The sequence below is a fragment of the Lynx canadensis genome, chromosome D1, assembly GCF_007474595.2.
Source record: "Lynx canadensis isolate LIC74 chromosome D1, mLynCan4.pri.v2, whole genome shotgun sequence".
Classification (NCBI taxonomy): Eukaryota; Metazoa; Chordata; class Mammalia; order Carnivora; family Felidae; genus Lynx; species Lynx canadensis.
The window spans coordinates 59,422,165-60,575,597 of record NC_044312.2 but is presented as its reverse complement, the minus strand read 5'-3'; the positions used below and the strand labels follow the sequence as shown (position 1 = coordinate 60,575,597).

Here is a 1,153,433-nt window from a genome sequence, read left to right as displayed (position 1 = left end):
GCTAAAAAGCATTGAGAAGCAAATATTTGGGACATGTGGAAGGGGCCAAGAGAAAAAGCAAAATCAGCAAATTTTCTAAACAGAATTCCTATGCCAGAAAGCCTTTAGGATTATTTGTGTGCAGGGTTCTGTATGCCTACTCCCTTCCTATCTACTCTGAACTCTCAGTGTAAATTTTCTCCATTATCCTACTCTTTTGGTTGGGTAGGGTAAGGAAAGACCCAAACATCCTAGCTTCAATTTTCTGCCTCTTTCCAGCATCCCAGAGGTGTTTTTAGTGCCTTTATCCCCAGGGAATTTTTAATCTCAGTTAGGGCCTTAATAACAGGATAAATATTCCAGCCTTTTTGCTCCACACTCTCTAATCCTTGCAGGACCTGAGACTTTACTACCACTCCCTGTCCCAGGCCTGGTAAGTCTATCTCTGTATGTCACCCTACAGTAAGCACACTACAAACAGGCCAAAGACCTGGAGAACACTAAGATAATTTTCTCACTGAGGTAGTCTCCACTTCATATAAAAAGGACTTACAAATGAATCACACTTCTTTACCATTGCTATATGCCATGTAGTGCTCTTCAGATGAATGTCTCCCATAAGGATTCCTCACAGTAGCCTCTGAAGTAGGAATGAACTCTCCAGGTCACAGAATCTGAAGCAGGTTGACAAGAGGTTAGGTGACTTGACTGTGATCACATAGCTGGTGAGTTAGCAGAGCTGAGATTTGAAAAGGGCTGCTCTTACTCTTCCACTAACAAAAGTTGAATCCTGGGCAGGTGGCTTCCAGATGCTCATAAGCACTTTCAGTGATGAATAGTGTGTTCCTTTCTTCATGAGACAGCTTTGTTCCTGAACATTTTTCATGAGCTCTAACTCAAATATCAGTGAGAAGGACAGGAAGTGATGACCCCAAGGCCTTCACCTTGATCTCTCTTAGAATCTTGGCATACTGTGCTCCACATGTTTTTCCAACTTCATTTTCCCTATCTGTGCAAATGGGGCCGAGGCAAGGGGGGCATGCAGTCATTGTGCTGCATAACTACAAGGATAGAGCAAACATTCTTTGAGAGGCAGCTCAGAGGCTGAGGAAACTTGATTCAATTGTTAAAAGACTGGAAGAAAAGGTGGGGGGAAAAAGTGAAGAAAGCAAGTCTCTCCCATTTATGTCTAGATTATTCAGCTCTCAATTTTCTCCACACCAAAGAAAGGGCATTGAAGTATGGACACTCTAAAAACAATGTCTTATCTAAATGTACGTACCATGTCTGAGTACAGCCTTGTTCATGCATTTTATACAGCAACATATACAGACAGAGTCACATGCTGAACTAAATAAATACATGGTGTGCTCAGAATGGAACAGCTTTACATATACCATTTTACAAGAACTCCCCACCCCCCACCCAGATTTCTCTCTGTCCCTGACCCTTCATCTACCACCAAAACTGAAATACCATCTGAGTATTCTTGGTCCCAAGCTCTCTGGTAGAAACTCAGGAAGGGAAATAGCACAGAAGGAAAATTTTAAATGCATGGAAGAAGGGATGATAAGACATAAAGGGACAAGATGTTTGTCTCCATATCACAGTAACAGCCACATTGGGCACTGAGATGGCATCCTGGTCCAGGGTTCCTTCCCCCAGACCACATGAGAAGACCTTATCCTTTGCCTTCTTGCCTCTTTCTTTCTGGGTATGGATAGCTGATGGAAGCGATTGCAAGGAGTACTGCAGCTTAAGGTTAGGGATATAGATGGACTTATCTCCAGAGGGCTCAAGCAGTTCCACCCTCTCTGTTCCCACTAACAGCCAGAACACAGTCACATCCCATCATATTAGAAACCAGTGTGAGAAAGGTACTGTTCCCTCCCGAATATCTCCTGTGTTTATTCCTGTGTCTTGTTCTCAACTTTCCTTTTCATCCTCTTCTCTCCCTCTACTATCCCCTTCCTGACTTTTTAATCAAATTCTTTCTCAAACTCTCAATTACTGGCTGGCTAGTGGATCAGAGAATAGTGAGAAGGTACTTTTAGGTAAGGGAAGATCAGGGAATATAGAAAGTGTGGGTAATAGGCAAAGAGATGGGGTGGACATGTGTAGAAGCTCCATGCCATAATCTGACCAAGCTAGTCTCCATATTTGCTTACAGTTAACAATTGTGTTCCCAGTGATTAAGATTTACTTCTCATACCCTCTTCATGTACCTTTGATTTTTTATAAGACTGTGTTTTCATTCCTCAGTAACTTTATCAGATCACCTATTATGGCCAAATTAACTTGACATCTACCACTGACCAATTCTGCATGATCTCACCTGTTTCACACAGAAACCTATGACAAGCGCAGGATTCTAGTACTAACATAAGCCAGGCAATGTTACGGCTTTAGCAGACTACATGAGACTCAGCCTTTCACCGTGTGTTTGTTGTTCTGAGCCTCATCTGTGAATAACCATGGGCTCAGTGGCTTGAAAAAACCCATCCAACAACACCCCCCCACACTCTGCTTTCTCTTATCTCTCAGTCTTGATCTTCCCATCTTGAAAAGTAACCACAAATCAAATGTGCCTGACCTTTGATTTTTATATTATTTTATTGTCACATAGGCAGATCAGAAGAAAATAAGAGTACAAGGCAGAATTGGGTTCACAGGCATAGAAGATTCTCCATGGTGAGGATAAGTAACAAGAGTGAGTTCTACAACCATGTCACTCACCCTACAGCCTAGCCTAGACATTGTTGAATCAGACTTAAGTGGAAAGGCTCCTCTGATCCCTGGTAATGATAAATTCACCTCCTGCCATGCATCACTTCCCAATGCTATACAACCTTCTTATCCTGGATGTTTTTTATGAGATCTAACTCAATTTTTTTCTGCTATCCTTTCAGTTTCAGCCACAGAATAAGAATGAATCCCAATGGCTTCATCTGTCAGAGCTTCCTAGGGTTCAGAGCAGGGCAGTAAGGTCTTCTCTACCTACCCTACCTGGACCTGACCATGCATTTCACAAACCACAGCCATCAGAACCCAAACTCTTTTCTGCTCATGGGAATTCCTGGCCTGGAGGCATCCCACTTTTGGATTGCATTTCCCTTCTGCTCCATGTATGCCCTGGCAGTGCTTGGCAACATGGCAGTGCTGCTGGTGGTGCGATCAGAGCCTGCACTGCACCAGCCCATGTACCTGTTCCTATGCATGCTGTCCATCATTGACCTGGTGCTCTGCACTTCTACTGTGCCCAAACTCCTTGCACTTTTTTGGACAAATGCTACTGAGATTGACTTTGGGGCCTGTGCTACTCAGATGTTCTTTATCCATGGCTTTTCAGCTGTTGAATCTGGTATCCTGTTAGCAATGGCCTTTGACCGCTACTTGGCCATCTGCCGGCCACTGCACTATGGGTCATTGTTGCCCCCAGAGGCTGTGGGCAAGCTGGCAGCTGCTGCTGTGTTTCGTGGCTTGGGCCTCATGACCCCACTCACATGCTTATTGGCAAGGCTGAGCTACTGTAGCCGAGTGGTGGCCCACTCCTACTGTGAGCACATGGCTGTGGTAAAGCTGGCTTGTGGGGGTACACGGCCAAACAACATCTATGGCATTACTGCTGCCACGCTAGTTGTGGGCACAGATTCCATATGCATCACTGTCTCCTATACACTAATCCTCCGGGCTGTGTTAGGCCTCTCCTCCAAAGAGGCAAGAGCTAAGACCTTTGGCACTTGTGGCTCCCACCTGGGTGTCATCCTTCTCTTCTATACACCAGGGCTCTTCTCATTCTACACTCAGCGCTTTGGCCAGCATGTGCCCCGGCACATCCATATCCTCTTGGCTGACCTCTACCTTGTTGTACCACCCATGCTCAACCCCATCATCTATGGCATGAAGACCAAGCAGATCCGGGATGGGGCCCTCCGACTGCTGAAGCGGGGCATTGTTCAATCTTAAATCTCCAACCCCACCCTAGAACCTTGTCTTCTTCCTTTAGGTTTGGGCAATTGTTGGAGTGGGCCATTGGGAATATGTAGCCACCAGTTAAACTGTGAGCTAGACTGGGCAATTGGAGGTTCCTCACGCCTTCGCCTGTCCCTGGAATATACATTCTACCCGCTATTCCCACAGTGAGAGCTGTTCCATGAACACAGCCTTGAGAGAGTAAGGTATTGTTGAGCCCATCTGGCCAGTATACATGACTGAACCCAGTTAAGACCTCTCTATAAACTTTTAAGATTTGACAGGTGGGTACTTGGGGTCACTAACACAAATCTCATAAGTAAGTTCCCTTGCTTTTTAAACCTGCCACCTACACATCTGGAGTGGCCTGCCTCTTGCATTGGTCTCTTGTCCTCTGTGTATGAGGGCCAGTTTGTGAGTCAATGGTAATGTTTAAGAGACCAGTGGTTCCCAGCATGGTGGAGAGAGAAGCCCACACTCAATAGTATCCTTACTTTGATAAGGAGATAAGTAGCACAAGTCTGAAGGATGAGGAACCATTAGGTATTTCCCATTTGTGATGTAGATATGATTACAAAGCCTAGGGATCCCATGTTTATTGGGAAACATGGTCACCAAGCTGATGATCACCTCCCAGGGAATTCCACACTGCTGTTCTGACAGGACTCCTCCCTTCTAGGAGACCTTGATAAAATAAAAAAGATAAGACTCACAGTCTGACAAGAAGAAATAACCTTCATCCACAGTCAGGTGCTCCTACCCTGATATGGATACATGCATGCCTCCCTCAGTGAACTCTCAGTTTGACAGGAGAAACACACAGAATTAGAGAAACAGAAATGGAGACCTAGCACTCAGCAATGGGCTTTGGGAAAACTGTGCCTGCTGTACAGAAGAATAAGCAACAAGGTATAATGTCAATCTAGGAAGGTTCTCTGGAAGGTGAGAATTTTCATCTTTTTTACTGAGTATACACTATGTTAAAATCTAGGTATGGACATGATATGGTCAAAAGTGCTCATGGAGACTTTTCACTGTTGGAGGAGACCTACATATAGGAGACAACAGCAAAACCAAATCAGTTAAGCCAAATTAAATGAATATTAGGATAAGCACAGAGACAATGGGTACTGAGTAAGGACATCTAACTTGTTCAGGGGAAAAGAGGTCTTAGGACCCACCTCATCTCATTCCACTTCTGTCCAAATAGGAAAGGCTGCTTTCTCAGAAGCCTTCAACCACACCTGAGTGTGAGGTGTGGGAACAAAGTCTCATACTTGATGACTCAAGTCTGATATCCTTAGTCTTTTCTTCTAGTCCGTGGGGTGGCCATGTGGAGCTGCCACCAAGCCTCAAAGGTCCAGGGAAAAGACCAAACCCCTTCTTTAGAGATGAAATAGAGAAAACATTCCAATTTGACCTCCCAAGCAGGTTTTTAAAAATGAAAGTGATGGCTGTGATTTAGAAGGTCCATTAGGATCCAGAGTTCTCAGTCTCTGGTTCTGACATCTGTGCTCAGACTCTACAGGCAGATTGATAGGTATTTAATAGGTATTTGGCTCCAGGGTAAAGCATTTTAGTAAGCTAGGAAAGAGCTTACAAAGGAGAAGGCCACTAGCAGGCCCAAGAAGACCTAGGTCATCAGAACTTCATCTAGTTACAGCAGTGGATTAGTTTAACACTCTTCAGTGCCTTAGGAGGATGTACATCGTCTTATTACAGTCCCATAACCATCTGATGAGCACATAACTACCCCCCCCTTTATAGAGTCAGAAGATTAGGAAGGTAATAACTTGTCCAAGAAATCAAATATCAGAGCCAGGGTTAAATCTCTTTAATTCTAAATTCTGTGGTTTTTACTCTTTACCAGGTGAGTTCCTATAAATCTACACCCTGAGACCAAAAATCTAATAAGATCTATTCTTTTCTTAACATCACTGACTTTTCTGAGAATATGCAATATGCTAAGCACCATTCTAGGAATTGGAAATATAATGATGATTCAGGAAAATAAATCCCTGGTGACAGATTGAATAGGAGACATCTGCAAACCCACCACTACCACCCTATCCCATGCAACATACTCTCAGTGACTTCCAAGTTAACATAATAGTTCTTCCTTCACTCAAGGGCTCAGCACACACAAAATTAGTAGTTTTAATTTACCCATAAACATCCCAGGTTGCCAGACAACTAGAGACCACAGAATGGCCAATAAATTCTAGTCCCCAGGATATTTAATTCAAATTAGGGGGGAATCAAGGAAACCAGCTACACTGTATTTGGGACCTTGGTTACAATTGGATTTATTTTTCCCAAACTATTCTTTAACGAGATATAATTTATCTAAAATAAAATGCATATGTTAAGTATATAGTTAGATGATCTCTGACAAATGTGTGCATCAGTATAACTACCACCTTAATCAAGATACAGAGCATTTTTATAATCCCAGAAATTTCCCTTGTGTTCTTTCCAGGTAATACCCTTAGGGCTCACCCACTGAGAAAACCACTGTTTGATTTGGATTACCTTGTATCAAACTTACTGTTCTAAAAGTTCATATAAGTGGAATGACACATATTCTATGTGTCCAACTTCCTTGACTTAACATGGTTTTTTTGTTTTTATTAATAATTTTATTAATTTACATCCAAGTTAGCATATAGTGCAACAATGATTTCAGGAGTAGATTCCTTAATGCCCCTTACTCATTTAGTCCATCCCCTCTCCCACGACCCCTCCAGCTGTTTGTTCTCTATATTTAAGAGTCTTTTAGGTTTTTTCCTACCCCCCCTCTGTTTTTATTATTTTTGCTTCCCTTCTGTTCATGTTTTGTATCTTAGAGTCCTCATATGAAGTCATGTGATACTTGTCTTTCTCTGACTAATTTCACTTAGCATAATACCCTGTAGTTCCATACACGTAGTTGCAAATGGCAAGATTTCATTCTTTTTGATTGCCAAGTAATACTCCATTTTATTATATATATATATATATATATATATATACCACATGCATCTGTACACCACATGCATTTTTATCCATGCATCTGTCTATGGACATTTGGACTCTTTCCATACTTTGGCTGTTGTTGATAGTGCTGCTATAAACATTGGGGTTCATGTGCCCCTTCAAAACAGCATACCTGTATCTCTTGGATAAATACCTAGTAATGTAATTGCTGGATTGTAGGGTAGTTCTATTTTTAACTTTTTGAGGAACCTCCATACTGTTTTCCAGAGTGGCTGCACCAGTTTGCATTCCCACTAGCAGTGCAAAAGAGATCCTCTTTCTCCACATCCTCGCCAACATCTGTTGTTGCCTGAGTTGTTAATGTTAGCCATTCTGACAGGGGTGAGGTGGTATCTCACTGTGGTTTTGATTTGTATTTCCCTGATGATGAGTGATGTTAAGCATTTTTTCATGTGTCAGTTGGCCATCTGGATGTCTCCTTTGGAGAAGTGTCTATTCATGTCTTTTGCCCATTTCTTCACTGGATTATTTGTTTTTTGGGTGTTGAGTTTGATAAGTTTTCTATAGATTTTGGATACTAATTCTTTATCTGAGATGTCATTTGCAAATATCTTCTCCCATTCTGTTGGTTGCCTTTTAGTTTTGCTGATTGTTTCCTTCGCTGTGCAGAAAGAAGCTTTTTATTTTGATGAGGTCCCAATAGTTCATTTTTGCTTTTGTTTCCCTTGTCTCCAGAGACATGTTGAATAAGAAGTTGCTGCGGGTTGGCTCAACATGTTTTTGAGGTTCCTTCGTATTTGTCTGCATCAGCTGTTAATTCTTTTTTATTGCTGATATTCCATTGCATGAATACACCAAAGTTTAACTATTTTGGGACACTTGAGTTGCTTTCTTTTTTTTTTTTTTTGCTATTATAAATATGCTATGAATATTAAACTAAAATTTCTGGGTTATAAAGTAAGTGTATGTTTAATCGAACCTGCCAAATGGTTTTCCAAAGTAATTGTACCATTTTATACTGTCATGAGTGATGTATGACACTTGGTTGTTCCACATCCTGATCAACCCTTTAAACTATCATTCTTTATTATTTTACCCATTCCAATATGTATAAAATAGTGATTTGTGGTTTTAATTTGCTTTTGATGACTGACATTGAGCAATATTTTATACACTTAACTGTTCATGCATATACCTTCTATGAAATGTCTGTTAAAGTTTTTTGTCCACTTTTATTGAATTTTTTTGTTTTGATTATACTAGCTATTTATATATTCTGAATACAAGTCATCTGTCATATAAACATAGTGAAAATATTGGCCAATTGTGTGGGTTGCCTTTTGATTTTATTAGTCTCCTTTGATAAAAAGAAATTTTAGTTATGATAAAATTAACAATCTTATTCATGGTTAGTACTTTGTTTTATAGATTTAGCTTTTAATTTTAGGTCTGTGATCAAACACAAATTATAATTATATATGGTGTGAAGTAGAGCTCAAGATTTATTTTTTCATTTATGGATATTCAGTTCCAGAATTTGTTGAAAGACTCTTCTCAAAATTTCCTTGACAACTTTGCCAAATATCAGTCAACTTTTTATGTATGGATGTATTTCAAAATTTCCTTGACAACTTTGCCAAATATCAGTCAACTTTTTATGTATGGATGTATTCCTGAATTTTCTTCTCTCTTTTGTTAATCTATTCGACTATCATATAAATCTTATATCCTCATATCAACACTGTCTTAACTTTATTATAAGTCTCGAAAGGAGGTAGTGTAAGTCTTCCAACATTATACTTCCACAGTGGTTCTGGCTGTTCCATGTTCTTTACATTCCTATATATGTTTTGAAATCAATTTGTTAGAAATCATATCAAAACCCTAGCAATAATTTTTGTAGAAATTATTTTTTCAGATTTCATACTGGCTAGGATCTCTGATACAATATTCAATAGAGTTAAGCAAACATCCTTGCTTTGTTTCTGATCTTAATTATGGTAGATTGAATACTTTCCTAAGTATCATGCTAACTGTAGGTTTTTCAAAGGTTCCCTTTACGAATTGTTGAAAGTTATTATCCAGATGATGTTGAATTTAGTCATCATATTTTTTTCATATAGTTAGGTGATCACATGATTTTTCTCCTTCATGCTATTAATGTAGTATACTAATTGACTTACTTTTAAGTGGTAAACTACCTTGCATTCCTGGAATAAACCCCACTTGGTCATGATGTGGTACCATATTTGTATATTGCTGGAATTAGTTTGTTAATGTTTTGATAGAGATAATTGTGTCTATGTTCATGACAGATACTGATCTTTTAAGTTTCTTGTAATTTTCTTGTCAAGTTCTTATATCAGGGCTTTTTTTTTTACTCATAAAATGTAATAAAGTGTTCCTTATTGTTCTGTTTTCTGAAAACATTCATGTAACATTTATTCCTTAAACATTTGATACAATTACACAGGAAAGAAATCTGGATCTGAAGTTTCCTTTTTTTTAATTTTACATTTATTTTTCTTTAATGTTTATTCATTTTTGAGAGAGACAGAGCATGAGTGGGGAAGGAGCAGAGAGAGGGAGGCACATAATCCAAAGCAGGCTCCAGGCTCTGAGCTGTCAGCACAGAGCCTGACGCAGGGCTCAAACTCACGAACTGCAAAATCATGACCTGAGCCGAAATCAGACACTCAACTGACTGAGCCACCCAGGCGCCCCTATTTTATATTTAATTTTTAATGAATTCTATTCAAATGTTCTATTTTCATAATCTTCCCACTTCGTCTAGATTCTCAAAGTAACAACTGTTATAATATACCAACATATGTATAAAATTATTTATAATATCCCCTTATAATCCTTTCAGTTCTGTAGGACTTTTCACCACTTATTCTATTAGTTGTGTTTGTTTTGTCCTGTTTTGTCATGCGGGGGGTGGGGAGAGGAGGTGTATCAATTTAATTTTTAGAACCAGACTGTGGTTTTGATGATTTTTCTTTTTTCTCTATTTGTTTTTCTTTAATTTCTACTCTTTATTTCCATTCTTCTATTTACTTTGGGTTTAATAGTCTATTCTCTTTCTAGTTTCTTAAGGTGGAAACTTAGACCATTGATTTTAAACATGTTTCCTAATAAAAAAAAAAAGAGTGTATGTATAAACTCTCCATGCTTTGCTTTAGCTGCATTCCACAAATTTTGATATGTTCTGTTAAAAAATTTTGTACTATTTAATTTCCCTTATGACTTTTTTTTGCGACCCATTGGTTATTTTAAGTGTGTTGCTTACTTTCCTAGTATTTAGTGATTTTTCTATATTATTTATTACTATTAATGCATCATTTAATTCCATCATGGTTGGAAAACATACACTGTATCTCAGTCCTTCAAAATGTATTCACACTTGTTTTATGGCCCTTTATATGGTCTATCTGGGTGAATAGTCCATGTGCACTTAAAATGTTCCTGCATATTTGGAGTGTGTTTTAGGATTATCACTTAGGTCAAGTTGATCAATGATCAACTTTATCATATTAAAGATTTTTTTATCTGATTCTTCTGTCAGTCACTGATGCAACTGTTAAAATCTCTAACTACAGTTGTGGATTTCTCTATTTTTCCTTTTATTTCTGTCAGTTTTGCTTTGTGTATTTTGTAGCTTTGTTATTAGGTGCATACAAATGTATAATTTTTATATATTCTTGATGAATTGACACTTAACATTATGAGTAGTAATCTGCATTTAAGTCAATTTTGCTGATATTATACAACCTATGTTCTTCTGCTTAAATTGTACATTTTCTATCTTTTTACTTTTAAACTTCAAGTGGCTTTATATTTAGTTAACTATAAAGAGCATAAGTTGGGCCTTGATTATGCATCTAGTCTGATAAATTCTGCGTATTAACTGGAATATATAATCTGTTTACTTTTAATGTTATAATATACTTAAGTCTATCTTACTATGTGTTTTGTATATGTCTCTTGTATTCTTTGTTCCCTTATTTCTCCTGTATTGCATTTTGGGGGGTTAATTGAACATATACTAAAATACCATTTTATGCCCTCTACTTGTGTTTAGCTGTACTTCATATTATTGTTCTATTGGTAGCTCTAGGATTTATCCCATTTATCACAATCTTCCTTGAATTAATGTTATACCACTTCATGGAAATCATAAGAATATTACAACAGTTTAGTTCTGTCCTTTGTTATTTTTATATATATTTTACATAAAATGTATATTTACATATATTTTATATACATTATAAACTTCAAAAACTAAACCAGCTTAAAGGATTTAATAAAAGAAAACTTTTGTATATATATTTACTATTTTCAGTGCTCTTCTTTCCTTCCCATAGATCTAAATTTTCATAAAGTATTTCTCAACATGAATCATTTACTTTAACATTTTTGTAGTATAAGTTTATTGGAAAGAAAGTCTCTGCTTTTACCTGAAAAAATTTTTCCTTAAAATTTTTACAAATTTTTTTAAGTCTATTTATTTTGAGAGAGAGTGGTGGGAGGGGCAGAAAGAAAGTGAGAGAGAATCCTAAGAAAGCTCTGCACAATCAGCACAGAGCCCGACATGGGGCTTGAACCCACAAACTGTTAGATCATGACTGAGCTGAAATCAAGAGTTGGACTGACTGAGCCACCCAGGTGCCCCTGAAAATTTTCTTTGGTAAAAAATATTTTGTTACTTATAGAATTCTATATTGATGGGTTTATTCTTCCTTTTAGCACGTTAAATATGTTAGTCCTTTATTTTTTTATCTCATTTTTTTTCTTACAAACGTCAGTCATCATTCTTACCATTATTCCCATATATGTAATATCTTTTTTCAGAACTTTTGGTTATATTTTCTTCTTTGTATTTGGTTTTCATCAGTTTGATTTTGTATCAATGTATAGTTTTTTTTGTATTCATTTTTCTGGGGGCTCAATTTCCTGCGTCTGTGGGTTAATTTTATTATTCTGTAATGAAATTTGAAAAAATGTTTTAATTCATTCACCAAGTATTTTTCTGACCCATTCTTCTCCTTCTTGGACTTCAAACACCTATCTCTAAGACTACTTGATAGGGACCCAAATGTCATTCCATTTATTTAAACTATTTTCTCTCTGCTTCTATTAACTAGTTAATAGAATACTAGTTAACTAGTTAATATTAACTAAGTAATAGAATACTAGATAATGTTTATTAACTTGGTCTTCATGTTCTCTATCCTTTCCTTTGCATTGTACAATCTCATGTTATTCCCAAAAATGATTTTACTTCAGATATATTTGCAGATCTAAAAGTTTCATTTGATTCCATTATGCTTATGCAGTTTCTAAATTTCTCCTTAAATCTCCATATCAGGAGAACTGCTGAACCCAGGTAACCAGAGGCTCCTCTCCTCTTCCTGGGTCCTTAGGATGTATGCTCTGCCTCCCACTCTCATACTGGGAGCTGTTCCAAGGACATATCCTTGAGAGAGTAAGGTATTATGTTTGTTTTATTTTGAGAGAGAGAGAGAGAGAGAGTCAGGGAGGGGCAGAGAGAAAGAATCCCAATGCAGGGCTTGATCTCCTGACTGTGAGATCATGACCTGAGCCAATATCAAGAGACAGACGCTTAACCGAGCGAGATACCCAGGTGCCCCAAGAGTAAGGTGTTTTTGAGACCATTTGTATGATATATGTGACTTTGCTCAGCTAAGTCCTCTATATAAACTTTTAAGATTCTGGTGAGTGTATGCAGAGATCAACTCACCTTATGGCTGCCCAAGATGAGCCTCATATGTAAATTTCCTTGCTTATTAAACCTTCCACCCACCAATCTGGAGTGATTTGCCTTTTTCTTCAGTGTCTCCTTGCCTTCTATGTACAGGGGCCCATTTCAGATTACAACTGAGAAGCTCCAAAGGAGGTTGCATACTAACAGTTGTCTATTTATCCATATTCTTTGTATTTTTTTTTAAGTTTATTCATTTTGAAGAGTGTGAGCAGAGAAGCAGGATAGAGAGAGGGAGAGAATCCAAACCAGGCTCCATGCTGTCACCACAGAGCCTAATGAATCACTCAATCCCACAACTGCAAGAGCACGACCTGAGTCAAAATCAAGAGTCAACCTTTAACTGAATGAGCCACTCAGGCATCCCCTTTATATTTTTTAATTGTTTTTATATTTATGCTGAAATATTTGTTTTAATTTTTAATTCCAAACACAAAGAGAACATATTTTTATCCCAAAATATGGGTTATGAGAAGTCTCTTTCTGCTTTTTTTCCTCTTGATTGTGCCTTTTTTGGTATGTATAGTAATTTTTCAATGTATACTAGACATTGTAAATGATGTATTGAAAAATCTCTGGATTCTGTTATTTTTCCTTGAGTGTTTTCTGGCAGGAATACTTAACTTATTGGTGAATCAATGATCTTACCCTATGAAGTTTAACTTCAGGCTTTAAGACTTTATTATTTCATTTTATCCTTATTCCAAGATCACAGCTCTTAGTGTGTGGATGTACTATTAAGACACAGCTTTTCTGAAGATTTAATCAAAGTCTGAGGTGTTACCAATTGTCCCCAACTTAGTGAAACTAAAATGTCAAACTCTGTTTCCCAAAAACAGGAAATTTCTGATATCAGGGATGCTACCCTAAATAAAGCTATGTGCAGTTACTTCCTTGCAGTCTCCCTGACCTTGTAATACAGGAAAAATTACACCTAGCGGCCAGGATTATTGCACTCTCTACTCATTTCATTCTTGTCCAGCTGGTTCATCTAACATGTACTGTACTATTGTCTCATCTGTTCCTTAGACCCACCTGTTCTCCTCACCTGAAGGTCAGTTTTAGAGCCCTTTGGTTTCTTTGTCCTTTCTGATACCCACTATTTAAGCATTCTCCTAACAGGATTATAAGCCTTTCTCATGACATCACTTTTCTCTGTTTTGTAACTCCAATAGGCCTGAGGCCAATATTATATCCTATTCAGATGAGTAATTAAATAGGCCTAAACAAGTTATTGCTACTAATAAGTGCTCTGAAGCAATGAGTAGCTATAAAATTACTGCCTGGACCATCTCAAGAGTCAGAAGACATACTAAGTGCTTTGGTGGCTAGAAACAGAATAATATCTGTGTGAAATGGGTCGAGACAATCCATCAGTATTTCTAAGAAATAGAGACAGTTGCCAAAGACTTAAGATTGGTATACAGAGCCTGAGCCACCGTAAGATACAGGGTCAGAAGAGGAAAAGACAGCAAAGAAGGGAAGACACTGGTGAAGTAAGAATCTGTATAGGAATTTTATTATGTTAATATAATGTTTCTCAACTGGAATTCAGACTTCTGGCACTCTTGATGGGGGGAGATAAGAGGTATACTATATTTATACATTCTACAATTTTCTATGCATGTAAGTTATGGCCTCTAGAAGCAAATACTGTCTTTCTCCACCTACACTATTCTAAGGTATAACTTGGCTTGAAAATAATGAAAAGTGATGAAGTAGAGCTTGAAGAGAGCAACAAACCTCTTGCAAAGCACCTGCTTCAAGTAAGATAATGTCATGATTCCCAGGCATAGGAACTGTTCTCTGCTTGCAAGGGGAAAAGAGACACTTCTGCCAGCCTAGAAAGTTTGGAAAATATTGAAGGTCCAGTAGTATTAAGCTCATTCACTGAAATGCCTCATTTCCTGCTTATAAGGCCCCATACTTTCTGTGTCAGGAAATTTATTTTGATATAGATGATCTATTGAGACTGTAATTCAGTCATCTTTATATTTCTGCCACCCTTACAGTCCTATCCTGGGAATGATTTTCAGCAGTCTGTCTTCTGGCTGCAGAAAATTAGAATCCCTTTTAAAGCTACCATGGAGGACCTCTTCCTTTTGCTGTTATAGGCCAGAAGTAAGATTTTTTTTTAACTCCAATCTTCTTCATGGGTGGGGGAAAGTCTTATTAGCTTAAAGATTAAGTGCAAGATCTTTAGAATTCCTGTACACAGACTTTTTTAACTAATGACACTAAAACCACTATGTATCACACTCTGATCTTTTAACTGCAAACTAGTAGTTCAGCTTTCTAGAAACCATCTCAGGACCTCACTTTGTGTCAGGCTCAGATAATTCAATAGTTACCATGTCTGTGGAGCAGAAGAAGGCATTATTTGGAATTTGCTTGGATGTCTGTGCCCTGAAGATAAAGTAGTAGAGACAGAGACCATCATACCCCTTCCAGCTCTTGATGTCAGTGCAGCCATGGAATGTAGGAATGGTCATGCTACATTGACAGAGATTAAAATGAGAAAAGGTTCCAAGTTTAGTGCTGCTATTGAGAAAAGGTAAAAATGACAAAGCCAAAGGATCCCTACAATCCTAGATTGGGTGTCTAATATCCAAACTTAATTCTGCTAACCCTCATAATGGACTTTTCCAGCCTCAGGGCCTGTATGCAATGTTTTTGTTTTAACTGCCCAAGGCTGCTTGTGATTTTGAACACAATCATGTCAGCTGTGGGTTCCTGATAGACGTTGGTGGACCCTCAGAGACATACTGGCTCTCTGATAGGAACCTCTTGTTATTGGGGTGGAGGGTAAAGTGGGCAGAGGGACCTAGATAACACAGTTGCTTATTTAGTACAAGATTTGTGACCCTGTTGTGTAACCTTGTCATATAGCACAAGCTATATAGCACAAATGACCTCCTCTTCCAAAGTGGCCTGTCAAACTAGACTCTGAAACCTTTGGTTGGCTATTATCAGACATAATATTCTAAAATGGTAACTACAGGGGCGTCTGGGTGGCTCAGTCGGTTAAGCATCGGACTTCAGCTCAGGTCACCATCTCATGGTCCGTGAGTTCGAGCCCCACGTTGGGCTCTGGGCTGATGGCTCAGAGCCTGGAGCCTGCTTCCGATTCTGTGTCTCCCTCTCTCTCTGCCCCTCCCCCGTTCATGCTCTGTCTCTCTCTGTCTCAAAAATAAATAAACTTAAAAAAACTGCTGAGGATTCAACTCAGTTTTTTTTTGTTTTTTTTTTTTTTGTTTTTTTTTTAATTTTTTAACGTTTTATTTATTCTTGAGGCAGAGAGAGACAGAGCACGAACGGGGGAGGGGCAGAGAGAGAGGGAGACACAGAATCGGAAGCAGGCTCCAGGCTCCGAGCCATCAGCCCAGAACCCGACGCGGGGCTCGAACTCACGGACCGCGAGATCGTGACCTGGCTGAAGTCGGACGCTTAACCGACTGAGCCACCCAGGCGCCCCAACTCAGTTTTAAATAAATAAATAAATAAAATGGTAACTATAAACTCATGATTTGTTATCCTTGCTTCTGGACCTCAATGGGCAAGATCTGTGGCCTTCAGACACAGATCTGAAGTGGCCTCCTCCTAGTTACTGATAAGCACAGGGTTCTGAGTTCTTAGAATCCATGCTACAGTGGCCAATGCAAATACATCTAACAGCAGAAACAAGTTTTCCTGCTAGAACTGCATGTATCAGGTTCACAGTTCCTCACCCTGCCTCCTGCCTCTGAGTTCCTCCTTCTCTCTTGTCTCAGTTCATGAAAATGATACATAGAAATGACAATCGGGTGCCTGGGTGGCTCAGTCAGCTAAGGGTCCAACTTAGGCTCAGGTCACGATCTCACAGTTCATGAGTTCAGGCCCTGTGTCGTGCTCTATGCTGACAGCTTGGAGCCTGGAGCCTGCTTTGGATTCTCTCTCTCTCTCTCTCTCTCTCTCTCTCTCTCTCTCTGCCCCTCCTTCACTCATGCTCTCTCTCTCTCTGTCTCTCGAAAATAAACATTTAAAAAAAATTTTTAAGATGGGAATGCAAGCTGGTGCAGACACTCTGGAAAACAGTATGGAGTTTCCTCAAAAAATTGAAAATATAACTACCCTATGACCCATAAATTGCACTACTAGGCATTTATCCATGGGATACAGGTGTGCTGTTTCGAAGGGACACATGCACCCCCATGTTTATAGCAGCACTATCAACAATAGCCAAAGTATGGAAAGAGCCCAAATGTCCATCGATGGATGAATGGATAAAGAAGATGTGGTATGTGTATACACACACACACACACACACACACACACAGTGGAGTATTACTCAGCAATCAAAAAGAATGAAATCTTGCCATTTGCAACTACGTGGATGGAACTGGAGGGTATTATGCTAAGTGAAATTAGAGAAAGACAAAAATCATATGACTTCACTCATATGAGGACTTTAAGAGACAAAACAGATGAACATAAGGGAAGGGAAACAAAAATAAAATAAAAACGGGGACAAAACAAGAGACTCATAAATATGGAGAACAAACTGAGGGTTACTGGAGGGGTTGTGGGATGGGGAATGGGATAAATGAGTAAGGGGCACTAAGGAAACTATTCCTGAAATAATTGTTGCACTATATGCTAACTAATTTGGATGTAAATTTTAAAAAAATTTTTTAAATTAACAAAAATAAAAAATCCATGTCTGTATTTAAAATTTTTTTTAAAAAAAGAAATGACAACAATCACTAAATTACCAATTATGTGGATGGCTATAGATATAAACAAAAAGTTTCAAATAACTCTATTGTGGCTTTTTCTATTAGATTTGAGTGGTTATTTTCTACCAGGAATATTCCTATTTTAATTTTCCATGAAATTTTTAGTTGTTTTAGAACTGAACAAGCCAAGGACAATGCTAGAGCTGAAATGGGACACCCTTCAGTTTCTGGGTAAAATTTCCCCTGGAAATTTGCAAGCAGCTTTGGGAAAATCTCCACAAAAAACTTAATCTCCTCTCTGAGCTTCACCCTTGGAAACAGCCTTCTGGACCATGTGATCTAGACAGAGCCATACCTCATCACCAAGGCCTCTGATATTCATCCTGACTTCATTCCATTGCAGTTCACCAACTGCTCATTCTCCCCACAGGCCTCAGGTATTTGGATCTCTCAGTCTTCTCCATTCCTGGGGATCAGCTCTCAAGATTTTTTCTTCTTCCTTTGTCTTTCCTACTCATTTATTCAATATATACCAAGCACGTATTATATGGTAGACACTGTTCTTGGAGCTGGGGACAGATCAGTGAACAAAACAGTCCCCAAATCCCCAGTCTCATGGGGCTTATATCCTAGCAGATCACCTGCATTGCAAGTGAGTGGCTGTTCCACCTTTACCACTGATGCTTGAGAAACCAGCACTATCCAGAAGTTATACTGAGCATCTTTCCTAAGTTTAACAGGACCAAACTTACTTTCAAGTTCAAAGCAGAGACACACATGAAGAGAATCAAGAGAAAACTATGACTCCCTAGACTACAAATAAGTGCTAGATAAATTCAGCATGTTCATTGTCATCCTATGTGTTTCTCACTCTCCAACCCCTGTTTTCTACTTCTTGTTATGTGAACTGGTCAATACCAAGTTTGGGAGAAGACCAGTGTTAAGGTGAATATAGTTTATTTACATCTAACCTTATATGTAATAGGAATATATTTCTTCCTTAGGTTTAGAAATGGGGGCTGAGGGGGGTGGAATCCAGTGAGGAAAAGAGAGAGGTGCCTCACAAATGGGTATGCACACACATCCTCTCAGTTGCTGTGGTTAGGTCCCCTAGGTAAGGAGATGTCACAGTATATGAGTCTGAAATAGTTTGGCTCTAATCACAGCAATGAGAGGATTATCAAGGTGGTACTTAAATATACTTTTCAATGGTCTCAGTCCCCCAAAATTGTAATTATAGAAGCTAATAGTGCCTCCCATGAAATGCTCAGTAGTAAAAACTGAATCATTGAACTCTCCCCTGCCCCAAGACCCAGAGTGCCCCACAGGGGTCATGTACCATTGGATCCTTCTGCTCTTCTAAAAGACATCAACCCTTTTATGCTGGAAGTGCTTTAGGAGGCTCTGACGTATCTTCTTAGACTTGATACAGTAAACTATGGGGTTCATGATAGGCGGGACCAAGAAATGCAGGTTGGCCATGAGCACTGCCAGAGCAGGATAGCTGTGCTTCTCTACCCTGTGTAACACAGACAGCCCCAGTTTGGGCAAATAAAAGATGAGAACAACGCAGAGGTGTGAGACACATGTGTTGAGTGCCTTGAGCTGTTCCCCGGGTGATGCAATGCCCAGTACTGTTTGTAGGATCAGGGCGTATGAGAGCACAATGAGGGAGGAATCAAGGCCCAGTGAGAAGAGGATGGAGACCAGGCCAACCAAGCTGTTGATCTGGGTATCTGAGCAGGCCAATCCCACAAGGTCACAGTGCAGGCAGTAGCAGTGAGAAAGTACACTGATCTGGGGGAAAAGCAGGCGCCGCAGGAGGATGGGTCCTGGGAGGTTGAGCAGGACAGCCCTCACCAGGATGGCAGCCCCCACCTTGGCCATGGCTGAGTGGGTAAGAATTGTGGCATAGTGCAGAGGTTCCCGGATGGCAACAAAACGATCAAAGGCCATGGCCAGCAGCACACCAGATTCCACATAGGTGAAGGCATGGATGAAGAACATCTGCGCTGCACAGAGATCAAAGGGCAGCTCACGAGCACCCAGCCAGAAAAGCCACATCATGGTGGGAAAGGTAGAGGCACAGAGGCCTAGATCGGAGGCTGCCAACATGGACAGGAAGATGTACATGGGTTCACGTAAGGCTGGATCCGTGCAGATCAGGAGAAGAATGATACCGTTACCCAGGATGGAAAACACACAGATGAGGTTGATGGGGATAGAAACCCAATAATGAGAGGCTTCCAGGCCTGGAAAGCCAGTGAGGAGGAAGGTAGAATGACCAGAAGTGCTGGTGTTGCAGGAGAACATAGTGTTTCCAGGAAGGAGTTGTCCGCCCTACAAGTAAGAGGCATTCATTTATTTGACCATCACTTATAAAGTCCCTACTAAGTGTGGGATGGAAAGGAAGAGCTGCCCCATAACCCTTTCTTAGGCCACGAAAAAAACCTCATTCCTCTTAGAAGCCCTATTCCCCTCCATTTCCTGGCTAATTTGGTCTTCTCTTTGGATACAGTGACAATGAATACATTTTAAGAGTTGATTGATCTCTGCTTACTGCTTTAGCCACTGCATATCTTCTCTTGGACCTAGACAACCTCCTTTTTTCACTTAAGCTATACCCAAAGGTCAATCTCCAGAGTGAAGATTAAATAATGAAGAAAGAATTTTCTGTCAATGTTTAGGATGGTATTCAGAATAAGGAGTATAGACTCCATTTTTATTCTTAGAGGCAGGCTTTCCACAGCCTGACATAACTGTTAACAAATACACCAGAAAGGACACATTCAAATAAAGGATGTGTTTTCAAAACCTTCCTCTGAGGAGGCTGGTTGGTTTTTCCTCTGGTGTTGTTGTTAAGAAACCAACATTTTCTGTATTTCTTTCCTGGAAATTCCTTTGAGGCCCCAAAGAGGTTCTTTTGAATCTGTTCAATAGTGACAAATTTCTGTCCTGTGAAGATGGGTTGGCTTAGAGGAGGTATGCAAGAGTTCTTCAAGCTAAGTCTAGTAAACAAGACGGGAACTCAGATGATTCACTTTTGTTAAAACACCATCTTCCCCAGACCTATCTCCACCTCACGCTGGCTGCTTGAAGCTTGCACATTTTCTTCCGACTCTGCTTTTGAGATAGTCCTGTGGACATAGCTCTTAAATATCTCTTTCAGCTCTCTTACCATAAACACGATTATGACAGCACCAAGTACTTTGAAGTTCTCCTTGGTGTGGGCAGAAGGGTGAAGCTGACCAGTCTGAGGGTTACCACCTGAAGAAGATTAATAGTGCTCAACAAGGAGCCCAGAGTGCAGTGTGTGAAGTCCTCTGATCCCATAACTTCATGTTGCACCTTCAGGCTTTCTAGTTTCCCCAGGTTCTCTCCTCAGGACTGCATCTCCATGTACCTGCTAAGTATTTTCACACTGGTTTGCCTTATAAATTGAATGTCTCATAGAAGCCCTAACTGTAATTCCCCTACTTTGTCCCCAAAGTTTACCCTCTAATACCTGTCAGGCCTTCCTCCCATTCCTGTTATCTGTGAAATCTCCAAGGAAAACAAAAAACCTAGCATCTCTTTTCATTCCATAACTTATTCCCCAAATCCATTGTATTTGAATACACCCCCCTCCTCTCAGAGCACAATAAAACTAAAACTTGCCATCATTTCCCTAGATATTATAACAGCCTCCTAACTGTCCTACTTTCTTCATGTGGTCTCTCTGTATTGATTCATTGTCCAAATTTCCATTAAACTAGCAGAATAGTTAAAAGGCAAGTATGGACATTTAAATGAGTATATGTAACACAGACCAATGGAATAGAATAGAAACCCCAGAACTAGACCCACAAACGTATGGCCAACTCATCTTTGACAAAGCAGGAAAGAACATCCAATGGAAAAAAGACAGCCTCTTTAACAAATGGTGCTGGGAGAACTGGACAGCAACATGCAGAAGGTTGAAACTAGACCACTTTCTCACACCATTTACAAAAATAAACTCAAAATGGATAAAGGACCTAAATGTGAGACAGGAAACCATCAGAACCTTAGAGGAGAAAGCAGGAAAAGACCTCTCTGACCTCAGCCGTAGCAATCTCTTACTCGACACATCCCCAAAGGCAAGGGAATTAAAAGCAAAAGTGAATTACTGGGACCTTATGAAGATAAAAAGCTTCTGCACAGCAAAGGAAACAACCAACAAAACTAAAAGGCAACCAACGGAATGGGAAAAGATATTTGCAAATGACATATCGGACAAAGGGCTAGTATCTAAAATCTATAAAGAGCTCACCAAACTCCACACCCGAAAAACAAATAACCCAGTGAAGAAATGGGCAGAAAACATGAAGAGACACTTCTCTAAAGAAGACATCCAGATGGCCAACAGGCACATGAAAAGATGTTCAGCGTCGCTCCTTATCAGGGAAATACAAATCAAAACCACACTCAGGTATCACCTCACGCCAGTCAGAGTGGCCAAAATGAACAAATCAGGAGACTATAGATGCTGGAGAGGATGTGGAGAAACGGGAACCCTCTTGCACTGTTGGTGGGAATGCAAATTGGTGCAGCCGCTCTGGAAAGCAGTGTGGAGGTTCCTCAGAAAATTAAAAATAGACCTACCCTATGACCCAGCAATAGCACTGCTAGGAATTTATCCAAGGGATACAGGAGTACTGATGCATAGGGGCACTTGTACCCCAATGTTCATAGCAGCACTCTCAACAATAGCCAAATTATGGAAAGAGCCTAAATGTCCATCAACTGATGAATGGATAAAGAAATTGTGGTATATATACACAATGGAATACTACGTGGCAATGAGAAAAAATGAAATATGGCCTTTTGTAGCAACGTGGATGGAACTGGAGAGTGTAATGCTAAGTGAAATAAGCCATACAGAGAAAGACAGATACCATATGGTTTCACTCTTATGTGGATCCTGAGAAACTTAACAGGAACCCATGGGGGAGGGGAAGGAAAAAAAAAAAGAGGTTAGAGTGGGAGAGAGCTAAAGCATAAGAGACTGTTAAAAACTGAGAACAAACTGAGGGTTGATGGGGGGTGGGAGGGAGGGGAGGGTGGGTGATGGGTATTGAGGAGGGCACCTTTTGGGATGAGCACTGGGTGTTGTATGGAAACCAATTTGTCAATAAATTTCATATAAAAAAAAATAAATGAGTATATGTATAGGCAGGAAACACAGTGACCAGATTTGTTATAGAAGGGTGTCTCCTGTCATAACTTTAATGATCTCCTGGCTCCTGATTCTGCAGGACCAGGTCGAAGATCTTTATACTGGATGCAGAAGGGAAGAGACCTTGTCCATCATACATTTGTAGCCTACTCAGTCAACTCTCCCCTAAGCATCATAAACATTACTACTAACATATCTTTCTATTCAGCAAATTTACCATATTTGATAATTCTTAGAATATGTTTTTTTGTTGAAATATGCACAGAAAATATGCACAGAAAAACCTAAATATTGTAAGTGTAAAGATTGATGAATTTCCTCAAAGTGAACACATCTGTGTAACAAGCACCTAGATCAAGAAAACAGAACACTGTCAGCCCCCAAGAACGTTCAGAAACCCCTTCCAGTCACCCCATCCTGTCAGTGATTACCACCTTTCTGACTTCTAATACCACAGGTTTGCCTGTATAATAGAATCATTCTTTTCTATCTGTCTTCCTTCATTCAATTTTGCCTATTTGTTGAAGGAATGAACTGATGATTTGTCCTATAAGCACTAAACTGACTTTCTGTTCTCTGAAAATCACTGTGTTAGAAATGGCACATAGCAATGAAAACTCATATTAGGGATATCCTAAAGGGATGTGCTGTTTTGTTCCAATATAAGTGTGCACAGATCCACACATCAGTTTCTGATGACAAGAATAGTTGCTATCATTTATTGACCATCTGCCAGACACTAAGTAAGGATGTTATTGACAGTCATCACAATGAGTCTCAGGTTGACTAACTTCTTGTAAGCCAAATATCTGGTAAGTGAATGATCATGATCTCCACTCAGGACTGATTCTCAAGGCCACGTGCTAGTAGACAGCTTATGAAATTTTTCCCAAACTGTCAGACATAATGCATAAGACATGCATTATCTAATAGACCAGAGCCCAAATGGAAAGGCTCTTTCTCTGGAAACAACTTGGTCTACTCAGCAAAACAGCAGCTTAGGGCCCACCCAAAGCCATGTTTTCACTGACTCTCATTCCACACAGCATCCTATCATTTTGTACAAAGCTTCTGTCCACAGCAGAGTGAAATGACAACCACACGCCCACAATCACACGTGAAGAAAGTTCAGAGAACTGCCATCTCAGGTGCTTGGAAGCTTGGACATGACCTTTCTCTGATTCCTAGAGATCCCTAAATTGGTGTGATGGAGTTAAATACACTTTGCTGTTTCCCAATTTTTCCTGTTTGCCATGCTCCTTACTTCAGTGTCCTGAGTTCATTTTCTTACAAAATAATAGTAAAATTCAGAAACAATACATTTGTCTTTTATAAATGCTCTGTACACATATTCTTGCTTAATCCTCTAACCTTGTGGGATATTTTTCCATTTTCTCATGAAAAAAAATGGGAGCTCCAAGAAGCTAAATAGTTTTGCCAAGGTCATGAAGCTAGGTGGTAGATCCAGGATTTAAATCCAAGCTGGCCTAAAGACAAAGGCTATTTGCTTAATTGTTTTATATAAGATGTTTTGACACTTTATAGTTACTAGATCCTTTACCCTTGAGACAATTTAAAGGCTAGTTTTTTTTATCCCCTCCCTCCAACCCCATCTCCTTCCAAAGCAGATACAGAGGTTTGGGACTGGAGTGAGGTCACCCACTAGAAGTGGTCCTCAGGTCAAGCCAAATAGGCCTCTCTTCTCCAATCATGTCCAGTTTTTCCAGCCTGTCCACAGAGATTGTGGCTTATCCTCTGGATGCAGTGGCCAAGTCACTTTCCACAACCCACCTGTGCCCAAGACCCAAGAGTGCTGCAGTGTCTGATACAAGGGAGTTTGCTCCCTCCTCCCTGATTCCAGTGCTGCAAGGTGACAAGGAGTTCACCAAAAAAGGTGTTCTTGTCATTGAAAAAGGACAAAAATACCAACCTCACCAGAGGGTGAATATAGGAAAGACTATAAACTGTTTAGCACATGGTAGGCATTTATTAAAATGTAACAACAAACAGAGATACCCTAGGATTTTACATCCATTAACTCATGAAGTCTTCCTCCTTCCGAAGCCTGTGAGTGGCATCATCCCCCTACAGATGGGGAAATAAAGCCTGAAAGGTGAGGAAGCCTGTCCAGCACCACACAAAGAGTCAGCAGAAGAGAAGACCAGCTTCAAGCTCTGTCCATTTGACTACAAACCTCATGCTTCTGTCTGTTCCTTAGCATTCTCACCTCTAAAATCTTTGAAAACAATACTTATTCCTGGAGATCATTGTAAAGATTAAATAAGAATATATGCAAAGGACTTAGGACAGTGCTGGGAATGTAATAAGCACACTTAGTTTGCATATGTGAAAACTGAGCTACCAAGTAGTTGGAAAACTTGCTTAAGATCATGATGTAAGAAAGTGGATGAGCATGGGTTCAAATTTAAGCAGTCTGACTCCAGAATTCACATCCTTAAGCACGGTGTTATGCTGCTGCTTTGTGCTAGCTATAATGGTTATTAATGTTATTAGTAATTCAAATGTCAAAGAATATGAAATAGGATTACAGATGTATGGGATCTCCTCTTTTACCACCTCTGCCTCCTCTCTGATCACTTGTATGCATCAACCCATCAACTTCCTCATAGAAAAATCCTAAATTTATAAGGGACCCTTGTGCTTATTAACTTCCCTGAGTGTGAATTTAATTATAGGCTCATGGTTTAGGAAGAAGAACTTTCTTCTCATAGTAGTAATCTCCTGAGTGAACAAAGGAGAAACATGATAAAACTATATCTGGAAAGAAAAAACAGGAAGACAAAAAGAGGGAATCAATGCCAAGCAGACCCTTCTTGAGGATGGGGGGGTGGTAATTCTAAATTACACTTTCTGCCTCTCTACAATCTTCCTCATTTAGGCTCCGGAAGACCATGAATAGTGCAAAGACTTTATCTTTCTCTGATGGGGGAAGTCTGTCGCCAAATGGCCTATAGTCAAACTATGAGCCACTGTAAGAAACGACCCAGCTTAGAGAAGGCTGGAGACCCTTTTCCCCCGAAACAAGGTTTCTATAGCAATTAGACATCAGTCTCCAGCACTGAAGGGTATGGAAGCCTTTAAGCCTTCGGATTTGCCAGCTGAGTCCTAGGACTGAAGAAGCCCCAAGCCTGGGACCAAGAGGAAGTTTACAGAAAAAAAGGCTGTGGCATGATACTCTAGCCTAGCAGGGACCATCAGGAGCTGGGAACCCAAGGTTTCCCCAAGCCCATGATGTTGTCATGCTTTTGCTGAGATGAGCTCTATCGCTGCTCTGCTCAGAAATAAGTTTAGCATAAACCTGCTTGGGCTGCACACCTATAACTGGACAGTCACAAACCATCTGCAGGGTCTCCAGTTCCCCCAGAAACAACTCAGGCTCCTTCCACCTCCAGCTGCTTTCTAGCCATTTGAAGCTGCTATTATGATCTGTGAACGAATGAATGGGAGATGTATGGGGAGATTTCCTAGCCTCCATCTATCCTTCCTCCTCAGACCACATGTAAACAGATTCTCAGAGGCTATAGCTTGAATATAGGACTTAAATCCTGAAATCTATCAGTGAAATTGCAGTAAAATCTGAGTAAAGGAATAAAATTGGAGTTTCTCAAAAGGTTTTCACTTCCTTACAGATTTGGGATCCACATAGTTAAAAAAAAATCATGATTATTAAGTAAATCTTATCCTATTAGTCTTTTATTCTTAATCTCTTTAAATATTTTTAAACAGTAGATCACACCTTCACATTTAATTATATGTATAGCCTCATTTCTAAAGTTGGCAACCAAAATCCTTGATTAGGTTTAACTGATGAAGCCTGATTATTCACAAAGAGATGCCAAGGTCTGGAATGGAGTGGAAATATGTCTAGTATTGAATGATATTAAATTTAAAGTGATAAAATCATGTCAGTGTACAGGCCTGTTTGTAAATCACTGGCACCTGTGAATGTGTTATAATCCAGCTTTCTGTGATGTTCCCTCCGGAATTAACATACAAATCTGCTGAGGGGCTCTAAGATGTCTGCAAAAGTGATCTCTCCAACTTCCTGAAACGTCTTTAATAGCATGAATAATGTATGTTCTATTAAAATCCAGTGTCTCCTCACATTAGCATATCAGAGTTTGGGACAGGTTGGCATCTTACCTGTATTTTATCCTGGGTAGGCGGGACAGAGTAGAAGTGTACGCAGTAAATCCAGACTGCCTGGGTTTGATTTCTGGTTTTACTACCAATTAGCTACATGACCCTGAGCAAATTTCTTAACCTCTCTGTCCAAATCTTCTGACCCATAAAACCTAATGTGAGTACTTCCCTTGAGTTTTGGGGAAGGTTAAACGAGTTCATCAGGATAAGGGAAGAGAAGCAAAAATAATACAAAAACAGGGAGGAGGACAAAAACATAAGAGACTCTTAAACAGAGGGTTATTGGAGGGGTTATGGGGGGGGGGGTAATGGGCTAAATGGGTTAGAGGCATTAAGGAATCTACTCCTGAAATCATTGCTGCACTTAACACTAAGATGTAAATTTTAAAAATAAACAAAATAAAAATAAATATGAAAGAAGTCTTACACATAACCAAAATTACCACCATGCTAGGCATTAAATATTTTTCAAATTCCGTTAGAAAAATGAGTTCATCAGGAAATCATAACATTGAAAAGATTAACTATGATCCTCTGTTACATAACTGACTGCCTTCTTGACTTGAATTAACGTAGAATGAGATAGTGACCCCTCTGTACTGGCTCAAACTAGTCAGAATGTGCTGTCTCAAGAGAGGTTTTCTGACACAGCTGGACTCCAGATTGAGGCGGAGTACATTCCCTATGCGTGTCTTTGCCCCCTAATCATAAGCCCCACAATAGGATGAAGGACTCCTGTCAGATTCAGCCTGTCCTCGGAGAAGCCACTGCAGGAGAGACCCTGGAGATTTATCTCTACTTGATTTTGCCCAGGTCTGGCCAGTTAGTTGAAGACTGAGAAGGAATAGTGTTTCCTGTCACCATGAGGTAACCATGTTTCTCAGCTCAGATCAGCAAGGAATGGTCAAGCTCAAAAGAAGGTGTTGTTTGAGGTAATCAGAACTCCTTACAGAAGACCACCCAAGCCCATGATGTTATAAGAAAAAGGATTGACAAAGGCCTTGAAGTAACACTTACCTCTCAGGTTTTGTAAGGACCAAAAGGATGGTTGCCTGTCCTAAGCAGCAGCTGCTCTGTTAGGCCCAGAGGCAGAAATGCTGATGCAGGCTCCATGCTCCACCTCCGCGCCCCCCCCCCCCAGCTTTGACCCTCCAGTCCCAGCACTCACCATAGCTCCAGAGTGTGTGTCTCTTCTCATCCGTTTCTCTGTTTGTGAAAAACATTTTTTGCTGTGTCAATAAAGACCAACATTTTATAAACCTCCTGGTAGAAGTAAGGGAATAACAGGTCTTCTGGGATCCGAATGCAAATCCAAGAGATTTTCATAGTTGAACTTCCTGAAACCCCTGAGTGCTGGGCCAGGGTGCTCTGGGACTTGGAAGGAAGCACCAAACAGTAGTACATGCTGATGATTTTTCACAGGGGCGCACCAGAGGAATATTCAGTTGCCCCATACTGAGCACCTTCCCTTCCCAAAGAGCCAGCCCCATGAATAGCCTGGTGACAGGTGGGGATGAAGAGAGTAGAGATGAGGACACACACACTGTCCTGCTGGAACACCAGAGGCCATGAAGAATTTCCATTTCTAGAGAGAATAAGCCCAAGCTCTTTCCAAATTCTGCCAGAGAGAAACCAGGCAATGTAGCCAGAAATGTGCATGAGTGCTTTATACATATGTGTCAGAGAGGAGGAAAGAAGTTCTCTTTTTGCCTGTACCTAGGGAATGAAGGTGGTTGAAAATGAAGCTATAATGAGGAAGCAATCTCTCTCTCTCTCCTGGTAATAACCTTAGAGGTCACACATCAAGCATGATGGAGTAGAAAAGCTGGGATCTATTTCTGGATCTGTCTCTTATCAGCTGTGTGATAATGAGCAAATTAACTCCTTGAGCCTTTTAGGCTTCACTTGTAAACTGGGAATAATGGTTATTTCATGGGATTGTTAGAATTATGCTAGACTATGAAGGCACTCAGAAAAGGTCTTGGCACATCATATAATTTCCATACATACTCTCTTTCCTTTCCAATAGGAAATTGAGAACAGGCTTCAGTGATGTCTTAATGCCCCTACATTGCCCATCCAAAGGTCACTTTTCCCCCACCACTCATAGAGGGTTTCTTTTGGGGGGGGGGGGGAAGAGGTTAAATAAACTTATTGGGGGATACATTTGGATTTACAGAAGAGTTACAATACAGTTTCTATATTTCCCTCCCCTAGTTTCCTTAGTGTTAACAAATTACATGAACATGGTATATTTGTCAAAACTAAGAAATTAGTAGTAGTGTATCATTACTAACTAAAGTCCAGATTTTATTTAGATCTTGACAGTTTTTCCATTAGTATCTACTTCTTTGGTCCTGGATCCAGCATAGGGAACCACATTGTAATTAATCATCATGTCTCCTTAATCCAGCCTGGTCTGTGACAACTTCTCAGCTTTTCCTTGGTTTCCATGACCTTGAGAGTCTTGAAAAATATTGGTCAGTAATTTTGTTAAAAGCTCTGACGTTCTAACTCACTAACTTCAGCCATCCTTTCCTCCTTTCTCACCCCCCTGGAGAGGAGGACAATGTAGAGGTGCCAGGCTATCCTGCAGGGTGTTCTGACTCCTCTTTACTCCCCTCCAGGTCTCCATATGTCCTGCAGATTCAAGAATGGGACATTTCAGGGTTCTGTCTGCTTGAGGTCATTAGCAGTTCCTGAGGTTTTCCTGGAGGTTCTCCCAATTAGGAAACCAAACTCTGTCCTCCATGGGCTGCACCCCAATGTAAGACTTTCCCATTTCTATCACATCCCTTTTTTCATTCATTGAAATTTTAGACATTTTTCAGGTTCTTCTCATGCTCCAAGCTCTAAAAGGTAAAGAGATCATTTTTTAATGGATTCTTAACTGTGTTGAAATACTGACATCTCTGATGAAATCATTTCTTTAGCTTTCCTGGCATTGCATTCTGAGAGGCATTCTTTGCCTTAAAATAATAAATATGGCTAATGCCAGGTTGTCTCTCAAATCTGGCATTGGAGGGAAAATGATAAATGGAGGTAAATTGGTGAAACCTGAGACCAATTCCATTTGCTCATGAGAGATTGATCCCTGTTGTGTTGATTCCAAAATCTACATTATCCAACAGTCTTTGAAATGGTTCACAATATTGGAGTTCCTTTTATTCACTGTGTTTTACCTAGAGATTAATCAGGTACCAATCCTATTCTTTAGTAGACCATGCCTTTGAAAGAGTAAAGCATGTGCAAAACCTAAAACGGACTTGACAGACAAGAGAAAAATAAAGAAGTCTTTATATAAATAAGATGGTGTTTGAGTTGGCCTTAAGATCTGGAAATAAAAGGCTTACCAGGATTATATTAGTTAAGAATATTGTATATGGAATCAAACAGGGTTTAAACTCCTTATTACTACACTAAATACCCCGTCCCAATTACCTAGACTCTAAATGCATCAATTTTAATTAGTCATGGGTAAACAAGAAGACCCATTCTATGGATATTGATCGGTCTCTGCCCCAGGCACCTATTGCTATTCAGTGAGCTCCTGTACAAGTGTCCATATTAATAGTTGTAAACAAGGAAGCCTTAGGAGAAACCTATGCTCAGGCAGAACCTCTATCCCTACTGCTATGGATGCATACATTAAAGGACAACTCTGAGCCTTATTTTTCACTATTTCTAGGAGAGTCTAGACAGTCTTCTAGTGGCACATTAATTGTATTAAACTGATTTGTATTGCCCTTACAATATAGGTGGTAATATTCCACAGACAGATTCATTTTCTTTCCTACACTGCTTCTGCCAACACCACCATTTTAGATTTACACCATCAGGATATCCCAAGAGCATCACTGGCAACCAAGGAACTGATTTTGTAATCAAAGAATTCTGTTAATGGGCTTGCCCTATGGAATGCATCGGTCTTACAATATACACCATCAGGCAGAAAAAGTTGACCCAATAAAACTATGAGATGCCCTGCTGAAGGCTCAGGTATGACACCAATTTGGAAACCCCACCCTATGAGATAGGAAGGTTGTCCTATAAATTCTGGTACGTGATCAAAATCAACTAATATATGGTTGCATTTTTTCATATGCACTATATACACACACTTTAAAGAATCCATGGGGGGAGGTGTAAGTGACCCCTATCACCATCAAACAAGTAACTCATTTATAGAACATTTTCTTTCCATCTTCCAACATAGGACTCAGCCCTGTTTTAGAGGGTGTAGTAAAAAAAAGGGGGGGGGGTTGAAGGGGAGAGAAGACCTACCAGAGTAAGCAAACTTGGTTCTAATAAACTGGAATTTGCAACTATCCCCTGGCTCTATGGGGCTTCTTCAGCCACTGATTAAAGAGGCACAGGATGGAGTTTCTATACTGGCTGGAGTGACTTATTTCTAATACCAAGGAGAATTTAAGTTGTTGGTACATAATGGGGCAAGGAGGACCTTGCCTAAAACCCAAAATATACATTGGAAAGATTCCCACTTAGGATTGCCTGATAACAATAACCAGTGCATTAAAGACAGGAACATTAAGGATACTGATCCTTCAGGAATGATTTGGATTACCCACCAGGGAAAGAACACTGAAGTACTAAATGTACTGGCAGTGAGTAAGGGGAATTTGGAATGAGTGGCAATTTTGATCTTCTAGACAATACCAAGTTGGGGACTGTTGCAGCATGTATACGTTATATTGATCTGTGTGTATATTATTGAACATGTACAAAGCAACCCTGTGGTGTGTATATTAATATCTTTATTTAATAAATAAATTGTAGCTCAGAGGGATGGCACATGGCTGGTAAATAGCAGGGTTAGCACTGAATCCATGTCAGCACTATCATGAGATCTATGCTCTTTTCTACCCCACCCCACAGCATATAGGTGCCTATAGGAATGAGTGAGGGTAGTGATGTGAAGTACTCATTTTCTGAGTGTCTGCTAATTCACATATAGGTTTCTTTTTCTTCTCCTCCTCCTTCTTCTTCTCCTTCTTCTTTTACTGTTTCCACTTTTCTTTCTGGAACTATGTTCCTGGAATCAAATCATTACAGTGATACAATTTGAATATTAGATGTCACTTGATAACCTTCCACTAAGCAAATTCTCATAAAAACAGAACTGTAATTTACAAAGAGGCATGAAGTGTTTTTAGGTTTCCTAATCTATACAAAACATTAAACAGAGTTCAACTGATGTTTTTAAACTTAAGTTATACAGGGACCAAAAAAAAAAATCTGAGTTGGAAGGAATTGAGAATCCTAGCCTCCTCACCCTTCCTTTTTTCTCCTTCCTCCTCCACAGCTTGTGACCACATCCCTACCAGCTGCCCCTACAGCCTCTGCTTGAGCTGACAGGGCAGCCTGTCTTCTCTGGGCTGTCACTAAAATGAGATTCTTCCATGCACATTTTAATTCTCATACATCTACTTTGTCACTTCACTCCATTCAGCCTCAGTGTCCTCTCCTGTAACATGAGTTTAATAACTCCTGAATCACTAAATTGTTATGTGGCTTAAATAATATAACCTGAACATAGCAACAGTATTCACAATGGTCAAAAGCTAGAAGTCACCCAAGTGTCCACTGACAGATGAATGGGGAAACAAAATGCACATACAGACACTGGAATATTATTCAGCCTGTAAAAGGAAAGAAAGCCTGTCATGTTATTCACAGCATGAATAAACCCTGAGGACATGGTGTTAAGTAAAATAAGCCAGTCACAAAAGGACAAATACTGTATGACTCTACTTCTATTGGGGCACCTAAAGAAGTCAAATTCATAGAGATGGAAAATTGAATGGTGGCTTTCAGGAGCTCAGAGGAGGAGATAATGGGCAGTTATTGTTTAATAGGTAACAGAGTTTCCAATATGACGAGATGAAAAAAGTTCTATGGACGATGCTGATCTGATGGTCACACAATGAGGTGAATGTATTTAATACCACCACTGAACTATATACTTAAATGATTACGATGGTAAATTTCGTTATGTAACTTTACTATAATTTTACTACAATTTAAGTAATTGCAATTTTTTTGCAATCTAAGAAATAACTTTTTACTACAATTTTTACTATAATTAAGAAATACAATTTACTACAATTTAGGAAATAACCTGTGAAAATCCCTAGTTCAGTGACAGGTACACAGTTGGTGCTCAATAAATGTCAATTCCTTTCTTACCACTCACTGGTGTGATACCTGCCTTTGGGTCATGCAGTATAAATCCTTCACCCCTTGATGTTAAAAGAATATCAACGCTCTCCTGAAAAGGACTGGTTTCTGGAAGTAGGAAGCACAGGATGGCACTTTAGGAAGAGCTCTAGGCACTCTTGTCGCCATCCAGACCTCCTTAGGAGCAGCTCCCACACGTAGGCACAGCATAGGGCTGAGGAGCGATGGTGACCAGCGTCAAAGAAGGCAGCACGAATCCTCCATCTAGTAGATGCTGAGGACCATTAGATACTGAGGACCTGGGAGGGAGCGCTCAGCAAGGCTGAAAGGCTGAAGAGCTTTCGCTTAGTGTCAGCCCGGGGCGTCTGAGCCTCCTCCACCCACTGCCCCTTAGCTCCGCCCTGCGCATCACCCTCTCCTCCCAAGCTCCTCCCACTCCCTGCCCCTCGGCCCGCCTCCCTTTCAGACTTGCCTCTGAAGGAAAATCGAAAGTGAAATAGGGAACTTGCAGCCAGCGGCGGACTCCCCTGAAAAGGTGAGTGACTTGCCCAAACCCAAGCGCCCCAGCCCTGGCTGGGGGACATCTCCCCCTTGCCCCGGATCTGAGGGTCCCCTTCCATCCAGGTCTCATCCCTAGAGCCTGGGGTCCCTGTTCTCCCTTCTCCGCAGAGGGACTGGTCTCGATCAGCCCAAGCCCAGCGGTTCCTCCCGGGCTGACAGCCTGCCTGGGAGGGGGCCTGGCTGTGTACGTGACTTCCAAGTTACAGGAAAGGGAGAAGGGGCGAGGGCTGCCTTACTGCTGCTGCCGCCTGGGCAGGGAGAACAGGGCAGCAACCTAGCCTGGAGCGTGGTCTAGGGCAGCCCAGCGTGGGTAGGTCCGCAGTCCTGGAGACCCTCCTCTCCACAGTTCCCTTCTGGGAGGGAGAGGGGCAGTGTGGTAGATAGGTCTGGGTCTGTGCCCCAGAGGCAATGAGGACAGTTACCAGGTTCCGGAAGCTGAGAGGAGAGCCCGGGAAGCGCTCTACCACGTGGGTGAGTGGGTGTGAACACGTACATACACATACAAGCACATACATGTATACGTACTACACGTATATGTACACACTTGTAAACATATTCTTATGTATGCAGTCCTGTAACCTGTGCATAACGCCTGCCATTATCGCGCAGACTAACGAAGACGTACGCAAAGCACGCAGCACCTCCTGTAGCGCATGGAGAGCGCGTGGTAAAAGGCCGCACCTGTTACCACGAGCTGCTTGGCAGTGCACTGGCACCCGACATGGGAGAAGACGCACAGGAAAAGCCCAGGGGCCGAGGGTTTAAGTAGCGGTGGACCTGATGAAGATGGAGTTGCACACAGCTCTATCTCTGAAGTTCCCCAAAACAATCTTGCTCTCTTTTGGAGACCGAGTTTCCCCGCTGTCTGGCTGGATCAGTGGATGAGACTAGGGAGGAGAAGCTCTTGTTGCTCAAGTTAACGTTCTCATCTTATTTTCACACCCTCCACCTCACTCTTCCTCAGGGTCTCCTTGGGATTGCTTTTTTTTTTTTTTTTCCCTCACACAACCCTTCTCATCTTCTCTTTTCCTTTTCTCCCCTCCTACTAGGCTTCCGCAGGCTCTCCACAGGGCTGCCTCATAGGAACGTTACCGCAATGGCCTCAGCAGCGCGCCTGGCGATGATGTGGGAGGAGGTCACTTGCCCTATCTGCCTGGATCCTGTCGTGGAGCCTGTGAGCATTGAATGTGGCCACAGCTTCTGCCACGACTGCATCTCTCAGGTGGGAAAAGATGGGGGCGGCGTCTGCCCTGTGTGTCAGCACATCTTCTTGCTCCGGAACGTCAGGCCCAACTGGCCGCTGGCCAACATGGTGGACAACCTTAAACAAATTGACCAGAGTGCCAAGGAGGGCATGCAGTGGGAGCGGTGCGAGGTGCACGGAGAGAAACTGCACCTGTTCTGCGAGGAAGACGGGAAGATCCTTTGCTGGGTGTGTTCCCAGTCCCAGAACCACCGTAACCACCACATGGTCCCTATTGAGGAGGCTGCTCAGGAGTACAAGGTGAGGCCTCAGCACAGAGGCAAAAGCATGTAGAAGGAGAGGCATCCCTGGTGGGTGCTTTGTTCCCCAGAGCCGGGGAGGTGGAGTCACCTGTGGAGTTGAGGTGTTGGGGAAAGGAAGGGTGCCTCCCACCTTCCGTGTCTAACTTAAGCCAAGAACTGCAAACTTGGTACAACTTTCTCATTTCCCAGGAGTGGGGAATACACTGAGGAAATGCTACAAGAATCACATTTCCTTGTCTCCTGATTAATTAGGAATGAGCATGCCCCCTACCAACAGTGTGGCTCTATGTTGTAAGAAACATTAGGCTTTTTCCAAAGTCTTCCCATCCACAGAATTTCCACCCCAGTCAGACTGTAGTCTCCCCTCTTTCTCAGCACTCAGTCTTTTCAAAGAACCAGCCTGGTTTTCTCCTTCCTTATACCACCCCACCCCACCCCACTTCTTGGTCTGATTGGGCACTAACCTATCGTTCTCTACAGGAGAAGCTCCAGGTGGCATTAGGGAACCTGAGAAAAGGACAACGGTTGGCGGAGGAGTTGGAAGTGGATATTGCAATGAAGAGAGCAGCCTGGAAGGCAAGAATCATGTCCTAAAAGGAATCTCAGATCAGAAGCCAGGGCAGAGTCCAGCGTCCCAGACTCAAGGTGTAACCATAGCTATGCCCATCTGAGGAGTGATAGTCAGTATATCTCACTCTCCAAGAACCAGCTATCCTCTAGGCCTCCTGACAGAGAGGAATAAAAAGGACAGAGCTCCCAATCAGATAGAAGAATCAAGAGTCTTAGGAAAAAGTGCTGAGAGGAACAAGCCATACCCTAAAGCTCCTGCTCCCTGAACCCAGTCTTAGGAAATGACAGAATCACTGCCTCAGCGTCTGGGACAGAGGTCTCCCAGGAGAGATGCCCGATGGCCAGGCCTGTCAGTAAATGACAAGGGCTGTGAAGAACAGACTTAAGGGAATGACCAAGATCAAATGTAGAAAAACCAATCTGACCAGGTGGTTGCTTAACCACATCCAGATCACTGTTCCAAAGTAGAATGGAGACCTAAAGCTTGTTCTATACCCATAACTTGGAGGTAGGGTAGTCAGGGATTAGAAGAGTGGAAGGGAAGATTTGGGATCAGAGAAGGATGAGTCAGGCTGTGGTGGCAAAAGGAGTCATCCTGTGTCATCAGGTGACCTTCCAGTCACCAGCAGGAGAGGACAAGCAGAGATTATCCCAAAGACTCCCTTTCCTCAGGACTTCAGAGCAGTGTTGTGAGCCTGTCTTTGTGAGGTTGTTGGGGGTAGGGATGGATGTGACTGTCTCAGGAACTCCCTGAGAAATGAAGACACGGGGGCACATTTGGGTACTGAGTGGGTTTTGAAAGTCTGCTACCATACATATGCGACTGTAGGACAGCTACAGTGTGACCCCCCCCCCAAATAATCCCATTCCCCTCTGAGCCCAGAAGCCTCACTCACTTATCTCCCCAGAAAAATTCTGTGTGTGTGTGTGTGTGTGTGTGTGTTTGCTCTTAGACCCAGAGTCTGAGTGATGAATCTACAGGGAATAGAAATCGATATGAGTACCTTCATTCCTGGAGCTTAGGAGATTTTGATAAAAACCTCTCTCTTTCCATTTACACCAAAGAGTCAGGTTGAGACACACAAACTGCGGATTCACACAGAGTTTGTGCAGCAGCAGAACTTCCTGGCTGCAGAGGAACAGAGACAGCTACAGAAGCTAGAGATGGAGGAGAAGGAGCAGCTGAGAATCCTGGGCGAGAGGGAGGCCACACTGGCCCAGAAGAGCCAGGCCCTGCAGGAGCTGGTCGTGGAGCTGGAGAAGAGGAGCAGGGGCTCAGCCCTGGAGCTGCTGCAGGTGAGCCATCCCCCTCCCTGAGGTTCAAGGAACAACTGAAAAAAGGCTAAACCCGGTCCCTGGAATATTCCCAAACTGGAATTCAGACCCATGCTTGGTTTGCGTTCAAGTCATGGGAAAGGTGCAGAGTTAGGAGGAAATATTCCATACAGCAATTCAAAGAACCAGCCATCCCAGGTGAGTGCCTGCTCTGACACCTTCCAGGTTCATGACCTTGAGAAAGTTCCATAACTTTTCTGAGTATCAGGTTTCTCCTATGTTAAATGTGTACTATAAGGTTACATATCTCAAGGGATTTTTGTGAGGATTAATTGAGAGAAACCACAAAAGCTTTTACGTGAGCATTTGACCATGAGCAGGTTTTCATAAATGCAACTAAAGACAGTGCCCTGGAAATTAAGAGACAGTGGCCCATCCCCAGCCCTGCCACCAATTCACTCCATAATTCTAGGTTAGTCCTTTCCTTTTCCTAGACCTAATGTCTCCATCTGTGGTACAAGTGGAGGGAGTGGACTGAATAACAAGGATCCCCCAGTGTTAGTCATAAATGTACCCTCTTCCCACTTTCTGCTGCTTCTGTGAACTACCCAAACCTGTTGGCATATGTTTGTTCTTTACATCTCACTCTTTCACCTGAAGAAATTTAGCTTAACAGGAAATTTGTCCTAAGTGATAGGAGCCAAGAAATCCTGCGTTGATAAGTTACTGATTTTTTTCTAATTTTGTAACCACCGCCGATTCTTAAATGGCACATAGTATCTGCCTCTGTGTACTCAGGCTGTCACAGCAATACAGTGAGTTGGATGCCGTTATCCCCATTTCATAGATGAGAAAACAGAGGGGCAGAGATGTTGAGAAACTTAGACACTACAGCTAAATAACTTGACCAAGTTCACCCAAATATTAAGTGGCAGAGCTGAAATTAAAATGAGCACATCACTATTTTTTAGACACTCATTGATGTGTGTGCTACTTAAAATCCTCTCGCATCCCTTAATGTGTTTGCCTCGTTTGGGGAAACTATTGACTAGCGGGTCTCTAAAGTCCCCTCTGCTCTAACCTTATACAGTTTTTCTCTTCCCAAACTTGCCAGTGTCTCTGTCAGATGTGGTCATGAAGCCATTTTTTTTATTTGTTTAGTTTGGTTTGTGCAAAAAAGGCTTCCTGGATTGGCTTGACTTGGTAGGCCCTCTTATTGTCTAAATCTTGCTTCTGCCCAACACTGAGCCACACCTTCTAATGCACTTTTGACTGGGCCTAGGAGTGTGCCAATTCCTGGGTAAGGGTTCCCAAGCCCTGCAACAGCATATTCTCAAGTATTTGATTTCACATACATATGAGAAGGCAGCATTAACTCCAACATAGAACAGAGCCTTTCCTTCCCCCAAATGCAAGCCTGCAAATGAGATAGAGCAGTTTCTGTGCATCCTGACTTGGCCATTCTTTCCCTGTGACTGCCTCTGGGACTCAGCCAGGCTGGGCTACTTGTTCCTTTCCACTCTTCTTCCAGGAATCGGGGCTTTCTAATTTGTCCTCTGAATCAGAGTCCTTAAACTGGTCATCCTTCTCTTAGCTATAGGTCACACCCATGGTGGTTACCCTGGTTACCCCACAAGCATCCACACCCCTTCTGCTTCAAGCTGGTCAGAAATGTCTTTCAGGCATTGGCCCCAGAGGAATGGAGTAAAGCAGTGTCCTGTGGGTCTTGGGGGCTGGGGGGCATCACCTAACCCACAGAAATGAGGTCTAATGGTAAACCAGTGATTCCAGAATTTACTCTCTTTTCTCCTCAGGAGGTGAAAAGTGTCCTGGGAAGGTAAGGAGTTTTCTTTGTAAGAGGAAGGGGCAGGGGGGTGCCTGGGTGGCTCAGTGGGTTAAGTGTCCAGCTTTGGCTCAGGTCATGATCTTGTGGTTTGTGGGTTCGAGCCCCACATTGGGCTCTGTGCTGACAGCTCAGAGCCTGGAACCCACTTTGAAGTCTGTATCTCCCTCTCTCTCTGCCCCTCCCCCACTCACACTCTCTCTCACCCTTTCAAAAATAAACATTAAAAAAAAGGAGGAGGTGGTAGGAAGCACATATACCTGTGGAAAAGGTTTTTGAGTTAGAAAAACATGCACTCATTTTCCCCCCATTCTCATCCCTCTTCTCAAATACCCAAACCTCCGTAAAATATTTTCTGTTGTGAAGCTAATTAACAGACATCTTGGTGAGCTGCCAAAAGTAATTATACTATATCATCCTTACAAAGTGAAGCCCCAACCAACAGGGAAATTTCTATTAAGTTCTGAGTCTACAGCCAGTTATGAATCTCCTAGAAAGAGCCAGAGAGTGGGGCGCCTGGGTGGCGCAGTCGGTTGAGCGTCCGACTTCAGCCAGGTCACGATCTCGCGGTCCGTGAGTTCGAGCCCCGCATCAGGCTCTGGGCTGATGGCTCAGAGCCTGGAGCCTGTTTCCGATTCTGTGTCTCCCTCTCTCTCTGCCCCTCCCCCGTTCATGCTCTGTCTCTCTCTGTCCCAAAAATAAATAAACGTTGAAAAAAAAAAATTAAAAAAAAAAAAAAAAAAAAAGAAAGAGCCAGAGAGTAAGACCCATGATATGGGGAGAGCCTTGAGGTTCCTTACAGAAGTGATTCCATCTGTATTAGATGCCTTGTGATAAAATGAAACAGTGTAAAACAGTGAGTGCCTGCTGACCTCAGGCTTGGAGAGGAGATACAAACTATCCATAGCTGCAGGGGCCCATGTAACCAGTAAGGCCTAGAAAGGAACTAAATCCTACCTCCTTTTGCCTCCCACCCCCACCCCCAGGGATCCCAGCAAAGGAGGTTTTTGTAAATTTGCATTGAGTTAAATTTTCATCCACAAGGGAGGTTATAGTGTCAGGGTTCAGGAGGGTGAGGTGGGAGTTGGGGACAGGGTCTGTAACTCTGTTTGCCTCAGGAGTGAGTGTTGGAACCTGAAGAATCTGGACATCACCCCTCCAGACCTGAGGAGTGTGTGCCTCGTGCCAGGACTGAAAAGGATGCTGAGGACTTACGGAGGTGAGGCGACCACCAAGAGACTGGGACTGGGGAACAGAAGTGGGTGATGAGGAAGCAGAGTCCCAGAGTCAGGGAGAGAGAGCAGGTCAGGGTAGGTGAGGCAGGGACAGGTAGAGAAGGTGGTTCCCTCAAAGGTCAGGCCTGGCTGGGGGTCATTTCCTTCCACAGTGAGGCTCACAGATACCTCCTTATCCTCATCCCCAACCAGAGACACCAGGTTCCTGATTCCCCACACTCTCCCAGCCTGACTCTGGTCCCCTCTCTGCAGTACACATCACTCTGGATCCACACACAGCCAATCCGTGGCTCATCCTGTCAGAGGATCGGAGACAAGTGAGGCTTGGAGGCAGCCGGCAGGAAGTGCCTGAAAATGAGGGCAGATTTGACACTTATCCCATGGTCCTGGGTGCCCAGTTCTTTGACTCTGGAAAGGTTTACTGGGAGGTAGATGTGACAGGAAAGGAGGCCTGGGACCTGGGTGTTTGTAGAGACTCTGTGCGGAGGAAAGGGCATTTTTTGCTCAGCCCCCAAAATGGCTTCTGGACAATTTGGCTGTGGAACAAACAAAAATATGAGGCTGGCACCAGCCCCCAGACTCCCCTCCACCTTCGGGTGCCTCCGTGCCAAGTTGGGATCTTCCTTGACTATGAGGCCAGCACTGTCTCCTTCTACAACATCACTGACCACGGCTCCCTCATCTACACTTTCTCCGAATGTGCCTTCGCTGGACCTCTGCGGCCCTTCTTCAGTACTGGTTTTAATGATGAAGGAAGTAACTCAGCCCCTCTTGTCCTCCGTCCATTGGGGGTGGGTTGGTAGGGATCCTCTGACCACTGGTAGCTCCCCCTCTGTGGGTGCCCTTCTCAGCCACTGACCCTGCCTCATCTCCGCATGAACTCTGAACCACTTTGTCTCTGCAGACCTGTCAGGACACCAGCAAGCAGACTTTGGCAGGGACTTCACTGAAAATTTATGTCAGATGACCTTCACCATCAGCGTTCCTCCCTAGATTGCTTTATAATTCCCTCTATGAAACAAACTAATTGGCCCAAATCTTCTGGATCAAACAAAACATGTTTCTGCCTTCTTTATGTGACTCAAGTCTCATTTTCTCCTCTCCATCACTAGGCCTTTAGTCAGATCTCGGTTATTTACCTTTGCAGAGTTTGCAAAGGGGCTTCCTTTGTACGTGGGGCCTCAATCTAACCCATTCGATCCTTGTTCTCATACATCTAGGATTATTGTTCCAATGTACACACATATAAGTGGCTCCACACACCTGTAGAAAAACAGCCATACTTTGAAAATAAAGGCTGAATGATCCAGACCTTAGACTTCCACATTATGTATCCAGCCTGCTGTACTCCCCATCCCTGCCATGCTCTCCCAACCACATCTTGTTGATATTGGAGTTGGTTAAGGGGCGCATCAATCTAAATCGAAGGAGTAATGGTTTTTTGATAGGTCAGCTTGGCTAGGCTATAAGCCATCAGGTTTTCAATCACTAATCTAGATATTGCTGTGAAGGTATTTTGTAGGTGTTATTAAAAGTCCATAATCATTTGACTTTAATGGAGATTGTCCTGGATAAATTGGGTGGGTCTAATCCAATCAAGTGAAAGACCTTAAAAGCAGAACTGAAGCTTCACTGAAGATAATCCATCTATGAGTAGCAGCTTCAGCTCATGCCAGAGTTCCAGCCTGCCCCTCCTAATGGCCTGCCCTGCAGATTTAGGTCCTGCCTTGCCAGCCCCCACAATTGTATAAATGCAATAAGTCTCTGCATGTCTCCTACTAGTTCTGCTTCTTTGGTTGAACCTGATTGGTGTGAAGGCCAGGACTCAGGTAATGGCATCAGCTGGTGACAGCACTTTCTTGAATTTAAGCTCTTAAGGTTGGATGAAGCTCTACACCCAAGCAATAGCAGGCTGTGAGAGAACCACTATTCTTCAAGCAACCTGATTCTTTGTCTAAAATAGAATCTCAGGGGGAGGCGGGGAAGATGACAGAGTAGGAAGACCCTAAGCTCGCTTCATCCCATGGATACAACTAGATAACACCCACATCAGCATAAATAACCCAGAAAATGACCCAAAGCCTGGCAGAACAAACTCCACAACTAAAGGCAGAGAAGAGGCCACACTGAAGAGGGTAGAAAGGGTAGAGATCAGTCGGTAGATAAACAGATGGAAAGCTGGGCCCTCCACAGGAAGAAGGGAGCCAGTGGCACAGAGAAGGGCAAGAAGCAGCCTCTACCACACTAGGAAACCTGCACAGGGAAAACAAATTCCCATAACCTTTGGCTTTGAAAACCAGAGGAGTTGAATTTCATTAAGTTCTTACAACCAGTGGGACTTAAAGCCTGGCATTTTACAAATCAGCTGACTTAGCTTTGGGAGAGACAATAGGAAGCTGAGTGCCCGCCTTAAAGAGACAGTGGGACAAACAACCCTCAAAAATACAGCATAGAAGCAGCAGTTTGAAAAACATCTGGGGCATATGGAAGGGAGACTTACTCCTCTCAGAGCCTGTACCTGAAGAGCAGGGTATGCTGAGGGACTCATCCAGGAGACACCATTCACCAGCACATCTCTCTCCCACAATGCCCAGAATAAACATGGCAATCTACAAGAAACAACATGATGCCAACACTCATTACCTAACTTGCTTATACCAAGTCCCACCCACCCACATAGCAGTGGGTCTGTCCTTTCCAGTCATGCTTGCCTCAGTCCCAGCGCTGCTGTCCCCTCCCCCAGAAGACGAGTGCAAACCGTACCAATACTACAGTAGCCCTCAACCATGCACTTTGTGCAGCCTTGGTCCTGGAGGCAGATGCAGCAGGCCCCCTCCTGAGGAAAAGAAGCACACACCTTATTAAAATTGCTTGTTTCACCCACCTGCTTTGCAGATCAGCTCCTACGGACCTGGTACCAGCAGCTGCAGTGGTAGTAAGTCTCATTTCACAAGCAGACCATGGTGCACCCTGTTAAACCATGGGCCCTACCCTGACCAGCCTGGTTTCAGAGGTGGCAGCAGGTCCCCTCTTGCTGGCATGCAAACCTTGCAGGCACAGCGCAGTCCACCTCCTCCAACATGCTCTTTGCCAGAGGCCATTCAAACTGGGACCACAAGCCTGACAACGTGACTCCAAAGGGACTCCTTTCCTGGGTTGAGGGGAAGACAACCACATAATGTCAGTCAGAAGGGTGCCCCAGCAGTGAGCTGGGGGAAGACATCTGGTCTGACAGCAGACCGTGCCCAATAACAAAAATTTCTCAGGAACAACACAGGAAAGGCACCTTGGTGCTACTGCATCTCTGGCAAATGTATGATCTAACTCCAGATGAAGGAGGCTCCCAGCTGGTCTAGTAACACCACAGAGACAAAACACTGCCCACGATAGGCAGAGAAAACCACTGGAGACAACTGGGCTAAAGGAAAAAGCATCTAAGACACAACAGCAGGGCATATGCACACACATAGGAGATACTTCTGAAGTGCCAGATTCTGGTGAACAGGGGACACTGCATTACAGGGTACTACAAGACCTCTCCTTCACATGGCTGTTACTTTCCAGAGAAGGAGACATAGCTGACTGTCCTAACACACAGAAACAGAGTAAGACAAAATGAAGAGACAGAAGAATATGTCCCAAATGGAAGAACAGGACAAAACCACAGCAAGAGACCTAAACAAAACAGATATATATGCCTGATAGGGGATTTAAAGATACTGGACTTGAGAAAAGAGTGGGGAACATCAAAGATACCCTTAATAGTGAGATAAAGAACCAATCAGAAAAGAACACAATAAAAATTTTAAATACAGTAGATGGAATAAATAGCAGGCTAAGAAAGCAGAAGAATGAATTAGTGACCGGGAGGACAGAGTAATGGAAAGTAATCAAGCTGAACAGATGATAGGGAAAAAATTAAAATGCAAAATGAGAATAGACTTAGGGAACTCAGTGAGTCCATCAAGCGTAATGACATTTGCATTATAAGGATCCCAGAAGAGGAAGAAGAAAAGAGAGAAGAGAGCAGAAAATTTATTTGAAGAAATAATAGCTAAAAATGTCCCTAATCTGGAAAAGGAAACAAATCCATATTCAGGACAGAGGTCCCCCAATAAAATCAACCCAAGGAGGTCCACATGAGGACACATAGTAATTAAAATGGCAAAAAGTAGTGATAAGGAGACAATTTTAAAAGCAGCAAGATAAAAGAAGACAGTTAAATACAAGAGAAAACCCATAAGGCTATATGTATATTTTTCACCAGAAACTTTGTGGGCCAGAAAGGAGTGGAATGATAAATTCAGAGTGCTGAAAGGAAAAAATCTGCAGCCAAGAATATTCTATCCAGCAAGGCTATCATTCAGAATAGAAGGAGAAAGAGTTTCCCAGACAAACAAACGCTAAACCACTAAACTAGCCCTCCAAGAAATGTTAAAGGGGACTCTTTAAAAGGAAAGGAAAGACCATAAATAAGAGTAAGAAAAGTAGGAAGCACAAAAGCAGTAAAAATGAGTATATCTGTAAAAAACAGCAACAGACTCACAAAATAAAAAAAATGTATGACACCATTACCTAAAACATGGGGGAGAGGAGTAAAGAATGAGTCCAATCTTAAGCAACCATCAACTTAATATAGACTGCTATATGCAGATGTTACATACACAAACCAAAAATCAGTAATAAACATGCAAAAAATAATAATAAAGGAATCCAAGTATATCACTAAAGAAAGCCAGCAAACAATGAGAGAAGAGAGCAAGAGAAGAAAGGATCAGAGAAGAGCTACAAAAACAACCACAAAACAAGTTTTAAAAAGTGGCAATAAATACATATGTATTAATAATTATTTTGAATATAAATGAACGAAATGCTCCAATAAAAAGACATAGGGTGACAGAGTGAATTAAAAAAACAAGACCCATCTATATGCTACCTACAGGAGACCCATTCCAGACCTAAAGACACATGCAAATTGAAAGTGAGGGGATGGAGAAACATTTATCATGCAAACAGATTTGAAAAAGAAAGGTAAGGTAGCAATATTTGGACAAAATAGACATATTTTGGGACATATCACAAAACAAAATCAACAAGAAACAATGGCTTTGAATGACTCACTAGACCAGATAGATTTAACAGATATATTCAGAACATTCCATCCTAAAACAGCAGAATACACATTCTTTTCAAGTGCAAATGGAACATTCTCCAGAATACATCACATATTAGGCCATAAAACAAGTCTCAACAAATTCAGAATATCAAAGTCCTACCATCTATTTTGACCACAACATTATGAAACTGGAAATCAACCACAAGAAAAAAAATCTGGAAAGGGCACAAATACATGGAGGTTAAATAACATGCTACTAAACTATGAATAGGTCAACCAAGAAATCAAAGAAGAAATAGAAAACTACATGGAGAGAAATGTAAATAAAAACCCAACAGCTCAAAACCTTTGAGATACAGCAAAAGTTCTGAGGGAAACTTATAGCAATAAAGGCCCATCTCAAAAGCAAGAAAAATCTCAAATAAGCAACCTAACCTTACACCTAAAGGAGCTAGAAAAACAACAACAATAAAACCAGTAATAAAGGATATAGAAACAAAAAACACAATAGAACACATCAAAGAAACCAGGAGCTTTGTTCTTTGAAAAATCAAAATTGATAAACCTCTAGCCAGACTCATCAAAAAAAAAAAAGAAAAAAGAGTACTCAAATAAAATCACAAGAAGGAGAAATAACAACCAACATCACAGAAACACAAAGGATTATAACAATATGAAAAATTATATGCCAACAAGACAACCTAGAAGAGATGGATAAATAACTAGAAACATATAACCTACCAAAACTAAAGCAGGAAGAAACACAAAATCTGAACATACTGATTACCAGCAAGGAACCTGAAACAGTAATCAAAAAAACCTCAACAAATAAAAGTACAGGTCCAGATGGCTTCACAGGTAAATTCTACCAAACACTTAGAGTAAATATCTATTCTCAAACTTAAAAAAAAAAAGAAGAAGAAGAGGTAAAACTTCCAAATTCATTCAATGAGCCCAGCATTACCCTGATGCCAAAACCAGATAAAAACCCCACAAGAAAAGAGAACTACAGGCCAATATCCCTGATGAGCATAAATGCAAAAATCCTCAACAAAATATTACCAAACTGAATCCAACAATACATTTTTAAAAAGCATTTAGCACAATCAAGTTAAATTTATTCTCTGGATGCAAGGGTGCTACAGTATCTACACATCAATCAACATGATACATCACATCAACAAGAGAAAGGATTAAAACCATATGATCATTTCAATAAATGCAGAAAAAGCATTTGACAAAGTACAACCTCCATTCATGATAGAAACATTCAACAAAATAATTTTAGAGGGAACATATCTCAACATAATAAAGGCCTTATATAAAAAAAAAAACCACAGCTAACATCATCCTTCCCGGGGAAAAAGTGAGAGATTTTACTCTAAGGTCAGGAACAAGACAAAGATGTATGTCCGCTCTCACCACTTTTATTCAACATAGTACTAGAAGTTCTAGCCACAACAATCAGACAACAAAAAGGCAACCCAATTGATAAGGAAGAAGTAAAACTTTCACTATTGCAGCTGACATGATACTATGTATAGAAAACCCTAAAGACTCCACCAAAAAAAAACCTGCTAGAACTGATAATTCAATAAGGTTGCACCATACAAAATCAACATTGGGGCGCCTGGGTGGCACAGGCGGTTAAGCGTCCGACTTCAGCCAGGTCACGATCTCGCGGTCCGTGAGTTCGAGCCCCGCGTCAGGCTCTGGGCTGATGGCTCAGAGCCTGGAGCCTGTTTCCCATTCTGTGTCTCCCTCTCTCTCTGCCCCTCCCCCGTTCATGCTCTGTCTCTCTCTGTCCCAAAAATAAAAATAAAACGTTGAAAAAAAAATTAAAAAAAAAAATCAACATGGAAATCTGTTGCATTTCTATACACCAACAATGAAGCAGCAGAAAGAGAAATTAAGAAAACAATTCCATTTACAATTGCACCAGAACAATAAAATACCTAGGAATAAAAATAACCAAAGAGGTGAAAGACCTGTACTCTGAAAACTATAAAAAATTGTTGAAAGAAATTCAAAACAACACCAAGAAATGGAAAGACACTCTATGCTCATGGGTTAGAACAAATATTGTTCAAATGTCTGTACTACCCAGAACAATCGACACATTTAATGCAATCCCAATCAAAATAGCATTTTTCACAGAACTAGAACAAACAATCCTAAAATTTGTATGGAACCACAAAGGACCTTGAATAGCCAAAGCAATCTTGAAAAATAAAATCAGAGGCATCACAATTCCAGACTTGAAGTTCTATTACAAAGTGGTAATAATTAAAACAGTATGATACTGACATAAAAATAGATGCATTGATCAATGGACTAGAATAGAAAACCTAGAAATAAAACCACAATTATATTATCAATTAATCATTGACAAAGGAAGAATGAATATCCAATGAGAAAACATCTTCAACAAATGATGATTGGAAAACTGGACAGTAACATGCAAAAGAATGAAACTAGACTACTTTCTTTCACCATACACAAAAATTAGCTCAAAATGGTTTAATAGACCTAAATGTGTGGCCTGAAACCATAAATATCCTACAGGAGGACACAAGCAGTAACCTATTGACATAGGCCATAGAAACTTTTTTCTAGGTATGCCTCCTGAGGCAAGGAAAACAAAAGCAAAAATAAACTATTGGGGCTACATCAAAATAAAAAGCTCTGCTTAACAAAGGAAATAACCTAAAACTAAAAGACAACCTATTGAGTGAGAAAAGATAATTTCAAATGACATATCCAATAAAGAATTAGTATCCAAAATATATTAAAAACTTACACAATTTAATACACAGAAGAAAAAACCCAAATCATCTAGTTAAAAATGGGCAGAAGATATTAAGAGACATTTCTCCAAAGAAGACATAGATGGCCAACAGACATATGAAAAGGTTCTCAACATCACTGATCATCAGGGAAATACAAATCAAAACCACAATGAGATATCATCTCACACCTGTCAGAATAGCTAAAAGCAAAAACTCAAGAAAGTATGTGGAGAAAAAGGAACCCTCATGTACTGTTGGTGGGAATGCAAGCTGGGCATCCACAGTGGAAAACAGGATGGAGATTCCTCAAAACATTAAAAATAGAGCTATCCTACTATCCAGTAATTGCTGTACTGGATATTTACCCAAAAAAAAACATGAAAATACTAATCCGATGGGATATATGTACCTCTATATATTTATTGCAGCTTATTTACAAATAGCCAAATTTTGGAAGCAGCCCAAGTGTAATTGATAAATCAATGGATGATAAGATGTGGTGTGTATATATATAGGAATATGTATATTTTATTATATGTATATATTGGAATATTACTCAGCCATAATAAAGAATGAAAATTTGCCATTTGCAACAGCATAGATAGCACTAGAGAATATAATGATAAGTGGAATAAGCCAGTCAGAGAAAAACAAATACCATATGATTTCATTAAAATGTGGAATTTAAGAAACAAATAAAGAGAGACAAACAAAAGACAGACTCATCACTATAGAAAACAAACAGATGGTTACCAGAGGGGAGGTGGGTGGAGGAATGGATGAGACAGGTGAAGGGGATTAAAAGTACACTCACCTTGATGAGCACCGAGTAACTTAAGGAACTGTTGAATCACTATATGGTACACCTGAAACTAATAGAACACTGTATGTGAGCTACACTGGAATTAAAAATTTTTTAATAAAATAGAATCTCAAATTTCCTTCAGGAAATCTGCTAGTCTTTAGTAAATCTGCTATCCACTTCATGAAATGTAGATACTGTACAAAGATATCAGCGACCTTAAAATTTAGTGATGAGTTATTTGTAAGTATGAGTGATGGTCTGTCTTAACACTGGACAGAAGGTACTTTGAAGAAAAGATAAAGAGAACAAAATCCTCAGGTGAGATGGCAACATTGCAGAACTAAATATAAGTTGACAAAATTAATCATGCTTTGGTTGATAAACTGAAGGAAGAAAAGGAGAGCTCAGTTCTCTATGAATGGGGATATAACTGGGGAATGGTTGGATTCTGCATGTCAAGGTTATAGAGAAATTTTTTTAAGGGTAAATTATAAAATATACTTTTCTGCTTCTGTCTCTTTGGAGTTGACCAATGTAAATGATGATTTGTTCCCTTTAATTGATATACTTATGGGAGAAAACTATCATAATGATATAAACTTAAATACTCTCATTTCTCAAAATCTGAATTCTTTGGCATATCAGGTTACTCCAATACTTGGAGATGTCTATTACACAGATGACATACTACCATCGCTTTGGTCCCCAATGAAAGAAATTAAGTGGTAAAGATAATAGTATCTTGATTTCTATCCCCATCAGTAATTACTAACAAGTGATCTGTATACCGCACAGATCACACAAAATTCTCTTGAGAAATGAAGATTCTACCAGCACCAATTCCAGTTATGATTAATATTTTCCTTTAAAATGCAAATAAGGCCTGTTAACTTTTGTGATCTCCTTTGATTCCATAACTTCTTTTTGAATTAGAAGAGGCAGAAATTATTGCACTACATTTTAAAAGATAAGCTAAGGTAGAAGTTAAAAACTTATCCACTGCTTACTCTATGTCATGCATATCAAGATCCTGTTTATATTTTTAGTTCTATCACAGCCCTATGATAAAGGTATAATCAGGGAATTTAGAGATTGTGGTGCCCATCCCTTTATGAAACTATGTATTTAATTTTTTTCCAGCTTTATTGTGGTATAAGTGACATAAAAACTGCATACACTTAAGATGTACACTTAAATATATATGCATATTTTGTAAAATGATTACCACAATGAAGCCAATTGACAGATTCCTTGCCTCACATAGTTACCTTTTGTATATGTATAGTGAGAACACTTAATATCAACTCTCAGTATATATTAACTATAGTCATCATACTGTACATTAGATCCTCAGAACTTATAACTGAAAGTTTGTAACCTTCAACCAATACCTATTTCCCCCACCCCTGTGCCCCTGGAAACCACCATTCTACTCTCTGCTTCTGGAAGTTTGAGGTTTTAGATCCCACCTGTAAGAGAGCACACAGTCTTTGTTTTTCTGTATCTGGCTTATTTCACTTGGTATAGTGTCCTCCAGGTTCATCCCTGTTATCACAAATAGCAGGCTTTTCTTTTTATGGTTGAATAATATTCCATTGTATATATGTACCACATTTTTTTCATCCAGATTTATTAAGGTATAATTGACATATAACATTTTGTAAGTTTAAGGTATACAACATAATGATTTGACACATTTATATTGCAAAATGATTACCACACAATAAAGTTTGTTAACCCATCCACCACCTCATGTAGTTAAATTTTTCTCTGTGTGTGGTAGGAACTGTTAAGATATACTCTCTTAGAGACTTTCAAATATGCAATACAGTATTAACTGTAGTCATCATGTTGTACATTACACTCCTAGAACTGATTCATTGTATAACTGGAAGTTGTACACTTTGACAACCTTCACCCCTTTCTCCCATCCCCCACTACTCATCTCTAGCAACCATCAAACTGTTCTGTTTCTATGAGTTCAGTTTTAGATTCCACATACAAGTGAGCTCATATAGTATTTGTCTTTCTCTGTCTGACTTATTTTACTTAGCTTAATGTACTCAGGATTCATCCATGTTGTCACAGATGGCAGGATTTCCTTTTATGACTGATAGTATTCCAGTGTGTGTGTGTGTGTGTGTGTGTGTGCGCGCGCGCGCGCGCGCGCCACATTTTTTTTCTCATCTGTCAGTGGACACATAGGTTGTTTCCATGTCTTGTCTATTATAAATAATGCTGCCATGAACATGAGGGGGTACAGACATCTCTTCAAGATAGTGATTTCATTTCCTTCATATATATACCCAGAAGTGGAATTTCTGGACAATATGGCAGTTCTAGTTTTCAGTTTTTGAGGAACCTCCACACTATTTTCCTTAATAGCTCTACCAATTTACATTCCTACCAACAGCGCACAAGGGTTCCCTTTTCTCCACATCCTCATCAACATATATATCTCTTTTGATAATAGCTATGCTAAAAGGTGTGAGGTGAAGTTTCATTGTGGCTTTGATTTGCATTTCCCTGATAATTAGTGACGTTGAGAACTTTTTCATGTACCTGTTGGCCATTTGTATGTCTTCTCTGGAAAAAAAAAAAAAGTTTATTCAGGTCCTTTTCCCATATTTAAGTCAGGTTATTTGTTCCTTTACTATTGAGTTTTGTTATTGAGTTATATGGATTTCTTATATATTTTGGCTATTTACCCTTTATCAGATAATGATTTGCAAATATTTTCTCCCATTCCATATGTTGCCTATTTGTTCTGTTGAGTGCTTTCTTTGCTGTGCAGGAGCTTTTTGGTTTGATGTAGTCCCACTTGTTTATTTTGCTTTTATTGCCTGTACTTTTGATATCATATCCAAAAAACCTCATGCTCTTTTCTAAACACTACCTTATAAAGGCAACATGACAATCTATCTTTCAAAGTCATGATAAATCCATTTGTTCACAGTCAGTAGAACCCTTAGTTAATAAGTTTCTACAACATAGGAAAACAAAATGTGAGACACCATAGTGGTGAACATACCACCAGATCAGTCACACAGACTCAACATGTTTCTACTGTGAAGACAGAGTACTGACCACACAGTCTCGAATCTGCCTGGTCTTGACCCCATAAATGATAGGGTTCAGCATGGGAGGGGCTAATGTGCAGATATTGGCCAGCAGAATGTGAGTATGGAGGGGAACATGATGCCCAAACCGCTGGGTAATTACAGTAAAAATGCCAGGCAAATAGAACATGGAAATGACCCCAAGGTGGGAGCCACATGTGCCTAGAGCCTTTTGCCGAGCTCCTTGGGAAGGGAGGTGGAAGACTGCATTGAGGATGAGGGTATACGAAACCAAGATGAGCAAGGCATCTGGCATTACAGTAGAGAGAAGAACAGACAAGCCATACCAGACATTGACACGAATATCAGCACAAGCAAACTTGGCAACAGCCATGTGCTCACAGTAGGTATGTGGTAACACATTGCTATGGCAGAAAGGCAGTCTCTTCACCAGGAACACATCTGGGAGTATCACAGAGAAGCTTCTCAGGACCACAGCCAGACCAACCTTTATGATTACTGCATGACTGAGCAGTGTAGTATATCGCAGTGGGTCACAGATGGCCACATAGCGGTCAAATGCCATGGCCAACAGAATCCCTGATTCAGCAATGAAGGTGGCATGGATGAAGAAGATTTGAGTGACACAGCCATCAAGGGAGATCTCCCCAGCATGAAACCAGAATATGGCCAGGGCTTTGGGCACAGTGGTAGTGGACAGGATGAGGTCAGCCACAGCTAGCATGCAGAGAAAGAAGTACATGGGTTCATGGAGGCTGCGTTCAGTAATGATGATGAAGACAAGGAGGCTATTCCCAAGGACAGCAACCAGGTAGGAAATAAAGAAGGGAAGAGAAATCCATATGTGCTGGTCTTCCAGGCCAGGGATGCCCCGCAGAATGAAAAGTGAGTGGCTGGCACCAGTGTGGTTAGGGGTTGCCATTCCCAGGACAAGTCACCTAGATGTTGGTGTATAAGATTTGCAGTCACTTCTATCTTGCCAAAAAAGGTGAAAAGGCTCTCTGCCCCTCCCCCGTTCATGCTCTGTCTCTCTCTGTCCCAAAAATAAATAAAAAACGTTGAAAAAAAAAATTAAAAAAAAAAAAAAAAAGGTGAAAAGGGTTGAAATAAGGGAGGTAGGAATAGATCATTTGTCACTGGATGAGCAGTGGAAAGGATCCTGGTCAGAAAGTCAGGAAACATGGGTTAAAACTCTTTGACATTCTATTTACTATTTGATCTCAGTAAAATACTTCCCTGCTCTGGATCTCTCTCTTATCACCTTAAATCTAATGTTGGGGAGAAGCTGGATTAGATCATCTGTAAGAGAGTTGTTCCAGCTCTAGAACACCATAGATCTTAGTCTGAGGTTGTTATAAATAGTTAAGAGCTGTGAAAAACAAACACTGCCATTTCTACTTTGACCATCTGAATGTGATATGTATCTCAAAACCAGTCACTGAGTTGACTATAATTTAATAAGCCTTACTGAGCACCTACCATGGCTCCTAGAGGACCTACCTGGAGGATAAAATTAAGCAAAATATCTAAATGATAAGGACAATGTAAAGGAAAAGTTAAACACAATGAGCTGTGGAAACATGGAGAGCTTCCCGGAAGTTCAGAAAAGATTTTCTAAAAGTGCCACCCTAAGTTGAACCTTGAAGAAGAAGTAAGGTTTTGCCAAGTCAAGTCACGTGAGGAGGGAATAACATGAACAAAGTCACAGAAATCTGAAAGGATATAGATTATGGAGGAAAATTATAATGATTCAAGGTTACTGTAGCAAAGAGGGCTTCACACAAAATGGTAGAAAATAATGTCAGGCAGTGAGGTAGGGGCCAAATCACTGAGGATTTTGAGTATAAGTGTAAGAAGTTTAGAATTTATGTTGAAGCAGTAAGAGCCACTGAAGGATTTGTAGTAAGAGAATGGCATGATGAAGTTGGCATTTTAGGTAGCTCTCTCACTCTTGCAATATTGTGTAAGATGGATGGGGAATGGAGAAGGCAGGTTGGAAAATGGAGACAGATCAGTTAGGAGGAGCTCTGTACTAAGGACTGCATGTGCACTGTTTTAATCACCACAGTGTGAGATAATTGTAGTCATTTCCCTCATTTTACTGATAAGGGAGCAAACAGAGCTTGGAGGATTTAAGTAGTGCCCTACCCAAGGTCACCTGGCTAGTAAATGGTGGAGCTAGAATTTGCCTATATACACCATCCTCCGAATCACTTCATACATGCCTTATTCTACACTGGTCCCCTTCATCAGATAATTGTGACTTCCTAATTCCTGACCTAAGGAGAAAAAACAATAAAAACATCCATTTTTCATTCCCTTAACCTCTTCATCCTCACTCTTCCATCTACAAATTTATTTATATTTGAATTGCCTTTTCTCTTTTTCTCCAATTCAAGACTCAACCCTCCATCTGTCTCCATCTGCACACTGGACCCCAACCTTCTCTTTAAGTACCTCTTCCTACTAATCTGTCACTCTAGTAACTTCAATCTCTCTCTCTCTCTCTGTTGGCTCCTTCTCCTTCATCTGTATATATGATCAATGGTCTCTTCCCCCTTCACTTTGGTTTCACAGAATGGATATGCTTTCTTTCTTCTATCTTTTTACCATCCTTTAATCTTTACCCAAACCACTTTACTTACAACACAAATATGCTGCTGAAGCTTCTAAATAATGCTTCTAAATAATGCTGCTGAAGCTTCTCTAAAATAATCTATCATAGCATGCTTGCCAAATCTACATTAATTTTAGGTTTAAATTAAGTGCCATATTAATTTCTCATTATTAGGAATCTCCAATTTCCATTATTAATACTTTTGTGTGATAATAGCAACCATTAAATGCCTACTGTTAGATATGTTATTTCTAATAATCACACCAAACCTATGAAATTGAACATATCACTAGTTCATGCATGAAGAAATTGACTCTCAGGTAAGTAAATACCCAAAGTCAAACACCTTGTTAGTAGATAAGCTGATATTTGAATCCAGAAGTATTAGCATCAAAGCTTCCATTAGCTTTTAAAACTTCCATTTTGTTATGTTGACTACTACACCACCTTTCCTTGGCTTCCTCCCTACTCCCTTCAATTCTCCTATATATTCCACAATATCTAAGACATGTAAGACAATGTATCATAGGACAAACAAGCGATTGAGGATTTAGAGTCTGACCTACCTGGGTTCAATTCCAGTTCTGCTTGCTACAAATCCACATACAAACACACAATCTTCCATTCAGATGCATATTATCACATACATTCATTTATACAGTCACCACACACATTCACTCATAAAAATTTTGATGAATATCTACACACACATTTTCACTATTCATACAAACAGCCCTTCACTGTGAACACATTCATGCACACATGCACACTCACATACACTTTTAAGCTTTCCTTCACATAATAGCCACCCAAATCCATACACAGTCATTAACCAGTCAAACTCACTGTCACAGAGACAAGTTATGACTTACTTAAGTCATAAATTTGCCTATCTTCATTCAGTACACTGATTCTCCTCTTCTTGAATCAGTTTCTGCCAGGAGATGAAGCTTCCAGAGGCTATTCCACTCTTACCCCTGTCTCCAGCCTTACAGCCCCCTTATCCCTGCCATAAGGGACTCTCATAGAAATGCAACTCATAGGACAACACCCCTGCTTCACCAGTTCCACTCTTGATTTACCCAAACATGAGTCAGAGATATAAAATATCAATTCTGGTTGGCACGTTATACCAGGGCTCATCAAACTGCAGACTGTGGGCCAAATATTGTCTACCAGCTGCTTTTTTTTATGGGTAAAATTTTATTGGAATACACCCATTCCCTATATCTACTAGGATTGCTTTTTTGGGACAGAGTAGTTGCAACAGAGACCATCTTTGAAGCTTAACACTTTTACTCTTGCCCTTTACAAAAAAATTTTGCCAGCTCCTGCTTTAGAATAACCTTGTCATATAACTTACTATTTAGCAAGGCCACAGAAGGAAAGGCAGTTTTCCCAAGTTCACAAAAGAAATGAGTCAAGAAGGTCTCATGCCTCTCCTTCCACTAGTGTTTCCACTATGCCACAAAGCATCCATGGGAACATTTTTGTCTGTCCTCTCAGGGAATGGAGAATTCCAAATATAGTGCCTAAGAGTTATCAAATGATGAAGGCAATCTATTATTGTCCCCCATGTCTCTCATCAGTAAATTCAGTGTTTTCCACCTTCTTTATCCCCACCCTCAGCCAGACCCCACCATTGATGCCCATGGACAGAAGGGCCCAGAAAGTCACCAGGCTATCCTGGTCAGTACCAACCTACTCTCTCCTCACCCCAAACTCTCCATCACAGCCATCAGGAACCACAGACTGGAGTTATGCCCCTGCCTGGATTGCAGGGTATTCTCACAACAAGCAGACTGTATGCAGTGGCTAAGGGATTAAGTTGGAGGAGGAATTGCAGGGGAAATTATTCTTTCTCTGAGCATCTTTGGGGACCATGGACTTATTCATGTGACTTTCTTCTCCCCTAGGATCTCCTCTACTGCCAGTGACATAACAATAAGCCCTGAACCCTTCCTTGTCTGAAGAGCTGCATGAGCTTGACAGGAGAGGATGAGGAAGAGAGGTTTTAGATTGGAGAGGTGAGGGTAGAGGACAGAAGTGTGGTTAGGGACTTTCATCAAGGCTCCACACGTCACTCCAGCTCACCCTCTTCAACCCTGACTTCCAGAAGGCACAGAAGCATATTAGGAGCTGGAATTCTAAAGATTCTCCCAAACATTCATTTACTCCTTCACCACCCATTCAACCAACTATGTTCACCACACCATGATAAAATGTTAATAAAATCAAATCCACTGAAAATGTATTAATATTGTTTTGTGTACAGGACTAATACTTTCATTCCATCATGCAAGGGACTTAATGGAACATTTTCATTGATAACCCTCTAAGATTTTTTCTTCCCTATTCATGGATTTATTTATTGTTGAGATCAAACTGTGCATGTGGTATACTTTTTTATTTAATTTCATAATATAGGAATTTCCGATTAACAATTGGTAATAAATGTTCCCAGTTGTAACAAATGTTCTGTAAACCATGTAGCTCCTTTAATCCAGCTGCATGTGTCTCCTGTCTGATGCAATGACACATAGTTAGTAATCTATAAATATTTCTTTAAAAATTTGACTAAATATTATACCTTGGTGACATAATACAATACATTTAACCATTTCACTTATTGAATATTTATAAAGTTTCTGTTTTTCTCTGTTGAAATTGTTCTGTAATGAACATATATATGTATAAATTTGTATATGTGTTATGGATTATTTCACTTAAATATTTGATATTTCAAAGAAGGAAATTATTATGGCAATGTTTCTATTTCCATGTAGTATTTTTTATTGTTGATAGAAATTTTTCTTTAATAATTTTGTTCCCAGCTAGTGCTCATTCACTTTAGTGTAGGAGCTAATGCTGCTTTGAGATTTATGTTATCTGTCTTCTCCTATTCCTCAAGGCTATCTGAAGGTCCCCTGGATTCCCTCACAAACAAATGCATGGAAGTCTTACACTTGTATCATAAAGACTTCCATGTCCCTCTGGAAAACTTCTTCACCTCGTCCCCTTGATTCCATTTCCTCCTCTGATCTCAGTTGAATTTCCCTTCACTCTGCCTTCGTTATGCACTCCCATAGTCACATCCTTTCTCCACTTCCAACTATACTAATTCAAACATCCCACTGCCTGGCCACACAATTACTTGCCCAAGCATATGCTGACTGTATCTGCTTCCTAACCTCACCAAAACAGCTAATCTATTAATACCACAAGTTCCTTTCTAAATCTTCAGCCCACTCTGTATGATTTCCATTCTTAATTAACTTTTAGATTCTATGCCCTTTTTATGATAGCTTTCTTTTAAGTATGTTCAAATCCTTAAAATTGTTTTCTCCATTCTATCTAGTCCATCTCAACATTAATATAAACTGAAACAAGTACATAATTGGGTAGTCACCTGGAGAACAAAACGGTGCCACTAAAATGATTACCAACATAGACTATTAGCAGGGTCCAGCAAGCTTACACATTGCCTCAAGTTAGCTCATTCTCCCACTCTGCCTAATTAACGCTTCATATGTACACCCTATTCAAACCTCCAATCTTGATTCCAGAACCTAGCTCTTTACTCTTGGAAGAGAACCTTGTCTACTAAATCAGAATCAATCAGTTGGAAACTCACACAAATTCAAAACACTGGATATAAAAACATATCTACATCTGCTCCTACCCACTCCTGCTTCCTCCTTATAGGAGGAACTGTCTGTCCTGTCAAGGAATAATCCCTCCATTTGTTCTCTGGACACCTAAGAAAGACTAGCCCGAACAGGCACAACCATGGACCTCTAAAGTATTATTTAGGGCTAAAATTTGCAGTATATGTACTATCTAGGAAAAAACAATATGAGAAATCTGGTGTGAAGAATCCATTGACATGGCAGAAAAGCATATGAGAAGATAATCAACATGATCATATTTCATTTAAAAATTGCAGATCAAAAAACAACAATGAGGTACCACTATATACCTATTAGAATGGCTAAAATTCAATACACTGACAACACCAAATGTTGGCGAGGATGTGAATCAACAAGACCCTCATTCAGTGCTGGTGGGAATGCACAATGGTACAACCACTTAGGAAAACAGTTTGGCAGTTCCTTACAAGGCTAAGCATACACTTACTATACAGTCATGCTCCTTAGTATTAACCCAAAGGAGCTGAAAACTTATGTCCACACAAACACCTGCATACAGATGTTATAGAAGCTTTATTCATAATTGTCAAAACTTGGAAGCAGCCAAAATATCTCTGAACAGGTGAATGGATAAGCAAACTCTAGTATATCCATACAATGGAGTATTACTCAGCAATAAAAAGAAACAAGATATCATGCACTCACCAGACATGAAGGAATTTTAAGCACATAACACTAAGGGAAAGAGGCAGCACGTAAAGGTTACACACTGTATAATTCCAAACTTATGTCATTCTGGCAAAGGCAAAACTATGGAGACAGTAAAAAACATCAGTGTTTTCCAGGAGTTCAAGGAGAGAAAGAGAAGGACAAATAGGAGATATGTGAGCATTGAAAATACTCTGTATGATACTATAAGGGTGGATACATGTCAGTATACATTTTTCAAAACCCATAGAATTGTACAACACAAAGAGCATGCCACAATGTAAACTTTGGACTCTTATTAATAATAATGTATCAGTATTGGTTCGTTAGTTGTAACAAATATACGACACAAATGCAAGATGCTAAAAATAAGAGAAACTCTCTGAGCAAGACAGGGGGCGGGAGGATAAAGATGTATTTGGGAACTCTGTACTCTCCACTCAATTTTTCTATAAGCCTAAAACTGGTCTAAAAAAAATAATATCTATTGGGGCACCTGGCTGGCTCAGTTGGTTAAGTGTCTGAGTTTCACTCAAGTCACAATCTCGCGATTTGTAAGTTCAAGCCCTGCATCTGGGCTCTGTGCTGACATCTCAGAGCCAGAGCCTACTTCGGATCCTGTGTCTCCCTCTTTCTCTGTCCCTCCCCCACACTCTCTCTCTCTCTCAAAAATAAACATTACAAATATTTTAATAATATTTATTAATTTTTAATGCAATCCTTGAAATGAAAAAAACATTCAGCAGATTGGTTAGATAGCTTATTAAATAGAATTAAAAAGATCATTAGAAACTTGGAGATAGAAACAAAGAGATGCATAAAGACAAGCTAAATTATTTGCAGGATAGAGGCAGAAGAATCAACTTTTTAAAACAATATCTTAGGAGGAGGGTCCAACATGGCAGAGAAGTGGGGGGATCTGAACTTTCTGTGTCTCTCAAAGAAGAGTTAAAGCCAAAGGACTTTGAACTCCAAGAGTCTGGGAGGAAAAGAGACTGAGTTGCTACCAGGGAGACACTGGAACAACCTGATGGGCCATAGGTGGGTGATTGCGAACTAGGAGAGATAAAACAGGCCATGTAGGCATGGAGGGGAGGGATCGCCTTCTGCGGAGAGATGAAGAGAAAGAGAGGCTGGGGAAGCATAGGACTGTATCTGGACAAGAGAAAAACCTTGGACCAGGGTGGAGAGGGATCCCATCTCTAACTGCAGGGCTTTCTCCAGACTGGGCTGGCTGCCCTGTTCATGCACCTGGGGAGGAGGAGAACCAACCCCAGGCTCGGTGGCTAGGTCAGGGGCACAGTCCACGGTAGGAGAAAGTGACCCCCTCCCTGGAGTGCTGCAGCACAGGACAAAACCAGCCAGGACCACATATCAGGCAGCATGGAGAGTTGTTTCCCCAGTACCAGGTTGCATGGAGCAGGAGTTTGAATCCCAGCCAAGTGCCAGGGCACCAGAGTCAGGAGAGTGAGACAGACCACCTCGTCTGCACCCGCAGCACAGTGAGGACAGCTCCAACCGAGTGATTTGGGACACTGGTCCATGGAGAAGAGACTGGGGGGCCGCCATTTTTCTCCCCACCACCACCAAGGTGAGGGGCTTCAGGGATTGGTCCACAGGGCCCACAGTGGAGGTGGGACCCTCCTACACCAAACCACACCCCTCCGAGCCAGGTAACTGCATATCTACTGGAGCAGGATAGATGCTGTGGAACCAGATGGCCGCCTCCTCCAGACCAGCGTTGCTGCATTGCCTGGGTTGATTCTAGGACAATTCTTGTTATTTACATATTCTTCCTTCCTTTTCTCCTTATCTCTTCCCTCCTCTAGTCTGGTCACTCTGGTTGTTGGTTTGTTTAAGCAGACATATTTAATCCATTCTCTTGACACATATTCTACACATCCTTCTTAACCTTTCTCTTTCTCTGGAATAATTAAGCTTATAGTTTCTCTGCCTGGGTAACTTTATCTTTGTTTCTTTTCTCCCCCACCTCCTTCTCTATTTTCCTTTCTCTCTCTCTGGATTAAGCCATTTAGTCTCTCTGCCTGGTCAATGTTTATTTATTCTTTTTCCCCCGCCCCTGTCATTTCTCCCTTTTTATGTGCTCTTCCATCAGCACTGCCTCCATCCTGTTCTTTAGTTGTAGCTGGTGTTTCTGGGTTTTTGTTTTTGGATTTTTCTTTGTTTGTTTCTGTGTTTGCATGTTTTTGTTTTCTGGTTTTTTTGTATGTTTGTTTTCCTTTCCAGGGCTACTTAAGGAACAAATCAAAGTAGACCTGGTGTAAGGGCCAAAACATCACTATGAGTAGGGAGATAAAGTAACCAAAGTCACAACAGAAAGCAAGTACCCCTCTCCAAAGAACACTGGACAGTGTATGACCTCCCTTTAATATAGCAGTGCTTGCAGGTACAGAGCACATAACAAGCTCTCAAAACTCATGAGGGACAAAAACTTGCCAAAATGATGAAATGGAAGAATTCTCCTCAAAGAAATTCCAGGAAGAAGTGACAGCTGAAGAATTGATCAAAACAGATATAAGCAATAAAACTGAAAAAGAATTTAGAATAATAGTCATAAGATTAATCACTGGGCTTGAAAAAAGCATAGAAGAGAGCAGAGAATCTATTGCTACAGCAATCAAGGAACTAATAAATAGTCATGATGAATTAAAAAATGGTATAAATGAGGTGCAAAATAAAATGAGGTGGCCATAGCATAGACTGAAAAGGCAGAGGGGAGAATAGGTGAATTAGAAGATAAAATTATGGAAAAAGAGGAACTGAGAAAAAGAGAGAGAAAAATCCAGGATCACAAGGGGAGAAAAATCCAGGATCACAAATGGAATAATATCTGTATCATAGGAATTCCAGAAGAAGAGAGAGAGAAAAGGGCTGGAGGTGTACTTGAACAAATCATAGCTGAGAACTTCCCCGATCTGGGGAAGAAAACAGGCATTGAAATACAAGAGGTATGGAGAACTCCCTTCAGACGTAACTTGAATCGATCTTCTGCACGACATATCATCGTGAAGCTGGAAACATTATAAGGATAAAGAGAAAATTCTGAAAGCAGCTAGGGATAAACAGGCTCTAACATATAAAGGGAGACCGATAAGACTGGTGACAGATCTCTCTACTGAAACATGGCAGTCCAGAAAGGAATGGCAGGAAATCTTCAATGTGGTGAACAGGAAAAATATGCAGCCAAGAATCCTTTATCCAGCATGCCTGTAATTCAGAATAGAAGGAGAGATAAAGGTTTTCCCAAACAAACAAAAACTGAAGGAATTCATCACCACTAAACCAGCCCTACAAGACATCCTAAGGGGGATTCTGTGAGTGAAATGTTGCAAGGACCACAAAGTACCAGAGACATCACTACAAGCATGAAACCTACACACATCACGACTCTAAACCCATATCTTTCAATAATAACACTGAATGTAAATGGGCTAAATGCTCCAACCAAAAGACATAGGGTATCAGAATGGATGAAAACCCAAGACCCCTCTATTTGCTGTCTACAAGAGACTCATTTTAGACCTGAGGACACCTTCAGATTGAAAATGAGGGGATGGAGAACTATCTATCATGCTACTGGAAGTCCAAAGAAAGCTGGAGTTGCCATACTTATATCAGACAAACTAGACTTTAAATTAAAGGCTGTAACAAGAGATGAAGAAGGGTATTATATAATAATTACAGGGTCTATCCATCAGGAAGAGCTAACAATTATAAATGCCTATGCGCCAAATACGAGAGCCCCCAAATATATAAAACAATTACTCACAAACACAAGCAACCTTATTGATAAGAATGTGGTAATTCCAGGGGACTTTAATACCCCACTTACAACAATGGATAGATTAGCCCACAGCTAATGTCATCCTCAATGGGGGAAAACAGAGCTTTCCCCCTGAGATCAGGAACATGACAGGGATGTCCACTCTCACCACTGTTGTTTAACATAGTGTTGGAAGTCCTAGCATCAGCATTCAGACATCAAAATAATATAAAAGGCATCAAAATTGTCAAAGAAGTCAAGCTTTCACTTTCTGCAGACAACATGTTATTCTACATGGAAAACCTGATAGACTCCACCAAAAGTCTGCTAGAACGGATACAAGAATTCAGCAAAGTCACAGGGTACAAAATTTATGTACCGAAATCGGTTGCATTTTTATACACCAATAATGAAGCAACAGAAAGAGAAATAAAGAAACTGATCCCATTCACAATTGCACCAGAATCATAAAATACCTAGGAATAAACCTAACTAAAGTTGTAAAAGATCTGTATGCTGAAAACTATAGAAAGTTTATGAAGGAAATTGAAGAAGATACAAAGAAATGGAAAAACATTCCATGCTCATGGATTGGGGGAAGAAATATTAAAATGTCAGTACTACCCAAAGCAATCTACACATTCAATGCAATCCCAATCAAAATTGCACCAGCATTCTTCTCGAAGCTAGAACAAGCAATCCTAAAATTTGTATGGAACCACAAAAGACCCAGAATAGCCAAAGTAATATTGAAGAAGAAAACCAAAGCAAGAAGCATCACAATCCCAGACTTTAGCCTTTACTACAAAGCCTCTACTACATACTATGAAGACAGTATGGTATTGGCACAAAAACAGCACATAGACCAATGGAATAGAATAGAGAACCCAGAACTGGACCCACAAATGTATGGCCAAATAAGTCTTTGACAAAGCAGGAAGCGTATCCAATGGAAAACAGACAGTTTCTTTAACAAATGGTACTGGGAGAACTGAACAGCAACATGCAGAAGAATGAAACTAGTTCACTTTCTTACACCATACACACAAAAAAAAGCTCAAAATGGATGATAGACCTGAATGTGAGACAGGGAACCATCAAAACCCTAGAGGAGAAAGCAGGAAGAAACCTCTTTGACCTTAGTTGCAGCAATTTCTTACTCGACACATCTCCAAAGGCAAGGGACTTAGAAGAAAAAATGAAGTATTGGGACCTCATGAAGATAAAAAGCTTCTGCACTACAAAGGAAACCATCAACAAAACTAAAAGTCAACTGACAGAATGGGAAAAGATATTTGCAAATGACATATCAGATAAAGGGCTAGTATCCAAAATCTATAAGGACTCACCAAACTCCACACTCGGAAAACAAATAATCCAGTGAAGAAATGGGCAGAAGACATGAATAGACACTTTTCCAAAGAAGACATCCAGATGGCCAACAGACACATGAAACAATGCTCAACATCACTCCTCATCAGGGAAATACAAATCAGAGTCACACTGAGATATCACCTCATGCCAGTCAGAGTGGCTAAAATGAACAAATCAGGAGACTATAGATGCTGGCGAGGATGTGGAGAAACGGGAACCCTCTTGCACTGTTGGTGGGAATGTAAAGTGGTGCAGCCACTCTGGAAAACAGTGTGGAGGTTCCTCAAAAAAATTAAAAATAGATCTGCCCTATGACCCAGCAATAGCACTGCTAGGAATTTACCCAAGTAATACAGGGGTGCTGATACATAGGGGCACATGTACCCTGATGTTTATAGCAGCACCTTCAACAATAGCCAAATTATGAAAAGTGCCTAAACGTCCATCAACTGATGAATGGATAAAGAAGATGTGATTTATATATACAATGCAATACTACTTGGCAATGAGAAAGAATGAAATATGGCCCTTTGTAGCAACGTGGATGGAACTGGAGAGTGTGATGCTAAGTGAAATAAGTCAGTCAGAGAAAGACAGATACCATATGTTTTCACTCATATGTGGATCTTGAGAAACTTAAAAGAAGACCACGGGGGAGGGGAAGGAGAAAAAAAAACTATAAACAGAGGGAGGGAGGTAAACTGTAAGAGATTCTTAAATACAGAGAACAAACCGAGGGTTGATGGGGGTGGGGGACAGGGGAAAGCAGGTGATGGGCATTGAGGAAGGCACTTGTTGGGATGAGCACTGGGTGTTGTATAGAAGCCAATTCGACAATAAATTATATTTTAAAAATAATGATAATAAATAAAAACAGTAAAAACAATGTCTTAAATTCATAATAAATATAACGACTCTACCTATCAGATAAAGTTCAAAGATTATCAGATATCATAGAAACAAAAAAAATGCAGTTTCATGTGGTTTAAAGGATATCAACCTAAACCATATGAGCATAAAATACTTGGGAGAAGATGCAAATGGTTTACTAAGAGAACACTAATCAACAGAAAATTTACACAGCTATAATCATACTCAACTAAACAGTACACAATCTCAAAATTGTTGTTTCAAAGATTAGCTGTCTCAGAGAAAAAAACTACAAGAATTACAAGAAACTGGCAAATAATCACTGTGATGAATTTAACTCTTTTCCCTAAAAATTGCTGAATCATTTTTAATTGGTATGTATACCAAGGTTTGAACAGTACGATAAGCTTGTTCCACCTATTATTTAACTCATAAAACATATTAGAAAATTTGCAACACCTTTTATTGAGTGACAAACATGTTACAGAAAAAAAGTGAACTGTATCATATATGCAGAAAGACATAATCATATAAAAACTGGAAAACACACTAAAATTTAACAATTATGCCCCATTTTTCTGATTATTGGTCATTGAAGTTTTTCTTTCTTTTCTTAGTTTTGTTTATTTAGTAATATGTGTCCTTGAAAAATTAAATATAAAAAGCAACCATAGAAAACTAAAACTATAAGAATAATAATCAAATCATAGGTTGAAGAAATAGCCTAAAATGAAAACAATAAAACCCATAAAGGAAAAAGAATGACGGACTTGAAAATATTTAATACTATATCTCTTTAGGGTTAAAACAAAAGGCAACCAAGCCAACCAAAGAAAATTGCAGAATTTATAATTTAAACAACCTGAGAAAATACTTTCAATAAATACTAATACCTTGGGGAAGTTATATATCCTCTCTGAGCTCCGAATTACATCTTTAAAATGAATAAAATAGAGGCAATAACGAGTTTGATGTGAAGATTCAATAAGGTAAGGTATGAAATAAGTTTTGCACAGGTTCAATAAATGGTTGTTACTATTAATCCACAAAGAAATACAATATCCCATAACAATTGTTCCATGTGTCTATTAGCTAAATCAGTTCAAATGAAAGGACAATGAAAATGGTTTTACTCTGTCACAGGGCAGATTTAAAAAATAGAACTACTTACTAAGTGCTAGTAAGGATACAATAAATTTTGGCATTTTCATGTATTTCTGATGAGTGAAAATTAATAATAACTTCTTTTTTCAATGTGCCAGAGGAGCCTAAAATCCACATACCACTAACCTAGTAATTCTTTTTAAGGCTAAAAACAGGCAAAGCTTACTGCACAAAAAATAGATAAACCTTATGCACAAAAATGTCCCTAGCACAGCATTTACATTGCTAATGATTAGAAAAACATAAGTATTAAAAAATAAAAGGATGAACACTACCTCAGCTGATGTAAAAAAGAATTTTTAAGCATAATTTTTATATAATTAATTAAAAGATATAAAATATAGTCATTAAAGTTATTATGTCTTTCCAAATGTAGTGTCATTTAAAAATAGCCACACTGTGGGCCTATGCATTAATACTGAATAAGTTCTGAATATATGTGTATGGTTATAGTTATCAGAGTTAGAATTAGACATATGTGGATCTTGAGAAACTTAACAGAAGACCATGGGGGAAGAGATGGGGGAAAATTACTTACAAACAGAGAGGGAGGGAGACAAACCACAAGAGACTCTTAAATACAGAGAACAAACTGAGGGCAGATGGAGGTGTGGGGAAAGGGAAAATGGGTTTTGGGCACTGAGGAGGACACTTGTTGGGATGAGCACTGGGTGTTGTATGTAAGCCAATTTGACTAATTATATTTTAAAAAGAGAGTTACATATAAAATCTTGAAGATTCTACATCAAAATGATAACAGTACATTTCTTTGGGTGGTGAGAGTGTGTGTAATTTTCATTTTCTTCCTATCATTTCTCTATGGAATACTTATATAAAAATAAGTAAATATTTTCAACAGAAGTATCAACAATATAGTATCATCTAATAGAGGAAGTCATATCTCTTCTTGAGAGGAGGTGGTTATAATGACCTCACTGAGTAGATGACACCAAGCTGGGCCTTGAAAGATAAATAAAGGGAATCTATTAAAAACTCAAGGAAAGGAGCAGTCATTCCAGGTAAATGAATCACTTAGGGAAAATGTGCCAAGACAAGATGACTGGACATCGAGAGATTAGAGACAGACAGTTCCCTAAGACTGAAGCACAGATTGTGTGAAAGTGATGTGGAAATTGTTGCTGGGAAGGAAGTCTGAATTTATTCTGTACCACACTGAGGGGCATGATTTTTGAGAAACAACTTTCAAAATATCAAAATTTAGGAGGAGTACAGTTCCCTTACTGTTCTCTTAATGCCCATGGTAATTTGAGAAAGCATATGAAAGAATGAAGATTTTATTTAGGTGTCCAGCGGGCATGTGGTGAAATGTCTCAGGGTTTGATATAGCTCAAGACAGAAAACTTACTATTTATCTAAATGAGACTTACTATTACATTGTCCATTCCCAAAGTTGAGTTGAATATTACAGAGTTAGACATGACTACTACAGAGAAACCTGCCCTTTCCCCAAATAATGAGCTGTAAGTATCTCAGTCAATCCACAGGGACTGCTTTCAGATTGATTCAGGGGGGTGGGGGGGGGGGGGAAGTCTCACAGTCTCAGGTAAGTTGCTCCAGAGGCCCATAACTCAATGAGCTATGTATGCTGTGACTCATTTCTAGTTCTCTGGTTTGCTGCTGTGAAAGCATATCTCAGGAAGGACCAAAGTTTCTGAGAAACCAGATTCTGCTACCCCATAGTCATTTCTGCTTTGGAAACAACACATAAACTACTTGGTCTCGTATCTGTTTTATTTTGACCCCATAAATGATAGGATTCAGCATCGGTGGAGCAAGCATGCTGACATTGGCCAACAGAATGTGGACATGTAGTGGGATGTGACGTCCAAAGCGCTGAGTGAGAACCGAGAAGATCCCAGGCCCATAAAAAAGGACAATGACACAGACATGGGAGCCACATGTGTTGAGAGCTTTGTGGCGAGCATCTCGGGAAGGGATACGGTAGACAGCATGGAGTATCAGAGTATAGGAAACAAAAATGAGGACAATGTCTAGGATCACTGTGGACATTAGGACAAAAAATCCATACCAGATGTTTACACGGATATCATCACAGGCATACTTGGCCAAACCAATGTGTTCACAGAATGTATGTGGTAGGATGTTATTTCTGCAAAAAGTGAGTCTCTTCAGAAGAAATATCATGGGGAAAATTGTACAATGTGCTCTCAAGAAAACAGCCACACCAATTTTCCCTATCAGAGAATGAGTGAGTATCATGGTGTACCTCAGTGGGTAACATATTGCAATGTAGCGGTCAAATGCCATAATCAGCAAGATGCCAGACTCAGAAATGAAGGAGGAATGCTGGAAGTAGAGCTGGGCAATGCAGCTATTAAGAGAGATCTCCCTATTATTGAACCAAAAAATTGCCAATGCCTTGGGTTCTGTGGTTGTGGCAAAGACAATGTCAACTCCAGCCAGCATACAGAGGAAAAGATACATAGGCTCATGGAGGCTGCTCTTGGTGAGGATAATATAGATGAGCAGACCATTTCCAAGAAGAGCAAAGACATAGGAGATGAGTAAGGGGATGGAAATCCATATGTGTAGGTCTTCTCGGCCTGGAATGCCCAGCAGATAGAAGACTATATGGTTAACACCAGTGTGATTGAAGCTAGCCATTTCAGAAGCAGGTCACTGTGGACTTTAACTTCACCTAATAAGAGAGAAATACAGATTATATGTAAATGTTTTCCTTGAGTTTTCTGGTTAACTATATCTAAATAAATGCCTGTGTTTACCACTGTTTCCTCCTAATACCTTGTTAAAATGTCAGTAAAATAACAGAAACATCAATGCAAAACGTAGAAGAAAAGATAATAACAGAGAAGGGACAACATTTTGAAAGCAGATAGATGACTAGTGACTAAGCAGAGGGGATAAAACTAATAGGTTTGAGTAGAAAACAAAAGCCAAGATAATTTTCACTGCAGAACCCAGATCGTCTCAAGAATTAAGGCATCAGGAACTTTTCTAAATAGGGATAAGCATGGGATTTTTAAAGATCATTGGTTGAAAATCTGTATAAAAAGCAGCTAGGCTCTTGGATCCTCTTTCCCAACCTGTCCATTCAGGTACCACTTTCCATATCCAGCAGAATGCTAGAAGTCTATTCTGTCATGGAGTTAAGGCTGGAGACTCAGCCTAGGCATGGCTGGGGTAGGGATAGTATGCTAAAAGCAGAGGATGAAATTAAAGGCTACATACTGAACAAAATGAAACCCCATGAACTTCTATTTATTTATGTCTGGTAGTGCTAGCTTACATTACCCAATACCCAGGTCTTACAATTCATTTTCGTTTAAGAATGAGGCACCAAAGGGGCAGTTTGCTGGCTCAGATGGAAGAGCATGCGACTCTTGATCTTGGGGCCATGAGTTCGAGGCCCACGTTGGGTGTAGAGATTACAATAAATAAATAAATAAATAAATAAATAAATAAATAAACAAACAAACAAACAAACAAACAAACAAATTTTAAAAAAAAGAAGAAGAATGAGGCACCAAAAAGTGAATTCAAGGTGCTATGTGCAGGCATGAAATTTATTTAGGGAGAGACTTCCTGCCAAATTACTCCAATCCAGTACTTTACACCAAGGTAAATGAAAAACTTGTAAGCATAAAAAGGTTATTTAACACCTTCAAAGAACTCAAAGACTGACCTCTCATTAAGTCTTCTACAGGAATCTACTGGAAGATAAGCAACAACAAAGTGAGGAAATGAACCAAAAATAGAGAAACGTGGGTTCCAACAAAGGAGTTAAACCAAAGTGCTACAATGCTGGAGAGGGCATAGGCTGTGAGGAAGTGAAAGGGTTCCTCAAATTATGGTGAAAGCCAGCCACTGTGGCCTGGAGTAGCATGAGTTTGGACTGGATCAAGGGGGTAGAGTCACCGAAAGGGAAGCCTCAAAGGGAACAAGGAAACGCTTGTTTTGAAATGTAATTTATATTATTAGTAGAAAGTAAGTCACATAAAAACTAAGCAAACAAGGAAATAAAAAATAAACAATTATTAACTACAGGAAAGAAAAAAATGTTGCACAAGAAAAGAAATGTGACCACATGTCACTGTATAATTCAGTTATTAAAATCATAATAATGTAAACATAAGTACACATCTTAAAAATCACAATATAGCTCTTTAATAAATCAAGAAAAGGGAGGTTTGTGTGTGTCTGAATTTGTATGTATGTATTTGGTATGGGGGCGTTACATGTAGGAAAACTAAATGCCCATCTTCCATATATAAAAGTCAATGGATGACATATAAAAATTATTTAAAAATATAAATCAAGAAATAACAATATAAACATGCTGTCTATATATAAGGAAGTAAAAACTAAAGAAATAGCTGTGTTTAAGTGGTTTTCTGAGGAGCCAGAATCACACATGAGATGGGACAGGGAGACTATTGTTTATTGTAAAGACATGGAGAACTTTTGGAGGTTTTTAAACAATGTATATGTATAATATTCATAAAATAACACTAAAAACAAGTTATCTTAATAAAGTACCTAGCACTTCACCTAAAATAAATATATAACATGTTCTCTTCTCTCACCCTTTCCCTCTCCCTTTCTGTCTATGTCTCCCTGTCTCTCCCTTTCTCTCTCTCCTCATTTTAATTTCTGAAACCAAAATATTCCTCTTCTCTTTGGGCACCAGATTACCTTCTCAGGGAAGATAGATTGGCTCAACTGGGCTGACTCCTGTCTCCTGAGAGGAAAGTCTAGGGAAGTTGGAATTTGAGGAGGCATAGATGGTCTAATGGAGTTGTTTCCTGCAATGCCTTCTACACTGGATGGTTGGTCACACAGATGCTGTAAGAAAATATACTTTTTCCAAGAAATGCCCCATTCCTACAGGAAATAGAAAAGTGACACTTGAAAAATTGAGAGCCCCAGAGACCTAACGACAAAAGAACAGAGCCAGAGATTGAACACAATCAGAAGTTGGGATGGAGAAGCTCCTTCAGAAGCTGTTGGAATCTTTGAGAAAAGGAATAGCCAAGAGGATTTGCTTTGGTTGGAACCATCAGAGGAAAGTAGAGGGGTTGGAGAATGGCCTTTAGAACAGCTGCCTAGAACTGCTAGTCCAATTCCAATTTATTTTAAAAGACTCTTCCCCATACCTCCTTCCAAAAGAAATTTTCCTGAGCCTGCACCTTGCTTTGGGCTGCTGACTGCTTTCCTTCCCTGTCCCTGTCACCTAGGACTTCTTAGAATCTGCCAAGGGTAGCAGTGCTTTGCTTATGTGATCCATCTCCCCTAAGTCACAAGTTTCGAAATATTGGAAAACATATTGCACTAATCAGAAATTACTTTCTTATCTATCAGTCATCTCTAACAACCTTTGAATCCCTTGATGGATTGGACATGTCCCTTCAACAATGTGTACCTAAAACATAGTGCAGAAAGAAAGTAGGAAACAGGACAGTAAGAAGGAAGGGGAGACAGTAAGAAGGAAGGTAAGACAGAAGATATAAGATAAGTAGCCAAAGCAAGACTTTCCTTTGAGAATTTAGGTTCCTGAATCCAAATGAGATTTACAAAGTCCTTTGAGAGGCATCTGGGTGGCTCAGTCGGTTAAGCGTCCAACTCTTGATTTCAGCTCAGGTCATCATCTCACAGTTGTGAGATTGAGCCCCACATCAGGCTCCACCTGGGCGTGGAGCCTGCCTATGATTCTGTCTCTCCCTCTATCCCTGGCTCTCCCCCTTCTATCCCCGGCCCTCCCCCTTCTCAATAAACTAACAAAATAAAAAATAAAGATAAAGATAAAAATAAAAATAAAGTCCTTTGAGAACCTACCTTCTATTTCTGCCCTATCAGTCCAAATGTTGGCTATTTGTCTCCTCTACAATCTCTTCACAAGACTCCAAACAAAAATCCTGACAATCCAACATTCCAAATGTGTTCCATTACCTTGGGCCTGTAAGGAGTTCTAGTATCTAGCTCCACTCTCCCCTACTCCTAGAATCTCACCTCACTTATAACAAAATCAGCCATCAGCTTCAGATAGTCTTTCAAAGCAGACATGAAATCAGTGACCAGAGGAAATTTAGCAAGTTGCAGATTAGACTACAGAGAGGTTATGTTTGTGAGGCTCAGGAGGTCACTTTTATTCCAACCCAGTGCCCTTGGGTTCTGACTCCACCAACTCACCCACAGTCCCATATGGGCCAACTCATTATGCTCACTTTCTAACACCATTTTCTCTTGACACCTGGTCCTCTGGCACCTTCCCTGTTATTTGATATCTATCTTCAAAGTTTATGTATTCATCTCTGTGCCTTTCCATACTCAGATGTTCTCACTCCTAACCTAATATTTCCTTATAAGAAATCCCTGTGCCTCTTTCAAGAAGCATTACACTCACTGTAATCAACACTCTCCATTACTCAAAACAGGCATCCATTTATATTTATCTTATTTACTTTAATAGGCATCTCTTCCTAGAAAATATTTCTTCATAATTAAAATAAAATTCAAAGTTCAATTTATCCAGTGCTGTGATAAAATTCAGATTTTGGAATCTTTAACTAAAGGAATACATATGATATACAGGGGTCTTTGCAGGCACACGTGGATTATAATTGTTATGGGGGTGCCTGGGTGGCTCAGTCAGTTAAGCATCCAACTTCAGTTCAGGTCATGATCTCACAGTTCGTGAGTTCAAGCCCTGCATCAGGCTCTGTGCTAACAGCTCAGAGCCTGGAGCCTGCTTTGGATTCTGTGTCTCTGTCTCTCTCTGCCCCTCCCCCACTCGTGCTCTGTCACTCTCCATCTCTCAAAAATAAATAAAAATTTAAAAAACAATTTTTAAATAATTGTTATGAAAGCACCACTTCCTTTGGCTGACTAGAACCACAACAAGCCATTTAATGTTCAATGCAAAATACACTATCATAGAGATCGGTAATTTAGTCACTTTTCTTCATATTCTTTTCTTCCTTTGTTTTTATCTCACTATAAATGTTTGATTATAGAAGTAATACATAAACATAAAAGAAAATAAAGCATCAAGTAATTCAGAATGGCATACAATAGTAAATAACCAGTATGTATGTAATTTACTAATGACATTCGTCCTAATACATATCATTGTGGAGGGCATTAGAAGATTACCAACACATTTTTATTTATTCAAAAAATTAATTGTAAGACAATTAAGTTTTTCTCATACACTGGCTATCTACTTCCATGCCTTCTCTCACTGTGTGTTGAATCTAACATTCCATCTCCACTCTCAGGAGAGGAGCTTGTTGTTAAACTCAGGTAGTGAGAAGCTCAGAGATCCAAACTATCTGAGCTATGGTGAAGTTCACAGATAAACAACCCTCATCAACTCTGCATTCACTCAGTGTCTGACTCAAATATTAACACACAGTGAGTACATGTAAACATAGTTATCTCTCTCTCTCTCTCTCTCTCTCTCTGGGTTCTATTCTCCTCATCTCTGTGTTTTATTTCTGCAGTAGGAAAATCACCTCTGTTTTTTTTCCTGTATAACTCTCTCAGTGTGGTGAAACCACTGAAAATAAATCACATGAAAGAAGTGCCAGTAGAAGCTTATGAGACCTGCCTGCTGTGGACAGATAACACCAGGTCATTCTGTGGCCAGAACACCACTTTGAGAACACACATCCCTGAAAAAAACTATCCTCCTGGAGGAGATGGAAGCATTAAGAACAGACATGATAATACTACTAAGGTTTGGTGACCACCTGTTCATGCAACACTCATGAAAAAAATAGGAAATGGAAATGAATCTGAAGCAAAATAAGAGTCTGAAGAGGACGAGCTTACAAACGCTGGTACTCATTGGATGCTTCTGGAGTAGCAAAGAGAATTTTTCTACTGTGAGCAAAAGAGTAGAGGCTAAAAGGCCCAGTGATTGGGGTCTGGTGTACAGGTGAATTTGCATATACTAGAACAGTTGATTACCTAGCCCAGGGTCACTGTAAGATAATTTCTCAAATGTCCCATGAATCCTTTGTAGCCTTGATCCAGGTGCTTCCACGATCCTGGACAATTCACCTCTATCTCCCTACTTTGTGTTAGTGGTATATATGAGTGCTTTTCTTATAATCTTGCCAACAGAGTATGTTGTCAAGCTTTTGAACATTTGTCACTCTGACAGTTTGTCAAAGGTGGTTGACATTCTGCAAAAATCTCAGCAAATAGGGAGGGGCCAAGATGGCAGAATAGCATGGAAGCTTTTATTGTGTCTCAAATCCATGAAATACAGCCAGATCAACACTAAACCATCCTGCACACCTAGAAACCTGATTTGAGGATTAACACAACAATCTGCACAACCTAAACCAAAGAACTCAGAAGGTACAGGGTGCGGAGAGAAGTCACAGAGGGCAGGGAGCTGTTTTTGCTTGCAGAAAGAGGACAGAGACAGGGGGAGAGTATGGGAAAAGCACCCACTCCCAGCCAAAAGCAGCTGGAGAGAAAGTGGAAATAGCTGCAGGGACTGAAGAAAAAAGGGAGAAAGGAGAGGGTTTAAATTCCACTTAGACTCTATAAACGGGGGGGGGGGGGGGCACAGAGTCTGAAACTCTGCAGCTCAATACCTGGCAGTGCTCTGGTGAAAAGGCCGAATCCCCAGGAGCAGAGTGGGGTGTGGGAGGTCCTCAGGCCACATGGAGAGAAGTGGTTCCACTGCTGGAAGGACATTTGGTAGAGGTTGTGAGGCCACCAAGGTCCCAGCAGACCCCAGAAAACAACCACATTCACTGGTGCTGGAACAAGGACATTAAGGGGGAAGCCTGGTGCCAGATGTGTGTTGTGACTTACCATAATCCCTGAAACACTGTGCTACACGATCGTGTGAACTTTTTCTGGGGTGGGCTGGCACCCAGCCACAGTCTCTGGGCATCAGCAGCAGCATAGTCCTGTGAACGTTCCTAGGTGTGGCTGGCACCCAGCCACTGTTCAGTGAGACCTTCCCCCAAGGGATCTGAATGGGTCAATGCCACAGTCCCTCAGAAGTGAGGGATCAGGAAACACAGCCGCATCTGAGATAAAACTCAGGAGGGATGTGCTGACTGGCAACTTGACAGCTTGGTCATGGACAGTATAAAAGCAGGGTGTGGATGGAAGCTGGAGTCAAAGGACAGGTGCCCAGTTGCTGATAGGGGAGAACAGAGTTCCAGTACTAAAGACTGGGTAGCTGGGTGATGCCATTTTCACCCCTCCTGCACATGTGCATACACACCTACAAGCGCCACAACAATCCACCCCAGTAAGCTAAGCTGCGCCATCTAGTGGAGAATGGAGCCATTACACTTAGCCCCACCAACTGGGCCAACCTCGCTCTTCACCAACACCACAAGTCTTTCCACCTGCTTAGTTTACAGACTATAAAGTGCTTCATAATTTGACTTATAGGAGGAAACGATGTAACTTCAATCATATTTCAGTCTGTTTGCTGGTCCATCTATTCAATTTTTCTCTTTTTGTTATTCTTCAATACAGAAAGAAAAAAATTATTTTTGTTTCAATTTTTATTAAAAACATTTTTCTTTAATTTTTTTCTACTATATTTTTTACTTTTTTGCACATTTTTCAAATTCAATTTTCTTTCCATCATTTCATTTTATTATATTTAATTGTATTCATATGTTCAAATGTTTTGAACAACAATAAAATGTATTAATATGTTCAAAATTTTTCCTTTTTTATGGTTCTTTTTTATTTTCTTTTCCTGTTATTCTCTAATCTATCAAGATCCTTTCAACAACCAGACCAAAACACACCTAGGATCTAGCATCATTTATTTGATTTTTTTGTGTTGTTTTTAATTTTATAATTTCAATTTTTTTTACATTAAGTCCTTTTCTTTCTTCAAAATGACAAAATGAAGGAATTCACCCCAAAATAAAGAGCAGTAAGAAAAGACAGCCAGGGATTTAACCAACACAGATACAAGCAAGATGTCTGAACCAGAATTTAGAATCAAAACAGTAAGAATACTAGCTGGGGTTGAAAAGGGATTAGAATGCCTTTCTGCAGAGATAAAAGAAGTAAAAGCAAGTCAGGATGAAATAAAAAATGTATAACTGAGCTGCAATCTCCAATGAATGCCACAGCAGCAAGGATGGGTGAAGCAGAGCAGAAAGTCAGCAATACTGAGGAGAAACTTATGGAAAATAATGAAGCAGAAAAAAAGAGGTGGACTAAGGCAAAAGAGCATGATTTAAGAATTAAAGAAATCAGTGACTCATTAAAAAGGAACAACATCAGAATCATAGGGATCCCAAAAGGTGAAGAGAGAGAAAAATGGGTAGAAGGGTTATGTGAGCAACTCATAGTGTAAAACTGTCCTAACCTGGGGAAAGACACAGACATCAAAATCCACGAAGCACACAGGACTCCCATTAGATTCAACAAAAACCGACCATCATCAAGGCATAACATAGTCAAATTCACAAAATACTCTGGTAAGGAATGAAGCATGAAAGCATTAAGCGAAAAAAGTCCTTAACCTACAAGGGAAGACAGATAAGGTTTTCAGCAGAACTATCCACAGAAACTTGGCAGGCAAGAAAAAGTGGCAGAATATATTCAATGTGGTAAATAGGAAAAATATGTACCCAAGAATTCTTTATCCAGCAAGGATGTCATTCAAAATATAAGGAGAGATTAAAAGTTCCCCAGAAAAGCAGAAATTAAAGGAGTTTGTGACCACTAAACCTGCCCTGCAAGAAATTTTAAGGGGGACTCTCTCAGGGGAGAAAAGATGACTAAATGAATAAATAAATAAATAAATAAATAAATAAATAAATAAATAAATAAGTAAGTAAGTAAGTAAACACCAAAAGCAACACAGACTAGAAAGAACCAGAAAACACCACCAGAAACTCCAACTCTACAAGCAACATAATGGCAATAATTCATATCTTTAGATATGATATCGTTATTTTTTTGTTTTTTAATATGAAATTTATTGTCAAATTGGTTTCCATACAACACCCAGTGCTCATCCCAACAGGTGTCCTCTTCAATGCCCATCACCCACTTTCCCCTCCCTCCCATCCCCCATCAACCCTCAGTTTATTCTCAGTTTTTAAGAGTCTCTTATGGTTTGGCTCCCTCCCTCTCTTTTTTTTCCCTCCCCTCCCCCATGGCCTTCTGTTAAGTTTCTCAGGATCCACATATGAGTGAAAACATATGGTATCTGTCTTTCTCTGCCTGACTTATTTCCCTTAGCATGACACTCTCCAGTTCCATCCACATTGCTACAAAAGGCCATGTTTCATTCTTTCTCATTGCCAAGTAGTATTCCATTGTGTATATAAACCACAATTTCTTTGTCCATTCATCAGCTGATGGACATTTAGGCTCTTTCCATAATTTGTCTATTGTTGAAAGTGCTGCTATAAACATTGGGGTACATGTGCCCCTATGCATTAGCACCCCTGTATTACTTGGGTAAATTTCTAGCAGTGCTATTGCTGGGTCATAGGGCAGATCTATTTTTAATTTTTTGAGGAACCTCCACACTGTTTTCCAGAGTGGCTGCACCACTTTGCATTCCCACCAACAGTGCAAGAGGGTTCCCGTTTCTCCACATCCTCGCCAGCATCTATAGTCTCCTGATTTGTTCATTTTAGCCACTCTGACTGGCATGAGGTGGTATCTCAGTGTGACTCTGATTTGTATTTCCCTGATGAGGAGTGATGTTGAGCATTGTTTCATGTGTCTGTTGGCAATCTGGATGTCTTCTTTGGAAAAGTGTCTATTCATGTCTTCTGCCCATTTCTTCACTGGATTATTTGTTTTTTGGGTGTGGAGTTTGGTGAGTTCTTTATAGATATTGGATACTAGCCCTTTATCTGATATGTCATTTGCAAATGTCTTTTCCCATTCTGTCAGTTGACTTTTAGTTTTGTTGATGGTTTCCTTTGTAGTGCAGAAGCTTTTTATCTTCATGAGGTCCCAATACTTCATTTTTTCTTCTAAGTCCCTTGCCTTTGGAGATGTGTCGAGTAAGAAATTGCTGCAACTAAGGTCAAAGAGGTTTCTTCCTGCTTTCTCCTCTAGGGTTTTGATGGTTCCCTGTCTCACATTCAGGTCTATCATCCATTTTGAGCTTTTTTTTGTGTGTATGGTGTAAGAAAGTGAACTAGTTTCATTCTTCTGCATGTTGCTGTTCAGTTCTCCCAGTACCATTTGTTAAAGAAACTGTCTGTTTTCCATTGGATACGCTTCCTGCTTTGTCAAAGACTTATTTGGCCATACATTTGTGGGTCCAGTTCTGGGTTCTCTATTCTATTCCATTGGTCTATGTGCTGTTTTTGTGCCAATACCATACTGTCTTCATAGTATGTAGTAGAGGCTTTGTAGTAAAGACTAAAGTCTGGGATTGTGATGCTTCCTGCTTTGGTTTTCTTCTTCAATATTACTTTGGCTATTCTGGGTCTTTTGTGGTTCCATACAAATTTTAGGATTGCTTGTTCTAGCTTCGAGAAGAATGCTGGTGCAATTTTGATTGGGATTGCATTGAATGTGTAGATTGCTTTGGGTAGTACTGACATTTTAATATTTCTTCCCCCAATCCGTGAGCATGGAATGTTTTTCCATTTCTTTGTATCTTCTTCAATTTCCTTCATAAACTTTCTATAGTTTTCAGCATACAGATCTTTTACAACTTTAGTTAGGTTTATTCCTAGGTATTTTATGATTCTGGTGCAATTGTGAATGGGATCAGTTTCTTTATTTCTCTTTCTGTTGCTTCATTATTGGTGTATAAAAATGCAACCGATTTCGGTACATAAATTTTGTACCCTGTGACTTTGCTGAATTCTTGTATCCGTTCTAGCAGACTTTTGGTGGAGTCTATCAGGTTTTCCATGTAGAATAACATGTTGTCTGCAGAAAGTGAAAGCTTGACTTCTTTGACAATTTTGATGCCTTTTATATTATTTTGATGTCTGAATGCTGATGCTAGGACTTCCAACACTATGTTAAACAACAGTGGTGAGAGTGGACATCCCTGTCATGTTCCTGATCTCAGGGGGAAAGCTCTGTTTTTCCCCACTGAGGATGACATTAGCTGTGGGCTAATCTATCCATTGTTGTAAGTGGGGTATTAAAGTCCCCTGGAATTACCACATTCTTATCAATAAGGTTGCTTGTGTTTGTGAGTAATTGTTTTATATATTTGGGGGCTCTCGTATTTGGCGCATAGGCATTTATAATTGTTAGCTCTTCCTGATGGATAGACCCTGTAATTATTATATAATGCCCTTCTTCATTTCTTGTTACAGCCTTTAATTTAAAGTCTAGTTTGTCTGATATAAGTATGGCAACTCCAGCTTTCTTTGGACTTCCAGTAGCATGATAGATAGTTCTCCATCCCCTCATTTTCAATCTGAAGGTGTCCTCAGGTCTAAAATGAGTCTCTTGTAGACAGCAAATAGAGGGGTCTTGGGTTTTCATCCATTCTGATACCCTATGTCTTTTGGTTGGAGCATTTAGCCCATTTACATTCAGTGTTATTATTGAAAGATATGGGTTTAGAGTCATTGTGATGTCTGTAGGTTTCATGCTTGTAGTGATGTCTCTGGTACTTTGTGGTCCTTGCAACATTTCACTCACAGAATCCCCCTTAGGATGTCTTGTAGGGCTGGTTTAGTGGTGATGAATTCCTTCAGTTTTTGTTTGTTTGGGAAAACCTTTATCTCTCCTTCTATTCTGAATTACAGGCATGCTGGATAAAGGATTCTTGGCTGCATATTTTTCCTGTTCACCACATTGAAGATTTCCTGCCATTCCTTTCTGGACTGCCATGTTTCAGTAGAGAGATCTGTCACCAGTCTTATCGGTCTCCCTTTATATGTTAGAGCCTGTTTATCCCTAGCTGCTTTCAAAATTTTCTGTTTATCCTTGTATTTTGCCAGCTTCACGATGATATGTCATGCAGAAGATCGATTCAAGTTATGTCTGAAGGGAGTTCTCTGTGCCTCTTGGATTTCAATGCCTGTTTTCTTCCCCAGATCGGGGAAGTTCTCAGCTATGATTTGTTCAGGTACACCTTCAGCCCCTTTCTCTCTCTTCTTCTTCTGGAATTCCTATGATACGGATATTGTTCCATTTGATTGCATCATGTAGTTCTCTAATTCTCCCCTTGTGATCCTGGATTCTTTTCTCTCTCTTTTTCTCAGTTCCTCTTTTTCCATAATTTTATCTTCTAATTCACCTATTCTCCCATCTGCCTCTTCAATCCATGCTATGGCCACCTCCATTTTATTTTGCACCTCATTTATAGCATTTTTAGTTCCTCATGACTATTTCTTGGTCCCTTTAACTCTGTAGCCGTAGATTCTCTGCTGTCCTCTATGCTTTTTTCAAGCCCAGTGATTAATTTTATGCCTATTATTCTAAATTCTTGTTCTATTACATTGCTTAAATCGTTTTTGATCAATTTGTTAGCTGTCGCTACTTCCTGGAGTTTCTTTTGAGGAGAATTTTTCTGTTTCATCATTTTGGGTAGTCCCTGTGGTGACTCCAAACTGCAGGGCACTTCCCCTGTGCTGTCTGGAGTAACGTGTTGGTGGGCAGGGCCGCAGTCAGACCCGATGTCTGTCCCCAGCCCACCGCTGGGGCCACAGTCAGACTGGTGGGTACCTTATCTTCCCCTCTCCCAGGGGCAGGACTCACTGTGGAGTAGTGTGGCCCCTGTCTGGGCTACTTGCACACTGCCAGGCTTGTGGTGCTGCTTCAATGGGATCTGGCTAACGGTGTATTAGCTGGGGTGGATCTGCAAGGTGCACAGGGGCAGGAGGGGCAAGCTTAGCTTGCTTTGGTCGGTGGTCCCCTGCAGGAGGGGCCCTACAGCACCAGGAGGGAGGCAGGCCCAGCGGAGGAGTGGATCCATAGAAGCACAGTGTTGGGCGTTTGCGCAGTGCAAGCAAGTTTGGTGATGGGAACTGCTTCCCTTTGGAATTTTGGCTGGGGGATGGGAGAGGGAAATGGCGCTTGCCAGCACCTTTATTCCCCTACTGAGCTGAGCTCTGTCACCTGGGGCTCAACAAACCTCCCTCCCAGCATCCTCTCGCCCTCCCTGCTCTCTGAGAGCAGAGCTATTGACTTTTAACATTCCAGATGGTAAGTACCGCTGGCTGTCAGAACTCACAGAGTCTGGCCCCTCCACTTTTGCAAGCCAGACTTCAGGGGCTCTGCCTTGCCAGGCGGGCTGCCCCTCCACCACCCCGGCTCCCTCCCACCAGCCCGTGTAGCACGCACTGCCTCTCCGCCCTTCCTACCCTCTTCTGTGGGCCTCTTGTCTACGTGTGGCTCTGGAGAGTCCATTCTGCTCATCTTCTGGTGGTTTCCTGAGTTATTTAGGCAGATGTGGGTGGAATCTAAGCAATCAGCAGGATGAGGTGAGCCCAGTGTCCTCCTATGCTGCCATCTACCCAGGTCTGCAGATATAATATCTTTAGAGTACTCATTCTATAAGCCAATGTAATAATGCTCCCATCAAAATATGTAGGGTAACAGAACGGATAAGAAAACAAGATCCATCTACATGCCGGTTACAAGAGACCCACTTTAGACCTCAAGACACCTTCAGATTGAAAGTAAGGGGATGGAGAACTATCTATCATGTTAATGGTTGAAAAAGAAAGCCACAGTAGCCATATTTATATTAGACAATCTAGACATTAAAATAAAGACTTTAACAAGAGATGAAGACAGGCATTATATCATACTTAAGGGGTCTATTCACCAAGAAGACGTAACAATTGTAAACATTTATGCGCCAAATGTGAAAGCACCCAAATATATAAATCACTTAATCACAAACATAAAGAAACTCATCGATAGTAATACCATAATAGTAGGAGACTTCAATACCCCACTCACAACAAGGGACAGATCATCTAATGAAAAAATCAACAAGGAAACAATGGCTTTGAATGACACACTGGACCAGATGGCCTTAACAGATATATTCAGAACATTTCATCCTAAAGCAGAATATACATTCTTCTCATGCACATGAAACGTTCTCCAGAATAGACCACATACTGGGACACAAATCAGCCTTCAGCAAGTACACAAAGATCGAGATCATACCATGCATATTTTCAGTCCACAACACTATGAAACTTGAAATCAACTACAAGAAAAAATTTGGAAAGGTAACACATACTTGGAGACTGAAAAACATCCTACTAAAGAATGAATGGGCTAACCAAGAAGTTAAAGAGGAGATTAAAAAGTATATGGAAGTCAATGAAAATGGTAACACCACAACTGAAAACCTCTGGGATGCAGCAAAGGCGGTCATAAGAGGAAAGTATATAGTAATCCAGGCCTTCCTAAAGAAGGAAGAAAGGTCTCAGATACACAACCTAACCTTACAACTTAGAGAGCTGGAAAAGGAGCAGCAAATAAAACCCAAAACCAGCAGAAGACAGGAAATAATAGAGATTAGGGCAGAAATTAATGCCATCGAAACAAAAAAACAAAAACAAACAAAACAAAACAAAAAAGTAGAACAGATCAATGAAACCAGAAGCTGGTTCTTTGAAGGAATTAACAAAATTGATAAACCACTAGCCAGTTTGATCAAGAAGAAAAAGGAAAAAACCCAAAGAAGTAAAATCAAGAATGAAAGATGAGAGATCACAACCAACACAGCATAAATAAAAACAATAATAAGAGAATATTATGAGCAATTATATGCCAATATAATGGGTAATCTGGAAGAAATGGACAAATTCCTAGAAACATGTACACTACCAAAACTGAAACAGGAAGAAATAGAAAATTTGAACAGACTCATAACCAGTAAGGAACTCAAATTAGTAATCCAAACTCTGCCAAAAAACAAGAGTCCAGGCCCAGATGGCTTTCTAGGGGAATTCTATCAAACATTTAAGGAAGAGTTAACACCTATTCTCTTGAAGGTGTTCCAAAAAATAGAAATGGAATGAAAACATCCAAACTCTTTCTATGAGGCCAGCATTACCTTGATTCCAAAACCAAAGACCCCACTAGAAAGGGGAACTACAGACAAATTTCCCTGATGAACATGGATGCAAAAATCCTCAACAAGATATTAACCAACCATATCCAACAATACATTAAAAAAAATATTCACCAACACCAAGTGGGATTTATACCTGGGATGCAGGGCTGGTTCAATATCCACAAGACAATCAATGTGATTCATCACATCAATCAAAAAAAAAAAAAAAGACAGGAACCATATGATCCTCTCAATAGATGCAGAGAAAGTATTTGACAAAATACAGCATCTTTCTTGACAAAAACTCTCAATAAAGTAGGGATAGAAGGATCATACTTGGAGATCATAAAAGTCATTTATGAAAGACCCACCACTAATATCCTCAATGGCGAAAAAATGAGAGCTTTCCCCCTAAAGTCAAGAACAAGACAGGGATGTCCACTCTTGACACTGTTATTCAACATAGTATTGGAAGTCTTAGCCTCTGCAACCAGACAACACAAAGAAATAAAAGGCATCCAAATCGGCCAGGAGGAGGTGAAACTTTCACTCCTCGCAGATGACATGATACTCTATATGGAAAACCCAAAAGATTCTACCAGAAAACTGCTAGAAATGATCCATGAATTCAGCAAAGTGGCAGGATATAACATCAAAGCACAGAAATCGGTTGCATTCCTATACACCAATAATGAAGCAACAAAAAGAGAAATCAAGGCATCGATCCCATTTACAGTTGCACCAAAAACCATAAAATACATAGGAATAAATCTAACCAAAGAGGTAAAAAATCTAGACACTGAAAACTATAGAAAACTTATGAAAGAAACTGAAGAAGACACCAATAAATGGAAACATATTCCATGCTCCTAGATAGAAAGAACAAATATTGTTAAAATGTCAATACTACCCAAAGTAATATACATATTCAATGCAATACCTGTCAAAATAATACCAGCATTCACAGAGCTAGAACAAACAATCCTAAAATTTGTGTGGAACCACAAAAGACCCCAAATAGACAAAGCAATCTTGGAAAAGAAAACCAAAGCTGGAGGCATCACAACCACGGACTTCAAGCTGTATTACAAAGCTATAATCATCAAGACAGTATGATACTGGCACAAGAACAGACACTCAGATCAACGGAATGGGATAGAGACCCCAGAATTGGACCCACAAACATATGGCCAACTGATCTTTGACAAAGCAGGAAAGAATATCCAATGGAATAAAGGCAGTCTCTTCAGGAAGTGGTGCTTGAAAACTGGACAGCGACATGCAGAATGACTTTGGACTACTTTCTTACAGCATACACAAAAATAAACTCAAAATGAATGAAAGACCTCAATGTAAGACAGGACGCCATCAAAATCCTCAAGGAGAAAGTAGGCATAAATCTCTTTGATCTTGGCCATAGCAACTTCTTACTCAACAAGTCTCCAGAGGCAAGGGAAACAAAAGCAAAAATGAACTATTGGGAACTCACCAAGATAAAAAGCTTCTGCACAGTGAAGGAAACAATCAGCAAAACTAAAAGGCAACTGGTGGAATGGGAGAAGATATTTGCAAATGACATATCAGATAAAGGGTTAGTATCCAAAATCTACAAGGAACTTATCAAACTCAACACCCAAAAAACAAATAATCCAGTGAAGAAATGGGCGAAAGACATGAATGGACACTTCTCCAAAGAAGACATCCCAATGGCCAACCGACACATGAAAAAATGCTCAACATCACTCCTCATCAGGCTAATACAAATCAAAACCACAGTGAGATATCACCTAACACCTGTCAGAATGCCTAACATTAACAACTCAGGCAACAACAGATGTTGGCGAGGATGGGGAGAAAGAGGATCTCTTTTGCACTATTGGTGGGAATGCAAGCTGGTGCAGCCACTCTGGAAAACAGTATGGAGGTTTCTCAAAAAATTAAAAATAGAATTACCCTATGACCCAGGAATTTCACTACTAGGTATTCATCCAAGGGATACAGGTGTGCTGTTTTGAAAGGGCACATGCACCCCCATGTTTATAGCAGCACTATCAACAATAGCCAAAGTATGGAAAGAGCCCAAATATCCATCGTTGGATAAATGGATAAAGAAGATGTGGTGTATGTATGTGTGTATGTATATATATATATATATATATATATATATATATATATATATATACACCCACACAGTGGAGTATTACTTGGCAGTCAAAAAGAATGAAATCTTGCCATTTGCAACTATGTGGATGGAACTGGAGGGTATTATGCAAAGCGAAATTAGTCACAGAAAGACAAAAATCATATGACTTCATTCATATGAGGACTTGAAGAGACAAAACAGATGAACATAAGGGAAAGGAAACAAAAATAATATAAAAACAGGGAGGGGGACAAAAAGAAGAGACTCATAAATATGGAGAACAAACTGAGGGTTATGGAAGGGGTTGTGGGAGGGGGGGATGGGCTAAATGGGTAAGGGGCACTAAGGAATCTACTCCTGAAATCATTGTTGCACTAGATTCTAACTAATTTGGATGTAAATTTTAAAAAAATTAAAAATAAAACAAGTTTAAAATAAAAATAATCTAAAAATTAGCTACTAAGGAATTAGTTTCATGATGTCTATACTGGCTTTTCTCATGCTTTTCTTTCCTGGGAAGTCTATATATATATATATAAAACAAGTAACAACTGGAGAATGGTATCTTCCCGAATGACAAAGACCCTTTAATGCTTCAAAGGATAATCTCTACCAGGATACAAACCCTAACAGTCCTTTCTATAATCTAGATGAAATGTATTTCAACATTTGTTTTTGTCTTTAAAACATCATCTGTGTTACTCTTATATAAATAACGAAGACCAACCAAATGAGAACTAACAAAGTCCATTTATTCAGAGAGTACTAGTAGGGAAATCAGCCACTTACATCATTTGGATTTTGGCAGAGACTTAAAGGCAGGCAGGGGAATGAGAAAGTTTTAGAGTGGAAAAAGGGAAGACTTCAAATGTGCTCTAATTGAAGGCTGTTAAAGTGGAGAAGCTGTAGGTGAGCTAACTAGAAGTGGGGCATCCCATGTTATTGGTTAGGGGCACATATTTGTCTTTTCCTGGTTGGCCTAAGTTGGTAGCAGGAACAAAAATTAGAGAAGCTGTCAGTTATTCTTCAAGACCTGGATGTTTGGGGCTGACTGTTAAGGGTTCATTGTTTGGCTTCCTAGATTGATATCAGAGACAGCAGTCTGACTACAAGTCTTGACTTGTAGGAGGCTGGCTATTGTAGATAACAAATTGGTTTCCTAGGCAAGTTGCTTCAGGTTGTGGGTCAGTGTTCTATATTTATATATGGTCTGGTCATTGTCCCTCTGTGTATTCAGTCACTGCATAAAACAAAAAAAATAAAATTTACATTTTCAGAGAATTGAACTCTTAAAAGTATCATCAGACTTTGATTTTTTCATAGATTTTTTGTTTTCTAATGCCTGAAATAAAACATCACTAAGTAAGAAAAAAAAGAAAAGGGCTCAGAGCCACAGAGTGGTGAGATGTCACAGGGATTACAATCTTACATGGGATGTTATGATGGTTAATTTTACGTGTCAACCTGGCTAGACTTTGGTGCCCAATTATTTGGTCAAGCACCAGTCTAGATGTTGCTGTGAAGATATTTTTTTAATGTGATTAATATTTAAATCATTAAAGTTTGAGTAAAGCAGATAACCCTCCATAAGGTGTATAGGCTTCATTCAATAAGTTAAGGGCCTTAAGAGCAAAGACAGAGGAGAATGGAATTCTGCCTTCAGATTGCAACATGGTATTTCTGTGTGAGTTGCCAGCCTTCTAAACCAAAACCATAACATCAACTCTTTTTTTCATGAAAAGGAAGAAATAAAACTTTATTTTTCTGAAAACAACATGGCTGTACATATGCAGGAAAAACTACAGATAGAATCTACAACAACAACAAAGCTACAAGAACTAGTTAGTAAGTGGAATAAGGTAAAGCTGCAGGATGAAGGTCAACATACCAATCAATTGTATTTCTACAGATGTAGAATTCAATATTGTTTGGCAACTTTGGAAAACAACGCACATTTGGAAAAGAAAATTTTTTTAAATACCACTTATAGTAGCTTCTCAAAACAAACTTCTGAGGGACTAAACACACAAACAGCAAACAGCAACAGATTCATTGATACAGAAAACAAAATGGTGTTGCCAGAGAGAAGAGGGGTCTGGGGATGGGAGAAATTAGGTGAAGGGGATTAAGATGTACAAATTGCCAGTTATAAAATAAGTAAGTCACAAGGATTAAAAGAAGAGTTTGGCAACTGTCAGAAGAAAATCACTGCCCAAGATTCATCTTATGTAATTCTCCAGTCTAGGGTTAGAGAGGTAAGTGAAGAAGACACAGAGAGGTGCCCTGATCTAGTTCTCAATTCTGTGGGGAGAAAGTTAACCAAGGCCCCAAAGACACTGATATTCAATGACATATTAGAGACTTTGGAAGAAACATGTACAAAAATCACATTCATGCAATTTCACTAGAAACAGCAACACCTGGAGTCATTTGACTAGTATCTTACCTGCTACCATAAACTGGTGCTAAAGCTTACTCCATCCATGGAGAGGATTGCTAACAAAAAAAGAATGCCAGCTTCCACATCAAAATTATTTCTGCTTTGTAAACAATGCATAAACCACCTGGTCCCGGATCTGTTTGGTCTTTATCCCATAAATGATGGGATTTAGCATAGGAGGAGCCAGAATGCAGATACTGGCCAGCAGAACATGAATGTGGGGTGTGATGTGGCATCCAAACTGCTGAGTAAGTGTTGCAAAGCTCCCAGGTCCATAAAAGAGGACAATGACACGGACATGGGAGCCGCAAGTATTGAGAGCTTTGTGACAAGCATCTCCAGAAGGGATGCAGACGACAGCGTGGAGAATCAGCACATATGAAATAAAAATTAGCACGATACCTAAGACCACTGTTGACATTAGGACAAAACCACATACCAGATGTTTAGTCATATGTCATTACAGGAAGCACGGGCCAAGACAGTATGCTTACAGGCTGTGTTTGGGAGGATGCTACTTTTGCAAAAAGCCAATCTTTTCAGAAGAAACATTATAGGGAAAATTGTACCATAACTTCTCAGAAAGATAGTCAATCCAACTTTCCCAATCAGTGCACATGTAAGAATAGTGGTGTATCTCAGTATGTAGCATACGGCAATGTAGCAGTCAAACTCCATCACCAGCAAGATCCCTGACTCAGACATGAAGGTGGTATGGATGAAGAAGAGCTAAGTGATGCAGCGATCCAGAGAGATCTCCCCAGCACGGAACCAGAAGATGTCCAAGGCCTGAGTTACTGTGCACGTGAAGAGGACAACGTCTGCTCCGGCCGGCATGCAGAGGAAGAGGTACATGGGTTCGTGGAGGCTGCGCTTTGTGAGGATAATGCAGATGAGCAGGCTGTTCCCAAGCAGGGCGATGACATAGGAAACGAAGAAGGGGATGGAAGCCCACACATGCTGGTCCTCAAGGCCAGGAATGGCCAGCAAACAGAAGACCATGTGACTAACAGCAGTGTGGTTTAAGGTAGTCATGCCTGGATCAGACAACCTTCCTATTAACAGAGAGGAAAATTCAGTTCATACACCAAGATTGTTTTTGCTGTTACCAGCAGCTTTTCACATTTATCTAATTCTATTCCATTCTGAAGGTGCCAGGAACTATGATACTAAAGGTAAATAAGATTATTTGTTTAAGCAAAGGGGAAAAAAAAAAAACAGAGAGAGAGAAACAAACCAGGAAAGAGACACTTAACTACAGAAAACAAACTGCAGGTTGACAGAGGGGAGGTGGGGAGGAGGTGGGTGGGGAATAGGTGAAATAGGTGATGGGGATTAAGGAGAGCACTTGCTGAGATGAGCACCTGGTGTGTATGGAAGTGTTAAATCATGGAGCACCTGAGTGGCTCAGTCGGTTAAGCATCCAACTTCGGCTCAGGTCATGATCTCATGGTTCTTGAGTTTGAGCCCTGCGTCAGGCTCTGTGCTGACATCTCAGAGCCTGGAGTCTGCTCCAGATTCTCTTTCTCTGACCCTCCCCTGCTCGCGCTTTGTGTCTCTCCCAAAAATAAATAAACGTTAAAAAAATTTTTTTTTAAAAAGGAAGTGTTAAATCACTGTATTGTACACCTGAAACTAATATAACACTGTATGTTAACTGGAATTTAAATAAAAACTTTTTAAAAATAAAAAATAAATTTTTTTTAATTTTTTTTAACGTTTTTTTTTATTTTTGAGACAGACAGAGACAGAGCATGAATGGGGGAGGGGCAGAGAGAGAGGGAGACACAGAATCGGAAGCAGGCTCCAGGCCCCGAGCCATCAGCCCAGAGCCCGATGCGGGGCTCGAACTCGCAGACCGCGAGATCGTGACCTGAGCTGAAGTCGGACGCTTAACCGACTGAGCCACCCAGGCGCCCCTAAAAAATAAATTTTAAAAAAGATACGGTTTGTTTTCTAAATAAGTTCCTAAGCTCATAAGAGACATTTACATTAATTAAAATTAAATTATTAAGTTGACATATTAGTTATACAAGTAAATTTTAGTATGGAAACACAATGGAAGTAATTCTCATTGTTTATATTTGTAATGGTTTTAAGAATGACTTCATATCTGAACTTAGCCTTGAAAATAAAGTAGGATGCCATCAGGATGAGGAAGTATCAAGTAATGAATGGGGGAAAGTCATGTGGGAATTCAAGAAGAAATGCTTGGCCCACAAATGCAAAATATGTCTAAAGCAGCTTTCAGCTCTGTGAGGCTGTGATGTGGCAAATTTGGAGCAGTTGGAAAAAAAGATGGCAACAAAAGTAGACTGACTCTGAAAATAAATTAAAGGGGATGAACTTCATCAGTTAGGAAAAAAGATCAGCCATGAACAGTTTTGAAATTGGAAAGCACTTTGGATATATTTATCTGACAACTATGTGGAAGAGAGAAGTGATGGAAAAAGAGAGCAAAGACTGGAATTTGATGAAGTTTGCCCTAGTGAAAGTCATGTATTGATGAATTACTATTGCAGTGAAGTAAGATCAAGAAAGTATCATCTTAAAGTAGCTTCACATTTTTCGGCAGTGATATGAAAATGTTACTTACTACACATCATTCATTTCTTCTGCCAACACAGGCTAGTAAGGACTGTCACCATCCACTGTTGCAGGGACTATGGCCAGAGTCGCAAAAGATGAGTCCACAAACAAACTGCAGTTAAGTGAAGGTCCTCGTACTAGAGTCGGAATGAGGCCCCAACTCCAGAATGAAGCTTCTTTTTATTAGGATAATTGCTAAAGACTACGTGCATAAAGTCAGCTAAGCAAGTGTGTTAATCAATCTAATGGTTTAGCTTTTCAAGGTTGAATTTCGAGTTAATTGGTTTTTATAACACTAGGAAGGGTCAGGTGTAAAGGAGGATCCGGCCTTGGACAATGTTAATGGCTCTAGGCTTTCTGAGCCGCAGCTGTGTAAACATGTCCTAAGGTTTTGCACCTTCTCCAGCCCTTCCCTTTTGAAGTGTTTTCCTTTGATGCTTCTCTCCTGCATCTCCCACAATCCACTTCTTAGAACAGAAATCTCAGCCTCAAAAAAAACAACTCAAAGCACAGAGCTGGAAACTTTTCAAAATTTCCTGGACGTAATTTCCTCATCTTTGAAATGGGTTAAGAAAAAGAGACCTTTCTAAACAACTGGAAGTGAGATGCCCTCCCGACCTGGGGCAGGTTCAAGGGGTGAGCGCAGTGGAACAAAGACAGCCCCCCAACAGGCAGCCGTATCCTACCCCCTTCACCACAGGGTCAAGACCAGGAATAATACTACAAAGTCTTCATAATTACTTATCATTGAAACTCCACCCACTTTTGCTATTTGCTTCATTGCTAATGTCTCTAAAAAGAAAAGGGGCAAATTTTGGGTGAAGACACAGAACACTGTGTCCTGAATCCAAGCCAGGAGAAGTCCGAGAAGCTAAGAGATGGCTCTGTTGTCCAGTGTCCTACAGAAGAAAGAACCAGGTGCTAACATGGATCGAGGGAAAGCAGGACTGTGAGGACTGGTGGAGAAGACAGAAAAAGAAGTTATTGTCTTCATCATTGTATTCACTCCATGTCTGCTCAGTGCCTTGCACGTAGTAAGTGCACATGCAAATAATAGCCTCGCTTCCAGGTTTGTTCTCCTCACCTATAAATTTAACATCGAAGGGGTGCCTGGGTGGCTCAGTTGGTTGAGCGACTAACTTTGGCTCAGGTCATGATCTTGTGGTTCACGAGTTCAAGCCCTACATTGGGTTCCATGCTGACATCTCAGAGCCCGGAGCCTACTTCAGATTCTGTGTCTCCCTCTCTCTCTTCCCCTTCCCTACTCATGCTCGCTTGCTCTCTCTTTCTCTCTCTCTCTCAAAAATCAATAAACATTTTTTAAAAATTAAATTTAATTTCCAGACTAGGAAAATCCAGTCCTATTTTCATTGCTATATTGCCCCTGAGAAATGGCTAACACTGTCCTGAAAATAAAATCACATGAACAGAGCCCCCAAGAGGCTTGTGAAGTTGCGCATGGATGGACAGCAGCTACCACTAGGTCAGTCTGTAGCCACACAACTATAAGAATAAATAGGGATGGAGGGAAAGCCATCCTGCTGGAGAAGTAGATAGAAATAGAAATTGCTATGAAAATGCCATTGGGGGTGATGGACAAGTGTGTGTGCCACTATACTGGCAAAGGAATAGCAGGAAAAAGTGATGAAGAGAAAGAAACTAAGTCTCAAGTAACTAGAAAGAGAAGAAGAGGACCAGCTTACACAGGTTGATGGACTCTGGATATCTTGGCAGCAGCACACAGAAGGGTTCTTTGGAGTAGAAAAGAATATAGGCTACGGAGCTTGCCAGTTGGGGGCTGGTCTCTGGGTGAAATTGCATGAACTGGAATGGCTCCTTATGTAACTCATGGCCACCTTAAAAACCTTCTCGAGTGACAGGACACCTGGGTGGCTCAGTTGGTTAAGCATGGTCTCTTAGTTGACTTCTGCTCAGGTCATGATCATTGAGTTTATGTCCCGCATCAGACTCCACACTGACAGTGTGGAGTCTGCTTGGGATTCTCTCTCTCTCTCTCTCTCTCTCTCTCTCTCTCTCTCTCTCTCTCTCTCTCTTTCTCTCTCTGCCCCTCCCCCCCCAAAATAAATAAACTGAAAAAAAAAAAACACCACAACCTTCTCAAGTGCCTCATGAAGGCTTCTGCAACTTTGATCCAGGCATCTTCAATCCCCTGGACAAGTTGCCTCTATCCCTGATTTGTGCTGTGGAGCCATGGCACCAACCCAGGGCCCTCTCACTGTCTGTCCCCTACATCAGGAGTGTGCTCACATGATCCCTCTTGCCACAACTCATTCTTTCCCCTCCTTTGATTTCACAAGAAGTCTAATCACCAGAGCACCTACCTCAAAGATATTAGCCTATTGTCAGTGTTTCCCAATTGACTGTAAACTTTCTGAGGCCTGTTTAAGATATGTATGCTCCCATAATCCAGAACACTGAGGCACCGTGTGATTACTCTGTAATGATAAATACTGGATAAAAAGTATAAAGGGTGATGATAGGAGCCATGAATGAGGCTCTTCTGATGCCTAAAATGTTCACAATAATCAAGGTCTGCTGCTAGTGTGGAATCCTCTCTGGAGGGACTTGAGGCTCCAAGCACACTGAGAGCCAAAGTGTGGGTGCAAGCCCAAAGTCTCCCCCCCTCCCCTCCTAGACAGCCCTTTCCATTCTACTGGAACAGTCCATACTTGTACCTCCAGTCTAGGGGTGTGCTGGTAAAACAGCTCCTTAAATTTTTTTTTTAGAAGCCCCAGTTTTACAGTGCCTGACAATTCCTTGGGTGAAAATATTCCCGTGTCGTCAGCTTCAAACTATGAAGATGATATCCCTATATGCATATTATATATTGCATATATAATAAGAAATATTATATATATATATATATATATATATATATATATATCTTGAACAGACAATTCTCAGACCTCAGAAACACTGACTACAGGCCACTGTCCTTGAGGTAGGCAGTCTGATGATCAGAACGCTCTTGCAATCAGAGGGGACAGAATGAGCTTCAGCCCCTGCTGCTGTCCCTGTTCAACACACCTGACTCCCCACAAAAGTCCTAATACTTTCAACCATCAGCCTTATGCCCCATAACCCCACAATTCCTGGTCTTCTTCCTGAAATTTCATTTCATTTGAAATTTCCTTCAAAGGGAGTCCTCACGAGCTAGAATGGGATGAATCAAGTAAAGGCTGAGAAACAGGCATCAGGCAGCAGAGATTTATGCATTTGCCTAAAGACTGCAGAGGAAGCTGATACCCAAGGGACCATAGCAGAATGTACATGGGTCAGGTCCTGATGGTTCCTCAGTCATGCCCACACCATCTGCTCCTCCAACCAAGATTACATGTATACACGTATTATTTTCAAGAAATTCAATGTTAGCATTGTTATGTGAAATATCCCTATTTCCATTATAATGGGAAGTAGTAAGCATTAATCCCATTATCAATCAAAAAATATAACTTGAGGAGGAGGGGCCAAGATGGTGGAACAGTATGGAAGGTTTTTTTGTGTCTCACATCCATGAAATACACCCAGATCAACACTAAACCATCCTGCACACCTAGAAAACTGATTGGAAGATTAACGCAACAATCTGCACCACCTGAACCACAGAATTCAGCAGGTACGCAGCACTGACAGGTGAACTGGGGGAGAGAGAAGCTGCGGAGGGCAGAGAGCCACTTTTGTATGTAGAGAGAGGAAAGAGATGGGGGGTGGGGGGAGTATGGGAAAAGCACCCACCCCCCCCCAAAGCAGCTGGAGAGAAAGTGAAAAAGTGGAAACAGCTGTAGGGACTGAAGAATAAAGGGAGAAAGGAGAAAGGAAAGTGTTTAAATTCCATTAAGACTCTATATAAACAGGGGGAGCACAGAGTCTGAAATGCCGCAGCTCGATGCCTGGTGGTGCTCTGGTGGGAAAGGCGAATCCCCAGGAGCAGAGAGTGAGACCTGCGAGGTGTGCAGGCAACATGGGGAGAGGAGGTTCCCCTGCTGGAGGACATTTGGTAGAGGCTGTGAGGCCACCAAGGTCCCAGCAGACCCCAGAAAACAACTACATTTGCTGGTGCTGGAACAAGGACATTAAGGGGGAAGCCTGGTGCCAGATGTGTGTTGTGACTTACTATAATCCCTGAAACACTGCTGCTACACAATCTCGTGAACTTTTTCTGGGGCGGGCTGGCATCCAGTCGCAGTCTCTGGGCATCAGCAGCAGCATGGTCCCCCAAACATTCCTGGGTGCAGCTGGGTGACCAAGCCATTGCTTGGTGAGACCCTCCCCCAGGGGATCTGAGTGGGCCCAAGCCGCAGTCCCTCAGAAGTGAGGGGGTCGGGAAACACAGCCGCATCTGAGATAAAACTCAGGAGGGAGGTGCCCCCTGGCAACCTGACGGCTTGGTCACAGACAGTGTAAAAGCGGGAAGTGGATGGAGGCCAGAGACAGAAGACTGGTGCACGATTGCTGGTCGGGGAGAGCACAGAGTTCCGACACTAGAGACTGAGTAGCTAGGTGATGCCATTTTCACTCCTCCCACGCATGTGCATACACACCTACAAGCACCATAATAATTCACCCCAGTAAGCCAAGTAGAGCCATCTAGTGGAGAACAGAGCCATTACACTAAGCCCCTCCCAACTGGGCCAATCTCACTTTTCAGGAACACCACAAGTCTCTCCACCTGCTTAGTTTACAGATTATAAAGTGCTTCATAGTTTCACTTCTAGGGGAAAGGATGTAATTTCAATCATATTTCAGTCTACTGGCTTGTCCATCTATTCAATTATTGTTTCTTTTTTGTTTCTTTTCTTTTTCTTGAATACAGAAAGAGAAAAAATTTATTTTTATTTTCAATTTTTATTAAAAATATTTTTCTTTAATTTTTTTCTACTATATTTTTTAATTTTTTGTACATTTTTCAAATTCTATTTTACTTCCATCATTTCATTTTATTCTATGTCATTGTATTCATTTGTTCAAATTTTCAAATGTTTTCCTTTTTTTTCTTTTTTTTAATTTTCTTTTCCCTTTTTTCTCTAATCTGTGAAGATCCTTTCAACAACCAGATCAAAACACACTTAGGATCTAGCATCATTTATTTGATTTTTTTGTGTTGTTTTTAATTTTATAATTTAAAAAGTTTTTACCTTATTATTCCTTTTCTTTCTTCAAAATGATGAAATGAAGGAACTCACCCCAAAAGAAAGAGCAGGAAGAAACGACAGCCAGGGACCTAACACAGACACAAACAAGATGTCTGAACCAGAATTTATAATCACAATAATAAGAATACTAGCTGGGGTTGAAAATAGATTGGAATCCTTTCTGCAGAGATAAAAGAAATAAAAGCTAGTCAGGATTAAATAAAAAATGCTATAACTGAGCTGCAGTCTCCAATGGATGCCTCAGTGGCAAGGATGGGTGACACAGAACAGCAAATCTGCGATAGAGAGGACAAACTTATGGAGAATAATGAAGCAAAAAAAAAAGAGGGAGAATAAGGCAAAAGAGCATGATTTAAGAATTAGAGAAATTGGAGCACCTGGGTGACTCAGTTGGTTAGGCGTCCGACTTCAGCTCAGGTTATGATCTCACAGTTCATGGGTTCGAGCCTGTGGTGGACTATATGCTGACAACTCAGAGCCTGGAGCTTTCTTCAGATTCTGTGTCTCCCTCTCTCTCTGCCCCACCCTGGCGCCCGCTCTCGCGCTCTCTCTCTCTCTCTCTCTCTCTCTCAAAATTAAATAAACATTTAAAAAAAGAAGATTTAGAGAAATCAGTGACTCATTAAAAAGGATTGTCAGAATCAGAGGGGTCCCAGAAGATGAAGAGAGAGAAAAAGGGGTAGAAGGGTTATGTGAGCAAATCATAGTGGAAAACTTTCCTAACCTGGGTAAAGACACATACATGAAAATCCAGGAAGCACAGAAGACTCCCATTAGATGCAACAAAACCCGACCATCGACAAGGCATATCATAGTCAAATTCACAAAATACTCAGGTAAGGAAAGAATCATGAAAGCAACAAGGGAAAAAAAGTCCTTAAGCTACAAGGGAAGACAGATGAGGTTTGCAGCAGAAGTTTCCACAGAAACTTGGCAAGCCAGAAAGGAGTGGCAGGATATATTCAATGTGCTGAATCAGAAACATATGCAGCCAAGAAATCTGTATCCAGCAAGGCTGTCATTCAAAATAGAAGGAGAGATAAAATGTTTCCCAGACAAACAAAAATTAATGGAGTTTGTGGCCACTAAACCAGCCCTGCAAGAAATTTTAATGGGGACTCTCTGAGGGGAGAAAAAAAGAAAAAAATACATACATACATACATACATACATACAGACAGACAGACAGACATACATACATACCAAAAGCAACAAAGACTAGAAAGTACCAGAGAACACCACCAGAAACTCCAACTCTACAAGCATCATAATGGAAATAAATTCATATCTTTCAGTACTCACTCTAAACCTCAATGGACTCAATGCTCCAATCAAAAGACATAGAGTAACAAAATGGATAACAAAACAAGATCCATCTATATGCTGTTTACAAGAGACCCACTTTAGACCTAAAGACACCTTCAGGTTGAAAGTAAGGGGATGTAGAACCATCTATCATGCTAATGGTCAACAAAAGAAAGCCAGAGTAGCCATACTTATATCAGACAATCTAGACTTTAAAATAAAGATTGTAACAAGAGATGAGAGGCATTATATTATAATTAAGGGGTTTATCCACCAAGAAGACCTCACAATTGTAAACATTTATGCACCAAATGTGAGAGCACCCAAATATATAAATCAATTAATCACAAATATAAGGAAACTCATTGATAATAACACCATAATAGTAGGGGACTTCAACACCCCACTTACAACAATGGACAGATCATCTAAACAGAAAATCGACAAGGAAACAATGGCTATATATATATATATATATATATTCAGAACATCTCGTCCTAAAGCAGTGGAATATGCATTCTTCTCCAGTGCACATGGAACGTTCTCCAAAATAGACCACATACTGGACACCAATCAGCCCTCAACAAGTACAAAAAGATCAAGATCATACCATGCATATTTTCAGACCACAATGCTATGAAACTCAAAATCAAACATAAGAAAACATTTGGAGAGGGACAGGAAGATGGCGGCGTAGGAGGACGCTGGGCTCACCGCGCGTCCTGCTGATCACTTAGATTCCACTTACACCTGCCTAAATAACCCAGAAAACCGCCAGAGGATTAGCAGAACGGAGTCACCGGACCCAAGTGCAGACGAGAGGCCCATGGAAGAGGGTAGGAAGGGCGGCGAGGCGGTGCGCGCTCCACGGACTGGCGGGAGGGAGCCGGGGCGGACGGGCGGCTCGCCGGCCAAGCAGAGCCCCCGAGTCCGGCTTGCAAAAGCGGAGGGGCCTGACGGACTGTGTTCCGACAGCAAGCGCGACTTAGCGTCTGGGAGGTCATAAGTTAACAGCTCTGCTCGGAAAGCGGGAAGGCCGGAGGACAAAGGGAGGGTGAGCTGCGGAGCCCCCGGACGACAGAGCTCAGTTTGGCGGGGAACAAAGGCGCTCGCCAGCGCCATCTCCCCCGCCCATCCCCCAGCCAAAATCCCAAAGGGAACCGGTTCCTGTCAGGGAAATTGCTCCCTCCGCGCAAACACCCAACTCTGTGCTTCTGTGGAGCCAAACCTCCGGCAGCGGATCTGACTCCCTCCGGCTGCCACAGGGTCCCTCCTGAAGTGGATCACCTAAGGAGAAGCGAGCTAAGCCTGCCCCCCCTGCCGCCGTGCACCTTGCCTTCCCACCCCAGCTAATACGCCAGATCCCCAGCATCACAAGCCTGGCAGTGTGCAAGTAGCCCAGACGGGCCACGCCACCCCACAGGGAATCCCGCCCCTAGGAGAGGGGAAGAGAAGGCACACACCAGTCTGACTGTGGCCCCAGCGGTGGGCTGGGGACAGACATCAGGACTGACTGCAGCCCCGCCCACCAACTCCAGTTATACACCACAGCACAGGGGAAGTGCCCTGCAGGTCCTCACCACACCAGGGACTATCCAAAATGACCAAGCGGAAGAATTCCCCTCAGAAGAATCTCCAGGAAATAACAACAGCTAATGAGCTGATCAAAAAGGATTTAAATAATATAACAGAAAGTGAATTTAGAATAATAGTCATAAAATTAATCGCTGGGCTGGAAAACAGTATACAGGACAGCAGAGAATCTCTTGCTACAGAGATCAAGGGACTAAGGAACAGTCACGAGGAGCTGAAAAACGCTTTAAAGGAACTGGAAAACAAAATGCAAACCACCACGGCTCGGATGGAAGAGGCAGAGGAGAGAATAGGTGAACTAGAAGATAAAGTTATGGAAAAAGAGGAAGCTGAGAAAAAGATAAAAAAATCCAGGAGTATGAGGGGAAAATTAGAGAACTAAGTGATACACTAAAAAGAAATAATATACGCATAATTGGTATACCAGAGGAGGAAGAGAGAGGGAAAGGTGCTGAAGGGGTACTTGAAGAAATAATAGCTGAGAACTTCCCTGAACTGGGGAAGGAAAAAGGCATTGAAATCCAAGAGGCACAGAGAACTCCCTTCAGACGTAACTTGAATCGATCTTCTGCACGACATATCATAGTGAAACTGGCAAAATACAAGGATAAAGAGAAAATTCTGAAAGCAGCAAGGGGTGAACGTGCTCTCACATATAAAGGGAGACCTATAAGACTCGTGACTGATCTCTCTTTTGAAACTTGGCAGGCCAGAAAGAATTGGCACGAGATTTTCAGTGTGCTAGACAGAAAAAATATGCAGCCGAGAATCCTTTATCCAGCAAGTCTGTCATTTAGAATAGAAGGAGAGATAAAGGTCTTCCCAAACAAACAAAAACTGAAGGAATTTGTCACCACTAAACCAGCCCTACAAGAGATCCTAAGGGGGACCCTGTGAGACAAAGTACCAGAGACATCACTACAAGCATAAAACATACAGACATCACAATGACTCTAAACCCGTATCTTTCTATAATAACACTGAATGTAAATGGATTAAATGCGCCAACCAAAAGACATAGGGTATCAGAATGGATAAAAAAACAAGACCCATCTATTTGCTGTCTACAAGAGACTCATTTTAGACCTGAGGACACCTTTAGATTCAGAGTGAGGGGATGGAGAACTATTTATCATGCTACTGGAAGCCAAAAGAAAGCTGGAGTAGCCATACTTATATCAGACAAACTAGACTTTAAATTAAAGGCTGTAACAAGAGATGAGGAAGGACATTATATAATAGTTACAGGGTCTATCCATCAGGAAGAGCTAACAATTATAAATGCCTATGCGCCGAATACCGGAGCCCCCAAATATATAAAACAATTACTCATAAACAGAAGCAACCTTATTGATAAGAATGTGGTAATTGCAGGGGACTTTAACACCCCACTTACAGAAATGGATAGATCATCTAGACACACGGTCAATAAAGAAACAAGGGCCCTGAATGAGACATTGGATCAGATGGACTTGACAGATATATTTAGAACTCTGCATCCCAAAGCAACAGAATATACTTTCTTCTCGAGTGCACATGGAACATTCTCCAAGATAGATCATATACTGGGTCACAAAACAGCCCTTCATAAGTTTACAAGAATTGAAATTATACCATGCATACTTTCAGACCACAATGCTATGAAGCTTGAAATCAACCACAGGAAAAAGTCTGGAAAACCTCCTAAAGCGTGGAGGTTAAAGAACACCCTACTAACGAATGAGTGGGTCAACCAGGCAATTAGAGAAGAAATCAAAAAATATATGGAAACAAACGAAAATGAAAATACAACAATCCAAACGCTTTGGGACGCAGCGAAGGCAGTCCTGAGAGGAAAATACATTGCAATCCAGGCCTATCTCAAGAAACAAGAAAAATCCCAAATACAAAATCTAACAGCACACCTAAAGGAACTAGAAGCAGAACAGCAAAGGCAGCCTAAACCCAGCAGAAGAAGAGAAATAATAAAGATCAGAGCAGAAATAAACAATATAGAATCTAAAAAAAAACTGTAGAGCAGATCAACGAAACCAAGAGTTGGTTTTTTGAAAAAATAAACAAAATTGACAAACCTCTAGCCAGGCTTCTCAAAAAGAAAAGGGAGATGACCCAAATAGATAAAATCATGAATGAAAATGGAATTATTACAACCAATCCCTCAGAGATACAAACAATTATCAGGGAATACTATGAAAAATTATATGCCAACAAATTGGACAACCTGGAAGAAATGGACACATTCCTGAACACCCACACTCTTCCAAAACTCAATCAGGAGGAAATAGAAAGCTTGAACAGACCCATAACCAGCGAAGAAATTGAATCGGTTATCAAAAATCTCCCAACAAATAAGAGTCCAGGACCAGATGGCTTCCCAGGGGAGTTCTACCAGACGTTTAAAGCAGAGATAATACCTATCCTTCTCAAGCTATTCCAAGAAATAGAAAGGGAAGGAAAACTTCCAGACTCATTCTATGAAGCCAGTATTACTTTGATTCCTAAACCAGACAGAGACCCAGTAAAAAAAGAGAACTACAGGCCAATATCCCTGATGAATATGGATGCAAAAATTCTCAATAAGATACTAGCAAATCGAATGCAACAGCATATAAAAAGAATTATTCACCATGATCAAGTGGGATTCATTCCTGGGATGCAGGGCTGGTTCAACATTCTCAAATCAATCAACGTGATACATCACATTAACAAAAAAAAAAAGAGAAGAACCATATGATCCTGTCAATCGATGCAGAAAAGGCCTTTGACAAAATCCAGCACCCTTTCTTAATAAAAACCCTTGAGAAAGTCGGGATAGAAGGAACATACTTAAAGATCATAAAAGCCATTTATGAAAAGCCCACAGCTAACATCATCCTCAACGGGGAAAAACTGAGAGCTTTTTCCCTGAGATCAGGAACACGACAGGGATGCCCACTCTCACCGCTGTTGTTTAACATAGTGCTGGAAGTTCTAGCATCAGCAATCAGACAACAAAAGGAAATCAAAGGCATCCAAATTGGCAAAGATGAAGTCAAGCTTTCGCTTTTTGCAGATGACATGATATTATACATGGAAAATCCGATAGACTCCACCAAAAGTCTGCTAGAACTGATACATGAATTCAGCAAAGTTGCAGGATACAAAATCAATGTACAGAAATCAGTTGCATTCTTATACACTAACAATGAAGCAACAGAAAGACAAATAAAGAAACTGATCCCATTCACAATTGCACCAAGAAGCATAAAATACCTAGGAATAAATCTAACCAAAGATGTAAAGGATCTGTATGCTGAAAACTATAGAAAGCTTATGAAGGTAATTGAAGAAGATTTAAAGAAATGGAAAGACATTCCCTGCTCATGGATTGGAAAAATAAATATTGTCAAAATGTCAATACTACCCAAAGCTATCTACACATTCAATGCAATCCCAATCAAAATTGCACCAGCATTCTTCTCGAAATTAGAACAAGCAATCCTAAAATTCATATGGAACCACAAAAGGCCCCGAATAGCCAAAGGAATTTTGAAGAAGAAGACCAAAGCAGGAGGCATCACAATCCCAGACTTTAGCCTCTACTACAAAGCTGTCATCATCAAGACAGCATGGTATTGGCACAAAAACAGACACATAGACCAATGGAATAGAATAGAAACCCCAGAACTAGACCCACAAACGTATGGCCAACTCATCTTTGACAAAGCAGGAAAGAACATCCAATGGAAAAAAGACAGCCTCTTTAACAAATGGTGCTGGGAGAACTGGACAGCAACATGCAGAAGGTTGAAACTAGACCATTTTCTCACACCATTTACAAAAATAAACTCAAAATGGATAAAGGACCTAAATGTGAGACAGGAAACCATCAGAACCTTAGAGGAGAAAGCAGGAAAAGACCTCTCTGACCTCAGCCGTAGCAATCTCTTACTCGACACATCCCCAAAGGCAAGGGAATTAAAAGCAAAAGTGAATTACTGGGACCTTATGAAGATAAAAAGCTTCTGCACAGCAAAGGAAACAACCAACAAAACTAAAAGGCAACCAACGGAATGGGAAAAGATATTTGCAAATGACATATCGGACAAAGGGCTAGTATCTAAAATCTATAAAGAGCTCACCAAACTCCACACCCGAAAAACAAATAACCCAGTGAAGAAATGGGCAGAAAACATGAATAGACACTTCTCTAAAGAAGACATCCAGATGGCCAACAGGCACATGAAAAGATGTTCAGCGTCGCTCCTTATCAGGGAAATACAAATCAAAACCACACTCAGGTATCACCTCACGCCAGTCAGAGTGGCCAAAATGAACAAATCAGGAGACTATAGATGCTGGAGAGGATGTGGAGAAACGGGAACCCTCTTGCACTGTTGGTGGGAATGCAAATTGGTGCAGCCGCTCTGGAAAGCAGTGTGGAGGTTCCTCAGAAAATTAAAAATAGACCTACCCTATGACCCAGCAATAGCACTGCTAGGAATTTATCCAAGGGATACAGGAGTACTGATGCATAGGGGCACTTGTACCCCAATGTTCATAGCAGCACTCTCAACAATAGCCAAATTATGGAAAGAGCCTAAATGTCCATCAACTGATGAATGGATAAAGAAATTGTGGTATATATACACAATGGAATACTATGTGGCAATGAGAAAAAATGAAATATGGCCTTTTGTAGCAACGTGGATGGAACTGGAGAGTGTGATGCTAAGTGAAATAAGCCATACAGAGAAAGACAGATACCATATGGTTTCACTCTTATGTGGATCCTGAGAAACTTAACAGGAACCCATGGGGGAGGGGAAGGAAAAAAAAAGAGGTTAGAGCGGGAGAGAGCCAAAGCATAAGAGACTGTTAAAAACTGAGAACAAACTGAGGGTTGACGGGGGGTGGGAGGGAGGGGAGGGTGGGTGATGGGTATTGAGGAGGGCACCTTTTGGGATGAGCAGTGGGTGTTGTATGGAAACCAATTTGTCAATAAATTTCATATATATAAAAAAAAAAAACATTTGGAAAGGTAACAAATACTTGGAGACTGAAGAACATCCTACTAAAGAATGAATGGGTCAACCAAGAAGTTAAAAAGGAAGTTAAAAAGTACATGGAAGCTGATGAAAATGATAACACCACAACCCAAAACCTCTGGGATGCAACAAAGCAGTCATAAGAGGAAAGTATATAGCAATCCAGTCCTTCCTAAAAAAGGAAGAAAGGTCTCAGATACACAACCTAACCTTACACCTTAAAGAGCTGGAAAAAGAACAGCAAATAAAACCCAACACCAGCAGAAGACAGGAAATAATAAAGATTAGAGCAGAAATTGTTAGCGAAACCAAAAAAACAGTAGAACAAATCAATTAAACCAGAAGTTGGTTGGAGCATTAAGGAATCTACCCCTGAAATCATTGTTGCACTCTATGCTAACTTTGATGTAAATTTAAAAATAATAAAATAAAATAACAAAGAAGAAATAAAGAAAAGAAGAAAAGAAAAGAAAAAAGAAAAGAAAAGAAAAGAAAAGAAAAGAAAAGAAAAGAAAGAAAAGGAATGGGAAGACAAAGGGTTTGGGCTGGGGGCAGGAAATGTGGTGATGTGACTAAAAGCTATCTGGGGAAGGGATACAGGAAGTGGCAGAATATAAGGGTTTTTTTAGTAAGTTTGTACAGATCCATTTCAGCATGGATTCCCAGTCTCTGGGGATGACAATGTTCTTCCCTTTCTGGAACAGAAAGGGCACTTTTCTCAAGGGAAATTATATAGCTACTTTTTAGGTAGGAAGGGGTAATTCAGAGAATTCTTGTTGTATCTTCTGTTTCTTGAGCACCTTAAGCTCAAAATAATTAGTATTCCACAGTGGTATATGTTTGGATGGCATGTTTTGAACTCCTTATTGTAGTGGCCAAGGGCAGGCCACTCCAAAATGCACCACTTTGGCACATTGATGATTTTAAGTAAAATTTACTTGAGAACAGCCAATGCAAAAGAACACGCTGACATCACCACCACCACCCCTTGCTTCCAGGAAACAATAAATCAATCTTCCATGTGAAAGATACCCTCCCTGTACCAGAGGGTAAAGAGACATCCTTATCACTAGAGGTGGGAATTTGAGCTGAGAAGTCTATATAAACAACCCTTGTTACATTTTACTAATTAACCTCCCCAGCCCAAGTTCTGTTTCAAATTCCTTCCAAATTGAAGCTCCCAAAGTTTTCTTTGTCCTGTTAACTCCTCACAAATATATTGTCTCTTTGTTTAAAAGTATAAAAACTACCTGCCTTAGTTATTTACTGAGGTCTCAATTTCATTACTTGGCCTCTGTACACATATAATAAAACTTCAGATTTTTTTCCTGTTAATCTATCTCTTGTCAATTTAATTCTTAGTCCAGTTGAAAGACCTTGACTGGCAGAGGAAATTGCTGCTTCCCTACAATATTGAAGGCTTTCCTGCTCTCCTCCTTCCTATCTCTTCAGGAATGTCTCTTGCCCCTCCTCTTCCATACACTGCTTTCCTCACCTTGCCACTATTCAGATTGGCCACTTCCTATTGTCAAGCCCTTGACCTGGCTAATTCTAGGTACTTGTCCACATTCAGCACAGGAATATGCAGGAAGAGTTCTCTCTCTCACAGTTGGGAGACTCGCACTTCTCACAGAAGTGACTGTCCTACCCTATCCCACAGTGCTCTCTACATTATTTATCACATTGTGTTTTAATTCCTTAATTTTTGCCAACTCTAGTTTATGGACTCCCTAAGAAAGGGGACTGTGATACTGATTATCTCCAGATCTTAGCTTAGTCCTGGTAATTTATAGTGGGCATAATTTAATGTTTGTTGAGTTATTCCTTTATTTACAAACTTTTGTTTGTTTAAGGTGTGTTTATTGAACAATATATACCTAAATATGTTTTAATCCTAAGAGTGTTCTTATATAAATGACTTGGATCCATTTATACAAGTAACTCATTCAATAGCTTACAGTGGTGGTAGTGCCTAGTATTTTTTTTTTTTTAAGCAAGTTGGAGCGGGAAGGAGATGGGATGACATTTGGCTTTTGTGAGGAGCATTCAGGCTGCACTATGGAATCGAAGACCCAGAGTAAGTGAAGGGAAAATACACACGGGAAACAACTTCTTTTTTCTTTTTTTTTAGAGAGGGAGAGAGAAAAAGTGTGAGCGGGAGATAGGGACAGAGGGGGAGAGAGAAAGAATCTCAAGCAAGCTCCACATTCAGTGCAGAGCCTGATACAGCACTTGGTCCCACAACCCTGGGATCATGACCTGAACCAAAATTCAAGAGTTGGATGCTCAACCAACTGAGCCACCCAGGCATCCTGGGAAATAACTTCTTAAAGCAAACATTTACTTGCTGCTACTCAGGATGGCAATCTCAGCATGAGTTCACATCCATGTCTGTGCTTGTCAGGCATTTGTGTTTCATACAAAGAGGGTTTGAGGAGTTGTTTTGACTCCATCTCTGTGGAATGTCTTTCCAGTACACCATTACATCCATCATTTCAAAAATAATGGTCTCATCTTGGGCTCATGCAATGGCTCCTGTGTCTAGCACAGACTTTATTCTACCTTCCAAAATAACATGCTGCTATAAATGTAACTGGTAAAAACACATGTTGTGGTTCCACTATTCAAGTGTTGGCTGTAATAGGCCAGCTCTCTAGAGCATCACAGGGTCCCCCCATTTCCTCTGGCCAAGAGTCAATGTCATATCAGTAGGATTATCCCTGGTCAAGAGTAGGAAGACAATTTCCAGTGTCTGTGACCAGTGTTCTACAAACAATTTCTTTTCCCTTTTTAGGGATTAATACTTACCAATGGCCCTTTCACAACTTACTGATGTAGGTCATGAACAAGTTAAGTGATGGTATCTTATAGACTGCTATAGTTAATATTCCACCTTTTCCTTTTTTAATGTTTATTTATTTATTTTTGAGTGAGAGGGAGAGCACAAGTGAGGGAAGGGCAGAGAGAGAGAGGCAGACACAGAATCCGAAGCAGGCTCCAGGCTCTGAGCTGTCAGCCCAGAGCCTGACACAGGGCTTAAACCCATGAGCAGTGAGATCATGACCTGAGCCAGAGTTGGACATTTACCCCTCTGAGCCATCTAGGAGTCCCAATATTCCACCTTTTCCAAACATACAACTACATATGTGTCTGTCTATATTTATGAGTATGTTTATATTTTTTTATTATTTTTACACAGATACATAAAGATACATACAGAAAAATATGGACAGATGCATACCAAATATTTAACAAATCTAATTGTCATATTTGAGATGAGTTCTTTTTTCCTGCTTTATTAAAGTATAATTGAGAGGTAAAAATTTATATATTTAAGGTATACAATGTGATATTTTGACATATGTATACATTATGTGTGAATGATTGCCACAATCAAGCTAATTAACATATCATTCACCTTTCATAGCTGCAATTTGAGTGAGGGGGGTGAGAACACTTAAAGTCAAATCTCTTAGCAAATACGCAATAGGTTTTTTAAATTAATTTATTTATTTATTTATTTTGAGAAAGAGAGAGACAGAGAGAGAATCTCAAGCAGGCTCCACGCTGTCACCATAGAGGCCAATGTGGAACTCAAACTCACAAACCCATGAGATCATGACCTGCACCGAAATCAAGAGTCAGACACCTAACCAGGTGCCCCTATGCAATGAAGTATTATTAACTCTCATCACCATGCTGTCCATAAGATCTCCAGAAGTCTTTTGTCCTGCATAACTGAAACATTGGGCCGTTTGTATGTGATTGTCCAGGGATATCACAAGATGTCTCAGAGGACATGAATTCAGTGAGGAATAATTTAACAACTTCCAAGACCAGAGGAATACCCTCTTTTTATAGGGGCCAAGGGAGGGTGCCCCAAAATGTGCCACTTTGGCACATTAATTATTTTCAATAAAAACTACTTAAGAAACAGTCAATGCAAGGACACTCAGACCCTTATCTGTCCCCCTGAAAGTAGAAAACAAATCATCCATGTGAAAAATATCCTCCCAGTGCCAAGAAGTACAAAGACATCCTTATCACCAGAGAAAGGTATTTTAAAGTTGAGAACACTGTAGAAACAAATCTTTGTTCTCCTTTTCTAATCTACTACCTCAGCCTTAGTTCTGCTTAGAATTCCCTACTAATTTAAGCTCCCAAATACCTGTTTTCTTTATACTGTCAATTCTTCACAGATGTATTGTCCCTTTGTCTAAAAAGTATAAAAACTACCTGCCTTTGTCATTTCTTTAGGTCTCAATTTCATTATTGGGCTTCTGTGCACACATAATAAAACTTACTTTTTTTCTTCTGTTAACTAACTCAAGTCAACTTAATTCTTACTCCAGCTGGAACACCTTCAAGGGCAGAGAAAGAATTTTTCCTTCCCAACAATTTCATCTATAACCAAAAATCAGACTAGTGACATAAGGACACATGACTCTGGAAATTCATATGTCCAGCCACAGGCTCTGTTCGGGAGGTAGCCTGTTCAGTCAAACATGGCATGGCTGTCTCTGTTGCTTTGACAGAAGATGTTAAGTCCTCTCACCTCCCTGGTGAACCTGCCCCAGAAACAGAATTCACTAGGCTACTTCCTAGTAGTTCAGCTTGCCATTAGTGTTTCCACCCACTGCTTCCTCAGACCACATCATGGAGAGCTAGAGGTGCTGAAAATACTGTTCCTCTTCCAAAGTCATTTCTGCTTTGGAAAAAATATGTGAACCACCTGCTCGCGGATTTGCTTGGTCTTAATCCCATAAATGATGGGATTCAGCATAGGTGGAACCAGAATGCAGACATTAGCCAATAATATGTGAATATGAGGTGGAACGTGGCGTCCAAACCGCTGAGTAAGGGTTGTGAAGATCGCGGGGCCGTAAAAGAGGACAATGATGCAGACATGGGAGGCACATGTGTTGAGAGCTTTGTGGTGAGCATCTCGTGAAGGCATGTGGAAGACAGCATGGAGAATCAGCAGATATGAAACAAAAATTAACAGGACATCTAAGACCACTGTAGACACGATGACAAAAAGTCCATACCAGATGTTCACACTAATGTCATTACAAGCATATTTGGCCAAGCCAATGTGTTCACAATAGGTGTGTGGAATAATCTTATTTTGGCAGAAAGTCAATCTTTTCAAAAGAAATATTATGGGGAAGATCATACAAAAACTTCTCAGGAAGATGGTCACACCAATTTTCCCAATGAGTGCATGTGTAAGAATAGTGGTGTATCTCAGTGGGTAGCATATGGCAATGTAGCGGTCAAACGCCATCACCAGCAAGATCCCTGACTCAGAGATGAAAGTGCAGTGGATAATGAAGAACTGAGTGATGCATCGATCCAGGGAGATCTCCCCAGCACGGAACCAGAAGATGGCCAAGGCCTGAGGTACTGTGCACGTGGAGAGGACAACGTCTGCTCCGGCCAGCATGCAGAGGAAGAGGTACATGGGTTCGTGGAGGCTGTGCTTTGTGAGGATAATGCAGATGAGCAGGCTGTTCCCAAGCAGGGCAATGACATAGGAAATGAAGAAGGGGATGGAAATCCACACATGCTGGTCCTCTAGCCCAGGGATGCCCAGGAAGTGGAAGATTGTGTGGCTAATACCAGTGTGGTTTAAGGAAATCATACCTGTGGAGACTACCAGAGACATCACCTTTGATTCATTGACAGAAATGAAAATACAGATTTTCTTGTAATATTCCTTGTGAAGTCACAAGGAGCTTTTGGCATATCGCATACTCTTCATCTTCTCTGAACATGCAAACAGTAAGAAACATAAAAAGTCAATAGGACATGTTCTCTACCTCAATAAGTAATAGTCTAATTGGCATGTATATATCCCCAGCTAATCAAACAAAACATATTATTGTATTTTCCCCTCAATCAGAGGATTATGAATATACAAAGGAAATCATTATATGTATCTGAAAAGGCTGTAAATAAGGTGTTTCTTGAACTTGAACTTGACCTTTTGGTAGGTAGTTTAACATAAGGAAAAGAATGAAAAAGGAGGGAAACAAGAAAATGTGGGTATTCAAATCAAAACATAGCCTGTTCACTGAACAGTGTTTATTCAGCTCCAGGTAGCTTTGCATAGGGAATACTGAAGAAAGTAGGGTAGGTGTTTATACAGGCAGATTTGGCCTAATTGATGAAAATGAGATTTGATATCTCTCTGACTTCACCACATTCAGTTGGCTCACTTGTGATGAGAGTCAACAGACCTTTAAGAAGTAACATTGACAGAACCTGTGTGTACCTTAATGAGGCACTGCTCATGTTCACAACTTAAGAAACTAAGTTTAGAAATGATTGAATTTGGAAAATAAGGCATTATTGTTGGGAAAGGATGTCCATAATATTTGGAAGAATGAAAAGTGTAAATTTTATCAATTAGTTCTTAGTGTACATTCATTCATTCACTCAGTCATTTAGGAAGCAGTAACTATTTTTTAGACACCATATTACAAACTGGGGAAATAGAAAAAAATGGGAATTTGCCTGAGATCTGTGCTCATGGTTTCAGAGAAAATCAACTTCATAAGCAGATAGGTTGAAGAACTGGAGATAAATGTTAATTCCCCCTAGTGAAGGGGTAGTTTAAAATATCTAACTTAGTAGCTAAGGTATATCTTATGTTCATGAACATTATTTCTTCCACTCCAGTTACCCTCTTGGTGCCCCTGATTTTTCATTCTGGGGGGGAAAAATCATCTCATCTCAAATTTCCACCCTTCAGGTGCTGGGAGAAAGTGTTTGCTATCAGAGTCACCAATCAAAGGAGTCCACTCAGCGGCCCTAGGTCAGGGCACTGTCTCCTAGAGAGCATATGGCTGCTCTATGAGAAGGTTCTCTCTGGTGAGGGCAGCTGATCTCCTGCAGGAAAACCAGTGGGGTGGCATCAGAGGTATGTGAGGGCAGGTATGTACCCCACAAACCTGATTGTGAAAGGAAAGGAGAAAAATGGCAAGAAGGAAGAGGCCATGGAAGACATAAATCAACAAAGGCAGAGCTGGAGAGGGGGGCATATTATGGAAGCCAGTGATGGTCATGGATTTGGGGAAAGGGAGAAGCAGAAGACATTTTATTAATTGGAGCCAAAGAGAGAAGCCAGGTGGCTCAGAGGTTGAGAATTTGCCTGTTTTGTTTGCCTGTTTGGTTCATCCTAAATGTCCCACTCAATGCTGCTCTCCCATAGTTCCCTTCTCCAACCTGCCTGAGGTGTCCTGGTCTACTTCCCATACCATGATTTGGGAAGCCCAGCAGAGATCCCAGTCATTCTCTGGGCTCTTGTCTTATTTTCCAAGAAAGATTTGAAGTAAGTCTATGTCATTTCTGTTTTCTCATGTTTAGTCAATTCACTATAGCACTTGCCATATATTGATTACTTCTCTTTATTTAGCACCCTTCATTAACCTCACCTGCCCATATAGCTTCCCAGACCTCCTCTCCACTTCTGCTCTAACCAGACAGATTGGTGTTTCTGGTCTTTTACCATTCTTAGTGCATGAGAGTCCTGTCTCGTCTGGCCTGCTCGGAACATAACACCAGCCCAATCCTTATCTTGATCTTGGAATCTTCCCCTCCACACACACATCTAATTCACTCACCAGCTCTTTGGAGATGACATTCAGCTTGTTGAGGAGCTGGGCATTGGGCTGTTTATATTCTTTCATGAGACCTCTTGAGGGAGGTAGTTACATCAGGACCCCAGGGACACAGCTGTCTCCATCACCCCTGCCCTCTTCCACATGGTCTGGATCCCAGATCCCTAAGTGCCATTCTCCCTCCCTAGCCTTCTCCTGACTATTTTCTCTCACACTCCTCCCACCTGCTTGGATCTCCATCCCACACTGAATGTTCACATTTATGATGTTTCACTAAAAAAAGCTTTCCCAGCTAAACCAGCCTTGCTACAGGCCTCTTTTAATCCCTTCACTGGCATTAAATATAATTAAATTAGGGTTGCCTGGGTGGCTTGTCGGTTAAGCATCAACTTCAGCTCAGGTCATGATCTCACAGTTCATGGGTTTGTGCCCTGTGTCAGACTCTGTGCTGACAGCTCAGAGACTGAAGCCTGCTTCAGATTCTGTGTCTCCCTCTCTCTCTGCCCCTCCCTCTCTCTCGCTCTCTCGCTCTCTCAAAAATAAACATTAAAAATGTTTAATGTAATTAAATTAATAGATAGTAAACTTATTTTCAATCTGCAATATGAACACATGCAATATGCAAAGATGACTTTCAATTTTTTTTTTTCATGTGAAGGATGATGTTGCAGTTATATTCATCCCAGGATTGGTCATGAGATTTATATTTTGTTTTTGTTTTAAGTTTATTTATCTTAAGAGAAAGAGAGAGAGTGGGTAACTGGCACAGAGAGAGAGAGAGGCAGAGAGAGAGAGAATCCCAGGCAGGCTACTCTCTACCAGCTCAGACCCTGACTCGGGGCTCATATTCATGAACCATGAGGTCATAACCTGAACTGAAACCAAGAGTTGGAAGCTTAACCAATTGAGCCACCCAGGCACTCCAAGATTCAAATTCTGGAGTCACAGTGAGTTTTCATTTTTCCTAAGGGTTCCTAAATGTCCATGCACAATTTGTAGTCACATATGATTCTTGACATTTGTGACCCATTTTTATTTAATTTGCCACCTAGTAATGCTTGGTCACCAAAAATCCACATTTATGATTGCTAGAAGAAAAAATTCTCCTGCTTTCTTTATATTATTTTATAAGTAATTTTATTTGGTTTTGCTCATCCTGACTGTAGGGTGGGAACTTTTTTTAACTTGGAAATAACTTTATATTCTAACTGATTATAAAACCAATCTTGTACATTATTGTTTTTAATCATATAACAAAGACAGGAAGAAGAAAATAATCCCACCTTCAGAAAAATGTGTCTTTTGATATAAATACATACAAGTATATTATCATAGCTAGTTCCCCATAGTTCCCCATATTTCATGCTCTTCTAAAAACTTATTAGTGAAAAGAAGGAAAAATTCTTTTCTACCCTTCAAGGTGTACCAGTTGGACTAAGAATTAAGTGGACATTGATGCAGGATTGTTAAACCCAATAGTCAAGCCCGTGTCAGGCTCTGTGCTGACAGCTCAGAGCCTGGAGCTGCTTCAGGTTCTGCATCTCCCTCTCTCTCTGCCCCTCCCCCCATTTCTCTCTCAAAAAATGAATAAACATTTTAAAAATCTAAAGAAAAAACCCTTATAATTAATATAGCATTCAAAATAAGCCAAAGGAAATTGTTTCTTTAACAAGTGATATAGCCTATACTTCTAATTCTAACATACTACGTTTTGTTTGTGTGTTTAATGAAATCCAAAGGGCTCTTCATAATTTATGCCAGTGAAGAGACTTCCATGTTTACTTTCCTAGAGACCTCTAATTGTTTCATTTCATTCCATTTCCAGAGGCAACACTCTCAAATTTTGTAAGTGGTACAATTTAAAAGTAATATGTACAGATGAGATTAAGTTTCCTAATCTACTGTTAAATAACAAAAATTCAAACCACTACATTGTAAAGATCTAATTGGCTTTATTACTCAATTCATGAATTAGGTAGCATCCCATGTACAGAGTAGAAGGAAGGTCCAAGGAGTTATACACATGCAAAGTTTTTATAGGAAGGACAATGAGGCAAAAAGTTATTAGCAAAATAAAAGAAACAACTGTTTCAGGCAAAGTCCCCCTCCCTCAGTGGGAATGAGAGGGAGTCTTATTAGGTGGATGACCTCATCTTCCTCTGGGAGATGGAGAGGACCCACATAACAGATTATCCCATTCGTACTGAGTACAAAATTCCAGACCGATTTATAAGTCCACTCCTGGAGAAATTGAAAATTTCAGTTAAGTCTTGGTTTGCATTCCAGGGTGCAAGCAACACCACCTTGGGCCTGTGGCATTCTTTTTAACACCGCTGACCTTAAAACTGGGATCTCAATCTGAATTTTCTGGGTGAGCCCAGTGTAATTATAAGGGTCCTTAAATGTGAAAGAGGGAGGCAGAAATGATGTCATGTGAAATGATCCAACTTGACATGGCTGACTCTGAAGATGGTAGAAGGGGACCTTGAGCCAAGGAACATGGGTGCGTGGTTTCTAGAAGTTAGAAAAGGCAAGGAAATTAATTCTCCCCCAGAGCCTCCAGAAAGAAGGCTGGGGAAACAGTGATGGCCCAGACCATATTGTTTGTTTGAATATCCTTCAACAAATCACTTGTCCAGCACTCCATTATAAACTTTGACTTGCTCATCTGCAAAACACAGGCCATGACAGCAACTTCCTCACAGATCCACACTGGCGCTGAATTACTTCTTGTGCTCCAAGTACCTAGAACATATGCCCAAGTTTGGACTGTTTCCATGACTATTAGGCCTTGTCCCCGACTCCCAAAAAATGCTTTTTCTTGCTCATATCTCTTCCCCAGTGGCATATACCTAAAAATCATACAAACAGAAGTTCATGAAAAAGGAGTTGAAACCTATTCTCACAGAAAATACAGACGGATCCGAAACCCCACGCACAAGTTCTTAATGAGCAAGGGACCAAATCCAGCCATGACCGTCAGTAAAAGCAGACCGTGTGAAGAATGCTCTTTCCTGTTTTCTCCTCTGCTGCCTACAGCAGCTGATCCACTGTCTTCCATGTCGTCTGCCTGCTGGAAGCTCTGGCACAGCTCACAGATGAGGAACGCCCGGAAGGTGGCCTCCTCCAAGGTGTCCTCGATGTCCATGTCCACCACGTGCACAGCCCGGAAGGTCACCTGCTCCCTGGCACACAGCTCTTGCACCACTTGGTCGTATACCCTCTCCTCGCAGGTGAAAATGACTTCAAAGGAGTCGCTGCACTCCTGAAACCTTTCTGGGTGAGGCTTGATTCTCTCCTTCCTCTCCAAGATGTGCAGGATTCCGTTGCCGCGGTAGCATTCCAGGTCTTTCCTGGAGAGGTCGTCACACATGTGCACGTACCTCGTGGAGAAATCGCACCTCATGGGATGTGGACGACAGCGTGTGGGTCCCGGGAGCCTCACCGGAGATCTGGCTCCAAAAGAGCACACGCTGAACCCTTTCTTCTGGAGGATACTGTGGGCTTGCATGCTCCTGTTCATGTTGATCATGCACACCACAGCCACCCCGAGAGCTGACGGGGGCATGATGGCGGCCCCTGGGGGCTTCCGGGGCTGCCAGAACACTGTGGGTGTCCACCTGGTTTTGACTCTTCCAACCAGCACAGTGTTCGAGAATAGGCACCAGGCTTATAGTCCATCACCCCCACAGAGCAGGCGGAGACTTCTAGGACTTCCTGATGGAATTGGTTTCATCAGGTGCAGTGCCATCCGATCCTGAGACCTATAACCTAATCACGACAGCCATGCGCTCCTGGCATCAACTAAACCACTGGATCCCAAAAAGGATGTGACCACCCAGCACAGCCATGTGAAACCCGCAGTTCACCCTGTTGGTTTACATGGTGAATGAGGGCTGAGGTTGACAGTGACCACATCAAGCAGGCTAACTGTAAGCATGTCACTGCTCTGCCATGAACTGGTCATGAATATGAGTGGAAAATCTGTTTTCAGATTTTGAAGGTACAACCAATTCAGTTCTACATATAAGTATCCTTGCACGTTAATGTGCATTTGGACTTTCTAGAAATGCCATTGTGTAAATCATAGGAGGATTGTACATAGTTTTGCCTAAAAATTCATCAAGTCGTTCACCAGTACAAACAAATCACACACTGGACAACATCCCTGCTGATAGTATAGTAGGAGTCACCACATAGCATTTTCTGTATTTGATATTCTTAAAATAATGGTTTGCAAGTAAAATCAAGAATTGATGGAAGCTCTTCCAACTAGCAAAGTGCCCCAGAACAGGAACAGGGTTTGTGTTCAGTTACCTTTAAGGAGTGGGTGGAGACAAACAGGATTCCTTGACTGACTGAATATGATCAGATGGAGTGCCATCTAATCGTGCTAAGCATAACACGATCATTAGAACAGTTTGGATGATTAAATCACTTGTGCTTCTAATTCTCTTGACAAGGGTGTTGCTAGAAGGAGCGCTTTTAAATCTGGAGTTAGCCCTGTTGGTTCAGTTTTGTATTTAATTAGAGAGAAGGGATAGGATAAAGGAAGGAAGGAAAGAAACTTCTGGAGGAAATGGATATGTTCATGGCAAAGATTGTGGTGATGGTTTCTCAACGTATATTTATCTCCAAACCCATCAAGTTGTATACACTAAATATGTACAGCTTTTTGTATATCATTCATACCTCAGTAAAATGTTTTTTAAAGGAAATCTTATTATAGCTATAAATGTCAACTAAGAGCTTGCAATGGCTTTTTGAGTCAGCACAAATCTGGCTAGTGAATTAAAGACATCTCAAAGACCTTACCAACATAGATCCCATGTTTCAAACCATCAAAAAGACCAATTTTATCAAACCATTTTTTTGCTTAAATTTTGTAATTCATATAAAAAGAGAATACACAGGGGTGCCTGGGTGGCTCAGTCATTAAGCATCTGACTTCGGCTCAGGTCATGATCTCACAGTTGGGGAGTTCGAGTCCCACATCGGGTGAGCTTAAGCCCCACTTTAGGTAAGCACGAGCCCCGCTTCAGATAAAACATAAGCCCTGGATGAGCCCCACTTCTCCCTCTTTCTCTCTCTCTCTGCCCTTGCTCACTTGCACCCTCTCGAGAGAGAGAGAGAGAGAGACAGAACACACAGAAGAGGAGAGTAGATGGCAGTCACTAGGGGTTGGAAGAAATGGATATAAAATTTCAGTTATGTAGGGGCGCCTGGGTGGCGCAGTCGGTTAAGCGTCCGACTTCAGCCATGTCACGATCTCGCGGTCCGGGAGTTCGAGCCCCGCGTCGGGCTCTGGGCTGATGGCTCAGAGCCTGGAGCCTGTTTCCGATTCTGTGTCTCCCTCTCTCTCTGCCCCTCCCCCGTTCATGCTCTGTCTCTCTCTGTCCCAAAAATAAATAAACGTTGAAAAAAAAAATTAAAAAAAAAAAATTTCAGTTATGCAAGATGATTAAGTTCTTTTTTTAATTTTTTAAATGTTTTTATATTTATTTTTGAGAGAGAGAGAGAGAGCATGCACAGGGCTCGAACTTGTGAACCGAGAGACCATGACCTGAGCCGAAGTCAGATACTTAACTGACTAAGCCACCCAGGTGCCCCAAAATGATTAAGTTCTAAAGATATTCTGTACAACATTGTGCCTATAGTGAACAATACTGTATTGCACACATAAAATTTTAAGAGATAGATAGGTAGATAAATAGATAGATACACAGACAGATAATAGATAGAGATATAATCAACTCCTAGAGCACATCCCAGACCAATTAAATCAGAATCTCCAGGATATGGAATGCATTGTGATTCTAATTTTATTTGCTAATTTTTGCCATTCCTCTGCCCATGTAGCCTTTACTTTTCAAAATTTATTTATCGCCAGAATTTAGTCCATACGCATTTGATGTAAGGACTATTGGACTTCATTCCTTGAGTTTTATTTATTTTACATTTTTGTTTCTGCCCTTGATTTTTGTTATTTTTATGATTTTTATCAAGTTGTTATATACTCCAGTCCGCCCTTATTAATTTGGAAGTTCTATCTTGATTTTCCATTCCATTAAATGGTTACCTGCACTTTCCCTGCCCTTCCTAATTAGATCATATTTCCCTATTATTATTTGAAAAAAAGTTTTCTAAATCTCTTAATTCTTTTTCACTGACCCTATTCCTAACCCCCAGATTTTGCTGAGACATTAAGTTAATTCTAATTCAATGGTCTTAATCTAATTTATTTTGGAGATAGCCCTTTTGATTTCTGAGTCCCTGTAACTTAGAATGGACTCTCCCTGAAGCCTCGCCTTTTTCCATTAGACTTTATAATAAATTATTTAAATATTTAACTCAACCTTCACTGCCTCTGTTTTCTTGCTTTTCTTCCCATTCCTCCACTCCCATTTTGTTCTGGTTCACATAAGTGATATGTGTAATGGTTTTGTCTTGCTCCTTAGAATTAAAAATCTTTACCAGAGTATTTCTTTCTCATCCGTCTATTCCAGTACTTCTCAATCTTTCATTCTTTATCACCTACCTAATGAGTCTTTTTAGACATTTTTTTCCAAATTCCTCCTATGAGATTTTAATAGCACAGATAAATCACATATTGGCTTATGTACTGTATCTAGACTTTATACATAAAAAGAGTGAGATTTTTTTTTCCCACCACCACCACCACCAGCCCCCAAAATCATTTTCCCTTCCTTAGGGGTGATATCACCCCTGTTGAGGAAGTATGACCTAGCCTGAAACACCCTGAGCCTTTTATAACATCTCAAGAAATATTCTACTATTTCATATTTCATTTTTTTTGATAGCTGAGTAATATTCCATTATATATATAATATATATATATATTATATATATATAATATATATATATCTCACATCTTCTTTATCCATGCATCATCAGTCAATGGACATTTTAGTTCTTTCCATAATTTGGCTATTGTTGATAGTGCTGCCATAAACATTGGGGTGCATGTGCCCCTTTGGATAAGTATCTTTGTGTCCTTTAGATAAATACCTAATAGTGCAATACTGGATCATAGGGTAATTCTATTTTTAACTTTTTGAGGAACCTCCACGTGATTTTCCAGAGTGGCTGCACTAGTTTGCATTTTCACCAACAGTGTAAGAGGGTTCTCCTTTCTCTGCATACTTGCCAATATCTGTTGTTTCCTGAGTTGTTAATTTCAGCCATTCTTACTGGTGGTATCTCATTCTGGTTTTGATTTGTATTTCCCTGATGATGAATGATGTTGAGTGTCTTTTCATGCATCTTTTACCCATTTGTACGTCTTCTTTGGAGAAATGTCTGTTCATGTCTTCTGCCCATTTCTTAACTAGATTATTTATTTTTGGGGTGTTGAGTTTGATAAATTCTTTATAGATTTTGGATACTAGTCATTTGCAATGACATGGATAGAACTAGAGTGTTATGCCAAGCGAAATAAGTCAGTCAGAAAAAGAAAAATACCATATGATTTCACTCATATGTGGAATTTAAGAAACAAAACATAGGGGAAGGGAATGAAAAATAAAATAAAAACAGAGAGGGAGGCAAATCATAACAGACTCTCAACTATAGAGAACAAACTGAGGGTTAGTGGAGGGGATGTGTGGGAGGAATGGGCTAAATGGTTGATGGGCATTAAGGAGGGCACTTGTTGGGATGAGCACTGGGTGTTATATGTAAGTGATGAATCAGTAAATTCTACCCTGAAACCAATACTACACTATATGTTAACTAACCTGAATTTAAATAAAGTCTTGGAAATAAGTGAAAGAAAGAAAGAAAGAAAGAAAGAAAGAAAGAAAGAAAGAAAGAAGAAAAGGAAAGAAAAGAAAAGAAAATAGTCTACTAGTGTTTAGTTCATTATTGTCTCCCAATCATTGATGCCCCTTACTCCTTCTGGTATTCCAGTAACTTACAATTTGTTATTCTTGATTAATTTTTTATATTTTTTGCTGCTTGTTTTGAGATACAGCTCAAATCTAGCTTGTATCTCAGAAAAGCCATCTCTTCCTTCAATTCATTCACTAAATTATTTATAAGAGAAATTATATTATGGACTCAGAAAATGTTTTTTGTCATCTTCTTCCTTCAATTTCTTTAATGGAATTTACCTTTTATCTGAGTTGTCTTCTTTCTCCCTTAGTACCTGTATGGCAGTGGGTGAATGTGCAGTTTGTTCTAAGGAACCATCTCTTGCTGCTGGGCCCACTGACAAAGGATCCGTATACCCAGCTCACTGAGGCTCAAGTCTGACTGTTCCTAGACCCCCAAATGGGAGCAGACCCAGAGATGGTGGAAGGCAAAGTGGTCTCTACTCCCACAAGGGTGATGGCAAAAAACAGAGTAAGCAGCAGCTCTCCTCTGATGCACCTGAAGAAAGCCTTCCAGTCCCCTGGTCTACATTCTGCTCGTGATTTCACCTTGGCTTTTTGGGTCCATGGAGAGTATAGTTTCAGGATACCAAAATCAATCTCTCCCATTTTCCCTCCTTGGATCTTAAGCCTAGGCACTAAGTTAATAGCATTCAGAAAGCACTCCCACACACCATCAGGCCTTCGTGTAACCAAGATTCCCTCCTGTGCTATCATTTTACAGCTCTCTTATAGTACATGGGACAGATAGAACAATCTACTTATGCCAACCCTAAGTGAGTCCATCTCTAAGATACCAATACCGTCTGTTTCATTACAGGGTGGCTGAAAATTGAGGTTTATGTCCTTCTTACTGTGGTCTCACTGAGGAGGACCCAGCTGGGTGAGGGGAACAGGACCCAGGCTGAGGAATCCTGGGTAGGAGTAGAGCCACCAGATGCAGTGACAGCACCACAGGGTGCCTCCAATCAGCTGAGTAGACGCCAGTGGGTGCTTTGTCTTTAACCAGAAAGGGGAGTGAGAGGATGCATCCCCAGGACCAAGCTGCCAGTTCTCACCTTTCCCCTGCCAGGCAGTTGGAGGCGCAAGGCCTGAGACACAGCTGCCTCAGCCTGAGGAAAGACTTGGGTGGCTGGAGGCCCAGCTCTGGCCCACTGGCTGCCTCTCCTCCACTACGACCCATGGGAAAGGGAAAGTTTAAGTATGGCAGGTGAGATCTTGCAGGGTGAGAAAGAAAGCATCCCAGACGGGCACTGGGGCCTGAGGAGTGAGGGGGAGGAGGAATAGATCAGCAAGAAGAGAACCATACAATGAGTATTCTCAAGGCCAAGGGAGGGAGTCTCCATGAGAGCAGAGTGCTATGCCACTGAAGTGTCTTGTGGAGTAATAACACCCAAAAGGGGGTATTGCATTTGGCTAGGAGCAGTTTGTAGAACACAGTGTCCCACTTACACTGAAGCCTAGAAAGCTCAAGATGTGGCACTGGAAATAGAGTTTATAAAAGAAAAACATGTTTTGGGGCACCTGGGTGGCTCAGTTAGTTAAGAGTCTGACTTTGGCTCAGGTCACAATCTCACGGTTTGTGGGTTCCAGCCCCACACACGGGCTCTGTGCTGCCAGCTCGGAGCCTGGAGCCTGCTTCGGATTCTGTGTCTCCCTCTCTTTGCCCCTCCCCAGCTCACTCACCTGCTCGCTCGCTCTCTCTCGCTCTCTCTCTCTTTCTCTCAAAAATAAACTTTAAAAAAAGAGAGAGAGAAGAGAAGCATGTTTAAAGGTCTCCTCTTACCTGCTTTCAAAATAATGAATTACTCCCCTAGAACTTCCAAAAGTAAATCATTTTTTTTCACACTCAGAATAAACTCTTGGCTTATAATATCCATAGTAGATGGGTTTCAATCCATTGTAGATATTCTTTTTGATGTTCATATTGTCCTGACTTGAGGCCTCTGTCTCCATGCTAACATGGATGGGAAGGGGTAAGCCTGGAGGCAGAGACCAGTTACCCCTCAGGTGGCCAAGGATGAAACCTAAACCAGTCAGTACCTTGGAGCTTTAGGACATCTGTGGATGAGCAGTAAGTATATCCAGCCTCCACAGCTAAGTACAATGGAGTAGCTTATGCCACACTAACCCTCCTGTCAATAGTAAATGTAAAAGCTGGATAAAATACATAAAGTCACTGAAGGTATTAGGGAGAAATCAAGCCAGGCAGGCCTTAAAGGAGAAAAATTGCTGGAGAGAATGTAGGTGTACCTAGACAATGCCACATTTGCCTGTGCTTTTTCCCTCAGAGCATTTGCTGAGTCCAGGTATGGAGAATAGACTACGCAGAAAGAGGGGGCTGGGCTTGTGGCATTTCCAGTGGGCTGGAAAGAATGAAGCTGGAGTTCAGAGATGCCATGGAGTCTGAGACTTGAGATGGAAGAGGAAACCTTAGAGAAATGAGACCAAAATTTAGCATGTAATTTCCCCTTGAGGTGTTTTTCAGGTCCTAACTTGTGCAACTCCAAGGCAAGATTCCCCGCACCTAAGTTGAAAGCAACAGCTATGAGGGTAAACAGCTATGCAAAAGTTTTAGCAGCTCTATGTTGCTGGGGATTCAGAGGTTATAGGTCAGGGCCTGAGAAGGTAGGGTGACACTTGTAAGCACTCCAGGCTTACCTCTGAGACAGCAGAAGGGCTGTGCTCTAGGAGTAACGGCAACCAGTAAAAGATTAGCACTAACAAAGTGGGATCAAAACCTGCCAGTACTCTATCTGCCTTTTTGGAGAAAGAGAACATTACCCGAGAACATGAGCCAAAGCTTCTACAGTTTTTCATATACAATGATTTTATCCACACAACCCAAATCAAATATTACTAAGCATGCCAAGAAACAGTACCAAATAACTAAAATTTAAATTTTTTTTTCAACGTTTATTTATTTTTGGGACAGAGAGAGACAGAGCATGAACGGGGGAGGGGCAGAGAGAGAGGGAGACACAGAATCGGAAGCAGGCTCCAGGCTCTGAGCCATCAGCCCAGAGCCCGACGCGGGGCTCGAACTCACGGACCGCGAGATCGTGACCTGGCTGAAGTCGGACGCTTAACCGACTGCGCCACCCAGGCGCCCCACCAAATAACTAAAATTAATGAGGGGCAAAAAACAACAGAAACAGAGCCACAGAAGATCTAAATATTGAACCAAACAGACAGGGATTTTTAAATAAAATGAAGACCAAAGTCTTCAAGGTGAAAAACATGTGAAAAAGAAGCCCACATCCAGGATCTCCAGAACCTCAAGTAGCTAGCTACCTGTTGCCACCACCAGAAGATACACAGAAACAGTCCCGCTGAGTGATGGTCCAAGCCTTAAATAATGCTATGAATTGAGCTACCAAATGTGAGCCAGGAGGATTCGTATCTTGGACCTGATGCCTGTATTAAATAGACCTCTGTGATCCCATTCACTAAAGCCTTTATCCAAATATTTGTCCTCTAGATCTTACCATTCTAAAGAGAAAAGAATTACCCCCATAGAAAGTGGACTAAGGGAAAAAAAAGTATTTTCAGTATATATTCGCTTAGCCTCTTTCAAAACAAAAACCTACCCCTAGAACTAGAAACCAATTGCTCAGCACCCTTGGGCAGCCACATTTGAATTTCTTCTCTGCAAATGGAGTTATGGGGGATGGGGAAGTGTCTTTGAATTTGAATGAGAATTTACAGTGCACCATATGTTAGTGATGGAGAGGAGAAAATAGGTTTCAGAAACATTTAGGAGTAATCTTGTTAAGACTTCATGACTGATTGGTTCTGGGAAGGTCCAGAAAGACTCTCAGGTTTCTCCACAGAGTGACTGCACATGAAGTCCTACAACGAACTAACATGAATTAAGGAGAAGTAGGAAGTTGTTACTTTTGCCAAGTTCAATTTAAAGCATAAACAGGAAAAGGTATGCTGATGCTGTTTAGATATTGCACTCTGAAGATTACAGAAGAAGCCTTAGATGGAACTTAGATTTCAGTGGCATCAGTGTATTCAGGTGAGAGTAGATGAACCAAAAGGAAAAACAAAATAAAAAAATAAAATAAAATAAAATAAAATAAAATAAAATAAAATAAAATATAAAATGTATCTGCTAAGTATTTGTTTATATCTCATTTCAAAAACCAATTTGAGTCAGCAGGAGAGCATGTTGCACAAGAATAAAAATCATCTGAGGATAGTTGCCTAACAGACTTTAAATTTAGGGTGAAAGAGGAACTGTCTTAGACACAATAAGAGGAATTCAGGTTTTGTTTCATTGAAGCAAAGGATTCAGAAAGTTTTAAGAAGTTGAGACTGAGAAAAATGTTGAATTCAGTGGAGAGTGCCAGTGTGGGAGGAATTAGGCTTTAATTTGGCACAGAAAAGCCCTCAGGGAACTCTGCAAGAATGCTAAAGTATAAGCTAAGGTGTAAGCCAGATGGCAGCAGGCTGTAGAGGGAATAAGGACAGACAGCTGGCTTGTGAAGGGCGGGAGGTGGGGAGGGGGGCGGGTTTTAACTTGAGATTTGGCCTTGAAAAAGGCCGAACACATGAGTGGAAGGTTTGTTTCGAAAATAGGAGGTACTAAACTGTTTCATCCTGAGGAGACTTAAACAACCATCCAGGAGATCAAAGACATTTGCTATAGCAAGGTCCTAGATGAGATGAAAGGAAGTTATTAGAAGGGCAGTGTGGGATGCAGTGATCTTGAATAATAGGGACACTCTGTCCCTGAGCCAAGAGGAAGGTAATAACAATTACTATGGTTACTGTGTTGGCACTCTTAGCCGGTAAGCATAGTAAGACTTTAGGTATTTTATCCTCTTTAACCTTAAGGGCATAGAATTATCCACTGAGGGACTGAGAAATCAAGACATTTCCTAAGGTCATTACTACTTGTACCCAATTAATACGATTAAAATATCCTAAGCCTTTGGCCAGTAGGTCCCACTGCCCCCATGGAAATCATAGGTGTTGATGATTCTAAGTTGGAAACTGGGGTGGTTGGAGGTTAAAAGAGCACACCTGATGCCTTCCTATTTTGATGATACAATAAAGATACTACAGTTTGAATACAGAGCTTGATAAGTGTGAGAAGTTAGTTGAGGATGAGAAAACCACCCTCTTCTGTACCTCCCTTTCTTCCTGCCTTCTTTTAGTATTCCCACCCTTCATCGTTTCTTCCCTTCCACCCTCACCACCCACACCTTTGCTGCTCCTCCGCAGTTTGCCCACCATCAATGTTCCTTCCACTTCCCACCAGCCTGGTTCTCCTCCATGACCTCCACCCACCCCAACATTTCTATTTACTCATCTGACAAGTAGACTGCCTTATCCCCACTCAGGTAGTTCCTGACTGGACAGAAATCTGACATATTTTCACATTTCAGTGACCTTACCTAGGAAGGAAGTAAAAGTCAGTGAACCGTAAACACCCACCACCCCAAGACCAAAGTTCAGGGGCCATGTTCTGAGTCAGTGACCCACTGGTATCACCAGAGTAAAGCTGAAGAGGACCAAAAAGATGTGCATGCTACTTTTAGAGACTCTGTGGTAGAGTTTTAAGGGGGACATGAACAACTTTCTCCTCAGCCAGAGGCAACGCATACCATAGAGCTCAGAGGTAAAGGTCTCTAGCACCACTTTCCTGGGGAGTGAGTGGCACATTTCACACCCATCTCAGTGTTCTTGCCTACTGTTTTCTGGACTGGGTTTTAGTCTATTGTGAAGCTTAATTAATAAGGAGAAAATGTTCCTCTGGCTGACTGAAAGAGGCCAACCCCTCCCCAGGTGATATGAATCTAGATGGAACTGAAGTGACTTTCTTTACAGCCACTTATTGTAGGAGCCCCACAATAAGATGGGGAAGAGGCAGGACAGGACAGCCACATCCAAGGACGCCACTCTGAGCAATCTAGAGGGTCAGGAGACACAGAGAGCCATCCCCTCTGCAACATGGGGCAGAGGGTTCCCAAGATCCTGAAAGCAAGTTTACTTGCTTTTTGACAGGCTTTTTTCTAGGTCAGACCACAAAGCCTAACAATCCCTAATGTGTCCCTACTGCCAACTCCTGTGTTTATTCCAAGGGGAGACATATTGTCTCTTGAGCAAATTTAAGAACCCTGTATGTTATGGAAGCTTCTATGCTAGGATGATTCCTCTGGTCATTCCAAGACTCTTCAATGCTTTTCAGAAGATTCCTAGACTCCTGGTAAAATCAACCCTACTCCCTCGTGTTCCAGATGCAATGAAGCCTCTTAACCAGGGAATACTGAGTCCAGGAGAAAAAGAGAAGAGAGAACACAAGGGCAGAGCGGAGTCAGGTTCACACTGTCCATTCAGGGATTCCTTTCCTACCTGAGTAACAATTCAGGAGCACCAGGTGGGGTTGGGGATGCAGAAAAGGAGGGGATTTTTGTCCCTAACAGCCCGTGCCATCCATCATTGCCATCATTCTGTGAGCCCCTTCACACTCTTTCTCAGCCTCCATGCCTCCCACAAGGACCTGAATTCTTCTTCACACTGCCCAGCACCCTAAAAATGAACACCCCATCAGAACACAAAGGCACAGGGAGAGGGGGATGTTTCTGATGTCTGCTTCTCTGAGGCCCACTTCTTTTTTTTTTAATATAATTTATTGTCAAGTTAGCTAACATACAGTATATAGTGTGCTCTTGGTTTCAGGGGTAGGTTGCCGTGATTCATTACTTACATACAACACCCAGTGCTCATCCCAACAAGTGCCCTCCTTCATGCTCATCATCCATTTTCCCCTCGCCTCTCAATCCTTAGTTTGTTCCCTGTGTTTAAGAGTCTCTTATGGTTTGCCGCCCTCCCTCTCAGTAACTTTTTTCCCCCCTTCCCCTCTCCCATGGTCTTCTGTTAAGTTTCTCAAGTTCTACATATGAGTAAAAACACATGATATCTTTCTCTGACTGACTTATTTCACTTAGCAAAATACCCTGAGACCCCCATTTCTTTTGACACCCTTTAGTGTCCAAGTTCACCAATTCAATCATATTTTTCTGTGTATTCCTAACTCTTCCAGAGTTTTGGCACTCCATTCTACTACAAATCTTTAGCCTACATTTTTGACGTACCATAAAGAGAAGAACCAGGCCCAAATAAAAGGGCCACTGTAGTACAGAGAGGAGAAAGGTAATTGGAAGAAATAAGGAGAGGCCATTCTGTAAACATGGGACATTAATAAAACTTGAATTTTGTGGAGTTATTCTAATCCATTGTACTTCATATCAATAATATTTTTATGGGAAGCCACTACTCTTTTAACTCAGAATTTTTCTTCTGTCTTATCAACTCAAAAACATCTGAATCAATTATTAACAATTTTTTTCTTCGATTATACCTAGTGTACAGAGTATGGGATTAGTCATAATCCTCATTTTGGAGCACATAAACATCATCAGTGTGTATGAGGCCCATCTATATTTTATTCCCAGTACCCATTCCCCCCATACATTCTCATTCTAATGCATTTACTATATTAACTTAAGCTTGCATTTTACTCTTATAAAACATATATAACTGTTGTTTGAATTGTTTTAATTATAAGACGTGTTGTTCTAAAAATGTCATTCTGTTTCTTACTGCGTTTCACTCATCACCATGTTTAAGATCTCTCTCGCTGGGGTGCATGGGTGGTTCAGTCGGTTAAGCGCCCGACTTCCGCTCGGGTCACGATCTCACGGTTCGTGGGTTCAAGCTCCACATCGGGCTCTGTGCTACCAGCCTGGAGCCTGCTTCCGATTCTGTGTCTCCCTTTTTCTCTGCTCCTCCCCTGCTCATACTCTCTCTCTCTCAAAAATAAATAATAAAGATTAAAAAAAATTTTTTTTTAATCTCTCACCTGCTAATACTTACATCTAGTTATTATTTTTACCTCCTATATTCCCTTAATTACCTACTCTCCCAATGCTGGACACACCCAGTTCCCAGATGTCACGAAAAATTCTGGGACACATATCCTCATACCTGTCACATTATGAACTCTTGTTAAGAATTTCTCTGGGGCGGGCATGGTGGGTGCTGCTTGGCCGAAGCGGGACAGCGCTCAGATGTGCCTGGCTGAGGGTTTTTCTCACATATCCACGCTGTTCTGTCTTCTGGTTGTAAGCCTATTGTTTGCCACAGCCTCCAGAGTCTTACTGAGTTACAACAACGTGCACCCCTGAAGTGTAATGGAAGAAGAGGCCTGCAAGAGGACTCTTACTGAATCTCAGACTCCAGTTGGAAAACTGCACGGCAGCATTTCAGAGGAGCTGGTTTTGCTGGTTTCAGGAATTCTGTTACCAGAAAAACTCTCCGCCCCAAGCCGGCTCCAGCAGTTCAGTTGACAATGGCTGAGGCCAGCTCCTGACCACTGAGCCTGAGGAATGCCAGATCCCAGCTCTTGCACACAGTCAAGAAGTAATCTAGCAAGAAACGCCCTCCCTCTGGAGCAAAGGGAGAATCACTGTCTCCCCACTCCTACCCAGGAATGCACCATTGAAATATCAATTACATAGGGGCCCTTTTCCCTACAGGAGGGTTGTGGCCAGCTCAGAAACCACAGAAAGGGAAGCCTCCAGGGCCTTAGAGCGGCCCACCAGGTGCCCCACACGTGCCCTCCACAGAAGTCGACCTCTCCCTGGACCCTCCTGGCCTCCATCCTTCCAGCTCCGGATATCCAGAGTCAAGGCTCAAAGTACAAAGAAGGTGTTGATTCTGAAGGTAAGATTTTTGCAAGGATGGACACTTAGATTGTCAGCATATGTAATAGGGATATATTATATCTGTATATCATATATGAGTATGAAAAATTTTACCAGCATATGAACCAGGTAGAAAAGCATGAGGGCAGGTCCACAGGAGAAAGACAGTTATGCATGTAGTGAATGTGGAAAGAAGTTTTCCTGGAGCCCAGGCCTTGTTGAACATTGGAGAATCCACACTGGAGAGTAACCCTATGAATGTAATCACTACCAAAAAGCCTTCAGTGTGCATTCCACCCTCACTGTGCATGAAAGATTGTGGAATCTGGTGAGAAGCCCTGTACTTGTAACTACTGTAGGAAAGGCTTCAGTGTGAGGGCACACCTGATTATACATCAGAGAATCCACAATGGAGAGAAACCCTATGAATGTCATGGGAAAGCATTTAGTGTGAGCTTAGACCTCAAACATCAGAAAATCCACTCTGGTGAAAAACCTTATGAATGTTAGGAGTGTGGGAATGCATTCTATGTAAACTTAGCCCTTATTAATAACCAGAGCATTCACTCTGGAGAAAAGCCTTCTGAATGTGGAGAATTCAGGAAAGCATACAGTCAAGGTTAAACCCTATTCATCACCAGAGAATCCAAACTGTATAGAAAACATACAAGATTCCATGGGATCTCTAATCCTACTAAACACAAGAAAATACATGCCAAAGGAAAGTGTCATCAGTGATTTATGTGATGAAGATTTTCCAAAGACCTTTTTTTGTATCAGAAGTTACTATGAAAATAAGGGTATATCTAAGTTAATGTTCTGATACTTGGTCCCTTAGGATCTTGAAGAAGTGAGAGATCAGTAAAAACTGACTCCATCAGAATGATGACTGGTTAAATCTCTAAAATCACACCTGCTTCTGAGAATGCAGTTCTACGCCTCATAAGGATGGAGATTTGCAAACAAAATCTTCTGGGTGGAGAACATTCTTCTGGGATCAGCACTGAAGTGATGACCGTATCCCACCCCAAACTGAATCCTAAGCAGAGAGGGATGTTGAATCCTGGTCTTAAACAAGAAGTCCATTATCAAAGCAGAGTTTTGCAGAATTCCAATACAGGGGTCAATGTCCAGAGGACTAAATGGGAACGTTCCTGAGGGCCTCTGCAATGGACAAGTCGAGGAGCCTCTGAATCATTTAGCCAAGTACAGGAGGAAGCAGAGCTTACATCACCTCAAGCCAAAGAGAGTATCACTCTGATAAAGGGACTTAAGACACCTGGTAGAATTTGCCCTGAAGTTCAGTCCTGTCAGTACTCTGGGACTAACAAATTCTCCATTCAGCCTATGCACACTTTTCAACTTCAACTGTAATGTATGAAGCAGCTGCTTAATGTAAAACAGTGGAAAAGTCATTGGTCCAAAAGTGTCTCTCCCTAATCAAACAAACCCTGGTACAACAGCAGCCCTGACTAAGCACCAGCATGTCCAAACTTGAGGAAACCCTCGGAGTATCTTCAGCTGGAAAAAATCTTCAGTATAAATCCAAGTCCCATTATACTACCCAACAGAGAAGCCTTCCTGGAGCTGAGTCCCATGAAAGTAAACAATGTGGGAAAACCTTCAGATACTAGAATGATCTTGCACATCAGAGAAGCCTTGGGGATATCTTCAGTGTCAGAAGTCTTCTGTATGAGCCCAAGTCTCATTAAACATAAGCAAATTCATTTTGTACAGGATAAAGTGGGGGGAAGGTCTTCTTGTGGAAGCCAGAAAACCCATAAATATAAAAATGTGGGAAGACCCTCACTAAAAACTCAATCTTATACATCAGTCAATCGACATTGGAACAAAACCCTATATGCATAACCATTCTGGGGATGCCTTCAGTGTTAGCTCAATTCTTAAAGTGTATCAAAGTCTCCATATGGAGGAAAGCTCTTTGAGTGTAGGTGATATTGGAAAGCCTTCAGTCAATGTTCAGATCTTAACTAAACATCAATCCATTGTGGAGAGAAGTCTTATGACTGGAACGAGTGTGGGAAAACCTTTCAATGAACCCATCTCTTACCAGACATCAGAGGATACATAACAAAAATAAACTTCAATTGTCATATATGTGGTAGACTTATAGTACCAGACTTTCTCAACATCAAGCATCACCATTTAGAAAAACCCCAACTGGGGCTCCTGGGTGGCTTAGTCAGTTGAGTATCCAACTCTTGATTTCAGTTCAGTTCATGATGCCAGCATTGTGCAGTCAAGCCCTGTGTCAGGCTCCACACTGAGTGTGGAACCTGCTTAAGATTCTCTCTTTCTCTCCCTCTGCCCCTCTCTCCCACTTGTGCGCTCTCTCTCTCTCTCTCTCTGTGTGTGTGTGTGTGTGTGTGTCTCTGTCTCTCTCTCTCTCTCTCTCTCTCTCTCTCTCACACACACACACACACACACACACACAAATAAAAATCCCCATTTGCACATAATCACTTCAGCATTATTTTATGGAATTAAAGACAAGTGTTATTAGAGACTTTGTCAGGTCATTCATGGGCAAAGTTGAATTAAAACAGATCTCTATATATATTTACCCGGATATTTAACTGGTTTCATGTCACTGAATTAACATCCATGTTTGCAGTGTGCATGAGTTGTAGCCCAGGGAAAGTGCCTTGATTCTCTGTGATGAAGAGACCTTGTTTTTTCACACCGTAATAAAGAGGGGCTGCTGATTGTCTCCTGTTTTGTGTTTTCATTCTGTCTCTTGCTGATGTAAAAAGCAAGAAAGTACAGAAAACATATGATGGAGAAGTTCCAGCTTATGAAGACCAGGGACTCTCATCCTGGGGAATGCAAAAATTTTCATCCTTTCTTCATAAAGCTGTTTCTTTTGCATGCGTATCGTCACCAGTAACAAGGAACTTGAGCTCCTGGCCTCTGGTAGGAAACACAGCAAGGACAGTTGGTAAAGCTCTCTGCTTTATTTGGTCCTTATGAGGAGACAGCAGCCCAGTCCTGGGCTCTGGTGCTTCAGGGGGCTTCTGATGCTATAGGGTGCTGCCCAGGAAGTGGGCATTGACCTGGGTGAAAGGAATGCACTTCCAGGAGAGGTTCCACTAAGTTCTCAACTGAAGCTTCAGAGAACTGAACAAGCTGAGAGACAGTTTGCTGATGTGATCGCCCACTATTGATGTGGCCCCCAGGTCTCAATCCAGAGATCCTGGCCCAGCCTAAGACACTCTTGTTCTTCCTATATTGATTTAATGAACTGATATTATCCTGTAAGGCTCACACATATGATTCATTAAGACTGGGTGAAGCAGCAGCCAATACCTCTCCTGCTGAGCAGTTTACTGCAGAGGGTTCTGCTTCCCAAAACCTCCCACCTTTTCACCACTTGACTTATTGCCTGGCAATTCTTTGGCCCTTGGAAGAATTTCCGCCATCTAGAAATCCCGGGCTTCTCTGAAGAGGGCAGGGAGAAGTTCTGTAAATATTTTAAAGACAAGGACTAACTATGGGAAACAGTATGGAGTTTCCTCAAAAAGTTAAAAATAGAACTACCCTACAACCCAGCAATTTCATTAAGTATTTACTGAAAGGATGCAAAAATACTAATTTGAAGGGATACATGCACCCCAGTGTTTATAGCAGCATTGTCAACAATAGCCAAACTATGAAGAGAGCCCATACACACACACACACACACACACACACACATAGAAATATATTGGAATCTTACTCAGCCATCAAAAAAGAATGAGGGGCTCCTGGGTGATTCAATCGGTTAAGCATCCAGCTTGACTTCAGCTCAGGTCATGATCCCAGGGCTGTGAGATCAAGCCCCACATCAGGTTCTGCACCGAGTGTGGAGCCTGCCTAAGATTCTCTCCTTCTCTTCTTCTGCCCCTTTCCCTCACTTGAACTCTCTCTCTAAAGTAAAAAAAATAATCATAAATAAAATAAAATGAATTTTTAAAAAACATTTTCTCACTGAAAACACAATATACACAATTTATAGGCTAGCCAGATTGATTTTAATAATATTAAAGAAGTCATTATAATCAGATCAAAAAATGTTTGAATAGTGAGCAGGTTCGATTTTCCAGGACAATTTATTTTCTCTATCATGCACTTTTAATGAATGTAGTTTACTACTCTAGACATACATACAAGCTTTGAATCCTAGGATGAAGTGTTGTATTTCACAACAGATAATAAGTTCTTTAATTTTATAAAATAGTACAGGAAAACCTCAGAAAAAATAATCTAAGAATCAATTTTATGACCAAGTAGAGAATATGCATATATCTAACAAATAGGAGCTTTGCTCCACTTCAGTAATGTTGTAGTCATTTTTATGATTTTTAAAATAATCTGTAACTTCCTTATTGTTATAATAGGAAGCCCATTAGTTAGCCCAATAGTTAGCCTATTAGGATTGGTTCAACACTGCTTACATCTATCACTTCTCCCTTTTAAGTTTTTGGTGAAATAGTATTTTATTTTGTTTTTTCCTTTAAGTTTTTTGTAATGCTTATTTATTTTGAGAGAAGGTGGGAGAGGGGCAGAGAATGGGGGAGAGAGAATCCCAAGCAAGCTCTGCACTGTCAGTGCAGAGCCTGATGCAGGGCTCTATCTTGTGAACTGTGAGCTCATGGCCTGAGCCGAACTCAAGAGTTAGATGCTTAACTGACTGAGCCACCCAGGCACCCCAATAGTATTTTATTTTGTATCCTTTGTTTTCAATTAAATTTTTAACCAAGGATGTATTAAAGTGTTTGGGGTTTATAAGGTTTTGGTATCTGGTTTGGTACCTTGAAAGGGGGAAGCTTGAAAGGAATGAAAGTGGGAAATGGAGGCGCAGGAAGATGGCGGCGTAGGAGGACGCTGGGATCACCGCGCGTCCTGCTGATCACTTAGATTCCACCTACACCTGCCTAAATAACCCAGAAAACCGCCAGAGGATTAGCAGAACGGAGTCACCGGACCCAAGTGCAGACGAGAGGCCCACGGAAGAGGGTAGGAAGGGCGGCGAGGCGGTGCGCGCTCCACGGACTGGCGGGAGGGAGCCGGGGCAGAGGGGCGGCTCGCCAGCCAAGCAGAGCCCTCGAGTCCGGCTTGCAAAAGCGGAGGGGCCTGACGGACTGTGTTCCAACAGCAAGCGCGACTTAGCGTCTGGGAGGTCATAAGTTAACAGCTCTGCTCGGAAAGCGGGAAGGCTGGAGGACAAAGGGAGGGTGAGCTGCGGAGCCCCCGGACGACAGAGCTCAGTTTGGCGGGGAACAAAGGCGCTCGCCAGCGCCATCTCCCCCGCCCATCCCCCAGCCAAAATCCCAAAGGGAACCGGTTCCGGCCAGGGAAATTGCTCGCTCCGCGCAAACACCCAACTCTGTGCTTCTGCGGAGCCAAACCTCCGGCAGCGGATCTGACTCCCTCCGGCTGCCACAGGGCCCCTCCTGAAGTGGATCACCTAAGGAGAAGCGAGCTAAGCCTGCCCCCCCTGCCGCCGTGCACCTTGCCTTCCCACCCCAGCTAATACGCCAGATCCCCAGCATCACAAGCCTGGCAGTGTGCAAGTAGCCCAGACAGGCCACGCCACCCCACAGGGAATCCCGCCCCTAGGAGAGGGGAAGAGAAGGCACACACCAGTCTGACTGTGGCCCCAGCGGTGGGCTGGGGACAGACATCAGGACTGACTGCAGCCCCGCCCACCAACTCCAGTTATACACCACAGCACAGGGGAAGTGCCCTGCAGGTCCTCACCACACCAGGGACTATCCAAAATGACCAAGCGGAAGAATTCCCCTCAGAAGAATCTCCAGGAAATAACAACAGCTAATGAGCTGATCAAAAAGGATTTAAATAATATAACAGAAAGTGAATTTAGAATAATAGTCATAAAATTAATCGCTGGGCTGGAAAACAGTATACAGGACAGCAGAGAATCTCTTGCTACAGAGATCAAGGGACTAAGGAACAGTCACGAGGAGCTGAAAAACGCTTTAAAGGAACTGGAAAACAAAATGCAAACCACCACGGCTCGGATGGAAGAGGCAGAGGAGAGAATAGGTGAACTAGAAGATAAAGTTATGGAAAAAGAGGAAGCTGAGAAAAAGAGAGATAAAAAAATCCAGGAGTATGAGGGGAAAATTAGAGAACTAAGTGATACACTAAAAAGAAATAATATACGCATAATTGGTATCCCAGAGGAGGAAGAGAGAGGGAAAGGTGCTGAAGGGGTACTTGAAGAAATAATAGCTGAGAACTTCCCTGAACTGGGGAAGGAAAAAGGCATTGAAATCCAAGAGGCACAGAGAACTCCCTTCAGACGTAACTTGAATCGATCTTCTGCACGACATATCATAGTGAAACTGGCAAAATACAAGGATAAAGAGAAAATTCTGAAAGCAGCAAGGGGTAAACGTGCCCTCACATATAAAGGGAGACCTATAAGACTCGTGACTGATCTCTCTTTTGAAACTTGGCAGGCCAGAAAGAATTGGCACGAGATTTTCAGGGTGCTAGACAGCAAAAATATGCAGCCGAGAATCCTTTATCCAGCAAGTCTGTCATTTAGAATAGAAGGAGAGATAAAGGTCTTCCCAAACAAACAAAAACTGAAGGAATTTGTCACCACTAAACCAGCCCTACAAGAGATCCTAAGGGGGACCCTGTGAGACAAAGTACCAGAGACATCGCTACAAGCATAAAACATACAGACATCACAATGACTCTAAACCCGTATCTTTCTATAATAACACTGAATGTAAACGGATTAAATGCGCCAACCAAAAGACATAGGGTATCAGAATGGATAAAAAAACAAGACCCATCTATTTGCTGTCTACAAGAGACTCATTTTAGACCTGAGGACACCTTTAGATTCAGAGTGAGGGGATGGAGAGCTATTTATCATGCTACTGGAAGCCAAAAGAAAGCTGGAGTAGCCATACTTATATCAGACAAACTAGACTTTAAATTAAAGGCTGTAACAAGAGATGAAGAAGGACATTATATAATAGTTACAGGGTCTATCCATCAGGAAGAGCTAACAATTATAAATGTCTATGCGCCGAATACCGGAGCCCCCAAGTATATAAAACAATTACTCATAAACAGAAGCAACCTTATTGATAAGAATGTGGTAATTGCAGGGGACTTTAACACCCCACTTACAGAAATGGATAGATCATCTAGACACACAGTCAATAAAGAAACAAGGGCCCTGATTGAGACATTGGATCAGATGGACTTGACAGATATATTTAGAACTCTGCATCCCAAAGCAACAGAATATACTTTCTTCTCGAGTGCACATGGAACATTCTCCAAGATAGATCATATACTGGGTCACAAAACAACCCTTCATAAGTTTACAAGAATTGAAATTATACCATGCATACTTTCAGACCACAATGCTATGAAGCTTGAAATCAACCACAGGAAAAAGTCTGGAAAACCTCCAAAAGCGTGGAGGTTAAAGAACACCCTACTAACGAATGAGTGGGTCAACCAGGCAATTAGAGAAGAAATCAAAAAATATATGGAAACAAACGAAAATGAAAATACAACAATCCAAACGCTTTGGGACGCAGCGAAGGCAGTCCTGAGAGGAAAATACATTGCAATCCAGGCCTATCTCAAGAAACAAGAAAAATCCCAAATACAAAATCTAACAGCACACCTAAATGAAATAGAAGCAGAACAGCAAAGGCAGCCTAAACCCAGCAGAAGAAGAGAAATAATAAAGATCAGAGCAGAAATAAACAATATAGAATCTAAAAAAAACTGTAGAGCAGATCAACAAAACCAAGACTTGGTTTTTTGAAAAAATAAACAAAATTGACAAACCTCTAGCCAGGCTTCTCAAAAAGAAAAGGGAGATGACCCAAATAGATAAAATCATGAATGAAAATGGAATTATTACAACCAATCCCTCAGAGATACAAACAATTATCAGGGAATACTATGAAAAATTATATGCCAACAAATTGGACAACCTGGAAGAAATGGACACATTCCTGAACACCCACACTCTTCCAAAACTCAATCAGGAGGAAATAGAAAGCTTGAACAGACCCATAACCAGCGAAGAAATTGAATCAGTTATCAAAAATCTCCCAACAAATAAGAGTCCAGGACCAGATGGCTTCCCAGGGGAGTTCTACCAGACATTTAAAGCAGAGATAATACCTATCCTTCTCAAGCTATTCCAAGAAATAGAAAGGGAAGGAAAACTTCCAGACTCATTCTATGAAGCCAGTATTACTTTGATTCCTAAACCAGACAGAGACCCAGTAAAAAAAGAGAACTACAGGCCAATATCCCTGATGAATATGGATGCAAAAATTCTCAATAAGATACTAGCAAATCGAATTCAACAGCATATAAAAAGAATTATTCACCATGATCAAGTGGGATTCATTCCTGGGATGCAGGGCTGGTTCAACATTCGCAAATCAATCAACGTGATACATCACATTAACAAAAAAAAAGAGAAGAACCATATGATCCTGTCAATCGATGCAGAAAAGGCCTTTGACAAAATCCAGCACCCTTTCTTAATAAAAACCCTTGAGAAAGTCGGGATAGAAGGAACATACTTAAAGATCATAAAAGCCATTTATGAAAAGCCCACAGCTAACATCATCCTCAACGGGGAAAAACTGAGAGCTTTTTCCCTGAGATCAGGAACACGACAGGGATGCCCACTCTCACCGTTGTTGTTTAACATAGTGCTGGAAGTTCTAGCATCAGCAATCAGACAACAAAAGGAAATCAAAGGCATCCAAATTGGCAAAGATGAAGTCAAGCTTTCGCTTTTTGCAGATGACATGATATTATACATGGAAAATCCGATAGACTCCACCAAAAGTCTGCTAGAACTGATACATGAATTCAGCAAAGTTGCAGGATACAAAATCAATGTCCAGAAATCAGTTGCATTCTTATACACTAACAATGAAGCAACAGAAAGACAAATAAAGAAAATGATCCCATTCACAATTGCACCAAGAAGCATAAAATACCTAGGAATAAATCTAACCAAAGATGTAAAGGATCTGTATGCTGAAAACTATAGAAAGCTTATGAAGGTAATTGAAGAAGACTTAAAGAAATGGAAAGACATTCCCTGCTCATGGATTGGAAAAATAAATATTGTCAAAATGTCAATACTACCCAAAGCTATCTACACATTCAATGCAATCCCAATCAAAATTGCACCAGCATTCTTCTCGAAATTAGAACAAGCAATCCTAAAATTCATATGGAACCACAAAAGGCCCCGAATAGCCAAAGGAATTTTGAAGAAGAAGACCAAAGCAGGAGGCATCACAATCTCAGACTTTAGCCTCTACTACAAAGCTGTCATCATCAAGACAGCATGGTATTGGCACAAAAACAGACACACAGACCAATGGAATAGAATAGAAACCCCAGAACTAGACCCACAAACGTATGGCCAACTCATCTTTGACAAAGCAGGAAAGAACATCCAATGGAAAAAAGACAGCCTCTTTAACAAATGGTGCTGGGAGAACTGGACAGCAACATGCAGAAGGTTGAAACTAGACCACTTTCTCACACCATTTACAAAAATAAACTCAAAATGGATAAAGGACCTAAATGTGAGACAGGAAACCATCAAAACCTTAGAGGAGAAAGCAGGAAAAGATCTCTCTGACCTCAGCCGTAGCAATCTCTTACTCGACACATCCCCAAAGGCAAGGGAATTAAAAGCAAAAGTGAATTACTGGGACCTTATGAAGATAAAAAGCTTCTGCACAGCAAAGGAAACAACCAACAAAACTAAAAGGCAACCAACGGAATGGGAAAAGATATTTGCAAATGACATATCGGACAAAGGGCTAGTATCTAAAATCTATAAAGAGCTCACCAAACTCCACACCCGAAAAACAAATAACCCAGTGAAGAAATGGGCAGAAAACATGAATAGACACTTCTCTAAAGAAGACATCCAGATGGCCAACAGGCACATGAAAAGATGTTCAGCGTCGCTCCTTATCAGGGAAATACAAATCAAAACCACACTCAGGTATCACCTCACGCCAGTCAGAGTGGCCAAAATGAACAAATCAGGAGACTATAGATGCTGGAGAGGATGTGGAGAAACGGGAACCCTCTTGCACTGTTGGTGGGAATGCAAATTGGTGCAGCCACTCTGGAAAGCAGTGTGGAGGTTCCTCAGAAAATTAAAAATAGACCTACCCTATGACCCAGCAATAGCACTGCTAGGAATTTATCCAAGGGATACAGGAGTACTGATGCATAGGGGCACTTGTACCCCAATGTTCATAGCAGCACTCTCAACAATAGCCAAATTATGGAAAGAGCCTAAATGTCCATCAACTGATGAATGGATAAAGAAATTGTGGTTTATATACACAATGGAGTACTATGTGGCAATGAGAAAGAACGAAATATGGCCCTTTGTAGCAACGTGGATGGAACTGGAGAGTGTGATGCTAAGTGAAATAAGCCATACAGAGAAAGACAGATACCATATGTGTTCACTCTTATATGGATCCTGAGAAACTTAACAGAAACCCATGGGGGAGGGGAAGGAAAAAAAAAAGAGGTTAGAGTAGAAGAGAGCCAAAGCATAAGAGACTCTTAAAAACTGAGAACAAACTGAGGGTTGATGGGGGGTGGGAGGGAGCGGAGGGTGGGTGATGGGTATTGAGGAGGGCACCTTTTGGGATGAGCACTGGGTGTTGTATGGAAACAAAGTTGACAATAAACTTCAGATATTGAAAAAAATAAATAAAAATAAAATGTTAAAATCTGAAAAAAAGAAAGAAAAAGAAAAAAAAGACACAAAGATGATTCATTAGTAGACGCCCTATAGTAAAACTTTAGACACCGTAGCTCTGTATTCATAAATAAAAATTAATTGAACTGCAAAACAAAAAAAAAGATTGTCTTGGCTACTCTCAAGATTCTTTTATTTGCTGTCCATTTTATAGGAATTCCTATAACAGGAAATCTCTTTGTTTTTAAAGTATTTCAAAATCATGGACTAACCCCAAATTTTACCTACCATCAGTACAAGTATTTGCTTTTTTACCTTTCATTGGTTAGCAGATGTGAGCAAAGGCAATTAATTTAGCCATCTGAACTGATTTTGTTTCTGTGAGAAGCTTAAAGGTAAATTAAAGTCTGCTTGGGAAGTTTTACTTTTTCTTTGTTTTTAATTTTTTAAATGTTTGCTTATTTTTGAGAGAGAGACAGAAAGGCAGAATGTGAGCAGGGGAGGGTCAGAGAGAGGGATACACAGAATCTGAAGCAGGCTCCAGGCTCTGAACTGTCAGCACAGAGCCCCATGCGGGGTTCAAACTCACAAACCACGAGATCATGACCTGAGCCAAAGTCGGACACTTAACCAACTGAGCTGCCCAGACACCACTTTACTTTTTCTTTTTAGGTATGAATCATCTGCAAACAGCTGAAAAAGGGATATGTCTAAAGGAGTGTCTAAAAGATCTACAGGCAGGATGGATATTTCCTTAACAGAGGTAGAGTGATCCAGGGCTGCCCTACTAGAGTAGAGATAAGGGAAAGAGGGGCTGAGTTTAGGGTACTGCAGTCCCCATTACAGTAATATGTGAAGGGGAAGGCAACAATATGGAAAGCCGTGTTTTACTAGGCAACTATGGAAAAGCGGTGAGGGTTTTCTGTAAGTCTGTTCAACATGGGAAACCATGAAATTTAGTGGAATCCTTAGAACCAAGTCAGCCGAGGCTTCTGTGAGCTTTGCCACGGCTGGTATAGTTCTTGAACAGGTGGCTATGTATGCCTGGCTACTGAAGTTCATGGAAGACTAAGCAAAGGCCCCTCATCAGCCCCATGCTGAGCCATACTGCAGCCTAGGCCCTTAGGTACATGCTTTATGTATTTTGTTAAGTGGTTCAGTTTTTCCAGAATATGTTTTAAAAAAGTGAAAACTATTGGGGCGCCTGGGTGGCTCAGTCAGTTACGCATCTGACTTCAGCTCAGGTTATGATCTCACATCCGTGAGTTCGAGCCCCCGCATCAGCCTCTGTGCTGACAGCTCAGAACCTGGAGCCTGCTTCAGATTCTGTGTCTCCCTCTCTCTCTGCCCTTCTCCCACTCGCACTCTGTCTCTCTCTCTGAAAAGTAAACATTAAAAAAAATTTTTTTAAGTGAAAAATATTGAAAAGTTGAAAAGTAGGTTATTAAAACTCACACAAATTTCAAATATTTTATTTGGTATTTTCTTTATACTAAAGAGTTTACTATAATTTAATATCCCTGGGTTTAATGAAAGCAAACCTGTCCAGAACAAATAAAAGATTAATAAATTGCTCTTTATGAAAATAAAATTATTTTATTACCCCTCCCAAAAAAAAGGAAAGCCAAAAAATAAGTGACAAGCTGAGAGAAAATATTTGCAACATGTAACACAGATAAATGTCTAACATCTCTAATGTACAAAGAACTTTTTAAAAATGGGGGACAGGAGTTTCAAAAACCTGATAGAAAAAAGGACAAAGATGTGTACAGTTCACCAAAAAAAGAATTTAAAATGTCCTTTAAACGTATGGAAAAATATTCAACCTCACTTGTAATAAGAGAAACGTAAATTAAAATAACACTGGAGCACTATTTCTCACCAAATCAGATTGGCAAGCATTGAAAAGCACACCTACACATTCTGTTGGCAAACCTGGGGGGAAACAGACACTTGCATACATCACTGGTCAGAATGCAAATTGGTACAACCCTAATCAGCGAGAATTTGGCATTCTCTAACAAAATGATGCATGCTTTCCCCACTAATTATAATTTACCCTGGTCAGACATCTCTATCTGTACAAGAATATTTATGCCCAAGGAATTCATTGTAAGATTCTTCGCAATTGCAAAATATTAGAAACCCTAAGGAACATACACAGCAGAATGGCTGAACAAGCCATGGTCATTCCACCCAGTGGAATACTATGCAGCTATAAAAAATGAGAACAGGGGCGTCTAGGTGGCTCAGTCGGTTGAGCATCCAACTTCGACTCAGGTCATGATCTCACAGTTCATGGGTTCAAGCCCCGTGTTGGGCTCTGTGCTGACATCTAAGAGCCTGGAGCCTACTTCTGATTCTGTGTGTGTGTGTGTGTGTGTGTGTGTGTGTGTGTGTGTGTGTGTGTGTCTGCCCTTCTCCCATTCTCTCTCCTCTCTCTCTCTCTCTCTCTCTCTCTCTCTCTCTCTCTCTCTCAAAAGTAAAATAAACTTAAAAAATTTTTTTTAATGAGAACAGGAGTGCCTGGGTGGCTCAGTTGGTTGAGCATCAGGCTCTTGGTTTCAGCTCAGGTTATGATCTCACAGTCCGTGAGTTCAAGCCCTCATCAGGCTTTGAGCTGACAGAGTGGAGCCTGCTTGGGATTCTCTCTCTCCCTCTCTCTCTGCCCCTCCCATGTGCTCGCTCTCTCTCTCTCTCTCTCTCTCTCTCTCTCTCTTTCAAAATAAATAAATAAATTTTTAAAAAATGAGAACAATATTTATACACTGGTATGGAAAGCCTTCCAAAATGTATTGTTAAACAAAAAAGCAGAATGTGAGAAAGTCTTTAATGGATGGCACCTCTTGTGAAAGAGGGGGGAATAAAGAAAGTATTTTGTTGTCTGCACAAAAAGAAACAGGAAAGGTAACCAGAAGCTGGTGAGATTGGTTATACCCCCAGGGTGAGGGTGGAAAGAATGAGTGGTGGACACAGAGTAGAAGGAGGAAGGAAGTGACTCAGGAGAGTTACAGGTTTGTTCAGGTCTGACTCTTAGAGCCATGTTAACATTTCATGTACTCAATTTTTTAATGAATAAAATCAAGGATAAATGGGAGAAACCTTAACATAGAATACACAGGAGAGCAAATGAACCTAACCATATTTCAAATGAGCACAAAGGGTCTCGTTTGGGCTCAGCACCCCCATGGAAAGGAAGCCTATCCAGCAAAGAACTGCATCCTGACTATCCCACCTCCCCTGAGCTGTCACCCCCAACCACACTGCTCCCAGCCCCCTTCACAAAGTCCTCTGGACTTTGGAGTGTTCTTCTCAACCTGGACATCAGCACCTGCCTGGGCCACAGCCCCCAGTCCCTCAGCAGCTAACCTTAGGCTGCAAGGATGCTGTTCCCCTCTCCCAGGTAAAGAACATTGTTGTTCTAGGAGAAATTCTTCCCAGGCACTGAGGTAGGAGCAGGAGTGACAGTAAGGAGGCAGACTACCTTCCGGAAGTAGACCCCAGAATTCATAGATTTCACCACTGGAATCCAGTGCCATTGCCGGGGGGGGGGGGGGGGGGGGGGAAGAGAAGGGCCAAAGCCACAAGGCCACACCAGGCTACAGGGGAAGGACTCCCACAGCACAAAGCCCTCCTCCGCCCTGAGGCCAGGCAGACCCACTGAAGGAACAAACAGGCCAAGGTGAGTGAGTAGGGACAATCCCCGGGTTGTCATGGAGGCCAGTTGAATGGCCTGGGCAGCAGACTGCTGTAAACCATCAAGAAGGAAAGACTAGTTCACCAGCTCTTACAAACCTCAATTTGCCCAAACTCAGACCTTCAAGGTATCATGCAGACATAATGAGCACCCACATCTCTCCCTAGTGAGCTCCCACACACACACCAGGTAGCTTCCTGGGCCCACTCTAAGCCAAGTATGTCTCCATGTGGCCTAGTGATGCAACCAATCAACCCTTTCTCACTGCCCTTACAGACTAACCCCAAAGCTGCTGCTCTTGTGAGAGAATTTCCCTATTGGTTTCAGACCGGCAAGCTGGGAGCCACAGCAGGCTCCAGATTCTCCTGACCCCTCTGATGTCTGCCCCATTTAGTAGACTCACAGCTGCCCCCTGCAAAATTGCTGGACACCTGCCCCATTTAGACCCTGAGGATGAGTTCTTGCACAAAGCCCTGTCCCGGGGCCCAAAGGTAGAGTCTGAGTCAATCCTTCAGGAATTCTGCCCACTCCTGGGCCCTCCATCTCAAGGGTACCACGTGCTCTTTGAGGGGCTTCTGAGCATCTGACGAGATAAAATCTCAAAGTGCTTTGGAAACAGTAAAGCACCCTGAAAACACCAAAAGAGTTTAAAGGAAAAACTCCAGGAAAGTGATTGGGTGCTGGACCAGCAAGAGGAACACCTGCAGACTCCCAGAAGAACTTTGTGAGGGACAGTGCCCCCCAGGAAGGATTCCAGGGAAATGGGGAAGCAATGGGACTAGGCTTGCCTGGCAGACACCCCACATGCAGCCTGCTCTGCCAGAGAGGGCTCCTTGCCAGGCATGGGCCACAGGGAGGAGATTAGCTGTGGCAGGAACTGGCCAAGGGAAGCAGAGACCCAGACTGCCAACTGCCCACAGAGGGCAGAGGCAGAATGGCTCCCAGCCTTTGGCAGGCACTGGCTCCCAGCAGGATTCTGCTCCCAGGAATGCAGCAAGGGGCTTGTGCCAGGAATGAGGGTAGGTGACAGGATCTGCCGTGCCAGATTGATGACCCTGCCCAGGGGAGGAGGTACCAGAGTCTCTGGGAGCCCCTGTGGGCTCCACCACAGCTGAGGAGAACCACAAGCCAGCCAGGTGCTGCCACTCTGTGCCCACAGAGGAGAGACCAGATGCCCAGAACAGAATTCCTCACCCTGCTGTCTCTACGCTATCCAGGAGTGACTGTCAAAATATTTAACAACTGAAAACAGTTCACACTGGAGGCGGGAGTTCCCACAAGCTGCCACATGGAGGTGACTGGCACCATCGAGAAGCCACAGCCGGAAGGCCTCACGAGTGCATCTGGGAATTCCAGAACTGTCCCCAGGGAACTTGTCTACCCACCAGGGTCCAGGCCCTGGTCGGGAGGACACATAGAGACAGGGGTCAGAGATCACAAGCTGAATATCAGTCCTGCCCTTCCCAGTCTCAAGCTCTTCCTGACACCCCACTGCCCACCTCCCGCATGGGGAGTCCCAAGGCAGAGGACTGGAATATGGATGGACCATCCACCCACCCCTGTGACCCGCTTCCCAGACTGGCCTGTGACAAAATGGCCCTCCTCCTTGTACTTCCTGCTTCATACTCACGGCCATGATTCCACATGAGCCTCACAACAAAAGCCAAGTTTGATGCCAGACAAGTATTAGGAAATGGGAAAACTAACACCTGGCACAAGTGGGCATGCTGTAGCCAACCACCCATGGCCCAGCTCTCACCTCTGTAAAGCCTTAAGAGAACCTAAAGGTCATCTTCTAGCCCCAGAATCATGATCTCTCTGCCCCAACCCCAGGTCCATCTCAGCGTGTCTTACCCAAGGCCTCCCTCCTACAGGCCCTGCTATAAAGAATCTTATACAATCTACCAAGACCTCTTCCCTTTTCCTACCTCGGCCTGGATGTGGAAGGAGGAGACTCAAGTGCTGAAAGATCCCCTAAGGATTATTCTGCCCAAGATTCTGATAAGGACAAAGAAATGACTTTTCCAAGGCTCTGGTGAGTCAGAGTTTGAGCAGAGAGATGGAACCAGTACCCAATTCCCGTCTGGTGATTTCTTCCCTGTTGCCCTCCAGACCCAGAAGGGACCCTCTTTCTTCTCAGCTCTTGTCAGCCTGTGGGTCTTTACTAAGCATTAGGCCAGGTAAGGCCTTGGGACATAATATAGACTACAGAGAAGATCACTTTGGGCAGACCCAAAGGCACAACAGCCTACTGAGAGAGTTTGTTTGCTTGCTGTTATTTCATGCAAGGGGATGGGAGGGAGTTGTCAGAAGGACAGTGCCACCAAGGTGAGTGTCCCCTAGCCTCCAGACAGCAGCCTGGCTTTCATGCCATTTCTCTATCTTCAGGAACACAGTAGCCATGATTGCCACCCAATATGGCCAAGTCAACCTCATCTAAATGGAGTCAAAAGTTACAATGACAGTTGTAACCTTAGAAGGCAGGCCAGGTGCAGAGGGGAGCACAGGACACACAGAACTGCCTTCCCATCCATCTATACAGATCTCTGTGGGGAGCCACAAAAGTGAGGCCATCCCCCTCCATGCACAATGACTAGTCCGGTCCTAGGGGAGGCCTTCCTAAGAAGTGTCCCCTCACGGTTGCCACTCTCCTCACAAATTCAGGAGGGATCCTCACCAGCCAGCTCTGATCCAACCTGGTAATTTGTTAGAAAGGAATTAAGTCTCTTTGTCATTCAAGTAACAAGTTAAGGTTGGCCTGCACATTTGAAAGGGAAATAGAAAATACTATAAAATACGGGATTTTGAGGAGCCAGAAGAGGTCACTTTTTAGCCAAATTTCACTCTTAGCCAAGACTTCTTGGCCTTTTCTATGTAGCAGCCAAACCTTCCCCATCCCACTGCAGTCAGACGTGACCCTGCAAACAGTGGGGGAGTAGTGCAGCCATATTACTACTGTCAGGAGCCATCCTCACACAGCCAGCCTCACTGGCCAATGCCATCTAACAGTGCAGGCAGTGGGCACCACAGTCCAGAGGCTACACAGTAGAAGGAGGTGGGGACTTAGGTAAAAGCAAAGACCAGCTATTTGCAGAAGAGGTAGCATTACAGCTTTGTGGACCAGGGGGATAATGATACAACACAGAGGGAAGACAGCCAACGCCAGGTCCACATTCTGGACCAACAGAGCATCACAGGCATATAGCCCTGGTCTATTAAGTCACGAGTACATGCTCCTGCGAGGGTTGGCTGGCCCTGAGGCAGAGAGGCTCCGTTTCTCAAAACAGGCTACTAGGAGAGCTGGTGAACATCCTGAGACCCCAAGCTACTTTCACTGATACGGCTAACAAGAAAAAGCACACGCTTCAAGTTGCGACTGAGACATCCCAGGTTAATTGTGTTCTTTTTCCTCTGGTAAGGGAAGGAGAAAGATGAAGTGGGTTTAAGACCAGAACAGAAAATTGTCATGGAGTAAAAAAGGCTGCTGCCAGGCAATAAAGTGAAAACTAAAAGGAGGCATCCAAAAATCTTAGAGCGAAGACCGTCTCTCACAGCTCTACCAGCCTTGGACCATGACTTCAAGCCTTCAACGTTCCTCTTAAAATAGCTGTGTGAGCAAGAGTCGGGATCGGTGCTTCCTCTCCCAGAACCACCCTCTGCCCCAGGTCCTCTAGGCCCCCAACCACTAAGCAGGCAGGTAAACCTGCGACTCGTCGGCCAGGTGCCCAGCTCATTCCGTGGACTCGGGCGCCCCCGCGCGGCCGCGGCTCGCGGCGCTGCCTCTGGCCCACTCTGTCCCGGCGGCCGCTCCCGCGAGGCCGGCGCGCCCGCGCAGCCTCAGCCTCCCCCAGGGCTCGTCAGTGCACGGCGGATCCGGTGTTTGCGCGGTCGTGCGCCGCTAACGAGCCCCGCGGGAGTGCGGCGGCGGAGAGGCCCGCTCGTGGCAACCGGGCTAGCTCGGCCGTGCGGCCGGCCCCGCCGCCCGCTGCCAGCGCAGGGGCGACCCTCGCCGCTTCCCGCCTCGCGTGTCCCCGGGGTCCCGCGCGCTTCCAGCCGCCCCCCTCCCCGCGCCGCCCACGGCCTGGCTGCCCCGAGGCTCCAGCCCACCCCTGGCGCACTGCGGCCCACCTGTGGCGCACCCTCCCGCCCCACCCCGCCGGAATCCTTGGTGACCGAGGGCTCACCACCCAGACTGCACTATGAGGGCTCTACCGATCCTCCTAAAATCCAGAAGGCCGGGTGGGGTGTTGGGAGCTACCTGCCAACCTCTCTGAGTCCGGCTTATCTGCTTGGGGATATAATGGGATCCACTCCGTCAGTGTTCATGTGGATAATAATACACATTTGTTCCCTGTTTACCACTTGCCAGGAATTATGCTTGGGTCCACAGTTACACCGTTTACCTCATTTAGGCCTCAAAACACTGATGGGACCTGTCATATGCGCACGTTATTCCCATTTTATAGATAGGAAAACTGAGGTCACACAACTTCACCGAAAGGCATACAGCCAGTGAGTGGCGCAAAGCCAATGAATGTTCTTTAGTGTTTTCGTGTTTTCTAGGCCTCACAACCCACACAGATGCTATTCAGAACCTGGGATTCCATGGAGAAACTGGATAATTATTAGGAGAAGCTCTGCATTTGTGGAGGCTGACAACCCATTTTTAGGGAGTTGGAGTCTCTCAGGAGAAAACTGTTTACCTTGGTTTCAGTGTTTTCCAAACTTACTTGAATGAAGAATCTCTTTTTTAAAAAAACAGTCTTGGGGCACTTGGGTCTGACTCTTGATTTCAGGTCAGGTTATGATCTCAGGGTTCATGAGATCCAGCCCAGCATCCGGTCCTAAGATGACAGCACAGAGCCTTCTTAGGATGTAGGATTTTCTCCCTTTCTCCCTCTGTCTCTCTCTGTCTCTGTCTCTCTGTCTCTCTCTGTCTCTCCCTCCCCCACTTGCACGCACATTCTAAATAAATAAACATTTAAAAAAATAATACAAATAATAAACACTCTTATGAGCCTCCTGTGGAAGTGTGTTCTGTGAAATACACTTTGGGACACACTGGCCTTCATAGTCTCAAATGAAAGAATAGCTGTGTAAGCCACTGTACCTGAAAAGTGCTATGGAGCCACGAGGAAATGTTTTATTCTTATCACTATTGTGGTCATTGTCACCTTCATTATCTTTCAGGGAATCCTGTCTGTGGCCTTGCTGAGCACCTCCTAAGTGCCCAGGACCATTCTAACTGCTTTGCGTGTATTAACTAAATTATACCTTACAACTTCACAGGTGTTAGCCCCACCTGGAAAAAATATATAGGATCATAATTAAATGAATAATAGATGCAAAATTCTTAGAAGAAAGCATTACTACAAGCATTTGCTATTATCATTATTCCCATTTTACAGAGAAAACTGAGGCACAGAAGGATTAGGTAACCACACTGCTGGTCAGTGAATCGGAATCCAGGCAGCCTGGGGACAGGGCCTATGCTAGGAAATATTGTACATTCTGCCTCTGCCAGAGGTGGAGGGGAAACCCCAGATCTGGGCCTGTCAGCAAAGCCAGGATTCCCTGTGAGAATATCTCCTCTCTATGAAGGGCCACCACCCCCCTATCCTGCCCATCCCACCTGCCAGTCATAACTACCACCACAAGTGGGAGAAGAAAGGGGACAGGATCTGGGGTTATACAATCCTGGGTTGGATCTCAGCTCTGCCATTTCCTGGTTGGATGATCTTATACAAGTAACTTAACCATCAGTTTCCTCATCAGTAAAAGGACAGCATCATCTACCTCACAGGTGTGTGTGAGGAAGGACTGAGATGACAGATGTAAAGCAATTAACACAGGACCTGACCCATCTGAAGCCCTCAGTAAATGTTGGCTCAGCACCTGCCCAGCACTCCCACCTCTTCTGGGTCCCTGGCTTGTCTCCACTTCTGCCTGTCACAGCCCCTGGTCTTGAAATTATGGTTCTATGTGTCTGTCTTCCCTACAAGACTGAGCCCTAATGGTTGCTCTTATTCACTGCTGCACCCCCAGGGCCCTGCACATCAAGCTCAGCACACACCAGCAACCCAGTCAGTGTTTGCTGAGCGAACAGGTGCATTATGACAAGAAAGCTATTAGTGATTATTGAGAACCCATTGTGCACTAGGCAGAGTTCCAAATATTTAACATGGATTCTAACTCAATCTAATATACAACAACCATGTTAGGTAAGTACTACTGTTTTCTCATTTGAGGAAATTGAGGCACAGAAATGTGCCTGGTAAATAGTGGAGACAGGATTTGAACCCAGGCAGTCTGGCTTTTGATCCTGCAAGCTTAGCCACAATAACCAAGTGAACAGATGGATGCCTACCTGCCTTCACAGGGCTGCTGAGAAGGCCAGAATATACTAAAAGCCCTATCTATGCACAAAAGTTTGTTACTAAACCCCAGAAAAGGACGGCCTGTTTCGCCCAGGCCTCGGTTTCCCTATCTGTGAAGTAAGGGTTGGACTTAATAATGTCAGGAGTCTTACACTCATGGTGGAAGGGAGGAGAAAGGAAAAGGGAGCTTGAGCCAAGAGAAACATAAGAACAGCACAGTAGCTAGATGGGCCCAGCCTGGAGCAGAGGCCAGGCCAGGGGCCAACAAAGCAGGAAGGGGCCCCATCACTGCCTCTGTGAACAACCAGGTCAGAGTGGGCTGTAATTCACCTAGGAGTGGGGGTCAGGGTCAAGATCCCAGCCAGAATCATGTGATACAATAATTAAGGGCAATAATGATCATTCACAAGTAGCTAGCACTTTACAGTTTCTGCTACCTCACCTGACTCTCACATCACCCCGTGACTACTACCCCTAAGAACTAAGGCCTAGAGAGGTCTGGGACTTGCCCAGGGTCACACAGCGGGTCAACATCTAGACCCCACATGACAGAGCTATTGATTGACCAATTAATTCAAAACTGCAGCAAGCCATGCTCTAGAAATTGCTCTGGCCCTTTAAGGAGGGAGTGAGCAGAACCCAGGTGGCATACCTGGGCCACAGTCAAGTGAGAGAGTAGCCATTTCCACTCATTAAAAGTTTAGCCAGGCGAGCAAAGTGGGCACTTGGGGACGGTGGATCTCCTTGGGGCTCTGGCCGTATCTGGACCCAGCGTCAGGCCCAGGCTGCTGTAATTGGGCCCCAGGTGTCCTGCTGAGCCTGCGTCCCGCCAGAGAGCCTCTGAGGCCACTAAGGCCCAGCTCATTATGGCCTAATTGGTGGCAAATCATTCAGCCAGCCTCAGGGACAGAGAGTGATGAGCTCACAGTGAGAAAAGTTTGAGCAGCCACAACTTTCTCCACAGTGGCCCAAACTTTCCCAGTCCTGGGGGACGCCAAGGTCCCTGCCGGTGCCCAGGCTTCTCCAGGCTGCCCAGGCCCAGCTGCACCACTGATACACTGCTGTCACCACTGGGACTGGCTGTCTGAGGTTCCTCCCAGAGCCTCCACGGTGCAAGAGGGGCTCTAGCTCTACCCTCCACTTCTCCACCCCATCCCGGGACACCTAGGGGGGCAGCAGCCCCCTCCACATCCGGGAACAGGACCTGGGCACTGCCGGGCCAACCACTACCTCCCTGAAGGGGCGAAGATGTCTGGTTGTCAACATGACGTTGGACCAGGGTCAGTTCACAGAGGCCGCTCCCTGCCTTAGCCCATTTCCTCTCACACCAGCCACAGGAGGGAGGGACCCGGGAGGGTGATGTAAAGATGACGATGGCCATAAACAAAAGGTTGTTACTTCAGAGCTAAATGTCTTCTATGCGTCAGCCTGTTTACTCTTCAGAGAAGCCCTGTGAGGTGCCAGTCCTATCCCTATTTCACAGATAAGGAAACTGAGGCACAGAGATTTTGAGTTCACCCACCTCCTGCAGGCTTTCCCTGTAGAGAATACTCGATTTGTCATTAAGATAGAAGAAAAAAACAAAATACTCGCTTTGAAGCGAAATTAATCTAGGTTCAAATCGCTGCCACTCAACCAGCTGTGTAAACTGCCCCAATTCATTTAACTTCTCTGAGTTTTTGCTTCTTCATCCGTAAAATGGAGATGTTATCATATCTATTTCATGAGAGTGGGAGGCTAAAGACCATGTTTATAAAAGGCCTATCAGGGGTGCCTGGGTGGCTCAGTCAGTTAAGCGTCCAACTCTTGATTTCAGCTCAGGTCATGATCTTGTGTTTTGTGAGATCGAGCCCGGCATCAGGCTCTGCAATGTCAGCACAGAGCCTGCTTGGGATTCATTCTCTCTCCCTCTCTCTCTGTCCCTACCCTACTCACATGTACTCTCTCTGTCAGAATAAATAAACTTAAAAATAATAAAATCAAATGCCAAACGTAGTCCTGACAGAGTAAATGTTCATTCGATGACTGGTGATACTATTTTGTAGCATGGTGGAATAAAAAAAGCACAGGGGTTAGAGCCAGCAATTCAAAAAATATGATTGTTCCAGGCTCTGTACCAGCCCTGGAGCTTCCAGTGTCAGTTAGATGCTCTCCCTGCCCTCCCCACGCAGGATGAGACAGGAAATAAGTGCAGTGGCAGGACAGGTCAGCGGTCAGTCTGAGATGTCACTTAACGTCTCCAAGCTTAGCTTTATCATTTGGTAAGTGGTGGGCAGTGCCTGCCCCACAATAACTCGGGTTATTGTGAGGCCTGAGGGCCTCAATGTAATTAAGCATGGCCTACAAATTCTAGAACAGTATAGAAATAGCCCCACTGTCTGAGGTTTGGGACCTCAAGTCATTGCCCAAAGTCACCCAGCTGGTGGAGGCCAAACCTAGAAAGAATCCCAGGGCTTTTCCTCCCAGGGAACACTCAGCACCCTGCAGGAACGGCAGCTTTCCTCAGCCTTTGGCCCCTGTCACACCCTGCACACACCAGGGTAGATACCCTGGCCAACGGGTGGGATGTGTGGGGCAGACCCTGCCTCTTTCCAGGGAGCTCACAACCGTGGGTCAGTAAGACAAGCAAGAGGTACTCAAAATACATGAGAAGGGGAGGCATCCTGAGAGGATGGGGTGACAGACACCTTTTCCTGCCTCTCCTTGATCAGGTGTAAACTGTGAGCCCCAAGACCCTCTCTCTTCTGCTTCCTTTGCCTCCAGAGAAACCCACGGCCCATGCAGAAATGGAGAGCTTGCTGTGGACGTGTCCTACAGCCCCGAGACAGAATTCTTAGGTGCTCTCTGCCCCTCAGGAAAGGTCTGAGCTCAGCAGTCCCAGCTCAGTGTGATGGACGATCACGATGGAGCCAGCACCAGGGCCAGATAGCTCTGACCGCCATTCCCTGGCAGGCTTTGACCCCTGGTGGCAGCAGAAGGGAGCTGGGCCTGGGTCCTTCTTCAAGCCCCTGAATCATTGGTGGCCACTGACTTTCCCTGTCAGAAAGAACCAAACCTGCAGAAGGAGGCAGAGACTCTGGGGGAGGGAGGAGACTGAGGATTTGGATGGGGAAGTTCTGAAGAAATGACCCACGTTGGCCCAAGCTCCCCTGGGGAAGATCTGGAGAGAGCTCAGAGGACACACACACACACACACACTAAATGTGGGAACCATCAGCAGTGGGATTTAGAGTCAGACAGCCCAAGTTCAAGTCCCATCTCTGCCGCTTACTGGCTGCATGGCCTTGGACAAGTGTGTGGCCTTTACCTGTTTTCTCCTCCATAAAATGGGGATAATACTAGGGCCAACCACGTAGAGTTGTCATAAGGATTAGAGAGATCATCTTAGCTAATTTATATAGAGTTCGTATTGTGTGTTAGTAACTGTGCTAAATAAGGTACAGACGTAAACTCATTTGATGCTTGTAACAGCCCTGTGAAGTTTTGCTTGTTCACAACTATACTACACATAGCCTACTCGGTGCTCCATAAATATGTGTCGAATGAATGAACGAATGGAAATAAGGTTGGTGTTATTGTTAGTCAGAAAAGCACACTGAGGCTCAAAGACAGAAAGCAACTTGCCAGGACCACACAGAACCAGGTCTCCTGCCCCGGGGCCTGACACCAGCATGTTCTGATTGACTCAAACTCACAGTCTGGGGGGTAGGGTGGGAGGCTGGGAGAGTGGTAGGCCACACCAGGAATGTCCAAAGATGAGGCATCTCTATCTCCACCAGGCCTAGAGGGCACCAGCCCCAGGGCACAATCCCTGGCAGCCTCTGCCAGACATGGTGCTTGGGTGCCACTCTGTGGCTCCTCTTGGAAGTGCAGGCTGCACTTGGCCTGGACTGGAGGCCTCTGCGTGAGGAAAGTCAGCCCTGCACCAGGGAGCCACCAGTCCACAGCCCAGACATGGATAGAGAGGGTCAGGCTTCTCTAAAAGCTTTGCTCAGAGACTGAAGGGCCCTCAGAGCCAAATAACTTGTTTATGGGCAGTGAAGGCAGAGATGGGGGCAGGGGGTGTTCATGAGTCCAACAGGGAACTTCGGCCTCCTGGCTTTCTGAAATGCCAACCCCAGAAGGCCCCTCTCACACAACACAAACACACACAAGAGCCATATCAGGCCACTTGCCAGATTTCCCACTGCCCACAGCCTGAGGTCTTTGGGTCCACAATCTGCTTTTCTAGGACTAGGGTGTTCAACCCAAAAGACCCTCATAGTAGAGAGTTCTCCTTCCTTCCTAATGTACATGATACCCAGAGGGACAGCCCCTGGCCAGGGGGGAACCCATGAGGGGGCTTCCTTTCCCAGTGGGGCAGCTCCAAAATTTCCCGTGCAGGGAGGAAAGAGATCCATCCTAACAGTCTTATGCGACCCTGCCTGTCTAGGCTAGAGGGAGGATCCTGAGGAAGGTCTTTCAGCAGGGAGTGTGGGCAGAACTGGGTTGGCCCCTGGCCTCATGGGGCCCCCTCATCAGGGCCAGGGCCTACTGGTCTGCTCTTTATGAAAGGCATCCTCAGCCCCCTCCCGAGAGCAGGAGATAAGGTTGGAGAGGCCAGGGGGTCTGCTGAAGGGACAGAGACCCATTTTCAGGACTGGACACAGCAAGACTGGTGGGATGTCAGGCTGAGGGAGGAGAGAGTACAAAGCGGGAAGGCCTGCCTAGTCCTTGTCCCATGCCTGCCTCCCATGGAGAGAAGAATCACCCAACATTCCCAGTACCGAGAGGCCCTCTGAAACCCCAGCAGCAGGATGGGCCCAGGAGACATTAGGAGGCAGGAGCAGCTCCAGGGCCTGTTCTGGTGCACAGTGGCTGCAAGACTGCTGGCTGCCAGCCTCAGTTCCCTCACCTGCAAAGTGGGCTGGTGCCTCCACCTCCCAGGTGTGATGTGGAAATCAAATCAACTGAGAAACATGAAAGAGGGTAGATCTTACGTTCAGTATTTTATCACTAATAATAAATAGGCAGGAGGAAACTTCTGGAAGTGATGGTATGTTTATGGCATAGATTGTGGCAGGGGTTTCATGGGTATTTATTATCTCCAAACTCATCAAGCTGTATACAATAAATATGTACAGCATTTTGTATGTCAAAGACCATAAAGTGGTATTTAAAAAAAAACAAAAAACAGAGGGGAGCCTGGGTGGTTCAGTTGGTTGAGGTCAGACTTCAGCTCAGGTCATGATCTCACAGTCTGTGAGTTCAAGTCCCATGTCAGGCACTGTGCTCACAGCTCAGAGTCTGGAGCCTGCTTTGGATTGTGTGTGTGTGTGTGTGTGTGTGTGTGTGTGTGTGTGTGTCTGCCCCTCCCTTCCTTGTGTGCTCCCTCTCTCTTTCTCTCTCAAAAATAATAAAAAAAAAAAACATTAAAAAAATGAGCTTCCTAAACTATAATCACATGAAGTTTGTTAGAATCATCAGAAGTTGGATCTAGGAAGGGAAGGCTGTAAGAGACCACCCCGTCCTCCTTTTATGGAAGGGGAAACAGAGGCCCAAGGGTACCCTGCCAGAGTCTGAGTCAGATCTCAAGGCACTGGACTTGCTTCTCCACGCTGCCTCCCATCTGGTGCCAGTGGCCGGGGCGGTGGTGGGTAGAGAGGCACAGGTTAGAACTTCAGAGCAGATGATGACCTGAGATGGATTTCAGGGACTTCAGTGAGATTCCTATGCCCAAAAAGCCTCCCCCTCTACTCCATGTGGTAGATATCACCACCAATCCTCAGAGATCCAAGCCATCATCAGGCTTTTACTCACCAGTGTGTGCTTTGGATCTCATCAGAGAGCAGATTTTGAAATAGGGAATCCTTACCACCTTGACAGGAAGAAAAGTCTAGAGAGGAGAGTTTAGCACAGAGGGGGGTCATGGGGCCATAAAAGGGTGAAGAGAGGGGAGACAGTGGACAAATGGGCTGCCCTGGAGTCCTGCGGAGGAGTGGGAAGCTGTCAGGGAGGTCCCAAGGCAGCTGGGCTGTCCACAGTGCCTTCCACAGTGGAATGCTAACGGAGTCCTGAACCCAAAGATTCCTCACCCTGTAGCAACTCAGAGCAGCTGGGGCAAGATCAGTCAGCAGGGGCTTCCTGTAGCAGGTGGCACCTGAGGTCCGAGAGCAAGCACAGGCAGAGCCGGATGCAGAGGACAGGAAGGACTGGTGGGCAGGGGGTTGGTGGGCAAAGTGCAAGCCCAGTGTGGCCTTGCTGGAGGGCAGCAGCCCCTCCAGGAGGAACAGAAGATGAGAGCTTCGAATGCCACCCTTTCCTTTGTTGGCACTGGGGAGCCTCTGCAGGGTTTTACTAAGGCTGACGAGGTCAGGTCTGCTTTCCTGAGGATCCTTCTAGCAGCAGAGGTGGAGACAGACTAGCCCCCCACTCAAGGCCTGGAGGTCAGCCGGGAACTGGCTTCAAGAGCCAGAGCAGAGAGGAGACAGGTGGTGGGATGGGCTGGACTTGGGGGCAGACCAGACAAGGGATGTGAGGGAGAGAACAAGCAGGGTGATGTCCCAGAATTTGGCTGGGGCAGTGGCTGGACCCCCCGAGAAAGGGGATTGAGAGGCAAACCACAAGGGTGGGAAGGGGCGCAGTCAGCTGTGGGAAGGTTGCACGGAATGTGTGTGCAACCTCCTCATGTCTCAGCTCCCCTGTCACCCCTGATGTGGAGTCCTGGTGACAGTCCAGAGGGCCTCAGAGGCATCCCCAGTGCCCTGAGGACCATACTCCTGTCTGTGCTTTACAGCCACAACATCTCACCTTGTCACTAAAAGTTGGCCAGCAGGAACGCGCACCAGTCTGACAGAGGCAGCCCATCTCTGCCCCAGAAAGCCCCAGAATGAGGGGAGGCATGGCTGGGAGCTCCCAGTATAATAAGGAAACTTGATTAATATCTCCTCAGCCTGTTTTGCTCACTCAGCTTCCCTCAACTGATCTCTTTGTTCTAAGACAAAGCTAGAAGTACATGTCCTCCAGGAAGCCTTCCTGGCTTAGCCCTGCCTCATACACAGGGTTGAGTTTCCACTCCTCTGAGCTGAACTCTTGGAGCCCAGACTAGATGGGCTTCCTGAGAGCAGCCCCTTGCCCACCCCCCCCCCATCATGGGTGTCACACATCCATACCCTCCCCTACCACACCCCTCTGCACCCACCGCCTGCCTAGGCCAAAGCCACCCTCACTGTCCCTCTTTCATTCTTTTGAGCCACAGGTATGGAGGCTGTAGTGGGTTTAGTGGTGGCCCCCAAAAAGATATGTCTAAGGCCCTCAAAGTTATGAATGTGACTTTATTTGGAAAAAGGGTCTTTGCAAATGTAAGTAAATAAAGATCTTCACATGAGATCATCCCGGATTACCCAGGTTGGCTCTAAATCCAACGACAAATGTCCTTATAAGAGACAGAAGAGAAGGCCTTGTGAAGAATGCAGAGATTGGAGTTTTGCAGCATAAGCCCCCAGAAGCTGGAAGAGGTGAGGGAGGGTTCTCCCCCAGAGGCTTCAGAGAGAGCCCAGCCCTGCCCATACCTTGATCTCAGACTTCTCGCCTGAAGAACTATGGGAGAATAAATTTCTATTGTTGTAAGTCACCCAGTTTGTGGCCGTTGGTATGGCAGCCCCAGGAAACTAATACAGACTTAAAGCAGCCAGCAAGCAGTTCTCAGAGGTCCAAGCCCACACAGTGTGAGCTGACCCAGTTCTGTGTCCAGCAAGAGCCGCCATTGCCCCAGGGCTTCTGCCTCCTGGCCCAGGTCCCACCCCAAGGGAGGGTCATGGATGAACTGGACAGAGCCTGGTGAAAAGGGCACTCACTGGGGACCATGTTGCCAGGACTGCCCTGTGTGGGGGGCAGGGAGTAGTGGACAGAAGAGCCTCAATGAGCAGGGGAGTGCACATGAGAAAGCCCCTCCTCCAGGCAAACCTCACACTTGGTCCTGAGGCACAAGCAGTGTTTGAGATCCTCCAGCCCCGACAGCCTGCCGGCCACCTCTGACCACCCTGCTGCCACCTCAGCACAGCAGGGCTGGAGCAGGTCCAAGCCAGATGCCTTTGGGTGGAGAGGGGACACTCCGGGCTCCAAACCACAATGATCTTCACTGATTCCCACCTTTACCACCCCCCCCCCAAGGCTTTGTGTTCAACCACACCCACCATTGCCATTCCTGCCCTCCTGTTACACCTCAGCTTAGCCATCTGAGGCCCTCCTTCTCTCTGCCTCTGGCTGTTTCTGGACCTTCCAGGCTGACGCATATGTCCCCTCCTCCACGGTAAGGCCGTACGAAGCCTTACCTGACCCCCATCTGCTCCTCCACCATGTCCAGAGCACTGATGAGACAGGGCAAAGTGGAGAGAATCAGTTTGGGTCAGATGACCTATCCTAAGTAGATAATTAAGATAATTAATTAAGTAGATTAATATTAAGTAGATTAAGATAATTAAGATAATTAAATCGATAAGCCTAAATAGATTAATTACCACGGAAGAAATCAGAAAGGGCTACCAAATGGTTATCAGCCGAAAAAGATTTGCCCCCACATTGTTTTATTGGTGATTTTCCTTCCAAACTCTTAAGAGGTGAATAATTCCTGTGCTATAAAAACTATTCTAGAAAATAGAACTTAAAAAGGAAAGTGAGTCAATTCATTATGAAGCTGGCATAGCTGTGATACTAAAACCTCATAAAAATTGTTCTGAAAAAGAAACTTGTAGACCTATTCTAAATAAAATACTAGCAGAATGTCAGCAGAATTTAAAAAAAAAAAAAAAAAAGAATTTAAAAATATAAACACTGTGTGAGATATCTACTTGTCAACAAGTCAAATTTTAAAAACATTGGCTCATTATAGTTGCTTCCAAAAAAGAAACATTTGAAAACGTTAAACACAACGTCCCATTTTGTTCATTATCAAAAACTAGAAACAGAACAGTATCTTATTAACATAAAAAATAATATTTTTCTCAAATGAACAAGCAACTTTGTACTTAACATTAGAAACAGGGGTTCTAATAAAATTGGGGAAAAATAAATATACCTTTTCTTATCGTTATTCTTTAATATTGTTCCGGAAGTTTTTTTTTATGAAATACAATATAAAACAGAAACAAAAATCTAGTTTAAAAAAAGATGAAAAAGGATAATTCTCCTTTGAATATTCAATAAAATCAACTGAAAATAGTTTTCAGTTAATAAGGGAATTTTTAAAAGTACAATATGTAATATATATATAATATAGAAGATAAATGTACAAATGTACAAAATCAAGAAATTTCTATATAAAATTATTGCCAATTCAAAAAAATGATAGAAAATATTGTATTCTCAATGGTAGCAAATAGCAAAACACTTACAATACACTTAAGAGCAATGAGGGGGACCTATTCATTATTCAAAAAATACTGAGTATCTTTTATGTGTCAAATTCTACATTCAGTGTGTGGAACATAACTGTGAGTGAAGTAGATAGAGTGCCCGCTGCCGTGGACCTGTACAAATAAAACTAAGAAACTGTTGAGAGATGTAAATCAAGACTTTTTCAGAATGCCGTACTTTGATAGTAGATGGAAAGACTGAATGTTATCAATGTCATCCACAGATTAATTTATAGGATTAACGAAATCCCAATTTTTAAAAATCACAATGGGATTGTTTCTGAAAATTGGCTAAATGTTTCTAAAGTTTGGAAGAATAAAACTTGAGAATAACAAAAATTAATTTTAATCAAAGTACTTATAAAGGTAAGTTTCATTAAAAAGAAAAATAAGTGATGAAACTATAGTGGCTAAAATAGTAGAGTACTCTCTTACAAGTCAATAGCATAAGACAATTCAATTAAAAATAGGCAGAGGAGGGGCACCTGGGTGGCTCAGTCAGTTGAACATCCGACTTTGGCTGAGGTCATGATCTCGCAGTCTGTGAGTTTGAGCCCCAAGTTGGGCTCTGTGCTGACAGCTCAGAGTCTGGAGCCTGCTTCAGATTCTATGTCTCACTCTTTGAACATCCCCCACTTGTGCTCTGTCTCCCTCTCTCTCTCTCAAAAATAAATAAATGTTCAAAAAATTTTTTTTCATAAAAACAGGGAGAGGATTTGAATAGAGATTTCTCCAAATAAAAGCACATGAAAACATGTTCAACATCATTAGCCCCCAGAGAAACACAAATCAGAACACCTTGGATGGCTAGAATTTTTAAAAAGATCATAATAACTGTTGACAATGACATGAAGAAATTATAACCCTCATACACTGCTGGTGGGAAAGTAAAATGGTGCAGCTGCTTTGGAAAACAATATGGTACTTCCTCAAAAGATTAAACAGAGAGTATATAGATACCCAGTAATTCTACTCCTAGAAATGAAAACATGTGTACATAAAAACTTGTACATTAGTGTTCACAGCAACATTGTTGAAAAGAGCCAAAAAGTGGAAACAGCCCAAATATCTATCAACTGATGAGTGGATCAATACAATGAGGTTTATCCACATGATGGAGTACTATTCAGCCACTAAAAGGAAATGGCATACTCATGGCTACAGCATATTGAAACTCGAAAACAGTATGCTAAGTGAAAGAAGCCAGCCATGAAAGACCACATGCTGTATAATTCCATTTATATGAGACATTCAGAATAGTCCAGTCCAGTGACACAGAAAGTGGTTGCCTCGGGCTGAGGGGATTGGGAGAAACGGGGAGTGACTGTCAGTTGGTAAAGGGTGTCTATTTGATGTGATGAAAATGTTGATTGTGGTGATGGTTGTGCAGCTCTGTGAATTTACTAAAAAAAAAAAAAAACCAAACATTGAATTGTATATTTAAATGGGTAAACTGTATGGTCTGCAAATTATACCTCAATAAAGCTTTTATTTTTAAAAAAATGTATGGTATTGGCACAAGAACAATCAGGCATCACTACCTGTAAAACAACCCCATGACATACAAGAACTTAATCTAGGATAAAGATAGTAACACAAAGCAATGGAGAAGCTGAAACAAGAACAATGTATTTAGTTACCTGGGGAGGAATATACCAACTTAGATTGTCACTTTGTGACAAAAACAAATTTCTTGTGGATCAAAATTTAATATGAAAAAATCATGCCATATTTTAAAGGGGAACAAAATCTTTGAATGAGAAAAGACTTGCCAAGCTTAAAACCAACTCATAAGGAGAAATGCTCATAGATTTCATTTTATAAATTTAAAGCTTTTAGTCTTAATATCAGAAACAAAATAAAAATACGAGATTTGAAAATTTTGTTTCAGTGGATGAAAGAGGAATAATTAATTATAATAATTAAATTGCTAAGGGAAATACTTAACACCTTATACACATGGGCAAAGTATAATGAACAGATATTTCACAAACAAGAACCTGCAAATTACAATGAGATAGTATTTTTCAATCATCAAATTACGAAAATAAAAATTATTAAATCATATTAATTTAATACTGGCACCAGTGACTCAGACATGAGACTGATACAGCTTTCTCAGAAATCCACTTGGCATGCTCAAAAATGTTCAGATTGTTTGACCCAATAATCCTACATCCGAAATCTACCCTGAGAAATATATTTGAAATGCAAAAACTTATTGAAAGATTCATCTGTCATTAAATTATGACCCTTAGCTTCTCATTTTTTTCTCCAGGAATATTGACTCATGAAGACCAAAGCCTGGTGAAGGTGGGGCAGGCCCTAGTAGGGGTCAAGGTACGGAAACCAGACCATCCTGCTCCCAGACCATTCTGCTTCCCAAGGAAGATGTTGGCATGGAGCAACAGCAGCTCCAACGGGTCCTACACCAGCTTCCTCTGGGTGGGCTTCCCTGGGCTGCAGGAGCACTCGCGCCCTTCTGGTGCTGCCCTTCCTCAGCCTCTACCTGGTGATCATCTCTGCCAATGCCCTGGTCACCCACATGGTGGTGGCCCAGCAGAGCCTGCACCAGCCCATGTACCTGCTCATTTCCCTTCTCCTGGCTGTCAGCATCTGTGTTGCCGCCACCGTGATGCCCACCATGCTGTTCAGCTTCTCTACCCACTTCAACCGCATCTCCCCGCCTTGCTGTCTACTCCAGATGTTCTGCATCTACTTCCTCATTGTCTTTGACTGCAACATCCTCCTGGTCATGGCCCTGGACTGCTACATTGCCATCTGCTACCCTCTGTGCTACCCTGAGATAGTGACGGGTCAGTTGCTGGCTGGCCTGGTGGGGGCGGCAGCTGCCAGGAGCACTTGCATTCTTGCCCCCCCTCGTGGGGCTTGCCTCCCAGGTTCACTTCTGCTGCTCAGACCTGATCCACCACTTTGCCTGTGAGCACATGGCCCTCATGAAGCTCTCCAGTGGGGACATCTCCCCGAACAAGACTGTGGGTCTCACTGTCCACATCTTCAACAGAGTCCTGGACATGCTGCTACCTGGAGCCTCCTACTCTCGCATTATCCATGCTGCCTTCTGGATTTCATCAGGCAGAGCACATTCCAAGGCCCTGAACACCTGTGGCTCCCACCTGCTGGTCATCTTCACCGTCTACTCTTCCACCATGTCCTCATCCATCATCTACTGTGTGGCTCCCACCGCCTCCCTGGCCATGCACAACTCGCTCAGCGCCCTCTACCTGCTGCTCCCATGTCTGGTTAACCCTGTCATCTATGGGGCCGGGACCAAGGAAATCAGGCAGCACCTGGCAACTCTGTTCCAACTCTGTTCCAAAAGGCAGAGCTACTAGCCCCCCTGAGAAGCCCCAGCCCCTGCCCTCACACAGGGAGCTTCCCACCTGACTCTTTGGGACTTGTAGGTCCTACAAGTACTCTCACTATCAAGTAGGTATATGTGCAAATGAGTCATCCCTGCTGTATTTTGGCTTTGACTATCTGCATTCATCTTTGAAAATCTTTTTTATCCATTTTCTGAAAATAGCTACTCATCCAGAATTATACAGTAACCAACTCTAAAGGAAGCTTGTGTCTCTAGCTTCTAAATTTTCTCCCCTTCTTTCTGCATGTGATATTCATGCATTCTCACATTCATTCGTCAGACATCTATTTTACATACATCATGCTAACCCCATGATTGCAAAGAAAAAGAAACTGGTCTCTTCCCTGAAGGAGGCTCTAGTCTATAAAGCTTCCAAACTATAAAGACAGGTAATGTTCAATAATACCTTTATGTAAAAACTCTGTGGGAACATAGAGGAAGACAATTACTAAGAACACTTCACAGAGAAGGTCACTTTGAGTTATGTTTGAAAGACAAGATAAGGTGTTTACTGAAGAGGAAAGAGATAGAAGAAAAAGAATTCCAGGCCATAACAGCAGGGCAGGCAAAGGCACAGAGGCATGGGTACACGGCTGAGTGGGAAACTCCCAGCCAGGCCCAGTTTCCCTGGCACAGGGGCAGGTGGGGGCCTGGCAGGGAAGGAGGCTGAATGCATAAGCAGAGGCCAAGTGATAGAAGGCCTCATCTGTTGTGATAAGGAGTTTGAGTGCTTACTCCATGCAGTATTTAGCCATTTAAAGAGTCCAAAGCAGCAAAGTGGCAAGATCCTACCTGTGTTTTGGAACGATGGCTCTGCAGCCCTAGTAGAATGTGGATCAGAAGGACACAAGCCTGGAGGCTGGGATACTGGAGATGACGGTGGCCTGGACCTGACGGTGGCCTGGGCCTGACTGGTAACAGCAGAAATGAGGAGTGGAAGACAGACACAAGAGATTCCAGAAGATTGAGTTTGTGTATGAGGGTTAGAGAGGCAAGAGGAAACTAAAGGGAGAGTGGCCTCACCAAAGCCCAGAGAGGAGACTGTTCTAAGAAGGTTAATGGTCAGCAAATGGAAGTCCATCAGAGGACCTGTAGGTGGTTTAACCAACAATGAACTAGTATCCAGAATATATAAAGAACAACTACAAATCAGTAAGAAAAAGACAATAGTAAAATAGGCAGAAGACTTGAACAGTCACTTCAGAAAATAAGCATAAGAAAAGGCATTTGACCTCCAGCCTCTCACATATAGATGTTCAGGTTGTGCACTGTACAACTTCACACATCTATTGTATAAACATACCATATTTGTATATGTATTTCAAAATTTCCCAGAAGATGACCACGAAAACTCTCAATGCACTACTAATGAGATTGTAGATTGCTGAACCACTTTGAGGACAATTTGCCATTATCTAGTGAAACTAAAGATATGCATACCTCTTAACCCCCAAAATATCCTCAGACACATGGGCATCAAAATACATGTACAAGAATATTCACAGTGGCATTGTTCCTAATTGTGAAAAACTAGAAATAATATAATGTCCTTTGGCAATAAAATGTGTAAATACATTATGGTACATTCATACATTAGAATGCTATAGACAATAAAATACATTCACAAGTACAACACCCATTCATGATAAAAACCCTGTGCAAAGTAGGTCTAGAGGGAACATTCCTCAACATAATAAAAGCCATATATGAAAAACCCACAGCTAACATCATACTCAATGGTAAAAAAAAAACTGAGACATTTTCCCCTAAAATCAGGAACAAGACAAGGATGTCCACTCACCACTTTGATTCGACATAGTACTAGAAGCAATGAGACAATATAAAGAAATAAAAGACAGGGTGCCTGGGGGGCTTAACTTGTCAGTTAAGTGTCCAACTTTCGGCTCAGATCATGATCTCACAGTTCTCCAGTTCAAGCCCCACATTGGGCTCTGCGCTAACAGCTTGGAGCCTGCTTCAGATTCTGGGTCTCCCACTCTTTTAGCTCTTCCCTTGCTTGCACACAAGCACTCGATGTTTCTCTCTCTCTCTCGATCTCTCTCTCTCAATCTCTGTCTCTCTCTCCCTAAAGTACAGAAAACTTTAAAAAAAAAAAAGTTAAAGACATCCAAATTGGGAAGGAAGACATAAAACACTCACATTTTGTAGATGACATGATACTAAATACAGAAAACCCTAAAGAGTCCACCAAAAACTACTAGAACTGATAAATGGATTCAGTAAAGTTGTGGGATACAAAATCAATGTAGAGAAATCTGTTGCATTCCTATACACTAATAATGAATCAGCAGAAACTGAATTTAAGGAAACAACCCCATTTCCAGTTGCTCCAAAAACAATCAAATATCTAGGAATAAACTTAACTGAAGAGGTGAAAGACCTGTACCCTGAAAACTACAAAATAGTGATGAAAGAAATTCAAGACAACACAAAGAAATGGAAAGACATTCCATGATCATGGGTTAGAAGAACAAATAGTGTTCAAATGTCTATACTGCCCAAAGCAATCTACACATTTAATGCAATTCCTCTCAAAATACCAACAGCATTTTTCACAGAGCTAAAACAAACAATCCTAAAATTGGTATCAAACCACAAAAGACCTCGAAAATCCAAAGCAATCTTGAAAAAGAAAAAACCAGAAGTATCACAATTCCAGACTTCAAGCTCTATTACAAAGCAGTAATAATTGAAACAGTATAGTACTGGAGGGGAGGAGCCAAGATGGTGACACAGCAAGGAAGTCTTTTTTGTGTCTCTCGCACATGAAATACAGCCAGATCAACACTAAACCATCCTGCACACCTAGAAAACTGATTTGAGAATTAACATAACAATCTGCACAACCTGAACCACAGAACTCAGGAGGTACGTGGTGCGGACAGGTGAACTGTGGGGGAGAGAGAAGCTGTAGAGGGCAGGGAGCTGATTTGCTTGTGGAGAGAGGACAGAGACTGGGGGGAGGGGAGGAGAGAGTATGGGAAAAGAACCCCCACCCCGAAAGCAGCTGGAGAGAAAGTGGAAAAGTGGAAACAGCTGCAAGGACTTAACAAGAAAGGGAGAAAGGAGAAAAGAGAGGGTTTAAATTCCATTAAGACTCTACGCACAGGGAAGGAGCCAAGATGGCAGAACAGCATGGAAGTTTTTTGTGTGTCTCAGGTCCATGAAATACATCCAGACCAACACTAAACCATCCTACACACCTAGAAAACTGATTAGAGGATTAACACAACAATCTGCACAAATGGAACCACAGAATTCAGCAGGTACGTGGCACAGAGAGGTGAACTTGGGGGGCGAGGGGCCGCAGTGGGCAGGGAGCCGCTTTTGCAGGTGGAGAGAGGACAGAGATTGGGTGGGGGGGTCGGATGGAGAGAATATGGGAAAAGCACTCCTCTCCAAAAGCAGCTGGAGAGAAAGTGGAAAATTGGAAACAGCCGCAGGGACTAAACTAAAAAGGGAGAAAGGAGAAAGGAGAGGGTTTAAATTCCATTAAGACTGTAAACAAGGGGAGCGCAAAGGCTGCAACTCCGCAGCTCCATACCTGGTGGTGCTCTGGTGGGAAGGGCAAATCCCCAGGAGCAAAGTGGGGTCCAGGAGGTTCTCGGGCCACACAGGGAAAAGCGGTTCCACTGCTGGAAAGACATTTGGTAGAGACTGTTGAAGCCACCTGGTCCCAGCAGACCCCGGAAGGCAGCCACATTCGCTGGTGCTGGGGCAAGGTTGTTGAGGGTGAAGCCTGGTGCCAGATGTGTGTTGTGATTTTCCATAATCCCTGAGATGCTGCTGCTACACTATCTCGCAAACTTTTTCTGGGGTGGGCTGGCACCCGGCTGCAGTCTCGGGGCACAGGCAGCAGCAGGGTCCAGCAAGCGTTCCTGGGTGCAGCCGGCATTCAGCCATTGCTCAGTGAGACCCGCCCACAGAGGGGCAGAATGGGTCAAAGCTGCAGTCCTTCAGAAGTAAGGGGCCAGGGGCGCCTGGGTGGCGCAGTCGGTTGAGCGTCCGACTTCAGCCAGGTCACGATCTCGCGGTCCGGGAGTTCGAGCCCCGTGTCGGGCTCTGGGCTGATGGCTCAGAGCCTGGAGCCTGTTTCCGATTCTGTGTCTCCCTCTCTCTCTGCCCCTCCCCCCGTTCATGCTCTGTCTCTCTCTGTCTCAAAAATAAATAAACGCTGAAAAAAAAAAAATTAAAAAAAAAAAAAAAGAAGTAAGGGGCCAGGGAAAACAGCCACACCTGAGACAAAACACGGGAGACAAGTACTGCCTGGGGCTTGGTCACGGACAGTGAAAAAGAGGGGAGTGGACAAAAGCTGAAGACAGAGGATGGGTGAGCAATTGCTAACCAGGGAGAACAGAGTCCCAATACTAGAGACTGTGGGGCTGGGTGACGCCATTTTCACCACTCCCACGCATGCGCATATGCACCTACGAGCGAGCGCTACAACACTCAACCGCGATAGGCTAGCAGCGCCATCTAGTGGAGGACGGAGCCACTACACTAAGCCCTGCCCAACTGGGCCAACCTTGCTCTTCAGAACACAAGTCTCACTGCCTGCTTAGTTTATGGACTATAAATCGATTCATAGTCTGACTTCTAGGGGAAAACGAAGTAATTTCAGTCCTATTTCAATCTGCTAGCAGGTCCATCTATTCAATTTTCTTTTTTTTTCTTTTTCGCTTTTTCACTTTTCTTTTTCTTGAATACAGAAAGAGAAAAAATTCATTCTTATTTTCAATTTTTATTCAAAATATTGTTCCTTAATTTTTTTACTATATTTTTTGCTTTTGTGTAAATTTTTTCAAATTCTATTTTACTTCCATCATTTTATTTTGAGTCTACTTCAGTGTATTCACTTTTTCAAATTTTCAAATGATTTCCTGTTTTTCCCTCTTTTTTCTCTTTTTGGTTTATTTTCTTTTTCTTGAATACAGAAAGAGAAAAACTTCATTTTTACTTTAAATTTATATTAAAAATGTTTTTCTTTTATTTTTTCTACTATATTCTTTACTTTTGTGTAAATTTTTTCAAATTCTATTTTACTCCCATCGTTTTAGTCTACTTCAGTGTACTCATTTTTTCAAATTCTCAATTTCCTTTCGCCCCCCTTTTTTTCTCTAATCTATCAAACCACTTTGAACACACAGACCAAAACACACCTAGGATTTTGCATCATTTATTAGATTTTGTGGGTGTGTGTTTTTAATTTTTTAATTTTAATATTTTTTTATTTTTAAAAATTTTTTTTTAACGTTTATTTATTTTTGAGACAGAGAGAGACAGAGCATGAACGGGGGAGGGTCAGAGAGAGGGAGACACAGAATCTGAAACAGGCTCCAGGCTCTGAGCTGTCAGCACAGAGCCTGACGCGGGGCTCGAACTCACGGGCCGCGAGATCATGACCTGAGCTGAAGTCGGCCACTCAACCGACTGAGCCACCCACGTGCCCCATTTTAATATTTTTTTAATTTTAATTTTTTTAATTTTAATTTTTCTACCTCATTAATTCCTTTTCTCCCTTCAAAATGACAAAGTGAAGGAATTCACCCCAAAAGAAAGGGCATGAAGAAACAACAGCCAGGGATTTAACCAACACAGATACAAGCAAGATATCTGAACCAGAATTTAGAATCACGATAATAAGAATACTAGCTGGACTCAAAAATAGATTAGAATCCCTTTCTGCAGAGATAAAAGAAGTAAAAAATAGAATGAAATTAAAAATGCTATAACTGAGCTGCAATCATGCATGGATGCAGCGGTGGCAAGGATGGATGAGGCAGAACTGAGAATCAGCAATATAGAGGACAAACTTATAGAGAATAATGAAGCAAAAAAAAAAAAAAAGAGGGAGATTAAGGCAAAAGAGCACGATTTAAGGATTAGAGAAATCAGTGACTCATTAAAAGGGAACAACATCAGAATCATAGAGGTCCCAGAAGAGGAAGAGAGAGAAATAGGGGTAGAAGGGTTATGTGAGCAAATCATAGCGGTAAACTTTCCTAACCGGGGGAAAGACACAGACATCAAAATCCAGGAAGCAACAGAGGAGCTCCATTAGATTCAACAAAAACCAACCATCAAAAAGGCATATCATAGTCGAATCCACAAAATACTCAGGCAAGGAGAGCATCATGAAAGCAGCAAGGGAAAAAAAGTCCCTAACCTACAAGAGAAGACAGATCAGGTTTGCAGCAGACCTATCCACAGAAACTTGGCAGGCCAGAAAAGAGTGGCAGGATATATTCAATGTGCTGAATCAGAAAAAAATATGCAGCCAAGAATTCTTTACCCAGAAAGGCTGTCATTCAAAATAGAAGGAAAGATAAAAAGTTTCCCAGACAAACAAAAATTAAAGGAGTTTGTGACCACTAAACCAGCCCTGCAAGAAATTTTAAGGCGGATTCTCTGAGGAGAGAAAAGATTATATATATCTCAAAAGCAACAAAGATTAGAAAGAACCAGAGAACACCACCAGAAACTCCAACTCTACAAGCATCATAATGGCAATAAATTCATATCTTTCAGTACTCACTCTAAACATCAATGGACACAATGCTCCAATCAAAAGACATAGGGTAACAGAATGGATAAGAAAACAAGATCCATCTATATGCTGTTTACAAGAGACCCACTTTAGACCTCAAGACACCTTCAGATTGAAAATAAGGGGGTAGAGAACCAGCTATCATGCTAATGGTCAACAAAAGAAAGCCGGAGTAGCCATACTTATATCAGACAATCTAGACTTTAAAATAAAGCCTGTATAAAGAAATGAAGAGGGCATTATATCATAATCAAGGGGACTATCCACCAAGAAGACCTAACAATTGTAAACATTTATGCGCCAAATGTGAAAGCACCCAAATATATAAATCAATTAATCACAAACATAAAGAAACTCATCAATAGTAATACCATAATAGTAGAAGACTTCAACACCCCACTCACTACAATGGACAGATCATATACTCAAAAAATCAACATGGAAACAATGGCTTTGAATGACACACTGGACCAGATGGACTTAACAGATATATTCAAAACATTTCATCCTAAAGCAGCAGAATATACATTCTTCTCCAGTGCACATGGAATGTTCTCCAGAATAGCCCATATAATGGGACACAAATCAGCCCTAAGTAAGCACAAAAAGATTGAGATCATACCATGCGTATTTTCAGACCACAACGCTATGAAACTCGAAATCAACCACAAGAAAAAATTTGGAAAAGTAACAAATACTTGGAGACTGAAAAACATCCTACTAAAGAATGAATGGGATAACCAAGAAGTTAAAGAGGAAATTATTATTAATTTTTTAAAGAGGAAATTAAAAAATATATGGAAGCCAATGAAAATGATAACACCACAACCCAAAACCTCTGGGACGCAGCAAAGGTGGTCACAAGAGGAAATTATACAGCAATCCAGGTCTTCCTAAAGAAGGAAGAAAGATCTCAGATACACAGCCTAACCTTACACCTTAAGGAGCTGGGAAAAGAACAGCAAATAAAACCCAACACCAGCAGAAACAGGAAATAATAAAGATTACAGCAGAAATTAATGCTACTGAAACCAAAAAAAAAAAAAAAAAAATCAGAACAGATCAAAGAAACCAGAATCTGGTTCTTTGAAAGAATTAAAAAAATTGATAAACCCCTAGTCCGTTGGATCAAAAAGAAAAAGGAAAGGACCCAAATAAATAAAAACAAGAATGAAAGAGGAGAGATCACAACCAACATAGCAGAAATAAAAACAATAATAAAAGAATATTATGAGCAACTATATGCCAATAAAATGGGAAATCTGGAATAAATGGACAAATTCCTAGAAACATATACACTACCAAAACTGAAATGGGAAGAAATAGAAAATTTGAACAGACCCATTACCAGCAAAGAAAAATTAGTAGTCAAAAATCTTCCAGATAGACAAGAGTCCAAGGCCAGATGGCTTTCCAGGGGAATTCTACCAAACATTTAAGGAAGAGTTAGCGCCTATTCTCTTCAGGCTGTTCCAAAAAATAGAAATGGAAGGAAAACTTCCAAACTCTTTCTATGAAGCCAGCATTACCTTGATTCCAAAACCAGACAGAGACCCCTCTAAAAAGGAGAACTATAGACCAATTTCCCTGATGAATATGGATGCAAAAATTCTCAACAAGATATTAGCCAACTGGATCCAACAATACATTAAAAAAATCATTCACCAACACCAAGTGGTATTTATACAGGGTATGCAGGGCTGGTTCATTATCTGAAAACAATCAGTGTGATTTTTCACATCAATAAAAGAAAGGACAAGAACCAAATGATCCTCTCAATAGATGCGGAGAAAACACAGTATCCTTTCTTGATAAAAACCTCTAAGACAGTAGGGATAGAAGGAGCATACCTCGAGATCATAAAAGCTGTATATGAAAGACCCAACGCTAATATCATCCTCAATGGGGAAAAACTGAGAGCTTTCCCCCTAAGGTCAGGAACAAGACAGGGACATCCACTCTTGCCACTGTTATTCAACATAGTATTAGAAGTCTTAGCCTCAGCAATCAGACAACACAAAGAAATAAAAGGCATCCAAGTCAACCAGGAGGAGGTCAAACTTTCACTCTTTGCAGATGACATGATGCCCTGGAAAACCCAGAGGAATCAATCCCATTTACTGTTACACCAAAAACCATAAAATACCTAGGAATAAATCTAACCAAAGAGGTGAAAAATCTATACACTAAAAACTATAGAAAGCTTATGAAAGAAATTGAAGAAGACACCAAAAAATGGAGAAAGATTCCATGCTCCTGGATAGGAAGAACAAATATTGTTAAAATGTCCATACTACCCAAAGCAATCTACATATTCAATGCAATCCCTATCAAAATAACACCAGCATTCTTCAGAGAGCTAGAACAAACAATCCTAAAATTTGTATGGAACCACAAAAGACTCTGAATAGCCAAAGCAATTTTGAAAAAGAAAACCAAAGCAGGAGGCATCACAATCCCGGACTTCAAGCTGTATTACAAAGCTGTAATCATCAAGACAGCATGGTACTGGCAAAAGAACAGACACTCAGATCAATGGAACAGAATAGAGAACCCAGAAATGGACTCACAAACGTATGGCCAACTAATCTTTGACAAAGCAGGAAAGAATATCCAATGGAATAAAGACAGTCTCTTCAGCAAGTGGTGCTGGGAAAACTGGACAGCGACATGCAGAAGAATGAACCTGGACCACTTTCTTACACCATACACAAAAATAAACTCAAAATGGATGAAAGACCTGAATGTAAGACAGGAAGCGAAGCCATCAAAATCCTTGAGGAGAAAGCAGGCAAAAACCTCTTTGATCTTGGCCACAGCAACTTCTTACTCAACACGTCTCTGGAGGCAAAGGAAACCAAAGCAAAAATGAACTATTGGGAACTCACCAAGATAAAAAGCTTCTGCACAGTGAAGGAAACAATCAGCAAAGCTAAAAGGCAACTGGTGGAATGGGAGAAGATATTTGCAAATGACATATCAGATAAAGGGTTAGTATCCAAAATCTATAAAGAACTTACCAAACTCAACACCCAAAAAACAAATAATCCAGTGAAGAAATGGGCAAAAGACATGAATAGACACTTCTCCAAAGAAGACATCCAGATGGCCAACTGACACATGAAAAAAATGCTCCACATCCCTCAGCATCAGGAAAAGACAAATCAAAACCACAATGAGATACCACCTCACATCTGTCAGAATGGCTAACATTAACAACTCAGGCAACAAGAGATGTTGACGTGGAGGCAGAGAAAGAGGATCTCTTGCACTGCTGGTGGGAATGCAAACTGGTGCAGCCACTCTGGAAAATGGTATGGAGGTTCCTCAAAAAACTAAAAATAGAACTACCCTATGACCCACCAATTGCACTACTAGGTATTTATTCAAGGGATACAGGTGTGCTGTTTCGAAGGGGCACATGCACCCCAACGCTTATAGCAGCACTATCAACAATAGCCAAAGTATGGAAAGAGCCCAAATGTCCATCGATGGATGAATGGATAAAGAAGATGTGGTATATATATATATATATAATCGAGTATTACTTGGCAATCAAAAATGCCATTGAAATCTTGCCATTTGCAACTACATGTATGGAACTAGAGCGTATTTTGCTAAGCGAAATTAGTTGGAGAAAGACAAATATCATATGACTTCACTCATTTGAGGACTTTAAGATACAAAACACATGAACATAAGGGAAGGGAAGCAAAAATAATATAAAAACAGGGAGGGGGACAAAAACATAAGAGACTCTTAAATATGGAGGACAAACAGAAGGTTACTAGAGGGGTTGTGGGAGGGGGATGGGCTAAATGCGTTAGGGGCATTAAGGAAGCTACTCCTGAAATCATTGTTGCACTTAATGCTAACTAACTTGGATGTAATTTTTTTTTAATTTAAATAAAAATTAAATTAAAAAAGTATAGTACTGGCATAAAAATAGATGCCTGTATCAATAGAATAGAATTGAAAACCCAGAAATAAACCCACAGTTATATGGTCAATTAATCTTTGACAAAGGACAAATAATATCCAATGGGAAATAGTCTCTTCAACTAATGTTATAGGGAAAACTGGACAGCTACATGCAAAAGAATGAAACTGGTCCACTTTCTATACATACACAAAATAAACTCAAAATGGATTAAAAACTTAAATGTGAGGCCTGAAACCATAAAAATTCTAGAAGAGAGCACAGGCAGTAATTTCTCTAACATTAGCAAGGGAAATAAAAGCAAAAACAAACTATTCAGATTACATCAAAATAAAGTTTCTGCACAGCGAAGGAAACAATCAACAAAACTAAAAGGCAATCTTCAGAATGGGAGAAGATATTTGCAAATGACATATCCAACAAAGGGTTAGTATCCAAAATATATAAAAAACTGATACAACTCAACACTCCAAAAACAAATAATCCAATTTAAAAATGGACATAAGACATGAACAGACATTTCTCCAAAGAAGACATACATATGGCCAACAGAGACACATGAACAGGTGCTCAACATCACTCATCACCAGGGAAATGCAAATCAAAACTGCAATGAGATATCACTTCACACCTGTCAGAATGGCTAAAATCAAAAACACAAGAAACAACAAGTGTTGGTGAGAAAGTGGAGAAAGAGGAACCCTCATGCACTGTCGGTGGGAATGCAAATTGGTACAGACACTGTGGAAAATAGTATGGAGATTCCTCAAACAGTTAAAAAATACCCCATGATCCAGTACTGCATATTTACTTGATATTTACCCAAAAAATACAAAAACACTAATTCAAAGGGATATATGCACCCCTATATTTACTACAGTTTTATTTACAATAGTCAAACTATGGAAGCAGCCCAAGTGCCTATCAATAAAGAAATTGTGGTATATATACACAATGGAATATTACTCAGCCATAAATAAGAATGAAATCTTTTCATTTGTAGCAGCATGGATGGAGCTAGAGTGTATTTTTGCTAAATGAAATAAGTCAGTCAGAGAAAGACAAAAACCATATGATCTCACTCATATTCAGAATTTAAGAAACAAAACAAATGAGCAAAGGAAAAGATAGATACACCAAGAAACAGACTCGTAACTATAGAGAAAACACTGATGTTACCAGTGGGGAGATAGGCAGGGGGATGGGTAAAATAGGTAATGGGGATTAAAGAATACCTTTATCTAATATATATATATATATATATATATATATATAAATAAATAAACAAACTTTAAAAATAAACAAAAAAAATTTAAAACAATAAATTCTATGTCTCCCTCTCTCTCTGTCCCTCCCCTGCTCACACTATGTTTCTCTGTCTCTCAAAAATAAATAAACATTTAAAAATTTTTAAAAATAAAGGGGTGGGCATCTGGGTGGCTCAGTTGGTTAAGTGTCTGACTTCGGCTCAGGTCATGTTCCCACGGCTTATGAGTTTGAGCCCTACATCGGGCTCTGTGCTGACAGCTCAGAGCCTGGAGCCTGCTTCAGATTCTGTGTCTCCCTCTCTCTCTGTCCCCTGCTGCTTACGCTCTATCTCTCTGTCTCTCAAAAATAAATAAACATTAAAAAAATTTTAAAAACAATAAAATACAGTAGCATGCAACATGAATGAATTTTTCAACCATAATTTTTTTTCTTTTCTAAATCTCTTTAGGATATGATGGATTGCAGAAAGCCAAAAATATATACAATGTATTGTGGACTTCATAATTTATGTAGAAATAAAACATAGAACTACAGTAACATGAATACTGGGAGAGAGGAAATAAAAGAACCTTGCTGTCAGGATTTCATACTGTTTGTTGAAGTGGCATAATAACAATTTAAAATAAACTGTGGTAAGTTAAAGATATGCATCATAAATGCTAAAGCAACCTGTAAAATGACACAAGGAATAAGGCACAGCTAATAAGCTAAGAAGCAGAATCGAATCAGGGCACCTGGTGCTCAGTCAAGTGTCTGACTCTTGATTTCAGCTAAGGTCATGATCTCAGGGTTGTGAGATCAAGCCCCACATCAGGCTCCTCATTGAACATGGAGCCCGTTTAAGATTCTCTCTCTGTCACTCTCTGCCCCTCTCCCACACGCACATGCGCTCACTCTCTTTCTTGCTCTCTCAAAAACAAATGAGCATTAAAAGAAAGAAGAATTGAATCATAAAGAAAAAACATTAAATCCAAAGAAAGCAGCAAAAGAGGAAAAGAGGAGATTTCCAGTTCCTCTATTTCCAGATTCCAGAAGACAGAGCGGTGATACCTCCCCGGAGGAGACAACCCTCGCTTCTGTGGGTCTCGGCTATTCACAGCAGAGTCCACACTGGAGTCACCTCCTGTCCCAGATCCTGAGCCACCCACACCGGACAAGTAAGTACCTCAGCAATGTGTGTGTGTGTGTGTGTGTGTGTACGCACACACACACACACACACACACACACACACACCCGCTCCTGAATCAGATCCCTGGCTCTCCCATGGTCACCCAAGTGCCCTTTCCCTCCTTTGGGTGATCCCTGAGTGCCTATATAACCCCCACATCACAAGAGTCCCTTCCCCTCAGCTGAGTCCTGGTCATCCCAGTCAGCAATACCCAGCTTCTGCCTATTGGTGCCCCTGGGATGAAATCTGACCTGAACCCTGACTTGTTCTCTCTAAGCTTCTAACGGGTCATCTGTAAAATGAATCCCTCAGCAGCTGTGACTGCTCTCTAAGAAACACCAAGAGCCATAGAAATAAAAATGTTCATACACTGTCCCCTCCACCCAGCCTCTCTCCCTGGGGTCCTCCCTGAGTTCTGGGTTTCTCACTGTTTCCTCCTTGGTGTCTGTGGACATGACTGCCCACTGGGAATCTCCTCAGGCTCCTCCTCTGGAACCATGGGTCTACTTATCCATCCCTCCCCTTCAGCCTCATAGATCAGTGCCTTGGTGCCTTACCTTTTCAGAGGTGAACCGAGAGCCACAGCAGGCTGCACCCCGACAGGACACCACTACAGGTTTCCATGGTGAATTGGGGGTGAGAAGACCGGAGCTTGATGGGGATTTGGAGGCAGGAAAACCTGAGATTGGACCTGAACTCCACCAATTATCATCAACAACCTAGGTTCACTCATATGCCAGCCCTATCATTTAATATCTATGAGACTTTAAGAATATGAGTTACCTTCTCTAAACCTTAGTGTCCTCATCTATAAGCAGGGTTAATAAACAGTATTCATCTCTTAGGGTTGCTGTGAACAGTAAAGAAAAAAGCCTTGGAATCATGTCTGGCATGTAGTAAGTGCTCAATAAATGCTAACTCTTAGTATTACTGCTGAGACTAAGAATGTTTGGAGCCTGTCCATTGTTGCCTCTTGTGTGTGTTGGGGAGGAGGGGTGGGCAGAGTCGGTGAGGGAGAAAACTGTGGTGTGGATGGAAGAGTGTTAGAAGACCTGAATTTCAGGTCTGGCTCTTCTTGTCAAGTGAGACTAAGCAAATCACCTGGGATCTCTGAGCCTTAATGGGTTTCATTTTTCCTTCCTTCCTTCATTCCACTTCCAAGGGCTGCTCTAGGTTGCAAATGAGAATGTTTCTTAAAATCCCTTTGTGCATGCATTTATTCCTTCAACACAACACTTACCGAGCACATATTTGGCTGTGGGCTCAGAGCTGGTCACTGGGACAGAGATGAAAAAGACATGGTCTCCCCACTGGAAAGCAACACTTTCCATCCATCGAGGAGCTCAATCAGTGAGCCAGTGATTATTGCTCAATAAAGACATGCCCAAGGCTTTGCTTTAAAGATGAGGAGAGGGGTGCCTGGGCGACTTAGTCTGTTAAGTGCCTGACTCTTGATTTCAGCTCAGGTCATGATCTCACGGTTTGTGAGTTCAAACTCTGCATCAGGCTCACACTGACAGTGCAGAGCCTGCTTGGGATTCTCTCTCTCCCTCTCTCTCTGCCCCTCCCCTGCTCGTACTCTTTCTCAAAATAAATGAATAAACTTTAAAAATAAATAAATAAATAAATAAATAAATAAATAAATAAATAAATGTGAGGAGAAAGATGAAAAGCTAGAGGGTTATAGGAAGTTAAGGTGGAGCTTATTTTCTCCTAACAGAGATGAACTTTTTCATACGCTGAGGGGAGAGAGTGAGAAGTACAAGACGCCCTAAGAACAAAAGAGACATCTCTCCCTGGGAACTGAAGGAAGAGAGACGAACACCGTTGCCAGTTTGTGAGGACAGGGCAGAGATAAAGCAGCTCTGTGTGTGGTTTTGACTTTTCCAGTGGTGGAGGTGAGGCTCTTTCTGCAGAGAGCACACGGCTCTGGCATCATCCTCAACCTCCTCTCCGTCCCCTCCTCTGCTACTTGTAGGGTGAGTTGGCTCCGTTGGTCTTTGGCCTCTGCTGTCTGTAAAGCCCTTTACCTCGAAGCCTCCAGAGCAACCAAGCCTCTCCTCTGGTTTCCAGAACTCCATTTGCTCCTGGCTCTCACACTCCCTCCCTCCCCTCTTTTCCTCGGTCTCCTTCATTGCCATCTGCTCCTTAAGACTCTGTCTCATGCCCTCTATAAATTTCTAATCCTCACATAGTCACCTCCAGCCTTAATTTTTCATCTGAGCTCTCCATCTGACTTCAGGTTGTTGACTGGGGACCTCTTCATCTGGGAGTCCTCCCCACATCCAAGTTCAATTAATTAATCGGGCCTCCTAGAACCCCAACCCTGCTCTTCCTTGCTCAGCTTTTAGGAGCACCAGTGCAGTCATCCTGGCTAACAAAAACTCTGAAATTACTATCCATTCCTCTGTCTTTCCCCACTTCCAGTTGGTTCCTAAGTCTGACTGATGTGACTCTGGCAACACCTCTTCATCTCTCTCAAGACTTTCATCAGCGAGTTAACTGATCTGCTCATCCCTCACGGTATTTTTCATCCCTTCTGCCTCTCCTCGAGGGGGTTGTTATTCTGCCATTTCCTTTCTTGACTGCTTTAGGGTCTAAGAGCCCCTTGAGGAACTTACCTGAGTGATCCTAAAATACAAAATAGGAGGGCAAACTACAGTTCACGTGACAGCTTGTTAAGCCCCTTAACAATGAACACACTCTGGCATTTGGCAAGAAGCTTGGTCCTTAACCACCTTCTTGGCCAGTGCTCCGCCAACTTGCATTTCTTTCTTGCCCCTCTGTCCTATCATGGACCACCGCTCACCTCACTCTCAGCTTCTCAATCCCACCCTCCAGCTATGAAAGTCCCCCACTCTAAGGACTTCTACCCCCTCCCACAATGTCATCTGGCCCTTGCTCAACCCCACTAATGGCACATTTCCCAAAGTCTGGATTATTCTGTATAAAATAATGCTCTAAGATTTTTCAAAAAGACATTCCATGGTGGGCATTGGAAATCCAAAGCCACTTCCTTTGGAAGTCTCCCTGTGAATTTACAGCTGTGCCTCTTTATTCTTCTAAGTATTCAGAAGGTGGTTATAGGAACACCAACATAAATGTGGTTTTCAGAGACAATACACTGATAAGAAGGAAGACCATTTCCTAGCTGCTCCACAATCTATAAGGCTTCTCCAATCTTCTATGTAGTTAGTAGTAAGAGTGAAGTGATCTGCCCCAAAGGTTTCCTGGAACACCAGATGTTCAGTGCAAACTCCAGGGAAGTCTCAGGCAAGCCGGGAAGGGAACAGTTGGTCATCCTAAAGTTAAGAGCATGCATTTTAGGGTCTGACTGTCTGGGTTCAAATTCTGCTCTGCCATTTACTAGCTGTGTGACCTGGAACTAGACTTAACCTCTCTGTGCCTTACTTCCTTCACTGGCACAATTAAGAAGATTTTAAAAAGTGAATCCATGAAAGCATTGAAAACACTGCCTGCCATATGGTAAATGTCCAATAGGTGTTAGCTATTTTCATGTAATCTGTGTTGTTCAAACCCTAGGACTCTGGATCTTTTCCTATCTGCTCCCTTAATTACACAAAAATCTGGTCAACACTTTGAAATTACTGCTCCCAGAGCCCAACTAAATGTTCAGCCTCCTCCCATCTTCTTCCTATTCCTCCTTGGCCTGCTCAACAAGCAGTGCTCAAGTGCGTCCTCGATGCCTGGGCTTGGGGGGGTTGGGGGGGGAAATCAGCACTTGCAGCTCCAGCAGCACGCGGGAAGAATGCTGTTTGCTGGCTTTCCGGGAGCTTACATTGAGAGGAAAGCAAAATCATCATCCATGACACTGAGGACAAGGCCAGGCAGGAGGCCTCAGAGTCAGTCTATAGAGGCTTAGGAAGCAACTTTCCCCTGGCCTTGCCACAGTGCACCCCAGGCACAAAAGTGAGGCCATCATTCCTGATAAACCCCACCTGGCTCTTCCACACTTCTTGGACCACAAATTCCTCATATTTCCTCCTTTCAAACGTTTTCTTCATGCTTTCTAGTTTTACCTCTGGCCCATAACTTTTTTATTTTTATTTTTAATGTTTATGTTTGAGAGAGACAGAGTGTGAGCAGGGGAGGGGCAGAGAGAGGGAGGCACAGAATCAGAAGCAGGCTCCAGGCTGTGCCCTGAGAGCTGACACAGGGCTCAAACCCATGGACCTGGGCCAAAGTCGGACATTTAACTGATTGAGCCACCCAGGTGCCCCCATTACCTTTTATTTTCCCTCATGTACCACACCTACTTTTCCTCCTAATCTTTTATTCAGCAATCAAATACCTGGAACATCACAGATACACAAGGATCTTGTAAGTTTACATTTCACACACACAGGCCAAGAGCTCCCTGAGGACAAGGGATGCCTTGTTCACCTCCATAGCTTCCGTAACACCTGGCATAGCACCCATCTGTGCCCCAAAGGAGTAGACATATGTACATGAAGAGGTGGACCTTCATCACAAACCCCTCAGGCCCTAAAATAGAAATTGGCTTTCTTCCATTGACCATTTTGTTCTAACAGTCTCTGATCACCACTCCTGGGGCCAACCCAAGGCCAAAGCTGATGGGTGAGGATGGAGATACCAGTGCCTTCAACATCTCCTACACCAACTTCTTCCTGGTGGGCTTCCCTGGATTGCGAGAGTGGCAGCCCCTCCTGGTCCTGCCTCTTACCTTCCTTTACGTGACGATCATCTCTGCAAACGTCCTGGTCATCCACACGGTGGTGGCCCAACGGAGTTTGCATCAGCCCATGTACATGCTCATCGCTCTGCTCCTGGCTGTCAACATTTGTGCTGCCACAGCCGTGATGCCCAAAATGCTGGAGGGCTTTGTGCATTATGCTAACCCCATGTCACTGCATGGCTGCCTGGACCAGATGTTCTTTATCTACTTTACTCTCCTGGACTACAATATCCTGCTGGCCATGGCCCTAGACCGCTACGTGGCCATCTGTCACCCACTCCACTATACTGACCTGATAACCTCCCACCTGCTGGGAGTGCTGGCCATTCTTGCTCTGACACGGAGCCTGGAAGTGGCAGTGCCTTTAGTGGTGCTAACGTCACGAGGTCGATTCTGCCAGACAATGGTGATTCGACACTTTGCCTGTGAGTACATTGCACTGTTGAGCATAGCTTGTGGAGACTTGACTTTCAACAAAGGGTTGGGACTGACCATGCGGTTGGTCACTGTGACCTTGGATCTAGCCCTGCTAGGGACCTCCTATACACGCATCATCTATGCTGCCTTCTGGATCTCTTCTGGGAGAGCCCAAGCCAAGGCCTTGCACACATGTGGCTCCCACTTACTGGTCATCCTCACTATCTACCTCTCTGGTCTCTCCACCTCCATTGTCTTCCAAGTGGCCAAGACTGTGTCTCCGGATGTCCAGAACCTGCTCAGTGCCATCTACTTGCTACTCCCAGGATCCTTGAATCCTATCATTTATGGAGTACAGACCAGGGAGATCCGGCAACATGTGGAAAAGATGCTCTATGGCAATAAATCAGCCCAGGAGGTTGGGGAGAAGCCAGAGACTGCAGAATATGAGAGTGGAGGGGCAACTGCCAGAGTGAAAGGACTTTATCAACTTGGGAAGTTGGGCTTGTGACTTCTGGGAATAAGAAATAAGCAGGCATCACTGAAGGACAGGCTGAAATCGTGAGATTATAGGCTCAAGGGAAGGCCCGTTGTTAGCCAACTACCACTTTTTAAATTCTTAGAATGCTTTTTCTATTTCCATTCCAATAATAAAATTGCTTTTCCCTATTTATCTTTCTGTTTAGTTTCTTTGTCCTCTTCCCCCTGACTCCTGAGAAAACCCCAGTTAATATTTGGATGTATAGAGCCCCCCTGGAAGCTGTACAGAGCGTCATACAGGCCACAACCCACTCTGAACATCCTGTCCGAAACAAATAGGCTAGGCCCTTCCCTGGGGCCCAGTCTCTCCCAAATACAGCCTAAGACTTGACATGAAGCCCAGTCTGACCAAATATACAGGTCAGCCTTGCACTCTCTAGTCTAACCCAAGCACACAGGTTGGGTTATAGAGTCTAACAGTCCCAAATACAGGTGAGCCCCCAGGCTGGATATCCCAATCTGACATAGGCACACAGGTTAAGCCTACTCCAAATATCCAGTCTAGCCCACATAAACAGATCAGGTCCTGCCCCCCCGGGGGCATCAGGTCTGACAGACACCCAGACCAACTCTTCGCCCAGTAACCAGTCTGTTCCAAAGACCAAACTAGACCCTGATATGGTACTTAAGTCTGACCCAAACCCATAGGTTAGGTCACTCTTCCCACGGTAGCCAGAGTGAGCTATCTAAAAGTACTCCCTGCTTAAAAGTCTTCCACAACTCTGTCAATAAGATGGAGCGTCCTTCAGGGCTGTCCCAGAAAGGAGCTATGGTGCCTGCGTATTATGCAGAACCATGTGTAAACTAGGCCTGAGTTTTCTCCTCTGTTAACTGATCATAGGGACCTCCCCAAAGGTGCAGGCAAGAGTGAGGATCATGGGCATTTGGGCCACTTCTTCAATAACTTACTTGTACTTTCAGGGCCTCTCGAGCCAAATCCTGTATATACCACTTCAATGTATATACCATTTGATGACGGAATGCTGCTGCGCAGGTGCAGCTTTATGGCTTGGTGGGTCAGACAGCATCCAGTTCCTGACGGGAAGCTCAGGTCACACAGTAGTTTAGTGGCCCATGGTTAAGCATTCAGTCTCTTCTAAGGCTGAGTAGCAAGCCAAAAGACGTTTCTCAAAAGGTGAATACTTATTGACAGAGGATGGCAGGGCTCTGCTCCAAAATCCAAAGAGCCTGCTAGAGGCTCCAAATAGCAACCCTATCTGCCACCGCCACTTCAACACCATAGACCTACTGGATCACATGGCCCAAGTGGCAGAGCAGCTGCAGGGCGGGCCTAGGCCTATAGTAGAGCCTTCTCTTGTTCCAAGCCCTGCTCAAAACCAGTAGCTTTTCAGGTCATTTGGTAAACAGACCAGAGTAGCATACCTAAATGAGGAATACACTGCCATGCTGACGTCAGCATCCAAAGAGGCCCGCTAGGCATTGTGCCAGTCTTTTGCTTGTGGGAGGAGCCAGATGCAACAATTTATCTTTCACCATAGAAGTAATATCTCAATATGCCTCATACCATTTGACCCCTAGAAATTTCACAGAGGTAGAAGGCCCCCAAATTTTTGTCAGATTATTTCCCACCCTCTGACACACAAATGTCTTACCGATAAGCCTATAGTAGTTGTTACTTCTTGCTCAGTAGGTCTAATCAGCACGTCATCAATGTATTGGAGCAGTGTGGAAAAGGTAGTCAAGATGAACTAAATTATGACAAAGGGCTGGAGAGTTGATACACCCTGGAGGTGGAACATACACACAATCACCCAGAACCTTGCCTCTTGTAAGTATTTGATTAGGAGCATCCAATGATGGTATTTTGAGTGTCTCTATTACCACATCACACCATAAACTATCAATACTTCCTTTACCACTGGAAATAGTCATTAGTGCCTTTAAATCTAATCAGATTAGAGAATCAATTCCAGAAACTCCAGAACCAATTCAGAAGATTCATCCTTAAGATTCTACTCCTCTAGAACCACTTTTGGTACCAAAATCTGTATCAGTCAGGGTTGTCATTCTCTATAAAGAGAAATAAAACTAATGAGAAAATGGGAGGGGAGAGCATGAGAGAGAGGGAGGGAGAGAAAGGAGAGAGAGATTTTAAGTAACTGTCTCACACAATTGTGGAACTAGCAAATCTAAAATTGGCAGAGCAGGCTGGCACACTGGAGACCCAGAAAAGAAGTGATATTGTAGCTCAAGTCCGAAGGCAGTCTGAAGACAAAAGTCTTTCTTTCTTAGGGGACCTCAATCTTTCTTCTCTTAAGGCCTTCAACTGATTGGATGAGGAACCCACATTATGGAGGGTAATCTGATTTACTCAAAGTCTACTGATTTAAATGTTAATGTCATCTAAAAAAATATCTTCACAGCTATCTAGGCTAGTGTTTGACCAAGTATCTGTGTACCATGGCCTAGCCAGTTGACACATAAAATTAACAATCACAGATGCCTAGGCTCAGAAAAAAGCCTACCCATATGTGGAGAAAGTGCCCTAGCACAGAGCCAGTCTACACAGAGAGCTCCTGAAATTCAAGTATATCTGTCAAAACATTAACTGAACAGAGATTTCAGTGATTAAACACACTAGGGAATAGTCTCTGCAAAAGTAGTTTGGAAAAGTATCAAACAATATTTCAACAACCAAAAAATTACAGGCATTACAATGAAATAGGAAAACATAGCTCATTCAAAGGAACAAGAAAAACTGACAGAAACCATCCCTGAGGAAGCCCAGCCACCAGACTTACTAGACAAAGATATTAAAACAACTGTCTTAAAAATGCTTGAAGAGCTAAAGGAAAACATGAATAAAGGAAATCAGAAAAACAATGCATTAAAATCATAATATCGACATGGAGACAGAAATCGTTCAAAGGAAACAAACAAATTTTAGAGCTGAAAAGAATAACTAAGATGAAAAATTCAGCAAGGGGGCTCAAACAGATGTTGAGTGTGAAGATGAATCAGTGACCTTGATGATATGACAGTTAAATTACTGAGCCTAAGGAACAGAAAAAATATTAAGAAAAGTGAATGACCCCTAAGGGACCTGGGGGGACATAAGCAGTGGAACGAGCGACACATTACAGGAGTCCCAGAAGGAAAAGAGAGAAAGGGGCAAAAAGATTATCTGAAGAAAAATGGCTGAAAACTTCCCAAATTTAATGAAAGATGTAAATCTACTGATCCAAGCAGGTCAACAAACATCAAGAAAGATAAACTCAGAGATCCACACCAAGGTACATTGTAATCAAACTGTCAAAAGCCATTAGGATAGCTAGTATGAAAAATACAAAAAATTAGCAAATGTCAGCAAAGATGTGGAATAATTGGAACTCTCATGCATTACTGGTAGGAATGTAAAATGGTGCAGCTTGAGCCTACAGAAAAGTTTGGCAGTTCCTCAAGTTCCTTCAAATTAAACATTGAATTATGATGTATTCCCCACAATTCCACTTCTAGGTATATACCCAGAAAAACTGAAAACAGGAATTCAGATACTGGTGCATCAATGTTCAGAGCAGCATTATTCACAATAGCCAAAATGGTGGAAATAACATCAATGTCTATTCACATATGAATGGAAAGACAAAATGTGATATATACATACAATGGAATATTACTCAGGCTTTAAGAGGAATTAAAGTCTGCTATATGCTACATGGATGAAACCTGAAAACAGGCTAAGTGAAATAAGCCAGACACAAAAGGTCACATACTATAGTATTCCATTTATATGAGGTACCTAGAATAAGCAAATTCAAAGACAGAAAGTAGAATAGAGGTTACCAGGGATTGAGAGGTGAAGGAAATGAGGAGTTATTGTTTTAGAGTTTCTGTTTGGGATGATGACAAATTTCTGGAAATAAGACAGTGATGATGGTTGTACACTGTATATGTACTTTATGCCACTAAATTGTATGCTTTAAAGTGGGTAAAATGGTAACACTTATGCTAATATATTTTACAATAGAAAGAAGAAATAGGCATATGTTAAGATCAGAATTGTAGAAGGCATCTGAGTAATTTTTCTTAAAATTTTCTCCCTGAACTCTCAAAGAACAGAAAATATTTTTTCAAATTTGACCTTTGTATGAAAATAAATGACAAATTTGGTCTCACATAATCGCTTTGAAAGTTTATTTCAGAATGACCAATAGGACCTTATCCAGATAAAGGTCCTGCCAACACTTCTCACAGGTTATGACTCAGTTTTGCTTCTATGGACCCACCAGTCAAAGCAGTAAAACTAAGTCTTCTTATGAAAACTGAGGTCACCAGAAAAGGGGTGCCAAGTGGGCAATGAAACCCTATTCAGTTACTTCCTATTTGCAAGATGACCTCTTTTGCATTCCTAAAACTTCTACTTTGATTCCCAATATATTGATTTAAAATATCAGTACTTTCACACTATTATATAGAAACAGTACTTGAAATCAATTGCTCCTTTTGCTGCAGTAAGGTCCAGCAAAACCTTAGCACTTCAAGCAAACCTACTGTGCCTATCTATGCTCAAGAAGTAGTTTGGCTGTGAGGAAGTGCTGGTCTCTTCCAAGCCTTTCCTCAGGACCCACACATCAGACACTCTTCTCTATTCTCCAAAGAGCACACCATGGCTGCTGTGTTCCTCTCCTTCTCTTCTTCTTCTTTTGTTGCCTTCTCCTTATCTTTCAGCTTCTCCTTATTTAGAGTGAACTGGATTGGATTCGCTGCTGGTCGTGTCCTTAAGTAATACATTCCAGTCTTCAAACCCTACACAAAGGAAGCAAATACAACAATGAGAAATTGTAAGAACACTAGACATTTGAAACCAATGTTTAAAATACATTTCCATAAACCACATCAGATTGTTTTCTAAACCTGAAATTCCATCTCCTGTAGGAAGCTTCTCAAAAATGCTTAAAGACAAAGAGTCAGTACATTGTGTTCATTTTACCCCTAAAAAAACTTATCTTTTTGGAAATGTCAAACATTTTTGTTCTATAGTCTTTTGTTTTTATGTGTATGACTTCCATGTTTGCCTAAAACAATGTCTGCCTTATAATTATTTAGAGAGCTAGACTGTCTCTGTAAAGAACAGATGATGACTACTTCAAGGATAAGTACCATCATCTTCTATTTGGTATCCCCAGTCTTAGCACATAGTATGTATTCAATAAATGTCTCTTAAATTAAAAAGAAAAAAATTTAATTCCATATAAATACCCAGGTGATTGCCAGTTAATAAGGATAGAATCCAGAATCACAGGACTTTACAGTTGCCAATGACAAGCTAAGTAATTTGGCTTTTAGATTGTACATAAAGTGGAGAAACAATGGATGTTTTTGAACAGTGAGTGGGTTGACGTGTAAAGTTTTATTTTAGAAATGGTAGCAGTGCACAAGATAATGCAGTTACTAGAAGCAAAGAGATCAGTTAACAAGTTAAGAATAATGGTAGTGGAACAGGAAGAAAGATATTCAAGAAACAATACAAAGGTACAACCACCACAACTTGGTGAGTAATTGTATGGAGAATAAAGGGAGGGTCGTAGGTAACTCCAAGGTTTCAAAACTAATAATGAAATAATCCTAAAAGAAACAAGAAAATCCAAAGTGAGAGCTTAATCTGGCACAAAAACCATGGTTTGGTTTTAACATATTGGATTTGAAATGAAAGAACTAGGTGGCAATATTTAAATAGGCAGCTAAAAGGTAAAACTGCTCCAATTCCAAAATATCCCAAGCTGGCAACAAGTCCATGATTTCCTCCACCAACCTGCTTCCAGCCGTAGAAGTGCATACTAGTGAGTTTGCCATAGTTAGGCTCAGCAATGTGGATGTTCAAAGACTGGCTTTGATCAATGAAAGCACCTCTTTCAGCTGCCATCTTAAGAACGGTTTTCTGTGAAATCTCCCACACAGTCTTATAAAGTTGCTTAAGGTCATCAGGAATTTCTGGTATGTTCTGAAGAAGGAAAAACAAATGTTTATTGCACTCTGGCTGAAGAAATCAGCATAATTAACATAATTTTTTTAATGTTTATTTATTTTTGAGAGAGAGAGAGAGAGAGAGCAAGTGGGGTAGGAACAGAGAGAGAAGGGGAAGAGGATCTGAAGCAGGCTCCGCACTGACAGCAGCGAGCCTGACGCAGGGCTTGAACTCATGAACTGTGAGATCATAATCTAAGCCAAAGTCAGAGTCTCAACTGACTGAGCCACCCAGGTGTCCCTTTAATTAACATAATTAATGATACCAGGGTCTGGCCTCAGTTCTATTTCCTGCCAGATCTGACCCATACCGTTCAGTATCATACAATATGAGCCCTTATCAAGTTTCCCAAGACTGCTTACCTCTGGATTAGAATGTCCAACAAAACTCCATTTAACCAACAAAATATATGGCTGGTGGTAATGATTAAAGATCCATTTCTATTTGGATTATAGCCAAAATATTCATTGTTCTAGAGGCACTTAAAAAAGGAAGGAACCAAGCAGCAATAAATGACCCTTGAGCTTTACAGAAAACACAAATAATCAGGGCTATAACTCACAGGTACATGATCAAGGGAAGCAATGAAACAAACCCCTTTTGGAGTCAACAGAACATTTTCTTAGGTATAGGGTTAATCTGCATCAAAACATACAGACTAGCTAATAGTGTTACCATTTCTTCCAGCAAAAATAGAACTGTTACAGAAATCTTTATCTGTGTTACCAAAGAGACAAATGTTTAGACAGAGGCCTCCATCTACAAATAAATGCTTCTTGGGCACCTGGGTGGCTCAGTCATTTGAACGTCCGACTTTGGCTCAGGTCACGATCTCGCCGTTCAGAGTTTGTGCCCCACATCGGGCTCTATGCTGACAGCTCAGAGCCTGGAGCCTGTTTCAGATTCTGTATCTCCCTCTCTCTCTCTGCCCCTCCCTGGCTCGTGGTGTCTCTCTCTCTCAAAAATAAATAAATGTTAAAAAAAATTTTTTTTTAAATAAATGCTTCTTGATTCTCGGCTGCAAATATGCAAATATTTTATTGTTAAATACTATTTCCGGCTCTGTTTTTTGGACTCTGAGTCCTCAATTGCCACCATACTTTTAAATTAGGTCTGACTCTCTAATTTCACACTTTATCAGTGGTCCCCAAACTTTGGTGCATTTTGGAATGACCCAGATGTTCTTTAAAAAATACTAATGCCTGGTTCCCATTTTCAGATATTCCAACTTAATTGTTATGCAACCTAAAATTCCGAAATTTTTTTTAAGCTTCAGAATTTTAAAAGCTCCCCAATTGATTCTTATGTACAGAGAAGTTGGAAACTACTGCTTTATATTATTGCACAAACAAGAGGGAAAGGCCTAGCTATGTGAAGATGTATATAATCCTAGCACAACAATGCAGAGGTGAACATAAGCCTATATGACCACAGTGAATAGCCATTCTTTCTCTCCACTGCCTGGGATAAGTGAGAAGGTACCAATGTCCAACTTAGCTACTAAAGAGCACACTTCATTTTCATTCTGTACCTGGATAGAACCATTGCATGCAATAATCTGATTTTTCATCTCTTCATTCCACAAGCCCCGCTCGGTAAGATCCTTCAATAAGTGCGGATTTACAATCTGAATAAAAAAGCAAAAAAGATGCCAAGGAATAATTAAGAATGACAGGGCTAAACAGGATCACAGGCCTGGAACTTAAAGTAAATAAGATCATTTAAAGAAGCATTTAACATTAGATGACTTGGTAAATTCTGTATTTTATAAAACTGAGAGGCCCATCCTACCAAACAAAAGCTGTATTCCTTTAAAATCTTGACCTGTTATTCAAGAAACGTAATATTTGCAAAGGTGAAAAGAGCCAGCATTGCCTAAGATGGGTAAATCTTTGTGGACTCTTTTTTTTTTTTTTTTTTCCTAAGAAAGGATACAATAAATACTTAAGAAAAATTAGCAATGCATCTACTCCAAACCTACAGAAATTGATTTCAGGAGATCTGGAAATTCACAAATAAAAATCTTCTAAATTAGTGGTTCTCAACCCTAGCTGCATATTAGAATTACCTGGGAACCGTAAAAAAAACACTAGTCCTACCCACCAGAAATTCTAATTTGTAAACAAGTTATTTGTAAAAATTTGTAAATTGTAACCATCATTACAGGATGGCTAAATATCATGTGAACTCTAACATCAACAAGTTACTTTCCTATGTAACCCTCAAAAATTCATTCTTTTGACAGATATTTATTAAATGTCTATTATGTGCTGAAATAGAGTAACACTGGAGATGAAGATGACTCACTTTATCAAAGCTGTGCCCTGTACTAAGCAAAAAGGGGCAAACTAAATAGGAGTTGTCATTTATTCCCAACATCGGGCTTTTGCACGATCTCCTGTAGGTCTAGTCGTGATCTCACCTGAAATTCTCCTGACAAGACTCTGCGAGTATAGATGTTGCTGGTATAAGGTTCGATGGACTCATTATTTCCCAGAATCTGAGCAGTTGAAGCAGTAGGCATCGGGGCAATAAGTAAACTGTTTCTTATACCATACCTAAAGAAAAGGAGATTATCAGATGCTGGTCCTAAAGCTATAATCTGCCAGGAAGGCAGTTACTTTGTGTCATTGTAGTAAATGCAGATGCTGTGAGTGACACCATACATGCATTAGACTCATATAATGACTTTTGCATGCAACCCCAGTACAGATGCAACTTCACAGTATGAATGGTATAGCTTGCCCCTCTCCTAAATGCCTGAATCCTCAACTCAATTAGCACAATTTTTAGTGCTGGCAATTCTTATTATGCCGATTTATTAGCATTTGATACACTAGCTTGCTCAGGAAAATACTCAAATGACTGTTGGAGAGTCCCCACCTGTATCAGGGTACATTCATTCAACCCTCACTCTTTTCTAAGTACCTATATGATCACTGCGCTAAGCTCTTTAAGGAAAAATAATGATGTGAAAGTGGTCACAATCAGACATCTATCACCAAAATTCTCCACAGGAAAAAATTATGCTCAGATTATATATATTCCTGACTTCTTCTATTACCTCTTTAATCATAACGTTCCTAGAGGAAGGTTAACATCTTTGACTCTATTCACTGCCAAACAGAGTGCTTAAGAGTACACTATCTGAACACTGCCCTTAGCTTGTTCTTCAAAGCTTAGCCTAAGAGATGACCCCTCTAGAACATCTTTCCCAACCAGGGAGACAATGCTGAATACAAATGCCAAATACAAGGGCACCTGGGTGGCTCAGTTGGTTGAACGTCCAACTTTGGCCCAGGTCATGATCCCATGCTTCATGGGTTCGAGCCCCGCATCAGGCTCTGTGCTGACAGGCTCAGAGCCTGGAGCCTGCTTCGAATTCTGTGTCTCCCTCTCTCTCTGCCCCTCCCCTACTCTGTCTCCCAAAAATAAACATTAAAAAAAAATTTTTTTTAATGCCAAATATAAATATTTCTTCTGCAAACATTTTCTATGACATGTACCTTTATGTACATTTTAACTACTTGTGTTACATGTCTTACCTTATTTAGTCTTAAGTTTCTCAAAGAGTTTGTCTTTACTACATTCTATACCTCTGGATTTACACAGTACTTAGCTTAAAGCTTCATATCCTAATGGAATCTTAATCTCACTTTGTCACTTTGTAATTTTGAGGCATCAAGCAAACCACCAAAAGACCTCATGTCTTACTTACTCAGTAAAGTGGACAGTGATTTCCTGTCCAAAGATAGGAAAATGTATTGAAGAGCCATATATATATATATTATATACATGGCACATACCAAACTATGGAATTGTCTGTAATCATTAAAAACATTAGGCAGATCTGCATGGACTAAAAAAAGAAGGATGTCCAAAATAAATCCCTAAAGGTCTTAAAATATGTCAAGTTAGGGGTGCGTGGGTGGCTCAGTCAGTTAAGCATCTAACTTCGGCTCAGGTCATGATCTCACGGTTTGTGGGTTCGACTGTGTCGGACTCTGTGCTGACACCTTAGGGCCTAGAGCCTGCTTTGGATTCTGTGTCTCCCTCTCTCTCTGCCCCTTCCCCTGCTTGCACTCTGTCTCTCTCCCTCTCTCTCCCAAAAATAAATAAACATTAAACATTAAAAAAAAAAAAAAAAAAAAGAATGTCAAGTTTTACCACATCTTTGGAACAAAACTGTATGCATCTGCAAGCGTACTGAAAAAGGTCTAGAAAAATACACACTATTAACAATGGTTATCTCTGGAAAAAGGAGTAAGCTGGTTTTTGTTTGTTCTGTGGAACAAGTGGTTGGCAGAAGACGTATAAAAAGAAGGGCTATTGGGGCACCTGGGTGGCTCAGTCGGTTGGGCCTGACTCCAGCTCAGGTCATGATCTCATGATTCGTGAGTTCGAGCCCCACATCGGCTTGCTGCTGTCAGCACAGAGCTTGCTTTGGATCCTCTGTCCCCATCTCTCTGCCCCTCCCCTGCTTGCGTGCTCTCTCTCAAAAATAAACATTTAAAAATAAAAAAAGGAAGGGCTTTTACTTTCCATTTTATTTCTGTATTTGAATTTTATTATTCATGTATTAATTTTGAAAATTTAAAAAGTTGTGTATAGAAAAATATCTATAGCATTTTGACAAAAAAAAACACAAAAAATAAACTATAGCTTCATGTTTGTAAAAGTTGAATTTGCATGTAAATGTACACATGCACACATGTTCAAAAGAAAATCTGAAAGATGAGAGACAAGAAGATACAAACAGGTTTTTGGGGGAGGTGGTACTGGGATACTTTTCATTTTACTCTCATTCACACATATATTTTCCTAGATTTTCTAATATGTATTATTTGAGTAATAAAACAATTTTAAGGTGAACAGATATTTTTAAAGAGTATTTTAAACCTATTACTTCCTTCTGTAAATATTAAACACTTTGCATATGCATTAACCCACAGATGACAGACTCATGAAGAAAATGAAAACAACTTGTTTATTATTCACTAAGCAAAACATTCTACCTGCCCTTAAATCTTTTATGTTTCTTAGATTGAAAGGCCTTAAAAAACCTCAAGTTTCACAGTTTTTCTTTCACACAGTTTAACACATTACCCTCCAAAACCTCTCCAAAATCCCTAACTTATTCCTATGACAATCAATTCAGCAAAAGCCATTTTGACAAATCACCAAGGTGGTTAAGCAAAAAATAAAAGTGAAAAACATTTAAAAAGCAAGCACAATGGAAAATATGAAGGTTTAATGAGAAAAAGAATTGCTTAATCCTGATAGTTAAGCCCCTAAAACAAGATGAGTTAATAATAATACCTACCATTTATTAAAATGTTTTCAGTGTACCAAGCAATTTGCAGGTTACTATTCATATATTATCTTACAAAGTATTTTTACAAAAACAGTTCTGTAAATAGGTCATGTAAACCCCATTTAAAAGAGAAAAATAAGTTTCAGAAGTTAATAAAACATACCTAACTTCTGAAAGCCACGAGAGTTAAACCCTCCTTACTTTAAAGCTACCTTACATCTCCTTACTTACTTTGCAATCTTTTCCTTGAGAAGTTTCCAGTCCCATAGGTCTGTGGGAATAACATTCCACATATCGTACTGAAGGATCTAGGGAATAAACAATGCCAATTTATGACAAACCACCCTACAACAATTTAAAACCATGACAAAAACCGAATGACTGCCATGCCCTACATCTCAACAAATGTCTTCTAATAGAACTGTGTGAGGAATTCAAAGTCCACAGATTCCCCTGGCCAAATTTCCATGCAGTCTAACTGATTAAAAGAATGTTAAAAAAACTGGTTAAGGCTTACCTCTTCCCTTTATCATATCTAGAATCCATATCATATCTACAAACCAGGAAATCCTAACATTAACACAAGTATATTGCTGAGATGCATTCTCTTTGTATAGTAAAGTGTTACTCTATTTTCATCTTTCTTAATTGCTTTGATCTGCCCCTTGATCTATTTGCTTAGCTACTAGACATCTATTTTCAAATCACTGCATATCAGACTTCCCCAAAATCAGCAGGAACATCAAGACTAAAAATAACATAACATTTTATTTTACACTGAAGAAAATCATTCTACCAATAATAAAGGCAGTGTGGACAGCAGAATTGTTCCCAGGTTCTCACCCCCTGGTGCACAGCCCATGTACAATGTCCTCCTCCCGAATGTGGGCAAGACCTGGGAATATGATGGATGTCACTTACATGATTATGGCAAAGGTGAAAAGTCTCTGCAGATGTAATTAAGGTCACCAATCAGTTAATTTTGAGATAAACAAAAGAGAAATTATCCTGGGTAGACCCGACTTATCAGATAAAAGCCCTCAAAAGAGCAATTGGACTTGGGTATTCTTGAAATGAGACACTCTCTCTCACTAGCTTTAAAGAAGCAAGATGTCATGAGTTCTACAGCTACAAAAAAAATGAATTCTGCCAACAACCAGGTGAGCTTAGAAGAGGACTCTGAGCTTCAGATGAGACTCCAGCCTCTACCAACACCTTGACAATAGCCTTGTGAGACCCAAACTAAGGCAAGCTTGGAACCCTGACTCAAGGAAACGATGATAACATATGTTGTTTTAATGTACTATAATTTAGCGAAAGAAAACTAATACAGTTAGCATTCTTCTTAGGTCACTTTTACCAATGACTAGTTCTAAATAAAACATTAAAATAAAAGGGAGGGGCGCCTGGGTGGCTCAGTCGGTTGAGCGTCCAACTTCGGCTAAGGTCATGATCTCATGGCTCATGACTTTGAGCCCCACATCAGCTCTGTGCTGACAGCTCAGAGCTTGGAGTCTGCCTCGGATTTTCTATCTCCCTCTCTCTGTTCCTCCCCTGCTCATGTTCTGTCTCTCTTTTAAAATAAATGAATGTCAAAAAAAATTTTTTTAAATAAACAAAGGGGTGAGGTGTCTGGTTGGCTTAGTTGATAGAGCGTGGGACTACTGATCTCGGGTTTGTAAGTTCGAGCCCCCGTTGGGTATAGAGATTTCTTAAAATAAAAATCTTAAAAAATAAAAAAGGGAGTCTGACTGGCTCAGTTGGTGGAGCATGCGATTCTTGATCTCGGGGTTATAAATTTGAGCCCCATGTTGAGTGCAGAAATTACTTAAAAATTAAATCTTAAAAAAAAAAAGTATCGGGGCACCTGGGTGGCGCAGTCGGTTAAGCGTCCGACTTCAGCCAGGTCACGATCTCGCGGTCCGTGAGTTCGAGCCCCGCGTCAAGCTCTGGGCTGATGGCTCGGAGCCTGGAGCCTGTTTCTGATTCTGTGTCTCCCTCTCTCTCTGCCCCTCCCCCGTTCACGCTCTGTCTCTCTCTGTCCCAAAAATAAATAAACGTTGAAAAAAAAAAAATTAAAAAAAAAAAAAAGTATCTTTTTAACTCTAGAGAACGAAAGTACCATATTAGCTTCCTATGGCTGGTATAACAAATTACTATAAATTCGGTGGCTTAAAATAACAAAAATTTATTCTCTTCTAGCTCGGGAATCCAGAAGCCCAAAATGAACATGTTGGGAGGGCCAACTCCCTCCAGAGGCTCTAGAGCAGATTCTGTTCTTTGCCTCTTGCAGCTTCTAGTGACTATCAGCATTCTTGGGTTGTGGATGCATTACTCTGGTCTCTGCCTCCATCGTCATGTTGCCTCCTCCTCCCCTCTGTCTCCTACAAGGATACTGTCACTAGATTTAGGACCCACCTGGAAAATCCAGGATAATCTTATTTCAAAATCCTTAATTATATCTGCAAAGACTTTTTTAAACCAAAAAGATAACATTCACAGGTTCCAGCAATAAGATGTAAACATATCTTTTTGAGGGCAACCATTCAGCCTACTACAGGAACTTATAAGCAAAAAGAAATTTCATCCATATACTTACTCCTTTGCTGACTGGAGAGCCCTCATAGGTTTCATATGGACCATGCTCCTTGGCCAGGTCACAGCTGGCTTCCAAGGCTCCATAATAAATAGTTTCAAAGATTTGCTTGTTTAGTAACTGGGCTTCTGGACTCTCAAAAGGATACCTCATCAGAATAAAAGCATCTGCCAGACCTTGTACCCCGATTCCAATGGGGCGATGGCGTTTATTTGATAAGCATGCCTTTGTGCCAACAGATTTAGAGAAGAAAGAGACATTACTGAATAGAAAAGGCAACATTCTGCACCAAATGATACCCTCTCTCTTTTTATCTCCATTTTCTCACACCATTCCACTGACAGACATTTAAATGATGACTGGCAGACCGTGATACACTCCCTCCAACTTGGATTTCGATAATTACCAATAAGCAAAAAATCTATTCATACCTCTGGGACAGGGTAGTAATTAATATCAATAATTTTATTCAAGTTTCGGACAATGACTTTGGTAACTTCAGCCAACTTCTTAAAGTCATATGTGTGTTCTGACGTGACATACATATTCAGGGCTAGGGAAGCCAAGTTACAGACTGCAACCTGGAATGCAAAGAAAAGGGGTCAAGAATCACACAATTTTTATTTCTTCCCCATGTCAATGACAGCAACATGTAAGCCTCTAATGCTCTATGATATTAAATTATAAAATTTTTATCTTTATCTTCTCCCTCTTCATCGTTCATTTCTAAATCCCAATACCTATTCACATGTGAGTTATAACACGCACCAGTGAAATAAGTAAGAAGGAGAGAGAATCTGTGTTCCATACTCCATGGCTCTATGACCAGACATACATCCCATTGTGCTATAATTTTTTATGTATATTCGTCTCAGGAGATGTATGCTGTCTAATATACCAGCCACTAGCCACATGTAGCTATTTCAATAAAATAAAAAATTCAGTTTCTCAGTTACAATGATCATATATCATGAGCTCAACAGCCACCAGATACAGAACACTTCCATCACTATAGAACGTTTTTCCAAATTACACATTCCTACCTTACTCTAATTGAGATTCTGATAAGCCTTTAACAACAGGAGATCCAAGTTTGTGAATTCTGAAAAAGCTCTTCAGGTGATTTTCCACTACACTACACTAGGTGATAAGCTTCTCCAGGAAAGAATCATATCTTATTTACCCTTATATTTTTAGTTCTGGTACCACATCTCGCATATAATAAATGCTAAATAATGTTAGATGAATATTTTCTTTTCCGCTTTGATTAGGACTATCCTAACCCAAACTCTCAACTCCTCTCACCTAGACTCCCTCATGCCCTTCATATCTACTCAATTCTACACAAGTTGCCTAAGTACCCATTTATAAAGTATAACTCAAATCACATAATCCGGTAATTGAGTCTGATAAATGCTAGGGAGCAAAATAAGGGAGGAAAAGACAAAAGAGTTCTAGGAATAAGGACAGAAGGATGCCATTTTTAAATACAGTTGTCAAGGAAGACATCACTGAGAATAGGACATATGAACAAACTGAAAAGGTTAGATAGCAAGCCATGTAGCTATCTGGGGGGTGGGGGCGAAGAGCATTTTAATATTCAAAGTAAAGTAAACAGCAAAAGTCCTGAGGAAGGAGTGTGCTTGATATGTTTAGAAACAGCAAGGAAATTAGTAGGGCTGGAGCACAATGAGCAAGGAGGGAAAGTAACAGTAGATGAGATGGGCATCCCCAGTTGTGCATGACTTCATGGGGCATTGTAAGGATTATGAATGAAAATGAATGAAGTATTGATACATACTACAACACAGATAAGCCTTGAAAACATGCTAAGTGACATAGGCCTGACACAATAGATCACCATATTATATGATTCTGTTTATATGGAACACCCACAAGAGGCAAATCCAGAGGTAGGAAACAGATTAGTAGAAGTTGCCAGGGGCTAGGGAAGGAGGCTTCCTCCTCCTTTCCATAGTTTATATCCAACATCCAAGCAGCCTGTCATTCAACCACTACAACAATCTCCTTAGGCTAACCTCCAACCTCTTCTCACACCAAAACACTCTATCACCAGAAACAAGAACCATCCTTCTCATCCTAGCATTTTGATGCTATTTTCCTTCCAGGAACCTACAAGGGCTTCCTACCTCTGTGACATGCCAGCTTTCACCTACTATCTCCCCTCCCTCAGCTATAGCCATCTCTCCATACACCAAACCATAATGTATTTGTTCCATCAGAACAAACTTATTTGAGGGGCGCCTGGGTGGCGCAGTCGGTTAAGCGTCCGACTTCAGCCAGGTCACGATCTCGCGGTCCGTGAGTTCGAGCCCCGCGTCAGGCTCTGGGCTGATGGCTCGGAGCCTGGAGCCTGTTTCAGATTCTGTGTCTCCCTCTCTCTCTGCCCCTCCCCCGTTCATGCTCTGTCTCTCTCTGTCCCAAAAATAAATAAACGTTGAAGAACAAACTTATTTGATACACACTGCATAAAACCTATTCCTGTCTCTGATCTGACAGGCTATTCTTCCCAAATGGAAAGCCTGTCCATAAACTTCTTTTTTAAGAAACCAAATCTATGTCCCATTTCTATCCTTACCTCTTCTGTGAATTGCCTTAAAGATCTGAGATTAGAATTTTGTCTCACCATTCACTGAAAAGACTCTCCACCTGCTTATTACATACTTTAAACTGAATGAACATCCTGACACATTTTTGTGTTTGTCCTAAACCAACATGACTGAACACTGAGTAAAGATTATTACAACAATGTGTGTGTAATAAAAAGGTGATTAAATCTTTTCTACATGGCTTAGACTGTAAGATATTTGAGGGCACAGATCACACCTGTTCCCTTACAATCTCTACTTTAGTGCCCTTCTATTTACAACAAACTACAAAAACTCCCTTCCCCCACCTCAAGTGAAATCAAGTGAGGGATGCACAAACAATAACTGCCTAAGATTCTTCTCTCAGTACTCTGGGCAGAAGTTTTTCTACCTACCTCATCTTTGCTGGTATACTCTACTATTTCTGTGCACAGGTTGCTGCATTTGATCGTTCCCAGGTTCTGCTGGTTGCTCTTCCGATTACAGGAATCTTTGTAGAGCATGTACGGGGTACCTGTCTCTGTCTGAGACTCAATGATGGCATACCAAAGCTGCTGAGCTTTTACAACTTTGCGGACACGACCCTGTTTCTCATAACTGAAAGGCAAAGCTAATATTATTTTAATATTCCTTAAGAAAATCTTTATTGCAGACAACTTGAAGACACTAAAATATAAAATTACAAAAACTCTTAAATTGTTTACTATGTTTTGCTAAAAGGGTGGGAGTGGGGGGAAGGAATATGATCTTTATTTTACTATAGCTAAAGCCACAGAGGAAAATCAGACAGCTCTGGACCTATTTGAATATACCCCAATTCCACTAAATCAACAAAACCCTTCATAAGGAAAAGGAATAACACCTCAAGTGGTCAAATCTCCTACTATTGTACTATTATTTAATAAACTCTTGACATGTGTCCTAACTGTTCTTGATTCCTGGGTGCAATATAAAGCATAACTTTTTTTTCTTTTTTTGTCAAATGTACTGACAAAAATAATACTCTCTGTCTTAATTTTTATAAGGATCAGTTAAAAACCTCTTTATAACTCCCAAAGTTTTAAGAAAGTAGAAACTCAATTTTGGTGAAGAGTCAGATAGCAAATCTGACCAAAATATATTATTAATCACATTCTCTACTGGATGCTTCTGAAGATTCCTAGAAACTGGCTAATGACTGATGATATTTTGACACTTGGATTCCCCAAATAAAAGAAACATACGGTTAAAAATGATTACTTTAATATTTTTCCCATACCTTTCATATAGCTTCTCAAATTCCTCTCCCCAAACCTCATCCAGACCAGGACATTCATTTGGACACATCAAAGACCAGTCCTACAAAGGGAAGAACCCATACAAACTTCAAATAACCAACCACACATAGTCCATTAGGAACACTGCAAGGGACAGGGTGACTTCTATAGACTCTCTTGGAAATCTGCTACAGAAATGATCATTTTGGACTCAGGCTCAAACATCTAATTCTACCTGTTTATACATGATCTTTTAAGCATTTAGGTCCGATAGCATCTACTTTAGAAAATAAAAATCCAAGGGGTGCCTGGGTGGCTCAGTCGGTTAAAGCCGACTTCGGCTCAGGTCATGATCTCACAGCTCTTGAATTTGAGTCCTACATCAGGCTCTGTACCGACAGCTCAGAGCCTGGTGCCTGCTTCAGATTCCGTGGCTCCCTTTCTCTCTGCCCCTCCTCTACCCTTCCCCTACTCACACCCTCTCTCTCCTTCAAAAATAAATAAACATTAAAAAAAATTTTTTTTAAAGAAAACAAAAATCCAAGAAGGTAGGAATGGCATCTCTTAACTTGCTTAAAATTCTTCCATAGCATAACATGCAGGTGGGCTCTCCCTAAGCATGATTTAAGATGACAAAAAAGAAAACTGATATGAATAAAATTGTTCTTACCAACAGGTACCTATTTCTCACCTGATTAGTCTCCACTCGTTTCATGAAGAGATCCGGAATCCAAAGGGCAAAGAAAAGGTCTCTGGCACGCTGTTCTTCCTTTCCTGTGTTCTTCTTTAAATCAAGAAACTCAAAAATGTCTAAATGCCAAGGCTCCAGATAAATAGCAAATGCCCCAGGTCGCTAAAGGCAAATACATCATCATTCTTTTCAAAATCAGAATGAAACAAAGAAACTTCATATTTTCCAAGGCACTTTTATAATATCTCCTTGGATCTTCATTACAAGTAAGGAATTAAATGACATAATACAAATAAAAGTACTATAAATATAAGTACTAGTATTTTTCTTATAATTCTAGGAGTGAAAAAGAGCAATTGATAAGAAAGAACAAGAAAGATGAAATAACTTGTCCAGAGTGACACAGTGAACTACAGACGGAGCTTCTTTCAGTTGTCATCCAGCTACTTTACATTATATGACACGTATGCAAACCCCAAAGAAAATCGCTTTAATTCTGACAATTATAAATTGTGCTCTTACCAAAGATCAAAAAAGTGATGTCTTATATCAAGATCTCCACAGATTGTTTTTAAAGTCCATCAAAGGAAATTCATCAACTACCAGGTAATTAGTGTGTCTACATATATGTAAGAGGCAGCCTCAAGTGGCAAACTATCCTGCTGATAACACTGGGCAAACAATCCAATTCTCTCAATTCTACTTCTCCCTCTGTGAAACAGGCAGAGTTTTGTTTTTGTTAAACAACAAAAACAACAAAAAAACCCCTACAAGACTATTACAACTCCTATGCAAGATTAGGTATCAATATAAGTTACAATTTTAGAAATTCTTTGCCAATAAACTGTCATATAAAAAAAGTTGACTGGGGGCACCTGGCTGGCTCACTCAGTAGAGCATGCTACTCTTGATCTCAGGGTCATGAGTTCAAGCCTCACACTGAGTGTGGAGCCCACTTAAAAAATAAAATAAAAATAATACAAAGCTGACTAGATCATTTGCTGCCTGGAGCCAAAGGTAAAGTATGTATGGGTGGGAGTGATGGGGTGATTAATCAAAGGTGCTTGAGGAAACATTTTGGAGTAATGGAAATGTTCTATATCTTGATTGGTATAGTGATTACATAAGTATACACGTTTGTCAAAATGCATCAAACTGTACACTTAAAGTGTGTGCATTTTTGAAGTAAATTACACCTCATTAAACTGATTTTGAAAGTAAAAAAAAAGCAAAGTAATTACAAATATACACGCTAAATCACCTTATTTTAAGCATTCATGGTTAAAGATTTTTAGTCCTAATTTCCAAGACTCCAAGTAACAGAGCATACCTTGTTTCCACCTTGATCCACATATCGAGCTGTGTTGTTATATACTCTCAGCATTGGCACAAGGCCATTGGAATTGCCATTAGTCTGAAAGAGAGACCAAGAATAAAGGCATCTGGAGGAGAAAAGTGGGACTAAGTAAGCATGGAAAAGAACAAATTGGCTCAACAGTGAATATGTTACAAGAGCTCTCCCAGTCTATATAAAGTTTTATCTGCTTTCCATCTCTCCCTTTATAAACAGAATACCCAATATAAAATAAACAAAATATTGTTTTCCCCTAATTGTTGTTTTAATGTTCTTGTTGCATCTCTAATTTACAATTACAAGTCAAAAGAATCTGAAACGAGGGTAGCTGAACTTAACCTCCATACCTTATAATGGTCATTATATAAAGATATATTTTGAGTAGAATAAAAACACAACTACAGTGTCTTTTTCCCAAAAGGCAACTTACAGTAAGAATTATACACAGTGGATAAATGAAGACAATAAAGATATATGGAGATTCTCAACAATAAATGGATTCTAGAATGAAGATAAGAAAACACAAAGACTCCTAAAAGATACCTCATCAAATTTTTAAAATAATCCTTCTAACTCTAAGGTAAGCCTTTAAACAGACTAGAAAGATAAGTGAGCAATGGCTCACCCTATTATTGTGTGTTAAGTGCTCCAAAACACTATGTAATAGAATAGTTTCCTTCTGGACTCCCTAACTTTCTTCTGTAGGGTCAGATATTTTCTTCACATCACAGGTGAGGAAACAAACCCAGAGATGTAAAATAACTTATGCTAGGCTGCATTACTACTAAGTAGAGGAGATAGGATTTAAATCCAGGTCTTTCTTATCCAATATCTTCATCTTGACTCCCAATGAATAATGAACTAGCAAAGGGCTAAATTTACATCATAAAGAGCCAACTTGTAAAACATGAATCCTGGCTCTACTACATGTTAAGTGACTGATCTCTGGAAGTAATTTAATTTTCTAAGCCTCAGATTCCTCACTTGTAAAATGAAGATGATATTGCCTTTAATCACAAAGTTATTGTAAAGAGTAAAGTTCCTACCATGTGTCTCTAATGCTACCCATATCGTATGGCTTGTAGCAAGGATTAAATGAGTAACTCAGTTAAACTTTTATAACAAATTTAGCATATAATAAGCAATCAATAAATGATAGCTGCTATTATTATCGCACCAAATCCAAATTCCAAAATCTGAGCCAAAAAAATCCAACAGATCATCTAATCTAAACCAGAAGCTAGAAATAGTGAAATGACTCCCTCCAAGTCACACAGCCAGTTAGCACTTAACAGAGACCCAGGTCTCCCAAGCTCCAGCGTATGCCCTCTCAACGATAAGCCTGGCTGCTTATCTTTTTATCCTACAATCTTTTAGTCATAAAACAGAAGCTTACCCCAGCAATGTAGCTGCCAGTAGCTCGAATACAACTCACAGCGACACCAATTCCACCAGCAGACTTGGAAATCAATGCACACTGCTTTAGAGTGTCATAAATGCCTTCAATACTATCATCTTTCATACTCAGAAGGAAGCAGCTACAGGGGAAAAAAAAGTCACAATTCAGCAAGGAAATGAAACAAAGCAGAGAAACAACACTGACTATACACCCCCAAAACAGTAAGTTGGGCAAATAAGATTTGAAGTTTACAAAATTCCTAGTTATTTTAGAAAAAAAATTAAAAAAACTTTTACTGGATATGACACAAGACATATCAACATATCCTATTATTTTAAAAATATCTTGCTGCCTATCCCAGATGTTAAGCCTAGAAGGAAGTCTTACAATAAAGTCAAAAATATTAACTCACATGTTTATCAGACTGCAGATGTGCCTTAACACATTTTCTCCTGCAAATTCCTAAGCATAGATCAATAATAGGTCTTTCCAACCTATTAGTAAGCCAAGAAAAATTTATGAAATCAAAAAACATCTATCCAATGGTCAATTCTCTGACAGGTCCTCCAAAAGTTAGCTGCTTTACAGTCTTTTGGAAGACAACCCCTCCAACTAGTGCTTTGGATCTCATCCTGCTCCCTACCTCAGGAACTTTACTTACTCTACCAAGGATCCCTTCACTATCTTGAATATACATCCACTCAAATGAATTCTATCCATTGACTTTTTCCATTAAATATGACAACATTCAAAAAGATACAGAGAATAATATGACATATACTTTGTACTTATCACCTACATCAAGAAAACCGACACTACATATATAGTCTAATTGCAATCCCATACCATTTCCATGCATTTCTAAAACATTTCTAAAAACATTTATATACATTCTACATTTTTAAATTTCATTTATCCTTCTGCAACTTGCTTTAACTCAATATTGTTCATTCCTACTGGTACATGTCACTAGTTAGTTTACTTTCTTTGCTATAAGTTGTTCCACTGTATGGCTATTCCAATACATTTGTCCATTTGCCTGTAGATGGGCATTTGGATTTTCCAATTTGTTTTCTATTCTACACAATGTTGCTGTGGAAATTCTTGAACATATCTCCTGGGGCTTAGGTGTAAGGATTTTTGTAGAAAATAAACCCACAACAGGAAATGCTAGGTCAAAAGATATGCATTATGTTCCACTATACTAAAGATTGTCCAAAGTGGATGGGTAAGTATACTCACTTAGCAATGTATGAGAGTTCCCTATGTTCTACATTCTTACCAACACTTGGTATTACCAGCCTTTTAATTTTTATCAGTCTGATAGGCATGAAATATCTCATTATGTTAACTTTCATTTTCCTAATTACTAGCAAAGTTTATCACCTCACATGTTTACTGGCCAGTCAAGTTTCTTCTGTGAATTATTTTATCCTTTGCCCATGTTTCTATTTAGTTTTAGGTCTTTTTCTTTTTTTTTTTTATTTCTTTTTAATGTTTGTTTATTTTTGCAGAGATAGGAGAGACACAGTGTGAGCAGGGGAGGGGCAGTGAGAAGGAGACACAGAATCCGAAGCAGGCTCAAGGCTCTGAGCTATCAGCACAGAGCCTGAAATAGGGCTCGAACCCACAAACCATGAGATCATAACCTGAGCCAAAGTCGAACGCTTAACTGACTGAGCTGCTCAGGTGCTTCCCCAACTTTTTAAAAATTTTTTTAATGTTTGGGGTACCTGGGTGACTCAGTCAGTTCAGCGTCCAACTTCAGCTCAGGTCATGATCTCACGGTTCATGGGTTCGAGCCCTGCGTCAGGCTCTGTGCTGACAGCTCAGAGCCTGGAGCCTGCTTCAGTTTCTGTGTTTCCCTCTCTCTGCCCCTCCCCCACTCTCAATCTGTCTGTTTCTCTCTCAAAAATAAACAAATATTTTTTGATTTTTAAATTTTTTAAATGCTTATTTATTTTTGAGGGAGAGAGAGAGAGAGCAAGTGAACACATGAGCATGGGAAGGGCAGGGAGAAGGGGAGACGGAGAATCCCAAGCAGACTCCACACTGTCAGCACAGAGCCTGATGCAGGCCTCAAACTAACCAAACATGATCATGACCTGAGCTGAAATCAAGAGTCAGACACCTAACTGACAGAGCCACCCAGGAGCCCGTCTTTTTCTTGTAATCCCTTGATAGTTAACATACACTGCCAATATCTTCTGTCAGGCTGAAACTTGTTTTTCCATTTTGTTTTTGGTTCACATTAGTTTTTAATTTTAATGTAGTCAATTTTTCCTTTATGATGTTTTATCTAGTATACCTACTTTAAGAAATCTTTCATCATTCTGAGATCACATATAATCTTCCATTAAGATGTATGATGAAGTATTAAGAGTCATGATGTCTACAACTTACTTTCAAAAAAATCAAAAAATTTTTAAAAATTTTAAAGGTAAAAAATACATACATATACATATGATAAAATGGTAATAGTTTTTTTATCTAGGCAGAGGTGAGTGTATAGACATTTACTGTCCTTCCTTCAAACTTTTCTGAATATTTGAAACTCATAGTAAAAAGTAGGAAGAAAAATATTTATTTTCTCTAATGTTCTAAAAGATTTTACTTTCACATTTAGATTTTTTTTTTAACCTATTTCTGTATATGGAATGAAAACGGGAAATCTAATTTTCCCCCATAGGATAACCAATTTCCCTAGCACCATTTCCCCCAGTGAAATGCAGTAACACCTCAATTATACATCAAGTTCCCTTATAAGCCTGAATCTCTTTCTGGGCTCTCTGTTATATTCCTGTGGTTTACTTATCTCAGGGTAAATACCACACTGTCTTAATTGCCATAGCATTAGAGTAGTCTTGAAATCTGGTAGGGCTTTTTCTTCAAAACCTGCTATTGCTATTTATGTTAGTTTCCTGTGGCTGCCCTAAAAAATTACCACCAACTTGCTGGGTTGAAACAGTTCTGGAGGCCAGAAGTTTAACATAAGTTTCACTGGGCCAGAATCAAGAACACTCCCTCCAGAGGCTCTAGGGGAAATATTCGCTGCCTCTTTCAGCTTCTGGTAGCCCCTTTTCTTATAGCCACATCACTCCAATTTCTGCCTTTATCTTCACATTGCCTCCTCTCTTTTGTATGTATCTTATCCCCCTCAGCCTTTCTCTTATAAAGATACTTCTGATCGGATTTAGGGCCCACTTGGATAATTCAGGACAACCTCCTATGTCAAGATCCTTCTTAATCATATTTACAAAGATCATTTTTCCTTATAAATTAACATTTACAGGTTCCAGGGATTAGGACCTGGTATCTTTGAAAAGCCTACTAAATTGTTCTTAGTCTTTTGCTCTTCTGAATAAATTTTGGAATCAGCATGTTGACATTTTGACTGGATCCATAAATTGAGAAAAATTGACATCTTTATAATATTAAATCCATTTATGATATAAAATCACTCTCCATTGTTTTAATGTCCCTCAATTATGTTTTAGAATTTTCTCCTTAAAAGTCTTACACATCTTTTATTAGATCTATTCCTAGGTACCTTCCAGTATTATAGATGATACACGTTAAAAGTTAATCTTCTAAGGGCTAAAATAGGAAACTTCATTAATTAATATTGAACTTATATCCAGATCCTTTGTCAGAATCTCTTTTTAATTCTGATCATTTATCTGTAGATGCTCTTGAATTTCCTATGTAAAAATCATACTATCAGTGAATCACTACAGCTTTGTTCCCTCATTTGCATTAATTTGTATGTGATTAACTGCCTTGTTTCTTCAGGTCAAGGTTTATTTCCCTAATCAAAACCATTTCAGAACATTAAAAGCAAACATACAGGGCACTTACCTAGAAAGCTGTGGGCGGTTGGTACCAGCATTGAAGAGAGTGGGAGAGGCATGGGTAAACCACTTCTCAGAAAGAAGATTATATGTTTCAATAGCAGCATCAATATCTTCTTCATGAATCCCCACAGATACCCTCATCAACATATGCTGTGGTCTTTCAGCCACTAAAAACAAAAGGAGTTTCACATGATGGGACATGTCAGAAAAACTAGGCTGAGACATGTACTGGAGTCAAAACAGGAACACCAAAGACAATTTAAAAAACTTTATACCAATAAGCGCCAACAATTAATCATAAACCAAATCTAAAGTTAAAAATGTTAGTGCTCACTATCAACAATAGCCAAAGTATGGGAACAGCCCAAATGTCCATCAATGGATGAATGGATAAAGAAAATGTAGTGTATACACACACACACACACACACACACACACACACACACACACACACACAAAATGGAGTATTACTCGACAATCAAAAAGAATGAAACCTTGCCATTTGCAACTACATGGATGGAACTGGAGGGTATTATGCTAAGTGAAATTAGTCAGCAAAAGACAAAAATCATATGACTTCACTCATATGAGGACTTTAAGAGACAAAGCAGATGAACATAAGGGAAGGGAAACAAAATATAAAAACAGGGAGGGTGACAAAACCAGAAGAGACTCATAAATATGGAGAACAGAGGGTTACTGGAGGGGGTGTGGGAGGGGGGGATGGGCTAAATGGGTAAGGGGCACTAAGGAATCTACTCCTGAAATCATTGTTGCACTGTATGCTAACTAATTTGGGTGTAAATTAAAAAAAAATAATAATAATAAATAAATAAATAAATAAATAAATAAATAAGAACTACCCTATAACCCAGCAATTGCAGTACTAGATATTTATCCAAGGGATACAGGTATGCTGTTTCGAAGGGGCTCATGCATCCCAATGTTTATAGTAGTGCTATTGATAATAGGCAAAGTATGGAAACAGCCCAAATGTCCATCAACAGAAGAATGGATAAAGAATATGTGTGTATGTGTGTGTGTGTGTGTGTGTGTGTGTGTATGTATGTGTATATGTATGTATATGTATATACATATACATATACACATACATATGGCGGATGAAATCTTGCCATCTGCAACTATGTGGATGGAACTAGAGGGTATTATGCTAAGCAAAATTAATCAGAGAAAGACAAATATCATATGACTTCACTCATATGAGGAATTTAAGATACAAAACAGATGAACATAAGGGAAGGGAAGCAAAAATAATATAAAAACAGGGAGGGGGACAAAACATAAGAGACTCTTAAATATAGAGAACAAACAAAGAGTTGCTGGAGGGGTTACAGGAGGGAAGGATGAGCTAAACAGGTAAGGGGCATTAGGAATCTACTCCTGAAATCATTGCTGTAGTATATGCTAACTAAGATGTAAATTAAAAAATAATTAATTTTAAAAAACTAAAAAAAAAATGTTAGTGCTCAAATAGAAATGTTAAGGCTAATAGCTCAAAGGTCTATATTCAATATAATAAACAGAAAATATAACAAACATGTTCATTTCTCACCTTTTCCATTGATCTTCAACAAATAGGACCGCTCCAGAGTCTAGAAAAAGCAAAGCAACCAAAAAACTTCCAGAGCACAGTTTTTAAAGACACAATACAGCTTTCCCAATAAGGCAATCTATTGAAATATTCTCAGTTTTTGTATTATTTTAAATGAGAATAACAGCATATATACTTTTACTAGCTTCAGTCTGGAACATTATCTGTTTTGGAAAAGACTACATGAAAACTTCTAGAAAAAGCCAGCTCTATATTAATGTGTAAAATGTTAAATGCAGAAGTCGTGGTATTCACCGTCATCATCATCATTATGGTTAATACTTACAAAGTGCTGTTGTAAAGCTAGGCACTGATGTAAGCAATACACACACACACAGAGTCATTTAATTCTCAAGAGAATTTATTGTTGAAATTTTATTATCATTATCCCCATTCGAAAGGTGAGGAAATAAGCACAGAGAGATTAAGTAACCAGCTAAAAAAAAAAAAAAAAAAAAATTAACCAGCTAAATAAGAGAGCAGAGATTTGAACCCAGCCGGCCTGACATTCATGTTCTCAATCATTGCACAATACTGTTTATCAACACAAAAGTACCTTAAAATGCACTTTGTACACGGTAGGGATTCAATAAATAGTTGTTACATAAATAGAATAATACGGAATAATTCTAGCCAAGTATCTACATATCTCTTTAAGTAATCCACAAGTAATACCTGTAAAATTCAAAAACTGCAAATGGATTAAGCTATCTTTCCTGAATTCAAACAACCATCGCCACCCTAACCTAATCCCCCAGGTCCATCCCAACTCCCAAAACTTATTGCTTTTATAATTGTATCATTAAAACATAAACAAAAACCTGTGTTTGCTGATTTAATGAGGAATTCCCACTTATTTAAAACCCATTATTTACCTTAAATCCAAAGTAATTATAAGAGAAATCTCGGTCATAGATAATGGCAGAATTCAGGCGCTAATAGAGGTTAAAAAACAAACAAACAAACAAAAAACCATAATTAAGATAATTAGATTTTCACAAAATCTGATTTCTTTCAGCCCTGAAACTAAAACTGACATAGGATACAAAGGAAGAACACTAAGTATTGTTGTAGACTAGAAATTTATATCTAACATTAGGAAAGTAAAACAGTATATAGAGTATCTTGATTAAGTTTAAAAACATGTATATTAAAAGACTAAAAGAGAACATGTAAGCTGTACATAAGTAAAAATATAAATGGGATTTTCCAAACTTCCCCTATTATATTTACAGTTAATCTGTAATTAAAGAAGGAAAGAACATAAGCATAAAAGAGACATTATCATCCTTAAACATGTTTTTAGACTACCTGTTAATTTAAAGGTATTAGTACCACATATTTACTACTACATATTTTTATTTCAAAACTAGCCCATTTTAAACCGCACATAACAGTTTAATAAAGAACGACAGAGGGTAGGATTACATCAATTCTAAGGCTCTTCAAAATCCATGGTCCTTTAGCAGGTTTTAAATAAACTAGTGTCATGACAATGAGATTTATAGCAAAATTGGTCATTGTTACAGAGTTTTTCTTTGCTATAAAGCTGTTTAGAGGAAAACAAAAGCAACTAGGTACAAATAGTCATTTTGGATAGAAAAAAATGGAGTTATTATTGTTCTTCAAAACACAAAAGAGAAATGCTTTCTGTATAATGATCCATGCCCAAGAACTAGAAAAATCTATATGACACTCCTCCTTTACTCTTAAATGTTTAAGGGCATCTTTGTTGTCAAAGGCAGGTAGGTGCCTAGCCCAAGTAATGGGGAACTGAAATACTTGCTTATCAGTATTTATTTTATAAATATAGGTTTTTGCTGTTCTTTATTTTTGGGGTTTGGTTTGGTTTGGTTTTTGAGAGAAAGAGCATGCATGAGAGGGGGGAGGAGCAGAGGAAGAAGAGAGCATCTTAAGCAGGCTCCATGCTCAGCGTGGAGCCCAAGGCAGGGCTGGATCCAACAACTGTGAGATCATGACCCGAGCTGAAATCAAGAGATGGATACAACCAACTGAGCCACCCATGTGCCCCTATTTTTGTTTTTAACCTGTCTTCAAGATTACACATATGAACAACACACAACAACTCAGTTTTCTCTCACTCTCTTTAACATCAGATACACATTTAGAGAGACAGTTGACTAATCATTCTATTACCAAAGGTAAAAACATGGTAAATAAATCCATGTACAAAAGGGCTGGCTAGACCTACAAATCTTTCCCTTTTTTGTCCTGTGGGATCTAGTTAAGAAAGGGATTAAAACACAAGTGAACAACTTTTAAGTTGCTGAGCAAGATCTCTAAAGATTTTATGCTGGGAGTCAGTTTGGCAATGTCTACTAAATTTTTGAATGCACATACTCTTTGGCTAAGCAACTCCACTGAAGGGATTTATCTTACTGATACACTCATCTATGAGCGAAGCACCTACCATACAAGGATATTTGCTGCAGCAAGAAATGGAAAACAAATATTCATCACCAGAGCAATTCTTACATATATGTACAATGATAATAAATCTGTAAACTGGAAAGCCATGCAGCTGTTAGAAAGAATAGGGTAAGTTCATAAATGTTGATATAAAACTATCTCCAGGATAAACTTAAAGTGAAAAAAGTATCAGCAAGAGCAGTATGCATAGTATACTACCACTAAAAGGAAAAACATATATGTACACGTACACACACACATACACACATATATTATAGAACAGCTCTAGAAAAATATGGTTAAAAATGATAAAACATTCTTGCTCTAGAAAACAGGATTCAGAGAAGGAGAATTACTTTTTACCTATACTATTTATAATGTTTAAATTTTTAAAAATATGCTTGTTGCTTTAAAAAAAAAAAAAAGGAATCCATAAAAAAATTTTCACCAGAAAAGCACTATACATACATCTTTATTGGCCAAAACAATATCCAGTGTTGACTTGGCCACCATGGGAGAGTGTTTGCCATTATGTGGATTTATGTAGTTGTAGAGATCTTCCATCACATCTAAAAAAAAATTTTTTTAATAAATAAATAAATATCAAAATCACTTAACAGCAAATTCAATCCTCAGATAACAGTCTAAGGGTTTTCAACCCTTTTTTTCATGCCACCCTATCTGACTGCCTAGCATAGAAAGTGCTCAATAGGGGCGCCTGGGTGGCGCAGTCGGTTAAGCGTCCGACTTCAGCCAGGTCACGATCTCGCGGTCCGGGAGTTCGAGCCCCGCGTCGGGCTCTGGGCTGATGGCTCAGAGCCTGGAGCCTGTTTCCGATTCTGTGTCTCCCTCTCTCTCTGCCCCTCCCCCGTTCATGCTCTGTCTCTCTCGGTCCCAAAAATAAATAAACGTTGAAAAAAAAAAAAAATGTTTTTTTAAAAAAAAAAGAAAGTGCTCAATAAACGTATACATTTTGAATAAATATAGATTAATACCTCAGTAAAGGAAACATCTCCCAGAGTTAGAGTAAACATAGGCTCTTGTAATGTGAAAAAGATTCCCCAGTGATTCTGATGACCAACCTCACTGAGAATTATTGGTTGAAAATACAGAAAAGCAGAAATTATTATCTCAATTGTTTTTTATCCCAACAGAATAGAAACTCAACTTTAAATTCATAATTTATCATCACAAGCATTTCATTTTTATAAACAGTTACCCCTCTCACTTTGTTCTTCAAGACATCACAGCAGATAGCAGAGTGTGGCTCTCTGCATTTACATATAAAACTTATATAAGCACACATAATGCTGACATTTTGATTGGGATTATCTTGAATCTATAGAACAATTTTCGGAAAACTAATATATATACAATAAATCCAATGAAGAGGGTGATATTTGAGCCCCAAATAATAATAATCTGCAATTGAGCCAAACGACTTGTACTCTCAGTCTACCAGCTGACTTTTCATATATCACTTTTTACACACTGAACACATTATTTAACCTTCTTTTGCCCACATTCCCTGAGCTATAAAATGAGTGATGGAATGAAATGCTTGCTAATGGTGACAAAAGACATTTTGTTCAACCTAGAACTTGCCAATAAATATTACTCATTTTACCAACCAAACCACCACCAACCACTGATGGGCTTTAAAAAAAAAAAAAAAAAAAAAAAAAAAAGAGAGAGAGAGAGAGAGAGAAGAAAAGGATCCACTGACTTTCTCATGCAGGTCAGCAGCATGGAGAAACAGAAGTTCCAGTCTCTTCTCTGCCACTAATACGCACACTTTTAAAGTAAGATGTAACTTTTGATATTTAAGGTTTCATTTTAGTAGCCTTATAAATTTTCTGAGAAGTCTAACTTTTTCCTGGAGACTCACCACTGAACACTTTCTTTGTTTCTTTGTGCAAGTTGGAGACCGCAATCCTTGCTGCCAGGATGGCATAGTCAGGGTGCTTGGTAGTCAAGGTCGCAGCTGTTTCAGCAGCCAAAGTATCTAGTTCCACAGTGGTGACCCCACTGTATAAGCCCTGGATTACTTTCATGGTGATCTGAGCCTATAAAAACAAAACCAAGAATTACTTGAGCTTCTCCAAGAACCACTAGCCTCCTTAAAAGAGCAATGAATAAAGCCATCAAATTTGTTATCAAAACAAAATAGACAACTACCTTTCCTGAAAAATTATCTTTCAGAATAAACTATGGGAAACTTAGTAATAAGAACACATAAACCAATAGATCCACCAGACAATGCATACTACATTTGCTATGAAGAGGTGTCACCAAACAAACAGAAAATCCAAGTATAGCTTTTATAAAGATTAATAGTCTCGGGGCGCCTGGGTGGCGCAGTCGGTTAAGCGTCCGACTTCAGCCAGGTCACGATCTCGCCGTCCGTGAGTTCGAGCCCCGCGTCGGGCTCTGGGCTGATGGCTCAGAGCCTGGAGCCTGTTTCCGATTCTGTGTTTCCCTCTCTCTCTCTGCCCCTCCCCCGTTCATGCTCTGCCTCTCTCTGTCCCAAAAATAAATAAATGTTGAAAAAAAAAAATTAAAAAAAAAAAAAAAAAGATTAATAGTCTCACAGGAAAATAGCTAAAAACAAACCAGTGATTTTATAAGTATTTCCTCATCTTTCACTCAAATTCTCCCTCTGTGACCAGGGTTTGAGCTATATACTTACCCATTTCCCCCCAATTCTACCTAAGGACAAGTATGAGAAAACAAATGAATCAAACTTTAATCATTCCAATTAAAGGAGATGAAGGTATAAATTAGGGTTGAGGCAGACTCATCAAATAATTTAATGACTACCCTTTCTTTAGCACTTCACAAGTAGTCACAAAGTAGCTCAATTTTCATAATCTTCTCTGACATTTCAGTCACCATGTGAGATGGACATTATTACCATCACCACTCTACATGAGAAACTAAGGCTCAGGATACTGGGACTTGCCCACAGTTACTAAGTCTTCTGCTCCACATCCCATTCAACCTCACTGTATTTCACTGTTTTCAAGACCATACTGTAAGAGGTTCCCCTTTTTAAAACACACAATGCACAAGTTATTACCATATATTTTTAAGAAAAACAAATTCTAGGGGCGCCTGAGTGGCTCAGTCGGTTAAGTGTCTTGACTTCGGCTCAGGTCATGATCTCACGGTTCGTGAGTTCGAGCCCCGCGTCGGGCTCTGGGCTGACAGCTCAGAGCCTAGAGCCCGCTTCAGATTCTGTGTCTCCCTCTGTCTGCCCCTCCGCTGCTTACACTGTCTCTCGCATTCTCTCAAAAATAAGTAAACATTAAAAACAAAATAAAGAAAAGGAAAGAAAAAACAAATTCTAAGTTGTATATATGTGGGTGTTGACTGAATCTTTAAGACACCTTAATCCAACAGAAAATCAATGCACTTCCCAGTTAACCAAAGCATGCCCCCTTCAAAAAAAGTGTGTGCGTGTGTGTGTGTGTGTGTGTGTATATCACTAGTTTATAATCAATTCTACTTATATTATACCTAAGCCCAAGTTGCTCCTGATCACTTTCTTCTCAGATCCAAGATATAAGTTATGTTCAGTAAAAGAGTAGTGAAGTCTTCTGAATAGCTTCTGGTGCTACATGGCAAGTAATCAGAATTCAGGATAAAATAACAAGTCACTTGTACATCTCACTCCCCTGTCTTTGGAACTTTCTTATCTCTAAACCAGGAAGATGAAATAGTTTGATCTCTCAGATTCATTCCAACTCTAATATTCAACTATTCTTTTTTTTTTTTTTTTTTAACGTTTATTTATTTTTGAGACAGAGAGAGACAGAGCATGAATGGGGGAGGGTCACAGAGAGAGGGAGACACAGAATTGGAAACAGGGTCCAGGCTCCGAGCTGTCAGCACAGAGCCCGACGCGGGGCTCAAACCCACGGACCGTGAGATCATGACCTGAGCCGAAGTCGGACGCTTAACCGACCGAGCCACCCAGGCGCCCCAAATATTCAACTATTCTAATTATTATTTAGAATTCCTAAATATAAAAACAAATGTAAAATATAAGTATATTTTACTTACATTCCTATTTATTTATAATATTATTTATATTGTTAAATATAAAAGAATTTATAATATGCATGTTCTAAGGTTATTTAAAATTATTTTCTTTTGAACATTTTGGTCAATTCAATATTTATCAAGTGTCTAATTACATATATGCCAAGCACTGTTGGATATCACAAGAATAAGACACAGCCCACCCTCGATTCTAGAGGAGGACAGAGACATATAATGAATTTCCATATCACGTAATTAATGCTATGAGGCCAGCACCAGCACCACAACAGTACAGATAAAATGCCTAAATAAAGCTGGGGCAATATGAATGGGTTTGGAAAAAGGGTTCTTATAGATTCTATTTCAAAGACCATCTTGGAAGCTATGTGTAAGATGCATCTGAAGAGGGCAAGATTAGAGGAAGGCCAGGAGGACACTTTAGAGACCACTACAGACAGCAATCCAGAGAAGAGTTGATAAGGGTCTAGAGTAGCTAAGTTACAAAAAATGAGAAAAACAGAAAAACTTGCTTATGAATAGTTCTCCTTAATTTAAATGTTGTCCATGAAATCCACTTTATATTACTTAAATGTATTCTTTCTACATAGATAACAAAAAAGCAAATTTCAAACCAGTTCCTATCCAAATGACCATAACTCCAAAAGAAGCTTTTCTACAGGCTTTTCCACTTATGAATACAACAATTTACTCAAGGAAGTCTTTCTAATTTGGGTCCTGTGAGTTCTTTCCAGAGAGTGAGTTCTGTGAGTTCTTTTCATAGTTCTCTGAAAAGAACTCACAGGACCCAGTTTTAGAAAGTAAGTTTTGTTTTGTTTTTGTTTTTTAGAAAATAAGCATCAAGCAATGAATTCACATTTTATATCCAATGCCATAACCAAAATATCAAACCAAAATATGTATCAAGTGAATGATAAGAGATAAGAGAGACTAGTAAAAAGAATCACATGAAACAAGGTTTAAATATAAACCATATTTACTTACAGGGTCAACAAAATCCATATTAAGTCCATAACATAGCTTCTGGATTCGAGACGTAATTTTGTCGAACATAACCCGCTCTTGGCGGCCATCTGAAGAATCAAACCATGCAATTCACGTTAGCACTTAATAACATAGCGATGTCAAAGAATCAAAGGTAATTAACACACAAATTTTGAATATTGATGAACATGAGATGCTATTTCACAGATAAAAAGTTCAGACCCCAACAGATTCATCAAAAAATTTTTTGTGTCTTCAAAAAGTAGGGATTTTATACTGAAAGTCTTCCCTTCTTCCTTTACATTAAAAATCAGTTGGATCTTACAATAACTTCCCAAATGATGTTTCTCCCTTTATCCCAGATAGCAGTCAGAATTATTCTTTAAAACTTAAGTCGGGGTGCCTGGGTGGCTTAGTCGGTTGAGCATCAACTCTTGCTTTCAACTCAGGTCATGATCTCACCATTTATGGGATCAAGTCCCATGTCGGGCTCTTCTGCGATGGCAGTATGGAGCCTGCTTGGGATTCTCTCTCCCCCTCTCTCTCTGCCCTTCCCCCTGCTCTCTCTCTCTCTCTCTCTCTCTCTCTCTCTCAAAATAAATAAATAAACAAACAAAAAAACAAAAAGCTTAAGTCCAGGGATGCCTGGGTCGCTCAGTCGATTAAGCGTCTGACTTCAGCTCCTGTCATAATCTCTCGGTTCGTGAGTTCGAGCTCTGCACTGGCCTCTGCAATGGCAGCTCAGAGCTTGCTTTGGATTCTCTCTCTCTCCCTCTCTTTTTGCCCCTCACCTGATTGTGCGCGCTCTCTCTCTCAAAAATGAATAAACGTTAAAAAAAAAAAAACACTTAAGTCAAAATCATGACATTATCCCCCGCAAATCTCCTCCAGAATAAAAGTCAAAATCATTACGAGTACAATCATTATAGTCCATAGAATCCTACACAATCCATCCTGTGTGCCCCCGCCCTTCCTTAACTTTACCTTCTTCTTTCCAACCTTCCTCACTTACTCAACCCTGGCAACCTTGGCCTCCTTGCTATCTATACTCTTTTAGGTATTTGGTCAATGCTATCTTCCCAGTGAGGCTTCTTTGATCACCCTATTTTTATTTTTTTTTAACATTTATTTATTTTTAAGACAGAGACAGAGCATGAGGAGGGGAGGGGCAGAGAAAGACGGAGACACAGAATCCAAAGCAGGCTCCAGGCCCTGAGCTGTCAGCACAGAGCCCGACGTGGGGTTCAAACCCACAAGCAGTGAGATCGTGACCTGAGCCAAAGTCGGACACCCAACTGACTGAGCCACCCAGGTGCCCCTGATCACCCTGTTTTTAAACTGCAATACCCCATGGGCACCTGGCTGGCTCAGTCAGTTAAGCGGCCAACTCTAGGTTTTTAGCTCAGGTCATGATCTCATGATTTGTGAGTTCAAGCCCTGTGTAAGGCTCTGCACTGTCAGTGTGGAGCCTGCTTACGATTCTCTCGCTCCTTCTCTCTGCTTCTCCCCCACTCCTGCTTGCTCTCTCTCAAAATAAATAAACTAAAAAAAATTTTTTTAACAAAAATAAATAAATAAACTGCAATGCTCCAAACACAGCCTTGCTCTTCTTACCCCCCTCCTCCTTCTCTGCTTAGTTTTTCTCTACAGCACTTAGTACCATCTGACTTACTATGTACTTTATTTATGTATTTGTTTACCGTGTGAGCTCCCCACTCATCTGCTAGAATATAACTTCCAAAAGGAAAAAATATTTTTGCAAGTTTTATTTACCAATACACTGTCCAGTGCCCCGACCAAGATCCGAGGCCTAGCAAGGTACTCAAATATTTAGGAAATGTTAAATGATTTAAAACCTGTCCAACATCTTCATGATAAATTTGTCTTACATATTCATGATTTTGAATGTACTTCATACCATGTAAAGACATACTTCTATTTGTAATTCAAGACAATCTTCCAGAGGCTTCTTAGTTTTTGTTTTGCTTTTTCCAACCTCTTAGTTTTCATATTTCTGGGATATGGTAAGCAAATACATGTAGACCTTATCTAGTTAGTCCTTTTACGATTCTGTATTCAGAATATATCCTCTTTGTCCTTCCAGACAAAGTCCTATTATTCTTAGTTTAACTTCAATAGTAGTTCATCCAACCTTTATTTATTTACTCCTGTCAAGAATAGTAGATACATCCAATCACTAAATAGCTTGTCTTAGGCAAGCCACACAATATGACCAGACATTACAGATCTTCATTTACAGAATGAGGATAATTATTATACCTCTTCTTACTACATCAGTTTACTATAACAACAAAATGAGATTAGGTAAAAAAGTGCTTTTGTCTTAAAAGCTTTGGTATAACTACAATTATTATATCTCATTTTTTTTTTAAAAGCTGCTCTTATTGGGAAAACACTGATCACAGTATATGATACAAAAGAGGCACTCAATAAATGTTAGTACCCCAAACTGATTCATTTGGTTTATCTTCTCTGTTCCCCATCCCCAATCCTTTTTAACTAGTAACTAAAGGGCAACATGTTAATTATATGTTTACACTTGGCCTTCTTATTCACATCTTTATGTTAAAACTTAGTTTAGTGGCTGACCCAAGGTAAGTTCTCAAATGTTGGATGAAGAATAAATTAAAATTAAGACACCACTACTACCTTTCATCAATAAAACAGGATATTTTTTCTTCTGCACTAATATCTGAACACTATGACAGCCCTCTTTCTGACCACCATTGTGATCTCCTGTTCTGGCCAGATTCACATATGCAGTGTTTAACCCTGCAACAGAGTTAATTTACTGGCCCACACTGGGACTAGGCCCTCAATGCTCTACCAACTGGCTAACTAAGCAGACAGATGATCACAAAGCAATATTTGCAAACAGATTTCTGCAGCTGCCAAGTTAATCAGGAAACTGACAAAAAGTACAACAGCAATTATACCGACTCACCCTGGAAGGGGAAGTCTAAAGGCCCATTTTCTAGCCTATCATTCCACTTGGTCAGCTTTGCAACTCAGATGCTGACTTCATCACATCATTAATCCCTGCTTCTCACTGCCTACATTATCCTCTTCTCTCAAGGAAAATCTTCCTTAATTTGGCCCTCTATCACTTTTTCACCTGTTCCCTGTGAAAATAACATTAAGTTCCAATAGCGCCTCCCATTCCCACACCCACATCTTATACCATGGGACCTGCCCCAAGCACTCAAACTTACACTGACCTCTTCCTCTTCTGAAATCCTCTAGAATACTAATTGTCTGATGTCCTCTTGATTACAAACTTCTCTAATTCTCTCTTCAGGAAGACTTTGCTATACTGTAAGTTAACCAAGAATGTGCCTCTTCTACAAGGTATGATTTTCTATCCCCTCTACCTGGAATGTTTAACCCACAGATCTTCACACAGCTGGCTCTTAATACTACTCAGAGCTCAGCTCAAATGCTAGCTCCTGAGACTTTTCCCTGACCATCTAACCTAAGATTACCTTCTCAATCACCTTTATTACATTACTGTTTTACTATCATCATCTCCCTAATCATGATCTGAAGTTGACTGATTCTTATATTTACTTGTTTCTTACATATACATACCACTCTCACCCACACCAGAATGTAAATGCCATGAGAAAAGGGATTTACCTTGTTTGGTTCATTGCTGTAATCTCTATTACCTAAAACAGTTCCTGGCACAAAGAAGTACTAAATAAATGCTTTCTGAAAAACTGAATGAATGGCCTCCTACAGCCTTTACTTTACCTTTCAGAGTATCATATTTTATTATATTAAGTTCTTAAACATGTCTATCTTTGGGGCGCCCGGGTGGCTCAGTTGATGGAGAGTCTGACTCTTGATTTCGGGTCAGGTCGTGATCTCATGGTCCTGAGACTGAGCCCTGGGTCAGGCTGTGTCTTGGGCTCTGTGCTGACTCTCTCCCTCTGCTCTCTCAGCTCACGCTCACTTGCTCTCAAAATAAATAAACTTAAAACAAAAATAATGAAAATAAATGTGTCTATCTTTATCAATTGATTGTAAGATCTTTGAAAACAGGAACCATGTCTGCCTACTCAGCCTTAATCTCAGTGCCCAGCAGAGTATCCACACAGACTTGCAAAATAATACAGTGGGCTGTAAAGGGAATTAAGAAGGAAGGGAGCAAATAGGGAGGGAGATAAGCAGGGAAAAGAGAGGGAGAGCTAGAGAACAGATTTGGAATAGAAGAGTGATTATCAGAGTACAAGTGGATGCTTTAAAAGGAATTATTTTGAAAAAAACATTTTCATTTCATGAATACACACACACACACACACACACACACACACACACACACACAGACTGGCATGTTCTCAGTCATGATGTAAAATATAATTTTTACTATGGGTTACAACCCAATGTTTTGAAAACCCTATACTGCATTCCAAAGCACACTTTACAACTCAGTCAGCTACACTGCATTTATTGCAATGATTCTCAACTTTTATTCTTTAACCTTAATCTCCTTGAGGAATACAATACTCTCCCATTAGGGAAAAAAAAAAAAATAGCTGAAGACAGCAAGAGAAATACTCATCTACTATTTCCTTCTGTTACCTAGCAATTTTCATATGATTAATCCTATGTCCCTAACAATCCTAAGATCTCTGAAGATGGAGCTGCCTTCTTCCTCTATTATTTCCCTCACAGTGCTTAGCAAGATATAAGCACATTGAGTAAATAGAGTAGTACCCCCTTTGTGGCAGGGGATACATTCCAAGACCCCCAATGGATGCCTGAAATCACAGAAAGTATACTGGGCCTCATATATACTGTTTTTTCCTGTACATACAGACCTATGATAAAGTTTAATTTATAAATTAGGTACAGTAAAGATAAACAATAACTAATAATAAAATAAAACTATTATAACAATATACTATGATAAAAATTATGTGAATGTGGTCTCTCTCTCTCTCTCTCTCAAAATACCTTGTGGTACCAGGATGATGTCAGATGACAAAATGAATATATGATGGGATGAAATGAGGTGAAAGTCATAGGCATTGTGATGTAGAGTTAGGCTACTATTGACCTTTTGACAATACTCAGGAGAATCATCTGCTTCCAGATCACGGATGTCCGGGTAACTGAAACCGTGGAAAGCAAAACCCCGGATAAGTGGGGGAGGACTACTATACTAGTAGGTTGACTGCCAGCTGCCCTCCTGGATAATTACATTAAAATTAAAAAAACTACATAAGTCAGTCTGCTACTCACTGGCATGGCAAAAATGAGAGAGAAAAAGAAAAACCCTAAGGCCATAAAAGTCAAAAATAAAAGAAACCAAAGTACCACTTTGTATATTAACAAGCCCTGATAAATGCTACACTGGCAGAATCTAGCAGAGACTCATCTGGATCAAATTATGTTCTCTGAAGGAATGAGAAACAAAATAAGCCCTGCCTTTCAGAGCTTGTTGTAGGAAGTACCATCTAAACTACAGCATTTTAAAGTGGGCCCAAAGCTGAAAAATAAAACATAGAGGTGTTACCTACTCCAGTAATTTAGGTTCACAAGTTTTCAATTCCTATTTGTTACAGACTTACCATAAGGGGATCCTCATCCTCCTTTTTTTAAAGGTCTAAAAAACTAGATGCTCTTCTCATTCCCAGGAAAGGACCAATAAAAGTGCACTGTGTATTTTGGTCTTTGGTTTCGTGAGCTAAAATGGAAGACTAGGAATTTCAGAGAATGATGTTCTCAAGATACTAAAGATTAGAAGATGGACCACCACTGTCCACTTCTCCATCTCTTGGCTTTTATTAAACTACCCAGACAAAACCAAATCAACCACCTGCCTACCCCTAGCATTTATTATATCATATATACTTCTTTAATGTTTATTTATTTTTCAGAGAGAGAGAGAAAGAGACAGAGCGTGAGCGGGGGAGGGGCAGAGAGAGAGGGAGACACAGAATCTGAAGCAGGTTCCAGGCTCTGAGCTGTCAGCACGGAGCCAGACAGGGCTCGAACCCATGGACCATGAGATCATGACCTGAGCCAAAGTCCGACGCTTAACCAACTGAGCCACCCAGGCACCCCTATATCCATCCTATATTTTAAAATAATTCTCATTCATTCTTTGAATTCCTATTCATGGTAAATCCTGTGCTAAGTATAGGCATAAAGTCCCGATCTTTGAAACACTCACAGCCTACTGGACAAAATATCCAGTCAACCAGTATTTACTAAGTGCCTACAATTTTGAAATAACTTTACTGCTTTAACAGGGGCAAGTAGGTTCAAGTTGAAACTTGTTCATACCCGCCTCATACGGTTCTCTGCTAAATGTATGTTTTGCTCTTGTTTTTCCAAACCGATTAAACCTTTTGGCAAGGCAGGGACCGTCTCCTCTTACAATTTCACACTGCCAAGCAAAGGGCTGGCACAAAGCAGAAACTCAGCAAGTCTAACGGGAAATAACTGTTGAGGAAGAACACAAGTCCCAGGCCCTTCCCAGTACTCATCCTGTCAGAAGTTGTCTTTGCCACCCTACTCTAATTCTGTATCACTAGTCCCAGTCCCAAACTCCTCCGAGACTACTCCTGGGGCAAGTGGCAACACACATCGTGCAAAGGGCAAATTCCAGGGGTGTCTGTCTGTGTCTAAGATCTTTTCTTTTTCACTCCACAAAAGAGATCAGGAAACTGGTAGGTGCCCGTTTAGGGCTGAGTCCCTTCTTCCCGGCTCCTCCCAGTCCCTAGGACAGCTCATCAGCCCCAGGGTTTTCCAATACAACTCCGATGTTAGCCATGGGTTCGAACCCTGGCCTCACCATCAACTAACTAGGTGGCCTTGCGTTAGTCACCAGACCTCTCTCTGCACTTCAGATTCTTCACCTGAGAAGAGGAGCTAATAAACACTGCCTGGAAAGTGCTCGGCTCACACAGGAACCACCCGATAAAGGGGAGGTATTACTCTTTAGAAAGGCGCCAGGATGACAAAGCCCAGGGGGCTCATACTGAAGGCCTTGTGGGGGGTGGGAGGGTCAGACTGACGCAAGCCAGAGGCCGAGCGGGCTTGACAGGGCGGGAAGCCTCTGCGGGCAGGGCGGGAAGCGGTGGAGGCGGGCGGGCGCCGCCGACTGCAAGGGCGGCGGCAGCCCGCGACCCCTTTACCTGCCCCCCACTAACCCGCCGCCCCCTCCCCGGCTTCTCACCTCGCTTGATCACATGCATCGCGGCTAGTGGCTGAGGCGCTGAGGGATTCGAGACGGGACTGCAGCTCTGAGGCGCCGGCGGGATCGAGAAGGTAGTAGGGTGCGAAGGGTCGGGTTCCTGGGGGTACTCAAGTGCAGGGGCTGGATTTGGGGCCACAGAGCACTTTCCTCCACGGAGCGGAGGCGCGACAATCCGAATCCCCTTCCCGCTCCCGCCACCCAAGACGCAAAAGCGGCGCGACGGAGCTCGAATGACGTTACTCGACGCTGCCAGCGCCCTGGCTGGTGGGCAGGGCTAGTAAAGCCCGAGTAAGCCTCGCCCCAGTAGCCGCCATCTTGGGTATGGGCAGGGCCCTGGATACTGCGCCTTTCCCGCGGCCACATTGGGTGTGGGCACGCCCGGCGGGAACGCGGTTCTCCCGCCGCCATGTTGAGTGTGGGCATAGAGGAATCTGGGACAGGAACGCCGCGCTGCGCGCAGAACCCGCCAGGCCTGGCCCCGCCCTCCTCGTTGGCGCGCCCCCGCCGAGAACAAGATGGTTCAGGTGTTTTTGAAATAAAAACCTAACCATCCAAAAACCCTTTCTTGTCTTGAGGACTGTTAGAATATAATAACCCGACTGCTGTCCAATGTGGGCTGTAGCCTTCGATCCAGAGCTGGAGGCAGCCAGGAGGCCCACGCTCCAGGTCGGAGGAAATCTGGCACTAAATCCTTGGAAGAGAGCCTTGCTAGGCCAAGGGCATTGAATTTTATCCTGACGGAATGGGAACTCTGGAGGAGTTTGAGCAGGGCAGGGCTTTTATAATTCTCCAGCGGGTGGTGGCAGAAACAGGGTCAGCAGTAAGGCCTTGTGGAAGCAGAATGGACTGTGCTTGGTGACTGAATGTGGGGGGTAAGAATGGGTAAGAGACGAAATATACAAGACTGATGTAAAAGCTTCTGATTAGGCTACACAAACTAATTTTTATGAAAGCTCACGTGGCATCGATTTCTAAAACCTTTCATTGGTTTTTCACTGCCCTCCAGATACACCCCGAGCTCCCTGTGAAGTAATTAAAAAAGACAAAGGTGATAGGCAAGGCCATGGGATAGATAGGTTAAGGGTGGATGGGGTTGCCAGATTTAGCAAACAAAAATAACGTGTCCCAAATGTTGCAGGGGACATAATTATACTAAAAACGTTTTTATTTATCAGAAATTCCAGTTAAACCAGGCAGGCATCCTGTATTTCATCTGGTAACCCTATCCAGAGAGCTTTTGGGTACGTGTGTTAGTTTCATTTTTCCTTGGCCAAGGAGAAATAGTCTCTTCTTCATCCTGTCTGCTATGCCAGAGAACATAATGAGAGTCAAAGCCAGCATAGGTTAAAATGTCCTACATGCTTTATTGGACTTCAAAGAGTCTTATGAAATAACACAGAAAAACCCATGTGAGGGTGCCCAGGGGGTACAAGGCAGTCTGCAGCCTAGCACCCTCCTAAGACCAGCCCCAGGTGCCTGCACCCCAGGCCCCAAATAGGATCCCAGAGTAAAGGCATGGGAGGGAGTGGGGCAACAGAAAAATACCTTTACAGCCATAGCAAAAACAGGTAAGGGAGAGACTTGTCTAGAGGGTGGGAAGGGTGTGGGGGAAGAGGTCACACAGCTGCCTTCACCTACATCTTCCTTAGCCACCCCCTTCCCTAAACCAGCTGTGTCCTTTTTGAGCCTCTGGCCCAAGCTATGCAGTAACATGAAAATGGGGTCTGACAAGGGGAGTATGTGGTGCAGGCACTTGGGAAATTCAGGAGATTTATTTTTTCAATTTAAAAATGTTTTTTGGTTCAAATGCAACAATATCCTGCCCAACCACTTCAGGGCCCCATTTGAGCCCTGTATCATGGCTGAGACTCCCATGGCCAGGGGAGCCATTTGTCCTGAGCTCCAGGAGTACTGATGCTTGGGGGAGCATTTGGGCAGCACCTCTTATAGTCAAACCCTCCTGCAGTGTGGGGGAGCAGGGATAAGAAAGACGCAGGTGTGGGTGAGAGAAGAGAGAAAAGGTGACTACCTTATAGCCCACAACTCTGGCATCTACTCATGCTCCAACTAAGAGGAGTCTCTCCCAACCTACCCCCTAGCCTGGCCTCTCTTCAAAATTCTCTAGTAGCTTATTCTCTGGGAATGTGTTCCACTCCCCCATGGACCCCTAGAGGCTCAAGAGAGCTCCAGGCCAAGTTTCCTTCTGGCCCACCACACTCCCAAAGAACAAACCTCAAGCAATAGACCCTAGGCCCGCCCCAGTCTGAGGCAAACAGAACCATCGTAGATGGGGTGGAACAGGTCTGAGGCACAGACGTCAGAAGTTACTCCTCCTATCTTCCCCCCCCCCCCCAAGCTGCTAGGGGAAGTTGCGGAGTGGTGGGAGGGAGGAGCCTGAAAGCAGGAAACACAGAGAAACAAGAAACCAAACTTCAAAACTGGGACAGCAGAGACAGAAGCTGGACCCCAGAAGTGGAGCTGGGAGCTGAGGGGACAGCAACTAAGACATGCACTGAAGTAGAGAGGGAGTGGCAGCGGCAGCCCGTGGGTGGGAGGGCAGGGCAGGCAGGCCATGGTGGTCAGTTAATAAATAATGTTGAAGGACCCAAGGATGAGGGGGGCAGGTATGTACAGTGCCAAGGCCCCTGGGCCAGCCCCTCCCATGCCCCACTCTAGGGGCCAGGGATCTTGGAAGGGGAAGAAAGAGAGGCAGAAGACCAGGGAAGGGCAAGCTGTCCCGCCACTGCCACTCTCATCCTGACTACTTCTTAAGAGGCTTCTTAAAGATTTTGAGGGGAAACTTCTTCCGGCCTGGGCTGGAGTCTGTCTCCTCACCAATGGAGCCATTATCCTCCTCAGCCACAGCCTTCTTGCCAGCCAGATGGGGAATGCGTGTATTTCGGCTAGCCTGCAGGGCTCTGCCGTCCCCAACCGGAGATGGTGTGTCTGGGTCTGGGGAACTGGAGCTATGAGAACGGGAAGAATCCAAAAGTGGAGAGCCACCAGGTGGGGCTGAGGGGCTCAGCTCCATCAGGCTGTGGGCCTTGTCCAGCCCATGGTTCAGCGCCAGTAGTGCCTTCTTGGCCAGGGCAGGGCTGTCAGGCAGTTTCTCCACCAAAGACCCGGGGTGGACCCCCTCAATCAGCCGGTGGCTGCCATTGGAGGTCATGGCGTTGAGGGCCTCATCTGCAGCACGGACCATCTGAGGAGGCTTGGGGGCCATACGCTGGCGGTCACTCATGTGGAGGGAGGACTCCGAATCGGAAAGGGTCAAATCCCTGCAAGACAGGGCAGAGAGGAGGAAGGGGACACATACAGGATAGGGAAATGGGGAGAAGGTGAAGAGGAGAGAGGAACAGCATGAGAAGACAAGGAGGGGGTAGGGAATGGGGATGGAAAGAGGGGCAGGAGAGAGAAAAGAGGATGAACAGACAGGTGGGTGAGAGAGAAGGATGAGAAAGAGAAGGAAGTTGAGTAGGCCGTTAAGTACAGGATAAGAGAGGCAGCAGGAAGAGGGAATGGGGACAGGATGGGGAAGAGACACGGAGGGGAGAATAAAAGCAGGGAGAAAGAAAGGCAAAAGGAGGAACAAATAGAAATAAGAAGGACAAGGGGAGAAAAAAAAGAAAGAAAGGGAAGAGTGGTAGAGAGAAAACAGACAGACAAGAAGCAAAACCAAACATCATTATACCATCATCTGTCTGGCAAAGGGCTTTCTAGTGACGGGCCCCCACCCTGCTGAGTGGCCAGGCCCTAAACTGCTGCAACTGTAGGCTTAAATTCCCCAGGCATCCTCAATAAAAGCTCTTCCTTCCCACAGCTGGCTAGATTTCTTAGGACTCAACCTTAAGCCAACCCAGAGCCCACATATTGCTCTGGGTCACCATTTTCCATGACTTTCTCCCCCACGGACTCCTGTCACACCCTGGGATACATCCAGTCTGGGCCAAGCCCCAAGGAACAGGGTACATGCAGTAGTAAGTGGGCCTGACCCAGGCTGGGGAGGAGAAGGTTAGAACAGCCTTGCAAACAATCCCTTATCCACCCCAAAAGGTCAGGATGCTGCCTCTTTCAACCCTCTCACAGGATTCAAAGTGGGTCACAGAGAAGTGTTTCTGAGTTCAAACCAAAGTCGGCTGGCAGCTGGAAAGGTGGGGTCTTTTTCAGAGCTCTGTGTGAGGGACAGTGCAGGCAGGTGCAGAAACACAGCACATGGGTCTTTTAAGTAGCAGTGGTTCCAAAGAGCTGCCACTAGATGTCAGAAGGTCTGTTTCGATTTCCATCTCTGCCTGAGGCTTGTTGTGTGACCTTAAACTTAAGTCATCTAACCTTGCTGGTCCTCAGTTTGGGCCAAATGAAGATAATACCAATTGAGTGATCTTGCAAGGCTGTTTGGAGGATCAGGTATGTTAGCAAATCACTTGGAAATGTAGGAAGTATGTGGGAATGAAGATGATGAGGCCAATCAAGCTGGAAGACCCATTGTGGGCCAGTCACAAGAGGCTTCTTTGCAAGGCTGTTATGGGGATGTGGCACCGCACACTGGACATGCACACGCCAAAGTTAGTCCAGAAAGCTGAGACCCCGAAGGGGCTGGCTACTCCTAAGAAGGCCCATGAACCAATTCCCGATGCCTCCTCTCCTGCCTCTACAGACAAAAGGGTAAATATGAGGGGTCCCCTGTCAGTCCCTTAACCCTCCCTCTGCTTTTCCAGAGGCCTGACAACCACGGTAGAGGCAGAGGAGAGGGCTAAGGGAAATGCTTAAGCATCCAGGTCAGGAAGCCAAAGGGAAAGAGTCAGGAGTGGTAGGGGAGAGCACCACAGGATCTGGAAAGGAGGAGGCTGGGGGTCAAAAATCAGGGAAGGCACCAGGCCCTTAAAATAGGCAAAAGCAGAAGGTTGGCTCATAGCTAGTGTAGGGTTAATTCTCAACAGGAAACAACTAACTAAGCAGCTACCCCATGGGCCAGTATCTTCCCGGAGACAAGGAACAGCAGAGAACAATCCCAGCTCCAATTCCATTCTACAAATCCTGTTTCAGCCACATACTCTACTGTTTACTAGTATTCAGTCTCATATTTGGTTTCCTATATCAGACACTGTCCTTTCTTCCATCTAAATATGCCCTTGTTTCCTTAAGTTCCAAGATGATCCTCTCCATATCCTGCCTTTTCCACACACATAATGAGCCAGTGAGCAAGGTGCCGAGACAGTTCTGGGGGGCAGCAGCACTGGAAAGGGGGCCATCTATGCTGATGAGGTGAGAACCCCAGAAGCCTACATTTCTAATGCCAAGGAAGAGTGGTCAGGGGGTTGGGGGACCTCCCAGCCTCACTCCTCGTGGCCTACAGCTCCAGTTGGCCATGATTCCAGTCCCCCCATGCCTTGTCATCAGTTATAGGCTAAGACTTTCCAATGCAAGAAAAAAGCCTGGAGGAAGCCCAGGTGTCACACCCTGAAGGTAAAAGCCCTGCTGAGGCAAAGCTCACTTTCCCTCCCTGGATCTTTGAGACACTCAGGCGCCAGAAGGTGTCCCTCCCCAAAGGCTGGGTTGCCTTGGGCTCCCATACCAAGCTACTAACCTTACTAGAGAGCCTGTTTGTCTTTAGAGACGATCCTCTGGTGCATGGTGCAAAAGAAAATTAAGTAGTGAACAGGCCAGGTGGGTGCAGGTACCTCCCCACCCGCCCCTCCCCATTGCCCTCAGCTTGGGCCTTGAAGCTTGAGATCCACAGCATCCCCTAGTGCCCCAGCCCCCATCCAGCCCTCTCCACCTGTATTGGGAGGGGCAGTCTCCCAGCCTAGGCTTCTGGATGAAAATGACGATGAGGATGAATATGAGCCACTCTGCAGGGTGAAAGTGCTAGCAAAGGCAGTCCCTTTGTAAAAGACAAAGGAACAGCCCTCTAGGCTAACACAGAGAGAGACTGACCTCCTGAGTAAAGCACAGCCAGAAGTCAGCAACGGCATCAGCAGGCTGCAGCCCCGAGGCCAGGGCTGGTCATGTCTCAACTTCAGAGATGAGAGGTCCCTCCAAAGGAGAGGGACTTTCTGAGTCTCCCCTAAGCTTGTTCCAGGCAAAGTGAATTCTCTTATCTCTGACCCTAGCCTATCTCCTAAGGTAGCTGCTAGAGCAGGCTGTGGGAGAAAGCCTTTCACCAACTCTTACACAGTGCAGTTATTGAGACCTTGTGGAAGGACAAAAATACCTAGAGTGCCCTGGAATGGAAAGTCAAGTTCTACTCTGTTCTGTTACTAATTAGCTGTGGGACGTGGGGAAAATTACTTAACTTTTCAGAACCTTAAATTCCTATTCTGAAAGTGAGTACTTTATGCTGGCCCCACCTATAAACTTTTCTTGTCTAAAACCCCTGAACCCATTTCCCCTCTTCAGTTCCCTAATTCCGTGAAGGTTACCATATCCATGCAGCCACCCCAGCTAGAAACCTGGGTGTCATCCTAGACTCCTCCTTCTCCTCCACCCATCTCAGCCAGTTACCAAATTAAACCTCTCCTTTCCAATGCCTAGACCTCACTACCTCCCCTACTGGTCTACCTTGGTGACTTCCAGATTTCTGTAGTCTCCCCTTCTCTTCTTTATACAGGCCACAAAAATGTTATTTCTAAAGTGCAAATCTGATTCTCTTCCCTTTATTTTTATTTGAGAGACAAAGAGCGCACAAGCTGGTGAGAGGGGCAAAGGAAAGGGGGTGGGGAGAGACAGAGAGAGAGGGAGACTCTTAAGCAGGCTTCATGCTCAGCATGGATGTGGGGCTGATGTGGGGCTGGATCCCATGACCCTGGGATTATGACCTGAGCTGAAATCAAGAGTCAGATGCTCAACCAACTGAGCCACCCATGCGCCCCATGATTCTCTTCCTTTTTAAAACTCTTTTGCAATTCTCCATCTCCTAAAGGGCAATGCCCAAGCCTCTTGGAGCCCTTCCTCCTCCTAGACTCATCTACCACCCTTTCCCACCAACGCACGCCCAAGGTTCTAACCACAAATACATCATATTCTCTTGAACCTCCACGCCTCTGCACATTAAGCCTTCCTTTGCCTAGACTATACTTCCTCCTTTTCCTGCACAGGGTGTTAGCACAGATGTCACCTCTTTTGTGAAGCGTTCCACCCAGGTGCACACTGTTAGTCACTCCCTTCTCAGCACCCCATAGCACTTCTCAGACTGTTCCATAATTATTTATGTACCTCTCCCGGACCAGACTGTGAGTCTTGATGGCTGGGATTGTATCTTATCATCTATGAATCCCCATGCCCAGCAGAGCCTGGCCCAGAGCAGGTATCAATAAATGTTCTATTGAAGGAGTAAAGGAAGTAAAGACTCCATGGAAACAACGGATGTGAAAGTGCAAAGTTTAGGCAAAAGTGCAATAGGACCGTGAGGGAGGGGCGTTGTACTCATTTTTAGAGTCAGCAAAACCCCAAACAGAGAAGGGAACAAAGTTGTGGGGAGTTAGGCTGAACTTAAGAAGGAGCCCAGGGCTGGGAAAGGGCAGGACCAGGAGAAGATGCCCCAATGCACACACCCCCACAGCTGACCAAGCAGCAGCCAGCAGGCAGAGGCCAAGGTAAAGGCAGCAGAAAGGCAAGGAAGAGAAGAGAGACAGCCGATACCCCAAGCTCTCTGAATGCCCAGGCATCACAGCGGTGCTGTCAGCAGGGGATGGGTCAGGGTAGGGCTTCATCTGGAGGAAATAGGAAGTGCTGTGGTGGTAATAGACAGGGTGAACATGGACGTTGGTGATGGAGGTGGTGAAGGTGGTGGTGGTGGTGGTGGTGGAGGAGGAGGTGGTGGTGGTGGTGGTAGAGGAACAGGAAGAAGAAGCAGAGGCAGGTGGAGAGCTGGTCCCGTGGCCTTCAGAACTGAAAGACTGTCCAGATGAAAGGCTGCGCATTCGCCGCAGAGAGACCCGGCTTGTCAAGAAGTGGCCAGCCTCGCCCTCTACCAACCTCTGAGATCCCAGGCCGTGCTGTGGTTCTGTCAGGCGCTGCCGGACACTGCACTGCAGGGTGGGAGCTGCAAGGAGAGTAAAGAAAGGGTCAGGAGGGGCCGACCTCCTCGGGGCTGGCAGCCAAGCAGGTTTGCCCCTGGAGAAAGGCTTGCTGCAGACCGCTCGGCCCTTGGTGCCCAATCTGGAGAACGGGGCACCTCCTCCCGAAAACCTCCCACCAGGGGTCCTAAAAGGAAGGGGACATTGAAGATGAGGTGCCCAGGTCAGTTTTAGTGGCAACTGCAATGGAAGGATACCAAGGGCCAATATTATTAGAGAGGAGAGGCAGGGCAGTTAGTGGGAGGAAACGGGCCAGGCAGGGTGGGAGGGGGTGTGGGACGAGGTCCGGGAGAGCACTAAGAACCAGCCTTTTTAGAAAGCCAACCTCAGGAAGTAATTCACAGTTCAGACAAGGATCTATACACACACATGCTCATCACATAAGTATTAATAATTGTATGAAAATACACATAAAATTGAAAATGATAATATATCTGATTGTTGGAAGACTATACAGCTATTAAAAATTCTGCTTAAGATTTGAAAAACATACAAAAATACCTACTGAAATGCTCAGGGGAGACAAAAGGATACACAAAAGAAATACCTTGAACTACGGAACACAAAAGACTCGAGTTTGAAGTGAGGCCTTCCCACTTGTAGCCGCGACCTTACGCAACTAGTTTCCCTAGTTTGAGACCTAGTTTATAAAATTCTGCAGGGTTGTTGTGACGCTTCAAGAGAGTGTATTTAAAGTACCTGTCACAGTTCATGGCACTCAACAAATGGTAGTGGTCATTATTATCTTGACCACATAAAAAATTATTAAAAATTTCAGATGGGAGACTGTAGGAAAAAAGCTGTTCAAATACAGTGGGACTAGGTGTGCCTTTTTCTTCTGCACTTTTTCACTTTTCACTTTCCAAATTTCTTCTAACAAGCATGCAGACAACACAGAGCCAGCTCCTGGAATAATGCTACAAATCAGGCTCTTGGAAGACAATGGCCACCATGCCCAGGGAAGGGGTATACGGGCACCAGGTAACTTGGGAATGTGCTAGAGCATCCCCCTTGGGCTCACTTCCAGCTCCAGCTGAAAACAGAATTTCTACCTTTGTTTTTTTTCCTCTACCCTGAGAGGTGGGCCTCCCTGCCTTCTCCCTAAAGATGGGAGAATGAGCCACGTGACATGGGTGCCAGAAGCCATGGAGGCTCCGCAAGGGAGAGAACACAGGTCCACAGTGATGGAGAGCTGGGGAGGCAGGGCTTCAATGGCTGGTGGCTTTCAAGGCATCGAAAGGGAGGCAGAAGAGGAAGAAGCAGCATGGAAAAGGAAGAGGCAAAGGGAGAAGTAAGGGGGAAAGAGAGGAAAAGGGAGAAACATGAAAAAGAGAAAAGAAAGGATCTTTCCTTCTCTCTTTCCATCCCAGCCCAGCTAGAAGAAGGGCCACCAGGACTTCTGTCTAGCTGGGCCGGAAGGAGAAGCCCAAGCCTTCCCTCACTATGGGTGCTCTCTCTCCAGCCCTCAGCTGAGCAGGCTGATTCTTCTCACCCCTGAACCTCTCCCTGCAGTTAGTAGGGATAGTGCCAAGGGAATAGAGGGAGCAGGCAGGGGAGTGAGGCAGGCAGGAGAAGGAGCTCAGGGGTGGGAGTGTTGGTTTAGTCCCAAAAGTTGGAAAAACAAAAGCCCCAAAGGGGCTCCTCAAACCCGGGTATTTCCAGAGGGACTGATCATCCGAGCCGGCGGATGCTGAGCAGAGAGAGCGGTCACTGAACCTACGCCCCATCAGCCAGGCAGCATCTAGGTTCCAACAGCCAGGCCAAAAGGAGAAGAGAATCTGATTTACAGAGGGCTTCAGCCCACCTTTCAGTGGGATAAGGGGAGGGCCAGGGCAAGGATTGGGTAGCTGAGAGCTAATGAAGATCCCTCCCAACCCATGGAACATGGGAGACTTGCCTGCCAGTGATCCTAACCTTGTTGGGCCTTTGATTAAAGCCCTGATAGGATATCAGACCAGGGTGACAAAGCAGCTTGGCCAGAGGCAAAGTACTGCTGAACAAATTTACAAATAAATCCTGTCTGTAGCTGGAGTCCAGCCTGATGAAAGAATCTGGCTTTCTGAAAGTGAGCCCCTAAGCCAGGCCCATGGGATGTGGGCCCGAGACAACAGCTTTTCCGTAAAGGTCTATTCTATTTATCTAAAATAGCCTCTGATCCAGGGAAAATTTCAACTGGGCCCCTTAGGGGTAAGTCCCTCATTCACTGAAGATTTCCCACAGAGAGTTGTCTCTTTGACTTTGCTCTACTCAGCTCTCACCACTTGAGGGGAGGAACGGGAGAGGGAAGGCCCAGGAAAGGGTGCAGAGGTCCAAGAATTCAGGGGGACATGCTTGTGCAGGAGATCCCTCCAGGACAAGAATGTCTTTCTGGCTTGGAGAATTTAGGGCTATGTCTCCTTAAGGGACTACCGCTTTATGGGGCCTCACACAAAAACAGAAAAAGATATCATTCCATTTGTCCACTTTAGCAATTAAGAACAAATATAAAAATGAAAACAGATAATAGCAGTAAAGAGCCAAAATGAATATCATTTTGATATAATGAACCACTAAAGGAGATTGTTTTTATAAAGGCACATGGGGGAGAAAAAGGAGAATAAAGGGATTTAAGAAACACAAAGAGTGAAGGGAGACACACTTAACACAATAGACCCAGAGGGGCAGACAGAGCATAGAGCATGGAAACAACACCAAGAGCACAACTGTGGAGGAATATCCTGACATGAACTGTGCTTTATGAACCAAGGCCCTGAGCTCAACTACCTTCCTTGGTCTCCACCCCATATGCTGTTCTAGGCACAGCAGTGGCCAACCACTTCTCAACCGGTGCATCAAAGGCTCCTTCCCTCACCCCCACCCAAGAGGTCACCTACATTGCATGGACAAGGGTGACACAATCTCCTCATCCATGTCATCCACGTCGTCGGTCATGATGAAGTGGGCAGGGTTGGGGCGCGTGCTGCCCATCCAGCTGGGGTCTATGTTGAGAGCAGCCACCAGGGAGTGGATGCCAGGATTGTTGACAATCTGGAAGCCACAGAGGATCTCAATCTGCTGCCAGCGGTGCAGGCGCTCCCTCAGTGCTGCCGTCACCTCACTCAGAGCTTGCCTGGAGCACATGGAAGAGAATTGAAGCCATGGGCAGGTGGGAGCCCCGGTAGGAACGAGGCTTCCTAGAGGAACAGGTTGGGGGAATACATGCAAATAAGAAACACAGTTAAATCATAAATTCAAGAGCAAGGTGGGAGCTGGATAAAGGCCGGGGCAGGACACCAGAGCTGCCCCTCTACCAGTGAAGAAGCAGAACTGGGGTTGCAGACTCCGCACACCCTCCAACTCCGAGGATGGGGTGGACACTGCCAGAGCTGGGCATCAGGTGCTACTTACTTCGCAGTGAGGATTTTGTGATCCACATCATCCAGGGAAGAGCTGTGGGCCACGTGGAAGGTGCCAAAGAGTGTGTTTCTCTTCTTTTTTATCTTCTCAGCCTGCAAAAATGAGATCCCTAGCTTAAACAGAGCAGGGATTAGAGGTGGGACAATGAGAAATGCCTTTCAGTGGCTGGGTCCTCCTCCTCTTAGCACAGCTTAGGCTGCATGAGAGAAAGGAAGAGAAGAAGGGAAAGGAAGGCAGGGGGAAGGACAACAGCAGGGGAGGAAAGAAAATGAAGGCAAAGAGAGAAGCAGTGGGATCCCCTGACAGTCCCCCAGCCCCAGAAGGGTTCTGCCCCATAGCGGGCTGGGGCTGGCAGAGTTTTCCCTCTACCTGCCTCCACTTGCTTCATCTTTCCAGAAGGCAGGTGGGAGTACACCCATGCCCTCAGCCCCTCCTCCAGAAACTTGAGGACATCATCAGGAACTATTTTTCAGGAAAAGAAACAGAACCCAGCACCAGGATATCTCTTTGTCCAACAGGAGGGATAAGGAGAGGTGGAGAGGAGGAAGAAGGGCAGGTGAGGGGAGGGGGCAAGGAGGAGAGAAGAGAGTGGTGGGAAGGCAGGTCTCACCCCTTCCTTGGCCACCAGCAGCTGCTTCTCAGCATTTTGCTTCTTGATGTTATAGTACTGCACCTCCACCTCGTGGGTCAGCTGCAGCCACTTCTGAAGGGCCTCTGGAGCATACCATGAGCTGTGTGATTCCAGTTCCTTCTCTGCTTTCCTCAGGGCCTCCCGAACCTGTGCAGCCAAGAGGATGTGAGCCATTACTGCTGCCATGACCCTCTCCGATGCTTCTGATAGCACAGAATTCTGAGTTCTTATCTGCTATCTCGTATGAGCTTCCAGCCCTCTCGAGAGGCAGAAAGGGCAAGGATTATTCTGTGTTTTATATATTACAAGGAGGCAAACTCAGAGAAGGAAAGTAATCTACTCAAGGTCACACAGTCAGTAGTGTCAACCAGATCTCAAATTGAGATTTTTTTTTTTTTTTGCTGCCAGACTAGAGCACTGTGTACCCACACATTAGCTGCCTCTCCTGGCCTGCAGCCAATCTCCATAATCCTCCCTGCTCTCTTGAGGCTCAGGTCAGCTCAGTGAGCCACCTTCTTTCTGAGAGGTGGGGGTCTATGCTCAGACCTCAAGACATCACCATGTGGCAGAAAAAGCACTTGACTGGGAATCCAAAACTCTGACTCCGGCTCCTGGCCCTGTGACCCTGTGCTTTCAATAGCAGATCTCAATTTAGTGTGAGGAAAGACTTTCTCCCTTGCAAATCCAAACCACAGTAAAGGGGTGATCTCAGGAGGAGTTTTGTGAACAGCTCAGGTCAGAGAGCCCTTAAAAATGATCGCTATTCCAGAAAGGGATAGCCTGAATGCTCTCCAAAGTGTCCTGTAGTCCCGAGGTTTTGTCTATGATTCTCCCATTGAGCAGGGCAGGTAGGCTTTGAAGGGCACCCTCTACAAACCAGCACACTTACTTTGAACATGGGCATTGCCGAAAGAGGCCAAGACATGAGAGAAGCAATGTGTAAGCAGAGATCTCACTGACTTCTCAGCAAGGAGCATCCAATGAAGCTGAAACATGGAAGCACTAAACATGGAAGGTCTGAGATTGCATGCAGACATTATACACACTGGATCCCTTGGTATCTCACCCAGTCTACAGTAGAAATGACCCCCAATTTCCCCACCTAGACACTGACCTTTAGCTGGTCAGAATCCCAGAGAAAAGGGATTGAGAGGCAGGTGTATTATTCCCAACTTGCCAATGGGGCAAGTATCCCAGAGCAGGCCTGAGGTTCTCTCCGTGGCCTGAGATAGACTGGGAGGGCCTTAGCTAAGGACAGAACACCTTTATTCCATAGAGAGCCAATGAGAGGACAAATCCCCACTTGGTTTTCGGTCTTTGAAAAAGTGGAAAAAGAAACTATAACTTAGCCCACTCCTGGCTTTGTAGATTTAAAATGGAGAACAGATGCCTTAGAGTCTAATACACCAAGTGTGAAAATGTATTATCAAGTTCTACCTTGAAGGGAGAGAAAGGAATGGGATAAGCTAAGAGCAAGGGAGGATGGAGAGAAAAAGAAAAAAGAGGAAAGGGAGGGCAGTGGGACAGTTGGGAAAGGCTGGTCTAACAGGCTCAAAATGGTTTAACAGGAGAAATACTTACAAAATAGGAAAAAGGAAGTGGGGGGCGGGGTGGGGAGGATGGGAGGCAGGGAGACAGAGACAGACCCATCCTGCCACACACAAGGAATAAATGCCTGAAGGAGATAGAGCTGGGGGGCAAGTCACAGTATTCTTTTATTCTATGGCTGTGGTTCTCAACCTGCCACACGCTGGAATCACCTGGGGAATCACACTTCAAAAATACTGGTATCTGGACCCAAACCCAGATTCTGATTTCACAGATCTGGGGCGCTGGCCTAGGTATCAATACTTTCTCATGTTCTGCAAGTTCTACTACATAGCTTCTACTATGCAGCAAAGTTAATAACCACTGACCACGTGCTTTGTTACCCCTGACTTCCACTTCCCCATAGGATGCAGTAGGTCATGCCAGAAGAATAATTCTGACCCAACACAGCATCTGGGGAAAGCTGTCTAAGCTACAAAAATTACAAAATTCTTGAAAGACAAATTATTATAATTATGAAAAATTTTCAAAGTCATCAGAGAGCTATAAAGACTACGTCTACAATTTTTCCAGTATGATCCAGGGATCCTTGAGTGCACCCTTTCAGAGCATCTGTGAGATCAAACTATTTTCATAATTGTACTAAGACATTATTTACCTTTTTCACTCCCCTTTGCTCACAACTGAACTGTAGATTTCTCCAGAGGCTATATGATAAGTAATATCATAACAGATTGAATATAGACACTAATATAAGAATCAGCAGTCTATTAAGCCTGACATTAAAAGAATTTGCAAAACTGTAAAAAAAAAAAAAAACAACTCACTTCTCATTAAATTATTTTTATTTTGAAAAATGCAGTCTTTTTTTTTTTTTTTAACGTTTATTTATTTTTGAGACAGAGAAAGACAGAGCATGAACGGGGGAGGGTCAGAGAGAGAGGGAGACACAGAATGTGAAACAGGCTCCAGGCTCTGAGCAGTCAGCACAGAGCCCGATGCGGGGCTCGAACTCACGGACCGTGAGATCGTGACCTGAGCCGAAGGCGGACGCTCAACCGACTGAGCCACCCAGGCGCCCCTGCAGTCATTTTTTAAAAAAATATTGTGTCGATACATAAGGAGTTTAATACACTTATTTAAAATGAATTAGTAAATTTTTTAAAGATTTTTTTAATGTTTTATTTTATTTTTGAGAGAAAGAGAGACAGAACGTGAGCAGGGGAGGAGCAGAGAGAGAGCGAGACACAGAATCTGAAGCAGGTTCCAGGCTCCGAGCTGTCAGCACAGAGCCCTATGCAAGGCTTCAACCCATGAACTGTGAGATCTGACCTGACTGTCAGATCAGCCCATGATCTGAGCTGAAGGCAGACGTTTAACCGATTGAGCCACCCAGGCACCCCTTAAGATTTTTTTTTAAAGTAATCCCTACCCCCTATGTGGGGCTTGAACTCATGACCCCAAGATCAAGAGTTGCATGCTCTTCTGACTGAGCCAGCAAGGCACCCCTGAATTAATAAATACTCTTTAATTTTCTCAGTTTTAACTTCTAACAGGGTAAACAGCAACAGACTTCCCCTTTAAAAATGTTCTTTGATGGGGCGCCTGTGGGCTCAGTCGGTTAAAGCCTCTGACTTCAGCTCAGGTCAGGATCTCATGGTTCGTGGGTTCAGCCCCACATCGGGCTCTGTGCTGATAGCTCAGAGCCTGGCGCCTGCTTCAGATTCTGTGTCTCTGTCTCTCTCTGCCCCTCCCCCACCTCTCAAAAATAAACCTTAAAAAAAATTTTTTTTAATGTTCTTTGAGGTCCTAAATAATTTTTAAGAGTCAAAGGGTTCTGAGATCAAAAAGTCTGAGAATCACTGGACTAGATGAACTGAAAATCCAAAGAGGGGAAAAAGCCTTTCTAAGATGAGTTGATAATTGTCAGCCATTTTCTTCCTTGGAGCCATTGGATGGTTCTGGGTGAGAGCTGATAATTGGGCATGGCCCAGGGCAGTGGGGACTCCACTGGAGCCTAGAGAAACCAGCCCAGCTTTTGTTGGTAGTACAGTACTGGTATGACAGATTGGAAATTGAGATTGGAAACATACATCCAGTTTTCTTCATTGAGCATTTACTCAATTCTGGGGCTGTGCAGGAGAACACATAGCTAGGTCAAAGGGTGGAATAAAATCTCCCATAATTTCATAATACTTAGGGGACAAAACATTGTAGGAAGGAAGGGACCTGCTTCACACATACCCCTGGTCCTCCCCTCAAGACAGCTGCAAAATTTTGAAGCTATGAGGAGCAGGAGGCCAAAGAGCTAAGTTAAAATCCTCCAAGTGGCAGAAATGAATCTCTCATAGTCTTTCAGGGCTCAGGAGAAAGAAATCCACAAGCTCTCAAGAAAAAGGAAGGAACATGCCTGAGAAACAGGGACAAACGAGTGCTAGACCAAGTCTTTCTAAAACTACAACCCAGCTCCAACATGGCTCAATTTCTGATTGGCTTGAGGTGATTAGATCCTCACCCTACATACCTAACAGAAGAAGGGAGGAGCCTCTATTTGATGGAAGATAAAATCATCTGGAGCCTCTATTATTTTTTATACACACTGTCCACTATTTAATAAAAATAAATGACTAGACATGAGAAGAGGCAGGAAAATATAACCAATAATCAAGAGGAAAAATAGGCAGTCCCATAAGTGATCCAAATGTGAGAGGCACCAGAAAGGACTTCAACTATGAGTGAAGAAAATACAAAGATGGACACAATAAATGGAAACATGGAAATTCTGGGCAGGAAACCGGAATCTATAAAAGAGTAACACAGGCATTCTAGAACTGAAAAATACATTATCTGAGAGTAGGATTCCACTGGATGGGTTGAACAAAACAGCACAATATTCACAGCAGAATACAGGATTAGAGAACTCAGAGACGAATCCACAGAAAATAATGAAACCAAAGCAGGAAGAGGAAAAAAAAAAACACAACTAAGCATAAGAGACAAGTGGAATCCAGTTAAAAGGTCTTACATAAATACTGGATTCCCAGAAGGAGAGGAGAGATTGGAACAGAAGCAATATGTAGACATGAAACAAAATGTGTATTCTGCAGTTGTCAGGCAGAATGCTCTATATTATGTTGACAAGGTCAAATTGATTAATCATGTTTACATTTTTCACATCCTTACTGATACTTCTGGCTTCTTATTTTTTGACAGAGGTGTTTTAAAATCTCTAACTTTGACCATAAATTTGTCTATTAAACTTTTAGTTCCTTCAGCTCTTGCTTTATATATATATATATATTTTTAATTTTTTTTAATGTTTATTTATTTTTGAGAGAGAGACAGACAGAGCATGAGAAGGGCAGAGAGAGAGGGAGACACAGAATCCGAAGCAGGCTCCAGGCTCTGAGCTGTCTGCCACAGAGGCCAATGCAGGGCTTGAATGCACGAACTGTGTGTGAGATCATGACCTACACTGAAAGATGCTTAACTGACAGAGCCACCCAGGTGCCTCATTGTTTTATATATTTTTAAACTATATTATTAGATGTATACAAATTAAGTGTTATGTTACTGTTGGATTCACACATTTATCATGATGAAATGTCCATTTTTGTCTCTAGTAATACTTCTTGCTCTAAAGCCTATTTTGTCTGATAGTAATATAGCTACTCCTGTTTTATTTTGCTTTGCGTTTGTATGGTATATCTTTTCTCATCCTTTTACTTTTACCCATTTTATATCCTTACCATTTTATATCTCTTGTAAACAGCAGATAGCTGGCTTTTGTTTTTTTTTAATTTTTTTTTTTCAACGTTTATTTATTTTTGGGACAGAGAGAGACAGAGCATGAATGGGGGAGGGGCAGAGAGAGAGGGAGACACAGAATCAGAAACAGGCTCCAGGCTCTGAGCCATACAGCCCAGAGCCCGACGCAGGGCTCGAACTCACGGACCGCGAGATCGTGACCTGGCTGAAGTCGGACGCTTAACCGACTGCGCCACCCAGGCGCCCTGGCTTTTGTTTTTTTATCCAATCTGACACTCTTCACCTTTCCATTGTATTGTTTGGTCTGTTTACATAAACCAAGTCTCAACACATTTGAAAGAACTGAAAATATACAGCATATGTTCTCTGACCACAGTGAAATTAAATTAGAAATCAATGAGAAAAATCACTGGAAAAGTCCCCAAGTGTTTGAAAATTAATCAACACACCTGTCCTAAACAACCATGAGCACCCCCCCAAAAAAATTGCAATAGAAATTAAAAAATCTTTTCAACTGAATGATAATGAAAATATGAAATACCAGAACTTAGTAAATGCAGCAGCTAAAGCAGTGCTGAGCTAGAAATTTATAGTTCTAAATGCCTCTGTTGGAAAATATTAAAGGTTTAAAATCAATAACCTAATCTTCCACTTCAAGAAGCTAGAAAAATAAGGGGCACCTGACTGGCTCAGTCAGTGGAGCACGCGACTCTTGACCTGGGGGTTGTGAGTTTTGAGCCCCACATTGGGTATACGGATTGCTTAAAAATAAAATCTGAAAACATAAAAATTTTTAAAAAGCTAGAAAAATAAGAGCAGTAGGGTTCACACCCAGCGTGGAACCAACACGCGGGGCTTGAACTCACACCCTGAGATCAAAACCTGAACTGAGATCAACAGTCAGACACTTAACCAACTGAGCCACCCAGGTACCCCTAAAAAAATTTTTTTTAAAGTGCAAGACTTCTACACTGAAAACTACAAAACATTGCTGGGAGAAATTTTAAAAGACCTAAATAGGAGACAAGATAAACAATGCTCATGGATTGTAAGAATCATTTTGTTAAAATGTCAATTTTCCCCAACATTAATCTATAGATTCAATATAAAACCGATAAAAATCCCAGCAAGGCTTTTTTGGGGGCAGAGGGAGTAGGGAGAAGTGGTAGAATGACAAGCTTAATTATGGAAATGCAAAGAACCTAGAACAGCCAAGGCCATTTTGAAGAACAAAGCTGGAGAACTTACTACTGATATTGAGACTTAGTAGAAGACAATGTGCTTTAAGGACAGACAGACTACAGAACAGAATTATCTACTTGAAAAAAAAAAAAAAAAAAGAACCTTGACTTCCTACCTCATATAGACAAAAACTAATTTGAAATAAACCACAAACCTAAACGTGAAAAGTAAAACAAGAACACTTCTATAAGAAAATTTACAAAAATATCTTGGGGATCGGGAAAGATTTCTTAAAGAGGCCACAAAAAGTACCAACCACTTAAAAAAAATGATTAAATTGGACTTCATTAAAATCAAGGCTTTCTGTTCATTAAAAGCAATATTAAGAGAGCAAAACAAGCTACAGACAGGGAAAAGATTTGCGTTATATGTATATATATATATATATATATATATATATATATATATATATACAGGAAGACTTACATCCAGAATATATAAAGAACTCCTACAAATCAACTAAGAAGAAGACAAGTAACACAATTTTTAAAATGAGAAGAGATTCCCAAATAAAATGGTCAATAAATTTATCAAAAGGTATTTATTATTATTAGCCATTAGGAAAATGAATATTAAAATCACAATGAAATACCTCTAGATCCCGGAGTGTATACAGTTAAAAAGCCTAAAAATACCAAGGTTGTAGCTCAACCAGAACTCTCACACATTGCTGGCGCTAATATGGACTGGTCCAACCATTTTGGAAAACTAGAGGTTTCTAATACAGCTAAATTTATAAATTCCCTATTATATATCCAACAGAAATAAGTGTTTATGCTAAGAGAATATGCAGGAGGTCCATAGCAGTGTTATTCATAAAAGGAAAAGAAAAAGAACTGCAAACAACTCAAATGTCTACCAATAGGAGAATGGATAAATAATTTAAAGAACACTCCTGCAATGAATAATTACTTAGCAATGCAAATAAACCAACTACCACTACCCACAGTAACATGGATGACTCTCACAGACATAATGCTGAGTAAAAGAAACCAAACCCGAAGAAAAATACCATATAACGCCATTTATATTAAGTTCAAAATCAAGCAAAACAAGTCCGGTTTACAGATCATGAACATAGTTACCTTTTGGTGGAATATTGACAGAAGGCAGAGAGAAGCAAAAGTGAGCCTTCTAGGGTGCTTAAAAGATACTCTTTATCTTGATCTGGATGCTGGTTATACAGGTACATGCTTATGGGAAAGCTTTCCAGCTGTAGATTTATGATTGGTACACTTTATGTAATAGTTCAATAAAAAGGGAACAAAATAACTGTTATCACCTGTTATCCCCTAGTCTTTGAAAATCACAGTGACCTTTTTTTTTTTTTTTTTACAACTTTTCCACTATTATTGGTAAGAGTCTAGTAACTCCTAAAGATATTCTTTGAGGCATATTTCAAAGTCCTCGCACATGAAGCATTCCAGCCAGGCTTTTGGCCCTGCACTTTTCCCACCCCCACCCCAGGGTGTCCAGGAAACAGTACACTCTCCTACCTGCTCCAACTCCTCCTCTGCGTATTTTTGGCGGCTCCGCTCATTCTCAGTACCCTCCCGCAGTTCCTTCAGCCTCTGGGCTTCCTGCTTGGCAAGGTTGATCTCATCACGCAGCTTCTTCTCCAGATGTACCTTCTCCACCTCCACTGTGCGGTGCTCCTCTTGGGCCTTGTGCAGCCTGGGGAGCGATGCAGGGAGCTGGAGAAGGCCAGGCAAGGGGTGCCAGCCAACACGCCACGAGTCACGGCATCAAAGAGGAAAATGAGGGCTCTGGCACTCAGAATATATTCTCCCTACTCTGTTGACTGGCTCTGAGTTAGCTCAGGGCCAAAAGAAACCACAGTGATTACCATATTTCTTATCATTTTGCTGCCAGTAATCATGCTAGGTTCCTGGGTATCTGAATCCTTCCTCTGAGGGATCTCACATACTAAGATCCTAACAACTACTAGCTTACAGGGTATTTCCATGTGTCCTCCCTGCAGATAATGATATGTTGCATCATTATCAGCCTAGGACAGGTATGGATTTAAGACTTAGAAAAGGGAAGTCATTGCAGGTAGAACAGAGACTAGAATTCCAATCTGTAGGACTCCAAACCCCACAGTCATTCCCCATATCCTCAGGTATCTGGAAGGTTCAATAAATGTAGAATGCGCTGCAAGCTAGCCCAAAGATCCAGAGAAGGCACAATGGCTGAGATGCGACTGGGGTGGGGATCCTGGGGGTATTTAGGGAAGATGAGAAAGGAACCATTGAGAAGCACCTCATAGAGTCCTGAGTACCTGTTCCCAGAAGTGCAGAAAATGAAATTCATAACAAAGGGTCTGGGGAGGGCCCCTGCTGCCCCCAGGCCTGACTTTCCTTTCTAAGTATCTTCCATGGTAGGTAAGATCTCAAGGGCTCAGTTATAATGAAAATATACCTTTGTACCCACCCACACATTCCCTCTGTTCACTGACAAAACCTTCCAGCCATCCAACCCAGCCTCCTTCCTTCCTCCACATATCTATGTTAATCCATTCATTTATTCATCCATTCATTCAACACATACTTTCAAGTGTCTGCTGAATGCCAAGCCTTGCACTAAGTCCTAGATACATGGAGATGAATGAGAAATTGGTCCCTGCCAATTAGGAGCTCATGATCTAGTCCAATATAGACAAATAAACAGATACCTAAACACAGTGTGATAAGTTCTACAACAGAGAGACATACAAGGTGTTGGATGAGCCCAAAGGATGGAGTGACCAACTCTGCCTGAAAGGAGTCAGGGAAGGTAACTAGACCCAGGAGAAAGCGTAAGAGTTTGCTAATCCCTCTGGAAGAAGGGAAGGACTTAGTCATTGTTGGGCCTTCCTATCTGAGTAAGAAACACCAAGTCACAGGAGACCAGGGTAGGAGGGTAAAGGATGATGAAGAAGACAGTGATATATAGCTTAGACCTGAGATACAGAAGGATAAAGCCACAGAACAAAAGGGGACCTCAGAAGAGAGTACTGACCACTGAGCTAATTAAGTAGGTGAAACAGAAGAGGCAGAGACAGAACTCAGCCTCTAAAAACTGCCAAGTCACGTCCATGAAGCGCCTTGGTTGCTTGGTCGGTTGAGTGTCCGACTTCAGCTCAGGTCATGATCTCGCAGTTTGTGAGTTCAAGCCCCACATCAGGCTCTGCACGGACAAGCTCTGAGCCTGGAGCCTGCTTCAGATTCTGTGTCTCCCTCTCTCTCTGCCCTCCCTTGCTCATGCTCTGTCTCTCTTGCTCTCAAAAATAAAAATTAAAAAAAAATTTTAATAAAAATAAAAACTGCCAATTCAAGTCCAGATCTGTCAGTGGCTGAAACCTCAAGAGATGTGGTGGGACAAGCAGAAAAGGACTAGGCTGCAAGCCTCCTGCTGACAAATGGCAGTCTACTTTGTCCCTGGAGAGAAAGGCAGTTCAGCCTCCTCAAGATACACACTAGGTGGCACTACAGGCAAGGCTCAAAACAAATCAGAGGCGCCATTTCCTGCCCCCATCAGCTTCCCTTGCTGAATACCCTCTTTATTGTATTCTTCCGTGACCCAACTGCCTGAAATTACACCACTGGGGATTCATTTCTTCACTGAATATAATCCTCTCTGAAAGCAGCCTCTTCAGAAAAGCCTATGATCTGTCTGCCTTGCCCAGATAGTAGGGAACTCCTTTAAAGTAGAATCAAAACTGACCCACTTTTATAGTCCTAACAGGATCTAGCAGAGATGAAGATCAATAAATACTACTGGGTGCAGACATGAGCAAATACGTGTACAGTCAAGCCTCACCCCACTCCATCTCCTCCACAGAAGACTGAGCATCTTGAAAGCAGCAGTCAGTTAGCATTACAAGTAAGAAAATTCGGCTACCTGACCGCAAGCCCTGACTCTAAGCAGCTGTGTGACTAATCTGTTCCCTGTACCAAGGACAAGTCTGTTCCCTGTACCAGGCCTGTTTCTTCAATCCTAAATGGGAATCAAAATCCTTGCCTCAAAGAATTTTCTTGAAACCCAGTGAAATCCTACCTGGAATGCACATGTAGCATTACATTTATTCACCCAAAGTATCAGGAACTCTGGAAAAAAAAAGAAAAGCTCTGTGGTGGCTGGCAGTGCAGGCCTGTGAAAGGAAGGAGGGACAAGGCGGCATGTGGGCTCTGGACACTATCAGAGGAGAATATGTGTGTGCACATGTGTCAATGTGTGTGCATGCAGTCGTTTCTCTAAGGGCCACAGTGGTCATTAAGCTCTGGAGGCCTTGGGGAGCAGGGAGAACTGGGAGCTTAGTTTTATCCTCAAACTTGGAATGTCTCCTGCCTAGATTCTTTGGCTTCGCAACGAAAACAGTACATGCTTTTCAGAGAAATGAAGAATGGGGGCTGCCCAGATAGCAGCATTTAGCCCCTAGCTGGCAAAGGGCCCAGGAACAAGGGGCCCAGAAAAGTAGCCAGAAATCAGTTCAGAGATAAAACTTCACTTATCTCCGAGAAACCCAGCCAGTGGAAATGAATGTGATAGGGCCACCTTTACTGAGGCAGCACCTGTAAGTGTCAAAATTCCTGGCTCATACTTACTGATATGTGACCCAAACAAAGCACTCATCCTCTCTGAGCCCTCATTTCTTCAACTCTAAAATAGTAATAGTACCTACCTAACATGGTTGTGGTGATTTAAAAAAATAATAATGCATTTAAGTACTTAACAATACCTAGCTCATAAGAAATCCTTTGCCCACCCTCCAGAGAAAATAGTAGCTATCATTAAAAAGTAACAGAAAAGGGCCAAATGTCATTTCCTTTTACATGGATTCCTGCAAAGACTTCTCAATGGGAATCCTGAGGCTGCCAAAATAATTTTCTAAAAAAGAGTCCTGAAGTAGGTCCCTCCTCTTCTCAAAAACAAAACAAAGCAAAAAACCAATTACCTGCGTTGACTCCCTCCTGACTTTTGCATCTTTCTAAAACTGCTCCATGAGAGTCTTATGGTGCCAGGGATCTGGCCTCACTCTATATACATTCAACCTTAACTACCAGGACCTCCCTACCATCTTTCAAGAACTAAAGGTATCAGAAAGACAGATTTGGGAGGTTTCTTCGGCGAACAATGAAGAACAGGTAATTATGTCTATTTCTATGGGAAAGATAACAGTCCAGGGGCAGCGAGAAGGATAGAACGGACAAGCCATCCACCCAGGGAGGCTCTAGATCTCTGACAGCTACACATTTCTCCCTCTGAGACTCAGAGGGAGGAAAGACAGAAATAAGCTTCTGCCCTGGGGAGGAATGTTTGCCTGTGCAACTGTAATGTCAGGAGCCTACGCTCCCAATGCAGTTTTGGGAAGTATGGCACAGCCTGGGAGGTGACGCCAGCATGATCTTGGGGGCGAGACAGCCCACAACCCTGGTGGAAACAGGAGGCTCCCAAGAGCTGGCAGCATCAGGGCTGTGGGGAAGGGGCAAGGCCTTACCTTTCCTGAAGGTCATGCAGACTCTGCTCAGCTCTGTGTAACCCCTCCAGATCCTTCATCATCTTCTTCATGTGCTCCTTTGAGTAACGGTTTTGGATGTAGGCAAACCAGCAGCCACCCACGCCAATAACGATCGACACCACCAGCATGAAGTCCTTGAGGTGATTATGGCGGGTCACTGCCAGAGAGGAGGCCATGGTGAGACAGGTTGCCCACTGCACACCTAGCCTTGCAACTCCATGCATCCCCTCCTGCATGAAGCCCTCCCACTGCAGAATGCTTCTTAGACACACATTTGCCACATACTAGTATAGTGAGCTCTCTGCCTACTTGGGAAAAGATGAGAGGCCTGAGAGCTGTGCAGGAAGTTTGTTAAATCATACTTCCCTACTCGGCAGTGAATAGGAGACAACTGGTGCCTTCTCAGGACATCCCAGCTACCTCTGGACTGCAATGAGCACATGTGCCCACACGCAGTGGCTTCTGTGCTACTGGATCAGCAATGCTAGAGTAGGGAGAAGGGGACAGCTGGTAAGAGTATAAAGCAACATCACTAGAGCTTGAGGCCTGTCTGTGGGACTGATGTTCCTGCAGGAGCCGGGTCTCCCAGACAACCAGGCTATTCCAGGTACAAGGTACAGAGCCCAGGTCAGGTAAAAGTCTCACCAATGGAGAGCCTTTCTAGGCTGTGGCTCAATCCAGAGACCAAGTACAACAGGAGTAACACCAAGAGATTGGCATATACAGGACGTTGCCCTTGCCAGGAATCCAGGGACAGATCTACCTCCAGAGAATGCCTGGCGGCAATTTGGCAAAGTGCCGGTGCGGTGGCTGGGGTTCAAAGCAATGCTCAGTCTCCAGAGCAAAACTGAAAAGCTTGAACAAGGAGCAACACCGGAAGGTAAGTACAAAAGCCATGTCCTCAGAAGTGAGCCAACCAGAAGAGGGCCACTCCTGGAACCTGCCATTGTTCCCAGTCCACCAGGTCTCAGCTCTAAGCCACAGCACAGGAAACCTGGACACCATAAGGAGAACACGGCTGCTACTGTGGCCCCTGCTTGGGCTGGACTCAACTCAGGAGAGAGTAGCAGTGGGCTCAGAGGAGCCCTAGACGTGGGGGGCGGGGAAGGAAGAAAAGAAGGAATGCCTTCCTGTGCACAGCAGTTTAGCCTCAGGTTGAGGAGGGGGCAGTAGGGTCGACAGGACCCCAGCTCCTGGTAAGGATGAGGGGCTGATGGGAATCCAAAAGGACCCCAGTGGAGCCACCAAGTTGAGGCTGGGTCTAGATAACAGGAAAAGATACATGTAGCTGGAAACTGTGTGAAGCTGAGGCCCAGACTGACAAATGGTTATATTCATAATTCCTGATTGAAAGCTGAGCAGCAGGACATGGGGACAGTGTGGGATCAAACACAGATTAGCACATTCTATTTCCATCCAAGGGAGGGGAGTTACGAGGTCTGGGGTGGCAGCCCTATCCTTTACATGTTTAGGCCAGACTCTCATAGAGAAAACCGAGGGTCCCTTGGCAGCCATCCTCCACCCTCACGCAGGCCTACCCTTCCAACCATACACCAATCCTCACTCTCCTGTCCTTTGGGTCCCAGGAAGAGATATCTCTGCAGCACGGTGAGCTGCCTTTCTTTCTGGAACACACCTGCCTCCTCCACACCTCTTTCAGAGGCCGGGGTACTCTTTGTCTCCCCTGTTTGTTACAGACTTTTAATCTTGGCTTCCCAAGGTTTCCCAACTCCAACATCCCTTTTACATTCTTACCAAAAGTCAGAGGCACTCCTGTTCAAACAAGACTCTGGGAAATGCCCGCCCCCTATTACCTCCAACACTTCAAAGTTCTCAAGATGGACATGCGGATTGGGCACCTATATATTCTATTCAGTCCCTATCCCACCTTGTCCAGATTGATGTGGAACAAGACTCTATTATTTTTTCCAGCTTAATACTCTCATCCAAGTCATGAATAAAAATACTGAATGACCAGAGCCGAGGGTAGGATCTGATAGTCCTCCCCTCGTCTAAGGCAATACTGTTCCACCTACCAGTACCCTTTGGATCTCTTCAACCAACTTTAACTCCACTTAAATATATAAGCATCCATACACCCCTCTGTCCAGTCAAGTGCATAGTTAGAGCTCAGAGATACTGCCTGTCCCATCCCATGAGCCACCACCTTGTCAAGAAGAGAATGACTCTAATCTGGCTGACTCACCTTTGTGGCCCCTAGTGATCATCACTTGTCTGTATACCGGTGCCCAGCACAGCGATGACCAGCTCACACAGGGATTCAGTAAATATTTGTGGAACTGAACCTTTACTGATAAGTTCCAAGTATGATATCTCTCTCTCCTTACCCCACATAGGAGAGGAAGGAAAAGAGAAGATACATAACACATTAGGCATTTATATCCACCATCTTGAATTCTCATAGCCACTCTAGAAGGCAGGTATTTGTGTTCTCACTCTATAGGCCAGGGAACTGAGTCTCCCCAGGAGAACTGACTTCCTGGAGTTCATCAAAAGTGACAGGGCTGGGATTCAGATCCAGACTTGCCTGACCACATGGTCTTTCTGCTACACCCCACTTTCTCATTACAACTTTCCTACTTGTGCAGCAGGTGTTGTTTCTGCTTTGTTACATCCAAACATTGCTCACCATGGAAATGATCCCCTGATCTAGCCAGAGTGTGGCTATAAGAGTTCCAAAACCTGAGTTTTTCTCCCAGACAATATCCTGAGAGCTGACTGTGGCTCACAGGCCATCCGGAGAGTGAATACCCAAAGGTCAAATGGCCAGGCCTTTAAGGTTAAATGTAAGGCCTCATGTAGAGAAATTATTGTGCCATCAAAAGCAGCATCCTGCACTGAGTACTAGGAAGTCTGGGTTCTATGCTTGCCTCTGCTCCATCTGGATCTCAACTTCCTCAACTCTAAAATGCATTGTCACAGAATTGCTAAAGAGATCAAGTGCATAGTTATGAATGAAAGTGCTTTCAGGTGTTCTGGAAATCTTCAGCTGGACATATCCACTAGGTAATTAAGAATGTGGATGTGGAGTTTAAATAAGAGGTAGTAGCTGGAGAAGAAGATGTGAGAATTATCAGGCCCTTTCAGAGGAACCCTGGGCAGAACCCTATAGTCCAAAGCAAATCTGTGATGTTAATTTTATGTGTCAACTTGACTGGGCTAAGGGATGCCGAGAGAGCTTTCTTGCCTCAATAAGAGATTAGTACTTCAATCGGTAGACTGAGTAAAGGAGACCATCTTCACTAATGTGAGTACATGTCATTCAATCATCCTCAGGCCTCTGAGTGCCTGAATAGAACCAAAAGGCGGAGGAAGGATGCATGTGCTCTCTCAGCCTGAGCTGAGACATTTATCTTCTGCTACCCTCTTACATCAGCACACCTGGTTGTCAGGTCTCCGGACTCAGGCTGGGACATATAGCATCAGCCCCCTGATTCTCAGGCCTTTGGACTCAGACTTATACCATCAGCTCTCCTAGTTGTTGGACCTTCAAACTCAGACTAAATCATACCACTGGTTTTTCTGGTTCTCTGGGTGTAGATGGCATATCACAGGACTTTTTGGCCTCCATAATCATGTAAGCCAATTCCTATAATAAATCTTCCCTTTTTATCTATCTATCTATCTATCTATCTCTATCCATCCATCCATCCATCCATCCATCCATCCATACATACATATTATGTTTCTCTGGAGAATCCTAATACAGAATCTATAAACCATTGTGCCAGAAAAAGAGAAATGAAGAGTCTCATCTGTGCCTTACTAACGATGTACTTTTCCCCATAATTCCATTCCCATTCTTCGCTTCCTGCCACCTTCCCAGCCCACAACAGTCTACATGGATATTTCCAATCCTTCTCCTCTGACTAGGATTCCTCAACTAACCCACTCTTTGGACAGGTAAACATGGATTATCTCCTGCCATCTCAGGGACTGCCTTGTGTGTTTTTCAACTTTCATACTAGTCACCTTCTGATAGTCTGTGAGTTCCTCAGGGCCAGGGTACAAGCCTTATTTCTCTCTATAGCCCCATACTTAGCACAGAGCCTGACCAGAACAGGTACTCAGCAAAGGTGGAAAGGAAAGACAAAGGGAAGAAGAAAGGCGGTTTTCACATGGAAGGGGTTATGATAGAAAGTGCATGTGAAAGCACAAGGATAAGCATGGCTGGCCGTCCCGCATAGCCCCTGCACAAGCTCAGCTCTCAGAAGCTACCCCTATGCCCAGCGAGCACTGCTAGGGCGACAGACCATGGAGCTTTCATGAGAGCAGGTGTGGCTTGCTAGGTGAACAGAGCTAACCCAGGGAAACTGGCTAGGACCTGGGGAGCCAGAGTGTGGCAGAGTTCCCAGCCTGAGTGCTACAAATAGATTTTAGCAAAATGAGGTCAACTGTTAATACAATCAGGCCTGAGGCAAGGGAGGAGGGTATAAACAAATGAGATGCTGACATGTTAACAACAGAGTCAGGAATAATGGTGAGAATTTTTATAGTACAGTTAGCATTGAGAAAGTGAGCCTCCAATCATTACCACTTTCTGGAACCCCCTCTCCCAATCTAGTCTTGCCACCTTCTCTACTGTCCACAATACCCTGTCCCTGCGAGATACACCTATTCACTGCTTACTGCCAGAATACATGCTTGGAATTTCTTTTGTCATTTACATAGCCTTCTGTGCTGAGGTGTGTGGTTAACCTATAATAACTATTCCTGGACCTTCTTGCCTTCTGGTTTTAGCCCAAGAAGTGCTTTAGCTGACTCACGTATCCACAGAAGACATTCCATAGTGTTCTCCCCACAGCCAAGCTGGGCCAGAGTCTCCTCCCATCTCCCCTGTCCTAGAGCTCTAAGGACACCCAGCCTCCTTCTGTAAAACTTCTACCATACATTTCCTGACGCCTACTCATTGCTGGGCCATATGCTGAGTTACGACGACAGATGAACAAAGCTGTTTCTACCCTCATGAGTTCCCAGTTTAAAGGGTAACAGACAGGAAAACAGATTATTAAAAAAAAAAAAAGAAAAGAAAAGAAAAGAAAAAGCAGGTACAAAGGGCTATAGGATCCCAGAAGAGAGTAAGGAGAAAGGGTTGAACATGCCCAGGAAGAGTCTGGAAAGGCATCCTGGAGAAAGCTTCAAAAGTGAGTTGAGGGGGGCGCCTGGGTGGCGCAGTCGGTTAAGCGTCCGACTTCAGCCAGGTCACGATCTCGCGGTCCGTGAGTTCGAGCCCCGCGTCAGGCTCTGGGCTGATGGCTCAGAGCCTGGAGCCTGTTTCTGATTCTGTGTCTCCCTCTCTCTCTGCCCCTCCCCCCGTTCATGCTCTGTCTCTCTCTGTCTCAAAAATAAATAAACGTTAAAAAAAAATTTAAAAAAAAAAAGTGAGTTGAGGGAGCCAGCCCATTAAGAACCCAACTCTTGGGGCACCTGGGTGGCTCAAGTGTCCAACTTTGGCTCAGGTCATGATCTCACAGTTCATGGGTGTGAGCCCCACATCGGGTTCTGTGATGACAGCTCAGAGCCTGGAGCCTGCTTCAGATTCTGTGTCTCCCTCTCTGTCTGCCCCTCCCCTGCTTGTACTCTATCTCTCTCTCAAAAATAAACATTTTTTTTAATTTAATTTGCTTCATTTCATATTGGAATTCTTTATGTTTTATCTTGCTTCCTCTGTCAGAAGCAGAGGATGAGATAATATAGTAGAAAGAGCACTGAAATGTAAGTTACTGGGTCTGAGTCATGGCTCTGCCATTTAAAAGTTGAATGACCTCTAAAAACTCACCTCATCTCCTGAGTCTCCATTTCTCTGACAAATTATCTGCAGATCAGGAAAAGCCCTCTCAGTGAATGATCTGCTGCCAGAGTGAGACATCAGCATAGGTCTCCAAGGCAAGCTGCCTTGGGACTTCGTGTGTCAGAACACAACTAACACATCATTGTGGGATTGTTAGTAGAGCCCCGGATAGACCTGCAAGCCTAGAGCCAACTCCACAGGTCGGAAAGACTGTAAAAGGCCATGTGCTCCTCTGCAGCCATGGTGGGAGGGCTGAGACGTCTTCTACTGTCAGAAAATGGGTCCTGAGTAGCTCCGTGCTGAGCCGGTTTGATCCTTCTTCCCCATTCCCAAGCTCTGAGGCTGCTCAGACAGATGGACCCTGATCAGTCAGCAGACCTTCCCGGCTATTGTACAACAAACTTTGATTTGAGATTTCTCAAGTTTCAGACTGATGGCAGGATTTTCATTAAGGCTGGGCAAGGCAGCCAAGGTTTGCAGCTATACCTGGCCCAGGCTCTCCAGGGTGTTTACCACCTAAGAGCCACAGCCTTAAGAACTCACCCTCAGTACAGAACCAGGTCAGCAGCACAGGTTAGCACTCTAAGTCCTGTGTGGGTGTTGGACAGGGAACAGAGCTCAAGTAGGGATTTTAGCCCATGCTCAGATGGAAACACAGAGCTAGAGGGACACAGACCAAGGGATTCTTTGCAGGTACCCCCCAGACACAGCCCCACCCTTGCAGATGTCTCCTGGCAAAGAGCTTCCTAGTATTTTCCTCAGATTCCATCTGGCAATTTTCAAAACTTTTCTTTAACGAGCCATCAGTAGGAAAGTATAAAAACAGTATTTGCCATCAGGACAGCTGCTGGATTCCAAAACCTTAGCTCCCAGAAGTACACCCAAGCTGTATCAGAGTCCTAGAATCAAGGAGCCAGTAAGAGCCTTGACCAAGCCCATTTTACACATAAGGAACCCAAAATCTAGGCAGGAGAACTGAATTGCCAAAGGTCACTTGATAAGGCAAGGGCCAAGCACAGATTCCTAAAAGTACAGGAAACAGACAGCAGCGGAGAGGAGGAGAACTCCTATCTTTTATCCTTTTACCAGGACCCTTACCAACCAAAGGGTTTCCTCTCAAAAACTATGGAATGTTCACCTGAAAGGAATCAAAGATCCTTTAGCTCAATTTTTTCATAATACAAATCAGAAAACACATCCTGAGAAAAGTGACCTACACAAGGTCACACAGTGAGTGGAAATTTGGAAAAGGGACCAAGGTACTTTACTTTCTTAAATTTGATAAGAAGTTCTCTAAATGGAAGTCCAGGAGTTGCCAAAAATCAAGCTGCATATGTATTGTTGTTGTTGTTGTTGTTGTTGTTGAGCTATAATTCACATACCCTAAAATTCACTCTTTTAAAATGTACAATTCAGTGGTTTTATCATATTTTCAAGGTTGTGCAACCATCAGCACAATTAATTTTAGGACATTATTATTATCCCAGAAAGAAATCCTATACCCAATTAGGAGTCACTACACATTTTCCACTTCCCCCAGCCTCTGCCAGCCACCAATCTGCGTTCTGTCTCTATGGATGTATCTATTCTGGATATTTCATATAAATAGAATGATATAATGTGTAGCCTTTTACGTCTAGCTTCTTTCACTTAGCATGATTTCCAGGTTCATCCATGTTGTAGCATGTATTACAACTCCATTCCTTTTTGTGGCTGGATAATATTTCATTGTATTTATATACTACCACTTATCCATTTGTCCACTGATGGGCATTTGGGTTGTGTGCACCTTTGGACTGTTGTGAACAGCACTGCTATGAATGTGAACATGTACTTCTTTCAGTACTTGTTTTCAATTCTTTGGATACATTCCTAGGCCTATAATTGCTGGGTTATATGGTAATTCTATATTAGGGGTTGAGGGGGAGGGAGAGATAAATAGGTGGAACACAGAGGATCTTTAAGGCAGTGAAACTATTCTATACATGTATACATGTCATTGTACATTTGTCCAAACCTGTAGACTGTGCAACACCAACAGTCAACTCTAATGTAAGCTATGGACTCTGAGTGATAATGATGTGCCAGTGCAGGGTCATCAGTCATTACAGATGTACCACTCTGGTGGAGGACACTAACCATGGGGGAGGCTATGCATGTGTGGGGGCAGGGTGTATGGCAAATCTGTGCACTTTCACTCAATTTATTTATTTATTTTTTAATTTTTTTAATGTTTATTTATTTTTGAGAGACAGAGAGAGAGCACAAGCAGGGGAGGAACAGAGAGAGAGGGAGACACAGAATCCAAAGCAGGCTCCAGGCTCTGAGCTGTCAGCACAGAGCCCAACTCGAACTCACCCACCATGAGATCATGACCTGAGCCAAAGTCAGACACTTAACCAACTGAGCCACCCATACACCCCAAGCTTCACTCAATTTTGATGCAAACCTAAAACTACTCTAAAAAATAAAGTTTATTAAAAATTTAAAAAACACGTACAGATGACGGATCAGCTCAGGCACTTGTCAAGCCGAATGCACAGATGGGAAAATGTTATACAGCCTCTGACTCTGCCTGCCAGCTGCTTCTTTGGACTGGTTCTTGGCCTTATAACATTCTGCCACTGGCATCCTGAACCGATGCCAACAGCTCCCAACGGGCAGAGAGTAGGTCCTAAGATCATGCTTGGTCAAGGCTAATTTTCTCAGAAATCTTACCACTTTTGTTCCCCCTGAGTTCATGGGGAATAAGATAAAGGATGGCAGGGTTGGCCATTCCCACCTTGTAGAGATCTTCAGGAGCTGAACTGCCTGTTTCTCTTGAGTTACCCCTGGCTGAAGAGACTACCCTTTCTTAGCCCTGAGTGTGTCTCTATGATTCCAGGGAAGCCCACTTAGTCTTCTTTGGTGGTCCAAGGACATAAGATGTTCAGCCATCAGTTCATACTCTCTGCATGTCTACAGTGAAAGCAGGGAACAGCTAATTGGCATTCAGACCCTATGTTATCCCTGAGCATTCCTTTCATATCTTAGCCTTTGTATTCTTGCTCTGGTTGTTTCCTCTGCCTAGAATGCCCTCTCCTGCTACCTGCATGGAATAAAGCCCTACCCATCCTTACAGGCAGAGGTCACATGCCACCTCTTCTATCAGATGCCTTCTCTATCCCTCCTCTGGACCTCAGAAGCATGGTGTACCTCTCTGGAACTTTCATTTTATCCCTTTATGGAAGGATATGATTCATCCAGGTCTTCCTACAGGGTCCAGTACAGCACTGGCACAAAGTAGGTCTTAATGTATCTAATGAACGGAACTTGACATCCAACTGGATTGAAATATAAGACTATTTCATGTCTCATATTTTCACTTCTCAGTGGGAAGAGTGGAGGTGCTGCCTTGCAGGTGTACCTAGGAGACCCAGGACCTCAGCCTAGCCCCCACAATGGCCTCAGGTTCCATGGCAAATCAGCAGCCCTTCTTTCCACAGGACTCACAGAGAGGAGGCCCAAATAGCACTGTATCCAGGGCCTTCAGCTGCAGCTTCTGCCGATGGCTCCGGTCTGTCATCTTTAGTACAGTCCCTGTCATGGTGGTGTTGGTCACAGCAAGCCTGTCGAGGCAAAGAGGAAGGGTTCAGTTTCCTGCCATTAAAACCAGAAAGGATTACCCACCTCCTCCAGGAACACTTCCATGACTTCTAGCTCTTGGTGATTGCTCCCCTGTGTGCTCTAGAACAGAGTCCATACCAGTGGAACTCAACAGGGAGTAAGGAGGGACACATAACATTTACCAAGAATATGTTCACCCTTCTCCCCATGTCCACCATCTCCTGAGAACCTTGCTCTTTGAGGACTATCCCTCTGTGAGCATGCCCACACCCAACTATAAGTTTTCTGTTGTGTTTCTCCTTCCAGGGAGTATCAACTGTGCACCTATCCCCACACTCCCACCATCTGCAAATACATTCTCCTGTCCAACCCAGGTCAAAACACAATGCCACGTGACCCAGTGCTTTCTGAGGACCTCTAATCCTAACCCACTGCCATTAAGTACAAATCTGCTGATGACAAACAGTGCATTAGTCTTATTATCTTTTATTTGAGTCACTGTCATTTACTCCCAGTCAGATTATTGTAACTTTTTATGACCTTCAACATACTGTTAATGATAACTCTAGTAAGAAAGGGCCTGCAAATGAGAAAATGACCCAGAAACAAACTGGACTTTGTTTTTCTTCTGCTAGAACACAGGGGGTGTGGAGGAGACGGTTATAAGATATGAAAGCTTATAAATCCAGTGGTTGGGGTCCCACACATGAGCCTTTACTACTGTCATATTCCATAAAGTTAGTGTTCTTTACTGATGCATAGCTTTGTTTCCCCAGGTAGAAAAAAATGCTTCTGACATCTGTGTGTGATTTATATTCCTGCCTGGGCACACAGGGGCAGCTACCTCCCTCTCCAGCCATGGGAAGCAATCAACCCCTCTACAAGAGAAGCAATGAGACACTGTGATGGGGGCTGAAGGGGTCGGAAGATCTAGCTTCTGGTCCCAGCTGAGTCAGCAACTCACTTGTCTGATCATAAACTACTCGGTCTCTCCTCTGGGGCCCCATTTTCCTTCTGTGTAAGCTTCTGTGAAATCAGATGCTTCCTCTAGGCCCAGGAGCTCTGGGGGTTCCTCCTCAGAGCACTTCCACCCAGTGCACTGGCCTTCATCTAACTGATCAATGTGTCATCTTTTCTGCAGTCTATTTGTCAATGAAACCTATTGAAGTGAGCAATGAGAGAAACGAGAAAGGAGCTAACATTTACTAAGCAGCTACTGCATCTCTCATCCTGTTCTGACGCTTCACATACAATGCCTCATTCAGTCCTCTGACTGGAAGGACACAGTTCCATCACTAGCTCCACTTCACTGCACCACTGACTTAACTCAGAGTTGGGCAACTCGCCCAAAGTCACGTACATAGCACGTAAGTGGCAAAGGCAGGAAATGAACTCAAATCTTCTGGATTCTTCCCATTACACCATGCTGCCTAGTGGTGGGCCTACAACCACTGCCACTCCATCCCACACTCCGTGTACCGAAGGCTCCAGGCTTCCTGCTGTCACTAAGGTGCCACAGCCTGGCTTCCTCCACCCCCCGCCTGACCTGGCTGGATCTGGTCTAGCTACAGGGAGGCACCAAGAGCCCATGACCTGAGAACTGACTTCTCATCCTATGTTTTCGCTCTAATGGAACCATAGCTATTCCTCAAGATGGAATGGGCCAAGGCGATACTGCAATTTCCATGGGTAACGGGAAAGAAACCTAGATCCTGGAGTTTCATGGTCAATCATCTATTTAATTGTCTCTTTCATTAAACATGGAATTCCTCAAGGCAGATGGGGTCTGATACACTTCTTTGTCCTCAGGGCCCAGGAGAGAACCCGGCACGGGGTAGATAATTGGTAAAGTTTCATGAAAAGACCTGGGTTCAAATCCCAGCTCTGCCACTTACCAGCTTGGATAAATCATAAAATATTTGAAATTCAGTTTGTTCACCCAAAAGCCGGGGTAGTAATTCCTTCCTCCCAGAATTGTGAGAACCAACTGAAATAATAGGCAGGAAAGTGTTCTAGAAGGGGCTGTACAAACAGTAAGATTATTACTCTCTCCAGAGTAGGGAGAAGCTGTGAAAAGGAGGCTGCAGGCAGGGGGCGGGGGCAGCAGCGCCCAGTAGCTCTGCGGCTGCAGGCTGCAAAGTGTGGGTGCACCAGCAGCTTCACCTCCCCCCTTCCCCTCTGCTGAAGCTCATAACCAGATGCACCTACGTAATGGGATGACAGATTATACACAATCAGCACTTACCAGATAGTAAGCCCTTGGAGGGCAAGGGCAGGCTGTTGTCATCTTTATCCCCAGCACCCAGCACAAGTGCTTGGCATGGAGCAGGTACCCAGTAAATATTTGTCGAATGAATAAGTAAATGGATTAATGGCTGCATGACACATGGTACTAGTCTGACATAACAAGAAGTCCATGCAGTACTCCATCCCCTCCCCACCCCCCGCAGGCCCTGGCCTACTGCACCTGTGAAGCAGGCAGAGTTAGGGTACCACAGCTGTTGGAAGAGTCATCCCAGAGAGGAGGCCGGGGCCAGTGGGAGTCAGCCCCACCTCACACCACGTCTTTAGAGTAGACACACTCTATATGGATAATTCAAGGGAGGCTAACAGAGCCCCAAGGCTCCTGGGCAGTAAAAGAGGCAGCTGCTGGGAGCACAGCAAAAGAAAAGAGAAATACCACAGGCTTTGAAGTCTACCCAGATCTAGGTTCAAATCAGTTTTGCCTCTAACTAGCCATGTGACCTTGGAAAAGTTACTTAGTCTCATTGTCTATATACAATAATACCTACCTTACAGGATTGATGTAAGAATTAAGTGACATACTGTATATGAAGTGGTGCATAGGAGTGCCTGCCATGTACTAAGCATTCAATAAACGACAGCCATTAGTACTACTCCCAGGATCGACAGAAATGTTAAATAAGAGAACGGATGCCAAGCGTCCATCACACTTCAGAGCAAGTGCACAATGGATGCGAGAAGAGGAGAGGTCTAGAGAGTATGCCCTGAAAAAAGTGGAGCCTCATTTAACTGGCCAGAGAAACCTGATGTTGGGCCGATCCCAGTCCATTCCCTACACCCCCAAGTGAGAGAATCCAGTCTCCTCCTGACCTCGGCATGGCATGGCCACTCAGCTGCAGCTTCCGGAAGGTTTCCTCATACTGAGGCAGCTCCACGTACGTGATCAGCCACTGCACCACCTCATCCACAGTCCAGTTGTACACTGTGGGAAGAGACAAGCAAAGCTTTGACTCCAGAATGCAAGAACTACTTGAACTTACCATCAGTCACATTGGCCTTCTCATTGACCACATGTTTATGTGTTTACCATCCCCCTCTCCTACAAATCCTCAGTATAAAAGGGGTACATACTGTACCTTTTGTTTGACACACAGGGAATGGCCTTGCTCTTTCCCTCTACCGGTATTTGGGTGAAATAACCCTCAACTATAATATAATAATGATAATAATACTAACAAATGCCATCCTTTACATGGCACTTACTATATGACAGGTACTCTTCTAGAGGCCTCATATACATTAACGCATTGTTCTTCACAACAACCATGTGAAAGATAGGTCCTATTTTATCCCTATTTTACAGATGGAGAAAATGAGGCACAGAAAGGTTATATAACTTTCCAAAAGTTGCCCAGCTAGAAATTGGCAAAGCAAACACCTGCACTCAAGCAGTGTGGTTCCGTAACCCTTGCTCTAAGCCATTATGCACTCTTGTGCTCTTGCTGTCTCTCTCAGATAGACAGAGACAGACAGACAGACAGGTAGACGAATGACATATAGGATATGTGTATCACATGGCACCCAGGAATACCAGCATACTGAACTTAAAAAGACTGGGAGCAACTGAGTTGCAGCAAAAAAGATGTCATTTTATTGGATTTAAAGTTTGCTTTCATTTAATGTATAAGCCTGTTTTTGTTTATATTTGTATACAAATTTTATATAGCACCTTAAACCTCATTTTATGTTTGTACACATTTAGATAATAATTTGAGTAATCATTGTTATAATAAAAACAGTTTAAGTCAGCATTGTAGGTCCAAGATAAATTATTTCCCTTAAAAGGAATTTGTACATTCCTCAAGTTTGAAAACTACTTGCTGCAAGCAGCAAGAAGCCAAAAAATGTTCCGAAAGAGAATGAAACGGTGAGATTTATCACCCTCTTCTCTTAAGGTCCATGTCTTTCCCCAAAACTGCCTTTCATCAGAGTGCTGTCCAATTTTCCTTTAAAAGTCAGGAAACAGGGGCGCGTGGGTGGCTCAGTCGGTTAAGCGTCTGACTTCGGCTTAGGTCGTGATCTCGCAGTCCGTGAGTTCGAGCCCCGCGTCAGGCAGTGTGCTGACAGCTCAGAGCCTGGAGCCTGTTTCAGATTCTGTGTCTCCCTCTCTCTGACCCTCCCCTGTTCATGCTCTGTCTCTCTCTGTCTCAAAAATAAATAAAGGTTAAAAAAAAAATTAAATAAATAAATAAATAAATAAATATGAAAGTCAGGAAACATCAAAGACACGGAGTATGTCCTGTTCATTTTTGCTCACCCCACTGTCTCTGAGGTAAAGCTTCTTATACAGTAGCATCAATAAGAATTTACTCAAGGAATAACCACCCCAAACAAGGAATTCCAGAAATGGTCTGATTGTGGGCCTCCAAAGAGAAACAATCATCTTAAACAAATACACAGCTCATGTGGATGGTTAACTTCTGAAATGCCTGTCAGAAAAATAGGCATTCCTCTGGTAAACACGCCTCAGATATTGGATTACTTCTGTCACTCTCAGATAAGCTGGAGAAGTTGGAAGGCTGGACCTGTCCCTTCACTCACCTACTTCCCCTTCAGTGGAGCCCAGCACGTGGTACAAAGCAGACACTGAGACATCCTGCATGAAACAAAATTGGAGGCAAAAACGCTCTGAACTCTTGATGTCCTCAAGAAGCTACTAGAGCTCAGGAGGGAAGTTTTGTAGCTGAGACTTTGGATATCCATTGAACTGTCTGCAGAGGCACAGGAGGTGAGAAAAGGAAGGTGCCTTGGGAGGAAATGAGGGGCACTCTAGTGCACTTAGACTGCATCCTAGGAGACAAGATCCCAGAGGATTAGGTTTTCCTAATCCTTGGTCATTGCTTGGTTAAATTTCTAATTCCCAGACTAGAATATATTGGAAAGAGAAGAGAAATTAATTTCCAAGAGCTATGTTGAAATCCTAGGGTTTGGGAAAGGAGGGATGACAGAGCAGAGTTAGAAAAGCGGGATGTTGGGGCGCTTGGGTGGCTCAGTAGGTTGGGCGACCAACTTCGGCTCAGGTCATGATCTCGCGGTCCGTGAGTTCGAGCCCCGCATCGGGCTCTGTGCTGACAGCTCGGAGCCTGGAGCCTGTTTCAGATTCTGTGTCTCCCTCTCTCTCTGACCTTCCCCCATTCATGCTCTGTCTCTCTCTGTCTCTAAAATGAATAAACGTTAAAAAAAAATTAAAAAAAAAAAGCGGGATGTGTATGCCTTTGTATCCATTAGTAGACATTACAAATGTGCTCATTTACTATGGTCTAGAACGTCAGCTAATGAAGGTGTAGCAGAGGGACACACAGATACGAGGCAGATGGACAAGTACCAGCCTGTGAAGTACAGAGAACAACACACTCCTGCCACTGCTGCCAAGGGAGCTCAGCCACGTCCAGCACAATGGGGCCTTTCTGCTTGGCATGTGGAGTGGAAAGAAGGCCACTTTTCTGTTGCTAGAAAGGCCTGAGGCTAACTGTGCTACAAGAGCCTTTTGTCTCTTGGGAAGATGCCTTACTACAAGCCCAAACATAGACACTTGGCATGCAGGAACTGCCCTATCTGCACCTTACACTGCAGTGCAGATGGGCAGGAGTCACTCTAGACCAGGGTTTCTCAGTCTCTGCACCACTGACATTTTGGATAGGATAATTCTTTGTTGGGGGGGGGGGGGTTGTCCTCTGCAGTGGAGGATATTAACCAATATCTCCGGCATCCACCCACGAGATGTAGCATGCTGCCAGTCATGACAATCAAAAATGTCTCTGCGTACTGTGAAATGTTCCCTGGGGGATAAAATTGCCCACCAGCCGAGAACCACTGCTGTAAACACGACATTAAGTGAGATGGAGGTCTATAAGGTAAGGGGGCCACTGCATTCCAATGAGGATGGACTCTTAACATAGTCAGCCCCTACATGGCTAAGCTATTGGGAAGAGGATAATGGCTTTAGCATATCAGGACAAACCTCGAGGTAGTTATTTTGGTGTGTGTGTGTGTGTGTGTGTGTGTGCATGTGCTCTACACATCATTCTGTTACCTAGGCACACATGCTATCTAGGTAAGCTTGGCAGCATGGTGTTGGCCACCCAGAGTCACTACAGTCTGGGCAAAGTAAGCCAGGATGGGCTGTATCCTTATCTGAGAGTGACCCTGTGTCCCAATCAATAGCCAAGGCAAGATATCAGGGTCCCTTACCCCTAAGGTTCAAGTACCTAAAAGTTAAAAGGCTTGTTCTACTTTCTCATTCCAAAAGAGAAGATGGGAAGAATCTCCAGGCCAAAGTGAGGACAAAGGTAATAGCAAGTACAGAGAGCTGTGGCTGTTAGAAGGCCACAGAATTTGGCAAGGAGAGCTTAGTACAGATAGTCTCCAAATGACTCACATGCCCAAATTCCAGGAGGATATGCAAGCAAGAGACAGTCTTCTAAAGTCATGAGCCTCTCATCACCCTAAGCCTGTCCATGAGGCCCCTAGAGAGATCAAAAACTACCTCTCTGGGCAAAATGACAGACAATACTACACAGCGTCAGAGAAGGCCAATCTCTGGTGTTTTCAGCACCAAATAGTCCTTCATAAGACAAGTGTATAAGGTGATTAACTTTGTAGTCTCCAACCCTTTTAATGACATAACCTACCTGTATTTGGAGCATACATTGCCAACACAGGACTATCTATTTATAAATCAGACTCATGTACTGACATTAGGTATACTGTAAAACATATACAAAAATTAAAGAATGAAATAAATACAATATGAGCATAAGCTACAGTACTCTCTTCTAGCACCTAGCTGATTATCTTATGAAGCTGGAAACCACTGGGTAAACAGTCAAACTCATACCAAACAGATGACCTGAACTTCACAGCTCTTCCCTGGATGCTGCCTCAGCTGTTGCTCTGAATTTAGCAGACCTGATCTACAATCAGTGTCTTGCACTATTTTGCTACTCATCTTTGGACATTGCTCTCAGACTTCTAGGTCTTTGCTATTTCCAGAAAAGCTCTTTTCCCTCTTTGTGGACTGCCAAACACCAACTAATCCTTAAAACCTAGCTCCAGCTCTTCATTGTGGAAATGCTTTGGAGCTCATTTCTAAATCCTCTCTTCTAAAACCTTCAAAATATGAGCACTAGCACTCCCTTCTCTGCTTACTTAGCACTTTCTTTATTCGGACTTCTTTTCTAACATGTATGTTATATTGTTATTATTAGTCACATGTCTCTCTTCTCCATTGTGCTATATATAAGCACTATGGTGGTAGGGAACATGTCTTTTCTATTTCTGTATTCCCCAATGTCTAACACAGGGCTAGATCATTCTAAATACTCTGTAAAGTTTACTGAATGGACAAGAGAATCAATATGAATGAATGAATTAATTAATTAATTAATTAATTAACAAATGAAGGCAATCTGTAGGTCCTGGATCACTTGTAGCACATCCCATCAGGATTTCCACTATGTTTTCCCACCAACAGCATCACTGCCCCCCACAGACTTCTCATGGAAGTAAAGGAGAGAATTTTTTTTTTTTTAAGCACTTATACATATCAACAGAGAACTCTATAAATTGATGATCAGTTAGCTTCTCGGATAGTAAAGATCTATCCTGGCCTCCACACTATGCTTCATAGGAAAAGGCCTTTTCCCTTTGAGAAAGATTTTTATGTAAAATGAGTAAACTCTCCTACTTTAATTTAGAATAGCCACAAAAAATGAAGTCATTCAGGATTTCCAAATACCTGGCCATGTTAGAATGCTGGATTTTAATTGTCAAATTTATCAGAAAAAGCACTAGATTTGAAGCTGGAAGACTTTGATTTCCATCCTATTGGCCATGGATCACCTTGGGTAAATCACTTAACCATTCTGAACCTCAATTTCCCCTTCTATAAAATTTCTTTCCAGTCATTCATAACATTTATTTTGTACTACTTTGTGCCAGGCACTGGAAACAGAGCAGTGATTGAGACAGATACCCAGGTAGCTTACCATCTAACAATGTTGATCTCTTCAAGTTGTTGAATTAAATGAGTTCATATGTTTGAAAACACCTAGGATTTAATACAAACTCAGTAGTAATTTCTTCTTCATTCATATATATGAATGAAGAAATATACATTCATTCAACAAGCGATAGATATTGAAAACTGGTTAGAATCTGGGTGGATACACCTATAGGCTCACCAGAGGGAAGAAATGTGAGCAAAGACACGTTGTTGCCCATTGTCTCTCTAAGTGGTTTCCTTCTGGCTCTCACTAGCAGTTTGCCACCTGCACCTAGAGGGAGGCAGGGGTCTTAGTTTTCTGATGTGGTGTCAACCTCAACTCCTGAATCATCACTGTAAAGACAATCTGGCACTTGGGCCAAGGCCTCATGTGACAAGCCCACTAGGCTACCCAGCACAAACCCGGTCTACACGGCTGCAGAGCAGTAAGAGAACCTAGGCTTTGGAATGTTGAATGAGCCAAACAACTTGTGTAAGATCTCACAATGGTAGAGCCAAGGACAAACTTCTGTCTTCCACATCCCTATGCTGGACCAGACCCTGTGCAAAGCGTTAAGATATAAAATCATATAAGGTAATGTCCTCAAGCAATCTGGTGGGAAAACAGGCAAGGAAATAGATGATTGCAATTAGTGTACTAAATGCTGTGATGAGATAAGGGTAAGGAGATGTGGGAGCACAGAAAGCACCTAACCTAAACTATGGTCTCCAGGGAAGATTTCCTAAAGAAGAGTATACTTTGGGTGCTATATGTAAGTCATGAATCACTAAATTCTACTCCTGAAACCAATACTATACTATATGCTATCCATTAGCTAATTTGAATTTAAATAAAATCTTGAAATAAAAGAAAGAATGAAAAGAATATGGAAAATAAAGAGAATAAAAGGAGAAAATAAAAAGAAGACTTAAATTGAGTCTTGTCAAATAGGATTTAATCAGATCAACAAGGGGGAGGGACAGAGGGAACAGTATCTATGAAAGCAACATGGGATGAAAAGAAACGACATATCCTCCCAACTGCAAATAAATTAGTGTAGCTATAGAGTAGATGTGATGAAGAGTGGTAAAAAAAGAAGAAAATAAGTGGATCACAGAGATAAGCATGGGCCTGACATGCTGAACTAATCTAGCACAATGCCTGGTATATAGAAGGTATAATTCTTTTAAGTAATTTCTTCAAGTAATTCTTTTAAGTTTATTTATGTATTTTGAAGGAGGAAGCAGAGAGAGAAGAAGAGAGAATCTTAAGCAGGCTCCATGATGTCCGTGTAGAGCCCAATGCATGGCTCAAACCCATAAACCATGAGATCATGACCTGAGCTGAGATCAAGAATTGGACACTTAATCAACTGAGCCTCCTAGGCACCCTGATTATTATTATTATTTTTTTTTTGTAATGAAGGTATGTTTACACAAATTGTAGGAGGAAACAGTACTTTTGGGGGCCAATACTACAGAGGTGAATAAGGCATGATGGAGAAACATGGCATTAAAATATAAAGAAACTCTCAGGATATAAAAGGTCACCAGGTTTTTATTTATATATACATATTGAACTTTTTCCCCCCAAATGAAATAATTCAGTTGAGATTACAAATGGACATTTAATTTCAGCATTTAACATCTCATTGATAAACACTAAAAAAAGTCAATGGCATTTTCTATAAAAATTTGTTTCATCAACAACTACTAAGCTTTCAAGTACCTCATTTTGTTAAGTCCCAAATGAGACAGCAGTTGTAACCTAAGCTTACTGCTAATTCTTCACAAACTCAAGTGTTACCTAATGAATAGAAAAGCCAATATTTATCTCCTCCAAGTAACATAAGATTATCATATGTGATTACACAGGAATTTACTTGTAACATCTTTAGCAATACCTTTATTAGTCCAGGTTCCAATTAAGAATATTTCTTCCACCTAGAAATTTGGTGTTCTGGCATATTTGTTTCACTATTAAAAAAATAAAAATAAAAAATAAGAAGCCACTGAAAAATTTAAGCAGAGACCTGGTCAGATATTTACTTTAGAAAGATCCCTCTGGAACCAATTGAAGGACAAACTGCAGTAGAGCTAGACAGGCCAAGAAGTACAGTATGAAAGCATCCAAGCAAAGTGATTAAGCTGAGGTTTCTGCTTCAGGCTAAGATGAAGTAACTACAATGGAATTCACCCTCTCTCCTGAAACAACCAAAAAAAGATAAAAGACAAAATATATGAAACAATGGTTTTAAAGACACTGGACATCAGGCTATAATGGACATTGATCCTTAAGAGATGGTAAACAAATGAGGCAGGTGATATACTTGTCCTAGTTATGGCTCTGAAAGAATTTCCAGGCCACAGTGCAGAGAGTGGAACTAAGATTTAGGAATAAATGGAAGTACACTAGTGTTATGTTCTTACACTATATGTGACAAGGTGTAATAATAGCTCTTGAGAACCCTCATGTGCTGTTGGTGGGAATGTATATTGGTGCAGTCACTGTGGAATGCAGTATGGAAGATCCTCAAAAAATTAAAAATAAAATTACCATATGATCCAGTATTTCTGCCACTAGGTATTTATCCAAAGAAAGTGAAAACACTGGGGTGCCTGGGTGGCTCAGCTGGTTAAGTGTCCCACTATTGATTTCAGCTCAGGTCATGACCTCCCAGTTCACAAGATTGAGCCCCATGTGCTCAACAGCACAGAGCCTGCTTGGGATTCTCTCCCTCTCTTTCTCTCTGCCTCTCCCCCCGCCCCCCATGCTCGCTCGCTCTCTCTCTCTCTCTCTCTCTCTCACTCTCTCTGTCTCTATTTCAAAATAAATAAATAAACATTAAAAAAATGAAAACACTAACTTGAAAAAATATATGCACCCCTGTTTATTACAGCATTATTTACAATAGCCAAGATATGAAAGCAACCTAAGTGTCCATTGATAGATGAACGGATAAAGAAGATGTGGTATATATACATTGAAATACTACTCAGCCACAAAGAGGAATGAGATCTTAACATGTGCAACAACACAGATGGACCTGGAGGGTATTATGCTAAGTGAAGGAAGTTCAAGAAAAATAAATACCATATGATTTAACTTATATGTGGAATCTAAAAAAACAATATAAATTGACAAACAAACAAAGCAGAAACAGACCCAGAGAACAAACACAGAGAACAAACTAGTGGTTGGTTGCCAGAGGAGAGGGGGCTAGAGAAAGAGCAAAATGGGTGAAGGGGAGTGGGATGGACAGGCTTCCAGTTATGAAATGAATAAGTCACAGTGATGAAAGGTACAGCATAGAGATATAATCAATGGTGTTACAGATAGCATTGTGTGGTAACTGATAGTAGCTACAGTTATGGTGAGTAAAACATAATATATAGAGTTGTTGAATCACTATGTCATACACCTGAAACTAATGAAATATTGTCAACTATATTTCAATAACAAATAAAATAATAACATCCCTAGAAAGAAGACTATGAAAGATTAAAGATGCATATTTTATCGCCTAAAGCAACCGCTAAAATAACAAAACAGGGTTAAAACAAGAAAAAAAAGATCAAATGGAATTATAAAAAACTACTCATTAACCCAAAATAAGGCAGAAAAAAAAGAAAAGAGAAGAAAAAACAGTAGGGAAAAATATCAGAAAACAAATAGCAAGATAGTAGCCTCAAATCTACTCATATTAATATCCACATTAAATGTAAATGGCCTAAATACCCCAACTAAAAGGCAGCGATTATCAGATTGCCAAAAAATATAAGACCCAATCATAAACTGCCTATAACAAGTGCATTTATGGAAACCAATTTGACAAGAAATCTCATATATTAAAAAAAAAAAAATGAGGGGCGCCTGGGTGGCGCAGTCGGTTGGGCGTCCGACTTCAGCCAGGTCACGATCTCGCGGTCCGTGAGTTCAAGCCCCATGTCGGGCCCTGGGCTGATGGCTCGGAGCCTGGAGGCTGTTTCCGATTCTGTGTCTCCCTCTCTCTCTGCCCCTCCCCCGTTCATGCTCTGTCTCTCTCTGTCCCCAAAAAAATGAATAAACGTTGAAAAAAAAAAAATTTAAAAAAAAAAAAAATGAAGGGGCGCCTGGGTGGCGCAATCGGTTAAGCGTCCGACTTCAGCCAGGTCACGATCTCGCGGTCCGTGAGTTCGAGCCCCGCATCGGGCTCTGGGCTGATGGCTCGGAGCCTGGAGCCTGTTTCCGATTCTGTGTCTCCCTCTCTCTCTGCCCCTCCCCCGTTTATGCTCTGTCTCTCTCTGTCCCAAAAATAAATAAATAAAAAAAAAACGTTGAAAAAAAAAATTAAACAAAAAAAAAATGCATTTAGGGGCGCCTGGGTGGTTCAGTCAGGTAAGGGTCTGACTCGGTATCGGCTCAGGTCATGATCTCACGGTCTCATAGGTTCAACCCCACATCAGGCTATGTGCTATCAGATTTTGATATAATTTTGATATTTTGATATAAATATAGCTTTATTTTGAGTATTATTAGTTTTGTGTATCTTTTTCCATGTATTTACTTTTAATATACTTGTGTTTTTATATTTAATGCATTTCTTTTTTCTTTTTTTAATTTTTTTGTTTGTTGTTGAGAGAGAGAGCGAAAGAGAGAGAGAGCGCACATGCACAAGTTGGGGAAGGGCAGAATGAGAGGGAGACAAAGAATCCAAAGCAGGCTACAGGCTCTGAACGATCATCAGACAGCCCAATGTGGGGCTTGAACCCATGAACCGTGAGATCATGACCTGAGACAAAGCTGGATGCCCAACCGACTGAGCCAACCAGTCCTTCCTTCCTTCCTTTCTTTTTTTCTTTCTTTCTTTCTTTCTTTCTTTCTTTCTTTCTTTCTTTCTTCCTTTTTTTTTGTTTTTTTGTTTTTAAGTTTATTTACTTATTTTGGGAGAGACAGAGACAGGGTAAGTGAGGGAGGGGCAGAGACAGAGGGAGAGAGAGAAATAGAGAGAGAGAGAGAGAGAGAGAGAGAGAGAGAGAGAGAGAGGATCCCAAGTAGGCTCCTCACTGTCAGCACAGAGCCCAATGCAGGGCTCAAACTCACAAGCCATGAGATCATGACCTGAGCCAAAATCAAGTGTCAGATGCTTAACTGACTGAGTCGTCCAGGCACCCCTTAAATAAATAAACTTTTAAAAAATAATAACAGGGGCACCTGGGTGGCTCAGTTGGTTAAGCGTCCGACTTCAGCTCAGGTCATGATCTCACAGTTAGTGAGTTCAAGCCCCATATCACGGTCTATGCTGACAGCTCAGAGCCTGGAGCCCACTTTGGATTCTGTGTCTCCCTCTCTCTGCCCCTTCCCCACTCACATTCTGTCTCTCTCAAAAATAAGTAAACATTATAAATAAATAAATAAATAAATAAATAAATAATCCTAAATCTGTATGCACCTAGTAACATACCTTCATTTTTTTTTTTAATTTTTTTTTTCAATGTTTATTTATTTTTGGGACAGAGAGAGGCAGAGCATGAACGGGGGAGGGGCAGAGAGAGGGAGACACAGAATCGGAAACAGGCTCCAGGCTCCGAGCCATCAGCCCAGAGCCTGACGCGGGGCTCGAACTCACGGACCGCGAGATCGTGACCTGGCTGAAGTCGGACGCTTAACCGACTGCGCCACCCAGGCGCCCCAGTAACATACCTTCAAAATACATGAAGCAAAAACTCACAGAACTAATTGCAAGAAAAAATAGGCAAATCCAATATTATAGTTGAAAATTTAAATACTCCCCCTCAATAACTGATGGAGCAACTAGGCAGAAAATCAGCAAAGATCTAGTAGACATGAACCACACCATCAATCAACATGGCCTGATTGACATTTATTGAACACTCCACCCAACAACAGCCAAATGCACATGGAACATGTACCAAGATATATAATATTCAGAAACATAATAAAATGTTTTAAAAAACTGTAAAGGATTCAAGCCGTACAAAGTATGTTCTCAAACCACAATGGAATTAAACTGGAAATCAATAACAGAAAAATCTTTAGAAAATCCCCCAACATTTGAAAACTACATACCATGCTTCTAAAAAAAAAACTCATGAATCAAAGAAGATATCAAAAAGGAAATAGAAAGTAAATAGAATATTTGAGTTGAATAAAAAGAAAAATAAAACATATCATCTAACATGGTGAAGAGCCAATACTAGATGAATATAAGATACAAGACAGATTTCAGAGGCATGAATTTCCAGGGCCAAAATAATTCCTCAATTTGGAATACATTATTGAGGGATATCAAGTTATTGAAGACTGTATCAGACCAAAAAAAAAAAAAAAAAAGAATAAGGATTTACCACCAGTTGTGCTTTCATTTTAGGTATTTTTACTCTGTCTATGCTACCTACAAATCAGTTAGGAAAAAGCAAAAAGCCACAACACACCAGAATTTGTGAAATGCTGCTAAAGCAGTACTTACAGGAAATTTATAGTACTAAATGCCAATATTAGAAAACAGGAACGGTCTCAAGTCAATGACCTCAGTTTCCACCTTAACAAACTAGAAAAGAACAAGTTAAACCCAAAGTAAGCAGAAGAAAGAAAATAATAAAGATCAAAGTAAAAATCAATGAAATAGCTAACAATAGAGAAAATCCTTGAAACCAAACACTGGTTCTTTGGGTATATCAATATATTAAAAGAATAATAAGAAAAGATTATGAATAAATGTATGCCTATAAATTTGACGATGTAATGAAATAGACAAATTGAAGACACAAACTACAAAAGCTCACTGAAGAAGTAAATAACCTAATAGTCCTATACCTATGAAAGAAATTGACACTGTCATTAAAAACCTTCCTACAAAGACAACACCAGGCTCATATGGCTTTACTAGTGAATTCTACCAAGTATTTAAGGAAAAGTAATACCAATTATATATGAAATCTTCTGAAAAATTGAAGACTACTTCCCAATTAATTTAATGAGGTCAGCATAATCCTGATACCAAAAACAAAGATATTACAAGAAAACTATAAACTAATATCCCTCATTAACAAAGGTATAAAAATATGAAATAAAATTTTAACAAATAGAATCCAACCATATAGTAAAAGGATGATGACCAAGTGGGGTTTATCCCAAGGATGCAGGGTTAACATTCAAAAATTAATCAATGTAATTCACCATCTTAGCAAACAAAAACAGAAAAACCAGGCAATCATCTCAATAGACACAGAAAACTCATTTGATAAAAATCCAATATCCGGGGCGCCTGGGTGGCTCAGTCGGTTAAGCGGCCGACTTCAGCTCAGGTTATGATCTCGCGGTCCGTGAGTTCGAGCCCCGCGTCGGGCTCTGTGCTGACAGCTCAGAGCCTGGAGCCTGTTTCAGATTCTGTGTCTCCCTCTCTCTCTCTGCCCCTCACCCGCTCATGCTCTGTCTCTCCCTCTCTCAAAAATAAATAAAACGTTAAAAACAATTTTTTTTAAATCCAATATCCATTCCTGATAAAAAATTTCTCAGCAAATTAGTAATAGCTTCCTCAATCTGATAAATGTTTATATTTATATAAACATTTTATATTTATATATTTATATTTTATATTTATATTTTATATTTAATGATGTTTATATTTATATTTAATGATGTTTATATTTATATTTAATGTTTATATTTAATGATGAAAGACTGGAGTCTTTCCTCCTTGAGATCAGAACCAAGACAATGATGCCTACTCTTACCACTTCTCCCAACACTGTACTGGAGATACTAACCAGGGCAATCAGACAAGAAGAAGACTTTTTTAAAGGCATCCAGATTGGAAAAGAAAACACCAAAACTTTCTTTACTAGAAGACTTGATTATCTCAGTTTAAACTCTGATGGCATCTCACAAATAAGTGAGTTTAGCAAGGTTGCAGAATACAAGACCAATATATAAAAATCAATTATATGTCTATATATAAACAACAATCAGGAATTAAATACCATTTATGTGGTCAACTTTTTTATATATTTTACCACAATTTTAAAAGTACTATTTATAATACCATCAAAATCTATGAAATACTTAGAGATAAATCTGACAAAAGGTATGAAAGACCTGTACACTGAAAACTACAAAATATATATTCTAACTACATGGGGAGATATACCTTATACATCGATCAGAAAACTCAATATTGTCAAGATGTCAGTTCTCTCAAACTGAGCTATAGATTCAATGCAATGCCAGTCAAAATCCTAGTAGGCTTTTTTTATAGAAATTGACAAGTTGATTCGAGATCAAACAGCCAGGACAACTTGAAAAAAGAAAACAAAGTTGGAGAGCTAACACTATCTGACTAAAAGAGTTATTATAAGACTATAGTAATCAAAATTGCATGGTATTGACATAAGGACAGGCAAATAGATCAGTGGATCCGAATACAAAGACCAGAAATAAACCCATACTTATATGGACAACTGGTTTTTAACAAAAGACCAGGCAATGCGGTGGGAGAAAGGACAGAATTTTCAACAAATGGTTCTAGAAACAACTGAGACACCCATAAGCACAAAGAAGGACTTGGACTCATACTTAACACTAACATCCACAAATTAATACAGAACAGATTAGAGGCCTAAATGTAAAACCTGCAACTATAAAACTTCTAGAGGAAAACATGGGAGAAAATGCTTGTGTGACCTTGGGTTAGGCAAATATTTCTTACATATGACACCAAAAGTATAATTCTTAAAAGCATAAATTGAAACACTGGACCTCAGAAAAATTAAAACTTACTGTTCTTCAAAAGATACTATTAAAAGAATGATAAGCCACAGACTGGGAGAAAATCTTTGCAAAGCATGTATCTCATAAAGGATAGCCATCTGAATACATGTGTCAAAACTTTAAAAAATTATACACTTTAAATATTTACACCTGATTGTATTATCAGTTACAACTCAATAAATCTTTCAAAAAGATGAAGTTGAGCTAAGGCAGTATCATAGGAGATGCATATAAAAAATATATAAGAGAGATAGAATTCTCAGGACTTGGTAACAGAAATAGGTGAGAGATGCTCCTGTATTAAATGGGGATACAAGTAAGAACGTTTACCCTCAAGCAGCTACTTAATATAAATAGAAAATGCCTGTGATAAGTTTTAAATCACTGCATTGATGCTAATTGTTTTTTGTTATTGGAAAAAAAGTATCTAAAAGAATCCAAGAGAAATAAAAAGCCAATTGTATCTTTCTCCCCCAAAATGCAGCAACAATGGCTAAGGCAGTTAACTAAATGACTTGAAGATTCACTTAGCAAAGTAATTTTTATAGAGCTAAAGGAACAGAAGAAACATATGTCTCACTGGGTTTATGTAAAAGCAAAAAGGGGATGCCAACTCTTTTATACTGATATGACTTCTGAAATGGTTTAGACAGAAGTCCAATGCCACTTGCCCCTGCTGTGCTATATCAACAGAGAAAGGCCAGTTCTGCTGGGTTTCTCTCTAAAAGCCTCCTGGTTTGCCAGTACTGCTCCACTGCCTCCTGTGAAAAATCCCATCCTGCAAAGAATAGCACAGACAGAACTGGAGATCTGTGAGTTTATTATTTCTAAATTATTCTTTGGAATTATTTCCAAATCATTTCCAGTAGAAAGTAAACATTTTCTCAAGACAAAGTTCAGAGTCACACTAGAATACCAAGTACTTTTGCTTTTAGCTGGAATCATTTTAGTTAGAATCAAAATTGATAGTTTAATATGTCTTTGATCTATACAAATGGAGAACGAAATTGTTCCTTAAGTTTGGCAGATAGCATCTTTTAAAATCTCATGTCCAGGAAAGGGGAGAAAAAATAGACATGATGTACTTTGTTTAGAAGAATGGAAGCCATGCTTTAGAAGAGAGTCCTCTTAGGTCAGTCCTCCCAGCAACCCTTCTAAGGACACTGTTACTATTTCCCCTAGCTCAAATATGCAAACAATTCTATTTCTCAAAGATTCTACAAAATCTACCTGGCATCCCTTCCTTTAAAAAAACTACCACTCCCCCCTACCTCACAGGGCCTTAGAGGGACTGGAAATTGCTGCCCCCTCCCCCACAGTCTAAGCTCTCACTACCACTACCTTACATAATAAGTCTGTGATACAAACTATGCCAATCTGATTTTCCCTCCACCATATCTCACTGTTGAGCAAAGATACTTAGATGAAAAATGAACAAAGTGGAGACATCCAAGAGTAGCCAATTAGAAAAAGCCAATCCCCTAGACCCTGCTGCTGGGATCCCTGGAGTTCCCCCTTGTTCTTGATCCTTCCTCAGCCCTGTTTGTTCAGCTCCTTCTTATTTAATTTTGTACAACAAAGAATTTGGTGGTCTTTGTCTTCAAAGACACTTCAAATTTGGTGTCAATTTGGTGTCAATTTCCCTGGTGATAGGAATATCTTTGTTATTCATGGTGGGGCTCCTTGGATCACACTTGAGTTTGAGCTAATGAGATGACTCTGGATGGGGACTATTTGCCAGAAAGACCAACCAGCTGACTAGAGGATTGGGGCTTTGGGCCAGGAGTTATCAGCCCAACCATCAGAAAGGAACAGGGGGGCTCGAGATGAAGAGCCGTCATGCAGCCAGTGATTCAATCAATCATGCCCATGTAATCGGACCTCAATAAAACCTCTGGATCCTGAGGCTCAGATGAACTTTCTGGTTAGCAAACACATCCATGATTAATGTGCTAGGGAGGGTGATATGTCCTGATTCCAGGGGCAGAAGACACAGAAGTCCCAAATTCAGGACCCTCCCAGACCTCACCCTATTGGTCTCTTCTTTTGGCTGGTCCTAACTTTTATCCATTCTAATAAAATTGTAATCAGAAGTACAGCACTTTCCTGAGTTCTGTGAGTCATGCAGTAAATTACCAAACCTGAGGGGATAGTGGGAACTGTGATTTGTAGCCAGTCGGTCAGAGCAGAGGTGGCTGGGAACACCCAGGGTTTATGGCTGGTTGGTGTCTAAAGTGAGAGCAGTCTTACTGAGGACTACGCTCTTAATTTGTGAAGTCTGTACTAACTCTGGTTAGAAAGAAGTGCATTACATTATTTCATCAAACACTCTCTGCCTCATTTTCCTCATCTGTAAATGCAGACCATCATAGTATTTATACTTCAAAGGGTTTTCGTGAGAAATGAATTAACATATATAAATCATTCAGAACAGTGGCTAGCACACATCAAATATCATGTAAATATCAGAGTAGTTTCTTCGTTGTTGCTGTTTTTATTATTGAAGTCCAGAACTGGCTAATGTAGCAATTATCAGGCTTTTCTGTTAAAATCTAAACAACACGAAGGAAAGACTGGCTCTCAGTATCAGTCAGAAAATGTTAACAACTAATCACATAGATGGTACTGACATTAGTCAGCTAATGTTCTGAACACAAATGAACACTGCTGATATCTATATCATCTAGCAAAACTCAGACCAGCCACTTTGAGCGACTGCCAGAGTATTACATGCTTTTTGTAGCTCTGGAAATCATCACTCCAGAGATTAGGGGCCTTGCTCTAAATAATGAAGCAAATTGTTGGGAGGAACAGTACCCATGAAGATTCTTACTTTTAGCTTGTCAAACCACCAGGCATGACACATAGTGAGAAAACCCTAAAATGATACATACATGTCACTTCTCAGCTTAGCTGTGAGCTACATCACAGTGCACTGGAATATCCCTTGCTCATCAGTAATGGGGACCAACTCCTCAAAACTCATTCCATTGTCTTCCATCTTCCTGTCATTTAGAACACGCTTGGAAGTGTTCCAAATAGTTGCTGAGTCCAGGAATAAAGTTCTTACCAGAAAACTGTCTTGGCTACTTTTTAGTATTATGATTTACTCCTGTTTCTGCCCTCTCTTGGTCACTTTCCCTTCCCAGCTACTTGTGTATGAGCTTTGAGAAGGCCAGGAATGCTCTCCCTGCCATCTTTCATTCCAAGTTCCCACTTATGAAACCCACTCTTAAAACCCAGGCGCCATGTCCTTATGTTGTTACAGAAAAAGAAGAAAACTAAAATTAAACAGTACTAGTAGAAGATTTTTCCTGGCAGTGCCAGTATAATTCCAAAGATCACTTCACTGCTTGATTTCTCATCAGTAAACAGCCTGAGTTGCTCAGGAGCTATTAAACAAAGCCCCCACAAGGAACTCAGCTTTTAAAGATTTCCAGAAAGCCGTCTGTAAAGCTAACTTAAGCTTCTTCTAGATTGATAAAAACACAGAGTTAATAAGAGGTATCAGCCTGTCCGTGCCAGAAATAGGACTAGAATCCAGGTCTTCTTGCTTTTTTTTTTTTTTTTAAGTTTATTTATTTATCTTGAGAGAGACAGAGTCAGCTCAAGTGGTGTAGAGGCAAAGAGAGAGGGAGAGAGAGAAAATCCCAAGCAGATTCCACACTGTCCGAGCATAGCCCGATGTGGGGCTCTAACCCACGAAGCTGTGAGATTATGACCTGAGCTGAAACCAAGAGTCGGAAGCTTAACTGACTGAGCCACCCAGGCACCCCCAGGTCTTCTTGTTTTAAATTTAATGTTCTCAACCTACCTTATAGATAATCCCTTCCAGATCTAAAATTCTATAATCCTAGGTAAGATTAAAACAAAAATAGGGGCGCCTGGGTGGCGCAGTCGGTTAAACGTCCGACTTCAGCCAGGTCACGATCTCGCGGTCCGTGAGTTCGAGCCCCGCGTCGGGCTCTGGGCTGATGGCTCAGAGGCTGGAGCCTGTTTCCGATTCTGTGTCTCCCTCTCTCTCTGCCCCTCCCCCGTTCATGCTCTGTCTCTCTCTGTCCCAAAAATAAACGTTGAAAGAAAAAAATAATAATAATAAAAAAAAATAATAAAAAAAAAAAATAAAAAACAAAAATAAAAACTGCCTTATTCCTACCCAAACTGGTTTCTCTCTACCACCAGACCAGCGCTTTCAACCCAGATGGCATGGAAAAGCCTTGATCCAGTGAGCAGAAGGTCCAGGTCTGAGTCCTAGCTTTACAATGTACTAAATGCATGACAATGAACAAGTAACTTTATAAATCTAGGCCTAAGTCTCCTCATCTGCAAAGGAAGGGCCCTGATGGTCACTTATGTTTAACCCTTCTTAGCATCAAGACCTATCTTATGAGACCCTGCAAAGAGACCGCTTTCAATCCTGTTAGTATCAAAGGACACTCTAGCCACAGATAGAGATGGAGAGGACGCAAAAACCCTGTTTTTCCCTTCCTTGTCAAGCTTCACACTATTAGATATGCTCTTTCACTCACAGCTCTGAAGCAAATGTTTCAGGAAAAAAAATGGTAGTCCTGGTTTAACAATTTTATACATGAAAAATAACTAAAGTTTTTATTTAATAAGTTCAACATGAGTTAGCAGAGTGATGTGAGTGCTGAAGGCTCCAGTATCAAATCAGACTGCATTAGCTGACGTGCAGAGTCCAGAACTAAGAAGCTGGCGATCCTGTTCAACTCTGTGCTGGTCAAACCATTCCTGCGGGTCTGTGTCTGACTCTAAGAACTATGATCTAAGAAAGATATTAACAGAAATGTTCACAGGCAGGAGACCAAGAGGAGGAAGAGGCTGAGAAAACATGTTTTCTTCAAAGAACCTGGCTATTTAACCTGGAAAAGAAAAGACGCAGGGGAGATTCCATCTTACTTCCACCCAATCTTTGAATCATCTAGGACTCAGCAGAGCTGAGACCAAGTAGAGACTGATAGAAGGAAGGGGCTGCCTCAAAAGGCCAGTAAGCTCCCTACTCTGGAGAAGCAGCAGAGACTGTGGTAGGTAGGAAGGAGACGGGTGGGGATAGGATAGAACCATTTAGAATTCTAATGAAGAGCAGCTCCAACTCTATTTGAAGCATCTTCCCCCTTTCCCAACATGGTGACTAGATTCAGTCTTATTCAGTGACTGTATGTAGAACCATTTTAATAATTTGCTCTTTACAAAGCATTTTATACTCATGTACTTTTAAGGCCAAGTTGCTGCCCATCTTCTTCTGTCTTCTCTAAACCTTCCAGCAACTAGGATCGATAACCAAGCTGCCTATTACCTTCTGAAGACTTCCATGCCTTCCACAGGTCCTCCACACTGATGAGCTTATCCTCACCATGGAAGGTGCTGTGTTTCACTGTCGGATCATGGTAATTGAGGTCTTCCCTCAGGAACTGCAAGGAAAAAGCACACAAGTCACAAGGGATACCTAGGGTCAGCCCACCGAGATCTCCACACAGGCCATCTAACTTTCCATAGCACATTCCATCCACCCAATGTATAAGTGTACCACATCACTCTTATGTCCTTCATGTGCATATGTCCTAGCTGCCAACTAGACTACCTCTTCTTCTTTGTTGTATGTTTCACTTGAAAAAAAAAAAAAAGAATAAGCAATTTCTTCCTCGTATTTTTTTAATTATGGAAAGATAATAGATGATAGTTAACTGGAATTCAATACACTAGAAAAAGGAAGAAGGATAGGGAAAAAGAATTAACAATTTTTTGATCACCTGTTTATATACTAAGCAATATTCCAAGAACTTCTACAATATTTTCTCATCTAACCCCCACAACCAATGAATTATCACACCTATTTTACAAACGAGAACAGAACTACGCTAAGATAATGCAACTTACCCCCAAATCACATTAAATTTAGAGAGGTTTAATTACTTGCTATGATGGTTTTAAAATATGTCCACAATTCTATGATAATCCTCCCACAAAAGGAGAATTCCCCTCCCCTGGAATATAGGCTGACATTTATGACTCATCTTCTAACAAACAGAATATGGCAGCAGTGATGTCGAGTGGCTTCCAAGGGTAGGTTAGAAAAGGCAATACAGGGGCGCCTGGGTGGCGCAGTCGGTTAAGCGTCCGACTTCAGCCAGGTCACGATCTCGCGGTCCGTGAGTTCGAGCCCCGCGTCAGGCTCTGGGCTGATGGCTCGGAGCCTGAAGCCTGTTTCCGATTCTGTGTCTCCCTCTCTCTCTGCCCCTCCCCTGCTCATGCTCTGTCTCTGTCTGTCCCAAAAATAAATAAACGTTGAAAAAAAAATTTAAAAAAAAAAAAAAAAAAAAAAAAGGCAATACAGATTTCACCTGGCCTTCTCCATTTTGGGACACATGCCTTGAGAGCTCTGAGCTAACATACATGAAGCCTGGCTACCCCCAAAGCCACCATTATGGAGAGAACATATGGAAAGACTACATAGAAATATAGACAGATATCTGAGCAGCCCAGCTGTTTGTCTCCCCAGCCCAGGACTCAGACAAGTGACTGAGACTTCAGGTGATTCCAGCCCCCAGTTTTTGAGTCACTGCATCTGATGCCAAGTGGACACAGATGAGCTGTCCCTACTGAGCGATGCCCAGATTGCAGATAAATAACAAAATAAATGTTGCTGTTTGAAGCCACCGAGTTTTGGGGAAGTTTGTTATACAGCATTAGGTAACTCAAACATTTGCTCAAGTGATGAATTTGTATTCCAACCCAAGATATCTGACTTTACAGTCCAAATTTTCCCCCAGTACTATATACGCTGTCCTTTAAATTACTGGTATTTCTTTTCATAATATACACCCTTATAAGAAAGAAGAAAAGCCAAACAAATCAAAGCTTTTAGAAATTTAACTGGTAATTAACTTCACAGATACTCATTCAGCCAGATTCTTAACCTCATTAGTATGTACAAGATTGAACACTTGATCCCGGTTTTCCCTAGAGCCTCAAACATCAAAGAAATATGCAATTTTGATCACTATGTTTTTAAAACATAGTTTAGTAGGATTTTCAGGAAATGTCTCTTATCCTTCTTTTCTCACCCTTTGTGTCTAGGAAAGGGTCTGACCCAGCGTAACATCAGTAAATGTTACTATCTAAACAAACAGACGACTGACAGATTACCTAGACCCATAATCAAGAGGTGATTTCCTCCCCCTGGGTTTTGGGGATATTAAGACATCTAAGTCTTAATGACTCAGGAGAGAAGTTTGAAGCAAGTCCACACTGGTGCACTCTCAACTGAGTCAGAATATAGCCTGCTGGGCACAAGGAACTTGAGAGTGTCTACAACTATAACATGGCACCGTCTAATACAACTTTATGCAATAATGGAAATGTTCAATATCTGTCCTGTCCAAACAGTCCCCACTAGGCACATGTGGCCACTGGGCACTCATAATGTGGCTAGTGTGACAAACACACACACACACACACACACACACACACACACACAAACCCTGAGATTTAAAAAAAAAAAAATTAACGTAGAGCTAAATGACCACATGTGGCTAATGGCCACCTATTGTGGCGCAGCTCTAACCCATTCTTCTACCTGTGGTTTGGGTGTGGCCTGGCTACACTCCCACAGAGGCTGGAGTGGTGTTAGGAAGTCAAGACGTCTCGTGAGATAAGGAGGTAAAGGCAGTGCTCACATGCACAGGCTAGACAGCCCTTCGTGCCCTCCAGCCTCATCTAAATTCAGTTGACAACAAGGGTTAGGCTCTCCAGCTCCCCCAACCTCTTATTTGTAATTGGTGAGACAATTTATTTTTTAATAAGGATTATGCAAGTGACATGGTGAAAAGCCCAGAGCAAAAAGATTTTGTTGATTCTTAGAAAAACTAAACTGATTAAAGTATTTTTTATGATTTTTTAATAGTCAGCCTTTTAAGGCACCTGACCTTTGATTCATTATATGCTGTAAATTGTGAATTTTAACAATTTTCCCCAAGTTGCCACGCTGTTATCCCAACCCCATTCAATAAATTATCTTTTATTCATTTTTAAAAATGCTATTTAGTAATAATTAAGTCCTTATATATAGTTGAGTATATTTCTAGGCTCTGCATTCTTCTGCACTAAATGATATTTCTTTTTTTTAACTAGTTTTTTTCAGTCTATTTATTTTATTTTTGAGAGATAGAGAGAACACAGGTGTGGGAGGGGCAGAGAGAGAGACAGGAGACACAGAATCCAAAGCAGGCTCTAGGTTCTGAGCTGTCTGTGCAGAGCCCAACTCGGGTCTCAAACCCGCCAACTATGAGATCATGACCTGAGCTGCAGTCAGACACTTAACCGACTGAGTCACTCAGGCACCTCAATCATATTTCTATTTTTGTGCTAGCCCTTGACTATCTTATTATACTTTTTGTTTTATTTTGTACTTTAATAGTAATTTCTAATGCCTGGACCCCCTGTTTCCCATGGCTCTTATGTTTCAGAATATTTCTTGTCAATCTCAGCTGTTTATTTTTCAAAATTAATTTTAGAACAATTCTATTAACTTATTAAGAGGCTTCTCTCACTGGAGGCCTAAGTGATGAGATCACTAGGCCTTAAACAACAGACACTGGGACATCTCAGGGGGGACACAGTCACAAGTAGTCAGACAGCCAGTCTGGGGACAGAAATTCATTAATTCACTTAGTCAACAAACATAAGATTTCTAAGTACCAGGCATAGTTCCAGACACAAGAAATTCAGTGAGTAGTAAACAAAACAGATACAGATCTTTATCCTCACTGAGCTAATATCCTCTTTGGGTGAGAGAAAGCAGGAAAGAGGAATATGGAATGCCAAGAGTACTGGTATTGGTGGCTTGTCATTTTAGAGGAGTCAAGGAAGGTTTCATTAAGGAGGTACATGTACCTGAAGGAGATGTTGGAGAAAGGCAAGTAGAATAACCGGGACAAGAGTATCTCAAGAATAGGAATGGCAAATGCAAAGGCCCTGAAGCAAGAACATGCTCGGCTTGTTCAAGGAACAGTGAGGAGGCCAGTGTGGCTGAGAGAAATGAGAGAGGTGGTGACTAGTGATAGACAAATCCAGGGAAGAAATCAGGGGTCCAGATCATAAACACCCTTGTAGGCCATTATATGGGCTTGGATTTCAACTCTGAGAAGGAAGCTGTTAGGGGACTTTGAACAGAGATGTGACATGATCACATGTGCATCTCTTAAAGGATTGCTCCAAATGCTGTGCTAGAGAGCAGACTATAGGAAGGCAAGGGCAGGGAAACCAGTCAGGTGGCTACTGCAAAAACCTAACTTGAAACGAGGTAGTAATGTGGGTATAATGAAAAGTTGTCAAGTTTCGCACATATTTTAAAGAAATCAAATCTGTAATCCTCAGATTACAGATACAGCTATACCCTGTGTTGGTCCTCCAAGGTTCTAAGCCAGATCCTCTTAATCTAAGACTACAGAAACACACATCATGTGCATGCCTCAGGAGTAGAAATGCTAAAATATCCAAAGAAGGGGATTTTCTGCCATTCCCAGCTAACTCTAGGAAACCACCGGATGACACATACCAGCTGCTTATTGGGAACCAATGAGAAATAGACTGCTTTTTATAGCCAAGTCTGATCACTGAGGTATATGGAGAACAGAGAAGCTCATGGGAAGAAAGTGTAAGGGGGAGCTGCACATACAGGGCTCATGTACAGGCTCTATTCGTGCCACAAACCAAGCAAAGAAGGAATGGGGTTGGAAAACAAGACCAGCAAGAAGAGGTGCCAAATGAGGACTATGCGCTGACAGAAGTTCTGCCTGAAGGAAGGGCCTGATGCTGAGTGGAACAATCAGGCCTCAAGAGTAGGAAGGGGCGCCTGCACGGCTCAGTCAGTTGAGCTTCTGACTCCTTACTTTGGCTCAGGCCATGATCCCACGGTCATGGGATTGAGCCCAGCGTCAGGCTCCACGTTGAGCTTGGAGCCTGCTTAAGATTCTCAATCTCTCTCTCTCTCTCTCTCTCTCTCTCTTTCTCTCTCTCCCTCTGCCCCTTTCCCACTCTCACGCACACTCTCTAAAACAAGCAGAAAAGAGTAGCTAAGGCAGTATACTAAAAAGAGGAAGAGTTCACAACCTATAGAAACAGACCCCTTGGGGCGCCTGGGTGGCGCAGTCGGTTAAGCGTCCGACTTCAGCCAGGTCACGATCTCGCGGTCCGGGAGTTCGAGCCCCGCGTCGGGCTCTGGGCTGATGGCTCAGAGCCTGGAGCCTGTTTCCGATTCTGTGTCTCCCTCTCTCTCTGCCCCTCCCCCGTTCATGCTCTGTCTCTCTCTGTCCCCAAAATAAATAAGCGTTGAAAAAAAAAAAAATTTAAAAAAAAAAAAAAAAAAAAAAAAAAAAGAAACAGACCCCTTACTTCCTGTGTGACTTTCGGGCAAGGTATTTCGCCTGTTTGAGCCTGTTTCCCGCTCAGAACAAGTGAGGACTAGGCCTCCCTCTCATCTGAGTGTGACAAGTTGTAAATGAGACATGCTTGCAGAAGTCCATAAGCTGCCTTTGCACCTGTCTTTCAGTGGCCCACAGAGTATCTTCTAAACTGAACCCATATTTAAAAACTAAATTTCACACCAAGAAAGTTCAGCTTTTCAGTCTACCTTAAAAAAAAAAAAATCTAAAGATCTAGAAACACCTGAGTTCCTAGATTTTAAGGGCTTAAGGACTGCAATTTGACTGGAAGAGAAAAAGTGGCTTAGGGACCTGTCATAAACTGGTGTCCACATGGCAAGCACATCATTTTTATGTAGGTTGTCCATTACAAATTAACTTCAAAATGCAACATTTTATGAAGATGTTTTTATTCACATTTTACTTAAAGCTAAGAAAAAATCAACTGTCCACATCAAAGGACATTATGTGTGTGTTGTCATTTGGGGCAGCGTGGAGATGGGGGAGTTGGTGCTGAGGGAGGTCATGAGGGCCTCAACCCCCACCGCCAGGGCACCACTCATGGGTTTGCACACTGACCTGGCAACAATGTGCGAGAGCTGAGCATCAGCTGCCTCCTTCTGAAGAGGCAAGTACTCTCTAGCGTGAGAGCAGAGAGCTTGTGATTCCTGATGCACACAAAAGCACTCTCTGTAAATTGTAGAGCACAACTCAAATGTTATTGTTATTGGCAGGAGGGTGAGATAAGGATACGGAAAGTAAGAGAAAAAGCTTCTTCGTCAAAGGTGATGCTTCTGTGCTGTGTATACCCTTACCAGTGTTATTATGTGTCTATCCCCCTGCCAAACCATCTATGCTTTGATGAAGGTCCCAGTTATCCAGCCATAAACATAGCAAGCAAGAATGCTGTACTGAACTAAAACTCCAATGCCCACCGCAGTTGGGGTAGGCACTGCCACAGATTACTCTGCACACCACCCCACAGCCAACTAATAGCTGAAGTCTGGTTTAAAAGGAAGTTTAAGAGCAATGAAAAGCAAAAACAAAACCAAACCCAGAGGCAACTTTTGATTCCCACAACAAAGATTTACTATTTCTGACTCAGAACAAGCAGCTCTTCTCTCAGAAAGGCCTAAGAAGGCTCCCTACAAGTCTTGCCTTAGCATGGGGATGCAGCATTGGCCAGAGCTACAGCTCAGGAGCAATCTGAAGAGCAGGGAGCAGCTGTCACTAAGTATATTTAGCTCTGAGCTCAGAAAAGTGATCTCTTTGGCGGTGGCACAAAGAATGCAACCCCATCCCCACCCCAAGTGAAGCAGGAGTAAAGAGATGTGGGTGAGAGTGGACAGGAGGGGAAACATCTCTGTAGAATTCCCAACAAAACAGGCCCAGCCAGCTTCATCAGTGAGCAGAAGTCACTGATGTAAAGCTAGAAGCAGAGCAGTGCATCTCTGGGCACAGGGGTCCAGGCAGGTCTCCTGGGTATTTCCTTAGAACCAATTACTCCTTCCTCCCATTTCCAACTTCATTTCCGACTGTTCACCTTCCACATCTCCCAGACCAAACCTCACCACCTCCACTCTCACTCACCGTTCCCCACACGCAATATTTAGAACCCTCAAGACACATGCCCCAGATCTAAGATGCTTCCCAACTCTCGTTCATCTCTTCAATGTCCACCAAGGACCCACATTTTAGCTACAATAGCTCTAAATGCCATTTGTACAAAGTGCTGGGACTTGGATGTCTCATAGATGAAGTATCTGTCCCCAGTGAGATCAGAAGCTATTGCCAAGGGCAGGGAGATGAGAGTCACTTCTCACTCACCTTTGTACATCTAGTCTCACTTCTGCCACTCCATCCACCATATTAGTCACCAGAATGACCTTTGTAAAGTACAAATCCATAAAGTATACCAACTTTAAAACTACTTAAAATTTTAACTTAAAAACTACTTAAAATTTCATGGCTCCCCATTACCTACAGAATAAAGCCCCAGCTTCTTGGCCTCACATTCAAGGCTTTTTACAATCTAGTCATAGACTAGCTTCCCAGGCAGCCTCCTGGCCATCTTCCCTCCCTACCAGGCACCTACACTTCAGACAAGGAGTCAAGAAACTATGGCCATGGACCAATCCAGCTTGCTGCTTCTTTTAATAAATAAAGCTTTACTGAAATATAGCTACAGTCATTTATTTATGTACTGCCTATAGCTGTTTTCATGTTACAAAGGCAGAGCTGAGTTGCTGTGACAGAGACTGTATGGCCAACAAAGCCTAAAATATTGACTGTGTGGCCCTTTATAGAAAATGTTTGCTAACATTTGCTCTAGATACATCCAGCTACTACAGGCTCCTTAAACAAACCATGCTCAGTATAACTCTAAGCCTTTACACAAGGTGCTCCATTTAAAATATTTTCTCCCTGTCTTTATCTGCTAAAGAAAAAGCCACTGCCTCTGTGAAGTTTTCCAGACCTCACCCAAGCAAGTTAATTGCCCTACTCTCTTTGTTCTCTTAGTTCTCAGGGTATATATCTATGGCAGTACTTATCCCATTACACTATAATTACTATTTAATTACCCTCCTCCTTGCTGTCCCTAAGCAACTCAAATATAGAAACTATGTTTTATTTGTCATTTATCTCTAACCAATGTCTTACACATTCTCTGGAACACCTAAACAAATAATTAATTTAGCTTCATAAGCCCACCTCCAAGCATGGGGCCTGGCACACAGCAGGGTATGTGGCTATTAAATAACTGAATGAGGAGCATCTGGCTGGCTCAGTCAGAGGAGCATGAGACTCTTGGTCTCGGGGTTGTGAGTTTGAGCCTGACACTGGGTGTAGAGATTACTTAAAAATAAAATCTTGGGGCACCTAGGTGGCTTAGTCAGTTAAGCGGCAGACTTCAGCTCAGGTCATGATCTCGGTTCATGGGTTCGAGCCCCACATCAGGCTGTGTGCTCACAGCTCAGAGCCTGCAGCCTGCTTCAGATCCTGTGTCTCCTTCTCTCTCTGCCCCTCCCCAACTCATGCTCTGTCTTCTTTCTCTCTCAAAAGTAAATATTTATAAATAACATAACATAACATAACATAACATAACAAAATCTTTAGGGGCACCTGAGTGGCGCAGTCGATCAAGTGTCCGAATCTCGGTTTTGGCTCAGGTCATGATCTCGTGGTTTGTGGGTTCAAGCCCTATGCTGGGCTCCACAGCTAGCAGTGTGGATCTTGCTTGCGTTTCTGTCTCTCACTCTCTCTCTGCCCTCCCCCACTTGCACTGTCTCCATCTCTCTCAAAATAAATAAATAAACTTTAAAAAATAAAATAAAAACTTAAAAAAAAAATAAGTGAATAAATGTCTCTCACCCTACAACACCCAGCAGGGTGCTTAGCTTACCATAACTAGTCAATGTGTCTTTTGTCCCCTACACAAAAGAAAGAAAAAGGTCCCCAAATTGTCAGCCAATCTAAAATACAGATATTCAGCTAGGGGCCAGGGGGTTACTTACATTGGCTTGGATTCAGTGTAGGATGATGGTTCAGAGCTTTATTCTAGAGCCAGGTTGCCTGGGTTTTGAATCCCAGTTCTATCACTTTGAGTGTATCATGCACATCATTTGTAAAATAGGGGTAACAGTAGTACAAAACTTCATAATACCCTCATGTTGAGGGTATTACAAATGAATTAATTCACATATCAAACTCAGAACAGTGCCTGGCACAAAATATGCTCTTCTATGTGTGAATGAAACTCTCTCTTAAATATGAATATATTTAACATATTGTAAAAGGAATATAAAGATACTAAGAATGTGCAACCGCGGAGCCCACTATTACAGTGATGCTGATCTCTCACTTGTAATGGACATCCCAGAAGGAGGTAAAAGATAGATATTTCCTAAGTGCTTGCTATATAAAGGCCATGTGCCAAGAGATCAGCAATAGAGATAACTGAGACGCAGCACTTGTAATCGACTGACCTTGAAGGTCTTTTCTGTCCTACTCTATGATTCTTATTTTGAAAGCATTAACTCCAATTAAAATTAAAATTTCACAACGATATGCAAGACCCACCTGCCTTCTTTGCCACATCAACTGCCACTTCCTGCCATCTCCAGTGATAACAAATTACTCAAAATTCTCTGAAAGTTACCAGGCTCTTCACCAGTCTAACGTCTTTGCATATGCTATTTCCTTACCTAAACACTCTCCTTCTTCTCCCAGTTGTTCCAGTCATCTCTCCAGACCCAAATTACATGTCAGCAACTTTACGTGTGGATATAACTAACAGGCCTGCCTCTTCTGTGACTCCATCACAGCATTCACTCATCCCACTGTAGTATTCTCATCTGTTGACATATTCTTACCTACATCTACCACAAGAGGAACTTCTTTCAAGGCAGCAACGATGCTTTTCCTTTTACTCCTATATATCCAGCACCCAGCACCCAGCACCCAACACATATGCAGGTACAGAGAATCCCTCTCAGTTTGAGTCCTTGTCATGGAATCATCATCCTTGATGTCCTCAGACCATGGCACTGGGCACATGACATAGATCAAATCCTAAAGGTAGCATCTCAAGTTGTAGCCTTCTAGGTACCTGGCCAGAATGGCAAAGACTGGGAGACTTTTGGGACCAAAGTATACAAGCTAGCCAAGAACTACTCGCTGGGGAATCTTTGTCTTATGAAAGGAGGACAGAAATAGGTCACTAATTTAAAAATATTTCCCCAGAGAAAGAGGATCATCTTCTTAATTGAGGTCAATACTGCCATATTTTCAGAGAATGAATACACAGCCCAGACAGAATACATTATGGGTATGCATGTTTTTGAAAATTGATGAATTAGAGGGGACTTCTGGCTTGACAGTGTGAGAAGCTCCATGGACCCACTCTCCAGTGAAACAGTGAAAATTATTTTTTTTTTTTAAATTTTTTTTTTTTCAACGTTTATTTATTTTTGGGACAGAGAGAGACAGAGCATGAACGGGGGAGGGGCAGAGAGAGAGGGAGACACAGAATCGGAAACAGGCTCCAGGCTCTGAGCCATCAGCCCAGAGCCTGATGCGGGGCTCGAACTCACGGACCGCGAGATCGTGACCTGGCTGAAGTCGGAGGCTTAACCGACTGCGCCACCCAGGCGCCCCGAAAATTATTTTTTTAAAGCACTGTTTAAAGTCTCTGGGAATAGTCCTAAGAGCATACAGCAAATGAAGAAACATTTGCTCAAGAACATCTACTAAAACTCAGTAAGAACTGTGAGAGTCTATAGTACCTGAATTAACACCTGCTCCCTCTCTCCCTCCCCACTTCCAAATTGGTAAAACAGGAACTCCACTCCAGACTAGAGCAGCCAAGAACAGGGTTCTCTGTTCCCCAGGCTCCTGACTGGAAGGCTATCTGCCTGACAGAAGGCAGGATATCAGCATATTTCATCCTGTCTCCAGTTACCTGTTGTTAAGGCTATGTTCTAGGTGAGTCCAACTAAGAAGTGGGCCCCCCTTCTTCCACCCAGGCCCACTCATGAAGCAGGGACTTCACCTTGGATGCAGAGTCACTGAGGATGCTGGGGCCCTGGCTTATAAGACAGCAATTATCCTCTGGGAGAGGCAAGCCAAGCCAGCCTGAAGCTACTGCCACACCTCCGCTGAGTGCTCAGCTCCTAAAGTCGATGTATCACTCAAAGAGAAGCACATCATTATCCCCACCTCCAGTTCTAGAATCATGGCTCAGAGATTTTGCCTGGGTGGGGAGCAGGCTTACACAGAGTTTCAAACCTCTTCCCAAAGGAAATTATTTTGTTTGCAACAGAATGTGAAGGAGTTCAAGACCTAGAGCATTCTCAAACACAGTGAAAGCTGTGGTAAAAAGGCATTTGAAAGGAGATTGGTGGATGATTAGAGATAGAAGCTAACTGTAGGCTGGAGAATTTGCTGGTGGGAACTGGGGAGAGGGCTAGGAAGAGCCCTCCTAGGGTAAGAACAAATCTCAAACACTTATCTCAGGAACTATCCTTTCAGAGGAGTCCCAATATGATTGGATCAGAGCAAATTTATGCCCAGAGCATTGCTGAAAACAACAGAGTAATCAGATGACAACTAATGGAACTTAACACCTGAATGTGGCCAGAAAAAGACACAGTCAATGAGAGCCGTGCCCAAACCACTGTCATCCAAAGGTGACCATGGCCATACCTAAAGCTCTGAGGAGCAACATGAGAGGCTTCACACAGTATAGGGGAGTAGGGAGTGAGGGTGGTAATGGACCACTAAAATGATCTTGCCAGCCACCAAACAAATAAACAAGCAAATAATGACAAGGCCCAGAGGGGGTTGGACCAATACCCAGAGTCGCTACAATATATCACAGAAACATCCAGTTTCCAACAAAAATATATGAGACATACACAGTAATAGGCAAGTATGACACCAGAAAAAAACACAAGCAAAGAAAACTGTGAGAGCAACCAAATTTCAGATTTAGCAGAAAAAGTCTTCAAAGAAGCCATTATAAACATGTTCAAATACTAAAGGAATGTGTGATGACATTACACCAAATAAAGAATATCAATAAATATAAACTACAAAAGAGAACCAAATGGATGTTGTGAAGTTGAAAAGTACAATAACTAAAATGAAAATTTCAGGAGAGGGGGCTCAACAGGAGATCTGAACCAGCAAAAGACAGAATTGGCAAATTTGAAGAGAGATTGAAAGAGATTATATAATCCAAAAAACAAAGAGAAAAAAGAATGAAGAAAAACAAACCATCTCAGAGAAACGTGGTACACCATTAAACTCATATGCATAATGGGGAAATCAAAAGGAGACAATAAGGAGAAAGGAGCAGGAAAAAAAGTAGTCAAAGAAATTATGGCTGGATAATTTTTGGCCCAGGCAACTGAAACAATGGAGTTGCCTTCAACTGAAATGAGGAAGGCTGCGGGTAGAGTAGGTTTTAGATGAGGTGATACTTAGAATCCAGTTTGGGGCATGTTAAACTTCATATGCCTTTAAAATTCTTAGAAGAAAATACAAGGAAAAATATGATGTTGGATCTGACAATGGATTCTTAGGACATCAAAAGCCTGAGCATTGACAAATATAAACAAATAAACTGGACATCATCAAAATGAAAAACATCTGTGCTTCAGAGATCATCATCAAGAAAGTGAAACGTAGGGGCCCCTGGGTGGCTCAGCTGGTTGAGCATGCTCAGGTCATGATCTCGAGGTCGGTGAGTTCGAGCCCCACGTTGGGCTCTGTGCGGACAGCTCGACAGCTCGGAGCCTGGAGCCCGCTTCGGATTCTGTGTCTCCCTCTCTCTCTGCCCCTTCCCCACTCATGCGCGCGTGCTCTCTCTCAAAAAATAAACAAACATTAACATTTTTTTTTAAAAAAAGAAAGCGAAAGGTCAACCTCCAGACTGGGAGAAAATATTGCAAATGATGTATCTGATAAGAGACTTGTATATATCTAGGATATAAGAACTTTAACAACTCAATAGTAAAAAGACAAACAGCCCAATTAAAAAATGGCCAAAGGACAGGAATAAAACATTTATCCAAAGAAGATATACAAATGGTCAATAACCACTTGAAAAGATATTTGACATCATTAGTCATGCAAACCAAAACCGTAATGAAATATTATTTCACATCCACAAGGATGGCTGTAATTAAAAAATAGCCAATAACAAGTGCCAGTAAGGATATGGGGAAATCGAAATGCTCACACATTGTTGGCATGAATGTAAAATGGTTCAGCCACCTTGGAAAACAGTCTGGCAGTTCCTCAGACAGGTAAACACAAAGTTACCATATGACCCAGTAATTACACTCCTAGGTATATACCCAAGAGAAATAAAAACCCGTGCCCACAAAAACTTGTACATATTGATAGCAGCATTTTTCATAACAACCAAAAGGTAAAAGCATAATAAATGTCCATCATCTGATGAGGGAAAAAGCAAAATGTAGTGTGCCTATACAATAGAATATTATTCAGCCATAAAAAGGAATAGAGTTCTGACATGTACTACAACATGGATGAACCTTGAAAACCTTACACTAGGTGAATGAAATAAGCCAGTCACAAAGGACCACATATTATGTGATTCCATTTGTAGGAAATGTCCAGTATAGGCAAATATATGAATACATAAAGTTGATTAGTAGTTGCTTAGGGCTGTGAGGAATAGGAAGATAGGGGAACAATAGCCAAAGTATATGAAGGTTTCTCTTTGAGGTGATGAAAAGTTTCTGAAATTGACTGTGGCAATGGCTGCACATATCTATGAATATACTCATAACCATTGAATTGTATGCTTTAAATGGGTAAATTATACGGTATATGCATTATATGTTAATAAATCTGTTTTTAAAAACTTGATGGGTTAAACCAGAGACCAGGCAATTTTTTTTCTGTAAAGAACCAGGCAGTAAATATTTTAGACTTCATAGACCATACGGTCTCTGTTACAACTGCTCAACTCTGTTCTTGAGTGAAAATAGTCATAGACAATATGTAAATGAGTAAGAGTAGCTCTGAACCAATAAAACTTTATATTTATGGACACTGAAATTTGAATTTATGTAAATTTCACATGTCACAAAACTCTTCTTTGGATTTCCCCCCAACTATTTAAAAATGTAAAAGCTATTGTTAGTTTATAGACTGTACAAAAAACAGGAAAGGGGTCATAGTTTGCTGATCCCTGGACTAGCACCTACTCCCTCTATTACAGCTTCAGGTATTAAGGAACTCTCTCTCCCTTACAATTCCCATAAAGAAGAATCAACTTTGATTCCTCTCTCAGTCTCTTCTCCATACTGCTATCCCTAGGCATGGCTTTCCAAGATTCTCAGACATGCATCCAGCCAAGCACTTAATAGCAGGAAAACCTCCTGGACTCCATTTCCAAAATAGAACACCTGACAAAAGAGTTGAGGGTTCACCATGTGTGCCTTTTAAATCCCACTTACCTTTGGGCAGTGAGAGGATAGGGGGAAAGGCTTGGGAACAGAGAATATAAAGGAGTAAAATGGGGGCACCTGGCTGGCTCAGTCAGTCAAGCATGCAACTTGATCTTGGGGTTAAGAGTTCAAGTCCCAGACTGGGTGTAGAGCTAACTTAAAAAAAAAAAAAAAAAAGAGCAAGACAAACTCATGTTCCTCTTTAACAACATTCTGGCTCCTAATCAACTGTAAAAGGGAGAATTTAGGCTTATGTGTCAAACAACAATACCAAAACAAAAACAAAAACAAAACTGTCCTTAAGAACAAAATCTATTAGGGCATCACAGTACCACAAGAGAAGGCAGAGGGAGTAGTGAAGACATTAGGGGTTCTAGAAGCCTTTATTAAGAGGCATTTATTCATGGAGCGCCTGGGTGGCTCAGTAGGTTAAACATCTGACTCTTGATTTTGGCTCAGGTCATGATCTCCCGGTTCGTGAGTTCAAACCCCACATTCGGATCCGTGCTGACAGTGCAGAGCCTACTTGGGATTCTCTCCCTCTCCTTCTCTCTCTGCCCCTCCCTTGCTTGCACTGCACTCTCACTCTCAAAGTAAATAAACTTAAAAAAAAAAACAAAACAAAACATGAGGCATTTATTCATTCATTTGCCCAACCAGCCATTTACTGGGCATGACTCTGTGACATTCCTTGTGCTGGGATCCAAGGACACAGAGATTAATCAGACCTGTGGAAAGCACCAAGGTAAGACAGATATAGAGAGGAGAGTCAGTCCTTGAAAGCAAGAACCACTGTTGTATGTGGAGGAAGGGGCTATGGCTCAATCCCAAACACAGAGCCCAGAAACTCTCTCTCCAATCCTCCCAAACCCACACTACCTTAGATCCCACAGAGTTTTCCACCCTGCACTAATCAGCGAGATTGCTCACCACCCAGAGACATCACAAGGCTTGTGAAGTGAAATAGGAAAAAATCTCACAGATACAGACTATAATCCCATCTCTACTACTTATTCACAATGTCACCATAAGCCTATAAAATGCAGATCATGTAAGGCACAGTCCCCCACAGCGCCTATACATAGGAGGTGCTTCATAAATGTTTGACTACTTTGAACCCAGATCCCTTGGCAGGAGGGCTCATTCCAGCACCCGGCCTCTGAGTCCCAGAGACTTCTAATCTTAGCTCCTCCTCCTCCCCAAGACGCCAGGTGGTGAGATGAAAGAGGACCTAGTCAGCGCCACACTGCGCCACACTGCCTTGTTCACACCTACCTGACCTACACCTGGGAGAGCCTGGCGTTGCCGGGCATGGAAGGGAAAGAGAAGAAGCTGGATAACAACACCACTAGTGACATTTTCATGCAGCATCATGGTTTACAAAGGATTCTTAACATTCATTATCTTATTGGAGCCACATACCAGCCATTGAAGATGCCCCTTTCTTATAAAGAAACTTTTGTCTAAACACCTCCCTACTTGATGTCTCCCAAACTTGTCATATATTTTGCCTCCTGCCTTTACTCATAAGTTCCTCTTTTCTGCTTCTCCTTCTTTTCATCAGTAAGCCCTGTTCATCTTTAAAAATCAAGGTCAAGGGGTACCTGGGTGGCCCAGTAGGTGAAGTGTCTAACTCTTGGTTTCAACTCAGGTCATGATCTTGCAGTTTCATGAGTTTGAGCCCCACATCGGGCTCAGGCTCTGCACTGGCAGCACAAAGCCTGTTTGTGCCCACCCTCCCCCCCCCCCCCCCCGCTCCTTCCCCACTTGTGCTGTCTCTGTCTCTCTCAAAATAAATAAACTTTTAAAATAAATAAATAAATAAATAAATAAATAAATAAATAAATAAATAAAACAAACAAACAAACAAGTTCTAGTTTCACCTGCTCTGCAAAGCCCACCCCAGACATCCTGTCAATTAGAATGAGCCCCATCTCTGTTTACAATCCTTGCAGTTCATCATCTTTGGGATAAAATTCAAGTTCCTCAGTATGTTAAGAATCTGGCTAATGCCTGCCATTTCCACTTCAACTCATCTCCAGCCTCTCCCTCCCTGTCCCACTGTGATGTTCTATGCTTGAATTAAAGGAACCTGTGACTTCACAGATCCAAGGACATCACTCACGTTCCTTCACTTGCTATACCTTTCTCCCCTTTGTCCCAGGTTAACTCCTATTCATCTGCCAGAATTAAACCCAGCCATTACCTCTTCTGGGTTTTATTTCCTGGAATCCTAGGATGAATTAAATTCCCTTTTCTTAAAATTCCAGAGCATGCAGTACCAATCCCTCATCACAACACCTATTAGGACACGTATGTTCTTCTGCCTCACTAGTTATATGAGCTCTTTGCAGGTAGAAAGTCTTTGCATCTCCAGCGTCCAGGAGACAGCAGACACAAAATACGCTTGGAGAAGGAAGGGAGAAAAAGAGAAAGAAGGGGCAGTAGGGGAGGACATGAGAACAAATAATGGGGGGTCACGAGTCCTCAGGTGGATCAGACATCGCACTGAAAACCCGTTGTTTCTACTGCCACAGAGGACACTGGATGTGGTACACATGCACGGACATGCACGGAGAGACCTGCATAAACAAACACAAACACCAGTTAGGTCTGACGGCCTTGCAAGCCAGCCGCTGACTCCTCCTTGGACAGGAAGATTCAGAAGCTTGATACCTGCAGCAGGGCTGTCCTCTCTCTGCTGGCTTGACCATTTCTGGCTGCTAGATGACCCACCCCTGCACTCTGCCTACCACTTTACAGCCTAGATTAACAGTGTCTTTGGGTTCCCGATTGTACTTCTAACTCTGTTTTTATCTCCAGGTCCCGCATACTGTACTGTTGCCTAACCATTTGTTCCTAACCTTCTCTTTGATCTTTGACCTGGCTTATGGGCTTTCTCTCAAGTCCTATTTCCTCAGCTTGGTTTCCTCCCTCCCTCTGCCTTTTTTTTTTTTTTTTTTTTTTTTTGTTTATTTATTTTGAGAGGTCAGGGAGGGGCAGAGACAGAGAGGTGGAGAGAGAGAGTCCCAAGCAGGTTCCTACTTGTCAGCGCACAGCCCAACAAGGGGCTCAATCTCAGGAAGTGTGAGATCACGACCTGAGCTGAAATTGAGAGTCAGACACTTAACCAATGGAGCCACGCAGGCACCCTTCCCCTCCCTCCACTTCTTGTCATACACACAGACACGTCTAAATACAAAAAGACACACACAAATACAAAAAGGCATAAAATGATGTACACACACATACAAAGAAACAACCACAAAGGCACATAAAGACACATACACATATATAGACACACACACAGAGGAGTCTTACAAATCTACCTAATCTCTGTCATCAACAGGATTGCAATCCAGAACAGACAAAGCCGACTCACCAACAAAGAATGGGGAAGGAAAACAACAGTCTGCGTAGTGAGAACGAATTCCCCTGTCAAAGCAAACCGTCTGGGTTTTCCTGGAAACATGAGCGGTACCATCTGGGGGAGCTGCTGCTTCATCCTGTATCTGGCTAAGGCACTGGGACAGATTGCAAACTAGGCCTACTCCCTCTGATGTGTAGCTCAGCTTGTGTAGCAACTGGTACCCTTCCCTGAGTGCTGGCTGACAATGTATCTTCTGCTACACCAGCACGTTAGTTGACCTCACCCTTATTTCTCTTGCAAACCGCAGCTCCCACCACTACCCCCCCCCCCGCAGCCCCTGTGCACACCACCATTACAGTCCTGAAAACGTGCTATTGTTGTTGCCAGTTTACATGTCTGCCTCTCTCACCAGCCTGAGGGCTTATCAATAGCAAAGAGTATCTTATTTTCATCTCTACTTTACAGATGAGGAAAGTGAGGCTCCAAATTACTCACAGATCTACACTGCAAAGTTTGGATTTGAATTCAGGTCAGACGCCAAAGCTTATGCTTAGACTTTTAAGAAGTCAATGTCCACATACTTTATTCTAAAAAACTCACAAGAGTTTGGACTGAATGCATGAGCAAGGCCACAGAATTTGAACTCAGTGGGGGTTGGTAGGTGAATGCTACAGCCGCCCTACAATTAAGTATTTACAAGAAAAAATGGGGGACAGGTCATTCCCTTAGCCTAAGGACCAGGTTTCACCTGAAGAATGATGTCATTCACAGTATCACTCATCTCTGTTCTGTCCAAAAGGCCTGAGCAGACTTCAGACTGTGCTTTACCTACATTAAGGGCAGGAGGTCAGAATGTTCTGCAGGGAAAGAGATAAGATGTTGATTGCACCAGGAGACCAGCAGGAAGCTGGAAGGCAAAAAACCAGAGAGATGCCTCCAAACTGTAACAATCCTTCAGGTCAAAGAAGAATTACCGCGGCAACAGAAATGTATACGCAGAAACCTATGCTGAGGTTATCTGAAAAAATTGTTTGCAATTATTTCTTTTCTGCCCTACTTGCTGCATATAGTAAACATTAAAAAAAAAAAAAAAAAAAAAAAAAAAAAAAAGCAAAAGCTCCAGGCTGTCAAAGTTATTCAAAGAGGAAGCCAGGAAATCTATGTTCAGGATTGGGTCCAGAGACCAAGAGGAGAGGTCTGCTTCCTATGGGCCAGCATGGCAGCAGCAGTGGGAGTCAGAGGGAGGCCTGGAGCACAAGGTGAATCCAGGAAAAATAATACCAGGGCTATTTAGCCAAGTGCCTCTGACATGTCCCCTCCTGAAGCTCCATATAGCAAGTGCCAAGAATCTGATTCAGGTTCCTGGTATGTGGGTGAGAAGGAATTACCACCTGGGCTCTCCCCATAGCTTTCTTGCCATCTTAGCTTTCCCATAAGTGACAGCTACAAAAAAGAAAAAGGGAGGACAGGAAGGAGGTGGGAAGGGAGGAGGAGGGAGAAGGGAGGATGGGAGGGAGGGAAGCGGGGAGGGTGGGAGAGAAAAAGAGGAAGAATTCTCCCAAAGAGAATGTCCCAGGGCTCTTCAGTCTGGTATCCTCAAAAGCCATCCATACCTACCCAGAAGCAAGCAAACTAGCTATCAGCTAACCATGGATCTCTGCTTCCAGAAACCATGGCACTTGAGACTTAGAAGCACCTCTGCATATCTGTCAAAGTTAGGAGTGGGGGGCACTGAGACAGAAATCAACACGGTTTTCAAAGTGTTTATTCTATAGAGTCCTAGGGGTTCCTATGGGTTGGGCTATATAGCAAGGCAAGTGGGAGGTGACCGTAACACCAACAAATGTTGTAGTGACAATTTTATTTTTTTAACATCTTTATTTAGATATAATTTACATACCAATTTAGTGGGCAACTCAAGAGTTTTTAGCATATTCAGAGGTGTGCAACCTCACCACAAGTTTAGAACATTTTCATCAGGGGCGCCTGGGTGGTTCAGTCAGTTGAGCCTCCGACTTCGGCTCAGGTCATGATCTCACGGTTCATGAGTTCGAGCCCCATGTCAGGCTTTGTGCTGACAGCTCAGAGCCTGGAGCCTGCTTCGGATTCTGTGTCTCCCACTCTCTCTCTGACCCTCCCCAATTCATGCTCTGTCTGTCTCTGTCTCAAAAATAAATAAACATTAAAAAAAAAATTTTTTTTAAAAAGAACATTTTCATCAGCCTGATGCAGATCTGAGTTGCAATAACCCCCAAAACAGGTAACTATGTGCTAATTTCAGTCTCAGTTTCCTTATTGGTTATATGGAAAGATTAATACCTGCCCCACAGGTTTCTTGTAAAGATTCCATGAGAGAGTATATGTAAAGCAGCCACCTCAGGCCAGGTGGGCAGAAGCAGTAGCAGGAGGAGAAGACACAGTGGTGCTACCACTGTGAACGAAACCACAGGCTGGGCACTTTCTACACATGATTTCATTTCATCTTGGCTATAATCCTTCAAGGCAGAGACTACTGCCCCCATGTGACCATGAGAAAATGAAAGCTCACAGAGATTTAAGAAACTTTCCAAGGTCACGCAACTCACAGTTGATGAAAGTACACCTAAAACCCTCATCTTTCTTGCTCCAAAGCCCGTGTGTACTTTTGCTCAGTCACATAGCCTTTCAGCATTCTGTGTCTTTTTTCCTTGTGTTCATCTCTGCCCTCTTTGTACATGTTTTTCTCTAAGTCTCCCCTATTATTTTATTTATTTTTTTATGTTTATTTATTTTTGAGAGAGAGAGGCAAAGGCAGAGTGTGAGCAGGAGAGGGGCAGAGAGAGAGAGAGAGAGAGAGAGAGAGAGAGAGAGAGAGGGAGACACAGATCTGAAACAGGCTCCAGGCTGAGCTGCCAGCACAGAGCCCGATGCGGGGCTCGAACCCACGAACCATGAGATCATGACCTGAGCCAAAGTCGAACACTTAACCGACTGAGCCACCCAGGTGCCCCTAAGTCTTCCCTATTATTTTAACTACAGTGATTTCACCTCCGCCCAGATTCTGTATGTGATTCACAGCATAGGGTAGAAAGATAAGGAAGGGGTCACAGAGGTCAGACACACACATCATACACTAAGCAATATCATATCTGTATCCTAGACCCTAGCTCTCCTAGAAACATCCCACCACTGAGCCGGCCACCATCCTGGCCAGGAACTCACAAATCCAAAGCACCCTGCCCCACTACCACTGGCCAGCCAACCCTGGACTCTAGCTCTGCCCTAAGGAAATAATTTAAGGGGCACTCAGTGATAAGACAGGATCACTGCTTTCAAATTCAAATTTCAAAAAAAAACTTAACTCACCACCTTTGTGTGTAAGGCCCTGTACCAAGCACTGTGTGAGACACAGTGATAAATAAATAAGACCTGGTTCCTGCCCCTGAAGGCAACCACAATCTAGTCAGACAGACAACTAATTACAATACAGAGCAGAGCGATATGCCAAATGAGAGATTCATGCCAATTACTTCCCACATAAAGAAACAATAAGATTTCTAGGAGAAAACATTTAATCTAGGCCAGCAGTTCTCAACCAGGGGCACTTCTGTCCCCCAGGGCAATCGGCAATAGAGATATTTTGGTTGTCACAACTTCTGGGGTAAGGAGTGATGGTGGAGGTTTGCTACAACATCTAGTGTATAAAGGTTAGGGATGCTGCGAAACATCCCACAGTGTACAAGATAGCTCCCTACAACCAAGAATCATCTAGCCCAAAATGCCACTAATGCTGAGGTTGAGACACCCTGATCTAGGCTTTGGTGGATGAGTGAATTTTTACAGGCAAGAGGAGAGGCAGAGAGATGCTGAGATGAAAATGTATCTAAAGCAAAGGCACAGTGACAGGATAGAGAGAACATATTGGAAGTGGTTGCAGGATAAAGTAGGGGAATGCAGTGTAACGTGAACTAGTCAGGAGAGCTAAAGGCAGATTGTGGGAGCACCGACAGGCAGGTTTAGATAGTGAAGACTAATTTAGTAAGTAAAGGCAGGCCACTCTTATAGTTAAATGGCCTCTAAAAGACGATTAATAACACCTAGCTCATAGAGTGGTTGAGCATTAAATGACACTGTACGAGCCATCAGCTGGAACATGGCTTGACACGTGGTAAGGATGGTCCTCTTCCATTGCATTCCCTTTACAAGGGAGAAGTAATGATCAGAGTTGTGCTTCAGTAATTCCAGTAATAGTGCAAAAAAGACAAACTTATAGGTAAGATAATACAATCAAAATCATTAGGGCACAAAGCAAGACATTCTAATTACGTGCTAAATTGAGTTGATATAGAATGTGTGCTATGGGAATTGGTACGGGGATGAGAGAAATCAGTGGGGGTGGGAAAATCAGGGAAAGTTCACACACTTAAAATGAGTCTGGAGCATTCCAGAGGACACCTAAGACAGATACGGACAGGGCCAAGGGTTGAAGGGAGGGATATAAGAAGTTAACTCCAGCTAGGGAGAACTAGCTGAGCAGAGAAAGGGGCCTGCAATAAGCATGGAACAGCTACGAGACAGTGAGGACCAGGGTCAGACCAGAGTGGTAGGAGGTAGGTGCAGAGAGTCTTAAGAAAGACCAAGGCCAGATTTGAAGGGATGGAGTGCTAGACACAGATAGTCAGAAGGAATAAGAAAAGAAAATCATGCAGGACACATGAAACCAAAACGTAACTTAGGAAGACCGCTGGCAGCATGAACAACACGGGCTGGTAAAGGGATGCTAGAGGCAAGAGAGCACTTGGAGGTGTCTACAGCTATCTGGATGTAAGGAAATGAGGCCCAAAGGCAGAGGAGGGAAAGCAATTATTATTAAACATGCTGATAACTTCTGGGCATAACTCAGTTACTCGCCCTCAACCAAATTAGCCCAGCCTGGCCACAGCACTGCTTATATGCAAGAAGCACAGAGGGCTTCTCCCTACCCTCCTTATATACCACCTCCCACCAAGTCCAATTCCTGCTGGCCTCTGGGGTTTGCAAGTGGAAGCGCTCCTCTCAAAGTTGAGTTCCCCCAGCCCTGATTCCACTTAGTGCGAGGTTCCATCCTTCCCGACTCACAGAGCCTCCCACAACCAAGCATGCCTCTTGGTGGGGCAGTGAAAAAGGTGGAAAGCAAGTCAACTCCTACCCTGCTAAAGTCAAACAGATCTGGTGACAGTACTATAATACGGCTTTGTTGTTCGAAACTCCTCTAGCCTTCCACATGGGTGGGGGGAAATGAGAAGTTCTCACGTAAATCTTTTTTAAAGCACACAGGCATACAGACAGGAGGCTGGGGGAGCAGCTAGAGGAGTTGCAGCCCCTAGAAAAGTGTGGCCCTGCTCTGTCATGCCCCACCCCCTTCATAGCAGCTACTCGGGCGCACATAGAACTGCCTCCTGTGGCGCTCTGGTCCTAGTCAAGTCAGCCAAGCTGCTGGGGGTGGCTCCCAGAGCTGAACACTGTGGCGCCGGTGCCGTGGGATGAGAGAGCTGATCTGGAAGTCTTGCCATATAGGCCAGCCCTCACTATCTGTACCACCACCCCGAGGGAGGAAAAACCATGAAATCCTGCGTCAGCCCTTTGCATGCATTAAATTCTTACAACAACCCTGCAAAGATCTCCTCAATCAGCTGAGTAAACTGAGGCTTGGAGAGGTGAAGTTACTTGCTTTTTTGTCACACAGTAAGTGGCAAAGCCAAGTTTTGAATACAGGCCTGTCTGAATTAAAATGTATGTGCTTTCTGATGAAAACAATAACAATAATAATAATAGCAAAAACTAACCATTACTGAGCCTCTTCCTTATGCCAGGCATGGTACTGAGTGCTCTGTATGCATTATTTCATTTAATCTTAGCAACAAACTCATGGGATGCCTACTCTTATCACTCCACTTCCAATGAAGAAACTGAGGCTCAAGGAAATGAAGTAACTTCTTCAAGTTTCCATGGCTGCTGAAGGCAGAGCCAGGTTTAAACCTAGGTCTGTGTGGCTCCAGAGCACCACTTCTCAACCCTGTGCTATGCTGCTACGCCACACTGCACAGACACTAACAAAAGCCTAAGTTGATTTTGCAGCTTCCTGGGCTCATACTGCTACCTAACCATCCACTCCCCCCTCAAAATGTGTGATCACACCCTTGCTCAAGCCTCCCTTCTCAGCCAGACACTATGCTGCTACCCAGATATCAGCCAGTCATTCCACCCAATGATTAAATTAAGCACATATTCTGTACAGGGCTCTGCTGGGCATTGGGGAAACAAAGGCAAAATAACCAAATAAGGCCAGTCCCTGCCCTGAAAAGTCTCACAGTCTGGTGAGAGAAACACATCAGTTAAACAAACATTAAAATACAACTGTCAGATACAGGTAACTTTCTGGGAAATACAGAAGAAACAGAAAGGGGAAAATAACCAGCATTCACTGAGCTTGAATTGTGTGTCTGGTACTATACTGGCAACTTTTTTCTTAACTAACACATGATGAAATTAACTTTGGGGGGGGGGGGGCAGGGGTATATAGTCATATGAGTTTTGAAACATATTTAGATTCTTCTAACTGTCCCACAACCCAGACACAGGAAAATTCTATTACCCCCCCAAAATTCTGTCATTCTGCCCCTTGATAATGAAACCCTCCCCACATTCCTAACCCCTAGTAACCACTGGCCTAGCTCCCATCCCTACTTTCTCAGAATGTCATGTAGATGGAATCATACAGCACGTTAACTTTTTGAGTCTGCTTTCTTTCCCTCAATATAAGGCCTTTGAGATCCATCTATGTTGTGTGCATCAATAGTTCACTCCTTTTAATTGCTGAGCAGTTTTCCATAGTTTGTTTATCCATTCACACATTGAAGGACATTTACTTTTGTCCAGTTTTTGGCGCTTATGAATAAAGCTGCTATGAACATTTGTGTACAAGTCTTAGTGTGAATATAAATTTTCATTTATCTATAGGGATAAATACCGAGAAGCAGAATTGCTGGAGCATGTAGTGAATTGTGTTTAACTTTCTAAGAAACTCTATAAGCAAAAGTTCTGGTGGCTCTACCTCCTCGCCTGGCACTTGGTGTTGTCCATTTTTTAATTTCAGACATTCTGATGGATGTGTGGTGCTATCATGCTGTGGTCTTAATTTGTACTTCCCTAATGGCTAGTGATATTGAGCATCTTTCCATGTGTTTAATTGTCATCCATATATCTTCTTTGATGAAGTGTCTGTTCAAATTTTTTCCCATGTTGTGTTGACTTGTTTGGTTTCTGTAGAGTTTGGGAGTTATTTGTGCTGGAAACTTTACCAGCACTTTTCTCCCTGAATTCTGACAACAGCCCTGCAAGGGTAGGAATCATTAACCACCATTTTACCTGAGAAAATTAAAGGGGAAGTCACTAAACTACTATAATCACAGTTCTTCCTAATTTCAGAATTTTCCTTCTCATTTAATTGCCTGTGACATACAGACCACTAGAATGCAAGCTCTATAAAAACTAAAGTCGTATCCATTTTGTTTGTTACGGAATCCATAGTCCTACAACAGGTATTCAACAAAAATTTGTTTAATGGCTGGATAAATGCCCTTGATTTTCCTTGTAGGGATCCAGTTGAAGGGACAATGGTTTTGTTTGTTTGTTTGTTTGTTTGTTTTAATATAACTTATTATCAAATTGGCTAACACACAGTGTGTAAAGTGCTCTTGGTTTTTGGGGTAGATTACTGTGGTTTATTGCTTACATACAACACCCAGTGCTCATGAAGGGACAGCAGGTTTAGACAGCCTCTGTCTGTCCACCTCAGACTGTCAGAACAACCTGATAGGACCATCCCACTGTAGCAAATCCATTGCCCACAGGCAGTGTCCCCACCAGAAGTCTCAGTACAACACAGGTCATGAATTTCCATGCTGTTGGCCTGGTAGAACTCCCTCCCAGCTTTGCCAAGAAGGGCACCATCACCAATAATGCCACCTTGCTCATCTGAAGGGCCCACAATCCATAGCTCTGCTAACTAGGACAGAAGCAAACAAAGACAGTACTGGAGCAGCCAAACTGGCTGCCCCACATGCCAATGATTACATATTTCCTATACAATGCCTGCTGAGTCTCAGTTTACCATACGTCTAATTTCATAGCTCACAGAGAAGTAAACAGAAATTAGAAATGGGGATGAATCAAAGAAGAGACAGGGAAATTATAAGAAGAAATCACAACAATGCACATAGGAATCTAAGCCCTGGGGTAGTTATAGAAGAGGCCTGATGACATGTTCTGAATGATCCAAAGAAAGTTAACACTCTGTTCACAATAATCTATAAAAAGAAAGACTTATTTCAAAAATGGCTAAAATTTTACAAGATCCAGAACTGAGGTTATATAGTTCAGTCACCTGGAAAGCTTGCTGATATGAGGCTGAACAAATGAAGCCTGAAGATATCCCTTCAGACTTCCTCTAAAATCCTTGGGGAATCAGTGGTGCTTTCGAATGGTCATAAAAAGCTCAGGTCCATCATAGCCAGCACAACCAGGGTCTCATCTCTGCTCAGTACCCATGAGCCAATATTCTAAGCTCTGAGCGGTCCACCCAACATGCTAGTTAGAACCTGAACTCCAAGGTTGTCTCATACATGTTTAGACTGACTTAAGCACACATACTTTGCCACCATTACCTTCTCTTTCAAAGACAGTAGCTTGTGACCGATGGTGAAAACCCAGACTGGCAGGCCCCTCTCACCACCAGAGGCCTGAGCCTGCCGGGAGAGAAGTTGAAGCCAAAGCAAGGCAGAAGCTACACTGAAAAAGAACAGCTCACCACTGGCACAGAGAAGAGCAGGGTGACAGCTTTTGTGTTATTTTAGAACAGTTTGTGCTGATGAGCTTTTTGTTGTGGTAACATTCCTCTAAAAAGAACATTTTCTTCCTCCCCTCATTGACAAAGCAATTCAGCAGAAAGTGAAAAAAGAAGGAGGAGCGGGTGACAAGGATATCCAGGAATTTGTGGATCTTAGATCATATCACCTTCTTAATTGGTGTGCCACCTATCCCCCAGTCCTGTGGCCAGGCCCCCTGAGAGAGGGAAACCTCTAGTCCTCATTTGCGTCCAGGAACATGGTCCTTTTCCCATCGTGGACAAATAAAATCTGGGTCCTTTGAGGGCCAGTGCCACTTCAAGATGCGACCAAAACTTTCATCACGCCTGTTGCCCTTGCTCAAGAACCTACAATTGCCAGGTTCAATAAGTACTCATCTCTCAGCCTAGTCGCCTGGGCCCCACTTTCCTTTCCAGGTTTTTGTCCTGCAGTCCTCCACCACAGTCACTCCATCCAACCAAACCCACCCACCCTGCTCTAGTCAGAGCCCACCCCCCCCCCGCCACATCTGTGTTCACACTGGCTCCCTACTTACCACTCAGGCAGCCCCACCCCTTCCACTCCACCCAAATGTCTGCTTCTGCTCCAGGAAGTCTATTTTTCTCCTCTTACAAATTACTTAGACATTACCCAGTTCAACCTAATGCGAGGATCCCCTCTGCTAACCAATCAATAGAGCGCTGTATTCTACCTGCCCATCTTCCATGATGGGGAGTTTACTACGTACCTACCAAGGAATCCTCTCCTAAGACAAGATGGCACTATTAGACGATTCTTCATTCTAGAAGAATATGGCCATATTTTACTTTTCCCACATTGGTCCTGGTCCTGCCTTTAGTTTAAGAGAAACAATACTCGGTACTTAATAGCACAAGCTTTGAAATCAGATCTGTGCTCATATCCAATGTGTCCTTGAACAAAATGCTTCACCTTTCCAAGGCTCCAGTCCTTGACAATAATACCAACTTCAAAAGGCTGTTATGAAAGGTAAAAGAGTAACTACCTTAACACCATGAGCTTAACACCATGCCTGGCATAGAATAAGAATCCAATAAAGGAGAGCTGGTGCTGCAGTTTTCATCGCCATCACCGTCGTTATTTAAAAATCTAATTCCTCCACTTCTAATGTATGTGAGATATAAATTATATTACCCGGATCTGTTCTTTTCCAGGCTCAAGTTTCTTCACTAGACTGTAAATGATAGGAGGACAGATGTGTGTGTCCTATTTACTGCCACATCCCCATGTCTACAATAGTGCCTGGCACATACATAATAAATACCTATAAATACTAAGTTCTACTGAATGCTCTCCATTTCATAGTGTCCATACCCTTCAGCATTCAGGTCACCCTTTTCTGTAGAGGCTCGCACTGTTCCAAATACCTTGGACAATGTGAGATCCAAGACTGAACTCAAAACTAGGCTTACCTCTATCTCATGACACACACCATATCACTATTAAAGATTTGGCATAACTTGGCAGCTTCACCAAACTGCCGGCCCACGTTGAGCTTGAAATCAACTAAAACCTTTCAATCTTTGCACACATGATGACTTTGCACTCTGGGCTCTGTGGAATTGGAACTGTAGTAATGCCAAAAGGTGAAACAATAACAGAGCTTTTTCCATCTAGAGTTTCCTCTCGCTCCTATTATCTGGACCACTCAACCAGCTCCCAGCAACCGCAGCCTGGAATTCAGAATAATCTTTCTAGGAACATGTGTTTCTTCCTCCTGAACAGACTATAAACTCCCAAAGGGCAAGATAATGACTGTTTTGATGTCTCTCCTACATGCCAACACAGGGCTGAGTACATAGCAAGTACAGACTGATGCCCTCCATCTGCAGCAGGATTACAATATGGGTTCAGGGGAACTATAGAAACCAACCTCGGGACTCTCTCTCCCTCTCAAACAGCACAGCTCAGTCAGTGTTGTACTTCTAGCCAGTAGGCAGATGGGAGCCAGTCCAGGCATACAGACAGCAGGCCTGCACTCGGACAGGCTGGCTCCTACAGGGCTGTTCTGCTGAGAATCACTCCCTTTGACAGGAAGGAGCTCCTAGAGAACAAGCCAATACCAAGAACATCTCTCCAAAGGGAAGAGTGTCTAGGCAGCCTTCAGGGACTGTCCAAACAGGAAGAGAAGGGAGCCACGGCAGGGGGAGAGAGCTCACCTCATCGCTTTCTTCTACATCCACGTCACCATTGGCATCGTCGTCCATCAGCTTGTGGATGCTGCGGACTGCATCAAAGCTGAGCTTCTCATCCTCACTGTGGCACAGGGGCTTGTCAATCCGGCAAAACTCTGTACAGGAAAAGCAAGAGACAACATTGCTGTGGGCACTGCTGGCCTCTGCTACCCACCTGTCTCAGTGTCCTTAGCCTCTAGCACCTCAAGCCTCGTGTAGCCACTTAAATAGCTATTTGTACAGTGAGAAAAGTGTTTCATCCAGTCTTCAACTCTCTCCCCCCAGGATGTGCTGAGTTCCCCCATTTAGGGACAATGTCCTATTATCCTGATGGCTCCCTGGCAGGGAAGTCAAGCATAAGGCTGGGAATACCCTGAGATCTAGACAAAGAACGTGAATAGGTAACTCACAAGAAAAAATATAAATGAGAGAAAATATAAATAGCCAATGAACACAGAAAAAAAACTTTTGCCTTACCAGTGAGCAAAGAAATACATATTCAAGTGAAATACCATTTTTCATCAGTCAATAAATAAATGCACGTGAATACAATCTTTCCAGAAACAGGAAGACAGCCCATTCATTGCAATGCCAAGATAATATGTAGTTTTCCTTTTGGTTCACTTTGTCACTGCTGGTAATAATAACATAATGCCAGTCACAAACTAACTGGAGAAACCCTTCACATGCTATGCCCGTCCACTGACAGCTACGGTCAGCAAATAGCTCTCAGACATCTAAGGTCCTGGGCACACCGGGTGCAACAGCGTGGCAGGTCTGCAGTACAGCTTCCCCCACCCACCGACACAGTCATTAATGTGACACAAAAACCAGCACGAGAGCCGAGGCCACCTACTCCTCTCTTAGAACCCTGGAAAACACCGCGCACACACACAGCAGGCAGACCTGGCATCTAGTCTTAGCTCTACCAAGTGAGGTCACGTCCCTTCTCCAGGCCTCAAGTTCACTATCTGAAAAAGATATTTTAAGTAAAGTTTCTAGTATGTCTTCCAATTCTTAGCTTCTAAAATTCCTCTTTCCCTTTGACCCTGATCTTGATTCCTTCTCTCCAGCAAAAACTCCTCAGATTACTCCCAAGGAAGAAGTTGTCACAGGAGAGAAAACAAGGACAGGGTAAAGAGGCTGTTGTGGCTGTGAGGCCTTCTCCGAGGCACTGATCAAAGTCCCAAAACACTGCAATCCATTTATCATTCAGCTGACTGCTGGTCAGAGACAGGGAACAGACAGGACAAGTCAACTCTCTGTCACTCACGAGTTGCTCAAATCCTTTTCAAAATGAGGGAGAGATGTAAATATTAAATGTGTCAAGTGTCCCAGATGTGACTCAATAAAAACATGTTGGATACTGGAGCTCACAGATGTTAACTGATGTGCCCCAAATCAAAGACAGCTGAAGAGTCACAGCAAGGGCCCAGGTTTACTGACTCCCAGGTGGGTACTTCACCTATCTTTATGCCAAGGTGACCAAACAGCTTTAGCGTGGTTTCATCTTCCATTAGTCACAGATGGTAAGAAGCACACTGAAGAAATGGCTTTATAGAAGACAAAAAGTAAGCAGTGCCTGGGTGGCTCCGTCAGTTAAGTGTCCGACTTTGGCCCAGGTCATGATCTCGAGGTTCAGGGAGTTTGAGCCCTACACTGGACTCTTTTCTGTCAGCACAGAGCCCACTTCAGATCCTCTGTTACCCTCTCTCTCTGCCCCTCCCCCACTCACGCACACGCACGCGCTCTCACTCTCAAAAATAAACATTTAAAAAAAGACAAGTAAGAAGAATACAATATATGAAGAAGAAATATCTCCATGTAACTGTATATTCTACTACATTTGTCCTGCTAAGTTGGGAGTGGGGAGCGGAGGGTGGGGTAAAGCGGTGGTGGTAGAATGCAGCCAAAGATTAAGGCATTGTTTCTCAACTTCCTCACCAACAAGAGCTCTTGGCATGATTGTGTCGTTTACCTATCGAAAAAAAATTGCAGTAAGTAATGACTGGTTCATAGGTGAGGCACACAGCACTGGGATTAGCATAACCAACATAATGTTTTCCTTCCCTTAGTTCTGTTTTTGTCTTTTTTTTAATTTTTTTTTTTAACGTTTATTTATTTTTGAGACAGAGAGAGACAGAGCATGAACGGGGGAGGGGCAGAGAGAGAGGGAGACACAGAATCGGAAACAGGCTCCAGGCTCTGAGCAGTCAGCACAGAGCCCGATGCGGGGCTCGAACTCACATACCGCAAGATTGTGACCTAAGCCGAAGTCGGACGCTTAACCGACTGAGCCATCCAGGCGCCCCCTGTTTTTGTCTTAATCAGAGGCACATATAATTGCCTATCAGAATGAGAAAAAAAAAATTGCCCATCAGAGCTTTTTAATCAGCACATGATGTGCCCATTTAAACAACATTTATTGTGTACTCTTAATATGTCAGGATCTGTAATCAGCATGGGGCATAAAGAGAGATGAGTCAGATCTCACCCCTGCTTTTAAGGAGCTTAGTTTTAAAAGTAGGGAAGAGGGGCTCCTGGGAGGCTCAGGTGGTTAAACATCTGACTCTTGATTTCAGCTCAGGTCATGATCTCATAGTTCATGAGATTGAGCCCCGCATCGAGCCCTGGCAGCACAGAGCCTGCTTGGGATTCTCTCTCTTTTTGCCTTTCTCTCTGCACCTCCCCTTCTTGCACATGCATGCACACCTGCGCACACACATGCGCTCTCCCTCTCTCTCTCTCTCTCTCTAAAAATCAGTTAATAAACTTAAATATATATATTATTAAAAGTAGGGGACAGAGGCAATTAAAACACCATGTGTTAAGTACCATGACAGAAAGAATCAGGATTACCCTAGGGGTCAGCAAACTTTTTCTGTAAAAGGCCAGAAAATAAATAATTTAGGATTTATGAGCCATATAGTCTCTGTTACAACTACTTAACTCTGTCTTAGAGCACAAAAGCTGCCACAGACAAAATATGAGTAAATGAGCTTAGTTGTGTTCTAATAAAACTTTATTCAAAAAAACATGCAGTGGGCTGGATTTGACCCCAGGGCTATAGTTTGCTGACCATTGTTCTAGAAAACCTTAGGTAGCACACCTGAACCACATTAAGTTGACAGATTTCTGACTCAAAGCAAAGAAATACAATCTTTTCATTAGCCTGTATCCACAAACAGGTTTATCATAAAGCACAACTTCTAATGAGCTTTTTTTTTTTTTTTTTTTAAATTTTTTTTTCAACGTTTATTTATTTTTGGGACAGAGAGAGACAGAGCATGAACAGGGGAGGGGCAGAGAGAGAGGGAGACACAGAACCGGAAACAGCCTCCAGGCTCTGAGCCATCAGCCCAGAGCCCGACGCGGGGCTCGAACTCGCGGACCGCGAGATCGTGACCTGGCTGAAGTCGGACGCTTAACCGACTGCGCCACCCAGGCGTCCCCTAATGAGCTTTTTTTTTAAGTTTATTTATTTTTGAGAGAGAGAGAGAGACAGAGTGTGAACAAGGGAGGGGCATAGAGAGAGGGAGCCACAGAATCTGAAACAGGCTCCAGGTTCTGAAGGGTCAGCACAGAGCCAAACACAGGGCTCAAATTCACGAACCTCAAGATTCTGACCTGAGCCCAAGTCAGACGCTTAACCGACTGAGCCACCCAGAAGCCTCTAATAAACTTTTTTAAATACTGGAAAAAGTTTAAATGCTGAGCTCTAGGGACTGGGGGCCTCCAGGCTGGGCACAAGTGGCCTAAGGTCAGCCAGCCTCTCTCCCAAAAGCCTATAGCTGGTGCAAGAAGTTTAGGCTTCAAATGCTAGGCCTTGGTTTGTAAACTGATCAGACAGACAGGTGACCTTTGCTGTTGGCATCATCTGGCATAGAGAAGGCTTTAAGGGATTGAGAATAAAGGAGTATAAAACCTTGATGTCTCCTAAGGCCATAGAATCCTATCCAGAAAAACCATGTTAGTCAAAATTCACAAATGACTCCTTCTACCAAGCATTTCCTAGGTTGTCTCTCTCCTTCCTGACACCTCTTCTATCTTCTCTTATACCTTCGTTCCAATCTGGCAAGGTTTCCCAGAGCCACCTGGAAATACCTTAGAAGATCCACCCGTTTAGCAATGCATTATTAATAAAAGAGCCCTGGACTTGGAGTCAGAACACATATGTCAAAATCCCAGCTCCATTAGTTACATCTATATGATGTTGGACAGGATGTTCAACTTCTCTGAGCCCCCAGTATCTCATTTGCAAAATGAGGATAATTATCTCTGCTGACAGGGTTTTTATGAAAATTAAGACCACATTTGTTCCAACGCCTAGCATAGCATAGGGCATGCAAAAAGATGACAATCAATACATTTGTAGTTTCCTTCTTTCCTCCCAGAGCAACATGTGAACAGTTTCCTGCTAACTTCAGTCACTCTCCCTACTGTGTTTGAAAAATCAATCAGTCACATGTTCTAGATGAGTTAGCAAGTGATTCCGACAATAGCCTGTATTCCCACAGCATTTATGTGTCTATCACCAATAACATTTATCATACTGTGTTTCAGTTCTCTGTTTCATTTGTCTTCCCTATCAAACAATGTCCATAAGGGCTTGGGACCATGTCCCCAGCAGCAAGCAAAAGCCAGGTTCTTGATAGATGCTCAACGTTTTTTGGACAAATAACTAAATAACAATTATGTGTAGGATTTCTTCAGGCAGAAAAGAGAACTGTAAGTAAAAAGAGTAGCACAGGAGTAGGTTTTTAAATATTTTGGTGCCAGGGCCCCTTTATATACATAAAAATTGAAAATCCCAAAACTAATATCTACCATATTAGAAATTAATTTTTTTTGCATTTATTTATTTATTTATTTATTTATTTATTTATTTATTTTTTTTAGAAATAGAGTGAGACAAAGCATGAGCAGGGAGGGGCAGAGAGAGAAGGAGACACAGAATCTGAAGCAGGCTCCAGGCTCTGGGCAAGCAGTCAGCACAGAGCCTGATGAGGGGCTCAAACCCACGAACTGTGAGATCATGACCTGAGCCGAAGTCAGATGCTCAACTGACTGAGGCACCCAGGCACCCCACTACCATATTAGAAATTAAAACACAAATTCTAATAATAGCAATTAATTCATTTTAGACAAATAAATATCCTATACATTAATTTAATAGGATTTTTTATGAAAAATAATTGTTTTCTGGAAAAAAAATTTTTAAGTTTATTTATTTTGAGAAGTGCCTGGGTGGCTCAGTTGGTTAAGCATCCAACTTCAGCTCAGGTCATGATATCACAGTTCATGGGTTCGAGCCCTGTGTCGGGCTCTGTGCTGACAGCTCGGAGCCTGGAGCCTGCTTCAGATTCTGTGTCCCCCTCTCTCTGCCCTTCCCCTGCTCATGCTCTGTCTCTCTCTCTCTCTCAAACCTAAACATTAAAAAAAAATTAATAATAATAAAGTTTATTTTGAGAGAGAGAGAGCATGTGTGTGCACATGCACGTGCGAGTGGGGAGGGGCAGAGAGAGAGGAAGGGAGAATCCCAAGCAGGCTCAGCACTGTCAGCACAGAGCCCAATGTGGGGCTCAATCTCACAAACTGTAAAATCATGACCTGAGCTGAAATCAAGAGTCAGATGCTTAACCAAATCAGCCATCCAAGCATCCCTGAAAAAAATGTTTTCTGAGAAGAGTGGGATTGTTTTTGCATTTTTGCAAATCTCTTTAAGTCTGGCTTAATAGAAGACAGCTGTAGTCTTATTGTATCTGTTTCCACATTCAATGTGTTGTTTTGATCACAGAGCAAAACAGATATGTAGTTGGAAAGGACAGGAATATTTTAATAATCTTCCAGATATCTGTGAACATTCTTCTCTGATATTACATCAAAATCGACAAGTAGTAGGTTTATTAAAGATTAGTTGCAATGTGAAATCTGAAACTATATAAATGAACTGTTTGTACTCTATTATATTAAAATCTATTGGTCTATCTTGCACTTTGATCTTTTATCCAGGAGTGATTTTGTAACATGATGCACTGGTCACATGGAAACTTCCAAATTTGACCCATTTCATCTCTACGATATCAAAATAATCAGTTATTAATATCACCACTAATTACATCAGAAAAGATTTAAATCTGGGGCAGCTGTCAAGCTCACAGTGGCAGATCCAAGTTTTTCAAAATTCTAAGTTTTAAATGAAAACTAGAATTTTATTGTTGGCAATAAATACTACCAGTTGTTTTCCTTTAATAGCAGACTCACTTCATTCATTTTTAAGAAAATACGTGCCAAATACGTGAGTCTGAGTAAGTATAGTTTACCTGTCAGTTATTCTTTCACATAAAAATGGTGTTCCTTGAAAAAAGGAGGCAGTTCAACTTGCAGCTCAGTGGTACGAATGCTCTCTCTTGAAATAAATATCAGAGGCGCCCAGATGGCTCACTGGGTTAAGTATCCAACTTCAGCTCAGGTCATGATCTTAAGGTTCGTGGGTTTGAGCCCTATGACGGGCTCTGTGCTGACAGCTCAGAGACTGGAACCTGCTTCGGATTCTGTGTCTCCCTCTCTCTCTGCCCCTCCCCCGCTCGTGCTCTGTCTCTCTCTCTCTCTCTCTCTAAAAATAAACATTAAAAAAATTTTCAATAAAAATTTAAAAAATTTAGAGAAAGAAATAAGCATCAAACTTCTACACACAGAAGTGGTTTATGCACACTTCCTGTTTCATCACACAGAATACTAAAGAGATATGTATTCAACAGGACACAATTTAATAGAATTAATACATTTTATATTTATTTTTAGAAATTTTTAATAATTAAAAAATTAAAAATAAATTTTTTAAAACAGAATGCATGTTGGTGAGGAATACCACGACCACCAGTGCTGTTCTGTGCCACTGCTCTGACTCTTGCTAAGGTGCCAGCAGCTTTACCTAAGTGCTTTTGTGCCATCATTGCAAATGTAGACACAGCAGAAAAAGACAAATAACATCGTAGCATTATTATTAAGATGTCTTTGACCTTTTGGACCCCTTTTGGACGGTCTGCAGACCACACTTTGTTAACCACTAGCAGCCAACACCACAAAGTCTTTCCTTTGCGTCTGAATCTCCTCTCCTTTCTCCAGGCAGAGCTAATCATTTACTGCTCTATGCTCCAAAGCACTTTATACATAACTCTGTTGTATTAATTCTCATGCTCTAAGTTGTTTGCATGCCATATCCAGAAAAGGGCAAGGACTAAGTTTGACTCACTCTAACCCTCGGGGCCTACATCCACCCTGTCAAATATGTAATCAGCAAATACTGGCTGAATGAATGAATGAGTGCATGAATGGATTCATAACCATATCTCCCCCAAAGACAAGAGAATTCCTGAGTACAACCCACCAGTTCCCACCACCAATATCCACCATCTACCTGATGCCTATTCTCCTCCAGCCACGTTCTCGTCACCAAACAGTAACTTATCCCCCTGAGAACACGTATTTATAGGCATGCAAAGCAGAGTCACTGCAGTTGAGCCTGACCATGGATTGTCTGATGTGAGACACAAGCCCAAAGGTAAAGAAGTGGGACAAACAGCAGTCAAAGAAGAAGGTACAGATGAGGAGTAAAGAAAGGCGCTGGTCAGACTGTTCCCTACCACTTGGCTGGCACCTGAGGGGAATCTGAAAACTGATAAATTTTGCCAGCAGGGGTCTCATTTGTTGATTGTTAATTTCTCCCACTTGACCTCCCACCCCCCAAGCACAACCAGCAAGCTCTGCAGTGACTCTAGATGGGATCAGAATCCACCCTTACCCTTAGAAAGGACTCAAAAGACTGTTAAGACTGAGAGTACCAGCCCTGGGAAGATGGAGGACCAAGGGCCTTTAGATTCCAGAGATAAAACAGCACAGAATGCAGAATGAGGCTGAGCGGGGGGGGGGGGGGGGGGGGGGGGGGGGGGGGGGGGTCTAGGGAAGGGGTGTGGGAGGGGAAAGTACCCTCTACACAAAAGGGTAAAGAATGAGAAAGGGAACTAAACTAGTTCCCTGGACCTAGGAAGTTCTGGCAAGAAAGGTCCCACGTGGAATACAGCACACTGTAGGTCTAGCCAGAGAGGAAAGAGGAGTCAGATTCCCACACTGAGTGAAATCCAGCCTCCTGAGGGATGGTCCTGCCCCTGTTGGAACATCATGTCTTCATATCCAAGAAGAGGTCCAACTCTTCTCAGCAGGGGCAGGAATTCAGAAGAGTTTTCCTTATGGACGAAGCAGGCACTGGTTTCAGCTACCCAGGCAGCAAAAGACTACCCCAAAGATTTCCCATGTCTCCCCTCCCAGGGAGAACATGTGAAAAAAGTAATAATAACATCCCATATAACACCAAGAGTGAACCTTAAGGTAACACACTATGAACTTTGGGTATTATAACGTATTCATGTAGCCTCATCCTTGGTAAAAAATGTACCACTCTGGTAAGTAACCCTGGTAATGGGGTTGGCTATGCATGTGTGGAGGCAGAGGATATGTGGGAAATCTCTGTACCTCCTTCTGAATTTTGTTGTAAACCTAAAACTGCTCTAAAAATAAAGTTTAAAAAAAAAAAAAAAAGCCTGGCCTACAATATGTGTGTGGTCAGTAAAGGCTTTTATAATTCTTACCAGCATGCTTTAAAATATTATATGTTGTGGGGCACCTGGGTGGCTCAGTTGGTTAGGCATCCAACTTCAGCTCAGGTCACGATCTTCTGGTTTGTGAGTTTGAGCCCTGTGTCAGGCTCTGTGCTGACAGTTCAGACCTGGAGTCTGCTTTGGATTCTGTGTCTCCCTCTTTCTCTGCCCCTCTCCCTGCTTGCACACTGCCCCTCTCTCTCTCTCTCTCTCTTTCTCTCAAAAATAAATAAACATTAAAAAAATAAATAAAAATAAAAATATTATGTGTTGTGGGTTCAAGCCCCACATAGAGCTCACTGTTGTCAGCACAGAGCCCACTTCAGATCTTCTGTTCCCCTGCACCGGCCCACCCCCACTCGCTCTCTCTCTCAAAAGTAAACATTAAAAAATATTATATCTTTATTATAATGCTAGATAATTATATTTTCGCTCTAACCTGTGATCTGAATATTTTTTTAATTCACATGAAATAAAATTAAAGAAAGCCCTCAGTGGAAACAAAAATTCACAGCATTGACTACGTATAAAGCTCCAATATGCAACATAATGAGATACACCTCTGAGTTCCACCAGCATTTCTGACTTTGTACCTCTTCTGGCCTCACTTCAGTCAGCTTACAACTGTAGTTATTTGAGGATATCTGAGGACAGAGGTCATATCTTTTTCATTTTTTCATAGCACCTACCACCGCCTTGCATATGATGCACTTATTTGTTGATTTGTTTACTGCCCATCTCCCCCCAGTAGAAGTAAGGCTCACAAAAGCAGGAACTTTTTTGTTCCCTGTGGTATCCCCAGGGACTCATATAGTGCCTGGCACACAGTAGGTATTCAATATAGATCTGCTGAATGAATGAATAAATCTTTGCTTTTCTGAGTGTACAAAGCAGGTTTCTCCTCCAGACATGACTTTTAAATGTTGGAGTTTTAAAGAATCTGGGTTTGGTCCCGGGCTTTCTTCTCTTCAGATGACTCTCTCCAGGAGGGATCTGACCTCTTCTCACAGATTCAATTGTCATTTAAAAAAATGCCATCTCCCCCCAAAAAAACTATTGCCATCTCCCCGCAAAAAAGTAAGATGATGGTTCTGCTTCAAGCTTCCCTTCTGACCCTCAGATACACACAGAATCCAACTACCTACTAAATATCTCCACATAGATGTCTGACAGGAACATCAACGGATGCATAATGTCTAAATCTAAACTCATTAGTTCCCCGCCCCCACCCCCTGCCAAAGTTCCCACTTCTCCAGTTGCTGGTGTCAGAAACCTTGACATCTCATTCTCCCTCACTCCCCACCTCTAATCAAGCACCAGTCCTTCAAGACTCCTCAACTATTCCAAACCTTCTTCTCCTCACAGGAGAGATATTCTGAATACTTAACAAGCAATTGACAGGAATGCTAACTATAGGCAATGCTACTGCATACCAGCTGATTATCTGTCCAAGTCATCTCCCTACTTAAAACCCTTCAAAAGCTTTTCATTACTCTTAAGATGAAGTTCAAATTTCTTAAAGTGGCCTGTAAGGCCCAGAATGATTTGCCAGCTGCCACCTTTCTGGTCTCTTATCCAACAACTCCCTTAGCTTTGTGCAATCCTTCTTTCATGTTCCAAGTTTCTCCCTTCCTTTCACATAGCACGTTGGTTCTCAACTCTGGCTACATATTAGATTCACTTAGGGAGCACTTATGCTGCTGAGGCCCAAGCCCCGTCCCAGACCAATTAAATCAGTATCTCAATGGATGGAACTTAGGCATGGGTTTGGTTTTAGGGGGGTTTTGGTTTTCTGTTTTTCTTTGAGACATACCATATATACAGCAAAGTATATAAATAAACATATAGATCAGTTAACTTTTACATATGTATATATCTAAGTAACTACCACCAAAATCAAGAAATACTCCAGGAAGACTTCCTCCCTCTTGCCCCTTTCCAATCAATACTATCACGACCACTACACCTCACCCCACCCCACAGTGATAACTGTTCTTCTGACTTTTATCGCCATAGATGAGTTTTGCCTTTCCTTGACATTTATAAAAATAGAGCATGGATATTTTTTAAGGCAGAGTTGCACGCAATAAAATGTCTCCATTTTAAGTGCATAGTTCAGTGTGTCTGACAAACATACGCACTTGTGTAACCACCACCCAATTAAGATATAGAACATTTTCATCACCCCAAAGTGTTCCCACTTGGTACTTCACTGCCAAACCGCACTGCCCTCCTCACACAAGCATTGATCTGATTTCTATCATTATAAATTAGTTTTGCCTGCTTTAGAACTCCAAAGAAATATAATCACCAGTATGTACTCTTTTGTGGCTGGCTTCTTTTGCTCAGCATTCAAAAGATTCAACCATGGTATCACATGAATCAGTAGTTTTTCTCCATTTTCTCACTGAGTAGTATTCCACTGAATGTATATACCACAATGTGTTTATCCATCCACCAGTTTTTAGCTAGCACAAATAAAGTGCTATGGACATTCGTGTACAAGTCTTTGTGTGGACATAGGTTTTCATTTTTCTTGAGTGAAAATAAGTTTTTCATCTGGAGTTCCAGTAGGAGTGGAACTTCTGGGTTATATGACAGGGTTATGTTTAACTTTTAAGTGCCAAACTGTTTTCCAAAGTAGTTGCATTGCTTTATACTCTCACCAGTAAGCACCAGTATAGCTGCTTCATATACTCTCTTATACCTGGTGATGTTAATGTGCAACCCAGGTTGAGAATGACCTAGAATTCCTTTTGTATGGAAGCTTCTTCATTCTTTCTTGACCTGCAGATTCTGACACATGCTGTTGGTCTGAACTTAAATACTTTTTCTTCAAAGAATCTTCCTTGATCGTCTTCCCTGCCAAACTGGTTTAAGCCCACATTATACATTCTCCAACATTGATAACACTTTTCACAATTATAATTATCTGTGTGATAATTTGCTTAATATCTTTCTTCTCCACTAAACTGTAAGCACCACAGTGGCAGGAGCCATGGCTGCCTTCATGGCTGAATCCTGGCTTTGAACCAACACCCAGGACCTAGCGAAGTCCCTAGCACAACACTTGGGCTCCAATCAATATTCACTGACTGAACAAATGAATGCCCAGAAGAACTCAGCTGCATGAAAGAGCAAATTCAAACAGAGATGAAGCAACATAATCCTGGCCCACAAAAAGTACAAGAATGAACACAGTGTATGAACGACAAAGACACAACATAGAATACAGTATGACACAAGAGACCAGAGCAGCAGGAGATACAAGTCTGAAAACAGGTAAAAGACAGTAGGGGTGGAAGGCAGGGCAACCTAACAAAGCAAGCCCAAGAGGAAGGGGCACAGCATCTCACACAGATTGATTTGTAAAAGAACCCAAAGTCAAAATGTACTTTTCACCAATCTTACAAAATTCCTGGCGCAGAATGGGAATAGTGGAGGCTGAGATCCCCATTGTACTCAAACTCTAAGTGGCAAAGTTGGAAGGGCTTTGGGGGGCATCAAGGACCACTGCCTACCTTACAACTAGAGAAGGAAACTGAGACTATGAAAGGGGGTTGTTTTGCACTAGGTTGGCCAGCAAACTAGTGGCAGAACCAGATTAGAAGTCTCACTAACTTCCTATGGCAAGGCTATATGGTTGGGAGATCCAGATGAGTGTTCAAGAGGGCTCCCTAAAACTTCTAACCCTTACCCTCCAAGACTCACGAATAGGGGCAAGTTTAATTAGGTTCTGCTTTCCTATTAAGGGCCAACACAGAAGTCATAACTGGTCTTGTGCCGTTCCCCAAGCAGGGTAAAACAGAATTTCCTGGTTTTGCCTTAACTTCTTCAGGTCCAGCACTAGCCAGAGACACCTTCCTTATCAAGACTTAGAAACAAAGTTAAGAAGACACTAGAGACAGAGTACTGAGTCCCTAGCACGCTCTGCAGGGAGGAACAAAAAGAGCAAAAGAATATGCTTCTATTTAAGCATATGAAACATAATCACCTGCTAGAAGAAATGAAATCTTCAGCCCTCTCTCCTCTCTCCACTCAGCCACCCCATTTCTACCTTCTTCCTCCTCTCAGTATTGTTTTCTTCAAATACTGATTTCACAAAAAGCTTCCCTCCAGAAGAAGGTGGCTAATTCCTAAAGTTAGTCCCCACCAAGCAGGCCATGACCTCAATAACGCAGGCTTCTGATGCAGGGGACTTCTAGCTGTTCTGACTGCCCATGCCTCCTCCCACATCTACAGGGCTCTGGACACTTGTCCATCTGCTTAACAGCCTATCTGCCTGCCCTTTTATTTCTATCACCTTTTTAACTAAATTAAAAATTTCTGGCCCCCTGTTCAGTGTTCACATGCTACCATTTCAACACTCATTTCTGATTTTCAATCACCTATTTGCTGACCTTGAACTAGCTGGCTGAACTAGCCAAAGGCACTAGGGATACAAAAAGAGGTAAGATACACTTCTCTGCTCTCCAGGGTCCCCCCACCCCTTCTTCTCAATTATTAAAATATATAGTGAATCACAGAAGTGGTAGGTGCAGGTACTTAAATTTCAACTTTCCTATACTCTGACTATTCCTAAGGATTAATTCTCTTATCAGAAAAATCCATAAAGTCCTTTGAAAAACAGTGAAGCCCTGTAAGTGTTAGTCATTTGCTTGTTGGTCCTCTATTCTCTGCTTTATCTGAGTCTCATCTTCCCAACTATACACGAGTCTGATTTTTCTGGTATTCCCCTGTGTCAGGCATGGCACTGGACACCACAAGACCCGGTCTAGGGACAACTGAGAGCTGCTTACAGATTTTGAAGATTTGCTTTCTCAGCTTTGGGGTCCCACATACCACAGGTCTTTACATTCTAAAGGTATCTGTGCCAAGAAGCATGACAACCCCAGAGAAATTAAATCAACACACGCTTGTTCAAAAGTTGCCCCAAATTCTCTGACCTGGCACCCGACCCAAACATTCCTGCATCCTGGCCAGCACTTGTCAGGGTCTGAGATGGCCAAAAAAATAATTACAAACAACTCAAAACAGATTTCTGCTGGGAAAAGTTTTCTAAAAGTGTTTGAGTGGGCATCCAAGGACTTGTCCAGATAAGGACATTGCACAGTGCCCAGGGGAGGTGTCCAATCCATTAGTGGACCCTCTAGGATTATACCCTTTGGTTCAGGAGTGGAGCTGGCTCTCAACAATCAGTCCTGATCACAGTGACCCCAAGAGCACAGTGATAAATGCCTGGAAGATATAAACACTGGGGAGCCAGGCACACACACGGGGTAAAAACAATGTTGATTCCAGGGACCATTGCAGCAGGAGTTCATCCTCAGGTCACCCAGGCCACTGTTGGATGGCCTACCAGAGAACACATGCCTGGGCTCCCAGAGACCAGAACCAGGCAAGAGCTTCTCACCATCTTTCTGCCCCAAATAAGCCTCCATTCAAACAATACAAAGAAGATAACTGACCCCCTTTCTTCTTTTCTTGAGATTAGATAACCAAGAACATCTACTGAAAAACCCTGCAGTCAGGATGGTCATTCCAAGGACTCGGTTTGCAGCCCTTCCTCACCTGATGCAGTTCTCAGCTATGGATCCAGACAACATCTCCCCAGAAGGGTGGCTAACTATCCAGAATGGAGTGTGCCTGAGCCTCCTGACAGCCCAGGCTCCCTGGTCCTGCTCCCACATGGGAACGAGCCTAGTATGATTTCTGAGGAAAGGCCTCTATGCTCCAGCTCACAGACATCTGAGCTCAGATCTCCATGTACTTTGCCTGGGTTACTACAGTTTCCTCACTGGTCTTCCTGTCTCTGCTCGTTTCTCTCAAACCCATCTTCTACTAAAGCAGTCAGTACAATTTTTCTAAAACTCCAATCTGACTAGACCACTCTCCATGCTCCTGAATAAAATCCTTCACAGGTTCACATAAAAACCTGTTTATAGGGGCGCCTAGGTGGCTCAGTTGGTTAAGCGTCCGACTCTTGGTTTCAACTCAGGTCATGATCTCACAGTTTGTGAGTTTGAGCCCCACATCAAGCTCTGCACTGACAGCACAGAGGCTGCTTGGGATTCTCTCTCTCCCTCTCTCTGCCCCTCCCCTGGCCACATGCCCTCTTTCTCAAAATAAATACATAAACTTAAAAAAAATCTGTATACAAATGTTCATAGAAGCTTTATGTTTAATAACCCAAAACTGGGATCAGTCCATACATCTTTCAGGGAATGGTTATATACATTATACACAATGGAACACTATTTAGCAATAAAAAGGAACAAAGTCATGATACATACAATCACTTGGATGATTTTCCAGGGAATTATGGCTGAAGAAAGAAGCCAATTCCAAAAGGTTACAAACTCTGATTCCATTTATACAACATTTTTGAAAGGTCATAAAATTTTAGAAATGGAGAACAGTGGGGTTAGGAACAGGGAAGGGGGTGGGAGAGAAAGGTGTGGTTATAAAAGGGCAAATAAAGGATACTTACAGTGTTGGAACAGAACTTAAACACACGAGTACAAGTAAACTGGGGAAATCTAAACAAGATTGGTAGGTTTTATTAATGTCAATATTCTGGTTATAATATTATACTGCAGTTTGTCAAAATGTTCCTTGGGGAAAACTGCAAAGTTTCCCAATGATCTCGCTGTATTATTATTATTGTTCTAAGTAGGCTCCATGCTGGAGCCTGAGATCTCATGACCCTGAGATCAAGACCTGGGCTGAGATCAAGTCAGACACTTAATAGACTGAGACCTGAGCGCCACGCTGCATTTTTTAAAAATTGCATGTAAGTCTAGAATTGTCTCAATAAATATTCTAATTTAAAGAAAAAAATCTTTTGCAAAGCTCCCCAACTCTTACAACAGTGATTCCTAACTTTTTCTCAGTGAGGAATTCCAAAAGCTCCATTAATAATAGTTATACTTTTAGTATCCACAGATTGAAAAACAACTAAGAAAATAATATGGATTCACGAGACACCCTTCAAGGGCCCCTTTCAGAGTTCTAAATCCTCAAGTTGGGAACCACTAGCAGGTATAACAAATATAATGTAGCAAAGGATACAGGCTTTTCAGGAGGTGGTCCCTACCAGGTTCTCCAGCCTTACCCCATACCAGTCACTGACACACACCTTACCCTGCCACCACACTAAACTACTTGGAGTTCCATAAATACGCAAGACTCACTTTGTGGCTTTGTACACAATGTTCCCTCTGCCTACAATATCCTTGCCCCATTTTACACCTGACTAATTCCTACTCAAGTTTCAAGATTCTACTCAGGCTTTTTCTAATTCCTCTAGGAAGTATTCTCTACACTGACTCTTTGGGTTAGATTAGGAGCCCCTCTTCTGTGCCCACATGGTGCCTGTGCTTCTCTCTATCACAACTTAGACCAATTAACCTCTGTATGCCTGGATTTCATTATCTATAAAATAAGAAGAAAATGGTATCTACCTGATAGAGTTTTAAGAATGAAATGAAAATATATAAAGTACTTCAAATAAAGCATGGCACACAGTAAGTATTCAATTACTACCAAGTTGTTTTTACTGTAATCGTTTGTCTAACCATCACACTGAAAGATCCAAGCAGGAACTGGTATTTGTATCCACCTCTGGTCTGGCCTATAGTTAGGTGCTTGGTAAATATCTGGAAAAAGAATTGAGGGAGCTAATGTTGGCATAATGAGGTGGAATCTAAGTCAACGGTAGAACTAGAGATCTACAGAATAGAGAATTATTGCTAAGAACAAGAGCTAAGTATAGTAGGAGCCAGGAATAAGATAGCCATCTCAAAAAGATAAGCACAAGACGACTATTACAGATTACTAAGAACTTGGGTGAATAAACTGGCTGAAGTCGTACTGAATTATTGTGCAGAGCTCTTTTGATTCGTCATTATAACTTGTTAATTTTGAGCTGAAAAAACTGCTTAACCTTTTGGAGGCACTGTTACTTCAGCTGTAAAACGTGGCATAATACTGTAATTTTCTAAGTATTTAAGATTATGCAAGCAAACTATCTAGCCCATTGATTAAAGTAAAACTAGTTTGCTCTGAATAAATGTTATGCCATCCTTGTGCCTTCAAATTTTCTTTCTCTCAAAAATGTAAGAGGAAAAAGGAGAAGTCCTTTGGATAGTAACTTCCCCGATGAAGAGGGAGGGAAGGGAAGACGTAAATGCCAATACACATGAATACTAAGCACCAGCTTGAGCAAGGGTGAACGGGCACCTGGAGCCACTCTCCCTCCAGCTCCTCATGGGCAAGACTTGGTGGCCCTTCAAGGTCCAGGAAAAGTCCTATGCCCACCTGCCTTCTTTAACCACTTTAGGCCCTATGAGTCTCCCCTCTGAGGTCACAGCACTGAGCTCAGTCTGGTTCAAGCACAAACTCACAAGGTTTCTTCCAACCACAATTGGACTCTGTCCCCAGCTGGCATGTTAGGGACTCTGCGGTGGGACCTGAGTGTCCTCCTGTTATCTACACAAGGACAGAATTAAGTACATTGTTATTGTCTCAGGGAGAAAGGAGGGACAAATATGTCTGGAACTGTGTTGGGACTTGTACATAAAAAGTTGTACTCTCTTACAACTTTGTCAAGTCAGTCCTTTTATTTTTTATTTTAGAGAGAAAGAGTGTGTGCGCACACGCCTGTGTGTGTGTGCACGCGCATGCATGCACATGAGTGGGGGAGGGGCAGAGAAAGAGAGAATCTCAAGCAGGCCCCATGCTCAGGACTCTGCCCAACTCAGGGCTCAATCCCACAACCCTGGGATCATGACCTGAGCTAAAATCAAGAGTCAGACACTCAGGGGTGCCTGGGGGACTCAGCAGGTTAAAGGTCCGACTTCAGCTCAGGTCATGATCTCACGGTTCGTGGGTTCGAGCCCCGTGTTGGGCTCTGTGCTGACAGCTCAGAGCTTGGAGCCTGCTTTGGATTCTGTGTCTCCCTCTCTCTGCCCCTCCCCCGCTTACACTCTGCCACTCTCTCTCAAAAATAAAAAAAACAAAAGAATAAAAAGAGTCAGACACTCAACTGACTGAGCCATCCAGGCACCCTAAAGTCAGTACTTGTATTATCCCTAATATAAAATGAGGAAACTGAGGCCCAGATCTGCTAAATGGCTTGCTCAAGTCACATAAATGGTAAAAGTAAGGCTGGAACTGGGATACTGTCTCTCTCCAGAGTGTTGATAAGAATAAATGCAGACTGGTGTCCACCTGGTTACCAACTATATAGCTGATATGTTGGGCAATTTGATCACACCAGCTCCGTACCTCAACTTTTCTCTGCTGCCAATCTGGGCCTGAGATAGCTATTTGACTTCCTTTCTTCCTATTATTTTGTCCCACACAGGAAATGCAAAGGCAGCTACCCTGGGTCCCTTCCACACTGGAGTATGTGGAAGAAACAGGATAAACAGAGGTCCCTGCGGGGAGAATAAAAGGGAGGCAAATATTAACATCCTATAGTATCAGAGCTAAACTCTCTGGCTTTACGGATGAGGACAATGAACTCTGAGAAGGCAGGTATCTTACATAAGGTCATACAACTGAGCGGAGACTGAAACCTTGTCTCCCAAACTCCCAAATCGGTGCTCATTTTGGTCTACCCCACACAAAGCCATGGAGGAGAACTGGAGTATGACCTGTCAGGCCTGTCACTAAGCAAAAAACCCAAACGCTGTAAACACAGGAAATGGGCTGGGATGAGGTTCAGAGGGAGCAGCAACCTTTGCCAAGTTAGAAGTGTTCAAGGGTTTCCTGTCCACAGCTGTTAACTGTCACAGAAATGCTCCAGAAAGCAATACAAGGCAGAAAAAGAAGAAAAAAACTAAAAAAAGAACGAGGAGAAAATATTTAGGCCTAGAAGTGAGTATAAATTATCTAGTCCAGCCTACTTGGTTTTCCAGATGAGGAAGCTAAGAACCCCCCAAAAAGAAAAATGCCTTGTCCAAACTCACACTCAGAATTTAAGGACCCTTACAAACCACTTATTTGGTTCCAATCCTTCATGTTAATGATGAGAGGTGTGAGACCCAGAGAGGGCAAGATCTTCGGCCAAGGTCACACAGCTAGAGATAGCACAGCCAGCACAGGAACTCAGCTCTTCCACCTCACAGACCTGTGTGGCTAGAGGGAGCCCGACCAAGTGACTTTCCTCAGATGCTGTGTTAGCCGTGGACAAAGCACAACACGTCGGGAAACTGAAAATAAGCGGGAATAGTAACAGCTAATGAAGAATAACAAAGACCAAACAGAGCAAGCCTGGAAGAGCCAAAACAAAAGTGCTCTGGCTGGTGAAGACGCTTCGGAAAATGAAGAGGCAGAAAAATATTCTGGCTATTCTAGGAACAGAATCCAAGGAAGAACAAGCAAGCAGGGCAGGCAGATAGAAAAGGGCGGAAATGCTAAGGGAAACCCCAAGGTTCTGCTTTCTTCTTCTGTCTGAGACCTAAATATCCAGAAAACATCACCTCAGGAGCAACTCTGGGCTCAGCAGGTCACTATGGAGGTACTATAGTATAGTAGTTAGCAGATTACTGGGCCCCACGTACCACCGCTGGCAGATATGGAGGGGAATTACATTTACACAACACCTGGAATTTCGTATATATTCAATTCTCACCCTGAAAGACAAGGATTATGATTCCCATTTAACAGATAAAGGAAACTAGGGTTTAGGGAAGCCAAGTCTCTTGGTCACAGTCATAAAGTTAGTACTGTATATGGCAGATCCAGTATTCAAACTTAAACTCTCTTTCAAGAAATTGTTTAGCAAGTGCCTGCTCTTCCAAACCTGTCCCAAGGAGACACGGAGGAATACACGGAGAAATAACATGGCCCCTGGTCTACAGGAATTCCAGTCGGGGAACTGTCAATGCTTTCTGGGTCACCCACATTATTGAATAAAGAGTGATGACCTAGAGGCTGGAAAGAACAGAAAGTTCAGAGGAACCTGAGCATTAAGGACCGGGCTACCATGGCTGATTCCTCCAGAGACAGGAGGACTCTGGTGAGAAAAGATGGGCCAGTGACCAGTGTCACTGTACTCTTCTCCCACTCTGGTCAGAGCTTTCTCATCCAACACTTCACCAGACCTCACTACAGTCAAGGCAGTCAGGCAGGGCAGAGTTTCCTCACCCCACTCGACAAATGAAGGAAATGAGACCAACACATCGGTGATTTGGCGGCAGAAAAAAGTCAAGCCCCTTGGCTTCTGTTCTTTCTACTAGACTGCTCTGACTCCACCACAAAAAGGGAAATCTAAAACGTGGGACTGAGGAAGAGTTTAAAACTCTCTGGCCATCCTGTTTTCATCCCACCGCCACCCAGTCCCCACTCCCCCCGTCCACCCTCATCATACTTGCAGAGTTCTTAATTTGGTCTACACATACCCATGCTCCCTCCCTGGGTGCCTCAAAATCAGTGATTCAATCAGGGAGTTAATCAACCACAAAGCCTTGGCTGCCATTAGACCCCATGTCCTCAGGGAAACATTCCCTCCAGCAGCTCGTCCTCAGCACGCAGATCTTTAAATGGCAATCAGAGAAGAGAGGAGTGCTCAAAAAGGAAAGGCCAGGGGGAAACACCCCAGCAGGAGCACATTTCACACGCTCTTAAGTCTGCACACAAGACAGCTAATTTGAACCAGCCTGAGGTCCACCCACCAAATCAACCCAGCTGGGGTCTTAAACTCCTGATAAGAAGGAAAAGTACTAAATGCCCACATTAACTCATTCATTCATCATTCTTGGCTACTGATGTTTATTCTGTATACAATTTATGTTAGGTACTAGAGCCACACACTTTAAAAACAAAAAACAACTCTGCCTTCAAAAAGCTTACATTTTAATTTGCACTTCTGGTTGTAGATGAAGACTTTTTTTTTTTTTACACTAATTCATTTGTTTCTATCACTTATGTGGAACCTTGCATATATATATGTGACAATTCATTTTCTTCAAGTCTTAGTCATGTGACTGTGGGAGACACGTGGAAAGGGGAAAGAAGGAAAACTGTGTTTGTTCTCTCCTCTATTCAGGAAGTTTTGGGTTTTTTAGAAACCTGAATTGGCCTGTGGATCTTTTGGTAACAGCTATGTTTGGCAGTAAATAATCTTTGTTTATTACAGCACAATAGCTTTACGGGTTGGGGGTGGGGGGGGGGCAGGAAGGGAAGCTTACCTTCTAGTAGAGAAGACAGGTAATCAGGATACAAGGAAAGAGCTACAGTCAAGGGATATACCAACTTCCCTGGAAGCAAGATGACTACTTCTCTCTTAAGGGTCAGGGAAAGGCTTCCCAGAGAAAATGCCATTGGCTTAGTCTTAGGGAATATGGAACATCTGGATGCTAGAATGCTGAGCCCACAGAGACAGGGTTGGAGAGGTCTCTAAAGGCAGACTAAAGAGTCCCAGGTTCCTAGCACGAGAGCTGCCTTAGGATAAAAGAAATATGCTATAGCCCTAGTTGCCTCAAAAATCATATTTATTATACCCCTGGGGCATCTGCTCCAGGTAAAATCCATCAAACTCTGTAGTGCACCTAGATCTGCTCTGCACTCAAACAGACCCAAAGTACTGAGCATAAGCTAGAGACTCTACAAGAGACTCCTCTATCTGGCACTCACACACTTGCTTCTTGCCTTGCAAACTGGCTCCCAGCAGCCAGAGCCACCTTATCTCACAAAGAGCTCTGCTGGGGGATACCACCATTAATGGTCTTAAGACTTAAAACCTAAAGCCAGCTAAAATGAGAAATAGCTCAGTTAAAATGAAAACCTCTCATGGTTTAACTTTGAGCTGGCCAAGATGAAGACAAAAATCCTTTAATGCTATACAAATAGAGAGCAAAGCAAGTAGATCACGAGAAACTGGAGTTCATTTAGTGGAAGCCGAAAATCCAACAGTCCCTGCCACCCTACCCACCCATCACTAAACCCATGTCCCAGCTAGGCTCAGCCTAGGCACAGAGCACAAGCAGCACTGGAAAGAAGGGTAGGGGAGCCTTTCCTGAAGCACTATCAAAACGGAAGAGAGTAGCTTCCCATCCCCAACCCCAACCCCAACCCCACAGAACACCAGCTCAGCCTGGCCCTTGTGGGACTTGCAAATCAGTAAAGAAGCTGGCAGTGTGCCACCTGGGGAAACAAAGACCACTCTTCCCAGGAAAAGGGGGCTACTTTTGCAGGCCACATGATGAGATTGCCACGTACAGTCTAGATATTATATGGCCGTTTAAGGAACACCGTTCTGCAGAACTCGCTGGAACAGAAAAACTGGGTTTAAAAGTCTGGCTACTAACTTGATCATCCACTAAACCCATTCTCATCCCCATGCATTCCTCCCAATGACCAAATCCTGTCCTACTGTTAAGTCCAATCCTCGTACTTTCCACCCCGTGGGGAACTTTTGGCCTCCTCCTCAATGATGACTCTATTTTATTTGAAAAACATGTATCCACTCAAAAAGTATGTAGTAATGCTTTTTCTATGGCAGCACTGTTTACCGTGGTAGTGTGGCACACATCCCTCAATGGAACTCAAGTCCTTTGACGAGGCCGCCTAAGACCTACCAGGAATCACCTCCACATGCAACAAATGTACTATACCAGATGATTCAACACGGACATGCCCCATGTCAAGAGCCCCCTGCCAAACGTACCCCCCAATTCATCCTGCACCTTCCTGTCAGATCTTGTTCACCACCACTTCACACAGGCCTCACCTCACTCCCCGTGTTGATGACCCTGTAACCTATAGCAGAGGCCTTCAAACTGTAAACGCCAGTCAACTGACATCCCTCAGCTAATGGATCAGTTTTTTTGTTTATTGTTAGAGTTCATCAGTAAGGGCACACACTTTTTATAAAAGTTTTGTACCATTTAAATAATTATGATAATAGCAGCTAACATTTAGGCAGCACTATGTGTCAGGCACTACTCTAAGCACTTCATATTTATCTCATTCACCCTCATGAAAACCCTACAAGGTATCATTATCATCAACTCCATTTTTCAAATCAAGAAACGAAGGCCCAGAGAAGTAAACCAAGTGGTAGCAGCTAGAGACAGGCAGCCTGGCTCTAGAGTCCAAGCTCTTAGCTACTATGCTATGCTGCAGAGTGCAATAAGGACCTTTATATACATACATACACATGTGTACAGGGCTTAAATATACCTCCCATCGTAACATCTCTTTTCAGTTAAGTCCAAACTTCTGTCTCTTTAGCTTTACTTCTCGCTGCTTCTCCCATGTACCCTCCATTCCCACCAGACTGACATACTCACAGGACCTGCCCCTGATTCTTGGCTTGCCATCCTCCTTCCTTCCCTCCTCATAATCCTAATCAACCTGTCGGGCTTAGCTCCTCTAGGAAAGCTCCTAGAAAAGGGGGTGGGAGGGCGGGAATCACCACTGGCTTCATGCCTACCAAGCATCAGTCACTATGCTGGTGCTTTAGACACGTTACCGCATTTAATCCTCACAACCCCGGGAGGCTGCTATTACTATACCCATTTCACAGATAAAGAAAAAGTAGTGCAGGGAGTTAACTTGTCAGTGGCCCACAGTTCTAAACTACACTCTTTCCACAATACCTTCTAAGCCCCTTATGACCTACTCCCCACATTTAAATGTTTACATGTATACCATTTGATTTTGTGTTTTATTTAAAATTGTGTCAAACTGTTTTCCTATTTATGTGTGCGTCTTATCTTTCCAACTGGACTCTAAGCCCTTCAACCCAAGAGCTTCCTCTAGACACCTAACACATGGCTGGGCACGCAGTGGCTGCACAGTGTTACCGAGCCAAAGTAACTTCTAACTTCTTCTTAGTTAGAAGAGAGATCTGTAGTGTTTTGGGTAAAGCCGCCGAATATCGGCACCATAACCATACAACCATATAACTATAATTCATTTCTTCTAGAGCTAAGAAAAAAGTCCTCTTAACCAAGAAAATCATACAGTGAAGTCTATGAGTCACTCTTGTCGGCAATGATATGAAGATCCCAGAAAACAAGCAACAAAAAAAGAATCACAGTGGGTGGAATGTTTTTTCCCAGCCCACTCTGTAGGGAACACAATTGGGCTGATGCTCTCTAAAGAGTGCACACAGCTTCAGCTACAGAATGAGGGAATCCCAAAGGGAAGGTCAGCAAAAACCAGCCAATCCTGCAGATGCTCACAGGAAGCCCCTACGGGGTTCAGAATTATGTGGTAGCAAAATACTGGCCAAGGACAGACAGAATCTGGGCTTCATTTATTTAACAACTAGTTCTTGAGAGCACTTAGGATACCACTCAATCCAGTGTATAATATGGACAGGTAAATTACTTAACTCCTCTGGACCTCAGTTTATTCACCTCTAAAAAGAGCTTAGTAAGTGCTTTCTTGCCCATATCACAAGGTGTTGAGAGGGTCTAATGAGAAAGGACAGATCAACATCAAGGACAAAGAATAAGGCTATTTTCTTTTTTCACTGTGATCAGGCATATATAATATAAGAGGCTGTCTTTTATTCCGTATTTCTCTGGCCTAAGGGGAGAGCAGTGGTTGGGAGAAATGTGGAAATGAGATCAGTGGTAACCTCAACTGCATTATAGTCACCCACTTTCCTGACCCACTGTTGGGTCTATAAGATTTCTAGGAATCACAGCACAAAGTCAGTTCTAGAATTTTCAAGATTGAAGACCTAGAAGAATCATATAATCTCAGAGATAGACGGCCCTTCAGAGGCCAACTCATTCACTCATATTCATCACTCATCTTGTTTCCAGCCCATCACCCAATAATCATGATGGCACTGCTTATGTGTATATCCTCTGGGTGTCCCAGACATCAAGCAACATTTTATAAGCCAGATTAACTAGTTTCAATGACTATGTTTATTTCCCTATTGCTGTCCCTGAGTCTTGTCCAAACATTCTATGCAGGGCACAGTTATATAGTACTAAAGAAAAGTTCTTGTGCCCAACTTGGACACAAACATAAAAGGAGAGCATTACCCTGCTGAAGCTAGTATGATATAGTGGAGATAATTAGTAAGGGTCGCTCCATGGAGGAAAGAGTTTCACAATCCAGGTTCAGCCTACATGGTCCAATTGTCCGTTTTCACATCTTCTGATGCTAACCTTACTCATTCTAGATGGTGGTCTTATTAAGAAATTCAGCACTTCTGGGGTGCCTGGGTGGCTCAGTCGGTTAAGTGTCCGACTTCAGCTCAGGTCATGATCTCATGGTTTGTGGGTTCGAGCCCCACGTCAGGCTCTGTGCTGACAGCTTAGAACCTGGAGCCTGCTTCGGATTCTGTGTCTTCCTGTCTCTCTGCCCCTCCCTCGCTCAGGCTCTGTCGCTCTGTCTCTCAAATAAATAAACATTAAAAAAAAAAAATTTTTTTTTAAAGAAATTCAGCATTTCCTCACAATGGCCCTAAGCAGGTAGTCTGTTTAACAGCTGTAATGTCAAAGCACTCATATCTCTGGGTGGCCCACTCCAATGGTAGGGAGTTCTAGTAGTTTGAAAAATCTTCCTTGTATAGCAGGAGACCAGATTAAAAAACAATTCAAACTAGTTCAGTTATGGAAACTACCATTTTAAAGTTGTCAGCCCCCTCTGCCTTAGAAACATCAAGTCACCTTGGAGCAGACCCTTGTTCTTGAGGGAAATCCCCTTTTAACCATATAAATATAAAACAAAAGAACACACAATACCCATGGGGAAAAGAAAACAGTGTGATCTTTTGTGACTTGGCAAAACTGTTCCCAACACCCCTTAGTATGCGAGGGGAACAGAACACAAGTGAATGAACACAAATATGTACAGGATCAAAGCCCTTTCAGGACCAAAGACTGAAGCCTTCACCCCTTTCTTGTAGAGTCAATGCTGTTAGAATTTCCCCAACAGACTGAGATCCTAAGTCAAGTTAAAGGTAGAAAGGGATGTTAAGAGCCTACAGTAAGTGCTCACTCACACCAAGGAAACAGAACGTCTGAATGGGTGTTTCAAGCTTAATACAGTAACCAAAATAATTGTAGAAGAAGGCTGGTTCTGGAACTAAAATGTGGCTAAATCTAGAAACACTTCTAGACCTGCCAAATGACGACTATAGGGGTTCCCTCCTCCAATGGATGAGCTTATACATATATGAACTGAAGAGCATTCACTTTGAGAGCTTAAGCATAGACCTAGGTCTAGGCCAAGTGTGACACTGAAGCGGTGCTGTCATCTTCCGTCAGAGAACCACTGCGCCTTGTATAGAACCAAGTCCTTATGGCTACACTAAATAAGGAAAGAGCACACTGTGAGAAATGCGTTCATAAAAGCCACACTGTGTGCCAATGATAGAAGTTGAAAACAGGGCCCACTAACACACCAATAAGATCCTCTAGTTCTCTGTTTTGAACTAAGCCTGACTCCTTTGTACTAAATAAGCCTATGAAGTTCTTCAATAATACTTCATAAACAGAAAGAGGGAAGAGGAAAGGCCCCAGGAGAAACATCCTAAACTTGCAGATAATTTCATCTTCGTTCAAGAGACCAATCTTACTATTGAAAAGAGACCTGACCTTATTCATACTCCAAGCTGATGACAAGCTGATGAGGTATGTCATATCTACTGTACCTCAATTTTTCCAAAATATGCTATACTGTCCCACCCACAGGACTCTCTAATTATGCCTTCTGAAGCCACAGAGAAAAACAAGTTGATGCTCTCGTCCAAAGAACAGCCTTTCAAGGATATGAAGGCAATGACTACATTTTCTCTTAAGGGCTTCCAAACCTGGTTCCTCTAGCCCCTCTTCAAAGGACTAGATTTCAGGACCTCTCTCCACCTTGCCTCCCTTAGAGTGGCCTGTCCATTTGGCCCTTAGAGTGCCTAGCGCAGAACTGGATGCAGTATACCACAGATGGCACTCTCAGAGCAAATGAGACTTTTCTTCTATTTCACTATCTCAGTTGTGTAAGCAGAGAAGCGTGTCCCTTTTTCAGGTACTACCTTATACCTTGTTAGGAGGCTCCCTGGTCCAGGAGTGGAGAGGCAAAGGCTGGACAAAAAGCAGGTAGCTCTGCTTGCTTGGGTCCTGGGATTCTAGTACTGAGATCACTGTTTCAATCCTCCCCACTGCCTACTTCTGGGCTTCTTGCCCAAGACCCCTTTAGTGCTTAGACTTTTAGCCTAAGTCATCTTACTCCATAGTGTCTTATCTACCAGGGCAAGAAAGGCAATGGCTAGACCACAAAAGAAGAGATGGAAAGCAATACAGTAGTTAAGAATATGGGCTCTGGAGTTCAAATCCTGGTCCTATCATTTACAAGCTATGAGACCCTGGATGCCCCTTCAATGTCACTTAACTCCTCCTATACCTCACTTTTCTGCCATACAGAACGAGGATAATTAATAGTGCTTATTGGTGGAAATGTTCTATACCTTGATTACCAGGGAGAGATCATACAGGTCATATATATTTGTCAACACTAAAACCGAACACTTAAAACAAGTGCATTTTACTCTCTGTAAGTTATATCTCAATAAAGTCGATTAGAAAAGTTAAAAAAATTGCAGTAACTACTCATGGAGGATTGTAAGGATTAAGAGAATTATAAAATACCTAAAATAGTTCCAGAAATCATAGTAAGCACTGGACAAATGTTATCTATTTGTAATGGAATTTGCGATGCTGCACACAATCTGTGTCCTCTGATTGCTGCTGGGGAACGAGGGAGGGGTCTGAAAACCCAAAGGCATCCTTGGCTAGCCCAGATGTGGTATTTTCCCAGAAGTTTCATTACAGATCTGGCTTTCATAAGGATAAAACACCAGTGTTACAAACCACACCTCCTCCATGCTCCAGCCAAGGTTGTGTTTAACACTGGGAAAGCCAAACCACAGGAATCATCATCAAAACCAAAGATATTCCAGTGAAACTGGGAGGGATGTGCTTACTTTAGCCTTCTTCTACCTTAGCTCATGAGGTCTTCCTGGACCAACTTGGGTTTTTATTCAGTCCTTCACCAAGTCTTTCCTGAATGTCTCCTGTGTCCAGCCAGTATAGGAGTGAGGGAGTAACCGAAGAAAAAGATACCTAGTTTCCCAGCTGCCTCACCCTCACCAAGTTCACAGTGTACAGGAATTACAAACAGAAAAATAAAACTGATATCAGAGGCAGCGAGGTATAGCAAAGGGAGCAGCACTCTGCCAGGAGTGGGAAGACCAGTGTCTAGCCTCGGCTGCCACCAGTCATATGACCTTGCGCTGGTCCCATGCCCCCTGTGGACCCTGGTTTCCTCCTCTATAAAATGAAGGGAGAAGAATAAACAATCTCCCAGTCTGTGGCCTGATGATGGTGGAAAAACAATTGTGATAGGACGTGTTTCAGGCTCTCAGCCCTGTGAGAAAGCTCAGGGTGAGCCAAGTGAGCCAACTTAGAAGAAGAATTGATTGTCTTAGATCCAGAATGCAATAAGGGGAGTGCCTCATTGCTGCAGCTGGTGATAGTACTCACAATCTGGAGGAGAGCCCTTTGGGCTGCTATGACAGGGAACGGGTTCATTTCCATTTTCTCACTTCGCACTGCCCCACAGGGCCAAACCTGCAAATCAAGGATTCAGGATGCCAAGAGTGGCTCATTTCTGGCATTTACTCCCCACTCATTCCCTGGGTCAGGCCCAGGGGCTTCGAAGAGCACTGTGAGATGAAGAGCAAGGTAAGGCAAAGCAGACAAAGAGAACATCTGTGGAGCACGGCACTGTTCTCCCTGGAAGTCAGCCACTGCAGTGCATGTTTGGAGGGCTAGGGAATGTGGAAGACGTGCAATACACTGAATTATGGAAGAGAATCCTTTTTTAGTTTATGGAGGCACACAAGAGAGTTGTACACAACCATCTACTTCTAGGTCAGGCGTTAGCGTAGTTCACAGCAACAATTATTGACACTCTGATGTCCCCCAGGCCCTGTGCCTGCTAACAAGAGATGAAACCGACTCTGTTCCTTATTCTCAAGAGGCTCAATACATGGGGAGGGAGGCAGACAGTTAAGCGAATAATCACAGCACAACAGAGGCCTGTACCAAGCGCTGTGGAGGCACAAAAGTGAGTGTGCCTACCTCCACAGACAGAAGAGATGAAAGGCAGTGTCACTGAAAAGGTGACATCTAAACTGGGTCTTGAAGGCTCAGTGGGTATACTTGGGGTAGAGAAGATGAGGACATTCCTGACAGAGGGAACAGAATGTACGAAGACCTGAGATATGAAAAAGCTTGCCATGCTTCAAGAACTCCAAACAGTCGGGTGGATCTGGAACACAAGATAGATGAGTGCAGGAGACGCGTGTTCTTTAGGACCCTACTTCTCAAACAAGACTGAGACCGCAAAGCCTCCATGAGGGGAGGGGGAGAAGGGGAGAAGAAAGAGTGCAGAGAAGCAGGTGAGGCGGTGAATACACATCCCTCCTCCTGCCCCCTTTCCCCAGACTCTGCCCCACACACCTCCCTCTCCCACAGCACATGTGCACCCCTACACCCTGACAGCTCAGAGAAGGAAAAAAAAAAAAAAAAGCCCTCCCATGCTAAGGTCAGTAGCTCCAGAATCCCCAGGTGTAGAGGCTGATCCTCCATTAAAAGACAGAAAGGAGAACCATAAGCCCCTTGAAAGGGGACTACTCATTTACAAATGAGAGGATCTCATCCTACCACCCACACCCAGGTCCAATGCCTTTTTCACTCAAACTCCTCTCTCATGAGCCATCATCCCCAGCTTCCCTCCTACTGACAGTGCTGGGGAAGCTGGAGCAAGAAAGGCAGCCCGACAAATCCAGAGCTGACTTACTTTTCGAAAGTGACTTTACCTACAGATATAATGTTGCCTCATGCTAAACACACACACACACAAATTTAGATGGGAAAAGAAATTTAGATACTCTAGGGTATCTCCCAAACAAGACACATTCCTGAGCCTCAGCGATGCTGAGAATCCATGGAGTACTGACACAGAGAGGACAGACAGATAAGTCAAAGTAGACAAGGCCAAGGAAGCCATGGCAACAAGATGACAAGCAAGACGTAAAGTCTGTAACCACACTGGGAAATGGCTGGGAGTGCAGAGAAGCAGGGACTTTGGTCCAACCAGAGCTCTAACCCTAGCCACAGCTAGCTAGCTTCCCTGGGCCTTCAAGTGTCTCATATGTAAATGAGGATAATAGTAGTATTTACCTCAGAGCATTACTGAGACTCTTAAGTGAAGTCAAGAATATAAACCACCTAGCCTGAGGCACACAGTCAGTGTTTAAATAACTTCCCTTCAACCAGAGCCACAGGGATGCATTGTTGCATAATTAGGGAGGGGCAGCCCCATTCACAACAGTCTGTTGTGCACCCTGCAGTCATGTAGTGCACAGTCAAGACAAACTGCCCCTAAGACTTCTGTCCATAAGCAGTGCCACAAGTCAGAACAACAGAAATGTATTCAAGAAAATGGATGGGTCTGATACCACTCAATCCGAATAACAAGTATGAGACCAGGGATAAAAAGCTCTGAAAACCAAGGCAACTTCATCTCAGCCAGAAAGCCTCTACTATGTTCCTGCTGGGGTAAAAAATCAATCTCTGGGCCTCCATCAACCTCGAGTCCGTAGACGAACCCCATCAATCAAGGATCTGGTGAGTGTGAAGCCAGGGATGAGAGCAAATGCTGCAAGTGTCCAACTGAGGTCCATATCCTCTCTGCTTGACAGATGGGCCAAATGCTCAAGGGCAGACCATTTCTCTAAAGGTGCTAAGTCCTGTCACATGGGACCAAGGAGACTGAGTCCAAGATCTAAGGTGACCTTAGCATACTGGTTACCAAGAAGTGATGCCACTGCTCCTGACTGAATTTCTCCAGGCAGGAAGGGGCCATCTGATTGTTTTTTATGTCCCTAGCCCCCAGCACAGTGCACATGATATAACCCATCATCTGTAAATGGTTGCTTAATAAATGGAGCAACATGAACCTGGCCTTATTTCCTACCACCTGGCTTCCAGGTCTTTGCATATACTCAGCCTGCCATCTAAAAAGCACCTTTCTTAACCCCATTTACTTAGCTAATTTTTCTCAATCCTCAGGTCTCACTTAAACGTCATCTCCTCAGGTAATGTGAGGTCTTTCCTGACACTCTAAACAATATTAGGTTCCTTTGCAGTATGTACCCTCTCATCACATCCCTTATTTCCACTTTATGACACTCATCAGACTTCATTATAATTATCTGCTTCATTTTTGCCTTCCGTGCTACACTGTAAGCTCTAGGAGAACCCAAACCCTGTCTGTCTTTTCATTATACTGATTCCCAGGGCCTCACACAGTACCTGGAATAGAAGGAGTGCCCAGTATGTTAGAATGGCTGAATACACAAATGAATGAAAGAATGAATGAGAGAGCTCCAGACCAAAATGACTACGGGTTGGGGCGCCTGGGTGGCTCAGCTGGTTAGGCATCGGACTCTTGATTTCAGCTCAGGTTATGATCTCATGGTTCATAGAATCAAGCCCTACATCAGGCTCCATGCCATCAGCTCCACACCATCAGTTTGGGACTCTCTCTCTCTCTCCTCTCTGCTTCTCCCCACTGCTCACACGTGCTCGCTTTCTCTCTCTGTCTCAAAATAAATAAATAAACATTTTTTTAAAAAATGACTATGGGATGACTGAGTATTCAAAACTGTCTGCTCAGCCCTAGTGGTCAACAGTTATTTTCTGACTAGAATCATAATAGAGCCTATAAATGCCCATGCGTGGAAGGTGACAGCAGATTTGATGAACAATAGAATGAAGAACAGTCTGTGTGACAGAAGGTAAGGAGAGGTAAGATAGGGGCTTCAAAACAGAAACACCACCTCTGAGTGCCTTGAATGCCATATTGAGGAATATGGTTAGTAGCCTGCAGGACAGCCACTGTCTGACCTGGTTCACTAAAGTCACATGGGTGTTTGGCAGGTACCATCCTGATATAGCCATCCACTTAGCTCCCTTTGCTGCTCACAGACTGACAGGTCTTCTTCCTGTTCCTTCAGGTTCACCCCATTTCTCCGAGTTATATGGGATCATTCAACAACACACGTGGCTCCAAGGATAGTCCATCCAAATTATCCTAGCCCAATTTTTACTAAAGAAAGTTATAAACAGGGAAGCTGTCATTTAGAAAGGACAAAGGTCAGAAGGCCTGGATTCAAGTCATGAGCTGTGTGACAGTAGGTTACTTAGTAAATCTTTCTGAGTTTTAGTAATCTCTGTAAAATAAGAGTAATAAATACCCATCTCACAGGTTGTAGGAAAATAGAGATAACACGTGTAAAGAGCCTAGTACATCGCCTTTCATTTACTGAGGGTCCAACATAGGTTTATTTAAAAAAAAAAAAAAAATCCCACCCAGGGCATAAGGGTATTATTTCCTCCTAAATGCTAAACCCTTGCACTGGACCTGATACAGCAGAGACCCAAGAGGCCAGAGGCTACTCACAGAGACTTGGGCCTGCATTGCCTCCTAAAAGGGGATGGGCAGATTGCCCTGTTTCCATTCTCTGTCTAGCTGTCTGAGCACTGAGGAAATTACCAGCAGACAGGCTGCTGGGAATGGAGAGGTGGGGGAAGAGCTGAGGCTCTCCCAGAACTTCAGATCTATTCATAGCCTGATCACGTGTCCACAGAGGCACAAGACTGTTGTCTGTAAACTTGGTAACCTACGACCCCAAGCATACAATTTAGGACTGGGGTGTGTTTCAGATCACCCACTACAGACTGAGGTCCACTCTAAGTAATGATACGTGGGAGCAAACCAAAGCAACCAGAGGTGAGGTGTTCACTCTTAACAAGATGCAGGGAAGGAAATCACAGAACAAATCCCTCACCCTCCCCAACCCTCCTAGCTTTATGTTTCCGTAGGCCTCAGGGGGCTTAGCCTTTGCAGGGATTTCCATTTGCCCTTGGAAATATCTTCAGATATTCACTCTATCCCTGACCGACTGTGTCATCTTGAACAAGACACTGCTCTCTAGGCTTGTGTCTATGCCTGAAATACAAGAAGCCTAGAATAAATGATCCCTAAGTCTTGATTAGCATGCTTACAGAACTTCATCTCAAAGTCCCAGCTCTGATTTATGAGAACCCAAAGTCTAAAACACTGTGTTCTAGAGATGAGGAGAGACAGATATCAGGTGTACTACCCTCAGCATCTCTACCAAGAAGAGAGGCAAGAAACTGAATGAACCGGGAACAACTTCTCAAAATCCTCAGAAGGTCATCATCTCATAACACCCAGGAAGGGGCTCAGTAATTAGAAGCAAATGACCTCACTACGCCAGAATGTGGGTGCTAATTGCCAATTCCCATACGGTTCCTTTTTTTTTTTTTTCAACGTTTATTTATTTTTGGGACAGAGAGAGACAGAGCATGAACGGGGGAGGGGCAGAGAGAGAGGGAGACACAGAATCAGAAACAGGCTCCAGGCTCTGAGCCATCAGCCCAGAGCCTGACGCGGGGCTCGAACTCACGGACCGCGAGATCGTGACCTGGCTGAAGTCGGACGCTTAACCGACTGCGCCACCCAGGCGCCCCTCCCATACGGTTCCTTAAAGGGCAGACCTGAAGCAGAGGTCTGCCTGCCTTAAAACCAAAAAGGAAAAGTGGAGATAAAGGGCATGTATTTCTGTTTTTCCTAATCTCAGAGACAGCATCAGAGGAAAAGCAAAGCAAGACATCTATATGAAATTTACCAAGCATCATAAGTTATTAGGTGGCAAATCTGAGATTCAAATACAGTTCAGTATTTGTGTGTGTGTGTGTGTGTGTGTGTGTGTGTGTGTGTGTGTGTGTGTAAAAGTCTATGGGTACATGGTCTTTTCTTTATTCTACCAACAAGCCTCATGAAGAAGACTCAAGAAGTTATGGCTTCCAGCATGTCAAGAAAGCTGTGATACCAAAAAGGGATTCAAGTTCTTGTGAGTACTTTGGGGGATCTGTGAGATGCCCTTCTATACATACACACACACACACACACACACACACACACACACGCCCCAATCCCAATCCCAATCCTAAAGCTAAACTAAAAAATTCACAGAGAGGGGCACCTGGGTGGCTCAGTGGATTAGCATCCGACTTCGGCTCGGGTCATGATCTCGTGGTTTGTGAGTTCGAGTCCCGCGTCAGGCTCTGTGCTGACAGCTCAGAGCCTGGAGCCTGCTTCGGATTCTGTGCCTTCCTCTCTCTCTGCCCCTCCCCCACTTGCGCTCTGTCTCTGCCTCTCAAAAATAAAATTAATAAAAAAAAATTTTTTTTAATCCACAGAGCACAGACAAGCTAAGTGAGTTTAAAAGACAGAATAGCTTCCAAGCCAGTAAAATTTAACTGTTATATATGATAACAAGTGTAGTAACATATCTAAAAAAAAAATGTATCTTTTACTACTTACTAAACTTACTAAAGAAAGTTGTAAACGGAAGCTGTCATTTAGAAAGGACAAGGTCAGAAGGACTGGATTCAAGTCATGAGCTGTGTGACAGTAGGTTACTTAGTAAATCTTTGAGTTTTAGTAATCTCTGTAAAATAAGAACAATACCCATCTCACAAGGTTGTAGGAAGATAGAGATAACACAGGTAAAGAGCCTAGTACAATGCCTTTCATTTACTGAGGGTCCAACATAGGTTTATTAAAAAAAAAAAAAAAAAAATCCCACCCAGGGCACAAGGGTGTTATTTCCTCCTAAATGCTAAACCCTTGCACTGGACCTGATACAACAGAGACCCAAGAGGCCAGAGGCTGATCAGGGAGGTTGATCAGCCATAGAAGCTGAGAAAGAGCAAAGTCACAAACACACATTGACAGACACACAACTGGGTTCACTGGCAGAATGTGCCCATCATTCATTCATTCCACAAAGGTTTGCTGAGCACCTGCTATATGCCAGGCACAATTCTAGGCCCTGGGAATACAGTGATCCCAACACTCTCAAGGAGAGAGGGAGCCAACAAAGTTCAAACATTGCAGTTGCTTTCCCATGACCTTTCCTTCCCTACTGTGAGACCACTGCATCAGGCAACTGTAGCCACTGTATCAGCCAGGGTTCCCAGTTGCAAGAACAACTTAGTTTACCAAGTTCAACAACCTCAATTGATTCTGACTAGTCTAAACAGAAAAATAACATCTTAAAGAGAAGCTCAGACCACTTGGAAAAGTGGAAAACCAGAGGTGGATGCCAAGAATAATGCCTAAAATCACGTGGCAGAACGAGTCTGTCAGCACACCTCACATTCCACTGCCAACCTCCACTCTTCCTAGCATCTGTAACATGGCCCCTGGAACACCACTACCTCTGCTGTTCCAGGAGCTCCACCTTGCTCCAAATACCACCACCACTGTGGTCTGCTTCCTCACAACACCGGCTCTTCAGAGTCCAAGTTCATGGTGAGTGGATCAGGATGAAAGAAGCAACAAAAGAGGCTGGAAGTAAATATCTGAAATTTTAAGTGAAGAAATTCTTAAAAGGGTAATAAATATCCATTTTAGCCACTTTGGCATTATATGCAAAACACTGGATTCATCTAACTAATGCCCCTAATTCAGATTCTATGTTCACCATAACCTTTCTGATGAGGATTTGGTGTTCCATGGTGCTACCCAAAGGGAGAAGAGACATGGTCCTACCAAAACAGGGATTCCAGTACTTGGGATAGTTCTATTTCTTGAGGTGAAATTAAAAATTGGCATTCTCATTTTATATACCAGCCTTGTGAACTTGGTTAAGACAATCTGCTTACAGAGATAAATATTCTCAATGTACTGACAAAATCTGAACCTTCAAAAGGTGAACTAATAAATACTCACTGAGCATTTCTTTAACATGTGCCAGATACTATTCTAAGCACTTTATATGGAGTAACCGATTTTTCATAACAGCCCTACAAATTGGGTATCATTCTCCCCACTTAACATAAGAGGAAACTGAGACCTACAGAGATGAGAGTAAAATTGTCTAAGGATACGCAGCTAATAAAACAAGAAGTCCAGATTTTGAACCCAGGTAGTGTGACTCCATACTTAAACTTCTGTCAACTCCACAAAGCAAATCCCCAACTAATGAGGCCTGCTAGGTGGTGGTCTTACTCGCTGTGGCGTTTCTGGTGGCTTGCAGACTGGCAAGAAGTCACCATCCTATATTATCCATTCTAAGGTTAAATCCTTGATTTAATTAGCTGCAGGCACAAAATCTTAGTGGAATAGAGCTGCCCACACAGGATAAGGACAGATGAAGCATCTCAACGAGGCTTGGCTTGGCTTCCAGATTCTGTAACTGCAGCTGCCAACTACACAAGGTAGTCTTTATTGGACTTAGAGTTGTATTATGCTACAAACTTTTATTTATATTCAGTAATCATGTCTACATTCAGAAAGAACTTACACAAACAATATACATATTAAGACAGTCATCTCCAAAATGGGATGCATAAGACTTTCCAATGAAAGTACATAAAGAATTATTTTATATTTGTTTTTAATCTTAAAATATAGGGGTGCCTGGGTGGCGCAGTCGGTTAAGCGTCGGACTTCAGCCAGGTCACGATCTCGCGGTCCGTGAGTTCGAGCCCCGCGTCAGGCTCTGGGCTGATGGCTCAGAGCCTGGAGCCTGCTTCCAATTCTGTGTCTCCCTCTCTCTCTGCCCCTCCCCCGTTCATGCTCTGTCTCTCTCTGTCCCAAAAATAAATTAAAAACGTTGAAAAAAAGAAAAAAAATTAATCTTAAAATATAAGAATTCTGCTTTACTAATATGAACTGTACAGACCAACGATGCTGCCCTCTCTGGGTCTGTATGTCAGATGTTTCCACATCACCTACCACATGCAAGATGTCTTGAGGATAGAGCGGGAGCTCCATGGTGTCTGAGGGAGAACATCAGTGCTTGCAGTCACTAATTTGTTTTTAGGATACTATGACATATTGCAGTTAATACATATCTGATTAAATGAGCTTATGTATTATGGCTTCTACTTTTTTCCCAACCAAACCAACCCTTACCACATAGACAAATAAGAATTCTTGCAAATAAGTAAAGAAAAATAAAAAAACAATACGCAGGGATTGAAGAAACTATTAAAATTACAAACAAAAATAAATAATAGGAAAGTGACAGCTGACCCCTCTATTCCTAGTATTACTTTTCTATAAGCTACATTACAGGGTAAAAACAATCTAATTGCTTCAAATAATAAATCAGTCCCCCCCAAAATCAAAATTATCAAGAGACTACTTAAAATATGGATTTACATCTATTATTAACAATGAGTTGTATCCTTGGTATATACTGTGCCTTGGTGTATTAAATCAGAGTCAGCAAATATTTTCAGCAAAGGGTCAGATAGTAACTATTTTAGGCTCATAGGCCATATGTTTTCTATTGTAACTAAATAACTTTGCCATTAGGGTATAAAAGTAGCCATAGATGGGGCACCTGGCTGGTTCAGTTGGTTGAGCATGTGACTCTTAATCTTAGGGTTGTGAGTTCTAGCCCCATGTTGGGTGTAGAGATTACTTAAAAAAAAAAAAAAAAAAAAAAAAGTACCATTGATAATAAGTGAACAAATGAATGTGGCTGTGTTCTAATAAAACTTTATTTATAGAAGTAGGCATAGCTTGCTGACCCTTATATTAAATAATGAATACGGGCACCTGGGTGGCTCAGTCGATTGAGCGTCTGACTCTTGATTTCATCATGATCCCAGGGTCGTGGGATTGAGGCCCCTGTCAGGCTCCGTGCTGAGTGTGGAGCCTGATTGAGAGTCTCTCTCTCTTCCTCTACCCCTCTTCCCTGCTCATGCACTCTGTCTCTAAAATTTAAAAAAAAAAATTTTTAATGAAATAAAGCTATCAGGATTAAAAACATATCTAAAAATTAAATCTAAAGATAAGCCTCTATATATTTTCTGTGATGTTTAAAGTCCAGAGATATTCAATCCAGTTAAGAAATCTCTTTATGGGTTTCTTACTTAATAGAGAAAAACAAAAGGCACATATCATTGGTGAAACACTATTTCCTTCTTGCTGCAGTAAAAAATGAGATTAAATAGTACATGAAAAGCAATATTTTTCTATTTCTCAAATTGTATTCATTTGTTAGCAAATGCTTTTTGAACATATACAAAATATTTCCTAAGATTTAAAAAAATATTACAAATTATGGAGCATAGGCGATTTGCTATATGGTAGAATGTAAGTTTTCTTTCACGTGCCAGTTAAAGGATTTGCTACATTCTGTTAAACAATGAAATACAAAAGGAACTGCCTTTTAAGGACCACTAAAGGGAAAATGTACAAGAGAAAAAATATCCTCTATCGTCTAAGATTTCTTTTATTAAAATAAAGTTTTATAAATTAAAAATAAGATTTTTGAAAAACAACTTATGTATACTCACAGATAAAGCAGCTGATTTAACTGAATTTAACAATAATCCTTATTTAAAAGGCTTCTGGGTGAGGGTAAAGAAATAGCAGTATACATGGAATTCTTTCCTTAGTCATTCTTCTTTTTCTTTTTAAAGTTTATTTATTTATTTTGAGAGAGAGAGAGAGAGAGAAAAAAAACGCGTACATGCACAAGTGGGAGAGGGGCAGAGAGAGAGGGAGGGAGAGAGAATCTCAAGCAGGGCTTGAGAATCTCATGCAAGGCTCAAACCCACAAATCTCGAGATCATGGCCTAAGCCGAAGTGGGCTGCTTAACGGACTGAACGCCCAGGCACCCCTCTCCTGAGTCATTCTTAAGCAAGGCACTGTAGCAGAGAAACTGAAGATGGAAGTGTTGAATGCTAAGATTACACTGAAATGGTTTATTTTATAAAAGAAAAATAAGACTTTAAAATTTTAGTAGTACCATTTACTATTGTGTCAAAAATACATCAAATCCCAGGGTGGCAGTGGGGGGAGGGGTGTGGAAGATAGATAGGACCACCAAAAGGAAACCTACAGACTATTATAGAAAAAATAATTTTAAAGATCTAAATAAATGGAAAGACAGATCACATTCATGAATCGGAAGACTACATCTAGTTAAGCTGCCAGTCCTCCCAAATTAATATATAGATTCAATGCAAACCCAGTCAAATTTCCTTCCTTCCTAATAGGTTTTTTCCTTAGCAGAAATTGACAAACTGATTCTAAAAATCATATAGCAATACAAAGGACCAAGAACAGCCAAGGCAGTCCTGAAGAACAAGCTGACAGACTTACACTACCAAATATCAAGACTTATTATAGTAACAATTAAGACAGTATGGTATTACTGCAAGGATACAAAATGAGCAATGGAGGGGTGCCTGGGTGGCTCAGTCAGTTAGACATCCAACTTCAGCTCAGGTCATGATCTCACAGTCTGTGAGTTTGAGCCCCGCGTCGGGCTCTGTGCTGACAGCTTGGAGCCTGCTTCAGATTCTGTGCCTCCCTCTCTCTCTGCCCCTCCTCTGCTCATGCTCTGTCTCTCTCTGTCTCAAAAATAAATAAAAACATTTAAAAAAAGTTTTTAAATTAAAAAAAAAATGAGCAATGGAACAGAATACAGATTCTAAAACAGACCCACACATAATGATCACTTGACTTATGACAAAGGTGGCACTATAGTACAGAAGGGAAAGTAATCTCTTCAATAAATGTTATTAGATCAACTAGATATCCATACAGGGATAGAGTGGGAGGGATGTACCTTGACCACATCACACCATACACACAAAAAAGTAATTCCAGATCACTGCAGAACTATGCAAAAGGTATGAAATAATAAGGCTTAAAAGTGAGAAAATAGGAGAATAGCTTCTTGAACTTGGAGTAGGCAAAAGTTTTCTTTAAAAGAACACAAAAATTGAGGCACCTGAGTGGCTGAGTCAGTTAAGTGTCCGACTTTGGCTCAGGTCATGATCTCACGGTTCGTGAGTTCAAGCCCCGCATCAGGCTCTGGGCTGCCAGCTCAGAGCCTGGAGCCTGCTTCAGATTCTGTGTCTCCCTCTGTTTGCCCCTCCACTGCTTGCACTCTGTCTCTTGCATTGTCTCAAAAATAAGTAAACATTAAAAAAATTAATTATCCAAGGGATACAGGAGTGCTGTTTTGAAGGGACACATGCACCCCCACGTTTATAGCAGCACTATCAACAATAGCCAAAGTATGGAAAGAGGCCAAATGTCCATCGATGGATGAATGGATAAAGAAGATATGAGATATATATATACAGATACATATATACATCTGTATACACACACACACACACACACACACACACACACACAATGGAGTATTACTCGGCAATCAAAAAGAATGAAACCTTGCCATTTGCAACTATGTGGATGGAACTGGAGGGTATTACGCTAAGTGAAATTAGTCAGAGACAGACAAAAATCATATGACTTCACTCATATGCGGACTTTAAGAGACAAAACAGATGAACATAAGAGAAAGGAAACACAAATAATATAAAAACAGGGAAGGGGACAAAACAGACAAAACTTATAAATATGGAGAACAAACTGAGGGTTATGGGAGGGGTTGTGGGGGGGGGGGGGGGGCTAAATGGGTAAGGGACACTAAGGAATCTATTCCTGAAATCATTGTTGCACTATATGCTGACTAATTTGGATGTAAATTTTAAGAAATAAAAAAAAAAAAGTTAATAAAAAATTTTTTAAATAAATAAAATAAAAGAACACAAAAAGGGCTAAACATGAAGGAAAAAATTGATAAACTGAGAAAAAATATTCACAATATATAGAACTTGTATCCAGAATACATAAAGAACTCCAACAAACCAGTAATAAAATAACAAGCAACAAAATAAAAAATAACAAAATTAACAAAAAAATAACAAAATTAACAAAATAATAAATCCAGACAGTGGATCCAGACAAACCTCTAGCCAGGCTTCTCAAAAAGAAAAGGGAGATGACCCAAATAGATAAAATCATGAATGAAAATGGAATGATTACAACCAATCCCTCAGAGATACAAACAATTATCAGGGAATACTATGAAAAATTATATGCCAACAAATTGGACAACCTGGAAGAAATGGACACATTCCTGAACACCCACACTCTTCCAAAACTCAATCAGGAGGAAATAGAAAGCTTGAACAGACCCATAACCAGCGAAGAAATTGAATCGGTTATCAAAAATCTCCCAACAAATAAGAGTCCAGGACCAGATGGCTTCCCAGGGGAGTTCTACCAGACATTTAAAGCAGAGATAATACCTATCCTTCTCAAGCTATTCCAAGAAATAGAAAGGGAAGGAAAACTTCCAGACTCATTCTATGAAGCCAGTATTACTTTGATTCCTAAACCAGACAGAGACCCAGTAAAAAAAGAGAACTACAGGCCAATATCCCTGATGAATATGGATGCAAAAATTCTCAATAAGATACTAGCAAATCGAATTCAACAGCATATAAAAAGAATTATTCACCATGATCAAGTGGGATTCATTCCTGGGATGCAGGGCTGGTTCAACATTCGCAAATCAATCAACGTGATACATCACATTAACAAAAAAAAAGAGAAGAACCATATGATCCTGTCAATCGATGCAGAAAAGGCCTTTGACAAAATCCAGCACCCTTTCTTAATAAAAACCCTTGAGAAAGTCGGGATAGAAGGAACATACTTAAAGATCATAAAAGCCATTTATGAAAAGCCCACAGCTAACATCATCCTCAACGGGGAAAAACTGAGAGCTTTTTCCCTGAGATCAGGAACACGACAGGGATGCCCACTCTCACCGCTGTTGTTTAACATAGTGCTGGAAGTTCTAGCATCAGCAATCAGACAACAAAAGGAAATCAAAGGCATCCAAATTGGCAAAGATGAAGTCAAGCTTTCGCTTTTTGCAGATGACATGATATTATACATGGAAAATCCGATAGACTCCACCAAAAGTCTGCTAGAACTGATACATGAATTCAGCAAAGTTGCAGGATACAAAATCAATGTCCAGAAATCAGTTGCATTCTTATACACTAACAATGAAGCAACAGAAAGACAAATAAAGAAAATGATCCCATTCACAATTGCACCAAGAAGCATAAAATACCTAGGAATAAATCTAACCAAAGATGTAAAGGATCTGTATGCTGAAAACTATAGAAAGCTTATGAAGGTAATTGAAGAAGACTTAAAGAAATGGAAAGACATTCCCTGCTCATGGATTGGAAAAATAAATATTGTCAAAATGTCAATACTACCCAAAGCTATCTACACATTCAATGCAATCCCAATCAAAATTGCACCAGCATTCTTCTCGAAATTAGAACAAGCAATCCTAAAATTCATATGGAACCACAAAAGGCCCCGAATAGCCAAAGGAATTTTGAAGAAGAAGACCAAAGCAGGAGGCATCACAATCCCAGACTTTAGCCTCTACTACAAAGCTGTCATCATCAAGACAGCATGGTATTGGCACAAAAACAGACACACAGACCAATGGAATAGAATAGAAACCCCAGAACTAGACCCACAAACGTATGGCCAACTCATCTTTGACAAAGCAGGAAAGAACATCCAATGGAAAAAAGACAGCCTCTTTAACAAATGGTGCTGGGAGAACTGGACAGCAACATGCAGAAGGTTGAAACTAGACCACTTTCTCACACCATTTACAAAAATAAACTCAAAATGGATAAAGGACCTAAATGTGAGACAGGAAACCATCAAAACCTTAGAGGAGAAAGCAGGAAAAGATCTCTCTGACCTCAGCCGTAGCAATCTCTTACTCGACACATCCCCAAAGGCAAGGGAATTAAAAGCAAAAGTGAATTACTGGGACCTTATGAAGATAAAAAGCTTCTGCACAGCAAAGGAAACAACCAACAAAACTAAAAGGCAACCAACAGAATGGGAAAAGATATTTGCAAATGACATATCGGACAAAGGGCTAGTATCTAAAATCTATAAAGAGCTCACCAAACTCCACACCCGAAAAACAAATAACCCAGTGAAGAAATGGGCAGAAAACATGAATAGACACTTCTCTAAAGAAGACATCCAGATGGCCAACAGGCACATGAAAAGATGTTCAGCGTCGCTCCTTATCAGGGAAATACAAATCAAAACCACACTCAGATATCACCTCACGCCAGTCAGAGTGGCCAAAATGAACAAATCAGGAGACTATAGATGCTGGAGAGGATGTAGAGAAACGGGAACCCTCTTGCACTGTTGGTGGGAATGCAAATTGGTGCAGCCGCTCTGGAAAGCAGTGTGGAGGTTCCTCAGAAAATTAAAAATAGACCTACCCTATGACCCAGCAATAGCACTGCTAGGAATTTATCCAAGGGATACAGGAGTACTGATGCATAGGGGCACTTGTACCCCAATGTTCATAGCAGCACTCTCAACAATAGCCAAATTATGGAAAGAGCCTAAATGTCCATCAACTGATGAATGGATAAAGAAATTGTGGTATATATACACAATGGAGTACTATGTGGCAATGAGAAAAAATGAAATATGGCCCTTTGTAGCAACGTGGATGGAACTGGAGAGTGTAATGCTAAGTGAAATAAGCCATACAGAGAAAGACAGATACCATATGGTTTCACTCTTATGTGGATCCTGAGAAACTTAACAGGAACCCATGGGGGAGGGGAAGGAAAAAAAAAAAAAAAGAGGTTAGAGTGGGAGAGAGCCAAAGCATAAGAGACTGTTAAAAACTGAGAACAAACTGAGGGTTGATGGGGGGTGGGAGGGAGGGGAGGGTGGGTGATGGGTATTGAGGAGGGCACCTTTTGGGATGAGCACTGGGTGTTGTATGGAAACCAATTTGTCAATAAATTTCATAAAAAAAAAAAAAAAAAAAAAAACAAAATTAACAAAATAATAAATCCAGACAGTGTATATGTGTATGTGTAGATATAGATATGATAAATGTGTGTGTGTATATATATCGTAAATATACACTGCTTAAAATATATATATGATATATAATCTGCACACACTGTCTGGACTTGTCATATATATCATATATACATATGTATACATATATGTATATGTACATATTTATCATATGTATATATTATTCATATATTTATGAATAAAAAGATTCATTAGTCACAGGGGAAATACAAATTAAAATCACAATGCAGTGGGGCACCTGGGTGGCTCAGTCGCTTAAGCGTCTCACTCTTGATTTCAGCTCAGGTCATGATCTCACAGTTCATGAGATCAAGTCCCACATGAGGCTACACACTGACACCACGGAGCCTGCTTGGGATTCTCCCTCCCTCTCTGCCCCTCCCCTGCTCAAGTTCTCTCTCTCAATAAATAAACTTTAAAAATTAAACTAAAAAATAAAACCACAATGCAGTAATACTACACACTAACCTGAATGGCTAAAATGAAAAAAACAGGTAAATATTAGGTGTTGGAAAGGATGTCAGACAACTGGAACTCTCATACATAGCTCGTGGGGCTGTGTATTAATATCTACTGCTGCATAAGAAATTACCCCAAAATTAAGTTGCTTAAAACAATAAACATTTATGGAGAGTTAGGGATCAGACAGTGACTTAACTGGCTCAGGTCTCTCATAAAGGTTTATAAAGGGCTATCGTCCCTGAAGACTTAACTAGGCCTCAAGGATTTGCTTCCAAGATGGCTCACTGGTGTTCCTAGCTAATCAGTGCTGGGTGTTATCAAGAAGCCTCAGTTCTTCTCCATGTGGGCTTTTCCATAGGCAGTTTGAGTATCCTCACAATACAGTAGTGGGCTTCCCCAGAATGAGTGATCCCAAAGACAGAGAGACAAAGAAACTCTGAAGTCATACACCATCACTTTTACTTTATTCTATTTGTTAGATTCAAGTCACCAGGGACTGGCTTGGTCAAGGGGAGGGGAATTAGGCTCTTGATGGGACAGGTATCAAACAATTTGTGGACATATTTTAAAACCAAATACATTCACTTTGGCAAAGAATGGGACAGAATCCATGTGGAACAGCATATATCTTATCCAGGGCTCTTGCTCATGCTGATTATAGCATGACGTTGTCAGTGTAATAGATCAAAGTGATGTTCTATGAAATGGCCAGATGGTCCAGGTCTCTTCTGACCAGATCATGACAAAGAGTACAAGAGTGTAAGTGTTTATATAGACCTGGGAAAAACTATAAAGGTATACTGATATCTGTGCCACTTGAATACAAACTGGTTTTGATCCTTTTTTCTGACTGAGAAAAGAATGCATTCACCAAACTAATGGCCACATATTCACATGCTCTAGCAAAGATACCACATGCATCCCAGCAGCCATAATTAGGGCTATTCAGTTAAACTGCTGGAGTCTACATTCTCCAGGATCCACCCAGTTTTGCAAGAAGACAGGCTAATGAATTACATGTAGACAGAACAGGGATCATCACCCCTGCATTTTTAAGATACTTAAGGCTAGCCCTAACCTCCACCATCCCTCACAGAATGTGATATTGGTTTTGATTCACTATCTTGACCAGGGGAGCATGCAGCAGTTTCAAAGGCTTCCACTTGGCCTTCCCCACTGTGATAGCTCTTATTTGACAGGTCAAGGATCTGATGTGGGTGCTACTCCAATTGTTAGGTATGTCCATCCTAATTATACGTTTGAGGATAGAAGAAATGACTACTTGGTAGATGTATGGGATGATTCTACTTCTAGAAAGTATCATAAGAAAGTAGTAAGATAAATATATATTAGCATTATGCCAAGTAAAAGAAGCCAGACATGATTCCATTTATATAAAATGTCCAAATAGGCAAATCCACAGAGACAGAAAGTAGATTATAGTTGCCAAGGTTTAGAGAATAGGGAGTGACTGCTTAATGGGTAATGGGGTTTCTTTTGGGGATGATGAAAATGTTGTGCAATTAGATAATGATGATGGTTGCACAAAACTGTTAAAAAAAAATCACTGAACTGTACACTCTAAAATGGCAACTTTTATGTTAAATGTATTTTACCTCAAAAAAAAAAAAAAAAAACAACACAACACAATACTGAATGGCTATTGGCTGCATGATCACCTGGCTGATACATAAGAGTGGTTTTACTCTCACTCAATTTACAAAACAGAATCCAGCTCACAGCTCTATACACTCTAGCATACTAAGCCCTTGCAAATGTTGAGGATATAAATATATTTCATCCTCTGGTTAACCAATACATTGTAAAGTGACTTCTTGTTCTCTGACTCCCTATTTAAATTTGAAAGGCTTGTGGCTTCTTCAATGAAAGCAGTGTGGTGTCAGGGCTAAGCAAGGCCCTTGACATCTTCAGCTCTAGGCAATAACTGGCTCAGCTACTTACCTCACTTGGAGGAAAAATGCAATCTCTTCTATAAAAGGCCAGATAGATAGGAAGAAAGGATTCAAGGACTATCACACCTTAGACAAATATGTACTGAATAAACTGTCTAGAAGTTTTAAATCTTGCTCTACACACCTCTCCTCTCACCCAGGTTCCTTGGCAATATCTTACTTCGTCAAGCAGAGTAGCTGTATTTGGTTGAGCTTTAAGTACTGGAAACACACTTTTTTTTTTTGGTAGTGAAGGTCTACGAATTTTGCTGATTTAACTAGCTCCCCACCTCCCAAGCCCTTAAGTAAAAGCATCTTGATCTCCCCTGAGGGGACCACTCCTCCCTGCTCTCAGCCCACAGGGTATCAGGGAAGCAGACCCTGACCTCTGGGTTCCCTGAGTAGAAACAATGTAACTCTGTTGGCCAATAAAAGTCCAGCATTCTTCTGTGATTACTTTACGGTAGACACATGACCCAAGCCGAAATCATACCCAGGACTGCCAGCACCATCAAGAAAGAGGTATTATCTTTCGATAGTGGTTGCTTAGCTAGTAGAATGCACACCCAAAGCTGATACTGATCTTTGCCACTGCATGGGTGGAGTCTTTTAAGAATGACACCAAAACAAAGAAAAGCAGAGCCAAAGGAAAAGAGATTAAACCCAATGACATCATTCAATTCCAGGGATCTTGTTGTTTCTGAAGGTAAATATACATTTAGCCTTTTAGTTACTACAGTCAATAAGTTCCTCTCTTGCTTAAGTCAGTCTGAGTTATATTTCTGTCACTTGCAAAAAGACACACTTGCAAAAAGAGTCACAACAAATGTAAAAATATTCAAAAAAAAAAAAAATGAAAAACATGCATCTGGCCAATAAGCCTCAAGCCTTTGCTGTAAATCATAGGTGGGGGGAGAATATTAAAACAATAGCAACAACAACAACTCACAGAAGACTTAGTTTTCCCCTTGACTTCATTACATTCCTAAATGTGCACAGCATTTTACAGTTTCCAAATCACTTTCCCATTGATAATCTCATCTGATCTTCAAAAACAAAACAACCCTATGAAGTTAACATTCAAGCTGTATATGTGAAGACACTGAAATTCAGACAGAAGTGACTAACCAGACATCATCCAATTTGAAATCAAGGCTTCTGTCTCCAAATTATATCTTTCTGCTACTCATTACTGTTTTACGTAGTTCTCAACAAGCCATAAGCAGGACTAGGAACCTGACTGGGCTCAGTACAGACTTGCAACCTGACAGCATTGTTTCACTGACCCCTGGCAGCTTGGCCTTGCTTCATGCAAGCCTCGCTCTCCTCCCTTTCTGCAGAGCCTAAGATACAGACAAGCCCATGGCACAGCATCTCACTGCACATACAAAAATGTGTGTTAATCAACTGGCTGGTAGCACTAAACGTCAGTGGCCTTACTCTCGAAGCAGCCCTGGACCTATCAAATGCACATCAGTGGATAGCATCTGAAGAGGAGGAAATGTGTTCTAAGATACACCTCTGGTGAAAAGGAGCACTTCGGCCAATAATAGCTAACACAACTTCTGTATCTCTCGGGATCTGAAGACCCAAAAATTGTTACTGACTGGGAAAATCCCAACAGCATACATTCAAGGATTTAAAAGTGTGTTAGACTCACATCTTATACAAATATTAACTCAAGATGAATCAACAACCTAAATGTAAGAGCCAAAACCATAAAACTCTTAGAAGAAAACACAGGGGCAATCTTTATTACCTTAGATTTGGCAATGATTCTTAGATATGACACCAAAAGCATCAGCAACAAAAGAAAAAATAGATAAATGGGACTCCATGAAAATTAAAAATGACTGTGTATCAAAAGATATTATCAAGAGTATGAAAAGTCAACCTACAGTATGGAAGGAATATTTATTTGCAAACCATATATATCTGGTAAGGGTCTAGTATCCAGAATATATAAAGAATTCTAACAGCTCAACAATAAAAAGACAAACAACCTAATTAAAAAAAAATTTCTTTTTAATATTTATTTTTGAGAGAGAAAGAGCATTGAGCAGGTGAGGGCAGAGAGAGAGGGAGACACAGAATCTGAAGCAGGCTCCAGGCTTTGAGCTGTCAGCACAGAGCCCAATGTGGGGCTTGAACTCACAAACTGTGAGATCACGACCTGAGCCGAAGTTGGACACTTAACCAACTAAGCCACCCAGATGCCACTTAATAACCTAATTTTAAATGGACAAAGGAATTGAACAGACACTTTTCCAAAGAAGATATACAGAGGGGGGTGCCTGGCTGGCTCAGTCAGTAGAGCATGTGGCTCTTAACCTACGAGTCATGAATTCAAGCCCCATATTGGGCATGGAGACTACTTAAAATAAAAAAAATTTTTTAATGTTTATTTACTTTTGAAAGAGACAGAGACAGAATGCGAGTGGATAAGGGGCAGAGACAGAGGGAGACACAGATCTGAAGCAGGATCCAGGCTCCGAGCTGTCAGCACAGAGCCCAACGCAGGGCTCCAACTCACGAGCTGTGAGATCATGACCTGAGCCGAAGTCAGACATTCAACTGACTGAGCCACCCAGGTGCCCCTAAAATAAAAATTTTTTTAAAAGATATACATATGGTCACTAAGTACATGAAAAGATGCTCAACATCATTAATCGTTAGGGAAATGCAAATCAAAACCACAATGACGGGTGCCTAGCTGGCTCAGTCAGTTAAGCATCCGACTTCTGCTCAAGTCATGATCTCACGGCTCGTGAGTTTGAGCCCCATGTTGGGCTCTGTGCTGACAGCTCAGAGCCTGCAGCCTATTTCTGATTCTGTGTCTCCCTCTCTCTCTGCCCCTCCCCCGCTCATGCTCTGTCTGTCTCTCTCTCAAAAATAAACATTAAAATGAAATAAAATCCTTTAGAAAAAAATAATAGAATGAGATATCACATCACACTCACTATGATAGCTGTAACTAAAACCAACAAAATGAAAAATAACTCGTATTGGCAAAGATATGGCAAAATGGAACCCTTATACATTGCTGGTAAGAATATAAAATGGTACAGCTGTTGTGGAAAACAGTTTGGTGGTTCTTAAAACAATTAAACACAGAATTATAATTTAATCATAATTCTCCTTCTAGGTCCTGTATGTAGCCAATAGAATTAAAAACTGGCACTCAGGGGCACCCAGCTGGCTCAGTCGGTGGAGCACGCAACTCTTGATCTCAGGGTCGTGAGTTTGAGCCCCATGTTGGGCATAGAGCCTACTTAAAAAAAAAAAAAAAAAAAACTGGTAGTCAAACAAGGACATGTACATACATGTCTATAGCCACACTACTCAAAAGAGCCAAAAGGTGGAAACAGCCCAAGTGTTTAGCGTCTATCACCAGATGAATAGATAAACAATTGTGGAGTGTGTGTGTGTGTGTGTGTGCATGTGCGTGTGTGTGTTCTAATATAATATAATACCAGCCATAAAAAGAAATGAGGTTTTCTGATACATACATGGATAAACCTTATGAACATTATGCAAAGTGAAATAAACCACACACAAAAGGAAAATTATTGTATGATCCTATATGAAACAGGCAATATAAAATGTCTAGAATAAGCAAACTCATAGAGACAGAAAGTAGATTAGAATTTATCAGGAGCTAAGGGGAAGAGGAGAATGAAGAGTTATTGCTTAATGGGTACAAAGTTTCTGTTTGGGATGATGAAAAAGTTTTGAAATCAGGTAGTGGTGATGGTTGTATAACACTGTGAGTGTAAATATTGCCACAGAATTATATACTTGAAAATGGTTAAAATGGCATATTTTGTTATATATTTTATCACAATCAAAAAAACTTAAAAAAAAAAAAGAATGATGTACTGACAAATGCTTCAATGTGGACAAACTCCCAAAATATTATGCTAAATTAAAGAAGTTAGACACAAAAGACTACATATTGTATGATTCCACTTACATGAAATATCCAGAATAATTAAATCCACAAAGAGAGTGCAAACTGATGGCTGCCAGGAGGGAAGGGAAAATGGGAAGAAACTGCTTAGTCGATAAGGTGTTTTACTCCAAAGTAACAGAAATGTTTTGGAACTAGACAGAGGTGGTGGTTGCATAAAATTGTCAATGTACTAAATGCCACTGAATTGTTCAATTTACAATGGTTAATTTTATAATGATATAACCTTCACCTCAATAAATTATTTAAGTAGATGACAGAATTCAGAGAATCATCTTAACAACAGGAATTAGGCTAAGAGGCAGGGCAAGAAATGGTAAGAACCCAGTGACTACACCAAGAAACATCCAGGAGCAGCAAGAGGAAGCAACTTGAGCCTGCAGTACCAGAGGCCTCCCTGCATCGGTGAGAGTGCAGGTAAAGCTGTTGTCATTGAAAGACCCCCATTTAGAGTAGATTAAGCCATGGGGAGTTTATTTCTGTCTCATATAGTATGTTAGCAGTGAGCAGTCTAGGGCAGAGAGTGGAACTTTGCCATCCTCACTCAATGTGACACTTCATCGCTGGAACCAGAAAGTGCCATAGCTCTCATTATGCCCCAGCTGGCAGGAAGGAAAAAGGGCAAGAGAAACACTTAGCCACTCTTTTTAAGCACATGACCTAAAAGCGGTAGATACGCCACTTCCACTTAGATCCCACTAGTCCCAACCTGGGCATGTGGCCACACTTGGTTGCAAAAGAGTTATAAAAAGCTGCTATCTGTCCTGCTAAAATTCAGGTGCTCTTATCATTTAAAAAAAAGAACGAAAGAGACAATATTTGCAAAGACAACTAACAGTCTCTGCCACCTATACTCACTTCAGTATTCTTTATTTTTTATTATTACTATTTTTCTGATGAAACAAAGAACTAATTTCTAAGCCCAGCTACCCTGAGGTAGCTGCAGTTCTTGTTCCATGGAACCCGCTGGCTAGGGTGGAAAGAAAAGAGATACAAGACAACTATGGATTGTTGCCTCCTATTAGCCTCACCACACTGACCAATACCAACATAGCCTATTATTTGCCTTTTGTGATTGGGTATTTAGGGTGTAGAAATAAAATTTACTTTCTTTCTTTTTTTTAAATATTTATTTATTTTTGAGAGAGAGAGAGAGAGAGAGAGAGAGAGAGCGCATAAGCAGGGGAGGGGCAGAGAGACAGGGAGACACAGAATCCGAAGCAGGCTCTAGGCTCTGAGCTGTCAGCACAGAGCCTGACGCGGGGCACAGAGCCTGACGCGGGGCTCGAACTCACGAACCACGAGATCATGACCTAAGCCGAAGTCAGATGCCCAACCGACTGAGCCACCCAGGCGCCCCAAGAGTTTCTTTAATATAATCAGTGACAGCCATCTCTGTGCAATACTGGGCTCAGGGTACAGAAAAAAAAAAAAATGAAGTAGGGCCCCTGTCTTTAAAAAAACTCCCAATCACAATACAGTGAGGTAACTAACAGAGACACATCAAGTATAATAAAAAAATAACTGTGAAATAGGCTGCCTACCCATGGGCAGGGAAATCAGAGGTGGCTTCTAAAACAGTGGTGACACTGGAGCTGACCACTGAAGGATGAGGAGTTGCCAGACAAGGAAGGAAGGCATTCAAGCAAAATGGAGAGCGGGAATGAACACAAAGATGCTTGCTGAAAAGGCAATAAGCAGGAGCTAGATAACGGAATGTCATGAACACCAGATTCCATCAAAAGCTTGGCTTTTATAATCTGTGGGGAATGAGAAAGCAACAGAGACTTCTGATCAGGGAAGGGTCATGGTTAGACAGACTTGTTAGAGGACTCTGGCAGATGATAGGAAGGATGGACCAAAAGAGGACAGGCTTTGGCATCCTGCAATGCCTAGTCCCATCCCTGACTCCCTTTGATTTTTTTATTGAAAAAAAAATCCAATTCACATCACACAAAATTGACCATTTTTATTAAAGTGAACAATTCAATGGCATTTAGCTCATTCACAATGCTGTGTTACTGCTGAGGTTCTTAGTCTTTGACAAAGTCCAGGAAAGCCTCCTAGAGTGAGGACTTCCCTGAGGTCAGACCCCAGCCCCTCCTCAGGCATCCCAGCTCAGACAGTAAGCAAGATCCTTATGGTTTCCAGCAAACATCTGCCTGCAGTCCCTAGGTTGCCATGGTCTTTTCTAGCCTCTCCTGACCTCAGCTCTCCTGGGAATACAGGGCACAGTAACCAGACACAAAATTTGACCATATCTATCTCTTATTTAAAATTTTTCAAGGGCAGGGGCACCTGGGTGGCTCAGCTGATTAAGCGTCCAACGTCAGCTCAGGTCATGATCTCATGGTTTGTGGGTTCGAGCCCTGCATCGGGCTCTGTGCTAACAGCTCGGAGCCTGGAGCCTGCGTGGGATTCTGTATCTCCCTCTCTCTCTGCCCCTCTCCCACTAGTATTCTGTCTTTCTCTCAAAAATAAACAAACACTAGGGGCGCCTGGGTGGCGCAGTCGGTTAAGCGTCCGACTTCAGCCAGGTCACGATCTCGCGGTCCGTGAGTTCGAGCCCCGCGTCAGGCTCTGGGCTGATGGCTCGGAGCCTGGAGCCTATTTCCGATTCTGTGTCTCCCTCTCTTTCTGCCCCTCCCCCCTTCATGCTCTGTCTCTCTCTGTCCCAAAAATAAATAAAAACGTTGAAAAAAAAATTAAAAAAAAATAAAATAAAATAAACAAACATTAAAAAAATTAAAAAAAAAACTTTTCAAGGGCTCTGCATTGCCAAAAGAATAAAGTCTCAAATCCTTAACATGACATACAAGGCTGTCTACAATCTGACATCTGATTGTCTCCCTAGCCTCATCTCCTAAACACATTGTCCTAAAATTCTTTCTTCTCACTACATTTCCTTTACTACTTGTAACTGCTCAAACATGCTATCTTCTTTCTCTCACCCTGGGCATGGTGTTATCACCCCCATACCTTTTTCCTCCAGGCTTATCTTACTCTGGGGAATGTTCTCATCTGATTTTCATTAATCCCTGTGTACAGCTCTGATCCCAGTCTCATTTTACTCTGGGGATCACTCTGATCTCCACTTCACTAATTAACTATTTTCTGGACTTGTCATTGACCAAGTCATGCCAGGATGACTTTTTTCCACTTCCTCCTCTTCTACTCCTGTCATGTCACTGAGAACAGCCTACCCTGAATACATTTGATCCCTCTGTCTGGGTCTCTCATAAGTCCAAGGCTTCACCAGGTCTCTCACCTCAAAGTTACTGGTCCCTGGATTTTATTTAGAGTAGTCAAAATCACAGAGACAGAAAGTAGAATAGTGATTGCCGGGGATTGGGGCGGGGGGCAGAAGGGGGGGCAGGAAAATGGAGTGAGTGTTTAATGGGTATAAGTTTCAGTTTTAGAAGATGAAAAGCGTTCTGGAGATGGACAGTGGTGATGGTTTCTCAACAATATGAATGTATTTCATGCCACTGAACTGCACACTTAAAAATGGTTAAAATGGTAAATCTGATACGTCTTTTACCACAATAAAAAAAATGAGGAGGGGGGTGTTATGGGTACCCTAGACTCAGGAGATAGATAAATCCCAGCCAGCGGTGGGGGGGGGGGGGGGTTGAATCTTGATCTCATTGTCCCTCACCTTCTTTTCTGACACAATGCCCCACCTCTATTAGGGTCTCATTTGAATTCAGCCACAGTTTACCCTAAAGATATTTCAGACTCTAGCCTCATCTCATTCTAGGTCTTTCTAACCACCATACCATAGAAAGCCACACTCCAGTATACCCTGGAAACGGCTGACACTCTGACTTTGGCTGACATTAAGCCTCAGGAAAGAAGAGTAATGTGAAGCAATTGGCCTGAAGTAACTCTAATGTTATTCCAAACTATGGAAAGAAGGTCTTTCCCAGAGAGTGGGGGAGAAAATTTTCCAAATCGTTACAAAACCTTTCTAGCTTTCTGTGTGCACAAGCCAAAGGTGTGTCAAATGGCACACAGGCAGATCTCCCACAGAGGCCTTTTTCCAGGATGTTTTAGGTTTCCAGCTGTAGCAGCATCACAAATAGCAGCGTGTTCCCATGTGACAAAATGAACAATGCCCAATTCAGGACATTCACACTTTGCCTTTCTTCTGGTATCTAGGCCTATAAGGTTTACACACTTCATTCAGCAGCAAAGCAATAATACTTAGACTCCATCCTTCTATAATATTTTATTTGGGCCTAATAGTGTATTAAGTGGAACAGACCTAGGCTTTACAACCTTCCAGCTATGCAATCTTGGGCAAATTATTTTCCTTACTTGTAAAATGGGAATAATAGCGGTACCGTGCTGGGATGTAAAGAAAAGTAAACAAATATATACAAAGCATCTAGCAATGTACCTGCCCCAAAATATTTTATTCAACAAATATTTACAAAGCATATGTTATACACCCATCAGTGTTCTAGGCACTGAGGACTCAGCAGTGAACAAAACTCCCTGCTGCTATGGAATTGACGGTGGGGGGTGGGGGCGGGGACAAGGTGGAAGGTCTGAGAAATAAATATATCAGAGGATGATAAATGCCATGGGGAAAAATAGAAAAAGAGGTTGCAGTGTGCTATGGGGAAGGAGTTGCTATTTTTAAATAGAATGATTAAAGAAATCCTCACTGCGAAGATGGCATTTGACCAAAAGATCTGAAAGAAATGAACTAAGGAGCCACGCAGAAACAGGAGAGAGAGGAAGAACAAATGCAGAGGGCTTGAGGCAAGAGCATATCTGTCTTGTTCCAGGAAAAGTGAGGAGGCCGATGGGGCAGGGTGAGCAGGTGGAGGGGAGATGAAGATAAACCAGGGAACTGAGAAAGGGGGACTCTGGCTTTTTCCCTGAAAGATATGGTTCTGAACAGAAGAGCTATATGATTACACTTACATTTTGCAAGGATTACTATGACTGCTTTATATAAAACAAACTGTCAGCAGGCAACGGCAAAATTGGGGAAACCAACTAAAAGCCTATTACCTCTCCAGGCAAGAGAATACAGGAGTTCAGATCAAGGTGGTAGTAGCAGAGACTATAAAAAATGTCTGAATTTCGGATATGTTTTAAAGGTAAAAACAATAGGATCTGCTGACAGACTGAACATAAACGTAAACTTGGTAAGTTTAAAATGCTGATCAGGCATCCAAAATGTCAATTAAGAGGTTAGATACACAAGTCTAAAGTTCAGAGAAGTCTGAGCTGGAAACACAACTTCGAGAGTGTTCAATGAACAGATGATAGTTAAAACAAAGGAAATGGCTTCTAAATGTCATTTATTTATTACACAAGAATGAAATACCCAATGAATAATAACTGCTTTTACAAACCCTTTGTTTTCTTAAGGTGCTAGAGATACTCAACAACTTTTAGCATGAATAAAACTTTGGTGCCCAACATCTAACCCCATCACCAATCCCTCACGAAAATTTGACTTTCTGCTCTGCATTTTTCCTCATTCTCTTCCATCCTTTCAAATTTTTGATTAAAACATCAGATAAGGGGGGCACCTGGGTGACTCATTCGGTTAAGCGTCTGACTTCGGCTCAGGTCATGATCTCACCGTTTCTGGGTTCGAGCCCCGCGTCAGGCTCTGTGCTGACAGCTTGGAGCATGGAGCCTGCTTCAGATTCTGTGTCTCCCTCTCTCTCTGCCCCTCCCCTGCTCATACTCTGTCTCTCTCTCTCAAAAATAAATAAATGTTAAAAAAAAAATTTTTTTTTTTTTTTAAACCATCAGATAAGGGCACCTGGGTGGCTCAGTTGGTTGAGCTTCTGACTCTGGATTTCAGCTCAGGTCATGATCTCGCAGTTCATGGGTTCAAGCCCCATGTCAGGCTCTGCACTGACAGCATGGAGCCTGCTTGGGATTCTCTCTCCCTCTCCCTCAGCCCCTCTCCCTGCTCACACACACACATACTCTCTCTCTCTCAGGAAAAACAAACTTAAAAAAAAATCAGATAAATGGGGGCACCTGGAAGAGTATGTTGGAAGAACATGCAACTCTTAATCTCGGGATCATGAGATCACGCCCCACATCAGGCTCTGCACTGGCAGCATGGAGCCTGCTTGGGATTCCCTCTCTCCCTCTTTCTCTGCCCCTCCCCCACTCATGTGCTCATGCTCTCTCTCTCGCTCTCTCAAAATAAATAAATAAACTTAAAAAAAAAAAAAACATCAGATAAGTAGGGACACCTGAACAGCACGTTGTAAGAGCATGCAACTCTTAATCTCAGGATCCTGAGTTCAAGCCCCACATTCGGTATAGAGATTACTTAAAAAAAAAATCAGATAAGTGGAGGCATTGTGGTATTAAGTGGTAAAGGCACTAATTCTATAGTTATACAGGTTTGAATCCTCTTTCTTAGCCACGTACTAGATCCATGACCTTTGAACTAGAATTTTCTTAGTAAGATGGCTCTAATGGTACCTGTGTTTTAGGACTGTTGTAATAATAATACATCCATTCATTCATGTGTTCAACAGATACTCACTGAGCATCCCATAACATGCCCAGCACTGTGTTTAGCACTAGGGCTACAATGGTAAACAGGCAGAGGTACCACTGTCCTCATGGAGCTGACAGCCCAAGGAACTATAATATTTCTAAACAACCAAGGCAAAATGTTAAACTTTTAAAAATAATCTAAAAAAATAAATATGTAAAGAGCATCACACAGTGCCTGGCAAGTAGTAGGCCCTAAGCAAATTACCACACTTATTATTTTTAAATTAAAGTATATAAATCCTCATAGAACAATATGCTTTTAGAATTGGGGTGACTTAGAAATCAAAAGGTCCAATCCCCTCCTTTAACAGATGAGCAGAATAAACTTACTCAGGACACCTGTTCAATCAGGCTGCGAGCCAGGTATGTGGGATACAGGGATGAGTGAAACACAGTCCCTGCCTTAGTCAAGTAAATATGCAAGGGAAGTGACCTGCCTGGGCTAACCTAGCTGCTCACTTATACTAGAAATCATGTCTTCTAATTTTCAGTGCTTTGCTCTTTCCACTGATCCAAAATTATTCCATTCAAATAAAAATACTTACCAGGAAGAAGACTATCATGTGCCCTGTGCCAAAGAGAGTGGCATCCTACAGCTCAGCAAATCCTCACAGGCAGTTTGTCAAAAAGAATGGCTTAGGCTTAGAAGTTGATCTTTTTGGCTCTGTAAATTGTCAACAACAGGCCATGGTAGGAAATTATAGAAAGACGGAGAAAAATAAAGTGAAAGCCAAAGGCTTAGCAGAGAGAAAACAGAGCAAGGCAGGACCAAGACCTTTCTCCTTCACTCCAGAGATCAAGTCACATTCCTTCCAGGGTAGGGCCAGTTACAGAGCTCTACCTTTATCTCTCTGGGCCATCCATCCCTCCGCACCCCCTTCCAAGGCCCCCTTTAGAGTCTTCAGGATTAGACTTCTAATGAAAAAAACAGCACAGCAGAGTGGAAAGAACACACCTTGTAGGTTCACAGACCTCAGCCGAAACACTGGCTCCACCTCTAACTGCCTGAATGTTTAACTTGTCTATTTTCACATGGAAAATGGTGACTATACTGTACTTACTTCTGGGAGTTGTGGTTAGCGTTAGAATTCTGTTCGATGTTTCTAGAAAAATGCCTAGCGTCCAAAGGTTACTCAATATATGGTGCTACGTTAATTATTATTAACATCAAGGTCCCCCGTGTCTATCCCACACTCTTTCTTGTGACGCAGGCTTCAACACAGTACCACAGTATAGGGTTCCCACAGTAACTTGAAGCTCTGAGAGAGGCACGGCACCTTCACTGGCTGCATTTCTCTCTCTCCTCCCTCAACCTGCACCAGCTCAGCTCCCCACTCTACTCTGCCAACTTTGAAAAAACAAAATATTTGAACCTGCCTTCCCTGGTTCCTCATCATCTTCTTTCCTTCCTTCCCTTACCACTATATTTCTCAAACAAAAAGTCAATACTTGCTGCCTCTGTATCTTCACCTCCTACTCCCACCCCAAGCCACGGGCGGTCTAGCGTCTAGCTTCCGTCCCCACCCCACTACTGAAACTGCCGTCACCAGGTCACCAATGACTCAGTAGATTCATTTCAGGACTCACCCTCCTTGTTCTCTGCTTTGATAGACACTTACCCTCTTTTAGAAATCTTTCCATTCCTGGCTTCCCAGACAGAACTTTCTCCTACCTCTCTGATTCCTACTCCTCAGACTCCTTCCCTGGTGTTTCTGTCTACACATATCAGAGTTCCCCAGGGCTCTATCCTCAACCTCCATCTTTTCCCCACTTTATGTATTTTATCAGGTGATTTCATCTCTTTCTAATGGCTTCCACTCTCACTTAGAAGTCATTCTCATAGCTATGTTTCTACCTCTTGCAGGAGCTCCAAAACTCCCATCTTCTCTCCCTGGTAGCCAGTGTCACCCACAGGCATCTCAAAACCAACATTAACTCCCCACACCACTCTCCAGCCTGTATTTCCATGTGTGAATGGCATCACACTAATACCCAATCACCTAACATTTCCTTGCCCTTCACTCACAAAATTTCAATCCCCATGACCGCTGCCCTTGTTCCAGCCTCACCATCTGCAACTGCTTCTTTGCCTCTAGTTTATCCATTCTCAGCCTCCTGAGCACAGGTATCAAAGAGCTTTTTCTAGAACACCACTCTGACCATGTCACTCTGCATCTTAAACATCTATGGTAAAGCTCAACTCCAATAGGATGTAAGCTCTTTGCCATTCAGAATCCCTTCCAAGCAGCCCAACAACTCACCATTCCCTGAACACTCAATGTACTTCCTCACACTGCCTAGTACATTTCTGGTCATTCTTAAAGATCCACCTTAAACATCTCTGAACCCTTCCCTGACTCCCTCTTGCTAAGCATTTAGACTCTCCTTCCTTTCTCCCAGTACATCATCTATGTTCCTCTACTGTAGCACCTGTGACACTGTATGGAGTGTACTTGCTTATATGCTTATCTTCTCAGTAATCTGTGGATTGCTCAAGGACTAGGACTATGTCTGTCACATCTCTGTAACTCAGCCCACTTGCCTAGTCTCTCAAGATAAACAAGCAGACTGATATCAACCATGACTATCCCCCCTATCAGGAGTGCAGACTCTAGTGGCAACAGGAAGTCTTAATATTTCCCCTTTTGCAAATGCTTCCAGATGCTGCTTGGACTCTGACCCCAAAGGAGGTATTCCTGACCTGATCCCGGGGCCCTTCTGCCTGAAACAGCCTGTTCAATAGGGATAGGAGAGTTTCCTGTAGATTAAAATTCTTTACAAAATGATTTCTAAAATGGGCTCATTACAAGTAGGGCTGGCCACTGCCAGATTCACCTCAGGAATTCATGTGTGAAATATCTTCAAGACCTTTACATACTTCCAAAAGTAAGTAAGGTAAGTACTACAACAACCTATGGCTAACCTTCTTGCCTTCAGTTCCACCCCTCCTTGGGAAACTGCCTTGCACCACACTACTTGCAACAAGTGGCTTCACTAGCCAGAAATCTATGATGGCTTCTCACTGCCTAATGATGCAGAGCATGGTGATTAAGAACAAGGACCCTGGAAACATATCATCCAGGCCTGAATCCTAACCCCACTGCTTATTAACCATGTGAGTGTGAGCAAGTTATTTAAGTTCTCTGGGCCTCTGTTTTCTCACCTTTATAATAAGAAAACAATAGTACCTACCCTCTTAGGATTGGTATAGAGATTAAATACCCTAATAATAATAATTAAATAATAAAAATTTAAATAAGCTTACCATTAGAAATGCTAATAACAGTGCCTGGTTTGGGGACCTGGGTGGGTAAGCATCCAACTCTTGGTTTTGGCTCAGGTCATGATCTCACAGTTCGTGAAATCTAGCCCCACCTCGGGCTTTGCACTGACAGCACAGAGCCTGCTTGGGGTTCTCTCTCCCCCTCCCTCTCTGCCCCTTCCCTGCTCATGCACGCGTGCTCGCTCTCTCTCGCTCTCTCTCTCTCAAAATAAGTAAGTAAATTTTAAAAAATAAATGCAATATTAAAAATAAATAAATAAACAGTGCCTGGCTTGTGGTAAGAACTTGGTAAACTATATATAAACATATTCAGGTTTCAAGTCCCACTGTCATTCATAGCCCAAGACAAGAACTGTTGCCCTGACCCATTTTATATGCTACAACTCACCAATTCCCAATTCTTTTAACTTCTGACTTCATCACTTATGATTCTTTGCCTCTACCCACAATATCAATCTCCATCTCCCCAGGCCCTCCCTCTGTCCTTAGCTGCAAATTCTCTCTGGCAGTGCTACCTGCAGCTGCCCGGAAAACACTCCCTCAGCAGAGTGGCCGTGGGTGACGCCACACCTAAGAGCAATACAGGATAACACCTTCACCTGAGCACTCTTATCTATGCTCACTCCTACCGACACTCAGGTCATTTTTACAATCCAAGTGCCTCCCTGAACTTGTGCAGTATGTAAACCTTAAACAGAGCTTTAGAGACTAGTTAAGTCACACCATTTCCAGGAAGCCTGCTAAACTACAGTGATCCTCAACTACTAAAGTCTTAATCTGTAACATGTACTTCCCTACTCACATCATCTCTACTAGATGAAGTTCCACAAGGCAGTGTCTGGCTTTCCATCACTACATGTCCATTATCCTAGAACAGTGATACATTAAATGTTTAATAAATATTTACTACATGTACTTAATCTAACGCAACTTCTTCATCCTTAAATTAGAAAACTAGGGTTGAGAAAATCGAAGTACCTCAGTCAAAGCACAGTGAGGACTGGAACCCAGAACTCTCTAAGACTGAAATTACTGAATGCAATCCACCCCCAACCCTCTTCTGGGCCAGCTGCAATTCACAAAAGAGCAGATAGATAGTTCCCTGATTGAACTGAGCGTTGTTCCCTCAAAGAAGAGCATTTATCTTCCCCTCCAGAAGCAAAAGACTATGCCATCTGTAGAGGCTCGATTAGCTAAATCTCCCATTGATTCTGGGACATAACCAAGGACTGGTGGATTACCCAAGATCCAGCTCTCTGTAGCAACAACCCAGTCTGTGAAAAGAAGGGTAGCTCTAAGACCAAAGGACAGGTTGCCATTCTACTTTTCCAAGCCCTACTAACAGAAAAACAGGAAGCCACTTTGTGTACTTGATTAGAAGTGTTCCGTAGAACACTAGTGTGTTATGTAATGTCAATAGATGGGGGTTTTGAGGGGGGAGGGAGGCCAGTAGTGGGGAGGGGGTCGAGATTCTGTAACCAAAAAAAAAATGTAGGAAGGGCACCTGGCTGGCTCAGTCCATAGAGCATATGACTTTTGATCCAGGGTCATGAGTTTAAGCTTAAAAAAAATGTAGGAAACCCTGCATACCTTTCCTTATCATATTAAAGCCTCCAGCTTTTCCAAATTTGATCTCAAAGGTCTTTCAGAATACCTATTTTCTTTTCATACAGTAGTGATATTCTGAAGAACATTTACTTTATTTTTTACGTTTTTTTTTTGAAGAACACTTATTTTATTTTTTGAGAGAGAAAGAAAGCACGTGCACACATGCAGGGGAGGGGCAGAGGGAGATGGGAAGTGGGAGGGCAGGGAGCAAAGACAATCTTAAGCAGGCTCCACACCCAGCATGGAATCTGATGAGGGGCTCCATCCCACCATGGTGAGATCATGACCTGAGCTGAAATCAGGAGTCAGACGCTTAACTAACTGAGCCACCCAGGTGCCCGTGAAGAACACTTATTTGAAAATGTACATTTTATAATGAGCACTTATCTATACAAATGTATACAGGTACTGTTATTGCAAACAGGTATATTGCAAATGTATACAGGTACTGTTCCCCAAATGGACAGGACCCTAAAGTAGGAAAGAGTGCCTGTACTACTTGGAGTACTAAAATCACATTACTTTCTCCAGCACAATAAGCTTTGGGAGAAAGTTAACCTAGATTCAGATCTGTCTGCTAACTTTAAAGCCTGTGTCTTTCTATCATTATACTATTATATTCCTTGACAGTTGTTTATTCTAAAAAAAGAATCCTTACTGGGCTGCAGATGCAATGCTAGGTACAAGGGATACAAGGAAGTATGAGATTTAGTAATCTCTGCCCTCATAGAACTCATAATTTGGTAAGGCTCATTGCTATGATAGAGGGAATGGGAACATAGGAATAGCTAGAGGGAAAGGAGGTGATGGAAGCTTGAGGAGCATGCTAATATGGTCGGGGAAGTTGCCAGGAAAGGCTTCCAAGTGGGTACTTCAGCTAGTCTAGTGATAAAGAAAAGGGGCTCTAGGGGAATAGACCTAGTTTCTAAAGGAGGCCTGCTTCTGGCCTATCCAATGAAGAGGTAGGAGAGGAAAGAGGGGTCTTTATTGGATGTCCTGGGACTGAACAGAGATGCTTTAGGGAGCACAAGCCAGGTTGGGTTACCATCAGATACAAACAGCTGCTCTCCTGGAAACAATTAAATGGCAGTTTTTACTTTGACAGAATCTTAGGCTTCAATGGAATATTCTGAAATGACTTAAATAAACCCCACTTTATTGATAATAAGAGGTCCTAAGATAACCTGGCTTAACTTGTCTCCACTTGAGCTGAATACAGGAGAAACACAGGTTAGACAATGATAACCATAATGGTTGACAATTAATGAGAGCTTATTATGTGTCAGGCAATCTGTTAAATGTTTAACATGAATTATCTCATCTTAATCTTCACAACAGCCCTTTGAGGTAGATAATATGATTATCTCCATGTTATAGATAAGGTAGCAGGCTCAGAGAGGTTAAGCAACTTGACCCAAGTATTACTAGCAAGTGATGGGACCAGGCAGACTGACCCAGGGCCTACGTTCTTCGTCACTAGACTAGCTGAGGTACATACTTCTCTAGGAAGCCTCCTCTGACGAATCCTCTACCATGAAAAATTAGAGGCCCCCGAGCTCCCACTGCCTCCTATCCCTCTATCTACTTCTTGCCCCCATTCCCAATAATGTAGCAGTGAACGATCACCAAAATTATGAGTTCCATGAGGAGATTACTGAATACTACACTTTTTAATATCCCTTATACCTAGCACTACATCTGTGGCTCAATAAATATTTTTTCAAATAAACTGGCAAGGAATATAGTATAATGATAGAAAGACAAAGGCTCTAAAGCCAAACAGACTTAGACTTGATTCCAGGCACTGCCACTTTTTACCTATAACCTTGGCCAAGTCACTTCACCAGTCTGGAGTTCAGAGTGGTAAAATTGTTTACCATATAATGTTGTGAGAAAACTAAGCTAAGCACCCTCCACAGTGCCTGGCACATAAAGCTACCCAATATTACTTACCATCCTCCACCTTTCCCTTTGTCCTTCATATACTGGTAGAAAGACCTCTAGTCTGGGAATCCAGAGTAAAATTAGCTATCATCTTAATTGAGTATTTCTCCTTTCTGAGCTTCAATTTCCTCATCTACAATTCACAGACTATTGGTTCAGAACAAATGAAGTAAAACGTGCTTGAGTGGTTAAAAAGCACTGCTCAGATGGAAGGAATTTTTATCATTCCACCTAACTAGCTTTTAATATCAGCCTTTAACAGCACTACATAGAAGTGTGTTGAAGCTCATGGAAGAAGAGAGGTCTCTCAGAGACCTAAAAGCTATAAAAGGAGGGAGTATTTGCACTGTCACCAGGAGAAGGAGCCAGTCCCACTGAGGATCTGAGGAGCTGAGGTAAGACACTGCCAAATGGCTTTGCTTTAGCAGTCCCTAGCTAATTAAGGCCTTGCTCCCCTGCCCTGTCTGCCTGTGACCTCTGCAAAGGCTAGAGAACACCAAGTGCTCCACAGCAGCTCTGCTCTTGGCCAGAATGACATAAGTTATTGCCGGCCAAGGATCAGCCAAAGCTATTGCAAAGAGGTTCCTGCCCTTGGCCTTCCTTAGAACAGAGCCAAAAACAAGGAGCCATTAGGCTGTCCTGCGGTTATCAGTTTAGGATTCCTAAGAGTCAGCCTTAAACACAGCTACCAAGACCCTGGGCCTGGAACACGTCAGATGGGACAGAAATGAAGCCTAAGCAGGCAGGCCCTTTGGTTAGATCAAAGAGTCCCCTCATGGTATGGAATAAGGAATAAGGATAAGGGACTGTTCCTCCCATTCTCAACTAGAAGTATCTAGTCTTAGATGCTGCCAAGGCCATTTTCAGGCTCTTCTTCTGGCTACACAGGCCCCAGGGACTTAACCACCTCCTTTGTTCATTAAAGCAAAACTCTCATTCCACCCCTTAGGACTCCCTCCCCCAGGTCTGGCTCTAGAGTAAGACAGTCCATCCATTTTACTCTTTAAAAGTTAAAACATGTGGGCTCTTTTTGTTGTGAGGGTTTAACTGTTGAGCTGAGAAAGAATGTAGGCCAAAAACAGCACACATGAGGAAGTAAAGACGGTTTAAAAAGTATTATAAGTTGTTACAGGCACTGTCCCCACTTCAGTTCCTGGTTCCTGTTGTAATTGGTGCTCTTAGAGACCAGTTACAATCCAATAACTTTTAAACTTTATTTTTGAACAGTGTAACTCTCTCTTTCAAATGCAGTTCAAATTAAATCTAATTAGGAGTCTCCATATCTAATTAGATCTCTAACGAAATAATAGATCTAGGTAGAAAACATCAATGGCTCCTAAAATCATCAGGGAAAAGTTGATGGGAAATATTTTAACAAATAGATCAAATTGACAATATCTGAACCCACTCAGCAATCTTAACATTACAAGAAGAGAGAAAACCAGATGTAGTTGGACATCCTTCAAAAAGAAAAGAGGGGCACCTGGGTAACTCAGTCAGCTAAGCATTGGACTCTTGATTTTTGCTCAGGACATAATCTTGAAGTTTATGAGATGGAGCCCCATGTCAGGCTCTGCACTGACAGAGCAGAGCCTGCTTGGGATTCTCTCCCTCTCTCTGTCTCTGCCCCTCCCCTGCTTGTGCGCTCTCTCTCTCTCTCTCAAAATAAATAAATAAATAAATAAATAAATAAATAAATAAATAAATAAATAAATAAAACTTTTTTAAAAAGTTTTATTTATTTATTTTGAGAGACAGAGACAGTGCAAGCAGGGGAGGGGCACAGAGAGAGAGAATCCCAAGTAGGCTCCGTGCTGCCAGCACAGAGCCAGATGAGGGGCTCGAATCATGAACCATGAGATCATGACCTGACCTGAAACCAAGAGTCAGATGCTCAACCAACTGAGCCACCCAGGTGCCCAATTATAATAAACATTTTTTAAAAAGAAAGAGGGTGTCTGGGGGGGGGCTCAGTTGGTTAAGCATCCGACTCTTGATCTTGGCTCAGGTCCTGATCTCACAGATCATGGGTTCAAGCCCCACGTCAGGCTCTACACTGACAGCAAGGAGCCTACTTAGGATTCTCTGTGTTCTCTCTCTCCACCCCTCCCCCACTCATATGCACTCTTTCTCTCAAAAATAAACACTTTTAAAAAGAAAGAAAGAAAGAAAGAAAGAAAGAAAGAAAGAAAGAAAGAAAGAAAGAGAAAATAAAGCAAACCTGAATCTGATCAAGGCTCAAGATCCAACTGCCAACTTATAGTACAATACAGAGGACACAGGAACATGTTAAATGCCACTATAGAGAAAGAATCAGCAAAACCCAGAAACTGGGAAAATTTTCAGGACAAATTATTCACTTTCTTCAATAGAGAATTGCAGGGAAAAGAAATAAAATGGGGAGAGGGAGGGAAGCTATGAATTAGAAGAAACTCAAGACTTAGACCAACCAGAAAAAAGAAACGAAAGACATCCAAACTGGAAAAGATATAAAACTGTCACTATTTGCTGGTGACATAATATTACACACATAAAACATAAAGGCTCCACCAGAAAACTATTAGAACTAATAAATGAATAGGTAAAGTTGCCTATTTGTATCTATTGTATTTCTATATGTTAATAATGAACTACCAGGAAAAAAATTAAGAAAAAATCCCATTTATAATTGTATCAAAAAGAATAAAATACCGGGGCGCCCGGGTGGCACAGTCGGTTAAGCGTCCGACTTCAGCCAGGTCATGATCTCGCGGTCCGTGAGTTCGAGCCCCGCGTCAGGCTCTGGGCTGATGGCTCGGAGCCTGAAGTCTGTTTCCGATTCTGTGTCTCCCTCTCTCTCTGCCCCTCCCCTGTTCATGCTCTGTCTCTCTCTGTCCCAAAAATAAATAAACGTTGAAAAAAAAAAATTTAAAAAGAATAAAATACCTAGGAATAAATTTAAAAATAAATTTACCAAGGAGGTAAAAGACCTGTACTGTAAGCCACTGATGAAAGAAATTAAAATTGTAAGACATTGATTTAAAAAATGGAAAACTGTAAGACATTGATGAAAGAAACTAAAGAAGACACAAATAGGAGCGCCTGGGGGGCTCAGTGGGTTAAGCATCTGACTGTGGCTGAGGTCATGATCTCACAGCTCGTGAGTTCAGGCCCCACTTCTGGCTCTGTGCTGACAGCTCAAAGCCTGGAGCCCACTTCACATTCTGTCTCCCTCGCTCTCTGCCTCTCCCCCACTCACACTCTGTCTCTCGGTCTCAAAAACAAACACTAAAAACAATTTAAAAAAAAAAAAAAAAGAAGACACGAATAAATGGGAAAATATACCATATTATTCCATACAAATGGAAAGATATACAATTAAAGTGTGCATACTACCCAAATCAATCTACAGATTCAGTGCAACCCCTATCAAAATACCCAAGGCATGTTTCACAGAACTAGAACAAATACTCTTAAAATTTGTATGGAACCGGGGCACCTAGGTGACTCAGTTGGTTAATTGTCTGACTCTGCTCAGGTCATGATCTCACAGTTCGTGAGTTCGAGCCCCACGTCGGGCTCTGTGCTGACAGCTCAGGGCCTGAAGCCTGCTTCAGATTCTCTGTCTCCCTCTCTCTCTGCCTCTCACCCACTCACACTCTGTCTCTCTCTCTCAAAAATAAATTAACATTAAAACAAATGTTTTTAATTTGTATGGAACCACAAAAGATTCCAAATAGCCAAAGCAATCTTGAGAAAGAAGAACAAAGCTGAAGGTATCATATTCCCTGATATCAAACTATACTACAAAGCTATAGTAATCAAAACAGTATTGTAATGGCACAAAAATAGGCACATAGATCAATGGAATAGACAGTCCAGAATTAAACCTACATTTATACAGTCAATTGATCTTCAACAAAGGAGGCAAGGACATACAACAGAAAAAAGACAGTCTCTTTAATACGTGGTGTTGGGAATATTGGACAACTACATGGAAAAGAATGAAACTGGAACACTTTCCCACACCATATACAAAAATAAGCTCAAAAGGTTTAAAGACTTAAATATAAGACCAGAACCCATAAAACTAGAAGAATACAGAGGCATAAGCTCTTGGGCATTTGTCTGAGCAATTTTCAGGAGGGTTCTGTCTCCTCAGGAAAGGGCAACAAAAAGAAAAATTTAAAAATGGAACTACATCAAACTAAAAAAGGATTAAAAAAAAGATTTAGATCAACCAATGTATAGATCTTCATTGGACACTGATGTGAACAAATCAACTTAAACACTTACTAGTTGATGATATTAAAGAATTATGTTATATTTTTAAGTGTGATCATTATATTTTGGTAATGTTTTCAAATGTATTATTATTTCTTTATGAAATACATAATAATGTTCACGAATGAAATAATATGCCTAGAATTTGCTTCAAAATAATCCAAAAGGGGATGCCTGGTTGGCTCAGCCGGTTGAGCGTCCAACTTTGGCTCAGTTCATGATCTTGCGGTTTGTGAGTCAAGCCCCACGTCCGGCTCTGTGCTGACAGGTCAGAGCCTGGAGCCTGCTTCAGATTCTGTGTCTCCCTCTCTCTCTCTGCCCCTCCACTGCTCACACTCTGTCTGTCTCTCTCTCAAAAATAAACATTTAAAATATATATTTTTTAAACATTTTTTTAAATAATCCAAAAGGATGGGAGGATAAAGATGAAACAGGATTAATAAGATTGGCCTTGAGTACATAATTGTAAATGGGGAGTAATGGGCACATGGGGGTTCATTACACTGCCCTCTCTAGTTTTGTATATGGTTAAAAGTTAATACTAAAAAAGATCTTTTTAAGTTAAAAAATAAGCTCAATATGGAGGGGCTATGGTTGAGACATGTGAGAAAAGCCTAGAGTTCTTCCCAATGACTCACTTCTTCCACAGTGATCCCTGAGGCGGTTTGGGAAGCCTTAGAATACCTAGAAAACAGTTTGAAACTAAGGCTGCATTATACGGAATACAGATACCTGAGTAAAAGAACTGGCTTCAAGTCTTGGCTCTGAGCCTTAATAGCAGCGTAACACCTTTAAAGAGTTACCTCTGAGCTTCTTCTTACCCTTGTGCAAATAGGGCTACTTCCCAGGATAGCAACAAGGATCAAATAAAATAAGAAATTTAAATTCTTTGTATTCTAAAAGTATATATGATCATCATTAGGACCACTTAGGAGATAACTTGCCTTTTATTCCTGACACTGAAGTTACTCAACCCCCATCCCACCCCAACCTTCATGCCAATCCTTTCCAATCTTCAGAAAACACATATAAAATTCTGTGAAGACATGAGAGGCAGCAGGAATTAAGGTTCAACTCTGTGGGCAACCACTGTGTGCCTGGCCAGCTATAGTGTGTGTGTGTGTGTGTGTGTGTGTGTGTGTGTGTGTGTGTAGGGGAGAGGATGTAGGGGGAGGGCAGTAATAAGAAAGTTCCCTAGAGATTACTGAAAATTTACCCTCAGTTTAGGCTCCAGGTCTCTAAATACCGTGTTCGCAAATGACAAAAAATAAAGTACAAGATACTTGTGAAGAAGGCCAACCACTGGAGAAAAAAAGTATTATGTTAATGACAGTTTAACTGCCTATTTCTGACTCAGAAATAATGAAATCCATCCTTTTTATCAACACCTAGATTCTATTTTCCTTCCACAATCCCTCATGTTTTGAATGATTTTGCCTATAAACAAAGTGCACCTATTGAGAAATAATTCAATGTTTTCAGCTGTGTTTATTATCACCACTTTTTCTTTTCAAAATGTTAATCCAGATTTCAACCAACCATATACAATAATCGAGGCTTCATAACAATATTTTGAGATCACACACCTCACCGTCCTGGCTTTGATACTAATGAGCAAGAAAGTGAAAGTAAACATGTAGACATTCAAGCACTGGGCCGTGGGACCAGTTGCTTATTTTGGCTGTATACTTGTGTTCAAGGTCATTCACTCACTGGACAGGTTTATGTCCTATGATGCCATCAACTGCCAGCCAAAGCACCCACCAGCAAGAGAAAACTAGTGTTAATTAAAACCAAAAGCAAAGACACTTTTATCGTAAGTAAATGTACAATTTCCATTAGGCTTACTACTGAAAGCCAACTTCAATTCATTTATTCATTCAAAATTTACTAAGTGTCCCTGTCCAATACCCTATGGTAGACACTAAGGACAAAATGAATAAGACATAGTCCATGGCCTCAAGGGATTACACAAATACACTCATGGACCCCAAAGTTGCCAGTGACCACAGGCCACCAAAACTGTGCTGGAAGAGGTGACATTTTTATTCCCTTATGAACACAAACAACTTGTGAAAAGGCAACCTGCTTCAAGATGTACTCCCCAAAAGCACAGGCCCTATCTGTAGGTGCAAGCTGTTCCACTACTGGAAAACTCAAGAAAATGGTTTCTAAGATCAAGATCTTTGTCTACAACTCAACAGACATTTACTCAATTTCTGTTTTATCTTTGGGCACTGTGCTACATAACGGATGAGCAAACTGTGGTTCTCGGGCCAAATCTGGCCCAACACATGTCTGCAAACAGTTTACTGGAACACGGTCATGCATGTTCATTTACATGCTGTCTATGGCTGCTTTCCTGCACAACTTGCCGCTTCGACAAAAAAAACATACAGCCCATCAAGCCTAAAATATTTACTAGCTGGTCCCTTAAAGAAAAGGTTTGCCGATCACTATGCCAGACTCTGAATATGCAGAAATATATCTGTATCTTGATCTAGGTGATAGTTACAAGGGTATACACATATGTAAAAATTCCTCAAGCATTTAATTCATTTAATCATATTTATGCCATAACTCAATATTTTTTTAATGAAACAAAGAGTACTCAGTCCCCGCCCTGTAGCAACTCACAATGTGGTAGAAAGCCATGAAAGTAAACAATTGCAGTACAACAGGGATAAGAAGCACAATGAAGAGTTACACTAATTACAGTAATGGCCCCAAAGAGAAAATAGCCTAACTAGGTATGTAAGGCCAAGTCTTCATAGAAGATAATTGAGGTATATCTTGAAGGATGAGTATATATATGCCAGGAGGGCAGCACTAGGGGAAGAAGGATGGAGGTGAAAAGGAGAGGTCATTCCAAGCAGAGAGAACAGCATATACAAAGGCTCAGAAATGCAAAAACAACAACAACAAAGCCCCAAAACAATAAAACACAACATGGCTTTGGGAAATGGCAAGTAGCTCACGGAAACACTTAGGTAAGGTGCTAGTGGATCAATGTCAAAAGATGAGACTGGAGCCAGACAAAGGGGTCAGACCATGGAAGGCCTCATGAGGAAGGTCACCATAGATGAGTAGCCATGTAATTTATGGTCTAAACAGGGTTACTGAGGGTAAAAGAGAGACAGAAAAAATAATTGTAAACAAGGACCATCCCAAGAAAATATGATATTTGCCATATTAAAGAACTTGGACTTTAACCTACCAGATAGGACAAGTTAATACAAGATTTTAAAGACAGGAATACCAAGATACATGCTTTAAGAAGAGTGTACTTCATCTATTTATTTCATTTAACCTATACGTACTTACCATGTGCCAGGCACTACTCCTAAGCACTTTACAAATATTGCTTAGTAATCCTTACAACTACATTGTGAGAGAGATACTATTATTATCCTCATTATTCAGATAAAAGGCACAGGCAAATTAAGTAACTTGCCCAAAGTGGCACTGATATGATAAGTGGCAGGGCAGTCGGTCCCAGAGTTTGTGCTATTCCTATTCCATCCCAGGGCCCACTTTGACATTTCCTCAGAGACTCCCAAGCCCTCAAATGGTGTTAGGTCCCTCCGTACTGGGAGCCATACCACTCTGCACTTCTTCACAGCACTCATCATATTTCTAATCATTTGTTTAAAAATCTATCTCCTCAGACTTCAGGCTGTATTACAAAGCTATAATCATCAAGGCAGTATGGTACTGGCACAAAAACAGACACTCAGATCAATGGAACAGAATAGAGAACCCAGAAAGGGACCCACAAATGTATGGCCAACTAATCTTTGACAAAGCAGGAAAGAATATCCAGTGGAATAAAGACAGTCTCTTCGGCAAGTGGTGCTGGGAAAACTGGACAGCGACATGGAGAAGAATGAGCCTGGACCACTTATTTACACCATACACAAAAATAAAGTCAAAATGGATGAAAGCCCTAAACGTAAGACAGGAAGCCATCAAAATCCTCGAGGAGAAAGCAGGTAAAACCTCTTTGACCTTAGCCACAGTAACTTCTTACTCAACATGTCTCCAGAGATAAGGGAAACAAAAGCAAAAATGAACTATTGCAATCTCATCAAAATAAAAAGCTTCTGCACAGTGAAGGAAACAATCAGCAAAACTAAAAAGCAACCAACAGAATGGGAGAAGATATTTGCAGATGACATATCAGATAAAGGGTTAGTATCCAAAATCTATAAAGAACTTATCAAACTCAGGACCCAAAAAACAAATAATCCAGCAAAGAAATGGGCAAAAGACATGAATAGAGACTTCTCATATAATACATCCAGATAGCCAACCGACACATAAAATAATGCTCAACATCACTCCTCATTAGAGAAATACAAATCAAAACTACAATGAGATACCACCTCACACCTGTCAGAATGGCTAACATTAACAACTCAGACAACAACAGATGCTGGCGAGGATGCAGACACAGAGGATCTTTTGCACTGCTGGTGGGAATGCAAACTGCTGCAGCCACCCTGGAAAACAGTATGGAGGTTCCTCACAAAATTAAAAATAGAACTACCCTACGACCCAGCAATTGCACTACTAGGTATTTATCCAAGGGATACAGGTATGCTGTGTCAAAGGGGCACATGCACACCAACGTTTATAGCAGCGCTATGGACAATAGCCAAAGTATGGAAAGAGCCCAAATGTCCATCGATGGATGAATAGATAAAGAAGATGTGGTATATATATACAATGGAGTGTTACTCGGCAATCAAAAAGAATGAAATCTTGCCATTCGAAACTACGTGGATGGAACTAGAGGGTGTTATGCTAAGCGAAATTAGCCAGTCAGAGAAAGACAAATATATAACTTCACTCATATGAGGACTTTAAGATACAAAACAGTTGAACATACGGGAAGGATAGCAAAAACAGTATAAAAACAGGGAGGGGGACAAAACATAAGAGACTCTTAACTATGGAGAATAAACAGAGGGTTGCTGGAGGGGTTGTGGGAGGGGGATGGGCTAAATGGGTAAGGGGCATTAAGGAAGCTACTCCTGAAATCATTGTTGCATTGTATCTAACTTGGATATAAATTTAAAAAATAAACAACAATAAAAAACCTATCTCCTTCACTGTACTGTAAACTCTGTAAGGTCAGGGTTGAGATTATCTTGTTTACCACTGTCTTCCCACAGCCTGATACATTTATTAGCCCCCAATTTAGAAACAGTATTAATAATAGCTAACATTTATGGAGCACTTACTCCGTCTTAGGCACTGTTCTAAGAGCTTTAAACATATTAATTGATTTAAGAGAAGTTGAGAGAGCTGTTCAAAGGTCACAAAGCTAGCAAAAAATGGAGCCAGGATTCTGGATCTAGCTCAATGTGCTTTACTTTATGCCATGCAACTTTTTTTTAATTGAATAAATAAAAATATTACTTAATAAAATTAGTATCTGTGGTATGTACACAGTACCTGGCACTCAGCATGCATTCCAAAAATAAATAACTCTTTCAGGTGCTAAGGAAGAAACAACCTGTTACCATATCCCCCCCACTCCCAAAGAGGCAGCCTGGCCCATAGAAATATAAGCATATATCCAGATCACTGGGGAGGCAGCATAGTGCAATGTTTAAAAACTTAAGTCTTAGAATTAGAACATGAAATTTCTAATTAGGTTGAGTCCCACTTACACCAATTACTAGATATGTGACCTTAGATTCCTCATTTATAAAATGAGAATAACAATATCTATCTATCTCACTGGCTACTGTGAGGATTAAATAAGGTAAATACATAATTGTACATAGCACAAAAGTACTCAAAGTACATTTTTATCATAACAATTAACATTATGATTTTTATTAACTGTCTGATTAGTCAGTGGTGGACTTAGCTGTAGCTCAGAGTTCCTGTGACCTCCTGCTAGGTTCCTTAGGACCCCACCCCAGCCCAAGTTTTATACCAAAGTTGACTATTTTACAAGTTTTAGAGCTCAAGAGGGTACTGTACATGAACAGAGTGTTTCATGGAGCTTTAGATGTCTGGCCCAATGCCTAAAAAGGTGAATATCTTAAGGGTGGGGTCCTGATCCCATTGCTTAAGCCAGGCCATCCAGAAGCAAATCAGGAAACCACTATCTCTAACTGACGTAGCTGACAATGAAAGACACCACACTAGGAAATATATTTAAATACAATATCCTCTAGGGGCACCTGGGTGGCTCAGTAAGTTGACCAGCTCAGGCTATGATCTTGTCGATCTTGTCGCAGTTCGTGAGTTCGGGCCCCACATTGGGCTCCGTGCTGCCAGTACAGAGCCGGGTTGGGATTGTTTCTCTCATTCTCTCTCTGCCCCTCATCTACTTGCACTCCCTCTCTCTCAAAATAAATAAATTTAAAAAAAGGGGGGGGGGGAATACAATATCTTCTTCAGCTTATGAGACTTCAGCCAAAGCCTTACTGTCAGGCTGGAAATGCTCATTTAGTCCAAGAGCCTGGCCAACAGAAGCCAAGAGCTTCTGTCACTGCTGGATCTAACAGTGGTGACAGAGAAAAGTTTTAGAATTTTGAGGTGCCATAAAATACTCTCTGTGACAACCTTAATTCAAAGCCTCCTAGATGCCCAGCCTTATATTAGGTCTGATCACAGAAATCACAGAATTGGGAGAATAAGGTGAATCTCCAGAGATCAACACCTGGATTGGTCCCGGCTTTCAGACTGTAATCTACCTACCTATCATTGGCCTCACTTTACAGATAACATAGCTGAGGTTCGGACTGAGTAAGTGACCCAAGTCTAAGTGGTGGCAAGAAAAACATGAGCACCTAGTCTCAAGGAATAACAATCTTGACAACAAGGTAAGACTCATAAAACTGTCAAAATGCATGTCCAGGTAGTAAGGAAGATTACCATGAGGAGCTGCAGGTATGGAAAAGAAGAACAAGAGCTGAGGTACAGAAGGCCTCCTGGTAGCAGTTCCTGGTCACCATACCCCTCACAAAGTAAAAGGTCCTTCCTCAATTTATGGCTCCTTTTTATGTAGATCCTATAATATCGACTTACCTATCACCCCCATTAGATGGTAGTTCCTCAAGGTTATGCCCAGTTTCCTATCCTTATCTGTGTTATCAGCTCCCTACTTAGGCATACAGATGCACCTCCTGCCGACTTCAAAAAGACTCAGACTAGCCCTGCTCACCCACACAATACTCAAAACAAGGCAACGTGTGGTCTATTAGGTATCTTCCATGCCAAGATGGAGCGCCTCAAGAAAGAGTCTAGACAATGCTAATAGAAAGTCACTCTGGGGGCACCTGGGTGGCTCAGTTGGTTAAGGTGTCTGACTCTTTAAATTTTTTTTAATGTTTTTATTTATTTTTGAGACAGAGAGAGGCAGAGCATGAGCAGGGGAGGGGCAGAGAGAGAGGGAGACACAGAATCCAAAGCAGGCTCCAGGCTCTGCGCTGTCAGCACAGAGCCCGACACGGGGCTTGAACTCACGGACTGTGAGATCATGACCTGAGCCGAAACCAGATGCTTAACCGACTGAGCCACCCAGGCGCCCCGAGGTGTCTGACTCTTGATTTCAGCTCAGGTCACGATCTCACGGTTTATGGGATTCAGCCCCTCATATAGCTCTGTGCTCACAGCATAGAGCCTGCTTGGAATTCTCTCTCTCCCTCTTTCTCTGCCTCTCTCTCTCTCTCTCCACCACCCCCCCAAAATAATAGACATTAAAAAAATAATAATAAAGTGACTTTTGCCAAGTAATTAACCTCCTATTTGTACTATAAGATATCGACAACAATCATCTCAGAAGGATGTATGAAAAATTAAATGTCTATGAGAGCACTTATACAGTATCTGGCACATAGTAGTCTCCCTTCTCACAAGACTTCTGAGTTCCTATAAAAACTATTTTGATTTTGGTTTTGTTTGTCCTTGGACCAACATTTATTAAATCATAAGTATTTATTTATATGCAGGGTGCTGTGTTAAGCCCTAGGAGTAAGACGATGGTATTGTCTTAGGTATCTCTGATAAAACCTCACCATCTAGCATGGTGCTCACCATAGCTGCCTGGCACACAATAAGCACTCACTAAATAGGGAACTCTCGAGAAGACTACCAGACATGGACCACCATGGGTCACTTGCCAGTAAGCAAGTCTGAGCTATCTGTTCTGTTAGCCCTAGAGACAGGCAGGCACAGAAGACATCAAGTCCTTGGCCAGCATCAGGTATATACATTTAGAGAGACCCTCCTGTAGTAGGGCCTGGCCATCTCAATAACCATAAAAATACAAGAAGGATCCAGATGAGTTCCTCAAAACTGCTTTAGAGACCATATGGCAATGTTCCAAACTATACCGCATCTCCATTTAGGACCTGGGTTGTAATATTAAACTGAACACCCACCTTCACATGTCCTACACTCCCCATTGAGAGGAAATGAAAATGCTTCTTCCTTTTAACATTGAGCGTTTGGAAAAGCTGACCTCCCAGGAAATGGCTGGGTCCATATCCTGGCAAATAGGATCTGGCAAAAGCTTGAACCCTACAAAAGCATCTCAATCATTCCACCTTGCTGGGCTCCAGGGCTGAAAATAGCCCCAAATGAAAAACAAGCTGTGCAGACTACTTATCCAGTTTCATAGCAAAGGCAGGCTTTAAGCTGGCTGAAGAGGACAAACCCCTCACTCCTTAACTCGAGCAGGGCTACAAGCCTCACCTGTTTCCGGCCCCATAGCAACTGGCATTGCTCTGGCACCTCTCAGGCTTCATCTTTCCAAAACAGCAGTAGAACAAGTGCAAGACAGGGAAGGGCCTTCCACAGTCAGCCTAGCACTGCTTCAAAGGGTGGCAGGGAAAGCGCTATTCCTGGACATAGACCCTTTATTCCTCTTCAAACCTGAGGGCAAAATGAGAGGCCCACATCTGACAAAGAAGCATTCTGTACCTCTACTTCCCCTTCTGGCAATGACCTAAAGAGGTTCCTCTATCAAGGCCCTATCTCAATGCCTGCTCAAGGGTAGCCTTACCTAATCCCAAATCAGAGTCCGTCGGTCTGCAGTCTTACACACCGAGTCCATTCCTATCTATTGCACACCCTGATCCATACCATTAGAGTCAACTGTTTCCAGCTCTGTGTACCCCAAAACATTAAGCACTTCTAAAGGCAGGGCCCAAGTCTCATAATGCCTATGTCTCCAGCTTTGTCCGGTACCAGGGCAGCTTTAGAGCAGGTCCTCAAAGGTCTGTTTGTTGCAGAGTGAAAGTGAGCAGGTACAGAAACAACACAGAAAAAATGTATCCTGCCTTACTCTCCCTGTTGTCCCACACCAAGTACATGCTGCCCTCTGGACTTGGGCCTAAGCTGGATTTCCCAGGCTTCCTCTTATCACCAAGTTTACAGCCATCTCTCCCTCCTCTGACTGTGCACATCCTATCGGAACCACTCCGTGGACCTTTGGCAGCCTAGATGTCTGTTTCACCTCCCGGGTGTATTTGGGAACTTCTTCAGGACAAGGTCAATGGACCAGCCACCTGAGAGTCCACCAATAAGTGTTTACAGAGTTAAAAAAAAAAAAAAAATCAACTTCCCTTGAGCTTTTGATAGATCATCTTTAAAAAAGATGAGAAAAAAAATATGTCACTGGCATCTCTTACCTGGTTTTACCTGGTTTGCTCCCACAGGCTTAGATTATCTCTCTCCCTATCCTCTACTGGTTCCCAGGGAATTATCCATGAAGCATTCAGGGCAAATGGTTCAGCACCTATATTTGGATCTACAACTGTGTGATACTCAAGATGTCATCAGAACAGAGATGACAGCTCATTCTTCACATCCCACATCTTTCAGACTATAGGGAGTGATTCATCCATACTTACCCCAGCTAAAGACACGAAAAGTCCCTTGAACCAAAGCAGGACAATGTTGTATCCTCTACCTAGCCACTGGTGGGTCCATGCCTAAAATCATGTTCAGGCTCACATTTAAAACTGGGAATGGGCTCCTAAATCCTCACCTTTGGGCTGAAGTCCTGGGGAAAGACTTCCAATCAGAAAGAAAATAAATGATAACTTTCTACAACCATGTTAAAAACAACAGCTTTTAGCAAATCTAAGTTTTGTTTTTATTGAGATATAATTTGCATACCATACAATTCACCCTTTTAAAGTGTACAATTCAGTGGCTTTTAGCATATCCACAAAGTTATACAGCCATCACCACAATCTAATTTCAGAACATTTTCATCACCCTAAAAATAAACCCCATACCCATTAGCAGTCACTCCACATAACCCCTTCCCCCAACCCCTGGCAACTACGAATCTACTTTCTGTCTCTACAGATTTGCGTATTCTGGACATTTTCATAAATGGAATCACATAATATGTTGCCTTTCACTTAGCATAAATTTTCAAGGTTTATCCATGTTGTAGCATGTATCAGTACTTTGTTCCATTTTATGGCTGAATAATATTCCACCATATGGATATATCACATTTTGTTTATTCATCACTCAGTGGACATTTGAGTTGTCTCCACTTTTTGGCTACCATAAATAATGCTACTATGAACATTCATGTACAATACCTAGGGACTTCCAGGTGTTGAAAACATCTGGCTGGCTCCCATACTGCTCATTCATTCTCTTGACTTAGAAAACGTAGAGCCAAGCATCATGCTACTCACCATTTAAGAAAGCATTTTTTGGGTGCCTGGGTAGTTCAGTCAGTTAAGTGTCTGTCTCTTGATTTCAGTTCAGGTCATGATCTTACAGTTTCGTGGGTTCGAGCCCCGTATCGGGCTCTGTGCACTGATGGCCAAGACTGCTTGGGATTCTCCCTCTCTCCCTCTCTCTGCCCCTCCCCCACTCATGTGCTCTCGTGCACTCTCTCTCTCTCAAAATAAAGAAATAAACTTTAACAAATTTTTTTTAAAAAACATTAAAAAGAGAAGTTTTCTTTGACCATCCTACCTAAGATAGCACCCCCATCACTCTGTAACACGTTGTCCTGTTTTATTTTGTTTTCTAGAACTTACTATTACATGAAACTATATTACTTGTCTACTTATTTATTGCCTATCCTCCTACTTGAATATAAGACAACAGAAACTATTATTCTTATTGTCCACTGCATATCAAGTACCTAACAGAGTACCTGGCACAGAGTAAGGTCTTAATACTATATGAATGAATAAATGGTACAGCTCCCAACTCATCCCCTCTATACCATTTCTGCCAAGCAAACCTCCACTCTACACTCAAAACTCCAGTCTATGCTTGTTTCATTCAGCATTTATTAACATCCACTATACGCCAAGCCATTTAGATGATAAGGACAGAAATAAATCAAAATATAATCCCTGACTCTAGAAATACAACCTAGTGGTTTGAAGCAAACAATAAAAAAAGTATACCATTATAGAGATATTCATAGTCAAGAGCACCTAACTAGTGGAATAAGGAGGAGAAAGGGGTTAATATAGCTTCTCAGAGGAGGTACCAGTTGATCTGAGCCTGGAAGAACAATTATAATTTCAGCCACCAGAATAAGGGAAGGATATTCCAGACAAAAGAAAAAGTATGATCACAGGCTGAGAGACATAAAAGATCTAGGTATATATAAAGATGAGCGAGTGATTTTTATATATACATTTTTTTTATTATTTTTTAATTTACATCCAGGTTAGTTAAGGGGCATGTGCTCCTTCGAAACATAGTTAGCGTATAGTGCAACAATGATTTCAGGAGTAGATTTCTTAATACCCCTTACCCATTTAGCCCATCCCCCTCCCACAACCCCTCCAGCAACCCTCTGTTTATTCTCCATAGTTAAGAGTCTCTTATGTTTTGTCCCCCTCCCTGTTTTTATACTGTTTTTGCTATCCTTCCCGTATGTTCAACTGTTTTGTATCTTAAAGTCCTCATATGGGTGAAGTCATATATTTGTCTTTCTCTGACTGGCTAATTTCGCTTAGCATAACACCCTCTAGTTCCATCCATGTAGTTGCAAATGGCAAGATTTCATTCTTTTTGATTGCTGAGTAATACTCCATTGTATATATATACCACATCTTCTTTATCTATTCATCCATCGATGGACATTTGGGCTCTTTCCATACTTTGGCTATTGTCCATAGCGCTGCTATAAACGTTGGTGTGCATGTGCCCCTGAAACACAGCATACCTGTATCCCTTAGATAAACACCTAGTAATGCAATTGCTGGGTCATAGGGTAGTTCTATTTTTAATCTTTTGAGGAACCTCCATACTGTTTTCCAGAGTGGCTGCAGCAGTTTGCATTCCCACCAGCAGTGCAAAAGATCCTCTGTGTCTGCATCCTCGCCAGCATCTGTTGTTGTCTGAGTTGTTAATGTTAGCCATTCTGACAGGTGTGAGGTGGTATCTCATTGTAGTTTTGATTTGTATTTCCCTAATGAGGAGTGATGTTGAGCATTTTCTCATGTGTCAGTTGGCCATCTGGATGTAAAGCCAAGTGAGTGATTTTTGAGTCAAGGAAGGTTTGCCCCAAAAGAATGTTTCTTGGGGTGTCTGGGTAGCACAGTCAGTTAGGCATCCAACCTCGGCTCAGGTCATGATCTCACAGTTTGTGAGTTCAAGCCCCATGTCAGGCTCTATGCTGACAGCTCAGAGCCTGGAGCCTACTTCAAATTCTGTGTCTCCCTCTCTCTTCCCCTCCCTGCTCACTCACCCGTGTGCTCTCTCTCTCTCACAAAAATAAATAAACATAAAACAACAACAACAATAAAACAATAAAAAACAACAACAAAAAAGAACATTTCTTAATTTTTTAATTATTTTATTTTTGAGAGAGAGAGAGAGACACAGAGCACGAGCAAGGGAGGGGCAGAAAGAGAGGGAGACACAGAATCTGAAGCAGGCTCCAGGCTCTGAGCTGTCAGCACAGAGCCTGATGCAGGGTTCAACCCCATGGACCGTGAGATCATGACCCAAGCTGAAGTTGGACATTTAACTGACTGAGCCACACAGGCGCCACACAAAATAATGCTTTTTAAAAAAATGGATGTCCAGTGTTCAGAATATAACAAGAACTCTTATAATTTGTATTAGTTAGGGTTCTCCAGAGAAACATAACTAATAGGTACAGAGAGAGAGCAAGAGTGAGAGATACACACACACACACACACACACACACACACACACACACACACATAGATAGATACCAGAGGAAATTTATTACAGGAATTGGTTCACATGGTTATGGAGGCCAAAAAGTCCCACCATCTGCCATCTGCAGAGAATCAGGAAAGCTGCTGGTGTGATTCAGACCAAGTCCAGAGGCCTGGGCGGAGTGGCAGGGTGATGGTATAAGTCCTAGCCCAAGTCTAAGTGCCTGAGAATGAGCAGGTCCGATGTACAAAAGTAGGAGACAATGGATATCTCAGCTCCAGCAATGAGAACAAGTTCATCCTCCTCCCCTTTTTGTTCTATTCAGGCCCTCAGAAGATTGGATGATGCCCACTGATACTGGTGAGAATGGTCTCCTTTACTCAGTCTACTGATCCACAATCTCTTCTGAAGACATCCTCACAGACACACCCAGAAATAATGTTGCATCAGCTATCTCGGCATCCCTTAGTCCAGCCCACATAAAATTAACCATTACACAATTCGACCAAAGACAAAACCCAATTAAAAAATGGACAAGGAATTTGAATAGGCATTTCTCCAAAGATGATATACAAATAGCCAAGAAGCAGAGGAAAAGACAACATCATTAGTCATCAGACAAATGCAAATCAAAACCACAGTAAGATACCACTTGACACCCACCTGGATGGCTATAATAATAAAAAAAAAAAAAAAAAGCTAGAAAATAACAAATGTGAAAATGTGGAGAAATTGGACCCCTTGCACATTGCTGGAGGGAGTGTAAAGCAGTACAGCTACTTTGGAAAACAGTTTGGCAGTTCCTCAAAAACTTAAACATGAAATTACCATATGACCCAGCAATTCTACTCCTAGAATATACCCCAATGAATTGAAAACAGGTACTTAAACAACTACATGTATACACATGTTCACAGCAGCACTACTGACAACAGCCAAAAGACGGAAACAGCCAGTCAGGGTGCCTGGGTGGCTCAGTGGGTTAAGTGTCTCCCTTCAGCTCAGGTCACAATCTGGCTGTTTGTGAGTTTGAGCCCCGCATCGGGCTCTGTGTTAACAGCTCAAAGCCTGGAGCCTGCTTCAGATTCTGTGTCTCCCTCTTTCTCTGCCTCATCCCCACTCATGCTCTCTTTCTCAAAAATAAATAGACACCAAAAAAAAAAAAAAAAAAAAAAAAAAAAAGACGGTAACAGGTATCCACCGAGAGATGAGTAAACAAACTGTGGTACATACATACAATGGAATCTTAGCTACCCATAAAAAGGAATGGAGTACTGCTTCATTATACATGCTACATGCTATAACACAAATGAACCTCCAGAATATTATGCTAAGCGAAAAAAAGCCAGACACAAAAGGTAACATTTATCATGATTCCATTCATATGAAATATCCAGACCAGGTAAATCCGTACAGAAACAATGCAGATTGGCAGCCACCAGGTGAAGTAGAGCAACTGCTTCACAAGTATGGGATCCCTTCGGGGCATGAAAATGGTTTGGAACTAGACAGAGATGGTGGTTACACACCATTGTAAATGGGCTAAATGCCACTGAGTTGTAGATGTGTATGGTTAATTTTATGTTATGTGAATTTCACCTCAATTAAAAAGAAAAAACAAAGATGAATGGCCCATATGGTACATTATGTGGTACTATTAAGGGCCATTATGTGGCCCTTAAATACATTCTCACAATAGCCATAAAGCTCATAAAGATTAATGGTTTCTCCAGGGCCATGAGGCTAATAAACAATAGCAAAGCCAGATTTTAAACTCTAATCTGCCTGCTCCCAAAGCTCATGCCATTGCCACAACACGAAATTGTCCAGCATCATACATCCTTCCCTATTTCTTGAATGTCTATGAGAGAATGTTCTGACCACTCAAAATAAACCAGTTCTTCTCAGTTTAACATTAATCCTGGCAGCCACAGGGTCAAAACCTCTCTCAGACAGTAGCAACCTCTGAGACACCACTGAGAAGTACCTGAGACTGCTATCTGGCCTACTCCATCATTCTCCAGGTCACCAAGCAAGCCTCCTGAAAACCCAAATGTAGATGTTCTGCCTTAGATGGCCCTTGAAGGTAGGGTTCCAGGAAATGCGAGGGAAAAATACTAATGTGGAAGGCATGGCAAATAAAACACTAAGCCAGAAATCAGTAGACCTGAGACATAGTCTCAGTTCTGCCCCTAATTAGTTATATGACCTTGAGAAGTTACCTGCCTTCTTTGCATTTGTTTTTTCTGCTATAGTACAGAAATAATAATCCCCTACTATCACATCTCACAGATTTGCTATGGGTGTGATGAGCAAAAAGATGCATCTTCAACAGAAGGGTGCTTTGTAAAGTGCAAAGCACAAACCAACTGCGGAGTCATGATGATATGATTACCACTAGCTGGTTAGAGAGAAGATTAATGTCCATGAAACAATTATAAGGTGAAACAGCAGATAATTAGGTGCCTAATTATAGGATACAGATATGGAAGATTATAGTCTCGAAAGGGGAAGTCTCTGGGATTCTTCAGAGAAACTGTATAGAAAAGAATGGACAGGACTGAAGGATGATGGCAGAATAAGTGTGTAGCCAGGGCAAAGGGGGTGAAGCAGCAGGACAGCAGCGGTGCTGGATCAGATGCTGTGTGCTGGGAGGGCAGGGAGGACACAGTGGGTAGTTAGGTAAGGCCAGACTGTGGAGAGAAGACAGTCAGTCCAAGGGCAGGATGCAGTTGGCCACAGGGAGCAATAGGAGAGAGTAGAGCTGGATTTCACAGCAAACACTTACTGAGCACTAACAATGTGGTAGGCACTATCATACCTTACGGAGATACTGGGAGAGATAAAGACATGAACCGTGCTTCCATGACTGTGCACTGGTGTCCTAGCTCTTCTGTCTGCAGTGACGTGAACATCAAGGAACAAGCTTTATAATCACAGGAGTCTGGATTCAAATCCCTGCACTGCTATTGCTAGATGAGTGGCGTTCATGAAGTAACCAAAGCTAATTTCCACTTTCCTCATTTGCAATACAGAAATAATAAGAATCTTTCATAGGATGGTAGTGAGTACTAAATTATATAAAGTACATTAAAGAAAGAGAATTGGTGTGTGCCTTCCCAACATACAACAGATGATATCTATTACCATTATCATTTACTGCCACTGTGACCTTGAAAAGTTGCTTACCCTCTCTGGGCTTCACTTTCCCTCATCAGTAAACTTCACAAGCTTGTTGTGAAGATTAAAGGAAATAACTGATCTAAAGCACCTAGCAGGAGGCATCAGCTCAGCAAAGTTCCCTTTTCTTCCCTTATCTCCTTTCCTTAACCCTCCCCCCTTTCCCTTTTCTCAGGCCCACATTTGAGATCTCCCCTGTGACAATGCTCAGCTCCAGAAGGAGGGCACTGAGGACATAGCTAGGGCACGTGCTGACTCTAGAAGTCAGCAGGCTCACTGAACCCCCAAACTAACTTACCCAGTGCCTGACCACTCCCATCCGGGAAGATACTCTTTACCCACTTCTTGCCAAGTGGCTCCAATTCACAAGCAAGGAGCCTTTCTACCTGATGGCCTGACAATTTCTCCCAAGAAACCAAACCAGAAGAGAAAGCCCTGAAGTCTAAAATGATGATGAAAGACAGGAGAGTGGTATTTGCAGTGTCTTAAAACCATACGATAAAAGGGAGCATGCTGGGCACCCTTACCTAGGGGCAGATAGATCCCACGGGCATTGTGCACGTATGACAAGAGAAGGCAAACCTGTGGCAATTTCCAAAGGTCCCGGGAATGTCTCAGAACAAGGCCCTCAGCCTGCTGGAGTCACTCAGGCATGAGGAAAAAATTAGGTTTTCACTAGTAAAGGTCAACTCATAAATACCTGATTAACCCAAGCAAACATGCTCTGCTCCAAGTCCTGGGAGAATTTACAACTGATCCAGAACAGAAGTCAAGCTGAGTACACGCTTTCAAAGCTATAACTAACAATTTTCGAGGTGGGGCATGGCGGAGGGGGTGATGGCTGGCTATAAAAGCCTAATCCAAATCAGGTGAGTCCAGACTCTCCAGTGGAAGCTGCTTTTTCTGCAAACAGCCTCTGCATAAACCTGTAGCGCCAAAGTTACCTTGCCTTGAGAGATAAGAGCCAGCCTTCCCACCAAGACCATGGGAAATGCAGAGAAGCAAAACATATTAATTCTAACATCCTTGCTCAATCCCAGGGAATGCCTTTTGTGAAGAAATAACACCAGTAACTCTCATCTTATGCATTAGGAAGATACGGTCACACCAAACGTCTGAAGCCACTGGCTACGCTTCCCCAAGAAGATGTGCTTTTACCCCTGTGCTTCCATCACACTTTGTAAATCAGGAAGGGAAAATCATCTTTCATAGAGCACTTACTAGAATTTCTACAAAATTTGTTAAATTTTTAAATTTTTTTTAATGTTTATTCATTTTTGAGAGAGAGAGAGCAGGAGCAGGGGAGGGGCAGAGAGAGAGGAAGAGAGAGAATCCCAAGCAGGCTCTGTGCTGTCAGCACAGAGCCAGATGCAGGGCTCGAACTCCCAAACCATGAGATCATGACATGAGCCAAAGTCAAGAGTCAGATGCTTAACCGACTGAGCCACCCACACTCCCCAAATTTTTCAATGTTTTTAATCCTCCCAATAGTCCTGTATGATAGCTAATCATCATCCCATTTTATAAATGAAGAAACTGAGCACCAGAAAGATCAGACAAGTTAATCAGGAAAGGGGCTGGTAAAGGGCAGAGCCCACATATGAACCTAGTCTGCCCGATTCCAAAATTGTCAAAATTCTTTCGACAATTACTTATTGAGAGCTTACTATGTGCCACGCACTAGTCTTGGGTGAATATACAGCAGTGTATAAGACAGGCGAGAACCCTTGTCTTTATAGAGATTTCATTCCTGAACAAAGCTGCCTCCATATTTAGCACACCACATATTTAATAAGCAGATAACAGATCTCTGTATTTCTTCCCCTCTGCCAGGCAGGACTTGACAGGTATGTATTAAAGGAATGAATGTGGTCTTTGCCCTCACCTCACAAGAATTCCTCTCAGAGGCTGCCCAAACAGCATTGTTATTTATTCATCAGTTCCACATCCTTCTTCACACCTATGGCTTAAACCAAAGGCTTAAACCAAAGGCTTCCTTATAGTGGTGGCAATGAGTTGACACGAGTAGAACTTCAGAGTTTACAAAACACTTTACGTACATTATCTTATTTAATCCTCATAAACTTAAACAAGATACATATTGTTCCCATTTCACAAACAGACATCAGAAAGTTTAGTTACTAGTTTCTTGGGTCCTTATACACAATTGAGAACTGTAGCTGAGCTAAAGCACAGTTCTCCCTGGTCCCGAGTGTGTTTTCCTCCCCTTCGCCTAAGAACATCTTATAATCTATTCTCAACACTGGAGAAAACAAAAGGATGTCATGTTACTATCTAGACCATTCTATTTGAATAAGCGATTTCAGGTTTCCCATATTATCAAAACAGAAGAGATAAAGAAAAACCATTGCATTTCATCCTATCATGGTATTTATTTTTGATTGTTACTAATACCTTGTTACTTTTCCCATTAAAGGTGTTTTAACTGTATTTTGTTATGTTCTAATTTGCCATTTATCCCCCAAAGGACCTTTGGTACGAAACACTAAGCATATATGCTATATGTATACAAAAAGACCTGAAAATACTTTTATAATTTTTTCAAATTAGAGGCATAATTCAACTTATGAAAATGCTTTTACAGGCTTGCCTGTTTCAGGAAAGACTTTAGCCTCTGAAGTGACACATACCATTAGGTAAAGGTTGCAGAAAGCAGAAGCCTCAAATGCAGGTTAATAACTGAGTATGTTCTTTGCAAAAATAACCCAACCCCATACCTCCATCCCCTACTCCCACCCCTCTCACAGCCAATAGGTATATTCCAGCAACTAAGGCCAGGCTGAGGGCTTTGTCATTCTGCTTACTCCAGGTAGCGTTGTTCTAACTTTATCCATTGCAAGGAAACTACAAGAAAGAAACAAACTCTAAAGCCAGATGCCAAAGAAAATTACCGAAGGGAACAGATGCCTGCACTCCGGGAACCCAAAAGACATCCTACGTAAAAGGCTCTGCCGCATCTGGTAGAACATAGCACACTCTGAGCAAATCAAGAAGACTCAGACTTAGGCTTGGCCTGTTTCAGAGATCTAGCCAAGACTGCCCAAAACCTTTCCCTTTACCAGTTTGTCATAATGCCTAAAATTCTAACACTATAACTTCATTCAGTTCTCTAACAAACACATCCTGAGTGCTACCCCTTGCAGAAGTGGTAGTAGTCAAATGGGTAGGTGTGTGTGTGTGTGTGTGTGTGTGTGTGTGTGTGTGTGTGTATCCATGCCTCATGAATATTAGCCAGATTAGAGAGAGGGGCAGAAGGCTCTGGAAATGCAGGCCAAGAAAATAATTGTGACTACAGAAACTGAAGAAGTCTTTCTGGAGGTAGGAAATCAGCTCAGCGTGGAAGCATAGGAGGGTATAAAATCATATGTGCCTCTTTAGGAAGGTAACCAGTGGCTTTGGGAGAGACCTGGATTTGAATTCTGGTGCAGGTGCTTACAGGCTATAATGACAATCAGGCAAATTATTTTCCTTTCATGAGTATCTCTTCATCTGTAAAATGGACATGATGTACATTTCAAAAGACAGCTGTGTAAAACACTAGCTCCAACCTGGTGCATGGTGGGAATTAATAACTATCCTTTCTTTCTCCCTTTTTCTGGTTAGAACAGGAACACACATCAGGGAGGGATGCCCCAAGACAATGAAAATTACTTTCCAGCTAACAGAGCAAAGCCTTTTGGGGGTTAACAGAACAGAGAGTCAACCTGAAAGGACATCTCAGGAGTCAAGAGAGTAACAAATCCAAGCATACCCGGATCCAGGTCTCAGCCTATATCTCTCTCCACCACAAGACATGTGGCAACCCATTCTGGACAAACACCACATGGTTGTGCATCTAGTTAGATGAGGAAATGGAAACCCACTCCTCAGCTCCCCGCAAAGACAGCCCTGTGCCAACTTCTGGTACTAGTGCAAGGAAAGGATTGAGTCCAGCTGCCAATATTTTAATTAGTCCAACCTTAAAAGTCTATAACCACAGGAGATTAAAAGGAGCCCCCAGGGAAAGCCTCTGCCCTTCACCCGGTTCAGCCAATTAGATCTGCTCAAGTGCCCTAATTTCCAGCCCTGAATTCTTGGGGGAATCGGGCCTCACCAAGCTCTAACTCCTGGCTGAGTGTATAGGCACTCACTCAGCTCAGGAAGAGCAGTTGGGTGTGGGTTGTGAGAGAGGCAGTATCAAGTATGCCCTGAGGCCCTGACACCCTTCCAGCATCAGTAAACTAAGCCTTGCCTTCTTGCCAGGCTCCAATCCTCCACCCCAGTGTCCTACTGTGACTCATTCTCCCAGTAGCTATACCCTAGCTGATCCACACCCAAAAAGCTAGCAAAGGCTAGTTTTGATTCTCAGTTCTGGGGTAACCTCACCCCAGTCATGCTTGTATTTTAAAGGAGATTCTCCAAAATGGAAATGACTTCAAGACTCCAAAGAATTGAGCTACATGGTAAACCAGGAGGCAAATACGAAAACTGAGGCACGAAGGGGTAAAGTTCAAGTTAATGACAAGATGTTACACTTGAAAAACAACAAACTTTACATTTCCCAAAGGCTCTGGCTCTTCTCCCTTGCAAGTTTTCCTGTTGTCACTGAGAGTGAAAAAGCAAGGTCATAAGGAAAAGTGAGAACCTAGGGGACATAGGGTAGTAAGGAGATGGGAATTATACAGATGACCAGACAATTCAAAGGAAAACTAATAATAAATTGCTCACATTTGTGTAAGACTTGTCACATTATTTCATAAGATCTGTACACATCAACCTTGTGAGATAGGGTCTATTAACCCCAAAATACCTGGTATGGGGAAACAGAGGCCTAGAATGGTCAAGAGTATCACAACCCATGTTAATTATGACTACTTAATTCCTAGTCTAGTGGGTTTTTTTTTTTAAGTTGTATTTATTTATTTGCGGGGGGGGGGGGGGGGGCAGAGAGAGAGAATCCCAAGCTGACAGCGCTGAGCATGACGTGGGGCCTGAACCCACAAACTGTGAAATCATGACCTGAGCCAAAATTAAGAGTCAGATGTTCAACCAACAGAGCCACCTGGGTGCCCCTGGTGTTCTTTTTTATTAAAGTACATATTCCATAAAGAAAACTGTGGAGACTCAAGAGAACCAAGCTAGGAAGAGGGAAGAAAAAGAAATAAAGGTTCAAGGGAAATAAGTGAAAAGAAAATACTTTAAAACAAAGCTACAAAGGGGCACCTGAGTGGCTTAGTTGGTTAAGTGGCTGACTTCAGCTCAGGGCATGATCTCCCAGTTCGTGAGTTCGAGCCCCACATAGGGCTCTGTGCTAACAGCTCAGAGCCTGGAGCCTGCTTTGGATTCTCTGTCTCCCTCTCTCTCTCTGCCCCTCCCCTGCTCATGCTCTGTCTGTCTCTCTCTCTCTCTCAAAATTAAATAAACATTAAAAAAAATTTTTTTTAAAGACAAAGCTACAAAACAAGAAGCAGCCATTTTATTAATCAGAAAATCTCACGTTCTCCCTCTACTCTCTCAGAGGGAGAGACATCAGACAAGATGGCCAGTTTCAGGCCTGCTTCCATGACAGAGAGCTTCATAACCACAGACCTGCTACCTGACAGTACACAAGCAGCTTACTCCCCCTTCTCAAGAGGACTCGGGAACATACAAACTAAACCAAAAAGATGACCACAAGAGGACTCCAAGCACTAGCTTTGAGCAGTAGCTACATCCTAGTACCTCTGTTCCCAGGGCTTACCCTGGTCTAGCAGGAGTCTCTCCCAAAGCATAGCCTAAAATTCAGCTATCACTCTGCCCCAACATCTTAAGCCAGCAGAAGCAGAAGGTTGGCAGAAGACCCTGGGGCAAAGTGGGTCGTATTCATCTTCTCTCAGGCCAAGAACAGCTGATAGGATGTGATCACTCAGTGTTCTTTCAGTAATAAATTTATTTCCCACTAGAAAAGTGGAGATACAGGACTATAGAAAACTTGGCACGTTCCCAGACCAGAAAGCCCCAAATACAAGTGGGCAGCCTAGGACAGCCTAAAGTGAAAGAAGACCTTCCATGAAAAACTGTGAGTTTAAGTCTGCTCTTATTTGGCCAAAATACTCAATATATACATGGGCTCCACCCCAGCCATTATCCTGGAATAGTACCCTCACACAGCACTTAAGAGTTTTACTAAGTATCTTATCTTCCGTAGCCTCCATAAGGTAGAGATTAATATTCCTTTTTTTTTTTTTTTTTTTTTGCAAATTTGGAAACTAAGGCTCAGAGAGAAAAGGGAAACTTTTCAAGATTTTATAAGCAGAAAATGGCAAAGCCTGGAGTTGAACCCAGATTTTTCTATCTCCAAGACTCTCTACTTTTCCTACAGTGAAAGCCCAGCTTTGTTAGGATGCTTAATAGCTAAAAAACAAGAAACTTAGGTTCTCAGACTCGGAATCCACCAAGGAGTCACTGTGTAACCTTAGGCAAATCATTTTATTTCTTTAGGCACCAGAGAGTTCATCTATAAAATGGACAGATCTGAAACAAGTGTGTAGAGAAAAGAAGTCTTTGGTTCCTGGAGTACTGTGAAGCGTAGCGCCTTGCCCAGCACTTGAAATAGAGTCAACTACCCCCGTCATCCATCACCCCCTAGCACTGACCCTCCTTCTGACTGCCATATATTTTATGATAATGGCACCACCAGGCTCCTCATTACCCACACTCAAAACATGGACATACCTCTGACTTTTCTCTTTCCTTCCCTCCCTCCCTCTAAACTGTAAGTCCTATTGATTCTACATCCACAATGCAGACCCTAATCCCTTCTCGTGAACAATTGCAAAGTCTCCTCTATCTGGGCTCCCTGCGTCCAACCTCACCCCTATCAGTACATTGTGTACACACTGTGAGATTAATCTTCCTGAAGCAAAGCTCAGGTCATGTCCTCCCTTGGTCAAAACCTGCAAGAACAACTTATTGACTACAAAGTGAAGTCTAAATTTTTTAGCCTGGCATTGAGGCCTTCCCTCATCTTTCCTCAATCTTTTATGCCTAATTTTATAGTACTCTCCTTCATAGATGCTACTCTCCAGCCAATCTGGACTAACTAATGTCCCCTAAAGACTACTTTTTTCTGGAGCACCTGGGTGGCTCAGTCGTTAAGCATCTGACTTCGGCTCAGGTCATGATCTCATGGTTTATGAGTCTGAGTCCCACCGAGCCCCACTTCAGGTGAACCCCTCTCTCTCTCTCTCTCTCTTTCTCTCTCTCTCTGCCCCTCCTGGGATTCTCTCTCCCTCACTCACCTGCACCCCCCCTTAAAAAAAAAAAAAAAAAAACACTACTTTTTCCACTCCATGCCTTTACACATGGAATGCTTGCCTCAACCTACCTTATATTTCTGCCTAAAGTACCCAAAGAGCCACTAAGCTGCTCCCACCTCCACAAAGCTTCCTTTATCTCACTTTCCAAAAGGACCATCAGTATCATTCACAGGGCACTGAACCTGGATTACCTTGCACAATAAACTATAAAATGGGGGACCCATTGTGAGGATTAAACAAGATCCCGTACTTGAAAGTATATAGCCCAGTCCTAGTACAGAGTAGGTACTCAATAAATAGGAGCTCTTATTATAATAAGGAAAAGTATCAATGCATATCTTAACTTCCCTATTATACACAGTACTTCTACTGGCAGGAACTGTCATATACCATATGACATACATGTTAAATGTTGCCTGAAGAAGTAAATAAGACTACAAAGATACAGACTTTGTCCCAAAGCTTATATCCAGAAGATCTCAACCATAATGCTAGTTTGGGAAGATACAGACTGAATACACACCACTCGGTAGCAGTATACTTCACCAGGGTGATATTCCCATTCAGGATTTATAAGTGAAATACACCCTCTCATTCCCTTCCTCACCTCCAAATTCCTAATCCCGTTTCTTCCAGGGCACTTAGATGACGGAACAAACTTATGCCACTAACCATCTGGGAAACTATACATTTGTAAATCCAAATGCACCTATCTCAATTCATATAACGGTTTCTTCCCCTCCCCACAAGTTATTAAACTAAAATAGAAACATCATTGGCCTTTGGGTCAGATAAACCTAAATTCAAATCCTGGCTTAATAACCTTGGGAAAATCACTTAAATTCTCAGAGCTACAGTCTCCCTATCTACAAAATGAGAAAAATATTCACCTTTAAGTATTGTGCAGATGTAAAACACTTAGCCCAGAGCCCAGAACACAACAGGTGCTCAATGAATAGTAGCTATCATCGTCATTCTTATCATTGAAGTTATTTGAGTTGTCTTAATTACATATTTATCTCTTCCGCAATATGAAGTATGAGTTCCAGTGAACTTTGCCCTTGTCAGCAAAAGTTACTTAAAACAAACCTCCACAAGCTTGGCTACCCGGCCAACACCCATGCTCACACACACACACACACACACACACACACACACACGGACTGCATTCTAACCTGTGTATGTATTCTACCTGAAGGGCACCCGTCACCCTGGCCACTACATTTTAGATGCTGGCTCTGGGAACTTGGCAAATATGGACACATTTGTTTTAACATACACTGTAGTGATGAGAGTTCTGAGAGCTTCCTGAGAGGCCTGAGATAACCCAGAGAGGCCGAGCAGGAGCAGAGCTACCAAATCACCCTGGAGAGAGAGAATCAGAAGCATATGAGATTTGGAAGCTTGCCTGCCTCCCTGCCCGTGAGATTTCTGATCATCACCTAGGCCAGAACTCCACACAAGGCAGCCAGGAGCTCAGTGTATGTGGCTAACAGAGGCAAGGGACAGATGTGTCCTCACTGGGCCATGCTGGCAGCACAGCTGTCTCTTTTACACCTCTGCTTCCTCCACCAAGTGTCCCTAGAGGCCCTTCCCAAATGCCCTGAAGGAAAGCCGGTGTGATGTCTGCTCAGGCTGGAGTTCTCAGAGGCCCAGGGAACTCCAGAATCAGAGATAACATTTAAAAAGCCAGTCATCTTCACCAGACTATCCTACCTCCCTGCTATGCAACAAGCCCAGCAGGAAAGAAGTCTCCCTCCTCAATTCCACAAGCAGGCTAAGAAAAGCAATTAAAGTTATTCTGTTCATGTGGCTGCCTCAAGTTTGAACTGAGGTAAACCTACGTGGAACCAAAAGACAGGGACAGCAGGACCCCAGGAAGCCTTGTCCACAGGTCTCTTGTTGGCCCTGTCTGAGCGCAGCCCATATGCACTCCCCCCACAGCCAGCTGCTCAGGGTAGCCCCTGACGTGGCAAATAAAAACTGCTATCCACAGTCAAGGGCCAAACCATCTCCCAGAGTAACTAACAGCTGTCATTGAGCACAGCTTCAGTAGGTGCTCAATAAATAGGGATAAAGTACTAGTCTGCAAAGATATAACGCTCACAGAACTCCTCAGAAAACCCACCATGTGAATTCTAGCCCTCATCCCAGAGCACTCTTGTCTAAACTTTTCACAGAAACTGATGTCAGTTTACTCAGAACTCTCCCTTCGTGCCTACTCAACCCAAGGATCAACTCATTGTTATCCATTCATTTATTCAACAAATGTCTATTGGACACGTACTCTCTGACCAGCACGGTGATAGATACTAAGGATAGGTACTACGGTCAACAAAACAGACATGGCTCTTGTCCTCAAGAGAGAGGAAAATATGCAAAACAAAACAAAACAAAAAAATCAAAAACAAAAAAAATGGCTTTAAAATCTATACAACCCTTTCGTATAAATTAACTCTCTTTTAACCTCATTTCTCAAGTAGTTTGGGTCACACAGCCAGTAAGGACTTAAGCCAGAGCCCAGTGCTCTTGCTTCTACATCAGGCTATCTCTTGCTTTAAGAGGCATGAGCAGGGTGTGAAGTGCACAGAGTACTGCAGATAGCAAGTGCTACCAGCTTGATCAGAGATGAGAAGGAACTCATGGCTAGCACTAATGTCAAGGAACACTTCACAGAGGACTGAGAGGCTAGGTAGGAAGAAAGGAGGAGAGGGAGGGGCAGTCTGAGAAGAGAGTACAAGGGCAGAAGGGAAAGTGAAAGAGAGGCAGTAGAAGGTGTGTCCTGCAGACCAGGATAAAGGAAAAAGTGTGGCTGGGCCAAGAGACAGAGAGAGGAACAGAGGAAGACGAAGTAGGCAAAATGTCCTGGGACCAGAACCCTAGGTCAGGAAGGAGACCACCACCCACAGAAGATCTTCAGAGCCTACACCATCTCTATTCCAAGCTCCCCAGCAGAAAACAAAAGTACAACGCTGATGGCTGGTTTGAGATTTTTCTTTGCGCGGCCTCTCATGAAATAAATCTGCTCCACTCTGACAAACATTACAGGGCCATAGCCATCTCTGCACAAGTCTGCTTGCCCCAGCAAGCTGCGCCAACATAGGCAAGATTTTGTCAAATTCTCAGTGCCCAAAGAGTGCCCTTGGCACTTTCCAGGTGGCCACAAGTAACCACACAAAGTTTTAGATACATTTACCCTGGCTGTGGAGGCCCCAAGTCCATACATTATGAAAGTAGCTGGGCCAAACAATGGTGAGACATGCACTAAAGCTCTCTGATGCTCCCCCTTCAGGGAGCCTGCTCTGTACATCCCAAGAGACAGAGATTTCTCTTGCTCTGAACTGAGATGCCAAGGGAGTGGTACAGAATGCAGATATTAGTCACCAAATGCCACAGGTATTACTGGCTCCTTTCCTTGCCTTATGTGAAAGCTCTCTAGCTGTACGGGGAAACTCCTCAGAAGCAGTGCTTGACATTGACTTTTGAATACTCCCAATTCTGCCCAGCCCAATTTCTGTAAACAAAATACAATATTGTGAACCACTTTCTGGTTTTCCTCTGTGTAGGTCTCAGACCTCTAACAATCCAAACTGGCTGCACTAGGGTAGGAAGACTCCACAACAGAGTAGAAACAGCACGTGAAGGAGAATCAGACATAATTAGATTCTAGCCTTGGCTACGACCTTTGGCAAGTTTATTCCTCTCATATGTAAAATGAGGAGTTGGGGAGAGATAGTCCTTAAAAGCCCTTCAGCTTTGACACAATAGGATGTTAAGTCCTGGCACCTAACACCAATGTCCTAAAAGGTCAGAGTGAGTTTTCCATCTGTCATTGTATAAGTCCCAATTCAATGCCACTTGTAAGTCTAGCTCTCTGAGGCCAAGCTGGGGCAGTAAAGGCTCCAAGGTCAGTAGATGTAAAATGGGCTTCAGAACTGAAGATATCAAACAAGGAGGTGGGAGGCAGGGCTAGAACCTAGGATAAAAAGCTACTTTAGGATTGGGCCTAAGGCATAGGAGGAATATAGAGGAAGGGGCCATGCCAACTCTACATGTCAAAGCAAAGAAGTTATGCGTGAACCAAGAAGACATAATATCAAAGGAAGTACAGAGAGACTCTACAAAACTCTAGGAGACAAGCAAAGGAAGTCGAAGAAAAGCTAAGAGGGCATAGCACCCAGAAGCCATTGTTCCCAAGATGATGGCCCTAGGGTGATACCACAGGCATCCTCTAAGATGGCCCCAGTGATCCCATCCTTCTGGTATTCATGCCCTTGTGCAGGCCCTTCACCTTGAGTATGGACTAGACTTACTGACTTGCTTCTAACAAATAGAATATGGCAGAAGCCATGAAACATCAACTGCAAGATTAGGCAGTAAGAAAACTGTCATTTCCATCTTCGTCACTCCCTCTTGGATCACTTGTCCTGGGGGAAACCAACTGCCACGTCATGAAGCAGCTCAATGGAAAGGTCCCTGTAGCAAGGGACCAAGGTCTGCAAACACGTAAATTAACTTGCAAATGCTCTCCCCCCAAATGAACCGTCAGCCACAGCCCAACAATTTGATGCAACCTCATGAGAGACCTTAAGCCAGAGGCACCCAGCTAAGTGACACCCACATTCCGAACCCACAGAAACCATGAGATAATAAATGTTTACTATTTTAAGCCTCTAACTTTGGGGATAATTTGTTATGCACCATTACAGGTGGGGACCAGACCCATCTGGTCAGCCATTTCAAGTCTGCAGGTGGGGCTGGGGAAGTGGTTACACCCAATAAAAGGAAGGGGGTATGGGCCGGAAATAAAGTCAAATACCAGCATCCAGATTCTATCAACAGCTTCCCTCAGCCTAGAATAAACCCTGAATAAAAGACTAGTTTGGCCACACCCTGAGCCTATACGCATTTGATGGGTACACCTCAGGGTAAACAATGGATCTCCAGCAGGTTCAGGGTAGCGACTACCCTTAGAGAGGCGACACCATGAGTAGATACCTGGATTCTAACTGAGGCTTTTCAGTCCCCAACTATCCCTACTTACGTAGTACTTTAGAGTTTATGAAGCCTTTTCACTATAGAAGTCATCTCACTTGATCCTCACTAGTAATCTGTACACTAAGGTTATTTATTCTCTTTCTACAAATGAAAAAACTAAGGCTGAAAGAGATGAGATGACCTGCCCTCCACTAGATCCACAGCTAGCAAGGAAAGGAGCTGGAATTCTAAAGTCCCCCTAAATCCAGATATTTATGTCTGATGGCTGTGGCCAACTCAGACCCTTCTGCAAAGCCGAGACAATCCTCTCACTCTACATCTAGGCTTCTATCCAGCCCCACCCACTCACTTGCCAACCCTCTCCTCCCCACTCCACATGGGTCCTTGTGGAGTTAGACAGTTTCCCAGCTACTCTTAACTGCATTCTCTTGTTACGGACTGCAATGATAAGAGTCTGGTGCCTTTAAAATCCTACACAAAGTTCTTCCAGGTGAAATGAGGCTATTACTGGACCCAAACTGATCTAGATGATTTTTCCTAACAGAGACAAAGAGTGAGATATTCTAAAACAGTGAACTTTCTAAGTAAGTGAAGCTTATTTCTTCAATGTTAGCTAACCCTTTCCAAGGAAAATTTTTTCAACTTCTAACCAGCTTAGTGAACTACAGGAGAATCAGAATCAGAAAACAAATCCCCTTCAGTTTAGTTCTACAAACTTTATAAAACACAAAGTATACTACATGCCAAGCAACATGCTAGGAACTTGCTGTCCTAAGCCCCGAGGAGCTTATGGTATACTGAGGAAGGCAAGCACATACACAGAGGACTCCAACAGCATAGCATGGTTCTTAAGATTGTAGACTCCACCAGCCTCCACAGCAGTACTTTCTGATATATGACTAGACTATTCAAACACCCATGTTGATACAGCTATCACCAGACCACTTAGGCTAAAAGGGCTCTGAGTGTCAGATCAGTGAGGAACACATCAACAGGTATTATGTTCTGATGAAAGAAAGAAAGAAAGAAAGAAAGAAAGAAAGAAAGAAAGAAAGAAAGAAAGAAAGAAAGAAAACAGTAAAGGCTTAGAACACAGATCCCCAGAGTTATACTTCTGATCCTGTCAGAACTATATAGGACCAAGAACACAAGTTTCTCAGCTGTAAATTTGTCACCTTTAAAAAGGGCATAATAATAAAAACAGTCCTACCAACTTCCAAAGTTGAGGATAAAATAAAATAGATTATAAAGGAATGAACAGTTCTGAGCATGGATGAAAATATCAAGTACCCTGGGTGAGCAGCACCCCCAAAGATTGAGGAAAAGCCAAGAATGTGATGGTTTGAAAGGAAGAGAGAAATTAGGAGCCATTCAAACAGGCCCAGATTCCACTTTTTCCAACAAACTTTAAAATAGGTTTTAGGGCTAGGCACAATAAAAACAGAGATGAATAAAGGACAACCCCTCCTCCCTTCTTCCACAGAGCTTACACTTGGGAGAGAGCAAACATATACAATGTGTTATGTGCTACATTAGAAATTTATACAAAGTGTCCTGGGGGTAATAAAGAAAGTTCTGTATTGTTATTACTTTATTTCTTAAACTGTGTCCTGGGCACATGGTATGTAATATATTATTCTTTATAGTTTGTTATATATCTTAAATATTTCATATTTTTTAATGTTTATTTATTTTTGAGAGAGAGACAGACAAAGCGCAAGCAGGGGAGGGGCAAGGAGAGGGAGGGGATACAGGCTCCAGGCTTCAAGCTGTCAGCACAGAGCCCAACACAGGTCTTGAACCCACAAACCACGAGATCCTGACCTGAGCTGAAGTTGGATATTCAACCAACTGAGTCACCCAGGTGCCCCAAAATATTTCATATTTTTTATCAGCAGTAACCAGAGAGAGAGAGAGAAAGGAAGGAAGGAAGGAAGGAAGGAAGGAAGGAAGGAAGGAAGGAAGGAAGGAAGGAAGGGAGGGAAAGTTCTGTTGGAAGCCCAGTTTGGTGTCTTTCTATCTCCCTAGAAGTCTAACAGCCAGAGCTGCTGGGTTTCCTGGAGTATCATTTCCCATAAAGGGAAACGTACCACAGCATGCCCGTGAAGTCATTAAGCAACGTATCTCCAAGTTACTCAGCAGGAAATGAGGGGCCTCTTTGTGCTCAAAACCCAAGTCCTGTGGAGCCCTAGGAAACCATTCCCCTCAACAAGACCTTGTCCCTTCCTTGCCAGAGAACAGGCGTTCTTAACATGAAGGCCCCACATTCCTAAGGGGACCATGGACAGAATTCAGAGGGGACTGTGAATTTGGATGAGAAGGAAATTACATCTTTATTTCCAATATTCTTTTACTGAAAGTTAATATTTCCTTCTATTATATATTATGGGCAACCAACCACAGTATTACCAACAGGACCTATGATTTTGTCACCAAAAGAAATGATAGACACTTTCACATTACATTACACTGTTGTAGGCATCTCAAAATATTATTTACACTCATCATTATTTCAAAATTATGGTAGTTCTTAGCTCTGCCGCTAGATTACATCTGAGCGCAATCTTCTGTCTACAGGCCCTCATGCGAGGTAACTGGCCAAGTATGAAGCAACTCTGCCCAGTTATTGTTCAGCCAGCCGCCAAACAGTGAGACTCCATGTGCTCACCCTGGTGACCCAGACATCTACAATGCCCCCTTTCCTCCAGCCTTCCCCAAGTCAAGACCACTACTCCCTCCTCGTTCCCTTCTGCCTCTACCCAACTCTTCCTTCCAGGAAGCCCTCCCCAGCCACCTCAGCCTAGCCCAACCCACACACAGCTCTCTTAATCCTTAGCCTACAGTGTCTACACTGCCTGGATTTTTGCTTCATTAAGCCTGTGCTTTATGCTACATTTAATATCCTCTAAATAAATATTCCCACCCCTACCCCCCAGACTTAGACTTCTTTGGTAGCCCTGTCTCTTTTATAGTGCAAAGCAAGCAGTAAGCACTCGGTATGGGCTTGCGGATTGAATAACCAATTAAGTCAGGGTCCTTGACTCGATTGTCTTCATCTAGTTCCACCAGTAACCCACTGTGAAACTTTGGTTTGATGCTTCTCTGGATGTCAGTTTCCTCGTTTGTAAAAATAAGTGGGTTGAACTAACTGATGTTTCCACCTCTTAACTTCTGAATTAGGCAACCACTTTTTATCTCCCAAGATCTGAGAAAAAATTATGGGGGAAACCGAAATGCCTCCCCCAGCTCTCCCAGGCACTGTTAGTCACTTGCTCCTCTGGGCTTCCCACACTCTTTTGTGTGTATATACAATACCTCTATCACAGCATTTATCACAAGTTGTGAGAGAGTGTGTAACCTAAGGGCTGAGGTGAAGGCAGGGAGAAGAGTCAGGCTGCCTGGATTCAAATACTGGATCTACTTCCCACTCGCTGTATAACCTTGGGCAAGTTACTTAACCTCTCTATGATTCCATTTCCTCAAATATAAAACAGGGCTAATACTTAGCACAGCAGATCATGTAAGAAATAAATGAAACAAAGTGTTTGGAATAATGCCTGCCACACACTAAGAACTCACAAAGGCTAGTTGCTATTATTGCTGCTGTTATTAATGTCTTACTAGGCACTGAGTTGCTACTTCAGCTGGATCTCTGTCCTCCTCCTATTCTCCAAACAGCACTCTGCTTATGCTTTCTCTTGCAGCACCCACCACACAATATATTTATTTATGGATTTATTTCCTATTTCCCCACTAGACTGACTGTAAACTCCTTGAGGGCAGAGAACATGTCTGTTTTGTTCGTCCTTAAATTCCCACCACCAAACATAGTGTGTGGTCCAGAGAAGACACTCAAATATTTGTTGAATAAATAGCACACGACCTGCCACTGTTTGAGGTTTGCTAAATAAATTAACCTAGCTAAGAGGTGATTGTCAAAGCCAAGGTATGGATGCAGATGATGTCCTAGCTGCCCCAGGATTAATGTGACCCTCTCTCAGTCCCAATATTAGCCTCAGCCAAGTCCCACCCACCTGCTCTTGGCCCCAGTCCAGTTCCGGGAGCTACCCTCAGCTAAAATTAGCATAGCCACCAAGATGGCCAGGCCATTTATAGCCTCGGAGGCAGCAGCAACTAGCTGGGTGGGCAGGCAGAGTTCTGCCTTCCCACTACCATCAGGAATTGATTGAGAAACCAGCCTGCAGTCCACAAACTGCCTAGATGCCTATCCTGCAAGGCCCTGTTGTGGCTATAATGAGTCACACCACAGTTCCTGATCAGAGACCCTCAGTATCTCCAATACTGGCAGTCACAACCTGACTCACCTGGGATCCCCCCACAAACATTCTACAGAAAACATTTTGAGTTTCTGGAAGCAATGAGCCCAGAGTGTATGGGAAGTTCCAAGCATCAGTTCCAGGACAGCTTCAGAAATGCAGTCCCTAGGGTAGCACTCTGATGCACATATCTTTACTGAGAAAGTGACTTAGCACAGCTGGGTGTGCAGGCATCAGAGAGTCAGAGGTGACAAGAATGGCCTCCCTACTGTCCAATGAGAGAGCCTCATAGCAGAGCACCTGCCTTCACTGAAGGAATAGGACTTTCAGATAAACATATACATCCAACAAGAGAAAAAAATCCAATTCTCTGGCCCCTGCAGAAGATCTGGATCTCAGCTACAGTCACCAGGGCCTGCCTAAATAATTCACCAGGAAGAAAGTAACATTCTCTCAGCCCTGCCTAGCACTCCTTTAACAAAGCAGAGCCAAAGAAGATGGAAGAAATCTAAAACTTGTCTAAAGACTGCACAGAACCAGTTTCTTCATCTATAAAATAGGGGATAATACCACCTGCCATGCATTCTAGTAGGCTATTATGAGACTTTTACAGGAAAAATAGCTGTGTAATTGTAAAATATAAACTGTAGAGAGCAAGGGACACTTGGCTGGCTCAGTCAGTAGACATATGACTCTTGATCTCGGACTCTTAGGTTCAAGTCCTACATTGGGTATATAGATTACTTAAAAATTAAAAAAATCTTGGGGTGCCTAGGTGGCTCAGTCGGTTAAGCATCCGACTTTGGCTCAGGTTACAATCTAACGGTCCATGGGTTCAAGCCTCACATTAGGCTCTGTGCTGACAGCTCAGAGCCTGGAGCCTGCTTCAGATTCTGTGTCTCCCTCTCTCTCAGCCCATCCCCGACTCATGCTCTCTTTCCATCTCTCAAAAATGAATACACATTAAAAAAAATTTAATGAATAAGTTAATCAATTAAAAAAAAATATATATATATATACACATACATACATACATACATATATATATAAATTTGGGGCACCTGGGTGGCTCAGTCAGTTAAGCATCCAACTCTTGATTTTGACTCAGGTCGTGATCTCAACGTTTGTAAGATTCAGCCCCACGTCAGGCTCTGCACTGACATCACAGAGCCTGCTTAGGATACTCTCTCTCCCCTTCTCTCTGACCCTCCCCCGCTCATTCTCACTCTCTCTCAAAATAAATAAATAAACATTCTAAAAAAATAAATAAAAATAAACTGTAGAGAACACATAAATTGACTAGGTATGCTGAATCTGATTAGAGAAATGGCAAGCTTACAGACAAGTAAAATTCCTGTGTTCTAAGAATACATGGGGGCTGGAAAAGCTAGGAGAGTGCCTGGCTGCATAGAAAGCTTCTCCTCAAATCCTTTAGCAGAGTCCTGTCTATGAACCACCTCTTTGCAAAAAAATGAGTCCCTGAGTCAAAGTCCCAGACAGGCCAGGCCCAAGGGGATAAACTCCTAGAACAATAGTGCTGGGTCCCCAGGCTCCCACAAACTATAACCATGCCCAGCACCTAGGGTATCTGTCTGAGACTTCCCTCCTTAGTATTCAGTATTATTGTGACAACAGAAACTAATTTATTTTTTTAATGTTTATTCATGTATTTTAAGTTTATTTATTTATTTTGAGAGAGAAGGAGAGAGAGAGAGAATCCCAGGCAGGTTCCATACCATTAGCACAAAACCCAACATGGGTCTCGATCTCAAGAACAATGAGATCATGACCTGAGCCAAAGTCGGACACTTAACCAACTGAGTCTCCAGGCACCTCTATTGTTCATTAATTTTAGAGAGAGAGCGGGAGAGAAGCAGAGATAGAATCCCAAGCACGTTCTGTGCCATCAGTGCAGAGCCCAATACGGAGCTCAAACTCATGAACCACACAAGCATGACACAAGCCGCAATCCAGAGTTGGACACCCAACTGACTGAGCCACCCAGGCACCCCTAACAGAAACTAATTTCTGAACTGAGAGGAACCAAACCAAACAAGAGGCCTAAGTGATATAATCAGCATAGCCAGTCCTCTAAGATATGTTGTAAAGAGGGCTGTCCCCCTAAGCCCAAGTCATGGGGTAGTTCTGAGGGATACTAGAATGCCTCTTACTTTAGGCAGGTGTGATCACACACGTGCACATACACACAAATCTTGATAGCAAACTAATGCCTAAAATTCAAAACTTTATCCCTTTAGCCTGTGTCTAAAACACCCCCCCCCCAAAAAAAACTCATTTTATGCCAGGCACTCATATTTTAGGGTGAGAAAAGGACCATTTTATCAGTTATAAACAGGAATGTCACTGAAACAGCAGAGATGCTCCAGTTTGATCTACATCTGCCTACTAGTCTTTCCCTTCATAAACCCAGCAAAAACCAAGCTTTGAGCTACATTTCAGGGGCCAAGGAGATAGCATATGGAGAAAGAGGTTTAATATGTGAGAAAGACCTATCTTCAAAATAACAGCCTAGGTGCTATGCTTGGACACAGGACAATCCTGACCTCAAATGGAACCCAGCCCTTCAGATATCTGGAATCACACTCACCCGAATCAAAGAAGTTAAAAAAGGGAGTTTTCCAACAAAGAATCTATATCACCAAAGCCATCATCTGGATCCATCCATGAAACTTCCCAGCCACCATGACCTATGTTTCCTTTTCCTCCTTGTATCAATGGGTATCCATTGAGCAGTCCCCGCATTTAAGCTTGCCTATCTTCATCAAGAACTCAGCTATAAACCCTCCCCACTCTGCACCCCACTACTTTGGATAGATCACAATAACAGAGTGCGAGAAATGGGGAAAGAAAACGGAATTCCTTCTAAGCCTTGTGTAAAACAAATGAATTTTACAAAAGTACTCTTTCCTTCTGCAACAGAACACCAAAGCTCCCGATATCTGACAAGTCTCCATGATTTGCATAAGGAAAAACAGATCAAACATGTTATAGAATCCCTACCCTGATCAGTCAGAAGAAACAGAATACATCAACAAGTGGTCCCAGAAATCATACCATACCTATGATAAGAAAAAGCCATTTAACTCCCTCGTGGTAAGTGGGATTCTAAGGAACTATGTGGATATTTCAAATGGGATAGCTAAAGACAGAAGATTACCTAAGGGAAGGGTGGGACTAAGTTTCCCACGCTTGTTGGAGCAGAAAGACACACCTCAACACCAAGCTATAGGGCAAGAGGGCTGGCCCAGCCCTGACTTTCCCTGCCCAACCCAAGTGGCCTCAACCTCCCCTGTGCTGCCAAGTGCTGAAACTGGCCAAGAGCAATAGACTTATCATCTGCCCAAACCATTCTTCCTGACAAGTAGTCCTGAGAAAGGGTCCTGGCTTGATAAACCGAAAGGCCAAGGTGCCCCAAAGGCCAGCCTCTTCTGGTTACCGACAAAAGACATCCTGGGGAGGGAGGAGGAAAGTTGTTCACGAGAAACAGAAACATTAGCCGTGGCTCCTGAACAGAAAGAACTCCTTGGGTTACTGAGAACAGACAGTGCCATGTGTGGGTCCTCCATCAACTTCATATGTGGAAACCTAAGGTTCCACCTGCCCACTCAGGCACCTCAGTTCTGAGTCAACGCCCCCAGCCCAGTCCAGCCCGTGGCAAGGCCTTACCTGCTGCAGTGGACTCCTCAGAACTAGCCCCTGAGCCGGTTCCTGTACCCTTCTCGCTGTGGCTATGGCTGAGGCTCTGGCCGTGATGCAGGAGGAGCCCCCAGAGGAGCCACAGGGCAACACGGGCGCACACATCCATGACTCTAGGTCTCAGTCAACATGCGCCTGATGTGGACACCTCGGGATCCCAGAGGCAAAGCCGGGAGCCCAGAAGTATAGCCGACAGTCCTGGAACCCCAGGCAAGATGCCCTCGAGGCGCCGCAGCTGTCCAGCCAGCCGCCGGCCTGCCTCCTCCGACAGCCAAAGGTCAAGTGCTCCAAGTTTGGGCGCGGGAGGAGGGCGGGTGCCTCCGGTCCAACAGTGGGTCCGCCGGAGCTGCGGCGGCCTGAGCCCCGGGTCTGCTCCGGCCGCTTCCGGAGAGTTTGGACAGGGTGGCTGCGGGGCCGCTGTCAGCTCCGCAGCGGGCTACACCTCTGCGGGAGGGGGGCGGACGGGCGGGATCTCCCGCGGACACCGGAGTGGGGGAGGGAGGGAAGGAAGGGGAAGAGGGGGGCACCTGGCCTCGCCCCGCCGAGTAGCCGCGAGCAGCACAGGCTGGGAGAGGGCGTGCAACTCGCAGGTCCCCGCGGGCGCGGGCGGCTCCGGGATCCCAGGCCTCCTAGGCCGAGGTCAGCGCCCCCGCCCAGTCCCGTGCCCAGGCGAGCGGCGGTGCCCAGGTTCAGCCGGCGGACGCGCACTCGCCAGGCCCGGGACAGCGGCTCCCCGGCAGGCTGGCAGGCGGCGCGGGGCGGGCCCGGGGCGGGCGGGGGCGTGCTCTCCTGCAGGCCCGCCCCGCGCCGCCCGGCCCCCAGCGAAGCCCGGCCCGCCCCAGCGCCGGGCTTATCCCGGAATAACCTGTTGGAAGCTGCTGCCGGGTGCCCCCAGCCCGCGGTTGGCTTCCCCAGACCCCGGCCCGCCCTAGTCTCTGCCAGGACACTCCTCCCGCACCAGTGGTCAGGTCCCGACCTCCCCTTCCCTCACGGGAGTCTCTCCCGCTCTAACCGCCCGCGGTTGGGCTGGCGGGCCACGGACACGCAGTTGCTCAGGTAACCCAGGCCTGCGGCGACGGCGACAGTGACTGCCCTGCCCGGGTCTCCGGGCCTCGGTGATGCTCCAGTCGCCTCAGCTCTAGAGCGGGGTTGGACAGAGGCCCCTGGCACAATGATCGCAGTCCCGGGCTGCCTAAAGCGACAACGGCCTGGCACCGTTGGGCCGGGGGCACGCTCCCAGCCCCCACCCCGGACCCGCTTTCAGGCTCCGCCCGCCCGCCGCACCGCGCAGCCAATCAGCTTTCTCCTCTCTGCAGTTTAGGAACCTGCGCGCTTAGTCACCCGTGCGCAGCGGCCCCTGGCGGACAAATCTGGGTGCTGCAGACAAGACTGGAGCTCCTGGGAGGCCCTGCCCCTTTGCAGAGGGTTGGGGAGTGAAGCAAGGACCCGCCCCGGGGCAGCCCATTAAGGACTGCGAGTGCTTTCAGAGGAAATAATGCCAGAAAACAAAATGAAACGTACAAAACGCTATACGTAAAATTGCCCTGCACATCCCTTACGTCTCGGCTAAAGGACCCATCTGCTTTCCTGACCCCTCTCCCCGCCTCATCCAAGCGAAGTCGGATCCCCTCCCTTAATTGTCACAGCCTATTTTCCTACCTGCTCCTCAAATCCCCTCCCCTTTGAGGTTTTTGTGGGTAGGGCCTGTGGCTAGTTCCTCTCTGCCTCTCACTCTCCCAGCTCCCTGTGTCGCTTGGAGGAGGTGTTAGCGACCTAGAATGAGTGCCCCAATCAAGAGAGAGCCGCGCCTGGGCCTCCTTCAACAGAGCCTGCATTTCCTGTTCTCTCTCGAGTACGCTGTCAGCAGATCTTTACTAAAACCTGCTCTGTGCCCTACCCTGTCCTTGGCACTGGAGTCAGGGGAAGGGATTAGGCCCAGGTCCTCCTCTGACTGACCGTGCTAAGCCAGCTACCTGTTCTGAGCGAGCCCTCAGAAGACCAGAACGTGGATTTGCATAACAGCTGCCTGGCTTAAGGGTTAGGCTGTTGATACAAAAATACACGTCTAACGTCATCTACTACCACTCTCCCCCACTCTCTTCTTAAGCTCCAGTCGCACTGGCCTTCTTTCAAGTTCCTCAAACACATTGAACCTTCACCATCCAGCCTTTGTATCTGCTGTGGCTTCTTTGCCCTCCTACCTCTAGCTCCTCATATAGCTGTCCTCTCCTTCTTCCAGATACGGTTGAAGGTCTTCTCCTCAGAAGCTCCCACTTCTGACCAGTGCCTCTAGTCCAGAACTGGAGCATACTAATGTCTGCCTCCCTCCACCCCATAAGGTTGAGTTTTCAGAGGTCAGGGAACTGTGCTTTATCCATTTCTGAGAAAGGAGGATCCAGTCCCTGGCTCTGCACATAATAAGTGCTCAGTAAAAGCTGGTGGACATGAGTTAATTCATTTGACCACCAAAATATTTCTTGAATAACAACTCTGCTGGGAAATTGGACAGAGCAGAAGATGAGCCCCTGACCTAGGTTCTGTTAGACATATGCTCTGAGTCCGGGGTCTTCAGCTCAAATGGCAGATAGATAATATAATTGAGGGAAGTAGGTGGGATATAGGGAATGGCGGGGACTGTGGCACACTGGAGAGCAGGCAAGAAGGTGGACTTGTAATTGTTGGATCATTAAGAGAAGGTTAAAAGCTGGACTTTTATATGACATATCCCTTTTTTTTTTTTAGTTCTAGCAATTAATTTAAGTAAAAAACCCTGTACAGACCAGACAAAACACATTTGTAGCATAAATTAATCACTCAGATTGCTACTTTATCATTTCTGCCTAAGCCAACCTGCCTGTTCACTCATTTGTCTAAGAGAACACACTAGAGAAAAAGAAAGTAAAGCATGCTTAACTTCCTTTAAACTCGACTGCATTATTTCTCTTAACTACCACACGATTTCTTTGGCAGTATGGGTGCATAACCCATTTAATACAAAAAGCCTAGGTCTTGAAGGCAGGAAGTGAGGGTCTATTACCAATTCACATCAAGAAGTGAACCTCTCAGAGCATGCTGCATTTCCTATGAGGCTAAAATGGTGCCTGGTAACTAAAAGCAGAATTAACATACAATCCAGCAATTCAACTTCTGAATATATACTCAAAAAATTGAAAGCAGGGTTTCAAAGAGATATTTGAAACTTTTTTTTAATGTTTATTCATTTTGAGAGAGAGAGAGAGAAAGAGAGTGCGCATGAGCACATGATGGGGAGGGGCAGAGAGGGAGGGAGAGAGGGAGAATCCCAAGCAGACTCAATGCTGTCAGCGCAGAGCCCTAATGCAGGGCTCAATCTCACAACCGGGAGATCATGATTCCAGCTGAAATCAAAAGTGGGATGCTTAACTATCTGAGCCACACAGGTGTACCTCAAAGACATATTTGCACACCTATGTTCATAGCAGCACTATTCACAATTGCCAAAATGTAGAAGCAATCTGAGTGTCCATGGACAGATAAATGAATAAACAAAATGTGGTATATACATACAGTGGAATATCATTCAGCCTTAAAAAGGAAGGAAATTCTACATGCTACAACATGGATGAACCTTCAGGACGTTATGCTAAGTAAAATAAGCTGGTCACAGAAGACAAATACTATATGATTCAACTTCTTTGAGGTAACTAGAGTGAAATTCAGAGGGTCAGAAAGTAGGATCGTGGTGGCCAGGAGAGGATAGGCAATTTTTAATGAATACAGTTTCAGTTTTTCAAGATGAAAAGTGTTCTGGAGACTGGCTGCCAAACAATATGAATGTACCTTACATGACTGAACCATACAGTTAGAAATGGTGAAGACGCTGGGGCACCTGGGTGGCTCAGTCGGTTGAGCATCCAACTCTTGATTTTGGTTCTGGTCATGATCTCATAGTTTGTGGGTTCAAGCCCCACATCAGGCTTCATGCTGACAGTGCAGAGCCTGCTTGGGATTCTCTCTCCCTCTCTCTCTTTCCTTCCCCCCCCCCCAAATAAATAAACAAACAAACTTTTTTTAATGGTAAAGAAGGTAAACTTTATGTTATGTGTAATTTACCGCAATTAAAAATAAAAATAGATGGTACCTGGGAACCAAAGCCCTGGCCTGGATAACAGGAGAAACATTTTGGTTTTCTCTCTTTCTGCCTGCAACATCATGATGTAACATCAGAAAAGCCAGTTCCCTTTGGATCTCAGTCTCCCCAACTATAGGATGGATAAGTACCAGATTATTAATCCAGTTTGGCTTTGATATTCTACAAAACAGGAAAATCCTGAGACTTCATGGATCTTCCTGGATCTGAAGCTGTGACTCTCACCTCAATAGCCCCTATGTTGGGTCCTCATGTCAGTGTAGCTTCTGCAAGAACCCTTCATCACATTATGAGTCTCAGGAGGAACCAAAGAGCTTTTTTTTTTTTTCCCACCTCTCTTTTTCTTTTTCTTTTTTTTTTTTTTTTTTTTTTTTTTTTTTTTTTTTTTTTTTTTTTAGTGTTTCTTTATTTATCTGGAGAGAGAGGGCACATGAGCAGGGAGGGGCAGAGAGGGAGAGAGACAGAGAATTCCAAGTAGGCTCCACACCATCAGTGCAGAGCTGGATGCAGGGCCTGAGCCCACAAACCACAAGATCATGACCTAAGCTGAAGTCAAGAATCAGAAGCTTAATCACCTGAGAACCCAGGTGCCCCTCTCTCTTTTTTAAACCTATATACCAAGCCTTTACCATACACCAGGTGTATCTCCCTTGAATTCCTCTTAGGGCCTTGCTCCTGATTTTCTGCAGATGTTGGTTAAATCAAATTGGATTAACAATTGTCATGCCTCTATGTCACTATTTGCAAGAGTTTTCACATCTACTATCTCATCCTTCCTTCAAAAGAGCTCTGCTAGATAAGACAGAGGCTATACTCATTATAGATTAAGAAAATGAGGCTGAGGCCACCACATCAAGCTCTCTCCCTTAGGATTTTCTCTCTATTCTTCAAGTCTTAGCTCCAGTGAAAGAAAAGCACCCATGCTTTAACCAATGATGACAGCATAGCGTGAATCAAAAGTTATTAGTCCAAAAAATTTTTTTTAAAAATACCCAGCTCAAAAGTCACCCCTTCATTCCTTTGGCACCTTGTCTGACTTGCCCTGTGTCTCCAGTCTTCTGCTATATCTTAGAGTACTTATATAACTGGATTATGATTCTCTCATTAGTATCTGTCTTCCCTGTTAGCTTCTGAGTTCATCAAGGACTGAATTTCATTCATCTTCATATTCTCCCAGGAACATGAAGTACATAGCTGGTACTCAATAAAAGTGCATAAATGAATGATGTGTATTCTCTATGAACCGGCTGTCTTGTCCCTGGCTGTCATTCCTCTATACCACAGAGTTTCTAGTTACCAATAGCTTTCATTTTGAAAGTGATAGTATCTCCAGTAGAAGTGTAACAGAGTCCTAAAGCTGCTCACAAAACTTTAGAATCCCTGAGTTTGGGCTGTGTTATTAGTGGTGCTCCCTGGTGTCCAAAAATGGCAAGTACAGCTATTACTGCGAAGCTGTACAGGGTCTGGCTGGGTTAGGAAGAGAGAGATCTTGGCTTCTAACAATTCTTCCTATGCTAGTTTCACAAAGAAAATCACCTCCTCTTCCAAAACCAAGTCTAGAATATTACTACCAATGTTCATTAATTGACTTAACATATACTGAACACCTGTTCATAACAACCCAGTTCCTATCCTCGAAGAGTTTGGTTTTGGGGGGAATTTGTATATGAATAGTAATATTCACTTATTGAGCACTTATTGATAATGTCTTGAGAGGAAATGGTACAGGGGCAAGTGAGGGAGCACAGAGGAGGAACAAGTAACTGCCTAAAGCAATCAGTGAGGCTGTGCAGAGGCACACAGATGGAGTGAGGGGGAGGGGTTCTGCAATTAGATTGCCTAGATTCAGATCCAGGCACTGCTGTGTGACTCTGCACCAACTGAATCGCTCCTGGAACTCACCAGAGCTGAAGAAGGAGGAATTCCCAGAGGGGATTATGCCAAATGACCTGTACCACCCAGTTTGGTGGTACAAAGATGCAAAGGTGTTCTGGAGGCAAACAAGGCAACTATTATTCTGCCTGCCTGGGAGGAGAGACCCTCCACTAGATCAGGCAAGCCCCTAGTCCTTCCTTCCCCCATCTAGTTAGTTCCTCAGAGGGATTCAGGAACAATGGATCAGAGGACGCAACTCTAGAACTTTGTTTCATTTGTCACTTCCCCTATTTGTTCTTTTTTGCTATCTCCTGTTTTGCTCATCATCTTCCCATGTCACGAAATGAAACATCAGGCTTGTCTTTGGTGGTAGCAATAAAGGGGAGTAATGAAAGAGAGACTCCTTAAAAGGCAGGCTGAGAGAGGGAACACCAGGGGACCAAGAGGAGCCCTACCAAGCCTGAGTCCCCTAAGCCACATCAGAGAAAGGACAACTCAGAATTAGGGTTAATCTGAAGATGCTGCCACTGGGGCTGAGCAGAAGACCTGTGTGGGCCATGCGTGAGCTATCGGGGCTGGAGCTCATGCAGACTAAGCTGGGAAGACCTGTTCGGAAGACACCAGGGCAGAGGTGAGATCATTTCAGGGCTTTTTTTCTTCCTCCTGTCTCTGCCCTGCTTTTTTAGGGGAGCCAAGTCATGGGCATATAGAGAATGTTTGTCGTACTCTGGGCAATCTGCTCAACACTCAATTTGCATTATCTCATAATCCCACAAAGCACATAGTATTGTCATTCCCATTTTAAAATGAAACTAAATGGCTCTGTTCTATGCTCTTACAGCACTCTGTACTTTTGTATACTTACCTGTTTAAGATCTATCTCCCTTGCTAGTTACATCAGGATAGGGACTTATCTGTGTTTTCACCTCTGTGTCATTGCCATGTGACATTATACCTAGCCTAGAGAAAGTTTTCAATAAAATGTGTTCAAAGAATGAATGAGAGAGTTCATATGACTTGTCAAAGGTCTCAACGTAAGTGATACAACCAGGAATTGAATCCTGGACTGTCTGGCTCCAGAAGCTATCTGTGATCTCTCTGTTCTACCTCTACCAAATACTCTCATATATCATCTCACTTTTTTTTTTAATGTTTATTTTTGAGAGAGAGAGAGCATGCATGAGAGCAGGGGAGGGCAGGGAGGGAGAGGCAGAGAGAGTGGGGGACAGAGGATCTAAATTTTTTTTTTAATGTTTATTTTTCTTTCAGAGAGACAGAGTGTGAGCAGGGGAGAGGCAGAGAGAGAGGGAGACACAGAATCCAAAGCAGGCTCCAGACTCTGAGCTGTCAGCACAGAGCCAGACGTGGGGCTTCAACTCACAAACCAGGAGATCATGACCTGAACTTAACTGACTGAGCCACCCAGGGCCCCCCCTTGGCATCACTTCTAAATGTCCCAGTGGGTGTCCTTGTTTCTTAGCTGCTTGTAAGCACAAGCATACACCACCTACCAAGAACTCACTTATTCATGGAAAGCAAGTAAGAGACTAGGAAGAAAAAACAGCCCTTTGGGGCTTGTGCCCTCTTCCTACACTCTTCAGCTAAGCATCTTCCTTTTCCAAGAAGCCTTTGCAGACAGCCCCACCCCAGTACCTGTCTCCCACTCCTCTGGCCTTATCCTATATCTGTGCCATAAATGTGGTTCTAAGTCACCTGACCTCTGATGGTTCTACACATTTATTATGGCAACTTAATTCCACAGATGTATACTGACAGCAAATGGGTGCTCAGGCCTGCCTGTGCCAGGCCCAGTGGGTGAACACAAAGATGAATCAGATACAACCTCAAAGGATTTACAGCCAGTGGGGGAGACACACATTAGGCACAGATACAATTAACTAGAGCACAAAGCAAGATGACCTAAATGGTACTAAAGAGCGATGAGCAATATGCTGCATGCATAAACCTTGATTACTTAATTATTATTCTGAAGAGTATATCATAGAAAGTCAGAACTTAAAGGGTATCATCTAATTTAATCCCTTGTTTTCCAGTGGAGGAGTCTGAGACCCAGAGAAGGGTAGGCCTAGCATAAAGTCTCACTAGCAGGTCTGGCTGAGCCAAGACTAGACTTCAGGTCTTCTGAAGCCCAGCAGCCCAGGGCTCTTCCTCTTCTGGTAGCTTCATATGCAGCAGTCCCATGTCCCACCAGACCATGAAATCCTCCAGGCCAAGTCAGGTTCTCCCACCAAAGTAAGCTGAACCAGGGCCAGGCATGCCCAAGACCTAAGGCTCTGGAAATGCAGTCTGACTTTTGGCCTACTGCATGTAATGTGCACCCTACTTTTACTACTATGCTTCTAAAACTGATTTTCAAATATTTTTTGCAGGAAACTTTTAAAAAATAAGCTCTTTATCCAGAACACTAGTATATAAATCAGATAAAAGCAAATTAACTCTGGTTTGAAAGGAAGGGAGGCCAGAGCCCTACCATTTTCCTGCCTTCAAGTCCTGGGAAGGGAACTCTAGGAACACAACTCAAACACCTTTGTCCTGGGACACAATTTTTAATGGCTTTATAGAAGCTGCTTTAGTTATGTAGTCCTCCACTAAATCCTGTTTTTTATGAAAACTCACAATCCTTTCCTCATTTATCAAACACCAAGCACCAACTGTGTGCTCCCAGTAGGATATCAAGGGGAATCAGATTTCCTTTTTGTTTTTCCTGCTCTCCTCTTCTCCACAGAGAGGACTTTGTCCCAAGTGCTATGGAGAGGGAGGAGAGAGACCCAGCCTACACTTAGGAAGATCAGGACAAGCTTTGCCAGAAGGCTCATGGAAATTGAATTCATCTATTCAGTCATCTACCAGTCTGAATCTGACAGAGGCTCCACTTTGTTGCCCTACACCATACCGGCTAGCTGTATGTACTATAGAGCACTTGAAATGTGTCTAGCCAAGATTCAGTCTAAGTGTAAAACATATACCATATTTCAAAGCTTTAGTATAAAAAAATACTATAAAATACCCTATTCGTTTTTATAGTCAATAGTTTTTTATATTGGTTACATGTTGAATGATAATATTTTGGCTATATTGGGCTAAGTAAAACCTATCATTAAAATTGATTTTACCTGTTTGTTTTTACTTTTTGAAAAATGTAATCACTAGAAAATTTTAAGTTACATATGTGTCTTACATTATTTCCACTAGACAGCACTGAGAAAGACTATTGAGTGCATGGCAGAAGTGGGGTGGGTGTATGTGTGTATGTGTGTGTGCACGTGTTTTGTCAGAGGAAGGATAATGGCAGCCAGGGAGGGAGTAGTCCATTAAGGCCAAATTGTGAAAGTCTGAGTGGATTTCACCTGGAAGTCAATACAGGAAAGAAGGCAGGCAGAGGGAACAGAATGGGCAAAGACCCAAAGATGTGGGTAGGCGTGTTGTGTTTAGGAAACTAATTCTTATAGCATGATTTTTTTAATTTTATTATTATTTTTTTTTAAAGAGAGAGCTAGCAGTCGAGAGGGGCAGCGGGGAAAGAGAGTGACAAAGAGAGAGAATCTCAAGCAGATTCCAGGTTCAGCACAGAGCAGGAGGCGGGGCTCGATCCCATGACCCAGGGATCATGACCTGAGTCAGACCAGAGCCACCCAGGCGCTCCCAGCGTGATTTTTTTTTTAAGGCATTTGTTGAATGTTTACTTTGAGTCAGGCATTGACAGCAGATCTTGTACATCCACTTTCATGTTATCTCTCCACAAGTACAGAATGAAGGAGAGGTTATACTATTTTACCAAAGATAGAACTGGGGCTCAGAAAGGTTAAGCTATTTATTCTAGGAGTTGTTCTTCCCCTTTATCTGGAAAACCTCTTGGAGACAGGGAGCCTGTTTTAAATGCCTCTCAGTTTTCCTCCACAGTACACGGCAAGGAGTTCTGCACGTGGTAGGCGCTCAGAAACTTAGTGTTGAACGAAGGATATCCATTCCGAGTCCGAGCAAGACCTGGGTGCAGAAGCACCAGAGGGCGCCCACGAGCCTGCCCACCCACCGATCCCCAGGGCGCCTGCAGGATCTCGGGCCTGGGTGCGGCCCTGCCGCCCTCAGCAGTTGAGCGCCGCGACTAGAAGAGCGGGCTAGGGGAGCCCGGAGTCCTGCATCCGCCCCGCCCCCTCCCCAGAGCCGGGGAGCACGAAGCAGCCGGTTGCGGAACGACGACACGACATCCTGTTTTTGGGGCCCGCGGCTCCTCAGGCGCCTCTGCTGATCTTGTCTTTCCCCGGGTGCTGACGCCAGCTCCCCTTCCCCCAGTCTGTGCACCCTCCCCAGGGGTCTGGGGCCTTCCCACAGCTGAATCACCACCACTCCGCACTCCCCCAGGGCTCGGGGCAGGGGTGGGGACTGCCCCAGCCGGACCCATTCTGGCCAACCCCCAGCCTCGGCCAGCGATCGATCCTGGGCTTGACTGAAGGCACGCAGCCTAGGGGTGCCTGTTCTTAACGTCTTCCCGCGGGGGGGGGGGGGCGACATACGGGGAGGGGGGCAAAAGCCTAGCGCCTAGGCTAGGGCCTCTACTGGGGTGGGGGTGGCAAAGAGGAGACTGGGAGGACTGACCTTAGGAGGACTGACTTAGGGGCCTCCGAGGCAGAGGGCTGGGGTCTGGCGGGGGTGGGGGTGGTGGGGGCAGGACCCTGCCGCGAGCAGGGCAGGCGGTGGGGGTGGGGGTGAGACCAGAGCTGGGGGCCCAGGCCGCCGCACTTCCTGGTCGGGCCCCGCCCCGCCCGGGCCCGCCCCCGCGCCCCGCCCCGGCCGGCCGGCCCGCCCCCCCCACTTCCTCCAACCTCCCGCTCTCACTTCCTTCTCGAGCCCCGAGCCGCTGCCGCCGCCCCCAGCTCCCCCGCGGCGGGGAGGGCACCAGGTGAGGCCCGGCGCGGTCCGGCGGGCTAGGGGTCCGGGAGAGGGGAGCCCGGCCGGCGGGGACTGCGTGTGGACGCGGGCCCGGGAAGTTTGCTTGCGGGAGGCCGCGGGCGGGAGCTTCTCGGCTCTCTGCAAGTTGGGCGGGCGCGGCCGGCCGGGCGGGGCGGGGAGCCGGCCACTGCAAGCCGGCGGCGGCTCTGAGAGGGTGGCTTTCTGTACCGAGGGAGGCTGCCCCGGGTCCCGGGAGCCGCGAGGGACCACTGAGGTGGGAGGGTCTCCCGCTCTGAGAGAAAAGTCTCTGAAGTGGAAGAGCTGGGACATGGGACTCGGGGGTGGGGTGACCTCAGAAGTTTGGGGAGGGGGGTTCCGAAGTGTGTGAGGGAGCGGGCCTTCTGGGCTGGAGAAGGCGCTCCCTCTGCTCCGGCAGTTGTGACACTTGGGAGGTTGGAGGGGGGCGGTGTCTGTGGCCTGTGAAGCCTTAGACTGCAGAGAAAGAGCTCCCTCTCTGGAAGATCTGTGCCAATCCGGACCCACACTCAAAGGCTGCAGTTCAAGGTCCTGTGCGCTCAGAGGAGGGCGGGGGAGCTCCGCCAGCCCCCCTCTGTCTGTATGTCTGTTTTTCTGACGCCCATCTTCTCCATCCATGGAATCAAGCAACAAGTATTTAGTAAGCAAACATCCTCTGTGCCTAGCTGACCTGGGACTGGCCTTGCTCTTTTGGGGGTAAACTGAGGAAGGAGAGGGCCTGGTTTTGTCCGGTGCCTAGAGGTGCTGATAGCCCCTAACAAGATGGCATCACTGAAAGCAGGACTGAGAGCTAGAGAGGAGCTTTGAGGAGCTAGAGAGACTAGAGCTTCTGGGAGGCAGCAGGGGCTCTGGACTTGGGAAATTATTGGGAGCATCTCCCACTACCCCCCACCCCATCGCTAGTCCCTAAACTGTATACATTCTCATTTCTCTCCCTCTGTTCCTACTTCAGACCCTATCCACAAACCCTCCATCGTCCTCTTCTTGCATCCTTTTCAGTCTTTTCACCTAAACACACAGTCATGCCTATGTCCTGTCCTGTCACCTGCTCTGCCTCTGTGTCCATCTCTGTTCCCTGCAGATTTCCTCCTTCCTTCCTTCCTTGCCCAACTTCTGGCTCCCAAACACATACCCACCCTCTTGCTTCTTCCACCATCCTTCACTCCTCTCATTCTCTCTATCCCCTTCCCTTTCAGTCACTTATCTCCGGCTTTGGGGTCTAGATCTTTGGTTGAGTTTGAAAGCCTTTTCAAATCTCCCTACCTCAGAGAGACAGTGATAGAGCCAATTAAAAGGCTGGTAACCCTTTCTATATGTATGTTTGCATGGGATTGTCAGTGTGTCTATATCTTTATCTCTTGGAGACAAAATAACTGCCCTCAGCCTTGAAATGGCTCAGAGTAGGGGAAGCCAGCAGAATGAAGGGAACCTGCAGTGGGTGAGGTTGTGGTTAGGCAGGAAGAAGCAGTCGGTAGCAGTCAGGGTAGAGTGACACAGGAATAAGACTGGTAAGAGAGGCCATGGGAAATCAAAATCACCCAGACTCTTTGTTGCTTAACCAAGAGGCCAGGTCTGGAGGCTGGGGGATAGCCCAAAGGTCCCTGACTCCAATGCTTACTGGTGGCAACACCACCTGTTAGGGAGAATGGGACCAGGTCAGCTAGGTGTGATGGAAGGAAAGGGAGAGGGCAAAGGTAGGATTCTGGAGGAAAGACTATAGCTGGTCTAACTTCAGTCTTAACTGTTTTAGTTCCAATTCAGGAAAAGAAGAGGGTTGTAAGGCAAAGGTGTCTGCCCCCTCTTCCCTACTGCCTTCAGGGGCCTTCCCAGGCTGGGAATCCACGTGCCCTGGGCTACAGCAAGGTGTTGGTGACCAGAAGGCCCTCTGCTGACCCCTCTGACTTCAGGCATCCTTAATATTCCCCCTCTCACCCAGGAGCCTACTCCCCCTCTTTCAAGAATTTCTCCTGAGTCTAAGTTCAGCTCAGTCTGGGTTTATAAGCTCTTGTCCCCATTCTAAAGCTCCTTCCTCAAGTCTTTGGGAAGCATACTGATAGATCCTGCTTCTCTACCTCCTTAAGTCTACTGTATTCATTTTTCACCATTAGAAAAAAAAGAGAAGTAGAGGGGAACTTTTTTGGGATTCCCAAGCACAGCTAGATTTAAGGGCTAATCTGGTTCCTCATTCTGTTCTCTTCCCTTTGCACAGTTGTCCCTCTCCCATGAATCATCCCTTCTTCCACCCACCTATATCTCCTGTTATTTCTGGGAGGTATAGGGTATTCCACTCCAGGAGGAAATCCCAGGGACCTGCAAAAAATTCCAGTTCAGAGAAGGATGTTCATACAAGGTCCTTTTTCAGCATCATGGCTCATTAAAAAACCATTCAGGAGTTCTGACTCCCCACCTGCTTAAACCAGTACTTATTTTAGGAAGAAATGGCTAATGTGAGATTGTCACAGATCCTGGTTGGAAATCTAGGATATGGAGAGTTGTTTCTGGCCAGCTTGTTTGGGCAGATGAGGTGGCTGATGTGAGCTCTTAGGAGGTCTTAAACAGCAAGATAGGACAAGCTGTAGCTATAGTGATACAGATATTACAATGAGGGTAGCTGGGCAACTAGGAAGAAGGTGGGGCCCTGGCCCAGAGTGAAGACCTCTCTCTCCATGCACAGTGTAAACCCATTAGTGGTGAGGCTTGTAGGGGTATGTGAGGAGGGAAACCAAAGACAAAGCCTGGGCCACCTCCCCAGAACAGATTGGTTTTCCTGTCTAGGGTCTAGCTTCCTCTTTTGTCCTCATGTCATGGGCGGAGGGCATCTCCCCAGGAGCTAGAGCCTAGAGTTGTTGCTCCTCAGTTGGGGCAGGGTAGGATGGCTGTCTATACAGTAATGTCAATGCTGAATCATAGCCTAGTATGGTCTAGGCATGAGAGTCAAGGGAATGTGGAAACAAAAAGGGCTCAGGCATCAACCAGATCCCTTTGGCCCATTTCCGGAAGGAATAAACCATTGTAGGGTCATCCTGAATGAGACCAGAGACATGGGCCTATTCCCAGCCAGAGTAACAGACCTCACCTTCTCCTTTGTGGAAGTGACATCAGACTGGAGGTTAGGAGACCCAGGTCCTTGTCCTGGATTTGCTCCCAACTCTGTATAACCCAGGTCAACTTGGTCTCTTGTAGCTCAGCTCCAGCATTAAGGAGTTGCCTGTCAGTACCTCCAATGAGCATAGAGAATACTGAGAGCTCTAACTCTTCTTCCCCCAAGAAGCTCCTCATAGCAGTGCCCCTAACCCTGGGCCCTCCTGTCTCATGCCAGCCTTGATCAGAGGCCTGAGTAGTCTCTATCTGTTCAGGGACAGGACCTGCGGCTTCTTCCCCCCCAAAGCACAAGGATTCTTACAGGTTGAGAGAAGAGAAGTAGGCAGAGCGTTGGGGATTTTGCTAGGGGGCAGCAATACGGGGGAGTACCCTGTGCCCTGCTCCAGCTCTGCCCCACTGACAGTGGAAAATAGATGCCGGAGTTTCCTCCCTGATGTGTTTTTCCCTTGTGGAAACCCCCTCAGACCTGGGGCGGGGCCCAAGGGATAGGGCGCCCTGGGTCTCTCTGGGTATTTTCAGGGGGGTGGGGGGGCAGGATTGAGAGGATGACATTTCTGTAAAGCATGGCATTTCTGTATAGCATCGTGTGAAATGAGCAAAGGCAAAGGAAGTGCCACTTCACAGGCCTTTCGTGGGGCCCCCAGGACTGCTGAGCTGCTGTTAGGTGGGGAGGAGGAAGAGAGGAGGAAGCAAGTGTTGGAGCCTTCCTCTGTGCTGCCTGGTGGGGGAGGGTCAGTCTCCTTAGCTCCCCCAGCCAGAGCTGCCCTCGTCCTAGGGTTCACCCTTTGAGGAGCACCCCAAGTGCTGGGATGGTGAGAGAAGGAAGGGAACTGGGACTTAGTGAAAGGGTCCCAGCCCCCCACAGCCTTCCCAGCTACAACCATCTCGGATCTCATTTCCTCCTCCTTCTAGTCCCTAGTAGGTAGAGTCAGCTCTCTTTGCCTCTTACCCTACTGCTGCCATGCAGGCTCCTCTGCAGGGCTGAAGGGTGTAGAATAGCAAGAAGCAGAGAGTTTTTCGGCCTACATTCTTTTTTTTTTTTTTTTTTAAGGCTGGGAACTAGGCTCTCTTGGGTTCTGTCCCTGCTGATGGGGAGAAGGGGAAGAACGAGGGAGACTCAGCCCTTGGCCTCATCCCAGCCCCACACTGACCTCATGTCTCCCCCCAGCTTCCTCCTCCCAGCCCAGCTGCAGCCAGCTGCAGCCCCTTTGAGCCTTTTCATATCACCTCTCCACCTCTCCTGCAAAACAAAGATTTGCAGAGCTTCTAAAGCCGTCTCCAACACCAACCCTGATCCTCACCTCATCCTTGACCAAGGGTCTTCCAATATTACCAGTCCTTATCCTTATCAGGATCACTTTTCCTACCCATCTTCCTCATCACCTCTGGGCCAGCTATGCCTGTATCCTGCCCCCCCCCCCCCGCCCCCCCCCCACCACCTTCCCACCTGAGGATAGGGCAATCTAGCCTGTGTGTTCATTACTCTAAATTGTACTCCATAGAGGAAGGAGGAAGTTGGTTACCCTTGTCTTGTGTCTCCGGGGCATGGAGGCTCTTCCTTGTTCCCAGAGTCAGAGTCTGGATTGATGGGGGAGGAGATGTGTATCAGTCTGCAGCTTTTGCTCAGCCCTCTGCTGGGCTTCTGGAAGTAAGCAGGACAGACTTTCCTCCTCATGAGGCATCCAGTTGAGTGCAATGTATAGTAGAGACAGTGCTGGGGAAGGTAGGGCAGGAGAGGGGGTTGCTTTGATGTCCTCGAGAAGCTGGGGAACAGAACTGGGCCCTGAAGGACTGGGAGACTCTGAGGCAGGGAAGCAGAATTCCAAAAAGAGGAACTCCTCTATGCAAAGACATTAGGGATGGATTGAGTTCATTCAGTTATTTACTAATAGCCACTGTGTGCTGTGCTCAGCCCAGGGAGACAGATCAGCTAGGACCTTGCCCTCTAGACCCTCTCAGTCCAGTGATGAGAGATAAGATTCAGTTCAGCCTCCATGTGATACAAGATAGAATGTACCTGTGAGAAAAATAAGGACCAGACCTGGGATGGGATAAGTCATTTGGGATTTGGGTGATTTGCAAAAACTTTCCTGGAGGAAGTGGCAAGAGTACTTGGCTCTGGAGGACGGATGTTGGAGGTGGGGTAGGGAGGGGTTGATGGATGGAAATAGGGGAGAAATGCTGGATTCCCACAGGGACAGCCAATATTGTTGCTTGCTGTATTTTGAAGAAGAGTATGTGGAGGCTGCTTGTAGAGGGTCAGGGTGATGTGACCAGAGCTCAGGGAAGAGAATGCCCACAGATGGATTATAGTTAGAATGAATTTCAAGGAGGGCTGTAGAAGGGGATCCCCAGGTCAGGGAGGCAGATTAGAAGGCTACAGTAAGTTCCCATTGCCTCCACACTCCCCCATCTGTTACAGCCCATTCCTCCCCTCCCCCACTCCTAGTTGGGACACTTCCCCTACTATAACGGCCACAGATCTGGCAATCAATCTGCTGCTTCCTTTCCCTCCCCCATTCTGGGCCTGCCTGGGCCACACCCCACGACCAGGTCCCATTGGGTGAAAGCTGGGCTCCAGGGACCACATTAGCCTCCTATGAGTTGTGCTCCCATGGACTGCTCCTTGTGGGAGCCAGATCAAGCTGGTAGTGTGAGGAGAGACTTTTGCTTATCTAAGTCAAAGCTTTTGGCTGTGGGGTTATTGTCCAATTCTGGGCTTCTATGGCATCTATCCACATTTCAGTAATGGGGCAGAAGCAAACCAATCAGAAGGCAGTGGCTGCACTGCCTGTGTGCCCAGCCCTATACTTAGCTTTTCTGTGAGGGCAGTGGAGAGAAGCTCAAGCTTCAGTATTGGGGGGCACTCACAAGCTAGGAAACTTACATATGACTATCAGAGGAGAATCATACCGAGCCAAAGCCATAGCATGGCTACTAAAAGGGGTAGTCATGCTATGGACTCATGGGACTGTGAGACTGAGGCTAGGCCTTGAGTCAGGAAGATGGGAGAGGGGTAAAGGGACAACAGCATATGGAAGAGCAAGGGGAAAAGTCCAGAGGCAAGAATGAACTTGGATCCTTTACAAAGGACAGTGGAAATCCCTCTGGAGCAGAGAGCTGGGAACTCACATTTACAAAGCACAAATATTGCACTTAATCCTTATAACAACCTGATAGGTTTGGTGCTATTAGCTCATAAGGGGAAGAACTAGGATTTAAACCCAGGTCTGTCTGACTCCAAAACCTCTACCAGATTATGAGGAACTCTGAACACCAAGGTGAGGGACCAGGCATGATCTGAATTAATTTCGGGATATAAAGCCAGAATAATACTATATATATTTGCAAACCTTAATTTATTATTTACTAAACAAAAATCCTTTAAAAAAAAAAAAGTCACCTAGTAAATAAGTCACAGATGATCCCTGACCCCAGGCAGACCAGGCCTCTCTCATGATTGGCCTCTGTAGCACTGACTGATGCTTCTTATATGCCACAGGTTAGACCCTGCCTTCTAGTATGTGCCCTCCTTGAATGATCTGTGGGAACTTATTTGACCCAGCTCAGGCCATAGGATTTCAGAGAAAAGAGTTGTCCTGGGAGAGAGGATAAGGGTCTGAGCTACACCTGAGCAGGGAGAATTGGGATGATGCCACCACTGGATGCCTGCATACATGGTGCTTCCTGCCTCATGGGATAAAAGGCATTGCTTTTGTTACCTCTTGTGCACATAGCACTTCCCAGTTTACAAAGCACATTCATTCCCATGCTCAGGGATCCTCACAGCTGCCCTTTGAAGGCAGGGAGAGCAAGTATTATCACTCCTGTTGTACAGATAAAGAAACAGAGGCTCCAGGGAGGGAAGTGACTTACTTGCTTAAGGTCTCTAAGACAGCTGGTAAGGGGTAACTTGGAGGCTATGTGACACATTTGAAGAAAACATGGGACTTTGGATGACAAAACTGGGGTTTGTGTCCTGGCTTCCATGCTAACTAGCTGTGTGATGTTGGGTTCCTTTAAGTGCCCTGAGTTTGTTTCCTAATCTGTAAATTAGGAATATTACCAGCGGGTTGTTATAAGGATCAAATAATATAACATCATGTACCTATAAAAGGTTGTACCATGTGAAGGCTTTTGATCAAGGGTCAGAGTCAGCAGGTGAATCCAAGAGGTCAAATTCAGGTATCCAGTGCTCTTGTTTCTGTACCACACTGCTTCTGCTTTGCCCTGTTTCTGGACACTACCTCACTCAAGATCCTTTTCCGGTGTCAGTCCCTGTTCCCTTGCCAGCCCGGAAGCTACTCTGTCCCTCCCAGCTTCTTTGAGGGCTGATTTACTGATTGCCGGTTGATAACCCCTCCCTAGAGAGCTGCCCGGAGCCAGCTATACTTCCAGTCTCTTGGGCCTTGTGACTGCCGGCCAGAGTTCCCTCCTTGCCTTCCTGCCTGGGCCAGCCCAGTGTTGGGCTTGTAGGGGAAGAGTTCCCAGTCACACTACCACACCCACTCCTCTGCTCTGTGTGGGACTGAAGATTTACAAGCCCAAGAGGCCTGATCTCAAAATGCCAGGGTCTCCCAGATAATCCTGTGGACACAAGTGATGGCCCTTTCCCCCCACCCAAAAAAAAGCTGGTTGTTTCTTTCCCCAGGGAAGGCATCACAGAATTCTGAGAATGAATGTGCCCTAACTTGCCCCAATTGCCCAGGCGTTATGCATTCGCTGACTCAGTCCTCCCACCCCCACCCTGTGCTCCTGGGGGCCTTTCATATGCCCATAATCCTATCCCCTGCTCCCAGGGTTTTTGATGTCTCATTTCATCTACCTAGTACCCTTGTCACAGGCATTTTTCTCCCCATTTCATGGATTGGGAAGCTGAGGCCCAGAGAAGCTAAGTGCCTCATGCTGGGTTGCAGGGAGTCAGCAGCAGAGCAGAGCTGGGACTAGGATTTATGTTAGGTCTCTTGACTCCCAGTCTGAGGTTCTCTCCACTGCCTTAGGGGACCCTTATTTCCTTCCCAGAGCCATTCCCTGAGGTTCTCTATCCTCTCACCTGAGGTTGAAGGCATGTTTATTCATTCAAATAAGATGGAAATATTTTTAATCCCCAGAGGGGCAACCTCAGGGAGTGAAACCATTTCCCTCCAAGCTGGGACCAAGTCCTGGGTCCTGTGCAGCTCCCATATGACCAGAATTCCTTTTCTGCTTCCCAGGGAGGGATTCCTTCCCCTCCCTCCCCCTCCCCCCCCCCCCCCACCCATTTGATTTTTGAGGCTTCTGAACCAATGGTTGAGAGGTCAACCTGAGGGGTAAGGGGTTCTCAGACCAGGGTATAGTATGTGTGAAGTGAAATGGGGAAAATGGGCTCGTGGTGATGGTGCTTGGGTAGAACAAGGGATACTTAGAGACTGGGTGGGTCTAAAACAGGGCTGTCCCTTCCAGGGAGCACAGACCTGGTTGTGGGAGAGAGTCAGGGAAAGGAAGTCACATACTGGCCAGAAAAAAAGTCCCCCATGGCCAAGAGGAAGTAGCCAATGAGAGGAGGAATCTTGCCATAGCAGTATAAATAATCACAGGGCTTCCGGAAGCTCTGCTCTGTCCCAGAATTCAGAAGTTCCTCTCCCCAAGGCCCTGTGAACTACAGGGGAGACCAGGGTATTGGCTGGAGCTGGGACTTCTCTCATACTTACCCCACTAATAATTACAGCAGCCTGTTTATTTGGCACGTCCTATGTGCCACACCTCATGCCAAACACTTGCTTCACATTAGCTCATTTCATACTTTTGGCAATTCTAACACAATAGGCAAGATTGTTCCCATTTTACAGATGAGAAAATTGAGACTCAGGAAAGTTAAATATGTTGCCCAAGATCAAACATGACTGGTTGGTGGAACTGAGATTAGAATCCCTGGCCAATCTGACTCCAGCATATATTCTCAGTGATAGTGCTTTAATGTCACTATGTTTTCTACCCGAGTTTAAAAGCTTCTGAAATTTTTCAGAGGCACATGCCATGATCTTAGGAAAAGGACAGAGGAAATAAATGTTTTCCTCTTCCGTCCATTCCTCTTGTCTGGGCTTGGAGGATCTACCTCACCCCACCAAGAGCCTTGAGAGAAGATGCTAATGTCTGGGAGCCACAGCCTCTGCCTCATTCATCATCATTACACACCCAGATTCCAGACCAAATCCCAGCCCTGGCACAATCTCCAGTATTCTCCTGCACTGAGTTGCCAGATAGGGTTTGTTGTGCTTACAAGAATTATGGGGTCAGCTCTCCTTCCTTTTCCTCACCTCTCAGGCACCCTGGATTGAGATAGGGCAGCCGTCTAGAGAAGTGTGCTCCTTACTCAGCAGGTTTCTCATTGTGCCTTTTGGTTTGCACACAGTAGCCAAGGTGTCAGGCTTAAGAGTTAAAACATAGTGCACTGGGCAGAATAGGCCCTGAGTTGATAGAGACTCCACACTGCATCTCAGAGTGACCTGGGACAGCTGTTCTGTGCTAGAACCCCTCTCTAGTCTACTCAGTGGGAGGGGTCCCTGTCTGGTAGAGGATCTGGTAGATCCCTACACTTGTATACTGTCTTTTTGTGTTTATACTGCCTGGAGGAAAAGGAAAAAAGTAGCTAATGCTTAGTATGACCAAGGCACTGTTCTAAATGCCTTACATGTATTAATTTACATAATCCTTACAACAACCCAATGAGGTAGGTATTATTTTATCCTCATTTTACAGATAAGAAAACTGAAGCATAGAGAGGTTAAGTAATTTGTCCAGGGTCACACATGTACAAATAGCAGAACCAAGACTTGACCTTATTCAGTTTGGTACCAGAACTTAGGTGCTTCACATAATACATAATGCCATCTTCCTTACACCTGAGTATCTTTGCTTGGTCTTAGGGCCTCTCTCTCACTGTGTATCTGCCTCTCTAACATCTGTCTTGATGGGATTGCAGGATGGTGTCAGGTTAAGAGAACAGGAACTGGTTTCCTTCTGTGTGTCCCCATTCTTCTTCCCAATGGGTAGAGGCCTCCATAACCATGAGTGTCCCTTTGATCTGTCCATAGGTCACTGCATCCAGAGGGGCCCAGAAGGGGAAGGAGGCATTGCCTCCACTGTAGCAGCTGCACCCACGATGCAGAGCATCAAGTGTGTGGTGGTGGGCGATGGGGCTGTGGGCAAGACGTGCCTGCTCATCTGCTACACGACTAATGCCTTCCCCAAGGAATACATCCCCACAGTGTTCGACAATTACAGTGCCCAGAGTGCGGTTGACGGGCGCACAGTGAACCTGAACCTGTGGGACACAGCGGGCCAGGAGGAGTATGACCGACTCCGCACACTCTCCTACCCTCAGACCAATGTCTTTGTCATCTGTTTCTCCATTGCCAGTCCGCCCTCCTACGAGAATGTGCGGCACAAGTGGCATCCGGAAGTGTGCCACCACTGCCCCGACGTGCCCATCCTCCTGGTGGGCACCAAGAAGGACCTGAGAGCCCAGCCTGACACCCTACGGCGCCTTAAGGAGCAGGGCCAGGCGCCCATCACACCGCAGCAGGGCCAGGCCTTGGCCAAGCAGATCCATGCTGTGCGCTACCTCGAGTGCTCAGCCCTGCAGCAGGACGGCGTCAAGGAAGTGTTTGCTGAGGCTGTCCGGGCTGTGCTCAACCCCACGCCCATCAAGCGTGGGCGGTCCTGCGTCCTCTTGTGACCCTGGCACTCAGCTTGGAGGCTGCCCCTGCCCCCCCACCAGTTGTGCCTTGGCGCCTTGTCTGCCCCCAGCTGTGCCTTAAGGACTAATTCTGGCACCCCTTGCCAGGGGGCTCCCTGAATGCCCTTTTCTCTGAATGCCTATTTCTCCTTAAGGAGGCCCACGGAGAAAGGGGCTTTGGGCCCTGCCCCACTCTGCTTGGGAACACCAGGTATTCCTGAGAGCTCACCCAGGCCAAGGTTGGACCCCTCCCCAAGAAGCCAACCCAGTGCCCCTCCCCCATTTTCCCTACTGACCAGTTGATCCAGCTTTCCACACAGATGTTGCTGCCTATTATGGTGCCTTCTCTCAGGTTAGGAGCTCTCAGCTGTCCCTAACCTTTCCCTGGCTGCTCTTCGAATTGCTCCCCCCCTCAAGATGCTCTCTCCCTTTCCCAAAGAAGGAGCCATAGAATCCTGAGAAGATGAATGTGCCCTAACCTACCCCCATGTGCCCAGGCCTTATGCATCTGCTGACTGACTCAGTCCCCCTCCCTCCCCGGGCTCCTGGGGGCCTTTTCTACCCCCATCAGCATCAATAAAACCTCCTGTCTCCAGTGGCCCTGGCTCCTCCCTGTGTGCTGGGCATTGGGGGTTGGGCAGGGGATGGGCATGGGCTAGGGCTCCCCAGAGACTGGGAGCCTTTTGTTTCCTGTAAAAGGGGACAGGAGACAATAGGCTTCATTGTGGTTCCCCCCAGCCCCCAATTTCCCTAACAAAGCTCTGGGCTCCCTCGGAGGGGCCAGTCTTGCTCTGGGGCCCAGCCACAGATTCTATAGTGGACTGAGATGCAAAGCATTAAGAAAAACTTTGTGATCTGAGGCTCAGAAAGGGAAAAGTTGAGAACCATCAGCCTGCAGACAGGTGCTCACAGTCCTGCACTTGAGAGCTGTTGCCTTACACCCGAAGGTGGCAGGTCTCACCGACAGAGCTGGGGCTAGAACTAAGGCCTGTGCCTCAACCCAAGACTCCCCCAGTTATCCCAGCTACCAAGCCTGGAGTCATTACAGGGATAGCTCAGTCACTCCTCCTCACCAGAATTGTGGCTTAGAACAGTCTTAAGACACTCCAGATCTAAGGTGGGAAGAGGGGGGATAGGGGGATACCACTTGGAATCATACCCTGTCATGGACTTTTTCCCTCCATCCTGGAGCCTGTCCCTCACCTCAGTTCCAATTAAAGAAAGACGAGTCCAAGCCCCAAGACAAGTAAGGCTAGCCCAGACTGTTGGCAAAAAAAAAAAAAAAATTTATTTTCCTTTGAAATAAAATGTACAACCAAAAGAGGTCAGGGCATGGGGCAGCAGGGAGGACAGGGAGACAGCAGAGAGCCCATTTTGGGGCAGGAATCTGCCTCTGACTACCCTACACCTTTGCCAAGGAGGAAGAGTCGGTGAGCCATGGATTTCAGAAGGGAAGGAAAACAAATGCTGTGCCAGTGCTTTTCCTGGAGCAGGACATCCCTCAGGTACAGAACACTACCTCCACAAGGTAGTGTCAGAACCACACACTGGCAGAGCCCTTACAGATCCTACAGCCCTCCTACCCCCAACCACCTGCATGGACATACTAAGGCTTAGATGGGGAAGGGGTACACACTAAACAGGAGGTGAAGTCAGAGCTAGAACACCTGGGCAAACTTAGCAAGGGACTGTGGCACAGGCCTGGGCATGTGCAGGAGATAATCACATACACCAGTCAAGTGAATGACCCCGTGGAGAGAAATGGCTGTGGTTTTCAGGTAGCAGCCACTGCTCAGTGGTCCCTGACCTCAGCAAGAGGTGGCTATGTAAAGGCCAAGAACCGATGGTGGTTATAAACCTCAGGACTTTTTTTAGCACCAGATGGTGGAGCTCGCCTAACAGCTCAGCTTCTTGGGGCCTCTCTGATAAGGGTGATGCTGCTTGAAGGTCCCTGTGCCTTCAAGTGGGGTGAGGGAAAAGAGAAGCCAGCAGGGCTACCTAAAACCCTGTCCTGTGCCCTTCTGCCCTTCCTCCCCCTCCCCCAGCTTCAGCACGGCCCACAGAGGACACAGGGTGGGGAAGGCCAGAGTGGTGTCTTGTTTCTAGTTTCTGGGCAGTGGACCGCCTCCTCCTTTCTAGTAGGAGAGAAAGGGTTCAGAATCGCTTTTCCTCAGGCTGGGAGGTAATGAGCAGCTCCTTGTTCCCGAAGTCCCACCAGGCTGTCATGTGGAACGCCATGTTGGTTAGGACAACGGTGTACTCCAGGATGGCGAAGATGGTGTATACTGTTGTAAGGGCACAAGAACAGAGCATGGTGAGACTCCCGCCCCTGCCCCCCAGGGGCCTCTTGATAAATCGCCACCACCACACATCTCTACAGAGACACAATGGCAGTTAGCCCCCAAGGCCACTGCCATCTCTCACAGTATAGACAACATCATAACTGTCCCATAGCCACTGTGACCACATACGGATCCCAGCCTGGCCTCACCTCCAGCCTCACAATACATGTTGTGCCGAAAGTAGACAGCCAGCGCCGTGAAGAAGGAGATGAAGTTGATGACGAAAAGCCGCTGTTTCCAGTTGTAGGACTTGCGGTCCTAGAGGATGGGCTGTCTGATCACTCTGCAGCCTGTTGGATATGTGTGGGCAGCCTCCCCTCTTAGCCCCAACTCCTGAGGGCTGCGTCTTACCTCCCTTGGTTTTGGAAGGGGGCACAGGCAAGGGCAGCAGGAATGATGGGCATGTTCATATTCCTGCGTTTGGGAGTATAATGAAGCCAAGGAGCCATGCTGTCCCTGCCCCTCCCACTTCAGCAGGATGGAATATGAAAGTTACTCAGAGTCACCCCCCAACCTGACACCTCCACATACTGTGGGGAGAAGAAAGGTGTCTGGGGGGGAGGGGCACTGGAGTTATTACAGACCACAGACCCCTGACACAGTTCCTAACCCACTGCAGCCTGGGTGCTGTCCCTCATTCTACCCCCATTTGGAGCCTCCATCTCTTCTATTTTCCAGTCTCCATTAGTACCCGAACACAGTCCTAGATTCTGACCAATCCATCACCCTCCACTCATCCCCAAGCCCCAGCCTCAGCCCGGGTTCCCATTAGAACTCTGGTTCCCATCTCACCATTACCCGCATCCTGAGGACGGGTGTCCTTGATTTTCCCCTGGGCTGCTTAGAGCCCCACTAGGGGTAGACCGTACCTCCTGACTTACTGTGTGCTTCTTGGTCAGCCGCCAGAGAATGCAGGTGAGGAGCATGTGACTGAGGGAAGAGGCGATGAACACAATAAAAGCATTTTCGTGGATGGCTGGAGGGAGAGAGGAGGGTTGGGAGCGGGCACTACAGGAAGCATCCTAACCCCTCCCTCTGAAGGTCTGAGTGAGGGAGGGCGCAGGGGCGACCCTTCCCAACCCTTCCCCTGCTCCTCCTTCCCTCATGTGGACACCCACTGAAGTCCTCGGAAGAGGAGACGTAAGTGAGCACTAGCAGTGCGAGGTTCTCGACGACGTTGAGGCCAAAGTTGAGGCGGCAAAGCGGGCGGTAGCCAGGACACGGGGACGCGCAGCTGAGGTAGTGGTTCCAGTATGCGAAGGCCACCAAGAAGCGGGGCGCTGAGTGCAGGCCGATGCAGAAGCGCCACACGTAGCGCTGGGGCACCTCCCCACCAATGGCCGAGCTCACCGAAGGCAGGTAGTTGGGCACCTAGAGAGTTGTGACCAGTCTGGTGGCAGGCCCCCACCAGCCCCACCCACCCACCTGGAGATCCTTCTCTCCATCTATCAAAATCACGCTGGCCCTCAGAAGGCTCCGCTCCAGCCCTTTCCTTTCCCAGAGGTCCTCCTTCAGGCACCTCGAGAGAGAGCTCTCCTGGGAGACATCCCTTTCCAGGTCCCGGCCCCCAATGTGCTTGTTCTCATTCCCCAGGCAGCCTGGGGTTTGTGCAGGGACTTGGTTGGACCTTTTCCATCTCCCTATACATGGAACCTACATATGGCTGGGGAAGCTGTAGACAGGTTCAGATGCTCTCTGAGCCCATAGCACAGAGCTATGGGAGATTCCATGGCCCAGGACCCCAGATTCAGTCCTGAGGACAAGGATGAGTCACAGACCACCTGAGCTTCCGTGCTGGATTCACGGCCCACCTAAGCTGTTCTTGACTGCTCTCAGTTCTACTAACTCTTCTGGGCAGGTGTGCCAAGGTGGTAGAGGGTACTGTGAGATCCTGGGGGACCTGGGTCAGGAGGATACCCCCACCCTGATCATGCTTAAGAAAGTGGGTGCTCCTAACCTGGGGTAGTCTAAGAAAATGACCTATTCTTGTGCATCCCTCCCATTCATCTTTCTCAAAGCCTAGAATTCCTTATTCCTTCAGGAACTGGAGCACTATTCTTCACAGTTGAGGAAGGAAGAGGAGATAACACACAGCTGCGAGGACTGGTGTGTTGCTCGTGTGAGAGGGTGAGAGGATGAGGGAAGAACAGTCTAGATGGGGACAGGAAAGCCAGGGAGAGGAGGAGGATCTCTCAGACTCCAGGGTCTGGAGCAGTGCTTCTACCTTTAACATGCGTACAACTAACCAGGGATTGTGTGAGGATGTTGGGGGTCTGGAATCTGAGAATCTGCATTTCTAAAAGATTCCAGTACTGGAAGCTACCGGTCCATGGCACTCGCTTTCTGTGGACTTTTTTAGACTTTCAGCAAGAACCAGAGCAGTGCCAGAGCCCAGGGACCCAGAGAAGGAATGACCGTGCTGTGACTACAGCAGGACCAGTCTTCAGAGATGGAGTTCTAGAAGATCCCCTCCTTTCTCCTAATGGTGATGCTGATGGATCAATGCTGGGAACATAGGCAATGGTGGACGCAGCTCACAGGGCAGAGGTGGGCCTGGGGTAACGCCAGCCAGGGGCTTCGCAGCCTTCACAGAAAAGGAGATAGATTCCCCTCAGCACTACCAAAGGAAGCTAAGTGTAGAGCTCTCTGAGAGGGTGCCGCTCCCAAGGCCATGGCTTGAGATACCATGTAGCTTGAGACCAGGCTCAGATACTCACTCTGAGTAATCAGTAAAGAGACAGCATGGTGGCTTTGGAGCCACACAAACCCGGGTCTGCATCCCATCTCTGCCTTTATTAACCTCCTCAAGGTCACTTCACCTCTCTGAGCTTTAATTTCCTTGTTGGCAAAATAGGGACACTACCACCTACCTTGCAGGATGATTGTGAATATTAAATATGATGTATGCAGAGCATCTGCAGTGTTTAGCACACAGCAGGTACAAGTTATGGCTTTCAGAAGACAAACTTCCCTGAAAAGCCTGCAAATAGCTGATGAGCTATGTGGTTATTGAACATGGGAAGCCTGCATGGGAGTGACAGGCGAGAACTGTAACTTCATCAGAGACTTCTGAGCCCTCCAAGCCTCCTTACTTTGTACCCCTCTGGGCAGGTCCCCTAAGTAAGGTTAGTGGGAGTGCTGCCTCTGTTTCCTAGAATATTCATTCTGAAAACTCCTGTCCCCATCCCAGCTACTTTAAGGAGAGCAGGACCAGCATGAGCTGTTTGTCTGTTTGTTTGTTTCCTCCAGCATGAGCTTTCTAAAGCTTGGCTGGGAGAGCCCAGAGCCCTAACTGATGCTGGGAAACAGGTAAATGGTAGAGATGGCAAAAATCTGGGAGGACACCACAGGAAGAAGGGAGATTTAGGGCCCTGTGGCTACTGGTGTCATCCTCATAAGCTCCTCTCAGATTAGGGGTGGAGATAGGATGCTGAGAGCAGGGATTTCCTCTTACCCCCACACACACACACAAATATACATGCACACATGCACACACATGCATAATCAGTATAGATATTCATTTATGTTCCCCCATCCCAAGCACACAAGTTCTCCACTCACCAACTATGCCAGCAACATCAGGAGCTATCAGAGACCAGGTGCCCAGCTCACCCCAAATCTCCCCATGAGCTCAGAGCTAAGGGTACTGAAGTGGGAACATAACCCCTTTCCCCAAGAACAGAAACCCTCTACATCCTAGAGGATGTGGCTCAGTGGACCTGTGGCAGGGCGGTAGATCAGAAAGTCACATGGTATAAAGGGTGAAGGTCCAAAAAATTCCCTATCAAAGCACCTCAGATTTCACCAATTGAGATTCATTCCTTTGATAAAAGTCCCCCAAACTTACGGATGACTTTGCTATCTACTGCCCCCATCCCTTGCCAACTGAACAAGACCTCCCATTCCTATCAATTCAACCTGCTACTCTTCTCTGGACTCCATCCCTGCCTCTCTACTTTCATAGTCCCTATTTTAGCTCTGGTCTTCCCAGTAACATGATCTATTTGCACTAGCCTCCTCACTTATCTCCCTACTCTTGCCCCCTGCCCTTAAATCTGTTCTCCACTCAGGAGCCAGAATGATCTTCTAAAACATAAATCTGATCGTGTCCCTTTCCTGCTTAAAATCTTTCCAAAGCTCACCACTGCCCTCTGGATAAAATCAAAAGTTGTCAGCCTGGCATTCACAAAGATCCTTCTTTACCCCCATAGCAGAAATGCCCCCTGGTCCAGGAAGGAAGTCTTCCCCAACACCTAGGCTGGATTAAGTGCTTCTTCTGGGCCCTGTGATCCCTATGCTCCCCTTCATTCCTTATGTTCCCCTTTATCACAATAGGAGTCCCATTTCACTGTGCTGTGACTGTCTGTGTCTAGGACTGTGTCATGTAAGATGAAAGGCTAAGGGCAAGTCCATGTTCAGTTCCATCCTTCTGACACAGAACCTCTACCCCTAGGCCCTCAGGAAAGGCCTGGTGGACTGCTCTTGGAGGCAGGGAGTCCATCTGGGTTTCTAGCTGGCAGAGTCCTGAGTGGACACAGGTTAGGGGGCCCGAGGCTGCCAGGGGAGAAACCAAGCCTGAATATTCCAGGGCAGGGCTGGGGGTGTTCTCAGGCCATGTCCCTAGTCTGGGTTAAAGCCACTTATGACCTCTCCTGGCTCCTGGCCCAGTCTAACTCCCCAGTCCTGGCTTCCTTTCCAGTCTGGTCTTTCTTCAGCTTCCTCCTCCCTCTCATGACCTCTCTTGCCTACTGCCCTCCCTTCCCTTCCCCTTTCCCCTCTGCTCCCTGGCACTCTCTGTAATCTTCTACTCTCGGAAGACTGTGACTCCACTCTCCTTGAGTCTCTCCCCACAAATTCCCACAACTCTGACTTGCCCCCCACCATCCCTTTATCCCTTTCCCCTTTCTCTGACCCTCCACCTTCTCTCTTACTCTCTGATTCCACTCTTACTGCCATCTCCTGACCTGGCCCTGACCCAGGTGCGGGGGAGCCTGGCACTCACCCCACAGTCAGTGGCCACCGTGTACTCAAAGTGGAACACCAGGGACCAGATGATGCAGAAGAAGAAGCCGAACATGGGGAAAGTGATGACCCACCAGATCATGGCCGTGAAGCGGAGCCGGAACACAGTCCCATCTGGGTCCAAGGGCTGGGAGGCCGCAGAGAACATCCTGTAGGGAGTGGTGCCCAGGCAGGGCGAGGGACACAACTTGGGGCCTGGTGGGACACCTGGGCCTCGGGAAGTGGAGCCTTTTCCAGAGCTGGCTCCCTCTATAGGGAAGAGCCAGAGTAGAAAGAGCATAAAGGGAAATGGAAAGCAGTGCAGAAGGTAAGGAGGTACAGAGAGAGATGGGGCGGGAGCAGCTGAGTCAGGCAGGGTCAGCTCTTAGGAATCCCTTTGGCACAATGGTCCTATAGGTCCACCTCTTAAAGAACCTGGAGAATAGAGGCTCCCAGTGGCCTGGACATGGGAGTTTGATGGGCCACTTCAATCTCAAGACTCTCACACCCAACTCAGAAGGATCAGAGGTAGAAAGGTTATTACTTCTGTTCCATAGAACATTAGGACTAAGATTTTAGCCACTTGACAGATTAAAGCTCCCAAGTCAAGGCTTTCTTCAGGTCACATAACCTAGACAAAGGACCCTTGGCTCAGACTGGTCCAAGCCCTCCCACTGACCCTGTCTGACCACATTCCTCCTCTTCACCCAAGTTCAACCAGGAACAGTGGGAGTGCCCAGAACCTATTTCAATGGGACCACAGGCTGCCAACCAGCCCACCCCCAGGCTCAGAATGATCCAAGCCTCAGGTCAACAGTACCATCATCTCAAGATACCAGGGTCCCTGCAGAGGCTTCTCCTTCCTCTCTAAGAAGACCATGTCACCCAATCCAAAGTTTATGGGAATCTGAGGGTCACGGGAACCTTCTCCACTCAGCTTGAGCCTATTGTGCTGGGCCAGACCCAGCAAGGACAGACCCAAACCAAGGGAGCTAGCTTCTTCCACTCCCTTCTCCTGCTAGGCAGAGAAGTCCCTCTTCCCACCCCTGACTGCCCCAACTACCATGACTTGTGAGATGGGTTCCCTTCTGGGGGGCAGACAGAAAAGCTTTGTATTCAAACACCTAGGACCAAACCTCCCTTGGGACTCATACCACCCACGATTAAGGGAGCCCTAGTTCACTAGTCCAGCTCAGCATCAAGAAAATGGGGGCGGGGGCGCGAACTGAGCAACACTCACACTGGGTGCTGAAGGATCCGGGGCTTGGGTTGAGAGTTCTAGCCAGACTGAAACTATTCTAAGACTGGAGGGTCCCACCCCTAGCTCTCCAGGGCCTGCCCTCCCGCCCACAGAGCTCAGATCTCCACGCCTGCCCAAGCACACAGCCCTCCCAGGACCAACAAGACCATATCATAAACCCTGGAACACTCTGCAAAGGTAAGAGTGATAGTGGCTAAAGTCAGCCCACAACAGCTTCCTTGTCAGGGATGGGGGTGGGGACCCTTTTGAGAGTTGTATCCTGGGATCCAGGCAGTTTTCAGGGAAAGAAAAGGGAGAAAGCAAAATAGGATTTCACCCCTTTCTGCTGAAGCAGAAGTATGTCTGTTGGGCCTCATTGGAGAGCTAGCTAATCTTAGAACAATACATTCAGGATCCAAGACAGATCTGGACGGGCCTAAATATGAGGTTATCAGTGTCCAGTCTGGACCTGTGCAGAAACAGCTAACTCAGCTCAAGATGCCTTAACAGGGGTCTAACAGCCAGTAATAGGAATGCAATGGTACTACTTTTCCCTGTGCTACCCAGGCCATAAGAAGACCTATGCCCAGATCAGGGCCTCATATGAAGAGAATAATGACCGACTGGGCCAAGTCTAGGGGCGCACGTCCTGTGAGGGTTTCCTGAAAAAACTGGAAATATGCTACCTAATAAGAGTAAACTCGGGGACCCCTACCCCCATTACTGCCATCCCACCTCTGTAGGGCTGGCTTGATGCCAGGAGGAGAGAGAGTAGCTCTCAGGCTCCCAAAGCAGAGCCAGTGCAAAGGCAAAGATTCACCAAAAAGAGAATGTCATGTCCACTACAAGAAAGAGTTTGCTAATTGTTAGTTACTAAGCTTCCTTAGAATAGGCTGCCTGGAGAGGAAGGAAGCTCCCCATCACTGGAGATATGCAAGCAAACACAGAGTCATCTAAATTACAGATGTGTTAGAGTAAGGTTACTTTTTTTATTCCTAGGGTTGGCCATTTCTAGAATACTCCAGGTGAGAAATTCAGAGCATACATCCACCTGGGCTGCCCCAAGGTGGCTCCAACATGGTAGTCCCAGAGAGTGGGGACAAAATACCACCTGGGTCCCTAAGCTCAGTCCTGCCCCAGAGTGGTCAGGTATCCCTCCTGCAACTACCTATGCCTTAGGATCCCTAACTAGTATGTCAAGAATGGGTTATAGGTATGCCAGATATGCTGGCTTACTGATCCCATTAGCCCTCAGGAGCCAGCCATGAGGGGCAAAGCAAACAGCCTATTCCATTTAATTCCATATGCCTTACAAATATAATTTTCTGCATGGACTAAGACTTGGTCTCAGGCTTCCTTTTCAAAGGGCACTGGGCTGATGCAGGGGGGAGGGGCTCCTATTCATTTATTCAACCAATTCTTCCTGATTCAGATGTAGTGCCCACCTTGAAGAAGCTCCTGGTCTGATGGGGAACAGAGATACAAATATGATATGATAGAACTGTATGAAAGATAAAACAGGGAACTGTGGGCACCCAGAGGAGAGAGTGATTAAGTCTTCCCCAAGGAGGCTAGGGAACGTTTTTCAAAGGAGACATTTGAGAAGGGTTTTGCAGGATACAAAGGAGTTGACCAGGTGAGAGAAACATTTGATGCATTATCTAAGGTGAAAACTTGGTCAAGAAAAGCCATTGTTTGGATCCTTTTCGATCCTCCCCCTCAAGATCACCTGGTCAGCCCCTTTTTGTCCAGTCCTATTCTTTCTGATAGCTCCCAGCCCTGGGTCTCATAAGACTGGCTGCCTACCGCTCAAGGCCAACATCTACCCATCGACAAAGCAAGGAGAGAGAAAACTTCCAGTCATAAGAACAAAAGAAGTAGGCCCCACTCCATACTGCCATTCAGACCCCACTTCTAATCATAGTCCTATTTCTGGAGCAAATGCTCTTTATAGGGAGGCAGCAAGCTGAGCTGATTGGGGGCCTTCAGAGCTCTCTCTGATGCTCTTCCAAGGGTCCATGTCCAGGCCCTGCCTCCTTTCCACCTAGAGCCCATGGGTTCTTCCTCTCCTGCCCTGCCTTCCAACCTTACAATCTCTTTTCCTCCTACTCCTTCTGCTCCTCACCCTTCACACTTCCCAAACCACCTTCCTATCCTTCCCCTATCTGGAGCTCTACACTACTCCTGAGAAGGAGGATGGGAATTGCCAACCCCATTTTTTTTTTTTTTCAACGTTTATTTATTTTTGGGACAGAGAGAGACACAGCATGAACGGGGGAGGGGCAGAGAGAGAGGGAGACACAGAATCGGAAACAGGCTCCAGGCTCTGAGCCATCAGCCCAGAGCCCGACGCGGGGCTCGAACTCAAGGACCGCGAGATCGTGACCTGGCTGAAGTCGGACGCTTAACCGACTGCGCCACCCAGGCGCCCCCCAACCCCATTTTAAAACATGGGAAGCTGAGGCTCAGTCTCTGTGTCTCAGGTAATACAGAGTCAGTGGATGAAATTAGGAGTGTAACAGAGGTCAACACAGGTCTGACCCTCTTTACCCCGAAACATTACAGAGAAAACTCACATCTTTCCTCCTGGCCCAGCACACCATATCCCTGCTCAGAGGGCACATGCCTACCTGGGGAACATAGGCCATGAACTCATATATACACACATCATCAGGCCCCCATCCAGACACACACAGATATGGTCTCTCCCAGACACATACAGTCACGTCCCTTACAGTCACACAGATGCATACATAATCACATTCTCACAGAGACAGGCACAGCCCACAGTGCCACACTAAGAGGCCCCAGCACCCTCTAGCCCAGTCCTGTTCTCTCTCCATCCCCCACAAAACCCAGGGCTCTTGAATCTGCCCCTCTATGAAGTAAGGATTGAATTCTGGGGCTGCCCAATTTCAATGACTCCGGGCCCTAATGACCTCCGTGGAAAGTGGCAGAAGGCTAATTCCTGAGACCTCAATTTGCAGGTACCCAGCAACCAAGTTTGTCTGATGGACCTCACTGGAGAGCTCACTAATCCTGTTGCAACAGAATCAGGATCCAAAATCGATCCAATTGGACCTGAATATGAGATATTCCTTAACCCCCCCCCCCTTCGCAAGCCCTACCCCACAGTGTGTGGCCGTAGTCTCCTTGAAGTGGAAGAGCAGGGACCAGAGGATGCAGAAGAGGAAGGCGACAAGTGGACAGCAGACTGTGACCAGGGCCACCAGGGTGAAGCGGAGGCGGACCAGGGTCCCATCCCGGTCCAGTGGCAGTGGGACCTGGTACATCTTGTCAGACCTGGGGATGGAGTAGTATGCTGTCAAGGCCCAAGGCAGCAAGGCTGGGACTCTGTGGTAAAGCCAGCCCTTGTGCTGAGTCCTCAGCTTAGCTGAGCCATGGGATGGTCTGAGAAGAAAGCCATCTAGCCCCTAAACTTGGACAGTTCCTGCCCTGGATGGGGACGATTGACTCAGAATCCCAAGAGGACATTCACCCTCAATTTCAGAGGAAAGACAATGAAGCAAATCTGTGCTAAAATGAAGCCTGAATAGATTGGGAGAGTTTCTTCTCCCCTATACCTGGCTTTACAGGTCTATGACAACAGGAGCTGGTTTAACTGGTCTCTCTTGTTTCAGGAACCAACCCTAAAACCTCCCAGTGAACAGAATAGTCCACCTTCTTTCACAGGCCTTTGAGCGTCTAGACTTCAGTTCTCCCTGCTTCACCCACTGGCCCAGGGCCTTCTGTACCTTCGGTCCCTTCCCAGGCTCTGTGTGTCTGCACCACAGTGCACAGCAGCAAGGGCTCCATGGAAGCCAATAGAACCCTGACCCCCTGCTCGTCCCCACCTGCTGCCTCATGTGCTCTGAGGGTGAAAGGCTTTGCAGAATCAGGCCTGGTGCTAGCCTGGGCTTGCTGTTTGCTGGAAAGAGCTGCCTGGTCAGCTTCTGGAGGCTTCCCAGAACCCATGGGGCCTGTCCATCCCCCTCCAGAGATGAAGTAAAAGCTCCTGAGAACTGTTGACTCCCTGCTGAGATGAGGATACTAAGGTTAAGAACTATAATAACCAGGTATACACCAGCAATCTTAGCCCAGCCTCCCTAAGTGCACAGAGGGGAAATTGAGGCTAAGAGAGGAACAATAACCTGCTCAGGGTCGCACAACAACTAGAAGGGAGAGCCAGCAGTGGGGAGATGTAGGGCCCACAGGGTCACAAACTGCAGCCCCAGCCTTCTTTGACCCCTTCGTCTCTGGGACAGACCTCTGGGTAGAAAGGTCAGGTTAGATCAGATTAGGAGGGGAGAGAGAAGGGGCACCTGTCATTAGAGAAAGAAAGGTAAATCAAATCCTATATAGATGAGTCAGTGAATCCTGTCCCCATTGCAAAGGCAGAGAAACCAAGATGCAGAGAGAGAAAGGCCCTTCCTTAAAGCCAGATGCTGAGCCTGACAGAAAGCCATCCTTGGAACTTAGGCTTCTTGTGGCCAAACTAGGGCTGGCTCCAGATTCATAAAGAACCCGCCCTTATGGACTCAAAGGTCTTGCCAGATCAAGTCCCAACTCTTCCTGGCCCTGCCCTCAGGAAGAACCTGAAGCTAACCTCCTAGCATTCCAGAACCAGGTGAATACGCCTCTGTGTTCTCCTCCATCTTCCCCCACCCGCCTCTCTTCCAGGCCTGATTAGTCAGCCTGCCCCAGTTGCCCAACTTCTTTTCTGCCTTCAGGAGCCAGGGATCTCCCAGAGGAATTGGAATTGGAGCTGGTGCCCCTCCCAAATTGAACACATTTCTTGGATCATCCCCAAATGGACTATAAGTCCCTAGAGACCCTAGAAGGGGAAGGACTTCCCCACCCAGCCCAAACCCTGATTTGGTGCTTGTAGCAGCACTAGTCCCCTCTCTGAAGCCAGTGGCTCTAGAAGCCTCGGGAACCACTGGGATGCCCAAACTGAAGAACAGATCCTCAGGGAATGAATAGGCACTGCTTGAGGCAGGGGGTGGGTAAAGAAGTTGGAGGAACAATCTGTTCCACTGCTTGGAGGTATGCCTGGCTCCTCTTTTAGCTGTGTGACCTTGGGCAAGTCATCTAACCACTCTGGGTCTTTTTCCACAGTTATGCAACATGAAGATCATGTGGTTTAGATTACTAATATGGCCATTCCAACATGGTCATTTTACTTCTCCAGGCCTCAGGACAGGGAGCTCACTACCTGAAGGGCAGCTCTTCAGTCCCAGTCAGCTCTAACTTCTTCATACGTACTATTTAGCTGGAAACTGCTTTCTTAGGAGCACCCCTACCTTATCTCCAAAGGTCCCAGAGATCTTCTCAGCCTCCAGCCAGAATCCATACTTACTGGGTACCTTCTGAGTATGAGGCACCCTGCTTAGTGCTCCACATACATTGTTTCTTTTAACCCTCACTATAATTCTACGAGGCAGGCCCTATATAGCCTGTGTATTTCCATTTTACAGAACAGGAAACTGAGGCTCAAGGAGGTTAAAAACACTTGCCCAAGGTCACAGGCTAATAAATGGAAGAGGTGTAATTTGAAATTACTCTATCGGGTTCCAGAGACGCCCAACACCTACATCCCTGGCACCTAAAGAGAAATCCCCATCAGCAGACCCTGGAGAATGAAGGAGAGCTCAACCAGTGCACAGCCAGCACCATGTGGGAGAGCAGTAGGGGTAAAGGGTTAGTTCAGAAGTCGGGACAGCAGCAGATCCTGGGCAAGCACCAGCACCTTGGGGCTGGGCGGTGAGAAAGCTGGACCTCGTGGCGGAGCTCCCCCAAGTGGGGTTGCCCCGCGATCCGTCACACCCATCCCCATACTCACCCAGGCTGTGGCGGCGAGGAGGCCGCGCCGGCGCAGGCCGGGCGCTGGGGGAACCCGAAGGGAGCCCAGGCCCGGCCTGGGGCAAGCGGCCGGGGGCGGGCCGGAGCGGGAACGGCGGGGGCGGGGCCAGCGCGCTTGGGGAGGAAACTGCGCCCAGATCCTCCATTGGCCCCTCCCCACTCCTGCGGACCTGGACCCTTGGCTCTCCGCCTTGATCCGGTGTCCCCTTGTGCCATGCCTCTCTAGCTCTGGTCTGCCCCACTAATTCCTGTTGCGTGGGGGCAGCCGGAAGAGCCCTGGACCCCTGGGTTTGACACGTTGGATAAGCCACCTTGTCACCTTACCTCTCAGCGGCGTTCCATCACCTGTTGAAAGAGCATAAAATTGGTTCAACAAGCCCCGAATTCTCTAATTTTCTAGTCTCGGTGTCTCCTGCCCACGTCCCCATTCTAGCCGAATTATCCGGCCTCGCCCTTCTGAAACATTAAAACAGTTTTGCCCAGCCTCAGCGCCCCTGCCCCTAACTTTGCTCCCCATAGCCGATTCCCGGCATTCAGCAAAGGGAAGAGCACGTTATAGGTAGAGAGATCAGGGAGGCCCACCCCAAAAACTTGGGGCCAGAGCTGTTCCCGGCTTTGATCAGGAGAGGGCGCCCTGTCCTGACATAACAGAGCAAGGCTCTCCTTTCCCCAGTCCTGGGTCTGCCCCACCACGAGAGGGTTGATCCGCAGAAACCAACCCAGCCCACAGGGTTCCCTCCCCACCCAGACTGACCCCTGAAGGAACCCGAGGAAGATTCTTGGGGTTGTCAGAGCACCTGCAGGGGGTGAAGACCTCTGACCTAGACGTAGTTACACCACCACAGTTTTCCTAGTCATATATCCCCACAGTAATAGCACATGTTGAGCACCCTCTGTTTTCCAGGCACTTTTCTATTTTTTATGCATTATCCCATTTGATCCTTATAAAAACTCCATGAGATGGATACTATTAACATCCCTGTTTTAGAAAAGGTATGTTACCTATTCACACAGCTATAAATGTCATTAACAGGATCGGAGTCCCGCACCTGAGGTCATTCCCTTAATCCCTCCCTATATAGTTGACCCTGGAACAACCCGGGTTTGAACAGCACGTGTCCACTTACACATGGATTTTTTGATACAGCACAGTACTATAAATGTATATTTTCTCCCTTATGGTTTTAAGAAAAAAAATTATTTTGTTTTTTAAAGTAGGCTCCACACCCAATGTGGGGCTCCAACTCACAACCCCAAGATCGAGTCACATGCTCTACCAACCGAGCCAGCCAAGTGCCCCCTCTTCCTTATGATTTTCTTAATAACATTTTCTTTTCTCTAGCTTACTTTATTGTAAGAATATGTCATATAAAACATATACAAAGCATGTGTTAATCAATAGTTTGTTATCGGTAAAGCTTCCAGTCAACAGTAGGGTATTTGTAGTTGTTTTGGGGAGTCAAAAATTATACATGGAGTTTTTACTGTGTGGGGGCGGGGGGGTGGGTCAGCACCCCTAACCCCTGCATTGTTCAAGAGTCAACTGTATAATGTTAATCCCACAAGGTAGCTACACTCACCACTTTGCAGGTGGATACAGAGGCTCAAATTTGATTAACTTACCAGAGATCTTTTTCATGCATTCATTCTTGTTCATTCACTCAGCCTAGCCCTTTCTGTGGCAGGCCCTGACTGGGCAATGGTGGCAGACCCAGAGATAACTCACTCCTGGAGGCTCCAAGTCTGGCAGGACAATGTCCTATTCTAGTGACTTTGAACTCCTCTCCACCCTGTGCTTTAGGGTCCCAGGGCAAATGAACAATTAGTAAAACTGTACTAAAAGAACCACCTCCTTTTAGTTTCAATGATTAGATGTAGGTTTTCTACCTCAGGGCTTTGTGTCATCTTCTTTGTCTACCTCCAACATACAGATGCTTGCTCCTGGCCTTTATTCCCTGTCTTTATTCCCTGACCCTATTCCTTGTCTGTTCCTTTGGCCCTAAATACCATTCCCTGAGCCTGGGTCCCTTCTCTGTGCCTCTAGACTACCCCCAATGCCTGAAACTTGAGGTGCATTAATCTTGCCACTAATTCTTTGGTGATTTGGGCAATTCACCATACAGTCCTGAATCTCAGTTTCCTCATCTGTAAAATGGTTGTAGGAATATCCACAGCACAAGGTTGTCCTGGGGATTAAGTGAGGTAAAACAGCAGTGTGCCAGGTATGCAGGAGATACTCAAGACACCCTGGCTATTGTGATGAGATGTGGAAGCTATGGTCTGAACTTGTCCTGACTGAGCCTTTTCTTTTCTTTTTTTAATTTATTTTTTAACATTTATTCATTTTTGAGAGTGAGACAGACAGAGCATGAGCAGGGGAGGGGCAGAGAGGGAGACACAGAATCCAAAGCAGCCTCCAGGCTCCAAGCTATCCACACAGAGCCCAACGTGGGGCTCGAACTCATGGACCACGAGATCATGACCTGAGCTGAAGTCACACGCTCAACCGACTGAGCCACCCAGGCACCCCAAGACTGAGCCTTTTCTGAACTGTGTGACCTCAGCCATCACTGACCCTTTCTGAATCTATTTCTTCCTCTGTCAGTTCCAAAGCCTATCACCTTGATTTACGTGAGGAAAAGTAGAAGAATGAGTTCTTACTAGGCGCAAGGAACTTTATGTACACTTTCTTATTCGATCCTCTTAGTAATCTGGTGAGGTAAATTTGATGGGATATATTTTACAGATAAAGAAGTTGAACAAGCATCTAAGCTTCTAGCCTTGCCTTCAATTCAGTGGGCAGTGTTTGCTGAATCGGCATTTGTCTGTAATCCAAGTAGTTGCTGCTGCTGCCGTTGAAACCTTCCAGTATCTCCTGTCCTCCTGGTTGGTTTGCCTTGTGCCTGGACATACCTCAGAGAGGCCTGTGCCTGAAATAGCACCAATATTGTCCAGCTTTGGCCACAGTCACTGCTCCACTCCCCCTGTCCACACACACATACTAGATTCCCCAAGCTGACTGAGCATTTATTTACAGGGATGCTCCAGCCCGCAGTAGCATGGAGGCAGTACAGAGGTGGGAAGCAGAAGAAAAGTGAATGTGGGATGTAGTTGTTAAGGAAAGCTTCCTGAGGCTCTGCTTCACTGGTTTCCTTGCTCTTCTAACTCTTCATCATCCTCCCCATTTACAACCACATTGGCTCTTCTTAAAACACAGATCTGGGGGTGCCTGGGTAGCTCAGTCGGTTAAGTGTCTGACCCTTGATTTTGGCTCAGGTCATGATCTCATGGTTCGTGAGATCGAGCCCTGCATCGGGCTCTGTGCTGACAGCACAGAGCCTACTTGGGATTCTCTCTCTCTCCTTCTCTCTCTGTCCCTCCCCAGCTGATGCTTGCTATCTCTCTCTCTCTCCCCTCTCTCTCTCTCAAAATAAATAAATAAACATTTTAAAAAACCATACAGATCTGATCATGTGCCTCTCTTGCTGCAAATTGTTTAGCAACTCCCTATGGCGTTTAGGATCAAGAGCAAATTCCTTAGTGTGGTATTCATCATCCTTCGTTATCTGGCCATCCTCTACTCTAGCAAACACATATTTTACATTCTAGCTACGCTCATTTTTTCCATGAGCTTTGCTCAACTTCCTCCTTATCTCTCCCTAAGCACCATGATTCACCCACCTCCCCACTCCACAGGAAGCATTAGAAGTCCATCACACCTTTATTAGGACTGACCACAATGTAGTGAAATTATTGTTAAGTGTCTGTTCCCCTCTCCTTCCTGGAAACCCATTTAAGGATGGAACCCTCACCTGTTCCATTTATTTCTGAATCTCTCAGCTTAGGCCAGAGATAGACACAAAGGAAGCCCAGAAAATATTTGATTGAAGGGTTGATTTAATTGAATTGGGTTTTGAAGGATGGACAGGATTTGGATGTATCAAGAAGAGATTTAGGAACTGTAAGAAAAGCCTTTGAGGAAAGACCACTGTTGCAGGGGTAGAGGCAGAATAAGCATGGCTAGGGATAGGTAAAGAGGCAAGGACGCAGTGCTAAAGATACCCGGTTTCAGGTCAAACTCTGACCCTGCCTCCTGGGCAGCCTCAGGAAAGTCTTCCAGGGTTGTTCTTTGTTCTTCCTAGAGATCTTTTTCACAGCAGAGGCATCCTCCTTGGATGACTTTAAACTATCCACCCTAGGCACACCCATCTTGCTGTAGGCCCATTCTGCCTCAAATAGTAATTAAATCTTCATTGTATATTTTGTTCTTCATTGTTCAACTTTCTCTGGCTCCCCTATCACTTCTAGGATGAAATCTTAGTTTGTACCTCTGGATATACTGAGCTCTTTCTTGGTCCTACATCTTTTTTCTCTCTGTTCCTCCGACCTAGGATGTTTTTTTTTTTTCCTCCATCTTGGCAAACTGTACCATAAAGGTATTGATTAATAGCACACTTAGGAATGCATATGGGAACTTTTAGGGAGATCACTAAAATAATATAAAAAGAGAATTTAATTTCCAAGCTGGTACAGGAGGAAAAATGAAATAATCCAAAAGAATGTTAAGAAAGCAGAGATTTAGGGGTGTCTGGGTGGCTCAGTCAGTTGAGTGGCTGACTCTTGATTTTAGCTCAGTTCATGATCTCAGGGTCGTGGGATTGAGCCTCATGTTGGGCTCAGCACTGAGCACGGAGCCTGCCTGGGATTCCTTCTCTCTCTCTCTCTCTCTCTCTCTCTCTCTCTCTCTCTCTCTCTCCCTCTGCCCTTCTCCCCTACTTGTGCGCACACGCGCTCTCTCTAAAAAAAAAATACATATGTACATATTTTTTTTCTAAGCAGAAATTTAATGGAAAATAAGCACTTGAAGAGATGGCCAATATCATTAATCATTAGGGAAATGTATATGAAAACCACAATGAGATGTCACTTCATAGCCCTTAGGATGGCTACAATTGAAAAAAAAGGAATATAGCAAGTATTGGCAAGGATGAGGAGAAATTGGAACCCTCATCTATTGCTAATAGGAATGTAAAATAGTACAGCCACTTTGGAAAACAGTCTGGTAGTTCCTCTAAAAGTTAAACATAGAGTTACCATAGGACCCCATAAATCTACTCCTAGGTATAAACACAAGAGAACTGAAAACATATGTCCATGAAAAACTTATACACAAATGTCCATAGCAGCATTATTCATGGTAGCCACAAGGTAGAAACTCAAATGCCATCAGCTTATGGATGTATAAACAAAATATGGCATATCCATAAAATGGAATATTATTCTATCATAAAACGGAATAAAATTCTGATACACGCTATAACACATATGAACCCTGAAAACATGTTAAGTGAAAGAAGTCAGATACAAAGGCCACATATTGTATGATTCCATCTATAGAAAATGTTCACATAGGCAAATTCATCAAGACAGAAAGTAGATTAGTAGTTGCTAGGAGCTGGGGGAAGGGGGAAATGGGGAATGACTGCTAATTGTCTGGGATTTCTTTTTGGGGTTATGAAAATCTTCTGGAATTAGTAGTGATAGTTGCACAACTTCATGAATATAGTTGACCTTTGAACAACACAGGGGTTAGGGGCACTAGACCCACACAGTCCAAAATCCATGTATAACTTTGACACCCCAAAACCTTAACTACTAAGAGCCTACTGTTGACCAGAAGCCTTACTGATAACATAAACAGTTAATTAACACACATTTTGTATGTTGTATGTATTATGTACTGTAGTCTTACAATAAAGTAAGCTAGAGAAAATAATGTTATTAAGAAACTCATAAGGGAGAGAAAATACATTTACAGTACTGTATTTATTGAAAAAAAAATCCTCATATAAATGGACCTGCACACTTCAAACCCATGTTGTTAAAGGGTCCACTTTACTACAACCCTCTGAATTCTAGACTTAAAATGGGTAAATATTATATTATGTGAATTATATCTCAATTAAAACAGTCTGGCAGGACTGCACCTCAAAAAATGGAGGTTACTATTACAAAAGAACTAAAATGAAAAACAAATTAAGGAAAAACCCAGAAACAGAACAGTAGGACAAATAGAAAATGTTAGATTAAATTCTGAATATACCAATAAATTCGTTAAGTGTAATAGACTAAATGCTCTAGTTTAAAGTCAAAGGTATTCACATAAGATTTATAAAAATCTAATTATATGCTATTTATAAACATCATTCCTCCCTTCAGTTGTAGAAAAAGAGGAAGGAAATCAACATTTACTGGGTGCTTACTGTGTGTCAAACATGTGCCCAGTCCATTGCAAATTCCCTTATTTGACATTTACAATCACTTTACAACATGGGAATTTTTGTGCCTTTTCATAGACAAGAAAACTGGGTCACAGAACAGTTAAATAATTTGTGCAAGGTCTAAAAAGTAGGAAGTCTGGTACTTAAACTTAGCTGTTTGACTCCAACTCTGTCACTCTTTCCTACGCACCACCTAAGAAATCTAAACCATTGGGGGCGTCTGGGTGGCTCAGTCGGTTGAGCTTCGAACTTCAGCTCAGGTCACAATCTCATGGTTCGTGAGCTTGAGTCCCACATCTGAGCTGTCAGCACAGCCTGGAGCCTGCTTTGGATTCTGTGTCTCCCTCCCTCTCTCTCTCTCTCTCTCTCTCTCTGCCCCTCCCCTGCTCATGCTCTCTCGCTCTCTCTCTCAAAAATAAGTCAACATTTGGGGCGCCTGGGTGGCGCAGTCGGTTAAGCGTCCGACTTCAGCCAGGTCACGATCTCGCGGTCCGTGAGTTCGAGCCCCGCGTCAGGCTCTGGCCTGATGGCTCAGAGCCTGGAGCCTGTTTCCGATTCTGTGTCTCCCTCTCTCTCTGCCCCTCCCCCGTTCATGCTCTGTCTCTCTCTGTCCCAAAAATAAATAAACGTTGAAAAAAAAAATTAAAAAAAAAAAATAAAAATAAGTCAACATTTAAAAACATTTAAAAAAAAAAAAAGAAAAATCTAGGCCCTCACTCTAAAAGGAAGTCTCTTGCCCTTCCCCGATTCTGCAATCCTTATGGGTCCTGTCTCCGCTCTGAGCACCAATCCTTCAAAGCTGCATAGGGTGAGTTCTCAGAGTATGTATGTGAGAGACTGGGGTTTCCCAGGAAAGCTGGACTTTCCTTTGCTTTGTCTCTCTGGGCCAGAGCAGAGTGTTAAGCTGTGGACTTCTTGGGCTCCTGGAGCCCAAGAGAGGGTTTGGCTCAGCAAGTTTTTGTGAGCATGCACCAAACTTCTTTTCTTTAGAGGTGAAGAAGGAATGAAGACACTAGAAGGGGGTTATGAGAATTAGACAGAGTGAGAGTATGTGGTCCACAAAGTCCTTCCGAGGGCAGAAGTACCTGGGAATGATGAGCATGTGGGCCACATGCCTACCAGAGTATCTAACAAGAGGTCCTCCTTTAGAAATGACCATGGTCATAGGAAATTGCTCCCTGCCACACTCCTCATCTAATGTCTCTTCCTCCAGTCTTCCCACAAGTATGTGGGATCCTATTTAAGGATCTCAGCTCCTGAATACCTGCCAGCACTTTGACCTGAATGTATTTACTTAATCACTTAAAACATATTTCTGGGAGCCATTTCTGTGTCAGAATCAATGTCTTAGAATAGTTAGAATGGGAATTCCTTGACATTTTTAAAGAATAGGAATAATTATCATTTATTGAGGGCTTACTGTATACTGGGTACCATACTAAATTTACATACTAAATGCTTTATCTCATTTAATTCTCTCGATAACCTTAAAGGCAATTACAGTTGTTACCCTCATTTTACAGACAAGGAAACTGAGGCTTAGGGGTTAAAAATTTGCCCAAGTTGACATAGCTAATAAATGGTTGGGATCAGGTTTAAACTCAGGGTTCCCTAACTCAAAAGTCTCACACTTCTACTACTATTCTACTTAAGAAAGTCATTCATCCATTCATCAAACATTTAATGTGCACCTATACTTTGTGCCTGGGCTTAGGGACACCAGAATAAATAAGTGGAGGAGAGGTTTAATCATATTTGGGTTTCAGGATTGGAGGGTGAGAAATCAAATGTTCTGTAGGTCAGTGAGGAAGCTATAGTAAACTATCCAGGGAGAACTAATGACTTTCCAATGTAGAACACAGGAAAGGGAGGATGAAGCAGAGGGATATTTGGATGCAGGAGTGGGGGGAATGTGGCTGGAGTCAGATGTTTAAACTAGCTTTACTATTTGACCATCCACATATTTATTTGTTTCTTCCTCTGAGCATCTACTGAGCACCTACAATGTATCAGATTTCTACTGTTATCTTATTTCATCTTTACAAGCATTCCACTTTTGGACAAATTAGTCAATTATTTGTAATCCCTCGCTACCACTGAACACTCAGAGGGATTTAAATTTATCTACTTTTGGGCAGAGCCCACTTCAATTCTGTGTTGATGTTCCAGGAAAAAGTGGTGGTAGAGAGGTAGTCTGAATAGGTTTTGCTTTCTGAGCACAGTCCCTGCTATTCTGCATGGGACCCTCAGTCACTAGGTCTAGTTTCTAGAACATGCTCAACCTTCTCCCTTGTAATATCAAGCGTCTGTCCTGGGCTAGGCCACGGGAGAAAGAAACCCCAATGAATAAAACGCAGCTCTGACTTCTAAGAGCCTGAGCACAGAAGACAGGAAAATAATAGGATACAAAGTGACAAGGCTGTAACAGAGGCCTGCCCAAGCATTAGCCAAACTCCCTCAGAGAGATCCGGGAATGTATCCCAGAGAAGGCAGGAACATTTGAACCAGGCCTTTAAGATAAATAGGAGTTCCTAAAGTGCAGGTGGGAAAGAAGTTCCAAGAACCCTCATTTGTAACAAATCCTATGTTGAGCCATTCCCTCACGGCATGCTCATAGCGTACATTAGAGAGATTCAAAGAAGGAAAGGTTGTGATGGGGCCGGCATGGGTTGGGAGACCAGGAGGCCAGGTTTTGGGGCCTCGTAGCAGCTGCAGGCAAGATACACGGAGAGACAGACCTCCCAGGAGGGCCCTCCAGCTCCGCACGTGGTCTGGCCAGGAAGTGCGGGCAGGACTACGGGGAAGCCTTCCCATCACCGCCCGCGGACTGGGGCAAGGAAAGGGTAGAATAGTTACCATGCCATCGTTGGAGCCTCCCCTCTGATTGGCCCGAGCTTCAGCAGCCCGACTGTCTCGGCTCCAAGGAAGGGGGAGGAGCCTCTGTATAGCGTCACCACTCTTCTCCCACACCCCGCCCGATGCACCCCCACGCAGCCACTCACAAGCCCACTTCGAGGGGGGCCCTGTATGACGTCACGACTCCTCCAGCCAATCTCGGCAGAGAGGGGCGGGACTCCATGTCCCTCCCATCGCCCCTCCCCGCTCCTCCCCGTAACTCCTCTGTCCCTCCTCTTCCCCCTCTCCTTTTCTCCCGAAGACCGCCCCCACGTTCGGTTTCAAAAGACTCGTTGCCCAATGAATAACAGGGCGGGCCTAGAGTGGCGGCGGCTTCTGCCAATGCTCAGACAGCAAGGGCGGAGCGTCGGGAGCGAGCCTCTGACGGCGGGCGGCGTGTGACGCAGTCGGGCCCTCTGCGCGCTGCGCCCGAAGCGGCGGTCGGTGGCGGTGGTGGTAGCGGCGGCGACGGTTTCGTGGCGGCCGCGCGCTGCTCTCTGAGCGGCGGGTGGTGGACGGGCCTAGGCCTTCACTCCTGACACCTCCCTTCCCCCACCGCACCGCGGTAAGTCGGGAGCCGGGGCGGTGGCGGCCCGGGACCGACAGGCTCCTCCTCTCCTCAGGGCGGGCGGGTGCGCGGGGCGTCCCAGGCCTCCTCGCCGAAGTCTCGCGCCCCGGCGCGCACCTACTGCCCTGAGGGAGGGGGCGGGGCCCGCGACCCTGCGGCCCCAAGGCCGGGCTCCTCAGGCGCTGGGAGGGAATCGATATCGGTGGAGTATGGGCCCCGGGGTCTCCAGTTGCAGCCTGCGCTGGAGGAGCGTCCGTGTATCTGGTGGTACTCATTCATTTGCCTGGCTGTGATTAGGTGGGCGGGCCCTTTGCGGGGGCCGTGTCTTAACTCCCTGACTAGGGTCTCCCAGCACTTTCTTGACCGTAGTGTGGGATGGGCTTCAATTTGTCTTGGCTACTTCACGGCTTGCCAAGGTTTGCCCGAGGTTTAGGGTGGGTGGGTCAGGAGTTTGTTAGCTTTTTAAAACAATATCTGAGAATTAAGGTCGGTTTAGTGGAGTAAAAGGTTATTTTTTTGCCCTCCCACGTGTTCTTTGTAAAACTAGATGAGAAAGATGGGATATCTGGATTACTGTAGCCGGAAGGACCTTAGAGATTAAGCCAATCCTCCTACGGTACGTCACTAGCAAGTTTTATAGATGGAGAAACTGAGGCCCCGAGAAGGGACGGGATTAGTGAATACCAGATCCGACTCAGTCTAGAAAATATTCTCGTGTATCACCCTCCTTGGGTGTTCCAGCCTCCCATTATTGGCCCGAGTCAATGGGGGGGGCATTCGGTAGTTGGCAGCAGTCTTCAGTAGCGTTTCCGTTCTGGTTGCTACCAGGTCTGTTCATAGTAAGGCAGAAGCTTCATATGCGGTACCCTAACCTAAACTATGAGAACTCAAAAGTTGGTTAAAGAATGTCAATGATGTAACGTATTGGAAACGAATCGATAAGACTACATACATGTCTTTGGCTAGCTTCCTGTTTCAAATCTGAAATTTTTATTTGTATCAGCTGCTGGGGACTCAGAAGAGATTCCAGTTAGTGACTCACAGAAGCATTGGAATAGAAAGCAAGAAATATAGACAAGGCTTAGAAAGAGAGGCAGCAGTTATTTTGTAGTTCTGGTACCTCGGAACTCATGGTTCCTTTCTGGTACAGAATTCAAAGTATTGTAGTAGAGTAAGATGAGAAAATGAAACTGTGTTCGGAAGAGGAAACTAACTGGAAGAAAGAAAAGAGCAGTGATCATGATCTCTGACAGTCTTATAAATTCAGAAAAGTGCTGGTTAACTGGGTGACAGATGGTATGTTTACTTGGAGGAAGAAGTTAGCATATTAAAAAAAAAACAACGTGGACAAATTGGAGGTACTGGGAAATACTTTGATAGAATTATTTTTTGACTCTTCATTAAGATTGGATGAAATTGAATTGAAAGTTGCCACTTTGGTCTATTTACATTGGTCAGATCATCACTTCGCTCTTGTTTAGATGACGAAGCAAAAACAAAACTAGTGCATAAGAGCAGAGGAGTAGTAGTTTAAACACTGAGATGTGAACCGTGTATTTCCTGTGACATTTTCTCAGTTCAAGCGTCACCCTCTTCTGGGAAGCCTTTCCTGGCATTCTGTCTCCTGTAAGCTTCCCTAACACTTATTTGATACTTCTATTTATAGCACAAATCATTTTGTATTTTAGCTGTTTATCTTATTTAGACTGTGGTAAATATTTTTGTCTTTGTATTCAAGTTGCTTGGCACATAGTAGGCCAAGTAGTTTTTTCTTGAAGGGATAAACAAATATGGAGCAGTTAAACCTAAAAATAGTCTATGAAAAGACTGAGTATATGTGTGCTCCTGAAATATGGGGCCTAGGTAAGACGACCCATACTGTTCGTATGTTACATGGTACTTTGGTATCTGACTTCATTCATGTCTACTAGCTCATAGATAGTTAAGAGCAAATAGAACTTTTAGGGAACCAAATTTACGGCTTGGAAGAAATTGGGTATTTTTTTGTGATATTGTGATATTTTTATTGTAGCAATAAACCTAGGAAGTAAGGGATAGTAGTTCTGATGTTTAATTTCCAATAGAGAGCACATTGTATTACATAGAGCACTGTAATTATGCAATTTGTTGAAAGGTTAGAAAGAAATTAATTTAACAATATAAATATTAGAGGCAAGGCATGTAAACAACAGTTTTTGAGAATTTAGTGCATTTCTTTGGGTTTGGAATTGAACCTAAGTATTTGGCATCACATGTCTCTAGAGACGATTTTTCATCCTGAACACTGTTGAAATTTTGGGCCAGATAATTCTTTTTGTCTGGGAGCTGTGTTGTATATTGGTGGATAGTTAGCAGCATTCCCCACCTCTACCCATTAGATATCCATAATACCACCTCCCCAAGTTGTAACAATTAAGAAGGTTTCTAAACATTGTTAGATGTCCACTGGGAAGCAAAATTGCCTGGATTGGGAGATCACTGCTCTTGAGAATACATTACCAATATTTCAGTAAAGTCATACCTTTATCTTACCTGGTGTATGCTTGTAAAGTCAGCTGTACAGATGCTTACATTTTGTCAAACTGTCCTTGAAAAACCCTTAAATTGTCAAAATCTGGTATCCGGCAGCTGAAAAGCTGAGAGTCCTAGAGTAACTTTCTTTAGTTTCCTTTACTTCCGTGGTAGCCTCCCTTTCTCTGGGATAGAAATCAAGGTCTTTTTGAAAGGGGATAGGCCATTGGGTAAATAAAGCAATATCTAGTTCTCTCTTTGTGGAAGAGGGCAAAAGAGCTTGTAGTTGAATTGATGCGATTAAATGTGATGCTGTGGGATTCCATTATCTTTCATATTACTGATACATTTGATGTCATATGAATATGCATTGGTCAGAAGTCTTGTCCTTTTGTACTGACACTGAATTGTCATATTGAAGAGTTTGTACTTAAAGTGTAATGCAGTTTTGTAGTAGAGAAATGAAAATTATTTTTTAAAATATAGCTCTAATTACCTAAGTCTGATACTAAGAGTGAGTTTAAGCTGGTGAGTAGTAGTGTAAATTGGAAGATGTCAAACTGGAATCTGGCAAATGAATTAGAAGGAGGCTGTAGGAATATTCTAGTACAGCAGTTCTCAAAATTTGAGGTCTTTGGACTCCTTTATACTTCTAAAAATTATTGAATACTCCAGAGAGCCTTTGTTTATATGGGTTATATCTACTCTTATTTACTGTACTAGAAAATTAAAATTAAAAAAAAAATTTTTTAATATTTATTTATTTTTAAGAGAGAGAGACAAAGAGACAGAGAGACAGGGTGAGCGGGGAAGGGGCAGAGGGAGAGGGAGACACAGAATCCGAAGCAGGCTCCAGGCTCTGAGTGTCAGCACAGAGCCTGACACTGGGCCTGAACTCCCGAGCTGTGAGATCATGACCTGAGCCAAAGTTGGACGCATAACCGACTGAGTTACCCAGGTACCCCATAGAAATTAAAAGTTTTAAAGATTTATTGACTTGAAGAAATAATCTCATTTGTTAACAATTTCATTTAAAAAATGAACCCCAAGAGTGGGGTTTTATATGTAAATCTCTTTGATGTCAGGCTTAATAGAGGACCACTGGATTTGCAGATCTTTTGCATTAGATAGTTGATAAGTTGTTTTGGTTGAAGTATGTTAAGAAAATCCTGCCTCATAGGGCGGGAAAGGGAGGAATGTTTTAATAACCTTTTCAAGTAATTGTAGGTATTCTCCTTTGACACTATACTTAACACGTTTCTAAAGATTTGTTGCAATATGGAATCTGAAACCATATTATTGAACTTTTGTACAGTGTTACATTAAAATTCATTGGTCTGTCTTGTACTTTGAATGTTTACCATGCATGATTTTATGACTTCATACATTGATCATTTAGAAATTATTGGTTCACTGGGTTATGTACCTCTTCCAAATGTTGACAAATTTAATTATACAGTTGTTAACATTTCCACCCATCTCATCAGCTAAGTCTTTTAAGAATTGGGAAGTTGGCAAGCTCATAGTGGTAGACATAATTCTAATTTTTTGTTTCAAGTCTGAGTAACCATAGTTTATCGTTTATTCTCTGAAGTAAAAATGGTGTTTCATGAAAAAATCAGCTGGTTCAGCTTTCTACTCAGGTAATCACACAAGTGTTTTTCTTTGAGATAGCCCTTGTGTTTCCATTTACAAGAAGTGCTTTTGAGTATTTCCCATTTCATCTCAAAGAATAATCACGGAGTATTAAAAAGATGTGAGACACTTGGGTGGCTCAGTTGGTTAAGCATCTGACTTCATCTTTAGGTCATGATCTTGCGGTCCATGAGTTCCAACCCTGAGTCGGGCTCTGTGCTGACAGAGGAGCCTGGAGCCTCCTTCAGATTCTGTGTCTCTCTCTCTCTGCCTCTTCCCTGCTCGTGCTCTGTCTCTCTCTCAAAAATAAACATTAAAAAAAAAAAAAAATCCGACTCTTGATTTCTGCTCATGTCATGAACTTGAGATTTGTGGGATCTGGAGCCTGCTTGGATTATCTCTCTCCATCTCTCTCCGCCCCTCCCTCACTCATTCCCACACTCTTTCTCAAAATAAATAACCATTTTTTAAAAAGATGTATGCCGAAGTATCAAGAATTAATACAATCAGTTTTTACTGCTTCATCAAAGGCATTCAAGTGAAAGTGGATTTTTTTTGTGTGCTATAAGTGGGTGGCAGTGAAGAATTTAGTGACTATTTTAGAGCTTGGGTCATTGTCCTGATTCATGCTCAGGTTCCAGCACGAAACAGCAGGTTTGTTTTAAATATTTTTTTCAATGTTTACTTATTTTTGATTGGGGAGTGGAGAGAGAGAGAGCACAAGCAGGGGAGGGGCACAGAGAGAGGGAGACCCACAGAATCTGAAGCAGGCTCCAGGCTCTGAGCTGTCAGCACAGAGCCTGACGCGGGGCTCAAACCACAAACCACAAGATCATGACCTGAGCTGAAGTGAGATGCTTAACTGCTTAACTGACTGAGCCACCCAGGTGCCCCGGTTCCAGCAGTTTTATATATCATTGGTTTTGCAACTCAGTGCTGAGGTTAGTACAGTTTAAAAAAAGAAAGTTAATGTTTTAGTATTATTATGAAAATAGTTTTGACTTTGTGGACATCCTCGAAGAGGTCTCAGAGACTTTTAGGGGCCTTCAGACCTCACTTTCAGAACCATTAATCTACATTTGCAACAACATGGATGGAACTAGAGTGTATTATGCTAAGTGAAATTAGAGAAAGACAAATATCATATGACTTCACTCATATATGGAATTTAAGATACAAAACAGATGAACATAAGGGAAGGGAAGCAAAATTAATATAAAAACAGGGAGGAGGACAAAACAGACTCTAAAGTACAGAGAACAAACTGAGGGTGGCTGGCGGGGTTGTGGGGTGGGGGATGGGCTAAATGGGCAAGGGGCATTAAGGAGGGCACTTGTTGGGATGAGCACTGGGTGTTACACATGGGGGATGAATCACTGAATTCTACTCCTGAAATCATTATTGCAATATATGCTAACTAATTTGGATGTAAATTAAAAAAAGAAAGAACCACTAATCTAGAAAGGACAATGATTTTTCACACTGGTTCCTACAGCCCTAAGCTTCTTTGAGAGGGCTCAGCTGGTAGGGTTCTACTGTACCTATTCTTTACTTCAGCTAGAGCAGCTTCTCCTTATGTCTGTTTTATGTACTGGGTTCCATAGCTAAAAATACTTAAAAGCCACTAATCAAAGGAAGAAAGAACTGAGTGAATTAGAACTTTTTCAGGAAGGGAACAGTTCATCCTCCATGAATGCATTTTGCAGTTAGTAATTGCTTCATACCTTGCTTCCACATGCTGCTTTGACACAGATTTCTGATATCTACACACCTAACCCTTCTTGGTGGATTAAGCTTCTTAGGAAGAAATAGGTGAATGGATTTGTAGATTAAAGGTGTCCTGTTGGGAATAAGACTAAGGATAAGGATGTGAGTTGAGTGGAAGAGAGTGAGTGATCAGAGTGACCTCTGTGTGTGTGTTGTGTGTGGAGGGGGTGTTTGTTTTTGTTGTTTACAGTGATATTTTATGGTTGTATTAAATGGTCAGTAGGTGACAGTGAAGTATTGGGAAATCATTTTATGTGTGGTTTTTTAACGAGGCATTGAGCAGTCAAGGCTTAGAGGGAGGGGAAATTAATTTACACTTTAAGAATATTGTAAAATATATTTTGAAAAGCTAAAGAAAAACCTGCTTTTGGGGCCTCTGGCTGGTTCAGTCACTGGAGCACATCTCTTTTGGGGTTATAAGTTCAAGTCTCATTTTGGGTGTAGCGATTACTTAAAAAAAAAAAAACCCTACCTTTGAGGCGCTCTAGTTTGAGACCTTTTTGTCCTTTGGTGTAGGCCAGATAATCCCTATTGTTTAATTGTAGAAATTGAGGTCTAAGAGGTTGAATATTATGACAAATACAGTTACACAGTAGCAAGTGGCAGGGTGGTTTAAATTCCTTTTTTAACTTTAAATTTTGAATTAATTTTAGATTTACAGAAAATTGCAAAGATAGTAGGTGGCGGAGAGTTTTAAATACAGATTTGTCTCACTCCAAAGCTAATGTACTCTTCACTACTTTATAAAATGAACGTTATGTTAAGAGGATGAAAAATGGTGCTCAGCACTGTGAAGAAAGGAGTTGTATTAGATAATATAGACTATTTTTAATTAATTTACAGCCTAATGGAAGATATTGAGCAAAATCCAGATGCTTTTTACTAGAGCGGCAAACAACTCATACACTCAAGTGGCAGGTATGACAACAAATATATTGCATAACTAAAAGCAGCTGGGAGGTATTAGTTTGTAATTATGTAATCGGGTTTGGAAAGGGAGAGGGGTGGGGATATGTTTTCATACTGATAAGAGTCTGAAGGGTCTAATCTAGGACAGTGTGAAGTAGGTGAGGCTTGAATGGCAATTTTTATTTAAAAATTTTTTTAAGATTTTCTTTTTTTAAAGTAATTGCTACACCCACCATGGGGCTCAAACTTACAACTCCGAAATCAAGAGTCACATGCTCTACTGACTGAACCAGCCAGGGACCCCTGAACAGCAATTTTTAGAAAAAAAAAAAAAAGGGACATAGTTTTTAGGGGAGAAAAACGAATGTTCTGATAAAAGGAATGACTTGATCTGGGATTGATCATAGGGATACAGTAAAACAAGAAGATAGCAGATGGTTTTGCTGGGATGTGATATTAGGTGATTAAGACTATGTACGTCAACTTCTGGAATTCTAGCTAACTCTCCATCCTTCCTCTCCCATTCAAGGCAAAAGTGAACATTTTTCCTTTCAGTTTAACTCTGGATGATAATTCCCACCAGAATATTCTAGTATTTTTGTGAAGATTAGAAGAGAGGATAAATGAAAAAGTACTTTGTAAACTGAGAAGTACTAGTTCATTCATGTAACATTTATTGTTTTTGCTCTTTACTGAATTTGGTACAAAGGAACTCAGTGGAGGGGAAAGGAAAAATTACTTCCCAGTTGTGTAACTTTCTGTTGTCAGAGAGCAGCAAGCTTGCTTAGTCATTCAGATGCCACTCAAAGTTGGCAATTGCTGGGTTGTAACCATGTTTTAGGGTCTGTCCACCACTTTTCTGAAAGACGACTAAGTTTTGTCATGCCCAGAGTTCACAAAGCTCATAAAAGTTGGAGATATGTCAGGTTATTAAGCTTTATTTGGGACAGTGGGGGAATACTGGACACTGATGTCTGTTATTAAAGCTGCCTCTTTCTTGTATCTGACAGTCTGAATTATTAATTAAAAGATGTAACAGAGAACAAAGTAAATTTAAGGGCATTGTCTTTTTCTGTATGGCACTATTTCATTTTAATTTTTTATTTCCAAATATGTCTTATCCAAAAGAAACCCTATAATGAGTGTAGATAAATCCATCCATGAAGTAGTTAATCTTTGGAGGAAAGTTCATCTAGGTGATATAAATTGTCAATCCATAAGAGCGATTACCTTTCTGATGACCAGAAATCTCACGTTTGCCAGAGAAGTGTCTCTTTCTCCTGATAGTGCTAGATCACAATTGCCAAATTTGGGGGTTATAGCTTCCTTATTTAATGAATGCAAAGTGATTTTTCCTTTTAGTTCATTGTCTAGGAGCTCTAGGCTCTGTATGCACAGCTAATAGTCAAAAGTAGCTTTGTGGAGGGGCGCCTGGGTGGCTTAGTGGGTTAAGCGTCTGACACTTGGTTTCTGCTCAGGTCATGATCTCACAGTTCCGTGAGATCGAGCCCTGTGTTGAGCTCTGCAATGGCAGCACGGAGCCTGCTTGGGATTCTCCCCCCACCCTCAGTCCCTCCCCCACCTTGTGTGCATGCTCTCTCAAAATAAAAAAAGTAGCTTTGTGGAGTCAAAAATAGCTTTGTGGTCCTTGGCAAGTGACTTCTTGTGCCTCAATTTCACCACTGTAAAATATGGATAAAAATACCTACCTCTTTGGATTCTTGGGAGGTTTATGTGAGATAATTCGTTATTTATTTGTTTGTTTATTTTTTGAGAGAGGGTGCAAGCAGGGGAGAAAGGGAGAGAAAGAGAAATTTCTAGGGAGGCTCCACGCTCAGCTCAGAGCCCAACACAGGGCTTAATCCCATGACCCTGGGATCATGACATGAGCTGAAATCAAGAGTCAGACGCTTAACCAATGAGCCACCCGGGCACCCCCTTACTTTTATTTTTTTAATGGAAAAATAGGGTTAGTGCAGATATCTGTCTACGTCATCTAGATCTTTTGTTGTTGCTTTAATAGAGGAAATAAACATGATGGAAAAGTTTGGGTCCTCCAAATTCTCTGCCCCATGTCTCATTTACCTTCCTTTCTCTAGAGGCAACCACTTTAATGTATTTTTTCTAGTCTCCCTCTTTACTTTGTGTATATACATATCCATAAATAACAGTGTATTGTTTTTTCTATTGTACGTAAGCTGCCAAGTGTATCTTTTTGCAGTTTGCTTTTTTCATTAAGCATCTTTTCCTTGAAATAACTCTCATAGGGGTAACTTTGTCCAAATGTTCTGGTGGTGTCCTATTCTTGATATACCATATTCTGGGTACGTATGTAGCCGAGTGCTCTGGTTTATTCCTTTAGTTGGGTAATTTAAGGTTAATTACATCACTACCTAATGAACTGATAAGTACGTTATATGTTTATGTTGATAGGTATATTATATGCTTATCATATGAGGGAAGCTGGCCTTTGATATTAAAATAAAAGGCCAGATAAGATAGGTACACAAATACCCATTCTTAACCTGTGTACCTTATTTATCTGGTGCTCATTTCCCCTCTTTCTAATTCCCTATGGTCCAGTTCAGATTCTAAATACCCACAAATTTTCCCTCACATTTCCTGCTCAGATTCTGACCTAATTTTGACGACTTGTGCTTCTTGGCACTTACCTGATCTTCCAGTTTTAAATGTGTGGGTCCTTTCTCAGGTTATATCAGAAGTTACAAACTCAAAATCTGTTGAGGCCAGGCAGCTGATGGAAATAAGTGATGTTGGGTAGGTATTGTGGCACATTAGAGATTAAAGATTATGTGGCTCTTACCAAAGGGGACATTTGCTACTAAAACTCCAGGCTATTATTGGATGATTACAGTTCTAGTTTGCTTAATCATTAGGTTTTTTTATGAGAGGCCCCAAATCTATTTTTCTGCCATAACCCTGTTTTAAATGTTATCAGCTAGTTTGAGCTAATGTATACATACACACACAAACATTTCTATATACATGCATACTTAGGTATATGTGAAATATGCCATATTTATAACAGGTCAAACAAGGAATTGTCTGCCAGTCGTATCCAGCCTTTTGTGATTGCTTCCTTTTTGCAACCTCTTAATTAAATGACAGATTCTACCAAGAATCTTCCCTCCCATGGCTTTCTTTTGTTGTGAGAATTCATGAAACATGATTTTAAGTTAGAAGTTACTTCTAAAGTACCTTGATCATTCAGCCTGTGCTTAAAAAACACTAGGGGCACCTGGGTGGCCCAGTGGGTTAAAAGTCTGACTTCAGCTCAGGTCATGATCTCATGGTTCGTGAGTTCGAGCCCTGCATCCGGCTCACTACTGTCAGTCTGTTGGCACAGAATCCGCTTTGGATCCTCATCTCCCTCTCTCTTCCCCTCCCCCTCTTGTGTTCTCTCTCTTAAAAACAAAACACAACATAAAAAACACTTAAGTGGTGATTGTCATTAATTTAGAAAATGAGTACAGTTTACCCTTGAACAAGCGTTTTAACTGCACATGTCCACTTACATGTGGCATTATTTCAATAAATATGAAAGAGTACTGTAAATGTATTTTCTCTTATGACTTTAACATTTTCTTTTCCCTAGCTCACTTTACTGTAAGGATGCAGTAAGTATGGGTGCCTGGGGGACTGAGTCGGTTAAGCATCTGACTCTTGATTTTGGCTCAGGTCATGGTCTCACGGTTCGGTTCGTAAGATTGAGTCCTGAGTCGGGCTCTGCATTGGCAGCACAGAGCCTGCTTGGGATTCTCTCTTTCCCTGCCCCTCCTTTGTTTTTTGTTTTTTTTTTTAATTTTTTTTTTTTTCAACGTTTATTTATTTTTGGGACAGAGAGAGACAGAGCATGAACGGGGGAGGGGCAGAGAGAGAGGGAGACACAGAATCGGAAACAGGCTCCAGGCTCTGAGCCATCAGCCCAGAGCCTGACGCGGGGCTCGAACTCACGGACCGCGAGATCGTGACCTGGCTGAAGTCGGACGCTTAACCGACAGCGCCACCCAGGCGCCCCTCCCTGCCCCTCCTTTGTGTGTGTGCATGTGCTCTTTAGCTCTCTCTCTCAAATAAACATTTTAAAAAAAGAATGCAGTACATGATACATATAACATACAAAATATGTGTTAAACAACTGTTTGTTATTGGTAAGGCTTCCAGTCAATAGTGGGTTATTAAGTACTTAAGTTTTGGGGGAGTCAAAAGTTAGAACACCTACTGCATTATTTAAAGGTCAACTGTATGTTTCAGACCCTGTGTTAGGTTCTGGGATAGTAAACATGATACTGTCCATTACCCAGACAAGTTCATTGTGTATTGGGGAGAGTTGGAGATTTCAGAAGGTGAGCTCCCTGGGCAGCAGACTCTGAACTGGAGGTAGTCCTGCATGAGTTTTATTAGACAGTGCTCTTAGGATCAGCACGTTGGGAGAGAAGAGGAAATTGAGTTGTGATACGATCTTAATGAAGGACTCAACCAATCCTGTGGAGAATGTGAAGCCAGGAAGAGCCTTTAAAGTTACCCTTAGTTGGAGTGAAGAGGCCTGATTTTGCATATGGGCTAGTCCTAGGAAGAGGATATGACATTGGGTAAGGTAGCTCTTCAGCAGAGGCAGTTCTGAACAGGACTGACAACTGAGGGTTATCTTTCGGTAGTACTTCTCAGCAGCTGGGACAACAGATCCTTCGGTCTTGAACGGAGATCTGTGTAGTTGGTATTATAACTGTCCGCTATAGTCAGAGTCAACATGGATACTTGTAAACAAATCATTATGAGCTGCGTAAGCTCAGCAGAATGACTAATTGTTAGAGGAAGTTAGGAAAGGCTTATAGAAGAGATGACATTTGAGCTAGGTTTTGAAGAATGAATTAGGTTGTTTGGAAGGAGTAAGTGTAAGGAAGGGGGCATCTTTCATTGAGTCACTGAGATTTCATAACATCGGCAGGAAAATGATTTATTTGAAGGGCAGAGAGGTAAATTATTCAGTTTCTGCCAATTGTAATGAAAATCATGAGGTCATTTGCAAAAATCTTGGTTTGTTTCCATGGTGATAATTAAAAAAAAAACCAATTTAAGTCCCAGTATGATCAGGTTTGAGATTAAGCCAAGCTCATTGTGCCCAGAACCAAAAAGATAGGCTGAGCTTGAGTGAGAAGCTTTTATTCTAGGAATCCAAATTGGATTTTGGTTCCAGCATTGTCTCTCATCCTTGAGTCAAAAAGATAGGCTGAGCTTGAATGAGAAGCTTTTATTCTAGGAGTCTAAATTAGATTTTGTTACCGGCATTGCCCCTCATTCTTGAGTCTGGAACAGATGAATTTCCTTAACACTGAACACGTTATTGTTTATTGCTTAGTATGTTCTCTCCTAGGATTGAGGGTATCTATGGGGAGTCAGAAGATAGGTTAAACTGAGGTTTTTCCACTTACTACTTCTTTGACCTTGGGAAATTTGGTAAACACTTGATCCTGTTTTTTTCATCCTGAAAGTACAGGTAGTGATACATAATACCATCATATTAGGATTGTTGAGATAATATATAAGAGCCTATATACTGTTAGGTGTTTTCCAGGGTATTTTATTGCTACTTAAAATCCCTTTGTGAAATATATGTGTGAGGTTAGGTTTTTGTTAGGGTAAGATTATTAAAAACAAATTTTGATTGTTATGGAGCTGTGGGTTTGGTCTGTAGAATTCAGTACTATGAAACCCAAATTAACATTAAAATCTTCAACATAAGGATGAATGTCACAGAGGAAAACTATTACTTGGCTTTTAAATCCGGACATGTCTGCTCTGTAGATGTCAGATTTACATGAACAACAGATTTCTGATTGTGGGGGTGAATAAGAAAATGGATGGCAAAATTATTGTAATAACTTTATTACAGTTCACAGTTTTTTGCTGTGCTGATGATGGGTCAAAAAATTTATTCAACAGATACAGTAAAGTGAGTGTACAGGGGCTCTGACTCAAGACAGCAGTATGAGAGGGATTGTGGTCAAAATGGAACTGTCCAGACATCTAACCCCTAGCACAACTGTCAATTCTGAATGCACTGTTGAAAAACAAATGTATAGATAGATAGACCCATAGCCAGGTCTAGACTTCTGCTAAGCTTCCAAGAATATTTTCCCTGGAAAGGAGAGTTACCAGTTAATAGGCTGAAGGCCCAGTCTGTCACTTTGTGACATCTGTTAAATTGAGAAGAGAGGAAACTTCAAGCAGATCTCGTTACTGAAAGAGAAATGATGATTACATGAAATATAGTCTCTAGTTCCACGAGAATGCATTAGAGTCACTTGAACCTTTCAAAATACACATGTCTACATCCTAACACTGGACATTTTGGTCCTCATTTCTAGAATAGGGCCTGGGGGGTTTTATTTTGAAAAGCTTGTCAGCTAATTCTGATGTGGCTCTCTTGAACCACTGGTTCACTGAGCTTTGTTTAATTAGAGTTATTAAATTCATGGGTGTGGATAAAGAATTAAGTGTTGGAATTTTTTTTTGTAGGAGAGTTTAGGGGACAGAATGTTGATTTCTGTAAAACCATTAGGTATTTAGGGACAGCTTCATCTTTTCCAATGTTGCACAGAATGTTTCGGTTGTTGGAATAGCTGGAAGTACTAAAGGGACACTGGAACATTGTGGGGAGCGCTTCCAAATGTTGTATTTAATTCTATTATATGAATGAGGCATGATTTTACTAGAAGAAAAAGCTGTTCCATCATGTGTATATAATAGAAAAATCATCCTACCTGTCACAGAATCCAGATAAGCACGATTGGCTGTTTTTGAGTTTTTATATTAAAAGTACATAGTTTACTCAGTATTTTCTTGTCTGCTGATATGTAAGTGGTAGCAGATATCTTAAGTTTAAGGAAAATTTATGAGGGGGACAGTGTTTACTTTGGAATAAACTATACCTTTAACTTGTTTTTTGGTCAAATCTAGGGGAGAGCAAACTTCTCTTTTGTACTTGTTGAAACACTTTGGTCCAACTCATTAAGTACATAGTTTAGATAACTGCAGGGGAATCATTCATATGAGGTGGGGAGGGTTTCACCAAAGATTTTCTGTAATGTTTCCAAAGATAGAAAAGTAGGGGACCATAAAGAATGGTCTTAAGAAGTAAGACTCAAAGAGAATGTCAGAGCACGAGACTCTCTGGCATTTGGAGATGGGGGGAGGGGTATGCATAGTTTAAGGAACATTTAATATTGTAACATTTTATATACCAAAAAAAAAAAAATAATAATAATGATAAGGCAAAAAACCTTTTTGCAATGCAAACTATAGAAAATAAAGCCTGACAATTTTAATTTCTCAAGTGATTGTAATAGCAGAATATCATTGTAATTTTTAATGGATACTGTGCATAACCTCCTAGATCTGGCATAGTGGACCTGAATCCTTCATTAAAAGGGAGCTTTAAAAAAAAAGTTAAAAAACATGGTTTTAAAGGGATGGTTGATTATTGGTGGGATCTGAAGTTTAATCTCACATTATGGTACTGATAATTCAGCTCAATTTTAGAAGATCTTTTATCATTATAGAGTTTTAGGATATTGAATGAGATTAAAGATTATGTTATAGTTTGAATGGGCCTTAACTTGTAAAATGTCATATTTTTTGAAAGAATTAATTCTGTGGTCTTTAAAAAGTAATATTTTTTTCTTCTTTCAGCTATCTGAAGCAAAGACTCATTTTGAAGATGTTTAATAAGTCATTTGGAACGCCCTTTGGGGGTGGCACTGGTGGCTTTGGCACAACTTCAACATTTGGGCAGAGTAAGTTTTACAGAAGAACAAAAGAGGGGGAAAATATTAAGCTATTCTTATTAAGAACAAATCCATTCTGATGGCTGAAATAAAAAACACAAGATATAACAAATGTTGGCGAGGATATGGAGTAAAAGGAACCCTCATGCACTGTTGGTGGTAATGCAAAATGGTGCAGCCACTGTGGAAAACAGTAGGAAGTTCCTCAAAAAATTACAAGTAAAATTACCTTAAGATCCAGTAATTCCACTGCTGGATGTTCACCCTAAGAAAACCAAAACACCAATTTGAAAAGATATATGTACCCCTATGTTTATTGCAGTGTTATTTACGATAGCAAAGATACAGAAACAACCCAGTGTCCATCAATAAATGAACGGATAAAGAAGATGTGGTGTATATATACAATGGAAATTTAGTCATAAAGAATGAGATCTTGCCGTTTGCAACAACATGGATGGACCTAGAGGTATAATGCTAAGTGAAATAAGTCAGGGAGAGACAAATACCATATGATTTCACTCATATGTGGAATTTAAGAAACAAAACAAATGAACAAAGGAAAAAGGGACAAAAGAACAGACTATTAAATACAGGGTCTGAAACGAATGAAAGTCTGAAACTAGGGTAACACTGTGTGTTAATTATACGTGAATAAATACATTTTTTAAAAGAACAAATCCATTCTGATAGCTTTAGACAGGAATTTTATTCATACTTTGGTTTTCATAACAAATTTTCTTTGAAAAATGACCAGATAGGGGTGCCTGGGTGGCTCAGTTGGTTAAGCGTCCAACTTCAGCTCAGGTCATGATCTCCTAGTTTGTGGGTTCAAGCCCCACATTGGGCTCTCTGCTGTTAGGACAGAGCCTGCTTTGGATCCTCTGTCTCCCTCTCTCTCTGCCTCTCCCCTGCACACTCTCTCTCAAAAATAAATAAACATTAAAAAGAAGAAATCAAATAAAGATGCCCACCATCACTACTTCTATTTTAAAAAAGACTGAGGGGCACCTGGGTGGCTCAGTTGGTTGAGCATCAGACTCTTGGTTTCCACTGAGGTAATGATCTACAGTTTGTGAGTTTGAGCCCCAATATTTTGGGATATTCTCTTCCACTCTCTCTGCCCTTCCCCTGCTTGCTCACTCTCTCTCTCACTCTCAAACTTAAAAAAAATTTTTTTAAATGATTGGATGATAAGATCTTGTTAAAATTTTTTAAGAGAATAGAAACAAGTTTCAAGTTTCTGTGGTTCTTTGATCATTAGTAGAAGGTACTTGTGGGACACCTGGGTGGTTCAGTCGGTTGAGCGTCCAACTTTGGCTCAGGTCATGATCTCATGGTTCATGGGTTCCAGTCCTGTGTTGGGCTCTGTGTTGACAGCTTAGAGCCTGAAGCCTGCTTCAGATTCTGTGTGTCTCTCTCTCTCTCGCCCCTCCCCTGCTCGCTCGCTTTCTCTCTTTCTCTCTCTCTCAAAAATAAAAAATAAAAAGGTACTTGAAATGTAGGCTCCAGGCCCAGCATGGGGGTTGAACTCATGACCTTGAGACCAAGAGTCACATGCTTTACTGAAGAGCCAGCCAGGTGCCCCATACTTGAAATATTTTTTTAATTGGTTTTTGTTTTGTTTTTAATTTTTTTTTAATGTTTATTTATTTTTGAGAGAGACAGAGACAGAATGCGAGTGGGTTAGGGCAGAATCCGAAGCAGGCTCCAGGCTCCGAGCTGTCAGCAAAAACCCCGACGCAGGGCTTGAACTCACAAGCTGTGAGATCGTGACCTGAGCCAAAGTCAGTCACTCAACCGACTGAGCCACCCAGGCACCCCTATTAATTGGTTTTTGTAGCAAAAAGTTAACAGTGTGTTAAAAGATTTTCAAGCCAGGAAATAATCTATTTATATTGCAGTAAAAATTGCAGTTATTGAATAGCTGCTCTGCGATTTGCTCTGTGAATAATAATATTCAGTGACAAAACTATTAAAATATCAAAGTCCCTAATCCCCACCAGCCCTCCTATGATCCACTTCCCCTTCCACTCAGTATTGTACATGATACTAGTTGCCTGTAGCAACCACTTACTCACTTTTGAACTTGAAATTAAAAATTTTATACTTACACAAGTAGAAAGAATGGTATAATGAACTTTCATGTTATTTCCTAGCTTCATCAATCAGCATTTTACTAGTCTTGTTTATTTTTTATTGTATGGTATTTATTTTTATTTTATTTTATTTTTATTTTTATTTATTTATTTATTTTTAATTTTTTTTTTCAACGTTTATTTATTTTTGGGACAGAGAGAGACAGAGCATGAACGGGGGAGGGGCAGAGAGAGAGGGAGACACAGAATCGGAAACAGGCTCCAGGCTCTGAGCCGTCAGCACAGAGCCCGACGCGGGGCTCGAACTCAAGGACCGCGAGATCGTGACCTGGCTGAAGTCGGACGCTTAACCGACTGCGCCACCCAGGCGCCCCAAGTATTTATTTTTATTTTAAAGAGAGAGAGCATGCATGAATGGGGGAGAGGGGCAGAGGGCGCGTGAGAGAATCTTAAGCAGTCTCCATGCTCAGTCTCACGACCCTGGGATTAAGACCTGAGCTGAAATCAAGGCTTGGACACTCAACCGACTGAGTGACCCAGGTGCCCCCCCCCCGCCCCCAGTCTTGTTTTTATCTTTCTCTTTTTAAGGGGAGATGAGTGTTTGAACAGTATGTTTTAATGCAAATCCTCAGAAGCTTTCTCTTAACTGGTGAGGGTTGTAACAATAGAGGAAAATTTTTTCAACTCTTCCGACCTCTTCTTGAAATACCCTGTGCATATAGGTCCTTGACTTTTGATCGTTCACTTGTTTAAGTGTATTTACTTATTTTGAGAGAGAGCATGGAAGGGGCAGACAGAGAGAGAGAGAGAGAGAGAGAGAGAGAGAGAAAGAGAGAGAATCCCAAGCAGGCTCCACACTGTCAGCACAGAATCCTCTGCGGGGCTCAGACTCACCAGCCGTGAGATCATGACCTGAGCTGAAACCAAGATTTGGACGCTTAACTGACTGAGGCACCGTTAGGTCCTTGGTTTTTATTTTATTTTATTTTTATTATTAAAAAATTTTTTTTTTAATTTTTTTTTTTAATGTTTATTTATTTTTGAGACAGAGAGAGACAGAGCATGAACGGGGGAGAGGCAGAGAGAGAGGGAGACACAGAATCAGAAGCAGGCTCCAGGCTCTGAACCATCAGCCCAGAGCCCAATGCGGGGCTTGAACTCAAGGGCTGCGAGATCGTGACCTGAGCTGAAGTCGGACGCTTAACCGACTGAGCCACCCAGGCGCCCCCCCAAAAAAAATTTTTTTAATGTTTATTCAGTTTTGAGAGAGAGAGAGAGAGCGACAGAGAGCAAGTGAGGGAGGGGCAGAGAGAGAGGGAGACACAGAATCCGAAGCAGGCTCCAGGCTTTTAGCTGTCAGCACAGAGTCCTACTCGGGGCTTGAACTTGTGAACTGTGAGATCATGACCCGAGCCAAAGTCGGATGCTTAACTGACTGAGATACCCAGTTGCTCCAGGTCCTTGGTTTTTAATAAAGAGTGCCCATCAGAGTCACTTTTGGGGGGGTGTTTTTGTTGGCTTTTTGTTTTTAAAATTTTTTTTAATGTTTATTTTTGAGAGAGAGTAAGCAGGGGAGGGGCAGAGAGAGGGAGACACAGAATCTGAAGCAGGTTCTAGGCTCTGAGCTGTCAGCACAGAGCCCAATGCAGGGCTGGAACCCACAAACTGCAAGATCATGACCTGAGCTGAAGTTGGACGCTTAACCGACTGAGCCACCCAGGCACCCCTGTTTGTTTGTTTGTTTGTTTGTTTGTTTTGTTTGTTTGTTAAAGAACATATTTTCTGTCCTAGAACTATGGAATTAGACTCTCAGGTTGGAACCTGAACATGTGTATTTTGAAAACCCTTCCCAGGTCATTCTGAAGTGCTCTCCTAAATACGGACCATCCATCCCAGTGACTATGGAACGTATGGTGACTGGAGAGAATTGAACACCTTAATTTTGGTTGTTTTACTTTTGTTTGTAGCTTATAATCACTAGCTACCTTTGCACTCCTTTTGGTTTTAGTTGGCACTTTTTTTTTTAATCCATCAACATCTATAACTTTATTGAAAAGTCACACTAGGGGTGCCTGGGTGGCGCAGTCGGTTAAGCGTCCGACTTCAGCCAGGTCACGATCTCGCGGTCCGTGAGTTCGAGCCCCGCGTCGGGCTCTGGGCTGATGGCTCAGAGCCTGGAGCCTGTTTCCGATTCTGTGTCTCCCTCTCTCTCTGTCCCTCCCCCGTTCATGCTCTGTCTCTCTCTGTCCCAAAAATAAACGTTGGAAAAAAAAAAAGAAAAGTCACACTTCTTCACTTTTTTTTTTTTAACCTGAGGCAATGAATACAATGCTTAATTTCAAGACTGTAATTTGTAGTATGATGGACTTTTGGAAAAATTATTTTCAGAGAAGACCAATGATCGTATTGAAACACAGAATGTTAAGAAATATTAAAATCCTTTTTCATTGGATCACCTGATTAAGATTTTGTTTTGACCCTGGATTTTGCTTTTTCAGGTACTGGTTTTGGTACTACTAGTGGAGGGGCTTTTGGAACATCTGCATTTGGTTCTAGCAACAATACTGGAGGCCTCTTTGGAAATTCACAGACCAAACCAGGTAGGGGTTTTACTTGGAATACAGTTGGTTTATTCGTAGTTGATATAGGACTTCATATAGTGGTTCCAGTCCATCTATTTAACTGTTTTTTTCCCCCTCTCCATCTCCCCAGGAGGATTATTTGGTACTAATTCATTTAGTCAGCCAGCTACTTCCACAAGCACTGGCTTTGGGTTTGGCACATCAACAGGAACATCAAATAGCTTGTTTGGAACTGCAAGTACAGGGACTAGTCTCTTCTCATCCCAAAACAATGCCTTTGCACAAAATAAACCAACTGGCTTCGGAAGTAAGTAGGATATCATTGGACTTCTGCATCCAACAATTTGATTTGCTTATTGAATATATTCTTTCTTCTTCTTTTGCCTGTGTTCATTTACCTCCTTTCTCTACCAGATGGCAAAAACATGGGGAGAGGAAATCTTCAAAATGTATTGAAAAGTTTAATAGGCTTTAAATGAGGAGGTTGGGTACATCTTCCCATGAGTGGAAATCTAAGAAGCATTATTATTTAAGGAATATGCAGAGGAAGAGGCTCCTGATATAGAATGACCAAATAGTATATGGAAAGCCAAGTCAGAGTGATGTCATAGTTGTTAAGACAGGAGAATTTCAAGGAGGAGTGTATACTCATCCATATTGTGCTGCAGAGGCACCTCCTTGCCTCTGTTTCACATTTGTTATAAGAGACTAAAGCAGGAATGACAAATACTGGAGATGACCTGGTTACTCTTCCATTCATTATCCATGGCAGATGATTTTAATTGATGGTTTCTTTCTCTTTAAGTCTAAATGTGGCCTAGGGATACTTCTCCACACAGTACTTTGAGGCAACCACTATTGGTTGAACAGGTGTGCTCTGTGAGTTGATGCATTCTTAGCACAAAAGTATAGCAGAATGAATAAGTTAGCCAGCTATCAGTATTTCACAAAGGGAAAGTTTGTAGGGTATTGAAATACTTAATGATGACAATGTAAAATGCAATCTAAAGTGCTAATTCAAAAGAGATGTGCCTGTTGACCTTAAACCATACGTTAGGACGTGTTTTTAGAAAAGAAAGAGTTTGCCAGTGAGAAATCACATTCCTCTTAAATTGGTAATTAGGATCTGACTTACTATGAAATACTGGCAGATAACTTTATTGTTTACTGACATTTCTGGCACCCTTTGTATAACTTCTTGAGAAATAATATCTCTTACTTTGAAAAATATATTCCTTAGATAACAGTTAAATTCACTTTTATGGAGTTTTTTGAAACTCAGCTTTTTGGGAAAGTAAGGTAATTAGAGGATTCATTCTATAAAACAATCAAGATGCCTACTAATTTTTCTAAATTATTTTTCTGGGCAGAATTTTATATTAACCTGTTTGGTTTCCCTAATAGGACCATTTATATGTTTTGAACTTTTTGGTTATGTGTGTGTGTTTGTATTAATGTAATATGTATTATGTAAATAAAATACACTGTGACCCTATTGAAGTCTGTTGTGATGTTTTCAGAAAGACTGGTTCATTCAGCATGTAGTTTTAACAAGAAAGGAGAAATGAAATAAAATTTATGATGAAATAGAGCACTATTTTTTTTTCACTTTCTTCAAAATTTACCCAAGAAGAACTTTATAGACATTTAGCTGACAAAGGGATTTAGATTTTGTTTCACTTCAAAGTTTTGAGCCTAGAATTTTATCTGTGTCTATATGAAATACCTGTTTGAAGATACTAGGGAAATTCGTAAGATAGAAAATTTGAGTATGTGAAAGTAATGCATCTATAGTGCCACAGCCCAATTCCAAGATGTCTTACAGATTCTTAAACTGTTGCCATCTTCTTTTTCTTTGTAATTTACAGATTTTGGAACAAGTACCAGCAGTGGAGGACTTTTTGGTACTACAAATACCACCTCCAATCCTTTTGGTAGTACATCTGGCTCCCTCTTTGGGCCGAGTAGTTTTACAGCTGCTCCCACTGGGACTACGATTAAGTTTAATGTAAGTATTTCTTTCCAGTCTTTGTAGAATATATTACTCTCCCATTTGTGTATTTCTTTGCAGGATGAATCATAAAATTTCTCCTTTTTCCAGTTCTTCACAGCTTAGTCTCACTCTTCTAAGATGTGTTAAGAACAAAATCTGTAAATAGTTATATAGTAAATACGAAAAGTCATGAAATATAAATCTAGATTATGTGTATTTGAATTATGCTTAACCCAGTCAAATTTATATTCACAAGGTTGATTACAACAGGTAGTAATGATGTTGAACTTGTATTTATTGCATTCATAACTTGGCTCTAAAGGAATGGTTGAATGCTCAACCATTATTGAAAATAGGGCCTCTTTAAGGAGATACATGGAATAACTCCTAAATATTTTGTGTGCCAATGAAGAATAAAACTTGTTGATGAAATGGCAAAATGGGGCAATGGAGTTTTATGTTTTCTTTGGCTTTTTTAAGACTTGGGCAGAGGGTTAGAATGGAAGATTTGTTTATGAAAATGTATGGAATATTACTTGATGTAAGATACCATTTGATGCGATTGGGGAGATACTTAGGGTAGGCTGGAGGTGCAGTTAGCTTAAAGAAAATTGGGGAAAGTAGGTCTTGACTGAACTTCTTATTAAAAGTTACTCCAGGAAATGAAGAATTTCTCAGGCAGGGTGGTGAAGTCGTAATACTGAATTTAGAAACCTAAATTTTATAAATAATAGGGAAAAATAATTCCTGCAAAGTGTAATAATTGAGGAAACTGGCAATACTAGTAGAAAACTTTGGTTATATATTGTGCCTGTTTCTCATAAGGTTATAGGGGAAAAAAAAAAACCCGGCTTCCATGTTTCTTAAATGCAACAACAGTTACAAAGCAGAACTTCGCTTTATTTTATGTATTTCTTTCTTTCTTTCTTTCAGATACTTCAGAGCAGGGTAGGAGATAGAACACAGAGATTCAGGTTTAAATGTACATGTTGGGTAAATTGGATGAAGTTTTCCTTATGCATACGGTATTAAGTGTATTTTAGTATGTAATTAGATGGCTTGTTTATGGACTCAATGTCTGTGATAACTATTATTGCGATTGATTTATTTAGATAACGTAGGGGAGAGAGATCAGAAATGCAATGTATTTAATTAAGCGCCATTGAAACTCTGATTTAGCAAAAGACCTACAGGACTAGATAGTGTAGAGTTCAGTGGTTGAAGAATTGTGTCTGGAGAGTAGGGATTTAAAGTTTAGACTTAGACATTTGCTTTAAACTTTCATATTTGCTTTTATCTTCCTTTACAGCCTCCGACTGGTACAGATACTATGGTTAAAGCTGGAGTTAGCACTAACATCAGTACCAAGCACCAGTGTATTACTGCTATGAAAGAATATGAAAGCAAGTCTCTAGAGGTCAGTAAAATGGAATACAGAATATCAGCCTAACCTTCTGATTCTCTTGGAAAGCAACTTTTAAAAATGTTTTTGATTATTTTTAGGATCAGTGGTTCACACTGGGTTTATGTAAAAGACTAACAACCAAATTTTTTTTAAGTAAGCTCTGTGCCCAGTGTGGGGCTTGAAGTCAAAACCCTGACCAAGATCAAGAGCCACATGCTCTACTGACTGAGCCAGCCAGGTGCTCCACAAGCAAATTATTTTTAAAAATTAATGTATTATCTATACATATCTTGTTTTAGGAAGGTCAATATTCAGCTTGTTTGTACTGGTGTAGTTCTGTTAGTAGTCCATTGTGATTGTATGTTGTTCACATTATACTGGGCAACGTGTGTGTATGTGATATGCACATGATTTTAGTAAACTCATGCAAAGTCATAAGTGTACAACATACTAAGTTTTCACCAAGTGAACAGACCCATGTTACCAGGATCCAGATCAAGTCACTGAGCATTACCAGCATTCCTGATGTCCCACATGTGCCCGGTCTCCCTAGGCACAATCCCCCCGCCCGCCCCGCCACCTCTTCCTAAGCTAACTACTATTGTGAGTGCCCATGTTTTGCTCATTTTGAACTTTATACAGATGGAATCTTACATTACCTACTAAGTCTGCTTTTCCACACTGTGAGATTTATCCATGGCATTGCATGAAGTTAGTTTGTTCATACTATAATATGATAGTATGTTGTATATTTTGAGTGTCGTCCCTAGTTATAGCTGTTGCTTCCTCTACATCCCATACTGTACTTGATTTATTGGAGTGTACAGAAACACCCTGACGTGTGAGATAGAAGTCTTAAACTGTATCCCTTTTTTACCTAATTTTCTGAAACCCCTCATCCCGTCCCAGAAACTTTGATATTTCTAGCTAATTTTTGTATTTGGGGTGGGAGTAGATAGGATTATTATATAGCCTTTTACTAAAAGAAACTATTGCTGTTTATAAAAGAAAATTAAAATTAAGATATGATTGGTCCTTTGGCCTGTGGTTTTAGTAATTATGGTATGGATTTTAGTGTCCACTCTACACTGTTGAAAGTGTTTTTCTGTAATGGTGATAAGTTCATGTTCTGTACTTCTCTGTTTTTTAGTCATGGTTCCTATGTGAACATGAACGTTGAATTCTAAATTTAAGTATTTAGTTTCCTAAATAATTTTTTTGGCTGCATATTAAGATTGGAAATACGCTTTCCCTTCCTCTAGGAACTTCGTTTAGAGGATTATCAGGCTAACCGGAAAGGCCCGCAGAACCAGGTGGGAGCAGGTACCACATCTGGCTTGTTTGGGTCTTCTCCAGCCACCTCCAGTGCAACAGGACTCTTCAGCTCCTCTACCACTAACTCAGGCTTTGCATATGGTCAGAACAAAACAGCCTTTGGAACTAGTAAGCATTTGGCATCATATTGAGGAGGGACAGACAACTAAAAGTAAAACATAATTGTCATTTTTTGATAAAATAATTCAGCAATGTCAGAGGAACATAGTGTCTGATATGTAGATGGGGATGGAGAGATACACAGTAAATGGAGATGGTTAAAAAGGGCCTCACTGATAAGGTGACATTTGGAAGGTGACCTATCTGAAGAATGTGAAGGATAAAGCTATACAGATTTCTGGAGGAACAACATTCCAGCCAGAGGAAGCTGTAAGTCTAAAAACCCTGAGTTTTTTCCAAAGATAATGAGAACCAAGGGGAAGTATTAAGGGATATAAGGACTATATTTTATAGGACATTGTGGGTCATTGTCAAGATTTGAATTTTTATTTGAGTTAGGAAGCCATTAGAAGTTTTAGAAAGAGAAGTCATGTGATTATGAGTGAAGGATCATCTGAACGCTGCTATATTTAGATTGTGGTAGCTACACTTGTGAGTATAGCATAACCTAGAGACTTGTCCAATCGCTAGGTTGTACACCTGAAACTAATATAACATTGTGTTTCAACTTCAAAGACTCAAGAAAAAAAGATTGTTAAGGGGGCAAGGGTGAAGACAAATAAATTAGAAAAGCTGTTGCTTCATTCACATGAGAGATGATAGTGGCTTGACTGAGGAGATGGAGGTAGTAAACGTGTCAGATTCTAGACCCAGTTTGAATATAGAACTGATGAGATTTGCCGATAGATTGCTTTTATGTGGGATGTGAAAGAGGGAAGTCTATGATGATGACCAAATTACTTTATGAAAATACTACTTTTGTACAGGTAATACATATGTATGATAAAAAGTTCACGAGACACAAAAAAGTCTGTAACCAAAGGTATCTTGTTTGCTTCCCCTAGCTATTATTTTCCTCCATAAAACACGCAAAAGTTGGACTGTTTTGTGATCTTTTACAGAGATTTATACACACCTGCGAATATACAGATAAATACATATTTAAGTGGCATTTAACATTCATTTCAGACTTGGTATCCTGTGATGTAGTTTAGCCACATACTCGTTATCAAATACAGTGTATCCTATGTGAAATAGAAAGCCTCTGTTCTCAAGAAAAACTTAATCTAACAAGGTTAAAATACACATATAGATTCTGAGTGTGGTGTGGTATTTTGTAAATAGAAGAAAGTTTTGGACTCAAAAAAGATTACTTAGCCCAGCCAGCGTTCTTGGAGTCAGAGTATTATTATAGGAATTGAAGTCTGAACTAAATCCAGAGTTAGGTGAAAAAGGATGGGAAGTGAAATGGTTATCTATTTTGAGTAGTGAATGAAATTTTCCTACATCATTTAGATATGTAGATACGTAGATTTCCTACATCATTTAGTCAAGAATATTAATGTTGTTGCAGTAACTGAATAATGTGAGATTTGAGGGGGTTTTTCTTTTCTCCATTTATTTTTACTGTATTTCTTTTTTTCTGAAAGGTACAACTGGGTTTGGAACAAATCCGGGTGGTCTCTTTGGCCAACAGAATCAGCAGACTACCAGCCTCTTCAGTAAACCATTTGGCCAGGCCACAACCACCCAGAACACTGGCTTTTCCTTTGGTAATACCAGCACACTAGGACAGCCAAGTACTAATACCATGGTAAGGAAACAGACCTTTAATTAACTCCACGTCTTATTCAGAGAACTAAGTAATGAGGCTTCTAACCATATCAAAGTAGCAAGTTCTACCTCTACGGTAGTTCTTAAGGGTTGACAGTATATCGAAAGGAATATGCAAAATGTAAATAATTAAAGCCTAGATTCTAGTCCAAACTTTACTCCCTCCTCACTGAGGGGCTGTTGAGCAAGTCACTTATTCTTTCCAAGCATATTTCCTTATCACCAGGAGCTGCTTCATGTGCTAGAATTGGCCACTAAAGGTTATACTTTAGGACATTGGCTCTATCATTCTATGGAGTATAGGAGAAAATACTTACAAATTACTAGCTGTATTTCAGCATATTCTTTCAGCTTTTTCCTTAAGCAGAGTCAGGCAAAGATGTGTAGTTCATTAAAACAAATAAGGGAGCACTAAAACTCAGAGCCATATTAGATAATTGCTATTTCTGTGCAAAAAGCAAAAGAGAAAGTCCTTAGAGTCATTACCAGTTTCTGTATTTTTTTTTAAGTTTATTTTTTTATTTTGAGAGAGAGCGCATGTGCACTGGGGAGAGGCAGAGAGAGGGAGAAAGAGAATCCAAAGCAGGCTCTGAACTGTGAGCGCGGAGCCTGACACTGGGGGCTTGAACTCACAAACTGTGAGATCATGACCTGAGCTGAAATCAGAAGTCAGACACATAACCAGCTGAGCCACCCAGGTGCCCCGTTACCAGTTTATGTCTAAGGACTCTTTTTGGGAAGAATAAAATTAAGATTAATGAGAAGTATGATTTATTGATTAAAATTTTCAGAATTTAACTGGCCTTTAAGTTAGAGGTACTGTATCTGATTTAAAAACCAGTACAGCCAGATCCCAAAAATTTTTTAAAAATTTTTTTAATGTTTATTCATTTTTTTGAGAGAGAGAGACAGAGACAGAGCATGAACAGGGAAGAAGCAGAGAGAGAGGGAGACAGAATCCAAGGATTCTGAATTGTCAGCACAGAGCCCTACACGGAGCTTGAACTCACACACTGTGAGATTATGACCTGAACCAAAGTCAGACGCTTAACCGATTGAGCTACCCAGGCACCCCTCAAACCCCAAAAATCTTACAAATACTTGGCAAACCAAACTCACCAACATGTGAAAAAGATGATAACCATGACCAAGTGGGATTCATCCTGGAAGGTTGATTCAACATAGGAAAATTAATAAACATAATAAACAAAAACTACATGATCACTTCAGTAGGTGCAGAAAAAGCATTTGACACCCTTTCATGATAAAAACACTCAACAAAGAAAGGAATCCAGGCCAACTAATCTTTGACAAAGCAGGAAAAAATATCCAATGGAATAAAGACAAATGGTGCTTCAACAAATGGTGCTGAGAAAACTGGACAGTGACATGCAAAAAAAATGAACCTGGACCACTTTTTTACACCATACACAAAAATAAACTCAAAATGGATGAAAGACCTAAATGTAAGACAGGAAGCCATCAAAATCCTCGAGGAGAAAGCAGGCAAAAACCTCCTTGACCTCGGCCGCAGCAACTTCTTAACACGTCTTTAGAATCAAGGGAAACAAAAGCAAAAATGAACTATTGGGATCTCATCAAAATAAAAAGCTTCTGAACAGTGAAGGAAACTATCAGCAAAACTAAAGGCAACCAACAGAATAGGAGAAGATATTTGCAAATGACATAATAGATAAAGGGTTAGTATCCAAAATCTATGAAGAATTGATCAAACTTGACACCCAAAAAACAAATAATCCAGTGAAGAAATAGGCAAAAGACGTGAATAGACACTTCTCCAAAGAAGACATCCAGATGGTGAACAGACACATGAAAAAATGCTCAATATCACTCCTTATCAGGGAAATACAAATCAAAACCACAATGAGATACCACCTCACACCTGTCAGAATGGCTAACATCAATAACTCAGGCGAGGATGCAGAGAAAGGATCTCTTTTGCACTGCTGGTGGGAATGCAAACTGGTGTAGCCATCCTGGAAAACAGTATGGAGGTTCCTCACAAAATTAAAAATAGAACTACCCTACGACCCATGAATTGCACTACTAGGTATTTATCCAAGGGATACAGGAATGCTGTTTTGAAGGGACACATGTACCCCAATGTTTATAGCAGTGCTATCGACAATCGCCAGAGTATGGAAAGAGCCTGAATGTCCATCGACAGATGAATGGATAAAGATGTGGTGTATATATATACAATGGAGTGTTACTTGGCAATCAAAAAGAATGAAATCACTGTTGAATTCTCATTTCAGCAATAGTTCATTAGTGCAATATTTTTCTTTTTTTTATTTTAATTTTTTAACATTTATTTATTTATTTATTATTTAAAAAAAATTTTTTTTTTCAACGTTTATTTATTTTTGGGACAGAGAGAGACAGAGCATGAACGGGAGAGGGGCAGAGAGAGAGGGAGACACAGAATCGGAAACAGGCTCCAGGCTCTGAGCAGTCAGCACAGAAACCGACACGGGGCTCGAACTCATGGACCGCGAGATCGTGACCTGGCTGAAGTCGGACGCTTAACCGACTGCGCCACCCAGGCGCCCCTAACATTTATTTATTTTTGAGACAGAGACAGAGCATGAACGGGGGAGGGGCAGAGAGAGAGGGAGACAGAATCTGAAACAGGCTCCAGGCTCTGAGCAGTCAGCACAGAAACCGACGCGGGGCTCGAACCCACGGACAGTGAGATGGTGACCTGAGCTGAAGTCGGACGCTTAACCATCTGAGCCACCCAGGCGCCCCGCAATATTTTTCTTTAGTTAACTAATGTATAAATAAAATATCTTTTTAAGCACTGGATGACATAAACTTTATTTGTAATTAGTATAGTTTCTCATGTCAAATTAAGACTTAACATTACACTCCTGCCTCTGTGTCCAGATTGATAATTTCAGCCAGCTGATTGTTTTCAGTTGTATGATTCAAAGTCCATTGCCCGGCTTAGCATTGATTAGTTCTTTTGGCATAACTCTCTGAAAATGAAGCATTCTGTCATATTTTGTTTTCAGTGTTAACAATCCTGCTATCTCTTAGAGCGTAAGAGTTTAGTATAAAGTCTTACCACTGCCCAGGACATTGGAACTCATTGGGCTTAGATGTAGATATGAGGGTTTTGTTTTTTGTTTTTTTTAAATGGTCCTGCTCATTGCTGTGAAGAAAAATAATGCTTTATGTATTTAGCATAATATCTATCTTATAAACTGTGTTTTTTAAAAACATTTTTTTTTAATGGTTTTTTTTTTATTTTTGAGAGAGATAGAGACAGAATGCGAGTGGGTTAGGAGCAGAGAGAGAGGGAGACACAGAATCCGAAGCAGGCTCCAGGCTCCGAGCTGTCAGCACAGCTCGAACTCATGGGCTGGAACTCATGAGCTGTGAGATCGTGACCTCAGCCGAAGTCGGATGCTCAACCGACTGAGCCACCCAGGCTCACCCAAAATGGCAGCTATTATTAATCTTAAGATTCTTAAAACTGACTTGTAGGATATCTTTTAATGTAGATACCTTTTGCAGGGTTTATTTGGAGTAACCCAAGCCTCACAGCCTGGAGGTCTTTTTGGGACAGCTACAAACACCAGCACTGGGACAGCATTTGGAACAGGAACAGGTCTCTTTGGGCAGCCCAATACTGGATTTGGTGCTGTCGGTTCGGTAGGTTATTATAGTTGATCTAATTTGAAGATATGTATAAATTTGTTAAAGAATTTCTAAGAAAGATTTAACTATTTTTCAAGTGTTTTTACTAGGTCTTAGACAATGCTGATAGTAATTAAAAGCTATTTGGTACAAAAATAAGTAACTTTAGTAGGTTAATTTTCAAGTAGTAAGTTCTTTTTTAAACTTCTTTGCCGCAATGCTTATGTACAGTTTACTTATGATAGCACAGTATCACTCCAATTGGTTAAATTGTTGAGTCTAAATTGAAGTGCTTTCATTATTAAGTCAGGTAATTTTTAGTTCCTATGCTCTATTCTCTTGGGTGATACGTTGGTATGATATTTGAGAATTAAGAATTCCAAGTTGCTAAAGTTGGTGATCTCATGGTTTTCCTGCAGCTGGAGGCTTAACTGAATTGTGTTCCCTGTTCAGTCATTTAAGTAAACAACTATTTAGGAGTGCACTTGACCCTAAAAATAATAGTAAATTCTGTATTACCACTTAAACTATAAGAATCAATATAAAACAGCCAATCTGTCTTATTTACCCGTTAAAAAAAAGCTTTGAACATGCTGTTGGTGGATAATTAAAAAAAGAAAATGAAAAAGAAAGAAAAATCCCAAAATGTGATTTTCAGGGAAATAGCAATCTGTTATTTCGTAACTTTTCTTTGGGCAGCTAATTGAGATGAGAAATTGAGAAAATTATATAATTCTTCAAAAAGTTCTTAGTAACCAGTTTATTGAGATATAATCCATATGCCATACAATTCACCCTCTTAAAGTTTATAATTGAGTAGTTTTTTGTATACCGACTGATTGTGGAACTATTACCATAGTCAATTTGAGAACATGTTCATCACCTTAATAAAAAGAAACCTCATACTTATTAGTAGTCATTTCTCATTTCCCCCCAATTAACCTCAAGCCTGCTGTCTACAGATTTGTCTATTCTGGACATTTCATATAAATGGAATCACATAATATGTAGTCTTTTGTGACCACCTTACTTAGCATAATGTTTTAAAGGCTCATCCATGTTCTAGCATGTTTAAATTTTTTATTGTAACTGTTTCTGCTGGCAAATTAAATACATGAACATTTCTGTTACCAGGTAAAAAAAAAATATTTGATTACCTTATTATTTTCTCTGCTGTACTGAAATACTGTGTTTGCTGAAGGGTTGCCATTAACTTCTTAGGCTAGAAGCATGCTCTGTAAAGTCCCATCTTGCTCAGATTAGTATATTTTTCTTATAGTCTTTATTCATCCTCCTCCTACTTTTTCATAAAGTTATGACATTCTTCTCTCACTTCCCTCACATCCAATCCAGTATACCTGAGGTGTAACCTCTGTTTACTGTTTGGAGTGTGTCTTTATACTACTTAAATTTTTCCTGTATTTTGTTCTTTTTAGACCCTGTTTGGCAATAACAAGCTTACTACATTTGGAACCAGCACAACCAGTGCTCCTTCATTTGGTACAACCAGTGGCGGGCTCTTTGGTAACAAACCAACCCTGACTTTAGGAACCAATACAAACACTTCCAATTTTGGTACATATAAAAAAGCAGGTTTGACTCTCTTAAAGTTACACTGACTATACCACACATCATTCTCCTGATTCATATGATTGGGAATATTAAAAAATTCTCAGGTAAGCTGTGGCTTGATGTGAGGTACCAGAGGGGAAGGTTTAAAATCATAGACATGGGTTGACATACTTAGATATAAATTGCCTTACCTCATTATTAGACTCCCAACTCCCTGCTTTGGATAAAATGGGCCATTCAACACATGCAGTATTACTTTGTAGAAAGTTGCTTCTCTAATGGAGATAGAAATTTTTCAAAATAAGGAAATACATTTCCTTTGGATTACCTCACCAATAGTTGAGAAACCATAAATGAAACACATGCAGTTGAGATAACGCACACTTTTTTTTTTTTTTAAGTTTATTTGTTTATTTTGAGAGACAGAGACCAGCACGAGCAGGGGAGGGGCAGAGAGAGAGGGAGAAAGCAAGAAACCCAAGTAGGCTCCATGCTACCAGCACAGAACCAGATGTGGGGCTCGAACTCACAAAACTGTGAGATCACAACCTGAACGAAGAAACCAAGAGTTGGACACTTAACCAACGGAGCCACCCAGAAGCCCCGAGATAACACATTCTCTTAGGCCAGGTTTCAAATAGGGAAGTAGTGTACAAATTTGATGATCTTTTTTTAAATGTTTTTTGTTGTCATTTTTGTTTTGATTTTTGTTTTTTTGAGATTTCATGATTCTTATCAAAAGTTGAAGCTTTCCTTCAGCTGCAAAAGTTTATTTTTGAATATGTGTTCATTATAAAAAATTTAGAAAATACAGATAAGATTGAATAGTAATTAAAATACAGCCCTAAACTAGTTTTCAGAGATAATGCTAAAAAAATTAAACTTTAATAGAACATTATGTCTTCTGTAACTACCTAATTAAGCTTTTAATCAAATTTTTAACAAATTATTAACATAATTTGCATTAGATAAGGAAAGTTCATTTTATGATCAAGGGAAATAATAGTTTAAATATCTGTTAAGGATTTTACATACCAGATACATCATTACACACTGGGGATACTTAGTGGAAGATGAGTAAAAAGACATGGTCAGTGGAGCACCTGGCTGGCTCATTTGGAAGAGCATGCCACTCTTGATCTCAGAGTCCGAGTTTGAGCTTGAACCTACGAACCGGGAGATTATGACCTGAGCTGAAATCAAGAGTTGGATGCTTAACTGACTGAGCCACCCAGGAACCCCTAGACCAGTTGTTTCTTAGTTATCTTCTCATCCTATGAGATTTTAGTATCACATATGTACTGTGTGTCTGTTTATGTACTGTGGCCCTTTCAAGGGCCATAAACCATTGTATATCTATGATTCATTTAACCCCTCAAGAGCCAATTTTCCCTCCCTTTGAAAATGCATGTCTTTTTTTGTAGCATGCTTCATGTTCAGAAACACTGTTATTATTTGATTATATAGGCTAAAATGATGAAGTGGGCTGGGCTTGATGTTTTTCCATGGTTGCAGATTTCTGATATGTTTGGAGATTTTTTTTTGTTGGATATGTATATACACACACACACACACACACTCCTGTCCAGTGGTTTGAAAATGAAAGATTTCATTTTTATCTAAAATGCCTCACAAGCTTTTGTGATGAATCTGAATGGTCCTAATTTTTTTTCTTTTTTAATCCCCAGTGTTGACCTAGTGCCTGGCATAGCATTGGTGCTCACTAAAACTTGGTTAAATGATTTCAAGGGTGAACAAATGGGGCCCTAAGAGTAATGATTCCCTCTGAGTCAGATGGGAGTTGCAGGGTGGCAAGTTTTATTCTACTCTTGGGTGAATTTAAATTTCCGTTACCACCCTTGAGGAATCCAGAGCTAGGTAAGGCTTTCTTTGATTCTCTTGTCTTGGGAACCTTTCAACTTTGAGTTTGTGGGCAGAAGAATCTTCCGATTTGGAAATAAGCCATATAACAAATCTGGAAATGGAATAAGGTTATACAAAGATTCAGAGTGTTGCTAAGTTATTGTTGGTCACACATTATCCATTATGGGATTTTGTTTCATTCTGATGCTGGTTAATCCACAGAGTTAAAAGTTGGGATACCTAAAGTAAGTTGGAGTACCTGCTGCCACAGTTGGTGTTGCAAGATCCTTAAGTCATTCTTTAGAGTCATCAGCTCATTTTCTTAGTAAATATTCCTGGCAGGAACGAGTTTAAGATTAAGTGAGTATAAGATAAGTGTCTGAATTTCTTTTTTTTTTTTTTTATTTTTTTTAATGTTTATTTATTTTTGAGAGAGACAAAGCGTGAGTGGGGGCGGGGCAGAGAGCAAGGGAGACAGAATCTGAAGCAGGCTCCAGGCTCTGAGCTGTCAGCACAGAGCCCTGTGTGGGGTTCAACCCATGAACCGTGAGATTATGACCTGAGCCGAAGTCGGACATTTAACCGACTGAGCCACCCAGGTGCCCCTAGTGTCTGAATTTCTCAGTGAATGGAGGAATAGAATTGTTTCAGGAGAGGAATTACAGACAGAATGCCTATATGTGGGAGCAACAGTTTAAAAAGGTCGATTCTTTTTGTAATAATAAGATGATGTTGGGCAATATATCAGTGATTCTTCTATGCTGTATGGAGCAGTTAAGGAGCTATTTGAATACTTAAGTCCTTAGGCTTATTTTTCTAAATTGAGATATAATTGAAATATAACATTAGTTTCAGGTATAAGGATTTGTTATTTGTGTATATTGTGAAATGATCACTGCAGTAAGTCTAGTTAATAGTTAACATCTGTCACCATACGTAGTTACACATTTTTTTATGATGAGAACATTTAGGATCTACTAGTTTAGCAACTTTCACATATGCAAGACAGTATTAACTGTCATCACCATACTGTAAATAATATCCCCATGACTTATTTATTTTATAACTGGAAGTTTGTACCTTTGATCCCCTTTTACCCATTTCGCCCATCTCCCATTCCTTGCCTCTGGCAACTACCAATCTATTGTCTGTATCTATAAGCTCGTCTTTTGTTTTATGAGATTACACATATAAGTGAGATCATGCAGTTTTGTCTTTCTCTGAATGGCTTATTTCACTTAGCATAATGCTTTCAAATTCCATCCATGTTGTCATTCTCCTTTATGGCTGAATAATATTCATTGTATGTATATACCACATCTTTATCCATTTATCCATCAGTGGATACTTAAAATACAAAATACTGTTTTCAGTATTTTGGCTATTGTAAAAAATTATTTGTGTTCGTTTATTTATTTTGAGAGAGAGAGAGAATGCACACACAAGTGGGAGAGGGTCAGAGAGAGAGAGAGGGAGGGAGAGAATCCCAAGCAGCCTCGTGTTATCAGCACAGAGCCAGACACAGGGCTCACGCTCATAAACTTTAAGATGACTTGAGCTGAAACCAAGAGTCAGATGCTTAACCAACTGAGCCACCCAGACAGCCCTCACTGTGGTTTTGATTTGCATTTCCCTGATGATTAATGATGTTGAGCATCTTTTCATATGTCTTTGGTCCATCTGTATGTCTTCTTTGGAAAAATGTCTATTCAGATCCTCTGCCCGTTTTTAAATTAGATTATTTTTTTGCTATCATGTTGAGCTCTTTATATAGATATTAACCTCTTATCAGATGTGTGATTTACAGGTATTTTCCCTCATGCAGTAGCTTGTCTTTTCATTTTGTTGATGGTTTCCTTTGTTGTATAAAAGCCTTTTAAGTTTGATATAGTCCCAGTTGTTTATTTCTGCTTTAGTTGCCTTTGCTTTTGGTGTCACATCCAAAAAGTCATTGCCCCAACAGATGTTACATAGGAGCTCACAGCCTATATTGTCTTCTAGGGGTTTTATACTTTCAGGTCTTGCAGTTCAAGTCTTTAATTTTTGTGTATGGTGTAAGATTGTGGTCCAGTTTCATTCTTTTGCTGTCCAGTTTTCCTAGCACCATTTATTGGACAAACTGTCCTCCTTTGTATATTCTTGGCTCCTTTGTTGTAAATTAATTAACCATTAATTAATCATCTTTAATTTTACTTTAAAAATTGTTTTGAAATAACAGAGTTGATCAACATTTGTCAGTAAGAATCTGAGGAAATGTGTGGTATAAACAGTGTAAGTTGGGACTTATTTCCCTCGTGTGGGTTTGAGGTAGTTCACAAGTATCTTATTTTCTGCTATTTATGGGAATGGAAGACCCTTTCCGGTTAAATTTTAACTCAAAAAAGAATATTTCCAAGTACATTTGTTTTCTTTAAAAAAACCAAAAACTGTGTTTGAGTAGCAGTACTGTTTTGTGGCAAAGCTATTAGCACAATTGAAGAAAAGATTTAATGAGTATATGAATTAAATAGATTATGTCAGATTACATGCATTTTTTTAGTTTTTTATTTTGAGAAAAAGAGCAAGTGAGCAAGGGAGGAGCAGAAAGAGAGGGAGAGAGAATCCCAGGCTCTGTGCAGAGCCTGACGCAGGGCTTGATCATGAGATCATGATGACTTGAGCCAAAATCAGGAGTTGAATGCTTTACCGACTGAGCCACCAGGCACCCCTGATCACATGTATTTCTAAATGACATTAAAAATACATTTTCAAACTATTTAAATTCTTCAGCCTTTTTTCTTGGTCTTTTTCTATTGAGATAATAATCCAAAGATTGGCATGACTAAGTATAATATTCTTATTTGGTGATAGTGTCATATATTCCAAGATACTCTTTACTAAGACTGTTATCTTTTAGAGCTGTTCCCCTCCATGATACCTTTTAAAAAGACTTCAAGTATTTCATGAACAAGGTTTGATTGATTTTTGTTTCCTCTTATCAAAAGAGATTAATGATAGGGGTACCTCACTGGCTCAGTTGGTGGAGCATACAGTTCTTGATCTCCGGGTTGTGAGGTAGAGCCCCATGTTGAGTGTAGAGATTACTTAACAATAAAATCTTTATGAAGAAAAACAAGAGATGAATGTTATGTTCATTAGCTGTTTTGTTGATATCATCTCCAAAAGGAGTACAGAAACTTTGTGGACCTATCTGAACAAAAGGTAAATAATAGCAGTAATGCAGTATAGGTTTCTTCTGGGGAAACCTATAGATTTTCAAGGGAAATTAATAGGATTTTCTCTAAAAGATCAGTCATAGTGAAGGAAGATGGTTTAACTATCCATCATCTCTGATAATGAAACAGTTCAACCCAAGAAAAGTTATGTATACATTATTTTTAATATCAGCTAGCTGAGTCCTTGAGTGCTCCTGTGGGCTGATTTGATTATGACACCTCATAAAGGTGAAAGATGAGGATTAAAGTTCCTCATGTGTGGTCAGCCAGCCACACATTACTGCCCATGCAGGGTTTATCTGTTCAAAACCAGAGCTACTACTGTAGAAAATTTTATAGGTAAATTTCTGTTAGCAGGAACCTTTAGATTCAATAAAGTGTGTTTGTTGACTGTCTTATTTTAAAAAAAAAATTTTTTTTTTTAAAGTTTACTTAAGTAATCTGTAGACCCAATGTGAGGCTCGAACTCAAAACCCTGACATCAAGAGCCACATTTTCTACTGACTGAGCCAGCCAGGTGCCCTGTCTTATTTTTAGTGAAAGCTGGAGGGAATTCATTTTTCTTCCGTTAATTAAACATCAAAAATAGGTTTGAGTCTTACAAAGGGAATGTATATGCTCAAGCATAGTCACTTTGCTTTAATATTTCAAGTCTGAAACATAATTAAGTAAATAGGAAGATATGGGGGTCTGTTTACAGGCATCAAAATTTTAAAAACTTTAAAAATTTAAAGTAGCCTGCCATTTAGGATTTCTAAATATTATTAACTGACAGGATACAAAGCTTAGGGTCAGACTGCCTTTTTAAAAATTCCCTTATACAGGAAATTGAGAGTTATATTAAAAGTACAGTCCACTCACTCTTTTGTCCTTCTAGGTTTCGGCACAAATACCAGTGGGAGTAGTATTTTTGGAAGTAAACCAGGACCTGGGACTCTGGGAACTGGCCTTGGTGCAGGATTTGGAACAGGTAAGGAACTGTACCACAAAATTTAGGCCTTCTAATTGTTGGAACTTAAGACAACTCTGTTTGATCTTATGCCTGGAAATAGGGTGTAGATACGCATTTTCTCAAACAGACTTGTAAAACATTCTCAGCAGTTATGCTTTACCAGGTTTTAGAACATTTGGACATTTATCTTAGACATTTGGACACATATCTTATTTATGCTCCCATTCTACAAAATGTCTTATAGTCCTGGTCTATTTGGGATTTTTAGTATTTAATGTGAGACTTGTCAATATGACGGCATTATTAACTTCCCATTCCCTTGTGCTACCTTTGTAAAAGGGATTTAAGACTTTGAACTGTTTATCAAGTAAGCTTAATTACCCTAATAGGAAAACAGAGCAGTAAGAGCATAAGCTCTTTTACAAAGTCTGTGCATACTTCTCAGTTCTTTCCATCTTGATGTAGAGCTGAGATGTCACACCTGTGTCTCTGTTCCTACTGTTGATAATTAATTTTCAGTGCCTTTGAAGACACTGACCCTTCTTCTTTTATTTATTTTTTAGTTTTTTAGAAAGAGGAGAGAGAGAGAGAATGTGAGTGAGGGGAAGGGAGAAGAGGGGTGAGAGAATCTTAAGCAGGCTCCACACTCAGCATGCAGCATGACAGAGGCCTTGATCTCACAACTCTGAGATCATGACCTGAGCTGAAATTAAGAATCAACACTTAACCAACTGAGCCACCCTGGCACCCCAGACATTGACCCTCCTGCCTGCCCAACTGCTTTAAGCAATAAGAAGTGGTAGTGGTCATAAAACGAATAAGCGCTTCAGCATGTACAGTTCAACAAGGTTGTTAGAGCATATAGTTTTGCCTGTTTCCCAAGTCATCTGATTGTCATTTAGTTGCAGACTATTTATTTCCATGGTCTCTTCTTCCACCATCCAGTTATCTGTTGTCTTTGTATGCTGTGATCATTTATCTGCCATCTCCTTTTTAATAGTACTTAATTTTATACTCTGAGCTATTTCCTTCCATTTCTTTTTAAAATAAAAGCTGTAAGTACTTGTGAAAAAAAACCCTCAACAATACAGAAGTGTCTTAACACCTTCCGGTTTGTGAAGTAACAGCTATTTAAAGTTTGGGATTTTGTCAGACCCCTTTATGTACATTTTGTAAATTTTTCTCAAATGTACGTGCACATACACATGGTTATACATGTGTGTGCTTTATATATATATTTTTATTGTATTCTTAAGTAGAAACCACATCCTACAAGAGTGTCTTTTTTAAACCAAAGGCTAAGATACGTTAGTTGGATGTAATATTTATGTAGTGCACTGCAAGCAGCATTTAAGGAAAAAAAAATGAAAAAATTATTGTACAAAGCAAGGTTAAGTATTTAATTAAAAAAAACTTTTTTTAATGTTTATTTTTGAGGGGGGGGGGTGCAGAGAGAGAGGGAGACACAGAATCTGAAGCAGGCTCCAGGCTCCTCTCTGTCAGCACAGAGCCTGATACAGGGCTCGAACCCACAGACTGTGAGATCATGACCTGAGCCTAAGCCGGAAGCTTAACTGACTGAGCCACCCAGGCGCCCCAAATATCGTTTAATTTTTATTTTAATTAAATATGTGTGTGTTATGGGTCTCTGTGTATTTTATATTGTGTGTTAATGGTCAAAAATGTTTCAAAATGAAAGCACCTTCATTATTCCTTATGTAATAATTCTTTATTTCATTTTTTCATTTCCCATGGCATTTGGGGCATATATTTTTTCTGTTAGTATTCCATTGTGTGTAGATGTCTGTATATATACATAAACATATACATGAACATATACAAATACCATAATTCAGCTTTCCCCTATTGGTAGACATTTGAGCTTTTTGATATTATTAGCAATGCAGTAATGAAGATCTTCATTACATAATTTTGTGTGTGTTAGTGTTACTATGGGATTGATACTTGGGATTGTGTCAGAGTATACACACAGTTTGAATTTTGGTCAGTCTTGTTAATTTGCCTTCCAAAAAGAATGCCAGTATGAATTTTTGTTCTCATTGTGTGAAAGTGCTCATTTTTCCCATACCCTTTCCGTATTGTTGGACTTTTTCATCTTTACATCCGTGTTAGTGGAAATTGGTGTATTCTAGTGTGCATTTCACTAATTACTGGTGAAGGGTATCCTTAATGTATGTTTACTGGCCATTTGAATCTTTCAATTCCCTACTCAATATTTGATCATTGCTTCTTAATCTGTTTTTGAGAGTGTTTTAGATATTGTGGATATTAACTCTTTTGGGTTGTATGGTAGAGTTTTTTATTTGAACTTTTTAACTTATCCAAATTCTACCACTTATATTTAGCAAGAAATAAAAACTAAAAAGTTCTAAATTTTGTGCAGTGTAATCCCTGAACTTAAGCAGAATATATCATCTGACATCAGTGTTCTCTTGTAATCCTGGAGAAAAAAATTAGCTTTGGTGTGGGCAAATTAAGAGCTTTTCAAAGGTAGTTTTGACCCTAGACAGTTTGTGAACCATAAACCTAAGACCCAGGTAAGATGCTTATCCTAATGTCTGTTAGATATTTCCACTAAGTCTTTAAGTTTACCGCTTAATTTTATGGTATCATCATATACAAGTTTATTTTTATGTGGGCAAAGAGCCAAAGAGGCTTCTAGGTCTTGCAGGGTATTATCAGCAGTGCCTTTTCCTATAGTGCAAGTTAGAAAATATCATGTAACTTTTTCTGATGCTATCATCTTCTCTTCCACGATAATGTAATATCTCAGCCTTTTTATTTATTTGAATATGTTCAGTTATCCTTAAACAGTTCTACATCACAGACAACAGATCCTGTTTTTACTGCCATTATATATCCCCCATTCATGCTTTGTATAAACTAAAACCCAAATAAAATCAGTAAATAATTTTACACCCCCAAACCTTAGCAGCACTAGATCATGTAGGAAATAAGAGTTCTGAGAACCAACAAGCATACGCTGTTGGAATTCTTTGATGATCACATCTGATAAAGCAGACTTGAGGCTTTGAGAGCAGTGTGTCTGGAGATGATTGTACATAAACATCCATGTTCATGAACTCTGCATTTCAAGTAGAATAGCACTGTAGCTTTGGGTGATGTCTTTTTGGGGCATTAGCTAAGTGGGTATTCCTATGCACCTTTTGTTTGGAGTAATGAAGATTCATACTTCTGTCTCAGCAGAAGTAAAATGTCCTGTAACAAATTTTCCTGTAAAATGTATTATTCCTTGACATTTGATATTCCCCACCTCCCATGTGCTCAGACCAAGGAACCCTCATTAAATCAGGGGTGTATACGTTTCTGATTTGACAGTGATATAAAGTATCATTGTCACTATCTATAATATGCCATTTTCTTGGTAGTTAGTAATATTGCTATCTTTTTTTTTTTTTTTTAATGTTTATTTTTGAGAAAGAGAGAGCATGAGCTGGGGAGGGGCAGAGAGAGGGAGACACAGACTCCAAAGCCAGCTCCAGGCCCTGAGCTGTCAGCACAGAGCCTGATGCAGGGCTCGAACCCACGAACCATGAGACCATGACCTGAGCTGAATTCAAATGCTTCTTAACTGACTGAGCCACCCAGGTGCCCTGGTAGTTAGTAATATTAAGATATTTTAGTTCTTGGGGTGCCTGGGTGTCTCAGTCGGTTAAGCACCCAACTCTTGGTTGTGGCCCCAGGTCGTGATCTCACGGTTCATGAGTTAGAGCTCCACATAGGGCTCTATGCTGATGGTGTGGACCTGCTTGGGATTCTCTCCCTCTCTTCTGCCCCTCCTGCTTGCTCGTTCTCTCTCAAAATAAATAAATAAACTTTAAAAGATTTCCAAAAAAAAGGAGATTTTAGTTCTTAAAATTTTCCATGAAGTAGTAAGTTTAGGGTGCATCTAGTAAAGTTTATTGTAATGCTAAGGTATACACAGAAAAATTTACCCAAAGCTAATAGATACCATAGATAAAATTAACTTCTAATCTCAAAAGGAATATAACCATTTTCACTTTTTTTCTTGAGCATCCTTGGAGTTTCTAGGGCCACTATTACAACATGGTACCCCCCATATATCTGCTTTATGACTCCTACAACTAATCGTAAATATAGCGCATTTCATAAATTGACATTATTTTCCAGAATGTCCCTCAACCTGTGGACTCTTAGGAAGTCCTTTTTATTAAGCATAAAAAGCCATTTACGTAATATGAGCTAGATCTAGATAAAATATTTATTTTTCTATTGACAAATTGCAGCAGTATGCAGGCAGGTCAATTTATGATAGTCTCTTTCCAGGTGACCTGAACCTCCCAGTGCCTTGTTTATTCTTTTATTGGTTATTGAAATACAGTGATTTTTAGACTGTTTCATGGTTCTTCATCCAGGGCTCCTACAAAGGTGAAGGAAATGCATACCCATCCAGATGAGAAATTTTTGTCTATTTTATATATTCGTTTTTCTTCTAGGTTTTTGTTCATTGGTAAGGAGGTATTTGCTACCTGGAAAAATAAAGAATTCTGAAATTTGTGCTGTAAAGTATGTCTTTCAAGGAAGTAAATTCAGGTTTTCTGTTAATTTTCACCAATTTCTGATGGTTTGGGATTTTAAAAGAAGCCATTCCCTATTCCAAAGCTGTAGCAAAGGGATTGTCTTCTTGTTACTAATTAGACAGGGAATGTTTTGTCCATTCAGTAGTTACCCTCACTAATTTATTTTGTATGGATTCTCTGAGTATAAACTTCCTAGCCTTTTTTTGATTGCAATCTCAAAACAATTTGTATTCAGTATTTTAGGTCTCTAAGTATTGTATTTATGAAGTGATGCATTGATGCATTGATGGCGTTAAAACGAACTTTAGATCTTCCGAATTTCCAATAACTTTTTGAGGAGGTGGAGATGGAAATTTTAAAAAAATTTAATGCCAATAAATCATTCTAAATAAATTCTCCCCAGTTTCACTGCTGAGAACAAGATCCATAAGCAAGATTCATTAGACTTTAAAACCTAAGTTTCTGCAGTGGTTTCCCCTTGGTGAAAATAAGTTCTACTCCCTCCAGTCTGATTTATGATGAAACTTGAGACTGTTTAGTAACCTCATCACAAAGCATTTAGCTTTTTATAAAACAAAACGTTTGTCTTGGTGTAAAGTAGTTTTCATGAGATAGTACACTTGAAAGTACTGCTTTTTGCTCCTCACAGATGTATTAGATTTGGTTTTCTGTAGTTTAGCCTGTATGTTAGTCAAAAAGATGACATTGTGATTGGTTCAGCTGCATATTTTGATTTGCAAATATTGATATTTAAAAATTGATTATTTTTTAATTCTTTCAAACTTTGTATTACTATAGTGTAGTAAAGAACCCTGGTTGTATTCAGATGCACCAAGATTTGAACCTCAGTTTCACCATCTACAACATTTGTGACAATTGAGCTAATTACTAAACACTTAGTTTTCTCATCTATAAAATGCAGATAATATGTCCTATTTCAGGCTTAGGAAGATTAAGTGAGGTACTAGCTAATATTTAATGAATATTAGTATCTACCAGTTCTCTTTTAAATGCTTAGTATGTGTTTATTCATTTTAACCTTAGTATAAATATCTAAGCTATGTATTATTATCTCATGTTATAGTTGAAGAATCCGAAGCACAGAGAAGTTAAGTGTTTTGCCTATGATGTATATAATGTTCTTAGCACAGTGCCTGGCATATAGTTAGCATTGACTGTATTAGCTCTTTTGTTGAAATGAGTGGTCATTATGAAGTTTCCAAATGTATTATATTTTTAAGTAACTGACCTCTGGTATAACATTCAAAGGATCTCCTGTGGCGCTTTTTCTTTCCTCTTGTCTCCGTAGCTCTTGGTGCTGGACAGGCATCTTTGTTTGGGAACAACCAACCTAAGATCGGAGGGCCTCTTGGTACAGGAGCCTTTGGGGCCCCTGGATTTAATACTACGACAGCTACTTTGGGCTTTGGAGCCCCCCAGGCCCCAGTAGGTAAGTGTCAGTCACTTTAGAAGGCTTTACTCAGTTGTATTTCTTGCTAATACTTGTTGACCTCATTTTCCACCCATTCCATCCCCCTACCAAAGCAGTACACAAACACACTTAAACAGTCATGTAGTACAGAAGGGTTTGTAACGGATCTTGGCCTTCTCCACTTCCCCACTCCCAGGCTTAGTCCCCCAAAGAAACCACTTTGTTACAGTCACTTTGTTTCCTGGTGTATAGTTAAGTTCATATCTCTAAACGATGTGCTTATGTTGATATGTTTTGCTTTATTAAGTTTTAATTTAACTTATTAACAGTAGATGAAAATTTAGCTCACTTATCCTCTGTGTTCTTTATTCATTTCTAACATAGCTGTATTACTAAATTCCCTAAGTTTAGTTTTGTCTACTGAAGTGTTACCCAGTTTTTGCCCCCTCTGCCTACCACCTTTATGATTATTATTTTCTAACTTAAAATGAACTTTTTAGCTTAAATAGCTTTTTAAAAGAAAGCTGTTGTGTTGGAAATAAACATACCACCTGGCATACATAGGGTAACTGAGTGAATGAATGAGACAGAATGAAAGTAAGTCTCTTTACCATTAAGTTCATCTCCTGTACTATCATGACCCGTGTACCACATTTTGATAAGGCTTTTGCAAATTTAAGCTGTGTCCCTACATTGTTTTTCTTATTCTGTCACCTGAGAGACAGTATTTCTTGAGTTCTCTTGGTCAAGGAAGAGTATTAGTGCCTTTTCTCACCCTTCTTTTTCCTCTTCTTTTGTCATGTTTATATTTTCATATTGATAACATTGATAATGTATTCTGTCCTATAGTTATTAATTTTTTCTTAGATTAAAGAATAAAAGTTTTAATGTGAGTGTAGCATTTTATTACAACTATGAAAACACTGCTGCCCAGCCAAGTACACCTTTCTCATACAGCTTTTTCTTTCTCCTAGAATTTCTTTTTTCCCTTTGCATTACCAGCCCTTATCACCTTCCTGAACCAGTCCAAATTCTTAAGGTTTCAGAATTCTTTTTTACTCTGAATACATCATTCCTTGATCCCTCTGTTCTCCTGCAGAAGTATGAACTCTGATTATTCCCTGGGCCTTCAGCATTGCTCCTGATACTCCCTTCAAGTTTACTCAGTGAGAACTGTTCTGTCCTGAATGTAGGGTTTTCCTCTTTATTTCCTGGAATGTATTTTTAAGTAAATTACATATGAAAGATAAACTTTGATCACTTATAATTCTGACAGTACAGAACCTTTTTTGTTCCTCACGCTTTAATATTATGGAATTCTGTGAAAATAATTTATCCTCAGAACTTGGACTATATTCCTTTCATTAACCATTATTTGTTGAGAAGTCTAATGCCTTTCTGATTCTTGAGACTTGTTCCATTCCCCACAAGGACTTAGGATTGTCTCTTTGTTCGGAAATGTCACTGAATTGCTTATACCTTTTCTATCTTAATTGTTAACTTTTTTCTTTTTCTTTTTTTTAAAGAGAGAGAGCGCATGAGCTGGTTATAAGGGCAGAGAGAGAGAATCTTAAGCAGGCTCCATGCTCAGTGAGGAGCCCAATCATGACCGCCAAAATCAAGAGTCAGACGCACAATCTACCTAACCACCCAGGCGCCCCTCTACGTTAATGCTTGATTTTTAAACTGTGTTTCTATTTTTTTAGATTTTTTACTGTCTTCTAAATCATTTTATTTATTTTGAGAGAGACAAAGAGAGTGTGAGGGGCAGAGAGAGAGAGAATGCCAAGCAGGCTCTCTGCTGCCAGTGCAGAGCCCGATGGGGGGCTTGATCTCAATAACCATGAGATAATGACCTGAGCTAAGTCAAGAGTCAGACACTTAACTGACTGAGCCACCCAGGCATCCTGAATTTTTATTTTTAACTTACATGAATTCTTTCTCATTCTTCGAAACTTCTTTTTTTTAAGTATCCTGTTCTTAGATGCTGTTATTTCTTGAAACTTTGAATTTGTTAATTGGCATTAAAATTTTTTTAGGACTCTTCTGTGCCTTACCTCTTCAGGGTTATTTTTGCTTTGGTCTTATTCTTTAATGCTCCGTGATCCTTACCATTTAAGAATAAAATAATAAAAAGCTTATTGGCAACTTATGTATATGGGTAGAGCTTGTTTACCAGTAAGCTTCACTTTAAGGTGCGTAGTCCAGAAACCAGCTATTGTCCAAGGGTCCCCTGATGATTAGAATGCCACATTCTTAGCTCTGGGATGATGCAAGTACTGAAACTAGTTGCCCTTGTTCTTTCCAAGTATTAACTTTGTTTCATCAGAGGCACACTCTCTGATGTTTGGCTTATCTGTTAAGCATCAGGGATTAGGAGGATGAAGGTATAGGTGTTTTGTACATGTACTTTACATTGATTTATCTCTCCTGCTTTCAGTCTCACTTCATCAAACTTGGTGTCATTGAATCCCTAATCTTTCTGGGATTCTCCAGGGCAGATAAGCTCTACGTTGGGCTGTAATCCCCTATGAATGTACTCTAAACGTAGTTCGCTGTATCCTGCTTTGTCACTCCTCTCTCCACTTCTTTCCCCTAGAAATTTGTTATACTTTATCAAATGCTCATTTGTTACTTCCCATTCTTTGTTGGTGTGGGTTATATAGATACATTTTAATTTGTTTTAAGCATAGATTTTACTTAGATCTTTGGAAGGAGTGGAGGTGAATTAGAATTCCAGTTGACCTCCGGGTGCCTGGGTGGCTCAGTCAGTTAAGCGTCTGACCCTGTTTCGGCTCAGGCCATGATCTCACAGTTCATGGGTTTGAGACCCGCATCGGGCTTTGCACTGGCAGCAGGGAGTCTGCTTGGTATTCTCTCCTTCTCTTCCCTCTGTCCCTCCCCCATGCATGCACGTGTACTTGCTCTCTCAAAAATAAATAAATACAAACTTTAAAAAAATAAAATAGGGCGCCTGGGTGCCTCTTTTGGTTAAGCATCTGACTCTTGATTTCAGCTCAGGTTGTGATTTCACAGTTGTGAGATCCCCATGTCATGCTCTGTGCTGGGTGTGGAGCCTGCTTAAGATTCTCCTTCTCCCTCTGCCCCTCCCCCACTTGTGTGTGCAGGCACTCTTCTTTCTCTCTTAAAAAAAAAAAATCAGGGGCGCCTGGGTGGCGCAGTCGGTTAGGCGTCCGACTTCAGCCAGGTCACGATCTCGCGGTCCGTGAGTTCGAGCCCCGCGTCGGGCTCTGGGCTGATGGCTCAGAGCCTGGAGCCTGTTTCCGATTCTGTGTCTCCCTCTCCCTCTGCCCCTCCCCCATTCATGCTCTGTCTCTCTCTGTCCCAAAAATAAATAAACGTTGAAAAAAAAAATTAAAAAAAAAATCAGCTTTATCATTAAAAGTGATATTTTCAGTTTTATTTCTTTTCCTTAGTTTTAGTTGTTTTCACTAGAAAGGGTACCATACATATTTGTAACCTGCCATTTTTACTTGGATAGTACTGTGTTTTGAATGGTTTTTGATAATCCATCTTCTAAAATCAATTAAAAGGTCCTGACACAAGCATTTAATAGTATAGTTACATGTAGTAGTGTCACCATAAACTTAAAAGTAGCTATGTTGACTTTTAGAATGTACATCTTTGCATCACAGGACACTAACTGTAAGGTGCTTTAGAGTTTATATGAGTCTGAGTCCACTCTTAACGGTGGGAGTCCCTCAGTTACAGTTTTCCAAATCAGTCTAGTTCATTGTTTTGTTCAGGTTGTTTAGAAATCAAAACATGCCTCCGTAGAATTTCCACTCAGTGGTTCTAAGCTAAGCAAACCAGTTTGTTACAGTTTTTCTTGCAGTAACCCTGTTGTCTTTCTTCAAGGTAAAGTATCATCAGTTTTTTCTATTCTCAGACTTTGATTTTATACCTTTTCCTATCCCTTTAATCATTTGGTCATGATGAGTCTTCTCAGTCTGTTGTCAAATTATTGTGACCAGAATTGAATATTTATAACACAAATGGTAGCTTAACAAATGCTTACATGCTTCCGAGTTCTCTTATTTTTGGTAACATATTAGCTCTCTTGTCTGTATATGTAAATCATACAGTTAACTTAGAGAAGATTTCATATTTAAACCTACAAAAATAAAAATATCCTCACACACTTTCCTAATTATGTTTAGATTTGTTAAAGGAGTTCTTACTCTTTTGAGTAAGCCCAGGTGGGGTGAACTATTATACTTGTTAATGATGGGATGAGCTGGTGCAGGTCAACATTATTTTTAATGGATAATTGGCTGTCAAATACCAAACTTGACTAGTGAATATTAGAGTTCTTTTAAATTTTTTTAACGTTTATTTATTTATTTATTTTAATTTTTTTTTTTTTAACATTTATTTTTGAGACAGAGAGAGACAGAGCATGAACGGGGGAGGGTCAGAGAGAGAGGGAGACACAGAATCTGAAACAGGCTCCAGGCTCTGAGCGGTCAGCACAGAGCCCGATGCGGGGCTCGAACTCACGGACCGTGAGATCATGACCTGAGCTGAAGTCAGACGCTTAACCGACTGAGCCACCCAGGCACCCCTATTTATTTTTGAGACAGAGAGAGACAGAGCATGAACGGGGGAGGGTCAGAGAGAGAGAGAGAGAGAGAGAGAGAGAGAGAGAGAGACAGAATCTGAAACAGGCTCCAGGCTCTGAGCTGTCAGCACAGAGCCCGACGCAGGGCTTGAACTCACGAACCTCGAGATCATGACCTGAGCCGAAGTCGGACGCTTAACCGACTGAGCCACCCAGGCGCCCCTAGAGTTCTTTTAAAAACATCCAGGTTTTCTTGAATTTCCTTGAATAGTCCACAGAATAACACTGTGCTGTTATTGTGTGGTACTGTGTACCAAAACTGCTTTTCTAAATCTTTTCCCTGCTGATGGTCTTAAATTGGATTTAGGAACTTTCCAGTACAGATGATTTATTATATGCTCTTAAAATGGACATCTCTTCTGGGTTTCACAATCTTGAGCAAACTTGCATTCTCTGCTGATATATTAGTATACAGTGTTTTAGTATTTAATTGATAAATCTGATTTTAAAAAAGCTTAATTTGACTAAGGTGGATCTACCCCTTTTTCATTAATTTAGCTTTAGCTGTCCTGGATTTGTTGTTGCTGCTGCTGCTGTGGTTTTTTCCTCTATTATGAGTACTAAAATTCTCCAAATGTTTTGTTTGTGGCACTTCTTTAATGTGGATTACCTAATATATTTTGGTGTTAGCCGTATTTTAAACATTTATAAAGGAAAAAAGTATTTTTATCTCTAAGATGACTTAAGTATGATTTGACTTTTTATCAGTATTTTTGAAAATACTAATTTTGTAAAGCAGTTTCTTCATCAATTAAGATATAGTACCGATAGTTGTGGGGTTTGTTTTGTTTTTACTGTGTATGATTATAGATTATCATTCCTTGTCTGTTCCCTGAATTCTCTGTGACTAATGACATGTTTTTACACTTAGAAAATTAGATTAATTGGAGTGATACTTTTTCTTTCAATTTACTTGAATGTAATAGGAATATTAAATGTAAATAATAAACATATAAGGACACCTTAGCAACTATCTTCATTTTTTATATGCCACTTTCTTCCTCTAGTCTTAGTTATTCTGCAGTTTTTACTTATTAAATCAAAGATGTTTCCTTATTTCCACAGTGAAACACTGTCATTATTTTTAATAACTACTTAACCCACCATGTTGATGTGTCATGATTTTTACAGCTGTTAATGTTGGACATAGGTTGTTCCCAAGTCTTAACTATAACAGATAATATTCATCACTTACAAACATTTCTTTATTTTGTTTCTAGTTTAATGAAGTCCTTGGGTTAAATTTCCATGATGGAAACAAGTAGGTTAAAAAACATAAAAACAGTACTTGTTTTATGTACTGTCATACCGTTTCTTTTAGACAGAGTAAACCAATTTGTAATGTTTCTAGAAGTCAAAGACTGTAACTCTTTCTATACAGCTGTGGCACTGATAGATAATAACATAGGTATAATATATTTTTTCAGGGTTGTTTTAAATTTTATTTCATTGATTATTGACAGTGAACACTTAAGTAAAAATTTTTGTGTGTTATCTCTTATGAAATGTCTCTTCATATCTTTGACCCATTAGTTTATTTGATTGTTGGTTTTCTTCACAGTTTGCTCCTCTGCTTCCCACCAATAATGCTGTTGAGTGAGTCTGAATGTTTTGAAGGTGTTTCCAAAACAGTTGTGTTCTCTTGCTATAAATGCATTGGATCCTTGGACTGATAATCTTGCTTTTTCTTTTCTTTTTTTAAAAAAGCTTTGACAGATCCCAATGCTTCTGCTGCCCAGCAAGCTGTTCTCCAGCAGCATATCAATAGTCTAACATACTCACCTTTTGGAGATTCTCCTCTCTTCCGGAATCCCATGTCAGACCCTAAAAAGAAAGAAGAGGTAAATTTAAGGATGCTTTTATAAAGTTTATTCTCAGGTTAGGAGAAACTAGCTGTGTAGAATGTAATTTCTTACATATATAGCCTAAGCAAAGCTAGGTGTAGTTAAGTTTTTAAGACACATTATGCTTTTTTCTGGGCAAAAAATTATGTTTGGAATTATTATTATCTGGAGGGCAGCATGGCAATGAAATGAACACTGGACTGGAGATGAGGGCTGAGACTTTCAATAGCTCTGAACTAAGGCATGTATTATTATTCCCATTTTATAGTTGAGCAAACCTAAGGCTCAGAGAGGCTGATTTTCCTAAAATAATGCTGTTAAGTGGCACATCAGTATCTTTTCTCCTGGTTTCTGCAGTTAACTTTGTCTTAATCTTTTATGCTCTAGTGTCAAAGTAATAATCTTTTGCTCACTGTGGTGTGGTGTTAAAAGTAGTCTTTGGTCTGTTTAATCATTGTGTTACCATGTACAACTGATGAGACCTTGAGCATGTTATTTTGCCTCTGAATGTGTTTCCTCATCTGTAAAATGGGAATGGTAATACTGTTTAGTGTTCAGAATTAAATGAGATGATGCATACCTGGCTTATAGTAAGTTGATCAGTCTATAGCTCTTCAATCATTTCTGTCATCTTATTTCTCCCTCAGCTGGCTATTGAATTAACCTTGGTTTTTTTTTTTAATTTTTTTTTTTAATGTTTTTATTTATTTTGGGGACAGAGAGAGACAGAGCACGAGTGGGTTAGGGGCAGAGAGAAAGGGAGACAGAATCTGAAGCAGGCTCCAGGCTCTGAGCCATCAGCACAGACCCTGACGCAGGGCTCGAACTCAGGGACTGTGAGATCATGACCTGAGCTGAAGTTGGACACTCAACCAACTGAGCCACCCAGGCGCCCCTTGAATTAACCTTGTAACTAGATATAATGAGAAGATAGGAACTTAAAGTGCTTTTTAACACGCTGTGTAAATGTAAGTTGTGCTTAGATGAACATTGTGTGTTAGTGGCGCAGCATAATTTTAGGCCTAAACATGTGCTGGTCACTGTGTTCAGTACTGAGGATACAAAATGAAAGCAAGAACTTATTCTCTGAGAACTTGCTATTTAGTGAGGAAGATCAGATCTGTTAAGGTGTTTAAATTTACTCAAGCTCAATATAGTATATACAGTCAGCTGATGAATGGATAAACAAAATGTTGTAGATCTATATGATGAATATCATTCAGTCATAAAAAGGAATGAAGTACTGATACATACTATGTATGACATGGATGGACCTTGAAAACATGCTAGGTGAAATAAACCAGACACAAGAGGCCACATGATTCCATTTATATAAAATGCCTAGAATAGGCAAATTTATACAGACAGAATAGATTCATGTTTGCTGAGTTTTCAGGGCTGGAATCGGGAGGCACAGCATTTCTTTTTGGGGTGAGGGGAATGTTTTGTACTTAGATATTGGTGGTTCTTGCACAACTTATTAAATATACTAAAACCCATTGGATTCTATGCATTAAAATGGTAAATTTTATGTTAAAGAAGAGTATTTAAAGTTTGATAAGGCTTTGCAAAAGAGGTCACATTTAACTTTTTTTGAGTATGTATGTAGAAGTTGGTAGGTCTAAGTCAAGACATTCCAAGCAAGGGCACAGAATTGTGAAATAACACAAAAAATATCTAGGAAGGTTCACTGTTGCAGACAGTTTCACACTGGTGCAAACAATTTACACTGTGACGAGAACAATGAATTGTGACAGGTTTTATATGTTAGACATTGTTGTTTCAAGTGGTTGTATAATCCCATGTATAATGTTTAGGAAAACAAATATAAAACATCCCGAAGATGCTATAGAAGCATAATAAAGGTGCCATCAAAATCAACTTGAAGTGTTTTTGTTTGTTTGTTTAATTTAATGTTTATTTGGTTTTTGAAAGAGTGTGCACGCACAAGCTGGGGAGGGGCAGAGAGAGAGCGGGAGACACAGAATCTGAAGCAGGCTACAGGCTCAGCACAGGGCTCAGACTCACAGACTGCGAGCTTATGCCCTGAGCTGAGGTCAGATGCTTAACCGATTGAGCCACCCAGGCAACCCTGAAGTCTTAATTTAGTTGTGTCTCTTCCACTAACTTGTAATTTCCTCAAAAATCAGGGGAAGTGATTTTATTATTTTTATTGTGAGTGCTTAGTGTTTGACTCATGGCAATTAGCAGTGTTTACTAAATGATGAATAAATGAAAGCTATTATTTTTTCAGAGTGATTTGGATTGCGTGGAAATTGAATAGCAATTCATGGGCACATCTCAGTTTATTTTGAAGTGTGACATTTTTGGTTTAGTTGAAAAATAAACAGAGGTATCTAGTTGGGTGACTGGCAGATAGGAGATTTGAACTCTATTCTTACAAGTTTTTTAAGACCAAAACAATGCCTTTGAATTAAACTAGAACTGTCCTTGATGGTTTTGTTTTTCAGAGATTGAAACCAACAAATCCAGCAGCCCAGAAGGCTCTCACTACACCCACTCATTATAAACTAACACCCCGTCCTGCCACCAGAGTTCGACCAAAGGCTTTACAGACAACAGGCACAGCGAAGTCCCATCTGTTTGATGGGCTGGATGATGATGAGCCATCCTTAGCCAATGGAGCATTCATGCCTAAGTGAGTTTACTTTTGTCAGCATAAATTAAGTGTGAATATTAATTTAAACTAAGTACAAAATAATATATAATTATTTACCTGAATGTAATAGAAATGTTGTGTTTAGGTTTTTGTTTTTAACTTGAAAAATAGAGAACATTACAGATAATAAAAGTGACCTGATCATTCCTAAGGGTGACCATGGTTAACATAAAAACATTTAGATTAATATGCTTCTAGTTTTACATATGCATGTTTTTTGTTTTATTTTGAGAATTTAGTCCTTGCATAATTTTATTTTTTGTATTTAAAAAAAAATTTTTTTTTTAACGTTTATTTATTTTTGAGACAGAGACAGAGCATGAACAAGGGAGGGTCAGAGAGAGGGAGACACAGAATCTGAAACAGGCTCCAGGCTCTGAGCTGTCAGCACAGAGCCCGACGCGGGGCTCGAACTCACGGACCGTGAGATCATGACCTGAGCCGAAGTCGGACGCTTAACCGACCAAGCCACCCAGGCGCCCCTGCATAATTTTATTTTTAATCAGAAGGTACTTTTTTCTTAAAACTTAAATTGGCCAAACCAATTAAGAAGAAGCTCTCTACATATTTTTATATTTCCATACATACAGGTATTGAACCAATAATAATTACATAGGAAAAAATACACAAAGTATGTAGAAGAGCTGTTGGTAAACATTTAAAATTAAATTTAAATTATGCAGTAGAGCAAATATGCCCTAGAGTGCTAACATGAACATGGAAATAAAATGAAAAATACATAGCAAATTGTTACCAGTAGTTAACATTTGGAAATGTAATTTCAGAGCATTTCATTTCTGCGTTATTTTTCTAGATACATAGTTGGACAAACAGATGCATACTCTGGCTTTTTTTTTTTTTTGTTTAATTTAAGTAATATCTACACCCCACGTGGGACTTAACTCATGGCCCCGAGTTCAAGAGTCGCATGTTTCTCTGACAGAGCCAGCCAGGTGCTTCTACACAGGTTTTGTTTTGTTTTTTGTTTTTGCTTTTTAAGTTTATTTATTTAGAGAGAGACAGAGGAGGGGCAGAGAGAGAGAATCCCAAGCAGGCTCTACGCTGCCAGTGCAGAGCCCCACATAGCCTTGATCCCACGAACTGCAAGATCTCAAGTCAGCTGTTTAACTGGCTGAGCCACCCAGGTGCCCCTACAGATGCTTTTTTAACAGCAAGTACTTTAATCAGAAGAGTGTGGTTTTGGCCTTTTTTTTTTTTCTTTTTTTTTTTTTTTTTAATTTTTTTTTTTCAACGTTTATTTATTTTGGGGACAGAGAGAGACAGAGCATGAACGGGGGAGGGGCAGAGAGAGAGGGAGACACAGAATCGGAAACAGGCTCCAGGCTCTGAGCCATCAGCCCAGAGCCCGACGCGGGGCTCGAACTCAAGGACCGCGAGATCGTGACCTGGCTGAAGTCGGACGCTTAACCAACTGCGCCACCCAGGCGCCCCATCTTTTTTTTTTTTTTTAAGCTGTGGAGAAAAAGTGGAAATTCATCACGTGCAGCTCTTTATTTATGAATGTTATTAAGTTAAAAAAAATTACTCTTTCCTTAAAAATATGGTGGGCTACTGCTTCAGAAAAGATGGAAAGTCCATTTTCATACAGTTCTTAGCATATCATTGGATTATTTTGAAGGCAGGGACTGTGTATGATTCATGTTTATGTGTTAGCATTTAGCAATTTGTTTGGCACAGAAAAGATTAGGGTGGGAAGGTACACATTTTGCTGGTAATACCACCCATATCCCCTTCTTGGCTTCCACTTCTGTGTTACTGCTCTCAACTGTCTTAATGTATTAGAAATATTTTACACGATTCATCTCTCCTTCCTTTTTTTTTTTTTTTTTTTTTTTGAGAGAGAGAGGGCGCAAGTGAGTGAGGGGCAGAGAGAGACAGAGAGAGAGGCGAGGCTGGTGCTCCCCCCATGTGGGGCTGGTGCTCACAAACCATGAGATCATGACCTGAGCTGAAGTCAGGTGCCTAACTGACTGAGCCACCCAGGGACCCTCCTTCCTTGATTCTTTAATTGACTTCCAGGAACCCCACACTTGCCTAGTTTTCTTCCTACTATACTGGTTGCCCTCTGTCTCCTTGGCTGGTTCCTCCTCTACTCAACCTCTTAAAATTGGAATGCCCCTGAGCTTAGTTCTTGATCACATTTTCTTTACTGTCTCAGAGTGATTTAATTTAGTTTCATAGCTTTGTATGTCATCTGTAGTCTGATGATTCCCAAACTTCTATCTCCACTCCCGACCTCTCTCCCAAACTCCGGATTTTTATATCCAGCCCTACTCAACATCTCCACTTGGATGTCTAAAAGATATTTATTTCAAAATTAACGTTTACAACACTGAACTCCTCATCTTCCACCTCAAACCTGTTACATCCAAACTTCTATCAGATAATTGCATTTCTGTCATTCTAGCTGCTCAGGCCAGAAACTTTGGAATCCTTTACTTCTTTCATATGTCCCACATCTAAACCATCAGCAAATCTTCTTTGTTGTACCTACAAAGATTACCCAGCATCTGACCAATTATTAACCACTCCACTACCACTCTACTACCCTGATCCAAGCCATCATCATCTCTTCACTGAATTATTACAATATTCTCCTGATCTTTCAGCTTTTACCCTTACCCTTCTGCATTCTATTCTGAATGTAGCTAGAGATGTATTTGAAGTGTTAAGTCATATCATGTCACTCTTCTCTTCAAAACTGTGTGGTGATCGATTTTTTACTCAGAGTAAAAGCCAAATTCTGTGCAATGGTGTGTAAGGTACTGTAAGATCTGACCTTCCATTACCTGTATGAATGCGACTGCTACTCCTCTCCATTGTCTACTCCACTCTAATTTTACTGCCTCCTTGCCACTGTTAGGACAGAAAAGCCATGTGTTGCCTTTCAATCTTTGCCCTGCTTGTTCTTTTTGCACTGAAACACTTCTTCCGATAAATCCTTATAGTTAACCCTCAGTGTTTAGTCACATGTCCCCTCAATGAAGATTACTTGGACCAGTCTATTGAAAATCGCACTCATCTTTTCTCTTGTCAGCATTCCCCCCACATTCTTCTCATCCTTCTTTTTCTTTCTTTCTCATACCTTCTAATATGTAATTTATTTTTAGTTTTCTTTCTTTTCTCTCGCTCTAGAACATGAGTTCTATGTAGGTAGGTACCCTTGTTTTGTTCTGTCATTTAAAGTGCCTGAAATAGTTCTTGTTACTTAGTAAGTAATCAATGAATGTTGAACATCTGAATGCATCTTAGGCATAAAGGGAGCTAAATAATAGCATAGAATCCCACAACTTCACTCTTATGCCAGTTATGGGGAAGGGTCTTAGAGGTGGAAATATTCTAAACCAAGGAATAAGGGGATGGAGATCATAAAGGTCTTTCTAGTTTATGCTGTCAGCTTTCCATGATTGAGTTGTTAGAATCTAGAATGTAGTGTTAACTGTATTTAACTATCTAAAGGAAATGGCAGATGCTACTGTTCACTTCCTAAACCAAACCTGGGCTACCACTTTATAACTCTGTAAACAGTTGCCATATAATACCACAGATGGTAAAAGATTAATGAAGGACTTTATAAGTATGGCCGCCACTAGAACAGCACTCTGCTCTGAAAGATGAATTTGATAGATTAACGGTGTGAGAACCTTTTCAGTGCCACATCTTTTTCCTTTTGCCTTTTCATTCTAGTCAGAGGAATTTACTATAGAGCAAGCCAGTAATTATATTTATTCTGAGTGACAAAAATTTGAAAATACTCTTTAAAAAAAATTTTTTTTTTATTCTGAGTGACAAAAATTTGAAAATACTCTTTAAAAAAAATTTTTTTTTTTAATGTTTATTTTTCAGAGAGAGAGAGCGCACACGCGCGCGAGCTGGGGAGGGGCAGAGAGAGAGGGAGACACAGAATCCAAAGCAGGCTCCAGGCTCTGAGCTGTCAGCACAGAGTCTGATGCAGGGCTCAAACCCATGAACCGCGAGATCATGACCTGAGACTAAGTCAGACACTTAACTGACTGAGCCACCCAGGCACCCTGAAAATATTCTTTAATTCATGTGTATGTTCCTTCATTCAACAAACATATATCAAGTAACTACTAAAAGCCAAGTGTGATGGGCACTGGGAATGCAACTAAGAACAAAATTCATTCCTCTGTCACCCAATTCATAATCTGTGAGGGGAGAGAGATGTTGACAGTAATCACAAGTGAGACAAATGACAGAAAGAAGCAGAGATTGCCACTGTAGGAGAGACTAATAGCATGATGAAAGAAAGCTGCTCTAAAGATGTGTTATTTAAATTGAGGATGGAGGGGCACCTGGCTGACTTGGTGGAGCATAGAACTTTTGATCTCCAGGTTGTGAGTTCGAGCCCCATGTTGGGCATAGAGATTACGTTAAAAATAAATAAACTGAAGAGGGTTAGGGAGGACTGTCAGAGGGAATATTTTGCTGTGTTTCTGGTTTAAATATGCCTATGTTTTTTTTTTCAAGTAACAGGTTTGCTTAATTTTTTTTAATGTTTATTTATTATTTTGAGAGAGAAAGAGAGCACAAGTGGGGGATGGGCAAAGAGAGAGGGAGACACAGAATCTGAAGCAGGCTCCAGGCTCCAAGCTGTCAGTACAGAGCCCAACGTGGGACTTGAACCCACTAACTGTGAGATCATGACCTGAACCGAAGTTGGACGCTTAACCGATTGAGACACCCAGGCACCCCTAGTTAAGAGTTTTATTTTCCAGTATTATTTTGAATATTTGTTTTAAACATAACTTACTTGAATTCATGGTATTCTATCCTGTATTTGCCAAATCAGGGTTTTTTTCCCTCCTCCATTTACATAAAATACTAGAAGATGCGAGTCGTCGTTATGGCGATGGTAGGAAGGAGAGATTACAAGGAGTACAAGGAAACTTTTGGGTATGATGACTGTGTTTTCCTGGATTATGATAATGGTTTCACTGGTGTACACAGATGTCAAAACTTATCAAATTGTACAATTTAGTATGTGGAGTTTACTGTACGTTGCTATGAACTAATAAATGTAGCAAGGTTTGTGGGATACAACTTCAATGTATGAAAGTCAATTTTGGGGTGCCTGGGTGGCTCAGTCAGTTAAGCAGCTGACTTCGGCTCAAGTCATGATCTCACCGTTAGTGAGTTTGAGCTCCACATATGGCTCTCTTCTGCCAGCATGGAGCCCGGTTCAGACCCTCTGTCCTCTTCTCTGTGCCCCTCGCCAGCTTGTGCATGTGTGCACTCTCTCTCTCAAAAAAAAAGAAAGGAATGCTTGGGTGGCTCCGTTGGTTGAGTGTCTAATTTCAGCTCATCTTGTGAACTCAAGGTTCATGGGTTCAAGCCCCTGCATTGGGCTCTGTGCTGACAGCTCAGAGCCTGGAACATGCTTCTGATTCTGTGTCTCCGTCTGTCTCTGCCCATGCCCCATTTGTGCCTCTCTCTCTCTCTCTCAAAAATGAATAAATGTTAAAAAAAATTTTTTTTAATTAAAAACATAAACCTTTAAAAAAAATCAATTTTATTACCACATACCTTTCTAGCTATATTCCTATAAGCCAGTTGAGAGCAGTGACTTAACTATGGCAGAATATACATGAATCTGTCATTTGTTTTTACTTATGAAGTATTTCATTGTTGAAATAAACTTAGTCTTTGAAGTCACATAGTTTTGCTTTCCCAAATTAGTTTTGCTACACTCTGTTCCTTGTACCTAACTTCATATTTCTGGTCTCAGTCCTCTTCACTTTTGCCTGGCACTGTTTTTATGTTTTATGTTTGGTTCCTTATCTTCTAGTTGAAAGTATGTTCTTCATGTGAAATATTTAATCAGTCTCCCCACCCTGGTTGTTGTGTTTCAGTCTGTTGTAGCTGGTGTTTTTTTATGATTGTCAAGTTGTCCCATCTTGGCTGGCAAAAGCGGGGTGTTTAGGAGAAGTTCTTTGCACATAGGCTCTGATAGTGTTTGATAATTTCTTTGCTTATTAGGATTCACTGTGTAAAATTTTGTCCAGGATTTCTTGCCATCTGTGTTAATGACTTAGATTGGCTTGAATTTTCCTTGCCTACATGTTTTTTTTTTCAAATGTTTTTATTTCTGAGAGAGAGAGAGAGAGAGAGAGAGAGAACAAGTAGGGGAGGGGCAGAGAGAGAGGGAGAAACAGAATCTGAAGCAGGCTCCAGCCTCTCAGCACAGAGCCTAACGTGAACCAGGAGATCATGACCTGAGCCAAAGTCAGACGCTTAACTGACTGAGCCACCCGGGTGCCCCTCTTACCTAATTTTAGTATAAAGTTTTTGCTGACCTTTTAAACAAATTGGGGAGTATTTCCTCCTTCTATTGTCTGGACAAGTTTATGTAAGATAGACCTTTTTGGGTTTTGTTTATATTAAATATAGAGTACTAGTGAAGGTATATGGGCCTGAAGTTTTTTTTGTAGTAAGGCTTGGTTTTGGTTTTTTTCTTAATTATTAACTTACATAAAAGTTAATAGGGTATTGAGCTTTTTTATTTTTGAGTCACCTTTGGCAAGTTATGTTTTTATAACGTTTGTTCATTTCAACTAAAATGTCAAATTCATTGGCATAAAGTTGTTAAAAAGTATCCTTACTATCTTCTTCATTTCAGTAGAATCTATGGGGATATCCCCATTTTCATTTCTGACAAAGATGTGTGTGTGTGTGTGTGTGTGTGTGTGTGTGTGTGTGTGTGTGTTCTCAGTCTGGTCATGGATCTACCAGTTTTACTGATTTCAAAGAACTAACTTCTGACTTTTATTGATGCTCCCGATTCTGTGATTGTTTTCTATTTTATAAACTTTTATTTATATTTTCACTAATGTTTATTTTCATTTTGTCTTCAGTTCCTTTCTTCCTCCCCCCCCCCCTTTTTTTTGGTATTTAATTTCCTGTCCTTTTTACAAATAGACTTAGTTTTTTGATTTTCAGCTTTTCTTTCCAAATACATGTATTTAAAGATATAAATTTCCTTTTAGTTCAGCTATATTTGTGTTCTCTACGTTTTGATATGGAGTACTCTTTATCATCCAGGTAATAATTACATATGAATCAAATGCTTCTAATTTTCATGGGGGAGGTATTTTGAGCCTTGGATTATATGAGTATGAATTCTTAACATGGAGACTTTTAAGCGATTGTTTTGTTAGTGATTTCTAGTTTATGTTCAAAAAAGGTACTCCAGGTGATTTTGATTCTCTGAAATTTGTGGCTTGCTTTTATGATCCCAACATATGGCTAGTTTTTTTTTTTTTTTTTTTTAATTTTTTTTTTCCAACGTTTATTTATTTTTTTGGGGACAGAGAGAGACAGAGCATGAACGGGGGAGGGGCAGAGAGAGAGGGAGACACAGAATCGGAAACAGGCTCCAGGCTCCGAGCCATCAGCCCAGAGCCCGACACGGGGCTCGAACTCACGGACCGCGAGATCGTGACCTGGCTGAAGTCGGACGCTTAACCGACTGCGCCACCCAGGCGCCCCATGGCTAGTTTTTTTAATATTCCATGTGTATTTGATAAAACTATAGGAGCATCTGGGTGGTTCAGTTGGTTAAGCATCTGATTCTTGATTTCACCTCGGGTCATTGTCTCATGGTTCATGGGTTTGAGCCTTGCATCGGGCTTTGTGCTGACAGTGTGGGGTCTACTTGGGATTTTCTCTCTCTGTCTCTCTCTCTCTGCCCCTCCCACACACACACAATCTCTCTCAAAATAAATAAATAAACTTAAAAAAAAAAAAGAAAAGATATTTGTTGGGGTATGGTCTTAAATTAGGCTATGCTTGCTAATCATTTTGGTCTTCAATATTCACACTGATTTTTCCTTTTTTCCTTTTTTTTTTTTTTTTTTTAGTTTGGTTACTTTATTTTCTTAACTTCCAATATCACAAAAAATGAACACATCTACAGTTCCCTAAATTTATCCATTTTAATACTTAACAGGGTTTACAAATGTACGTCTGAATCACTTGTGTTTTACTTATTTTTTTTACTTAATAATTCTTGTTGTAAAGTATAAATAAAAATGGTTAAAATGATAAATTTTATGTTAAGTGTACAATTCAGTGGCATTAAGTACATTCACAGTATTGTGTAACCATCACAGCCATTTGTAGAACTTTTTCATCATCCCAAACAGGAAAAATGCACCTGTTATGCAATAATTCTGTATTTCCTCCTCCTTTCAGTCCCTTTTAACCTCTGTATTACTTTCTGTCTGTATGAATTAGCCTATTTTAGATACTTATATAAGGGGATTCCTACAGTATTCTTTTTCGTGTCTGGATTATTTTACTTGGCTTAATGTTTTTAATATTCATAATATTGTAGCATGTATCAAAGCTTCATTGAAGCTTTAAGGCTGAATATTCTGTTGTATGGATATGCCACATTTTGTTTATCCATTCATCTGTTGTTCGATGTTTGGGTTATTCCACACTTTAGCTATGTGAATAGTGCTGTTATGAACATTGGTGTACAAGTATATGTTTTCAGTTATTTGGGGTGTATATCTAGGATTGGAATTGTTTGGTCATTCTGTATTTAACCTTTTGAGGAACTGTCAAACTGTTTTCTACAGCACCTACACCATTTTACATTCTCAGCAGCAATGCATGTTTTCATGTTCTCCATTTGCTTGTCAGCACTTAGTATTTTCTGTTTGTGTGTGTATAATAGCCATTCTACTGGGTGTGAAGTGGTATTTTGTGCTTATAATTTGCATTTCCTTTATAACTAGTAATGTTGAACATCTTACTTGCTTATTGGCCATTCATCTTCTTTGAAGAAATATCTTGTCTCCTTTTGTGTCTTTTTTAAAAATTATTTTATGTCTGTCATTTTCACAACTGCTTAAGGCAATAATTAGAGTTAAAAGATAATGATACTGACTTACAGAGAATTTTTGCTTTTTTATGACAAGTGCTTATTGAGATGAGTCAGAACTGAACTTGTGATTTATACTTTTTACTTTTAGTTCTCTCTTAACTCCAGAGGTAAAGACTTTCCAGGTCCCAACACAGAATAAGTGGCATTCACTAGTGCCCCTAACCTCCTGGTGGCTCCAGACTCCAGTCTCTATCTCTCTAGTCCCTCAAGACTGTCAGGCACACCATCAACCTCTTAACCTTCCCCTTGGAATCAGAGAAGTCCCAAGGAGGGGCTCCTGGCTGGCTCAGTTGGAAGAGCATATAACTCTTAATCTCAGGGTTGTGAGTTTGAGCCCCACGTGGGGTGTAGAAATCGCTTAAAATCAAAAAACAAAATTTTAGAGAAGAAAAGTCTCCAGGAGAAAAGCAATCGTAAATAACAGACACCGTTATAATAACACCTCTCTGTGCCAGTCCCTCCAGGTGCTGGTTCAGTCCTTTTTTACTATCTTGTTAGCTTTCCATGCCTGTAAAGAGCTCTAGCTTTTCTGATGGTCTCTCTAGGAGGATTGGTTTGTGTTACCCATTAATAGGAAGGCAAGTTTTAATTTTCATGGAAATAACAATTCTTTATTGTCAAGTGCCTATTTCATTGGCTTATTTAATACATATTTAATGACACCATTATAATAAGGACTATAGCATACACACATTTAGAACAAATGCTGCTGACAATTGTTCCCATATAACTCAGTTGTTGAGATTAGAAATAAATAGATGAGTGTTATTTATATACTGCTTGCAACTTGTATTTTTATTTTTATTTTTTTCAGTTTATTTATTTGAGAGAGAGTGTGGAAGAGGGCCAGAGAGAGAAGGAGAGAGTGAGTCCCAAGAAGGCTCCACGCTGTCAGCGCAGAACCTGACATGGGGCTGGAACTCACGAACTGTGAGATCATAACCTGAGCTGAAATCAAGAGTCTAGAGCTTAACCAACTGAACCACCAGGCGCCCCTGCAGTTTGTTATTTTTAAGAGGGAGTGTAGCATATTAGTTAATCCAGTGAGTTTTTAAGTGAAGATTGATTAATATCTCTTCATATGGTTCTTTGTTTGAAGCTTATATACCACAGACGTTCTTGCCTTAAGTAAACCTTCTGTACGCAAATTTGAAATTTTGTGATTATTTGAATATCAGGGGTTTTTACTCCTATTTCTTTCTTGTCATCTTTTTTTTTTTTCAACGTTTATTTATTTTTGGGACAGAGAGAGACAGAGCATGAACGGGGGAGGGGCAGAGAGAGAGGGAGACACAGAATCGGAAACAGGCTCCAGGCTCCGAGCCATCAGCCCAGAGCCTGACGCGGGGCTCCAACTCACGGACCGCGAGATCGGGACCTGGCTGAAGTCGGACGCTTAACCGACTGCGCCACCCAGGCGCCCTTTCTTGTCATCTTTAAAAGAAATCTTATTTAGTCAGCAAATACCTCCTTTCTATTTCTTCAAGACAGCATGCCGAGTTCTATGAAGAGACAGTCATAAATCCTGACTGTCAGAAAAGGAAGAAAATGTTTAAAGAGAGAAGACATGTAGAGAATTACTCAAAACAGGAGACATACTATGATGGGTTATCTAAGTGTCTGGATAAAGTGTTCAGGATTCAGTGAAGGATGACTGTTTTCAAAGGGGATTCCCCACTTTGTTTTGAATGTGCTTAGCATATTCTTCTAAACAGCAGAGTATAATATATTTGAGACCTTAAGTCCTGGTTATATATTAAAGACTGTGAATTGAACCTCTTGGGCCATTGTTATTTATGTAAGAGCTGAACAAGGGTGCTCTTTTTGACTCTGGTTTTTAAGGTAATGCCAGTGATGTGATTATGTGCACCTGAGTTCTTTTTTTTTTTTCTTTTGGTCTCTGTTTATAGGAAGAGCATTAAGAAGTTGGTTTTGAAAAACCTTAACAACAGCAATCTCTTTTCTCCTGTTAATCGTGACTCCGAAGATCTCGCTTCACCATCTGATTATCCAGAAAATGGGGAGAGGTAAGCCAGATTTTGTTTTGGGTTGTTCCTGGAAGAGAGTCCTGTTCTCATTCTGAAGAGGTTCTAAGCTTGGAATTTACTCATTCTATGAAAATGTATGAAGTTTGGTGAATGTTGCATAGTATTACAGCATATGAGCATCTAGAAATTAAGTCCTGTTCTTGTTTTTTGAGTACTTTAGACCTTAAAATTATTGGAGTTCTTCTGATTCAGTTTTGCATAACTATTTTGGTATCCGTGCATGTCATTTTGAACCAGGGTTCTCACACATTTGACACTCTTCACCACCTTTAAAATGAGCGATATCTTGTTTGTGATCATTATCAAAGTGATACATGGTCACTGTAACCAAACTAAAAAAATAAGTAATAAGTATACAAGTGTATAAAGGAGGAAGTGGAAATAGTCACTCTTATAACCCTTAATAGTTTGATGTCTTTTCTTAAAATTTTGAAATTTGTTTATATAGATATTGTAGAGATAGGCATGAATGATGCAATGTTTTATAGCTTGCTTATTTTTATTTATTTTATTATAAATACCTTTCTATATCAATATGAATATATATATGCCTCTTTTTTAATTACTTGGTAGCCATTATTGTGAATATATGATAATTAGTTCCCCATTTGAAGACATTTAGATTATTTTGATATTCCTATATTCAGAGTAATGCCTCAGTGAAAAATTCTATTTACATCTTTGCACTCCTGTTTTTGTTTTTTGTTTTTGTCTCTCGGGATAAAATTCTAGTTTGATTTTTCATGAACGAAGCATTTTCTAATACCTTGCTGATAATAATATTGAAAACCTAAAATTTTTCAATTTTTTTAGTTTGAAATTCACCACTCTTATTTGACCTTACATAGTAGAGTGCATTTTTTTTTTTAACTAAAAATTGGGAAAATTGGGATGCTCAGATCACTCATTCATGAAAATATAGGAGTTAAAGGCATGGAATCTACAGCCAGTTTTCCTGGGTTAAAATCCCAGCTCTAGCACCTAGAACTTTTTTAATTTGGGCAAGTTACTTTCTTATTCTCTGTCAGTTTTCTTTCCTGTAAAAGAGAATGATAGGAACCTATTACAGAGGGTTACCACAAGTATTAAATAAAATTTTAATATATGGAATTACCTAGAATAGTCCCGGGCACTTATTAGTAAAAGCTCAGTGAAGGTTGGCTATTACCATTGTTACAAAGAGCTAAGATATTATTTGTTTTCTACCTTTTCAGGTTCAGTTTCCTGAGCAAACCTGTTGATGAGAACCATCAGCAGGATGGAGATGATGATTCTCTTGTGTCACGTTTTTATACTAACCCTATTGCCAAACCCATTCCTCAAACCCCAGAGAGTGCTGGAAATAAACACAACAGCAGTAGCAGTGTGGATGATACCATTGTTGCACTAAACATGCGTGCTGCCTTGCGAAATGGGCTGGAAGGAAGCAGTGAAGAGACCTCTTTTCATGAGGAGTCACTGCAGGATGACAGAGAAGAAATAGAAAATAATGCTTACCATATGCATCCAGCAGGTCAGATTTAGATTGGTACATGAGTAATCTTTTACTAGTCATTTAAGACCTCTTACTTGTCACAGATTTTCAACTTAGTGGAAGTCAGGTATCTGAACTTTTTAATGTTTTTATTGCATTTTCTAGAAGTTAACATTTTAAACCCTTTTCACATACTCTTTGGTTGATTTTTTCTTTTTTTTAATATTTATTTATTTTGAAAGAGAAAGTGCACTCACATGAGCAGGGAAGGGGCAGAGGGAGAGGGAGAGAATCCCAGGCAGGCTTCAGATTCAGTGTGGAGCCCGACACGGGTCTTGATCTCAGGACTGTGAGATCATGACCTGAGCCGAAATTGAAAGTCGGACACTTAACTGACTGAGCCACCCAGGTGCCCCTGCTTTGGTTGATTCTTAATTCACATACTTTCTGTATTTTTGGAGTAAATTCATGTCATTAATTATCCTGGCATAGTTTACAGATCCCAAATTTTATAGCCACAGAGACTGTCCTACTTTTTCTAGCTTTATAAACTCAGATTGCTTACTAGTTTTTTAATTAAAATAATAGTGATATTATCATATAAGGGTTTGAGATATGAATTAGCATAGTATATAAACCATAATGACTGAAATGTGTAGGGATTCAAATGGTATACGTTATTATGGTTATTTATTATCACCTCAGTTCTGTGCTTTTCTTTCGTTTCCCCCAACAATGAACTGATTAGTTTTTCCCAACTGATGTATGAAACAAATAATGTAAACTACAAGATTATAGTGTCTTGATTGTTTACTTAAAGCTTGCCTTTTTTTCTTTGTTGACCTAATATCTCATTTGTTGTTGTTGTTGTTTTAATTTTTTTTAATTTTTTTTTAATGTTTATTTATTTTTGAGACAATGCAAGAGACAGAGTGCAAGCAGTGGAGGGGCAGACGGCACAGAATCTGAAACGGGCTCCAGGCTCTGAGCAGTTAGCCCAGAGCCGACATGGGGCTCAAACTCATGAACCATGAGATCATGACCTGAGCTGAAGTCTGACACTTAACTGACTGAGCCACTCAGGCGCCCCTGTTGTTGTTGTTTTTTAATGTTTATTTATTTATTTTTGAGAGAGAGTCTGGGCAGGGGAGGGGCAGAGAGAGAGGGAAAGGGAGAATCCTAAGCAGACTTCATGCTGTCAGCACAGAGCTTGACACGGGGCTCAAACCTACAAACACAAGATCATGACCTGAGCCAAAATTGAGAGACGCTTAACTGAGTCACACAGGCACCCCTCATTTGGGTTTTGATTAATGTAATCACATTCCCTTTTTTTTTTTTTAACAGGTACAATTTACATATAGTGAAGTGCACAGATATTAAGTGTTTATTTCAATCAATTTTGACATATATATACTGAATATATATAATGGAAATTGGAAAGTTTTTATGTCCGCATCCCCAGAAGTTGACCACAGTCTGGTTTCTGTCACATAGATTAGTTTTGCCTATTCTTGGACTTTATATAAATGGAATAATACTATATATATTCTTTTTGACTCTATAATTTTTATCAGATTTAATCCACAATATGTCAACAGTTCATTCTTTTTTTATTGTTGAGTAGTAATCCATTACTATAAATATGCCACATTTGGTTTATCCATTCTCTGTTAGTGAACATTTGAGTTGCTTTATAGTTCATCTTGCAGTGTCTGTAACATTTTTCTGTATCTAATCATCTTACTGCCTTCACATATATTTTCTGGTCACTTGGTGCCCTGTGAAAACAACTTTATATTTTATTTGTGTGTGTATCTACATGAATTCATTATGATACTATATCGGTTTTTCAAATACCCAGTCTAGATTTTTTTTTTTTAATTGCTCTTTGTTTTCTCATTGACCTTGTTTGTCACCTCTCATTTTAAAGTTCCATCCCCAGGGACACTGTAACAACTCTCTAAACATTGCCAGTAGAGAAACACATTAAGTATACAAGTGGGCATTGCAGGAGGATGAAGTTTGATCTGATATTAGCCTTAAATTCTCTCACAAAGCAAGTTAGCCTAATTTGTACCTATAAATGGGACAAGGGGTGATTACAACAAGCATACCAGTGTTCTGTTTTCTTGAATTCTTCAGAAATCTACTTAGTTAATACTTTTAAAAATAACACTAATTTAGACCTTTTTTTGTTTTTATTTTTAAATAACACTAATTTAGATGTTTTAAGTTTCCATTTGTCCTTAGGACTTTCTTATGTAGGATTTTTCTTTTTCTTTTTTTTCTTTTCTTTTCTTTTCTTTTCTTTTCTTTTCTTTTCTTTCTTTTCTTTTCTTTTCTTTTCTTTTCTTTTCTTTTCTTTTCTAATTTATTTTGAGAGAGAGACAGAGAGCAGGGGAGGGGCGGAGAGAGAGAATCCTAAGCAGGCTCTGCACTGCCAGCATGGAGCCCAGCACCGCTAACATGGAGCCCAGCACGGGGCTCGAGCCCATAAACTGTGCGATCATGACCTGAGCCTAAACTAAGAGTCAGACACTTAACTGACTAAGCCACACATGTACCCCTCGTGTCGGATTTTTCATCTTGATTTTAGCTCTTTACTTAGGGATGTAAATTTGAAAGATAAAAGGGGTTTATGGAAGACAGGCTGTAAAATAACACATATTGACTTTGGAGTTATAGCTCTGCCTATACCGCCGAATTACTTTGTAATCAAGGCAGGTTCTTTACACATTGGGTTTTGGAATTTTCATCTGTAGAATAAAAGAAAAGTATCTTAAGTAACCCTTTCTCAGAACTCATTTTATGGATTATGTTTCATAGTATAGTATGTTAATGGAGGCCGTATGAAGTTTCTCTGGTTAATTAGCGTGAGAAACACTGGATTAAGTGAAGTTAAATAGACTTAATTATTTGACAAGTTCTCAGAGCCTGTAACATACTATCATGTGCATGTTTCCCAAACTTACTTGACCAGGAATCTTTAAACAAAAAAAAACACACAGTTTCTCTTAGGCACATAGTGTTCCTTAGAAAACCAGTTTAGAAAAATGCTTTATTCCTATATGTTTTCTCTTTATTTAATAATTTATTTAGTTACTGATTGTTTCAGATTATATTAGCTTTTTTTAGATTATTATTTTTCAAAAAGGAAAAAGTGAAATATGAAAATTCCTCTACCTAAGGACAATTACGATTAATACTATATTTGCTGTTTCTTTTGTCATAGGCATTGTTCTCACTAAGGTTGGTTACTACACTATTCCATCTATGGATGACCTTGCCAAAATTACCAATGAAAAAGGAGAATGCATTGTCTCTGACTTCACTATTGGTCGTAAAGGTGAGTGTGAATGTAGAAGTGTGTAGTGTTTAAGCCAAAGATCTTCACCTTATTTTTGTAATTAAGTAAAAGAAGCTCTTGATAGCTGAATCCATTTCTTTTCTCCCTATACTTGGACCCACCTTGACCTTCATGGTAAACACTTTGACAAGTAACAAAATAAGCTTATAATCGTGTAACATTCTTTTGGTAACTGTTTGGCTCATTGGAGTTTTCTACAATTAAAGAAAGTGAGCAAGAAAATACTAAGAGAAAATTTAGTAATAAAAGATGGAGTAGTATTTAGGTTTAACTTCATACTAAGTTAATACAGATAACTTTTTGGGGGGGGAATCTCATCTTGCTATATTGTATTTTCAAAAGGGCTCTCAGGTACACTGAAAGCTAGGTACTAAGTAAGGGTTGTTTCAAATGTAGCAGTAGTACACATACTTAGAAGAGATTTAAGAAGGCTATTTTGAGGATAAGTGCTATAGAAATGTAGATGTTAAACTAGATAACTGTTTGATGTCACCCTCTAATACATACTATGGATGAAATAACACAATGAAAGTATTACCAGATGATTTAAAATGTTCATGTTTAGCGACATCTGGCTGGTTCAGTCGACAGAGCATGTTACTCTTGTTCTCTGGGTTGTGAGTTTGAGCCCCATGTTGAATGTAGAGATTATTTAAAATTGTTAAGAAAATTAAATAAAATCCTGATTAATGTTTAAAGCTGCTTGCTTCCTCTGATTATTTAGTCACTGGGAGTATAAAATAGATTATTTGCCTTCTATACAGGATGAGTTTTTAACTATTTGCTTTGACTTGTAGGTTATGGTTCAATCTATTTTGAAGGAGATGTGAATTTGACAAATCTAAATTTGGATGATATTGTGCATATTCGAAGGAAAGAAGTGATTGTCTACTTAGATGATAACCAAAAACCACCTGTGGGTGAAGGGCTAAATAGGTATGAATTTATTTATGTATTTAGAAAAATCTGCTTGGGGTGCATAGGTGGCTCAGTCATTTAAGCGTCTGACTTTGGCTCAGGTCATGATCTCACAGTTTGTGGGTTCAGGCCCTGTGTTGAGCTCTGTGCTGACAGCTCAGAGCCTGGAGCCTGCTTTGGATTCTGTGTGTGTCTCTCCCTCCTTCCTCCACTCGCATTCTCTTTCTCTCAAAATAAATAAACATTGAAAAAAAATTTTAAGGAAAAAAAAAGAAAAAATAATCCACTAAATCACATTTTTTTATATTATATACATTTTCCTGCAACTTGCTTTTTTGACTTACTGTACAGTCTAAGATGATTGTTTCTTTAATTTAAAAGTAAAAATGGTATGGGGCGCCTGGGTGGCGCAGTCGGTTAAGCGTCCGACTTCAGCCAGGTCACGATCTTGCGGTCCGTGAGTTCGAGCCCCGCGTCGGGCTCTGGGCTGATGGCTCAGAGCCTGGAGCCTGTTTCCGATTCTGTGTCTCCCTCTCTCTCTGCCCCTCCCCCGTTCAGCTCTGTCTCTCTCTGTCCCAAAAATAAATAAACGTTGAAAAAAAAAAATAAATAAAAAAATAAAAGTAAAAATGGTAAAGAAATGCTACACTAGGACTTTTTTTTGACTCCTTTTCCCTAATATCATCAGGACCAACTGTTACTTTCCCAAAACACTTTTTAATAGTACTTTTTTTTCTTGTGTCTGCTATGATCATTTTTAACTCTCTTTATTGTAATTGGAGAAACTAGCTTCGGATACCTGTTCAGACACATGAAAGGGCCACAGGTAAAATAATTTATGTTCACAACCTACCAAGATTGAACTGTGAAGAAGTGGAAATTCAGAATAGCCCTATAAGTATAATAATTTTTAGATATCTCCTATTGTAGCAGTATTCTCATACAGGGAGTCGTGACCCTGAAGCTTTCCTTTCCAGGAAGCAACTTTATTTGTGCTGGCACGGCTCAGTTGGGTTCGTACACGAAGAACTGAGCCCCAAATGCCGCCTGGTATAGTTTTTAATACGTTTTCTATTTCTTTGTCTCTCTTATATGGTAACACACAAACATGTGGTCTGATTAAGTGGTCTCATGTTACAAGGTCATGAGGGATGTTGTCACATACACATATAGCCAGGCTGCCTTGAGGGTTTTTTCTCTCTCTCTCTCTCTCTCTCTCTCTCTCTCCTTAGGGGACCCTACCAACCATAATAAGGAAATTGAATCAGTAATCAAAAAATACAGCCCCCCCATGCCCCCAAAAGCCTTCAACCACATGACTTCAGACTACAGATCAATATCCTTGATGAATACCGAAGTAAATATCTTCAACAAAATATACATTTGACCCTTGAACTGTGTGAGCCCACATACATGGGTTTTTTTTAATAGTACAGTACTGTAACTGCATTTTCCTTACGATTTTCTTAACATTTTCTTTTTTCTAGTTTACTTTATTATAATACAGTATATAATCACATAACATACGAAATATGTGTTAGTCAGTGGTTTATGTTATCAGTAAGGCTTCTAGTCAACTAGGCTATTAGTAGTAAAGTTTTGTGGGAGTCAGATACACAGATTTTCAACTGCACAGGGGTTGGTACCCAACCCCAGCATTGTTCTGTCACCAGTTGTATTAGCAAATGGATTTCAGTAGTACATCGGGAGGATTTTACACCATGACCAAGTAGGATTTATTCCTGGAACACAAGGAAGGTTCAACATAGAAAAATTGATCTTGTAATACATCATGTTTGTAAAATGAATGAAGAAAATCACATGATAATCTCAACTGATGAGAAAAAGCATTTTGACAAAATACAATACCCTTTTATGAGAAAGCCACGCAACAAACTAGAGATAGAGGAAAACTATCTTAGCTTAATGGAGGCCATATTTTCAACGTCCACAGAAAATATGCTCAGTGGTGGAAGAGTGAAAGCTTTTCGTCGCCACTTTTATTCAATATAACTGCCAGGGCAGTTATGCAAGGAACAGAAATACAAGGTATCATCCTGGGGGCCCTGGGTGGCTTAGTTAAGCATCCGACTCTTGATTACAGTTCGGGTTATGATCTCACAGTTGTGAGATTGAGCCCTGCGTTGGGCTCTGTGCAGGTCATGGAGCCTGCTTAAGATATTCTGTGTCTCTCTGTCTCCCTCTCTCTCTCTCTCTCTCTCTCTCTCTCTCTCTCTCTCTGCACCTCCCCTGTGTGTTCCCACCATCTGTCTCAAAAGAAAAAAGGCATCACCCAGATTGGAAAGGAGGAAGTAAAATATCTGTGTTGAGAGATGACATGATCTTATGTGGGAAACGTAAAGATTCCGTAAAACAGTTATAAATTCAGCAAGGTAGCAGGATACAAAATTAACTCACAAAAATCAGTTAAGTTTCTATATACTAATAATGAACAGTCCAAAAAGGAAAGCAATTCCATCAAAAAGAATAAAATATTTAAGAATAAGATTAACCAGGGAAGCAAAAGCTGAAAGAAGACAAACAAATGGTAATTATCTCATGTTCATGGATTGGAAGACTAAATTATTAAGATGTCTATACTACCCAAAGCAATCTACAGATTTAATGTAATCCCTATGAAGATACTAGCAGCACTGTACCTCACATATGTAGTTAAGTTATCTTTGACAAGACTGCCAAAACCATTCAGTAGGGGAAAGAACAATCTCTTTACCAAATGATTCTGGGAAACCTGTATGCAGAAGTATGAAGTTGTACTTTTATACTATATTAAAAACAAAAAACAAAAAACCCCAAAATGGACTAAAGCCTCAACATAAGACCTAAAACTTACAACACTCTTAGAGTAAAACATAGGGGAAGTTTACATATATATATGTGTGTATGTATATATATATGTGTGTGTGTGTGTGTGTGTATATATATATATATATTTTTTTTAAGTTTTTAGTTTACATACAGTGTATTAGTTTCAGGAGTACAGTATTCAACACTTCCATACATCACCCAGTGCTCATCACAAGTGCACTCCTTAATCCCCATTATCCATTTAACCCAACCCCCGCCCCCCCAACCCCTCTGGTAACCATCATTTTGTTCTCTATGGTCAAGAGTCTGTTTTTTGGTTTGCCTCTTACTCTTTTTTCCCTCCTTTGCTTATTTGTTTTTTGAATTCCAGATATGAGTGAAATCATACAGTATTTATCTTAGAATAATTTTGTTTAACATAATACTCTCTAGCTCCGTCCATGTTGTTGCAAATGGCAACATTTCATTCTTTTTTAAGGCTGAATAATATTTAATGGGGTGTGTGGTGTGTGTATACTTCTTTATCCATTCATCAATTGATGGACACTTGAACTGTTTCCATAATTTGGCTATTATAATTATAATACTGTAAACATTGGGGTGCATGTATCCCTTTGAATTAGTATTTTTGTGTTCTTTGGGTAAACACCTCGTAGTTCAATTGCTGCATCAGAGTACTGTTTTTTTAATTTTTTTTTTTAATGTTTGTTTATTTTTGAGAGAGAGAGAGATAGAGCACGAGTGGGGGAGGGACAGAGAGAGAGGGAGACACAGAATCCAAAGCAGTCTCCAGGCTTCAAGCTGTCAGCACAGAGCCAGACACGGGGCTCGAACTCATGAACTGTGAGATCATGACCTGAGCTGAAGTCAGACGCTCAACCGACTGAGCCACCCAGGCACCCCAGAGTAGTTCTATTTTTAACTTTTTGAGGAATCTCCATACTATTTGCCACAGTGGCTGCACCAGTTTGCATTCCCACCAACAGTGCAAACAGGTTCCTTTTTCTCCACATCCTCGCCAATACCTGTTGTTGTTTCCTGTGTTGTTGATTTTAGCTATTCTGACAGGTGTGAGTGATATCTCATTGTAGTTTTGATTTGCATTTCCCTGTTGATGAGTGATACTGAGCATCTTTTCATGTGTTTTGGCCATCTGTACGTCTTCTTTGGAAAACTGTCTATTCATGTCTTCTGTCCATTTTTAATTGGATTATTCATTTTTTGGGTATTGAGTATTTTAAGTTCTTTGTGTATTGTGGATACTAGCCCTTTATCAGATATGTCATTTGCAAATACCGTCTCCCATTTCTTAGGTTGCCTTTTGGTTTTGTTGACTGATTCCTTCATTGTGTAGAAGATTGTTATTTTAGTATAGTCCCAATAGTTTATTTTTTATTTTGTTTCCCTTGCCTCTGGAGACATACCTAGAAAGAAGTTGCTCTGGCCAGTGTTAAAGAAGTTAACTGCCTGTGTTCTCTCCTAAGATTTTTATGGTTTCAGGTCTCACATTTAGGTCTTTAATCCATTTTGAATTTATTTTTGTGTATGGTGTAAGAAAGTGGTCCAGTTTTATTCTTTAGCATGTTACTGTCCAGTTTTCCCAACACCATTTTTTGAAGAGACGTTCTTTTTTTAAATGGTTGTTTATTTTTAAGAGAGAGGGAATGGGGCAAAGGGCAGAAAGAACGGGAGACGGAAAATCCCAAGCAGACTCCTTGTTCCCAGCACAGAGCCTGATGTGTGGTTCAAACTCACTAACCATGAGATCATGATCTGAGCTGATGGAAATCAAGAGTTGGGACAGTTAACCAACTGAGCCACCCAGGTGCCCCAAGGCCTTCTTTTTACCATGTCATTATATTTTGACAAGGATTTACTGAATACAACACTAAAAGCATAGGCAACAATAGTAAAAATGAACAAATTAGACTACATTAAAATATAAGAACCCTGTACATCTGTACATCTGTACGTGCAACAGAATGAAAAGCCAACCTGCAGAATGGGAGCAAATATTTACAAATCATATTTCTGGTAAGTGGTTAATATGAAGAACTACATCTCAACAACAACAAAAATACCCCCCCAAAAAAAAAAAAAATGGACAAAGGACTTCAGTACACATGTCTCCAGAGATACAGATGGCCAGCAAACATATGAAAAGGTACTCAACATTGCTAATAATTAGAGAAATGCAAATCAAAATCACAGTGAGCTATCATACCATCAGGATCGTTACTAAGTTTCAAAAAGAAAAGTTTTGGCAAGAATATGGAGAAATTGGAACCTTTGTATATCTTGGTGGGAATGTAAAATCGTTCAGTTACTATGGAAAAGAGTATGGTGATTCCCCAGAAAATTAAAAATGACTCATCAGTTTCTAAAGAATTGGAAGTAATATACACATATATGTGTATATATGTGTGTGTGTATGTATCTAGATATATACGTATATCTATATATGAGTATAGATATAGATATGTAGATGTGCATATAGATGTAGATATATAGATGTATATATAGATATATATCCTGGAGATATATCCAGATGGATTGGCAGCAGGATCTCACAACCATGAGTGATTACACACCCATGTTCATAACAGTGTTCATAATAGCAAAGAAGTAGAAGCAACCCAAATATTCATTGACAGATGAATGGATAAACAAAATCTTTTTACACACAATGGAATACTATATAGCCTTAAAAAGGAAGGAAGTTCTGACTCATGCTAAAGCACGGATGAACCTTGAGGACATAAATAAACTGGTCATAAAACATTGAATACTGTATGATTCCACTTATTTAAGGCCATCTAAAGAGACAGATTCATAGAAACAAACAATAGAATAGTGGTTGCCAGTGGGTAGAGGTAGGGGAGTTGTTTTCTAAGGATAGAGTTTTACTTGGGAAAGGTAAGTTTTGGAAATTGGTTGCACAACAGTGTGGACATACTTAACACTACTGAATGGTATAAAAAGGAAAGGGTTAAGGTGGTAAATTTCTTTTTAAGATGTAAATTTTGTGTTATATCTTTTATCACACTAAAAAGAATAATGTTTTAAAAAGTCACCTATTAAATATTGTGATCTAATTGTGTTCTGTCTGGGGGCACTTGGCTGGCTTAGTTGGTGGAACCATGTGACTCTTGATCTCGGGGTTGTAGGTTCAAGCCCCCACATTGGGCATAGAGATTACTTAATAAAAGTTTTTTTTTTTCTTTAAGTCATCTATTATTATGTACTAGTGACTGTGCTAGGTGTAAGTCATACAGAATGAATAGAACACAGTCCTTGATCTCACATATTGATATTAGAAGGTGTACCTTACTGCAGTTATAGTCATCTTCCCACTCAATATTTAATGGTTAATATTATGGTATTCCTGATAGCTCATTCTGGAAGCATTTGTTAGTGGTAGTTGCTGCTATTATTAATGTTGTTAAGTACAACACCACTTTAAGACCTTCACCAAGAGTTAAGTCCTAGATCTGGACTTTTAGCACTGAATTTGATCAAGGATGCATAGCTTAAGTGTCAAAATTTTATTGGAAATAATTGATGTGTCGTGGTAGTTTAAAGTAAATGGAGTTTGACTCTTCAACCAGATATTGAGTTAGGTGATGTGGGGGTGATTCCTTGCTTTTAAGCTTATCTACCCTAAGAGGCAGGACACAAGTTTATGTAACACCTGCAGAGTAATTCCAAAGTAACACAGGTACCTTTATATAGATATTACTTGGCTTTCTGGTCTTAAGTATGGAACATTTACACTTCACTTGGTTGTACATTACAGGAAGGCCGAAGTTACACTGGATGGAGTTTGGCCAACAGATAAAACATCTCGCTGTTTAATAAAGAGCCCAGATCGACTTGCTGATATGAACTATGAGGGCAGATTGGAAGCAGTTTCAAGGAAACAGGGAGCTCAATTCAAAGAGTACCGTCCCGAAACAGGTTCTTGGGTGTTTAAGGTATATAGTCAACTTAACCTAGTTCTTGTAAACTGTAGTTACACTGACAAAATGTGTTAGAAGAGTCTCTCTTAAATTCTTTTCATTTTTACAAATTAGGAAACAGATGTAGAGGTACATTATGATTTGCTCTAAATTACATATGTTAGTTAAACACCAGAACAATAAGGAGCTATTAAAAACTTTTATGCTGATGATTCACATCCTCTACCCCATCCTGTGAGCATGTAGATACACTTCTAAGGAGTGGTTTTTCTAATGTGTGACATCCTTAGAGACATGAGGCAGAATTTTTGTCTCTTGATACCAACTCTTCCTAAATTGTCATTCATTTAAAGATTTTTGGGGATGAAGACATTGACTTCCTCCCTTCCTTGATAGTTTAACCCAGTGGTTTCTTTTCTTCTAGGCCAGTTGGATTATTTAACTAGTTGAAGGTCCTTGTGTAGGTAGTGAACAACTAGGCAACTAGGCAGCATATAGAAATGAAAATAGTAGCAGTGTTTCTGGATTCGGTTTCCTGTATTAATAATTTAGTAATTGTATATGAGCAACTAGTACATGTACTAATCATCTAAATCTAGGGACAACAGTAAAGTATGATAGATGACATTGTGCCTTAAATATTATGATCTCTCTTTTTTTTTTTTTAAAGCTAATTCTGCAAGATTGTAAGGACAAGTATTGTGGAAGCTCTTAGGAATATAAGTGTTAAAATTGATTTTGTTGATTCTGAGGTGCTTGGCTGGCTCAGTCAGTGGAGCATGTGGCTCTTGATCTTGGGGTTGTAAGTTTGAGCCCCACACTGGGTGTAGAGATTACTTAAAAATAAAATCTTTAAAACATTTTTTTGATTTTGTTGGATTCTTCTCTTCCTTAGGTCTCCCATTTCTCTAAGTATGGCCTTCAGGATTCTGATGAAGAAGAGGAGGAACGGCCATCCAAAACTAGTACAAAGAAGTTGAAGACTGCCCCTTTGCCTCCTGCAGGCCAGGCCACCCCATTCCAGATGGCTCTTAATGGCAAGCCAGCACCTCCACCCCAGGTAGAGACAGGACAGTGAATTTGAATGGAATCCGTGATACAGAAGTTGAAAGCAAGTCATTCAGCTAGTACAAAGCTGTTTTATGACCCCTGGAACTTTGAAGAGTACAAATGTATTGGCAGTCACGTTGAGACAAGTACAAGGGAGGGCATGGTGTGGTCCTGACATCTTTTTTTAAATTGAGAGATTTAAGGAATTCTCATGCTGTTTGGATCATTCCTTCTACAGATTATCATTCTTAAACACCTCCCTCTCTTTCATTTGGACTTGCTGAATTCTCTGCTCAGTGATCAACTTAAGATAGCATTTTGCTTGTGTGGGTTGATACAAAGTAAATTCTACTTTTGTTGACTATCTGATGTGCAGTTTAATCTTGTTCTTTACCTCTGTGGTTTTTTAAAAGTTCAATTCGCTTTCTGCAAGGGTTTTTTAACTCCCATTTTTCTCAAGTTGTTTGCTTATACTTCAGGTAACCTCTTAATATTTGTATTTTAACAATACATAATCTTTCTGAATATAGATCAAGTTTTAGAATATAAATGAATTATTTGGCGTGGGGAGAGTAGGGGCTACATTGTTTATTGCAATTACTTGTATCATACTCCTTTTCAGTATTGTGAAGCCAGTATAAACCTTTTGTCCATCTAGGGAAAGGTTTGTAATTTAAATATCAGGTAGTTTCTTTGCCAGCTCATGAAGAGTTTTACTTTCCTTTGGATGTCATTTATATTCAATCAAGTTACAAAAAAATTTTTTTCTTTGCTGCCATACTCCCTCAAAAAAGAGAACTTAATATAGAATTTCTTTGTAAAGCATCCTCTACCTCTCAGCTGCTAAAAGCAGGGCCTTTGGAATTTTTTGTGCTACAATTCTTATGGCTGCTGAAATGTGCGATTTTTATGATTTATTAAATAATTTCTTGGGAGGCATTTTCTGGAGATTGTTGTGTATGTATGTTCATATTTGCGCGTACAAGGTGAGGGGGAGGGTATGATAAAAGTGGGAAATGGGAAATATATTGACTCTTATATTTATAATCTTTGTAGCATAAAACCCCTAAGAAATCTCTTCTGAACTAAAGAAATGCTGTAAATGGACTTGGTTTTCCAGTTTTCCATGTTCATTTTTTCTGAATCATATGCTTTGTATAATCTCTTTCATTCCAAAGTGTTTTTTCATCTTACATTATATGTATTTCTAGAATAAGAGTCAGGTAGCCTTCTTTTCTGCTAATAAAAGTAATTGTTAAGATCCTAAAGATGCAGCTGAGAAAAAAAAAACTTCATCCGTGGATAGAGCAAATTTATGTAATGTGTCTTGACAACCAGTGATTTTTAGGCTGTTTAATTTCCAGAATACAAATAGTAAGGGAAAACTATACGTTTCTATGATGACACTTTCATAGGTGAGAATTTTTAAGAAACTGAGTACCATTTAATTTCACAAGAACCAGGTTGTAGGAAAAAGAGACTTCGTAAGGATCAAAATGGGCAAAGAGAATACAGTGAATGGGATCTGTTTCAGATATCTCCTTTGATTGAAGAGAAGTGGGTGGTCTTTGGATGGCGAAAACAGAAATGGGAATAGTAGGTAGAGCTGTTTAGATATTAGGCTAACGTATTGGAACAGTAATGAAGGACTTCCTTCGTATTGCCCAGTGAGATAGGTAGGAAATGGTAGTGGTTGCATAGCTTTTAGTAATTTGCACCAAGACCTACATCTTACTGGGCACGAGGAAAACACTTGAGCCATCTGGACGAACTGGGAACAGACTGCACTGTCTTTTCATCCTAGTGTCAAGATGATTCTCTACACACTGTCACCTGGCCCCCTGGGCAGCTTGATTTCAGGGACATGGTGTTCCTCCACCTCCAGTCTGCCATAGCAGTTTTTTTTTCCTCCTGTGTACAATTTCAGGTTCTCAGAATTGGGGGCTAGGGGTTTTTTAGGTATTAGGAAGATTTACGTTTTTGTTTAATGGTCACTTTATCCCACTGCCTCGTGTATAATATCATTCGTGTCTTTGTAGTTTGTTCTTAAAGCTTTGATTTGCTTCTAAATAGGTAAATCAAAGCAACCAGAAAACATTAAGGTAACTAAATCTTCATGTAGTCTCTTCTGTGCCTTTGAAGTTACAGAAAGTGTTGGCATAAAAACCTTCATCACACAGATAAATTAGGGCAGTTGCAGAAACATTTGGTAGTTAGAACATTATTTCCAAAATGCTGATCTGAGATTTAGTTTTCAGCTGACTGGATCACTCCTTTGGTGACCTTTGATTCCATAGATAGGCATGGGGCTCAGGCATATTTATATTTTAAATGCTTTCCCCCAGGTGATTGAAATATGCATCGAGGCTTCAGAACATTTGTTGAAAGACCTCAGATAGCACTCAGGGAGAGAGATTTTACCTATAGCTTTTTACCTCCACCTCATACTGAACTGTAACTTGTGTTCAGTATCAACACTGAGTAGTTGACTTGCTCAGAAACTTAGCGTTGTTCATTCAGTGAGTACCTTCAAATGAGTTAGGAATTTTTTTCAAGGGAAAAAGTGATTAGGATTTAGAAGAAAATTAACATTTCATCTTGTGTATACTTTTTAAAATTAGTCAATTTTATTTTGGGAGAGAGAGCACCCATGTGCCAAGTAGGGGAGAGGCAAAGGGAGAGGGATGGAGAGAATCTTAACCAGGCTCCACGCTCAGCACAGAGCCCGACGCAGAGCTTGATCTCACAACTGTGAGATCATGACCTGAACTGAAATCAAGAGTCAGACGCTTAACCCACTAAACCACCCAGGTGCCCCTTTCTTGTGTATACTTTTTAAAAGTAAAGTGGCAGCTGTCTATATTTATCCACTAAGTAAATGTATATGTGATTATCTATTTTATATTTTTATGTAATATATGATATATATATATATATAAAATAATTGTATACTAGAAGTCTTTTTGCTTCAGATATTAATATTGTCATGTCTTATACTTAATTGTAATATCCCTGAATGTACGTGTAGAAACATACACACTTATTTTGGTGGGCCCTTGAAACCACGACATGGAATCTTTCCTGAGAACACAATAATGGTGACAAGGCTGATTTTCCAGCCAAATGAATATAAAACATTCTTTGCAGTTAGAAAACAAGTTATTCTGGGGGGCGCCTGGGTGGCTCAGTTGGTTAAACATTTGACTTTGGCTCAGGTCATGATCTCACTGTTCATGGGTTTGAGCCCCATGTTGGGCTCTGTGCTGACAGTTCAGAGCCTGGAGCCTACTTCAGATTCTGTGTCTCCCATTCTCTCTGTCTCTCTCTCTCAAAAATAAATTTAAAAAACATTAAAAAAAATAAAAGCTATTTTGGAAGCTGGCAATGGTAATAGGTATACTATATTAAACTATTTGGCGAGGACAGTATGAATTATTTAAATACCTGTTTGACCGTGGATTGGTTGTTTACCCTTTGTTGAATAAAAGGTGTCATGATTTACTTTACGTACTTGAATTACTTTATCTACTGGATTAAGACATGTTTTATCTTTAGGGTATTGGCAGCTTTGTTTGTATGAGAAAGATTTTCTTGAGGTGGAAAGTGGAGGTTTCTAAAATCCCTGAAAGTTTCAGTGATGAAATCTCACCTTCCATGTATCTAAAAAGACAGTTATTTTACAGAAATTATCTGTGTACTTAGGATTTACAATGTACTGTGCTGGTACTTAGACATAAATAAGATCTACTTTCAAGAGATTACAGTATATGAAAGGAATATTCCATTTAGCTGCTTTTCCCAGTATTTGCCTTTCTTTTCCATAGATCTCACAAGGACTCCCTATTTTTTTTTTAACTTCCTCAATTCCTTCTGAGCCATCTTTATTATTATTATTATTATTATTATTATTATTATTAGTCTACTTTTCTTTCCAGGACTGGTTTTGAAGAAGCACCTGATCTCCCAAGATCGATCAGAAAATAAGTACACAGGCATCTTTTGGGGGAGTTTACCGCAGTTGCTTAGATGCACTTTAACAACATTCACTAATGGTTCTAAGAGCTTCCCAGCTCCTCATAGTTTCTAGTAATTCACTTCTCCCTTACTTATTACACAGTACCTCAGAGCTTTAAAGTCTATGCATGAGAGTGGAGCAAATAAAACCTTGATCCTTAGCATACTTCTGAAAAATATGCTGGGTCCCTTAGGTCTCCATTCGAGTTACTTGATGAAACACCTTCGTTTTGCCTTAAAGTGTTCTAAGTGAACATCTCTTGCTGCTGTTATTTCTTCGTTGAGTAGTGTAAGTTGAAACCATTCTCTCCTTTTTTCCTTTTCTCCCACCCATCCTCACTCCTTGTTCTTTCATGGTTATTAACTGCCCTTTCTGCTGTATGCCAGGCACTACACTAGGCAGTAGATTTGACAAAATGATGAATGTTGAATTTAAAATGTGCTTGGTGATAGATACAGAAAACAGTAGGCCGTAATCTCTGTTTTCAAGCCTTGACAATATGGTGGGACAGACATCACATATGCAAGAATTTATAGTATATCATGATAGATCATAAAAAATAGGTTTAGACAGAATGTAATGGGAACCCAACAGTGGGAGGGTATTCTAACTGACAGGTTGACACACAGGATATGGAGTAGTTTAATAGCTTCCTAAAGTGAATTGGTTAAAAACTCTAATATACTAGGGACCCTTTGGAGTTAGAGTGTTCCCATAATTCTTGTAAATAAAATGGGAGCATTGTGACCAGGGCTACTTTTTATTTTATTTTTTTCCAGAATTGTAGAGCATAAAGGTAGTCGCACTTGCCTTTAGCCTCTACAGTAGGTAAAAAAGAGTATCATTTTTGCCTTTCATCATTATCTAGTTTTGTTAGAGCTGTCCTTTGGGAATGTTCATGTCTTCAGTTGCAATTCCCTATGCATCCAACAGTTCAGTTTTTCTACACTTATAAATGAGAGCAGTCATTCTTTCAGTAAGGATAAGTGTTAAAGGAATGCAAGGGAATAGCTAATAGACCATTAAAAATAAAGTTGAGGGGCGCCTGGGTGGCGCAGTCGGTTAAGCGTCCGACTTCAGCCAGGTCACGATCTCGCGGTCCGTGAGTTCGAGCCCCGCGTCGGGCTCTGGGCTGATGGCTCAGAGCCTGGAGCCTGTTTCCGATTCTGTGTCTCCCTCTCTCTCTGCCCCTCCCCCGTTCATGCTGTCTCTCTCTGTCCCAAAAATAAATAAACGTTGAAAAAAAAATTTTTTTTTAAATAAAGTTGAAAAAGTTACACTAATGATTGTTTCTTTGTTCAAAGTAATCAAGAAATTATTTATTTACTTTTAATGTCTATTGATTTATTTTGAGAGAGAGCACGAGCAGGGAAGGGGCAGAGAGACAGAATCCCAAGCAGGCTCTGTGCTAGGAGCACAGAGCCTGACATGGGGCTCAGTCCCACAAACCGTGAGACCATGACCCAAGCCGAAATCAAGAATCAGACACACAATTGACCAAGTGCCCCATGAAATTATTTTTTTAAACTACCTTTTACACATTAGCATCTATTTGAGGGTTAGCACGAAATAGGCCACTTAGGAAGATAAGCCAAAAATTTTGGAAGATTAATAATCTATAAATGATACCAATGTAAGAAAAATAAGTGGTAAAACTTTTTGATTTTGAGAATGTTTCATAAGTTGGCTTAGCCACTTGTCACCATTTTACCAGGTAATATGCAGGTTTAGGACATACTTAATTTGTACTGAAATGGTTATTTTACAGTGGGCTTCAGGTTGATGAGTTATTTACCTTTTCAAATCATAAACTGTTAGTCATGGGTATATCTTGAAAACTCCTTAATAAATGTAAACATAACTCTTGGAACTTGAACATAAAGGAATTATTCCTAAATTAAAATTGTTTCTAAGAGGCTACCTGGCTGGCTCAGTTGGTAGAGCGTGGAACTTTTGATCTCAGGGTTGTGAGTTCAAGCCCCACGTTGGGTGTGGAGCCTACTTTATTTAAAAAAAAATTTTTTTAATGTTTGTTTATTTTTGAGAAATAGTCCGAGACACAGTACAAACAAGGGAGAGGCAGAGAGAGAGGGAGATACAGAATCTGAAGCAAACTCCAGGCTCTGAGCTGTCAGCACAGAGCCCATTGCAGGGCTCTAACTCACAAACTATGAGATCATGACCTGAGCTGAAGTCAGACACTTAACCAACTGAGCCACCCAGGCGCCCTGGTGTGGAGCCTACTTTAAAAAAAAAAAAAAAATGTTTCTAATATTACTTTGTTTTTTCCTTTTGGGAAATTAGGGTAGGCATTCCTCATATGTTACATGGTACTGCATATGTAGATTCCAGCTAACCTTTAGGATTTAGTCATAGAAAAGATAAAAAAATGGAAAATTACTTGAGACTTTGATATTTGTACCTTTTATTCTCTTTTCCCAATGGCTTCTGGCTACAAGGCAATGTGAGGGCAGGGTCACCCTGTGTATATCAGAAAATTATATTTGCTAGCTGTATCAGGTAAGGCATAATCTTTGTCTGAAGACCACCATTTGTTCAGTACGGGGCTTACGTTCCAGACACCAGACCTTAACATATTACAAAAGGGTGATTTCATGTATCCATATTTAGATCTCAAGTACGTATAGGGGGATTTGGGGTAATTATTCCTAAATCCTTTTTAGCAAATATGTTACCTCACACTGTCTTAGAATGGACAGAATCTAGTATTACAATATCATATTCTGAATAACTATAGAAGCTCTGTGTCTATTTGGTATAATTTAATGCTGCTTCCCTGATCTTTCTGCTGTCTACAGAGCCAGAGCCCAGAGGTGGAGCAGTTAGGGAGGGTTGTGGAACTGGACAGTGACATGGTAGATATCACCCAGGAGCCAGTTTTGGATTCCATGTTAGAAGAGTGCGTGCCTGAGGATCAGGAACCTGTGTCTGCCTCAACACACATTGCATCTTCACTGGGAATTAATCCACATGTCTTACAGGTGAAGTCCTAACCCACCCTTACTACAACAGGAAGCCAAACTAATGTTTACCTCCCTTGCATCTAATCAGGCCTCTTCCTTGATTATTTACTGAAGAGCATTGAGTGGTCATTGGAATGAAGAAAAACCAGAATATGGTCCATATTTGGGCCTCATTTTTCCGTTCTGGGAGGGAAAGCTATATTGAGATTCAGAACACGTGGATTCTAATCCGAGTTCTATAACTATTACTATGTGACTTTAGGCGAGTCATTTAACATCTGTGAGCACAGATTTTTCTCTGTAGGGTGGTTTTGAGGCTCTCAAAAGTGCTCCATAAAAGTTTTAATAGCCTAGTAGGTAACAGGTTTCTTTAAACTCTGTCTCAATTTCTTTTGCCTATGCCTTTTGGCATGTTATAAGTTTAGCCTTTGTCTTATTTTCAAAGTTAATCATCCTGTAAACAGGTGAGCAATTGCTGTGTGCCAGACTTTGGTGGGACTCTAGATATAAGAGGAATGTTCTATAACTTAAATTCCTCAGGCACATGCAGCCACACCGATATTATAGTAGCTCTGGACACAGCCTTCAGGCAGAGCAATTTACTGGTTGTTGTAAACTGCATTTTTCTTTTATGGCCTTTGGATTTCAGGGAACACATTCATTCTATAGATATTGCCTTTTTAGATCATGAAAGCATCATTGCTTGCTGATGAAGAAGATGTAGATACGGTCATGGATCAACGCTTCAGTCACCTTCCTTCTAAAACAGATACTTCTCAAGAAATCTGTTCTCCCAGACTCCCCATTTCAGCATCCCACTCGTCAAAATCCCGTTCTTTAGGTACTGTAAGTGATGCTATTTTACAAGAAAGCTGTAAAGTCCTGCTTTTCACATATCTTCTTCTAAGCTGAGTCAACTTCTCTAGCAAATATCCCCCTAAAGGCATATGACATAAGGATGCCAAGAGGAAATGTACTCTTCTAAATATGTTAGGTGGGGCCAGTTTTTAAAAACCGTAATGTGCTTTATTGTTGCAGATGTACAAGTTGTATGGAGAACAAAGCATTTGTGTTTTGTTTAGGTTATGTTTTTATTTGCTTATGAATGTGGACTAGATCAGATTTCCTAATTTTTATCACATCTTAGAGGAATGAGCAAGTTGTCCTGCACTGTACAATTTTGTGCAGTCCTCATACTGTCCTTATTTTATTGCCTCCTGGGGGCAAATGTTGCTTCTTACAATGCATAAAACTCGTCAGATTTCTACTTTTTCCTAAACCTTGCCTAATTCCTAGGAAAGTGATGCTTGATTTTAAAGCTTTCCCTTTTTTCCTTCTTGTGGGATTGGAAGTAGAGTATCAATATGAACAAAGGACATAAGCACATGTAATCTCAAATGTTTTAAAAGCCAGAGGAACTACTAGGAAGAGATATGTTTATATTGCCTTAAAAACTTTATTTTTCACTTCTTTCAAGTGCCCTTAATAAAACCCGTTTTAAAAATATGTTAACTAATAAAGCAATTAAACATAACAACCTTTTCTCTAATGGGCACTTGTACTTCAATAACTACCTCTACCTCTTAGAAAACAGGCAATATAATAGTAATAAGAACTGTCCTTCTGAAAGGCACAAGGTACCTCCATGGGTTTTTGTTTCATGGAGTCTAGCATGAGCATTGGAGTGGTAGCAATTTGTATTTTTATCTTATTAAGCTTTTTCTTTGGACTAAGAAATGTTTACATTTGGCATTCTGAAAAGGGCATGACCATTGATGTCAGACCTGGCTTATCTCTCAATCCTGCCATTAGTAGCTTTGTGGATTTGGACTAATCACTTTTCAAAGCCCAGTTTTCCTACCTATAAAATGGGATGATAGTGTTGTTTGTATGAAGTTGTTGAAGGGTGAAATGAAACTGTGTATACAAATGACTTATACAGAGTCTTTCACAAAATAAGTGTTAATTTTTTTTTTTTTTAAGTAGTAGTGATAGTGTTTGTTATTAATGTTAATATTGTTGTGGCATCATCATCACAAATTCCTGCCTTGGTTTCCTGGTGAAACAGTATTCCACAGATTATGACTTGCCTCTTGTCATCTATATCTGATTTAATTGGTTTGGAAAAACTGTAATTTCAGCCTCACTGATGATTGCTGTTCAAGAAGCAATAGAGACTGTATTTTCTAATAGTTTTTTTTCTCCCCCCTATTTCAGTTGGTGGGTTACTACAATCAAAGTTTACTAGTGGAGCTTTTCTTTCACCAAGTGCCTCTGTACAAGAATGTCGCACCCCCAGAGCATCGTCTTTGATGAATATTCCATCCACATGCCCTTGGTCTGTCCCTCCACCCCTCACCTCTGTGTTTACGGTGCCCAGCCCAGCCCCTGAAGTTCAGTTGAAAACCGTGGGTACACGTAGACAACCAGGCCTAGTCCCTCTTGAAAAGTCTGTCACCTATGGCAAGGGGAAACTCTTGATGGATATGGCTCTGTTTATGGGACGCTCATTTCGAGTTGGTTGGGGCCCCAACTGGACTCTTGCTAATAGTGGAGAACAGCTGAGTGGCTGTCATGAACTGGAAAATCATCAAAATGCCGATTCTATGGAATATGGATTCCTGCCTAATCCAGTAGCTGTTAAATCGTGAGTCACATTTTCTTTATGGTTTTTGAGAAAAGCAACTTGGTAGGTGAGAAAAAATTTTTCATTATCAGAAGACCCAAAGTCTCTAGACCTTGGTGATCTTTCTAGATATGCTCTTAGTACAGTTTTTTTTTAATTTATTTTTTTTTAATGTTTGTTTATTTTTGAGAGAGCACATGGAGGGCAGGGAGCAGAGAGAAAGGGGACAAAAGATCCAAAGTGGGCTTTGGGCTGACAGCAGTAAGCCCAATGCGGGGCTCAAACTCACAAACCGTGAGATCATGACCTGAGCCAAAGTTGGATGCTCAACTGACTGAGCCACCCAGGTACCCCTGTTCTTAGTACAGTTTTAGATAGCAGAAGATCTTTGTATAATTAAAAACCAAACCGATTAATAAGATAACTCCATTTGTAACATCAAGGTATGAAGAGTATAATACTTAGTGGTTAAACTTTAATTGGAAATTTAACAGACCCAAAGTTGATGCTGCAGCATTCCTTGGGTTTTATTCTTTTTATTGCATTAGTCATTTTTTCCTATTTTCTCACTTAGATATTTGTGATTTATATATATACATATGTAATATATATTATATATATATTGTATATAATATATGTAATGTATATCACATCTTAGAGGAATGAGCAATATATGTAATATATATATGTATGGGGTATTTTCTCAACTAAGCACATTTCCCATATCTTGGACCTGGTAAGGTGAATGTATAAACTGGGTATAATTCATACATAAGTATCTGGAAATAAGATGACATCTGATAGAGGCATCTGGCTGGCTCAGTCAGTAGAGCATACAACTCTTGATCTCGGCTTCATGAGTTGAAGCCCCACATTGGGCATAGAGCTTACTTAAAAAAAGACATCTGGTAGCTATGTATGCTATGTTATTACTACATAATCCCCACTATTAACATTTATGTGTGTGTACTTCTAGTTCTGTATACTTTATATTTGTGTTGAGTATACATATACACATATATAATCTATACACATACATACGTGCACACACGCATATATAATCTATACACACACATACATACATATGCATACACAGTTCTGGTAGTTATTAACCAATATGCATACAGTTGTTTTGTGCAAAATATATAACATTTTCCTGTTTACTCTTTATAACAAATTGTGCTGTCTTTACTACAGATTAAATGACTGTGATCACCTATAATGCTTGGTATTTAAAGTTAACTTTGAAGAAATACAAAACAATAGCTCTCTTGAACCTCACAATTAGTAATGTTGATCCTAATCTAGGTTATACATGATGTCATGTTTTGAAGGTTATTAATATCAATCTTAAAATTGGATCAAGGTGAGATTGATTATATGCTCATCTTAATTTAGAGTCAGTTTTACAGTATCTATAACCTTAGCCTCACAACTTTTGATCCCTCACTATGTATAATTTGAGAAATCAGTGTCCCAACAATGGTTTTTGGTCCTTGGATTTCATAATATGTAGATACATGTTGAAGCCAGCTCAAAGTCTAACTGCATTGATTCCCATGCTTGTTACAACCTAGCCTTAAGAAGCCTTTGGATTCTGAATGCATGGGCCAGATAATTTGTTTACTCATTCTACAGCAGATAAGTTCATTATAGTTTGACATTAGGGAACACAGTTACTTTAAAATCACAGGTGAATGTTTTGCATTCTCTTTGAATCATAAAAATAAAGGTTTATTTGTAGGAAAATTCTAGCATCTGTCTTATCTTCATTTTCTGTCTTGTCATTTGCTCTTGTAGCCTAACAGAGTCTCCATTCAAAGTTCGTTTGGAAAAACTCAGTTTGAGACAAAAGCCAGATGAAGACCTGCAGTTATACCAAATACCTCTGGAGCTCAAATTAAAGCACAGCACTGTCCATGTAGATGAGCTGTGTCCTCTCATTGTCCCTAATCCAGGAGTTGCTGTCATTCATGACTATGCAAATTGGGTTAAGAAAGCTTCTGGAGACTTTTTGGAAGCACAAAGTGAGTATGGACTATGTCTATCTAACCTTTGATGTTTCAGGAACTGGAGTAGAAGCATGCGTTCATAGGAGGACAGATTTCCTTATGCCAGTGTAGTGGGCGGATGCCTGAGCTCACACTTGTGTGTAGTTGAGTTGCAAAGAGCAAAATCCCAAGGAAGAAGAAATGATAACATTTTTTACAGTTACTCTTCTGCTTTTTAATATACGAGTCCTTGTTCACAGGAACTGCAGCCAAATTCTTTGGATTTTTGAAATTCCATTCCTTTCTCCATTCTGAGAACATAGGGAGAGAAAGCCATTCCTTCTTTCTTTCTTTTTTTTTTTTTTAAAGTGTATTTGTTTATTTTGAGAGAGAGAGAGCACAGTGCATGCCAGCAGGGGAGGGTCAAAGAGAGAATCCCAAGCAGGCTCTGCGCTGCCAGCACAGAGCCTGACGTGGGGATTGACCCCACAAACCACAAGATCATGACCTGAGCCAAGGTCAAGAGTCAGACGTTTAATTGAGCCACCCAGGTGCCCTTCCTTCTTGCTTTTCTAAATCCTACCCATTCTTCCGTGTCCAGCTTAAGTCCCTTTTGTTCTTCCCAACAATTTTAGTGTTCATAAATTCCCTCTTAACCTCTCTTTTCTATAACTATTGTGACCATGGTTTTCTAAACCAATACTTTGATAACAGGCTTTTCTAATTTGGGAACCTACTATTTCAAATAGTAGAAAAATTATACTTAATTACATGTTTGATAACATTTCAACATGTAAAAATGTTGAAAAATGGCAACTATTTTAGACTGTCATATGCCACAAATTCTGAGAATTGTGTATGTTAATTTCTTTGTGTTTGCTTCAGTTGTCTCATCATCATTTCAAACATGTGAGACATCTTCCCAGTGCATACTTGTATTTGGCTTAGTGGTAAACAGTGCTTCCGTCTTGTTTTCCTTCTTGAGGAGCAATATGAATAGTAGTTAAGAGTATAGAGCTGGATTTATTACTTGGGTTCAAATCTTGGCTCTAATACATTTTGCCTATAACTTTGAGCAAGTTACTTCAATTTCCTCATCTGTAAAATGAAGATGATAACCTCTGTGGATAGTGAAGTTCAGAGTTGGCTTTACTCTTAAGTGTTTTCAAATAGTGTCATTTTAGGCTCTGTAAATGTTAGGCTGTGCCTCTTACAGGAGAGAATACTCTCTCACAAGTTTTTAGAGCACTTCATATTTTTTTTTTTTTTAAATTTTTTTTTCAACGTTTATTTATTTTTGGGACAGAGAGAGACAGAGCATGAACGGGGGAGGGGCAGAGAGAGAGGGAGACACAGAATCGGAAACAGGCTCCAGGCTCCGAGCCATCAGCCCAGAGCCTGACGCGGGGCTCGAACTCACGGACCGCGAGATCGTGACCTGGCTGAAGTCGGACGCTTAACCGACTGCGCCACCCAGGCGCCCCAGAGCACTTCATATTTTTTAATAAAAATTTTTTTTTCTTGGGGTGCCTGGGCAGCGCAGTTGGTTAAGTGGCTGACTTCAGCTCAGGTCATGATCTCACAGTCTGTGAGTTTGAGTTCGCGTCGGGCTCTGTGCTGACAGCTCAGAGCCTGGAGCCTGCTTTGGATTCTGTGTCTCCCTCTCTCTCTCTCTCTCTCTCTCTCTCTCTCTCTGTCCTCCCCTGCTTGTGCTCTCTCTGTCTCTCAAAAATAAATAAATGTTAAAAATTTAAAAAAAAATTTTTTTTTCTTTATTGTAGAGAGAGAGCACAAGTGACAGAGGAGAGGGGAGAGGGACAGAGTGAGGGAGGGAGAGAAGGAGAAAGCGAGAGAGAAAGAATATCTCAAGTAGGCTCCACAGTCAGCCCAGAGCCGAAATCAAGAGTTGGACACTGAACTGACTGAGCCACCCAGGCACCCCAGCACTTCTTATTTCTTAAAGCATTTTGTAAACAGAATTTAATCAAGTTACAGGACTTTTCTCTGTCATTTGAGATTATATTAGCCATAATTGAGCTAGAGGAACTGGTTTAAAAGAGCATAGAGTTACATATGTTATAACAAGTACCACAGGAACATGGAGTGAACAAGCAGTTACACTACAGACCTCTGGGACTTGTAAAACACAGCAGAGTGAGCCAGAAACAGATTCAGGGAAATCAGCTTGAGTGGTTGTTTGGGGTATTTATTAATTTATGTGTTTTTATGCCACCATTAGAGTGATGTCCTCTCTGTAGTTACTTTGACTTTATGTCATATTATTATTTTCCTGTCCCATCTTTAGTTGTGAAGCACTGGAGCCTAGCATGGACATTATGTGAAGCCTTATGGGGCCACCTGAAGGAGACTGACAGCCAGCTGGATGAACCCAATGAATACATTCAGATTCTGGAGCGAAGAAGAACTTTCTCTCGCTGGCTATCCTATACTGCCGCACCTCAAATTGAGGAGGAAGTCTCCTTAACCCGAAAAGACAAGCCTGTGGAGGCTGTCTTCAGCTACCTCACAGGCAAGAGGATCAGTGAGGCCTGCTCTCTGGCCCAGCAGTCAGGTAGGGCATATGGTCCCTCTCTGCACCCCTGTCTGTGCTACTCACTGTCCCTACCCCTTAATTGTAGATTTGCCTTTGTCTTCTAACCTGAATTAATAATAAACTTCCCAGGAATATTGCTGGTTCCTCGAGAATAGGGATTGTGTTTTCTAGTTTTTTTTATAGAACCATAAACATTAAGTTTACGAAATTAAAGTTATTTTAATTTTGTATGCTACAAATGGATTTACAGATGCAGATAAGCAAAAAGCAATAAATACAAATCACCTGCATCCTTTAGCATTTAGTAGACATTTCAGTATACAGCTTGTACTTGGACTATTTACTTTGTAATATATTAGGTATATTAGAATTTGTGTACACAAAGCATATATGAATGTAAACTTTTCAAAGGTGGTACCCCGCTACATACACACACACACACACACACACACACACATAATATGTGTATATATACACATTATAATATATACATATGCTATATATAATATACACATACATACACACACTGTGTTCTTTTCATCTCCTATAATATAGGCATTATAGTCAAATGCTTCTCAGCATTCATTTATGTATGGATGTTAGGGAACTCCTTTTTTTGACATTTAGGCTTTTTCTTCCCCACAATAAGCAGTACTCTGAACTTTTGAAACGTACGCATTTTGGATTAATTCACTTTATTTCATTCAGGTAAATATTAAATTTAATTTCTGGGTTATTGTTTTTTTTGTGTTTTTTTTTTTAAGGTCTTCCCATTATGTATTTCTGCTTTTCCTCTTGCACTAATGAGAGGCATTCAGCAAGTACTTCAGACACAAATCTTGGTAAAAATAAAGGATGGCATAGTTCAATTTAATATAAGTAGATCTCTGATCAGACTTTGTTACTGAAACCTATCTTACGTGAAACCAACTAATTGGAGCCATCAACTGGATTTATTCTGGGGGGGACTTGGCCAGTTTGGGGATTATAAGGAATAAATCATAGGAAAAGCTAGAATCAAGAACTTATATACATGGCCAGTTGCATTCCACTGTCACTACATGTTTAGCTCAGTGCCTTTGTGGTCTTCATATATTTTTGTACAGAGAGAATTTGTCTTTAGGATTGGCCTTCTATAAAGCTAAAAAGATTATGAATCATTAAAGAGACAAAGTTATGTTTACCAATGCATACGTGTATAGCAGAAGAGGATCTTAAGGACTGCCGGAAGTCAGGTCCTTAGATTTATTTGTTCATAAACTCTACTTCTTCCTCCTTTTTTTTTTCTTACTTTAAGGTTAAACTTTTGACAAGGCAGTACCTTTCAGCTTACTAAAAACTTTCGCTTTACTACCTCCACTTTTAATAATTGATAGAACAATTAAACAATATCAAGAACATAAAATTTGTGAACATTATCAATGTTATCTGATATATACCCAACAAGAAGACCTCAAATCAATAACCTAAGCTTCTACCTTAAGAAATCAGCAAAATAAGAAATAAACCAAAAGGTAGAAGAAGAGAGGAAATACTAGATTAGAACAGAAATCAATGAAAATGGCAACATAAAAAGAAAAAAAACAGTAATCAGTAACATCAAAAATTAGTTCTTTGAGAAGATTAAGAAAGTTTACAAACCTTTACACTGATCATGGGGGGGCGGGGAGGGAGACAAATTACCAACAAATAGGAATGAAAATAAAAAACAAACAAAAATGCTACTAGCCCTACAGAAAAGGGAATACTATGAGAAATTCTGTGTCAACAAATTAAACAACTTAGGTGACATTGACAAATTCCAAGGAAGATATAAATTACCAAAACTAATTCAAGAAAAAGTAGAAAATCTAAATATATCTGTAACAAATAAAGAAGTTGAATTAGTAATTAAAAATCTTCACTCAGAAAAGCTAATCCAGATGTCTTCACTGGTGAACACTATCATGTGTTTGAAGAAGAAGTCATATCAATCCTCTGTAACTCTTTTCAGCAAATAGAGGGGAGCACTTTCCAACTCATTCCATGATGACATTATTACCCAGATGTCAAAGCACACGTACAAAAAAAACTATAGCTAACATCATACTTAATGTTGAAAGACTGAACAATTTCACCCTAAGATTGGGAACACCATTTCTGTACAACATTGTAGTGAATATTGTAGCCAGTGTAATCACATAAGGAAAAGAAGCAAAAAAGTCATACATATGAGGAAGGAAGGGATGAAACTGTCTTTATTAAAAGATGGCATGATTCTGTATGTATATAGTTCAGTCCTAAGTAATCCACAGAAAAGGTAATGGGACTAAATAAACTAGTTCAGCATGACCTCAGGATTCAAGATTAGTATACAAAATACAGTTTATTTCTATGTATTAGCAGCAGGCAATCCAAAAATGAAGTGAGAAAAACAGTTGCATTCACAATAATATCAGAAAGAATAAAATACTTAAGGAATAAATGTAACAAAAATGAGACTTGTACTATAATTATAAAACATTGCTGAGGAAATAAAGATCTAAATAAATAGGGAAACACATTCCGCATTTATGGAATACATCTCAGTTCAGCACTCTTGTCATTTTTGGCTGGTAATTTTTTGTTGTGGAGGCTGTCCGGGCATTTCAAGATACTTAACAGCATCCCTGCCCTCTACCCATAAGAGTACTTTACCCTTGGTTGTGACAACTAAAAATATCTCTAGACATTGCCAAGTGTTCCCTGGAGAGCAGAACCACTCAGATTGAGAACCACTGGTAGATTGGGAACCTCAGTGTTGCTAAGATGTCTGTTATCTGCAAATTAATTTGTACATTCAGTGCATTTTCTATCAAAATCCACAACTGGAGGGGCGCCTGGGTGGCGCAGTCGGTTAAGCGTCCGACTTCAGCCAGGTCACGATCTCACGGTCCGTGGGTTTGAGCCCCGCGTCGGGCTCTGGGCTGATGGCTCAGAGCCTGGAACCTGTTTCGGATTCTGTGTCTCCCTCTCTCTCTGCCCCTCCCCCGTTCATGCTCTGTCTCTCTCTGTCCCAAAAATAAATAAAAAAAAATGTTGAAAAAAAAAATCCACAACTGGCATTTTTGCAAAAATTAACAAGCTGATTCTTATTTGGAAATGTAAAAGACCTAAACAGTCTTTGAAAAGAAGAACAAAATCAGAGAACTCAACACTTTTCTAATTTCAAAACTTCTATAAAGCTGCAGCAGTCAAGACAATGTACTGGTATAAGAATGAACATAGAACAACAGAGTAGAATAGAAGTGAGACTTGAATATAAAACCCTTCCACTTAGATTCAGTTGATTTTTGACAAAGGTGCCAAGATGATTTAAATGTGGAAAGTATGGTCTTTTCAATAGATAATGCTGTGATAGTTGGATATTCACATGCAAAAGATTAATTTGTATTCTTACCTTGCACCATACACTAAAATTGACTTGAGGAAGTACCCTAGGATCCTGCTACGTGCTTTGTATATGTCCTCATCAATGGGAAAATCTATGTGAAAAGTCAGGGATGGGCAGAAGCTGATTGGTTGGTTGTGTGATGGAAGCAAAGAGAGGATCTAAATGAATGGATTATATCAAGATTTTAACTTGACCATCTCTGGTGACCCAGAATATTTATAAATCCTGGCCAGTAAATCCTCTCTTTGGGATTCTGTAGATACACAGAAATAATCTTTTCTTTTTTCCTTTTAGTATTTTTCACCTAGAATACTAGCAGCTCATGGTCAAGTGAGCTACAGCACTTACTGCCTGAATCATAGTCCAGTCATGCCTTGATTACCTATATACAGAGAGACCACTTGGCCTGGCACGTTTCCAAATGTATTCCTGATGCATGATTTTTTTTCCTTCAGGCCCCTCTCGTTTGTGAAGGAAACTCTTTTGAGATGAGAGCCTCAGTTTCTGATAGAATGGTAGTTTATATAGACATGTAAGCACTGACCCATATGTACAAACGAAAGGAGAAAGATTGTTGACTTTACCAGGTTTGTCAGAAGGGGTGAAACAAAGCATTTTTCTCTTAACTTACATCTTAACTGGAAGTTTTCATAAACTGGAATTTCTATCCCCTCACATTCTGGTTAATTAGAATCGTTTTATTGCCTCAGCCCTTTGTACTTAATTTTTAGTAAAAAAGATTATTGGACCTATCAGAGTGAAAGACTCAGCGATTCTTTTTATACCACGCACATATGCTTTTCCTCTAGCTTTCAGTTGGCCATTCCTCAGTGCCATTCTAGTTGGGCATGTTTTCAATTATGTCATCTCAGTTTTCACTGTAAGCCTTTGAATCAGATGATACTTTCCTCCATTTTACAGATGAAGGGTCACAGAAGTAATAGTAGATCTATAATTGAACTCTGTATACTGTACAGTCTATGTAATTTAGGTTAAAGTACTCTGAATATTTTCTGCCCAGGCAGAAAATGGTATGGTGGTGGTCAGTATTTTGTTACTACTGCAGAAAGCAGTCACTGTGTCAAGTTCTCCCTCCTGAGGGCTAGAAGAAATAAGATAATACCTAGTGTTTCCCCAAGTCCGTAAATCCTCAGTGATCACTAGAGTTCTGTTTCTCTTGTAGGTGATCATCGTCTTGCCCTTCTTTTATCCCAGTTGGTGGGCAGCCAGTCGATCCGGGAGCTGCTTACCATGCAGCTGGTAGATTGGCATCAGCTCCAGGCTAACTCTTTCATCCAGGACGAGAGACTGCGGATCTTTGCCTTGTTGGCTGGAAAACCGGTACTTTCCTCTTTTCTCATACATTTGCATAAATTTTCTCATAAATTCAGGATGGCTTGAGGTTAAGGGAAAGAGCTATCTTTGTAAATTTTACACTGTTACACATATAACTAAGCAACTTGTTTTTAAATTTTAGTGAAGTATTTTCAGATTACAAAGGTACAACATGTACAACATGTACAAAACCAAAAACTGGTTATATTGAAATTAAAACATTAAAATTCACCTTATCCCTTATCATAGTGGTAAACAAGGTAAATAATTTGTAGTCTGTCTTTCCAGACATATTTTAACTCTATATCAACATATATGTGTGTATATATGTGTGTATTTACATATGTGTGTACATTCAAATAAAATCAATTATACATAGCAGTACACTTATGTATATGGACATTTTTCCATGTTGTATAGCATCACTCTTTTTAAAAGCCACTTCTGTTCATTTTGTGGATGATATACCATAATTATTTTAAGCCAGTTCTCCATTTGCTGCCTGCCTGGTTGACATCTTGATAATCACTTTCCAAAAATGAAATAGCTGGTCAGAATTTATGCACATCTTAAAGTTTTATAAGACATCAGCTGTGGGCAGTGAGAAGACCTCCTCTTCACTCTCTGGTTTTCATCTCAGAGCACCTGTTGTCTAAATCCACCCTGCCCCCAAAGAACTGTGTATTTTATATTTGGATCATTAACACTGCTAATCTAGTTCATTTAAAATGTTACTTAAATAGGGGTGCCTGGCTGGTCCAGTTGGTAAAGCATGTAACTCTTGATCTTGGGGTGGTGAGTTTGAGCCCCACATTGGTCATGGAGATTACTTAAAAAATAAAGAGTTACTGGAATAAGTGAGTGACTTGCAGATCTGAGTAATAAGATGATGTATAACACATAGCTACGATGATGATTTTGTTTCCTGCAGGTATGGCAGGTCTCCGAGGAGAGGCAAATCAACGTGTGCTCACAGTTGGACTGGAAACGCTCTCTCGCTGTCCATCTTTGGTATTTGCTTCCACCGACAGCCTCCATTTCCAGGGCACTTAGCATGTATGAAGAAGCATTTCAGGTATTTGTGTCCAGTAGAGCCAACCAAGTGTCATGGGGGGCATTCTCATTTTGCCAGAAAAGTACTGCAGAGAAAAAATCCATCAAGTTACACTTCATAATACTTTTTCTTAACTCCTTTTTTTGAAAGGACTCTAAAATTAAAATGGACCCAGGAAATCTGATGGGAAACTTTCCTTTTCTCCTTCCTCTAGACAGGGTTACTTTTAAACTTCTTCAAGTGTCTGCTTCTACTTTATTTAGTATGATGTTTCCACAGTTGACTCTTTCTTTTCTTTCTTTTTTTTATAATTTTAATTTTATTTTTTTAATTTACATCCAAATTAGTGTGTAGTGCAACGATTTCAGTAGATTCCTTAATGCCCCTTACCATTTAGCCCAAATCCACTCCCACACCTCCTCCAGTAACTCTGTCTGTTCTCCATGACTCTCTTATACTTTGTCCCCCTCTCTGTTTTTATATTGTTTTTACTACCCTTCCCTTATGTTCAACTGTTTTGTATCTTAAAGTCCTCATGTGAGTGAAGTCATATGATACTTGTCTTTCTCTGACTAATTTCACTTAGCATAATACCCTCCAGTTCCATCCACGTAGTTGCAAATGGCAAGAGTTCATTCTTTTTGATTGCCAAGTAGTACTCCATTGTGTATGTATATATATATATATATATATATATATATATATATATATATATACATATATATACCACATCTTCTTTATCCATTCATCCACCAATGGACATTTGGGCTCTTTCCATACTTTGGCTATTGTCAATAGCGCTGCTATAAACGTTGGGGTGCATGTGCCCCTTCGACACAGCATACGTGTATCCCTTGGACAAATACCTAGTAGTGCAATTGCTGGGTCGTAGGGTAGTTCTATTTTTAATTTTGTGAGGAACCTCCATACTGTTTTCCGGAGTGGCTGTACCAGCTTGCATTCCCATCCACAGTTGACTTTCTTAAAGCTGTTTTCCTGCCCCCAGATGACAGAGGGTTTTTCTTTATTCCTAATGCTGTCTTACTCCTTTGGGAATTCCTTGAGATACAGCCCAACCTCAAGTTGGTATAGTCCTAAATCACCAGGCCTGAAAAATTTGCCTCTGAATATGATCATATTTCATATGCCTTGACAGTGTTGGAGTTAAAATATTATTCATGTTTTTATATATTTTTTTAATGTTTATTTATTTTGAGAGGGAGCATGCGAACAGGAGTGGGACAGAGAGAAGGGGAGAGAGAATCCCAAGCAGCCTCCACACTGTCAATGCAGAGCTCTACTTGAGACTTGAACCCATGAACCGTGAGATCATGACCTGAGCCAAAACCAAGAGTCGGTCTCTTAACTGACTGCACCACCCAGGCAGGCACCCCATTATTAATGTTTTTAAAGCCATAATTTCTTCAGCTTTTTTTTCTTACTGTCCATGTTTATTGTCTTTGATAAACATGTCAGGAGAAAGAGAACACTAAAGAAACTGAATGTAATAAGAATTGTGACAAGAAAGGTAGGAGGATTAGTGAGAGCTATCCAAAGTCTTTGATAGTCCCTTGAAGACAGGTGGGCTATGTCACCACTCAAAATTAAGTTTAAGATCCTTGACACATTCCATTAGGGTGTTACTATCCTTAAATTTTTTTTTCTTAATGTGTATTCATTTTTGAGAGAGAGCACAAGCGGGGGTGAGGCAGAGAGAGAGGGAGACACATAATCCAGAGCAGGCTCTATGCTCTGAGCTGTCAGCACAGAGCCTAACTTGGGGTTCAAACTCATGAACTGCGAGATCATAACCTGAGCCAAAAGTCAGACGCTCAACCGACTGAGCCACCCAGGCGTCCCAGGGTGTCATCATTCTTAATACATGTGTGTAAGTAGTATAATTGAGACAGGATCACATCCAATGAAACACAGTAGCAGCTGATGTACTGTTGTATCAAATTCTTCCCTTCAGAATTCTTCTGAGGCTGAGAGTTATGCCTGCTCCCCACTTCCTTCATACCTAGAAGGCTCTGGCTGTGTGATAGAGGAGGAGAAAAACTCACAGAGACCACTTCAAGATGTCTGCTTTCACCTTCTAAAACTCTACAGTGACAGGTAAGTCAGAGAGCCACTCATGATAGTCACTTGAGGGCTTAATCAGCTCTAGGAAGTTCTATCCTGAGTCTTTTCCTTTTGATATGAGGCCAAATTGCCTAAGTTTGTATAAATTAACAAAGTATAATTTATAGTAGTTGAATGCAAAAAACATTGGAACTAGAATTAGAAATCTAAAAATTAATCAACTTTAAGAAGATACATTTTACAAATAATGAAGTGTTCATTTTAACATAATGTAACTGTCATCACAATCAAGATAATAATTACATTAACCCCAAAAAGTTCCCTCATGCCCCTTTGCAATCAATCCCCAACATCCAGACAACAAACTGAGTTTTTGTTACGATAAATTTTGCTCTTCTAGAATTTTATATAATTGGGATCATTCTGTTATCTTTTCACTCATATAATGGTTTTGAGATTTATCTATGTTAATATGTGTGTCAGAAGGATTTTTGTTGCATAATTTATTTATTTGTGGATGGATAGTTTTTCTTGATTTGGGTTATTATGACTAAAGATGCCATGAACATTTGTATCCATAAGTGTTCACATAATTTTACATTCCCACTAAGATCTCTGGGTGCTCCATATCCTCTTCAAAATTTGGTATTGTCAAGGCACCTGGGTGGCCCAGTGGGTTAAGTGTTCCAACTTTTGATTTGGGCTGAGGTCATGATCTCGCAGTTCGTGAGATCAAGCCCCCACATCAGGCTCTGCGTCTCTCTCTCTCTCTCTCTCTCTCTCAGAATAAATAAATAAACTTAAAATTTTTTTTTCTTGTGAGTTTTTTAAAGTTTTTTTTTGTTTGTTTTTATGAGAGAGAATGGGGTGACACAGAGGGGCAGAGAGAGAATCCCAAGCTTTGCACCCTCAGCATGAAACTGATGCAGGGCCCACAGGGCCCAATCCATGAATGGACCTGAATTGAAATAAAGAGTCAGATGCTTAACTGACTGAGCAACCCAAGCACCCCTGGTATTGTTATTTTTTTTAATTTTGCCATTTTGGTGGGTATATAGTGGCATCTCATTATGTGTGTGTTGTTATTGATGTTTGTTTTTGTTTTGTTTTTGAGAGAAAGTGGAAGTGGGAGAGGGGAGAGAGAGAATCTTAAGCAGTCTCCAAACCCAGCTCTGGAGCCTGACCCTGACCCTGATGCAGGGCTCCATCTCACCATTGTGAGATTATGACCTGAGCCAAAATCAAGGCTTGGATGCTTTAACCAGCTGAGCCACGCAGGTGCCCCAGTGTTGTTTTTAAACAAGAAACAGTAGTTTATTTATCCTCCAGCAGTATATAAACACTTGCTATTATTATAGATAATCAGTTAATTAAAACTCTCTCAGCAGACCTATCTTGGCACACATGCTCAGAAACACTACAGGATTTTTTTTCCGTCACAACTAATCACTCATATCTCATTTCAATTCATTAAATACTTTTAGGTATTAGGTGAGTAACTGTGTTAATTAGAGGATCATATAGGTTTATATTGTGGTAAAATAGAAACAACTGAAGTAGTGCTTTAATTTGCATTTCCCTAGTAACTAATGATTTTGAGCATTTTTTTCATGTGCTTATTTACCGTCTATATATTTTATTGCTAAAGTATCTCTTCACATTTTTTTTTGCCTGTTTTTTAAAAGAGTTCCTGTATTGCAATATTTCTTTATATATTCTGGATATTAGTCCTTTATCATTAATTTTTTTTAATCATCCTAATATAAAGGCTTGTTTTTTCATTTTCTTTTTCTTTATTTTGAGAGAGAGAGTGTGCACACACATGTACCTACATGAGCAGGGGTGGGGGAGAGAGAGATGGAGAGACAATGTCAAGCAGGCTCTGCACTGTCAGCACAGAGCGCAATATGGGGCTCGATCTCACAAACCATGAGATCATGACCTGAGCCAAAATCAAAAGTCAGACACTTAACCGACTGAGCCACTCTGCGCCCCTCATTTTCTTAATAAAATGAAGAGCAGAAGTTTTCCATTTTTATTAAGTTTAATTAAAGTTTTTAAACTATAAAATAAGGGTGCCTCAGTGGCTCAGTTGGTTAAGCGTCCAACTTCGGCTCAGACTATGATTGCACAACTCATGGATTCGAGCCCCGCATCGGGCTGTGTGCTGACAACTCAAAATCTGCTTCAGATTCTGTGTCTCCCTCTGTCTCTGACCCTCCCCCACTCAATGCTCTGTCTCTCAAAAAATAAACAGGCGCCTGGGTGGCTCAGCTGGTTGAGCGACTGACTTCGGCTCAGGTCATGATCTCACAGTTTGTGGGATCTGAGCATCGGGCTCTGTGCAGGAGCCTGGAGCCTGCTTCGGATTCTGTGTCTCCCCCTCTGTCTGCCCCTCCCCTGCTCATGCTCTGTCTCTCTCTGTCTCAGAAATAAACATTAAAAAATTAAAAAATAAAATAAACACTAAAAAATTTTTAAACTATGAAATCAACTTCTTTACTAGGCTGTTGAGGCTTTCTGCTTATTCTTGAGTCAGTTTTGATCATTTGCTTCTTCTAAGGAATTTGTTTCATTGAAGTCACCAAGTTTATTGGCATAAAGTTATTCATAACATTTTTCCTTATTAACCTTTTAAAATGTATGTATGATCTGTGTCTCTCTCCTGCTTGTTATTGGTAATATGTGTCTTTTCTCTTTTTTTTTCTTGATAGTCTACTAGCTTTTGGTTTTACTGCTTATTTCTATTATGTGTCCAGTTCAAAATGAATCAGAAACCTAAATTTCAAACTTAAAGCAGAAAACAAACCAGAAAATCTTTACAACTGTGAGTTAGGCAAAGATTTTTTTGACACTAAATATACAATCTGTAGAGGAAAAAAATGGTAAACTGGACTTCAGCATAATTAAAAACTGCTAGTAACTGGGGGCGCCTGGGCGGCTCAGTCCATTGAGCGTCCAGCTGTTGGTTTTGGCTCAGGTCATGATCTCACGGTTCATGAGATTGAGCCCCGTGTTGGGTTCTGTGCTGGCAGTGCAGAGTCTGCTTGGGATATTTTCTCTCTCTCTCTCTCTCTCTCTCTCTCTCTCTACTCCCCCCTTCCTGCTTATGCGCACGCACACACATTTTCTCCCTTTGTCTCTCTCAAACATAAAATAAATAAACTTTTTAAAAAAACTGCTAGTGTTCATTTTCATAAGAGAATAAAAAGACAAGCCACAGATTGGAGGAAGATACTTGCAATTCATATATCTGATAAAGAACTTGTATCCAGATCATATAAAGAACTCTTAAAACTCTGTAATAGTAGGGATGCCTGGGTGGCTCAGTCAGTTAAGCATCTGACTCTTGATTTTGGCTCAGGTCATGATCCTAGGGTCATGGGATCAAGCCCCACATCAGGCTCCGCACTGGGTGTGGAGCCTGCTTGGGATTGATTCTCTCAGACTCTCTCTCTCTCTCTCTCTCTCTCTCTCTCTCTCTCAAATAAATAAATAAGCAAATAAATAAAACAATAAGAACCTCAATAATAACCCAATTTTAAAACAACCCAATTTTAAAAATAGGCAAAATATTTAAACAGTTCCTTTACCAAAGAAGACCTGGATGTCAAGCACACGAAAAAATGTTCAGCATCAGTAGCTAACAGGGAAATGCAAGTTAAAACCATCATGGGATACCACTACCCACCTATTAGAATGACTGGAAATTAAAAAGACGTACACTACCCAATGTTGTCATAGATGTGGAGCAACTGGAATTCTCATACACTGCTGGTAAAAATGTAAAATGATATTGGCACTGTGGTAAACAATTTGGCTTAAAAAGTTAGACATACCTGCATGCATATGGTCCAGTCATGCCACTCCTAGGTATTAACCCAAAAGTAATGAAAACATGTTTGTATACAGATGTTTATAGCAGTTTTGTTTATAATGGTCCAGACCTGGAAACAAGCCAAATTTCCACCAACAGCTGAATAGGTAAACAAGATGTGGTATACTTATGTAATGGAATGCTACTCAGCAATTGATACACATAATTAGCATAGGGAATCGCAGGATAATTTTACTTGGTTTTGGAAGAGGTGAGACAAAAAAGTACCTGGAAGCATACCTACTCTATGATTCTAATCTATATAAAATTCTGGAAGATGCAAACTGATTAATCACAGAAAGCTGGTTGCCCAGGAAGAGAGGGTGTAAGGAGAGGCAGGAAGAGAGGGATTACAAAGGGGCATAAAGAAATTTTTGGAGGTGATGAGTGTGTTTGTTATCTTGACCTTGGTGGTAAATTCGCAGTGTGTGCATATATTGAAACTTAATGAAAATTGTGCATTTTAAATATGTTTACTGTATGTCAGGTTTTTTTTATGTCAAAAAAAGAAAAAGAAGGATATCTCAAGGTGCCAGAAATAGAGCAACCAGCGCCAGAGGGAGATAGTAAACCTTGTTCTCAGGAAAGATAGAATTGCTGTGGACTAAGACCTTACATAAAAGCCACACTCTGTCCTTCACAAATAGTCTAAACTACACTGTCCAATATAATAGCTGCTATTCACATATGAATATTTAAGTAAAACTTAAAATTAAGTTATTTATAGTATCCACATTTCAAGTGTCTGATAGGCACCTGTATTGACTATTGGCTATCATTGATCAGGACAGATTACAGGGCATTTCCATCATCCCACAAAGTTCAGTTTGACAACACTGGTCTAGAAAAATTCTGTTCATTACCTGAGAAGTGTTAAAAAGTTATAAAATGTCTGGATCTTAGGTGAAAAGGAAAATTATTGATTGGTAGTCTAAGCTCTAAAACTTAGAAGCATGAGATTTTACTTTCTACTATTCTTACGATCTGGAATTGCAAGCTAAGAACTTTACACATTAACTAGTCTAGGACCATTGAAATCTTTGGGCTCCCAGCAGAAGAAAAGGTAAAAGTCTGTATAGGGACACTTTAAAAACCCAGGACACCTGAATGTCCTTATATAAAAAATACTCCCCACTGTAGACAAAATCAGAGGCAAAAATTATAAACCATAGAAGGAAATAACCATCATGAAGACTAGTTAGCTGTTGGAGAGTTAGCACTCCGACAGCTCCATATAATAGAGAAGTTTGAAAGATCCTAAGATAACTATGTGTTTTAAATGGTTAAGAAAGGTATCAACACTAAAGCAAAGGAATGAAGAGTAAGAGTTATGAAGACTCTGTGTACCAGGACAATAAATATCTAGGCCAAACAAATACCAGCATACCTGTCAGATCCCACAGCCACAGAAGAGGAGCTGCCTTCATTTTTGGTAGGCTCTGTAATCTGGCTGAACCTAGAAGTAGATTGATACAGCACAATCTCAGAAGGAGACCATGTGGTCTATAACGCTTCTGTTCTAGGGTGCCTGCCTTTATTATCTCCTAAGCCATAGCCAGAACAGTTGATTTGTTCAGTGCAGGTGGTCTGCTGCCTTGATGTGGTAACACTCCGCACATTCTCCTTTGCAGACATTATGATCTCAACCAGCTGTTGGAGCCTCGAAGCATAACAGCAGATCCTTTGGATTACCGCCTAAGCTGGCACTTGTGGGAGGTGCTGCGGGCTCTTAACTATACTCATCTCTCAGACCAGTGTGAGGGTGTGCTGCAGGCCAGTTTTGCTGGCCAACTGGAAAGTGAGGGCCTCTGGGAGTGGGCCATCTTTGTCTTCCTGCATATTGACAACTCAAGGTGAGTGAGATGTCATGAACCCACGAGGTACACCTAGGGCTACAGGGGCAAAGAATCAGTCTCTTAGGGTTTAATTCATTAAGTAAGCATCTAGAATGTATTTTCGGTCCAGCCTTGTGATAAACCTTAAGACCGTTCAGTCCACAGCTGTCTCTGTATTCACGTGAACAAGTTAGAAGTGAGACTGTCTTGAGTTTAGTGCCAAATAATGCTGTTTCTCAGGAGAGATCTCTGAACTGCAGTGATCATGGAAAACTTTAGACAAGAACAGGAAATAATTAAGTAGAAGAGGAAGGGTATATCCACATGGGGCAACCCATTAACACAGACATAGATTCAGTTGAATGTGGCATGTTTAGGTATGCAGAAATAATACTTGCTGAGCTGCCTCAGTGGATCTGTGAAGTGATATAATGAGTTGGCAGGGAGCGCCCCTGACTTTTTCTCTCTGTTGCCTTTCTCCCTCTCTGGCCTTCCCTTGCCATCCACCCACGCCTACCCCTCAAGTTTGGTAGCATCATATTTACCAGTATATCCTTACTTAGGTGTGTTAGGATTTGGTTCTCTATCCTGAAATCGCCTTTTCCCCATGGTGTGAATGAGATAAATTGATGGGGATTTTTTTTCTGTTAATGGTAGTAGCATGGCATTACACTAGTAACAAAAACATTTATATAGTACTTTGTTGCATAGTACTTTTATATGGATAGTCACTCTGTTGTAAATACTTTATATCAAAATTAGTGCTCATAATGACTTTATAAGGTAACACTCTTACAATCTCTGTTTTACAGATGAGCAGCCCAAGGCAGGGAGAGAGTAACTTTTGCTCAAGGTCACATAGCTAGTAAATGGCAGTCTTCCAACTCAAGACATCCAGAGTCTGTGCTCTTAATCATTATGCTGCATTAACTATCATGTGATACAGTGTGAAAAGGAGTTGAGTTTTGTAGTCAGACTTGCCTCAGTTCTAGATCCATCATGTACTCACTTTGACCTGGAGTAAAGCTTACTCTTTATCTATAAAATCATAATATTAATCTGTATCTAATCAAAGGTGGTTGTGGGATTAAAGGAGGAAAAGTTGGGGCACCTGGCTGACTCAGCCAAGTGTGTGACTCTTGATCTTCATTTGGGTCATGAGTTTGAGCCCCCATGATGGGCATTGAGATTGCTTAATTCAATTTTTTTTTTTTTTTTTTACAGAAAGAGAGTAGAAGTATAAAGCATCTAGCACAGCCTTCCCTTAAAGGAATTTCTCCTCTTCTCCCTTACCAGGAAGCAAAATTATTTCATACTTTTCCTTTGAGTTTATTTAAATAAATTCATGGGGAATTTCAGAGGTTAAAAGTCTGGCTAATAAAACTGATGATTCAGAGTAGGCTCAAGCAGATCCTATTTCTGTTTATTTATTTAATTTATTCAAGTTATCTCTGTATCCAATATGGGGCTCAAACTCACCACCCCCTACTGAGCCAGCCAGGTGCCCCTGATAAAGAATTTTTAAAAGAAACAGTTAAGATGAGATTGGGGGGGTCCTCGAAAAGCCTTGAAAGGTGTTCAGAAAAGAATCTAAAATGAGAATACTTGTTTGATTTGAAATTTAAATGGCTGGTCCTTTGGCCCAGATAGATAAGGACTCTAAAGGGACTTGAGATCAGAAAGAATGAGGGTAGCCTAAATCTAGAGGTAGAGAGAAATGAATTAGGAAAGTTGGTAGTTTTGAAGGGGGAAAAAAAAGCAAACAAGGACCTGGAAGAGGCCTTACCTTTAAAAACTACTTCGTTTACTTGTACTGACCATATGGGAGAAAAGGAAGGAAGAAGGTTGGGAATGAACTGCAAACAACTGCTCTGTGCAGAATAGCATTCTCCTATCCTAGTCCTTGATCTCCTGTTACAAGAAAGTAAGGAAAAGAAAGGGAAAGCCTTTTCTTAGCCCTAGACAACCTTCCCTAGAGTATTAGTTTTCAGACTTTTTGATCATGAAAACATAACGTGCTAGATACTATTTCATTTAAAAAATAAATGTAGAGGGGCGCCTGGGTGGCGCAGAGTCGGTTAAGCGTCCGACTTCAGCCAGGTCACGATCTCGCGGTCCGTGAGTTCGAGCCCCGCGTCGGGCTCTGGGTTGATGGCTCAGAGCCTGGAGCCTGTTTCCCATTCTGTGTCTCCCTCTCTCTCTGCCCCCCTCCGTTCATGCTCTGTCTCTCTCTGTCCCAAAAAATAAATAAACGTTGGAAAAAAAAAAATAAAAAAAAATAATAATAAATGTAGATATGGTGACTTTTTTTTTTTTTAAGTGAAGTTTGAAGTCCAGTAAGGGTTAAGACTTGCAGTTTTGAGAGACTATCCATGGATCACTCTGCGTTGTCTGAGGCAGTCTTCTCCATCAATGAAGATAGAATTTATTCAGCATTGTCTTTTTTCTTGCAGCGTGCGTGAGAATGCTGTTCGAGAGCTGCTTACCCGGCACTGCCAACTATTGGAGACCCCTGAGTCTTGGGCTAAGGAGACTTTCCTGACCCAAAAGCTTTGTGTGCCTGCTGAGTGGATTAATGAGGCCAAAGCAGTGAGAGCACACATGGAATCTGACAAGCATTTGGAGGCCCTCTATTTGTTTAAAGCTGGACACTGGAACCGCTGCCACAAACTCATCATCAGGCACTTAGCTTCTGGTGAGTCCTTCTAGGGCCCGTGTCTCCTGAAATTACCCCAAATTCTTCCAGTCTCTCAATGCCATGATTAGTCTGGCCAGAGATGATATTCTCTATGGGACTTTGAGGTCTTGCATCAGATTACACTTTGCAAGAGTTCTCTGTGCAGAGGAAACGTGGCCTGGAGGGGCTAGAGGGACAGGTTGACAGCAATATTGTTACGTCACCATTTGCCAAGGATATGCTTGATATGCATGAATTATGTTAAACTCTTCGTGTACTTAGGGAATTTTATTCACCAAAATTAAAAAAGAGATATTATAACTGATACCATAGAAATACAAAGGATCATTAGAGACTACTGTGAACAGGTACATACCAACAAATTGGACAATCTTGAAGAATTGGATAAATTCCTAGAAACATATAGCCTTCTAAGACTGAATCATGAAGAAATAGAAAATCTGAACAGACCAGTTACTAGTAAAACAGATTGAATTGGTAATCAAAAAACTCCCTTGGGGTGCCTGGGTGGCTTGGTCGGTTAAGCGTCCGACTTCGGCTCAGGTTGTGATCTCACGGTCCGTGAGTTCGAGCCCCGCGTCAGGCTCTGTGCTGACAGCTCAGAGCCTGGAGCCTTTTTCGATTCTGTGTCTCCCTCCTCTCTCTGCCCCTCCCCTGCTCATGCTCTGTCGTCTCTCTCTGTCTCAAAAATAAATAAATGTTAAAAAAATTAAAAACAAAAAAACAAAAAAAACTCCCTACAATAAAAGTCCTGGACCAGATGGCTTCACTAGTGAATTCTACCTAACATAGAATTAATACCAATCCTTCTCAAACTCTTCCAAAAAATAGAAGAGGGGGAGAATACTTCCAAACTCATTTATAAGGTCAGCATTATCCTATATCAAACCAGACAAGGATATCATAAGAAAGACCATATTGGTACAGACCAATATTCCTGTTGAACAAAGATGTAAAAATTCTCAGCATATTATTAGCAAACCGAATTCAATACATTAAGAGGATTATACACCATGATCAAATGGGATTTATAACAGGGATGGTTTAACCAAACAGTGTGATACACCATATTAATAAAATGAAAGATAAAAATCCTATGATCGTCTCAAGAGATTGCAGGACAAGTATTTGAGGAAATTCAGCATCCATTTATGATAAAACTAGTTGGCATAGAAGGAGCATACCTCAATAATGAAGGCCATATATGACAAACCCACAGCTAACATCATATTCAATGGTGAAAAGCTTTCAGCTTTTCCTCTAAGATCAGGAAGAAGACAAGGATGCCCACTTTCACCACATTTGTTCAACATAATATTGGAAGTCCTAGTCAGAGCAGTTAGTCAAGAAAAATAAATAAGAGGCATCCAAACTGGAAAGGAAGAAATAAAACTGTATTGTTTGCAGATGACATGATGATTATATATAGAAAACCCTGAAGACTCCACCAAAAAAACTCTTGGAATAAATGAATTCAGTAAATTGCAGGATACAAAATCAATATATAGAAATCTGTTGCAATTCCATATACTAATAATGAACTATCAGAGAAATGAAGAAAACAATCCTATTTTCAATTGCATCGAAAACAATCCTATTTTCAATTGCTCTAAAAGAATAAAATACCTAGGAATAAATTTAACCAAAGAGATCAAAGACCTATACCCTAAAAACTATGACAGTGATTAAAGGAAATTAAAGACACAAAGAAATGGAAAGATATTCCATGCTTGTGGATTGGAAGAATTGATTGTTAAATATCAATCTACTAAAAACAGTCTACAGATTCAGTGCAATTTCTGCCAAAATTCCAGTGGCATTTTTCACAAAAGTAGAACAAACAACTCTAAAATATGCGTGGAACCACAAAAAGACCTCCAGTAGCCAAAGTGATCTTGAGAACGAAGAACAAAGCTGGAGACATCACACTCCCTGATTTCAAATTCAGTTACAAAGCGGTAAGAAACTAAAAACAGTATGGTATAGGCCTGAAACAGGACACATAGATCATTGGAACAGAGTAGAGAGACCAGGGGGTGCCTGGGTGGCTCAGTCAATTAAGTGTCCCGCTCCCGATTTCAACTCAGGTCATGATCCCACATTCATGAATTCAAGCCCCATGTTGGGCTCTGCTTAGGATTCTCTTCCCCGCCCCTCCCCTCTCTGCTTGTGCTCTCTGTGTCTTAAATCTAAAAAAATAAACTTTAAAATCAAGAGTAGAAAGCCCAGAAATAAACCCAACACGTATGTGGTCAATTAATTTATGACAAAAGAGCCAAGAATATACAGTCTTCAATAAATGGCATTGGGAAGACTGGACAGCCATATGCAAAATAATGAAACTGGACCCATCGTCTTACACCATATACAAAAGTTAACTCAAATGGATAAAGACTTGAACTGTAAGACCTGAAGGCATAAACTAGAAGAAAACATAGGTAGTAAGCTCCTTGACATCCATCTTGATGATGATTTTTTTTTTTTTTTTTGGATGTGACACCAAAAGCAAAGGCAACAAAAGCAGAAATAAATGGGACTACATCAAGCTAAAAGCAGCACCTGGGTGCTCAGTCAGTTGGGTGTCTGACTTCAGCTCAGGTCATGATCTCGTGGTTTGTGAGTTCAAGCCCTGCTTCAGGCTGTGTGCTGACAGCTCAGAGCCTGGAGCCTGCTTCAGATTCTGTGTCTCCCTCTCTCTCTGCCCCTCCCCTACTAATGCTCTGTCTCTCAAAAATAAATAAATGTTTAAAAAAAAAATTTAAAGAACTCCTAAAAATAACCAAAAAAAACCTGATTGAAAAATAGGCAGAGGAAAATGCCTGGGTGGCTCAGTTGGTTGAGCATCTGACTACAGCTCAGGTCATGATCTCACGGTTCGTGAATTCGAGCCCCACATCAGGCTCTGTGCTGACAGCTCGGAGCCTAGAACCTGCTTTGGATTCTGTGTCTCCCTCTCTCTCTGTTCTTCTCCCTCTGCTCGCTCGTTTTCCTCTCTCTCTCTCTCTCTCTCTCTCTCTCTCTCTCTCTCTCTCTCTCAAAAATAAGTAAAGATTAAAAAATTTAAAAAAAAATAGGCAGAGTATCGAGTAGACATTTTCCTAAATAAGATATATATAGATGGCTCACAGTTACATGAAATGATGTGTGCCACTAATCAGAAATGCATATCAAAACCACAGTGAGATACCACCTCATCCCTGTTAAAATTGCTGTTGTCAAAAAAAATAAATAAGGCTGGTGAGGATGTGGAGAAAAGGGAACCCTTGTGCACTGTTAGCGGACATGTAAATTGGTGCAGCCGCTATGGAAAACAATATGGAGGTTCCTCAGAAAATTAAGAATAGGGGCACCTGAGCCCCTCAGTCTGTTAAGCATTCAACTTTGGCTCAGGTCATGATCTCGCAGTTTGTGAGTTCAAGCCCCACATCGGGCTCTGTGCTGACAGTCCAGGGCCTTGGAGCCTACTTCAGATTCTGTGTCTCCCCCTCTCTCTGCCTCTCCCCACTCACACTGTGTCTCTTGCTCTCTCAAAAAGTAAATAAAATAAACATTGGGGTGCCTGGGTGGCCAAGTCGGTTAAGCATTCGACTTCGGCTCGGGTCAGGATCTCATGATTTATGAGTTCAGGTCCACGTCAGGCTCTATGCTGACAGCTCAGAGCCTGGAAGCCTGCTTCGGATTCTGTCTCCTCCTCTCTCTGCCCCTCCCCCACTTGTGCTCGGTCTCTCTCTGTCTCTCAAAAATAAATAAATGTAAAAACAATTTTTTAAATAAAAAAGTAAATAAACATTAAAAAAGAAAAAAGAAAAGAAAGTTAAAAATAGAACTACCTACCATATGATTCAGTCATTCCATTTCCAGGTAGCTATCCAAAAGAAAAAATGAAAACACAACTCGAAAAGATACATGAAACTCCATATTCATTGCAGCATTATTTACAGTAGCCAAGATAGGGAAACAACCTAAGTGTCTATCAGTGGATGGATAACGTGCGTGTGTATTGTATATATAGGCAGTGGATTATTATTCAGCCATAAATAAGAATGAAATCCTAGTATTTGCAACAATATGGATGGACCTCAAGGCATTATGCTAAGTCAGAGAAAGACAAATACTGCATGATATCACATTATATGGGGAATCTTTAAGAAAAAAATAAAAAGGCTTATAGATACAGAGAACAGATTGGTGGTTGCCAGAGAGGTGGGAGGTGGAAGTGGACAAAATGAATAAGGGAGTCAAAAGGTACAAACTTCCAATTACAAAATAAATAAGTCATGAGGATGAAATACACAGCATGGCAACCATAGTTAATAATACTGTGTTGCATATTTGCAAGTTGCTAATAATAGAGGGGGAGCCAGGCTGACTCAGTCAGTGGAGCATGCAACTCTTGGTCTTGGGGTTGTGAGTTCAAGCCCCACGATGGGTGTAGAGGTTACTTAGAAATAAAATCTTTAAAAAAAAGAAAGTTGCTAATAGAGTAAATCTTAAAAGTTCTCATCAGAAGAAAAAAATATTCTGTATGGTAACATAACCAGACATTGTGGTTGATCATTTGCGATATATGCAAGTATTGAATTGTTAGTTGTGTATCTGAAACTAACATAATGTTATAGGTCAATTATGTCTCAAGAAAGAAAACAGAGGGGTGCCTGGGTGGCTAAGTTGGTTAAGCATCCGACTCTTGATTTCAGCTCAGGTCATGATCTCACAGTTTCGTGAGTTCTAGCCCCATGTCAGACTCTGCACTGACAGCGCAGAGCTTGTTTGAGATTCTCCCTTCCTCTCTGCCCCTCCCTGGCTCATACCCTCTTCTTCTCAAAAATAAATAATAAATTAAAGAAAAAAAAGAAAGAAAAAGAAAAACAGAAAAAAACACCCAGATATCTCTGTTTGGGGAACTGAAGCAAGAACTTTTACACATTTTTCTTTGGAGAATTTCAGGAAATCTACTTGAAATATCTATGCAATTCTCTAGTTTGACCCAACATTATTTCCCCTTCCTTCCTGTTTTGGATTTCTGTCATGTCATCTGTGTACTTTTGAGAACCTATACTTGTGCAGACATAGTGCTTAATATTTTGTTTCTTCAGATGCCATCATTAATGAGAACTATGACTACCTGAAGGGGTTCTTGGAAGACTTGGCACCTCCAGAGCGCAGCAGCCTAATCCAGGACTGGGAAACATCAGGACTTGTTTACTTGGACTATATTCGGGTCATGGAGATGCTTCACCAGATACAGCAGGTACCTGAGTCTTTGAACTACTGCTTGGTTTTCCTTTTCCCTGGCCGTTAAAGCCACAGAGACCTCAAAAGGCCTGAGCGACCACTTGAAAAACTTAATGGCAAAGATAGAATGGTCAGTGCAAAAGGGATATTTTGATGAGGCTAATTTGCTGTAATCACTATGACAGCTGTATCAAAACTTAAAAAAAAACTTCTGTTTTGTACTTATTACCAGTGGTACGTACAGTAGACATGCCCGAGGCTTGTCCATAGTCTCCCCTTGTCTAGCCCTAGTTTGAGTGAACAACTCAGGGATGAGAGAGATAGGAAGGTCAGAGATTTGGTGAAGGTAGTTTCATACATCATTTGGCATGTTTAAAATTGCAAATATTAACCATTTTTTTAGTCTTCATTAAAATGTATTGGGGTCAGTCTTGATAAGATCATAAGAGAGACCTCCATTGCTTATAGCAGAAAGACCAAACTCTGGAATATAGAATTAAAGCCCATATAAAGGCTTTTACCTTTCACTCCTGCTTATTCCTACTAGTGTTACCCCCACATTCCAGATGCCACCTTCTCTAATCACACTAAATTACTCATGGATTTTCCAGCAGAATTTGTTTTATTTCACTCTTGAGCACACATACATTCATCCTTTAAGATCTGCATTGCTGGAGGCACCTGGGTGGCTCAGTCAGTTAAGCATCTGACTCTTGGTTTCTGCTCAGGTCACGATCTCCTGGTTCCTGGGATAGAGCCCTCCCTACATGGGGCTGTGTGGTCACAGCACAGAGCCTGCTTGGGATTTTCTGTCTCCCTCTACCTCTATACCCATAGCCCCCTCTCTCTCAAAATAACCTTAAAAAAAAAAAAATCTACATTGCTGTAAGCTCTACTTTGTTCTCGTTTTCCCCAAGAAATGTTTATTGCACTTTATTTTTTACTACCAAAGCACTTGGTACATTAGTCTACTAACTTTATTTTAGTTACTTATCTACATCTGTCTTGCAGTTATCATGAGCACCTTTTGGGGAGATCTTCTTTAAGATTAAAGGTAATAGAACATAGAGGTTAAGAATCGAGTTCTAGAGCCAAACTGTTAGATTCAATTAATGGTTCTCTCACTCATTAGCTATGTGACCTTAAGCAAATAAGTTAATGGCACAGATTATCATAGATATCTGACAGTTGTCACAAAGCTTAAACAAAATACACTGTGTTTTAGCAGACTACTTTATATATACTAAGTGCTTAGTAATTATTATCTGTTACCCTTATCAGAATCCCCACTACTAGCATAGTTCCTGGCACATAATATGCATAATTTATTTGCTACATATTTAAGATGGATTAAGAGCATCATCCCTAAATTATCACTGAAGAAAACTCTTTTCTAGTTGAACATTAATACTTTAACACAATCTAGTTATTGAGAACTTACTGTGTCCCAAGCACTGGTGGATTTGGGGGATATGAAGGTAAGCAGTAGTGTATGTTTTACCCTTACCAAAGTAATAATTTTGTTGAGGAAGAGATTTCCAGGTAAACCAACGGTTACTGTAGAATGATACGTGTAGGATTAAGCATAGAGTATCTTACAGCAACACATAAATTGAGTACCTAACCCAGTCTGAGGGTTATAGTAAGGCTTTCTAGAAGTGAGTCTCATTTCTTTCAGATGAAAAAGAAGGATGGGTGGGACAGAATGCTTTAGCAGAGAGAATAGCGTAAGTATGAGTCTAGAGATCAGAGAGATCGTAGTGCTTCCAGTGAACTTTTAATAAGAGTAAGTATTGGTGTGTGGAGTGGAAAGGGAAACCGTGTAGGTGTAGTAAAATCACAAAATTTCTCACCTGGACTGCTGTAGTAGACACCTAATTGGCCTCCCTGCTTCTACACTTGTTCCTTTACAATTTATTTCCACACAGCAACCAAAGTGATCCTCTTTTTTTTTTTTTTTTTTTAATTTTTATTTTAACGTTTATTTGTTTTGAGAGAGTGAATGAGTGGAGGAGGCGCAGAGAAAGAGAATCCCAAGCAGGCCTCAGCGCTGTCAGCACAAAGCCCAATGCAGGGCTCGATCTCCTGACCAGGAGATCATGATCTGAGCTGAAATCAAGAGTCAGATGCTTAACTGGCTAAGCCACCCAGGTGCCCCAGAGTGATCTAATATACAAATCATATAATCTCACTCTAAAATCATTCCAGGGGCTTGTCATTTCACTTAGAATAAAGTGCTCCTTAGGAAGTCTTAAAAGCTCTGCATGAATAATTCTTACCTTTTTCGTGCCATGGACCTCCTTGACAGTCTGGTAAAGCCCATGGATGGCTGTCTAATGTGTTTTGTTGCAAAAATTTGAATACATGGGATTACAAAAGAAACCAGTTATGTTAAAATATAGTTACCAAAATATTAAGAACTTATAGTAAGTAATAAGTGCTTTATTAAGATCTTAAATAACAAGCTCAGCAGTGGATCTTCTAACTACTCTAATTTTGAAATACTACATTTAAGAATCACTAACAACTGTAATGTAATATGAAATAGCTGTGATTTCTGCTGATGACAAGTCACAGTTATTGCTTGACATCCACATTAATAATTAAATGCTAATTTTAGTAAAAAAAAATTTTAGTAAAAATTTTTCCCAGTCCAAGTTCACAGACTTTCAAAATTCTAAGGACCCCAGTTATGATCCACTGGTATATAAAACCTCTCCAGTTTTATCTTTTTCTATTCTCCTCTTTAAACTCTGCATTTTAAACTGCTTTTAAACTCTGCACCCAGGTACCTGGATAGCGCTCAGTTGGTTGAGCATCTGACTTCAGCTCAGGGCATGATCTTGCAGTTCATGAGTTCGAGCCCTGTGTTAGGCTCTGTGCTGGTAGCTGGGAACCTGGAACTTGCTTCGGATTCTGTGTCTCCCTCTTTCTGCCCCTCCCCCCACTTGCTGTCTTTCTCAAAAATAGACATTAAAAAAAATTTTTTTTTAAACTGCATTTTACCATTCTTTGCATTCCCATCTTGTAGTTTTAGCTGTTCTCTTGGCCTAGAAAGCTTGACCCTCTCGTTATTAAGGTCTCTAGTTAGATATGACCTTCCTCAAGGAAGCCTTTCCTGATCCCCCAATCTGAAGTAGCCATCCAGTTTTTCTACCACATTACCCTCTTTGAATCATCTGCATAGCTTATGATTCTTTAAGATTTATTTCCAATGGTTTCTTTATTTTCTATGAATTTCTTGAGAGCAAAGACCTCATTTTATTTACCACCTTTAAAAGTCCAGTTGAAGACTGGATTATTTTGGATAAAAAAGTACTTGTAGAGGTGTTAAATGGTAGATTCTGCAAAGCCCAAAAATAGATTCAATGAGAGAGATACTTCGTGGAAGGGTTGAAGGAGCATTTGGTGAAGGAGAAGGTATTAGTATAGTTAATGTAAGAGTTTGAGAGAGGAGGGCTAACCAAGAGTCACATGTGAGACAAACAGGAATAAGATGCTGCTGGAAAGTATTCAGAACATAATAAAGAAAAAAAATACAGGGTTCCTGGCTGGCTGAGTTGGAAGAGCATGCAACTCTTGATCTCAGGGTCATGAGTTGGAGCCCCACACTGGGGGTAGAGATTACTTAAATGAACTAAAAAAAAATTTTTTTTTAAAGAATAAAAATACAGGGGTTCCTGAGTGGCTCAGTTGGTTAAGCAATTGACTTCGGCCCAGGTCATGATCACCCGGTTCGTGGGTTCAAGCCCCACATTGGGCTCTCTGCTGACAGCTCAGAGCCTGGAGCCTGCTTCAGACTCTGAATCTCCCTCTCTGTCTTCCCCTCCCCTGCTCACGCTCTGTCTCTTTCTGTCTCTCAAAAATAAATAAACGTTAACAAAAAAAAAAAAGAGTAAAAATACAGACTTGCTTTTTAGAAAGGTCACTCTGGCTACCAGATAGATGGTAGGGAAAAGGATGTAATGGGGATGACACTGAAGATAGTGATCAAGGTCTTAAGTAATGATAACCTCAGCTAGGGTAAGTGGCCCTGGAAAGGGGAGTGGAAAATTGGAATATTAAGCTAAAGATTTAGTAATCATCAGCACATTAATCATAATTGAATCCATAGGAATGGATCGCGACACATAGAGGGCATACAGTGAGAAGAGGGCCCTGTGGTATTTTAGAGAGGGTTGTGAACTTGGAGTTAGGATACCTAAATTAAATACTAGTTTGGGCTCCACTTTTTACTTACTGTGCATTCTTAAGAAGTCATACAATTTCTCTGAGCCCAGATTTATCTGTATTTTTGGTGCCATGTTAAAGCTTGCTAGTTAAAATGGTTCATGAATGCTAATCTCCAGACTTGCCCAATCTGGGGCTCTATGTACTATATGTTACTTTCCTCTGGTGGATTACTGCTGAGGTTGCGCCTTGTCCCGCGGGTTTTCTCTGTTGTTTCAGAGCATTGCATAGTCCGTCTATGGATAGAATTGGGTGAGGGACCTCCTCTTGGCCTAACTGGTTTCTCTGCTTCTTTGTAGATGGATTGCTCAGTTTATGAGATGGAGCAGTTACACACCAAAGTGACCTCACTGTGCAACCGCATACAGCAGATCCAGTGTTACAATGCCAAGGATCGCCTGGCCCAGTCAGGTAAGCCTCCATCCTTTCCCTGCTTCCTGCCTGCATGTTTCCTGTCTTTATGATTATTATACCTCTGCCCTGATGCCCTCCCTTCCCACCCCTCATCCTTGGTCCCCACTCCATTTTTTTTCTCTCCAGACATGGCCAAACGTGTAGCCAACCTGCTGCGGGTGGTATGGGCCTTCGGCATGCCCCTGATGCAACCTCCGACTCAACACCAGACCCTCAGCGAGTCCCTTTGCGTCTCTTGGCTCCCCACGTTGGCCGACTCCCCATGCCTGAGGACTATGCCTTGGAGGAACTGCGTGGTCTCACACAGTCCTACCTGCGAGAATTGACTGTGGGAAGCCAGTGAACCCCAAGTTCCTCCCAACACACTCACATGCTCATTCACACTCACCACACAAAGATCCTTTGCATTGAGTTGATTGGCACTGTTTGCCATTCTCTTGGTTAGCTGTGGAATCCATCCTGTTTTCCTGCTGCCCCAAGCAGCAGCCTCTATTTGTTCAGGGCTTTTCTTAATACTGAACAAAACGTAAGGGCTTTTGGAACCCAAAAAGGAGTCAGCCTCTTTTTTACCATCCTTAAAAACCGTTCTTTTTTTTTTTTTTTTCTTTTGAAAAAATGATCAATAAAACACCTTTGGCAGAATCCCCCTCAGAGAACCAGGGAATCCTTTTTCCATTCTCAGCCATTCTGGATCTTGTGGCCCTCCATGCCAGCCTGCTACCCTACTCCTACCTCAGCCCTTTTATACTAGGACAAATGTGTTAATCAAAGACTGTCCTTCCTTAACAGACGAACTATCCACACAAGGAAGGAGAATGTGTCTCTTAAGTAGGTTGATGACTTAACACTGTTTTAGAGTCCAAAGAGGGTTGGACTGAGTTAGGAAGCAGTAACACGGTCTTTCTGACTCATTTAGGGTAGAAGTCAGTGCCTGCCGTGGAGGGATGAATCTTCAAGGCTTGTTTGTTCTGCCTTGAATGTTGCATGAACACCAAACCTTTCCTGCTACCATGTGCAGGAACTCTTAGTCACAGACCCCATGTCTCTGGGAAGCTCCAGAACTCAGTTTGATCCCTGGTTTTCAGTCATCTTGCTAGGCCTCCATTCTGGATTTCCCTGAAGAGTTTGGATAAAACATGGCAGGTTGGGTAGCCCTCCTCATCCTTTCTCTTCTAGCCCAAAGCATTTCCTACCCATTGTCTACAATCCTAGAACATAAAACCATTACTGAGGCAGGCAAGGAGCTTGGCTTTAGGGGCTTTAGTGGAGGGCCTTTGCTACACTGCTGCCAGCTATGGGGAGTCCCAGGTAAAGACCTGTGACAGCTGGTATTAGGTCTGTCACAGACAACATGGCCACCTCTAGGTCTTTATGCATGAAGATTATGTAAAGGTTTTTATTAAAAAGTATATATATATATAAATAAATGATCTAGATTATTTTCTTCTTTTTCTGAAGCTACTTTTCTTAAAAAAAATAAATAAAATGAAATGTTTATAGCATTCCTGCTATTGGCCTTTTCCCTTTGTGTTTTTTGAGCCTTCTTACCCCAAGGAGCTTTATAGTAGCCTCAGTTGATCTGCAATCTAAACGGAGATGGGGCATGGGTTAAAGAAAGAACAATCAAAGGCTAAATTTATGAGCAAATTTAGGGGTGAGTGGGTTGAGATTATTAATCCTGTTTATATAAAAATATTTATAAGCATTTTTTTATGCGCTTGGATTCCCAGTGAGGGATCAGGGAAGAGTCTCATTGCCTTTAGGGTTCAAAGCCTCCTGGCTTTTCTGCTCTGGAGGTTTTGTTTGTTTTTAAAACTTGGATCATACTCATGTTCCATTGTGTAATGGGGTTAATGATCTTTTATGTTGCTGCTAAACAGATCTGTTTTGCAGAGGGAGCAAATGGGTCTGATGAGTACTATTTGTGGTGGGGTGGAGGTTGTTTGTTTGTTTTTTGGTCTATTAAACTGAAGGTGTCAGCAAATTCCAATTAGGATTAGGCCAAAGACACTGGGACATGGAGGAATTTGGAATTTGGAGCTAAAGCAGAGTAGGTCTGGGGCTTCCCTTTAATTTAGACCCGCAAGGACAAGGGTAACTCAGCTGGGAATCTCCGTTACTGACTGTGAACCTGAGTCACAGAGCATTACTGGGCTTCTAGCAAAGAATTCCTGTTCTGGTTTCCTTGTGAGAGAGGTTTGTGTGAAAAAGTATATGTGCCTTAGAAATGGTTAGCCTTTAGAAGTGTTAAAGAATTGTGAATATGTGCAGTGTTTCCTCTTAGGACAAGTATTTCATATCCATGTATTTTTTAAAGGCTGTATGTCAGATGTTTATCATAGCAGCTATGTTACATCACAGACAACAGACTTACAGTTCAAAGTGAATGATAAGATGAAGCTCTTCTACATTTCAAAACTCCATGTTAAGTTTCTCAAAAACATAAAAACGGGAATCAGTTTTCTCAAAACTCTTAACAAAGAGTTATGGAATCTGCAACCTCATATAATACCTAAAATAAGTGTATTTCCTTGGCAGAATGCCGAAGTCAAAGTCAGGAAAGGTCTGGAGATTAAATGTTGGATTAGCCAAACCAAGGCCTGCAGGAGCTGCTCTTTTCAGATGCAGTAGTAGACTCAGCTGCTACTTTGTATTAACTGAAAATTACTTGAGATTTTTTTTCAAAAAACCAGCTCTTCAACTTACCAATTTTACCAAAGTTCTGTATTGTAATACAGTAAAACCTTGGATTACAAGTAACTTGTTCTGCGAGTGTCCCACAAGACAATCAAACATTTCTAATAAATTTTAACTGGATAAATGAGTGACGTCTTGCAATATGAGTAGTATGTGATGCTGAACGTCACATCACAACTGAGCCAATGGTTTTCTTTCTCCTCTCTCAGTGGGATTGTGGGTGATCACCCCCCATGCTTGGATGCTCAGTCTCAGGCCATGGTGTTTGGCAGAAATCAGTAATTTTTCAGAACGTTGTAAGGTGCCCACAACTGGCATTAGTGTATTTTTCGTCACTGCAAAGCACCTATGGACACTGCTTTGCTTTTCCATACAAGAGGAAGCTTAGGAATGCTTCGCTTCATTCTAGGTCAGGTTGCCTGCAGATAGAGACCCTTGCTTCTGCTGCCTTATTGCCAGTTATGTTAAATACAGTAGACAGGAGTTTGTTAACACTGTACTGTAGTTAATATCTGCGAGAATGTATACAATGGCAATGGTACAGAAAAAGATGCCATTAACCCAATAGATAGTAGTGATTCTGTTAGTGCTAGTGAAAGTCATCCTAACAATCGTCCTCTCATCTCCCTCACACCAGCCACAAAGGTTTTCAAAGGTAAGTACAGGTGGTTGTTTTTTTTTTGTATTATATTACAGTATTGTTATCACTTTTATATGAATATTTTTGGGTTGTGGAACAAATCATCTGAGTTTCCATTATTTCTTATGGGGGAATTCGCTTTGATATACAAGTGCTTATGGATTACAAGCATGTTTCCGGAATGAATTATGCTCGCAAACCAAGGTTTTACTGTATATTGATTTCTGCTTTAAACCTTCATTTCTTATGTTTTCCTGAGGGTTTTTTATTAACCTATTACTGTAGAGATTTTCACCTACGCAAGAGTAAGATGCTGTCATGAATCTACATGCAACATTTGTCAAAATCCTTTCCTCTTTACCTCCATTATATTCTGCCCATCCCACAATGGTATTTCTAAGGTAGATCATCATTTCCTCAATACCTAAGAATTTATAACAAGTAAATTTTTATAAACATAATCACAACACCTTTGTCACACCTAACAAAATTAATAATTCCTAGATAGGAACTGACATCCACTGCATTTTCAAATTTTCGCAGCTGTCTCAAAGGTCAAGTTTTACTGTTGAATTGTTTGAATTAGGATCTCAACAGGGTCCATACTTTGCATTTGGTTGATAAATCTCAAGTATCATATTATCAACTCTCTTCCCCCTCTTTTTTTTTTTTTTAATGTCCTTTATTTGTTGAAGTAGGTGGATCATTTGTCCATTAGGGTTTTTTTTTGTTGTTGTTTCCATGATTTATATTATTTATTTTTTAAATTTACATCCAAGTTAGCATATTGTGCAACAGTGATTTCAGGAGTAGATATCTTTTTATTATTTTTCTTTTTATTTATTTATTTATTTTTATTTATTTTTTTTATTTTATTTTTTTTATATATATGAAATTTATTGACAAATTGGTTTCCATACAACACCCAGTGCTCATCCCAAAAGGTGCCCTCCTCAATACCCATCACCCACCCTCCCCTCCCTCCCACCCCCCATCAACCCTCAGTTTGTTCTCAGTTTTTAACAGTCTCTTATGCTTTGGCTCTCTCCCACTCTAACGTCCTTTTTTTTTTTTTTTTTTTTTTCCTTCCCCTCCCCCATGGGTTCCTGTTAAGTTCTCAGGATCCACATAAGAGTGAAACCATATGGTATCTGTCTTTCTCTGTATGGCTTATTTCACTTAGCATCACACTCTCCAGTTCCATCCACGTTGCTACAAAAGGCCATATTTCATTTTTTCTCATTGCCACGTAGTATTCCATTGTGTATATAACCACAATTTCTTTATCCATTCATCAGTTGATGGACATTTAGGCTCTTTCCATAATTTGGCTATTGTTGAGAGTGCTGCTATGAACATTGGGGTACAAGTGCCCCTATGCATCAGTACTCCTGTATCCCTTGGGTAAATTCCTAGCAGTGCTATTGCTGGGTCATAGGGTAGGTCTATTTTTAATTTTCTGAGGAACCTCCACACTGCTTTCCAGAGCGGCTGCACCAATTTGCATTCCCAACCAACAGTGCAAGAGGGTTCCCGTTTCTCCACATCCTCTCCAGCATCTATAGTCTCCTGATTTGTTCATTTTGGCCACTCTGACTGGCGTGAGGTGATACCTGAGTGTGGTTTTGATTTGTATTTCCCTGATAAGGAGCGACGCTGAACATCTTTTCATGTGCCTGTTGGCCATCTGGATGTCTTCTTTAGAGAAGTGTCTATTCATGTTTTCTGCCCATTTCTTCACTGGGTTATTTGTTTTTCGGGTGTGGAGTTTGGTGAGCTCTTTATAGATTTTAGATACTAGCCCTTTGTCTGATATGTCATTTGCAAATATCTTTTCCCATTCCGTTGGTTGCCTTTTAGTTTTGTTGGTTGTTTCCTTTGCTGTGCAGAAGCTTTTTATCTTCATAAGGTCCCAGTAATTCACTTTTGCTTTTAATTCCCTTGCCTTTGGGGATGTGTCGAGTAAGAGATTGCTACGGCTGAGGTCAGAGAGGTCTTTTCCTGCTTTCTCCTCTAATGTTTTGATGGTTTCCTGTCTCACATTTAGGTCCTTTATCCATTTTGAGTTTATTTTTGTAAATGGTGTGAGAAAAGGAGTAGATATCTTAATGCCCCTTACCCATTTAGACCATCCCCCCTCCCGCAGCCCCTCCAGTAACCCTCTGATTGTCCTCCATATTTAAGAATCTCTTATGTTTTGTGCCCCTCCCTGTTTTTATATTATTTTTGCTTCCCTTCCCTTATGTTCATCTGTTTTGTATCTTAAAGTCCTCATAGGAGTGAAGTCATTATGATATTTTTCTCCGTCTAATTTCACTTAGCATAATACCCTCTAGTTCCATCCACGTAGTTGCAAATGACAGGATTTCATTCTTTTTGATTGCCAAGTAATACTCCATTGCACATATATACAACATCTTCTTTATCCATTCATCCATCAGTGGACATTTGGGCTCTTTCCATACTTTGGCTATTGTTGATAGTGCTGCTGTAAACATTGGGGTGCATGTGCCCTTCGAAACAGCACACCTGTATCCCTTGGATAAATACCTAGTAGTGCAATTGCTGGGTCATAAGGTAGTTCAATTTTTAATTTTTTGAGGAACCTCCATACTGTTTTCCAGAGTGGCTGCACCAGTTTGCATTCCCATTAGCAGTGCAAAAGAGATCCTCTTTCTCCACATCCCCGCCAACATCTGTTGTTGCCTGAGTTGTTAATGTTAGCCATTCTGACAGGTGTGAAGTGGTATCTCATTGTGGTTTTGATTTGTATTTCCCTGATGATGAGTGATGTTGAGTATTTTTTCATGTGTCGGTTGGCCATCTGGATATCATCTTTGGAGAAGTGTCTGTTCATGTCTTTTGCCCATTTCTTCACTGGATTATTTGTTTTTTGGGTGTTGAGTTTGATAAGTTCTTTGTAGATTTTGGATACTAACCCTTTATCTGATATGTCGTTTGCAAATATCTTCTCCTATTCTGTTGGTTGCCTTTTAGTTTTGCTGATTGTTTACTTTGCTGTGCAGAAGCTTTTTATTTTGGTCCCAATAGTTCATTTTTGACTTTGTTTCCCTTGCTTTGGGAGACATGTTGAGTAAGAAGTTTCTGTGGCCAAGGTCAAAGAGGTTTTTGCCTGCTTTCTCCTCAAGGATTTTGATGGCTTCCTGTCTTACATTGAGGTCTTTCATCCATTTTGAGTTTATTTTTGTGTATGGTGTAAGGAAGGGGTTGAGGTTCATTTTCTGCATGTCGCTGTCCAGTTTTCCCAGCACCACTTGCTGAAGAGACTATTTTTATTCCGTTGGATATTCTTTCCTGCTTTGTCAAAGATTAGTTGGCCATACATTTGTGGGTCCATTTCTGGGTTCTCTATTCTTTTCCATTGATGTGAGTGTCTGTTTTTGTGCCAGTACCATACTGTCTTGATGATTCAAGCTTTGTAATACAGCTTGCGGTCTGGGATTCTGATGCTTCCTGCTTTGGTTTTCTTTTTCAAGATTGCTTTGGCTATTTGGGGTCTTTTGTGGTTCCATACAAATTTTAGGATTGTTTGTTCTAGCTCTGTGAAGAATGCTGGTGTTATTTTGATAGGGATTGCTAAAAAAATTTTTTTAATGTTTATTTCTGAGAGAGAGAGGGAGGGAACACGCAAATGTGGGGGAGGGAAAGAGAGAGAAAGGAGACAGAGAATCCGAACAAGGCTCTAGGCTCTGAGCAGTCAGTGCAGAACCCAACACGGGGCTCAAACCTACAAGCTGTGAGATCATGACCCAAGCTGAAGTTGGCTGCTCAACCAGCTGAGCCACCGAGGAGCCCCTATGTGGTTACTTTTTAAACCTACCTCCTCATTTTTGAGAGTACTCTTAAATTTCCAATCCTTTTTATTTAAATCATATTATGCATATATCTATTTTGTTTTTAAAAGGGGCCATATAGTTGCAGCATAGAAAGGCATGGATTCCCTACTCCTAATATCTTACTTTCAAATCCCGAGTCCATTTGGTATATGTTATGGAATCTTGACTAAGTTATTCCTGTGCCTCAGTTACCTCATTTATAAAATGGAAACAATAATAGTATTTACCTTATAGGATATTGTAAGAATTATGAATTAATACATATTATGGTGCTTAGAGCAATACCCAGAATACATTACTCAAATTATTATTATTTAATATGTCCAATACCTGTGAACTTTCTTGTTTCTGTGATTATTTTCTTGTTTCAGCTCTCATTCATGATTGTTTATGAGATTTTTGGTAACAGCTTTATTGAGATATAATTCACATACTTTACACTTACCTATTTAAAGATTTTATTTTGGGGGCACCTGGGTGGCTCAGTCATTTGAGGATCTGACTCTGGCTTAGGTCAAGATCTCGCAGTTTGGGAGTTCAAGCCCTGCGTCGGGCTCTGTGCTGACAGCTCGGAGCCTGGAGCCTGCTTCAGATTCTGTGTCTCCCTTTCTCTCTGCCCCTCCCCTGCTCGTTTCTCTCTCTCAAAAATAAACATAAAATTTTTTTTTAATTTTTTAATTAAAAAAAAAGATTTTATTTTTAAGTAATCTCTACTCCCAGCATGAGGGCAAACTTACAACCCCAAGATCAAGAGTCATGTGCTCTACCAACTTAGCCAGCCAGGTACCCCTACCTACAGTTGCCCATTTAATGTATACAATTACTCTTATACCAAAGCTAGACAAAGACACTAAAAGAAAATAACAGCCCAATTCTTTTATGAACATTGATACAAAAATCTTCAACAGAATATCAGCAAATTGAATTCAGCAAATCAGAAGGATTACACACCAGGACCAAGTGGGATTTCTTTCCTTTTTTTTTTTTTTTTTTTTTTTAATTTCTTAAAATGTTTATTTTAGAGAGAGAGAGAGACAGAGTGTAAGCAGGGGAGTGGCAGAGAGGGAGACAGAATCTGAAGTAGGCTTCAGGCTCTAAGCTGTCAGCACAGAGCCCAATGCAGGGCTGAAACTCACAGACTGTGAGACCATGACCTGAGCCAAAGTCGGACGCTTAACTGACTGAGACACCCAGGCGCCCCAGGTGGGATTTATTTCTGAAATGCAAGGATGGTTCAACATGTGAAAATCAATGTATACATCACACTAACAGAATGGGGGTGGGGAGAAAAACATGATCATCTCAACGGATACAGAAAAAGCATTTGACAGAATTCAATACTCTTTCATGGTAGACACTCAACAAAGTAGGACGATAAACACCCAACACTCTTACAAACTAAGCCATATATGAAAAACCCACAACAAACATTGTACTCAATGGTAAAAGAGTGAAACCTTTTCCTCTAAGATCAGGAACATGGCAAGGACATCTTTCACCACTTCTATTCAACATAATACTGGAAGATCTAGCCAGAACAATTAGGCAAGAAAGACAAATAAGAGACATCCAAATTGGAAAAGAAGAAGTAAAATCTGTTTGCAGATGATATGATCTTTTATGTAGAAAACCCTAAAGATTACACCAAATAACGATGATGATGACAGGGTTCAACAGCAGCACTGTTAGAATAGCTGAATGGATTAATTCAAAGCAGTATACAAAATCAACATGCAAAAATCCATTGCATTCTATACACTAACAATGAACAATCCAAAAAGGAAATTACAAAATTAATTCAATTTTCAATAGCATCAAAAAGAAGATAGGAATGAACATAGTCAAGGTGGCAAAAGTCATGTACACTGAAAACTAAAATATTGCTTAAAGAAACTAAAGACAAATAGAAAGACATCATATTCATGGAATGGAAGATTTAAAATATCCATACTAACCAAAGCAATCTACAGATTTAGTGCAATTCCTACCAAAATCCCAGTGGCATTTTTTTTTCAGACATAAGAAAATCCATCCTAAAATTCATATGGAATCTCAAGGGACTCTGAATAACCAACACAATCTTGGAAAAGAACAGAGCTGGGGGACTCACACTTCCTGGTTTCAAAACTTATTACATAGGTACAGTAATCAAAACAGTGTGGTATGGGCATAAAAACAGACATCTAGACTAATGGGTTAAAATAGAGAGCCAGGAATAAACCCTCACATGAGAGTCAAATGATTTTTGATGAGGGAGCCAAGACCATTCAATGGAAGAATTTGTCTTTTCAACAAATGGTGCTGGGATAACTGGATATCCACATGCAAAGAGATAAAGTTGTACCTTTATCTAAACACCATACCTAAAATTTTAAAATGGATCAAATACTTAAATATAGGAACTAAAACTATAAAACTCTTAGAAGAAAATACAGGGCAAAAGCTTCACAACATTGGATTTGGCAATGATTTATTGGATATGACTTCAAAGTGCAGGCAAAAAAATAATACAGTCAAACGGGACTTCATAAAATATTTAAAATATTGTTCACAGGGGCGCCTGGGTGGCGCAGTCGGTTAAGCGTCCGACTTCAGCCAGGTCACGATCTCGCGGTCAGTGAGTTCGAGCCCCGCGTCGGGCTCTGGGCTGATGGCTCGGAGCCTGGAGCCTGTTTCCGATTCTGTGTCTCCCTCTCTCTCTGCCCCTCCCCTGTTCATGCTCTGTCTCTCTCTGTCCCAAAAATAAATAAAAAACGTTGAAAAAAAAATTAAAAAATAAAATAAAATATTGTTCACCAAGAGAATATATCAACTGACTAAAAAAGCAGCCCATAGAATGGAAGAAAATATTTACAAATTATATACCCTATAAGGGCTTAATATCCAGAATATAGAGAGAACTCCTAGAACACAACAACAAAAAAACAATTTAAAAATGGACAAAAGGCTCGAATAGACACTTCTTCAAAGAAGACATATAAATGGCCAATAAGCACATGAAACCATGCTCAACATCACTAATCATTAGGGAAATGCAAATCAAAACTATAGTGAGATACCAACTTATACCCATTACGATGGCTACTATTTAAAAAAAAGAAAAAATAATAAATGTTGATGAGGATGTGGAGAAATTGGAACCCTTGTACCCTGTTTGGTGGGGATGTAAAATGTTATGGCTATTATAGTATGGCGATTTCTCAAAAAAAAAAAAAAATTGAATTACCATATGACCTAGCAATTCCATTTCTGGGTATATATTCAAAAGAACTGAAAACAAACTCTTGAAGAGATACTTCTATTTTCATATTCAGCAGGATTATTCATACTACCCAAAATGTGTAAGCAAGCCAAGTATTCCTCAAGGAATGAATAGATAAGCAAAATGTAGCATATGCATACAATAGAATATATATAGCCCTAAAATAAGAAAGTTCTGACATATGTAACAAAATGGATCAATCTTGAGGATATTATGCAAAGTGAATCAACTGATCTCAAAAAGACAACTACTGTGTGATTCCACTTACATGAGGTACTTAAGTCAAAATTATGGAGATAGAAAGTTTAGAACTGTGGTTGCCAGGGGCTGGAGACTTGTGAATCTAAGTGTGTGTTCCTGAAGATATCACTGAGATTATAGTTGGTTGACTACTGTGCATCAGACAATATGCTGGGCACTTGCCTTGCATTATTGCTTGTCTCATTTAATCCTTTCAAAGTGAGGACTGTTAATCCCATTATCCTGTATGAGAAAACCAAAACCCAGAGAGTTTCAGTAGCTTGCCCATGTCAGACAACTCATAAGACAGAGCTGAAAGTGACTCTAAAGCCTGTGTTTTCCCTGCTACCCCATATCACCTATGGTGTTTGGGCATGGGGAAAACACTGAGGCTCCGATTGGGATGGCTGTAGGGAGCTGGAGGTGAGGATGTGAGCTGCATCCCCTGCTCTGTGGGGCCACCTGGAGGAGCCTGAGGCTCAGTTCCCATTCCCACCAGGAGGGGAGAGCTTGATTGGCACAAAGTGCCTGCTTAGCCTGGACAGATGTGTTCGATCTCTCACTGGAGGCAGAGCTGACAGTTTAAAGGAGGCTTCAAGAATTCAGTAATGGTGGTAGAACTCGGAGGACAGCATCATCCATGGGTCCTGCTCCCTCACACCCCTGACCCTAGGATGTCTGTGCCCTCCAATACCCCAGGCTGGGCTTCAGCTGAGCCTGGGTGCTGACTTACAGAATTTGAATAATTCAGGGCCCGGTAACCTGAGGTGTCAGTTTCAATTACTCTGTTCCCATGGGCACAGGTGTCCCAACCCTATAATTAAGCTAATGAAAACGGCAAAGGGGGAGGGGCCTGCAGCCCTATGCCTCAGAGGGCTCAGGGCTGATGAAGTCCCTGCCCCGTTCTGCTGAGAATGTGCCAGGCTCATCCGGAGTCCAGGTATGGAGAACAGAGAAAGGAAGTTAGGGGGCTGAAATAGAAGGAGACAGGAAGAATGAGTGGAAGGAGGAAGACCAAAGTCAAAGAGGCAGAGGCCAAGAAAGAGTTACAGAAGAAAAGACAAAAGGAAGTGGAGACGGAGATGCTGAGTGAGAGAGGTAAAGGGGGGTGGGGGGGCAGAGACAAGTGCAGGGGCAGAGGCCAGAAGAGGAAAGGACTAACAGAGGAGAAAGAGCAGATGCCAAGATCCAAGTACTTAAATCCAAGGGCAGGTACAAATAGGAGGGTGAGAGAACCGGAAGAGCCGCAGGGCTCCCCAGAGGGTAGCTGGACCCAGCAGAGATTTCAGTCTTACTTCTGACTTGCAGGTATCGTCCACACCATCCCTGCCAGCAGAGCCTGATGCTGCCCTCAGTGGGGCCAAGAGGCTCACACCCAGAGACCTGCCCCACCTCTTGCTGTGGCAGGGCCATGGGGCCCCGGAGCCACCACCTCAGCCTAAGCTTCTCTGTCTCCGGCCTGGGCTTTCTGCTCCTGCTCTCGCTGCTTCCAGGTGTGAAGCTCAGTAAACCAGCCCTGCCTCTCTGGGCACTGCTGCTGTTGCCTTCCTCCCCAAATCTCTCTCCACACCCTATTTCTCTTCACTACTGTGTGTGGAACAAGTGTTCTATCTGGGTATCATGGAGGACAAAGGTGATGAAGGGGACAAGAGAAGACCTGCCTGGCCGGGGTGGGAACAGTGATGGAAAATCCAGGGTGAGGGGGCCAGATCATGAAGGGCCTTGAATGCCAAGCTGAGTTTAGACTTTATTAGCAGGCAACAGAGAGAGATATTGAACACTTTTAAGCAGCTACTGGCCTGGTCAAACTTGAGTGCTTAAAAACCTGATCTCAGAAATGTGAAGGTTGGTTAGAGAGACTAAACTTGCAGCAGGGGCAGTGAGAAGTCCTCTCAGCTTCAGAGGTGAATAGACATTCAAAAGATGCCCAGTAACATGGCTGGCAGGACTCGGGTACTGGTTGGATTGCAGGGGGAGGGGGCAGAAAGGAGGGATAATTCCCAGATTTCTGGCTGAAATCACTGGGGGATCAGTGCTGTTTGCTGAGATGGGGAACACAGAATAAGGAATAGGTTTCAGAGCATGGGAGGAGGAAATGAGTTCATATTTTGGAACTACAGCCTTAAAGGTGCCAATAGGACATTCGGGAATGAATTGTATTTATGGGTCTGGAGCTCAGGAGAAAAATCTGGGCTGAAAAAAAAAGGCCAAGGACAGGATTCTGGGGAACAATACTTCAGTCAGAGGCTGAAGACAATGTGGTATGTCACAGAAGTCTAGAGAAGAGAGGACTTTCAGAAGGAGGGATAGCCCACAGCATTAGAAACTTCGAAGAAATCCACAGAAGTGCAGCTGGATAAGTGGAGACAGGTTTGAGAGACTGGAGCGGGGGGGGGGGGGTGGCAATGGGGTTAACAACACCTGGGGGAGAGAGAAGACTCCTATCGTCTGTTTAGGCCCCTGTTGCATTTGCAGTAGGGCAAGCAGAATCCAGGTCCTTAGGAAGGGAAAGGGTGGGGGAAAAAAACAGTCAGCGTGCTCCAGAAGACAGTACCAATTTAGTCCTCAGCCTTCACCTCACTCATCCCTGGAAGCAGTCCAGGGAGGAACTAGAACCACAGCTAGATGGACAGAGAAGACATCAGGAGGACCAGTCAGATGGCCAGGAGATAGCACAGCAGGTGACAGGTGCCAGCCTTGTGGGGATAGAGGGTGTGAGCAGAGGGCCCTGGACAAGAGTCTCAGATGCACAACCCTGTTTCCTGGTCCCCCAGAATGCTTGGGAGCTGAGGGCAGACTGGCTCACAAGCTGTTCCGTGACCTCTTCGCCAACTACACAAGTGCCCTGAGACCTGTGGCAGACACAGACCAGGCTCTGAACGTGACCCTGGAGGTGACATTGTCCCAGATCATTGATATGGTGTGTTGTGGTGCAACCTTGGAGCATGCCTATGGCAGTGTCAAGGAATAGGAGGGGGGTGGGGGGGAGGGAGTGAGAGAATGGGATTATTCTCCAAATAATTCTTATCTATAAACATTAATATTAACAATAATAACAGCTACTAACTGTTGGATACTAACTGCTGGGTGCCCACAGTGTGTCCACTACTTTGCACACTTGGATTCCTGCCCAGCAGGGATTATCACCCATGTAACTACTGAGGAAACTGAGACCTAAAGAAGAGTGGAAAACTGTCAAGGTCACATAGCAAGGTCAGGCCTGGGTAGTAACTGGACTGTGAGCCAGCCGCGTTTGTGGGTGCCGTCCAGAACTCTGTAGGTGAGTGTGTACACACAGGGGAGGGTGTGCATATATGTGTGCCCACACCTGTGCCTACTCCCTGCCACCCACCAGGATGAGCGGAACCAGGTGCTGACCCTGTACCTGTGGATTCGACAGGAGTGGACAGATGCCTACCTACGATGGGACCCCGATGCCTATGGTGGCCTGGATGCTATCCGCATCCCCAGCAGTCTCGTGTGGCGTCCAGACATCGTACTCTATAACAAGTACTGCCTGCCTGGGCCCCTCCCCCTTCCATCTGTTGCCCTTGGCTCTAGGTTTGCACTGATTCCCCATCCCCACAACCTAACCTGGTTCCTATGCTGCCCTGGAAGCTTTTCCCCCAGGACCTTCTAAGCTGCCAGCCCCTCCATGATATGCCCCACTTTAGACTCTCCCAAGCCAACCCAGGCTGAATGTCTCCTGGGAACCCACTGTGTGGTCTAGGGGCCATTTCTGTATCTCTCACAGAGAGGGTTCTGGGGTACAAGTGCCTCCTGATGGCATACTCCACCCTTCCAGGCCCGCTCCAAGTCTCCCAGGACTCCCCGACCGCCTACCTAGGGACTTCCTCTAGGGCCTAACCCTCTGGAGCATTCCTTTATGCCACCTAAACCAGTTGTGTTTCCCAGACAACACATGGCTCTGCATATTTTCCCCCAGGGGCCCCCTAGGAGATTTGCAGATAACACAATGCAGCCAGGTGCCATCTTTTGCAGATGTGTTTTCACCCTGCCCTGGCCTAGATCCGTGTCTCCTCTAGAGTCTGCAGGCGCCACCCCTTCTGAGCCTCCAAAGGCACGCAGGGCCCTCTCTGCCGCCCCCTCCACCCTCCAGGCGGTCCCTGGTAACCACAGGGCCCCGGGGGTCGCAGAGCTGCTGCAGGAGTCTGCCTCCCAGCAGCCTCCTCAGGTAGCCCAACCCCGCCCGCCCACAGGGCTGACGCACAGCCGCCGGCCTCGGCCAGCACCAACGTGGTTCTGCGGCACGACGGCGCCGTGCGCTGGGACGCGCCGGCCATCACGCGCAGCTCATGCCGCGTGGACGTGTCGGCCTTCCCGTTCGACGCGCAGCGCTGCGGCCTGACGTTCGGCTCGTGGACGCACGGCGGGCACCAGCTGGACGTGCGGCCGCGCGGTACCGCAGCCAGCCTGGCCGACTTCGTGGAGAACGTGGAGTGGCACGTGCTGGGCATGCCGGCACGGCGGCGCGTGCTCACCTACGGCTGCTGCTCAGAGCCCTACCCGGACGTGACCTTCACGCTGCTGCTGCGCCGCCGCGCCGCCGCCTACGTGTGCAACCTGCTGCTGCCCTGCGTGCTCATCTCGCTGCTCGCGCCGCTCGCCTTCCACCTGCCCGCCGACTCGGGCGAGAAGGTGTCGCTCGGCGTCACCGTGCTGCTGGCGCTCACCGTCTTCCAGCTGCTCCTGGCCGAGAGCATGCCACCGGCCGAGAGCGTGCCGCTCATCGGTGAGCCACGAGGGCGCGGGTCGAGGGTGGTGAGGGGGCGGGGAGTGAGCAGTCCCCTCCGTGAGACCGGCCCCCGCCCATCCCCAGCCCAGCCGTGCCGGCCCAATACGGTACGGGAATTGGGGGTGAGGGTGGGGGCGTTCCAGGAGCATGCCTCATTCTGAGATTGAGGGGAGAGGGGTAGGCCCCTTCCGGGAAGACATCCTTCCCCTCACCCGTCGTAACAGGCAGTTTGCATTGAGTGCTGGCTGTGTGCCAGGTCCTCTCCTAAGCGCTTGTCATTTATTAACTCAGGGAGCCCTCACCACAGACCTGTGAGGTAAGTTCTGTTGTTATCCCAGTTGTACCAAAAGAATCAATAACTTGCCCCAGATGGTGCTTCTACATTTGAGAGCGTGGCTTTCATGGATTGTGAGGGAGTGCAGAGTCCAGCAGTGAGGAGAACAACTAGGGAGCACGTGGCTTGTGAGAACTGACTTGTAGGAATAGGGGATGAGGAGACCTTGGCTCTTATGTCCTTCCTGGCTCCATCCATTGGGATTGGAGGGTCCTGAGAGCCTCATGGTGGATGAGCTGGTGCCTATTTGTGTTGAGGCAGTGGGCAGACTCAGGCACCCTGAGTTCTTGTTTTGGGCCCCAGCTCACTCTCTCTCTTTCAGGGAAGTACTACATGGCCACCATGACCATGGTCACATTCTCCACAGCGCTCACCATCCTTATCATGAACCTGCATTACTGTGGTCCCAGTGCCCGACCAGTGCCAGCCTGGGCTCGGGCCCTCCTCCTGGGACGCCTGGCACGGGGCTTGTGCGTGCGGGAACGAGGGGAGCCCTGTGGGCAGTCTAGACCACCTGAGTCACCCCCCAGTCCCCAGCCTTCTGATGAAGGGGTTCACCCTCCAGCAGTTCCTTGCCATGAGCCACGGTGTCTGTGCCATCAAGAAGCCTTGCTGCATCACGTAGCTACCATTGCTAACACCTTCCACAGCCACCGGGCTGCCCAGCGCCGCCATGAGGACTGGAAGCGGCTGGCCCGTGTGATGGATCGCTTCTTCCTGGGGATCTTCTTCTCCATGGCCCTGGTCATGAGCCTCCTGGTGCTGGTGCAGGCCCTGTGAGTCCCAGGGGTCTGATGCAGCCACAGCACCCCCAGACAGAGATGGAAAGGCCAGGTGGTTGTTGGCTCTCAGGCCACCCAGTCTCTCCCCACTGTGCCTAAGAGCCTGGGACACCCTTTCTTCAGGATCAGCACTGCCGATTTCACAAACCACAGGGATCGCTTGTCTACATACCTTAACCACTAAGGGAAATCCAGAGTTTGCCACTCCCTTAATCCCTATGGAAGAGAAACTCTAAGAAGGGTCAAAATCAAAATGCAGTCCTGGAGGAACAGAATTGAACTTTGATGCTGAGTGTTAGAAATGTTAGAGTGGCAAGGGTGCAGGTTATATGAGAAACAGAACTACCATGTTTCTTTGTCTTCTCTTACTTCCTTGGTGGCTATTATTTTAGGAACTTGGTCTTGCCAGTCCCTGCCTAGGACTCAGGGTAAAGGATTCAGGATTCTAGTTTCCAGAGCAGGAGGCCACACCAGAATTTTGGCCCCAAAGCCCCAACTCATAATAAAGTAAGTGTGTGCCTAGCACCTCTTCAGTGTCCTGTCTTAACCGTTGGGACCCGTGGTAGTGGAAGTTGGGGATCCAGGATTGTCTCTCTAGAGACGGGAACCTTAGGACACATAGATCAGAGCAGAAATTATATGTCTTTGCTGACAAGAATTCAATTGCGCATTCAGTTGAGACCCTGGCAGAGAACCTAATGCTGTCTCTGCTATTTCTCCTGCTCTCTACTGTCTGGAGCTAGAGCCAGTCCACATCATTCCTACACACTGACATTCAGAGAGCTTGAAAATGTCCAGAGCAGGGCACTGCAGAGATGAGCCATTCGCAAGATGTTTGTTCCTTTTTGATTTACACATTTTCTAGCACTACCTCTGTGCTTTAGACCCAGTCCCTGCCGTCAGGAAGCTCACCATCTGATACAGGAGGCAAACATGAACACGTGGTGTAGAGAAGCATCTAAGGACCCGTGGGAGCAGAGAGGCAGGACCCCTAGCCCAGCCAGGTGGGAGAAGTCAGAGAAGGCTTCTTGGGAGAGTGAATAGGAGCTTTCCAGGTGCACATGTGAGGCATTTGAGTAATACCAGCAAATGCTCTGGCCAAGTGCTTTCCTCCCCATTCCCCCCCAAACTAGTTTAACCTCCAAGTGAGTTGTTGCCTGTTGTAGAGACCCCCGTGTCTATTCAGTGTCTCATTCTTAGAGCCTTGGCTAAGGCTCAGTCCTCAGATTCCCTTATTTCTCCATCAGCAGGCCTGGCAGCTACCAACGTCCCAGAGTTCCCAGCAGATGGAGTTACCATGGATCCTGGCTGCCTTTAAAGCACACATGTGGCCAACATCCCCATGTTGGGTAGAGGCAGCAGGCAGGGCTGTTCAGTGTTGGAAGGATGATGGGAGGCCTGGAGTCTATGGAAAGGTTCCTCTGACAAGGAGCCAGAGTGGCAGTAGGAGGGACCAGACTGCAGAAATGGGGCCTTGACTCATGGCTGTGGGAAAAACAGAGGCAGAGAGAGAAGTTTTCAGGGTAAAATGAGGTACATAAATAAGACAAAGAGGAGCGAGCAGAGTGAGCTGGAAACACAGACACACAAAGTGTGATGGGAGCCAGAGATGCAGAGATGCAGAGCATGGATTCAGGGAGGAGGGTAGGCAGATGAAAGAGCCCCAGTTCCCTTTCCAGAGGTCACTAGGTTGGTCTATGCCCCTGCCCCCTACTGAGACAAATGAGGCATCACAGAGTGGGTTGAACAAGGGGAAGAGATATGATGAGAGCTCTAGTGATGCTCATCTTTGCCCCTCTGCCCAACCCCTGATAGAAGTACTGATGGACCAGGGGGAATCCTTAACTTGTCCAGTGCTTGAAATGACATTACCAGAACTCAAGTTGGTTGGAGCCTGGAGATATGGCTTCTGACCCTGGCTCTGCCACTGACTCCTTCTGTCACCTTGGGCAAGTCATTTCTGTCTCTGGGTCTCCTTTACTATATAATGAAGGTAATACTCCCTGTTCTTCCTCCTTCCAATAGTTTATTGTACAGTAAGGATAAAATAAGATGGTGTCTGGAGAGAAATGGGGACCAGGTAGTGTGATGGTTCAGAGTGTGGCTCTAGAGCTGGGCTCTCTGGACCCCACCCCTTATTAGCTGTGTGTGTAGGACTGGTTGCTTCACTTCTCTGGGACTTAGTTCCCTCATCTGTAGAACAAGGGTGATGATAGTACCTACCCCACTGGGTCATGGTGAGGATTCATGGCGTGGTGTGCCTGGAGCATGGTGTGGGACTGTGTAGTGGAGAATGGTGGGAATAAAGTAGATGCTAGGCCCCCCTCCTTCCCACTGTTCACAGAGCCCTGGAGGAGGGAAGAGGGACCTGAGGGGGATAAGTGGCTAGAGTTTCTTTCTTGGGAAGGGCCTATTCCAGTTGGTTCCCCTGGAAAAGCCCCTTCCCACCTAGAGAAGTGGTGGCTTAGACAGGCCCTGGAATAGTGGGTATTCAAGGGAAGCAGAGTCACAACTGAAAGGGACCTGGGGATCATCTAGTCTAATATGCTTATTATACAGATAGGAAAACTGAGGCCCAGAGAGAGCGAGTGATCACAGAGAAAGGGCAGAGCTCAGATGAGATCCCAGGTCTCCAGCACCCCAGACCTGACCTCAACCTTGGAAGGTGGTCTACAGGAGCCCTGAGGTTAGTAATAGAGACAGTGGGTTCTGCAGCTGAAGGAGAAGGCCCAGAGAGGACTTTGGGAGTGGTCCCTTCCCTTCATCCCCTCACTGCAACCTGGATCTCTCTGGTGCATGATCATTGACCTTCTGTGAAGGAGAGGGCCCCATACTTGGGGGCAGGTGTATCAGCTTGCATGACTACTGCCCCATACACACATCTATGTCCTCTAAGAGAGGTTAGCAACCCCCACAGGTGTCTGCTTAAGAGAGTTTACTTGTTTTGATTAAAAGAGGGTTGTTTTCCTTTCAAGAGTGACATGCATTCAGGAGGGGAGTCCAACCCCAGGGCACCCTGCTCATCCTTGATCTGAGGCCCACATAGGCTTGCAGCTCTTACCTGAGTTATCCAGACGGCAGGGCCCAGACTTGCACTGCTTATCTGTAGGGAAGAAACAGTAAATAATCAAAGTCTCAATAGCTCTCAGGTCAGGAAAGAACCCCCGAACCCTGTGGTCCATCCCCAACTCATTCAAGGAGAAGCTGATACATTTTCTTCTAACTCTGCTTCCTTATGATGGGACCTCCTTTGCCTACATTTGACTTGACCCATGAGCAGCAGAGCCAGAAGGGAGCCAGCCCTCAAAGCCAGGGTCTATTCTGGGTACCCTCCTGCTTCCTTGGCCTGTAGCTTTGCCTCACCTCTCCCTCTCCCATGCCTTGTCCCAGCCAAGGAGGCACTAGTTTATGTATTTTGCATGTCTTTTTCATCTTCCATTAACTCATGCAAGCTCATGGTGCTGTCCAAGGTGAGAATGGTAGCCATACTGGACTTTCTCCTATCTTAGATGTGGTCCACAGTTCCAGGCAACAACCTGCTTCTAATTATGCAAATTAGGCCTCACAAGCCCCTGGGCATCATTCGGCCAGGACCAGTAACCCCCAACCCCTTCAGATATTAAGAACGTGAGGCTGGCCTCATGATTCCATCTCTGGCCAGTCCTGGAGGATAGACAGGAAGAGTATCTGAGACCTGCCACAGCCTGAGCTGGAACTTTGGGGCACAGCCCCTAACGGCTATCTTACCACCCACCTGCACCCCTACCCAGCACACACGACAGCACAGGATTTCCATTCAGCCGAATGCATGTGCTCCTCTTGGAAGCTGAGGTTGGGGCTCTTAATCAGACCCAGCATCAATGGTCTGGGTGTCAGTGCTATAGCCAGAAATTAATTGCCTTCCAGCTTCCAGCTGGGAGAAAAGCCTGACCAGTTCTGTTTGGCTCTCAAATGTCCATAGACACCTTTCTTGGTCAGAAAACCCTCTTCAACCTCCCAGCAGGCAAGTGGCCAGCTCTGGCTTAAGCACCTCCAGGGACAAGCGTCCTACTACCTCAGAAGCTTGTCTCCCCTTAGATGCAAAGGGGTGGAGGGGCAGAGGGACAGGACTGGGTCCCCCTTACTATTAATTTATTTGTAATATTTGTGTATGTATCCCCTGAAAACAGAAGGGGAGGCCCATCTTCTGCATAGATGCTGACCAGTGCATCCCCTGCTCACCTTTAATGTACTCACAGTTGTATGTGCTGCGCTTGCCCAGGGCCCGGAGGTAAATGCGGGCAGGGCCCTGGGTTGGTCTGCTGGCATTGATTACCTGGAAGGTCTCAAAGGGGGGGATCAGCACCTCATCCTCCCCAGGGAAGAAGGAGTAGCCCTTGATAGGTGCCCCAAGGCAGGTCCAGATGCCAAAGAAGGTGTCCTCCCCAAACTGCTGGGCTGCAACATTCTGTAGGGAGGCGGAGGCAAATCCTCCCAGCCTTACGGTGGCTCCAGGTGCTGCTGGCCGGAAGCGCAGGCCATGCACCCCTCGGAACACTTGGCGGCACTGGGGTGAACGCTGGCCCCTACCCAGCAGCTGCAGGGCCTCGGTCAGCAGGAAATGGAGTGTCTTGAAGGAGAAGTGGTGGAGGTAGGAGGCTCGGGAGCGGCCCGCCTCCCGCACGGCTGCGTTGAACTGCTTGTGCAAGGGGCTGTTGGCTGTGTAGGCCAGGAGGGCCACCCCATGCTCATCGCGGAAGCCAGGGGGTGGCAGGGGCAGCCGGGTAGGGCTGGGGCCCCACTCTGGTCCCCAGGCCTGGCGCTCCTGCCACTGGCTGCTTGCCAGTGCCCAGCCGTCAGCATACACTTTGTTGGCCTGGAACTCTGTTTGGTTGAGATCCGGGAGGGCAGCTGTCATGGCTGCTGCACAGCCAGCATACTGGTCATCAAAGGAGGCTGGGGCCATATCCAGGGGCATTTCTTGAGAGAAGAGGTCTCGTTGAGTGATGGGGTGGCTCTGGGCCTGAGGGAGAGGGAGCAGTAAGGACTGAGAGGATGAGCCTCAGGAGAATGGGAGCCTGTCACCAAATTTCTCCACTTAGATGATGACGCTGAGAGCCCCAAACACACCTGGAGGGGAAGGGGATTGGGAACGACTAGCTGCAGAGACCAGGGTCTGGGACTGTCCCCTCAGGCTGGGCAAGCCCCAAAGGAAGCATCAGTCATTCTCTCCTCCCATGGCTCCTCACAGGAAGCTGACAACTCAGCCGACAACTGCCTGCTGACATGGGGACAGTGGAGGATAACCATACCTGAAGTGCTTCCATGAGGCCCATGGACACAAGCAGCAGAGACACCATGGCAGGAGGCGGCATGTTGGAGGTAGCCCTAGACAAGTTACTATCTCTCTTTGGGTCTCAGTTTCTTCATCTAGAAAATGAGAATGTTAATATGTAATTTCATAAACATTAATTGACACCTAATCTGCGCCACTCCCAGTGCTTGGCACAGAGTCACAACATAGAAATGAAGGCTCGAGAGAGAGTAGACCCTTCTTGCTGGAACATAGGAATATGGGAGACTTCCTGGAGGAGGTGTTACCTGAACAAGGTCTTTCAGATAAATAGGAGAATAAGGCTTCAATCAGTGGAGACTGGGATAGGAAGATTGGCATTTGGGGTGGGAAAGGAGTCGTGGGTAGCAGAAATGAGAAGAGCAAAGGTGTTGAATGTAAAAAGTGAAAGACATTTTATCCAGCACGGCACAGCTTGCAGTGTGGGAATGTTGGGGCCGTTCGTGAAAGGTCCTGACTACCACAGTAAGAGGTCTGGGCTTCACCCAGTGGGGGATGTGAGGCTGGAACAGGGCAGATCCAGGACTGGTCACCTGGTGGGACCAGGGCAGTACTCCAGGTATAAGATCCAGCCATCCTCCCCTCCTGCAGTCCTGGTGCCAACTGAGCCCTCCTCCCCTAAGCCCTCGATTGCTTCCAGGTCAGGGACAGATGTAGACCCCCCAGGTGGTAAAGGAGAGGGGCTGGGAGTTGGGGAGAGGATGAGATGGGGAGTGAGGCTCCAAGAAGGCAGAGTCCAGCTTGGGGTAAGGATTGGAGCAGACAGTCTCTCCGTGTCCTCTCTCACTCTTAACTGTGCTTGCCGTTACCGTGACAGTAGTATCCTTTCGGACCTTTTTCTGTGCACATGCAAGTAATTTAATATTTAAATATGCATACACACCTAGTTTTCTGTACACAGGCTGCTTTTGGTTTTTATTTTCTTTTTTTCAAAAAGGAAAAGGAACATGCCTTTTCATGTTTCACATACATCTCCTGTAACCTTTTTTCCAGGAAACAATGTATCAAGGACTTCCTTCCACATCATACATTCATATCTACCTTATTCATTATAATGGCAGCACAGGATTTCATAATATAGCTAAACGATAGTTTGTTCAACTATTTTCTTCTGGGCACACATTTTTTTTGTAACTTTTTGACATTTTTGACATTACACATAATACTTTATGAACATCCATGCATGTAAATCCTTATCTACTTATGGGCCTATTTTTATAGCAAAGATCAAGAAGTGATATAATGTTGAAAGGATATGAATTATTGTTTATTTGGCACTGCTAAATTACCACCCAGAGGTACTAGTTTGCCCTTCTGCAACAGTGAATGAGAGTGGCCTTTTCTCTATGTCTTTGCCAGTTCTAGTTATTATGATCTCTCTCTTTTTTTTTTTTTTTTTTTTTTTTGAGAGCGAGAATCCGAAGAGCACTCCATGCTCAGTGCAGAGCCCAACAGGGTCTTGATCCCACGACCCTGGGTTCCTGACCTGAGCCGAAATCAAGAGTCAGCCTCTCAGCTGACTGAGGATATCTATTTTCTCATTCACATTTCTGCTTACTAACAGGATCAATCTTGACTTTAATGTTTAATGTTTTAAAGGTTTAAGTTTTTTAAATCTTTTTAAAAAATATTTAAGAGACAGAGAGAAAGAGAGAGAGAACGAGCGCGAGAGAGAGAGAGAGAGCGAGAGAGCGAGAGCGAGCGGGCAAGCCAGGGGAGGGGCAGAGAGGGAGAGAGAGAATCCCAAGCATGGAGCCTGATGTGGGGCTCAACCTTACGAACTGTGAGATCATGACCTGAGCCAAGATAAAGAGCCAGACGCTTAACTGACTGAGCCACCCAGGTGCCTCTAAAGGTTTAATTTTTTTTTAAAGTAATACATTTTCATTGTTCAGAATTTAAATAGTCCAAAAGGCACACAATAAAATATCTTTCTCTTGCTAATTCCTCACTCCATCTCCCCAGAGGCAACCAACATTCCCATTTTCTGTGTATCCTTCTAAAGATACTCTATGCACATATAAGCAAATTCAAAGATATTTCTATTTTCCTTCTTATACACAAATGGTAAAACAGTCAGTGGTTCTTTGAGAATCTGATGAAAGGTGAAACGTCTCCTCAGAAAATGGAGGGGCATCTGGGTGGCTCAGTCGGTTAAGTGTCCAACTTCTGCTCAGGTCATGATCTCACAGCTCATGGGTTCAAGCCCTGCACCAGGCTCTGTACTGACAGCTCAGAGCCTGGAGCCTGCTTCATATTCTGTGTCTCCCCCTCTCTCTGCCCTTCCCCTACTCATGCTCTGTCTCTCTCTCTCTCTCTCTCAAAAATAAACATTAAACTTTTAAAAAAGCAAATGGATGTATGTACCCTCACCCAATGTTACATAAATTTCAGGTGGTTATGTCTCTGCCCCCAGTCTCATTCAGGTTAAGCATCCCTGTTCTATAATCTGAACTTTGATGGTTCAGCCCACCCACAAGTCCACACACAGGGGCAGTGGATAGTTCTCGTGCATGCTGATACCTCAGCTTATGCTGAGCTTCCCACCTCTAGTTTTCCATGTTATTTTTGTGCCCAAGACTTTCTTCATCACCCTGTAAACTTGCTCAGGGCAACCCAAAAGTGCAGGGGATTTAATGTTCCCAGGGACAACCCTTAACCAAGGAAGAATGGTAGTCAGATTCCCTTTCCCACAGAGGGTACCCAGTGGGATTAAGCCCCAGTTGACCACAGTGGTCACAGTGTGCTCATTAACGCACTTTTTTTGGGGAGGGGGCGCTTTTCTCTTCTCCATCCCACTTTGCCACTTTTTAAATTTTATTTAATGTAATTTGTTGTCAAATTGGCTTACAACACCCAGTGCTCATCCCAACAAGTGCCCTCCTCAATGCCCATCACCCACTTTCCCCTCTCCCCCACCCCCCATCAACCCTTAGTTTGTTCTCTGTACTTAAGAGTCTCTTATGGTTTGCCTTCCTCCCTCTCTGTTTGTAACTATTTTTCCCCCTTCCCTTCCCCCATGGTCTTCTGTTAAGTTTCTCAAGATCCACATATGAGTGAAAACATGATATCTGTCTTTCTCTGACTGACTTATTTCACTTAGCATAATACTTTATCCATTCATCAGTTGATGGACATTTAGGCTCTTTCCATAATTTGGCTATTGTTGAAAGCGCTGCTATAAACATTGGGGTACATGTGCCCCATCCACTTTGCCACTTTTAAACTTGTACTTTCTGGGATCAACTTACAAATAAGCTCACTACACCCAAGTCCTTGTCTCTGGATTGGCTTTTGGGAGACTCTAAACCAAGAGAGGGGGTCTTTTGGGGTCACAAATCATCAGAATGTGGCCCAGAACTGTTCTATTAGCTTGGACCCTAGAATGATCATATAAGCAGCAGACGTGAGCCCAGCCAGCAAAAAGCTGAGGCAGACTGGCAGCTTGAAGCAGAGCAGCCTAAGCAAACTCACTTTAGATTAGACAATCTATAGTCGGCCCAAAAACCTGTGAACATGTGAATAAACCTTTGCGTGCCACGAGATTTTATGGTACAGAGCAAAATGGTTATGCAGCAAAACCTCACTAGGCCAACTCTATCTCTTGCCATCTCTCTGTTGCCCTTGTTTCTATCCTCATCTCTACCCTGCAGAGACAAGGCAAGAAAAGAGAGAGTTCATAGGCTTGGGATAGGGAAGTCTGAGTTCTGAAGTGAGAGTGAGGACCTTGAATCATGTGGCCTAAGATACTAGCAGTGAGGATGGACCCAGAGTCATTAGGTATAATTTACTAGACATGGTGTCTGATGGGATATAGGGGGTGCAACAGAGGGAAAAATCAAGGATGACATACAGATTCCATACTCCAGTCTGCTAACAGAGGAGGAGCAGAGACACTTTAAAAGCTCATTTTGCCCATCCCAGCACATGATACAAAATGAATGAATAATCAGGTTTAGAGGAAAAACGGTGAGTTCAGTTTGGCATGTGTGGACTCTCAAGGGGCAAATGTCCAAGGGATAGAAGAATGGACAATAAGATGAGACATTTGAGAGTCATGGGTGTATTGAAGTCAGAGAAGACATAAGATCCCCAGGGAAAGGAAAAAGAGGGCTGAGAAGCAAAGAAAAAGCTGCCTGAAGCCAAAGCACAGGCAGACCAAGACATCTTGGGTTTCTAGAGGCTCTTCACTTGGGTCTCATGAAGTACCCTGGTATTCTTGTGATAATTTCCTCTTTAAATTTTTTTTAAATTTTTATTAATGTTTATTTATTTTTGAGAGAGAGAGAGAGGGAGAGAGGCAGGCAGAGAGAGAGGGAGACACAGAATCAGAAGCAGGCTCCAGGTTCCGAGCCGTCAGCACAGAGACGGATGCGGGGCTTGAACTCATGAGCCATGAAATCATAACCTGAGCCAAAGTCGGACGCTCAACTGACTGAGCCACCCAGGCACCCCAATAATTTCCTCTTTAGGTTTTATCTAGCTTGCCATTGAAAGAGTCTCATATAATATACCATCTCTGTTATTCACCCAGTCACCCAAAATGGTCACTTCATTCATCAAACACTAAATTAGTTGCCATCTAATCACCATATGGATCCATCCTAGAAACTCCTTTTCTTTTCCCACCCCCACATCCCTTGCCATGGCTGAGGTCTGCCCCTGCCTCCTCCCTGATCTCCCTGCCTCAGCTGTCACCCCTGCTAATCCACCCTCCACAGAGCAGGGAGAACAATGTTTCTAAAGCACAGCTGGTCAGGTTGCTTACCTGCTTAAAACCTTGTGTGCCAAACCTAACTGGAAGAAATATTTCAAAATACAGAGTAAAAATGCAGAGATGAAAATTATGAGGGAATACATGAGAACACATCTAGAAAGGAAAAAAAGCAACAAAACACAACTTCCTTCCTTACCCTCAGGACAGAATCCTCCTCATGCTGGCATTTGAGGTGCTCTGTGACCTAGCCCTCCGTGACCTCTTCAGCCTCGTGCTTGGCTTCTCCAGTACAGAACAAAGTTCCAGGTGAGGCTCCACTTCTTCCCTCCCCGTGGCTCTGCACACATTGCCATCTGCTGGGGATGCCCTTCTCCTTGCTACCCACCTTTCAAGGCTTAACTCAGGGGTCCCCTTCACCAGGGAGTCTTCTGATGACTCTGTGCTCTTAAATCACCCTGTGCTTCCCTCTGTCACTGTCCTAATCGTACTGTGTTGCCCTTATGTGTCTGTTTCCCCTCCTGGCCTGTGAGTTTCTTGAAGGCAGGGACCAGCCCTGACCTGTTCTGTGTCCCCAGAGCTTAGCCCAAGGCAGCCACAGATGAGGCCACCTGGAATGTTTGCTGAGAGTCTGAGAGGCTTTCTAGGTGCAGCTAACAGTGTAGACCACTGCAGAACAGGTAGTTTGATGACTTTGGTGAGCAGTGTTTGGGGGAATGGGGTGGGGCCAGAATGATGGGGAGGTCATGGGAGGCAAGGAAGTGGAGGCACTGGGCAACCCCTTATATCCCACCTGCCCTTCTGTTTTTCCTCTCATCCTGTTCAGGGTACTTGTCATTTCTCCTTATCCAGACCCTCACTGAACATTTCCTTTTGGAGATGTGACTCTTAAGTCCCTTCCCAGGAACCCCTAAGTTTCTCAATGCCCCAAGCCTCCCTAGGTATCCTAAACCTCTCCATAAAAGGGGCTACGGTCTGAATATCTGTGTTCCCCCCAAATTCATATGTTGAAATCCTAATACCTGCTGTGATGGCTTTAGAAGGTGGATCTTTTAGGATGTAATAAGTTCATGAGGGTGGAGCCCTCATGAATGGGATTAATGTTCTTTATCAAAGAGACCCCACAGAGCTCCCTAGCCCCTTTTACCATATGAAGACATAGTAAGAAGGTGCCAGTTATGAGCCAGAAAGAGAGTCTTCACCCGACCATGCTGGCACCCTGGTCTCAGACTTTCAGCCTCCATAACTATGAGAAATGTTTGTTTATAAGTTATGCAGTCTGGGATATTTTATAGCAACCTGAACAGACTAAAAGTTTCCCTGAAACTGTTCCTAACTCCTGAAACTCCACCATCAATACCCCAAATTTCCCCTTTAAAAGAGTCTTTCCCTGCCCTGTGCCCAGGAGGAGGGCGGTGTGCCCCTTACCTAGGCCTTCTCCAGGGAAGCTGGTGTTGGTCTTCTGCGATGGCCACCAGGGGAGAGGGAAGGCAGGTTTCTCCTTTATACTGTCAGTCCCTCACCCCCTGTCCCCACACAGCTGCTCAGAAATGTGACACTCCCCCATCTATTTCTGGATGTCTCCTCAAGGCTTGGGAACACTAGCCTCTGCCCAGTCTGCCCTGGGCCTGTGCTCCTCCCATGTAAAAGGGAACCCCTGAAGCCAGAGAGAAGGTGGGCTGAGGCATCGAGGATCCAGGCTGGAATGACTGTCTCCCCATTGGGTTTGGTCCTGTGCACAGCACCCCTGTCCTCGGTATCTTTTACATTTGCATTTTATTCCTTTTATGTGAGCATGGAGACTCACCTAACATGCCAGGAGAGATTCCCAGATTAAGGTGGCTGGGTCTGGCCAGCACTGATTTGCTAGGTGATCTTAAAGGACTTTCTGCTTCTGCCTCAGGGCCTCTGCTTAGTGACTAGATTTGATTCCATCTCTTGGGGCCTTTCTTGGATTTCCATATTTGGGGATGGGGAAAGTACTTGCATCAGAGAGGACAAAACTCTGATTCACTAGATCTGATACCAAGGACTTGTTTCAGCAAGCCTACCCATCCCAGACAGTATCTTCTGTTCCAACAGCAAATGCTGAGGGTCCTCCAGGAACAGAGGCAGCCAGGATACACAGGCAAGATGCTGTTTTTCATAGTCATGGTAGACAATAGAGAAACTCCTGATTTTCTAATCTAGTTGAGCTTTGGGATAGTCGGTCTCATTGGAAGGGGACAAGAGTACTTGTCTTTTTTTTTTATTATTTAAGTTTATTTATTTTGAGAGAGAGAATGTGCACAAGCAGTGGCGGGGGATGGGCAGAGAGAAAGGGAGAGAGAGAATCCCAAGCAGGCTCCATGCTGTCAGCGCAGAGCCCAACACAGGGCTTGAACTGGTGAATGGTGAGATCATGATCTGAGCTGAAAAAGAGTCAGATGCTTAACTGACTGAGCCACCCAGGTGCCCCAAGAGTAGTTGTCTGGCAGCTGTGTTTGCCTGACAAGTGTTCTAGTTTTTTGGGATGCCACTCCTTCCATCTACCTCCCCACATCTCTCCAAGCCTGTATACACAGTTTGTCTATTTGGGGCTATAGGAAGGAATTTGGGAGAAAGCAGGATTCTTGATGAAGGAAATTCTTTATTTGGCGGGCAGCCTGAGGGGATGGGGCAGCAGGGATGGGGCTAAGTGAGTGAGCCAGACCAGGATGGAGGCCCTGTGGTTAAGTCTAACCTTGTAGGCCCACTTTCGCCCCCACAAGCAGCAGGAAGCATCTCTTTAAATCCTGACATTTGAGACCCCCCCCCCCAATTCCCATGGCCACTGTGAGAGTAACCCTCCCACCCCCAGCGGCTCAGGCTGCCAGAAAGCTGTCCCCAGAGCTGCTTACTGATTCCTCAGCTGGCCACTTCTCCCATTACCTATGATTTGGCATCCAAAACTCAGAGCCAGGTTATTTATAGACAGGCCCGCAGCAGGGGAGGGGAAAGGCTAGTGTTTATAAACATGGGGTCACCTGAGTCTAAGAGGTCCAGAGAGGGAGGGTCTGGGGAGAAGTGGTACTGGCCCCTGAGGCTGTGAGATAGCTCTGCATCTGGTCCCACCCCACTAAAGGGAAGGGGAACGATGGGTGCCGCTCAGAGGTCCGACCACAAACGCTCCAACATTTGGGCCATATGCAAATATCATGCAAATCAGCAAATGCACCAGCGGAGACTTTCTGGTGGGCGGGACCCGCGTGGGCCTCCCCGGCGTAGTGGTCTGGGAGGTGGGGCCCAGCCAGGTCAGGGCCCACCTGAGGAAGAGGCAAGTCTCACAAGTCTCACAAGTCTCACAAGTCCCTCCCTCATCCCTGGCCTCGCTCGGAGCCAAAGTGGATTCTGGAGAAAGACCTCGCAGTCCTAGGGGTAGGGAGGTACGCCCCTCGGCCCCTTCCCACGCCACACCCGCTGCCCCCACCCCGTGTCCGTTGTTGGAGAAGAGAGGTGTCAGGTTACCGCCGCGGGGGCTATAGTTAGCCGCGGGACTTTGTTGATCGGCTGGACTCCCGGGACAGCGCAGCGCCCGCCCGGACTTGAGCCCCCTGCCTCCTGCCCGAGCTATCAGCGCCCCTTCCCGCTCTCGCCCCTGCAACTTCCAGGTGGGTTCCCCGGCCTCCCTCCCCCTCCCTTGTCCGGGCGAAACCAAATAACGGCTCCACCTTTACCATCGCAAGAAGGTCCCCGAGCAGAAGACGCTGAGCTTGGGGGCGACTGGGAACTTGGGGAGCGGAGCCCTGGGGTTTTGCGGAGGACAATTAAATCTAAAGCCCCGCCCACTCCTTTAGGCCCGCCCCTAGCCCCGCCCACGCCCTCCTGGACTGTATCCTGAAAGGGGGCACTTCACACCCGAGGAAAGGACCCAGGTCTTTGCCCCCAGCCCATCGCCAATGGTGCCCTCGACATCTGGACCTCGCTTTCCTGAGTCTCCCCCCAAAACGATGCTGGTGGCTCTGCTGATGGCTCTCCATGCCCTCTGGCAGGTAACTGGGGGAAGCTTCTCCCACCACAAGGGGAACAAACAGTTCAGGGGCAGACCAAAAAGAGGTGGACTGGGGGGCTGACTCTTCAAAAATCTCTCCCAGGGACTCTTGTCTAGGATCCCAGTCCTCTTAATCTTCTTCTTCTCAGGAACCTCCATCGCTGCAGGCAGCCCCAAGTTCCCATTCTCTCTCCCAGAATCCTCACCTCCACCCACTGGTCCTCCTAGGATCCTCCTTCCTTCATATCATTCCTCCCCACTTCCTGTCTGGCACCACAGGCGCAGCCCAGGCAAAGCGGCTTGGGCTACCTGTGCGCTGCCCTCCTGCAGCTCCTCCTAGACCAGGGCTTGACCTCCTCCACACACCCCACCCCATGTTTGGAAAAATGGGCTTCTAAAGCAGGAGAAGACTCAGGAGTCTCAGAGCTGACAGTGTCTTGGTGTTGTGGCATGAGGGGGGAAGAGAATCTAAGGATGGAGGCAGGGTCAGGTCACTGGACATTGGCTGTATATTTGTATATCACCTGAATACTGATCTTAGAGCCAGAACAGTGCTTGGAAGTCATCTAGCCCCACTTCCTACCAGGTACAAGAACTTCTCTAATGACAAAATGACCCCATCATGTTGTACAGAAGTGAAGATCTATATGCTGTCCTCACAATATCCCTGTGAGGTAGAAAGTATCCTCAGTTTACACGTGGAGAGCCCATAAAAGTTAAAGAGACATACACAAGATCCCACAGCTAGTAAATGGGGAAGTCTGCATTTGAACCCATGTCTGTCGACTGCAGTGGCTGTGCTATTTAAGCCCTTGAACTCTTGCCAAATTGCATATACTATATATCTGGTCATAGAAATGAGATACTGTGTTTCTGAATTGATCTGCCACCAGGGCCCCTGTCCAGTGCTCTGAACTTCTATCCTTTCCTATGTGGCTCCTCTCTTTCCTACATCCATAGGCCCGGGCTGTTCCCATCCTGCCCCTGGGCCTGGCTCCAGACACCTTTGATGATGCTTACGTGGGCTGCGCAGAGGAGATGGAAGAAAAGGCAGCCCCTCTGCTGAAGGAGGAGATGGCTGGCCACGCCCTGCTGCGGGAGTCCTGGGAGGCAGCACGGGAGGCCTGGGAGCACAGGCGTCGAGGGCTCACCCTGCCCCCTGGCTTCAAAGCCCAGCACGGAATCGCCGTCATGGTCTATACCAACTCATCTAACACTTTATATTGGGAGCTGAACCAGGCTGTACGAACAGGCGGTGGCTCCCGGGAATTCTACATGAAGTACTTCCCCTTCAAGGCCCTGCATTTCTACTTGACCCGGGCCCTGCAGCTGCTGCAGGGCAGTGGGGGCTGCAGCAGGGGACCTGGGAAGGTGGTGTTCCGAGGCATGGGCACCCTTCATTTTGAACCCAAGAGGCTGGGGGACTCTGTCCGCTTGGGCCAGTTTGCTTCCAGCTCCCTGGATGAGGCAGTGGCCCGCAGATTTGGTAATGCCACCTTCTTCTCTCTAAGGACTTGCTTTGGGGCCCCTATCCAGGCCTTATCTGTCTTTCCTGAGGAGCGCGAGGTGCTGATCCCCCCACATGAAGTCTTCTTGGTCACCAGGTTCTCCCAGGAAGGAGCCCAGAGCCTGGTGACTCTCTGGAGCTATAATCAGACCTGCAGCCACTTTAACTGTGCCTATCTGGGTGGTAAGCCATGCACGAGGGAAGCAGGACTGGTGGGATGGGTGAAACAAACCAGGATGCCCTTTCAGGAGACCCACTTGGTTAATGGGAAAGCTGAGGGCCAGAAGTCAGCTGTAATTACTATTCTCTGTGACTTGGGTTCTGCCAGCTCTTAAAAGGTCTTATAAGTGTTTTCTGGATCTATGAACATTCTCAGGTGATTCTGTAAATATTCTCAAAAGGTTCTATCTGCTGTATAGTCTGATTGACCAATAGAATCTGGTTAAGGAGATTGATAAGCAGAGGAAAGCGACGGGTGCTTCTTCAGATCTCAAGAGGCCCTGGGCTTAATGGGTTTGACAGGACACATATATGATGCTGTTCCTAAGTACTGAGGCAAGGACAGCATGGAGGAGTGGCTGGGGCCAGGGTGGAGCAGGGACGGATAAGCAAGCTGGAAAGATTTTCCAGGGGAAGAAAGAGGAAAGAAAGTCAGAAGTCAGCATTTTGGAGAAGGGAAAGCTGGATTGAGAAGGGGGAATGGCCCACGTGAGGACCTGGTAGGAAGGGAAGCTTGGGGTGTGAGGGTCTGTATCTACATGGAGGCCTCTCATGGTGCTATCTGTTGCAGGGGAGAAGAGGCGGGGCTGTGTATCTGTACAAAGTGAGTACTCTTTGCCCCCTCCCTCAGCTGCTTCAACTCCCCCTGGCCCTACTGACCCTTCACCTTCTTTTCTTCTCTCTTCAGCAGGACAGCCAGACTCCACCTCCCAGGGGGACTTCTCTCTACTCTCCTGGAAGACCCTGTTCTTGGCACCTAGGGGCTTCCAGATCTCAGGAGTTGGGCCCTGAAAGTTCAATATCTGCCACTTAGGAGTTCTGGGAACTGGTGACCTTCATATGAAGAAGGGAGCTTCGAACAGCCTCGAAGCAAGAAAGTGGTTTCGGACATAGCCCTAGCAGCCACTTCCCCAGGGATGGGGACCCACCCAGCCATCTCTGTATCCAGCCATCTCCCCTCCCAACCAGGATGTGGGGGGATCTGAGGCCACGGCAGGGTGGAGGGAGCCCTGCTGTGTGGTGGTAGGGACTCCCTGGGACAAGCACGGGTAGTACTATGACGATCACTCAATTAAACAGTATTGCAGTGTGGTGACATCAAATTTCATGATTGGTTTATTCCATGAGACCAGACCATTTACTCTGCTCTAGCCTTGCCAGACTCAGAAACTGAGGGACTAAAAGGATGACTTCTTGATCCCTCCTAGACATGGTCTCCTATGCAGACCCCTGTCACATACCACAACTTGCAAACCAGAAACTTTAAGAGTCAGAGATTCCCCACAACCTCCAGGAAGGAAGGCAGAAAGGGAGAAAGGGAGGGAGGGAGAGAGGGAGGGAGGAAGGAAGGAAGGAAAGGGAGGGGAGGGAAGGGAAGAGGAGGGAAGGAAAGGAAGGAAGGGAGATGGATTCATCGCCCATTTGTCAGATGAGGAATGCAAAGCTAAGGAAAGAAGCAACTTGCTCAAGATCAAAGAGTTAGTATTAAAACCAGGCTCCCTGCCTCCCAGTCCAGAATCCTTTCCACTAATGATGTGAAGGAACTCAAGTAGGAGCCTAAACCCAAGATACCTGGGACCCCATAGCAAGACATTTGTCTGTCCTGCTCCCACAAGAGTCCATTTCAGGGACAAGGGAAAGGGATCTCAAAACGTGAAGAGACAGAGATCCTTACACTTTCTGGAGGCATCTGACATCCAGAACAGAAACTTTATTGAGGCAAGTAAAGCAGCACAGGCTTCTACTAAGTGACCCCTACCCTCACTTATCTAGGCTTCTCTACCTAGTAACAGAAGAAGGGACCCTCCCACTGCATCAGGACCCCCCTTAGATTCCCAAATCTTCCTCCTGGGGCAGGTCCCCAGCTGCCTCTGATTCTTGCTCCCTGTGCACTAACACGTGAGCTGGGGAGGAAGGGCCAGACTCTCCAGAAGCTGGAGTCCTAGCCCCTCCAGCATCCTGAAGCCCAGTTTCCGAAGATACCTGGGTCCCCACAAGCCCTGGCACTGTCAGCTCTGGGGTTTCAGGGATGGGGGGGCCCAGATTCTGGAAGCTGTTGCGCAGTCGGGTGATGTAGCGACTGAGGACGCTGGCACCTCCGGGTGGTCGGGGTGTCCCTCCCTCTTCCAGAGTCCGCCGCACACCAGCCACCTCACTTTGCAGTCGAGACACAGTCTTGGTCAGCTCTGTCAGTCTGTTGCCCAGGTCTGGGGGTGTGGGGGAAGGTATTGATGGGGATCATCTCAGAAGATGAGCGTGCCCTGAACCACTTCTACCCTCAACAGAATCTCAGGGGACATATGCCTGTGGGTCCTGAGGGAGGAAAACTGGAGAAAGTGAGAGACTGGCTCGTGGGCTGGGGATCAGGAGCAGGCAGAGTCTGGGGCAGATGAATCTGAGTGGGGCTGAGGTGGCCATGAGTTTAGAAGATACAAAGAAGGAAAGGGATCCTCTCCCCAGAGAAGGGGTCAGGAATCACAGGGATGGGAAAGTTTTAATGGGTAGAGATTTGTGCCTCTACCCCTGTCAGCCCTGTTCCCATCTAACCATCCTCAGGGCCCAGTTTCAATTACACCTCTGCTTTCTCCCATTTCTGGTCCTCTATTCTTCTACCTTCCCAATAGCCTGTCAAAATAATAGGTGCTCTCTCTCTCTCTCTCCCCCCCACCTTGGGCTCCCATGGCAATTTGGGTCTCTCCTAGCTAAGCACTATCTGCCTACAAAGATGGTTTCTCTTTCTCACCAGACTGAAAGTTTCCCCTGTGTCTCTGCTTGACATAGTACCCCTTCCCTCCAAGATGAGGCTGGAACAAATGGAATGTAGTGGTGAATGGCGGTTGAGTGAGTGAATAAGTGAATGAGTGAATAATGAGTTAAGTGAGTGAGTGAATGGGTAAGAGAGTGAATGAATCAACAAACACATGAAGGATTAAATGAAATGAATGGAATAAATGTCTGAATGGCTCAGAGAGTCATTGAGTAGAAAGGCCACACTGCAGGGTGTGTTTGGGTGTGTGGTATTTATATGAGCAAGGACTGGCAATGGGGAAGGTTTGGGGGCAAGCCACTAACCTTTCCGACGGGTCTCCTCAAACTCCCGCCGGGCTGTCTCTATGTAGCGCTGTACCAGGGCCTTGATGACTCGGAGGCGATAGGATCCACGTTCTCCCTCCCCAGGCCCTGCCCCTGCCCCAGGATTGGCCTGCGATGGGAACACCAGAGGGTGAGAGAGACCCCCACCCCAAGCCATTCTCTAATTCTTTTTTTTTTTTTTAAATTTTTTTTTTCAACGTTTATTTATTTTTGGGACAGAGAGAGGCAGAGCATGAACGGGCGAGGGGCAGAGAGAGAGAGGGAGACACAGAATCGGAAACAGGCTCCAGGCTCTGAGCCATCAGCCCAGAGCCCGACGCGGGGCTCGAACTCACTGACCGCGAGATCGTGACCTGGCTGAAGTCGGACGCTTAACCGACTGCGCCACCCAGGCGCCCCATCCATTCTCTAATTCTTGTGCCCTCCCCCAGATGATAAAGGTTGGAGGCCAAGTCTGTGCAGACTTTGCTGCCCCTGAAGGCCACATAGTTAGACCCTGATGCAGTCCTGGAAGACAGGAGGCAGACGCTGAGGAATGGCCAAGGGTAAGAGAACCAGGGTAGGGGGGCGAGGGGTCGGTAGGGGTGCAGGGGGTGGGTGGGGCAGGGCAAAGACAAAAATGTTGAGCCGGGCACAGTTGAGTTCTCTCTCCTGCCACCAACCCCATCTTGCTTTTCTTGAGTTAGTCCAGGCTAACTCTGCCTTTCAAATTCTGCACAGGGGGAGACTAGGGGCTGGGGGGAGGCACTCACAGGTACCTGCTCATGCTTATGAGATGGATATCATCATGCCAATTAGAATGATTGGTTTGGGGTCCAGTTATAGGCCTCAGGACGGTATCAGAAGAGCAAGCAGGGCATATGGATGGAGCAGACAGTGGAGAGAGAACAGAGGTGTAGTAGGCAAAGCGCTAGACTGGGATGATTTAGGTTCAAATCCCAGCTCCGTCATTTAGCAACTTTGTGCCTCAGGCAAGCTACTCAATTTCTTCAGGCCTGAGTGTCTCCAAATTTAAGACAGAAATGGTAATAATGTCTACTTCCCAGGTTAGTACTTCACTGGGACATAGAGTAAGGGCTCTCCACATGCTTAGGAAATAATTGTTTTTATCTAGTTTTATCTTCTCTCTAGATATTTTAGAGTTAGCATATGTACTTTTATAATATAACAAAAGCAAAACATTTTTTAAATATTTTCAGGGAAAAGATGGGATTGACCAAGATGGGCAGGCAGAAGCATGAGAGACAATGATAGGTCCTTTACAGCTACAGAGTTATGTAAAGCATTTTTCTTATTAAATAATCAGTAAAGACTTAGGGAGGCCATTTCCTAAGGATGTGGGATAGGTGGGAAAAGGACACCTGATTGGATCATCAAAGAATAAGTGAGGTGGGGGCAGCTGGGAGAAGGGTGGGACTCCCATGGGGGTGCACTGGAGGACTGGGGTGATCCCAGCTGGCTAGTGCGGGGGGGTGGTCCAGCAAGACACACTGCTTATGCCCATTCAGGACTGGCACATGCCCGGAGAATGGGGTTCAAGCCCAGGCAAAGAGGCAGAGTCTCACCCTAGGGTGGAGGAGTCTTGACACATGGTCTGCAAATATGCATCAGGCAGCCTGGACAGGAACAGGAAGTGGCAGGGGGAATAGGGTGATAATTCCAGAATTTGGAGTCAAAAGTCCATTAAGGTAAAGGAGGTGTCTACACAGGAACTCCTGGAGCCAGGAGGTCGTGGGAACAGGGAACCCTGGGTGTTTAGTTTCTTGTAAGCCATCCTGTTTTCCCCATGCTGAACACATGCAGTTTACTGTGCCTAGAACTCCCATGTCCACTGTATCTGCCCATCAACCTCCTGTTTACCCTTCAGGATACTGTTCTGCCCTCAAGACTCCGGGAAACTCCCGGATTCCTGGGTCTGGGGCCTGTCCTCTGTGCTTCTTTCTACCATAGGCTGGCTGTGCTGTGCAATTACAGTCCATCTCCTTCCTACTCTAGACCTTGAGGGACCACCATTATGCATATCTTTATTTCCAGAATAGGTGTGCTTTGGTAAGTACTTGTTGAACAAACTATTGACCAATCAGGAAGAGCCTTCTTCACCTGGGGATCTGGCTTGGCGACCCTGGCCTGGAGAGATCCTCAGGTAACAAGTTTTAAAGGGAACAGATAGAACCCCCTACAGACCTGGCAGTAACGCTGGTCTGAATTAGGATGGGGCACCCATGCCTGGGTTAGGGAACAGATAACAAGAGATAAGGGAGCCCCTTGGAGGCTCAGCCTCCTCTCTCAGGCCTCTATCAGCCATTTAATTTCCTAGTTTGTGGGGCATTTGTCCCTTGGTTTCTTAACTTTTTTTTTTTTTTTTAATGTTCATCTGTGTCTTGGCTCAGTTTAGGGCCAAGAGGTTTGTCTGAAGGCTGGGAGCTTTTTTTTTCTTTCTGATGGCAAAAAGATTATGTAAAAATAGTAATAAAAATACAATACTGAAAAGGATTATTGGGGGAGTAGGGGTTTCTTGATCCTTCTGTGGCTCAGCAGAGGCTCCGATGGCCACTTAAGGTTATAGGATGTGCCTGAGCCGAACAGGGTGTCAGTGGCTTGGGAGCAAGGTGGCATGGATTTCTGTTTAAGCTGGGTGACCCATGGTTGGAAATCTAGAAAATGGCCAGAGTCAAGAAGAAGGAAAGGCAGTCATATGTTAGAGGAGGACCTAGGAGCTGGCCTTCTGGAGAACATGTCCAGAAAGACAGACGAGGGTGTGCAGACAAACAGGTGGTATAGATAATACCATTGAAGGCCTGTTGTGACGAAGACCACGGACAAGCAAATGAGGTACTCACAAAAGTGGGGATTGGCGGGTAGTCTGGCTTCTTGGTTTTACAGCAGGAACAGCAACAGCAGATGAAGCGGAATATTCTCCTGAGAGATTCAGAGGACCCACAGTGGTTGATCAGGGGACAGGGTGTAGGGAATTGGGCAGGAGCTGGGCTAGGGGTGCTGGGTGCTTGGGGGGTTGGGAGCGAAAGCTCTGAGGTCATTACCTGAGAAGGTAGAAGAGGGCCTTGGGGGAGGGCAGGATGTTGAAGGGCACAGGCAGCGTCAGGCCTTCCCGGAAGTAGGACAGGTAGAGCTTGGAGCGAGCAAACTTCCACTCCACATCGGCGTCGTCCTGAGGCCGGAGGCAGAGGCTGTGCAAGGACTGCTTTGGCCCCTCGCCCTCCTGCCCGCGCAGTCTGCCTCATGCTTCCCCTGGTCTCCATGTCTCTCCTGCAGTGTGCCAAGCGCCGCCTTCTCCCCATTCCCATTTATCACTCACATTTCCCCCACCTGGCTCCCCCCTTCCTTTCTTCCTCACCACTGTCTTTCATCCTCTGACATCCAATTCCTGCCCAGGCTGTTCTCCAGCCACAAACCTGACCCCATCCATCTTCCCTCTCCCGTCCCATGTTCCCATCTACATTTCCACAACACACCCTTCCTCCCCACCATGAAGCGTCTTGTGTCTGGAGAAACGAATAGCATTATTAAAGAGCCTCATTTTAGAGATGAAGAAAATGAGGCCTGGTAAGGAAAACTTGCCCCAAGCCACAAAACAAAACAGGAGGGGAGCCAGAGGAGGAACCCAAGTGTCTGGACTCCTTGCATCCATTTCCTCTCCATCTCTGTGTCCCTTCTTTTCCCTGGCCACAGATGGCCTCAGTCCACACACCTCAATCTTCTGGAAGGAGTTGGTAATCATGGCAATGAGCATGTTGAGCAGCACAATGACCATGACGATGGTAAAGATGCCGTAGAGGGCCCGGCCCACGAATTCAGGCACCAGAAACTGAGGCATGTCTACAACGCTGTGCTCCTCCATGCCAAACATGGTCCAGAACAGAAACTGGAATGTCTCGTTGAAACTGGTGTGCCGGGCCAAGCAAAGGATAGGATGTGAGGGGTGGGAGAAGAGCCTCAGCACCACCCGGACACACTCCTCCTCACCCTCCGGGACCCAGCCAGACACACTCCTCCTCACCTTCCAGGACCCAGCTAAGGGCGATCTGCTTCTATGAAGCCCTTTGGACCACAATGACCCATACCTACTCTTGTCATTTCTGAGCTCTCACTTTTATTCTTTCAGTAAGCCAATATTTATAGAGCATGTTACTACGAGCCAAATGTACTAAGGATACAGCTATGAGAGAGAGAGTAGGGGCATGAAGACCAGTTAAGAAACTTGTCATGGTCTGGGTGAGAGAGGATGGTGATTTGGACCACTCTGATAGCAAAGCCAGTGCCACCTCTTCCGGGAAGCCCTTCCTGAACTCCCTTCTCGACCCCCAGCAGAATGTGCTTGTCTGTTAGTCACTCACAGACCTGATCACGTTATCTGTGAATCCATCTTACTCCCTCCATCTCAGTGCCAGTTCAGGCCTAGATTACTGCAACAGCCCCTGCATCTGGTCTCTGGCTTCAATCTCTTGTTATTCTGTCCTCTACATTGCATCCAAGGTGTCCTTCCTTCCTTCCTCCCTCCCTCCCTCTCTTCTTTCTTTCTTTCTCTTTCTTTCTTTCTTTCTTTCTTTCTTTCTTTCTTTCTTTCTTTCTTTCGAAAGAGAGAGTGAATGGGGCGGGGAGGGGGAAAGAAAGAAAGAGAGAGAGAGAGAGAGAGAGAGAGAGAGAGAATCTTAAGCAGGCTTCACGTTCAGCATGGAGCCCAATACTGGGCTCAATCTCACAACCCTGGGATCACTACCTGAGTTGGCTCAACCAACTGAGCCACCCAGGTACTCCCCCCTCCCCTGCCCCATCTAGGTGTTCTTTTTAATTGCTGATTTGAGGTTTGTCAAACCTTAAATGCTCCTAATCACTCTCAGTTCATATGCCTACCATGCAACTTACCTGAGATTGTTAGCAGAAATATTTTTTTTTTACTTAATAAGGTGTCATCTGTGAACGAACAGCACAGGAGGGCTCAGGCTGCCTGTGCCACTGTGGAGTGACTGATACCACCAGGACCTATGAAGCAAGCTGGAATGAATGGTTGCTGCCTCTGGTGCTACAGTTCACGGTTTCAGCTGTCTAAGCTCAGTTCCTTTAAGTTAACATCCTGAAGGTTGGATGTGAACAAAAGTTCTTAGTAAGAGGATTGGTCTCCATTTATACTGGAATAAAGCCTCCATTTATACTGGAACCAATGACAAAGCCTTGACCAATATCCACAGGCCCAAGTGTAGCTCCTTCAGCATCATTGATAAAACCATGTAGTTGCACTCATGAAGAATTTATAACAGAATCATTGCTTCGAAGGCCACCCGGAGCTCCCTGGCATGCTGGAAACAGCCCAAGCTTCTTAGGAGGACATTCGTGGGCTCCATGACCTGGCTCCTCTATCCTCTCCAGCTCTTCTCTCAGAACTCCCTCTACATGCCAACCATGGAAGACATCTTGCTATTCTACAGCCATACCTCCCTGCTTTGGTACATGTTCCCTTTCTGCCCAGGATGCCCTACACCTTCTCTGAAGTCCATAATCCTTGTAGGTGGAGTCCAGATAATTCCTTCCTGGTGAAGTCTTTCCTGATTACCCAAGCTGGCTGGAATGAATGGTTGCCACCCCTAGGGGTTTCCCCCGGAAGGAGCTTTCCCCTGTGGGTCTCCTCAACAGAAGTCCTCCTTCCTCACAGCACTTATCACCACAAATTGAGCTTATTTGTGCACACTGGGTATCTTCTTCATGAGACTGAGCCTGGTTCGGTTCATTTCCTCTATCTGTGCTTCCAGTGCCAGGGATAGGACTTACTGCAAAGGTGTCAGTAAATGGGTGTGGGCCCGACAACAATTATAAAAAGCCCACCACAACTGAATGATGAAGTGAATAAACTTAAAAAGTGGGCAAATGAATGAATGGACAATGAATGAGTGAGTGAATAAACAGACACAAGAATTATTGGCTATGTTTTGGAAGAACTGAGCATCAAAAAGAAATAATGACTATAATGGATCTTATATTTAAAAAAATCTTTGAATCCCATAGTGATTTTTAAAAAATAAGACAGCACTTCTTTAGAGAAGAATGCCAGCAAAGAAATATAGAAAGAGAGGCGCCTTGGTGGCTCACTCAGTTGAGCGTCTGACTTCAGCTCAGGTCATGATCTCACATTCATGGGTTCAAGTCCTGCATCAGGCTCTGTACTGACAGCTCAGAGTCTGGAGCCTGCTTTAGATTCTGTGCTCCTCTCTCTCTCTCTCTCTCTGCCTCTCCCCTGCTCATGTTCTGTCTCTTTCTCTGTCTCTCAAAAATAAATAAATAAATAAATAAATAAATAAATAAATAAATAAATAAAATGTTAAAAAATTTAAAAAAATATATAGAAAGAATGGCAGTAGTAGAAGATCACCATCTTGAAACCACTATTATAATAACTGATTCATGGATGCTAAAGCCACTGAGTGAAAGGTTGCAAGGGAACAGGTTAGTCACACGGTCTCAGCATATCTTTATACTACTAAAGGGCATCCTTAGTACTTTTACAGTGAAGAGGTTTGCTAGACCATTGGGCCTCCCAATGGGCTACATTGACATCTTCTGTCTCCTGATGTGATGCAGTGGAAAATACACATCATCAGCTATGTTGTGTTCTTGACAAAACTGCTTAACTTTAATCTTATCATGAGGAACTAGTCAGATAAATCCCAACTGTAGAATACTCTACAGTATACTTTGATCTGTACTCTTCAAAAAAGTTCATTTGTTATGAAAGACAAAGAAAAGGTAGAGGGCATGTTGCAGATTAAAGGAGACTAAAGAGAGGGGCCCCTGGGTGGCTCAGTCGGTTGGCGTCCGACTTCGGCTTAAGTCATGATCTTGCCGTCTGTGAGTTTGAGCCTCGCGTTGGGCTCTGTGTTGACAGCTCAGAGCCTGGAGCCTGTTTCGGATTCTGTGTCTCCTTCTCTCTCTGCCCCTCCCCCGCTCATGCTCTGTCTCTCTCTCTCTCTCTCTCTCTCTCTCTCTGTCAAAAATAAATAAACATTAAAAAAAATTTTTTTTAAATAAAGGAGACTAAAGAGATATGATAACAAAATGAAACACATGACCCCAGATAGGTTCTCAGAGTTTTAAAAGGGTAGAAAGACTTTTGGCAGGGGGGGGGGGGGGCAACTGGAGAAACTTGAATAAGAACTATACAGAAAATAATAATTTGGGTTCAATATTAATTAATTAATTAAACAATTTTTAAAGTAAGCTCTACATTCAATGTGGGGCTTGAACTCACAACCCCCGGATCAAGAGACACATGCTCTACTGACTGACCTAGCCAGGTGCCCCTTGATATTAAATTTTTTGAGGGTGGGAGTGCCTGGCTGGCTCAGTCAGTAGAGCATGTGACTCTTGATCTTGGAGTCATGAGCCCCACATTGGGCATAGAGCTTACTTAAGAAAAGAAAAAAGAAGAAGCATCCAACTTCATCTCAGGTCATGATCTCATGATTCATGGGTTAGAGCCTGCTTTGGATTCTCTGTCTCCCTCTCTCTCTGCCCCTTGTGCATGCTCTCTCTCTCTCTCAAAAATTAAATAAACATTTAAAAAAAAAGAAAAGGAAGAAGAAATAAATTTTTTTAGTGTGATAATCGTTTTGTGGTTATGCTCTTAGGAAATCTGAAATATTTAGGGATAAAGTGTCATGATGTTCGCAACGTACTTTTAAATGTTTCAAGGAAAATAAAATAAGAAGAGCAATAGATAGAGCAAAGTGTAGTAAAACATTAACAACTGATGAAGCTAGGTGAAGGGTATATGGGCAACCACTGTGCTTTTAACTTTTTCATAGGATTGACATTTTTCAAAATAAAAAGTTTGGGGAAAAAGTGAATGAGTAAATGAGTTAATGAACAAATGAATGAGTAGGAATCAATGAGAGAGTGAATTATTGCTCAAACAAGAGATTAATTATGAATGAAGAGATGAGAAAGGAGAGGGAAGGCAGTGGTGATCACTAAGTTCCAGACCAATCAGCCCCAGACTCCCACCTACCCACCCTGCCTCCACCCCAGCATACTTGCCCAGACGCTCTGTCTCCTGGTAGGGCACGTAGATGTTGTTGAGGCCACAGAGGAAGGCAGTCAGGATGATCATGAGGATGAACATAAACCTGGCAGGGGGTGGGATGGGGAAAGGTCAGAGAAGGTTTCTATGTTGGGAGAAGTCAGGTTCTGGGAAGAGGGATCAGGCGATGGCCTCCCAGACTCAGCATCTCTTGACAAGTATTCAAATTTGGTGATTATTAAGAACAGAGAAAGTAAAGATGGGAAAGGAGAAGTCATTTAAAATGGTGCCAAAGCAGGAGCTCTTCCTTGAGAATGAAGGATACTTAGTTGAAGTGATCCAAGCTGGGGATGGGCCAGTCTCCCAGGGAGGGACTGAAATGCTAAGAGGTGGTTCAAGGAAGAGTGAGGCAGACAGTCCTACTGGACAGGATTTATCAGCAGCAGTGGTAAAGCTACCTGTGAGAATGGGTCAGCCTGCAACAGGGGCTGGGTGGGGGGCATGCGGGTAGAAGAGTCTCAGGGGTGGGGTGGGAGATTCTCCTCAAGCTGAGCTGAGCTGAAGATGTTCGTAGATGTAACCAGGGCTTCAGGCAGGGGATTCCCTGGGCAGCAGGCAGTAACTATGGGCTCTGCTTAGCGGGAGAGTCCAGGTTTGGCTGCCAATTATTAGGTGATAAGCACCAAGAATACCAGATAATGCCATGAGTTCAAAGAGCTGTTGCAGAGTGGGAATGATCCAAAGGGACCCCTGACTCCAGTGCCCTTACCACAAAGATGGGAAAACTGAGGCCCTGAGAGGGTCATGAGGAGCAACAGAACTGGGGCTGGAACTCCCATCCAAGGGCTAGTCCTGCTCTCAGTGGTTCCTAATCTTTTCAGGGCTCATGGGCTTCTTTGAGAATTAGATGAAAGTTATAGACCCTTGCTGCAGAGAAATGTGCATTTACGTCTACATCCCTAGTTTTGTCTGTAATTTCAGGACCTCAGAGGTCTCTGGAGCCTCTGCAAGGAAGCGAGGTTAAAAACCCCTGTGCCAACTAGAGGTGAGGACTTTTACAAGGAGGTCAAGTGGAGTCTATCACAGTGGAGGATGCTCTGAGCAGGTACAGTACTCACCGGATCATGTCGTCAATCATCCTGCCAATAGAAATCTGCAGAGTGCCCAGGGACTCATGGGCTGGCAGGATGTAGGCCAGGCGGGTGAAACTGAGCATGCTGGTGATGGCAAACAACACCTCTGCCAGGAACTGGGGGTCCTCAGTGCGCCACTCACTTCGCTCTGTGCAGGGTGGAATGAGGCTGAGGCTGACATCCAAAGGAGAGAAGGGCCTGGGGGACCCCAACTGAGTTGGGGGGCACTCACCAGCCGTGGTGAAATAGTGGCAGGCAGCCCCGTTGGGGGCATCCCGGCAGTGCACGTGGGCAAGCCCGGCCAGAAGGAGGCGCAGCGCAAAGGCCGCCAGGTACAGGGACAGGATGACCACATCCAAGAAGTTCCACCAGTCCAGGAGGTAACTGCGCAGGCCCTCAATCCACACTTCCTTGCACTCAAACCACAGAAAGCCTGAAGGTAGGAGGCAGGGACAGGACGAAGCAGAACTGTCCTGCTTCCAGGTCAGAGCTAGGTTATGGTGTGCGGGCACCTATCCGTGGGGCGGGGGAGCTAAAACATCACAGGGACGAAGGTGATTAAACATAACCATGCAATCTACGTAACTACAAAGTGATCTGTGAAAATAAAGAAGACTACCAGCTGATGTGGACTCCTCTACCGTGGGGCCTGCACCAATGATCCCAGTTGGCTTATATGCATAAACTAACACCTGGGAGAGGTTGGTACTGGGAGGGAATGGTTTAAATCTGTTTCTCCCTGCCCTCCACTAAATAAATGCTGGACAAATATTTCTAGAATATTGACTTGAAGGGTCTCCAAACTATTTGCCTGCTCTGAGTGCCCATGTCTCAGTGGGGAAAAGTGCCAGACCTAGGGATGGGGGCGTTGGGTCTTGGACCCCATTAGCCAGGTAACCCTGCCACATTGTACCCTTCTGCATTCCCTGGATACACGTTGTGTGCTTTTTCTGTCTGCCTAGAATGCCCTTCCACACCCATTTGAAGCCAGGCTCGCCTATATGGCTCAGGTCAAATACTGCCTTGTCTGCAAAACCTTCCCTGAGCAGGTGCAGTGAGTTGCTCCCTGAACTCTGCTCTCACAGCTCCATTCAGATCTCTGTGATGCCATCAACCACGGGGCCCTATGGGGTATCTCTTCCTGGGTCTGTCTCCCCTCACCGCCCCTAAACTCTGAACTCCTTAAGGGCAGGGACCATGTCTGATTCATCTCCTTGTCCCCAGTGCCCAGAACAAGGCCGAGTAGTCACTATTAAACTAACATTTATTAAGCTACCACCATATGCCAGTGGGACCCTGGCACAAATATGGTCCCCGGCCTTCCAGGATTCTAGTGAGGGAGATGGGCAAGTAGCCAAGTGGTTACAATTCAGTATGGTGAATACAAAGATTGAGGAGCAGGGAAACAGGTTGTTTTGGGAGTATTTAGGAAGGGACCCTCACCCTGATTTGGGGGCCAGGGAAAGCTTCTCAAAGAAAGTGACATTTAAGCTGAGATTTGAAGGAAGAAGGGGAGCCAGCCAGGTGATGGGGTCATGTGGGAAGGGGACAGGACTGGAGAAAAAGAATGAGCATAGGCCTGGGACAAGTGGGAACATGGTGTGGTCAGGAACTGAATCAATTCTGACAGCAGCAGACTATCTTGTGAACCTGGGATGGATGTTCAGTCCTATATGTTGTTGCATGGATGGATGGATGGAACCATATTTAATTTATCCGTGCATTATCAGGGCTTCACTCACAGTGAACAACAAGCATTTATTAGGAGTTTGCTGACTAAGCTAGGGCTGAGGGGAGGGCAGCTGAGGAAGGGGGCCTATGGCCCAACCTGCTGAGCTGCCCAGCCAGAGGCTAGATAGAGCTCTGGGGGGTTCTTGTAATTGCCTTTGCTGAACTGTTCAAGAACACTTGATTTCTGCTATAGAAGAAAACCAATGGAATGCATGAACCTTACATGTTGAGCATAGATAAGTTAGTTATTTGGGTGGCATGTTGAACAAATAAAACGAGTGGAGCATTTGTGTGTGAATACATAGAAAGGGATTAAGTATTCATAATATACTGAATATACATGAGGCAGCTGAAGCCCTCAGGATTCATCAGCTCTTAAGTCAGCTACCCACTGTTGATACCCTTTCTGGCCCTATGTGTCTTTTGCACAAGAATTCCTTGGGGTGCCTGGGTGGTTCAGTTGGTTAAGCGTTAGACTTCAGTTCAGGTCATGATCTCATGGCTTGTGAGTTCAAGCCCCATGTTGGGTTCTGTGCTGACAGCTCAGAGCCTGGATCCTGCTTCAGATTCTGTGTCTCCCTCTCTCTCTGCCCTTTCGCTGCTTGAGTGCTCTCTCTCAAAAATAAATAAATTGGGGCACCTGGGTGGCTCAGTCAGTTAAGCATTAGACTTCGGATCAGGTCATGATCTTACGGTTCGTGAATTTGAGCCCTGCGTCGGGCTCTGTGCTGACAGCTCAGAGCCTGGAGTCTGCTTCCGATTCTCTGTCTCCCTCTCCCTCTCTGCCCTTCCCCCACTGGCGCTCTCTCCCTCTCTGTCTCTCAAAAATAAATAAACATTAAAAAAAATAATAAAATAAGTAAACATTAAAAAAAAAAAAAAAGAATTGCGAAGGAAATTCCTAGCTGCTCATCAGGATGATTAGCAAGCTTCAGCTGTAGCCAGACATACTTGCCCCCATGTCTCTCCTATAGACCAAGTGTTGGGGCGAGGCAACTTCTGGCTCTCGCAGCCCCTGCTTAAACTTCAACTCTGGTTCTCATAACAGCACCACCATTTATGGATTTAGTAAACTGTATGATTGAAGCATCTCAGTTTGGTCTGTGAGCCTTTCTGTTCCATGACTTTCGGGATAGACTGCCTGGTGTCCTGGCAGGTTACCATTACGCCAGGGTCATTTCCCACCTGAAGCTATGGACCAGTGTCTTATTTGTGAAAGGATAGGAACCTCTGGAGTGGGGTAAGAATGGGGCCCCTGCTCAGGGAGTCTTATCACAGGGCTAGGTCCTCTAACTAGGGGTGAATAGAAACGGTCCCTTGGAGCGCTGGAGCCTAGAGGGGTTTGGTTCTATGTTTGCGGGCATCTACAGGCAGAGGGTCCCCCCCACCCCCGCCTCTACTGGAGTATTTACTTTGAAGAACCGTGAGGGAGCCCACAAGGGGGACCACTACAAATAAAGTGCCCCACACACGTACCTGTGACCCAAACCATGTGTAGGGAAGTCTCCCAGACGCTCTGGCTGCGGCCGCGGAAGGTGCTCAGCTGTGTCTCCATGGCCAGGGACTCACCCAGCAGGAAGATGAGGAACCACAGATAGGAGGCGGAGTGCAGCAAGAACTTCAGCACTGGGATCTTCAGCAGACGGCCCAGCTTGCAGGGAGAGGCAGGAAAGCATGGCTGTCAGAGGCCTGTCACACCACCGCTTCCTTGGAGAGCTTCCAGACCCCTCCTTTGACTTCCACACTTATCCAGACATTTATTGAGAATGTGCTCTATTTCACATCTATTTCCTTCACAGCTGTGTGAGGTGAGTAGTACTATTCCCATGTGTTTCAGCTAAGGAATTGAGGATCACAGAGTAAAACAACTTATCCTTGGAGGTCCCACAGGCTCTTCAGTCTCAACCAAATTAAAAAATAAATTCATCATCTTCCATCCTAAACTGGTTCCTTCTCTTCCTCCTCCTGTGTCCCCATCTCAGACAACGACCATCTCCCTAACTCCTACCCTCTCCCCAACCCATCCTCATGCCTCTAGTAGAGAGAACTTTCTAAAGCACATAACTAAAGGGATCACTCACTCCATTAAAATCCTACAATGGCTTCTATCACTGCTTATAAAGCACTGCTAGATCTGGCCCCTGCCTGCTCCCCATCACTCACTATTTGTACATATGCTTCAGCAACCAGAAATTCTTTCCGTCTCACTGATACTTTATGTTCTCCCTCCCCTGGGCCTGCAGACAAGCTGCTTCTGCTCCCTGGGACACCACTCTCCCTGTTTCTCACCTGGTTAACATTATATCCCCCGGATCAGGCATAACACCCATCTCGCAGCAGGGTTTCAAGGAAATGCTTGTTGAAATGAAGGAATAAAGATAGCTAGGTCCATACAGGCTCTCAATAATTTGTAGGTTGGGGCGGGGGTCTCTTTAGGAGATTTTGGGTCGTACATAAGATTCAGGCTTTGGAGGCAGAGAGACCTCAGTTTAAATCGGGACTGGGTTATTTACTGCGTCCCCTGGACAAAAAGAGCACTTCTGTTCCCCATGCCTCCTCTATAAAATAAAGTGTAATACCTACTTTCCAGGGCCACTTCAAGTGACTTCATGGGAACATTAGCAAAGTGCGCAATAAGTGACAGTTATCATTAACTTTTTTCTTAGTACCCGGGACTTGGGTGCCAGCCAGTAGCCGAGGCAGAGGAAGGGCATGGTGAGGAAGATGAGGAAGGCGACAAAGAGCTTCCAGATGGTGGTGCTTCCACGCCAGCCAGCCAGGTTCCCACACCAGATGGAAGACAGGACTTGCTGGCAGATGGGGTGTGCTACAAACTAAGCAGAGATGGCGCGTGAGCAGTGTGGGTGGTTACCAGGCAGGGAAGGGAGGGGGAGCCAATTGTGTGCACAGTCCTGCCTTCCCTGCCCCAGAGACGAACCATATTTCTTCTCAGGCCAGCCAGCTCAGAAGAGAGGCAACTCATTTGCCATGTGACCTTGGGCAGACCCCACCCTTAGGCCTTGGTTTCCTAGTCTGTGAGGGAGAAGCTTAACTCAAAAGATTTTTCTGGACTCTCTGGATTCCTCTTTCTTTCTTGAGTCTAAGCCAGGTAGTGGTGGGTGGAACTAGGTACCAGAGTCCCAGAACCCACAGGGTTTTCTGCCTTCTTAGAGATGTGGGGCACCAGTCTTGAGAAGGGGAGGAACAGGGAAAGTAGGATTTGATGTTTTGGGAGGCAGGGCCAGGGGAGCCATTATGAAGGAAAGTTTTTGGTTAAGCTACTGGTGAGATAGGATATCTGAAGATGGGTGAGATGGAGTAAGGGGTGGGAGAGGCTAGAAAGGGAGCATGTCTTCAGCTTATGGGGGCAGGCATCTAATAAGGTAAGGAATAGTGGAATCACTTGGTATGTAAGCCCTGAGAGATCTAGTCTACTCTTGTTGAATACAGAGAGATACCGAAGTTTAACAACAGAAGACTGGACCAAACTAACTCAATAGGCCAGAGGCAGAGCTGAATAAAACCCAGATGTCTGGTCTGAAGGTAGAGTCCTGATGGGTAATGGAACTTCCAAGGCCTGGGGAGAGGTTAGGGGCTTAGACTGAAGGTAAGAAGGGGGTTGGGGAGGCCCACAGGACCAGGGCCTAGCTAGAAGGGTGCTCAGGATCAGGTCTCAGAGGGCAGGGGGAGGACTTATTTAGGCTGGACTAGGGAATACCTAGCCATGGCAAGGCAGGGATTAGGGCAGGGGTGGGGGAGGTAGGTAGGGCCCAGCTGACCCGCTTCTGGTTGTAGTTGACGGCCAGTCTCAGCCTCGCCAGGTTGGGGATGCCTTCCTCAAAGGCCTGGCCCAGGCCCTCAGCCTCGGGTTCAGTCTCGTTGTCTTGGCCCAGGTCATTGAGTACTGCGGTGACCTCACTCTGGTTCCGGCACATGCCCAGCAATTCAAAGCCATAGTCCTGGCTCAGTGACTCCAGGGCAATGTACTCAGGCTGCAGGGAAGCAGATCTGTGTATGCCCACCGCCCTGCGGACACAGCTCTGGTAAGTCAGCTCCACCCTCCCAACAGTGGGCCTAGCTACCTCTGTGCTGCCTCAGGCCATCACCTCCCCACATATGATGTCACCCTGAGTCCTCCGTTCCTTCTCTGCCACCTCAGCTCTCCTCCTTGTTATAATTAGGGGCCTCTTGTGTCAACTTTGCTTCTCTGGTGCTCCATCGACCTCATCACTAAGTCACTGCAACCCAATCCCCTCTACCACTTTGCCAGTCCCTTGTACCTCCTTTCCTGGTCCCTGTTTCCTGTTCCACTTCTCATCCTCTTCTTTATGCCTTTCTTGTGTTCATTTCATTGTTTTTTGAGCACCTACCTTACATGAGAATCTGTGCCAGCAATGTTAGAAGCAGACATGAGTAAGGCAGTTCTCGCTCCACTTTACCCAATCTATTCTCACTTTTACTCAGGGCCCCAATCCCAGAGAGAATGCAGGCAAGAATTTAGGGAGGCTAGACCTGCACCCAGCACTGTCCCTCAGGTGGTATTACATTGGGCCAGGTGCTTCCCCTATGCAGGCCTTAGCTCCCTGGCTTGGAGGGTAGGGATGACAATCGGTGCTGCCTCCCTCAGTGGGCCACTGTGAGCACGGAGGGAAAGTCCTTCAGAGGAACCGCTCTTTCCTGCTATCTGTGAGGTGGGGGCTCTGATCCCTCCATAACTCTGGTGAAACAGCATGCTGTTTCCCCAGTGCACCTGGCATGGGACACATCCTGCCTCAGAACTCTGTTTCCCCACCTAATGGTAATCTCGAGCCTGGGGACCAAGTGTGCCTGGCACAGAGGGGGTGCTGGTGGATGAGTGAGGGACAGGACTGGGCTGGTGGTATTTAAGGCTCCTGACCAGTCCCCGCTTCCAGGCCTCCCCCGCTCCCCTTCACTCCTTCTCTGTCCCAAGCAGCCCCTTGTACTCATCACCATGTGTACTTTTCCTACCCAACAGCCTTGCTTGGATTGCACCCCCTACTGCAAATATCCTCCCTACTCCTCCTCCTCCTCCTCACTTGTTATTAAACCTCCTGGCTGTGCAGCCAAGATTAATTTTGCTTCTTTGAAGGAGTCTGCATGGAACACAACAGCTGTAGCTTCCTGACCTCCCTTTTCTAGGTTTTGGAAACCATGGAGCACCCTCCACAGAGGCACTCCAATGAAGCTGAGCATCCTAGGAGTGGCTTGTCCACCTCACTCTTGCCGATCACAAGCTCGAGGCTCCAACTCACAATGCTCAATATGGGGCCGCACAGGTTTTCAGAAAGGATGGGTCCCAGGGGCGCCTGGGTGACTCAGTCAGTTAAGCATCTGACTTTGGCTCAGGTCATGATCTCTCAGTTTATGAGTTCGAGCCCAGCGTTGCACTGTGTGCTGACAGCTCAGAGCCTGGAGCCTGCTTCAGATTCTGTCTCTCTCTCTCTCTCTCTCTGCCCCTCCCCCTCTCATGCTCTCTCTGTCTCAAAAATAAACATTAAAAAATTTTTTTAAAAGAAGGGACGGGTCCCACTGAATGTCATCTCTAAGTCTGTCTAGCTGCTTTTCTATCTGTGCTCTCCCTCCTTCCTCAGACAGACCCAGGGCATCCCTAGGGTGGGGTTTGTGCTGCCCCATAAATCTAGGTGGCCCTAGAGTGATGGCTCTCTTCCCATATAAATGGAGATTTACTGAGAACAGAACTAGGTCTCATTATCTTTCTGTTGTTTTCCACTTCCTGGAACACCCACCACGAGCCCACCCCTGACCATGTGGAAGGACAGATGCAGGGGACCAAGGGCAGGAGAAAGTATGAGAAACCAACCTTAAACTCAGGTTCCTTGCGTGCAAGGCGCCTGAGCTCCCGGCTGAGCTGGAAGGCAGCCAGCATGGCATCCTCACTGGCCAGCGAGAGGTGGGCCCTGCTGGCAATGCCGCGGTAGGTGTTGATGCGGGACAGGGAGAACTTCAGCAGGTCGTAGCGGCGGGCATTGCTGCACTCGAGGCAGGCACAGGAGACCGGGTGGGGCCGGGCAATGGTGTGGCCCTGGTCCATGAGCAACTGTGCGATCTCATACAGATCCTTCTGGCAGGCCAGGGTGAGTGGAGTGACACCAGGGGCAAAGCGTGAGCCATCAATTGAGGAGTCAAAGAAAGCCAGTGAGAAAGACCTAGTGTCCACTTTGCGGCCCTTCTCCCGTTCCAGCCGGGCCAGCAGACGACGCACCGCTGCTGGCTGGTTTGTGTCCACTGCCACTAGCAGTGCCTCATGGATCTGCCGGAAGTCAAACTTGACATTGGCCAACAGCACATCGGTGATGGCCTCGTGGCCCAGCCGGATGGCCAGATTGAGAGCTTCCCTCCAGGAGCGGTCCTCGGCCTCCTCCACGTTCCTCAGGGGCCCGCCTGGCCCACTGCCTGAAGCCTCCACCCCTGACTCCAGCAGGTGCTGCACTAGGCCCAGGCGGCCCTCCTGGATGGCAGTCAGGAGCGGAGGTGGGAACTTTAGCTTTTTGTTCACAATCTCCGTCCAGTTGGGCTGTGGCTGGATAAAGGATGGAGAGGGTGGGATCCCCAGTCTCCAACCCCCTTTGCTCTGACGCCTCCCTCATCCTTCCATCTTTAAGCCCTCAACCCAGCCACTGTTCTATTTTGCTTTAGACCAAACACATACTAACAGTGTTGCTTTCAAAGGACATTTAGTGTAGTGCCTATATATGCTCATTATCTGAGCACTTCACAAGTACAGTAACTATCCTTACAATAACCCTGTAAGGTAGGAGTGATCACACCCCCTTCAACAGGAGAGGAAACTGACATACAGACATGCTAAGCCACTTTGATGAGATACAGACCCAGATAGTCTGGCTTAGGAGTTAGTGTTCTTAACTACTTTTATGATACTTCTCAACTCAAATAGGAATTATTGTTACTAGTTTTGGATTTCTGGAATCTTTACTTATTTGAAACATCGAAAATGTGGGATGTAATAATACAAATAAATGATTCCACTTTCTTCTTTTAAGAAGGAAATTAACAATGCTACCACCTTTATCTGAAATTAAACTCTATATCAAATGTACATCCTACACTTTAGTATATATGTTTTATCCAATGTAATCATCTTATATAATGACATGAATGTCCCCCCAAAATTATGTCTGTGTACGGGATAAATTTCATTTCCATGTTTTTTGGGAATCAATCATTTTGGAAATACCCTTTCATACCATAGTAGTTTCTTGTATAGATTTTGTAAGCTTTTAGTAAATAATCTCATTTACTGAAATACTGATATTAAGAAAATTGGTCTTGCTTGAAAAAAGCATCTTTCTCTTTTTAAAAACCATTAGCTTGAAACTATACAAATTTATTCTTACAGTTCTAGAGGTCAGAATTCAGAAATTGGGATCATTGGGCTAAAAAGTCCAGGTATTGGCAGGAGAGGGTGGCTCTAAGGGAAAATCCCATTCCAGCTTCTAGAGCTATGTTCCCTTCATTCCTTAGTTTACGGCTACCTGCCTCCATCTTAAAGGCCAGCAGCACTGAAGATTACCAACATTTTCTTAGTCACCACTTTATTGTGTAGATCCTTAAAGGCAGTGCCAGGCCTGGGTCTGGCTGGGGATCCCTTCCCCAGCACAACTTCTACCCTCACAGGAACCTGCACACATTGGGCTAGCATGGGCACCCTGAAAAAGGGTAGGTTAAAGCAGGTGGACGGGGCCATGCTCGGAATCTACCACAGGATCTGCCCAGGACCCAGCTCCCATCTTGTTGACTTCATCTTCCAGCTGCTCATCCCTCTGAGAGTCCCAGAGCCTCCGAAGGACAGGTCCAGACATGTCCACACAGGAGGGTCTTTGAACTGGGCTTTCTCCAAGCCCCTCAGCTCTGTCCTGGCCTCCTAGAACATCCCAATGCTCCTTCCCCACCAACCTACCTTGGCGTTGCCCAATCCTGCTTTCGGTAGCATTTCTCCCTCAGTGCTGTCTTGTCCTTCTCTTGTACCAGGCCTAGCCCACCCCCAGGGCTCCTCTCTGGGCCCAGGCTCGGGACTCCAAGGGCTCTCCTCCACCAACATGGCAATGTTCATCACCTCCATGGCAGCTAGGATATCCTTACTGTCCCTGTGGCTCAATCTACTGTTTTAATCATGGTCAGAAATGGGACCAGGATGAGGGATGGTAGGAGAACAGGCCTCTTACCGTGAGGAGGTCCATGGCTGCACCCACCTAGGCTGGCAGGGACCGAAGGACTGAACTGCTCTGGCTACTCCCCTGACTGTGCCCAGCTTCCTCTTTCCTACACTTGAGTTCAAAACCCCGCCCTTGGCCCTCCCTTTGCCAGGACCAGCTGCTCCCCCTTTGCCCTGTACCCTGGAGACCAGAGGAACTGATGAATACCACACAGTGAAAACTTCTGGGAAAGGGGAGAGGACACAGTTGCTCAAGGAAGGTGTAGGAATAGAATTTAGAATGTTATAGGTGGAGGGGACCTTAGAGACCCTCTGGTCCAACTGCCTCATTGTACAGGTGGGGACTGGGTTTTGTCCAAGGTTCCATAGCCAAGCCTAGAACTATTCCTTAGTCATTAACCCATCTGATCTCTGGAATTGCTCTGCAAGCAGGATGCTTAATTGAGTCCAAGATGAAGAACTCAAGTTGCTTAAGGTCATACAGCAACACTGTTACTTGATTGTATGTAGGGAGGGAACCCACCAAGGATACTGGGAGTTAAGCTCAAAAAGCACTCAACTTCCCAGTATACCACAGGGTCCCATCTGTTTTCACTGGGTCCAGTTTTCCTTTCAGGAAAATGGGCATGAGGATGCTCATCACTCACTGAGAGGAAGATGTTCTGGATTATGCCCCAAAGCCCCAGAGAGATCATCAATTCTATCCCAGAAGTTCCAAAGGGGAAAAGGATGGAACTGTCTTTGGGAGAACAGGGTGCCATGGTGACAGAAGCCTTGACAACTGGGAGTGGAGAGCAGGCTGGGCCCAGAGGTACCCTGAGGCAGAGTCCTGGGGGAATGAGTGGAGAGAAGGAGAGAGGGCAGCCTGGCCTTATTAGCTCTTCTCTGCGGTCAAGAGATCCACTCCCCAGTTTTAGTCACTGAGGGAAGGGGGGCCAAAACCACAGGACCTCATGGCTCATGCCTGAGGGAACTCCCCACACATGCTGGCATGTTCTTCTACTTCTCCTGCTGAGAAGTCCAACTGGCATAAAGGGCACTGGACCCAGGAAGTGGGTGGTGAGCTGTCCGGGGAGGACACCCACAGTACAGACTGTGATGAAGATGGTGATGAGGAGGGAGAGGCTGGGTGAGGTGGGGAGGTCTCTCCACAAGTCGCAGCATGCCAGGGAAGAACCTTGATGCTGAAGGAGCCTAAGGGGGAGAGAAGGAGGTTAGCAAAGCTGGGCCTGCTCCCAGTGCAGGCTGTTTTTGTAGGAAGTTTACTCTGGCTGGATAGTCTACTCCTGACATTATCCGCTCATGAATCCACCAAACATTTATCAAGGGTTTACTGTATGCCTTACACTGTGCCAGGAGCTGAGGGGTGTAAACCCAGGCCTGTCCTTCTAGACTGTAGAGGTCAAGGGTAAAGATAAGCTAAGGCCACAAGCAACTGTGACACAAAGCAGAAGGGAGAAGTGCTAAGCGCTGGGGAATCAGAGAATGCTGCAGGGTTGCAGGTTGGGACAGATTATCTAAGATGAGACAAGACTTGGCAAATAAGTACCATTTGAACAGGGACTTAGAAAACTGGGACATGGAGAAAAAAAGCTGTGAAGGAAATGCTAGGCCCTCTCTGCTAGTATTTTATATTGTTTTGTTTCATGTTTCTCCTGGGGACAGGGCCTGTGTCCCTGCCTCAGCTGGGCCAACACAATGTGAGCATGTCCTCAATATAGACTTGTATGTGTGTGGAGAAGAGCAGGAGTCCCAGCTCGAATGTTCCCTGGCAGCATTCCCAGGTCTCCTAGTCCTGCCTCAAGGGATACCTAGCAGTCCCACAATAACCCCTATGCCCCAGCAGCTCACCTGAGCAGATGGGGCACAGCGCACTATCCTGGACCCCACTGCTTTGGGCCTGGGGTCGCTGGTGTTCTCTCTGCCCTGCCTTTGCTATCCCCCTCCGGTTTGGCCGAGAGTTCGAACTGGATAAAGGCCTGTGACAGAGAATAAAGACCAGCTATTAATAATAGGCCACAAAGGCTAAAGGAGCCTCCAGTTAGGATAGAAGAGTGTGGATTCATTGATGTGGAGCCAAAAGCCCTGGTTGGAGTCCTGGTTTTCCCACTTGATGTACCCAACTTGAGGGAGGTCACTTAACCTTGACCATCTGAGAACAGAAGTTCTATTATTTCTCTCAGGTTTTTAAAATTATTTTTTCTTATTCTGATATAATGCACAGCCCATAAAATTCATCCTATTATACTATTCAACATTTTTAGGATATTCACAGGGTTGTGTCACCACCATGACTATCGGATTCCAGAACATTTTTATCACCCCCAAAAGAACCCCTAAACCCATTAGTAGTCACTCCCACACCCACCCTCACCAGGACCCTGGCAACCACTCATCTACTTTCTATCTGTATGGATTTGTCTATTCTGGACATTTCACGTAAATGCAATCATATAATGTGTGGTCTTTTCTGACTACTTTCACTTAGCATGTTTTAAGGTTTATCCATATTGTGTGTTGGTACTTCATTCTTTTTTAATGGTTGAACAATATTCTATTGTATAAATACACCACACTTGGCTTATCTATTCATCAGTTGATGGACATTTGGGTTGTTTCCACTTTTTGGCTATTATGAATAATGCCGCTGTGAACATTTGACTATACGTTTTTGTGTGGACACCTGCTACCAGTTCTTTGGGGTCTATTCCTAGGAGTGGAATTGTCGGGTCCTATGGTAACTCTATATTCAGGTTTTTGAAGAATTGTTTATGAAGGTGGCTGCACCATTTTACATTTTCACCAGCAATGTATGAAAGTTCCAGTTTCTCCACATCTTTGCCAACATGTTATTGTCTTCTTCTTCTTCTTCTTTTTTGTAATGTATTTTTAAAGTAAATTCTACACCCAGTGTAGGGCTTGAACTCAAAGCCTTGAGACCAAGAGTTGCATGCTCCACCGACTGAGCCAGCCAGGCACCCCTGCTATTGTCGTTTTGATTACAGCTATCCTAGTGGGTGTGATCACTGTGGTTTTGATTTGCTCTTCTCTAATGGCTAAAGATATTATGCATTTTTTCATGTGCTTATTGGCCATTTGTTTACCTTCTTTGGAGGAAAGTTTATTCAGATCTTTTGTCCATTAAAAAATTAGGTTATTTTTTATTGTTGAGCTGTAAGCTTTCTCTATTATTCTAGAAACAAGTCCCTTATTGGATATATGATATGCAAATATCTTCTCACATATTCTGTCACTTGTCTTTTTATTTTCTTGGTAGTGTTCTTTAAAGCAGAAAAAGATTTCAATTTTAATGAAGTCCATGAGATACAGAGTACCCATCTTCAGATTCTGATTTACTACAGAGCTACCTCCTTGCTTAGTTGACAACATGTGGACAAGGACATCTTTTCTCTACTACCCTCTGGGTCTACACCATGAGATCAAGACACAATGGTACTCAGTGATCTAACTAAGACACAAGTGGGGGAAGGACAGGTGTAGGTGGACAATAAGGTTTGGGGAGGTGATTTGGCTCTTTCAGGTTGATCTACTCACCTGTGAGCTTGCACTTTCCGTCTCTTCGTCCTGCCCACATTATTCTCTGAGTTTTGCTCTTCTGGTCTGAGCTCTGTGTTAGAAATACTCATTAAATCTAGCTCATTAACAAAAAGCCCTTCACAGATGATGTTCCTTCTTTTTTCTTTTTTTGTTGCTTTTAAATGTTTATTTTTGAGAGAGAGAGAGAAAGAGAGAGAAAAAGAGAGAGACAGAGGGGGAGGGGCAGAGAGAGAGGGAGATACAGAATCTGAAGCAGGCTCCAGGCTCTGAGCTGTCAGCACAGAGCCAGACACGGGGCTCAAACTCACAGATGCTCAACTGAATGAGCCACCCAGGTGCCCCTTTTTCCTTTTTTAACGTTTATTTATTTTTGAGAAAGAGCACACATGCATACAGGAGGGATAGAGAGAGAGGGAGAGAGAGAGAATCCCAAGGAGGCCTCGCACTGTCAGCAAGAAGTCAGACTCAGGGCTGGAACCCATGAACCGTGAGATCATGACCTGAGCTGACCAAGAATTGGATGCTTAATGCAGTGAGCCACCCAGGCGCCCCATGATGTTCTTTCTTTTAAGAATAGTCTTTCTATCCATTTTTCCTGGTTAATTCTTTCTCACTCTTCAAGTCTCACATGAAATATTAATTCCTGTGAGGCACTTTCCCTGAATTCTCTAATCTAAATCCGATCATCCTATTATGCTTTGCCTTTGAAGTACTCATCACAGTTTGCAGTTGTAGACTTACTTATATTACATGGAGATGCCTCTCCATTAGGGTAGGAGAACTGCTATTTTCTGTGCTGTGGAATCCCTGACACCTAGCATAGAGCCTTGAACACAGAGATGTTCAGATATCTGTCAAATGAGTGGAAACAAAATCCAGCAACAACCATTTGTCTAGCTATTCAGAACTTATGAAACACTTTATATAGGAGTTAGGAGTTATATATAGGAGTTATATAGAAAGTTTGTAGGTACTTTCATAGCTCCAGTGTCCAGCTGACTGGGTGCCCCCAAAAGGTTAGCTCCTTCCCATTTTCTGTCTCTTAAAATAATAAACTACATCCTTCCTTATGTGGTAGACAGCTTCTGAAAGGACTCCTATTGATTCCTGCCTCCTGGTAGTCATGCCTCCCCTTGAATTTAGGCAGAACCTAGTAATTTGCTTCTAATGAATAAAATATGGCAAAAGTGATGGGATGCCACTCCTGGGATCAGGTTATAAAAGACCGACTTGTTTCTTTTTTCTTTTTTTAGTTAGTTTATTTATTTTTAGTAATCTCTATACCCAACATATGGCTTGAACTCTCGACCCCAAGATCAAGAGTCACATGCTCTTCTGAGCCAGCCAGGCGCCCCGGACTGACTTCTTTCTTACTAGCATGCTCTCTCTTGCCCTCTAGCTTGTTCACTCTGATGAAGCAAGCTTCCACATTGTGAGATGCTCCTGGGAGAGGCTCTCATGGCAAAGGAATTGAGGGAAGCCTTAGTCCCACCACCACCCACGAGGAACTAAATCCTACTAACAACCATGTGACTGAGTTCGGGAGCAGATCGTTTCCAGTGGAGCCTTGAAAGGACTATAGCTTTGTGTCAGATCTGGAGCTGGAAGATGCTGTTAAGTCATGCCCGGATTCTTAACCATGAGTAACTGAAATGATAAATACTATCATAAGCTACCAAGTGTTGGGGTAATTCATCGTGCAACAGTAGACAAACAATGTACCCTATTTCTGCCATGAGATAATATCCTTACTATTTCAGTAATTTTGGTCAGTTCTTTGAAATGACAAATCACCTGTTTCCTTTTTAAAAATTTTCCCAGTGAAGCAATGAGTGAAACCAAAGGTTTTCAGTGAGAACTCTACTTGTTTTCTCTTTTGCTATCTAGAACAGTAAAAAGAACAAGAACTCTGGGGTTCAAATCCTGGTTTTGCCACTTATTAGCTGTGTGATTCAGAAATACCTCAGATTCTTTTGTAAAATGAGTATAACAGTATTTACTTCACAATTTGTTATGAACATTAAATAGTTAAGTTAGTAGAAGTGTGTTAGCAATGTCTAGAGCTAAGTAGGAGCTCCAAAATGCTGAATCTTTTCTTCCTCTGTGATAAAACCATGCTATTCCCCTACTTTATTTCCCCAACAAGCTCCATACACCATCACCCTGACTTAACTGTCTTTCTGAAGTGATCCCAAAACATTAATACTGCAAAAGGCCGAAATACTATTTGGTTTAATTCCTTCATTGTGAATATGGGGGAATTGAGGCCCGAAGAAATAAGGATTCCTGATTTCAATTACTATATAGTATTTGATTTCTCCTCTGGTAACAAGACACTGACAATGGTCTTTTCTCCCACAGGAAGTCCCATCTGTAAGCCACCCTCCTATAGCAGCAGTGGATTCAGGGAGGAAGGATGGTGCCAGGGAGAGCAAGGAGCCAAAGGTAGGTCATGGGGACTCACCTGTGCTGGCTGGATGACTGGGACCTGGTTCTGCCTGGATGTTTTTTGTGCTTGCCATACTCACGGGGGGCACCCTGCGGGCAGCTGAAAGTACCATGCAGGCTGAACGTCCCAAAGCCCCTGGCTGCAGCTGCTTTAGGATATTCCTAAGCTCTGAAATTTCCTTGGTGCTCCTGCAGGGAAACAGAGAGCACTCGGTTTCACTCAGAAAAGAGACTCCATTCCTCTTACCTAAGTCAGTGACCTCTAACCAAGAAAGCCAGTTTGATATACAGATAGGGTTAGGTCCCGAGGTTGTGATTAAGTGGGGGGAAACCAGGCAGGGCTTGTGTGCCTGTGAGTGACTTGGTAGCCTTTCTCTTTTTGGGAGAAAGAACTGAGAAGTGGACAAGGACCTCCGTTCTGGTAGCTACATACGTTTGGGGATCTGGGAAGAACGTCCTCCGAATGGAAGGATTAGCCAGCCAGGGGCTTGGACCAGACTCCTGAGCATCAGAACCCTGAGAAGAAAATGGAGCAATATGAACTACAGACATTCACCACCAGGGGACGCTGCCACCTGTACCAGGGCTATTCCCAAACCTGAGGACTTCAGCTTAATGACTAAGCATGTTTTCTATGACTTTACACAGTACCTTTGCTTGTGTGTACACTCTCTTCCAGCTCTAAGATATGAGATTCAGTAATGTTGTATAGTTAGTTCCTCAATGCTAAGGGTTTTGTCATGATCCTGAAAGTCCCCAGAATCAAATATATGCTGTTGGGAAAAACGGGGTCATGGGACTAATAATCATGTGCGAACTTTTGAAAGCATATACGCTGTAGTTTAAATCTGTACATATATAAAATTCACTCACGTAGGTACAAAACTCCAATCACTTATCTCTTTATACACCTACATGAAAGAAACAAAGCATACCCATATATTTCTCCGTAGTTAAGAATAGTTCTATTCTGAACTCTTTGGGGACATTTTTATCATTTTTATCTTCTAAATATTAATAATATTATTTAATTTCCAGTATGATTTATTTTGTGAAAATTTTGTTCACCTACAACTAAAAACCTACCAATTTAAGCCACCATTTCTAGCCATTTATAGAAAGAGATGTGTATGTGTGTATGTATGTATGGATACCTCAAGTCTCTTTTCTACCATTAGCCTCTCCATGTAACTATCACAGGCATTTTACAAACCTCTCCTAACTCCAAAAATTTCTACGTGCGATAATCATGCAAGAGATCATTTCTACCTATATTTTATTTATGTGGTATGTGCTACAGTTTCTATTTTGTCTATTCAATTTATCTGTCAATTCACCTGCACCTATTTCCTTTTTTATTTTTCCAAATTTCCTTTTTCCCTTGAATTTAAAAAAATGAAAAAACTTTGTCTTTAATTTACAGTTGATTCTTCTATTGGAGATTCTTTTATTTTTAAAATATGTATTTATTTTTGATAGAGACAGCATGAACAGGGGATGGGCAGAGAGAGGGGGAGACACAGAATCTGAAGCACGCTCCAGGATCTGAGCTGTCATCACAGAGCCTGACGCGGGGCTTGAACTCACAAACCATGAGATCATGACCTGAGCAGAAGTCAATCGTTTAACCAACTGAGCAACCCAGGCGCCCCATCAGAGATTCTTTTATTTAAAAAAAAAAAAAAATTTTTTTAACATTTATTTATTTTTGAGACAGAGAGAGACACAGCATGAGCAGGGGAGGGTCAGAGAGAGAGGGAGACACAGAATCTGAAACAGGCTCCAGGCTCTGAGCTGTCAGCCCAGAGCCCGATGCAGGGCTCGAACTCACAGACCACGAGATCATGACCTGAGCTGAAGTCGGACGCCCAACCGACTGAGCCACCCAGGCGCCCCTCAGAGATTCTTTTAAAGGTAAACATCTTTCTTGTAAAGCATGATTTTGGCCTCATTCTGCAAACATGAGTAGTATTTTTACTCACATTCACAGCGTGTTTACGTATGTATGTATGTAATCACATTTACCGTTTAATATTTAAAAAAAAAAATTTTTTTAATTTTTTTTTTTTCAACGTTTATTTATTTTTGGGACAGAGAGAGACAGAGCATGAACGGGGGAGGGGCAGAGAGAGAGGGAGACACAGAATCGGAAACAGGCTCCAGGCTCTGAGCCATCAGCCCAGAGCCCGACGTGGGGCTCGAACTCACGGACCGCAAGATCGTGACCTGGCTGAAGTCGGACGCTTAACCGACTGCGCCACCCAGGCGCCCCTAAAAAATTTTTATTTAATGTTTATTTATTTTGAGAGAGAGAGAGAGAGACAGAGACAGAGACAGAGCATGAGTAGGGGAGAGGCAAAGAGAGAGGAAGACAGAATCTGAAGCAGAATGCAGGTTCTGAGCTGTCAGCACAGAGCCCGATGTGGGGCTTGGACTCAAGAGCTGCAAGATTATGACCTGAGCCAAAGTCGGATGCTCAACCGACTGAGCCACCCAGGTGCCCCTACTGTTTAATATTTTTTAATTGCCATTACAATCTCATCTTGGATGCAGCATTAATTTAGAAATATTTTAATTTTCCTGGGTTTCTATTTTTTCTTTACCTTGTCTCATATACTTTAGAGCAAATACCACTAGAAAGGGTAACTAGATGGGTGTGGAGAATTTATGGTTTATTTAATTCTAAGTGAGATTAATCATTAGGAACTGAGCTTCCAAGCACAGGTTACATGGAGTCAGTGGCCTGGATTCAAATCCACTCTAAGACTTATTTAGCAGTGTGACCTGGAACATCTCACTAAAGTTCTTTGTGCTTCACTATAATATACCATTAGAACAATACACCTTAAATTGTAGACATTTTAAATTATAAAATTGAGTGCCATCAATCTGTTTCCATGCATCAACCCTCTCTTGTAGACACATTTTAGAATTTCTTTCCCTGTGGTTTCACTGAGGTATGTGCAATACGTTTCACTCTGCTGTTGATGTTCACGGTCCTTATAACATTATGGCTCTGGAGTTGCTGACTCCCTCCTTGGTCTTAAAGGTGCACAGTAATTTAGATGGCCAAAAGAAGCCCTTATTTAGCCTATAATTAGGGAGACCATATGTCCTGGTTTGCCTGGGACAATACTGTTGTCTCCATGTAATTAATAGCACTCTTTTTCCTCTCCAAATGTCTCAGTTTGGATGGTAAACTTTATGGTGGTGATCCTATCTACAACTTGCCCCTGAAAGGTAAGTTATTCTAAAAGCCTACTTTGTTCTAGGCACTGTTCCAGCTGCCAGGACTCAGTATGGAACAAGACAAACAGGTCCCTAATCTCACAAAGCTTCCATTTTATTGAGGCCAGGCCCACAGGGCTGTAGCTCCATTCGTGTCAGCCCCCTGGCACCACAATACTGGAACCTGGCAGAGCACATGGAGTGGCTTCCACTGGTCCTGCTGCATTTTTTAGCCCTTCCCATGAAGGAGGAGTAAATCTCAGACCAGGCTTTACTTGGTCTCCATTCTCTGGGTCTCTCCTGAGGCTGTACTACAGAAGCATCTCCTCTTCCTCCTCCATTTTGTCTTCTGATGCTCGGTCTGTTTTTCTCAGTAACTTCAACAAGAGTGACACTTGTAATGTTCACTCCTGGAACTGAACTTCTTTTGGTTATGTCAGATGTTTGGAACTTCATTTTTTTTACAGTTATTTATTTATTTTGAGAGAAAGAGAGAGAGAGAGAGAGAGAGAGAGAGAGAGAGAGAGACAGAGAATCCCAAGCAGGCTCTGAGCCATCAGCACAGAGCCCAACGTGGGGCTCAATCCCACAAACCATGAGATCACGACCTGAGCCGAAACCAGGAGTTAGACACCTAAACGACTGAGCCACTAGGTGCCCCGGATGTTTGGAGCTTCTAGAGGTGTATTACGTGCATAGGAAGCACTGTGGTATAATGACAGATGACCTGATTTCTAGTCCGTCTTCTGCTCTGGTTCACCGTGTGAATCTGAATATGCAAGTGTCCCTAGCTGACACATAAAATGAGGTGGCTGGGGCTTGATAATCTCTAAGTATTTTTGACCTCTAGAATTGTACAACTCTTGCTTTGTGTGATTCCATCTTTGTATTTGTTTGTGAGTGAATTATGGTAGAGGGTACTGGAAAGATAAATGAAGACACAGTGACAAGAAAGCAGGAGGATTCAGAATAGGCTGAAGAATAAAAAATAACTAGAAAACTGGCTGAGAAGAGGGGAGGCAAACTGACCAGATACCTATCCATCTTCTCTTAGCAGCACGTGTGTGTTGTACAGGGAGAGAAAGAAGGAAAACAAATGAAATTGCAGAACACATATCTAACATTATAACTGGCTTTCCTGGCAGGTGGGTCAGGCAACAACAATGACAGAGAGATAGTAAGTGAGCCCTGGGACTTTCAGGTGCTAGAAGGAAAAGTCTGATGAAAGCTGTAGCCCACGGGAACCTAAATGTAAAGTGGATTAAGTCTGAATCCAAAAAGAAATTTCATTCTTGCTAAAGAACCAATGGCCCTACAGCTTTGTGTACACTGCACTGAAGGTTCACTGCCTTGAATCTCCCAAGGGCAAAAGGGATGGAGAGGCATTCACTCTTAGCTGTAAGGAAAGGTAGCAAGCCCATTTCTGTTTTTACTTGAATGTGTGTGTGTGTGGGGGGGGGGGGGGAGGTGGGTTTCTGTGTTTACCCCTCAGTCAAGCCCCAGTCTTCTAACCTGAAACTGAGAAAAGTGGGAAAATATGAAGTCCTTGTTCCACCATTGTATACCTGGCTTAGCCTAGTGCTCCCGGGAGCAGAGAGATCCCCCACAGGGTCATCTGAGGAGTCCAGGGAGGAACACACCCGGAGGAAGGCCAGACCAAAAGACTGCTGACGTGTGAAGGGTTGGGAGCAGGTCAGGCGAAGTCGATCCCAGGGCTCACCTGAGGCCGCAGCCAGGAAATCTTCTGAAGGCAAAAAGAAAGAAAATGAGAGGCAGAGGAAATGTGTGAATGGGAGGGACAAAGAAAGAGAAGGTCAATACTGAGGAGACGAAAGACAGGGACTATACAGATTAAACTCCAACAAAAGGAATGGAGGCCATCAGTAACTGTCCCCTTAGGCTTTGGTGCTCAGGGTTTGGCAGTGCTAAGCAGGCCAGTTAAGGTGCACTCAGACCTGGTGCCTTGCCTTCCCACCATCGCTCCTCTGTCACGGTTCCACACTGTTCCCAGCACATCCTCATTCTATACCTCTCTAGGGACCTTGCCAATGTGTCAATTTACTTATGAAAGTTTTTTTTTAAACTTTATTTTATTTTTTAATGTTTATTTATTTTTGAAGGAGAGAGAGAGACAGAGCATGACCCGGGGAGGGGCAGAGAGAAAGACACAGAATCTGAAGCAGGCTCTAGGCTCTGAGCTGTCAGCACAGAGCCTGATGTGAGGCTCGAACCCACAAGCTATGAGATCATGACCTGAGTCAAAGTTTGACGCTTCACCGACTGAGCCACCCAGGCGCCCCAGTTTATTTATTTATTTTGACAGACAGAGAGAGAGAGAGAGAGAGAGAGAGAGCACAAGTGAGGGAGGGACTGAGAGAGAGGGAGAGAGACAGAATCCCAAGCAGGCTCCACACTGTCAGTGCAGAATCCAATGCAGAACCTGAACTCACAAACTGTAAGATCATGACCTGAGCTGAGATTGAGTCAGACACTTAACTGACTGAGCCACCCAAGTGCCCCCAATGTCTCATTTTAAACAGGAAGTACCTGTAGTGTTGGGGTCTGAGGTGACCACTCGCCCAGTGGATCAGATGAGCTACATCTGCTCTTCCTGGACCATGAGACCTCCACCTCCCTCACAACACTCCATGGCCTCCATAGTCACTGTGTGACATGGCAATACTGCAAACCCTTCTCACCTTTACATCCCAGCACTCTGTGGTAGCACCTCATCCCCTGTACCTCGTATGCCTCTCCCATATCATGGTTCCTTCACAACATTACAAACACCTCAGCTCCAACACAGACAAATCCTTATTAGACTGTAAGTCCCCAAAGTCCAGGAATCAGATCTTATGTCTGTTCTGCAGTGCCTAGTGAACACAGAAATTTGCATGGATTGGAACTCAGGAAGCACTATATACTATCTAACCATATCCATCCTGTAGCCTTCCATCACTTATATAAACATTTATTCTACACTAACACTTATATAGTTGTCCCTCCTCATCTGTGGGGGATATGTTCAAAGCCCCCAGTGGATGCCCGAAACCACAGATAGCACCGAACCTCGTATATACTATGTTTTTTCCTATACGTGCACACCTATGATAAAGCTTAATTTATGAGTTAGGCACAGGAAGAGATTAATAACAATAATAAAACAGAGCAATTATAACAACAGGCTATAATAAAAGTTACATGAATGTGGTCTCTCTCTCTCTCGCTCTCTCTCAAAATATCTTACTGTACTCTGCTCACCTTTCTTCTTGGGGTGACGTGAGATGATAAAATGCCTACGTGATGAGATGAAGTGAGGTGAATGACGTAGGCATTGTGACACAGGGAGGCTACTACTATTGACCTTCTAATAATATGTTAGAAGGAACATCATCTGCTTTTGGGCTGTGGTGGACTGTAGGTAACTGAAACCATGGAAAGTGAAACCGTGGATAAAGGGCGACTACCGTACTCACACCAATGTACATTTATACAAATAAAAACACTACTCACAAATACGGGCTCTACATCAGGCTCCACCGAATCATGTGTAAATATAAATCATAGTGCATAAATGTTCTCGGTTCCCATATACTGTCATCACAGAGAACTCACACAAACATACCAGTAGTTGTTCACTCACCACCTACCCCATACCCCCACAGATACGACCAAGCCCCTTCACAGGCCCCTCCCACCATTCCACCTAACAGCTCCATGGCCCTCTCTAGTGGGTTGTCTAGCTTAGCATGACTGCATCTCTTTCTTATAGTCTCTCTCGCTGTCCATTTCCCATTTCTGTTTTTGCCTTCCTTACCATCTTTAAACATGCGGACCCCTGAGCGGTTTTTCCCCTGCTTTGAATCAGCCAGGGACATAAGCATGGTTGCAGGGAGCAAGGTGACAAAAGGTCTGTCCAGGGACCAGGAAGAACGGCCCACATCAATTTGCAGGAAAGCACAGCCACAGTTACCTGAGGACAAAAGGTTGAGAGAAGGATTTAAGGGTGATGGGAAGACAGATGCTCTCCTGATTGCACACAAGGTATCGGGTGGGACAAGGACATTCTTCCATTCTAGAGCTGGTTGGAAGCCCAGAAAGGTCAAGGAACACAGTGAACTGGCAACTGAAGTGGATAAGACCTCAGTCCACAAAATGACAGTATGAAGGTTCACAGTGGTCCTCCCAGCTAGAAACCTTCCCTGACTCAATAGACTTGCTGCTTCCCTCTCCTCTGGCTCTGGCAGGCAGTGCTAATCTCTGTCTCTATTAGACCCCTGCTAGGGAGCCCTACAGAGCTGAGGCCAATGGTCTTTGTTAGTTCTCTACTCCAGAGAATGCTAAGGCCAACCTTCTCAACCCGCAAATTCCTATGGAGACTTCCCAGATTAGTCTGCAGAGCCCATCCCCCAGCATCCTCTTGACAATGATATTTATAGGTGCTTACAGGTTCTATTTGTTGGCATTTGTAATTATGTCAGCATCCTAAGGCTTCACCCAGACTATTCAGATCAAAGCAGGGCACGTACGTTAAATAATTCAGGGAATACCATTCCCACTACTTTTTATTTTTCAAATTTTATTTTTAAGTAATCTCTCCACCCAATGTGGGGCTCGAACCTACAACCCAAAGATCAAGAGTCACATGCTCTACCCACTAAAACCAGCCAGGTGCCCCTCCCATTGCATTCTATGTGAACGGAAACCTCAGAGTTTGCCAACACCATACACCTGAGAAGGGCACCTGGGCCACATCTCACCTTCAGACCAGGAAGGGCTTATTCCATGAAAAGTGCTCAGCTAGACCAAGTTGAGACATTATGGAGCACTTGGAGGGGAATGTGACTCCTGCATCTCCCGCACAGATTCCTAGACCTCAGACAACTCACTCACCTACATCAATGTAGCCAATGGGCACTGCCCTCTCCAGCTGGAGTTCCACTTTCAGCTGCCCACTCTTGTCCTGAGGGCAGCTGAGCCAAGGTCCCTTCTGACAGTCTGGAGTCAGCAAGTTCTCCACAGGATACTTGGGATCCTAAGTCAGAGAGAGAAGGAGTAATCAGGAACCTCACTGAACTGAAAGGTAAAAAGGATGCCCATGAATGAGGGATTCCTACATTCCCAAACCTTTCCAGGCATTTTACCATGATAGAAGAACCACTAGATGGGAGTCCATAAAAGTACAGCTATCATGTGCCAGGGATTTACAGACCATTTCCCTCTCCTTCATTTACCAAACCACCTCATTTAATCCTCCTAACACTTTACTATTTAGTTTAGTTGCTATTATTGCTTCTTACTTAACAGATCAATACATTGAAGCTTAGGTTCAGAAACTTACCCAAGGCTACAAAGCCAAATAACCAACCAAAATCAGAACATCTAGCTTTCTGAATCCAGGCTTTTAACTGCCACACTATGCTATTTCACTTCATTTACAAGGTACTTTCACAGACATTTATTTATCTTCAAAGTAGCCCTATGAGAAAAGAAAGGCAAGGATTTTTATTCTGAGTTTACAACTAATGGGTAGGAATAAAGTGATTTGTTCCAAGGCAACAATAGCAATACCGAGAGAGAAAAATTTTTAAAAACTATTTTTGAGAGAGAGAGAGAGAGAGAGAGAAAGAGCACAAGCAGGGGAGGGGCAGAGGAGGAGACAGAGGATCTGGAGTGGGCTCTGTGTTGACAGCAGCAAGCCCAGTGTGAGGCTCGAACTCATCAACTGTGACATCATGACATGAGCCAAAGTCAGATGCACAACCGACTAAGCCACCCAGGCACCCACTGAGAGAGAAATTCTTGGTTCTAACCCACAGTTAGATATTTTTTGGTGGCAAGGCCCTGAGCAAACTACTTTCTCTCTCTGGATCTAAATTCTTTCATCCATAAGTAAAGGGGAGGGAGTCTATACTCATGGTTTTCAATCTTGTTTTTTGTTTTAGCAATAAAATCCTTCCTTTTAGCTGAAATCTTACACTAAAATGTGTGTGTGTGTGTGTGTGTGTGTGTGTGTGTGTGTGTGTGTATTTTCAGCAAAAAAACCCAGAGCTCTGGTTAAAACACAGGTTGGGGGGTCTAGAGACATACATGTACCACCTCACTTCAATTAGAAGTGGGTGCCCATAGAACAGTTTGAAAACCTCAGTGTTAGATGATAAGTAACATTCTCTAGCATTTTATAAGGCTCAATCTTTGAAGAAAACCATTTAGGCTGACTATGTAGGTAAGAAGGATATGGGCAATTTTTATTTTCTTTCACTTAGGAGTTGATATATTAGTTCCAAAAGGCTCTCTAAGAGTCTTTCTGAAATGAGTGGGGATGTTTTTGACTGTCATCATGACCAGGGAGCATTACTGTCATTAGGGTCTGAAGGCCATGGATGCTAAATACCTCATCAGGTAAAAAAAAAAATAAATAAATAAATAAATAAATAAATACCTCATCAGGTAAATGATACTGCTATAAATGCAGATTTATCCCACCCAAAATGCCAATGGCATCCTTTGAGAAAGACTAGGGCAACAGAAGGTGAAGAAGAGTGGGGAGAAAAGGTATGGATAAAAATGACAGCAAAGGAAAGGGTGGGAAGTTCTTAAGAATCACCACATGGTATAAATCCTGGGCTTAGGCCTCAGCATCTAGATCTAATCTGGATAATTGGAATTTCTCAAAAGTGAACTTTTAGGGAGGAGGTTGAGATCACTTTTGATGGTGGGGGTGATGTCCTCACAGGTCAGGAATGACGTTGAATGTCCCGGTGTGCTCTCAATGACAGAGTAACTAAACTGCCCTTCTAGGAACCCTGGTATAGACTTTGGGCCTATGGGTTTGCCAGTTCCCTTCAAACTAAGGGTGGAATCCTGAAGTTGTTTCCTCTCTACCTTCAATTCCCAGGAACACTTCTTTTATGCACCCTGCGTTGCTCTGGGAACAACCTGAGGGCAAGAGCTGTGTGTCCTCCTTTGACTTTGGATTCCCAAAGAAGGGACGATGTCTCTTCTATTAAACTGGGAGTTTCCTGAAAGTGCAGCCAAGTCTCCTACTTTTGTCACTTCTTTCAGTTGCCAAGAAAAAAATCACAACTGCTAATTAACATACCTGAGAGGAAAATGATACGATGTGGCTAATCTTTACAGGAGCCATTGTGGGCCCAGCAGCTATCCCAAGTACAAGGCAAAAATACTTTCTCCTAAGATCTCTTCTGTCACCACTTTGGCACTGCCTTTTTTGGTCCTGTCAGCTTCCAGAAGAGAAAGAATCCTCATGCTACTCCTGAAGGAGAGAACAAAAGAAAAACAAACTAGCCATGGCTGGTTCTCTGGAAATCTTTGCAGGAAGTCAGACTGTTTCTGATGCCCTTGATGGGCTTGTGGGGCAGTGGGCAAGGAACGGATCTGGACCAGGTGGTGAGTTTCCAAAAAACACGTGAAACAACTAGAATGCAACCACAGGGCAACGGAGCAGCAAGTACAAAATAGGTTAGTACAGGAACGTTGGATGCTCCCCAGGGCATGAGTGGTGCCTTAAATCATTCACCTTTATACCCCTAGAGCCCACCACGTAGTAAAGACGCAACAAATGTTCAACTAAATGTACAAGTCTCTTGATTTGTTCTCCCCTCTCAAATCAATCTTCTTAAATTTGTTTCTCGTTGTTACTCCTCTATTAGGAATCATCAGTGGCTTCCTGATGTACGCAAAACCCTTTTTACATGGTGGGTACTTAGTAAATATTAATTCAGCTTGGCCCCTCAAAGCACCTACTAGGTGCGAGACTCTTCAGCTCTCAGCTTCGGGAGACTAAACCGTGCAGGCACTTCCCCCTCTCGGAACGCGCTGTTCTGTACATTCCTTGACCGCTACCCATTCTCTGCAACTGCCCCCCCCCCCCCCATCAACAACCCTCAAAGCCCCTCACCCAGAACAACGGACCTGGAAGAGCCATCGCAGCCTGAGATCGCGGACCACAAAATCCTTTCTCCCGCCAATTTGGCCCTCTGACCACCGACTTCTGATTCGTAGCACTACTCTCCGCCTCCGGAATTCCGGGAATTTGTCCTGGGGCCTCAAGAAGCCGCTGTTTTTGAAAAATGATTCCCACCGAAGCAAGAAGACATGTGATATAGCCAGTAAAATGCATTCGTGTGCATCTATGTATGTTTTATATCTATTTTAAAGGTATATTTTTAGTTATATTTTATGCAAATTTCCACTCACTATAAATCTGTCCACAGCGCGGAACCTAAACTTCCGGGTCAGAGTCAATGTATTCTGGGAAATGTAGTCCTTAGCCTCCAGGCTTCTCTCGTTGGAGCTTAGAGTGAGGGAGCGTCGCAAAAGTTGACGATGTAGAGACCCTTCTTTTTGGCGCTCCCAAGGGGAGAATTGGTGAAATATTTGCACTGAAAAAATCCAAGCCAAATTTCTCATTTTCCAAGAATCCTCCCCCAGGGAAGCTTAGAAGCGCATGGAAACCGTCCCTCCTTGACCTTTAAGTGAGCAGCAGGTAGATAGTCTCTTAGTACCGCTCAAGACTCGGCCTGACTTGTTGCCCCGCCCCCTGCCGGAGCCTGCGCCGCCGATTGGCTAGGAGCACTTGAGCGGCGGAAGCAGCTGGCTCGCGCGGGGACCGGAGGGAGGGGGAGAACTGTGAAGATGGCGGCAGTGGTAGAGGTGGAGGTTGGAGGAGGTGCTGCCGGGGAACGGGAGCTAGATGAGGTAAGAAATGTTGAGAGTCAAGGAGAGAAGAGGCTCAGCCTAAACCTGAAGGGAGGGGGAGGAGAGGTTATCGGGAGTGGGGTCCTAGGGGAGGCGGGACCCTGAGAAGGAAGGAGCCAACTGGGGGGCGGGTGCGCGGAGAGGGAAATCAGAGGTAACCTGCACTTCGGCACTGAAAGGCGGTCATGGGGATAGAAGACTTGCAGTAACCTCAAGGGTGGAGATTGAGGACAGGGAGAGAAGCCAAAGAAGTGAGGGCGTTAGATTTGAGATTATTAACTGGGGGTCGTAGGGGTAGGACTGAAGGGCTGAGGGGTAGCTTGAGTTGGAGGGGCGTGGACTTCTGCGTGGGAAGGCCGGACTTTCGCGGTAGGAGAAGACCGGCTTGGTTTGGGGTGGGGGTTGGGGACGCACACCAGGGAAGAGTGCTAATCTAGTATTACAGTGTTGAGAGTTATTTTTATGTAAGAACTGTTTTATTTATCATTACACTCTAGGACTTGGTACATAATGTGTCATAAAGTTTTGTGCACCTAATGGAAGAATGAATGATTGTATACCGGAATTCATCGTTTCACTCATTTAACAAACATTACTTATGTTTGTGCTGAGTCCTGGGTTAAGTGCTAGAGACACAGGGGCCCTTCCATAGAAGAGCCCACAGCCTAGTGGTGGGAGACACAGAAGGAAAACTAGTCGTAGCATCAGAGGTATAGTGGTGGCACTGAGAAGAGGGGGCCAGTTCAATTTGAGCTAGGGAAGGCTTCCCAGAGGAGCTGAGTCTAATGGGGTAAATGATTCTCTATTTCTGGCTCTTTCTAGACCTCTGAGCTCTTTGAGGGTGAGCTCCTTGAGGGTGTATGTCCCCTTTACCTGTCTAATGGACATTTAACAACTGATGTATTGAATTACCGGTGGTCCTTGAATCACTAGGAGGAAAGAGACATTGAGTTTAAAGGGAATGAAGGGATAGCGCTGAGAAGTAAATAGAAGGTAAGAAAGGAAAGGGAGATTATTGTGAGGCCAAAGGTACATTCATAGCAAGGGTTGCTTATAGCCTTGCATAGGACAGCATATGGACAACTCAGAGGGATAGGAGGAAGGGGGTTGATTGTCAGGGGTCCACCCACCACCAGTGGGATCTCTGAGGGATCAGAATCTAAGAGGCTCTGGCTGTGTATTGGAGGTGGGTGACTGGGGACAATTGGGGGTGAGGCTCAGAGAAAGGGAGTAGAAGTGTACTTGAGAAGCTAAGACTGTTGCTTGGTGGTAGGATGACTTGGTGGATTTGGTTTACTTGATTGGGGTTATTAATGTGGCAGGAAGAGACTGAGAAACTGACAGGTGGTTAGAGCAGGGGGAGATTTTTAAGGAAACATTTTAGACCCATACCTCTCAACCACTAGAGGTGTTTGGATACCACTTGGTTGGTGATATGGGGTGCTTGTGGAAATGACCTCCAAGGCCCCATCCAGTTTTAAGTTTCTGTGATTACGGTTGACTGTGGTTCAGTGAGATATAGTTGAAAGTGCCCTGGAAAAAATAAATACAGTATTGAAGTTATTACGTATGGTTTGTTAGTCATGAGCCCTCCTTTGAGGGAGCCTGATTTCAATTACATATATCAGGGTTCATTGAGATAAAGAGCAAAAAAGAATTGGCAGAGGGGAAAAGAACTTAAAGTTTTGATGTTAAGACAGTTTTTATTTTTGCTTCTTCGCTTTTCTTCCCTTATTGTTTTAAGAACTTGAGAGCTTCTAGTTGTATAATATGCTTATACTACAGACTTATTAGAGTGTCGTGCCTAGAGGTCAACTTTATATGTAACCACTAGCATCCATCCCAGAAACTTCTGTTACTTGTTTTATTTACGTAGAAAGATATAATTTGTGGTCTGGAAATTCTGTATGGACTGGTTCTATCTTTTGTGTGTTTGAGAAAATAACTCTGAGAAGCTGGAACAGCTAGTAATCCCTTCAATCTCCCTTCTCCCAGACAAACAAACACACAAACAAAAACCAGGGGTCTGGTCTGGTCGACTTAGTTTTTTGTTTAAATTTTTTTTTTCAACGTTTTTTATTTATTTTTGGGACAGAGAGAGACAGAGCATGAACGGGGGAGGGGCAGAGAGAGAGGGAGACACAGAATCGGAAACAGGCTCCAGGCTCCAAGCCATCAGCCCAGAGCCTGACGCGGGGCTTGAACTCACGGACCGCAAGATCGTGACCTGGCTGAAGTCGGACGCTTAACCGACTGCGCCACCCAGGCGCCCCTGGTAGACTTAGTTTATGTGAGTTTCTACTAAAGTCTACCCAGCTGTCTCTTAGCAGCCTTAGTTAGTGAAAAAGAAGGTGAAATCCATCCTTGTAATTTGCAATTATGGAGGTCTGTGTGTTAAGCACTGGCAATGTAAGACGGGATCTTTACCAACTTAGAGTGTAGGGAAGAGGCATGCAAATAGCTCTACTCTATTAGGTAATTGTTATATTGGAAGTGTGTAAAAAATTCAGTGGGGCAAGTGGTTGAGTCTGCTAGGAGGAGTCAGTGAAATCCTTATAATAGAGATGAGCTTGAGCTGAAAAAATAAAGGTTGGGTTTACAAAGAAGTAGTGATTTGCATGTGGCATCAGAGTTGCCTTCCTGTAGCTCTTTCTGCTTGGTAAACTACTGTAGGGCCCAAATTATAAAAGGGTAGTGGATAGCCTAACTAAGACACAATTGGTGCTCTTTGCCACTTTTTTGGAAAGATTGCGTATGCTGTGGTTTTGTTCTTCAGGATATTGTACCTGTGTTTTCCAATATCAGATGCCATTAGCATGATAAGTGGTCTGGAATAGCAACCATCATTCCTTTCCTCTTCTTTTGTCTTTTCATTATTTGTTGAAGTAATTTAGGCTTTGCTAAGTGCTTCTCTAGTTTTGGAGAGGTGTAGAGAAAATAGGGTTTAGGAAATGAGCTACCGATAGAAAAACTTACTATTTATTGAGTCCTTACCGTAAACCAGCTCCTGTTTAAAGCCCTTTACTTGCATTATCTCATTCATTACTAATAGCAGCCCTGTTAGATTCGCTGCACTTTGTACTTGAGGAGACTGAGGCTAGAGAGGTCGAGTAACTTTTCTAGGATTCCAGTTTGTGAGGGAGGGGGCGGTGGCAGGGGCTGTGTGCAGATTCCAACCCAGGTCTGCCTACGCTATCCTGAACTCAGCCCATGCTGTACTGAGCACCTTGGTTCCATTTCTCCATTATTTGTGCTATAGGGATAGGTAATTTAAAACTGTATGGTTTTAATGATCTCATGTGAAAATTGATATGGTACATTTGATAAGTGACTGTGATTCAAAAGAGCATTTTGAGTCTCACGTTTGTGATGGTAATTTTGTAGTATTCCCTATTTATTGTCGAGGAAGTTGAGGTTCAGAGTATTTGAGAATGCCGACGATATTGCAACTACTAAGTGGTATCACTAAGATTTAAACCCATTTTTTTTTTTTTTTCCAGATTCCAAAGCATGTGTTTTCCCTCAGTTTAAAGACCTAAACTGCAGGCTCATCTTACCAAAGTAAACTACCCCTTTCTATATATACAAAAGTTTAATCTCCAAATTATGAAGCAGTATTTCGTTCTTGAGAGGTGTTAAGTAGGGGTTAACCAGAGGAATATTGGTTTTTCCATATAGGTCCTTTAATTTACTGATAACCTGATTCTGCTAAACCCCTGGTTGGGAGGAGTGATTAGCTTAGTGGTAGTTAGGAAGGTGAGAGATGGGTCTAGCCAGCTCAGGGTAGGTATTAAACAGGCTGTGATAACTGGTTAAACTCAGTTCTTGCTCTCAACTTGCCAAACTATATGGTGCTTGAGGATATTAGTAGTATAAAGCTTGGGTCAGATAGGTGGCCCAGAAGCAGACCTACTCCTGGAGCCAGTGAGTTCCTCCTGGAAGGTGTAGCTGGTCAACCATAGAGAGGAATTGGAGGCATCATTTTGACACAGAGACCCAGCTTGAGACCTAAAGTAGAAAAACGCATCAACATCCAATCAGGGCCAGACTGCCTGCCTGGCCAGTGCCTGTGAATTCTGGATGCATCTACTCCCAGTGCTTGTTCATCTGCCAGAATGATGTGACATACAGATCAGTGAGTAGTTTCCAGCTCAAGTTCAAAGCAAGTATCCCAGTCTACAACTAACTTGAGGTATTATTGCCTCAAGTATGTAATTTACCTCATCTGGACCCTGTTTTATTCTTTTTTTTTTTAATGTTTATTTTTGAGAGAGAGAGAGAGAGAACAGGGGAAGGGCAGAGAGAGGGAGGCACAGAATCCAAAGTAGGCTCCAAGCTCTGAGCTGTCAGCATAGACAGACATAGAATTCAGTGCAGGGCTTGAACTCATGAACTGTGAAATCATGACCTGAGCCGAAGCTGGACACTTAACCAACTGAGCCACCGCCCTGTTTTATTCTTATTAAAAGAGGAAATTGGACTAGATTGGTGGTTTTTAAATCTTTATTTAGCCACAAAAGCCTTTATTTAAACAAAATCTCACTTTGAAACTTTGGGGTACTTAAGGGGACTCAGAACCCCTGATGTGTCTCAAGACACACTTTGAGACACACACAGTTCTCTCTTAACTGCCCATTGATTGGATGACCCTACTCTTTCTTCTTTCAGCCCCTCACATACTTCCTCCTAGCCCAGGTCTACCAAAGATTATTTTGTCTGTCTTCCCCACTAGACTCTTAGCTACATTAGAGAGCAGAATTCAAGTCTGTCTTGCTCGTTGTTATAGTCCCTTCCCTCAGCATGCTGCTTAGCATACAGCAGGTACCTGCTAAGTGTTTGATAATTATTATTTTTGAGTAATAGTAATAATAGCTACCAGTTAGTGAATGTTTGTGATATGCCAGCTCCTCTGCTTAGTAGTACATGCTTTTTAATGGAATGTTTACAACATCCCTATAAAAATTGGACTGTTGGACTAAATCGTGTTTAAAACTTTCTGGTTCTAACATATGGTGCATCATGTTTCTGGTTACTGCCAGGTCTTTGTTGATGCTGTCCTGTCTGTATGTTTCAAATCCCACCTGTATTTTAAGGTTCTAGCCCAAGGCTGTCTTGACTTCTGGAACTATTCTGATCTACACTGATGTCTTCTTTCCCTGCCTTTGATAGTTTTCTCTGTGTTCATTTATCAATTCATCAAATTTCTGAAGCACCTTCTATGTGCCAGGCACTGTGCTATTCTTGGTAATACCAAGGTGGAGAAGGTGTGATAATTGCCTTCAGGGAGTTCACAGACTAACATGAGAAGAGAAACACTGATAAATAAGTACAAAAACATGTCACAGGTGCTGTGCTAGGGAGTAGGTGGGATGGGTATATCAAAGAGGAAGAGGCAATTCATGTCTTATCTCCTCTTCTCTGCTAGACTGGTAAAGCTCTAACAGGCAGGGTATAGAAATCCCTTGCTTCTTCAAAGGAGTAATCACTGCCTTCCCCCCCCCCCCCCTTTTCCTGTGGGTCTCTCCTGATAGACATTTGATAAATGTCTCTTGTTTCCAGGAGTTTCTTCTCTAGAGACTCTTGGTCAAAGCCAAGATTTTACTGGGGGATTGAGGTATGTGTGATTGAAGTTTAATCTTGGATATTTAACTATTTATCTTTGGATTTTTTTTTTTTTTTGGTTTTTTAAATGTTTATTTTTTAGAGAGCGAGAGACAGAGTGTGAGTGGGGGAGGGGCAGAGAGAGAGCAAGACACAGAATCTGAAGCAGGCTCCAGACTCTGAGCTGTCAGCTCAGAGCCCAACACGGGGCTCGAACCCATGAAGTGTGAGATCATGACCTGGGCCAAAGTCAGATGCTTAACCGACTAAGCTACCCAGATGCCTCTATGGATTATTTTTAAGGTATGTAAACTGAGTAATAGCATAGTGTAGTGGGAAAAAAACAGAGTAGTAAAAAGTACTCCTGGGTTCTAGACTAGGAATAGCAGATTTGTTTTATCTCAGAGAGAGTCAAATGATAATAGATGCTTAAAAGGCTGTGTTGAGATTCTGAGGCCTGGGCTCAGGAGGAGAATGCTGAGGCAGAGTGCTGAAGGTGAAATAAGATAGAGTACTTACTCTGTGCCAAGTGTTTCGTATGCATTTTCTAATTTAATACCAAAATCTTACAAGGTAGGTACTATTATGGTTATCCCCATTCTATAGATGTGGAAACTGAGATGTAGAGAATCTATGTAATTATGTAATTTGCCCAATGTTATATAGCTAAGTAAGTGACAGAGCTGGAGTTCAAATCCAAGATGACTCCAGCACCTGTGCTTTTAACAATTTTGGGCAGTGTGAGTACTGTATACTTCTAATACTGTCCTACAGTGGACATTTCTACTATGTAAGTATATGACTTCATTTATAGAGGTAATTTGACTGGAATCATGCTGTTGGTCTCCCATGAGATTAGGCTCTCCTTGAAAGCCTTGTGTCCCTGGTGTCTGGCAAAGAGTATGATTCAATAAATGAATGAAAATGTGAATTCATGAAAGATTTCAATCTCTCTGTACCTCACTTCTTCATCTGTGAATTGATAGGTTTGGACTAGATGACGTTCTAAAGGTCTCTTGCAGCTTTGAAAGTCCTGGATCCCAGTATTTTACTCTGCCTGTATTTCATACAGTTCCTGTCAGGTACTTAGGTACTGTTTTCTATCAGGTAAATACTAGTGAATGAGTGAGTGAATGTATAATAATTGTTAATAACCCGTGCTAATAACATTAAGTTGAGAGAAGAAAAAAATGGTGATAGAGAAGTTATAGACAAAAAGGCCTACATATAACCTTGACTTTTTATACAGTCAGAGTTTCATACTTTGGCAGATAGCCTGTCTGCAGAGAATCTTTCCCATTTGGTTTCTCATCATACCTTTATACCTCCCATCCCCAGCTCACTCTTGTTTTTTGCAAGTCACTTTTTTATTAAGCTTATGTCTTGTTTTTGTTTGTTTGTTTGTTTAAGATTTTAAGTAATCTCTATGTCCAATGTGGAGGTCACACTCACAACCCCAAGATCAAGAGTTGCATGCTCCACCAACTGAGCCAGCCAGGTGCCTCCAATTAAGCTTATGTCTTAATAACTCTTCTACTTCCAGAAGGAATTTAAGGTGTTATCTGGTCAATAAAGGGGGATAGGAGAGAGAGAGGAGGAAAACTCCTCTATGTTCTAACTCCTTGAATGCCGGGACTGTCTTTCTCATCTCTATACATTCTTCAGTGCTTTGCCTGGTACTTGGCATGTAGCAGACATCAGTATATTGTGGGTTTGGCTCAGGATGAAAGGAATGTTGACCTAATAGCAAAGGTTAGCTGACACACTTAACTATCTGTTCTGGAAATAACACAATATCACCTGACAGCATTTGCTTATAAACTGCTTTTGAAGCATTTCCATTTTTAATTAATGCCATATTGCACCTTACCAGTGAGTCATAGGCACACAATCTAAGGATTTGCTCTCTGCCCCATGGTACCTTATATGGATTTCTGTCAGCACTTACCATGTTGTATTGCCCCCCTGATTAGGTGGTGAACTCTGGGAGGGGACAACCGTATCATTTTTTATCTCTGTGTTCCTAGCACCTAATCTCTCACAATGGCTAGCGTAGAAATTCAAATGTTTATTGAACTTGAATCTTTTTTTTTTTTTTAAATGTTTATCTTTATTTTTGAGACAGAGAGAGACAGAGCACAAGCAGGGGAGAGGCAGAGAGGGAGGGAGACACAGAATCAGAAGCAGGCTCCAGGCTCTGAGCTGTCAGCACAGAGCCTGACTTGGGGCTCGAACTCGTCAACTGTGAGATCATGACCTGAGCTGAAGTCGGATGCTCAACCTACTGAGCCACCCAGGCGCCCCTTGAACTTGAATCTTAAAGGGATGTTGAACATCCCCAGTAAGTGATCACTCCCAGTCTGTGTTTAAACCCCTCTAATGGTAGGGAGCTATCTTTTGGGTCATCCTATTACCTCTTTGAATACCTCTGTTGCAGTATTCTTCAAATTGGGCTAGAATTTTTATTTCTGTAGTTTCAGCTTAAAAAAAAATTTTTTTAATGTTTATTTATTTTTGAGAGAGGAAGAGAGACAAAACATGAGTGGGGAAGGGGCAGAGAGAGGGAGACACAGAATTTGAAGCAGGCTCCAGGCTCTGTGCTGACAGCAGAGAGCCCCATGTGGGGCATGAACTCATGAACTGTGAGATCGTGACCTGAGCCAAAGTTGGACGCTTAACTGACTGAGCCACCCAGGTGCCTCTGTAGCTTCATCTTTTTAGTCCTTGTTCCTTTTTCCAGATCCTGCTTTTGCAGGATGCAGATGCTTTCTTTGCATCTTTGACCATGGAAGCACATGCAAGCACTGGCACTGCCAGAGGATGCCTCTGAGGAGTGTAGGCTCAATTCACCGGGGACTATTTGTCCTGAAAGCCAACCCACTGTAATCCATCTGATGTCATTCCTTATCTCCACTTTATTTCTTTGTGTTTTTCCTTCTTGAAGTCCTTTGTTATCTCTTTGCTCCTCAGAGGAAAATCTGGTAGGTAAATGTAAACTCATTAGTTCTCTCTAAAGTGCAGCTTTCCCAAGGGGATGCTGAGTTGTGGCCATGGGGCTTTTGGCCCTGGGCAACTAGGGAGAAACTGTGGGGAAAGAAGAAGCAGGGAACTGGAGGCAGAGAGCATAAGCATAAGCCATAAACCAAGGTTTGTGGTCCCTCTGTTCTCCTTCCCCTTTCCCAGTAGGGTGTTCTCAATAACTTAATGTGTCTGTTACTTTTTTTTTTTTTTTAATATTTATTTATTTTGAAAGAGAGAAAGAGAACGGGGGAGGGACAGAAAGAGGGAGAGAGGGAATCCCAAGCAGGCTTTGCCCTGTCAATGCAGAGCCCGACTCAGGGGTCAAATCCCATGAAGCATGAGATCATGACCTGAACTGAGATCAAGAGTTGGACACTCAACTGACTGAGCCACCGAAGCACCCCAATGTGCCTGTTACTTAAGAGGACTCTAGTGACATTTTACTCTCCATTGCCCATTGCTTAACCTCTTCTTGAGTCTGTCAGCACCCTCCAGAAACAGTTTTTTCTCCCTCTATTCTTATGGTAACAATAGCTAATTTTTTAGTGCATACTGTGTACCTGGCACTGTAGTAAGCATTTTACATGACATTAGCTCTATTAATTCTATTTTAATACTATTATTATGTTCAATTTCTACATGAGAAAAACCAAGACACAGCTAAGTAATTTTAATTTATTCAAGATTGCATAGGTTGTAAGTGGAGGTGGGATTTGAACTTGGTGACAGGATTCCATGATCTCTGTTGCTGGTGTACTCTATAACACGGACTCACTGTTTTCAAAATTCACCACATTTTTATTGAACATTTAATTATACCAGATACTTTTTTGGTCTTGGGAACTCCTAAATGGATAATGAGACTATCTCTGCTCCAAAAGAGGTCACAGTCTAGTAGGGAGAGGAAGTGATAATGACATAAAGTATTATGAGTAGAGTTATGCATAAGGTACCACAGGTACATGGATGGAGTGCATAATTGTATTTGGGAGTGTTAGGGAAGACTTCAGAGAGGATAGGACATTGGATTGATTCTTTTTTTTTTTTTATGAGTTTGTTTTGAGAGAGAGAGAGAGAGAGAGCCAGAACCAGGGATGGGGCAAACAGAGAGAGTCCCAAGCAGGCTCTGAACCCCCATCACAGAGCCCAACAAGAGGCTCAAACTCTTGAACCTTGAGATCATGACCAGAGCCAAAATCAAGAGCTGGACCCTCAACCGATGAGCCATCCACATGCCCCATCATTGGGCTGATTCTTGAGGGGTAAAAGTTTACCATGTCAAGGAATGGAAGCATGAAATCTCTAATCCTTAAGCATATTATTCTTCACTAATAAAATATTTGTTGATGATTGCTTTTTGTGCAAGGGGCTATGTGTTAGGCACTTGGGTTGAGAGAGAAGATGCTAATTCATGTTTCAAGGAGCTTATAGTTCTGTTAGAAAATGGGACATGTAGTCCAGTTGGAAATGCAGTGGCTATAATTATAAAATAAAAGGTCCAGTGGGGCACCTGGGTGGCTCAGTCAGTTAAGCGTCTGACTTTGGCTTCAGTCATGATCTCATGGTTTGTGGGTTTAAGCCCTGCGTTGGGCTCTGCACTGACAGCTCAGAGCCTGGAGCCTGCTTCGGATTCTGTGTCTCCCTCCCTCACTTGTGCTCTCTCTCTCTCTCAAAAATAAATATATATACTTTAAAAAAAAAAAAAGGTCCTAATTACCTTATCAGTAGAAAAAACAAAATACTATGGGGGAAGTAAATCCCTTCTCATTGATAGGGTTAAGGAAGTCTTCTTTGAGAAGGAGCCTTCTGACTTGGACCTTAATGGATGTTCTAAATTTCACTAGAGAGCATCAGGAATAAAGGCCCCAGGTAAATGTGAAAAAGAAGGATGTATTTGTGGAGATCATCAAGTAGCTGAGGACTAAGTGCTAAATCTAGAAATATAAGTTGGGGCCCATACAAGGTTGATTTTGAATGCCAGGCTGAGGAGTTAAGGTATGTTTTAACTCAGTCATCAGTTATTGAGTGCTTATATATGCCAAATACTATGCAAGGAGGACACAAAGATGAACGCCTGGCTCCTATTCTCAGGGGATTAATAGTCATATAGGGGAAGACAGACATGGAAACAAATAATTGTGGTATAGTGTAAGTTGTGTGTTATATACCGTGGTGACACAAAGGAAGGAGTGATTAACTCTGCTTAGGGGGATCATTAAAGACTTAACAGAGAAGAAGCGTGCGTTTGTTCTTAAGGATTAAACTTGAGTTGAATAGATAGTCTATGAGGTAGGGAAGAGTGGTCCAGCAAAGTGAAAAGATCTGCAAAGGTTTGGAGGCAGATCCTGGGAACTTTAAGAATTTCTGGGGGTGCCTGGGTGGCGCAGTCGGTTAAGCGTCCGACTTCAGCCAGGTCATGATCTCGCGGTCCGGGAGTTCGAGCCCCGTGTCGGGCTCTGGGCTGATGGCTCAGAGCCTGGAGCCTGTTTCCGATTCTGTGACTCCCTCTCTCTCTGCCCCTCCCCCGTTCATGCTCTGTCTCTCTCTGTCCCCAAAATAAATAAACGAAAAAAAAAATTAAAAAAAAAAAAAAAGAATTTCTGTAAAACTGAGTACAGGCTAAATGTAAGGGGATAACAATGAGCAGTAAGGTTGGAGAGACCTTTTTAACAATATGCTAAGAAGCTTGGGTTTAAAACATGTTCAGATCTATGTCTCAGAGTGATCAAGTCTGATAGAAGTGTAGAAGCTATTTTGGAGGGATCCAGCTGGGGAAAGAAGAAATTAGTTGGGAGTACTTTGGTAGCTAAGAGATAATGAGGATCTGAGCAGAAGCAAAGGCAGTGAAGGTGGAGAAAAGTGAGCAGCTATAAAAATATCAAGTAACAGTGCTTCCACTTATTTTTGTGTGCTTTTCATTCCTCCCCCTAATTCATTCACTCACGCATTCATGAAGCATTTATTAAATATGTAATCTGGATTGTTAATTCAATCTTTCCTTCCTCAGTACTTGTACCTTCAATATGTCATGCATTTTCCTAGGTCCCAGTAACTCAGCAATGAACAAGACAACGAAGGTCCTTGCTCTTGTGAAGTTTACTTTCTAATGGGGGCATGCAGGTAACAAGTAGCAAACAGGATAACTCCAAATGGTGACAAGTGCTCTGAGGAGTGTAGGGTGATGTGATAGAGAACAACTAGGAAAGGTTATGAACAGCCTATGAGGTGATATTTGAACCAACACCTGAGTGAAGAAGATCTGGCAATTAGAAGATTGGAGGCAATTGGAGGCAGACATGTGTCAAGTGGAGGGAGAAGTATAAATCAGTGGGAATGAGTTAGGCATGTCTTGGGACCAAAGAGAAAGCCAGTGTGTGTGAATCATAGTGAGCAAGGAAAAAATAATACCAGTCAGGTCAGGGAGTTTGGCACAGTCAGATCTGTAAGGCCTCATCGATGCTGCTAAACATGTTGAATTTTCCTGAGAGTACAATGAAAAGATTTTGGATGGTTTGAAAGATAGGAGTGAGGTGAGCTGGTTTGCATTTTTTTTTTAATTTTTTTTTTTAATGTTTATTTCTGAGGCAGAGAGAGACAGAGCATAAGTGGGGGAGGGTCAGAGAGAGAGGGAGACACAGAATCAGAAGCAGGCTCCAGGCTCTGAGCTGGCAGCACAGAGCCCGACGTGGGGCTCGAACTCACAAACCATGAGATCATGACCTGAGCCAAAGTCGGTCACTCAACCGACTGAGCCACCCAGGCGCCCCTGGTTTGCATTTTTAAAACAATCTTTCTGGCTGCTTTAAGGAGAATGCATTGTAAGGGGCATTCAAGAAGAGCTGTTAGGAGATTTGCAGTGGTTCAGGTGAGACCTGATAGTGTTGGGGGTGCGGTAGCATAGATGATGGGGAGAAGTGGATGAATTTAGAATATGTTTTGAAGTAGAGCCTACAGGACTTGCTGGTGGGTTGGATATCAGATAGAAGGGAAGGAAAATAAGCTTGACTTCCAGGTTTTGGGATTTGTTTTGCTTTAAGTAATTGGCAACGCCATGGTTGATGGTATATGTATTAAAATAGGAAGGACCAAAGGAGAAGTCTTAGGTGGGGGAGAAGAAATGTGAAAAATTCTGTTTGGCTATTTTATTTGACATCATCCCCACTGTTTGTTTGAGACTGTTACTCAGTCTCTGTTTATTTCCGAAGCATGTGCTTTGTTTGTGTCTAGTGCTAGTTGTGAAGTAAGAGGGGGATGCTGAACGAGTAAGGCATAACATCCATCTAACATTTATTGAACACATACATTGTACCAGATTACAGGCTAGTTCTTTGAAACAAAGGAAAGTAAGATTCAAGTGATGCTCACACCCAGTAAGATTGCTAAATAGGAGAAAATATTTGCAAATAGTATATCTGATGAAGAACTTACATCCAGGATATATAAAGACCTCTCACAACTCAACAAGAGAGAGATAAATAACCCAATAAGAAATGGACAAATGATCTGAATTGACTTTTCTCCAAAGAAAGTATACAAATGGCCAATAAGTGCCTGAAAAGAAGTTAAATATCATTAGTCATCAGAGAAATGCAAATCAAAACCACAATGAGGGGCGCCTGGATGGCTCAGTCAGTTGAGCGTCCGACTTCAGCTCAGGCCATGATCTCGCGGTTTGTGAGTTTGAGCCCTGCGTCAGACTCTGTGCTGACAGCTTGGAGTCTGGAGCCTACTTCAGATTCTGTGTCTCCCTGTCTGTCTGCCCCTCCCATGCTCATGCTCTGTCTCTCTCTGTCTCTCAATAATAAATAAACATTAAAAAAAATTTTTTTAAAAAACACAATGAGATACCACTTCATACTCACCATGATACTATAATAAAAAAAGACATAATAACAAGTGTTGTCAAGGAGGTGGAGGTACTGGCACCTTCATGCACTGCTAGTAGAAATGTAAAGGGGTGCAACAGCTGTGGAAAACAGTTTCATGGTTCCTCAAAAGGTTAAGCATAGAAGTACCATATGACCCAGCAATTCCTCTCCTAAGATATATACTTTAGAAATAAAAACATGTGTCCACACAAAAGCTTGTACACAAATGTTCTTAGCAATATTTTTATAATAGCCCAAAAGTAGAAACAACCAAAATGTCCCTCAATTGCCGAATGGATGAATAAAATGTATATCCATATGGTGGAATATTACTTGGCGAGAAAAAGGAGTGAGCTACTGATACATGCTAGAACATGGATGATCCTTAAAACATTATGGTGTCTGAAAGAAGCCAGTCAGAACTGCATTTTGTATGATTTCATTTATATGAAAGGTCCAAAAGAGGCAAATCTATAGAGAAATAAAGTAGATTAGTGGTTGATTAGGTCTGGGGGTGTTGCAGATGAGATGAACATGAGGTTTGTTTTTAAAGTGATAGAAATGATTTAAAATAAGATGGTTGCACGGGGGTACCTGGGTGGCTCAGTTGGTTAAGTGTCTGACTCTTGGTTTCAGATCAGGTTTTGATCTCACAGTTCGTAGGTTCAAGCCCCACATCAGGCTCTGTGCTGACACAGTGCAGCCTATTGGGATTCTCTCTCTCCCTCTCTCTTAGCCCCTCCCCCCATTTGCTCTCTGTCTCTCTCTCAAAATAAAACTAAAGTTAAAATTAAAAAATAGATTAAAAAAGATGGTTGCACACCCCTGTAAATATACGAACAGTCATTCAATTGTCCACCTAAAATGGATGCTGTTCCTCAACAAAGCTTTTAAAAAAAGAAAAGATCCTTGACCTGAAGATGATTAGAGTTTAGTTATGGAAACAGACTCAGAAACAAGTATAAAAAGTAATAAATGTGACCTTGGAGATAATGTACAAATTGCAAATTTCTGCAGAAGAGGAACACTTCACCTGAGGAAATCTATTAGACTCTTAAGTATCTTGAGAGTGAGAGCTGTTATTTATTATTGTATTTCCAGTCTAGCGTTCAACGTATGCTCACCTAACAGTTGTTGAATGCAGTGTGAATGTATAAAGTTGGAGAATATCTTTTGAAGGAGGTAATACTTGAACTGCATCTTTGAGAGTGAATAGAGATGGACAGTGAAGATGAGGAAAGAATTCTAAGGAGAGAAGATGGCACTGGCCAAAGCACCAAGGTATAAAAGGGAAGAGCATGTTAGAATGGTAGGTGGTTCATTCCTGGATTGTGGCTGGAGTACAAGCCATTTGGGGGAGACTGGTGAGATAAATAGCTGGTTGGACCAGATTATGAAGTACCTTATATGTCATACAAAGGAGTTTGGGCTTTAATCCAAAGACAATAGAAAGTCATTAAGGTCTCTTTAAGTAGGGGGCTGATATACTCAGTTGTGTGTCTAATAAAGATCACTATGGCTGCTCTTATGTTATGAATCTGTTCTGGCAAGATTAGAGTCAGGGAGATGATCTTGGAGGTCACTACAATATCCTAGGAAAGAGCAAGGGATAAAGTCTGAACTTTAGGAGGTGTGGCAATGAAAAATTCAAGGGAGATTCCATAGGTGGGTAGATGTGGCTAGCAAGTAAAGGCTTTAAGGAGTTTGTAGGAAGGATAGTTCTGCTCTGGAAGGGTTTCTGGAAGAGGTGGCATATGGATTGGGTTTTAAAAGAATGGGTAGAAAGGTTTAGAGTATGTAGGAGGCTGGAATGCATGTAGGAAAGAGTGAGAGAGGGAGGAGGCTAGTCTGAGAAGTATGAATTTGATGGGAAAGGAATTTAAGAACCAAAGAATGATAGGTGCCCCCAAGTTTGATAATTGTTGAATGAGAAAGAGGTCATTAAACTATTCCTTCTACTTTTATATATATTTGAAAAGTTTCACTGAAAAAGCTTCCCAACTCAGCTGGCCTGCAAGATATACTTTCTGGTGATGGTAGGAGGGGTGGGGGTGATGAGCAGATAGCAGCCATAGCAGTTGTTACAACCAACACCTACTTCCACTTTCTTGCTCAAAGTGTGCTGTCTATATCAGGCCTTACAGTTTGCCTAAGTAGATCCAATGTCTGCATGATTTCCAGCTGATTTATGAGGTCTGTTTTAAAAGTGAGGTAGTTGCACTTTGATTTATTGGCCTTGAATTCTTGACAAGGCTATGGAGTTTAAGAAGATTGTGAATGAGAGGAGAATGGAGAGCTACAAATATGGAGAGCCTGTGTGAACCTTGGTATTTCACTTGTCCTAATCACCCAGCAGACCAGAGCATCTGTCCCTACAAGATAGAAGAGGCAGCCCTCCTGGTATGTTGTATTCATATCAGGTTCAGGAGCTAGCTAATATCTCTTTTCTCTGCACTTAAGTAGCACTTCGTTTAAATGTCAGTGGTTGTCCTTATCATACTATGTTATGTTTAATAGTCTGTTGTGTCCTGTCTCCTCCCCCCCCCCCCCCAACTGAATACCTCAAGGGCAAAGGTTGGGCTTATTCGTCTCTAGTTTTTGCGAAAGAATGAAGTCTTTAGCTGCATGGTTAATGCATCTCTAACTTGAAAGGATCAACTGAGACCTCTGAAATACCAAGTTTGTCCTGGTGGATGGGGTTCCAGAGGTTAGGGCCCTTTACAGTTAGCAGGTACTTGAAGCAAGGACAAGAAGCCATCCCCTGGTGATGGATATTCCTGATGCATGCCTGTGGTAATCATTTGTTAAAGTTTCATTGATGTAATTTGGTAGCATCCTGTTAAATTACAGCTCACCACACTGAAGGCATTTTGTTTTTAGTTGTATGGTAACTAAAGGAAACTGTGGCAGTTTGGAAAGTCAAAATATTAGAGCTGACTCTGAAGCTTTGGAGTTAGATTTGGTAGAATTATTACAGCATTTTAGCTTTAAAGGACCTCAAAAATCACCTAAGCCAACCCTCTCATTGTATATATGGGGAAATTGAGTCACTGAGGAAGTTTCCTATTCATTGACATATAGCACCTGTGGTGACATATCCACCTGTGGTGGATTAGTAGGACCTACAAATGTTTTTCTCTTCACTGAGAAAGGTAGTTGTTGCCCTAAAGCCATTTCTTGGGGTGAAAAGTGGGAATGAGATAAAACCCAAGGAAATAAGACCTACCACATGGGCTAAGTATAACGGCTGTCTCACCCAGCATGTTCTCCTGTTGTTGGAAACCTTTTGGGGGAAGCGAGTATCTACAATGTAGTCAACAAAACAGTCTCCTTTTTCACTTTCTTCTCTTTTCCTGCTATATTTTCCTTCATGACACTACCAGAATTTATTTTATTTATTTATATATATATATATTCACATATATGTACATATATATGTATACATATCTGTGTGTGTGTGTGTGTGTGTATGCTTATATGTGTTTATTATCTGTCTTCTTATTAGAAGGTAAGTTTTATAAAGGAATAGACTTTGTTTTATGCTTGTCTTTTGATTGAATGAGTGAATAAACATTTATTGGCTACTTTCAAGATGCCAGCTATGTGCTTCCCATGACTTTGGTGTTTGCAGGTCAATGACATGTCTTTCTTTTTTGGGGTATGATCATTCATGAATGTATCTGAACCTTTTTTGAACACAGAATACACATTATTGTCAAGTGATTTTTCAGTGACTTTATAGTGCTCATACCAGTGGAGTGAGGTTACTTTTTATTGTGGATTTAGGCAGTGTGTAAGATTTAGTGTGAACTTCAAACTCAGGCTGATTGATCAGATAGGCTCAATAGAGGAGAAAATCTTACAAGCAGTAGAGCAAAGACTTGGCAGCTGGGGAGAAAACACTTGGTCCATAGCTATGGGGTTACAGCAGGACCCACAACTGACTTATCCATTAGGGACAGTGCCCAGGGACCCACAAAAATGTCTTAATTTCCTTTAATAATAAGAAAAAAATGAATACAGTCCAGCTTGGATTATACATCTTTATAGTAATGCAGTCATAAAATATATTTTTCTTGTGCAGGGGCCATGCTACTCCTCTCTGTATTCCAGTTTCAGTATATGTGCTGCTGAAGTGAGCATTTTTAAATATTTTTTTTTTTTAATGGAGGAAGGAGCCTACAAAGGCAGAAGTACTTGGGGCCCATGACAATCATAATGTGACCGTAGGAGGACTTTGTAACTAGTCATTGATTTGGTCATTTGAGGCCCTAAGCTCTGTCTCTGATTTCTCCCATAAGCTCTGTGACCCTTTCCCCATCACTCTTGGCAACTATGATATTCAGTGAGTCATTACTCTCCTTTATATCTTATCTGTGCCTTCTGTAGAGTGGAAACAATTGTGCTCCCTGGGCTAAGTAAATTCATACTTTTAAAACAGCCTAATTATTTTATTTTTTATCTGTCTTCTCAACGGCAAGAAAAAAGTCTGGTTCATCTGTACATCCCCATGCCTAGCCCTGGACCTGCACATTTAGAACAGGAGTACCTCAAATGAGAATTGAATAAATGTCTCAGATCTCACAGATAGCTTTGAGGCCTTATTTGTTTGCTTATTTTTTTACTTATTTATTTATGGTATTATATACAGTTCTTCAGCTATCTTTTGGACTTTTCTGAGGTTCTGTCAGCAAAGTTTATAGAGCTGTGGGGACACTTGAGAAAATGATGTGGAAAACAAGGGTGTTGCACCATCTTCCAGAATTAAGAGCCAGTGTGAAGAATTAGGTGCACATTGGGAATGAATTGTCTTTTCAACAAATGGTGCTGAGACAGTTAGCTAGCCACATGTAAAAGAATGAAGTTGACTCCTATCTCATACCATATAAAAAAATTAACTCAAAATGGACCAGTGACCTAAATATAAATAAAACTATAAAAATTTTAGAAGAAAACATAGTCATAAATCATGACCAAATCATGAAATCTTCTTAGATATGATACCAAAAGCATAAGCAGTTAAAGAAAAAGTAAATAAGTTGGACTTACCAAAGTGAGAAACTTTTGTGTTGCAAAGGATGCTATCAAGAAAGTAAAAAGACACACCACAGAATGGGAGACAATATTTGGAAGTCATATATCAGATAAGAGACTTATCTGACTTATAAGTCATACATCAGATAAGTATCCAGAAAATATGTAAAGAACTTTTACAGCCCAACAATAAAAATATAAATAATTCAGGGGCTCCTGGATAGCTTAGTTGGTTGAGCATCCAATTCTTGGTTTCAGCTCAGGTCATGGTATCACGGTTTGTGAGTTCAGGCTTCGCATCGGGCTCTATGCTGACAGTGTGGACCCTGCTTGGAATTCTCTCTCTCTGTTCCTCCCATACTCTCTCTCTCAAAATAAATAAACTTAAATATATATGTGTATATGAACACGCACGCGCGCGCGCGCACACACACAATTCTGGGGTGCCTGGGTGGCTCAGTTGGTTACATGTCTGACTCTTGATTTTAGCTCATGTCATGATCTCAAGGTTCATGGGTTCGAGCCCTGAGTCGGGTTCTGTGCTGATGTCATGGAGCCTGCTTGGGGTTCTCTCTCCCTCTCTCTGCCCCTCTCCTGCTCACATGTGCGCACTCTCTCTCAAATAAGCTTAAAAAAATGCACTAACTGAAAGATTGTCATAGTGGATGAAAAAAAAGATCTGCTATATATTGCCTACAAGAAGCCCCTTTTTAAGTAAAAGGATACATATAAAATTAAATGAAAAAAGAGAGATATAGCATACTAATACTAATCAAAAGAAGGTAAGACTAGCTATATTAATTTCAGACAGAGCAGACCTCAGAGCAAGGAAAGTTATTGGGGATCAAGAGGGGCATTATGTAGTGATAAAAGTCCATCCTCCAAGAAGACGTAACAGTCCTCAATGTGTATATACCTAACAGCAGCATGTCAAAACATGTGAAGTGAAAGCTGATAGAACTGCAACCGGAAGTAGACAAATCCAGATTATAGTTACAGGGCTTAGCATTCCTCTGTCAGAAATGGACAGATTCAGCCATCAGAAAGTCTGTAAGTACATAGCTAAATTCAGTTAACACTATCAATCAACTGGATATAATGGACATCTGTAGACTGCTTCATTTAACAACAGCAGAATAGATTGACCTTCTCAAGTTTTCATGAAACATTCACCAAGGTAGACCACAAAGTTTCTATAAAACACAACAAATTTAAAAGAATAGGAACACATTGTCAGAGCACAGTGGAATTCAGCTGGAATTCAAGAAGAGAAAGAAAATCCACAAATACTTGGGGTGCCTGGCTGGCTCAGTTAACCATCTGACTTCAGCTCAGGTCATGATCTCACAGTTTATGAGTTCGAGCCCTGCATCAGTCTCTGTGCTGACAGCTTGGAGCCTGGAACCTGCTCCAGATTCTGCATTTCCCTCCCTCTCTCTACCCCTCCCTCTCTTGTGCTTTCTCTCTCTCAAAAAATAAACAAACATTAAAAAAAAATCCACAAATATTTGAAGATCACACAACACACTTCTAAATAACACATGGATCGAAGAAGAAATCTCAGGAGAAATTTAAGTATATTTGAACTAAATGAAAATGGAAACTCAACTTACCAAAATTTGTGGGATGCAGGAAAAGCAGGCTTAGAGGAAAGAAAGATCTAGAATCAATCACCTATGGATTCATCTTTGGAACCTAGAAAAAAGTGCTAATTAAAACCAAAGTAAGCAGTAGAAAAGAAATAATGAAAAACAGGGTAGAAATCAATGGATTGAAAATAGGAAATCAGTAGAGAAGATCAACAAAATCAAAATCTGATTCTTTGAAAAAATTGATACAACTGGTAGGTCTGTAACCAGGCTAACTATGAAAAAAAGAGGACACAAGTTACTAGTATTATAAATGAATGAGGGGACAATTCAAGAAAGTACAGACCAATGTCTCTTACGAACATCAATTTAAAAACCATCAATAGGGGCGCCTGGGTGGCGCAGTCGGTTAAGCGTCCGACTTCAGCCAGGTCACGATCTCGCGGTCCGGGAGTTCGAGCCCCGCGTCGGGCTTTGGGCTGATGGCTCAGAGCCTGGAGCCTGTTTCCGATTCTGTGACTCCCTCTCTCTCTGCCCCTCCCCCGTTCATGCTCTGTCTCTCTCTGTCCCAAAAATAAATAAACGTTGAAAAAAAAAATAAATAAATAAAAAATAAAAACCATCAATAAAATATTAACAAATCTGACAGTGTATAAAAAGAATCATACACCATGACCGAGTGGGATTTATCCCACGTGTGCAAGTTGATTCAGCGTTTGAGAATCATTTAATGTAATCCATCACATTGATAGGCTAAAGAAGAAAAATTACATAAATATATGAATAGATACAGAAAAAGCTCTTGACAAAATCCCATACCCCTTTAAGATAAAAATTCTCAGTGGCACAAGAACAGACACTCAGATCAATGGAAGAGAATAGAGAACCCAGAAATGGACCCACAAACGTATGGCCAGCTAATCTTTGACAAAGCAGGAAAGAATATCCAGTGGAATAAAGACAGTCTCTTCAGCAAGTGGTTCTGGGAAAACTGGACAGCGACATTCAGAAGAATGAACCTGGACCACTTTCTTACACCATACACAAAAATAAACTCAAAATGGATGAAAGACCTCAATGTAAGACAGGAAGCCATCAAAATCCTCAAGGAGAAAGCAGGATCTTGCCTGCAGCAACTTCTTACTCAACACGTCTCTAGAGGCAAGGGAAACAAAAGCAAAAATGAACTACTGGGACCTCATCAAAACAATGTGTGTTTCCTGCACAGCAAAGGAAACAATCAGCAAAACTGAAAGGCAACCGACAGAATGGGAGAAGATATTTGCAAATGACATATCAGATAAAGGGCTAGTATCCAAAATCTATAAAGAATTTATCAAACTCAACACCCAAAAAACAATCCAGTGAAGAAGTGGGTGAAAGACATGAATAGACACTTCTTCAAGGAAGACATCCAGATGGCCAACCAACACATGAAAAAATGCTCAACATCACTCATCATCAGGGAAATACAAATCAAAACCACAATGAGATACCACCTCACACCTGTCAGAATGACTAACATTAACAACTCAGGCTGCAACAGATGTTGGCGAGAATGTGGAGAAAGAGGATCTCTTTTGCACTGCTAATGGGAATGCAAACTGGTGCAGCCACTCTGGAAAACAGTATGAAGGTTCCTCAAAAAACTAAAAATAGAACTACATTGTGACCCAGCAATTGCACTACTAGACATTTATCCAAGGGATACAGGTGTGCTGTTTTGAAGGGACACATGCACCCCCATGTTTATAGCAGCACTATCAACAAGAGCCAAAGTGTGGAAAGAGCCCAAATGTCCATCGATGGCTGAATGGATAAAGAAGATGTGGTATATATATACAATGGAGTATTACTCGGCAATCCAAAAGAATGAAATCTTGCCATTTGCAACTACGTGGATGGAACTGGAGGGTATTATGCTAAGTGAAATTAGGCAGAGAAAGACAAAAATCAACAGATGAACATAAGGGAAGGGAAACAAAGATAATATAAAAACAGGGAGGGGGACAAAATAGAAGAGACTCATAAATATGGAGAACAAACAGGGTTACTGGAGTGGTTGTGGGAGTAGGAGATGGTCTAAATGATTAAGGGGCACTAAGGAATCTACTCCTGAAATCATTGTTGCAGTATATGCTAACTAATTTGGATGTAAATTTTAAAAAATTAAAAAGAAATCTGCATCTACAGAAAAAAAGATAAAAATTCTCAGAAAACTAAAAGTAGAGAGTAACTTCATCAAATTGATGAAGAATATCTACAAAAAAAATTTGCAGCTAACATCATACTTGATGGTGAGAAACTTGAAGCTTTCCCAGTAAGGTTAAGAGCAACGTAAATGGTGTCTCCTCTCACCATGCTTTTCAACATCATACTGTATGGAAGGCCTAGCTAATACAGTAAGACAAGGGAGTAAAATGTATACAGATTTGGAGGGAAGAAATAAAACCATCTTTGTTCACAGATGACATAACTGTCTATGTAGAAAATCCAAAAATGTCAACAAAAAATCTGGAACTATTATAGCAAGGTTTCAGGATGATATAAATCTAGCAAGGTTAATATAAAAAGAGCCAATTGCTTTCCTATATATATATATCAGCAATGAACAAGTGGAATTTGAAATTAAAAACACAATACCGGCGCGTCTGAGTGGCTCAGTTGGTTGGGAGGCCGACTTCAGCTCAGGTCATGATCTCACAGGTTCGTGAGTTCGAGGCCCGTGTCGGGCTCTGTGCTGATGGCTCAGAGCCTGGAGCCTTCTTCAGATTCGCTGTCTCCCTCTCTCTCTGCTCCTCCCCCTCTCATGCTCTGTCTCTCTCTGTCTCTCAGAAATAAATAAATGTTAAAATTTTAAAAAAAAAGAACAAACAATACCATTTACTTTAGCTCCATGAAAATGACATCCTAGCATAAATACTAGTATAAATCTAGCAAAATGTTTATAGGATCTATATGAGAAAAACTATGAAGCTCTGATCAAAATATTAAAGAAGAACTATTTAAATGGAGTGATATTCCACGTTTAGGTATAGGAAGATTCAATGTTGTCAAGATGTCAGTTCTTCCCAGCTTGATTTACAGATTTAGTGCAATGCCTGTCAGAATCCCAGCAAATTACCTTGTGGATATTGACAAACTGATTCTAAACTTTATATGGAGAGGCAAAAGACCCAGAATAGCCAATACAGTATTAAAGGAGAAGAACAAAATTAAACACACTATTATGTCCACACAGTCGTTTATAGCAGCTTTATTCATAGTTGCCAAATGTTAGAAGTAACCAAGATATCCTTCAGTAGGTGAGTGGATAAATAAACTGTGGTACATCCAGACAATGGAATATTATTCATTAAGAAGAAATGAGCAATCAAACCATGAAAAAACAGAGGAGTCTTAAATGCATATTACTAAGTGAAAGAAGCAAATGTAAAAAGGCTACATATGATTTTAACTATATGACACTCTAGAAAAGGCAAAACCATAGAGACAGTAAAAAGATACGTATTTGCTAGGGATTAGGGGAGGATGGAATGATAAATAAGCAGAACACAGAATTTTTAGGACAGTGAAACTACTCTGTATACTTGAATGTTGTGTACATGTCCTTATAGGTTATATGTTTGTTAAGGTAAACTGAACTTTGGGTGAAATGATGTGTCAGCGTAGATTCATCAGTTGGGACAAATGTACTACTCTGGTGGGGGATGTTGATAATGGGGGAGGCTATGTGTATTTGGGTGGAGGGGATATATGGCATACTCTGTATTTTTTGTTCAGTTTTGCTGTGAGCCTAAAAATCCTCCAAAAAAGTCTATTTTTAAAAAATGGACAAAGGTCTGAATAAACTTTTCTCCAAAGTTAAGATATATAAATGGCCAATAAACATATGAAAAGATGCTCAGCGTCATTATCCATTAGGGAAATGCAAAATTGAAATCACATAGCGAAACCATTTCCCACCCACTTGGATGCATTTATGAAAAAGAGAATAACAAGTATTGTTGAGGATGTGGAGAAATTGGAACGTTCACGCAGTGCTGGTGGGAATGTAAAATGGTGCAGCTGCTGTGGAAAACAGTTTGGCAGTTCTTCAAAAGGTTAAGCATAGAGTTACCATATGACCTAACAGTTTCACTCCTAGGTATATATCCTCAAGAGAAATGAAAAAATGTCTACACAAAAGCTTGTAAATGAATGTCGTAACAGTATTATTTTTAATAGCCAGAAAGTATAAACAACCCAAATGTCCATTAACTGTTGAGTGGATAGATATAATGTAGTATATCCATACAGTGCAGTGTTATTTGGCAATAAAAAGGAATTAACTACAATACATGCTACAACCTGATGAACATTGAAAACATGCTAAGTGAAAGAAGCCAATCTCAAAAGACCACATACTGTATGATCCCATTTTTATGAAATGTCTAGAATAGGCAATCTATAGATAGAGACAGAAAGTAAATGAGTGTCTTCTTGGGCTGGGGGAGGATGGAGAGTGACTGCTAACTGGTATGTGGTTTCTTCTTGTGGTGGTAAAATGTTTCCAACTTACACAATGGTGATGGTGGCACAACTCTGTGAATATACCGAAAAGGACTGTGGATGAATTTATGGTATGCGAATTAGATCTCGGAAAAGTTGTTATTAGAATAATCAGGTGCATAGAAGTATATGTCTTTGGACACATTGTGGAATGTGAGTGCTGGGATGTAATAGCAGCAGTAGCAATGCTTTAATGGGCGTATGAATTATCTGGCTATCTTATTAAGTGTAGATTCTGATTCAGGAGGTCTGGGATGGAGTCTTGAGATTCTGTTTCTTAATAACCTCTCACAGTGCTGATGCTGCTGGACTATGCCCCATGCTTAGCAAGGCAGTAGAGGATATTTGTTTCTTCATTGAATGGGGTCAGTCTAAAGAGCCTTCCTGGAGCCAGGATGATTTGGCCAGCATTTTGTACCAAGGCAGAATTGGTTTGGTGGAACAGAGGGCATTAATGGACAAAGTAACTAGCCTGTGTAAAGACTCAGAGACCAGAGGGAATCTGATACTTGAGGGGGTGGGACAGGAGACCTATTTGTGGGGTTACATGGGTGGGTCCCTGAGTCTTTTACACCTGAGCATTTTCCATTTTTATGAAATTTTCTCTTGCCCTCTGCCTGACATTTTGGTTTATTCTTTCAAATCTGGACTTAGGTAGATTGGCATAACTAGGTGCCTTGTGAGCTTCTAGGAGGGGGGTGATTGGTTGGCAAGAAAACATTCTGTATGTGGGTCTTGGGAGTTGGATGTGAGCCCATCAATCAGTACCCATGCCTAGAGAGCCTCCCTAGTTAGCTAACCTGAGCTCTGGACAGGGCACAATCAAGACTGTCTTCTTGGACCCAGATGAATAAACTCATTAATGAGGGAGCAAATAAAGCTGTATTTCCAGATGGTACAGGTTAATTATAGTTGTAGTTTAGAGCTTTCCTTGTCTTTCCACTTGCACTTGAAGACCAGTTTGTATGTAATGTAAATAATCGCTTGGTTCAGGAGGCAAATATTAAAGCCAAATCATATCTTTACTCTTAGGATTCACAGTACTCCATGAAGTGCTAAATGGTCCTGTAAGTCCAAGTCCAATCTCAGCCTTAGTGTTTGCCTTTCTGAGCTGTTTTCTCTGAGGCTCTGAAAGCATTACTGTTCTGTGCTTCACCAGCATTTGGTTCCCCAGCCTCTCCTGTTACTTTATAAAGTACTTCCACTCTCCCAGGAGGAAAGGCAATGAAATCGCATGGTGATCTGGAATGTTCTTACGTTGACAGCCCCACAATGAAATCAGAAGTCTTATTCTTTATTTTCCAGATGGAGAGACAGTATAGACTATATGGACAGTAGCATGCTTGACCACTATCTCATGGAGAGGCACCCCTGTGTCTGGCCTAGTTCTTTGGATCTTCCTTAGTTTTTCCTTCAATAGACTTGTCTGGCTTCTTTGAACATGTAGTTATGTTGTCTTGGTTTTGTCTTGTCTTGTTTTGTTTTGACATAGAGTTTTTTAAACATGATTTTCTGGGTGCTTCCTGGTGTCAAATGAATACTTCTTTCCCAGATGCTTATTGAGTACTTTTCAAGTGTTTGTTTATACTCCCATTTAAGCATCTCCAGGTAAGGTGCTGGTTTGTCAGCATACTTATTATCATATTGTAGAGAATTGTGTTCAATTCCTTTAGTACTCACTGAGTGCTTAATATATGCTCAGCTCTGTTCTGTTCTCCTTGAAAGACACAAAGCTGTGTATTCTCCTTGGCGCTGTGGGATCTTCCAGGTTTATGGGATGGGAGCAAGTTACACAAAAGCAGGCTAGGAATAGAGTGAAGCAAACGAGGCACTTAGGGTGCAAACTTTAAGGAGACACTCACTTTCAAGGTCATGCAAGTGGAGGATTAGTACCTGACAGTGAGTGCCTCCTTAAATTTTGAGCCCTAGGTCCCTTGCTTACCCCGACCTTAATGCTGGTCCTGCCTTAAGAAGCAGATCACTTGGCAATCATGTCTAAGATAACATAAGACTATGAATGAATGGCATGGAACAGTGCTTCTAAAATTTAATGTGCATACAGATCATCTGGAGATCTTATTAAAAGGAGGATTCTGCGGGTGCCTGGGTGGCTCAGTCAGTTAAGCATGCAACTCTTCATTCGGCTCAGGTCATGATTTCATGGTTTGTGGGATCAAGCCCTGTGTCAGGCTCTGCACTGACAGCACAGAGCCTGCTTTGGGTTCTCTCTCTCTCTACTCTCTTTGCCTCTCCCCATGCTCATGCACTCACGCTTATAATAAACTTTTTTTTTTTTTTTTTTTTTTTTTTTTAAGAATTCTGATTCAGTGGGTCTGGAGTGATGCCTGAGATTCTGCATTTCTAACAAGCACCCAGATAAAGTTGACACTAGCCTTTGTACCACACTTTGAGTGAGAAGGAGAAAAATCCATGCTTGAGAAAACCAGAGGGCCAAATTCACTAAGCTAGAGGATCAGGGAAGGCTTCTCCAGAGAAGGTGAAATTGCAGCTGGTTCCTCAAAGGACAAGTTGGACTTGGATGGGAAAAAAGAGAGGGAGACATGGCAATCAAAAGGAAGGATATGCAAAGTCTAGAGACAGGAATGAGACCCATGTGTTTTGGGACAGTGAACAGACTGGTTTGGCAAGATGCAGGTTCAAGTTGGAAAAAAGGAAAAGAGTTTTGATACGTAGTGTGAAAACATATGGATTGTTTCTTTAGAAATATGGTCCTTAATTGTCTGCTCAGGTATTGCCCAAATGAGTATTTCCATTTCTTTTCTTTTTTTTTTTTTTAATTTTTTAAAATGTTTATTCACTTTTTGAGAGACAGAGACAGAGTGTGAGCAGGGCAGGAGCAGAGAGAGAGGGAAACACAGAATCGGAAGCAGGCTCCAGGCTCTGAGCTGTCAGCACAGAGCCCGATGTGGGACTCGAACTCATGAACCGTGAGATCATGACCTGAGCCAAAGTCAGACACTTAACTGACTGAGCCACCCAGGCACCCCGGGCATTTCCATTTCTTATATCCACTTGTCCTTCTGGGATACTCTGGGGCCTCTTTTTTTCTGGGGGAGATGAAAGCCTGAGTCAGGACACCTGAATATATTCTGTGAGGCATTGTGTGAATTAGGAAAAGAGAGGAGGTGGTTGACTTCATTATCCTGATTGGCTGGGTGAAGCCTTGAGGTGTTGTTGTTGTTTTTGTTTTGTTTTGTTTTAACTTAGCTGGGACATGTAGAAATCAGAAAGCCCTCCCTAAAGAGTGATGGGAGTACACAATACACACACATAAAAGGATGCCTGGTAAATATGTGCTGATTTGACTCAGTAGGAGAGTTCTGCCCATTTTAAATCAAACATTCCATGTAAAGTACTTTTCTGAAATTATCATAGGAACAGTGGGAAATTGGGCCTTGAACATCATAGGTACTAAAAGAATATTTGTTGATTGATACATTTGAGAATTGTCTCTCCTCTCGACATCAAGAAACATTTTCAGCTCAGGTCAGTAAAAGAATGTATGAAAGTAATGTTTTTGACTTATGTACTGACACTTGGGTATGCTTTTGTGTGGCTGCAAGGAAGCAGAAGACTTGAGTCCTGAACTCAAAGAGTTTATTTTTGGGCAGTGGTTTTCAACTGGAGGCAGTTTTCTTTCCACAGGGGACATTTTACAATGTCTGTAGACATTGTTGCTTCTGTGGAGATGCTATTGGCATCTAGAGGGTGGAGGCCAGGGATGCTGCTAAAACATCCTACAGTGTACAGAGAACTCCCCACCCCACCAAAAAAATGAACCAGTCTCAAATATCCCTAATGTCAAGGTTGAGAAACCCTGTTCTAAAAGGACAAGACTAACAAATAGAACCAGAACTTTGAAGTTGGAAGGCCATACTACTAGTTAATAACAGAGCAGAGACTGAAGCTTAGTTCACCCTAGTCTAATGTTTTGCCTGATACCATAAAGCCAGTTAGACTCAAACAGCATTATATGACAAAATATTTTATTTAGCTTCATCTCCCACTAATTCTGATTCATACTTTTTGCTCTAGCCATACTCATTTATTTGTATGCTCTGCAACTTTATTCCTTCATGTTTATGTTAGTCCCTTTGCCTGGAACATTTATTTCTCTTATTTTTTCATCTGGATGATATTTCACATCTCCTCTGGGAAGTCTTGCCAATCTGTAACACCCCAGATTGGATCAGAAGCCATTTCTTTATTCTTCTCTAACTAGTCCTCAGCATATAATAAAGAAATTTTCTGTATATATGTGTGACTTCCTGACAAGGCTGTGAACATCTTAGGGGTTAGAGTTACTCTCCTATCCTCATTGCCTTGCATATACATACAATATACTGTCAGTCATAGACATGAGACAAAGTAAGTGGTTAGAGAAGGGAGAGATCAGTGGGAAATAGAGTATTGGGGAAGGTTCCATACAGATTACGACACTTGAAAGCTTCTTGTAATTCCTTGAAGATAATGATGAATGTATGAGCACCTTATGTTGGGCAGGGATAGTTCTCAGACAGTAATGGCTTTTTCTTGTGGTGTCTTTCTACAGGTTGATATGTCGGACCTCTCCCCAGAGGAGCAATGGAGGTAAGTGTGACAGTGTGGGCCCCTTAGGCTGGAAACTATAAATTAATCCTACTAATAGAGTTGTATATCTTCCCTTTTGCTAACTTGGCTGTGGGGAGGCAGTGACTCTTGACCAGTAAGACAGGTCATTTGGGATCTTTCCCAGTACTTGGGTCACTCCTGAGTAGCTCCTTCAGTCCTGGGGAGTAAATAGGTAATTGCACCAAACCATTTATTTGGGTTTGAACACTACTAGTTCTGCCATTTCCTAGCTGTGCGATCTTCGGCAAGTTACTTAGTTTCTTACTACCTTAATTTTACCAGTTTCCACAATGAAGATTATGACAGTACCTATACCGCATAGAGTAGTTGTGGGGATTAATATATGTGAAAATCTTAGAACAATGCCTGGCATGTGGTAAGCTTCCAGTAAGTGTTCACCTGCTTTCCAGTTGATTATTGTCATTAATATCATTATCCATGAACAGGGCAGAGAGCTCTGGCTGAAAAATGAGAGATGTGTCTTCTGATCTCAACTCTGCTACTAACATGTTTTATAACCAGAGTGAGTCAACAAATATTGTCATGATTACTCATCAGTAAAGAACTTTCAGAGTGCTTACCCCACAAACTTCACAAGGTAGCTGACCAATGAGCTGAAATCAACCATGTAGACTTTATTAATAGTGCAAAACCCCCCTTCATTTAGATTATAAAAATGGAGAATTGCAAAGATATCAACTTATATGACAAACCCAGCAAGATTTTAGGTGACTGTAAGCTTAATATGTACTAGTTTTGTACCTCAGCTATCAAAACATTCCAAAATTTGGAAGATGTTTCTAAAAATATATTATCTGCTTTAGGGTGGTGATAGTTCCACTGTGCTCTGCTTCACTGAGTCCACATTGATTTTGTTGTAAACACTGTATATTAAGAAGATCTTTAGCTAGATAATGTCTAGAAGAAGGCAACCAGGTTTAATGGTTTTCACATTATATTATATGAATAGTGTTGAAAAGAACTGTTAGCCTAAAAGGGCACAGAAAAGTGATAGTAGGAAGAGGATAGTTTTTGTTTTTGTTTTTAAATAAGATCATGACAAATCTTTGAAAGAGCAGCGCTGGGTAAGAAGAGTGAAAATATCCTTTGTTGTTCCAGAGTATAAGATTAGGTCCAGTGGATTGAAGCTATAGATAGATATTTTGTCTCGTTATCAGAGACAGCTTTTTTTTTTAATTTTTTTTTTTAACGTTTTATTTATTTTTGAGACAGAGAGAGACAGAGCATGAACGGGGCAGGGGCAGAGAGAGAGGGCGACACAGAATCGGAAGCAGGCTCCAGGCTCTGAGCCATCAGCCCAGAGCCCGACGCAGGGCTCGAATTCACGGACCGCGAGATCGTGACCTGAGCTGAAGTCGGATGCTTTAACCGACTGAGCCACCCAGGCGCCCCAATACAGCTTTAATAATTGTGGTATAGTGAACTTCTGCCCTTAAAACATTGGAATTTTATTTCTTCATAACACATGTGAACACCTACAATGTGCCAGACACATAGTTCCCTAACTACTTTAAGAGACAGATGTTCTCAGCCAGTGGAAGTATTCAAACAAATATTATAAAGATAATGTTTGCATTGGGTGGGAACCTGAACTAGATCTTCTCCGGTATTTTCTAGATATTTCTTTGATTTTTTGTTGTGTACATCCATTCAGTCATATACTGTCTGCGAATAAGAAATTTATGTCTTGTTATCTTTATAACTCCCCACAGTCTTTAGGTTTTTAAAATGCCCTTTGCCCTTTTAGTTTAGCTTATCCTCACAACAACCCTATGAGGGAAGCAGCAAAGATATGGACTCCTTTTGACAAATGAAGAAATTGTGATGTAGAGATGTGAATTTTCTTGGCCAAAGCCACATGGATGTCTGAACCTAAGTTTTTCTGACTTATACTCCATATTTTCTTTTTGTCAGATTCTCCCACCTAGGATAAACCCTTAGGTGCTGTGGCTGGCTGCTGACATTTGGCTGCCCACTCCCCTACCATGTTTCTTCCCTAACATTTTATTATGAAAAATCTCAGAAAAATTGAAAGAATTACACAGTAAACACCTTTATACCCACCATCTAGATTGTACAATTAACTTTTTGCTTTATCATTTATCTCTTATGTAATTCATCCCATTGGGTTTTTCTTGCATAGTCTCTCATTGCTCCTGGGAACTCTATGAAGATACCATTTATGTTGTCCTATCCCTCTCTCCCTAATATCCCCATGCATGGAGAATTTGCATAAAAGCTCCTGACTACAGGCTGTATTTATATTTAGTTTTCTAACTCCTTCCTTATTTCTCTGTGTTGGCTGACTCTGAACCAGAATGGTAGGATTGACTCTTTTGCATTCTTAGAGGAAGCTCTTTGCCTATATTGGCCAAGGGAATCACTTGTTGCCAGTCCTCTGGACCAGAGAATGCCTGCCTTAGATTATATGAGTTTTCGGTTGTACTCTTCCATGAGCCCTTGAGGAGGCTATTTACCTGTGGACACTGATAGTGTAGTCACTGTTGAATTAGTATAAAGTTGAAGCAGTCCAGATTTTTCAGGCATTAACTAGCTTTCAGAATCCCTGGTCCTGACAGAGACGGTAGGACAAATAAAGCAAGACTTTAACCCTGGAATTAGTACACATCTGCAGTATTACTTCTTAATTGGTGTCATAATATCACTGAGTAGCATTATGAGACTTTATAGCTATAAACTTTTCTCTGGGTTACTTTCTCCTTCCAGTGACAGGTTGAAATAGGACTGAAATGGGCAGTGACTACAGGCTTCACCTGGGACCTCTTTCCTACAGGAAAGGTGTCAGCTGTTTCTGCTCTTGCAGGTGGGCAGCAGACAACCCACCTTTAACTCCAGTAGCTGAGTTTTTGACTGGGGCCCACAGAGCTCTGGTTCTATCCCCCAATGCCTGTTCTCTAAGATGTGTATTTTTCTATCCTCTAATTTGTACAGTACCTTGCAGCTGCAAAGCACAAGAATATGTTCTGAGCTATGGGATGGTGGGATATCCCTGGAAAGCATTGCTATTTTACCATCACCCCATCCCTGACCTGCCTTACCTCATCTGTTTGGCTTTCAGGGTTGAGCACGCACGCATGCATGCCAAGCACCGTGGCCATGAAGCCATGCACGCTGAAATGGTCCTCATCCTCATCGCTACTTTGGTGGTGGCCCAGCTGCTCCTGGTACAGTGGAAACAGAGGCACCCCCGCTCCTACAATGTAAGCTACTTTGCCTCTCACTTCTTTGTATGACATTCATCAAAAGACCCTTAGTATTCTGGGGTCCAGCCTAACCCAGGCCACATATAGGTGGGGAATGGACAATAGTAATAAACTTTATATATGAATGGTGAAGAGTGTATGGCAAATGTGTGTTGAAGAGGCAAGTAATCCAGATTGTGAAAATAGGGATAGAACCTAAGGCTACTTCCATGGCCAGAAAAGGTAGGTCTTCCCTTGTAAACATTTTGGGACAGATTCATGAGGAGGTGTTCATCAGAAACTATTCAAATAGAGGGAGAGGTGATCGCTTTATTGGGAAGACCAAGCCTCCGAGTAAATACTACAGGTAGGATTTAGATTTAAAAAAAAAAAAAAAGTAATAATTGAGGAAATGAAGAACAAAACATATAAAACATATAGAAAATGTATAGCTGAATGGCAGAAGGAAACCCTCCCTTATTGGTAATTACTTTAAATGGTTTAAATTCTTCTATTAAAAGGCAGAGATTGTCAGACTGGTTTAAAAAACCCCATGAGAGGGGTGCCTGGGTGGTATAATAAGAGTCAGTTATGTGTCAGACGTTTGATTTTGGCTCAGGTCATGATCTCATTGTGAGATTGAGCTCTACATCAGGCTCTGTGCTTACAGTGCAGAGCCTGCTTAGGATTCTCTCTCTCTCCCTCTCCCTCTGCCCCTCCCCTGCTCATATGTGCATGCTATCTCTCTCTCAGAATAAACTTCAAAACAAAACAAAACAAAACAAAACCTGGGTGCCTGGGTGGCTTGGTCAGTTAAGTGTCCAACTTCGGCTCAGGTCATGATCTCACAGTTTGTGAGTTTGAGCCCCGGGTCAGGCTCTGCACTGACACCTGAGAACCTGGAGCCTGCTTCAGATTCTGTGTCTTCCTCTCTCTCTGCCCCTCCCCCGCTTGTGTTTTCTCTTCCTCTCCCTCCCTCCCTCCCTCTCTCTTTCTCTTTCTTAAAAAAATAAATAAATAAACATTAAAAAAAAAAAACCAACCATGAGAGACTCATAAGACACAGATATTAAACATAAAGGGATGGAGAAAGATATTCCATGCACATGATAATCAAAAGAGAGCTGGGGTGGCTATTAAATATCAGACCAACAGACTTTAAATCAAAAAAATTTACAAGACATAGAAGACATTATATATCGATAAAAGGTTCAATCCAACAAGAAGATACAATAATTATAAACACATACATACCTAACAAAGGAGCCCCAACATATGTAAAGCAAAAATTGACAGAATTGAAGAGAGAGATGGACAGTTGTACAATAATTGTTGAAGAGTTCAGTACCTTTTGGTAATGGAAAGAGCAACCAAATAGAATATCAATACTTAATAGTGGACTTGAGCAGCATTAAAAACTAATTAGACCTAACAGACCCAAAGGGCACACTCTAACCAACAACAGCAGAATACATACTCTTTTCAAGGGCGCATTGACTGTACTACAGGATAGGACAGATGTTAGGCCACAAAACAAGTCTCAATAGGTTTGAAAAGATTAAAATCATAGATTTAACTACTGTGGATTAGGGCATGGCAGGTATAGTGTACTGGATTTTTTTCTTAGAAGTTTGTAATCTTTTCATGGGCAATCCTTTTTTAACATAAAAACTTGGCAAACACCCACATGATAATACTTTGTAAAGAATATACAATCACATATATAATAGTAACAATAGCTAGTATTTATTGAATTCTTACTATGCCAGCCACATTCTAAGTATTTTAGGTGCATAGATTTAGCTAATCCCCATAATAATCCAGTAAGGTAATTTTTTCTCCATTTACAAATGAGGAACTGAGACAAAGGCTAAGTAACTTGCTCTAGTGATAAAACCATTATTTGAACCCAAACAATTTTACTCCAGGGTTTTTAATCTTAATACCTAGTGGTTCTTTTGCTCAATTATATGCTTTTTCATACCTCTGGTATTATGGCCAGACATGCCCGGGGGTCTGTAGCTCACATGATATGAACTGCTCTATCTCATTTAATCCTCCTAATAGCCCATGAGGTAAGTATCATGAACAAACTGAGGCCCAGAGAATTGAGGCATGAAGGGAATACTAATAGAGCCAGGATTTGAATCCAGGTCTTTTATTTCCTGTTTCATAATTTCTGCTGTACTATAGGTTGCTTGAAGCAAAAAGCAACCAGGGAACTGAGGGGTCACCTAGAGTGTAGGAGGAAGAGAGGCTAATCTTTGCCCTTGAACAGACACAGGTTCTGAACCTTACTGGCCTATAGCCAGCTCAAGTGTTACATGTACCACAAATAGAGACATCTGTACCTTCAGGTCACAGTGCATTAAGTGACCACATGACACCAAGGCTTTTTGAACTGGAGACCATCCAGCAGGCTAAGCCACCTAGGTGTGGTTCCATGTCTGGACACTGGTCATACTTTGCCCTGATACCTGAGACAAGTCACTTGTTTGTCAGTGTATGATTATAGTGCCTTCTCTATAAAATGGGGATTACCAAGATGGTTGAAATGAGCCGGGAAAAATAAGACCACTCATAAACTAAGTGTAGAATGAAAACCCCCTTGGTATTTCTATGCTGGTATTTAAAGATAATCTTAATTATGTAATGCTGGCTAATCTGCAGAGATTTTTAAAAACCTCTAAAGGAAGTGAGAATACATGTATGTACTATAGTGGTTTTCAGTAAGTACTTTTTTTAAAGCTGTGGAATCCTGTCTTCAAATAATATCTTAAGGAACAACCCAGTATGGAAAACAATTAAGAGGCTGCTCTGCTTAATATAGGGTTGGGTAACCCTCTGCTTCTCAGGAACAAACATAGGACTCACCAGTGTTAGAAAACCACTGATGTCATTCATTAGTTAATCCTTAAAGGAAATGTGACTAATTTAACGAAGTCATTTGTATAAGGAACATGCACAGTTATCTCATTACTGCCATACCTTGTAAACTGAACTTCACTGGTGAGCGACATGCTAACATTATAAAACATCTTGGGGGTGCCTGGGTGGCTCAGTCAGTTAAGCATCTGATTTTGGCTCAGGTCATGATCTCGCGGTTTGTGAGTTCAAGCCCTGCATCAGGCTCTGTGCTGACAGCTCAGAGCCTGGAGCCTGCTTCCAATTCTGTGTCTTCCTCCCTCTCTGCCCCTTCCCTGCTCGCACTCTGTCTCTCTCAAAAATAAAAATAATAAAAACATTGAAAAAATAAAAAAAAAATAAAATATCTTGAACTGAGAAACTTAAACCCTTATTTTTCAAAAATTAGAAAAGGAAATCTGCAATGTCCTGCTTTATGCTGCTGTTACACAGTAATCTAGATTGTTTTTTAAAAACTTTTATTAACTTGTGTACAGTGGATATTCTTGTGCTTTAATTAAAATACTAACTTTGGGGGTTCCTGGGTGGCTCCGTTGGTTAAGGGTCTGACTTTTTATTTCAGCTCAGGTCATGATCTCATGGTTCGTGGGTTCGAGCCCCACATTTAGCTGTGTGCTGACAGTGCAGAGCCTGCTTGGGAATCTCTTTCCCTCTCTGTCCCTTCCCAGCTCGCATCCACTCTCTCTCTCTCTCAAAATAAATAAACTTAAAAAAATAGTAAAAAAAAAAAATACTAACTTTGGAAGAAGAAAATTGCCCAAGAACGTTGTACACAGTGACATCTCCTGTCCTTTTTCAAGCTTATCAGAAGTTGGAGCTGTCTGCCATGGAGGCAGTTAATAAAATGGAGCCATCCTAGTCTGACTTGAGTAGTCAGCTCTCTCACTTCTTTATTTTATTTTATTTTATTTTATTTTATTTTATTTTATTTTATTTATTTTATTTTATTTTTTTATTTTAGCTCTCTCACTTCTTAGCTCTATGATTTTCTATCTCTCTGAGCCTGTATAAGTTGGAGTGATAGCTACCTCATGGGTTGTGAAAGTTATATAAAATTGTATGGTAAAGTGTTTTGTAAACTCTAAAGCTAATGTTGTTAGTGGCTATTGTTGGTTCTACTCCTAAGAGAAGAGCTCAAGACATAAAAATGTTTTCAGATACTATTTCATATAGAAGAGGGATAGAATTGTATTTTTGTTGAGAATAATTTCATATAACAAAATTCACTTTCTAACCATTTTAAAGTATATAATTCAGTGGTTTTTAGTACATCCACAGTGTTGGGCAGACATTGCTGCTATTCTAGAGCATTTGCATTACCCCAAAAGGAAACCCCATATCCATTAAGCAATCACTTCCTATTTCCCCCTCCCACCAGGCCCTGGCAACCACTAATCTGTTTTCTATGTATTTGCCTATTCTGGATATTCATACAAATGGAATTATACAATATGTAGCCTTTTGTCTGGTTCCTTTCATATAGCATAATAGTTTCAAGGTTCAACAATGTTCTAGTATCAGTACTTTATTCCTTTTTATGGCCGAATAATATTCTATTGTATGGGCATGCCACATTTTGTTTATCCGTTCATCATTTGATAGACATTTGGGTTCTTTCTACCCTTTGGCTATTGTGAATAGTGTTGCTACAAGCATTCATTATAAACTTTTATTTGAACACCTGTATTCACTTCTTGGGTATGCCCCCGCAGTAGAATTGCTGGAGTAGAAGTGCAGGGTATACCCTGGAGTAGAACTATTTAACTTTTTGAGAACTGCCAAACATTTTTCCATAGCAGCTATACCATTTAACATTCTAACCCACAGTGCATTGGGTTCCAATTCCTCCACATTCTTTTCTTTTTTTTTTTTAAGTGTATTTATTTATTTTGAGTGGGGGAGGAACAGAGAGGGGGAGAGAATCCCAAGCAGACTCCACAGAGTCCAATACAGGGCTGAATCCCACAAACTGTGAGATTCGGATCCGAGCAGTTATCAGGAGTCAAGTGCTTAACTGACTGAGCCAACCAGTTTCTCCACGTTCTCACAACACTTGTTCTTTTTTCTTTTCTTTTCTTTTTTCGTTTTTATTATGGTCACCCCAGTGGGCATGAAGTAGTATCTCATTGTGGTTTGATTTGTGTTTCCCTAATGACAAATGATGTTGAGGACAATTTGATGTATTTATTGGCCACATGTACATCTGCCATGGAGAAATCTCTTTGCCTATTTTTAACTGGGTTTTTGTTTTTCCTTTTTGTCTTTTTATTATTGAGTTGTAAGAGTTCTTTATATAGTTTGTATACTAGACCGTTATTAGATATGTGATTTATAAATATTTTCTCCCATTCTGTGGGTTGCATTTTTACTGTTTTGATAGTGCCCTTTGATGCATAAACATTTTAAAGTTTGATGTCCAATTTATTTATTTTTCCTTTTTGAATGAATATATTTGACATGTAATATTGGTTACATTTAAGGTGTTCAACATGTTAATTGATACATTTATCTATTGTAATATGATTCCTATTATAACAACATTTAGCATCTCTATCACATCATGTAATTATTCTTGTTTTTAGTGGTTGAAATAAGGTTGAGTCTCTTAGCAGGTTTGATGATTATATTACAATATTGTTATCCATATGCATTATACTTTGCATTAGATCTCTGTGGTTTTTTTACTGCTTGTTCCAAGTTTGCACCCTTAAGTCTATTTTTTTGTTTATTTTTAAGAGAGACAGAGAGGGACAGAGTGCAAGCAGGGGAGGGGCAGAGAGAAAGGGGGAGACACAGAATCTGATGCAGGCTCCAGGCTCTGAGCTGTCAGCATAGAGCCCAATATAGGGTTTGAACTCACAAACCATGAGATCATGACTTGAGCCAAAGTTGGATGCTTAACCGACTGGCCACTAGGTGCTCCATTAAACCTATTTTTTTATTTTGTTGCTTGTGCTTTTAGTGTTATATCTAAGAATCCATTGCCAAATCCAAGATTACTAAGTAAGCTTTTATCTTTATGTGCTTTTTGAAGAGTTTTATACCTTTAGCTCTTACTTTTAGGTCTTTGGTCTCTTTTGAGTTTTTGTAAATAGTATGAGGTAAGGGTCTAACTTCATGTTTTTGCATATGGATATCCAGGAAATCATACGATATTTATCATTCTAAAACTGACTTATTTCACTTAGCATTATACTCTCTAGATCCATCCATGTTGTTGCAAATGGCAGGGTCCCATTCTTTTTTTATGGTTGAGTAATATTCCTCTGTGTGTGTGTGTGTGTGTGTGTGTGTGTGTGTGTGTACACCACATCTTCTTTTTTCATCTTTTGATCAGCACTAGAGCTGCTTCCACAATGTGGCTATTGTAAATAATGCTGCAATAAACATAGTGGTGCATATACCATTTTTTTTTTTTTTTAATTTTTTTTTCAACGTTTATTTATTTTTGGGACAGAGAGAGACAGAGCATGAACGGGGGAGGGGCAGAGAGAGAGGGAGACACAGAATCGGAAACAGGCTCCAGGCTCCGAGCCATCAGCCCAGAGCCTGACGCGGGGCTCGAACTCACGGACCGCGAGATCGTGACCTGGCTGAAGTCGGACGCCTAACCGACTGCGCCACCCAGGCGCCCCTACCATTTTTTTTTTTAAGTTTATTTATTTTGAGAGAGAATGAGAACATGCACAAGCAGAAGAGGAGCAGAGAGGGAGAGAGAGAATCCTAAGCAGGCTTCATGTTGTCAGTGCAGAGCCTGACACAGGGTTTGATCCCATGAATCGTGAGACCATGACCTGATCCAAAACCCGGAGTCAGACACTTAACTGACTGAGCCAACCAGGCACCCCTGGGTATATCTTTTTAAATTAGTGTTTTGTATTCTTTGGGTAAATACTCAGGGGTGGAATTACTGGATCATATAGTAATTCTATTTTTAACTTTTTGAGAAACTTCCATATTGTTTTCCACAGTGGCTACACCAGTTTGCCTTCCCACCAACAGTTTGCAAGGGTTCCTTTTTCTCCACATTCTCATCAACACTTATTACTTGTTTTATGGTTGTTTTTGTACTTCCTGTCTGTTCCTTTCTTTTCTTGTTCTTTTCTCTTATGACTTGTTGGCTTTCTTTAGTGATATTCTTGGATTCCTTTCTCTTAATTTTTTGCATATCTATTATTGGTTTTTGATTTGTGGTACCATTAGGTTTATATATAACATCTTATGCATATAACAGTCTAAGTTAAGTTGATGGTCGCTTAAGTTTCAACCCATTCTTTATTCCTCCTCCCCCCACATTTTAGGTATATGGTGTCATACTGTATATCCTTTTGTTTTGTGAATCCACTGACTGATTTTTATAGATGTATTAATTTTATTACTTTTGTGTTTCCTACTTTTCTTATTTTTTCTTATGGTCTTTCCTTTCTACTCAAAGAATCCTCTTTAACTTTTGTTGTAGGGCTGGTTTAGCGGTGATGAATTTCTTTAACTTTTGTTTGTGTAGGAAAGTCTTTATCTCTCATTTTATTCTGAATGATAGCCTCGCTAGATATTCTCATTTGCAAGGTTTTGTTTTTTTTTTTTTTTTCCTTTCTTTCTTCCAGTACTATGAATATATCATGCCATTCCTTCCTGGCCTACAAAGTGTGTGCTGAAAAATCAGCTGATAGCCTTATGGGTTTCCCTTGTATGTAACTATTTTCTCTTGGTGCTTTTAAAATTCTCTCTTTATCACTACTTTTTGCTATCTTAATTGCTATGTGTCTTGGTTGTGGACCTTCTTTGCTTGGTTTTGTTGGGGGATGTCTGTGCCTCCTGTATCTGGATTTCTGTTCCTTCCCCAGGTATGGGAAATTTTCAGCTGTTATTAAATAGCTGAAATAAATTTTCTGTCCCCTTTTCTGTCTCTTCTCCCTATGGGATCCCTAGAGTGAAAATGTTATTATACTTGAAGGTGTTGCTGAATTTCTTAAGTCTCTTCATTTTTTTTTTCCTACTCTCCTGCTCAGCTTGATTGCTTTCCAACACTCTCTCCTCCAGGTTGCTAATACATTCTTCTGTTTCCTCTAGTCTACTATTTACTCCATCTAGTATATTTTAGTATCAGTTATTGAGTTCTTCATCTCTAATAGTTCTTTTTTTATGTTTTCTATTTTTTTGTTAAGCGTCTCACCAACCTCTCCACTCTTTCTCAAGTCCAGTGAGTATCTTTATGACCATTACTGTAAATTATCAGACATATTACTTATCTCCACTGCATTTAGCTCTTTTGCTGTGATTTTGTCTTTTTCTTTCATTTGAGACATATTCTTTGGTCTCCTCATTTTGTCTAACTCTCTGTGTCTGTTTCTGTGTGTTAGAAAAGTCAGCTATATTTCTTGATCTTGAAGAGATCAAATAGTGGCTTCATGATGAAGAGGTTCTGGAGTACCCTGCAGTGCAGTGTACCCTGTTCACCAGAACCTGTTGCTTCAGGAGTGTCTCCAGTGTATGTTGCATGCACCACACTGTTGTGGCTAGGCCACATTTGTCTTTAGTCCAGTCATCTGCAATGGGTCTCTTGGCCTGTTTGGGGCAGGGTTTGGTCTCTGTGTTAGTGGGCCAGTCTGGGGCTGCCTTTGGTTTGAGGTGAGTCAGACGAAGCATTTGCCAGAGATGTAGTAGCACCAAACTGCAGGGTGCTTTCTCTGTGCTGTCCCCTGAGAAGCTTTCGTTGATAAGCGGGACCTGCAGTCAAACCAAATGTCTGCCCTCAGCCCACTGTTTGGGTTGCAGTTGGACTGGTACATATAGTTATCTTCCCCTCTCTCTGAGGCAGGAATCACTTTGGAGTGGTGTTCACACTTGTTGGGCCTGCTTGTACACTGCTGAGCTTAAAGCACTACTTTGGATGGGATCCAGCCAGGGAAGTACTGGATGGGGGCGTTTCCTCAGGAGAACATGAGGTGAAGTACAAGATGCCAGCAAGGCCCACATAGTTTTGCTGTGGGAGGGGACCTAGACCTGAGACCTGGCTGGAAGGCGCATGTCCACAAGAGAGCACAGGACAGGGGCCGCTGTTAGCAAGTTGAGTGAGTTTTGGCCACTGTGCTGGTTCCTGCAGGTATCTATGTGTCTAGGCTAGAGGGTGGAGGAGAGAAATGGTGCCAGCAAGCTCCTTTGTTCCTGAAGAAGTCTCCTAAAGATCCCTGCCCTCCAGCAAGTACTCTGAGATTAATAAATAAATCTCCTTCCTGTATACCACAGGTGTTTTTCAAATTGCTACTTCTGTGCTATATTTCTGCAGGGCTGTTTGTTGTGCTGTCTCTTTAAGGGCAGGGACTCGGTTTCCTATCACCCTTCTGGCTCTGGTGAGCCCTCTGATTTTTAAAGTTCCAGGTGTTAAGCCTGGCTGGTTGTAAGAACTCACGAGAGTAGGACCCTCTGATTTTCAAAACCAAATGTTACAGCGATTCATCTTCCCTATGCAGGTTCTCCATGCCTGCGGTGCTTGGTGTGAGGATCTGTTTCTCTCCCCACTCTGGGCTCCCTGTGTCTGTTCATCCCAATGGATAATCCCATAGGTCCATTTAGCTCCCTACCTTGTCTCCACCCTTCCTACCCTGTTCACTGTGGCCTCATTCTCTACATGTAGCTCTGGAGAGTCCATTCTGCCAGTCTTTGGATCATTCTGGGTTATTTACACTGGTAAGGGTTTTATGTAGTTGTATCTGTGGGATGAGGTGAGCTTGGGATCTTTCTATTCCATCTTCCCTGGAAGTCTCAGCACCACACTTTTGATTACTATAGCAACCTGGTAAGTTCTGAAATTGGGAAGTGTGAGTCCTCTTAATTTGTTCTTTTTCCAGATTGTTTTGATTATTGTGTCCCTTGAAATTTCTTATTAATTTTTAAGATGAATTTTGCCATTTCTGCAAAAAGGGAGTTGTGATTTTGATAAGGATTGCAACTGAATCTGTAGATTACTTTGGGGAGTATTGCCATTTGTGACTATGAATTGTCTTTTTATGTATTTAGATCTTCCTTAATTTCATTGTTTTGGGGTTTCCAACATATAAGTTTTGTACCTCCTTGTTAAATGTATTCCTAATATTTTGTTTTGGATACTATTGTGATTGGAATTGTTTTCTTAATTTTCTTTTTGTATTCATTGTTAATATATGGAAATATAGCTGGCTGTTGTGTGTTGATTTTGTGTCTTGTAACTTGGCTGAATTTGTTTATTAATTTTAATAGTTTTTTTGTGGATTTGTTAGGATTTTCTATATATGACTTCTTTTCCAGTTGGATTTTTTTTTTTCTTATCTTGCTTAATTGCTCTGGATAGAACTCCAGTACAATGTTGAATAGCAGTGGTGAAATGGGCATCCTTCTCTTTTTCCTGATCTTAGAGGGAAAGGTTTTTTTTTTTTTTTTTAATTAATGTTTGTTTATTTATTTTGAGAGAGTGAAAGAGAAAGCATGTGTGCATGAGCAGGGGAGGGGCATAGAGAGTGAGAGAGAGAATCCCAAAAAGGCTTCGCCCTGTCAGGCGTAGTGAACCATGAAATCATGACCTGAACCAAAATCAAGAGTTGGATACTTAACTGAGCCACCCAGGTGCCCTTCAGAGGGAAAGCTTTTAGTCCTTAATCTTTAAATGTGTGAGCTGTGGGTATTTCGTAAGTGCTCTTTCTCATAATGAGTAAGTTCCCTTCTGTTTCTAGTTTGTTGAGTGTTTTTATCATGAATGAGTGTTGGATTTCTCAGATCCTTTTTCTACATCAGTTGAGAGGATCATGTGGTGCATTCTTGGTATAAATCCCACTTGGTCATGGTGTATAATCCTTTTCATATGCTGCAGCATTCAGTTTGCTAGTTATTTTGTTAAGAATTGTTATCTCTATCTTCATGAGGGATGTTAGTTTGTAGTTTTATTGTCATGTGTGTGTCCCTTCATGTGTTTGTCTTCCTTTGATATCAAGGTAATGCTGGCCTCATAGGATGAGTTAGGAAGTGTTACCTTCTTTTGCTTTTTGAACAATAGAATTTTGGTGTAGTTTAAAATGCCTTGAAGTGGGAGTCAGGTGATATAAGATCTATTTCTAATGCTGTTGTTAATTAGCACTGGACCATGGGCACATTACTCTAAGCCTCTGTTTCCTCATGCCCGTGTTTCATCTTTAAAGTGAGTAGTTAAGAGTACATGATTGCTAAAGTCTTCTCAAGCTTTAACATATTTTTCTGTTGTTATTTTATGTAATTCCAAAGGCCCAGATTAAAGCTATGTAATGAGTTTTTAGGAATGTAGATATCAGCTAAATATTATTTAAAAATTTTCAGTGCACCTGGGTGGCTCAGTTGGTTAAGGGTCTGACTCTTATTAGTTCAGGTCTTGATCTCAGGGTCATGAATTCAAGTTCTGTATTAGGCTCCACTTTGGGTGTGGAGCCTACTTAAAAAAAAATTTTTTTTTCCAGCAGTGGGAGCTGTTCCACCGTAAAATGAACTGTCTTAGGAATGATTTTCCTACCACAAGCAGCTGTATGGGCTTTTTTTGTTGTTTTGTTTTGTTTTTTGTTTTTTTAATTTTTTTAGAAGGTGGTAAGAGTGCACGCGAGTTGGGAGAGGGGTAGAGGGAGAGAAAATCTTTTTTTTTTTTTTAATTTTTTTAAACTTTTTTTAATTTTCTTTTTTTTTTTAACGTTTTATTTATTTTTGAGACAGGGAGAGACAGAGCATGAACAGGGGAGGGTCAGAGAGAGGGAGACACAGAATCTGAAACAGGCTCCAGGCTCTGAGCTGGCAGCACAGAGCCCGACGTGGGGCTCGAACTCACGGACCTTGAGATCATGACCTGAGCCGAAATCGGCCGCTTAACCGACTGAACCACCCAGGTGCCCCAAACTTTTTTTTTTTTTAACTCATTTTTGAGAGACAGAGTGCAAGCAGGGGAGGGGCAGAGAGGGAGACACAGAATCCGAAGCAGGTTCCAGGCTCTGAGCTGTCAGCACAGAGCCCGATGCGGGGCTTGAACCCACGAACTTTGAGATCATGACCTGAGCCGAAGTCGGCTGCTTAACTGACTGAGCCACCCAGGTGCCCCGAGAGAGAAAATCTTAAGCAAGCGCCATGCTGAGCCCTACATGGGACTCAATCCCACAACCCTAGGATTGTGATCTGAGCTGAAATCAAGAGTTGTACACTCAAGCAACTAAGCCTCCCAGGTGTCCCACAGGCTATGTTTTGGGAGGGTTTAGACAACCTCCTGTCAGGGATGTTGAGTAAGGGATTTTTGTGATTTTATTTTTCTTTTTATGGAGTAGCTGACTGGGCTTCTTTTAAGTTTTCCCTCTCAGCTATCTAATTATCAAATTAGATATCTAATTTGATAATTATCTAAATAATTAGGGGCCTCATAGGATGATAAGAGGTAGAGATCTCCCTATCTAATAATCAAAAAAGATGAAGGCTTGTTTTGTTCTTAGAGGATAAAACCAAGCTGTCTAGAGGCAGGGTGAGGTTTTGTTCTGTTTTTATTTTGGTTTTGTTCTGATTATAAATGTTATACGTGTTATAAAAAATCCAAACAATCTATACGTGACATAGAAATCGAAAGTGTCCAGAGAGAACTGCTATTAACACTTTGTTGTGTTTATAGATTTTTTCTATGCATATAATGTTTATGACATCCATTAGGTTCTGCAATATTTTCACCTAATACTGTCTCTCAAATACCTATCTATATTAGCATGTCATCCACTTAAATTAGTAATGCATGGTATTCTTTTTTTTTTTTAAAGACAGGCAATTAAAAAAAATTTTTTTATGTTTATTTTTGAGAGAGCGAGAAAGACAGCATGAGCAGGGGAGGAGCAGAGAGAGACAAAGACAGAGAATCTGAAGCAGGCTCCAGGCTCCGAGCTGTCAGCACAGAGCCCAATGTGGGGCTTCAACTTGTGAGCCATGAGATAATGACCTGAGCCAAAGTCGGGCACTCAACCAACTGAGCTACCCAGGCTGATAGTATTCTTTTAAATAGATTTTTTTTTTATGTTTATTTATTGTTGAGAGAGAGAGCGCAAGTGGAGGAGGGGCAGAGAGAGAGGGGAACAGAGAATCTGAAGTGGTCTATGCACTGACAGTAGTGAGCCCGATGTGGGGCGTGAACTCACAAACTGTGAGATCATGACCTGAGCCAAAGTCTGGAGCTCAACCGACTGAACCACCCAGGTAGCCCTCTTTTAAATAGATTTTTAAAAAAATTTTAACCTACTTCTGCTGATAGACACCTTTTAATTAAGTTTATCACAGTTACAACAGTTCACTTATTACATACACATTTTATCTTACATATATAATCTTACATATGTATCTTACGTATATAACAATATACATGATAAACTTTTTACATATATAATATGCATAGCTGTGTAAGCATTTCTGAAAATGAATTCCTAGAAATGGAATTGCCTAGTCAAAAGATAGACACATTTTAATTATTAATGGATCTTGTTGGATTGCCTTCCCAAAAAGTTATAGCAATTTACAGTCCCACCAACAGAAGTTAATGGTGCTGTTACCCAGTATTAAAGAGAATATAGGGAATCATCAGTATTTTTAATAATCTTTGTCAATCTAATAGGGTAAAAATATCTAATTAATCATTTCTTTATTAGTGAGGCTGAGTGTTTTTTTCTTACTAGTCATTTGGTTTCTTCTATCAATTGTTCATATTATTGACTAGTTTTTATATTTGATATTTCAATTACCTTAAAATTTTTATTGAAGTATGGTTGATACAGAATGTTATATTATTTTCAGGTGTTCAACATAGTCATTCGACAGTTGCATACATTACACAGTGCTTATCATGATAAGTATATTTAGTGTCACCATACAACATTATTACAATCTTATTAACTGTATTCCCTGTGTTGTACTTTTATTTATTTATTTATAAATGTTTATTTTGAGAGAGAGAGAGAATGCAAGTGGGGGAGGGGCAGAGAGAGGGAGACAGTGAATCCCAAGGAGGCTCCACACTGTCAGCACAGAGCCTGATGTGGGGCTTGATTTCACAAACTGTGAAATCACGACCCTAGCCGAAAGCAGGAGTCAGTCGCTTAACTGACTGAGCTACCCAGGTGCCTCTAAGTTTATTTATATATTTTGAGAGAGAGAAAGAGAGACAGAGCATGTGTGCAAGATGGGGAGGAGCAGAAAGAGGGAGAGGGAGAGAGAGGGAGGGAGGGAGGAAGGGAGGGGGAGAGAGAGAGAGAGAGAGAGAGAGAGAGAATGAGAGAGAATGAGAATCCTAACCAGGCTCCGTGTTGTCATCAGAGAGCCTGACATGGAGCTCAGTCCCAGGAACTGTGAGATCATGACCTTAGCAAAATCGAGAGTTGCCCCATTAAACGACTGAGCCACCCAGGTGCCCCTGTTCTACTTTTCAATCTCCTGACTTATTTATTTTATAACTGAAAGTTTGTACCTGTTAATCCCCTTCATCTATTTTACCCATCCCCCCATTCTTCTTTCCTCTGGCAACCACCAGTTTATTCTCTGTATTTATTATTTATGAGTCTCTTTCTTTTTTGTTTGTTCATTTGTTGTGTTTGTTTTTTAGATTCCACATGTAAGTGAAATTATATGGTATTTGTCTTTCTCTGTCTGACTTATTTCACTAAGCATGATACCCTCAAGGTCTATCCATGTTGTCACAAATGGTAAGGGTTCATTATTTTTGAATGGCTGCATAGTATTAAACACACACCACACAGTGCATCTCCTTTATTCATTTGTCTATCACTGGACACTTAAGTTGCTTCCATATCTTAACTGCTGTGAATAATGCTGCAATAAACTTAGATGTTGCACATATCTTTTCAAATTACTGGTTTCTTTTTTAGGGGGTGGGTGGGTGAGAAACCAATAGTGGAATCACTGGATCATGTGGTATTTCTATTTTAAATTATTTTAGGACCCTCCACACTGTTTTCCACAGTGGCTGCACCTAGTTACAGTGCACTAGGCTTCCCTTTTTTTTTTTTTTTCACATTCCTTGTTATTTCTTTTTGATACTAGCCATTCTGTGTGAGGTGATATCTCACTTTGGTTTTGATTTGCATTTCCCTGATGACTAGTGATATTGAACATCTTTTCATGTACTTGTTGGCCATCTGTGTGTCTTCTTGGGAAAAATGTCTGTTTGGGTCTTCTGCCCATTTTTTTTTTTTTAATTTTTTTTTCAACGTTTATTTATTTTTGGGACAGAAGAGACAGAGCATGAACGGGGGAGGGGCAGAGAGAGAGGGAGACACAGAATCGGAAGCAGGCTCCAGGCTCTGAGCCATCAGCCCAGAGCCCGACGCAGGGCTCGAACCCACGGACTACGAGATCCTGACCTGAGCTGAAGTCGGATGCTTAACTGACTGAGCCACCCAGGCGCCCCTCTTCTGCCCATTTTTAATCAGATTACTTTATTCTCCCCCTCCCCCTCCCCCTCCTCCTCTGTGTTGAGCTGTATACGTTCTTTATATATCTTGGGTATTAACCCCTTATCAGATATATCATTTGCAAATATCTTCTCCCATATAATAAGTTGCCTTTTCATTTTGTTGATGGTTTCCTTTGCTGTGTAAAACCTTTTTATTTTGTTGTAGCCCAAATAGTTTATTTTTGCTCTTGCTTCCTTGCCTGAGGAGACATATCTAGAAAAATGTTGCTAAAGCTGATGTCTAAGAGATTACTATCTATGTTTTGTTTTTGGTTTTGTTTTTTTTTTAGGAGTATTATGGCTTTCAGGTCTCACATTTAGGTCCTTAGTAATTAGAAAAACACGTGTTAAAACAGCAGTGAGATATCACTGTACACCTATTAGATTGGCTAAAAACTAGAAAGCTGGATATGTCCAACTATTGGCAGGTATCAGAGACTTTAGGAACTTTTGTGTGTTCTTTATAGGTCTGAAGACTAGGGCAGGCATCATGGAGAGCACTGTGGCACTATTCAGTCAGCTGGAATATATACCTTCCTGTGGCATAGCCTCAAGGGACACGTGAGAAGGGGTTCATTTAAATGTTAATTATGGCAGTTAATTGAAGAGTTGAAGGCAATCTGGGTATATGTGTCTGAATAAAAAGGTAAAATGTGGTGGATCCAAATCATGATGCTGCCTTGCAGCACATAAGATTTACCCATAAGGGCTTGTGGATCTTAAAAGCAGAGTACTGAGTGGAAAATGTAACAAACAGAAACAAATTTATTAGTGCCAACTAATAAATCAAAAGACATGCACAAAAAATAGTTTGTAAGAACAAAAAAATATACATGTTAAACACATTAGAATGTTTGTGGGACGAAGAATGGGAATAAAAAAGAATCAAAACAACTCCCCAGAGAATGTTGTGTAAAGGAGAGGGACGTAGAAACATGAACTGTTTGAGCTTAGCTGTCAGAGCTTTAAAAAAAAAAAAAAAAAAAAAAAGGTTCTTATGGCATGTTGAGGAATGATGGAATTAATTGATAAGTCTCTGTTTCTCTCAAATGAATGAAATATTCTGTTCTTCACTGGTGCTAGTTGGCAGCCCACCCTTTCAGTGGGCACACATGACCATGGAGTGGAAAAACACTAGCTCTGTTCTCCTAGACCAGGTCTCTCAATAGGGAAATTATTCACATTTTGGGCCAGATGATTCTTTATTTTGTGGGGGACTGTCATGTGCATTGTAGGATGTTTAGCAGCATGCCTGGCCTCTACCTACTAGATGCCACTGGCATTTCCTCCCCCAGTAATGACAACCAAAAATGTCTCCAGACTTTGCCAAATGTCACCTGGGGAGGAAATTCACCCCTTATGAGAAGCGCTGTCCTAGAGCAGCATGGATGTTGCCAGTCATTAGGCTGATTATGAGCAAGTATGCCAGTCGACTGGTTTCACTGTGAAAAGTATCAAACATCTCCTTGTAACTTAGGAGTTCAAGTCCATCCTTTAAGTTAAAAGAAGAAAAACTTTGTCAAAATTACCTGCTATTTGGGAACAAAAGGTCCTACTGTTCTCTGTATTTCAATGTCAGAGTACTGTTCTTTTCTATAACAGCAGCAGTAGTAATACTACCTTAAGCTGCGTATAGTTTCAATTTGTTGGTATTTTAAAAAATACTTTTCTCATCTGATATCTCATTGGAACCTCATGACAGCTTTATATGATAGTGAGGACAGGGATATATCTCCCTTTTTCAGATTAGTAAACCAGAGGGTAAAATCCTGAAGAGATTTGCCAGGAGCACATAACCATTAAATTGGGGAGCTGGATATAAAACCAAAATCTTATTCTTGGTTAAGCACTCTTTTCATGAGAGCACTCAGCCAATTTTTGAAGTTTCTCAAAAACTTCAGCAAATTGTCAGTTTCTGCCATGGTCATTTCTGTTTTTAACTCCCTTGATTTTTCCTTGATTTTTCCCTTTTGCCCAAATCCATCCTTCCCCATCCCCTTTACTGGCTACATCATATTGCCTCCTCAGCCTTTCCAGCGTTTTATCACAAACTCAGAAGTGAATGGTACCAGGGAGGCAGGACTTGGGAGACAGAAGATCGGGACTGGAAACCTAGCCCAGGCCCAGCTTGCTTTTTGGCTTCTCTCTAGCTCAGTTTTCATCATCTGTTCAGAGTCTAATATTACTTAGTCCTTAGCTCCCTCAGGGAGGTCAGGGGAAGGAGTAAGTTTATGCCTGGAAAAGTATCTATCCTATTTTTAAAGATCTCCAAGGAGAAGCTTTCATCATCTCTGTTACTAAACACAGTATCTTTTCAAACTCCTATCCCCTGAACTGCTATTCCCTCCTGGGATGGAGGAGTGGCAAAATCTCCTACGTAGAAATCTTTAAAGTACTATAGATTTGGGGCGCCTGGGTAGCTCAGTCCGTTGAGCATCCAACTTCGGCTCAGGTCATGATCTTGCTCAGGTCATGATCAGGTTTGTGAGTTCGGGCCACACGTCAGGCTCTGTGCTGACAGCTCGGAGCCTGCAGCCTGCTTCGAATTTTGTGTCTCCCTCTCTTTCTGTCCCTCCCCTGCTCATACTCTGCCTCTCTCTGTCTCTCAAAAGTAAATGTTAAAAATTTTTTTAAAGTACTATAGATTTTTATCAGACCAACACATTAAGAGGGTGAATACAATGTGGCTAGAGAATGTGGACTAAGATGGGGAAGGGTGGTGCTAATCCGCTTTCTATGAGAAGGAAAAACTTTCCTTCTCCGACTGTAATAAAAACTTCCTAAGTGTGATGCATACATCAGCTTTCTCTGAGCCTTGCCTACTCTTTAGGCTCATTTCTCACACCTCCCTCAAACATTAGTTGTATTTTCTCAAATATACCACGTTTCCTTATCTTGGAACACTCATCATGATGCCTTTCTCTACTTACACCTACTAGGCCATTAGGACAGAGATCTAAGGTTGCTTTCTTCAGGAAGACTTCCTTGGTTCCCCCATGTTGAGTGAAAGCTTCTCCTCTACTTTCTTGGCCACCAGGGCTTAATGCATTATAGCACTTATCATACTGCATTATAATTGGTTTTTTCTCCTCAGTAGATTTAAGTTCTTGAGGAAGTTTTGTTTTTTATCTCTGGATTCTGCAGTCCTTACTTAGCATGGTGTACAGTAAGTGCTCAGTAAGTGTTAAATTACTGCTTGACTGACTCTTGGTGGGAGAGAAGACGACTTGGGGGAAAAGATGAAATTTTAGTTATTAGAAGAGTAGTTGTAAGAAATAGGAAGTAGGGCGGGCGCCTGGGTGGCTCAGTTGGTTAGGCGTTGATCTTAGCTCAGGTCTTGATCTCAGGGTTATGAGTTCAGGCCCTGTGTTGGACTCTGCCCTGTTTGTGAAACCTACTTAAAAAAAAAAGAAAGAAAGAAAGAAACAGGAAGTAAATGTACTGCGTGGCACTCTAAAGGACAAGAGTTGGACCCAGAGGCAGAAGGTACACAAAGGCAGATTTTTCAGGTTGGCATCAGGGAAGAACTATCTAGCACATCTATTAGCAATGGAATGGTCTGCCTCATGTGGTAAGGTTGACTGTGCCAGGGCTGTGGTAGGAGGCAATTGCCAACTAAGTTTCTGCCCTGTAGAGTATTCTAGCAATGTGTGGAGTCATAATTGATCACAGAACTACACTGAATATTTGAGCTTACTGGGCCTCTGGACAGTCTTCAGATAACTGAAAGTAATAGCTGTGCCTTCCTGTAGTTCCCCAGGCCTGTTATCCTAGGCTTTCAGCTGGTCTTTATGTAATTTGGTTTCTAGACCAAATCCTGGCTGCTCCCTTATGGCCACTTTTCTTTGTCGTATTCTTTGTACATTGTGGTCTCAAGACCTAATCCCAGGGCCCTAAGGATGCTTTGACAGAGCAGAGAACAGTAGAGTTGCTTGCTGCCTCGTTCATTCTGGACATACTCCTAGTTAAAAAGCGTAAGGTTGCCTTGGCTTTTTTGGCAGCAGCCCTTTTGGCATATATTCCCTGGCAATTTGTGGTCAACTGAAACCCCTAGATCTGTTCCACATGAACCGCTATTAAGCCATTCCTTTTCCATCCTATACTTGGTAGTTGGTTCAGTTTCATTATATGGTTTTTGTTCTTCATTTTGACTTATTAGCCCTTAGAATCTTAGAGCTAGAAGAACTCTAGAAACAAGCTTTATTCATTTTGGACCTTGCTTGTTTCTTCCATGTTCACTATCTTGTTCTTCCCAGCTCTTAAACGTTATGCTGTCCACAGTTTGGTAAGCAGGTCCTCTGCATTTTCATCCAAATCATTCATGAAAGTATTGATCAGAGCTGTGAAGCATATCCCAGACACCTTCCTCCGGTTGACCTCTCTCCATTTATCAGCATTTTTTTCATGCTGATTGTTCTGTTAGCTGTGAGTCTCGTGCTTTGCTCTACTAGCTGGCTATGTAGTTTTCAATTCATCCTTTATATTCCTTTTCAGCCAAGCATGGTAGGTAATCACTACCCCCACAACATAAGGAAATACAGACGTGATAAGAATCCCGAAAGCCAAAAGCACCACGCATGAGAAGATTGGAAAGGCAGCTGGTGCCCAGGGGAGGATTGATCCGGGAGCTCTTTTCTGATTTTTCATGAATTATAGCTTCTGAGATGAAAAAAATCTAAAAGTCCATTTAAATATCATCTAGCTCTTTTTTTTTTTTTTTTTTTAATTTACATCCAAATTAGTTAGCATATAGTGCAACAATGATTTCAGGAGTAAATTCCTTCGTGCCCCTTACTCATTTAGCCCATTCCCCCCTCCCTCACCCCCTCCTGTAACCCTCTGTTTGTTCTCCATATTTGTGAGTCTCTTCTGTTTTGTCCCCCTCCCTGTTTTTATATTATTTTTGTTTCCCTTCCCTTATGTTCATCTGTTTTGTCTCTTAAAGTCCTCATATGAGTGAAGTCATATGATTTTTGTCTTTCTCTGACTAATTTCACTTAGCATAATACCCTCCAGTTCCATGCAGGTAGTTGCAAATGGCAAGATTTCATTCTTTTGGATTGCCGAGTAATACTCTAGTGTGTGTGTGTGTGTGTGTGTGTGTGTGTGTGTGTGTATACACACACCACATTTTCTTTATCCATTCGTCCATCAATGGACATTTGGGCTTTTTCCATACTTGGGCTATTGTTAATAGCGCTGCTGTAAACATGGGGGTGCATGTGCCGCTTCGAAACAGCACACCTGTATCCCTTAGATAAATGCCTAGTAGTGCAATTGCTGGATCGTAGGGTAGTTCTGTTTTCAGTTTTTTGAGGAACCTCCATATTGTTTTCTAGAGTGGCTGTACCAGCTTGCCTTCCCACAATATCATCTAGCTCTTATTGTTAGCATTTAACATCAGCATTTCAACTGTATAGCCTTGTGGAGAGATAGGTGAGATAGAGCTATTCTTATTTTCCAGATTGGAGAAGCTGGGATTGTCCCTCAGTAAATGTTTGCAGAATGGATCAATGAATAGGTTTCAGGTTAGTTCAGTTTTGTATTTGTAGACTCAGGGAAAGAAAAGTAAATGGCTTTCAGTTTCCCCTTCAGCTGGTCAAATCCAAGCCCCTTCAGAACTAGACAAGAGCTCTGCCTCTTCCAGGCAGTCTTCCTGATGGCTCTTGCCCACAGTGCTACATCTTTCCTCTGAACTCTCATGTTAGTAATTGATGCTTTGCTGATTGTGGTTGATGGCTGCTCAATTCATGTATTTGTCTCATTATCCCAAATCCTGGAAGAGAAATTAGGGGCAAAAGCTTTCCATTACTTCGTGCAATTGAACAAATGATTTAACCTAATGTGTCTGTGTAAAGTATTGCCAGCAGGTGGCACCAGAGTCCCTGACAGTGTTCTGAAAATCTTGGGTAACTCCATCATTTACATATTGCCAAGCTGCCACTAAAAATGCCTTCCTTAATGAAGAAGCTTCAGTTTACTTATTAAATTAAGCAAAATGCTAATAAATACTATAGTAGAAATCAACTAGGCAAAATTGTAACCTAACAGTTTTGTCATGGGAGGCTATTCTGTTTACTCAGCTGCTTTGCTTTGCCGCTTATCAGGTACTGCTGTCTAGGCCCTGAACAGAATCTGGCTTTTCAGGCTTCCCAGAGAGTGTCCAGGTACCTGAAAGTAGCCTCAAATCCTTGGTTTATGTTTTTAGATAATTTATTTTTCCTGGAAAGGAAAATTAAGAATTATAAAAAAATTGCTATGACCCTACCACTTGTTTTCCCCCTGGAGGTTTTGGTGATTTTTAAAATATTGTTTATTGCAGTATATAAGTTGACACATACTTTACATCAGTTTCAGGTTGTACAACATAGTGATTCCACAAGTCTATATGTTACGCCAGGCTCGCTACAAGTGTGAGCGTAGTATCCATCTATCACCATACAACACTATTACAATACCGTTGACTATATTCCATATGGTGTACCTTTCATCCCTGTGACTTACTCATTCCATAATTGGAATTCTGTATCTCCTACTTGCCTTCATCCATTTGCCCATCCCCCTATCTCCTTCCCCCCTGGCAGTCTTCAATTGGTTCTCTCTGTTTGAGTCAGTTTCTGCTTTTTGTTTGTTCATTTGTTTTGTTGGGTTTTTTTTTTTTTTTGATTCTATATATAAGTGAAATCATATGGTATTTGTCTTTCTGTGTTTGAGTTTGCTTAGCATAATACCCTCTAGGTGTATCCATGTTGTCACAAATGGCAAGATCCCCCCTCCCCCATTTTTTTTGTTTTTTGTGTTTTTGTTTTTTTTTTTTTTTTTTAATTTTTTTTTTTTTTTAACGTTTATTTATTTTTGGGACAGAGAGAGACAGAGCATGAACGGGGGAGGGGCAGAGAGAGAGGGAGACACAGAATCGGAAACAGGCTCCAGGCTCTGAGCCATCAGCCCAGAGCCCGACGCGGGGCTCGAACTCACGGACCGCGAGATCGTGACCTGGCTGAAGTCGGACGCTTAACCGACTGCGCCACCCAGGCGCCCCTGTGTTTTTGTTTTTTTTGAGAGAGACAGCACGAGCAGTAGAGGGAGATAGAATCTTAAGCAGGCTCCATGCCCAGCTCACAGGCCGACTCAGGGCTCAGTCGCAAGACTCTGAGATTATGATCTGAGCCGAAATCAAGAGTCAGAAGCTTAACCACCTGAGCCACCCAGGTGCCCCAAGATCTCCCTTTTTATGGCTGAATAATATTCCATTGTGTATATGTATGTATATGTATATATATATATATATATATATATACACACATATCTATATAGATATAGATATAGATATATAGATATAGATATAGATATAGATATAAAGATATATATACACCACATCTTCTTTATCCATTCTTCTACCAGTGAACACTTGGGTTACTTCCATATCTTGGCTACTGTAAGTACTCCTGCACTAAACATAGGGGTGCAGATATCTTTTCAAATTAGTGTTTTGGGTTTTTTTGGGTAAATATCTAGGAGTGGAATTACTGGTATTTCTATTTTGAATTTTTTGAGGAACCTCCATCCTGTTTTTAACAGTGGCTGCACCAATTTATATTCCACCAACAGTGTAAGAGGGTTCCTTTTCCTTTTCTTTTCTATTTTTTTTGGGGGGGGAGCAAGTGAGTGAGGGGCAGAGAGGGAGAGAGAGAGAGGGGTGGGGCTTACCCGAAGCAGGGCTCAAGCTCACCCGATGCGTGACTCAAACTCACGAACCATGAGATCATGACCTGAGCCAAAGTCAGATGCTTAACCGACTGAGCTACCCAGGCGCCTCCTCTTCTTTCTTTCTCTCTTTCTTTAATTTATTTAAATGTTTATTTATTTATTTATTTTGAGAGAGGGGGAGGGGCAGAGAGAGTGAGAGACAGAGAGAGAGAGAGTGAGAGAGTTAGTCCCAAGCAGGCTCTGTGCTGTGCTGTCAGCGCAGAGCATGAAGCAGGGCTCAAACTCACAAACTGTGAGATCATGACCTGAGCCAAAACCAAGAGTCTGATGCTTAACTGACTGAGCCACCCAGGTGCCCCTTCTGTCCATTTCTAATCAGATTGTTTTTTTGCTGTTGAGTTGTATAAGTGCTTTGTATATTTTGAATATTAGCCCCTTATCAGATATATCATTTGCAAATTCCCTCTCCCTTTCAGTAGGTTGCCTTTTCATTTTATTGATGGTTTTATTTGCTGTACAGAAGTTTTCTATTTTGATGTAGTCTAAATAGTTTAATTTTGCTTTTGTTTCTCTTGGCTGACGAGACATATGTAGAAACACATTTCTGAGGTTGATGTCAGAGAAGTTACTGTCTGTGTTTTCTTTTAGGTTTATGGTTTCAATTCTCACATGTAGGTCTTTAATCCATTTTGAGTTTATTTTTGTGTATGGTATAAGAAAATGGTCCAATTTCATTCATTCTTTTGCATGTAAGCTGTCCAGTTTTCCCAGCACCAATTTTTTTCATATTTCTTTATTTAAAAAAATTTTTTTAATGTTTATTTCTGAGAGAGACAGAGACAGAGTGTGAGCAGGGGAGGGCAGAGAGAGAGGGAGGCACAGAATCTGAGGCAAGCTCTAGGCTCTGAGCTGTCAGCACAGAGCCTGACACGGGGCTTGAACTCACAAACTGTGAGATCATGACCTGAGCCGAAGTCTGATGCTTAACCAACTGAGCCACCCAGGCACCTCCCCCCAGCTTTTTTTTTTTTTTTAATTTACATCCAAGTTAGTTAGCATATAGTGCAATAATGATTTCAGGAGTAGAATCCAGTGATTCATCCCCTATGTGTAACACTGAGTGCTCATCCCAACAAGTGCCCTCCTTAATGACCCTTGCCCATTTAGACCATCCCCCACCCCACAACCTGTTTGTTCTCTATAAGAGTCTCTTATGTTTTGTCCCCCTCCCTGTTTTTATATTATTTTTGCTTCCCTTATGTTCATCTGTTTTCTATCTTAAATTCCACACATGAGTGAAGTTACACGATATTTGTCTTTCTCTAATTTCACTTAGCATAATACACTCTAGTTCCATCCATGTTGTTGCAAAAGGCAAGATTTCATTCTTTTTGATTGCTGAGTAGTACTCCATTGTATATATATACCACATTTTCTTTATCCATTCATCTGTCGATTGGCATTTGGGCTCTTTCCATACTTTGGCTATTGTCAATAGTGCTGCTATAAACATTGGGGTGCATGTGCCCCTTCAAAACAGCACACCTGTATCCTTTGGATACCCAGCACCAAATATTGAAAAGACTGTCTTTACCCCATTGAATATTCTTGCCTTCTTTGTCATAGATTAATTGACTATACAAGCATGGGTTTATTTCTGTACTCTTTCTTTTGTTCTATTGATTTATGTGTCTGCTGTGCTTGCTTCAGGAGCACATATACTGAAATTGGAACAATTTGTATGTTTGTTTTTGTGCCACTACCATACTGTTTTGATTAATGTAGCTTTATAGTATATCTTGAAACCTGGGATTGTGAAGCCTCCAGCTTTGTTTTTCTTTCTCAAGATTGCTTTGGCTATTTGGTGTCTTTGCAATTCCATACAAATTTTATTTTGGCTGTTTGGTGTCTTTGCATTCTAGTTTTGTGAAAAATGCTATTGGTGTTTTGGTACAGATTATGTTGAATCTGTAGATTGCTTTGGTTGGTATGGACATTTTAACAATATTCTTCTAATCTATGAGCATGGAATATTTTTCCATTTGTGTTGTCTTCAGTTTGTTTCATCAGTGTCTTATAGTTTTCACAGTACAGGTATTTCACCTCCTTAATTAAATTTATTCCTAGGTATTTTATTCTTTTGGTGCAATTGTAAATGGAATTTTTTCTTATTTTCTCTTTCTTCTTCATTACTAGTATATAGAAAGGCAACAGATTTCTGTATATTTAATTTTTATCCTGAAACTTTACTGAATTCATGTATTACTTCTAACAGTTTTTTATGTATACTATCATGTCATCTACAAATAGTGTTGGTTTAACTTCTTCCTTACCAATCTAGATGCCTTCTATTTCTTTTTCTTGTCTGATAGCTATGGCTAGGACTTCAAGTACTATGTTGAATAAAAGTAGCAAGAGTGGATATTCTTGTCGTGTTCCTGATCTTAGAGAAAAAGCTTTTGTTTTTTCACCATTGAGTATGATGTTGGCTGTGGGTTTGTCATATATGGCCTTCACTATGTTGAGGTATGTTTTCTGTATCCCAACTTTGTTGAGTTTTTATCATGAATAGATATTGAATTTTGTCACATGCTTTTTCTGCATCTATTGAGATGATCCTATGATTTTTATCCTTTATTTTGTTAATGTCGAATATGATTTGTGAATATTTAATCATCCTTGTATCCCCAGAATAAGTCCCACCAGATCATGGTGCACTGTCCTTTGGTCGTTGAATGTGGTTGCTAATATTTTGTTGAGTTTTTACATCTGTGTGCATTCAGGATATTGGCCTGTAGGTGGGTTTTTTTTGTTTGTTTGTTTGGTGGAGGTTTTTTTTTTTTGTTTGTTTGTTTGGTTGGTTGGTTGGTTGGTTGGTTGGTTTTTGTAGCATCTTTGTATGGTTTTGGTATCAAGGTAATGCTGGCCTCATAGAGAAGCTTTCTTTCCTTTTCTTATCTTTCAAATAGTTTGAGGAAGATAGGTATTAACTTGTCTTTAAACGGTAGAATTTACCTGTGAAGCCATCTGGTCCTTGGTTTTTGTTTTATGGTAGGTTTTTGATTACTGATTCAATTTCATTACTAGTAATTGGTCTCAGATTTTCTGTTTGTGCTAGGTTCAATATGGGATTATTGTATGTTTCTAGGAGTTTATCCAGTTTTTCTAGGTTGTCCAGTTTTTTTGGTCTATAATTTTTTTGTAGTGGTCTCTTAAGTTCTTTGTATTTCTGTGGTGTCGGTTGTTATTTCTTTTTTGTTTCTGATTTTATTTGGGTCCTTTTTTTTTTCCTTGATGTTTCTGGCTAAAGATTTATTCAAACAACTAGCTCTTGTCTCATTGATCTTTTCTATTGTTTGTTTGTTTCTTTTGTCTCTCTCTCATTATAATCCTACCACTTTCAATATGTTGATTATTTTGGTTGCCAACTGCAGTCTTTGCTCCCTTATGACAGTTGACTTTATGCAGTTTTGATAATGTGAAGCCATAATAAGAGCTCTCATTTACTGAATGCTTACTATGAATTATGCACTCTACTTGTTTTTTTATATAAGAGCTATTATATATTGAATACTTACATTGTATTTATTACATTACCTATATTAAATGCTTACTTTGTTGGGCCTTGTTCCAAGAACTTCCCATGAATTAATTCACTTAACCTATACAATCTTTTGAGAGTAGATGCTGTTAATCCCATTTTACAGTTCAGAAAACTGAGACTTATCAGGGTTAAGTGACTTGCCTAAGGTAATACAGTAAATAGCTGTATTGAGATTCATATCTAGATCTCTTTAATGCTAAAATCTCTGGTCATTTCAGTGTATTATTCTACCTTGTTTTTCATTCTTTTTTATTTTTTATTTTTTTAAGTTTTTTTTTAATGTTTATTTATTCTTAAGAGAGAGAGAGAGACAGACAAACCATGAGCAGGGGAGGGGCAGAGAGAGAAGAGACACAGAATCTGAAGCAGGGTCCAGGCTCTGAGCTGTCAGCACAGAGCCCATCGCGGGGCTCAAACTCACGAACCATGAGATCATGACCTGAGCCAAAGTCGGACACTTAACCAACTGAACCACCTGGGCACCCCTCGTTCTTTTTTTTTTTTTTTTTAATTTTTTAATGTTTATTTTTGAGAGAGACAGAGACAGAGTGTGCAAGTGGGGGAGGGGCAGAGAGAAGGGAGATAACAGAATCCAAAGCAGGCTCCAGGCTCTGAGCTGTCAGCACAGAGCCTGAAGCAGGGCTTGAACTTGGGAATGACGAGATCATGACCTGAGCCCATCTCATGCTTAACTGACTGAGTCACCCAGGTGCCCATGTTTAGTCATTCTTTAATGGTTTCTATTTGAACTTAAAAAAATTTTTTTTAATGTTTATTTTTGAGAGAGACAAAGAGAGACAGAGCACAAGTGGGGGAGGGACAGAGAAATAGGGAGAGACAGAATTTGAAGCAGGCTCCAGGCTTCCAGCTGTCAGTACAGAGCCCAATGCAGGGCTCGAATTCACAAACTATAAGATCATGACCTGAGCTGAAATTGGACGATCAACCAACTGAGCCACCCAGGCACCCCTCTATTTGAACTTCTAAAAAGCATCTAAAGATTAATAGAATCATTAATCAAAGGTTTGATTTATATTTTTCTCTTGCTGCTAGACTATTAGCTCCTTGAGAACAGGGACTAAGGGTCATGTTTATTTCTGCATTTCTCTTTCCATTAAATGCAAACTAAATTCTTGATGTACTTACTGAACGCTGCCTTCACTCTCCCGGGAAATCTGAGATACAAGGCTGCTTAACAGAAGAACCTTAGCATGTTAGAACTTGAAGGGGTTTGAAAAATCAAGTCAAGCCTTTCCCTCAAGGAGGAAGAACCTTCCTGGGTGACCCAGTGAGTTGGAGGCAGACAGAATTAGAATCTAGGTCTTTTGGGGTTCTTCTGGGCCATCTGGTTTAAAGGGCCTAACCCTGTCCCTAAATTGCTCCCTCTCTCTGTTTCTTCCTTCTTCCTTTTCTTTCCTTTTTTCTTTCTCTCTTTTGTTCATGGTGTGAGATGAGTAGCTTTACACCCTTATAGCTTTAAGCCTAAGAGTTACAAAGCAAGGCAATATTTTTTCATTTCTTTTACACTGATGCCTAGACTTATTCCTGATTATGCCTTTGTTCAATCCAGAATAGTAAGGTAGTGGGGATTTGACTGCCTAGGGATGTTGGGTGTTACCCTGTATGTAGGGGACCATTAGAGGGTTGTAAGCAAGGGAATGACATGTTCAAGACTATATATTAGAGAGACACTTGGGTGGCTCAGTCACTTAAGCGTCTGACTCTTGATCTCAGCTCAGGTCTTGATCTCAGAGTCGTGAGTTCAGGCCCCACGTTGGGCCATGCACTGGGTGTGAAGCGTACTTAAAAAAGAAAGAAAGAGAGAGTGGGAGGGAGAGAAAAAGAAAGAAAGAAAGGGAGGGAGGGAGGAAGGAAGAAGAGAGAAAGAAAAGGAAAGAGAAGAAAAGAAAAGAAAGACTGTATGTTAGAATTACCATTCCAGACTCCTGGAAATGGTAGATTGGAGAGGGAGACACTGAATGCAGGGAGATTGAATAAAGAGGTCATTGCAGTGAGGCAGGCAAGGGCTGGCAAGGGCTGGCAAGAGCTGGCAAGGGCTCACCTGGAAAGGAAAGAATATATACAACAGTTAGGTGAGGGATGAAAGGGAGGTGTCAGGCATGGTCCTAGGTTTCTAAGTTGGATCACTAAGAGGTGCCTCTGTCCAAATTTGGAAATCTAGGAGAGGATCAGGCTGAAATGGACTCGTGGATAGAGCTACAGAGGGAGCTGGCTAGAGCTGAAGTGCTTGTGTTTGTGTTTCAGATGGTGACCCTCTTTCAGATGTGGGTTGTTCCCCTCTATTTCACAGTGAAGCTGCACTGGTGGAGGTTCCTAGTGATCTGGATCTTGTTCTCTGCTGTCACAGCTTTTGTCACCTTCCGAGCCACCCGAAAACCTCTAGTACAGACAACCCCAAGGTGAGAGATTAGGTAGTGGGGAAGAGGAGCTAGGTTTCCTGAAGCTAATGGGTTGGAATGCATTGGGGTTGGAATGGGTTTAGACTGAAAAAATTGTAACTTTTATTTGCCAAGATTACTTGGCATGGGGTTCCACCAAAACAAGCTGATTGGGAGAACTATCCCCCCTTCACAGATTAAAAATCATAAAATATTTCCCTGTAGCTTACCTTAGAGTTTATATCAAGGTTTATTTATATTAAAAGCAACCAAAATAAGTAAGCAAATTCTGGTGATCATTGTCTCATTTTAAATGTTTTTGTGTGTGTGTGTGTGAACCCTTCTCTAATCTCTAAATTAGATTTTCTATTGTATTCTTTTATAGGCCCTGTAGTTTTCCAACATAGAACTTATCACAAAATATTGAGTGTCTATCTCCCCCACTAAACTATAATTGTGAGATCTGGAACCACATGTATTTTGGTTGTCACTGTATATCCAGGCCCTACCACAGGGCCTGGCACATAGGAGCCTACTCTGTAAATTTTTGTTGAATGAATGAATCTCAGCAAATGTGCAATTTTTCAATGAATAATACTTCCTTCTTGGGTCACAAAGCAGCCCCTGCCTGTATTATTCTTTGCATTTTATCCAAATGCGTTTCTAGTTTGATCCTCCCAACCAGCTTGTGAGGTCATTTAATATCTGTACTTGACAGAGAGAGAGATTTTCTCATTCATTCATTCATTCAACAAGCACCTGCTATGTGTCAGGCCCTGTGCTGAGCGCTGGGGATACAGAACTGGATAAGACATGGTCCCTGCCCTCAAGGAATGCTCGGTTTAATGGAGGAGATGGACAAGAAAGCAGCTGTTTCAGTGCAGTTGGTAAGTGCTGTGAGAGATGTGTGTACAGATCCAGGAGAGCCTAGCAGAGGAAATAGCCAGCCTCAAAGTTGTAACTACCTGAACCAAAGTCTTCCAAATTGCAAGTTGCTCTTTTCCCCATGCATTTTATGTTCTGCTTTACTATAGGTCTTCCTTTGGCCTTCTGAGTATAATTTTATATGGTAAAATTGATCTTCAAGGTGAAGTTGGTGATTGAGAAGCTCCTCTCTGGCTATGGTAGTTTACATTAAGGACTGTTAGAAAAGATAGAGGCTCTGGAGCCAGATGGATGTGGATGGGAAACCCCAGCCCTGCCAATTGTTAATTATATGACTTGTTTGGCTTCACCTTTCTGAGCCTTGAATTTTTTATCCTTACAAATGTGATGATAATTGCTACCTCATATAGGGTGATATGAAGACAAAGTGTGAAAAAGCACTTTAAGAATCACTAAGTAACAAACAGTATCAACTTGTAGATAAAATGACTGAAAATGTGTCTATAACATGGGAAGTTTTTTATCACGATAATTAACATCTGATAGTGCTTTATAATTTCAGAGCACTTTCATAAACATTCACGTTTATTCATGTAGCAGTTATTGAGCGTGTATTATATACACCAGGAAATGGGTTCTGTACAATCCATTGAGGAAGGCATCATGGTTTTCCCCTGTAATACAAAAAATAAACTTGTCTTAGAGTGGTGATTTGACTTACCTGAATTACCCAGCTAATAATACTTACTTAATCCAGATTCCACCTAAAATTCCACATCCTTTCCACTATCTCACTCCCATCTGATCAGTGCAAACCCTGGGTAATGGAGCTCTGTGTGGGTTTTGCTTTGTGTAAAATGTTTGGGGCCTTTCCCTTTCCTGAGAACTGATCACCACTTGCTTAGCTGTAGCAGGGAGGCATAGGCAGGGACCTTGAGTTTCTTCCCTGAGGCGGAGCACAGTTGGCAGTAACTTGGCCTCAGTAGCCAGGCAAGCTTGAGTTGTTTATTCAAGCAAATTGTTCCTTTGCTCCCACCACAGATAGAGTAGTTGCTCCTGATATCAGGGACCTGATATAGGGACCTCCATAGCATTTAAAAAGGCCCTGCTACGTTCAGGGAACCATCTTTCCTCTCTGAACCTGGCTGGGGTCAGCCAACCAGATTTCACACTCCTTTTTGTAGGGTTCTAGAGAGCACTGCTCCTCCTCCTTCACTAGCATTGTACAGCCCCACTCCACCCCCCCCCCCCCCCCACCACACACATCCAATTCAAAGGTATTCTTTGAGTGCCTCCTTCCTTATCCCTTCTTCTCCAGAAAATCATTTCAGAAGCAAATCCATTAGACACCATTTCATTATTGGCCTCTGGAAAGGAGCAAAGCAGTATTCAGGTTAACCATGCCCAACTGGAAAAGCCTATAGCTGATTCTACTTATTCATCTTCCCTTGAATTCTCTTTTCTGACGAGAACAACTAGCCTTCCCCACCTATTCCCTTCTGAGCATAGCTGTAGTTAGTAGTTTTCACTTCCTTATCCAACTAATCTGAATTTGAGATGACATAGCTGTCTGAGGTCAGCTGTGCTCTTTGTTTGAGGCCAAAACCTCCTTTTAAGGCTTTCTTTTCTTTGCTTGGTCTGGGACCAGGAAAACAGCACTAGCTCCCTGGTATGTGGAGGTGTTTCTACCATTAAGGGAGTGACCAGCTCCATTACAGTAACTAAAGTTGCTCAGTAAGTCCTAACCAAAGAACCTGCTCTCTCCATTGATGTGTGAATAAGAGGTTCTGGTAATCCAGAGGCCCCTAGGCCAGAGTTTCTGTGTCAGCTGTGCTAATATTCTTTCCTTTCTCCAGGTTGGTTTATAAGTGGTTCCTGTTGATCTATAAAATCAGCTATGCCACAGGCATTGTTGGCTACATGGCTGTCATGTTTACCCTCTTTGGTCTCAATTTATTATTCAAGTAAGTATCCTTTGCTTTTGTTTTTGCTTGTGTTTGGGGAGGAGGGGCCAGTATGGTGTACCTTTCTTCCTGGAGCAAGTCCTAGATATTAACAAGGGGGACGTAGCACCAAGGGTAGGACACATGGGCTTTGGGGAATAGGGGAGGGTGAGCCCTCCCTGATTTGCACTGGCCAAGAGAAAGGAGTGTCTGGATATACAGAGTTAGAGTCCCAAATCATTGGTGATATTTTCCAAGAATCTATATTGTAATGAAAAAGTATTAAAAAAAGTAAGCATAATAATGATTATAGCCAGTTACCATTACTCCATTCATCACTGTAACAGAGCCATTTTCCTTGTCCATGTTTGTACTATCTATTGCAGCGTCCACTCTACCTGAGTGGTCTTATGTTCAGGGAGACTAGGAGTTGGCAAACTGTCCTGTGGGCCAAATTGGTCTACCTCCTGTTTTTTTCTAAGGTAAAGAAAGTTTTTATTGTAACACAGCGATACTCATTTGTTTATGCATTGTCTATGGCTGTTTTTGCAATAAAACTATAGCAGCAGAGTTTAATATTTGTGGCAAATACTATTTAGGTCACAAACCTTAAATACTATCTAGTCCTTTACACAAAACGTTTTTTGTCAACCCCTAGACAAACATGTGACACAGTTGGAACCTGGCAGTAGGTTCACCCAGAAGTATACAGGGCGGGAAACAGCAGAGCAGTGTCCATAACAGTCCTTACAGTAGTTCCAGGGCTGGGATGTGAGGGAATGAGACCACCCAGATGGCTGTGGGAAACACCCTACCTCAAAAGCTTTCCCTCGCCAGTTTTAAGAATCTCCCAATTTAGATGCAGTATACTAATAAAATTGCTGCCTTGTAACGTAGCTGACATTCCACAGATTTTAAGGACACACTTTTTTAGAAAGTTAACCTGTGGGCATTTAACTCCCGCTCCATTGTTGGGCACTTAGGGTGTTTTTCAGTTTCAGATAACATTGTTTTGTTGCTTCCTAAGGATATATTACCAGGAGTCAAATTCTGGCTGTTACTCCATATTGTCATAAGATTTCAAAAAGATTCGTGTCAGCGTACAAGCCCCCTCACTCCCAGTTGAGGCAGAAGCCAAGAAATCCTGGACTCTGAGACTGTAGGGTACAGTAAGTAAAGGCAGAAGAGAGTGGAAATGTGGTCTCATGGCTGAGGTGATGGGACTGTGGGCTGTGGATCATGAGGAATCCTAAGCCTAGGACAGTGCACTTGAAGTTACATATTTAGGATTCAGATTTAAAGTCGGCACCACTGGACTCTTTCCCAAATTTGGCACACTGTAGGCAGGAGCCTTTTTTTTTTTTTTTTTTAAGTTTATTTATCTACTTAGAGAGCTGGAGAGGGGCAGAGAGCAGAGAGAAGGAGAAAGAGAGAGGATCCCAAGCAGGGCTCAAACCCACGCACTGTGAGATCACAACCAGAGCCAAAATCCAGTGTCAGACGCCTAACCGACTGAGCCATCCCGGTGCTCCAGGAGCCTTTTTGAAACTGAAAGGAGTAAGCCCTACTTTATATAGTGAGAGGATACTGTGGAATTCTTTCTTCCACGGGTAGTACAGGCTGCAAGCAATAACAGGCTCCACAAGGATTTATAGGAACTCATTGGAATAGAGTCTAACATGTCCTATCAAAGAAAACCAAGATATTTCCAGATATCTTCCTAACCTGTGTGGTTAAAAAAACAAAAATCAAGATTCTGCATTGTACTAAAGATGGCTATTCTTAAAAAAATTTTTTTAAATGTTTGTTTATTTTAGAGAGCACGTGTGAGCGGGTAGAAGGGCAGAGAGAGAGGGCTCTGCCTGAAGCAGGCTCCAGGGTCTGAGCTGTGAGCACAGAGCCTGATGTGGGGCTCGAACTCACAAACCACGAAATCATGACCTGAGGCCGAAGTTGGATGCTTAACCGACTGAGCCACCCAGGCTCCCCAAGATGGCTGTTCTTTAAAAAAAATTTTTTTTAACGTTTATTCATTTTTTTGAGAGACAGAGAGTGAGTGGGGGAGGGGCAGAAAGAGCGGGAGACACAGAATCTGAAGGAGGCTCTAGGCTCTGAACTGACAGCACAGAGCCCGATGCGGGGCTCCAACCCACGGACTGTGAGATCATGACCTGAGCCTACATCAGACACTTAACCTACTGAGCCACCCAGGCGCCCCGGCTGTTCTTTTAATTACAGTTCTTTTTTATTTGCATAAACTATACCAGGAAGAAAACAGAATTGAGAGGCTTGACCATTTTTATGCTACTAATCGAGTTAATTGGTATAAGATCATGATGTCTAGTTACTAGGTTAAATATTACATGATTCATGAGTAAACTCAACTTTTTAAGATAAATATAATTTACGACTTTAAGTGAACACATACAGTTCCTGGTACAAATATTTTTAAAAAGGTTGTTTTCTATAATAAACATTTAAAGACTGAAGGTTGCAAATTATTAGTCCTTGGAATTATTAAAACAAGCCTCTTAATATACAGATAAGATCTTTGTCCTTCTTAGGAAGTAGACTTGGACCAAAATTTAACTTTGATGACATGATACAGAATATGTATAGATACAACCTAAAGTTTTATGGTAACTGGTATGTATGTATTTACTAACTGACTGACTTTATCTTTATTTCTAAAGCTGTGGATGGCAAGCTTTTTCTGTAAAGGGCCGAATCATATTTTAGACTTTATGGACAAAAGGCAAAGTCTAGGATAATATGTAGTATAACAAGAGGGGAAACTCTTCCCTTGCCCTACCTTGTTTGAGGGATGGGCTGTCTCAGATGGTGGGCATGCTTTGTGCCCACTTGCCATCAGATGGGACATTCTCAGAAGGAGGGGCCTTACAAGGGGGTGTGTGACCACTGGGATCATTTTCACTCTCTGTTCCAGTGACAACCCAGGTCCTGGTGTGCCCTTGCTCAGTCATTTCAACTTAGGCAGCTGGCTGGAGGTGAGGCAATTTGGTGAGTTGCCAACTTCCTGACTGAAATTCCACTGGTTGGTGTCCAGTGATTGCCAGCAGTGGAGTCCCCAACATGTAGGTGCCAACCAGAGTGGGCCTTAGGCAGCTGTAAGGCATGGTTGCCAGTTGGAGGAGACAGGCACTGGGAACAGAGTGGGGAAGAGGGGCACTAGGGAATACCTTGGCTTGGTCTTTGTAGCTCACAGTGCTAGCCTGTTCAGATGGTGCCAACAAGCCATATAAAAACAGGTAGCAGGCTGGATTTGTTCTTAGTGTGCCAACGCTTGCTTTAGCCCTTAAAGCCTACCACTTTAGTTGCTGCCTTATGTGTCCCACAGTAGTAATCCAAAGCAGTTGCATCTTAGGGTAGGCCTTACAGGCCATGCTGCTTCCCTTACAGGATCAAACCAGAAGATGCTATGGACTTTGGCATTTCTCTCCTCTTCTATGGCCTCTACTATGGAGTTCTTGAGCGAGACTTTGCAGAAATGTGTGCAGACTATATGGCGTCTACCATAGGGGTAAGTTCACATGGGCTTTGTTTTTTCTTTTTTTAGAGAGAGCATGTACACACACACACACACACACAAGTTGGGGAGGGGCAGAGAGAGAGGGAGAGAGAATCCCAAGCAGGCCCTGCACTGTTCTTGAGACCCTGATATGGGGCTCCATCTCACAAACCATGAGATCATGACCTGAGCTGAAATCAAGAGTCAGATCTTAACCGACTGAGCCACCCAGGTGTCCCCACACGGGCTTTTAACTGCCTCCTGACATCTCCAGACAGTTCAGGATAGCATCGCTTGTTTGATGGAAGAGATAAACCATAAAAAAAAATAAAAAATCTTTCAAGATACAAGTAGTATGGTATGGAGATTCCTTCCTTAAAATTTGGAAAGCCAGATCTCAGTTGTACCTTGGAATTTTTAACTTTAGAGCCATTGTAGGAAAGAACCACTTTACCATTCAGGAAGTTAACATTCATTTAATAGATATTTATTTAATGGTTCCTATGTGCCAGGGCACTGGACTTATGCTGGAATTACAAAGGTGTACGTGGTCCTTGTCCAAAAGGAGTTTACGCCCTAGTGACAGAGATGGGTATTAAAGTAATAAATACACAAATAAATATAAAATTATAACCTCAATAAATACTATGAAGGAAAGGTTCATAATGGTGTGAACAAATGCAATAGTGACATTTGACCTAGTCTCGGGACTCCGAGATGGCCTCCCTGAAGAAGGGACTATTGAGCTGATGCATAGGAGTTAACTAGATGAAGTGGGAAGTGATGTGAGTGGCAGCTTCACCAAGAGACCTAGTGGGAGAATTTCTCACTAGGGTGGGGAGTGCCTCAAGCCCCAGCTCTTGACCCCTCTTAAACCCACATGTCTTTCAATACCTCTTTTTTTTTTTTTTTTTTTTTTTTTTAAATTTTTTTTTTTCAACGTTTATTTATTTTTGGGACAGAGAGAGACAGAGCATGAACGGGGGAGGGGCAGAGAGAGGGAGACACAGAATCAGAAACAGGCTCCAGGCTCTGAGCCATCAGCCCAGAGCCCGACGCGGGGCTCGAACTCACGGACCGCGAGATCGTGACCTGGCTGAAGTCGGACGCTTAACCGACTGCGCCACCCAGGCGCCCCAATCAATACCTCTTAATAGCACAAGAACATAAGGATCAGTGACATTGAACTTTATTAAAAGGTTGGGGTTGATAGCAGGAAAATAGATATGAGTTTGAATGAGGTTAGTCTGACGAAGCAGGGTATCTCCTTTCCCAGACTTTCAGACCCTGCCCCATCCAACTGTCGGCCTATCTCTGTGTATCAGGTGCCATCTTAGCACCCACCACCTAGAATCCACATCTAGACAACTATCCTCCAAGTGTCTAGACCCAGAGCCCATGTCTGACAAAAAATATGCCTATACCTCAGGCCAGCCATCTGCATCCTGGTTTCTTCTATGATGATCCACATCTTCCCTAGGTAATTGACACTGAGAATGCCTATCCCTTTCAGGGGAGCTACTCTGCCTAGCTCTTGTCCAACAGAATGTGACCTTGCTGACCTCAACAATAATAACAGTTTGCTGTTTCCCCAGGCCCCCATCTCTGGGGGCAGGGAGCGGGTCATAGGAAGACTAACATGGCTTGTGACAGTACTGGGTGAGTCACCAGGAGTTCATTCATTCATAGTTTCCCCACAGCAAATGTTGCAGAGACTTAGTGGCAGGTTAATTGTTAGGGCTCAGGATGCCAACAGATGAGACTAGGCAGGGATATGGGAGAAGGGACTCTAACTCCAACTTGGGATAAAGGGATAGACTGCCCTACCTTTACAGTTCTTTTCACCCTGAGAATTCCAGGATTTTCCTATATCTGCCCCAGTCTTTAGTCAAATGGGCTGTGGTCTGCTTAGGAACACGTGGGCCCCTGAGCCACAGCAACCTGAATTTCAAGAATATCCCTGGCCTTGAAGCCAGAACCTGATGAATGGTTTGGGGAAGGCAGTTTAAGAAAGCTAGGAAATTCCAGCCTTCCATGCATTTGTTAGCCAACTCATTCTTTCATTTATTCAAGAAACAGTTATTTGTCAACCATTTATAGTGTGCCAGGTATGACCAACTGCAACCTTTACTAGCACCACCACTGCTCACTTCCAAGTAGCAGACCGAGTCATTTTTTTAAATTGTGGTAAAGTACACATAAAATTTACCATCTTAGCCAGTGTTAAGTCTGCGGTGGCATTAACTACATTTACATTGTTTTGCAGCCATTACCATATCCATCCATAGAACTCTTCATTTTGCAAAATTGAAGCTCTGAACCCCTTAAATAATAACTCCACAGTCCATCTTCCCCACAAGCCCTGGCAACAACCATTTTACTTTCTGCTTCTATAAATTTGACCACTCTAGGTGTACCTCATGTAAATGGACCCATGTAATATTTGTCCTTTGTGATGGCTTATTTCACTTAGCATAATGTCTTCAAGGCTCACCCATGTTGTTGCATGTGTGTCAGAATTTTCTCCCCTTTTCAGGCTGAATAGTATTCCATTGTGTACCTCAATTTTTAAAAGACTAAATAAATAAATAAACGTGTGTGTGTAGCCGCTGAGATAATAAAATTCCATTGTGTGCCTATGCCACATCTCAGTCCCAGTTGTTTCCATAGTCTTTTGTACATTCTGTGATCACAGCTCTAATCCCAGAGAGTCATAGTTGATTTTGAAGCTGTTCCATCTACCAGGTCCGGAACTATGCTGACTCGTCTTTTGGTCCCCCTTGAGAGTGGTTTGACCTACAAAGATCTGTGATTAATTAAGGCATGCTAGAAATGAAACCATAAGGTTTACAATTGTATTAACATGCATTCTCAATTCCTTTTTACTATTCTGCACTACTCTTGTTTAGTGCAGAATAGCTGTTTTGCCTCACATGGAGTAATTGTAGTATGAACTAAAGTAACTCTTGTGTCAAGGGAACCTTGGATGGTGTTTTTTCGTTTTGTTTTTTTCCCCAGCTGGTCACTGTGAGGTCATGAGCTTGTGATAATCAGTCATGTAGTTTCCATTCATACCCAAAAGTCATGTTGGGTGGGGGTAGGGGGACAGAGGATTGTGAAATAGGCAAGCCTGTTTTTCTGGGGCTCAAAAGAGAGAACTGTTGGGCAGGCAGGGTAGTGGCACATTATTTCTGCTCCATTAGGCCATGAGTCCTGCCTCATGCTTTCTTCTCAACAAGTTTCTGTGCCCCAGACAACATTAGGACAGGACTGGCTGTCCATTCATCTGTCTGAAGTAGTGGAAAGAGCTAGGGGGTTAGAGTCAGACCTCATTTCAAATTCTAATCCACTTTTAATTAGCTATGTATTCTTGAGCAGGTTACTTTACCTCTCCGATCTTGTTTTCTCAGATGTAATAATATTACCAGACATAAAGAATTGTAAGGAACAAACAGGTTAATGCACAGCATTTTGCAGAGTAGCTTGGCCCATGGCACGTAGTAGAGGATGATGATGGTAGCTGTCATTTGTCCAGTGTACCTAGCATACACTAGTGCTTGCTAGAAAGCTACCTGTTTTGTATATGTGATCACCTGGAGCAGAGAGACCCTGTAGAATTTGTCTTTGTATCTTCATTACCCAACACACAGATCAAGACACAGAACAGACCAATCCTAAATCATGAGCATATGCCAGTTGTCTCTTGGATGCCATCTATTGTCTGAAGTCCTCTCAGACCATTCTGTCACATGGAATCTCTTCTATAACCCTGAGAAATGGATATTTTATTCAGTGTTTCACCAAGTTTCAACTGACCAGGCACCAGCTCAGCTTTGCCACCAGCTCTCTCTGACTTCAGACGAGGCCCTCCTCCTTGGGCATCAATCTCCTCACCTGTCGAGAAGCGGTCAGACTGGGTGAGCTCACAGGGCTTTCATGGTGTATACATTCTTCACTGGTGTGGCATGCAACTCCTCTTTGTTTCCTGAGCCCCTGCTGTGCACAAGTGCCTGTGTTGGGTTTTCTACTGACAGATTTGCACCCATCTTTCCTCCTTCCCTCTAGTTACAGTGGAGAAAATGTCCTTTCTCCCATCACAAGCCAGCCATGCCTACACTGTGGATTCCATACCCTCTTCCCTTCTCAGGGACCCATTGTACTATCAACTTCCTTTCTCACTCATGACTTCAACTTCTCCTTCTCTGCTAGGCTCTTCCCATTAACTTTTGAAGCATTCTTTTTCAAAAAACATCCTTTCTTTGACCTACTTTCTCCTCTAACAACTGACCCATTTCCTGTCCTTCACAGCTAAACTTAGAGAAAGTTCCTGTCTCCTTTTGATTGCTTTCCACACACTCCTTAGTTCATTCTAATCTGGCCTCAGCTTAAACCCTTCCTCTGAAATGACCTTTTTATTCAGGTCACCAGTGACTGTGTCACTAATTCTGACCTCAGCAGCCATCAGTTGCTAAGCCAACTATAGAATTGACTCAGCCACTCTATACTTCTTAAAAGGGTCTTTTCTCCTTGGCTTTTGTGATGCATCTCTATCCTGCTTTTCCTTCGCTGTCTTCTGTAGCTTGTCCTCCCTGGAATGTCACTATTCCCTGAGCTCATACCTAAGGCATCTTCAATGCACTTCACCTAGGCATTCCCCTTTTCTTTTTCTCTAACTTTCTGGACCTCTAACCCAGCACTTTTTTCAGTACCATATCTTTAGTCTTCTGCTATCTATTTGTCATCACCAGTCTGTCCACTCTCAGTTTTTACTGCCATCAAATTAGCCCAGACGTCCCCTTAGCGCAGGTCTCCAGCATCTCTTGCTTTTAAAGAATTGTCCCTTAGCTGGCCTCTGAATTCATGTTGGCCTCCTCTCCACTCCATTTTCCACGCAGGAGACAGAGTAATCTTAAAAATTCGCGTCTGATCAAATGCCTTAGATGACTTTCCATTTCAAGTCCAGAATTCTTCACGTGGCTGAGAAGGTGTCACAGTTTTCCTCTTTCTCACAACTCTAGCCACATTGGGTTCGTTTTAGTTTCTCAAGTGCACCGGGCTCCTTTCCACCTCAAGGCCTCTTCCCTCTTCTGCCTTTCTTCCTCTCCTAATGCCCACCACCCATTACCTCTCAGCCTCAAGAAACTTCTTGTCACTCTCTCAAGGAAACCTCCTCACGTGACCTAGGCCTAGTTAGGAACCTCTTTCTTACCCCTGTACTGCCTTTTTAATTCTTATTTTAACCTACTTAGTAGTTCTTATTTTCTATAAGTATTTAAATTTTTTTTTAAGTTTGTTTATTTTGAGAGAGATAGCAAGCAGGGTGAGGCAGAGAAAGAGGGAGAGAAAGAATCTAAAGCAGGCTCTGCCCTGTCAGTGTGAAGCCCGATGCAAGGCTTGAACCCATAAATCGCAAGGCCATGACTTGAGCTGAAATCAAGTCTGACACTTAACTGACTGAACCAACCAGTCGCCCCAGTATTTATTTTTTTAATGTCATTCTCTTGTAGCTGTAGGTTCCATGAGGTTAGAGGTCAGGTTTATGCTCTTCTAGCATTATATCCCCAGGATATAATGGTCCAGTGGCTGGTACTTCAGTAGGTACCCAATATATTTTGATGGAAGAGGGAAGGGTTTGGAAGGCTTGCTCAAGTTCATCAAGGTGGTAAGTGACAGAAGACTGTACTTAGGTCTGTCTAATCCTAATAAACCATTGGTCCCCCTGAGTCTATTCTAGCAAGGGATCAGGCTCTTAAGGTTAAACTGAAATCTGCCTTTCTGTATTTTACCCAACCCCACTTCAGTGCCTCCTGATACAGTCTCCTGTGTAGTCTCTGTGAGCCATGGGGGTGTTGGGCCTTCCTGGTTTGACAGCTTACCTGAGGGCTTTGTTGAAACACTGTAGTATATGACTCTGCCTGCCTGTTTCCACATTAGCCTTGTGGGAAGAACTCCAGAAATGAGGGGCCTAAGACAGATACTTTTGTGACCTTCTTTCTTTCTGTCTTTACCTCATCCAAGTTCTCTTTTTGATCCTTCATCCTTTATTTTTTTTCTTTTTTGAGATTGAGACAGAGACAGCGCAAGCAGAGAAGGAGTAGACAGAGAGGGAAAGAGAATCCCTACCAGGCTCCGTGCTGCCAGCACAGAGTCTAATGTGGGCTCGAACCCACAAAACTGTGAGATCACGACCTTAGCTAAAACCAAGAGTAAGTCGGATGCTTAACCGACTGAGCCACCCAGGCACCCTGATCTTGCACCCTTGGCCCCGGTTCTCTGGGGGCAGAACTCTGGGGTGATTTGAGGTTAAGCTCTTCCTCAGAGCTCTAAACCATCTCCTGAGTTATAGCATTCTTAGTTCTCTTATTGCCAATGTTGTGGGCCAGAGTGAGTGGCCATATTCCTATGCCACGTGATTGTACAAGGACTCAGTGCCAAGCTGAACCCAGACCTCTTGGTCTCCCCTCTCTGTTTAGTTGATGTGCCTAGAAATTCTAAGCCAGAACACATTTCAGAGCCATCAGCCTGTCAAGCTTTGGGGAAGTGTTTCTCAGAGGTGCCCCCCAACACTAACATTATGAGATTCCAGCTTTTGAGAGTTGCACAGTTCATAGACTCCCACAGGTTTGACCCTGCGTTCTGACTCTAGCTTATCCTTTTCCACTGCCTTTTGTACTCTGGATAAACAAATTGTAATTATTTGGATAACTGGCCTTCGGCAAGTTAAGTAGGTGATCATTCTGCAGATGTTACTTGGATGGGAACTTGGGTAGGAGTCAAAGGGTCTGGGTTCTAGTACCCTCTTGTTTATTTCCTCTTCTGCGCTTTGGTTTCCCCAGTGTTAGGGCTGCTCTAGTATTCTGTGATAAGTAGCACTCACCTTGAGCTACTTCAGAGAGTTTTACAAGGGAGGGAGGTGGGAGTGAAGGCAGGAAGCTCTATATTCATGGACTCTTGGGGGCAGTGTGTTATCTCTGCCTTCTATCCTGGAGGAGTCTTGGGTTTGGATAGCAGTTCTGATGTCTGACAGAGGCTGTTCTTCAGGAGGACAGCTTGGAGCGAGGGAAGCTTCCATGTCGAACAGAAGTTCTGGCAGGCACCTGGTGTCACCCTCTCATACTCCCTGTCCCAGCACCTGGGTGCCGTCTCCTCTCTCACCCAGCCTCAGGGCTTTGCTTTTTCAGGAGACATTTGTTTGCAAACAGAAGAAAAGAGAGAGCAAACTCAAGTTTAAGGACATACAAATGGCTAGGTATAGTAAACTATCTTACAGGTCCAGATGAATTGTAATAACAAACTCCAAAGTCTTTTTCACAGTCCATTATAGAGTCTAGCAAAATGTTTAAAAGTTCTGGAGATTAGTTGCACAGTGTGAATAGACTGAACACTGATCAACTTACATTTAGAAGTAGTTAAGATGTATATTCTATATTATGTGGTTTTTACCACAGTTTTTAAGGCAAAGGAAAGGAAAAAAACAATACATCTTAGAAAATGTCAAAAAATAAATTTCAAGTCTTTTCTCTTTGGGGTCAGGGGGAAATGCTATTTAGCTATTTAAGAATAGGGGCACCTGGGTGGTTCAATCAGTTGAGCATCCAACTTCATGATCTCAGGGTTCCTGAGTTCGAGCCCCGCATTGGGCTCTCCGCTTGTCAGCATGGAGCCTGCTGTGGATGCTCCCTCTTCTCTCTGCCCCTCCCCCACTTGTGCTCCCTGTCTCTCTGTCTCAAAAATAAACCTTAAAAAAAAAAAAAGAAAGAAAAGAAAGAAGGAATAAACCACACGGAAAGTATACAAAATTTGGAGTTTGTTTTTGGAGCATGGAATTGGTTATTGTAATTCACCATGGTAATAAATAATCTTTAATCTAAAAGTAATGTATGTTCATTAAGGAAAATTTGAGTACAGAAAAGTAGACAAAAGAAAAATACCACCTATGGAGGGGCGCTTGAGTGGCTCAATTGGTTAAGCATCCGACTTTGGCTCAGGTCATGATCTCACAGTTCGTGAATTTGAGTCCCACGTCAGGCTCTGTGCTGACAGCTCAGAGCCTGGAGCCTGCTTTGGATTCTGTATCTCCCTCTCGCTCTCTGCCCCTACCCCACTCACCCTTTTTCTCTTTCTCAAAAATAAACATTTAAAAAAATTAAAAAAAAAAAGTACCACCTATGATGCTACTACCAAACCATCACTGGTGTGAGCATTGTGACATATTTCCTTCTGATCTTTTCTCTTTGTATAGATTTGGGCTTGTCTTTACATATGGTACCAATCATACTGTGCCATCAATTTTTGACACTTACTGTTACACCTCAGGCTTCCTGTTGACTCGCTGCCTGTTCAGTTCCTTGAGTGTGTACCAAACTTATTTAGGCATTCTCCTATTCTGAGTCATGCATGGTTATTTCCATTTCTTTGCTTGTTTTTATTATTTTATGGTATTTTTTACGGTGGTAAAGTATATGTAACTTAAAACTTCACTATTTTAGCTATTTTTAAGTGTACAGTTCAGTGCATTAATTACATTCACAGTGTTGTGCAACTATCACCACTATTTCCAAAACTTTTCGTCACCCCAAACAGAAATTCAGTGCCCATTAAGCAATAACGCCCCATTCCCTTCCCCCAGCCCTTGGCTACCTCTAACCTACATTGTGTCTCTGTGAATTTGCCTCTTCTAGATATTTTATCATATAAATGGAATCATAATATTTGACCTTTGGTGTCTGACATTTCACTTAGGATGTTTTCAGTGTTCATGCCTGTTGTAGCATGGATCAGAACTTCATTATTTTTATGACTGAATCATATTCCACTGTACGCATATACCACATTTGGTTTTATCCATTCATCTTTTGATGGACACTTGAGTGGTTTCCACCTTTTGGATATTGTGAATAATGCTGCCTTGAGTATTGGCTTACAAATGTGTGTTTAGTTTTTGTTTTCATTTTTGGGGGGTGGGTACATGTAAGAATGGACTTGCTGTGTCATATGGTAATTCTATTTAACTTTTTACAGAATTGCAAAACTCTTTGCTTCTTTAATTATAAATAATGCTTAAATGAATATCTGTATACGTGAGGCTTTTTTGATATTTTTACTTCTTTACCTTACTTGAAGTGACATCAGTGGGCTAAAGGGCATGGCAGTTTGAGATGCTGTCCGAATGCTGTCCAAAAGGAGTAAGCCTCTTTTGCTGCTGCCACAAGTGTCTGGGAATGCCCTCATCACCATACCAACATTGCACCAAAGATATTTGACTGTTTTTAATCTTAGAGAAGAGATGTTGTCCATCTCTAGTGGAAGTATAGTCTGGCCACAGAGCGGCTTACCTGACACAGCTCTGGATCGCCAGCCCTGAGTCCTCCTACCTCTGATTTCCTTGTCCCTGATGCTGACTAGACCAGTGTTCAGGTCCTACTGGGTCTGACTTCCCAACCCATCTCTGGTGTCCCTTTCTCCCCATGGACCTCGCAAAGATGAGGTGAGTTTGGCATATAAAAGATGTTCTCTAGCTGTGGGACCTCCCCCTGGCACTTTGCCTCCTCTTCAGAAGACCTAAGTCCTCTGTGGTACCTTCCTACTTGGGCTGATTCTCACACCTTTCCTGTCTTTTCCTCTTGTTCTTCTCTCCCAGTTCTACAGCGAGTCGGGCATGCCTACCAAACACCTCTCGGACAGTGTGTGTGCCGTGTGTGGGCAGCAGATCTTTGTGGATGTCAGTGAAGAGGGCATCATCGAGAACACATATAGGCTGTCTTGCAATCATGTGTATCCTGTCTGGAGCCCCTGGGCCACATCTCTCCTGCCACATGGCATTCTAGTCAGGGAGAGGAGGGGGTGGTCATGACCCTGGCATATTGTCCAAACCTTGAAGTGCGAGAGAGTCACAAAAGGGCAGACATTTGGGTGGTGTTCTTTGCTAGAGAAACTGACGCCCAGGAGTGGAAATCGCAGCCTCCCTCACTCTTTTCCACAGCTGGGGGCCACCTATGTAAACAGTGTTTATAGCCTGGCTGGATCAGAAAGGAGCCTGAGGCTGCACTAGCTGCCTTGAGGTTGGCTCAGTCACAGAGAGGAGCATCCTCTAGCTGGATCGCTCAGTATCAGAATCTAGTCTCCCTGAATGACACTTCCAGTATTTATCATGTGCTTACTCAGCGCCCATTCTGTGCCATGTATTCTCTCCATTTTGCCCCACTACAACGCTGTAAGATAGAGATCATTTTCCTCTCTTCACATGAGAGGAAACAGGGTCAGAGAGAAAGGATGTGTCCATGGTTATACAGCTAATAAGAGGTGAAGCCAGGATTTGAACCTTTCTCCAGGGCTAGTGCATGGGCATGGGGCTCCAGTGCCATCCCGGCTGCCTACCATTTCCCTTGACCAGTGGTACTCAGATTCCACGAGTTCTGCATCCGCGGCTGGTGCATTGTGGGAAAGAAGCAGACATGTCCTTACTGCAAAGAGAAGGTGGATCTCAAGAGGATGTTCAGCAATCCGTATCCTTTGTTTGGGTTCTTGCTGGGAATGGGCAGTGGGAAGAAAGTCCTGGCCAGCCCTCTGCATTTGTGTCCTTCTGTGGCCTTTCCTCCTGCCCCCAACCTGGTACATACCCACCATTCCATTTGGCTCGTGATCTAGGAAAGTAGGGGGTGGAACATGGGACAGGACCAGCAGCTCAGATTCTCATCATAGTTCTAGATCTCCCAACAGTAAATTGATGGCAGTAGCAGCCCAACTTACTGTTTGCTCACTGTGTGGTTGGCACTTCAACAAAGTGCTCTGCTCACATTATCTCATTTGATTCTCTGGCAACTTGGTGACCTTCCTCATTTTACAAATGAAATGGTTTGGAGGTTGAATAACCTGCTCAAGGTTATATAGCTAATGAGTAATGCCTTACCTGTGACATGTGAGGCTAGAGACAGGCTCTGTGCCTCTGCGGGGCCTGCAAGATGCAAGGATGGCTGAGGGACTCCTTGTTCCCATCCACTTTCAGCCCGGGACCACTGCTCCTCTGAGCTATGTCCTGTACCCTCTTGGCCTTCCCCACTTTGCCCTCACCTTCCTCTTCCTCCTCTCTGCCTGTCTGTTGGAAATTTCCCAGTCACTACTCTGCCCCTGCCCCTCCCCCCACTTCACTTCCCCTGGGATCCAGGGGCCCAGGTTTCTCCCTTCTCCCTACCCTGGCTGCTCGCTCACTTGCTCTGTCCTTCCCCTCTCTCCTCCCTCTCTCTCCTCCCTCTCGCTCTTCCCTCTCTCTCCTCCCTCTCTCCCCTTTTTCCCCCCTCTCTCCCTCTCTCCCTTTCCTTCCATACCAGGGCTCCCTATCCCCTGGTCACTGGCTGGGCTGGGCAGGGGCCACTGCATTCCCACCTAGCACATTCCCACAGCCCCTGAACAGGAGGCTCTGGCCTGTCCCCATAAGGTTTCTTGTTTGGTTATTCCACGGTCTAGTTCAGGAACAGTTAAGTAACTCCATGGTAGAGCTGAGACTTGGGGCTTCCCTTAGTTCCCAGGGATTGGGCCAGGCTGCTCTTTCTTTTTAAATTTTTTTTTTTTTCAACGTTTATTTTTATTTTGGGACAGAGAGAGACAGAGCATGAATGGGGGAGGGGCAGAGAGAGAGGGAGACACAGAATCGGAAACAGGCTCCAGGCTCTGAGCCATCAGCCCAGAGCCCGACGCGGGGCTCGAACTCACGGACCGCGAGATCGTGACCTGGCTGAAGTCGGACGCCCAACCGACTGCGCCACCCAGGCGCCCCAGGCTGCTCTTTCTAATGCTATTGGAGGGGTTCCCTCACAGTGTCGTGATGTTCCTTTTCTGCTTTCCCCAGAGCTGGATTCCCAGACTTCCTCTCTAGATGTCTGGCCCAGCATTTAGTTATAAAGTTAAAGGAACGGAACTGATCTCTGGGGCCTCTTGGCCTCAGTAGGGCCTGGTGTTTAGTGGTGGGTGGGGATTCCTTAGAGCCTCTGCCCAGGGTTATCCCATGACTAACTTGTTCCCTGCTCTCTTCCAACTCGGTCCCTAGACTCAGCCCCTTCCTTGACCTAGAAAGCCTTCATTGTGGACATTACAAGAACCTTTGGGGTTACTTTATCGCATTGTCCACCTCCCTGCAGCCATTGGCACAGATGCACTTACAGCAGTCTCAGACTGTGTATCCTTACTTAACACCAATGGGTCCATCTTCGAGAAGGTGTTACATGGGAGGCCCTCTTCTGCATGTTGGTCTTAGTTTAGTTTCACCTTTCTACCCTTCTCCCATGTCTGTCCTGTCTTCTGCATTGGTTCCCTGTTCTCTCCTTCCCCCATTCTCTGGGTTTAGCCCTTCCTTCTAACATGGAGAGGCTGGCTGGGGCTTCCTCTCCTTGTAGGCTCATTTCTGTGGAGCAGCTGAAAGTGTGGGCAGACCCTCTCACCCATCCCCTAGTCCAACCTTAGCAGCTCTTACACATAGCCTCTTTAACACACTGACAGCTGGGAGAGGCCTCACGTCATGTACGGGCAACTGCTGGATTGGCTTCGATACTTGGTAGCCTGGCAGCCTGTCATCATTGGCCTGGTGCAAGGCATCAACTACATCCTGGGCCTGGAATAGTCAGGAAGAAGAGCATCCACCCACTATGGACCTCAGGGCACTCTCCTCCCTGCCCTCCAAGACCTCCTGGGTGGGAAAGACTCAGAGGGGCACTTGGGCCACTCAGGACCCCTCCGGCTGTGTCCGGGCTGGGGAGGGAGACGATGGAGAGCCAGCCAGTGGGGCTGTCAGCAGTGGGGGCTTTTTAAAAGAATACTATTTTGATGAATATATTTAAAAACCTTTTTTTATTGTGGAGCATAGGAATTGCCCCAACTCCTCCAGGCCTTACCCTCCTTGCTTGAGCAGGGTGGGAGCAGAGACACAACATTTTTGGTTTAAAGGAGCCTTCTCATCTCTGGCTGAGAGCCTCAGCCAATCCCACCCCCATCTTTCCTTCCTTCTGTGGGGCTCCAGTCTGGTTCGCTCAGTGTGGGAGAGCCAATGGGCTCTGCCTGGTGCCACAGATGTGCACTGAGGGGTGAGGTATCTTCCCTCCTCCCTGTCTGGGCCTGGGATCGGTATTGTGTCTGACTCTGTCTTCCCTTGTCCAGGTCCCATAGACTGGTTGAGGCAAGTGGAACCTTGTGACTTTTCTAGTGAGAGAAGCCCTGGAACCTCGTAATCCATTGAGGATGTGTTTGGGGGCAACCAGAAACAGCAGCAGCTTGGGTAACCTGCCCCCAAGCTGGGCTGTACTCAGCCAAGAACAGAGTCTATCCATATGTAGTTGGGCCATGGGGACTGCTATGGGTGGCAGTGATTGAAGGCCCCTTATGTGAACAGAACCTTTAGCCCGGAAGTGGTGACACGTGCCAAAGGCTACCCTGCCACATCACTCACTTCCTTCCCTGAAAGCCTGAGAGAGAGTATGTGCGTCTGTTTGTGTGTAGCAGAAGGACTATGACAGTTAAGACTCTTCCCTGTCGTCAGACAGTGTTCCCTTGAAGCAGCCAGGGGATTCCCAGCCCAGGGAATGTCCCTCTGTCAGTTTCCACGTTCATGGGGCCTACCCGGGCCTGGCAACAGGAGTGGTGGTGGGTGGGAAGAGAAGCAGGCAAGGCCCAGGCAAGGGATCTAAAAACAGGTTCCAGGTAGGCCCCAGCTCTGGCCCTAGGAGTTCTGAAGGAAGTGGGAGGGTAAATGTGGGCCCTCAGCACTGGGTTCTTAGGGAATATGGCCCAGCTGGGCTTGCATCTTCAAGCACAGCAAGAGCCAAGCAGGATCTTGTCACTCCATTCTGAATAAAGCTCCGTGAGCTGGGTTGGAAAGCTGAACATCCATCTTGCTTTATTCTTCCCTGGGGTCCCTGGGAGTACCTTGTCTTTGCTGCCTTTTGCTATTCCCATTTGAGAGCTGGATCCTAGGGGTAGTTGGCCCCACCCCTTATCCCTGGGAATAGTGTGATGCCAGGCTCCTGTCCTGTGGCAGAAGGGCCCTGGGGCATCACTGGGTGACTCTCTTCCTCACCTCCTGAGGTCAGTGCCCTGTTGCCAGCACCTCTTCTCATGAGCCACTCTCAACTTTGGCTTCTCTCACCCAGCTGTGTTTTCCCATAGTCCCCCACTGCTCGTGCTGGTGCGCCCAGTTGAAGGGTCCAGGGATCATTCTTTCACTTTTGTTCCCCCTATACTTCAGGCTCATGTGAGAAGCCAAGACCAGGTTGTCCAAGGCTCTCTCTTCATACTTCAGCAAGCCTGAGTCCCATGACCTCCCGGTGGCCCAACTCTTGTCTTGGTTCCACTCTAAGGTAGAGTCCTGTCTCCTCTTCCTCCATTCCCACCCCACCCCCAAAGGACTGTCTCAGAAGCCCCAGGCAGCCTTGCCTCCTGACCTGATGGCTAGAGATAGGGGCACTCCCAGGGAGGAGTTTCATGAACTCCAAACCTAGTTCCATCTCCTGGCTTCCCTGGTTCTGTTCTGGGCATCCCATCACAGAGAACACAGAGACCACAAACCTCAGACACTTGGGTCTTGTCCTTCATGCTTAATCACCAGTCCTGGTCTTTCTGCCTCTGCAGACACTGGCGAGACCTTGATAGTGAATGCTTACTCCAGTTTTGCATCCCGGGTGCCTCACTTAACCTCACCCTAGTCCTGGCCCTGCCCCAGCTCCATTTGTCCCATCAGCCACCAGACTGGTGCATTCATATAGCTCTGTTGTTGCTGAAGCCAGTGCTGGGCTGCTTGCTCCCCTACTTCCCTGGGAGGCGCCCTCTCCTTTTTAGGGCCAAAGCTCCAGTTTATGTTCCAAGTCCTCAGCTTGACTCTGAGAGGTTCCTGCACACAAGGCTGGAGAGTGCTGTCAGCATAGTTCCTGTGTCATGGCTCATGTGGGTCTGGACACAGCTGGACTGAGTGTTGAGCTTTGAAGGGGGGGATTCTGAAAAAGAGGGCTCTTTGGGGCTTCTTGGGAGCCAGGTAGGGGGAAATTTAGACTTCCTAGTAAACCTAGACCTATAGTTCTGGCCATATAGTTTGTGGGGTGGTGGGTGGGGGTGGGGTTGGTGGTTGGAGGGAGTGGAGAGCCTGAGAAAGGCCAGGATGACGGGCTGGTGTGACATTGAGCCTGGAGTGGTCAAAGCGATCCAATATGGGGCCCCCAGTGCCAAGGAGAGCTGACCCTTGAATATCAGTGTGAATGTGAAAGAAGCATGAAGTCTGCTCGTGTAGAAGCAAAGGCTGGTTCCGAAGAGCAAAGGTGGATGCCAGAGTCCTAACCCTTGACTGGGACAGAAGAATCCATCTGCGGGAGACTCATAAGTTCATACCGTATGTGCCCCTGGGAGGGTGAAGCTGAGCAGGGACAAAAGATCCAGTCTGATACCACTTGGAGAGTGGGGGGGGGGGGGGGGGTGGTCTGTGAGTTAGCAGGAAGGTTCTGGGCCATCATGAACTTCGGCTCCCAGAAGAGGTGCTGTGTACAGACTGGACCCAGACTGGCATTGTGTGTGCCCTCTGTTAATAACTCAGAGCCTACTCTGGATTCCATGGTTAGAACAAAAGTGAAAGTGAAATAGAGGGGAGTGGAGAATGTTTTCCCAGAAGGATTTCACTAATCCTGTCCTTCCCGGAACCAGCTCCAGTGAAGAGAGCTTTGCCTCTCTTTGTGACGGGGTAAGTCCTTGGCCCCTCTTTGGGTCTGTTTCTCCATCCTTATAATGAAGGGGTTAGAGTGGACACATAACCACATAATGTTAATGGTAATAAGAGCTAGAGTGGGGAAAGACGGTTACTAGATGATCTTCAGCTTTGTTGCTACATTCTGAAAGAGCTCCAGCCTGTGCTGGATGGGATGCGTGGAGTAAATAAATAGCATTGCCTGGCAACCCACTCAGTTCAGACCGAGGGACAGCTGTGGAGTCTACAGGAAGGACAGGCCCATACAAATGGCTGGGATCCAGACAAGCCACTGAGAAGATGTGAGAGAAGTAGTTTACTCCCATTCTCCTCCCCCACCAGCCCCAGAGAGGAGGAAGTTGTCACAGTTAAATAGAGCCAGGCACGCCAGCTCCTTACACATCCGTCAAGACCATGAGACAGAACCGGACACCAGGTAGGACCTAGGGGCTGGCAAGGGCGGGTGGGGTAGGGCCTGAGAACAGAAGGGAGTGGAGCAGGCACACACACACCCCCCTTCCGCCAGGGGAGCTCCACCCTGCTGTTGTGCTCTCCCTTTCAGCCTCTGTCCAGCCTCTCTCCATTCAGAAAGGGCCAAGAGGTGGGGCCCAAGGAGTCCTTCTGCCCCTCTGATTCCCTGGGCAGAGCCCAGGAATCTCGGCCAGAGCTGCATCCAGGCAGCTCCCTCTCCAGCCAAGATCCAAGCCAGGATGTTGAGCATTTCCAGGCAGTCAGACAGCAGTTGACCTCTGTGACTGTCCTGCCCTCAGATCCCAGGCCTTTGCCTGTCCTGCTCCTATGTGCCCACATAGTCTCTCACCTGGCTGGAGCCACACCTCTACCTCAGGCCACCACCGCTTTCACTGGCTCATCTGGGATCACAAAGGACCCCTGCCCCTCCGGGCTCCCAACAGCTAAGCAGTGCCCAGCAATGGAGGTGACCTGGCCGGAACTGGAAGTCCCACTGAGTAAGGAGCAATTCTGATGGGAGCCTAAAAGGGCACGGTGGTCAGGGGGTGAGCTGTGGGCACAGAGGGCCCAAAGGTGGGATTGACTCCTGAGCTGCCCCCTTCCACTGCCTTCTGCCATGTAGCCCCACCAGCCAGGGCAGCTTGCCAGAGCACTCGGCATCCCCTTTCCCACCCAGCATCATGAGTGTGGGTGCAGGGCCCAGCTCCCAAGATGGGATGGAGAGAATTCAGACATAAGGATGGTCAGAGGACTCCCAGAGCCTTGACTGCAATATGCTCCGAGGCCCAGCCTGCGCCCCACCCAAGCCCACTTGCCCTCTGGCCATCTTAGAGGAGCAGTGGCCTACTGCCTCCTTGACCAGGGGTCCTAGAGTCCCCAAAGCTGAGCACTGGAAAAGGCCATCTTGAAGAAACAGGGTCAGGAGTCGTCATCTGAACCAAGGACCCGTACCCATCCATATTCCTCTAGTTCAGCCCCAGGCCTGCCTTGTAGACAACCACACTTCCCCATTAACGGACTTTCCCACCTGGGTGGTGTGTACAGCAGTAATCCAGTTCCTGAATTGTGGGAGCCAGGGGGGAGGGCAGCATGGTGGAGGGGAGGGTGTGCTCTCCAGAAGGGCTAACAGCCACATGTGTCCCTAGATGGAATGCTGACCTTGTCCTGTACCGCCTGTAGCCGCTTCCCCCACTTTAGCATCCTGTACTGGCTGGGCAATGGTTCTTTCATCGAACACCTCCCAGGTCGGCTGAGGGAGGGCAGCATCAGGTGAGGGGTGCAGTGGCAAGGCTGGCAGGCAGGGGGGTGGTTGGGGTTCCTCCTATGGTCTTCTCATGGCCTTTCCTCCTCTGCTTCAGTCGGGAGCGCCGGGGCCCACGCACCCAGCTGCAGACGACCCTCATGCTAGAGGAGCTGAGCCCCACCCTGCGCAATACCAACTTCTCCTGTGTTTTTGCCGATCCTGAGCAGACTGCCCAGCGTCACATCGTCGTGGCCCAGCTCTGGGTGAGAAACCTGAGTGGAGGTTTCCACGGACAGGAGGAGTAGTATGGGGAGGATAGGGTGGGCTCTGCCCGGAGTGGCCTCCATTAACGTCCACTGTGCTCCCAAGCGGAACTTAGGATGCAGGCAGGGGAGGCATGGCCTGAAGAAAGGTTACGAGAGATGTCCCCACCCTTGGCCCTGAGCCTTGTCTGCCTTCGCTTCCCCAGGCTGGGCTGAGGACAGTTGCACCCTGCACTCAAGAAACCTCACCCTCCAGCGGGTCCCCTCTGCCTCACCATCAAGACAGGTGAACTCCAGAACCTGGATGAACATCATTACCTGAGCTGCCCTTGCAGCTCAGGCCTTCTTCTGCATCGGCTTAATATTGTATTCTTTCTTTTTTCCCTTTAATGGACTGTCCCAGGGAAGGGTGGGGGTAGATGCTGTTTCTGATCCACAGCTGCCTGGGTCCACAATGGGTACTCATAAATGATTTTTCAGTGGAGGCATGATGACATCTGCTCTGTCATTTAAGTCCTCATTCCACTTACAGAACTTGGCCCGTCCCAGGAGGGAGTGTGGGAAGAGGGGGACTATCACTCAGAAGCTAAAGACAAAACTAAAGTCCGGGAACACAGGCCCTCAAAGTGTGGGAAGATCCTGTGGCCCCAGAAAGGCCAGGAGAAGGGATTTGAGAGAAGGCAGGTAGTCTGGGACACTCGGCAAGGACAAAGATATAAATACCCTAATGAACCTAAACTTCCCTTTTCCCACACAAATCAAGACAGCTCAGCACTTAAGGGAGAAAAATAGACTTTATTTACAAGTAATAACATTTAGAAAAAGATCCATCCCTGGCCCTTAAAAACCTTCCCATCACTCCAAAATCCCACCCCACTTTTAAGTCTGGGGAAGGGGGGATGAGGTGCAGCTGAAGACTGCTCCCCTCCCACTCCCCACTGCCACCCCCAGGCATGGGGCCTATCTGTTCTGGAAAAGAGCATCTTCTGGGCAGCTGAGCCCTTGGGTGGATGGGAGCATCTCTAGGTGCACCCGCTAGGTCAATGTCCAGTCCTGGACTTCAAAAGCAAGGGCCCTGCTAGGCCCAGCCACCACGAGCAGCAGGGACCAGGGCCTGCTCCTCCAATGGTCCCTTCTGGATTCAGAGGCTGAGGAGGACGAGGCTCTTGGGCCCAGCCACTCAAAGCCAGCCTCAAGTCTGGTTGTGATGGAGAAGTGACTTTGTTCTAAGAAAACGTCAGGAGGCAAGGTAGGGAGAAGACCCAGACACTCCAGGCCTCTGGGGACAACTCTGAGAACACCTCAGTTCACCTAGCGAAGGCTCCTGTGAAGATCCAGGTACCAGGCCGGGGATGTGGGCAGGCATCACTGTCTGTAGGGGTTTGGCCACTGCTGGCCTGGGAGCTGAGAGAAGGCACTGAAAGGGACAGTAGAAGGAAAAGGACCAGGCGAGGTCGGCACTGAGGACACAGGTGGGGCCTCTCACTGGTCCTGGCCCTTCAGTGCTTTGCCTGAAAGAGAGAGAGACAGTCACTTGGCGGGAGACTTGTGATGCCAGCAGATACAGCTGGCCTTGAGGCCTCTTTTAGCTCCAAACCCCTCTGACTAGGATCCCTTCCTTGGTGTGACCTGGACACATCTAGCTCCAGGTTATCAGTTGCTGGCTGTGCTGAGTTGTCCTGTGTCTCCTGTCCTCAGGGAGCAGCTAGTAAGAGAGCACCTTCTCTTAGCCCACCCCCAGTGGCCTAGCTGGGCCACACAGTGGAAGCCTCCCAAGGGGTGGCCTGAGGGAGTACCCTGCTTCCACCTACTCTAAGAGTCCATCCACCCCCTTCCTTTCCCCGTCAGTGCTTCCACCTTGCCCTTGGCCCGAGGGGTGGCAGTGGCGGCAGCTATGGCAGCAGCAGTGGCGGCGCTGGCTGCGGTGGTGGCGATGCGAGGAGAGCGGCGGGTCCCGCTGCGGGTGTTGGGAGAGGCCTTGGATGGGGCTTTCTTGGAGGCTCCCCTCCGCAACAGGCTATTCCCAAGCTTCTTGGGTGTGTTGAGGATGTTAAAAGCCATCGACTGGCGGCGGTCAGCCTGTCGGGGAGGGGAGGGCTGTCAAACTGGGCTGCACTTGGGCCCTGCCAGCAAGGTCCCTCTAGGATCTCCCTTCAGCCCCCACTGACCTGTTTAACAGCCGGAGCTGCTCTCTTCTGGGCCTCATTAGTGCTCTGTTTGCGCCCTTCGTGTCGGTCCCGGGGAGTCATGGGGCGTGGGAAACAGCTGGTGGCCTTCTTAGACTACGGGGAAGAAGAGTTCACATCCAAAACCAGTTGTGTGTCTCAGAGCCAAGTGGACCTTGTAAGTCAACACCACTTCCCTCCGGAAACCTCCCTTCCCAACAGTCCCTGTCCCTGCATCAAACTCTTGGAGAGAGAAACCTGCTAGATGGAACAAAACAGGAATCAGGGTCACCTACCTCAGGGGTACCAGGGCCCTGGTGGGGCTCTGAGGAGACCCGTTTGCGCTGCTGCCGGGTAGTGATCCCCATGCCCTCGGCTATCTGGGCTGGCTGCATGCTGGCTCGGCGCAGGGTCTCCTGGGGGTCACCAGTTTTCATCTCCTCATCCGTGATGGTAGCCAGGCTCAGGGAAGGCTGGATGGGATGGAAGGAGGGGGTCAGTGCAGCAGGACCACCCTAGAACACCCGGCGTGTGCAGCAGCTAAAGCCTTCCTGTTGCGGAAGGTCTCCCTTCCCATTGTCTTCTCTACTCAGGCCCTGCATGGTGGTCAGAGCAGAGTAGTCCCAAGCAGACCTCCTCCACAGACTCAGGCCCACCCACAGTGATTTCACCCCGAACCCCTCTCTGCCAGCTATTCCACCAGAAGCATAAGGTCACTCTGCAGCAGGCCAAAGAGCCAGGCAGGGCACTAGGGCTCGGTCAGCATGGAGCGCTGAGGGAGGAGGAGAAGAGCCAGCGTGGGTCCCGTGCAGGTGACCCCGGAGCTCACCCGGGACTCCAGGGGATAGCAGGTCTTCAAGTGTGGGGGGCATACTCGATTGCGCTGCTGCAGCTCTGCAATGCGATTCCAGTCATCCAGCTGCTCAGGCTCATCCTGGCAGGTGCCCATGTAGAAGCTATTCCTTCCTGTGGAGGGCAGGGAAACTGAAGCAGATGGGGCTAGGAAGGCCAGGAAGAGTGAGGGTAGAGGCAGCAGGTCTCCCACGGGGCCTGGCCTCTTGCCAACTTTTGTGGCCACCACTCCTGTCCACCTGTCCCGTGGACTTCAAGCCCAGTAACCCAGAATCCTGCTCTGCTCCGCGTGCTCTCCCTGGGGAGGTCAAAAGAAGTCCTATACCGTATGCGGAGGCTGTGACACCCTAGAGAAACTAACTGAGGACCAGGAATTGATGACCAAAGGTCGCTGAGGCGCCCTTCTGGCACCCCTTACCACCTGAGACAGTAATGGAGGACTCCAGGCAGCAGCTGAGCATCACTGTTCCACTGGGAGTCCCAGGCTCCCTTGTGTGACCATTTCCCATTCACCCTGGCTGAGATGAACATCAGCCTGATTGCCCAGCACAGCCCTGAGGTTGCAGGGAGGAGGGGTCGGTGAGGTGCCGAAAGATAGTCAGCCTGGGGTTTTCTTTGTGTGTGTTGTGTCCCTGTGGCCCCCTCACCTGGAGGGGCCCCGCTGGATACCCCAGCCTGGGAGCGGCGAGCAGAGCTGCGAGTGGTGGGCCGGTAGCCAGGCAGGCTGAGCAGAGCAGAGTTGCCATCGTCAGGAGAGCCCAGGCGGGCTAGAGACTGGGTGGAAGAGGTGGCTCGTGGGCCAGCCTGGGAAGCAGGGGCCGACTGTGTGCTATAGAAGGATGAATTGGCACTGTCCGGCTCTTCCACGTCTAGCTTCTGGAAGAGAGAATGGATCTGGTGGAATGGGGCCCTAACAATCCATAAAGGTGCCTCCTGTTCACTTTCCTAAATAGGGCCTCGGATCCCGCAGCAGCATGTATTCCCACTGCTTTGCAGGAATCCTTAGCTGCACATCTACAAGGAATGGGCCCTGTTGCTAAGAATCCTGCACAAGGTGCCAAGGCTATCCCATTTTCATTTGAGTCTGTTAACAATGCTCTGAAAGAGGGAAGAGAGTGTGTTATCAGACAATTTTAGAATCAAGGTGCAAAAAAGTAAAGTGACCAACCCACAGGTAACAGCTAGGGAGTGGCAGAGCTGGGGCTAGAATACCAGTCTCCTGAGCTAGTCATAGTCAAGCTCATCCCACAGCCTCCACTGACCCTCAGCCCAAGCTTGCCAGGGCCCTGCCCATCTTTTAGAACTTCTGCAGCTTCTTGGTAGCCAAAGGCAACCCACACCAAACGAACCTTCCCCACTCCCCATCCTCCTCAGAATATGGAAAACAAGGGCCAACCAGGGCCCCCAACCTAGCAGGCAGCCCTCGTGGCGGCCACAATGCATCTCAGCCACCCAGGAGGTATGCTGCAGGCACAGGGCTGGGCTGCAACTTCTCCATCTTCTCTCCTTTCGGTCTGCACGGAGTCAGTACCACACATGGAAAGAAACCAGCCTTAGATCCTTTAGGCATCCAATTCCAGCCCTGCCCCTTTCTACACAAGAGGCTGTGCTTCTTTGTAACACATGAACTAGTCAGCCCTGCCTGCCTCCAGAGGCACCCGATGGGAAAGATGCCCTTAAGAGCAAGTGAGCATCACTTGGGTCCTACAGGCCCACTCCCAGCAGCCTGACCTTGGTCATGGTGATGTTGATGATCTGAGTGGTGCGCCGACGGGCGGAGCGGGTCTTCCGGCCTGAATCCAGGAAGACGTCCCCCAGGGAGTCCAAGCTGCTCTCCAGTGGGGCCTGACCCCGAGCAGGGATGGGGGTGAAGTAGAGACTCTCAAGGGATTCTACCTTGGGGGGCAGGCGCTGGGAGATGGGGGAAGCTGGCTCTCCAGGGATGCTGGTGCCATCTGGCTGGGTTCGAGGCAGCTTGCTGTAGGAAAGAGACTTGCTGAGGTGCCATGCCTGGGGCTAAAAGGCAATTTTGTTCATCCCTTTGCTCCAAAATGACCCAATTCCTACATTTATTACAAGCAGACCAGGTCAAGCACCCCATTCTCTGATTTTTGAAAGGCATCAAGGAGAGCCCTTGCTTGACCTGGGTCCTCCCTTCACTCTCCATTTCTGGTCAGCCCATCTATCTCCATGGCTATCTGAGCTACTTAACACTGGTAACTCTCAGCTCCACGGTGAGCATGTCCAAATGAAGTCCATCCATCTGGATCTCCTGCCTCAGGAAATGGGAGCAGCCTCCACCTGGGTCCCCTAGCCATGAACATGAGCTCAATCCTACCTCTTCCCTCCAGCCCAATGCAGTGGACAAGTCCAGGAGCTCACTTAACCACACGCCACTCCATTTGCATGTCCTTCCACGGTCTGCCTCCTCTCCTCTCACCTAGATTTAATGGTACCTGAGGGGAGGTGCCAGCCTGGTGACAAGCAAGGACTCAAACCAGGCTGCCTGGGCTCAAGCCTGCCTCTGCCACTGTGGGACCTTGGGCAAAGGACTGCCCCTCTATGCCCCAGTTTCATCTGTTAAAGGAGATAATCACAGAACCTACCTCAGAGGATGCTGAGGGGTAAATAAATGCATTACTACTTTTTAAGTGTTTTTGTAACAGTATGGGCACATCTCAGCTTCTACATTGGTTATCGGAAAAACTTTCTAGGGGCACCTGGGAGGCTCAATCAGTTGGGTGGCCCGACTCTTGATTTCAGCTCGGGTCATGACCCCAGATTCATGGGATCAAGCCCGGCATCAGGCTCCATCCTGAGTGTGCTGGAGATTTTCTCTCTCCCTCTATCTGTCTCCCTCGCTCGTGCCCTCTCTAAAACAGAAATTAAAAAAAAAAAAAAAAAAAAAATCAAACTGGACCACATCTACCTTAATTTCAAGCCTTTCCAAGATCCCTCAGTGCCTTCAGGATCAAATCTAAACTTCAATGAGGAGTCTAGCCAGCCCCACCCAACCTCACTTGCCAGCCCAGCCAGGCTCTTTCCTCAGCCTTTGCTCTCCTCTGTTCACGGAGCACACACACCTTCAGCTCCTCTGCAGACTCAGCAGGAGTGACAGCCTCCATGAAGCCCTCTCTGAGCACTCATTTCTTTTTACTCCCAGTGTGCCCTACACAAACATCTGGCCGAACACCTCGGACAGCTTCCTTAGTCTTCTCCTCTAAGAAACAGCTCCCAGAGGGCAAAGAGACATCTTCTCAATCTCACTAGCCCCAGTGCCCAAGACACAGCCTGACACACGGTGGGCACTCAGTGAACAAGACAGAGACAGGGCACCTCCTCACCTGGTGATGGTAAGGGGAGTCCCCTCCTCGCAGCTCAAATCCAAGCTGTCAATGCTCAAGTCCAGCTGAGGCTTCGCCTGGGGCTCCCGGCTCTTCAGGGCATCAGTTGCCACCTGGAACTTGCCCAGGTCTCGAAGCTGCTGGTCAGCGTGGGCAACCTGAGGAGAAGAGGGACAGGGAGAGTGAAGAGAAGCCTCGGGCAGGGGCAGCCTGGGAGAGGAGGGCACAGGGGTCCGACATGACAGGTGGAGTCCATCTGACCCGATACGCACCTGTGCCTCCAGGCTGCGCACCTGGGCAGTAAGGTGGCGGCAGGTCTGCTCAGCCTCCTTGGTCTTCAGCCCAGCCTGCTGCAGCTCCCGACCCAGCCGTTCGGCTTCAGCCCGCAGCTCCTTGTTCTCCTTCTGTAGCTGCTCCAGGCCCCGTAGCTGCTCCTGCAGCTCTTGGTTCTGCTGCTTCTTGGCATCATAGTGGGTCTTAGCTTTCTCCATCTACGCGGGCACACAGAACGAGTGGGGCGGTGGGGGTGGGGGGGAGGCAGGGACTGGAGGGCAGCAGGGCGAGGAAGCAGTGGGCCAGGGCTGGGGGCGCCTCACCTGCAGCTTATAGTGCTCAGCTGCCTGCTCCTTCTGGTTCAGCTGGGCCTGCAGCTCGTTCAGCTGGACCTGGAGGCGTTGAGCCTCTTGCTGGCTCTCCCCTCCCTGGGCCTGGAACGCATGACAACGCTGATCAGGGTGGCTGGTCTGGCTAGTGCACCCAAATCCACAGACCTGCCCTAACCTCCTGGGTTCCATGGTGTTTTCAGACTCCTGCAGACCCTCTCAGGACTCGCACAAAAAATCCTTTTACCCCCGCCCCTAGCACCTACTCTACTGGCATACCACACACCCTTCAAGGTCCACATTCTGCAGAAGCTTTCCCTGTCTGGCTAATGCCATTTCTGGCAGAGTTCTGACAGCCCTATCTTTGCCTTCTTTGCACCCAGGAACAAACTGTCTCATTCTCTCTCCATGAGTAGTCTCCCCAAGGAGGAAGGGGGCTGATCCTCAGGGAACACTTGGGTGCAAAGCTAGGCACTTGGCACATGAGCTCTCAGAGGACACGGGAACTCTTGTTCTCCTCACAACTGCTCCGGGAAGTAACTTCATCTGTTTCAGAGGTGAAGAAACTGAGCTCAGAGATTTAAACAAATTGACCGGGGTCATAGCAGAGTAAGATCTGAACCTTGTTCCACCCAACTTCAAAGGCTGTGTGGGCTTTTATGATGCTGCACTGCCTCCTATGCAGACCACAGACTCCTTGGGAGCAGGGGCCATGTCCAGTTCTCGGTCTCCCTTTTAATGCCAGTGAGCAGAGCACTTAGCTTGTAGAAGACAATGGACTACCCGGCCTTCTCTCTCCTACATCTCCTAGCACCGAGAAGGCCCCGAAATGGAGAAGCAGCATCTGTTTATCACACGATTATGGCATGGAAATGAAGTTCTGCTCCCAGCTCCTGTGACCCACCACGGGGCTTTATGCCACAGGTGCCTAATTCCTCTGCCCCTAAGTAAAAGCTGTGAAGACTGAACTGCAGAAAAGCAGGTATTAAACCAAAAAGGTGATGCTGCTGAAAGCATGACAAATATTAAGTTCAAATATTAAGTTACAGTGCAGTATTAAACATTGTTGACAATCCTCAAAGCTAGGCTGTCTAGAGCAGCACTATCCAAAGAACTTTCTACAGGAATGGAAATGTTCTGTATCTGCCCTGTCCGAAACGGTAGCCACTAGCCGTACGTAGCTACTAAGCAAGGGAAATGTGGCTAGCGTGACTGAGGAACTCAATTTTTAGTTTAAATAACCACACATGACTAGGGGCAACTAGTGGACAGCGAAGGCCTGAGCGATGGGAGCCACCCCAGTCTTCCATTGAAAGCTCTAAGAAGGCACATACAGGGGCTCCTGAGCCACAGGCAGGTGTAAAGCTGCCATGCCAGGCCCGCCTCTGCCCCCATACCCACTACAGCCCAAGGGCTCACAGAGCCCCTTCCCTCCCCGATTCTCGCTCTGAGGCTGACAAGATGGCCCATCCCCCACTGTCCCACCTTCAACTTCTGTTGCTGCACCTTACTGGCATGGTCATGGTCAGCTAACTTCTTACTCAGTTCTTCCACCTGGAACAGGGGAGGAAGAGAAGAGAAAACTCAGGAGGCCTTCCCCTCAATATTCAGAGAAATTAGAGGTTTTCCCCAGATAAATCCCCAGTGTTCCTAGAAGAAGAAACTCTGGTCCTTTCTCTGGCCTCCATTTAGGGATTTATCCCTGCGGTGCAGGCTGGTTGGCAGGACCTAAGGAAGGTGACCCAACACGCAGGTGCTACCAGAGCCACTGCCCATGCTCACCTCCACCCCCAGCCTGCAGAGACAGGCCTGCCGGAGCCCCACAGCCTCCAGATTCAACAGAATTGACTCTGGGGAACTGACACCTCACTACCACCCCACTACTTACTGCCACCATTCACAGCCCCAAGCTTCCCAGGCTGGGGACAGGAACAAGGGACCGAGTCTATAACTAGCAGACAAGGACGAATACCCAACACTCCTCCCCAAAAGTGCCAAGGCGCACAGATGCTCAGACCTCTTCCCAATATCCACAGGCTGTGAGGGCTGGTGCTAGCAATGTAGCTGCTGTGGTTAGCACTGGGAAGCAGACAGGGGCAGCCCTCAGACCCAAAGCCCACCCCACTCCCACAGAGAAGAGAAAAGGGAGTGGGGTGGAGAGGGAGCAGAACAGCCCAAGCCCTGCTGGCTCCTCCAGGCATTCCAGGAGCTCAAGCATGAACAGCAAAGACAAGAGGCAGGAGCTCCATTGCTGACTGTTTGCTATTCGGTCTGACTGTCCCCATCATCTCAGGCTCCCTGGAGGAGGCGGGCAATGGAAGGAGAGGAGGGCCCGATTCCTCAGCAGGCCTGAGGTGACAGGAGTAGGAGGGATGGTGGAGAAACCAGTGTGACAGCCTTGACGTCTAGGGCAGCACAGGGAGATCCTTGTGAGGGCCAGGCAGCCAGACCATGCCACCTCCTGTCTCCCGTCAAGCTTGGCCTTCCTGCTCCCAGGCAGCTCTATTTCATGCTCCAGGTTAAAGCCCCAGAGGGTGATGGGCAGGTGTCCTGAGCTCACAACCCTCCCTGACCTGTGAGGGCTGCTTTCATGTCACCTTTACGGCTTCTGCAGGAAAGAAGGGGGCTGTGTGTTAAGCAAGGCCCACGGTCACTCTGCTGTTACTCTTAGTTCGGCATCCAAACTGGGAACAGGACTTGGAGATTTGGGAATCCCAAGGACTGCCGGTCACCAGTTCGGACATGGGAAAGACGAAGCCTACCCTACCCCTCATCCCTGACAGACAGATGAGAGAAAAGGACAGGAGAAGGATGGAGAGGCCGACCTGGGATGGGTGGAATGAGGCCCAAGAGAGGGCCCAGCACACCACACTCCTGGGCAGCCCGGGCCTGGACTCCATGGCTTGACCCTGCCCCCTTCACAAACAGTTCACAACAGGAGCAGGCGGAGGCAAGCTGCAGCCGGGGTCATGCACTGAGATGGGTCACCGCTTAAGCAGCCAGCATTTAGCGGGGACCCCAGGCATTACCTGCTTAGTTTGCTCTCTCTGAAATACCTCTAGCTGTTCCACCTGTGCATGGGGGAGGAGCAACGAAGACAGAGTGAGATGGGGGCCAAAAAGACACTAGCCCTGCTGCCAGGCTGACCTCGCTGTGGCTCTGATACTTTCCTTCAAGGAATTAGATTTCTAGTAATCGTTTTTAAATGCCAGTTTGTCTCATTCTAGTCCCCAGTGGCTCCTGGATCCTCCACTGCAGGTACGCCTCCCTAGCATAGTGTGCCTCTAGAACGGGCTGATGGCCTTCACAGCTGGACTCTCAAAGGACAGAGCCTTCAAGGAAGGGGAAGCTATTGATGTCTTCTTTAGGACGGTAGGGGGCAACATACTTCAACTCTGCCAGCCACGCGGTAAGGGAGGGGAGACCAGAGGGAACATTGTTCCCTCTCTCAGGTCCAATCTTTGCAGGCAAGTTTGAGCTGGGTATCTTACCTGGGCAGTGAGTTTCTGCCTCTCATCCTGGAACCGCTGCCTCTCCTCCAGGACCTTGACCTTGGCACTCTCGTACTTGGCAGTCATCACCTCCAGCTCCCGGGCCGTGTTTTGTGCTTCCCGCTGCATCTCAGCCAGACGGGTCTCGGCATCAGCACGCACAGCTGCCAGCTCTTGGCCATGCTTCTCCCTGGCCTGGTCCAGCTCCACTTCCAGAAATTGCCGGCCAAGGCTGGCCCGCTCGCCCAGCCCCCGGTTCTCCTCTGCCAGCAGGCCATGAGCCTTCTTCAGCATGCTCAGCTGCTCTGCATAGCTGGCCTTCTCAGCCCGCAGCTGCTGAGCTGCTCGCTCTTGCTCCGCCAACTTCTGCCGCAGGGGCACCAGCTCCCCGAGCTCCCGCTGGGCTCGCATCAGCTCTGCCCGCAGCCCGCCGGCCGCCTGCTTGCTTTGCTCCAGCTCCTCACGATGGCGTTTCTCAGCGGCTGCCTGCTCAGCCTGCAGCTGCTGGCACAGGTGCTTGGCGGGCAGCAGCTCGCTCACCAGAGCCTGAGTGCTGGTGTGCTCAAGCTGTAGGGCAGAAAGGGCCTGCTCCTTCTGGAAGAACTTCTCCTGCCATGCCTTTAATTCTTGGCCCAGCTCCTCCGCTCGCTCTGCCTGTGAGGCCAGCTCCTGCCGCAGGCTCTCTGAAGCCACCCGCTGTTTCTCTGCCTCCTCCCGGAGGGTCTGGACCTCCTCCCGCAGAGCAGAGCTGCGTTCGGCGGCCCTGGCGCTGTTGCTGGCCGTCTCTGCCTGGAGCAGACGCAGCCTCTCCTCTAGCTTCTGGCTCTTCTCGGACTCAGCTATGACCAGCCGCTTCAACTCCTTGCTCTCACCCTCTTTCTCCAGGACCTGGCGGTTCAGGATAGAGACCTCCTCTTCCAAGCTGCTGATGAGGCTGTTTTTCCTCTCCGCCTCCTGCTGGCCCCGGGTCACTTGGGTCTTCCACTCATCCTCAGCCTTGCTGTGGTCTTGGGCCTTGGCGCGGAGGGTGGCCAGCTCCCTTTGGGCTGCAGCTAAGGTGTCCTGACTGCGCCCCAGCTCCTGGGCCTTCTCCTCTAACCGGCCCTGCAAGGCCTCTAGAGCACCGGCCTGCTCAGCGCGGGAGGTGCGCTCACGCTCCAGGCTGCGCTCCAGGCCGGAGGCCTTCTCCTGGTGCTCCCGGCACTGCTGCTCCAGCTTGCTCACCTCTGCCTGCAGAACCTGCAGCTCAGGACCTTTTCGCTTGCTCTCTCCAGTAGCCTCAGACTGTGCTCCTGACCCAGAAGGGTCTTTTCCGCTGGCCATCCCTAAAGACTGTTGGCGCTCCTCCTCTTTCTTAGCCAGCTGTTCCTTCAGTCGCTCCACAGTCTGCCGAAGCTCCCCGAGCTCTGTTCTCTGGGCTGCCTCCTGCCCACGAAGCTTGGCCAGCTCCTGATCCTTTCCTTCCTTTTCCATCAGGGCGTGGGCCAGGGCTTCCTGCAGGGTAGCAAACTCCACACGCTGTTCATTGAGGGCATTCTGCAGCCGCATCTCCAGCTCCGCCTTGGCGGCCTTCTCCAGGGCCAGATCGGCTTGGGCCCGGCCCCGCTCCTGGGTCAGACGGGCCACCTCCCTCTCCTGCTGCCCACGCTCCTCCTGCTGCTGGCCCTGGCTCTCCATCAGCGCAGCCCGCAGTCTCTCCAGTTCACTGCCCATCTGCTCTGCCTCCCGCTCCATGGCCTGTAGCGCAGCCTGCGTGCTGCAGAACGGGCGTCCCTGCCGCTCTTCCGGCCACTCTGACTCTCCGTCTCCTGCCCTCAGGGGCTCCTTGAGTACCTCGCGGGAGGCTGATTCCTGCTGCTCCCCTGTCTTGCGCACTAAGGCCTCCAGGCGGGCCACCTCCTTGCTGGTGGCGGCCATCTTCTCTTGCAGAGCGGAGAGGTCGTCTGCAAGCTTCTGGGCCCTGACCTCCTTCTCCTGGACCTGCTGGAGAGCCCTGGCCAGGTTGGCATGGAGCTGAGCTACTTCACTCTGCTGCCGGCTTATCTGGAGCTCACTGTGGGCCTCTATCCCTGCCACCTTCTCCTTGGCCTCCTGTAGTTCCTGGCGGGCCTTCTCACATTCCTCCTTCAGGGTCATCAGCTGCTCCTGGAACATGGCACCGTACTGTGCCTCCTCCTGCTGGCTGTCCTCGTACCGCTCGCGCCAGGTGGCCACCTCCTTGGCAAGCTGTTCACACTCCCCCTCAGCTTCGCGCTGGGAGGCTATGGCCTCTGCCAGTTCCTGCCGCAGGGCTTCCGCCTCGGCCTGATGGGCCTCCCCAAGCTGCCGTAATCGGGCCTCCAGCCCCTTGCGCCCAGCCCGCTCTTCTTCTAGCTCCTTCCGCTCCTGCTTATGCTGTTCCACCAGGCACCGGGTCTCCACCTCCAGCTTGGAGATGTGACGCTGCTGCTCCTCCAGGGCGTCTGCAGCCCTGCGCTTCTCCTCTTCCAGGCTGCCCTTGGTGATCTTCAAGGACTCCTCAAGAGCCTGGACCTGCTCCTGGAACTGGCCCTTCTCCTGGGCCACCCTTTCTTGCTCAGCTGCTTTTTGTTGCTCAGACCTTAGTTGGGCCTTTAGCTCTACCACCTGGGCCTGGGTCTCACTCTGCTCCTGGCGGGCTGCCTCAACACAGGCATGGAGTTCCTCCACTTTTTGGCTCAGCTCTGCCTTCTCCTGCTGGGCCTGAGTCACCGAGGACTGGGCACTGTCCCGGGCTTCCTTAGCAGCCTGAAGTTGCTGTTGCAGGACCTCTAGCTTGGCAGTCTTCTCCTTCTCCAATACTTCCAGCTGCTGGAGGGCCGAATCCCTCTCCCTTAAAGAGGCCTGCCGCTCCTCAGCTGCAGCGGCCAGTCGCTGGGCATGGTCTCGCCTGGTTGCCTCCTGCTCCTGGGCAGCTTCCTCTAACAGCTTCTCCTTTTGCTTCAGGCTGCTGCTCAGCTGCTCCACCTGCTGGCGGAGGCCCTGAGAGGCCTGTTCTTGCTGCTGGAGGCTCTGCGCTAGCTGGGCCTGCTCCTTTTTGGCCTGCTGCTTCAGGCCAGCCAGTTCTTGATCCTGCTGCTGGAGAGTGGCTTTGAGGGTGGTGAGCTCAGCAGTCAGCGTGGTCACCCGGGCAGACAACCGAGCCTCCTGAGCCTGAGAGGCCTGCTCCACGTCTTCTTTGGCCTGGCTGAGGTTGGACAGGGAGCCCTGCAGCTCGGCAATCAGGCCAGCCAGCTGCTGCTTTTCTTCTTCAAAGTGGCCCCGCTCAGCAAGCAGCTTGGCTTCCCGCTGGCCCTGCTCGGTCTCTAGAGCCTCCACCCTGGCTCGGAGCTGGGTGTTGTCCGCAGCGAGAGAGGCCGCCTCCTGCTTCAGGGTTTCCAGCTGGTGAGATAAAGAGACCAAGAGGATGAACACGACTCCTCAATCACCGTGGCCCCCGTGAGAACTAAGGAACAGGAACCTGAATGTACCAAGCACGGGTCCACACGAGCCCTGGCACACAGGTCCTACTGCTGCTCCTGTGCGTTCCTACCTGCAAGACGTCACCCAGCACTTCGCCCTTCTCCCGGGGTGGGTTCTCCCGCAGCTGGGCCAAATGTTCTTCCAGCTGTGAAAGTTTTCCCTGAAGGATTTCATTCTTTTCTTCAAGGCATTTCTGACAGTAAACAAGAGCCTCATGTGAACAGAGGTGGGACAGGCACCATGTTACCAACAAAATATGGAGCCCTATCACCCTGTTATCAAGATCTCTTAGGGCACCTGGGTGGCTCAGTCGATTAAGTGTATGACTTCGGCTCAGGTGGTGATCTTGTTTGTGGGTTTGAGCACGTTGGGGTCTGCGCGGACAGCTCAGAGCCTGCTTGGAATCCTCTATCCCCCCTCTCTCTCTGCCCCTCCCCTACTTGTGCTCTTGCGCTCTCTCAAAAATAAACAAACATTAAAAAAAAAAAAAAATTCTCCCAGGACACCTGGGTGGCTCAGTCAGTTGAGCGTCTGACTTCAGCTCGGTCATGATCTCACATCTCATGAGTTCGCTCCCCCCCACTGAGCTCTGCACTGACAGCCTGGAGCCAGCTTAGAATTCTATGTCTCCTTCTCTCTCTGTCCCTCCCCCACGTGTGTGCTGTCTCTCTCAAAAATAAACAAACACTGAAAACAAAAAACTCCTGTTCCCCTGACCTAGGAAAAAACTCAGAAACCATGGACCTGGGATCATGAGGGACCTGATTTTCTAACCCTAATTCCAGGGCTGAATTAAATCATGTGACTTGCTAATAGCTTCTTCTGCCAGGCCACTGAGTTCACTTCACATTTCCTTACTTTAAAAAAAAATTCTTTTTTTCCTTACTATATACCCTTCCTTAGACAAGTCTGGGCTCCCAGATTATCCAGACACTCACCAGCTTAAAAATATCCCCAGCCTTCCTGGGCATGAACAGCAGCAACCATAGCACCTCCCACCCTCAGCCCCTCTTCCTCCCACTGCTCACTAAGCAGCCGCCAGGACTATGCTGGGTCCTCTCTGAATTCATAATCCACCTGACAGAGATGGGAGGTAGCTATTGCTGTCCCTCTTTTGCAGATCAAGATCTGAAGCTCAGATATTAAGTGCCTTCCCCTAGGGCTACAGGTTAATAAATGGTAGATTTGGGTTCTTAAAAATAGCAGTAAAAATAATAGTGGGGCACCTGGCTGGCTCAGTTGGTAGAGCATGCAACTCTTGACATTAGGGTTGTCAGTTCAAGCCCCACACTGGGTGTAGAGATTACTTAAAAATAAAATTAAAAGAAAATAGTAACTAATTCACTGGTAACTTACTTCTCATCACACAATAAATGCAGTATCTTACAATGGTTGATGAGGCAGCTACTTGTTATCCTTCCCATTTTACACAAAGCATGCTTAGAGAGAAAAGAGATCAAATAACTTGTCCAAGAACCACACCTTGTAAACAGCAAAGATAAGACTCAAAGGTGGTACACTGGACTTAAGCTCACATCTTCCCAATACGGCGCACTATTAACCTTCAAGAGGAGACAGCTTAATTCCCAAAGGCCCCAAAGAATAGAGCGGTAAATGGAACTTTGAACAGGTAGCCAAGACTGTGGCCCTGACACCCCAAAGCAGAAGGTTACCTTGTCCTGCAGGGCTGTGCTGAGCTCCTTCTCAAGGTGGGCCTGTTTCTCCACCCACTCTCGAGTGGCTTTGCTGTGCTCTTCTGTCAGCTCATTGAGGGCACCCTGTAGTTGCTGCAGGTGACTGGCAAACTCCCGCAGCTGGGACAGACAAGTGGGAGTCCCCATCACCCAAGGTCAAAACTAGTACCACCACTGCTGTTTGTTTCCCAAACTCCAGGGGCTGTAGGTGTCCGACTATCTAACCCTGCTCAAACCAATTACAACCAACCATACCTTTAACTCAAGACTCAAAATTTAGGGCCACAACCCCGTCCCTGGCAGCAGCCAATTATGGGACAAGGAAAGGGCCAAAGTATGCAGGTCTCTGCAGAGACTGGAGCATAGGACAGATGCCAGGACATTCTTCTCAACCCTCTCTTCGAGAATCCTCGAGACTAACTCAGCCCCACGGACCGTCAAGTGGGGACTACACCCCCCAACCCTCACCTTAAAGGAAAGGTCCCCATTCTCCTCAGAAAGCTGGTTAATTTTGCGATCCATCTGGCTCTTCTCTGTCTTCAGGTCCTGACACTGCTTCAGAGTCTCATGGAGACGCACAGTGAGGCTGTGAGGGAGTGGGGCAGTTAGAAAAGACGGTAGCACCCTCACTGCCACCCCATGGGTACAGAGTGGGGTGTGGAGCTGTGAAGGAAGCAGGCAGAATTATACCTCTCATTCTTGCCACGGAGCTCCTCAAGCTCCCTGGGCTCCGATGGGCTGGCCGCCTGCTTCTCGTTGAGCAGAGCCAGGCGGTCAATGCGCTGCTGCATCACAGCTATCTGCGCATCTGCTCCCGAGGAGGGGAAAGGAGGAGAGTGGAGAGTCAGCAAAGAACTAAGGGGAAGAGAGAAGGAGGAGGTGGCATCCAATCTAAGGGAAGGGGAGGATGGGGCCAAGGGCAGCACCAGATTCCAGGTCAGCCTGACTGGCCCATGGCTGAGCCCTAAGCTCCAGAGCCAGCAGAACAGAGAACAGAGGGGCCGTTCCTCACACAAGCCCAGCACTTCCCCAGATGAAAATCCCCAATGCTGCCCATTCACACACCACCTGCCAGCGTGCCAGGCACCTACCCTTCTCAGTAAGGAGCTTGCGGTTCTCAGCCAGCTCCAGCTCCAGCTCATCTCTATTATTTCTCTCATCGGCGAGCTGCTTCTTCAGCCGTCTCATCTGGAATTGTGGGGTTTGCAGAATGTCGCCCATAGGGGAGGCTGGAGAACCTGAGAGGAAGCTGAAGAAGGAGATGCCATGGTCAGAGCCTGAAGTGTGAGGCTGAAGAGAAGAGCAACAGGCAGGGATGGGCAAGCAGGGCTCTAGGGATGTGAGCACTGGCTGGGAAGCTAAGCACCTCCGCTGTGTTGATAGTGCTATCTCATGCCTCATGACTGACCTCGAGAAAGCTTTTCTTCTCCCTTCTCCTAGCCTCAATTTCAATTTCCTTGTCCAAAAAAAAAAAAAAAAAAAAAAAAATTACCCTCACCTCTGCAGAGCTGCACTGAGAAAAGGGACTTTAGCATCATCTCCAAGGAAGAAAGGAATTCCATAAACAGGGAACACAGCCTTTGAGGCCTTCTGCTAAAAATGGATGCCAACCAATTCCCCTAATTAATACTGGGGCAGGTGAGAACATCTACAGCATACTCTAAGCGCTGTCTGATGACGTAACAGGTTGCTGAACAGCGTTAGCTTCTAGAATGCAGGGATTTGAAGACTGGATGTTGAGGCCCCACCCCAGGAGAGGAGGCCCAGCACATACTTGTTCCCACTGGAAGAGGCAACCTTCTGTAGCTCTAGGAAGCGAATCTCCCTTTTGGCCTGGTGGCTGGGTGGGGACAGCTCTTCGGAGATGGTGCTGGAGCAGGTGGAAGGGACAGGAGCTAGGGCAAGGAGCAAACCAACCATATAGAGATTAATAGAGGGAAAAGATTTGCATCTTTATACAAGTTGAGAACTTGCCTTAGTGGAAGTGGATCCACAGACAATTATATGTAAGCTATAGAAGGAGGCCACCAGGCAGAATCTGAAACCTGGCGTCTGGGTTAGCCAGAGGTCAGTGTCCCTAAGCCTAGTCAAGCAAGTGGCTTCCGTTTCCACAGCTCAGCAAGTGCTCAAGGAGAGCACAGGAGAGTGAGGGTGTCCTCCCTGCTTAGCGACTGGACCAAGTGCTCATGCTTTCCCCCCCATCCAATACCGCAGAGGCAGCTTGGGAGCCTTGAGTAGGATCTCCTCTTCTCAGCCCACCAACCCTCTCAGATGAGATCCGATGGCCTTTCTCAACTCCTCTACTCTAAAATCTTGTCCTGCCAACAAAACCCCTTTCTCAAAACCTCCTCCCCTCCCATGGCTCCCACGACTACCTTCACATGGCTCTCCTACCCCTAAACACCCATTCCTAGTCTCCCTATCTGCCCCTCCCTCCTACACCCACAATCTAAGCTCCGAGAGTTCTGATGACGCCTCCCTGTGCTGCCCACAGTGCCCATGGCTTCAATGGTCATCCACACACTGACCTGTACACCCATAACCTGGCCCAGAACCCTCACCTACATTCTAGACTCATACTTCCAACATCTCCATCTGAAGGGCTGAAGAGGAACGTGAATATGAGGAACATCAAATTCAGTGGCTGGAAAGACAACCTGCCTCGACCCACTTCTTACATCCCATTGTCATTAGATACCCTCTTCACCAGAAGACAGGGGGAGCTCTCACCCTTTCTACTGTACTTCCAGAAGGCATTTGGTAGATCACGTACCTCTCTGTTCTAGCACTCACTCTTCATCACACTTACTGACTTATGCATCTGCCTTCCCACCTAGAACCTGAACTTCATAGGGGGAAAAGCCATTTTTTTTAGGCATTACTCCCAGCTTCTAAGCCTAGAGTAGCAACTGCTTAAAAAATAAAAAACAGGGATGCCTGGGTGGCTCCAGTGGGTTGAGTGTCCGACTTTGGCTCAGGTCATAGTCTCACAATTCGTGGGTTTGAGCCCCGCATCAGGCTCTGTGCTGACAGCTCAGACCCTGGAGCCTGCTTCGGATTCTGTGTCTCCCTCTCTCTGCCCCTTGCGCATGCTCTCGCTCTCTCTCTCTCTCTCTCTCAAAAACAAACATTAAAAAAAATTGTTTTAATAAAAAAAAAGGTATGTGTGAAGTGCTCAAGGACAACCTAACAGAGACGAGATCACATGTAACATCCTGCTCAGGCACTGCCAGGCAGCAGGAGAAGCTCGGTAGGAACTGGGATGGTGGCAATGTGGCCCAGAAATCAACCTATTCCAATTACACACAATTTTCCTGAGCACAAACTCTGCCTGGTTGGGACCTGAAACAAACCCCCACGGCGTTTCTCAACAATTTGGGGTCCTAGCAGTGCCTAGCTCAGACAGGGCATCCTCAGGAATGGGCCCTACTTACCTTTCTGCAAGAAGTTCTCTAGGTCCTCATTCAGGTTTAGCCCATCCTCATGGTCCAGCACAAATTTGAGAATGACTGCTAACTCAGCCTGGACCAGAGAGAGAGAAGAAGAGCATCACTTTAGGTGCTAGGGAGGTTTGAAGAGATGGAGGGCACCACACCAGCAGTGTCAGCCCCAGGAGCTGCTGGAGCCCAGTCTTCCTCTCAAAGCCTAAAGCCCCCCCAGTCCAGCTGAGAACATTCTACTAGAGACACATTGCCCTGCTGGCTCCCGCCCTCTCGGTTCCCCTGAAGATGACCCAGGGTCAGAAAGAGTTCCCACCTGACTTCACTCCTGACCACAAAAAAGAAAATGGGCAAAGACAGTAGTGCAGACAGAAAGCTTTTATACGTAACTATGTTGCCCTCTTCCAAATGACCCTCACTATTGTTCTCTGAGTGAGAACACTTCCAGGGCTCATCCAAAGTTTACCCACCAGCTCAGCTGTAAAATCTGCCCATCTCTGAGTTCCAAAGCTACAGAGTTGATTGGACTTTTCTGGCCAGCCTGCTATATAGTTCCTTATCTTTTAGAATTTCTGTTTCTGGGGCATCTGGGTGGCTCAGTCCGTTAAGGGTCTGACTCCTGATTTTGGCTCAGGTTATGACCTCACAGTTCGTGGAATCAAGCCCCGTGCTGGGCTCTGCGTTGACAGCACGGAGCCTGCTTGGGATTCTCTCTCCCCCCTCTCTCGGCCCCTCCCCTGCTCATACACACTCTCTCCCAAAATAAATAAATGGACTTTAAAAACAAACAAAAAAGAATTTGTTTCTACCAGGTCTGTGGCCAGCTTGCAGCAGAGAAAAGGTTAAACGAAGGAGACACCCATCCTTCCCATGCCACAACAACCTCAACCTCAGAGGAGAGCCATGAGCTAAATGAGTATAAAATGAGATGATTCAACATTTTTACCACTATGTGAAAGGCCACAGCTCTCTAGGCACTGCCCATGCCCACCCCCCCCCCCCCCCCCCCCCCCCCCCGCCGCCCCAGTCACCTATATTACCCACTGTGGCATCCCAGCTCCTCCCGCTCTGGGAAATAAAGGACAGCTGCTCATACAGGAAGCAAAGCCAACATCAGACCCTTCCAGGCAGGTAGTTCCTGGAAACCAGGTCATTCCCTCTATAGTGAAGCAAATGCACTTAGGGACCAAGTAGAGGAGGGGAGAGAAGGTAACAGCTCTGAGCTAGACGGTCATGATGGACAAAGATATTCTCTCTCACTAATCCCTCCCATTAGAGGAAAGGAGGAGACACATGGAATGACAGTTTGTGTAAAAATATACACTCACAATTTCTACATATTATCCCAACACAGGAGAGTTACCACTAGAGTTTACAACCACAGTTAAATATATGAACATGAATGGGGCACCTGGGTGGCTCAGTGGGTTAAGCATCTGACTCTGAGCTTCGGCTCAGGTCATGATCTCATGGTTTAGAAGTTCATGGGGCGCCTGGGTGGCTCAGTCAGTCGGTTAAACATCAGACTTCGGCTCAGGTCATGACGTGAGTTCGAGCCCCGCGTCGGGCTGTGCTGACCGCTCAGAGCCTGGAGCCTGTTTCAGATTCTGTGTCTCCCTCTCTCTCTGACCCTCCCCTGTTCATGCTCTGTCTCTGTCTCAAAAATAAATAAACGGTAAAAAAAAAATTAAAAAAAAAAAAAAAAAAAAAAAAAGTTCAAATCTGATAGCACAGAGCCTGCTTGGGATTCTCTCTCCCCCTCTCACTCTCTGCCCCTCCACTACTCATACACTTGCTCTCTCAAAATAAATAAACATTAAAAAAATACACACACACACACACACACACACATACACACACACACAAAAGGACTTGGAAGTATATCCCTTAAAAGTTAGCAGTTAGTTGTCTCTGGAAATGAGATTAGAAGCAATTGTTATTTCCCTCTTTTGCGCTTTTCAATATTTTCCAGACATCCTATAAAGAATGGCTGGAATTGCTACAACCTAATTTTTTAAAAGAACAATATACGTTGTTGAAAGAAAACCAATGGAGTAGGGTGAAGCACAAGCTAGGCCCACCAGGTGTGGTGGAGACACAGGGCTTACCTGAATCTTATATTCAAATTGTTCCCAGTCCCTGGGACTTTTGGAGCTCATGGTGGAGTGGTATAACAGCAGCATGGTCATCTAGAAGCCAAACAGAAGACAGTCACTAAGCAGGACTGTCTCTCTTCTCAGTGCTCCCCTCTCTGGAATGTTCTGGGGACTCTGAACTATTCCAGAGGCTCTTCCAAAGCTCCTAGAACTCAGTAGCCCCAGGTCCCTGCCCTTAACTGCACCAGGAAACACCTGATTGAGGACTTACTGCCCACTGTACAAAAAGCCTGGTGTACAACTGAATTCCTGGACTCATGGAACCTAACTACAAAGCTTAAACTGCCCTCTATGGGCCAGCACCCAGAAACAGGAAGTGGAGGGAATGAAAGAGACTGAGCTAAAAAGAAGACTATGACACCTGGGTGAGGCCCAATTCCTGCCACGTCTTCATTGAGGCTCACAGTAATAGTCTAGTAATCTCTGTCATAGGGCATGGGCTCTGAGACTCCTTGGGCTAAATCAGCCTCTGCCTCAGCCAGATGGCTGACCTCTAACCTCCATGAGCCCCAGAAATAAAGTACTCATCACCAAGAGAAGGCCTGGCAGGTCCAATTGGTGCCACCCTCCCACCCCCACATCCGATATCCCATAGATACCTTGGCCAATTCCAGCTCTGACCCTTCCATCACCTTCTGCACAGACACCAGGCATTCTGGAGAAGAGGGATGTTTTCGGTTTTCTGTAAAGATGATAATGTAGAAAACAGGGTGAACTTCCTGGACACAATTCCTGAGATCATGAGAATACCTCAAAGTAGAACAAAATCACCGTCTCTGGTGGGGCTAGGAGACATAAGTCTCCTTGCTCCTATGTCCTCTCTCCCCCAACATACACATTTCCACCTGAAGTTAGTTCTATCCTAGGTCAGCCCAAGGACTACAGGGATAGTTCAAGAAAAAAGCAGGCTAGGAATTCACAGCAGCACTGGGACATGACGTTGCACTCACCCACCCAATGCATCAACTCCTGCTCAGCACCACAGAGAAGGAACCAGAGATTCCAGGTCACTCTAGTGTCTTATTCCAAGTAAGGTCGTAGAGGAAGCCTGAAGCTGAGTTAGATCAGGAGGACTAGGGACACCTGGTTCTTCTGCTGTTATGCCAACTATCAATTAACCTTTGCTTTATCTAAATCTATTATCACCTTTCCCATAACTCTCCTGAGGGGGTGATGGCTGATAGCTCCTGTGTCAAAGAGGAGGACTCTGTGTCCATGACTGTACAAGGGAGGGGAACTGACACTGTGCTAACTTTACATCTGTTCTTACTACCTATCAACCTTAAGAGCAATTATTCCATCTTATAGACAAAAAACCTACGTCCAGAAAGGCCATACAAGCTGTGAGTAGAAGAGCCAAGACCTCAACCTAAATCTGCCTCTGCCCCATCTATTGCCTAGGTAATTAATTCAAAATCATCCAGGGGAATGTTTTTCTTACAAGGGAAAGAGGATAACATGGATCCATCCCTCTCCTCCAACTCCTTGCATGGAGGGGCGGGGGGGGGAGCCCAAGGTGATGAGTCCTAAAAACTGACTCTCCGGCTCTACCTGGATCTTAGAGATGGGCTCTGGGACTGAAGGGACACTCTTCTTCCCTGACGGCATAAGCATCACCAGACCCAGGGAAACAGTTATATTCATCTCTGTGGTACAGAGTCAGCAGCCTTGAGCCTCTGCACCTCCAGACACCTGTGAGCTGGTTCCTCTGGACTCCCAAAGTCCTGGGAGTTGAGGAAGCAGCTCCTTCTCAGCTAGGTAAGAAAGGTGCTTACTTTGCAAAAAACTGCACACAAAGTCCAGTCTCTCTGGTACCGGCTGTTGCAGGATTTGCTGCCCCTCATCAGTGCCGTGGCTAGAAAAAGAACAAGTATCAGGACCAGAGTACTTAGCAATCCTTCCCCCCTCACTACTCCATTCCATGCCACCTGCCCCTTCCTTCAGGTTTGGTCTGCACTGGATCTGGGAGAGATGCTGGTGGCAGGGGAGAAGATACCAAGACACCATTTGGTCAGAAGGAACTGTGTGGTGGGTGAGAAGTGGGAACTTGAGGCAGGAGGTCCTTCTGGAAAAAACTCTGCCACCCTCTTCATGAATATGAAAGGCTCTGTGGGAAGGGGGCCAAGGGGAGAGGACGAAGATGACAGAGACGAAGGGGAAGCTAGGTTCAGTAGTCTGGAATGGCTTAACTGTAAAAGGTCAGAAAGCCTGGGAAACACAGTGAGAGTAAGACAAATGACGGAAAGGGAAAAACAAGTCAAAGAACTGAAAGAACAGGAGGGAATTCCCAAGGCTCTGAAGGGACAGGGCAAAGTTCAACACAACAGATCAAAGGCTGAGATGGCTAAGGCCAAGGGACAACACTCAAGTGGCTGGGTATTGCTGCGCTGGTCTGTTTAACTGGAAGGGCAGGCTACATGCTGAGAGAGCTATGGGGAGAGGGAGGCAGCAGGGGGAGCCCTCACACAGCCCGGGCCCCTGGTGCTCAGGCTAACTGCCCTGTCAACCTCACTGGGGAATAGCTTCACTACAAGTCAGAAAGCAGACTTTTCTCCTTGGGCTTCTATGGCTGGAGATACTAATTAAAGGGGCCTCTTGTTCCTCAACCTCCAGATTCTACTGAATGTTCCAGGTTTCAGTCAACTTTCTGGAGGGCAGGGAGGGCCTGAGAACCAGAGAACTTAGCAGTGCCGGACATCCTGCAAAGCGTAAGCAGCACCCAAGCCAAGACCACGAATGTACCTCCCTTCCTCTCCCACGTGATTACAAAGGATTCTTCCAAGTGAACCCCCCACGAGCCATTTTCTGGATAGCTGGTGTGTGATTAGGGACTCCTACAAAGCCATCAGGAGATGCCAATCTCCTCCCAGGCTCCTAAAAGAGCCATCTTCCCTACCTACCCACAATCTGGAACATTGTGACTCCTTGCCTCAGCACAGAGCAGTAATTTCCCTAAGTGTACTCCATTAGATAAAAAACAAAGAGGGTTCTCAGGTTAAATGTTTGAGAAACGCTGGGCTAAACCAAACCGAGCATTTTCTAAAGAAAAGGATATAATGTGAATTATTTCCTAAACCTGTCTGACCACAAAACCTCTTTTTCCCCCCACTAAGCCCCTAGGATAAGTAAAGTTACATGGAATATGCTTTAAACATGCTGGACCTGGAACAATCCAGCCCATCCTTTAAAAGTGAGTTCAGGGGCGCCTGGGTGGCTCAGTCAGTTAAGTGTCCAACTTCAGCTCAGGTTATGATCCCGTGGTTTGTGGGTTTGAGTCCCGCTTTGGGCTCTGTGCTGACAGCTCAGAGCCTGGAGCCTGCTTCAGATCCTGGGTCTCCCTCTCTCTCTGACCCTCACTTGCATGCTCTCTCTCTCAAAAGTGAACATTAGAAAAATTTTTTTTAAAAAGTGAGTTCAAGGGGCGCCTGGGTGGCGCAGTCAGTTAAGCGTCCGACTTCAGCCAGGTCACGATCTCGCGGTCCGTGAGTTCGAGCCCCGCGTCGGGCTCTGGGCTGATGGCTCGGAGCCTGGAGCCTGTTTCCGATTCTGTGTCTCCCTCTCTCTCTGCCCCTCCCCCGTTCATGCTCTGTCTCTCTCTGTCCCAAAAATAAATAAACGTTGAAAAAAAAAAAATAAATTAAAAAAAAATAAAAAAAAATAAAAAGTGAGTTCAAGTCTTATCCACAACCACTACCAGTCATGACTCCTTCCTCCCCCTCAGGACTTTCTGCAGCACTGATTGATACAACAGCATCACTTACAAATGACCCCTCTAACTGTGTGACCTGAAAGCTAGGGTACAGGAGGTACTCAGTACATATGAGTTGACTAACAGATGAAGGATGCTTTATAACAGGAAGAGGAGAGGTCAAGGTCAGTAACACAAATGTCAGAGCTTTAGGTTTTCTGGCAAAATGACTCTACTACACTTTGCTAGTCAAGTCTCACAGGTATCAGAGATGGGACAGCCTTTTTGCTTCAGGCTATTCTCACACAGAACAGAAAGGGAAACTTGATAGAGGGGCTGATGTCAATGTATTTTCCCAGAGAGAAGGCCAAGTGGCCAAAGAACAAGACCTGTTCAAGCCCCACAGCTGCTATCTGCCACCAACCCTGCCATCCTCCACGGCCTTCCCTGGAGAACCAGCATCTGATTTAGGTTAGCAACAGTAGCATCATCCACAATGAAAAAGCCAGAACACGTTCACCAAGAACACATCTGTCTTCCCAAAGGAAGTTGATTTGCACTGGCCTGGATCCGAGATGGAGATTAGGGTTAACGTGGAATTTCAACAGCCCCTCCCCTCCACCACGCGCGCACACACGCACACACATGTATTTGTGTTCTCTCTCCCTCCCCTCTTACCCTCCCTACACCTTCACTTCTCCTAGTCTAAGGCTCAGGCAGTGCATTAGAATACAACTTGGAAAATGTGCATCTTGAATTTATAACCCTCCCAGTGAAAATTTCCCACCAGGTTACCAAGCTACAGTTGCTAAACCAAGGATACACATGCTTACCTCTTGGACATTTCTACTGCTCTTGTCATTAAGCCAAGGAAATTGATCTCCTCAAAAACAAACGCTCCTTGATCTATTTTTTCCCCAAGATTTTATTTTTTTAAGTAGTCTCTACCCCCAAAGTGGGACTCAAACTCATGACCCCGAAATCAAGAGTTGCATGTTCCAATGACTGAGCCAACCAAGCATCCCACCTTGATCTATTCTTAAGTCAAAAACAAAAACAAACACACATACCAAAAACCATGCTACACCCTACTGTACTTTTACAACACAAAGAGCATCACACCTGGCTGCCCATATTTTCATGACATTAAAATTAAATAGTAGGCTTAGGTATTGTCAGCCTAATGATTTTTTTTTTTTAATTTTTTTTTTTTTTCAACATTTATTTATTTTTGGGACAGAGAGAGACAGAGCATGAACGGCGGAGGGGCAGAGAGAGAGGGAGACACAGAATCGGAAACAGGCTCCAGGCTCCGAGCCATCAGCCCAGAGCCCGACGCGGGGCTCGAACTCACGGACCGCGAGATCGTGACCTGGCTGAAGTCGGACGCTTAACCGACTGCGCCACCCAGGCGCCCCAGTCAGCCTAATGATTTTACCAGCCACTGATGTTAACTGTGCAGATCTACCACTTCATTAGGGTTTGAAAGATAATTCCTTTCACTAAGAACTGCAAAAGGCTATATTACTCGGCAATCAAAAAGAATGATATCTTGCCATGTGCAACTACGTGGATGGAACCGGAAGGTATTATGCTAAGTGAAATTAGAGAAAGACAAATATCATATGACTTCACTCATATGAGGACTTTAAGAGACAAAACAGAAGAACATAAGGGAAGGGAAACAAAAATAATATAAAAACAGAGAGGGAGACAAAACAGAAGAGACTCATGGAGAACAAACAGAGGGTTACTGGAGGGGTTGTGGGAGGGGGAATGGGATAAATGGGTAAGGGGCACTAAGGAATCTACTCCTAAAATCATTGTTGCACTATATGCTAACTAATTTGGATGTAAATTAAAAAAAATAAAATTTAAATTAAAAAAAAAAGAATTGCAAAATGCTAACTTATAGGTGGTACATAATTCTCCTATGAAGAATCTGTGCAAAAACAAGAAAACAACAACAAAAAACCCTTCCGCTAATCAAGCTTGGATCCAATTACCAGTTTACAGGCAACAAGGTTGGGTTGGGGGTGGAGGTGGCAGGGGTGGGGGAGGGGGGCGACGGCGGGGAGAACAAGTTGAGCAGTACCATGATACAATTAATAAAATCAAGGGATGCCTGGGTGGCTCAACTGGTTAAGTGTACGACTCCGTCTCAGGCCAGGATTGTGGTTTGTGGGTTCGAACCCCACATCGGGCTCTGTGCTGACAGCTCAGAGCCTGGAGCCTGCTTTGGTTTCTCTGTCTCCCTCCCTCTGCCCCTCCCCTGCTCGCTCGCTCGCTCTCCCTCCCTCAAAAATAAACATTAAAAAAATTTTTTTAGGGGTGCCTGGGTGGCTCAGTCAGTTAAGTGTCCGACTTCAGCTCAGGTCATGATCTTACAGTTCATGAGCTCAAGTCCTATGTCAGGCTCTGTGTTGATAGCTCAGAGCCTAGAGCCTGCTTCAGATTTTGTGTCTCCCTGTCTCTGGGCCTCCCCCGCTAATTTTCTCTCTCTCTCAAAAATAATAAGCAGTAAAAAAATTTAATTTTTTTAATAAAAAATAAAATAAAATCCAGAACTTAGGAAATTCTACAGGATCCGGGAAGAAAAAAAATAGGGTAGGTATGGAGTTAGAAATGAGTAGGAAACAAGACTGGTGGGAGGAGATGAGTCCCTGATCAAAGTTCTTCAATGCCAAGGCTGGAGATTTTAAATTTTTTTTTTTTTCAACGTTTATTTATTTTTGGGACAGAGAGAGACAGAGCATGAACGGGCGAGGGGCAGAGAGAGAGGGAGACACAGAATCGGAAACAGGCTCCAGGCTCTGAGCCATCAGCCCAGAGCCCGACGCGGGGCTCGAACTCACGGACCGCGAGATCGTGACCTGGCTGAAGTCGGACGCTTAACCGACTGCGCCACCCAGGCGCCCCGAGGCTGGAGATTTTAGATTTCAACCTCCTGGCAATAAAGAGTCCATCCCTGAGGTCCACCAGCTGTGGGGCACCACAATGAAAGAAGGACTGGAGGAAGAAGGTTCCTGAGGTCACATGAACAGGAATGCCCTGGGAATACGCACAAATTAGAGCAGAACCAAGCCACGAGGGCCAGGTATCCAGAGTGAGGCAGAGGCAGAGATGTGAGAAGTCTTCTAAAGGACAAAATGAGAGGAAGATGACCTAGTAGAATCACTGCCAAGGAGAGGGAGGAATTCAAGATGATGTTGAAAGGTCCTGCCTGGGTAACTGGGAAAGAAAATGGTACTATCTGTATCAAAGTAAGAAAATAGTGACCTCTTTCAGAGGCACTAAAGCAGGTGCTAGTTAGAGCCACAGGGACTTTAAAAAAAAAACCTTATAAGACATCCCACCACCAACATACACTTCAAAAAACACATTCAAAAAATTAAAACCAAAAACCATTCTTGCTGAATCCATCTGTTCTAGGCTACTCAGCCCCACTAGACTTCGGTGATGAACAGTATCAACTACATTTTTGTTCACTTACTCAACAAACATTAATCAAAACCGAATCAATGTACTGTCCCAAGCTAGGCGCAGAGGAACTCAAGGTGAATCAGATCCAGCCCCTGCCTCTGACAAGCTCAGTTCTACCCCTTTCCCTATGAAGGGGTAGCCAAACTGCTTCACAGAGATACTGAAGCCCCCACCCCAGTTCTTACCTGCTACGTGTGGAACAAGAACACTCTGAGTCAACACTTCAGACTATCCCTGACCTGGGGGCTGTCTACCGTGCTTTCCTTTGAAAAGGGATGGTCCTCTCTGTCCCCTCAATTCTCTACATTATGGCTGACCTCTACTTCTGCCCACAGCACAAAGATGTGAAAGAAGGTCAGTTTTGCCCTAATTTCTGAAGGCTTGATGACAGAGGAAAAAGAATGAACTATATGAGCCTTAAAAAATGACTGTAGGTTACAGCTTGACCCTTGTAACTGTAGGTTACATCTTTGCTTGGTTCCAGAGAGGGAAGATATAAGGGGGAGGCCCACTCCGCTGATTTCCCAGATAACTGAGACGTTCAAAGACAGATGTAAAAAAAAAAAAGCTCACTAGAATCCTGGCTAGGGGACAACAAGCAGCTTATCAGATGCTAATCGACCTCACAAAGCAAGTTAATGAGGCAGGCAAAACCCCCAGAAAAGCTCTAATGGTTTAGAAAGGGGCAGGGGCACCTGGGTGGCGCAGTCGGTTAAGCGTCCGACTTCAGCCAGGTCACGATCTCGCGGTCCGTGAGTTCGAGCCCCGCGTCAGGCTCTGGGCTGATGGCTCGGAGCCTGGAGCCTGTTACAGATTCTGTGTCTCCCTCTCTCTCTGCCCCTCCCCTGTTCATGCTCTGTCTCTCTCTGTCCCAAAAATAAATAAAAATGTTAAAAAAAAAAAAAAAAAAAAAAATAAAAAGGGGCAGATCTGTGGCACACTAACAAGTTAGAGATAAGATTTCTAGGTGCTGCTTATTTCCCTTAAGTGCAAGAGCTTCCCCTTTCTTCCTCCTGGCCTTACAGGTTGCCAGGAGGGCTTGTGAGGTAAGGACAGGCCAGAGCCACGAGAAGGTATGGAAGACTCTCACTGAGACAAGAGGACAGGGAGGCCCAGAGCAGACTCTTGAAATCCTGTGAAAGCACAGAGACCTGCAGGCTCTCCTGTGCAAGAGTGAGGAAGCCATGGGATGGGACCAGAGCGAAACCTCTTCCCATAGAGAGAGAGAGTGACTAGGCAATGAGCTCAGTGTGCTCCTGCCTCGGGGCCCCACGCTGGCAATCCTGCCCATGCTTTCTGGTCACAGCTGTCGGCAAGGAAAAGGAGTAAATGTGGTCCCCAGCCCAACATTCAGCCTCACGTGGGAGGCTGGAGAGGGGTGTGGTGTATACTCACATGCCGTCAATGATCTTGAGGAAGACACTGCAGTCCTGGAGCTGCAGCACGGCCTCCACGGGGCTGGCTACGTGCAGACTGTTCACCTGTGAAACAAAGGGGAGAGCCTGGTGACCCACTGCGAGTGTGAGGAGCACTGCGTTGGCCGTGCTCCCCAGATGCCGACAATGAGCCTGCTCACGGTGGGTGCCCACAGCTGCAGGCCGCAGGCGCGAAGAACAGCTGGTCCTCGGAGCTTGCACTTCAGCCGAGAGAAGCTGCTGCAGCCACGTGCCCAGTAACAGCCACCTGCGTGCAGCCTCAGACCCCCCCTTCCTCTGGCTTCAACTAAATGAGAGCCAAAATTCTCCGAAGATGCTCCAGCACTAGGGATATAATTTAACTATAACTAGGCATAAAATGGCTCTGGAAGAACACACAAGAAACTGTCCTGTACCACCACTGCCTCTATGGACAGGGGAGTCAGAAGCAGGTTAAAAGAAAGGTTTTTTGTATTATTGCTCTTTGTATCTCTTGAATATTTACATCATAACCCTCCATAGCTCAAATTTTCACATTATAGCCCTTTCTATCCCGTGGACTTTGAAATATCTATTCAAAACTTACATTAAATACTATGTATGTTTTATATACTATCACACAGATACAAAATTTTGCTAATGCATTTTTTAAAAATTTAACGTTGGGGCACCTGGGTGGTTCAGTCGGTTAAGTGTCCTACTTCAGCTCAGGTCATGATCTCGTGGTTTGTGAGTTCGAGCCCTGCATCGGGCTCTGTGCGACAGCTCGGAGCCTGGAGCCTGCTTCGGATTCTGTGTCTCCCTCTCTCCCTGCCCCTCCCCCCCATTCACACTCTGTCTCTCAAAAATGAATAAATGTTAAAAAAATTTTTTTAATAATAAAATTTATTTAATGTTTATTTATTTGGGGGCGGGGGGGGTGGTTGGAGGCAGAGAGAGACAGACACAGAATCCGAAGCAGGCTCCAGGCTCTGAGCTGTCAGCACCAAGCCCGATGCAGGGCTCGAACTCAGGAACCGTGAGATCATGACCTGAGCTGAAGTCAGATGCTTAACCGACTGAGCCACCCAGGTACCCCTGTTATTTACACATTTTAAAAATCCTTCCCAGACATAAACCTTTGGCTGACACAGGGAGAAATGATGAGAGAACAAGATAACAAAGAAAAAATAAGGGAGGAAAAGAAGAGCTGGGAACCCCAGAGAGAAACTTGGCAATCCTGATTCAATTGCCTTTTTCTCTTCTTTGCCTTTAGGCAGGCATCCACCTAAATCAGTCTTTACAACCAGAAAATTCACCAGCAGTCAGTCACCTGCGAATGAGTCAGGTACACAGGTTATTCAACAAGCATATACAGTCAACTTCTCCAGGAAAACCTCAGAAATTCCAAAGGCATCAAGTTCAGAAGAAGCCTGGGCTGAACTTCACCTTTGTTACTACCAGAGGAACAAAGGGTTTGCTAAGTCAGTCAATCACACATGCAAGACTGAGGTAAGAAGGGAACTTAGGCTGCTTATTAACAAGGTATTTTTAAGAACTTCAGTACAGTGGTTATTATGTGCAGTGAGTAGTTTCTGTTTACAAATGTGCTCTTTAAAAGGTACTGGGCTATGGGGCGCCTGGCTGGCTCCATTGGAAGCACATGCTACTCTTGATCTCAGGGTCGTGAGTTCGAGCCCCACAATGGGTGTAGAGATTACTAGATAATCTGACAGAAAGAAAGGTAGATAAATGAAGAAATGAATGAATTGGTACTGGGATGAGAGCTCCCAGATAAAGATTTTGGGTGCAGGTCTTCCACGAACTTGCCAGGAACCTTTGTTATCAACTTACTTCTCTCCGTACCTACTTTCTCACTTGCCCAATGGATGGAATTCCTACGCTGTTTGCTGTTTACTTTAGAGGACTGGTGTGCGTTCAAATGGAATTATGGGTGCAAGAATATGTAACAAAATACAAGTGCTAAATGCAAAGCACTATTATTATTAATATTAAAATAATGAAGTAGATGTAGCAAAACTTTTACTTCTCAGTAGTTAAACAGGCTGACTGCACTAGAGAATCAAGAGTATTAAATAAAAAGAAACAATAACTCAGCCACAGAAATGATACGATTTATTCAGTTAAATATTTTTATGTTAAAAACAACTTTTAGGGGCACCTGGGTGGCTCAGTCGGTGAAGTGTCTGACTTTGGCTCAGGTCATGATCTCACGGTTCATGGGTTCCAGCCCCGAGTCAAGCTCTGTGCTGAGAGCTCAGAGCCTGTAGCCTGCTTCAGTATCTGTGTCTCCCTCTCTCTGCCCCTCCCCCGCTCATGCTCTGTCTCTCTCTCTCTCAAAAATAAACATTAAAAAAATTTTTTAAATGTATGTTTAAAAATAAAAGGCAGGGGGGCACCTGGGTGGCTCAGTCAGCTAAGTGTCCAACTCTTGGTTTTGGCTCAGGTCATGAACTTGCACTTTGTGAGTTTGAGTCCCGCATCAGGTTCTGTGCTGACAATCCAGAACCTGCTTGGAATTCTCTCTCTGCCCCTTCCCCACTCTCTCTCAAAATAAATAAACTTAAAAATATAAACAACTTCTAGGGGCGCCTAGGTGGCTCAGTCAGTTAAGCATCCGACTTCAGATCAAATCATGACCTCACAGTTTATGAGTTTGAGCCCCACATCGGGTTCTGTGTTGACAGCTCAGAGCCTGGAGCTTGCTTCAGATGTGGTATCTCCCTCTCTCTCTGCCCCTCCTCTGTTCATGCTCTGTCTCTCTCTCAAAAATAAATATAAAAAAAAGTTTTAAAAAAACAACTTCTAGATGGATCTAAATTAAAATAGGCTAAAAGTTAAGGGGGGAAAAAAAAGAGTAGAACATAAAATATGACCTCTCTTTGAAGCCTTAAAGACAATACATTTATACCATCTTGTCACGCTTGATCTAATTAGTCAGGAAAGGCGAGTGTAAATTTTCGAAGATTTTGAAGAAGATTTGAAGGACCAGGCCAAGGTCCTTTTCCATCAGCTGAAAATGAAGAGAGTGCCAAGACTTAAGCACCCAAAACAGCCTCCTTTTAATACCTGTAATCTAAGAAAAACATTCAAGGACTGTGTCACTAACAAGACTGAAAAATCACACCAGTTAGCGGATTTAAAGTCACTTAAGGAATCTGGATTCATCCCACACCAATTAAGTAAGAATCCAGCAACAGTTTCTTTCATGGATATAAAAATGTATTTTATTCCTGTGCATTATTTTGCTCTCAAATGAGAAATTGTTGGAAAGCTGAGGAAGTGGAGAAGCTCACTAGTCTGGTTCAAAACACAAGAGTGAGGGCCAAGCTCACTAAACAATAAACAACCCAAGAGCTGCCTGTAATGTTTTCATAGTTACTTAAGGTTGTTGAATCTTAAAAAGTTCCCTATTCCCTATAATAACAGTTTATTCATGGTAACTTCTGGGTAGGGAACAATTTCAAGATACACTTCAAGCAAACTATAAATTCATTTTGACACAATAAAATAAATTACTGAAACCCTGGCGGGGAGGGAACCCACTCATTCTAGTATTTTAATCCATGCATTTTTAGTATTTTGAAGTATTTCCTTCTAGTCTTTTTTCCTACGTTGTTTTTTGCTAAACCACAACTATAATTGTCACATGTGTGTGTTCTATGCCACTCTTCCCCCTAATGTAACAAGTATTATTTGATGCTGCTACAGTATCATAAAATCCACTTTAGCTGCCTTTTGTGTGTGTATGTATATGTGTGTGCGTACATATGTATTTATTTATTTTTGAGAGAGAGAGAGAGAATGAGAATGAATCCTGGGAGGAGCGGGGGGGGGGGGTTGTTGAGAGAGAGAAGAGGGGCTCACCTAAGGTGGTGTTTTGTGTTCACCCAAAGTAGGGCTTGGGCTCAAGAACCAGGATATCACGACCTGAGCCAAAGTCAGATGCCTAACAAAATGACCCACCAAGATGCCCCAATCTTTTGTTTAAATTGAAAATTTCTATGTAACTATATATTAATAATTTTAATGCATGTTCATTCTGACTCTTGAAAAAAGTATGCAAGTATCTGCTGTTAAATAAGACTAACCCTATGTCTGTTCTCTGTAATGGTAGTACTCACCATAAAACCAAACCTAGGACCTAAATAAATAAACTGATGAACTTAAAACAATGTGGCTAGGAGCATCTGGGTGGCTCTTGGTTAAGCATCGGATTTTGGCTCAGGTCATGACCTCACGGTTGGTGGGTTCAAGCCTCATGTCAGGCACTGTGCTGACAGCTTGGAGCCTAGAGCCTGCTTCATATTCTGTCTCCCTCTCTTTCTGTCCCTCCCCTGTTCACCTTCTGCCTCTCTCTCAAAAATAAATAAACATTGGGGCGCCTGGGTGGCGCAGTCGGTTAAGCGTCCGACTTCAGCCAGGTCACGATCTCGCGGTCCGTGAGTTCGAGCCCCGCGTCAGGCTCTGGGCTGATGGCTTGGGGCCTGTTTCCGATTCTGTGTCTCCCTCTCTCTCTGCCCCTCCCCCGTTCATGCTCTGTCTCTCTCTGTCCCAAAAATAAAAATAAAAAACGTTGAAAAAAAAACTTAAAAAATAAATAAACATTAAAAAAAATAAAAATAAAAAAATAAAAGAATGTGGCTGAAGGATCCCCCAATATTCAGTTAATCTGCTGAACTAGAGACATAGCTCACAACCAGCCCCTTCCTAGGGATGAGGGGCGGAAAAGGAAGAGACAATGTTTCTAACATAGATATAAAACACTGAGCTCTCCTCTTCTCCGCTACTGCCATTGTGCCGTGTGGTGTGGTTTCTCAGTATGTCTTCTCACAAGACTTTCAGGATCAAGCGATTCCTGGCCAAGAAACAAAAGCAGAATCGTCCCATTCTCCAGTGGATTCGGATAAAAACTGGTAATAAAATCTGATACAACTCCAAGAGGCAGCTCTGGAGAAGAACGACGCTGGGTCTACAAGGGATCATACATGAGATGGCACACACTTATGCCGCCTGAAAATCGTATGTTCCTATTCCATTACATCCTACTCCATCACCTTCCCACTACCTGCACAGCAGATCTGTTTTATCAAGGAAATGACTTTTCTCTGTCATTATGCTTCTGCACCAGTAGGTTGGTTCAGTAATAAACATGAGACCTTTTGATTGAAAAATAAACTGAAATGTAATGGAAATATAAAATAAGTAAACTATAAATATAAAAATACCCATTTTAAACTGTACAACTAAAATTCACATTTACTTCAGAAACTGAAGACTAAGAATGTACGTTTTGTTATTTTTTTTTTTCTTTTTAAAGTAGGCTTCACACCCAGCGCAGAGCCCACCATGGGGCTTGAACTCATGACCCTAGATCAAGACCTGAGCAGACATCAAGAGTCAGACACTAACCGACTAAGCCACTCAGGCACCCTTGTACATCCTGTATATTAAACACATTTCTTGACTAGAGATTTACAGCAATTAAAGACAATGTCTTATTAAGCCCACCCTACTTGGAAATTAAAAATTCATGTCCTTCAAACTATTCTGTAATTTTTTTGATTGGCTTTTCACTTGGCCCTAATTGATCAGTAGTCAGGGTGACTACTAAAATACCCTGTACCATATAGCATGCCCTGGCAATATTTTAAGTATCAAGAATTATTATTTATTCAGATACTGTGCTTAATGCTTTTTACAAACATTATTTCATTGTCCTCATAATAACTCTATGATGTATTTTTATTTCAATTTAAAAAATATGGTGCTGAGAGGCTAAGTAACTTGCCCTGGGTCATGCACACAGGTGAGAGTGCTGATTCTATCAGGCTGTCTGACTCCAAGGTCCATGCTTGTCATCACTACACTCTGTGGCCTCCTGTTTCTCTGTACCTTTATGTTCCCAGTGCTCGGTATTACTCCTTCATTTGCCATTGTTTGTCTTGGACAAATGTATGAAAAGATCTAGCACAAGGATTTAAGTAATCAAGAAGGCAACAGGAAAACAGTGGAAACAGACAGAAGCATGGTAAAGAAAGCAAGGAGAACCTTGCCCTACAATAAAAGGCCTTTCAAGACCAAAGTCCCTGCATGTTACTGAAGTTCAGCATAAACCCTTCTAGTTAGGAAAATGCACAGGAAGCAAATGAAGATGGGTCTCTATGCCGTGCTGCAGCCAACCGTCCCATGAGAAAAGAAATTTATACTTCTCCTAAGAGGTATACAGAAGCTTAGAAGATAATACTCTTCTAAGCCACACAAGCAGAGTTATGGACCATGGTCAGCAGCAACATCACCAGGGATAATAAAAGTTAAAAACTAAGGAGAAAGGCAAAGGAAAACTGTTATTTCCTTAATCTGGAGATAAGAAGACGTTACATAGCCCTGGTTCCCTCTCGCACCCCTCCAAACTTTCTGGGAAAATTCTCAACAAAAAGAGAGGAAGACTACTCACCCAAGAGAGAAGTGCCGCTGCCCGGGTGGCATGGAGTGTCATCTTGGTGACACCAAACAGTCACCCCAATGCACCTGAAAACCAAAAGAAGAGCAGTTAATTATATCAGATATCCATGATGAACGATGAAGGGGGAAGTGGTTCAATTTACTGGCTCTGAATATTTAAATAAATCTCTCTTCACGCAGCACTTAAATCTACCAAGGCACCATGGGAATTCTGAGAAAGAAGCTCAAAGTACACATTAAAATTACTATAGGGGCGCCTGGGTGGCTCAGTCAGTTGAGCGTCTGACTTCAGCTCAGGTCATGGTCTCACGGCTCATGGGTTTGAGCCCCATGTCAGGCTCTGTGCCGACAGCTCAGAGCCTGGAGCCTGCTTTGGATTCTGTGTCTCCCTTTCTCTCTGCCCCTCTCCCACTCGTGCTTTCTCTCTCAAAAATAAATAAACATTAAAAAAATTTAAAAAATAATAAAATAAATAAAATAAAATAAAATAAAATAAAATAAAATAAAATAAAATAAAATAAAATAAAATAACTATAAAACTTCGGGCGCCTGGGTGGCTCAGTCAGTTAGGTATCCGACTTTGGCTCAGGTCATGATCTCATGGTTTGTGGGTTCGAGCACCACATCGGGCTCTGTACTGACAGTTCCGAGCCTGGAGCCTGCTTCAGATTCTGTGTCTCCCTCTCTCTCTGTCCCTTCCCCACCCATGCTCTGTCTCTCTCTCAAAAATAAACAAACATCAAAAAAATTTTTTTAATAAAATAAAATTACTGTAAAACTTGTAACAGTAAAGAATCCTGCATTTAATTCAATGTCCACAAGCTCTACATGCAATCTTTCTGTTCCACAGAAAATATAACATTCAAGGCTGTTCTTCAACCCTCCTCTTTGGGACATGGTGCCCTTAAAACATAGAACATGGGTGCCTCCTTTTGGGATGAGCACTGGGTGTTGTATGGAAACCAATTTGTCAATAAATTTCATATATATAAAAAAAAATAAATAAATAAATAAACATTATAAACATTTAAAAAAAAAAAAAAAAAAGAACATGGGTGCCTGAGTGGCTCAGTCAGTTAAGCATCCGACTTCAGGTCATGATCTCACAGCTCATGAGTTTGAGCTCTGCACTGGGTTCTGTACTGACAGCTCACAGCCTTGGAGCCTGCTTCGGATTCTATCCTCTCTCTCTGCCCCTCCTATCCTCGAGCTCTCTCTCTCTCTCAAAAATAAACATTTAAAAAATAAAAAAATAAAACATACAACAAACATGGCTTTTCAGACAGGCATGGGTCTGAATGGTGATCCCATGTGACCTTGGTCTTGTGACCTTGGACAAGTAGTGTAAGTTCTTTCGGTCTCAGTTTCCTCTCTACAAAACGGGAATCACAAACACTTCCCTGGGTTACTGTGATGCTTCAAGACTAAGCAGATAACGCAAATAGCATAGTGCCTGGTATATGGTAGGTATACAATACACAATCACTAATCTTAAGCAGAAAGGTTGATTTCTGGCTTGTTCTGCAGGTATCCAAATTCTACCTAACAAGTCCTTGAAGGGAAAACTCCAAATTCTGGATTTGTATATCTCCCACAGAAATGTCAAAGACATGGTTCAAATGAGGGACTAGATGATGCCACATCCAATTCTGGCAGAGATCTCACGGGACATTTAATGAAGGATTAGGTACCTGTCCTGGCATTCCTGCTTCCAATTTCCCTTCCCATTGAGAATCAGCCAACTGCCTGCCAACCTGCCCAAGAGACCACATACCTGGTGACTAAATATTCCTCAACACCTCCCAGGAGCTCCCAGAATTCCCACAAATCATGGGGGCAATCAGTCCCACCACCCACCTCCTGTCACAGGTACTCAGTCTGTCACTATTCCAAGAAGAACAAGAGTGGTTAAGAGTCACATCACCTGTAACTTTCCCCACATATTAGTATCCCCTAAGGTGTGGGTTCTTTGGAAACAACATTTGCTAGGCACCTTCTGTGTTCAATGTGTTGGGACTCCATTCTTGTCCATAAGGTGCCCACTGTCTAGCAGGGGAAAGATATACATAAATCTGATGGTAATCCACTCCCTATCATTTCTTATTCCTTCCTATGCAAGTGTATAGTGCTTATCAAACAAGCAAAAACGTTATTTTCTTGCTCCATACATATGTTCATCCTGTGCTGGAAGACACATGGGAAATGGGAGACAATGACATGGCCCCTACCTCTGAGGAGCTTACAGCAGGATGAGGAATGATATTAAACATACACGAAGTAGGGGCGCCTGGGTGGCGCAGTCGGTTAAGCGTCCGACTTCAGCCAGGTCACGATCTCACGGTCCGTGAGTTCGAGCCCCGCGTCAGGCTCTGGGCTCATGGCTCGGAGCCTGGAGCCTGTTTCCGATTCTGTGTCTCCCTCTCTCTCTGCCCCTCCCCTGTTCATGCTCTGTCTCTCTCTGTCCCAAAAATAAATAAACGTTGAAAAAAAAATTTTTTTTAAAATAAAAATAAAAAATAAACATACACGAAGCATTAAAATATTGAAAATAATTAAATGCTAAATATAACTGTTAATTATAATTAAGTGCTTCCTGACCCCACAAAAGCCAATAATACCCACCTGTAATACCAACATCACAGTCTTGGAAATGAGCCAATTCACCTGGGCTTTGGTAAGACCCAAGTGAAGTGGTAAAGGGAACTCTCAGGAGGGCAAAGAAGCTAAAGGGCCTAAATGTTCTTCAGTCTTGGATGATTTTCATCCAGCATGGCCTATCCATCAGCACTGAATGCCTAGCACCCTGGGGCCAAGCAAGGATGAAGACAGATGGTCTCAACTATTGCACCACAAAAAGACTCTTCTAGTGCTTGGCCAGCCTAAAGTTAGAGGGACCATGCCTGGTCCTGGTGAAGGCAGCAATGGCCATGTTCTATTGGGGCTTCTTTAAAAAAAAAAAAAAAAAGTCTAAGCTATTTAGGAACAAGGGAAATGAGGCCCATATCACCTCCCCCTCATCCCCACTGTTGCCTCTAGACTTGCTGTCTGGAGAGGTCCAAATTTTCGGTCAGAAATTTTATTTGCAACCGGAGGTAGATCTTGCCCCCTCTGAGAGATTCCACAGCTGTGCTGCTAAAAATGACCTGAGGTTTAACCAACCTCTTCCCTTCATCTCAGAGGCAAAACATACAACCCTTATGTCCTCCTTGGGGAAGCCTGTCTAAAACTAGTTCCACTGCTCAGGAAAACTGGTGTCAAGGCCAAATGCCTTCTTCTGGGCTCCCCAGGCAAGGAAACAGGAAGAATCCAATACTCAACATGAGGCACTCCAGAATGACTTTGTCACCTCAAAGCCCATAAAGAAGCACTTTTCCAGAGACAGGACACTGAGGTGGGAGCTGTTAGGACAGACAGCCACTCATTTCTCTGGTTAACGAATGACTGAAGCCAGTGGCATGGCTAGTCTTCGGATTGGGACTACAGCTTTAAGCAGGCCTTGGCTTAGAACCCGAGGGCTCCCAGCCAAAGCACCATCCTCCCCACCCTCCCCCTGAAATCTGAGGCAAGCCCCACCCAGAAGACTGGGTGATGGTCATGGTGATGGAAAAACAGATCCCCGCATTGTAGCTCAGAACCATTTCACAAAAGGATCTGAGATCCACCCAATGTGATCAGGTACCACCCACCCACAATCCCCAAATAACAAACAAACCAAGGCTTCTCAAGGCACCTTCAGAGTTCCCACCTACCCATTTATGTGAAAAGAAGTACCCTCAGAATCTCAAACAGAGACTTCACAGACCTGATAAGGTGCCCTCTCTTCCCTGAGTTCAAGAAGGAACAAAGACACAAGACACAGAAGAAGCTACCTTATAAACTTATGGCCTTGCATCCTCTTTACATTTTCAAAACCGATATAATGTAAATTCCTACATCAGGACCAAGCCCCACATTTACAGGAATCCCTCTGTTTCTAGAAAAGATATATCAGGACAAGGAAAAGGACACTCAAAGACGCATAGCCACCTGGCCTGTACCCTCTCTGGGTCTTAAAGAGTTAAAACCTAGCCATGGTTTCCTACCAGGACTGAAGCTAATGCAAACCACCTGCTCAGATGCAAGGACCAAGACCAGAGGGTCAGGTTGCTAAGCTTTGGGGTCTGTTCAAGAAAAGTTTCAGTTCCAAGGGTTTAACCAAGTGATAGGTCAAATGCCAGAGGGTCTGAGTTGTGTTGTGGCAGCACTGCTCTCCTTACCCCAAGCCCCCGCCAGCTCCTTTTGAGACCATCTTTAACTCACTTACTGCCTGCCAGAACACCAGCCCTACCTCAAGATAACACCAAAGTGAAATTTGGTCCCAGAAAACTACAAAATTGTACTGATCACAAGCCCTTGTCTCCACTGAAAGCTCATTCTCTTAGGTGATAGCTCCCACTCCCAGAATTTCTTGGCCCAAATCCCACACAAACTCCCACCTCAAGGCATCCTTTCCCAAGCCCCACCCCCTCTCTATCCCTTATTTCCAAAGGCTCACAGGCTCAGAGCTCACAAGGGAAATGTCTGAGTGCACGTGGGTGGCTCAGTTGGTTAAGCATCCAACTCTTGGTCTCAGCTCAGGTCCTTGATCTCAGGGTCTTGAGTTCAAGTCCTGCACTGGGATCCACACTATGTGTGGAGCCTATTTTAAAAAAATAAGGACACCTGGGTAGCTCAACTGGTTAGGCTCTTCATTCCAGCTCAGGTCATAATCTCAAGGTTTGTGAGTTTGAGCCCCACATGGGGCTCAGAGCTGACTGACGGTGGGGAGCCTGCCTGGAATTCTCTATCTCTGCCCTTCCCACCACCCCGCCCCCCACCCCCTGCTCTCTTTCTCAAAAATAATAAACATTTATTTAAAACAAAACAAAATGCCTGTCCTATCTATAAGCCCATGTTCAATGGCAAGATTTGCCACTACTTACTCTGACAGCCTGCCTGCCTGCAGCCATAAAAATTCCATGCTCTGTACACCTTTCGAAGAGATATCCCACCATCGAATAACCCCCACATCCAAAGAGTAAACACCCTGATCTTGAGGGAGGTCCTCCTCCTCTAACTCTGGGAGGAATAGGTCAGGAGGCACCGGCAAGCAAGCACCCAGACCTCACCTGGTAGGTTACCCCAGAGAGGGCCAGCAAAGGCCAAGCTATGTCACCATCAACTAATTCATCATAAAGAACAGAATAGGAAATATCTTGCTGGTGCATCTCTTGGCCTGGAGGACATAAAAGTTAAGGACCAGTGGCTCCAGGAGCAGCCCAGGTGGAAAAAATACAATCCTTTTCAACTCCTGTGGTGTCCAGGATAGGCTGTCCTGTCTAACTCCACAGGGTTTCTCTGCATTCCTGAGATCAGGGCAAACCAGCTTGCTGGGTATATTTCCTGGGTCCCCTAAAAGGGACTCACTCTGGACTCAGGCCTCCCCCTCTTCACACAGACCAACCCTTCTATGTAGCCTAGAATTTGGCCCAGAGCTCTGGTGAGGAACAAGAGAAGGAATGCAAGGGAAACCAAGATTTCCCTGGTTTCTTCAAAAGTGGCTTACTGATATCTGCCCCTCCCCCCCCCATGCTCTGCAACGTCCAGATCAGAAGGATGTGGGCAAAAGGGTTGCCATCACGAAGCAGACCTGGGGCCTATAGCCATATACTGCACATACACACCCAAGCCCCCTTCAGCAGTTCATCAGCACCTGCCCCCACTGCTGTATTCACACACCCTGGTCGCTACCCGCGGCCAAAATGAACCTTTTTCACTCCCCACCACTGCGTACACACCCAGGCCTCACTCAGGAACGGAGAAGCTCTCTTGAGCTGTCTCTACAGCTCAATGTGCAGGCGCACGCTTTCCCCCTCTTAACAAAAACACGCTGACATCTATCTACGCGAGGGGGAAAGAAAGCAACCCTTTGCTCTCAAAGGCGCCAACTCCCGGATGTTGGCAAGCTCTGCTCCCAGCGCCTGTTTCTGAGTGTTTACTTGCGCTCCCTCTCCTCTCCCTCCCCTTTAAGGATGGCGCAGGAAAGCGGAGGGGGGGGAGGGGGGGACTCCACCGCACCCCCTCGTCCATGTTTGAACAAAAACCCAGAGAAAGAGGGAGGGAGAAAAAGTCTCAGTGCAGGGGAGGGGGGGGGGGCCTTACCAGACTCCCAAAGCCAAACGTATCTACAGGTTTTAATCCGCCATTAGCATTTAAATCTTGAAAGGAGAGGAGGAAGGGGGGGCTAGTGGAAAGTAACCCCACACACAAAAGAAAAGTTGTTGGTTTTCTTCTCAGTCAGCCTGGCAGGAGCGATCTTCCTGGCTGACAGCCAGAAGTGCGTCACAGCCAGGAGTCTGCTTTCTTTAAAGGCACAGCAAGCTTCCGCGATCTGGGAGTACAGCGAAAGCAGGGAACTCTCGGGAAGGGGGGGGAGGGGCGCCAGTCGGGGGCAAGGAGAGGAGGGGCGCACTGGAGAGGAGGGGCCGCGAAGGCTAGGCCCACGAACGAAAGACTAGGACGCACGGGAGGGGGGAGGGGGGTGCAGGAGCCAGCAGACAAAAAAATCCTGAACGGCAACAGTGGCAAGAGCCAAGGCAAACTGTGGCATAAATACACAAAACACATCTCACAGTGGCCTGCCTGACAAACCTGGTATCACCCGGACACTCCCCCTTCGCTCTCTTAACACAGCAGTGACAGCCTGTCCATCTCTCTGGCCAGCGACGGACTGCCCTGATGATTAGCTCAGCCCCTGCCTGGCGGCGCGCGGGGCAGGGAGGAAGAGCCGGGAACAGAGGCTTTGGAGGGGGAGCAGGACACAGGCCCTTTCACGCGGGGCTGCTTCCTGCCGGCTCCAGGGCGGGGCGGCTGTGTCTTTAAGCACACACATGCCGCTCACACACAAAGCGCCGGCCTCCTTTCGCGAGCGCCGCCTGCCCTGGGACAAGGCCACCCCCCAAGCCCATTCCCAGAGGGAATCTCTCCAGCCCGTACCTTCTGCGTGGCAAGGCCAGGACTCCGCGCTCTGCCCGCTCCTCCCCCTCGGCCACCCAAACAAGAAGCCCAGGCAGATTGTGGCCTTGGAGTGCAGGCCTGCGCGGTCCTGTCCGGGTGGCTGCGTGCTATTGTCGACTGTGGAATGGCCGCCAAAATCCCAGCTGTGCTGCCAGAACCTAATCCCCTGTTCCGCTGAGCATTTGTGGGGAGGGGCCGAGGGGCCAAGGCACGGGACCTAGTACGGCAGGCACTGGCTGGAGCCCCTTCACAGTTACAGGCACTGGGACCCATGGGCAGAGCCTACAGGCTCTGCCTCTCCTCCATGGCGGGTAAGAAAAGATGTCGGACTCTTAGAAAACAAAACCACAGCATTTCCACCCACTGAACAGTGACTCTTACCAAGACTCCAAGAGAAACTCACCAGGCAGTTATGAGGACACCGCCCCCCCCCATCTTTTATTTAGACCAAAAATATTAAGCACCTACTATGTGCAAGGCACTGCTATAGGACATTGATGGCGTATACAAATATGAATTAAACCCAGCCTCTACACTGATCTAGGTTATAATTACACAGAAAATAAGAAATGTGCCTTGAAAATTATATTTCAAGACAGTATGTGCTAACTCCCACAAAAGAATATAAAAATTCTAAAAAGAGTAGGTAAAAAGACTAAGAAAACGAAGTGATATTTCAATTTGGATCTTGTAACAGGTAGGTAAAATTTCCCCAGACAGAAGTAGATAGAGGAGGGTGGGGGGAAGGAAAAGCAGAGAGGACTTGTGGAAGTAATCTGGGAACAGACTTAAAGGGTGAGGTGGGGTCAGAATTACAGAATCGTGAACTTGAAACCAAGAAACTGAATAAAGATGTGAATGTTTATTTTTAACACAGAGATGTGATACGATGAGAACTGAACTTTCAGAAATGATTCTGGTATATAAAAGAATGAAGCTAACAGCAGGGAGGCAGGTCAGAGGCTACCACAACAGGAGACAGGTGATAAGGCCACAAAAGAGGGTAAAATGAGGGAAAATGGAAAGAAGAGGAATGAGACACTGCAGAGACAGGATGAAGACAAGGCAATGGTTGGAAGCAGAGAGAGAAACTGTAAAGGAGAGAAAAGTGTGAGGGATGACTGGGAGGACAGCAAGGCCATCTATAGATTTAAGTGGGGGAGATGACACAAATCATGTAAGAAGAGAGAAAACAAGGTATAGTAAATAGCTACTGCTTACTGAGTGCATACTATGTGCCATACACCCACTGTTCCACTGGCCTAATGTGTATTAACTCATTCATCTGAAAACTCCTGGTGAAGCAGATACTGTTACCACTCAACTCTACAGATGAGACTGAGCCACAGAGATGAAATAATTGGCCCAAGATCACATGCCTAGCGAATAGCAGAACTCTATACCGCTTGCTGCTGTAGGACCCTGGCAGGTAACCTCTGAGCCTCCATATCCCTATTTATAAAACAAAAATAAAGATATCTATTTTACAACAAAAATATACATGAAAAAAAATCTACTTTACAAAGGTTATAATGAGAATTAATTCAGTAACATCTATAAGATGCCCCCACACACTGGCTAGCACATAAGGCACAAGGTGGTGCATAACAAAGGTTAATTCCAGCTGGGCACTTTGGCACCTTGTAACCAAGGTGTCCATGCAGAAGTTGGCTCTTTGTCAGGGAAGCTAGTAAGGGTGCTCCTCCCTGGAGTGGGAGCATGGATCCTTAGGATGCCTGCTTTCCTTCCATCAGTCTGCCTCTCTGGATTTTACTTTAAAGGTCCAGCTCAAATGTCAACACCTCAAATACTCCTTAACAGGTATCAGTGATTATCTTAAGGAGGAGTCAGACTATGAGGAACTTTCTACACTGTACGTTTCTTTCATATTTGAACTTATTTTTTTTTTATTTTTTTTTTAACGTTTATTTATTTTTGAGACAGAGAGAGACAGAGCATGAACGGGGGAGGAGCAGAGAGAGAGGGAGACACAGAATCGGAACCAGGCTCTGGACCATCAGCCCAGAGCCCGCCGCGGGGCTCGAACTCACAGACCGTGAGATCGTGACCTGAGCTGAAGTCAGACGCTTAACCGACTGAGCCACCCAGGCGCCCCTGAACTTATTTTTAATAAACATGTATTCCATTGGTAATCAGAAAAACGTGTCTACCTTCTGCATTTGGTACTTGTACTGCCTTAACCGTAGACGCATGGAAGTCTTATCCTCACATCTAGAATGTAAACTCCTCAAGAGCATAACTAGTTCCATCTCTCTATGATCCCCCACAGTATCTAGCACACTAGGGGTCCATGTTATCTAACCCACTGAAATACATCTGGATGATAGCTTTCCAAATTTAACCTTCTCAGCACCAGAGAATGACTGTGGTGAGTGGTGGGGGTCAGACCAAGGCCCACTGCTGCAGAGACTCCCATCACCCTGCTTCTCCCAGCCCTGTAACTTATTCCCACAGGATCGCTCGCAGTCTGTGGTTGGCAATTGCTATTGGTAGAAAGGAAAGTTCTTATTCAAAGAAGGACCAGGAAAGCCAAACCAAAGCAAAATCCAAAGCTTTTATAGAAAAGCCAAGTGGCAAACATAATTTAATAACTGGCACAATCAACACTCCAGAATATGTATGAGGTGAAAATAGGAGGCAGGCCTGCTAAAACTGTCCTGGCCACATGTGGCACTGTGCTAACCCTGAAGCTCCCTAGCACATTAAAGAGTTGATACTGTGTCTCAAAAGAATACAAGAGATTCTCACCCCCCTCCCACTCCGCAGCTCTAAACTCCAGGCAACAGCTTCCAGCTGTGCAGCCTCAGAGGGCTGAACTCTTCTCTGGAACCTCTCCACCAAAATTGCCAAGCTTCCGGGCCTGCTCTTCAGGACAGCCCAAGGAGCTGGGCCAGTTTCTCCAGCCTCTCCCTCCCCCACCACAGTGCTGCCACTCCCCTCCTGTGTCCCCACCCTCCTCCTGGCCTAGCCAGGCGACAGGCAGGCCATATGGCTCCTGCCTGATTCCACAGCCCCTGTTCAGTGTCTTCAAAAGACCAAGATAGAAATGGCAAAACCATTTTTAAAAGAAAGGAGAGAGGAAGGAAGGAAAATGATACATGGCTAACACAAGATTCAGGAGAGCATTCAGGTAGAGGTTGGTGATGGGTATGGAGCACACAGGATGTTTCAAAGGGTCCAGTAATATCACATCTCCTGAGCTGGGTGGCAGGTGCATTGGTGTTTTATTATTTTTGTTTAAAATGTAAACGTTACAGTTTTTAATGTATATTACCATTTTAAAAAGCTTAAAGGAAAGACTGCAAGAGAGCAATTCCCCTGAGATGACCCAGGGTAGGGTGGCTCTAATACAAACAATTCACCTGACATTCATGGCCCTCCATGATCTGGACCCAGTTTTACCTTCTACTAGAGTTACTTATGCCCTTACCCAAACGCTCCACCCTGCCAGACTGGTCTTCTCACTGTCCTCTGAAGTCCCTCTGAACCTCCTATCTCAACCTTCTAGCCTGGAAGAGAAGCCTTCACTGTAGGAAGCCATAGGCCAGTGTCCAATGAGAGCCTCTCAGTCCCTTCAGGCCCTCTCACTAGGAAAGTTGGCAAGGGCAAATGTTCTTATAGATCCACTGCCCTATGTAATGCCTTCTAGTCTTTCCTCTGCCACTTGATGTCCTAGCATAATAAATACCTAAAGACTATCATTATTGTTTTTGCTGTTACTGTTGTAATTAATAGCTAACACTTAATGAGCACTTAGTATGCACCAGGCACAATGCTAAACACTTCCCTGCTTTATTTTGCTTAATCCTCACAATAACCCAATGACACAATAACAAATACTATGATTACCCATCTCTATTTTACAGAAAAGTAAACTGAGAAAGATTAAATAACTTGCCTAAGGTCACACAGTTGGTAGGTGTCGGAGCCAAAATTTGAGTCCAAATGGGTTTCTCCAGAGCCCGTCCTCTTACATGGTCATCTCATCTAGTTCTCTCAACAATCTATAAGGTAGGTTTTATTTCTATCTTAAAGATGAAGAAATCTGAGTCTCAGGAATTAAGTGACTTAGTCACATAAGTAGCAAATTGTCTCTGTGGTCTCTACATTATTCTCCAATGCTCTTAAATAAACAATCATTGAATGAATAAATAAAAGCTAGTACATAGCACATTCTCAGAGGCTCCAAGAAGCCTTGTGCCTCTATACCTCCTCATAAAAATCAACTCTTTGATCAAAACAATCAAACTTCTAACTTTATTATTTTTTAATGTTTTTATTTTTGAGAGCATGCACACGCGTGTGCACACACACTCATGTGGGAGGGAGAGGCAGAGTGAGAGAGACACAGAATCCGAAGCAGGCTCCAGGCTCCTCTCTGCCAGCACAGAGCCGAACGCGGAGCTCAAACTCACAGACCGCAAGATCATGACCTGAGCCAAAGTCGGACACTTAACTGACTGAGCCACCCAGGCACCCCTCAAAGCAGTTCTAATCTTAAAAGTAACCACTAAAGAGCATTTTTCTGAAGATACAAGAGCTTTACAAACATTAAAGGACCAAAACTACTTTGAAGAGGCAAGAACAGAAGAATTTTCTATTGGGAGGGATGCTGGACATATATCTAGGGTGAGAAGCCACGGAGAAAGAAGGCTGGAGGAAACACCGTTGGCTGGAGGGAAGGACTGCTGTTTCAGAACCCTGACCTCGAGCTTATTTACCAAGCCTCACCCTCCCTCTCCAGAGGGTAGTGCTGAGTAATAAAGCAGTGTTGGTAAGCCTGTAACTTCCAGAGAAAAGCAGAGGGCAAATCAAAACCCGGAGAGGATTCATTATAACATCCAAGAGGCCCTATTTGGTTCTCCCTGAAGAAGGGCTTTTCTACAAAACACCTAAGAACCTGTTCACCCTGTTTCATTGTCACAGAGGAGTAAACGGATCTGTCCCTACAGGCAACATATCTAGCACAATGTTTGTGCACAAACACAGAACTGATGATGAGAAAGCTAAAAGAAACGGAAGGAGGAACAGTTTCAACGTAAAGACTTGCAATTAATCCTGCAAACAGCCACACCAGTGGTAAAAACACACTAGATTTGGTATTGGAAGCCCCTGGAGGTTAAGTTCCCAATGGACTACCTACTAAATTTATGACTTTAGGAAAGTCACTGCCCTAGCTTGGGTCTCAATAAAAGAAGGTTATTGGTATTAGATAGATCATATCTAAAGCACTCTAAAAATTTCCCATGATTCTTTCTGCAGGACACCATTCTCAACAAGAACAACAACAAAAATCTTTGTAACAGAACTAATCTCAGAATCTGCTCAAAACTTCACCAGTTAGGGCTTCCTTTGCAAAAAAAAAAAAAAAAAAAAAGCAAATCCCCTAGAAACAAGCATTTTGTTTTTTACCCTACTGGGTCCCACCCCAAAGGAAGGCACATGTGGGTGCTTTACTAATTCAGATGACAGAAGGTGGTCCTTGGAAACTGGTAGCACCAATTTTGCATGGGGCACAAGCTGATTGGAGCTATACTCAAGGTATTTACAAGGTTTTGTAAATAAAAGTCACAGACAAAAGTGCAATTTATAATTACATTGGTCTAGAACGCCTAAATAAAAACAGCTTTCTATACTTGGTCAACAAATCACAGAATCTCAAAGTTGACAGACCTTAAAGGTCATCTAGTCCCAACCTACATTCATAGTGGAATACATGTGACAACTCTGCTGAAGATTTGCTATCTCCTGCCTGAGACAGAAATTTTACAACCTATTTGTATGTCTGAGCAAGGTCTGCTGATTTGACACAACTTATGATTTCAGCTGGAGAATAAGGATTCTGCCCAGGATCTGGTTTGTTTAAAATAGGCTTTAAGTAACTAAAAAACTCAGATGACACCTCTCTCTTCTCCCCTCCTCCCCCTCTCCTCCCACCCCCTCTGCTTTATCTTCCATGTCTCCACCTCCTACACAGCACTGAATCCCCTGTCTCTCTGGTTCCAAATCTACTTCTCCTATCACACCAGGATGCCTTTAATATCCAAAAAAATGAACAAACACAAATATTAGTAAGGGCTGGATTTCTAAATAGGATGCTAGATTGCCTCAAAAACCAAACTTGTTAATATGCTCCTAGTTAAGTAAAATAAATGGGAATGGTGTCTAACGTGGCCATGATTTAAAAAAAAAAAAAAAAAAAAACAACAAACCTAACATTTTAACAGACTTTAAAAATGTAAGGAAGGCTATGTCTCACATCTTAATTAATCGTCCCCTGAAAAACCCTAAGAAATAAACAGGTTTGTTCCAATTTTAGAGAATAGAAGAAAATACCTGCTTCAATGTCAACCTGCTAGATTGCAGAGCCAGAACTCAAGTCTTCTAAAACCAGGGCTCTCTCCAGCACACCTCAACTACAACTTATACTTTTCTTATCAGTATAATCCTTTAGGTGTACAAAGCACTTACACATTCCTTGATCAAATGGTTTCTGCTACAACTAACTCATGGTATGGGCAAGTCTTAGGTGTCATTTTCTCCATTTTTAAAGATGCTAAGTAACTTGAACATCATTAGATAAAACAACATCCCCATGAATCTGGCATCATTGTGAAGGATGAGAGTTCCTCACCAGCAATTTTCCTAAAACTGAAATCCTCCCTCCACTTTATGACCAAATTTTTAAAACAAACAAAAACAACAAAACAAAAAATACTATTTGCAATACAAATTCTTCAAAATATATAAGATGGGTTACTCCTTATTTGGGACTAATGAAATTTAATCAGGGACATTCAACCATAAACATGAAATAAACACCTGCAAATACTGTGTTGGAGACTCAAACATGAACTAGACAGGTTTACAATCCTGTGGAGAAAGAAACATACCTATAACTCACCTTAATACAAGGTGAAAGGACACAGACTTGGACAGTGCCAACGGGAAGGTGAGAGAACACTGGGAAGTCTAGACTTCTAGGGGACACACCAGAAAGGCAGTGTCCTGAGCAGAAGGCTTACTTGTGTGCACTTTTTCAAAAGATGAATCTGGCATAACATTGAGTCCAGGGGCAGAACAGTGAGGTGGCAATTGCAGCAGCAGAGATAAAAGTGCTGCTGCCAGGGCAGGGGCAGCAGGAATGAAAAAGAATGGTGTTACTTGAAGGGCACTGTGGAGGTAGACCCAGAGCTCTTAGGAACACAGGTGTGGGAAGGAAAAGACCTAGGATTCCTGTTTCACTGAAAAGATATCAGAACAGGAACACAGAAGTTACTGTTTTAGAGGACATGTGACGGCCCGATTGACTCGGGATGGATGATTAGAAAAGTTTTACCAAGGAAGTAACATTTAAGCCCAGTACTTAAAGTATGAGTAGGATGAGTAGGGTTTCACCCAAAGAGAAGAAAAAAAGAGCATTCTAGGCAGAGAGAACAGCATGTGCAAAGACAGAGCTTACTACATTTGAGCAATGGCATGCGGTTTTAGGAAAGTGTAGCAGATGATGAGGATAAGTGGTACTAAACTGTGAGGCACTTACATCATACTAAGGAATTCAGATTTTATCCTGTAGGTGATAGGAAACGATCAAGGTTTGTAAAGAGACAGAGTAAATGGGAGTAACAGATCAGACCTATGTTTCACTCTGTATGACATACAAGCTAGAATTGTAAGAAACAAGAGGAAGGCAACATAGCACAGTAGCTAAGAGCATGGGGTCTAGAGTTAGACTGCCTAATTAAAATCCTGGCTCCAGAGCTTATCAGCTGTGCAACCTTAGGCAGGTTATTTAACCCCTCTGTGTCCCGTTTCCCCATCTGTAAAATAGGAATAGTGATAGTACTTTCTTAGAGGGTCATTGTAAGGAATTAAGACAATACTTGTAAAGCGCTTAGCACAACACCTAACACAGAGAATGCTAGCTGCTATTAGAGTCTGAAAATCCATTACTAGAAAGTTCTATCTGCATATGGTTTAGCGTTGTCCACACTCTTCTTCTACCCAAAGCTTTCTTTCCCTGCCTCTTCATCTAGTTAATTCTAACTTATCCTTCATATTTCAGCTCAAATGTTACTTCCCTCATGTAAATTCTCCCTAACCACCTAGTTCCTAGTTCCCAGTTCCATACCAGGTCAAGTTCCTACTATGCATAGCACCATAGTACTTTCCTTCACAGCACTCAGTTTCTAATTACGCCTTTTTGCATTTCATTAATTCCTTTCTCCTACCATATGTTCCATGAAATCACAGATGGTGTGCTTGCCACTGAATTCTTAGAACTCAGCACAATGCCTGGCACATAGAACATACTTGATAAGCATTTCTTAAATGAATGAAAGGTTTCAAAATATATTTTAAAAGTGAAGCCTCCAGACTCAATCTTCATATACAATGCAAGATACAGAGGGATACCTGGGTGAGTTCAAGCCCCAAGTCAGACTCTGCGCTAACAGTCAGGGCCTGCTTGAAATTCTCTCTCTCTCTCTCTCTCTCTCTCTCTCAGCTCCTCCCTTGCTTCTGCTTGCTCTCTTTCTCTCTCGAAAATAAACTTAAAAAAAAAAAAAAAAAAACCCAAGATACAGATAAAAGTAGTTGGTTTGAAGTAAAGGATGTTTGGAGCCCTGTCCCCTTTGCTTCCACCTGGTTCCTGAGTCTGTTCTGTAATTCTTTTTTTTTCTTTTCGTTGTTCTGTGATTCTATTAAGCTTTGCACAATGCAGAGCAAAACCACTGCTTGTTCCAAGCAAGTAGGGATACATGTCTGAAGTAAAGCAGTGATTAAAAAAAAGAGGAAGCACGGGCACCTGGGTGGCTCAGTTGGTTAAGTGCCCGACTCTTGATTTCTGCTCGGGTCATGACCTTGCAGTTCGTGGAATGAGCCCCAAGTCGGGCTCTGTGCTGACAGTGTGGCACCTGCTTGGGATTCTCTCTCCCTCTCTCTCTGCCCCTCCCCCACCTGTGGGTGGTCTCTCTCACTCAAAATAATTTAAAAAATTAAAAATAAATAAAAATAAATTTTAAAAAAGCAACAGTTTGAGAACTACTTATGACAGGCCCCGATAATCAACTGTAAGCAAAGCAAAGAAAAAGGAAAATTCTAGAAACACCTCTGATTTCCTAGCTTGAATGAGCAGATGAGCATGTGTGCCAAAAACAAAAAGAATGCAAAAGCAGTAATTTCATTAATTGAGCACTAGTATCAACCCTATCAGGCAAGTGCTATTAATACTCTTTCAAGATGTTTTTCTCTTTCAAGAAGTTTCAAGATGTTAAACAACCTGTCCAAGATCATGATGCTAACGAGTAGCAGAATTAAGATTCAAACCCAGGTCAGGTGCCTGGGTGGCTCAGTTGGTTAAGCCAACTGAGTCAGTTTGGTTCAGGGTTCAGGTCATGATCTCAGGGGCTGTAAGGTTGAGCCCCACACTGGGATCTCTGTTGTCAGCGCAGAGCCCCCTTCAGATCCTGTCTACCTCTCTCTGTCCCTCCCCTTTTTGCACACACTCTCTCTCAAAAATAAATAAACTTAAAAAAAAAAATTCAAACCCAGGTCTATTTCACTCCAAAGTTCATAATCTAAACCATCATGCTATCTGGCAGGTGGCTTGAAAATTTGGATTTAGACATGAGGTATCTACTGGACATACAATTAGGAAAATACAGTAGCTGGTGAAAAATATGATTTGGGGCTAGAGATACAGATTTGGGTCACCTTTAGAACAGTGTGACATAATCAGAAGAGGGCTTGCTTATTAGGCCTGTAAAAAGGTAATGCATACATTTGCTACTGAAACATATTAATCTTCTGCCAAAGTCTCTGCCTTGCACAGCTCTGGGGGCACCCACATTGACAGCAAGTGACAGACTGGGTGAAATTCCAAATCTCTGGGGATTCCTTTTAGACCCTTTATATTATTTTCATTTGAGGAAATGTTAACAGAAAGTCAAGGACCACACCAATATCAATTTAAAAGGAAGGCAATACAGGTGGTTAAGAGAATGGATTTTGTGATCAAACTTCTTCATTTTCTCTCCTTACATTAGGTTCACATCATCTCCTGCTTGGGATTCTACCTCCCTTACTAAAAAATGACTAGCATTTGTATACGGCTTTTTAACACTGACAGTGTGTCCCATCTATAAAGTATTTCACATGATCCTCACAACAGCTCTGCAAAGTAAACACTGTTTTCATTTTATCAAAGAGGAATGAAGTTCAGAACAGTACTTTGCCTAAGGTCACACAACTACAAAATAACAGGACCACAATGCAACTCTGATCTTCTGGCTCCAAACCTGAAGCTCTTTCCAGCAGATTCGCCCCCAAGATAACCATGAGCCACACACCCACCTGTGAACCAACAGAGTGTCACCATCCCTATGTACACTTTCATTGCATTTAAGAAGAAAACAGATGGTAACTAGAAAGGGCTAATGGGATGCTGGTAATGTTGTTTCTTAAAACAACACTAGTTATGTGTTCACTTTGTGAAAACTCATGAGCTACATTACTTTATGCATTTTTCTGTATGTATGTTATACTTTAATTAAAAAAAACAACAGACAGGGGACACCTGGGTGGCTCAGTGGGTTGGGCATCTGACTTCAGCTCAGGTCATGATCTCAGCTGGTGGGTTTGAGCCCTGCGTCAGGTCAGGCTCTGTGCTGACAGCCTGGAGCCTGCTTCAGATTCTGTATCTCCCCCTCCCCCCCCTTCCCCACTCACACTCTCTCAAAAAATAAATATTAAAAAAAAAAATTTTTTTTAAACCATTAGGCAAAATTAAGACAGACTAATCAAAATCAGGAGCACTAAGTTGGATGCCTCAGGGCTACATATATATTTACCTGGCTTCTCAAGCAGCAGGTACGTGTAGGACATGTATCAGTTAAGTAAGGATGCACAAAATCCTTGCACACTCAAATAATATGTTCACTCACTTGTCCCTACCCATAATGTCTAGGTGATGTGATTCTGATGAGGTTAGGAGCAAGAGAAGCCCAGAAAGGGGCCAAGATTACAGTTAATGGGAAAAAAAAAAAAAATTGGCATTGAAAAGTGGAACCATCAGGGGCACCTGGATGGCTGGCTCAGTTGGTTAAGCGTCCAACTTCGGCTCAGGTCATAATCTCTTGGTTCATGAATTCGAGCCCCAAGTCAGGCTCTGTGCTGATAGCTCAGAACTTGGAGCCTGCTTCAGACTCTGTGCCTCCCTCTCTTTCTCTCTGCCCCTCCCCTACTGTTTTCTCTCCCTCCCTCTCTCTCAAAAATAAACATTAAAAAAAATTTTTTTAAAAAGGAAAGTGGAACTATACTATCAATAGTAAGATATCTCAATTTCAGAGAAAATGAAAATGTGAAAAAAAATAGCCAACAATTGAAAGATGTCACCAATTATAAATGCATTCTAATTTCAGGGTGTTAAAATATAAAAACAGCAGCAAAGCATTTAAAAATAAATAAAATACAGGGGTGCCTGGTGGCTTAGTCAGTTGAGTTGCCAACTCTTGATTTTGGCTCAGGTCATGATCGCACCATTGTGAGACCATGCCCTGCACTGGACTCCATGCCCAGTGTGGATTCCCTTAATTCTTTGTTGTTGTTTTATTTAAACTTCTGCTCTGCAAAGACACTTTTTTTTTTTTAACGTTTATTTATTTTTGAGACAGAGAGAGACAGAGCATGAACGGGGGAGGGTCAGAGAGAGAGGGAGACACAGAATCTGAAACAGGCTCCAGGCTCTGAGCAGTCAACACAGAGCCTGACGTGGGGCTCGAACTCACAGACCGCGAGATCATGACCTGAGCCGAAGTCGGACGCCTAACGACTGAGCCACCCAGGCGCCCCACAAAGACACTTTTTAAAAAAAGTTTATTTATTTTGAGAGACAGAGAGAGAGAGAGAGAGAGAGAGAGAACAAGTGGTGCATGAAAGAGAGGTGGGGGGCGGGGCAGGGGACAGTGGATCCAAAGCAGGCTCCATACTGACAGCAGAGAGCCCTATGTGGGGCTCAAACCCACAAACTGTGAGATCATGACCTGAGCCAAAGTCAGACAACCAACTGAGCCACCCAAGTGCCCAGATTCTCTTAAGAATTCTTAAGAGATGCTCTCTCTTCTCTGCTTCTTTTATTTCTGCTTTTTAAAAAAAAAATTTTTTTTTAATGCTTATTTATTTTTGAGACAGAGAAAGAAAGACAGAGCACAAGCAGGGGAGGGGCAGAGAGAGAGGGAGACACAGAATCCGAAGCAGGCTCCAGGCTCTGACCTGAGCTGACGTCGTAGGCTTAACTGACTGAGCCACCCAGGCGCCCCTATTTCTGCTCAAGATTCTTTCTCTCTCTCTCCCTCTGCCCTTCTCCCCACTTGTGCTCTCTCTCAAAAAGCAAAACAAAACAAAAAAAACCAAAACCCACAAATCCATAATCTCTCAGCTCCTTTTTGTTCCCCTCCAGGCCCTCCCACAAGATAAGAAATGTTAACAGATTTTTCCACGCCCTGAAACACATAAGCACAAATATATTTTTATATTTGAGGATTTTTTTATTTTTCTCTATTTTTAAAAAACTAGGTTTATACTTTAACATTGCTCTGCAACTTGTTTTTCTCACTTAATAATTTATCATGAACATCCCCCCACCCATGTCAATAAATAAAATTTCAACTCACACTTTAAAAAAGCTGTATAGGGGCGCCTGGGTGGCGCAGTCGGTTAAGCGTCCGACTTCAGCCAGGTCACGATCTCGCGGTCCGTGAGTTCGAGCCCCGTGTCAGGCTCTGGGCTGATGGCTCGGAGCCTGGAGCCTGTTTCCGATTCTGTGTCTCCCTCTCTCTCTGCCCCTCCCCCGTTCATGCTCTGTCTCTCTCTGTCCCAAAATAAATAAAAAACGTTGAAAAAAAATTAAAAAAAAAAAAAAAAAGCTGTATAATAACAGTCCGTATAAAGGATATAACATAACATGTTCACATATTTTTCAATTGATAAACATGACTATTTTCAATCTGTTACCATGTTAAACAATGCCATAATGCATATCCTTGTACATATTTCTTTCTAAATTCTTTAAAAATATTAATTCTTTAAATTCTTTTACAAAAAGAAAAATTTTTCTATCCCCACTTCCTTGTTGTCCAATGTTTTGATTGCTTCCTTTCCTATCATCATCCCTGCCTTACTTGCTCATAGAATTTTCCTCAGGGCCCAGTGTGATAAAGAAAGGCAAAGCAACTTGGAGAATGTCAAGACATGACATGTGATACTTACTGTTGGTAAATTAGAATTGGCCTGTCTTGGCCGCCTCTCCCAGCCACCTGCACATTCTGCCCCCCCCACCCCCATACATGTGCTCCTTGTTCTAGTCTCAGCAGCTGCTTCCCACTCAACTGACGTGGCAGAGCTGGGAAATTAGTCCTACTCTGTCACACTCCTGACCCTGGCCAGTGGAGATAGGCCCACCAGCTATCCAAACAAGTAGGAAGGAGAAAGAACACATTATCGACTATGAAATATTGTAATACGGAAGTATACGGAGTAAAATGTAAAACTCCCCATTCACCAAACCTTAACCCACATTTACCAATGGCACTTCCCTCCTTGGAGTGACCACTGTTACAAGTCTGTTGTAACCTTTCAGACTTTTCTGTACACGTGTGTATGTATAAAGACATATGTGTATATGTACATGTACATATATGTAAATAAAAAAACAAAGAGTGTGAATGTGTTTGATCTACATACCTGTAATCATACTGTTATAATTTGTTCTGCAACTTTCCTTTTTCACTTAAAAATCTGACATGTTTCCATTTTAATATATAATGGACTCCTCATGCTTTTTCATGTTTACTTCTGAGAGAGAGAGAGAGCGAGAGAGAGAGAGAGAGAGCGAGCGCATGCGCAAGTGTGAGAGGAGCAGAGAGAGAGGGAGACACAGAATCCGAAGCAGGATCCAAGCTGTGAGCTGTCAGCACAGAGCCCTACATGGGGCTCGAACCCACAATCTGGAAGATTGTGACCTGAGGCAAAGTCAGATGCTCGACTGAGCCACCCAGGTGCCCCTATTTCCTCACACCTTTAAAAGCTTGAGAAAAATGCTATAGTTTTTGGATGGCTAGGCCTTCTAATATATTTCCCACTACCCAAAGGTCAACAAACTATGATCTGCAGAGGTAAGTAGAGCAGACCCTTGAACAATGTAAAGGTTGGGGCACCAAACCGCTCCACCCCCACCACCCCATGCGGTTGAAAATCCACGTGTAACTTCTGACATCCCAAAAACTTAACTACTAATAGCCTACTGTTGACTGGGAGCCTTACTAATAACATAAACAAATGATTAACACGTATCTTTCAAGTTGTAAGTATTAATACTGTAATCGAACAATAAAGCTAGAAAAAAGAAAACGTTACTGAGAAAAATTATAAGGGAGAGATAATACATTTACAGTACTGTACCGTATTTATTGAAAAAATCCACATAAAAGGGGACCCATGCAATTCAAACCCATGTTTTTCAAGGGTCAACTGTAGTTGCAACTACACAGCCTGCAAAGCCTGAAATATTTACTACCTGGGCCTAAACAAAATAATTCACATTTAACATCTAAAGAGCAGTTTCTTAATGGAGATTAATTCTTATCCAACTGACCAGAGTATGGCTACGTTAGACTGATTTTAAATGAAATTTATATGCAAAAATAGGTCTGGTATGTAATATTGAAGAAACAAGTCTAAAACACTCAAAGGACACCTGGGTGGCTCAGTCGGTTGAGTATCCGAGTCTTGATTTCAGCTCAGGTCATGATCCTAGGGTTGTGGGATCGAGCCCCACCCTGGCCTCTGCGCTGAACCTGGAGCCTGCTTGAGGTTCTCTCTCCCTCTGCCCCTCTTCCCAGCTCACATGTGCCCTCTAAAATTAAAAATATACATATATTAAAAAATAAAACAAAACACTCAAATGAGGTCAAAAGACATACCCCTACTTCTGGGTTGAGTACGACTCTAATGAATTTCCGATGTGCTATTCTTCATCTTCTTTTTCTCTTTGATTTCAACTAATGGGAAACAGACCGGGTTCCTAATGTCCTTCAGTGATACTGATGAGCAATGCAGCTCTCACTCACATACTACAATAATAGTATGAAATTAAAGTAAGCTCCCTCATCTCTGCTGAATATCCCCAACAAAGCCCCTCCAACACAACACGACACAGGTGTCTGTCCTTCTCTTTTGCTTGCAGAAGATTCACTATGAGGCAGCTAAGCATTTCTAGAATGTCTAGCCAACCGTTAAGAGCTAGGGTCCTGACCTTTGTGGGAAAGGAAGACCAATTCTCTCCTTCAGAGTCTACCCTTCTGAAGATCTGAGGCATGAAATGAAAGCATTTCTATGAGAAATTTTAGGTCATCCAATTTCTGTAGTACAGAAGGGGAAGGTGCTATCACCCCAATTTTATAAATGGAGAATTAAGAGTAACTTGTCTCCTTTTCCATTTCTAGAAGTCACGTCAGCAAATAGGGCTTCATAACAGTGACCACCCCCCAACACACACACATGCTTTCTCCTTCCATCCTCTCCCAAATTTTGGTTTTATATAATAATGGCAAAGAAATTATCATACCCTTCAGGGAAGTTAACTTAATCTAGTACTTTGAGTGGAAAATTATCAAAGAAAGAATATTATATTTTCCTCATGCAAGTGAGGCTTTAAGTGATTCTCTAGAAAGGAATTTGGCAAAATATGTTAAAAGCCTAAAAGATGTTCATATTCAGGGGCACCTGGGTGGCTCAGTTGCTTGAGCGTCAGACTCTTGGTTTTGGCTCAGATCATGATCTCACAGTTTGTGGGTTTAAGCACTGGCCCTGCAGAGCCTGCTTGGGATTCTCTCTCCCTCTCTCTTTCTCCCTCTGCCCCTCGCCAGCTCACACTGCCTCTCTCAAGATAAATGCTTAAAATTTTTATTTAAAAAAAGTATTACAATACTGTTTAAAATAGAAAAAACTGAAAGCACTATACAAATCCTGTATGATAGACAGACTACTATACAGTCATTAGGAATATTTATAGCTTCAGCCACATTTTAAATTCATATGAATTTACACAATGAAAATAATGGTAACTGGGAAAAAAGCAGAATACAAAATTATAGGTAGTGTATGACACTGGACTATGCAAAACAGAAATATGCATAGGTACAAAACATTGAAAGGAAATACTAAATAAAACTATACATTAGGTTTCTTCTTCATACTTACCTGTATTTTTCCTGTTTCCTATAATGAATATACACTACTTTTCAATCAGATTCAATAAATGTTTTTGGTTTCCGCTGTAGAATCAAAAGCTCAGGATTAGCAGAAGTAAGGAACTCCCCTCCCCCCAAAACAACAACAACAACAACAACAAAGAAGTAAGCAACTCACTAGTAGGAAGACTGCATAATGTACATGCCTAAGAAAACCATCTGGGGGTGTGGAGAAGTTCAGTCTAAAGGCACACTGCTGGGATGCCTGCGGGGTTCAGTAGGTTGTGTCTATTGATTTTGGCTCAGGTCATGATCTCGCGGTGCATGGGATTGAGCCCCATGTCAGGCTCTGAACTGACAGCATGGAGCATGCTTGGGATCCTCTCTCCCTCTCTCTCTCTGCCCCTCCCCTGCTCGTTCACGCTCTCTCTAAAAATAAATAAATACACTTTAAAAAATAAATAAAGGTACATTGCTTACCATTTCCTGCCTTCTTGCTTCTGGAGCTGCCTTAGTAAATGTAACTGGGAAATCAAGTAATACTGAGATGCCTACAAACCTTATTTATACTCTAGACCCAGGAACATCACCTTCTCAATCCTAAGATCTAAGACCTCACACTTAAAGAAAACAGACCAAGACCTAAATAACATGGATTGGATTGTGTTCTTCCTCACATCATAAACATTCAGGGGGTGCCTGCCTGGCTCAGTTGGAACAGCATGTGACTCCTGATCGTGGGGTCATGACATTGAGCCCCACATTGGATATAGAGACTACTAAAAATAATTAATTAAAATATCTTCTATCTCAAAAACACATTTCCCAAACATGCCAGGCATTTTCCAAGCTCTGTGCCTTTGCCCATGTGTAACCTCCTTCAAAATGCTTTCTTCCAAACCTACTGAAGTCCAAGTTCATCTTTTATAAGCTGGTTCAAATGCCTTCTCTCTTCAGATGTTCTCCTTGTTCCCCCAATTCAAAAACAACTGTTCTTTCCTCCACATATCCCAATATTTCTTGTTCTTCTGCACATTTTATTCCATTCCTCTTTGGGTCTACACTAGCTGCAAACATGTTTCACTTGACTAAGTTTCTAGAGAGCAGAAATCATCTCATCCAGCTCCATTTCAGCACAATGCTTGCACACAGTAGGTGCCAAATAATGTTGCCTGACTGAATGACAGCCTACTGGCCCTAATCTAATGGATTCTTTCAGTGAAGCAGGCCAGTGAAGCCAAACTGTCAAAGAGGACAATCTCTCCAATTTAAAGTCACATACCTTGCGTGAGTGAACAGCCAAAAATGTCATGGGCCTGCCACTTTAAGGGGACTGGCAAGCTGACTGTGTTTACACAATCTTAATTAAAACTAAAGGGCACTAAAGGAAAGAAGAGAAATAGGGAGATTAAGAAGTGTGGATTCTTCAGGTCACCTCCTCCTCTGTTTAGAGCCCAAATCTCCCAGCCTAGTGCCTAGTGAGCTCACCAAACAGCCTATTCTCTCCTTGGGGTCTCTATAGGATGTAAGTGTCAAAAAGCAACTCATTAGGGCACTTTCTGTCCAGCAAATGGCTCTACTCTTGGCCATTCAACTCTAATTGTGGTTACCTGGGGCTTCTTCTCTAAATGAATCCCATTGTACCAATCATTAAGAGAATCCCTTTAAAGATAGGCTTGAAATTAACCACAGCAGGGAACAAAGTCTCTAAATCTCCTAAATCACGATATCCACACTGTCCATTTTGATGAAATTCACCCCCACCTCTTTCAAACAATAGGTCCTACCAGGCAATGACTTCTCCCAGACCAGCATGTCCTGTGATTGTTTTTCAGGAGAAAGCTCCTAGTGCCTGCTTCCCATTAAACAGCTACTTGATGTTTGATCACTCAGCTATGACTGCACGTAGAGAGTAAAATCACTGTAACTTAGGGGCTAAAAAGGAATTCCACTCCTACCCCTAATCCAAAAGTCAAGCAACTTAGAACAAGTAGATACTTTCCCAGCTCAAATTTCCTTAGGCTTACCTGTTTTCAGATCTAGAACTCTTAGCGTGTAAATTTTTCAATATCAAAATGAGGAAAACAAGGCCTAGAGTAAAAAAGAATTACAGGGGCACCTGGGTGGCTCAGTCAGTTGAGTGTTCGACTTCGGCTCAGGTCACAATCTCACGGTTCCATGAGTTTGAGCCCTGCACTGGGCTCTCTGCTATCAGCACAGAGACCGCTTTGGATTCTCTGTTCCCTCTCTCTCTGTCCCTCCCCCACCTGTTCTCTCTGTCTCTCTCTCTTTCAAAATAAAAAAATATAGGGGTGCCTGGGTGACTCAGTCGGTTGAACATCTGCCTTTGGCTCAGGTCATGATCTCACGGTTCATGGGTTTGAGTCCCACATCGGGCTCCGTGCTGACAGCTCAAAGCCTGGAGCCTGCTTCCAATTCTGTGTCTCCCTCTCTGCCCCTCTCCCACTCACGCCCTGTCTCTGTCTCTCAAAAATGAAAATGTTAAAAAAAAATTTTTTAATAAAAAATTAAAAAAATAAAAACATATACATACATTAAAAAAGAAAGAGAATTGCAAATGATCATACAGCGACAGAATGTTTTGTTGACCCCGCTGCCTAACACCTTAATTTACTGACTAGTTATCAACAAAACCACCAACAAGATTCCAGGCCTTCAATCAATCAGCCTAATTGAAATCAGTTCAAGATAGGCTGCTTTCCCTCTTCCCATCCCCCTGCCTATCCTCACCCTTTCTCAAACCCAAATGCTGACCAAAAAAATAAAAAATAAAGATCAATGGAGTAGGCTGATCTATCATTTTTCCCAGAAAAAGACTATCTGCTTCCACTCTACCACGCCACCTGATGGATTCTGACATACTGGTGAGCAGAGGGTGCTACAGTCTGAAGAACTTGTGACTGATTCTGGACTCCTCAGCTACAGTGTCCTACAGTGGCATGTTCCAATCCTTTCTGGCCCCCAATACATTTGTGATTTGGGAGGACTACACGAGAAAGGCTAATTTTCTCACACTATCTAGTCACCTTGACCTAGAAGCAAGCATATATGCACAGTGAGTATAAAGGAAGTGACAGGGACACCTGGGTGGCTCAGTCGGTTAAGTGTCTGACTCTTGATTTCGGCTCAGGACATGATCTTGCAGTTGTGAGCTCAAGCCCCGCATCAGGCTCTGCGCTGACAGCATGGAGCCTGTTTGGGATTCTTTCTCTCTCTCTCTCTCTCTCTCTCTCTCTCTCTGCCCCTCCCGTGCTTGAGCTCACTTTCTCTCTCTCTCTCTCTCGCTCTCAAAAATAAATGATTAAAACTTAAAAAAAAAAAAAAAAGAAAGGGCGCCTAGGTGGCTCAGTCAGTTAAGTGTCTCACTTTAGCTCAGGTCATGATCTTGCGTTTTTGAGTTTGAGCCCCACATTGGGCTCTATGCTTCAGCTCAGAGTCTGGAGCCTGCTTCAGATTCTGTGTCTCCCTCTCTCCGTCTGGCCCTCTCAAGAGTAAACATTAAAAAAAATTTTTTTTTTTTTTCATTAAAAAAAAGAAAAACGACAGGGCACCTGTGTGGCTCAGTGGGTTAAGCACCTAACTCTTAATTTCTGCTCAGGTCATGATCTCAGGGCTCGTAAGTTCAAGCCCCACATCAGGCTCCGCTCTAACAACACAGAGCTTGCTTGGGATTCTTTCTCTTCCCCTCTCTCTACCCCTCCCTGGCTCAAGCTCGCACTCTCAAAATAAATAAATAAATAAAAATTAACAAAAATTAAAAAAAAAAAAATTAAGTGACACCTTTTTAAACAAATTTCCAATCTTATTAAATCAAATGAAAACTGCAGTCAAAATAGTCTCTGTAGGAAGTTATTTACTTATTCTAACAATATAATCATTGCTCAAAATATATATGAAACACTCTTTTGGAAACTGCCTTTAAAGTCTACTCTGTGAGACACACAAAAATTAAATCTTACTGTTTTGCAGTCACACCTCATTTTTCACCAAAAAATGTACTGCCTTGCTTGACTCTTTGGCTTATAGTATCTTTTGGCTGTGAACCCACCAAGCAAGGTTCAGTGAAGATTTGCTACTTCTGAGGACATTCAAAAGATTGGCTTAGAAGCCAAAAATATTCTGAGCATTGGCAGCATCACCAGAATAAATATAAAGTCTGAGAACACAATTACTTTGAAGAGGACAAACTTACAAATACTGTTAAGTGTCCTACAACTACAACAAAGAGGACAAGATATGTGCAATATATGTCACGTGTTAAGCTATTACATTACTGTTTATTTTTTTAAGTTATTTATTTTGAGAGAGACAGAGACAGCGTGAGTGGGGGAGGGGCAGAGAATGCGGGAGAGAGAATCCCAAGCAGGCTCTGCACTGCCAGCACAGAGCCCAATGCATGGCTCAAACTCATGAAATCATGAGATCATGACCTGAACCTAAACCAAGAGTCGGATGCTTAACCGACAGAGCCACCCAGGTGTCCCTACTGTTTATTTATTTTTGAGAGAGAGTGCACGCACGGGCACAAATGGGGGAGGGGCAGAGAGAGCGAGAGACAGAATCCTAAACAGACTCCAGGCTCTGAGCAGTCAGCACAGAGCCCAACACGGGGCTTGAACCCACAAACCACGAGATCATGACCTGAGCTGAAGTCAGATGCTTAACCAACTATGCCACCTAGGCGACCCTATGTTACTTTACAATCACACATTACGTAGTCATAAATTTTGGCCCTGGAAGAAATCTTCCGTATCATATAATCCAAACTTTATGTTTATATATGAAAAAACTTCAGTCCAGAGGTTACGTAATTTGTCCCTGGTCACACAGCTTGTCAACAACAGTCAGGACTAGCAACCCAGTCACCCTGACTTCTAGCATAATCCACAAACATATCCTAATCCATATTCCTCCCATTTCCGTGTTCCTCACTGCTGTCTTTCAAAGGGAAAGGAAATAACTTGAGACACTAAAGCACACCAGAATGGTTCTGAAACTCAGTAGCTGAGAAAGATCGGCTTAACACCAGTTATCTCTCTATAATCGCCCCTACAGGTATAAGTCATTGTTTAGTATGTAGTTCACAAGAGTTCTGGATAAAGGGAAACCTATGATCACTTCCCCCCAAAGCAAGAATATGTTTATTAAACCTCTCTCCCTGGGTGGCTCAGTAGGTTGAGCATCCGACTTCGGCTCAGGTCATGATCTCAAGGTTAGTGAGTCTGAGCCCCACATCGGGCTCCCTGGTGTCAGCCTGTCAGTGCAGAGCCCGCTTCAGATCCTCCGTTCCCCCTCTTTGCCCCTCCTCCACTTGCGCTCTCCCCAAAATATTTAAACAAACAAACAAAAAACTCTCTTCCTACCTCCTGCAGTAACCCATGTGCTTCAAGTAATTGAAAGGTCACTATGAAGGACATGAATCAGAGAAAAAGAAAATAATAAAGCTTCTGTTCAGGAAAAGGCTGATCTACGAAAAAGCAGAGAAAGGACAGAAACCATCTTGAACTTACCTCCTGGTGGACAGCTTCCCCAGGCCTGGACAAGATCCCTGACAGACTGGCTTAGAATTAGCCTCTACCCAGGGAAGGGGCAAAGGGGCAGGAATGCTTGTTCATTCTCCCATCCCACCCACTGTTGGTCAGCTCAGCTTCATATCATCTTGGGCAGCCCCAGCATTCTGTAGATCAGACAGCAAACGGAAGGGAAGCCACGCAGCCTAGGTCAATGGGGTGAGTCAGTGGCAGAGCAGGAAGAGTCACTGGGGCAGAAATTCTGGCCTCCTGTGGCAAGATTGCCAAACCACACCACACCCCTACCCCCACCCCCACGCCTTGGTCAGCACTGGGAAGGCCCTATTAGGATTCTGGTCTCCAAACCAAGAGAAGTCCTTCCTCAGGAGGCTCCATATCACTAATTTCCAAGTGTGTTTCTCCTCAAAAACCTTCCATGGCTTTCTTCTGTCTAAAGCATTATATCTAACTTATTTGACTTCATTTTCAAAGCCCTCCATTATATGGCCTCAAGTCATTTATTCAACCTTACTTCCCACTATTCCACAGCATACACTCTGAACTAATCAAGCCAGTCTTCCCACTTCTCTCTGCATAAGACTCTATTTCTCATTCCCATGCCTTGAGTTATCCAGCAGTGGTAAATTCAAATACCTGAGTCAGGCAGGTAAAAGAAATGGATTCTCCAGTGGAGCATATGGCAGAACTATGGAGTGTTGTCCCCACCTAAAGGCATTCAAATATTTTATTATTTTTTTAATTATTTTATTTTTTTAATGTTTATTTTTGAGAGAGACTGAGAAAGAGAGGGAGGGGCAGAGAGAGAGGAAGACAGAAGATGTGTGGGCTCTGTGCGGACAGTAGAGAGCCCAATGAGGGGCTCGAACTCACGAACTGGGAGATCATGACCTCAGCCAAAGCTGGATGCTTAACCTACCGAGCCACCCAGGCGCCCCAAGGCATTCAAATATTTTGATTCAAATATTTATGCAGTTCTTCACTTTGAGCATCACAATAACTTATTAAATAGTTATTAATACTCTTTCTAACTTGCAAGTGAAGAAACTTTCCCAAGGTTAGGCAGCTGGCAAAATCCTGGGCATCACCTCTGAAGCCAAAGCAAGAGCTCTAAAGTAAACGCTTCCCAGTAGTACAAACACCATAGAAGATACAGCACTCTAAATCTGAAGAGGAAATTCATTTTTCATGATATACATGCAACTTTATTAGTAGGATGGAGGGGCGCCTGGGTGGCTCAGTCAGTTGGGCGTCCAACTTCGGCTCAGGTCATGATCTCACGGTTTGTGAGTTCAAGCCCCACATCGGGCTCTGTGCTGACAGCTCAGAGCCTGGAGCCTGCTTCGGATTCTGTGTCTCCTTCTCTCTCTGCCCCTCCCCAACTTGTGCTCTGTGTCTCTGTCTCTCAAAAAATAGATAAATGTAAAAAACAATTTTTTTTTTAAATAGTGGGATGTAAAACCCAAAGAGCAGCTTATCTAACCATATACTCCAACTATCTCAAATTCTATTCATGTTCCTGCCAAAGTTTCTCGTAGTTATTCCAGGCCCTACTGAGTTCCCTCTTCTCTCAATTCCTATAGAGCTTACAGACTAGACAACACAGTCGAGTGCTAAATTATATACAGTCATGCAAAACTGAATAGTGAGTCCATGTGTTTTCTAGCTTCACTAATCAAACTACTGTATTAACCTATCTAGTTCCACTAAAAATGTTTAACCTGAATCTAATGAAGAGGCGATAATCATACAAATCCAAATTAAGAAATATTCTAGGGGTGCCCAGGTGGCTCAGTTGGTTAAGCATCCAAATCTTGGTTTTGACTCAGGTCACAATCTCACAATTCGTGAGATAGAGCCCCATGTCAGGGTCCACACTGACAGCATGGAGCCTGCTTGGGATTCTCTCTCTCCCTCTCACTCTCTGCCCCTCCCCCCAATCACACTCTCTCTCAAAATAAATAAATACACTTAAAAAAATTCTGCAAAAATCTACCTAACCTCTCAAAGAATGTCAATGTTGTGACAGATAAAAAAGCATTCAAGATTGAGAGATTAGGGAATTGCTCAAGGGGCATGACAAAATTATCACAACTAAATGCATGAATGACCCTTCACTGAAGGCTGATTTGAAAAAAAAAATCTATAAAAGACATTACTGGGAAAATGTGAGATGTCTGAACAAGTATTATACACTGGATGTACTGAATCAATGCTAAATTTCCTGAGACCTAGCTGTATTGTTATTATATAGGCAGATACTCTTGTTTTTAGGAAACACTGCTGAATTATATTTAGGATGAAGTAACATGATGTTTGCATCTAATAGTCCAAAGGTTCAGAATATGAAGAACGGAGAGCAAATGCAGCAAAATGTTAACAACTGGCAAATGTAGGCAAAGAGTTTGTTATATTTTTCTTATAAAGTATCGATAGATTTGAACACACACAAGAGTATATAAATATTTATGATTCCTATAAAGGATCTACAGGTTTGATCAGTTGGTGAGGAGGGAAATCCTGTATTGTACATTTCTTTATATACTCAGCTCTCTGAGAGATAAAACAGGCACTCATTGTTTATTTGCTCACTGCCTAAGGAAACTGGGCTTTGGGAGGTCAGCAACCAGACAGAGTCCACTTTGCAGCAATTCATGAGGGGTACAGTAGCAAACTCCTAAGGAACAAGAGGTTTCCCTCAAACTCACACCATCACACCACATGGAAGATAGAAAAGTAGGTAATCAAAGCTATTGTTATCTCGCCCCTCACTGAAGCCACCCAGAAGTGAGACACTTGACAAATGCCCACTTACAGGGCAAAACAGTTGCTACCCACACGAAGGACCAAGATCCAGGGTCACATTGCATCCACCTTGTCATCGGGTACCAAAAACTTGATAGCCTGCAAAAGAAGTATGTCTGACCAGTCACAGGAAGGCACTCAAGTGGTCAAATAAATAAGCCTGAAATATACAGTCTTTACTCCTCACCATATAAAACCTGTCCTCAATTGCAATAAGGCAGAAGAAATCTGCCAGGCTCAATCACTGGCATTTCCTGCACTGACTTCAAAGAAATCAGCCCTTAAATAGGACAGAAAGGGCAGCTGACACAGCTGTCTACTGAGGCCTCAACCCAGGAGCATGCTGTGCAATATGCCCTCTTCCCCTTCTACAGCCACCAGATCATTTTACTTCTGCCAAGTGGTCCCTTATTAGGATGACTGATTGCCCAATGGCCAACCCTTAACCTTGATTCTCTCCTCCCCTCACTGACAGCCAAGATATCATTCCAGATAGCTCCTCCTCCAATTTAGCAGAAAGAACAGCCAAAACTATTCCCCCTCAAACCTCCGTCAACTGAAGTAAGACCTATAGTAGTATTACATACAGCTTATTTCTCAAACCTACCATTTTTAGCGTTTTTACCAAAGACAGAATGAAAACATATAAAGCCCGCTTGTCAAGCTTTGGCATTATAAACTATGAAGGAGAGAAAATACAATGCTTTTAGATGTGATCTGGCAAAAAAGCTCTCAACAGTTCTTATGCTACCAAAAGTAACAAGATACAATTTAACATGATTAAATATGAAGGTTTGCATTCACTAAACTAATACAAGATGGTAGAGACTTGGTACAGCAGTTTATATTAAAAAGGCTGCCTTTGGGCCCTTGGGGTAGGGGAGGGAGCAGGCTGCATATGGTGGGAGGCAGAAGAGAGGATGTCACACTCTCAGTGAACCATGAATGTAACACAGCTGCCCCAAACACCAGCGCAGGCTTGGGTTGTGTTAGAAGACAACTCTGTGCCCCACTTTTAAAAAGCAAAGTCAGAGTCCACGCAGCTAAAGAATGAAACAACTGTGGTGAAAAGTCTAAAAGTCATGTATCGTAGCAAATGTGAGGGAAGAACTACAGATGTTTAGTGAGGGAGAACACGAAAATGTGTTCAAATATATGCACACTTGTCATGCAGGTGAAGAGAAAAATGTATGTGTTCTGCAGGAAGACAAAACCAGAACTAGTGAGTAGAAATTACAGAAAGATAGAGTTCGGTTTGACATAGGGAAAAACTTTCAGCATAGTAAGAAAGTTAAGAATGTGGGTTATGGAACCCAGAATGCTTGGATTAGAACACCAACTCCACTTACACTGTATGGCTTTGAATAGACTACTTAATTTATTTGTGTCTCAGTTTCCTTGCCTGTTAAAGGAAATAACAATAATGACAGTATTTACCTCATAGAACTTTGGGAAGCAGTTCACGTAAAGCACTTAGAACAGAGCCTGCTCACAGTATATCCTGAAGAAAAAAACAATGTTAACTAACGCTATGACTGTTGATATAATAAATGAGATAACCTGAGAATCTTCCCACTAAATACACCTGGAAATGCTTAGAAAAATATAATAAACATCCTTTTAGAGTATGCCAATTAAGTTACTATCTCTCAGCTCCACACCTACCCTGTTACACTCTGCTCTGTGACACTGGGGCTTGGACTCCGCCAACCCTATCACACCTTTGCCAGCTGGCTCCCTGTTACGCTCTGTAGGAGGTGCTAAAGGGAAAATGGAAGGCAGGAACTTCCTCCTTCGTATGGCCTGCTGTTTCTTGACAACGGCAGTTGGTTCCTTCCCACTTCTTGCTAAACTCCCAGAACCAGCCTCAATGCGCCCCCCTCAGAGGCACCAGCACCAGCTGGGCAGAACTCAACCAAACCTGGCTCCTCCAGGCCCTTCCTGCGAACACCTGAGAAACCAGCAGCACCAGGAGACGCCCTCTCCTCAGAGAATCAGGGCGTAGTTCCTCCAGATCCCTTCAGACTTACAGGATCTGAGAACTCCAACCTTTCTTCCCTGTGTTTTTCGGCCCTAGATGAAGTAGCTGCTTAATGCAGTTATTACATCAAAGGTACCCTTTTTGCTTGTCCAGCCCTCCAGCAAGGCTTTAAACTAATTCCCTTTACTGAGTTCACTTTTAAAATAGCTATGTGTGGTTTCTATTTTCCTGACTGGATCCTGATACATAGATAAACTGAGCTCACAAGAAAGTAAGGAAGTCCCAGGAAAAGCGACCTGACAGCATAGCTATCCTAGCAGTGTAAAGAATTTATAACCACCTCTTTGTCCAGGAGACAGATTCTGAGCCTACAAAGAGCAGCTGAGATCCCTATACAAAGGGTAAGACATTCAATAAAGACAGACCAGGGGAAAAAAATCTGTCCACAGGGAAATAAGGAAGATTGTCTTGCTCACCTAGGGAAGTGGGAGGAAAAAACCCTCCTAGGAATTCAAAACCATAGTCGTTTTGCGGCCTAAGCTCGTGGCCTGAAAATCTACAAGTAGAGAAAAATTACATACATTTTGGTCCCAGATTGGGACTAGCCATGAGTGCCCAACAGAAGCAACTACAAAGTTGCTCCAGAAGATATATGAATGGCCAATAAATATGTAAAAAGATGTTCAACATCATCAGTCATTAGGAAAATGCAAATTAAAACCACAGTGAGATACTACTACACCTCCATGAGAATGGCTAAAATTAAAAAGGCCGACCATACCAGGGTGCCTGAATGGCTCAGTCAGTTAAGCATCCAACTCTTGATTCCCCCCTCAGGTCATGATCTCATGGTAGGTGGAACTGAGCCTCATGTCAGGTTCCATGCTAACGGCATAGAGCCTGCTTGGGATCCTCTCTCTCTCCACCCCTCCCCTACTTGCACTGTCTCAAATAAAATAAACTTAAAAAAAAAAAAAAGCCAACAATACCAAGTATTCGTAAGAATATGAAGCAAACAGAGATCTCACATACTGCTTAAATGGTGTCACCACTTCAGAAAACTGGTAATTTCTTAAAAAATTAAACATATACCGCCATACAACCCAGCCATTCCACTCTGAAAAGGAAAGTATACAAACACTCAAAGATTTATACATGAATGCGCATAGCAATTTCATTTATAACATCCAAAACCTGGAAACAACTCAAATGTCCATGAACAGTGAATAAGCAAAATTACCTGATATAACAGAATACTATTAACAAATTACTGATATATGCAACTAAATGGATAAATCTCATATGCATTATGCTATGTGAAAGGAACTAAGCCCAAAAATACAACTGTATGATTTAACTTATATAAAATTCTAGGAAACACAAATTAATCTACAATAGTTCCTGAGCCAAGGTGAAGGGAAACATGGACTGTAAAGAAGCACACAGAAATTTTGGGGAGTGATGGTACTGCTCTATAATTTGATTGTGGCAGCTTTTGATAAGTGTATATACATCTTTCAAAACTTTTCACTACAAATAAAGTTTACTGTACATAAATTATCCATAAGCAAAGTTGACTTAGACTGAGGGACAGAGCACAGTGGGGGAGGGGCAGAGCGGAAATCTGAAGCTGGCTCCAGGCTCTGAGCTGTCAGCAGAGCCCGACACTGGATCGAACTCACCATGAGATCGTGACACTCAACCAACTGAGCCACCCAGCTGTCCCATGACCGCTAATTTTTTTATAAAACTTATGCAAGATATGAAATCCCAGACTGAGGAATCACTATAAACCCCCAGTAGGATAAAATTAAATCCACACCATGTAATGAAACTGTAGAACACAAACAACATGGGAAGATCTTTAAAACAGAGAAAAATGCAGGTTACCTAAAAAAATGATAGTTAAATTGTGAACACATTCTCAAAAGTAACAAAAAAAGCCAGAATTTCAGTAAAATAACATTTTCAACATGCTGAGAGAAAATATTTGGAAGCCTAGTACCCAGCTAAACTATCAAGACTAAAGAGAAAATAGGGGCGCCTGGGTGGCTTGGTCGGTTAAGCGTCCGACTTTGGCTCAGGTCATGATCTCACGGTCCGTGGGTTCAAGCCCCGTGTCGGGCTCTGTGCTGACGGCTCGGAGCCTGGAGCCTGTTTCAGATTCTGTGTCTCCCTCTCTCTGTGACCCTCCCCCGTTCATGCTCTGTCTCTCTGTCTCAAAAATAAATAAGCGTTAAAAAAAAAAAAGTAAATAAAGATGTTTCCCAGAATAATGTTTACCACTAACTGACCCTCACTGAAGAAAACATCTGAAAGATACATTCATCTCTTTAACAAAAATGGAACAAAGTGCAAGAAAGAATTGTGACAAAACAAATAGTAAACATATAAGGGTAAAATGAAAAACTCACTGCAGCACAAAACATAATACTGTTGGGGCGCCTAGGTGGCTGAGCTGGTTAAGCACTACTTCGGCTCAGGTCATGATCTCACGGTTCATGAGTTCAAGCCCCACATCTGGCTCTGTACTAACAGGTCAGAGCCTGAAGCCTGCTTTGGATCCTGTGTCTCCTCTCTCTGCACCTCCCCCACCCCTCTTTCTCTCTCTCTCTCTCTCAAAAATAAAATAAACATTAAAAAAATTAACATAATGCTATTACAATACAGTAACAATTATTATCACTTAGAATTGTTCAATATTGAAATAGACTGCCTTTGGGAGCTGTCTCATTCTTGGAAGTGATCATTTTTGGGTTCAGACAACACCTTTTGAGAAGTTTGGTATACGCTGGAGAAGAGGCTTAAATAAATGACCCCCAATATAGCTACTGACCACAGGGTGTTATCAATTAGACACAGCTGTCAAAACATTCCCTGATCAGTTCTGCGTAGCCACCTGTGGCAGGGCTGGCCCCTATCCTAACAGTTCTAGAATTCAAGTATTAGTTCAAAGCATTCTTCTCGCTCCCATATTCCATAAGTAAAGAAGAACACTCTAGATAGAAATGTTTCTTATATGAGCTTTCAAGTAATATCTTCTAGCTTTGGGGAAGTACAGCTTAGGCTTTTGATTAAGATTAAGGAATTACAATTAGTCATCATTTGCTTAAACTTGGGCCAAGAAAAGAGTACTTTAGGGGCTTTTACAGACAAGTACGTGCTTCTTCCTCTAACGAGGAAATACCATACAGGAACAGAGAGGGAAGGAGTACATACACTAATCCCTGCTGACTGAAAGCTACCTTGCTTGATCTGAATGTTCCCTCCAGGTTCCCGTATATTCACAGCAGTAAAGATCTCCACAAGGTAGCCCCAATTCCCTTCCCAACAAGGTTTCTGCCCACCACAAAGTAACACACATGACGGTCCAGAACTTTGGAAAGACAGGACCAGGCAACAAACACCAGAGAGAGGAAAACACGGGTCAAAGCAAGTATCACATTTTTAGAAGGCAGCCCCATTCCCCACAAAAAGAATACAGCAGTTCAAAAGCCACTAAATGAAAATGGGAAAGCCAGGCTCCTATTTCCTTTCAGTCCATGAAAGCTCATTCATTTCAAAGCATACATTAATGGCCATGACATGTCTCACTCATAGCTGTCTAGGCGTCAGGATAAAGGGACAAAAGACACTGTCTCCACCCAGAAGGACAAACGTGCAGACACTCTTCCAATGCAAGATGAGAAGTACTCTTCCAGAGGTAATGAAGACGGCGCACCCAGAGGAGGGAGCATCAAGCCAGTTAGGTTCTTTCCCACCCACAACCTTCACACATTTAGTCATAAATTTGTACTTTCTAAGATGTTTCCATGAAACAACCTACCTGATTTGACCCTAAGAACAACTCACACACAGCCCCCCACACGGCCCCTCCCCCTCCCCCCCTCAAGCCAACCCTCAAACACCCCAGTACAGCCAACCACGCACTAGCTATGTAATCCTGGCCAAGAAAACGTTATAAAATACCGCCGGTTCCCTATCTCTAATAAAGTATAACAGGAAAATTAGGAATATTAAAAAGATGATCCATATAAAGGGTGTGGCACAGTGTCTGAAACGTAGTTGGTGCTCTGAAAACGTTTACTACCAATATTACTACTGCTATTGTTAACAATAATAGGCGGAGACTTTCCTGGGACCTCTCGCTCACAAGCCTTTCAGGAACAGGGACTACCCCGCACCCCGGTCGTCCTCAGACAAAATTCCACGGACACACCCCCAAACAGACCCTCCCACTATGCACGCCGGCACCTCCCCTCGGAACAGGCGCCCCTCCTCACACACCTCACCCCCGATAAATCTCCCCAGAGTAGGTTACGAAGGAGGCTCTCGGCTCGCACCCGCCTCTCCAGCACCCCCTCCAGCACCGCATCCCTGCGGGCGCCCAGACCGAACAGCAGCCGCGGGCCCGCGCCAGTTACCTGGCCGCGCGCTCCCGCAGCGCCTCACGCTCCCCCGGGATCGTCTTCGTTGCGGACTCGCGCCAGCGCTCCGAGCGCACAATTAGTTTAAACTATGGCCCCGCCCCCTCGCACCACCCTCTGATTGGCCCCTGTCGGCTGGAGTTTCACGCAAGGGCACGCTTCAGGACCCGGGAAAAGGAAGTGTGAAGACCACTGGGAAGAGAGAAGCGGTGTCAGTACTTCCGGAAGCCGGCCGCGACTTGAAAGCAAAGAAAACCACAAATCCCAGCACCTCCCGCGGCTTCGGAGGCCCGCCCCCCGGCGAACTACAACTCCCGGTAGGCATCAGGCAGCACTTTCGGCGCTTAGCCGAGTCGCGGTGGCGAAGGTAGTTACTATGGAGTTGGGCTGAGGAAGCAAGGGGTAGTGGGACGCCGAGCTGGAGGGATAGCAACGGCGGGTGAGTCGGGCGGGAAGACAGGAAATTCACTCAAAGGAACAATTCGCTCTCTATAGAGAGGAGAGGAACACACAGAAATATTAAGGAATTTCCTTTCTCGGGGACCTGAGATACCCCCGCACACACCCTTTACTCCTTTAACAACAAACAAGACACAACGTCCATATGGAATAGACCGGAGCGGGGAGGGGAGGAAAGGGCGCCGAGATACATACCCATACAGATTTACAGATTTGGGGGCGCTTAAGAACATCCCCCATCACAAACCTAGGTCCCCGCTCCCGAATACGAATGCTTCAAATCCCTGACACTGGGAGATCTGAAACGCCCTCAGAAAATGGGTTGATTTTTCCTTTGATGAACTGAGACCTCTTCAGGACATGAGTAAACTACAGGCCCTAATACTGGAGCTGTATGAGGCTTGAAGTGTCTCTTTCCTTACAAGCAGCAAAATCCTAGAATACAGCCTCCTTCTGAGTCAGCAGCATCTTCCCACACAGAGTCATTGGGGGGCGGGAGGGGGGGTCCTGTCCCTAAATTATCTCTTCTCTCTTTACCTCCACTATGGTCTGTTTCTCGGAGCTCTACTGTTAGAGTTTCATTCCTTTTACAGTCTTCATGATGGATTACCTTTGGCAATTTACCAGCACTTTCACATCCAGTCTCTTGAATTTTGTGAGTCAAGGATATTTATTCCCATTTTACAGATTGGAAAACTGAAACCCAAAGAGGAGCAGTAACTTGCCTGAGGCCACACAAGTCAGTGACAGCTAAGACTAGATAGATCCCCAGTTCTCCCAACTTCCAGCTGGAGTAGATTGAACTGCCTCGGAGAAAAGAAGCCTTTATGGCCTACATTGGGGTATTTACACTTCAGGCAGAATGAGTCCAAATCTTCCTTGAGAGCTTAAATGGGGAAAAGGAACTAGAAAGACTGAAGACAATGGGAATCAAACAGATTTAACAAAACTAAACAGGAAATTATCTGGCTAATGCAACATCCACATCTGATGCTGCCATGAATAGCTGGCTTCTGGCTGGCTTCTAGGTGGCTGGTCCACTTACTATCTTACAGTCCCTCCAGGCTTGGTTCTAGGCCCACTTCACACCTCCGTATTCTCTTTGGTATTCTAATCCACCTCATTCACCACCTGTACACAGATGTACACAAGTATGTGTCCCCAGCCCAGCACTCATCTCTAAGCTCCAGGTCTATCTAGCCACTTGCTTCTTCCAACATCTTCGTGTATCTCACAGACAATCCAAACTCAACACATCTGCAACGGATCATCTCTATGTACTCCAAGCCTGGATTTCTTACCATGTTCTCACCTCTGTCCAACATTATGGAAGCCAAAAACCCAAGAGCTATCCTTAATACAACTTCTATTTCGCATCCATCTCAAAGTTCTGTCAGCTTTACTTCTTAAATAGGACTTCCCTCTGGTCCTAGCTACCATCACATCCTTCCTGCCTTCCTTCCCAGCCATTTTGTATGCTGCAGCCAGAGTAATCCTTCAAACCACAAATGTGATTTTGTTCACTACCCCCAGCCCCATTTAAAAATATACCTGTGCCTTCCTATTGGTCTTAGCATCAAGCAACATCTCAGCCAGGCTCCTGTCTACCTCTCCAGCCCCCAGTCTAATATATATCCTTCCCTTTCTCCTCTCTAGTTATATAGCCTTCTTTGAGGTCTTCAACATTGATTTCCAGGTAATCTTTCACCATAGAGCTTTTGCACATGCTGTTTTTTCTGCCTGGAATGTTCATCTTTTCTCCCTGCTATAATTTATACTTATCCTTCAGTTTTCTCAATCACTTCTTTGGAAGGTCTTCTCTGACTGCTCAGACCAGGGTCAAATCCTTCAATTATACAAGCTCATGTCCCTCTCCATTATAGTATTATTACTGTTGCATTTTTAAAAATTTTTTAAATGCTTGTTTTTGAAAGGAGAGAGAATGAGTGGAGGAGGGGCAGAGAAGGGAAGAAACAGGATCTGAAATGGGCTCTGTGCTGACAGCAGAGAGCCCGATGTGAAGCTCAAACTAACAGACCATGAGATCATGACCTGAGATGAAGTCAGATGCTTACCCAACTGAGCCACCCAGGTGCCCTACAATTTTTTTAAGTGTTTATTATTTAGAGAGAGCGCACATCCGTGCACAGGGGAGGGACAGAGAGAGAGAGGGAGAGAAAGAATTCCAAGCAGGCTTCATGCTATCAGTGCAGAGCCCTATGAGGGGTGCAAACCCATGAACTGTGAGATCATGTCCTGAGCCAAAATCAAGAGCCAGATGCTTAACCGACTAAGCCACGCAGGCGACCCATCGTTGTTATGATTTTTACGTACTGATTAAGCACCTACTACTTGCCACCACTTTGGCATCTGAGAAAAACATGGTTCCTGCCCTGGTGGAGTTTATGGACATACAGATGGTAAACAGATAATCTTAGGAGTGCTACCATGGCAGTAAGTATACGAGTCCAGAAGAGAAGTTCCACATCCAGATTGGGGCATATATATAGGCTCAAAAGGTGATACCTGAACTGAGCCATAAAAGAAGTAGCAAGGCAAAAGGAGAGAGAAACTGTATTCCAAGCAGAGGAAGGTAAATGTGTGGCAACCCAGTGGCAGGTGCAAGGAACTTAATTCAAGTAGGTGTATTAGCTGGGCTGCAGAATTAGAGATGAGGAGAAGCGATGGCAGTAGAGAGGTAGGCAGGAGCTAGGTTGAATCTTGGACTTCCCTATGGCACCTGGAAGTATAACCTCCCACTAGAGTATGTGGTAGACTTTTCATGCCATTCTTTGACTTTTCTTCCACCTGTAGTCCCTGACCAGAAACCCTCTCTAGGCCAGGCCATTTAGTCTCTTATCAGATCTCATCTGATTATTCCCAAAGCTTCTTATGCCATTGTGTTGCTACTTACCTGAGAGGGAAGGAATAGGCTATCAACAAATCAAACTCCAATTGTTGTAATTTCCAGAAACTGAAAACAAATTTCCATCAACCTAGGATTGGTTAAAGTTAAATTAAGTAAATAAAGTAGGATAGACACAAATTCTGTGAAATACTCTACAGTTATTAAAAGGGTGAGAGTCTACAACATTTTTTTAAGTTTATTTATTTTGAAAGAGAGAGAGTGGGGGGGGGGAGAGAGAGAGAGAGAGAGAGAGAGAGAGAGAGAGAGAGACTATCCCAAGTAGGCTCCACGCTGTCAGTGCAGAGCCCAATGCAGGACTCGATTTCATGAACCATGAGATCATGACTTGAGCTGGAACCAAGAGTCAGATGCTTAACAGACTGAGCCACCCAGGCACCCATAGAGTCTACAATAATTTAAAGAGAAAAAAATGCATTGTTAGCTAACACTACAAGGACAACCATATTTCAGTATAAAATCAGTATGCATCAAATCATAGACTTTTAGTTTCTACTTGATGTACTTCTCTATGTTGTTTGACTTTATTCAGCTATCATGTTAACTTTTAAAATTAAAGATAAAGTAAAAGATATTTCTAGTTTGGAAGAGAAAAATTCCAAAACAAGACAAGTATTCCTCTAAAACTGTCATTTGTCAAGTTAACCTGGATAAATGAGGAAGGCACTGTGATCTGACTGGTTATGAGGCAGAATAGCAGCTGGGAAAGACAGACTCCAAAAACGCAGCCACTGAAGTGAGCAAGGCAGCCTCAGGTTTTTGTCAGTTTGGGTATACCTACCCAGCAGCCAGATTTACCATGTGACACCTGAAGACGCAATTCATTTCTTCCTTCATTTTTCCATTATCCATTTGTTCATCAAGCCTTTAGTGAATACCCATTCTTTGCTAGGCTCAGTGCAGAGTAATGGTGGGAAGAGAGAAAGAAGTCTGATTTCTGTCCCTGCCCTCGAGCTTACAAGGAAGGAATAGGAAGTAGTTTATAAAGAAATGTACAGAGAATACAACTGCTTCAATGTATTAAGCACCTGCTGCAGGACATAGAACAGCACTCAAAATAGGTTTGTCTCCATTTTACAGATGAGGAAACAGGCTGCGATAAAATTTTGTTCAAAGTATAATACAGGTATGTATCAGTTAGCTATTGCTGTTTAGCAAACTATCCAAAACCATACTTTAAAACATATAGCTTAAAACAATACACATTTATTATTGCTTCCAAGTCTTCCAGTCAGCTATGTTTCTTCTGGTCTTGGCTCAGCTCATTAATGTGTCTGCAGGCACCTGTGGGTTGTGTGACTATCCTGAACTTGACTTGGTATAAGCTGGCTATTGGCTAGCCTAGGATGGCCTCAGGTGGGAACACTAGCTCTCTGCATGTATCTCACCTGCACGTTTCTCACATCCCTCCAGTAGGCTAGCCATTTTCTCTTGGCACAGGTAAAGAGCAAGAGGGCATGCCCTCTCTTTAAGCTTCTGTTAGTTTCATATTTACCAACATCCCATTGGTCAAGGCAAGTCATATGGCTGAGCCCAGCATGAAAGTGGATAGAACTACAGAGTTATAGGGCAAAAAGGACAGATACAAGGAAGACCATGAATAGGAACAATCAAGGGAATCAATCTATAGGACACATTGATCAATTTTTTTCTGGAAAGACAGGCTTCATCAGAGGGTACACTAGGCTTGGGAACTGAAACATGATTAACATTCACTAAATAGGCAGCTATTTCTTAGAACTTGATGTGGGCTGGTTTGCCACAATCAATGGAATCCTAGCAGGCTTTTCTGTGCCCATGACAGACAGGGTTCTGTTATTTACTATCTTGGCTTCATTCCTTCTGGTCAGGTACAGGGCAGCAGCCACTCCACAAATGTTGGCAGAATTGAATCGAGTTTCTTACTGTGAACGAGGTGTGGACTGAAATAGCTGAACCTGGGAGCCAATTGTTAGAAAGAACAGCTTAGCATCAACACTCCCAAAACAGAAATCCTTGTATTTGGCAGTTTCTCATTCATTCCTCCCACAAATATTTCTCAAGTGCCTGTTGTAAGCCAGGTTCTGTGTCAGATGATGAACAAAATTTAGTGCCAGCTCACAGCCTGGGCTACTATTTACATGGAGAAGAGTAATAACCCTTTCCACCTGGCAATTTACCTAACTACTTGGGGCCCCATGTTTAATACTAACGCATCCAGAAAAATGCATCAGGAGCTGGTGCAACACAAAATTCTGAGTGAGGTTCTCGATGGTCAAGGAAACTAATGACAAAATTCTGCCCTTAAATATTCTAAGCTAAAATCCACGTCCAGTAGTGCAGAACTCTGGGGTCCCAACCCAGGACTTTGAGAAAATTATCCAATCTCTCAAAGGCATCGAACCTGCTGTAGGTGCTCAAGTGGAATGGGCCTCTCTGTCTCAGTGAGAACACAAGCCAGGTTCCTGTGTCTGGAAAAACATGTGTTCTTTGTTGTCTGTCTGTTGATTTGATACCTAAAAGATTCTGGTCTCCCTAATCAACAGTCTGTGCCCACCAGGCCAGTTCCAATTTAACAAGAGAATTCAGCTGTGAAGTGATTCAAGGTGGCACTTCCACGAAGCTCAGTTGAGACTGCTGCTTTTTGAGAGGAAGACATCATTCAGTTTCCATTCTTCTACACATGTGAAATCACCAAAAAAAGGAATTTACTTGAACTGTATTAAGTTGAATTATAAGCTATCAAGTCCATGGTTTTTAAGGGAAATTTCATTTTAAGAGAATGCACGGATTTCATTTCCTGCGTACAACCTGTTTGCTTCTTTGAATCAAATGATGAGAACTCCATATCCTAAGGTTTCCCTTTTTACTTTGGCTGCCAGGAATTTCAGAGATAACATAGGCCGTTTCCTAATTGTTAGATACATCTCTCTCCTTTCTTCTTTGCCTTCTAACCTTTCTCTTCCATGTTTCCATTTGCCACTAGTCATCCGTGGCTGTTGAGCACTTGACAGGTAGCATGTCCACACCAGGATGTGCTATGTTAAGTGTAAAATGTCTCAATTATTAATATCAATTATATCTTGAATATTTTGGATATATTGGATTAAATAGATTAAGCTTCATCTGTTTCTCTTGACTTTTCATGGCTACTAGAAAATTTTAAAGTATATACTTGAAAAAATTATGTATGTGGCCTGCATTTTCAGTGTTCATTATATTTCAGTTGAACAGCTCTGTTCCGTAAATCATCCCGTTTTATGCATGTATTGTTGTTGTAAACTACCTCAAATCCTTCTGGAAAGCAGATGAAGTATAGTAACTGCAAAGGCGATGATGGCAGTGGAAGCAATGAGGAAGGGGAGGCTGACTGGGACGTGCACTTGTTGGTCTATTTGTCTTTTGTTTGTATGTGTCACATTTAAAACCCCTTGGTGTAAAGTGTGTTCAGCTCTCTTCTTCCCAGGTGAGTAGTATTCTCATGGCTCTCTCCAGTCTCTTGAAAATTTCTCTGTTTGAGTTCATTGGAATTGGAAAGGATCTAATAAAACAATTCACACCACATTGTAAATGACTGATAACACTGTGTTCACCCCTCTCAAGGGGTATTTCCATTTTAACAGGGAACAATCCCTGAACCCAAAGGAATGAATCCCTAATGGTGGAGTTTCAGGCATCAGTGACAGGTGAGTGACTGAAGTAGACTCTGGTTTTATGTGTATGTGTTTATATACATATGACTGTATTCGGGACGTGGCTGAAAATAGAGTCTATTGAAAGGAAATGGGGCTGACAGACATAGGGTCTATGGAAAGGAAATGGGGCTGACAGACAAGCTGAGCAGAGGTAACAAGTCCCCAGCTGGTCAGATTGCAAAGGGCTGTCAGACACCTGATCCAATGCAGGTGCTCAGGAGTTTGTTAAGCAATAGAATAGCCCAGTTGATGTCACCAGAGTGTAGGTACCAAGACAGCCTCCATGGTAACTACTATGGAGTAGCACAAAGCGGGGCTCAGAGTAGGATGCAGGAGGCTATGATTGCAGTCCGCACTGACTCATTGGCTTAACTTTCGGCAAGTGCTTTCATCCTGGGGTCTCAGTTTCTTTGTGTAGAAAGAGAAATGGGTGTTACAATTATCAATGAGCTCTAAGGGATGTAAAAGTTCTCTGAGAAGTAGGAAGGTGCCCTACAAATGCAAGGAACCATGCTTAATATCTTAAAATAGAAATGCAGCCAGGCAAGCTTTGAGTGGTAGAGGATAGAAAGGAAGGGTGGAAGGCTATGGGGATACCAGAAGGCCTATGCCCCTTGTACCTGCAACACCAGTCCTTCTCTGTCCTCCCAGGCTGAACCCGGACTCCCAGGGCCAGTGCTTACACCTGACAAACGATGGCCTGAGCTATGAGCAAAGAGGACTATATGAACACTTCAGTGCAAGAGCCCCCTCTTGACTACTCCTTCCGAAGCATCCATGTGATCCAAGGTCAGCCCACAGAGTACAGAACTCCACTCACCATAGCAACAGGCTGGGTATGGTCCCCAGGGAGAAACCAGTCTTCTACTTAAAAGCCTAAATTCCTGTATGCTTGCAATTTTGTTGTTTTGGGGAGGAGTAGGGGTAGGGAGGTGGTAGGAAGAGGTGGTAGGAGTGGGAGGGATAATTGATCCTCTTTGAAAGAAGCCAGCCTACAACAGTAAAGTCAGGTGGAAGAAAATTGGGAAACCAGTCTATCAGCCAATGGTTTTACTCTCCTGTTTTTACCTGAAGAGACGAAAAAACTAATGAAAACACAAGCAGAACCCTCTCTCCTCTAAGGACACAAGCCTATTCTGATCACTGGTAAAACATGCAAGGTCTCGTTATTAACAATGGGCATGTTTCCAGTTTAAATATTTATTGACAAATATCTTAAATTCATTCCAGTCATATCCAAGTTTATTCCATCATAACCCACACTTATTTCAGGTTTCAGCACTGCCCATGCTCATTCCCATTTTGTTATTCAATATCCTTGTAAATAGGTGGCTCATACTCTTCAGGAAGGGACAGAAAGAGAGAGAGAGAGAGAGAGAGAGAGAGAGAGAGAATCATATTCTCAGGAGAATATGCTTCTTCCCAAGGGAATTCTGCTGTCCCTAGACTTTGCCATCTGCCCTCACAGAATACATGCTGGCACCCACATATCCTAGCCCCAGTATCTGGCTTTGGTTTTCTCACATAGGCAATTGGTGACTAATTTTAAGCTCAGAAAAAAGGCAAACAGTTATCCAGGAGGTACTAGCCTTGGCTTGTGTTTAGGGCACTACTGGGCTCCCACCAGCCACAGTGGTAACTCATGTTCTGTCATGGACATACACTCACCTACCATGATCTTTATTGGGCACTGCATCACTCTTAATTGATAGAGTCTGTGTTTCACAAGGGTTTGAGCTGTAATGGTCATGTACAAGATAGCTGAGGTGACAAGGGAATAGCTGAGTGGGGAATAGCTTTGTCCTCTATGGAACCCTCAGAATAAGGGGACAATCTACTACAACCAAGAATAACCACACAGCACAAACCATGATCTGTACAGATGCCCTTTCATTGAATCATTAATATTTACTGAGCACCTATTTAGTAAGCACATGTGTATACACACATGCCAGGCATTGTGCTCCTTGCTGTGTGTTGTAAGGAGGAGAAAAAGACAGGTGCATCCAAGCCCCAAAGGCCCTCTGGTTCCACAGAACTTGTGGAAAGAGTTTAGGAGTACTTGATAAACTATTTGCTTGAAGTAATCGATAGATGGATTATAGACTCTGAAATGGCAGGGACTTTAGACCACATCCAACCCAAAGTCCTCTAACTTCTGCTCGCTCGTGAACCTACAGTGGTAAGGGAGTCCCCTATGACACCCACTTACCAACCCCTCCCATTATGAGGTGAGGAATGATGCAAAGAAGTTATCATCAGACTAGCTCCCACCCTCTAGAGACACGTGGAAAAGTTGCACAGCAATCTTTCAGAGATATGAAGACAGGATCACATTTTCCCCAGTCTTCCTGGGGCTGAACACTCCACAGTTCTTTGGGCACTGATATTTGTGGTCTGTTTTCCAGACCTGCCTTGGCCTACTCTGAACAAGGCAGCTTCAACAGATCCTCAAGCAGTGCACTACCCTGGTGGAGTCTAAGGGAACAGAAGTATGTAGCAGCGGGATACCCCATTCCACCCTTGATACCAGCAGCCCCAATAGGAGCCTCAAGTTTTAGGCAGCACAGTCCTGCTAGTGGCTAATTCTGAGCTAGAGATCATCCCATGCTTGGTGGCATTCCTCAAGCTGCTGCCTCATCAGACTGGATGCTAATCCATATGGGCTTATTTTAACCCTTTTATTCAGCTGTGTCATTTCATTGGGGGTTCTTGGGATATGGTGGTGGGGAGGGGACAGGATAAGGAGTTTATTCATGAGCTGGAGCACTCTGCTCCAGTGCCCTTCTGCCACCTCCCCCCAACTTCCTGCTCACTCCAGCATTAAGGCAGAGAGCCATCTGGTGGATGCTGCTGGATGTGCAGCAGAGGAGGAGAGGAAGTTAACACTGGGTGGAGGGGATGGGAAGGGAGGAAGCATGTCTGTCCAGTGAGAGTTGAGGGGAGTGACAACAGCTGGCCAGGCTCAGCAAACCCTAAATACTTACTTCCCCTGGGGCAGGTTTTGACAAGTAATGAAGGGCTTAGGGAGAACAGGAAAAATGTAGTCACCTCAGCCATAGCTGGTATCTGGCTCTGCCACCATGAATTTGGGCAGGGCCCGTCCTTTCTTTGACCTCATTTGTCAAAACGTGAGTGGGGGCCTATACAGATGGATTGTAAAATTAGTGTTCCCTATTCTCTCTCCTCCTTAACCAAACTTTCTGAGGGTGTTGTTTACACTACCTGCTTAGATTTCCTGAACCGTCCCCTCACCCTTGAACTCAGTCCAATCTAGCTTCTGTCCCCAGGCCCTCGTCATTTCATTGAAATAGTCCTCACCAAGGTCACAAGGAGCTTCTGAGTTGCCGAAATTAGTTTTCAGACCTTATCTCCTGAAACTCCCGCTTATAAACTATGGGTTCCCCAAGCATCTGTAAAATTATCTTCTCGAGGTTCTCCCTCCGATTATTCATTACTATTTAATAGACTCCCCTTCCTCCTTGTCCCTTCTCTCTACCCTCACTCGTGTGGAATCTCATCTATTTCTCTAACTTGTACACCTTCTATGCTAATGATTCTCATCTCTTTCCTGAGCATCAGACTTTCATATTCAGCTGCTTACTTGGCTTCCCCACCTTTTTGTGCTACAGGAACCTCAGACACACACCAAGGCCAAGCCTTCCAACCCCAGTTTCTATCTTTCTAATTCCTTATCATTCACACAAACAAGAAACTGGGCACTACCCTTGATTATTCTTCTACTTTTAACATCCAATCAATCATCAAGTCATGCTGATTTCCTGTTCCACTTCATCTCTTGTCTGGATGACTGAAAGATTCACATCGGTCCTCAGTCCCATCCACTCCCTTTAATCCATACTCCACACTAAAGCTTCAGAATGATCTTTCTGTAGGGCACCTGAGTGGCTCAGTTAAGCGTCTGACTCTTGACTTCGGCTCAGTAAAATCATAGCTCTTATTATCAGGCACCAACTGTGCCTTGTACTGAGTTCTTTTGTGGAAGAGGTAGCTAAACTACAGCACTGATTTTTCATGAACTCAGGCTCAAATTTTAAGAAATAAAATTTCTTAAAAAAAAAAAAAGAAATAAAATTTCTTATCTAGGATCCCTATCTTACAGTTCATGAGTTCAAGCCCCACATCTGACTGTGCACTGACAATGCAGAGTCTGCTTGGGATTCTCACTCTCTCCCTCCCTCTCTTTAGTAGTATCTCACGTAGTATCTCTCTCTCAAAATAAATAAATTAAAAAAAAAAAAAAAAAAAGAATGAGGGGCTCCTGGGTGGCTCTGTTGGTAAAGCATCCAACTTTGGCTCAGGTCATTATCTATGGTTCCTGGGTTCAAGCCCTGCATTGGGCTTCCCACTGACAGTGTGGAGCCTCCTTGGGATTCTCTCTCCCTCTCTGCCCCTCCCCATTTGCATGTGTTCACTCTCTCTCAAAAATAAATAAACTTGGGGCGCCTGGGTGGCTCAGTCGGTTAAGCGTCCGACTTCGGCTCAGGTCACGATCTCACGGTCCGTGAGTTCGAGCCCCGCGTCGGGCTCTGAGCTGATGGCTCAGAGCCTGGAGCCTGCTTCCGATTCTGTGTCTCCCTCTCTCTCTGCCCCTTCCCAGTTCATGCTCTGTCTCTCTCTGTCCCAAAAATAAATAAACGTTAAAAAAAAAAAATTAAAAAAAAATAAATAAACTTAAAAAAAAAAAAGATCTTCTACATTGAAAGATTTGAATCACCTCATTTGCTTAAACCCTCCACTGGCTTCCCATTGCCCACAGGATAAAGTCCAAAACACTCAGCCTGGCATTCAAAGCTCCTTGTCTTTTTCCTCCTTGCCCACCTTGTGCAGCACATGCCCATATATACACACTGTTCCACACCTCATGCCTCTTCTCCTGTCATGCTGTTCTCACCCTTTCCACCCTTTACTTGGTTAATGTCTCCTGATCCACTGAGTTCCATCGCAGGTTTCAACTTCCCTAAGTTCCCAGACTATGTTAGGAGCCCCACTTCATAGTTCTGTTGCTGTTACATTGCCAGTCTGTTTTCATCTTGCTGGTATGAGCTCCTCCAAGGCACAAACAACTGCTTCATCCCTGCCCTGTTACTCATACAGAGTTTGGCATAGACCACCTCTCATTTTGTTTACTGCTGTATATCCAGTATCTGGCACATACACAGTTGCTCAATATTAACGCGAGAGAGAGGACATCAGAATGTGTTGTACTTTAGTGAATGCTATGGGCTCCACCAGCGGATAAGTCTAGATTTTGTGCTATCATCTCGGTTCAAGCCTGACAACTCTGGGTTCTTAACTTCCATAAAATTAAGAGTGATTTTGCCTCCCTCAACCCCTCAAACAGGGGTGGTACACAAAGGACCCAATGATATGATAGACATGAGGGGACCATGTGACCCAAACCAAGAGTTTGGGATGGGAAGTCTTTGACCCTCAGTCCAAGCTTATTTGGATTCCTGGGGCCTATGGGACAGGGTCCTGGACTGACCATTGGTAGAGTCATACTAGACTCAAGCATGGAGCTATGGTCCTGCCAGCCCCTCCAGCTATAGCTTAGGCTATAAATCCACCCAGCTCTGTCCCTTCCCAATGCTAAGACAGAAAAGCAAAGATGATAACCCAAGTCTTACTTTATCCCCACAGATCTGACAAGCGAGGAGCCAAGAACAGGGCTACGACCACTAAGGCACTCAAAGTCAGGGAAGTCACTGACCCAGTCCCTGTGGCTGAACAACAATGTCCTCAATGACCTGAAAGATTTCAGCCATGTGGTTTCACTGCTTCTGGAGCATCCAGAGAACTTGGCCTGGATCGATCTATCCTTCAACGACCTGACTTCAATTGACCCTGTGAGTACCCAGCCCTGAGAGTCCAGTCAGGATGGGCCTGATCCCACCTTTTCTAGCTCCCAGCCTCTCTACTTCCCACATATTATCAAAGAAGTAATGAGGCAGTGTGGTACGGTACAAAGTACATGGCTGTGGGCTCAGAGAGATGTAGGTTCAAATCCTAGATCTTACTGTGTGACTTTGAGCAAGACACCCAACCTTTCAAAATGTCAGCATCCCTGTCTGAAAAAATGGAGAGCATATGCCAGCATCATAAAGGTTTTGTAAGGATTAAATGAGAATTATGAAAAACAAATGGAACATAGCAGGCTGCACTAAAACCACAGCTCTTGTTATCTGGCACCCCCTGTGCCTTGTGCTGAGTTCTTTTGTGGAAGAGATAGCTAGACTGCAGCACTGATCTTCCATGAACTCACACTCAAATTTTAAGAAATAAACAGAACTGGCCCTTTCTTGTCCAGGATCCCTATCAGAGGGAAAGCAGCCAGAGAATGACTTGGTAACTATTCCCCAGGTGTAGAGATCCCAATTTAACTACTATTTGAAAGCTTCTCTTTTGTACCTAGCATGAAGTTCTGTACCCCATCCCGTGTTGTGAAAGAATCTTAAATCACTAAAGATGAAAAGGCCTTCAGTGTAGGGCCAGCTAAGGCTCAAGGAGAGGCAGGAGAGCCCAGGCACCTGGCAAGTCAGTGGCTATGCTAGGAACCAGGATCATATCTCCTGCACCTTAGATCATAGCTCTGTGTCAATATGTGTTAGCCCTTCAAAGCTAAATGAAAAGTAGGTTGGAGTCATCTGCAGTGGCTGCAGCGGAATGGCATAGCCTGGAAATCGAGTTGTTTCTCAAACTCTTCCTTCTTTGCCCACAAGCCAGTCCTGAGCACAGATCCAGGACCCTGTCCATTCTGGCTTTCGGTTTCCTTCCCTCAACAGGTCCTGACAACTTTCTTCAACCTCAGTGTCCTCTATCTCCATGGCAACAGCATCCAGCGCCTGGGAGAAGTGAACAAGCTGGCTGTCCTCCCTCGACTCCGGAGCCTGACACTCCATGGGAACCCCATAGAGGAAGAGAAGGGGTATAGGTGAGCGCCCTGCCCCTGGGCTGGGCTCCCCTGAGGGGGAAAGGAGGTGGGAAGATAAGAAGTCCAACACCATTATTCTGCCATGCTGGGACAGGGAAAGGAGTAGAGACCTTCAGGCATTTCTTGCCTATCAGGAGAAACTCTGTCATCCCCCAAATTATACTTAAGTTCCTCCATTCCTTGCAATTAGGGGAGATAGTGGCAACTGGTGGAGGGGGAAGGAGGTTCTGGTGCAGGGTTGGCCCCCAGCCTGAGTCTTCCCCACAGGCAATATGTGCTGTGCACGCTGCCCCGTATCACCACATTCGACTTCAGCGGGGTCACCAAGGCAGACCACACCACAGCTGAAGTGTGGAAGCGCATGAACATCAAGCCCAAGAAGTTCCGGATCAAGCAGAATGCACTCTGAGGTTCTCAGGCCCCAGCAGTCCTGAGAGGATGGTCAGTTTGGTTTAACAATAAACGATTTGAGCAGTTGAGCAGGTGCGAAGTCACCTGTGTCATGTAAAAATGTCCTCCAACTCAGGCACTTGTCAGTAGCTCCAGTGTTATTTGGCTGAAAGAGGGAGGCAGTGAAGCAAAAGTCCTGTTGCAACACAGGGGACACGGGGGACCTGGGTTTACTGGTATGTCCTTGGGAGACTTACCTCTCTGAGCCCTTTCTTTACTCTTCAATTCAGACATGCTGGGGTTAGAGCTGTTTCACAGAGTGCCAAGTTTCTCTGGAGATCCCTCAGAGAAGACGACAGGCTGTGATCTTTGAACCCCCAACTTCGATCAGATCAGGGTATTTCTGCTTTGTCTTACATGTTGGGATTCTGCTTGAGATTTCATTTGATAAAGGGAATCTTCTGCTTGAAAACATTGGCTTGCTGGCTCCATATCAAGTATTCTTGGTCTGCCTTTATCCCCCAACCCTGGGCTTGTTGGTAATTCCACTGAATTTGAGGCAGGGCCCCAACAGCGAGAGCTGCCTCAGATTCAAGTCTGTTCAGTTTTGACAGTGTTCCCATCACCAAGAAAGGACAAGCATGGTCTTATCCAATCTGACGTTAGCCCAGGCCAAGTTCTGGCTAAGACCGGGGAACCCTGAACCCTTATCTCCTGGATTCCTCTTAATGCCCCTAGAAGACATCCCCCACCCCCCACCCCACCCCCACCCCCCGCATCCATCTCACTGCTCACAGACCAGAAGTAGTATCAGGGTGGTGGGCAGGACAGACGGGCTGCAGCCAGCACACAGATGAATACACTTCCTTTATCGAGGGTGACAAACCAAAACAAAACCCCAAACATGTAAAAACCCAGGGTGCTAGATATACAAACTCAATTCATTCAGATTCAAGCTCGTCCAGACCCTGGTCACAAACCCTACTGAGGTGCATGTGAGCACCAAGTCAGGGAGAGGGGGGCAGGAGTGAGGCCAAGAGAAAGGATGGGAAGGGGGCCCCCACAGGCCCCCTAAGGATCACTCTCTCACAGTGGTACCTCCACCTTCCCAGTGACAGTGAAGACCTACTACGCCCTAATCTTTTGACCCCCACCCCATCCCTGGCCAGGGCTTTGAACGCCAGTCCCAAATGGTTCTACCCTCCCTTGCTCCATCCTCACTTGCTCAGGCTTCCAGCCTTCCAGCTTCTTCTCCTCCTCCACACTCTTCTCTGTGATTAGTAGCAGGTTAGGGTACTGTATGAGCCGCAGTGAGGCTGGGGGCCAGGAGAGGCAGGGTGGAGACGGGTGAAGAGAGGAGAAGAGCTGTCCCAAGGATCCCTCTCTTCATGGGATCCCAAACTGTACAACCAGCTCCTCTTTTGCATCCACTCGGATCTGAGAAAGTGCACTGTAGGCATAAGCAGCTATCCTGGAGACCTGAGACAGAGGGACCAGGGAGGAGAGGAACAGAGTGAGGCAGTGAGAAGGGAGATCCAAAAAGCCAGGGAGGTGGATTGGGTGGCGAGAGAGGAGGGGATGATGGGGGATAGGAAGCCAAAGAGAAAGGCAGGGATGGGAAAGATGGAAAAGAACAAAGGGGAGAAAGAGAACAAAGGTGGAGAGGAGAAGACACAAAGTAAGAGAGGTGAGAGTGAGCAAGGTACTTGAGCTACCAGGCTCTCTAACTCCACTTCCCTACTGCCTCTGAGATGGAGAGGGCGAACCCTCTGCCACAGCCTGGGCAGTGCAGGAAGGATGCGCAGGGGCGGGCCAAGGGGTGGCTCACCTGCTGTAAGTCGGAGAAGGGGATGGGCTCGCTGGCCAGCACTTGGTGGGGCTGGCTGGTGAGAGATGGCAGCGGTGGCAGCTTCTTCCAGTGGGTCAGGCTGCTGCTCAGCACAGCCAAGCGGGTGCTGGCCAAGAGGGAGGATGGGGTGGGCAGTCAGGCCAGTCTGCTCTGCCCAGTCCAGCCCGGCTCGGGGAAGTCTCACTCCCTCAGGCCAGAGAAGCAGGGTGACGGTGGCCTCTGCTCACCACAAACTCACTCCAGGCCCACCTCCCTTGGCCTCCGCACCCTTGAAGGCCATGGGGCAAACAGGGCCAACATGCACATCTGCTGAGGTACCAGAGAGATTTGTTGTCAGTCTCCTGGGCCACACCCAAACAAGGAGCCTGGACTGGGGCTCGGACTCCAAAGCTGAATAAGGGATCGAGGGGCAGGGAGGGACCCAAGTAGCCTGAGGGAGGGATGCAAGCTGGCCAGGTCTCACCTGTACTGCCTTGCCCGGTCCATGTACTCATGCTGCTCCATGCCCTGGGAGTCCGCAGCAGACACGTCAATGATGTTGCTTTGGGGAGAGGAGGCAGAGGGAACATGACAGGTGCTTTAAGAGGGATACACAGGACTCACTGCCAAGTCCCAATTCCAGACCTATCTGACACCATGTCCCTGCCTCCCCACTGGAGCAAGCCCAGGCCTAGAGGCACCTCTCACCACTGACCTTGTCCCATCCCCCATGTCCTGGGCCCAGTCCCCCTATCCCAGCTTTTAACATGGATGGAGAAAGCTCTGCCCAGGCTTGGTCCTGCAGTGCTCACCTGGCTGTCTTAGCAAGAATGGAGGAGAGCAGGGCCTGCTCATCTGTGCGAGTGGAAGGCAGGCTGTGGTAGTTGGGCTCAGCTCCATTGAGGGCTTTGGTAGGGGGGCTGCTAGGGTCCAGCAGCAGTTTCCGCTCCTCTCGGTCCTGGGAAAGGCCATGGAGGAGAAGTCAGCCCCAGAGCCTTTAGTTAGATTTATTTATTTATTTATTTATTTATTTATTTATTTATTTATTTATTTACTTACTTACTTACTTACTTATTTGAGAGAGAGCACACATGCTAGCAAGGGAGAGGGGCAGAGAGAGAGAGAGAGAGAGAGACAGAGGATCTTAAGCAGGCTCAACACTCAGCACGGAGCCCAATTTGGGGCTGGAGCTGATGTGGGGCTGGATTTCACAACCCTAGGATCATGACTGGAGCCAAAATCAAGAGTCAGACACTCAACCGACAGAGCCACCCAGGCACCCCAACCCTGGAGCCTTTAGTCCAACCTGCCTTTCTTGGGCTCTCCTTTCAGCCCAGCTATGACTTTTAAGCACCAAAAAATATCCCAAGTGCTCAAGTGTATGGAATGTCAGATAAGGCTCAGTCCTGCCTGCCCTTCGGAGCTCAGCTGAGTTGTGGGTCTAGGATGAATTAAAGTAAATCCAAGCAGCCCTAGAGGCCCTGAAAAGATAGACAGAGACACAAAGCATGTACTCAATAACCACTCTGGAGCTTCAGCAAACAGTCTAGCACCTGATGAGAAAGAATACTGGAAGCTGGAAGCCAGAGGAGTAAGGTCTAGAAACTGATGGGAATCAGGATCCCAAGAATGGCCCTCCTGATCCCCCAGACCAGGCCCTTCCCAGAAAGGCTGTCTGCTCCTAGGATGGAGGCCCCGTGAGGCCAGACAATTATATTCCTCATGTAATCTCAGGGCAAGAGTCCCAGCCTCTGGGTCACACAGTCCAATTATGCCCCCTTCCTAGAGGACAGGTCCCTTCTACTCTCAGGTGTTCACTCTTCTCTAATGCTTTCTTTGTATATGACTCCCAGAACCAAACTTGGTGCACCTGGTGAAACCTGACCCAAACAGTGCAGCTGTTCCCTCCCTTGCCAAGTCACCACACTTCTATTCTTGTGGTTTGTTAATTTTCAGTAGTCCTGTTACTGCTAGCTTAAGCCAATAATCACAACCCCCAGAACTAACATGGGGCCAAACCAAGTCTCCCTGGTCCTATTCCAGCCCCTTATTCTAATCTACTGCAGTCTCTCTGAATATGACCCTGCCTTGAGCCTATCAGCTGCAAATCCCTGCTGGCTTTATGTCAGCCACAAATTGGATAAGCAGGCCTGCTGGGTATCTATCCAAGCCATAAAGAGCAAGGGTGCCCAGGACAAAGCCAAAGACAAGGGAGCCCATCCTGCCTAATGCTGACTCACCAATCCTTAGCACCAGACCACCAGTGCTCCACTCCAGGCAGATCTCAGTTCCTACCATAGACCTTCCCACTGTGGGCTCCCAGTTCCCCTGCCCCCAACTCCACAACTCTCCTTACAGAGGGCCACTTCCTCCTGCTCGCCTGCCCCACCCTAGGCAGGCCGAGCCTTTTCACAATACTCTTCCTTCTCAAGTCTAGGTTGCCAAGCGTCTTCAGTTCCCAACAGCATGAGACAAAAGCTGTGGGACTCTGTCCTATCACCTCCCAACTCCTAGACATACCTTCCTCCTCCTCAAAACACAGACTAAGTATTCAAGGGCTAGAAGGACAAAATGCTTGCTAAAGATCAAACTATCTCAAAGGAAAGCTGGCTCCATAATGAACCCTGAATTTGCTTCCTGTGTGCTGTCCTTCTCCCAGCCCTACTTCAGACAGATCTTCCTATAGGACAGGGCAGTCTCCCCTGTCCCCCATGTCTAAGCGGATTCTTCAAGAACAACGATGTTTTCCTGAGACGTAGACTCCCAGAAGAGGCCAGGCTACCCCCAATCAGAGTGAACAAATAACATCACCCCACCCCCAAGGGCAAGTGAAGCATGGAGGAAGTGTTTCACACCAACGTTTGTCCCTGAGTCAGTGTCAACCCAGGAGTCAGGCTTTCACTGTCTACTCCAGCACAGACACATATACATGGTCTGTCCATGAGTAGTCACCTGGTGTATGGGCATAGCTGAAAAGAATATCTTGGCCCAATGGATAAAGCACATGGCTTGGTATCAAGATACGTTGACTACAGCATTACTCAGCTTTGTGTCTTTGGCTAAATATCTTAGCCTCTCTGAACTTTTCCCTTACCTTTAAGTACATAACCTACACCTATACAACAAACGTTTGGCAAACGTCAAATGAGAGAACTATAAAAAGTCTTTGAAAATGTGTCATTTATTTCTTTTTATTGTAACAAAGGAGCAGAGATTAAAGTGGGGGAGGGGCCTGCCCAAGAGCTGAGAAAGGGATTTTGGGATAGCAAATGGCTTGTAGACCTTTGCCACATGAAGGCTCAAATCACCCAGCACTGACTGAGCACCTCTCTGGGGGTTAGAAACAGAAGTGAGAGCCTGTCAAGAAGATGAAAGTTCAGGAGATCAACAAACCCAGCTCTCCCAGCTAGAAGCTGGTATCCTTTCTGAGAAGGCCCTAACCCTTCTTAACTCATTCCCTGCAAGAGTTCGTGTTATCCTTTAGGAGACAATTTTCCACCAGGCCACAGTTTTCCCAGTAGGCAGGAATACTGTCTCCTCTAAGAGGCTGGGGTGAAGTGAGGGATAGTGGACATGATGTATGCCTAAGGTGTAAGGCACAGGAAATAGGAATATGTGTTCATTGGGGGTTTGGAGAATTAATGAGGCCCAGGAGACACCCATGCCTCTCAAACAAAGGGCATTTTCCTAACCTTAAGTTCTTAACCCAAAATAGTTTCATGTGAGTCACTGGGGAAAGACCGACTTCCCAAATACCAATAATATAATCCACTTCTGTGACCATCTCTCCACCAGACTGTGAGCTACTTGCTGAAATCCTTCTGTCGTCTGTGTGTCTAGAATGTGTTGAAACCCAACACATGTTGGACCCAAGCTTAGAGGCAAGAGCTTGAGACTTCATCCTTGGGAAGGTCTCCCCACTCCTAAAAGGAGATCAGGCAGGCAGGTCAGAGATTAAGATGTAGGGAGAAGTGAGAATGCACCAAGGGGAAGAGGAAGAACTTAAAACTGCACAATCTTCCCAGCCTAATCCTTTCTGCAAAGGGATCAGGTCTACAGTCAAATTCCCAGGGCAAGCACCCCTCTAGCTAAAGGAACCCGCAGGCCCCAAGCAAAAACTGCACCGAGGCAGGTCAAACTGAGCTCTCATCCCACCTCTCTAATCCAATACAGCCAAAGTGAAACCCGCTTTGTTGCTTCCCCAAAACGTCTTAATGTCGTGGTCTCTATTAAATTCTTTACTGGTCAACTCAAATGCCACCTACTTCCAGAGGCCTTCTCTGACCCCAAACCGCAGTGACCTTCCTTCTCCAACTCGAGGGACTGAGAAGATACATAGATTCCTGATTCATGTTAGGAAAAGCTAACTCTGAGCCTCAGCTTACCCATCTCTAGAATGGATTCACAAAGCCCGCTCATACAAGCACAGAAAAAGCACAGGAAGCTTGGAAGACAGTGTTTCCCAAGGACCGAGGCTGAGGATTCTGAAGGCTATAAAGGTTTAAAGATAGGATAACATGAAAGGGGTGGGAGCGAGTGGGACAGGGGGCAGCCTGCACACCCCAAAGCGGAGACTGTGTAGAGAAAGCTGGGGCTTTAACAGGGGTAGGAGCCCGGCCGAGCGTCCCCTCCGTAATCTGTCCCCTCCCGGCCTCCGTACTAAGTGAGGCCCACAGTCCCGTTCTTCTGCAGGCTTTTTTCTGGGCCCCACGCCCTAGCCTCTCAACCCTCATTCCCGAGCCTCGCCCGCCGCGGCCGCACCTGGTCCGAGTCCTCGTTCTCGCTGCTGTAGCAGCACCCCATGGCCGGGGTCGGGCCGGGCGCTCAGGCCGCGCCGAGGAGGGACGGCGTCCGTCGGGAGCCCTTCCGGTCACATGACCCGTGGCTGCATCCAGCGAGCAGCCACCAGCCGCCCTGCCTATCCCTTCCCAGAGCCCCGCAGCTACCGCCGCAATCCTGGCTTCCGGCCCCGCCTCCACCGCATGATCATCGCCAACCAATGGGAGGGCTCACCTCGCTTGACAAGACGCGAGGCACGTGATGCGATGAAAGGGAGGGGCAGGTCACATGACTTCAGCGTCTTCTCAGTCTTGGAGCTGGAGTCTTCCGCCGGCTTAAAGAGGCTCTCCTGATGTGTACTGTGTGGTCGCGTGGCTGCCAGGCTACCTTTCAGGGTCAGTGAGCGAACTTATACCAAATGCTCCCGTAAATGCCATGCGAAGGGAGAGTGGGACTCAGGCCCTCCGCTCCTCGAGCACACAGTCTCCGTGTACAAACACTGGACCCAGATGCCCAGCACCAAGTTGGAAGACACATAAAGACTGTAGCCCCCAACGGAGTTCTCAACCTGTACTGGGGATGGGAGACTTACTGGAAGAAGAGCTCTTATTCCTTCACAAGCCAAAGAGGAGCAGAGCTCAATCCTGGAAGAGAGGCCACCTGGCAGTCTTTGCCCTCAGGCATTTCTCTGCAATCTTGCTTGCCTTTTTTACATCAACTCTAGTAATCCTAATTCACAAAGCTGACTATCAGTGCTTTTCTTAGAACCATCCCATATCTTCCCTTGGACCCTGAACACTGGTCATTCAACAAGTCTGTTATTCAACATCTTGCAGCGCCTGATACCTGCCTCCCTTTTCAGCACTGGGGTCGTGGGGGTTAATGGTAATGGTGGTGGTGGTGCAGGGGTTGTAAATATTTATTTGCAGTTTCCTGATTGACCTCCTGGACCTTCCACATGTTGGCACACCGCCTCCCCACGAGGTCTGCCTTCAGGCCTGAATACAAACAATATCCTCCTGATTGCCATTTCTGACCCCATTCTTTGGGCATCCCCAACTCCCTGCGCTTAATCCCTATTCCACGTAGCTCCATTCATTTATCAAATCAAGTAATTACTGTCTGTGATGTGCCACACACTGCTCTGTCTAGATACACAGAAGTTCACAGAACAGCCTAAAGTCCCCATATCCGTGAAGAATTGCATTATGCTTTATTCTGTTTCTGGATCAGTCTATTCCGCTAAATTTGGAGTTCCTGGAGGAATGAGACAAGATCTGACTCCTGTGACCCACACCCTGGCAATTGCTTAAACAAAACTTGAATTTTGAATTGAGTAAATTACAGCCTCCCATTTCCTTGGCTCACACCATGCCCCCATATCCTGATACAAGGAGTTGGAGGAGAGGTCACCAAACCCAGTAGCTGTCATCACCCCTCAAATCAAGACCCTGGGGTTCTGTAAATTTAGGGCTCATGAAGGGTAGGAGTCAGCCCCACCTTGTTCCTGCAGCTAGTAACTTGAACCACATGTCTCAGGTAACAGCAGCAGCTTCTGCATCAATAATTGAGAGCAAGTCCAGCCGGCCTCAGAGTTCTCTGGCCCTGAGGCCTCCCCCTCCTGTTCTAGGCTCTGATCTTCCCCAAGCAGAAGTCTCCAGCACAGGTAAGCAGGGCTCTTGAGTGTGGGTCCCCAAGCATACGAGTTCAAACTCACTATCACTCACCTACTCACATCCATTTATACACTCTTACCTTCAATTTTAGTCCCCACCATCACCAGGAGCTCACGAGGGTCAGATCTGGAGGAAGGGGTGGATGGATGGTTCAAGGTATGGGAGAGGAGAAGGCACTTACCCCCCCATTAGGGATAGGGCTTGGGAGAAGAGGCTCGAGTAGGGGGGAAGCATGTGCTGTGTGTGTACATGCTTTTACAAGGAATTCTGAGAGAGAACAGAAAAGGTGAATGCAGGGGAGGGGAGACAACTGGAGAAGAAATATAGAATCAAGGACTCCTCCCACCCACAGGGAAGAGCAGATGGAGGGGTGGGAAGAAATCTCATCAGGAGATGCAGGCGGTTGCGGGGGGTGGGTAGGATATTTCCGAAGACTGTGGAAAGTGGTCCTGAAGGGGTGACGACAGAGATGAGGCGAAATGGGTGGGAGAAGTAAGGTGAAGACAGAATCAGGGGGCAGAGGTGGGAAGAGGTGATTTGAGGTTGGGTGTAGAACGTAGACTAGCATGAATTCCTTGAAAGTACATGAGCTTGGAATTGGACCAATTCAGATTCAAATCCTGGTTCTGTTGTGTGACTCTGCACAAAAGACTTAGCCTTTCTGAGCCATGGTTTGTAAAATATAGGGGTAATACAAATGACAAGCAATGGTGGGTGTGGGTTTCCCTGTCTGCCTTCCTTCACCCCAGAGCCCTGGTAGGGACTATGTCCCCCGCCATCGCACTGGCCTTCCTGCCACTGGTGGTGACATTGCTGGTGCGGTACCGTCACTACTTCCGACTGCTGGTGCGTATGGTCTTGCTGCGGAGCCTCCGAGACTGCCTGTCAGGGCTGCAGATTGAGGAACGGGCCTTCAGCTATGTGCTCACTCATGCCCTGCCTGGAGACCCCAGTCATATCCTCACCACCCTGGACCGTTGGAGCAGCCACTGCGAGTACCTGGGCCACATGGGGCCTGTCAAAGGTCAGTGTTCCCTAGCCTTCTGCTCCAGGAAATACCCCCAAGATGGTAAGGAAGGTCTGAGATCTGCCAGTGCCTACTGGGCGCATTGGGCAGGTTCTTCATCCTGAGTCTCTTTTTTCTCCTCTGCAAATGAGGGAGCTGGGCAAAGTTATTCATTCATATAGCAAACACTTACTGCCATCCCATTTGTACTAGGCATGTACTAGGTGCTAGGTTGGAAAAGGAGGTAGAGGCCACACAGATGAACCAGCCATAAATGCTAGCCTCAGAGGGGGCATAATACAAAGGAGATAACATCTCAGCACATAACCCATAACTTTGTAATTATCTGTGCTGATTCATTCTCCCCTCACCGTGGAGGCTCCCACATCCCATTCAGGATAGCTACCTGGCTTTGTCTCAGTCCCAGCTCCTAGCACAAGTGCTTTTAGAGTCTGAAGAAATTTTTCCAATTCCCAGTTTAGAAAGATACCCAGTGAACAAAACAAAGAGGAATGAAACTGGAAGTTCTAGCCAAGGTCTCTCAGGAGCCTGGTACCTGTTTCTGCCTTAGCCTTCCTGGAGGAAGCAACACTTAAATGGAGCCTATAAGGATTGTTTTCAATTTGGCCAAGCAGATAAGGACAGGGGTAGGAAGGGGCAAAGCCAGTCACATATACTAATGCACCATGAAGGAATGAGCCAGTGATGACTTGGTTGACTTTGGGCACAGTTGTTTGGGAGGACTGTGGTACAGTCTACAGATGGGAAGAGCTGGAACGGTTGGATAGGATCAGGTCCAAGAAGGTCCTGAATGTCAGGCTGAGGATCCCAAGTTCAATCCCAAAGGCCTTTAGGATCATAGGAACCAAGGAGCAACAGGGTCACATTTGTTTGTTGGAAAGACAGCTAGTGGCTGGTACAAAGATGAGACTGAAGGACGAAAGCCTGGAGGGTCAGAGGACGAGCGAGGCAGCTGGAGCTGTAGTCCAAGGAGGAGACCCCAGCTGGTTGAGGGCTACAGTGAGACAGGTGGACATTTGAGATCCCTTTCTATCAGGGGCCCTGAATCCATCTCCCATGTCTGCTGCAATAAGCCATCTTCCCCCCAGGTCAGATCCTGATGCGGCTGGTGGAGGAGAAGGCTCCTGCTTGCGTGCTGGAGCTGGGCACCCACTGTGGGTACTCCACATTGCTTATTGCCCGTGCCCTGCCCCCTGGGGGCCGCCTTCTCACTGTGGAGTGGAACCCACGCACCGCAGCAGTGGCTGAAAAACTCATCCGCCTGGCTGGCTTCGACGAGCGCACGGTCAGCCCCTGCCTCCCTGACCCTAGTATCTTCCCTTCCACCCCCAGCCTTGCCCTAGCCAGGCCTCCCCAGTAAGGGAATCCCACCTAGGAGAAGGCAGCACAGTAGGAGACTGTGACCCTGGGTGATGTGTGAACTCCTGTCTGTTCCAAGTCATTTGCTCATATTTGCTGCTGGATGACAAAGGAGCAGTTAAAAGGAAGGTCTTTGGAGACCAGCAAATATGGGTCCAAACCTTAAGTCTACCTCTTGTGAGCTGTTATGACCTTGGGCAAAGGACTTATCCTCTGAATCTCAGCTTCATCACTGGCAGAATGGAAATCACAATACTGATCCTGACTTCTTGGGTTCTGAGGACAGAGGAAATGGCATAAAGTAAGCCAGATCCTGGTGAAGTCTGGTATGGGAGAACAGACCCTCCCACCCTCACCTTCAACTCCTCCCATCCCCACAGGTGGAGCTCATCGTGAGTAGCTCAGAGGAGGTGATCCCACACCTACGAACCCAGTACCAGCTGAGTCAGGTAGACTTGGTGCTCCTGGCACACCGGCCCCGACGTTACCTGCGAGACCTGCAGCTTTTGGAGGCCCATGCCCTGCTGCCAGCTGGTGCCACTGTACTGGCTGACCACGCGCTGTTCCCTGGTGCACCCCGCTTCCTGCAGTATGCCAAGAGCTGTGGCCGCTACCGCTGCCGCCTCCACCACACTGGCCTCCCAGACTTCCCTGCCATCAAGGACGGCATAGCCCAGCTCACCTATGTAGGGCCTGGCTGAGGTCCAGGCCCGGGGGCACTTACTGCTGCCTCTCCACCCCCACCGAAGCAAGGACCTCAGAACATCCATTCTTCTCCCTGCTTGTGGCCTGACACATGCTGGACTCAGGGCTGGGGAGGCTGTCCTCCAACCTCTACCCCACTCCAGTTCTACACTGACCTGAGACATCAAGTTCTATCAGGATGCTTGGTTCCATTGCCCCCCTCCTTCCAGAGAGCCATGGATTGACAGGCAAGAGACCTGGGCTCCCAACCCAACTCTATCACTGATTTTCTGGGTGACTCCAAGGGAGTCCCTGTGCTGCCTGAAGATTTAATCTCTCTTAACACCAAGGAAGCTAGCTGGAAAATCTCCAGGGGCCTCCTAGCTCTAGGCCTCAGAAGCCTTCCCTTCTCAGCCCATGCAATTCCAGTTAGGATCAGAGGAAACAGTAAACATTGAGTTAGAGGCTCTGAAGGAATGGGTACAAGCTGAGCCAGAGAAAATGGTAATGGAGCCTGGGCCCAGGGCCAGGGCCACCTCTAGCCCTGGACAACATGATCCAGTAGGCTTGCCTGAAGTCCCTTGTATGCCCTCTCCCTGAAGCTCAAGAGAAGATGCTGGATTCCTCTGGGCCCGACCAACAATTAGGGAATAGACACGGGGAAAAAAATAAAATCATTCCTGTGTCTTTATTAAAGGGAGTTAGAAAGAGACTATACCTGGCAACCAAGGGGTGAGGTAATGGGCGGAAAGGTGGGGTGGGCTCAGGCCCTGGAGACTCAAGGGCAAAGTGATGGCCTAGGAGGAGCCAAGGAGACCAGTTCTTGGCAGCAGCTGAAGAGATACCCAAGGGTGAGCTTTCAGGCACTGGGGCAATCAGCTGGTTCTGCAGGGGGTGCAGGGTAAGTTGGGCTGGCCTGGAATTTGCCTGAGGCCACCCTGCCTTGTCTACCTAGATCATCCACTGGTCCTGATCCTGTTCGTTGCCTTCCATGTCCACCTGGAGAGAAGGCTAGGTGTGGGTGGGGAGGGGCCTCAGCCACCCAGCCGGCCGTAGTCCCAGATCCTGCCCCTGGTTGGATCCAGAATCTCTGAATCCTTGGCCACCAGTTAGGTCACAGGCAGGGGCCCACCCCCACACCCCTGCCTACCTCATTGACCTCTCCGTCATCAGGTGACTCGTTGTAATCATTCATCTCATCCATGTCCTGCATGTCTTCATCATCCTCTGAGTCCTCTTCACTATCCTCGTCGTCATCTTCATCCTCCTCTTCCTCGTCATCATAGTGCTGGCGAGGCAGGGGAGAGCCTATAGGCTCTATAGGCTTGCCTGGACCACTTCAAGGGCTGGTCCACTTGGAGCCTTTCTCAGGGGCAGTGAGTGACCCTCCATTCCCCAGACTTGCCCCCCGCCTTGAGTCTAGCAGACTGGTGCATGTTTTGCAGGACCTTGGTGCTAGGTCCAATGGCCACCCACTCTAGATCCCCTTTATGGCCTCTGCCTAGAGCTGAGGACCACAATTGCTCTGGAATCAGAGGTAGGACCTTCAGAATTAGAGCAAAGCTTTAGTCCACCTGAGCCCCACAAAGCCCTACCTATTGGAACCACTCACCTCCGAGGCCGGCTTGCCAATGGGTACCAGATTGTTGTCTTTCTCTGCGATGCTCTGGAGCTGTGGCCAAAGGGGGAGAGGAGGGTCAGGGCCCAAGCAGGGCATGTCAGGGGCATGGGACTGGCCCACTCTGCCCCTAAGAAGATACCCCTGCCCCCAAGTATGGAGAAGCTTCTTCTCAGTTTCTAGAAAGAGTCAATCCCTTTGTTTCTTGTCATCTGCTACTTACTTATAAACTGGATCCAACTAAATTCTCTGGGCCATGGTTGCCCTATGAGATTACAGTGAGGGTAAAGTGAGAGACTGATAGAGAATATGGCATCTGCTACATCCTCAATACAGTCAAAATTACTATTTCCTATGAGTTAGAGAAAAGAGCCTGGGCTCCAACCTGGCCCAGAAATCCAATGGTCCCACCGTAAATCAGTAGCATAAAGACTGGACCCTAGGCCTCCTACCTCCCAGTTTGATTGTTCCCAGCTCAGGGCAAAAAGCTCCTCCAGGATCATGGTCTGTGAAAGGCAGGGGAGGTCCCTAAGGCTCCACCACTGTGCTAGGTCCTTACTCACCCAGGCCTGATGCTGTTGCTCTTGCTGCTGCAGCTCCGTCTCCTCCACACAGGGTCGATCCAGATTAAACCACAGTGTCTCGGTCACACGGGGGAAGAGTGAGGGAAACAAGGTGGACATGGCTCCTAGACTGAGGTAAAGGGCCAGGTGAATCCAGATCAGAAGTATTTGATTTCAGTTATTTGGTTAGTCTGATTTGTGGATGGGGTGGAGTAGAAGGTAGGGGGAAATAGCTCTTCCTTGTGGGAATCAGACAGACCTGGGTTTGAGTCCTGGCTCCACCACTTACTAGCTGTTTGACCTCGGCCAAGTCACTTAACCTCTCTGAGCCTCAGTTTCCTCATCTGTAAAATGGGGGATAACAGTTATACCCACCCTCATAATTATTCTGATAATTAATTTACTTTGTGGAGAAGTAAAGCTGTTTGCAAGGTATTCAAGGAGTGGAAAATGGAAGCCAACATGTAGAGCTATGAATCCAGAATGCAGACTGGCGTTACAAAATTAAACAAAATTAGAGGTAGCAGGGCTCCACTGACACTATCTTTACCTCCTCCAAACATGAAGACCTACTTTTTGCCCTTTTATGAGAATCCATTCCATTCTTACTCCACGTCAGAAATTTAGGGCACTAACCACCTCTCTCATGAACCACAACCAAACTGGGGTGGGGATGGGCTACCACGTGCAATATGGTTCAGAAAGGCATTCTAAAGGCATGAGTAAATGCATAAATAAGTAAATGTTAGGCTGAATGAACTAACGTGAGAGAATATGTAAATTCAGCACAGATTAAGTAGCTGAGGGAGCAGACCAGAAAGGTCCCAGAGAATCTGAATTAAAACCTTTCAGTTCACAGGAAAATCGAGGCCCTGGGACAAGCAACACTGTCTCTAGGTCACACAGTGAGGTGGGGCATAGAATTCCTACGGGGAAGAAATAGAGGCCAGGCACTAGAAGAGATGAGCAGGAGAAAAGGACCTACGTCTAGTTCTACTTTTGCCCTGATTCATTTGACTGATCCTGCGCCAGCCGCTGTCCTTTAGTAAACCTCAGCTTCCTGGCCCGTGTCACTGACACAACACCCATCCTCAACGGCCAGTAAGTACGAGACGAGAGACCGAGGCTCCGAAAGCCCACCCCTCGCGGCAAAGCCACCGCCCATTCTTCGCTTATTATGAAAATGACCGCGGGGTGGCCCAACAAGAAGAATGCAGGGGCGGGATTCGAACAGGCATTTGCCCTTTATAGGGTTGCTAATCGCAAAAGCAGCGGGGCCTGAATAGGGCCAATTAACTGGAAGAACTGCTGGGTGACAGAAAGTGACACCAATGAGTGACGGATCTTGTGCGACGGGGTGGAGCTTAGCCTCGAGGAAGCGGCCAATGAGCTGGAGCTCTTTACTGTTAAGAGTGTGGGCACGGAACTCCTGAAGAGCCGGGTCAGGGCGACGGGGTTTCTCCGAGGGAGGAAGAAGAGAAGGGGCAGAGAGACAGCAGCCTCAGCCTGGCTTCCGTACTTACCGCGCCGGGAGGCGGCAGCCGGCAGCGACCCGGAAGCACTTCTCTCTGCCTGAGCGGAAGGGCCCACCAGAACCGGGGAAGCACCAACGCATGCGCCTTCGCTCTCCTTTTGTTTCTCGTTCCCGCCCTCCACACCGGATGTGACGCTCTACACCTTAGTCACGTCGTTAAGGTTGGAAATTTGCCTACTCTTTGGCCCCTCCTCGAGCCTCCGCCGAGGGGCCTCTCCAGTCTGGCCCCGCCCCTCCGTGTTTAGCCTGGCTGTGCTTGCGAACGCCTACTGAAAACTAGCAGCAATCTGTTTTAGTACTAGGACTGTTCGTCCTGTGGCGTCCTAGGAAAATTTGTCCACTTTTACCCCAGAATTGCTGAGTGATATTACACCTCATCTGCCTTCCCATTCTCACCCTAAGTTTCTTGTTGGGGCGCATGCTTTATTTATGTATGACTTCAACAGAAATAGTTGAGTCCTGGGGCACCTGGGTGGCTCAGTTGGTTGAGCATCCAACTTTGGCTCGGGTCATGATCTCACTTGGAGGGTTGGAGCTGCGGGACCGGCTCTGTGCTGGCAGTGCGGAGCCTGCTTAGGAGTCCCTCTCTTACCCTCTTTCTCTGCCCCCCCCCCCACTCGTGGGGGGGGGGTATGGGCGTGTATGTGTTTGCGTGCACTCTCTCTCAAAATACATAAACTTAAAAAAATAGTTGAGTCCATACTATATTCCAGACTCTGCTACAAGCTGGGGGAAATCTAGGAACATGGTCCCTGCCCCCAGTAGACCTCACACTCCAGTGGAGAAGCCAGACTCTGCAGACCCGCAGGGGACTCACAGGTTTCTTAAGATTGCCCGTCCAGTTCCAGTTCTGCATTTGAAATCATGTATGGGTTTGAATGGGTTTGAGTGACTAGTCAGCTTCAGGCACTGCTTTTGGGGAATTCAGCTGCCCTCTCCAGGCCTGGGCTAAATACATTAGTGGTCAGCCTCGTCATCTCTCCCACTCCTTCCCTGATGCTTCTGTTCCAGTAACCTCTGACTCAGCCTCCGCTTCAGAGATCATGCCTTCTGACAACGGCAGTCCTTCAAACCCAACCCCCATTAAGCTCCATCACCCACCAGCCTCTTCTAGAGCTAGCATTCATCCACAGTTCTACTCCTGACCACACCAGATGTGTGAAGTTTAACAAGTCGTTTTCCCCACCTGGATTTAGTTTTGTCTTCAACCAGCTTCGGAAACTATGCAGCCTTCCTCCTATTCTGGACTGATGTGAGGATTTGACGAGACTACATGTTTAAGTCGTAGTGTACTGTGTACGTTAACATGATTATGTTTCCAAGCAGCTCTAGTTGTTACAAAGTTTTCATTAAAGAGTAAATTTTGCCTCTTGGAACTGTCCACCTTTTTCATCCATTCACTCAAATACCTACTGAGTGCCTTACTGTATTCCTGTCACTAGTCTAAATAGTGGGTATATAATAGTGAACAAAACAGACCCCCCCCCCACATCTCTTCATGCAGCTTCCATTCTAATGGGAGAGATAAACAACAAAGAAGTTAAATAAAATATATAGTTTTAAGATAGCAGTAAATGCCTAGGAGAAAAATCAGAGAAGCGGGGAGGGAAGTTTTTTTTATTTTAGGTAGGGAGGCCAAGGAAGACCTTATTAGGAAGATGACTTTTGAATAAAGGTCTGAAGAAAAAGAAGGGGGAGGGCATTGATATGATGTTTAGGAAAGAACATTTCAGAGAGATCAAGTACAAAGGGTGGAGAATTGCTGGAGCATAGTGTACTATGGTGAGAGCAGGAGACGAGGCCAGAGAAGTAGCAGGAGCCAGATAGTACAGCCTTGCAAGTCACAGTAACGATTTTAGCTTTTACTCCATCTTGAGAATCCTGTGAAGGGTTTTGAGCAGAAGATCCACATGATCTGATTTACATTTTAACAGAGTTACTCTGGCTGTTCTATGAAGAATAGATTTAGGAGGGAGAGTGGTAGATGCAGGGAGACCAATTGGGAGCCAATTATAATAATCCAGAGGTGGGGGATGAGAAGTGGTTGAAATATAAATATATTTAGAGGGTAGGGACAAGAGAGCTTGCTGAGAGATTGGATGTAGAATATCAGAGGCAGAAAGGAGCCAAGATGTTTGGACTAAACAACTGGAAGACCAGTGTTGCCATTTCTTGAGATGCGAAAGACAAAGGAGGTGCTGTTTTGGGGAGGCAACTATCTGGAGTTCATTTTTGGGTGTGTGGAGTTTGAAATGCCCATTAGTGTACAGATAGTGAGAGGGCAGGAGGAGGAAGGGACAGGAGGTCTGAGGGTCAGGGGAGACATCTAGACTGGATATATCAATTTGAGAGTTAACAGCACACAGATGGCATTTAAAGCCATGAGACTAAATAAGATCATCAAAGGAGTGACTGTAGATGGAAAATACTTTCCTTCAACATTCAGGATTTGAGGAAACTAGGAGAAGCCGCAAACCAGACTGAGAAGGAGGGCCAAAATAAGAAGAAGAAGAAGAAGAAGAAGAAGAAGAAGAAGAAGAAGAAGAAAGGCAGGCAAGCTGGGAGATATCCTGTAAGTCAAGTAAAGAAGGGGTATCAGGAAGGAGGTCATGCTCCACCTTTAGAAATAAGCCCATCAACCCAACCAAAGGAGGGATGCAGAGATTCAGAGCACAGTGAAACGAGGTTGTTTTTTTTTTTTTAATATATGAAATTTATTGTCAAATTGGTTTCCATACAACACCCAGTGCTCATCCCAAAAGGTGCCCTCCTCAATACCCATCACCCACCCTCCCCTCCCTCCCACCCCCCATCAACCCTCAGTTTGTTCTCAGTTTTTAACAGTCTCTTATGCTTTGGCTCTCTCCCACTCTAACCTCTTTTTTTTTTCCTTCCCCTCCCCCATGGGTTTCTGTTAAGTTTCTCAGGATCCACATAAGAGTCAAACCATATGGTATCTGTCTTTCTCTGTATGGCTTATTTCACTTAGCATCACACTCTCCAGTTCCATCCACGTTGCTACAAAGGGCCATATTTCATTCTTTCTCATTGCCACGTAGTATTCCATTGTGTATATAAACCACAATTTCTTTATCCATTCGTCAGTTGATGGACATTTAGGCTCTTTCCACAATTTGGCTATTGTTGAGAGTGCTGCTATAAACATTGGGGTACAAGTGCCCCTATGCATCAGTACTCCTGTATCCCTGGGGTAAATTCCTAGCAGTGCTATTGCTGGGTCATAGGGTAGGTCTATTTTTAATTTTCTGAGGAACCTCCACACTGCTTTCCAGAGTGGCTGCACCAATTTGCATTCCCACCAACAGTGCAAGAGGGTTCCCGGTGAAATGAGGTTTTAATCAATGTTCTTGCAAGTGGGTGTCTGACAAACAGGCATGCTCTGGGCATTTACCGCAGACAATTTGTTTCCTAGCACACAAGTCCCTCCCCTGGTTCCTCACTGGCTAAGTACTACAGAGGTTACAGTCTTACCCGGGCATTACCCATGCCCATGTAAGGCAAAAGGTAATCTGATTGGAACAAATGTACATTCCCTAAGGTGATGCAGAGACTTTCAGTCTCTCCTCCCTTTGTTCTTTGGCGCATGCTCATTGCAAAGCCCAGGAAAATAAGCCTGCAAAACAGAGAGGGGAAGAAGAACAAGGAAATGAAGTATCTAAGGCTTTGGGACTCCATTGTGTGTGTTTGGGGTGAGGCGGGGGCAGGAGGCAGTTTGTACATATTTCCAATAGGTTGTAAACCTATTGCTAGACAGCACAGCTTTTGTTTGGTATTTCTGAAAATAATAATCATCTCCCTTCTCACATCTACTACAACCTAGTTCTGTACAAATTGTGTTTCTTGTTGTTTCCCAAGCAGACCAGGAACTCCTGAGGGCACAGACTTAAGTGGTTTCTATGTCCCCAGGACAAAGCCTGACGTCTCCCATCTCCTCGATCCTTTCTCTGCTTTTCCTGTGGCCTATGTCCCCATGAGTCTCTCCTCCTGCTTCTTTTCCTTACAGGATCCCTACTGCCAGCACCTTTTGCCTCTCATGCTTCCTGACAGCTCTGGCCTAGTGGAAATTCCCCTGTAAGCTAGAGTTTCTTACCAAGGTCTTTAGCCAGGTTCAACAAGCCACGGTGACTGGTTAGTTCCAGGTAGAGGAAGAGGGAGTGGGAGAAATGGAAAATTTGTGTGATTCCCTATTTTTGGCTTGGGTAATTCAGTCAATGATGGTGACATTTGTTTTACATTCATTATCCATCATTTAACCTTGCCAGGTGCTTAACTTGCTTTCATTTCAAAGATAATAAAACTAAGACTCTGAGAGGTTAAGAAATTTGCTTCATATTCCTTCCTTTGTTCCACTGTTTGGTCAACATTTATTGAGTACCATGCAAAAGCCAGACACCATGCTAGGCCCTATGGATAGAGCAATGAAGCAGAAATAATCCCTCTCATAGAGAAAAATATAGTGCAGTGAGGACTAAGTCAACTATAGACAATTATAGGAGAGCATAGTAAATGTTAAAATCAATGTATGCAGGAGTGTTATGAGAGTACAGAGAAAGGAGAGATGAATGGGTTCTGGAGAAACTGAGTTTAGACTTTTGTTCCAGGGAAGGAAACATTTGAGAGGGCCTTGAGGGATGAATAGGAGTTTACCTGGTAGACAAGTGAGAGAAGGAGCTGTACAAAGAGGCATTATTACCTTTAAGGGTATGGAGTTGAAAGGAGATGATGATGTGTTTAAAGAACAGTGAAAATCCTTTTGGGCAGAACCAGGTATCTGAGGATAGAGAAAGAGAGATGAGAAAGAATGTTAGGGGAACTCAGATGGGAAAGGCTTTGGTGGCCCTGAGATTGAGTGGACAGAATGGGAGCCAGGAATCCTGGGCCTTACCTTGACCCTATTGTGACTTGCTGGGGACCCAGGCAGATTCCACTTCATATCCCAGCTTCTGTTTTCTCTAACATAATATCCCAAACATGTCTCCAGATCTATGTGAGTCCCTAGAAGATACTTCCTGGCCCTGGCCCTTCTGTCCTGAGATACTACTTGCTCCTTCATTGTGTTTTATTCAAGCCAGCCCTGGGCTGAAAGTAGGAGGTAGGATAGGGATTTCTCAAGAGTCAGAAATAAGTCCAAAGCCCATAGGCTAGAGTGGAAAATCCATGGCTCTGTGCAGAGAATTCTCCAGGATCCAGGAAGGGCAAGAGCTGAGTGATGTGAATACAATATCTCCCTCCTATTTGTTCCTGAAATGTTTAGAGTGCATTTTTGCTTCAGGGCCTTTGGGCTTACTGTTCCCTCTGTCTGGAACACATCCATCTTGCAATGTAACCTCTGACAGTTGGTTTCTTTTGTTTTTTGTAATGCAAGTGCCTGACCTAAGCTTTGGTCCAACTGACAGCCATTTCTAATAAACAGGCCACCTCTCCTCCACCAAGGCTCCTTTGTTTTAGGGATTTTGCTGACTTTGATAACTGACCACTTTGGGCCACTTGTTTGTTCTCTTCCCCCACTTTAAATTCTCACTCTTAAGTTTTAAATTCCCCAAAAAGACTGGGCCCTCAGGGGCAATTAAGTGGCTCAGTAAGTTAAGCATCTGACTTCATCTCAGGTCATGATCTCGCGGTTCATGAGTGCAAGCCCCTAGTCGGGCTCTGTGCTGACAGCTCAGAGCCTGGAACATGCTTCAGATTCTGTGTCTCCTTTTCTTTCTACCCCTTCCCCACTCGGGCCCTGTCTCTCTCCCTCAAAAAAACCCAAAAAACAAAAAAACTGAGCCCTCAAAACCCAAGGCCCCAACCATCGACCCCAATAAAAGCAAAACCCCAGAACCCCAGGCCCATATGCTCTTTCTATGGTGACCTTGGTGTGTGGCCACAAGTATGCTGTGTAATTTCCAGGTTCTGTAAGTAAATAAACCTTTCCTCCAAAGTTTCCTGATGATTACTGCTCAAGGGCATCTTAAAAAAAGAATCACAAGGGCCAGTCCAACCACAGCACTGCTTACCAGTAGGCTGAGACCAGCACAGAACAATTGGTTGATGCGGTTTTAGAGTTGGGGCGGGGGGGGGGGGGTGGCAGGGGTGCATCCAGAACCATTGGCCAAGAAAGAATTCTTGAGACATCTTTGGTGCAAAATGGTGATTTTATTAAAGCATGGGGCAGGACCCATGGGCAGAAAGAGCTGCCCTGGGGTTGTGACAGGTGACTGATTATACACCCTCAGGTTGGGAGGTGGTTAGGGATAGCATAGGTCTTCTAAGGAATTTCAGAAGCAAGGTTTCCAGGACCTTGAAGGGGCCAGCTGTTGTTAGGAAAAGGCATTTATTACTGCCTAGTAAAACCTTTATCATGAGACTCTTCAGATGTATTTCAGTGGGCCCTATGCTTGGAGGATGATTGCCAACATATATCTTTGGGGGGGGGGAGGGGGCAAAGGAAGTTTCCAAAGCAATTTTTATATGTTCAGGTAGACTTACAGGATCCTAGAGGTTGGGATAATGTTAAGCTAAGGTTGCCTTTTGCCCTTAGCAAAGTGTCATCATCGAAGCAGCTGAGCTCCTAGAGGAATGTCACTCTGCTTGTCCCAAGGACTTGTCAATGAGCTGTAGGCAGTAAGGAAATTTAATTTTTCATTTGCCTTTGTTTCCACATCAGTATGGCTGGCAGGACTGCATGATGGTCCTTGCAGTTACCTTAGGGGGGGAGGGAATGCTTTTTTTTTTACCTGTAACTTGCTTATTAACCACCTAACTCAGATGGGTAACATCATCTCAGAAAGAAGCACCACTTGCTGGGGGTCTGTCACACTGCTATGTGCTTTCGCATACTGGCCCTGTGGTATGTTGTCTGTGGCGTGTAACCCAAAGAGTCACAGCTATCATAACAATCCAATGATCTCCCCAGAGCATCGTGATCAAGCCCACAGGGTCTAATGAGATAATCAGACTCCTAATTATAAAGGCCTTAATTGACTATTACTGTGTGAGAGGGTCCTCAATTCCTCATGGCCAAGAAGAGCTAAGGAAGGTAGACTGGATCACAAGGGTATTGTCACTGCCCAAGGAGAGGCTCTGGGCTAAAGACACAAGGAAAAGAGGACAGGAGACTTCCACCTGTAACCACTGAGTCAGTGAGTTATGCTTGGACTACATGTCCTAATCCAGAAGACTGAAATAGCTTTGCAAGCGGAAACCAATGGCACCACCAGAGGGAAAATACAACAGAGGCCTACAGTCTCTGTGACACCACTTCACCCACTACTTCCACTCTTCATCCCCTGACCCAATAGGATATTACCAATCCCTGGTCAGATGTTACTAAAAAAAATGATGGACAGATATACATGTCCTGAACATCTGGTGCCAGAGCCTCTTGAGAACCCTGAGGAGGTACACCATCTCCTTGATATATGCAAAACCCCACGGACACTTCCTGGGTGTTAGTCAATGCCATGTAAACCAAAATGCAAGACTCTGGTATTACACTCAGAGGCCTAGGAGCTTTTCCCAAAGATCCTATGTATATTGCGCTAGTGGAGGCAGACCCCAATCCAGAGAGGTCTTTTGGTACACTCTGGAAAGGAAAGCAGCCACCTAGCAAGAGGGCTCACAGTGATGTCATCCAAAATTTTTGGTAACAACACCTAAGATTAAGGTAACAGGATAAAAACAAAAAGTAGAAACTGAGACCACAACCGTACCTTAACTGTAATTCAAACATTTCTTAGAGATTTTATGCAGCAGGAAGGAAAGAGAGGAACAAACAGGCTATTGCAAGTTTTCTTGTTGGTTTGGAATGGGCTCTGAATTGTTACTCATGGCTGCCAAAATGCACCAACTGGCCAGTATCTCTGAAGACCGTAAAATCCATAACTTTTTAAAAGATCCATCCAGGCTATGTGCTTGTTTCCTCTAAGATATCACAGATCCTGAACCCCTCAGCTTTCCCCTGAATGGGGCAGAACTAGAAGCACGCTTCTGGAGGCATCCCTGCCACCAAAGGGAAAGCTGATATGGTTATCAAGGCCTCCAAGGAAGAGGAAGAGGGAAATGGGGCAAAGGCCCCTAGAGTCCCCTCATACTCATACTTCTCTCCTCTCTTGGATATTTACTGCCTAGCTCCATGCCATCTTTCCATCACAGTGATCACTGCTAAGGCTCACAGTGAATGGAAAGACTAAGGTGAAGCCCATCTCCTGCTGCACAAAATGAGCATGGTCCAATGGGTTTATCCTTTTCATGACTACAATGACCCAAATGACTCCCTCTTCATTTCCATTTCTGAATAGGCCCGATTTGACCTCAAGTCCACAGAATAATTTTTACGGGGTGCTCCTCTAATTAAAGGTCAGTGCCACTGTATTTTCCAGGTACCAGCAAAACCATCAAAAAGGCACTAAAACCTCAAGGAGAAAACTTACATTCTTTCTTGGTCCCTTGAAAATGTAAATCTCACCGTGTCTTTGAAGTGTAAACACCCCAGGATGTAACTTAAGTCTACTTGTCAAGGACAAGTACAAATCTTAAAAGCCTTCACAACTATTAGTAAAAAGCTTTAGCCATTGGAGCAAGACACCTTAACTTGTTCCATCTGCCAACTGGGATTCAACTTTTTTATAAACTAGTGACTTTTATATTATGTACTTGATTCATGGCTAAAATTTTGCAATAGTGTCTCTGTGTATCTCTGTATGTTTATGTATATCTGTGGATATATGTTCTGTATGTGTGGGGTTTTTTTTTTCTCTCTCTCTACCTCCAGATGGTATTGCCAAAATTAATTGATAAGAGTTCCATTTAATTGGCTTAAAAATGAGCACTTAAAGGGGCGCCTGGGTGGCTCAGTGGGTGAGCGTCCAACTTCGGCTCAGGTCATGATCTTGCAGTTGGTGAGTTCAAACCCCACATCAGGCTTTGTGCTGACAGCTCAGAGCCAGAGGCCTGCTTTGGATTCTGTGTCTCCCTCCCTCTGCCCCTTCCCCACTCATGTTTCTCTCTGTCTCTCAAAAATGAGTAAATGTTAAATTTTCTTTTTAAATGAGCACTTATGAATTAAATATTCCTAAAACTCAGAAATACAGAAACTAACCCAAATGTTTTTTAAGTTCACATGATCTGGGATAATCTTTGGTAAATAAATCTAGTTTAAATTTGATTTAATTAAAATTGGTATGTCTTCAGAGTTATCAACATTAACTATAATGCAGACATACAACTTTTACTCTACCTGGGTTTATTAGTCAAATTCATGTTATCTCTAATATAAATTTTGTCAGGAAGAACAGTAGCTTGGGATGCTGGCTGACTTTGTCTAGTGTCTAATGAAGTGTTTTGGGGTATCCTAAACATAATTGTTAGGAGCAGTGATTTAGATAGATGTAAGTGGGACAAGAGTTTTTAGGTGAAACTTTCATCAGTAATTATATCTTATAGCATGTCCAGCTTCATGAGGCACCTGCCTGGTTCAGTCAATGGAGCATGCAACTCTTCATTTTTTTTTAATGTTTTATTTTTGAGAGAGAGAGAGAGAATAAGCTGGGGAGGGGCACAGAGAGAGGGAGACACAGAATCCAAAGCAGGCTCCAGGCTCTGAGCTGTCAGCACAGAGCCTGACATGGGGCTCCAACTCGAACCGCGAGATCATGACCTGAGCTGAAGTCAAATGCTTAACTGACTGAGCCACCCAGGCGCCCCAAGCGCCATGGGTTTGAGCCCCATGTTGGGTGTAAGATTACTTTAAAAAAATAAAATCTTAAAAAAAAAAAAACAGTTTCCCAAATCTTTGGTAACTTTCATTGTTATAATTTTGCTAAGTTAAAAAAAAAAAAAAAGGGGTGCCTGACTGGCTCAGTTGGTTAAGTATCCAACTCTTGATTTCCGTTCAGGTCATGATCTCAAGGTTTGTGAGTTCAAGTCCCACATTGGGCCCTGCACAGACAGCTAGGAGCCTGCTTGGGATTCTCTCTCTCTGCCCCTCCCCAGCTCGTGTGCATGTGTGCTTTCGCTCTTTCTCTCTCAAAATAAGTAAATAAACTAGAAAAAAAAAAAAAAAAAAAGAATTTTGCTAAGTTAAATTAAATGATGGGAATTCATTGAATGTCTATATTATTTCTAAACAAGATGAAATACTGAAACAATTATTTTTTTAAGTTTTGTTTGTTTATTTGTTTATTATTTATTTATTTATTTAGATTTATTTATTTATTTATTTATTTATTTAGAGAGCATAAGCAGGAGAGGGGCAGAGAAAGGGAGAGATAGAATCCCAAGCAAGCTCTGCACTGTCAGCACAGAACATGATATGGGGCTTGAACTTATGAACCATGAGATCATGACCTGAACTGAAATCAAGAGTCCAGCGCTTAAACCAACTGAGCCACCCAGAAACATTAATTGTTAAACAAGTCTAAATTTACCTGCTTTTGACCTCTCATTATAGAAGAACTTAAAGACATCTGCGTCTGTTAGTAAACATGTCTTGGGTCACATGGAAAAATTGTGTTATGGGGAAATGTGTGTTACTAGAAATTGTTAAATATATTCATAAATTTGCCAATCTAATGAATGCTGATGTAAAAGTTCACAACTCCTTGGCTTTTAGTTGTTACTAGAAATTAAGGTTTCTAAGGGCTAAGAATTCTAATTAATATATGTAATTAAAGCTACTAGAACTAATAAAGGAAACAACTCTGTATGCAAGGAAAGTAGGATATGTTTTTGGCTAAGAGAAGGTATGAAGTATGAAGATGCATTTTTGTTAAGGAAAAAGAAAAATTTGCCCTAAAAAAAAAAACAAAACTGGTTATTTCATAATGGGAAAGAAGAAAATAAATGACAAAAATCAAACTTTCCCAAATCATTTTTTTTAAGTTTTATTTATTTATTTTCAGAGAGAGAGAGAGCATAAGCAGGGAGGGGCAGAGAAAGGGTGGGGAGAGAGAATCTCAAGCAGACTCCACATTGTCAGCGCAGAGCTGTATACAGGGCTCAGTCTCACGATCTGTGAGATCATGACCTAAGCCAAGATCAAGAGTTGGACACTTAACCAACTGAGCCACCCAGGTGCCTCCCAAATCAAATTCTAAATGAAGTTCTTTTTTTTTTTTAATTTGGAAATACATTTGGGATTTTCTAAAGGGCACGTGGAACATCTCAAAAGATTTGTTCTCTCTCTGTATAAAAAAAGACATTAAGGGACACCAGGGTAGTTCAGTTGTTTAAGCGTCTGACTCTTGATCTTGGCTCAGATCATAGTGTCATGGTTCATGGGTTTGAGCCCTGCATTGGGCTCTGCCCTACAGTGTGAAGGCTGCTTGAGATTCTCTGCCCTTTTCCCCCCTCATGTGAGTGTGCATGTGCACGTGTGTGTGTTCTCTCTCTCAAAATAAATAAATAAACATTAAAAAAACAAACATAAAAAAAAAAAGAGGGGTGCCTGGATGGCTCAGTAGATTGTCTCACTCTTGATTTTGGCTCAAATCATTATCTCAGGGTCGTGAGGTAGAGCCAAGCCCTGCTTTGGGCTCTGTGCTGAGGGTAGAGTCTGCTTAAGATTCTCTCTCTTCCTCTGCCCCTTTCCTCTGCTTGTGCTCTCTCTCTCTCTCTCAAAAAAAAAAAAAAAAAAAATAAGTAAATAAAAAATAAAAAAACAAAAAAATAAAAAAAATAGGGGAGTCTGGGTAGCTCAGTTGGTTAAGCGTCTGACTCTTGATCTCAGCTCAGGTCACGATCTCATGGTTCATGAGTTCGAGCCCCATCTCGGGCTCTGCACTGATGGTGAGGAGTCTGCTTGAGATTCTGTCTCTCCCTCTCCCTGCCCCTCCCCCACTTATGTTTGTTTTCTCTCTCTCTCTCTCTCTGTCTCAAAATAAATAAATAAACTTTAAAAAAATAGAAAAAGACATTAAACGAATTGGGCTTATTTGATGTGTTAAATTACATGGAAACATGTCAAGTAAGAAATAATGCTAAACTTTCTTCATGGATATCCTTGTATAGATATATGTTACTAATATAAGTGTTCCAGAAATTATATGAAATTCCTAAAAGTCCAATATGTAACATTATCAGTCATAATTCCAGTTACCATTTTAACATGTTTGCATATAACAGAAATAACCAAATTTCCTCATCAATTTCACTAAACAGAACTCTCATCAGACTTTTAACTATGGACATTTTTTAATGTTTATTTTTAGAAGAGAGAGAGAGGGAGAGAAAGAGTGTGAGTGGGAAAGGGGCAGAGAGAGAGGGGGCAGAGGATCTGAAGTGGTCTCTGAGCTGACAGCAGAGCCTGATGCGGGGCTCAAACTCACAAACTGAGAGATCATGACCTGAGCTGAAGTTGAACACGTAACCTACTGAGCCACCCAGACACCCCTTAACTATGGGCATTTTAAGTCTTTTTTCATTTACAGGAAGTTACTGTTTTACTCTGAGTCTCTTGCAAAGGTGCTTCATCTTCAAGGAGATTCATGGAAAGGACTCTGACAAGTACAGCTTTCTGATAACTTTCAGATCATACCATTGAACTCAGTAAGAATTTACAGAACTCTTATGAAAAGCTGGATTCAAAAGACTGTAACGAAACATCAAGATCAAGAATTAATTACATATGGGCGCTCCTGGGTGGCTCAGTTGGTTAAGCATCCAACTCGATTTTGGCTCAGGTCATGATCTCACAGTCATAAGATGGAGTCCTGAGGGGGCGCCTGGGTGGCTCAGTCGGTTAAGCGGCTGACTTCGGCTCAGGTCATGATCTCGCAGTCCGTGAGTTCGAGCCCCGCGTCGGGCTCTGTGCTGACAGTTCAGAGCCTGGAGCCTGTCTCAGATTCTGTGTCTCCCTCTCTCTGACCCTCCCCTGTTCATGCTCTGTCTCTCCCTGTCTCAAAAATAAATAAAATGTTTAAAAAAAAAAAAAAAAAAAGATGGAGTCCTGAGTTGGGCTCTGTGCCTACAGCATGGAGCCTGCTTGGGATCTCTCTCTCCCTCTCTCTCTCTCTGTCCCTCCCCTGCTTGTGCTCTCTCTCTCTCTCAAAATAAATATTAATAAAAAAAATATTCTACAACATCACCCAAATCTTTGAACAGATGGCTAAACTCTTGCGATCACTAACCTGTTTCATGGATGGACCTTGCAAGTTTGAGACGACGGCTGTGGACTGGATTTTCAGAATATTGTCTGTATAATTATTATAGCATTTACTATTATAATCCTATTTATGTGCAATTTCGGGTTACAAGTTGCCCTACCCCTGACTTTTAGCATGTGGGCTACCCCACCACCATTAATCTCCTCACCATGCCTCTGATACCTCAGCATCACAGGGAAGATTATAATGTAAACCTTGACAGCGGGTTGTTCTTTTTTGCAGCCCAAATGCCTGACTTAAGTTTTGACTACTGAGACATCCATATCAAGGACAGTCTTCTTCAATAAACACATTGCCAGCCCATGGGCTAAAGAGCAGGTCACCTCCCCGCCAACGGATGCTCTTTTGTTTGGAGATCTTGTTTTTTCTTCTCTTCTCACACGTTAAATTCTCACCTCTATTTATTTAATTTATTTATTTTCAAGTAGGCTCCATGCCCAACATGGGGCTTGAACCCACAAGCCTGAGATTAAGAGTCACATGCTCTACTGACCGAGCCAGCAGGTACCCCCTGCTTTCATGTTTTAAGTCACCAATAAAGGTGAAACCGTGAAACCCTAGGCCCCCACCCATGACTCAATAAAATGGAACCCCAGGGCCCGTGTGCTGTCTCTACCCACGACCTCGTTGTGTGGCCCCAGGTATGCTGTGTAATTTCCAGGTTCTGTGAGTAATAAATCTTCATTTTTTCAAAGTTTCCTGATGGTTATGCTGAAAGGCATCTTACATTCATAACAGGAAGCACAAGGGTCAAGGCCAGTCCAACCACAACATTGCTTCTTGATAAGCTGGGACTGGTACAAGATACTCCTCCATATCCATACAGAAACTTTCCTTACTTCACTATGGCCTCTGCCCAGATATCACCTTGTAGATCTTTCTCTATAAAATATAGAAAATATCTTTCTATATAAAATAACCCCTGCTGGGCACCTGGGTGGCTCAGTCAGTTAAGCAGCCGACTTTTGACTTCAGCTCAGGTCATGATCTAACGGTTCAAAATAAACTTTAATAAAATAAAACAGCCCCCTCTATCATTCTCTATTCCCTTACCCTGCTTTATTTTTCCAGAGCACCATCACCATGTATCTCTTCATTTGTTTTCTCTCATCTCCCCTCCCTCACTGGAATGTTAGCTCCATGACAGCAAGGACTTTGTCTTGTTCACTGTTGTAGCCCTAGCACCTAGAGCAGCCTAGCACATAGACACTCAGTGAATCTTGAACTGATTAACTTTTTTAATGTTTATTTATTTTGAGAGAAAGATAGTGGGAGAGAGAGAAAACGTGTGAGCAGGAGAGGGGCAGAGGGAGAGGCAGAGAGAGAATCCCAAGCAGGCTCTGTACTGTCAGCACACAGCCCAATGCAGGGCTTGAACTCACGACCTGTGAGATCCATGACCTGAGCCAAAATCAAGAGCCGGACACTTAGCCAACTGAGCCACCCAGGTGCCCTTACTGCCACCTTGCTGGTCCAAGGCACCATCATCCCAGGCCTGGACTCCTGAGGTCTATCTGATCCACCCACCTGCCCACACCCAATCCCTTCTGCCCACCTCAGCCAGGAGATCTTTCAAAACTGCCGATTGAATCATGTCACTCCTCGGATTAATAAACTCTTCAATAATTAAATAATCTGATCATCCCTTGCAGTGATGAGGAAGTCTGGGAAATAGTTTGCTAATTCTGTAGAATTAACTGTTATTTGGCGTGATTAAGATGATATAGCCAGGGGCGCCTGGGTGGCTCAGTCGGTTAAGCATCTGACCGTGGCCTAGATCATGATCTCACCATTCCAGAGTTCGAGCCCCATGTCAGGCTCTGTGCTGACAGCTCAGAGCCTGGAGTCTGTTTCAGATTCTGTGTGTCTCTCTCTGCCCCTCCCCACTCATGCTCTGTCTGTCTGTCTCTCTCTCTCTCAAAAAATAAATAAACATAGAAAAAAAAGATGATAACCCAAATTATTTCTCAGAGCCTGGAAAAGGCAACACTAACTGTCACAGTATTATCAGTTTTCTATTGCTGCACCCATCTCCTAGCTTTGTGGCTTATAGTTGCAGGCAAGATGGGATGGGAGGACAGTGCGATGAGGATATAAGCATAGTGTCAAAGTATTTTCCCACAAAATACTGATTACTCACAAAGGGAAAACTAATAACTATATGGAGAGAAACCACCTTAACCAAACTATTGCTAGCAATAGGACATATTGCACATCACACACCCCTTGATATGATACACTCAGAAAGGGCCAATGCTCCTCTGATTTTCTGGCCAAAATGTGTTTGGTTATGTAAGAGGCCAACATTCAGGGAACATGGATGAAAAGTATATGGGAACTCTCTTTACTACTTTTGCAATTTTTTTGTAAGTCAAAGATTATTCCAAAATGCGAAGTTAAAAAATCAAATGGATGTAGTGACTTAATAGCTATCTTATTAAATTTCAAGATTTTTATGAGTCAGGAATTTGGGCAAGACTCGGATAACCCTTCTGCTCCACGTGGCAGTGGCTAGGGTCACTTGGTAGTGTTCAGCTTATGTCTGAGCTGGTCTTGAACATCCAAGATGGTTTTACTCATGTGCTTGGCCCTTGGGCAGGGGTTGCTGGAAGGCCATCCTTCCTAGACCCCTCTTTTCCATGTAGTCCAGGGGCTTCTCAGTGTGGCCCCTCCAGTAGGTAGTCAGTCTCCTCACATGGTGGCTCAGGGATCTAAGAGATAGGAAATAGAAGCTGCTAGTCCCTGCCTCGATCGGTTTGGGCTGCTGTAACAGAATACCACAAACGTGGTAGAGAGCAGAAAGAAAAAGCAAGCTCTCTAAATAACTCTTATAAGGGCACTAATCCCATCTAAGCCTAATCACTTCCCAGAGGTCCTGCCTCCCAATATCATCACATAGTGGGGGGCAGGTAAGGGATCAATATACGACTGTGGGAGAGACACAAACATTCAGTCCTTAATAATCCCTAAGGCCTGGAGCTAGAAACTGGCAAAACATCAGCTTTATCACATTTTAGTGGTCAGAGGATCACAGAGCCTGTCCACGTTCGAGGGGAAGGGTCACAGACCTCACTTGTCAACAGTCAAAGAATTTGTACTCTTCTCTAACCCCTCCTCATGGGAAAGGGCTTTTTCCCCTCCATTGCACAGGATTAGATTAATCATAACCTTTGTTTCTTGGACCACAGCATTGGTCCAGGCATGACCGCCTTTATATATTTATTTATGTCTTTGCTTAGCTTTTTTCAAAAAAGCAACGGAAATCTTACGTTTTCCCTTTCTGCATCGTTTGTGATTTGTATACCTGCTTGATAACATGGCTAGGAAGAACTTCTAATGAAAAATCTAAACTTACCTCTAGTTGGAATGGGGTAACATGATACTCTTCTTTCTAAAATATTACATTTCTTTTATTTACATTGACAAAACTTAGTAGAACTGGAAAAAATATTGTACAGTCTAAGAGGTTTCTAGGGAGAGAAGCTCTGAAGGCTGTTCTCAAAAGTAAACATAGAATGTGGTTTCTCAGCTAAATTTCCTAGAGACAAGGCAACAAAATGAGACCATGTATCTGGAGATAGCATTACAGTGAAAAAAGCATGGGCTTTGTAGCTAAATCAGCTGGGTTGAATCCTGACTCTTCTACTCTTTAGCTGTCTGGGAAGTCACCTAACTCCCAAGGCCTGAGTTTCCTCATCTGTATGTTGGGAGTAATAGAGTTAACATTGCAGTGGGTTGTGGGAGTTACAGACACAACAAGGTAAGTAAAGCATCCATTATTCTAACTGGGGTAGAGTAGTTCTCAATGTATGATGACTGATGTGATTATGTAACACATGTTTAGTTTCATTTACACCTTCAAACCTCTCCTAAGAGAAGGAAAACAGATACATGTCCCAGTTTAGGGAATGAAGGTACCAAGACCGGCAGCACAGTGAAGATCGCAGGCTGGTTTGCAGGCTGGTTCAATAGTGCTGCTGACCATGGTCTGGTACTCAGCAGTGATGGCGCCCGGAGTGGGCACATGGGGCAAGGTGAGATTCTCATAACCAGACTCTGACCTTGTCATCCCAGACGTACCCGCGGCAGGACCATGTGCTGAGAACAGACTGAAACCACAGAACTTGCCCCAGGAGAGGTATTCCACTAGTTGGGTACGTGAGGACAAGATTTGGAGGTTTTCCCAAAATCATAATGGGAAAACATCAATATACGTTATTAAAAAAAAAAAGAAAAAAACAGGGGCAATACCATCTATCTTCTTGCTAGCAGCAATTTTACTATCTGAAATAATGTTTGAGAAATAGACTAAGGGACAAGCATCTCTGACTTGAAAAAATGAACTTTTCTTCCTTTACTTTTTGTTTTTTAAAGATTTTATTTTTGAGTAATCTCTACACCCAGTGTGGGGCTTGAACTTACAACGCCGGGATCAAGAGTCACGTGCTCCGGGGGCACCTGGGTGGCTCTCACTCCGTTGAGCTTCCGACTTTGGCTCCGGTCATGATCTCAGGGTCCGTGAGTTCGAGCCCCGCATCGGGCTCTGTGCTGACAGCTCGGAGCCTGGAGCCTGCTTCAGATTCTGTGTCTCCTTCTCTCTCTGCCCCTCCCCTGCTCATGCTCTGTCTCCCTCTGTCTCAAAAATAAAATAAACATTTAAAAAAAAATTTTTTTTTAAAGAATCACGTGCTCCACTGACTGAGCCAGCCAGGTGCCTCCTTTCTTAACTTTTTTATTATGGTTAAAGAAAGGGTTTTTGCCATAGAGAGCATTTTAATTAATTTCAGACCATACAAGGCATAAAGAAGTACTTGAAGGTTATGGTATCAGCTGTGACAATAATACTCAAGTGTGTAAGTGCGGATAACTTGGCTTCATGAGGTTTTTGTTTGTTTTGTCAAAAGCATAAATGTATAGTGAGGAGTGCCTGGGTGGCTCAGTCGGTTAAGTGTCCGACTCTTGATTTCAGCTCAAATCATGATCTCACAGTTGGTGAGATCGAGCCTCATGTTGGGCTCTGCGCAGACAACGTAGAACCTGCTTGGGATTCTTTCCTTCTCTCTCTGTCCCTCCCCCACTCACATGCACATGCACATGCTCTCTCTCTCGCTCTCTCTCAAAATACATAAATAGACTTTTAAAGAAAAGCACAAATTACAGTGAAACTACCCCCAAAAGGCAAAGTGTAGAACAGTATGCTATCATTTGTGCACAAAAATGGAACATATGGTTGGCCTTGAACAATGCAGAAGTTAGGAGTGCTGATACTCCCTACCTCACTGTGCAATTGAAAATTTGCATGTTAGGGGTGCCTACGTGGCTCAGTTGGTTGGGCATCCGACTTCAGCTCAGGTCATGATCTCTCGGTCCGTGAGTTCGAGCCCCGCATCAGGCTCTGTGCTGACAGCTCAGAGCCTGGAGCCTGCTTCAGATTCTGTGTCTCCCTCTCTTTCTGTCCCTTCCCCGCTCATGCTCTCTTTCAAAAATAAACATTAAAATTAAAAAAAAGAAGAAGGAAGGAAGGAAGGAAGGAAGAAAGAAAGAAAAAAAAAAAGAAATCTGCATGTGACTTTTGACTCCCCCAGAACCTAACTAGTAATAGCCTACTGTTGACTGGAAGCCTTATCAGTAACATAAACAATTAACACATACTTTGTATGTTATGTGTATTGTATGCCATATTCATACAATAAAGTAAGCTAGAGAAAAAACGTTATAAGAAAATGCATTTATAGTACTGTACTGTTTATCCAAAGAAAATCTGTGTATAAGTAGACCTGTGCAGTTCAAATCCATGTTGTTCAAGGGGTCAACTGCACATGGCATAAACACACAGAATTTCTATGGTAGTATACCCAAGGACCTAGGACTAATGGTAGCCTCATGTTCACATTTCTGCAAACATATCTATAGTATCCATAACTAATACATAGCATTATTTTATAAATATCCTTCTTACTGAAATGTACATAATGGTATCAAATCAGATGCATCATTCTGTATTTTATCTTTCCATTCAACATTTTATATATTTATATTCATATACATACAAACATATATGTTATATTTAAATAAGGTATATACTCATATGGTTCAAAGAATCAAAACAGCATAGAAAGATTTATAGAAGAAAGTCTCAGTGCACCTGGCTGGCTCGGTCAGAAGAGCATGCGACTCTTGATCTTGGGGTTGGGAGTTTGACCCCCTGTTGGGTAGATTACTAAAAAATTAATAAACTTTAAAAAATTTTAAAAAAATAGAAGAAAGTCTCATTCCTAATCCTGTGTCATCCCACCAAGCAACTACTTAAAAAATTTTCTTCTACATTTCCAGAATTTTCTTACGCAAGCACATACATTCTCCCTCTTCCTTGTTTACACAAAAGATTGCATTCTACCAACACCTTTCTGCACCCTCCTTCTTTCACTTAACAATATACTTGGAGGTTTTCCCATATTTGTACACCAAGATTTCTCAATCTTTTATACCAGGTTAGATCCCATTGGGTGGACCATAATTTATTTACCTGGCCTCTCACTGAAAAACAGTTGAGCTGTTTCCTAGACAGAGCCTGACCACCCCGCCTGACTGAGACACTGGAGAAGCAGTCCAGGTAGGTTTATAAGAGGGAGTGGAGAGGAGGAGGGAGACACTGTACCTCTCAGGTGGGCTGAGGGCAGAGGCAAGTTCAGGCTTTGAGGGAAAGTGGGGAGGGAGAGTGGAGGAAAGGTGAAGTCTTTCCCAGTTCTCCTGGGGTCTCGTGTGTCTGCTGAATTTTCCTCTGGTAACTCCCACCACCCACTGCTCTGGCTCCGTTCCCTCCTTCAAGTGCCTTACTCTTGGCCTTCCCCTGGTTCTACGCCTGGCCCCACCAGGGTAACTTCCCAAGACCCTTGTGTGGTGGGGAGGGGTTGCTGAGGTGTGAGAAACCGGGCTCTGACTCTCCGGGCCTGCACCCTCATTGGCTCTCCACATTGCACCCCTAGCATCCCCCAACTCCCGTGTCACCAGGTCCAGGACCATAAGCGGTAACTGAATGGCTCAGTGGCCTTCAGCTGGCCCTAGGTCAGCATCCCTGTCTGCCCACTGGCAGTCTCCGGGGGCCTGAAACTAGGCTACCTTGGACTGGTGGGGGATGGGCTGAGGCTGACAGGTACTTCTTCCTCTCACTCCCCACCCTCATCAGCAGACCACTTCCTGTGGTTCCCGTTGTACAGATCTGAGAAGACTTGCCGAGCTGGCAGGACTCTCAGACTGTGGATGAAACACCACCAGTGAAATACAGAAGGATATATCCAGAGAAGGGTGGTGGCTCCCACCAAGGTAGAGCAAGCTAGCATTGGAGGGCCCTTGGAAGAAGGCCCTTGGGTCTTGCCTTCTGGCCTAGACCTCTACATCTCCCTTGTTGTTTGACTCAGGTGTCCTAGGGGATAAGCTGGGTGAGGAGGGCAGAGATCTGGGCTTGGCAGGCAGACAAGAAACTCGGCGGAGAGTCTCATGGCTGCTGCCTCTCTCTCAGGCTGTGTCCACCTCTGACTGTGGCTTTCTGGCAGGAATGGATGAACATGGCCTGGCAGATGACACAGTTGCTGCTTCTGGTTTCGGTGGCTACTGCGTGGGGTGCCCAGTCCAGGACTCCAGGGGCCAGGAGAGACCTGCTCAACGTCTGCATGGATGCCAAGCACCACAAGACAAAGCCGGGCCCTGAGGACAAGCTGCATGACCAGGTGAGGATGGAGTGGGGTCAAGGGTTGGGGAGAATGGAAGAAGTTGGGAAATGGGAAGATCAGTTTTGGGGAGCAATGGAGTCAAGAGGGTGGCTGAGGCAATCCCCAGGAGGCCACCAGATTAACTGTAGTGAGGGGACCATTTTCTGGCACCCACTATGGGCCAAGTGCTTTCCTCACGCCTTGTCAGTGAATATGCCCAAAGGGCCTAATTGGTAGGTGGATGGTCTCTACTCATTCAGATAAGGAAATGGGAAATGAGGCCCAGAGAGGGCACAGGTACATGTGGGAATTGAAAGGCTAGTCTTTAGCAGGGCTTAGGACAGAGTCGGGCAGTGCCCTTCCCAGCATTAACTATGTGCCAGCCTACGCAGCTCAAAGACGAGGTACAGGGGAGACAGGTCCCTCAAGGTCACAATGCGGCAAACACATATGAACAGTCCAGGTCCTCCACCCCTATTAAGTCCTGAAGAGACAGTGACAAATCAGATAACGCTGGGAACACTTCCCAGGAAAGGTCCCATCAGCCTTGGCCTTGGAGGATGAGTAAGAGATTTCCAGGAAGACAAAGCAGGAAAGGGCAGCCTAGCAGAGAACAGCATGTACACGGGTGGCAGGGTTACAGCACAAGCCGTGGCAAGCGTAGTGAGGCAAGAGCCAAGGATGCTGCTGCCCACAGAGAAGGGGAGGTGAGGGCCCTCCTTTTATAGGTAAAGCCCCTGAAGCCACTCAGGGAACCTGAGCCTGAGGTTGAACTCCAGGATCGTGAGAGATGTCAGTATTTCACTCTTCCTGGTCTCCTCCTCTGTTCCCCACAAAATCTCACGTTGCTAGAGGGCCGGGGATGTTTCCAGGGAAAGAAGGCATAGACTGACCCAGGGGCTGGAAGTGAAGGGCGGGAAGCCCAGAGCCCCATGACTTCTGAGTCATTTCCGATGTATCATTTGCTTTGTGCATGTGTGCATGCGCTAAAATATGAGTAACATAAAATATGCCATTTTAAGCATGTCTAAGTATCCAGTTCAGGGGTATTAAATCCATGCACATTGTCTTGGGACCATCACCACCACCCATCTCCAGAGCTTTTTATCTTCCAAAACTGGAAGTCTGTATCCACCACTTCATTTTCAGAACCTTTTAAGTTCTAGAGGGTGCTTTGAAGAACCCTCTGGAGCACTTCTTCTTCTCCAAGAAATGGCACACAGACTTTTGTGGGAGACAGATGATTCTGTAATTCTGAGAGACAGGGGCTGCACTGAGAGTGCTTATCTATGTTGAGCCCCTGCTGTAGGCCAGCAAGTGATTTTCATTATATAATTAATCTTGTGGAGGCAGAAACCACTGACTGTGGTGGGCAGGTCAGGGATGAGGTGCATGGGTTCTTGCAGGGCAACCGAGAGTTGGGGCATCAGAGGAGGAGTGTGCATGAAGTTAGGGAGGCCTGGAAGCATGTTCTGTGTCAGCCGTGCTGGGGTTGGGCTGGGTTGCTGGAGAAGGGTAGGTTTGGTTCTACCCTCATGGGTTTTCCTGAGTTTCTCCTGAGTGCCCAGACCTGTCACATCTCCCCTGTCACTTGGCCCTGGGTGCTAGAGGTCATCTCAGAGATTTTAAGCAATCGGCTCATAATCACTCAGCTCTGGAGGACCAGCTTAGAACGATTTCTTCAGACACCTTCACCACTTCCTCTGTCTTAGCTGTCTTGAATTTACCTCTCTGGGATTGCCTCCCGCGTTGAGTCAGGTCCACACCGGGGTTCATGTGCAAGACATTGCCCCTCTGTTCCCCACTGCTTTCTGGACCTATCTGAAGTCCACTAGACTGGGATTCCAGACCAGATGACAGCAGATCAGCCCCCCTCATCTCCACCCTTACCACAGCTTGGAGCCAGGCTTTTCAACCCCACCCCTGTCCTGAGTTAAAATCTTGATCCTACCATTTCCCAGGGTAAACTCTGTCAAAGTTGAAGTAATGATGTTTTCACTAGACCGTTGAAGGCATAAAGTGCCAAAGCCTCAGGGACTTTGCACTTGTTGTTTTCTGTGCCTACAATGATCTGTATCTTCCCTCTGCCTGGGACTAAAACTATAAGCTCCATAAAGGTAGAGATTTGATCTGTTTTGTTCACTGCTATATTCTCAGCACCTAGCACAACGCCTGATTGAAGGTAAGCATTCAGTTAATATGGGCTGGATGTGGAATGAGTAATATAAATAACCCGAATCATGTGAAATAACTTTGTAAACTGTTTAGAGCTGTAAAAATAATTGCTCCCCCAGACAGTGGTTCCCATGCCTCCCACATCCTCTGTTTTACTCTCTGTTAAAAGTTCTGTTATAACTACCCCAAGGGCCAGGCATAGAGGCACCCTCCCCAGCAAGTATTCCTCTGGATGCCCTACCTGGGGCCAAGGAGCCAGAATATGGAGGAGACAGCTGTGGTGGGGGAGGCATGTGTTCCAGTGTCTTCTCCACCCAGTGCACTCCCTGGAGGAAGAACGCCTGCTGCTCACACAACACCAGCCAGGAGCTGCACAAGGACCCCTCCCTCTTGTATAACTTTAACCTGGACCACTGCGGCAAGATAGAGCCTGCCTGCAAGCGCCACTTCATTCAGGACAACTGTCTGTACGAGTGCTCACCCAATCTGGGGCCCTGGATCCAGGAGGTACGGGCCTCTCCCTCACCCCAGCCCAGCGGGCTGCCATCCTGCTCGGTCAAGGTGGTCAAGGCGGTGGCTGCCAGCACCCCTGGCTGAGAGGAGCCCTCCCTCCCCCCCTCCCCCCCAGGTGAACCAGAGCTGGCGCAAGGAACGCTTCCTGGACGTGCCCCTGTGCAAGGAGGACTGTCAGCAATGGTGGGAGGACTGTCGCACGTCCTACACCTGCAAGAACAACTGGCACAAGGGCTGGGACTGGAGCTCAGGTGAGGGCCTGGGGGTGCGGAGATGGAGGCGGGGTCCGAGGATCTGGGGTTGGGTGCGGATCTCCAGGGGGGGGTGGCCAGAAATGGGCTCTGGGCCCAGGGGCTGAATGTCTGTGTCCACCCTCTCTCCCCATGCAGGATCGAACAAGTGTCCGGCCGGAGCCACCTGCCGCACATTTGAGACCTACTTTCCCACGCCCGCAGCCCTGTGTGAGGGCATCTGGAGCCACTCCTACAAACTCAGCAACTACGCCGAGGGAGCGGCCGCTGCATCCAGATGTGGTTCGACCGGCCCGGGCAACCCCAACGAGGAGGTGGCCCGGTTCTATGCCTTGGCCATGAGTGCGGGGGCCATGTCCCATGGGATTGGGCTTCTCCTGCTCAGCCTGGTCCCTATGCTGCACCTCTGGCTCCTCAGCTGAGTCCCTCCCACTGCTGACATCTGGACATCTTCCTTGACTGCACCCAGCCTAGGTGACCCAGCCTCAGCCCAGCTCAGCAATCTCAGATAAAGGGGCCTCCCAATGCCCTAGTAATTATGCTTCTTTTTTTTTTTTTAACGTTTATTTATTTTTGGGACAGAGAGAGACAGAGCATGAACGGGGGAGGGGCAGAGAGAGAGGGAGACACAGAATCAGAAACAGGCTCCAGGCTCCGAGCCATCAGCCCAGAGCCTGATGCGGGGCTCGAACTCACGGACCGCAAGATCGGGACCTGGCTGAAGTTGGATGCTTAACCGACTGCGCCACCCAGGCGCCCCTTAGTAATTATGCTTCTTGATCCAAGATGGGTCATATGAGGTTCCTCTGACAGCCTATTTTAATAAGATCCAGGTGTATCTTGTGTCTCGTAAATAATTTGGAGATGAGTCGTTTGGGGGGCAACATGCCTCATTGCTTTATCATTCCTATTGAGAGGCCCAAAGAGGGACTGGGACTGGCTTGAAGTTCACCGGTAAGTAGGGGTGGAAGCTGACCCCTAAGTCTGAGGTTCTTACTTCTACACCAGGCTTCCCCCTCAAGTTCCCTCCCCCAAGTTCATCACTCCTACATCACAGGGCATGATGAGGGCATTGGTGGAAGAGGTGGGCAGAGACTGGCAGATGAGTCATCAGGCTTCTGGTGGGAAATAAAAGTTTCTTGCCCCTTCCTTCCCTTTCTAGATGTGGACTAGGGTGGAGCTACTGGTGGTGGTAGTGGGTAGGGAATGCCAATGAAGAGCAATGGCATTGCTTCCCTTTCTTAAAAGGACAAATAATGCTACACTGAATCATCTTATGCATGGTAGAATGCTATACTTGAATTTCAGAAAAGAGATTGCTGGGTCAAGAAGCATATGCATTCGGGTGCTTGGGTGGCTCAGGCAGTTAAGCGTCCGACTTGGCTCAGGTCTTGATGTCACAGTTCATGGGTTCAAGTCACACCGTCAGGGTCTGTGCTGACAGCTCAGAGCCTAGAGCTTCCTTCTCCTTCTCTCTCTGCCCCTCCCCAGGTTGCAATCTGTCTCTCTCTCTCCCATAAATAAAGATTAAAAAAAAAAAAAGGAAAAAAAAGTAAAACAAACACAAAAAATGTCTTACTACGTGACAGCCCCTTACCAGAGCTTTAAGGCTTTTCCATGGTATCTGTTGGAAAAACTAAGCTTCAATGGCATAGAAAGCCCTGCCATCCACCCCAACTTAGAGCTCACTCTGTCAAACTGTTCCCCTTCCATACCATTCACACTTTTCACTTTGGGCCTTTCTCAGGCAATTCTCTTTCTGTGTTCCTGGAACGTTCCTTTGTCCTCTGTGGGCTGGCTCCTCATAGCCTCTCAGATTTCAACCTACAATTCCCCACTAACAGGACTTCTGACCACTCAACCAAAAGAAGTCATCCAGGCACTTTCTTATCACATCGCTCCAGTCCCTTTGTACAAACACCTACCTACTGTGTTTATCATCTGCTGTCCCTGACAACACAAGCCCTCACAAGTAGCCTATGGAAGCCCAGGGAGGTTAGAGGAGGCTTCCAGAGGAGTAATGTTTGCCAAGCAGAAAACGGAGGGCGGACCGGTATTCCATGGTTATGATTCAGCAAGTACAAAAACTTGGTGGGACCAAAGCACAAGCAAAAATTTCTAGATGGCTGAAATAGAAGTTAAGACGGCAAGGGCAGGAATTGAGGCCAGAGGAGAAACATTGGATTTGCAAGCCTTAGGCTGATGCCCTGAGTGCCTCTCACAAAGCTTCTCTTTCATTCTTTGTGAAAGGATCTGGTTTGGAATGGGACTCAGATCTGAATCCTAGCCTCACCTTGCTGCCTGGGAACCACAGTTTCCACAGCTGATGGGCTGGCACTCAGGTAAAGCTCCAGTTTCTCCCACCCCCACTCCCTGCAGCCCAGGGCCTCTCCCTTTGTAGGCCAAACACCTTCCTGTTATCTTTGTCTGGTCACAGGGCAGCCTACAGATTGGGTTCTACAAGGATGCGGATAGCTCACCTTGCTGATATTAAGCTTCCGGTCCAGGCAGATAACTCTCTCAGGATCTGCTCCTAGGTGGCTGCTTCACCCCCCGCCCCAGCACCCAGATCTCAGATTCAGAACCAGGCTTGAGGCTCAACAAGGGCAGGGACTCCCCACAGGTCATAACCCCACCCCCAAATCACCTCCCAGTGGCTGGTTACTTCTGAAGCCATCAGGGCCCAGGGCCTTACTCTCCTGGTGGAGGGGCCACAAAGCCCAGTTAATGATCAGCCCCCAGGGTAGGGGTGGAGGGTGCGGGCAGGGACAAGTCCAATCTGAAAGAGCTCCCACCTTAAGACATTCCTAGATCTCTGGTCATTCTTCCCCAATCAGGAGAAGGCTGTCTGGTCCTATAAAGCCAGAAGAGAGGTCTGAAGGGTCCAATGGTGCCTTATCTGCCAAAGTCTTCAGAGGGCTGAACCCTCCCTGCTTGTCACAGGATTCAAGTAAGGATCACTCTGAGGGAGGGAAAGCAGGGCATGAGTTGGGGGTCTCCTGGGAGTCCATTTCTTTGCAGACCCTTTAGGGCTTGGCTGCTCCCCCAGCAATCCCACCCCCTCCCTGTTCCATGGGCCCAGACCTATGGCCTTCCCCAGGGTATTGAGGCTCCATCTTCCTTAAACTTCTATTGCCATCCATAGGTTGATGGCTCCCACATCTGCATCCAACCTAGACCCTTCCTCTAGGCTTTCGTCTCTGTAACCACTTCTCCCTGGGTCGCACACAGGTGCTGTGACAAAACAAAGCTTGGTATTTTCTCGTGCCCAAATTTGCTCCTCTACTCTTCCCTTTCCCCAAAAGTGGTACCACCATGATAAAAGGAAGGCTTGTGTCCTTGGCTAGGGTGAGAGAGGTGGGAGGGGTTCTACATGAGACCAGACTCTGATGATGCCATAGATGGGGCACCTGTATAGGTAGATGTGGGGGGCAGGGGAGTGGAGGGAGGAGGGCTGGAGCCTGGGGTTCTGGGCATCTGAACATCTGATTGTGCAGCTGGAGGTGAGCAATGCCTGGGGCTGATGAGTTTGGAGGAGTTGCTGGATCTATAAGTTGGGGACTGGAGAGTTCTGTGCTCTCTACAGCTGGCTGGGAGCTTGGAAGCTTGCACTCCAGCCCTTGCCCTGCAATTGGTTCTATCCTGATTCTCTGGGTCTCATTCTCTTCTGTATAACAAGGACAGGGGGTTGGAAGTGGATCAGATTGTTTTAAAGGACTCGGCAACTCAGGCTGCAAGGTTTTATCAGACCTGAGTCTGGGGGAGAAAATGGGGTCAGTGGGGCTGGGGACTGGCCCTAGGCCGGCACTATTAATCCACCCACCTCCTGTGGAAGCTGGCTAGTGTCCACAATAATTGACATGCAAGAATTAACTGCTGAGTAGGCCGAAGGACCTGCGGTGGGCCCACCTCGGCCACCTCTCTGGCTTGATCTTCCTCTGTGCCTGACTGTGTGCTTAGTCCTGCACCATGGGGCAGCAGGAAAATCGAGTGGCCTCTATGAACCCAATAGCAATGGCCAGATCCAGGGGTCCAATCCAGTCTTCAGGGCCAATGATCCAAAATTATCTGAATCGACCAAGGCCTACCTGGGAAGAAGTGAAAGAACAACTAGAGAAGAAAAAGAAAGGCTCCAAGGCATTGGCTGAATTTGAAGAGAAAATGAGAATTGGAAGAAAGAACTGGAAAAACACAGGGAGAAATTAGTAAGTGGAAGTGAGAGCTCATCCAAAAAAAACAGAGAAAGGAAAAAAAAAAAGAAATCTGGTAAGGTATTCATCTTCTTCATCAAGCTCTGCTTCTTCCAGCAGTTCTTTGGATTCTGAAGATGAGGATAAAAAACAAGGAAAAAGAAAAAAGAGAAAGAAGAATCGTTCACATAAATCTTCTGAAAGCTCCATGTCAGAAACTGAATGGGACAGTAAGGATAGTTTAAAAAAAGAAAAAGAAGTCAAAGGAGGCAACTGAGAAAGACAAGGACATTAAAGGACTCAGCAAAAAAGAAAGATGCGTCCTGAAGATAAACCTTTATCGTCTGAGTCCTTATCAGAATCAGATTATGTTGAAGAAGTATGAGCAAAAAAGAAGAAAAGCAGTGAAGAACGAGGAAAAGAAAAAACAAAAAAGAAAAAGAAGCATGAGAAACACAGTAAGAAGAAAAAGAAGGCTGCTAGTTCAAGTCCCGACTTGTCATAATATTAAGAAAAATCAGGATTCCTTTATAAAGAAAGTGCAATGTCTAAGGAAATTTCAACGGTGAAAATTATGACATAATTACTAACATGCATGAATTTTCTTGTTTTTAGAATTATTACTGGACTATTCAGTAGCCACTCGGATGCCTCCGTGTGAAAGGGCCATAACTGTTGCCTGCTGCTTGAACATCAGTTTTTTCTCTTCCAGTGCTTAACAACTCTGGGAGATAATACATTGCAGTTGTGCTAGTGGTTAAGATTTGGGGATAAAATTACTATTTTTGACTCGAAGTATCTAATGATACATCAACAGAAATCGAATCTGGATATATCATTTAAGATGTAATTAGAAATGACCAGATGACTCTAGTTAACATTTTGGAAATAGGGATTACACTGATATTTCAAAATTCTTATTCAGTAGATAAGTGTATTTTAATTTTTCCCCTTATATACTTTTATTTACCTGGGGAAGGAGCTTTTAGGTTTGGGGGGGGGTGGTTTGCTATCTCTTTAGCTAGAAGAATAGCGTGCCTTTTATCCTCACACATCCTGTTTTTGTGGACACAGTAGCCGTGCTTCATGGGGAGGTCAGAGCTGGTACAGCAGTCTTGCCCTTAGACATCCTTAGACTCTTGTCATTTGCTGCTTTAAGTGAACCAGAGTAACAGCCTTTTGCAGCACGACAAAGCCCCAAAAGTTCTGGGATTTACCTCCACTTCAATAATACTGAATGTTTTTTAGCATTAGAATGTGTTATAACATTTGAATTAACTTTGACTACACTTTGGCTCTGGAGAGGAATCATTTCAAATAGCCACTGGTACTTTTTGAACTTGATAGCTAAAGATTCTAAAACGCAAGTTTTACACTGTTAGTTTTAACCGGTCAGGAAAATTTTATGTAACCCGTGATAGTTATTTTATTTTTGTATGAATTTTGTTTAGGCTGCCGTGTTTAGCTTTTATTAACCCCTTATTCCTGCTCTTAAATTCCATACTGTGGTTAATGGCATACTTGCCAAGATACTTAGCATGTAAAACAAAAAAGCAGACTTCTAATTTTTTCTTTTTTTTAACAGCTTCATACTGAAGCTGAGTCTTACCATAAACAAGTTGAGTGGCAGGCCTGGTATGCTGTGTCTTGTTACATAAAGCTATTGCCAGAATCTTAGTAAATATAACACTTTAGAAACTTGTCTTTGTATATTCATAACAAATTGTGACAAGTTAAGTGAGAATTACATTATTGCTCTTCCTGTGTCATATTTTACTAAGAGTTTGTGCCTCATATCTACTGCTGAATTGTTTACTAGTAACGTTAAAAGGAATTGAAAAATCATTTTCACTTTACATTTTTATATAATCAGGTAACATGACATATGATTTGATGTACAATTTTGCCTGTTACAGAGGGTGTGCTAATTATAGTGGTATATGCACAAAACATTTTGGCATGACAAGAGGCTGAATAAATAGCTATTTTACTTAAAAAAAAAAAAAAAAAAGAATTAACTGCTGAGTGGCCTTCGCCCGATCCCGGCTCCACTCCTGGGCCACATTCCCTGCTGCCTGACCTACTGCCCGTCTCCTAGGCCACTAAACCGCGGCTGTGCCCCGGAGTAAGGGAAGGGGGACTGTAGAGCGGAGCAGAGGCCTGAGCCAGACCAGGAACCACTTCCTCTCCCAGGTATGCCACTCCCCACCCCTTTAGTAGAGGCAACACACCCCGCTGTGCTCTCAGCATGTGCTAAAGAATTTGCTGCACCGAGAGGATCCACTTTGCCTAAATCCTAGAGAATCCAGAAGTGGAAGCTAAGGGCCCAGAGCAGAGCAGTGTCTGCCCAAGGTTAAAACCGCAAGCTGGTGTCCACCACCGAACTAGAACCAGCGGACTTTTACCTTTCAGCACAGTGCTGGGTGCTTAGCGCTTCACGTCTGGGGCCCTGGGTTGTGTGTGTTCAGGGTGATGGTGGTTGGTGGGGGCATAGCTGCACCAGTATCTGAAGCTGAGACTAGGAATGTGGAGAGCAACTTGCAGAGTGCATAGGTTGCGGGGAGAAGAGAGCTCTGACTCTAGAGAGCAACCACCACAGCAAGAAAAACTACTGACCGACCAGGTGGGGCCCACCAAGCCTGGGGAAGGGCCTTCTCAGCCTCCACCCAGGCCTCCCTAGTACTCTCCATCAGCGGCCCCCATGAAAGCCTCAGCACAGCGAAGGTGCAAGGGACAAAGCTGAAGGAGCTCTGGAATGGAGGGGCCTGTATCAATCTTGGGGGGGGTCTCTATTATGGTAGGTGGGGCACATCCCTCAGCCTGAGCCAGCTGATGACACAATCCGTGCCCAGCTGACTCTCATTTGTTAGGGTTTTCTCCCCTACATTTAGTGCTCAGATGAGGACGCTAAAGCTCAAGATAATTTGAGTTATTTTCCCCCAAGGTCAAGCCAGAGGTGGTGTGTTAGGGCTGAGAACTGTGCTCTAAACTGCTAGACCGTGTTTCCCCAAAGAGCCTGATCCAAAGAGTCACCTGGTGCTCCCGAGAGTACTGATTTGTCTTGTGACCCAATCAGTGAGTGATTGGGTCATTAGAAGGATGATTGGGTCCTGGAATGAATGAATTACCAAGTGAGAGAATGAATAAACACTGGAGTAAATAGAGCAGCAGAATATTGGATTGTGGAAAGGTGAGGGGCGAGGAGGAGATGGGAGGTGGGAATTCAATTCCAGGTTTCCCAAGCCCTGCCAGGCAGTCAGCCTGGAGGCCACCCAGCTCAGGTCCCGTCCAGGAGGCCAAGGAAGCTGCCTGAGCTCCACAGGACAGGGCGGTGAGGGCAAGGCAGTGTGGAGACAAGGCAACTTTGAGCAGAGGGGCGTGTGCACTTTGGGAGCCATGGGAAACGAATGCCAAACTTTAGGAGAGCCCAGGCGCCTGGTGACCGGTGGGGTGAAGGAACGGTCAGTTCCCTCCCAAGGTTCAGTGTCTGAATTCAGAGGATTCAGGTGCTACGAAAGCCAAAGGGAGGCCAGCTCTGTGGTCAGGGGCAGGAACCTCCCCAAGGCCCCGGAGGCTGTCCAGCTGGCTGCCCACAGCCCTCTCTGCCCTGGGACATTCCCCGTGGCGCAGGATCTCCGGGAGAGGCCAAATGATGAGGCTGGGAAGGGCTGGAACAGGGGCTGGGTTTTGTTGTCTTGTTTTAAACTTAGGTCTGCGGCTTATCTGGAGCTCCAAAACTGAGGTTATTGTCAAAGTTTGCATGAAGTCATTTGGTGTCAAAATCTGACCTGAAAATTAATGTGAGGTTATTACAGTTTTTATTTCTCCCACCAGTGTAGCTATTTCAGCACAGAATGTATGCTTGACTGTTGCGTGCAGGTGGATTGTATTACCTTTCACAAAATCCTAAATACTTGAAATTCTGAAACACTTGCCTCCAAGGATTTCAAACAAGACTGTGGACCTATGGCAATCTCCCGGCTATTTCTTCATTTTGCCCAAACCCCATCCCTTAGTTTCATCATTTGATCCTCCTGTCCACCTGGAGAAGTCAATAATGACACTAGCAAGGACTGTCCCAGAGGGCGGTGTCTGATCCCTCCTCTCCCTGAGGCTATGAAGATAGGGGTAGGGGTGGGGCATGACAGGGCCCAGGCTTCTTGGAGGCTCCACCCACCTGGGGCTATTCCCACACACCTGGAGGCCCCACCTCTGCTTTCCTTGGTGCCACTGACCACAGGTCTTCCTTCAGACACTGACATGGCCCAGCTGGTGACAACAGAGTTGCTGCTCCTTCTGGCGGGGGTGGCCGCAGTGTGGGCAGCCCGGCCCAGGACTGAGCTTCTCAATGTCTGTATGGATGCCAAGCACCACAAGGAAAAGCCAAGCCCAGAAGACGAGCTGCATGAGCAGGTGGGCGGAGGGGTGATCCGAGGTGGGGAGGTGCTGACTCAGGAAGAGGGCAGCGAGAGATAGAAGCATCAAACCCTTTCCATGGTGGGGGCAGGAAGGCCACCTGAGAGACTTTGAGTTTGCACTAATGCGGGCAACTACTGGCTTACAACATACTGTGTGCCCAGTGTCGCCAGTACAATGCCAGCACCTCAGCTCCTTGGTTGTTGGGTTTCCGCGTTACACAGATCAGGAAGCACGTCCAGAGAAGAGCCTGGGAAATGACACAGGAGAGACCCGTCAGACACATCAGACCCATGGGGCTGATTTTGATTTCAGAGTTTAGACGGAAACTGACCCAAGAATCTGAGAGCAGCAAATGCACACAACACATTGTGGTTTCTTTCCCTCCAGCCCCAAACAGCTCGAGAAAAGTAGATTTCTCACAGTCTTGAGGCTGGGTGTGAGGCACATTGATTCATGCATCTAGCAATCATTTCCACTGGGGCTCTTGACCTTTTTGTTGGACCAGAGGTCTCTTTTCTATGAAAATTATTTTGTCACAACCCCTTTAATATCCTGGACCTATCTAAGCATTAAAAAAAGCAATATGATGCATAACTGTAAAGAAAACACAAAAGGGAAGTCACTTGTAAAATGCATTCCAATATGTAATGTTCATTTTGACCTCAGTAGCAGATAATGATCACAGTCCCCAGTTAGTGCTTGCTCAGAATCACTGAGCCTGCAGCTAAGTGATGGTGTAACTTGCATACTTTGAGCAGCCTTGATTTTAACTTCTTTTAAAGTGCACGTTTTTTTGTTTTTATTGTGGTTTTTTAAGCTTTTTAAAACAATGTTTATCTTATTTATTTTTGAGAGAGACAGAGACAGAGATAGAGCATGAGCAGAGGAGGGGCAGAGAGGGGGGAGACACAGAATCCAAAGCAGGTTCTGTGCTGCCAGCACAGAGCCCCATGCAGGGCTCGAACTCACAAACCGTGAGATCCTGACCTGAGCCAAAGTCAGTCACTTAAGCAACTAAACCACCCAGGAGCCCCTAAAGAGCACATTTTAATATTTTGCTTTTAAACTGAATTCTAAACTATGGGTTTTCATTCATTCACTGTTTTGAGTATTTATGTAATTAGATCTATTCTGAGGTTCCAATTTATTTAGCTTGCCTCCTCACCTCTGGGTCTTTGTCACCTTCTAAATGAGGCTTGTCTGACAAGTCTAGAAAACTGCCCTTCCCCATTCCTCTCCCCTGCTTAATCTCTTTCCAAAGCAGTCGATGAGTTTTCATTGTTATGTCTCTACCTTCTGGATTAGAGTAAGTAGGCGCTCAATAGAGATTTGGATTATTGAATTTTATAATGGCTGCACTTCCCCCAAAGAGGGTCCCCCAGTGGCAAGTATTTCTCTGAAAGACTGTGTTAGGGGATAAAAGAGGGAGGAGTCTTGGTAGCTCAGTGAGTCAAATGTGGGACTCTTGATTTCAGCTCAGGTTATGATCTCATAGTTCATGGGATCGAGCCCAATGTCAGTCTCTGTACTGACAGCGCAGAGCCTGCTTGGGATTTTCTCTCTCTCCCTCCCTCTCTCTCTCTCTCTCTCTCTTTCTCTCTCCCACCCCCAAGTAAATAACTAAACATTAAATAAGTAAATAAATAAATAAATAAATAAACAAATAATTTTAAAAAGACTAAAGGGGGAGAGGTTGCGCGTGGGAATACTGTGGCTGTGCCAGGCATGGGAGTTAGTGCCTGTGTCTCCCCCACCCAGTGCAGTCCCTGGAAGAAGAATTCCTGCTGCTTTGCCAACACCAGCCGGGAAGCCCATAAGGACATTTCCTACCTGTACAGATTCAACTGGGACCACTGTGGACAGATGGCACCCGCCTGCAAACAGCACTTCATCCAGGACACCTGCCTCTATGAGTGCTCCCCCAACCTGGGGCCCTGGATCCAGCAGGTATGAGTGTCCTCCCCTGGACCCCCAACTTTGCAGAGGAGCTAAGCCTCCCAGACAACTCCTCGGGCTGCCTCTCCAGCTCTCTCTTCAGGGCAGAGCTGCCGAGAATCTTGAACCTGGGCCCTTTTTTTCCACTCACCTCTCCCAGGTGAACCAGAGCTGGCGCAAAGAACGCATCCTGAACGTGCCCCTGTGCAAGGAGGACTGTCAGCAATGGTGGGAGGACTGTCGCACGTCCTACACCTGCAAGAGCAACTGGCACAAGGGCTGGAACTGGAGCTCAGGTGAGGGCCTGGGCAGGTCAGGGAGGGACAGATTTGGAGGCAGAGGTGTGGGGTGTGGAGCTGGCATATTGGGGCTGTGAGATTGGTGGAAACAAAGTTAGTTCTGGGCCCAGTGGCTGAAGGTCTTCCATTTCCCCTACAGGGCATAACCGGTGCCCAGTGGGAGCTGCCTGCCACCACTTCCATTTCTATTTCCCCACGCCCGCAGCCCTGTGTGAGGGCATCTGGAGCCACTCCTACAAACTCAGCAACTACAGCCGAGGGAGCGGCCGCTGCATCCAGATGTGGTTCGACCCGGCCCAGGGCAACCCCAACGAGGAGGTGGCCCGGTTCTATGCCTTGGCCACAAGTGCGGGGGCCATGTCCCATGGGATTGGGCTTCTCTTGCTCAGCCTGGTCCCCATGCTGCAACTCTGGTTGCTCAGCTGAGCTCCTTTTACCTTGTGATACCTGCACAGCCCTGCCCTGTTCAGCCCCATAGCTCCCAGCTATTCACTTCCTGTTCCTTGGATGGGGGCGGGGCTCTGCCCCACGTTTGAATAAACCAGACACCCAACATGTATTAAGTGAATTCTTTGGGTGTGAAATGGGAATGTGACTTTTGCTTTCAGGTTCCCGCTGATTGAAGCCAGTTAGACTTGGTCAGTTCCAAGTCTGAAACTTACTATGAACTTTCTAGATGTTTAACTGCGCTTATAACCTAGGACATATTCATAGCTCTCAATTTCATTTTTTGTTACAGCTCTCATCTAGAGCCAGGCCCAGAATTTTATTTTATTTTATTTTATTTTATTTTATTTTATTTTATTTTATTTTTTTAAGTTTATTTATTTTTCAGAGAGAGAGAGAGCGCGCGCATGGGTGGGGGAGGGGCAGAGATAGGGAGACATAGAATCTGAAGCAGGCTCCAGGCTCTGAGCTGTCAGCACAGAGCCCAACGCGGGGCTCGAACTCATGCACCTCGAGATCATGACCTGAGCCAAAGTAGGACGCTCAGCCGACTGAGCCACCCAGGTGCCCCAAGGCTCAAAATTTTAGAATTTGAATTGGACCTATGTCCCGCCCCCCCCCCCCCCCCCCCCCCCCCACCACCTCCCCCCCCCCCCCCCCCGCCCCAGGTTGACTATTCTGCTCAGCGCGCTCAGCTCTCCAATAGAAGAGAGAGGAATGGGTGTGCCTGGCATGTTCTGGATGTATGGCTGGGTAGAGGTGAAGAGGTTCAGCAAGAGCCATTCCTCACCAACAGCTAACACCCACAAAGCACTACCAGGCACTATCCTAAATGCTTTACATTTATTCCTATAGGGTATATAGACTGTTGTGTGCCTTGTACATATGTGGAAATGGCCACATAAATTAAGAAATATGGCTAAAACTGTCCCCTGCATAAAAGCTGAGATTCCAACTCAGGCAATCTGACTCTTGAGAATAAATTCTTTCCCCTGCAGACTGGGTAAATATGTGTATCTTGAAGGGATAATGCACCTCATGCTTAACCAGACTTGTGCGCTTGAGCTGGTCTAGCAGAGCCAGGAATGGAACCCAAACCTAGCTCCTAGATCAGGTTCCAAACCAACAATTTGACAGACTGTTAGGCAGTGTTTTCACATTAAGCATAGCTTGTAGCAGTTATAATAAGCTAGGTTAAAAAAAATAATAAGCTAGGCTATGTTACAGTAACATCTCAAATATCTCCCTGGCACAACTAACATTTCTTATTCAAGCCACAGAGTTTAATGTGGGTTAAGCAGAGTTGGGGTGGGGGGGATTTCTGCATGGCACTCAGGGATTCCCAAGGTTGAGGGAGGCTCCATCTCATCGTACACTTCCATGAGACAGGAATAGGAAGCTTGGTGAATTCTCTGCAGGCTTACAAAACTTCCACCCATCACTAATTTTGATGGCCACATCAAGTCATTGCCATGACTAACTTCCAGGAGGCGAGGAAAATACAATGCTAACAAGTTCTTGGAAGGAGAGGGGGAGCAGAATGTTTGTCAAAAGACCTACCAACTTGTAATGTTATGGTCAGTTTATGTTTCTGGCATGGTCGTGGTTACAAATTTAATTTTTCAGCTTGATTCAGGTAAGAAAGAGAACCAGCCCTTTGAACCCTATGCAAAGAACTACATCAACATGAAAAATGGAGCGTTCCACTGGCCACCATCGTAGATAGTCTTGCAAACAAGTCCAACTGATGTATTACATTTAATATGGAACCAATGATACTATTTACAAATGCAACTTACTTATAGATGTGTTAGAATGAGTGAAATTTGGGGCACCTGGGTGGCTCAGTTGGTTGAGTATCTGACTTAGGCTCAGGTTGTGATCTCACCACTCATGAGTTCAAGCCCCACATTGGGCTCACTGGTGTTAGTGTGGAGACTGTTTCAGCTCTTCTGTCCCCCTCTCTCTCTGTCCCTTTCCTGCTTGAGCTCTCTCTTAAAAATAAATAAATCTTAAAAAAAAAAAAAAGAATGAGTGAAATTTAAGATCGGTATCACCTCAAGCCAACATGCCTTATTAAAAGCTTATTGTACTGTTTCTGAACCATGTATAAGAATACTTGTCTGAGTCCCACTTTCTGGAGTTGCCATTCTCAAGTTCTGAGGAGTCATTAGCTTGCAGAATGTATTAATAATTTTCCATATTAAGATCTCCTCAGCAGTGGTACTGGCATAAGCATTGACATAGAGATTAATGGATCAGAACTGAGAGTCCAGAAATAAATCCTTATATTTATATTTAATTGATATTTGACAAAGGTGCTAAGGCAATTCATTGGGGGGAAAGGATAGTCTGTTCAACAAATGTGTTGGGACAACTGATTATCCACACACAAAAAGGTGAACTTCTGGTATGACCTTCAAGTCATACCGTATACAGAAAATTAACTCAAAAAGATCATAGACTTAAATGTGACAGCCAAGGGGCACCTGGGTGGCTTAGTGGTTAAGTGTACAACTTCAGCTCAGGTCATGATCTTGCCCTTCATGAGTCAGAGCTTCATGTTGGGCTCTGGGCTGACAGTTCAGAGCCAGGAGCCTGCTTCAGATTCTGTCTCCCTCTCTGTCTGCCCCTCCCTCACTTGCACTCTCTCTCTGTCTCTCAAAAATAAATAAATGTTAAAAAAAAAAAGTCTTTTTAAGTGTGACAGCTAAAACAAAATTTCTAGAAGAAAACAAGAGAATAGTTAACAGACGTTGCGTTAGGCAAAGATTTCTTAGATTAAAACTTCTAGGGGTGCCTGGGTGGCTCAGTCGGTTGAGTGTCCGACTTCAGCTCAGGTCATGATCTCACACTCCGTGAGTTCGAGCCCCGTGTCGGGCTCTGTGCTGACAGCTAGGAGCCTGGACCCTGCTTCGGATTCTGTGTCTCCCTCTCTCTCTGCCCCTCCCCTGCTCATGCTCTGTCTCTCTCTGTCTCAAAAATAAAACATTGAAAAAAAAAACAAACTTCTATTGGGCCGCCTGGCTGGCTCAGTCAGTGGAGCATGCAACTCTTGATCTCAGGGTCATCAGTTCTGGCCCTACGTTGGGTGTAGAGACTACTTAAAGAAAAAAAAATCTTAAAAAAAAAAGCTTCTACCTATTCTAAGATGGACAGTGTATTTCTTTTTCTTTCTTCCTTTCTTTCTTTCTTTCTTTCTTTCTTTCTTTTTATTTTAACTTGTTTTATTTTTTATTTTTTTAAATTTACATCCAAATTAGTTAGCATATAGCGCAACAATGATTTCAGGAGTAGATTCCTTAATGCCCCTTACCCATTTAGCCCATCCCCTCTCCCACAACCCCTCCAGTAACCCTCAGTTTGTTCTCCATGTTTCAGAGTCTCTTATGTTTTGTCCCCCTCTCTGTTTTTATATTATTTGTGTTTTCCTTCCCTTATGTTCATCTGTTTTGTCTCTTAAAGTCCTCTTAGGAGTGAAGTCATATGATTTGTGTCTTTCTCTGACTGACTAATTTCACTTAGCCTAATACCCTCCAGTTCCATCCACGTAGTTGCAAATGGCAAGATTTCATTCTTTTTGATTGCCGAGTAATACTCCATTGTGTGTGTGTGTGTGTGTGTGTGTGTGTGTGTATGTATACCACATCTTCTTTATCCATTCATCCATTGATGGACATTTGGGCTCTTTCTATACTTTGTCTATTGTTGATAGTGCTGCTGTAAACATTGGGGTGCATGTGCCCCTTCAAAACAGCACTCCTGTACCCCTTGGATAAATACCTAGTAGTGCCGTTGCTGGGTTGTAGGGTAGTTCTGTTTTTAGTTTTTTGAGTGACCTCCATATTGTTTTCCAGAGTGGCTGCACCAGCTTGCATTCCCATCTTTCTTTCTTTTTTTTTTTTTTTTAAATTGTTTTTAACGTTTATTTTTGAGAGAGAGACAGAGTGTGAGCAGGGGAGAGGCAGAGAGAGAAGGAGACACAGACTCCGAAGCAGGCTCCAGGCTCCGAGCTGTCAGCACAGGGCCCGACGCGGGGCTCGAACTCACGGACCGTGAGATCATGACCTGAGCCGAAGCCGGCCGCTCAACCGACTGAGCCACCCAGGCGCCCCTCTTTCTTTTTAAGATGGACTGTGTTCTGTTGGACCAAAAGCAGTCTATGACTGAAAAAAACTGTATGACTGAAAAAAACTAATAAACTGGATATCATCAAAATTCCAAGACCTCTGCACTTCAAAATATATCATTTAGAAAACTGGGGCTCCTGGGTGGCTCAGTTGGTTGAGAGTCCGACCTTGGCTCAGGTCATGATCTCATGGCTTGTGAGTTTGAGCCCCACATTGGGCTCTGTGCTGACAGCTCAGAGCCTGGAACCTGCTTCGGATTCTGTGTCTCCATCTCTCTGCCCCTCACCCACTCATGCTCTGTCTCTCTCTGTCTCTCAAAAATAAATAAACATTAACAATTTTTTCAAGAAAATTAAAAGACAAGTTACAGACTGGAGGAAATATCTGGAAAACACATATCTGATAAAGGATTTGTATCCATAATATATAAATAATGCTTACCACTCAATAGTTAGAAAACAAACAACTCAATCAAATAATGGGCAATAGAATGAACAGACATTTCATCAAAGAAGTTACACAAATGGCTAATAAGAATGTGAAAAGATGCTTGATACCATTCAGTAGTCATTAGAAAAATGCAAATTAAAACCACAATAAGATACCATTTCATACCCACTAGAATGTTTATAGTAAAAAAGGCAATAACAAATGTTGGCAAGGATGTGGAGAAATTGGAACTCTGATACATTGTTGAAAGAGAGGTAAAATGGTGCTATCTTTTGGAGAACCGTGTGGCAGTTTCAAAAACAGTTACATGTAAGACTGCCTTACAACTCAGCAATTCCACTTCTAAGCATCTACCCAAGAGAAATGAAAATATACATTCACATAAACACTTGTATGTGAATGTTCATAGAAGCATTATTCAGAGGAGTGCCTGGGTGGCTCAGTCAGTCGAGCGTCCGACTCTTGATCTGGGCAGGGTCATGATCTCATAGTTTATGTGTTTGGGCCCTGCATTACGCTCTGTGCTGATAGTGTGGAGCCTGCTTGGGATTCTCTGTGTCCCTTTCTCTCTGCCCCTCCCCTGCTCATGCTCTATCTCTCTCAAAATAAATAAATAAGGATTAAAAAAAAAAAGAAGCATTACTCAGAATAGGTCAAGACTTAAAATAACTTAAATGTCTATCAACCAGACAATGTATAGACAAAATGTGTTTTACCCATACAATGGAATATTATTCAGCAATAAAAAGTAACAAACTACTGACACATGCTAATGTCATGGACCAACCTTAAAAACACTATGTTAAGTGAAACTCCATTTGTATGAAAATTCCAGAAAAGGCAAATTTATAGAGACAAAGTAGATTAGTGGCTGCCTTGGGCTGGGATTTGGGAACCAAGATTAATTCTAAATGGACATGAGGGGGCATGAAAATTTTCTAAAACCCATTTATGGTGAGGTTGTACCACTTGGGAAAATATTTGTAAACTTTAAATAAGTAAGTTTTATGATCTGTAAAAGAGTGAATGATTACCTATATGATACTCTCCCCTGCAATGGTAGCATATAGAGAATCTTAAATGATTCTAAATTTCTGTGGGGTGTGTTCATGAGGTGACAGATTCTGAGGAATTCAGAATCTGGCTCCATAAAAATCTATCATCTGAGCCAAACTCGATCCCATCATAAACTTTGAGAGATGAGGTGCTTCGGTGGCTCAGTTGGTTGTGTGTCTGATTCTTGATTTGGGCTCAGGTCATGATCACAGGGTTGTGGGATGGAGCCCCACATTAGATTCTCTCTCTCTCCCTCTGCCCCTCTCCCCCATTCATGTGCTCTTTATTTTTATTTAAAAATTTTTAATGTTTATTTATTTTTGAGAGAGAGAGAGAGAGAGCACGAGCAGGTGAGGGGCAGAGAGAAAGGGAGACACAGAATACGAAGCAGGCTCTAGGCTCTGAGCTGTCAGCACAGAGCCCAATGCAGGGCTGGAATTCATGAGCTGTGAGATCATGGCCTGAGCCGAAGTCAGACGCTTAACCGACTGAGCCACCCAGAAGCCCCACCTGCTCTTTAAAATCAAAAACAACAAAACTTTGAGAGACTGGTTGGGAAAATGCAGCAATCAAGGAGGGACTCTGTGCTTGGTGTGGTATGGACAGTACCAGTAGAGGTATTTAGGAGTGTGGCCCATTGACCAAGGGTTTTTTTTAGAGAAAGGGTTTATTCCAGTTGGCACAAGTATGGTCTATTAAATTGAGGGTTAGAAACCAGAGCCAGGAGAGAAAAAGGGCTACATCATATGACTAATGAAAAAAAAGATCATGAAGCACATTACCAAAAATACCAACACAACAGCCACAACCATCTTGCCTTCTCAATTTCACTAATTCCTTTAAAAATATTCCTGCTTCTCGTCTGTGGGTTAGCTTCTCCCTCCATAGAAGTCTTCTGTTTTAGGACTGAAATTTTTCTGGAAACCTCAAGCCTCACAGCTCCAATGGGTTGCACTGTCCAAGGGTCAGCTATGGTGGTGATGTCAGACCCATGAGTCTGTTCTCCTGTCAAGTATGGCAGAATCTTTGGGAAAACAAAAGGAGAGAATAGAACCTCCTTGTTGGCAGGACCAAATGATCTAGAGACCTACTGATGTCCAGTATCAGAGTGAAAGAGAGAAGCTTCGTCGAGGAGAAAGACAACAGAGCATGAAGCTACTGGTGACTGCTGCATTTCATGAAGTCTCAGTTGATGGCTACTCTGAAGAGGAAATATTATTAGGATCTGGGGAAGGAGAGTTACCTTTGCAACCAACTTATTTTTGATGATTCTATTTGTCCTTCCTTACTTGCCTTGAGCTCTGGGTGATATGGACAGTGGATATATTTAGAAATCTTGGGGCGCCTGGGTGGCGCAGTCGGTTAAGCGGCCGACTTCAGCCAGGTCACGATCTCGCGGTCCGGGAGTTCGAGCCCCGCGTCAGGCTCTGGGCTGATGGCTCGGAGCCTGGAGCCTGTTTCCGATTCTGTGTCTCCCTCTCTCTCTGCCCCTCCCCCGTTCATGCTCTGTCTCTCTCTGTCCCAAAAATAAAATAAACGTTGAAAAAAAAAAAAAAAAGAAATCTTGAGGGCCTTACAGTCTATTGTGTAAGATGTACACCAAACTTACTATCGATAATAAAGTTATTTTAAACGAAGGCATAAAATGATCTTGGAAATAAATTTGTTGATAGGCATCATGTAAGCCCTTGCATGTGAACATGAGTATGTTTTTACCAGTTTGGGAAAGTTCGCAGTCACTGACCATTCACAGCCACAAACTTCACCCTGTAGAAAAGTCATCTGGAAAGGATGAGCTCCTCTCTTGGCTTTGACATCTTTCTCTACATTATGGACATGATGAACAAGGCAGATTTTGTTTGTTTGTTTGTTTGTTTTGAGAGGGAGAGAGCGAGTGAGCATGTGAGCAGAGAGGGGCAGAGAGAAAGAGGGAGAGAGAAAATCCCAAGCAGGCTCCACGCTGTCAGCACAGAGCCCCAAGTGGGGGCTCAATCGTACAAACCGTGAGATCATGACCGGAGTGGAAAGTAAGAGGTGGTGCTCAACTGACTGAGTCACCCAGGTGCCCCAAGGCAGCTCTTTAGAAAACTGATAGCTAATTTTAAAAACATGGAGCATACCGACCATACCGAATTATTTTTAGCATCCCTCCTTGTAGCCTTTCCTTCTGAGTGCCAGGCAGTGAGAAAGCAAATTTTTTGTGTATTCTAACAGCTTCCAGGGAAGCATCAAGATGATTTTGGTGTAAAAGATGCCTTGATAATTTTGTTATTCTGAATTTAGGGGCTGATCGTGCATAAAGGAAACAGGAAAAAAAAGTGTTGTCAGGAAATAACCTCAGCCTCGGTCGTGTTATTAATAAGAAAATTATATTTTATAATTTTATATTTTAGAACATTAAAAATGTTAACTTCTCCAGAAGCGAGGAATCCTAATGTTTTCTGTTCTATCTTGACCCAAGGGGATGGATAATGTGAGTCGTGAAAACTTAACATGCTTTCTAAGAAGTGAAAGTTCACTTTCACATTATGCAAGGACTTAAGCTGTGCTATAAGGAGAAAACACACCAAAATAACCTTTATTTCCTCATGTTAAGTATAGACTGTATACTCAAAGACCATTTTGCTTTTTCTTTTTTTTTAAGTAGGCTCCACTCCCAGTGTGGAGCCCAACATGGGGCTTGAACTTACTATCCAGAGATCAAAACCTGAGCTGAGATCAAGAGTCAGACACTTAACCCGACTGAGCCACACAGGTGCCCCTCAAAGACCATTTTTCTTATGAGTGACCATAGCATCTAAACATTGATACTTCTTAAAGTACAAGTGGTCTGAAGAAACACTTCTGGAATGGCAGAGTAAGGACATCTGAAAATCTGCTTCTCCATAAAAGCAGTAACACTGGTAAAAATTGTCAAAATCAAGTTTTTAGGAGTCTGGAAACCAAGGCTTTCAAAAATCGAAGGAGAATTTGTTTAAGAAAAATGGTCGAATGTCAGTAGGAACAGTGAATTTTGACCGGCTTCTTCCCCATCCTCCTCTCCCCAACTCCACAGGAGCTCCACAAATCCGCAGCCTTACAACTACACTAGCTTTGAAAAACAGTGGCCTAGCAGCCACTAGAGGGGGCAGCATGGGTGTGGAACTCCCCAAACAGCCCCATCCCTAGAGAACTGTCACCGTTTGATCTATCTGTAAGCTCCCTTGAAGAGTCCCATTCATAGCACTAGTCTTTATTTGACCTGATTCAGAACTCTCACAGCAAGAAACTCTATTTTGTTTGTCTAAACAATTAGCAGCAAATTGTTTGACGTCCCAGCTGCCGGAGGCAGAAACACCAGCTGAAGCAAACAAGAGGCTGGCTAAAAAACTTAAGAGAAATATTGGGGAATGAAATGTCGATGGAGGGCTATGAAATCTCTGATTACCTCGGGATCTAGAAATCTGCAAATGTTTACAGAACTGTGAGCACATCCAGGAAATACCTGAGGAAGTTCCAATCTCTCCATCAACTCTGGTGAGCTTGAGGTCCTGCTCATGCAGGAAGTGAGGAATAAGGCAGAGTAAACTGCCAGAGTGTTGAAGGCTTGCCTGAACCCTTGGTAAAAAGTAGGGAACTTACTGCTTCAAGGAATTTAATGAAATTTCTGTCCAATCATTAATTGACCACTAAGCAAACCAGGCAGAAACTTCAGCGACCGCATATGACAAAGAAAATAAGACTCTACAGAATTAGCCCATGAAAGTTGATAAACAAATAAGCAGCAACAACTCAAGCCATGGTTGGGGAGATCTGATTTCCAGAGTTGCCATCTTACATTAATTAAAACACCCAATTTTTGAGGACTTGGTTGGCTCAGTTGGTGGAGTGTGCAATTCTTGATCTTGGGGTTGTGAGTTCAAGCCCCACATGGAATGTAGAGATTAAAAATAAAATCTTTTTTAAAAATTACCCAATTTTCAACAAAAAATATGAGACATGCAAAGAAACAGGAAAGTGTGAGTCATACACAGGGAGGAAAAAAGCACTCAGAAGAAACGGTCCCTGAGGAAACCCAGACACTGGACTTATTAGACAAAGACTTTAAACCAGCTATTATCAGCAAGAAGTAGGGTGGCTGGCTGGCTCAGTAGGCAAAGGGTGACACTCTTAACCTCAGGATCATGAGTTCAAGCCTCGTGTTGAGTGTAGAGCCTACTTTTTTTTTTTTTAAAAAGAGGAAACTATGTCTAAAGAATTCAAGGAAATATGAAAATGATGTCTCACTAAATAGAGAACGTCAATAAAGAAATAAAAATTATTGGGATGCCTGGCCGGCTCCAGTCAGTAAAGCATGTGACTCTTGATCTCAGGATCATGTGTTCAAGCCCCACATTGGGCATGGAGCCTACCTAAAAAATAAAAATAAATTAAAAAAAGAAATAAAAATTATTTAAAAACTGAAATAGAAATTAGGGTAGAACAGTACAATAACTGAAATGAAATATTTACTAGAAACTGCTCAACTTGATAAGGAATATCTACCAAAAAACCTAGAGCTAACATACTTTTTTTTTTTTTTTCAACGTTTATTTATTTTTGGGACAGAGAGAGACAGAGCATGAACGGGGGAGGGGCAGAGAGAGAGGGAGACACAGAATCGGAAACAGGCTCCAGGCTCTGAGCCATCAGCCCAGAGCCTGACGCGGGCCTCGAACTCACCGACCGCGAGATCGTGCCCTGGCTGAAGTCGGACGCTTAACCGACTGCGCCACCCAGGCGCCCCTAACATACTTTTTTTTTTTTTGAGAGAAAGTGCGAGCACAAGTGGGGGAGATAGGGAAGGGGGAGAGAGAGAGAGAGAGAGAGAGAGAGAGAGAGAGAGAGAGAGAGAATCTTAAACAGGCTCCGTGCTCAGCACAGAGCCCAATACGGGGTTTGATCCCACGATGCTAGGAACCCTTGGTTCCCCAACCCAACCCAATCAAGAGTTGGAGGTAGAGCTAACATACTCAATGGTGAGAAACTTGAAGCTTTCCTATTAAGATCAGGTACAAGGTAAGGAGGTCCCTTTCACTTCTCAGCATTGTACTGAAAGTTCTAGCTAATGCATCAGGATGATCAGGATGAGAAAAGGAAATAAAAGGTACAGATTGGGAAGGAAGAAATAGAGTGTCCTTGTTCATAGATGACATATTCATCTATAAAGAAAATCTGGGGCACTTGGGTGGCTCAGCTGATTAAACATCTGACTTCTGCTCCGGCCATGATCTCGCGGTTTGTGAGTTGAAGCCCCACATCAGGCTCTGTGCTGACAGCTCAGAGCCTGCTTTGGATTCTGTGTCTCTCTCTCTCTGTTCCTTCCCCACTCACCCTCTGTCTCTCTCTGTCTCTCAAAAATAAATAGACATTTAAAAAAATTAAAAGAAAAAAGAAAATCTGAAGAAATGACAAAAAATTTCTGGCACTAATAAGTGATTATAGCAAGATTGAAGGATATAAAGTTAATATGTGGAGGTCAACTGCCTTCCCACATACTAGCAATGAACAAGTGGAATTTGAAATTAAAAAATATATATCATTCATAATAGCATCTGGAAAAAAAAAGAAATACGTAGGTATAAATCTAACAAACTATGTATAAAATCTATGTGAGGAAACTATGAAATTGATTAATGAAATCAAGGAATTAAATAAAGGAGAGATATTTCATGTAAGGAAGACTCAATATCGTCAAGATGTCAGTTGCTCCCAACTTGATCTATAGATCCAACGTCATCCCAATCAAAATCCCAGCAAGTTACTTGGTAGATATTGACAAACTGAGCCTACAGATTATGTGGAGATGCAAAAGACCCAGAACAGCCAGCACAATATTGAGAAGAACAAAGTTGGATAAATGACAATACCTGACTTCAAAACTTACTGCAAAGCTACAGTAATCGAGACAATGTGGGCAGCACGTGGGTGGCTCAGTCGGTTAAGCGGCAAGCATCCCACTTCAGTTCAGGTTGTGATCTCAGGGCTCATGAGTTGAGCCCTGCATCGGGCTCTCTGCTATCATTGAGGAGGATGCTTTGGATCCACTGTCTCCCTCTCTCTCTGACCCTCCCTCACTAGCTTTCTCTCTCTCTCTCAGAAAATAAACACACACAAAAAAGACAATGTGGTATTGGCAAAAGAATAAACAAACAGATTAATGACACAGAGAGTCCACAGATACATTCACATAAGTATAATCAACTGCTCTTTGACAAAGGGACAGTGGCAATAAAATGGAGCAAAGAGAATCTTTTCAACAAATGTTGCCAGGACAACTGGACATCACATACAAAATGATAAATCTGGATACACGTCACACTTTTTGTGAAGGCACAAAAAGTAATTGAAAATGGATCACAGACTTGAATAGATCACAGATGCAAAACTATAAAACTCCTAGGAGATGATGTATAAGAAAATCTAGGTGACCTGGGTTTTGTGATGACTTTTTTTTTTAATGTTTATTTTATTTTATTTTTTGAGAGAGAGTCAGAGCACAAGTGGGGGAGGGGCAGAGAGAGGGGGAGACACAGAATCCGAAGCAGGCTCCACGTTCTGAGCTGTCAGCACAGAGCCTGACGCGGGGCTTGAACTCATGACCCTGAGATCAAGACCGGAGCTGAGATCAAGAGGTGGATGCCTAACCAGCTGAGCCACCCAGGTGCCCCTGGTGATGACTTGTAAGATACAAAATCAGGAGAGTCTGGGTAGCTCCATCAGTTGAGCATAGGACTTCGGCTCAGGTCATGACCTCATAGTTTGTGAGCTCCAGCCAAGGGGGAGCTCATTGCTGTCAGCACAGAGTTCACTTTGGATCCTCTGTCCCTCTCTCTTTGCCCCTCCCCCGCTCACTCTTTCTCTCTCAAAAATAAATAAACATTAAAAAAAAAAAAAGATACACAACCAAAGGCATGATCCATGGAAGAAAGAACTGACAAGCTAGTCTTAATTAAAATTAAAATTTTCTGGGGTGCCGGGGTGTCTCAGTCCCTTATGCCTCCAACTTCAGTTCAGGTCATGATCTTGTGGTTCGAGCCCTGCATCAGGCTCTGTGCTGACAGCTGACAGCCTGCTTCAGATTCTGCGTCTCCCTCTCTTTCTGCCCCTCCCCTGCTTGCTCACGTGTGTGTGTGCATACTCTCTCTCTTTCTCTCTCAAAAATAAATAAGCATCAACATTTTTAAAATTTTCTGATACGTAAAAGATACTAAGAGAATGAGAAGACAAGCCACAGACTGGGACAAAATATTTGCAAAACACATACCTAATAAAGGACTGTTTTCTAAAATAGAAAGAACTCTTAAAGCTCCACAATAAGAAAATAAACAACCTGATTAAAAATAAGCCGAATACCTTAATTAGCCGACACCTCAGCAAAGAAGATACACAGATGGCAAATAAACATATGCAAAGATGCTCCACATATATATCTTCAGGGAAATGCAAATTAAAACAGTAGTGAGGGACGCCTGGGTGGCTCAATTGGTTAAGCCTCTGACTTCAGCTCAGGTCATGATCTTACCCCTCATGAGTTCGAGCCCTGCATTGGGCTCTGTGCTGACAGTTCAGAGCCTGGAGCCTGGAGCCTGCTTCGGATTCTGTGTCTCCCTCTCTCTGTCCTTCCTCTACTCTCTCTCTGTCTCTCTCAAAAATAACTCAACATTAAAAAAAAGTTAAAGCAAGAACAACAGTGAAATACCACTATACACCTAACAGAATGGCCATAATCTGAAACACTGACAACACCAAATGCTGGTGAGGATGTGGAGCAATAGGAACTCTCATTCGTTGCTGGTAAAAATGCAAAATGATACAGCCACCTTGAAAGACTGTTTGGTGGTTTCTTAACAAAATTACACGTATTCTTACCATATAATCCAGCATTTCCCCAAAGGAGTTGAAAACTTATGTCCACATAGAAATCTGTACATAGATGTTTATAGCAGCTTTATTCATAATTGCCAAATGTTGAAGCAACCAAGATGTCCTTCAGTAGGTGAGTGGATAAATGAACTGTGGTACATCCAGACAATGGAATATTATTCAGCACTAAAAAGAAATGAATAATCAAGCCATGAAAAGACATGGAGGAACCTTAAATGCATATTACTAAGTGAAAGAAGCCAACATGAAAAGGCTACAGACTATATAATTCCAACTACATGACATTCTGGAAAAGGTGCAAACTAGGAGACATTATAAAGATCAGTGGTTGTTGGGGGCTGGGGAGAAGGAGGGATAAATAGGCAGAGCAGAGAGGTTTGTTTTTTTTTTAAGACTTTATTTTTTTGAAGTAATCTGTACATCTGACGTGGGGCTCAAATTTACAATCCCAAAAGTTACATGCTCTACTGACTGAGTCAGCCAGATGCCCCAGAGAAGAGGGTATTTTTAGGGCAATGAAAATAATCTGTATAATAATGACATATGCTATGATATATTTGTCCAAACCCAAAGAATGTACAACACCAAAAGGGTACTGTAATCTAAACTATGCACTTCAGGTAATTAAGATGCGTTAATGTAGGTTTATCAGTTGTAACGAACGTACTACTCTGGTTGGGGATGTTATAATGGAGGAAGATATGCATGTCTGGAGGCAGGGGGTATATGGGAAATCCCTATACCTTCTCCTTGATTTTGTTGTGAACCCTAAGCTCCTTTTTTAAGGAAAAGTAAAGTCTGAATTTAAAACAGTTTCTTACTGTAGGTACTCAGCAGTAGATTTGAAGGGGTAGAAGAAAGAATCTACAGACTTGGAAATAGAAATTGTCCATTTTTTTTAAGTTTACTTATTTATTTTGAGACACAGAGACAGAGAGAGCGTGCATGAGCACATGAGTGGGGGAAGGACAGAGAGAGAGGGAGGGAGAGAATCCTAAGCAGGTTCCATACTGTCAGCGCAGAGCCTGATGTGGGGCTTGAACCCACGAACAGTGAGATCATGACCTGAACCAAAATCAAGAGTCAGACACTTAATGGACTGAGGTACCCAGGCACCCCAGAAATTGCCCATTCTTCAAAACAAACAGGATGAAGAAAAATGAACAGAACACAGGGACATGTGGGAATACCATCAAGCATACCAGAATATGCACAATGGGAGTCCTAGAAGGAGTAGAAAGAGAATAAGAGCATAAATAATTGGAGAAATCAAGACCAAAACCACTCAGATTTTAAATAAAAAAATTAATCTACACGTCTAAGTTCAGTGACCTCCAAGTAAGAGAAACTCAAAGAAATTCACACTTGAACACATCAAACTATTGGACTATAAAGAGAGAATCTTGAAAGCAACAATAGAAAAACGACTCATCATTTATAAAGGATCCTCAATAAGATCAATCGTTAATGTCTCATTTAGAAACTATGAAGTCCAGGAGGCAATGGGATGAAATATTCAAAGTAATGAAAGAAAAAGACTGTCAGCCCAGAATTTTATAACCAAAAAAATGATTCTTCAAAGGAGAAATGAAGACATACACAAATAAACCAAAGTTGAGAGAATTTGTCACTAGCAGACTTTCCCTACAAGAAATACTAATGATTGCCCTTTAGGCTGAAATGAAAGAACACCAGACAGTGAGTTGAATCCACATGAAGAAATAAAGAGCACCAGTAAAATTTACTACATAAAGAAAGAGAAAATACGGTATAAATGTTTTTATGTTGTAACTCTTTTCTTATCCTATCTAATGGGAAAAGATAGCTTCATGAAGCAATAACTATAAAATGTTTTTTTTTTTTTTATTATTGAGAGAGAGAGAGCGAGAGAGCACACAAGTAGGGGAGAGGCAGAGAAAGACGGGGACAGAGGATCTGAAGTGGGCTCTGCGCTGACAGCCAGATGCGGGACTCAAACTCACAAACCATGAGATCATGACTTGAGCTGAAGTCTGATGCTCAACCAACTGAGTCATCCAGGTGCCCCTAAAATGGTACTGATATGGTCATAGTGTATAAAAATGTAATTTATATAATAATACAGCAAAGGAGTACAAGAAGGAATGAAACTATATTGGAGTAAAATTTTGAACATTATTGAAACTCAGTATTAATCTGAACTAGATTCTTATAAATTATGATGTTAATTGCAACCCCAGAGCAACTATTAAGAAAAAATTATAAAAATATAATAAAAGAAACAACAAAGTAATTAAAAGGGTACATTTTAAAATATCTATCAAACACAAAAGAAGGGAGTAAAGGAGAAATAGAGGAACAAAAAAACCAAAATACAAAAAAACCAAAATACATATATAAAACAAAATTGCAGGTGTAAAACCTGTTATTAGTAATTACATTACATATAAATAGATTGAATTCTCCAATAAAAATGCAAAGATTGGCAGATAAAAAAATCATTGTCCAACTATACACTCTTTTTTTTAATGTTTATTTATTTTTGAGAGAGAAAGAGCTCATGAGAGGGGCAGAGAGAGAGAGAGAGACAGAGAATACAAAGCAGGCTCTGTGCTGACAGCAGACAGCTTGAACTCACAAACTGTGAGATCATGACCTGACCTAAAGTCGGACGCTTAATGGACTGAGCCACCCAGGCACCCCAACTATCCACTCTTTGCGTGACTCACGCTTCAGATTCATAGACACAAAAAAGGCTGAACCTAAAAGGATGGAAAAAGATACATTATGCAAAAAATAACTAAAGGATATCTAGAGTGGCTATAATAGTATCAGACAAATAGAATTTAAGACAAAAATTGTTAAGAGGCAAAGAAAGGCATTTTATTTTATCTTTTAAAGTTTATTCATTTTGAGAGAGAGACAGACACACATGTATGCACACACGGGAGGGGGCAGAGAGAGAGGGAGACAGAATCCCAAGCAGGCTCCACGGTATCAATATGCAGCCTGACATGGGACTCAATCCCATGAACCGTGAGATCATGACATGAGCCAAAACCAAGAATCAGACACTCCACCGACTGAGCCACAAAGGCACACCAAAAAGAAAGATTTTAAATCAAAACCTAACCTTCTACCTTAAAAAATAGAAAAAGAGCAAAATATACTCAAAGTGAGAAGGAAAAAAATTAAGAGTAAAGCAAAAATAAATGGAATAGAGCATAGAAAAACAATAGAGAAAAACCATGAAAATGAAAGTTGGTTCTTTGTTTTGTTTTTTTAAATTAATTAATTAATTAATTAATTTTTAAGTAAGCTCTACACTTAACATGGGGCTCAAACTCATGACCCCAAGATTAAGAGTCACATGCTCTACTGACTGAGCCAGTCAGGTGCCCCCAAAAATTGTTTCTTTGAGAATATCAACAAAAACCTTTATTTAGACTGATCAAGAAAAAAAGGAAAGAAGAGTCAAATTACTAATATCAGGAATAAAAGAGGAGATGACACTAATACAGAAATAAAAAGCATTGTAAAAGAATACTATGAACAATTGTATGCCAATAAATTAGATACCATAAATGAAATGGCCAAATTCCTAGAAAGATACAAACTACCAAAGATGACATAAGAAGAAGTAAAACATCTAAATATACCTGTAACAAGGAAAGGGATCGAATTCATAATTTTAAAACCTCCCACAAATAAAAGTTCAGGCTCACACAGCCTCAGTGGTGCACTCTACCAAATGTTTAAAGAATAATTACTACCAATCCTTCAGAAACTGTTTGGAGGCACCGACTGGCTTAGTTGGAATAGAATGTGACTCTTGATCTTAGGGTTCAAGCCCTACGTTGGGTGTAGACATTACTAAAATAAATAAACTTTAACAAAAAAAGAAATTCTTTCAAAAAAGAAGAGGTAATACATCTCAACTCATTCTGTGAGATCAATATTACTCTGATACAAAATCACACAAAGACATTGCAAGAAAACTACAGACCAATATCCACTATGGATAAAGATATAAATATTCTCAATGAAATACTAGCAAACTGAATCCAGCCAGGGGCGCCTGGATGGCTCAGTCAGTTAAGAATCCGACTTTAAAAAAAATTTTTTTTCGTTTAATGTTTATTTTATTTGTGAGAGAGTGAGCATTAGCGGGGGAGGGGCAGAGAGACTGGGGGCGGGGGGGACAGGATAGAGGATCTGAAGTGGGCTCTGTGCTGACAGCAGAGAGCCCCATGTGGGGCTCAAACTCTTGAACCCAAGATCATGACCTGAGTCAAAGTCAACACTTAACCAACTGAGCCATCCAGGCGCCCCAAGTATCTGATCCTTGATTTTGGCTCAGGTCATGATCCCAGGGTATGAGATTGAGCCCCAAGTTGGGCTCCATGCTGAGCATGGAGCCTGCTTAATTCTCTCTCTCTCCTGCCCCTCTCCCCTGTTTGCGTGCTCTCTCTCTCAAAAAAAAAAAAAAAAAAAATATATATATATATATATATATATATATATATATATATATACACAAAAACAAAAAAACAAAAACAACCCACAACTGAATCCTGCCACATATAAAAAGCATTACACATCATGACCAAATAGTATTAATCCCAGAATGCAAGTTGGTTTAACATCCAAAAATTAATTGATTCAAAATATCATATTACTAGAATAGAAGACAAAACCCACATGATCATCTCAGTCGAAACATAATTTGGCAGAATCCAAAATACTTTCATGACTTAAAACAAAACAAAACCCAATACTGAACAAACTAGGAATAGAAGAGAATTCACGCAACCTGACAAAGGTCATCTATGAAAAAGGCACAGATAACATCACAGTCAACATCAAAAGGCTTTCCCACTAATATCAGGAATAAGGAAGTATATCCATGCTCATCATGTCTATTCAACTTGTACAAAAGTTGTAGCTATGGGTACTTGGCTGGCTTAGTCAGTGGAGCACACGACTCTTGATCTTGGGGTGGTGAGTTTGAACCCCACTTTGGTGTAGAGATTAATAAAAAAAAAAAGTTGTAGCTAAGCCTGTTAGTCAATAAAAAGGAATAAAGGCATACAGATTTGAAAGCAAGAAGCAAAACTATTTCTCCTTCCTTCCTTCCTTCCTTCCTTCCTTCCTTCCTTCCTTCCTTCCTTCCTTCCTTTTTTTGCTGCAAAAAGCTTTATCATTCCATTTGGTCCACAGCTTAAAAAGCTGCCTAGAGGCTGCAGGGAGAAACTCAAGTACAAGCCTGGGCATAAAAGGGATGCCATCTAGGAAATGTTTCTCTAGGAAGAAGTAAAACTTTGTATTCACAGATGTCATTGTACATAGAAAATCCTAAGGAATCCACAAAATATTATTACTAATAAGCGAGTCTAGAAAGTTTGTAGGATAGCAGATAAAAACACAAAAATCAATTGTATTTCTATATACCTGCAATGAAAATATAAAAATGAACTTAAGGAGCACCTGGGTGGCTCAGCCAGGTAAGTGTCCAACTTCAACTTAGGTCATGATCTCACAGTTTGTGGATTTGAGCCCCACATCAGTCTCTATACCAGTCAGTCTCTATATTGGTATAGAGACCGTCAGTCTCTATATTGGTATAGAGACCGTCAGTCTCTATATTGGTATAGAGACCGTCAGTCTCTATACCAATCAGCTTGGGATTCTCTCTCTCTCCCCTTCTCTCTCTGCCCCTCCCCTGCTTGCTCTCTCTTTCAAAATAAATAAACAAACTTAAAAGAAAAAAAAGAGTATAATTCCAGGGGCATCTGGCTGGCTCAGCTGGAAAAGCATAGGATTCTTTTCTTTTTTAAAATGTTTATTTTCGGGGCGCCTGGGTGGCTTAGTCGGTTAAGCGTCCGACTTCAGCCAGGGCACGATCTCGCGGTCCGTGAGTTCGAGCCCCGCGTCAGGCTCTGGGCTGATGGCTCGGAGCCTGGAGCCTGTTTCCGATTCTGTGTCTCCCTCTCTCTCTGCCCCTCCCCCGTTCATGCTCTGTCTCTCTCTGTCCCAAACATAAATAAACGTTGAAAAAAAAAAATAAAATGTTTATTTACTTATTTTTTGGGGGGGAGGGGCAGAGAGGGAATTCCAAGCAGGCTTGCGCTGTCTCTCTCAAAAATAAATCTAAACATTTTTTTTAAAAATAAAGAATTTCTTAAAAGGAAATAAATTTAAGAAAATAATTCCAGGGGGGAGAGGGGGCCTGGGTGGTTCAGTCAGTTAAGCATCTGACTCTTAATCTTAGCTCAGGTCATATCTCACAGTTCCTGAGTTTGAGCCCCAAGTACAGCTCTGTGCTGACAGCACAGAGCCTGCTTGGGATTCTGTCTCTCCCTCTCTCTACCCCTCCCCTGCTCCTGTTTGCTCTCTCTTTCAAAATAAATAAACATTAAAAACAAAACAAAACAAAACAAAAAAGGGCGCCTAAATGGCTCAGTCAGTTGAGCGTCTGACCCTTGGTTTTAGCTGAGGTCATGGTCTCACGGTTTGTCAGTTTGAGTCGCATGTTGGGCTTCACTCTGACAGCGAGGAGCCTGCTTGGGATTCTCTCTCTTCCTCTCTCTGCCCCTCTCCTGCTTGCTCTCTCTCAAAATAAATAAATAAACTTAAAAAAAAAAAAGACTATAATTCCAGGGGCACCTGGCTGGCTCAGTCGGAAAAGCATGTGACTCTTTTTCTTTTTTTAAATGTTTATTTATATTGAGAGAAGGGGGGGGGCGGAGCGTGAGTGAGTGGGAGAGGGGCAGAGAGAGAACCCCAAGCTGGCTATGCACTTCCAGCACAGAGCCCAGTGCAGGGTTCCATCTCACCAACCATGAGATCATGACCTGAGCTGAAATCAAGAGTAGGATGCTTAACCAACTGAGTCACGCAAGCACCCTGGAAAAGCATGTGACTCTTAATCTTGGGGTCATGAGTTCTTAGCCCCACAATGGGTGAAGAGGTTGTTTAAATAAATAAAACTTAAAAAAAAAAAAAAGAATATCATTCCATTCATTCCATTCACAATAGCATAAAAAAGAATAAAATACATAGAAGTGAACTTAACAGAGTAAAAGGCTTATATACTGAAAACTATAAAACATTGTTGAAAGAAACTTAAAACCTAAATAAATGGAAAGAAAGCCCACGTTCATCAATCAGGAGACTTACTATTGTTAAGAGGGCATTACTCCCCAAACTGATCTACAGGTTCAATTCAATCCTTCTCTAAATGCCAGCTGGCTTTTTTGGAGAAATTGACAATCTAATCCTAAAATCCATATGGACATAGAAGAAACCCATAACAGCCAAAACAAAACACTCTTGAAAATGAACAAAATTAGAGGACTCACACTTTTTGAGTACAAAACTTCCTACAAAGCTATAATAATAAAGACACTGTGATAGTAGCATAAATATAGATATGTAGGTCAATGAAATAGAACTGAGAGTCCACATTTTTGACAAATTGAATTGTGCCAAGACAATTCAATGGGGGAAAGAATAGCCTTTTCAATACGTGGTGCTGGGATACAACTGGATATTCACATGCAAAATAATAAAGTTGGACACTCTCATTTTATACCTTATATAAAAATTAAACTCACAATGGATCATAGACCTAAATGTAAAAGCTAAAACTATAGAACTTGTTTATTTTTTTTAAATTTTTTAGAGTTTATTTCTTTATTTTGAGAGAGAGAGAGAGAGCACAATTGGGGAAGGGGCAGAGAAAGAGAGGAAGAGAGAGAATCCCAAGCAGGCTCCACATCACCAGTGCAGAGCCCGATGTGGGGCTCAAAGTCACAAACCACGAGATCATGACTTGAGCCAAAGTCAGACACTTAACAGACTAAGCCACCCAGGTGTCCTTTAAAAATTATAGAACTCCTTTAAAAAAACAAAACAAAACAGGGGAAGAGCTTCATGGCATTGCATTAGGCAATGATTTCTTGGATATGACAGCAAAAGCACAGGCAATAAAAGAAAAAAACAGATAAATTAGACTGCATCAAAATGGGAAACCAGGCATCCAAGGAGAGTTAACAGAATGAAAAGGCAACCTACAGAATGGGAGAAAAGATTTGCAAATCATATATCTGACAAAGGGTCAGTCCAGAATATATAGAGAACTCCTACAACAATAAAAAGACATGTAATACAAATGGGGTATCTGGGTGGCTCAGTCGATTAAATGTCTGACTTCAGCTCAGGTCATGATCTCACGGCTTGTGAGTTCAAGCCCTGCATCCGGGCACTGTGCTGACGGATTAGAGTCTGGAGCCTGCTTCAGATTCTGTTCTCCCTCTCTCTCTGCCCCTCCCCCGCTCATGCTAGGTCTCTCTCTCTCTCTGTCAAAAATAAACATTAAAAAAATTTTTTTTAAATAAAAAAAATTTTTTTAATTTTTTAATGTTTATTTTTGAGAGAGAGACAGACAGGGCATGAGCAGGGGAGGGGCAGAGAGAGGGAGACACAGAATCTGAAACAGGCTCCAGGCTCTGAGCCGTCAGCACAGAGCCCAATGAGGGGCTCGATCTCATGAACCTTGAGATAATAACCTGAGCTGAAGTCAAATGCTTAACCGACTGAGCCACCCAGACGCCCCACGTTAAAAAAATTTTTTTGAAGACATAGAATACAATTTAAAAGTGGGCAAACAACTTGGACAGACATTTGTATATCTTCCAAAGGAGATATACAAATGATCAATAAGCCTATGAAAAGATGCTCAACATCACTCATCACCAGGGAAATGCAAATCCAAACCACAATGAGATACCACCTCACACGCCCACTAGGATGGCTTTTATTAAAAAAACAAAAAGCCAACAGGAAGTAACAAGTGTTGGTGAGGATGTGGTGGAATTAGAACCCTGTACACTGTTGGTAGGAATGGAAAGCCGTGCAACTATTACAGCAAATATTATGGCAGTTCCTTAAAAATTAAAGGTAGAATTACCATATGATCCAGCTCGTCCATATCTGGATATAAGAAAGAATTGAAAGCAAGGGCCTCAAAAGATATTTGTGCATCCATGTTCGTAATAGCATTCTTCATAATACCAAGAGGTGGACGCATCCCAGGATCTATAAAGGGATGAATGGAGAAACAAAATATAGCATATACATATAATGAATTACTATTCAGTTATTAAAAAGAAATGAGGGGCGCCTGGGTGGCTCAGTCGGTTAAGCGGCCGACTTCGGCTCAGGTCATGATCTCGCGGTCCGTGAGTTCCAGCCCCGCGTCCGGCTCTGTGCTGACGGCTCGGAGCCTGGAGCCTGTTTCGGATTCTGTGTCTCTCTCTCCCTGACCCTCCCCTGTTCATGCTCTATCTCTCTCTGTCTCAAAAATAAATAAAACGTTAAAAAAAAAAGAAAAAAAAAGAAATGAAATTTTGACATATGGATTAACCTTGAGGACATTATGCTATGAGAAATAAGCCAGTGACAAAAAGACAAATACTATATGATTCCCATTTATATGAAATATCTAAAGTAGTCAATTCATAAAAACAGAAAGTTGAATGATGGCTACCAGGGACTGGGGAGAGGAGGAAATGGGATATCGTTGCTTAATGAGAATAGGGTTTCAGTTTTACAAGACGCAAAGTTTCTGGAGATTGATTGCACAACATAAATACACTTAAAATTACTGAACTGTACACTTAAAAATAATTAAGATGTTAAGTTTTACATAATGTTTACCACATTTTTTAAAAAAGTTTATTTATTTACTTTGAAAGAAAGAGAGCAAGCGCAGGCTAGAGAGGGGCACAGAAAGGGAGAGACAGAATTCCGAGCAGGCTCCACACTGCCAGTGCAGAGCCCGATGTGGAACTCGAACTATGAACCATGAGATCATGACCTGAGCTGAATCTAGAGTTGGACACTTAACCTACTGAGCCACCCAGGTGCCCCTACCACATTTTTTAAGGCTATCAAAAAATGTTCAATTATTTTTTAAAAAATTTTGTTTAATGTTTATTTATTTTTGAGACAGAGAGAGAGCATGAATGGGGGGAGGGTCAGAAAGAGAAGGAGACATCGACTCCGAAGCAGGCTCCAGGCTCTGAGCTGTCAGCACAGAGCCCGACGCAGGGCTCAAACTCATGGACCATGAGATTGTGACCTGAGCTGAAGTCAGACGCTTAACTGACTGAGCCACCCAGGCACCCCATGTTCAATTATGTTCACAGAAATGCTAGGTGGTGAGATATGATCATTTACCAGATTTGAGACCATTTTTCTTTGTGACCCTTGACTTCTATACTTCAACCTCTACCTATGTCTACCTGGCTACTCAAAAAGTAACCTGAGAGCTATCACTTAAGCCCACTCATTTTGTGCCAAGCTTTTCCATATATAATTCTCAACAATTTCCTGGAGAGTAAACGAACGCTCAGAAAGGCTCAGTGACATTTTCCAAGGTTGTGTGAGGGACGGTGCTACCATTGGGACCCATGGCCTGACCCTAAGGCCTGGGTTTTTCCCTAGCTTCATCCTAACAACCACGTGGGGTACCTCAAAAGTTCAGATCCCCCTTAGAGATGAGCTCTCTAGGTTTTGATGAATCTTGGATGTGTGAATCCTGTGATGAATAAATTAACAAAGAGTTGAATGGAAACAGGAATGAATACATTGAGAGACTAATGGAGCCTTGAATGGGTGGGGTCTGGAAGAGAGGGAAGACCAGAAGAGCCGAATGAGGAAATTACACTGTGCTAACCAGAGTTCTTACAGTCTGTCTTGCACCGAGGTCAGAGACCACTGGTGAAAGTCAAAGGGCCTGGAGCCATTGCCAGCCTGAGAAGAGGCCAATTCAGACACAGCTGTGTGTGCTCCCAGCCGCAAAGGAGGATCAGGCAAGATGCCCTAAGAGGGAAGGGTGACAGGGACACTGGGGAGACTTGGCGGGTTTCTGTGTAGGGGAGGGGCAGATCTTTCTTTAGAAAGATCACTCGGGCTCCTGCGGGGAAGGTGACTTTAAGGGGAAGAAATTGGAGGAGGGAAGACCTGACCCCAAACGTAGAGCCAAGGGAAGTGAATTCCAGAAAGATCTTTGGAAGGACCCTTGACCAGGGCTTTGTGATGATCAGCTGCATGTAGGGATGGTGAGAGAGAGGAAGGAGTCTCCATTATCCCTTCCGGTACTTCAGTGACAGAGCCCAAAGAACAGATCTTTTTTTTCCCCCTTAAGTTTATTTTATTTTGAGAGTGAGAAAGACATGGGAGGGCGGTGCAGAGAGAGAGAGAGAGAGAAGAAAGAGAATTGCAAGCAGGCTGTCAGTACAGAGCCTGATGCAGGACTTGAACCTTCCAACCGTGAGACCATGATCTGAGCCAAAACCAAGAGTCGGAAGTTTAACCGACTGAGCCACCCAGGCGCCCCAGGAATAGATCTTTAATAGATGGGAGTGGGGGGTGAGGGTCAGTCAGGAACAGAGAAGCGGGCCGTCACTTTTGCTGGGTGACTCCCATGACTCTAAGTGCTCGTCTATTTGGCTGTTCCAACATGAGGTACTTTTATGTTGTCCCTCGGGCCCAGGGGTCTCTGCACTTGTTTTCTGAAGGGTAAGGAAGGGGGATCTGCAGGGGTAAGTGCATTAGCCTAGCGAGAGCTGAGGAGGCCAAAGTCATGATGGGGTGGAGGGAGGAAATGGTTTTCAGAAAACAAGGAAGGAAAAAGTTTGAGGAAGCAAAAGTTAGAAACCACCGCTCTTTCTTTTTTTTTTTTAATTTTTTTTTCAACGTTTATTTATTTTTGGGACAGAGAGAGACAGAGCATGAACAGGGGAGGGGCAGAGAGAGAGGGAGACACAGAATCGGAAACAGACTCCAGGCTCCGAGCCATCAGCCCAGAGCCTGACGCGGGGCTCGAACTCACGGACCGCGAGATCGTGACCTGGCTGAAGTCGGACGCTTAACCGACTGCGCCACCCAGGCGCCCCACCACTGCTCTTTCTATTTCTGTATTATTTAACCAAATACCACCTCATGTACTACATCCCTTGACCCTCATGGTGATCGGGAGAACTCAGCAGAGCTGGGCCACTGCCTTCCCCAGGCTAACAGGGTCTCTAAGCTGGCACGGGAACCCAGGTGATTTGGTGCCTCGTGGAGCACTTGCTGGACACAGCATAAGGGCAATGGGTGTCCCTGGCCCCTTTCAGGGCAGGAGGGCATGGACCTGAACTATTTAATTACTTTTCTTGGGTAAAGTTGAGAGAAGATGAGGGCACAAAAACATCTCCTCCAATTTAGGAAGACTCCCCCAGAGCCAGTCCACTAACCCCAGATCTCCTCTGAGCCCGCCAAGCCTGGAATGGGGACCCCCCTTTGCCAACCTTCTCTACTTCAGCTTCAGGGAGCCTCAGGACCCCAGCACTAAAGAAACAGGGTCTGACCCCATCCTCCACTGTGGAGATGGGGAGACTGATGCAGGGGGTCAAGGGGGACGCCGCATGAGGCTCTCTCCCTTCAGGCCTCGGCCTCCCTAACCACAGCTCTATCTGCAGGGACACAAAGACATGGCCTGGAGACTGACACCACTTCTGCTGCTGCTGCTGGCCTGGACAGCCTCCATGTGCAGTGCCCGGAACAGGGTAGACCTGCTCAACGTCTGCATGGACGCCAAGCACCACAAGACAAAGCCAGGCCCCGAGGACAAGTTGCATGACCAGGTATGGCCGCAGTGTGGCTCGAGTTGGGGAGGGGGTTGGTTCTAATGGGGAAGAGGAAGTCAGGGTGGTGGGGGAAGGGTGGACTGATCAGATAGCCCCACATCCTGAGTTACTGCTGTGGGAGAAGATGAAGGTAGGGTGGGAGGTATTGTTGAGGTGATTTAGGGGTGGCCTCCTCAGAGGATAATGTCAGCAGTGATATGATATGATCACTTGTTGAGCACTTACTACACGTTGAGTTTTCTGCACGTGATTTCACATTCCCAGTAGTCGTTCAATGTAGGAGATCATGTTCTCCCCCATAGAACCCAAATGAGGAAATGGGCCCGGAGAAGCAGAGGACACACAGAAGATCTGGACATAAGCAGCCCCTGTGGTGTGGGGGTAGGACTGGGGTGGGCACTCCCAGCATGTTAGAGGGTAAGAGACTGTCGGGGAGGATGGTTGTCACTACCTTCATCATGTGCCAGTCCATGAAGCGTCAGAGTAGAGGACAAGGGCTCTTACGCCTGTGACCCAGGGGCACGATTGCTGCACATTCACTCACTCTATACAAGCGGATGCCAGTTGGTTTCAACTCTATTGAGACTCCATGTCTCCTTTTTTTCTGAAATAAAATTCAAAGCCAATAGGACCTATTTGTACATTTAACTTAAAAAATATCAACATGACTCTATCTATCTGTAATACAAAAGAGAAGCACAAAGAAAGCAATTTATAATAAAATATATTTCCATATGTCAATTCTCTGATATGACTATGTTAGAAATCACTATCAAATGGCATGTTTGCTTTTTAAGTTACTGCTTTATTTTCTTTAATCTTTATTTATTTTTTAGAGAGAGAGAGAGAGAGAGAGAGAATGCAAGAGGGGAAGGCGCAGAGAGAGAGAGGGAGACATGGAATCTGAAGCAGGCTCCAGGCTTTGAGCTGTCAGCACAGAGCCTGACGTGGGCTCAAACTCATGAACTGTGAGATCATGACCTGAACCCAAGTTGGGAGCTTAACCAACTGAGCCAGCCAGGTGCCCCAATGTTTGCTTTTATTCACCAAATCACTAGGAATGGGGCAGCTACAAATGAAGATGGATACAGGTATATTCTGTTGACAACTCAAATGCTATAAGATACTCTATGCAGTGTTGCCATTGGTGACATAATTTTCTAAAATAGTGAACAATTCCAGTAAAACAAAACACATAGCACGGCCTTCCTTTTCATAGTATTTACAGTCCTGAAAAAGCCAGTCTCTATTAAAGCTTACTAAAATATGTTGCATCTATATGTAAGATGGAGTTTAGATTTAGGAAATCATAAATAGGTCTTTCATTTATTTTTTTCAGCAAATATTTTTACGGGCCTGCCACATGTCTGGCACTGGCCTCGCCGCTGGGGACACAGAACTTAATACAGACCAAGAAGAAAGTTATTCAACATACATTACTGCATAGGTCATTCCCTTCCTCCTTTGCTCAAAATGCCACTTTCCAGTGAGGCTTTTCACAACCACCTTCTTTAAAATTTCAACAATCACCCCATACTCCACATCCCTATTCCCTGCTGTAATTTTCTCCATGTAATTGATCATATCCTGACACTATATTTTTTCTCTTTTAGTTTCTTACTGTCTGTCTCCATTGATCAGGATGTAAGTTCCATGAACACATATTTCTGTCTTGCTTTCTACCGTATTCTCAGCATCTAGAACAGTAACTGGCATAGAAATAGGTACTCAGTAATTATTTTTTAATGAATAAATAAATCAAAGAACTCCCTATAAAATATGAAGGGCTGCTTAAACGATAGCTATTGTCTTCCCAAGACAGGGTTTCTCTCCGGCTCCCACAACCCCTGATTACACTGTTGTAACTAAGTCTCCCCCAAGATGGGAGCTCCTGGAGGCCAAGGACAGAGGGGTCTTCACAGTAAACTTTCCTAGGACAACCCACCTGAGGCAGGAGACCAAGCACCAAATAGGGAGAGGCTGAAGGTTTTGGTGGGGGAGGCATGTGTTCCAGTGTCTTCTCCACCCAGTGCACTCCCTGGAGGAAGAACGCCTGCTGCTCACACAACACCAGCCAGGAGCTGCACAAGGACCCCTCCCTCTTGTATAACTTTAACCTGGACCACTGCGGCAAGATAGAGCCTGCCTGCAAGCGCCACTTCATTCAGGACAACTGTCTGTACGAGTGCTCACCCAATCTGGGGCCCTGGATCCAGGAGGTACGGGCCTCTCCCTCACCCCAGCCCAGCGGGCTGCCATCCTGCTCGGTCAAGGTGGTCAAGGTGGTCAAGGTCGTGGCTGCCAGCACCCCTGGCTGAGAGGAGCCCTCCCTCCCCCCCTCCCCCCCAGGTGAACCAGAGCTGGCGCAAGGAACGCTTCCTGGACGTGCCCCTGTGCAAGGAGGACTGTCAGCAATGGTGGGAGGACTGTCGCACGTCCTACACCTGCAAGAACAACTGGCACAAGGGCTGGGACTGGAGCTCAGGTGAGGGCCTGGGGGTGCGGAGATGGAGGCGGGGTCCGAGGATCTGGGGTTGGGTGCGGATCTCCAGGGGGGTGGCCAGAAATGGGCTCTGGGCCCAGGGGCTGAATGTCTGTGTCCACCCTCTCTCCCCATGCAGGATCGAACAAGTGTCCGGCCGGAGCCACCTGCCGCACATTTGAGACCTACTTTCCCACGCCCGCAGCCCTGTGTGAGGGCATCTGGAGCCACTCCTACAAACTCAGCAACTACAGCCGAGGGAGCGGCCGCTGCATCCAGATGTGGTTCGACCCGGCCCAGGGCAACCCCAACGAGGAGGTGGCCCGGTTCTATGCCTTGGCCACGAGTGCGGGGGCCATGTCCCATGGGATTGGGCTTCTCCTGCTCAGCCTGGTCCCTATGCTGCACCTCTGGCTCCTCAGCTGAGTCCAGCCCTCCTCAGGCATGTTCCCTGCATGTCCCCAGTTTTGATGACCAAGCTTGGCTCAGCATAGCTCTCAGAAATGAGGGAGTGCTAAGCATGCCTCCACTCATTATCCATCCTTCTACCATCCGGTTCCTGCTTCCATGGTGGGCCTTGGGCTTTCTCTGACAGTCAGTTCAAACAAAGAGACAGACCTATCCGTGTCTGATGAATGGTTTTGGTTTCAGTAAGTAGAGGACAGCTTCCATAGCTTTTGTATTCCTTCAGATGAGAGAAATGAGACTTGGGTTTGAATCCTAGCTCTGCTACTGACTATGGAAAGTGAAGCAGTTGCTTGTCTACATTAAAGCTTAGTTTTTTCCTCAGTAAAATGGGCATAATAATCCTTCTTTCCTTCAGAGTTGTGAAGTACAAAGGAGATGTTGCCAGAAAGCATGTGAGCCCAGCGTCTGCGCCCTTAATAGTCCTCGGGGATCCTGTTCTCTTGTAGCCAAAAATGAGAGACAGGTCCAGGACTGTGTTACTTGTATTGGTCCCCAAATATCCCCACTTCCTCCCAGGTCCTGTCTGCCTGGCTTTGTGGTCAGCTCTGCTGGGGATGGAAGTCCAGGGAAGGCTCTGGATTCCCAGTGGGGGTGAAAAAAATTCTCACGTGATGTGGATTGAAGGGACAGAGTTGAGACTAGGAACCCTCAGAGGAGGAAGACAGAAGAATGGGGAGGGCAGTGTGGGAGGTTCCTGAAAGATGAAATGTTCAAGAGTCTAGAATTGGTTTAGCCCTGCTGCAGCCAGGAGGATGGGAAAAGGTTGGAAAGTCTTGGGGCTTCCCAGGGGCAGAAGCCTGGCCTCTCCTCTGGCGATTGCTAGATACACCTGTTCTGTCTCTACACATCCCCCAGGAACTAGGCCTGAGTAGATCTCTGGGTCTCCCTCTTGCCTTTTTCCCCTGGGGAAGTCTTTGTCTCTACATCCCCCTCACAGTCATCTCCAAAAAGGCACAGGTACCTCTCTGAGACACCAGGCAGGTGGGTGATCAAGCTAGGACTAGAACCCAGGTATGAAGTTTCCTAGTCCAGGTCTCTTCCCTCCCCACCGCACCAGGGTGTCCCCTTCATGGCAGACTCACCTTCCCTCATTTCTAGAGCTGAGTGACGGGAAAAGTCGGGCAGTTTGGAGGATGACTTATGGGGTTCCTGGAGGGGTCTAGAGACGCTGTTGGGTGTGGGGGGGGTGTCTCTTAGTCACTATATTTACCTAGTCGGGAAAGCCCCCACAGAGCCCATTCCGTATCCCAAGCTTTGGTCCAGCTGGGTTAAACCAATGCTTATTGGAAATAGAGGAAGGAGCTTGTAGGGACTGACCCAGGCACAGGTTCAATTGAGCAAAGTGAAAGTTCTCTCCCAGGTTAAAGGGGATCAGCCGACGGTGGCTCAGGAGTTGGCAGCAGTGGGAGCCAGGATGGAGGCCTGCGCCTTTAAGGAGCCAAGGGGCGGAGGGGCGGGGCAGGAAGCGGACTCCCGGGAGACGCTGCCACCGGCTAGGTCTTTTTTGGGGGGAAGGGGCGGGCCAGACCCTCCGTGGGCCCCGCCCCCTTTCCGGCGACCGTGTTCCCCCCACCCTCCCGCCAAGGGCGGGCGTCTGAGCGGGGGTGTCTGAACGTACCCGATAAGGGGAGCTCCCGGTTCGGCGTCCCGCCCACAAAGGCTCAAGTTTGTTGTCTTGGAGGGAGTAGCTGGGGCGGGGGCGGGTGCTAATAATACCCGTTCGTTCAGGCGCAGCGCTTTACAGTTTACACAGCTGTCACCTTCGTTACTCCTTAATTAATAATAAAAATAGCCGCTGTTCTGGAGCGCCTACTGGATGCCAGGCCCCGTGCCGAGAGCTTTACAAGCAGTCCCATTGAGTCGGCCAAATAACATTGCCCCCACTTTGCAGAGCGGGAAGGCGAGGCGCGGAGAGGTGCCGTGACTGGCCCGAGGTCACTCGGCGGGTCAGCGGCTCCAGGATCGGGGGGCCGGGGTAGGCGGGGCGCGGGTGCTACCCCCGGCTCCGCGGAGAGCCGCGGGGGCGGAGCGGCGGGCGGGGCGGAAGGCGAGGGGGGGTGCGGCGGCTGAGGATGGCCATCTTAAGTGGCCGTTGAGAGTCAAGGGCCGCTTCCCCCGGGAAGGGGGCATCGGAGCGGCCCAGGAGGTGGGGGTCTGCGCGCGGCGGCTGCGGTTCTGGGGAGAAGTCGGGAGCCCAGGGGTTTGAGGGAACTTTCTTCCAGAGGGCAGTTGGGGGTGCTGATCTCGGACTGCTGAACCCCTCAAGGCCCCGGCCTGCGTGTATGGGGGATGGTGCCAGGGAACTTGGCAGGGAGGGGGAAGGGCTCTGCCCCGGCTGCGAGGGGCTGCCAGGGACTGTGCCCGGGGATTCGAGGACACTGGACCTTGTCTGAGGGTGTATGGGAGACCAGGTCTCAATGGGGGGAGGGGGGATTTACCCCCGCGGGATTTGTCGGGGGCTGGCCCCAGTGGAGTTTGAGGGTTCAGGTCTAAGAGGGGCCTAGATTTCATGGGAGTTGAAGGTCCAGACCGCTCGGATAACGAGGATAAGGATGGGAAGAGGTTCATCTTGGATCCCTCGCGGGTTTTGGGAACTCGACCCTTTGAGGCTGCAAGGGGAGCTGAATGGAAAGGATTTGGGGTGGAATTAGACGATTATGGGAATTGGGGGTCATATCATTGCGATTACTAGAGACGGCTTATTTTCCGGAGAGGGGGCCGGGATCCAAAGTGTCCAGAAGCAGGGTGGGGGAACTTGACCTTCGTTGGGGGGAGGGTTGGGGGCTGGATCTCTAAGGGCTGGTGATGGCAGGGCAGGATCATTGTGGGTTTGGGGGATCCTGCGGGAATGTGGGGGCCATCATCCCCGCGGGGAAGATGGTGGGGGTAGGGGCGGGCCGGGCCGTGGGCCGAGCGGAGGGGGAGGGGGCCGGCCGCCGGCTCAGCGCTGCGCTCCTGCCCCTCCCCCGCCGCCTCTGAACAAACTTTTCTTTCTCTTCAAGTTGAGGCCGGCGCTGCAGGCGGCGGCGGCGGCGGCGGCGCGGCGAACAAGGCGGCCTGCGCGGCAGAGCGCGGAGCCCCAGACATCCAGCCCGGTCCGGTCCGCGGATCCTCAGGGCCCGGGCCCGGGCCCGCCCCCAGCCTCAGCCCCGAGCGTCCCGGGGCGGATGGCGCGGGGCGGTGGGCGCGGGAGGCGCTGAGCCCTGCACGCGCCATGGCTTCGGCTTGCGGGGCGCCGGGCCCGGGGGGTGCGGGGCCCGGGGGCGCGCTGGGCAGCCCGGCCCCCGCCTGGTACCACCGCGACCTGAGCCGAGCTGCCGCCGAGGAGCTGCTGGCCCGGGCAGGCCGCGATGGCAGCTTCCTGGTCCGAGACAGCGAGAGCGTGGCGGGAGCTTTCGCGCTCTGTGTCCTGTGAGTGGGCTGGGGCTCCTGGCGGGCGGGGGCACGGCCCAGGTTCCTTGCATGTGCGCGGAGGGCCTGGGACAGTGGGACGTCTGCGCCCTCCACAGTGGGAGCTTTGGCTTTAAGCCGGGACTGAGGAAGGATGCAGGGGGCACTTCCTTCCTGCTGTGTCTGGGGACACTTTCTGGGGCAGGGAGGGCAGAGTATGTGGGGTCCTGTTAAACAGGGTGGCTGTAATAGGGAAAAATGCAGGGAGTCTCTGGCAGACCCCCTCAGGCACCCTCCAGGCAGGAGGGGCGGGAGGGAGTGAGGATGTGTGGATGTGTGTTCCGGTGTTATATGCAGTTCTGTTTATACAGGGATTGGGTGTTAAGAGCTGTAGGCATAGAGGGAGTTGGGGCCAGAGAGACTGATGGATATGTGAGGATGCCCAGCAGCTTCCTGTGCTGCCAGGACTGAAATTGGGACCTGCCTGGCGGTAGATGTCTGGGGCTGGTGGAGCAGAGTGGTGTTGAGAAAAGGGGATGTGAGGCTATATGGGGCCGTGTCATTATTTCATGAATCAATGGGCGCGTTCATGTGCCCTGGCTCTGGGCCCCAGTCCTGGGCATCCTGGCTGCCCTAGCCCTGAGCTATGGGTGCTGAATGTGGAGCCAGACTTGGCAGCTCCCCGAACGGATCTCATCCTGTGCCTGTACCCATCAGCTGTATGTGGCAGTGGTGCTGGGTGCGTTTGGTATGTTTGGAGCCTTCTCCCTGAGCTGTCTCCTGCGCCCTGTGGTCTGATACTAGGTGGGCTCCTGTGGGCCTTGTTAGGATCTGGTAATATTCCTCAGCCTCGTGAACCCTCCCAAACCCCTGTCGTTCTGTCCCTTACCCCTCTGTTCTCCTCACTTCTTTGGGGGTACATGGGCATAGGCCAGTGGTTCTCAGTTGGGGTTGATTTTACCCCTCAGGGACACTTGGCGATGTTTGGAGACATTTTTGGTCGTCACAAGTGGGATATAGTGCTACTGGCATCTAGTGGGTAAAAGCCAGTGATGCCACCACACATCCTAAAATGCACAGGATAGTCCCTCACAACAAAGAACTATGCAGTCCAAAATTTTAGTAGTGTTGGCGTTGAGAAACCCCGGCCTGGGCAGTGGACCGGAAGACGAAGAGGAAGGGGTCCCCTAAATCTCAGCTTATGCACCAAGTCTGACGTCCAGTAGGAGAGACTAACAAGGGACAGCTTCCGCAGATAAATATCATGGAGTCCTGCCTCCCAGCCCCCTCTGAGGCATATCCCCTAATTAGAGAGGGGAGGGAGGCAGGTGCTGGGTCAGCTGTTGAGTGGGAGGGGGACAGCTGGGCCTGTGTCTAGGGGAGGAACATTATTGTCCCAGGAGGGGAGAGCCCAGACTCTACTGCCAGGGGAGGAGATGGGTGGAGTGAGGGTCTGTCTGTGTCAGGGGCTTTGGCTTTGCCAGCTGACTCTGGCTCCTCCTTGCATCTCTACAGCCCGGGGATGGGGGGAGGGGTCAGAAATGGGATAGAAGCCTGGGGGTAGGTGATGAGAAACATACTTGCTTACCTGTAGGTGGGTAACATTTCCGGACACACCCCTGCTCCAACAGGCACAGGCAATCTGACCGGCAGGTCAGGATACAAGGCACTGGGCTCTGCCCTGGCTTTAAGTCCCAGCTCTGCCTTTTACTTAAAAGCGAGGCAAATCACTTTTCCTCTTTGAGCCTATTTCCTCTTCTGGAGAATGGGGTTGGTGCTCATATCTGTACCAAAATGTGAGGATTAAATGAGATCACATCTGTGGGGTGTTGAGTACCCAGCCTGTCATGCAGACAGGGCTCAGTTCATGGGATGCTAATGTTATAAATACAGACCCACAGTCCACAAACCAGTGCACAAAGACACCCGCACAGAATGTTGCCGCGTCAGCATCCAGGAGAGTGCCCAAAGGGGGCTTACTTGAGGTGGGGGATGGACTGTGGCCAAGGTGTAGGGTCTCCTCAAACAGGCATTCGGTCCTCTGGTGCCAGTGCCCTCCTCCTGCCCAGCCCACACATGGACCCGGCTGGCACCGTTGAGCAAGCCTACCTGAGGTATGGCTGCAAGAGAGAGTCTTTGCCCCCATTGAGTGTGGCCTGTGCTGCCCAGGCCTGGCTCAGCTGTCACCTGCTCAGCTGTTGCTGCCACCTGTCAGTACCCCTCTTGCCCCTCCTCAGTTTGGGGCTCTTACAAGCCTGGGTCTGCCACAGGGGACCCCTTGGGTCATCCCAATTTCCTGGTATCTGGGGAAGGGGGACAGAAGCTGGGATACCCGCATACTCCCTAGCAAAAATGGCCCCTGACACAGCCAGCTCCAGTAGAGACAGACACCAACGTAAACACAGACAGCAGGGACACACGTGTGTTAGCACATCGCCTATGCATGCAAACAGAGGTTACCAAGCTTCTGAGGACTCTTACTCTGGCGGGGGGCCAGAGCTGGTACCACAGCCCGAGGGGCTGTTTAGACAGCTGTGGAGGCCACAAAAGAGCTGCCTGTTGCTTCCCGGGCCCTGTGGTGGGTGTGGAGCCTATGTAGGTCTGGCTGGGATGGGCGGGGGGGTATGCTGCTGGTCGTTCCTGCTCTTGTTGGCAACACTAGCAGGCTAGAAGTAGACTGGCCTCATCATTAACCCTGTGTGGACTGAGTAAAGGATTTTAGGAAAACTAACCTGAGTGGGCTGGGGGCTGAGCCTGGTGGCAGGAGGAGAGGGTACCTTGGGGCTTAGACCCCAGCTTGGGGGCGACAGATTCTGACCCCTGCTTTGTCATCAGGTATCAGAAGCATGTGCATACATACAGAATTCTACCTGATGGGGAAGACTTCCTGGCCGTGCAGGTAGGAGCTTGGACCCCGACCCCTGACCTTGATTCCAGCCTGTGACTGGCTGATTTTTCTCCCACCCTTGCTTGCTCGCAGACCTCGCAGGGCGTGCCCGTGCGCCGCTTCCAGACCCTGGGTGAGCTCATCGGCCTGTATGCCCAGCCCAACCAGGGCCTTGTGTGCGCCCTGCTGCTCCCTGTGGAGCGGGAGCGAGAGCCAGACCCACCGGACGACCGTGATGCCTCAGGTGCTGCCTGCTGTGCCATGTGCATATGTCTTCTCTGTCCCTTCCCCAGACACCACCTGCTTCTTCCCATCGCATCTTCTCAACCTGCCTGCCCTAAAGCCCCCTGCCCCTAACCATGATGCCAGAGCCCTTTACCCCACCTCCGTGGAAGTCTCTGATAGCCACAGCATCCCCCCATACTTCAGTGAGAATGGGGAGGCCCAAACAGCTGCCCCACTGACTCCTGTCCACAGATGGGGAGGATGAGAAGCCCCCGCTGCCCCCGCGCTCCGGCTCCACCAGTATTTCTGCCCCCATGGGGCCTGGCAGCCCCCCAGCAGCCCCTGAGACTCCCACAACTCCAGCTGCTGAGAGGTAAGACCGCAACCCCCTACGCCGAACAGGAATTCCCTTTCTCCTCTGAGAACTTGTCCTCATCAAAGGTAGAGAGACCTTCCCAGCCCCCACTCCTCCCCCAGGGACCTTCATCCCATCTCAGCCCCAGAGGTAGACTCCCTGATCCATGGTGCTCCAATTGCTACCACTACTATCTCCTCTAGGGATAGGGTGGCGGTGCGGGGACAGGGTCAGCAGATTCTTCACTGACTTTTTAACCCCTCCCTGAAGTGCTCCCAACGGGCTGAGTACTGTCTCGCACGAGTACCTGAAGGGTAGCTACGGACTGGACCTGGAGGCTGTGCGAGGTGGAGCCAGCAACCTGCCCCATCTTACCCGCACCCTGGCCACCTCCTGCCGGAGGCTGCACAGGTACCTGGGGCACCCAACACCATGCATGCAGCCTCTCCTCTGACCTGTCCTCGCCTGCCCCCTTGCTGCACAAATGCTCTGACCTCTGATCTCTGGCCCTGAACAGGGAGCCAGCTGTTGCCTCCTGACTTGTCCTCACCTGAACCCTCGTATCCTCATCGTAGAGGCTGAAGCTGCACACTCAGCCCCCCTTCCCCATACTTGGGTCGGGGTAGGGAGTTCTGACCTACTGTCTCCCCTAGTGAGGTGGACAAGGTCCTGTCGGGCCTGGAGATCCTGTCCAAGGTGTTTGACCAGCAGAGCTCTCCCATGGTGACCCGCCTTTTGCAGCAGCAGGTGGGATTGTGAGGAGACCTGTGGGGAAGGGGTTCATGTTCCGGGTTGGGTGGGGGACCTCCTGCGCAGTGGCCGCATGTTACAAACCTTATTCTTTCTCTGTGCAGAATCCACCACAGACTGGGGAGCAGGAACTAGAGAGCCTGGTGCTGAAGCTGTCCGTGTTAAAGGATTTTCTGTCAGGCATCCAGAAAAAGGTAGCCTTAACCCTGACCTCTGACCTGACCTAGCAGTCTCTGAGTATTTGCGTTGGCCTAACTGATCTCAACCCTGAATCTACAGTTTAGCATTGACCCCACATCAACTGTGTCCCCCCTGGCCCCAGCTTTCAGCATGTCCCCTGACCTTGCCTGCCCTTCTCTGCCCTTTCCCACTCTAGGCCCTGAAGGCCCTGCAGGACATGAGCTCCACAGCCCCGCCGGCGCCGCTGCAGCCATCCATACGTAAGGCCAAGACCATCCCCGTGCAGGCCTTTGAGGTACACGGAGGGGTGACAGGTGGGGCCTCATGGGCCAAAGAGCAGCTGGAGATGAAGGGGGTGTCACCTGCCCCGAGGTCTTTTCAGCAGCCTACACACCTCCTGACCTGCAGGTGAAGCTGGATGTGACCCTGGGTGACCTGACCAAGATTGGGAAGTCACAGAAGTTCACGCTGAGCGTGGATGTGGAGGGTGGGCGGCTGGTGCTGCTGCGGAGACAGCGGGACTCACAGGAGGACTGGACGACCTTCACACACGACCGCAGTGAGCCAGGGCACAACCTGGGGTGGTGGGCAGGGTGGCCTCCAGGCCTTGGTGCACAGGCCAGTGTAACCATCCTCCATCCCCTAGTCCGCCAGCTCATTAAGTCCCAGCGTGTCCAGAACAAGCTGGGAGTTGTGTTTGAGAAGGAGAAGGATCGGACGCAGCGCAAGGACTTCATCTTTGTCAGTGCCCGGGTGAGTGGCATATTGGGCTAGGCCCTGGGGGCTGCAGGGGTCCCCTGTGGGATGGGAAGAGAGGGAACACGTGATGTAGGCCGGTCATCCCTCTTGGCAGGAGTGGGTCTGACAGGGTAGAGAGTATGTGTACTGAAAATGGGTGGCCTGAGGGCAGAGTCAAATGGTCATTCAGTGAGCGTTTATTGAGCACCTGTTGTCTGCTTGAGTAGTGGATATGCAGTGGACTCACAGGCATGACCTCATGGGACCTACCACCTACCAGGGACCTCCCCTAACTAGTTGCTGTCCCCCCAGAAGCGGGAGGCCTTCTGCCAGCTGCTGCAGCTCATGAAGAACAAGCACTCGAAGCAAGATGAGCCCGACATGATCTCTGTCTTCATAGGCACCTGGAATATGGGTCAGGCCCAGGTTGGGGCTGGGATGGGAGAGAGGAATAGCCCCAGGTCAAGGGCCTGACCACCCCCATCCCCTTCACCTCCAGGAAGTGTACCACCTCCGAAAAACGTGACATCTTGGTTCACATCGAAGGGTCTAGGGAAAACCCTGGATGAAGTCACAGTGACCATACCCCATGACATCTATGTCTTTGGGACCCAGGAGAACTCGGTGGGCGACCGCGAGTGGCTGGACCTACTACGCGGGGGCCTCAAGGAGCTCACAGATCTGGATTACCGCCCGGTGAGGGGGTCATCTTGTCCAGTCCCCCTCCTCACACACCACCCCAAACTATCCTGCTTCACCTCATGGGTGACCCTGGGGAGTACAACTTGACTGGCTTTTTCCCTTGGTCCCTGGGCATATCCTTTAGGAGGTCTAACCCGAGTCCTTCATGCTATGGGAACGTGCTGTTTCTCTCTGGCACCTCAGGAAAAAGGGGTAGTGGAGACCTTCCTATCCTATGACTGACGGAACAGTCTGTAGGGTAGGTGGGGGTGGGAGGGGAATGCGGACAGTGGCCCCGGTCCAGGGCCGGAGTGACCCCAAACCCTCTACCCAGATTGCCATGCAGTCACTGTGGAACATCAAGGTGGCTGTGCTGGTCAAGCCAGAGCACGAGAACCGAATCAGCCACGTCAGTACATCCAGCGTGAAGACTGGCATCGCCAACACCCTGGGTGAGCAGGGTGGGCAGGGTCCCTCTGTCCATGCCTCCTGCTTCCTCTCCAGCTCACAGTCTCCTCCTTTTGGTTGCTCTCAGCTTTCTCATATAGAGAGCCCTCCCCCCATTTTTTTTAAAGTGTGTTTATTTTGAGAGAGACAGTTAGCAGGAGGGAAGGGGGCAGGGCAGAGAGAGAACCCCAAGCAGGCTCTGTGCTGTCAGCATGGAGCCTGATGTGGGGCTCAAACTCATGAAGTGTGAGATCATGACCTGAGCTGAAATCAAGAGTCAGAGGCTCAACCCACTGAGCCACCCGGCACCCCTATAGAGAGCCCTTTGTAAAGCATATTCATATTCTAAATCTCTTCCAGCACCACTAGGAAGGCAGGGCCAGGATAATAGAGGTATTTATCCCTCTATTTCATAGATGATAAAACTCAAAAAGACCCAAAAAACACTCAGGCCCAGAGTCGCTGAGTGACCTGTCCAAGGTCACACGACTAGTACGTGGAGGAGCTGGCAGAGTGCCCAGGTCTCTTGGTTTGTGGTCCAGTGGTCCCTCAGCATAGATTCTGCTCAGAATCTGCAAGTCCTTTCAGCGTCACCTTTGGGATCCCCTGTGATCTCCAGGGGCCTTGTTCACACATGCAGAGAAACTCGAGCCATCCAGATGGACCGCGTGTGATCTGTGTGGCACCTCCAGGGAAGGAGGGGATGTGTTCAGGGGCCTGCCTGCCTCATAAGCCTCTGCGGGGGGGAGTTGGGAGAACCTTCCCACTGCTGCTTTGAGGGGCAGAGGGGAGACTTGGGAGCCCTCTAGATGTGACACAGGACTTCTTTTCTTGCTTGCCCTGACAGGAAACAAGGGGGCTGTGGGTGTCTCCTTCATGTTTAATGGCACCTCATTTGGCTTTGTGAATTGCCACCTTACCTCGGGAAATGAGAAAACTGCCCGGTGAGGGGGGCACCTCCCCAAGTCTTTACCCTCATTCCCTATTCACCTGAGACCTATTCCCTTTCCCATATCCCAGTCCATGACCCATCTACCTCCCTGTCCCCAGAGAGCCCCTTCTCCCTTGTCCAAACCCGAGACTGCTGTCTGTTCCTGACCTTGATCTTGTTCCCAGCTATATCCTCTGTCCCCAGGCACCCTGAGCCCTACCCCGTACCTGACCCCAGAGACTTACCTTTCTGCCAGTCCCTGGCTCGTGACCCTGGAGGCCTCCCCCCACCCCCACCATAGGCGGAACCAGAACTACCTGGACATCCTGCGGCTGCTCTCACTAGGTGACCGACAGCTCAGTGCCTTTGACATCTCTCTGCGTTTCACTCACCTCTTCTGGTTTGGGGACCTCAACTACCGCCTGGACATGGATATCCAGGTACAAACAGGGCCAGTGGTGACTGCTAGGGGAGCTGGGCTGGGGGGCCAGTTGGGATCCTACCTCTGACTCTGGCTGTGGCTCAAGAGGGAGTTTTCAGTCTTTGTGTCCTCACCACAGGAGATCCTGAACTACATCAGCAGGAAGGAGTTTGAGCCCCTGCTCAGAGTGGACCAGCTCAACTTGGAGCGTGAGAAACACAAGGTCTTTCTTCGATTCAGTGAGTGTGGGCCTGTCAGGAGGTCTCTAAGGGATGGGGCCTTTACGATACTTCTGGGTCTTCAGGGCCCTGATCCATACTTGTTCCCTGCCTTTCCTAGGTGAGGAGGAGATCTCCTTCCCACCCACCTACCGCTATGAGCGGGGTTCCCGGGACACATATGCCTGGCACAAGCAGAAGCCAACTGGGGTGAGTGAAGGGAACGAGGCAGGTTTGGGGGCGGAGTGCTTGGGAGACTCCCCTGGCCTGCAGTGAATCAAGGGTACATGTCTGGTCAAGGGTCTGGGCAGTTACTATTCCAGCTTCTGTGGTTCCTCTGAGGCCTTAGGGGTGATCCTGAGTGTTACAAGGACCCAAGAAGGGAGGTAGGCATGGGGGCCTGGTGTGGTGGGAGTATAGGGCCTCATCAGCTCTGCAGCTCTGGGTGGGGCTCATGCTGAGCAAACCCAGCTATTGAACCTGACCATGCTGCCATCTCCTGTCCCAGGTCCGGACCAATGTGCCTTCATGGTGTGACCGGATTCTCTGGAAATCCTACCCTGAGACCCACATCATCTGCAATTCCTATGGTCAGAGTTTCCTGGACAGGGTGATGGGCAGTCCTGGGTGGTCACTATCCTGACACTGCCCTAGCTTTGGGAAGTGGGAACAGAGAATAAAGAGCTTGCCCCTGAGCTCCCATTCCTATCCCAGGTTGCACTGATGACATCGTCACCAGCGACCACTCCCCTGTGTTTGGGACATTTGAGGTTGGAGTTACCTCTCAGTTCATCTCTAAGAAAGGTGACTATTCTGGATGTGCTTGTGGGTGGATAGGCACCGGTGGTGGCCTGGGGATGTGCATAGGTTTGAATATATCTGTGTGTGTGTTTGGGTGTATACACGAACATGCGGTAATGTTTCTGAACATGTGCTGTGTGAGGGTGTCTGTGCCTGGGGCATCATGAGAAGTACATGTCCATGAGTGTGTGTATGTGTGTGAGTGTAAACGTGCATGTGTATCTGGATTTGCCTGGAACCACATGTGTACCGCTGAGTGTGCCTGGTAGTGTGGGGGACTGTTGGCAGGCCATCCCTGCAGCCATTCTCATCCTCCAGCCCTTTCTTAGATGGTCTCCCATCCTTGGGTTGTCTGTTTGCCCTGGTCCGTGGTCTGGGCTTTGGGCTTTCCCCATTGGTTGCTGGGGATTGGGGAGGCCCCTCCTGGCCTTCCTTCCTGGGGCCTCCCTTACTGCTCTGCCATGACCCCTGATTTCTTTCCAGGGCTCAGTCTCTGTCCTGTTCCTCCTGTCACCCTCTCAGCCCTCCTGACTGCCTTCTTCCCTTTACCCCTCAGGTCTCTCAAAGACTTCAGACCAGGCCTACATTGAGTTTGAGAGCATTGAGGCCATTGTGAAGACAGCCAGCCGCACCAAGTTCTTCATTGAATTCTATTCCACCTGCCTGGAGGGTCAGAGGGGGGCCCCGGGCTGGGTGTGGCCTGAGAGGGATGGGGAGCCAGAGGTGCCCAGACAGTCAGCCCCCTTGGATAGGGGGAAGGGAAGCCAGGAGGTGGCACTCAGTCGGGTATTCCCCACCCTCACCCCAGAGTACAAGAAGAGCTTTGAGAATGATGCCCAGAGCAGTGACAACATCAACTTCCTCAAGGTGCAATGGTCTTCACGCCAGCTGCCCACGGTGAGGCTTTTGTCAGGGCCTGGGCTTGTAGGTGAGGGCACAGGGAGAGGTGCAGTGGAGCATGTCCATGTATGTGCGTGCACATGGGTGTGCGTGCACATGGGTGTGCGTGCATGCGTGTGTATGTGCATGTGTGTGGTGGGGGCTGGGCATGAATGAGGATGAGGGCATTTGCTTTATTTGAGGGGTGTGGGACCAAGTTATAGGTTCATTTATTTGTTCACAAAAACTTTTCGAGTTTTTGCTAAATGTCAGGTCCTGTGTTAGCCATTGAGGATGCAGAAAATTAATTACGATGCTGTTAAATGTTATGAAGGGCCCATATGGGGCTGTGTCCTCTGTCTGAAGGATTTGGGATTTTTCCCTAGTAGATGAGTGGGAGTGAGCATGGACGAGCCTAAGGGTAGGGATGAGTGGTGTCGGGTAGGAGGGGATGGTTGGGGCTTTGTTCCTCACTGGGTCTCTCTGCTCCTTAGCTCAAGCCAATTCTGGCTGACATCGAGTACCTGCAGGACCAGCACCTCCTGCTCACGGTCAAATCCATGGATGGCTATGAATCCTATGGTGAGGGGTGAGGGGTGAGGGGTGCCAAGGGGCACAGAAAGCCAAACAGAGACCTAGAAAGGTTTGGCAATCTGCTGGTCTACCCCATCTGCCCTTCAGGGGAGTGTGTGGTTGCACTCAAGTCCATGATTGGCAGCACAGCACAGCAGTTCCTGACCTTCCTGTCCCACCGTGGCGAGGAGACAGGCAACATCCGTGGCTCCATGAAGGTGCGGGTGCCCACAGAGCGCCTGGGCACCCGTGAGCGACTCTACGGTGGGGGCTCCACTGGGAGGGATATGGGGCATGAGATGGGGTGGTGTGGGCAGGTGTAGGAAAGGAGAACCGGGGGTGTGGGGAGAGCATGTTAGAATCCCTGGAATATTTGGAAGTTCTGCAGCCATGGTTGGGAGTGGGCCTGCCCTGAGGAGTAGCTGGAAAGAGGCTGGTAGGCCCAGTGGGTATCTAGGGTCCAGGACCCCAGGTCCTCTCTGAGTCTCTTTTCTCTTCCTCCCCCAGAGTGGATCAGCATTGATAAGGACGAGGCAGGAGCAAAGAGCAAAGCCCCCTCTGTGTCTCGAGGCAGTCAGGATCCCAGGTGAGCTGGGGTTGTGCTGGGTGTCCCGTGAAGGGGTACCCGGGGGCTTTGGGTACCCTCTACCGCATCTCCTCCCTATACACCCCCGGCAGGTCAGGGAACCGCAAGCCAGCCCCCGCAGAGGCCTCCTGCCCACTGTCCAGGTTATTCGAAGAACCAGAGAAACCACCACCAACTGGGAGGCCCCCAGCCCCACCTCGAGCCGCTCCCCGGGAGGAGCCCTTGACCTCCAGGTGAGAGAAGGAACCTGTTATCCCCCCACTTTAACTATTGCTATGTTTGGTTCTCACGGCCAGCCTGGGGATCATTTGCTGCTTGAGTGTTCTGATGCCCCATGGCTGGGAGTGCCGGGGCTGGGGAGTGCCACTCTGGCCAGCCAGTCCCCTCTTTGGCATGGCTCTCTGAATCCAAAGGAGCACAATGAGCCTTTCCTCCCCATTCTGCCTTAAAAAATAGAATTAGAAGTTGTTTTTGCAATAGTTCCTTCCACGTAAACAGATTTAGCTTGAGCTTTCTGTTTGGCTTCAGTCTGGGATTTCCCTCGGTGCATACTATGGGACCACAGTCCTACAAGGTGCCCTATTGGAAATGGGTTTGGGAAACGGTTCTTGCTAGATTCTTTTCTTAGATAGTCCAGTGCACACTAGTGTTCGCAAAAGCTCTGAGCATGTGGACAGGAAGGAAACTGTTTTTCAACTCTGTTGAATATAGTTTCCCAAACTTAATGTGCTAGGAAACTTCTTTTCCACACAGTAACTATTAATACCCTGGGGAACTAGTATTCTGTGGATCATACTCTTGGAAAGTGAGGCTTACTTTCTAATTATATCCAACTGTCGACTGAACTTCAATAAAAGCTGTTAGGTACGTTTTGGTGCTTTTTCACTCATCTTCACCTGTTATCAGTTGCCTTGGTTTTATCCTCAGGCTTGAGTAAAACTAACCTGAATCCCTGGGTAAGATTCCTCAGTAGATTGGCCTCAGATGCCTCCAGAGGCTTTCAAACTCTGGCTGATCATTCCCGTTAAAGGCCTTCATTGCCCTGACTTCTGGCACCTGTTTTCACTGATTTACGCTCTGAGAATTTTAGCAAGTAAGGCTAGGAAGTTTAGGGATTATCTGTTCAACTGCCATGTCTACTCAATTTTAGAGATGAAGACCAGAGGGCCAGAGAGGGAAAGCAATGTGCTCAAGGTCTCATGCAATTCTAGGACCAGGGACCCTTATCTCCTGACTCCCAGTCCAGTTCTCCTTCCACTGCACCCATTGCCTTCACTTTGGTCTCTGGGTCCTGACTTAATTATCCTGCTCCCACATGCAGGTTGAAGGCAGAGGGGGCTCCAGAGCCGGAAGGGGTGGCGGCCCCCCCACCCAAGAACAGCTTCAATAACCCTGCCTACTACGTCCTTGAAGGGGTCCCACACCAGCTGCTGCCTCCGGAGCCACCCTCGCCTGCCAGGACCCCTGTCCCACCTGCCACCAAGAACAAAGTGGCCATCACAGTGCCTGCTCCACAGCTTGGGCGCCACCGGCCCCCCCGTGTGGGAGAGGGGAGCTCATCAGATGAGGAGTCTGGGGGCACACTGCCCCCTCCAGACTTTCCACCACCACCACTGCCAGACTCGGCCATCTTCCTGCCCCCCAGCCTGGACCCTTTGACAGGGCCAGTGGTCAGGGGCCGCAGTGGGGGTGAGGCCCGTGGCCCACCACCTCCCAAGGCCCATCCAAGACCCCCACTACCCCCAGGCCCCTCACCTACCAGCACTTTCCTGGGGGAGGTAGCCAGTGGGGACGATCGTTCCTGCTCAGTGCTGCAGATGGCCAAGACGCTGAGTGAGGTGGACTATGCTCCTGCTGGGCCTGGCCGCTCAGTGCTTCTGCCAGGCCCCCTGGAGCTGCAGCCACCCCGAGGACTTCCCTCAGACTATGGTCGGCCTCTCAGCTTCCCTCCACCTCGCATCAGAGAGAGCATCCAGGAGGACCTGGCAGAGGAGGTGTGTGGACGAGGGGTGGCTGTCTGTGTGTACCTGAGGTGGTATCTTCTTCACCATTCAGCACTCAGTAGTGTCCCCTCTGCCCTGAGCTGGGCACTGGAGAGTTTGGGGGAGGGGAGGGGAATACTTGAATCAGCCCTAGTTCTTGCCTCCTTCCCGAGAGCACGTGGTAGAAAGTGGCTGTCTGCAGGTGCTTCTCTGTGTGGGTACCCTCAGTGCTCTCCCTGACGTGCCCTATTCCCTCAGGCTCCGTGCCCGCAGGGCGGGCGGGCCAGCGGGCTGGGCGAGGCGGGCATGGGCGCCTGGCTGCGGGCCATCGGTTTGGAGCGCTATGAGGAGGGCCTGGTGCACAATGGCTGGGACGACCTGGAGTTTCTCAGGTGGGGGCGGGGCTGGAGGCGGATGGGTGGGTCTGACCCCTGGGGCGGAGCTACGGGCCCTCAAGACCACTTCGCGGATCTCCCAGCCTATCTTACCCCTACAGCGACATCACCGAGGAGGACCTGGAGGAGGCCGGGGTGCAGGACCCGGCTCACAAGCGCCTCCTTCTGGACACCCTGCAGCTCAGCAAGTGATAGCGGTGGCACTGCGAATCTGCGAACTCAGCGCCCCTCCCCGCCCCTACTAAGGCCCAGCCTTAGCCCCAAAGTTGAAAATTATGAGGGGTGGGGCAGTACCTCTCTGCCTATTTATTGGGGATCTGCGTTCCCCACTGCCCAATCATGTTGGAATGCCCTAATTAGGACATCCTGCCCTTCACCTTTTACAGCAGAGTCAGTTGCCGTAATTACCAAGGACTTTGGTTATTCTGGTGCTGACCTCACTTTCTGGACCCCTACTCCCAGTCCCAGGGGTGCCTGTAGGGTCCATTTGGGTACGTCTGGGCCCCCACTTCACCGCGGTTTCTGCTGCCCTCTATCTGGCCTTGAACCACAGTGGGGGGTTCTCAGCTAGGACCTCTCCCAACCCCAACTCTGGGGGTGTCCGTCCGGAAATGAAGGAATAGCCCAAGGACCGGGCTGGGGTTTATTTAAGCTTTTCTGCGTGGGTTTAGGGAGGGCAGGCACTTTAATATTATTGGGGCCGGTTGGGGGTGGGGAGAAGAATCTTGGGCCATAAAGTGCTAGTTTGCTTAGTTCTGTCTCCTGGTCTATACCACCATGGGGTGCGGATGCGTGGCAGCAGTGGGTTCCTCGCTGGTTGCAAGGGGGACCGTCTCTTGCAGGCAGCCTAGCCCCATCCTGAGTACTCAGAAGGGTTGCCAGCGTGATGTCTTCAATAAATTAAGTTTTATTTGGATTGAGCAAAACTCACCTCAATAAATTACAAGTTTTTCAAAGGAAAAGAACAACAACAACCAAAAAAAAAAAAAAAAATCAGGAAAGAGGTAGCCCCTCTGTCCCGATGCCCTGGCAGCCAGCCCCTCTGCTCTGAACCGGCCTAACCTCTGCGCCAGACCGGCTGGGAATGGGAGGGGACAAATTGGCAGTGGGACCCTTCAGGCGGCTCATTATCCCAACGACGACCAGAACGGGTGGGGTCAGTGTGGGTTGGCCCAGGGGCTAGGGCAGCAGGCTGGTGGCTAAGTGACCCAGCCAGCTGCAGAGCTAGGCTGTTACTGAACTTGAGGACCCTCACGTTCCAGCGCTGTTATTTCATCCCGGTTCCAAAGAAAACCAAGCTGGAAGTGGGGAGGGAGGGGGGGCGGCCCCAGTGAAAAGTACCCCGCTCTGCTGGGTAGGGTAGGTGAGGAGGAGAGTGTCTCTGACTTGATCTCTCTCCAAAGCTGGGGAGGGCACACCTACGGGTCAGACATGGTAGGGGTAGGGACGGATGGGCACTTCAGGCGGGCGCCCGAATGGGGAGGGACTCTGTCAGGTCCTGGAAGGGCAAGGACGTCTCTGGGGGGCAGGCCCGGAGCCTCCCGAGTCCGGCGGCTAGAAGAGATTGGTCTTCAGGGCCGGCCCAGGCTTCCGGTGGAAGGAGGACAGAACCCCCGAGAAGGGCCCCGGCCCGGGTTCCGCCGGCTGCCAGGCCTTAAGCAGCTCCGCCGCGCCCGCGCCCGGCCCGCCGCCCCCGCCGCCCGCCACGCCGGCCCACAAGGGGCCCTTGAGCGGCTGTGGCCCGGGGCCAGGGCCGGGCCCGGAGCCCAGGGCGGCAGGCAGCGGGCTGGGGCTCAGACGCGGGCTGGCCAGGCCGGGGGCGGGCGGCGGCGGCAGCGACGCGGTGCTGTCGGGCGTAGGGCTGCACGTGGACTCCTTGGAGTCGTCGTCCTCGGACGAGCAGCGCGCCTCGCCCTTTTTGGCGCCCGCCGCGCCCGCCGCACCCTTGGCGCTGGCGGCACGCTCCTGTTTGCGGAACTTGGCCCGGCGGTTCTGGAACCAGACCTGCGGGCACAGGGGCCGGTCAGGCCGAGGCCGCAAGGCGCGGGTGAGCCCTCAGTCCAGAAGGGACCGGATCAGGATTATTGCCAGCTTTCTGAGCGTTGGCCCCTCGGCCCTCCACTTGACCCGTTGCCCTCCTCACCTCTCTGTTCACCTCTTCTCCTCCACTTGCCCTTTCCTTCCAGGTCTTCCCCCTTGGGATCTGCTCACCCGCGGACCCAGTGTTCTTGGTCTCGGGGACTCCGCCTTCGCTCCCCTCATCACCCAAAGCCCTGCCCCGAAGTCCTTCCCACACGAAGCTCCAGGAATTTCCACCTGGGGTGTCCAACGGCGGTTGAGAACGGGTTGGGGCACAGGGGAAACCTTTTGTTCAGGGTCTCCAGTAAGGGCGGACCAGCTCAACCTCTGTACTGGATTTCTGAGATAGACAACAGAATCTACCCTGGCCTGGCTCTCCTGGGCCCTGTGCCTGCCCAGAGCCCGGGATTTCCCGGCTCGGGGATTTCACAGCTGCAGACCTGGGGAGGGGACGTGGAGGCGCTCACTGGCTTTCCCGTATTCATCCGCCTCACTTGGCACTGAAGCCTCCCCGGGCTCCCGCTCTACCCACTCGGCTTCCTTCCAGGATTCCGCACGCCTGTCCCTGCTAGGGAGACTGAGGGGGAAATCTGGGGGGCTGAACACGTCAGATCTCCCTAGGGCCTCAGGTCTGCCGAGTCCTGGCCCCCTCGCCTACCGCAGCTGCCCATCCTCTCCTTCCCAACCACCCCCAGACCGCGCCCTAGCTCCTGGTCCCAGCTCTCCGCCCCCAGGCTGCACCTGCCTGCCACTCTGTCCCGTGGCCCCCAGGTGTCGGGCACTGACTTCCCACCCCCTGACACGCGCACACTCCCGTTTACACACGCAAAACACGCACCTGCACGCGAGCCTCCGTGAGGTCGATCTTGAGCGCCAGCTCCTCGCGCGTGTAAATGTCGGGGTAGTGAGTTTCTGCGAAGACGCGCTCCAGCTCTTTGAGCTGCGCGCTCGTGAACGTGGTGCGGATGCGCCGCTGCTTGCGCTTCTCGTGCAGGCCCGACGGCTCCGGGAAGAACTTGTAGGGCACTAGGGGTGTGTGCAGGAAGGGGGAGCAAAGAGGGTGAAGGTGTGAGGGGCAGAGCTCAGCCGGCTGTGTCCTGCCCCTGAGATCGCTCGCGGTCCCTGCCCCTTCCCTGGCCCCTCGGCTTCCTCCTTTCAGTCTCCAATTGAGCGTCTTCCCTACCGTTCAGTGGAGCTGGCAGGAATGAAGGCGGACAGGGCGCAGGTAGACATGGGGCCCAAGAGCAGAGGAAAAGGAACCGGGATCTGATCCTCAGGTCAAGACCGCTGACCTGTCCTCACCCACCGCCTTGTTCCCTAACCTCCCTCCAGTCCACTTGCCCCTCCGACCTCCGCTTGGGTGTTTCTGCCTTGGTCAGTCTGCCCGTTTGGTTTCAGGCTGTGCCATGTCCACCTTAACCTTGGCTGTCACGTCTTATCAGTATCGTGAGTCTTCCCAGTACCAGTTCTGGACCTGGCTGGGCGACTGAGACTCCCTGGCCTGGGTCTACTTTCAGCCCTGCCTGTGTACTTTCTGCCATGTAGGGACTTGGCCCCCTCTACCCTGCCATTTCTCTTCTCCTAGGCTTCATTTTCTCAGCCCCCTCTCATGCCTCATTTTCCTCCAGATGTTGGTCGCCCTCTCCTCTTCCTCATCTCTCTCCATCCGCATCTCTCTTCAGCTTTCCCCTTCTGAACCATTCTTCTCTTTGTGGCCATTGAGAAGAGTCTGTATTTCTCCCCACCCAGGTTCCTTCACCTTCTTCTTGCCCTTCTCATTCCTCCCAGGCACCTCTGTGTCCCAACTCCCCCACAGCCAGCCCTACCCCCCTCCCTCATTCTCTTCCCATCCTTGTCTCCCATTTACCCCATCCCAATCCCCATTGCCCCACAGCCAGTGTTGCTGACACTGTCTCCTCATCCCTGTCTCCAAGCCCTGTTTAGGTGTCCATATCCTTTAGGGGTCCCTAATATCCTTCATCTTTGTCCTATGTCCCTAGTTCTCTATCTCCCCCCTAATCCTTGTCTCTAACACCCCATTCCTATCCCATCTTCCTCATCTCTGTTGCCAGTCTTCCTTGGTTCCCATCTCCCATAATTCCTGTCCCCATCACCTAGTTCTTATCTCTATCTCCCCAGCCCTGGGTCCCCATTTCTCCCATGGTCCCCAATCTTCCCATCTTTGCTCACACTTCTCTGTATCTGTCCTCATCTCCCCATCTCAGAACTCCATCTCTCTGGGGCCCATATCCCCATTTCCTGACTGTATCTCCCCAATCCCCATCCTCATCTGGCCCAGACTACCCAATCTCCCCATCCTTGTTCCAGTGTTTGCCTCCATCTTGCTGGTTTTCATTTCTCCAAATCTAGGTTCCTATCGCACCATCCCTCCCCACCCTTCAGGCCCCAATCTTCTACTTGGGTCCCAGTGGTGTTCCCAGGAAGGAAGGAGATAAGGACATTGGGTGGGGCAGCTTGGACTCTAACCATGAGATGGAGATGGCTGAGAGGCTCCATGAGGTTGAGGGTTCAGATGGGGACTTGAATCAAGAGGCTTGGAAGTGGTGGGGGCTGCCTCTGGGTTCTGCAGGACTCTAGCTGGGAGAGGCCCCAGGGAGAACGAAAGTGGCTTAACTCTTTTCTTCCGGCAACAGAACGGGATTCAGTGGTGCAAGAGGGTCAGGGCACAGGCAGGATGGGTTCAAAACCAAGCAGGAGGGGCTTGATGATGCTGGGGCTCTAGGAAGGTTTCCATGTGGGCAGCTCAGCTGCTGCAGGAGCCCTTGCTGGGGGTCAGACATGAAGTGGGGTGGGGATAAGGATGGGATCTGATTGGATTGAGCCGGGAGCATCTTCTAAGGATACGGGGATGGAGAGGTTTGGTGGTAAGTCTTTGCAGGTGGGGACAAGTGGACCTGGTGAGGGGTCTGGGGCTGCACCAGGGATCTATTTCCCTGACCTAAAGAGCACAGGATAGGGATCTGGCAGTGAGAAAGAGGAAGGGGAAGGATGAGAGGGTGGGGCTCAACTCTGTCTAGGGGAACCCCATCTTACAGGGAGGCTGGGGTTCCCGCGGGGTGTTGGAGGACAAGGATGGTGGCAGCTGTGGGGGACAGTCGCAGTCACCTGCCACATAGACCAGGGGCTGGGGTTTCCGCAGGATTTGGAGGGAGGGTTGGGCCGGGGCTGGGCTCACCTGCCGAGTAGGGCGCGGGCTGGTGGTCGCGTAGAGCGCCAAGCGCGCAGTTGGAAGAGCCGAGCGCGGGGCAGGGTGGACCAGCCGCAGGGAAGGCGGGTCGCAGGGGGCTGTACTGGAAGCCGCCGGGCTGGCTGCAGGCGCCGAAATCGCCGTAGGCGGACGCCTCCATGGCCGCCACGCACGAGTCGTACGAATTGAGGTAGGAGTAGTCCATCGGCCCGGGGGTCGGGGTCGGGGGCCGGACCGGGCCGGGTCGGGTTGGGGTTGGGGTCCGGGTCCCGGGCCGGGTGGGGGTCGGGATAAGGGTTCGAGCGCCTGGCGCCGAGGACCCGAGGCCGGCTCTGAACGCCCGCGAGTCCGCCCGCCCCGTCGCGGCCACCCTCCGCCCGGGTGCAATGCAAGTGCAGCCAGACCGGGCCCGCGCGCCTTTTAACGCTCAGGACCCCGCGGAGGGGGCGGGGCGGGGCGAGCTCTGTGGGGCGGGGCCTGGGCCTCCCAGGCCCCACCCCCAGCCACACCAGACCCCCACCCCAAAGGGTCCCCGCCACCCTCCTTGGGCTCCCGAGGTGCAGGGAGGGGTGGCGCGGGGACCGATCCCTAGAGTCCCCATCGGGCCCCAATCTGGACCAGACCTTCGCTCGCTACGCATAGTGCCAGGCTGGAGGGTCCCAACCCCTTTCCTCGGCCTCCCCACCTGCGGCCCAGCAGAAGGGAGGGGAAATAGGCCTGGCGGCGCTCATGTGAAGAAGTTAATTTAATTCGTCCCGATAACCGAGTTATTCTGATCCAGCCCCTCGGCCCCGCCCCCAGCGAGGTCCCCATCCCGGCGGGGACCACGGAGGCAGCCCAGGAGGGGGATGGAGACACGGACAAGGAAGAGACGGAGCCTGGAATAGGGACGTGGATGAAGAGAGGACCCAGGGAGAGAAAGGGACAGAAACGTGATGGAGAAAGGGACAAGAGCGATACAAGTACACAGATGGAGACAAGGATGAGACATGGACCAGAGAGAGATTGGAGATGGGGCCAAGGAGGTGCACAGGGGCAGAGATGGAGACAGAGCTGAAGTGCATACAAGAGAAAAGCAGGGATGGAGATGTGGATGAGGCAGAAACAGAACAGACAAAGATAAGAAAGAGACAGAGAGGGAATGGAGAAAGAGAATGAGGAGACAGAGAAGGCACCCGCATGAGATGTGGACGGAATCAGGGATTGAGATGGAGATCAGGAGAGAGAGGAGACAAAACAAGGCAGGGACAGTGAAACACACACACGGAGGGATAGTCTCAGAGAGACAAGGCCAGAGACAGGGAGAGGAGGAACAGAGGCTGAGAGAAAGAGCCTTTGGAGAGCTGAGACCCACAGCGGGATCACCCAGGGGGTGGTAGGATTCCGGTGGAGGGGCCACGGGAGGCTGCTGAGGGGGAGGGTTGCTGCAGCCGATAGCCCTCTATCCTGATTTGGCCACAAAACCGTGCCCTGTACCTTCAGGCCAGCCTGCCTCTCCCCTCCTCTAGTTCCCCAGCTCAGTCTTCCCTGTGTGCCTCCACACAGTGTGACTCACTGGTCCTCAGCACCTTCCGCACAGACTGTGTTTGCGATGAATGTCAGGATCAGGAGTAACTGAGTGACCCCCACACTTTCCCTAAGCCTCTTACCCCCCCCCCTTTTCTTCACCAGGAAAACCACTTAGACTCTTTCTGGAGCTGGTCACAGACCTAGCCCTCAGCAGATTCAGACACAGACCTTCACACTGTGGGAAAACCAACACAGACTCCCTTCTAGAACAGAAGAGAAAAGCTTTTTGCCTTGGCAGCTTACCTGAGGTGGATTGGACAGCCTCCTCACCCAGCCCTCAGCCTCCTCCACCCAAATCTTGGTAGGTCCTACAGATGGGGGACTGAAGACCCAGAAGAAGGCCAGGGGAAGGTGGCACCTTATTACCAAAGTCCTTGCAGGATGAGAGAAGGACTCTGGGAATATCTTCTCCCAATTTACCAACTTAGTGGGGAACGTGACTACCCTCAGGTCACCCACTTCCCTGGCCACCAGTTCTTTGCTTCACACAAGGACCACCTATCTCCAATTTTTGTAACTGCTCCATGCCACAGGGTTTTTTTTTTTTTTTGAAGTGTTTTGTCTAATTACTTTTTAGATATAAACTTCTAAAACTGGCAGCAAAATTGCTTCAAAAGTCCTCCCCACTGGTGTGTGAAGCGTACTGCTCACCTGTGACACATCCTCCACAGGAAGCCCAAGGGATCTCAGAATTGAGAAATCAGAGGTGCTCTCCTTAGACCTATTATGGCTCTCCATTGCCCTCATGATCAAATCCAAGCCCTCATTCTGGTCACAGTGTCCTCTGTTCCAGTGCTCCAGCCTACCTCTACCTCTACCTCACCTTGGCTTTCTTTGAAGCCCTCACACATTGATCTTTTAGTTCATACTGTTCTCTCTAGCTGGAATGTTCATTCCACTACCCCCTCCCCCATCCAACTCCCCCTTACCTCCCCAAAACACCCAAACCTGGTGGGTTCTTGTTTATCCATCTGGTCTCAACTTGGACATTATTGTTTCCTGGAAGCCCTCTGTGATACTCCTAGACTATGTTGAGTGTCCCATAGTACCTCCCTCTCTTTTGGTTACTCATGTCACCAATGTTCACAATAAAGTGCAACGTCTCAGGACAGAACTGTTACCTCCCAGTTCTACCACTGTCGAGCTCATCATTCTGTACATCACAGGTCTTCTCATGTCTGCCTGTTGAGTTAATGAAAGCTAAGCTGGAATCTTTGTGTTGGGGAATCCCACCCTTATTTCTGGGGAAGGAATCCTCATCCCCTGATTCTTACTCTCCACTCACTGGAAAGGGATCATCCTCCCCCTTTCATACCCTCATTCCGCAGGGACAGGAAACTTCCTTCTGCTGAGCCACCCTTCTGCCTGCAAGAAAGTTCTCCCTCATCTGAGGAATTTGCAGGGGGCCTGATCCCTTCTCCAATGACAAAGCTGAAGCAAAGGAACAATTGAAGCTTGTAGGCAGGGACAAATAGAGATCTGAGGAGAGGCAAAGAGCTTCTGGTTCCAGTTTTCTCAGAGACCATGATCCATCCCTATCATTTCTACAGCTTGGGTTTGGTCATTGAGCCAATAAAGTCTCCTCTCTGTCTACACCTACTTTAAGTTGGGCTTCTGATACCTGCAGTCAAAAGTTCTGACCAATATAATCTCTGAGTGCTTGACACCTTTATAGGTAATCAAATATCGCAGTGGTGATTAGAAATTTTATTGTAACGTGCATTTTGCACAGTTAGCAGGGCAGAAGCTGACCTTCCCATGACTCAGGGCTGTGGACTTGGAGGTTCTTTTCTCAGCAGCCATTTGCATCCTGCTGATTGGCAAAGAAACAGACATAGCCTCCCCCCCACCCCCCCACCCCCACCAAATGCTTTGAATCCTGTCGACTACTGGGTTCAGGTCTTCCAGATGGTGGAAATAAGGGGACTTTGGAGGCTAGGCTGCGTGGTGTGGTGTTGGTGTTGGTGGTGGTGTGTAAGTGACATGGGGTCAGGAAAGGGGGCTTCCCGAGAACTCTTCATAAAAGAAGAAAGAAACAGAGTGGGCTGGACTCTGCAAAGACCTCACGCTCAAGAGGCTAGTGGTTGAGAGCTGATGTGGGGAGCTTGTCCTGACTAAAACTCCCTCCCACATATGCATGCATTCCTGGGGGAATAAAAAAAATGCTCTAGCACAAAATAGTGTTGCAGCAGTCTTGCTGTGATGCCTTCTTGCTGAGCATAATGTCTCCACTTCCATGAGTAATGACAGATTCTGGAGCCTGATAGCTGGTTTTAGCTCTGCCACTTACAAGCTTATGACTTAAGGTAAGTCATTCAACCTCTCTATACCTCAGTTTTCTCACCTGTAAACTGGTTGATTTTTTTTAATATGAAATTTATTGTCAAATTGATTTCCATACAACACCCAGTGCTCATCCCAACAGGTGCCCTCCTCAATGCCCATCAGCCACTTTCCCCTCCCTCCCACCCCCATCAACCCTCAGTTTATTCTGTTTTTAACAGTCTCTTATGGTTTGCCTCCCTCCCTAACTCTTTTTTCCCTTCCCTTCCCCCATGGTCTTCTGTTAAGTTTCTCAGGATCCACATAAGAGTGAAAACATATGGTATCTGTCTTTCTCTGCCTGACTTATTTCACTTAGCATAACACTCTCCAGTTCCATCCACGTTGCTACAAAAGGCCATATTTCATTCTCATTGCCACGTAGTATTCCATTGTGTATATAAACCACAATTTCTTCATGCATTCATCAGTTGACGGACATTTAGGCTCTTTCCATAATTTGGCTATTGTTGAAAGTGCTGCTATAAACATTGGGGTACAAGTGCCCCTCTGCATCAGCACTCCTGTATCCCTTGGGTAAATTCCTAGCAGTGCTATTGCTGGGTCATAAGGTAGATCTATTTTTAATTTTTTGAGGAACCTCCACACTGTTTTCCAGAATGGCTGCATAAACTGGTTGATTTTAATGATTAGGTGAATTAAAATGTATAAAATGTTTGAATAGTACCTAGCACATAGTAAACATTAAGTAAGTTAGCTACACCACCGCTGCTGTTGCCACCACCACTGTCCATATGCACACTTCCTTCTCCCTCTCACCAACTGATTCAGCCCTGCGTGACTCAGAGACCCAGACCACACTCTGGTCAGGCTTCTCTGGCTTGTTACACCTCATACCTGGGAATATAATCTAGACAAAAACTCCTATCATTGCACCATAGCATCACCTCTATCCTTAAGATTTCAGAAGAAATCAGGGCTCAGCAGTTACCCAGACTGACCTCTTAATTTTTACAGATGAAGAGACAGAGGTCCAAGGAGTGGTCTTGTAGAGTCACTTCCACACAGTGAAGTGTGTCAGGATGGGAGGAGTCCCCCACAGAGGGAGCAGCATGAAAAAGGAATGTAGGGAGAGACTTTTTTTCTTCTGCTCTGACAACTAACTTACTCTGTGATCCTGGATAGTGGAAGAGCCCTGAAAATGGATGAGGAAGGACCCATGTTCTGGAGAACTTTTTTTGCCTGTGGTCACTTGGAGAATGATAGCCTGGGAATTACCAGGTACCACCACCTTATTCCAACTTCTATGAGTAGCCTCTGAGGTCAGGCTTGCCTAGGCTCAGAATGTGGCTGCCAAGCTGACTTGGGTACCCCTCACCAGTCCTTCTCTCCTATGGAAAGAACATGGAGCAGTGGCTCTTCCCTACCATGGAAATTTATCTTCTTGCCCTCTGAAGCAACGTCCTCAGTGTCATCATTGTCCAGTCATGACTGGAAGCAAAGCTTGATCAGACATCCATGTCTAACTTCTAAAAAGGAAGAGAGTTTATCTATCAGTGAAAAGTTAACACACTGTCAGGTCCTGCATGAGGACCCTAGAACTCCTCCCCACCCATTTATCTATGAAGCATCCTTTGGAAGTGACAGAAATCCAACTTGAAGTAGATTAAACATAAAGAAGAATGTATTGGATAACAAAATCCACAAGCATCCTTTTTCCAAATCCCTATTCTCTCCTGCTGTGACTCTCTGCTCCAGGGAGTGTTGGAAGCAAACACACTAACTGTGTATCCTCCCAACATGTCTATTAGAACCTATAGTCTCTTGTTCATCTATTAAGGGGACAACCTTGTTGACCATTCTTTTCTTCCCACTAGTACCTTAGGCTACCCAGTATACTACCAATTTCTACTTTTTTATTTTGTTTTTTAATTTTAATGTTTATTTATTTTTGAGAGAGAGAGAGAGAAAGACAAAGCATGAGTGGGGGAGGGACAGAGAGAGAGGGATACACAGAATCTGAAGCAGGCTCCAGGCTCCGAGCTGTCAGCACAGAGCCCAACGCAGGGCTCGAACTCACAGAGTGCAAGATCATGACCTGAGTCGAAGTCAGACACTCAACCGACTGAGCCACCCAGGCACCCCACCTATTTAGCTTTTAGCATTAGGCCTCTTCTTTCCAGGGCCCCAAATATTCAACCATCAAGGATCTCTGAAGAATGAGGAAAGATCTTAACCCAATTCTACAAATATTTTTAGGGTCTGATCCATGATAGCATTTCATGGGGTACTAGACACATGGGAATAAATTAACCCTGGATGCTTTCTTTAAGAATCTCCTAGTCTGATGGGGTACATGGGTTCTTATCTATGGGGAAGTTCTCCTTAGAATGTTTTAGTTGTCTGGACAAGAGAATGGTACATAGATGGTGAGGTGAGTGGACTCTTAAAAAAGGAAGAAGGGGCTCCTGGGTGGCTCAGTCAGTTGAGCAACTGACTCTTGGTTTCAGCTCAGGTCATGATCTCATGGTTTGTGGGTTTGAGCTCTACGTTAGTCTCTGTGCTAACAGCATGGAGCCTGCTTGGGATTCTCTCTCTCCCTCTCTGCCAATCTCTCTCTCTCTCAAAAATAAACATTTAAAAAGGGAAGAAGAAAAAAAGGTTTGATCCTAACAACTATGCCTTATATTGACAAGCTTATCCAAGTTTTTGTGCATGGGAAGGAAACGGCATAAGGACTGCCATAGTGGACATCTATGGTGTGGTCATCCCAGCACAACTCCTCTCTTGGGAACTGTCTCCTCCATCCACATGGCTACCTAGGGAATCATTGCTCTTATACAATCCTACCCTCAGCCATAATTGGTCCAGGTGTGGATACTTGTCCAAAGATGGGTCAATAAACCCTTTCCCATCATTTCTTCTTTTTGTTTTTTAAATTTTATTTTATTTTGGAGAGAGACAGAGACAGCACGAGTGGGGGAGGGGCAGAGAGCAAGGAGACAGAGAATCCCAAGCAGGCTCCCTGCTGTTAGTGCAGAGCCTGATGAGGGGTTCAAACTCATGAACCATGAGATCATGACCTGAGCCAAAACAAAGAGTCAGACACTTAACCAACCAAGCCACCCATGTGCTCCTCATCATTTCTTCTTAATTGAATTGAGAAACAAACCTTCTCTTTTGGATGGCAAAAGCTGTAAATATAAATCTCAGGAAATGTTTGCAGCCATTTTCCCTATAACAAAGAGAAAGAATATGGTCTGTAGTGAAGAAAGAATAGATAAGAAGTTGAGGCAAAAGATATAGAGACTTAGAATTTAGGAGCCTCGTTCCAGTTATTCCTGAGACATCTTTACTCTTTTTGCAAATTAGTTGTTCAGCCCTCCACTGAATTTTGTTATCCAGTACATGCTTCTTTTTTTTTTTTAAGTTTATTTATTTATTTTGAGAGAGAGAGTGAGCACAAGTGGGGAAGGGGAAGAGAGAGAGGGAGAGAGAATCCCAATCAGGCTCCATACTGTCAGTGCACAGCCTGATACAGGCTTGATGTCACAACCATGGGCGATCATGACCTGAGCCAAAATCAACAGACACTCAACCAACTGAGCTACCTAGGCGCTCCCCAAACAACACATTCTTCTTTACATTTAATCTAGTTCAAGTTGAATTAAGCACATAGTGATGCAAAGAGCAGACCCTAAAATATGGAACTGGCCCTGTTGATATCAGGTGAAATGTAGTCAGAATCTCTCCATCCTGAGCCTAGAAATGAGATGACCTTGTTAGGTGATAATAAAGTAGCTGGAAAAACTACTGCATGTTGTCTCTCAGAACTTGACCTCAGTTTTCCCCCTTGCCCTGAGGTTTCAATTTCAGAGGATTAAGTAGAAAAATGGTAAAATATTGGTGTATACTGTCTACATTTGCAACCTCAGGAAGGTGGGTCAAGAGGGTACAAGCAGATGAGGAACAGCATGACAATTTGTAACTTTGGTAAGGATATGTCTGTTTGTGGGCAGCAATCTAAGGCTGCAACAAGAGTATAATCATGTGATTGGCAGATTGTTCATAGTCAAGTTTTCTGCCACATCCTAAAGTGAATGAATGTATTGATTAGGAAATAATAAATGTGTAACAGGTGAAATGGAGATAATTGGGAAAATCCAGAGAAATCAGAAAAGTGTGATTCTCCCAGTCCTTCTTGGCACTCTGGCCTGACAGCAAGAAAGAGTTGACATTCATTATTCTTTTTTTTGTTATCTAGCATCTGAAACCACTTTCTAAGTTAGGGGAATTCCCCACCTAACAGATGTCAGATACTTGCTTTCTAAACTTCCCTTACAACCAAGATGCAGACACTTGACCTAGTCTCAGCCAATCATGTACACTCATCACAGACTAAGTTAAGGAATCTGTAGTAGTGAGGACACAGGGACCATAAGAATCCTCTACAGGGGCAAGGGGTTGTGACAAGGTCTAGTTCTAGGTGCGGGAGGGCCCCTACAGAGCTTGTTCTTGGCAGCATTGAGGGTTTGGCACCAACCACATCAGCTGTGCAAGGGACAGTGGTGGCAGGGCTGTCTTCATGGAGAAAACAATGCAGCTTAATTTAGGGCAGTATTTCTAGATCTATGGTTCTGTATTTAGTCCTCCAGGCATTCCAGTAATTCTTTAATATATCTAATACATTTTATAAATGTAATATACTAATATATATATTTTTTGCTTAAATAAGATGGAGTTCGTTTCTGTTGCTTGTAACTAATGACTCTGACTGATACAGAAATTGGTACTAGACTGGCTGAGGGCATCAGGGTCTCAGAACTATTGGAATCTTGGAATAATTTTGATGCCTGGTTGTGACCAAAGGCAGTGAAAATCCAGAGATAGAGTGTCATTCAACAACGGCAAAAATAGTTCATCAATGTATTACGAGTGGCCACCTGGAATGAAGTGGCCATAAAGAGCATAAAGGGGGGTTGTTAGGGATCAGTATAAAGGGAATGAGGAGGGGCGCCTGGGTGGCGCAGTCGGTTAAGCGTCCGACTTCAGCCAGGTCACGATCTCGCGGTCCGTGAGTTCGAGCCCCGCGTCAGGCTCTGGGCTGATGGCTCAGAGCCTGGAGCCTGTTTCCAATTCTGTGTCTCCCTCTCTCTCTGCCCCTCCCCAATTCATGCTCTGTCTCTCTCTGTCCCAAAAATAAATAAAAACGTTGAAAGGAAAAAAAAAATTAAAAAAAAATAAATAAAGGGAATGAGGAATTGAAGGATTGCGAGGAAGTTTGCTCCTATGTGAGAGAATGGCTTGAAAGAAGTGATGCAGACAGCATGGTGGTGATGAAAGGATCCGGATGGCTACAAAAGCCATGAGCCCTCTATGAGTTAGGGTTAGGTTGGGTGCACATAAGAAAAAATCCAAAATAACAATACTGTAAAAAAAAAAAAAGTAATAGATTATTTCTTCCTCACTTAAGGTAAGTCTGTAAGTAAGGAGTCCAGTGCTTGTGTGGCTGCTTCATGGGCATCAAGGACTCCTATTCCTTCCTTCTTTCTGTTTCCTAGAATGTGGTTTCTAACTTCATGTTTACTTCATGTCCTAGAGTTCCATTCTAGGCATCAAGAATGAGGAAGAAGGAAAAGAAAAAGTGCATCACTCAGTGAGACATCTCCCTATAAGGAACCTTCCGGAAGTTCCATACAACACATCTACTTTTTCTTTTTTGTCTGAACTTAGTTATATAGTCACATCAAACTTTTTTTTTTAAATTTTTTTTTTCAACGTTTATTTATTTTTGGGACAGAGAGAGACAGAGCATGAACGGGGGAGGAGCAGAGAGAGAGGGAGACACAGAATCGGAAACAGGCTCCAGGCTCTGAGCCATCAGCCCAGAGCCTGACGCGGGGCTCGAACTCCCGGACCGCGAGATCGTGACCTGGCTGAAGTCGGACGCTTAACCGACTGCGCCACCCAGGCGCCCCTAGTCACATCAAACTTAATGGGGGACTAGGAAAGGCAAGATTTTAACTGAGCATATTAGTATTCCCCAGCCCAAAATAGAGTCTGCGTTGCTGAGGAATAAGGAGAGAATGGATATTATCCATTGCTGCATAACAAATAACCCCCAAACTTATTAGCTTAAAGCAATACACATTTATTATCTCATAATTTCTGTGGATCAGGAATCTGGATGTGGCTTACCTGGGTCTTCTGCTTCAGGGCCTTTCACAAGATGGCAGTCAATGTGCCAAGTCTGTAGTCTCAAATTAAGCCCTGACTCAGGAAAGATTGCTTCCTAAGTTCACTCACATGGTTGTTGCCAGGACTCTATTCACCCAGGGCTGTTGGACTGAGGGCTCAGTCCTTACCAGATGTTAGCCAGAGGTTGCCCTCAGTTCCTTGCCTCTCCATCAGGGCAAGCACATAAGGAGAGCCGGAGAAAATGGGTAGATCTTATCTAATAACAATGAGCCCTTTATATTTGGGTCAGAAGATCAGAAACAGTGAAGTCAGAGAGATTTGAAGCATCACTCAACAGGAGGAAGATTCTTTATTGTCAAATGGAGGAGCCACATGGTAAAGAATGTGGGTGACTTCTAGGAGCTGAGAGTGACTTCCAGCTGAAAGTCAATAAGAAAAGAGGACCTCAGTCCTACAACTACAAGGAATTGAATTCTGCTAAGAACCTGAATTAACTTGGGAGTGGATTCTTCCTCAGAGCCCCCAGAAAGGAATGCATCCTGGCTGATACTCTGAGATCCTTAGCAGATGAGTACTGTGCCCAACTCTGACTTACAGAATTGTGAGCTAATGACTGAATGTTATTTTAAGCTGCTAAGCTTTAGATTATTTGTTACACAGTAACATAAAACTAATCTAATATGCAGTTTGCTTAGCCATTCTCTTTTGATGGACATATGGACTATTTCTAATTTTGTCTTAGTATGAGTAGTGATGCTATGAGCATTTATGTACAAGTTTTTTTGGTGGATATATGTTTTCATTTCTGTTGAAATGGAATTGTTGGGTCATAGAGTAGATGTATGCTTAGTTTTATAAGAAACTACAAGAACTTTTCCTAAAGTAGTTGTTCCATTTTATACTCCCACCAATATGTATGTGAATTCTGGTTGCTCCACAACCTTTTTCATTGTCAAGTAGTCTTTTTTTTTTTTAATGTTTATTTATTTTTGAGAGAGACAGACAGCAAGTGCACATGAGCAGGAAGGGGCAGAGAGAGAGGGGCAAAGGATCTGAAGTGGGCTCCATGCTGACAGCTGAGAACCTGATAAGGGGCTCAAACTCTTGAACTGTGAGATCATGGCCTGAGCCAAAGTTGGATGCTCAACTGACTGAGCGACCCAGTCACCCCACAAATAGTCTTTTAAATTTTATCCATCCTTGTGGGTGTACAGTGGACTTTATTGCTTTTTTTTTGAGTTGGTTGATTGAAACCTGGATTCATTGATGAAGTTAAATGAAATTGAGATGCCAAGAATCCTTTGTTATAATGTAGAAGAAAGAATCCAAACACTTAGGGAGATGGGAATGTTGGTTTATAAATCTTTCCTTCTAGGAAAGCGTGATTAATCCACAACCAATTCCAACCCCTGAGAGGGTCCAGATGACATTCTCTTCACTAAGGCACTGAGAAACATATTTGTGAGAGAGTAATAACATCTTTGGAAAATGCGTAGTAACTGTTTTCTGTAGGCCAGGGATGTTGGGGGAAGACACTGCAGATGGGACTAAAGAATATGGGCATTTCACTAAGGTGTTAACTGATTCATAAAACCAAGAATCCTTTGGAACCTGTGAACAGAAGGCCAACTTAAGATAAAGAGTTATGGTCTCCCACCCAATTTTCAGGCCTGGATTAGTTCCTTGAATGAAGTGAAGACAAGTACACTTAAGGAAGTTGTATAAAGATCTGTCTATATATTCCTTATAGGTTTCCCCAGTGGGACTTCTAGTCATTTCTCAGGATAACTTATGAGTTGAATTGCATCCTCCAAAAAGATATGTCGAAGTCCTTGCCCTAAATACCTGTGGAATAGGTGGCCTTATTTGGAAATGGGTTCTTTGCAGATGTAATCAAGTTAAGGTGAGGTCATACTAGATTAGTGTGGGCCCTAATCCAATGACTGATGTCCTTATAAAAAAGACATTTGGACATACAGACACACAGAAAGAACACTATGTGAGGATGGAGGCAGAGGCTGGAGAGATGCATCTACAAGCCAAGAATTGCTGAAACCAGGAGAAGTTAGGAGAGAGGCATGTAATGGATTCTCCCTCAGAGTCTCCAGAGGGAACCAACTCTGCCAACACCTTCGAACTTCTGTCCTCCAGAACTGTGAGAGAATAAATCTCTGTTGTTTTAAGTCACCCAGTCTGTAGTACTTTGTTATGGCATCCCTAGGAAACTAAGAGTAACTGTGCCCTTAGGTATTGTTGACACCGGCTCTAATGCAAATTGGAGCTGTAGTTGGCACAGTGATCCACCACTCAAGAGTGGAGGCTTATGGAGTCAAGTGATAGATTGACTTTTGATTGTCATCTACCTCACTGTCAGTCTAGTCCTTAAACCCATTTTTAAACCCATGATTTTTCCAACTCCAGAGTGTATAGTTGGACTAGGCATATTCAGCAAGTGGCAGAATGTGTCTCTAATCCATGGAATATGGCTATTATGGTTGAAAGGGTGAAGTGGAAGCCCTACAACTTCCTTCCTATCAAAATTATAAACCAAAAATAATACTGTATTGCTGGGGGAAACGTAAGACTAGTGCAGCCATCAAAGATCTGAAAATTCAGAGGTAGCGATTGCTGTTACTTACCTTCTTAACTCACCTGTCTGGCTTATGCATAGTCAGAAGATGCTTGGAGAATGGCAGTGAATTATTGAAAGGTTAAGAGAGGTGATGACTCCAGATATGGTTTCTTTACTAGAGCAAAACAACAGAGACTCAGCCACCTGTAATAAAGTTGTTAGCTTGCAAATGTTTTTTCTCTATTTCAGCAGGCAAAGAGAAGGCAAAGGTATTTTTGTTTAATCTGGCAAGGGCAGAAGTACACCTTCATCATTTTGACGCAATTTAGTCCCATAGACACTTCGATCATCTTAACATCACAGGGGATATCACACAAGTCCACTATAATCATGACAAAATGCTGATAAAACCAGATGTCTTAGTGAGTTGGTGTTTTCAGTGTTTTTGGTTTTAGTCACTCTAGGATGTGTGTAGTGGTATCTCATTGTTGTTTTAGTTTACAATTCCCCAACTCCCTAATAACATAAGATAAGGAGCATATTTTTGTATGCTTATTTGCTATCTTTTTTAGTAAGGCATCTGTTCAAATCTTTGCTTTTCTTTTTTTCTTCATTTTTAAAAATTTTTATTTAATTTTTTTTAACTCATATCCAAGTTAGTTAGCATATAGTGCAACAATGATTTCAGGAGTAGATTCCTTAATTCCTCTTACCCATTTAGCCCCATCCCCCCTCCCACAACCCTTCCAATAACCCTCTGTTTGTTCTCCATATTTAAGAGCCTCTTATGTTTTTGTCCCCCTCCCTGTTTTTATATTATTTTTGCTTACCTTCCCTTATGTTAATCTGTTTTGTATCTTAAAGTCCTGATACGAGTGAAGTCATATGATATATGTCTTTCTTTGACTAATTTTGCTTAGCATAACACCCTCTAGTTCCATCCACATAGTTGCGGCAAGATTTCATTCTCTCTGATTACCGAATAATACTCCATTGTATATATGTACCACATTTTCTTTATCCATTCATCAATTGATGGACATCTGGGCTCTTTCCATCCTTTGGTTATTGTCGATAGTGCTGCTATAAACATTGGGGTGCGTGTGCCCCTTCGAAACTGCATACCTGTATCCCTTGGATAAATACCTAGTAGTGCAATTGCTGGGTCACAGGGTAGTTCTATTTTTAATTTTTTGAGGAACCTCCATACTGTTTTCCAGGAGTGGCTGCACCAGTTTACTTTCCCGCCAGCAGTGCAAAAGAGATCCTCTTTCTCTGCATCCTTGCCAACATCTGTTGTTGCTTGAGTTGTTAATGTTAGCCATTCTGACAGGTGTGAGGTGGTATCTCATTGTGGTTGTGATTAGTATTTCCCTGATGATGAGTGATGTTGAGCATTTTTTCATGTGTTGGTTGGCCATCTGGATGTCTTCTTTGGAGAGTGTCTATTTATGTCTTTTGCCAATTTCTTCAATGGATTATTTGTGTTTTTTTGGAGCTGAGTTTGGTAAGTTCTTTATAGATTTTGGATACTAACCCTTCTCTGATATGTAGCTTGCAAATATCTTTTCCCATTCCATCGGTTGCCTTTCAGTTTTGCTGATTGTTTCCTTCACTTTGCAGAAGTTTTTTATTTTGATGAAGTCCCAATAGTTCATTTTTGCTTTTGTTTCCCTTGCCTCTCGAGACGTGTTGAGTAAGAAGTTGCTGCGGCCAAGGTCAAAGAGGCTTTTGCCTGTTTTCTCCTCGAGGATTTTGATGGCTTCCTGTCTTACATTTAGGTCTTTCATCCATTTTGAGTTTATTTTTGTGTATGGTGTAAGGAATTGGTCCAGGTTTATTTTTCTGTATGTCGCTGTCCAGTTTTCCCAGCACCACTTGCTGAAGAGACTGTCTTTATTCCATTGGATATTCTTTCCTGCTTTGTCAAAGATTAGTTGGCCATATGTTTGTGGGTCCATTTTTGGGTTCTCTATTCTGTTCCATTGATCTGAGTGTCTGTTCTTGTGCCAGTACCATACTGTCTTGATGATTATAGCTTTGTAATACAGCTTGAAGTCCGGTTCTCTTTTCTTTTCCCTCCTTCCCTCCCTTCCTTCCTTGTTTCTTAAACACATATTGCTTTATTTAGCGTTTCTCTGGATTGCAGAAATGTCAGAGTCTGGCTGAGACATCCCAGGAGGGCAGAGACAGGTGGGTAGCCACCAGGCCCTCTGGGGAGGTGGGGTAAAACAGCAGAAAGAGGTGATGCCTCCACAGCTCCTCCCAAGGCCAGCCACTTCCCCAGGCTTCCAGGACAGGGAGGGGGTCTGGGGCCAGGATCTACTGCCTGTTTTGAAATTAGGTTGTTTGTTCTCTTATTGTTGAGTTTTAAGTATTCTTTGTATATTTTTGATACTAGTCCTTTATCAGATATGTGTTTTGCAAATATTTTCTCCCAGGCTGTGTGTCTTGTCCTTTCTTTCTTTTACTAGTGTCTTTTACAGAACAGAAATTTCTAATTTTAATAAGGTCCAACTTATCCATTGTTTCTTTATGGACTGTGCTTTGGGTGTTGTGTTTAAACAGTCACTGCCAAACCCAAGGTCACCTAGATTTTCTCCTATGTTATCTTCTAGGAGTTTTATAGTTTTGCATTTTACATTTAGGTTCTTTGGTCAACTAACATGTATATTTTAAACAATTACTTTATCAAATTAAAATGTACATAATTAAAAAAAATCAAGACATAATGAAAAACACCAGTCCTCCTCTCTACCCCTTTGTATCCCCAGAACCCACACCTCACTTTGCAAAACATTTCAGCTGTTTCTTTTGGTATTGACTTCCATATATTTAGATAAATAATTTTAGCTAACATTTATTGTTTACAGTGTGTCAGGCTTTATCTTAAGCATTTTTCATGTTTAGTCTTTATAATCATTTTATATTGTAGGTACTATCTCCATTCCCATTTTAGAGATGAGAAAAATTGAGTCGCAGAGGGGTTAGGTACTTACATAAGGTCACATGGTTAGCAAATGGTGGAGTTGGGATTTAATCCTAGGTAGTATGTTTTTTCAGTATAATGTTTATAATTTAATTTAACTTTTTATGTTTTATTTTATATTTGAGAGAGAGAGAGAGACAGGGGCATGACAGAGAGGGAGGGAGACACAGAATCTGAAGCAGGCTCCAGGTTCTGAGTCATTAGCACAGAGCCCAATGCGGGGTTTGAACACACAAGCAGTGAGACCATGACCTGAGCTGAAGGTAGACACTTAACGGACTGAACCACCCAGACACCCCTTAATTTATTAATTTTAGACTGTTGGATTCTTAGTATGAATATTTACCACTCACACCACCTAAGTCCCCAGTGTGTCTCCCAATATTAACCCAATATGCTTTATTTCACTGAATCTAAGACCTCACTGACTATAAAATACACCTTTATATATCACTAAAAAGAAAAAAAAATTACCAAAATAACCATTATACTTTCTTATCACTTAGAACATTTTTAGGGGTGCCTGGGTGGCTCAGTCGGTTGAGTGTCTGACTTCGGCTCAGGTCATGATCTCACCGTTCGTGAGTTCGAGCCCTGCATCGGGCTCTGTGCTGACAGCTTGGAGCCTGGAGCCTGCTTCAGATTCTGTGTGTATGTGTGTGTGTCTCTCTCTCTGCTCCTCCCCTGCTCACATGCTGTTTCTCTCTTAAAAATAAATAAAGATTAAAAAAATTTTTAACAAAAAAAGAACATTTTTATATTTATTGAAAGAGACCACTTAATTTACATTATACATCTATACTTTAGATGTATAATTTATTATACACTTTTGTGCATGCATGCAAAAAGAAAAAGGTAAGCAAATAAATTGGTTAAAGTATTTCTGAAATTTATTTCAGAGTCTCATTCTTTTTAATTTTTTGCCTCACAATGCCCACATTTTATTTTTTTAATACAGTGTCATACCCCATACTTTCAAGAGTATTGGTGATATAGAATTTTTTAAAGTTTATTTCTTTTGAGTGAGAGAGAGAGAGAGGTGGGGAGGGACAGAGAGAGAGGGAGAGAGACTCTCAAGCAGGCTCCACTGGCAGTGAGGAGCTTGATCCAGGGCTTGATCCCATGATCTGCAAGATCATGACCTGAGTCTAAATCAAAAGTGGGGTGTTTGACTGAGCCACCCAGGCGCCCCAATATAGCATTTTTAAAGAGAGGGATCCACTATCATCAGTGGGATTTTCTTCCAAACCATTGATATTCATTCTGCAAGTTTCGATACTGGTACTTACTTGATTTTTCCAGAAGATATAAATGAAAACTTCTTAGACAAAACCTGGACTTCTCTCCTTTCCTCAAATGGTTCTTAAATGGGTTGTGGACTGAAATGTCCAGGAGTGGCATATTCAGTCATGCGATAGGAATTAACCATTACAGTTGCATATGAGATAGCATCTATGTCATGATCATTGCCCATCTGCTAGCACTTGTGACAGACTTTGATTTCAGATTCTCAGATTTCAGTTTGATAACTTGTGTATCTTGGAATCCATGAAGAACAGTAGTTGTATGCAAATTTTAGTTATGTCAACATTTAATTAGACTTTATACCTGAGCCATGTATCATATATGTAACATGATTAATTTCTTCATATGGATTTTTGCTTTCCTAGAATAATAGCCTGTTTTTCATTTGCTTACTTTTCTATATTCTCCATAGTTATTTCTCTCCTAAGAAGTTGTAAAACATTTGTAAATACTCTTTTCCACACAGACATGTCTTCTATTAGTCCCATTGTTTTTTTCCTGGAGACATTACTCCTGGACCTTTATGGGTTAGGCTGGATTATTGTTCCCAATTCTTCACTTCCTTCCTGTTATTGAATTATACACCCATGCTTTTTCCATGTGACTTTGTAGTATCTTCCATTAGAGTAGGGGGGAGTATGTTTTCCCACCTCATTGATGTTGAGCTTAGCTCTATGACTTGCTTTGGCTCAAGAATGTTAATAGACATGAGAGGAGCAGAATATTTCAATGTACTTGTGTAATTTGGCTTGCTTCTTCCGCTTCTGCAATTTGCCATGAAAATAATATGGCTTGGGTGGCTGCTGGTTCCAAGAGAATGAGAAAACATGGTGAGAAGACTTGAACTCAAACTTCAGTCCAGAGCCAAGCCCAGCTGAGCCCAGTTATATTGATTGAACCTGAGCCAATATGTAGACCCACGAACATGAAAAACATTTGTTTTTGTAAGTCACTGAAATTTTGAGGTTTTCTTTTATTACATAGAAAAAATTGACTAAATGCCTTCTGTCTTCCTGCAAAATCCTGCAAAAATCTTCCTGGACTAATTGTTACTTTGCAGAGCTATTTTCCTGAGATATTCCTTTGCCCATCTATCAGGCCAGATACCCTATTTACTGATTTCTGTGACTTCCTTTTTCTTGGTTTATTTCCTTGTTTGAATGGAGCATATCCTAAAGTAGCTTCCTGAGAAAGGGTGCATAATAGGCACATTTCTTGAGCCCCCTTCATATCTGATTAACATGTTGATTAGGCTATCACATTTCATTAAGAATTTGGCCAGGTATGAATTTCCAGGTTGAAAATAATTTTCTTCCAGAATTTGAAGGCATTTCACCATTGTCTTTCAATTTCCTATGTTGTTTCTGAGGGATGTAATTATAATTTCTTACTCTTAAAAATGGTTTTAAACTTTATTTATTCACTTTGAGGGGTGGGCAGAAAGAGAGAGAGAGAGAGAGAGAGAGAGAGAGAGAGAGAGAATCCAAAGCAGTCTCTGCACTGTCAGTGCAGAGTCAGAGGTGAGGCTCCAACTTGTGAACCATGAGATCATGACCTGAGCTGAAGTTGGACACTTAAACGACTGAGCCATGCAGGTACCCCTAATTTTTTTAAAGTTTGTTTTGAGAGACGGAGAGAGAGGGAGAGAATGAGCTGGGGAGGGGCAGAGAGACAGAGGGAGAGAGAGAATCCCAAGCAGGATCCTTGCTGTCAGTGCAGAGCCTGATGTGAGGCTTGATCCCTATGAGATCATGACCTGAGTTAAAATCAAGAGTTGGTGCTTAACCCAATGAGCCACTCAGCCACCCCTCTCATTTTCCATTTCTTTTTGTTCTACTTTTTGAGAGATTTTCTCAAGTTTATCTTCTAATTATTTTATGGATTAAAAAAATTAGTTAACATATCTTAAAATTGCAGAAGTTATCTCTGTTCTGTTATTGTTACTTTTTAAAAAAAGAATCTTATTTTTTGTTTCATGGTTATATTATTTTCTTTTTCTTATCTCTCTCTTTTTATTCTTCATCTTTATATTTTTTGGGCAATTTTCTTCTATTGTTCTCTGTATTTTCTGCTTTCTTCTAGTTTTCTTCTTTTTTAAGTTTTATTTATTTATTTTTGAGAAAGAGAGAGAGAGGGATAGAGAGCACACAAGTGGGGGACAGAGAGAGAGGGAGACAGAGAATCCCAAGCAGGCTCCACACTCTCAGTGCAAAGCCCATCGTGGGGCTTGATTTCACAAACTGACCTGAACTGAAACCAAGAGTCAGACACTTAACCAACTGAGCCACCTGGGTGCCCCTAGTTTTCTTCTTGATTATATTTTTGGCTTTTATGCTCAAGCTTTCCTCACATGTCTGGTGACCCTTGTTTCCTTTCATATTTAGGAGTGAAGTATCAAAGTTTGTTGGGAGCTCTGTGTGTCCAGAGCTTGTGAAATGTGGTTTCTCTGTATGGTCATTGGATAAGGACTCATCCGTTTTTTTTTTTAATGCAAAATGTTGCATCTATAGATCTTTTCTCTATGATCTTTTAGTATCTCTAGAGAGAAATCTTTCAAGGTTCTGCCCAAGAAGGAAATGTGCCTGGCTGCCATTGCTTTTGAAGCTATGTGGCAGAAGTAGCCGGGGTATGTTTTGGGAACAGCTTTTATACCTCACTTTTTGTTGTTCTTGGTGGTCCTGAGCCTGAAGACTCTCTGGTTGGCTTCTTCCACAGGCTAACACTTCAGTTTCCTGTTTCTTCAAGGAGGGGGTAATTAGCTGACCAGGATGTAGGAGGAGACCTGGAAGTCTTACTGCATCAAAAAAAATTTTTATGTTAAAAAAAATTTCTTTTTAATGTTTATTTATTTTTGAGACACAGAGACAGAGACAGAGCAGGGGAGGGGCAGAGAGAGAGAGGGAGACACAGAATCCAAAGCAGACTTCAGACTCTGAGCTTTCAGCACAGAGCCCAATGTGGGGCTCAAACTCACAGACTGAGTTCATGACCTGAACTGAAGTCAGATGCTTAACCGACTGAACCACCCAGGCGCCCCATATGTTTACTTATTTTTTTTTTTTAGAGAGAGAGAGACAGAGAGAGAGGAGAGAGAGAGAGAGAGAGCACACGGGGGAGGGGCGGAGAGAGAGGGAGACACAGAGTCTGAAGCAGGCTCCAGGCTCTGAGCTGTTAGCACAGAGCCCAAAGTGGGGCTTGAACTCACGGACCTCGAGATCATGACCTGAGCCAAAGTCAGACGCTTAACTGACTGAGCCACCCAGGCACCTCAGTCTTACTGTATTTAAAAAATAAAATATATTTACAGTCCTGGAGTTTCCTGGAGTCCTGTGGTATAAATTTGATTTTTTTTTTTTTTTTACATTCACTCTGTAGCTATTGGGCGTTTAGTTTTCTTAGTTCTGCTATTCATTTTTCTCAGTTCTGCTTTCCCTATTCAGTTTCCACTTTTAATAGAGTACAGAAATGTACTGAGAGAAAAAGTTTATAATTTCACTAACTCAAAATAAAAATACATATATTAGGCCAGATGATTTAAGAAAGACAGGGGTGCCTGAGTGGCTCAGTGGGTTAAGCACTGACTTTGGCTCAGGTCATGATCTTGTGGTCCATGGGTTCTGTCTCTCAAAAATAAACAAACATTAAAAAAAAAAAAGAAATAGAAAGTGATATATAAAGTGTCTTCCTCCTTTCTTCCCCTAGTCCTTCTCTCAAAATGTAACCTTTGTGAATACTTTTATTTCTCCTAGAAATAAAAAAAAAAAAGCCCGTGTGTGTGTGTGTGTGTGTGTGTGTGTGTGTGTGTGTAAGTGTACATACACATACACAAAGGGGATAAAACCATAATGTATATGAACTAGATTTTTCCCCATAATATTCCTGGAGATATTTCATTATTGGCACATACAGATTCATTTTGTTCTTATTAGTTGTGTAGTATTTATAATTTATTGTGATGAACACAATGGTTTTGAAACAATATTTTTTTTTGAAAACAGTTTTTAATGTTTATTTTTGACAGAGAGAGAGAGAGAGAGAGAGAGAGAGCGAGCATGAGCTGGGGAGGGGCAGAGAGAGAGGTAGACAAGAATCCGAAGCAGGGTCCAGGCTCTGAGCTGTCAGCACAGAGCCTGATGCAGGACTTGACCTCAGGAACTGTGGAATCATGACCTGAGCTAAAGTCAGATGATTAACCAACTGAGCCACCCAGGCACCCCTGAAACAATATTTCTAGAGCACTATGCGAATTATAAATTATAGAATCCTTTCTAGTAAGTTCTTTTTGTAGAGCAAACAATTATTTCCAGCTAATTAATACTTACCCAGTATTTTTTCAGGCATGTACACTTGCACTTTATTTTTTAGTTTATTAGTTTAAGTAATCTGTACACTTGACGTGGGGCTCAAACTCATTACCCCAAGATCAAGTGTCACATATTCCCCTGACTGAGCCAGCCAGGTGTCTCTGTACACTTGTATTTTAATACATCAAACTTGCTTATTTTAAAATTTAAATAAACTTTCTATTTTGAGAGAGAGAGAGAGAGAGAGAGAGAGAGAGAGAGAACACAAGTGAGGGAGGGGCAGAGACAAGGAGAGACAGAATCCTGGGCAGACTTCACACCATCAGCACAGAGCCCTATGTGGGGCTTGAATTCAGGACTGTGAGATCATGACCTGAGCTGAGCTGAAGAGTTGGATGCTTAACCCACTGTACCACCCAGGCGCCCCAATACATCAACCTTTCTTAAAATGATCCCACCTGCAAATAACAGATGGCCACATATATAGTCACAAGGGTTTCAGGTGAAATGCTCAGCGAGGCAGTGAGCAAGATTTTTGGGAATCTTTTGGTTGCAAGAAACAGAAATTTCACCTGAAAGTAAACTCCAGCTAAATGAAAAAAGAAAGTTGGTTTTAGGGATACTCTGTTGTCTTATAGGACCTAACAGCAGGTGGGCTTCAGGGAAAACTGGGACCAGAGACCCAGACACCATTGTAACTCTCTCTGACCTTTAGCTCTGCTCCTCTCTGCAGTCTGTTCTTTACTCTCAGCTCATCAGTTTCTTCCACTACTCTGGCCCCCAGAGCAGATAACTTGGCCATGGCCAGCTCCAGAGCTGTACATCTTAGATACTCTAAAGAGAGCCTTGGGGTTCTCTCTCAAGCTCTGGTTTTAAAATTTCTTGGTGGGGGGAGAAAGGGGAGTCTGGTTGGTCCAGCTTGGGTCATATTAGGTTATCACATTAGGACCAGTAAAATATATCCAGATGTATATCCAGAGAGCAATGGATGGCCATGAATGGACCAACATGACAGCAACCTTGAAAAGCATTTGGATGGTGTTAGTGGGTGGGGGACAGCGTTGCTATCAGAAGGAGAATCCTGAGCAGACTGTTGCCTAGGAGTCTTCCATTACTAAGTCTTCTAATTTATTGATGGACACTTCCTAGAAGGGGTAAGATTTCAGTGGTGCCATAATTCGAAGAAAATCGAAGCCCTCAGCGAAGGTTCCAAAGGTTCCCTAGGTCACAGAAAGACCCTAGCCAAAGATGCCTTTACCAGTTTGGAGGCTACCAACACACCCTTTTCTGGGCCTCCAATGTTGTGTGATCCTTCCAATCAAAAGTGGAAAGCAGCAGGCATTATTGTCAAATAATGGCTCAGAGGGAGATCTACATCTCTGAATATAGATCAAAGTTTCTCTTTGATCCCATATTCCGTCTTTCTTAAGAACCCCCTTTAACATTTCTTGTAATGCAGGTCGGATGGTAATGAATTCTCTCAGTTTGTATTTGTATGAAAGTGTTTCACTTTCATTTTTGAAGTACTTTCACTGGGTATGGAATGCTGAGTTGACAGTTTCTTCCTTCAGCACTTTAAAGATGTTATTCTCTTGTCTTCTGGCCTGCAGAGGTTTTGGTGAGAAGTATGCTTTGTTCCCTGTATAATGTGTCTTTTTTCTTTGGCTGCTTTCAAGATTTTTCTCTTTATTTTTGGTTTTTGGAATTTTAAATATATGATGTGTCCAGGCATGTGTAGTAGTTTAAATATATATATATGAATTCTTTGATGCTTTAAAAGGTGGAGCTTTATTCTTCTTTTAAGTTTGAGATGGACTTAGAAACTTACTTCCTGTTCCCTCAGGTATTTTAATTTGTAGTAATTTTTTTGTATTGAGGTATAATTAACATATAACATATTAGTTTCAGGTATATGACATGATTTGACATTTATATGTTATCACAAAATAACCACAACAATATCTAGTTAACATCTATCATTATACAAATTTTTTATTTACATATCGCCATGACTCATTTATTATATAACTGGAAGTTTGTATATTTTGATTGCTTTTACCCATTTTCCCCAGCCCCCACTGAACTGTTCTCTGTGTAAGTTTTTTTTTTTTTTTTCAATATTCCACATGAGTGAGATCATATGGTATTTGTCGTTCTCTGACTTGTTTAACTTAGTATAATGCCCTCAAGGTCCATCCATGTTTTCACAAATGGCAAGATTTCATTGTTTTTATGGCTGAATATTCTGTATCTTGGATATTGTAAATAATGTTGCAGTGAACATGGGGTGCATATATCTTTCTGAGTTAGTGTTTTTGTTTTCTCCAGGTAAATACCCAGAAGTGGAATTGATGGATCACAGGATCCAAACTAAAAATAAAAAAAATTTTAATTTTTTGAGGAACCTCCCTATTGTTCTCCATAGGAGACTTACTTCTAATGAAGAGAATATGGTGGGAATAATGGTGTGCTACTTCTGAGACCTAGATCATACTAGATAAGGTTGCTTCTGCTTCACTCTTAGATTGCTCTAGGGATACTAACTGACACACTGTGAGGATTTTAAGCTGGTATGCTTTAGTGGCCAGGAAATTATAACTGTTTTATATATTTGTTAAAATAAGCCAGCTGACTGAAGAGATACTGTAATGGGAAGAAACTATCAAAGATAAAAACCCAAGTTGTGACATTAGGCCACAGAAAGCTTGAGTGATTTGCTCTTCCAGAAAGCACCTGGTAAGCATCTATACTGTGTCTGAGTATGTCCCGATAAACCACAGAAATTAAGCAGAGTTAGACCCTAAAACAGTTTTGTAATTTTAACCTGCTGGGATATGAACCTTGACTTCTTTGATAAGCTGTATTAAAATGAAATTCATTTAACTTTTTAAAATTAATAGACTTTATTTTTTAGAGCAGCTTTAGGTTCACAGCAAAACTGAGTGGAAAGTATAGAGTTCCCATATACTCCCCCATCCCTAGAAAGCTTCCCCACTATTGACATCACCATCGGAGTGGTACATTTGTTACAACTGATGACATTATCATTATAAACCAGAGTCCATAGTTTACAGCAGGGTCCATTCCATGGGTTTTGACAAATGTATGGCATGCACTCAACAATATCTACTATACAGAAGAGCTTCATTGCCTTAAAAATCCCCTATGCTCCACTTCCTCTCTGCCCCACTCAAGCTTCCAGCAACTGATGTTTTTTACTGTCGCTATGGCTTTATCTTTTCCAGAAGGTCATATAGTTGGGATCATACAGTATGTAGCCTTTTCACATTGGCTTCTTTCACTAGTAATATGAATTTGTGGTTTCTCCGTGTCCTTTTGAGGCTTGATAGCTCATTTCTTTTTAGCACTGAATAGATGTACCACAGTTTGCTTATCCACTTGCCTATTAAGGAATATCTTGGTTATTTCCAAGTTTTGGCAATTATGAATAAAGCTACTATAAATCTTGTGTGTAGCTTTTGTGTGGGTTTTTCAACACATCTGGGTAAATACCAAGCAGCATGACCTGCAGGATCCTATGGTAAAAGTATTTTTAGTTTTGTAAGAACTAATATAGTCAAACTGTGTTTCAAAGTGGCTGGACTGTTTTGCATTCCCACTGGCAATGAATGAGAGTCCCTGTTGCTCCACATCCTCACCAGCACTGGTGCTTCAGATTCTTTTCTAATGTGTGTGTAGTGGTATTTCATTGTTTTAATTTGCAATTCATTAGTGATGTAGGATATTGAGCATCTTTTCACGTGCTTATTTGCTCTCTGTATGTCTTTTTTTGGAGAGGTGTCTGCTCAGATCTTTTGCCCATTTTGTAATCTGGTTGTTCATTTTTTTTCTGTTGAATTTTAAGAGTTCTTTGTACATTGTGGGTACCAGTCTTTAATCAGATTATGTAGTTTGCAAATATTTTCTCCCAGTCTATGATTTGTCTTCTCATTCTCTTGACATTTAGCTTTGATGCATTTTTTAAAAAGCTTATTTTCTAAATAATTTTTTCTTTAAATTGAGGTATAATTTTCTTGATACAAAAAACCTAAGATAATTCACATGTCATAAAAGTCACCCTTTAAAGTGTAGAAGTAATTCACTGGTTTGCACAAAGTTGTTCAACCATCACCACTATGTAAATTTTCCTCACTCCAAAAAGAAACCTATTATCATTCCCATTTCCCTCTCCTCTTGGCAACCACTAATCTACTTTGTCTCTATGGATTTGCCTATCTGGACATTTTCATATAAATGGAATGAGAATACGTAATCTTTTGTAACTGGATCCCATTACATTTAATATGTTTTCAAGGCTCATCTTCATGTTGTTGCATACATCAGTACTTCATTCTTTTTATGGCTGAGTATTCCATTGTATGGATACATCATATTTTATCTATTCATCAGTTTGATGGACATTTGGATGGTTTCCACTTTTTTGCTTTTAACATTCATGTAACAAGTTTTTGTGTGTGTTTTATGACACAGGTATATACTTGGGATTGTAATTGCTGGGACCTATAGAAACTTTTTTTTTTTTTTTTAATGTTGAGAGAGAGAGTGCATGCACCTGAGTGCGGAAGGGGCAGAGACAGGAGAGAGAATCCCAAGCATGCTCTGCACTGCCAGTGCAAAGCCCGGCATGGGGCTTGAACTCATGAACCATGAGTTCATGGCTTGAGCTGAAACTAAGAGTCACTTAACCGACTGAGCCACTCAGGGATCCCCGAAAGTTGTTTAATCTTCCCAGGGATTGCTAGACTCTTCCAAAGTGATTGCATCATTTTACATTCCCAAATCTCCACTTCATCACTTATTGTCTATATTTTTGATTATAGCCATTCTAGTGGGTGTATAGTGGTATCTCATTGCAGTCTTGATTTGCATTTCTCTGATGGCTAATGATGGCTTATTGCTCATTTGTACATTTTTGGAGAAATATCTCTTCAGACCTTTTTCCCATTTTACAATTAGGTTATTCATCTTTTTATTGTTGAGTTGTAAAAGTTCTTCAAGTGTAGTTACTGTTGATAAGATGTAGGATATGACAGTGACATAGGTGAGTGAAGTGGGCAGGGGCAGAAAAAGATCATTAAATATAAGTAAAGCAGAGAGTTGGAACAGTCATTCATGGTAAGTTAAAGCCACCAAGAATAATGGCATATGTGGGAAAAAGAGAAAGTGATACTACAGGAGCTAAAACCTTCCCTGTATGAGGGACATTGAGAGTTCAGTAGAAAGAACAATGACAGAAGGGTTGGGATAGTAGTCAGACTGCTTAATTTTAAAAGCTGGAAGAAAGGATGAGAAATAATCACAGAGCAGCAGTGGGGGGCTCACTTCCTGGGTATGACAATAAAAGCAGCCTCCACTTAGGAAGGCTACAGGGGAAGCAACAGTTTATGGGACAGCCAAAGTAAGCAGTCCCTTTAGGGGACAATTAAGGTGAAGAGTGATGCAAACATTCCAACAAGAAGGTGCTTACATAGAATATGATTATAGGGGCACCTGGGTGGCTCAGTTGGTTAAGCATCCAACTTCAGCTCAGGTTATGATCTCGCGGTCTGTGGGTTCGGGCCCTGTGTCGGGCTCTGTGCTGACCGCTCAGAGCCTGGAGCCTGTTTCGGATTCTGTGTCTCCCTCTCTCTCACCCTCCCCCATTCATGCTCTGTCTCTCTCTGTCTCAAAAATAAACGTTAAAAATTTTTTAATAAAAAAAGAATTTGATTATAGAAGGCAAGTGCTGGAAGGCACAGGCAAAGGGTTGGGAAGGGGAGCAGTATGTGTGATGTGGTGGTAGATGACCAATGAGGTTCAGACGCTTGGGATTACTGTGACAAACCTGTGAGGCATGGTGGGATTAGACTTGACTCTTAGGCGATGGTGAGCAAATAGTTCCAGGACTGTGGTCGAGGCCTACATTCCTTATTTCTGCAACTGGTCATGGGCCCAGAGGTGGGGGTGGGTGGGGTGGCACTCCAGTGACTTCCCTCCTCTTCTACTCATTCCATATTCTCCTTGCCCTATGTCATCTCCTTAGATCATTAGTGTTCTTTGCCTAGTAGGTGATCCAAATCTTTGTTCTTTAAAAATCCAAGGGGTCCTAGTATCTAATACCTAATACATAGTATCAATTAGGACCACAACAAAATAGAAAATTGCTTAGATGTAAAAAACATGGAAATAAATCTGAGGGAAGTTCTGGAGTGTTCTTTTCAGATTCACCTATTTTTTATACTGTCCTTTCTTGCATTATGGTTTCCAGTCTTCCCTTTATCTCTCTGAACATTTTAAACATATATAAATTCAGATTCTTTTAACAATTTTGAGTAATCTCTACATGTAAGTGGTGGCCAAACGCACAACCCTGAAATCAAGAGTTGCAGGTTCCACCAACTAAGCCAGTGAGGCACCCTTCAGACTCTTTTAAAAACAATTCTTGGAGTGTAATCTCTCCCATTTGTTCTTTCCTTGGTTTGTTGTTTCTTCTTCTTCTTCTTTTGTAACTTTTTCAATTTCTCCCTGTAAGCTCATTTTTAATAGGACTTGTTTTCCCATGGGTTCCTTTGTGAAAAGCTGATTATGGGAATATCCTTAAAGAACAGTAACTCCTTGATTTCCACTCTCACAAATCCTTTGACTTTTGGGTTCCCATTCATTTCTGGCACCTTGGGATCTCCCATTTTTAGTTTCAAGCCCAGTTATGTGTTAAACTTTTTGTTGTTACATATTATTTCCATGTTTGAGGGTGGGAAGGGATTTTGCCTGTAACTACTCCATCTGTTGCAAACTGGTCTGAAGTCAGCCCAAAGGGTCTTTTGAAAACATAAATATGGTAATTTCATTCCCTTAGGATGGCATTCAAGGCACTATGAAATTAGGAAACTTGCTTCTCTAGCTTCATTTTCCACTGCTTTCTCCTCTTTTCCACATCCAGATACAGTCTCCACATTCTAGTCATAGATGACTCTTCTCTTTCCTTTCTCTCTCATTGTACCTAGGGTGTGTGTTGGTGGGAGTTAAATGGACTCATTCTCTAGTTTGCACACTATTAAGTAGTTACTGCCAGTAGCTTGTATGTTCTAAGAGCTAGATCCAGAAAACAGTATCTCCAGGTGCCTTCACATCTAGACACTGCAGTGTAACGTGAGTTTAGTTAACTTAAAAAAATTTTTTAATGTTTATTTTTGAGAGAGAGTGAAAGAGAAAGAGAGAGAGAGCGAGAGAGCACACGCGCATGAACAGGGGAGGGGCAGACAGAGAGGGAGACACAGAACCCGAAGCAGCGTCCAGGCTCCGAGCTGTCCGCACAGAGCCCAATGAGGGGCTAGAACTAACAAGCCGCAACATCATGACCTGAGCTGAAGTTGGACACTCAACTGACTGAGCCACTCAGGCACCCCTAGTTAACTTTAAATTAAAAATGCTGTTGAGTCTAGTTAGGTTTACACTGAATTATATATTGAGTCATACTTTTCAAGAACTTGGTATATCTTCTCATTTTATGCCCTTCAGTAGGATTTTCTTAAGTTTATTCTTAAATATTTTATAATTTTGAATAGGTAACACATTAATATGGTTCAAAATTAAAAGTATAAAAATGAATATCGTGAATTTTCCACTTCCATTGCTATCCCCCTCTCTCTACCCAATTCCCCTTTCACAGGTATTTTTTGTGTATATATGAACAAATATATATATGTATTTGTTGCAACTGAAATACCTTTCCTTTGTTACTGTTTTCTAGTTGACTACTGCTAGAATAGAAAAAAAGCTATTGATTTTTATACATTTACCTTTTATTCATACACTTACCAAATTTCCTTATTATGCTACTAGGTTTTAGTATAGTCTCTTGGATTTCCTAAATACACAATTGTATTTCACAAAAACAAGATAAGTTATTATTTTCCAGTATTTTCATCAATTATTTAGTTTTCTTGCCTAATTGTTTTCAGTTGAATTTTCAAAGCAATGTTGAATCCTGTCTTATTTCAGACTTCAATAAAAACAGCTGTAGTATTCACTATTAGAAATGTTTGCGATTGTTTTTTGATGAATTATCTTTTCCTTTTACTTAGAGCTTTATTTTACACTAAAAAATTTTTTTTAAGGAATCTCTATGTCCAATATGGGGCTCAAAATCAGGACCCCAAGATCAAGTTACATGCTCTACTGGCTGAGATAGCCAGGCACCCTTAGAGCTTTATTTTTATATCATAAATCATTAAAACTGAAAAATTTTATTCAATGCTTTTTCAGCATATACTGATAAAATATTTTATCTCCTTTAATTTAGCAAACTTTATTTGAAATAATTTTAGAGTTAGACAGAAGTTCCAAAAACAATATAAAGAATTCCTATATATCCTTACTCAGATTTCCCACCTGTTAATACTTTACTCTTTTGTTTTATCATTGTGGGTGTGTATGTGTACATGTGTATATATATATGAGTCCATGCATCTGTATGTATGCATGTGTGTATGTGTGTATATATGTATATGTATATATAGTTTTATATATATATATATATATATATATATATATATATACACATATATAAAGTTTCCAGATACATTTGCAAATTTTTACCTTTAACCTCTAAATACTTCAATGTATATTTTATAAAAACAAGGACATTCTCTTAATCATGTATTATCAAAATAAGAAAATTGATATTGATCTGACATTTAAATAATCCAGTTCTTTGTTTGTTTTTTTTAAAGTAAGCTCTACACCCAACACAGGGCTTGAATCTGAGATCAAGAGTCGCATCCTCTACCAACTGAGCCAGCCAGGTGCCCCTCTTCGTTCTTGATGTAGTGACTTATATTAATAAATTTCTAATACTGAGGTTTGTACCACTGAAATAAACCTAATATGATCATAGCATACAATTCAACTTTGTTTATTTGGAATTTTTAATCTATAGGCATAGGTGAGATTAGGCTAGGACATTCTTTTAGGCACTATCAGGTTGGAGTATTAATCTTATGCTGGCCTTTAAAAATCAACCAAGCATCTTTCCATCTTATCCCACAGTCTGAAGCAACTTATAATTAAAAATTGTAACTCATCTATTTGTTGGGCTGGATGACAGCTTCAAGTGGTGTTCACCTGGTGACAATTCAATGAACTGTATACTTGTGATTTGTGCATTTTTCCACATATATTTCAATAAAAGAAGTTTAAGTAGGGGCGCCTGTGTGGCTCAGTCGGTTAAGTGTCCAACTCTTGATCTCAGCTCAGGTCTTGAGATCGAGCCTGTGCTGGGCTCTGTGCTGGGCGTGGAGCTTGCTTAAGAGTTTCTCTCTCTCCCTCTAGCACTCATGTGTGCTCTCTCTCTAAAAACAAAACAAAACAAAAAAGTTTAAAAGAACATGATTTTTAAAAGGATAAATGTTTAATAACCTTTCCAATTTTTTCTATGGTAATTAATTGGTCTATTCAAAGTATGTTTTGGGTCAGTATTTGCTAGGAAATTATCTATTTTTTCCAAATTTGTTGCCATAGAATTCTCCTAAAATTTAAAAAGTTTCCATATTTACATGGTTTCTCATTCCTAATTCTGCAGGTTTTGTTGGTTTTTTTTTTTTTTTTTTTTTTTTTTTTTTTGCTGTTTTTCTATTTATCAAGCTGAGGTTTTATCTATTTTATTGGTGTTTTCAGAGTCATTTTTCTACTTGTCCTTTTTTTTTTTTTTTGGTTTCCTACTTTTTTAAAAAGTTTATTCATTTTGAGAGAGAGAGAGAGAGAGAGAGAGAGAGAGAGAGAGAGAGAGAATCCCAAGCAGGCTCCTCGATGTCAGTGTAGAGCGTGACATGGTGCTCATTCCCACAAACCATGAGATCATGACCTGAGCTGAAACCAAGAGTAGGACGCTTAACCAATTGAGCCACCCAGGTGTCCCAGTTTTCCTACTTTTTAACTTCAGGTTTTATCTTTATTGGTCCATTTTCTATTTTTGTATGGTTTAAATGTGTTTCTTTCCTAAATCTCTAAAACAATCACTACACATCTTTGAGTTTTTCTTTCTGAATAATAAGTGTTACATTTTAATTTTCGAGCCCAGTCTCACGCATTCCAGGATACTCAGTATGGGATCAGGGTCTTACTTTACCCCATTTACTGAGAGTCCAATCCTGGCAGGTCCTTCTGGCTGGGCACAAAATCATGACAAATAAATGTGTGCTTGTTGAATAAATGATACTGTTCTGTCCTGGGACCCACTGTGAAGATCTGTGCTTGCTGCAAGGCCCACCCACCCATCCAAATACCTGGAGCATCTGTCATATGCTGGCACTGTGTCAGGTCTTGTGAATAGGGCAGTGAACTAAACAAGTATCTGCCCTCTGGGTGTTTATATTCTAGTGACAAATACAGACACAGAACAAGTAATACAAGTGAACTAAGTATTGCCTAGGATGCTCTGGAAGTGATGATAGGGACCCAACATCACTTAGGAGGTCTACCTAAGAATCTGTAGAAGTGGTAATACTTAAGTTCCTCAAAATCTGAGGATCTACTCTGTCTCCTACTTTCCTCTCAGGAAGGTGGCCATTGGGTTTTCTAATATGAAAGTTGTCTGGTCTTGAGTTATATGCCTATTGCTCCTAGTCACAGCGGATTGAACCAAAGACTGACAGCCAGGCATACGAACTTAATCCAATAGGAATGTTCCACATAGGATGGTCACTAACTGACTGAATTAGAGCCCCTAAGGGAAGTCTGAACACCAAACAGAGTGAAAGGAGAAGAAACAGAGATAGCAGAAGAAGAGAAAAAGAAAAGTAAAGTATAATAGTGTCACAAATCCTATGGTATTGGATTGGAACTGTAGGTATCACCTGAACTCATGATTTTTAATAATATACATATAGACACAATAATAAATTCAGATGTGCGTGTTAACATAAATACACATATTTCTTTAGCTCTGTATGCTGAAAGGGCCTAGAAATAATGACACCCCAGTAGCAATGAATACATCTGATGCCCATTCTCGAGTGAAAGGAACCAGGAGCTACCTGGGGAAATAACTGATGCCAGGGCTAGAACAAGAAAAATATGAGTGAGCTTGGAACATCCTGTGGTGCTAGAGAGTAAGGAAGTACTTAAAAAAAAAAATGATGGGGACAATGCTGAAACAACACAGAAGCCAACTTGAGAGAGTTCCTGATGGCCAAATCTGGGCCAGTATGAGCAACAAATGAACTATTTTAGTATTAGATTATAACCCATAGAATAAAACAAATATCCATTAGTTTATACCGATATAAATTATTGGATAAATATATGGGGGAAAAGAGATAGCTCTTCCCCACAGTAGAATACCAACTAATACATATAAAATAAGTAAACAGAAAGTCATCATTAGGTCAACACACCATTAATACTTGTAAACAAAAGCCACTTGGTTTTTGGATGCTAAAATTAGTGGGCAAAAAGTCTAAGAATAAATAAGACATTGACACAGCTTCAAAGTATCTCCCCACAAGATTCTTACTAATTTCAAAGGGGAAATTAGTAATTTTACAGTGGAGAAACCTGGTACACACCACCTCAGCCATGTGATCAAAAGTAACATCACCACCTGCTATGAGGCACTAGAGGGGCACATCATCAGTTCTGGGGTAGTTTTGTCAAAAATGCAAACCCTCAATCTAATCACATGAAAACAGAAGACAAATCCAAATTGAGGAACATTACAAAACAACTGGCCTGGACATTTCAAAAGTGTCAAGGTCATGAAAAGCAAAGAAAAATGGAGGCATTGTCACAGGGTGAAGGAGATGAAGGAAACAGGACAACAAAATGTAACATGGACAAAAAAGGGGGGGCGGCACCTGGGTGGCTCAGTTGGTTAAGCATCTGACTCTTGATTTCAGCTCAGGTCATATCTCACTCACAGTTCGTGAAGCTGAGCTCTGCATTGGCTCTACGCTGACAGTGCGGAGCCTGCTTGGGTTGTCACTCTCCCCCTCCCCCATATGCGCGTTTGTGCACGCAGCACTCTCGCTCTCAAAATAGACCAACTTTGAAAACAAAACAAACAGGGGCACCTGGGTGGCTCAGTTGGTCAAGCATCCGACTTCGGCTCAGGTCATGATCTCACTGTTCCTGGGTTCGAGCCCTGTGCTGGCAGCTCAGAGCCTGGAGCCTGCTTCGGATTCTGTGTCTCCCTCTCTCTCTGCCCCTCCCCCGCTTGTGCTCGGTCTCTCTCTCTCTCTCTCTCTCAAAAATAAACAAACATTAAAACAATTAAAAACAGAAAAACAAAACAAGACAAAAACCCCCACAAAATGTAACATGGGATCCTGGATTGGACTTTGGGTCAGAAAAAGGGCATCAGCGGGAAACCTCGCAAAATCTGAATGTCTACAGAGTAGTTAGTACTGCATCAATGTTAATTTCCTGCTTTTAATAACTATACTACAGTTTTTAAGATGTTACTATTACGAGAAGTGAGGCGAAGGGTATATGGGAACTCTACCATTTTTGCAACATAAGCCTAAACTTAGTTCAAAACAAGAAGCTGTAGTAGTAGTAGTAGCAGTAGTAGTAATAATAAAAAGAACAGCAGTCACTGAGGTAGGGAACAGCAGGCAGCTCCTTGAGGGGCTGGACAGTGATTACTGGAGCATCTGCTGGAGCCCATGTCTTAGCTTCTGTCTGCTTCATACCCACCATACTGTCATGGCATTCCTCCATCACCTGCCCCCATTTTCTGCTTCCTGAAAGAGATCATCAGCTAACACAAAAGGAGAGTTCTAAAATGGCCCTGCAGGGTGATGGAGTGGTCATCAATGGTGGCTACTGTCGATGGAGCCCAAGGATGCACCAGGCCTTGCTGTGCCCTAAGATGGGGTTGAAACGTGGCTGGTTTGTGGAATGCCCTTGGGGGATGGTGTGCAGCCCCTCTGCTTAGTGGCAAAGAAGGAGACTGCATGGGGAAGCTATTCATTCCAGACTAACTTAGTTGGGACAGCAGGATAGACAGAGCTGCTACAGACGTCATGGCCACTTGGGCACAGGACTGACTTCATTCTCTCTCTCCCTCCAGCTCCCCAATGTCTGTGTTAGATTCCTGAAGGAGGTCCCATAGAGCTGAGCTTGCTTGGTCATTTGGTACTGTTGTCCAGTTCCAGAGCAGAGCAGGGTAGTGACCCAGTCAGCCTTCCTCCTAGAGGTGCCTTATTCTGGCTTTGTTCCAAAGCTGGAGAAACATGGTCTGGCCTGACACCAGAATGTGTGGTGAGGGGGAGTAGCTACCACATGGCAGTGGAGTGGGGGATTCTATGGGTCCCTTCTCCTTGGAATTTTAGGGCATGGGAAAGAGGTAGCCTCAGCCTACACTGTACAACCTCTGTGCCTGGGCCTCTGCATTCTTTCTCCATAATCTGTGCAGACATTATGGGGACTCAGTTGCATGAGGGCCAGCAGAGGGTGGCAGACAGGTCACAGCCTGGTCCCTGTCTTTCCTGAGCCAGATCTGTTCTTAGCTGTCAAACTTCTGAGCTTCCTCAGACCGTGATAAAGTTCCAGAGAGTATACAGGCCATGGGGATCATGCTGAAGGATAAAGAAAAGGGATCTCCACCTCCTCCCTGCTCTGAAGAGGGTGGGAAGACAGCCCCTCTCCTGGGGACCTGTTAGCAAATTTTGGGCCCATAACAAATGGTCCAGGGGAGGGCAAAACCCCTATTTTTGATTTTGAGGCTAAGGAGGGGTCTTCCTGTGGCTGTGGAGGTAAACAGGCCTTAGGCTGGGTGGAGACGAGGTAAAGGGCATGAGGGGAAGATAGGGCGGTTGCCATGCCACAGCCGAGGGGCCTTTATTGGATGTTGAGGGCATGTATAGGTAGGTAGGTAGAAGCTAGAGGCTGTGGCACATCTTCTCAGGGTGTAGCGGTGCCTGGATGTCCAGTTTGTGGGTCTTGCTGTCCTTGTCGATGATCTCCAGCCGCAGCTTGGGTGGACGCTTCTCAGCCTGAGGTGAGGGCAGTTCAGGGCTCTTGAGCAGCTGCTTGTCTGAGTCCTCCACAGTGATACGCAGAGTACAGCCCCCTGGCAGCAGATCCTGCTCATAGGCGGCTGCCAGCTGGTTCACCACACGGCGTTCTACCTGCAGGTGACAGGTGAAGTGGTCGTCACCGCTGTGGCCTGGGCTAGCATGTGGCCTGAGCCTGGAGCCCAGGCTCCATCACTTACTGCTAGGGCAAGTCAGAAACCTCTGAGCTTCAGTTTCCCTCTGCAGAGTGGGGCTAAAAACACACAGTTTAAAGGACTATGCTAAAGACTCAGGGGTGTCAGTTTCTGAGGTTCCCAGCTCAGTTCCTCACTCCTAGCAGGGATTCATACTCGGTTATCCTTCAGGACAGGGGTTTTACTTGATCATCTTCTGGTTTTGGTTGTGAAGGGGCATCTGCTCTGGGTATGAACTATTCCAGGTTGGGAGCCCAGGGGCTGGGTCTGGGGGCCCTGGGGTGGGAAGTGTAGAGGTGCCTTACTTCTCTAAGGATCCTGTGCTCACCTCATGCTTGATGGAGCGGGCGCCATAGTGCACGTTGTAGCCGTCGACCAACACGTCTGCCACCTCGCGGTCCCAGAGCAGCGTGATATTGTGCCTTTGCTTGGCCTGAGACAGGTCAGATAGGAGCGTGCCTGCATGTGGCCCAGTGCTTTCCATCTCTCACCACTCTGGCCTGAGGCCTGGGCCTGTGAATGACTGTGTGCCCCTGAGGCCACTGACCCACACCACTGTTCTCCAAGCCTCTAGGAAGGGGGTGCTCCCAACCCAGTGTTCCCCAATTTCCAACAGGCAGATGACCCATCCCCACCCATAGGCAGTTCCTATTCTTACTCTCTTGGCCCAGAAGTTCAGTTCCTTGTTGACAAGTTGGATGAGCTCCGAGTGGCAGAAGGGGAGGAAATAGACAATCTCATTGATTCGTCCCAGAAACTCATCCCTCCGGAAGTGAGCCTGTAGGGCCAGGTTAGGGGTGGGGTGAGCTCTGTGACCCAGAAGGGGTAAAGGGAATTACTAGACCCCAAAGGGGAAGACAGAGAGATGGCTAAGGGGGATCTTCCCACCCAAGACTCCAATAGGAAGGACAAAGACCTCTTACTTTCAGGATGGGACGAATCACATTCTCCTTGAAGTTCTTTGAGATGGTAATCTTGTCATTAATCTGGACATCCCCTGTGGAAAAAGAATCATAAATTGCCTACTCCCCACACCTAGGGAGCTTTGGGAACTGTGTCTGCCTCGTGGGCCCATTTATGAAAAGAGATCTGGTCCTGCCCCTGATGGTCTGTGTGATCCTGGTCAGGGTCTCAGGCTCTCTACGCCTTGGCCTGCTCTCCACCTGAATATTGAGAGGGTTAGAACTGGGCACTTCCTGAGGCTCTTCCATCTCTATGTGCTACAAATCCAAAGCTCAGGATTCCTTAGGGTAGGAGTTGTGTGAGGGAGGAACAGAGGGGAGAAGAGTCAGGACAAGACTTGAGTTCTGACTTGGAAGAGGGGTTGGAGGGTTCACTTCCAAATAGAAAGATGACAGATGTGGCCTCCTGCTTGATGTCATCCTCCACCTCCTGGGGAAGAGATGTGCTGGTGGTCTGGGCACCTGCTCAACTGCCCAGACAGCTCAGGCTGTGTGCCATACCAAGGTTTTCAGCAAGACGGTTATGGCTCATCTCCAAAGCCTCCTGCCGCAGCTGCAGGGCATGCTGTGCGATCTCATCACTGGCCACATTGGAGGTCATGATGAAGATGGCATCCTTGCAGTCGATGGTCTTCCCTTTTCCATCCGTCAGCCGGCCCTGGGAAAGAACAGTGACTCCATGTTCATGGAGGGTTAAGCCTGACTTCCAGAAGTTCTCTCTAGAACCCTCAGCTGCTCCCTCCTCCCAGTTCTCTGAGCACTATTCTCACACCTAGGCTGCAGTGCTCACTGCCCTGGGCTGCAACCACTCCACCTGTTGAGAGTGACTTCAGGCAATATTGCACTTGTTTGTCATCAATAAGGGCCCTTGATTCCTCTCTGGCACCCTGGAAGTCAGCCTGATTAAACATGCATTTATCCAACACACTTCCTTGGCGGCCCAGTCCGGGCCAGGCTCGAGGCTCACCGCACCTTTGACATTCTCCTCCTTAAGAGAAGAAATGCCACTCAAGAAACCAGCAATGACAATTCAGTGAGTTAAGTGGTATAAGGTCACTGTAGGAGTTCAGAGGAGGGTATTTTATAGGGCCACTGTGAAGACTAATATGGTCATGTTGGTTAAAAACCCTTAGTTAACCAAACTATGCAAATGTCCTGAACTGTTATTATGAGAGCAGACAATATACATTTGCTGTATCAAAATGAATGACATGAACTGAAACCAGTATAAACTCTGCATCTTTATTTATTTTTTTAATTTTTTAATGTTTATTGGTTTTTGAGAGAGAGAGAGACAGACAGACAGACAGTGCAAGCAGGGGAGGGGCAGAGAGAGAGGGAGACACAGAAACCAAAGCAGTCTTCAGGCTCTGAGCTATCAGCACAGAGCCTGATGCGGGGCTCAAACTCACAAACAGTGAGATCACGACCTGAGCCAAAGTCAGATGCTTAACTGACTGAGCCACCCAGGTGTCCCCAAATCTCTCCATCTTTAAAGCCATCCTTTTGCCTGACAGAGAGGAAGAGAAAACAAGGGTCCTCTTTAGCCAATGTGGGAAGTTTCCTTGGAATCTTTAGCTCTTTCTAAAGTGACACAGATGAAACCATCTATACAGGAGACAGATACACCGAGCAAAGATACAAGGAGCTACAGCAGAAGGGACAGAACAACGAAGAAAGTATAGTTGTCTGGGGCCACTCAGTTCAAGGGCAAGAAGCTCCACCTACTCAGCAAACATCAAGGCTATGACTGTACAACAACAGCACTTTATAGTCATTTATGACAAAAGCAATGGTCAGGGCCTCGCTGAGCAGAACTGATGGGAATAACAACAGTGGACACCGATGGGGCACTTTCTACATCCACTGCAGGTCTCCTGTTTAGTGCTTTCCATGTGCTCCCATACTCTTCCCACAAAGCACAAACTCATGCCAGGCCAGAGACCATGGCTCTGGGGACAGGTCACTGACCTCAACCTGTCAGCTCCTGCCTGCCCCAGGCTCAGATGGTAACTAGTCCTCCCTTAACAATTCCCATTCCCTGGTGGTATGGACCTGACTCAGGGTCAGCCCTTGCTTCTAAAGCCAAAGCAACGGCAGACTAGCCCTGGCCCTCAGGGGCTAAAGGGGAAGAAATGTGCATTAACCTAGCACCTACTCCATGCTGGGCATGGTATCTGGTGCTTGTTAGCCTTGCTTTATATGGGTCTTTGATACAGGCCTCTCAGAAAGTGTTAGTTCCAAGGGGGTCTATTTAGAATAGATGTGCAGCTCAAGTCCTAATCACTTTCTTGTCCCTGCCTTGGGTGGGAAGAAGGGAAAGCAAGGGTGGAAGCAGATAATCTTTAGCTTTTGCCATTAGCTTCCCTATCTATGAGTTATAGATCAACAGAATCTACCTGGGGGCAATTCTTTTTTTCCTTTTAACGTTTACTTACTTTTGAGAGAGACAGAGACAGAGTGCAAGCAGGGGAGGGGCAGAGAGAAAGAAGGAGACATAGAATCTGAAGCGGGCTCCAGGTTCTGAGCTGTCAGCGCAGAGCCTGATGCGGGGCTTGAATTCACGAACCATGAGATCATAACCTGAGCCGAAGTCAGATGCTCAGCCAACTGAGCCACCCAGGTACCCAGGGGCAATTGTAGTTTTGAAGACCTGTTCTGTGCGTGTGTGTGCGTGTGTGTGAGATGTGTCCAAATATGCGCATAGGACACTGTTCACAGAGCTCAACCCCAAGGACTGAGTACATATGCTGCTATACTGGCTAGAGCAACAACCAACAGCAATTTCATTCCAGGATCAAAGCGCTGCTTCTAACTGGGCCTGTGGATGGGTCCTAGAGGGGTGACGGGAACAGGTGCAGGGTAAGACTGACCCAAAGGATGACTTTCAGTGTTCATGTCTTCTCTTCCTCAGAGTCTTTGGCAATAGGATGTGTCCCAAAGAGGGAGTTGTCACTGGCACACCTCCCAGCAGTGACTGGGTGGGTGTGAATGCTACCCTGGGTTATAGGGATTGCTTTCCCACTGCTTCCATCCTTGAAGGGAAGAGCAGGTTGGGCTCCCCAGGAGCCAGTCTCTTCTTGGGACTTCTTCCCTGTGCTACAGGCTCTGGGGTCATAGTCCTGCTTGGTGTTTTGGTGAGAACATTAGGGCTCCTGCTTCTCTGGATCCAGGCTTGTGAGAACTGGGCTAGGTGGGAACGAGGGTGCTTCCTTCATGCCCCCAGACTGGATCATATGCCCCCACAACTCCCGACAACTGTAGCTTATTCTAGCTCAGCATGCACCACAGTGGGCTAAAATGCTTTTTGCTGCCAGTCTGCCCCACTCATTCATGAACACCAAGGCAGACACTGTGCATCCTGTGTCCCCTCTGCCCCACCTGAACCACATTCCCTCTGACTTTCCTGATAGGTCACAAGGCTCTGGGTTAGCCTTTTCTTCTCTGCATACTACATACCCCCTAGTTGAGAGATCTCATCCCTTCCTGTGGCTTCCATTACCCTGTCCGTGCTGATGCATTCCTGAATCTCTGCTTCCAGTCCAGAATTGTACTATGCTCTAGATCTCTCCAACTGATGACTGGCCTCTTGGACACCTCCATCTGGTCGTCGTCCCTCAGGCATCTCATTTTCAGTGATTTCAAACCTCAGCAACTCACCTTCCTCGCCAATCTGCTGCTCATCCTCCTGTGTTCCCTGCCTCAGTCAATGGCAGTAGCGGCCGTCTTGTCACCCAGGCCAGAAACCCTGCAGCTGGCCACCCCTGGCCCCTCTGTCTCCCCTCAAATTCAATCAAATCACTGAGCCCTGCATAGTCAGCCTTCCGGGAGTTCTGGCTAGCCTGTGGCTCTGCTTTAGAGAAGGCATCCTCAGCTCTAGCCCGGAGGCTTCAACAGCCTCCTTGCTGCTCCCCGTCTGCCTTCCAGTCCATTCTCTCACCAATGCCTTCTCTCAGGCTAGGAAGACAGATCTTTATAAAGTAAGAACCTGGCCATGTTTCTTTCTTGCTTAAAGTCTTTAAAAGCTCCTTACAATCTAACAAGTAAACCCATACTTCATCTCCTGGGATTGTAACTGGTCCCTGACAACTTACCCACTCACCTCCACTGTTCTGTTCTCACTTCCCTTCTGTAGCCGAGCAGTGCTGAGCAGCTGCAGTTCCCTGGACAGGCCAGACGGCCTCGCACCCCCGTGCTTCGGCACAGTAGGTGTCTGCTGCCAGCCCTTCTCCGCTCGTTCGCCTAGAACCTCCTGATTTATCCTTGAAAGGTATACTATATTCCTGTTGAATTAAGTTACTTAACAGAGCATTTCCCCTGACCTCATGGGCTCTGGGAATGGTTGGACTAAGATAAAGTCCCTGTCCACAAGGAGCCTATAAGCATAACTCTGGCTAAGTAATCTTGGATGACAGCTTTGGTCAATGGAATCAAGGATATAAATTTCAGGAATGACAGTAGGCTGGTGGGGGCTGTAGGAAGGGATTATTATCAACTCCCAAAAGGTAGTCAATGGAGTGACAGTAGCAGGGAATGGGTGGACAGGGCTTACATATGGAGGCGGTAACAAGTTCTAGGTGGTGCTGGTTGTATTTCAGTCAGCAGCTGCCTTCCCTCTTTCTGGGCCAAGGTGGTCATCAGAGGTACCTTTCCAGGGATGTCAGAAACTGTTGTGCTCACGCTCCCTGAGCTGGGCCCTCCCTTCCTGTGAATGCTTCACTGCAGATCTACCTCTCTTTTCTGGTCCTACCTGCATGGTAGTTCTTAGTGAAGCTGTAGGCTCTGAACTGGACTGCCTGGGTTCCAACCTTGGATTCTCTCTTCCCAGCTGTATGACCATGGGCAAATTACTTATCTCACTTTACTTCAGTTTCCATATCTTACACAGAGGCAGTAATAAGAACTATCTTCGTAGGGATGTTGGGAGGATCACATGAATTGATACAAGTAACTGTTTTAGACCAGTGCCTGGTACATAAAGTCAAAAATTTCAACATTATCATGTCTCCTTTCCACTTATCTACCTAGGCAGGGAGCTCCCAGAGAGAAGGTCTGGGTCTAGTCCATAGCTGTGTACTTGAATCCCATCAAGAGACTAGAATAAAGTGGGAGGTCTTACAGCACAGATGTGGGTAACTAATATATGACTTTTGAAGGACTGGCCTTTATTCCTCAGTGGGTGGTCTGGGGACAGGGAAGAGCTGGGGGGCTAGGAAGACAGCAATGAAACTAGGGCAGGGACAAGGATACTGGGCCATGTGGGGAAGGTGATGGGCAGCTATGGGGATATCTGGATCTGGGTCTTCTTGGTTTGGCATCTGGTGTGCTATTTGGTCCATGAGGAGTCCCTTCCCACACCTCATCAAGTACACTTGCGACATGGGAAGCAAAACCCCTCCCTGCTGTCCCAGAGCTGGAAGGGGCTAAGTGGAAAAGTGGGCTGGACTCCATCTGGACATATATTGGTTAATATAGCCCCAGCTTGGAAGCAGAGGAGAAGCCTCATGCTCAGTTCTGCCTGGCCTCTAAAGGAAGAGATCCAATCCTCCTATGATAAGCTCTCCCTCCCCTGCTTGAGGTAAGGAATGGCACAGAGTAGGAGAACTGGGGCTCTGGAATCAAATGTATCTGTGGCCCAAACCTGGATCCTCTGTATAATAGCTCCATGGCCTCAGGCAAGTCATTTATAACCTCTCTGAACTTCAGTTTCTTCTGTAAAAAATGAGACAGCTGGGGTGCCTGGGTGGCTCAGTTGGTTGGGCGTCTGCCTTCGGCTCAGGTCATGATCTCATGGTCCATGAGTTTAAGCCCCGCGTCGGGCTCTGTGCTGACAGCTCAGAGCCTGGAGCCTACTTCAGATTCTACGCCTTCCCTTCTCTCTGCCCCTCTCATGCTCATGCTCTGTCTCTGTTTCTCAATAATAAATGTTAAAAAAAATTTTTTTTAATTAGAAAAAATAATAAATAAATAAAAAATGAGACAGCTGTCATTGCCTGGCTATTGTGATGATTAGCGGTGACGTTGTTAGCACAAGCCTAGTACACAGAATGTACTGAAAAGCAGAGTTCTTATTTAGAGCTTACCCTACCAGAAGGAGGTTATCTAATTTGTGGTGAGCCTGGAACTCCTTGGAAGAAAAGGGCTTCACAAGCCAGAAAGGTTCTTGGAGCTTATCTTGGATACAGCCTCCTTCTTTGTCACATGAGGTCCCTGATGCCTAGAGATGGAGCAGAGCTGGAACTAAAAATTCATGTCTCTCTGTCTTGGTACCTCTGCTCCATGTCTCTCCAGAAGGCAGTCTGGGCAGCCAGAAAATGTCAATCTTTGGGTAGTACTGGTCTGTCCTCAAGTGCCCAGCCCAGGCCCTGGTCCAGAAAGGGGGCAAAGCATCATTTGCTAAGTGACTGAATACACATGGGGGCAAAGTGGCAAGTGAAGGGATCAGACAAGCCTCTGGGCCCTTGATTCTTGATTCACAGCACCCCATACTTTTGGGGTCCCCTCCTCCATCCCAGCCCAAAGTCACTTTCACCTCATCAAACAGCTGCAGCATGATAGTAAGCACATCTGGATGGGCCTTGTCCACTTCATCGAAGAGCACCACAGCATTGGGACACTGTTTCAGCTTCTTGGTCAGCTGGCCACCTTCTTCGTGGCCAATGTAGCCTGGTGGGGACCCGATAAACTTGGCCACCTGGAGGAAGGAAGGAAACATATTGAAAAAGCCTTTCTATGCTTTTAGTTTCCGATATGGGCATACATAGGAAAATGGCTTTATTCATTAAGACTGCCTGTGTCAAGGGGCACCTGGGTGACTCAGTTGGTTAAGCGTCTGACTCTTGATTTTTGGCTCAGGTCATGATCTCACAGTTTGTAAGTCTGAGCCCCACGTTGGGATCCATGCTGACAGCATGGAGCCCGCTTGGGATTCTCTCTCTCCCTCTCTCTAACTCTCCTCTGTGTGCGTGTGCATGTGTACTCTTGTACACTCTCTCTCAAAATAAATAAATAAACTTAAAAAAAAAAAGACTGCATGTGTCAACAGGGACAGTCAGGCTTTCTCCTGGGGTGGCAGGAATCCTGCTGTAATGAGAGAGCAGACAGATCTTCTTTATGCTTGTTTTTCAGAGCAAGTCCGATACAAACCAGATCAGTGATCCTGCTGCACACATATGCCCCCAAAGGACAAATCCCAAGGCAGAATCATGTTGATTGACAGATCCACCAAACCACGTTTTACCAAGGACTCTCACTCACCTCATGCCGCTCCTGGAACTCAGACATGTCCAGCCTGATGAAGCCCTGTGTGGAAACAAGCAGGAGTCCATTTGGAGGCAGGAAGGTAGAGGGAAGGGTTAAGGAGGAGAGCTGCTCAAATAGGCCCTAGGGTTTCAGACCACACCAACCAAGATCTTCTACCCCATTCTCACCATAGTGGGTTTCTGTTCACTCCTCCCCCACATGATCCCCTCCATTTGCTACCTTAATAAACCTAAGTCATATCCCTGCCCTTCTAAATCTGGCTCAGAATGTCTCTTTTTTCAGGCTTCTACTGGTCTGATTACCGTATCACCCACCTTCCTACCCATCCCACATTTCCTGAGGGCATCTTGTGTGTGCTGGGCACTGGAGCTACAGCTGTGAACAAGTCTTGGTCTCCGTCCTCAAGGAGAACACCTCAAGTAGGGGCAGACATACATGGACAAATTCGGTCACCATCAGTGTGGACCATGATGAGAAGGAAGGGTACAATAAATACCCAGACAGCTCCACGGTGCCCTCAGCTGTGCAGGTCTTTATAGGGACATGCCCCTTTGTTTTAGTTTTCTTTTATGCTAAGAAATCTTTTAATTTATTTAACAGCTATCCATATGGCAGCTTACAGCCCCTCTCTCTCCACCACTGGGCCTAGGAGTGATCTGAAGGGAACCTCTGGGGTGAGGTTCAACTATGATTAGCCTCAGAGGGAGCGGATGTGTGTGTGTATGTGTATAGTATGGGATCTGTGAGTTAACACAGGCAGAGTATCCACTCCTTCTCACAATGGATTTAGGGAGTGAAAAGGGGATTCACAGGTAGCCTGTCTCTCTACTCACAGCCTGGGTTTCCCAGGTTCCTCTCCTAGTGGCACATACTTCCACCTTAGAAAGTGCACTCACTGAATATGCTTCTTCTGAGGGCTGGGGATGACAGGGTGCCAGGAGCCCAGAGGGAGGTAGCTATTTATGTCTGAAATCCAGGCCACATTCTAGCTCTGCTGCCGGTTAGAAATTCACTCGGTGACGTAGTTTTTCTCTGTTCTGTTCACTCTGTACCAGAGGTAGAGGGCGGCAGAAGAGCCTTGGCAGGGCCTTGGTTTCCAGTCCCAGTTTGGCCACTGTCTGTGTGGCACTGGGCATGCTGCCCCCCTCCCCCTTTTTGAACTGCAGCTTCTTCCTATGTGACACACGCCCTGTTTCCTCTCCCTGGCTCACCAGGGGCCTGAGGAGAGACCTAACCCAAGAGGTAGAGGAGGGCTGGAGAAGTAGTAAGGCAATGTGGAGGTGACCACTGCTATCCGAGAACATGGGGCATTAGCCAGAAAACATTTTCAGAGGGTCCCAGGCAGCTCAGCCAAGAGAAACACAGACTTGAGGAAGAATGGGAGGACAGACATGAAGAAGCTGGGAGTGCTTCCCAGAGGGAGCAAAGCATTGGAACCCATGAGATGGGTATCTAATGATAATAGCTGACGGTCACTGTGTGCTAAGTACCTGGCAATGTTCTAAGCCAGCTACTCTACAGGGCTCAGAACATGTACAAGTCTGTAAAATAAGTATTCTTATCATCCCCACTTTTCAGAAGAGAAGACTGAATCACAGATTAATGTAACTTGACCAAGGTCACTCAGGTTTGACAATTTAGCTCCAAGTCTGTGCTCTTAGCCACTAAACTCTACTGCCTCCTATTTCCTGCTCTGTCAATCAGCAGGGCTCTTGGCAGTCTTCATCTGAAGAATCTTGGGCTTTGTGCCGATGTCAATTGTCCCAGGATCCAGAAGTATAGGCTCTACTGCTCACTTATGTCAAATAATGTGGGTTCTCATCCTAGTTCTCCTACTGATTTGCTAAGTAACTTTGAACAAGTTTCAGGGCTTGAGTTTCTTGGCTTGAATACTTTTGGTTTCACATGATCTTAGTTTAGGATGAAGTGAGACAACAATTATGACAGTAATATCCAACATGTACTGATTGATTACTACATGATAATGATGGTGTCTAGTGTTTTACATTATTATCTCAATTAACTTTCACAATAATCTAATCAGTTAGGCACCATTATTGGACCCATTTTATAGATGAGAAAACTGATGTAAACAGAGATCCCAGCAAACTCCAGAGTAGCTTAGAATTGGGGTTTGAACCCAGGCAGGTGGACTACCCTTGATTCCAATAAAGAAATTATAAAATTGTACAAATGAGACCTTGTGAGGCAACCAGGTCCAGAGGTACCAGTGACCCTTTTCCAATGAGGAAACTAAGGATCACAAAGCCAGAATTTAAATTCAAGCCACCAACTCCCAGGCCAGCATGCATTTCATTTAGTCAGCCCTACTCTACCCTTTTTATGACACGACACTTCCTATAAATCATTCCTTGGGTCCTGTTGGTGTTAGGTACAGTTTAAGACTCTCGGATTTTGAAGGTAGGTCTCAAACTTGCCTGTTATATGGCCAGAAAATGTCTCTACTAAACACAGACTCTAAGGTGAGCTGGCCCACAGGCTGGTACAAGTAGGAGTTTTACGGAAGCACCGCCTAGGATTTAAAAATTAGGGGCACCTGGCTGGCTCAGTCAGTACAGCGTATGACTCTTGACCTTAGGATCTTGAGCTCAAGCCCCATAGTGGGTGTGGGGCCTACTTAAAAAACAACAAAATAAATAAAATGAAAATTAAATACAGAGACAGTTGTTCTGGGCTTCTCATGCCTCTCATCTCCCTATGTGACGTGGGGACAAACTGACAAGTTTACAATCTAGTCTCCTACTGTAGCTGAGAACAATTGTATTGAGAGAAGAGATGAGAGACTGGATTCTGATTTTACCTCCTCCCCTCACAAATGAACTTGGACAAGCCCTTACATGTTGTAGGATCTCAGTCTTCTCATCTGAAAAGTGGATCTAATTTAGCATCGCAGGATCAAGTAAGACAGCTGATGGGGTAGTACTGCAGAAAGTACCAGATGATGAACACACGAGACAAGGGATCAGGCACTTACTTAAATGTGCCAGAGCCTGAGCTCACCGTGATTCATATTACCTCACTGCATGCTCACAACCATCTTAGACACAGGATTGGACAGCTTCACCTTGAGGAAAGAGAGCTCAAACTTGGAGGGGTTAAGTAACCCACCTAAGGTCAGGAGAAAGGAGAACTGGAGCCTGTACTGAGGAATGGCTGGCTCCAGGGCCCTGACTGCCCAGCCCACTGCCTCCAAGGGGTGACGGTGTACTGCAGAATGCCATAACCATGCTTCTAGGAGCCCCCGCACTGGTGTCAGTCTGCCCCTCATTCAGATGCTCCAACTGAAAAATGACCTGAATCATCAGTCTCTTAGCAAGCCCCGCCTGCCTCCTACACCAGCAAATCAGACCATGCTTTCCCTTCTTCCACTGTGTATGAAGACATATTAAGACAGCTTGGATAAGGAGATTATAATTTGTAATTAAATATTAACCTTTCTGACAGTATTAAAATTAAACCACTCAGAATTCTTCATCCCTAATCAGGTGGTTCCTGCCCGTAACTGTATCTTCCCTAATAGTCCTGCTAGTTTATGGCTCTTTCCAGAGTGCTAATTGTTTCAATCGCTGCCAACCTGATGAATTGTCTTAAAGATGCTATTTTGGTTGCAGTATGTTAGCATGCTGTGCGCTGCTTCTTGCCTACTGCCTGTCAAGTGGGTCTGCTTTGGGTTTGGCTGAGGCAGAGCACAGCTACTGGCAGAGCCAGGAAGGCTTAGGAGCCTTTAGCCAGTTATTAGGCAGACGGGGGCCAGGGATGTGGCTCCAGAGGACACAGCCTGAGCTACCTTGTTTCTGTGGTGCCAGGCCCTCAGGGAGGTGGCAAAGGGGTGGTGAGGCCAGAAGCAGGAGGAAAGGTGGCCAGGACTCTGCTGCTGCGGCAGTTTGGCTGGCAGAGGCCTGAGCAATTCCTCATTGCCTCAGCTGCAGAGGTCTTCCATAGAAATTAGGCGAGGGCATCTGGGGTCATGGGCAATCTCAGGTTGTGAGCAGGGGGACTTTAGCTTCCACAATGGAAAGACTGGTGGAAAGAAGAATGTCTGGCTTTAGTTGAAATGTTTCTACAATCTCCAAGGATGGATCTCTTGGACGTTTCTCTCTGCGTGAAAACATTTACAGTCTGCCTAGAGGGTGCCTGGGTGGCTCAGTTGGTTAAGTCTGCCTAGAAAGTCAAATTAAGCAGGTCTTGGAAAGCCAGAGTCTGAATAGATATGGGACAGGGACAGCCTTCTCCTATGAAGAGTCCGTGGGCTTTCAGTCATGGGGCAAAGGGGACTATGACCACACCACAGGTTAGGGCATAAGAAATCATGTTTAAAAGCTCATATACAATGGAGAGAAGCAATAAGGCATCTTCTCATTCTTGTTTTCTTCTATAGGCCCCAAGACTCTAGCATGGTCTTGATGCACTAGACAGTAATAGTACGTTTCTAAAGCTGTTTCCTTGTTCAGCCTGAGTTCCTCAGGTAAGGGAAAGTGTCTTAAATGCTGAGTTATTAGAATCTATTACAGTACCTGGCCAAAGTAGATGCCTGAAAATGTATGGATGAATCTCAGTGGGTTCTCCCAAATGCCCCAGGAAGCAGGCAGGGCAAGGATTATTTTTCCCATTTCATAGATTAATAAATGGAGGCACAAGGAGACTGGATAACTTGCCCAAAGTCCTGGAATATTTGGTAGCCAAGTTGGGGGCTAGAGCTGAGGCCTGCTTCCTGGGTCAGGGCCCATCTTTCTGATTCACTATTGACAGATTCAGAGAGCCTAGAATTTTGGAGGCTAGCAGTAATGAAGAGGTTTCTATGGCCTGCACCTCAGGCCCAGATCCTGGCCCTTACCTTTTTGGCATCTTTGTGCATATATTTGGCTGTTTGCTTGGCCAGCTCTGTCTTTCCTAGTAAGACGGAAGGAAGAGGTGTTCGGTTAGGACCAGATGACTATCTCCTGGAATGAAAGAATATTAGAAATGCATGGACACTGGAAATAATGTATTTTATGGGTGGGAACACTGAGGCTCAGAGAAGGTCGGTGACTCTCCCAATGTCACTGGGAGAATTAGAGGTGGTGCTGAGACCAGAATCAAAGTGCGTTGCACCTTGATTTTTCTGTGGATGGAGACTGAGACTTTTTCTCTATAGCAGCATCCTAACAGTGGGAGGTTGACACTTATAATCCAGAGCCAACTTATCCTTTGAAGCCCAGTGCAAACCTTGCCTCTGACAGGAGCACCCTGACTTCCTGGTCACTGCACTGCATCTCTTTGGACACTCATGGTCTTGCCATCCAGCCAGGCCCTGGAGCCATAGGCCAAACAGAGGCTGGGAGAGGATAAAGAATACCTCTCCTTGGCTTCACAGCCTTTCTTTGTAACATAAAGAAACAATGACAATACCAAAGCGGTGGCTCTAAGGGCCATTTGGTATGATGGCCAAACCTTTGGAAGTCACTGTCTAGTATAGGAAATCAAGTTCTACAGTATCATGGTGAGGTGGCAGTAATCTACATCTGGGGGAGAGCTAGGCCCATGAAGATGCTGAGAGGGGAAGAAGAGACAACAAATGCATGAAACTCCCCAAAAAGACAATGGTGGGAGGTGGTGGTGCAGGTCAGGGGTCTGTGAGGGTGGAGAGTGAGGGAGTGAGAATGCCTCAGATAATCCAGCCCAACTGGCTAAGAAAAATACCAAACCCATTTGACTGAAACCAATTTTGCTATGCACCCCACACTGTGTTGGCCACCAGGGGCTTTCTTTAGCTTGCTAGAAGGTTATGTCCCAAGTTGTACTAATAAATAAGGTTGGTGTGCTGGGCAGTGGAGGTGGTTCAACTGTTCCCAAAGGGCAGCCTCTGGGGATGCAGAGTGGCTGGACCAGGGCTAACAGACCCCAAAGGGCTTGGTTGTCCAGGTGCATCAGGCCCTATACCACAGCTTCCGGAGGGAGGGGCATCATTCCAGCTGTTCCTAATGTGACAGACAACCCTCTTTCTGGCTCTGTAATTTGGAGGCAGTTGTTTTGAGAGCTGGAATTCAGAAGTGGGCTGTGTGACCCTGGCCCATAGCAGCTGGGGCTCCCTCAGCACTCCTTCCCTACTTGCCGTTCTGCTCCCAGTTACCTATTCCAGATGATCCCAAAAAGAGGAAGACCAGAGGGTGTTCTTCATCGTACCAGCCATTCTCCTTCCTCCGGATCGCTAGGGCCAAACACACAAGACGGGGGGGGGGGGGGGGGGGGGACAGTGAGGGAGGCAGATAAATCAATGACACAAAAGGCAGGATAATTATCACTAAGTATACAATATGTTTTACTGCTCTGCGCCCACTCAAAGTCCTCACTACCATTAGTGCTGCCTAATCTGATTAGCTGGCAAGGCCCCTAGAGACACCTAATCAGGTTAGCATGGATTTGGAAAGCTGCCCAGAGCAGATTTCGGATAAAGTTTTCCAGGATGAGCACTCAGCGTTGCCAGGGAAACTGAAAGGCGGGTGGATGGTGAATGGAGGTGAAGGGGGCAGGGGGCTGGTGAAGGAGAACTGGAGAGGAACTTTAGCTCTCAGAGGGCTGGTTCCACTTCTACTCACGACTGGTGGGAGACTGAGCCTGCCTCCTATGCAAATGCAAGAGACAGAAGCCCATGGCAGGCCCTGAGGGATCTGGGGTATGAGCTCTGGACTCTTTCCCACTTGGGGAAACCAAGACCTAGTCTGCTGTCTGGAAGTATAGCCAAATGTACTTTCTGGAATCCAATCAAGGGTAGTGTGGAGCTCAGGGCACAGAGGGGTGGACCACATGGTTGGCACTGTCACTAACCATGACCTCCATCAGGGAGAAATGGTGCGGGAGTGGGACAGATATGTCCCAAGTTCCCTGGGAGTTCAGCTCTGCCAGAGTGAGACCTGACCTCCCCTCTTTATTTTTTATTAAAAAAAATTTTTTTTCCAATGTTTATTTTTGACAGAGAGAGAGAGACAGAGCATGAGCAGGGGAGGGGCAGAGAGAGAGGGAGACACAGAATCCAAAACAGGCTCCAGGCTCTGAGTTGTCAGCACAGAGCCCGACGCGGGACTGGAACTCACAGACCGCGAGATCATGACCTGAGCCGAAGTCGGACGCTCAACCGACTGAGCCACCCAGGCACCCCATGACCTCCCCTCTTTAGGATGAAGTATATAATCAAAGGCTGTGCATTCAAGGTGAGGAAATTAAGTGTCCAACTACAGAGTGGGAGAATCAGGCTCCAGAAGCATCACTCGAGTATAAGAGCAGGGGGCAGAATGAGGCAGAGTCATTAGAAAAAGAACCATTTATTGGACAAGCTATCTGCCGGGCACAACTAGAAAAACTGTCAACATTTTTTTATTACTCAAGACCCACACAAACACCCTGAGAAGTAAAGTATTATTCTTAACTCCATTATACTGAGCAGGAAACTGAGGCCAGAGATAAAGAGATTTGACCATCACGTCACATAACTGGTAGATTACTACTAGTTGGTATAGATGGTAGAGTTACTTCTCTCTCTAAACAGGTTTTCTTTTTTTTGCTCACATATGGCTGCTTTTAAAAAGTATCCATTCGGACTGCATTAATGGGAACGTGGCAGTCAGAAGATAGAAGGGGACAGAGGACTGTGCAGGGTTGGTCTACAGATGGAACAACATGTATGCTCTGGTGCTCAGAGTGTCAGGGGGAGATTAACAGAGGGATATATGTCAGAAGACAAGGCCTGGAAAACAAGTCAACTGAGAAAGAGTTGATGGCCTTAGGGAAGTGTCTGCTGGTCCTGAGGTACAAAGATCCTGTGTGGTACAATCTGTGGCTGGGTTTCAAAGAAGTAGCTACACAGATCAGGGAAGGCTTTCTAGAAGAAGTAGGACTAATAAGGGATCATGAAGGCCAGGAAGGATCCGAAGGGGCAAAGGTGGCCCGCATGACACAGATTGAGAAACAGGAATGAACATGAATAGTTGTGGGTGGGATCAGCTTACCGTCTCAAATACCTGCCATAGCACTTCAGGTCTTTGCTGTGGTCTTTCTCAACTCAATCTCTAATGCTGCTACCTAAAGAACTTTCTAGTTCTGGCCTCAGCAGGAACAGATGGAAGTGCAACCTTTTGGGAGATGCTCTCTGTGAATCATGAGGGGGGCCTGAGAAGACACTCAAGTCTAGCTTCTCTAAACTAGTTGACCCAGCCCTATGGAAGGCTTGGTTCTCAGGGGAATCCACTGGCCTCACAGATACCTGAAGGCTGGGAATGACAAGGGGCAGCCCAAGCCTGGCTGAGAGGGAGTCCCCAGTGTCCTGACAGAAATAAGAACCTGTGGGTGGGGGCTTTGGGGGACGTAGAGATACAAGATGGCAAAGGTTAGACTGTGAACATGATGTGTGGATGTGTTTTGGGGCAGGGGTGAGGCAGGGGTCATCTGAAAGGAGTCACATTCTTTAAAAAGTTGGGTGAATTGAGAGTGTAGGCTGAAAAGCTGAGCATGAACTGGGTTCAGGCTTCTTGGGGTTTTGGGGGGGGAGAGAAGTGCCCAGGCATCACTTAGATAGGTGGCCTAGGGGAATTTGGGATCCTCCAGGTGTCATGAATCTGAGGTTCTGATCTTGATTTCTCTTTCAGGAAAGCTTCCCGATCACTGAGAGTTGCACATTGCTGGGCTATGCAGTTCAAAAGCGCCATGGAGAAGGTGGAATTGGATTATGCCTGGGGCCATCTTTCCCCCTTCTTTTCTAATAATGCACCTGGGAGAGAGCTCTTTATAATGCCAGGCAGACTCCACTGCACAGCTGTCCCTGGCCAATTCTGCCAGACCCAGGGCATGGATCTGGGGTGGGCTTGATCTGGTCCCCCTGTGAAACAGGCGAAATGCCAACCATTAAACAATTACAACTCTGGATATTTCTAATAATATCTGAAGAGAAAAACGACCAAGCAGATGGAGTCCGACAGAATGAAAAATGGAAGCAGCTAGGAAAGACTGAGGAAGGCAGGCCTCAGGGTGTGTGGTTGGCAGGGTGGCTGATGACCATGGCTGGTCCTGTTGGGCTGGGGCAGAGGCTGGGACAGAGACCCTGATGGGCCACTTGAGATGTGCCATAGGTATCGATGTTCTCGCTGTGGACCAGCAACAGCAACTTACTCTGCTAGCACTTTCCAGTGTATCAACAACTTGCATAGACATAACTTCATTTGAGCCTCATTATGACAAAGCAGGCAGGGCAGGGAACTTGATTCCCTTCTTATAGATGAGGAAATATGTGCAAAGAAGTTAGGTAACGTATTCAAGTTACACAGGTAAATAAATGAAGACCCTGGGCTTTACCCCAAATTCTGGCTGACTCTGGAGCCTGAACTGGTGCTTCAAGAGTTTAAAGAAAGAAGTTGGCTCTCCCTGGCCACAGCACCTTCTCGTACCCTAGCCTCACCCAGAAAACTGTCTTTTCTGTAGTCTTCCAGTCTGGCTCATTCAGCCTTTGATACATGGCTTCAGGAGCTCCTGTCCTCCAACAGTCTGCTGACAACTGCTCTCTGGGCTAAGATGGTGTCAGGGTCCCCGAGTGGGCAGCTGAGCCCCTTCCATGGCCGGTCCCATCTCTGTGAGCTCCAACAGGCCCGGCTGCCTCTACACAGGCTGGGCGAGCAGCAGTGCCTCCTTGCTGTGTTCTTCCCCTTAGCAGAATGCCTGCCTTCTCCTGGCCATGCCCACCACCACTGGACCATCTTAAAACTCACATGCAACAACCTTTTTGATTAACTCTACCACCCCACATCTACTCCATTAACTCTCGGGGTCTGTATTCCCTGGTCGACTTTCACCTATGGGGTGGTATAATAGACATGGTAGGAGTTAGAGGACCTAGTTTGGAGTCCTGGCTCTGCCACTTACTAGCTGACTGAATCTGAATAAAACACTTATTCCTGTAGAGCCTTATTTCTTCATCTGTAAAATGGGAGTAGTCAGACACATGCTAAGCCAGCCCCACATGTAGATGAAATGAGTCTAGGGTTATGAAGGCACTCCGTAAGAGAGGATAATCAGAAAAGTACAAATAACGGTAGTCAAAGCAGCTGCCGCCAGCTTTGGTATTTTATAGATATCTTTTTCATCCTTATGCTAGTCCTGAGAAGTAGGTATTGTCTCCATTTAAGAGGAGACCAGGGCTCAGTAAGGGGCAGCGTAAGGGGTTTCATCCACCTGTGCCCTTGCTTCCTGGAGGGTGTTCCCTGCTCAGACTGTGTAATCTGTGGGAGCAGATGCTAGGAGTTCCATTTCCTGAGGGACCCTTGGGACTAGCCCAAAGGTGGTATAACATTGCTGACTACATGAATTAATTCTTGGTCATTCTGAAATCACAAGGAGGAAAAAAGAGATGCTTCAACTTCCATTTTACAAACGAGAAGAGTAAGGCCTGACCCAAGAGTTTGTTAGTGCTCCAAATGGTTACTACTACCCTTGGGAGAATAAGGCTTCCTCTCTCTTCATAACCCCTCTCCAGGGAGCCTTTTCCATTTGTGCAGCAAACAAGCTCTGAGCCAGGTGCTGGGATACCTAAAAAGACACCTAAAGTAAGGTCTGTTCCTTTCAGGTGAATGCTGCTCTGCCAACTGTAGGCTCCAAAAGGAATGGGAACACTGGGAGAAATGCGGGAAGAGCCATTTGCATCTGGGCGAGAATGATGAGAGGGGACTGCCAGGCAGTAGGGGTATGATGGAACATTCCAGACAGAAAGAACCATCGTATGCCAAACTAAAACAACAGGAGACAGCTGCCTCTGTCTGGCTCAAGGTTCTGGGGCAGTCTGGGTGGGCTGACTCCTCCTTCCTGATCAGTTCTAGTGATCTAGTGTGGGAGGTTTTTTTAGCCTAACCTGGAACACGTTTGTCCCATGCTTGTGGCATCTCCTATGGGAACGAGTCCTTAAGAGGGACTCCTGTGGTTGAATCACCTGCACATCTATTAGCAATCTCCTGTCTATACCTTTATAGGTTCAAGGAGCACAGCAAGTGCTCAAGAAGTACTTGCTGGATGAGTGGATACTGATTGGAGCCTCAGGCTGAGAGGGTGATGAGAATACAGTTCTCTCCTTTTTTTTTTTTTTAAATGTTTAATGCTTATTTTTATTTTTGAGAGAGACAGAACAAGAGAGAAACACAGTGCGAGCAGGGGAGGGGGCAGAGAGAGAGGGAGACACAGAATCTGAAGCAGGCTCCAGGCTCCAAGCTGTCAGCACAGAGCTCGACACAGGGCTTGAACTCACAAACTGCAAGATCATGACCTGAGATGAAGCTGGACACCTGACCGACTGAGCCAACCAGGTGCCTGAGAACAGTTCTTTTCTTAGTCTCTAAGGATTAGTGTTTCTGAAGGCAAACAATTGCTACTGAGTGGTTAACATAAAAAATGCAAAGACTGGCTTTTGCGAAACCCCCCAACCCCCGCTCGTGGGTGTACTGGGGTAGGAATCACTAGAAGGATCACCCTTCCAGAAAGAGGATGGGTTGAGAATCTGTGTTGAGGAGAGGCTAAGTGTGAAGATGGGCTCAGGCTTAATTCACTTGAGTTCAGCAATCTTTTATACACCTGTGTGCCCAACCTTGGGGAAAAAGCTGAAGGAGAGGTAGTTCCTGACCTTTGGAGGGAGACATCAAATAGATGCCCTTTGTTAAGTGCAGTGATAAAAGATGTCCGTGGGAAGCCCCAAGAATGGGCCCTCTGTCCAGGTGGAGGGCTAAGGAAGGCTTCCTGGAGATAGCCTGGGTCTTGAGGATCTCAGCAGACCAGGGTGGTCCAGAAAACGAGAACATGTGAAGTGGTATGACGTGAAGGTGGGACTGCAAGCAGTTTTCTAAATTAATCATTGCCACACCATGACTCAGGGATGGCCTGATTATATTTCTCAGCTCAGAAACAGGACCCCAAGAGGGGTCCAGAAAGGTATAGGGTGGGCTGGGGTGATTACATTTTTGGACTGTCAAAAAGAGAAGTGAGTCCACCGTGTGCCACGCAGCCAATGGTGAGATTCTGAATTTGGGCCAGACCCCAGCATGGTAGAGCATTTAAGCTGGCAGAGGTCTCCTGAGGGAGAGTCAAGTGGGAACAGAGCAATGGGTGTTGAGGATGAGCCCCTGGTCAGAGGGAGCTGCAGGGAAGCTTCCAGGTGTGCAGGCTGACCCAGAGCAGAGCTGGGGAATGGCCTATCCACCCAAGGGGCCAAAGGTCAAGTCGTATGTGTGTTGTTATTAACTATCAATATACTCTTGTTCCTAGTATGCTTGTGAGCTACTAGAGGGTAGGCTTACAGCTTCTCTTCTCTCCTCAGAGCATGAGACAGACATGGTGCCCAACCAAACTAATTCAACAAACTGCACTACACATCTACTTCAAAGCTGTGCCAGGAACTGCGAAAACAAAAACGACTGAGGCATGATCTCTGCTCTCAGGAGTCTACAGTCTATTACTTTTTTTTTTTATTTTTTATTTTTTCAACGTTTTTATTTATTTTTGGGACAGAGAGAGACAGAGCATGAACGGGCGAGGGGCAGAGAGAGAGGGAGACACAGAATCGGAAACAGGCTCCAGGCTCTGAGCCATCAGCCCAGAGCCCGACGCGGGGCTCGAACTCACGGACCGCGAGATCGTGACCTGGCTGAAGTCGGACGCTTAACCGACTGTGCCACCCAGGCGTCCCTACAGTCTATTACTTTTGAACTGAGTTAGGCTAAGTAAAAACCAGCCAGAATGTGGGAGATAGGCAGGGCTGGGCTAGGTTGGGGAAAGGGCCAGAAGAAAAGGAATTCCAAGCAGAGAGGGCAGCATCAACAAATGCAGAAAGCAGAAGCAGCTGGTGTATGTGATGCAGAGCTGGGTTGGGGGAGGCATGGTAGAGGAAGGTGGGGCAGCTGCAGGGGTGGGCCTTGTATACTGGTCAGGGCAGCAAGAGCCACTCAAAGATTTTAAACAGGTAAGTTTTTACATTTTACAAAGCTCACTCCAGCTGGGTAGGAGAAGTGGTTATAGGGGAAGGAAAGGAGGCAGGGCGACCAGGGAGGAGGTCACTATATGGTTCAAATGGGAGATCCTGAGGTCCTGAGCAAGGACAGTGGTATTGGGAATGGAGGGGAGAGGGTAAGTTTTGAGACCCGTTTAAGAGGCAAATGCTAGAACCTGATATTTGATGGGCTGTTAGGGGTGAGGGAGAGGGAGGAGGGGCAAGGAATAATCTAAGTTTTTATTTTAGGAGATAAGTGAATAGTGGTGCCTTTACTGAGACAGGAGCACAGGATGTGGACAAGTTGGAGGAAGCAGTGGAGTCTAGTCCTGAATGTGCTGAATAGACAGCTCGTTGCTTTTCTGAGAATGGTGGGAATGTAGAGTCTCTGAGATCCCAGGAGGTCTGCTCAACAGGGCAGGCATCCTCCCCCTCCCATGACCAACAGTAGCTCTGGGTTCTGTAAGGAGAGCCTCACTTTCAATGCCAAGGCTCTGGCTTGTGGTATGTAGGCTGGCCTTGCTTTGGCTCCAGTGACCCTAGAAGACCAGAGAGGCCATGGGGGCCTAAGCTATGGGGTTGGTGCTTTATCTCCTCCATTTGTAAGGCGGTAACTGTGCGCCAGCCTTGCTAGAAGCCCTGCAGCTGGGGATCACACTGATAAATTCACTGTATTACTTTGCACAAATCAATATCCCAGCACTTACCAGGGGTTGATGTGACCGAAATTGGTTTCAGCCAATTCGTGTGGGTAATAAATGGCCATTTATCAAATCAATTCATTCTGCGGCACTTCTCTGGCTGCCCATCCTCATGGTACCCCTGGGGTGCCAGGCTCCACCCAGCCAGTCCCTAGCATATATCTGACGCTAGCCTAGAGGATCCAGAGAGGCCTGGCCTACCCCTCTGGATGTGCGTCTGTCTCCTATACTTGCTTCAGTCTGGAGATCTTGAAGCATTGGCTGCTGCTTGCCTGCCACAAATTCTGGCCCACAGAGTACCTCATGCTTCACCTGGGTTGGTAGGTGAACATTATCAGATCTTTATCAGTGTGATGACCAGCCACAGGCTTTTCAGCTAGGCGGGCATACAGTTATCACCATACAAATGGAGGAGACACACAAGCCCACAGCTCAGGCCCCAATACCTGTCTGTCTTTTCAAGGGTCACTGAAGCCACAGCAGGGTCAACCTACATAACACAGGACAAGGTGTAGGACCCTCCCAATCCGCGGCAAAGTCTGGGTAACAGAATGGAGTTTTGGGTAGAGGGAAGCTCTCAGGGCAGGCATTCTGACAGCCCTTCGGAAGTGGGCAACTGAATCATTTACTCCGGCTATGGGCCAACAACAAGGAGAGACAAAGTGGGTGGTGCATCAGAGGTTGGTGTAGGATCAGAGGAAGAGGCCAGCCTGGGGCTGAGACTAAGGATCAGTCTCGGCTTGAAGGAAACAACTGTGGGACTAATTTAAAGAACATAGTGCCCCACTCTAGCTGGTAAACACCTTGACGACAGGGACTGGAAAGAGCATGTACTTTATAGTCAGTCAGTCCTGGATTTGGCTCCCCAGTTCACAGATGAGAAAGCTGATGCTCAAACAAGCCATGTGTTTAGCTGGAGTTGCACAGCTAAAGAGTGCAGACCTGCTATTTTAGCCCACGTCGGTCTAAATCTCTCCTTCCCATGTCCTCCTCTCCCCTCCCTCCAACTTCTTGGAGCATCACATCTTATGGGGCTTGAGAAGCTGGGGAGAAGCAAGAGGTCAGAGAGGAGGAGACAGCCTGCTGGGAAAGGGCTGTGTAAGGAGCAGAGGGAAAACACTATGATGGCAGCTGCAGTGCCGGCCCAGGTGGACAGGAAACTGCTTTCTTAGCTCTCTGTGCAGGTAATGCCTTTTCCATGGGCAACTCCTCTCTTCAACCCTCAGGAACTCCCAGGGCTTCCCCTCCCTCCACCTCAGCCACAGCCTTGGCAAAGAAGTAAGGTGTCGCCACCTGTAAGGTGGTGGCTGAGAGTGGATGTCTGTATCCAGATCCTAAAGGGCAGCCTGGTGTGGCTTGGGCCTGAGTAGTGGGGCCTGTGTGTTCAAAAAGCTTTCCTTGGCTCCTGTGTATGCCTCTAGGCAGCCTCCTGACTTCTAGCTGGTGAGGCAGTTCTGGTCCGTGGGCTCCTTTTATCCGCTGATGAGGGACTCATGACTGCCACATGAGTCCCACTGGTGTGTGAGGATGATGGAGACCAGGCTGGGCTGTGTTGCAGGGGTGGCTGCCTTCATTTTTCAATTACTCCTCTAATTGGTATCCTAGGGCTGATATGCTGCTCCAGAATGTCCCAGAGGGGCACCACAATACAGCCTGATGTCTTCTTTTATCACTAAGCCTTTATCAGGTGCTGTCTTTGGTAGTTGCTGGATCACATCTGGTGGGGCCAGATGCTTGGAGAGAAGGGGTAAGCAACATGAATAGAATGTCCTGACACCATAGCGCAGAGGTTTTTAAACACGAGCTGAGCATCAGAATTGCCTACACAGCTTGTTAAAAGTTTGCTGGGCCCCACCCCAGAGTTTCTGATTCCATAGGTTTGGGGTGAGGTCTGAGATCTGCAATTCTAACAAGGTCCTAGAGGATATTGATGCTGCTGGTCCAGAGACCATGCTTTGAGAACCACTGCCTGCTTGTTTAAGCCAGGCGTGGGTTACTCTGCCCTTGCCTTATCTGTCTGAGGACAGCTTCAGAGAGTCATGCACCTGAGTCAGAGAAGAGAAGTGAGACCACTATCTTGAGCAGAACCCTAGTTTTATAATTCTCTCTAGTGGGGTCTGCATGGGCAGAAGGGCCATCAGAGTAGGGGTTATACCAGAGAGCATTCCGGCTCCCAGTATGGGACCTAAGAGCTTCTAGGGTCAAGAAGAAAGCACTTAAGGCTTGTTCAGGGTATTTCTCCTAAAACTGAACCAGATGCTGACAAAAAACACTGAAAAGTGGCAGAGTCCCAGGCTGGGAGACAAAAGACAGAAGTTCTAGTTCTGACTCAGCTGCCACATTACAAGTGATGGACAAGCTCCTACTCCTCTCTGGGTCTTAGTCTGCCTACCTGAAAAGTTAGGGGTGGGGACAGTGGACCAGATCAAGGTTTGAGTCAGAGTATAGCAAAGCAGCCTTGAGCAATTATTATGAGTGCTCTGTATCTCCGCTTCCTCATCTGTAAAATGGGGATTTACCCTAACCGGGTTGCTGTAAGGACTAAATGACAACATACATGAAGAGCTTATCACAATGCCTGGCACACAGAAAATACACAACAAATGTTAAGTTGTAATGTTAGTCATTTCTGCCTGGTATGGTGACAGCAGGATGCACACCTCACTGCAGCAGACCATGAGCTCCCCAGCCCTTTTCTGGCACTGGCTGGCATCTTGACACTCACCAGCACCCACTGTGGCGATGGCATTCTCCTGGCCAATGATGTGCTCTTTCAGCCGTTGCTCCAGGGGAAAGCGGCGCCGCTCCTCGGCCTCACGCTTCCGCTGCTTCTCCTGGTACTGTGGGGAGAGAGGGCAGGTGGCTCAGGAGCACAGGGCCCAACAGGATCCCAGTTTCATTCTACCCTGTAACTCAGGGGTAAAAAACACAGTTCTGGGTCTCCAGGGGTCCTAATGCACACTCTGGCTCCTGGTCATTGGAGGCTGGCCCAGTCCTTCCCACTGTCCCCTTGTCCTAGTCCTCACCTCATTCTCCTTACTTCAGTTGGCCACTGCTCAGGAGTCCTGGCTCATCTTGCCAGTAAAATAAGTACTGCTAGTAAAGTAACTCTTGACTCTGGAGTCTGACAGAAGACCTGAGTCTGAATCCTAGCTTTATCACTTATAAGATGTGCTTATCATCTGGAGCAAGTTACTCCCCCTCAGTTTTCTCATCTGTAAATTGGGGATTAAATATGATGATATACATAATGTGCCTAACATCATGGCTGGCATTCAGTTTTAAGTGCTTAATAAAAATAGGTTATTTCCCTTTCCACTTACCCTCTTGAAAACTTTTCTGGTTTTACTTTTTTTTTAATGTTTGTTTTTGAGTGAGAGTGTGAGTGGGGGAGGGGCAGAGAGAGAGAGGGAGACCAAGAATCCCAAGCAGGCTCCATGCTGTCAGCACAGAGCCCGAAGCAGGGCTCAAAGCCATGAACCATGAGATCATGACCTGAATCGAAATCAAGAGTCAGACGCTTAACTGACTGAGCCACCCAGGTGCCCTGTTTTTCATTTTTTTAAAAGTAAGCTCTACATCCAATGTGGGGCTTGAACTCATGACCCGGAGATCAATGGTCACATGCTCCACTGACTGAGGCAGCCAGGTACCCCAAAAACCTTTTGGTTTTTATTTAAAAAAAATTTTTTTTAACGTTTATTTATTTTTGAGACAGAGAGAGACAGAGCATGAATGGGGGAGTGTGAGAGAGAGAGAGGGAGACACAGAATCCGAAGCAGGCTCCAGGCTCTGAGCCGTCAGCCCAGAGCCCGACACGGGGCTCGAACTCACGGACCGTGAGATCGTGACCTGAGCTGAAGTCGGACGCTTAACCGACTGAGCCACCCAGGCGCCCCCCTTTTGGGTTTTTTTTTTCAACCTTTATTTATTTTTGGGACAGAGAGAGACAGAGCATGAACGGGGGAGGGGCAGAGAGAGAGGGAGACACAGAATCGGAAACAGGCTCCAGGCTCTGAGCCATCAGCCCAGAGCCCGACGCGGGGCTCGAACTCCCGGACCGCGAGATCGTGACCTGGCTGAAGTCGGACGCTTAACCGACTGCGCCACCCAGGCGCCCCCCCCTTTTGGTTTTTAAACCAGAGCTATGAACACCCTCTACTTCCATGATACTGCATTTCAATTAAACACAATTATTCACTAATTGCTGTCTGTTTTGTCCTGTGCATGCCATGATGGAAAAGGCAGAGTGGAGAGGAGGACTAGAACCCAGAGGGTTCTAGTCGCTGCTGAGTGCCTGGCATGTGTCTGGCCCTGGGCTTGGTCCACTTCAGGGAAGGCAGGAGGAGGAAGCCTGAATATGATCACACTGCAGGGAAGAGAGGAGAGCCAGGCCTTGTCCTCAGGAAGCTCTAAGTTGGGAGGAAGGTGAGGCAGGGCCTGTGCACAAATATTTCTCAGGCAATACTGATCATTTTCCTCCAAAGCATGTGTGCCTATTTCTAGCCTATACCCATCTCTAAAAAACAAACAAACAAAAACCTCCCACTATTGAAAACAAATTTGTTGCATGTTTGTGACTCTGTCCTCTAAATCTATTTATGAGCCGCCTGAGGGCAAGCGCTGTCTTTTACTCCCTGCATGAGTCCTGACACAGTGGAGGCAGCTGGTGAATGTTTGCAAAAGTGAATTTGATGATAGATAAGAGGAAAGAATTGACAGCCAAACAGGGTGGCACAGGAGTCCAGAGAAGGAAGGATATACAAAGCCCAGAACATTCTGGGGAGGCTTCTGGGTGACTGGAGGCTTGAAGCTGGAGTACTGGGCCAGGCAGCAAATGGAGGGCTATCTGGGGGCCAGGCAGGGAGGGTGAGTGTGCAGGTGGGATGATAAAGTGCGCATGGAGCAGGGTGGATGGTGGAAGGGAGCTGGTCTTGGACTGGGACAGAGAGACATGGATCTTCAGGAGGCTCCTTTCCCCTAAGACCCTGTAACACTGACAGCTTTCTAGAAAGAAAGCTGCCAAGGAAAGGCCCTGTCACAAAAGTTGTGGCTACAGATTGCTCTTGCAGGCAGAGTGGATGAAAAATACCTGCTGCTTGGGCAGTGTTTTCCTGTTACAGTAGTGACCTTGACAGAAGTTAAAAAAAATAAATAGCAAACAATCCAATTTTGGCTGTTGCTATCAGTCTGTAACTGAAAGCTCCCATCAGTCCTGGGTTTCATATGGAGCAATAATTCGGCGCCAATCCCAGTGGAGCGACGCTTGCCGGTTGGAATCCAGAGTGTCACTGTGCAGCTCCCTCAGGCGCCACATACATCACCTGGCTCTGACGACTCCACCATATATCTGCCTCCTCCTCCTCCCTGCCCACCCAGCCCCTCTCAGCACTTAGGTCCACTGGGCTGGAAGGCTCTGATGGTGACATGTACACATACTGCCTGGTGCTGCATTGGCTAGTGGCCTTGCTGGCTTGTAGTCAGGCAGGCCACAAAAGCAGCTTGAGGCAATGGAAGCTGACTGCCAGGGTTTGTTGAGTCTGCTTCCCTTCCTTCTCCTAGTGATGGGTCTCAGAGTATTCCTGCCTCTGAGCCCTTGCTCACACTGCTCCCTCACCACAAAAGTCTTCTGCATTCCCATCTACAAGTGCCCTGGTGATCTCAACCTAAATACCACATTGTCTAAGGACCCTATCGTAAGGCTTCATGCCTGCCCCTGGGACCTCCAGAGCACTTATTTAACTGCCTGTTTGTCTCTCCTTACTCAACCATGAGGTCCTTGGTGACAAAAACCATGTCTTATTCATCTCAACAGCTCCACCACACAGCAAGGGCCTGGCTCACAGAAGGAGTCAATACATGTTGCCAACTGAATGAGGTTACTACTGGTTGTGGAGCAGGGGCTGAGTGCCGGGAACCATACAAAGGCACTGCCCTCTAAAAACCGTGTCTTTAATTGTTACAGTTGTCCCCACCTGAAGTTTGTCTCCTCTTCTGGCTCATAGTGGGGCAAGCTGTGTGGCAGAAATAAGCAGCTCTGTTCCATGAAGACCTGAATTCAAACTTCACCTCATCCACTTACTAGCTAGCTGACCTTGGGGAAGTTCATTCAACTCCCGGAATTTTCATTTCCTCATCTCTAATACGGAGACGGTGACTCATACCCACCTTCCAGGGTCCTGGTGGGATGCTGGGGAGAATCAGGTGAGATAACATATACAAAGAACTCGGCAGAGTCTCTGGCACATAGCAAATGTATAGCAGAAGTGGTAGTGTGAGAGACTTAAGCAGAGAACACAGTAGCTGGCCCTTGGAAGGCCTTTGATAAACGTTATTTCTCTCCTTCACTGCATTTTGATAACTATTTAACCCAGTGCTTTCTTGGAGGTGGGATGGGGACACAGGAACCCTTTTAACTAATTTAACCTGTATGGGCTCCACAGATGAAGAGTTGCTCTGGCTCAAGCAGAAGCTAGGAGCCTAGTCCACTTAGATGCCCCACTACCCCAGAAATGGCTCTTGAGGCTCCCTCCTTAGGAAGCCTAGGTCTGTAGGGTACAGTCTCAACACCAGCGAGGTTCTGGGGATACCTCCAACTGCACAAGGCAGCTCATCTCTGCCTGCCAGTTTTCCTTATGTGTTAGAAATTCAGCCTCTAGGTGCTTTTCATGCATTGGTGTGTGGGGCCTCACAGAACATATCTTTTTCATTTGTCACGGGCAACATGACTTTTCTTGCCACTCTGTTGGTTTGGGTAGGACCCTGTGGTCTTCCTAAGTCTTCTCCAGGGAAACATTTCTACTCCTATAACTCTTCTCTGATGTCATGAGTTTAGTATTCCTGTTATTTTCTTGGGCAAGGGTAAAGGGTCCCTGGCTTTTATGGGGGTGAGTATAGGGAAAAGGTTATACTGTGATCTGGCCGGTTTCTCAGGAGCTTTCTAGATGGTCCTGGGAAAGATCCAACCTGTGGCCTAAATCAGGAGTTTCTCCCCCAGCCTGGAGTTCTCAATATCTATTCAGAAAAACTTCTGAAAATGGATCGGACTTTTTGATAAAAATATATAGGATGCTGGGATTAAACCAGGTTAAAGTTTACTGCTTCATGCTCTTTTCCTAATGCTTAGCACAGAGTTTGTATTTTTTAAAAAATGTGTTGAATGAAAGAGTGGCCTTTTTTTTGAAGATTTTATTTTATTTTTTAAGTAATCTCTACATCCAACATGGGACTTAAACTCACAACCCTGAGATCAAGTATCATACTCACCAACTGAGCTCGCCAGGCACCCCTGAATGAATGGCTTTTTGAGGCATCAGCTATAAGCCCAGGCTTGTGAAAGAACATAGGAAAGGAAAATATTTGGTCTGGATATATTCTCTTTGGGGAAGGAGAGAAAGATGGGAGAAGGCACTTGGTAAGGGCTCCATAAATGTAGGCTACTACTGTTTCCGGCTTTTTGAGGAGATGGAGAGGAAGCCTATAGGGACTGAGGTCGAGGCCCTGCTTTGACACAGTTCCACTAGAGGAGAAGATAGGGCAGGTGACCCAGCCTGCAGAAAGAGAGGACACTGGGCTGAGAGCACTAGGAAGAAACCACCAACAAGAGCAGAAGTGGGGGAGTGATCATCTTCTTAATAAAAGCCACATGCAATTAGCTTCAGAAGTCCTCACCTGGAGCCGGCAGCAACCAGCTCCCCATGCTGCATCTTGGCGGATAATCGTGGCCACTGGTTTCTATCATTCTTGATTTAATATGGCACCCCTCCTGGCTGTGAGTGCATTTACAGGAAAGGGCTGGGAGGCTGGGGTGAAGCCTAGCTGCACGCACTCAGCGGTGGGTAGCTGGGATGAGTGGTTCTTTGGGGGAGGGTTACAGGGAGAAGGGGTATGTCAGGCAACCCTATTACTGGGTATCCCTCAAGGAACAGGTCTGACAATGAAAGTGGCAATGTGTTCACTGAAAGGGCAGCTGAGGTGAAGGTGGGAGTGGTGAGTAGACAGAATGAGACCCTGGCCAAGCATGCAATAAGTATGGAGGAGGGAACAGAAGAAAGGCCAAACTACCATTTAACTCTCATGGGAGGTCAGGGTCACAGAGCCCACTTAGGCTGCTCTCAGATATACTCAGATATGCCCCATGTTCCTGACGCTGACCCCAATTCACATCTCAGGGCTTCTCCCATGCTCTGAAGCTGCAATGACAGAGAGGACTTGGTAAGAAAGTCACCAAAAGGACAGGGGCAACAGATGAGACTAGGGTCAGGGGATGATGGAAAGAATGCTGAGTGGGGGAATGATGGTAAGAGGAGCCCAGGAGGTCCAACAAAGAGGCCTGGAGGATGAGAGAGGCACCCAAGGGACTTGAAAATCTCTTGAACTAGCTCATAAAGTATACATCCCTGTAGAGAAAGTTAGGGCACATAGCAGGTGTCACTTCCATTACACTCAGTGACCTTTATGTCAGCATCCTGGATTCCATTGTCTTCTCTTCCAGCCTATCCTCCTTGCTGCCAGAGTGATGTTTCAATATGTAAATCAGATCATGTCACTGTGCAAATAGCTGGGTTGATTCAAAGACTGGTGAGAGAAGGTTAAGAGGACTGGCTCAAGTGAGAAGATGAGTTGTGTTCTTAGTGCATCATATCAGGAGGCACAGGATGTTGATTATTTTATAACTGGTGATGTTGACTTTGATCACTGGGTTAAGGTGGTCTGTGCCATGTTTTTCCACTACCGTTTTCCCCTTTGTAATTAATAAGTATCCTGTGGGGTGAGGATCTGAGCCTATGTAAATAATCCTGTTACTCCTCAAACTCTCACTCACTAGTGTTAGCATCAATTGCTGAGTCTCATCTGACTGGAAACCAGCTGTTCTAATCCTCCCAGCCATAAGAAGTTCAGTGTATCTCTTCCTCCTCTGCACAGAGATGAAGTACATTAAAGCATGGGTCCACCGGTAGCAAGTAATAGAGATAGAATGCTAACCTTTGCAGTCTGGCTCTAGAGCTTGCACTTTACACCCTGGAGATAAGAAAAGACCTGTTTCCTGCCCCAGTCTATTTAGGGAGATGAGACTTAAAACACTAATCTCCTATTCCTACTTTTAGCATGGGGCTACCCAATGATTTTATTGAAATAAACACCAGAAGGTGTTCTTGCTAGATATGTGTAATCTAAATGTAATCATAAGGAAACATCAGACAAACCCAAACTGAAGGACATTTTACAAAATACCCAGCTTGAACCCATTAAATGTCAAGGTCATGAAAGACAAGGAAAGACTGAGGAACCATTCTAGATTAACGGAGACTACTAAAGAGATATGAAACTAAATCCAATTTGGGATCCAGAATTTTCTTTTCTTGTAAAGATAGTCATTGGGACAAACTGGTGAAGTGTGAATAACATTGACAGATTAGTTAATATCAATATTAATGCCTTGCTTTTGAGGACCGTACTGAGGTAAGAAAATGTCCTTTTAGGAAATACAAGTATTTAGGGATAAAGGGGCATCACGTGTGTAACTTACCCTTAAACAGTTCAGAAAGAATTACCTCTCTCTCTCTCTCTCTATATATATATATAATAAAGCAAATGTGATAAAATGTTAACAATTGGTAATGTGAGTGAAGAATTTACAGAATTCATCGCACTATTTTTAAAATTATGTAAAAATAAAATTAAAATAAATCAGGGTAATGCTTACCCCTGGGGGATGGGCAGTGACTGGAAGTATAAGGTAGGTTTCTGAGTGTCTATAATGGTCTGTTTCTTGATCAGCTGTGTTTAGCTTGTGAAAATACAGAGAGCTATATAATTAAGATATATGCACCTTATACAAGTATATTTCAATAAAAACTTATTTAAAAGTTAAAAACAAAGAAAAGAGAAAGCAAAAGCTTGTCCTCATAAGGCACATAGCTCCGTGTCTGGCCCACTGTAAAGCTGCAATGAAGGTCAGATGGTGCTGTCATCCCCGTAAGGCCAAGCACAGGGCCCGGCATGGGGCACATTGGCACTTGAAATGAGATGCAGCAGGGAGCAGGCTGGGCAAAGTGGGGAAAGGGTATCACTTCACCCTATGACAGGAGCAAGATAACCCTCTTACTCTCCTGTGTACCTCGCCCCTTGTCTCCAAGAGGGCTTTCCTCAGCACCCAGGTTTACAGCCCAGAATGCGGGCCCAGGGGAGCACTGCATCCCCAGCTATCCCTGAAGCAAATGAAAAAATATGGATACAGGAAATGTGCTTGTGATTCTGTCACTGGGATATGCAAATAAAATATATATGATAGGCCTATCTGCCTAATATTCCTGCCAATTCATTCTCTGGGTGTGATTAAAATGAGCAATAAATTCCTCGTGAGTCTCGGTGGAACGAGGATCCGGGAGTGGAGATGCGGGCTGGCACCAGCACGTCCCCCTCAGCTGAATATTCATCATGGACTAGCTCCCCATATTTTTGTTTTATCTGCCATCGTGTGCACAGAGATATATTTCTACCTCTCTCCTTCGTCTCTTAGTTAAAACATGAAAATGGTCTAAGCTTTAAGTATTAAACTCTCCATGTAACGAAATCCTTCAAAGTGAGATCACAACTACCTTCTCTACGAAGCCTGCCCTGCTCATTCTGCCTGAAGGTGATCCATGCTTTCTTGGAGCCCCCACAAACTCTCTGTGGACCCCTCCTAACATACAAATCAGTCTGTAGGTATCAGAACCAAGGGTGCCTGCCTCTCTCCCATCCTCCATTTCCAGATGGCCAGCTCAGAGGACAGGGGCTGGGGTTCATCCACCTCTGAATCTTCTTAGGGGGCCCAAGGAAGCTTCTGCACAGAGAAAGCAGAGAAACTGAGCAAACCGGCAGCAAGGAGAAAATCATGTAGGTGACAGAGATTCTTTGGGGTGCATGGGTGGCTTAGTTGGTTAAGCATCTGACTCTTGATTTTGGCTCGGGTCATGATCTCATGGTCCAAGCCCATGCTGTCAGCACAGAGCCTGCTTGGGATTCTCTCCTCTCTCTCTGCTCCTCCTCTGCTCTCTCTCTCAAAATAAAGAAATAAACTTAAAAAAAAAAAAAGTGACAGAGATTCTTAGATACGTGACACATTTTAAAAGGCAGAATGAAATTAAAAATTAGGCTTATGGATAACTTGAAAATGGGAAAATTTTCAAGAAATCATATTAAGCAGGGCACCTGGCTGGCACAGTCAGAGGAGCATGTGACTCCTGATCTCAGGGTTGTGAGTTCAAGCCCTATGCTGGGGTATGGAGATTACTAAAAAGAAATAATAATAATAATTAAACTTAAAAAAAAGAAATAATATTAAGTGAAAAAAAAAAAAAGCAAATTCCAAATATGGGACTAGGATCATAACTCAAACACCTTCAGGGCCAGGTAGGAAATATAAATGTCTGTTAGGCTAGCACAAAATATAATAGCGAGCTGGGAGGAATCCACACCCCCAACCCTTACGGGGTCACATTTTTAATAAATTCTTGGATTGTTAAAATAAAACATGGCTGCAAGTTTAAGACCCCTGTATGTACCGTAGGCTATCAACCAGGTTAAAAAAAAAAAGGCCATCTATATACATATATATAGGTAAGGTTCAGAAAAGGCAAATATAGTATCATGAAAGTAAATCCTCTGATTCATACCCCAATAGTTACTTTTAACAACTTGATTTTCTGTTAAGTATCTGCTTTCTTTCTTTCAGCTTCAGTTTTCCCATCTATAAAACAGGGGTAATAAGAGCTGCTTCAAGGATTTGTTAGAGGGTTATAAAAAATGCAGAGAAAGCACCTGGCATAGTACCTAGATGCACTTGATAAAAGATGCACTTAATAATACCTACTATTATTATAAATAATTAAAAATATTAATAGTGATCACATATCGATAGTAGGGCTAAAATGTTCATTGAAATTCAGCTCAGTTGCCCTGTTCTCCAGTGAGACTGCCTTGATCTCCCCAGGTAGGATTCGAAGCCACCTCTGGATTCCCACAGTCCCTGGGCTTCCCTGGTTCACTTTCATGGTTCACTTGCCTGTCTCTTCATCAGACGGTAAGCTCTTTGAGTGTTTCACCCACCTGTCTTCTTCTTACCTAGCCCAGAGTTTGGCACACAGACATTCATAAACATGTACTAAATTATTTAATTCTCTTCAATTTACTTTCCAAATATTCTGTAATGACACATATGACTTTTATACTTACACATTTTCCATAACGAACACATATTTGACTACAGAGTAGACAAGGCTGGGCTGGGAAGCAGGAGGATGCTGGGTGCATAGAAGGAGAGTAAGATAAGATCGGAGTGGCAGTCACCCATGTCTAGACAAATAGCCAGGAGATGAGGTCTCAGGCTGGAGCCTCAGCACCCTCCAGGCCTGAGTCATTAGGTTATAGACGTAAGGCCTGAACTCAGAGAGGATCAGCTACTGCTTACTTACTGGCAAAGTGGGACAGAACCAGGTCTATAGCAGTGTTCTTCCCATGAAGCTCTGCCTCATGATTTTGAAGAGGTAGTGTTTTTTTGCAGCTTAGAGGAAAAAAAAAAATCAGAGAAGAATGGGTGACAAAGTAGATGCTGAGCAACTGAAAGACAATGCTAATACCCAAGGAGAACTGAGGGGTGACAGGACTGTACAGCAATCAAGGAGAGATGCTCAGTGGACAGTTGGGACATTTCAGACCAGATGAAAATATAAAGTACAGAGAGGTGACAACAGAGAAATAGTCTTCCATGGAGAGGTTACAGAACCCCAAGCAGTCTCTACGTGGTTTTCCAGCCTCTAAAGGCAGCCCCGTGCACTGTGTGACAGCTCTGTTAGGGAGCTCCTCCCGATAGCTGCCACCGAGCCTGGCTCTGTCCCAGCTCTGCCACTGAATGAATCTCCCCGCCCACCCCCCCACCCCCCCTTTCACTCACAGCTATTCCTGTGTCTATATGTGGTCTCTCCTTTCTGGGCCTGATGTCCCCACTGCCTTTGGCTTTTTCTCTGGCATATTTCCTCTTTCCCCTTAGCTGCCCTACTCTGCACAGATTCTAAGAGCTCCATGTCTACTCAGAAGGTAGTGTCTGTGATTGCCCTCTGTGGTCCAGAAGGGTCTGACTGGAACAGAGGAACACAACCACCATTTATTTACTCGGGACACTAGCCTTGTACTAACATGGCCAACATCAAGCCACTTCTTAAGCAGCCGAATTTTGTTAAGGATCCCACAGCAGCTCTAACCCCTCCACCTATGCTGGCACTAAGAGACTTGCCCTATGTCAGACCACCTGACACACCATGGGTTCTCTTGGCCAAGTCTAGGGCATGGTCTCATGGGACAGCTATTGCACCTGAGGGATGACGGGAGTGCAGTCCAAGGTTATGTGAAACACGTTTAGGGATATCTTTCAGGCACCTGGGCAAACTGACTCTACCTCTAGGGATATTCCTAGGGATGGAAAATCTGAACAGAGAGGAGGGAATTACTTGCTCTCTAGGAATTTTCACTCTTGCTGGTCCCAAGCACCCCTCAGGATGTGCTGTGAAAGCCCATCTCCCTTCCTACCTCCTCTCCTCTGGAGGAAACTACTGCAGGGTAGTTACTAAGGCTCCCAGGGAAACAAACTATATGGTTAATTCTGGCTGCCAGACATTTCCAGTCTCCCCCTTGTAGGCACATGGTAGGATTACTCTCCTTGGTGCCTTGTGATTGGGTGGGAACAGGGATTAGTTCTGTCCAGTGAGCTGTGAGTAGAAGGGTCTACTTCCAGACTGGGCATTTAACTGCATATGCAAGACCCTCCAGAGCATTCTTCTCCCTCTGGCAAGCAACCTGCCAACATCCCAGAGGGTGGCTGCAATGCCAGTCTGGTCTCTGCAGGCCTTTGATGAACAGAGCCCCCACTGTTGACCCATGATGGATAGGCTGCATGAGGCCAAAAATAAATGTTTATTGCTTTACACCACTGAAATTCTGGGTTATTACAACATAATCTGGTTTATCCTGACATGTAGACAATTGTATACAGAATAGAACCTTAGAAACCATTCTGTCCAATGTCTTCATTTCACAGAGGTAAATTGCGCTTCAGTGAAAGCAAGTGGTAGCCCAACATCACCCAGTTAGTGAGTGGTAGAGCTGGGATCACAACCCGTATCTTGTCTGTTTCAGTCCAATGACCTAAGTGCTCTTACTCAAGACACAGAGAATATCTGCCACTAGGTGGGACCTGTCACACTGAATCATCTCAAGGTACATCAGCCAATATGCCAATAGAGACTCCATGATCCTGGACAGAACACAAGAATGAGAGTCAGCAACCAAGTCTTCCAGTTCCAGTCATACCACGGAACCTATCACCTGACCTTGTATTCAAGTCTATTAGCTTAGGTTTGACACTAACTCACTCTGGGACCAAAGTCATGTCACATCCCTCAGCTCTAGTTTCCCCAGGAGTAAAACGAGTCCATTGATTTAGGCTTCAGAGATTTAAAACGTGTGTTCACAGCAGAGCCTCCCCTGAGGCTGCTCAGGAGAGAAGGGCTAGGCCAGTTGGGTGCAACTCTGGTCCACTTCTCCTCAACCACAACATCTTAATTTCCTCTGACTTAATTGTTTAGGCTTTGGTAAAATTTCTTACCACCGGACTTGACAATTTCTGAGGTCCCTGGCAGCTGTGAGATTTGTGATTCTAATGCCTGGACTCTGCCAAGTAGTTCCTGAGTGATAGCTCAGTGGCTGGGAAGAGCAGAAAGCTGCCTGTATTTAGGGAGCTCAAAAGTTTGGTTGAGAAGATCGAATTAAGATGGAGATTTTTTTGGCTCAGACTATACCAGGCTCTCTGGACTGTGTGTGGAGGGGAAGGGTCAGGGAATGGTTCTGAAAGGAGGGATGATGGGAAAGGATTACTTGCTGAGGTTATAGAATACATAACGACTGAAGAAACAGTACTTGGGCTAAAGATTTTGTCTAACTATCCCGGTCCTATGAAAAGGAGCTAGAAGGTCTATTAGCTCAAAAACTGAATTTGAAGATTAGTCCTCAGAACCCAGAAGTGGCCCAGGCCTCTGCCTGGTCATGATAAGGGTAGCTTCCTATTCTTATTAAGACTGGGGACTAGATTTATGTATGTGTTTATATACACATTATGTGTATGTATATATAGATACATACGTGTGTGTGTGTGTGTGTGTGTGTATTTTTTTAGAGAGAGAGTGCAAGTGAGCGAGAGGCAAGAGAGAGAGAATCACAGGAGGGACAGAGGGAGAGAAGGTGAGAGAGAGAGAGAAGGGGGGCTCACCCAAAGAGAGAGAGAGATGTGGGGCTCACCCAAAGCGGGGCTTATGTTTTACCCAAAGCAGGGCTCGTGCTCACCTGGAGTAGAGCTCAAGCTCACCCGAAGCAGGGCACGAGCTCACCCGAAGCGGGGCTCAAGCTAACCCTATGTGGGACTCGAGCTCATGAACTATGAGATCATGATCTGAGTCAAAGTCAGATGCTTAACAACTGAGCCACCCAGGCTCCCCCTGGATTTGTATTAAAACAGACAATAATCACCTAAGGAGAAGTGGCCTTTGGTGTGGAGCCAGACATCATTTAATGAGCAAACGATTAAATGCAGCATGGAGTACCCATAGGCCTTCTCCTTTCTCCGAAATTTACCTTTGCCTCCGAAGTTCTTAGAAGCTTCATCACCTCCCCTTCTCGGGCATAATCCAAAGGTGTGTGTCCCATTTCATTCCTCTGAAGGGGGTTGGCTCCTGGCAGAAAGAAGAAAAGTAGTTAAAGACTCTATGAGTGATCATTGGGGCCTCAGCCTTCCCTCAAAGGTGACTTGGGCCCTGATTTCAAAGTAAGGAATTCCCATGGAAATAGAGAGCAACAAAACCCTAAGAGATTGTAGAATGGTGTGACAAACATCAAGCTGCTCTGACAGGAGAGTTCTTAATTCTGACACAGAGGTCAGGGTACTGGCGTTCCTACATGCACATGCACATATGTGCAGAAACATACTACCCACACTACTACCACTACCCACACATACATGTGTTATGTACGCACAGGTGTGCTCTATACACACACACAGAAAACAAACACACACAGCTGAATATGCTAAAAATTACACCAAAGACATAAATATATCCTAATGCCAATGCATTAGTCATTAACAAACTCATCTGCATACAGATGAATATTCATTAATAAAACCATATAATAGGGTTCCTTTCTAAAGCACAGACTTTCTGAAAAAAGGTGAAACAGCCCCCTTCTTTCTGTTCTCCACTCCTCTCTCTTCTTTAATGTCTTTTACCTCTGGTATTTCTTGCTTACTAGAGTTAGCTGAGTCCTCTGGAAGGGAGTGGGCATTACCAGGAACCTGGCTATGCTAGCCCCAAGGTTTGATGCCCTTACCAATTCCAACTGTTGGTGACTATGTGCATGTGGGCAGGCATTTCTTTCTGTATCAGTTCCTGTGCTTGGAGGACAAAGAACCTGAAGTATGATAAAAAGAAGGGGCTTGCTGGGGTCCATGCATCTACCTTGTTTCTCTTTTAAGTTCTGGCAGCTCACAAGCCTGTATAAAGTGTCTACTTGGTGCAAAGCCTTGGCAGATATGGAAGAAAGGCTCCTCTGACCCCCACATTATTAGAATCTCCTTCTCAAAGCCCAGGTCTGAACCCTCACTCTCCTCTTCAAAAACTGTCCATTCCATTCAATTTGTCAAACTTTGAATGTGTGGGGCTTGAGACACAAAAGAATCAGATCTGGCCTGGCCCCAAAGGCACTTCTCTCGAAGCAGGGAGACCGAAACCTAAGAAAGCTGTGCCTTGGACACAGCAGATACTCAAGAACTATGTGTTAAATGGAATATTCCTCAATCTTCTTTCTTGCTAAGGAAGTGTTGTCGGGAAGTAAAGAAGGGTTAAGACACAGTCCCTGCCAGAAGGATCTAATGGGTTGGTTAGAAACACTAAATATGCAGGCCAATGCACATCAGCATGGGGCCTGGCTCAAGGCGTGTGTCCTGCTACTGTTTACTGATGGACTATAAAAACTCAGCATTTCTTCTTTTTTCTTTTTAAATTTTTTAACATTTATTTATTTTTGAGAGAGAGTGAGAGTTGGGGAGGGGCAGCGAGAGGGGGAGACACAGAATCTGAAGCAGGCTCCAGGCTCTGAGCTGTCAGCACAGAGCCCAACGCGGGGCTTGAACCCATGAACAGTGAGATCATGACCTGAGCTGAAGTGGAACATTTAACCAACTGAGCCACCCAGGTGCCCCAAAACTCAGCATTTCTTAATCCTAGGCTGTGAAACATTTGTTCCATGATCTAAAACTATTCCTACTGAAGCTCTCTGCTTCTTAAAGGTCTATAAATTTATCAACCAACAACTGTAAGCTTTATTAAGCATTTACATGTGGCTGTCTGCCTGGGCTGCAGGGGAAGAGGTGTGGGAGGAGAAAGGAGTGGAGGAGAGAGCAAGAAGTATGATCTAGGGCAGGGACACTTATTATCAATGAGAAAAATTAATACTTTTATACATGATTCCTATTTTCTAATAGGAATTTGATATAAAATACTAATGTATATAATTTTTACTGAGATAGAATTCACATACCATAAAATTCAACCTTTTAAAGTGTATAATTCAGTGGTTTCTAATATACTTACAGGGTAATACAACCATCACCACTAATTTCAGATCATTTTCATAATCTCAAAAAGAAAGCCCATAGCCATTATCACAGACACCCTAACCTATACTTTCTGTTCCTATAGATTTGCCTATACTTGACATTTCATATAAATTGAAACATACAGTATATGGCCTTTTCTGTCTGGCTTCTTTCATTTGGCATGTTTTCAAGGTTCATCCATGTTGTAGTGTCATTCATGCTACAACATGAAAGCAGAAATGCAGCATTCCTTTTCATGGATGAATAAAACTCCATTCTGTGGATAGGCCACATTTTGTTTAGCCATTCATCAGTTGATAGACATTTGGGCTGTTTCCCCCTTGGCTATTATGAATAATGCTGCTATGAAAGTATGTGCACAAGTCTTCGCGTGGGTGTGTTTTCATGTCTCTTGGTTATATATCTAGGAGTGGTGGTAATAATAGGTATTTACTGGGGCGCCTGGGTGGCGCAGTCGGTTAAGCGTCCGACTTCAGCCAGGTCACGATCTCGCGGTCTGGGAGTTCGAGCCCCGCGTCGGGCTCTGGGCTGATGGCTCAGAGCCTGGAGCCTGTTTCCGATTCTGTGTCTCCCTCTCTCTCTGCCCCTCCCCCGTTCATGCTCTGTCTCTCTCTGTCCCAAAAATAAATAAACGTTGAAAAAAAAAAATTTAATAATAGGTATTTACTGAGCACTTACTATGTACCAGACACTGTGCTCTGTACTTCATGTACATTACATCACTTAATCCTTACAACCACTATTGAGAGGTAGGAATTAAAATCCCCATGCTATAGACATGAAAACTAGAGCTCAGAAAAGTGAAATCATAGCCCAAGGTTACAAAGCTAATTATTTGCTTGGACCAGGAGTCAAACCCATGGCCAGGTTTTCTCAACTCCAATTCTCCACACTCCCAAAAGGGCAGCCAAAACATACTCCTGCTGAAATATCCTTCCCTGGCTTTTCACTACTTATAGGATAAAGTGCCAGCTCCCTGGTAAGGAGGGTGTCTGTGTTCTTCGTAACTAGTAGGTGGGTCTTTAGGGGCTCAGCTGGAACCTCACTCTTTCAATTCTATTGGCAGTGACTGGGTGCTTTGTATCAGCAGGGCTCTGTATGTAGGATGACGGGGATTGACAAAGCCAGTGAACAGTCTTTTTTGTATTTTTTGACCACTCTATAGCAACTGATACCTTGGCCACTCTTTTGAGTTCTATAAAACCACTTTTTCAGGTTTTCCTCACACCTCTGTGACCATTTCTTCTGCAGGCTCTTCTTCCTGTCTTTAAGACTAGCTGTGGGGCGCCTGGGTGGCGCAGTCGGTTAAGCGTCCGACTTCAGCCAGGTCACGATCTTGCGGTCTGGGAGTTCGAGCCCCGCGTCGGGCTCTGGGCTGATGGCTCAGAGTCTGGAGCCTGTTTCCGATTCTGTGTCTCCCTCTCTCTCTGCCCCTCCCCCGTTCATGCTCTGTCTCTCTCCCCCCAAAAAAAATAAATGTTGAAAAAAAATTTAAAAAAAAAAAAAAAAAAGACTAGCTGTTATCTAGAGTTTGCATCAAGGAACAATTTCAGCTTTCCAGAAGCTAATGGGGATGGAAGACGACCATACAACTACAACTTGGGCTGAAGGAGGGACAGACAGTACTGTGGGGGCCCAGGAAGGAACGGAGTGCCAAGGGGCCTGCTCACATGGTCTGGCTTTCCCAGCCCACTCCTGTTCTCTCTGGTGCTCAACACTGAGGGGCTCCACAAGGGCCGAGGGCCAGCGGCAGATGGCAACTGCCCGCCCCACCACCCCTATTTCCGGGACTATAGCTAGAGCTGAAAGGGAGCTACAGTTTAGCAGAGTGGAAAGGTCTCCTTTCTTAGGCAGCCTCAAGGGGAGCTCTGTCACTAGATATGGACTGGAGTAAAAGGGGAATCAGGGACCTATAGAAGGGAAAGAAAAGAGGACCAAGAGTAGAAGAGAAGAGAAACAGGAAGAAAAGGGGAGGGGGGGGAGAGCAAGAGAAGGTAAGAGAGGAAGACAATGGGAGAAAGAACATAGGGTGAGATTAGTTGCATCAAACAAGTGCTGTCAGTGATCTATATTTGCTTACAGAATGAAAAATGTGTGCCATAAACATTGGCCACTGAGTAATTTCTAGTAGGAGTCGTGTCACTTCTCATAAAGGATGGGATGGGGACAGGTAGGACATCTCTGCACCTGGGCCAGCCAGCACAAGGACGCCTTTTAAAACAGTGCTGAGCCTATCTCTAGCCCAGAAGGCCCCACCCTAGCTACTCCTGAGGGGGGAAGCCAGCCAGGTTCCCCAAGATCCTGGAGCCTCAGGGCAGCACTTCTGCTCCCACTTTAGGAAGGCTGAGGTGGGGGCATCATGGAAAATGTCCATCTAATATTAGTCCCCTCGCCCCCGCACCCTTGCACTGATGCTCTGACTTGACTAATTGCTGTAATAATTGATAGAACCTGACTTCTACAACTGATCGATTTCACCTCCACGACCAACGGCCACAAACCATTATACTCCAATAAATAACCACATTGGGTCTCACCCGCCTGCCCTCTCCAGGGGCATCAGGATGGCCCGTGCCCTGGCCTGACCTCCCCTTGTCTCCCACCCAGGGCCCCTCCGGGCCGAGCAGCTGGTCTAGAGGGTCAGGCCTCTGGGAGCAAGTGAGAGGGCCGAATGGAGGTGGGGAGTGCTAATCGCAGGCCATCCGTCACCTCCCACTGGCTGTCTGGGGCTGGGGCCAACACCTGGAGCACCCCAGGCAGTATAGTGCAGGACCCCTCCCCTCCTCTCCCTGCTCCAGATTAGTGTGTCCCAGCTTATAATATTTGATAAATAGCAGACTGGCTTCCTGGCAGCATTGCTGCGGCTGCGCCTGCCCGCTACAGCTGTGGAAGGTCACTCATTGGGGAAATATGTTTCTGTCAGTGGTATTGAAAAAAGTTTAGTGGAGTGACAGGCCTCAATTTTTCAAATTTTATTAACTCCATCCCCTTAACCATTTGTCTTGAATTCCTTCAGATTCTGGAGGATCTGTCAATAGGCCACGAGAGAAGGGGGGTGGGGTGGGGTACGGGCTGGTCCTGGTTGGTACCAGTAGCTGGCTTGGGTCTCACCATGTAAAGCAGTGGAAATGGTGCGGGCAGAAGAGAAGGCTGGCCCACCAAGACCCAGGAAGCCCACTGGCACAGTGCCTTTGGTTTGACAAAATCATAGATTTTGAGTGGAAAAACACCTTAGTAGTGAGCTCTTCTAATTCCCTACAAAGAGACACCCCTCCTACTACATCAGAAACAGGTGGTCACCCTGACTCCCCTGAATGTGTTCAGAACCTAGCCTCATGCTCATGGCCCTCCACAGGGTTCCCCCCACTAAACTGAGGGCAGATCCTTTTCCTACAAACCCCAACCTGTCCCTCCATCCCCACTCCCACCTTGGTCTTCCTGCAAATACTTGTTCATCTTTAAAGACCAGTTCAGGCTTCTCTAAGAAACCTTCCTGGTTTCCTTCCCACCCCAGGTTTGGTACCATCATTTGTGCTCCCACAGGCCCTCTGCTCTGTCTTACCGATCACTCTGCAGTTAAACATTCTGTCTGCATCCAAGACTGAGGGCTCCTAGAAGTCAGGGACTATGTCTGACCCACTGCGAGCCAGCACAGGGCCTGGCACAGAATAGCTTTCACTAAAATTTACCAAATAAATGGACTTCTTCCCAAGGACTATCTTCTGAGGCCACACAAAACATGGCTGTTCTTCTTGCCTCAGAAGAGCCCTCTGACAGCAAGTGCATGCCCCATGTTGCTGACACCTGTAGGCCAAAGCTCCTAGTCTCTTTTCTGGTCCCAAACACCTCTCTAGAAAATTATATCATGTCAAGTCCCAACACCTTCTGGGCTCTGTGGGCGGGAAGTGGGGACAAAGTGGTTGGAGAGAGGCTCACATGCCCTTCCCTGGGAGAGGACTAAAGTTAGGGTGGGAGAGGAGGCCTCCTCCCTTGTCACTACCAGTCTTGGCCCTCTGCCTACCTCTGTGAATATCAAAGAAGATAATGCTAGGATAAGAGGGCTTAAACACACACACACACACACACACACACACACACACACACACACACACAGAGTAACTGCGCTATACAAATGTGTTAGGCTATATTATCGATAATATCAGCATGCTCACACACTCCCCACCACCCCCTACAGTTCTCTCAGCCAGACTGGCCTTCTAGTGATCCAGGTCTACCACCACTGCAGTTTCCATGACTCACCCCTTCCCCTACAGGCAGCTGGTTCCCAGTCCTTTAAAAGAGCACTGAGTGGGGGAGCTTGCAGGAGTAGGGGTTACCTCTCCCTGGCTGTGTGATCGAGGGCACCTGCTTCACTTCTCTGGTGGTAATGACTGCTGCCTTGCCCACCTCTAGGGGTTTTGTTTGGACTGAGTAAAATAAAAAGCTCGAAAATGATTGGGAAAAAAAGACTGTACGTTGTTCTTTGTAATAACGTTTATATTCACTCTCCCATTTTTACTGCGAGCTCCTGTACCACCTTCATCCTGATTTTCACTATTTCAACAGTCTGTTTACTATCTCCAATTGGAAGTTTTTTTGCTGAACTGGGGTGTCTGGGTGGCTCAGTCAGTTGAACGTCTGACTTCAGCTCAGGTCATGATCTCATGGCTCATGAGTTTGAGCCCCACATCGGGCTCTGTGCTGACAGCTCAGAGCCTGGAGCCTGCTTCTGATTCTGTTTCCCTCTCTCTCTGCCCTTCCCCCATTCATACTCTGTCTCTCTCTGTCTCTGTCTCTCAAAACTAAACAAATATTTTAAAAAATTAAAAAAAATTTTTTTTGCTAAATATAAGGGAAATCATTCCCATAATTAGAGGTATCTGTCAGGGTGCAGCGAAATCTTTTTGGTTGTGTGCTCCCCATCAAGGAAGCATTCCCAGAGAGACAGAATAACGACCTCAAAGAAGCCGCACACCTTCCCTGTCTCCACAGTGTTGCTTGCGCCATTCTTCTTGCCTGGAACTCCACTCCTTGCCTCCCTGACCATCTAGATCTTACCCCTTCTTCAAGGTTCCTTCTCTGGGAAGCCTCCACCACCCTCTAGCTATCCATGCTCTCCCCATCTGTCTGCTGGCTCTTGTTGTCCTCTCAACTCCCTCCCTTTCCTGGCAGCCCATCCCTGTTTCATCCTCACAGCTAGTATGTATGTAGCTCCTCAGGTCAGAGACAAACCAATTCTTCTCCATTCACTGAGGCTGAAGGTGAGAGAGAAGAGACCTGTCCAAAATGCTGCAGGAAGCTGAGTGGAACCAGAAAGAGCCCCAGTTCCTGACATCTAATCTTGAGCTGTTTCCATAAGCCATACCACTGAGCATTCTCAAGATATGTACACACACATACATGTGCACCTATAGATATGCCTCCCCTCTAACCAACAATCTTTACTGAGCACTCACTACATGCCATACCCTGTGCTGACTCCTTCCATGTATTTCATTCTTAACAACAATTTGAAGAAAGTAGAAGAGGTATTATTTTTTCCCATTTTCCAAATGATTTAACTGAGTCTGGCAGAAGAGCAGGATGAAAAGAGACAAGCTAACATTTGTTGTGTGTAAGGCCTTTGTATACAGTGTCTGAATTATTCATCATACAAACATTCAGAGAATACGGGCTCAGAGAGCTGAAATAATTTGCCTATGGTCACCCAGCAGACAAATAGTAAAGATGGAATTTAAAGCAGAGATTTATCACTGTATTTTTGTATGTGTTTGCAATCTTCCATAATAAGTTTTTTTGTTGTTGTGTTTGAAGAAGCCAGGTCTGGTTTTCCACCACATGGTGCTACCTTCTAAAGACCTGATGACTCAAAAAGAGGAAAAAAAATCATCGCTCTTCTTCCCTTCCAGTGTGCTCAGAGGCTCCAAAACCAAGATATAGGGGGGTTTCTAGAAGTAGGCTTGGGATAGACAGCTTTATAGAAAGGGTACAAAATGGGGTTCCTTTTCCTCTCATTCAGGGCTGCCCCATCTGGGACCAGGTGAACAGTGATTCACATTAATTGACCCCCCAGAAGGTCATCTACCAGTCCTAACTCTCCAGTGGACCTAGACAGGTGGGATCCCTTACCTTCAAAGAGGGGGATTTCTAAAGTTCATGGAACAGAGAGCTACTGCTTCATGGCTGAATCCAGCCATTCCATTAAAACCCACTGAGTACTGATGCTGGGCGAGGTGCTGGGCACACAGAATCAGAGCAGTTCTTGCCTTTGGGCAGAACCAAGACTGATGGGACACAAACAGAGACAGAAACAGTGACAACGCAGTGTGGTGAAGGCAGACAAGGGGATGAGGATGACGACTCCCTTCCCCTCACTACAAGGGAGCCACATACTGTGTAACTGGGGAGATGGGAAACCATGGCACCAGCTGGAGAAGAGCAGAGGTGTTGCACTGAGTAAGCACAAAGGAAAAAAAGACTGGAGAAGCCTGGGTAATAGAAGGTTGGAGCCCAAGGTGGTCATGGAGACTGTGAGTGGGAGAGTGGGAGCTGGCCTTCCAGTCCAGGGCTCTTTCCACCTGCCCAGTCTTGGGTCCCACACCCCAGGATTTCAATTCCAACTGACCAGAGGACTGGACTACACAGAGCTGTCACTGCTTTCTTCAGTGGTGAGCCCAGATCCATTTCCCCTATCCCAAAGCTTTCGAAACCAGACCACTCGAGCCTATGTAGATCACCTCCTCCTTTGAACGCCTAGAGCACTTATCTGATCATACACTTTTCACATAAAAGTGAAAAGAATCTCCAGAATCAGATGTATTACAAAAGGGATGCTCTGTGAATGCCTAGAAAAGGAAATGGTGATGATCGCCAGGCATCACGATGGGTTCACGGAAACCAAGTCATGCCAGACTAACCTCATTTCCTTTCTTCATCAGGGTTATCTATTTGCTCAATCAGGTGCAGCCAGGGAAAATGTGGACTTCATCAGACATTTGCTGGGGTATCTGAGGACAACCTGAGAACATGATGGAGAATTGTGGGCTGGGTGCCAGTACAGTGTGGAGAGTTAATAGTGACTGGGGAACTAACCAGACCCAAGGGGAATGGAGTAACTAATAGATCATAAGTAACCTGGAAGGAAGTTTCGAGAGGCAGCAAAGAGGCTTGGTCCTGTTTAGTACGTTTATCCTTGACACAAATATCAAGGCACGGTCTGCTCGTTGAATCTGCAGACAACAGATTAGGGTTGGGAAGAGCACGAGATGCACCTGGTGGATGGTTGACATTAAGAGCTGAAACAAACGAGATGAAAAGTAATGGAGATAAATGGGAAGTCATGGGTTTCAGAAGAGAAACAAAGTAGAGATGGTTCTGGGAAGAGGGATCAAAATAGGAAAGGGCTGGGCACCTGGCTGGTTCAGTTAGAAGAACATGTGACTCTTGATCTCAGAGTTTGAGTTCAAGCCTCGAGTTGGGTATAGAGATTACTAAAAAAACAAACCTAATAAAAGATCACAAGCAGAGATATGCCACAATTGTTGTGCTACTTACTAGGAAAGGGTTGGGAAACCACATGAGAATAATGGGTTAAGGAACTGGAGGTTCAGGCTGGAGAAAGATAGCTCAGAAGAATATGACTGCAACTTCAGGTATTTGAAGGGCTGGCAGTGGAATAGGGATTAGATTCATTCTACATAAGCCAGATGGTAAAATTAAAGACCCTTGGATTTTGGTTGAATATACGAAATTTCTAACCATAATCCAAAGATAGATTCTGAGCAGGCTGAGGAACAAATGAGTTCCCCAGCACTGGAAGTATTCAAGCACCGAGTGAATGACCATTTGGTAGGTCTAACACTTACACATCAGCTTACAGAGGTTTTTTTCCAAGACTTATTGCTTAACTTGCGCTTATTCATTCAGAGATACTTTTTAAGAATGTTCTGGGTGTCTGGCATCAAGCTAGGCGCCAGGAATACAAAGGTGAATCAGAAAACACTGGCCCAGCTCTTAAACAGCTCCCAATCATGCAAGGAGAAGATGGGTAAGTTTATTTAAATAGTATCTTGTGCCTTGATTACAGGCCTCAGCACAGGGAAGCTGTGCTTCAGCTTAGATTAAACCAAAGAGATCGTGTGGAAATTCAAACACTTATTTGGTTACTGAAGGCCAGAGCTTAATCAAGCCAAAGCACATGCTTAAACCAACTACTGGCTGTGGGCACAGAAGTGTACAGTGAAACACAATTTGTGAATTTTTGTGCATGATATTTTGCTCTTATAAATCTGAGATTTGGTCTTTGGCTGGGACTTGTTTATGTACCTACAGATTGTCTTACAAGTGGCTGTGATGTCAGGGTGAAGTGATTTAGCCAGCAGGGCTACCCAACTCTCCATTTCTTACCCACCCTATGGGGACTGCTTCAGCACGGACATAAACATGCTCCTGCCGTTACCTTATTGCACTCGTCACATGGGGAGGCTAGAAGGCTTGATTCAGGGATATGATTGGATTTTAAATCCCAGTCTCACAGGATTTTAATTACTGGTCTGGGGCAGCAGGGATAGGCGCTGGCTGCCTTTGGATGGAGGAGGTCGATACACCACTCCACAACATATTGAGCCACAATGCCTGCAGACTCTATTGCTCTATTTAATCATCTTTTGCAAAATTTACAGTGGAACAGGAGGGATCAATACAGAATTTATCACATTCTCTTGTAAATATGAGCCAGGAAAGAGTTCCAGGCAGTTTGTTACTGAGTGGGAGGGAACATGTCTGTGTACAGCTGGGCATTAGGAGAGGAGACAAAATCCATACTTCTTGGCATAAGCTACAGATGCTCAGCCAGTCCCTCTTAAGCCTGGAAGCAAGTTCAATGCGAAGAACACTGATTCTTTCATTCATTCATTCATTCATTCATTCGATCAACCAACCAACATTGCAGAACACCTATTTTATGCCAGATTCTGTAGAGGCTCTGGGGATACAGACTGGTAATTCTGCTCACGAGATCATAAGCGAGATATGCCACAACGGCTGTGCTACTTACTAGTGAGTGGTGGAACTTGGGGAAGTTACTTAAGAGTGCCTTTGTTCATACATAGGGAAAATGTAGGTAATAAGAGTATCGAATTCACAGAGTTATTTTAAGTATTAAAAGAGATAAAAGCCTTAGTACAGAGCTTGATACACAGTAAGAACTCAATAAATGATAACTATTGTTATGGTTACTACAATTACCATGATCAGGCATTCCTTCTTACAATGCCATCTCACCAATGGTCTATAACAGAGATGGCGTATTGAGCAGGGAGCCAGCCACCTCATCTCTTTAGCAGACATAAGGAGACTGGGACAGCCTTCCACAGGTTAGACACCTGACCAGGGCTACTGGCAGCAGAATCAGTGGAGCAGAGGACAGAGGGTATACGAGGTGGAGATATATGTTGAAACTCTGTATTTTGAAGCTTCCACTATAATCTTTGAAACAACAAAATAACCTCCTGAAATTGCTGTGGGGGAATAGAGTGAGAAGTGATACACTTCATGTGGGCAAGTCGGGAAAGTTACAGAGAAGAGACATAAATGAGTTGGCTCCTGAAGACCAGGAGTTTGACAGGGGGAGAAGCAGGGAGGGGGCATCCCAGGCAGAGAAAAGTGAATGAGCAAAGGTTTAGAGGCAGGAAAGACTCTATCCTATGCACCTGAGTGGGCCTATGGCAACAATAGTTCCTGTCTCTCTGGGCCCACCTGGCTGCAAGGATCCCCCTGGTAGGCCCACCAACCTCTGGTCCCAGTCCTGAAGCAAACCATCATCCCCAGCCCCTCTTGGAGACAGGGCGGCAGAAGATTCATGGTGCACTGCAGGAAGACGTGCATGGGGTTAAACATCTAGGCTTATCTTACAGGCACTGGGAATTGCTGAAGGTCTTCAAACAGGGGAGCGCCTGCAGGGCAGAGGTTGGTTTGAAGGGGAATCTGGAGGAAGGGAGATGAACAAGAAGACTGTTACAACAGGCCCAGTGACAGTGATGAAATCTGAACTAGGGTAGTGAAGACTGAAGAGAGAAGATGGACTTGAGAGAAAATTCTAAGACAGGCTTGATGGAAAGTGAGAGTGAAATCATCAGACTTACTTATAATGCTCTGTTTGTGACCAGTAGATGATGCTGCCAGTCACCAAATAGGAGCATATGGGAAGAGTCTGAGGAGGGCTGGGTTTGGATACACTGAATATGTGATGTCTACAGAATATTAAGCATCAGCAGAGCTACTGGAGACATGAAAGTGCCTGGCTTGTTCTAAGGCAAATATGTAGGCTAGTCTGGTTAGAAAAGAGGTGGTACAGGGGCGCCTGGGTGGCTCAGTCAGTTAAGCTCTTGATTTTGGCTCAGGTCATAATCTCGAATGGTGCAGAGCCTGCTTGGGATTCTCTCTCCCTCTTCCTCCGTCTCCCTCTCTCTTCCCCTCCCTCCCCCCCCCCCAATAAATAAATCAACTTAAAAAAAGAAAAGTGGTGGTACAAAAGCATGGAAATAAATGCTCAAACATAATTCATACACAGAGTTAAGTGGGAAAAAGGGCAAAAGCAAAAACTCCTGCCAAGGACTTCTGCTCAATGCAACCTAAGGTAGAGGTTTTCTAGATGAGAGATAATGTTCTGAACAGCATGTGACATAGGCAATGGAAGTGTGGGGAGCCTCAGCTCATTTTCATTTTGGGCAAGTTTCCTGGAAGTTGTGGGCTTTCAGGAGGCCAGCTCTACTTCCATCTCTCCCCATAATCCAGCACGGACTAACCCCCAGAGATGGCAGCAAGCTCTGTGCCCAGAAAGCAGCTGGGAGCAACTGTCATGGGACGGAATGACTCTGGATAAAGCAGAGTTCAAAGTGGACATAATAAGAGCCTGGGTCCCTGGGCTTGTGCATTCTCCCCGCCCCCTCCCACAAATGACAGCTGAGACCAAGGCAACCGAGCCTGGGGTCTGGGCTGAATTTAGCAGTCATAATTATACTGCTGACGTCTGGGGCACAGCCACAGTCTCTGCAGAAGGCAAAGCTTTTGTTCATGCACTAAAAACACATCATCTTCAAACATGCTAATCTCATGTCTGCTTCCATCTAACAACATTGAAGGGAGGCTGAGGAGAGGGCACACAATGCCCACACATCTGGCTAATTCAGTTATGAGGCCAATCAATCTTGATGGGTTGTCTATAAAACATCAACCACCCCAAAGGACTGACCTGACCAGATGTTTAAGCTTCTGTTGACCAATCCCAGCCTAATGTCCACAGCAGACAAGAGGGGTTATCAAGAGATGGCTTATGCTTCCACTCACATGTCTACTCTCAAAGCTAAGCAAAGCCTTCTGCTTGGATGAGACGTACCAGTCCATTAAGTGGTGGTTAATCCAGGCTTACTGAAATGATGTACAGCGGACCCTTGAACAACACAGGTTTGAACTGTGTGGGTCCACTTACATGTGGATTTATTTTTGACAAAAACAGTATTATAAACATATTTTCTCTTCCTTATAATTAAAAAAATTTTACTTTTATTTTAGAGAGAATGTGAGCGGGGGAGAGGGGCAGATGGGGAGAGAGAATCTTTTTTTTTTTTTTATGTTTATTTATTTTGAGAGAGAGAGGGAGGGGCAGAGAGAGGGAGAGAGAGAATCTCAAGCAGGTTCCTTACCATCAGCACACAGCCCGATGCAGGGCTCAAACTTACAAACTGTGAGATCAAGACCTGAACCAAGATAAAGAGTCAGATGCTGGGGTGCCTGGGTGGCTCAGTCAGTTAAGCATCCGACTTCAGCTCAGGTCATGATCTCATGGTTTATGAGTTCAAGCCCCGCGTCGGGCTCTGTGCTGACAGCTCAGAGCCTGAAGCCTGCTTCAGATTCTGTGTGTGTGTCTGTCTCTGCCCCTCCCCAGCTTGCACTCTGTCTCTCTCCCTCTCAAAAATAAATAAAACATTAAAAAAAAAAAAAAGAGTCAGATGCTTAACCAACTGCGTCATCCAGGCACCCTAAGAGAGAGAGAATCTTAAGCAGGCTCCTTGTTCAGTGCAGAGCCCATCATGGGGCTCAATTTCACAATCCTGGGATTGTGACCTGAGCCAAACTCAAGAGTTGTATGCTCAACCAAGCCACACAGGCGCCCCACTTTTTTCAGATTTTTTAAATAACATCTTTTCCCTAGTTTACATTATTGCAAGAATATGTTATATAACACAACATGTATGTTAATGAACTTTATGTTATTGGTAAGACTTTTCTGATCAAGAGCGGGCAATTAGTAATTAAGCTTTGGGGGAGTCAAAAGTTATATGCAGATTTTTGCCTGCATTAGCATTCCTAATCACCATGGTGTTCAAGGGTCAACTGTATATTCAAATATACAGACTTTCACTTTGACTTTCAAGAAGGCAGGAGGCCTTCTTTACAGGTGGTTTCGAGAACACTTGCAAAAACAGAAACCAATGAAATAATTTTGCTAATTGTACTTCCTAGTCGGGAGAGAATTCAAGAGTGCAGAGGTGAGTATCTTTACAATATTAAATGCTACAGGCTCCAGTCCTGGGTGCAGGAGCCATTCATCTGCTGATGTCTGCTTTTCAACCCCACATCAAGGCTGAATTACTCATCTCCCTCATAAAACTGTTGTGGTTTTCTTTTTTTTTAAACCAGAAGCCACTGCTAACAAGGACTCTCTCAGTTTATGCTCCTTCCTTTATGGCCAAAGCCAGTCACCAGGCAACAGTCACCAAAAATAAAAGTGGAATGGCAGTGGGGAGATTAGGAGGAAGAGGGCAGGGACTTGCTGCCTACACCAAAAGGCCCATTTCTGACCTGGAGCTTCTTGCTGGTGCTAATTATCCCACTTCCCTCAAAAGGGCTTTTCACTACCTAATTCTGAGGATTTCACCAAGTTTGTCTCAGTTGAGGCTGCACAACAAACCAGATAGATGGACTTGGGAAAAAGAAACCTCCAACTTTTCAGAAAGTGGTGAGAGAGAAGCACAAATTTAAAATGAGGTCAGGCAACAACAGATGTTGGCGAGGATGTGGAGAAAGAGGATCTCTTTTGCCCTGCTGGCGGGAATGCAAACTGGTGCAGCCACTCTGGAAAACAGTATGGAGGTTCCTCAAAAAATTATAAATAGACCTACCCTACAACTCAGCAACTGCACTAGTAGGTATTTATTCAAGGGATACAGATGTGCTGTTTCGAAGGGACACATGCACCCCCATGTTTATAGCAACACTATAGACAATAACCAAAGTATGGAAAGAGCTCAAATGTCCATTGACTGATGAATGGATAAAGAAGATGTAGTATACATATACAATGGAATATTACTTGGCAATTCCATTCAAAAAGAATTAAATCTTTCCATTTGCAACAACATGGATGGAACTAGACTGTATTATGCTAAGCAAAATGAGTCAGAGAAAGACAAGTATCATATGACTTCACTCATATGTAGAATTTAAGATATAAAACAGATGAACATAAGGGAAGGGAAGCAAAAATAACATAACAACAGTGAGGGAGATAAACCACAAGAGATTCTCAAATACAGAGAACAAACTGAGAGTTGCTGGAGGGGTGTTGGGTGGGGGGATGGGCTAAATGGGCGTGGGGCATTAAGGAGGGCACTTCTTGGGATGAGCTCTTGGTGTTATATGTAAGTGATGAGTCACTAAATTCTATTCCCAAAATAATTAACACTGTATGTTAACTAACTTGGATTTAAATTCAAAATAAAATAAAATATGGGGCGGCTGGGTGGCTCAGTTGGTTAAGTGTCTGACTTCAACTCAGGTCATGATCTCATGGTTCGTGAGATTCCACTTCTTCCTCACGGCTACAGTAATCAATGTTGCTGGCCAATCCTGCCTCCTTTATTATTTTCCACCTTGATTTCCATGATATATATACATATGACTTTATCTCCTTTGAAGGTTCCTGTTCATTCTTCTGTCCCAAGTTACAGGTGACACCCAAGACTAAGTCCTCAGCTCATGATCCTTTCTTTCCGTATGCGCTCTCCTTTAAGAAACAGTTCCAACTGGCACAGTTTAAACTACCCCAGTGGTTTGCAATCCTGGCTGAATAGCAGAATTATATGGGAAGTGTTAAAATCTTATCAAACCAAGGCTGGAGAAAATATTTGTGATATATATCACACATAAAGGGTCAATATCCCTTTGAACAAAGAAAGGGATCCCTTTCAACAACCCCATTCAACAAAGAAATTTTAAAAATCAAGAGAAAAATAAAGACCAAAAGTCCTATAGAAAAATGGGCAAAAGACATGAATAGACAATTCACAAAAAAGAGATACAAAAAGTCTCTTAAACACATGAAATGGTGTATGGTTTCACTCATGACAAGAAAATCAAACTAAAACTATGCTGAGATACTATATCTCACCTATCAGATTGGCAAAAATCTAAAAGCTTGACAATACACTCTGCTGGAGATGTTGTGAGAAAAACAAGCACTTTCTTTTTTGTCTTTTTTTAAAGTTTATTTTTGAGAGCACACGCGCAAGCAGGAGATGGGCAGAGAGAGAGACTCCCAAACAAATCCATGCTGTCGGTGCGGAGCCTAACATGAGGCTGGATCCCACAAACTGTGAGATCATGGCCTGAGCTGAAATCAAGTCAAGTCAGATGCTCAACTGACTGAGTCACCCAAGCACTTTCATACATTGCTAGTGGGAACGTAAAATGGTACAACTTCTGTGGAGGAGAAATTCACAATATTTAACTAAAGGACATATGTATTTACCCTTTGGCCCAGCAATACCACTTCTAGGACTTTGAATCTCAAATATACATGCGAGAGGTTATTCACTGCAGCATTATGTGTAACTAAAAAATACTGGACACTTCAATGTCTGAGCATAGGGGATATAGTGCAAACACACAACAGAATACCATGCAGGTGTTAAAAAAAAGAAAAGAATGAGGAAGATCTCTGTGAACTGATAGTAGTTTCCAGGAAATACAGTTAGATAAAAAGAAAAAAAAAAAAAAAGCAAACTGCAGAAGAGCATATATAGTGTGCTACCTTTTATGTAGGAAAAAAGTAAATTAAAAAATACATATACTGTATTTGCTTATACTAAGAAACATGGGGTTAGGGCTCACTGAGGGGAGTGGAAAAAGGTTGAAAGGGATACAGGAAAGTCTTACTTCTCTGAGTGTATCTTTCTGGATAGTTTTTAGACAAAAGTGAATCTTCTACATATTCAAACACCAAAATTAAAACAAAAACAGGTAGGGGAGAAAAACCCTAAAACTGAAAATAAACTGAAAAATTAACCCAACTGTATTTCAAATGAATAACATACACACTGAAGGGGAAAAAATACCATTCAAATAACTTAATGAACCTAGTATTTGACTATATAATCTTAGCCACGGATGGAGTACGCATGAGAACTGCAAACAAATCCTAACTGGAATTCTGTTTAGGAGGCTTTTTTTTTTTAATGCTTATTTTTGAGAGAGAGAGAGAGAGAGAGAGAGAGAGAGAGACAGAGTGTGAGCAGGGGAGGGGCAGAGAGAGAGACACACACAGAAACCAAAGCAGGCTCCAGGCTCTGAGCTGTTAGCACAAAGCCTGACACAGGGCTCAAACCCATAAACCGTGATATCATGACCTGAGCTGCAGTCCGGCCCTTAACTGACTGAGACACCCAGGTGCCCCAATAGTATGCTTGTTTTCTATAGTGGTATAGGTGAGGCAAGGCCCAAGCCTTCTTAGACGTCTTACAGGAGTAAACAAATGGGTAAATGTATCATTGCTATTTGGAGCCAGCACTCTCACTATAGAAGAAGGGGCATACAAATAAGAAATGTGTGAAGACAAGGAAGAACCCTGTAAGGATGAACTGGAATGGGAGGTAGTGGTGTTCAGGATTTCGAAAATACGTATGTGCATATGCCCATGTGTGTATATACGCATATGCATGTATGTGTATCTTGTGAGGGATCTATATGCACATGTGTATATAACCATATGTATCTCATGGTCATATAAACAGAAGGGGTGATGAGCAAGCCTGGTACTCAGGTGTCAGTCTCTAATACAATTGCTCACTAAAAAGTCTTAGGGCTCCTCAGAGAAATGGCTGATTCCAGGGGCACCAAGATGAATACAAGACTAAAACACCTTGTTATGCCAGGAAATATGGAAATGCTAAAAAAAAAAAAAAAAAATTGCCACACTGGCCAAATCTGAGATAATTTTAGCACCAACATAACTAAAGATAGTAATGAGCGGCAGAACAATTAAAGCAATAGTATCTGTGAGCACATTTTGACAACACATAGATAAATGAGGGAGAAAGCGTTCTTGCTTTTGCTTACCACAGGATGCCAGGTCCTAAGTGGTCAATGTGGAGTGATGCTGGAGTTGGGTAAGATGCAAAATATTCATTTTGCAACCACTTATAAAGATTGGTTCAGGAAAGAACCATCAATGGAAGCTAAGTCCAGGGGGGAAATTTTGATGAGGAGCAGGATTACCTGCATGGTCTTAAAACTGTCTCCCCACAGAGTGCTTATTAATTTCAAAGGAAGAAGTAATAAAGGTACAGTGGAGAAACAGGGCAATACTTGGGTTGGTGATGGGACGGGAGTAAGATTTTTTACTGAAAACTCTTTTGAATTCTGTACTGTGTACAAGTATCAACTATTCAAAAACAGGAAGAAAAATAAATATAAAATATCCGAGATTGTCGTAGGCAGAATAACAGCCCTCCAGTGATGTTCACATTCTAATCCTTAGAATTTGTGAATATGCTAAATCACTGGGCAAAGGGGAATTAAGGTCGTAGATAGAATTAAGTCTGCTAATCAGCTGACTCTGAGAAGGGAAGATTACCCTGGATTATCTAGGTGGGCCCAATGTAATGACAAGGGTCCTTATAAGTGAAAGGAGGGAGAAGACTCAATGTCAGAGTGAAAAAAGAGAAAGACCAACTGACCACTGCTGACTCGATGACAGAAGGGGCCTATGAGACAAGGAATGTGGGCAGCCGTTAGAAGCTGGAAAAGGCAAGAAAACAGATTCTGAGTCTCTAAAAAGGAATGTATTACTGACACCTTGCTTTTAGTCCAGTGAGACCCATTCCAGACTCATCTCCAGAACTTTAAGACAGTAAACTTGCATTGTCTTAAGTCATTAAGTTTTTGATAATCCGTTTACAGCAGCAATAGGAAGGATACATAAGAAAAGTTACAGTGGTTGTCTCTGAGGAGGAGGACCAGGGACACAGAAGGGAGACTTCCTTTCCCCTATATATCTTCTAGTACTGCTTGAAGTTTTTATCATGTACAACTTTTAAAGTTAAGAATCACTGTAGTCACTAAATAAACAACAGTCAGTCACTTTAGGAACTCTCTATGGATTTCAAAGTGGCGTACAAGTCCTCTGGCTCATCCCCAAGGCCCTCCACACTCAAGCCTCCCTATCCATAATCTAGCAGGTGGCCAGTTTCTTCCAGGTCTCTAACATGCAAGCCTCATTTCTGTTACTGACTCACCTGAAAAACTTTCCTCCTTCCCTCTGCTTGTTTGAATTCTACCTGTCCTTCAGGGACTGCCTCCAGTCCCCCTCCTCCAGGAAGCTTCTAGAATGCCAACAGTGATCTTCCCCTCCTCATTCATTACACTAATTCATTCTGCCCTTTGCTTAGGTTTAATTCAGAGTCCTGCCACTGTCCTGAGTGTGCTTTGTGTATGAACCTTTTTACCAAACTAGCACTCTACAGGGTGCAGTCTGAAGGAAGGGCCTATATCTTTTTCTTTTTTATTTCCTGTAATGCCTAGTGCCCCTTTATAAATACACTTATTCAAAAAATGTTTACCAAGCACCTATCATGCACTAACAATATTGCAACGTGCAGGGAATATAAGCACTGCAGATCCAGACCCTACCTTCAGGGAATGCATTATATAACAAAGGACAGATCTATTGATCAAACAGCTATATGTCTACATGTTGTGGTAAGTGTAAGAAAGAAATTATACAGGACACTTTAAGAGCACATATCAGAGGAACCTAGAAAAGGGATACTGGTGGTCAGCTGCAGGAAAATAATTAATAGTTGCTGAATAACTATGAGCACTTAGATTTGCAATTAGACAAATCAGAGGGCAATTATTTATTGAGAATCACAAAATATGAAAGTAGAAGGGAGCTTTGAGATTGCAGTCCAATTATCTAGTTTTACAGATGGGGAAAATGAGGCTCAGTGAGGGGGAGGGACTCCTCAAGGTTGCACAGCAAGGTCGAGTTGGCGCCAGGTCACCTGACCCCCAGCCACCACTCCCAACAACACAGCATTCATTACTTCAAAGGGAGTTTCTGAAGCATTCCTGAAGGGACAAACTCCTTCTTCCACTATATTTAAAAGAATTCATTTCCAAAATGATGTTCAGGAGGGAGTCTGTGGTTATAGACCTACAGAGAGCATGTCTGCTGTGCCCTTTCTAGGACACTGCCAGGCCTCTGTGTAGAGGAAGAGAGGGCATGAATGCTAGAAGCAAAACTCCTTTGGGGAAAGGAAACTTGGTTCTGAGCAAACTCCCAGTCTGACTCTAGGACAGGAACTTAGCTGCTATTCTGCAGACCCTGACCTTCAGACTGACATCCCTTCTTAAAGCTGCAGTGCTGTTCTTACTCTGTGCATTCAGCCCATGACACATTCACTGAAGGGGCAAGAACGGGCCAGCAAGGGGCAGATGGCCTTGTCTTGGGAAATCTGAATTCTACTCAGCTCTATTTCCAGGCCAGTGCAGGTGGAGGAGCACACTGGACACAGAACAGACCTGGCCTAGCTGATGCTGACCTTTCCCTCACCCAGGGGAGCCTTGGCCTCCAGCTGCCACTGTTGGCGGTGATGAGGTCATGCCGGATACCAGCCAGGCTCATCTGATGACTGCTTGGAGCCGATTACAGCCTTGATGAAATGCGCCTGCCTGGATGGCAGGTGGCTCTGGAGAGCTTGGGCTCTGGTGACCAGGCGCTCATCTCTAACTCAACCATGCAGTGACTCCTCCAAACCCACAGGATCTGGGATAGAGAAATATCTTTCCTTGGGGGGTGAGCAAGGACAATTCTTCATTCTGTCCTGGGTAAGGGTCTGAGTAGGCCAAAGGAAGAGGATAGGACTCAGGGTCACTGAAGGCCCCCTTTAGCCCTGACCTACCACATGGACTCCAATTACAACACCACAGAGCTCCTCATCCCCCACAACGCCCCTGCCTGGACTGCTGAGTCCCTTTGGATGACCAGTGCCTGTCGCTCTCCACGGGACTTTCTCAAGTTAAGTAACAAGCTAACATCTATACTTCAGGTCTCAATACATTTGCTCAGGGAAGGCTTCAGATCAGATTAGGTCCCCGTTACACCCTCACAGTACCCTCTACTCTTCCCTAATACTTATCTCAGTGGCAATTAGCTAATAATTTTGTAATTATTTGCCTAATTTCTATATTCTGCCAGAGCTTAAGCTTCACAAGGATGGGGAGTGCCATAAACAGTTGTTAAGGTAATAAGAGGAAATCAACAAAAAGACCAGTTTTATAGCAAAAAGAGATAGTTTTACAGGAAAGTTTTGACTAGTATTCTTTAAAAGGAAACTTTTATATACAATAGAGGGGCTCCTCTAGACCACCACCTTAGCTTTGGGGCCAATCAGGTCCTCTTGGCTTTCTGACCTGCAACCAGTTACTCACACAAGCCCATTTTTCCTAGTTTTGAGTGGCATCGAGGTCTTTCTTTCTTTTTCTTTCTTTCTTTGTTTCTTCCTTTCTTTCACGTATAACAGCTCTACTGAGATATAATTTACATATCATAGAGCTCACCCATTTAAATATACAATTTAATGTTTTTAAAGTATATTTACAGAGTTGTACAACCATCACCATAATCTAATTTTAGAATATTTCATCATCCCCAAAAGAAACCTCGAACCCATTAGCAGTTACTCCCCATCCTTCTCACAGACAACTACTGGCATGGAGGGATTTTAGCTCTGTATCCAAACAATATGAGGAAACCTTCAGTGTCCAATTATCTGACATGATATCTTCATCATGCAGATGGAAAAAGTGATGCCAGAGATGGACTGTGATCTGCCAAAAGTCCTACAGGGGTGAGATGGTGGCAGAGCTGGGTGCCCACATCCTAATGGCAGTGCTGTGAGCTCTCTGTTACACAGTATGACTGTGTCTCCCAAATGGTCTATCACACTGGACTTCAAGCCACATGAAGGTAGAGGCTATATTCTGCCCATCTGTCTTCCCTTCTTGCCCAGGAGTACCATCAGAACAGTTATGCCTCAGGTGTGGTCCATACACTGGTGCCAGTCTGTGAGCCTTGATACCAGTCCTCAATGAGGTAAGTACGGTGAGAGTAAGTGTCTAGAAACTTTTACAGGGACCCAGAGTTATTCTATATCTGTCAAACCTAAAGGCACATTTGAGCTCTATTTTGTATGCCTTTAAAAATATAATTTTGCCAGTAATTTATTTTTATTGTATTTTACAAAAGTATTGGTTATTGGTTCATGACAGATTGCAAAATCAAACAACAACAAAAAGGGACAGGTCTTTCATAGATTGTTTGAGAAGTACTGCCTTAAAGCAACCCATTCTCCACTCTCTTCTGCTTCCCCTTTTCCCTCTCTGTTTCCTTGAATGTCTTGCACTGGCTCTCCCTCTCATGCTCACATCAAAAATGCAGGTTCTCTCAGTTGTGTCCTTGGGTCTCCTTAGCTCTGTAACTTCCCACAGGCAACTCACAGACTCAGCCAGCTTCCACCACCCCCAAGAGACTGCCAACTCTGAAATTTTCATGGCCAACTTAGAGTCTTTTCTCTCTTCAGCTTCAGACTCATTTATCCTACTGCCTGCTGCACATCTCTACAACACTGTCCCACTGGTTCCCTGGTTGGTCAACAGCTATTTATTAATCGCCTACCATATGCCAGCTGTGAGGTTTTTTTCCCTAGGAGCTGCGACTATAGCAGTAAAATAGAGGGACAAGGTCTCTTATGATTGTAAGACTTACATTTTAGTGGGGGAGAAAAAGATAACCAATAAATGTGATCATTTGGTAACTGATAAAGAAGATAAGGTGGGGTAATATGATAGAAAGTGACCAGGGAGCTATTTTCCTAGGGTGCTCAGGGAAGGGTTCTCTGAGGAGGCAGCACTTGAGTTGAGACCTGAATTCCCAAGGTGGAAATGATCCCATCTCTGGGAGAGGCAGGTACAGAAGCCCTGCCATGAGAAGTTCTGTGTGCCTGCAGGACAAGAGAAGACCAGTGTCACTAGGGAAGAGTGAAAACGGGGAGAATGGCTAGGGATGAGGTCACACAGACAGGCAAGAGTCTGGGCTCTGGGCCTTGTAGGCTCTGGTAAGAAGTCTGGATTTCCTTTTGGTTTCAGTGGCATACCAATGTTAGGTTTTAGGTAGGACAATGATAGCATTTATGTTCGAAAAAAGATCGCCTAGCTGTTTTTTGGAGGATGGATTCGGGGAGACAAGAGTGGAAATGGCAGAACTTAGCCAACCTGTGGTGCTCGTCACCCTGCACAGGGACTACAGGTGAGGCAGTGGAACAGGGGAAACAGGAATGGGTTCAAAATGTGCTTGACTGGCACAGCTGACAGTACTTATTGAAGGACCTGACAGGGAATGTAAGGGAAAAAGAGAATTCAAGGATGACACCAGGATTTGGGGCCTAAAAACTACACAGATGATGGTATCATTTATTGAGATGGGGAAGCCCTGACATGCCAATTTTGGGAGAAAAATAGATGAATATTTTGGCCAGGGTGACACTGAGACAGAGGAAAAAACAGGAGTTGGGGGAGTGGATTATGTGGGTAGGGATGTAATCAGGACTTTTACCATGAAGGGATGTAGAGAAATGAGGTGGCAGCTGGAGGGAGATCCCAGGAAACTTTTAGTTTGCTTTATTTAAGATGGGTGATAACCAGGGCATGTTTTTGTGCTGACTGGAATCAGCCAGCAGAGAGGGGAACACGGCTAATACAGGAGAGATAAGGGATACCCAGAGGAGCAAAGTCCTTGAAAATAGGAGCCTGAGCCCAAATGCAGGGCTGCATTAGGAACTGCAGAGGAAGGAAGGCAGCATTCAAGTACAGATGTGGTAGGCTAGTGGAAGCGGTGGGAAGATGAGGTAGTTCCCTTCGAACTATAATGTATTTTCTATAGGAAGCAGGAGGTGGGATCATTTGCTTGGGAGCTAAAGGAGAGGACTGGAGGTCTGAGGAGAAAGAAGGCATAAAAAAGGTGTCCTGGTCCAGAATAAGATGGTGATTTTAATCACAAGTACAGTGGGGCAGCTGGCAGTGCTGCCACATTTGTGGCAGCTGCCACATTTATGGTCATAAATGTGAAGTGAGTCCAGTTAGCATGATTGTACGATTTTTTCTTTCCCCCAGCAATATTCAGCTCTTCAGATTCAGACATGAAGTGAAGAGAAATTGGGTTTAACTACGGTTAGTGTTGAGGCGCCTGGGTGGCTCTGTCAGTTGAGCGTCTGACTTCGGCTCAGGTCATGATCTCACGGTTCGTGAGTTTGAGCCCCGTGTCGGACTCTCTGCTGACACAGCTCAGAGCCTGGAGCCTGCTTCCGATTCTGTGTCTCCCTCTCTCTCTGTCCTTCCCCCACTCATGCTCTGTCTCTCTCTCTCAAAAATAAATAAATATTTTAAAAAAACAAACAAACAACAAACTACAGTTAGTGTTTCATCAGATGAGTGCAAAGAAGGGAGAAAGCAGCAATGGAATCATTAGAACACTGGACCTCAGAACCTAAAAGTGAGAGGGAAAAGGGAGGGAAGAAGTAAACATTCAAAATAGCACTGGTCATTCCCCTGTACCTCCAGTCCTGTATTTTTTTTCTTTCTTTTTCTTTTTTTAATGTTTATTTATTTTTGAGAGAGAGAGTGAGAGAACTCAAGTGGGGGAAGGGCAGAGAGAGAGAGGGAGACACAGAATCTCAAACAGGCTCCAGGCTCTGAGCTGTCAGCACAGCTCGAATGTGGGGCTCGAGCTTGGGAACGACGAGATCACGACCTTGGCCAAAGTCAGATGCTTGACCGACTGAGCCACCCAGGAGCCACTCCAGTCCTATATTTTTTATCTCAGTGCAGGTACATGCCATCTATTCAGACAACCAACCTAGAACTCGGACCTCATCTTGACTCCTCCTCCCCTCTCACTGTCTGATCCTACTCCTCACTCTTTCTGGGATCAGTCTTCTCTCTCTTCAACTGTCTTGGGTTAGGCCTCACCTAGAAAATTTCAGTAGCTTTTAAACGAAGTATTTTCCCTTTTTCCAATCATGCCCTCTTCTCATCCATGTTTCTCCATTTTCTTTAACCTTTCTCTCAAGTATAACATATACACAGAAAAGTTAAAAAAAATACATAAAGGTATAGCTCAAAGAAATCTCATCAAGGTGGATACACCTGCACAACCAGCATGTAGATAAAGAAATAGAACATTACATATCCCAGAAGCCCCCTGGTGCCCAGTAACTATCTGCCCGCTTGAGGGTAACTACTACCTTCACTTCTTATGCCATTGGCTACTTTTGTCTATTTTGAACTCTGTATATAATTGCAGTCACATAGTAAGTACTCTTTCATGTCTGGCTTGTGTCCAGAATGTTAGGTTTGTGATACTCATTTGTGTTGTTGTACAGAGAAAGAAACCGTTCGTTCGTTCATTTGTTTGTTCATTCACTCATTCCATCCATCCATCCATTCATTCATTCATTTGATTATTCCATTGTGTGAACATTTCATAATTTATTTAATTTGAATTTATCCATTTGATTACTGATAAACATTTCTGAAACTCCTAAATGATTTTTCACATTAACATAAATCCAATCCTTCCCTCTCCTAAATTTTAATGCTTTCCCACCGAAGGATAAAGTCCAATTTCTTTAGCAGATCTTGGTATAGGCCTCCCTTATCGGCTCCTGCTTTTCATTCTTGACTTCTGAGCCTTCTATCCATACCCTATAAATTCAACTCTTCTGAACTACCTGAAATGTCCTAAATACAGCATACTGCTTCAAACTCCATGCCTCTGGACATGCCGTTCCCTCTGCCTTTCTCCCTCATCTACCTGGTAAACTTGTATTCATCCTGTAAGACTTAGTGCAGACACCATTCCTTACACCATGCTTTCCCTGCCCTCCCCAGAGACAGAAAAGGTCTTTTCTTGGTGATCCCTCAGTACCTCCTATATATCTCCATTAATATACCCGATGGCAAGTCTTTGTTAAAATGTCTGATTTCCTCTCTGAACTATGAGTTCCTTAAGGGCAAAGACCACGTCTGGATCATCTTTATTTCCCAGGTGCCTAGGGTAGGGCCTATGACAGGAGAGGTACTCAGTAAGTGTTTACAAAATGAATGAAAAGACTTGCCTAGGGGTTATATAGGATGCTGAAGCTCGCTGGAAGGGGTCCGTGGGATCAGCTACTCCAACTTCTCTGTTTTACTGAGGAGAAGAAAGGATTTGCCTAAAGGAGAAAGGATTGGCTAGTGGCAGAGCCTGAATATCTGATCTTCAGCCCAGTGCTCATTCCCCTTCTCTGCACTGCTGGCAAGAATCAGAGGGCGAAGTTTCCAGAGGACAGCCTGAGGCAAAGCCGACTCCCTCAGCATCTGGCAGTACAGCCAGATGGACAGACAGTGAAGTGGAACAAGAAATGGAACTCTAAGTTTCCAGCCCCAAAAACAAACTAACAGGCTGTTAAAGGGAAGATGTCAGCACTGGAAAGGCTCTTTGCCTTAGGCAGAGATGGTGGGGAATTTGACTCATTTGATGATGGCTGGTTAACACTGACGACTGAGCTGCACACTTGGAAAGAAGGACAAGGAAGAGCCATGAAAGTAGGTAGAAGAGGCTAAGGGAAGCCCCGGGGAAAGTGCTATTAGGTTTCATAAAGGCCAAGTGTTTCTGAGGGGATGAGCACTGAAAAGGCAGTGGTACTGTGACTACAAACATAGCTGCAAAGAGGCTGCTCATATGTGAAGCTCCAAAAAACCAGATACATGCTGACACTAAGAACAAGTGGGCCAGGAAGCAACAGTACCACATCTCCAAACAGAAAGTCTACAGTGGCTTTAGAGATGATCAGTGCATCTAGACATGTGCCAAACTATGTGCAGAGAGCACTGTGGCAAAGGAGGGAGGGGCAAATAAGACACAGTTCTTGTCCTCAATCTACCTCAATCTAGTAATGGGGACTGGACCCAAATCCCAGGGAGCAGGGAAGAGTTCAGAAGGGAGGTGGCATTCAAGATGGGGACCGACTGGCAGAAGACCTGCATGAGTAAAGGCACCAAGGTGGGAATGCTGAAGCGACATTATTGTATAGCTGGATATTATGGTAGCAGTGGGGGAAAAAGTTAGGTGAGGTTCATGACTAGAACAACCAGGTTAAAAAGTTAGGATGAGTAGGGGCGCCTGGGTGGCTCAGTCGGTTGGGTGGCTGACTATGGCTCAAGTCATGATCTCGCAGTCTGTGGGTTTGAGCCCCGCGTCGGGCTCTGTGCTGACAGCTCGTAGCCTGGAGCCTGCTTCGGATTCTGTGCCTCCCTTTCTCTCTGCCCCTTCCTTGCTTGGTCTCTGTCTCTCTCTCTCTCAAAAATAATAAGCATTAAAAAAAAAAAAGTTAGGATGGGTAGGATTCTTTATTTTGTATTTATTTTTTAACAAGTAAGCACTGAGTATTTTTGAAGTAAGTAATACAAGACCATCTATAAAGTGCCTACTTTGTAGAACCTACACATGCCCTAAGTCTGACAAAACCACAGACAGCAGGTGGCATACTCCCATTTCCAGAAGAGGAAAGACAACCTCAGAGCAGTCAGGAGCTTGCCCAGGACCACACACTATTTGGTGGCAGGGATGGCATTGACATCCTGACTTCACAGTTCGTGTTCTTTCCTTGCAGCTTTCTTCAACTGGGTTTCTCCTCTGAACCACACATAGGAAATTATCTCAGTAATGATTTTCTCAATTCTCCCATGAATGGTGGTGGATAACTCGTACCATTTCAGCTGCCTGGGAGAGGAGTTATTCCCTGTGTACTGTGGATGCCTTAGAGCATTAGGGCTCAATTCTCTGGAGGAATCCTAGTTGAGAAAGGCTGCCATGACTGGAGGTATGTCTTAGGAAGATGGATTTGGCCATGGGATCACATCCCTCGGAGGAAACAGCTGCAAAAACCCTTAACTGCCCTAAAAATACTGGGATGAGTCAGCTCCAGGGGCTTGAGGGAGGCGGCTCCCTACCTTCCCCAATTATTCCTCATCCCAGTCATCCTGTCTCTCCCTCCCTGCGTCCCTCCAACCTTTTCTTGTACTTGGCAGTCAAGAGCAGAGGCAGAGCTTTCCTATTCATAAGCCAACAATACAGGCAGAAGCAGCATGTTTACAGAATGAAAACCACAAAGATTTCCACTTTTGTATGGAGCTCAAGAATAGAGAATTGCTACCTGTGAATTCAGAACTCAGTACCGTCCACGCAAAGCTGTCTGGCAAACTCTCATTATCCTTCCTGATAGGACTTAAGCACAACCCCTGCCCCCTCCTCCCAAGCTTTCTGTAACTGACTCCACCTCCCTGCTCACTAAGCAGAGGTAGGTATTTCCTCCTTTTGTTCCTAGAGCCCCTGTCCTCCAGCTCCCAGCCAGACACTCACCCAGCTGTCACTGCCTGTTTCCATATCTATCTCCTCTACCAGTCTGAGAGTCTCTCAGGGTCAGGGCCAATCTGCCTGATCCATCTTAGGATGCCCTGAAGTCCACGGCCTCAGAGATGACAACTAGCTAGCCCACACTGACAATGTAGAGCTGAGATTTAAAACCAGGTCTGTCAGGGGCGCCTGGGTGGCTCGGTCCGTTAAGCGTCCGACTTCAGCTCAGGTCATGATCTCACGGTCCGTGAGTTCGAGCCCTGCGTCGGGCTCTGTGCTTACAGCTCGGAGCCTGGATCCTGTTTCAGATTCTGTGTCTCCCTCTCTCTCTGCCCCTCCCCTGTTCATGCTCTGTCTCTCTCTGTCTCAAAAATAAATAAACGTTAAAAAAAAACAAAAAAAGAAGAAAAAAATAAAACCAGGTCTGTCAGACTCCCAAGTTTGTGTTCTTTTCACTATGTTTCAGGACCTCCTAAAGATGAAGACATAGCCTGTGCTAAGCACCCAGCCCAACCCTGCAAGAGTTCAGAGGTGGTGCAATCAGAATGGACCAGAACATCAGAAGAAGCTTCCTGAGAAAGGGAGACCTTGAAGAGCCCAAGGGTCTAAATGAGAAGAGAGGGAACACAAGGGTGTTTTAAATAAGTTGTGGCAAAGACAGAATTAAGAAGCCTTTAGGCAGGAGCAGAGGTTTAGCATGGGGAGGAAATAAGAAGGATTAGAACTGTCAGAGGAAGAGCCTGACTTCTCTATACAATCATGGTGCACCTTCCACATATCGTGGATTTTACAGACATTATTATCACTGGTCCTCACCTAACCCCTGTGATACTTCCCAGGTATTATTTGACAGACAAGAAAGCAGGCCTAGAGAGTTAAGTTGACATGTCCAAGGCAATACAGCTAGTAGGTGAGGGAAGTGGGATTCAAACCCAGGTTGGCCTGACTCTGAAGTCTGAGGTGTCCTTCCTCAGACACTTCCCTGAAGTGACCATGCCTCTAAAGGGGTCAGAGAACTTCCCACATTAACAGACTGATGCTGCTGCCTGGACCACCTCCCAGTTCTCATATGGGGACCGCTGGCCAGAGGGCAAGAGCGGCTGCTTACTCTAGCTCTAACCCTCTACAATCTGGGGGCCTTAAATCCCTATGGATGAAGTAATTTCAAAGACAAGGGTTCTGTGTGGATCTCGTGAGCATAGGCTGCCCTGTGCCTATGTCTGCCTTGGATCTCACAGAGAGCCTCCCTCTAAGTTGCTGCAGCAAAGCCGGTGGCAAATACAGGCCCTGCTGCCTTCCCTGAAACCCTTTGGAAGAGGTCACCTAAGGTCAGAAGACTTTGGAAATGTGACTGGCAATAGCCTCTAGGACAAGGGAGCAGGATCTTGCCTCTCGGTTGGCTGGTCACACATACAGGCAGACCAAGAGAGGTCAAAGGGGGAGGGAGGTTAGAAGTTGGCAGGCCTGCAGGCCTTGAGTGACGGCCACTTGTTCAGGTTGGGAAAGGAGAAATAAGTGGGTTAATGGTTTTGGCCCTTGAGGCTGGGAGACTAGGGCAGGGGGTGTAACTAGATGCTGGGTAAAAAGGCAGGTGGGCCAACTGTAAAGTTGGGGGCTAAGGGCATCTGTTCCAAGTCAACAGGCAGGAACCATGCCCCTGGAACGGCTCAAAGGACCAGCCTTGGCCTGGAGGGGTAGGGTGGGGAGTGCTTCATAAAAGGCCTGTGCATCTTCATTTCAAAGGTGTTCGATCTGGAAGACTGGGGAGAGGGTGTCTCTTTAGAGTGAATTCCCTGTCTGTTTGGGGGCTGAGGGGAAGCAGGGAATGTAAACCACTGGACAATGGCTGGGAGTACTGATTGATTTTTAAGGCACAGCAGAGAGAAGCCCCATGGTGAATGCTCCAATTCTTAGCTACAAATGTCTTGCCTGAGATCTTTCCAAAGGACAAAGTGAGTAGCATCTTGCTTGAGATGTTTTCTAAGTCTCTGCTTCTGAGAGCAGTGAATTCTTGCTCTGAAAGCATCAGTCATCCCATCCGCAGACACCCCTGCACTGTCACCACATCCATGAGCAGTCCTGTGCTTCACAGTGTTCATGTCCCAGGCCCAGGCACACTCTGCTGCCTAGGCTGGGGGGATGGGCCAGGCCTGGGTTCTAAGCCAGCATGGCTGTGGCTGACAGGAGGTGGCAGGGTTTGGGGATTACTGGAAATCCCTCCAGCCCAGCACATGACAAGGACTAGAATATGATCTGGGAATATTAGGTTGGGGAGGCAAAGGCTCTAGGACTGAAAGAATTTCTTTGAATCCTGGATTTTGAAAAAGTGATTAGGTTGCAGAGGACAGTTGGCAGCAATTATAGATAAGAAAATAACAGTGTATTTTTAAAAAGATATTTCAACCAGTCAGAGAAGAACTAAAATGGAATGGACTCCTGGGGAAGAAGTAGGGTTCCCTCAGTCTCTGCCAGGATCCAAGAAAATGCCACCCTGTGAGCTCTTGGAGATTCCTGCCAGGAGGAGAGGGAGCAGGCAATCAGGGTGACCTAGAGGACTTCTGAGGCCCCTTCCTGAGCCCAGGCTCTATGAAGAATGACCACTGAGAAGGATCTTGGCCCAAGAGAGGGTCCCTAGGCTCTCAAGAAGTGGCAACAAGGGCATACACAGGCAGTCATGTGCCACACTCACTCAGAGGCCTGGGCATGTCACATCCTGGCAAGATGCTTCTTTCCCTACCCCAAGAAGAGGCCAGAGTGGGATAGGGGGAAGTGGGAGGGAAAGTGACAGCTTGGGAAGTATTTGGCAGGGTGGCAGGTAACTCTGTACCAGACCTAGACAGAATGAGTCCAGCCTGTCTGGGGATGGCATATACTGCCTTTCCAATTAAACCAATGCTCTCCAAAGGGAGGGTATTCAGTCCTGAACAAAGATTTATTGAGTTCTTACTTTACACTAGGTACTGTACTAGGTGCTAGGGACTAATTAGTCATGGTTCCTGCCTTTAGGAAGTTCAGAGTCAAGTTAGGGAGAAGGCTACTGAACACATTAAACTAATTCCAGATTGTGACAAGAGTAATTACAGGAAAGAACAGGGTGCCATGACCCAGAGTAATGGAAAGGGCCTAATTTAGACTGAGGTGGGGGGATGGGATCAAGAAGGATATCTTTGAGACCTGTACTGGTAGGGATTTGAAGGCCTCCTGTCTTGTTCCACTAGCCCTGCCCTGGAGGTCACAGAGGAGAAGAGAGGACACTTATGGGGAGAGTCACAATCAAAACTCAGAGTGTGTGCAGACAAGGAGATGCTGTGGGATACGACACACACATAGGAAAAGAACATGTTCCAGGCACAGAAGGGCAAATCACACATGCCCAGAGCCACTCTCATGAAGTGCAGCCATCCTTGAGGCATTTCCAGCTCTGGAAGAGTAACAGAGCTCTGGGGAAGCATTTCCAGAGCAGAGAGGTTGCCAGGTACTCTTTCCCTGCTAACCCCCACCCCCATCACCCACACGCTCACCTCCATCAAGCAGCTCCTTGACTGTGCGGTAGTCATCCGCAAGGACGGCGTAGTGCAGGGCTGTGCAGCCCTTGAAGCTGGCGCGGTTGTTCAGCCGGTTGTTGAAGTCATCCTCTCGGGTGACCAGGACTGGAGGGACAGCAACACAAACCCTTCCATTAGCAACAAATGCCATGAGCCACCAATCTCACCTTTTTCTTGGTTCTTTATTTTCCTCCCTCACTCATGTACCTGCTTACTAAACACATGATGTACCTACTAAGTGCTGGGCCATCTGTGCAGGGCAAGAGGTGGTAAAGCAAAACCAGTTAATTCCACAAATGTTTACTGACATTTATTATGTGTTAGGATTCATTTGGGTGCACAGAAAAGAGTCAGATATGATCCCTGACTCAATCCAATGAAGGAGGCAGACAACAAACAGATATTTACAGTGCTATCGGAGATAAATGCTATGTTAGAGGTATAACAGGATGATATAGAAAGCAGAGGGGAGATGGGGCGCCTGGGTGGCGCAGTCGGTTAAGCGTCCGACTTCAGCCAGGTCACGATCTCGCGGTCTGTGAGTTCGAGCCCCGCGTCGGGCTCTGGGCTGATGGCTCAGAGCCTGGAGCCTGTTTCCGATTCTGTGTCTCCTTCTCTCTCTGCCCCTCCCCCGTTCATGCTCTGTCTCTCTCTGTCCCAAAAATGAATAAACGTTGAAAAAAAAAATTTAAAAAAAAAAAAATAAAAAAAAAGAAAGCAGAGGGGAGCTTAGCTCACTTTGAGCAGGAAGAGAGTGTCCCAAAAAATGAGAGTCTTGAAGGGTGAAGAGAAACTATCCAGGTGAATAAAGAAGGTTGGGGTAGGCTAACGGAGGAGTCAGGTGGGAGAAAGAGACTGTTCTGCTAATAACAGCCATACATCTCTCTAATCTGAAGATTTTTACAATCTAGTGAGTATTTAACAGTATTTTGGAAAGAACTTTTTAAAAAAGCCATTAAAAATTTGAAACCACAGAAAAATACAAAGTAGAAAAGGCATCATCAACAGTTCAGCAACTCAAGAAACTACATTTAATATTTTGGTGTATATGTGTGTGTGTGTGTGTGTGTGTGTGTGTGTGTGTGTGTGTGTGTGTGTGTGTGTGTGTCTTACATATAAATCGTACAAAGCACATATATATGTATCTCTCTATATATGTACACGCATATAGGTCCTATTAGAGCTTACTATATTGCAGTTTTGTCTTTTTTTTTTCACTTTTTATGATGTACTATGAACATTTTTTTTAAGGTAAGAAGGATAAGTATTTCGTGTGGTCAAAGAGCCAAAAACCCTTGGTTCGGTCCAGTGCTAATATTCATGACTCTCTCTAATTTGATACGAAAGAATCTAAAACCAGTTCCATCACTTCTGCAGGACCCTCTGGGCTGGGTGACCACAGATGTCCCAGTGTACCCTGGATGGGTCTGGGTTATGCCTACTGTCCTGGACAGTCCCAGTTTGGACAATAAATTGTAAGGTTATCCCACCTCTGGGGCCCCACCTTGGGAAATGAGACCACCTAGAACAGTAAGTATCCTGCATAGAGGATAGGGTTTCTTTTTTGCCTCATGGAGAAATTACTGGAGCTACTGTCTATGTTCCCACCTGAGCTGAGTTTGTTGGGGGCAGAATTTGGGTCTACCTACCTGTACACCCTCTTCCCTAGCCCATAGGGCTTGCAAAGGTAGGCTCCTCTTAACTCTCATTGGATAAAGGGTATAATTTAGTCAACAGGTAACCTTGCCTAGGTAGTTAAAAGCACCATACCATTTCTAAATCATTCTTTTCCAAGTGGTCATGGAATGGAGTCTATGCAATTCCCCTCTTGTGAAACTAGACTTCCTATTTAAAAGTCCCCCAAACCAGAAGACTGTCACATCTCTTCCTAATACTAGTAGATTTCACTTACTGACCTTCTACTCTTGCCTGGAATGGTCACTTCACACAATCTATTTAATTCTTCTAACTAACTTCTGTAGTAGGTATTATAATTTCCATTTTACAGATGAGGAAACTGAGGTAGAGAGGTCACATAGTCAATGAGTGGTTGAGTGAGGATTAAAACCCAGGTCTAATCCAAGTCCTCTTTCTTCTATTTTATTTTTTTAAGAGACAGAGAGAGTGAGCGAAAGCAAGTGCACACAAATGGGGGAGGAGCAGAGAGAGAATCCCAAGTAGGCTCCACGCTGTCAGTGCAGAGCCCGACGTGGGGCTTGAACTCATGAACTGAGAGATCACAACGTAAGCCGAAGTCAGAGGCTTAACTGACTGAGCCACCAGCACCCCCAAGTCCTCTTTCTTTACATCATATCATGTTGCCACTTAATTTTGCAAATAAGGGAATCAGAGCCCAGAGCCCAGACATTTTGGTCTTAGCCTTGGTTCCCACTCCCTCTTCTTTCTCTGCTCAAATGAAGGTACAAGCACATTCTCCTTGGAACTTGCCTTAATAAAGATCAGTCTGAGGTTTGTAGCTAGCACCAGGATAAGCGAGCTTAGGTAGAAGCATTTCAAGTGTTTGGCTAGAATGAAGTTGGTGGAGTGTATAGTTGAAGAACAGACAGACTTTCTTGTAGTCTAGTCAATTAATGATAGATCAGTTCTTCTGCACCACACAGAGGCTCTCCAGACTGATGACCTCTCCCAACCCCTGAGTGTTATCTGACCTTTCCTGGAGCAAAAAGAACAGGAAGAAGGCCTCTGAATAGCTAACATACAAGTCCCACGTGCATCTGCATTTTCCCCATAGGTCGCCTTTAGGACCTAACTCAGAAATGACTAACTCTTAGTCACAAATAGTCTTATCAAATCATAGTAAGTGATCTTGTTTCCAGCCCACTGCAGATTAGGAGAAACAAACAAGAAGCCTGGGGAGGAGGCTTCAGAATCCAGCAGACTGATTAAAATCAAGGGCTGCCCAGGCAGGAAGGGAAAAGAACAGCACAATAAAAAGCTGAAAGAGGAAGTCACAGAATACAGCACCTCAAAAGCCCCTAAGGGTATCACTGAACTGCCACACAGGACATTAGCTGTTGAATATAATGAAGAACCTGAGGAAAAGGGATAGTTGGCTCAAAAAAGCAGGAAGGATATAATCCATTTTACAAAGAAAACACATCACTTATTCAACAAACAACATTTACTGAGCATCAACGCATAGTAGTAGCTTCTGGAGACACTAATGAATAAGACATGATTCTTGACTTTAAGAAATTAACAGTCTGATGCAAGAATCAAGAACAGACAAATTATAACACTGTTTTGTGAGGACAATGACAGAGGTATACACTGGATGTTTGCCATAAAAAGCAGATGAACTCAAGGAACACAGTTGGGGCTATTCGGTTCAGGGACAAATGTCAGCAGAGTACCAGCGTCATAGTCTAGCTAATAAGGAATGTCTGTGAGGAGGACCCCTGCTCATCTCTGAGGTCTCATCTCTCACCATGCCCTTCCTAATGAGCTTTCTTGCCTCTGAACTTTTACAAATACTATTCCACTGCCTGGAACACTTTTCCCTCTCCATGCCTTCAGCTGACTAACTCCAATTCATTTTAGGCCTCTGATTAGAAGTCACTTCCTCCAGTATTACTCTTCCTAAATTTGAGGCAGTTATTCCTCCTAAGGGCTTCCTTGGCACCTTAAGCACCTCCCAATTACAGTATTTATCATATTCTGTTGTAACCATCTGTGTACTTGACTATGTTCCCTACTAGACCAAATGCTCACTGAGGACAGGAAGTGTGACTGTCTTCAAAGCTGTATCCCCAGTGTCCAGTTTGGTGTCTGGACATAGATACACACTTCACAGATACTTGATGAATTAGTGAATAAATGCGTAATACATAAATAAGGTCCTAATATTACCTTGTTTTAGAGTGTGGCTGTTAAATAAGTGAGCTCAGGAGCCAGACCCTGGTATTTGGATCCCAGTTCTGAACTTACTGACTGTGTATCTTGGGTAACTTACCTAACCTCTCTGTGCCAAGTTTATCTGTAAATGGAAATAGCAGTACCCTCTCATGGGATGTTTTAAGGATTAAACAAGACACTATGAGCAAAGGGGCTTGGAACAGTGCCTGGCATATAGTACCTCTCAGTAAATGTCAGCTATTATCCTTCCTGTCTGGTCTTGTGCTTCCAAAGTTCATTCTGTCTGTGAAAAGTGGTCCCATTTGGGGAATCCTGCATACACTCTTCCCTTCTGAAAGGCGCACTGCTGACTAAGAACCAGCTGTTTAATTTGGTGTTAGTCAGCAGTACCCTGTTTGACAGCTCTTTCTCCCTTGTCCTTGTTAAAATCCTGTAGCACTAGTGTTCCACAGAATACTCTTTGGAAGTGAGTAGTGTACTACAATCTAGAGCATTTTCCTTTCCTTATTTATTTCAGAATAAGCCTGTGAGGTGTAAGTTTATTTTCTCATCTCACAGATGAGAGCACTGAAGTTGAGAAGGGTGCTACAATCAGTTAGGACCCAGTGCAGGTCAGCTAGGCCCATTCTGTGCTCTTGCAGGAAGCTCTTTTCCTGACATCACCCAATTTGAGAAGCCTCTCCCAGAAGATCTTGCTGAAGCCCCCAGATCATATGATGTCATACTATTCTCTATCCAAAACAAGTAGCTAAAGGTGGAAAGGAGGTGTGGGGAGAGGTGCGGCACGTGCCCTCACATATTTACCCACTCTCATTGAGGAAGAGTAAGTAAATCCACGAAAGCTAAAGTGACTCATTCAAGACTGGCTCACCAGCTGCCCACCAAGGTGGTCTTTCGAGGCCCCTGTCTGAGCCAATCCTCAGCCAGCGAACTGACTCCTTCCTAAAAGAAGACATTTCCCGGCCTCTACCAGCCCAGGGAGAGATGAGCTCAGGCTCCTGCTGCTCCTCTAAGTCAGCCATTCCCGTCTCTTCACCCCTCTGACCACAGGGAGAATGATAACGCATCCCACTGTCATCCTTCTGCTCCCACCTCTGTCTTTTGATGTTGCAAAGTCTATACCTGGGTGGTGTGGCCAGTATGTGCCTGATGTGCACTCTGCAGGATTCCCTGGACTCTGCAGTGTCAAGGAGTCAGCAGAGGTGAAAGTAGTACCTGAAGCCCTTCATGTAGCCCTGGCCACTTGCCAGCACTGCTGAAATTACAAAAAAAAAGCCACCGTCTCCCACAGTGAGAAAGTGATTTAAGGTAATGGGGTCATACAGTCCTGACTTTAAGCTCTGCCACTACTAAGTTCTTCTATCTGTAAAATGGGTATGATAAGAAATCATTTGAGGAACACTATGTGTTTAAATATTATGACAATCAAATCTGGTAACAGGGTTTGTTTTTTTTAAGACATCATCACCACAAATATTTACTAATGTTGCTCTCCGTTGGGTTAAGCACTGGGACACAGACATGAATCAGACATGGCACTTGTCCTCATTTGCAAAGTCTACGGGGGGAGACTTTGAAAAAAGGTATATGAGGCAAGATGGGTGGTCTCTGGTTAACAAAAGCTTTATTACCACTGCCTTGTACAGGGGAAAGGCAACCCTAGAAACGAGTGCCTCTCCCTCAGGCTCAGCCAGCCTCTACCTGCCACTCCAGAACTTGTGCCATCTAATGTCATGGAGTGTCTAGCGGTGCCTTTGCTTTTAAAGATGTGGGCATGTCTCCACGAGAGTAAATGTCTGTGACTAATCTGACAAATGCAAGAACAACCCCGTACATTTGTGCAGCATTTTATAGTTTCGAGAGTACTTCAATGTGACTGTTTCCTCATTCCATGACAACTTAGGACAGATGCCATTGCTCTACTCAACAGATTAGAAGACAGAGGTAAAGAAGCTGGGTGGCCTGCCCAACGCACACTGCCAATTGGTGGTGGACCAGAACAAGATCTGGAGCCTGCCTGGCCCTATCCTTCATACTTCTCAACGCCCAGCTTCTGTCAGTGCCTGCAGGCTCAAGCCTCACATAAACCAGGGTTGCTCAACCTGGTTTGAAGCTCAGGATGTAGGTTAAATTTTTATCAGAGTCTCGGGGAAGAAGCCTTGGGCTCTTAGCTTCCCCCCGCTCAAGATATTCTGTATCAGGGCACCTGGGTGGCTCGGTCGGTTGAGCATCTAACTTTGGCTCAGGTCATGATCTCACGGTCTGTGCATTCGAGGCCCACATCGGGCTCTGTGCTGACAGCTTGGAGCCTGAAGCCTGCTTCAGATTCTGTGTCTCCATCTCCCTGACCTTCCCCTGTTCAAGTGCTGTCTCTCTCTCTCTCAAAAATAAACATTAAAAAAAAAAAAGATATTGTGCATCTATTACCTCTTTAAATCCTCGCTATAACCTGAGAGACAGCATCTTGCCAGCATGGGCAGGCCGACCTTTCAACCCGTGTGGACACTGTCAGCTCTGCTTCTTGTGTTTGTCTTCAGGCAGGGGATGGGGCAGGAGAGAGACCTCCTGTGAGGGGTCACCACGAGACTATCCCTGGGAAGGGCAAGGCCCTTCATTTTCTTCCACAGCCTGGAAAACCCTCCTTCCTCTCCAAATCCTACTTGTTCTTTAAAGCCCTGTTCAAGCTTCCTCTTCCAGGAAGTCCTTTCTTCCCAGCTCTGCTCTGGATGCCTGTCATGTTGATTAGGCATACCCATCTGACCAGTTAATCATTTATTGCCTAACAATACCCCTTGTAATACTTTCTTGTGTTAAAATTTCCCTCTGACCCCCAGTTAGATCATGGATAACAGTAACTAGTTCATAACATTTTCTGTATATATTTCATATAGCATCACCTCAGTATTTTATACATCTATAGCACTCAACATGAGAACCTTCAACCATCTGCCTGCCCATGAGCACACCAACACTGAGCTCCTCAAAAGAGTAAGTGCTATGAGAATCATACATGCACAGGGTCTAATGGCAGCAAAGACGGGGCACAGGTCATGTGGCTTGGGGAGGAATCTCCCAGAAGAACGGTCTTGAGGATGAAGAGGATCTTGCCAGATGGAGAGAGGAAGAAGGGCATTCTAGGAAAGAAAGTATGTGCAAAGGCCAGGGCATGAAGTCTGCACTACCTGGCCCCTGGAGAAACTGAGTCTTTCAGTAAGCCTAGAATGCTGCGGGCAGAGATGAGATTGCCCAGGGAGGCAGAGACCTGACTCAGAGTATTTGGATTCTACCTTGAAAACTATGGGCATGCAATGCAATGATTTTTCTTAGGGGATTAAGCAGCATGGAGAACAGCAAGAACAAAAAAGATCAAGAGACAAGAGAACTGGATTCAAAAATGACTCTTTCACTAACTGAAGATGCATTTCAATCCCTCTGTGCCCCCAGATTCCCTATTTTCATTTTTTTAAAGTTTATTTATTTTTAGAGACAGAGAGTATGAATGTGAGCAGGGGAGGGGCAGAGAGCGAGGGACAGAGAGAATCCCAAGCAGGCTCCACACTGTCAGCACAAAGCCCAACATGGGGCTCGATCTCACGAACCACGAAATCATGACCTGAGCCAAAATCAAGTGTCGTATGCTTAACCAACCGAACCACCCAGGCACCCCCAGATTCCCTATTTTTAAAGTTGAAGAGTTTTTCTACACCAGTGGTTCTTAAACTTTAGTGGGAACAAAACCACCAGGGTAACTTGTAAAAAAAAAAATGTTGACTCTTGGGGCACCTGGATGGCTCAGTCGGTTAAGCATGTGACTTTGGTTCAGGTCATGATCTCGCAGTTCATGGGTTCGAGCCTCGAGTCGGGTTCTGTGCTGACAGTTCAGAGCCGGGAGCCTGCTTCAGATTCTGTGTCTCCTCTCTCTGCCCTTCCCCGGCTCATGTTCTTTCTCTGTCTGTCTCTATAAAATAAATAAACGTTAAAAACAAATTTTTTTTTAAATGTTGATTCTTAGGCCCCCATCTCAGCAATTTTTAGTAGGCAGGGCCTGGGAATGTACAGTTTAAAAAAGCCCTTTGTGTTGCTCCTCAGAGAAAACTCTAAGAAGCATCAAACTAGATGGTCTCTGAGGGTCCCTCCCACTCTAATGTTCTTGTGACAAACACAAGAAAGATACAAGGCTAGTCAAACCCATCCCGCCTCCACCTGCTTCGTCCTGCTCCAGAGAAGCTAAGGATGTCTGGGCATCAGAGCACTCTTCCCAAGCCCTATGTTTAGAAACTTAGAGCAAAGCCCCCAGGACACCAAGCCTTGGGATGAGACCTCCAATATCTCACTTATACCTCCTTCTGCCTGCCTCCAGAATCCCAGTTGGAATTGGTCCTTTTACACCATATACTCTAGTCTATCTCCTCATTCATCCACCAAACATTTATTAAGTACTTTCCATGGGCTGGGCCATGGCCTGCAGAGCTTGTAAATCCTGCAAATAACACTGAAAGAAATCCATCTTTTATAAAATATCTCTGGCAGGAAAGAGTTCAGAATTTTGAGTTCAAGAGAACCAAATTCTGATCCTACTGACTCTGGAAAATTACTTTGTCCCTCTGGACCTCAAATTCATCATTGGTAAAATGGGAACATAAATATCTATGAACTGGGTTGCTGTGAAAATCAGAGATGATGTGGTATAGTAAGGGGCACAGGAAATGGTTGGCACCTAGGAAATGGCCATTTTCCTAGTCCTGGAGCTGTTAATATATCCATATTCCTCTGACTTTCAGAGGCTTTTCCCACCTAGTCCTAGTTAATGTCTCAACTCCTCCCTTCCTGCTGGCAAGACTCCCCATAAGAGGACCCTGGTGATCCTACCATGAATCCTTAGCAGGCAGTATTGTGCAGAGGTCAATAATGACTGAGGAGACTGGGGAGCAAAACTCACTGTATAACTTTGATCAAAATACTTAACATCTCTCAGAATCTGTCTCCTCATCTGTAAAACAGATATCACCACCTACCTTGCAAGATTCAATGGCAAGCCCAATTAAAACACAGATGAAGGATCTGAGTGGATATATATACAAATGGCCATGAGGCACATGAAAAGATGATCAACATCATTAGCCATCAAGGAAATGCAAATCAAAACCACAAGATGCAACTTCACATCCATCAGGATGGCCAAAGTAAAAAAGACAGGCAGTAACAAGAGCTGCTGAGGATGCAGAAAAACTGGACCCTTCATACCCAGCTGGTGGGAATGTAAGATGGTGCAGCCTCTTTGGAAAATAGTCTAGCAGTTCTGCAAAAGGTTAAACAGAGAGTTATCCTATGACCAAGCAATTCTACTGCTAGGTATAAAGCCAAGAAAACTGAAAACATTATGTTCACACAAAAACGTGTACACAAATATTCACAGTAGTATTATTCATAGTAGCCAAAAGGAGAAACAACCCAAATGTCCCTCAACTGATAAATGGAGAAATGAAATGTGGTCCATTCATTAACGGACCATTAAGCTATGGAAAAGGAATGCAGCACTGACACATGCCACAACACGGATGAACCTTGAAAACATGCTAAGTGAAAGAAGTCAGTCCAAAAGATCACATATTGTATGACTCCATGTATATGAAATGTCCAGAATATGCAAAGCTATAGAAACAAAGTAGATTAGTGGCTGTCTAAAGTTAGGAGGAGTTGAGAGGAAATGGAGAATGGAATTTCTTTTTATGGAGTGATGGAAATGTTCTAAAACTTGACTGCGGTGATGAATGCACAACTCTTGTGCATATATTATAAGCCACTGACTTACACACTGACTTTATGTATTTATATATGTATGTATTTTAGAAAGAGAGCATGTTGGGGCACCTGGGTGGCTCAGTCAGTTAAGCGTCTGCCTTCGGCTCAGGTCATGATCTCACGGTTTGTGGGTTTGAGCCCTGGGCTCTGTGCTGACAGCTTGGGAGCCTGGAGCCTGCTTTGGATTCTCTGTCTCCTCTCTCTGCCCCTCCCCCACTAGTACTCTGTCTCTCTCTGCCTCTCAAAAATAAATAAATGTAAAACTTAAAAAAAAAAAAGACAGCATGTGTACAAGTGGGGGGGGAGTGGGTATGAAGGAGAAGGGGAAAAAAAGATAGAGGGAGAGAGAGGGACAGAGAGAGACAGAGAAAGAGAGAGAGAGGGAATCTCAAGCAGGCTCTACACCCAGCGCAAAGCCTGACATGGGGCTTGATCCCATGACCCTGGGATCAAGACCTGAGCCAAAATCAAGAGTTCCAACGCTCAATCCAATGAGCCACCCAGGCATCCCTGACTTACACATTTTAAATGACCGAACTGTACAGTATCTGAATTAAATCTCAACAAAGCGGTTATATTTTTAAAAGTGTATGTAAGGAGGTGAGCACACTGCCTGACATACAGTAGATAGTCAATAATGTTAATACATTTATTATTGTGCCCTTTCCTCTTCCTGATGCCACTCCAACTCTGACGAGAATCACCTCTCAGATTAACACTGTACAATGTGTCAGGCTCATTGCAAGAGCCCATTTCATACTCAGTAGAGGGTCACAGGTGAGTGCTGATGCCTAATACCCTAGGACTTAGAGTCTTTCTCCAATACTCAAATAAATATATAACTCTTGGTGAAGTAAGAAAAAAATGGCCTCCATTTATTGAGCACTTACTATATGCCAGGTATTGTGCTGGGAACTTTACAACTATTTTCCTCCCAAGAATCATTAGGCTGTTATTATTATTATTCCTAGTTAATTAATGAAGAAACCATGACTTACAGGGTTGTATAAATTGTTTCAGGTCACAATGATATTTAATAATTGAGCTGCTCTGTTTAACTCCAAGGCTTGTACTCTTTTCTCTATGTGATTACATGACATCATTATTCCTTTTATCTATATGTTACTCATCCTTTATGATTTAAGCAGGCTGATCTTCACCGATCTCCTTTCCCTCTGTGCATTTGAGTAATGTCTAGCCTGTATCAAATTAGTTACCATTCTCTTTTTAGTCTTAAATGTTCTCAGTTGCCTCTTATGTATATTCTTGAACATGGCAGGTGCTCAATAAATACTTCCTTAGTGAGTGGATGTTGGAGTTTGTCTCCCCAAGCAGAAAACAGGTTTTTGAAGGAACAGATACTGTGTCTTACACATCTTTTTATCCTTCATACAAAGAAGGCACCCGTGGTCTCTAGGTTGGCCTATGGGTGGGATACCAGACCCCACTTGAAAATGGTTCTCACAGACACCATGTTCTCTGCCCATGGACCGGAAAATTTCTCCTTAAGAACAGGACTCTGCTTATCTCATTACTACCTTCTACTAGGAGCTCAGAAAAGGTTTGAAGAATTAAAGGTAATACTGGGTCCGCACTTACTCTACTGAAGGCACATCAAGGGCAGCCTTCCCCCAAGGACCCCAAACTCATCTTCTCTCACCCCCATGAAAAGGAAGGGGGAGAACAGGAAGGTTGGCCTAGAACTTCAAGAAGACAGGTTGTTGACCCTGCCTGTGGTGCTAGGCAGTGTGGCATCCTCTCTGGGCCAAGACCCCTTCTTTGAACATAGACCTAGGTCGAGCTTTCCAGAGCCCACATGTCACCTTCATACCATCATATTCAGAGAGTGGGGCAAACTCTTAAGAATGTGTTACTCTGCTGTCTGTAGACACGTTGGCACTGTGTTTGACCCTCTTCTTCCCATCTCATCTAACTCTCACAGCAGTAACATCTCACAGCCATCTAGAGTCCCTCTGAGGTGGCCAATCATTACTCTGAGCTTAAACCTCCCCCACTGCCCCTGCTTTGCCCCCATCCCAACTAAAGCAGAATTCTTTCAGCTCCAGGGATCCTCCGGGTAGGGCTGGCAACAAGAGGAAGAGCCTGCCCTCTCTGCCTTTCAGCCAGTTATGCTACTTGGTTGGCCAAACCTGGTCCCTCTGTGCTCCCCATCTCTATACCTGCTTGCCTCTTCTCTGCCTTTTCTTCAAAATGTTAAAAACTTGCAATAAAAACAAATACAAAATGCTGTAATTAATAGCCAATTCCAAGCCAACCCAGCATCTCTACTAATAAACCTCAACACTTGCAAAAAGAACAATAAATTCTGCCTCTCTCTGGTTCTGAGGTGGTCTCTTTTATATCCAGTCCGTGTGTGTGTATGTATGTGGGTAAGTGTGTCTACATATATATTTATTTTCCTTTATTTCCCATCCAGGGAGGGGCAGAATAATGAACTGCGTGCGTCAGGGAAGATGAATCTGAGATACTAGGGAGCAGTGCAGTAAAAAGATTAAAGTGTTATTATTGTTGTTTTTTTTTCCCCCATGGTCCATTGTGACAGCTCGACCGTCATCTGTAAAAAATGTCTCAGCGAGAGATAATCATCGGAAACTCAATAAAGCGTCAGGGGGAGCCTCAGCCCCCATCAATCACTGGGTGCCTGGAAAATTTCAGCCCTCTGTCTCCCTTCCTGCTATCCATATAAATGTCTCTAATATATTTTGTGTGGTGTGTGGGACCCATCCCTGATTTGGAACTTTTGATGAAAAAATATTTATACACAAAATATGTAAATCAGTTAAAAATCACAAGACTAGTCCTTTGCCACCTCATCCCACTTTTCCTTTATCTTTATAAATGTATCAAATTTATTCTTTTTAACAAAACATGTCAACTCGTCTATCTCCCTCTCCTAGTCAACCATATATAAATATGGCTAAAAGGAGGGGAACAATTAACCTAACTGGCTGATACACTTCATCTTGAAGTTGGCTAACAGGCGTGATGGATTCACAGTGCACTGTCCATCCTGGTGACTCTGTAGTGGCTGGCACTGCTGAGAAATGAGATGTAGAACCGCTGGCCCTGGAGGAGTGACAAGGCTGTGACATTGATGAGGAAGAGGCAGGGACATTATTAAAAATAATAACTTGCCCAAATAGCTTTTGGCCTGGCAGATTCCCAAGCCTTCCAAGACTCTGGACCAGCAGAGGTTCTGGGCTAAGTGTGGGACACCTAGAGGCTGCTCTGGTGGCCGGGTTCTGTGTAAGAGCAGGAGACAGTTCCGCTGGCATTTTGGCTGCATCTCTCTGCCTCAGTTTCCTTTAGTGCCTACATCACAGGGCTGCTACGGGCACACAGCATCAGTGTTACCTGCTGCTGCAGCCACCTCATCACCATTATCTTATTATTACCTCCCCTTGCTTCTCCACCCTGCAAGGGATCAGTTCCTGTGGTGCCCTCTCCTCTAGAGCCATCAAGGCTCCTCTCTGTCTAAAGGATAAAGTCCAAGTATCTAGACCTGGCCCCAGTCTACTAATGCCACATCTTTCCCGTTCACTACTCTTCAAAATAAACCTGCTGTATGGCTGCTTCATCTGGACAAGTTCACTTAACAGCCTGAAACACATTTTTCTTTTCCTCACTGTTGTGGATATAATACAACCCCTCACACCCAACTGCACCCACCTTCAGGCCCTCCATAAAACCTTCTTATACTTTGGGGCTCAGATACCATTTTATTTCCTTGACTGCTTCAACCAGAGATTCTCTTCTTTGAGCTCTGATAGTCCTTATTATCTGCACCTCTGACTGGACACTTGTCAAAGACTGTCTTGGTCCAGTCTTCAATCTTTATTATTATGATTTACTTTTCTTACTAGTATCTCACACATTTGCACAATGCCTTGTATCTTCTCAAGTGCTTTCTAAGTACTTCAATTTGATCTTTATAATAAACCAATAGTTTACTCTTTTCTATAGATGAAAAAATCAAGGCTCAGAGAAATAAAGAGAAACGCCCAAAGTCACACAGTTAGGTGATGACCAGGCCACTCCTCAGACTCTAAATATTTGGCTCTTTACAGACAACAGTTTGCTACCACTGAATAGCATTTGGAAGCCCATGTCAAAGATTCTGAATGAAGTTCCATAAAAGTATGGTGAGGATAATGATGATGATATAAAAACAGAAATTTACATTAGTGGAATTCCTTCTATGTTCTAGGTTTTAGGCTAGGGATAAATATACTATCTCTAACTCTTCTGGTAACCTTTATTTTACAAACAAGGAGACAGAGCCTCAGAGAGGTACAAAAAAATACTGCAGGTGTCATAGCTATTAAGTGTTCTGTACTTATGGCATTAGCCCACAACCTCACTAGGAGTGAAGCTTAAAGTGGCAAAATAGGGTCTCTTCCAGGGAGAAAGTCCAGACGAGTTTTTAAAAGCAGTACAAGCCCAAGGCCAGAACTAACATCTGTAGACTTAAATCATGCTACTCAAAGACTGGGGACCTCTCTTACGCCCTTGGGAGGCTTATTCTTCCATCTAAATTTGTGCTTTCCAAGGGGATAGAGGGGCTGGGCACACAGTGGGTGCTGGGTGATTAACTTATACTGAATAGATGAGCTAAGATGAGACGACTCCCTGGCACGTCCTGGGGAGGGGGAGAAATGTTATAGAGAGCCGTTCCATTACCGCCAGTGGGAACTCCTAGCCATCTCCTGAACTCCAGGGCACTTGTCCACTGGTTTGTGATGCGCCAGCTTGCATCGTCCTGTCCCCCATCTAAAGACACAGAGATGGGGAGGTCAGCTGGAGCAGGCCAGGGCCTACAGCCCCTGGAGCTGTGGGAAGGGGACCACCCAGGCTATTGGGGTTAGCCTTGGGAGGTACGGCCTACTCCCCAGAAGGGTCCTATACCAACCCAGCTTCTGCACGACTCATCTTTATTCAGCCACCACTTGGAGCTGAGAAGAGAAGCTGATTTATATCCTATTCTGGTCATGTTTCTGCCGTGTTTTATTGTTTTAATTGTACATATGAGAGGCGCTCAGAGTGCTCGCTTGCATTTCTGACAGCCCCAGACACCCAATGTTTATAACAGTTACTTACAAGCAGCCTGCGGCATCCTTGGCTGGGCGACTTGTTTACTGTTATCGTTAATTTATTGCCTCCTCCACCTGAGGATTGGGACCCACCACCCATCGGCCAGCCACAAGTGGAACTCTCCTGGAGTGAGCATGGGTGGGGAGCAAGGCACTGAATGGAATGTGGTCAAGATCGGGGAATGAGTTGGTAGAGAAGCAGCAGTGATCTCCACGTTCCCCTCCACATCTGTCCCCTCTATGTGCCTTTGTTTAAGCCGTGTCCCTGCTTAGAATATCCCTTCTTTTTTCCTTTCCTTTCCACCCTCCAAAGCCCAGCTCAAATCCTACTTCTAAGTACATTACCTGCTCTGATGGTGAGCCTGGAGTTTCTAGAATCTTAGAAATCACATGGCTGACAGGGGCCTTGGAGGCCATATTGTCCAATGACCCAGGGCAAGAATCCTCTATACAGAATCCCTGATGGGCAGACATCCAAGCCTCTGTCAATGCTCCTTGAGTGATGAGTTGCTCAGTACCTCCAAGGAAGGTTTGCATGGAGTCAAAACCCACTACAGTAGAGAAATTCTTCATCAAATGACATTATCCTTTACACTATGCTTTAGTTATCTCTAGTCATCCTAATAGCCCTGTAGATGAGTATTGTTATCCCTATGTTAGCGAGGAGACAACTGATATTCAAGAACCTTAAGTCACTTGCTTAAGACCATACAGCTTGTAAGTTACAGAACTTAGACGAATAGAGCTTAGATAACTGCCTGGCACCAAAGTCTGACCTTTCTCCAGGACACCATTATGCCTCTGAAGATGCCACTCTTGAGGGCTAACGACAATGGACAGAACAGTCAGGCCAGCAGGGTTTCTATGCCACGCACTCCTGTATCACTTGCACTAGCAGACCTGCCCTCTGCCCAGAAACACCAACTCTGACAAAGGTGGGAAATACTGTAATGTGCCTGACTGAGCAGGCTTCTTGCCAAGGAGCAATGGTCATATGTAAAACAGGAGAAGGGTTTCACTAGGAATGGGGCAACCAATAATAAAGTCTCAGAAAGGAGGTCACAGAAGTTTCTTTCCTTTCTAGACTGTGCCTGTGCTGAGCAGGCAGAATAGAGATAACAAGGGCACTTCTCTGATACCTTTGGTCCCCTTGTTTGGATCCTCTTTCCTCCTCACACCTTGTCCCCTCACCTCTTACCTTAACTCTTTTCCTTGGGCAATTTTAGTCACATCCACTGTAGTCCCTACCAAGTAAACGCAGGGGGCTCCTACATCCTATCTCCTGACTTCTCCTTTGAGCTCCAGACCCATACATCCAACTGTTCACCCAAATCAGAAATTGGGATGTCACCACGGATACCTCCTTTTCCACCTATTTCCACATTCGGCTAAGAACTCAACCTCATAGTATGTTGTTCGTATCTACTTTCTCCATTCCCAAAGATCACTTTTAAGAATCCCTAGAAATTATAAGTGCATTTTGGGGGAGACAAACATAGCTTCTCATCCAATTCTCAAAGGGGCCTATCATCCCCTAAAGGTCAAGAGCCATTGCTGATCACTCCCCTCCAATTTCATCCTCCACCCCATCAGAATGATCCATCTAAAATGCAAACGTAAACTGAGCATCTCCTTGCTTAAAATCCTTTAATGGCCTCCAGAAAACAGTGTGAGCACCCTAGAACTGTCCTACAATGTTCTTCTCATGTGGAACCCTGCTTCCCTCTCTAGTCTTACTTCTTGCTATTTTCTCAGCACTGTGGCAGATGAGTCCACCTGCTATCACCGACCCACCCCATGTCTCTCTGCATGTGTTGTTCCTTCTGCCTGGAAGATCCATCCCTCTTAGTCTGCCCGTCAATCTCCCACTCATACTTAAGACCCAATTCAAAGTGACTTCCTAGATAGCAGCCTGCCCTCAAGTAGAACTCATCATTGCCTTTATCAGGGCTATCTATATTCTTTGTACGTCTACCTTTGCATTTATCACCCTGTACTGTGGTGTCTTGTTCATAGGTCTGTCTTCTCACTTGACTGGGAGCACTGTTGACTGGCTAGACCATGTATATTCATTTCTACATTCCCAGCATCTGGCAGAGTGCCTGACACTCAGTAAATGCTACTGAATTATAAAGAAATAAAACTAACAAGCAATTACAACTGTAGAGCACTTTACAATTCACACGTCATATACTTTATCTCTTGATGTTCACGATACCGATAAGGCAGAAAAATGATATATTACTGGGATTTGGGGAGATCCTTCCAAGGTCACAAACTACAACTCACCTTTCAGTACTGAGCACAGTATAAGACCCACAGAAATTCTACTAGAAATTTAGTAAATTTGATGGACTTAGCATGGCCTCTGCTCCAAAGGTGAAGGACTGTCCAACTGAGCCTTTGACTTTCCTCTGGATTTGCTTGGACACACTCTGGGCAAGGGGCTCACATCTCGTATTCTATTCTAGCTTCCTCACACATCCCATAAGTCAGGTAACCTCCTGTGAAAAAGTATGTCCAATCCAAAGGAAAGAGAACCACAAGATTCTTCTGTTTCTGTCTATTTCATCAATGAGAATAACCCAGAATTGGATACAGTAGGCAATAAATAGTGGTTGAATAGATGAAAGAATGAGATATCTTTAAATGAAAAAAAGAAAGAAAATCTGGTTAAGAAGGAGCTAAAGTCTTGGTAAGGAGAGAAGAGAGTCTTGGGATGATTCTAAAGGACTGTCACTTTTTAGGACTTAGCATACATGAAGTTGGAGGGGAGACCACATTCAAACTGATAGGTCAGGGAAAATCAGATAAGCTGCCAGAAAACTGTGGCAGGCAATGATGCAGTCTGGAATTTAACAACAACAACAAAACAAGTGCAAAGACAGGCATATCCTGCAAGCTGCAAGATTGAGTTCATCAATGATTCTGACAAAATTCTAGTATTTTTTTTTTAATGGTTCTTTAACACTTAGGTAATTACTGGGTATCAATATGGGTTCTCTATGGATAACACAAGGCCATGCCAGAATAATTTAGTATCTTTTGGGGAAAGGGTTACTGGGCAAAAAAAAAAAAAAAAAGAAAAAAAAATATGGCAAATGCTAAACACATTTTTATTTTCGCAAGAAATCTAAGAAAATCTCTTAAAATTCTGTGGACAAATGGAGGCTAGAGATAAATGAAGTTTGGTGGATTCAGTTGTGAATGTTGAATAATGCTTCCAAATTGTCCTGATTATGAGGTCCAAGGCTCTGTACTGAATGGAATCCTTATGAACATTTAAACCAAAGACTAGCACATAAAGTACATGATAGCAGGGATCTTGTCTGTCTAATTCACCAATGCCTAGAACAGCGCCTGTTAAATAGGAATGTCATATGAATCCATAGAAAGCCTACACACCAAATCTGCAGATCATACAAAATGAGATACTTAACATTTTAATCTTTATTTCATAAGGAATATAATAGCCTTTTCCAATATTTTTCTTGTCTATCTACCTACCTATACAGAATGCAGTATGGCTAGTGTGAGAGTTAAAAATTCACAGGAGGCAGGCAGGCAGTGGAAAGGAAGGAAGGTAGGAAGGAAGGAAGAAAGGAAGGAAGGAAGGAAGGAAGGAAGGAAGAAAAAAGAAGAGAAGAGGAGAAGTTAAGAAAAAGGAAGGAAGGAAGAAAGAAAATATCTACAACAGGGTTAGCAAACTACAGTCTATGGGCCAAATCCAGCCTACTGCCTATTTTGTAAATAAAGTTTTACTGGTTCATATCCATGCACATTTATTTGTGTATTGTCTGTAACTGCTTCTGCACTATAGTGGCCAAGCTGAGTAATCAAAACTGAGGCCCACAAAGCTTAAAAGCCACTATACAGCTCTTTCTAGGAAAAGTATACTGACTATGGATCTAGAGTAGAATGTTGGATATGAGCATCAATCTGGAGATAACAAAGACATAAAAGAATGCAGGGGTTGGGGACTGGCGTGAAAGTAAAGGTTAGACTACACGGCTTCACAGCTCTGAGATTCTGTGAAATCAAAAATAATGATTGAAGGGCAGCTGGGTGGCTCAGTTCGTTGAGCGTCGGCTTCAGCTCAGGTCCATGATCTCACGGCTTGGGAGTTTTGAGCCCTGCATCGGGCTCTGTGCTGACAGCTCAGAGCCTGGAGTCTGCTTCTGATTCTGTATCTTCTCTCTCTCTGCCTCTCCTCTGTTTGCACTCTGTCTCTCTCAAAAATAAATAAGCATTAAAAAAAAATTTTTTTTTAAAATAATGACTGAACCCTGCTGGAATCCTGAGAGCAGGTGAGAGGGTACTTATTCAAACAATCCCTTCCCTTCCACCTGGCTCTGCTCTCTCAGCAAATGTTCCTCCTTGCTTTTTGGTGAGAGCATCTGGACAGAAGACAGAGCTGAGGACAGTAATACTGTGTTTGAGTAAAGAGAGGATAGCCCACAAAGCAAGTCTCCACATAGCAAGCTGCAAATATAGGGCAAGTTTGGTACTTATGAAATTCTCCTCTGAAACATGAAGTGAACATAATTCCTCCAGCTCAGTGGGGAATCCAAAGAGGCATAGGTCATGGCCTGCACATGGAACTGTCAGCTGAGGAGGAGAGAACAGACATATGGGCAGATGAGAGTTCAAATAACCATATAAAAGGTCAAGATTTAGAGAACATTCAAAAGAACAGCTGAGGGCAGGTTGCAATTATTGCCAAGGACAGTAAAGGCTTTGTAGAGGGTCTAGCCATAGCGGTGGAGCTTGACACAAGGAGTAGGTTTAGAGAGGTAGAGAGGTAGAGAGGTAGGGGGAGGGCAACTCGACACTTCACCAGGGCAGCAATGCTCTGATGCTCTTAACATTGCTCTCGTGCTGCTGACTTGAGAAACCTTGCTGGGGCAGCAACAACCCCTCTGCTCTGGGCTACCAGAGCTATGTCAGTCTGGCAGCCTCACTGACAGCTCTGAGGGCTGAGCGCACCACTCCCCTGACTGGACGTCCCTCCAGTCAACGTTCCGACCCTCAGGCAGTCAGTGTGGCTGGCTGTCTTCCTGGCATCACTGCCGACCCTGAAGCAGCACTGCTCGGCTGCCCTGTTGCTATAAACAGGGGTATCTCAGCCTCTGTAAGCAACACAGGATAACAGACAGGGAGGGAGGAGACCGCCCGAACAAGCAAAAGCCCAAAAGTAAAATATTCATTTCTGCCTGTAGCCAAAGCAACCCATCCTCTCCTAGACCTCACTTTCAAAGAACCACTCACCAGAGGCAACCAAGACTGACTTCACTGACTACCCTCCGACAGACATGTGACAAACCCTAGTACGGGTGCACATTGCCTCTTTCTTCTAAAATCCAAACAACCCACATGACACCTTTGGGAGGTGCTTATGACCACTGCATTTTACAAACATAAACGTCAAGGCACAGAGAAGGTCCACATTTGTTCTGGGTCATAATGGTAAATTGAGGGGCCAGTCCCAGAGACAGGATTGCATTTTGCATATAGAAGGCGGGGGAGCAGTATTTGGAGTAGTATTCAGAGGGACTTCTGAGGCGGAGGAAATCAGTGAGGCTACTTTCTAGTTCTAGGGCAGGGACGGAACAGGGTAAGTCTGCAGGAAGTAGAAGAGGAACAAAGCCACATTCCATGCAGTTGCCTTAATTATTTTATGGAAACCTGCTCCATTGTCCACTCCTCTGAGGCTCCACAGGCTGAGGCGCTTTCGGAACACCAGGTAAAAAGTACCCCCACTCCCTGCTGCGGTCATGAAGTCAGGCCTCTATCTTATTCCCTGAGACTTCTGAAGGGACATAAATTAAATTATAGAGCCACAAGGGACTGTGAAAGGCATCTATTCCAAGCCTTTTGGGTTATCCATGAGTTCCCAGAGGATAAAGAACTTATAGACTCTCACTCTGAGTTTCTGGTAGAGCTGGCACAGAGCAAGACTGCCTGGTAGCCAAAGGGAGAAGAGTGCTCAGAACAGCAGGGGAGTCTATGCTTACCTTCCAAAGAATGGATTCCCTGCTCCTTGGCAGTCTTGTAAACACTGCTGAAATCATCCCCGAGGTTTGGGTCAGCACCAGCAGCAAGGAGGACCTGCACCACACTGGAAGAAATCAGAAAGACAGAAGTGTCAAAAGCTGGAAACGCCTAGGAAGTAGAGTCTCAGATTCTGATACCTGTTTGGGGATTGGATCTGCATCTGTTCAAGTGAGTGGTACAGGGGAAACAACATGAACTCTGCCAGTGTGAAAGTCTAGGGTAGGAAAGCTCTGAAACTTACTAGCTGAGAGGCTCTGGCCAAGTTATTTAACACCTTTCTAAGGCCCTATAGGTTTCCACAACTACAAAATACAAAGTATTTATTCAACAATTAGTTGTCAAATGCTTCCTGTGTTGTAGTCACTGTGCTAGGGTCTGTGCCCTCATGGAGGTTACAGTCTTCTGGGGAGGACGACAATTTAGCATAAAATTGTAGCAATGTGTGATCAAGGCTATGATGGAAGAAGTACCATGTGCAGCAGGAAACCAAGGGAAGGGATCAAGAAAGGCCTCCCAGAGGATGTGGTATTTAAGGTATTTAAGACTTGAAGGCTACAGAGTCGGACCTGGGATGGTGAAGTGGGAGGACTCAATGCGTTTACAGATCCTGGAGGCAAATGAGCACGGGGCTTCCCCTGAAGAAAGTAGGGCTGGAGCAGAGAGTGTAAGGGAAAGAAGCATGGGAGAGGAAGCAGGCCACTGAAGGGCTTAAAGGGGAAGGGACCTGACAACATACGCCTTTCCTCCCCACCTCAAAATACAAAGACTTAGAAAAATACATACCATATTGAAATACTAAATTAAAACATCCACCTCCTTAAAATTCCCAAGAGTAGCCGCTATTCACAGTTTGGTATATCCTTCCAAACCACTGCTATTAGAAAAGCCACTCCAGTAGCTGTGTGTGAATGGAGTGGAGGGAGGAGGACCAGAGGCAGGGGCCTCTACAGACTCAGTGAGGTTAAATTAGGTAAATTTATAAAGCACCAAGCATAGTATCCGTGACCCAGGAAGTGTTCGTATATACGTTTACTTCACTCCTATTACAGAATATTCCTGCCAATGCTTTATTTTTTCTGTAACAAAAAAAAAAAAAAAATGTGTTCACTATAAAACATTCAGAAGATATAGATAATTAAAAAGAAGGAAATATTTTAGAATATGTAACAGGGGCACCTGGCTCAGTTAGTTAAGCAACCAACTTGTGCTTTTGGCTCAGGTCATGATCTCATGGTTCATGGGACTGAGCCCCACGTCAGGCTCTGTGCTGACAGCATGGAACCTACTTGGATTCTCTCTCTCTCTCTCTCTCTCTCTCTCTCTCTCTCTCTCTTTCTTTCTTTCTCTCTGCCCCTCTCCCCTGCTCACATGCACGGGCTCTCTCTAAATAAATAAATAACCTTTAAAAAATATGTTTTAAAAAAGAATATAAAACATCCATTTTTTCAATGTATGTACATTTTTATTTACAAAAATAAGATCATACATAAATTTTCTCTGAACACACACAAACACACATAATTCCATGTTTTAAGTATTTGTCTATCACATTGGGTTTTTTTTTAATGTTTTATTTTATTTTTGAGAGAGACAGAGCAAGAGCAGGGGAGGGCAGAGAGAGAGGAAGACACAGAATCAGAAGCAGGCTCCAGACACCGAGTGTGTCTGCACAGTGTTCTGACCCCAACGCGGGGCTCGAACCCACAAACCGTGAGATCGTGACCTGAGCTGAAGTCAGATGCCTAACCAACTGAGCCACCCAGGATCCCCTGTCTACCACATCGTTTTTTAACGGCTGCACAGTGTTCTACTATAAGACTATTATATATTTTATTTAGCCAATCTCCTACTGTAAAACGTTAGATTATTTTTAATATTTCAGTAACACATGTCTGATTATTTCCTTTGGCTAAATTCATTGGAGATGAAGTCCTAGGTCAAAAGCTTAAACCTTTTTAAGGGTTTTGATAAATATCACCAAACTGAATTTCAGAAAGACTGTACCAATTTTTTTTTTTTTACTAGCAAAGGAAAAAGAGAGTAACTGTTGGGCCTTCCTTTCTCCAAAATAGGGTGTTTATCGGGGCGCCTGGGTGGCTCAGTCAGTTAAGCGTCCGACTTCAGCTCAGGTCACGATCTCGCGGTCCGTGAGTCTGAGCCCCGTGTCAGGCTCTGGGCTGATGGCTCAGAGCCTGGAGCCTGCTTCCAATTCTGCCCCTCCCCCGTTCATGCTCTGTCTCTCTCTGTCTCAAAAATAAATAAACATTAAAAAAATTTTTTTTTCAAAATAGGGTGTTTATTTTTCTTCATCACGTGTCAATCTGGTAAAGAGAAATGGAATCACACTGCCGTTTCAACTGAATTTCTTTGATTACTAATGAGGTTGGACTTAAAAGAATATGTTTAGGGGGCACCTGGGTGGTTCAGTTGGTTGAGTGTCTGACTTCAGCTCAGGTCACGATCTTGTGGTTCATGGGATTAAGCCCCATGTCAGGCTCTGTGCTGACAGCTCAGAGCCTGGAGCCTGCTTCAGATCTGTGTCTTCCTCTCTCTCTCTGCCCTTCCCCTGTTCGCCCTCTGTCTCTCTCTCGCAAAAATAAACAATAAAAAAAAAAATGTTTAGTAGCTGGTTGTGTTTCTTTTTTAATGAATCACAACAGTTGATTTTATTTTCATAATGTCCTTTGACCATTTTTCTCTTAGTATGTTAATCTTTTGCTTACTGGCCTTCAGAACTGTTAATGCTTTTGAAGGCATAAGTGATAAGCAATTCAAAAACTTACTCTAATTATTATAACTATTAAAGAGTCAAACAGTAGTTTTAGTTTTTCTCTTCTTTGTTAGATTTTCAGTATCTGTAACCATCAGTGTTGAGGGTTTTCCCTGTACTAACTGGCTTGAATTTCATTACCTTCAACAGGCAAACAACCTGGCTCAATTACTTGCTGCATAAATGAACGAATTTTAGTAATTCCATGTCCACAGACACACACTCCTCACAGACAGATCAAAGAACCAGACACGTAGCTGAGGTGCTTCTACAACTCATCTAGCATGGTCAGGTTGAATCTCAGGTGTTTATTCACCTTACCTACAAGGATCTTAAGAAGTACCTTTCACAGGTAATCCTTGTAGGATATGGATTATAATTCCAAAGAGAAATGACAAGTGTCTGTAAGCAGCTAAAATCCACATCTAAAACTCAGATACTGAATTCATAGCAGAGTCTGTCAGGTTCTCACTTGGAGACATATTTGTTCTTAGTTTACACATAAGTGGGATGAGACTGTTTCCCAGAAGATTAAAAGCCAAAGGGTACAAAAAGGCTGTTATACATAGGCAAATCAATTGACGGCAGTGAGAAAAAATATCTGCTAGAAAGGTAGTATGATATAGAGGTTAAGAACACTGGCTTTAAGAGGTGCCTGGATGGCTCAGTTGGTTAAGCATCCGAGTCTTGATTTCAGCTCAGGTCATGAGCTCACAGTTCATGGGATCAAGCCCTGTGTTGGGCTCTGTACCAACAGCAGGGCATCTGCTTGGGATTCTCTCTCTCCCTTTTTCTCTCTGCCCCTCCCCTGCTCACTTGCGCTCTCAAAATAAATAAACTTAAAAAAAAAAAAAAGAATATGGCTTTAAAATCTGGGACAATCTGGGTTGCCTGGGTGACTCAGTCAGTTAAGCATTCAACTTCGGCTCAGGTCATGATCATGTGGTTCGTGAGGTTGAGGCCCGTGTCGGGCTCTGTGCTAACAGCTCAGAGCCTGGAGCTTGCCTCAGATTCTGTGTCTCCCTCTCTCTCTGCCCCTCCCCTGCTCTCTCTCTCTCTCTCTCTCTCTCTCAAAAATAAACATTTAAAAATAAATAAAATAAAAATAAAAAAATAAAATAAAAATAAAATAAAATCTGGGACAATCTGAGCATCAACATGAATAATGACAGTAACGGATTACAACCCATTGAGTAAAATAAGATTCCATAATTCCATACTGAAAACAAGTTAATGGAGAGAAAGGAAAGCTCTTCCTTACTGTAGAATGACAACTAATAAATGTAGAAGGTATGATGAAATTAGAACATCATCATTTTGCAATCTCATAATTATCAAGGATAATAAGAGCATCTGGCTTATATGGCTGTGTTAACACATGTAAAGTGCTTAGAACACCATCTGACATACAATAAGTGCTCAATAAACATTGGTTATTATTATTACTATGTACCTGACTCTGTGGTTGGGCTGTGCGGAAGTCAAGAGAAATGTGAATTAAGACACTTAAATTAGGAAGACAGAATGATATTTTATAAAAAGCACAGAGAGACCTGGGTTTAAATTAAAGCTCTGTCATTTACTGCCTGTGACCCTGGATAAGTTACTTCACCTCTGAGACTCCATTTCCTTACCAGAATAATGGAGATAATGACGCCTCCTTTTCAGGTTATGAGAAAGTATGTGAAACTTTGTGGCACATGGCACATAGAAGAAGCTCCACAAATATGAGCTCTCTTCCCTTTCTCCATATAATCTGAGTGATAACAACATGAATCTGGGCCACAGTGGGCACGTATACCTGACCACCCTTCCCCCAGGACTCATGCCGGCACAGCCCTGTGTTAAGAAGGCAGCTCTTCTATATTCTGCACAAGTCAGCTTGTTATAAAATCCAAGTGAGAAAGGTTTGTCGATCTAAACTCAAAGGGACATAATTTGGTTAATCCTCAGATGCTGTATCCAATCACCATTCAATCACAACCCCTCCCATGGCAGGCTGTCCCTCCAGGCAGCTGGTGTCACTAACTGTGCTAACCTGGGCCTCTCCAGGTTCATGAGTATTGATTCCGTCTGTCCAATTTGTAGGCTGCAAGACGTGTCCAAGCAACCAAGTATGCCGCCCTTGGCCCTGGAGGGCAGACAGTGGTCTGGTAGGATGGAGAGAAGACAGTGACTAGGCTCGGCCCTCGGGCAGCTAACCCAATCAAAGGGAATGGGCAATTCACTTCACAAACTTGGAGGCCAAAGAGGGTAAGCCACCAAGCTAGTGACTCATTCTGAAACCTCAGAGAAAATTTCCCTCACTTTTAATAAAACTCAAAAGGCAGCAGCCCCACTATGGGGTATTGCTAGGACTAAAGGAACTGTGGCTGCTTAGTGGCCAAGAATGGCACCAAACACCTTGCCAGATGGCTAGGAGGCTTTTTGTCCAAGGGCCATTTACGTACTTAGAAAGCATCTAATCCAGAGCTTCACGGGGATCAAACCCCTCTTGGAGAAGCCAGCCCAGATCAGGCCAGAGGGCTACATGACTATGCTTAGCTTTGGTAATCAAAGCTAGCTCTGATGACCAAAAGAAGTGTCCAGACCTGTGGGCTACAGCAGGACAAAAACAGGCTAGCCAGGTTAGAGAAAGCTACGGCAAAGCTGGTAAGAACAGACTTAGCAGTTGGCCATGCCCAGCAAGTATCAAAACGTTCAGAGTCAAAATAGAACCAAGGGCCAGAGACTAGGCAGCACTGATATGCGGTAGAGAGTCAAAAGCCAGGTCAGATGTTAAGGGCTAGGAGCTAAAGGAGAACAGTAGGCCACAAACCAAGTAAGCAGCCAGAAACTAAGGAATATCCAGGTACCAGAGGTCAAGGCAAGGCAAAAGAAGCAGAAACCAGGAGCAGCAGTAAGACTTTGGAAATGAAGTGATTTCTGTCTCTTTGACGCTTTTTGCTGAAGCAGAAACAAATCCCCAGGTTCAGAACTGTATCGGGGAGAAGGTGACTTACATGGGGAGAAGGTGAGTTGGCCCATCTGGCTGACAAGGGGAGTACAAGGTCAGGAGTAAAATGAGAATCTGATGGCACAAAGGGAAGCAGACACTGCTATTTGAGGTGATCCATCAAAGGACAACTGCAGCCTCCCCTCTGTTCTCGTGCCAGCATACTAGGTGCCATTTTGTACGTCTGGGTTTAGATATTACTGCCTTAAATTTGGATAGCTGGTACCAAACAGACTTTGGTGTATGGGCTAGGCCTTCGTGGTCTTAACATCTGGATTAAAGGGGGCAGAGTAAGTCATTCCATGCACTTAACGTTTTTCTACAACAGGAAACATTTCTACTCAAAGGATCTATGTCAACTACTCTTCAAGTTCTCCATAGGCAAAGACTTAAGAATATCAGCAATTCTCCAAGCCAGCTCAGGATTTGGTCTCTGGTGGTCTGTGGAAAGATATGCCTACCAATGTGAGGATTAGTCTCAAAGGCTAGAGATAATTTCCAGACTCTCTTTCCCTAATTTCAAGATTCAGAGGATGTGTACAGCCCAAGAGGACAGGAGTTTGTCCTTTAATGACCTGGCTCTAGCAGCAGTACTTCCTTCCTGTGTGCCCATCAGGATCTGTTCTGTTCTTATCTCCGCCCAGTACTCACCAAAAAGGCAGGGTCTTGTGAATACTGAAGGTGAAGGAAGTGAGGGTAAACTCTGATCCTAGGCTGAGAGCTATTTTTTTCTCTGCCTTGTTTCTACTGCCTGCTAGTACAAATATCTATTTTCTTAAGGGTACAGAATGGCTAAGTAGGAGGAAGGTAGTAGTCTAATCGCAAGAGCTAACATTTGTGTATACTTCCCCCATGACACACACTGTTTTAAACACTTTATATATAATAACACATTCAATCTTTACAGCAACACAATGAGGCATGTTATGCATTAAGAAAACTGAGGCACTGCATGGTTAAGTAACGTGTCCAAGGTATCATTCAGCTGTAAGGAGTGGAGGTGGAATTCAAACCAGGGCAGTGTGGCTACAAAGTCCATGTCCTTATCCCTCTGCCATGTTGCCCCTCACGCTCCTATACTGACTCCCAAGAGCTAACAATCTGTGGGAACGCTGTGCCTCAAGTCAGGTTTTAGCAGCAAAGATAGGATCAGAAAGTCCAACAGAAAGATGGGGCAAGGGTATGAACAGTGAATTCCCAGAGGAAGAAACAAACAAAAAAGATGATCATTAAGTATATGAAAAGATCCTCAAACTTATGTTATTAGAGATATGCAAATTAAAACAATGAAATATCACTTTAAATCCAACATATTGGCAAAAGTTAGAAAGCTAAAAAATGCCAAGTGTTGGAGAGGACATGGGGTTCTGGGACTGTTCACGTACTGTCAGGATAGACTGGTGCAGCCACTCTAGAAGCCAAGCTTGTAACACTTTGTCAAATTAAAGTACCTTACTCTATGACCCAGCACTTCTCTTGAATATATATATCCCAGAGCAATTCTTACACAGATCCATAAAAGGCAACATGGAAGATGTTCATCCCAGCATTTTGTGACAGTGGGGAGTTGCAGGCAATCAAGTATCCATCACTGGGGAATGAGTTAAGTTCAATGTGGTAGAGACACACTATCTGATATAGCAGTTAGAAGCAACAGACTAGATATACATTCAACAACACCAACATGATCTTTTAGAAGGGTTGATTCCCTATCCCCTTCTATTAATCATTAACTGAACTTAACCACTTGTTCCAAAAGTTTATTCCTTTAGGAAGTCTCTCAACTGCAGACCTTCTAATTCCTATGATGATCTGGTAGATCTTGGGGACTAATGGGTTAAGGACCCAGAGAAAACAATGAATTCTCTGAAGTACACCAAAGACTGTCAAATGTGCCACGACTTCTGCTGGGAGTGCCCCCCCTCTCCTTCAACTGGTTAGTGCTCATCACTTTCAGGGCTCTTCAGTGATAAGGTCACCAATTCACCGAGTCTTGTCTGACCTCCAGCCTGGATCCATGCCCTTCTTATTTGTCTACAGAATGCAACAGCCACACCCACGGGTAGGTGACCCTGATCATATTGTACCATGATTGCCTATTTACTCGTATTTACCTTTCCTGCTAGACCATGAGGCATGGAGACCATGTCTCCACCTTCCTTCCCAGCTCCTTGCCCAGTGCCTGGATCAAAGTGGTCAGTAGATGCTTTCTGAATAAGTGCATGAATAAATGATGAATAAATAAAATTATTATTTTCTCCATAAGTTTATTTATTTTGAGAGAGAGAGAAAACAAGCTGAGGAGGGGCAGAGAGAAAGGGGGACAGAGGATCTGAAGCAGGCTCTGTGCTGACAGCAGAGAGCCTGATACAAGGCTGGAACTCACGAACTAGGAGATCATGACCTGAGCCGAAGTTGGATGCTTAACCTACTGAGCCACCCAGGCACTCCAATCATTATTTTATTTGATGGGAAATGGAGAATGGTAGATGGCAACTGTCTCAGCCCTGCCTAGCCATCTCCTATCTGAGGTTCCAAACTAGGCCACAGGTGGTTTAGCCGTGGAAAACCTTCATCTTCCTCTCCTGAGCATGAGGCCTTTCCTGCCTTCCACCAGGCAGTTCCCAGACAAAGGTGAGGAAATGAATAGGAGAGTGGTCCCTAACTGGAAGCTCCTGGGACTCATGAAACTCCCTTTGGAACCACAGCCCCCAAGAGGCACATTTTAATTTGCTGATCATATTATAATTAGATTAGAGGTGGGAGCTCATGTAGGAAGGTTGGCTCACACCGACCTTGATGAGCTCCTGCTTTCAGGACAGTGGGGTGTCACAATGCATGGAAGATAGTTACATCGATCGATGTTAAGGCTTTCTGCTCTCAGTGGCCGGAGGGGGTTGGGGTTGCCACATTGTTTAGGAAAAAGCAAGGAAACCTGTGATGTGGGCCGAGGCCTATGCTGGGCAGGCACGTGTCAAAGACAGCTGGTGAGCAGCTGGAGTTGGTGAAGCAAGAAGGGCAGTGATCCCAGCTCCAGGTCGTCCCCACACAATGTTGAGCTTCAGGAGAAGCTCCTCCAACTCCTCCTCCCCTCTACCCGCCCCCCTACATCCAAAGCATAGGGTCACTGTGATAACTGTCACGGGTCCCAAGGAGAAGACAAAGAGTTGACCTATTCTCAACCCAGTGCACACCTCGATGAAGGGAGGAAGCAAAGAGGTCAGAGTTCAGGAGGTTTGCTGGAAAGTCAAATGAGCTGTGGCTCATTCAGCCTACTGGCTGGTCTATGAGCTGGTCAGGAAAGCAGGGTGGCCTGACCAAAGGCACCGGCATGTGTTAAATCTAAAGGTCCTTTGGCATGGGGGCATGAAATGGGAGTGGAGAGGGTGAGGAAAGCAGTTTTCTTTTTTAAGCAGGTTCCTTAGGCCAAAGCATAAGAGACTCTTAAAAACTGAGAACAAACTGAGGGTTCATGGGGGGTGGGAGGGAGGGGAGGCTAGGTGATGGGTATTGAAGAGGGCATCTTTTGGGATGAGCACTGGGTGTTGTATGGAAACCAATTTGACAATAAATTTCATATATTAAAAAAATAAATTAATTAAAAAAAATGAAAAGTTAAAAAAATAGTAATAATAAAGCAGGTTCCTTAGGAAACAAACTAAGGATCAGGTAGGAGGCAAAGTACCTGTATAGAAAATGTGCCCCAATTTTCTCAAAAGAGGATAATAATCTTTTGTTTACTTCTCTCAAAAGGCAAAAGTTAATAATCATAGTAACAGCAGCCATAGTGTGATAAGCACTTTACATTCACTATTTCAGCTCCATATAACCACTTGCAATGAGGTACTAGTCCCATTTTATAAGTGAATAAACTGAGGCTCAGCAAAATAATGTGAATTGCCAAAGTATACACATTAAGCATAGGAACCAAGATTCAAATCTAGGTCTGTGTAAGGCCAAACCTAGTACATATTTCACTAAACTACACTGGTTCTCACTCATCCAACTATCCATCCATTAGTGTGTCTTACTATCCCATAATTACTGAGCCCCTACTGTGTACCAGGGACAGTGACATTTTCAGATGGTATAGTAAAGCAGGTCATAGCAGCCAGCTGGGTTAAAAGGGAGTCTCATTCAGATGGACAGGGTCAAAATCAGTGGTGAGATCACTTGGGGCAAGGCTCAAGGAAGACATGGCACATTAAGGAGAGGGGCAAGGAATCAAGGCCACCATCACAGGGTTTCCAACACAATCTCGATTTCACATCCTTAGCCTAGTTTCAAATGTAATTCCCTATCTTTCATGTCTTTCAATCTGTGCTCTATAATATATGGTTGTCAAACCTATGGGCTAATGTGGTCAAGCTCTGATGGTAGGGATTTCACCACAGTATGGGCCTGATTAGGCTCTCTCTAGGCAAATGATCTATAAGAGCACGCTGGGGCTGGTATTCTTCTTCAACTCTGGATGAAAATAACAACAAGAAAACAAAAAATATTAATAACACAAGCAGGTATCTATGCACTAAATAGTCTTCTGTGCATCTTATGTGGAGATTAAATCTTCACAATCACCATTGCTGAGGTAGGTGCTATTATTATTCGCATTTTGCCGATACGAAAACAGAGCTAGTTAAGAGATACAGCTAGGTTTTAAACTCAGGCAGTCTCCTTCCAGAGCTCTTGTTCCTCACCACTGTCATACATAACTGGACTGTGTACTCCCCAAAGCAGGGACTGTGCTTGACCATCTGTTTCTCACACATAAGACCCAGTACAGACCAGTAAATATTTGTTGAATCAATTCACTTCTGGGGCCTTAACACTGCACTGCTGATACACTGAGTTTTTAGTCAGCTCCTGGGCTTTATTTGCTAGTATTGCTAAGTTGGGACTTCCTCACCCTGCATTTTATGGTTGGTTTTTGGTTTTTTAATTGTAGACTTAAACACTCATCCCTATTAATGTTTATCACCACAGATTTAACCATTGTTCTAACCCACTGAGTTCTTTTTTCATGTCCACAATTCTTTCACCTAACATATTAGCTCTCTCTCTAAGCTTCATTTAATCTGCCAATTGGGTTGGCATTTATCCATGGTCTCAATAGAATCACTGATGTAACTACTGAAAAGGACGAGGCCCTGTGGCTCACCACTTGAGTCTGCTCTCCAGTCTCCAATCATATATACACAACATATGAAATAGGTCATTCACCATTTATTAGTCTGTCTGAACTATTCTCCACATCATACTTTATTCATGCGAAATGTCATGAGAGACAAATACCTTGCTGAAACCCACACACACCTACTATACTGCTTGTATACTCCTGACCCACTAGCCTGCAGCCTTATTTAAATAAGCAGCTCACCTCTTTCCACCATCTTGGACCCTTGGACCCTGTGGAGGCCTGCTGGGAACAGGACTCTTAAAACAACAAATATGTCTGTTAGGCTGTGGTCCAAGGCCATTTTTGTTGGCTATAAGTGAGGTCTTTGGAACCAGAGGGAGCACACAGCTCTTCTTAAAACTGAAGATGTTTATGCTCTAGATAAAACTGAATTCTATCTAGGCAAGAGATATGCATATATGTACAAAGCAAAGAACAACACAGTGACTCCTGGTGGCAAACCGAACAAAACCAGAGCAATATGGAGAAAAGTAACTTGTGCTTGTGGAACCACTGGCATGGTTCATGCCAAATTCTGAAGCAATCTTCCTGCTAAAGCCTCTGGCCACAGAATCCGTGTGATGTTGTACCCCTCAAGGATTTAAACTTAATGAAAAGTAAATAAAGGTATAGTTTGTTCTCTTAGATAGATAGGTAGACAGACAGGTAGACAGATAGGTAGACAGATAGGAAGAAAGACAGAAAGACAGAAAGATAGAAAGACAGAAAGAAAGACAGAAAGACAGAAAGACAGAAAGAAAGAAAGAAAGAGCCCATGGCAGAGAGTGGATCTGATGTCTTTAAAGAAAAGATGTGGGAGTGAACCATATCACAGTCCTTAGAAGTTGAACATCCTTCCCAATGTATCCTTCCCCATGACCAGGATGAGCACTGGATGCTCTCCTTGTTGGTCCCAACTGAAACTCTCCAGGAGATCACTGAACACAGAACTCCCGAACAAGATATAGTGTTGGAGAAGGGGGGTTATCCTGAGATTGTTATGTTAGGCAAATGAGCTGGCACTGCTTTCCAGGGACCACTGTCTTGGGTTGCCTGAGGTCAAGGCATGCATCTGCCAAACTAGAATCGGTGCATGCTGGAATTGGAATATCATTACTACGAAACAGGATTATCTTGAGCAATGATTCCAAATGGGATTAGAAATGACTCTGTTACTCAGACATAATCGGCCACAGCAGCAGCAGTGGGAGAAACATCAAACTCGGCACACTTTTCTGGGGACATGATGCTGGCATTCCGGGCACCTGGCCAGCATTCTCACCCACCCTTTCTTGCTGGGAAATACTGAGCACTGTCCAGCATCGGGCAGGTGGCCACCTGGGACAAGAGCCAGTCCCATATCAAAGTGTCCTGCTCTGGGGTCTCATGTTCTAGGCCCAGCTTCTAGGATGAAAAGGAGTGGAAAAAGAATCTCCAAAGCCCTACTACTTCTGAGTCACCTAAAGGTATTGGTGAGAGACAAGTAATACCCTACATTCAAAGACAGGCTTACCTGTAGACCATTCACTAATTTCCTCCTGGAGTGACCAATAATCAACAACAAGAATAATAATTAAGGCACCACTACTACCACTAACCAAAGTAACAAACCCTTATCAAGTGCTTACAATATGGTAGGCATTGTTCTAACACTACATATATTTACATATTTAAACCTCGAAACAGCGTTTTCTGGTAGATCTACTTATTATCCCCATTTTATAGTAGATGTGAAGAAACAATCACAGATAAGTGAAAGAACATGCCGAGGTACATAACTAGTAAGAGAAAGAATGTGGTTGAACCCAGATAATCCAGCTCTAGAGCTACAGCTGTACCAATGCTAGGCTACCAAAGACTGAGAGGATCATGGCCTGTGTTGGATAAGGCCTTTCCTTCACATTCTCTGGTCTCTAGCCTCTGCTAGATCCTCCAACAAGATCTGGCAGAGTCCTACTTTCTCACCTTTGTGAACCTATGCTCCCCACAGTCCTTCTCTCAGAAATGCTGTCTTTCTAGCCCCCACCTCTATCAATCAAAAATCCTGTCCAACTTTCAAGGCCCACCTCGTATGAAAGGCTTCCCTTAATGATGTTGCCTCTACATGGCGTGATCTACACCTAGCACTATAGGTGATCTTCTCTGAGGCACTGACCACATTCTGCCTCATTCTACAGTTAAAGTGGGACTTGTTTATCCCTTTACTGCCAGATTTTTAAGATTTTTTTATTTTTAAGTAATCTCTCTACCCAACATGGGCCTTGAACTTACAACCCCAAGATCAAGAGTTGCATGCTCTACTGATTAAGTCAGTCAGGCACCCCCCAATTGTCAGCTTTTTGAGAAACGGAGAATGTTTTGTCTGCTTTTAGACTTCTCATAATCATCCAGCACATCATCAAGAAACCCTAATTGAGCTGACTTCACTCTAGTCCCAGCACCCCTTAGGCCAACCCACAGCCTTGCTCCCCACCATCTCCCTCCACAGGCAGCATACTCCAGTGGAAAAAATGAGAATCTGTGCTTCAAAGACACCTGGCTTCAAATCCTGGTTCCCTCTTTCACTTATTAGACAACCCTGGGTATCCCTGAGCTTCACTTTCCCCATCTGCAAAATAGGGATAATAATCCTTCCCTATTAGGATTGCAGTGAGCATTAGAGACAACCTGAGAAGTGCCTGACATAGGCTTGGCATACAGAAGGCACTCAATCACAACCATAGCCGTGATCACCACTACAGTCAGAAGATCGGCCAGCACAGCACAGGCAATAAGCAGCCAGGCCAAGAACAGGATGGGGACCCTGGGAAGAGGCTGCAGAACTCTGAGGCAGGATAGACCTCTACATGGTTGGGCCCCCGAAGGACCTGCACTGAAGCACAGGTGCAAGGGTGCTCTACCAGCACTGCCTCTGGCCAGCCAACAAGGAAGGAGAGCCACTCAGGGAAGCTGCCCCTGGTCCAGCTCCAGGAGCAGCATCACTCTAAGAACACCTGTGCAGTGGCTGACCCCATAAAGAAAGGCCTGCACAGCCAGGAATCTCAATTGAGCTACTGGTTTCTTAAAGACAGGTTTTAATGCCCACCCACCATCTCAGTAAGGTGGAGGGAAAATAAGCAAATGCTAAAAATAAGTGACTGCTATGAGAGGAAATTAAATGGTCTTCAGCCAAGGATGGCGGCATTTTAAAATTAACAAAGCCCAGGTACCACATCCAGGAAGGCCTTGGCAAATGCGTGTTATCCACTCATTAGATCAGCTCCTCAGGGACCCCGGCCAAGCAGGGAAGGCAGTGCCGGGAAGCAGTCCTTCCGATGCTTATGAAATGCACTCCGGGAGAAAAAGCAGAGGAGGGAGGGAGACTCTTGTGGGGAATTTCAAACAGTTTTGCCGGAGCTCTGCTTCATAACCTCACCTTCTCTGAGGCAGGGGCTTTCAGAGTAACCATCAAGCCCAAGTGGACTTATCTGAATCTCCCCCCCACCATCCCACTCTTGGTTCCTGAGGCACAACAGCCACACTATCTAGGTGGTCTCACTGCCTGGCAGTCCAGGGACAAGGAGTCTGAGGATCATGTGGGATGGAAGACAAGCTCCCAGTCCTGTATCCTGAACTTTTTTCTTACTATGAAGAATCATAGGATACTTTGTGAATTTACATAAGCTCCCTGTGTATCGCTTGTAAATGAATTTGTCGTTGTTCATCAGGAATTACACTTTATGACGTCACAAATCATGTGAAGTCACAAACCTTTATTCTCTAGTAACAATTAGAGTATACACGTGAAATACCATCAACAATAGGAAATCTAAACATTCCAGGTGACCAGGAACTATACGAATTCATTTTGACATGACAAACAAATTCTCAGTGTGCCACCAGTCACAATTAATAATGAAAATTAGACAGGGATGATGGCTTTTACAAATTTTTTTTTAAATGTTTATTCACCTTTGAGAGAGAGAGAGAGAGGAAGAGACAGAGTATGAGTGGGCGAGGGGCAGAGAGAGAGGGAGACACAGAATCCGAAGCAGGCTCCAGGCTCCAAGCTGTCAGCACAAAGCCCGATGAACAGCTTGAACCCACGAACTGTGAGACCATGACCTAAGCCAAAGTCGGACGCTCAGCCAACTGAACCACTCAGGTGTCCTGGGATGATGACTTTTTTAAAAAGTTTTTTTTTAAGTCAATTTACTGAAGTATCATTTACTCACAGTAAAATTCACCCTTTTAAGATGTACAATTTGATGAGTTTTGATTGTTCAATCCAGATTTAGAATATTTCCATCACCCAAAAGTTCCTTTGAGCCCTTCCTCCTACTCCTAAACCCTAGCAGCCACTAACCTGATTTCTGTCCCTACAGTATTGCCTTTTCCAGATCATCCTATAAATGGAATTATATCATAGCTAGTTTTTTGTGTCTGGCTTTAGCTTAGCATAAGGCTTTTAATATTTGTCCCTGTTGTTGCACGTGTAATTTTTTTTTTAACTGCAGAATAGTGGTCCGCTGTATGGATGTACCATAATTTGTCCATTCACCAGTTGATAGACATTTGGATGATTTCCAGTTTGGGGCAATTATGAATAAACTACTATCAATGTCTTTTTGAAGATTTTTGTTTTTGTTTTTAACCTTTTTAAATGTTTATTTAAACATATTTAAAACATATTTACAGAGGAGGGGCAAAGAGAGGGAGACAGAGGATCTGAAGCAGGCTCCACACTGACAGCGCAGAGCTCAATGCGGGGCTCAAACTCACTAACTGCAAGATCATGAACTGAGCCAAAGTCGGATGCTTACCTGACTGAGCCACCCAGACGCCCCCAAGATTCATGTTTCTATATCTCATGGACAAAGTTGGTATAAGAGTTGGTTTTGCTGGGCTAGATGGTAATATATGTTTTGCCTTTATGAGAGACTGCCAAAGTGGTTTATAGCATAATGCATTCCTATCAGCAATGATGGCAGTTGTTCTGCATCCTTGTCAGCACTTGGTACCGTCAGGTTTTCTAAACTTTAGCCATTCTAGCAGGTATACAGCGGTTTCTCCTTGTGATTTTAACTCACATTTCCCTAAATGACGAATGCTGAGTATCTTTTCATGTGCTTATTTGTCATCCATCTCTTCTTTGGCTAATGTCTGCTCAAATCTTTTGCCCATTTTTTAAAAATTGGGTTGTCTTTTTACTGTTGATTTGTAACACTTCTTTGTATCTTCTGGACACTATTCCTTTTATCAGACATGTGTTTTAAGTCATTAAAAACTATAAGGATCTAAATCATACCGTATTTCCATCACACCGCTATCCCTTGCACGTAAACACTGATGAAGTAAACAGGACAGACTTATATCTTCATTTTACAAATACTTTAGTGACACTGGACAGAGGGCCAAGCAGTAGTTGGTAACTGCTAAAACTCAGGAGACTATTTTTACCTCCACAATAAGCATCTAACCAACACTAGGCTTTAAGGAAAGCTACATCTGGAGAAATGACTGTTCTATAAACAGCTTTTGGCCCCCCAGGCTCTGCACCTCCTAAAGCCCTGTTCTGGTCCACCAGGCTCCTGGAATGGTCAACAGTCGTCACACTCCACTGCTGGCCATTGTCCACTGGGAAAGGTAGGAGGCTCCCAATCCATCCTTCAGTGAAAGAGCAAACAGTGGGGCCTGTGGCTGCTTGGACATCAAAGTTGAGCAAACAGGCCAGGCAGGCCCTGCCTCTCCGCCTACACATCCTGCAAACGCCATGTGAAGGAGCTTCCCTGAGGGGGTCATGACTTTCAGCTTGTCATAGCACACATCAAAGTTCGCACCACACACGAACTGGGTACATGGGTTCGAATCAAGTCGCCCAAGAGCGGATACTCAGCCATTGTATCCAGTTTTAATCCTGTGTTTTCCCAAGTAATTAAGCCTTCTTGCTTATGAACTTGTGACTAAGTAAAGCATCACTGAGAGGTTGTAACATCAAAGTGCCTTCCACCGTCTGTCCATGTTTGGTAAAATTGGATTTCTTTCCCTTCTTAAAGAAAAACTAATTGAATTTAGCTGAAGGCTGGGTATATTTGCACGAGCTGGTGAAGGCTATGCTAAGTCACAGTGATCATCCTGGGACCCTGTAGCTTAGCCTTTAGTTGGGTTGGGTCAAAGTGCAACACAGAATGAGGCACCCAGACTCAGGCTAAACAAGTGCCTGTGGCATGAGGCTTATGAAGGTCTCATTGTGGAAAAGGGGTCAGCCCCAGCGACTGCTCCTCAAGTCGCTAGTACACCCAAGCTGTTACTAGGGCTGGCAAAAGGATCATCCTAGTAGAATGTTGGTAAATCTTTGGCAGAATGGCTACTGAAAACAAAGGCCATCACATTACTTGCATCCTTGATGTCAGCAGTCCGAGTAAGCTTCTTAAGGCAAAGGCTGTGATGCTTATTATCTGAATCCCCTCACAGCCTAGCACATCAGCACCAGACACAGTATAGTTTTAAAAAATGTTTGCTGGATACATAAAATGATAGTATAAAGGAGTGCCAGAACAAAGTTCCTCCTTCCTGATGAACCAAACTCTCTATATCCCTTTTTTGCCTTGTTCGTCAGGAAACTTCAATCTAAATTAATACTTAATTCCACTAATTACCTGATTTGCAGTGAGTACAGCATCGTCCCATTTATATAAAATTACACACACACACACACACACACACACACACATCAATCTCTAGACAGAGGGAATTTAGTTGACTGCTACTTTCTTCTCCATATTATTTTTACAAAAACAATAAACCTATTTTCAGAAAAGAAAATCTCTCGTTCAATCCTGATACAATTATCTTTCCTTTTACCAATATGATTTCTGATCCAGTTTTAACTCTCCCATGTACATTTATATTTGTATTTTAATTTGAGTCACTGCAAACCCTTTTGGAAATAAAAGGTGAGAATTATAAATTAAGTTCCCATACATACTTCAAAAATTTTGTTCTACAGTACTGTATTTTCTATTCAAAATTAAATAAGATAGTACTATCTTTACTATTCAAAATTAAGTTAAAAGACAAATACATACATAAATAACAGTTCACAAGATGTTAATCTCCTTAAGGATAGACACTATTGTGCTCTATCCCGAAGGATGTAAGGCATGAAGCAGGCACTCACTAACGGCAGTTGAGGTGAAATGATCAGATGGTCTTAGGATCTCTCTCCCTTGAGCTTGCAAGCTGCCAACATCTAAAGGAGGTGAAGGTTCTCTGCTCTCAGCTTTGAATCAAAACTTCCAATTCCTCTACCCTCCTTTCATCCAAATCCAACTGAAAGGTGGTGGTATTTCAGGCCTGATTCCAGAAGGGCTTGGTGATTGATGAAATGAGGATCAGCACACTTCTAATCAGGAGAAACTTACTGGCAGACTGTGCTGGCATAAACATGATCATCTCTCAAGACCACCCCCCACGGCACTTTACCAATGAGGCCTACTCACTCTGACCAAGGTACTCCTGGCATTCCTTTTTATCAGGTTCCATTTTTCCTTTCTCTCTCTCTCTTTTTTTTTTTTTTAAGTTTTAATTTTAGAGAGAGGGCAAGTGGGGGAGAGGGGCAGAGGGAGAAAGAGAGAATCCCATGCAGGCTCCATACTCAGCATGGAGCCTGATGCAGGGCTAGATCCCAATACCCTGGGATCATGACCTGAACTGAAAACAAGAGTCAGACTCAACCAACTGAGCCACATAGGTGCTCCTATTTTTCCTTTCCTTTTCTTTTCACATTTATTCATTTTTGAGAGACAGAGAGAGACACAGAGCACAAGCGGGGGAGGGGCAGAGAGAGAGGCAGACACAGAATCCGAAGCAGTCTCCAGGCTCCGAGCTACCAGCACAGAGCCCAATGCGGGGCTCGAACCCACAAACCGTGAGATCATGACCTGAGCTGAAGTCAGACGCTCAACTGACTGAGCCACCCAGGCACCCCAATTTTTCCTTTTCTATAGCACTTCTTACCTTCTAATAAGGTATGTAGTTTACTTATGTATTATATTTATTGTCTGTTTCTGCCTCTCTCTACGCAGGGACCACTAGTATAGAAATATGCTCGGTGGGAAAAAAAAAAAAAAAAAGAAAAATATGCTCTGTGAGGACAGGAATCTTTGTCAAGAACAATGACTGGCAAACAGTAGGTGCCAAATATATATATGTGTATATATATATATATATATATACACACACACACACACACACATATATGTATACATATATATTACATATATATATGTAATATATATGTGTATATATTGTGTATATATGTGTGTAATATATATGTATATAATATGTATATATATGTATATATACATATATATGTATGTACATATGTATGTATATAGGTATACACTGTGTATATATAATGTATATATATGTATATAATGTGTATATATATAATGTATATAATGTATGTATATACGTATATATGTACCTATGTATGTATATATATGTATATAATGTGTATATATGTGTATATATATGTGTAATATATATATGTAATGTATATATATAATGTATATATGTGTATATATATGTGTAATATATATGTGTAATATATATATGTAATGTATATATATAATGTATATATGTGTATATATATGTATATGTATATGATATGAATAAATTAACCTAAGTTTGCTATTTGCAATAAAAATCTGTCCCTGGGCCCTGGAAGGAAGAGGAGGGCACAAAATGGATGTTTAAAACACCAATAATTAATCCTAGGAACCAAAACAAGTAAATACTAGCCAACACTCTCACTTCGCTCAACAAGCAACGCTGATTTGCTAATGGCCCTGGATAAAGACAGGACAATCAGTTAAGCCAACAACTCATTAGATTTAGAGAGAAATGTCCCCAAAGCACATCTACCAGCTATCTGCTCACTGATTGACAGTACTCTTAAGTATAGTGTTATTTCCTATTCTGTCTCAGCGCTGAAAATACTATGTAAAGAAGGGCACACACTCCCTTCTCTTTTCTCCACCACCTGCTATCTCTTGTGAATGGAGATACTTGCAAGCTGGGAAAGAAAACTGGTGGGTGGGGTGGAGGTGGTGGTGGGTGGAGTATCACCGGTAGAATAAACACATGTGTTTATGTGCAGAGACATCTAATATGGGCAACAGAGAATAACAACTCACCATTTGTAACAGGTAGCACAAACACTATCTCACTGGGTTCTCACAAAAATATAGCAAGAATCTACCCTGCTCACAGAGTCAGTCCTCTCCTAACCTCTGCTTTGATAATTTCCTGTCCACATGGCTCTGACATCATTGATTACACTACACTCTGTCTCTCTACCTGCCATTCTTTTTCACATTGGACTTTGAGCTCCCAAGGTCTCTGGTTCTCCAATGATGAGCACAGAGTCTGGCTCAGAGTAGACGTTTACCAAATGTTTGTAAAAATAAATGATTTCAGATGAAGAAATAGAGTGCCCACAGAATTCTTAAATTCAACGAAGGGTCAGAACCAGGACTGGATTCCAGGACTCTCAACTGCAAAGCCTATTTACATCAAGTTTTCTTTTTTCTTTTTTCCTTTTTTTAATGTTTATTTTTGAGACAGAGAGACAAAGACAGAGTGCGAGTGGGGGAGGGACAGAGAGAGAGGGAGACAAAGAATCGGAAGCAGGCTCCAGGCTCTGACCTGTCAGCACAGAGCCTGACACGGGGCTCCAACTCACGTGCCATGACATCATGACCTGAGCCAAAGTCGGATGCTCAACTGACTGAGCCACCCAGGCGCCCCACACCAAGTTTTCTTTTAAGGGCTTGGAGCTTAAGTGGCAAATAAGGAAATGGAATTCTGAGAAACAAGTTCAGGACAGAGGAGCAGAGAGGGGAGACCTATCTCACGTATAGCTAAGTCTCTCAGCCAGTCTGAAGCATTGCCATCTTTATATTAGAAAACCCGTTTTGTTGGTTTCCACCACATTTATGATCCTTCCAAAGGAGGCCAGTACTGGCAGACAAAAGCCTTAATGATCTGCTTAAAGGAAAAATTAAAACTGGTAACTCAAACTATCAATTTCAGTGGCTGCTACTTAAGTGCCCAGTCTGCTTTTTTTGAAAGCATTTCTTTTTGCTCCTTTTTAATCAATTCTTTTGCATAACTACAGCTAGAGACTGGGATGGAGAGGCAGTATGCAGCACTAGCCCAGGATCTGGCAGCAATGAGGTAAAGTAAAACACACAAACTTTGTAGGCAGCCAGACCAGGCTCTAACTCGTCTGTGTGATCTCAGACAAATCACCTTATCTCTTTGGGCTTCAGTTTTCTCAGCTACAAAATGAGAAATCCATCCATCCACCACCACCTACCTACCTACCTACCTACCTACCTACCTACCTATCTTGTGTCAGTTGTGAGAACTGAAGTAATTCTCTACACACAGGGGACTATTTCAGTCTTTACAAAACAGCTATCCCTTGAGGAAATGGGGGAGCGGGCAGGAAAAGAACACGGCCTCCCCTGGGAGGGAGAATGCCCCCGGCCTTCCCTAGTTTCCATCAGAACCTCCAAAGAAATAGCCTAGCGGGGCCCTTACTGTGACTACAGATTCCTCACATGGACAGATGGTGGAATAAGAAAACATGGAGGTAACTCAAATGTGTACCTTCAACCACTTAACACACTTCCAAACATTTTGTGACTTCAACAATGCAAATGACATGCCTAATGTCACAAAGCCAATGAAAGATGGAGCTAGGATCCAGAGTTATATTCTTCCCTCTCCACATCTTCTATACTTTCCACTGCACAAGGTGTAGACCTGACCTTCTCCTTAGTCCACCACCCTGCCTCTGGAGAAAACAGCAGGGAGACAAGCAAGGGTGGGAGAGGGTTCTGGAATGTGGTCTGCAGGGATCTGGCTAAGGGAGCCCTGTGTGGAAGGAGATCTCTCACCTGTCGTTTCGGCTGATGGCTGCCACCATGAGTGCTGTCCACCCAAGTCTGTGCCTTGCATTGACATCTGCACCTTCTGACAAGAGCCTAGAAAGAGAGAAATATTTTCAGTGTATGGCATATCATGGATGTAAGAGTGGAAGAAATGAGACAGACAGTCAACAAATAGGGAGGCTACATGAATCTGGAAACAGAGGCCTTTGAGAACTAAGTACCCACTCTAGCTCCTCTGGCCAGTCTCCCCCCCTTCCCCAGGTATCCCCTACCCCTCTCCTTCTTCCCTTACTCAGTCTGACCCCTGCTGTCATCCTTCCAGCCTTCTGAGGAAAGAATGTGCCTTCTCTATCTTAATACCCTGACACTCCCACTACCTTGGTCCAGAATGCTCTCTCCCTGATTCTTTGCCTATTCTAATCCTACTTCCATGGTATGGAATACAATCCTGGCTTAAGAGCTCCCCCGAGAAGGCTTCCTTAGCTCATCCAATTCACAGATCTGTTTTCCATCCTTAGAATTTCCCCATGCTTAGCACTGAATGCCCAATGACACTGCTTATCTAGGTAATTCCCCGTGTGCAAAAGGATCACACTCAAGTTTCTCTGTATGGTGGTGATTTGGAAATTCAAAATCTCAAACCCAAGGAAACATGGAAAGAATGCTAGAAATGCTAGATTGGGGTGCCTGAGTAGCTCAGTAGGTTAAGCTTCCAACTTTGACTCAGGACATGACCTCGCAGCTCATGAGTTTGAGCCCTGCGGCAGCTCTGTGCTAGCTAACAGCTCAGAGTCTGAAGCCTCCTTCAGATTCTGTGTCTCCCTCTCTCTCTCTCTCTGCCCCTCCCCCAATTGTGCTCTGTCTCTCTGTCTCTCTCTCTCTCTCAAAAATAGATAAATATTACCAAAAAAAAAGAAAGAAATGCTACATTAGGTTTCTAGGAGAGTCCACACAAGCCTGACTCTCTATGCCAGTGCCTAACACATAGTAAGAGCTCAATAGTTGCTGGATAAATTAACAAACACAGTTTTATATATATCACTAAAATCCTGAATTCCGGGTCCTGGGAACAGGGGGCTCTACAATGTGGGGGTGGATAGAGAGAAGGGGAGTAAACAGAATCAACCTCTTACTGGACACCTACTATAAGCAGGAACTGCCTTCAGAACTTGACACACCTGCTCTCATTTGCTCTTCATAGACGCTTAAGGAACTGACGCTAACCTCCTCTTCTCATGGATGAGGTAACAGGCTCAGTGAGGTGAAATGACTCGCTGAAGGTCACAAAGCTAGCTAAGGAGTGATCAGTGACTGAAATTCAGGCTGACAAAGGCTCTAGAGCTGGAACCCTTCTCGCCTCACCACCCTTCCTCCAAACTGAACCTGACGCCATGGCACATGGAAGACAAGATACTCAACTGATTTTAGCAATCACCATACGTGCCTGGTCCTGTGCTAGATTCTGGGATGGGGGTGAGAAGACACAGGTGTACCCTAGAGAGCAAATGACATAGCTGTGGAGGGAAGACTCAGGACAGCAGGAAATCAAAGCCTGCAGCATATAGTTTTCCACCAGAAGTGCTACAAGAGACCAGGAGAGAGGGAGACCAAAAGGCAAGAGCAATTCACCAACAAGGCAGGATCTGCTTATGAGGACTGGGTGGGAGGGTGTTTGGAGGACTCTTTAGAGGGGAACAAATGAAAGGGCACCTGCAGAGAGTCTGGAGGCTTAGAATTGAGTCCTAGTGCCATTCTTGTGCCACAATCTGCAGTCACTGCTCCTCTGGACCAAGCCAAATAAAAGCTCTGTGCTGCTGAAGTAAGCAGGTGATGAAGGCTTGAGGAAAAGCCATATCAAGTATGTATTCACTTGGCCCGTGCTCACACAGGGGAGAAGACAGGCCAGCAAGGACATAAGCATGCATCAGAGGAGCGCTGTGAATGGGGAGCATAGGCTACAGGTGCACACCCAGGAGACCTAACCCAGTCTTAGTGACCTGGAAGCCCTTCCTGAGGATGTGATGCTAGAGAGTTAGCCCGACAAATGAGGTCGAAGGAGAGGAAGGAGTGCATGAGGCAGAGGCTAAAGCCTCTCCCCCAGAAGAGAAGGCAGCATGACTGGGCACAAAATCTGAGGGAAGAGTGTTGAAGAGGAGATTGGGAAGTCACTCATCTCTGATCTCTAATTTGGAGGATTTCTTCCGGTGAAACTCCTGGGCCTCTTTACCACACACAGTTAAGCCTTTTTTATGCAGGAACAATTTTCTATGGCCAAGAATATTAAAGAGAGTAAGAACCCTGTGAGACAAAAATCTCTTTGCACAAAACCTCCTTCCTAACTTACAAAACCTTCCCTGGTTTAGCAGGTGCTGTGGAAAGTGCATGAGTATGAGAGTTTAGAGCCTGGGGTTCTGATCCTAACTGTGATTCTGACAGGATGGCTTCATTTCTCTGGTCCTCAGTACAGAAGGCCAGAAAATCAGGACCAGCTGAAGCAAATCAAAGAGGTTTCTGAAGGAAAAGCCTGAACTGTGCCTTGAAGAATGGAAACAGTTTAGAGACGAGGGAGGAAGTGCACAACAGTCAAGACAAAAGGACCAAGACACTATCAGGAAACGGGGAAGCAATGGGAAGGTATATTTGGAAATCATCAAGTAGATCCATCCAGGTGACAGTTCTTGGCAGAGAAACAGGCAGCTGCCAAGGTATGCAGGGCCTACAACAGAGCCTCTAAAGTCAAGACACAGGGCCAAGGCAGTGGGCGTAAATCTCTTTTGAGACATAGGCTTCTTTGAGAATATGACCAAAGGTGACGATTCTCTCCAGAAAAGTGCACAAGAGCACAGGTACTCAAAAAAAAGATTTTTTTTTCAATGTCCAGGAGTTCACAAGTCTTCATGAAATCAAAAACAGATCTAGGTTACAAACCCAACTTGAAGAGTTGACAAATGCCTGGCATGCATGCTACTGTCCTGCCTCCTGCATCTAAGTCAGAAATCATGAATCTCTCCCGGAAGTTTTTTCTGTGGAGCCTTTGAACAAGCCTCAGAATCCTTTTCAACCCTCGTTCTAATCAGGCATCATCGATCAGCTAAAGCCGGCAACAGAGAAGAAACCTATTTGGCATTCCTTAAGACTCTTACCACAGGCAAAAGGGTTGTCACTGAAGGTTTCTGTGTAAAAGAAATTATAAAATTAACCTGATAGCTTAAGCAAGCTGACTCTGAAAGGGGAGAGAGTAGAAAGTGGGGACAAGAAGACAGTTTGGGAGCTGTTGTAACATAGACAAGGGAGACAAGTCAGGGCAGGAAAATGAGAAAGCGGGGCATGGCCAGGAAAAACAGTGCAGCCAGAATCCCTCCTGTCTCCAGTGGGACAATGAGCCGTTTTCCCCTGCCTGGGCCCTGAGAATTCTGGAAGCAGCTCTGATCTGAAAGTAGGGCTGAAGAAACAGGACTGAGATGCCTCCTCCTCATGCCCCTTGAGGACCGAGTATGGTGTAATGAAAAGGATGAATAAAAGGACTTTTTAATAAATCAAACCTGGATTCGCATTCTAGCCCAGCTAGATAACCCTAGGCCAATCAATTCTCTGAGTCTCAGTTTTCTCACCTATCAAATAGGGACACTAACCTCTAATTTGCTGGGATCCTAGCCCAGTACCTGGCACACAGCAGGTGTTCGATACAGGGTGGCTTCCACCTGCCACCTTGCCCTACTTCCACCTCTTTGATGGAACGAAGTGTTGTAGTCTGATGCTGGCAGTGGCAGGTTGGCCAATACCCAGGGATTCTAAGACAGGGTCACACAGGATGACTGGGTAATTCATTCAGCTTGGCTCTGGGCACTCCTCTCTTCATTTATTCAACAAACATGTGTACATACCTACTCTGTGCCCAGCTGCATGCTGGCTCCTGGGAAGGAGACAAGACAGAGGTTCTTGCTTTCCAAAGCCTGAGCCAAGCAGTGTTTTCTCTTTATATATGTACACACACACACGTGTTGTATTTATTACTTTTTTTCACAAATAATACATTTTAAGATTCACTCACACCGCCAAGTATACAATAATTCCATTTTTTAAAATTGCTATATAATTCTCAATGGCACATTCACCAGATTTTTTCCTTCTCTGCTCTCCCAGAGATACCTACTGAGGCAGTCTCCATCTCCCAGCCACCAAAAGTAATGCTCAAAGAACATCCTCTTATGGGGGGCCTGGGTGGCTCAGCTGGCTAAGCATCTGACTCTTGATTTCGCCTCAGGTCACGATCTCACGGTTTCTGAGTTCGAGCCCTGTGTCAAGCTTTGCGCTGACAGTGTGAAGCCTGCTTGGAATTCTCTATCTCCCTCTCTCTCTCTGGCCCTCTCCGGCTATCAAAAATAAACAAACAATGGGGCGCCTGGGTGGCGCAGTCGGTTAAGCGTCCGACTTCAGCCAGGTCACGATCTCGCGGTCCGTGAGTTCGAGCCCCGCGTCAGGCTCTGGGCTGATGGCTCAGAGCCTGGAGCCTGTTTCCGATTCTGTGTCTCCCTCTCTCTGCCCCTCCCCCGTTCATGCTCTGTCTCTCTCTGTCCCAAAAATAAATAAATGTTGAAAAAAAAAATTAAAAAAAAAAAAAAACATTAAACAAAACAAACAAACAAACAAAAAGAACAAGAACATGTGCCCTTTTGGACCAGTATGAGTATTTCTGAGGCATGTACTTGCAGTGAGATCCCTGGGTTTTAGGGTGTTCCTGTGTCCTGCTCTCCTAGCCAACACTCGGCAGTTGCCAGCTTCCTACTGACTGCAAGCCCAATAGGTGTAAAGGGATCTCACATTATTGTTTTAGTTTGCATGTCTCTGATTAGCAACAATTTTCAGCTACTTGTTACACGGCCATCAGCATTTAGGGGTTATCTTTTTTCTGTACAATGCAGGGTTTTCTTCTAAGAGGAGGACTGCTGGAAAAGAGGGCTTCTCTAAACTTGCTATCCTGTCAATGAACAGAGCCAAAAGAGCAGAGAGCAGTCAGGCAGCCTGGGCTCTAGTTCCAGGGCTGGCGCCTCCTACTCTAACAAGCTACGGAAGGTATCTCATCCCAAGCTTTAGCCTCCTCATAGGCTCTTATGGGTTTCAGGAGGGGACACTGAAATCTGAAGGAAAGGGCTCCACCAACTTGAAGGCTCATCCCTAGGAGGCAAATCTTGGTGTTCTTCAGCGACACTCCAGCTTTTGAGCCCTGCACAGCATCCTGACTGAGCACCATTCTTTGCAGCCTTCTGGGGGCTCAGATGTAACGAAAAAAGCAATGACCCTAGAGTCCAAGGGCTGGAGTTCAGATTCTCGCTCTCTTGCTTACTAGCTGTGGCACAGGGGATATTAATCTCTATTGTGCAAGGTGGCTGTTAAGGATTAAAAGAGATACCATGTGGTAGCACTCCATAAGGAGTGGTGGCACTTGGTGACTCAAGGCAGGACCAGTACCAACATTACAAACCATCACAAGTGAACCCAGCTACAAACAACTTTTCCTCCTTCAAAGCTGGCTGGGGCCCCTCCCCCACTTCCCCTCTGTGCTCAAAGTTAGGATTTCACACACCCAGGTCTCCTCCATTTCATTTTGTTCCTTTGCAAGTGAATGCCCAGTAGGCAGTCATTTCAAAGTTTCGGGCCAGCTGGGCTTGCGGGTGGCTGCCTGCTGAGAGTGGCTGAAAGGGCCTCTGAGGCCTGAGAAAGCCACCCCTGCTCTCCCCTGTGATTTTCACCAACGGACAAAATGCGGCAAGTGAATTAATCTCTTTTAAAAAGAGCAATGCTTGTGACAGAGCACGGTGTCTCCGAAAAGGTTAGGATTCCATCATCCCTGAGATGATGAGTGGAATGCTTAATGCAGGTTGCCACTCAGGGCAGAGCAGCCTCTGTCCAGGAGTGGGGCACTGCAGGCCTTTCTGGGCTCCGTCCAGACTTGTGGAAGGCCCTTCCGTAATGAACTAGGTCTCTCCTGCCTGGCAGAGCAGTGGTGGGTGACACTAATTGGGGGTGGCCCAGGGCAGCAGACAGGAAGGAGGCCACACTAGCAGTCAGGAGTTGAACCCCAGATCTCACACAGCTCTCAGGAAGTAGGGTGGAGCAGGGGAATTACCAGGATAGACTTGGTCCACATGCATGCTCCAGCATTACTGGGTAGGTAGCAGTGAATGAATGCATGACCTAGCCTCTCTGAACTTCACTTGGTCCCCTCATCTGAGTGACAGCTACTGCTCTACAAGCCTGTTTCCACATCTGTTAAAAAAAATGGAGGACCCCAGCAGCCCTACTCCATAAGTCACACAGGGGTGCCATGAAGAAACAATGAGGCAAAATATGTAAAAATACCTGACATGCAATAAAAATAAAGCACTGGACAAAGAGAACAACGGCCTGTACTATTATTATTTCCCAATTAGTATCTACCCCATTTTAAGGAAGTTAACAAGAGTAAACCAGGATATGTGAAAGGTATACACAGAACTTGGAACATAAGTGCTCAAAATTTTCTGTGAAATGATAAATAAGCAGTCTCAAATCCCCAGGCAAGGGCCAGCAGTAGAAAAGGGCACCCTAGCCCAAGACCTAAAGATCTCCATAGGGGGGCGCCTGGGTGGCTCAGTAGGTTAAGCATCCTACTTCAGCTCAGGTCATGATCTCCTGGTTTGTGGGTTCGAGCCCCACATCAGGCTCTGTGCTGACAGCTCAGAGCCTGGAGCCTGCTTCGGATTCCGTGTCTCCCTCTCTCTCTGCCCCTCCCCCACTCATGCTCTGTCTCTCTCTCTCTCAATAATATATTAAATAAACGTTAAAAAAAATTAAAAAAAAAAAAGATTTCCATAGAAAAGGAGGCAAACCATAAGAGACTCTTAAGGACTGAGAACAAACTAAGAGTAGATGGGGGGTGAGGGAGAGGGGAAAGTGGATGATAAGCAGGGAGGAGGGCACTTGTTGGGAGGAGCACTGGGTGTTGTATGGAAACCAATTCGACAATAAATTATATTAAAAATAAATTAAATAAATAAATAAGTAAATAAAGATTTCCATAGGAGAGTAACAGATCAAGGGGGACAACAAAGCTGCTCCGATATATCAGGAATCCAGGAGAGATCTGAAGGCTATGGACCAAACATGAAACAGTTAAGGGGGAAAGGGGGTGGGGGGTATTAAACTTTCCCTTCCTGCTGTGAGTGCTTCTGTATTCTTTTAAGTTTTATTGTTGTTTTGGCAACAGTGAACATACTATTGCTCTTCTTTTTTAAACAAAACTTTCTTAGGGGGAAAAAGCCCCTTACCCTTTTTTCCTCCAAGAAGGCTTCCCTAAGACTGCCTTGATGCTGCCTCATTGGCCTATGCTAGCTAACCTATATCGTACATCAGTTTCCTTTTTTTTTTTTTTAATGTTTATTTTTGAGGGAGGCAGAGAGAGAGAGAGAGAGAGAGAGAGCGAGCGAGCATGGGTGGGGGAGGGGAAGAGAGAAAGGGAAACAGAATCAGAAGTAGGCTCCAGGCTCTGAGCTGTCAGCACAAAGCCTTGATGCAGGGCTCGAACCCATGTACCATGAGATCATGACCTGAGCTGAAGTCAGACACTCAACCGACTAAGCCACCCAGGCTCCCCAAACACATCAGTTTCCTTGTCCCCCCACCCCCTCCTCCAGTCAGCATGACCCTCCTGTCTCTTCACTCCTTGTGCTGGCACCACAGCCACTCTCTCAAGGCTCAGGGGCTGAATGAATGAGTACATGTATATAGCACTTCCCAACATATATCTCTCACCAATACCTGTCTTATGTTGGAAGTTACCTGTTATATATTGGTTAGGCCTGTCTTCTTCAAAGAACTTAGGCTCCTGTGTATATGTGGGAGTATGTGGGTGTGGCTTCTCAGGCTCAGGGCTTGGGATACTTCAGATGCAGGCCTGGGGCTAGAGGCCATGGATTCTAGTCATGGCTCTCTCAGTAACTAGCTGTGTGATCCTGGATAAATCAGTCTCTCTGGGCCTCACTTTTCTGTGTGGTAAAATAGGGGACGTGAATTCAATGATTTCTCAAGTCCCTGCCAGTTCTACAATCTTAGGATTCTAATTACGTATAATGTCAAAATTTGAGAAGTGGATTCCTGACAGACACAGGCATCAGCAAGACTTCCAAAGAAAAGACAACTCCTCCGGCTGCTGTCTGTAGGAGGGAGACAGTCCCAGACAGGGATATGGGGGCAGTTTTGAGTTATTCTGGCTAACCAGCTCTTCTACTCAGCGGAGGGAGGTACCACATGATTTTTCTTCCTCTTTCTTTACAACCAATCAATACAAAGCGGCCACTGAACTTCAATCGTGCATTGTTCCAACTGATTTCCGGATCCTTCACATTAACTGGCTCTCAGCTGCAGCTGGGAAGGGGGGCTGAAGGGTAGGGAGCCCTGGCCCACCTGCATCAGAGGCCTGGAAGCAGTGAGCCATGCAGACTCAATCATGATCACTATCTGGGCAACAGGACTCTGGCTGGAGCCTCGCAGAAGGTCCTGTTTACAGTAATAACAGCACCAGGCCAGGCTGTCTGAACAGAGGCAAGGCGCCTGGGGCTAGAATCCACACACACAGCCTCCATCTGCGCCTTATCTACCCAGTAAGCCTGGGCTGAGAGGGGCAGGGCCAGGGAGGAAGAAGTCTGCTCTCAGAACTCAGCCTGGGCCAGTGGACTTTAGGTAGGATCCTGGTGCTCTAACTTCACAGACATGAGGCCTCTCTAGCATCTTCTGCATTTGCTACTTGAACAAAGCATTCTCCTTTAAGGCCCTGCATGGGACCCTTCCTCTAGGAAACTCTCTAGTTGCTCTTTCTGCCAGGAATATGGCTCACCCCAGCACTGCCATACCCAAACTGCTCCAAAGGCAAGCAGGTGGGCAGAGAGGGAGAAGGGCAGGCACTTATGCAGCACTTACAACAAACATGTAGAATGTGCCTGTAAGCTTCCTGACTAGTTATTTCCTATCATATAAAGTTTTTAAATTTCTAGACATAATAAATGATCGGCAGAGATTAATCAGTCCAATCCTTCCTTGTACAGATACAGATGTGGAGGTCCAGAAAGCATCAGCCTCAGACTAGACTAATTTGGATATGAACCTGCATGTGTCTCTTCCAGGCTGCGTGACTATAGCAGGTCACGTTAACCTCTCTGAACCTCAGTCAGTCACCTTAACCTTATCAGCCTACCAGACCTACTTAACAAGGGTGCTGAGCTTGAGCAAAGGAAATACCATATGCAAAAGCACTTACATTTTGCAAATGTTAGTTGTCATTACCACAAGTTTTCATTTGTTCAAAAGCACACAGCACAGGAGCTGGATCAGACCCTCACTGAGTAGTACTAGATGAAATGGAATGAAGTCCAATGCTGGGTGACCATTCTTTGTCCCATCTCCTGTTTCAGGCAGAAACTTGACACACATTAAAGTGCACAGATTTTTTTAAGTTTATTTGTTTATTTTGAGGAGGGGAGGGGCAGAGAGAGAGAGGAGAGAATCCCAAGTAGGCTCCATGCTGTCAGTGCAGAGCCTGATGCAGGGCTTGATCTCACAAACCATGAGATCATGACCTGAACCAAAATCAAGAGTTGAACACTTAACCAACTGAGCCACCCAGGTTCCCCCCACAGATTTTTTTAAACTTTATTTTGAAATGATTTCAAGCTTACAGAACAGTTACAAAAATAGGACAAAAAAACTCAGATCCATCCTCCACTCAGATTCTCGTTACATTTTGCCTCCTGTGCTTAGCCATTCCTTTTCTCTATTTTTTAAATTTTTAAAAATATTTATTTATTTTTGAGAGAGAGACATACAGTGCGAGTGGGCAAGGGACAGGGAAAGAGGGAGACACAGAATCTGAAGCAGGTTCCAGGCTCTGTGCTGTCAGCACAGAGCCCAATGTGGAGCCCAAACTCACAAACTGCAAGATCACGACCTGCGCCAAAGTTGGCCACTTAACTAACTGAGCCACCCAAGCGCCTCTCCTTTTCTCTATTTTTTTCCTGGACCATATGAGAGTTAGTTTCAGACAGTATGTGCCCCTTTACTCCCAAATACTTCAGCACATATTTCTAAGTACAAGGTCATTCTCTTTCATAACCACTAACCAATAATGACCAAATTTGGAACACTTAGCATGGATAAAATGTTTTTATCTAATATTCAAATTTCATCAATTATCCCAATAATGTCCTTTATAGAAATTTCCCTCTGGGGGCACCTGGGTGGCGCAGTCGGTTAAGCGTCCGACTTCAGCCAGGTCACGATCTCACGGTCCGTGAGTTCGAGCCCCGCGTCAGGCTCTGGGCTGATGGCTCAGAGCCTGGAGCCTGCTTCCGATTCTGTGTCTCCCTCTCTCTCTGCCCCTCCCCCGTTCATGCTCTGTCTCTCTCTGTCTTAAAAATAAATAAACGTTGGAAAAAAAAAAATTTAAAAAAAAAAAAAAAAAAGAAATTTCCCTCTGTAATCCAGATGTAAGCCAGGATCAATATTAGAACCAGGCATTGCAAGTGTCTTCAGTTTCCCTTCACTAGAATAGTTGCTGGGCCTTTCTTTGATTTTCTTAGTTCTGACACTTTTACAGAGGAAGGCTAATTTGTTTGTAGAACGTCTTTCAGTTTGGGTAACGATTTTTTGAGGAACCCATTTCCTATTATTCATCCATTCATTCCACAAACTTTCCATGAGACTGGTTATTACAGAACTCTGAGCTGAGTTCCACTGTATCCTTCAAGGCATTCACTGTTCAGCTCCACACCTGGCAAACAGCTAAAATACAAGCAAGGACCCTGGAGAAGGTGTTGTGTGAGGGTAGGTCAGAGCAACAGAACCACAGGGACAACTTCCTGGAGGCAGAGACATGAGTTGCACCAGAAAGGACAGGCAGAAGCACAGATTCCCCCAATGATCTCCTGGGATCCTCTTTTAAATTTTATTTTTATTATTTTTTTTAATGTTTATTTATTTTTGACACAGAGAGAGACAGAGCACGAGCGGGGGAGGGGCAGAGAGAGAGGGAGACACAGAATTGGAAGTAGGCTCCAGGCTCTGAGCTGTCAGCACAGAGCCCGACGCGGGGCTCAAACTCACAGACCACGAGATCATGACCTGAGCCGAAGTAGGACGCTCAACCGACTGAGCCACCCAGGCGCCCCTTAAATTTTTTTTTTAATGTTTTTATTTATTTTTGAGACAGAGACAGAGACAGAGCATGAGCAGAGGAGGGGCAGAGAGAGGGAGACACAGAATCTGAAGCAGGCTCCAGGATCTGAGCTGTCAGCACAGAGCCTGATGCAGGGCTCAAACTCACAGACTGGGAGATCATGACCTGAGCTGAAGTCGGACGCTTAACCGACTGAGCCACCTGGGTGCCCCTCCTCGAATCATCTTAAGGAAACATCCCTGTTTCCCCAAGCAGTGTGTGTTAAGGCTGGGACGCAATAAAACATGAAAAGCAACAATACAAGGCTATAAGGAGGAGAGGGTGGCCCAGAGCACCCTTATCTGGGTACCTCTGCCCAGGGCTATAGGGTATGTCCCAGTCAACAGCTGCCCTGGTAACTTGGTGACAAGATGGAAATGCCGGTCTAGGTAGCTGAAGTGTGGGAAAGGGCCACCGGCGCCACCTACTGGCACTACAGTAGGACTCTAGCTGGGCAGCTGGCTGGTTGCCAGATAGCTTGTCACAATATGGCAGTGAGACACAGAAGTGACTCAGACTTCTCCAACAGGGCTGGCACTTGAGCCACCAGTGCCAAGCTCCAGAACCCCATGCTTTTCAGTAAATACTGGACTGTGCAAAGTCAGTCACAATACCTGACTCCCTAGACAGGTGGAGGCAAAGACTGGCCTACAATAATTCAGATTCATTCCAGTAACAAAACTTAGGTAGCATCTTCTCCAAGTCAGGCTCTGTGCTGGGCACTAAGTGTACAGATATGAATCAGACATGGACCTTGTCCACAAGCAGCTCCCATCTGAATTGGGGTTGCGGAAATGGGACAAGTACACAAATAAATGCTTTAAGTATCGCAGGTGCTCTGAGAGCTCTGCTCACTCAGGGTCAGTAAGCACACAACATACTTGGCTCCTCATGTGGAGAGCTCTTGAATGGTGAAGTCAAAAGAACTCACACTTCTTGAGCAGCCTACTATGTATCAGGCACCTGACGTGATCTCATCTGATCTTGTGACTAGTTAAGGACTTGCTTAAGATGACTAGCCAGTAAGTGGCAGCTTGGGACTGGGACCCCTCCCTACTGAACCACACTGCCTTCCAGGGCACATATCCCATTTCTTCCCTCCTTTCCCACATTTAGCCTGGGGCCAGCACACCACAGGAATCTGATGGGACTAATCAACTGACAAAAAATGACAAAGAAGGAAAAGACTTAAATGGAAAGGAGGGATCTGAAGGATGGAGATACCCTTTGATTAGTTCTGCTTTCTAGAACCTTCTCCCATTGAAGAGACCCTCTTCTCCTAGACTCAAGATGAGAAAGGCCCAATCCATCCCTTCTTCCTCACGGTAATCTCCACATTAGCAGCACTACTTTCATACTCATGTAGCAATACATGGCAATACGATACTTTAAAAGTAGTCTTGCCTTTAGGTTAAAACAAGTTTGCTAAACAAATCCAATCAAAAGGTTAAAGAAGTACAGAAGCCCTGGTTCTCAGCAGGCTCGGCTGACTGCAAGCTTACAGAATCTAGGAGCACAACACAGCTACCAAAAAAGCTAGTGCAAGCTCAGGCTATATTAATAGAAGCATAAAATCTCTGACAAAAGGGATGACTGCCCTGTTCCTCACAACTGTGGTCATGCCACACTGTAACTCAGAAAGGGCACCAAAACTTTGTGGCCATTTCATTAGGAAATGACTAGGATGGGTAGAAGACTTGAAAAGTTTAGGGGGGCGCCTGGGTGGCGCAGTCGGTTAAGCGTCCGACTTCAGCCAGGTCACGATCTCGCGGTCCGTGAGTTCGAGCCCTGCGTCGGGCTCTGGGCTGATGGCTCAGAGCCTGGAGCCTGTTTCCGATTCTGTGTCTCCCTCTCTCTCTGCCCCTCCCCCATTCATGCTCTGTCTCTCTCTGTCCCAAAAATAAATAAACGTTGAAAAAAAAAAAAAAAAAAGAAAACAGTTTAGGGAACCAAGTCTTACTTGGCTTGGAGCTCTGTCTCCTAATATTTAAAGGTCTGGAGGGGCGCCTGGGTGGCTCAGTCAGTTAAACATCCGACTTCGGCCTAGGTTATGATCTCGCCATTCCTGAGTTCGAGCCCTGCATTGGGTTGTCAGCTGTGCTGACAGCTCAGAGCCTGGCGCCTGTTTCAGATTCTGTGTCTCCCTCTCTCTCTCTGCCACTCCCCCACTCGCACTCTCTCTCCCAAAAATAAATAAACGTTACCAAAAAAAAATTTTTTTTTTTAAGTCTGGAACAGGAAAAGAGTTGCGCAGTCCTGGAGGACAGAGCAGGGACTAAAGGGCAGTTGCAGGGGAAGCTAACACATAATGACAGCCCACTATGTGTCAAGTGCTATGCCAGTGCTTTCACACATACAGCTTCAGAATTCATCACAAGATAAATGTTTTTCTAATTACCGAGTGCCTTTGCTTACATTACTCCAAATGCCCAGAAAACCTTTCCACCAAGCTCCTTGTACCCAAATACTACGAATCTCCAGGCCCAGTCTAAATGCCACCTTCTCTATGAAGACTTAACTTTTCTTACATACTAATTACAAGTCTCTTACCAGACTGCAAGTTCTTGAAAGGCAAAAGTCATCATGATGCATGTTTATTCTCCTCCTCAATGCCAAATGGGGCATAATGCTTATAAGGGGTCTTAAGAATAAATAAATGTCAAAAAAATATAAAAAATAAAAATAGGGGCGCCTGGGTGGCTCAGTCGGTTGAGCGGCCGACTTCGGCTCAGGTCATGATCTCACGGTCCGTGAGTTCGAGCCCCACGTTGGGCTCTGTGCTGACAGCTCAGAGCCTGGAGCCTGTTTCGGATTCTGTGTCTCCCTCTCTCTGACCCTCCCCTGTTCATGCTCTGTCTCTCCCTGTCTCAAAAATAAATAAAATGTTTAAAAAAATTTTTTTAAAATAAAATAAAATAAAATAAAATAAAATAAAAATAAATGCCAAAGCAGATATACAAATGGCCAATAAGCATGTGAAAAGATGCTCTATGGATGGATCATCAGCCATCAGGGAAATGCAAATCAAAACTACAATAGGATATCACTTCACACATACTAGGATGGCTATAATTAAAGACAGACAATAACAAGTTTTGAAAAGACTAGAGAAGTCAGAACCCTCATACACTGCTGGGGAGAATGTAAAATGGTGCAGCCACTTTGGAAAACAGTCTGGCAAATGGATAATAGAGTTATTCTATTGTGCAGCAGTTCCACTTGTAGGTATCTACCCAAGAGATATGAAAACATACATTCACATAAAAACCTGTACATGAACGTTCACAGCAGCATTATTCACAACAGCCAAAAAGTAAAAACATAAACACCCATCAACTGATGAAAAAAGGATAAATAAAATGTGGTATATCTATACATGGAATATTATTTAGCAATAAAAAGAATGAAGTACCAATACATGCTACAACATGGATGAACCCTGAAAACATTATGCTAAGTGAAAGAAGCCTGTCCCCAAAGACCACGTTGTATGATTCCATTTATGGAAAATGTCCAGACAGGCAAATCCACAGGGACAGAAAGTAGATCAGTAGTTGCCAGGTTCTGGGGGGAGTGACAGGGAGTGACTGCCAATGGGACCAGGATCTTTTTTGGGGTGAGGGGGTGATGAAAATGTTCTGGAATGAGGCAGTGGTGATGGTTGCATAATCTTATAAATATACCAAAAACCACTGCACCCTTTAAAAGAGTGAATTCTATGGTATGTGAATTATATCTCAAAAAGAAAAAGAAAAGAATAAAAGAAAGAATGCTTATTCAACCAGAGTTTGTGCATCCTTTGGGAGGTAGAGAGGGCCTCATACCTAGAGGAGCTGTCCAGCAGAAAACCTCCTTGAAGGGGAAAAAAAAAGAAAACCCAAAGAAGGACTTGAATACTGAAGAGGAAGTGAGGCCAGAGACAAAAAGTGCCTTGGATCCAGTCTACCCATGCAGGGGCTATAACTAAGTGTCACTTGCCCTAGAAAGGATCCTGCCCTGCCTGCTGGACTCTGAACCCCTGGGAATTCAGAGGCCTCCCACAATTGTTTGTGCTTTATATCCTGTCCCTGCTCACTGTCCATCTGCAAAAGCTGGTCAAACACACAGACTTCCCGGGAGGCCTGGGTGCTATCCCCCCCCAAACAAAAGGGCATTGAGATGGAAGCCTCAGCTCAGCCTCAGAGAGGATTCTTATGCAACCTTCCTGGGCCTCCCATCCACATGAATGGAGGATCCTGGAGACCAGTCAGCCTGTCCAGCTGCTGTACCCTCCTGCTGGGTAGCCTCTGGAGAATAAACAGGGCTTCATTCAACCAATCAATCAACCAGTAAGGCTCTATCTGTACTGTGTGCCTTCTGAGTGCCCAGCCAGGCTTGTGTGACTAGCTACGGTGGAGGCAGGAGGAGGTGCCATCCACCTTGCTGTGACAGCACAGCCTGGTTGAGGAGACACAGGCACGAGAGGCAAGGAGAAAACTAACCGTGATGTTGTGTGGCTCAGACTTTAAGGCTGTGGGAATCTGGTAAGAAAGCTCAATATGGGCTAGAGCAAGTAATGAACTGAAGCAAGGGAAGTGCATACTTTGGACTCCTGTGGGCCTCAGTTTAAATCACCACACTGCTATTTACTAGCTGTGAGGTAGTAAGCACTAAATCTGAGCCTCAAGTTTTGTCATCTGGAAAATGGATGTAACATAATCTGCTTTTGCAATACCGTACCAAGAAATGAAAATAATACATATAGAGTATCTAGTACTCTGCCTCACATGGAGTGGGTATTTAATAAATGACAGCTATCATTATTAGTGAGGGTGAGCTTTCTGGAAGAAGAAGGGCTTGAGGTGGGCGATGAAGCATCAGTTGGATCCAGACAGGACAGGGGTGGAACTGGAATCACTGCAAAGGCTTCCAGGTAGAATGAGTAAGCTGCATGTTTGGGACAGTGAGAAGCCAAGTCTCAGTGGAATGGGGTTCTTGGGGTGGAGGGAAGGGCCAGGCATGGCTGGCAGGAGCGTGGGGCTGGAGGCAGGGGTGTGGGTGAAGAGCAGAGGGGAGGACAGGTAAGGGATCTGGATTTGACAGTTTCTCTTCAGGAGCCTTGTGGACTCCCAATAAGGCGGACAGAAATGGTTCTTCCTCTAGCTAGAAAACATCTCGCTGAGCCTGGAAGAGTGCTGAGGAAACTGTGACCCCAGCAAGCCTCTCTCTGCTTCAGGCCGCCTCATCTGGAAAATGAAGTGGTGTGCGACTTCCAAGTGGGCCACTGTGGATTACTCTAGCAACCTGCATTTCTGTTTCATTGTCTGTGAAGCAGGGCTATTATTACCTGCACGACTGTGAGGATTTAGTGATTAAAGCCTCGTATAACTGCCTTAAAAAAAAGCATTTGTTTTTTGGTTTTTTAATTTTTTTTTTAATGTTTCTTTATTTTAGAGACAGAGAGACAGAGCACAAGTGGGGGAGGGGCAGAGAGAGAGCCAGAGCAGAATCTGAAGCAGGCCCCAGGCTCTGAGCTGTCAGCACAGAGCCCGACGTGGGGCTCAAACCCAGGAGCCGTGAGATCATGACCTGAGCTGAAGTCGGACACTTAACCGACTGAGCCACCCAGGCACCCCAAAAAAGGCATTTTATAAACATCAGCCACTATCAATAATATTCAACAATGTTATTAAAATATTATTTAAGATTCTTGAAAAAGTTTTATTTATTTAACTAATCTCTACACCCAACATGGGGCTCGAATTCACAACCCCAAGATCAAGAGTTGTACACTCTTCCGACTAAGCCAGCTAGGTGCCCCTAAAATATTATTTTATAATATTTTATACTACATGTACCAAAGTATATAAAAATTATAGGTGTAAAAAATGTCATTAAAGTAATATCCTATAAGAAGTAAATAAAATTCTGAATATATGTGAGTTCTAAAAAAAAAAGAGTAAAACTAAGCATGATAGGCTGTGTTTTTTTGCCCCGCTTAATATTCATTTACCTTGTGTTCATTAGTCTGGGAGGTGTCTGAATACTCACACTAAAAGTTTAAGAAACATGTACAGGGTAACAACTGAATATCCAGAAAATTCTATCCATTACCTTAATTTATTTTTCTAGCTGTGGGGTAAAAACCTGGTGTAATTATCAACACTTAGTAACAAAACTTGCTATGCACTGAGCATCCGGTATGCACTAGGCATAGCACTAAGCAGTTTCTGTCATTTAATGTTCTCATTTAGTACTCACAGCAATGGTGTGAGGTAGGTCAATCATCATCTCACTTTAGGCGAGAAGTGGTTAGGCAACTTCCCAAGGTCACAGAGCTGACAAACGGCACAGCTGGAATTCAACCCTTGTTTTCTCAGACTCACAGCTGGGAATGAAACCTTGCTTTTTCCCATCCCAAAGTCCTTACCACTGGGATTTCTGCCAATGAGATGAGAGCCTCCTGGGCAGACGCCCTGACAGAGTGACAGGGGAGAACCACTTGTTGCCTTAAGAAGACTCTGGACCTGGGAATCCTGCTCAGAAGGGAGGGGAGGGAAGGAACTAGGATGTAAAAGAGCCTCAAAATTCAAAAGTGAGATTTTTTTTCTGAGAAAGCTTTCAAACAGGACAGGGACAGAGCAGGAACTGTGAAGCAAGAAGCTAAAGTGAATACTGTAAGCCCAGAAACACATTTAGCTTGACTATTTTCAGTATTCTTGGATTTCTCTCCCATTGTTTCTAGGAAAATTCCGTGGGAAAAAAATCTAACTGGTTCTAGCCATGCTGACATGTGTTATGGTCATGACTGAGCTGGGATTTACAAGCAGCGGCACTCAGGCCACAGCGATACTGTTGGGGAGACAGAGCCTGACTGCTGCCCCTGCTGCGGGGCCCTGGAGGACTACAGCTTTGCGACTTACCCTGCTGCGGTGGCTGGATCAGTGCCAAAGACGCTGGCAACACACAGACTGTTAACACTCAGACTGGTTCCTTATGTTTCTCAACAATCAGAATGGTTGTTGATCATGTCAACCTTCCACCCCATGTGCCACCACCACCACCAAATCAGCTACCACTGCTGTTAGAACAAACACAAAGCTCCTTACTACGGCTTCTAATGTTTATTCTGGCACCCGCTCGACACTGCAGGTGCCTGCCCTTTTCAGTCCTTCACACTTGCCATCGTTCCTCCTTCCACGGGTCTCTGTAAATAAAAGTTCCTTCTGCCAGGAAAGCTCTTCTGCCCTTCTTCACCTAGGTTAACTCCTCACCAGAGCTCAAGCTTCCTCTGGGAAGCTTTCCTTGACCAGAGGAAATCCACCAGAGGCTCTAGGATTCTCTTTACCCTCTCTTGCAGCATCTGTCACAGCTGTAATTTCACATCGGCACGATCAACATCTGAGTAGGCTTCCAGCTCCATGAGGTGATGCCTCTACGTATTTTTGGCTTACCACTGATCTATCAGAGCTTAGCACAGTGCCAGCACATAGTAGGTATTACTTGTTGAATACAAGAGCTAATTCTCCATTTTTATATTATTTTTTCAAAGGGAGGTCAGTCCTCTTTTACAGGTTTATTATAACTATCAATAACTATTAACATTTGCCTAACTCTTTATCATTTAAAAGCACTTTTGAAATATTCAGTAAGTATGTGTTAACTATTCACATGAACAGCAATGAAAACCAGCAATGCTCACAGTATTGTGGGAGAGAAAGAAAATAGATGACCTATTCCAACAGGGGGTGATAAGTGCTGTCACAGAGGAAGTTCCGGGTGTTATGGGGACTACAGGTACTGGGAAGGCTAGGGTACTTGAAGCCTTCCAGGAAAACATGACACTGATGACCCAAAGGATGAGTAATTTTCCGGACAAGAGCTCACCTGCCTGGAACTCTCATAAGACCCTAGGAGGGTGGTCTGACGAATATTATCAACAATACTTCACAGGTAAGGCCACTGAGGAAGTTTAGGGACTAAGGCCACACAACCAAGAACCAGGAGGGCCAACACTAGAGGCTCCATCCCAGGGCTGGGCTCTCTTTCAGGGACATCCCTCCTCCCTACAAGCCACCCCAGTAGGCCTTGGCCATTCTGTGCTCTGGGGGTTGGCCAGCCACCTGACTCTGCTGGGTTTCTATGCAGATGACTGATTGCTTCCACCTACCCATGAAGTTCCGAAAAAGCTGCTAATCCAGCCTTCCCCAATTACCTGCCATCACCAGGGAGAAAGTAAGCAAAGATCCAGTCACGCACCTCAGAAAAAAGTACAGGCCACTCTGAAGAACTGCTTGCCTGGGAACTGTCCACTTGAATTAGTGTTTCAGTGTGCGATCTGGACCTTTCCAAAGAGACTCAGTTTTCTCTGCAGAGTTGAACACTAGGGACTGTATTCAAAGTTCTCAGTGGGGTCCCCATTAACATGATCTGGAAACAAAGACTCAAAGAGGGACGTTCTATGATTTACTAAGGGTCCCAGAGCCAGTTCATAGCTGTGTCAGAAGTGGAAGCCAGGTCTTCTCATTCTAAAAATCCTTTATTCTTTCCATTACACTGCCTTCTAACATCCCACTATTCAAAAGCCTGTGCACGTTACATCCTAGCATTCAAAAAACAGTGTGATGATCTTAAGGAGCTCTCACAACAAGCATCAAATTAGAAGAGTGATACCAGTGAAGCCTTGACCTTTGGTTTAGAATAAACTTTAGTTTCAACCTACTGTAAACCACAAGGACATTTAAATATTTACTGGTTAAGAGAGCTGGATGTTTTGGTTGCCCTGATGCCATCATTAATATCTTCCCATCCAGCCAAAATGATACAACAATCGATAAACAGACAGCTTCTCTGAGGCTCTGAGACAGTCAAATGTACTTACCAGCCAGGGTTTTTGTTAATTAGATAAAATCCTTGGATCAATGTGCAGAACATTTACCTATGCTGTAGCTGAGCACATTCTGGACACCTTAGCACTGGCACATGGACAGCAAGTGCCTCAAGCCCCAAGCTGGGGCATCCAGGGACAAGAACCAAGCCATCAATGTAAAGCTAGAATAAATGTTTTGTGCCCTCAACAAAACCCAACCCTTTCTTCTTTCTTGAAATGCAAACCAAATCAGACTTTTTTCCAAAGGCATCTACTAAACAAGTTTGAGCTGGTATGAACTCCTTTATTTTCTAAAACCATGAAACCAGAAATCAAAAAAAGATAACAAAACAATCTCTCAAGTAATCACTGATATATTTTTTGGGGGTGGGGGAGACTGCATGGTATATACAGTGGGAAGAGTCAGATCTCCACTTGAGTATCTCACTAGCATGTTAAATTTAACATGTTTAAAACCAAACTCATAATCTTTTCCCCCCAACTCAGTTCTCCTCTAGCACCTTCACCTCAGTGAATAGCATCTACATAGCTGATTAAGCCAGAAAACTGAAATTCCTTCTTAATAATTTCTTCTCCCTAATCAATGATATCCAATTCTATTCATTCATTCAACATTCATTTATTAGTATGTAGGATATATCAGGCATTGATACTGCTCTAACCACCACCAAGTCCTGTCTAGCTTACTTCCTCCATCTCTGCTATCACCTTAGTCCAAGTCATCACCTGCCATCATCCTCTCTTCTAGACTATTCCAGTCACTTTCATCCAATCTTCCTGCATCCACCATGGATGGCTCTCTATATCATCTGTTCTCCATGGAGCAACCAGAGATCTTTTAAAATTACAGATCTAGATCATGTCACCATATCTCTCTCCCTCCCTCCCTCCCTCTCTCTCTCTCTCTCTCTGTCTCTCTCTGTCTCTCTCTCTCTCTCTCACACACACGCACACGTGCTTAAAATTCTACACTGGTTGCCCAGCAATCTTAGTAAAAATAAAAATCATTACCACGGCCTACAGACTCGGTGTAGTATGGTCCTCGCTTAATTCTCCAGCTTCATTTCATGTCCTTCCGTCCTTGCTCTGTAGAGTCTAACCAGATTGGCTTTCTCTCAACTGCTTGATTTCTTCACATCTGTTCTTAATTCAGGGCCTTCCGCCTACTATTCCTTCCAACTGAATGTTCTGCTTTTCCCTTCATCCTCCCAAGCTCACTTCAATCTCACATACTCCAATGCTTTTCCTTACTGATACATACCCTCACCTCAACCCCTCCCAGATTCAAGGTTAGATTCCCAAGTGTCTTATACTTCACTTTTTAATCAAGTTTGAAGATATAATTAACATATCATATATAACCCACCCATTAAAAATGTACAACTCAATTGTTTTTATTATATTGAGTTGTGCAATCTTGACTACTAACTCCAGAACAGTTTCATCATTCCCCAAAGAAACTCCAGACCCATTAGCAGTCACTCCCTAGTCCCTCCCAACCCCAACCTCTGCAGTCCTTGCCAATAACTAATCTACTTTCTGTCTACTTTTTGTCTACTCTGAAAAATTTATATAAATTGAATCATATGATATGTGGTCTTTTGTCTGACTTCTTTCAGTTAGCATAATGCTTTCTAAGTTCATTCACGTTGTAGCATATAGCAATACTTCATTCTTTTGTACTGATAATATTCTGCTATATGGCTGTATTATATTTTATTTGTCCCTTCAACCATTGTTGGGTTTTGGGCGCTGTTTCCCTCTTTGGGCTATTATGAATAACACTGCTACGAACATTCACGTTCACGTCTTCATTTCTCTGGCGTATATACCTAGGCATAGACTTGCTGCATCTAAGGTAATTCTATGTTTAACATATTAAGGAAATGCCAACCCTTTTCCAAAATAGTCACACCATTTCACATCCCCACCAGCAATCTACAAGGGTTCCAATTTCTCCACATCCTGACAAACACTTGCTATTATCCTTCTGCTTACAGCCATCCTAATAGGCATGAAGTGATATCTCATTGTGGTTTTGATTAGCATTTCCCTAATGATATTAAGCATCTTTCCGTGTGCATATTGAATATTATGTACTCATTTGAGTATCTTCCTTAAAGAAATGTCTATTCAGATCCTTTACCCATTTTTAAATTCTGTTATCTTTTTATTGTCCAGTTAAACAGTTCTTTATGTATTCTAGATAAAAATCTCTTACCAGATATATGATCTGCAAATATTTTCTCCCATTCTGTGGGAAAGTTTTCATTTCCTTGAAGGTGTCCATTGAACACAAAGTTTTTTAATTTTGATGAAGTCCAATTTATCTATTTTTTCCTTTGGTTTCTCATGATTTTGTTGCCATATCTAAGATGGTTTTGCCTAACCCAAGGTCACAAAAATTTATCCGTATATTTTCTTTTAAGAGTTTATAATTTTAGCTCTTACACTTAGGCCTATGATCCATTTTGAGTTAATATTTGTCTATGGGTAAGGTAAGGCTCCAACTGCATTTTTTTGGCATGTGGATATACAGTTGTCCCACTACCATTTGTTGAAAAGACAAACTGCAATTCATTTTGAAGTACATAATTAGTACTGGCTCCCAGTTAGACTGTAAGTACCAAGAGTGCAGGGATTGTGCCAATCTTGTTCACACTGTATCTCCAAGCACTCAGTCCAATGCCTTGCTCCTAATAAGCACTCACAAACGCTGGTCAAATGAAGCAACATTTTGTCATTAACAAATACTCTACAACTCTACCGGTTAAAGGTATTATCATCTCTGTGTTACTTAAGCTCATAAAAGTCAGGCAATATGTGCCCAGTTTTGCTGGTTCTCAATTTTGACTCATGTGTTCCCTCCTCCCCCGGGAAGGGAGTTAGTACGCTCCTCCAGGACAGGAACTGCTTCTACTTCCTCATGGCGTTGCCACCAACACAAATTCAGCTCAGGGCTGGGCACAGAAGACAGGCTAGACAGATGAACAACTGAGGGACAAATGCACAGTGCCGTCCATGACCAAGTCCCTTCCTCTCTCTAGTTCCTCCTAGCCGCAAACTGTGATCAAACAACACAGATATATAAATCCCCCTCCTCACCACACACCCTAGGCTGATTCTTGCCTCAGTGCTACCACTCATGCAACCCCCTTTGCCTTCCCTTTCTATTTGCTAAGGCCTACTGATATTTGAAGCCATTTCCAATAGGATGCTTACTCTGGTCTCCCAGGTTGGTTAGGGCATCTTCTGGGCTACTGTCTCACAGCACTGACCACACTGTGTTGCCACAGTCTTCCCCAATCACCTACATTGAGGGCAGGAATCATGTCTGGTCAGGTGTACCCCATGCCAGGCATAGGGCCTAGCATATGAGAGATGCTCAGTAAATTTTGTCAAGTGATCAAATGGATCATGGAAGGTAAAAGCAGTCTGAAGTTGAAGACTGGTATCACCAGGGTTCCTTCATTAGAGAACGTTTGGGCTGATGAAAAACTGAGTTAGGCACAAAGCAGAGAGGCCCAGCTTCCTGCTGGGAGAAGGGAAATGGGTTGGGGGTGTTGTCTTTCACCCAAGTTTGTTCTGAAAGAAATGTGATCTCCACTGAGAGAATAAGAGGCCTCATTTCTCTCAGCCTGGATAGCTCCTTACATGGCTCAGCCCAAGCCTGGACAGATGTGCCTTCAGTCTGCCCTGTGCCCTATGTTTCGGGTGAGTGGTTCCTACATCCAGAAGCCAGGCTTGGGTATGAGCTGAGCCGAGGAGAAGGGCCACCTGCTCATGCTGCTGACAGGTGGGACAGGGGCCCCAGGACAGGGCTTCCACTCCTGAAGAGTCAGAGTTGAACACATTAAGAAGGTTTAAGTGCCTTGGGGGAGGAGGAAAGAAATGGCTGCCACCCAGGGAGAAAGGAGAAGAGGAAGAAGGGAAAAGGGAGGGACCCAGCCTCCCTCTGATATAGCCAATGGGCATATGGAAATAAGACTCTGGACTTTCTGCTTCAAGTTTGCTGAAAAATCAGTAAAAAGCAACTTTCCCCAAATTCTGTTTGGGGAAATTCTGTGTTGAGGAAGAGATGTGGGAAACCAGACCTCTCCCTGACCTGGGGAGGCACACAAACCACTGGTTTAAGCTGAAGTCTAGCTCACAACCTTCTTAAACAAAGAACAGAATGGGAGCACCTGGCTGGCTCAGTCAGTAGAGCACAGGACTCTCAATCTTAGGGTCTTGAGTTCAAGCCCCACAGTGGGCATGGAGCCTACTTAAAAAATAAATAGGGGCGTGTGGATGGCTTAATCAGTTAAGCATCTGACTCCTGATTTTGGCTCAGGGTTGTGAGATCGAGCCCTGCATGGGGATCTGTGCTGGGCATGGAGTCTGTTTAAGATTCTCTCTCTCCTTCTGCCCCTCCCTGGCTCATGCTTGCTCACACATGTGGGCACTCTCTCTCAAAAAAGAAAAAAAAAAAAGATTGCCATGCTGAAAAGCAGGGTCTGTGCCTAGCTCATCTCTGACTCCCTTACACGGGGTGAAGGGAGACTCTGAGTCATCATGACCAAAAGAGATGAAACAACAGCAGGCAGGAAAAAAGCAGCTGGAAACTGGGGGAGATACACAAAAGGCCCCAACGTATGCTATCCACACAGGCAAGAAGGAATATTCTGCATCACACACACCATGAATTCAACCATTTTCTGCATTCTTTTGGCAGGTGTTTATTGCTATTAGAAAAATGTGTATTTGAAAGAGCTAAAATAATCAACACTTGGGGGCTCGCTGGGATAGGGTAAACTCAGCCTCCCCTGGGTGATGGAAAAGTGGATTCACTGCACTGATGCTCTGCAAATACACTACCTACATTGGGTTGCCACAGGAAAGCAGCAGCCTGGCAGCCCTCAGCGGTCACCAACCGGTGATGTGAGGGTCAGCAAAGGCCTGCCAGGAGGTGGCATGGCCAGTTTTTGCCCCCTCACTCCCTTGTACTGCAGCAGAAGGAAGCGAGGCTCATCTGTTTCTGGGGAAAGGAAGACGCCACGCACAGCTGGCAGTTATGAATGGCTCTTATAACAGCAAGCTGACATCTGTGCTTGGTTTTTAAGATGCATCATCGCATGTTTATTAAACTATTGCTCCGTCGTATTTATTTGGCTACGAAACAACTCCCAGCCCATACTTCCAAAAGTGGTTTATTAAAAACTGAGCCTTGAACATTAATACTCAAAAGCACCCTTGAGAATCAATAATAATGCTGCAGATAAAATGAAAGGGAATCAAAGCAGTAAGTCTTGGTGGGGGCTGCAGCTGACTTTCAACACTTTCTTATACATTCAGGCAGCTGGAGTGGGGAGGAGCACCAAGAGTGTGTGGCACTGGGTGTGGGGATAGCCACTGCAAACACTAGATTTCCTGTCCAAAATGGACACATGGTAGCAGGGAAGGTGGGGTATACTGTGGCCACCTCACTTTATACAAAGGGCCAAAAAGGCCAAGATGAGGCCCAGGGTAGGCCACTAGTTTCACCAAGAATAAAACCTCTGCCCCTAACCAACAGCCCCATACTGATGCCTTATGCTGGTCCCTGTCTGCGCACCTATCCTGGACACAGACGGCCCAGTCCCAGCACCAGGCTGAGCCACAGGCTGTGTCCCATCCCTGCCCAAGAACAAACCTGAAATCCAACCTGCCGGTGGTCCTAAAAGGCACAGCTGAGCCAGTCAGACTGGAAGAATGCACTCAGCCCCTGAGCAGGAGCCCAGTGTGTACACCCCAGCCCTGCAGGCAGACTTTTCTAACACCAAAAGACCTGGCAGAAAGGCCTCTTCCAGCTCCCTCCCAAAACTCCAAACTTTTTCATGGGTGCCCCCCATTTAGGCAACAAACAATAACACCTGGCCACTTCCACAAAGATATAAGAACAAATTAGAAGATTCAGTAAAGGACCCAAAGGATGTGGGGAGGACTCTAAACCATGCCCTGCAAAGAATAAAACAGTGGAAGGATCCAGAGCTGTTTGGGGTTAAAAAAAAAAAAAAAAAAAGGAGACACAGGGCTGACTCCCTACCTTAAAACATTTAAAGGTTGACCTGGGCCAAGGGAGCCCAGGTGACTGTGACCATAGGGAAGTCACAGGGTTCACTTCCCAACTTAGTGTGAGCATTTCCTCCAAAGCAATCATCACTGGAGGAAGGGGTTCACCCAGCTCAGGCCCTCTTGTGGGGGAGAGCAAGTCCTGGGGTTCAACACTTACCTGCTGACTTCTTGGACATTGTTGGTGCGAGCAGCTTCCATCAGGGCTGCATCTGAAAAGAAAGGGGGCACTGGTCAGATCCCTATCCAGGACCTACCCTCAAAGCTGCATGGAAGACCCAGTAAAACAATAGAAATGGAAGAACTTCAGAAACATGGGCTTTAACAAGGGAAATTACGCCAAAGTATATAAAGGGAAAGCTAATCATCCCCTGTCCAGATGGTATCCACTGTTAACTTATCTTCCACATCCATTATGGAACCCAAACTCGTAACTCTTCTCATCATACAGGTGGTTCAGGTAAGGTGCTAGCAACTATGTGCTGCCTATGGCAAATGCATGATGTGTGAATCCCTTCACTCTTCATTAGCTAGAAAGCTCTAATGTTTCACATGGCTGCCACTGTTATTAATCATCCCCCCCTACCTTGTGCCACTTTCACCCCCAACTCCAATTTCTCAGCCTAGTTTTGAATCTCATGTCACAAGTCACCAACCCAACACCAGAAACAGAATGGGAACAGGCAAGCGTGTGGGCTCCTCTGAAAGTTAAGAGCCTTGACCAGGAATCAGAAGGCCTGGCTCCAACAGTCTGCCCCCTACTCCCTGTGCTGTAGCAGCCCCTTTCCTTCTCAACCCCCACTTTCAGGACTATAAAGCAGAGGCAATAATCCTTGTCCCGACAGCCTCACAGGGATGCTGAGGAGATGAAATGAGGGTCAAAAAGTCTACAAACTCCTCGGTGCCAAGATCAGCAAAAGGAGATCCAAAGCAGAGGGTTCCAATCCCTTAGGAACCACCTAGCAGAAAAGCAACCCTAGGGGCACCTGGGTGGCTCAGCTGGTTAAGCATCTGACTTCAGCTCAGGTCGTGATCTCTTGGTTTGTGAGTTAGAGCCCCACATTGGGCTCTGGGCTGACGGCTTGCTCAGAGCCTGGAGCCTGTTCCGGAACCTGTCTCCCTTTCTCTCTGCTCCTCCCCCACTCACACTCTGTCTCTCTCAAAAATAAATAAACATTTAAAAAAATTTTTTTAAAGAAAAGAAAAGCAACCCTAAACCTAATGTAAGCCTGGTGTGGCCTGGGCAGTTGGCAGGCTACTGGCACCACCTTGTGGCTAAAAGGAAAACTGCCTGACTCAGAAAAAAACAACAGTAGAGGCACCATTTTTTCAAATAGTCTATACCAAATGCCCTTGGAGCCCTATCTGCCCAGCATGGTTTCAAGCTCCATTGTTGAACAATGGAAAGACTCATAGCCAGCCCTGCCTCAAGGAGTTCTCAGTCTAGCCAAGAGACTCACCCAGTGAAACATTGAGGAGGCACTGCAGTAGGGTGGGAAGAACAGGATCTGGAGCCAGACAAACCTAGGCTCCCATCCCAATTCTGCCACTTACTTGCCATATGACCTGGCCAACTCACCTAACCTCCTGAGCCTCAATTTCCTTACCTGTACAGCAGGGATAAGATGGCCACCTTATCATGCATATGCAAACCGGATGTGTGGTTCAAACATTAGTGTCTCCATCCCACCTGCCGGCCTAGACTCTAGGGTCAGATCTTTCCTGGTTATCTTCCCCAGTGGTTCTCTAAGCACACATCCAGGGATGCTCAGGCAGCCCTCAGCCGGAAGGAGAACAAAATTCCCTCAGAGATCACTGAGGGATCTCACTCTGCAGAAAGAAGTGGCTTCTGCATGGTCACAGGAGGAATGAGGAATGAGCTGAGAACCAGGGCCTCCTGGCTCCTACAGGGAACAGTTCCTGAGCTTGTAACTCCAAATCAGGGTATAGGGTAGGCTAGCAAAGTCTGAAGGGTTGGAAGTAATCATGGTTTTGGTCATTACTTACTTTAGTAAATAGACAAAGTCCAGTCTGGAGCCCCCAGGAAAGTCTAAGGCAAGACCTTGGACACCTCCCCCAATCCATCTAAACATACTGGCCTCAGGACACTGCCTGCTCATGAACTTTCCATGGCTCTCCACTGCCTACAGGAGAAATTCCAAAACCTCCAAACCCTCTTGTCTGACACCCAGGCCCCACTCCATCTGCTCTCACCTCATTCCAAAAACGCCCTGTCCTCCAACCAGGCTGGCTACCCTGCTAACTTCTATACACATCATGCTGACCTGTGAATCCCTTATCTGTGAAGCCTTCGCATGAAACAGAATCCAACTCAAGACACATTTACTGCGTACCTACTAAGTTCCAGATGCTATCTATGGTGGACAAACGATGTGAAAGTATTAGGGAAAGGGGCTGGTATCAACCTGAAAAAAAGATAAGCTGCATTCCTTGCTCAATTGGAGCTCACACTACCGCTCTCTTTTTCATCTCTTGCCTCATCCTACAGAACTCAAGTTCAAATTCCCCATCCTCTAGGGGTCTCCAATCTTCCAGGAATGCTTTCCTGACCCTACTGGGCCCTCCAATCCCCCAACAACACACTGTCAGACCACTCACCACACCCATAGACCTAACTGCCTGCACTGTCTCCTTAACTGATTTTGTTAGGAGTTCAAAACCTCCCAAAATTGGGCTCACAGAAGGTATTCAAAAAAAAAAAAAAATGCTCAAAGTTATAGAATTATAGCATGCCTAATCCTCCTGCCAACTGTCCCACCTGGCAAGATCACCTCACACCTGAGACCAGGCACAGCAAAACCCGTGGGAGTCTGATGGGCAGACCCACGCTGCTGAACTCCAAAAGTGAAAATAACAGCACTGTAAGATTACTGAGAAATCATTCTTTACTGTGTAAGGGGCGGGCGGGGGGGGGGGGCGGTGAAGACAGAGAGGAGCAAGGGGTGAGCAGTGGCAAAGTTGGCATTGAAACCAAGTCTCTACTTCCTTTCTTAGGCCACCTTACAAGGAAAACTTCTCTAAATTACCCAGTGGTTGCCGTTAGAACACACCGTGGTTTCCTGGAGGCCTCTTAGGAATTGGACCAGGCAGAATATTAGAGCATAAAGGGTCCATTCTCTAATTTTACATGTTTTGTCCATTGCACAGATGGACAAAGTAATGCCCAAAGGAGGGAGTTGACCTACGATGGGAAGTTACACAACTCACAGGCAACTGAACTCTCCAGTTCACCACCCTGCCCCAGTAACCAGATGATGTCTGGGTTCCTCCAAGACTGAAGCTCTGCTGGTGTAAATCTACAAGCAACTCCCACCCTCGAGTCAGGACACTCCTCCCGCCTCTACCTTCCCCGAACCCAGACTGCCCCGATAATCACCCTTGTTGGACGGGCTCTTGCTGTAACAGTGAACCACTAGCGCCGTGGCCAGGGCCCACATGCTCAGTCCAGCCTTGTTGGGGACCCCGTTCCAGCTGTCCTGTCCCGGGAGTGTTTCTTCTGGGCTAGGAAGGCGTCCCCATGTTGTGGCTAGGAAGCACTGGGTCTCGGTGCGTTCTCCCTGACGCCCCCAGGTGGCTGCCCCTCCTCCGGTGAGGAAAGCCGGCGATGTTGCAGGGCGCCCCCCGACGGCCGCCCTCAGCCATTGCGGCTCCCCGCGGCCCGCGGTGGTTACAGTCTGGCCGGAGGCACTTCCATTTCTCCGCAGCGATGGGGACCTAAGCAGCTGGAGGAGGAGCCGGGGCGCCGGCGCTGTTCTCAACACCAGGGACCCCAGCATCGTGACAGCTGCTTCGATAACCCCCTGGTGCCGGCCCCTGTGCTGGCCGCGTCCAACATGGCTGCCGCGGCGCGTTCGAAGACGCCGCGAACGCGGTGGAATTCCGCGCTACTTCACGGGAGTGGTAGTCCACAGCCTTAGATTTTTCCTGCAGCTGGAGAACAAATAAACTACACTTCCCAGAAAGCTGTGTTACTCGCGTCACAATGACTGCCGACTTAGAGGAGCCTAGGGCATGTTGGGAAATGGAGTTCGAGTGAGGGGGCGTGGTAAGAAGGGACATGCCTAGGTGGGATGTGTCGATTAAAGTTAAGGTTCGAATATCCAATGGAAAAAAGACAGTCTCTTTAGCAAATGGTGCTGGGAGAACTGGACAGCAACATGCAGAAGAATGAAACTAGACCACTTTCTTACACCATTCACAAAAATTAACTCAAAATGGATAAAGGACTTGAATGTGAGACCGAAAACCATCAAAACACTAGAGGAGAAAGCAGGAAAAGACCTCTCTGACCTCAGCCACAGCAATTTCTTACTTGACACATCCCCAAAGGCAAGGGAATTAAAAGCAAAAATGAACTATTGGGACCTCATGAAGATAAAAAGCTTCTGCACAGCAAAGAAAACAACCAACAAAACTAAAAGGCAACCAACGGAATAGGAAAAGATCTTTGCAAATGACATATCAGACAAAGGGCTAGTATCCAAAATCTATAAAGAGCTCACCAAACTCCACACCCAAAAAACAAATAACCCAGTGAAGAAATGGGCAGAAAACATGAATAGACACTTCTCTAAAGAAGACATCTGGATGGCCAACAGGCACATGAAAAGATGCTCAACATCACTCCTCATCAGGGAAATACAAATCAAAACCACACTCAGATACCACCTCACACCAGTCAGAGTGGCCAAAATGAACAAATCAGGAGACTATAGATGCTGGAGAGGATGTGGAGAAACGGGAACCCTCTTGCACTCTTGATGGGAATGCACACTGGTGCAGCCACTCTGGAAAACAGTGTGGAGGTTCCTCAAAAAATTAAAAATAGACCTACCCTATGACCCAGCAGTAGCACTGCTAGGAATTTACCCAAGGGATACAGGAGTGCTGATGCACAGGGGCACTTGTACCCCAATGTTTATAGCAGCACTCTCAACAATAGCCAAATTGTGGAAAGAGCCTAAATGTCCATCAACTGACGAATGGATAAAGAAATTGTGGTTTATATACACAATGGAGTACTACGTGGCAATGAGAAAGAATGAAATGTGGCCCTTTGTAGCAACGTGGATGGAACTGGAGAGTGTGATGCTAAGCGAAATAAGCCATACAGAGAAAGACAGATACCATATGTTTTCACTCTTATGTGGATCCTGAGAAACTTAACAGAAACCCATGGGGGCAGGGAAGGAAAAAAAAGAAAAAAAAAAGAGGTTAGAGTGGGAGAGAGAGCCAAAGCATAAGAGACTCTAAAAAAAATAATAAGTAATAAAAAAAAAATAAAGGTTCGAGTGGCAGAGCTTTCTGCCACGTTCAGTTAAAATACGCGACGCAGTTTCTGACTACTGCAAGTTAAACAAGGATCTTCAGCAGAAGCCTATTATGAAATGTATGCTTATTTCTTTTAGCTTATTTCTCTTTACAGCCTGGGACAGCTTTTCAAAAAATGTCTAGGGTAACCAGTCTACCTGTAATAGCAATTCTCTTTATTTTCCTAGACATACTTCCTTTCAGTTGAAGAGCTAACTCCTAGTCTCGCTTTCTCACTCGAGGTATTTTCAAAGAGTTTGCGTCTCATGGCGGCTGCGTGCGGGAAGTTGGGCAAGGAATGTTATGCCTGTCTACAGAAAAGGGAATTTGGGCTCAGAGGTTCAAAAAATTGCTAATAAATCGATAAATAAAGCTCAGGTCTTCTAGCTCGGAAGAGAATACCTGCACCCTCATTTCTTCCCCTCTCTTCTAAACTACACACAGGCAGGCAAAGGAGGAAGCTCTTTTTTTATGGCAGTCCCATCTCTTATTCCTGCATTTCCTTTAAGTCTCTGCTCAAACTTCACATTATCAGAGCCTTCTCTGACGATTTAAATTAGCAATCCTCTCCCCCCACTCCCACCATCTTGCCTACTTTTTCTTCACAGTACTTACCACCTGCCATACTGAAAATTCATTTTGTTTACTGTCTTTCGGTGGTAGAACGTGAGCCCCAGGAAACAGGGACTTTGTTTTTTCTCTTCTACATTACTAGCACCCAGAACGATATCTGGAACAAAAAGAGCTACTCAATAAATATTTGTTCGGTAGAAAGATTACTCCCACCTTATTATCGTGGCAAAATGAATATAAGCTTTGGAGTGCAGCAGACCTGGATTTCAATTTTGACTCTTGCATTTACTACATGTGTGACCTTGGACAAACTCCCTTCCCTTTCTCATTGTTAATTTTCTCATTATCAACGGTCAGTCGTATTCTACCTACCTTCAAGAGGATTGCTTGTATTGGGGCACCTGGGTGGCTCAGTTGGTTAAGCATACATCAGCTCAGCCATGATCTCACGGTTTGTGAGTTTTAGCCCCTGCACCCCGCGTTGGGCTCTCTGCTGTCAGTGCGGAGCCCACTTCAGAGCCCCCTTCAGATCCTCTGTCCCCTCCCTGTCTGCACCTCTCCCACTCGCTCTCAAAACATAAAAACAAAAAACATTAAAAAGGAGAATTCCTCGTATTAAATGAGATAATATGTAGATCACCACTGTCCCTGGCTCACTTTAGGTCTTGAAGAAACGGCATCTGGCATTGTTTTCCCAGCTCTAGGGATGCATTGGATCCCCTACTCTAAACTTATTTCTTTTTGAAGTTTTTAATTTAAATTCCAGTTTACATTTACATTAATTTAAATTCCAGTCAACATACAGTGTAATATTAGTTGCAGGTGTACAACATAGTAATACAACACTTCTGTACAACACCTGGTGCTCATCTCAGCAAGTGCCCCCCTGAATCCCCATCACCTATTTTACCCATTCCCCCGCCCACCTCCCCTCTGGGAACCATCAGTCTGTTTTCTATAGTTAAGACTCTGTTTCTTGATTTGCCTCCCTCTCTTCCTCCTCCTCCCTTTGTCTGGTTTCTTGCATTCTTCATATGGTATACTCTCATGTGGTATTTGTCTTTCTCTGACTTATTTCACTTAGCATAACACTGTCTAGTTCCATCCATGTCATTGCAAATGGAAAAATTTCATTCTTAAAAATACGGAACGCTCATAAATCTGCATGTCACCCTTGCACAGAGGCCATGCTAATCCTCTATGTATCGTTCCAGTTTTAGTATAAGTGCTGCCAAAGCAAGCACTTTACTCTAAACTTCTTGGGAGCAGAGATGGAGTTTCTCATTTCGTCATCCTTTAGTAAGGCACTCAGCAAATAGCTGTTAAACAAAGGAGCCTGCTTGGGATTCTGTCTCCCTCTCTGTCCCTCCCCCGCTTGCTCTCTCCCTCTCTCTCAAAACAAATTAAACTTAAAAAAAAAAAAGCATTTTGACCTTCCTATGTTTAAATACTTAGAATATCTCTTGAAGGATAATAAAAATAGTTGCCTTTGGAGTGGACAAAATGGAGCTGGAAGAGAAGTAGTGAGGAAAGGAGAGTTTACATTTTCGGCATTTTGTACCATGTCCATATATCGCGTATTCAGTTAAATCAACCAATCAAATAGCCAACCAATTTCTCTTATTTCTTTTTGTTTTGTTTTGTTTTGTTGTTTGTGTTTTAATTTCTCTTATTTCTATATCAATATTCACTTTAACTTCCAGCACCAGCTAGGAGTACATTTAATTTCATTCAGGCTGCCGCCATTATTTCTCATGTGGAAACACTGCCATCTCGTGGACTTTTAAGATAGTGCTGCTAAAAATATTAAAGTCATTCCATTTCACTCCACTCCATTCCTCCCAACAAATATTTGTTGATGCCTACCGTGTGCATTTGTCCAATCGTCTAAAGCTGACAAAGTTTCAATGATATCCAACCTCATTTACAGAACATCTGTGAAGCGCCAGGCACTGAAACTACAGTCCCAAAAAAGTCTCGGAGATCTGGCGGGGAGTGGGGGGAGGTGTCTCCAGACGTCATTGCATAGCTGTTAAGCGCTACAGCAGAGATAATTCAGGTTTCCCTGGGAGCCCACAGCAGGCTGAGTGTCCGGGGAAGAGACATCTGAGCTGAGTTCTGCAGGAAGAGCCACAACTGACCCCCCAAAAAGGGAATAAAGTAGCTTGCTTGGGGGGCGCGTGGAGAATGGGTCACTGCAAAGGGAACACTCTGAAAATTCACAGAAACAATACATTTTTTTTCAATGCACAGTTGAGGAACTGTGTGTGCAGTGTGGCTAAAGCACGGAATAGGAGAGACTAAGAGGTGAGAAATGAGGCTTCATTTCATAACCAGAGAGGTTAAAGCAACTTAACCAGGTTCTCTCGGCAAGTACACGCTGCACCAAGACATTTTGTAAGTGTTTTTATAACTTTTTTAAAGTTTATTTATTTTTCAGAGAGATAGAGACACAGTGAGGGGTAGAGGGACAGAAATAGAGGGAGAGAGAGAATCCCAAGCAGGCTCCATGGTGTCAGCAAAGAGCTCAACATGGGGCTCAATCTCACAAAACTGGGAGATCATGACCTGAGCTGAAACCAAGAGTCAGACACTTAACGGACTGAGCCACCCAGGTGCCCCTGCACCAAGAATTTAAACCCAGATCTAAATAACTCCACTGCTTCTCTTTCTGACCACTAATGTTTTGCTCTGTGAGCCTTTCCAGGGCCCCATGCCTAATGCTCTGCTCCTCCAGACCCGGACTCAAAGGTGGGGCTCCTCTCTCCCTCCCTCCCTTCCTTTTTTCTTTCCTTCCCTCCTTCCCTTCCTTCCCTTTTCATAATGCTTGTTTCTGTAGCCTTGGTACTAGGGAGAAGCAAGGGAAGGCTTTTTAGATCACAAAGTGATAATTCAGTCTCAGAGGAACTCTCCACTCTGGTTTTTGTTGATTCTGGTCATGTTGATAATAAAGGAGAGTGACTGCATCAGAGCCTCTCTCCATCCCCCCAGCTTAGTAAGGCCAGGGTCTTGTCTGGGACAGAGTGGGGTGAACCTCAGCATTGAAGCTGTGTCTCTGGGTAGTGGCCCTACATCTATCCATGTGTAAATGAACGTGTGTGTGTGTGTGTTTACTGAACATTACTGTGAGCAAGACTCTACTTTTGGTGCTTATATTATCTTGCTTAACTCCAACAACAATCCTGTGAGGAACAATATTATCTCCATTTTACAGATCAGAAAACCACCAAAGTGTGGAAGGGGTAAATAATTTCACCAGTGTCACCCCAGCCTGTAAATGGCAAAACTGGGTCTCAAATGGTCTGAATCCAAAGCCCAGACTCTTGATCACTACAAAACCCTGGCTCGCAGGAAGTAAGTGACATAGATGTAATAGACACTTCTGAAATGTGCCTTAGGTTTGGAGGAAGAAAAGAACCAAAAGGATCATCAACACTGTGCCGAGTCAATATGATACATTCCGAGCTAGGGTATGAGGATGTACTCCCGCAGAACGGAACCAAATTGAAGTGTGGGGGAAAAACTCCCAACCCGAAGGAGTTCCCAGATGCTCAGCTATATGGCCAGCTCTACCTTGAGAGCTGGTGGAATGATCACCGTTGCTTCTCCAAGCTCAAAGGGGCTCTGGTCTCTCTGACAGGCACAATACAAACCCCTTCTCATTCATCTGACATTCTTTAATACATAACTTAACTAGAAAGCTGACAGAACAAAATCTTAAAAGGGGAAAGGAACAGATGAAATTCTAGAGTGCATATTTTCGATAGTAAGGAGGGTGAACTCTGGCCACAGATCTGCTTGGCTGGCCCTTCTTCCTGGGCACCTGAACTCCTGCCCCTTCCTCCAATCTCATCTTTGTCTTACTTGGATTGTGGAGCAAGCTCCTTTATCTCCTGTCACAAATGGCTTCTGTGGAAGCAGAAGCTGGAGTTTGGGTAACCAGATGGTTATTAGAAAATGTTGAAAATGAGGGGCGCCTGGGTGGCTCAGTTGGTTAAGCGGCCGACTTCGGCTCAGGCCACAATTTCACGGTCCGTGAGTTCCAGCCCCGTGTTGGGCTCTGTGCTGACAGCTCAGAGCCTGGAGCCTGTTTCAGATTCTGTGTCTCCCTCTCTCTGACCCTCCCCCGTTCATGCTCTGTCTCTCTCTGTCTCAAAAATAAATAAACGTTAAAGAAAAAAAAAATTTAAAAAAAATGTTGAAAATAAGACAACAGGTCCAAAACAAAGTTGCTTGTGCTAAGCCCATGTCACCAAACTGAGACTTAATTTAATTACCATTTTGGCTCCCCCAGAAATGGAATCTTAAACCAGCCAATCAGGAATCGCCTGAAGTAATCTGCCAGACAAACCCCTGCCATCCGCCATTGAATGTAACCTCTCAGTAACCAATCTGGTTTTTTGCCTAGTAAAACTTCCTTGTTCCTGCTCCCTTCTGCCTATGAAAGTCTCCCATTTTGTGCAGTTTCTCAGAGCTCTTTTCTTTTTTTTTTTATTAATAATTTATTTTGTAATTTACATCCAAGTTAGTTAGCATATAGTGCAACAGTGATTGCAGTAGATTCCTTAATGCCCCTTGCCCATTTAGCCCATCCCACCTCCCACAACCCCTCCAGCAACCCTCTGTTTGTTCTCTAAATTTAAGAGTCTCTTATTTGTGCCCCTCCCTGTTCTTATATTTGTGCTTCCCTTATGTTCATCTGTTTTGTATCTTAAAGTCCTCATATGAGTGAAGTCATATGATATTTGTCTTTCTCCAACTGACTAATTTCACTTAGCATAGTACCTTCTAGTTCCATCCACATAGTTGTAAATGGCAAGATTTCATTCTTTTTGACTGCTGAGTAATACTCCATTGTATATATACATACCACACCTTCTTTATCCAGTCATCCATTGATGGACATTTGGGCTCTTTCCATACTTCGGCTATTGTTGATAGTGCTTCTATAAACATTGGGGTGCATGTGCCCCTTCAAAACAGCCTACCTGTATCCCTTGGATAAATACCTAGTAGTGCAATTGCTGGGTTGTAGGGTAGTTCTATTTTCAATTTTTTGAGGAACCTCCATACTGTTTTCCAGAGTGGCTGCACCAGCTTGCATTCCCACCAGCAGTGCAAAAGAGATCCTCTCTTTCCCTTCTTTCCAACATCTGTTGTTGCCTGAATTGTTAATGTTAGCCATTCTGACAGGTGTGAGGTGGTATCTCATTGTGGTTTTGATTTGTATTTCCCTGATGATGAGTGATGTTGAGCATTTTTTCATGTGTCAGTGGCCATCTGGATGTTTTCTTTGGAGAAGTGTCTATTCTTGTCGTTGGCCCATTTCTTCACTGGATTGTTTTTTGGGTGTTGAGTTTGGTAAGTTCTCTATAGATTTTGGATATTAACCCTTTATCTGATAGGTCACTTGCAAATATCTTCTCCCATTCTGTTGGTTGCCTTTTAGTTTTGCTGATTGTTTCCTTTGCTGTGCAGAAGCTTTTTATTTTGATGAGATCCCAATAGATCATTTTTGCTTTAGTTTCCCTTGCTTCCAGAGACATGCTGAGTAAGAAGTTGCTGTGGACGAGGTCAAAGAGGTTTTTTCCCGCTTTCTCCTCAAGGATTTTGATGGCTTTCTGTTTTACGTTTAGGTCTTTCATCCATTTTGAGTTTATTTTTGTCTATGGTGTAAGAATGTGGTCCAGGTTCATTTTTTAAGAAAAATTTTTTAATGTTTATTTATTTTTGAGACAGAGACAGAGCATGAGCAGGGGAGGGGCAGGTAGAGAGGGAGACACAGGATCCCAAGCGGGCTCCAGGTTCTGAGCTGTCAGCACAGAGCCCAACGCGGGGCTCAAACCCAGGAACAGTGAGATCATGACCTGAGCCAAAGTCAGACGCTTAACCGACTGAGCCACCCAGGTGCCCCCAGGTTCATTTTTCTGCATGCCACTGTCCAGTTTTCCCAACACCATTTGCTGAAAAGACTGTCTTTATTCCATTGGATACTCTTTCCTGCTTTGTCAAAGAATAGTTGGCCATACATTTGTGGGTCCATTTCTAGGTTTTCTATTCTGTTCCATTGATCTGAGTGTCTGTTTTTGTGCCATCAGAGCTCCTTTCTATATGCTAGATTGGATGCTGCCTGATTCATGAGTCGTTGAATGAAGCCAATAAGATCTTAAAAATTTAGTCTGCTGAATTTTGTTTTTCCACAGGATCCACACCTGTAAAGATGGGGTGGGGTGGGAGGAGGGAGCAGGGTCAGGCAGAAGAAGAAACTAAAGTACTAAACAGACCTGCCCAAGTCTTGGTCAATCTGGAATTACTCTGAAATATTGCCTATCTGTGTCCTGTGTCCAGCTGGAATGGCTCACTCAATCACTGCTAAGGGCTGCTTAGGCAGATCCTGAAAGAGCTGACGGCTACATCTGTCTGCTGACTACATTCTCTGCATTCCCCTTCCTTGAAGGGGGACCTGAGCGTATGTCTCCATGACTACCAACACGCGTAACGTTATTCACTCACGGATTGATCATTCAGTGTGCTATGTGTTAGCTGCTGTGCTGACTGCTGGAGGGCAGGAGAGGATAAGGGACAGAGTAGAAGTGAATCCTATCCTCAGGTTTAGTCTAGAAGAGGAATCAGATACTTATGGAGCAGGGTGGTATATCCAGAGGGCAGCGAGAGTGTCTAGACAAGAGTCACTGCTCTAGCTGGGGGTGATCTCTGCCAGGGGTCCTTCTCAGTCGAGCTTTTCAAAAGGAATCTACATCTGGGGCACCTGGTGGTTCAGTCAGTTGAGTGTCCAACTCTTGACTTTGGCTCAGGTCATGATCTCACAGTTTCCTGAGTTCCAGCCCTGTGTGGGGCTCTGCACTGACAGCACAGAGCCTGCTTCGGATTCTCTCTCTGCCCCTTCCCTGCTTGTGTGCGCTCTCTCAAAATAAATAAACTTAAAAAAAAAAAAAAAGGATTCCACATCCTATTTGTCCAGTCCTATTCTCTCACCACACCGATGTCATCTGTGTCCTCCCCTCCCTTCCACTGAAACTGCTCTTTGTGAGAATACCTTCCCGTCCAACTCTCTCCCCAGTGAGAGTCTGTGTGGTCTTGGTATCTGAATGTTGCGGTTGTTGTATGGGATTCTATTAGCCCCTTGACTCAGAAGGCATTAAGAGGAGGTAGATAGAGCAAGTGGTTTCTCTCTCTTGAACTAAATGTAAAGAGCCAGAGGTCTAAGAGGGCAGACGGAGAGGGATTTTGGAGCAGGGAAAGAGGAAGTCATCTTTGAGTCCTGGAGAACAAGCTGCATTTGGGAAGCGAGATTTTGAAATAATACTACACTGCTTGTTCTCCAGAGCCCAAAGACGCCTCTTACCTACCTTCCCACTCCCCTGCTCCAAATGCTCTCTCCATTCTGCCCTCTTAGACCTCTGGCTCTTTACATCTAGTTCCAACTAGTGGGCTGTAGCTTATCTCAGTAATCCTTGTACACTAAATCTTTCATAGAGGTTGCAGCTGGCTATCATCTTTCACAGAATGGATTTAATGTGGGATCCAAGGGGATCTCAGTGGTGCAAGGAGTAACCACAACAGAGCCTATGATGGCCTGTGTCACATCTCCTTGGCTTACCTGATTTCAGCCGTTACTGTAGCTGACAGTTCTTTGTGATGGCAAACTCATCTTGTGCTGACAGCATCCCACCTCAAGCAGGAGTCTGCTGGCCTCATCACTTAATGTTTCAGTTTCTGATACTCGATCTCCACCAGAACCCAATGGCAAGTTAAGATTTGCTTTTCAAATGGAAGACAGCCAGCAGAAAGGGTATAGTTTTACTTCAGTCCTCTAAGGGTCTACACTGTGATTATCTTCTTGGGGGTTTGGCAGAGGCTCGCTCTCTCTTGTTACAGACACTTCCCATACCATTGGGTCTGCTAGGTCTCACGACCAACCTAGGCCTGCTCCAGAGCCTTTTCTGGCCCTGGGCCCCACTCAAAACTGGAAATCTTGTACATTATCTGGTAAATGGGTTGGAGCAACATGCTCCAAAGTAGTATTTATGTTGCCTCCAAAATCCAAACAGGCTTATTACCAAGCTTTATGCCTCTTTAGTCACGGTGGTCAATTCGAGATGAAGCAACCCGTGTCTCATTTTAACAGCTATATTTCAACATGTCCCAGGCACCTCGACCCCTAGAAACTTCATCCACATGTCAGGTCCCTGAGTTTTCACAGAGTTTTTCTCGTATCTTCTGGAATGCCCATGTCCTACCAAAATATCTAGCATGTTTACTACTTCCTGCTCAGCAGGTCCAATGAGCATAGTGTCATCAATGTAATGGACCAGCATGATGATCTGTGGGTTATCAAGATGATCAAGGCCTCCTCTGGCTATATTATTTCAGAAAGCCAGAGGTTGACATAGCCATGAGAAAAAAATAGTGAAATAATACAGCTGTCATGCCACATCACGGCAGATTGCTTTTGGATTGAAAACATTTTCCAGATGCCAGGAGCTATATCGATTTGCTCCAATAAAGACATCACATCCAGGTTGCAGCTGTAATTGAATTCACTAGCTGAATATGTGTATAATAATCCATAGTCACTCTCCAGAATCCATCAAGCTTTTGCATCTGCCAAAAGGACAAATTAAATGGGATTGTGGTAGGAATAACTAGTCTGTATCTTTCAAGCTCTGTTGGTGGTGCTAATCCTTGCAATTTCCTCAGGAATGCATCACTATAATGATGCCAGGGAGGAAGGTGGTTTTGTCTCTTCATTAGCTAGAATGCATAAGTCTGGGCAACTACAAGGTGATTGAAGTAGGATTGTCCCTGATCACCATTATTCCCAATGACCCACTTACAGAACTCATGTTTTCTGTTCCGTAATCTTAGGGCCTGACAAGTTCCTATTCGTGTGTGTGTGTGTGTGTGTGTGTGTGTGTGTGTGTGCGCGCGTGCGCGCGCACGTGCTTCTACCAGGTAACTAAAGGCTATGACTGTGGTTTGGTCACTCTGAGCTCCTCATGCCAATGGACCAGCAGACAAAGAAGTTACTACACTGGCAGGGGTCGTCGACCCTGAATCACATTAATAGCAAGGGTTGCCATTTCATAATGGATAAAGAAAGAGTCTGTCTGCAATTCAGGGAATTCACTGGGGCAAGTCTTGCTGCTTCTCTGCCCAGGAATAACTCTGAACGGATCATTGCAACCATTGTTTGACAAGAGGAAGGCAAGGGTGCTGAATTCTGGATCACCCCACCAGGCAAGTAACCCAGATCAGCCAAAGTTCCGGTTGAGAGTGAGGGAAACCTACAATGGTTGTTAGAGCAGGAAGATGATGAATGTCAATTATGGCCCTAGGATCAGCTGTAATAAAGGCATATAACTTGGTCTGATAGTCCCTTCTAAAGAAATGCAACTGGTCATCAGCTTGAAGAACTGGCTTTAAGCTTCTGGGGAAAAAAGTGAGAGCATCATTTTTCCTCACACAAGATCCAGATCTAAACGGGTAAGAACAGATCTAAGTGGCACAAGAGATGGATGTAGAAGATCCAGTTTATTTCACCCCAGATGTGCTCAGCCTGACTTGCCCACTCCTCTCCCCAGGACCTAAACCACTTGCCATATTTTCTGGCTAGACTGCCCTGGGATATGGTTTCTTTCATTCCAGTGGTGATAGCCCTGACCACCGTATCTCCCAGCTCTGGTTGCCTCAGGCACCCCCTTAGGCTTCAGGACCAAGTGTCAGCACAACTTCTATCACACCCACTGCCGTGGGAGCCATAGCAGCTCCCACACCAGGTCTGACCTGACTGGACCTTTGAGTGCTCTGGCTTCCCCCACTGACTTCCCAGAGGGGTCAAATACACAACCTGCAGATCCTAAGGACTTACTGTCCCATGGGGAGGATTTTGGCCAATGAGAAACAGAACATGACAAGGCACCCACAGACAAATGGCTTCCTTTTCCTCCTCTGACAGAATGTTTTTAGATGCAGCGGTTCCATATGGCTTCTCTGGAAGGGTCCTGTAAGCCATCCCATTTAGCATTCTTGTAAAGATGGTGCCAGCTCAGTAAAGCACCACCTTGTAGGTAGGTGTTCTCTTGACTTCTCTACCTGATTATTCCTTTCCCCCCACTCTTGCATCTTTCCCAAAAAAGCATCAGCACATATGTTTTGCCTCAGGTCAGCTCTGTGTTCTAGAAAATCTGGGTTAGGAAAGAGGTGTGGTCAAAGAATGAAATATCTAAAATTGAAATTATGGAAAGACTGAAGTTCTTATAATGACAAGGTCTAGAATACTATCATGGAAGGGAATGGCTTAGATAGAATGGATGACAATTTCATGGAGAAGAGAATATTGAGGAATTTAAGAATCCGGGGCACTGGAATAATCATCAATGTGGATATGGAAATTCCCAAGAATGATGTTGGAGTGTTGGAGAGAGTGATCCAAGGGCTAAAATCATCTACACATGGGGAGGAGGTCAGAGATGCCCACATACAGAGGGGTTGTGGATAGTATAGACTCTTCGTATTATGGAAGAGAAGGCATTTGTGATTAGCAATGAGGAACAAGGAGAACATGTAAATCACCTCCAGGCCTAGAGATACAGAGGCTGTAGGACAGCAAGCAACTACCTCTTGAGAGGACTTCAAGGAAAGCAGTATCTTTGGACCAAAATTATGTTGCAGAGCAAGAAGATGAAGAGAACGTTCATAAAGGGGGTAAGAATGCAGAATATTCTGCTGATGAATGACCTTGAGCTCTCAGGGCACAGTGGAGAGGTTTTAGGAGATGAGGAGTTAGGGCAGATGGGATCAGAAAAGGTGATGTCCAAGCCAAACAGGAATAGGACCTGGGAATGAGGACGAGTGGGAGGCCGTACCCACAGGGTAAAGGGCCTATTGAGATCCATCCTGATGAGCCCAAGGCAGAGAGTGGTGGAGCGGCTGGGAAGAAGGAAAGAGGAAGGAGAGCCGGCTCTAGTCCAGAGTTTGCTCTTCTGGCCCTGCGGACGGAAACGTTCAGCCCTTGGGTTGGGTCCTGCTCTGAAAGCACTAGCTCTCTGGGGACTTCTGTGGGCGGGGAGGCCTCTAGAAGCACAGATGTGTCCTCCCACCCTAGCTAAGTGGGCACACCCGCCCCCTGCTGGTCACAGTGGTATAAGCACTGGATGTGAGGTCTTGTAGGTGCTGACTGTAGGTGGACCAGTCCGTTTTCTCATTGACCTTTGGTTCTGCATTCTGGCAAGGGACTGTTTTCCTTTGCTGGTGTTCGGTGTAGGCCTGCTTATTTCTAAGACACTGTCATATCCTTTTCATTCCTTCACCTAGTTTGCATAATTCTTTAATCTTTATCTTCTTATGAAAAGGAGTCTATTTTTAATGTCTTGACATTTCTCTCATAACCTACCATTCTCTTTTCCTGTAACTCTGATTCCTTCTCTTACCTTAACTGACTTTGTACATTGTGAGTTTGCTCAGCCTGACACGGTTAGCCCAGACTGTTTCTCACTTTCCAAGCAATGTACAAATTTCCTTCCTCCTTTTGACCAACTCTTCAGAAGGACTCGGTGACCCATATGTAATAATCTGAATTTGCAGGGTGTCTGGGTGGCTCAGTCGGTTAAGCCTCCTTTGGCTCAGGTCATGATCTCACGGTTCCTGAGTTCAAGTTTCTGACAGCTCAGAGCCTAGAGCCCCCTTCCAGTTCTGTGTCTCCCTCTCTCTCTGCCCCTTCCCTGCTTACACTCTCTCTCTCAAAAATAAACATTAAAAAAAATCTGAATTTGCTGCCTGTGCATTATATTTCTATTAATTAACCTTGATACTTCCTTTCTTCTAATACAGATTTTCCTCTCTGCTCAACAGTGCTCACCCAGTATTACCCTTCACCTTTTACTTATATTTTTCCATCTTCCACAGCACTTCCCTCATCTTCTACAAAATTACCCTCACTTTCTACAAGTATGTCCCCACATTATATAAGCACCATGGATAGCTATTTTCCATGTTTCTCCTGTGTCTTTCCAGCGTTTCTTTCCTCTTCAAACCTACTCGTATAGCTTACATTCTGGAGTTTGACCAAAATACCAGTGCATGACTCATATACTTCTGGATGATTGATACAAATTTTTAAATCAATAATATTGCAAACTAGTGTGCACAGTACCACCACCTTTAGTTCCTTTTGTGAAATCTTCCCCTATTTAGGATTTTTGTGAACTCACAGTTCTTTAACAGACATATGAGCTCTGATTCACTGGGGTCGCTGTTTCCCTCTCTGGGGTTCATTCAGATAGGTGACTCCTTGGCCACTCACAGCCCTGTTTTTGTTTCTGTTTGTTTTTAAGTGTCATTAGTTTGTTTTTGTTTTGTTTTTTTTTGTTTGTTTTTTTTTTTTTTTTTTTAATCTCTCCACCCAACATGATCAAGAGTTCTGTGCTCTTCCAACTGAGGCAGCCAGCCTCCTCACAGGTCTGTTTTTAAGCAGGTGTTTCAGACCTTGTCAGTTCTGCCCAGGTATCTCTGAGTGCATCCTTGTTGTCTTGAGTAGATGACAGGATGCTACAGGCTCAGTGTGAAATGCTTCCTGCTTCGAGAGATGGAACCAGTGTGTTTCTTCCCTAGAGTCTTAGCCTTTCTTCCAAGGGAAAAGTATTAGAGTCAAAATCTAGCTAGTGCCCCTCATCAGCCAGAGGGAGGCAGGTCAACGCTAGAGTATTCTCAGGCCACTTTGATGCCATAGAAAGCATGTTCTTTTCCTTCTGGCTTTTTTACCTCCCTATTGTGTAAGGAGTTATGAGTATGTTATATCATGTTTCCAAGTTACCTTTACCAAAGTTCTTGCTAATTTTCTCTAATGGGAGCTATTATTAGTCAACTTCTCCTCCATTTTTTCAGCTAATTTTCCCTTTTTCCCACCAATACCAACAGACAAAATTGTCAGAGCAAACCATTTGGTTTAGTTATGGCTTTGTCTCACCATTTTCCAAGTCTCCACTTTGATTTTCTCTCTTAACCCTCAGCTAAGCATCCCTGGGCTCCAAAGTGTGCATGTCCTGACGACCTGACTCATAAGCATCAATTGCAATTGCATCATCCCAAAGGAAAAAGAAACCCCAACCTTCTTAGGATAACTTTCAGCTCAAAGAGAGGAGCAAACGCTTCACAAAGGTAGAATAGAGACAAAGCCTCAAGGTTTCCCTTCAACTTCTCTAGTTTTCTCCTGAGTTTCACAATTTAAACCTATTTACTTCCCCTGAATAGTTTCCCTTCTCTTTGGTGCTGTCTCAGAGAGAGAGAGCGCGTGCACAAGTGGGGGAGGGGCAGAGGGAGAGAGAATCCCAAGCAGGCTCCATGCTGTCAGCACAGAGCCTAACGTGGAGCTCGATCCCACCAACCATGAGATCACGACCTGAGCTGATATTAAGAGTCGGACGCTCAACGGACTGAGCCACCGAGGCACCCCTATGACATTTGTAATTTCACATGCTAACTTACACCTTTATTTCTTGTTTCATCACCTATAGACTATGTCTCTTGATCCCAACATTTATAGAAATCAGTGCCCCTGTTCTTCATTTACCTTTGCTTCCATCTTCCATCTGTTTCTATGATCTGTATGTTCATTTTTATATTTTCAAGGTTAAAAGCATTTATATATCCTTTTCTGTTGCCATAATACGTTCTGTTCAATCAGAAAGCTGAAAATCAATAAGCAAATGTATAAAGTCTATATCAGGTAAGAATATTTCTGTTTTATACAAGAGGAAACTTGACCCAGACTTCCACAGATAGTGAGTTTATGGACTTCATAAAAGTCCCAGAACAGCGTTGGCCATTGGTGTGGCTTAAAGCAGGAGCTTATAAAATATCATCAGGACATAAGTCCTCTCCATCTTTTGGTTCTGCTCCCCACTGTGTGTCAGTCTCAACCACAGAGAGGCTCTCTCTGCCCTCTTATTGTCGTATGGCAGCCAGTAACTTCTAAGACTACATCATTCCAGGTTTAAGACCAGCAGAAAAGAGTGAAAATCTTTGCCTCAACATTTCCAGCTAATGTCCTAAATTCCTTGTGATCGGACATCTTATGGCACGTACTGCCCCTTAGCCAATGTTGTCACTAGAGAACAGTATGTATTGTTTGACTTAAGCCTGGCGTGTATGTTCCTTCCTTAGACTTGAGGGCAGAGCCCTACCCAGACTAAATGGCTGATTGAAGAGGAACCCTGAGCTAGTTAGGAAACAAGTATCATGTAATTCTTTCTTTGTAGTTTTCCTTTCTCTCCTCTAGGCACCAACTTTCCTCAGCTCCAAAGCCTATCCCCCCTTGTGAATAGCAATTCTTGTCAACAGATGCCTGCGAGGGAGTTTCAGGCCTCACACCCCCAAATTCTGAGTAGGTTCTGCTGGAACAGCCAGCTCCTGAAAATCTCTTAGAAAGGACACTGAGTAGAGAATTATAGAATAGATTCATCAGGGAAGGATTCTGAAGCAATTTTTTTTAGAGATGGAAGAAAATAGTTTTCTAGAAATAAACATGGCTTTTCTCCTGAAGTGTCTCCAAATCCTCAAGGATAGCAAATCCCTGGAATCCGTACTTTCTGCAGCCCCCTCCTCCTGTAATCCCCCATTCTCCTGCTCCAGCCTGTCCTAGCTGCAGAGTTCTTGTCCTTTCACTTCCCTCCTGGCTTGAATTCCAAGTCTGTTGATTTGTTGTTTTACTCACTGGTCTTATTTGAGTACATCCTCAGGAATTTCCTCATCGGGACTACGTTGGAGATAAAAGTCCTTGTTACTTGTTTGTCTGAAAATGTTTGTAGTCTGCCCTTGCACTTCACACGATATAAAAGTAAAAGACATTGATAACACTTCCCATCAGAACTCGAAAGGTTTTATTCTTCTGTGGTCTTCCAGTACCTACGACTACAGATGAGCAATCCCACGTGAGTCTGGTTTTCAGGTCTAATTTGGAAGTCCCCTCTCTCCCTTCCATCTTTGAAATCTTTTAGAATCTTCTCTTTATTCATGGAGTTTTGAAATTTCACACAGATTTATCATTCACGTGTTTGGAACTTGGTGGATTCTTTTCATCTGGCAACTAGTGTCCTTCAGCTCTGGCCAAGTCTCTTACCACTCTTATAATCATCCACCCTCTGTCTGACCCATTTGGAATTTCTATTACTCGAGTGTTGCAAATCCTCTCATATCTTCCATCTTTATCTTACTATTCTTTTATTGAATTATTTGACCAATTATATATTTAATTCCAGAGCTCATTCTTGCTTCCTGGTGGTTCTTTTATTTTTTATTTTTATTTATTTATTTATTTTTTACTTATTTTTGAAGGAGAGGGAGAGCGTGAGCAGGGCAGGGACAGACAGGTGTCAGCACAGAGCCTGACGCGGGGCTCAAACCCACAAACCGTGAGATCGTGACCTGAGCCAAAGTCGGACGCTTAACCGATTGAGCCACTCAGGTGCCCCCTGGTGATTCTTTTCATAACTGCGGCTTCTTGTTTTAGCACTTTCATCTTACAGGCTTTCAAATATCTGGTAATACTTATTTGCTTTTAGGAATGAGCCACAAAGACCTGATTGGGGCTCTGTGAATATGTGCTGGGCTTGTTTATTGGAGAGCTTGACTCCAGGCTGATCCAGAAATCAGCTGCCCAGAGTGCAGATATTGGAAATACATTCTAAACAGTCGCTTGAGAGGCAGATGCCTGCTAGCTGGGGTTTTGGTGTGGGGATGGGGTGGGAGAGCATGTAAGCAGGGTCCAATGTTCTACTTATAGAACTGCCATCTATTTCCCAGTTTTCAAGCCCAAGTCATCTTTCTTCCAATGGCCATTCCTGGTGTTTCCAAGCCTTATGGTTCTCTTGGGTTCTGACTCTACCCAACTCTGTCTCTCAGTCCTCTAGCACATTCCAGGGTGCAACTTCCTGCACCCTGCATCATCAGAACTACTTCTCCATCCACTTCCTTTCTCTCAGAAATGTGTTGATATTCCTGTTACACTGATATCCCCCTCGTTTTCTCGTTTGTATCTTTTTTTTTTTTCCCTGTCATGTAATGGGTTTTTAGGTGGGAAAAGACAAATTCATGTTTTCTATCTTGAATCAGAAGTTAATAGATTATTGTGTATGAGCACTAAAAGAAAAAAATATGAAAGGACTCCAACTTTCAGTACCATCTATCTTCTTAGAAGGAAACCCTGTGCATGCTCCCCTTCAAGATAGATGTGACTCACCATGGACATGCTGTAATGGCTACTCTGGGCCATGGCTCATCTCAGGTCTCCATCTTCCCTGTCACAGGGAAAAGCATAGGAAATGGTTGAAATGAAAGGATCTTCCTGATGGGATGGATGCAACATAAATCACATGGGCCCGAGAATGTGACCGGGGCCTGGTATTTTACAGGATCCTCTCTGTTCCATTTCATGCCACTCTTCCATCCCACCCCCACCACTCCTGAACAGTCCAGCTGAATCTGCCTCTCACTGGGCTTTTTCCCCCAAAGCTTTCCCATCAGAAGAGGTGAATTTATCATTCATTGGCTTCTTTTTCTTAAGATTTAGTTATGATCTGATACTCATTTACCTCCACGATTTAATTTTGTATAGGGCCCCAAGTTTAATAAACTATAATATACTTCTGACTGTATCATGTCAACCAATATAAAATGGCTTTTCATTTTTTTAAATTTTTTAATGTTTATTTTTAAGAACGAGAGAGAGAGACAGACAAAGCACGAGCAGGGGAGGGGCAGAGAGAGGGGGAGACATGGAATCTGAAGCAGCTCCAGGCTCTGAACTGTTAGCACAGAGCCAGACACGGGGCTCGAACCCACGAACCGTGAGATCATGACCTGAGCTGAAGTCAGATGCTTAACCAACTGAGCCACCCAGGTGCCCAATGTTTATTTATTTTTGAGACAGAGACAGAGCACAAGCAGGGGAGGGGCAGAGAGAGAGGGAGACATAGAATCCAAAGCAGGCCTCAGGCTCCGAGCTGAGAGCACAGAGCCTGACATGGGGCTCGAACCCACAAACCACAAGATCATGACCTGAGCTGAAGTTGGAAGTTTGACTGAGCCGCCCAGGTGCCCCAAAAAGGCTTTTCATTTCGGATGCATTCTGAGCCAAGACATACTATTTATATTCTGGACATTGCCTCTATGTTAAGGAAGAGGAAAACTATCTGAAGAAAAGACTGCTGTATATAAGATGAAACTTGGCTTTATCTTTTAAAATGCAAACCCTCAAGTTCAGATGACCACAAACATAACCCTCTAAAATATCCTCACCCTAAGTCAAATGGATATGTGCCGCAGAGAGCTCCTCCCATTTACCACCAGCACCTGCCACACTGTGGGTGCGTGATAGATGTTTGCTGAGTCAATGAGTATTGGGCCAGAACTGTTTAAATATCTTTTGCTTGGGTCAGGATTCATTCTAGAGACTAGAATAGCACTCATTATGCAGGTGGCATTAAGTACTGTAAGCTATGGGGAGACAGGTGTCTAAGAGGCAAACTGTAGTTGAATGTTTGGAGAAGGGGAAGGAGCAATCATTAGAGTTTAACTACTTCTCGGTTCTCTCTGAAGTGGATTCTGATTCTGAATTCATTTAAAAGGTACAGGATGTTTAGAGAACATTATTTTTAACAGTGGAAAGCCAGAAACAGAATGGATGTCTAACACTAAAAAAAGTTATTGGATAGAATAATAATGTAGTCTTTTTAAAAATAGACTCGATTTTTTAGAACAGTTTGAGATTTACAGAAGACTTGTGACAATAGTACAGGGAGTTCCCATATACCTTGCACCCAGTTTCCCATATTATTGATAGTTTACATCAGTATGGTATATTTGTTACCATTAATGAATCGATATTGATACCTTATTATTAGCCAAAGTCCACACTTTAGATTTCCTTTGGTTTTTGCCTGATGAGCTTCCTCCATTCCGAATCCCATCCAGAATACGTTACATTAGTTGTCATGTCTCCTCAGGCTTCCTTTGTGCAGGTGGTTATAACATTGTTTTTAAAAATGATAAATTTATTTAAAAATGTTAATGTATTTACATAAGGTAATAAAGACCAAAAAGAAACACAAGGAAATAAAAATACTTGTGTCAAGGCATCAAGGTTATGGTTGAAATGGACATATTTACATTGTTTTCTTTTTAAAATCACATTCTAATTAATGGTTCAATTATAAATCCTGAACCCTTCACCTCTCCCCATCACATTTGTACACAGTTTTTGACTCCTAGATAAACAGCCTACAGGCAGCGGCTCCAAAATAGCTGATGGGGGCTCACAAGCAGGCCCCGAGAGACCCCCGTGAGGTTAGGCTGGACGTCCTGAACTGTGAACAGAATGACATTTCTTCTTAAGTCTTCATCTCGTCCTCCCGCCCACCATTTTAAGACTGAGATAAAGCAGGTATTTGAACCTCACGTTTAGACAGGGAACTTATCAACTTCTGAGCCTAGAAGTCTAATTCTTCAATAGGTTGAGAGGAGAGATTGGGAATAAACACCATGTGGTTATTTCTCTATTTTTCTTTTTTCTCTCCCCCAAGCACCTACCTTTTTCCCTTTCTTCAGCAACAAAGCACTACCCCCCACCCCCACCATGTAGAACTAATTCATGCAACTCTTATGTCCAGGCTCTGCTTACAGATACTCTGCCATCCGGATTCAGAGCAGAGGGGAGAACAGAGCAGACTTTTGGGAACTTAAAGCGTTTTAAAGCCATTTTGTAGAAGTGGAAGGTGTTGGTGGAAGAGAGTGGTCAGACACTCATGAATTTCTTTCCTCTTCTTCCTGGAAATACATCTGGGGTCCACTTCCCAGCCTCCCGTGCGGGTGGGGGTGGTCATATGACTGAGTTCGAGCCGGTGGAACGTGGGCAGAAGTGATATGTGCCACTTCTCAAGTGAGAAATGTTGGTGAAACAGAATCACGTTCCCCCAGCCTGCCCCTGAGTTGCTCAGCATACATACGCCTGTCTTCTCACACATGCAATCCCAAATGGCCCATGAACATAACCCACATACCACCTCCAACTCACTAGTCACATGTAACTTCTGTTACACCCCTGAATCCAACTCTGAGTCTGGGATCTCCGGGTACAACCCGTATCAGGTCTGGATATCGTTTCTCACAATCCAACATCCAACAGGATGAAGTAATGAAGGCCCCCCACTTCTACCCAGCAGTTCTGAAATTTTTAAGTCTGTCACTAGCAATGCTTCATTTCTGTTTACTCATTTCTGTATTATCAGGCCTCTTGGGGGACAGAAAGCTACAGTGTTTGGCAAAGTGAGATAATCCTGAAGCCAAAAGAGAATTAAGTTGGTCTCTGTGGGATGCGGCATCTGCAGCGTTTAGATCTGGAATCTGTGGGGCAGTGACAGTCGGCCGCACGGTTGGAGGACCGGAGCAAGAAGCACTTAGGAGAGGAATGAACCGAGACGTCTTGCAGAGCTTACTCTGTCGGCTTTCAAATCACCCCGAGTTCTGCCTACACTTCCCCCTTGGGTTCTGTGAAATACATTTGTGTTTTTATCATAATTAACCCTCCCTTTCTGCCTCCCGATTCTTTTTTGGCTTAATTAATTTGAATTGGTTTTCAGACTTATTAAAGAATCCCAACATGATGAAGCAACGTTTAGAAATGCAAAAGGAAGGAGGCACCTGCTAATGATCGGCGGGTTTTATCTGCTTCGACTCGAAAGAGTGGATTCCAAACTCAGACATAGTAAACTCTTTAATGAGTCCCAGTTTTCTTTCTGTGAGGGTGTGATAATCACCTTTTAGAAATTCCCTTGTGGAGATTTATAGGGGTGTAATATCTCTAACTGATTGACATTTCATTAAGTTTAGAGATCCCTGCTAGAAAGGAAACCTTTGTTAACCCCTGACTCAGAGTTTTAGGGTAAAAATCCTCACCATTATTCATTCATAGAATCCTCATTCTTGCCTCAAAGGGCCCTGCTTCTGGAATACTTAGTAACAGATATAGAATGTATTGACAGGGTGGAGTCTGGACACTAAGAAACAAAGTAGTGGGACACCTGGGTGGCTCAGTCGGTTAAGCATCGGACTTCGGCTCAGGTCATGATTTCTCGGTTCATGGGTTCGAGCCCCGCCTTGGGCTCTGCACTGACAGCTCAGAGCCTGGAGCCTGCTTCGGATTCTGTGTCTCCCTCTCTCTCTGCCCCTCCCAGCTCACACTCTCTCTCCCTCTCAAAAATAAATAAACATTAAAAAAAATTTTTTTAAGAAACAAATTAGGAAGCAATTGAAATAGTGAAAGGGAAAAATTTCCCCCCAAATCATGGCAAAGTAAAAGAGGAAGAAATGGGCTTGGGAGATGTGCAGATGGGATTTAACAACTGAGTAGGTGTGAGATATGAAGAAGAGGTCTGAGTCAATGAGAACCCAAGGCTCCATCCGCAGCATTTCCGTTGTGTTAATATATAATTAAAATTGAGTTACATTACTTTTTACCCTTAATGTTGGCAAAAATGACAAAGCTAATTAATGATAAATATTGTTGGGGATAATGGAATATAGGGACACTCACACACTGCCAGTGGCAGAACAGACTGGTACAGCCATTCTGGACCCCAATCTGGCAATACTAAGTAAAATTAAGATTATATGTGCCTTATCACCCAATGATTTCCCTCCTGAGCCTATATCCAAGGAATATTCTCATACATGTTGAATGGGGAGATGTACAAGGGTGCTCATTGCAAATGTTTTCTTTGAGAGTAAGTTTGAGGCAACCTACTTACCTATAACTGGTGGATTGAAAAGTAAAATGTAGGGGATGCACCCAACGGAGCACTCAGTATCAATTAGAAGCAACAAACTAGATGTACATCAGCACCGGAGGTAGATCTTAGAACCATAGTATTTAATAAAAAAGGAATAGTAAGCAGGGGCACCTGGCTAGCTCAGTCAATACAGCATACGACTCTTGTAAGACAGGAAGCCATCAAAATCCTCAAGGAGAAAGCAGGCAAAAACCTCTTTGACTTTGGCCACAGCAACTTCTTACTCAACAAGTCTCCGGAGGCAAGGGAAACAAAAGCAAAAATGATCTATTGGGACCTCATCAAAATAAAAAGCTTCTGCACAGCGAAGGAAACAATCAGCAAAACTAAAAGGCAACCAACAGAATGGGAGAAGATATTTGCAAACGACATATCAGATAAAGGGTTAATATCCAAAATCTATAGAGAACTTATCAAACTCAACACCCAAAAAACAAATAATCCAGTGAAGAAATGGGCAAAAGACATGAATAGACACTTCTCCAAAGAAGACATCCAGATGGCCACTGACACATGAAAAAATGCTCAACATCACTCATTATCAGGGAACTACAAATCAAAATCCAATGAGATACCACCTCACACCTGTCAGAATGGCTAACATTAACAACGCAGGCAACAACAGATGTTGGTGAGGATGTGGAGAAAAACAATTGCTTTTGCGCTGCTGGTGGGAATGCAAAGCTGGTGCAGCCACTCTCGAAAACAGTATGGAGATTCCTCAAAAAATTGAAAATAGAACTACCCTACGACCCAGCAATTGCACTACTAGGCATTTATCCAAGGGATACAGGTAGGCTGTTTCAAAGGGACACATGCACCCCAATGTTTACAGCAGCACTATCAACAATAGCCAAAGTATGGAAAGAGCCCAAATGTCCATCAATGGATGAATGGATAAAGAAGATGTGGTATATATACACACAATGGAGTATTACTCGGCAATCAAAAAGAGTGAAATTTTGCCATTTGCAACTACATGGATCGAACTAGAGGGTATTATGCTAAGCGAAATTAGTCAGGGAAAGACAAACATCATATGACTTCATTCATATGAGGACTTTAAGACACAAAACAAATGATCATAAGGGAAGGGAAGCAAAAATAATATAAAAACATGGAGGGGGACAAAACAGAAGAGACTCTTAAATATGGAGAACAAACAGAGGGTTACTGGATGGGCTAAATGGGTGAGGGGCATTAAGGAAGCTACTCCTGAAATCATTGTTGCATTATATGCTAACTAATTTGGATGTAAATTAAAAAAAATAAAATAAAATAAAATATAGCATAAGACTCTTGATCTTGGGGTCGTGAACTTGAGCCCCATGTTGGATATAGAGATTACTTAAAAATAAAATCTTTTTTTTTTTTTTTTTTTTTTTTTTTTTTAAGTAGGCTTCACACCCAGCGTGAAGCGCAACACGGGGCCTGAACTCACAACCCTGAGATCAAGACCTGAACTGAGATCAAGACTCAGATACCAGGGCACCTGGGTGACTCAGTCGGTTAAGCACCCGACTCTTGATTTCAGTTCAGATCATGATCTCAGGGTCGTGAGATCGGGCCCTGAGTCAGGCTCCACACTTGGCATGGAGCCTGCTTTAAGATGCTCTCTCTCCCGCTAACCCTCCCTCTCACTCTCTCTCTCAAACAAATAAATAAGTAAATAAAATCCTACAAAAAAGTTGGACACTTCATCAACAGAGCCATCCAGGCACCCCCTTAAAAATGAAACTTAAAAAAAAAATAGTAAGCTACATGTTTTTAAATTGGCCACATATATAAATGAAAAATACACGTATCTAACATAATACATTTTATAAAAAACATACAAATAAAAGGATACACATCACATATATTAGAGTGTTGTTCATTTAAAGAGAAGAATGGTTGGGGGGGGTGCCTGCTGACTCAGTTGGGCGTCTAACTCTGATTTTGGCTCAGGTCATGATCTTACAGTTCATGAGTTCGAGCCCCACGTAGGGCTCTGTGCTGGCAGTGAGGAGCCTGCTTGGGATTCTCTCTGTCCTCTCTCTCTGCCCCTACCCTGCTCTTGTGCTCTCTCTCTCTCAAAAGAAATAAATAAACTTAAAAACATTTTTTTTTAATTAGAAGAATGGGACTGAGGAATGAGAATAAAAGACAATAAATCAGTAAATGAAAGAAGAGAGAGTCTTCAAGTGGACCAATGAGGACAGCATACCATGAATTAAGGAGCATGATGGACTCAACCCTCTGACCTGAGGTGAGAATAGACTTCCATGAAGGAGGTAAATATCCCACAAACATCACTGAGACTTGAGGAACCCCTCAAGTGGTACTCTTCCTTGGAAGATATCCTTTGATTAAAGTGTCAAGTACAGGGGCGCCTGGGTGGTGCAGTCGGTTAAGTGTCCGACTTCAGCCAGGTCACAATCTCGCGGTCCGTGAGTTCGAGCCCCGCGTCAGGCTCTGGGCTGATGGCTCGGAGCCTGGAGCCTGTTTCCGATTCTGTGTCTCCCTCTCTCTCTGCCCCTCCCCCGTTCATGCTCTGTCTCTCTCTGTCCCAAAAAGAAATAAACGTTGAAAAATAAAATAAAATAAAAAATAAAATGTCAAGTACAAAGATGCACTTGACCATGTGAATCTCCATGAAGCTCAGGTGATGAGTACAATAACAGTTACTAGGTCAAGATAGAGGAGAAAGGCAGAAAGCATGGTGGGAACAGGATCCGGATTTCTTGACTGAACGAAGGCAGTGGATAACATGTCCCTGAAATATACCAAAATGTGCATACAAATTAGCAAAACTAATTTACACTGAAAAGCACTGGGGGTTAAGGAGAGACAGCAACAAGCAAGATATGAGTAATCAAGTGATCAAAAAAAAATGGCCATAAAATTCATGTTGAAAGTGAAAATATATTTTTCCTCAAGATTATAAAGGGTCAGAGTGCAAAAGGAATCAGGTACCTGGCAGTTCTAAATCAGAGAATTTGTGGAGTCTATGAATAAGAAGCTGGAGTTGAGGGAAACTAAATCCTCTTATGAAAATGAGAATTTAGGGGAAGAGGAAAGAAGAACTGAAGACTGGGGGGGGGGGGGTGGAGAGTGGTCATATTTGGGAGGGGGTGGTATGGGAGTGAAGAACCAAATTCTATACTTGGCAAGAAGTATTCCAAGTGAGGAATATTCCCTTAGAAACTCTAAAATTCAACGATATCACATAATTATCCCCTGAATCCTGAAGCAGCTGTGCTGGTTACCTGACCCTCAGAAGGTCCCTAGTCAAACTGGTTGGGACCCAGATGCTCAGTGAAGCGAATGAGTAATATTCTATTTTCCCACCTTTCTTTCATCTCCAAATTCAAGTTCCCCCTCTTTTCTCCTTTAGTCAGATTTTTATTGCAAATTCCCCCTCTTTTCTCCTTTAGTCAGATTTTTATTGGAAATAAAAGCTGTGCAGTCAAGATGTTAAAATAAATGCTCTTGGTGAGGGGTAATTTATAGAGGAAGGTCAGGGGTTCTCAGACTTCCCATGTCTAGGCTCTGATGGAACATTCTGATGATTAAGTTTTATTGAGTTCAGCATGATGGGTGTGGATCTGAAATAGCACTCGGAGACTTCAACATGAGAAAATAATTGAGAACAGGAATCTATCTCACTCATCTTTGTAAGTCCCTGAGCCTAGTCAGGCATTTAGCACATACGCAGTACCAAGGTAGTGCCTGAAGTGTCAATGAGTATTGAGCCAGAAGTGCTTAACGACCTTGTGCCTAAGTCCGGATTCACCCTGCCTGGAGTGGACGTTGCCTGGATTAGGGCTAAAAAGGCAAGGGAGGCAAAGCTCTTTGTGAAGAGGGGCTGCCAAAAGTCAAAACCAGAAAGGCTTTTCAGAAGTTTTGGAATGGGGACGATGGCCGACGATTATTAACTTCCTGATTTGTTACAGGTAAATATAAACAGGATGCTTACAAAAAATTACTTAGGATAGCGAAAAATAAGAAATAAGTTTGAGTAGGCACTGGAACGTCTCAGAGAAACTAAGAAGAAAGCAAGGACATTAAAATAGTTTGTGATAGAGTAAAAAGATTTTAGGTGCCATTTCATTTATTTTTATAACGTTGCAAATTGTAATTTTAAACGTTTAAAAAAGAATTCGTTGAACTTTTCACATGGTGCCTAGTCAGTGAACAGATACTAACTTGAGAAAAGCACGTGGGGACCCACATTCAGGACTGCTCCTCATTTAGGTTTCCCCATGTGCTCTGAACAGTGGACAGAATATTCCCTCTCAATTTCTCACCTATCTTTCCTATACCATTTTGAAGATAAAGAAAATCGGTGTTTGGCATATTAAGTTTAGACGGCGATCTTGTTCCATTGCCTTGGAAGTCAGGTGGAGAATTATTTTGTAGGCCTCCAGGGAGAAGTAGCTAGGGAGAGCTGGAGCATAAGCATCATTTTCAGTTTTCTGTTTTCCTCAGTTTCTTCTGCCAGTTGGTTCTGGACCACCTACTTCCTCCTTTCCTTTAGTCACAAAACACATCAATTAATACAAATAGATGCTTGGGGAGCTGCTGCCAAGTTCACACACTCAATATCTGATCAAACTCCGCTAGAAAGCTCTACTACGTGAAATTTCTGGATGGCTCTAGATGAAAGGAGTGATCGAAGTAGGCAGGGCTGCCATGGTACTGTTGTCCAGTTTGCGCAATGCCTAAAGATATCTGGTTGACTATGTGAGCAAAAGCAGTCCCCACTTCACCCCTCCATCAAACTGTGTGCACTTACTTGTGGGAGCTGCTTTCAAAAGTGCCATTTTGTATGGCCCCCAGGAGCCATGTCTGCTCAGAGGAGGGCACTTTTGTCTAACTTGTCCACATAGCTGGGGCACCTGGGTGGCTCAGTCAGTTAAGCATCCAACTTCTGCTCAGGTCAGGATCTCATGGCTCATGAGTTCAAGCCCCGTGTCAGGATCTGTGCTGACAGCTCAGAGCCTGGAGCCTGCTTCAGGTTCTGTGCCTCCTCCTCTTTCTGCCTGTCTCTCTCTCTCTCTAATAAACATTAAAAATTAAAAAAAAAAAAAAAACTTGTCCACGTAGGAGTTTTCTTCCATTAGTTCAAGGCATACACTCTTAGCAGATGTCTTGAGAGTGGGTTAGGGTTACTCAGAGAAATCTTGGGAGAGAAGGATTTCAAGACAATTCTGAAGGAAGAAAAGATGAATTTTTGGAGAAAAACCAGCAGGGCAGGAAAAGGTATTGCACTCTCAGCATCCTGCCTATATGTCCCTCAGACTGCCATCTCGGCATCTGATGCACTTCTGCACTTGTAGGCTGTTCCAGAACTGTGGAAAGCTGCCTTGTTCAACAAACTGAGCATGCTGGAAGTGCTGGGGAATTAACACTCCCCAGATCAGCCATCAGCCAATGACTGATGAGACGTGGTGTAAAATACCCCAGAGCTCCTATTTCTCTAGTGAGATAATTGTGAGGTATGCTTTGAACCCTTTTCCAGAATCTTCTTGTGGAATTAAGCTGTAGTTGGCCTCTGTGGCAGCTGGTTCCTTTCCCTGTGTCACTTCCTTAACTCCCCAGCAGGTGGCTCCTGAACCTCCCAAATAAAAGACTTGCACTAGAATCTTCCTGTCAGCACCAGAGGGAACCCACACGGAGGTACTGTTTGCTTGGCTGGAACAGGCACTGGTCTGGGATTGAGAGGAAAGTGGATACATGAGTGGGGTGGATGGGGGTAGGGGAGCATTTGTTTAAGGACTTAGAGACCAGACTGAGACTTTACACTTGATTTAAGAGACCATTCATGTGCTGGGTGAAATAGGAATATTTTTCTTACAATTTACTATGTTCACATTTGATGTACTAATTCCTAGGTTTCTACAAATCTTGCATTTTCCACTGAGTTCTGGCTATTAAAATCTTGCCTGAAGTCAAAAACTGCAGACTTCCTATCTATTAATTGTGTGTAAAAAGAAACTCTGGAGAGAGAAGTCTTATCACAGTGTAAGACAGAGATGAGAGTCAGAGCAATGAAGCCATTCTCAAGAGCTTGTTAGAAGATGAAGGCTGAGAACAGTCACAAGACTATAGATGAGACTACCCATGTGAGGATTTTTATTTGTAGCCATCCTATTCAATGTTTTATAGCCTTTTGAAAAAGCGACTTTGTAAGGTTATCTGAAGTCTCCTTAAAAACATTGAGATTTCAAAAATTTAGTATTATTTCCTGTGGTAGGAAACCTTGAATCCCAAAGGTTTGCATAATAATTGGTTGTCATGGGAAACCACATGATTGTAACTGGTGTCTGTAACTCCTTAAAGGTATATAAATAACCTAAATCCCTTTGTTCTGCAGAAGAGTTTCAAAATTCTACATCTGACTCTTCTCACTTAAGCCAGAAAAAAATTAATAAAGTCAGCGACTCTGGCAGACTCTGTCCTAAGACAACGCATTTGAGAAATTTAAATGAGATAGTTGGCAAATTTATCACATTCTCTCTGCCTTGCAAGCTTAGAAACCTAGATTAATCTTTCTTAGAGGTATTTACCCTTGTCACACAAGTTCAGAAGCCTAGGGTCATCTTTTATATGTAGACTCTTATTAACCATTCTCATAGAGAATGCCATATTTAAAAAACATACTGGCTTGTTAATTTACTCTGGAACTCTTTCTGCAGAGGGGACTAGTTACTCACATTCTCTGGTCAGAGCACTTTTGCCCTGTAGGCAAGCTACTCAAGGAGTCAAATTATAATCAGAAGTTTGGTGTGTATTCGATCAAAATAAGGGCATTTGTTCATTTGAGTGGTCAATGGCTTCAGACTAAGTTAGAATGACACTCTCATCTTGCTCTCAGGACCAGAACATTTGATGGATTTTTTGGTCCACAGTCCTCTCTTCCATGGAGGATATTTGGAAGGACACTATAGGGTTGTTTTTTTTTTTCGTTCTCTTTTTTCTATATTCATGCCTAACCATTAATTCCCCTTCTGATGAACACTTTCTTTAGATATTTTAAATACATTGACCTAGTCCTGAAAGGTATGGGTTCTTAACTATGGGTTTATCAATAACTGGATATTCTTGAATACTTGAAAAGTGAATGTGTATTTTATGTCTACGAACATTTTCTCTAGAGGGGACTCGCAGATTTTACCAGCCTCTCAAAGTGATTTGTTATCAAAACAAGGTTAAGAACCAGAGATAGAAACAAAGTGAAGTCCTGCCAACCTGGGTACCCACTTAGAATGATTTTCTGGGTTTCTTTTTTTTTTTTTTCAAGTTTATTCATTTTGAGAGTGAGACCATGGGCGTGCACGCGCACGTGTGTGAGCAGGGGAAGAGCAGAGGGAGAGAGAGAATCCCAAGCAGGCTCCACACTCAGCACAGAGCCCAACTTGGGCTCCATCTCGCGACTTCGAGATCATGACCTGAGCCAAAATCAAGAGGCAGATGCTTAACGACTGAGCCACTCAGGTGCCCCTGATTTTCTATGTTCTACTCTGATTCATTATGTTCTGTTTTAAAGCATTAACTCTTCTGGGGCACTCTTGTTTCTATATTTAAGGGGAAGAGAGAGTTCCTCAATATAACCGTGAAAGATTTGAGAGTCAGAAAGAAATGGGAGGATTTCTACAAGAAGGGATCAACATGAGCCAAAAGAGAAGTGTCCTGTCCAATAGCATTTTAGATGGGTTAAAAAAAAAAAAAAATCCCAATTTACCCTCTGTTATTTTGAAAGTTCTAAAATTGATTTCTCTTCTAGTGGTTAGCCTGTATGTAGGTCAGAATGAGTAGGGATGGTTGCTTTAAATCTGGAAAAGCTGGAAAGCATGTATAGAAGTGGATTCAAAGTTAAGTGCATGCAGACCAAAGAGGTGAAATGTGAGTATGAACAGGCATAAACTTGTGAATTACTAGTGTGGATTTAGGCTATACTCTTTAACTTGAGTACCCACAAGTGGTTTTAACAGCATGTTGGCTGATTTATTGAAGCCTGGACTCAGTGCTGGCCTAGAGTCAATGAGGTTAAGGTATCAAAGGTCCAAGAGCTCAGGGTAACGGGAATCTTGGGAGTGTACCTAGATGTGTAATCTCAGCCACCCTCATCTGTAACCCTGGCAAGGTCCAGAGGCTGCTCCATTACCATGGCATCAGCTATGCACAGGTGATGGAAGTACCCTGAAAAGCAAGGCCAAAGATGATAGTGGGGAAGATACCACCTTAGAACTGGACTTTCTGATTTCAGTGGGACTAGAATTCTGGATTGCCGAAGGCCAGGTGGTGGCTCTTAACTTCAAGGTCAGGTTGGGTGAATTACCACAATAGGCTGCAGGGACAGAAAGGCTCTTAGAGTGTTTGCACTTTCAGAGATCTGTGGTGGCAGCTAAATGATCACGGGGTTCTTAGGAATGAACAGATGGGCAGTCTACGAAGGTGTAGCTTTAGCTATATATTTGGAAAACAGAAGCCTGACTCAAGTTGCCACAGTGGGACTATACTGCCTCATATCCAATTATCAAACCAAGCCAGATCACAAGCCTAGAGCCCCTCAATCAAGGGGAAGGCTGGGTCCCTTCAAGGGACCTTCCAAGCCTCCCCTAGAAAGACTTACATCCAATTTTTAAAATAACAATGCAGTGGGAGGGAGCCAGTAGATACTGTTTCTTAGTTGAGGCTATTCATTTGGGGTACAAAATACCACCCAGGTTAGAATCAGAGTGTATATATATATATATATATATATATATATATATATATATATGAAGTAGACATACTTGGTCATTGGCTGAATCCCTCCACTGGTTGCCTGATCCCTTCTTTTATTGTCTCTTATTTAATCCGCTCTATGGCCTCTATGGCCTTACAACAAGAATGGTCTGGAGAGGAGATATGTAGATGGACTTCCTGGAATGGGCACAGAGTATGAAGACAATCATGTCTCACAAAAATGCCCAATAGGAGGCACATACTGTAGATAAGTCACTCAATAGGTGGACAATAATAGATGGACAAGATGACTGGTCATGTAGATGTCAGTTAGCCTTTTTCCCCATCCACCCCACTAATTGCCCAATGGTCAGGTACAAGTGGCATGGTGATAGAGACAGAAGCTATGCATAAGCTTAATAGCATAAATTCCCCTCACCAAAGTTAATTTGGCCATCACCACTCATGAGTGCCAATAGCAGAAGCCAACAATGAGTCCCCAATATAGCACCATTCCCTGGGGAGACCAGCCAGCCAAACGATGTTAAATTTACTTCATAGAAGCTCTTCCCTCATTGAGGACAGAAAAGTGTCCTCCTGGGAATAGATATATTTCCAGATTTTCTTCCCATGCCTCAAATGCTTTCATCAGAATCATCAAAGACCTACAAAGAATATTTTATAAAATACCACCAAGAAATCCCCATATGACATAAATTCTGACCAAGAAACTAATTTTATAGTGAAAAGGATGTGGCAATTGGCTCATACCATGGAATTTATTGGTTTTGGATATACATTATTACCCAGACACAGCTGGCCTTAAAGAACAGTGGAATGAACTTACTGAAGGCTCAGTTATGGTGGCAGTAGGAATATGGCACCCTAACAAGCTGGGGAGCTATCCTCCAGGAGCAGCACGTGTTTAAAACCATCAACCAATATTTGATGTTGTTTACTCCATAGCTAAGACACACATGGATAGGAACAGTCCCTCTTATGAGTACCTCTACAATCCAGTTAAAGAATATTTGCTCCTTGTTCTCACAATCTTGGTGTTGGCAGGTTTAGAAGTTTTAATTCCTAAGTGAAAAGACACTTCCAACAAGGAATACAGTCATGGTCTCACACTGCTGAGACTGCTCAGTCGTCATATTGGTCTCCTCATGACACTGAGCCAATAGGCAGATACGGGTTTTCTATTGGCTGGGATAGCTATTCCTAATGTTAAGGAGTAAGATTATTGCATATTTCAGGACATCATAGTCTAAGAAAGCATCAAGGAGAAATTCTAATTTCAAGTTGTCTCTGGTATACCAATCATTTTATTTTAAATTAACTTGACAATCAGGAACATGTGGTCTTGGGGCACCTGGATGGCTTAGTCAGTTGAGTGTCCAACTTCAGCTTAGGTCATGATCTCACGGTTTGTGGGTTCGAGCCCCATGTTGAGCTCTGTGCTGACAGCTTGGAGCCTGGGGCCTGCTTCGGATTCTGTGTCTCTTTCTCTCTCTCTCTCTGCCCCTCCCCAGCTCGCACTCTGTCTCTCCGTCTCTCAAAAATAAATAAACATTAAAAAAAAAAAAAAAGGAACATGTGGTCTAACATGAAATGTACAGAGGTGGGAATTCCTTTTATTAATTAATTGATTTATTTTTTATAATGTCAATTACTATAATTTTAGTTTTTAATATGAAATTTATTGTCACATTGGTTTCCATACAACACCCAATGCTCATCCCAACAGGTGTCCTCCTCAATACCCATCTCCCACCCCCCATCAACCTCAGTTTATTCTCAGTCTTTAAGAGTCTCTTATGGTTTGGCTCTCTCCCTCTCTAATTTTTTTTTTCCTTCCCCTCCCCCATGGTCTTCTGTTAAGTTTCTCAGGATCCACATAAGAGTGAAAACATATGGTATCTGTCTTTCTCTGTATGGCTTATTTCACTTAGCATAACCCTCTCCAGTTCCATCCACGTTGCTACAAAAGGCCACTGTCTTTTTCAGAAAGAGACAGAGTGCGAGCAGGGGAGGGGAAGAAAGAGAGGGAGACAGATCTGAAGCAGGATCCAGGCTCTGAGCTGTCACCACAGTGCCTGATGCAGGGCTCGAGCTCACAAACCACAAGATCATGACCTGAGCTGAAGTTGGATGCTTAACTGTCTGAGTCACCCAGGCACCCTGGGAATTCCTTTTTAAACTTCAGTCTAGGAAGGGGTGCCTGCCTGGCTCAGTCATTGGGAAGTGTCACTCTTGATCTTGGGGTTGTGAATTAGAGCCCTTTGTTGGGTGTAGAGATTACTTAAAAATAAAATCTTTAAAAAAAAATTTTTTTTTTCAACGTTTATTTATTTTTTTGGGGACAGAGAGAGACAGAGCATGAACGGGGGAGGGGCAGAGAGAGAGGAAGACACAGAATCGGAAACAGGCTCCAGGCTCTGAGCCATCAGCCCAGAGCCTGACGCGGGGCTCGAACTCACGGACCGCGAGATCGTGACCTGGCTGAAGTCGGACGCTTAACCGACTGCGCCACCCAGGCGCCCCAAAAATAAAATCTTTAAAAGAATATAAAATAAACTTCGGTCTGGGGAAAGCCCATGAAAGGTTAATCCGGCCTATGGATAAAAACAGAAAACTCAAACTTTTGCAAATCACATAGGAAAGATATCAAAAGTGGAAAAGCCCAGTTTATGATCACTGACTGAAAGGACAAAGTCTTCTGACACAAAAGCAGTTCAGAAAGAGAGAGCAGGGAGAATTCAAAGACCACAAAGAGGCTTACCATGAATACTCGGTCCTGGTCTGAGGGCCCCTCCACGCTCCTGGGCTCTGTGGTGCTCCAGATTTGTCCAAGATGGGTCAGATCACAGTAGAAAATTTGACCACAGATTCAAAGATGGTAGCAAGATTTTGTTATTAAACAAAAGCTCCGTACGAGAAGAAATGGAAAACACCAGAATGTGAAGAGTTCCTTGACTTGCTTGCCTTGCTTAGGGATGTGAATTCTATCTTCCAAAAAGAAAAAAAAAGGTAAAGGATTTTCTTTAGATGCACTAAATCATGAGGCCAATTGCATAAAGCAAATGATCACACCCTTGAGAAATTTTCCATGGAACCTGAGACTGAGTGTCCAGGATGGAGATACGAATGCAAGTCTGGAGTTCCGGATCCTAGGATGGAGGTTGAGAATCATTAGCACAGAAAAGATGTGCCAGCATTCCTGTCTCATGAGCCTTTGTAGTCCTTGTTCAACTTGTAGGTAATATGAGCGTTAGCTGTAACAGTCCACCTTTTGATCCCAACCTTGTGCCAAACAGTATGGATAATGTTTTCCAGTCCTGGGCCCACATCTTCCAGGCAGCTACTCTCCCTTCATATCTCATGGGACAAAATGTTCCTGGAAGGGAGGCAATACAAGGGTCTGTTAGAGACTGTGGATCCTAAGTAGGAAGAATTTTTTTTTTTTTTTAAGAGAGAGAGAGCACGTGTGCACAGAGGGGTGGGGGGGGGGGGGGGGTGGGGGGGTAGGGAGAGAAAGAGAGAGAAAGAGAGAGAGAGAGGGAGAGGGAGAGAACCTGCAGTAGGCTTCACGCCCAGCATGGAACCTGACATAGGGCTTGATCCCACAACGCTGGGACCATGACCCAAGCTGAAACCAAGAGTTGGACGCTCAACTAACTGAGCCACCCAGGCACCCGGGAAGAATTTTTTAATCCTAAAACTAAATAAAAGCTATACAGGGGCGCCTGGGTGGCGCAGTCGGTTAAGCGTCCGACTTCAGCCAGGTCACGATCTCGCGGTCCGTGAGTTCGAGCCCCGCGTCAGGCTCTGGGCTGATGGCTCAGAGCCTGGAGCCTGTTTCAGATTCTGTGTCTCCCTCTCTCTCTGCCCCTCCCCCGTTCATGCTCTGTCTCTCTCTGTCCCAAAAATAAACGTTGAAAAAAAAAAAATTAAAAGCTATACAATTTAATTCTCCATAGGTAAGTTAGTATGTATTTGTTATGCATGTTGCATATATGAGCTGGCGGAATGTATGAAATTTTATGCTAAGCAAAAGGTCCATGTTACGGTCTATGCATGGACATGGTTGACTACACACTTGATGATGTGTGTGGGCTGTACTGAAGAAATGGAGGGAAAGTCATTCCGGCTGTTATAAGAAAAACTGGTAGCAAAATAAAACTTTAAAACCAAACGTAAGGGGTGCCTGGCTTGGCTCAGTCAGTGGAGCAGGTGACTCTTGATCTCAGGGGTTGTGAGTTCGAGCCCCACACTGGGGGTAGAGATTACTTAAAAATAAAATCTTTTTAAAAATAAATGAAATAAAACCAAAAGGAAAAATGGAAGAAGAAGAAAAAAAAAAGCCAGTATAAGCAATGCAGTGATTTCCCCAGAACAGCCCCGGTGACTGACACTGGGCACGTTGCAACAGAATTTAGCAGCACTGTAGAATTCCATCAAAATGCACATAACTTTCAGTTCAACACGTTCCATTATCATTTACAAGAGCTCTTCAGCTTCTCAATCTAGAGAAATGTTACAGTTTACAGGGGCTCTGCACCAAGTTTCATTACAGTGGAAGAGAAAATACACATCTTGGGCAATTTACCTTACGTCTTTCTCTCAACAAATAGCTGCTCATGCACTTTAATGGAGAGGGCTCTTTCTTTGACATCAGAACCTTCTTAGGAATTTCTGTTTCTCGGGGCACCTGGGTGGCTCAGTCGGTTAAGCGTCTGACTTCGGCTCAGGTCATGATATCACAGTCCATGAGTTCGAGCCCTGCGTCGGGCTCTGTGCTGACAGCTCAGAACCTGGAGCCTGCTCGGGATTCTGTGTCTCCCTTTCTCTCTGGCCCTCCCCTCTCATGCTCTGTCTCTCTCTGTCTCAAAAACAAATAAACATTAACAAAAAATTTTTTTTAAATAAAAAATAAAAAAAACAAAGAATATGTTTTTCATCCATGTGAGGATGAAGCATTGATTCCCGGTTATGAGGTGTCTTAGGATGTCAACATGAAAAAAAGATAAATAAAAATACAATTAAATATTAACCTTAAAAATATTAACTTTGAACAATTTTTTTTTTTTAATTTTTTTTTTCAACGTTTATTTATTTTTGGGACAGAGAGAGACAGAGCATGAACGGGCGAGGGGCAGAGAGAGAGGGAGACACAGAATCGGAAACAGGCTCCAGGCTCCGAGCCATCAGCCCAGAGCCCGACGCGGGGCTCGAACTCACGGACCGCGAGATCGTGAACTGGCTGAAGTCGGACGCTTAACCGACTGCGCCACCCAGGCGCCCCATGAACAATTTTTTTAAATGACCATAATTTCAGCTGTTTCTCTGGTAGCTCAGGTGAGTCTGGGATGGTGTTCCAGGTGGGAGTAGTGGGGCCATCATGAAATAGAAGAGGGGGTGTTCTGATGCCAGAAGCCACAACAGGGCCTTTGACCAACTGTTGAAGAGTATAAAGTTCCTAAAAAGATGGGGCTGACATCCTGGAATAGAAAGCAGCTCAGGAAGTTTCTAGTCCAGCCAAGCTCCCAGCCTCTCTGCTGTGCAGAAGGCTCACCAGGGGGTATGAGGCATGGAAAATACCAGAATGTGTGGCCATGGAAAAGGTCAGGGGAGTCAGGAGACGTGGTTTCAAATGGAATGGCATGGCTGCTGCAGTAATCTTAGCAAATATCCAGGTGCCTGAACTGAGTTGGTGTCCTGGTAAGTGAGGGAGGTTGGAGAACTGGTACTCTCTATAAGTGTAAGTTCTAGGGGCTCTAGCCGGAAGGGACTGAAAGCTGGTGGGCTGAGGAGTCAGAAAAGAGGATGGTGGGCCTTGAGATTTCCAGTGTAGAGAGTCTGCAGACGCTGAGTAGGTTGGAGGACATTTCCTAGAAGTTGTCGTCTAGATTGAAGAGTAGCTGAATGGTGTTGGAGCCGAGGGGGTAAAAAATCTGAAAGGGTTTGCATGAGTGGGCCTCAGGGTGGACCATATACACAGGATGATGCCTGGAGTGACGAAGTCAGAGGTGGTAAAACCAGAGGACAAAAACCTCAGTGGTGGCATATCAGTAATGGCTGGAAGAGGAATGGGGAGTGTAGAGAAGGGTGTTCTCTCTCCAGCCCTGTGAGAGGAGTGCTACCAGGGGCAGGCTCCACTCTACCCAACCCTTTCCAAGGAGTTCTGACTCTCAGGTTTCTGTGCATTTACACCCATCATTCCTTCTGGCTTGAAGCCTCTTTGTTTTGTTGTTGTTGTCATTGTTGTTTGATGTTTGTACATTTATTTTGTGAGCAAGAACATGCACACAAGTGGGGAGGGGTGGAGAGAGAGGGAGAGAGAGAATCCCAAGCAAGCTCCATCCTGGCAGGGCAAAGCCTGACCCGGGGCTCAATCTCAGTTTGTGAGATCACAACCTGAGCTGAAATCAAGAGTTGGACGCTTAAGCGACTGAGCCACTTAAGTGCCCCTGGCCTGAAGTCTCTTTCATTTCGTATCCTATTTCACCCAACCTAAGACACTATCAATTTAGTACACTAAATATCTTTAAAAGACCTCACTCTAACATCACTTCCAGTGTTAGGCCTTCCTCAACATTTTCAGGCAAGAATTAAACATTGTATCATGCTTCCTGCCTCAGGGTTCGGGTCAACGACCTCGATGGTAGTAATTCAGGCTCAACCACCACTAGTTCTGTGATTTCGAGCAAGTTACATGAGTAATCTCAGTCTCAATTACCGCATTTATAAAATGAAAATACAAACAATAAATACCTCAGTAGTATTTCTGTGAGAATTAGAAGAGAGAAGTTTATCATTTACTGCCGACACATAGGCATTGCTTAACAAATACCATCTTTTTCTCCATGGAGAACCTTGTAACGTACCTTAGCCATACACCCGCCATCTCTTTGATAATCATTTGTTTATAGTCTGGTGATCTCTTTAGTGACAGAGACTTTGTCTCCCCATCCCATCTGTCATTAATGCCCGGCGTGAATCAGGGCTCCAGTGAATGTTGTTGAGATGACAGGGCCCAGCCTGAAGTGGATCTGCGCTGCAGAGGAACTGAGTAGCCAGCAAGTTTCAAGCAAATTTTGCTCTGAAAGGGTGCTAGAAACAAGAGGAATGTCTGGGGTTGGAATGGGACCACAAAGAGCGATTACCAGGAAACTTTGAGCTTTTACACAGAGGACTTTTGAATTTGGGTCAAGCCTAATGAAAACAGGACAGCCAGAAACAATCCAGCAGAGGGAAGCTGCCACCCACCATCTTGGGTCCAGTGGTTGATATTCATCCAGATTCAGGCAGGCTGAGAACCTCAAGAGAGGAAGCCAGATCCCACTAAGAGTCAGAACTCCAGTTAACACTGGTTAGTGAAGATATGTTACTGCGAAAGTTAATTTCTATGAGGTCGAGACCCAGAAACCTTCCTGGTTGGACGAAGACAAGCATGGAGGAACTCCCATGGTGGCCAGGGAGCTGTAGGCCCCAGGTAGGAAAGGCCTCTCTTACTGAGGCCCCTGTAGCTTGGAGCGCAGAAGCCTGAATGGTGGTGAGAGGGGCTGAGGAGACCCTCAGGCCTGAAAGCCCAGTCTACTTGAGGTGACCTTAAATTCAGAGAACCAAAGCATCTGTCTTCACAGTCTGAGCTCTCCTGAGACTTCAGCAATCCCTGAAAGGCAAAAGAAGTCTAACTGCCGGCCAAGTACAGGGAGCCCTGAGAGCCTATCCTCTTGGTTTTGTGACTCCAGGTTGAAGCTCAAAAAGTTTGAGGGGCCCAAATCTTGAGGAATCCCATTGAGAAACCTTTCCTTCTCCTCCCATCTGCAGGAATAAGAGAAAGCTCATTCCTCTTGCTAATGCCTAGCCCCCTCATCCTGCTGCCCTTCCCTGCTGACCTATGCAACCCTCCCCAGCCTGGCGCCTCGTTAGGCACGGGGTTTGTGAAGGGGGTATGGGAGGGAGGCACAGGGGCAGGGAGTTGACTGGCTGGCTGGCCAGCATCAGTATTGCGAAGGGTGGGAACACAGGATTATTTCTACGGCCTGCACTAATGCTCACGTCCCCCAAGACATCTAAGGGAGCTACTGGCCCTGACTGCAAAAGTGTGTACTTTGTCTTCCAATTTACTAGTCTCTTGACACTTCATGATGATTAAAAAGCAATATTTTTATGTATTGTCAGCAGGATTTTGATTGTGATGAATGTTATCATCTAATGGAATAAATCATTTATAATCACACCATGCTTTTCCGTGACTAGTTATTTCTACAGGTTGTATTATTTGCTCAAGAAATTCTCTCCAGGCATTAGATTTGACGCCTGCATTTTCACAGTTCAGAAGGTTCATGACTTATACATCTCACAGATATCCTTGCATCCTTGATTGATTGAGCCAGAAATACAAGAGCTGTCTCAGAGAAATCCCTCTCCCTACACTATCCCACCAGAAATCCAAGCTGTTACCCAGCCCTGTCAGTTAACTCTAATAACAGCTCCCAAAACTACTGCTTGCTTCTCACGCTGATTATCTCCAAGGAAATGGACAGGCACGTTCTGATGTGCAAACAGCCAGGAAGTCGAGGCCCAGAGTGTGGCGCTCTACTCACCAAGGGTGGGTTTGGCGAAGAGGCAGAGGGCTTAATTCACTCTTCATTCCCCACTCTCCATGCCTGAAGGCTACCTTGCCCTTTGCCTACCAGCTAGTGAGGCATATTACAAAGAAATAAGTAAAACCATATGGTAAAATGGTATAATAATAGCCAAGAAGATCATGGGAGAGAACAGAGTCAAGACCATGCAAGTACATGCACTCTGGATGTGACAGGTGGGACCACAAGTCAGGGGAAAGGACACCTCAATGAATGGTACTGGGACCGGTGGCTTTCCACATTAAAAAACATTGAATTTGGGGCGCCTGGGTGGCTCAGTAGGTTGAGCGACCGACTTCGGCTCAGGTCATGATCTCGCGGTTTGTGAGTTCGAGCCCCGCGTCGGGCTCTATGCTGACAGCTCGGAGCCCGGAGCCTGTTTCAGATTCTGTGTCTCCGTCTCTCTCTGACCCTCCCCCGTTCATGCTCTGTCTCTCTCTGTCTCAAAAATAAACAAAACATTTAAAAAAAAAACAAACAAACATTGAATTTGATTCCTACAGAGTGATGTGGGAAACAAATGCAAAAGGAAAACATCTTAAAACTTATAGTCCACTGACAATTCCTTGAGACCGACAGAGAGACCTTCCTCTAGGAACCCAGCTGCCTCAATGATGACACTTTGCTAAGGACAAAAGGCAATCTTAGCCCACCCCCCCACCCCAGGATCCTGTAAGTCTACTTGAACATATAAAAATTCCTTTGGAAACTTCCTTTATCTCTACCCCCAAAATATATGTTGGCAATCATCCTCCAAGCATATGGCCCCCTGATATACATGTGAAGGATCTCATGAATGAGGTTTTACTAGACAGGAATACATGACCTTTTCCTAACACCAGCTAGCCCCCTCAACCTCGCTTCCAAAATTCCTTAGAAGATTTATGCTATCCCTAATGCCCTCCCAACTTGAAGGTATATAATCAATCACTTGTCACAACCCCAGGGCAGTTCTTTCTGCCCACAAGTCCTGTCCCTGTGCTTTGGTAAAACCACCTTTTTGCGTGGAAGATCTTTCAAGAATTCTTTCTTGGCCATCAGCTCTGAACTCTGACATTTCCACATCACATGGCACCATACATAAAAATAATCTTGGGGTGCCTGGCAGGCTCCGTCAACGGGGTATGTGATTCTTGGTCTTGCTGTTTTAAATTCAAACCCCACGTTGGGTGTTAGAGATTACTTAAAAATAAAATCTTAAAAAAAAATAATAATCTCGGGGCACCTGGGTGGCTCAGTCAGTTAAGTGTCCGACTTTGGCCCAGGTCATGATCTCATAGCATGAGTTTGAGCCCTGCATCAGGCTCAGTGCTGACAGCTCAGAGCCTGGAGCCTGCTTCGGATTCTGTGTCTCCCTCTCTCTCTGCCCCTCCCCAGCTCGCAGTCTGTCTGTCTGTCTCTCTCTCTCAAAAGTAAATAAACATTAAAAAAAATTTTTTTAATAAACAAAAAAAATAATCTCCAAGAAACTAAAGACCTAAATGTGAAACATAAACATCTAAATTACAAAAAAAATGAAGGAGAATATTTTTTTTAACCCCGGAGCAGGAAGTTCTTTCTTACAAAAAAAAAAAAAATAGAACAGGCAAAGGCTTATTTCTTGTTCATACCTCAACTTATTTCTTGTTCATACTCGGGCCACAATGGGGCTCTGCTCATCGTCACTCAATGAAGCAGGATGCTGAAGGCCCCATCACAGAACATGCTCACGGTGACGGGGCTGGGAATGGGGAGCGCAGAGAGGTGGCTGCATCCCTACACCTCATCACTTCTGCCCCAGTACGCAGATCAAGTGAAGCCACAGGCCACATCTACCTTCAAAGGGGGCCTTACAAGGTACCTAGAAGAAGATAATACTAATTGGGGAAATATTTCTTAAGTAAGACCAAAAAACACACAAAACATAAATTGTAGTAATAACAATAAGCTTAAATGTACTGGGTGCTTACTGTGTGTCAGGCATTCATTGTTGTAAGCACTGTAGACGTTTCCTCAATTTAGCCCTTCATAATAACCCTATGAGGTGAGCTCTGTCATTTTCCAAATTTACAGTCGAGGCACTAAGGTTATGCAAATGGTTGTCAATGAATAAAACAGAGGCAAGAAACAAGAGAACATATCACAGAAGGGGTGATGGTGGTGAACTCTTGGGAGGGGTTATGCAATTAAGTTAAAACAAATTTTTTAATGTTTATTTATTTTTGAGAGAAAGAGAGACAGAGCATGAGGTGGGGGAGGGGCAGAGAGAGAGGGAGACACAGAATCTGAAGCAGGCTCCAGGCTCTGAGCTGTCAGCACAGAGACACGGGGCTTGAACTCACAAATGGTGAGATCATGACCCGAGCAGAAGTCGGATGCTTAACCAACTGAGCCACCCAGGCGCCCCAATTCATTAATTCTTTATACATTCCTGAAGCAAACCCTTTGTTGACTATACATGTTGCAAACATTACCTGTGGCTTACTTTTCCACTCTGAATGGTATTTTTTTTTTAATGGAAAAAAATCATTCATTTAATGTAGCCCAACTTATTCAGTTTTTTTAAATTTTTTTAATGTTTATTTACTTTGACAGAGAGGTAGACACAGTCGAGGGGGGAGGGGCAGAGGGAATCTGAAGCAGGCTCCAGGCTTTGGGCTGTCAGCAGAGCCCAATTCAGGGCTCGAACCCACGAACTGTGAGATCATGACCTGAGCCAAAGTGTCAGATGCTTAACTGACTGAGCCACCCAGGTGCCCCTATTCAGTATTTTATGATTGGTGTTTATTATGCCCAGTTTAAGAAAATTTTCTCTACCCCAAGACCAAGAATTTTGCCAATGTTATCATAGGGGCCAAGGGCAGGCTGCCCCAAAATATGCCAGTTTGGCATAGTGATTATTTTAAAATTATACATTTTTTAATGTTTATTTATTTATTTTGAGGTAGGGAGGGGCAGAAAGAGAGAAAAAAAGTTCCAAGCAGGCTCCACGCTATCAGCGCAGAGCCTGACACACAGCTCAATCCCACAAACTGTGAGATCATGACCTGAGCCAAAATTAAGAGTCACATGCTTAACCAACTCAGCCACCCAGGCGCCCCATGACATAGTGATTATTTTAAATAAAAGTCACGTAAGAAACAGCTGGTGTTGAGTGATGAGGTTCTTGAACGGTTAAGAAAGAATTCTGGAGACATCTTTGGTACAAAAAGGTGATTTTATTAAAGCACAGGGACAGGACCCATGGGCAGAAAGCGCTGCACTGGGGTTGTGAAAAGTGACTGATTACATATTTTTAAGCTAGTGGGGGTTAGGGATAGCATAAGTCTCTAACGAATTTGGAAGCAAGGCTTTCGGGACCTTGAGGGGCTAGTTATTGTTAAGATAAGGTTACTTTTAGTCTTTACTAAAACAAAAACATTAAGGAAATAAGGCAGCCATGAGTTGCCTGAGGAAGGTCACACTCTACATGTTTCAGGTATCTATCAGTGGGCTGCAAACTGGAAGGAGATTTAATTTCAGCTACATTTCTCTTGCCTTTGTTTCCCTGCATCATAAGGACACTCAGACCCTCCTCTGTGCCCCTGAAAGCAGGAAATAAACCTCCCAAAGAAAAGGTATCTTCTCTGTACAAAATATAAAGACATCCTTATCACCAGAGATGGGAACTTTGATTTTTTTTAATGTTTATTTATATTTGAGAGAGAGAGAGAGTGAGAGTGTGCGCATGTGCACACGCGCGAGCAGGGGAAGGGCAGAGAAACTCAAGAGATAGAATCCGAAGCTGTGAGATCATGAGCTGAGCCAAGACCAGGAGTCAGACACTTAACCGACTGAGCCACCGAGGTGCCCCCAGCGACAGAAAGCTGTCAAAGCAAACCGTGTTATTATTTTTTTTTCTAATCTACTACTTCAGCCTAAATTCCACTTAGAATTCCTTACAAACTAAAAATTCCAAACATCTGTTTTTTTATCCTCTCAATTCCTCACAAATGTACTGTCCTTTTGTCTAAAAAGTATAAAAACTGCCGGCCTCTGTCATTCCTTTAGGTCTCAATGCTATCATTGGGCCTCTGTGTGCACATAATAAAACTGGGTTGTTGTTTGTTTGCTTTTTTTGTTAATCTGTCTCAGGTAAATTTAATTCTCACTCCAGCTGGAAGACCCTGAAGGCTCGAGGAAGAATTTTTCCTTCCCCACATTATCTTCTAGGATGCTTGTTATTTGTCACATACACATCAACAACCTACCTAGAACGGATTCTGAACTATGGTTGAAGGAGGAGTCAAATTTTATTGTTTTCTATATAGATATCCATTTAGCCACAGGTCAGGGGTTAGAGCAGAGGATCAGCCTGCTGCTACGTGTTAACCTTAAAAATAAAACTGCCAATTATTTTACTAGAAAAAATGGGTTTATTCAGGAATAGCAGAGAACTGTAATCTGGGACAAGCAAGCTGTAGCAAAACCATGGCCTAGTCTGCAGAACAAAGGAGAGGAACACTGTGTGAAGCAGACTAACACCATCTTGGACAAGTCCGCCATGATGACCTCACAGTCACCTGAAGCCTTAAGTATAGCCCCCACCCCATACACAAATTCTTTCTTTTCATCCAACCACACCCTTAAGTACGCCCTTGGGGCATAACGTCCTTGATCTGCTCTTGGAGATATAACTATGACACAACTATTCTCAAACATTTCCTCCTGGGTGGTCTACTAGCACGTACTCCCCAAACTCTAGGGCTACAAAAGCAGGTCTTACCGGAGATTGGACTGCAGAGATCTACTAGTTTTGCCCCTCCGCAAGACACACTTCTGTCCCTAAGTCCCTTTAATAAACCATTTCCCGTCAAGCCGCACTTGTGAGCCTTTTTCTTCAGCATCCCACCTTTTAAGGTCATTTTGTATATACCGCCTTTCCAGAGAACACTTGGACTTTTATTGAGGAAAGGGGGGAGGGTGCCGAGCAGGCTACTATAAACAAAAAGTCCATTGGCGTAAACGAGGAGTTCGAAATATAGTGGCTTTTCATTGGCTGAGTTGTGACTGTCTCTCATTGGCTGCGCGGTTGTGGGCGGGGGTGGTGTAGGTGGGTGGAACTTTATTCCTCCTGCGGGAATAGTAAAGAAGTATCCACCTGTTGGGTCTGCAATTGACAAGGAGGGGTGGGGCTTGGAAGTTCCCTCTGCTGTCTCCCAATTTCATTCTAAACTCGGTTTCTTTTCAGAAACAGGAATTTCCTGGAAGCTGTCATACCTCCCTGGATCTCAAGTGACAAGCAAGGCATTGGTCCCAGTGTTTAAGAGAAAAAGAAAAATAGAGACCGCAGCAAGAAATTGTCAAATGGGTGTGGTACGTTTTCTTACAGTAAGAACACAGGAAACACAGAAAGAACACAGAAAGCCTCTGCACCTGTCATCCATTTGAACACTTAGCAAGGCTTGATAAGGTTCTTTCCAATGAAGTTCCAGTGACGTCTTCCTTTGATAAACCTTAGGTAATCTTAGTCAACAGCTTTGGCATTACTCTGTCTGTGGAGATCAGTTGGTAGGTTGTACCTGGAATAGAATACTTGGTTATGCATCATTAGTGCTGTAAAATAATCCACACAACATCATCTGGCCCATAAATGCTCTGCCAGGGAGAGGCCTTGGGGGAGTAACCAGAAATTGTACAGGCCTCCCACAGATGATGGATCACCTGCGGAATCACCGTTTTCACCTTGTGGTGCATGTCATGTTCCTAAGAGCTATGGGAAGGGCATCTGGCCACTCTAGTCCAGTTTCTGCTTAAACCCTGGCCAGTTTATCTATTTTAGAATCGCATTTTGAAGTTCCACCACTTTCCCTGATTCCAGATAATGTGAGCCACAAAGGCATTCATGAATCAATAGGCTTTGCATCTATTCATAGGCAAGGGTAATCCAAGCTTTAAAAAACACCTTTAGAAAACCTTTAGAACTCTTTTGCCAACAAAGTATCAATCCTGTGCTTGGGCTTGCTTTAAAAGGGCATACATTTACTAAAATCTATTCATGTGGTCAACGGCTTCACTTGAATAAAAACAACTGGAATAAAATGTATTGTCATCCTCCCAAGGGAACAGGGGGTGGGGGTGGGGGCTTGCGTTGCTCTCCTTGTCTTAACATGTTTTCCCACACTGCAATCTTTTTAAACAATTTTTTTTAAACGTTTATTTATTTTTGAGACAGAGAGAGATAGAGCATGAATGGGGGAGGGTCAGAGAGAGAGGGAGACACAGAATCCGAAACAGGCTCCAGGCTCTGAGCAGTCAGCACAGAGCCTGACGCGGGGCTTGAACTCACGGACCAGGAGATCACGACCTGAGCCGAAGTCGGACGCTTAACAGACTGAGCCACCCAGGCGCCCCTTCCCACACTGCAATCTTAAAAAGCGTGTCGTTCTTAGAATACCATTGAAAGGTTCTGAAAACTGGTGCATTCAAAACATGCTAATTGTTCTAGAATTCCCTTGGTGTTTGTGGGTGCCATGCCTGGGGTAACAGGTACACAGTGAGAGAAAACACTTGGTGCTGCCAACAACCGTTTAGGGAGCCCTGAAGATGGTGTGGGCAAAAAGATGCCCTGGTCAGTCTCCAAAGGTCACGAGTACGGGGCCTTAGAGTACGGCAATGTCTGAAAGAGATGCCGGATGATGTCAGTTGATTAAAAATGAGAAAGAGGGGCGCCTGGGTGGCTCAGTCGGTTGAGAGGCTGACTTCGGCTCAGGTCATGATCTCATGGCTTGCGAGTTCGAGCCCCGCGTCGGGCTCTGTGCTGACACCTCGGAGCCTGGACCTGTTTCGGATTCTGGGTCTCCCTTTCTTTCTGTCCCTAATCCACTCACATTCTGTCTCTGTCTCTCTCAAAAATAAATAAACATTATTATTATTATTTTTTTTAACGAGAACAAATGCGCCTGAGAACAGGAAATGGTTACAGCCTATTCAGTTACTCATGGAAGGAACAATATTTTACGATAGACATAGGAGAAGGTAACAAAAGTACCAGAAGAAATACTGGTTCCTTTATCAGTGGGGAAATGTTGGGGTTTTGCCACAATTGGCCTACAATCATGAAGCGCTCAAAAGCATCATGAGGACTGATACAAACGCAAACAAACTTCTGGGAAGTGAGAGCACAGGTGCAGGGGAGGCTACAAGTTTGCTACCCGAGCAGAAAAGACAGAAAAAATTTTTCCACCTCATGTTGAGAAAACACTGTATAACCAAAGACCATTCTTTTCTCTGAGCAATCAGTCACTATTCATGAGGGTTTTTATCACCATTAACTTTAATTTGCCTTGCTGTGCATGCACATGCATAATGTGGAACACCTTTTCTGCACCTCACATTGTCTCAGCCTCACTTATAGTTTCCAGTCTCATCTGCACTAAACGGTACCATGCTGGCTCCTGTTGACACACCTCTCCTCAGGTGCGCGCTGCCTCTCCCTTCCTGCCTCTCGGCTTCTCTGACATGCTTCTCTGACGCAGAGGTACAGAAAGCCTGGGAGAACCCACTTTGCATTCATACGTATGCAAACCCGAAGTGTGGGGAAGTCAAAATTCCATGGGGCAACTCTCAACCAATGGAGGACATAGGCCAGACAATAAAAATGTCTTCCTTTTGTCCCCCCGGTCAGATGATTCTGAGACTCATTTCATAAAGCTCTCTTTCTATCCTCCAGGGCCTGCCCTTTCTGCTCTCTAGGTTCACTTCCTTTTTTTTTTTTTTTTTAACATTTATTTACTTTTGAGAGACAGAGGCAGAGCACAAGTGGGGGAGGGGCAGAGAGAGAATGAGACACAGAATTCCAAGCAGGGTCCAGGCTCTAAGCTGTCAGCACAGAGCCTGATGCAGGGTTCCAACTCACAAACCGTGAGATCATGACCTGAGCCAAAGTCTGACGCTTAACTGACTGAGCCACCCAGGCGCCCCTAGGATCACTTCCTAAATAGGCCACCTGAATGTGTAGGTAAGGCAGAAAAATCCTTTTCTGCTACCCTCTTATGGTCTGTTCCTGAGGCATATGAATTAAACCAATAAAAGAAAGATTCATAAGAGAGAAAAAAAACCAGGTTATTTATTTGTGTAACACACACAGGAAGAGTCAACAATGAGTAACTCACACAGGTCTTCGGAATTTGGGGCTTATATACCTAATTTAGTAGATGAAGAGAAAAAAGAGAAAGGGCACTTATGGAAAAACACATGACTTTTGGGAAAGATAAATGAGCCTTTGGAGAATAGATCAGAGACATGACAGTCTCATGATAATGTCTGTTTGGGTGTGGTGCCAATTTCTAGTCTCCAAGATTATACAGAGTTGTTCCCAAGACAGGATTTATAACAATTTGAGTTCTTCTGGGAGGCAGATAAGGGATTCCAGGAACTCAAATGCCTTCAGCTCAAAATAATTCCTATGCCCAAGTGATATGTTTGGGGGTGGCATACCCTGATCCCCTCCAAATGTAAGCCTCAGGTTAAACACACAAGCACATATAATCATACCAAACAATATGCTTAAATGACAATATCTATTTTTAAAATCATAATGAATAGTAGCAATCATCTTATTTTTTAATTTTTTTAAATGTTTATTTTTGAGAGACAGAGCAGTGAGTGGGGGAGGGGCAGAGAGAGAAGGACACAGAATCTGAAGCAGGCTCCAGGCTGTCAGCACAGAGCCTGACGTGGGGCTCGAACTCACAGACTGTGAGATCATGACCTGAGCTGAAGTCAGACACTTAACCAACTGAGCCACCTAGGTGCCCCAGTAGCAATCATCTTATAAAGCAATATTTACGATACGTGGATTAATTTACCCTCTTCCTTTGAATATTTCAAAGACCAAATGTGTTTATACATAGAAAATAATCCATAGGTTAGAAATCTGCCTGGGGATTATATAACCACATGCTTTATTTTCTCTGTCTCTTTGGATTTTAATTTCTTTAAAAATCTCCAGATAAACAATGGTAACTTATTAATTAGCTTAATATTTCATTGCCTGTGACTCAAAGTTATGTACAGGTTTTGGAAAATACACTATTGGGGCGCCTGGGTGGCTCAGTCGGTTGAGCGGCCGACTTAGGCTCAGGTCACGATCTCGCAGTCCGTGAGTTCGAGCCCCGCGTCGGGCTCTGTGCTGACAGCTCAGAGCCTGGAGCCTGTTTCGGATTCTGTGTCTCCCTCTCTCTGACCCTCCCCCATTCATGCTCTGTCTCTCTCTGTCTCAAAAATAAATAAACGTTAAAAATAAAAAATAAAAAAAAAAAGAAAATACACTGTTAACATTAAACAACCAATCAGGCTGATTAAGGATTTATAAGGGGAATATGGTAACAAAACATACGCTTTTAGGTGAAAACTGTAGAGTCACATAATTTGTCATATTGTGTATATAAGTTCCAATAGTACAAGAAACAATTTATAAAATACTGGTTTTTTTAAAAGAATTAAATCACAAAATAAAATAAGTAAATTTAGTAGAATACTTGTGTTTATATTCACATACTCTTATTTTTTTATTTTGTTTATTTTAATGTTTATTTATTTTTGAGAGAGAGAGAGGGCACATGCGCACAAGTGGGAGAGGGGCAGAGAGAGAGGGGGACACAGAATCTCAAGCAGGCTCCAGGCTCCAAGCTGTCAGTATACAGCCTGACGAGGGGCTTGAACTCACAGACCATGGGATCATGACCTGAGCTGAAGCCAGACGCTTAACCAACTGACCACCCAGGTGCCCCTACATACTGTTAACTATTAGTGTAAGTAATAATAATCAGGAAATTTGAAATTTCCACTTAATTTAACTTTTGGGAGGAGATTGAAAAATTAAATTCAAAGTCTTGCAGGAACTAAAATTCTACATGTGCATTTTCATTTCCTACTGTGGTAAAATCAAGGAGAAGACCTATATCATCTTTTAGCTAAAATTCACAACATAATTTATTTTATCAAAGGGTTTACCTTCACGGAGAATATTAAAAGCAACACATTAGCATTTAATTTCCTTGCATTTATTTATTTTTCCATTTTATATCTGTTTATTTGAGAGCTTTGCCTGTAAAAGTCCTAGCTGATAAAGGCACATTGTTGCAAAATACCTCCTGAAGGAATAAGACAGAACTCCATCTGATAAAGAGTGTACACAGGCAAAATTAGATGGCCAGGTTACTTCCTTCTTTCCTCTTTTCCTCCCCCAATTCCAAATCACAAACAGCAGCTGATTTCAAAGCCCCCTCTGCCCCACCCAGCCCCACTCTGGCTGAGAGGGCTTCTGTTACACTTGCTTAAGATTAATTCCAAAACTGAGAAGGATTTTATAAAATGCGCATTCAAATACTGAACACGTTCCTCCTCCTTAACACAAGGATTCTCAGGGACCCACACAGATCAAGAGTCCATGATTTAGGATTCTAGCAAGATTCTTGGTCAAACAAGACCAACATTCAGAAGACGCTCCCCAAGGGTGAGGGTAAGAGTTGCTGGAACTGAATCAGTAGTTGGTCCACACCACTGAACTGGGCAGTGAAGGTCCTTCCGTCCTTGGAAGACTTACCCTTGGCCTGTGCTGCAGGGAAAGCTGGACTAAAACACCAGATACTGACTCAGCAGAAAGCAACATTTCTCTCTTAGAATTCAACCTGAATTCTTTCAGGTATTTCCTTAGAAAGTCATACAATGAGAAACATTCAAGAGATACACTGGCTAAAAAAGTGTCTCTGTGCAGTAGAAGGTAGAAGACTTCCTATCCGCAGAGCCCTTTTGGGTATAGGTTAAAAAATGCTCAAGTGTTGTTTGAATCAGGGGAGAGAGGGCTCTTAGCCTTCATCCAGACATTTAGGAGCTTCCTCCAGGATGTACAGGCAACTGAGATTTCTCATTAGCATTTAATAGTCTATCACTATCAGCTCAGATGGTGACCACATGCAGCCATGGGGTGTGTGTACGTGTTAACCCTGGTGTTTCCCAGCACCCAAAGTATCACAAGTCTGTGGGGGTGGATCTGGAACTCTCAAGCCAGTAACTTGTTTCCCTTGGGAAACAGGTGGGAAAGAGGTGGGTCATCAACTCAAAATAAGGAGCAAAAAACCCTTGAAGCATCCAAAACTAAGACACTGAAGAGTAATGTCAGTGATACGTGTACACATTGTCATTTACTGGTAATATTCTCCAGATAATTAAGGGACAAATTACTTTAGAGAAAGGGAACTCTGGAGGCGCCTGGGTGGCTCAGTCTGTTAGGCAGTTAGGCGTCCAACTTCGGCTCAGGTCATGATCAAGCACTTGGGAAGTTTGAGCTCCATGTCAGGCTCTGTGCTGACAGCTGAGAGCCTGGAGCCTGCTTCAGATTCTGTGTCTGCCTCCCTTTCTCTCTGCCCCTCCCTCACTTGAACTCTGTCTCTCTCTCTCAAAAATAAATAAAAGGAACTCTGGAGAGAAAATGAGGGAGCCTGGGGGTTCCCAACAGGAGATTCCAAATGAAGACTATGCTAAAGTGGGGCGCCCTAGGTGGCTCTGTGGGTTAAGCATCCAACTCTTGGTTTGGGCTCAGGTCATGATCTCACAGTTTCCGGGGTTCAAGCCCTGCGTCAGGCTCTGCGCTGCCAGTGCAAAGCCTGCTTGGGATTCTCCGTCTTCCTCTCTCTCAGCCCCTCCCCCACTGGCATTGTCTCGCTCTCTCTCAAAATAAATAAACTTAAAAAAAAAAAAGACTATGCTAAATCCCTTTGTCTTCAGAAAAATATAAGCTGGGTGGTAGTGTCATGTGCAAGAGCAGCAAAAGGAAGTCCCATAATTCACAGACCTTGGGAGGAAGCACCTGGGCCGTGGTTGCACACAGGCCTCTTGGCAGAGAGGATCAAGGGCTTCCTTATATTTATTTTATAAAGTAGTGAAATTCTCTGAAACTTGATTAGAAAGAAGTCTTAGTACTGAAGCGTTTCTTAAAATCTCTGTGACTAGTAATTTTTGGCCTGTTGTGAATTTGCATATCATTGGGCCTGATCTGCATATTTATTTTGTAACTCAGCAGGAACCACGAAGCTATTAAACTAAAGTTAGATTTTCCCAGTTCCCACCCGAAAACATTTTGGAGAAAGGGTTTAGGTCTGAAAACAGGAACAGTGTTTCAACGTGTATCAACACTGCATTTATTTTGTAGGTTATTTACACATATTTTGTTTGATTCTTGTAAGAATGTAAAATTTACCTTTTACCCAAAGGTTTTAATACTCAATTGAGCAGTTTCATTTTTTTCCACTGGAAGTCATTTTTTTTAAGTAAAAAAAAAAAAAGTTAAGAGTCATCCTCTTGAAGACTAATTTCTTTACTCTGTTTAAATGTATTAACATAAATTACAAAGTGCAATTTACAGCTTAAGTCTTCTTGTAAACATGGTGTTCTGCGATTTGGAAGGTTTTCTTTTATTTTTCTCTCAGCCTGGAGGGCTTTTCATAAAAGGCTAGCACATTTAAAGTATCAGAGGTATGGCTTGATTTCTTAATTTTTCCCCTTGGGAGATACTGAATCCCTTTATCTTAGATTTATATAAGTGCTCAGTGATCCAACACAAATAAGAAATGCTTTGAGGTTGAGAGACATTATGGAAGTATTTTCTACAGAGTATTTTCTACAGAGCAGGCCTAATTAATTAAAAAGTCTCTTTGATATCAGACTCATTTTGTGTCACCCGTAGTATGCCCAGACCAATCCTCCGGAAACAAATAAATATCTGTTGGGGTTCCAATCCCTTGGATTCCCAACTCCTGATCCTTTACTTTATACCAATTAAACATAATTCATCTGGACTTTTACATGGGGAAGAAAATATCTCACTCAAACAACCGGAGAAATTTTCAAATTATTAGGCAATCTAAAGATTAAGCAGTAGCATTTTTCTCGCCTAAGGAGAAGAAACCATGTATGCATTCATAAAACACAGCTGCCCTGAGCTTGCCTGAACCACCACACACATACTTATCCTCTAGGGGGCGGTAGTTCCCTGTTTCTGGGAAAAAACAACGCTCTCTAGTTCAGAGTTTTGCCACTTGGAGCCTCTAGGGAAAATTCACTTAGCTAGGCCTAATTCGAACAGAAAGAAAACACTTCAGCTTCGAATCAGATAAAATTCTAACCTAGAAACTAGAAACATTTATTCCAGGAGACAGAAGCACAAGAGCTCTTCCATCTGCTCTGTCTGCAGGCAGGCTCACAAGACACTACCTGTATTGTCTGGATTCATACCCATGAACATCTGGCAAAAGCCACAAGACAGTAATCCACAATAACAGGAAACAGAAACTGCAGTTGTTCACTTCCCAGTGCTCTATAGATGTTCTTAGTCGGTTGCAACTTGATGTGCTTGTTTCTAATCGGTTACAGATCTAATTGGACACAGATCTCAGAGACAGGCAGATACCCCAACAAGATCCAAATTGATTGGCATTATGAGGGTTCCCTCTGTATACAGAGCCTGAGACGAGGGCTTACCTGGAAGAGTTTATCTGGGAGATGATCCCATGGTGCAGGTGTGAGGAACCAGTAGGGTGACTAGTCCTTCCTGTTTGCTGGGGACTGAGGGGCTCCCCAAAGTGTGAGACTTTCAGTGCTAAAATTGGGGAAGTCCCAAGCAAACTGGAGCGAGTAGGTCACTACGGGAACTGGGGAGCTAGCCCCAGAGAAGGAGGGAAATCCAGTGCAAAGCTGAGCTGCTGCATTGGTTTGATCTCACAGGACCTCATGGGGGTGCATCTCAGAACTGGGGAGCATTTATGCACAGGTTCTCATCCCCTAGTAGACAAGCATTGCCTGTTGGGGTGTTTATTTCTCGCACATTCAGGGTGCACGTGCATGAATGAGTGCTTGTGAGTTCCCACAGGCATTTCTCACTGTGGCTTCAGAGAAGCCGTGGGCAGAAAGCCTGAGAAACAAGCAGCTGATGCCCATAACCATGGGGTCACGCCTACACGGATCTGGTCACAGCAGCAGCGGCTG

At 43.6% G+C, this 1,153,433-nt stretch overlaps 30 protein-coding genes, 2 long non-coding RNA genes, 3 other non-coding genes and 5 pseudogenes across 72 annotated transcripts; 21 read left to right on the top strand and 19 right to left on the bottom strand.

Moving 5' to 3' along the window:
- Nucleotides 1–2,997: 2,997 nt before the first annotated feature.
- Nucleotides 2,998–3,945, top strand: LOC115526494 (putative olfactory receptor 52P1). Its single transcript, XM_030333874.1, has one exon. The coding sequence runs from the start codon at nt 2,998–3,000 to the stop codon at nt 3,943–3,945; it is 948 nt and encodes a 315-aa protein (XP_030189734.1).
- Nucleotides 3,946–18,786: 14,841 nt separating this feature from the next.
- Nucleotides 18,787–19,740, bottom strand: LOC115526248 (olfactory receptor 51H1-like). The gene has a single exon (XM_030333708.1). The coding sequence runs from the start codon at nt 19,738–19,740 to the stop codon at nt 18,787–18,789; it is 954 nt and encodes a 317-aa protein (XP_030189568.1).
- Nucleotides 19,741–33,441: 13,701 nt separating this feature from the next.
- TRIM21 (tripartite motif containing 21) lies at nt 33,442–41,526 on the top strand. Of its 3 annotated transcripts, none has more exons than XM_030332541.1 (7): nt 33,442–33,521; nt 34,597–35,051; nt 35,534–35,629; nt 36,689–36,919; nt 38,713–38,735; nt 39,860–39,960; nt 40,229–41,526. In XM_030332541.1, the coding sequence occupies exons 2-7, from the start codon at nt 34,644–34,646 to the stop codon at nt 40,777–40,779; spliced, it is 1,410 nt and encodes a 469-aa protein (XP_030188401.1). In that variant the 5' UTR covers nt 33,442–33,521; nt 34,597–34,643; the 3' UTR covers nt 40,780–41,526. The 3 variants fall into 3 exon arrangements, with proteins under 3 accessions (XP_030188401.1, XP_030188402.1, XP_030188400.1); XM_030332542.1 differs by lacking the exon at nt 33,442–33,521 and adding an exon at nt 33,572–34,018; XM_030332540.1 differs by lacking the exon at nt 33,442–33,521 and adding an exon at nt 34,085–34,462.
- A 10,223-nt stretch (nt 41,527–51,749) lies between these two features.
- LOC115525375 (olfactory receptor 52B4-like) lies at nt 51,750–52,702 on the bottom strand. The gene has a single exon (XM_030332543.1). The coding sequence runs from the start codon at nt 52,686–52,688 to the stop codon at nt 51,750–51,752; it is 939 nt and encodes a 312-aa protein (XP_030188403.1). The 5' UTR covers nt 52,689–52,702.
- Nucleotides 52,703–67,634: 14,932 nt separating this feature from the next.
- Nucleotides 67,635–68,579, bottom strand: LOC115526150 (olfactory receptor 52B4-like). Its single transcript, XM_030333632.1, has one exon. The coding sequence runs from the start codon at nt 68,577–68,579 to the stop codon at nt 67,635–67,637; it is 945 nt and encodes a 314-aa protein (XP_030189492.1).
- Nucleotides 68,580–87,627: 19,048 nt separating this feature from the next.
- Nucleotides 87,628–88,571, bottom strand: LOC115526550 (annotated as a pseudogene).
- A 19,351-nt stretch (nt 88,572–107,922) lies between these two features.
- On the bottom strand, nt 107,923–108,867 carry LOC115526493 (olfactory receptor 52B4-like). Its single transcript, XM_030333873.1, has one exon. The coding sequence runs from the start codon at nt 108,865–108,867 to the stop codon at nt 107,923–107,925; it is 945 nt and encodes a 314-aa protein (XP_030189733.1).
- A 4,960-nt stretch (nt 108,868–113,827) lies between these two features.
- On the bottom strand, nt 113,828–114,416 carry LOC115524794 (RNA polymerase II subunit A C-terminal domain phosphatase SSU72-like). Its single transcript, XM_032594960.1, is given in 2 exon segments — nt 113,828–113,900; nt 113,902–114,416. Coding segments are annotated over 2 exon segments (588 nt in total).
- Nucleotides 114,417–160,088: 45,672 nt separating this feature from the next.
- On the top strand, nt 160,089–161,105 carry LOC115526247 (annotated as a pseudogene).
- Nucleotides 161,106–178,554: 17,449 nt separating this feature from the next.
- Nucleotides 178,555–179,673, top strand: LOC115524458 (olfactory receptor 52L1-like). Its single transcript, XM_030330764.1, has one exon. The coding sequence runs from the start codon at nt 178,624–178,626 to the stop codon at nt 179,671–179,673; it is 1,050 nt and encodes a 349-aa protein (XP_030186624.1). The 5' UTR covers nt 178,555–178,623.
- Nucleotides 179,674–183,835: 4,162 nt separating this feature from the next.
- Nucleotides 183,836–221,398, bottom strand: RRM1 (ribonucleotide reductase catalytic subunit M1). Its single transcript, XM_030333485.2, has 19 exons — nt 221,060–221,398; nt 213,850–213,938; nt 210,692–210,869; nt 209,272–209,372; nt 207,249–207,308; nt 206,335–206,374; nt 204,766–204,928; nt 200,905–201,046; nt 199,485–199,568; nt 198,155–198,316; nt 197,466–197,545; nt 196,603–196,804; nt 194,030–194,179; nt 193,602–193,823; nt 191,234–191,310; nt 188,111–188,246; nt 187,220–187,315; nt 185,476–185,664; nt 183,836–184,469 (listed from the first exon to the last, which is right to left on the bottom strand). Exons 1-19 carry the CDS (start codon nt 221,076–221,078, stop codon nt 184,281–184,283), a joined length of 2,379 nt encoding a protein of 792 aa, XP_030189345.1. The 5' UTR covers nt 221,079–221,398; the 3' UTR covers nt 183,836–184,280.
- Nucleotides 221,399–222,424: 1,026 nt separating this feature from the next.
- Nucleotides 222,425–410,550, bottom strand: STIM1 (stromal interaction molecule 1). 3 transcript variants are annotated; one of them, XM_030333486.1, is made up of 13 exons: nt 409,787–410,550; nt 305,574–305,704; nt 277,033–277,147; nt 257,773–257,884; nt 254,545–254,660; nt 245,220–245,397; nt 241,237–241,414; nt 233,162–233,329; nt 232,543–232,643; nt 232,029–232,264; nt 230,804–230,896; nt 229,055–229,121; nt 222,425–224,358 (listed from the first exon to the last, which is right to left on the bottom strand). In XM_030333486.1, exons 1-13 carry the CDS (start codon nt 409,923–409,925, stop codon nt 223,842–223,844), a joined length of 2,151 nt encoding a protein of 716 aa, XP_030189346.1. In that variant the 5' UTR covers nt 409,926–410,550; the 3' UTR covers nt 222,425–223,841. The 3 variants fall into 3 exon arrangements, with proteins under 3 accessions (XP_030189346.1, XP_030189347.1, XP_030189348.1); XM_030333488.1 differs by lacking the exon at nt 230,804–230,896 and adding an exon at nt 226,665–226,701 and having other exon boundaries at nt 224,217–224,358; XM_030333487.1 differs by lacking the exon at nt 230,804–230,896 and having other exon boundaries at nt 409,787–410,549.
- On the top strand, nt 364,967–386,879 carry LOC115526028. The gene is made up of 4 exons (XR_003972521.1): nt 364,967–364,994; nt 369,187–369,329; nt 379,941–380,042; nt 386,672–386,879. It is a non-coding gene; the product is annotated as an uncharacterized LOC115526028 (long non-coding RNA).
- A 10,091-nt stretch (nt 410,551–420,641) lies between the features above and the next one.
- On the top strand, nt 420,642–432,181 carry RHOG (ras homolog family member G). Its single transcript, XM_030332761.2, has 2 exons — nt 420,642–420,738; nt 430,940–432,181. The coding sequence occupies exon 2, from the start codon at nt 431,008–431,010 to the stop codon at nt 431,581–431,583; it is 576 nt and encodes a 191-aa protein (XP_030188621.1). The 5' UTR covers nt 420,642–420,738; nt 430,940–431,007; the 3' UTR covers nt 431,584–432,181.
- Nucleotides 432,182–432,853: 672 nt separating this feature from the next.
- On the bottom strand, nt 432,854–455,266 carry PGAP2 (post-GPI attachment to proteins 2). 11 transcript variants are annotated; one of them, XM_030332749.1, is made up of 9 exons: nt 455,166–455,266; nt 446,353–446,373; nt 443,295–443,469; nt 438,928–439,096; nt 435,044–435,296; nt 434,795–434,901; nt 434,277–434,339; nt 434,075–434,183; nt 432,854–433,868 (listed from the first exon to the last, which is right to left on the bottom strand). In XM_030332749.1, the coding sequence occupies exons 3-9, from the start codon at nt 443,426–443,428 to the stop codon at nt 433,738–433,740; spliced, it is 966 nt and encodes a 321-aa protein (XP_030188609.1). In that variant the 5' UTR covers nt 443,429–443,469; nt 446,353–446,373; nt 455,166–455,266; the 3' UTR covers nt 432,854–433,737. The 11 variants fall into 11 exon arrangements, with proteins under 11 accessions (XP_030188609.1, XP_030188611.1, XP_030188613.1 ...); XM_030332751.1 differs by having other exon boundaries at nt 434,807–434,901; XM_030332753.1 differs by lacking the exon at nt 434,277–434,339 and having other exon boundaries at nt 434,807–434,901; nt 455,166–455,264.
- A 378-nt stretch (nt 455,267–455,644) lies between these two features.
- On the top strand, nt 455,645–574,409 carry NUP98 (nucleoporin 98 and 96 precursor). Its single transcript, XM_030332748.1, is given in 34 exon segments — nt 455,645–455,769; nt 470,305–470,408; nt 474,997–475,098; nt 475,211–475,387; nt 476,949–477,088; nt 478,383–478,490; nt 479,741–479,921; nt 481,403–481,566; nt 485,130–485,267; nt 486,689–486,776; nt 492,780–492,872; nt 498,747–498,887; nt 505,219–505,352; nt 507,827–508,014; nt 518,881–518,997; nt 520,233–520,531; nt 523,728–523,841; nt 524,660–524,798; nt 531,406–531,583; nt 532,464–532,628; nt 539,453–539,635; nt 540,302–540,458; nt 541,835–542,264; nt 544,044–544,270; nt 546,540–546,806; nt 551,384–551,541; nt 552,467–552,610; nt 554,562–554,704; nt 560,180–560,401; nt 562,837–563,078; nt 568,178–568,332; nt 572,846–572,957; nt 573,087–573,122; nt 573,125–574,409. Coding segments are annotated over 33 exon segments (5,397 nt in total). The 5' UTR covers nt 455,645–455,769; nt 470,305–470,332; the 3' UTR covers nt 573,304–574,409.
- Nucleotides 538,553–538,625, top strand: TRNAK-UUU. The gene has a single exon. It is a non-coding gene; the product is annotated as a tRNA-Lys (tRNA).
- Nucleotides 574,410–584,651: 10,242 nt separating the features above from the next.
- CHRNA10 (cholinergic receptor nicotinic alpha 10 subunit) lies at nt 584,652–590,264 on the top strand. Its single transcript, XM_030333707.1, has 5 exons — nt 584,652–584,754; nt 586,113–586,576; nt 587,012–587,166; nt 587,877–588,409; nt 589,069–590,264. Exons 1-5 carry the CDS (start codon nt 584,652–584,654, stop codon nt 589,524–589,526), a joined length of 1,713 nt encoding a protein of 570 aa, XP_030189567.1. The 3' UTR covers nt 589,527–590,264.
- An 80-nt stretch (nt 590,265–590,344) lies between these two features.
- ART1 (ADP-ribosyltransferase 1) lies at nt 590,345–601,088 on the bottom strand. 5 transcript variants are annotated; one of them, XM_030333354.1, is made up of 6 exons: nt 601,003–601,085; nt 599,774–599,856; nt 594,820–594,937; nt 593,765–594,530; nt 592,590–592,631; nt 590,345–591,013 (listed from the first exon to the last, which is right to left on the bottom strand). In XM_030333354.1, exons 3-6 carry the CDS (start codon nt 594,880–594,882, stop codon nt 590,934–590,936), a joined length of 951 nt encoding a protein of 316 aa, XP_030189214.1. In that variant the 5' UTR covers nt 594,883–594,937; nt 599,774–599,856; nt 601,003–601,085; the 3' UTR covers nt 590,345–590,933. The 5 variants fall into 5 exon arrangements, with proteins under 5 accessions (XP_030189214.1, XP_030189212.1, XP_030189211.1 ...); XM_030333352.1 differs by having other exon boundaries at nt 593,750–594,530; nt 599,774–599,859; nt 601,003–601,083; XM_030333351.1 differs by having other exon boundaries at nt 593,750–594,530; nt 601,003–601,083.
- A 1,996-nt stretch (nt 601,089–603,084) lies between these two features.
- ART5 (ADP-ribosyltransferase 5) lies at nt 603,085–606,407 on the top strand. Of its 2 annotated transcripts, none has more exons than XM_030332532.1 (5): nt 603,085–603,203; nt 603,390–603,584; nt 604,544–605,273; nt 605,881–605,913; nt 606,001–606,407. In XM_030332532.1, the coding sequence occupies exons 2-5, from the start codon at nt 603,492–603,494 to the stop codon at nt 606,099–606,101; spliced, it is 957 nt and encodes a 318-aa protein (XP_030188392.1). In that variant the 5' UTR covers nt 603,085–603,203; nt 603,390–603,491; the 3' UTR covers nt 606,102–606,407. The 2 variants fall into 2 exon arrangements, with proteins under 2 accessions (XP_030188392.1, XP_030188391.1); XM_030332531.1 differs by having other exon boundaries at nt 605,998–606,407.
- Nucleotides 606,408–607,005: 598 nt separating this feature from the next.
- Nucleotides 607,006–644,995, bottom strand: LOC115525497 (short transient receptor potential channel 2). Its single transcript, XM_030332716.1, has 22 exons — nt 644,680–644,995; nt 643,847–644,020; nt 641,638–641,779; nt 640,562–640,717; nt 638,310–638,488; nt 633,950–634,032; nt 633,533–633,705; nt 631,066–631,138; nt 629,362–629,489; nt 628,596–628,704; nt 625,138–625,915; nt 623,075–623,287; nt 621,965–622,129; nt 620,772–620,946; nt 617,797–617,997; nt 617,550–617,712; nt 616,445–616,537; nt 612,112–612,304; nt 611,444–611,571; nt 611,243–611,321; nt 608,382–608,511; nt 607,006–607,516 (listed from the first exon to the last, which is right to left on the bottom strand). Exons 2-22 carry the CDS (start codon nt 643,889–643,891, stop codon nt 607,137–607,139), a joined length of 3,786 nt encoding a protein of 1,261 aa, XP_030188576.1. The 5' UTR covers nt 643,892–644,020; nt 644,680–644,995; the 3' UTR covers nt 607,006–607,136.
- Nucleotides 644,996–645,377: 382 nt separating this feature from the next.
- On the top strand, nt 645,378–727,327 carry RNF121 (ring finger protein 121). The gene is made up of 9 exons (XM_030331776.2): nt 645,378–645,465; nt 674,703–674,740; nt 677,862–678,003; nt 706,968–707,122; nt 709,843–709,950; nt 713,350–713,470; nt 723,099–723,232; nt 723,862–723,963; nt 725,951–727,327. Exons 1-9 carry the CDS (start codon nt 645,403–645,405, stop codon nt 726,069–726,071), a joined length of 984 nt encoding a protein of 327 aa, XP_030187636.1. The 5' UTR covers nt 645,378–645,402; the 3' UTR covers nt 726,072–727,327.
- Nucleotides 662,994–663,098, bottom strand: LOC115526607. Its single transcript, XR_003972662.1, has one exon. It is a non-coding gene; the product is annotated as a U6 spliceosomal RNA (small nuclear RNA).
- Nucleotides 727,328–727,422: 95 nt separating the features above from the next.
- LOC115524961 (interleukin 18 binding protein) lies at nt 727,423–731,638 on the top strand. Its single transcript, XM_030331784.1, has 6 exons — nt 727,423–729,167; nt 729,513–729,606; nt 729,941–730,138; nt 730,787–730,910; nt 731,000–731,147; nt 731,354–731,638. The coding sequence occupies exons 2-6, from the start codon at nt 729,585–729,587 to the stop codon at nt 731,435–731,437; spliced, it is 576 nt and encodes a 191-aa protein (XP_030187644.1). The 5' UTR covers nt 727,423–729,167; nt 729,513–729,584; the 3' UTR covers nt 731,438–731,638.
- Nucleotides 731,639–731,922: 284 nt separating this feature from the next.
- On the bottom strand, nt 731,923–805,617 carry NUMA1 (nuclear mitotic apparatus protein 1). Of its 8 annotated transcripts, XM_030331773.1 has the most exons (26): nt 773,603–773,778; nt 767,415–767,488; nt 760,938–761,023; nt 754,147–754,226; nt 752,971–753,053; nt 752,324–752,404; nt 750,210–750,297; nt 748,550–748,670; nt 747,867–748,024; nt 747,466–747,583; nt 747,244–747,361; nt 746,755–746,895; nt 745,152–745,274; nt 741,602–745,000; nt 741,140–741,181; nt 739,596–739,664; nt 738,105–738,215; nt 737,781–737,999; nt 737,509–737,666; nt 735,896–736,142; nt 734,812–735,040; nt 734,142–734,278; nt 733,609–733,785; nt 733,316–733,429; nt 733,005–733,226; nt 731,923–732,658 (listed from the first exon to the last, which is right to left on the bottom strand). In XM_030331773.1, exons 2-26 carry the CDS (start codon nt 767,454–767,456, stop codon nt 732,647–732,649), a joined length of 6,375 nt encoding a protein of 2,124 aa, XP_030187633.1. In that variant the 5' UTR covers nt 767,457–767,488; nt 773,603–773,778; the 3' UTR covers nt 731,923–732,646. The 8 variants fall into 8 exon arrangements, with proteins under 8 accessions (XP_030187633.1, XP_030187635.1, XP_030187634.1 ...); XM_030331775.1 differs by lacking the exon at nt 731,923–732,658 and having other exon boundaries at nt 732,732–733,226; nt 736,061–736,142; nt 773,603–773,779; XM_030331769.1 differs by lacking the exons at nt 731,923–732,658; nt 773,603–773,778 and adding an exon at nt 805,485–805,617 and having other exon boundaries at nt 732,733–733,226.
- Nucleotides 765,716–765,974, top strand: LOC115525279 (annotated as a pseudogene).
- Nucleotides 805,618–805,685: 68 nt separating the features above from the next.
- On the top strand, nt 805,686–819,980 carry LOC115524959 (leucine-rich repeat-containing protein 51). Of its 5 annotated transcripts, XM_030331781.1 has the most exons (7): nt 805,825–805,926; nt 809,953–809,998; nt 812,455–812,537; nt 813,198–813,335; nt 818,211–818,416; nt 819,353–819,501; nt 819,769–819,980. In XM_030331781.1, exons 4-7 carry the CDS (start codon nt 813,254–813,256, stop codon nt 819,908–819,910), a joined length of 579 nt encoding a protein of 192 aa, XP_030187641.1. In that variant the 5' UTR covers nt 805,825–805,926; nt 809,953–809,998; nt 812,455–812,537; nt 813,198–813,253; the 3' UTR covers nt 819,911–819,980. The 5 variants fall into 5 exon arrangements, with proteins under 5 accessions (XP_030187642.1, XP_030187641.1, XP_030187643.1 ...); XM_030331782.1 differs by lacking the exons at nt 805,825–805,926; nt 809,953–809,998 and adding an exon at nt 805,686–805,804; XM_030331783.2 differs by lacking the exon at nt 809,953–809,998 and having other exon boundaries at nt 812,475–812,537.
- A 759-nt stretch (nt 819,981–820,739) lies between these two features.
- LAMTOR1 (late endosomal/lysosomal adaptor, MAPK and MTOR activator 1) lies at nt 820,740–826,660 on the bottom strand. Its single transcript, XM_030331785.2, has 5 exons — nt 826,481–826,660; nt 822,532–822,677; nt 822,204–822,281; nt 821,720–821,846; nt 820,740–821,370 (listed from the first exon to the last, which is right to left on the bottom strand). Exons 1-5 carry the CDS (start codon nt 826,520–826,522, stop codon nt 821,278–821,280), a joined length of 486 nt encoding a protein of 161 aa, XP_030187645.1. The 5' UTR covers nt 826,523–826,660; the 3' UTR covers nt 820,740–821,277.
- A 1,418-nt stretch (nt 826,661–828,078) lies between these two features.
- LOC115524958 (transmembrane O-methyltransferase) lies at nt 828,079–831,940 on the top strand. Of its 2 annotated transcripts, XM_030331778.1 has the most exons (4): nt 828,079–828,164; nt 828,924–829,198; nt 830,290–830,486; nt 830,941–831,940. In XM_030331778.1, exons 2-4 carry the CDS (start codon nt 828,940–828,942, stop codon nt 831,259–831,261), a joined length of 777 nt encoding a protein of 258 aa, XP_030187638.1. In that variant the 5' UTR covers nt 828,079–828,164; nt 828,924–828,939; the 3' UTR covers nt 831,262–831,940. The 2 variants fall into 2 exon arrangements, with proteins under 2 accessions (XP_030187638.1, XP_030187637.1); XM_030331777.1 differs by lacking the exon at nt 828,079–828,164 and having other exon boundaries at nt 828,737–829,198.
- On the bottom strand, nt 831,909–835,069 carry ANAPC15 (anaphase promoting complex subunit 15). 4 transcript variants are annotated; one of them, XM_030331788.1, is made up of 5 exons: nt 834,949–835,069; nt 833,426–833,555; nt 832,857–832,916; nt 832,395–832,532; nt 831,909–832,243 (listed from the first exon to the last, which is right to left on the bottom strand). In XM_030331788.1, the coding sequence occupies exons 1-5, from the start codon at nt 835,038–835,040 to the stop codon at nt 832,196–832,198; spliced, it is 468 nt and encodes a 155-aa protein (XP_030187648.1). In that variant the 5' UTR covers nt 835,041–835,069; the 3' UTR covers nt 831,909–832,195. The 4 variants fall into 4 exon arrangements, with proteins under 4 accessions (XP_030187648.1, XP_030187647.1, XP_030187650.1 ...); XM_030331787.1 differs by having other exon boundaries at nt 831,909–832,255; nt 834,949–835,049; XM_030331790.1 differs by having other exon boundaries at nt 831,909–832,255; nt 833,426–833,550; nt 834,949–835,006.
- A 20,275-nt stretch (nt 835,070–855,344) lies between these two features.
- Nucleotides 855,345–859,314, top strand: LOC115524510 (folate receptor gamma-like). Its single transcript, XM_030330852.1, is given in 7 exon segments — nt 855,345–855,451; nt 855,682–855,855; nt 858,331–858,519; nt 858,641–858,776; nt 858,915–859,025; nt 859,028–859,064; nt 859,066–859,314. Coding segments are annotated over 6 exon segments (774 nt in total). The 5' UTR covers nt 855,345–855,451; nt 855,682–855,687; the 3' UTR covers nt 859,199–859,314.
- A 2,922-nt stretch (nt 859,315–862,236) lies between these two features.
- Nucleotides 862,237–863,895, top strand: LOC115524513 (annotated as a pseudogene).
- A 41-nt stretch (nt 863,896–863,936) lies between these two features.
- On the top strand, nt 863,937–870,176 carry LOC115524512 (folate receptor alpha-like). 2 transcript variants are annotated; one of them, XM_030330857.1, is made up of 5 exons: nt 863,937–865,159; nt 867,207–867,379; nt 869,144–869,332; nt 869,481–869,616; nt 869,759–870,176. In XM_030330857.1, exons 2-5 carry the CDS (start codon nt 867,227–867,229, stop codon nt 870,043–870,045), a joined length of 765 nt encoding a protein of 254 aa, XP_030186717.1. In that variant the 5' UTR covers nt 863,937–865,159; nt 867,207–867,226; the 3' UTR covers nt 870,046–870,176. The 2 variants fall into 2 exon arrangements, with proteins under 2 accessions (XP_030186717.1, XP_030186716.1); XM_030330856.1 differs by having other exon boundaries at nt 863,938–865,159; nt 867,219–867,379.
- A 22,310-nt stretch (nt 870,177–892,486) lies between these two features.
- On the bottom strand, nt 892,487–901,183 carry LOC116738368. Its single transcript, XR_004344222.1, has 3 exons — nt 900,853–901,183; nt 896,736–896,888; nt 892,487–892,685 (listed from the first exon to the last, which is right to left on the bottom strand). It is a non-coding gene; the product is annotated as an uncharacterized LOC116738368 (long non-coding RNA).
- FOLR2 (folate receptor beta) lies at nt 894,314–899,561 on the top strand. Of its 2 annotated transcripts, none has more exons than XM_030330853.1 (5): nt 894,314–894,463; nt 896,117–896,281; nt 898,315–898,503; nt 898,634–898,769; nt 898,906–899,561. In XM_030330853.1, the coding sequence occupies exons 2-5, from the start codon at nt 896,129–896,131 to the stop codon at nt 899,190–899,192; spliced, it is 765 nt and encodes a 254-aa protein (XP_030186713.1). In that variant the 5' UTR covers nt 894,314–894,463; nt 896,117–896,128; the 3' UTR covers nt 899,193–899,561. The 2 variants fall into 2 exon arrangements, with proteins under 2 accessions (XP_030186713.1, XP_030186714.1); XM_030330854.1 differs by lacking the exon at nt 894,314–894,463 and adding an exon at nt 895,623–895,700.
- A 112-nt stretch (nt 901,184–901,295) lies between the features above and the next one.
- On the top strand, nt 901,296–916,599 carry INPPL1 (inositol polyphosphate phosphatase like 1). 2 transcript variants are annotated; one of them, XM_030330849.1, is made up of 29 exons: nt 901,296–901,380; nt 902,237–902,645; nt 905,460–905,523; nt 905,605–905,755; nt 905,989–906,109; nt 906,362–906,502; nt 906,745–906,838; nt 906,946–907,035; nt 907,218–907,316; nt 907,430–907,580; nt 907,668–907,774; nt 908,072–908,174; nt 908,259–908,455; nt 908,775–908,892; nt 909,735–909,831; nt 910,120–910,258; nt 910,379–910,478; nt 910,579–910,667; nt 910,966–911,047; nt 911,172–911,261; nt 911,815–911,928; nt 912,067–912,155; nt 912,632–912,719; nt 912,819–912,974; nt 913,218–913,296; nt 913,389–913,529; nt 914,618–915,290; nt 915,537–915,670; nt 915,775–916,599. In XM_030330849.1, the coding sequence occupies exons 2-29, from the start codon at nt 902,449–902,451 to the stop codon at nt 915,863–915,865; spliced, it is 3,795 nt and encodes a 1,264-aa protein (XP_030186709.1). In that variant the 5' UTR covers nt 901,296–901,380; nt 902,237–902,448; the 3' UTR covers nt 915,866–916,599. The 2 variants fall into 2 exon arrangements, with proteins under 2 accessions (XP_030186709.1, XP_030186710.1); XM_030330850.1 differs by lacking the exon at nt 915,537–915,670.
- A 628-nt stretch (nt 916,600–917,227) lies between these two features.
- On the bottom strand, nt 917,228–921,165 carry PHOX2A (paired like homeobox 2A). Its single transcript, XM_030330851.1, has 3 exons — nt 920,949–921,165; nt 918,591–918,778; nt 917,228–917,677 (listed from the first exon to the last, which is right to left on the bottom strand). Exons 1-3 carry the CDS (start codon nt 921,163–921,165, stop codon nt 917,228–917,230), a joined length of 855 nt encoding a protein of 284 aa, XP_030186711.1.
- A 34,829-nt stretch (nt 921,166–955,994) lies between these two features.
- On the bottom strand, nt 955,995–1,099,168 carry CLPB (caseinolytic mitochondrial matrix peptidase chaperone subunit B). The gene is made up of 16 exons (XM_030332063.1): nt 1,098,693–1,099,168; nt 1,095,456–1,095,507; nt 1,069,098–1,069,184; nt 1,047,168–1,047,271; nt 1,026,341–1,026,469; nt 993,991–994,088; nt 981,050–981,164; nt 970,745–970,822; nt 969,470–969,525; nt 964,609–964,653; nt 963,884–964,045; nt 957,853–958,009; nt 957,313–957,386; nt 957,048–957,167; nt 956,718–956,822; nt 955,995–956,309 (listed from the first exon to the last, which is right to left on the bottom strand). Exons 1-16 carry the CDS (start codon nt 1,099,090–1,099,092, stop codon nt 956,061–956,063), a joined length of 2,031 nt encoding a protein of 676 aa, XP_030187923.1. The 5' UTR covers nt 1,099,093–1,099,168; the 3' UTR covers nt 955,995–956,060.
- On the top strand, nt 1,058,421–1,058,836 carry LOC115525094 (annotated as a pseudogene).
- Nucleotides 1,099,169–1,102,337: 3,169 nt separating the features above from the next.
- LOC115526573 lies at nt 1,102,338–1,102,443 on the bottom strand. Its single transcript, XR_003972635.1, has one exon. It is a non-coding gene; the product is annotated as a U6 spliceosomal RNA (small nuclear RNA).
- Nucleotides 1,102,444–1,153,433: the final 50,990 nt, after the last annotated feature.

What these genes read in the sequence shown, in the direction of transcription:
- LOC115526494 (XM_030333874.1), top strand. Translation starts at nt 2,998, where the DNA reads ATGCATTTCACAAACCACAGCCATCAGAACCCAAACTCTTTTCTGCTC.
- LOC115526248 (XM_030333708.1), bottom strand. Translation starts at nt 19,740, where the DNA reads ATGTTCTCCTGCAACACCAGCACTTCTGGTCATTCTACCTTCCTCCTC.
- TRIM21 (XM_030332540.1), top strand. Translation starts at nt 34,429, where the DNA reads ATGAGACTAGGGAGGAGAAGCTCTTGTTGCTCAA. An exon ending in AGGCTGCTCAGGAGTACAAG is followed by an intron (nt 35,052 to 35,533) that starts GTGAGGCCTCAG and finishes CGTTCTCTACAG; the next exon opens with GAGAAGCTCCAGGTGGCATT. An exon ending in TGAAGAGAGCAGCCTGGAAG is followed by an intron (nt 35,630 to 36,688) that starts GCAAGAATCATG and finishes TTTACACCAAAG; the next exon opens with AGTCAGGTTGAGACACACAA.
- LOC115525375 (XM_030332543.1), bottom strand. Translation starts at nt 52,688, where the DNA reads ATGGCAACCCCTAACCACACTGGTGCCAGCCACTCACTTTTCATTCTG.
- LOC115526150 (XM_030333632.1), bottom strand. Translation starts at nt 68,579, where the DNA reads ATGGCTAGCTTCAATCACACTGGTGTTAACCATATAGTCTTCTATCTG.
- LOC115526493 (XM_030333873.1), bottom strand. Translation starts at nt 108,867, where the DNA reads ATGATTTCCTTAAACCACACTGGTATTAGCCACACAATCTTCCACTTC.
- LOC115524458 (XM_030330764.1), top strand. Translation starts at nt 178,624, where the DNA reads ATGGGTGAGGATGGAGATACCAGTGCCTTCAACATCTCCTACACCAAC.
- RRM1 (XM_030333485.2), bottom strand. An exon ending in AACAAAGAAAGTGTTCAGTG is followed by an intron (nt 209,373 to 210,691) that starts GTGAGTCTCCAG and finishes ATTTTTTTTTAG; the next exon opens with ATGTGATGGAAGATCTCTAC. An exon ending in GCTCTCCAGTCAGCAAAGGA is followed by an intron (nt 191,311 to 193,601) that starts GTAAGTATATGG and finishes TTTATTCCCTAG; the next exon opens with ATCCTTCAGTACGATATGTG.
- STIM1 (XM_030333486.1), bottom strand. Translation starts at nt 409,925, where the DNA reads ATGGATGTGTGCGCCCGTGTTGCCCTGTGGCTCCTCTGGGGGCTCCTC. An exon ending in TGCTGGTGGCCAAGGAAGGG is followed by an intron (nt 232,644 to 233,161) that starts GTGAGACCTGCC and finishes TCATTTTTGCAG; the next exon opens with GCTGAGAAGATAAAAAAGAA. An exon ending in CACAAAATCCTCACTGCGAA is followed by an intron (nt 232,265 to 232,542) that starts GTAAGTAGCACC and finishes CATGTGCTCCAG; the next exon opens with GCAAGCTCTGAGTGAGGTGA.
- RHOG (XM_030332761.2), top strand. Translation starts at nt 431,008, where the DNA reads ATGCAGAGCATCAAGTGTGTGGTGGTGGGCGATGGGGCTGTGGGCAAG.
- PGAP2 (XM_030332749.1), bottom strand. Translation starts at nt 443,428, where the DNA reads ATGGGACCCTGGTCCGCCTCCGCTTCACCCTGGTGGCCCTGGTCACAG. An exon ending in CGGTGGCCACTGACTGTGGG is followed by an intron (nt 435,297 to 438,927) that starts GTGAGTGCCAGG and finishes ACAACTCTCTAG; the next exon opens with GTGCCCAACTACCTGCCTTC. An exon ending in CATGTATTGTGAGGCTGGAG is followed by an intron (nt 433,869 to 434,074) that starts GTGAGGCCAGGC and finishes CCCTTACAACAG; the next exon opens with TATACACCATCTTCGCCATC.
- CHRNA10 (XM_030333707.1), top strand. Translation starts at nt 584,652, where the DNA reads ATGAGTGGAAGGAGGAAGACCAAAGTCAAAGAGGCAGAGGCCAAGAAA. An exon ending in GGAGATGCTGAGTGAGAGAG is followed by an intron (nt 584,755 to 586,112) that starts GTAAAGGGGGGT and finishes TCGTCTGTTTAG; the next exon opens with GCCCCTGTTGCATTTGCAGT. An exon ending in CGAGAGCGTGCCGCTCATCG is followed by an intron (nt 588,410 to 589,068) that starts GTGAGCCACGAG and finishes TCTCTCTTTCAG; the next exon opens with GGAAGTACTACATGGCCACC.
- ART1 (XM_030333352.1), bottom strand. Translation starts at nt 594,882, where the DNA reads ATGCCGCCTCCTGCCATGGTGTCTCTGCTGCTTGTGTCCATGGGCCTC. An exon ending in GCCTCATGGAAGCACTTCAG is followed by an intron (nt 594,531 to 594,819) that starts GTATGGTTATCC and finishes CCTCTCCCTCAG; the next exon opens with GCCCAGAGCCACCCCATCAC. An exon ending in CAACTGTGAGTACATTAAAG is followed by an intron (nt 592,632 to 593,749) that starts GTGAGCAGGGGA and finishes TCTTCCCTACAG; the next exon opens with ATAAGCAGTGCAAGTCTGGG.
- ART5 (XM_030332531.1), top strand. Translation starts at nt 603,492, where the DNA reads ATGGTGCCCTCGACATCTGGACCTCGCTTTCCTGAGTCTCCCCCCAAA. An exon ending in TAACTGTGCCTATCTGGGTG is followed by an intron (nt 605,274 to 605,880) that starts GTAAGCCATGCA and finishes TATCTGTTGCAG; the next exon opens with GGGAGAAGAGGCGGGGCTGT. An exon ending in GGGCTGTGTATCTGTACAAA is followed by an intron (nt 605,914 to 605,997) that starts GTGAGTACTCTT and finishes TTCTCTCTTCAG; the next exon opens with CAGGACAGCCAGACTCCACC.
- LOC115525497 (XM_030332716.1), bottom strand. Translation starts at nt 643,891, where the DNA reads ATGGCTCCTGTAAAGATTAGCCACATCGTATCATTTTCCTCTCAG. An exon ending in GGAGCACTAGGCTAAGCCAG is followed by an intron (nt 634,033 to 638,309) that starts GTATACAATGGT and finishes TTTTCTTCTCAG; the next exon opens with GGTTCTGATGCTCAGGAGTC. An exon ending in CGGAAAGTGCAAGCTCACAG is followed by an intron (nt 629,490 to 631,065) that starts GTGAGTAGATCA and finishes TCTCTGTCACAG; the next exon opens with GCCTTTATCCAGTTCGAACT.
- RNF121 (XM_030331776.2), top strand. Translation starts at nt 645,403, where the DNA reads ATGGCGGCAGTGGTAGAGGTGGAGGTTGGAGGAGGTGCTGCCGGGGAA. An exon ending in TCCCCAGAGGAGCAATGGAG is followed by an intron (nt 674,741 to 677,861) that starts GTAAGTGTGACA and finishes TTTGGCTTTCAG; the next exon opens with GGTTGAGCACGCACGCATGC. An exon ending in CTAGTACAGACAACCCCAAG is followed by an intron (nt 707,123 to 709,842) that starts GTGAGAGATTAG and finishes TCCTTTCTCCAG; the next exon opens with GTTGGTTTATAAGTGGTTCC.
- LOC115524961 (XM_030331784.1), top strand. Translation starts at nt 729,585, where the DNA reads ATGAGACAGAACCGGACACCAG. An exon ending in GAGACAGAACCGGACACCAG is followed by an intron (nt 729,607 to 729,940) that starts GTAGGACCTAGG and finishes TCCTGCCCTCAG; the next exon opens with ATCCCAGGCCTTTGCCTGTC. An exon ending in CTGAGGGAGGGCAGCATCAG is followed by an intron (nt 730,911 to 730,999) that starts GTGAGGGGTGCA and finishes CCTCTGCTTCAG; the next exon opens with TCGGGAGCGCCGGGGCCCAC.
- NUMA1 (XM_030331769.1), bottom strand. Translation starts at nt 767,456, where the DNA reads ATGACACTCCATGCCACCCGGGCAGCGGCACTTCTCTCTTGG. An exon ending in CTCAAGATCATTGACGGCAT is followed by an intron (nt 754,227 to 760,937) that starts GTGAGTATACAC and finishes TTCTTTTTCTAG; the next exon opens with CCACGGCACTGATGAGGGGC. An exon ending in GGCAGAAACTCACTGCCCAG is followed by an intron (nt 741,182 to 741,601) that starts GTAAGATACCCA and finishes CCCCATGCACAG; the next exon opens with GTGGAACAGCTAGAGGTATT.
- LOC115524959 (XM_030331782.1), top strand. Translation starts at nt 813,254, where the DNA reads ATGAGCAAAGAGGACTATATGAACACTTCAGTGCAAGAGCCCCCTCTT. An exon ending in AAGCATCCATGTGATCCAAG is followed by an intron (nt 813,336 to 818,210) that starts GTCAGCCCACAG and finishes TTATCCCCACAG; the next exon opens with ATCTGACAAGCGAGGAGCCA. An exon ending in ACCTGACTTCAATTGACCCT is followed by an intron (nt 818,417 to 819,352) that starts GTGAGTACCCAG and finishes TTCCCTCAACAG; the next exon opens with GTCCTGACAACTTTCTTCAA.
- LAMTOR1 (XM_030331785.2), bottom strand. Translation starts at nt 826,522, where the DNA reads ATGGGGTGCTGCTACAGCAGCGAGAACGAGGACTCGGACCAG. An exon ending in ATTCTTGCTAAGACAGCCAG is followed by an intron (nt 822,282 to 822,531) that starts GTGAGCACTGCA and finishes CTCTCCCCAAAG; the next exon opens with CAACATCATTGACGTGTCTG. An exon ending in CCTTCTCCGACTTACAGCAG is followed by an intron (nt 821,371 to 821,719) that starts GTGAGCCACCCC and finishes CCTCTGTCTCAG; the next exon opens with GTCTCCAGGATAGCTGCTTA.
- LOC115524958 (XM_030331777.1), top strand. Translation starts at nt 828,760, where the DNA reads ATGAGCTTGGAATTGGACCAATTCAGATTCAAATCCTGGTTCTGTTGT. An exon ending in CCACATGGGGCCTGTCAAAG is followed by an intron (nt 829,199 to 830,289) that starts GTCAGTGTTCCC and finishes TCTTCCCCCCAG; the next exon opens with GTCAGATCCTGATGCGGCTG. An exon ending in CTGGCTTCGACGAGCGCACG is followed by an intron (nt 830,487 to 830,940) that starts GTCAGCCCCTGC and finishes CCATCCCCACAG; the next exon opens with GTGGAGCTCATCGTGAGTAG.
- ANAPC15 (XM_030331787.1), bottom strand. Translation starts at nt 835,040, where the DNA reads ATGCGTTGGTGCTTCCCCGGTTCTGGTGGGCCCTTCCGCTCAGGCAGA. An exon ending in GGCTGCCGCCTCCCGGCGCG is followed by an intron (nt 833,556 to 834,948) that starts GTAAGTACGGAA and finishes CCTTTACCTCAG; the next exon opens with TCTAGGAGCCATGTCCACCT. An exon ending in TTGGCAAGCCGGCCTCGGAG is followed by an intron (nt 832,533 to 832,856) that starts GTGAGTGGTTCC and finishes CTGCCTCGCCAG; the next exon opens with CACTATGATGACGAGGAAGA.
- LOC115524512 (XM_030330857.1), top strand. Translation starts at nt 867,227, where the DNA reads ATGGCCCAGCTGGTGACAACAGAGTTGCTGCTCCTTCTGGCGGGGGTG. An exon ending in AAGACGAGCTGCATGAGCAG is followed by an intron (nt 867,380 to 869,143) that starts GTGGGCGGAGGG and finishes TCCCCCACCCAG; the next exon opens with TGCAGTCCCTGGAAGAAGAA. An exon ending in TGGGGCCCTGGATCCAGCAG is followed by an intron (nt 869,333 to 869,480) that starts GTATGAGTGTCC and finishes CACCTCTCCCAG; the next exon opens with GTGAACCAGAGCTGGCGCAA.
- FOLR2 (XM_030330853.1), top strand. Translation starts at nt 896,129, where the DNA reads ATGGCCTGGAGACTGACACCACTTCTGCTGCTGCTGCTGGCCTGGACA. An exon ending in TGGGGCCCTGGATCCAGGAG is followed by an intron (nt 898,504 to 898,633) that starts GTACGGGCCTCT and finishes CCTCCCCCCCAG; the next exon opens with GTGAACCAGAGCTGGCGCAA. An exon ending in GGGCTGGGACTGGAGCTCAG is followed by an intron (nt 898,770 to 898,905) that starts GTGAGGGCCTGG and finishes CTCCCCATGCAG; the next exon opens with GATCGAACAAGTGTCCGGCC.
- INPPL1 (XM_030330849.1), top strand. Translation starts at nt 902,449, where the DNA reads ATGGCTTCGGCTTGCGGGGCGCCGGGCCCGGGGGGTGCGGGGCCCGGG. An exon ending in CCCGCCTTTTGCAGCAGCAG is followed by an intron (nt 906,839 to 906,945) that starts GTGGGATTGTGA and finishes TTCTCTGTGCAG; the next exon opens with AATCCACCACAGACTGGGGA. An exon ending in TCAGTTCATCTCTAAGAAAG is followed by an intron (nt 911,262 to 911,814) that starts GTGACTATTCTG and finishes TTTACCCCTCAG; the next exon opens with GTCTCTCAAAGACTTCAGAC.
- PHOX2A (XM_030330851.1), bottom strand. Translation starts at nt 921,165, where the DNA reads ATGGACTACTCCTACCTCAATTCGTACGACTCGTGCGTGGCGGCCATG. An exon ending in GCCCGCGCCCTACTCGGCAG is followed by an intron (nt 918,779 to 920,948) that starts GTGAGCCCAGCC and finishes ACACACCCCTAG; the next exon opens with TGCCCTACAAGTTCTTCCCG. An exon ending in TCACGGAGGCTCGCGTGCAG is followed by an intron (nt 917,678 to 918,590) that starts GTGCGTGTTTTG and finishes CTGTGCCCGCAG; the next exon opens with GTCTGGTTCCAGAACCGCCG.
- CLPB (XM_030332063.1), bottom strand. Translation starts at nt 1,099,092, where the DNA reads ATGCTGGGGTCCCTGGTGTTGAGAACAGCGCCGGCGCCCCGGCTCCTC. An exon ending in GCCATCAGCCGAAACGACAG is followed by an intron (nt 1,047,272 to 1,069,097) that starts GTGAGAGATCTC and finishes GATTTCTTCCAG; the next exon opens with TGTGGTGCAGGTCCTCCTTG. An exon ending in TGAACTTCTGGGCCAAGAGA is followed by an intron (nt 956,823 to 957,047) that starts GTAAGAATAGGA and finishes GACCTGTCTCAG; the next exon opens with GCCAAGCAAAGGCACAATAT.